General features: G+C 42.5%; 42 protein-coding genes, 4 long non-coding RNA genes and 12 other non-coding genes across 96 annotated transcripts; 31 read left to right on the forward strand and 27 right to left on the reverse strand.

Moving 5' to 3' along the window:
- The first annotated feature begins 1256 nt into the window (after positions 1-1256).
- On the forward strand, positions 1257-11192 carry LOC105285298 (aromatic-L-amino-acid decarboxylase). Its single transcript, XM_011349433.3, has 11 exons — positions 1257-1435; positions 4460-4556; positions 5164-5284; positions 5498-5611; positions 5968-6087; positions 6218-6347; positions 7755-7903; positions 8043-8154; positions 8264-8472; positions 8616-8816; positions 9073-11192. Exons 2-11 carry the CDS (start codon positions 4477-4479, stop codon positions 9277-9279), a joined length of 1443 nt encoding a protein of 480 aa, XP_011347735.1. The 5' UTR covers positions 1257-1435; positions 4460-4476; the 3' UTR covers positions 9280-11192.
- Positions 11193-16592: 5400 nt separating this feature from the next.
- LOC109611347 lies at positions 16593-72279 on the forward strand. Its single transcript, XR_002193726.2, has 2 exons — positions 16593-17924; positions 71545-72279. It is a non-coding gene; the product is annotated as an uncharacterized LOC109611347 (long non-coding RNA).
- Positions 68664-68736, reverse strand: Trnak-cuu. The gene has a single exon. It is a non-coding gene; the product is annotated as a tRNA-Lys (tRNA).
- A 562-nt stretch (positions 72280-72841) lies between the features above and the next one.
- Positions 72842-170639, forward strand: LOC113562977. Its single transcript, XM_026973883.1, has 3 exons — positions 72842-75811; positions 140132-140235; positions 164885-170639. Exons 1-3 carry the CDS (start codon positions 74533-74535, stop codon positions 166388-166390), a joined length of 2889 nt encoding a protein of 962 aa, XP_026829684.1. The 5' UTR covers positions 72842-74532; the 3' UTR covers positions 166391-170639.
- An 8445-nt stretch (positions 170640-179084) lies between these two features.
- On the forward strand, positions 179085-206234 carry LOC105285293 (calcium uptake protein 3, mitochondrial). 3 transcript variants are annotated; one of them, XM_011349422.3, is made up of 12 exons: positions 179085-179323; positions 198131-198272; positions 198646-198756; positions 201283-201330; positions 202223-202305; positions 202934-202996; positions 203297-203395; positions 204137-204265; positions 204507-204730; positions 204898-205055; positions 205200-205357; positions 205447-206234. In XM_011349422.3, exons 1-12 carry the CDS (start codon positions 179090-179092, stop codon positions 205513-205515), a joined length of 1518 nt encoding a protein of 505 aa, XP_011347724.1. In that variant the 5' UTR covers positions 179085-179089; the 3' UTR covers positions 205516-206234. The 3 variants fall into 3 exon arrangements, with proteins under 3 accessions (XP_011347724.1, XP_011347726.1, XP_011347727.1); XM_011349424.3 differs by lacking the exon at positions 202934-202996; XM_011349425.3 differs by lacking the exons at positions 202934-202996; positions 203297-203395.
- LOC113562978 lies at positions 181749-192307 on the forward strand. The gene is made up of 2 exons (XR_003407276.1): positions 181749-188206; positions 188573-192307. It is a non-coding gene; the product is annotated as an uncharacterized LOC113562978 (long non-coding RNA).
- Trnar-ccu lies at positions 189719-189791 on the reverse strand. Its single transcript has one exon. It is a non-coding gene; the product is annotated as a tRNA-Arg (tRNA).
- A 586-nt stretch (positions 206235-206820) lies between the features above and the next one.
- LOC105285295 lies at positions 206821-220427 on the forward strand. Of its 3 annotated transcripts, none has more exons than XM_011349426.2 (12): positions 206821-207504; positions 211167-211232; positions 214966-215304; positions 215407-215701; positions 216552-216696; positions 216860-217047; positions 217154-217601; positions 217686-217852; positions 218066-218227; positions 218318-218444; positions 218591-219240; positions 219387-220427. In XM_011349426.2, exons 1-12 carry the CDS (start codon positions 207287-207289, stop codon positions 219549-219551), a joined length of 2970 nt encoding a protein of 989 aa, XP_011347728.1. In that variant the 5' UTR covers positions 206821-207286; the 3' UTR covers positions 219552-220427. The 3 variants fall into 3 exon arrangements, with proteins under 3 accessions (XP_011347728.1, XP_011347729.1, XP_011347730.1); XM_011349427.3 differs by lacking the exon at positions 206821-207504 and adding an exon at positions 210016-210761; XM_011349428.3 differs by lacking the exons at positions 206821-207504; positions 211167-211232 and adding exons at positions 213451-213591; positions 213701-213911.
- On the reverse strand, positions 212302-213256 carry LOC105285294. Its single transcript, XR_895043.3, has 3 exons — positions 212812-213256; positions 212497-212580; positions 212302-212414 (listed from the first exon to the last, which is right to left on the reverse strand). It is a non-coding gene; the product is annotated as an uncharacterized LOC105285294 (long non-coding RNA).
- On the reverse strand, positions 220316-222095 carry LOC105285296 (dynein light chain Tctex-type). Of its 2 annotated transcripts, none has more exons than XM_011349430.3 (4): positions 221818-222095; positions 221605-221749; positions 221078-221243; positions 220316-220843 (listed from the first exon to the last, which is right to left on the reverse strand). In XM_011349430.3, exons 2-4 carry the CDS (start codon positions 221623-221625, stop codon positions 220695-220697), a joined length of 336 nt encoding a protein of 111 aa, XP_011347732.1. In that variant the 5' UTR covers positions 221626-221749; positions 221818-222095; the 3' UTR covers positions 220316-220694. The 2 variants fall into 2 exon arrangements, with proteins under 2 accessions (XP_011347732.1, XP_011347731.1); XM_011349429.3 differs by having other exon boundaries at positions 221815-222092.
- Positions 222096-222424: 329 nt separating this feature from the next.
- Positions 222425-249205, forward strand: LOC105285292 (centrosomin). 6 transcript variants are annotated; one of them, XM_011349417.3, is made up of 15 exons: positions 222425-222550; positions 231150-231208; positions 239475-239731; positions 240000-240171; positions 240332-240471; positions 241029-241439; positions 241645-241845; positions 241927-242253; positions 244700-244807; positions 245125-246372; positions 246605-246892; positions 246962-247186; positions 247284-247487; positions 247974-248205; positions 248359-249205. In XM_011349417.3, exons 1-15 carry the CDS (start codon positions 222504-222506, stop codon positions 248568-248570), a joined length of 4131 nt encoding a protein of 1376 aa, XP_011347719.1. In that variant the 5' UTR covers positions 222425-222503; the 3' UTR covers positions 248571-249205. The 6 variants fall into 6 exon arrangements, with proteins under 6 accessions (XP_011347719.1, XP_011347723.1, XP_011347722.1 ...); XM_011349419.3 differs by lacking the exon at positions 222425-222550 and adding an exon at positions 224679-226290; XM_011349416.3 differs by lacking the exon at positions 222425-222550 and adding an exon at positions 224679-226158.
- Positions 249206-250638: 1433 nt separating this feature from the next.
- On the reverse strand, positions 250639-262603 carry LOC105285309 (LIM/homeobox protein Lhx3). Its single transcript, XM_026973884.1, has 7 exons — positions 261277-262603; positions 260689-260866; positions 259654-259862; positions 259039-259231; positions 256945-257111; positions 255813-256025; positions 250639-255629 (listed from the first exon to the last, which is right to left on the reverse strand). Exons 1-7 carry the CDS (start codon positions 261344-261346, stop codon positions 255418-255420), a joined length of 1242 nt encoding a protein of 413 aa, XP_026829685.1. The 5' UTR covers positions 261347-262603; the 3' UTR covers positions 250639-255417.
- Positions 262604-308089: 45486 nt separating this feature from the next.
- Positions 308090-308161, reverse strand: Trnac-gca. Its single transcript has one exon. It is a non-coding gene; the product is annotated as a tRNA-Cys (tRNA).
- A 4903-nt stretch (positions 308162-313064) lies between these two features.
- LOC113562993 lies at positions 313065-313182 on the forward strand. The gene has a single exon (XR_003407280.1). It is a non-coding gene; the product is annotated as a U5 spliceosomal RNA (small nuclear RNA).
- A 919-nt stretch (positions 313183-314101) lies between these two features.
- Positions 314102-314222, reverse strand: LOC113562994. Its single transcript, XR_003407281.1, has one exon. It is a non-coding gene; the product is annotated as a U5 spliceosomal RNA (small nuclear RNA).
- Positions 314223-315014: 792 nt separating this feature from the next.
- On the forward strand, positions 315015-315087 carry Trnaa-agc. The gene has a single exon. It is a non-coding gene; the product is annotated as a tRNA-Ala (tRNA).
- A 321-nt stretch (positions 315088-315408) lies between these two features.
- Positions 315409-315482, forward strand: Trnat-agu. The gene has a single exon. It is a non-coding gene; the product is annotated as a tRNA-Thr (tRNA).
- Positions 315483-317005: 1523 nt separating this feature from the next.
- Trnap-agg lies at positions 317006-317077 on the reverse strand. The gene has a single exon. It is a non-coding gene; the product is annotated as a tRNA-Pro (tRNA).
- Positions 317078-317479: 402 nt separating this feature from the next.
- On the forward strand, positions 317480-317551 carry Trnap-cgg. The gene has a single exon. It is a non-coding gene; the product is annotated as a tRNA-Pro (tRNA).
- Positions 317552-318078: 527 nt separating this feature from the next.
- Positions 318079-326977, forward strand: LOC105285288 (aromatic-L-amino-acid decarboxylase). Of its 3 annotated transcripts, none has more exons than XM_011349408.3 (10): positions 318079-318376; positions 320269-320427; positions 321450-321881; positions 322199-322432; positions 322873-323002; positions 323228-323488; positions 325002-325119; positions 325219-325306; positions 325395-325595; positions 325842-326977. In XM_011349408.3, exons 3-10 carry the CDS (start codon positions 321681-321683, stop codon positions 326139-326141), a joined length of 1533 nt encoding a protein of 510 aa, XP_011347710.2. In that variant the 5' UTR covers positions 318079-318376; positions 320269-320427; positions 321450-321680; the 3' UTR covers positions 326142-326977. The 3 variants fall into 3 exon arrangements, with proteins under 3 accessions (XP_011347710.2, XP_011347711.2, XP_011347712.2); XM_011349409.3 differs by having other exon boundaries at positions 320269-320423; XM_011349410.3 differs by having other exon boundaries at positions 320269-320423; positions 321606-321881.
- On the reverse strand, positions 322549-322620 carry Trnap-agg. Its single transcript has one exon. It is a non-coding gene; the product is annotated as a tRNA-Pro (tRNA).
- LOC113562920 lies at positions 323697-324889 on the reverse strand. Its single transcript, XR_003407251.1, has 2 exons — positions 324245-324889; positions 323697-323887 (listed from the first exon to the last, which is right to left on the reverse strand). It is a non-coding gene; the product is annotated as an uncharacterized LOC113562920 (long non-coding RNA).
- A 180-nt stretch (positions 326978-327157) lies between the features above and the next one.
- Positions 327158-329598, forward strand: LOC105285308 (spermine oxidase). The gene is made up of 6 exons (XM_011349448.3): positions 327158-327285; positions 327441-327791; positions 328123-328314; positions 328440-328765; positions 328981-329259; positions 329435-329598. The coding sequence occupies exons 1-6, from the start codon at positions 327158-327160 to the stop codon at positions 329596-329598; spliced, it is 1440 nt and encodes a 479-aa protein (XP_011347750.2).
- Positions 329599-331273: 1675 nt separating this feature from the next.
- On the forward strand, positions 331274-334763 carry LOC105285286 (F-box/SPRY domain-containing protein 1). Its single transcript, XM_011349407.3, has 4 exons — positions 331274-331617; positions 332056-332329; positions 332460-332550; positions 332764-334763. Exons 1-4 carry the CDS (start codon positions 331313-331315, stop codon positions 332856-332858), a joined length of 765 nt encoding a protein of 254 aa, XP_011347709.1. The 5' UTR covers positions 331274-331312; the 3' UTR covers positions 332859-334763.
- Positions 334764-338773: 4010 nt separating this feature from the next.
- Positions 338774-342992, reverse strand: LOC105285284 (transmembrane protein 164). Of its 3 annotated transcripts, none has more exons than XM_011349403.3 (6): positions 342835-342992; positions 342149-342494; positions 341718-341834; positions 341553-341631; positions 341334-341434; positions 338774-341247 (listed from the first exon to the last, which is right to left on the reverse strand). In XM_011349403.3, exons 2-6 carry the CDS (start codon positions 342464-342466, stop codon positions 340963-340965), a joined length of 900 nt encoding a protein of 299 aa, XP_011347705.1. In that variant the 5' UTR covers positions 342467-342494; positions 342835-342992; the 3' UTR covers positions 338774-340962. The 3 variants fall into 3 exon arrangements, with proteins under 3 accessions (XP_011347705.1, XP_011347706.1, XP_011347704.1); XM_011349404.3 differs by lacking the exon at positions 342835-342992 and adding an exon at positions 342670-342805; XM_011349402.3 differs by lacking the exon at positions 342835-342992 and having other exon boundaries at positions 342149-342805.
- Positions 342993-373879: 30887 nt separating this feature from the next.
- Positions 373880-559680, forward strand: LOC105278731 (protein single-minded). The gene is made up of 11 exons (XM_026973956.1): positions 373880-374132; positions 448582-448772; positions 514238-514356; positions 528796-528885; positions 548426-548635; positions 550536-550830; positions 550972-551113; positions 551199-551666; positions 551848-552843; positions 554040-554339; positions 555003-559680. The coding sequence occupies exons 1-10, from the start codon at positions 374011-374013 to the stop codon at positions 554296-554298; spliced, it is 2892 nt and encodes a 963-aa protein (XP_026829757.1). The 5' UTR covers positions 373880-374010; the 3' UTR covers positions 554299-554339; positions 555003-559680.
- Positions 401248-401319, reverse strand: Trnad-guc. The gene has a single exon. It is a non-coding gene; the product is annotated as a tRNA-Asp (tRNA).
- Positions 545865-545936, reverse strand: Trnam-cau. The gene has a single exon. It is a non-coding gene; the product is annotated as a tRNA-Met (tRNA).
- Positions 559681-560300: 620 nt separating the features above from the next.
- On the forward strand, positions 560301-563273 carry LOC105278677 (DNA-directed RNA polymerase I subunit RPA12). Of its 5 annotated transcripts, XM_011337922.3 has the most exons (5): positions 560330-560486; positions 560562-560744; positions 562548-562700; positions 562845-563061; positions 563186-563273. In XM_011337922.3, exons 3-5 carry the CDS (start codon positions 562580-562582, stop codon positions 563208-563210), a joined length of 363 nt encoding a protein of 120 aa, XP_011336224.1. In that variant the 5' UTR covers positions 560330-560486; positions 560562-560744; positions 562548-562579; the 3' UTR covers positions 563211-563273. The 5 variants fall into 5 exon arrangements, with proteins under 5 accessions (XP_011336225.1, XP_011336222.2, XP_011336224.1 ...); XM_011337923.3 differs by lacking the exon at positions 560562-560744 and having other exon boundaries at positions 560301-560438; XM_011337920.3 differs by lacking the exon at positions 560562-560744 and having other exon boundaries at positions 560303-560486.
- A 520-nt stretch (positions 563274-563793) lies between these two features.
- On the reverse strand, positions 563794-868771 carry LOC105278678 (venom dipeptidyl peptidase 4). Its single transcript, XM_026973843.1, has 15 exons — positions 868302-868771; positions 693954-694176; positions 669154-669248; positions 664241-664315; positions 631875-631927; positions 624263-624462; positions 611410-611579; positions 596531-596770; positions 595483-595719; positions 594392-594665; positions 577672-577906; positions 573292-573486; positions 568719-568879; positions 567416-567627; positions 563794-567154 (listed from the first exon to the last, which is right to left on the reverse strand). The coding sequence occupies exons 1-15, from the start codon at positions 868596-868598 to the stop codon at positions 567056-567058; spliced, it is 2766 nt and encodes a 921-aa protein (XP_026829644.1). The 5' UTR covers positions 868599-868771; the 3' UTR covers positions 563794-567055.
- A 26960-nt stretch (positions 868772-895731) lies between these two features.
- On the forward strand, positions 895732-898290 carry LOC105278680 (transcription termination factor, mitochondrial). Of its 3 annotated transcripts, none has more exons than XM_011337935.3 (6): positions 895732-895849; positions 895927-896686; positions 896799-896895; positions 896980-897133; positions 897505-897834; positions 897923-898290. In XM_011337935.3, exons 2-6 carry the CDS (start codon positions 896099-896101, stop codon positions 898281-898283), a joined length of 1530 nt encoding a protein of 509 aa, XP_011336237.1. In that variant the 5' UTR covers positions 895732-895849; positions 895927-896098; the 3' UTR covers positions 898284-898290. The 3 variants fall into 3 exon arrangements, with proteins under 3 accessions (XP_011336237.1, XP_011336236.1, XP_011336238.1); XM_011337936.3 differs by lacking the exon at positions 895732-895849 and having other exon boundaries at positions 895863-896122; positions 896233-896686; XM_011337934.3 differs by lacking the exon at positions 895732-895849 and having other exon boundaries at positions 895861-896686.
- A 10-nt stretch (positions 898291-898300) lies between these two features.
- Positions 898301-904229, reverse strand: LOC105278681 (putative ATP-dependent RNA helicase TDRD12). Of its 2 annotated transcripts, none has more exons than XM_026973955.1 (19): positions 904002-904229; positions 903666-903846; positions 903428-903509; positions 903139-903332; positions 902734-903005; positions 902445-902650; positions 902183-902357; positions 902018-902102; positions 901715-901879; positions 901442-901600; positions 901207-901359; positions 900880-901123; positions 900587-900733; positions 900317-900498; positions 900060-900185; positions 899835-899983; positions 899411-899759; positions 899116-899295; positions 898301-899040 (listed from the first exon to the last, which is right to left on the reverse strand). In XM_026973955.1, the coding sequence occupies exons 2-19, from the start codon at positions 903711-903713 to the stop codon at positions 898813-898815; spliced, it is 3144 nt and encodes a 1047-aa protein (XP_026829756.1). In that variant the 5' UTR covers positions 903714-903846; positions 904002-904229; the 3' UTR covers positions 898301-898812. The 2 variants fall into 2 exon arrangements, with proteins under 2 accessions (XP_026829756.1, XP_026829755.1); XM_026973954.1 differs by having other exon boundaries at positions 903666-903885.
- Positions 904230-904445: 216 nt separating this feature from the next.
- Positions 904446-923987, reverse strand: LOC105278676. The gene is made up of 6 exons (XM_020031397.2): positions 923896-923987; positions 923146-923808; positions 910216-910317; positions 909513-909707; positions 905959-906164; positions 904446-905415 (listed from the first exon to the last, which is right to left on the reverse strand). Exons 3-6 carry the CDS (start codon positions 910304-910306, stop codon positions 905257-905259), a joined length of 651 nt encoding a protein of 216 aa, XP_019886956.1. The 5' UTR covers positions 910307-910317; positions 923146-923808; positions 923896-923987; the 3' UTR covers positions 904446-905256.
- A 348-nt stretch (positions 923988-924335) lies between these two features.
- LOC113562969 lies at positions 924336-925082 on the forward strand. Its single transcript, XM_026973844.1, has one exon. It carries the CDS (start codon positions 924336-924338, stop codon positions 925080-925082), a length of 747 nt encoding a protein of 248 aa, XP_026829645.1.
- A 1650-nt stretch (positions 925083-926732) lies between these two features.
- LOC105278674 lies at positions 926733-933545 on the forward strand. Its single transcript, XM_011337915.3, has 4 exons — positions 926733-927419; positions 928101-928270; positions 928718-928858; positions 931282-933545. Exons 1-4 carry the CDS (start codon positions 927182-927184, stop codon positions 932290-932292), a joined length of 1560 nt encoding a protein of 519 aa, XP_011336217.2. The 5' UTR covers positions 926733-927181; the 3' UTR covers positions 932293-933545.
- A 388-nt stretch (positions 933546-933933) lies between these two features.
- Positions 933934-934788, forward strand: LOC105278730 (TAR DNA-binding protein 43). Its single transcript, XM_011338032.1, has one exon. It carries the CDS (start codon positions 933934-933936, stop codon positions 934786-934788), a length of 855 nt encoding a protein of 284 aa, XP_011336334.1.
- Positions 934784-950649, forward strand: LOC105278675 (pecanex-like protein 1). 5 transcript variants are annotated; one of them, XM_026973951.1, is made up of 20 exons: positions 934784-939309; positions 939390-939733; positions 939825-939992; positions 940431-941390; positions 941688-941934; positions 942274-942552; positions 942628-942980; positions 943153-943203; positions 943270-943296; positions 943388-943635; positions 943730-943989; positions 944105-944173; positions 944500-947840; positions 947925-948386; positions 948724-948865; positions 949014-949272; positions 949350-949703; positions 949810-949922; positions 950009-950283; positions 950368-950649. In XM_026973951.1, exons 4-20 carry the CDS (start codon positions 941238-941240, stop codon positions 950647-950649), a joined length of 6915 nt encoding a protein of 2304 aa, XP_026829752.1. In that variant the 5' UTR covers positions 934784-939309; positions 939390-939733; positions 939825-939992; positions 940431-941237. The 5 variants fall into 5 exon arrangements, with proteins under 5 accessions (XP_026829752.1, XP_026829751.1, XP_026829750.1 ...); XM_026973950.1 differs by having other exon boundaries at positions 934784-939145; positions 939233-939309; positions 943153-943296; XM_026973949.1 differs by having other exon boundaries at positions 943153-943296.
- Positions 950650-953263: 2614 nt separating this feature from the next.
- Positions 953264-954427, reverse strand: LOC105278673 (thioredoxin, mitochondrial). Its single transcript, XM_011337914.2, has one exon. The coding sequence runs from the start codon at positions 954400-954402 to the stop codon at positions 953974-953976; it is 429 nt and encodes a 142-aa protein (XP_011336216.1). The 5' UTR covers positions 954403-954427; the 3' UTR covers positions 953264-953973.
- A 21-nt stretch (positions 954428-954448) lies between these two features.
- LOC105278672 (transmembrane protein 218) lies at positions 954449-955762 on the reverse strand. Its single transcript, XM_011337913.3, has 3 exons — positions 955279-955762; positions 954727-954884; positions 954449-954548 (listed from the first exon to the last, which is right to left on the reverse strand). Exons 1-2 carry the CDS (start codon positions 955477-955479, stop codon positions 954744-954746), a joined length of 342 nt encoding a protein of 113 aa, XP_011336215.1. The 5' UTR covers positions 955480-955762; the 3' UTR covers positions 954449-954548; positions 954727-954743.
- Positions 955763-956187: 425 nt separating this feature from the next.
- On the forward strand, positions 956188-960409 carry LOC105278669 (exocyst complex component 8). The gene is made up of 8 exons (XM_011337909.3): positions 956188-956539; positions 956900-957261; positions 957336-957638; positions 957707-957851; positions 958016-958525; positions 958606-958736; positions 958831-959247; positions 959411-960409. The coding sequence occupies exons 1-8, from the start codon at positions 956485-956487 to the stop codon at positions 959615-959617; spliced, it is 2130 nt and encodes a 709-aa protein (XP_011336211.2). The 5' UTR covers positions 956188-956484; the 3' UTR covers positions 959618-960409.
- Positions 959892-962738, reverse strand: LOC105278670 (sperm-associated antigen 7 homolog). Its single transcript, XM_011337911.2, has 6 exons — positions 962720-962738; positions 961296-961408; positions 961113-961180; positions 960936-961024; positions 960509-960846; positions 959892-960198 (listed from the first exon to the last, which is right to left on the reverse strand). Exons 2-6 carry the CDS (start codon positions 961372-961374, stop codon positions 960080-960082), a joined length of 693 nt encoding a protein of 230 aa, XP_011336213.2. The 5' UTR covers positions 961375-961408; positions 962720-962738; the 3' UTR covers positions 959892-960079.
- Positions 962739-962824: 86 nt separating this feature from the next.
- LOC105278671 (eukaryotic peptide chain release factor GTP-binding subunit ERF3A) lies at positions 962825-967427 on the forward strand. Its single transcript, XM_011337912.3, has 7 exons — positions 962825-963779; positions 964847-965034; positions 965281-965401; positions 965574-966036; positions 966239-966545; positions 966772-967204; positions 967290-967427. Exons 1-7 carry the CDS (start codon positions 963479-963481, stop codon positions 967331-967333), a joined length of 1857 nt encoding a protein of 618 aa, XP_011336214.1. The 5' UTR covers positions 962825-963478; the 3' UTR covers positions 967334-967427.
- An 850-nt stretch (positions 967428-968277) lies between these two features.
- LOC105278668 (acyl-CoA synthetase short-chain family member 3, mitochondrial) lies at positions 968278-986909 on the reverse strand. 5 transcript variants are annotated; one of them, XM_011337905.3, is made up of 14 exons: positions 986170-986909; positions 985444-985512; positions 983901-984108; positions 974856-975021; positions 973447-973736; positions 973075-973171; positions 972745-972953; positions 972368-972596; positions 971996-972106; positions 971559-971758; positions 971260-971405; positions 969430-969652; positions 969144-969319; positions 968278-968894 (listed from the first exon to the last, which is right to left on the reverse strand). In XM_011337905.3, exons 3-14 carry the CDS (start codon positions 984013-984015, stop codon positions 968799-968801), a joined length of 2058 nt encoding a protein of 685 aa, XP_011336207.1. In that variant the 5' UTR covers positions 984016-984108; positions 985444-985512; positions 986170-986909; the 3' UTR covers positions 968278-968798. The 5 variants fall into 5 exon arrangements, with proteins under 5 accessions (XP_011336207.1, XP_011336206.1, XP_011336208.1 ...); XM_011337904.3 differs by having other exon boundaries at positions 985444-986909; XM_011337906.3 differs by lacking the exons at positions 985444-985512; positions 986170-986909 and adding an exon at positions 984449-985316.
- Positions 986910-987509: 600 nt separating this feature from the next.
- Positions 987510-995558, forward strand: LOC105278667 (myosuppressin). Its single transcript, XM_011337902.3, has 3 exons — positions 987510-987924; positions 993572-993774; positions 994050-995558. Exons 2-3 carry the CDS (start codon positions 993579-993581, stop codon positions 994133-994135), a joined length of 282 nt encoding a protein of 93 aa, XP_011336204.1. The 5' UTR covers positions 987510-987924; positions 993572-993578; the 3' UTR covers positions 994136-995558.
- Positions 995559-998212: 2654 nt separating this feature from the next.
- Positions 998213-1008553, reverse strand: LOC105278666 (C2 domain-containing protein 5). Of its 4 annotated transcripts, XM_026973927.1 has the most exons (16): positions 1008196-1008553; positions 1007286-1007699; positions 1007048-1007188; positions 1006666-1006882; positions 1006320-1006445; positions 1003600-1005608; positions 1003249-1003539; positions 1002950-1003102; positions 1002619-1002787; positions 1001618-1002446; positions 1001209-1001529; positions 1000876-1001074; positions 1000487-1000665; positions 1000249-1000374; positions 999993-1000139; positions 998213-999912 (listed from the first exon to the last, which is right to left on the reverse strand). In XM_026973927.1, exons 2-16 carry the CDS (start codon positions 1007650-1007652, stop codon positions 999826-999828), a joined length of 5361 nt encoding a protein of 1786 aa, XP_026829728.1. In that variant the 5' UTR covers positions 1007653-1007699; positions 1008196-1008553; the 3' UTR covers positions 998213-999825. The 4 variants fall into 4 exon arrangements, with proteins under 4 accessions (XP_026829728.1, XP_011336200.1, XP_011336201.1 ...); XM_011337898.3 differs by lacking the exon at positions 1003600-1005608 and having other exon boundaries at positions 1003249-1003403; positions 1008196-1008549; XM_011337899.3 differs by lacking the exon at positions 1003600-1005608 and having other exon boundaries at positions 1003249-1003403; positions 1007900-1008549.
- A 478-nt stretch (positions 1008554-1009031) lies between these two features.
- On the forward strand, positions 1009032-1013860 carry LOC105278665 (exosome complex exonuclease RRP44). Of its 2 annotated transcripts, XM_011337897.3 has the most exons (15): positions 1009032-1009224; positions 1009513-1009686; positions 1009782-1009939; positions 1010009-1010196; positions 1010272-1010498; positions 1010573-1010851; positions 1010926-1011210; positions 1011294-1011531; positions 1011618-1011876; positions 1011979-1012222; positions 1012321-1012541; positions 1012645-1012813; positions 1012941-1013219; positions 1013363-1013539; positions 1013704-1013860. In XM_011337897.3, the coding sequence occupies exons 1-14, from the start codon at positions 1009171-1009173 to the stop codon at positions 1013516-1013518; spliced, it is 2931 nt and encodes a 976-aa protein (XP_011336199.1). In that variant the 5' UTR covers positions 1009032-1009170; the 3' UTR covers positions 1013519-1013539; positions 1013704-1013860. The 2 variants fall into 2 exon arrangements, with proteins under 2 accessions (XP_011336199.1, XP_011336198.1); XM_011337896.3 differs by having other exon boundaries at positions 1013363-1013860.
- Positions 1013541-1017742, reverse strand: LOC105278663 (TAF5-like RNA polymerase II p300/CBP-associated factor-associated factor 65 kDa subunit 5L). 2 transcript variants are annotated; one of them, XM_011337894.3, is made up of 10 exons: positions 1017539-1017742; positions 1017302-1017459; positions 1016795-1017134; positions 1016233-1016465; positions 1015967-1016149; positions 1015710-1015862; positions 1015415-1015562; positions 1015164-1015332; positions 1014894-1015077; positions 1013541-1014812 (listed from the first exon to the last, which is right to left on the reverse strand). In XM_011337894.3, exons 1-10 carry the CDS (start codon positions 1017611-1017613, stop codon positions 1014692-1014694), a joined length of 1764 nt encoding a protein of 587 aa, XP_011336196.2. In that variant the 5' UTR covers positions 1017614-1017742; the 3' UTR covers positions 1013541-1014691. The 2 variants fall into 2 exon arrangements, with proteins under 2 accessions (XP_011336196.2, XP_011336195.2); XM_011337893.3 differs by having other exon boundaries at positions 1013541-1014815.
- Positions 1017743-1018169: 427 nt separating this feature from the next.
- On the forward strand, positions 1018170-1020057 carry LOC105278664 (rRNA methyltransferase 3, mitochondrial). Its single transcript, XM_026973931.1, has 4 exons — positions 1018170-1018703; positions 1018802-1019040; positions 1019170-1019325; positions 1019400-1020057. The coding sequence occupies exons 1-4, from the start codon at positions 1018378-1018380 to the stop codon at positions 1020038-1020040; spliced, it is 1362 nt and encodes a 453-aa protein (XP_026829732.1). The 5' UTR covers positions 1018170-1018377; the 3' UTR covers positions 1020041-1020057.
- Positions 1020058-1020347: 290 nt separating this feature from the next.
- LOC113562982 lies at positions 1020348-1021480 on the reverse strand. Its single transcript, XM_026973932.1, has one exon. The coding sequence runs from the start codon at positions 1021454-1021456 to the stop codon at positions 1020671-1020673; it is 786 nt and encodes a 261-aa protein (XP_026829733.1). The 5' UTR covers positions 1021457-1021480; the 3' UTR covers positions 1020348-1020670.
- Positions 1021250-1025670, reverse strand: LOC105278662 (gamma-tubulin complex component 3 homolog). 2 transcript variants are annotated; one of them, XR_893809.3, is made up of 12 exons: positions 1025359-1025670; positions 1024898-1025064; positions 1024528-1024657; positions 1024049-1024466; positions 1023393-1023895; positions 1023006-1023198; positions 1022720-1022924; positions 1022408-1022629; positions 1022170-1022301; positions 1021825-1022082; positions 1021471-1021741; positions 1021250-1021376 (listed from the first exon to the last, which is right to left on the reverse strand). XR_893809.3 is itself a non-coding variant. In XM_011337891.3 (11 exons), exons 1-11 carry the CDS (start codon positions 1025435-1025437, stop codon positions 1021565-1021567), a joined length of 2484 nt encoding a protein of 827 aa, XP_011336193.1. In that variant the 5' UTR covers positions 1025438-1025670; the 3' UTR covers positions 1021250-1021564. The 2 variants fall into 2 exon arrangements, 1 of the variants encoding a protein (XP_011336193.1); XM_011337891.3 differs by having other exon boundaries at positions 1021250-1021741.
- Positions 1025671-1025986: 316 nt separating this feature from the next.
- LOC105278657 (dolichyl-diphosphooligosaccharide--protein glycosyltransferase subunit 2) lies at positions 1025987-1030689 on the forward strand. Its single transcript, XM_011337883.2, has 11 exons — positions 1025987-1026098; positions 1026551-1026777; positions 1026981-1027106; positions 1027291-1027451; positions 1027665-1027804; positions 1027883-1028255; positions 1028504-1028683; positions 1028786-1029017; positions 1029133-1029345; positions 1029599-1029770; positions 1030149-1030689. Exons 1-11 carry the CDS (start codon positions 1026089-1026091, stop codon positions 1030292-1030294), a joined length of 1980 nt encoding a protein of 659 aa, XP_011336185.1. The 5' UTR covers positions 1025987-1026088; the 3' UTR covers positions 1030295-1030689.
- On the reverse strand, positions 1030492-1032875 carry LOC105278658 (dynein regulatory complex subunit 2). The gene is made up of 5 exons (XM_011337884.3): positions 1032527-1032875; positions 1032155-1032444; positions 1031722-1031844; positions 1031351-1031584; positions 1030492-1031169 (listed from the first exon to the last, which is right to left on the reverse strand). The coding sequence occupies exons 1-5, from the start codon at positions 1032865-1032867 to the stop codon at positions 1030898-1030900; spliced, it is 1260 nt and encodes a 419-aa protein (XP_011336186.3). The 5' UTR covers positions 1032868-1032875; the 3' UTR covers positions 1030492-1030897.
- LOC105278659 (prisilkin-39) lies at positions 1032806-1036887 on the forward strand. Of its 3 annotated transcripts, none has more exons than XM_011337888.3 (7): positions 1032806-1032875; positions 1033866-1034023; positions 1034209-1034408; positions 1034856-1035379; positions 1035490-1035845; positions 1036266-1036458; positions 1036659-1036887. In XM_011337888.3, exons 5-6 carry the CDS (start codon positions 1035490-1035492, stop codon positions 1036426-1036428), a joined length of 519 nt encoding a protein of 172 aa, XP_011336190.1. In that variant the 5' UTR covers positions 1032806-1032875; positions 1033866-1034023; positions 1034209-1034408; positions 1034856-1035379; the 3' UTR covers positions 1036429-1036458; positions 1036659-1036887. The 3 variants fall into 3 exon arrangements, with proteins under 3 accessions (XP_011336190.1, XP_011336189.1, XP_011336191.1); XM_011337887.3 differs by lacking the exon at positions 1032806-1032875 and adding an exon at positions 1033153-1033598; XM_011337889.3 differs by lacking the exons at positions 1032806-1032875; positions 1034209-1034408 and adding an exon at positions 1033153-1033598.
- LOC105278661 (ribonucleases P/MRP protein subunit POP1) lies at positions 1036566-1040328 on the reverse strand. Its single transcript, XM_011337890.3, has 3 exons — positions 1040121-1040328; positions 1038519-1040024; positions 1036566-1038303 (listed from the first exon to the last, which is right to left on the reverse strand). Exons 1-3 carry the CDS (start codon positions 1040242-1040244, stop codon positions 1037240-1037242), a joined length of 2694 nt encoding a protein of 897 aa, XP_011336192.2. The 5' UTR covers positions 1040245-1040328; the 3' UTR covers positions 1036566-1037239.
- A 261-nt stretch (positions 1040329-1040589) lies between these two features.
- On the forward strand, positions 1040590-1043074 carry LOC105278656 (solute carrier family 25 member 40). 2 transcript variants are annotated; one of them, XM_011337882.3, is made up of 7 exons: positions 1040590-1041008; positions 1041225-1041388; positions 1041467-1041601; positions 1041698-1041860; positions 1041950-1042146; positions 1042300-1042360; positions 1042732-1043074. In XM_011337882.3, exons 1-7 carry the CDS (start codon positions 1040882-1040884, stop codon positions 1042977-1042979), a joined length of 1095 nt encoding a protein of 364 aa, XP_011336184.2. In that variant the 5' UTR covers positions 1040590-1040881; the 3' UTR covers positions 1042980-1043074. The 2 variants fall into 2 exon arrangements, with proteins under 2 accessions (XP_011336184.2, XP_011336183.2); XM_011337881.3 differs by having other exon boundaries at positions 1040591-1041008; positions 1042300-1042381.
- Positions 1043075-1043641: 567 nt separating this feature from the next.
- On the forward strand, positions 1043642-1047102 carry LOC105278655 (ATP synthase lipid-binding protein, mitochondrial). The gene is made up of 5 exons (XM_011337880.3): positions 1043642-1043834; positions 1044430-1044515; positions 1044650-1044751; positions 1045376-1045481; positions 1046340-1047102. The coding sequence occupies exons 2-5, from the start codon at positions 1044471-1044473 to the stop codon at positions 1046501-1046503; spliced, it is 417 nt and encodes a 138-aa protein (XP_011336182.1). The 5' UTR covers positions 1043642-1043834; positions 1044430-1044470; the 3' UTR covers positions 1046504-1047102.
- A 98-nt stretch (positions 1047103-1047200) lies between these two features.
- Positions 1047201-1049226, reverse strand: LOC105278654 (transcriptional adapter 3-A). The gene is made up of 2 exons (XM_011337878.3): positions 1049029-1049226; positions 1047201-1048929 (listed from the first exon to the last, which is right to left on the reverse strand). Exon 2 carries the CDS (start codon positions 1048795-1048797, stop codon positions 1047463-1047465), a length of 1335 nt encoding a protein of 444 aa, XP_011336180.1. The 5' UTR covers positions 1048798-1048929; positions 1049029-1049226; the 3' UTR covers positions 1047201-1047462.
- A 241-nt stretch (positions 1049227-1049467) lies between these two features.
- LOC105278648 (peroxisome assembly protein 12) lies at positions 1049468-1051319 on the forward strand. Its single transcript, XM_011337870.2, has 6 exons — positions 1049468-1049706; positions 1049821-1049929; positions 1050044-1050240; positions 1050372-1050740; positions 1050834-1050919; positions 1051006-1051319. Exons 1-6 carry the CDS (start codon positions 1049587-1049589, stop codon positions 1051115-1051117), a joined length of 993 nt encoding a protein of 330 aa, XP_011336172.1. The 5' UTR covers positions 1049468-1049586; the 3' UTR covers positions 1051118-1051319.
- The last annotated feature ends 2424 nt before the right edge of the window (positions 1051320-1053743 follow it).

Below are 1053743 nucleotides of genomic sequence, written 5' to 3' on the forward strand. Positions count from 1 at the left end.
ATCCGATCTCGATGTCGGGACTAATAAAATTGGCGACTACTGCGATACTCGGCGATGTTCGAGGAATCATATTCACGACAGGTTGGATATTTTAAAAATTTTACGTACTGTCAAATCAAATGTGTTTCTTGCGCGGATAAATTTATTCGAGCATGAATAAGTCGTGTGACTGCAATTTTTTAGGTGCAAACGATGATATTTTTACGACAGTTTGAATATTATTAAAACAAGTTTGCCTGTCTGCTATTTCAGGAGAATAATTTATAGAAAAGATAAAAGAAAATTGTGTCAAGTAATATTTTATCGGTGTTTTCGTCATGCGAGTTCGCGATTTTCATAGAGCAACCTTCGTTCGCCACGCTATTGTGAAAGGATATAAGTTTTCGTTCCTGAGATTCCTTTCTAGATCACGATCAGATCGACCGAGGTCTCGTGCCAGCGAGTGTCAAGTGTACCTGCCGACTCCGCGACGCAGAACGTGCACGAGTCAAAACTGGAATCGAGCTTATTCAGAATAATTCGATTTGTCGTGTGAATGCCTCCTTGATTTCGCGCTTGTAATTAAATTGCAGGGAAGATATCGTCTTAAACGGTGACGCCCTAATTTCGTCTTCGAGATGCCAATCAACATCAAGATTATGTCTCTTCAGCTCCGCGACATCGACTTCTTCACGTAGCCGGTAATCTTATCTCCCCGAAAGAGATCAGACAGAGATTGTCCCGGCTTACTTAAAATACCAAGTTAATTCTTGAATGGAATGATGCACGTATCAAATTTATACCGTCATAATCGCCAATACGCGCCTTGATGATTCCGTCAACACGTGTATCTCTAATAAAATTAAATGACACTCTTGTCGCGTGAAGATACTCGAGAGAGCTTAAACTTAAATCCTAAAAGTAACACTTCTTTCAATAAATTATAATCATTAATCATTATTAAATAAGATCTCCTTTCCTCCCCTCAATAAATTCCATTTGCAATTGGCAACTGGCCCTGCCAGATGATCAAGCAACGGACAGCCATGTGGACCAACAGGCGATACACAGTCGCACTCGCTCAACAGAATCAACGCGCCCACCACCCACGCCACTAACCGAGTGACCGGCTGCTATCCATCGCGGTATCCCTTATCGATCTTCGACCTCGGCGGTGGCACCCACGGCGGCACAAGGTGAGCGAATCTCGACGATATGATCGCGATTGGCCGAACGGCACCGTTGGTGAACGACCCAGAGTGGGGAGTTACATAAAGCTCGGCGCCGCACGGACCGTGCGGCAATCCGTTGCGGAAAAGCAGTCGCGCGCGCTGAAAATCGCCAAGCGGAATCGTCGCCACGGCACCTGTCAGCCGCACAGACACCCACACGCACGTGGACCGTAGCTGTCAAAAGGAGCGTCCGGTGAAACGTCAAATCCAGGGACACCTCAAACGTGAGTCGAGAATTTCAGTCTGCCTTCAGCTGCGAATTAGGATTTTCTGTATTTTTTAAGCGCTTTTCGTTACATGCGAATATGGCTGTTTCATTTTGAGCGTTTCGCATAATTTTATTTGATAGGTGTAATGGTAGTCTTGAAAATTTAGGATGAATTTTTAGAACCGCAGAGAACAATTTTTCGTCTCCAAAAAACGGAGGAGGTAGCGAGATGAATAACATTTGCGAATTGTCACGTCGCGTCGTTTAGCCTCGCGCACTTTAAATCACATTTTGTAAAATTACAGTAAATTGGAGCAATAAAACGTGCAATTTGCCAATGACAAAAGTTGCAGCCAAGTTATGATACGTTTAATGGATCGCATAATGGCGCTAATTCATTCACGACGATAAATTTCTGTTTAGCGTATTACGTGAGTATTTTTATATATTTTAACGTGCTTTAATAAAACATTGACGTGACGCGTTTGAAAGTAAGAGAGCGATCAGGACCGCGAAAGTCTCATGATTGATGTCAAGGCATAAACCTTAACGTTAACACAGCGCTCGTTAGTCTCTAAACGCGCACAGCATGTCCAAAGTTGATTATTGAGCTTTTGCTTCATTAAACCTATCACTCCAACATAGTCGGGAGCGAAAAGCTCGTCGATTGCATTATCGCGCTAAATTAATCCCTCGCGCTCGCGGGGAATGATTATTAAACTTCGAAGAAAAAAGGATTAAGCGCTATTTCGAGATTGCATAATATGCAGGCTATTTTCAGCTGTTTTTCGCGAGCGGGTCATTATCTCAATTTAAAACAGTCCAGCAAAAATAAATTAAAACTAAAAAAACCTTACAAAAAAATACGCCAAGTATATAAAAAATCTTGCATATATTTTTTACGCTATCGCGTCGCTTGATTCTATCCGACAATGTCGATTTAATTAATAATAAATATAGTAAATGAAACGCGGTAGCCCAAAAATAAGGTCCTCAATAAGAAAGAACTCAATGACCCGCAATCTCTAATTTATTCACGCGGAAAGAGTCTACTCCGAGAAAAACACGCTGTTGCAGCATCGGGAGGGGATTTCCTTCCGAAGTCGCGGGAATTTTCTCTAATCGCGCGAGGAGTTATTCATTAGGGGATCCCCGCATTTCCTCATGCGGCAAGACGAAGTCTCCGAAGAGACTTGAACGTTCGAAAGAAACAATTTCATTATTATTTCAACACACTCAATGCATCTCGAGAAGCTTTACAAACGAGTTAATATAAATCTAAATAAAATAAACCTAAATAATATAACAAATATTACATTTCTCTCTGAATTTAATCGCAATTTGTTGCACAAAGAAAATTGTAATTCAACGTTCAATTACGCTGGCTGGGTTAAAATTGAGAGACTTCGTCGCTTTTACTCTGAACCCTTTTTTCGGGATAGCTGGGAAGCTTGCAATTCAGCGAGCAATTTATCGTTTAAACAGGATTTTCTCATTTTCTCGCGGCGCACCTGTACACAGCCGATCGCGTTGCGAAATTTTCGAGTGCGTCATAATCGAATGCATAAAAATCGTACTAGACAAAATCGCGTTTCGGTATGATAGACCAGCGGACAAGCAGCGGCTCGAACGAAACCAGCTCCGTGAAAATGAGTCATGGTCATTACGAGCGAGTTCACTCTTACTTCTCTACGAAGGCGATTTTACTGATCGAAAGAACGATCGTCGCACGATCGTTCTTTCGATCTCGTCGTCCTTCTCCTTCCACTCCCAATCGTCGACACATTCTCCAACAAGTAATGGTTGGTACCGACGCACATGCATCTCCCTCACCTGCTACCGAGTTTCTCAAGATCTGTACGTCATCAGAGGCAATATACCGTTAATTATCGATACCTAGGCATATTTAAATGTTTTGCTGAAAAGGCCAAACGCACACGTATTTTTACCATTTAATATCTTCTTTTTAAAGAGAAAGAAAGCTGGAAAGCGAGATGAGCGAACTGACGCAAGTGTGTGACGTTGTTCGTTTCAAATTACGCGGTAAATCTGATTTATACCTTCCTTTTTCTTGATTATTAAAACTTCAACGAGTAAGATTGTTACGTACAAAACAACAATGTTAAAAAATATGAATTCTCTAACTATTTCTAGTCATTCATATTACATTAAAGTTATTAGAAAACCAGATTGACTAAAGTTCCACTTATTAATAATTAAAATCGCAAACCGCTTGCACATTATCCACTGATATGTTAACAAGATCTATAAAGTATGCTAAACATCATTATTTATCGCAATAATAATTTATCTCATATCTCGCGTTCAACAATTAATTATTCTTCAGTTTCGCAGAAACACATCATCCTTCGGTCTCGAATAGTCTAATTCTATCGCTAAAAATGGGAAAAATATTGAGCGAGCAACTTGTTCTATCTTTAACAATACATTACCTGTATTGTATTTTTAACAATACAATACATATTGTTAAATATATATATAGCATTGCATATATTATATATATTTAATATCCAGACAGTATCACGCCAATATAATTCCCGCGCATTAAGTAATTCTTGCATCATAATGACTAATACTATTGTCTGCTTTCACTTTTTATCTATAACCGTCGTTTTTATCAACGTGCATCCTTGAATTCCCCTCAAAACGGCCTTAGTCGTTTCACACGCTTTCCACAAACTGTTATTGCACAATTATCATGTTGCTAACGGGATCTCTGATCACCTGAATCTTGTCACATAATATGCGGAAATGAAATCGTTCCATTTTTTATTTTTATTCCATATTTGCATAAACGATTGCTCGTTCTTGAAAGATAAATAATATGCAATCCGCATCTATAAATTCGATAATTGCTGATAAATTCATCCAAAATGCATATTGCAGCAACATTTATATGCCAAGGATACCGAAACCACGCCTACCATAATCTACATAAACGCACAGGATAATCAACATCGATGGATGCTTCTGATATCAATCCGTCTTAGCAATAATCTCGTTTCGACACATGTTGCAGGCGGAAGAAAATAAATCATGGATCCCGACAACTTCAAGGATTACGCCAAGGATATGGCGGAATACATCACTACCTACTTGGAAAATATCAGAGACAGGTGAATAAAATAACTGTACATCGTCGTAATTACAAAACAATGCTTGCTTGTATATAAAGATATAATGCATCCTATTGCTAGAGTTTTCTAAGTTCAGTAATAGATTTATTCAGAATTTGATAAATCACATTTCTACATATTCGTTGTGATATCCATTCAACCGTTAGTAACATTCTTGGAAAGCTTTATAATTGTCCTCAACAACAGAAAATAAGAATAAATGAAAGATTTATGATGCATAAGCACTTCCCTTATTTCCGCTCTCGAACAATATCAATATTCTTAAGATTTCATTAAAATAACGTTCAGGAAATTAAAGGTAGAAGCATCAAAGAACACCGAATGTTCTATCTTGGAGAATCGAAGAATTTTCGATTCTCCTTTCGACTGTACTGAATTGAAGGTACAAAGTAGCGAAGATACACGAATTTACCGAGTAAACGGAAACTAAATTATTTTCAAACGTAATTATGATTTTCTGTATTACTGAAACTTCTCTATCACCATCATCCCACTTGTTGGTTCAACGTAAAATAACATTAACGGGATAAGCGCAATTTTAATCGAAAGTGCACACTCAAGACGAATAAATTTTATAAATTTCCAGGAGAGTTCTGCCCACAGTGGAGCCAGGATACCTGAAGCCGCTCTTACCATCGGAAGCACCGCAGACGCCCGAACAATGGAAGGATATAATGGCCGACATCGAAAGAGTGATAATGCCAGGAGTGAGTAATCGTACAAGACGCATGAGTAGACTTTGTAGAATAACGTGGACGATCAGTTTGTTCGAGTTACCGTAACGATGACTGATATACCACGAACTAGGCGAAACTGAAGTAGAGAGCAAGATTTGATATTTGACATTTAATTTTATTATGAAATTTGTATTTTTTTCCGTAAAGAAATGGAATGAACTAATAAATTGTAAATGTTTGCAGGTTACTCATTGGCACAGTCCGAAATTCCACGCGTACTTCCCTACTGCTCAATCATACCCCGCGATTCTGGCCGATATGTTAAGCGGAGCTATCGCGTGTATTGGATTCACGTGGGTAAGCTCGTGATCGAAAACTTCAAGTACTCTTTCCGCTTGAAATAATCATTATGTTACATTTTGTACATGTTGCTGTTACGTAGATGGCTTAAAATTGTAACGTAATTTATGATAAAATCCTTGTACACTTATATCTTAAAGATTCTGTGAAACGTGAAAAATGTATTTTTTTTAATAATCTGATAATGTATTTTATATTCTGTATTACACTCGACACACTCGATAATAAAAATATGTTTCTTTTAATGAAGCAATGGAAGAATAAAAGTAAAATGATAAAATGAGAAAATATTGAACGCTCGAAAGCAAGTTATTATTTTGATCAATTTTTACAACAATTTTTCTGGATTCCAGATCGCAAGTCCAGCCTGTACTGAGTTGGAAGTAGTCATGCTGGATTGGCTAGGAAAAATGTTGGACTTGCCGAAAGAGTTTCTTGCCTGCAGTGGTGGAAAAGGCGGTGGCGTTATTCAGGTAAGAAAACACTTCGGAGAGGCAATATGTTTATAGAAGCTGCTAAGCTTTAAGAAGCTGTATCGAGACAGTAATTACCCGTGAAATGAAGGGGAGTTATCATTAAAAGTGCAATTTTACTTTTTTACAGGGGACAGCGAGCGAGGCTACGTTGGTTGCGTTACTAGGAGCGAAGGCCAAGAAGATAAGACAAATTAAAGAGCAGCATCCCGATTGGACGGACAACGAGATCGTCAACAAGCTGGTCGCGTATTGTTCCTGTGAGTATACTCTAATTATTTGCAATATTGGTACGTGAAGTCTTATAAAATTTTTGTCAAAACGCTGTGCGCACGTGTCAACTGATTCTTTAAATGTCGAACGATGAGAATTATTTCAATCCGAGATAAATTTATGTGCGACACGCGCGACTATCGGATCATATAAATTATTTCTCCATCGACTGTGCTCTCTCTGTCTGTGTATGTGTGTGTGTATATATGTGTGTTCTTGTTTGTCTCCGTTGGATGGGAAATAACATACAACGATGTATGTCCGCCGAGCGTAGCGCACAGTTCAATGGCTTTAATGAACACTTGAACTCTGTGACACGTATTTCGAAGAGTGCTAAACGAGCTATGCAAGCTGCTCATATAGTAATAGAATAGTAAAGACATTATAAGAAAAATATGTTCTACAAAACTCGAAGAAGTCACTATTCATAGGTCGTTAAATCAAAAGAGTTTTATTACATCAGAAATTTTTCAGAAATTTATAGCAATTTTAGACCGTTTGTTTTAAAACCCGCGAGGTTTGTTATCGCACGTGATAAGCGCTTTGCTTGGAACGGAATGATTCGTGATAGCATTTTTCGAAATTTTAGATTCCAAATTTTAAATTTAGATTGAGAATTTAGAAATTAAATTTAGAACACTTTTAAGCTCTTGTCGTTTTACTAAAGCAATCTGTAAAGTTATCATGCGATAAGTTCACTGATTTATTATTGCAACTACTGGTTTTTCCAAGAAATCAATAAATCACCGATAAATGACGATATCTTTTCAACGTACTATTGCAATCATCAAAATTACCACACATATTTTTGATTTACGATAGCGATTTTTCATTCGTATTCATGGCGACGCGTACTGACATAATGCTGAAAAGTGTCCGGTCGCTTTCAGTGACCGGGCGCACAATCAGCGCGTCGACATGTGAACAGGACGGGAGGGATGAGAGGGTTGGAGTGATAGGGTGAGTATGGGGTTCACGGCACTTCATCAAGCAGCACTTTGTCGCCATGGCAACTCGTAATAACCGCTCCAGTTATACTTCAGAGAGACCGAATTTTCCCTATGCTTCTCAACTTCCATAACAATTTCGCGGTGCGATTTATCGAAATGACGAAAGTGCCGCTTGACTCTGCTCGATGTGACAAATAATAGCGAAGCTATTTCTTTTTTGCAATTGGAAATATCGAGCGAAATCGGAATCTCGATGAGGCGCCTTTGTGCTGAAACAATGGAGCATTCTCTGCTTCTTCATCTACGATAAAAGGAGAATTGAAAACAATTACGTCGTCAATAATAGATAATAATTAATCTGTGTTTATAGTATTCTATTGAATACTTAATCACATAAATTAATATCACGCGAGATAACGTGCAATAAAACTATGCTATTTCCAGGTCAGGCGCACAGCTCAGTTGAACGCGCCGGACTTCTCGGTGGAGTGAAATTCAAACAACTGGAAGTCGATGAGAAATATAGGCTTCGTGGCGACACATTGGCAGAGGCAATCCAGAAGGACAAGGAACAAGGGCTTATTCCATTTTATGTAAGTCTAGAGTTCGGTTAATATTATATCATTCTCTTCTTCTCTGGATCAATTCATCATGTTCCACCCAATAAAAATGTTAACTTAATTGCTAAGGTAGATTGTTGAGGAATAGTTTCTTATCAAAATCCTATCGCAGGCGGTCGCTACTTTGGGCACCACCGTTTGCTGTGCCTTCGATTGTCTCGACGAGATGGGCGTCGTGGCGAACCGCGAGGGTATTTGGCTGCACGTGGACGCCGCTTACGCAGGTAAATTACGCAGGGAAATTAACATTCTCGTAGAAAATGGCGAATTATTCAATCGTGAAACGTTTTCGCGTGAAACGAAACACGAACCAAGCCACTCGTTTGATTGCAGGATCCTCTTTCATCTGCCCGGAATTCCGATACCTGATGAACGGCATCGAGATGGCGGATTCGTTCAATTTCAACCCTCACAAGTGGATGCTGGTCAACTTTGACTGCTCGGCCATGTGGCTCAAAGATCCGACGTATGTCATAAACGCCTTCAACGTCGATCCTCTGTACCTGAAGCACGACATGCAGGGTTCAGCACCAGATTACAGGGTAATGTACTGCTTAATCCTGTCGAAAGCTGCTTACATCGTGTTCACAACGCAACTGCGAATGCGTTTTATCGTCATTTGATTTTTAAAAATGGATGTTACTAAAACATTCATGTTAACCGATCTTTGTCTGCTTCGTTGCAGCACTGGCAAATTCCACTTGGACGCAGATTCCGCGCCCTGAAGCTCTGGTTCGTGCTGAGGCTCTACGGAATCGAGAACCTGCAGAAGTTCATCAGATCGCATATCGCTCAAGCGCATGAATTCGAGGCGATGGTCCGCTCGGATCCGCGCTTCGAAATCGTCAGCGAAGTCCTCATGGGATTAGTATGCTTCCGATTGAAGGTAATTAAATTTAACTTTAACAAGTATATAAGAAGTGTCTTTGACAAATATTATATTCATATAAAAAAGATAACATTTTCTTAAATTAATATTATACTAGAATTTCCTGTGAATATCATAATTTTTAAGCTCACTTTCGCTGAACTGCTAATTAATGAAAGAATGCTTCCGTAATTAACAACTAATTAATCAGTTACGAATTTTTTATATTCTGTTATATAACTTTTATAAATAAAAAGTAATGCACGGTTTGCAGGGTTCGAACGAGCTGAACGAGACGCTCCTGAAGAGGATTAACGGTGCAGGAAACATACATCTCGTCCCGTCCAAGATAAACGATATGTATTTCCTGCGGTTCGCCATCTGCTCCCGATTTAGTGAGAGTAAGGACATACAGTATTCCTGGAAGGAGATCAAGCTGAGAGTCAACGAGGTCCTCGAGGAGCAATCGATCTCGAAGTGATGGCGCGCTCAGATAGCACGTGGTTGTAGGTCGCTGGCACCTGGCACCTGTAATCAATCCTAGCTTCGAATTTCCCCCTATATCCGGCGACTCACGAGGATTAAATCAGACTGGAGCAGCGATTGGCGTTAAACAGTCATTGATATCCGCGAGCAATAAATTTTGCAATACTTTTCGAATTGCGAGCAATTAAACGATGTGCCAGGCGTGCAAATATTATATGAGATATAAATCCTCAGTATTTAAAGTTTACGTAAATGGTTTTGTTTCGCACGTTGTGTAACGCACGACTTCGCGAGACGCGTTGTATAAATGTGTCAAAGTGATGCGAGCACGTCAAGTTATTTCGTCGTTAATTGTTATTCAAGAACTAAATAAATACTTAGTCTCGTGAACGAGGGAAATTTCAAACGAATAAAGTCTCGAAACAATCGCTGCGTCAGAAATCGGTCGTGTAGCCTACAGGAATACACGTTAACAACGTAATAGGTGTAATACAGTATTACGTGTCGCCTTGTGCCACTTTTGCCGGCGCACCATCAATGTTACTGTGCGAACTCCGTAGATAATATCCTCTTAAATGTGTTACGCGGTGAAAGTCACGAGTTGCAAAAGCGCGCGTAGATATAGATGTGATACTTCGCATGATTTTTCGCGCAGGCACGTAAAAATATCCTCGTCGCGTCACGTGGCTCATGTAATACAACGTTGCTTTCTATTTATTAATAATTACGTATCCGCGTATGAAGTGATTTCCGATCAATCGATTAATCGATCAATTAATTTATATTCACGGCGCATGGTACGATCATTCATTTCCACAAGGCGAATTTGTAGAAAAAGTAATCTGCGAACTGCAATCTGGACTTCCCACCGAATGATTTACATTTTTTTTTTCGAGCGTCCACGAAGAATCGAAAGAAAATCTTGCGATGTATCGGAACCGGATCTTCGTGCACGTTGAAACTACATGTAGAATATTAAATACATACGTGTTGTATATACGTTATAAATATAGAGATTATTATAAACGTGTTAAATGTAAAATCGATGTATGTAATATATTTTTATCCGTTCTTCTTTTCGTATACAGTTTTTTTTTTAATTTCTCAGATTCAGTTTACACTTCAAGCGCAAATATTCTAGAGTGGCTCGCATCGTTAAGAGTAACAAATATCGAATTAATGTATTAGTTCAAAGCGTTATGTTGCAACTGTATTTTAAACGATGGAGTAACTCTGGAATGGCAATCATATACGTATGTGTATATATATACTATATGTACGATAATACTTGCTGTAACGTTGTGCTGAACAGGGACAATAATAGTAGGTTTAATCAACAAGGCATTATAGCCTGTCGAGGAAATCGGCGACACTTGAACATCGAAGAGAGCATGGATTTAATTACTCGTTAAAATCATTGCTGTATTATCGTCAAAGAACTACGCTCAGATGAAGAAATTGAACGAAGTTATCATAAAAGTAAATGTTACAACAAAATAAAAAGTACAATAATTATGTTAAGAGTAAAATATGGAGGATGGTAGAGGTTTAAATATTTATTGTTGCTGAGTTACTATCAGATTTTAGTGCTCCATGCAACTAAGCATTTTCCATGCGCAATCTTGTACTAATATGTGTTTTTGTATTACATTATTTTTTATACAAAAATATACAAATTAATATATGCTGGATGATGTTAATCTGAGGCAACGATTTTAGTCATTACGGGACCAACGAATGATTTGCTGTATAATTAAAATAATCTTACTCTCATTACACTGTACTGTCTGTCAAAATATCGCAGAGTGTATTGGTATGTCGTCGATGTGGTATTTGCGAAGTTTATTGTTCAATTGTCGATACGACCAAATAGAAAATTAGACGAATAAATGTATGTTCTCTCCCCTAGTTTTCTTATTAATAATATATCCTCGATTTATAAAAATATATATCAAAAGAAATTGTTTTTTACACTGATTATTTTTATTATATCTCTCTTTTCAATTTTCTTCCCTCACGAAGTGATAACCGAAGAACTGATTTAACCGATTGTCGGTGAGTAATCAGTGATCGTAAACTTAACTTCATGATCATGATTATAATAAGCAGTATATACTTATTAAGCCTAAGCATACAAAACACATTTTATTTATATGCATCAAAATATTCAGAAAATATTATTCAACAGAGAAAATGCAAGAAAAAAAAATATAATGAGATTTAAAACTTTATTTCTACAGATACAAACTTGTAAAAATAATATCTTAGATCTATTATTCATTAAATTAAAACTCAGAGAGATTGGATCCAGGAATGTTATTAAAAATAATATAAATTTTGAAATTATCATTGTCTGGCGAACGTGGTTCTTGCTTTCACCATCAGAGAGCAGCGTACGTCATTCTTGGAGGCCGAGAGAGAGAAGCCTTTTCTATCGATAAAAGCAAGTAGCATGCTTTCATCGCCGAAGGAGGTCCGAAAGTCATCACAACTAACAATAAGATGAATTGACAATGTAAAACGCATAGCATATTACAGTTCAGTTCCATTATCTTAGCACACCTAGTCATCAATAAAACCCCAACAAAGTGCTAAGTCAATAATTAATTCAATCTCGCCTGACGTCTGATCTAGGATGACTGCCAATTTGCTTGGAGCCGAGCTTGGACCCCATTCCCAGCGTAACTATCAAGGGAATGAATGTTCGAACGGCTAGAGACTGGCAGCCACACCGGCAGCTAATAAGCAGAAGAGATACAAACAAGAAATAGCAGTGGGATTAACGACCGTGACGCGAGGTATTCTTTCTTTTCGAACGACGGGCGGTAGATGCGAGGAGGAAGACGAGAATGCGCTAAATCGACTGCACGAGTCGACGTAAGGGAATGACAGACGAGCTGGAATTAACCGACGGCGGGTCATAGCTTCGAGATGCTTCACCCCGCGCTAATTTCGCGCGTGGAAAATGAAGACTTCCGCTTCGAGTCCACCTGACGCCCCATAATGTATTCTCAGAGGTTTTCCGGGCAGCTTCAAACCGATCAATTATCCGCAGCGCGAAAAATCAAAGTCGCAAATTGCACGGAGCGAAAATTTGCAAGAGATTGTGAAGCTGATCATTTAGAACTGACGTTGTGTTCATTCTCGAAAGTTCGTAGTTTCACGCGCGAACTGAGGTACCTGTCACGTGCACGTGCGTTGCTGTGATTCCAAATTTAATTTCCGAAGTCTAACATAGCAATCTGAGGGGAATCTTCCTTTCTCTGCAGGCTCTTCGGACATTCCGAAACAAGAAAAATACAGAGTACCGCCTCCTCTCGACCGACGTCTAATACCTGACTGCCCTTATTACTCTCACCGTGACATGGCTGTTAACTGCTCACCGTGGGATAACGAAGTGTTAGGTCCCGGATTCTTAATGCATGAATAATACAATTTACTCTCCGCGCGTCACTTGCTTGTCATTTGCTTTTAATAACGCCATTTGTTTTGTGTTACTTTAAGCGTACATACACGTGTGAGTGTGAGATCTAAATATATAAGATTTTTTATGTTTCCAATACCAATCAGAGAGTGAACACGATATATCCAACTTGATCATGAAGAGACAGAAGTAATAAAGATCCGCAATCGAGACATTATCATTAGCGTCATTTTCTAATTTACAAACGATATAGTCTATCCGAAAAAGTTGCATTAATATCGATGAAATCTAGAAGCAATGAGCAACTTCGTAGAGGAACGAAACCAGGAACGAAATGACGCTTCGGCGCAGCGGCGCGATTAATACATTAAATTACATAACAAATTGCAGCACACGCCATAAATCACACAATATTACACGACGGCCACGGGAATCCGCTTTGATCCGCGCGCGCCGTTTTGTCGCTCGAGCACAGGAGAGAAAAGGAGAAGTTTGAAGACGAGAGAGCGCCTCGGGGCGTTGCATCTTTCGGCTGACACCCGATACACGCGTGTCTGGGGGCCCCCGTTATTATTCCTAACGTGAAGCGGCTATTAGCCGCCTACTGGACAATCGGCGGTGCCGGCAACTGGAGCACACACCGAGCATCGACGGGAACTGAAGGGAGAACCACCAGCTCTTCCCGGCGGTGGTCGTTAAGCCGGTCAGCTGGACCGGCTGAGAAAAGGAGAAGAAGAACGCACGAACGATGTGAAAGGCCGCGCGTTAACCCTTCCGTTCTCGTCTGCCTGGTTCACGATCCTCCTCACGAATCATCCTGATAACGAGAACGTTACCTCGCTGGTCCTCGCTAGGGAACTTTTCAGGAAGTCCGTATTCTTGTATTATTTTATTAATTCGATGCGCGAAAGCATGACAAAAATTCGTCGCAGAGCAAGTGGTAGTATCAGTGGTTGTATTAAATGTAATGATTGCATTAAATTATATTAATGATAATTTAATTCCGGATGAGACCTGACAATCGCTAAATGGAGAGAAGAAACTTTTGTCTCCGACAGTGCTCCTTGCCGAGTTCGCAAGTGCCAGTTCTGCCTGCTTTGCTTATGATTTCCTCGCTGGTTCTCCGATGAAACTCGGGAATGTTCTTCTTTCATTGGAGACGCGGGAAGCAGAAAACAAGCGGAGAAAAGAACGCATCTACTGATAATCAAGATAAACGACAACGTAACGGACACGCGGCACCTAATTATCGATTTGAGAATGTCTTTCAGGCCGCTCCCTTAATAACCAATTACGGATTAATCGACGATAATACCATCGACAGATTGTCGTAAATTCGCTCGCAACGAAAGCGGCCGGGCCAATCGCGACGCGTACTCGCGCGAAAAATTGAGGCGGAACATTGAGCGGCGCTGGCTCGCTCGTCTCGTATGCGCTCGCATGTGCATTATAAATTCCAATTGTTTAATGTGAGCCGCTCGCATTTGCGCTTGCCGTCGCGGAACCAGATCCGGAAAAGATATAACAGGTTTATCTGGCATGACTCGTAGGACGAGGCCTTCGAAGGAGGATAATAAGGCGTGCTCGGCCGCCTCATGCGTGTGCTGCGTGTGTGCGTGCGAGCGCGTGTGTGCGAACAGGTGCGCTTCATTTACCGCGTCCAAATGGAAGAGATCCACCGCTGGCGCCGCGCGATTCTTCCCTTCCGCGAAATTGCAATCATTCTCCGATTGATATTGATTCATACCGTCATGCTTGTCGGAAATGCAGACCTAATAGTAAAGATAAATGATGAGGCCGCAAAATGTATAACGTAAGCATAAAGTCGTAGCTTGAATTGTTATCAAGAATTCTAGATTTTATCACGTGCATTCTTTTTTATTTTTTTAACGAATTTTTTTTTAACATTTTATGATATTTAACACATTTTTTAATTACTCATGTTTCACAAATCAATTTCGAGCCTTCATTTTTATCTTCTTCTTCCAGTGCTTTTGCGAATACGCAACGAGATATTGTATCAACGTTGATTCATCACAGTTGTTACTCAGTGTGCTACGATGTTTTGTCAGCTTGAACTTGCTACTCGCTCGAGGATTGCGGACGCTTGTCATTCGTGGGTGATCGCTAATTGCACCATGCACGCCGGGTGTTAAAGCATCCGCGTCCGCATGCACCGCGTTTCTCTTTGATTATGAAGGAACAATAATAACCCGTCGCGTCGATCTCGACTCCATGTATGCCGCCTTTAAGGAACACGCTGCGTTCGGTCCATCTCAGTCTATTTCGGTGCTGAACGGATAATTTGCTGAAACGAACGATGCTGTCGACTCAGCATCAGCTCAGTCATCCAACTCCTGTCATCCGTTTAATTCACGTTGTCACCGCTAGCGAAATGTATCAAGAGTAGAACTAAATATGCGAGGAATGGTGTTACTTATGCACTTTCCGCGGCTTTCAGGTACCGTATTTATGAACAGCAGCGGCGAAATTATGGATTTTAAATTTCACCTGCCTCGCGCAGCGTTCGTAGAAAATACCACGTTAGAGAAAACCTTGAATCCACATACATGTCTCTACATAGATTCGAATACCTTAATAGCCTAACAGTTCTTAAATCATTAATATCTTTTGATATCTTCATAGAGCTTAAAATGAGACAGATCCAGTTTACTAATTGCTAATCTCTAAACTAATTGCACTTTCCTGAACCGGTTAAGCAGCCCGATTAAGGGGGGAGCCTGCTTTAGAACGTTGAAAATAAGGTATAATTTTACGAATTTTTTTGGAGAAACTATACAGCGGATCATTATAAAACTTTGATGCATTTATTAATACATGTTTAAAGATAAAAAAATTATTTTTTATTTGAATATATCGCCTGTAGAGGTCGTCCTGGAGGCATCTTAGTGCAGCCGGCATTGTAAATTGGTGAGCATTCTCCTGCCTCCAAATTTCATCCCAACTGAAAAATTGAAATATTTTCTCGTTATTTATGAATTCCCATCGTCGATGAACCTTTAATATTCATAAAAACATTAAGTTAAACAATTATTTTTGCATGAAAAAGTTCAACAACTTTGCCTAAAAATCGTACTTTTGTGTTCTAAGCTCCACCATTTTGGCACTTTTCAACTTTTTTCTTCTCTCTTTGGTTCATCGACGATGGGAATTCATAAATAACGAGAAGATATTTCAATTTTTCAGTTTAGACGAAATTTGGAGGCAGGAGAATGCTCACCAATTTGCAATGCCGGCGACGCGGCTGCACTAAGATTTCTCCAGGACGACCTCTACAAGCGATATATTCAAATCAAAAAATAATTTTTTTTATCTTTAAACATGTACTAATAAATGCATCAAAGTTTTATAATGATCCGCTGTATAGTTTCTCCAAAAAAATTCGTAAAATATACCTTATTTTCAGCGTTCTAAAGCAGGCTCCCCCCTTAATCTCTCCCGTACGAACCTCCCAGATCTCTCCCTTACCTTCTTCTTTCAATTTAACAAAATAAAATAAAACAACACTCTGCTTTCTCACAAGAGAAAATATACGTAAGGAATCATGTTTTCAAAATCCCATGTCGATGTCGAGTTGCATGAAAAGGATCGTCGATCAATCCCTCCCGGGTTTTCCACGATGTTCTCTCCGATGGATGCAACGTGTACCTGCCTCAAGTCGGCGCGGTGCGAGTAAGTGCGAGTAAGCGGCCAAGGCGGCGACCCCAGACAGACAGACAGACAGACAGAAGCCGGGGCACCTGTCTGTCCCTCCACTCTGAGGTACGTACCGACGAGGAGGGGCCCGGACGGGCACTGGATTTTACCCCGCGCTCCGCGGTTCAGTACCCCGCGCACGCTCACGCTGATAAGACCTTATTCTAATCACTGCCATTTGATTGTCAGAGCAGGCGCCGCGCGCCGCGTAATCGCGATCGCGCGCGAGCCGGATCGCGCACGATCGGCGCGACGATCAGCGGATCATCCGTTCCCGAAAGGATTTCCCGTGATTTTGCCTGCTGCTTACTCGATCGATCGATCGGTCGGCGTCTTCTTCGCGAAGATTTCCGGAAGTCGCGGACTTGAACAAGTTTGTTGGTCGCCGCGTGACGTCAGGACCAGCGTGAAAAGCGTCGCGCTTGCGATTTCTGATATCTGGATGATATCACGATTGCATCGATCGCATGTGAATAATCGTGGGCTTTATCGCGAGTCATCGATCGTCCGAGTTTGTTCACTTCGCAAAAATGTTACGTGACGCTTCTCAGGAATCGCATGTGTTTATTCAGGCACCCCGTTGTTCATTGTGTGATATTTCTGGAGGCACTTATTAATACGTGAACTGATTCCGACATCTCACGCGGAACGATCTTTTTGGATCTCCGATCTGACGTTCGCGCGTTGCGCGCACATTATGCGAGATCGTGTACAGTGAATAATTACATCACAGTTGAACGTGAATTAAATTCTGAGCAGCCGCTACCGTGACAGCGCCCCGTAATCAGCCGGCGATAACTCATTTAATGGAAGCGTTTGGTTTCACGAACACGCGACACACGATCCGAGCAACGAAGCAACGCACACGAAGAACGAAGAGCACTCCGGAGTTCCACGATCGAAAGCGATGACGATCATCGACCTTGCTGGATCGGCGCCGTTAATCGCAGCTACAGTAATTTAGCTCACGTGTGTCTCCGACCACGTGCACGGCATCACGAAACAGGGCTTTCCTGAAGAGAAACGATTTTCGCTAATTCTCGTCAATTGGGATCAAGATCAAGATGAAGAGAAATTTCGAGGGATCTCATGGACTCGATTTAATGGAACTCGAAACGAATTACGTAACGGTGTAATCGGTTACTCGATTTTCTCGTACGCGCAGTGACGCTTTCTCTCGCCTCGATTTTCCAGATAGTGTATTGAATTGTCGCAATAAACGCAGAAGCCTGATTTGATGTTTGCAATTGCTTTGATTGATCGCGATCTTCGTTGAGAGCAGACTCGACTCTGAGTGCGCAAAAGCGAAACCACGTGCGTGCGTGGCAAAGATTTATCTTGCATTTAACGGGATCAAGTGTGAGGATTTCACGGGAAGATCGGAGTGTCGACTTTGCGAAACGCGATTCCACTGATTACGCGCTCTACCCACAGCGATCGAGTGCTGAAAGAATTTCACGGAAACTGGAGGATTTAATGGGCACCAAGTAATGAAAAAGGTACGGAAGATCGAATTTTCGATCATCCCAATTGGAACGTACAGAGTGCAAGTGGAGCAAGCCTGTAATTTGTAAGATTCATTTTAAATATAAAGCTACAAAAAGGAGCATACAAATGGCACAGTAATTCCAACATTAATTTCAAAAATTAAAATAAATTAAAATTGTAACAAGTGAATCATAAATCGTATTTATCAAATCAAATGCATTAACATGAATGACACATTGCAGATCAACTCACTCCAATCTCACATTCTGAGACGTTCATTGATAGACTTAATTGCTCTTTCGTTATGCGAGCAGCGCAAAATACGATTAAAACGTATCATTAGAGATGACTCGATAACGAGGTGACGATCAGAGTCAGGGATCGCGGAAAATTAGCATGACACATATGCAATACAACTGCGAAGAGTGCAATTCATAGATGCAGGATGATTATAATAATTGCATGCCGCGAGTAGCGATGCGAACGCAAAATAATCGCGCGGCTCATTGTCATCGAACTCGCGCATTCCGGCATTCCGTATTTGCGCGCGGCTACTCCGTCGACGATTGCACCATTATTAGCCGCACGCAATTCTGCAATTGTTTCAGTTTACGCTGCGAAGAAATATGTATGTAACCCTACCCTACGCACGGAATCTAGAACGATTTAAACGAAATGAACATACTGTTGCGCGTGTACGTGCACTTCGGAGCAAACGTGGCGCAAGTTGTCTCAAGTTCCATCTGCATCGCCGCCAAGACGTGAATGTCTCAAACTAGAACGTGTTAAAATGTGATATCTCGCTTAATAATCCTTGCATTAATATTGCTTTTCCTATTCGCCAATGTAAATTTCTTTTTTAAAGAAATTTATATTACTTTAATTAAAATTTATGCGAAAGTGTTGAGGTACTAATTTTAAACTGTGATATGTTGGCGTTATTATAATGAAAACTGTCATATTGTAAAACCAACTAGTGATAGTGGATGATGTATTCAAATTACATGAGAGATATGGAAGACATTAAAATATTGATATTAAAATCGGATACCGGAATCATAAATTTTGAAAGTAATGTTGTGAAATCGTGACATGTAAATTATTGCTAATCGGCGAATATAAGTACTTCTTGAGTTTTATATGACCGCGCGTACCGCTGCTAGCAATAAATCATTCTGTTGGCGGCGTGTTCGTAGCACGGAAAGTTTAATGCGACTAATGAGATAACTAATTTGGAGATAACGTACGATGCATTGCCGTGCTGCTACATAGTACACTCCTCTTTGGTATTTCTGAAATTTATATCATGCCGTTATGTCGCGTGCGTGTTACTACGTAAAAAAAAGTGAATATTCCTTCTGACTTTGTCTTTTCTACGCTTTACTTGTCTCACCTTGACACACTTTGCATCTCTTGCTTTTCCGATAAAAAAAGCTTTACATATAAATTAACTTCTTATAATACGTAACGCGGACTCTACGCAGTCTTTAGTATGCAGAAATTTAGAAGAATTTATATTAAAATATTATTAATCTAAACATTTAATTAAAACTGTAATTAGAATTTTTAATATGAGAGAACGAACTAAAAATGTAATTTCATACTATTTTTTCATCAAAATTTGTACAAGATGTTTTCACTTTGCTCAAATTACTCAGTTTGCTGAAAAGGTCAAGAGTAATTACAAAGAATAATTACAATTTTCACAACGCGTATACTCGATACAATCGAGATATCTCGATAAAATAAAAGTACTTCGTTCTCTTGTTGCCACGGAAGGTGCACCGTTATCCCATCTGATGATTCTCTCTTACTCGTACCAGAGTTCATTTAAAGGAACGATCGAAAAGTAAGGGGCACTCTAAAAGGAACCTTTTTATTAGAAGTAATTATTATTCCCTGATTAAAAAAGGAGATAAAAATAAAAAACGACAAATGTATCACATGTAATAAAAACAAACAAATAACAACAGTGCATATTAACAACTCTCAATCTCCTCCGGTATGAAAAAAATACAAGTAGTCAATAAAAAGCAAATATCGTGGCATTAATCAAAACTCATGAATTACTCTAGACTGCAAATGCGCTTTCGCGTTGAGCACCAAGAAGAGATACGAGTCTCGACCGAGTCGCGGCGGAGAGATCTGAGGGATACGCAATTACGCGCGCGCGTGCATTTCTTCAGCAAACGATTTATTTATGCGACAATGCGGGAAGTCGGCGATAAACGCGCGCGTCGTTTTCATTCTTTCGCGGGGCATTTCCTCGTACGTACACCCACGGTATCGCGCGCGGCCATTTCACGGCGTGCTTATTTAACGTTAACGAGCCGTGTAACGAAACTCGTGTAGCGCATAATCCGATGATTCCCAGCCCAATTTGCCGTCAAACAAAACGCATTCCTCGCGGCCGCGCGCGTCCGACCCGCGATCTAACGAGGCCCCTATTCAACCCTCTCGATCCCACCCCCGAGGAATGCCTGATCCCTATCCTCCGTGGAAAGCAGCAATTACTCGCTCCGCTGGCTACTATTAATTAGTCACTAATTACCCCTCGCGAATCGACCGAGCACGAATTGATTAAGTAAACTGCCAATTGCTCGCGATGGCCGAAAGGGTTTAACGAACTTGCCCGCGCGAATATGCCTTTCCCCTTTCTAAAGACCCTTCTTTACATTTCTCTTTGAAAGAATCCTACAACCATCGGATATGAAGAAATATTCATATATCTACGAATACCGTCGAAAAATTGACAGAAAGTAGAAAATAGAAATTATCTATGCCAACTTTTGACTGATTTCTCACGGGATCTTGCGTCTCATATGATTTAAAATCAAAATTTTTATGTTATGGAAGATAAAGTGCATTTCTACGTGGTAAAACCAGAGAGCAAGGAGTAGAAGAAATAATGACGATATTTAAATAATTCAACTTTCCATTCTGGGAAACTGAGAAAAGCGGAATAACAGTTTTCATTCCCAGACACTGATATAGTGCGCAATAGTGCAGCAGCCGTCGTCGTAATATTACTTAAGAAAGCGTCTATTAAGCGGCTATTGAATCAATATAGAAGCCGGTGATAACTTTCAATTGACTTTAGTCGCTAGGCACGTGCCTTCATTTAATACTCGTTACACGTCCGCGACTTTTCACGGCCTTTATCAATATTCCAGACGGAGGGTGTTTTTCGTTTCAATAAAGCCTGCATCTTCAGTAGAATTACTCCTACTGACAAAGAGATTGCTTTGAGAATCACGATGCATCCAAGCCAGTCGCGTGTACGTTTAAATCTAATTTAAGCAAAGAGAGGTGTATGTTTATAAATTCAAGAAAGAATGCAGTTTCTGTGAAGAAACGCGTAATATGCTCACAGGAATTTTACCGGCGCATTCCACTGCGACCTATGTTCCACGCGTTTCTCAGAGCACACGAGCTCTCAGCCGAACGGAAGCCGTTATACATTTTCCAGCACGAAAGAAAGGCGGACGAACACCCGATTGCTCTTAACTCGGAGCAGAAACCGAGTCGAAGGTCTTGTAACACGGTGGCTCGCTCGTCAAACGCCGTCTGTTCCTTAACACGTGCTTGCTAATGCAGTGTCAATTTGACGCTACAGAAATCGTTAGTTGCTGCGGGGCGAGCCAGACATGAGGAGACAAACACATCGGCTGATGCAGCCAGAAGCAAAAGTTCAAACTCGTACAATTCCAATGTGAGATATGAAAATAAATGAGCCAAGTTTGAAAAAACGTCCGACTGACGATCCTGTATTTCTCCCGATGCTCTTATGACACGTATTTTCCATTAATGAAATTATCTGTACTTCTACGATCCGCAAGATGACCACTTGCGATAAAAAATATCAAACTCGCAATATTGTAAGTTTGAATTAAATCCCGAATCAGTTTTAAACACGTCTACGTCTCGGAGTAATTTATTATTCGGAGTAATTACTTTATTAAACGAGACGTTGAACTCACTTCTGTCAACTTAACGTGCGACTTCCTCGCTCTGCATCCTACTAATATATTTTAAGTTTTATTTGCATTCAACTTTCACATCCCATCTATACCTTAAGTCGGGGTAAAACGTACCCGCGAGTCGGAGTTGCTGATACTTGAGAGATTTCATGACATTCCTCGGATCTGGAAAGACCGATATAAAGCCATAAATTCCGCGAGAAAATAAACGCGCGGGAGACTGGTTTACGCCAGCTCGATGTAAATTGACCAGTAGATAGGTGTCATTAGCTGATGATCAGCCTTCCCGTCTTTAATGATCGCAAGGTCATTGACGACGATGCGAAATTAATTACAGCTGGACAGCGCTAATTTATTCGCTCGCCATTATCTTCATCGCGATCTTAAAAAGGTGCTATTATACTGGAGAACGCATTTCCGATTGGAGCAGTTTCGTCGCGTTTCATCGCACCGACGCTCGTGATTAAAAACGCGCGTAAAGAGAATGAATGCAAATGAAGCAAGCATTTTCATTACCAAAGCGAGATCCGTGAGGCGTTTTTCTTGGCATGTTCGTCGCGTCTGCTTCCAATTTATTGTGTAACACGCAATTTTTCAAGCGCCACGGCTCTTATCGGCAGACATCGCGACTCTCTCGGCATGAAATCGGCCCTCCGTAATGCTATGCTATCCGATTCGCTTAATCGCGAATAATTACGGAGCCGCGTGTAACAACAACGGCATAAAGCCGGCGTTTCGAGTACACATCCTTATACCTTACACCGCGCGCGGCCGTATAATTTCCGATTCACCCATCGATATCGCCGATCATTACGTGCCCTACGAACTATTCTACACTCTGCAATTTCTATCGCGCAAAAATCTACGCCGTCATTCTTCTTGCACGCTTCCACGCCAAGAGAGTTCCTGTCATTCGCGGCTTCAGACATCCTTCTTCCACTTCTACATCTGTTGTGCGCTATATAATAGATACGTTCCGCGTGAGGGTTGATCTAAAATATTTCGGACATAACTACTGCGAAAATAGAAAACGGAGAACTTAATTTTCAATAAGCATTGTATAGCAAAATAATAATATACCTTCATCTTGAGATGTTCCAAGTAGAGTTACAAGAATGTTTAAACGAACAGTTACTATGTATTTAACATACCCGTTTTACATTATCTCATGAAATTTCTCAAGAAGACAGGGAAAGAGGAGAAACACTTTCTCCTTCTTGAAATCATCAAATATCAATTAAGAGGGACTGCCGCCTGCGCTATTATAATTCCTCTCTCGCATCTGTCTCTGCGATTATCATAAAATGACTCATTAAATCGCGCATCGGACATCTTCCTTACAAAGGTATCCGGAAAAAATCATCGATACGCTGCGTCGTAGGCGTGTAAACACGTGGCGCGCCACAAAAGCGCATGCAAATGATTTATTTCGCTCTCCTCGCCTACGCTTTTAACCCCGACCCCGGATTATTCTGCATTGGGTGTCCTGCGTGCTTACTTCACTTGCTCGCTTCTCCTTTCTTCGTATCGCGACGTTATTCGTCACGGGTACACGGATACACGGTCGAGGAGTCTTACGTAAAATCATGATCATCCCGGCGGGTTTGCCCGGTTCTACCACTGTCATCATCACGCCTTGTACGCTGCACAGCTTCCTCTTTGAGTTCTTTCAACAGCACTTGCGAACACCCCGTCGTCGCGTTTTACTACTTATTACTGTTGCGCAATCGTGGCAATTAAATGATCGGGATATCGGGATTAACGTTGATTCTCCGGCTCGCCTAATCGGCTCATTAACTGCAATCAGCCATTAAGAGCCTCAATACATTCGTAATGCGTTTACGACGATGGGCGAGTGTGATTTCTCCGGGTCGGGACGGTAATATTACACGTAATGCTGATGTGCTTAACCAGTCCGTAAACGTAATAAAGACAGCCACGACTATTTATCGAATGAAAGTGTTATGACTAGCCTTCCTGTGCACAAACTACGCTCAGCGTCTGATTAACTGATTTCCCTCATTGCAGACATCATCTCCAAGTCCGACATCATTCAAATTCTTCACAGCTGCGACATTAGTCTTCAAGAAATTGCGTAATCATCGTAAAATATTTAAAAGAAGTTTCCTCATTTCTCTCTCTCTTTCGATCGTCCGATTGTTTCTTCATCTCCGATTGTTCGCTTCTGAAATGTTATTGTCACTAACAGCATCCGCCGCAACGTAATCCGATCTCGACGAAACGTCGAAAGAGACTTAGCAGAATTATCAATGCAGTTAGAATAAAATATCCCATCATGAGCAAGATAAGAGACAGAGAGAGGATCGCTCTTCTCGATCTCAAGCATTAAGATGATCTTCCCTCCCGTTATATCTTTTATATCTTTTGTACCAAGCGGTCCACGATTGGATCTCAATCGACTTTCATTATCATAACTTCTCGATTCTAGTGCGGCGCGTGATGCCGATACCGAATGCGGAGATCGCCTGGTCGAGCAAGACAGTAGCCCTTTCCGTCTTTGGCCTTAAGGGGGGAGCCTGCTTTAGAACGTTGAAAATAAGGTATAATTTTACGAATTTTTTTGGAGAAACTATACAGCGGATCATTATAAAACTTTGATGCATTTATTAGTACATGTTTAAAGATAACAAAAATTATTTTTTGATTTGAATATATCGCCTGTAGAGGTCGTCCTAGAGGCATCTTAGTGCAGCCGGCATTGTAAATTGGTGAGCATTCTCCCGCCTCCAAATTTCATCCAAACTGAAAAATTGAAATATTTTCTCGTTATTTATGAATTCCCATCGTCGATGAACCTTTAATATTCATAAAAACATTAAGTTAAACAATTATTTTTGCATGAAAAAGTTCAACAACTTTGCCTAAAAATCGTACTTTTGTGTTCTAAGCTCCACCATTTTGGCACTTTTCAACTTTTTTCTTCTCTCTTTGGTTCATCGACGATGGGAATTCATAAATAACGAGAAGATATTTCAATTTTTCAGTTTAGACGAAATTTGGAGGCAGGAGAATGCTCATCAATTTGCAATGCCGGCGACGCGGCTGCACTAAGATTTCTCCAGGACGACCTCTACAAGCGATATATTCAAATAAAAAAATAATTTTTTTTATCTTTAAACATGTACTAATAAATGCATCAAAGTTTTATAATGATCCGCTGTATAGTTTCTCCAAAAACAATTCGTAAAATATACCTTATTTTCAGCGTTCTAAAGCAGGCTCCCCCCTTAATACGCCAAGATGCCGAGGCCAAAGACCCTGCCGCCGAGTTTGGCTGTGATCGAACCGGACGTCAGCGACTGGTCGATTCGGTATATCGGCACGAGTGACGTTCACGAAAATTAAAAGCGACACCTCGGCAAAACCGTCCGGTGTGATCGTTCGCAGGCCTGGTCGGCGGCTTGTCAGCTTCGCGAAGGGAACGATCGGTTCACGTCGATCGACGTGATTCTCATATCCACGCTTTGTTGATCCACGCTTTGCGGCATGCTCGGTATGTACAGGTGGCAGAAATGAAGCCAGCTGTGATAGACGAGATCCAGAATGTGAAGAGCATAAGAACGACTTGTTTGTAGAGCAATTGATATCGTATTTTAATTCACTCTCTTGAAGAGAGCGAATTAACGGGAATGTTACTCTAATATTAATTAGATCAACTTTCAATTTAGTTTCATTGACTTCTCGAAAATATTGATTAGACTATATTTTAAAATTATCAAGTTTCATGTATAACAAATATCTCAATTGCTTACTGCAAATTGTATTCTGGTTCTTTTTAGAAGATTAGGAGATCGTTAGGAATATTTTACACAACACAGTTTCAGTTCGCGGATTATTCAAACTTTTCTTCAGAATTCGAGTTAGAATTGAAGGTAATTATGTACTTTAACGGACCCAGCCCCGATGACCTTGACCTTGACATATGTTGTCAAGGTCACCCTCCTGAGTGACCTTGAAGAGGTTTTAACCGTCGCTCGTTGTTTATTAAAAAGTTATTAACAAAAGAAGTTTAATAATTTTGCACGAATTTTCAGCTGTCCACGCGAAGCAAGGACTTGAGTTTGACATATATTACAAAGGTCACCTTCCTGAATAACCCGCACTAGGTTTCACCCTTCGCTCGTTGTTTGTTAAAAAGTTATTAACAAAAATGTTTAATGAATAAAGCATAATTTTACGATATCATATACGTTTACGAAAGAGTATATTTGATAGAATTTTAGCTTAGGTTAGGTTAGGTTAAGTTAAAGCAGAGAATACTTTGTATTTAACTGTTTGTGCTTTTGGTTAAAGTGAAGAATACTTTGTACTTATATTAAAAGAAACTATTCTATATATTAACAATTCACTGCTTTAAATGACTTTCCTTTCTTCGTTCATATACATATTCGTCGTTTATATCTTTCAATATTCAATATTCTTTCAAAATAACTACTATATTTTCGAAATTTCTTTTGTTAATAACTTTTTCATAAACAACGATCGACGACTAAAACCTAGTGCGGGTTATTCGGGAAGGTAACCTTTGTAATATATGTCAGTATCATGTTCTTGCTTCACGTGGACAGCTAAAAATTCGTGCGAAATCATTAAACTTTCTTTGTTTATAACTTTTTAACAAACAACGAGCGACGGCTAAAACTTCTTCAAGGTCACTCAGAAGGGTGACCTTGACAACATATGTCAAGGTCAAGGTCATCGGGGCTGGGTCCGTTAAAGTACATAATTACCGAATTGAATTGAATCTTTCGTGAAGGGGGAGGGTGGCAGATTGATTAAATAATCAAAACGTCACACCTGACGATTTGCCGACGTGACTCATCCCGGTAGCAAAGTCGCGGGGAGCTTCATTAATGAACGCGAATTGTGCGACTAACTCGTACGCGCGGATCGCGCGACGGCCGTTATAATTCTCCTGTAATCCGGCGTATCTCATTTCCGTTCACGTGTTATCCTAACGAGATGCTAATCCATACCGTGTGCCCGCGCAGGAGGATTCCGCCGTTCCCTTTATCGTTAGCGACGCTATTTTCTAAGGCGCGATGTTCGCGTCGCGCCGGAGCAAACACGGCGAAACGGTATAATATAACGATGCACGGATATGCGGGACGGCCGGCCGGCCGTCGTAAGTCACGGAACACAATAGAGTTGGCACTCGATTCCACCCTTTTCTGAGTTCCGCGAGTGCCCTGAGTTACGGCGCCGCGCGTCTTAACGAGTTGACCGGCCGAGTTCAGCGTTACGTCTCTCGGCGTAATCAACGAGCGCGCGCCTCTGCGGGTTTTATTGTACGACGAGAATTTACGGGGCATCGATTTAATCGCCGATAAAATTGAGAAATAATTAACCCATTAGTCACGGCTCGCGGATATTTGTTCGCGCGGCCATTAGAGGCCCCAGGACCGGTCACGAAGCTTACTGTACTCGAGCTTTTTCGACACGGACGTTCGACCCGGACAAACGATGCTGCAGGGGGACGAATCGCGGATTATAAACGACGATTGCAATTAAATCGATTTACATATGTAAAGAATGAATTTTCTCGCTTACTTTTACGTATCGTTTCGTGTATATCAGCGCTGTGAAATTCTCATAACGCGTTGACGTAAAAGAAAATTCGCGCGAGTGGTACCAGCACTAAAATTAAATTTTTTATTCCGCTGGATTTCAAATTATTTTTCTCGGACGTACAGCGCAAAATGCTGCAGAATTTAATATTAATGACAGAATGTTTGAATATCGTTTAATCTTATTTTTCCTGTATACGTACACTAGTTGCTAATGTGAATAAGCATGGCAACGAGCCCTACCTATTAACGTATCAGCCATGTACGCGCAATCGAAAGACCGCCGTAAACCCACTTCCATGTGTATGTATGCTTGCGCCGTGCTACGAGCTTCGTCGGGCGATAAGTAAGACGTTAGCCTTAGAAACCTGAATCGTCGCGAATCGAATAAAGCGCCAACGTCATCGAGCGCTCTCGTTTGCATGCTAACGCTCGATTCGCGCTCTACCTTGCCTGATCCTCGACGAAAGTAATCAGACATCTGTATTCAAGACGAACGTGTTTCGGCAGCTAGGCGCGGCCGAGCTCGCCTGTAAGGAATCCTCGCGGTGATCGGAAAGCGATCCCTTCGTTCCATTGTATGCGGTCTTTGAAGATCTCGCTCGGGAGCCGACAAGCACGTTGATTATAATCTTCCACGGTGATCCAGACGTACCCGAGGAAGCACCGAAGCTCCGGACGAGCGCCGTTACTCGCTCGCACGCTCGCTTCTAGTTTCGTCGCTCCTGGCGTCGCAGGATGCGCGTGATTTATGTAAATAGCGGCACTGGCCGCCGGCCGGGATGCACTCTCCGGGTGATCCACTTCCGGCACGGCAGACCAAGCCGAGTACCGCGATCGTGCGGTTCTACCCGCGGAAACTATCGCGCGTTATCACCAGCGGGGACAAAACCGGGGGATAGAGACGATCACGCGCGCGGATCTTTATAGATTTTCCCTCGAGAGATGGGTGAATCGTTGGCACGAGTATTCGGTAACCGTTATTTTTATTCCGATTTCTTGTGACAGATGCTCGTGATCGAGCTGTTGAGCGGAGTAAACGCTGTAGATTAGCGGTAAAATCAACTTTCGACGGAGATCAATTTATTTAAAACATTCGCCTTGCGAGTCATACGAATCCAAGTTGCGGAAAATAGTTGAGAAAAATATTCAACTTTAATCTCGAGATTCGATATTTCTTCCTTATTTTCTCATTCTCTTTATAAAGATTTTATAAAGATTTCGAGTACAAATGGAATATGTGTATAGCGTGCTGTAAATCTTTGGAGTGAATATCAAGTAATGCGCTGGAATACGGTACGGTAGTGTCCAGAGAATAATTCTGGAGGTGCCACTTGGCGATCGCGACCAAAAGAAATTCCTGAGGAGATTAGACGCTGTAAAACTTCGGGGACACATTCGTCTGCTCATTAGAGACAGGCATGGATACGGCGCGGCTTTGTAAGGTTCACGTCGAGTTCGTTAATTTGTAACCAGCTTGGTGAGTACGACGACGATGTGGGAGACGACAGCATCGACTTAATCCGGTCGAGCAAACGAAGTCACGATAGCGTAAGAAACCTTGAGAAGGTATGACGACAGAGATCCTCGTCGTTTGTGCAGCCATTCGAGATAGAAGCAGACCTCATCAGCTCTTCAGCATCAGAAAAGCTTCGCGAAAGTCGTCAGCAAATGATAATTTGTGTTTAATTTTGTTCTACGTCAAGGTTATGAAAAATGATATGAAAGACATTGAAGATGTCCGAGAATCAACCAATTTGTTAAATAAAGATAAGAGTAGAATGATATAACTTCTAAAAATGATTATATTTAAAGTTTGTTTAGGCTGTTAAATAATATTGTAAAGAATCCATGGCACAGCAATTTTACTTTTGATGAGCAATAAAGCAAAAAAATTAGATAATGACATGTTTTTTCGGATTGACGAAAATACGAAGATTGCTTTTACCAATGAAGAGAATCCAAAGCTTGTTTCCTACAAAATACATTCATCGGGTATTTAAGCTTGTTTGAATAGACGGAGGTCGATCTTGTAGCGCCTTCCGCGACGTCCAAGTTAATTACATGCCCACGTAAAAAATACATCTGATTACAATAAAAAGAGACCAAGTCGATCGGCTGCGTGCATTAATTACGCTTTCCGGTATCTAGTGCAGCTGAAACAGCTGGAGATCGGAATGCCGACTCCACGGCGACCTTTTGTCACGATGTATCGCCGATGATTACGGTCTGTCCACTCTAGCTGGCCGCATGTCGGTAAATTTCAATGTCTACTTTATAGCTCGGAATGAAGCATTAATACTTAATTAATCAGTACTTAATGCTGCGAAGCGTTATCAGGCCGATCTCCGGCCTCAACGCGATTTCATGTATCGGGTAATCACGAACTTGTTGTTGTGCTCGCATGCAGGAATTCCACCGATAAATAACTGGATAATAAACGAGCAACATTGCGCCGCTCTCTTTAGCTCCCTCCCTCATTATAACATCTACACTCATAACATTATACCCTGTAATAACGAAGTAAATGTAACCGATATTCCCGCCAGCAGTGCAAGAAGCAGCGGCGGAGGATCGAGGAGAAGCCGGAGCAGCAGTTTAAAGGAAAAACTTTTTATTTACGGAACCGGCGAGCTTTGCGCTCTCGATAACAGCGGTAACCGCGTGTTTCATCGTCGCGTTTATCATCACCGAGAGGCCGGCGCATGACATAACGTTGTAACGTACTCGTAACGTAGCGAGTCTGCCCTCTCGCGAATCTCGAAGATCCAGACAAGTGTCGATACTTTTATCGAGACGAGTGTGAAACCGCCGTCACTTGCGAATGCCACACTGTCTCTCGAAAGCTGCTCGTACCGCCGGATCTCGACTCGTTCTGCTTATCTGATTGAATCTGTCGGAGGTGATCCAAGTCAATAATGGTCAACCCATGCTCGGCATGGCTATTAGTTCAAGTTGCTCAGACCGGTGTGAACCTGGCACCTGACTTTTAACGAAATGAAAATTTTCGGGCATATTTCATTTGTACCTCGTTTGTACCTGTTTGTACCATCGTCCGTTTCGTTTGTACCTCAACAGTTTAAAAGTTATAAGGGGTCAAAAAATAGCCAGCACCCAACTAAAAGATATCGGAATTTTAATAATGCCATTCGAAAGAGCATCGTTTGTACCTTCAGGAACCATCGTTTAAATCGTTTGTATCTAAACGGAACCGGAAGTACAGGCTTTTCAAAAAATAGGTCCAAGAGGTATCTTCGTCAATTTTTGAGATATCGCAAAACGGCTAACGGCATTCGAAAGAGCATCATTTGTACCTTCAGAATCCACCATTTAAATCGATTGTACCTCCAAGGAACCGGAAGTACAGCATTTTCAATGTAAAACAAATAGTTGTTCGTACCTCCGTTGTTTGCAGAGATATCCGAAAATGCCCAACACCATTCGAAGGAGCAAAGTTTCTACCCGTTTGTACCTCCTTTCAAATCGTTTGTACCTCAAAGGAACCGGAAGTACAAACTTTTAAAAAGTTAGCCATTTTGCGATATCTCAAAAATTGACGAAGATACCTCTTGGACCTATTTTTTGAAAAGCCTGTACTTCCAGTTCCGTTGAGGTACAAACAATTTAAACGATGGTTCCTGAAGGTACAAACGATGCTCTATCGAATGGCATTATTAAACTTCGGATATCTTTTAGTTGGGTGCTGGCTATTTTTTGACCCCTTATAACTTTTAAACTGTTGAGGTACAAACAAAACGAACGATGGTACAAACGAGGTACAAACGAAATATGCCCGAAAATCGTCATTTCGTTAAAGTCAGGTGCCAGATTCACACCGGTGTTGCCCAGTCGTTTAACAACCTTGAACTTTTATTCTCTTCCTCGGTTCGTCTAGGAGTCGTGACGAATTACGACAAATCGTTACGCTGCTGCGTCTAGGAGAGAGAGCATTAACATTTTCGACACATTACTTAACCCGCTAGAGACCCGCTATTAATTACCTTTCCGCGCGAGCACGACGGCATGAGCGGTCGGGGATTTTTAGCGTTAGTCTCTTGGTGTATCGACTCGTTTATATCCTATATATATATATATATATATCGCTATAATTGCTGAGCGTTCTTCACGGATTGACAAATGGAACGAGTCTCGTCTGCGTTCTCCTTGCAATAGCGCGCTCACCAGCGGATTTCATTTGCAGATCGATCAAACTCTCAGGAGAGAGAATCATCCTCTCTTTGTGGTGTCACTTACAATTATTTATAACACGGCACATACGGTGATTGAAGTCGATGATCCGGAACCTTATCAAGCCACCCACTTACAACATCTGTGCGCACCTGTGACATCATGTAGACAAGTATGATATAAAGAAAGCGCGGCCTGGATGGTCGCTTCTCTCTTTCTCTACGTGCAGATAACGCGGGCACGGTAAATGGGTCACTCACCTTCGTAGATATAGCAGTTATATAAATCTTGAGGTTCGTGTGTAACGTGACGCCATAAAACGTTATATCGCGCGGCGAGTTGCGTTTTATCGCCCCGCGCGTGCATCGTGCACGCGTGTGGCCGCAAGGTCGGCTTATAATAAATCCCCCTTTCTTTCCGAGCACGTAGGTTGAGAAAATCGTCCCTTAGTTCCTGTGCATGTTACTCTCCTGCTCCACAACCGGACGCACTATAAACGCATTCGTGAACTGTGTGAAAAGATAACAACCTCGGTCGAGTGATTCGTTTTGAAAATGTTTGCTAAGAAATGTTGTAAAATTCGATATAATCCATCCAAGGTTTTTAAATATTTATTAATGAGTATTTTGTCAAGTCATACTTGTTAGTTTAAAATGAAGTATATCAAATGCTTCACAAAGTGTAATAATTTATATTTTAATTTACATTCAATTTTACGTTTTTCGTGAAATTAAATATATGTACATTCCATTCTCCAGCGTCATTTCATTTGTATTCGTTTCAGCCATTTCAGCCGTACTTCATTTAAAAAACAGGCGCGCGCCTTTATATTATATAAGGCGCATTTTACTAATGTCTCTATCCGACGTCTGGCAATAAATCTAACAATCTACATATAGCATCGATAACGAGGCTTGTTAATGATTTGAATTTTTGCCGAGGCGCAGGATCCATTTTACGCATACACGACCGCACGTGCGTCTGTGAGTGCATGCATGTGTACGTGCGTGCGGCAAGCAACAGATGTATCCCTCGTTTTTTAGCGTCGTCCGATATTACCCGATAGATTACAAATGATAGTGTTAACGCGAGCGCAACATTGTGGATAACGGCGCGCATATGGCGGTCTCGCTCTCGCTCTCCCCCATGACGCGCGGAATATTAATTGACAATCGTATCTTATCGATGACGGCGGGAGTCTTATCAACTCGGTAATCTTGATTATCAGCCACTTAAATCGCGACGCTTATAATCCGCGTCCTGAGATGCATGCGAAACGCCAACGCTCTCCATGACGATGACCCTTAACGATTATACTCGGCGAGTCGCTCGAAAGTTAATGGATTAATAAGAGACCGGCGAACGGCCTCGCGTTCTGATAAACGCGCGACTTAAATCTCGAACAAAGTTTCGCGACGCCTCGAGATGATCGGATCCGATAATCGCGTTCGGGAGACCTCTTGACGTAATTAGCATGCAATTAGATCAGGCGCTATTATGCCGACGCGCGATTCGAACATCGCGAGCGCAGATCGTCTCGTTATCGTGTCACCAATCCACATATTCGCATCGCGGCCGAGTCGACGAGATACCGTATCACATTAGATAATAGTTCCCGGCTCTGAGTGCTTATCCGCGATGCTCGGACATTATCCGGTAATTTCCAGCGAAATTGCCTTATTAAATTCTTAATAGTTGTTCGGAATTGCATTAAAGGAATTTTCGGAAACCGAATCGTCTGAGAAATTGATCATTCAATAGCTGTGCGGGTGATGTTTGTCTCATAAAGTCATTCGAGAAGTTTCGAGAATTGAAATCGAGAAGGAAATTCGGGACAAATATTTTCTTTCCACGCTGTTTGTCCCGCAAAATCGAGACAAACATCAACCGCAATTTAACCGTTCACTCGCGACTTTTCTCAGGAGACATGCGCGAGGAGATGACGTCAGACGGCGACGGCCAATCGCTCGGCCTGCGGCTCGCTCCGCGCATGTTCCTTATCATCGGGCTGCGTGAGGCCCAACCATGTGCCAATCGCGTGCGGCACGCGGGGGTCACCCCCAAAACTTTGAAATCGATTGGGCCTAGCCAAAATTCACGGGCTCTACAAATAGAGCTCCAAGCGATCCGCGGACTCACTTCACAGTCAGTCTGCAAAGTATCAAAAGTTTTCTGGCAATCAACTAAACGCAAAGTCCGTCTCTTTCAGTGCGTGCAAATTCCGTCGCTCGCGGAATCGTCACGGTGATAAATTCCGTCGCTTGCGGAATCACCACGTTGATACTTTCCGTCGCTCGCGGAATTAAAACGGCGAGTTGAACTTATATATAGTGTACATAATTTATTTCAATTATATTGGGTTGTTCGGAAAGTAATTTCGTTTTTCACAAAGCGATGTCGTTAGTCGCGTTCCTCGATACTTAACCATACTCTAAGCGGCAAATTCGTTTTATATTTTGACAACTGACATTTCAGACGTCATTTAGTATCTTATTGTGTTGCGATCTGTCAAGTAATTGTTTTTTGGCATCGCATCAAACATGGAAAATCAAAGTGAGCATTTTCGTAATATTTTGCTTTTTTACTACCGAAAGGGTAAAAATGCAGTGCAAGCGAGAAAAAAATTGTGTGCCGTGTACGGAGAAGATGTATTGAGTGAACGTCAGTGTCAGAATTGGTTTTCGAAATTTCGTACTGGAAATTTCGATTTGAAAGATGCACCACGTTCAGGTCGGCCAATTAAAGCTGATGACGAGAAAATAAAGGCTCTGGTGGATGCAGACCGTCGCATAACAACACGCGAAATTGCTGAAAAGTTAAATTTATCGAATTCGACCGTTTACGATCATTTGAAACGCTTTGGATTCGTTTCAAAGCTCGATATTTGGGTTCCACACAATTTAAAGGAAATTGACTTGATTCGACGCATTACCATCTGCGATTCATTGTTGAAACGTGAAGAAAATGAACCATTTTTGAAGCGAATCATAACTGGAGATGAAAAATGGATTGTTTACAACAATGTTAAGCGAAAACGATCATGGTCCAGGCAAGATGAACCCGCTCAATCGACATCCAAGGCAGATATTCATCAAAAGAAGATCATGCTTTCTGTATGGTGGGATTGGAAGGGAATCGTATTTTTCGAGCTACTACCAAGCAACCAGACGATTGATTCGAAAGTGTATTGTCGTCAGCTGGATGAATTGGATGCTGCCATCAAGCAGAAGCGACCAGAATTGGCGAATAGGAAAGGTGTCGTATTCCATCACGACAATGCCAGACCATACACAAGTTTGGTCACTCGCCAGAAGCTTTTACAGCTTGGATGGGATGTGCTACCACACCCACCATACTCTCCTGATCTGGCACCATCCGATTACCATTTGTTCCGGTCTCTACAAAATTCTTTGAACAATGTAAACTTCGATTCAAATGAAGGCGTCAAAAATCACTTGCTTCAATTTTTTGTCAATAAGGAGAAGGACTTCTATGAGCGTGGAATCTTAAAGTTGCCAGAAAGATGGCGAAAGGTAGTGGAACAAAACGGCCAATACATCACTGAATAAAATTTTTTCTAAATATGAAAAAACCGCCTTTCATTTTTCCTTGAAAAAACGAAATAACTTTCCGAACAACCCAATATATAACTTTGTGCCGTTACAACAGACGCTTTCTTCTTTTGTGTGTTCGTGGATGTGCTATCCGTCCCGTGATACCTCGCGTACGTAACAATAGTCATCTCAATAAATTCTTAATAGTGTATATACTCGCGATGATCCTAAACGATCTGTCTCTCCAGGTGACGCACACGATACATTCGCGGGTCTTCGGCTGCGTCCGAATTTCAATTTGCTCTAACAAATCACGCGGATGACCACGTCGACCAAGCGACCACCGACAGTTATCCAAACAGAACCAACGCCTGTCTTCTCTGTGCACGAGAGTTCCCGATCGGTTGGGGAACGATTTGCCACACGCTGCGATAGGCTTATGCGCTCCCACGCTTCCACGAAAGCGTCTTGAAGAGCGTCCGCCCGCAGACAGTTCGCTCCATGTCTGCGAGCTGTCTGCGAGGAAACGGGGAGCACGTCCGCCTGTCGTGGATTCTCCAAGGGGGTTGACGTTATCGCTAATAAGGACTCGGATGCTGTCGTGGTCGGACGAGACTCGTGTATCATAGAACGATGGAAGCGCGAGGTCAAGGGACACTTAAGAGCACTCGGCCGCCGCACTCGACTCGTCTCGTCCGGACGAGCAGATAGATCTCGACGGGAATCTCGATCCCGTGGTTTCTGTTCGCACTCGCGCCGAGTTCCGGCCTCCTATCGGCAGATGGGAAGCTCGCGCGCGATGATGGATGATCGCCCATCACCTCCCTCGTCGGCCGGGATCAAGAAGGATGACTCCGCGCGAAGACCGTCTCGTCGCACCTCGTAGTAATTACGCGCCGACTGTCCGCAACATGAAGCTTGCCGTGTTGCGGCAGGTCGAAGGGTCTCGTAGGTCTTATTAGGGGTCCACCTCTCACACCCCTCGTGGATTCGCGTTTTAAAGCGTGGCGGACCACGACTTTACGCGCCGATTCTGTCAGCTCGAGGGGACGCGATCGCGATATCTCGAAGCGGAATTCTCACGATCAGCTTCGCGTTTCGAACAGCGAATGAATCATGTCGCAGCTGCAAAATTACATTATTTTCCAATCCAAATTATATTTGGAACCTTCTCTTCAGTTAATAAAGCTCTAAAAAAATTTGTTTGTTATTTTACAATCTAAGTTTATAAGTTGGCGTGGAAGTAACTCGCGCGACTTGCCCAGCGATTTCGCATTTGAGTGCGACAGTCGCGAATGGACCGTCTCCTCGCGTGTGTTACACGGTGAAACATAATTTTCTATTCATCATTTCATCTCGTGAAATCCTTACCGAGAAGAGCAGATAGTTAACGCTTTCCATCTATGGAGACGGTTCAGTATTCTCATTAGGTATGCGGATCGGGCATACAACGCGCGAGCGTGACATCCACCGCGCTGATCGACGTATCGCGGGGATCGCCACCGCCTCTACCTCGTTTATATTCTGGCAAAAAGCTCCTTAACACTTTTGTAACCGAGATGATCCCGGCGCGGTGTCTTTTTCATCCGCTCGCGGTCGGCCCGTCGCGCTACTTTTACCCGGCCACAAGAGCGCAGCAACAGGCGCAGCATTGTGCAGCGTAAAGCTGTAGCTAATGCGCGCCCGTAGCGTTAATTAATGAACGGAGTAAATAACGCAGAGCGCCTCGTCACTCCCATTCCCGTGGCAACGTGCAACGCGTAAAAAGATGTATCCAATTAGCTGTAAAAAATTGCGGACCGACAATAAACTCGGAGACTGCGCTGCGCAACTAAAGGGTGAATCATCGGAGAATTTTGGATTCGGATGATCGTCGGTAGCGAACGAAACATTGTATGTATGTATATGAGTACATCATTTAATATTTTATTACATAACATTCTAATCAAAAATAATAATAATTATTTTCCTTATTTATTTTCCTCATTTTCCTTATTTATAATATTATCCTTATTTATTAACTCTAATTACCTAAATTATCGCGCCTTCGGTATATAATTTATAATGGCCTTTTGCATATTTTATCCACTAAACTTTGTTCTTTAAATCCTCCTGGAAATAAAAAAAAACGAGACAATTTTAAAATTAAAGTCTGGCGCTTGCAACATCGTTCCGCAACATCGGTCGGCCGCGAGCGGAAGCGGAAATTAATGATATTCAACAAAATGCTACGAGAGAAAGAGGTAACGTCGGGGAGGAACTCTTATCGGTTCCGCTACCGATCGCGCGAGTTATGACTGTAATTTCCTGTAACAATGAAACGAGATGCGAGGCCTACCTGTCGCGCGCCAGTTTATCGATGCAGATTGATAGCCGCAAAGGCGGCGGCGTGGTGTACGTACGCGGCGACAGTGATGACAAAATTATGCACTGAATGTTGTTACTGTAATTACGAGCACGAAAGGACGATCTTTCTCGCTCTTTATAACGTCGTGGCTATCTTACGCGCGTTTCGCGCGCCTTTTGTTTCGAGCGTTACTGTTCTGAATGAGAATCGTGAAACGATATTGCGATACGGCCATCGTGTAACTTACACCCGTTCGATAGGCGAAACGATACTACGGCGAACGAATCTTGATACACTTGGAGATGATAAAGGAACATCCATACCCGTCAATTGATCGATTCGATAGGAATTGAATGGAGCAAAGAAATTATTCTTTCGTTTCCGCGGCAAAAAGTAATCGATTTCAAGATCTCGATAAGCAAGGCGAGCAAGAGATACGCTAACATGCCATTTCATTTAAAATTATTCCGGAAGGAAGGCCTGAATGGAATAATTTTTTTCAGTACTTTAGTGATGTATAAAACTTAGGGTTAGAGTTTGAAGATGTAACATTGGACTAATCTTAAACGGGAAATACATAAACGCAAATTCTATTAAGATTAGTGGTATAAAATAACGATGATTACGGAAAATTTATGAAGTATAATAGATAGCAGAGCATTAAAGATTATCAGTAACGTTTCCTCATTGAGATTATTTTATTATGTTAATATTCAAGTGAACATAAAACACTGTACGCGATGTTATTTCGCGAATGCGAGAGAGAGGAAGGAAGAGCAAGCATGCTTCTTATCACCGACATTACTGAGGAATGCTCAGGCGAATCTTATTGCGGATTCATTGACCGGTTTTAGCATTAGTTTCCACGGCCGACGAATCGCGCATTTCCATTAAAATCATACCGCCGGATTAGACTAATCGGATGAACGTCATCGTAGTTTTTCAAGCACGGGCAAAGAAATATTCGTGGCGACATTTACGACGGGCGTAAAGTTTTTACTCCGCACTATCACGAGCACCGGATATATTCTCTCGACTGACGATTAGAGGCGCAGTATCCAAGAAACGTCTTAAACATTTCGGTGTGCGTCCAGCTTAAAGACACACCACCAGTTGCAACACAACTTGCTTTATGTCGACTGGCAGTCGAAACCGCAAGATCATTTTGCAATAGCTTTTGCGATCCTCGACCACCTTCTAGGTGCACCATGTTAGGATTTATATTTATAAGAGATGAAATTCTTTTATAAATATTATATTTTCTGATAATTATTTTCGTAGCCTGAAGGAGTATGAGAATTACGTCACATAAGAGCATAATTTTTAAATATACAAGAGCAGCCATGCGCACGATATTTTCCAGTGAAAATGTATCTTGTTGTAGTTATTGCAGTTTCTCTTGGAAAATCAAATTACCTGTTGATTTTCTTCTTTTCAGCGATTCATGCTACCGCGATTTATTATGAAAGATTTGTATGGTCGCACAAAATCCATTCGTACAGTGTCCAGCATTAAAAAACGATAAATCTCGTCCCGTTTCGCGTCATTATAATTTATGAACTTGTACATTTCACGCGTCGACAAGTTGATTGATTTCATTTATTTCCCGATGCTGGTTACGCGCTGCTTCCGAAATTAGAAGTTCTCTCGCTGCGTCAAGTGATGCTACGAGCGATTGGAATTTATGACAGGCATTACGGCGAATGAGAGTCAGAAATCAGGGTGACAATTTAGCGAATACGTGTAATTAAAAGGCGATGTAACAGATTTTTAGCGTGGCAAACGAGAACGTTTCCGGTGCGTAAGAAACGACTTGCACGTCGCGCAGGAACACACGTAGATATCTGCTTTCTATTGCGAAAACATAGTTATATTACGATATATTCTGTGTATATATATTAATAAATTAAATAAGAAATAAAGAAAGCGGTAAGAAAAATTTGCTTGAAAAATTACTTGTAAGAATATCGAATCAAATAGCCGCAAAAATGAAAGCGTTCATATCAATTCGCGGAACATTTCGACTCAACTCGAGCTTCGCACGAATTGAATTCGTAGGCAGAATAATTAGTGTCAAAAGTGAAAAAGTTACTTGGGGAGACGATCGAATCTCCGCTGAAATAACATGAGCTCCGAATCCGAATGTTTGCTAACGCGCTGCCTACAATGTAGCATTCGCATTCGAATATCCACTCGATCAATTCGCGGGCAAATATTTGCGAATTAACGTAGCCGTAATTCGTTTCGACGCATTTTCTCGTGGCGCGTAAAAGATGCCCGACTGCGTGCGCAAATTCAAAGTTGCAATACAGCACAATTGCTTCATTCACTCCACTCTGTTATGAGAGGACCATTCACTCAGGCTACCCTGCAAAACGCAAACACCCCGTCGCCTCTCCGCTTTCTCGAAGGACATGCTTACTTAGTATCCTGTTTCATGTCTGCGAGCTATTTGCTCGGGCCTGATCGATTTATTCTGCATTTGCTCAATCAATAACCAAACCGTGTTTTACTGGCTGATTATATGGCGTTGAACTGCGATCACACACGATAATCATCATCGAAGGCAAGCAATTTTTTCGCCGGTCAGTACTACGCTCTCTCGCAGTTCATTACACGCTCATTTACTCGGTTTTATTTTATGTATTTCTTTTTGCTTACTTTATAATGTCAATTGGTATTTTTAAATATGTATTATACTGAATTATGTATAATATTATATTGCATAATGCATTATTTTTATATTTCAACTCTGTTTTGTATGTTGAATTGTTTCGATAAAATAATCGATTATTTGTTCTTCTTGATAAGTAAATTATTAAAAAGCTTAGCTAAGAGAAATGAACGTAATGTACATACATACTCACATCATCACGATACACGTACGTACAAATTCGACAGCGAAATACGCTGCTTCGTAATTCTATTTGAACTTACGTAACGATCATATGTCACCAGTGATACAAAGAGCATATAAGGAGTAAAGAAGCGTACACAAGAAATGGTACACTGTACTGATAAGAAAACGAACAATGCAAGCTTCATCCGCTTATCAACGCAAATTCTATTCTTCGATAATTTTCTATGAATCCAAAATTTAAATTTTTCTCGGATTTTCGCACTGGCATACTTTGTTGCAGATTATTTTAATTTATCGGATCTAGAGCGGAAAACCAAACCCTGAATCCCTTTTTCCACGCAACAAATTAGAAGCATCAAATCTGAAAGAGAGCTGTATAAAAATAGGAGCGAGTATTCCAGACGTGGAGAATGCATTTTCATTTCTGGAATCATGGTTTTATTGAACGATACTTCACAACTGAGGCACGGCTCATGCCGATCGCGTATACAGACCACGAGCACGAATAATTTCACGCATTCACTGAGGGAGCAATAGAGAAGACACTTCCAGTTAATGAATATGCAAATAATACCGGACGGCCCACGCACAGGCTGGAAGGCGTGGCGCGAAATGTTACAAGTGTGGTGTCTTCATTAATTTGCGATAATTCGATCGCGCGGTCATTATTACCCGACTACTGATAAATGAAATCGACTTATCGAATTTCACGTTATTATCGACAAACGTCCTTGCTGAGTGGACGCACACCGCCCCGTCGATGCATAATTATCGCGTTTCTCGCGATTCAGAGGAACAACGTTCGGTTGTCGCGTTTACAACTGAAACAATCAGTGAGTATTTTTGTGCGTTCGTAATATCAAGATGATCTTTTAGAATTTTCTTTTAGAATTTTGTAATAAATGACAGTTTAAAATCGCGGTTTTCCTAAAGCGCGAGACGAAAGGGGGGAGAAATTGAAGTCGTTCTCAAGTCTATGCCAATTTCCGCGACGCGATTCAACGACTCGAGCCAAATTGAAATCGCTCTCGCGCGACTAACAAGGGAACCTCGCGAACTCGAAAATTCTGATTTTGATGAAACTTTATGTACATGTAGGGGGGGTTAATAGATGAATTTAGAAATTTTCCGTTGCGGCCCAAAAATGGTTTTAAAGGGTGAAACCACCCTTCATATGTAAGGCGGCTTTTTGCTTTTCTCGATATATCTCGAAAAAAATTCGACATATCGAAAAATGATTTATACAAAACTTTCATAGTACAAACGCCTCTATTTAACCACATTACTAAAAGTTTTTAAAAATAATAATTTTTAAAATTTTTGAAAAAAAGTAATTTTTAAAAAAGTTTAGTAATGTGGTTAAATAGAGGCGTTTGTACTATGAAAGTTTTGTATAAATCATTTTTCGATATGTCGAATTTTTTTTTAGATGTATCGAGAAAAGCAAAAAGCCGTCTTACATATGAAGAGTGGTTTCACCCCTTAAAACCGTTTTTGGGCCGCAACGGAAAATTTCTAAATTCATCTATTAACCCCCCCTACATGTACATAAAGTTTCATCAAAATCAGAATTTTCGAGTTCGCGAGGTTCCCTTGTAAGACACTTTCCAGAATGCACTCGGCCAAGTAGGTTCGACTAATAAATCTTTCCCTCTTTTTCTTTCGTCTGTCGAGCACACTCGCGCGCCGTCGACCGGTATGTGCGTAGCAATTATCGATCATTTGCACCGCAACAACGTCCTGCTCGCACGTGGGGCGAAAGTCAATGCTGCCCACGGTGATCGACATGCCGTCGCAATCACATCAGAAGTCGAGAAATTCCGCTTATATCTCTTCCGTTTTAGTGCGTTGGCGTGCACATTTTAATCGCACTGCACTTGTTTGTTCTCATAACCGAAATGAGAACATCGAGAGCTCGACTCGTCTCGACGATTCCTCCGAATTTTTCAAAGCCACCAGATTCGCGACACCGCCACGTCGTAAAAGAGAAGCAGAGCGTGAAGGTTGTGCGTGTTAATTCGATCCGCTGATTGCGTATCGGAAATCGCGATTGCGTATCGAAAACAGCGACATTGTTCGAGCGGGAATGCAGCGTCGCGACGAAAGGGAAAGACGCAATTTTATGGCAGCAAGCGGAATTACCATGGACTTATGCGCTCACGTTGAGAAATTAGAAACTGATCGTGTTTTCGCGTGTTAATGGCCGGTGGCTGATGAACGATAAGCCTCACGACTTACGTTACAATCAGCTGTCGGAGCTGATCGTGGCGTAATCGCGGAACGGGAGGGAAGGAGGAGGAGATTTTTGTTGTGTCAGATCCACGTTAAAGGCTCTATACGATGGTTCCCTGTGTGTAAATTCGCGAAACTCGAGATGTGAGGCCTTTATTATCATAATCAGATTTGCGTCCTAAATGGAGGAACATCGGGAACCCCGCTCCGTCGAAAGGGCGACTCGGTGTAATCTCGTTACGGCGCGACATTCGGTGAAGAATGCAGCCGATCCTGTTCCTCCTTTCACGGTGAAGGAGGCTTCTCGTCCTCGGATATATTCTCGCCGGTAGATCACGTCGCGCGTGTCTGTTGTGACAGGTAGGAATTCGGGGAGATATCGGCGAGACACGGCGTGGTCGTCGCCCGAGCTTGTAACACGTAACGCCGTATTTCACTACGAGCCTACGCGGGACCGGGAATTAATATACCCATTAGTACCATTTTTATGGCCGCCGAGTGGAAGGACGAGGACGTTACGCGTTGCGAAACGTCGCGCGCCGTTTCGTCCTGTCAGTTACGAATCGCGGAACGACGCGAGATATCTCTAGTTTCAAGCTAGTCTCAGCATTGATGCAATCGCGCGGTAACGATCCGTTACACGGTCAGTCACGATCATGATCAGCTCTCCGCGACTCCGTCTCCCGATACAGGATATTTCATCGTCGCGCTGTGGGTGTGCTGCGGGTTATTTTCGCGTCGAGTAGGAGTCACTGATCGCTCGTTACTGACATAATAATGACATGCATTGCGGTCCCCTATTATTATCACAGGATATGTAGTCAGCAATTAACGATAACGGTTGGTAATTCCACCTGTACCCTCGCGGAGGTACTTAAGGCGAGCAATTAAAGTAAAACAAATCAATCGGAGGACATAAAGTGTAAGATGTCAGTCATGCATCACCTTCTTGACCGTTTCCGGTAAACGTAATTAAATAAACCAGCGTCGGCTGGATAGAATGTAACAATCCGCATACATCGCGCGCCAGGAGACGAAGCATGAAGACACGAGAGATACCACAATCCTCCCCCGTCGATCGCGACTTGTCTTCCCCGTTTCCGGCGAAAAGTTCGTCGAGACGAGCTCGTCGGCGCTAAACCCTCGGGCGCAATTCGCGAGGAGGAATTCGCGAAGAGAAATTTGCGGAGCGAACTCTCATTTCCATAATCAGATTAGCCGCGCCCTGAGTGCCGAAATTTGTCGCCGCAGGCTTGCCGTGCCACGGAACGCCGGCGAATAATCTTGTTACGGCTCCTCGACATCCAGCAAACTCTTCTCCAAAGCGGTGGGCGAGACGTCACCCCCTAAGCCTCCTCTCGCTCGCCCTTCCCATTGGCCACCCTTCCCGCGTACCGTTCGTTTTTCGCGCGATGGGACTGTCGCCACGTGCATTGACATGCAACATCTGGCCGGCTGGATGACATCGCCAGGGTAGCAATTGAACGTAATGATATTCTGGTACCGTGCCGCGCGTTACGTCGCCCTTTCTCTCGTTCCTGCGTGCGTTGTCCCGTCGTCATTAGCCGTTGGCCATTGACCGACCTTCGCAGTTGAACTGTGCCGCCGCACGAGCACAGAAAGAGAGAGAGAGAGAGAGAAACACGCAGTCTCCTTTCTCGCGCGCGGCTTCCTCCTCGTGTCTTCGGCCTAAAGGCGGTTTCACGCGGTGCAATCCCGATCATCAGCGCGGTGATTGACAAACTGGCATCGACACGTTTCCTCATCGAAGAATTTAAATCCGCCATGAGAACGTAACATCTCGAAAAAAATATTAAGAGTATGCAGTGTCCACTTTTTTGAAAATTAGGTACTCTGATTTCTTCTAAATTTCATTCTAAAAATCATGGCGTTACTGCGATGACAATAAATTTACCAGTTTCCAATTCTTTTCGTCAGCTCGCTTCCTTCATTAATTTCGGTTTATCCGGACGATCGGCGGGAGAGGCGAGCCGCGCAAATTTGTCTTAATGTCGCGCTAAATGCGCGCCCCGTCGCACGACACAAGCGTGCGCTTAATCTAGGAAGATTAATACCCGCGAGAAGAATGTGCGGCTTTTCTATGCTCGTTTCGTGCTCACCCAGTTGTTAAAAGCGTCCGCCGCGACCGTGGCTCATAACTCATGACAGCCGCGATAAAGACGAGGAGGGCAGAGGGTGATCTACCGGTATGCGGGGTTGCATGTTGATGGCACATTGAGATTAAGTACGTTCAGGAGCGAGCTGCACTCCGAGGCATCGCGATATCGCCCGCGGTAGCTGTATTTCTCACGCGGGAACCTTGCGATTTCAACAAACCTTCAAGAATTGAGAAATGACCGGCGAGAAGCGAGCGCAGGACAACTCCAAGGTATCCTATCGTCGACAATTCTTGCAACATTTTTAGAGATGCTTAAAAATACTGTTTTTACATCTGAATTTGTAATAATACATCATTATTTTACTTTATAATAAGATCGAGAGGGAAACGATAAAACGACGAAAAGTTTGTAATACCTTTACGATCTAATCGAATGTTCGTCATTGGAAAGTCGATGCAAAATCGGTATACGGGTGTCGCGTATTTATAACCTTAGATACTTAACAAGATTGTAGAGATATGTCCTTGAGACGCAGCTAGCCAGCAACCTTTGATCAGGCAAGTAAAATTCTGCGGGTACAACGTTACAGGCTGTTGGCAGATAAAATTCTTGGTGGCAGGTACGCATAAACGGGCAGTAAACGTACGCAGAAATGTAAAATCCATGATGTATGGGCAATAAAATTAGTCCGCGTACGCCCAATTTAGGAAAATTATCGAGGAACGCGAATTCTTCCCCCAACCATTCGTCAGTTGTTTGTCATGACGGTCGACTGTGAACGTGCCGACTGTAATAGAAGAGACAGACGAAGAGATCAAACATATGAATTATATTAAATATTTTATTTTTAATTAATATTAATTAATCGGATTCTCCTATAAAATAATTTTATTACAACAAATTTTATTACACAAATTTTAATACAGAAATCAAGGTTTATATATGTCCTAACATCATTCACGTTTTATATATTGAGTTTCATATGTCGCCTGCGTTTCTAGTTTTTATATTTCTACATTACTCATATATTATTACCTATCTCAGTTTGCATAATATTAAATCTTCTACATGGCCAAACACAAACGTTCCAAATATAAACAAATTCCAACATTCAGAAAATTAAGAAAGAATTTATCAAGATGATTCTAAAAGATACCTGCAAACCCCTAAGAATGATCGACGAGAACTCGAAGATTCCAGATCGATTTCTCGATAAACAATCTAAATGAACCTTTAATAAACCCTTTAATAAACGATCTCGAAACAGGAAGAATTAGATCATTGCGTTAGTCGAAGGGAAAAAGGCCGGCGTGATATTCGCGAGATTGCACGGTGGTGATCGTGATGCGGCTCGCGTGAACGTCCGGTTCACGAGCGAGCCGGTCCCTTGGCAATTCGTAAAAACTCGATCGTCGATCTCGGCAATACGGAGCACTTCATAAGATGACGCTCCACCTGCCAGTTAGCTCGGCGGGGAGAAAGGAGACGCCATTATCGGACGCGCGTATAAACGTTAGAGGCATCATACAATCCCGCGATTAACGACCGTCTTAGCGACGTCCGGACGTGACGGACAGCCGCTTGACCATCTTGTCCATCACCGAGGTGCAGCTAATGGCCAACGAGACACGATTCAGCCGATACTGCGCTGCATGCGTGCGATCATCGCCGAAGAAAATGAAGAAACATATAGGATCCGCGCACGTAGAACTCGCTGTTCTCCAAAGTGCCCGGCTCTCGCGTGCGGCGTACAGTACTCGCGACAGAGAGCTTCCGAGACATAAATTGCACATTACATTTCCTCCTTCCCGCTGGACTCCCGTGCGATTTGATTGACAGCGTCGTTATTAATTTCCGCAAGCCTTGTATTACAGAGCACATTCATGGATCTGCGACGGAGCGTACTTTTGAGAGCGCATGGACCAGCATATCTGAACGATGATTACAGCGATAATAACAGGGGAACGCCAAAAATTTCTTCAAATCTCTTCAAATTCTTCTTTACCAGTAATTCGTCATTTTTCGCAGTATTCTCGGCAAAGCGCCTTTTAATTAAGAAATCGTTTTGGCGATATAACATCCACTTACAGGCTCTTCTTCTTGAATCAGGTTCTACTTGACATTGCATTTTGTAATTCCCGATACGCAACTGATGCTGGAGCTGGAGCACTCGCACGGCCAAAGTGCTCGATATCGAAAAGAGAACATCGGTATCCGCATATCGGCGGTGTCTCTACTCTCGTGCAGATCTTGGCGTACGTGCAATCCGGACGAAATACGATGGCGGTGGCTTACTTGTCGACGACGACGCGACGAGGCCGTCGCGACGCGCGGAGAGAGCGGTCACGAGCGGCGGCATGCTGCCGAGAACGGGAAGGGAGAATGCGAATGTCTTTAGGTGGGATTACGAGCGTGATCCGTCCCGAAAAGCATTGATACGAAGCGACGATGAGTACGGTTGCGGGACGTCGACGTTCATTGACGCTCGTTGACATTAATCCCGCACATTCACGGAAACAGCGGCACACCGAACCGATATCTCAGAGTCGACGTTGCACGTAATTGCGTGTCAAGCGACGAAAGATGCTTAATTATGGAGACATCCGTTGCGAATATTTTAAGCTATTTACGAGCGGCAGGTTTGAGAGAGCAAAATCGACGCGAAACAACCACGACGTTCCACCATACACACACGCATTTGCTAGAAAGTATCAAAGAGCGTCGATATTTCGAAGAAATTGATATGTCAAATTACGGAGCTATTCAATTCGGAAAACACCTGTCCAACACACTTTAGATATGATTGCACGATCCATCTTATAGAGCAAGAATTATGCGAATTAAATAAGCACGCGATTATAAGGAATTATAATGTCAATATCTGTCTTCTGTCTAATTCATAAGACACGCCGATTCGAGAAACAATTTCTAGGCGATATGGGAACCATCGATGGAGACCACCGTGCATCATTATTTCGTTTCTTTTCTTTTTTTTTCCTCGTAAAGTAGTCACTACTTGTGCGTGACTGCGAAGCTCTGACCCCGTTATCAGAGACATTGTCGCCCATTCTGGCGCGGAAAATTGAAACTATCTGTTATTAGACACGCGTACTGCCTTCCTGCGCCGTCTGTGCCAACAATCAGCAATTGTTCCCGGATAATGACCGTTTCCGACTCACGCTTGATATCACTTCTAGGACCACCGAAGGATGGAAGAATCCCAGCACATTGTCCGTAGTACCATGTGACAAGCCCGTGATGGTCCGCGAGAGTTATGCAATGCCGATCCGCAAGCTGTGACTCGCGATTTTATTCCCGCGCGCCCTTGCGCTTAATTGTCAATTAATGAAAGACCATTAACGAGGGATCATTACCATTGGCAGTAATGAGTGTCGGAACATGCTTTCAATTTATCCTCCTCCTTTCCAGCCCCTCACGGGCAAAATCGACGAGATTGAGCTGTATTTATACCATGCACAGTGCGTGCGTGCGTGCGTGCGTGCCATTATCGCGTAACTGTTCTCTCAATTCTTAATCCACTTACGCCGGTTAATAATGCAACAGGGAGTCTCGCTGTTCTTGTTCCGCGTCACCAAAGTGTCGAGTAAGATAACGTTAATTATTGCAGGTAGTATTCCGATACGTCAGTCTACTGCTTCAGTAATTTCGACTGGATTTTTATTTAAGCTACACGCATAAAGGAACTTGAATCCTTATGTATGTGTCGTTATGTAATATGAATTTCTCCCTTGCGGTTTCAGTAATATAATGATAAGTTATTTTCAACTTATTGAATGCCGAAGCATGTTAATGATGATCTTCCATGACGATCAATAAAAAAATTGCTAATTTTATTAATTAAATAGTTTCCGAAAAGAAATGTGTAGGATTAATATCTTTCAATTAGCCGCATTATATTCATTTATATTAGCCATTATTATATTACTATCTATTATTGCCTATTAACAGCCGGTCAGATTTTAAGCAGTCGCGTTCTCCTCTATTGGTCTTGATTTATGTGACTCGAGTATGCGGTTACATGCATTAAAGGGGGCTTAATAGCGGCGCGGACGTACGGTCACGCCGGAAATAGGCCACGCAGGGAGACTTTATGAGCACCTCGTAACGCCAGGTAGCCCGCGGTGAAAGACCACCGACAAGTGACTTCAAATTAAATTCGACGTTGAGTCTTTAAATTCTCTTTGCTGAAAATATTCATCAATAAACCATCGAAAAACTGTAGGTTGTCAACAAAATTAAGAAGAGAACCTAATTTGAATTTACAACATTGGCACTGTTTAATTTATCTATGTCAGTAAATGAGTTTTGTGTGTACTTCAATTCAATTTGTATTGTATTGAGTTGTAACATATATTCGTCCTGCTTTTCTAATATTTTTAATAATATGGGTTGCAATTATTATATTCAATTATATGCAAGTATATTCGTTATTATAAAATAAACGGAGCGAACATATGTTACAATCCAATATTTGCAGTCTCAAGATGAAAACGACAGAGATAGACTCGCAATCATCGCGAGAGTGGCTTCCTTTGACCCCTAATTGTGCAGCTCGGAACTCGTCGAACTGGGTTGCGTTATAAATAATCCCAGTGGCTCTTATTAACGAAGATATCGCTATCTGATCAGTGGCAAGTTCAAGAACCCAGGCAGCAAGTAAAAGTCGCATTTGTGGGCGCGCGAGAAGAACCGGTATTACATATAATTATTATACATAGATATTTATGTACTCATAGAACTCATCTACATCTCTCTCTTTCTCTCTCCCTCTGTCTCCTTCTCTTCGCGTGCATACGTGTACTTATGTATACTCATAAGGTGCGCACACGGTGGCGAAATGCAGGATAAACATCTGCCTGAATTCCGACGATGCTGCGCGCTCACGCTTACGACTCGGGTTGACACGTGCCCGCACATAGTTAACGTCCCACTTGTAGAGTGATCAAGTCGATCGAAGCACTGCGGAAAGATTGATATCACGGAATCACGAAAGCACAATCTCGTCCTAAAGTCTCAACTCTATCTCGACGCTAAAAGCTCTCATTATGATTTTATTGGTGACTTCTCGCAACCTTAATTTTCTTTGTAGTCTTTGCTTGTAAGAATTATTTTGGTCACCGAAGATTTACGATGTTATCGTAAAGTATTATCATCCTCTTTATTCTAGAAATCTTTTTTGGTGAACGTTCGAAGTTGATTTCTGCGCTTCATCCTTTATATTTTCGATTAATTTCGCAAAGGTACTAAGAATCTCCAATTTTCCGACAATTTTCTTATGCAAATGGACTACTGTTGGAAGGATTCCCTCGCATTCCGAGGGAACATTTGATTAAAGTTGACGTTTAATTAAAGTTAGCGACCTCCGAGCAAAATAATCACAGTGATAAGATCTTAAAAGCGCTGCGAACGTAATGTTGGGTCGAGGATGCTCCGATGCGCTTCGTACTATATTATCAATTATCGACTGCAATTAATTAATTCTTTGTCGATCGCGAATCTTTGGAATTTTTTATTGCCAGCAAATATTTCCTTGCTGCCAGTATGTGCAAAGCAATCCGGAATATCTTTCCGGATGGCACGACGACCGCTTAGAAAGCAAAGTCTAATCATCTTTATTACCCGTTTTTTTTTGTTACATCTACCGTGTAATACGTCATATTAGATGGAATTATTTCTCCTCTTCTCATTACGATATTTATGTCTTGTTGATCCTTTTTAAATTCCATTTTCTTTGGTGCTCCTACGGTTATACCGGCTTTTACGTTTTTATCCGCGCTATCATCCCATCGGTATTATTATCGCTATTATTATTCCGTTTTCTTTTATTGTTATCCCGTAATTACTGGTCCGCGTGTATTAACCGCTGTTACTGCATCTTATTTGATCAGTGCGAGTACTGTCATCCCGCTAATACGCTTCTGTCATTTCTTGTTCCTAGGGAAGTGTCTCGAAATATCTCCCATCCATCCAGCCATTCGCCTTCTTATCATTTGCATTCCCAACTGCTCCTACCAGTTCTGATACACGCACTTAACATTTTATTGACAACCCCCAGTACTAAATTAATCTTACGCCAATAAATTCTCTAGGCGAGGATAGGTACGAACAAGACTCTGGCCAGACAGCAAACACAATTTCCGGTAAATATTTTAAGAAAGAAATATGAATTTTCACAATGTAAAAGGTACGAGCAAGATCGCTCGTAGCAGAAGCTGCGACGAGACGGCTTTGGATCGCAAGCGGATACTATGTTACACGCGCGTGTCATCGCAGCCGACTCGGCGCCGTTACTAAACTAGTTTAATCGCGCGGCGGTTCTTCAGCCCGCGCGAGCGGCGCCTCATATAAATTCCTCGTATCGAGTTTGCGGATCTACACGCGGAGAACTCGAGCGGGAGATCCTTCAGCATCTCGGATTTCATCGCCTGATCCGCGCAGCCTCCGGACGCGCGCGAGGATTCAGCGGCTATGAAAATTTGCGCTCCTCCGTATTTCGTCACCCACGTCGCGCTGTCTGCCATTCGGAGTCGCTCGTCATCAATCCCCGACGTGGTGTTTCAGATTGCGATGTCGGATTTTACGCCTCGCTTACGTTCCTCTCAATCGCGCCGGCGGCACGGCTCCGCTCGCCTGGGAGCGACGTGTACGTGAACGTGACCTTAGATAACCGATGAGGCGATGAGGCCGAGAAAAATCGACGGAGCGAGGAAAGCCATAAAGTGCACGAAGTTGTATGAGAGAGAGAAAGGGTGAAGAAAGAAACTCGTTTTCTTCCCTCGACAACTGGACATGTTGCAAGTTGCACGAAGAAGTGCCTCCACTATGTCCATTCCCGTGCGGTATGTGACGTATGATAAACGTTTATGGGAAGGAGGGAAGAGAAAAAGTAGCAGTTTCTAGTGTGTAATGCTTTGTAGCCAACACACGCAATGCAGGACATCCTGTAAAGGCGAAGTGCTTCAAATGAAGTAACGACGAACAGTAACGGATATATTAGGAGTGTGATTTAGTTTTGAGGGTTTTGCAACAGATGGCTGTAGTGTCAGTTTGTTCCAATAGCTGTTTCCGATAACTGTTGTTTCTTACAGTCTTGACATTATCCATGACATTTAGTAGCATTATAGCAGTAGATGCAATAACAGTCGTGTTTATATCATCGTAAAAATGCAACTTCCGAAAGCTCTTTAGCATTTTCGACATGCGTTGCTTTTGTTTTTTAATCAAAAGAAAACTGCCGCTGAGGGTTATAGAATTCTTGTGGAAACTTATGGTGATTCTGCCTCATCAATTAAGACGTGTGAATACTGGTTTAGACGCTTTAAAAGTGGTGATACTGATGTTAAGGACAAAGAACGCTCGGGACAACCAAGAAAGCTTGAAAATGCAGATTTTCAAGCATTATTGGACGAAAATCCAACACAATCCACTTCAGAACTTGCCAGAGCATTAAATGTTGATCGTACAACAGTTACCAAACATTTACATGAAATGGGAAAAATTCAGAAAGAAGGGAAATGGGTTCGACATGAATTATCGGAAAGTGCCATTGCGAACCGGTTGAACATTTGCATTTCGTTGATCGCTAGGCAAAAAAAGAAGAGTCTTTTGTCTTGGATTGTTACTGGGGATGAAAAGTGGATCTATTTTGATAATCCCAAACGCAGAAAATCATGGGTGGATCTAGGCGAACCATCAACATCCACTCCAAGACGCAATATTCACGGTTCAAAAGTAATGCTCTGTATTTGGTGGGATAGTGTACTATGAGCTGTTAAATCCGCATGAGACTGTCACGGCTGATCGTTATCGACACCAATTGTACAAGTTGAAGCAAGCATTGGACGAAAAACGACCACCAATTGCGAGTAAACGACGGAAAGTGATTCTTCTTCGTGACAACGCTCGACCTCACGTTGCGTTATCAGTGAAACAAACACTATTAGAGCTTGAATGGCAAGTCTTACCGCACCCCGCGTATTCTCCATGCGATTATTATTTGTTCCGGTCGATGCAACACGCTTTAGAGGATACACACTTTCATAATTTCGAAGAAGTGCGAAAATTCGTCGACGAATGGATCAACTGAAAAGAAGAGTCATTTTATCGTCGTGGAATCCATCTCTTGCCAGAAAGATGAGAAAAAGTTATAGAAAACGAAGGAAAATATTTTGATTAAGGCATTCATTCATTATCATATTTAAATACATGCGTTTTTGAGCAAAAAAACCCTCAAAACTAAATCACACCCCTAATAAAATAAAATACTGATGTCGGGATATCTTCGCCGAAACCTCCTTGTCTCTAGTCTGAATAGGGAAAAACATTTCCTGCCAATCGGATAAGCGGCAATAAAAGTTTAAAAATAGTCGGATAAAATCGAGAACAATCGTTGACTTTAATTAATTCAATTCCGAACTTTCTTAAGGATGCAGGACACTTACAATGTCTGAATAAAACATCACACAGATTTGCCTCCTGAATTAATAAAATTACGTTAGATTTTGATGGAATTATTATAAATATTCGTCATTGAGATGGAGTGCGTTTAGAAGTGCAATTCGTCACTTTTCGACTGTTTACTCGATTGTGTATAATTTATTTTTTGCACGATTTAGGTTTTCGTTAATTTTTTTATTAGATCATTGATCAGATTGGTCGTATCCGTTCGAGATTCGAATAAAAGTTGCGACGAAGAGTTGCGTGCGCGCAGGGGTGGGCATGTTACCGCGGCAGGGGGCCGGCATTACTACCTTGTCCTCTAAAAGTTTAATAAAAACGATATCAAATGGGGAGAGTTACGTAGAAAGAAGCCACTGAACCGGATTTCTGTTGCACGTCAAAGCGTACCCCGGCGGGGTTCGCGTTAACCACGGGGGTCCGCATTAACACCATCTCTACCGCTCACGATTGCGATATTGAAGATCTTTCTGCTCGGAGGCTGCCGGTATATGGGGTGTCCTGGACATTGTGCATTTTATCACGATCCATGGGAATCAATGAAACTTTTCTTTAAACGAGATACTTTTTTCTAATAGTTTTCAAGAAAGCAGAAAACTATTAATGTTAAATATATCAAAAAGGAAACAAAAATACTCTTGTGAAGAAAATTGTAAAAACTCATTATTAATAAGCAATATAAATTTTATTATAAATAATAATTACGGAAACTGAGTTTTGATTGACTGAATTCTTTGATAAAGAAAAAGATTAACTAGAGAACGCTTAAAATTGTGTATAGCGAGAACATAATAATAATCTACTAATACATGATAAGACACATATTTATTATATTTAAAAATTCTTTATAAAGAATAAAAGAAAAATGATGGATTTTAAGTAGATCAAAGATCTCTTTAGTTATTTAACATTGATGGTAAAATAATAATATAACACTATGAACACCTTGTATATGATCGTAACTAATGTGACAAGAATCACAGAGGTAAAAATTTCACTATTCGCTTCCGGGTGGTTAAAGGTGGTCTACGTGGGTGAACGCACGTATGATTGAGTTCGCGCGCGAGTATTTTAATTGCTGTAATTATACTGTCAGCAAATGGGTAGTACACAGCACTAACTGATACCTATCGTCATAACTATTTCAATCGATATAGATTATAGATTATAATTCACAAAAGGTAACCACATAATAATTACTATGATATATAAACTACTCTTTTATATATTATGCATATTTTCGAATATAAGTTTCAAATTTGAAATTTTCATTGAAATAAAATATTATTTTACAAATACCAAGTACTTGTATAAAAATAAAAATAATTTCCCTAACTTCGGCTCAATTCTTTTCATTGATTTCACTGACACGTGATGTCAGATGTCCAAATATGTTCGATCCCTAATCTGTTAAAATCTCGAGTCCTTTAATTTTATAAAACCAGCCCAGTCCCAAACTGTCCGGTTAACCGAATATCCCTTATTCAGATCGCCAAATTGTTCACGTCAATAACATCTCTCATTGCGGCAAGACAGCGTGAATGAAGAGAAAAATATCCTCGCGTGTACCTTCTCGGTGCGGTTTCTTTCTGCGATCACCGAAGCGAGCGAGCAAACAAAGATCCTCTTTTCGGTATTCCGGATCCTCCAAGACACGACAGGACACGCAAGCTTCATCGGGACCCACGAGACTCGCCGAATTGAAATTATTCCTCGCCGGGCGCCGCTGTCGTCTCGGTACCCGCTTGTGTGCGCGCGACAGCGAAAGTGGTTCCGGAACGTTCGCCGTTCCAGAGAGGACGATCCACCATGGTGGATGACCGACCGGCCAACCGACCAGGCGGGTGCATAACTTATGTGGAGGCGGCGAGACGAAGCTGTCCATGTCCGATCTACACGCGGCACGGCGCGTGTAGATCGAGGCCACCACACCTCACTGGAATAAATTTACATATGGCACGACGAGCCCTCGACGAGCCCCCTACGAGTTTGGCGCGAGCCCTCCGGGATGGAAGCAATGTACGAGCGGCTTCGCGGAGCTCCGAGTTCCACCGAGGAAATTCGCGAAAAGAACGACAGTCCCTTTGGTTTCCGAATGCCATTCGGTGTAAAAAGATGCTTCGGAATAAACATTAATGAAGATTGAAATTAAAATGAAGTGGTTTTCGATAAAATTATCGCGATTATTCAGAACACATAAATCTTTAGCGACTACTCAGAGACTCGAATGTCTCAGTTATACTCAACTTTCACTGAGTCCTCTTTTTCTATTCTTTACCCGATTAAAGTTTGAGTTTTAATTACCTTGCACTACGTAACGAGAAAAAACGGTTTTACCGAGAGGCATAAAATAAATATCGGCGAACTTATGAACTCGGTTTCAGGGAGATAATAATCCCGGACGCTTTCGCGTCCAGCTAATGATGTGCTCAAGTGTCCCGAGCAGGAAAGTTGAAACGATTCCGCCCGTGCCGCAAAAAACTGCGAGTCCAATCAAGACCCGTGTCCTGATTTGGCGCAACGCCGCCGGGTTCTGGCCGGACCTCGTCGCCGGTCCTGAAAATTCTCGGAGGTAAGGGTGTCCTGCTATGGGTGTCCGTCTAATTACGAGAAACACCGGTCAGATCATTAACGTTCGATGGACACGTGTCGTTGCGAGTTCGCGCAAACTGCTAATCAGATGCGCATAATTGCGCTCGCGCGTGCGTTTAGCATCGCGGATAATCGCGTACGCGCGCACACTCCGTGAAATGCCTGTGACCAAAAGAAAAAGAGCCGACCTCTGATCCAATCGCGGTATATTTAATTGCCGCTCGTATCCGAATTGATGTCAGGCGTAATTAATTGCAGGAAATTAAATATCTCAAGCAACAAGAGGCAGCTTTCGATCGCTCGGTCGGATCTTTCATTCGAAAAAATTTCCGTTTTGCTGGCACGTACTCTAAAAAAGAAACTCGTAGAACCTTCTCCCGGTGGGAAATGATTTAATCGTTCGGCTGAACGTTCTTTTAGCGCTCGCGGATTAATATCGCTCGTGTGAGGTACGTAAGTCAGACGGGATCGCCGATGGCATCGACATTCTCGGAAGCCGAGCGTACGATCGGACACGCCAAGAAACTTAAGCCGCAAAATAATCTATCAAACACGGTACGCACATTAGATACTGCGACGGCCGATGCGTTTTATTGTACATGCCGCGCGCGAGCTGTATTGAATCAACGTTAACGGCGCTCGCACCGCGAAGATCCATTATGGATATCTAGATTCACGAAACGCGCGTTATCTCGCTCGCCCGCAAGAACTAATGCGCGCATAAAATCTTTTAATTGGGCCGCAGCCCATCGCCGCCGATCGCGATTGCGTTACGAATGTGCACGTACGCGTCGATCGATATCTCTCGAAATATTTTTACCGCCTTTCTCTCCTGCTCTTCACGCACCGTTGCGTGAACGTGTCACGTTAACGTTTGATATCATGGTGAATGATCTCGTTAATTCAATTTAATCATTTAATTAATTCTAACTGACCTAACGTGTTGATTTATCATTAATAATTGTCAATGCAATTATTAATGTCGTTGTCTGAAATGTTTTTCTGTCCTTTTCCTGAAATTTATTGCCCTCGTCGGCCAAATTTGTGCGATCTCGGCGTCATCGCGATTATTATTCGCGAAGGAACTCTCTCGCCGGTATCAATCTGCGATCTTGTCGTGCGCGGGTTTTTCTCTCCCGGTAAAAACGTATTCAGGCGCGAGACGTTAAAGCAGGTACAAGATTAGCGTGTCGAGGCCACGATTCATACTGGGGGTAGATCTCACACGAGATAGCGGTTTTGCATTTTAATATCATCCTTCGTGGCATAGGGAGCGGACCAGTGTCGAGGCACTTTACGATCCTATCGTGTCACACGGGGAGCGTGCGGTGCATCCCCCTGCTCAAACACATAATTTTCACTAATATCAGAGACCGTGTACATCCCCCACTGCGTTTCCCATCTTGCTCGAGCTATCATCTCGACTCTGGAACGGAAACATGATTTTTCATAACGCTAAAGGGTAACGTAGGATCGCTCTCTCGGAGCGCCGACTAGTTTTTCGATCTTTCAAGGAAGGAATAAAAAATAATTTCTTTAAAGTTTCTGTATGTAAAATTCGGAAATAATGAGATGAATGTATGATCTGGAACGCTCACTTGGAGCAGCAGATTCTAACTTTGAGTCTCATGCACCTATGCACTCTTCAATTAGCGTTTCTCCAAATGCCGATTTATCACACGCATACGTCAATTATCTTAACGTCGTTTGATCCCGGGTCACTTGATCTGAGACCTCGTTTTCGCGAGAGAAAGTGTCGCCGGCGATGATCCGCCTGCGCCACGCTATTTGCGCGTCTCGCTCTCGCCGTCGACGTCGATGAAATGATAAAGGACGCCCGCGATGAATTCGCCGAATGCATTAAGCCGCGTACAGGCCAGCCAAAGGATAACGGCGGTTGATCAATAACGCTCGTGCGTTAACTAAGCTTTAATGCTGACGTTATTGAATAATTGCTCAAGCGTCCGCCACCTGTTCGAAAGTACATCGGGACCACCCATACCGAACCATTAACGCATAAATGGGTTATTTATAACTAATTTCTCTACTCTTATAAAAAACGAAAAAGTCTCTTCTCTTCAAAAAGATATCATTAAATACTTGAATATTCCTCAAGAAAAGGATGAAACATAAATGTGATCGTCACACCAAAGTAATGACCGACAAAGATCGACACGTACTCGGATTATCGCAAGCGAGATCAAAACAGCTTTCAAGGAAGATCGATGGAGGCGAAGAACGTGAGGAGACACCCTGTACGTAGGAAAGGCTTAGTTGGCCGCATCGTCGGGATTAACCGACATCGGTGACCCTAAGAAGTATCGCGATGATGGGAGCGACCGGCTGCATTTCACCGCGTCGATGTGCCGTCGTCGATGTGCTCGGCTCGGCCAGATGTCGTTACACCCGGTCTAATGCGGTTTCCATTGGGTTTAACGTGCGTACGAATTGAATGGGATCAACTCGTTCCGCGGGATGCTATTCTTAGCTGTTCCCCGAGGAGCAAAAGTGCCGACATGAGCGTCACGCCGTAATTTTCCGCGGCCGACGGCCGATACCTTGATACGGGCAGGGAAAAAAAGAGGTAACTGCGGAAGACCGTCTTCTCTGATTGCTGATAGAAGATCGTGCGATCCGTTATGGTGTCATTAAAGGCCACTAATCCCGGAATTTCAAGAGCCTGCCGACGAACCGTTTCCGTACATATCTCCTACCGTGTGCCGCAGTCGTGAAAAGAGAAAGAGAGAGAAACGGTACCTACAAAAGTGGGGAAATTGCCGCGACACACCTAAGATACCGTGAAATTCTTAAATTCTCGCATAACGGACGTCAGAGTCAAGGCAATCCTGAAAAATTGTGAAAGAGCCAAATTTATCAAGTGTTTTATTTCAGTCGGGATGAAATACGCATACATAATAAGAATAATAATAAAAGTTTATTAAATATTTCGTAAATCTTTTACGTGTGTGCATGTAAAATAGTTTCTCCGAAAATACACCTATTACGTTGCCTTAGTAAACATCATTACATTCTGCAGCAAGTGTTTTATATATTTTTTTCCAATTTGTTGGTTTATCTATGCTTTTTGTCATAATTCATTGAATAAAATTATTTAAAATTTTGTTATTCGCTACGATATCTTTTACTCACGTAATTAATTGATTTATGCTGACGATAAACATGCCGGTTATAAACATGTGATAAACATCCGCGTTAGTCAGCGTTAGTGTGTTGCTGCACCAGAGGCATATTAATTTACGTAAAATATGAAAACCTGTTGCGCGCCGGATATCTTCCTACTTGCAAAATCTCGCGCGCAGTTCAGTACGTAATTTAACAACGTGTAGCAAGGTAATTTTCGATGTGCGCACGTACTTGATTTCAATAATCGCCGATCGCGGACGACGATAAAGCAGCGAATCATCAGTGAAAATTATTAAAGCGCTGACGGACGATCGACTTTGATCCACTTGATCGGCTTAATCTGCATAACTAAGATAGTTGAGTCGAGCTGTGCACGCGAGCGCGATAGTCGAATCTCCATATTTCATAAGAATCTAGCCCAAAAGCTTAATCGCCACATCGTTTCTTCAAGTATAAATTATGATTAATCGCGACTGCGGCGGGATAATTCATGTTATAATCATCGACGTTAGCGGCTCGGCAGGATCAAGAGGATCATTGAACGCGTTGCAAGCGCACAAACAAGGTGGGTGGCTGGCAACATGCAAATCGGCGCGGCTGCACGTTGCGAGCATGATCTCGGGGCGCACTTGACTTTAATAATCGTCGATCGGGCCGTGATAATAAATCGCCGATCGGCTGCAAGAGAGACCGAGGGCCCAGGGCGATCTCGCTCTCCGGTGTCCAATCAAGCGCCGCGTAGTCGTGCCTAATTTAGGAACTGCGACGTATAACGATCGCGGCCCCGGGGTACGCAAATTCAGCGGGGCCCACGATGGCCCCGCGAGCGGGGCCCGGGTGTACCTAGGAATTACGAGTGTGTATCTGCGACTGCATCTACCTGCACTTGCCTCGCCCCCCAATTTAACGGCGCATCAATTTGTCATTTAACCCCTTGACTTGCCAGCCCTGCCCTCGCGCGCGAGGCGCGCGCCTCTCGCTCGCTCGCTTTAATATCTTAACCACCCGCGCGAATTATCGCGGATCTTCATCGTACGAGTGGTTCTCGTGTCCCTCTCGACCGTCCTGTGCGTTAACTTGAGGCCAATGTGTCGGGTTAATTATAAATGTACGATAGCAGGTTAATGATAATGATGCTATTCTCCCTCCTTGAAAATTTGCATCTCTTAATCAGTAATATAAAAATATCGCGCCGATAGAAGCGTCGTTGAATTACCGTTTAAATAATTGACAGCGAGAGTGCGAGATAACGTTATTAGTATTATGAGCCGCGTTTTCACATTTATTAGAGACTAAGTTGACTTGATTACAACTATGTGATTATGACTGTGCGGCTCCATCATCATGAAACGCGAGATAACTATAATTATTGAGCGGACCGACACCTCATTAAGTCAACTTGAGCGATGGAGATATATGGCCGCTAGCTCAAAAACTAGACGCCACATGATTCATTGTGGTAGAATGACTATTGCTCTCGCGGTCTCGCGGACGGTCGGCACAACGCGTCATGATAATTTAAATAAATGCGTGTCGTTCCGAGCGTCATTTATCTCATCGATGACCAGAGGACCCACCGGACCGCAACCGCGATTTCTCACTCATTGTCGAGTCGCTTCTCTCGTCGTTATTACGTACTTACGTGCATCACGCTTTCCTCGCTCACCCTTAACGCGCAGCTTACTTTGCCCTAATGCACCAGTATCACGGTATCACGTAATGTCGCAATCGGTACCGATCGGCGTTGCTGCTTGGGGAGCGAGTGGTTCCACAAGTGGCCCATCGCGAGATTCACCTCTCTAACGAATCGTCCCGATAAATTGTGAGTTACGACTCGTCGTTAACGGAGGAAGGCCCTTAAATCCGGCGAAGGGCGTAACACGTACCCACGCGAGGCGATGGAGAACGCCACGCCAATCGATTATGAGGTGTCTCCGGCGTGGCCGGCGCTACGCTCCGACACGCTCCCAGCCAGGGGCGCCTTCCTTCAAATGATGCATTAGTGTCGTGTTTTGACACGAAAAAGCGGTAACTGGCTCAGGTCGCATCCTCCCGTCTCCCCTTCCCCGTCCTTTTCCCTTTGTCCCCCAAAGCCGAGACCGATCCGGCTTTGATTCCACACGCGCGACCCTTCCTCGGCTCAGCTTAGCCGCCGCTGCTTCTGCTACCGACGTCAAGTGCCCGTAGGAAGATTTCGGTGAACCACTTAACGTTCTGAACCTCGTAACCTTCAATTAATCAATCTGCCCGCGGACCGTTGAACTGAGATTGTGTTTGGCCGACGCGATCTCCGCATCGGTCGGCTGGCTTCGACAGTTACAATCGAGTTTGAAAGCTTTTTAGAGAATACAAGAGACTACTTTCGGTAGTAATACCAAAGCTGGATGAATCGCTGAACATTATGGAAGATAGTTCAGTATTAAGCATTTTTTTAATAAAACTACTTTCTCTCAAATTGAAATTAAATAGCGAATGAAAACTGTTTCGTAATTTAATAATTAAAAATAATTAAAACAGATGATTGCCACGTGATTTCTGATAGGAAACAAAAATTTATTTTCTAAATAAAATGTTAAAAGATTTTTATTTCATGTAATACCGAGCGCAAAATACAACGATTCATTTTAAACAGACTCAACGTTGGATCATCCGCGCGTTACAGAGATCGCGCCGGCGAGCGATCTAAGAAATCGGCATACACGAACCTTATCGGCGAACCGCATCTATTGTCCGGCCGAGAAATCATTGCCCGATGCGCGTCGTGGGACGCCCTACGGTTTACGGGCCGGTCTTTCTACAACCCTTCGAAAGGGTTTACAGGTTCCCGAGCACACCTAGCGTGCCTGGACAATAGACACACAGGGGCATTTATAATGAACGAGTCGGGTGTGAGCATTTTATTTTCGTCCCCCTCCGTCTCCCGTTTCTGTCTCCTCGACTCATCTCCTTCATTCTATCTCTCTCTGTCTCTCTCTTTTTTCCGCCTCGCCCTAGTCCGTCTCTCTTTTCGAAACTAATACGTGATCCCGAGCGCGCTATCTTTGCATACATTAATCACGACGAAGGGGTTGGCACGGGAATTGTTTTCCCTTCGAGGCAATTGTGAGGCAGCCGCCTTCGCTTCTCCTCCTCGGCGACAACCCCGCGGTTACCCTTTATCCTGAGAAATTCGATAGCCATCCCGGAATGCCGAATTGAACCGCATTAGAGACGGCCCGGGCGACATTTTCCCAGATTGTGAGATTCGAGACACCGATCTTTATCCGATGCGATACATTTTCGTAGACTCGGAGACTGGAAAGCGTATCATTTAGCGTACCAATACAAAGAGACGCTTGCATGTCCAATTTTATCACGAAAGAAAAAATTCTTGGTCACATTCTGTTACACTCGAGCACAGGGAATATATATTTCCGCACAGAGAAACATGTATCCTTAAAAATCCTTAAAAAAAGTCCAAATTCAAAAGAAAGTAAATGCATCTTGATTCATCGAAAGTATATTAATCACATTTAATTCAGTGCTAATTCGCTGCAGCGTGTTCTTCCTCATAGAGTGTAGAACGCATCCCTTATTCGACCGTCGTGAAACTACCTCTGTTTAAAACTGCTCGTTATTAATCCAGGCGACGGACTATCCCGGAGATGAGGTAACGAGGTATAATTTCGAGTCCAAGAAAAACGGAAATGCTCGCGCCACCCATGGTCGACGGCGACTCGGCATATGATCCAATGTTACCCGGTTATCCGGTTTGACCGATTGGTTCCATCCATCATAGGTTACGCAGGAAGTCGAGGACCGAACAATATCTGATTTTGGAGTCGACTTGTGTGGCGTTTGTGGGACGCGCCGGGTACCCGAGCTTCCCGGGGACCGGAAACCTTTATGGTGGAACGGAGTCCACCCTGCTTAAGCCCTTTCCAAAGGCACCGGCGCGCGACAACTTGCTTCTTTACGACACCCTGGCTCTATTCAGAAGATCAGTGCGACGGTGTAAACACCGTCGTAAAATGTACGCGCATTTTGGTCCCGCTGGAGACCAAGTCGGATTTAATCGAATTAACAAGTACTCATCTCGAAGTGGCTGACACGGCACGTTCCTCGAATTCTTCGTATCTGTTGGATGAATCGAGCGGCTCCTCCGGTTCGAACTATCAAGTCTTACGTCTTAGAAATTATTCATCTTACAAATTATGAAAGCATCAAATTATTTTCTAAGTAAAGTACGGATATCACACAAGGTGTGATATATAATTACGATTCACGGTGAATTGCTTCGTAATATTTTCTGTTTGCTAGAAACGATTTATGGCTAGAGACCCATATCATGTATAAATGGAACGAATAGAACGTTTCTCCGAGAAGTGTTGCGACAAATCTTGGAAAAAAGTGCTCGGGAAAGGAACATTTAAGATGGATACGTGCTATGGGGTCTTTGTGGAGCAACAATTTCCGAGTAGTCCCATGGTCGCGTAAATCGAACGAAGGCACGAAATCTTCCCATTATAATGATCGTTATTAAGGGTCGATAACCGTAAGGCGATCTGATCGAACTACAATGCGTGATCTCATCTATTAATGGCTCTATTACGGAATCGAGGATACCATCCATTGGACATCGCGTGGAGGAGAATCTTGAGCAAGTCGAACTGCACACCAGGAATCGACGTAATTATCTAAAGTGATCATAAGCAATTGGTATCAGACACGAAAGGACCGTAAAAAGAAATTCTAATCAGACATTATTCTCGAATTCGGTTTGCACGCGTGAGTCACGCGGCGTGACTCAGTTCGTACAATTGCATAAAACTAATGAATTCCTTTTAATCTGCAATATGAAAAAATTATTATCTCGATGCTGTATAAATTATTTTATTATTGAAGTATAATATTATACATTCCTTCCTTTCCTCAAATAGTTAGCAATGTGATTATGAAACGTGCTTAAAGCTCCACGAATATTATTCCGATCGGTAATAAGAAGCCACGTACCTTGGCTTACAATTTCGATAGCAGTATGCAAATTCAAAGAACTTTGTACGAGCAGATAACAAGTTGATTCCTCTAAAAGCATTTGATGAGCAAATGCCAAGAGACGAAAGTGGCACGAGCGATGCTCACGGAGGATGCTGAAATGCTTTTCACGATAAGAACATGTAAATAATAATATGGACCACCCAGATTGACGCGACTCGTAAAGACTAATTAAAAATGGAAAACGCGACATAAATGTGTTATTCGCCAGGTAGTTCGATAGGAACTAATGTATAAGTATCTAATATATTTAATCAATATCATATTAGATACATCCGACGAATCAAGCATTCCATATTTCTCCCTGCATACTCTTTCATTAAAAATTCATTAAAAGACTCATGTTCTTCATCGTCTAGTTTTACATAAAAAAAACCTGTTTTACACGAAATCAGTTTTCTGGAGGCGTTCCACGAGCACCGCAACTGTCCAAACGAACGCGCGAACGGACGCGGCCGTAAGAGCGGATCGTCTAAATTGTGCTGGCGTGTTTACCTCGCGTAGGAAACGGGGCCGATGGTTCTCTATCGAAAAATCGAGCGAAGGTAATCAGTTGAGGGGTTAATCTTCTTACTCCGGCATGCATGCCCCGCGCGTTCCGACTTCAAAGTCGCGCAGGTGAACCGACCGCGTAATCACTGTTATTACGATAATCGTTTATTACGAGCGAATAGAAATAAAAATCGCGCCTGGAGCACATTGAATTACGCCCGTCCACATCCCTGTGTACGCCCGCGTCTACGTGCGAGCACCTACGTAGCGCCTACGTCTCTACGAAGATCCCTTTAACCACTTACACGGGGTGGAGGCCCTCGACAAGCCTCCACGAGGAGGGCGTCTCTTCTTATTTTCCCCTTGGATTGCCTCCCATCTTCCTCACTTAACCAGGATTTTCAGCAACACTTATTTGGTATGTCTGGCATGCTCGGTCGTTTCGTTGGATTGATTGTATTGCTAAATATGCGGTAACGATACCTCGATCCGCAAAACCGGAATTAGTCCATCAAAATTGTAAAGTTGTTTCAAGGGTCGGATAACGAGAGTCAATAATTTCCTTCAAATTTATAAAGAATCTAATAAAACGATAGTTTTATAATCTTAATTTAATTAAAATGCGTTTGTTTAATGTTCTCTGAGTTTCTCTGAGTATCTATTATTTTACGTATTTGTATAAGCAGCTTTAATTATGAACGAAATCATATATTCCATAAAGAAAAATATTTCAAATTGATCGTAAATTAAATATTTAAATAATAATTTATCAATGCTAATACCTTTCATTATAAGTAGCTAACATTCGGTGATTATCACAAGATGTATAAATAATGTATAAATATGCTAGTAGATTAATATGTTAATGTGTATACGCGTATCGATATTAATATGCATGCGCATGACATTAAAGAAATTTATAGTTGATTACCACTACACTGTTACACATTTACTGTCTATTCAGCGAAAAGGGAAGTCTTAATTACAGATGTTAGAAACTAAATTTATTAGCGTCATATATATATATATACAGGGTGTCCCGGGTTTTAACCGACAAACTGCGGGAGCATATTCTACTAGTGGAAATAAAAAAAATTCTTATATCGAGTTTGCTTAGAAATGCTTTATTACAAAGTTATAAACCAATATTGAAAAGAAATATCAGATAAGTAACAACGGAACATAGTGTAGAATTTGGAAGGTCGAAGATGTTTATGTTATGTGTATTCATGTTCACTAGCAATTACTATCAAAATGCCAAAAGTGTTTTCAAATGAGGAATACACTGATATTCATTTCGTGTACGGATTCTGTGACGGAAATGCACGAGCTGCCGTACGAAAGTATCAACGTAGATTTCCTAACAGGAGAGTACCAGATAGATTTAAAGCAACGAATTACTAATTCAGTTACTGAGATGCAACAAAATTTTCAGGAATGTCGTACCGTAACAAATTCTGTACTACGTCGATGTCTAGCTTGTATCGATGTGCAAGGACAACATTTTGAAATGCGTCACTAAATCATTGCGTAGATAATTTTTATTTTTGTGAAAAAATCCGTTGTTACTTATCTGATATTTCTTTTCAATATTGGTTTATAACTTTGTAATAAAGCATTTCTAAGCAAACTCGATATAAGAATTTTTTCTTATTTCCACTAGTAGAATATGCTCCCGCAGTTTGTCGGTTAAAACCCGGGACACTCTGTATATATATATAATGCACATTATGTTAATTATCAAATGTCGTCATCTAAATAAATTAAAATCATAAAATCTCGTAATCACATCTTTTTTCTGCTGAAACGATGTGGAACACAAAAAAAGAAACAATTTCAATAATTTAATTCAACTTAAAATTGGATATTTTTAATAATTCTATAATATAATACATTCACACGCTACACGTACGCAAGACGCGATCTCTATGTTATTCCTAATACTACGCCGTCTCGATATCAATTTAACTGATCATGCACGTAATATCTGTACTTTAAAAGAGAGCAATACACCTTATTGCAAAAAATATCAGACACCCCAAGATTGCTGTTCGCAAGGAGCTTTCATCATTACTCATCCATTCGATTATCGACGCATCGTGGACCATCCTAGCTCTAAGCTATCGATTGCAACTACGGTAAGAAGGGTGGCACACCCAGCGAACGTACGAAATACGCGACGAGGTGCCCGCCGGCTCAAATTATCCGTCGATTATTCGCGTCCGGAGGATGGGGTGGGACATCCGCCACCCCATCGCCTCCGCTCGCCAACGACGTCTTCTCTCGTCGGCGTCTTATTTCGCTCTCGCTTTCTTCTTTTATCTTATTCCCTCGGCTCTCGGCCATCCATCCGTCCACTCCTATAAGCCGCCGCACGACCAACGAACGGTCGAACGGTCGACGGGCGTCGTGTCTTCGATGCTGGAAATCAGGGATGCGATAAGCAAACACTCTACCCGCGCGCGCCGCTCTATTATTAAACTATAAAATCCCGACGCTCCATTGGCGCAGAAACTCTCGCGGACGACGCGGAATTATCTCCGGCGGACGCAAACCGCGCGCGAAACGGCGGCGACATTTAATTAACGCACTCCCATAAAATCTGACCGTTCCGTAAAAGTTTATGCGGCATTTTTGCGAATCCGCGAGCTGACTCGCCGCGCCGATCGTTCTTGCGCTACTTGCTCCCGTGATTAATACCCCCGGCCCCCTGATGCAGGCTGAGAATTCTTCAGCCTCCTCGGAGATTACCGATGTAATTCGATTACGTCGGAGATTGCTTTTTGCATGTTCGAGTGTAACAAAACGTTATCGAATCGAATCTCGCGCTCGCGTTCTCCAAATGTATTCCAGTTGTGAATCAGCCGACCGGCTCGTCGCGTTTGCGTCATGTCCCGGTCTCGGATACGTGCTGCGTATAAATGATAAGTGGATCTCGAATCGTTTCGGGATATTTTAAACAGATGGGAGCTCGATTCTCTCTGAAACGAGCTGCATTTGCATGAATTAGATGCCACGCCATTGTGTCTGCCTGCCCCCTCGTGACTTATTCTTTTGCCGTTGCGGCCTGGTCACGCCCTTGTTCAAACGTCCGTTCACGGCGATGATTATAACATCATCCCGGTCCCGAGAGACCCTTGGGCTCGTTATAATGCATAAACACGCTAAACAATGACGCCCCCCAATTAAGCGACGAGCGAGCTGTCGAAGATACGCGACGCGCACGACGATGCACCCCATGTACGCGATAATTCGCCCGCTTCCGTGCACTCCTCTCGAACTCGTGATACAACGTAATCGACGCGATTTGTCAGGAATGTACCGATCCGCGACAGAATTGATCACCAGAAGCGTGTTTACGCGCCCCGCCAGAAATTGCGCCACGATAATTATCATTTGTTCATTCGATTTTTCGAATCGCACATTATTCAACGTGAAATGCGTTATATAACGGCAGGCTGTGCAGTTTCACCGAATGAAGGGCAAGATAACTGCGAGAAACAACAACACGAGATAATTACGGCGAATAATAAAAGAAAAGAAAATACGCGATATATTGTAGTATATTATAGGTAAAATGACACGATTTTCCGATTGTTAGTGAAAGGACCATGCAATAATTCTACTGCGTCCTACAGACAGCTGTGTGCCTCGCGAGAGATAGAGGGACAGGTTTCGGTATCCATGATAAACGCAAACCATGGCTAATTAACGTCTCTCTCAAGACTTGACAAATCGTGAAAGAGACTTGCAGCGCTATTATCACTTGCGATTTCGACGATGTAGCGATAGTCCAAAACGGTTATTGTTGGGTAGTTTGTTTCCAGGGACACTGTGCTTTCAATGAAAATTGGCGGTGCAAATAGATGAAAGTGGTAAAAAGATAAATTGACCAGTTTAAATATAACTTTATCATGAATGATAAAACAGTATTATAATTAATTAATGTTCGAATTCGTTCGAGAATGTTCGAGAATAATAGGAAATAAAACCAGAATAACAGTCAAGACGTTTCGTTTATTGTTGAATTATTTGCAATTCAAGAACTTTTGCCTATAAATAAAATCGTATGTATATTATAAAAATATAGATTTTTTATTTATATGTAGATATAACAGAAACGAGAAGAAAAATATAAAGTCGCCCAACGTGGGGCTCGAACCCACGACCCTGAGATTAAGAGTCTCATGCTCTACCGACTGAGCTAGCCGGGCTTGTTACAACGTTCTACCTCGCTGCAATGTCACGAAATCCACTTTACCTTGCCGTTATAATTTATTTTTTTTTAATTTATTAACATCAAGAAAAAACAAAAAGTTTTACTTATACTATAAATTATTTTGCTTGCCAAGATGCAGAACCAAATGTTAAATTTCCATATGAATAATGTTTCTTATAAAGCCTAAACGTATTATAGATATATGAAAATCAATAAGTATCTGTGGAATTATTAACGTTACGTGATATTTTTAAGAACATGCAGGAAACATTAATTAATTAATTAATTTACGATGTATATTTGCTGGTCTCGTTATTGATGCCATTTAGTATTGTTTTGACATCTATTGCACTATCAGCGTTATCATCATTGAGAAGTGCAGATCGTATCAGTCAAGTCATACAGTTAAGTGCTTTTAGGATCAGTAAACGATTTCAAGAAGGTGGCATTAAGTGTCGTCCGGGTGCTTGCTTAGGACAGATAATTCGATGGGCTCTCGCTCCCAGTGAAGTTGTAAAACCACTAGGAGAAATGACACCGACCGCCGACTGTTTTACAAGGCATGACCAATTCTCCTTCAGGGGAGAGTAACAGGAGGGCGTAACTGCCATGTAAAATGTAAAACTTGAAGAGTGCAAAATAAAAGAGAATTAGCGAATTTTTACTCATAATTTTGCTTTTATTTTTATTTCATAAAATATAATTAGAAACAAAATAACGTGTATATTTCTCTTGAATGTCCGAGATGGAGAATTTTAAGATAAAGAAAATCCTAACATTATGTTTCCGTCATCTCTCCATTCCATTTACCTATCCTCACACAGCATCCAACAGTTGATTTTTATTAGTATTAGCGCAGCTGCGATCAATTTACTTTCTATCGAGCAAAATGATGACCATTAATATTTATTAAGAGTTTTGCGGACGTCGAAAAATACTATTATCTATCTGTTACTATTTGATTTAACATTCCGTGCTCTTGCTATCACATGTGCCGACAGGTTCGCGTAGTTTATCTGAATTATCGCGTCCAATAAACTGCACTTAATAAATATTAATGTTCGCCACTTTCATCGCTTTTTGTAATAAATGCGTTTATTACAAAATGTACGTGTAATATTTGTTTCATCAGAAAATTCCTAACTAATCTATGGTCATAAAAGCCTTCCAGGGGGAGTCTCTTCAAAAATTTCAGAAATTATCTTTTCCTTTCTCATGACAACAAAAGAAAATGCGTATTGGCGCCTAATCTCCGGCTCTCGAGTTCTCGAAGGATGCACTTTCGGCTTTCACTTTTAAAATTGCCTCCCGAGAGATTATTCATACACAGTCATATTTACGAGCGACCAGATAAGTTATCCCTAACCGGATCTCTCCATGGAGATGCTCAACTCGTTCGTTCAATAATAATTACTGGGAGTCTAATTGCGCGAATGCCTGGTGCACCTTCACGGCTTCCTCGTAAATTGTTCTTCGTAACAATTTGGCAAATATTTCAGTTCATAATGTGGTGACTTCTCTTGAATTTAACTAAGCCATGTCGTCCTGATTTTTTGAGTCTAAAGTCTTATCAGACTAGATTCTGTTCGCGGAACTTTCTATTTTTCTCAAGCTAAAACTTTAATTATCTACTTCAAATCTATCTCGCTTGTCATTATTTTTCTGATTTGAAAAAAATGCGCTCTAAATGTTGAAGATACAACGTTGAAGAATGTCCGGTACGTAGCAATAAAGATGTTCGGATGGAGACTAAAGAATGTTGACGCGTCTTAATCTTTGCCATATTTCTTGGAAGAATCTGTCTGTCGCACGGTCACTTGGGACCAGTTTATTTCATTTTTTCCGGCCGTCTGGAAACACTTTGTCCACGAAAAACGCGGTAAGTAACTTTAAGTAACTTAAAACCGTCCATCGAAGTGCAAAGCAACATAGTCATGTTATCAGACTGAACAATAAAAAACGTTCCATTTTCGAGAAGCTATATCCCTACGATGTACATGGTGTTTCAGGTATGAATAATAAATAATCAGTCCATGCATTCGCAGAGATGCAAATAGAAACGAGGCTTCATCGTCTAGGTATCGAATGTTAAAAATTGAGAAACTGCGACATGCAAATGCAAAAGTTTTTATCAAAGAGGTGATTCTAATTTTATCACTATCGGAATCTATGACAAAAAGTACCAAAGTACCATAGTTCTGAAGCATCCTGTACCACGTCGCGCCTTCGTCCGTGCGCATGATACGCTCGACACACCGGAAATTCGTCGCGTAGCCATAAAAGTGTTAGACACGGACGTCACGGAATGCATTCGTCGCGTTGCTTACGATGAGAGATATCTCTCCATTTTCTTGGTGCAAGGCGGGGAAGTGCGCGTAAGAAGCGAACATTTCCACTTTTGGAGAGTGGCGATAGCTTCTTCCGAGTGAGAGAACAATCGATATGTATCGGCTGCGACGTCGGAACGGACTCGCGCGCGTGCTTTTACGCACTCCGGTCGATCATTGCCTTAATCGTCGTGCTTCCGTGGAATGGAATTGCAAACCCGTTCGTTACGAGATTCCGAACGTTGATTTAGTGGAAATCACATGGAAACTGTGGAGAAGACTGCAGGGTAAAGACTGCAAAAGTCGAAAAATGAAAAAATGTGAAAAGAATCGTATTAGCATAATGGAACCTGATTATTTTAATAATAATAATAATAATAATTTACTATAAAATGCGCGGTATTAATCATACCGGTCACCCCGCAAAAAGAAATCCAATGAATTTAACCATAAAACGATTTGCTTTGTGCCCGCAGGAGCATCCGGTACACTGTTTAACCCTGATGACTCTCGATCTCAGATAAGGGGAGGAAAATGGGAGAAGGAAGATGCAGCCGAAGGAAACGAGAATTTGCGAGTCGTGGACGAGCGACAGCGTCTGATCACGGTGTCGCGCGTGTACGTCACTCGGTGTGAAGGAAACATCAAAAAGCGACCCGCTGAAAGGAGGTGCACGTGGACGGAGGTGACGGCGGAAGAATCCTTAACGCGAGCACGCGTGCAAGAGGCGATTGTCCAGCGATTCATCTTCTCTCGCAGGTTCGCAGGTGTTCGCGCGCGTCCTTCACGACCTCCTTGTCGTCGATCGTCCTTTTCTTCCCGATGAGGTGAGCAGCCCTTGGTCACTCCTCTACTCCGCGATCAGCACGAGAGAGAAAGGTGACGTAAGGGAGGAAGAGGGAGGCAAGGAAAACGAGAACACGTTGCGATAGTGCTGGAATAGACGAGACGGATCGGGGAGAGCGATCCGCGGAGAAGGAAAGGGACAAGGTTTAGAAGAGCGAGAAGAGCGGAACGAAGAGGAGAGAAGACGAGAGAAGAAGCGGACAAATAGAAAAGTGGAAGACGTCGGGGCAAGAGAGTCGCTGAGAGAAGAAAGACGAAGAAGAGCAGCGATCAAGACGGAGACAGGGATAAACCTTAACGAAGCGGAGGAAGAGAGCTCCCAAGAGAGAAAGAGAGAGAGAGAGATACGCAGAGAGAGGGCGAAAGAGGGGAGCAGAAGAAGCTGTGGCGCGTGGTAGTGGTGGCGGTGGCGGTGGTGGTGGTGATGGTGGTGGTTGGTGGTTCTGACGGTGGTGTTGGCGCGGAGCCGGAGAACGAACGAACGAGCGAGCGAGTGTCCAGATCTGTCGCGCGCTCTGGAATGGGACGGAAGCGGGACGGAAGCGGCGACACCGAACAGAACGGGACTGCGACTACGAGCGCGCGACAAAACTGGACGAAACGACGACCGCGGCGTGGTCGGGGACGTACGAAGACGACGACGGTTGACGGAGGACGAGGCATACGGGCGAAATTGTTAAACCGACGGCCGGCTCTCTTCTCACGGCCCGGAGCGCGGGATGGGATGGATGCTGCCGCAGCAGGTTCATGTAGCGAGTAGAGCGAGCTGGCGAGTCGTGTGTCCCGCTGGTACAGTGTTGGTGGTTTCACTCTCGGCTGCTGCCTCCGCCACCGCCGACGGACCGCCGTGGTGTGCGCTCGTGTGCCGCCACCACCGCCGCCGCCGTCGTTGGTCCGTCCGTCCGCCACCGCCGCGCCGGTTCGGTCTCTCTACGAGAGCGAACCGAGAAGCGTGCCCGAACCCGGCGAGCCGGGGAAGAGAACCGCGGCACTCGTTCAGTAGTTTCTCGGACGCCGCACCGGCACCATCCGACCCTGCGAGATAACCCCGCGCGCGCACGCGGCCGCGACCCCCTGTGACAATTGCGGGACCTGACGAGAAAGAGGGAGAGAGAGAGATTAACGCGTGGTCCGTTCCCTCTGGCCCCTTCCTCCTGCCGCGTCGACGTGAGATCGTCATCAACGGCGAATTAGCGGACGACCCCGTCATCTTTCGTCCTCTTGTTCTCCCCTATGAACTAAGAGGGAACGATTGTTCGTCACGAACCAGAGTTCTCTCGTCGAGTATTTCTCATATTCTACCTTCTAGTATTTCTCGGGGTGTATATCGAATGCGATCGTGAACGATCGGCGCCGCAGATCGATTTCGATCTCCCTTATCTTGTGCCCCTTGATCATCGTCACGTGAATCCTGAACGCGGACAGAAGTGTTCTCGTTTTCGCGTGTGTAATTTCGCAATCGGCAAACCGATCTCTGTGTCATAAGATTACTAGCACGATCGTGAGGTCTCGATCGTGTTGGGGGGTTTCCAAGATTTTCGTTACGAGTGTGATAAACAGTGGTGATACAGTGGTAGTGCATTACGTGACGATCTGCACGCGTCGATCTTTCGCGAGAGGATCATTCCGCGCGTGGCGGCGATCCCGGAAGGACACGCGACACTCAGAAAGACATCGGTAGGACGAGTCTGAAGGGAACCCACGGAGAAAGAGGAAGAGAGAAGGAAACCCGTTAAAGGCGGTGCGAGGTAACGCGTGTCGTGGCTCTCGTCGATTGATAGCGACCGGGAGAGAACGAGCGAGAACGAGAGCGAGGGAGAGAGAAGGAAACAAGGACGGAGCGAGGCCGTCGAAAGTAACCGGTAGCGTCAACTTGCATACCGCGACCAAACTGTTTACAGAGGATCAGTCGTTTGCCGATCATCGAGGGCCCGGTCGTCGTCGTTCGCGGTCGATTCCGATCAACCTCGCTGCCAGGATCATTCGCAGTGTATCGAGTATCCTCGGCGGCATCTGGGCCAAAGGACAGTAAAGACTGCTATTTTTCGGTCGATCGTTTGAGTTGTGGAACTCACGGAACTTTTGCTGACGATCTAATGCCATCGCGTGAATCGACGGTGCTCTCATTTTCCATCCGTGATATTCCAGGATCGTTCCAGGGCTTAACAATCAGCTGGACCAACAGCTAGGATCGCGAGTCCGACGCAGTGCGTGCGCAGGACCGCAATAATGCGAGAGTACCGCAAGCGCGACAACGGTGCATGGACGGTAACAGCAGCGGACCGTCAGCCGCGTCCTCCGTTTCCTGCAGCTCACGTTTCCACGGGGCACCGTCTTCATAGGCGGAAGTGACCGGAAGTCGGCGGTGCACGGAGCTGTAATGCCAGCTGGCAGCGCGCGCGACCTTCACCGATATCGCACTGACGATAACGATACCGAGCACAACGGAGACAACCAGGCTGCGAACCGATCGGCGTGGAGGAAGAAAGCGAGGAGACTCGCGAGGGGAGGAAGATCAAAAGCGCGACGATCGGCGAGTCTACGGGAGACGATCGTGACGCGGCTAAGGTGGACGACGACAAGGGTGGAGGGCAAAAGAAGAAGCGGATGAGACCGTCATGCCCGCTGAGGTTGACACGGGCGGGCATAGGGTGCTGCACTGTGATCCCCGTGCCGTTTGCTCGACTGCGACGCCGATCCACGTGTCGACCGTCACTGATGAACGCCGGGTCGGTCCCGACCGGGCTTCGTCCGCGAGGCAACTTAGATTCGGCGAAAGAAATGTACCGGGCAGGTCGAAGAGGAAAGCCCGGAGAGATCGGCGACGAAGACTCGAGATTTGCGCGGGAAGATCGGAATCGTCAGATCACCGGAGCGAGAACTCTCTTGCCGATTTCGATCCAACCTCGCCCGCGAGAGTTCCAAGGATCGGCGAGGAGGAACCGATTCTAACCGCGAGTAACACAGAATTCTCGGCAAAGAATTGCGTGGCAGCGCAGCCGCTACGTCGAGAACAAAGGGAGGCCGCACTTACGTGTCTCGTTTATAGAGGGTCCTCGCGCACGATCGAGGATGTCTCCAAAGAGCGTCCAAGAGTCACGTGGGACTGCTGGGTGTACGCGAACGGCAAATCCGAGCGAGCGGAATCGCGACCACGCGATGAAACTGCGGAAGGGACTCGGCTGGCGATAGCAGAGAACTTCATCACGGGGCGTCGAAGTCACCAGGATCGATTCTGCACGAAGTCTCCGTGGCCGTCGCGTTGCAGGTGGCAAGATCTGGACGTGGATCATCCGATCAGTCACGCGGCAGGAACGAGCGCGACAACGGAAGGAAGTATTCTTCTCTCTAGTCACCACTCGCGAGTTCGCTCGAAAGAAAAATTCCGCGAGGACGATCGTAAGGACTACCGCGAGGACATCGACGAGAGGATCGCCGTTAACGCAGACACGCGGACGGATGAGAACGCGCGATCGAATTATTCGAGAGGACGACACGATGGAAGACCGGAGGAGGTGCCGATCGGGAGGATCGACCAGGACTCCGCGAGGAGGACCAAGTGCGGGAGGATACGCTCGTTCCTCCAGCTGGCCTTCCTCCTCTTCCTCATCGCGTTCGGACGGTGCGGATTGCTCAGCTCGTCGAGCGTGTTCAAGTTCAGTGCGAGACCGACCGCGAGCGGTTTAAGTGTCCTAGGGATTGGCGCGATCATCGGTGCGGTGGGCGCGGCGCCGAGCGACCTGATCAGCGACGCGGGTACTCGAGCTGAAAGATCGGCCAATCTCTCCCACATTACCGGTGCCTCAAGGAAGATACAGATGTACATCAAGAACCGGCACCTGCAGATTCTGCCGGACGGCACGGTGAACGGCTCCAACGACGACTCCTCGGACTACAGTGAGTACGCTTGAGCATGCATGTCGCTCGACGATCGATCGATGGATGATCGACGAGTAAAGCGTTGGAGAACTTGGACGCAACGAGATCTAACATGACGTGTTCTCCACGCGAGTTTAAGTCGTCAGTTAATTATTTCGTATGATTCGAGGAACATATGTCGAATTTGAGAAAACAGTAATTGCCAAATTTCGCAAATAATTTTATGTATGATAATATAATAATTGGTACAGCCCAATTAGCATTAGAGCAAATATCTGATTAAAGCTGTCTAACAGGTTTTATTTTATTTGTGGCGAACCATGCGTATGTTGATTACACATTTTATCGACATAGTGGCGAATTAATTTTAGTATCAGATTATCTTCCTGCATCTTTAACTAATAATAATGATCAGTGTATATTTGAATCCGATGATCTAATCACATTCTCCACTCCTGAATAAAGCAACAAATGGAACAAAACTTCAATTAAAAACTAAAAAATTAAATAAATAAGCATAATGTATTACGTCCTCATAAGATTTAAATTATTTCCATAATGTAACGGACGGTTGTACCGCGAATCGTCCGAATATTTCCGTGAGTCATCACAGACTCGCTAGACGCGATGATTCAAAATAACGACCATTACTTGTTGACGCGCTGTAGTGAAGCGGAGATGATATGAGCAAACAAGTTTACCAGGTATGTAACCGAGTTATTTTGAACACAGAAGGGACACAGAATAAAGTCGAATATTGAGTGAGAACAATATCTCTTATCTATCTCCTAGCCTGAAATCCTCGACTCCAGATTTTACGCGGAAGAAACGTGAACCGAGACCCGAAATTTCGCGTACAATGATTAATAATTTTTTACACAATTCAGACAAATGCTCCATTAAACCAAATTAATAGTGCATTAGTTAAATTGTAACAACATTATCATTCCTCAATACGTTTACAGTTGGTGATTCTAAAACATCCCAAATGGGACACGCGTCTTTTTCATCATTCTGTGGTTCCGATTTATCCACGACGCATTAATGAGCACATAGACGCACACGCGACACGGGATAAAACGCTTGAGTGTGCTTCATCATTCGTATTTAATCCGGCTCGACACCTGCGATTGGTTTTTCGAAAATCACAGCAGCTATCCTGGTGTAGAATTTCAATCCGAATGAACGGCGGCCGAGCGACTCGTGCCGCCGCCAGTGATTAATGAACATGTAATCGAGCATCACCCTTGAACCACGCCGAGTCGTCCGTTCGATGCTAATTCTATACGGTATACCCGATTCGATCCATCCATCCGGTTTTCGATATCCCGAGACATTCGACACGGCCATCATTAGAAATCACTCGATTTCGCCGGCGCGCCTTTATCGCCGCGGAATGATTTTATCTGACGAGGAGTGCCGAACCGCTCAACCGACGTTTCAACACTCCCGATCAGGCTCCCGAAAATTCGGCAAGATAAGCTCGCTTCAACGGGCAATCAATTTCGAGTCGGTCGCTGTAACTCGGACCTGAGACTGGCATTCGATATCCGAATTGTCGTGATAAGCGACCGTTCCATCGCTGCTCCGGAAGACGAAACCGACGCGCTGGCTCATGATATCGGTAAAATGTATTTTGATGATCACGCGGATGTTGACTCGATGTGTTCTATCCGTTAAGTTTTGCGTAAGCGATTGCGGCTCCCGTGTGCGTTAAAATTTGTAAAGATATTTTCAGACATTTCTCTAAAGAATCATTTGTGCGTACCGCTAGTTCAGAAAATATTCGTATTGGGTCGTCCGGAAAGTTCGTGCCGATTTTTAATAGATGGCGTTGGAACATGTCTGAATATATCAATGTTATTGAAAACATACGATTTATATACATATGCTTAAAGGTGACATTTCAACGCATTTAGGAAAAAAGTTTTTTTGAGATAAATTGATTCGTGTCAGTTTTGTACTCTTTTGAAGATGGAAGAAACCAAAGAACATTTTAGACACTTGATGCTTTTCTATTATCGGAAAGGCAAAAATGCCTCACAAGCAACAAATTCGATATGTTCTGTTTACGGAGAAGGCGCTTTAGCTGAAAGAACCGTACGTAAGTGGTTCGCTAAGTTTAGAGCTGGTGATTTTAACCTTAAAGACCAAGAACGCTCGGGCAGACCCTCTACTACTGATGATGACCAAATCAAGACACTGATCGAGAATAACCCGCGCTACACGACACGTGAATTAGCAGAGATACTGAAAATATCGAAAACCACTGTCCACGATCATGTAGTGAAGCTTGGTTACGTAAGTCGCTATGATGTATGGGTTCCGCATAATTTGGTCGAAAAAATTTAATGGATCGCATTTCCATCTGCGACTCGCTGTACAAGCGCAACGAAAACGTACCATTTTTGAAGCAATTAGTGACGGGTGACGAAAAATGGATCATTTACAACAATGTAGAACGAAAAAGATCCTGGGGTAAGCGAAATGAACCAGCATTAACCATTCCGAAAGCCGGCCTTCATCCAAAAAAAGTCATGCTCTGTGTCTGGTGGGATTGGAAAGGAATCCTATATTATGAGCTCCTACCACACAACCAAACGATAAATGCAGATAAGTACTGCTCGCAACTGGACGAATTAAAGACAGCGATTCAGGAAAAACGTCCAGAAGTAGCTAATAGGAAGGGCGTCGTGTTCCATCAGGACAATGCCAGACCTCATGTTTCTTTGACTACCCGACAAAAATTGTTGGAGTTTGGCTGGGATGTGCTACTTCACCCACCGTATTCACCAGACATTGCACCTTCAGACTTTCACTTATTTAGGTCTTTACAAAATTCTCTTAGCGGCAAGAACTTCAACTCTTTGATCGACATAAAAAACCACTTTGAGGAGTTTTTCGCCGAGAAATCTAAGAAGTTCTGAGAGAATGGAATCTTCCAGTTGCGTGAAAGATGGACAAAGGTTGTGAAACAAAACGGTGCATACATAAGTCAATAAATATTTATCGACATAAAAAAATGTTGCCTTTGAATTTTCCTTCAAAATCGGCACGAACTTTCCGGACGACCCAATACATACAACTTGTTTTATTTTTCTCATCTTTCTTTCTGCAAAAGAGTGAAAGCAGTTGTTGAAGTCTTTTAGTCGAAAAAAAAACACTGATGAAATAAAACGGTCCACCGCATGGTCGCACCGAAAGAAGAGGTGATCCAAGAATATCCACCACCTTCGTAACTGGACCACGGTGACCTTTGCTGAAACTTTGATCGCACGTCGGTTCTTGCTCGGTCGCCACGAGACAGAGCGAAACAGAAAGAGAAGTGCTATCCTATTTGCATTACTACGCGCTCGTTCACCGACGACTCGCAAAATGGGTTAACTGTGCCAACGGCCGATACTACGTGAGGTTCAGCTAAACTTCAAACGAAGTTTCCGTTAATGGGAAAACTTTGATAGAGCCGTCACCCTGTCTCAAGTTCACCGCACGCTGTTTGTACGCGGGTAACGAGAAATAACGTTGTCATCCTGGATTACCAGCGGAATTTGTAAGAGACGCCAAGTAGTACAGGCACCGTCGTAGCCTTAATGAAAGAACATAAAGAACATAATCAAGAAGCACTGAACGCAGCGCAGCGTTTAAACAGGTCTCGCGTCGCGTTCTCCACCTCTTCCTCCAATTATTCGCTCGCGCGCGCTACTGCAATTGTCATTTGCATAAATTACGTAACGTTAGACTGTCCCTACCTAGTCCCCCGATGCATCGTTCGTTCGTGTCGCTCATCACGGAAATCAATGAACTATCCGGTTCCGTCGCGCGTCCACTGTTCGCCGCTTAATTGCTTTCTTTGCGTAATGCGCTGCGTGAGAGCGTGTGTGTTTTACGTTCGCGTGCGTGCAGAACCGCCCGAGATGACGACGAGCGGTAGCTTGGAAGCCACCCAAACATGATGCCGATGATGACGATGACGGCCGCCCTCGGTAATGGCGCGACTACCTTAATCCCGGCCTCGGATAATTGGAGTTAAAGCATTCCGCACGATCGCGCCGCGACGTCAGCTCTACCACCCCAGCGGATCAATCATCGAGGAATCCGACCGGTGGAATCTCGTTTCTGGATTCGTTCGTCTTCCCCATACAAGGAGGAGAACTTCGCCTAAGAATGTTAACGCGCACGGGTCGACAGCATCCGCGATCAAACGATCCGCGCCGACCGCGTGAGCGAACGACTTTCTCGTTTATGGGGCTCCGTGCGTATTTCGATGGTAATGTAATGATACTGATTGCAGCCGGCCGATGGAATGTGTGACAGCCGAATAAATAAATATTCATCGCGGCTTAATTGGGATAATCAAACAGAGGGAAATGTGAGCGGTGGGCGTGCCGATCGAAAAACGCATGGTGTGAAAAGCGTTATTTTACTCTTTATTAACGGCTCTCGCCCTGTGTATTAATCCGCGTGAGAACACAGCCGAGAAAATGACGATGCATAAATATGAACACGTAATGAGCCCGCCGTCAAGTTCTCTCTGTCATGCATAATAAATAAATTAGGCGCAAATATAGGTAGAAGAGAAAAGCGTTTCTTCCTTGTTTCACGCATGAAATATCATACGCTTGTCCTCTCTGATAAAATATCATATGTATTGAATCGCTCTGAGTGATTCCCAGCTAAATCTCGTTTTGCGAATAACGAGAAAAATAATAATAATGATAAATCGATTACGCTAGCATCGCGAAATTTGCACGTGATACCACGCATCATTTCACACCGCATCTTGTGTTCCTTCGCATATTCTTTCCCGACGACGATCAGCTGATCGCTCATGCCTCTGATACATTCTGATTCAGCCATAAGAGTTAGGTAACGAATAACAATAATAACGCTATTCCATTATTAATTAATTTTAATGTTACGATATGCATTTTAGATAGGCAAAACGGATTTCTAAAATCGGGATACCACCGAGAGAAGACATTTCCGTGCAGTTGTCTCAGGCGCAACGCGTGTATTATATATGCAACTGTCTCGAGTGCTTTTAGCGGTCTATCCATAAATTGATCAATGAAAGAAAAGAATTAAATTATTTTTCCAATGAGGTTAATCTCATGGTAGTCTCCGCGACCCCGCGAGTGTGTTAGAGATTTAATTTTGTGGGAAAATGCCGTACGCGACTCGACTGTCTAACGAGCTTCTAATGACTAGGAAGGCACGCCAAGTTTTTTGCCACTTGTTGATGGGAATTATGAATTTTTACTGCGTCATTAAGCAATTACCATTGCATTCCGCGTGCGTATGGGCGTCCTTACACGTGTTGTAATGCGGTGTCATTTTTCTTCGATTGCTTCCGCGCTTCCGTGATTACAGGAGCAGATTGCAATTGCTTAAAAGTTCATTAGTCATATGAATTTCGCGCACAAATAACATCAGATTTCTGTGCGTTATTTATGAACGGGCAACCGCGTAATTGTAACCGGTTAGAGCACAGGAATTGCAAAATCGTATGGAATTCCTGACAGAGGAGCAAAACGGTAATCCGGGTAATCCAGCAGAATAATATAGAGCGAGATCGGCAACAGCTTCTCAAGCTGACTTAAAATAAAGCAAATAATAAATAAGGAGGCTTTAAGCGCGATTAGTCAAATTCCAACGACAGCTTAAAAAGAGTGAAAGCTTCGCGTCTGATATGACTGGATTCTGAATCATCGTGATTCATGGAATCATGATTAATATCATCCGATGATGAATACTCGAAAACACGTTAGCGATTTAACGACTTTTAATTTTCATTATTATCTCTGAGCTTTAAAAGAAGCGTTGATGCAAGAACTTGGAGCTTAAAAACATATTTATGATCTGTCGTTATACGTACATAATTCATCATATTTCGGATTAACGATGATATCGATGGTAATGACCTAAGTCAACTAGAAACGAGTTAGACTCTTCTCATGATGACTGGAAAGCCGTCATCCTGTCTAAGGGCATACCTAAGCAAAGAGAGGATACGTGACTCTGCAATAATAACGTCGTTCAACGAGGAGAAGATTACGATGACTTAGGATTCGAGCCAAACCCGAAATTCAACAAAACGTTCCGTTTTTCCAAGATAAGTCGTCGCACAGTTTACACACGTTCACACAACCAAGGTAAAAACTCCAAGGAAATTATGCGTTAATTATATATATTTAAATTATATTTTAATAAAATTACGCACGCACATGTTCGCAATATCAGTGACATATTCCCAAAAATTCTAGTTTCCAACAATAAAAAGGACTTTAAAAATCTAGAAACCTTTCATATCTTGATAATCGACTAAAACTTTAATCTGTTGCACATAATATTTCGTGATTCTCATCGGTAATTTTGCACAATGTCCAAGGAGAAGCGGAGGAAGCGGAGCCCCAAAGTAGGATTCAATCTGCAGACACCCTATTAGAAATTTATTACGCTTGTCTATCGCGGTTCTTGTATAGTTCATCCCTTTCTGCGCGTTTCATTGACGTATCGCGGGTGGTCAAGTCGAAGCGTCGGCTAGACAGGACCCGAGGAGTCGTGCAAGAGCAAAAAATACGCGGCGAAACTATTAATAAGGCAGCACGAGAGCCAACGGTGCGGGGTGCACCGTGCACGAAAGGAGGCTGCTTAAATGCCCGAAACCTCGATGCCTCTAAATTCTCCTCGTGGCAGACGGGGATGCAGCGGGTCGATTGGCCGAGCATTAAATCGCGATGTCAACGCGCCGATGACGAGGTCCGCTTGTGAATGAACGCGTTCGCCACATCGTGCCCAGATGAAAAACGCGCACTGGGAACCTGCATCGCACCGGGTGCTCGGCAAATTGTAAAATAATAAATCGAGTGGCACGCATGTATCATGTCGTTGCGAGGAATACTTTACGACCGCTCCTGGTCAGAATGGTCCTTAATGGTTCTTTTTGGCCAAACTGTCTTCGCGATACGGTGCTTGTTACGAATATATACGCGATCAAGATAGCTTTGACTGTGTTTCTCGATAACACGTATTAATAATTACGAAAAATACTAAAACTGCTAGAATAATCTAAAATAAAATTAAAATAATACTGAAAAAATGCGATAAATAATTTACGAGAAAATGTGCGGATTTCTGTTAATCTTCCTCGGAAAAGCTTGATGCTAGAGAACACTGCTGTTAAAATTCCACTCGAGAAAGGTACTAAATTTAGTTGATATTCGGAAAACCTTCTGCATGACACCGACTTTCGCGTGCCACTGATAAGTCTCATCATCATCATCGACGTTATCTGCACCTATCGAAGTATCACTCATTCCGGATGTCGTATTCGTGCTTTTCGCGACTTTTCATGTGCAATTAGTATCTTTTTTCTCAATAGCTATTGATTCCGGGAATGCAGTTAACTTTCACCGGTTAACATCAGTTTTCCTTGTCACTTGATATAACGCCTTGATAAATGACGACGATGGCACGCCTACGGACCCTTCGCTCCCTCATCGCCGGATATCGCGGGTCGCATTTTCGCGTAGTAACGAAATTTCTCGACGTGCGTTCCCGATATACGCGCGCAAATAATTTGCCACGCGCTTTGCGGAACGCCAGCAGTTATTACGCGTTTACATTAATCGCTCGAACGGCGGCAATGTGGCGCGTAACTTTTTTCGCGGAGTGACGGAGAAGCAGCGGTAACGGGCGATTTACCGCCTGCTCGCGGGAAAGTTCTGTTATTTAATTAAGTTGGACCTTACGAGAGCTTATCTTGATGGCGATTTTTCATCGCGTAACGTATCGCGTATGACGTTGCCTCGTTCATTAAAGCGAAAATATGTACGAGATGTATGTACGTATGCGGCCTGTTTGAGGATCCCTCAGCCATCTCGCAGCTGATTTTCCTCGACGACAATGTCCGGGCAGTAATGCTTTTTCGAGGAATAAACTATCACGCACGGCAAGGTGGAACACGGTGGAATGTAAAATGAGGAAAAGTCGACGGCACGTTACGTCCCCGAGTAGGAATCTACCGTTAAACACTGAACACGGTGTAATTCCTGACGCGGAAAAAGCCGACTTTTGTCGCACGAGACTCGAACGCGATCGTAGATACACGCGTTTTCCGCGACGCTTTCGGCGTTAAATGGGTTAAGTGCGTCTCGCTTCGTCAATTATTACTTAGCTCACTATTAGCGCTCGATAGGAGCACTTCCGCAGGAAAAGAATCGGGTATTTTCGAGATCGGCAACTGACTTGGTCGCCGCTGGTATCAGCCTCGCCGCTGATTTCCGTCTCGCTCGATTAGTCGCGTACCCGCGGCACGTAAATATCGAAATGGCTCGTTTACACGAGCATGCATCACGCATTAGGCGCGTATCTCATCAATTACGAGTCTATCATGCCAACGTTATTTCCTATTTGCGTCCTGCCAGGCTTTCACCTGTTTTACGAACTTGAAACTAAACGAGTGACAAGGCGGCCGCGAAGTGCTCACCAAGAGCGTGCACGCTTCCTTAAATCCATCGCGAGACGTATGCCACGCTCTTATACGAGCGTTCCGCTATTTTGAGCTACATCGACGGAAAAAATCATCGTCCCGAAGCTGTGCAGGCATCCTACTTTGCCGATTTCGCGATTGAGATTGTGCAAAAACGCACCCCTTCCTGCAGAATTTTCATCTCGTGTATCTGAAACATATTTCATTATATTATCAGCGTTTAGCATATTATTCGATAAAAATCGTCTCAAATATGTCACGATAATTCTAAATTTGCAGGACAACAATTTCAGAGCAGATAACTCTTGTACGCGATTATGCATGCGAATATGCGTAATCCGATAAGCTTCTCCGGCTTTTCCGCGAGGGGAGAAAGAAATGCATCACGGTGTATGCGATGAGCGTAACATCAATGCGGACAAGAGTAATTTCCGCACGCGAGGAACACGACTGGCGCGTAATGTATTAGTCAAATTAGGAGCTTCCTCTAAGATTGTGGTGGACAGCGATATCGCAGCGCTATCAGCGTGCAACGCGTGATTTCCGTGTGCGAGAAACGCGCGATCGGGACGTTACACGCGAGTACTTCTTCGCGACGTCACGTCGCGTGAAGAATGAAGAATTGAGGTTGCTCATTGACGAGTCTCGAGTCCCGGTGTGGCTCGCGCGTTTATCCACTCCATTAGTAACGCGCTGAAGGATAACGATAACAAATGATCCCCCTAAGAAGCCGCGATGATCCCGGTGATTAACGGGGGGAAGGAGCCCGACATCTACTGCTAAATCAATTTCATTCAATTCGATCCCCGCGAACGCGTACGCGTTACCGCGTATGTAAATCCGTGCGGCGATAAATCGATGCCTCCGGGCGCGATCCGCGGGGATTAAACGAAAAACGTACGTGTCTCTGAGTTATCGCGCGTCGAATCGATCGCGATCGCGCGTTTCTCGCTGCATCTCTTGTCGAATCGCTCGGCGTGAACAACATCGGTACGTTAAATGATGTATGAATCTACGAGAAGCAGTGAAAATTGATAGATACCATTTGCGGACGTCTACATGAACGATATTATTATTATTATTAGGTGTATAGAAAAGTTTTAGCATTTTTTTGTAAGTTTTCACTTTATTTTTATATCATGTATGTAATACCAATCTTGAAATGATTTGCTGTCATTATCTATAACTTTCTGCTATCTCTGAAGTAAATTATTACATTATTGTACGCAGTAAACGAAGATCCGTGCATTATAAATTGAATTTTCTTTCCGGAAGAAAAAATGTTCAGACGCTTGTTAAGACGCTCAATGAGGCCTTGCAATCTCTCGTGTCACGTAATGAACGATATTCTAAGCGGCGACCACTAGCGCGATAATCGTTTTGAAATGAAGTCGCGCTCCGCGCTAATAAGGTGCAGTTTCTCGAGGAAAGAGAGAGAACCGTTTCGATCTACTTTGCCAGAACGACTCGTTTCGCGTATCACATCTGGGAATCGATCACCGAGTATTTTTTTTCTTGTTAACGGCATTTCGTTCAGGTTCAAGTACTAGTCGTTGGGTCGAGCGAAAAAGGTAGTTCTCTCTCTCTTTCTCTCTATCTATCTGTCTTTCTCTTGCATGTCTCCCGCACTTCCTCGTTACGGTCGTAAACCGCAGACAAGACCCTTCCGATTCGGGACATTGAACGTAATTATGAATGACGACGTGGTCGAGCGCAATTAATACGCGATAAATTTCGCTGGTCCGCAACCGATTCGCCGCGGCGGATTCTTCTTTTCTTCGGGGCCGCAAAACGAAGAAGCGCGCCGTGGGATTACGAATTGCAGCTGTAAATCACGTTGCGTCGAACGCACGCGGAGTGCGTGACGCCCGGATGTTTAATATCTGCCTCGTCCACTTCTCGAATGCGCTTTCATCGCGAAACGATCGCTCCTAACGTGCATCTTCCTTATATTATATGTCGCAAACTGCAGCGATCGTAACGAGAAGCACGAATCTTTTTTTTTATTGGAATAATATTGAGGGTATACAGGGTGGGGCAATAACTATTACCACCTTAAATATCTTCTAATTTATAACGTCTAGAGGAAAATTTATGTAATCAACATTATACGGTACGAAGGGGGCTAACATATGGCGATAATAATTTTTGTCCTGGTGGAGGCGCTTCAAAGATATCAAGGTCACCTTCATTTTTTTTAATAGGTTCCGTATGTTTTTTTTCAATATTTTATAGAGGAGCTTAAAACAAGTACGGAACTCATGACACAAAATTATTGAACAAGATTAAATGTAAATGAAAACGATAAAAAATACATTTTTATATTAAATGAAATTTACGTTTAAAAGATGTACGAAATGACGCTTTATCAGTAATATGTTTTGTCGGAATGTTTTGATTTTGACATTCCTCATAAATGAGGATCAACTTGTTCTTCAAACGGATACATCGATGAAAATAAATAGTGACGTAAACTTATTTCAATGAAAACAAAGACCCTTTGAAGGCCATCTTAATAAGTTCACAGGATAAGATAAACATAAAAAGTAGTATCGATAGATAAGTCAATCGTGCAAGATGTATTCATTTGAAGAACAAGTCGACATGATGGAGAATGATCTCATTTATGGAGAATGTCAAAAAATTCAGTGAGAGCGCAAAATTTATACGCTGAACGATATCCTAATCGCACTCAGCCTTCGCGTCGAACATTTAAAATCCTATTTATTTTCATCGATGTATCCGTTTGAAGAACCTATTAAAAAAAATGAAGTTGACCTTGATATCTTCGAAGCGCCTCCACCAGGACAAAAATTATTATCGCCATATGTTAGCCCCCTTCGTACCGTATAATGTTGATTACATAAATTTTCCTCTGGACCTTATAAATTAGAAGATATTTAAGGTGGTAATAGTTATTGCCCCACCCTGTATATCATAAGAGCTAGAAATACATGCTTCAGCAATCAACGGATTTGATCCTCCGCGATACTTTGCGCGCGATTAAGCGTCAACCGGGCAGCTGTAATTCGAGTTATTCCAGTTACAAGTAAACGACGGTATCGATACAACAATCTCGTTTTAATTAATTGCCGCACTTAACGTGCGATACGCAAACTGCGGAGTAATTAAGTAAGTTCAAGTTATGGCTTTTAAAGAGGCGGAAAGGAAATTGTGAGAAAATGAGAATCGAGTGAGGACAACCTAAATATGAGAGACCCACGAGTGAAACTCGGGAACCCCTGCAGCTGCACGGCACTTAGCTTCCAATGGCACACGTAGCATGCTGCGCGGTTGATTGGTCCAGTGTTTTTAATTGAAATATCCCGGACGTGGGTCAACTCAAAATGAGCGTTGAAGGTATACTGATGACCGTTTAACCGATCACGCGCTGTTAACGCTCGCAAGCGGATACGGCGTCTCGATCATCGCTTTTTTCCTGTCATTTGAGGAAACGGAGAGGAGTCAAACGCGACTCAACGTGCAAGAACAAAACGATGGAATTTCTTGACACGGTAATTGATACCCATTCCGCGCGCTCCTGAAAAGTGAGGAAATAAAGTCCCGGATTGTAAATCAAGCGCGAAATAAAGATGTTTGCAAGTCCATATATCTGATTCGTTATCCCGAAGTGATATGACTATCGCGTGCGAGAAGATTGCTACGAAATTGCTGCAAAGTGATTTGGTACACATGGAAACGCCGCCGCGAGCGTAAGCTCGGAGACGGAACGCGCGCGCGCGCGGTGGATTAAAATGTAATATTACACTATAAGTGCCTAACAAGCTCGGTCGAGAGATTTACGAGTTTCAACGGAAAACGCGCCTCGCGACTACGCGCGTAATCAAGATATTCGCGCTGCTAGCTATCTTTCAGATTGCTAATAATTATCGTGTAATTGCGCAGCTTTTGATTTACCGCTAAGCGATTTGATATGCAACGGGAACGATGGAGCGTCAGTTCCGGCTCTTATCAGCTGTCACGCCCGACTGATTAGAGCTACTGCTCGCAATGGTCCAATATTTCGACGAGTGCGCGACGCGAGACGCCTTGATTAACGGTAAATCCGCGATCGGTACGCAGAGATTCGCGTATCCGCGACGCGATGATCCGGAAGATGTCTGCTTGACTGTCTCAACGATTCGGCTATCACACGATGAAACGCGATAAGAGACGAGATCGATTAGATTCCGGAATTAGTCGGCGGAATTCCACGCGCGACGATCAGCAAATGAGCGTATCGCGCCATGATTATCGGCTGTAAACGCAATCGTTTTGCTCGATTTGCATTTGGGATGCTCGAGCGACCACTTATTATTGGCGCCATGTAATTACACGACCACCAAGCGTGCAAATGTCCCGACGATTAGTTGATCTTGCGATCACGTTGCAAAAATAATTGCTACTTGGCGATTCTCGTCCGGGATTACACGGATTAGTAAGATCGCCTGACTTTTGACTGATTCAATATTTTATCGTACGAAGAAGTGAATTCACGCGCGAGCCAACGAATGTTTAGTCAGCGGAGCGTTTGCTGATGGATGATAAATGACCACGAGCACTTTTAGGCAACTTCCGCATTCGGGCGCTTTGATTGAGGTACTTTTGCCAGATCTTAGATCTAATTTCGAAATTTCAAGGAAAAAAGATCGTGCGTATTTTCCGCTACAGATGATATTGCGAAAGCGGTGACTAAAAAATGGATATTTAATAGGAAGAGCGACAGTGTTCGCCGACACGCATAGTATGAACATGATGCACCTCATATGCAAATTTCCATGAGGAAGATTTATCGCGCGAACTTTGAGAAACAAAGGATGACTCATTCGCCAATTGTTCGTATTAAAACTGGCAGAGATAATATGAATTCTCTCATTCAATTCGCTCAATTTAGATTCGCGATTCACGAGTATAGGCATGCAGAAGAGATATCTCCGCATACCTATGATTGCGCAAAGGCGTTATGCCAGATAGAGATCTATGCAACTCGCAACTGATTCATCGCACAAATAAACCGACGCGATCACCGGATATTTCACTACACGGAAATCATCCGCGATTCTTGCCTATCTCTAAATTTGACGCCACGAATGGTGATGTCGGACTTCCTTTCCGATCTGCCGAGATTTCATGGTTAAATCTCGAGTAGAGATATTACCCGAATCAAATCGATCTGGATCTTAATCAAAGGCTAAACGCTCTTATCAAGAATGTACACAGTCGCGTCGTCAAAGCGAGGCTCTTATAGGCCAGTGATTAATCAAAGAAAATATCAATCTTGTTTCAAGAACGAGACTGCGATCACGGAGGGATCGTCATGTAGTTGGACCTCCATCGTCGTCCTCGTGGAGCATGCAGGGATCATTATCGGCGACGAGAGTTTAGAGAGAGAAAAAGGGCCGCGATAGGTGCGGTACGCATGACGAAATCGCCATCAATCCCTTAATCATGTCACGCTAAATGGATCCTTTTTAATGACGCAGGTCTGATGCGATATGACGCGTCGGTCAACGTTGGTATCGCGTTACATTTACGACATTTATCGGAGCTGTGCCACGTGATGCATGCGACGGATCCGTCTTAATGGCCCGCACCTGATTGATTTTCGTCGTGTGCCCGAGATGGTGGTCGGATGCATTAGTTTCGACGTATTGTGCCGTCCACGTCCACGTCCCCGCGATACTCGTGCACGAAGAGCGGACGCGTGTCAGACGGGGTCCTTAGAAAGGCCCCGTAGAACGAACCGGGAGGTGTATTCTTCGGGATTTGTCCGTCTGACGGGCGCCCTTTGTCGGTTCCCATTGTGTCGAGAAAATTATCGAGGGCACAAACGTTGGGGAGAGGATAAGTAGACATGTCTGGGCTTTCTTTTTCGTGAGACCGAGGATCGGGGAACCAGGGGGAAATTGGAATAAAAGCTCGACAGAGAAGTTAGCAAGTTAAAAGAATTTCAATGTTCTCGTTAAACTAAATGCGGAGGGACTAATTCATTATAATTATCCATTATAATTTTAATTCATGAAGAATTACAATTTTACAATTTTAATCAAGTTTTCATTGTAATTAAAACCGCTGGAAGATATTATAATAACTGCATTTTCGGTAAAGTAAGGGTAAAAGGGCTCTATAATCTCTCGTAAAAGTAGGCTCATGTGAGCAATTGTACACGCATCATTTCTCTCGCTATTCATCGAAGAATTTTTTCTCGCGATTGATATGTATGGCACTTATAATGCATTAAGTCACGTCCGTCGATGGCAATGTCGGTTCATTACTCACGCGATTGATACTTCGAGCATAATCGTAACGCCTCGTGAGGATCTTCTCTTCTCTCAACCGCAGCGCGTAAGGACAGCTTTACGTATCCCTATGCACGCCTATCTTTCGCGATCTTCAAGTTTCCTCGGCACTTTCTTGCAGGATTCTGCGTTACAATGTACGCGTATCGGAATTATACAGTGCGCGCTGCGAGATCCACGCGATTAAGAACAATCCGACGGCTATCATCCGGCACGATAAATTCCGATACTGGCGTGTTATAAATAAAACATATCTTGTTCGCGCGAAGGGAAACTCGTAAATCGCGGAAACTCCGGTTCGCAGGGCTCCGGCGCGATTACGTTCATGCAATGATGCGCCCTTTGATCGATTCACAACTGTCATCGTTTTTCCACATCGGCCGCAAGAAAGTAGCGATCCTTGCTGATTACTAGCCGACAAAGTACGTATGTATGCCGGTAATAATCTTCGCAACCTCGGAATTACGCGAATATGCACACGCACAACCACGCTCGCGCTAGAAAAATCTTTCCCTTCCGAAGTCTTTCTGTGACGATTGTTGTTCGTTTTTTTATTGTATTTCCCTATTTAAGTATGTATAATATAATAATTACATAGTACATTCAGATGAATACTCGGATTTCAAAAGAGAAAATAAAATTAGGCAATTTTTAAATAGCTGTTTTAATATAATATTGTCTTTACTGCAATTTGCATTTTTATCACGATTTCAGATCAGAAAGCTTGTTTCTTGACTTGAACTTTTCTTTGATTCGAAAGCAGGCCTCGCAGTCGCATTTCCAGGAGTACCGTCATTATCACATGATTACCGCGATTTACAGGTCCATCGGCGATCTCCTCGTAAGTAAGAAATATTAGATATATGATTTTTACGATTTAGCGATCGTGGTTTCCAAATGATTGTTATTCATATGTCATAAATTCTGGTATCGCATTGCCTCTACTCCTCCCCTATAATGACATAATTCTGCGACAGATCCGGCAGCAAGGTATCCTATTCTCTATTCGGTATCGGCAACACGTTAATAGATTACGCGCGCGCGATCTTATCTCGCTTAACGCAGCATCTCTTGTTTATGGGCGCAATTTTGCACTGGATAGAGACGTGCGTGAATCTCGCGGACAAATCGATGCCTAGGTCGATTTATCTCCGAAGCCGCTGACAGCCGCGCATTAAGTGACGGTGATACCCATCCCTTGGGTACCTTGGATTATGACGTTAGAACCGAGGCAAATGCGAGAAGGCGCACGCGAACGATACTTGCTACGTACACATAAATTTATCGCGTGAAGTGCTTCAACTCCCTGACGGCCGCGTGCTTGCGGCGTATTTCTGAAGTTCTGTGAAGAACGAACTCTGCGCGATTAAACACTTCATTCGGTTTATTTTCCCTCGGCAAGGATGGTCAGTAGCCTGATAAATAAAAAATGACTTATTCTTCGCAATTTGCTTTTGATAAATAAGAATAAATGAATGTTTATGTATTTAATCTTAATCTTAATTTATATAAAGCTTAATTATTATCTAATATATTATTTAAAATTGAAACTCAAGTTGTGGTAAAAATTCTAAAACTTTTCGGTATGTAAAGAAGAAGCGATTCCAAAGAATTCAAGTATCGCAATGGATCACGTTTATATAAATTAAGTGAAAAGTGTTGTATAAATACCACGGTAAGAAAGTTCGATTGTCGATTTAATTAGAAAAAGAAACATGCTTTCTAGAATACGACAACTTTGCTATCAATACGATGCATCACGCGTATAACGAGAAGCCGGGGAAACGTTCACGGGATTGCCATAGAAACTGCAGCGACCGATTATAAAGTAGACAACATAACGATACTCGTATCGGCTTAAACAGGGAAATGCACAGTACCAGCGGTTCTCAAATTTCTCATGTTGACTGGCAGTTTTTTAATTTAAAAATGCCATTCCTTCTCTGTGATTATATGTCTTACAGTGTATATTTTATTAATCATTACTTACTTGGCAATTATATCCTATCGACATATAAATGTACATGTTTCAGCATTAAAACTTCCGTCATATTCCCAGAATTTATAGTTAAATGTTCACAGCTCTGAGCAATATTGGCTAGAAAAGTGGCAATAAAAGCGTCAAAATAAATTATTACAAATGTTAGAAAAAGGCCGATCTCATTCAAACATACCGGCGTACACTTGGAACTGTACTGACTGTGGTTTGGGAACCATTGCGCTTAAGTACCGCGGCTTTGCCGACATACGCGTCTGCATGCATAACAGCAGCTGCTTAGCGATCCGTTTTATTATCGTAAGCTAGCGCACGTTTCGACTACTTTTCCAGATCTGGCATAATCTGATAGCTTATTGTTATGTCGGATGTAAATAACGTAAAGCACCATGTGTGCTTGCGCGCGATATCGCCGCAAATAGCGTAATTGATTTGTGTGTGCAACGATAGGAGGCTACGTTGCGCAAAATACGGATTAGTTGCACCAGACGTGTCTGCATGAAACTCCTGATAATATTCTCGTAATAATCATTGTGACGTAGTGCTCTCGTACAAAATGACGAGGAAAAAAGAAAAAGATATCCCATACCAAAATATAATGATAAAATAGACGATAATAGGATCGAACACATCGTAATTCCTATAATGATATTCAACGTCGTTGCTTTTTTACTTTGTACTACGTTCCTCATAGGATTCTGAGGATATAAGAGCCTCGTATGATGCTCCGACATTCCTAGTATCGTATTAATTCACTCGCGATATTAGCGACGGTCTTTAATTTCTTCCGGGGCGTAAACGTCCGCGAAGAGCGCAATTTAAAAGGAACAGCAAAGAGAAGGCGAGAAAGGAAATATAAGTGGTCTTCGAATGAACGATAATAAAGTGTAGCCGTTACGGTGCGGTTATAAAGATAGATCAATCAAAAATAAATAATACTCGCCGCTATCTCTGCCCTACACTTTATTACAAGTACAATTCATCCGGACTGTAATCGCGCAAATAGCGCAAACAGAATCGCAAAAATCGCAGGAAATTCGTGGCGAATCGCAGCGAAGCAATTTCACCGATACCTCTCCGAATAAAAGCCGACACCTGCATAAGCATCCCGCACAGTCTCCGCCGTTTACGCAGCAAGATTAACGATCATTTCTCGTTTCTCCGTGCTCCTCCGCACGCGCGGCGCAGGCGATAATTGATTGTTATTAATTAATGAATTCCCATCGCCGTGTGCGTGTTGGCCGACGATATCGGCTCGGTCATTCCGTAACTGGTGAGCAATAATAATCCGCCGTTCGCGGTATCACGCCGCGCGTTACACTGTTGCAGCCGCTAATTAATTATCAGCAATCCGGAGTGTTATATTTCCGCGCGATAATTTCATCGCGCGGATTCCTCGTTTCGGAGGCCCTCTATCTCTCGCTTGCCACTCTTCCAAGCTCATCTTCGCACACGCGTCGAAGATATTGCAATGTAAGCATTCGCTTTTCGCGAAATGATTCTATGATGCCTCCCGCGTAATTGTCCAGTCGCGATTCGAGTCTGCTCCGCATCCAGATTGATTTATCATTTGTATCCGTGATTCTATAAATATCCTCCTCATAGAGATCGCATTCTTCATTTAATTAAAAAATGTGGACAATTTTAATTTTTCGAAATAATTTTCAATCTACACTTTCTGTAATTAATAAATTCATATTTAAGATATTTTTGGCAGCCTTTTAATCTTTTCTCTTATTTTTTGTCTCTTTTTTGTCGCTCTCTCTCCTCATCGCCGTCCTTTTATGGAGGATGTGTGTACCGCCGAAATTTACGATTAACGTATCGTATTGTTCCTACCTCCCTCATAGCCGAAATTTACAAAGGGACTCTTAATTTACGAGGCATCTCTCGCGCGTCGCTCTTTTATATGTATATATATTTCGGTCTATACGTGTACATTTCCAGCTTTCGTTTATCACCGGCACTCTCTTGTCGTCTTGACCCTTTCTTCTTCCTCCTTCCTTTTTTTTCTCGCGTGTTCTGCATTCGGTTCATCAGTACGAAAATAGTAACAACGTATGAGCGCTCGCGTGCGCGTGTTAGAATCCTAAACCGTTTCATTCGACATAAGTCGGAATTAATGAATCATACGTGTATGTTGATTCCACGAACAACGTGTTTGTTTCGGTAATTTTGACGTAATATAGGCATAGGCCGAATATGCACACTGACGTAAGCATCGAGGAAAAAAGATAGCTCGGAAGAAACCGGGGAAGAATTCCACGGTCGTAAATATGCCACACTCATGAGCGGAGATAAAAAAGCGGGTAATCGCGAGAATAAATATAATAGACCTAATTATGTGGAGACCGATATCAAACGTATTAAAGATATGAAAAATATTCGTGACACTTGTATAAATTGCATTGTTTTGAAATCGAAGAAAATGGAGCACGTAACAGGTAAATGTAATATTATTTAAGAGACGCGTTTTAACGTTAATGAAAATTGATCGAAAAATGTTCTTGAGGAAAATTCGCTGTGGTCACCTTCGAAACCACTTCTACTCTTGGCATAGCTCCATGCGAGAGCAGACGAGACAACGAACTTTGCTACATTATCTATCTCTTTTATTTTTGGTGTACACGTGTATACGAGTTGCTACTCTTCGCAACACGACCAAAGTAACTTCTGTCGAGGGATGTATGTCAATGATCGGCCATAGAATAAACATGTTAATATTATTTAATCTAATACGGAAGAATAAAATGCATCTTCAAGATAAAATTGACGTTAATTTTGCGTTACACTTGATAAAAAATAAACGTAAAAATATAAATGCTAATCTCCGTCGCACATATGCGTGTAACATCACACACGCCTGTGAGAGAAAGTAACGAACTGGAACAGACCAATCATCAATCGCGCGAATTATCTGCTGTGTAAAGAAACTTTGAACTTCGGATTCACAATTAGATATTCTAATTGTAAGTTCGTAGTAGACGCCTAAAGTTAGATAATCGCGTTTCGAGATTCGAGATGTTAGCACATTGTACTGAGTTCAAACACGCCGACTGATCACAACATTTCAACAAATAATGAGAAATAATTAGATTATTAATCAGAAATTAATGGAAAAACTAATCAGAGCATCTTAAAAAATAGTGAAAAATCTGTACATATATTTTAAAATAAATTGCCCATACATATATATATATCATCTGTACATTTATTTCAGTAACCTAAACCTAATCACCTTATTTCGGTTATCATTCGCTGAATCTCGAAACGAAAATTAACATTGATGTTACCCTTATCTCTCGCTGCGAACACAAGATTGACGCTACCGAGAGCAACTTTAATTACCATTTCGTGAAGTCGTGTTTTCTTTTATGATATTTTCTTCTTTTTTACAAGCAAACTTGAAATTAATTCGTTAATATTCTCATTACGTCGATCGTTCCTTTTTTTATCGTCCAGCTGTTTTCACATCCGAAGAAGGACGACTTCATCGTAAATTCGCCTTAGAGTCGCACGAGGCGGATATTATTGAATTTTTCACGGGTCGTCGAAAACAAGTACAAGTCTCAAACGTGTGTCGAGTGCCGAGGAACATTGATTCGCGATTAAAAGGCGGATCCGTTGGATGTTATTCCACTTTTATCGGATTAAGTTAGGCTTTTGAGTCTCGCCGCTGCGAGAGTGTGGTTTCTCTCGTGTACAGGTGCACGGATTGTTAATGAAAACTCTCGCTGCTACCTAAACAACTCCGTAATTGAACTCCGCTGTATATCTCGAAACGAAAACTAGCATTGATGCTGTCCTTATCTCTCGCTGCGAACGCGAGACTGACGCTACTGAGAGCAAGTTTAATTAGCATTTCGTGAAGTGAAGTCGTGTTTACTTCTATCATACTTACAACCAAACTTGAATTTAATTCGTAAATATTCTCGATTGCGTCGTACTGAAATTCCTGCAAAACGAGTTCCACTTTTCCACAATGTGCCCGTGCTGCCTTCTGCGCGTGAAGCGCGCTTGTCAGATAAACAGGTGCAGCGTCCGCGGGATTACTGTTGAATGGGATTGCATCAAAACTTCTCATCGAGTAATTCTTAATCTCACCAACAATTCTTTATTTTAGTAGAAGAGATTTAAAGATCTTTTCTGCTGTTGAGACACCGTGTCTCGCATTTCGAACCATAAATTCCGACGATTCGTCAGATTGTCGCATCAATCATTAAAAGCGTGTAATATCCTATTCGTATGCTGTTATCAGACAAGCGCATCTAATCGCGCGTCCAAATACGAGATGTATAAAGTCGCGCGACACTCGCGAGGTTCGTTCGCCGCGCTTCTTATCGTCAGCGCGTCGTAAAGTTGCAATCGCGTTAATGCACCGTGAGGAGAATTATCGCGTGTGCATACCGGAGGAGAGACGTTCGTCATCGGCGTGTATCTTGGCACGTGGGCGCCCAAGACACGTGGGGTGAGCGCCATACGTATTATCGCATATGCCCGTTGCATCTAACGCCGCTTTTCTATCCAGACACGCGCCCGACGTTACCGCGTTTCCTCGCTATTGTTTGCTATTTTTAGTACGTTTATTTAAATGGTACTCGAATAGCTCGGTTGCGACCCGTGATGCGACGAGTCAAGCCACGTCTTACGAGAAAAGTGCTGGCTATGGGATCGTAAAAAGTGCGTGGCTACCGAAGAGAAAGAATAATCCGACGCGCTTCTTCTTGAAGGCACTAATTCATACGTGGATTTCTTTCGCGGACGAAAGGGAAAGGGTACGACCAAATGAACCAAAAATTATAACATTCTTGTAATTTGATGTAGAATAATTTTGCAGTATAAGTAGAAAGAATTAAAATGATTTACGACAAGCTAATCTTAAGACAAATATTATGGTAAATCACTTTCCTCCAGAACTGAATCTCTGACAATGAATAAATATTTGAATAAATAATTAAAACAGTTTTTGTTTTACTTCAAGTTTTCAAGTATAACGACTCTATTTTTATATATCTGGCTACGCAATTTGCATACTTCCTTCACATTGCAATTTTAATAAAAAAGGAAAGAACAAAATACACAAAATACACAGAGTGCATCGTGCATCTCGGATGAAACAGTGATCCTTCGCGAATTTATTTCTCAACCCTTCGCTACGCGTGACCGATCTTGCGATCTCGTCATCAAAAATCGTCAGGAAGAGATACTTGATCCCTCTCGATCATAACTAGATGTACGCTTCTGTCCGTTAGTTCGTGGGTGTGGAGGCGGCGAGAGGCTTAGGCGATCTCAATAACTGCACCGTGCTTATCCTCCTCGTAACTCTTGCCGCGACACTCTCGGCAATAGATTACGTTTGATATATTTGATCTGGCGAGGTACACGACTACCGTGCGCTCAAGTGCGTATCCTAACATCATCGACCCACCGTGTACCTCGTAACTCATGATTCCCGCCTGCAACGCGTAATCGCGCTGCGGATGCTGCGCTAGAGCGCGCGCGTGCGTTGATTGTACGCTCACAATCGCGAGCGCGAGAGTACCGCGTTTACCATTTAATTCGCGCGAGGAGAATGTCGCTACCGGGCGATTTATTATCCGCGACCGGCGCAAAATGACCGAGACCGAAGTGCGCACTTCCGGTTGGCGCTCGCCGATACATACATGCATCACCTCCGATCGTCCATCTTTTGCCAGACGTGTGCAGCAGTGTGCAGTACACGGTACGTCTCTGAAGCAGGCAGGACCAAATGGGCAGAATCAAACAACGTCTGTTTGATTATTTAGTACCCATTTTGTACTAATTTGTACCACTAATAAAAATTTTGTACCCCGTGCCATTTTGGAAAAAATCGTGGCGCTGCTAACTTTTGAATGAAGCTAGCAGGACCACAACTGACAAAAATAAAAATACAAAATAAAGGGCAGAAATAGAAAGGGGAGAATTTGTACTAATTTGTACCATCAATTAAAAATGAATATTTGCAATCAGATCCGCGGAAACAAGCCCCATTTAAATTCAGCTGTATATACAATAAAGAACAAATTACAACTTCTTATCGGCGGAATCGAATGGCGACAATTGCAACAGATATGTAATAATATGTACCATTAAAATTTATAATTACAGATTTTGTACCCGCGGCATTCCATCGGAAACTACCCCCGACCCTATTCGGCTCAAGAGTAAAGTACCACTTTAAATCAGCAGAATCGAATGGCGACTTTTGCAATAGATATGTAATACTTTGTACCATTAAAATCTGTAATTACAGATTTTGTACACAAAGCATTCGGCCAGAAACTATTTCCGACCTCGCTTCGGTTCAAAGGCAAAATAACGGAATGTCACGGGTACAAAATCTGTAATTACAGATTTTAATGGTACAAAGTATTACATATCTATTGCAAAAGTCGCCAATCGATTCTGCTGGTTTAAAGTGGTACTTTACTCTTGAGCCGAATAGGGTCGGGGGTAGTTTCCGATGGAATGCCGCGGGTACAAAATCTGTAATTATAAATTTTAATGGTACATATTATTACATATCTGTTGCAATTGTCGCCATTCGATTCCGCCGATAAGAAGTTGTAATTTGTTCTTCATTGTATATACAGCTGAATTTAAATGGGGCTTGTTTCCGCGGATCTGATTGCAAATATTCATTTTTAATTGATGGTACAAATTAGTACAAATTCTCCCCTTTCTATTTCTGCCCTTTATTTTGTATTTTTATTTTTGTCAGTTGTGGTCCTGCTAGCTTCATTCAAAAGTTAGCAGCGCCACGATTTTTTCCAAAATGGCACGAGGTACAAAATGTTTATTAGTGGTACAAATTAGTACAAAATGGGTACTGAATAATCAAACAGACGTTGTTTGATTCTGCCCATTTGGTCCTGCCTGCTTCAGAGACGTGTACACGGTCTCGCATCGGAACATTGCCGCGGAGCGGAGCGGAATAGAGCAAAGCAGAGCAGAGCAGAGCGGAGCGGAGTGTTGCGTATCAGCAGAATTGTGCGCGCTTAAAGGATTCCGTTTGCCAGACTCGTTTTCCTCTTTCTGGATTCGATGCGGACGTTTCGCGTTCGCGCCCGCAACGCGACGCGTTCGTTAATGTGCCCGTAATGCGGAACGCACGTTAATTACGGGATGTCACCAGCGCGCGGAATGGCGATGTTTCTTGTATAATTGAGGACTCGACGCGAAGAAGAAAACCGTGAATGTCCGCGGGAAATTATTCGACGAGGAAACTACAGGCGACTAATGACGTGCAAGAAGCGGTGGGCCTGATTTAAGAAACATTTTTGGAAATTACGAGTACTAAATTATGTTAATTAATATAAATAATTTAAATAAAGATATTAAATGATATTTTTACATCTCATTTCGAGATCTCTCGTGTTGATCCGACACCGTCGCCGGGACCGAAACGCGCGTAATCTCTATCCCGTGCAATCCAGCTGGCGAAATTACTTAACAACCTGACGGGCTTCTTCCTGGGCGAGCGCGTTTTATCCCACCTTCGTGTTTTCTAACAGCGCGCGTGTCCGCTTTCCCGGTTTTTACGACCCGACACGCGGTCGCTTCCCCTCCGCGTAATCTCATCTCCGCTTAACCGAGTCCTGAGAAACTTGCGAGAAACTTGCGGTTTATTTAGAAGTGCATTTCTTCCCGAAGAACGTTATCTTCATCGAAAATCGTTCGCAATCGACTAATCGATATTTTTAGGCACATTTCGAGGATAATTATCGCTTGTATCTTGAATAGGATGATTTTCCCGTGATAATAATTTAATACTGAATTTTTTTGTTGGAGTTGTGATTTAACAAGATATACACAAGCGCATCCAAACTGTACTCGCGGTCGCCAACTTTCAGGATGAGATTTTCGCGACGTCGCGGCGCCAAAAAGGTCGGAATAGTTTATCGTGATACACGCATGACATTCGTGTACTTTTTATAATATCTCCGCTCGTCTCTGTAAACCTACCACACGTGCTCTCCAAGTTTTCTTTTATGTGAACGTCCGTATCGCTGGATTGCATAGTGCAATTGACGGGAAGAACTTATATGATGAACAACCCCGAGGCAGAATAATATCGCCGAGATCTTTACGTTCTTGCTGCAACGCCGTGGCCGCGAGCGACGATAATTTATACGAGTTCTTCGGCTCGTTTTATTGCCCGTCTGATATAATTACCACGGCGACACTGTCGCTCGCAACATTAATCTTAACGGTGCGTGGTACTCCCGACTCCGCATAGCATGCCGATTTCCACGACGCGTTCTCGTTTATCTGACATCAAATGTCAGATAAAGATTGATCAAGTTTGCCTCTTGATAAAGCGCAAATTTCAAGACATAATTAATTACGTCGAAATTACATTTTTGCCTCTACTTGATAGCAAGTAACTGATCAATACCTACCAACTCGGCGCATTCGAGTTCGCGATCAACGAAGGCTTAATAAGTTAAACCAATGTCGGACCAAAACACGTCTTAATCTCGTGATTATTTTGCGGATTCCTTGTGCTTAACTCGACGGCGTGTCGCCATCAAAGACGCAATTAATACGCCGTCTCACTGACCATTGCACGATACGTTAAGTCTTTAGCGCGGAAACGCAGAGCCGGCTTACCACGCTGCGATTTACCAACTCGACGTTCAATTACACGTCGACGACCATGGGACAGTACTTCACCCGGTACTTCATCGTACGACGTATATCCCCTTCGAATGTCTTCCCGCTTCCTCTCGACTTTTTCCTCTTCCAGATCGTTCCGTTTAAGCCTTTCCTGTCCACGTTTGGGAGCAGGATCGGGCATCGCTCCTTGTAATCCCCTGCACGAAAAGCCCAGCGGTCCTCCAACGAGGCTCGTCATATATTATGTATCTCCGGATCTGTCGTCGACAACGGTTGTGCGCGGCGCGGTCATTTTTCAATATTACCGCGATAGATCATCCGACAATAAAAGGGATAACGCGCCCGGAGGAGAGATACCACCAATGAGCCCGCGGTCTGATTAGGAGCGCCGGGGGTTTATCGACCCCCGGTGAGGACGGGGAGGAGGGAGGACGCAGGGTTAGGAAGACGATGATGATGCATGCCGTGCGCCGCTACCTTCGTCCGGGTCCTTCGTGCCCTCAAAGGTACCGCCCACATCGATGCTGCTCCCTCGCGTCTCATTGATTCTCAAGCGGACGGCGCGTCGGCGGCGATGCCTACTTTATGCGTGAGGTCCGTCCAGGAACCCCGTTTATGGAAAGCTCTTCTTTCTCCTCCGTATGTCGGGCCGCTGGATTTTATCAATAAAATAGTCGACGAGACTATCTGATCTCTCCCAACACAATGGGCCGCACTGGGCGATTAGATAAAGTCGCGGAGTCTGTTGCAAGCTTCATCCGGTTAAATCTCACCTTCCAGGGGAGACGAGATCCTTTGCAAAGAAAGGAGAAAGCGAGGAAGTGAGAGAAAGACAGAATGGAGACACGATTATATAATTCCGTTCGGCAAGATTCGAAAGTAATGAGAAAAATTAAACAAATGTTATATGTTCATTTAATCTGATAATTCTACATAAATATACTGATTATAATTAGATAGATAAACTTTCTCTTTGCATAACTGATGCGCGTAGGATTATTGCCTGTTGTGAGCCAATCATTTTTAGATGGGTACAAATTTGACAATTTCCAGAAATAATATATATTGATTTCGGATATTTATGCAATTACGCTATTATCCGATAACCTCCTGACGAAGGCTCGCTAATCGTAAAACTGAAACCGAACTATCACTCAGAATGTTAACTATTGGGTCATTAAGTATGAAACTTTACAAATGTAAAAGCGCCATCTTTAACATTTGTTATCTCAAATTTGGCGCCAGACGTCAGTATCAGGTTAGGTTAGTGTGATAGATGTATGTTCGCTCTTCAAATGTCATATTTGTTTGTTCAAATATCTTCATTAGTTTTATTGGTCGATTCTTTTTTATAGAACTATGGAAAAGTCCAAAATTCGTGTGATTTATGAATATGAGTTCCGCCGTGGAACCACAGTGTCGGAGACAGCTCGTAATATCAACGCTGTATTTGGTGAAGGTTCAACTACTAAAGCAACGGTGGGCAATTGGTTCAAAAACTTCAGAGATGGAGATTTCAGCCTCGCTAATGAGCCACGTGGAAGACCAAAGACGAAGGTGGATAATGATCACTTGAGAGCCGTAGTAGAGTCCGATCCATCTCAAAGTACACGTGAATTGGCATCGATATTCAATGTTTCTATACCCACCATATTGTTCATTTAGCTGCAATTGGTAAGATAAAGAAGTTGGACAAATGGGTCCCGCACGAATTGACCGATGCGCAGCAGGCGCAACGTCTAGAGGCTTCCCTTTCTTTGCTTTCCCGTCACAAAAATGAATCTTTTTTGAATCGAATTGTGACCTGCGATGAAAAGTGGATACTCTACGACAATCGTAAACGCTCACATCAGTGGTTGAACGCTGATGAACCACCGAGACATCACGCGAAACCCAACATTACACAGAAGAAGCTTATGGTGACTGTTTGGTGGTCCAGGTCAGGTGTTATCTACTACAACTTTATGAAACCTGGTACATCGATAACGGCTGAAGTATATTGCAAGCAACTGGACGAAATGATGCAACAACTTGCTATTAAACAACCGAAATTGGTCAATCGGTCAATGCCAATCCTGTTGCATGATAATGCTCGACCGCACACTGCACGACTGACCGTGGCAAAGCTACAGGAGTTGGAATTGGAAACTCTCCGTCATCCACCATATTCACCAGATCTATCACCTACCGACTATCACTTCTTCCGGAATTGGGACAACTTCTTGGTGGGAAAATTCTTCAATTCTCAACAGGCAGTCGAAACAGCCTTCCGCGACTTCATCGATTCCCGTACTCCTGGCTTCTATAGTAGAGGCATAGATCAACTACCACTAAAATGGCAGAAGTGTGTAGATAACATGGGCGCATACTTCGATTGAAAATAAATCATGTCCATGTGCCAAAAAATGCAACAGTTTATGTTCTATTTGTAAAGTTTCATACTTAATGACCCAATATTTCAATAAAACGCGTTATTAAATCTAATCAACCCGAAGACTGTCGAGTAGCTGCTGAAAAATCGACCGATTTCTCCACACTCAAAAGACGTACCGAAGGCCGCACCTTTCAGATCAAGTTGCTGTCAACAAATTAACGAGCGCATTCTCATTCTCATCGAGATACGTGAAATCTAGTTTCGGGACGAGCTCGCGATTCATTTCAATTTATTAGCGACATTAATAGCGTTTTTAGCGACGGTACTTGCACGCACGTTCCTCTCCCGTCGAATCAATTATCGCGCAAACGGCATGCCGAGTCTTTTATCCGCGCACAGAATCCGCGCCTCCGTCTCGCCCGTCTCGGCCATTGTCTCGCCGAGATGGTCGCAAAGAACGAAGAATCCGCGTCCGTCTGCGGGACGCCTTTTCTTCTCTCCCCGTCGCGGATAATTAGTTTTACAGCTTTTAAACGAGTTGGCTGGTCACGCAATTTTTTTTACACTACAGCGGCGCTAAATAAGGTGGAATGCGACGGAAAAAGCACGTGCAGTACTGGGTGTTCCACAATCGGATACGCAGCATTGTTTCCCTGAGAAATTTTTAATCGATCTTCGATTATGGAAAAGTCGCAAGCTCATCATACGCTGTCATTCTCATCACTTTTCCAAATTTCGACGTACGTTAATCGAGCGATTTAACAAAATTTGACAAATCAATTTAACAAAATTTGACTTAAGTCGTTTTAACAAAATCGACGAGTAATAATATTCGTTCAATTTAACGCAAAAGATATGGTCTCAATCCATCTCCTCGGAAAAGTGAGTTTCCTCTTCAGGTTTTTAACCTGAATCGGCAGTCTCGCGCCTCCGTCCGGCCTCGGCTGAATTTTCTCAGCGCGCGATTCCTCTCACGCGCGGTAACTCTCGCGGCAGGCGCGTACAAACGCGCGCGCGGTAATTCGTTAGTTTCCTACGTGCCAGGAGTCCTTAGAGTCTCTTTATCCTTAATGCGCCTAAGTAGAACCGGCGTGCTGGCTGAAAGCGCGCGGCGTTACGATGTCGAACGTACCGTCGTTCCGGATGGATTCGCGCTTGCCAGCCGTGGCGGTCGAGGATGCACGGGACGATTAAGCGAAGAGGAGTGCAAGCGGCCGAGCTCTCCCCGGGGCAGGTGCGCTAGACAACAAGAAGTACCTATTTACGCGGGTCTACGTACCTGGTGGAACGTGGCGCGATCACTTAAAGCGACGATTAGCCGGGACAGGTGCGTCAAACTCGGATCGCCGCGAGCAAGGACGGGGGAAAGTTTTATTTCCAGCGCAATCCTTCTCTCTCTCTTATGCTTCGCGCTGGAGCCGCGCGCTCCAGTGACATCGGTTCAACGTTTAATCTGCGTCCGATCAAAATGATAGGCAATTGCGCATTTTTTTAGCCTCGCAAGGCTGGACGATATTATAACGTCAATGACGCGATCCTGCTTTTCTTGGCTCTCGGTTGACTCGATTGATGTACGAGAAAAAGGAAATAAAAGAGAAAAATTAGTTTGCAGTGTGCATATAAAAAGAATAAAAAGAGTATTCTCAGTGTGTACACAAATATGAAGAGTACGAGTAAGAAGATTGAAAATTGTAAGTCAAATTGTAGTCTTGGGAAATTGCCTATCATGCATTATATTCACGAATTTAGTTTTATTTTCATATTCAATATTCTCGATATTTAATTGCTACATTTTTCTCGTGACAGTTTCAAAAGTAGATCCTTTGCTATTAAATAATGTCGAAATGCGTGAACAGATTTGTTGTCGGTCTACTCGTCGGTGGTTGAACGTGTCAAGGGATGATTTACGATATGCGAAATACGTTGCTAAAATAAAAGTACGTCGCGCATTGGCGGTTCGGCCGTCGGCGGCGTCTAAAAATATTTCTTATGATACTGTTTCCTCTACGTCTCGAAGATATTTTAGTCGCATTTCCAACTCCGTGAGTACGAACGTTCGGTTCATCGTCAAGAGATGACCACGCGTCATAGTTCTCGGTTTCTGTCAGTTCGTCAGGGGTCAGTCGGGGTCAGTAGCGTAACTGACACGGCCCTATAGGGGGCCTTCGTTGCTTAGAAGGGGTCGACCAAGGTTCAACAAGCGGAAAACAAAAAAACAATATAGGAAGAAAGCGAAAATGAAAGCAAGAATAAGAGTAACAAAGAGAATAACCGAGGAAGGAAAGAAAGAGGAGACCAAAACGGAGAAGCAAGAGACAAGAAAGCAAGTTCGACGCTTGCAACATCGAGAGTAACAGATGTTTTATAAAGTGTAATATTTCAACATCTTTTACAGCTTCTTAATTCATTTACACGGAGACTCACAATTCCAATATCAATTCTTTTTAAATCGCAATAAAGTTCTCCCTGCACAAAAAGAAGACCGAAGAGAAAGAAGTTGTTCAAAATGCAAGATCAATTACAGGATCAAGAAATTACACCCCACTGAACATCAACTGACCACACCACTGACCGAAACATCAGGCGATAACAACAGACGCTTCCAACTCCGGCGTCTGATTGCATAACGAGTAGGTGGTATGCAGACGATGATCGAAAAGGGTATCGCGCGCTGGGGGGCCTTAAGGGATTCTGGTCCCTTAGCACTACAAACCCTTCACGTGTCGTGAACTTTCCCGACGACCTATCTGATGGGCGCGATCAGAAGGAGAGCGGGTCAACTTCGGCGTGTTCTGCCCCCCGAATAGGTCGAGGGTCACGGTGGTCCTGATCGATCGCTCCTGGAATCGTTCGTCACGTCCTGGATGTAAAAGGGTGAACGTATACATGGTTGATCGAGTTAATCGAACAGGGGTATCCTGGAGATTAGATCGACGCACAGTGGTCAAGATTATCAAAACCCTGATCGAAATTTTGTACATACTCAAATTATTCTAAATCATACATATAACTGCAATTTAGTGATTTTCCCATAATTCTGATGCAATGTAATTAATATAATATTAATTATATATACAGGGTGTCCCATTTTAAAAGTTGCACTGAAATATGTCTTCAGGGAAGCATTTTGAGAAAAAACTTCGGCGCAGTTTGGCGCAGATAAACTTTTTCTTATTTCTTTTGATATATAATTAAATTTTTAATTCTGTTTGATTTATCGCGCCGACTCACGACGGGGACTTTGAATCGCAATATTTCATTAGTGTTACATCACAACAGCACTATCTTATTTTATTTCTATTAACTGTAATGAAAATTGAATAAATAACAGCGTTATCAGAAGCACAAAGGATACAATAAAACAAGGATGAAAAGATTTAATAACCCGGTACGTGATAACTTCGTGAATGAAATCACAACTGTGACACCGATTATGGCCAAAATCATATTAGAGACTTACGATAATGAACTTTATACATTTATAGCTCTCATAAATGAAATTTGTTTGGACTATAACGTTAGAGAAATTTAGTACGGACTTAGAACTAACAAACAATAATGTAATGACGATAAAAAAAATTTTTTTTAAATGGATTTTGCCCACGTTTTCAGTCGTTTTGACCACTGTGCGACGTGTGGAATAATGCCATAAATAAGTGATTACGCATACAATCGCATCGTGAGATTTTCGTAAAGATTTTCTCTCCCGTATGGCGCGACGACGCTAGCAGTCATCAATTTTAATTTATGTACTTTGGATTAAAATCTTTGGTATAAAACAGTTTACGTTATCACGTTGAATTTTGTTTGTTAGAGATAAAGTTAGATTTTTCATGCCTGGCCAGCTCGCGATACAAGATTAACTATAAAATTCAAATAAAATGCGAAAGTAACACTGCTGAAAATGACTGTTATCAACCTGCGGAATCGCGTTAGGGTTCGTGTCACTTTTCCGGTATGCGTATCATGAATCGTAAGCAGTCGCGGCTTTGACAAAAACGTCGAAGCACCTGTCATTTCTTCTAGTCGTAAGATTTTACGACTCATAAAGTATGCGTTGCATCAATGATACTACCACGCCACTTCTGCGAAAATGCGGCAATCAAGTTTTATTACTTTTTAAACGCGACGTCTCTCCCGCGCCGCGGCCCGTCGCGCGGAGAAACACACAAACGCGAGATAATCAATAAGAATCAAGTGCACCGTAAAAACAAAAGGAAAAACGGGGAGGCTTCAATCATATTCGCGCGGCGCAAAAATAGTGGAGCGAGAAATCAAACCGGTTGGCTCGCCACGGTTCAGGTTCCGCGGCACGCTAATTTAACGCGAAACCTGTCGTTGCGACCGTCGCTGCTTTACAAATCGGCGAATTAATTTTTCACGCGGCCGCGTTAAGAGCGTGCAATAATTAGTCAAACCTACGCGATCGTGCGTGGGCTTCGCGATCGAGAATTTTCTCGCGCGAGCGAGACCGGTCGCTCCAGTTCGTCGCTCGTGCCAGGCCAAACAACGTCTGAAATCGTTGCGTCGAATTTCGCGACGTTACCTAATCCTCGACACGAGGCTCCAAGTCGTTGGACATTCGACACGAGTCGTTGAACGATTACGTTTACGTATTGGTACGTGGGCGTTTGGCAGTGGTGAACGAAATTCGGCGTCTCTCGTTTCGTCGATCTCACTTCGATTCCTCATTCATTTTTGAAGAGAAATATACGTTTATCGAGCAAGCTATATTTGACGCCGAAGAGATTATCTGAACGAGCTTGTTTATCCGTTTCTTACACGGATCGGACACGAAATTGTAATACGGGAGGCGTAAAAAGGGAAAAAGTCAAATTGATTGGACACAAGGCGTATTTGATTGGAATACGTGACTTCAGCCGTGTCCAACGGGTGATAGTTGGATTACTCGATATACTCGAACAATTGAATGATTTTGCAGCACCTAGTTGACACTTGAGGCAACCACTTGGCGCCATTATTCAATTTATTATCTTATTTCTACATCAATATGGCAGGTTAAAATAAAGTGATGAACGTTCGCAGATTCGAGCTCGAAGATCACGAACTGATCTCATGGATTCACCCATTTTACATTGAAGTACTTGTGATTCATGACCAAGCCGCGGTTTTTTAATATTTTAAATCGCAATTACTTAAAATGACTGCAGACGATTAAACTTTTAATCAGAAGCTTTAACCAGAAGTGACACAAACACGACAGATATTTAATGATAAGAAAAGAAGCAAATGATGAATAATGAGAAATGAGAAATATCCCAACAAAGTTAAAACAGATTTCCTTTAAACTCAGCTTGTCAAAACCATGAATACGTCAGGCGCATATTTATCGCATAAGCATTTCTCCAGCAACTGGCACGTTTCCAGTTTATCCAACTATTCTCATTAATCTTGTTCTCATAAAACGTTATATTCGTCTCGCGTCCTTGAGAAATATTCCAAGATTTTCATCAGAGCGTCTCATAAGCAATTACACTGCTTCTAAAGTGCGTAGCATTTCAGTAAACAATAAAAACTAAAAATTAAATTCAGAAATTTAATGAAATTTACCCTTTTAAATCTCGCTACTAAAAAGCGTACCAATTCTCGTTAGAATTATATCGCAACTATGATACAATCTCCTCACTACCAACTTCGAATGATTGTATCAGGTTCAAACAAACAATCAAGTTTCTAGATCCCTTCCGCGCGAGATCCACGTTCGAATTTATCGCCGGTGTATTTCGACCACCCAGAAAACGGGAAGTCGGTGGAGGCGCGAAACCGAGGCCGACTTTCGTCCACGCACGCATCAGGGAAGGACCGTTTCTATAGGTCAACCTAGAATAGAATCGAAGCGGTCGGACCAGGTGTCGTCGTCGTGCGTTCCTGCGCGTCCGCGTGCATCACGAATTCGCGCACACTCGCACGTAAAAGCGCACGCACAATGGGTTGCACTACGCACCGGGAAATTGCTCTCATGTGAAAACTGAAGACGCAAAAGAATCGCGCCTTGCACATTCAATTCTGTCTTTCCACACTCCGTCATTATTTGAAAATTAATAACTTCGTTTCATAAATCCTACCGTTCTTGAGTGTGCATTGTTCTCGCACACAAATTTCTGAAAGTAACGCGCACTCCTTGCGTGACACAAAATTCAAAGTTTCTCCTAGCTTTGGAGGAAATGTCTCAGACGGCATGACAGCTTCTAGGGGAATTTCCGGTTCTCGAACAGGAACGATAGCGTAACGCGAAACTTTTGACAGGTTGAGATACGCGAGAGCCGAGTCTCTCGTGCCGGAATTCCAGAGGAATTCTTGAACCGGCCAGTGCCACGCCGAATTTTAATTAATGGCAACGGAACGTGCCTTATCTCTCGCTGGCTGTGCGAACTACAGACTGGAATCTTAATGCGGGTAATCTTCAAGGATCTTCCTCGTTCTTCCGCTCGGAAGGATCCCACGCGCGAATAAAAATATCTCACTCGCGTCCTCCCGATTCGGCATGCATGGAATGAGAGCTTGAAGAATCGAGTTCAGCTCGCAACAGTGAGGACTCTTCCGCGCGTGCGTTAACGAATCGCACGTGATGATCGCGCGTACAAAGCTGCCTAACATCTGGACATGATAAGTGAACGCAAGCGGTCGTTTGTCAATCACGTCGTAACTGACTGCGTGCATGCGTGACTCGCGACTGATTGCATTTACGCATATCGGTCGCACGACATAAGCGCAGAAAAAGGGAAGACTCGCGTTATGGATCCGTGAATTCCCGAAAACGATAAAATCGCTCGATGATCATCTCGAGATCGAGGACTCGCGGCGAGAACGAGCGTCTCTTTGTTGCTCCATAGAGTTTTTCACTCGCAAAAGATCTAGGCGCAATCTAACAAATGTCTCACCAGCCGCGGAACCTCCAAGGATGTTTCTTCTGCAGTCCTCCAGGATTCGACGCCGATAATTCATGCCATGAATAATGCATGCATCAATTCACGGAGCGGCGTCGAGACGTCGCTGACTACTCGCAGACTCGCGTCAACTCGATCCCCGAGAAACAATAGTAGGGAGAGCGGTCCTGAGGGGTCTGGACCATTTGAAATTCTAAGATGCATCCCTCGGCGGGACTCGTGGTTCTCGGCTTAAACGGCGTAACTCAATTAACGTCTTTTGCTTGTCACTCTCTTCGAATCGTTTCATAAATCCAGTTCGCGACGCGCCTCGAGCGATGGCGAATTAAATTAAACAGAAATTTTTCTGCGCTCATCACGATAATGATGGAATATTGATTTTATCGCAACAGCAATATTCAATGCTACTTAAAATATATTACAGAACATTATCAATGTTCTCAAATAATCGTTGGAGAATATAAAAAAAGAAAAAATAAGTCAATTTTTTACTCGGAAGCATTTACGAGCGTTTTAAGACGGATCTTTTATCGTATCTGCGACCGCCGTCGATCATTATCAATTAACACTAATTGCTGTAATAAGAACGACAAAGCGTAGCGACTTAACAATCCTATGCATCTGTCTTTATTCAGTCACGATGCGGTGAGCATCAAGCGAGTTTCTGATCAGGAGTTTATTAAGTTCTCATTAAGACGTTAGCGGATAATTGCGGAAAGCACCAATGATGCACGATCGTAACGATTGACGAGCAACTGTCGCCATAAAGCTTATCGTCGTCATAATCTATTCCACCGGAGATTGCCTTTCTATCCGTCGTATATTTATCGTTCTATTAACTTGCGAGAGCATACCCTTTCAACGTTACGCCGCGTGAATCAATGTGCATATGATAGGGAATCAATATCGCTGCATACGGAAACATTAGATGTATTATATTATATATAATGCAATCATCACGCGAATGCAATCGCTGCGAGCAAACAAAGACTATAAATTTGACGATTTATCGTAATTTATTGTGCATTAGTTCGAATTTTTACGTGCACCACAATCTTGCTACAAATAAAATTAGGAACTCAAATATTGAATTTCTAATTGAGAGAAATCTTTTAACTCGAAACAATGCTATTTTCTGTAGAGGAAAATTCGATACTCGATTTCCTTTTTTGATTTAATTAACGTTCGATCACGGGTCCTTCACAAGATTAATGACAGTTATCGTAATACTAAGACGCGATCGATTTTCTCTGCCAATTCAAGGGGTTGCTGGCCGTGTCTATGACAAGACGCATTAGGAGATAGTAATGGGGTCCACCACGGAGTGCACCGAAATAGTGGCCGACTAAATATAACTCGCGGCGGCGATGCGGCCGACTCGGAAGACAAATGGGGTACTCCCCGGTAACTATACCTGAACGTGCAAACCACGGTTTGCGCCAAAGTTCATTGCTTCCTGCTACCGGATTCCGGGTCAATTCGCTTCCCTCGGATGGAAGCGTGCAAATCCACTCGACAAGACACGTGAGAAATGCCAGCAAAACGAGACGGAAATTCGACCTTGCGCCCACTTCGTCCAACATGTGCAACTGTGTGCAGCGATAGGAAAAATCACTCGGTCATTTTAGACACGGAGCCAAAGTTTAGTTTAATCATTTCGTTTTCAGAAATTTCCGCGTTTCTGCTATTTGTCTATTCAACAATGTTCGTGATAAATGAGCAAAAATGATATTAATAGAATAAAAATAATATAGTAACAATTTCATTGTATTATAATAATAATACATTTGCTATTTTAGAAATCAAATATTTAAAATTTTTGAATATAAAATATTTGAAAATATTTGAAAAATAGTTCGGTATCAAGTAGTTTGTATCTAGTTCAAGACAATATAGCTTTGTTTGCAAACGTATTCAAAATCAATGAATATAAAGATTAATCCATTCAATCAAAATTAATCATTTTAATCATCGCAAGCTTCGAGATTATATTAAAAATTATATTAAAAATTCGAAAGATCTTATTTTGCAGAAACCCCACTAAACCTCGTAATCCGAATGAATGACCGACATTAGTGTATAATTTCAAAGTAATAGGAAAAAAATCTCTACTATGATCAGACATAGGAAACGACATTTTCAGACACCGGACATTTATCTCTTCGAGCCGCATAACAATGACGTTATTCCGACTCAACGGTATCGAGACATCGAGATCATCCTGTCGCCGAAACCAAAGCCTCCGTCTCCAAATGTCAAACTGGTTTCACTTTCCTTCCGTCATGTGAAACCGCGCGATTGAGATGATATCACGCCGGAGAGTACCTGCTTATCGCACATCTTGCTTTTTCTCTTCTTATCTTAAGGGAGAAAGAGAGAGAAAGAGAGATCCAGCAAAAGGAATCGTGCATCGTCACGTCGGATCCCTATCGGGCTATTAATGCCTCTTCGACCACAATAAAACGCGCGTGCACACGCGCGCGCGTGCGTGAGGGAGAGTGCCACGGAACCCCCGTTTAGATCCCCGAATATTAAAAATAAATAATTAAGGATGCACACTGATCATGGCCCGTGGAAGCCATTCATTACGAAGATTAAGCCGTTCGACCAACCCCCTCCCGACCCTCGCTCACCCGTGCCTCCACCCTGGCTAAACAAACGGTCCATGATTCTCTGCCTAATACCCACACGCTGCTTTTCAATTTACATACTTCCGATAAGTTATTCCGGGCTAGGGAGATACGCTATAAATTCCGACTCGTTTCCGTTGACATAATGTATACTTGTGTACCTCGATAATTGGGGAGGGCGCCTTTCCTACGCCTACGTAAAAGAACGAAAAAACAGAAAAGATATTGATAACCTCAAGGACTGTTCCTCTTTGAAGTCCGGCATCGCCGAAGAAACGGAGGAAAAGCGAGACGCAAGCGTTGCTTTCGCACAATTTTTACAAGATCCTTATAATATAATACGATTGGTTCTTGATTACCATGACATTTCTATTCTTGAAAACAAATTAATTAAACATCAAGAAGATTTATTAGATAGTTGGATTTATAGAAATTAATAAGGGTGATATAAATTGTCAAATGTACAATTACGCAGAAAGGTGCACATGCACAATTTCGTAAGGAACGAAATATTTTGTTGAGCTTTGCTGCTGTTTCACAATTACTTACAAAACACGAAATATGTGAATCATATGTGTAATTTTAGCTGTAACGGAACAGCAGAACGGGGTCTCGAATACGAAGAATTCTTTTTTTTTCCTTAGGATTTCTCTTGAGCATTAAGAAGATTCCGAGATTACATGCATTATCTTAAAAATGGCTTTCGTGTTAAGTACAATCTGCGTGCTCGCGAGCATTTTCTCGGACGAAGACGCTCTCCGTTCGTTGACATGAAACTTTATCTGCGATGAAGTCAGACCGACTTGATAAGGAGCGGTCCACGTTCGTAATGGGCGGATTGGTTCGCTAACGAAGTGATATCTGGAAAAATTAAATAATTTATACGGGAGGTTAAACGGCAGGCCAACTCCGCTGCCTTCTCCGTTTTGTAAGAACGCCTGCCTCTCCGGGAATAGAATGTTTCAGAGACGAATTGTTTACCCGATTGTACTGTGCCTTAATATTCCCGACTTTGTTTCTCGGCTCGTTTCGATTAATTCGGTTACAGTTCCGCAATATTCCACTTTTGATTGTCGCGGCGGTCGTTATCGAGCATGACGATAATGAGTTATCAATGTCAATGTCTATAGAGCAATGCGTCGCACAAGTGAAACAGTCCAACTCGAGAAACTTCTCTCGTAAAACAGATCAAGAGTAATGTCTACATCGAATGCGCAATCATTCATATCGATAGAAGATTAAATAATAAAGACACGATATGTTCGTTAATGAAAGACGAGGAAGAGGATCGACACATCTCTCTTCCCGTCACACGATAATATACATTTCCATCTCTTAATTTTCAGAGCAAGAAAAAGCGAAAGAGATCTCGATCGACCTGCTTTTCCAACTTCAGAACTTAAAGAAGCTAAAAATTTCTCAAACACGTGAACCACTCAGATTTATCCCTGCACGAGAACTTCGCGCACAGGTTCTCAGGCGGGTTTCGTTATCTAAATGCAGCGAGGACGTTATCGAGCTCGATCGCGTCATCATCAACGGCATCATCATCCTTGTATCTCTGGTACCATCTGCGCGGAGTGCGGTCAAGGTCGCGAAGGTTCCCCAAAGTTTCATGGGCGGATTCGAACGATTCTTCTTCCATTCTCCCACACGTGTTCATCCCTTGGCATGACGACGATAGCCGCGCGCGCGCGCGCGCGAACACGTGCACACTTACGTGGATGCACGCGTAAGAATAACCTGTTGCTCTCGTCCGCGGCTAGCTTTTCTTGCATGTCGAGACCGACGTCATAAACGGGATACCTTGCGCGAAATACACGGGGTGTCCCTCGCCAACTGCATCTTCTCTTAATCCTTCGTCGGTCGCCGATACGCGTCCTGCCGCCTCGATAAGATTACATTTATCAGCCTACACGTTTCCTGTGAAAAAAGGGTTTCCTGTCCCTCCACCTTTATTTTTTCGTTCGTAATATAATCGCCATAAGAACGCGATAAGTGTCCGATAAATATTAAATAATTAAAGGTAGCTTTTCTTTCTCAAAGTTTCTAGCTTTGATTCGACTCAAAAACTCGTAAGAAATATTCTACTGAATAAAATTATTTTAATATATTTTTATGAGAAGACATATTATTCGGACATTTAATGAAGAAGAGAAGTTAAGAGAGTTAAAAAAAGAAGATGCAGTTTCTGCCTCAGGAGTACCCTGTATAGATTAGCGGGCGAGAAGAGAACGACGTACGAAATGCATTTTCGTGCGGGCATATATGTAACATCATTCTTTACGATGTAGTAGACATCGTAAACGCGCGAACGCGACGTCGTTTTTCGGCTTGTATGTGAAGCCGGAATACCTCGCAGGTGTGCTCCTTAATTTACTAAGCTCACTTTGCTCGCACTGCCAATGATTCGCCGCTCTCTTCTCACACGCATGCTTATGCTTATATCAGGCTTATGTCACGTGCTTATGGCAGGTGAAGCATTTTTGTTGCGCCTTTGCTTCCACGTAAATCATCCATGTAAAAAGCTGCTTCGCTATCTGTTTTTTATTTGCTTTTCTGTTGAAACTCTTGCATCATTAAGTGGCTCATAATTATTGACACATCGACACGCTTCATTCAGTATCTTCGATTAAAAGCACACCGTGTATATCGCAACTCTCTCGGAAATATCGAAATGGATACATCAGAAAATGGAAGACTATTTTACAGGAATGGTAAAACTTCAAAATTTTCCCACAACTTATCGCTATGGATTCACGATTCCGCACTAGAAACTGCTGCGCTCGATAGATTCGTTGCATTACCACGTGTCTTGCTGCTCTTGTACGAGATTTCTGCGGGCGCGCCGTGTGCGAGAAGCGCGAGAAACGCGATAAAATAGTAAATTGTTGCAACCGCAAGGGAGAGAACCGCAATCGTAATCGAGCCACGAGACTGCGGCTTTTTCCAGCAGGATGGAAATTCAGTGAAACCATTGAGCATCTTCTACGCAAAAAGTCAACTTACTCATACACGTTGCAATATATTATATTTCGGCCCATCAAGTGAATTTGTTCTGAATATTGTAGAACTTATGTTTTCAAAACATTTTATAATCCCGCACTTTAATTGGAATATATAATGTTAGCGTTTAAAACACATCAGATGAAAATTGCTAAGATTTTCTTTTAAAGAAAAAGAATCGCATCATCTAAAGAAAATTCAAATAGATTATGAATTTTGAATTAAATTTAAATCTCTTAGAAGAAAATTGTAAATATCCTATTTATGTGTAATGAAACATACTAAGCGCATATGCGTAGTTTTTGAACAAATTTCGTCATTTTTCTGAATTCCTTAGAATACCGGCCCATTTTTTGCGACCAGAGAAAGAATCATCAAAAAAGAATGCGGCGAAAGATTAAGACCATCCGTTTTAGAGAGTGCATCGGCATCGCTGACATCTGCCGAGGGATCTGCGGTCACAAAGGAACAATCCCGTAAACATCGGAGCCGACCCTGCCCTACGATAAGAATCGTTGCTTTTCGAAAAGCGAAGAAAACCGATACTTGTAAAACGAGGACGATACGAACGACCGATCGCCTCACGAGGGCCTCTTTTCCGCCCATTTAAGGATTAGAAGTCGGCTCTCTGCTTCTTCTGCGTGTTGCACGGCCTTGCATCGGGTCGCTATGGTGTGCGGAGGTTTACACGCCATTGTCTCTCTGGTTAACATCGGTTTACATGACGGGATCTTTCCCCATTGTTGCCGGTTTTCATTATTAAATCGCAGCATCTGCGAGGATCCAAGTTACATATGGTAGCATATGGTTGCCTCAAGTTTCCACGATTTGCAAAAACGTATGGAGAACGTACGGTGAACCGTAGAATAATACCGTAGAAACTCAGCATCGTAAATATTTGTGAGCAAAATAAAGAACTTTCTAAATTTTATTATGAGAAATATATTCAGACCATTTACAATTCAATCTCCTGGAGATATTAACACTATTATTCTGTTTCATCCGCCTCCACCTCTAACATAATTTTCAATCAAAACACGTAAGCAAAATTATTAAAATTTCAAAAAATGTAAAGAAGAAAGTATTGAATGTCTTTGTAAATTTTTACGTTAAAGGTTGTGATTATCAAGCTGATGCTCAACTAGCAAAATAGATATTTAATGTGCATAATTGAAAAGCGTTGCAAAGTGTCGCGTTGTGCGCGATTTTAACTACTTCTTTATTCTGATCACTAAAAACCCCTTCTTAATATAATATATTAGGGCCATAATTTACGAAACTCGTTACCGCTCCCTTATCTGTTCAGCAAAGGATACTCATGTGCTGGACGGATCGGTCTAATGAATTACGCTCGACAGATTGAACAGCGCGAATTGAATTTATGCGACGGCGAACATCAAAGCGCGTGCGACGTCGATCCTCTCATTCTTGATTCTTTTCCTCTCCTGTTCCCTCAAAGCCGCGGTATAAGAAGCTTCGACTTATTTCGCGCGCGCGAGCACGAGCAAACGCGCCCCTTAATTATTCGCGTATAAATCACGACGACCAGTCGATCTTCAAGTAGCGTCGATGGTCGGGCGAGAGTTATCTAATCGCAAGCCCGCACGTCGTTTTTTAAGCGTTAATCGGTTATTCCGCGCGGCAAGACGGCCGTAATTAATAATTTCTCAAAAATGTTTCCGCCGAGAGCGCCTCCAGATTGCTCGCTCGATGGGTCGATAGATCGAAAGAACAAACGAACCAACGTCGCTCGCCGGCCTCTTGTGAGTCTCTTATGAGCATATCTGTTCGCTCGTTTCGCGACCTTTAATCGGGATACTCGGCCGGAATATCTATGCACTAACTGACTAACCGGATTATCGATGCATCGAGCCCGAACGCCGATAGATCCGTCGCGACTATTAATTTCCCGAAGAGAATTGAAGGGCTTCAGAACACAAGTTCTTCACGAGGGAAAACGAGGGAGGACAAAGGGAAGTGAGAAAATGGCTTTACGCGTCATTATTTCAATGTCGTCTTCCAACTTCATGGTCGCTGCCGTTGCAAGCTTGTTGTTGAGTTTTTCTGAAAGAGAAAACGACGAACTTAGGTGTCTGATTTTATGACTCTTTGACGACGATTAATAGCTCAACCTGAACCCTTGCGCAAGTTCTCTCGGAAAGATACGTACGAATTAACGCGATAAATGATACCAGGTTGCTCATTTTATGTTTGGCTTTACATCGATACCTGTGTTGTAAATACGTTTTACTCAGCGTGTTGCAAAGCGGGAGCACAAATTTGTGGAAGAGCTCGAAGAGGTGGGTACTAAGTGTTAATGTTGCACTTGTCCTTCGACACGGGTTCGAGACTCAAATTAATTGTTAAGCGTTTACTTTTATGCTCATTTCAACATTTTATTAAATCCTTGACTATTCACATGTCTGCATTGTAATAAATCTTATAAATTAATGGTAGAGAAATTATTATATCGTAAATCAAGTATGTAAATTGTACAAGTTTGTAAATTGTCAGTTTAAATTAACAGAAAAATTAGATTTATAGGAATGAATGTTAACTAAGTTATGATATATGTTAGCGCAATGCTGAGATACACAGAATAAGTATATAATATCGTAACATGTGCAGAGAAGTATCTTGCGACGGATGAGATCTAGCCGGAAGGAATTTCTATGATTGCCATTTTTCAGAGCTTGACGATATCCCATTAAGGCAAAATTGCAGCTTAGAACTCGACAATTAAAAATCTATTAGCCAAGAAGGATCTTCGAGAGAAGCTCGACGTGGTTTATGGTTACGCCGAGGCTCGGAGCGAACCGAAAAAGACGTCAGTTACACTCTAGGAAGGCGTATGAGGCATACGCCTACAAGACGCTGTTCTCTCCGCCTTCCGACACGGGAAAGTAATTCCTGTCTGACAGTAATCTACGATAAAGAAGCGTGCATGTGAAGGAAGACGTCATTTACGTACATTACCGTTACCGAAGGGTTTTCGGGTTGCTTGGAGAACAATACCGTGCTGTTAGTCTAAACGGATGCCGTCACTATCGCCGTGACACTGACACCTCGTTCGATTTTTCATGACATCAATGAACCCATCCATATTAATCGCGAGATAGTTTAAGGCAGGGTGGATTCGACAATTATATCTTTGTTCTGCAGCGAGGTGGTGCCGCAACCCCATGAATTTCAAAAGAAATCGGATAAAATATGCGTACAGCGAAGGGACTACGCTTACGAAGCCTTGACAAAGAAATTTCAAACCTAACGAACCGCTAAAGGCTATTCTCATCTTTTATGAATGAGTAATCAATAATAATATCTCAAGCATTGAATACAAATTAATATTACATGCATCTCTAACAAAGCATTCTTCATAAATAATAAAGGATACTAGAATCTAAAAATACAAAATTTTCGTGAGTTCGTGATAAATTGACCTGGTTTCTCATCTCGATATAATTGGATTCGCACTGAAATAGCGTGACAATTTAATGGGCAACGTTGTTCGCCATAGCATGCAACGAACTAAGAAAGACGTTAGTTAAACGTGAGCGCATTCGGAGTACGCCTACTCGTCGCAAGAAGCGAGGAAAACGGTCCCGACACGGGCATAAACCGTGTCAACGACGTCACATGGTTTACGATGCATCATAGTAACGAGCGTTTTGAGATACAGCAAAAACAATAAATTTTCTCGGGCACGCGCGTGCATTTTGCAAGTCGTTACCAGCAGGCGCACCCGCCAGCTAGCACAATGAAGCAATTACTTTCCTGTACGGGTCTATACTTCAATATGCAAATACTCGTTGTAATAATAGTCAATAATAAACTAACTGCCGACGTTTTCGTTCAGACATGCAACGTTGATGAAAATATTGAATAATGTTTCTTGTGCGGGAGCGTAAAAACATTATTCAATAGTGCAATTATCGATTTTTATGTTTAATCAAATTTCCTTCGAGATTAGAGATCACGTTTTCGTCTCCTTCTTGATATAATATTTTATTATTTTTAACTGGAGATATATTCGCGTCGATATATTATAATACAGCGAAACAATATTTTTACATTAGGAAGTCTTTGTAGAAAATGTATTCTGATTTTAGCCTTAAGCGAATGTATGGACACGTAACGTACGTGCTACAATTCTTCACTGTAATAAATTGGCCTACGTTCAAAAAGCGCATGTGGACGCATTCTGAATAGCTGTCATTATCGACTCCTTGAACGGTCTGCTATTACATCCTGTAACTAATAGAGATACGATAGCTCAGTGGATGAAAGAGAGTAAATCGTTCGATCGCCGCTGGCATCGAATTAAAATCGTGATATCCGTACATACGCAGCAAAGATGTAACTTCTTTCTAAATAATTTATTATTTCTGTTATTTCTCATCTACACCATAGATACGAGAATAAAGAACGTTGCATAAAAATATTTTACATATTTATTATTATATCTCGGAATATAAAAAATTATATTTTTTTTTAAAGCAAAACGCGAGACGGAAACATTTTAGCAGTTGCAGTTCTGCGTTAATATCCTCACGAGAGAACGCAATTAATAATAATTTCATAAATTTATTCATTTATCAATTTCACACCTGATAACAAACAAGTTGTTCATTACGGAATTTGTCGCGCAGCTATCTCGATATAATCTCGATCGATTTTTTGCGCCAACTGAACGTGTTTTATTTACACGCGCCTAATCAAATGGTGAGAGACCACGTGGCCAAGTGCAAGTGAGGCATTTTGTTTAGCACCAATATGCACTCTTAAAAACCGCAGAATAAAGACAAGAGATCATGATATTCGTCGTATAATTGCTCGACGAGAAAAAATTCTTATTTTATTTTTATGTACGAGTATAAGTAGGCGGACAGGTACATGTAGTTGTCCCGAATTGGACGCACCGTGTCTGCGGCTATACATCATTCCTCAAATCTCCCTGCAATTCGTCGAAAGCGCAACTGCACTCGAGTTGTACGAGCGGTGGAGGAATACGAGCACGCGGTTTGCTCGTAAATCAGCGAGCGCACAAAAGATCCGCCGACCGGAGGCACGACGTGGCAAACTGCGGCCCATCGATTATATCGATAATGTCATAATCCACGGCGAACGTATCTCGCTTTCGCATTTCTCTCGCGTGCGCGACTTTTCAGGTGCACCGTACCTGATTATTTATGAGCGTTTTCGTGTATTACGAGAGAGCTGAGTGCTGCCTACGAGCGTATCTTATAATCGCAACGATAAAATCGCGTTCGGTGATTTATTCCAGAGAACGAGCATGGTTTAATCTCTCTACTTAAAGATAAGACGGAATTATATTATTACAATCGTATGTAAATTTATTATAAATTAATAGACAGCTATTTTAAGCAGAATTTACGATTAAAATAGCTTGAAATCAGATCGATTAACATTACGCGTGCGATGCTTCGCTAACAGAGCATGAAATCGTGAGAAGAGCTTCTTGACTGTTTCATTTCTACTTTCTACAAATTTTGATTAAACGCTAATTAAACAAATATCAATACATGAGCGCATTAGAGTTAATCGATCAGCACATGTCTCAATTCTGCCACCGGCGCCAATCAGCGTGCTTTACACGTTTTCGATTTTGCTTGCCTATTATTATCAAGAAGCCTACTAATGGAAGCCAGCTTAAGTATTCCAACAAAACAACGGACACGTTCACATCTGTGACCAATGATGAAGCTCACCCGTAAGCACTCTATTTACGAAGCACTTAATATCGGAAGCATATTCATTACTCGATGAAACGATGGCTCGCTGCAACTAACGATAGTCGTCTATATCTTAATCGTGGCTCAGGATAAGAGCGCAAGGGAGAATCGGTCGATATCGGCGTTCTAGATCTCGCCAATCAAGCAGATGGTCATCGGCCGATTAGCCCACCGCTTTCATCACTTTGTCATCCCGCGGAACCGTTGCATCGATCAGCGTTCGTCACGCGATGTTACTTTCATCCCTTCGCCTCTTCTCTCTCTCTCTCTCTCTCTCTTTCTCCTCCTCCTCTTCGTCTGGGTTTTAATTAGCGAAGTCGAGCTGCCCGACCAGTCTCGTCCGAGTAATTGCTCGTCTTTGGTTTCACGGTTGCGGCCGCTGGGGACCTCACCCCACCTCACACACGGGGTAATCTCCTCACAGGTTCCTCCGCTCATTCCCCGCGGTGTATTTCATCTTGCACCTTTTCTTCGTTCGTTCCACCCTCGGAAACAGAGGAGGACAGGATTATAATAAGCGGACACGTTGTGCCATGTGTCATAAGCGTAGTCGGCGCGCGTCGCATCGTTGATACGCCACCTAAATCAGCGTTTATTGCGGGGGTCTGCCCCCTTAACGGCAAGCCCACTTTCCACTTTCGAGAAACGTCACTTCTCTCGTCCGTGCCAAGGACTGCGCGACCTCCTGAAGTCTCTCTTTCTCTTTCTACGTTCCTCCATATTGATCCCACAGTGACAGATTTCTCAATAAACGTGTATCTTTAGAATGAAAAACTAATCAAGAAGATTTTGAAGAAGAAGATTCCAAGAAACATCGTTCTCTTATAATCGTTTTTCTTATCTCGGTTTCCAAACCTACGAGATTATTAATTAATTATTAATTTCTATGCATAATTATAAATCTTATATTAGTCATTTACAATCTGCATAAAATGGAGTTTACTAATTTATCGAACGGTCTCTTATTTAATGACTCGTATTATGCAGAACGACCACCGCGATTCTAGTCTTCTGAGCTTCACGTCCGCAAAATCCACCACTGTCGTCCACCAGTCCCTTCGACCGCATGCTCTCCTCGGGCTCCCTTCTCGCCTCCTGACTTTCCATCGGCAGCATCCTTTTTGTCTTTTCGGCATTATTAGTCTTGGCCGGGCGTCAAGACCGCCCGCGGCGTTTCAGATCCGTGTATCCACCGTTTTCAAGGAAGGAATAAGATGTCTGGAATTTTTATAGATTCCGTCGGAACGGCGCTCCTCCCACGATATTCGTGGAGGCCGCTGCTCAGTCCTGTGGTCTGATCGAACCTCGATCAATTTACATATCGTGGGGAGGGAAGACGGGGGGATTAACGTGCTCGGCTTGATCCCGAGAAAAGCCGACTCAGGAACGTGCAGCGGTACAAATTGGCTCATCGAGAGATGAATACTGTGGAATATCGGTTGCTACGAAGCTACCTACTGCGTGCAATAACTACCAGGAAAGCACTGAGAGGAAATTACTACGGTTGCAGAGCGTTTATTACATTATACAACGAGAACGATATTATACGAGTCACACTTCTGCATATTTGCATATTTGAATGAGAAGCTTGACAAGACAAATCATAATAATGTATATTTAAGATAAAAATTTTGATGATATTTATGATATTTATATTGATTCGACATAATTTTTGCAATTTACTTCGAGAACAATTACTCGGTAATTATCTCGGAAACTTTCTCCGTCTTTTTTATTCAATTCTATTCAATTATTATTGTATTTTATTCGATTTGTGTAGATTAACCGATTAATCAAGCAAGCGAAAAGTATTCTCATAAATAATTGCGTGACATGTGTTTGATTGTTTCCTGGTAATTTAACGTTATTTTTATGTTTAAATGCTGGCAGCAACGTTACTCGCCATACTAGCAAATAGCGGACGGTGGCTATTTGTTGTTCGTACAAACATGTGTAAATGACAAGCAGTTGATCACGTCACAACTTTCTCGTCGCGCAATTAAAATCGTTGCTTGTAACTGCTTGTAACTGTTATTAGTGCTAATAAAGTATGAGAGGCAGTTTTCCAAGAACGATTTATCGTTGCCGGGTCATGCTCGTAATATTGCAACACAGATCGGGTCTGTCCTAACAACTGCACTCGTAACAATTTATTCTTTCTCAATTAAATTTGACTCACTCACGCGTAAGGAAACGGTTACAAATGCATACGCCTGCACTATCATAACACAAATAATGATTATCAAACGCATAAATATTAAGATCCCAGGCAATAAAAGATGAAAACATTCTACTCCGACAATTACTCTGTGAAATGAAACATAATTAAACGGTAAAAATTTTAATTGATGGCGTTAAAATATAAATAGAATGATCGAAAGAATTTCAGTGCATTCATTGATTTACATAAATCAATGGAGCCAAGAAAAATCGTAACAAGATACTTTAAAGATCGATTGAGTACTCTCTAAATCTGAATCAGTGGAAAAGTCACTGATTCAATCAGTAATGTCTTGCATCACTAATGAATTAGGGACACAGGGCCCAACACGCTGCGCAATCAGTGAGAACGGCTCAACACACTGATACATCAGTGGTTATATCATTATTCATTTATTAGTGAGGCATCCGAGAGATATGTTCGTGCGTGCTCGTGCTAGTCTTATATGTGCACTAGTGAAGTGAAGAAGCCTAATATTACCTTCATTAGTAAGTTCATTGGTAAGTAAAAGTTTTTGCATTATATATAAACAAAAAACCGATATTCGCACGTCAATTCCCATACTATATACATTGGCTGTATATACCAAGGCTAGATTTGGTTATGTAAGGGCCTATTCAGACAAGCGTGCATAATTATATGTACATATATATAAAGAAAATTATCGTATTTTACGTGCATTCTTTTAATAGAAATGTAATTAAATAGTTTTCCTTATATAACGTATGGTTATACAGCTATGTAAGTAATATATTTTTAGCATTTTAACTTATGTAATTTACGAATTTTGAACAGCAATTTGTAGTATTATGTATAGCATACTTTTAAAGAACGCATTTTGACGAAATTGTATCTGAATTTTATTATTTTATATACTATTATTACGCATGGAATGTGTCTAAAGTTTTCTATGTCTGGATATGCGTTTCAATGTGTTTCAGATAATCTTCAGCTATTATAAACTTATACTGATGGATGATATTATGAAATGGTCGCCAGAAGCGGTAGCAGAAAAAATATTGGACCTTACCCAAGACACATTATCTGCTAATATTTTTTTAGGTGAGCATTCTGAATAAATGAGTCAACAGTTTTTATATTTGTAATCATATTCTTAATTTTAAGTATCATATTGATTAACAAACCTATGACTGTCGACACTCGAAGAATTAAAAATTAAAATTCAAAGGTGATTATTGAAAGGTTGTAAATAATATTTCGTAACATGAAATATGTGATCTGTTAGTGGTTGTTTGTAAATCCAAACACTTCAAAATAATTTTATGAATTTTAACAGTTTTGGATTCAAATATCGATATCAATCTTGAGTTGCGTTTTGGAAAAGTGACATGGATCGTGTGAATTGTTACATGTCATCAAAATGTCCCTAATGGGTTGAATGGTTTAGTGAGGCATTTGCAAGTTTCTCATGGACTTACAATTCATCGAGGAATGGGAAATAATGGTTTTGAATGTGACCAAGATGGATATTGTCGAAGATTTATGTACTTCTATACGTTGAAGAGGCACATACGTAGATGCCATAGATACAGATGTGATGATAATTTGGAGCCTGAATTAATTAAAAAGATAATGAGAAGAACATTAATACAATCAATGCCGAAGTACCAAACCCCCATCTCATAAAAATTTTGCCAGTATGATTTTAAATTTTTTGTCGCCATGTATCTATTATAAAAGGAATTACATTACAAATTATTACTATACATCTTTGTTCTATAGGAAGGTACAAATCTTCCCTACACTGAGAAGAATTTAAGAACTGAGACAAATGGCAACATGCAACCGTACATTATGTGCATTCGAGATCAACAAAGAAACATTTTCTTCGTCCAAGGTGATGGGTGGTTCTTTAGAATTCCGAATCAAGCAACTTCAATTACAGCATTTGATCTTTTATTTAAATTATATTAAGTACTCCATGTTTCATATCCACCTTCTCTTTTAAATTTTTATAATTTCATGGAAAGCTTTGTTTATCAAATTAATGTAAAACCATCAAATACTGTTTCTTCCTTACATATTAACATTTGCAACATGGAAATTGAACAATCAAGCAATAGTGAAAAAGAATAATTTTCATTACATCATAATATTTATCGCTATAATATATTATATAATGTATTTCTTAATATATAATATATGTAATATATTTAATATATAATTTCTCACTAAATATAATATTTTAATATATAATTTATCGCTAAATATAATATTTTTAACCAGCTTTCAATCTGCTTTGTAATTTTGATGTACCAATAAAAAATTCATTTATTATATCATATATTATTAATATCAGTGAAATACATATGGAATGAAGAGAATTAGCTGCAAATTTTCTCGTAAGTATGGATAGCTAAAATCTTTTACAGCGAGAGCTATATAATTTAGCAATAATAGCAAAAGTACCTTGTTGTAATTATTACTAACAATAAGTAACAAAAGGTTCAGAAAACTTTAATAAAAGGCTTTGCTATATTGCAAAATTATAGCTCTCCCTGCAAAAAATTTTAGCTATCTATATTTACAGCTAAATTTGCTATGATGATATCAATACTCCCGCTGATTCATTCAGTATATTCCAAGTTTCACTAATTTATCAGTTGAGTTTTACTAATTATCAGTGGCATATTTAGGACTGATGCGTTCAGTGAATAGTCACTGTTGATCAGTGACTATTCACTGCTTCAGATTTAGAGAGTACAAGGACATGATATATCTGATACATCCACAATAAATGCAAGAGACGGCGACGCACGTAGGACGAAATAGAATTAGCGAGACTAAAGAGGAACATGTGGAGAAAGAGAGAGAGTATGACATTTAAATGCGAGGGATGCGAGTTCACAAGGCGAGGGAAGATCGTCGAGACACGCGAAACTCAATTACACGACGGTGTCTGGCGCGGGATTTAGGGAACAGTGTCCTGAAAAATCCGTGAGTTCCCTCTGCTTCCCTCAGGACCGACCTCAATTACTGCCCCCTTTTGCATACCGCGAAAACGTGCTTTTACGGATGTCACCCGCAAGGAAAGTTAGGATGGCTCATGCCCACTTAGCAACGCAAATTACTCGTAAAGTATGTTACATTAAACAGACCGCAGTCACCGACTTCCCGTACCTTTGAAGCTTAATTACGCTTTGGTGAACTACCGCTGAAAAAAGAAGCAAATCCTCGCAGTAATGCGGAATTCAATTACGCAAGGGGATGAGCGTTCGTTTCTCCTAACGTTTCATTCACAAACTGCTGCACAAATATCTTGCTTAACAGAGAATTTATTTAATTGTTCTTATTGTAAAATTATTACGATAATTATCATAGAAAAAGTATTATTGCACCTCGTATGTTAATGCGTGTAAGCTCTATCGCGCAAAATTCTCTGCTGAGAAATGTCTATTTCAAGTTTATTACAGCGTCAGATTAGAAACTTGCTAAGTTATGAAAAATCAAGCTTCGAGATCTTCTTTTTGAAAAGCTTTTGTTAAGATTTAGATCAATCTTGCTTACAAAGGCGACTGTACATCTTGATGATGAGATACCACTTGTTCGAAGTTCCTTCGGATTCTCGCGCATCCCGTTCTCAGAATACCGCATCCCTGATTACCCGAGAATTGTCCGATTTACATAGGGAGAGAAACGTGTGCATGATGCGTGTTCCACGTGTCGCTGTTGTTTCTATACGCGCCAACCGAAAGAGTTATACCTGCTGGTGGCCATTTAGCGGCACAAATTACTCGAGCAAAGAGACCACGAAACGATTTATCACCGAACGGCCCGCCGCGGTGTACCGCATACCGTTTCTCTACACCTTTGTGTCATCTTGGTCTCGCCTCGTACCGCACGCTTTCGCCTCTTCGTCTCGGCCCTTTCTTTATGCGCCCGTCCCTTCGAGGCGAGACACGCTTCTTTTAGCGAAATTCAATTTTCGAGGAGCTTATCGTATCGGATATATAGCTTCCATGAGCGTAAGATACGTATCAAAATTTAGGAAGATACGTATCTCTGATGAAGTTGAAGACGATTCTCCTCTCGTCAATAATTTTATTGAAGATGACTAAATATAATAATTAAATATAAAATTAAATGATTTTTATAATGTTAAGAATCCTGTATTCTTGAAACTTGATACGTCTAAATAATCCATCTAAATAATTATGCATGTCGATAATCCGATAATAATAGATAAATCATCAAAGAGAATCTGCATTAAGTCATTTGCGGTGTTCTCTGATACCATTGATTTCAGGAAATTGCGCGGAATGAAGTTGCTCTCTGGGTCGCGCAATGAATCAACCTGGCATTGTTCCAGCTGTTACTTTAGCTCAAACTTCCTTGATTCGTCAATGAATGAAGACCTTATGCGATTTCCGGGTTTAAAAAAGCACTCAGGTTACAGACATTTCTCAAATTACACCAGCGCGCGCTATCACACTGACAACGATTAACAGGCGTAGCTGAAAGTGTTTGAAGCTTCCGAGAGTGCAACCGGGCCATTCATAGACCAACATACGACCATGTTCCATCCAACTCGCAACATGGACACAACTGAAAATTGACTCCCACTGACGAGCGGAGCAAAAGGGCAAAGCTACATTTATCCATTCAGGAATAAGAGCTGAATAACGCACGTCACTCGGCCAGTAAAACGCGCGACGGCAGATTCAACGTGCCGGGCCAAGAGTAGTAGCTTCTCGTGTCCGTCCGATTAGAGAATATTGAAGAAACGTTTCTGACCTCGAAACCGCGGGATGTAAACCAGGGCGATGATTATGGGTGTGATTTACGGGGCACGTAAATGGGGGGCGAGCGAAGAAAAATGCAAGCGCGCGCACCCCCGACCGATCGGCGGTATCAGGCTGTCAAGTGGGATTAAACGACGGCGCTAAGTAAGAATAACGGTTTATTGTGGCAGAGTGCACGCACAACAGTATCAACGGGGCTTCTATTTCGGGTGCGCCACGGGGGTGACGACAAGGCCCTGCTTCCCCCGTGACATAACCCGCGGGTTACTGGCCTCTTCCCCTTGAATTGCGCTTACCCGACAAAGAAAAGTGGCGAATGCACCCGCTAGGTCTCTTGGATAACACGTGCGATGAGCACCGAAAACCGCAAGCTAATCTTCGCGATTATGACGCGATCATAATCAAGAAATCTATGGAGATAAGATGAACAATCTAAAAAACGATTTTACAAGTAGACTTTGAAAATCGTAGACAAGTAGTCTTTGAAAATCGCGATTTCGTAGACTTTAATATATTTTATTATATTATATATATTCTATCATTTATATCTCTTATTAAAGTCAAAGGTATTAATCTGAAAATATTACATTTTATATTTTTTCTCTTTAATTAATATTTTTCGATTAAATATTTTTCGATTAATTATGATTCTGGAAAAAATGCGCACGACGGCAGCATCACTTATGGTGAATTACCATAATAAGAAATTGGCGAAGTCGCCGAATGAAAAATGTGACTGCTGGGATGCGTTATATCCCTTGCCACCGGCTAGATTTATGTTACAGATTATTTTATTGAATCGTCGATGCGGCTTTCTTCCCGCGGTGATGTACACACAATTCGTAAGGTTGGGGCAACGACTAGCACATTTTAATGCATCCGAAATATTTCCGTTTCGTTCGGCCGGATGTCCTAACATTTACGATTATTAGATGCATATTTCGTCAACAAACAACGCGGTATCCAACGTAAACGTTTAATCAGGCATGTGGACGTCGTTCGCGAGTTTCACACCTGTTCTTACTTCCTGTTCTCTCATTCGCGTACACATTGTACATTTTGTATATTTTCTCTGCGGTCCTCACTGGGTCAGCGGTTTGCTCCACGCTCCACCGAAGTCTTTTAAGTTTCCAGACTCTTCCTGAACGAAACATTCGTTCGCAAGGCGAGGTTTCATGCATCGAACGCGTGCAGCGAAAATAAACGGATATAAACGCGAATAAGTGGTTTCGGAAGAGCGTACTCATCATATTAGGAGTGTGATTTAGTTTTGAGGGTTTTGCAACAGATGGCTGTAGTGTCAGTTTGTTCCAATAGCTGTTTCCGATAACTGTTGTTTCTTACAGTCTTGACATTATCCATGACATTTAGTAGCATTATAGCAATAGATGCAATAACAGTCGTGTTTATATCATCGTAAAAATGCAACTTCCGAAAGCTCTTTAGCATTTTCGACATGCGTTGCTTTTGTTTTTTAATCAAAAGAAAACTGCGGCTGACTGTTATAGAATTCTTGTGGAAACTTATGGTGATTCTGCCCCATCAATTAAGACGTGTGAATACTGGTTTAGACGCTTTAAAAGTGGTGATACTGATGTGAAGGACAAAGAACGCTCGGGACAGCCAAGAAAGCTTGAAAATGCAGATTTGCAAGCATTATTGGACGAAAATCCAACACGATCCACTTCAGAACTTGCCAGAGCATTAAATGTTGATCGTACAACAGTTACCAAACATTTACATGAAATGGGAAAAATTCAGAAAGAAGGGAAATGGGTTCCACATCAATTATCGGAAAGTGCCATTGCGAACCGGTTGAACATTTGCATTTCGTTGATCGCCAGGCAAAAAAAGAAGAGTCTTTTGTCTCGGATTGTACTGGGGATGAAAAGTGGATCTATTTTGATAATCCGAAACGCAGGAAATCATAGGTGGATCCAGGCGAACCATCAATATCCACTCCGAGACGCAATATTCACGGTTCAAAAGTAATGCTCTGTATTTGGTGGGATAGTGTACTATGAGCTGTTAAATCCACATGAGACTGTCACGGCTGATCGTTATCGACACCAATTGTACAAGTTGAAGCAAGCATTGGACCAAAAACGACCACCAATTGCGAGTAAACGACGGAAAGTGATTCTTCTTCGTGACAACGCTCGACCTCACGTTGCGTTATCAGTGAAACAAACACTATTAGAGCTTGAATGGCAAGTCTTACCGCACCCCGCGTATTCTCCATGCGATTATTATTTGTTCCGGTCGATGCAACACGCTTTAGAGGATACACACTTTCATAACTTGGAAGAAGTGCGAAAATTCGTCGACGAATGGATCAACTGAAAAGAAGAGTGATTTTATCGTGGTGGAATCCATCTCTTGCCAGAAAGATGGGAAAAAGTTATAGAAAACGAAGGAAAATATTTTGATTAAGGTATTCATTCATTATCATATTTAAATACATGCGTTTTTGAGCAAAACAAACCCTCAAAACTAAATCACACCCCTAATACTTTATTTGAATTCCAGTAAGTAAAAGCAAAGCAGCGTTGTCATCCGAAATGAGTAAATAAATTTCATACACGCGAAAATGTTTTATCTGTGTCCGTTTTATCTATACCTGCGTTTACACACAAATCGTTAATTTTACCGCTCGCTTGTAATTATATGTTAACGCGATGTAATCCGGCGATACAATCCTCCGAAACACAGCCGGTGATTTAATGCGACGAGATGACTAACGCGACTACCTATTACGCGTCCAGCTTTCTCGGTTATTTGTCCTCGTTAAAGATTTTAGTTCCCACTTAACCCGGGCCCACGGGATCTACGCTAATTTGCCACGAGATACGCCGTCCACGATTCGGCCGCGGCGACCGACGTTCGGGATTTAATCAGATGGGCGTAAATTTCATCCGCCGCCGTGATAAATCCCGCCGGTTCCCGCTTTCATCGATTCCAATCTCTCTTGCTGGGAAAGTAACTTGACCACCGAAAAACGCGGCGTTCGTACGAGTAATCATACCTGTGTACGTCTGCTTCGACAATCTATGAGATTTACGAGAATAGAACGTGAGAAATTGAAGAACAGATTGCATAAGTTCTGCAATAAATAATTCGTTTCACGAATGTCCACATGAAATGTATCTACGTAATCATATAAAAATTCCATGCAAGGGAAAATTAGGAGGGAATTTCGATAAGTATTTTTTTCAAGATTGGAAAAGCGCAGTCCAGTGTAACGTACGTCTTTCAGAAGTGTCAAACACATCTTATTCAGACGCTGTTTGCGCTGTTCGAATTTAAATCAATTCGTTCAATACGCGCGACTTCATTGCTACCATTAAACGATATGTCGATACCATTCCTTCGGCGTTCCTCGTTCAAGGATACGAGGAAGATGCGTGCTCCGTATCACGTAGATAGGCGAATATGCGTGATGCAATACGCGCAGATTTGGCCTTGTCGGCTGCAACTGTGTCGTCGGTTCTTAGAATGTACAATATGATTTAACATCGATGAAGGACGGACGAAAGTTCGCGCTCGATTCGTCGGACTCTGACTCGGATTCTCGAAATATCGCGCGTACACGCCCGCACGATGACAATGCGTGCCGTGCGAGACGGCACGTATCATCATTTTGCATATGTATCGTGCAATAAGCTGATACGACACGAGGCAAACGCATCTTGTTTGTCCGTATCATCGCCAGTCGTACAGTGGAATTTAGGAATACAGTGGAATAGCCGGGATGCGCGGCGGAATCGCGCGGCTTATCTTGAAAAATCTTTAATCATGAATTAAACGAAAGAGGAATGCTGTTAATTGGAATTTAAGTGGACAATTTCATTGCAACGGGACGAACCTATACAACCTGTACGTCGGCGTAATACCATATTCGACACATTTTATTTTTCAGACGTTCCCCGATAAGACGCGCATTTATAGCCGATGCGAGAAGCAGCGACAAGAAAACGCAAGGGCACTCGATAATGAGACGTCAAAACACGCGGATTAAATAGTCACATTCTATCGAGTCGCGTGATCTCAATCTGGACACAACGTTGTGGGGACGCGCGTGATATGGTTATTTATGGAAATTATCAAACGCGAACGCGAATGCGAATAAACGCGATGCCACGCGAATATCCTCCTAATTTACATAATGTATCACGCGCATCTCTCTAAATAACTATAATTACTCGGCATGCAACAAGAAGAGTATCTCTTCGCAGCTTAAAAAAACTCCGCTGCCAAGAACCTACGCGACAGTCGCAGATTTGCAGTGTCGATGTCGGGTATCGATCAAAATCCCGCGCAGATTGATCCCGTTATTGGCGCGCGCTCGCTATCTGCCGGCGCGACGATTATCGTATCGGCAATTAACAGATGCACGTGGTGTCTGAGACACGGGCGACGCCGTGTATGCCCGTGCTTCATTAGTAATTGCCGACGCTTCTGGTGCCCATAATCCCTCTCCGATGAATATTGCATGAGAGAAATTTCATGCACTTTTTGTTGCGGACCGTCGCGAGAGATCGATAATCAGTCTTCGTCCGGTGTTTATCAGCCGCGTGCAATTAACGCGACCTGTTGCGTCAATTCCTGTTGGATTATGCGAGACGTTGCGAGCAGCGTTCAATCGGCGTGCAGAATCAGCAGGATTAAACGTATAATTGCGCGATTTGCGTTAAAATATTCTTAAAATATTGAATTCTTCGATATCAATATTATTTTAATTATAATAATAATTACGAATGTGCTCTCTGAGAATACAACAGGCACAAGCGTTCGATCAGATTGTGACATTGTTTGAGAAAAGAGCTTGTTAATTGTACTATGACATGCTACATCTGTACATTCGATGTATCTCATTATCACCAACACGCGCTTAGTCAGATTTATCTGACTTGTATGTGATCGATCATCTTGCTTGTAAGTGTTGTCAGAAAAAATGGACGCATTATATCCATTGATGAATGAGAACAATTATCTTCGGCACATAAAAATTTTGAAGAGTGTGTTATAAGTCGATACATATCTATAATTGTATCATTAGAAAATAATGATGGTAAATATAAATTTAAATATTTTGTTTGTCTGTTTTAAGAAATCTTATTATCTTATTATCGCGTTCGTCTATTCTATTTTTACAATATAGAAACGATTATCTCGATATCATTTCCCAGTATATTTTTTTGCCATTTCATGATTGCACGTCGTTCGGTGACGAGGCAATCTTTTTCTTATCGCCGTAACGTAACGTTTCAATTTGCTATCTCGTCGTGTCTGCCGAGAGAAAGAACCCATGACGTCTCTTTCGCTGTTAAGCAGAGAATCTTATTATACTTTCAATACCGCTCATGATTTAACGTCACCGAAGGCGGCGTGCAATTGAGCCGAAACATTCGGGTACGGGAACGGCGCATCCCGACTCCCAACTCGTTTTTTAAATTATTAAATTTATGCGTCAATAATTTATTCCGGTTCGCGCGATGCGCTGGTCGAAGACGTAAACCACATCGGCTGCCTAATATCGCTTGTGCCCGCATCGAGATTCTAAAATTAGCAATAAAAAACATGTGGGACGGATAGATTGATGCGAAATTGCACCGTGCTCGGAGAAAAATGCTGAGATATGCAACGCGATGTATTCGGAAGAAAACTGCATTTATCACGAAGACAACATAACGCGCACGAAAAATGAAAAAGAGAATACTCAAATAATGGATCTATGACTATAAATTCCAGATTGAAAGACAAAAAACTTTATTTGTGAAAATTTAAATAATTATGATATTTCGAAACAATGTATAAGTTGAAGTTCTTTCTTCTGTAAAAGCATGAAAAGTCTGCAGCAGAATAAATCAATTTAATATTTCTTCCACGAGTATTCCTCTTCCTCCTCAGAACGCAGAAAATGATACGCCATCATTAATAAATGACTTAAATGTTCCTTCAACCACGCTCCCCATCGATTCTTGAAAGGATTAAACGCGGACAACTGCCTTCTGAGTGCATTATCAATTCACTATGGCTTTTTGCGAAGTGCACCGATACTAAGTGCACGAGTGATACCGCGTTGACGCCGATACGTCAATAGCTTCCAGCGTTCAGTACAGATTGACTAATTTCCTCTCTGAGCGTTTCATAGACGCATCTGTGCCCGCGAACGGTAACGTTTCCCAGAAATACCACTGTGCACGAGTGTGCAAATTTTTCTGGGCGACGATTCGAATAAATTATACGCCCAGATAAGACCACCAGTACCGATCTGTCGATGTATGAGGCTTATTGTCGCGAATAGCGAACACCCGGTCGCCCTCGGTTCGTATCGCAACGACGTCGTAAATCTACTTGCGTTCCGGCATCATTAATCTCCGCGCAGTCGTAATGCACCGCACGGATAATCGGGCACGTAAAAACTTGAAGTATAAATTAGCGTTAAAGCGCAATCGGCAATTGATATCCGTGTGCGACATCGAGTGCAATTCGAGTTACACGCCACATGACCCTGTCCCTGTCTCTTCGCCACCGTTTCTTTGTTTCTCACTGATCCTGCAGCACATACAGGGTGAGGCACCTAAAACAGGCCACCTGAATATCTCGGCTGTTATTGGTGATGGAAAAAAATGTGTCAGACCAAACTTGCATGGTTTCGAGGGACACATAATTTGTTCTAATAGTTTTTTATTAAACGCGTAGAGGTCAGATGACGGTCAACTTCGTTTTTTAAATGGTATGATATGTTTTTTTACGTACCATCTAGTAGAGCGTTTGAAGATGCGCACATTGATCTACGGGTCAAAATCATTCAAGGTCACTGAAGGCCAACTGCAAAGGAAAATAATTTACTTTATATTGCCTAGAGTTCTCTGTTATTAAAAATACTGTAAACTCAGAAATAAAAAAGTTCTAGCCCTTAGAAATTTTTTTCTTTTCCGAGAAGGTCTGAGTTGTTGTTATCATTATTTTTTATATTGCCTAGAGTTCTCTGCTATTGAAAATACCGTAAATTCAGAAATGAAAAAGTTCTCGAGTTTAAAATTTTTTTCTTCTTAGAGGAGTTCTGAGTTAATGATATTATTATTTTTTATATTGCCTAGAGTTCTCTGCTATTGAAAATACCGTAAACTCAGAAATAAAACAGTTCTAGCACTTAGAAATTTTAGCCTTCAGTGACCTTGAATGATTTTGACCCGTAGATCAATGTGCGCATTTTCAAACGCTCTACTAGATGGTACGTAAAAAAACATATCATACCATTTAAAAAAAGAAGTTGACCTTCATATGACCTCTACGCGTCCACCTAATAAAAAACTATTTAGTACAAATTATGTATCCCTCGAAACCATGCAAGTTTAGTCTGACACATTTTTTTCTATCACTAATAACAGCCGAGATATTCAGGTGGCCTGTTTTAGGTGCCTCACCCTGTATAACGTATCTCGTCTCCCGTCGCATCCCAATAACGAGTCACGATTGCGACGTGCATTGAGATTTATGTGAGCGGTGAGTCTACTGTCGCTTTTTTTCCACGTAAAGAATGATTTGATAATAGTGTTATAGTTGTCGCGTGGTACAAAATTAATTATGCAAAATACTTTTTAATATTATTATTAATTTGATATTAATAATTCAATATTAATAAAAATGAATATAACAAATAAGGATATAAAAATCAATTGAATTAGAGGAGCGACATAGTTAAAAGATAATGATATAATATTTGAATAAAATCTCAAATGTAAATTAATGTAAATTATGATATCCCCTTATTAAAACAGCGATAACATAATTTCATCTATTATTATATCAATGTACATGATATCAATATCAAGGCGGAGAGTGTTAATGTCAAAATGTCGAAGCGGCGCGGCAGTACGTATCATATTAACGTCAATTATAGTTTGGGTCAAGACGGTGAGATTAACGGTAATTACTTCTCGATCGCAATTATGTATTATACACGCCGCGATCGCAAAATGGAGCATGTATTTCCAGGTAACACGGACGGTTACCGTATTTCTATATAGCTCTGCTACGCCAACCTGTTATTAATCATTACCCCGTACCGTTTCCGTGCATTATTTTCCCCGTAATTCCACACGGTCTGAACGTTTCGTACTTGTATGTTGCTATTGCTACGACCCTGCTTAACGATTCTCTTGACACGCTAAGTGAAACCTCAATGTTGCGGCGCGGCACGCGATTCCGTTTATCCCTCGGAAGGTTCTGGATCCGGATCTGCGATTCGCGCTAGTACCATTCATCGGAGACTCGCGGCGACCGTTCCTTCGAAAAATGTCACTGGCAGATTGCAGACAGCGCGGATGCATCATTTTGTCATAACCGTTACCATTCAATACCCGATCATTACCTTTCATTAATCACTCGATGACCGGCGATTAGGAAGATACCAGTAGTACGCTTTATTGTTACTTTATAATATCGCTTCTCGCCCGCGAGGCTCCCAGCCATGTTCAGATCTTTATTTAAGACATTTATTATTATCTCGCGCTTGCATGTCTTCATAAACTGCCGGATAAACGATCACGTGCGCGCGCGCGAGCATTTCTTTCTTCTTTTTTTCCTTTTCAAGAAATCGAATGTCCCGAGCGTCTGTCCGCGAATTCCAATCGCCTGCTCTTAATAACAGAGCTGCGCGAGCTCCTACCATCATCGATTCTCCGAGGTGGTGAGCTACGCTGGATCGATGATCGCGAAGAAGGTTCTATTTCTGATTAATGCGCGTTCCCATGCCGATGCTACGGACCAAGAACTCGGGACCGAGCGCAAATTCTCGCGGAGATGCCAGTCTTGGGATCACTGGGATTTGAAGCCGAGGACGCGAATAAATCCAGCGCTGAATAAGTCATTATAAAAAATAGGAAACGCGCAGACGGCCGGCCGCATCGAGAGCAGCAGAATCCAGTTTCGAGAAAATTGTACGTCTACCGGCGAACGCTCGATTCTTCATCTAATTGAACGTTAATCTGACTCTCGCTTGCTAGATACGCGCTGATTTAAACTTCGAGTTCCTTTTTCAGCTTTCCAGTCAAGCTTTGGAAATTAAACGTTCCGTTCAAAAACGAAACTCTAAAAGAAATTAAAAATTTAAGAAAAAAATTCTTTACTTTTAATCGTTAATATCTCGGAAATTGTTAGTGCTTCGGCATTTTTGTTAAGAAAAACATTCAAAATTTCACGAAGAATTATCCATCCGCTTGCGTTAATTTCACTCTCACGCTGCATAACTTCGGAGATGCTATTGGCATCCAGCGATGCGCTCTCGACGGCGGTAGCCGGCGCGAAGGTGCGTAAGTTGTCTGGCAAAAAAAATCGCGAGGCATGCACGAGATGTTTACGCCCTCGTGCACAAGCCACCGGAGTAAATGACGCGGCTGGCACGCCGATGCATCTTCGCGATGCAACGGCGCGTTTAATCGCGATGACAGCGACACGTCGGATGCGAGGAGAGCTGAACACGTTGGGGACACTCGAGCCTGAGTCTGCCCAATCATCCGTTTAAAATTAACCAGCGCCATTTCTCCGTCAGGAAACGCCGATTGAAAACACCGGCTTTTAACTTGCAGGAAGCTAAACAGCATGACGTCGTAATAAACGCTGGATACACGTGTTGATGGATAAGTGTGTAATAATTGAATTAATACCTATGTTTGGGGCAATGTCTTGTGATTAAATTGTTAAGCGTGATGCATTCATAGCGTGTACACAGCTTACGATGTGTCACATTAACCTGACACTGATCTGAACACGCGTCTGGAATGCGTTTGCGAGAATCTTCGCAAGAGCGACGAATAAGCGATCTATTAATATGAATCGTGACGCAAAACTATCATTACACATTCCTTTTTTTGCGAGAACTGTTAAACCTTCATACTTTCCTGCAGCTACGAGTAAATTCTTTCATTGATGAAAATGACGAACAATGAAACTCGCGACCACATTCTCGCGCTCTCGTCGCGCTTTAATTACGTAGCGCGCTTTTCATGCATACACGCCGGTCTTATTATGTCGCAATACGGGCGAAAGGAATCAAGAAAGCAAGCAATGAATTACCGCCTTGAATACCTCGTATCAAGCGTGCGCCGCAGATGATCGTCGCGCGAGTCGTAATGCAGACGAAGGTATGTGATCAGGTATTCGTTTCGTGATGCAAGATTGTCACGCACGTCTTTAATGCTACGTGGGCATACGTGCCGACATATCCTGGGACCCGCTGGAGGAATTAAGACTGATTACGCTGCATGAACGCGTACTCGGTCAGCAGGCGGACGGGTCGAGCGCGGCCGGGAAGTCGAGAGCATCGTAACTCTTCCGTTCCCGAGAAAGAGAACGTCCGGAACGAAAAGCGAGAAAATCGAACCGCGAAAGAGAGAAAACCGATTCACATCGTTTAGCGGGTGGTCCCGAGCGATCGCGTCCGCTGGATCGTCTCACGCATGTCTTTAATGGGTACCCATGGGAGTTTTGAGGGATTGAGACGATCACGTCGTAAACGCGTCGGGCGCCGCTTGATACGCGACTTCGACTGGCTGTTGTGAGCACATGCCTGGCGACAGGAAGAGAGGCTACGAAAAGAGGCTGAAAGAATCGATTATTATTCCCGATAAGTCATTTCACTTACCGGTCGCCGTCTTTTTGGCTATTACGCGAGATGTATCCGCTCCCGGTGAGACCGGGATGTCGCGCGACAACGAACAAAACTGGCGCACAAATGGACGCTAAAGACCGGCCTCGGTACGACGAAGCGATCGTACGGTGCATCGTACTGAGTAATTCGCGATCGACGCCGGGCTTCGTCGATAAACATATAAATGTCGATACTGCCTGATGTTGCATGTCTTTGCACCGTCGCGTTGCAATTTCGCGTTACGGCTTCATTCATCAAAGCTCGACGCGAATAGCCCGACGTGGGACGTTGACGCTCGAGATAAGTGCCCATGAATTACGAGTCGGCTGAGAATACGTGTCGTCGTGTCCGAGATTGCATCATTAGGGGGAAAAAGGCGACGATAAGAGCGAGACGAGGTAGACAGGGTAGGTAGACTACGAATCAAAACATTTGAAGAACCTGTTTCTGCCTCCGCGTCTGATCGTGCCGGCGGTCTGCAGTCCCATCCAAGACAGAAGTGCATTCCTTAAACGATTAACTTACGCCTTGTCTTAATAATCAATTTTTGCCAGTAAAAATAATTTCACTTTACACTAAACCATCGCATTTTCTTTTCAGCCATTTTTCAAAGGACATCGGTGTCGAGAGGTCAACTGAGGATCCAAGGTGTAGCGACCTGCCTTTATCTCTGTATGGATTCTTGTGGCCTACTTTATGGCTCGGTAAGTAAAGCTCTTTCTTCGAGAAAATGCTACATATTTTTATCGATACGATCACTACTCATAATATTCACGAAAACCATTTCGCAACGAAAGAAATGCTAGATATTAGAAGACTACCTTACGAATCTGACACTATCAAAAAGATCAAAGTGAGGATCTAAAACTAACGAGTTTGATTCGTGCTTTAATCTCATGGGCATTGCAAACGAATCCGTAACTATCTGAATAAGAGAAAGAAAAAAAGAATATTAATATGCTTATTGCAGTCTTAAAAAGCAACGATTTATATTTCAGGATGATGGATATAAAATTATATTGGGTTGGCCAAAAAGTAATTGCGTTTTTTTCCAATAGATGGACATACATGTCTTGAAATGTAACTAACTTCATTCTAAACCGCAAATTCATTATGTAGGTTAACAACTCACAGTTCAAGCTTGTTTTACAAAAAGAAAGTACACGATTTCGTTAACAATTGTTTGTTTGCCGTCGATTTCAAAATGGAAAATCAAAAAGAACATTTTCGTCATATTTTCTTTTATTACTTCCGAAAAGGGAAAAACGCTGTGCAAGCTCATAAAAAGTTATCTGATGTATATGGCGAAGATGCTTTAAAACTGCGGCAGTGTCAAAATTCGTTTACTAAATTTCGATCTGCAGATTTTAATGTGAAAGATGCACCACGCTCAGGAAGGCCAATCGAAATTGATGATGACAAAATAAAGGCACTGATCGATTCCAATCGGCGTTTAACGACACGAGAGATTGCTGAGAATCTTGACATATCGAAATCGAGTGTTGAAAACCATTTAAAATGACTTGGATACGTTAGTAAGCTCGATATTTCGGTAGCACATGAGCTCAAAGAAATTCATCTCACTAAGCGTATTGACATCTGCGATTCTCTTTTGAAACGTGAGGAAAATGATCCATTTTTGAAACGTATGATAACAGGCGACGAAAAATCGATCGTCTACAACAACGTCAAACGAAAAAGATCGTGGAGCAAGCGTGATGAACCTGCTGAAAGCACTTGAAAAGCAGATATTCACCAAAGAAAGATTATGCTGTCAGTCTGGTGGGACTTTAAAGGTATTGTGTATTTTGAACTGCTTGCAAGGAATCAAACCATTAATTCAGACGTATACTGTCGTCAACTGGATAAATTAAATGATGCCATCAAACAGAAACGTCGAGAAGTGGTGAATCGCAAAGGTGTTGTGTTTCACCATGATAACGCTAGACCACGTACAAGTTTGGTCACTCGTGAAAAATTGTTGCAGCTTGGATGGGACGTGTTACCATGATGTTACCACATCCACCATATTCGCCAGACCTGGCACCATCAGATTACCATTTGTTTCGTTCTTTGCAAAACGCCTTGAATGGTAAAACCTTTACTGCTGATGAGGATATCAAATCGTTGTTGGAATTGTTTTTTGCTGAAAAAGATAAGAACTTTTTTGAGCGCGGAATCATGAAGTTGCCTGAAAAATGGCAAAAGATAATCAAACAAAATGGACAATATATTGTTTAATAAAGTTTTTGTTTCCCATGAAAAATTCGCCTTTTATTTATATAAAAAAAAACGCAATTACTTTTTGGCCAACCCAATACTATTTGTGCACATACATTTAATTTATCGGACCACACAATTCTGCCAGTTAATTCCGACGTTGATATAATTACAAGACAATTTGAATCTAATATTTTATACAGCGTTATAATCCGTTCTCGTTCACTGGCTGCCTTTCCTTTTCCTTATCGAAATATTTCCTGCTCGTTATACCTCCCCTGCCGCATCTCGACTTTATGTCGGCCGGAGTGCGCGCGTCCGTAAGGATAACCAGGAGGAGCAACGAGAGCATCGGTGCCGATGAAAAATGTGCCTCTCGATCGATGACTGCTTATAATCAACCTGTTCCTCGTGCGCTCGTTCTTTCGAGTATGCGAACAAGAACCGTGTTATAATCACACCCTTGGTGATCGTAATTTGATGTTAATAAGCACACGAAAGCTTCGATCCCTGCCACGCCGATACGCACCGCTAATCCGGATCCGTAAAACTCTAAGTTAATTGCAAAGCTCCTGTCAAACACTCTTACGTTCATTTACGCGAGATCGACTCGGCGTTCCATCAATTACAACGAGAACCGCGAGTTAATAAATCCCGAAAAGTCCCGGAAGTGAAATGCATCCTGCTTTGGTTTAATTAAAGGTATTCTAAAAAGTATTCTAAACATTTATCTCTTTTTCAAGAAAGATTCAAGAAAATTCTGTACGCCAAGACAAGCACGCTGAACGACTGCCGTTGTACAAGAATACAATATTTAATAATGGCATTAACGTCACATGTCGATGAGCATAAATCCGAGTATCAATTACGTCGCGCGTGAACAATGTATATGAGCTACACGCAGAGAAGCCCATAATCAAATCACGCACTTTCCGGCCATAAATTCCGGCTAACCGATTATCGGTATCCGTACGGACTTACTTCTCCTGAAGATCGACAAAAACCTGAGAAAAACTTTCGATTGCTCAATCACTTGTAAAATTCTAACTTAATTACGGACCGAGAACTCATGAATATGAAGCGTATACAGGCTTGACTGGTCAGATCTAAGACTTGAAAAAATTGCTAACTACAGCGGAAGGTGCACATTCCACCGTCGAAAAGATCTCAGAAAAGGTAAATCGATCGCACGATGTGCATTAAAATTGACTTATTATGACAGCGACCGCGAAGTAACATTCTAACAAAATTACAGAAATTACGAAAATTATAGAAAAACACTCATGCTCGGAATACCCAACATGACATTACCCCGATATTTTTATAATAACTCTTGTTATATAAAGATATCCTCTTTCATGTACAAGATATCTCAGAAATCAATTTTAATCACATGTATTAAAAGAGATCGCCGTAGCTTTGTTAAATATTGACTATAAATTCTGAATATTTAAAGTTTTAAATTATAGATTATTAATTATTGGAAAATTAAGCAAGTGTATTCTCGATAATCAACATTAACGTTTATATCGATACATTCGCCGAATCTGATCCTAAACAAGATGTGTATACCATAGCCATTGCTACAGAGTGATCCATGTTCCACGAGTCAAAGGGCAAGAGAGCATTTAACACACGCCGGTCGCAAGATAATGAATTACAGCCACGAAAAAGTGCCGAGAGATTGCTCATAAAAATAAGACCATCCCGCGGCATTTGTAAAGATGACGCGATTAATTATGATTGTAATTATGATTAATCGCGATAAATCAGAGTCAGGATGTAAAAACATTCCCTCCCGAGGGTCGTCGATTCAATTCCTGATTTTATTAAGGCGATTCGAGGCACGCGTACCTGGTGCGAGTAATCTCGTTCTGTTTCAAGTATCGACGTTTCAGCTATAACTGACGCATCATCTGATTTATGCGTATCCACGAGCATGCCGGACATACCTTGCCTATAATTAGGTTGATCGACTTTATTTCCTGTTTACACTACTCCGGATGGTAGATAATTAAAGGAAAAGGAGATCTCCTATACCAGATTCATCTCCCGATGCAGCGTGTTCACGTCTGACGCGAATCAGTTCTTTTTAATTCTGTTTATTGCCTGAAGATACTCGTAGGCGCGCATTAATAAAGCGTAAATGTTTCTCGAGCGCGTATTTCCAATCGCGATATGGTTTTCTGCTTCCAGAAACCGTATTTTCAATTGAAAGTACCTATCATAAATTTTGCAAGTTTTCGCTAAAAATACCTAACGAAATTCATGATCGTGAAAGAAACGATGCAATCGACGAATAATTACAATCGTAAATTATTACCGATTCGATTGTACAAACGAATTTTACTTATCTAACCAGTCACAAAGTGTGAAATAAAAATGTTACTCGTAATGACTCGTAATACGTTTTACTAACCGGCAATGAAATTGAATGACGCGCTTAATGACATGGAGATTATATCATTAGGATGTTTAATGCTGAGCGTTGCGGAAAGCGCCAAGACATCGGACGTCGCGGCTGGAAAACGCGCTAAGTGCATCGGCAAATATCCCGCTGCAGGATCTCGCGTACATCTGTATCTCGTATCAGGTATAAATGCAGCTCGGCGCGAGGCTATCTCCCACGTCGGGAGATCGGACGAGCGATACGTCGGCCTGAAAATAAAAAGGTGGACGCCTATCGCGAACACGTACACGATCGCAAGGTTTTTTCGCGCGCGCACGGCACTTGAGAGTGCGCCTCGAGAGCGGAGAAGAACACCGCTCCCGCGGGACTTGTATAATTCCACGGGGATTCCCCCGAAAGGCGCTTGCTCTCAGAACTGTAATAGCGCGACAGGCCTTTCCCTGTAATATGCTTCTTGCTGTTTTACGACGATACCGAAAAGGGAAGCTTCGTTAACACTTTCGGTATACGCTATGGGTCTCGTTAGTGAGAAATAATCGAGCGACGTCAAGAAGCATTGCGTCCTCGCCTCGTAAAGCCGTTTAACGTGCGACAATAAAATACCGATCGACAGTTTCCCACAGCTATCCGCTATCTGTGTGGCCGTTTAAATGATAATTTCGAGAGCGGCGTGAATGACGGAGACTCATTGCGGCGAGAAGCTCCCGAGGGATTCGTGTTGCGCTTGAAATTACTTCATTTAAGCGCCAGACGCTTCGATGCGCCCGTAACTGAATCCTTATTAGCGAGAATTCGACGAAACTGCTATCCTTCGTGGCAGTACCTTTTTTTTAATATTAAGCGTCTTAACAATTATGTGTAGATATCGTGGTATCAATTAACGAGAGGTAAATGTTTATTAAGGCCAAGTTTAAAAGACCGATCGCACAGGTGCTAATTAATCGAGTTACACAAATTACAGAAATTTTTCCAAGAGAGTCGACCTCGAGATCATCAAAAGAGCCTCGAAGGCAAGAAGCAGTGATCTCACGGTGATTTTCTACTTTACACGGTCCGTAGGAAAATATTCTAAATGCAGTAACGGAAAAGAAAGAAAAGAAACTTGCCGACGCAGATGTAAAGATGCAGATATCGACGCAGTGCAATGTAAGGACGAAATTAATTACGAATGTTCGCCGGACAAAAAAAATTGGAAACGGCCGCAATGGATGAACATTTTCCACACGAGCACTCATAAATATCGTCTTCCGCCATACTACATACATCGACATTCAAATCGAAGCAGCGCAAGGAAGAGAGAGAGAGAGAGAGAGAGAGAGAGAGAGAGAGAGCAGGATTGAACATCATCGCAGTGCAGCTCGTCGTTGCCGCGAACGAAGAGCAAGAGCAGAAGAAGCTAGCCGCGGAATGTGAAGCACTCGGCAGTTAATCGGAAGCGTGAAGCACGAACGGCAGCCCGAGAAAGCCGGCCGTCTGATTATCAGTCTACCTGGCCTACCAGCAGATGCAAATCGAGCACTCGAGAGAAGTACGCGCGGAGGAAGTACATACGCTCGTTCGCTCGCTCACGCAGATATTACATTAGATCGAGAATAGATCCGAAGGTCGTTCGAGAAAGCGCGGAACGTCCCTACGACCTCGTCGTCATCGTCATCGTCTTCGCGGAGTTGCAATCGTGGAGTCGAACACGTGCTCGCTCTCCGGTCGAACTCGTTTGATCGCCGTAATCGTTAATCCGAATGAATTCCCACGTCGACGCAGCAAAAATCATCGGATCAGGTCCTGAACGGAGCGCGCTCCGATCTGATTCGATCGGTCGCTCTGTCTCTCCGTCTCTCTCTCTTCTTCGCTTTCTTTCTCTCTGGACATTTACGCGCACCTTCGACACGCGCGCGTTTTAAAAGCCGAGCTGATCCGAATGGGATTACCAGGCTGTCGTTATTGGTTTCGACATGTCCGGGAGAAGTAGGTAAAAAGGGAGACGCGAGAAACATCGCGGACATGCCCGTGCACCTTTTAATGCCGTCGGCATCCGCTGACGTGAGCTCTTAATCTCTCTGAACCGCGAGGCTCTCGCCGAAATTGGTACTTCGCGGAGCGCGGAGTGATCGTAAAACCGTGAGCTACGATTTCACGCAATTTTATATCACGACTTTCCTGTAAATTTAATTGCCGTGTGTTTTGATAAGCTATATCTTGATAAGCGAAGCGGCACTGAATTAAACGTTCGTTTGTATAAATAAAATCCAGCCGGAATTAACTGCGGAGCGATATTCGGCCAATCAAGGTTTACGTTTACTCCGATAAGCCAGGATATCATATTCATATAGTATATAGTATTGGGTTGGCCAAAAAGTAATTGCGTTTTTTTTTATATAAATTAAAGGCGAATTTTTCATGGGAAACAAAAACTTTATTAAACAATATATTGTCCATTTTGTTTGATTATCTTTTGCCATTTTTCAGGCAACTTCATGATTCCGCGCTCAAAAAAGTTCTTATCTTTTTCAGCAAAAAACAATTCCAACAACGATTTGATATCCTCATCAGCAGTAAAGGTTTTACCATTCAAGGCGTTTTGCAAAGAACGAAACAAATGGTAATCTGATGGTGCCAGGTCTGGCGAATATGGTGGATGTGGTAACATCATGGTAACACGTCCCATCCAAGCTGCAACAATTTTTCACGAGTGACCAAACTTGTACGTGGTCTAGCGTTATCATGGTGAAACACAACACCTTTGCGATTCACCACTTCTCGACGTTTCTGTTTGATGGCATCATTTAATTTATCCAGTTGACGACAGTATACGTCTGAATTAATGGTTTGATTCCTTGCAAGCAGCTCAAAATACACAATACCTTTAAAGTCCCACCAGACTGACAGCATAATCTTTCTTTGGTGAATATCTGCTTTTCAAGTGCTTTCAGCAGGTTCATCACGCTTGCTCCACGATCTTTTTCGTTTGACGTTGTTGTAGACGATCGATTTTTCGTCGCCTGTTATCATACGTTTCAAAAATGGATCATTTTCCTCACGTTTCAAAAGAGAATCGCAGATGTCAATACGCTTAGTGAGATGAATTTCTTTGAGCTCATGTGCTACCGAAATATCGAGCTTACTAACGTATCCAAGTCATTTTAAATGGTTTTCAACACTCGATTTCGATATGTCAAGATTCTCAGCAATCTCTCGTGTCGTTAAACGTCGATTGGAATCGATCAGTGCCTTTATTTTGTCATCATCAATTTCGATTGGCCTTCCTGAGCGTGGTGCATCTTTCACATTAAAATCTGCAGATCGAAATTTAGTAAACGAATTTTGACACTGCCGCAGTTTTAAAGCATCTTCGCCATATACATCAGATAACTTTTTATGAGCTTGCACAGCGTTTTTCCCTTTTCGGAAGTAATAAAAGAAAATATGACGAAAATGTTCTTTTTGATTTTCCATTTTGAAATCGACGGCAAACAAACAATTGTTAACGAAATCGTGTACTTTCTTTTTGTAAAACAAGCTTGAACTGTGAGTTGTTAACCTACATAATGAATTTGCGGTTTAGAATGAAGTTAGTTACATTTCAAGACATGTATGTCCATCTATTGGAAAAAAACGCAATTACTTTTTGGCCAACCCAATATAATAGTATAATTAATAGTATGTAGCGTTTATCCGTGAAAAAGCGAAATTGCCTCGCTCGCGAAATACGCGCGTAATGCAAGTACCGCGCGCACCCGCGTCAACTGCGGTGATCCAGAAGATGCTTTTTTCATTACTCTCAGTACTATCGGAAATTAATAATAATTATACTTGATTGGCCGCGGACAAGACGATCCAGCAAGTAGATCTCAAAGAGCGCGTTGCACTCTCGCAGCCTGATTGCAATCAAATTCTAACGTGCAGTCCCTGCACCTAGTGTTAGTCGCGCAACGTAATAGTCACGATACGGAGCGTATTTATTATGACGTACGAGAGATCCGCGATCTCTGCATTTTATACCTGTTATTAGCCGTGTTGTCGATGCTTCTACGCAACATTGTAACATGCAGGCGGTACTAATCTAATTTCTTCTTACACAGCGGATCAAAACATCGCGCGTACGAAACCTATTGCCGCGGAAATTGATCCTCGTGCCGATCCGTGTACTGATTGTCTGATTAGGTTCGTCGATCGTGAAACGCTGCTTTCTTTAATTACTTAATTCATTAAATAAAACATGAACCAGCCTGCAGCAGGAAGCGCCGGAGCAGTGTCCACTATCGCGCCGTTATCGCCATGTAAAAGCTCGTGTTACTTCTAATTATACGGGAAATATGCAATTTACCGCGAACGGTTTCTATAATAATCAGTATGGTAAATAGACGTAAGTGCAAACTGTTGCGTCTCGGCTAGAATCCACCATGAAAAAAGCAGAGCACGGATAAAATTATACTCTGCTATCGAGGCTTAGTATGGTGACGCAAAATATGTATCACACATTTCTCTCCTTGCAGGTCTTCGCGTTAATCCGTTCAGTCTCTCTCTTTCTTTCGTATGGCCGTGAATAATTTCTACATCGTCAACGTAGATCCCCGGGGGCCAACCTAACACCCGCGTCCCTCTCCCTGTCCCTCTCGGAGGACCCGAACGACCGAACACCGCTTCACACCTCACAGGCAAATTGGATCCGCCGACTAGAATCGTGTCTGCCTATGTCGTCGGCGTTCTTTTGCGGTTTAAATCGGGGTCAATTTGAAAGTTAAACGAACTCTCGCGCGGCGGGCATTCTATCCTTCCTTCGCACGCAGCCGATTCCGAAAATCCTAATTTAGATGGGTGCGAGGTCGGTACCTTTGATGGCGCAATCACAATGAAGGGCGCCGTTCCGCAATCGCAAATTTTAAATATCGCCTTGTTACCGAGTATTCTTCGCTCGTACGCATATTTACGGCTGATACACCTCCGCGAGCACGTACGCATGTATCGGCGACTTAAACTCCACATGCATATTATGGGATCACTCACAAAATAATGATTGACTGAACGCCCATCATCAATGGGTTCAATTTGCAAAACTGAGAGACATTTTTATATTTTAATATATCAAAATAAGATTTAAAGTCCGAAATCATAAGTAGAAATTAAATAAAATAAAAGATTTGTGCAGTGATCTTAGAATTTATCTTTTTATTTAAGAGAAATGATAAAAGAATGAGAATAATTGGGTACTGGCAATGTCGCCCGCCCTTTCTTGCGAGAAGACCCAGTGCAGACAGCTTTGACGCTAATAAGCACATCGCGCGAAATTACGAAATGCCTCCGTGAAACGATATATCCGCTGGTTATTATTCACTGTTACTCTCGCGTTGATTGTAGAGCTCGTCGACTTTTCAGAAGGCAACAGCATACGGAAGTGCACGGCTGTCAGCTTATTACTCGCACGAATGAAATGCGTAATAAGCGTAATAGTATTTAAGAATCAGTTGGGGCAGTATCGCGGATGCAGACAAGTGTTTGTCGCGGATTTCTTGAACAAACCGGCATGCATTAAAATACACGCCTGCGTATGTAATCAGCATATATTTATGTGTGCACTTGTCATGTTTAGTTATACATCAAATTGTTGAAACACGTTGAGGGCATTTCGATGTAAAGATAAGATCAATCTATAATAAACTCTAATTAAAGAATTATTTAGTTTTAATACTTGATATGAATACTTTAAAATTATAGCATTAATTGCAGTTTTGCTATAATTGCACGCGATTATAAATGTGTAATACTTGCACACGTTTCTGTAATTACTGATTTGCAAACGAAATAGTCGCAAACGGCAAGCAAGACAATCTTCTCTTTTCTTCCAACGGTATTTTCAAAATAAGATATTTTCATGAGTTATACAGGGTGGGGCAATAACTATTACCACCTTAAATATCTTCTAATTTATAAGGTCCAGAGGAAAATTTATGTAATCAAAATTATACGGTACGAAGGGGGCTAACATATGGCAATAATAATTTTGGTCCTGGTGGAGGCGCTTCGAAGATATCAAGGTCACCTTCATTTTTTTTAATAGGTTCGGTATGTTTTTTTCCATAATTTTATAGAGGAGCTTAAAACAAGTACGGAACTCATGACACAAAATTATTGAACAAGATTAAATGTAAATGAAAACGATAAAAAATATATTTTTATATTAAATGAAATTTACGTTTAAAAGATGTATGAAATGACGCTTTATCAGTAATATGTTTTGTCGGAATGTTTTGATTTTGACATTCCTCATAAATGAGGATCAACTTGTTCTTCAAACGGATACATCGATGAAAATAAATAGGATTTTAAATGTTCGACGCGAAGGCTGAGTGCGATTAGGATATCGTTCAGCGTATAAATTTTGCGCTCTCACTGAATTTTTTGACATTCTCCATCATGTCGACTTGTTCTTCAAATGAATACATCTTGCACGATTGACTTATCTATCGATACTACTTTTTATGTTTATCTTATCCTGTGAACTTATTAAGATGGCCTTCAAAGGGTCTTTGTTTTCATTGAAATAAGTTTACGTCACTATTTATTTTCATCGATGTATCCGTTAGAAGAACAAGTTGATCCTCATTTATGAGGAATGTCAAAATCAAAACATTCCGACAAAACATATTACTGATAAAGCGTCATTTCATACATTTTTAAACGTAAATTTCATTTAATATAAAAATGTATTTTTTATCGTTTTCATTTACATTTAATCTTGTTCAATAATTTTGTGTCATGAGTTCCGTACTTGTTTTAAGCTCCTCTATAAAATATTGAAAAAAACATACGGAACCTATTAAAAAAAATAAAGGTGACCTTGATATCTTCGAAGCGCCTCCACCAGGACCAAAATTATTATCGCCATATGTTAGCCCCCTTCGTACCGTATAATTTTGATTACATAAATTTTCCTCTGGACCTTATAAATTAGAAGATATTTAAGGTGGTAATAGTTATTGCCCCACCCTGTATATAGTAATGATATCACCGAGTTGTCAATTCGTTGTCCATGAAAAAATAACTAGTTCCACGAGATATGAGATACCAATTGCTTTAATTATAGCAATGTAAAAACATCAGAAAATCGGATTATATGGACTTTTCGCATATATACACCGTTAATTATATTGTGCTTAATTATACTGTACACACAAAACTGACAGTAAATTGGCTCGCTGATTATCGCGCATTTCAGCTGATAAAATCTTTCTGAAAACATGCATGAACGTTACATAAAGTTTGTCGACTTACGGTTCGGAGAGCCAGCAGCTAATTGTGGTCCTCGATGGTCACTGCTAACAGACGTTGATCTGAAAAAAAAATAAAAACTCATGTTAGATATTTATATGCACTAATAATAAAAATACAAAATGATAAAAATCAATACGATAATCATAAAAACTAAAAGTGCATAATCTCACATAGATTACTTTTATAAAATCTTGGATGGATTTTCTTATAGATATAGTATTTCTTTGTCCAATTTATTTATGATTATAACAATCGATCGATTTAATCTGTTAACGAGAAACGAGCTTTTGTTTGCTCTATTCATCTGATTTAAGTATCTTTATATAAATCAAGCCGCCTACGTTCGATTGAGGAAGTTCTCAGGAAGAAAATCGCATCGTGGCGAGATAGCATCGGCGCCCGGTTGCGGCTGATTTCCACGAGAAACGAAGCATGCGGGGGCCCCCCCGGCTAATTATCTTAAATACTTAATTTGTACCCTGTGGAATTCGAGGATTCTCGCCGCGGTGGTGCAGCTTCAAAGGCGGATCGCGGCGAATGGAAATCGGAGTATGGAGATCATGTCGCGAAGAGGTGGTCGCCAAGATCCGATCGGATAAGGGTGGATTTAATGACACGAATCGGCGATTATTCAGGGCGTTGGTCACGTTCCTGGTGACCCTTTAGCGGCGTTCGTTTCTCGACTAGGAAAAATTACGGGAAGAAGCTAAAAACGATTTCTTCGCGCGATATGCACGCAAGACTATGGTGCTGAAGTCTTTGGAAAAATAAAATGTAGTAGAATGCATAAATGATGGTGAGAAGCAGAGATGCTACGATCTAATCAGCTATCCTTTCCTACAGCTATTTATTTACTCAATGTAACTCTATCAAGAATATATAGGAATATTTTATCATCTACTTCTGCGAGGAAATATTCTACAAAGATATTTACACAAATACTTCCACGAGTTCTAGCATCGATGGTTTTCGCATCGACAAGGCGTTTCATCGAATCATTCGTCAATTTCAGCGCTCTTATTTTATTCTTTTGCATCTCGCGCGAGGCAGAGAGTTTCTCATCGCACGAAGTGGCGGAGAAGAGGGCGAAAACACAAGTGTAATGAGGCGAGCCGACCCACGCAATCGATAAGTAGAGCTGCCGCAGGGTGTCCCTTGATGAGACGCGATTCCAGACCAACCTTTACCCATCGCGATAGATAGTGAGCATACATAAATTAACACGCGGTCGGGCGAGCCGAGTCGAAGATAAGCGGGAGCGATTATGGTGGCTCAACGGACACCCAGGGCAACCTCGGATCTCCCTTTCTGCCAGCAACCGGCCTGGCCTGGACGACTCACGATTCAATAAAATCAAACGAGTCGAATAAATAGCGATAAAGCTCGCTAAAGAGTTTGTCCGCGCCTGAATTTTAATATTACTGTCGCCGCTCGCCCTTGAGCCTCCGCTCGCTCCGGTGTCCCACGAGGATCTGAAGAGGAGCAATTCCCCCTCAACGAACATGGAGAACAATATGTGTATATTAACTTTATGAAGCGGAGATCGCGCGAATATGACGTTTATTAAGTGATAACTAAGGAGAAGATGCGCGTTCTCCATTTCGTATTTTACACGGATGCGGCTTGGAAGGCTCGAGATGGGCGCATTGGTCCAGCATCGAGCGCGCGCCAGACCATAGCCTTGTGTCAGCCGAAAACGATTCTCGTGCGACGTCAAACAACAGCGGGGGGTTGCTTCTTCCCGGAGCTCGGCCGGCTTTCGAGTTTAATTAGCTAGCGGTCTTATCGAGAGACGGGGTGTCGCACATAAATACATCCGGGTGACTCCGGGATGGTCGGTCCCGGGGTGAGCCGATTCTCAGATTTTCTTCTCGCCGCGAAGCAACATCTTTTTTCTCTTCTTTTCGGACGATTTCACGGTACACATGTGGCCGCTCTCACGTGACGATCGGGACCGATGTTCCTCACTCTGTCTGTCAGTCGTGTCATCGTTGGACGCGTAAATCCTAGAGATACTCCGAAAGGGTTTCATTGACATGTGCACCGTCACGCCGAGATGTTTTTACAGTGTCCCTTTATGATTTATTAACGATTTATAAAATGCATGTGAAAGAGCTGTCTAGTTTACATAGAGTTGTTTGATCTCACTCTACTGAGAAGACGCGGTAGTTTCTTGAGAAGCTTCAAATGTAAAGTGATTGCTTGAAACTCTCAAAAGGTGGAGTAAAAATCGATTATATTATTGCTTTTGATCGATAAAATTATTTCATTGATAACTCGAATATACAGGGTGTCCCGGGTTTTAACCGACAAACTGCGGGAGTATATTCTACTAGTGGAAATAAGAAAAAATTCTTATATCGAGTTTGCTTAGAAATGCTTTATTACAAAGTTATAAACCAATATTGAAAAGAAATATGAGATAAGTAACAACGGAACATAGTGTAGAATTTGGAAGGTCGAAGATGTTTATGTTACGTGTATTCACATGTATTCATGTTCACTATGTTGAAACGATTCAGTATGATTGTTACTTTCACAACAGTAGCTGTTAGATTTCAATCGTCGTGTGAACTAGCAATTACTATCAGAATGCCAAAAGTGTTTTCAAATGAGGAATACACTGATATTCATTTCGTGTACGGATTCTGTGACGGAAATGCACGAGCTGCCGTACGAAAGTATCAACGTAGATTTCCTAACAGGAGAGTACCAGATAGATTTAAAGCAACGAATTACTAATTCAGTTACTGAGATGCAACAAAATTTTCAGGAATGTCGTACCGTAACAAATTCTGTACTACGTCGATGTCTAGCTTGTATCGATGTGCAAGGACAACATTTTGAAATGCGTCACTAAATCATTGCGTAGATAATTTTTATTTTTGTGAAAAAATCCGTTGTTACTTATCTGATATTTCTTTTCAATATTGGTTTATAACTTTGTAATAAAGCATTTCTAAGCAAACTCGATATAAGAATTTTTTCTTATTTCCACTAGTAGAATATGCTCCCGCAGTTTGTCGGTTAAAACCCGGGACACCCTGTATTCTAGAGGAAAGATGTGGTAAAATTGACTGAGATGAATTGATACGTATCTCGTAAAATAGGAATTTCCAAATGTGAAATTAGAAACGACGTAGATGAAGTAATAAATAAAAGCCGCGTATTCTCGCGGTCGTATATTCCCCGAAGCAGGTTTCCGTGGAACGTATCTATCTTCGAGTATGTTTTTACGCACATAAAATACGTGCACGTAATCGAGATGCATCTGGATAGATAAATTATATCCCAAATCAGGTATATCTTTTGTTCTTTTAGCTATAGTGTTTTCATTCGAAGAGAATAAAGATACTACCTTTAGAAAAGTACTCCCAGAAATATCAAATCAAATAACAAAGATATTAAATATAATGTATCACATGTATGAGTGATCTCAAAATTACGTTTCAGAACTTTGTTCCACGAAAATATCTCGATATGCTGAGAATCCACGCAGCATCTACATTTTTTCCAAAATACACAAATTAATATGACGAACGACATATCTCAGATCATCAAGATCCCGCGTTCGAATAACGGGGATACAAAGTTAATCCGTTTTTTCCGTTTTCTCCGGGTCCAGTTTCTCCGATCTCAGATCAAGTACCCCGTTCGATACATTATCAGCCTCGAATCTGGGTGGATTCTCGTTAAAATCAGACACGGCGCTCGTCCCCATTCGGCCTCGTCGTACATCAGGTCCATGAGCGCAGCCACGAGGTTCCACTCACCCCTCGTCCACCCACTCACGCGCGCACAGACGCTCTTACACGCAACTCCTTCTCCCGGGACCCTCTCCCCCTTCCGTGACGGGTCGTTACAACATAATTCAAGCCGCCGACACGAGCACAAATATTATGATAGACGGTCGTTTTATGTACCGCGCACGGGTCCGTGTCGGAAGGTGCAAGAGAAAAGGGTGGAGAAGCAGAGGGTCCGAGACGGTCTCTCACTCTACGAGTCCATTCGAGCTCCGTCTCGTTCGGAAGGGCAAAGGGATATACTCGGGCGACCCTCTTGTGGCGGCGGCGGCGACGACGAACTGGTGGCTCGTGGGTGACCAGTGGGCGTTCGATGGAATGCTCCTAAATAATCCCACAGCGAGATGGAACCCGCCCCGGATACACTCGCGGCCGTAACTCTCACCCTTACCCTCCACTCTCTCGCGGAGTCCTCGGTTTTCGCCCTATGGGAATTCACGCGGCTTAACGGCCAGTCGCGCGAACGAGATCGTGAATGTCCAAGCCCGGCTCGACGATTCTCGGTGATGGAAACCGGCGCGACGCGGTCACCAAAACGGTTTTGTGTCTTCTTCTTTTCTTTCCTTTCTCATTCGAGGTGGAATGAAAGTGAGGGGACCGATAGGAGATTCGACAGTTTGGCAATTACTACGCCGAGGTTCGGAAAGCCTATCGGGTATTGCGGCAATTGAAGAAGTACTCTGTGGACTTGAGTGAAACGGACACTCGCTTTTCGATAAAAGAAACGATGTATTGGGTCGTCCGGAAAGTTCGTGCCGATTTTTAAGGAAAATTCAAAGGCAACATTTTTTTATGTCGATAAATATTTATTGACTTATGTATGCACCGTTTTGTTTCACAACCTTTGTCCATCTTTCACGCAACTGGAAGATTTCATTCTCCCAGAACTTCTTAGGTTTCTCGGCAAAAAACTCCTCAAGGTGGTTTTTTATGTCGATCAAAGAGTTGAAGTTCTTGCCGCTAAGAGAATTTTGCAAAGACCTAAATAAGTGAAAGTCTGAAGGTGCAATGTCTGGTGAATACGGTGGGTGAGGTAGCACATCCCAGCCAAACTCCAACAATTTTTGTCGGGTAGTCAAAGAAACATGAGGTCTGGCATTGTCCTAATGGAACACGACGCCCTTCCTATTAGCTAATTCTGGACGTTTTTCCTGAATCGCTGTCTTTAATTCGTCCAGTTGCGAGCAGTACTTATCTGCATTTATCGTTTGGTTGTGTGGTAGGAGCTCATAATATAGGATTCCTTTCTAATCCCACCAGACACAGAGCATGACTTTTTTTGGATGAAGGCCGGCTTTCGGAATGGTTAATGCTGGTTCATTTCGCTTACCCCAGGATCTTTTTCGTTCTACATTGTTGTAAATGATCCATTTTTCGTCACCCGTCACTAATTGCTTCAAAAATGGTACGTTTGCGTTGCGCTTGTACAGCGAGTCGCAGATGGAAATGCGATCCATTAAATTTTTTCGGCCAAATTATACGGAACCCATACATCATAGCGACTTACGTAACCAAGCTTCACTACATGATCGTGGACAGTGGTTTTCGATATTTTCAGTATCTCTGCTAATTCACGTGTCGTGTAGCGCGGGTTATTCTCGATCAGTGTCTTGATTTGGTCATCATCAGTAGTAGAGGGTCTGCCCGAGCGTTCTTGGTCTTTAAGGTTAAAATCACCAGCTCTAAACTTAGCGAACCACTTACGTACGGTTCTTTCAGCTAAAGCGCCTTCTCCGTAAACAGAACATATCGAATTTGTTGCTTGTGAGGCATTTTTGCCTTTCCGGTAATAGAAAAGCATCAAGTGTCTAAAATGTTCTTTGTTTTCTTCCATCTTCAAAAGAGTACAAAACTGACACGAATCAATTTATCTCAAAAAACTTTTTTCCTAAAGATGCGTTGAAATGTCACCTTTAAGCATATGTATATAAATCGTATGTTTTCAATAACATTGATATATTCAGACATGTTCCAACGCCATCTATTAAAAATCGGAACGAACTTTCCGGACGACCCAATAATAACTTGCCAATAATGCAATTAATGACCGCAACTTTCTACGACACGCATTACGTTCGCACGATGCGACACCAATATACTCTCTCGATAACTGCATATTTTTTGGAGATCCCTTCTCATGCCCTCTCGTTCCAATCTCAACGCCTCGCAGCGGGATGCTCGTCAGGATCTTTCCCTCGTCTGGCACGTGACGCTAGAAGAAAACGACGCGTCCGCGCGGCCGGGGTTAAGAAGACAATTCGACGGGAGGAAGAAGATTACTCGACTTCGCGTTCAAGAACCACCGGTGCTCTTCTTCTCTACTTCTCCCCCTCCGGGTAATGTCTTCTCGCGTGGAAGACACTGACGTCGTATTTCGCGTGCTTTACGAGCGCGGTTTCTTCTGACATCGTCGGAACGAGAATACACGCGGCGGGGATCGAACGGCCGGTGCCAGTTCGCAACCTCAGACACCCGGGACACGAGCGGAGCGGACCGTAAATCAGCTCGTTCGAACATCCAGCCGTTCCTCGATGATGCACCTCGAGACGCATTCCGTCATCGGACGACGGGGAAATCCGTTCGCCAGAATTAGCAACCTCATCGACGAGGAAAATCGACCTCATCGCGTCCACGATTTGCGCCGTTCGACCATTTCGGGGATCACTAACTCAGAATTCCTCAGGCAAATTGTTCCCATCCGAGCGTTGTTCTGTTTCTCGTGATGCTGTAAATCGATTACATCAAAGAATCGGGATGTGTGCAAAATTCATTCCGTTCGCGGTCGGACGTAGATAGAACCCGCTTGCGAGAGAGAGGAAAAACATTCGCCGCGTTTTCTGTTCCTGCTGGAAAACACAAATTTTCCTGATCACCGAACGCGTTGGCGTCTATCCGGTATGCACCGGAAAACGGAAAGTGCTGAGCATTGATTTCCGGCTCTCGCCCGTTTACCGTAATTTGCGCTCTTCCGGCCGGCAAAATTACGATTTCGATGTCTGCATTTACCGCGATGCGCACCTAGGCTTTCCTTTACGACTTGTGTTTTTCGGCTCTATCATTTTACAGCTCCGTCGGTTTCGTGCGTGAGGCAAAGGTAAACGGTAGGAGAACCGGCTAATTGGCCACTTTCATTGCATTCGTAAAGATAACATGACATCCTTAGTAGAGAAAAGTGATTAAAGTAACTGTATATCGAGAAGAAAAGAGATATTGATAGTTTTTGAAAATTATAGGTATATGTATTAGGGGTGTGATTTAGTTTTGAGGGTTTGTTTTGCTCAAAAACGCATGTATTTAAATATGATAATGAATGAATACCTTAATCAAAATATTTTCCTTCGTTTTCTATAACTTTTTCCCATCTTTCTGGCAAGAGATGGATTCCACCACGATAAAATCACTCTTCTTTTCAGTTGATCCATTCGTCGACGAATTTTCGCACTTCTTCCAAGTTATGAAAGTGTGTATCCTCTAAAGCGTGTTGCATCGACCGGAACAAATAATAATCGCATGGAGAATACGCGGGGTGCGGTAAGACTTGCCATTCAAGCTCTAATAGTGTTTCTTTCACTGATAGCGCAACGTCAGGTCGAGCGTTGTCACGAAGAAGAATCACTTTCCGTCGTTTACTCGCAATTGGTGGTCGTTTTTGGTTCAATGCTTGCTTCAACTTGTACAATTGGTGTCGATAACGATCAGCCGTGACAGTCTCATGCGGATTTAACAGCTCATAGTACACTATCCCACCAAATACAGAGCATTACTTTTGAACCGTGAATATTGCGTCTCGGAGTGGATGTTGATGGTTCGCCTAGATCCACCCATGATTTTCTGCGTTTGGGATTATCAAAATAGATCCACTTTTCATCCCCAGTACAATCCGAGACAAAAGACTCTTCTTTTTTTGCCTAGCGATCAACGAAATGCAAATGTTCAACCGGTTCGCAATGGCACTTTCCGATAATTCATGTCGAACCCATTTCCCTTCTTTCTGAATTTTTCCCATTTCATGTAAATGTTTGGTAACTGTTGTACGATCAACATTTAATCCTCTGGCAAGTTCTGAAGTGGATTGTGTTGGATTTTCGTCCAATAATGCTTGCAAATCTGCATTTTCAAGCTTTCCTGGTTGTCCGAGCGTTCTTTGTCCTTCACATCAGTATCACCACTTTTAAAGCGTCTAAACCAGTATTCACACGTCTTAATTGATGGGGCAGAATCACCATAAGTTTCCACAAGAATTCTATAACAGTCAGCGGCAGTTTTCTTTTGATTAAAAAACAAAAGCAACGCATGTCGAAAATGCTAAAGAGCTTTCGGAAGTTGCATTTTTACGATGATATAAACACGACTGTTATTGCATCTATTGCTATAATGCTACTAAATGTCATGGATAATGTCAACACTGTAAGAAACAACAGTTATCGGAAACAGCTATTGGAACAAACTGACACTACAGCCATCTGTTGCAAAACCCTCAAAACTAAATCACACTCCTAATATATGTATATACAGTGCTGGTAAAAAGTTCCGGGACGGTTAAAAATCTTGGAAAATAATGATTTAGTGGAAAAATGTTTCAAACAAAAAGCATAGGGCTTAAAAAAATCGATTAGATGATGATATCTATTTGACCTTGGAAAGCCCGGTCATGGTCAACATAAAAATCTTAAATGGAAACCCCTATTTTTTATTACATATTCTTGTAGCTTACAAGCAACACTACCCAAGTGCCACACGCCGATTTTGATAAGCTTTGAATATTATGTTGTTGTCTAGGTCAAAATATGAGACACGTATTTTTTTATACGGGCCCGTATCGCTATTAAGGGGGTGAAACACCCTCTTGAAAAAATCGGTTTTTATATTTCTTAGCGAATACCGTGGAAACAATAAAAAATATAAAAAAAAGTTTCAAGTAAAAGTTTTATGGCTTCTAATGTACTTCATAACAGTGCAATTCGATTTTTCGAAAATGTCATATTTTTCGAAATCCCTCCCCCCAATTTTTCAAAAATTTTTTAATTTATCTTTCAATAAAACTTAAAACATATTTAATGTCAAATTCAACCATATATGATAAAGTCTTATTCTGAAAACGCATTTTTCAAAAAAAGCTAAAAGTACCTCTATATCGCTATGTACGCGCCCCACCTGTATTTGCGTTTTTAATACGCTAGTTACTTTTGGCGACAGTTTTTTCGCAATCTCACAGAGATAACAATGAAGTCGGGAGATTACTTTTAATAAACAAAATAAGTTAGGTTCTCACTCTCTGCCGGACCCAGAAATGGTCAACGTGAAACTGGCAAGAAATTTTCACTTTTTTAAAAACTTTTTCAATATTAACAATTTTTTTTTATTTTTATTATAAACATTATTATAAATTATTATAAATTTATTATAAATTTTTATAAATTTTTTAATATTGACAAAGTTTTTAAAAAAGTGAAAATTTCTTGCCAGTTTCACGTTGACCATTTCTGGGTACCGTGTAACTTTCAAGCCTTATAAGTCAAAAAGTACGTAAGAGAAAAAACATTTATTATAGCGTTTCGAAAAGCTCTCGAGCTAAGCTACAAGAATATGTAATAAAAAATAGGGGTTTCCATTTAAGATTTTTATGTTGACCATGACCGGGCTTTCCAAGGTCAAATAGATATCATCATCTAATAGATTTTTTTAAGCCCTATACTTTGTGTTTGAAACCTTTTTCCACTAAATCATTATTTTCCAAGATTTTTAACCGTTTCGGAACTTTTTGCCAGCACTGTATATTAATAGTTAGTATGTAAAATTTATTATAAAATAAGTTATAAGATATAAATGACATTCTAAATTGCTTTTAGTATGGTAACTCTTATTGAGTAATCAAATTAAATAATTTCTCGAAGGCTATTCGTATGTAATGTAAATGTAACTGCAGAACCGCTACAGCAAATAATCGAAATGAAATGTTTAATTCGATAATATCTGTAATTATTGGCATGGCGCGTGCGACCGTCTTTACTACCAATGTTTAATAACGCATTTAATTCGCTAATTGGATCTTATTCTTGATATCTTACAAATTATCTTGGCGTGATTCAGATACATTCAAGACAAATAACGTCTACCTGGCGAGTATTTAATCGGAATCGAATCAACTCGGTTATTAAATCATACTTGTTTTGACATAAAGAACTATTTATTTCTGCCAAGAAAAGAAAAACAGATACACCCTGTTATTAAATTATTCAAGCCGCGTCTTGTCCTCGGCTAATTTCACATTTGATATCACGAATAAAAGATTACATTCGTGCAGTTATTAGAGAGATACGGCATAGTAATCTCACACTGAGAAATTCGCCCTAAGTACTGATAATGCTGGACCATTACCAAACGACATAACGAATGATCGGCGGCGGCACTACTAAAGCACTTCCAATAACTGGTTCCAGGTGTACGTGCAAATATGCACGCACACTCGATAACTCTTGGCTCCGTAATTACGCGATAAAGAATTGTATCCGATCCATTATCACGACACGAGCCTAATTATTATCGTCAACTCGATTGCACATCGTTAATCACACGGAACAGGACAAAGCGAAAGCAATTGCTTGCCCCTTCAAATTACGTCTCTTGGCGCACGTCGTCGTTGCGTTGAAGTATAAATGCGATAGCACGATGATTTCGTACGTTAAATCGAAATTAAATTCAAAGTAAGAAATTATTTTCAATTTTATATAATGTAAATTCAGGCGACAATGCTTATGCATAAAAAAGAAATTTGAAGTATTCTCTTCTTTATATTGCAGATCGAGAATGAATCAAAAACAGATTGATTCTAAACTGAAGTCAGAACAAGAATTTAAAAATCTGAAACCGCGATTTTACCAGGACAGTAATTTTAGGATAGTCATGTTAAAGCCCAAATATTAATTTCGTTACACATTGTCAAAAAAACTCACCAACGCGAAGCAACGATGCTACCGGTGGCGATCGGAGAACGAGTAGAAAACACTGACCTTACGTACTTTGTTGCACTAATTGAAGCACTAATTACTTTACTTTACACTTTTTACAGTCCACAACTTCACCAAACTCGAAACAACATACGAACTACTGTTCGCTCAACGGTGATCGACGGGTAACTGAACTAAACTTTCGGTTAAAGCTTAGGAACGTAAACAGGATTACGCGGTCGGCTTTTTATTTATTATTATACTAAAAGAGGGAGTTACGACGCCAAGATGCGTCGCTAGAAAAATTGATTCATTCTCGAGTTTAATTTGTGATCGTAATTGAAAGCATTGATAAGAACGAAAAATAGTAGGCTTCGATATTTTCTGAGAAATTGAAAAAGAACACCTGTTTTTTCAGGAATATTTCTTGCGAAAACAAAGGACAATGCCGAGAGACTCATCTAACATGATTATCTGAGAAAAGATCCTGATTACTTTTAGATTCTGCAGGTTCCTTGCTATATGATACTTTGACACCTTTCCAAAAGCCCTGCCTACATTCTTGCACGCATTATAGTGCATAGTAATACATTATTCTTGGCATTCACATCAATCTTCGTTGTCGTCGAAATAGCAACCAGCGACCGGAGTTCATGCAACCAAGATAGCCTGCGAAACTTGCAATCTTTGAATACTTTGAAGGAGCTGCTCCGTAGACTATTTTATTTTACAGTTTAAGAACAGCACGTAATAAATCTAATGCAAGTATCACACAAAAAACGCGTTTATGTAATATTTCTTCTATACGGCAATTCATCATTAACAAGTTTAGATTTGTTTCCGAACTCTTCAATTTTCGTACTGTATCTCACGAATTATATCATAATTTTCATCGGATTAAACCCGCGCTTACATCGAGATTCCGTTTATGGCAATCCACTTGGATCGAAATATTCCTTACTAGCTAAATATGGGGTAGAAAACCTGTTGACTTTGACCTAATATGAACCGTCCTGCACTCGAGTGCATTCACACTTACGTATACTTACACGCTCGTCGTGCGTAGACCAGTTCGCTCATGCGACAGAGGAAGAGACTTGTTAGGAAGTCATGTTGATCGGCGCTTTAATCACGTATAAAGGTACATTCATCGTAATCAGACTGCGATGAAAACTACAATTGCAATCTAGACATAGGTAACTACTCGCGATTAAAATCATGTTTTAGCCGAGAGGTATCGATAAATAATTTATAGCACTGCTATCTCATCGTGATTTTTTATGTTTAGCACTTGTTATTTCTCGGAAAATCCATGAACCGGGATTTTTAATTTACGTTCCGAAGAGAAAGCAAAAGTGATTTGTCTGCGATAATTTCGCGCATTTCTCGAGCTCGAGTCAATGACAGGAAGACGGACTGGTTCGTGAAGCGCTTATTTCGTCGTGGCCATAAATATCCGGAGGAAAAATACGAAAGTTTGTTTAGACGTTCTCGCGGCTTGACACATGATCGCATGATCGTTAGCTACCGTTCACCAGGTCAATGCGATCGTTCAGCGGTACCTTGGGCCGCACATGTGCCGCTTGATGAGCCTCATCATTCCCAGTATACCGCGCTTAATGCTCATAAAAAAAGATTTAGCCATGCAAATCTATCCTAGCGGAATGAATCGGCGCAACAATTATTAACAACGCGAGATCGTACGCGCGCGCGGGTCAAGCAAACAGAACTGGCCGCAATCTTCTGGTCCACAGAATTGTTGAATTTGCTTGAATTGCTTGAATTTGAATCGAGAGGAACGATTATCGTTTCGAGAATGACAAGCTACTACTCACAGAGTTTTTATCGCTAACAGTTGGTGCTTAGAAAATTTAATATCGAAGATATCTCAACCCAAATTGTCCAGTCAAACGAGTGTTGGCTCCTCGCTGTTGACTTTCTCTTGCGAATTCGCGCTTGATCGCGCTATCGTACACGTGGCTCAGCCCGCAGGAGCAGCGAGCCGCTCATCTTTCCGCATCTTGAACCGACAAGCGGCGTAATTGTCTGTGAAGAATATTGCTGCTTCCGTTCGAGAACGAGTTGCCGTAAAACGGACGACGAGGAGTCACGGCGCTCCGGCAGCCAGCGAAAACTTAATGCTCGCTGTGTGCCATCGTTGGGCGGTCGCTCGGGTCGGTTCCGCATTATCCTTAATGCTCCACTAGAAAACGGACTAGCGCTTTAACTTGCATTAACCTCGTTTTGCGCACGTGAGCATCCCTCGTTACTGGCCGTACCGAGTGGAAACAAAGCACCGCGAGTAAACGCGTCGTGGTGCACAGAGTATCTCCCGCGGGCAATTTAATCGAGGCGGTAGCTGGAAAAATGGCACGTCAGTAAGAAGTTCTTGAAGAGAATGCGAAGGAACAGAGACTTTTCCGAAAACAGATTTTTACTCGCGCACTGCTCTTCCAGCCATCGCATCGTTTCAATTAATACCACCAGAACGCATTTTTGCTTATTTATGATAACCAACATGTCTTTTAATCAAATATCTTCAGCTCTACTTCCTTCAAGCATATTAAATTCGTTTCAGAAACTACTCATCAAAATAATTTTTGAATAAGACACACTGAAAAAACAACTTTAATAAAATTGTCGATAAATCGATAAGTATAAAAAATATATTTATAAAGAAAATCTATTTTTCATTCTGTTGCAGCGCGAGTACACAGAAGACTGCGTCTTCAACGAGACGCTGGAGCAGCACAATTACAACACGTACAGCTCGGTGCACTGGTCCACGGCGAAGAAGACACTGTACCTCGGCCTAAATCGTCACGGCCAGCCGAGGAGGGTGCAAACCAAAGGTCACAATCTGGGTAGGCTGTCAGCTTATGCGCGGGTGCTGACGCAGGTGGCTCCCACTGATCGAGTGGAGTCCCTGCAGAGGCGGATGATGGGGGCTCAGCACAACGTGCGTCATCGGCATCACAGCCGCCACAGTCGTCACCGTCAGAATAACAACGGAAGCGACGTGGCGCAACAAACGGTCTGTCCCACGTTGCCAGCCCAAGAGAAAGACGGCAGAGACCGGTTCAGGTGCCGCAAGCGAAAGAAGAGAAAGAAGCGGAAGCGACGGTGCAGACCGAGCGAACGGCCCGGTCCCCAGTGCCAGGTCGCCGAGGAGTCCGTCGCGCGTGCAGTCGCGTCCGCGGTGACGGACGTCGTGGACGAGATCAGCAGCACGAACGGCACGACGCTGGAATCCAAGAGGTCCTGCGAGGGGGCGGCCAGCGAGGAGGCCTGTCGGCGTCAGGCTCTCTCGGTACCGGCGAAGAAGCGGAAGTCGCGGGTAGGCGACGATGAAGAGGACGGCAGCGGCAGCAGGAATCCCACGTTCAACGGTAAGAACAAACCACCAACATCAAACGCGAAAAAGCCAAACGTCAGCGTCGCCAATAGTCAAAGTAAAAAGCCTGATTTGACGGATGGGAAGAAGAGGAAGAGGAAGGGTCCGCCGCAGACGAGCCAGGGGAGCGCGGGGGCCCCATCCCGGGAGCGATTCGCGTCTGGCACGATACCGTCCCGGGTCCTTTTGCCGCAAACGGCGCCCGACAACGAGGAGCAGCGTGCCTCGACAGCCTCGTCGTCCTCCTCGTCACCGTCTCCTCCTGGTGCGTCAACCGCTCTCTCCTCCGTCAGAAGGCAGGGCTCGGCGCTCGGCCGCAGGAAGACTCCGCCGTCCTCGAGGAACCACGTCGCGAGACCGGCGGGCTCGCGTAGGGTAGGAAAGTTATCCGGGAGCGTCGCGGGTTCACCGGGTCGACCGAGGTCGACGCCGGCGACGTCGGTAATGCCGAGGAGCGGGCTGGCGCGTCCATCGTCTACCACCCGAGTTCCTGAGACCACTCGCGAATATAACGCATCTCCCGTTTCTCAATCCTCGCTCGTTGTCACGTCCTCATCCTCGCCCTGCTGGGATTTCGTTGAGAGTTCCCATAAATCCATGTTGGAGAACTCGTCGCTCGTCGACGAGGAACCGTTCTCGACCGTCGCGAGCGATTTCACGACCGGCACGACGGAATCCATAGTCACGGGCGAGGTCATCGTGGAGGTGACACCGTTCAGGCCGGATGAGGAAGATGGTGAGGACGTTGGCTCGGGCACGACCGACACGACCCCGCGGATGATAATGGGGTTTCCTTTAGAGAGACTGGCGATGTGACGCGAACAGTCGCAGGATGATTTGTGCGCGATGCTATTGTAAACTTACGTGTACATAGGAATCATTCTACGATTCACTCCATACTCATGTACGACGAGCGCGCGGCGCACGATCCATGTCGCGCCGAAATTTTGATACTCGCGGTATAAGGGGGACCGACATGGCTACGGTTACGGTGAAATCTTGATTAAGTCGCATGGCTTTTAAAACATTAAAAAAAGATAATTAAACTTGTATAAATTTATATTCTTTGTAAAAAGAGCCGAAATATTCGAGAGCGAATCGATTCGACTATGAAGATCATGTTTTCTGTTAGCGTAGTTAGATCTTGTGCTTAATAGAATCATGTACGTGTCACTCAAAATTTGTTTTCGATAGCACGCTTAAAAGATTCAGTCGCCTCGCATTTAAAGTGCGATAAAAAAACGAAAGATATCTCCGTATCGCTAAGCTTAAGGATGCCTAACGGTAATAAATTGCGTTCACCGAAATCGTTTCAGCATCGGCTCCCGACGGTGAAAGAGACGCGGTTCGTGTCGAGAGTCGGTGGACACTGGCAAAAGTGAGGAGTGTTCGACCAGTGCTTGATAAGAGCGTGTCGGTCAAGCAAATGTTTCTTCTACTCATAAGTAAAAACACAAATAGTAATTGGTAGTAGAGCACGAAATGTGATTTTAATCTCAAAATACTTCCCAGTCGCAAAACAAGTCATAGGATTCGTAGCAAACAAGCTAATTGCTAGTTGCATATCTCTTAGCTAACATCATGACGACCTAATCTTTATCGCCATATGGGATGTTAGAGCGAATAACTCTCTGAGAGGCTCCATTAGAAGGTGGTAAGTCGGCGTGTCATGTATCGATGTGATTCTGAACTCGGACACACTTTGGTTCGCAAATTCTTTGAAATTAATATACTTCCTTACTGAAATTTGATTTCAAAGAATTTGCGGCTAGTTTATAGAATTCAGAGAATATTTTACACGTCTTTAAGGATATTCCTCGATATATAATTGAGTCATTTATTTTGAAAGCGATGTACATGGCCTAACCATTTAAAGAAAAGAATTATTTTAATCGACGCGAAGAAAAGAATTATTTTAAATTTATATGACATAACTTTCCAAGTGAATGGCTCAATCTAATAATAATAATCGATAAAATATCGATAAAATGTCATTCGTTTCAATATCAACGGTACGCCTTCGGTGCACAGAACGACAACAGTAAACCTTTATTAACATCGACGGACGTTAACATCTATTTCCAACGTAAGAAACAATAGGTACGTATTCCTATCGCACATTTAACGATAAAACTGTCTGCGTTACATTAAATTAAATATAACATCAGATAGAAAAGAGAATAAGAAATTTAAAAAAATAAACAAAAAATAAAATGTATTAATATCTGCAAACTAGAATAACATCTACAAACTAAATTAAAGTATACCTAGTTAAGATGGTTGTTTCAAATTACTTTACGCAAAACAGTTATTAAGCAAAATTATCACTATCTTCCTCTCTTCTTATTGATTCGACACGAACCGCTCTCATCTCGCCGTAAGATATCGACGTAGGACAACTTCTTGTATATTGCTGGCGAGCTCTTCGCCCTAACTAGCGCGATTAGCGTTTAAGCGTTTAAGGAATTAATGATAGTATTTTAACGAGCGCAGGAGACAAGACAATAAGCGACGCGAAAAGAGGGAATGGCGATGAAATCAATTCGATCGGCGGTCACGAAATGCTCACGAGATAACAGAAATCCTGGAAATTGATCCGCTCACGGAGACGATCTATCCAGTACAGGCTTAAAGTTTATCTGGATCTGGATAGGTGCATCTGTATAGGGAAAAAGAAGAAAAATCCTAAACCTCGCTGCGATTCTTTTTCTCCCTTTCTCTCTCTCTCTTTCTCTTTTTTGTAGAAGTGACCTATTAATATAGTAGCATATTTATTAAAGACTTATTTATTATAAACAGTTGACTCTCCGTGTACATAGGTCTACGATCATTACTCATCAATCATTGCGCATCAATCATGTGGTTTGTGTACGTTGTGTCTGTCCTGTAAGTATACGAGTCCGTTGAAAGTACTCGACACCGCTCTACCCCGAGAAAACTATTAATCCGGTAGAGAGAAAACGTATTTTGGAGGCGACGGTGAGAGGAAACGCATTTCGGAATAAATACGAAACGTCGATCTTGCGCGATCTGAATTTTTTAAGAAATAAATGAAGGTTTCATTGTTTTCGCAATAATATGAAAGATTCAACACAAACGTTTCATTTAAATTCAATACTGCTTGTTACAGATGGACGTTCGCAACTATCGCCGTGATTTGTAGACATTTTACGAAACAGTTGTTTCCCATGCACGACTGAGCTCGTTATGTCATACATTTGATAACAGTTACTGGCAAAGTGAGTTACTGCTTCCGCCGGAACTGAAATTGGACCGCTCCGCGAAAGTGGACAGTGTTGTCCACTTTAAATTCAGCGTACTGCACGTATACAGGGTGTACAACAAGTTATACCGCGAACTCTCCTTCGCGGAAACACGAAGAAAATAAGAGATACTTGTAATTTTTCTCGCATCACTCTTTCTGTCAAAAGTGTGTCAGCTGCGATTCTCGACAAGATTATTACGAAGAATATTTCGGGGAACCGCACGCAAAGCGAGTTGTACTTATATTGACGACATTTTCGAGAACTAATTTATGCGTTTGAAATTTAAAAAAATCGTGAATAGAACGGAAGAGTACAATCATCGGCGAAACAATCGTCTGGCTGTTACACCCTGTACAATAATGGCAGCGGACTCTTCGGCTCAGTGGCTATGAGATTAAATTCCGCGGAAACAGGTACTTCCGTAACGTAACATGCGACGTAACATGCACATTTTCCGCGCCCGTTACATTTTATTACATTTGACGAATTTTTGCGACAACGAGACGCCTTCTCTCGTCGTCGTCTCTCCGACGAGACGTGATTGCTGATATTCTCAATGGATTTTGAATTGTCTCGATGAAATAAATGTATGTGTGCTTGATAAACGAGATAACGAGCGATTCGAGACGGAATTAAGGACAACAAATGATTTATGAGTTAGTCTTTGCAGATTGTATGACTCTAACGAGCAGGCAACGCTTGTAAAATTTGAAAAGATTTGCAGGTGCATGCGCGAATGTGATGCTTACCGAGGCAGCTAATTGTAGAGCGATTAACGACGCGAAGAACGCGATAATTAGCTACGGAAGAACGCCCGAAGTTGCAGCAAATTGCAATTTCTGGTGCTGTTCTCCATGTTACGCTTCTAGATTAGTTCGAGAGATGGAAACGACGACCAAAAAACACGCTCTTGTAACCGCGAGCATCCAGCTACCGCTCATGTCGTTTAGATTCCACAAATTTTGGGCTCTTCTACTAAAGTAACAAAAGAAAGGCTCCACTTCCCATCCTTCATCGAGCATCTTCGAGAGACAGCCTGCACATGACGCAAGGAAGAGAATTGAAGAGTGATCCCGGCATTCAGCACGTCTAAGAGTCTGCTCAGGTCGGGAAATCGAAACTGGGAATTTCGTGAAGTTATCGAGGGAGATCGTGTTACGCGGGATAATTAATGCAGCGAGTCGTTAATAAGAAAGTGATACATAGGCATGATCGCATCGCCGGCACAATTCCGGATTCCGAAGGCCGAGGCGGAACCGGTCCTAGCACTGCCATTTCTGGGACGTATTCGATCCACGTAGACTGAAGCAAAAGATCGTAGACGCGTATTTTATCGTCGACCACGATGATGACGAGCGAGAGAATCTCATCGAGATCTCATCCGCGGGTACTTAAACGCGAGGGGAAACTGGTACCACGAACGAGATACTCACAATGACGCCCGTCCGCGGGACAATCTGTCCTCTCTTAACCAAAATGCCGCCATTTTCGATGCTACCTTGTGATAATAATCTCATCGATCCTTCTTCCTCTTCCGTTTCCCATTCCCGGGAGGTACACTTCCCATCGTCTTCGCGAGAGAGGATAAGGAGAAGGAGAGAGAGAGAAGGGAGTGACGAACGACGAAAATCGGTATTATTAATCTTGCTGCAGCAGTTTTTCGGTTGAAACTCGTGTGCATCTCGCTCGCCCATCTTCTTTCTCTCTTTCTCTCGCTTCTTATTTAGATACAAAATCCCACCATATCTCGTCGCCATATAATTTTTAGAAGTAATAAAAGAAATATTATTGAATATAAAGATGCTGCGTTATTATTAAATCCCGATATACACTTCACTTGTGCACTCTGATCTTTGTATCGGTAAGTATAAAATAATTCTGCACGTACACTGAGAAAAAAATGTAATTGATCCAACGAAATGTCTTGTCACGGGGTGCCAACAAAATATATACTTATTTCAACAAGTTATATATTGAATCAAATATATAATTGTTGGATTATAATTCTCATGTGTGTAATCCAAGAACTACATATTTGTTTCAATATATAACTTGTCGAAATAAGTATATATTTTGTTGGCACCCCGTGACAAGACATTTCGTTGGATCAATTACATTTTTTTCTCAGTGTATGACATCTCGTTGCGAATAAATATAACAGAAGACAATAAAACTAATAATTTGCGTAATGATAAGATAAAGAAAAATCCGGGTTTTTTAGCCGAGCAATTAAATTATAAAACGGACATTTCCTTTCACAATTTTATCACATATTTCCGTCCCGGAATTTAATCTCGGTCATTTGGATTATATAATCAGACGTTATAATGATAATATTTAAACATCTTTTACACTATATTCCAGTTTCTTTGTGGTATGCACTAAAAACATTCAAATGGACCATATAATTATAAATGAGCCCGTGATTGCTGCGTATCTTCAGGAATACGGCACTTCGCCGCGAAAAGAATGAAGAACTTCCTCTCGACCGACGTATCTTAATCAGTGGATTATTATGGATGAATTTAACGTCGCAAAATCATGACCGACGAAATAAAGTGTTTAGTGCAGGCGCTTGCGGAGTGCCGACAGGTAAGTGCACGTAATGTAGGATGCTTGTTACAAAAATTGTCGATGCACGATGCAAATTCCCCCGTACGAACATTAAGTACCGCCGTAAAATCCCTCGCGGAAAAATTACATGAGCCAGGGAGGGATTGCACGCGGCATAAAACCTTTGCGTGTGCTTAACTTGTTAACGCGATGATTGCGAGTACATCCCGTTTCCCGAAATCGGCATTAAAGACGATTAAAATTCTGTTTGCGTTGCAGATAATGTGGCGGTAACACGTAGTGATTAAATCGCTATCAATCGATCGATTAAAATTATTTTTCCGTAAATAATAATTGAGATCGTCTATAAACCTAATTTGAACTCAAGGCGAAATAACAGCATGTAAGCAAAATATCATTTTGAAACGACAAAATATAATTTTCCACTAATGATTGATATAACGTGCATTATATAAACATCTATTGCGATAATGAGAATTTCTCTACCTTGTCGAGTTATCAGGAATACCAGAATTGCAAAAATGAATAAGCTCGTTTGCAAATTTATTGTCTTTACTCTCCGTTAATATATTTTCCATAGAATATAACTGCAGCATAAGAAGCTTGCATAAGAAGCGCAGATTACGAGAAATTATACCCATACATTCTAATAGGATTACCAGAGGATTGCAAGTATGTTTCACAACGCGCTTAACAGAATCATTCAGCGGCTCCGTGTGCAATAAATCGTATCGCGATCCCAACAAAGTAGCGTAACTGTTGTCTGGAAAATGAGATTACCGCGCGATCTTATTTTCCGTTTGCAAATATGCACCAAGGATCAGGGATCAACGTTTATTAAATTAGATTTATTGAGACAGTCGCAGTTCACCGCGCAAGCAACTTCCAGGGCACGTAATTGTGAGTTATACACGCCGTTTGATGACGCTGTTTACTGAATAATGTGCACACGATGAGTATTGATGTTTGTCGTTGCAAATTACGTGTTTCTTGTTCAATGTAAAATCAGGCAACGTAAAATACGAGAGCGTGAAAAGCACGGCGTCTTTTGTACCGGAAACTATTAAGTCCCGTGTGGCTTGCAAGCATGCAGAAATGGAGAGTACAGAATAGCACCCTCTCGTATCCTCCCCTCGTTGTTCGAGTCTTCTCTCCCATTGTTGTCCCGTACCGTAATTAATGATCAATGCCACGATAAGGAGTATAAAAGTCGTCTCGTTGCACGGAAAAAGTACGCAGATTACGGCGCATTGTCCGCTACCCTGTATTTTACGTAATCTCCGTGTTCTTCGAACAATTGTTTCTTAATGACCGTATTTTCCGAGCAAAAGTGCACTGTCGTTAAGGCATCAATTAAATTCTATCACTGAAATCATGCACGCGCATTTTTCCCAGATCAAATCGCTTGCACTATTAACCTTGCATGTCAGAATATTCCAAGTCTGGATATTTTAAATATAATGTAACATAAAACCATTTATTTTATTATTTGTAATTTATTATTTGTAAATATCTTACTTGCTGAAAATTTATTAAATATCTTGAAAAATGCACGATGCTTTGTGGAGATCTTAAGCAGAATAGTACAAAAATTTGAAGATATAATTATTAATTGGTTATTTAATTTTGATGTAAAAATATAACAACGTTTTATTACTATAAAATATTGAATGCGTTATAGGATATTCTTCACTTTGTAATATTGTATATGACGTCATGTGCAGATATGTGTAATGCATTATATCGTGTACATCCAGGTATGTTGCAGGTATCGTGCTCTGTATATTGCCGATCTCTCTCATGACGTTTAGCCACTTATGGATCATGACCATGAAATTATAATCTCCGTTATTAATAGGAACCATAACCCCGACCTTCGGCCTGCGACGCGCATCTTCCAATTTATAATTAACATTCTTCTCGATAAACGCCTTCCGCCTTAACTCGACCCGAGAAACTTACGAACATCGTAAAACGTGCACCGTCCTAATCATGATGAATTTCACAATAGAGTTCACGGATCAAATTTCTATCTTAACTGTGATTACGTTATTTATATAATTTAGCACATTTTCGCGTAGAACGTATGTATGAAAACGACTGGAATGATTGGAAAAGCGAATCAAACGGAAGAGATTCAGTTTTGCAAATATTAAAAATGTCTAATCTAAATGCCAAGAATTTTACGCCGATTGCTTCATTTTTGCCATTACACATAATAAAAAATGTACAATATAGATATTGTTAATATCGTACAACGCGATCAGTCTATCCACGCGATACATTTCTCTGAATGACTCAATTTCAGCCTACATGAAAAATCCAAATACCTGTTGTGTGAGTTATATGTCTGGATGATTCTACGGTGATTTCGAACTTCACACCACATGCTTCACGATAAAACGTGTTAACTCTCGTTCATACATATTCCGATCCTCAGTCAAACAGGTTGTGGTTAAGCATTTTGCGCGCGTTTCACGCGTAAAATCAGCGCGATTTATGCTCGTTACGACAGATATTCATCATAATTGATCTTATCCGCCAGTATCCCGAGCGATCTTGAACACCGGACTCTATACATTTACATCCTTATCGAGCTTTAAAGACTGGTGTATGGCGGCATTACAGACAGCCACTCTCTATAAAACTTTATTAGGTGAATATCGATGATACCATCTTATATGTTATCAGCATCATTGCTACTATTGAGTTTTCTATTTGCAGCACCCTCTGCGCAAGTCAATCGAGCGAGTCTATCGCGACTGATTATTCACATTAGTGGAGATACGAACGCATCGCTAACATCTATGTAGACCTGATAGAGGAGTTATAATCCGGAATTCGTAATTCTTAAATATCTCGTGGCAATTCTCATGGATACTCAATGTCTCCCTTGACGTCTACATGGTGTTCAAGAAGTCGCCTTTTAAATACTGTTTTACATATTATACTATTTTAAGATATGATTTTATGCAAAATTGGATTCCATGATAACCCATGTTCTCGCAAAAATTTGAGCAAACGTCTCTCTTAAATTTCTAAAGTAATCTCTAATTTGCAGCAAAGAATACATTTTAATAAACTCAATGTCTCAAATGTAATTTCTCTTTCGCTATCTTCTACGTACCTATTTATTGGTAATAATAATTAGAAGTAGAAAACGTGGCTACAAAATTTTGCATGTTAATTGTGAAAGCGCATGGTAATTGCGATTTCTGTTATTTATATATTTCTATATAAGGAGATTAAGCATTACGACATTTTATATCTTTGACAGTTTTGCTCGGGAAGCGCAATGTTTTGCTCGCGGCGGCAAGAAATCTAACGCCGCACTCGCATCCGATAAACTCGTTGTGCACTCTGATGCACTCTTATCCTGCGCGCGGACAAGGTAGTTGCAGTCACGGTACACGCTCGCATTGCCATTTATATTCACGAGGACAGCAACTATTGCATGAATGGATTTTTACTCGTCTGATGGGGAGAGCAAGCTCGCCACACTTTCTGAGCATTTTCTTAATCTTCAAGTATTCGCGTCACGAGTGTTGAGCCCTGAGCAAATGTTGCTTTCTCTTTTCAGTGACAATTCGAAAAAATACCTCGCAAATCTGATCCCTTTATCTTTGTTTAAAGTACTGTTTGACTCTGTTAAAAAAATAGGTTTTGTTTAAGAGAAAGAGCAAGATTAAATTTTAACATTGTAACATTTCATTCGAAGTATATTCGTTTTGGAAATTATTACATTTAATTCTAAATATATAAAATATCTAATAAATAAAAATAACGGTAATTATTTAGATTAACGGAGCAACCTCGAATGACTTTGACCTTGACATATGTTGTCACGGTCACCCTCCTGAGTGACCTTCAAAAGGTTTTAGCCGTCGCTCATTGTTTATTAAAAAGTTATTAACAACAGAAGTTTCGAAAATATAGTAGTTATTTTGAATATTGAAAGACAAACGACGAATATGAACGAAGGAAAGAAGGTGATTTAACCTAACCTAATCTAACCTGGTTAGGTTAGGTTAGGTTATATTTTCCGAAACTGGAGCCCCGGACACATATACGCTCGTTTTTCAGCCCGCTTCGCGGGAGGGCGGGGGGAAGGGGCTTCGCCCCTCCTTCCTGCCAGAATCCGTGCCGTGTACCAGGTGATCAAAATCTGTACGGTGAAATCTGTAACACCGGCTCCGGCGGGGGGGAGGGGCAACGCCCCCCCCCCCCGCCCTCCCGCGAAACGGGCTGAAAACGAGCGTATGTGTCCGGGGCTCCAGGTTCGGAAAATATAACCTAACCCAAACCTATTTCTGATTTAAAGGTAAAATTCCATCAAATATACTCTTTCGTAAACGTATATGGTATCGTAAAATTATGCTTTATTCATTAAACATTTTTGTTAATAACTTTTTAACAAACAATGAGTGAAGGGTGAAACTTAGTACGGGTTATTCGAAAAGGTGACTTTTGTAATATATGTCAAACTCAAGTCCTTGCTTCGCGTGGACAGTTGAAAATTCGTGCAAAATCATTAAACTTTTTTTGTTAATAACTTTTTAATAAACAATGAGCGACGGCTAAAATCTTTTGAAGGTCACTCAGGAGGGTGACCTCTATAATATATGTCAAGGTCAAGGTCATCCGAGGTTGCTCCGTTAAACTAAATAATTACCCTTATTATTATAATTTACAACAGCGAAACGCATAAAACTTTCTTTCTGAACTGCGGAAAATATTCGCAGCCACTGTTCTCTAAGTCTACGAGAAATTCAAGAAAGGGCTCGACGTGGTTACACGACAGTCGATACGCAATAAAAGCGCAACACCGGGTGTATTAGCCTGCGTAATTTTAGCACACACGCCACTCGAACGAACTCTTTTCGCGTTGCGTCACGCGGTGTCGGGACGTGGGTGAAGAAGCATCTCGTTATGTAACGTCCTTCGTCTGCGTACACGACCCTCTTCAGTTCTATTCCTATCTATTCAACAAGGAACACGCCCGCGGACGCGCCGCGACGACGATTTGTGAATCGGTTCAGTCAACCCTTTGCAGTCCAAATTGGTCCCGCCGTCTTTTCACAATCTCGACGCGCAAAAGCATACTCCTGCTACAAGCATCTCGAGTTTTGTTGCAAGAACAAATCGCTTATTCAAATAACAAATTTTCCACGCGTCAAAATATCCTACCGATATTGTAATTTTTATTTAAATAATATCCGAATGTATATTCCTTTCTGTAAACACGCGTAGAGCAATTCGGAGGAAACTCGATCGCAATTTAAATCTGCTGAATTGTGAAACGTAGCATTTTGTGCATAAATGCATGGATCGGAGTAATTGTTTGCGCGATTACTTTTATTTTACTCTCATGTAGCGATTACTTTGGAGCAACCTCTCGCGTGACCAACTCGCATCATGTTTGGTTTATAACTTTGTTAATTTCGCCCGGCACTCTAGCAAGGCAAATAGAAAAGCACGCTGGAATGCGTAACACGGCCGTTTAAAAGCGCCGCGGATGATTGAGCAGGTTGATAGTACGGAGTTATATTGGCAGAAGATAATTTCTCCCTGTACATACACTACGAGAACACCGTATTATCCACCGTGGACATAGAGGAACCGTTTGATTAAAAACACGGAAAATAAATAAAAAAACGAGGCCAAAGGGGCGGAATAGGGGATAAATCATTGAGTCCTCGAGTTTCTTTAGCAATGACGTTGCTGCACCAGTCACATGTTGTGCCTCGGCTTATTTTGCGTGGTTACCATCCAGCATGATCATAATTAATGCGTAATTACGGCATGCCTCGAAGGATCTCGCAAAGGATAAATCGAGTTCTTACTTAAAGGAACCATCACACCAGTGACGTACATTTTTAAACCTTTTTTAAATCATGATACTTGAAAAATATTTTATTCTACGCAGATTCGGTATATCAAAAAGAATTAATTGAAATTCAATTTCTAATCTTTCAGTAATCTTGATTTGTGCATGAATTTCTATCGAATATTATAATATAATATATCACGACAATAATATTTGCGCAGTGTGAAAATGTAACAAGAGAAATGTATAATTTTGTTACTCTAAGAAATATAAAAATTCATAATTATAATACATACTCATACTAATAGTAATACTGTAAAAATTCCCCTCAAACAGACGAATGAAACGAGAACATTTTTCAAAAGTATGTAAAAGATACGTAAAATTTAGTATATAATGAAGTGACAAAATAAATAACAAATTTAAACTCTTTGTCTTTCTCTTCCTCCTTTTCTTATACACAATAATTTATATTATATGAAGAATTACTCACTTTACAGCTGTTCTGCCTAAGCCCGATGTCACCCGGACCTCCTCATCCTCTCAGTAATCTATTATAATAGTTGCTCCTTTTGGCACTCACTCGCGAAATACGGCACTCCCGATACGTCACTAGTTCGCGAAAATATTAATTATAATAATACATGCGGATGAGCGGAATACAACGATCGCGCGAGCTGATTATACGTATTAGCAGAGTACGACGACGCTCCCGAAGTGGTGCGTTAAACGCATCATTACGTTTTCGCGAGGTAATGCTTTATTACATATAGTTAATGAAGCTTTATTAAAAATTTTAAAATAATTAGAATAAACCTATAACTCTAAAGTTTTATTCCAACTTTATATTCAAATTCTATAATATAATAAAATTATATATCCTATTTAGCCGACAATTACGTTTGTTAAATTGCTGAGATCCGGATATCTCTGAAGTACTATAGAAGATCAGGGTAAACAAAGCAGAATCGACATGAGATCGGCGCAAAGAGATTTCACCAACTTTCTTGCCCCGTGCAAAATCCACGTCTAATATCGACATCCTCTATTTTAGCAATAAATCGAAAATTATATGCCAACCTGGCTGCAATCGACACTTCGAGCACGGTTACGAGATTTATTACGAATTCTCGAATTATTTCGCGGATTCTTTATTATGGAACTATATCTGTGTATACCGATATGGTTAATAGGCAAAAAAAGGAATTTATTGGCGATAGACTCAGGTCCAGTCATTTTCTTCAAGAAACTGAAACCAGAACCAAGAACAATACGAATCCAAGAATCATGATTTTATCTCGGAAATGTAATTGTCAGCTAAAAAGAGTCGAATGTCGGATAATCTCATCAAAGTATTAATAAATATGCATGAAAGAGAGAGAGAATTTTAGTAAAAATGTCGAAACATTATAGTTTCCTACATATATCTATTCCTCGCGAAACTACCATACGTGTGATACGTTCAACACACACGTAACAATTTGCGCGACTCTCTCTCTCTCGACTGTTAACCAATTCAACATACCTGTAACATAAAAAGGAACAAAGCAATATTAGCCATATGTTTATGTTATTACTTTTTCATTTAGTGTTAACCATCAAACATCGCGTCAACCGAAATATACGTATATTATATGATCAAAAGACAAGTAACATCCGAAAAGTCAGTCGCCGTTTATTGTACAAGTTATTAAATTTATAACGAAACTGTTATAATAAAATTGCTAAAAGAAGATTTAACACTTCATTATTCAAAATTCTCGTGTTAGTCACCGGGCGCCAAGAATTTCTCACGCCAACACTGCTCACGATAGGAGAACGGACGCGCCGGGTAGACGAGCACGAGGCATGCGCTGGTGCGCGCCGCTGAAAATGGCGACGGTGGTGTGTCTGTCGCGACGCGTGTCGCCATGCATGCGACATTTTCGCAATGTCACGCGTGCTTATGGCTCGTGGCGCGGTGACAATCGTTTCGAGAGACTCCAGAAAGGTGTCGGTTTCCTGGCCACAGTGTCCGTCACGTTCCTGCTTGCGCAGCAGTACCTGCGACCGAAGGTGGTGCACGCTCTCAAGGCTCGCAAGGTACGTATGTACACGGGCTGCTCGAAAGTCTCGCGTCATCGCGAGACCGCGCCGCAAAGTTGAATGGCGAGTCACGACGGTCACGTGGACCTACACGGCCACGTGCTCGTGAATGAGCAACATGCAGCGGAGTTGAGTGCAAAAACGCGATAGGGTAGGTTTTTATTTAATTTATTTTCATTTTATTTATTCGTTCTCGTAATTAACGAAAATAAAATATTTTGTCAGTAACGGAGCATTGGATCAAAGGCAATCGATAACAAAACTGAAATATCTTATTAATAACATCGTAGGATTAAAAGCAGTCGTGAACATTTAACTTAATCCGTTATTTAAAAATGTTGAACAATAATTTAAGGGATATAACAAGCGACTTTGAGAAAAGCAAAATTGATAGATAACATTGTGCTGTTAATGATCATAATATATGTAAGATATCTAAAAGTAGAAATTTATATAGATTTTATTTTTACTTTTTTGGCTTTTGTGTTGTGCATAATTATTCCTCCCAAAGGTCCCGATATCGTCGATGATAACGAATCGACCGCAGGCAGATAGATACAGAGGGACGAGGGATTCCTCAGCGTGTTTAAAAAGGAGTCCCGAACGCGTCGGGAATGAAGGCGCCCGCGATTGATCTCGGTCGATCTCCGGTCGTGAGACCGAACGTGTAGGGTACGTTAAGTTAATAACATGGCCCGGAGGAAGCGGATCGGCTTTTCTGTCAAACGATCTTCAAGTGTGCCGGCGCCACGCCCACCGAACGATCACACAATCGATACGGCCTATGCGGCTTAACCAGCCGGATCTTTCAACGTCTCTATTATGGTCCGAGAATCCGGAGATCCTCCCGAAAAATAGGCGCAAGCGCGAGAACAGTTGTGCCATAAACTATGAACTTACGTACAGGTGATTTCTCCACGCGGTACCGTTAGAAACGTCATCTTCCAAGCATTTCAAGCATGTTTTATCTTTTTCCGGTACATTTTTATTTTTACAGTGTAAAATTGTTACGTCTATGATGTATCCAGAGTCCTGTTAGAGAATTTACCTACATTAATTCTGTAACATCTGAGTATTTATATTCTGCAATATCGAAATATTTCTGTAATATCTGAGATATAAATTCTTAATTTAATTAAATGAAATTACAATAGATAATTATCTCTTTTTCAACTAATTGATTTAAAATATTGGGTTGGCCAAAAAGTAATTGCGTTTTTTTTTATATAAATAAAAGGCGAATTTTTCATGGGAAACAAAAACTTTATTAAACAATATATTGTCCATTTGGTTGATTATCTTTTGCCATTTTTCAGGCAACTTCATGATTCCGCGCTCAAAAAAGTTCTTATCTTTTTCAGCAAAAAACAATTCCAACAACGATTTCATATCCTCATCAGCAGTAAAGGTTTTACCATTCAAGGCGTTTTGCAAAGAACGAAACAAATGGTAATCTGATGGTGCCAGGTCTGGCGAATATGGTGGATGTGGTAACATCATGGTAACACATCCCATCCAAGCTGCAACAATTTTTCACGAGTGACCAAACTTGTACGTGGTCTAGCGTTATCATGGTGAAACACAACACCTTTGCGATTCACCACTTCTCGACGTTTCTGTTTGATGGCATCATTTAATTTATCCAGTTGACGACAGTATACGTCTGAATTAATGGTTTGATTCCTTGCAAGCAGCTCAAAATACACAATACCTTTAAAGTCCCACCAGACTGACAGCATAATCTTTCTTTGGTGAATATCTGCTTTTCAAGTGCTTTCAGCAGGTTCATCACGCTTGCTCCACCATCTTTTTCGTTTGACGTTGTTGTAGACGATCGATTTTTCGTCGCCTGTTATCATACGTTTCAAAAATGGATCATTTTCCTCACGTTTCAAAAGAGAATCGCAGATGTCAATACGCTTAGTGAGATGAATTTCTTTGAGCTCATGTGCTACCGAAATATCGAGCTTACTAACGTATCCAAGTCGTTTTAAATGGTTTTCAACACTCGATTTCGATATGTCAAGATTCTCAGCAATCTCTCGTGTCGTTAAACGCCGATTGGAATCGATCAGTGCCTTTATCTTGTCATCATCAATTTCGAGTGGCCTTCCTGAGCGTGGTGCATCTTTCACATTAAAATCTGCAGATCGAAATTTAGTAAACGAATTTTGACACTGTCGCAGTTTTAAAGCATCTTCGCCATATACATCAGATAACTTTTTATGAGCTTGCACAGCGTTTTTCCCTTTTCGGAAGTAATAAAAGAAAATATGACGAAAATGTTCTTTTTGATTTTCCATTTTGAAATCGACGACAAACACAATTGTTAACGAAATCGTGTACTTTCTTTTTGTAAAACAAGCTTGAACTGTGAGTTGTTAACCTACATAATGAATTTGCGGTTTAGAATGAAGTTAGTTACATTTCAAGACATGTATGTCCATCTATTGGAAAAAAACGCAATTACTTTTTGGCCAACCCAATACATTTAAAATACAGTACAGAGTCTTTTTAAATATCGGCCTTTTGATTATTATAAAACTAAGATACTTTGAGACATTTTCCAGTAACGGGAAACGTTTCAGAGCGTTCTCAGACTACGCATCGTCCTGCAACCTGCAAGTTGGACGTTGACATACGCGTTTAATCAATCACGCGACGTTTTGGAGAACGCCTTCTAGGGACGTTCTCCGTCTCACGAGGGGAGACAAATGGCCGGCGCTTGGCTGCCGCAACCTACGTATCCAAGCTGCATCCGCAAATGCAGATGCATCCGCCCCTTTGCCACGAGACACCCTAATCTGAATGAGATGTATCTAAGCTGCTTCCTTTCCGCGCCTCGCAGCACGTGTACTCATCAATTACCACGTGAGAACGTCAGAGAAGTACATCGGCTGTTGCCGACACTTGCGTTTAGTTCTCGTATTATTTATGAGACAATCTTAGCAAATGTATCTTCCAGAAATTCTACAGCAGTGATTATCACGCATGAAACGGACTTCCATATATTTTACGATATGTAACTAATCTTTTCAACAAAAATTAATAAAATTAATAATAAAACTTCTTAAAAGTTCGGTATACGCAGATTTAGATATTTTTCAGGAAAATTGACGTAAAATTTTATTTGATAAAATTTACGAGTTCTGATTGCGTAACACGATTACATACGTCTAAATCAACACCGACACGTAACTATTATTTCCTGCAACTCTTATTTTCTTTTGTCGGCGATTGTTCCGTTTCATCCCGATCTAATCACGGAACTGTGGTAGCTGGTATCACCTTGACTCCGCGAGAGAGAGGACACGAAGCGAACGTGTTTTACGTGTAATTGCTCGCGTGCGGATACGCGTTTGCGATAATTATGCGTGACACACTCTAACTGTTCCGTCATCACGCTGACTTGTACGAGAATCCTGAAGATATTCTTTGACCACGGCGCTGCCAAGAATTCGGCGAGAATAGGACGTCCGCGAGACTGCCAAACTGTCGTACCGCGTGAAGTGGCGTACGTCCGTACACGCGATTTATGCAGAATATATGTATTATTTCGCGCAATTACCTCGGGACATAAAGTCATCAAACCGCACGAATGGCAGTGGATTGGAGCCATCGTGAATGTAACGGTGTGCGAACGTGATATCGATATAATTCATGCAATTTGAACTTCCGTTAAAAATATCTCTAGTGATAAATAATCGAAATGGCAAATTCTATAATATTGAATTACTTATTGAAAATAGGTGTAAAATTGCCCTTTCGTTCATTTTTAATTTGCAAGTTTTTTAATTTGTCATTCTTAACCATGAAAATTTATGCATTGCATCACGCGATATACGACTTATTTAGGACCGTTTACTGGATATCATCATTGCTATCGTAATCTACTAACACACGTTGTACGTGATTGCAATCGTATGCAGATACATAACGTGATGATGAAGTACACCGGCTGTACACGATGCTATACATTTACAGAGCCAGTTGATCTTGCAGAAATAAGCTTCGACCGTTCTGTTCGTCGTTTCTGTCGTCTTTATCGAGTCGTGTGGGCCGTTGCAGTGTGGAAAGAAAGATCGATATCAAGATGCAGAATTGCGGATGTACCTATGTCTACGATAACGCGCTTTTTAAGATGTATAAAATTCCGTACAAAATACCGCTTCAAACGTGAAGGAAATAACTGAACAACATATGTAACAGACGCATTAATAGTCGTCTTTATCCTCGATTAGCATTATATTCGATATCGAACGATTTGCTAGATTGAAACACCGGATCGCGCTCTACGATGCAACGTGCGACGCGAGTAAGCACAACACGATTTTCATTACGAAATGAAGATTCGTTAGCAGCCAAGCGATAAGGCGAAAACACGTAATTCGATACGTTGCACGTCACGAGATGCTGCGCGACGTTATCATCGCACATTACGTATGCAGAGGCTTGCTTGACGAGCGGTTTGCGGTACCTAATGGACTGGATCCTCCTGAGACTGGAGTACTACCTACCACCCTTTAATCGAGATGCTAGCTATCGACGATATCCACAGGGTCTTCTGGCCTGAGATTCATTATAGGACTCCTGCGTCGACGATGTCCACAGGACATGCGCGGGGAGACCAAAGCGAGAGAGAGAAGATTCTCCCGTCCGATCGAGAACACCTTTTTTTCTAATGGAAAAAGTTTACACGTTCGAGTATTAGTCCGTAATTGGATTGAATCGGTTCATGATCGATGCGTCTTCCATTAATTGGATCGTTGAAATTATTCATTAGAATGTAAATAACACGTTGTTCATTTTCATGTGAGTCAAAATTCTCTTGATACGTAAAATGGAGAACCGCAGGGACAGTTAATTTTTGCGAGCGATAGTTCAAGCGCGCGATAAAATATGTGCTGTCGGATTTGTTCGGTGATACCAAAGCGCTGGTAACGTTTATCCTAGAGGTATAAATTTTGATGCGTTACACGACACGGTTCTCCAAATAAACGATTCACGTATGTATTTCAGGCAATCCATCTTTGATACTATACGCCTTATAAGCATCTACTACGATGCTTATAAGAGGAACGAGACCGCTCTGTACAGGTTTACGCGCCATTATTCATATCAACGTTTATGTACATTTATGCACCCCCGTATCTCGTCGTTCAACGTTTGCAGCAACACACCGTCACTCATGTAGCCCGAGTAATTCGAACGCGAGAGAGTGATCGATCGGCGCACACCTTCGTAAGTATTATCGTCGATAAACGATAAATCAGGCCGAGGCTTCGACGCTACACGATTAAGGACCTCCCGAAAAACCGTCGAGACATGTATGTGTGTCGATGTGTGCGCGCGTTGCATCCAGCCACGATGCCATCCGATACCGACTGCTCCGCTTGTCGATCCCTTGAAGGCAGTAGGACATAGAGGATAATTAACAGGAAAAAGTTTCGGTCGCAACATCCAGCAGAAACGGATGACGTTTACAAGATAGCGTGGTTCTCGCAAAGACGTAAAAATTATTGAACTGAAAATGACGACCAATTCATTTCTTTCCTTCTCCCCTTCTTTCAAAATTTGATATAGAATTACGTTTCACGTTTCGAAAGACTGCCTAATGTACGAATTGTCGATTTGCATTTATCCTTTTTTTCAGTTTAATCAACTCCCACTCTATTAATTCTGCTTTCTTTACGGCTGTCCACTTTCTAAATGGAGATAAACGAATCTCGCGAACCCTTACGTGTGCAGCCGTTGTGGACGGTGTGGACGTTTCACTACCATCCTCGAACGCGATACAATACGGTACCAAATGATAATCTGGCGATAACATACGGTATAAGAATGCCGCGGTAGAACACATGAATATAGTCTGATTAGAATGATAGTATCAGTCGTGTGGGCGAACGCGTCGCGCGAGAGTGGATTATTCGATCGTTTTTTACGTTTGTAATCAATTCGCGCATGTCGCGTGTCAGACTACATGCGGCAGGACGTTAATCCAAGATACTTTCAATTGAGACGTGTCCGACTGTGTCCGCGAAAAGTGCGAGGCATTTAACGTGCAACGGTTTGCAAAGCGACGTGACCTTTTTTGATGGAACTGAAGAGACGTGTAAGAAGAAAGTGCAATATTTCTAGATTAAGAGACACAAACATTGATCATGCTTTCTTCTGTTCCTTCGATGAAATTACGCTTGTTTTACTTCTCGTGATATTTTATATTCCAGAAATTTTTATAAATCCATTATTGTAATTAATTTTATCGTATATTTGATTTTATATCGCGAATTAATTATTTCTGTTAAATTTTCTAGTTTTAATAGAATATTACGTTTAAGCTTGCATATCGTTTCATATTATAATAGAATTTATATAGTCTCTCGACGCTTGTTCGACGTAGAAGTCTTTGAACTGTAGTGAACTGTGTTAGAACGCCTGTCTGTTCTATAATAATAACCAACCGAAATTTTGGACGGCCGCCATCGCGAACGTATAAATCTTGCTATGTTGAGGACAATAGTTTAGCAACTCGCGAGTCTACGGCGAATCTATCAGCGTCAACGCCGACACTTCCGGACATCTGATTGTTCCTTTCAATAATCATTCAATAATGTTACCTGATCTCTAATCGTAAACGTCACAAGTTATTTTGCATACAATAACTCTGTCGCTTATGTCGAATAGTCAGAGAGCAAAACTTTATTCTTTCGCAACGACCATAATGACAGACACAGAGAAGAAAATAAATTTATGATTGTCACAGAAACGTAACGATGCCTCTCAACGAAAGTAAATATATTTAAGCTAAAACTATTTGCAATTGGAAAACATTTCTCACCACTCCATTATATTTTTTAATTTTTAAATACATATCAAGATTTTATATTGACTATATTAAATCTATATCTTTATCTTCTGGATAACTTTCCAGCATTATAATCTACAATTTTACGCAATATTGCGAGAGTATTTGTGATAATTGCGAGAGGTGCGCATCAGAAAAACTCAACGAACGGAAGAGCTTATTAATTTCTCTCATTACTCCACGCGCGATGGCCACTCGACCCTCCCCAACGTCGTCTTCCTGATAAAACATGCACAAATGAAAAATGCTATTGTCTCCTCACGTGGCGGACTACCCTCCTCACGATGCAATCGATACCTACCGCATTGACGACGAGACACACGAAGCGTCTCATCGAAGAGAGGCATGTTGAATCGCACACTTTGGCACGACCCATGTCTCATCGGCCATCATCACGGCGATGAGTTAATGCTAATGAGCGGGCACGGCGATTCGTCTAAATTAATTAGCGCCTCCTAAAGCACCGTGAAATTAGCGTTAGCGCGTGGGACGTGGCGCGTCGGGATACCCATTACTCGGCTAATGGGCCGATAACGGTGTGGGTGTGCGGTGGGTCTACGGGTGCGGGTATCCCATATGGTTGGTCTTCCCATATGCACACACGCATCGACGTATCGACGACGCATCGCACGCGGTTCAAGTATATCGTGCGGTTTATATCGTATAAGTGGACGTGTACGAAGGTGGAGCCGGTGCACGTCGCGTGTTACCGCGCTATGCATCAACGAAACAATGCCGGTGTAATTGAATATTTTCAGGGGATGATGATTTAAGAATCGCCGCCGGGGCACCGACGGGAACCGCGTTCGGGCCCTTCCCATTTTCAACTTACACGTGTATACGATGGTTACCAAGTGCGGCGAGTATAATAAATAACGATTTTGGCGATCGTCGACTCTTGGACGGGGCCCCCGTACCAGGGGGCCTTCGCCAATGGAAAGGGGCCAGTTAGGATAACTATCGATTCTGAAGAAAACAAGCTCTATTGCGATCGCGTTTCGTAAGAGAGCGGATAATCTGTCGGCTCGTTTCGAGCACGGACGGTTCTGTTCAAAGACCTGGTTCAAAGGTTGAGAACGACGTGAGCGAAACACGACTAGAAGAAAAGCACCGAATCGGTTAATGACAGAGCGCCGCGCGATAATTTCAGGGTAACGCATATTTCGCACGTAACACGCAAACCCACTGACGCTCCCGGGGATGACGGTAATATTTTTTTGCGATACAAGAAAACTACTGAACGTCTCTCCGTGCATGTATTTCGAATTCTTCTAAACTCAATTTTTGCCTCTTGCGTTCCGATCCAGCAGAATCTTAATTTATATATTATCGAGATATTTAATCGCTAAAGATCGGCAAGTTGAAAATTATCATTGATATCAAAACAGTGTTAGGACTTTCGTCAGAAGTATAAAAAAGGTCTTTATGACAAAAGTTTTCCCAAAAAAATGTTCCACCGTTAGTTAGTTACAAATCATCTTGCACCTTGATAACTTGACTGACGTAGCAATGTTTCCGTCAACCTGGAGCAACAAGACTATTACTAAGAGCAACAACCCCAAATTCCCGCGTCTCTCTCCAGGACAAGGAACAGGTTTATTTTCCCCTAAGAAATCGACGGTGTACCTGATATCTACCTCGCAGACTCCAACCAGACTCGTATAGAGCGTGTACGCGAGATACGGATCTGACTGCGCCGAATGCACAGACCAGTGCAGTACGCAATATCCTATCCCTTCTTTTTCGAGAGGAGAGATCCTCTTTCGTGCGATCACAAATCACGTAACCCACCTCCTCCTCATAGCCTCGCGCGAACCGGCAATCGTTATCGCGTTCGCACGAGGTCCGACCGCACCGTTCATCCTCTCAATGTTCCTCTATGTCGGATGGACGCGCGGCTCTTCCTCTGGTCCTCTGGAGAGACGAGAGATCAAGGCGATTCGCCATCGACGTGAAGTCATAACATGATTCCGGAAAGAAGGAGGATAGTTACGACAAGTACGTGCGTGATAAGAGTGAGTAGTCGATAATTCTATCGTGTGTACTGATGGCATCTCGGCGCCGAATAAACTGGAACGTGTCCGTCTGATCTGTCCAGGGATAATGCGAGCCATAACTTATGCGGGGAAAAAGTGACGATGGAGGGAGGAGTGAAGTCCATAGGCTAATATAATATGTACATATAGAAAAGAGTAAATGATACCTCGTAAATTCTTCTACGTACAACGAAAGCGAGATATTACCTAGTAACCCTCAATTTGTTAAATTGCACGTAATGTGTATGAAACTATCTCTATACAAAATGTCTCTCATAAAGAACAATCATGTTGCACTATCAAATAGCTCTTTGATCTTTCTTATGCAATAATGTTTGTCATTAGATAATTCCAACACGAAGGGCTCACGGATCTAAATCACATAGCTGAGTACGACGTATAATAATTCATCTGTTCTTCTCGATTCAATTTACATGAGGAAAATGAAACATTGGGATGAAACGTAAGAGAGAAAACTCAGTTGGACATCTATGCCGCTTAACCTATAGCACTCGCGTGAAGGAAGGGAGAGCTCGCCGACCTTCATCGAATATCCAATAAAGTAGACCACTACAAGGCTCTCAAGCGGACATTGAGACGGTCAGGGCCGATAATAACCACTACCCTCCGCTGCGACTCGAGAGGATCGATTTTATCGTGGTCGCCGGAGTCAAGTCCACGAACAACCCTTCGAAATGTTTTTGTGGACCGATTAACCCGAGAGAAAGAGAGAACGGAACCCCTTTCTCGCATTAGAATTCTCGCCCGGACCACCCAGCTTACGTTTACGCGGCTATCAATCTGATTCGTCGGTTATTTCGATCAGTACGGAGCAATAAACTGCAACGACTCGTTCCCAACGTCGTTGGACGTCGGCTTTCCCCGAATCCTCGTGACTGATACACGGGAGATACACGCGGGAATCAACGCACTCATGTCAAAAAGCGAACGAGCAAACGTCTTATCAGATTTCGAAGAGCGCCATAAGTCGCACAGCTCGAATTCTTTCTCTCCGAAACAATCTTCGCTTTGGTATGGAACTATCAAAAGGAGAGATCCTCGTTCGAGTGACGTGCTTCGCTTTTTGTGAAGTATTGCAAGGTGATATTTATTACTATTGTATTGTACCAACAAGAAAAATTGATAATTCGTGCGATTTTATTTTTTCGTGAACGTGTCTTCGAGGCAATAATGGCAAACAGCGAAAATTCCTGTGTTATTATTAAATTTTAAGTACTGTTAATATAATAAAATTGTTTTATTAATCGATTAAGGAATTTATTTAAAAATTTTTAATAAATTATATCTCTATTATTTTTTATTTATATTGATCGTAATATTACGTTTTTATCACAAGAGAGCTTATATAAATTCTGTTGTTACAATTTAATAAAGTTGCTCTAGATGTTTTATAGATACAAAAGAACAGAAAAATTTATACTGATCGAAGTATTTTCAACTGAAAGAATAGCTAAACAAAAATATATTATGTACCCCTGGTGGGACTCGAACCCACAATCCCCGGTTTAGGAGACCGATGCCTTATCCATTAGGCCACAGGGGCGCTTGTTTTCAAGTTCCCATGATACAGAACTCAACGCGATGACCACTTGGTATTCAAGGTAGTAAAATAATTCTCTGTAGATAAAATTCTGTTCATATCTAATAACCATTAATTGCAAAATTAATTGCTCGACTTTATTATTGAAATGTTTGCATCATCATGCATTATTTCTTATTACGGCAATTATCTAAATCATCCCTTTCTTAGCGTTGATGTTTCGACAATACAATAAAATGTTTGAAGATTCGTCTTTTTGTTAAAGAATTAAAGCGATATAAAGCGAGCAACATTTGAACTATAAAATTCAAGAAAAAATCTATTCGCCGCATATATAATAACAATAAACGTTAATAGATATCTGCGAAAGATATTATAACGCATACATGGAAAACGAGCGTATAATAATTTGAGTTCTTATAGGATTTGTCGTTACCAAGAAGAAATTAAAGTCAAGCGGATTTTAACAGTAACGGCAACAATTATCCTACTTGTTCCAGTATTTATATTTCAATAACAAGACCATTTGTAGACTCGTATATTTTCACAAATCGCAAGTTGTAACCCTGAAAACCGGGAATCTAGAAAGCGGAATCCAGAGTTGTGTATTCAAATATTCATATGGAAATATACGTGGACGAAACTGCCGCTTCAGGAGCAAAGCTGCTATCTGATTTCAATTTTCTCCGGTAATCTCAGCGGCACACTGTCATTGCCATAAATACGATGATCCGTAATCATCGTCCGCGTTCGTTGCATTATGCACAAGCAGTGTACATGTGTATATATGTATGTGACAACCAGACAAGTGTCGATATTCACGTGTTTGACAGTTATATGCGTAATCTGAACTTTCGGAACCTTAGCCAAAATTCGGTATGCACAATTATTGCATCTAAGTAAACCGATAGTCTTCTAAAAATAAAAATCTAAGTTTCAGATTTTGGAAATCAATTGTTTTCTATAGTTGAAGACCCAGAGCGTGACGAAGATTAATATGTTTCATAATTTAAGATAATATAGTTTAAGATGAGCAGTTTAAGATAATATATGAAACACTAAAGATTAATAGAGTTGATAGTACAATACAATAACTGTCGTTCTTCATCATTGAAGAATTCAAATAAAAAATCGAAGTATAGAATATGTTTACAGACATAAAAATGCCGTTTCTCTTTAAACTACTTGAAAAATATAATTTTTCAGCGTCCACAAAGTACCTTTTGATGTGACGCTAAGGCGCCAAGATACGTTCCTGCGATAATCTTGATTTTACGCGCATCACATGAGAATGCACTCGTTCGTATGGGAGTATGAGTGTACACGCATTTATAATACTTCACGCACGATCGCCGATTTACTAACCCGAATTACCGGCGACGCCCAAATATTAACACTTCAAGCAACTCGTTATTCAAATTGGGCTTTACGAATTTGTATCGCTGCCTCCGATTACACGTGTTGGTATGATAACGATGAGTGGCGAGAGCAAACAGCTTATTACAAACTGGTCCCGACATGACAGTGGACTCTCACGCATAAAGGATACCGTTCAACGTAAAAATGTAATTCATCTCGTACGTAAGTTTTGATAAATAATCCATATATGCAAGACTTATGGTATCAATTAAATTGATATCTCTAACTTTCATGAAAATAGAGTTTCAAATAGAAATGATTGTTTTCTCGTGCGATTTATTTATTAAAACTTTTGGAGAGTTTACCGTTGTTTAATCATCATTATTAGGTAATATATAAATTTTGTAAAATATTTCTTATTTATTGCATGTGTTAAATACTTGCACATACGATTCTTTCATTATAATAGATAAATTGAATCAATCAAATCTTTTAATCACGCCTCATTAATTCACGATTGTTTCCTACAGTTTCTCGTGTCACTCTATATCGCAAGAGCTTCGATAATTTCTTGATGGTCCCGATTTGCACCCGTACGGATGTCGCTCTTGTAAGACCATATAGGTATAATCTCATAAGATCGCCTTACTTTATCTCGCGTATCGTCTGCCTGCCGTGCAGAAGCGATGAAAAAGCGCTTCAAGGTCTACCGCATTTTCTTCTCTCGCGCGCTGACGCCTCTGTTTAACACCATATCCACAAAAATCGACAGCCGGCGCCCCGGTTCTGAGGTACGAGCCTCAGCGGAGATGCCTATCGACCGTTGCTCCTCGCTATTGATTTCAGCCGAGAACGAGGCGAAACAACTTCGAGGAATTTGTTCCTGCGCGTCGCATCGCGTGCTTTATTGAAAGCAGCTGGAAGAAACGGACGAAAATCTGGAGTCTACGAGAGCGAGGAAGTGAAAGGAGCGAAATTCGCAACGGCCGTTTACGGACCTTAGATAAAGCGAGCCTTAATCATCGTGAATACTAGCTGGACATCGACTCATCCTTCCGGCGAAAGGGAAGAAGGGCAACTTGCGAGGAGAGAGGAACACGAGGGAAGTGAGACAGCGTAGCAGAGAAAAGGAGAGACAGAAACCTCCAAGAGAACGAAAAGAAGCAGCAGCCAGGTCTCTCGCACTTAGCATAATGTTCACCGCGCCTGTCATTACCTCCGACACCGCTAACATGCCAGCCTAACGCCTCGCGATGGTCCCCGTCCAGGTAGACACGCGAGGACGTGCCAACAGACGTCGGTTAGCCTCGCATCACGGCGAAGCGAATGCGTAAGGACACCACCCGTCCGGAATATTGATCGAGCGCGAGTTAACTTAAATTAACGCGATCGAGATTCTCCTTTTTCTGGCGCGCGCGCGTCCTCGTCTCGTTGCGTCTTATTTCCGCGCCAGAAGGACGCGCGTCCTCCTCCTTTCCATCATCATCGTCGTCGTCATCGAGGAAAACACGTTGGCGCGTTCGCCAGATATCGCCTGGACATCAACGGGAGTCTCGGGTACATCGAACCGACGCGATACACTCTCGTGAAGAATTCCATTAAGCTATAACGTCTCGTCCAGCTTCGGGGCGCGGCGCGCGTGCGATAGTTTCCTCCTTGTACTTCGACGAACGAGATTTATTTTGTTACCCGGTTGTTACCAATTTGTAGGCACGAGTGGGCGATCTCAAACGGTGTTTCTGGGATCCTCTAACGACGAGATTAACCCTAACGGCGCTTGGTACCTCGTAAATTGCCGGTCTCGCGCATTAGGCGTACGAAGGAAGGAAAGAATCGATTTATGGCCGTGCCGGAATATAAATTCGCCCTCGCGGAAACATCCTCGGCGCGTAAGCCGGCGGTTTCTTGCCCCGGCTGTTTTGCGAATAGATTCTGCGAGGTTCTCCCCCCGAAATAAAGAATCGTGAGATTCCTCGGATATGGGAGGATCATTTCGTAAGAGCGACTCGTGAGTCCTGGTCCTGGTCCTATAGTGGAAGTCCTTGAGGAAGATTAACATCGCGATGTAGATAAATTCGATCTATCTGCATTATAAAAGGCGTTATGGACTCGGCAGAGAATAGAGAAGAAATCTCATTTAATGTGCACGAAGGAAAGAGATCAGAGCAGAAAGATCGTAATGCGACGTAATGATATTTTGATGAAGAGCAGACACGGTATTCGCGATCTCGAGACGAAGAACCCGTTGAAGCGGTTGATTGTCAGAATGTTATTAATTTTCTTCGGTGCTGCTCGATCAATTTATCAAATGACCTGCATTATCAATTCTGCGAGATGTAATTCGCTGAGCACTTTTATCGAGAATGCTTAAGAGGATGAAGCTGCCGCGCGATGAACGTAAGGAAGACGCTGTTACAAATGTGAGCCATTGTAGATGCCTTTTTATCGCAATGGAACGTGATTTATTTGTTGAGGCAATCTCGCGAAAGGACACCTGATCCACGCGAAAGGATATCTGGTTACGATGGCACTTATGGAAATGCATCGAATGACAAATACAGCTTGCCGAGGGCTGTGATTCTGCGATGCTCACGAGATATTTACAACTGCTTGTGAAAATCGAAAAGAGAAAGAAATCTGAAACCGCGTAACGTATTTTTAAAACCAGGTATACAATGTATTAGATTGCACAATGTTGTGTATAATGTATTAAATTGCAAAATTGCAAGAGACGTCGAAAAGTTAACGTAATTAATTTTTAATTGATCTGTTTTTTTATCTTTTAGCGATATCATAAATTTGCCATTATTGTTAAATTAACGATGGTAAATAATTTCGAATTTCTTTAAAAAGAAAAATTCTTTCTCGCAACTTTCCTTCGACCATCAACGTGTTAGAGAGGTACAGTGCCCTTTATTTAATATTATTATATAATTTTATAAAATAACCATTATAAATTCACGAGTCTGTGCACTCATCGAACATATTTTCTCGTTAAAGGTCCGATTCTTTCACTGATCTCACCCTTTTTCTTCGTAAAAACCGCGATCGATTTCAACACTCGAACCGGCGCGCGTGCAATAGATGACTGCAAAAACGCGAAGGATGCAACCGTCATTTAAGAGATCATCTTGAACGGAAGCTCGGTATGCTGCGCGCCAGTCAACAATGTGCCATTACTCGCGAATAAATAAAAGCTATAATCTCTCGCATATGCGTGCGTAGCAGTGCTATACTCACACGACTGCAACGATATTTTAAAGGCCGGCGGCGAGGGGCGAGACTGCTGCGGCTTCTTGGAGCACAACAGCGATGCGTTCCCGATGATTTGATGCTTCCTGGACTGAATGATTCAATCTGGCCGGATGAGGTCGCAAATTCACGTCGTTATGCGAGTCTCGCAAGAGAGCGCATCGCTTAGCGCTTAACTGCAGCTTAAGAGGCGATACGTTGTCATGCTACTGCATGCAGCAAAGTGAAGGCGTATTTACGTGATATCCTTTGAATCATCCCGGATCCGAAGTTTATTGTTTCAAGGGCTATATTGCTGAAACAAAAATTTACGTGTCAATATTACGCAAGTTAATGAATCGTTATTTACGAATTAATTAGTATATTAACTGTACGTACAGTTTAATTTCTATATAATTAAATTATGTCATTTTTAATTACTCGATCTTCAATTTCAAGATTTGGTAATTATGTACTTTAACGGACCCAGCCCCGATGACCTTGACCTTGACATATGTTGTCAATGTCACCCTCCTGAGTGACCTTGAAGAAGTTTTAGCCGTCGCTCGTCGTTTGTTAAAAAGTTATAAACAAAAGAAATTTCGAAAATATAGTAGTTATTTTGAAAGAATATTGAATATTGAAAGATATAAACGACGAATATGTATATGAACGAAGAAAGGAAAGTCATTTAAAGCAGTGAATTGTTAATATATAGAATAGTTTCTTTTAATATAAGTACAAAGTATTCTTCACTTTAACCAAAAGCACAAACAGTTAAATACAAAGTATTCTCTGCTTTAACCTAACCTAACCTGGTTAGGTTATATTTTCCGAAACTGGAGCCCCGGACACATACGCTCGTTTTCAGCCCGCTTCGCGGGAGGGCGGGGGGAGGGGGCTTTGCCCCTTCCCCCGCCGGAATCTGTGGCGTGTACCAGGTGATCAAAATCTGCACGGTGAAATCTGTTACACTGGCCCCGGCGGGGGGGCTAGATTTCACCGTGCAGATTTTGATCACCTGGTACACGCCACGGATTCCGGCGGGGGGAGGGGCAAAGCCCCTTCCCCCCGCCCTCCCGCGAAGCGGGCTGAAAACGAGCGTATGTGTCCGGGGCTCCAGTTTCGGAAAATATAACCTAACCCAAACCTATTTCTGATTTAAAGCTAACATTCCATCAAATATACTCTTTCGTAAACGTATATGGTATCGTAAAATTATGCTTTATTCATTAAACATTTTTGTTAATAACTTTTTAACAAACAACGAGCGAAGGGTGAAACCTAGTACGGGTTATTCGGAAAGGTGACTTTCGTAATATATGTCAAACTCAAGTCCTTACTTCGCGTGGACAGCTGAAAATTCGTGCAAAATTATTAAACTTCTTTTGTTAATAACTTTTTAATAAACAACGAGCGACGGCTAAAACCTCTTCAAAGTCACTCAGGAGGGTGACCTTGACAACATATGTCAAGGTCAAGGTCATCGGGGCTGGGTCCGTTAAAGTACATAATTACCCAAGATTTTTTATTCTTCTAACAAACATTGGCGAAATTAATTAAGCTAAAGGAAAAGATTGTGCATGATTGGAATTATCCACGTTTAATTGATGGCAATACGATAATACACAATACGTCCATTCTTCAGCTCGCTGAAATCTAACTGAATCCGGAGGCTCATTCAGTACCAAAACCGCGTAAATTCGCCTTAAACGGATAGGACCCGCGAGAAAGGCAGGCTTCTGCCGACAAAGTGGGCGTGCGAGGCGCCCACGACGACGAGGAACCAACAAAACAGGCATCGGGAAGCGGAAATCCGAGAAGCTGCGCCGAGGCGGTCCTTCTCCGTTTTTCTCGCTGTCCAGCGAGCCCCAGGCCTATCCTTAATCGTTTATTAAAACAAGAACGAACGCGCCGAGAGCGCGAACGGCACCCGTGGAAGCTCCCTTGTAATTTAATCTCTCTTTAAATTACAGACAGCGGGTGCACTCCGCGGCGACACGCCGCCGGTGCGGCGCGACTCGGATTGCATCGCCCGGCGAGAGAATGCGCGACCGGAGAGAGAGCTTTGTTCGCCACTCGCGCGGTCCTCGCCTACGTTTTTCAATCGTATCTCATGGTGGTCCTATCCGCGGTGTTACGCGCTATCATTAGCTAATTCCCGTTGATTTACCACCGAACGCCGTTCCTTCAATCTCCAACAGGATACGGGGTTCCGGCGAGTATTGTTTACTTTGTGCACCGTAAGCCGCTAAACTGCGGTTTACCACAGGGAAGGATCACCATCTCATGTCTCTTCCCACGTGACATAAAACTGCACAAGTTAATGATAAGCTTCGTGAAGTGAATTCGAGTCTGGCAGAAAATCAAAATGTTGCAACTGCGATATTATACCGCAACTGTAGCAGCAATTTGTTATGCGAATGTCGAGCCAACGACCGAATATGATCGAAGAGGTTTAAATAAGGTGTTTGCGGTGACAAGCGCGATAAATCGCGTTCGCAGTAAGTTAAGCGGAAAGCATACGCTAAATCAGTGCGGCGCTATCTGAATGTAAATTACTATCGGCCGATTAGTATCGGCTTGACCACTCTCGCGCAACGTGTACGCTACACATTAAAAAACGGCCCACGTAAAGCCATATGGCAGGCGTCATTATATCGTATATACCGCGCGACGTTCGTGCGATTAGGTAATCTCCTTAAAAGTAGAAATTATAACTCTAATCGGTGACTCCAATCGCATTCGAACTGACGCAGCGGTTGTATAGTGAGATTATTTACTGCTGAGCTCGCCATTGAGCTATCCTGTTCGACGATTTCTGCTCGCATTTTCATTAATTTTCATTTAAGCGATAGCACCGCCCGTGCAGAAAATTGTTAGGGCCTAATATGAAAGTAAAGGCCCCTATAAGGAATAAATAGGGATGTCCTACAAAGGGATGCCCTATCATTGCCACGTCGTGGCCCGATTAGATATTATATTTTTTATTATTTCCTTATAAGGTCCCGAAAAAATATTTGTTACGTACCATTCTAGGGCCATATTAATATTGAGGAAAATTAATCGGGTCCTACTTAGGACCCTATACATTTTTTTACACGGGCGACAGCACCCATCCGCTAATACTTTTCATACGGAAATTTTCCACGGGTGGTTTATCCGTCGGCGTTTACAGCAACTTACGAGTTGACTGATTATGTCTAACGTATTATTATATACACGTTTCTATGGGAAAGACCTCACAACGCTTAGCTCGGGCAAGATCGTTTGACCACCGCTGCTACGGGACGTAATAAGATGTACTGTAAGATCGCGGTGTCGCCGAAAGAACGAGGATCGCCGTGATACGAGCAGGAATCGCGAGGAACGTGAGCGCGGATTTATGCGCTCGGATTTCTCATACTTAACGCGGCGCGTGCACCGCGTGCGCGCGATCAAGAGAAATTTGCGTGCGCACTATCACGCTCGTCGATGTGTCGACTGATAAATGGCGTAAATCGTTTGCACGTTTTTCGACGCGCTATCCACGGAATTACGTAATGAAAGCCCGAAACAGCGGTTGAATTATGGCCTGCGATTTGGACTGTGCAATTGTTTGTGGAACGCGATTATTCTCTTATAAATCTGAAGAATTGTTCAATTATATTTGATGATCTTTTTTTACATGCAATGCGTTGGGCTGTTACAGTTTTAATAACGAATATATGTTACAACCCAGTATTTAAAGAATATGATATTTGTTGTTGCAGAGAGAGGATGATTTGCATAAAGCGGTAAAGCTGACGACAAGAGAGAGGAGATTCATAAAGTTCGCGTCGGCGACATTCGACGGTCAGCTGTACATGACACCGCAGGATTTTCTTGACAGCGTCATTGAGCCCGAGCCTCGTCGTAAGTAACATTCATTACAAGTGACATATTTTAGTTTCTGCGATAAAAATTCTTTATACAATTGATTAGATTAATAAAGTAGAATCGAGTAACTTTTCATTCCAATTTATCTTCATCACCAGCAAAATAATTTCTTTTCTCAAATTTCTTATTCTTTTATTGCTTTTATTTAAGATTCTTGGCATCATTGCCGGTTTAGTTTGCTTTGCTCGAGGCGCAAAGCAAAGGTTCAATTACGTGTCATCAGATACGTTTCTATCACTTCTACGATACACACTTTTCGGACAAACTCATGTTGAAGACACGTTGCAATCATTACATTTCAATAAATTACGCTCAGACATCGCGTAAACCTGGCCAACAATGTTTTCAGCGAGACTAAAGAGGCGCGTGCTGACTGATCAGGAGTTGGATGTTATGAGAAACTCAACTTCCTCGTTGCGCCACGGCAGCACGCACATGTTCCGAAATTTACGAGACAAAGGTAAGTAGATGACACTAAAATACCTCTGCGCCTACTGAATGTGTATCGAAATGTATTACAAAATATACAGGGTGAGGCACCTAAAGCAGGCCACCTGAATATCTCGGCTGTTATTGGTGATAGAAAAAAACGTGTCAGACCAAACTTGCATGGTTTCGAGGGATACATAATTTGTTCTAAATAGTTTTTGTATTAGGTGGACGCGTAGAGGTCATATGAAGGTCAACTTCGTTTTTTTAAATGGTATAATATGTTTTTTTCTTCTCAGAGAAGTTCTGAGTTGATGATATCATTAATTTTTATATTGCCTAGAGTTCTCTGCTATTGAAAATACCGTAAACTCAGAAATGAAAAAGTTCTAGCACTTAGAAATTTTAGCCTTCGGTGACCTTGAATGATTTTGACCCGTAGATCAATGTGCGCATCTTCAAACGCGCTACTAGATGGTACGTAAAAAAACATATCATATCATTTTAAAAAACGAAGTTGACCTTCATATGACCTCTACGCGTCCACCTAATAAAAAACTATTTAGAACAAATTATGTGTCCCTCGAAACCATGCAAGTTTGGTCTGACACATTTTTTTCTATCACCAATAACAGCCGAGATATTCAGGTGGCCTGTTTTAGGTGCCTCACCCTGTATTACCAAAATGCTGAGTTCATAGAAAGGAATGATCCACGATACCTCATTTTTATACTCAAACTTGATGCTTAAACCTACATGATAAAGTTACTCGATATGATAATAAAATAGTAGTTCAATTACAGGGAGGATCTACGATAAGTACGAGGAATGCATGAGCTTTCCGTCATTCACAGCTGAGAGTTTTCTAGTCAGACACGCCATTCGACGCGAAAAATAGCTGGGGGCGCGCGATAAGTACGGCTATCGATCGCGATCGCAACCGGCACTTACGATGACGACCGGGATACTTATTCGACGTTTCGATTTCTCGCCACCCACGCGCGAACACTCGCCAACAACAGGGCACGCGGCAATATCATTAGTTTAATGACTGCGGGCGCAACTTGGACGGCCGCGCAACTTCCCCCGGCTTTTTACGTGTGCACCGCACGTTTGTCGCGCTAATGGAAATGCAAATAATCAAGCGGATGTGGCGAGGGGGAGAGATCGATGAGAGGGAGGGCCGGCCAGTTTCACACCTCCCTTTAATAATAACAAGTTTCCCGTCCCGGTAACGGCGGCCACCGGCTTTCTCCTCTTCGTTTTTCTCCCTCGGTTTCGCGTGCGAGCGAGGCGGAATTCCTTCGGCGCGGATAAACGAGTCCGGCCACCGCTTTTAAGGATACCCGATGTGTGCACTCGCAGGGCCGTTAACAATTAAGGACGACTCGGGAAGATTGCGGGCTATCGGTAGAGAACTGCCGTGACGGCGTTGAGAACGACCTCATGTTAGCGATGTATCGGGAACAGCCGTTACATTATGGTGATCGCAGGAACGTTTAGTCCCGGCATTTCCTTATCGCGAACAACGCGAACAACGTGCGCTAGTTTCCGCGACGTTACGATAGCGGTTTCCCCGATAACTTTAAGAAATGTCGTGGAGGTATCGTGTTTCGTTTCCTGAACATTGTTTAATATCGCCGTTTAATGTTGAAACATACGTTCAAGAGAAATGTAACAAAGGAGAATGCATATGGAATATTTCAGGAGCCAATGTAATACATTTCGATGTTCCTTTTTTATACATGCTATCAATGGGAATATTAAAAATAATTAATAGACTAAAATTAATATAGGTTTTATACGTAAATTTCAAATTATTGGATTTGGAAATTTTGAAAACTATAAAATTTATATGCTTAGAGCATTATCGATATACTGGACTGATCTTATCGAATCGACTGTTTTTTTAAATTTTCTTTGACCACTAACTAACTTCGCCTTCGGAGACGAGATTTTATGGAGTGGCTACGATCTGTAAAATAGCCCTTTTGTTACGTTACGTACGAGCTGAAACCGCGCCGCAAAGGAGAGTACGTTTAAGATCAGAATTTAGGTGTGTCTGCGGGTCTCGGTTTTGCTATTAAATTCTAAGTTATTGACCCTTCCCGAAGGCGTCTCTTTCTTTTTGAAAAATACCTGGAGCCTCATGAAGCATGTCTAATGTCCGACACTATTTCCAGATATCGTAAATGCTTTTAGTACTACAGGTCCGAATAAGTCGCCGAATATATTTAAACGCGGATTAGCGGGGAAATTAAGAAAGAATTCGGTGAAATCACGAGAAATTTACGTGACGCAGCGACAGAATTGTGTGACATACGAAAGAGATCGTCGAAATATTTATAACATCTTAATGTATTATTATGGAAAGAATATTTAGTTGCTTAATCGCAAAATTAACTTGAATCTACCTCATTTTTATACTTGGGCTTTCGATGAGTAAAATATTTAAGTAAAATGACTCGATGTGATAAAATGTTGATACAATTTTTTGAAAGTTCGTCAAACGTCACCTAATATCGCGATTTTAAATTACTAACGTTTTTGCTTTCAGGAATTATTTCTTACACAGAGTACCTGTTTCTTCTGTCCATCCTGACGAGTAAGTTCCTCACCGGTGGCTGTGAACATATTTACGTGGCAAATTGCAACTTAAATGCACAAAACGCTCAAATCAAGCACAATAAATGATCGCGCTGTTCGGTACACAAACTACACGTTACGAGAGAAAAATCGAGTAATAAGACGTCGCGTTAGTCTTGTTGTGAAAGCAACGGCCGTTATCCGCTTACTCGAGCAAGCTGCAATAATCCGTGTGGATCCGTTCAATTCATTGATGTGCCCGGTACAAGTTATTACGTGACAATTTCAATGGTGCGCGGAACGTACGCTTTAAATATGACGCATTCTTACGCGACCACGTGCAGCATCATTCAGAACTCGTGCAGAACATACAGTGTTTTTTAGATTTCTTACATTTTCTTTCGAATTTTCTCGTTAATTTGGTATTGATTTGCTTTTGGCAAAAGTTTAATTAGACATTTATATAATTACATTACGTAATTATCATATTTGTTAAATTCAGCTTTATATAACTATGTTTAGATTCAAAATTTTTCGTCGAAATGGATTTCATTTGGAATTGAATCAAAAACATCGTATTATTATGTGCAACACGAAAACATCGTTGCTTAATTAACAAAAATACTTCATTATTTCCAGATTTTTGTATAATTATAGTAATTATAAAAGCTGTTTGTGCTTCAAGATTTTTCATAGTTTTGTTAAGAAAAGATCTATTTTGATTTATTCCGAGATTGTAATGCAAGTAATCCGGAACACTCTGTATACGGATATATACGCTCGCGCTTTGTGCACGAAGAAAAATTTAAAGTTTGATTAAATGCATAGATCACTCGATACAGAAATGCGTTCGTTAATATCATGTGTCTTAGTATAATGCTGTACATTTACGATAATTGATCTTGTTGCAGAGCCGAAAACTGGTTTCCAAATTGCCTTCAATATGTTCGACACCGACGGAAACGAGAGAGTCGACAAAACTGAGTTTCTTGTGGTAAGATTATTGCATGCGCGCAATATTTTTCATGATTGCAGATATATATAGAAATATCATTAGAACTATTATCAAGAATGGTTTATCGCTTTGCTTCTATATTACCTCACGAAATAAAGCTTACGAAATTGCTACGTTCTGTGCGAAATTGATCATAGAATGAAAGAAAAATATTTTCTTCGAAAATTATTACTACTGTAAGGCTTATTCTTGATGAGTGAAAATAGGATGAAATTAATTAGACAATGCACTTTGCGCATGCTGATTCGAACGAATGCTTTCTATAACGAGTATTATTTATCTATCATTATGTTTGTGACTTGCTTACTTTATTAAAGTTTGAAGTTTTATTTGATAATATAAATTTTAAGATATCTAGGAATGTTAAATACGATATAAATACGATTGACGCACAGAAATCAAAGTTGCAACTACGAGAGAAAGAGAGATTCCTGTATCTACGTAATTTCTAATGTTCGGAAATATTTTTGCAAAAATACGAGTGCAAGATCACCTGGGAAGAACTACCTGAGACAGGCACGGACTTGCTAACAAGGAAGATTTATGACTACTAAATATCTTTGTACTAATTATCGATTAGCATGAACAGTTTTTGTCATTCTCATAGATTCGTCGTTTAATGGGCGGCAGTCTGAAGCGACGGGATCTTGACGAGCCGACGAAACGTGCAGTGAGTCTCAGAAAAATTTTTTCGTCAATCAGGATGGCATCAGAGATTAATTAACTGACCAGTATTTAAAAAATCGATGTACAGAGTAGTTATATCTCTTTCGGTTGTTGAAAATGATTATATTCTAAGCGTATATTATTTGCTGCTAGTATCATTTATTATTTGTTAATCATTTGCACTTTATTAGTTCTAATTATAATGTTCTGCTATAATTTTGATTAACTTTTTTATTTAGTTAATTTTATAATACAGAAACATTATCCGTCCGAAGCTAACTTCTTATTTATTTCGAAAAATTAGTTACGTGCCATAATTACTCCAGGCGAAGAGATTCTAGGCAAGGCAAAGCTTCGCGAAGTTCGTCCGGTTAAATCAAACGAAATCGTCTCAAATTCTTACGTAAGTTCGCAAATATATAAACTGCTGCATTAATATTTGTTTTATTTAATATCTATTTTATTCTAACAATCTTTTTTATTTTCTGTATTTTATCTTTTCTATTTCTGTATTTTTTTGTATATCTTCCATATTATTCTATGTTTTATTTGTTGCAATACGGAGGGTTGTATAATACTCGCAAAAATAGGATTGCAATAGAATAGATAATAACATGTTTTACAATCAACTAACACTATCGTACGAATTTTGCAGTGCTGTAATTGTCTGCTAATTTGTTTAATAACCAATCACAAGTTGTTGTAATCTACGCTATATTACGCAATGTTGTAGCCATTTAGAATATAATTCTAATATATTTAATATTTCTAATAATATTTAAAACTCATAATCCTCTCTTTGAGTGTGCACATGGATTCAATACGACTGAATATCTATGTAATCACCGCTATTGAGTACTATATCTGTTTCAAACTTTGTCAGCATCGATGTTAGCACCCGATGCGTTAATATGCAGCTTAGCAGCTCCATCGAAAGCTCTTACGTGTTGTTAATCATTGCTCTAACACTGTCTGCCACTTATTTCAGATGCACTAACGCTGGATGCTGAATCATAGCCGTCATTTTGTCTTTATATCGTGTAACTTCGGCACATGTATCCGTTAGTAAAAAGTATATTTAAGCAAAATCATCAATTTGTCACGACAACGACCTCACTTTCTCACGTTTTCATCTCTGATGCAGATGGAGAAGATATTCAGTCACGCGTGGAGGGGTCGCCATGGATGCGAGACTAAGGAGGAATTGGAGCAATTACAGGAGCGCCAGACGACACCGGAAGACATTCAGGGGCAATTTATCGACGATGATCAGGTACCGTCATTGTTGAATATTTCAAGTACATGATACAATTCATGTACGAAGAAGATAATCACAGAACAGATGGAAACGTATAAAAAACTTTATTGATAGGAATCAATCAAAGATCAGTGTTAAATAGCGTGATTTTCTAATAACTTTCTAACAAGTAATTTCTACATTTTTATAAGAGCATCGCTTGGATATATACTTGGATCGAAATAATGGTTTTGGTATACGAGATGTGTCGTTACAGGGTTTGCAACGACGTCACGCAGTGGACACCACGCTGATGATACACTTCTTTGGCAAAGACGGTACTAATGAATTACGATACGAAGATTTCAAACAGTTCATGGAGAACTTGCAGCACGAGGTATTGGAGTTGGAATTCCATGAGTTTAGCAAGGGGCACAACACAATCAACGAACTGGATTTCGCGAAAATTTTGCTGCGGTACACGTACCTCGAGCCTGACGAGTAAGTTGAATAATTGCAACAGTTGTTCTCAAAAATTAATATTGTAATAATTAAGGCACGATTACGTGATAGATAAGATTGTTATATTTAAAAATGTAAAGTAGAATATTTTAATAATGCTCCGATAGAATCGAAATATTTTATAAATTAAACAATTAAATGCACAGGTATGATAAATACTTGGACAGGATGTTGGACCGAGCGGACTTACATATTGGTATCACGTTTGAAGAATTTCGTCGCTTTTACCAATTTTTGAACACTTTGGATGATTTTTCGATAGCGATGCGAATGTACACATTAGCTGATCATCCTATATCCAAAGGTAAAACAATCAATCAACTCTATAATCGAAATCGATAAGCTTGTAGTAATTAGTTTGATATTTTCGCTTAGATATGACTTGTTTGAAGCTTTAACTCGTTTTTAATTGAAAACTTTTCTAATAGTTTTAATAATATGGTTTTAGGTGAGTTTCAACGTGCTGTAAAAATATGTACGGGAACAATGCTTTCGAATCACATAATTGACACGGTTTTCGCACTATTCGATGTGGACGGGGATGGCCAACTGTCCTACAAGGAGTTTATAGCCATTATGAAGGACCGATTGCACAGAGGCTTTAAGGTATGATAGTATAGATTTGCATGAAATTTACATTAAATTTACATGAATGTTATAATTATTACTGTCTAACATAATTTGATCTTTTGCAGTCTCAACAACGCAACGAGGGATGGGAGGCATTTAAATTCTGCGTAAAGCAAGAGATGAAAGCGCCCTAAGGAAAGAATTTAAGCAAGATGCAATTCAACATCTGAAGAAACCAGAAGATATAAGAAGATATAAAACGATATGAGAAACGATACCAACATTCGTTAAATGAATCCTACAAATGCCTCGCTAATAATAATATTACAATCGAATTATCGCATAAATAACTCTGCTCACTAGCTCAATAGCAATATTTATTTTACATTGTTAAAACGTGTGACTGCTTTCTATACGACACATAATTCATTCTACAAAAAAATCGTGTTAATTAAAATCATTTAAATAATCATAATATATGTAGAGAAATTGTCAGTAATAGAAACATGAAAGTATTTGCATTCTATAACATACACTAGAAAATATCGAAGAAGAAATTATCTTATGACTTTTCAGTTATGCTTATAATTTATTCTTGTGATATCTTACTAGCTTGTATACATCTAAATAAGGTTTGTTAATAATATTATGTTTTATTAATGTGTAAAAGTTCATGATTAAGCGTATTTTTCTACGAAACTATTTATCTCGTTTAACTAATCCTGGTTATCTACATGTGCATGTGCGACCTGATCCAAGGAATGAATTTCATATTAAATTCATATGTTTTAATCAAATGTTAGAAACTAAGTTAAACACTCGAATGTAATTACATCAAGATAAAATTTAGTCGATAATGCATCGTGCTCTTGTCTCCGAGTCACAAAATATATTTTCTCTCATACACTGCCGACATTACGCCGTAATTATGTGTTATCAGTCATCGCACCGGTATGCTTTCATAAATCGAGCCGACAAAAAAAGGCATGCCATCTCATAGCCCAATGTCAGAACTCTTTGTTACGCACGAGAATTCCGCACAAGTTACTCGCTAGTTACAGAATGGCGAAATTGTGTAATTGCTGTCTAAGAATTCAGTTATCCAGCAGTCTCGAATTATTACAAGAAACTACAGTTCATTATCGCACGAATAAATCTTAATAATTCATAAAGATTAATGGATTTTAAGTACAAGTAATATTCGTTATTAAATGCAATAGTTTTGAATATAGTATTTTACGTGAAATTTTATAAAAAATGAGAATGAGAATGTCGGAATATGTATATAATATCAACATCTGATTTATTCATTGCATAAATGTATATTTTACTTTTATTGTATATAAGATTTAATTGACGTTTTCAGATCTCGTAAATTTTAAGTTTATAAATATAACTCTACCATAAGTTTCACATTTGTCTGGTTATTAAATAATTAATTTATTAAAATTGATTGTGCTACTAAAACCATAAATATTTTACAACTTTAGATAACCAAATTTTTAAAGATTTAAGAGATGCCACCAATGTCTAGAAAATTTAAGTAACGAAATTTATTACAAAAAGCAAACCAGCAGCAATATATAATTAATTTAATTTTTATGTTTATTAATTGCTACGTTCACTTTTCGCGGTGCAAGTCTCGACGTGCTGTTTCGAGTAAACATTAATATCATTGTGCAAATACATTTTTTCTGTTATCAGTCTCGGGACTTTCTAGGTATAGATAATCATAAATCAATTTTAATGCGACTCTGTACAACCTTACAATTTAAATTAAATGTCGGTCTTCTTTTAGATATTTTCATTCGAAGTTTTCGAATAGATGCATCGTTAATTCAAATTTCCCTTTATTCCCGCGAGTCATAGCAGAATTAACGCGTGGATCATAGCCATAGAAGGGAGAAAAGAGGCGGGAACAATCAGGAAACAACGCCAATCGGGATTACCAGAACTGAGGAACACATGGTTCGTGCGCGTTACCGCCGCGATTTCACGCGAGTCGCGAGTCAGTCGCGAGGAGGAAGCGGATTGCGTCGTACTGTCGGCAGCTCTCGCGCAAGAAGTCCGATACTTCTAGTTCTCGGCGTCGTGACGTCAGCCTACCTGTCGATGTTTCACATCACCACGCTACAATCAACCACGTGTGATATAAGTGTGATGAAGATGGTTAGATGTTTCAGGTAAGTTGTCAATTATTCTACACTGAAAATGTGCGGAGTGTCAACGAATTGCCAAAGAAAAAAGTCGGAAAGTGTCGAGAAAGAATCGTAAGTTTTCGTATATTTCGTGCTTTATTTTTACTAGTAAAATTGCATTTTACGTTTGCGATACTATTATGTTTGTTTTCTTTGTTATTTGTATGTTAATTAGTATATTTGATTTTTACATATTTTGACAAAATATATATATAGCATGACGCAGCTCTTTAATTTATTTAAACTGTACTCGAATTTATTTATACAAGTTGTATCGCAATTCGTTTTTGATACTTGCACACGTTTTCAGTCATTCATCGCGAGTTTAATTATCTATTAAAATTGCGACTTCGATAACAGTGTCTGTGCACGAGTTAGATCATTGGATAAGTGTGTTGTGCCTCGTGATAATCTTATCTCTCATCCAAATATACCTGTATTTCAAAATAATGTATAATGTTATTGATATACATGTAAATAATACCAAGAAATCGTACTAACGTGAGATTTCATCTCGGAATCAAATTTTCCAAATTTCAAGCTTTTAATATGCGTCCAGTTTTTAACGTTCGTTTACCAACACCTTCATAACAATAAAGTATTAAATGACAATTTAATTTTAAACGATAATGTATATCGCGCCTAAGGTATGTATCACGAATATTCATTATATCATTATTTTTAACGTTGCTTTCCCGGTTTTGAAGAACAGTTTGAACAATTTTCTGGTTTGAGAAAATCCACACGAGTTTGCCTTCAACGCTTGACTTGACTCGATTGCGCTTAAGATAGCGGCTCTCGAGGTGAAGGTCGCCTGTATTCCAAGTCCATATCAGGTCGGCTGATAAAAGTTCCGAAAGACGAGCAAGACATCAAACGCGACGAACCGACAGTCGTAATCCGGAAACGAGCTCAACAAATACGTCCCCAGAGGGAATGTGACGGCGACTTAGGTACACTAACCAGCTGCTATCTCCACGGGCGGTATCGGGCAGGAAGCAAAATACGTTGCGAGAGATAGACATCATGCTTAAGCTTACATAAAGATAATTAAGCGATATCGGCGGTTCGCTCCCGATCGGCGTACACATGTAAACGCACTCACGCGCTGAAGACCAAGCCTACGGGAGACCAAGAGAAAGAGAGAAAAAGAGTATTTATATCGCACGGCAATCTGAATAATACGAGCGGAAGAACTCGCGCGCGCGCGCGCAACGGGGGATACCCCGCGATCTGCTTCCGAGTTTCTCCGGCGTGCTTGTGTAGATCTCGACTACTTTCCATTCCGTGAAAATGTTCCGAAAAGTTCAAGCGTGTCGGAGACACGGGCTAATTACGGCCGAAAGAATAGCAACGCGGCCCCCCCGTGGGTTTCGGGGGATGGTACCGTTACCTAGGTACCATCTCCGACCAACCCGCAGTGTATTCGCAGCTCGTAATCACCGCTATTATCTCGCAGTCGAGCTGTGCGAGATCGCGCGGCAGTTTACCGCGTTTTAGTACGCGCGCCGCTGTAAAATCGCACCGGTATTTAGAGCCGCGAGTGAACGACCACTTTGTCCCATTGAGCGGATACGACAAAGAGAGCCGAGAGCCGCGAGTTCGTATACAAGCATCGAGATTATAAAATTTTATTGCCCCTCTCTAAGTGGGACGATTTACGAGTATTGTGTGAGGTACAAGGGAATTACGTACGGGCTGTCCTGGAAGAACCGATTTATGATTCTAAGACACGCTATGTGGCACGAGTTTACGATAAAGTGAATAATAATTAGCGCCAGCTACAGCTGACTAAAAAGTTTCCGGTTTTAAAATGTAAACTATAAATATAGAAGAAAGTATAAAATATACATATAATAGAATTATAATATTAAATATAGTCATATAATATATGTACGAAATTTGTTTCAAATTAAATGAAATTTGTTGTGAATGCAATATAATATACATGCAAAGTAGAATATTTAAATTTCGATAATAATCGTGTCTACGCAGACTAGAGATGGGCCGTCAGTGTTTATTCAGCGAGCGCACATATAACCGACTTACGGGTTTATATATTTATTGTGCATACTAATGCACATGATGCTTTCTTAGTTACAGTCGTATATGGATGTCTAATAAATAAAACTGCATGTTACTTGGCATGCAAATGAATCAGAGTATTGAGCACGCAATACTCTCTCTCTCTCTCTCTCTGTGTCGAACTTCCTCTTCAATTAATATTTTTAATTCTTATTGAGATACATGTAAAGCCACCGAAACACAATTAATTATGTACTTTGCACTTTTCTTCTCTTTGCTTCTTTTTAAAACGCGTTTATTTTTCAGCGAAACCGAATGTATGCGTAAATAATCGCGCGAATTAGCCGGTTATCGTTTTGTTTGCCGTAGAACATAATTTTTCTCAAACGCAGGAAATGTCATTTGAAAAATGAAAGATGTGACACGCAGTATTTTGCGAAATTGTAAATCTTACTTATTGCACGATTAAAGCTTGGATTATTATCGATTGGAAATATGTATATCGCACGTGGAAATTACGGAAATCCGGCCTTGCGAGGAGAAAATCACCGAGAGAATTTTCCTACGAGCGAAAGCTGATGAACGATGCAGAACTTGTCAGCTCGGATGCACGCGATAACATGCATGCAAGTAATATAGAAACCGACTATTAATGGTGAACGCATAGGATGCATCAGAAGTCGTACACTTTCCGTCGAGTGCGCGTATTAAAAATAAAAACATAAATAGGTTTGATCTCGTAAATCTTCCAGATGTTATACCGTTAGAATTAAGAACTGGACAATTGTCGAAATAAGTTAAGTTTTCGAAATCTAAATTTTGATATTTCGTCAATAATAATAATAATAATAATCTTTGATATTATCTTAATATTAATATTTTTAGTGCCATTTAGTTAGTTGCTTTAGTCAGTGCCATTAGTTTCTGTTACCTCGAATGTTATTCGAGATAATAGAATCGATAATATTGCATTATTGTATACAATGTATCATCTATTCCTCCAACGAGGACAAATACAACAATATGTGATAAATAGTGTTTACGACGGTATAAGTTTGCTTCCCCGAGTCAAGGTTGATCGAAGATCTTACGATTGACAAACCGAACTCACGGTTAGTACGAAAGCACGGTCGTTATCGCCACAATATCTGACGGCTATTTCCAAGAACAATGTCCACAATGAAGAAATTATTTAAAAAGTTCAAACGGGCCAGAGTGTAAGTGATTTAATTATCCAGATCTCGAACTTATTAAGATCCATTATTTAAAGAACGTATTCTTTCAAGTAACGATGTGATCGAATAATTCCATACTATTATATAATTTTGTCGTCTGATTTCTTAAACGGATATTAATGCGAATACTAATAATTTATATTCTAATTCCGCAGTGTGCTTGAAATTAAAATATCCAATTTAGAAAATATCACATAAATATTAAGACAAAATAAGGAAAAGTGTAAAAAGTAGATGAATAGAAATCTAATTTAATGTAGAAACATATTTCAAAGTAATTCATTGTGACGAGAGAAAGGAGTTGCATATTTATGATTGTATATATACATAAGACAAATCGGACATTAATTAACATTCACATTAAATGATAATCGCTCTTTTTTTCAGAACAACTGCGCGGTCGAGCAGAAACGTAACGTCCACATCACCGATATCGTCGCATGGTGGTTTTAAGTAAGTCCGAACTCGATAATCAATTATTGCGACTCACAAAGAGACTTATACTTAGTACGCCGTAAAACATTTCGCACACGGTACGGCTAACTCGTCATAATCACCGACAAGACACGCTTTATTGCCAAAATGCATCTCGATGACTGAATATTTGCGAGCTCAAATTTTTGGAAAGAGTTAAAAATGGACCGAAATATTTGACTTCTTTTTGCCTTGCTTTTTAATGCCTTTAGCGATACTCGCAATTAATTATTTTATTTATTATTTTAATTTTATTTTTAATTATTTTATTTCGCAATTAATATTACATAATCTGCATCATGTGTGGTTTGGATTCACGTTGGCCCATCTCTTATTCTGCATAAAACGTAATTCTGAATATGACTTACCCCCCGAATGCTCATTTCGGCGCACAGGACACCGACGCGTTGAAATCCACCCACGCGACGCCATATTCCCAGCAAACACAAAATATAACTATTATATAACACAGAAGTAACACGTAATATAACAACTGTTATATGTTATTAATGTTGAGGTTGCATAATTTACTTTGTAACTGCAATATAACTGCGTTATAAAACTGTTATATTGCTCTGTTATACATTGGTTATAATAATATAACAGTAATATAACTGAAATATGCGATATTATATAACTGTAATATTTGCATATTATGTCTATGTTATATATCATTTTTAACATTCAGATGTCGAGTTGTCCGGTAGATGGCTTCGTTTCTCGCATGCAAAATATAATACAAAATATATATAGGAACGGTGATCACGGCAGGGCACAACTTGTATCGTAAGTCCATTTCTACAATGAAGTGGTACATTTTTGAACGAGTAATAAATAAGAGGAAAGTACGAACTTGTACATAACGTTTAAGAAAATAAATTAAACATGCACCTGTAGTTGTAGAGAGAGGAAGAAAGAATAAATAATATATATTCCATTTATATAACATTTAAATAACAGTTTAGTAACACGTTATATTATTGTTATATTACTGCAATTTCGTTTGAGTGGGAAATTACAACTAACATATACGTTACATGTGACGAACATGTTATATTGCGTGTTACATTCTGTTATATCATGGCAATATCATTGTTATATGACTGTGTTTGCTGGGTTGTGTCCTGCCGCGAGCTTTAGTTGCCCGATTGTTCACTCAATCTGCAAATATAAGTTATTACAAGCGTGAGATTCATGTACCAATATAAATTTGTGAAAAACGGCTTTAAAAAGAAATTGGTACCTGACACTCGTGTATTTCATCGCGTACGCATAATTATTCGCACGAATTCCGCGCCGAGTCTTTCGACGGTCACGTATCTTGACCCTGCAACATCGTGAACATAGCTGCAGTAGATACATCGCGATTGCGACTGCACTTCGCATCACTGTGGCGACATTCATTTCTTTATGAGAACGCAAGGTGCAATTGTATCGTTCTCCGAATGTCGTAATTTTCAAAGAATAAAGCCACAAATAATTTTATATATAAAATAATAATAAATTTTCATAATTTTCCATGCGTGAAGCAATCTTAAATACTCGCCACTTCACTTACTCCAAACTTTCTCGATCGGAGCACATCGATGCACCGCGATTCATCACGATTCATCACGCCATTGTCTCGAGCCTCGATCGCGGTACTCGCCAAAAACCGAGCCAATGTGAGCAGCAGGTGAACGAGCGACTAAACACATGCACGTGAACGCTCGGAACAAATTTCGAAGGAAAACTCGCGAAATCGCACTATTCGATCGCGTACGCGTCGCAAACCCGCGGACGACTTTTCGACGCTCTCACGTCTCGTCCCGTGATCCCGCGCGAATCTCACTTCGGATAATGCCAATTACGATCGCCGATGTCGCGTCGATCTGTCTCGTTAATCGCGCGATTTACAAAGTCGCACGTTTGTCAATTAAATTTCTCACAAAGCTGACGAAAGCGGATTCCGCGCGGTTTTAGGCTCACGTTCAATTGAAATCGTCGCTCGCGAAATTTCGACGCGAATCTTCGAAGATTGATCCCGAAATCAGATAATGCAGCTTCGATATATATCGACAGTGAAATTTTCTTACGCGCGCTTTCTAACGCTGATAGCGCCGCGATTAGAAAAATTCGGCGTCATAAATGGAAACGCGGCCAATCGCGATCGCGACTGCGAAGTGGGCGATCTTTGTACGGTAATAGGTTAATTTGCATATTCTAATGCAGTGAACAGGTTAGAATGAGCAAAGTAGTTGGCAGAAATACGGAGTAACATGGATATAGGTGCAATAAAGATGCTCATTTATACTTAAGTAATAACATTTATATTTCCAACTTGCCAAAGTTTCTCAAGGTACTTTTAGCTTACGCATTTTGTTTCTAACATCCGTTTGATAACTGTAGAATTTTAGATCGTACACGGACGAGGCAAGAGCCAATACTAATTGCATTTCTTTGCGCAGCAAATACAGAATTGATCGCTTTAAACGTGGAAAGTAACGCACAATTGCGATAATTGCACACGCTTTATAAACGCTAGCTAAATTAGCAGCGCTTGTCAGTCGCTCGGAAATTCTCGAGAGTCGCCAAAAAAATTACAGCTCGACTTTCTGCATTTATGGAATACCACGAATACTCCACAATTATGGCGATCGCGTATCGCCGCTGCATCAGGTACGAATTTATTGCGAATAAATTATGTTGGTGCAAAGTGAGATTAATATATAATTTATTTGTTTAGCGGTTTTACAGAAATTTTAGAAAAACTCATAAAATGGTATTCTTCGCATTTATTTCATTGACTGAATTATAATTAATTTTTATCATTTTTAGTCTATTATCAACCTGTTGATTCCTGTGTGATTAGAGACACCTTCAAACTTTCTTCCGACTGTTTTTTGGATTGATCTTAGGGGAGAGATTCATTTAGAAATTGGAGTTTCTATGAGATTAATTTCTGCACTTTGTATTCTATATTTTTCACTTGTTTTATTAGTTTCTTCTGAAAAGTCAAGATTCTTCATATATTAAATAAGAAGAACAAATTTTATATAAACTTATATATACTTGGAGAGAAATAAGAGTTGCTGTTAAACACTCGTTTACTTTGGACGTATTTGGGACGCAACGCTCGAACGTATCTGAAAATTACAAAGTCGACTACGTTTGCATAATCGTGACGCGATACCGGCGCGCTCGCTACCGTGATTGCCGCTTGCGAGCATTTCGTTTCCCTAGTTGAGTGCGAATAGTCGTGTCCAGTGTGCTTCTTTGCTCCTCTTCGATGAGCTGTCTGTTCAATCGTTTCGCTCGCGTCGTGATCCACGAGAGACAATTATGAACCATGTCTTCAACATGACTCGGTAATCTTCAATGAATTCGTTCGTGTTACGAGAAAACTGTTGCATTTTGCACGTCGAAAACTTCAAATCGAACTTCGTTCGATAAATGCTGTTTCAGATTTTTCAACCAGAGGCCATTCTTTCTGTTTTAATACATGCGTATTTTCAATTAATCTGGATTCTTTATTAAATTCTTAAAAATTTTATATTATTGCATTAAAGATATAACAGCGCGTAATAATTTCGGAGAATCGTCCAGAGCGGGGGATAAATTTTCGTCGCAAACGAATGACGCTTTTTTATTTGACTCTTTATATTCTTAATTTTAACGGAGCCAAATCTACACGGAATTGAATTAAAACAGTAAAATGTTTTTCTTTTTGCAGCGAATATTACCGCAACCTGTTACAACAATTCGCGAACCACTGCCAGACGTCGAACAGGGACGTCACCGATCCGGACTGGCTCGTTTACCAACGTAACGAGCAAAACGCCGAACTCTCCAAGAAGAAGAACAACAAGGAGAAGCCGGAATACTCGCAAGTAATACCGGGTATACCGCACGTGCAGTCCTCCGAGATACTCGAGATTGGACCGGTGGCGGGCGCGGAGAACCGATATCTCGAGCTGATTTCCGCGGAATGGCGCAATACGAAGGTGTCGCTGAAGAGGCACACGTTCAAGGGGTGCCAGGATGCGATAAGAGCGGACATGGAAGTTCTCAGGTGAGCAAGCCCATATTCCATTCGTTATCTCCATGTACGCTCGACATTAGAGTGCTCGAAGCAGGAATTTGCACGTAATCGCAACTTTGTCGTTGTCATCAGCGAGATTCGGCATCCCAACATACTGCTGTTGATGGCCACGACGCACACGAATGAGCACGGCCTCGTCTCCGTCTTCGAGCCCGTCCACTGCACGCTGTACAATTACATCCACGTGCAGGGCGAGCGCATGAACATACAAGGAACCATACAGATCGGCATAAGACTGGCGGACGCGCTCAAGTACTGCCACATGCGCGGATACGTCCACGGGGGGATCAGCTCGCACTGCGTTTACCTCACCTCGGACGCGACGGTCAAGCTCGGTGGATGGGAATTGGCGAGGAAAGCGGAAAACGTGCGTAAAATTATCTGCATCTCGCGGTACTCTGAGCAGCGGCAGCAGCGAGAGTTTAATATATCTCGAGATAATCTCAAGATAATATCTTTCTGTATATTACAAATTCAATATTTGTTATAAATTCGCGAGACTGAATAGTTTTTTTTTCGAGACAATTTCGATTGTCGAGTTTATTTAAATTTATTTAAACCAAAACTGTTCTAAGATAAAATCTGTTCACAAGTTTCGTTGAACTGTACAACGTCGTGGACAGACCGGACGATAAAGAAACGGATCGCGTCATATCCGTGATCCTGCGACACACCCGTGAGCGTTTCACCAACGGAAACGCCAGGCATTGTCTTCGACAAAACGCTCGTTTCTGAATAAATTCGCTGTACCGTGTCGCGATGTTAATCGCGCAGGCGCGCAGCCGGGAACGCGGAACTCGTGCAAATCATAATCGCAATTAAATATGATAGATCGTTTCCGAAAAAGGAACTCGAGACTGCCGCGTTTATGTGGAATCATGCTGATACGTATCGCGCAAGGAACGGATAAGGAGAAGAAATCTTAGAGCAGCTGCAATTTGCAGCAATGACCACGTTGAATTAAAATTTGAACATTTATTGCGAGATGATCGTTTTTTATGTTCGGTTTTAATGGTAAATGTTTTTGAATTAACGCAATCTAGAAATGTCACGACGCAGTTCTCTTTTTAATTAATATTGCCGCTTGTTGATCTAACGGAATATTCATAACGTTAAAAATATCTATTAAAATCAATTTTAGCATTATTTTTGTAATAAGACTCCTATTATTTTTTAATTATTCTAATAAGGTATCTATTGTTATTTTCCTTTTGCAGATTAATATAGAACGCGATTTCGATAAATACTTGAAAATAGAGATTGACAAATGGCACGCACCGGAAACGTCTTACGGACATTTATACTCCACTAAGAAGAGCGACGTCTACTGCTTAATGCTGTTACTTTGGGAAATTTGTACCGGTAAATGTTTCATTATAAATTTCTACCAGAAAAATCACTTTCATAAAGAAACATTTCACTGAGAATACCGAATGTTTTCTCAGTGAAACTTGCACATTTATCGTATCACAGGAAAATGAAATAATTAATTAACTCGACGATCATTAATTTCATCGTTCGGCAGGGTGCGTACCATGTGACGGAAGCGATCGGTCGGACGTGGAACCCGAGTACGTGACGCGGAATCGTAGTGTGAGTTTGCGTAATGTTCCTTCTCTGCTTCGTAAATTGCTGGAAACTGGATTGCAATCTGACGTGGCGAACCGAACGTTGGACATGGACAAAATAGGGAGGGAACTTCACAGGCTGCTGGTATTGAACATATATTGTGCCATAATTATTGTTAAAAATTCTCTTGAAGCTTGAGCAATAATTCTTTGAGGCTCGTCGATATTCACGATCGTTTTAACGTTGTCAGGTGATACACGAGTGTGAGAAGAAGAGCGCAAACGAAAGCGAGACGAACAATAATGACTCTTCGTATCTTAAACACGAGGACATCCTAAACATGAAGACCTCCTCGCCCGTGTCGTCCACGAAGACCAAAGTGGATGCAAATTCGTCGCACTCGCCCGCGACAAAATCGAAAGAATCAATCCACCAGTTTTTCACGCCCGGGAAGCAACAACGCAACAACGGGGACTCGATCTCAAAGGATGGAACGGAGAAACCGGGCACGCCTGCAATCGGTAACGGCATTGCGAAGGATTCCGCCTCGTGCACCAATTGCGCAGAGATTTTCAACATAGTGCAAGACATCGATGAGGGAAGCAACGCGCGAGCTGACTTAAAGCGACTGAAACAACTGATAGCTAGCCGAAGGAAACGCTTCTTCTTGGGAACCGACTCACCTTCTTCAGAAACGAGTAAGAACATACACAATGGTACACGCGCAAATGGGATATACATGTATGTATCATAGATTTAATAAAATTTTCCGTGTGATTTAGACTCGAAAGTTACGAACGCGCCCTCGTTGAAAAAGAGCAGCAGTTGCGACTACATAACGTGCAAACCAGCTAGCCACACAACCGCTATAGAGCCCAGGTTTAACAGGTCGCTCAACGATTTCGACGGAAGTACTTCAAAATCGTCGTCATGGACGCTACAGCGGAAGGTACGTTTGTTAAGCAGAGAGTCTCTCCGATTTAGCGTTTATCAAATTAGTTTCGATTTATGCCGCATTTATTAATATCGTATTAAGTACGTATCAATATATCGAAAATATTTCCACACGTGAATGTGTGACGTAGAAATCTGAATAACAATTTTTTAATTATTTAATAATTCACTCGTGCTCGTATTTTATCGCGATTTTCATGACTTACAGCCGCCGTACATGACCATGCCTGCGTGCATTAAGGACGCAATAGTGCAGCGTCAGGTGTTGCATCCCGATACCAAAAGCTTCTACGAGTCGATATTGTGGAGGAAGGAAAAGGAGATTTGCTTGTCGCGAATGGGACGTGACAGTAAAAAAAAGGACGAAAAGGTATACTAATTATTATTACAAATTATTATTTTATATTTTCTATATTATAACACGCGTAAATATATCTAAATGCCGATTTTACATTTTCAGATTTCGTCGTCATTGCAACGATGCGTTAACAACGGCCTTTCCATCATTGGCGAGGACAAAGCGCAATCTCCCAGACAAGCTGCAACGCATATCAATGATACATTTATTATTGAAACTGCGGCGAAAGGTAAATTGAAAGAATTACGCACACGTTTATCGTATTTGTTATATAATATTTATTAATCAAATGTTATGTTAAATTGAGATAAATAATATCTGATTTCTTTTATTGGCAATACGTAAATTTATTATAATAATTTATTGTTACCGTAGATAATAATATCGAAGACACCGAAGAGTCAGTATCAAGAGACGTGAAGAATGCGTCCACGAGGCTTCCATCTGCAAATAAGTCGATACAGGACCTGAAGAATGCCCTCGAACGCGCCACGGAGATAATACGCTCGATAACACCCACGCGAGTAAATGATTTCGACTTGGGCGAGAAACAAGAATGCGAGAGTGCGTACGAGGACCTGTACAGCAGCGAGGATATTCCAGTCACCGAAAGATCGACGTCCGACAAGAGCTTTTCGTACACGAACGGGCACGCAAGTACAGAAAGTATTGAAGCCACGGAAGGGAGACGGGACTTTAACCAGACTCCGAGCTCGGTGAATGAAGATAAGAAGCTCAATTCTCTCAAGATCACGTTCACGAGGACGTCGAAGACATCTCCGAAACCAACGCAGAATAAACAGTCGACGGATTCGCAGGAAGCAGGCCGAAAGAACGAGACAGTCCTCGCAAATGGCACTGCCGCGATCCGCCAGCGAACCAAAGCGGATTTTCACGAAGAGAGATACGCGAATGTATCTCTTCCCTTAAACAACGTGCGAAAAATCAGCGCGCAGAGAAGCGTGTCCTGGCCATCCAGACTGAATCCCGTGAAAACGGATTGCCTGAAGGCTGCTCGTAAAAGTGTAAGTGGAGAAATAATCCCGAATATGAATGAAAAAATTAAAAATCTAACTATAAAATTATAAACTAACTATACGATTATAAAATATATAATTGTGTAAATTAATTTCTTTCTGATAAACGACTTTTGATTTCCTTTTTATTGCAGGATCCCCCGAGCACCCGATGTATCACGGAGGACTTGTACATCGACGATGAATTCGAGAACACGAATTTGAATTACAATCTTGTTCTCTTAGGCGATGATTACGAGTACTTGACGGATTCTGTGTCCCTCGACGATCAAAGACTGCTACAGTCCACAGAATTATAAATCGCCGCACCGCGAACCCGCGACTTGTTCATTCATTCATTTGTAAAGAACTCGTGTTTCTCGTATTTTTTAAAGTTATTTATTCCGTTTTATTCTGACGACAATCAAATGCAATGTGGATCTAATTTAATATTCAACCGTTCATTTCCAGTCGAGATTACTACTAAGCTGGTGATATACAGATTGCAGTAGTTGACATTACGAATCCCCCGTAGCATTTTAAACAGCATTTCACCCAGCATTTTCGAGCATTTTGACAACAATGTATTTATTAATAATCGTAAATAATCGCTCTGAATGTTTCAATGAAATTCCAACGATCGCAGCGTTAAAGATTTACACATTGATATCAATACTGTTAATTAAAAGCTAATAGAAACCATTCACAAACTCTGAAACATTCAAGAATGAACCATCAATCACGTTATAGAATTTAAGTTTTACGAATATAAGTAATCTAAATGTTGTACAAAATGTTTCGAAAGAGAGAAAGAGAATCTGTGTAATCGAAGAAAAGAGATCGTTTTTCGAGTACCCCGAGGCAAAGTACATTGCCGTGCGAACGTAGCACATCATCTTGGTTCACTCGCTCACTGACGAAACGATCCTTTTTCGTCGAATATGAATTCTTTATTAACGTTTATTTAAAATGTTCATACTCTGTTGTTCGTGAAAACATTCCACATACGATCCCAGATGATTCGCCGAACGCTTACTTTTATACCTAACGTGCACAATGATCTTGTGCAATAACGATACAAGAATCACGATCGTTTTGTTGCATTTATTATTTCGTAAAAGTGCTAGTGTATAAATAGAGTACTGTTCCTGATAAAAGCATAAATAATAAGATAATTAAATATATATATTTTACCGTACCTACATTTGCATGTGGATAAGTGTCATTTTTTTTATTTATACATATCACATCTCGATAATTATTTCATTAAATTATTACACTTGATAGCACACTTATGCCGCTTACGCTGCTCTAGCTACAATTTTTCATAGATCTGTGCAAAAATATCATATTTCGAAGTTGACTTGAAAACGTAACGTTTTATTTTCTTAAAGTGGGCGCATCTACGGAATTATTGAATTTTGCGGAAACGAAGAATTCCATTACGCGACTGAGTAAATTTTTTAAAGGGCCAGTCCAAAGACGGACACGATGCAGTACATGGTTTTGTTCTCCCAACGCACCGTGCAACTCCCGTCGGTGGCGTTGTCCCAGTAGCACGAACTTGCAGTGTGAAGCCCGGCTCCGTTTTTCTGCATAATTGTACACGTCACTGCAACCATACAATTAATTCTTTATTTAATCTTTCGTTAATCAGTGCCACCCAAAGTTCAGACGGAGAACAAATGGTGTGTTTGAAGGTGTGCGGAAATCATATCAAAATTATAGAAAAACAGAAAGACGATGGCATATTATAAAAAGATTATATTTCTTTTCTGCTATTAATTATTTTTATTTTATATTAATTCTATTGTTCCTTCCAAGAGTAAAATATTGGTTTACATACCGATGTACTTGTAAGCCTTCTGTAATTTTGTAAGATTGCCTAAGCAGGCCTCGACAACGTTGGAAGTCCATTGATTGACTTTATTATGCTGATATGCGTTACCACCTATTGATACTTCAATGGCTTCCTTGATGATGTTGCTGACATCGTCCACCACAAATTGCAACTAGAATCGTAATGAATCGTTATATTCCATTCGTTGAGTCTTATATTATCTAAATAAGAAAAGTTTTTAAAAATATTTTGATATTTAACATTAAACGTTAAACAATCGTAATAATGAACATGTATGTGCACACCTTCGAAATATCTTCAAGTCTTAATGAAAAATACACTAGTTTTGTTGGCATTAATTATACAAGAAAAATTTCACATTGTGCAATATTAGTTAAAATTGTTTTACGACAAAAATGAAGATTCAATCGCTGCTTTATCGATAATTGGTTCTACTATCTTTGTAAATAATACATTAACATTTTCTATTCTCCGTTTTTATTCCACACTAAAACAGGACGTTTTCGACTAACCTCTTCTTGCGCATCCTCCATGTCTAACAAACGCCGAGAGCTGTTTCACGTTCAAAACCAATTATCGTAATTATTATATAATTAAGTATAACTATAATTTATAATCCAGAAGAATTATTTTCGAAGAATCCTCAGCTGCGTGTATCTGCAAAATGGAAAATCAGATATCTGGGCTCGAACATCGAAAGGACCATTTCAACCAAGACTCACAACGATTTCTCGCCGATCTCTCGCGTTCACAAATATCTCTCACTTCCAGGTGGCCAAGCTATCAACGTTGCATCACTGACATTTATCGTCCTCGCATTCGTTCTGTTGGAATTATTCGCAACACAGCGTGACGCTTACTCTGAAAAAATATAACCACCCGCGGGCAACGACAATCCTCAACTGTCAACTGTCACATCGCCGGCTGTGCTCCGTCATGAACGCAAAATATAGATGCTCTCACCGCGATTATCTTATCTTCAAAGAACGATCTTACGATCTATTATCTGTGGTTAGTCCCGCGTTGTTCAAACGTGATGCTGAAGTTGAAACGAGACGCCGTGCAAATTGTCCATTAAAAAATTAAACTCCAGGAAAAATAAGTTGTAGAATCAGAATGCGAGAGCAAAAATCAATTACATAGGATAGCAAAGCAGGATAGGTTGAATTTCGCTTCTCGAGTACCGCTACGCCATGGAGACTTTTTCGACGCCCGGTTGGCACGTCTGGTCTCGACCGCTCGCCAATCGCGATCAGTCGGTTTCCGGCGCAGCGCGCGTCGCGGCTGCGTCGCGAACCACCGTTTCAAAAGGTAACGGGCGTGCTGGCCACACGGGCTACGTGTTTTCGTCTTGTGCTCGCGTTTTGACAGAAAATTACATGTGACAGTACGTGGTGAAGCTACCCGGAAGATGACGGAGTTCGAGGAGACTTTCGTGCCGGCGCTGGAGCTCGATATGTGAGTAAAATGCACCTTCGATTCTCTCTCCGCGACGTTCGACCATCACTGCGACCAGATTTCCCCGCGACTTGCACGTGCAAACAACGCGCGTTTCCTTCCTAGAATCGGCGTCCTAATTCCGTTATCGAGAAAATCCTTATCGTCGCGTATTACGCGGATTATGTATCCGGTGTAATCAATTTACGAGCGATCATACGTATACACGCACACGCGCATCCATGCGCGCGTGTATATACAGACACACACATGCACAAAGATCGGCTACACTTTGTGTCACTTTGAAACGAATGAGCGTGGAGTGTCATCGTTCGTCTCCCTTTACGCTTTAGATTCACGTGCGATGAAATAGCAGAATGAAAAGGCAAAAATATAGTATAAAAATAGTAAAAATCCAATGTTACATGCAAAAATGTAATATGTTATACGTCATATAGAGTTAAATAGAATATACAATATAGAATAAAATATTTTATTTTTACTAAAGGCGTATCGCAAAACAGCTTAGGAAACGTAGATCTGAACGTGCAATCCGCGTTGTTAACTTCGCGTCACGCATATAATCCGCAGTGAATCGCAAATTCACTCATTGCCTGCATTAATGGTGCTTATCGTCTCGTAGGGTCAAAGTTCATCCTAAACTGCTGCAGTGGTTATCAATCCCCCGTCTGTCGTGCCAATCGAACACTGATAATGCACAGAATAACGACCAAATTTTCCCAAAACTCTAAAATTGAATATTGTTATTGTTAAATAAATGTCACGAGTCTTGACGATAAATATCGACGTAAACATAAGTTCAAAAATCGATTATAAAATAAACCATCTCGGTACGACTCTCCGTACCGAGCGTGTCAATATTTTATACATTTTTATTTCTCACTATTAGATGATATTCTTCTTTCAAGCTTAAGGGGGGAGCCTGCTTTAGAACGCTGAAAATAAGGTATATTTTACGAATTGTTTTTGGGGAAACTATACAGCGGATCATTATAAAACTTTGATGCATTTATTAGTACATGTTTAAAGATAAAAAAATTATTTTTTGATTTGAATATATCGCTTGTAGAGGTCGTCCTGGAGAAATCTTAGTGCAGCCGCGTCGCCGGCATTGCAAATTGGTGAGCATTCTCCTGCCTCCAAATTTCGTCTAAACTGAAAAATTGAAATATCTTCTCGTTATTTATGAATTCCCATCGTCGATGAACCAAAGAGAGAAGAAAAAAGTTGAAAAGTGCCAAAATGGTGGAGCTTAGAACACAAAAGTACGATTTTTAGGCAAAGTTTTTGAACTTTTTCATGCAAAACTAATTGTTTAACTTAATGTTTTTACGAATATTAAAGGTTCATCGACGATGGGAATTCATAAATAACGAGAAAATATTTCAATTTTTCAGTTTGGATGAAATTTGGAGGCAGGAGAATGCTCACCAATTTACAATGCCGGCTGCACTAAGATGCCTCCAGGACGACCTCTACAGGCGATATATTCAAATCAAAAAATAATTTTTTTATCTTTAAACATGTACTAATAAACGCATCAAAGTTTTATAATGATCCGCTGTATAGTTTCTCCAAAAAAATTCGTAAAATTATACTTTATTTTCAACGTTCTAAAGCAGGCTCCCCCCTTAAACTCGGCACGATTGATCGACTGAGAGACGCTGGATTCCTCGATCCGCGCTTGATCTGTTTCGTCTTTTTACGAGCCTCCGTGTTCCTCGTTTCTGTTTCTGTGTTATTCACCGTCAGCCCCGGCTACTCTCTCTTCCTCCGTATCTTCTGCAGTGCTCTTCTTCATCCTCCCATATGTTTCTTTCGTTTTAGTAGTACATGTGCGCTGTCTTTCGTGGCGTCCCTTTCTCCCTTTGATCTGAGCACACGAGTGAAGTTTACGTAGACTATCGTGCCCTGATTTACTTTCATAACGAAGGAAATGGGAGATCCGGGATAGCTCTAGGCGGATATTCGGTTCTTCAGGTGATATTCGCTTGAATCTTGAAAATATTTCTTCAAAAAGCAACTATAAAGTGAAGAAAAGAAGAAGGGAGAAAGAGAGAGAGAGAAATGTTATATCTCACAGCATTTATTATTTAAAATAATATTTTATATCTATCCAATATTTAAAATAAAAATAGATATTTATTAGGAAAAGAAGATAACAATTAATAAAAAAAACAACTTTGAAACTGTTGTTTCCTCTTTATAAAATAGATCATTTAGATAAGAGCTTTCATCGTCCGAAAATTACTGATAAGAAGCATCCTTTGCGTACGTGTTGCTCTAAAGATCTCTTAACATTCTTTTAGTCAGTCGTCTTTAAACTCGCTATTGTACATTTTACATGATTGTCAGATTTCAAAGGTGCTATACGCAGACTTTTGCCTTTTCTCTTCTTCAGATACGCCCTGATACAGTACAGCAGTATCCCCGCCCCCGTGCGCGCGCTCGCACTCCATCCTCTGCACCCTTCTATTTCTACTCGAGGCGTCGCGTCGCCGTTCGTCAGTAGTCTTTAGCGCGTCGCACGGTGCGTAGGCATCTGGAAACGTGATCTCTACTGTGCAACAGAATACTCTCGCATAAACAAATCTCGAATCGACACAGAGATATCCAAGGCGCGCGCGACAGATTGCATTTAGTTCAGTTCAACTCAGCTCAGCTCAGAGGCTGCATCCTTGCTCTCGCATCGTCGCCGTCGTCATCATCGAGATGAAATAGGTAGCATCTTCCATCCTCGAGAGAAAGAACTTTATTCCCCGGTTTGCCGCCAAGACGAAGAAGGTGGATGCTGCAATTCTCGAAGACGTTACGTCGTAGCCGAGCATCGTCGTTGCTGATCATGGCTCGTGACTGATCTCCAGGGACCAGTCTCGAATCGTCTGGATGAACGTGAGATATCGATTGTCGCTGAGCGTCGTGTCGATGGACGTCGGTGCTTAAAGCAGACGTTCAAGCATACGCACGTACGCAAGAGGTTCATGACGGAAGCAGAGACGTGGAGTTACCCGACGCGTCATCTCGCGCACGAGAGTTATCTGCATCGATCGGTCCAGCCACGCGCAGAGGCGGGTAGAGTACGTTCGCACTAACACCGCCGCCCCTCGGGCCAGAAACAGTCTTTTCCGACTTCCTTTCGGAACCGCGTGGCTGCGAGGGTCATGTTGTGTTCGCGCGAGTACGCGGGTGCAATCTATAGGATCGTTCGGGGAGGATCACGAGGATCGCTCACGAGGACCTGATCTCGCTGTGAGAGATACTGATAACCGTTCTGTGCGATTGTCGCGCGTGTGTGTTCAAAGAAAGACGCGCTGAGTAGTCTTCTTCGGGTGTTTTCTTGGAATTGTTAAGAGATTCGAAGAAGAACTGTATTTCTTTCGCGGAGACTTAATACGTTTCATTTGTGAGACTCGAGAGAGACGTACGTTGCTGTTGACTTTATAGTAGGTTTAATGGGACTTGAGCGGACGACACGTGTTCTTGTGATCATTGCCAAGCGATAATTGCAGCATAATGCTTCTCGGTGGTTGTGGATATTCCACTCAGAGTCAGAGCACGTCGCCCACGAGGATCAACGTTTGGGGCAGTATTTATAGCCCTTTTCGAAAGTGAGTACTGCATACGTGCTTGACTCGGTCGACCTGATTGACCATTGATTGACCCATTTGATTTCTGTGATGGCAATAGTTACTTTTATCAGCTACGCTGTACGAGATTGCCTGTAAAATGTAAAATGAACTGTGAGTAAGCATTATACTTTCCGATTTGAACTTGTATTTGATTTAAACTGTCGAGTATTTAAATGAATGTGAATATGAAATTATAAAAATTATAGAATGAAATTATAGAAAAATTAATAATGAAAAAAATGCGTTAAAAGATGCTGGCAAATTAGGCCTCAAGATAGTAAAAAACAAATTTGTAAAATTAAAGATTAATAAGAAATACCCGGTTTACTTTTATTTCACAATTTCACATTTCTCTTTCACATACAGAAATTTTATATTGCATATGCATGATTCAAGACATGGACCGAATTGGTCTATTTTAAATCTTTAAATAGTTTTCTTGTCTCAATGCACAGAAATGTTGCGATAAAATGACAGAATGACAAGATTAATGATAGAATAATGAATTTATAGAATTATTGATGCGATGTGAGTTATAACAAATAGTTTACGCGCGCAGTCACCGACACTGTATTGCAAATATAATAATACTCTACTGACAGGATCCAGCTAATTTAACTGTCCGGTTAATTCGTTTAACGAGCCACTAATTGAGGAAACTTTGCACGTCGACCACTTACACGTTGGTTTCACATATTGTAACCCAGTAAATTGTCTGGGGTAATATAGAAAAATGCCACTCACCCGTTATTTATTGAATAAACATTTTTATATAGCGGTAACACATGGGAATAGCCGCTAATGACGTAATTGTGGAGGAAAATGGAAAATCTACAGGGAATCAGATAACTGCACACTGCACACACTGTTATTATTTTACTTACAACAAAATAGTAAAATAATAAATAAATACATTAGCTAAATATGTAATATTATTATTATTAACTATTGATTAGTATAATGTTGTTATAACTAATATATTACATTAATATAATAAATTAATATTAGCCGCGATAACAATAACGACACGCGATTGAAGACAATTTGATATTTTTTATTCATACTTAAATTTTTATTTATTTTTTCGGCATATTCCTATATATATCTTCCTGAAATTTAAAAAGAATGAGAGAAAAATTAACATGAATTAGAAAATCGATGCGATCGGATCATGACGTACCCCTGCTAAATTGCACGATAATAAATGGGTTATCAAAGACATGAGACGCGTGCATGTTGGTCCACGCGGCCGTCGCTGCAGCCGACTGTCATGTACTCTGTATCGATTATTCTACACCCACCATCTTGCCAGATGATGGCAGCTGGTGCGCCTTTTTATCAGACATCGCTTCCTTGTATCCCACGCTGCGATGACGAGCAACGATCTCCCGTTTCAATCACATCGACATGATCTTTGCCGGAAATGTACCACCGTCTAAGAATAATCTATTTGAGTTGAATCACCCCGTAATTACATCACGCGCGAACACACAAATGAATCATATTGCGTCGCGTAACGCGTGATCGCAGCTGAGAACGAAGTTGAAGCTCGGCACGTTACATTATCGCATAACGCGGTCTTGCATTCGTCGCCTTTGGGTGCCTTTAACGTTGTCTGACAACCGTATCGTCCGCTCGACGTAAGATTCCGAGAAGTCCGTATCCGGATTAGTTAAACCCGCTGGGTAAAGGGTGGCTTAATATAACAGCCATGGTTGCATAGGGTAAAGAGAAGTCGACAGTCCTGTATCTCTTCTGCAGCTGGAGCACGTTGGAAAGCACTCTCGGTTATCACATCGGAAAATGTTACGACGGATATCTTAAGGGGGGAGCCTGCTTTAGAACGTTGAAAATAAGGTATAATTTTACGAATTTTTTTGGAGAAACTATACAGCGGATCATTATAAAACTTTGATGCATTTATTAGTACATGTTTAAAGATAAAAAAAATTTTTTTTTTATTTGAATATATCGCCTGTAGAGGTCGTCCTGGAGGCATCTTAGTGCAGCCGGCATTGTAAATTGGTGAGCATTCTCCTGCCTCCAAATTTCATCCAAACTGAAAAATTGAAATATTTTCTCGTTATTTATGAATTCCCATCGTCGATGAACCTTTAATATTCATAAAAACATTAAGTTAAACAATTAGTTTTGCATGAAAAAGTTCAAAAACTTTGCCTAAAAATCGTACTTTTGTGTTCTAAGCTCCACCATTTTGGCACTTTTCAACTTTTTTCTTCTCTCTTTGGTTCATCGACGATGGGAATTCATAAATAACGAGAAGATATTTCAATTTTTCAGTTTAGACGAAATTTGGAGGCAGGAGAATGCTCACCAATTTGCAATGCCGGCGACGCGGCTGCACTAAGATTTCTCCAGGACGACCTCTACAAGCGATATATTCAAACCAAAAAATAATTTTTTTTATCTTTAAACATGTACTAATAAATGCATCAAAGTTTTATAATGATCCGCTGTATAGTTTCTCCAAAAACAATTCGTAAAATATACCTTATTTTCAGCGTTCTAAAGCAGGCTCCCCCCTTAAAAGAGAACCGCGTCTAATTCTTTTTTATTCTCTTTACATTATCGTGATGTTCAGACATGATTTACACATTGAAATCATCAAACCAAAGATGTCCATAATTTTGTAAACATTGGCGCGTTGGAGTAGCTTCCAATAGATGCACTTTGCACTAGCGTTAAGAATTTAAATGGATTACAGTTAGCCAAACACTTTTCACGGCAGAAATAAATGGAATATTACACAGATTTGTACGCGATACTAGAACAATATTGGTGAATGACATTACTGCAGGATACGATACTACTGCAGTAACGTTGTTCGCGCGTAAAATAATTTCTGTAAATATTTTCAGCAAAAGCCAGCAGCACGAGCGCACGAATTATGAGAAGCATTGAATGCATGTTCCATTTGTAGATTCCAATTTCCCGTTATGCAACGACAATGTATGAAAATGTAGCATTACCTTCCTTGTGTCTACCACATGTCTTCTAATTATAACCAGAGATTATACGTGGCTGCAGAGCGATTTTGCAAACACCCGGTGTGCCTTGTGTGCACGATCTCGTATCTCTTCTCGGTATTACATTCAATCCACCCAAGAATCTTTGGCTAGCGCAATAATAGCGAAATTAATCTGAATGAATGTGTGTGTGTATGTGTACATTTATGATAATTTTATTTGTACACTATGAGAACAGCATATAGTAACTTAAAATGATTGTATTAAATCGATTAATTATGCAGACTGTCGACGTAAGCAGCTGTCGTACTCGTTTAGTTGGATTTCCGAGACTCAGGCTTCGGGGAAAGCGTGAATTTTCCGCGCCACCCAGTGTTAATCCACGTGTCGCGATCTCTGATGCTCGGCGGGCGCGTTTTGTCACGGATTTACGTTACCACCGCGTATTTCTCCTAGAACGTCGTCTTTACTATGAAACCCGATATTCCTTGCATGGATTCCACGCGTTATAATTCGCGAGCACTTCCCATGGCGTAGTTATTTCCAGCCCGCGAACTTCGCGATAGATACGCTCCGCGAAAGAATATCTGCGCGTAGATTGAACAGATCTTTAGAAGAAAGCCACCAATGTATTAACGATTCGCGATATCGAGTCAAAGTGATATGGAAGACAAGTGGAGAGCCCATAAATCATACACTTCTGATTAAATATAATAGAATCTTCAGTTAGTAATATTTTGTCGGGGTTTCTGTGTAGGCAACGGTATCAATCACAAACTACAATCTTCCAATTTAAAGGAATCTAAACGTAACAAGCCATAAACGTAAAGGGCTATAAAAGAATCGCAAAACGGAGCCCTTTGTGCAGAATTAATCGCGTATGCGGGATTCATCTTGTCGGGGTCGTAACTCTGCTCGGAAGTCATTAGCAGTGTGCTTGAAGAAGGCGCAAAGTGCTCGCCGCTTGCGGGTTCACGCGGATTTATTAACTCGCTGCGGCCGAGCCGTCTCGCGAACGAACCGCGAGAAGGAACACTGCAGGATTTCCAGTAAAGTTTTATTTAGATTTCACGTAAATTCTATTCCGGTTTCTCCGGGCCACCGCGACGTACGCGAAATGAGTAATTAATAATGCGTTTTATGCTACTCTGCACTGTATCGCACACCGCGACTTCACAAGCTCAAAAATTATCAGCACGTGAATGAAACTTTGAAACGAACGATATTTATGATTACGGTATGATTAGTGTTGAAATTGACGCAGCCACCTCGTTATTTCTCAAACATATATATATATATATATATATTATTACTTTTAAATTACTATTATGTAATTTCAATTATTATTTAAATCAGAACGTGAGAGCAGAAATGACAGAACGTGAGATAAAGATTTGATTGAGCACACGTCGATTATTATAATATATCGATCAATTCAAATAAGTGTATTTCTGTCCTGTAATTTCTTTCTCTGTTTCACGAACGGAACTTTTTGGGAAAATTGCACGGTGACGTGCTATTAATAATATTGGCAGGCAAGTCTTGTTCTTGCTCGTAGTGATCTTGTAAATCATTGTTCACGCACTTACGTGTCGAAGTTGGCTTTGTCAGTTTTTTGGCTTTGAAAGACCCTTCGTAGTGTTAATAGAATAGAACGAGAATAGAACGCTCGATGCTCGCTTTGATCCTTTTCAAGTGTTTTATCTATTTTGGTCCCAGGTTTATTTCCCGCGCAGGACTACGTACCCTTCGTGTACCATTTTTGGTCTCTCATTACGAAGAGAGCGTACTCTCATTCATCGTGCATCCTTATTTTCTACTTTAATTAAGCTAGAGTTGCCGGCTGGAATTAACTTCCGTTATCTTCTTCATACTTGTGTACTTTACTGTGCAACACCACGCATCATGCTAAGTACTAAAATGCATAATTAACTAGTAGCAATACTGGAATACAATTCTTTATTCTTATTTATTTTGTTGCAGCACCAGCATGCCGCCGTTGCAGGAGGTCACAATGAGCCAAACTCTACCGTTGACAAATGGTGAGTAACATCTGTGAATAATTCAAACAATAAAATTTCAGGCCATTAACTTTATTATGTAAATTCTAGTAAACTTCGATAAGGGCAAAGAAAAATCAAGTCTGTCAAATCTCTTAGATTTTTCTTTGTCTTCCTCGCTATCTGTCGAATTTGTTCTTCGACAATGCGATATAATTAATATTTCTGTCTTCCGGAGGCCTCGAGTGATCCAAAGAATGACCGGATATGATTTTACGCTCTATAAAGGCGAGGGCGAGGCGGAAGATGATATGGCGGACGATTACGCCTGTATTTATTATTTACGACCTCGCAGCGGCGATTACATCGTGATATCGACAGATATCCTAACGGATATCAGCAACTGGAATGAGTCGTCATCGATATTGCCGATCGTAATAGCAGCTGCATTATGTGGCTTTTATACACCTCTTGCGCGCTCCATGTGAACTCGGCAATTCACTTTTTTTTAATAAATTCAGTTTTGAATACATGAAAGTTGTTGCTCGTCAGTTGAAAAATGAAACATGCAAAAGCAACTTCGTCAATTAGCGTAATTTGTTAACGGTGCAGGTATAAAACGAAAAATAAAAGCAACTGCAGAAATGCTACTTTTTCATCTATTCAAAACTTAAAAATATTCAAAGTGGTGTGACACGTCCACGTACATAGGTCTTGCGCGCCCACCTTCATTGGCTATTTCCCCTAACTAATTGAAGCCCTCTACGCGTCTCTATTTCAATTGCAGCTGCAGTACATAACGCGCGTGTGAGGCTGTTGGCTATGTATCAATTATAGCACTCTTAACTGATCGGTTCTTCCAATTACAAAACTGATACGTGCTAATTAATTTTGTGCAAAAAAATATGTCATCACTTTTCGAAATTTAACTGCAGAGTTTTGTTTCACGTAGTGATTCGCTTCGCAGCAATTCAGCATTCTTATATGAGAAAAAACATGAAATTAAGGGGGGAGCCTGCTTTAGAACGCTGAAAATAAGGTATATTTTACGAATTGTTTTTGGAGAAACTATACAGCGGATCATTATAAAACTTTGATGCATTTATTAGTACATGTTTAAAGATAAAAAAAATTATTTATTTATTTGAATATATCGCCTGTAGAGGTCGTCCTGGAGGCATCTTAGTGCAGCCGGCATTGTAAATTGGTGAGCATTCTCCTGCCTCCAAATTTCATCCAAACTGAAAAATTGAAATATTTTCTCGTTATTTATGAATTCCCATCGTCGATGAACCTTTAATATTCGTAAAAACATTAAGTTAAACAATTAGTTTTGCATGAAAAAGTTCAAAAACTTTGCCTAAAAATCGTACTTTTGTGTTCTAAGCTCCACCATTTTGGCACTTTTCAACTTTTTTCTTCTCTCTTTGGTTCATCGACGATGGGAATTCATAAATAACGAGAAGATATTTCAATTTTTCAGTTTAGACGAAATTTGGAGGCAGGAGAATGCTCACCAATTTGCAATGCCGGCGACGCGGCTGCACTAAGATTTCTCCAGGACGACCTCTACAAGCGATATATTCAAACCAAAAAATAATTTTTTTTATCTTTAAACATGTACTAATAAATGCATCAAAGTTTTATAATGATCCGCTGTATAGTTTCTCCAAAAAAATTCGTAAAATTATACCTTATTTTCAACGTTCTAAAGCAGGCTCCCCCCTTAAACATGAAACCTGAAATTGATTAAAACATAATATATCTATTGTTTTCTTGTTACATTTTTACTTTATCGCAGTTAAATCAAGATTTTTCATAAGTTTGTAAATATGACATAACTCCTCGATTAATCTATATTATGAAGATACTAATCAAGGAAACAGAAATGCAAGCATTTATTTTTTTGATCTTGCGAATTGTACTGATGATTGTTCGTGCTCGCTATACGTTCATTCGATCGCCTGCTCGGTGTACACGCTCTTTTAGAGGTCGCGATTAATCGCGTGAGGGGTCAACGTTGCCGGTAATGCCACTCGTTACTCTCATTCGCACGATCTGCATTTTCCGCCGTTACTTGCCTCGTGTCGTGGCCAATTGTCTGATGGATTTACACGTAGATTGCCGTTGTGCCGCGAATCAGCGAGAATACGTGTACGCACGTTGTGACATCGTGGTCGCCTAATTGTATCCCACACCGTGATGGGGCCAACGAACTTTCTTGCTCGTGGTTTTACTCCACCAGGCGTCGTCGATGTGTACGGTGTAGCGACGCGTATAGGCACACGTCTGCTCTGGACCCTCGCATGATGCGTCTGCCAGCTTTTCTCTCGTTCACGAAACCGTCCACGAGGATCGCGATTTTCGGTGGTTTTCCCTCGCTTGGAAATTTGCTGACGCATCCATTGAAGTAGAAGAAACAACTCGGACCGAGTTTTTCGGACTCGGAGAGAGAAATCGTACCCAAAACTAATTTTTGGAGTTATTAACATGTAGTACGTGTAAAATAAGAGCGTGTGGGATTAATTGGAGATAAGAAAATAAAATAATGAAAAACATTCATCGAGATATGGATGGATTTATAGAGATATTCATTATGAATGACTGTAATAGCGTGATAGGTATGTATATTGATATCAGAATATAGCGCAGTATATTATTGGTAATTATTGATAACAATTGTCAAATAATCGCTTTCGTGAAAATCAGTTTCACAAAATTTGCCGGTTGAATCAAAGGCTTGACAGGGATTATTTAAGGAGGATTTAACACTTGTCCCCCGTTATCGTAGACTACTAGCAATGCTCGAATTACAGCAATTGGAGCACATCCGCACTTCGATTCAGTCCTCGAAGGGGTCTAAAACGGTAAAATGGTCAAGGTCATGGATACGTTGCACGTCGCAGGCATGTAGGGGTGGACGCAATTAACGGTGGATGATCGGGCCGCACCTTCTAATCCCGCCGAAACGATTGTTTGCGTCGTCTGAAAAACGTCTGCCGTGATCTCGTGTTACAGGAAGCGGAGCATTTATTTCGGTGGTCCAAAAGCGTTTACGATGTGTTAGTAGGAGGGAACACGAACGACACACACATATGCAAAGGGGCGACGCGAGCATTTATTTTTGTATCACAGAAGAAATATAATTCTATTATTCGCTTACGTGTGGCAAAAGCATTATTTGCTCTGCAAAAATATATTATTTTTAATAAGTTGAAACTTATGAAGAAGTTTCCCATATTCTTTTTTTATCATTCAAGGTTTAACCAAACTCGAAAGTATCATTTTGTTACATAGTGTTCATTCTGTTACATGGTGTAATAATAATTTGTGAACACAGTTTGATACTTATGTAGTTAGGTTTCAGCACTAAGAAAGTGTACTTTTAAGGGTCATAAACTTTCGTTAAGAGATTCTCAACAGTCAGACCAGAAGTAACTTTAATGGTTCTCAACCTCGTTGAGTATTATTTCATATTATTTATTATATGTATCTTGTAATAACAGAGGTACATCCACATTATAATTATGCGAGTAAATTTTATTAAGTGATCATATACATATACATATCCGTGTTTAGGAAATAATTTAACGCATGAAACCAACATTTTTTTCGACAACGTTGGAAGATCCATTCATTCTTCAAACTCCAAGCTTTGCGATGCACACGCTGTGTGTTTGATTTGGAGCCATATATATTTGCAATATATTTTTACTCCGTTTAATGATACCATTTCATGAACGACAAAATTACATTTTCATTGACATCAGATTAAACAATTGACGTACATTGGCGCAGTTCTACAGTCGTATCCCGTTGACTTGGCAGACTTGGAGTCTACTAGAAGTAGTAACCGGTGTCGTCGAGTTGCGAACACGTGGCGTCGCGCCCTACTGGTCGGTTAGGCTCTCGAAATAAACGGCGATATCGTTTATTTCTAATCCAAATCTACCGTAGAAACTATTGGCCAGCTCCTTGTTATCCAGAGATGAGCGAGCCAAAACTTCATCTTCAATTTTGTGTGGTTTGCCAGAGGCGAGTGTTTGAGTTTTGCCGGGTGTTCAAAGCTCAGCGATGCTCAATAAGAGGCCGTTTTGCGGATGACAGTGATACAGGATGACTCATATACATATATGTATGGCCATTGTGTCTGCACCAGATATAATATATTAATAGATACAAAGCATCTGCGATATATACTCTGTATATATAATAGACGTGACAGTCCTAAATAGCGTGTCATAGAAAGTCAAATATTTCACGAGACTCGTGAGTTGATTCTTAAACTTGAGAATCCTATTTTCTATTTGAAATTTTCTTCACATTTTCATGTTCTTCTGTGCTCCTATATTTTTATTCTTAATATACAGGGTGAGGCACCTAAAACAGGCCACCTGAATATCTCGGCTGTTATTGGTGATAGAAAAAAATGTGTCAGACCAAACTTGCATGGTTTCGAGGGACACATAATTTGTTCTAATAGTTTTTTATTAAACGCGTAGAGGTCAGATGACGGTCAACTTCGTTTTTTAAATGGTATGATATGTTTTTTTTACGTACTATCTAGTAGAGCGGTTGAAGATGCGCACATTGATCTACGAGTCAAAATCATTCAAGGTCACTAAAGGCCAACTGCAAGGGAAAATAATTTACTTTATATTGCCTAGAGTTCTTTGCTATTAAAAATACTGTAAACTCAGAAATGAAAAAGTTCTAGCCGTTAGAAATTTTTTCTTTTTCCGCGAAGTTCTGAGTTGATGATATCATTATTTTTTATATTGCCTAGAGTTCCCTGCTATTGAAAATACCGTGAATTCAGAAATGAAAAAGTTCTAGCCGTTAGAAATTTTTTCTTTTCCGAGAAGTTCTGAGTTGATATCATTATTTTTTATATTGCCTAGAGTTCTCTGCTATTGAAAATACTGTAAACTCAGAAAGAAAAAAGTTCTAGCACTTAGAAATTTTAGCCTTCAGTGACCTTGAATGATTTTGACCCGTAGATCAATGTGCGCATCTTCAAACGCTCTACTAGATGGTACGTAAAAAAACATATCATACCATTTAAAAAAACGAAGTTAACCTTCATATGACCTCTACTCGTCCACCTAATAAAAAACTATTTAGAACAAATTATGTATCCCTCGAAACCATGCAAGTTTGGTCTGACACATTTTTTTCTATCAGCAATAACAGCCGAGATATTCAGGTGGCCTGTTTTAGGTGCCTCACCCTGTATACATTGTTTAAACATAAATTAAAAATGGATATAAATTAAAAAAGGAGTTAGTCAAGAAAATATCACTTTTATTATTACGTGAAATTACATTAAATTCTATTATGTTAAATTTTTATATTAAACATGCGTGGTATCTATTTGACTAGAAATTGTTAATTTATTTAATATGTGCAAAGCATTTCATTAGCGTATCATTAAAGATTTAAGAAGCAAGTATTTAAAAGATATGACGAGAAACAAAGCAGAGACATGGTGTAGGTAATTTTAGGAACTCCCGCCGAGCTGAAATTGGGGCACCGGTCATCGCCGACCGCGTGGTGCTGAGATTTTAATTGCCGGTCAAGCTGACCAGATTGGAGATCTGGAGAGAACATAGGTGGAGGCAGAGGGATGGCGAAGCGGAGGCTGACCTGCCAAAATAAAGATAGTTTAAGCCGTTCTGGCCTAAATGTGTCATCTATAAATACGTAAGAGCGTCCGCTCGCTTCATGCCCTCTACTCGCCGGTGTGTATCGATATTGCAGTTGCGCATTTGCCGAAAATTGCGCGACGGCGGGCCATCGTAAACGAAAGCGACACGACCAGGGACCAGACAGAAAACAGATTTGTTCTGGTGCGCGCACAAAAGCTCTCGCGTCTCTTTCTCCTCGTTCCCTTGAGCTTTCTGAGCTTTTTACGCCGGCTTTTGAGTCGCTGGTTGACAGCCTGAAAGCGCTTTTGCGTTCGCGTTCGACGTTACGGCGACAGTAACTTTTGTGTCTACGATGATGTCTTGATACTCCTCAAACTGATTGCACTGCTTCTTTCTTCTGAAATCTAGTTGGCGTAAAACACAAACGATGGACTTCGTACATGGATAAATTTATCCCGGCACAACCGAGCGACACTCTGCGCACCGGAGGCTTGGAGAACAGGCAGGACGTTAATTAGAACGAGATGAATCACTCGTGTTCCACGAGGGAATAATCGCTTCTAAGTAGCTTTGCATTATCTACATTAGACTGGCCGCGAATTCGCCGTATGATTGGTACGTGCGAATCTTGGATGTTCTCAGACATGCATCAGAGATGCTTCACATCTCACATTTATTGCAGGAGTGATAGTTTTTCATTTTGCAACTTTGAGTTATCCTCTGTCAGTTCTGAGTAGACATTGTGCGGAAACAACTAGGCGATTGGTCTAAATTAAGACAGAATCTTCAATCGGCGCCGTTGAGAGGTGGACCATCGATCTTAAAGAGCACGTGGACGCCCCGACCTTCACGAAATATATCTATATAGCGTAACGCACGCGGTTGAAACGTAATTTTAACCACGGGTCGTAGCCTTCGTCGTCGTTGCTTGTTGTTCTGTTGCAGTCAGTGTCGGTGCAGCCGCTGTGAAGTCTCCTTTGCAGCGCAACGTTCTCTGTTCGCGGCTTCCTTTCACGATTTCGCGCGCTTTAAAAATGTAACGACTTCAAAAACGCGTTTTTCGTGGAATGGGATGTGGTAGGTCGCAGCTGAGGCCCTTTCTTCTTCCAAGAGACCTCGGAGATCATCCCCTGAGGATCGAAGTTGTGCTTGGTAGGACAATTTTACGATCTGACGGTTTGCCATCCCAAGTTCTTGAGGATTTACAGTCTACTATCAGTGTAAACGAAATAATTGATAAAAATTGAATTACTGTGTAATGCAACAAGAATATTCTCATTAGTGACAAATCTGAATCTGCGATTGCAATTATTGTTAACGGTAAATGCGTTAATTGATAGTTTGCAGTTACAAACGTTAGTGGTAGGTTGTAATTGAGAAATTGTTCGCTCTCTGTTCGTCAGCAATTGCTAAATGACAAGTGATAAATGAGCGTAGACTGCTGCAAAGGCAGCGGCGTCTTTTTAGCTTACGAGGTGAGAACGAGCAAAAGAAAAGAGAGAAAATAATCATCTAGCTCTTTCAATCAAGTAATACTCGCAAGCACACTATCTCGGTCATTTGCAACTATCTAAATCGTAAAAGCTTTCATACATTAATTTTAAATACGATAGATTTTATTCAGTGGAATGTTGCGCATCGACGTGAGAGCGTTAAATGCAGCTTCGCATTATTTTGGCGTTCGCGCGTGATGCGCCAAAATAATTTAATTTTATAAAGGTGCATAGCGACGCGGCGCCGGCCGATCTTGCAAGGTGGATTTGGCACCGATTGCCGGTTTGCCCAGACGAACTGAGAATAGACCAATCGATCCCACAGATGTTTGTTTGAAAAATTGTTCTAAAAGTAGCAGCACTCTAAATGTGTGATTGGAGAACGTTTCCTCTGTATTGCGTATACGAAATTGAAAAGGAAAATTGTTTTTTCAAGTGCATAATAATATTTTACAACAAGAAAAGAGACAGTACTATTACTGATAGTGCGTATTATTTCATGTACACTCTTTTAAAGGAGCGTTTTTGATGCGTATTAAATAATTATTTCGGATTACAAGGCGTCCGAATGTTCTCCTAAAAATCCTCCAAAAGAATGAGAATCGAACGACGTTCCTTTATTTGTATCGCTTTACTTGACACATCGAAGCAGAAAAATCGAGCACTTCGAGATGAATTTCGAGTATAACGCGCGGTCGTACGGCGTATCGTGATTATTCAAAATTCATACGGTTTCCATCAGCGCGGGCCGGAAACGAGATGCGGCCAGAGTTGGATACGCGATTATTCGAGTGACCGACGGAAAATTGAACTTGAAGGCGAACGTACGATTAAACGCCGGCCTCTGCACGTGATATCGTTACATTGCCCTTTTTCAAGGTGCTGCATTTATATTTATTAATAATTTAATGTGAAGGATGAATAGAGAAACATATTTAACTAGCTACAAATATGTTTCAAGACTTTATTTATATAATTAATGTTAATTAAATATTTTGAGCGTGTTTCTAGGTAACAAATAATCGTGGGACAAACTTGGCTTTATAAGTAGTAATTTTATTAGAATTTATTTCAATGTACATGTATGAAAACCGCGGCCAAGATACGATATCTGTAAATGCACAATTAACGAATTCCAGCTTATTTCATAACCATTATCTGTTTCAGGTGGAGGCAGAAGAGCGTATGGTGAAGGCTCCCCCAGGGAGGACGAAACAATGTCACGATCAGGAGGTGATGGAGGAAGCAGTGGAAGTAGTGGAATGGGTTACGGCAGAAGCATGAAGGAGTACGAAGATCAGCTGAGTAGCTTGAAGAAGGAGAATTTTAACCTGAAGTTACGGATTTTCTTTCTGGAGGAACGCATGGGCGTCAGTTCCGCCGACAAGGCCGAGTTTGCAGTCAAGACTAACATTGAGTTGCAGGTCGGTTGATGTCCAACTCGTTTGCGTAAAAAATTATGAGAGTTATCGCGCGTCGTCGATAGCTTTTTAATTTATAAGTCAGATAATCTTTCTTAAGAGAAAATTCTTACAAAATTTATTAAATGTTTTCGAAAAATCTATGATTAATTTGTACCGTATGCCTATATTTTTTATATTGTAAAATGATTAGTATTGGGCAACTGAATGTGAATTTCTTATTTCAATAATATAATATGACGATATTAATTATAACTATGATGGCTCTTAGATCGAGCTGGAAAATTTGAGGAAGCAATTGGAAAAAAAGCAAGAACTCCTCAACCAAGCCGCCACAGCGATCAAGTTATTTGAGGAGCAGAAGGAAGCGACCTCCCGGACTCAAGAACAATACCAGCAAACGCTCGAAAAAGAGCGAGAAAAAGTAATCAGGCTTGAAAGGGGTAAGTAGTAACTAATTTCTCATGCTACTCACTCTGTGATTATTGTAGAAATATCTACAATTAAAATGCAAGATTAATAAAATTCTCTTCAACTTATTTGATCAGTAACATGTCTATTATTATGCACCTGTTTGTACAAAAATCTACTTTGTTACTCCAGAACTGACAGAATATCGAAATAGAGAACTGGATGCGTCCACGTATTACAAGGAGGCGTTCGGCATCACTCCGGAGCAGGCGTTGAAGAACGCCGAGAAACTGCGACAAATGGAAGAACTGGTGGCATCCCTCGAAGCAGAAGTACGCAAGCAAGCATTCCACACCCTTAAAGTATTAACTAAGCGATTTTACAAACAGATTCATAATTTTCTATGAAGAAGGATTTAATACGCGGTGATCCCGTAATTTCTTCTCCGCTAATTTGCAATGACGAGACGTTAGTAAAATTTTAATGATCCAGACATAAATGTCTACTTGTAAACAGCGGTCTTTCATCCGATCGGCTCGTTCAGTCGAATTTATCAACGCACAACGGTCTCATTTCGCGAAACGTGGGTGATAGACGTCTCGTTCGCTTCGCTTGGCCGATATTTTACCGCGAAGTCGCGGTCGCGTCTCGCGTCATTTCGCTGATAGATAATGGCGGATATCGTGCGAGGGACGAGGAGCCGCGAAAAGTGGCAGATAGCGCGAGTCGAGTCATTTTCCTTTACGTCTTTACCGTCTGAATCCGATACCACGGGTAATTTCTCGTCCCTCGTGCGTACGGCCACCCACGAGAAGTGGAGAAGCTCGCACTCGCACTCGCGGGAAAGAAGAACAGTTCGCGAACACACGTAATACGCGCAACACTTTAGGTGAGACAGATAACCAGCAGCTTGGACGAGGAGCGCAGCTGGGCGCTAGAATTGGAGAACGAGCGGGATCAGTTCAGAGAGCGGCTGGACGTGGAGACGCGGCTGCGGGAGAAGCTGGACGTGGACCGCGTGCGGAGCATCCAGGAGCTGCGCGAGAACGCGAAGACGCTGGAGGAGCAGCTGTTCAAGAAGGACTCGGTTGTGCAACAGTACAGGAACGATCTCGCCGAACGGGACAGACTGTTGAAGCAGAAGACCACGCTGCTGGAAGAGAAGTGCCAAGCGTACGAGGACATTAGCCAGGTGTCCGAGAAGAAGAAGAAGCAGATTGTTCAGCTGCGGGCGTCCGTGAAAACGCGCGACGACGCCCTCACGGAACTCAACAACAAGCATCGCGCGTTACTATCACAGGTGAAGCGAGTCGCATTGTTCCGCGTAACGGATGCGCTCCTGGAGTTATGATAGTCGCACGTTTAGCGTTAAATAGCCTGAATTAGCATTAATTAGATCGTGAGATTTGCCGGGATCTCGAACCTCCGCCTCGGAGCCGCCGTGATTTCTTTGTTTTAGCGCAGCTCTCCGTTGTGCAATAATAATGGTCTCTTACCTTCCGCAGTGCGAAAACAAGCGCTCGCCGCCCAGCAGCCCGTTGACTCTGAACTCGCTGATGAACCGTTTGTCGCCGCCCATGGGGCAGAGGGTGTCTTGCATACAGAGGAACAGTGACGCCTACGATTATGACTCGAACACGGAAAAGGTGCGGGAGAAGTCGCCCTCAGGCGAGGATGGCAGGAGGGAGGTCAAACAGCTGATCAAGGTGCGTGAAATACATCTCTCGGCTATTTTTATTCTCGGCAAAACGATCCCCGGGCCTGCCATCGGCGAACGTGATTTTCAGGAACTCGAGGAGAGGGACGGCGAGTTGAAACTTCTGCAGGAGTCCAGGAAGCAGCTGATCCTGAAGCTGTGCAACGCTCAGAAGCAGACGGAGAGCACCGAACAGAAACTGAAAAAACTGGAGAACGAACACGAGAAGGCGGTACGGGCGATACAGGGCTTTATACAGCGCGAACAGCAGATGCGGGACGTGGACTTGTGCAAGGATCAGAGGATCCTGAAGCTGGAGGAAGAACTGCGCGAGCAGAGGAGCGGTCACGCTCCCGTCTCTTTGAGGGATCTCGGCGTCAAGAACGTAGACCATCGCGAGAAGGAGTCCAGCAAACAGGTTACTATTGCATTTCACGATTCTGATTCTCTCGCTTGCCATCTCCGCATCTCAGAATTGCGTGCTCGAGGAGAGATCGCGCCCACTGTATTTAATAATAATAATTTTTATAATTTTTAAATTATTATTTTGAAACGTCCATCTCGAATCACGCATCTCTGAAGCGCGGAGAGACGTTTCGCTTACCGTGAGAAACACGTTCGGGCAGCTCAGTACATTCGCACGTTTCTTTCTTTCAGAGGCGCTATCGATTCACCTAATTCCTTCGCTTCTTCTTTTCTACTTTTTGCCATCGCCACTGTCATTGCATGATTCTTATCGCTTTAGATTACGTTATTTTAATGCTTGCTCTTTTCGATGCAGGAACTTTCGTCAGGTGCACTATGCTTCGCTTACTTTCGTCACTTTTATCTTTGACTTTGTAGTTTGCATATAATTTAAATCTTAATTTTTATGATTCATTCTTATTATTGGAGTGTAACATTTATTTGTCCCGTTGGTTTAGTGTTTTTAATAAGAATTATTATTAAAAACATTAAAAAAGAGATGAATATATGTTGCAATCCAACACTTTTAATGATTGCGCGACGTACAGACGTTAGATAAATTTTAATACTGCATATTGTGGTGATTTATTATAGTTTGTAGTATCCATTGCGTTTAGAATGCATGTAGAAAATTCAACGTTCGCAGTTTGTGTAGAATCATAACGAGATTTGTACATCTAACAATTTTAACAGTTAACTCTTCAATTCCTTTTGTGATATTAATCTGTAAAGTTTCATAGCTTTTTATTAGTAACTTTGCGTATTAAATATTAAAGCTATTGAATAACTTTTTAATAGTTTTCATTGATTAAAAAATTCTTATTAACGACAGTGAAAACGGTTAGACAATCTCTCTTGGTTGCACTTGATAGATGATAAATAATGGAACATTTTTCATGTAGAGGCATACAAGATTAAAAATTTTGCACGCGATTTATTATACCCAGAAATAAAATTTTCTAAATGCATTCTTCCTACGTAGTCATGTTAAATTTCAAGTGTGCTACTTAAAAATGTCTACTCATCTACATCTCATCAGTGCTTTATTTATTGACTTATTCTATAAAACGCTCTCTTTGCTTCGCTTTGTGTTACAACGTTTTCTAAGGCGTCTGCGTCCGTCAGAAAGATCTTCGTAGCCGCGACTCGTCTGGTATCTCGGGAATACCGTGCAGAAGAATACGCGGGGCCACCGTCTATTAATAGAGACCGTCGCTTCTTCTCGCGGCCCCTTACGGTTTACACATCGCACGATACGCGGCAGTCCTCATACGAAAACTCATCTCGACCGACCGATCAGCCGCCGCACCCGCGGTAGCGTCGAACGAACAATAGTAATACGAGCAACAACGAGACAGATCTATTCGTCAGGCTCTCTCCGGCACTCGACTAGCACGGCAGCACGAGAACGACTCGCGTATATTCGGAGAATAGCACACGATTGTTAACTGGCAACAAGAAATCGCTACTCGCTGAATTGAATTTAACTTGAATTTAAATTGAAAAGTAAAAGAAAGAAATTAGTTGAAGAATTTGTGAAGACGAGATACACATTTGCTTCTCCTAACTTGAACTGAAATCGTAGAAATCTTGTTCGTAATGTTACCGTGGATTTAGTAATCAATTACGATTAAAAAAAACATTGTGTCGGAGTTAACTGACGACCATAGTAAGACACGTCGTGATTGTCGATGTCGGCGTAAACTTTACGAGAACGGATATTCGCCAGTGCTGACCGCGCTAGCACTGACGTGGAGTATCTACATTCATAAATCGACTGTTCTACCGTTTCTGCTTTCGTATCTGCTGCTCCGATTTCGATTGAGTTAAAAGCTCAACGGCAACAGAATGTTTTCCTGTCTGTGCGCCTCAATGAGGATGGAGGTAGGTATAGCGTCGCCGATTACCGTGTTCTTATCCATATTCTCAGTTAAGGAATGATGCCAGGATTGGCGGTTAACTCTGTCGAGCTTTGTAGATCGGAATTTAATCTGAATGAAATCGAGAAATTCGCAAAAAAATATTCTGTAAGTTTGGCCCGCTGTATCTTACTTTCTCAGCTTGCTTCGACTTTCTCGCATGCTCTATGATGACAGCCTGACGCTTTCGTTTTCTTTCTAGGGGCCGGCGATTGTCACGCTCGTGCCACCGCGCTGTTGGTCTAAGAAAACGAAAAGCTAACGAATAAATGTTATAACCGCTTCTCCCGCATGTAACTCGCACGTAACGCAATTTGCAGTTTTTCACTCTCACGATCATTGTTTCCCGCTTTTCACACTAGATACACGAATTTTTGATCTTGCTGTACAATGGAAATTTAAATATTTGAATAAAGTATGCTTTCGGCAAATCCAATTTTGCGTTTTATTCACGTGGAACGATACTTTTTGTACTTGCAGCAACGTTTCGAAGAAATGGAGAGCAAGATTAACGATCTGCGCGACCAAATCGAGACTATTAAGGCCGAAAAGAGTCTCTTGGAAAAGCGGGTACAAGTCGAATCTGAAGTATGTGTAGTATGCATTTTATTTTATTATATTCGCTGCTGACATTGTCAAATAATATATTCATACTATCACGTAACAATAAATGCAATTAAAACGTTCTTGAGACTATTAATGCTAATCTATTTGTTCGTTTTGCTACTTGAAAGAGATTATTTTAAAAAGATTACAGAATTTGTTTAAAATTCTAATTTAATTATATCTATTTGGTTTGTCTTCAAAGGGAATATGCGTGCTAAGAACGTTAATCTACTAATAAGAATTTACATTCTACTCTTCTAGAAACGATATTGATTCATATCTTTTTATTCGTCATATAGGAGCTTCAAGAACGTCTTCACGACAAGGAGCAGAGGATTCAGATTCTGGAAATAGAAAAACAGACCATCACGGAGGAACTCAGGAACAAAATCACCGAACTCGATCAGCTAAAGCACTCCGAGGCGCGTAGCGACGATGTCACCACCGATCGCAACGATATTCTGCAGAGAGAAGAAGACCTACTCGAGCAGCTGAATGAAAAGAACACCGAAATCGAGGAGAAGAACCAGAAGATCGAGCAGCTGACGAAGGAACTGCAGATGAGAACTCAGAATCTGCAGAAGCTCGTCAATACCGAGCTGTGGAGCAAGAACAAGGAGATCGCGAAGCTGCGCAATCACATGACCGCGTCGCACGGCCAGGAAAGGATCCGCAGTAAGTCCGAGACCGCCCACGAAACTGACAGTTCGCAGTTGACGAGCTTGACTCGCGAGCTCGGCGAGATTGGCGTCCGAGTGATCTTCACGAACGAGACGGTGCGGCTCGCTTACACGAACGGGAACGAGACGATGGACGTGAGAACGTTGGTCGAGCGCGTGCAGAGGCTGACGGCTCAGCGGGACGATCTCGAGAAGCAGGTGGACTACCTGAAGTGGCTGAAGCTCGTGTCGAGGCCCGACATCGCCGCGGAAATCGATGGCTGCGGCAACGAAACCGAGCGCGCGACGAAGTACTGCGAGCTGCTGCGCACGCACCTGAAGGACCTGGTCAGGTTCATGAAGGAGATGCTGAAGAACAGCGACCGCGCGGACCCCATCGGCAACGAGCACAAGAAGATCGTGTTGGACGTGCTGCTCAGCTCGAAGATACTGTCGGACGATTTCGTGCGCGCCCTCGAGGGTATGTCCGTGCAGGACGACGTGATCGCGAACGACAGGGCAGCAGTGGACGGTACCGCGAGGAGAAGCCGGTCCGAGAACGCCGCGGACGCTGGGAGGAATCAAGCGTCGCAGTCGGACTCGGAGGCGTTCTCGGAACCCGACCGCACCGTCTCCATGGCCAGGATCGGGCTGCAAGAGATGCAGCACAGGAACCCGGGCCGCTCCAGGTTTACGAAGTACGCGAAGGTCTGCAGCGACTCCGAGGACTCCGCAGAATACGTGCCTTACTACAAGACCTACCAGAACGACCTGAACGACTTGGACGCGGGTCACCAGATACAGGAGCTGAAGGAAATGAATAGTATGCTGTACTCCGAGCTTAGCAGCCTGAGGAATGATCTGATTACGAGAGTTTCTTTCGATTGTGTAAGCGACACATATATTTTTAGACCTCTAGATTTTCAGCCTAATGTGTTTAATTGTTTATTTATTCGTATATTATTTATGCTAGTCAACTTTTCAAAGATTAAGACACGCCAATTTCTATAGTCAAAGTTAAAAACTCATTTGTATGATTGATAGTGTAGTAATTTTTTTTTTAATATGTAAATTCGTAATTTCTCGGATTTAGAATACATAGAGCTACCTTCACTTGCAGGCAATTGACGAACAATTGGTTCCGTTCATCGCGAAGCTGGAGAAGTCCGAGCGATTCTGCGAAAAATTGCAGGCTTCCTTGGAGAAGAGAATACACGAGTTCCACGTGTTACGGAAGGAGAGCAAGCAGAACAGCCTTCGCAAGACGCAGCTCGAGAAGAAGATCAACGACGTCGAGCAAATCGCGAACGAGATGAGCAAGCAGAGAGTGGAGTTTCTGCAGTACAAAGAAAACACCAACAAAAAAGCTACGGAAACGCTGTTGATCCTTAACAAGGAGAACGAGTCGGTGAGCTAATCTTTCACGCTGATCGCAAGAAATGTTTGCAGAAGCGCTCACTCGTCCTGTCGGTTTCAGTTACGGGCGAGAATTCAACAACTGGAGGAGGAGAGCAAAACCGCCAAGGCGACCATATCCACCCTGAGGAAGGAACTGGACCATCTCACGCTCTCGCACAGCCAGATACTCGTGGAGAACACGAAGCTGATGAACGACAAGCTGAGGCTCGAGCAAGAGACCAGGAAGGCGGAGGGCCGCTACGACGCGACCGTACGCTCGCTGCACGACAAATTTAGCAAGGAGGTAAAAGCGCGGCTAAGTTGCACGGCGGTTCGCCGGTTTCGTGACGTTTTTTCCCAGTGACTGTCCTTACTAATAACGCAATGTGGTCGCCGCACAGATATCTGATCTGAATCAGATCAACGACTCGCACCGTGCAAGAGTGCAGGAACTCGAAATGGCGAATAAAGAGTTCAGGAGACACATGGCGGTGTGCGAGGCAAGCGACTCGGCGCCGAGCTCGAGCGGTGTGTCGTCGATACCTACAGACGCCACGCTCAAGCAAGCTTGCGACGATATTCTGCAAGAATATCAGCCTTATAACGTTAGTCGATCGCCGATTGTTACTTGCCTAATTGCCACTTGCGGTTGTCTGGTTTTAGGTTCTCCGTTTGTAACGTAGATTCAAGATGGACAATTTGAGTCTCCAAGATCGAAGTATACATATTGTATTATAATAATACGATGTGTAATTATTTGATACGTTTCGATATGTAAAAAAAATTATGTATTTGCAGTCGTGAATTAATTTTTATTATTTTATTAATTTTTAATATATCTTAATGTGAAATTTCTGACTAGACAACTGCATCTGAGGCTAAACGTCAAATGATCATATAGAAAAAATTGTTTAATTTTAGTTTGGACATTGCATGTTGATGGCGCCTTGCAATATTTACACGTTATTTATTGTAATTAATTTATATGTACGATACTGAAAAAATTATTGAGTTACGCACATGCACGTTATAATAAATTCATTCTTGTCGAGAGCTTGATGAAGGTTTCTATAATCCGTGATTTATTGCAGAACCTGCAGTATTGGCAGCCAACGAATTACTTGACAATCGGAGGGCGTAGCAAGTCCAGTTGCTCGCCGGACTTGGGAATAGAGAGCGATGCCGCCATCACCACGATCAGGCCTTTGAAACATACGTTGAAGATCACCGAGTCTATGACCAATCTGCTGAGCGACGACGATAACGAGAACGGTAATCCCAGGGTTCGAGATGCGAGCAGCGAAAGTCCATTACCAGTTGAAGGTGCGCTTCGAAATATTATATTTCTCTAATCTTTCATTTCTTGGAGAAATGAAAATTATATTATTATATTTCATTTACTCTTGAGTTTGTTTAAAAATGATAGACTATTTTAATTCGAATGATGGGTTCTACTTACAAAATTATCTTTTATAGGACTGGACGAGATGGAAGCTTTGAAGCAGGAAAACAAAGCGTTAAAGCAGAAACTGATGAAAACCAGGAGAGCGTTGGAGGAAACGTTCGAACACCTGTCAGCCTCAAATAAGAATAAGAAGAACGTCGAAAAAGCGATAATAAAGCAGCTCATGACCACGAGGAGTATTCTCAAGAAGACAAGAACATTTGACGAGCCTTTGGAAAATTAACTGAACAAGCATCGCGTATGGCGAATGAAAACCAAACAAAAGCATCGTAATATTCTTACTCGTTTAAATTGTGTTCTCAGATTTGCTGTACATTCATCAAAATGTATCGTATTCGATCTATTTCGCACTCTTCTCGCGTTTCTCCGAGAAAACCAACGCGATACATATCAGGTACAAAAGATTTATAATATTCATGAACGTTCTTTTCCTCTTTTTACACGTACTACAAAATTTTTAAAATATTCTTAAACGAGAGCGATATTTTCGTACGAATATAGAGCGCTATTTTCTAACGCTAAAACTAAGAGGAAGCGAAAGATTGCAAAAACAAAGAGAGCTAAGACAAAATTGTACATTAATACTTGTATATATTTATATAGGATATGCACGCGTATGTGTGTGAACGTCTTTACCTTCTTCCACCGTGGAAGATCTCTTCCAGGTGCTGAACCAGGCGCGGGTCACGCGCCGATGTTGAACCCGTTCTTCTTGTTCGTTGGCGTATTTTATTGATTTTACGAGCAACAAATTTCTGTATGTGTGTACATAAGTATACGTATATATATATATATATCATTATGTAGCATCTGTACATAGTCGTTACCACGAATAATAAAGTGCCATTTGACATTTAAGGGGGTATTCTAGTGTAAAAGCGGAATTTGTATGCTATTTTGGTGAATTTTTTTTGAAAAAAGTATAAGGTTTTTTGAGGTAGGGTTTTCCCTGCTTATTCATACATATTTGGTGTATGTTTCCAAATTTTTGTATTAGACAATAACTATAAATAAGCGCTGCACATGATATTAAATAAGAACATGAAAAAAAAAGTTGGTCCATGGTTCCCATGATTTCAGCTGTTCTGCTCATCTGAAACAAAAAAACCAAAGAGATTCTTAATTAGTATGAGTGTGGCTATAGCAGGTACCAGAATGAAAAAAAAATGTTGAAAATTTAAAACATGACTTCATTGAGAAAATTAAGTTTCGATTTGTGCCATTTTTTTCACCATTGAAGGGCTGTAGAAATTCCAAAAAACAATATTTCGACTTGATTGTGGTAGGGGCTATAGCCACACATATACTGAAGATGTGTGCAAAAGCCTGAGTCAATTGATTAACTGGTTTTTGAGATATCATGGGAACCAATTTGAAAAACGTGGTTTCGAGAAAAACACGTTTAAAGTTTTTCATACTGATTACATAGAGATAATGTTACTTACGATCAATCGGCTAGTCCAGGGCCATACAGGGGACATTCCTCTTGTTCGTAGGAGTCCTGCAGAGCTGATCTCCCTTCCCTGCGATTCATTCTCTGATCTCGAGAGAAGTTAGTGGAGCGCCGCTCCGAGCGGGTGATACGAGCTTCGTTCCGGGAGTTTGCGTACATCACCGCTTGCTGACCAATACTAACTCCCATCACGTTCATAAGTTTGAAAATTGGCATAAATCCTTTATTGAAAATTATAACTGCCAAGAATGTTGCTATTTCAACAACTTTCACGCCAGCATGGAGATGTTTTGGAGCAAAAGTTCAAATCAATGAATTTAGAGATTCATTGTATTATATAACCTGTACTATACAAAGGCTCCAATTCAAATGTACGACCTTCAAAGAATAACGATCTTCCGACCCTACCTAAAATACTAACACAATGCTTTGTTGTGTGCCGCGCGGTCCAACCGCCGAGCGCGCGCCAGAGGTTATTTTCTATTAGGTGCTGTTACTTTGTTAATTTTGCGAATCGGGCTACATCTTCTCGCAGACATATTTTCCATACCATATACTTGCAAAATATGCCAAAAAAAAAATTCGATTTTTCTGACATGCTACACTAGAATACCCCCTTAAGGACTTGCGTGTCAATCATGGGTGCCTGTTTCCCGATTCGCGTGGCGCACGCGGACTATTCTCGGCATCTCTCGACCATCCGCAAAGTAATTTTACTTTTAATAAAAGTTCTCATTTTTTTGTACTTCCGGAATAATCGAATCGCGTCTCTCAGTAGAGTAATAAATCTGACGGGGTGGCGGGAGGAGGAGGACGTAGAAATAAAATCACGCCGATGAAGATTACGATAGAATTTTTATTATCACTCCATGACTAGATAATAATATAAAGATCCGTAATAACTCACATAGCGATGTGAAGATTACGAGCTGCGCCGAGACGCCGCGCGGACGTGTTCATTCCCCGTGCGGCCGCGCGCCCGGCGAGGAGCGGAGAGAGAAATACGATTCTTATAACTGTACAACATTAATCTCTCTTACGAGTCTAATATACCTTTCTTGCCGTTTCCGGTTCTTCCCTTGCCGATCGTCGCACCCCTTGCTGGAACGTACGTTTTTTGGTACGGGAAAAGGAAGGAACATGGATGGGGAGCATGGATAAGGATAAGGACTGTGGGAGCGATATATATACGTGTATATATATCGATGTAGATTATATACAATTCTACAGTGACGTTCTTGCGTTTCTGCTGCGTCGCTGCCGTTTGCGTTGTACGCAAAGCATGCAGTTTTGCGGTCGCCAGCAGCGAGATGCAGCTCGGAATTACAATAATCCTTCGCAAGGATCGCCGCGCCAGAGTAGCAACGCGAAATACATAAGTTTAAAATTAGTATAATTTTGCTGATCGTGACGGCCTCGCATTCGCTTCTCAGACGCATTAACGATACGGTTTGTGACAAGGTATTAATAGATAAGAAATCTAGAAAATAGAATAATTTTTTATGTGTAATGTAAAATAGTAGTTTTGACCACAGACAATCTGCAGCTAGTACGATGTCACGATTATTATTTATTAGTACTTCGTATTTCGGAAATCGATTCTCGGAATATTTATTAATGTTACATTTACGTATTATTTTAAACTTATATCTTCTTGTAAAAGTTAAAAATAAGGGAATTAAATAGCGACAATTTTATAATGTTAGAAAGAATAAGTGCATCTTTACTCTCAAGATTTTGCACGTAAGTATAAATAGATTGAACATTTTATGCACGTCCTTATTATAAAATCTGACAATTCTGAATTTAAAAATACAGCGTTTGATCTAAATAAATCATAAAACGTAATAAAAGTGCACAAATATTTATTGTTACATATATTTATTATTAAATTTTATTATTAATGCAGTTAGCTGGAATATGAGAGTGCTACCTGGGAGGCTTCGTTAAACGATGCAAATATACATGTTCTATGCACAAAATGTAACAATTTGAATTTTAATAATATAGCATTTAATCTAGAAAATCATGAAGCGCAATAAAAGTGCACAATATTAATAATTATGTTTGTATTTATAGTTAATTTATTAATAGAATGGAAAATATCGTCCGCAATGCCGACACTTGAAATGACGAAAATGTGCGCGTTCTCGTTACAAAATTCAGCGATTTTGATTTTACAAATACAGTGTTTAATTTACAGAATCATAAAATGCAATGAAAGTGCATAAAATATTCGTTGCTACATTTATTTTCGTCATCAGTACATCGTACACTCAAGCGGAATGGAAAGGTTTGAGTTTGTACTGTGCGGGCAAGCACCGAGCCGTCGAAATTCCCGAGAATTTACGGATTATTATCCGGATGACGTGCCGAGCCAGGAAGTTACTTTCTTAGCGTTCACTCGCTTCACCCGTGCTCTCCTGTTACTTCGGGACCTCTAGTGATACAACCGGCCGTCGAAAATTCCCGAGAATTTACGGATTATTATCCGGATAACATGCCGAGCAAGGGGGTTTCTTCCCGAGCGTTCACTTCCTGCACTCGTGCTCGTCTGATACTTGGGGACCTATAGTGATACAAACGCACGATTCGAGTTGGCAGTACTACTGTTTTATCAACTGTGTCGGGATATCGACAGCTTGTGCCACCAACTTCAGTCCTGCTCGCCTGTTACCTAGCAAACCCCGAGTAACAGGAGAGCACGACTGGAGGAATCGAGCACGTGGACAGTAACCTCCTCGGCCATCATGTTTCCCGAGTGATAATCCATAGATTCTCGCACATTTCATAGGTACAGCTGAACGACCGACACAATACAAAACTTAAGAAGCTTTCTTATTACGCTTAGAAAATTAAAATTGCTAAATTTTGTAAGAAAAAGGCGTATATTTGTTTTTCATTCTTTTAGCTGAGCGATCTATGTAGTAAGACTATTTATTGTATTAATGTGTTAATTGTAAATTTAATAAAAATGTTGTTATGAACATTTTGTGCACCTCTCTTGCCTTTCGCGATTCTTTGGATTGAATATTATATTCTTGAAATCAAAATGAACATTTTTGTTGTAATGAAAACGTGTATAAAATATACAATTGCATGTAATTATATGCAGCGACATGAAACTTGAAATAATTTATTTTTATAATAATAATGCCAAACAATGCATAGTTGACTTTTAAACTTTTATGTTTCTAACTGTTTTAAGAAGATTTCAGAATTTAAAATGATACATATATGTACAGACATAACACATACTTCGTCAGCTCTACGAAAGTTTCAGGCAATCTCGGCTTTGCGTATTAAATCTTTTGCAATATCGATATTCACTGAAAATGCAGTTCTAGTTTTAGCTATCAACGTAATATTTCGATGAAAATCAAAGTTTTGCTTGTTCACGAGATGTCGGAAACTTCCAATCGGATATTATCCATTCGGATATTATCAGGGAATTTATAATTAGACACAAGTGACAGAAATAGAGCTAGTCCGCTGAGAAATGTTTCTGAATAAATTCGTCGTAGCTTTCTAATCATCTATTGAATGAATAGCATGAACAAAGTGAGTCTGAAGAAGCGTTTGCAAACGCGTCGGTATCACTTACACTTAAATAATAAATCGTTCATCGTAAATGTTGCGACTCTCGCACGTCGATCTTTTTACACAATTTCATCTACAGCAAGATAAAAACAATTTCCAATCTTGATCACTCCATTTCGCATGATGCCTCTGCAAAATATGGTATCACCGAATTCGAAAAGCAAATTTTGTGTGTTTCACGCGTGTACGCGGTCATCACTGGGATATAAAATGATTTTGATTCTTCTCCTCTTTCAGATTAATTACGTAAGGAAGAGTAATAAGTAAAATCGTTCTGGACTTTCTGCATCAACCTTCCCTATGGGTCTAATTCGTACTATTTACAATGCACATCTCAAGATTCTAGCGTCACACGCAAGCAAGGTAGATCGCACAACACGCACGCCTTGGCACCCGATTTCTCAAAGTCGGAATTTTTGAAGACCACCGAAATGGAAATTAAATCAAGACAATATATATTCTCTTTTTTGGAATTTAGATTGTACACATTTCGAAAACTTGCTCGTATACTCAAAAGCCATAAAGATAGAAAAAAAGACGAACAAATTAAGCGTCTTTCATCAAAAAGATATTTAATCACACAATTTTTTCGAACGTATGTAATCTTAATACCACTTATGCGATTGTTGCAGAATAATTTCAGTCGCCTTTCGGTGTTCTCAAAAATTCACACCATGGGAATCAGGTCTAGGCCGTCGTATGGTCATACGTATGATCACATTCGTCGTGAAGGTGCGAACTTGCTCGGCTGAATCGACCAAAGATCAGTAACTGCGTCGTGTTTTAATAGTCTAAAACTGAAACCGCTCATGTTTTATTAAAACTCTTCGTTCTTTTCCTTATTTATCATCTAATTATTATTTAATTATTATTTTACTAGTTCTTTCGAATTTGTCGCAGATCAAACTGGTGACTGGTTCAATTCAGCGGAGAGCAAGTACCAGATTTAAGCAACGGATTCATGTGGATTGTGCTGTTGCCGCAGCCGTTGCGTTTTCTTCGCTCGGCATCACGACGAATCGATCGGCGTATCGAACAGTCCGGGGCACGTTTAACACTACCTCCTATTATTACTCGACAATCAAACTCCGTAATACCGAGAAACGAGGAACTTGTACATAAATATATTTAGATTAGTCGTAGTATCTCGAATGCGATTCGTACGTGTGCCATAAGTGTAACGTTACACGGCGTCGATACGGCCGCTCGGATGACGAGAGATCGAGAAGAGGGACGGTGTAAAATACCGGTGTAGAATAACCCGTGGACTATCGAGCCGCCGTGTAGAACGTACGCATCGCGCCCCATCGTCGGGGGAGACCTCGCCCCTCATCATGAGTGGTCGTTTCACGCGACGTTGTGTTACAATTTCCGGAATTTTAATGGACAGTTCTGCGCTGTTAATTTAGACTTGCTCCGATTTTGCGTAGCATAAAAGATTCAAGAGCGAAAGTATAACGATCTTTGTCTTTTTTACAATAATTTGAAACAATGTTACAAATATCCAGGAATCATGTATCTCAAATATGATATTTTTTTATACATTCATGTATAAAAAAATTTAGCTCATTGTTCATTCTTCTGCAAAGTGGAGTTTTATCTTTGCTCTTTTTTATATATTGAATTGAGCGAAAAGTCCGTGCGGATTTTTTAACAAAATTCCAACACAAAGCATTTAGTAGTATTTAGGATTAATGCAAAGTGTTTTGCGAATTTTGCTAAAACAATCGGAATTTTCCGGTCGACCCAATAAATCTTTTACACGCAAGTAGAATTGTAGATCAAGATAAATTCACACAGAATCTCAGCCAATTCGTTCGAGCAGGTTTTAGCAGATTTACGTTCCCGAAATTTGCGGGATCTGTTATTGCGTTAGACGGAACGTCAACGGGCAGGGGCGAGCTCTTCGAGTTCTCTTCCGGTGACGATGACGACGACGAGGACGGCGTCAGGTGAACATCCCGCGCCGGCAGCACGTTATTCTATACGGTATTTGGCGACGCGCGATTTTGGCGGGTTATGTGGCATAATGGGAATGGGAGTGAGAGTGATGGTGAGCGTGCGGGGGTGGTGGCTCGCCGAGCCAGGAGTCCGGCGACGGTGGAAAATCGGGGTAACCGCCGCCACCGCCGTTACCGCCGCCACCGCCGCCACCGCCGCCACCGCCGCCACCGCTCGACTCGTTGCTCAGATCCGACGCTGGTCCTGGCACCATGCCGCCTGATCCCCCTGGAATCATACGGCCCACGTCAGTCGTAAACCTTCAGCTCGCGCCCCAGGAATAACTTAACACTCGAGTTTCCCTCCGGTCTCAATCCGGCGTATTATTGATTGCCCGGCGAGGTCCACCCAAGAAATGTACCGAGTTTCACGAAAAGAACTGAAAATTGAAATTTGCCTTTCGGGGCTTACCGAGAGTAGTGTACACCGAGAGGCCAGCGTCCGGCGGATACGGAAACTGGGGTGGTAAGGACGGCGATCTGGACGTAGAGAGGTACGGAGGTGTTGTCGCCCCCAGGTATCCACGGGGTGGTCCACCCCCGATTCCATTGCCACCGCCGCCTGGACTCGCGCCCTCGCCATCAACACCCATGTTGACTGTTGTGTAGCTGTCGTTGCTCAAGTCTGCAAAACAGATCATCCCTTCTCTTAAGATTTCAGATCAACGAAAATTGAACAAGGGATACATCAAACATAAAAAAAAGAAGGAATACTTTATCAGAAAGAGAGAGAAAAGTCCACTAAATGAATTTAAATTTCACCCATCTAAAATTGCGACCTTTTTAGAATTATGCGAATCAGAATATTAGAAATAAGCGGTTAATTAGCTAGTTAAGGGGGTGTCCCCGGTTTCGCACGGGGAGCTACTGCTCGTAACGAGCGATCATCCAAACTCGGAGCTCGAGAGTGAAGCCGGCCGGCGAGACTGGCATCCATTGTGTCTGGCACTGGCGGCACCCAGATGCCTGTTATCCGAGGGGAAGACGATCTCCTCAAATATTCAGGAGATCGCGGAGGCTAACTGCCAGCTCACCGTGTCCGAGATTTCAGGAAGATTGCGGGCGCCGTCCTTGAATTTATGCTCGCTATTACCTGTACTTGCACGGGAACGAGCATCGCGCGTAACAGAAAGCCGTTCATCTGGATTGTTTGAAGTTTCGCTTGATGCGATTATCAGGGTGAGCTTTGACGCCCCATTGTATATTGAAATGTTCTTTGTTGAAATCCACGTTCTAACTGAAACCGGCGCGTACTCTAAACTAATACAAGCGGAATCGCAGGATCCTCGAATTTAATTCCAGAATTTTTATCCGCACATTCGAGAGTTGATCACGATTCTTTAACTCTTTGCTGTTCTTAATATTCTATATATCGTTAAAAAGTATTAGGAAATTTGTTAGTTCTAGATTAGTATTTTAGCTCGTAATAGATATATCTATTACGAATTGCGACACGAATGCACGATGACGTCTATCTTTCGCTTCTCGTTATCTTATTATTGCTACCTTTCTGCTTAGATCAACAGGACGATAATACAACTCACCGTGATGACCAAAGGTGGAGTCCAAGTCTACCTTCAGCTCGTCTTTGTCGAGAAGCTTATCGTGTCTAGGCGAGTGACCGCCACCGCCGGAGCCCTTCATACTGCGGAAATATTGAGACCACCTTGTCCTACCGGCATCTTTCTTCAGCCTCTTCTCCTTTGCTCTCCTTAAAGATAAGAAATTATATATTAGTAGTTAATAATAATAATGAATAATAATTTCTGGTCAGGTTTTAAATAGTTGTATGTAAAAAGCAACCGAAGGAAATTTTCGATAGTAAAATCACGAAAGATTTGGGATCATTATTGAAACAGAAATTATTAAAATAGAAATTTCTAAATATACATAGTAATTTCGTAAGAGACAGAGCTATGTTTTAAATTACGTAATCAATGCGACTTAAGATATTGCCATCCATTTTCTGCACGACTATTTTTAGCAATAAGGTAAGTGACCCAGTAATCGTCACGTTAAGCAAAACGCTTGACTTTACAAATTTATATCGCTCAGATTGAGAAGTGAATGACTGTTATGTTAAGTTATTCTAAATCAGTTTTTTGTTACGAATAAGAACGTCTCTGTAAAATTCTCGCACCTCTTACCTTTCTCGAGAAAATTCTTCGTAAAGGGTAGAAAGCGCAAATGTACGAGTCATCGCCATACCGCGATAATTTGCGATGTTGTACGTAAAACTGAGATCTGCCTTTATAACTTGAAGCTCAAAAGTACTAAAATATCAGTGAGCCGCACGATTGACAGAAAACTTTAAAATACGTTGTTAATACGTAAACATGACGATTACTGGGTCACTTACCTTATCTAAAAATACATGTGCGGATGCTGCGTTATGCTGATAATGACATTTAATAATTTATAACTATTTCAAAATTCGTAGCGGAGATATTTTCTTTCATCGCTTCGATGTCACGTGCATGTAGCTGATACCAAGTAGTCCGATAAAGACAGGAAAAAGAGCGAATTCTGAGACGGTAGACTTTTCCTCATTCATCTATCTTTCATGTATCGTGTATCATGTACCGAGTCGAGTATTTATGATAAATAATACTCTTATATATTTCTAGCACCTACAATCTATTTCCCATTATCGCCCAGCTGGAGAAAGAAAAATGCACCTTATCTCATCCGCGGCCGGCGTACATTAATCTTACATTACGTCAAGTATATCGGCTCGAGTTTGCAGGAAAACTGCAGCACACGTGTGCATTTTATAGATTTACGTACATGTCACATAGTATATTTATCTCGCAGTCATTGATAGAGACCTTATTTACTTATCCTTGGTGTTATTTTCATGGGCGCTTTCTAACACCCATTCCTCCCTGATAACGGGCAGCGGTCAGCGGCTAGGACTCTCCTTTTCCTGATAGCGGACTTTTTCCACGGCGAATCGTTACTTTGTCTACGGTATCACGTAGTGCCACTCGAGCGATAAGAGGGAAAAATGTGCACAGACGGCTAAACAGCACAGCGTTTGCGAATATCGTGACGGTGGAGTGCATAGGATAAAAGTTAGCAATTGTAATCTGCAGATATCGCTTTAATTGTTAACATTTTTCGATTTATCCAATTTTAATAACTTCATTGATTTTTCATACGTTTGTTACGATTATCTGCTTGCCTTGGATTGATAAATACAATTGTCTCAAAGAAAGATTTACCTTGATACCGATTCGAGTTTCGTTCATTGATCGAGCTACTTGATACTTTGTGCAGCAAAAGAGACAACGTATATTTGGACCGATGCTCCCCGACATCTTTGAATCTCTCGATTGCCTTCACGAACGGCTTCAGAAACCATATCGGAAGCCACGCTAAAGCAGAATCCTAACGATGAACCAGTCTCTCTTAATTTGGCAATGTCGCGAGGAGATCAAATTAGCTTCTGACGTAATTTATCTGTCCAAATCGTTGTTAGCGTTTGATGTTAATAAGAGCGACTCCGTTTTTTCTTAGGTTCCGTTCTCGTCTGTAGCGAGCACGTGTCTAGTTTGATTAAGCGCAAGGCAGATGTTTAAAAGAAGGATCTTTGAAATATGAGAGAAAACCCGCAAGTGCTATTGAACTTTTCTTACCTATTCTGAAACCAGACTTGAACGACGCGCATGTCGAGGCCTGTGTCCTGAGACAGCTGTTCCCGCACGTGCCTTGCCGGTTTTGGACTGGTGTTGTACGCCAACTTGAGGGTTTCGAGCTGCTTCGCCGTGATCGTCGTCCGCGGCCTCTTATTAGGTTGATCACCGTCTATGCTGCCACCATCTGCTAATTCTGGAATTCAAGTTAATCGTATGTAATATCTTTCATGTTACAATCTTTAATTGATACCTCAATAATATAATGTTTCTATAATTATGCAAATCTTTAAGTCCACTATTTTTTGTGTGCGCTTTTCAGACTTGGAAAAATTTTCAGGCAACAAACAACTAGAAAGATGTTTCAACTGACTCGAATATTATTACTTATTTTTATACAATTTCTATGATCTTCAGATACTTAATTGATATAATTATTTTAATTGCTAAAAACTTCTTTCTATAAAATTATTTCAGCCGAACAGAAAAGTTATAGATTGATGAAATTGTGGCTCGATATAGCGAGGGATGGAATTAAATTCGCAAGAAAGGAATTATTCTTGTGAGGATGGTGTCTGGTGGAAGGTCGAAGGATCACGTAAAGCTCTTATCTCCCACCTTTCGCCTTCGCCTGCTCGTAATCGGGCTTGCAGACAAGCTTCCTATCTTCCATGAGATAAAACTCGTCGCCAGTGTCCAGTTGCCGAGAGCAAAGGGCGCACGAGAAACACGTCAGGTGATAGACCAGCTCCTGCGCCCTACGTACCACCTGCGAAGGTGCCAACCCTTGGCCGCAGCCCGCGCATTTCGTCCCGAAACGCCTGCCACACCAACAACATACAACATTTTCACATTACATTCACACATTAATGGCAAGGCTATGCAGTTGCTATCAGTGATATTAGAGACAGTAATTCCTGTATATCGCATCTAGAGTTTCAATTTAATTGCGTCACTTTGTGCAGTTGAACACGGTGATGTTTGATAGCGTTGTCTGAGAGATGAAAGAATGATGAAAGTGTGGAAAAAAAGAGTACGAAGAACGAAGAGTGTGTCTAAGAGCAGGACGAGCTTCGGGAGAAAGAAAAATGGCGTCTTGTCTTACGAACGAATGAGGAAGAGCACGCTACCCTCGCAGAAATCGATACCGAAATACTCGATACGCACGTATTTTGAGGAGCAGCGTTTTCCTCGTCGTCATACGTACCTCGTCATTATCGGCAAGTCGATAAGTCAAATAAATAGCAACGAATATAAAAACATCAAAAAGATTTTTTTAATTTCCTTCTTTAATAAATTGCAATTCTCTATCGAGATTGAAACTTTTTCTCAAACATAAATTTAATCGATAATTATGATTAAAAATTACAATAATAAATCGCGGTAGACAATCTAGATAAATTATATGATAAATCTTTCTACTTATAAGGGTAGTTACTCGTCTCGATTATATGCTTTTTAAATATTCTTTAATTATTCGTTGACACACACAATAAATGAATAATCGAAATAATTATCGGAGAAATTTATTAAATGCGATGATTATGTAATGTGTACCGATAAAGTTACGTAATATTAGATTATTAGATTATGATTGATGGGATAAGATGTATCGCAAAAACATCTGACATTATAGTAGCGATTATTGGTGCTTACTTGAAGAAATCATCTTTGCAGAACACATGGCCGTTTCGCGCGAAACACTTGTCGGTCAACCTCGAGCCGCAATCCCGACACGTGAGGCATCTTGCGTGCCAACATCTCTCCAGGACCTTCAGGACATATTTGTCCAGGATGACTTCCTGGCATCCACCGCATTTTGGTATCGTGGCTGCGACAGAAAAGTCAAGAGGCAATGAACAAACGAGAGGTCTGTAATTTCTGAAGCATAAAAATAAACGAGGCGCAATTTAACATTAACAATACAAAATTGACGTACAGTACAGTATTCAAATATTATATTTTCAAGCAAATAACAGTAGAAGCACTCCGATACTCAAATATGAACAGCATTAATACACGTAAAGCGTTAAAAATTAATTATCAAATTAAAAATTGGATATGGGAGCCTAATAATGTCGTTGGATTCAAACTTTACTTCAATCGAAAACTGCCGATGATCGATATTTTTGCGGACTCGAGCGAGGTGCGACCATCAATCTGAAGAAACGCGCGACGCCGTTTCTTCGAAGAAAAACCGGACAGTCAACGTCGTTTATCGCGTCTTCGATCGACACTTACAGTGAAGGATCTCCGGAATGTGCAGAGGTAGATGATCGAGTTCGATCGCGGGCTGATCTAGCGGATACATGTCGCCGGCGGAGTACCTGCAGATCCGACAAGATGCTACCGAGTACTTCTGGCGAACGTCGCGCGACTGTCAATTGTTCTGCCAGCAAGAAGATGCCGATCTCGCTGCAATCAGTAATACATCCCTTCTCGAGAAGGTGTCTTGCACCTCAGCATCTCTAGTAGGCTTATCGTGCTTGAAGTTGCTCTTTATCTCCACTCTATCTACCTTCGTGTCCTCAGCGGGGAGGAAGTCGGTCGCAACCGGGCTGATATCGTGTCCTCGTCTACTGGCGATTCCGATCTTGCCTCTTGCAAGAGACGATGCAGATTCGATGTTCGATATCTCGCTGGTGGTCTGAAATTGCCGTTGCCTCCGAGGAATCTTACTTGTTAGTGCACGCTCGTCTCAATCGCGCAGTTCGCTTCTTGATTGCCTACTTGGGACTGATGAATAGCATTTGACTCGCGCGAATGAAGTCTTCGAAGCGATCCTTTGCCAGTATTCTTCCTGCCCAGCGCGACTTTCTTTAGATCGTAATCGCAGACGATGATGTCGACTCTGCGAACATTCGCTGCGAAGTTTTAATAATCCGGACAAACAAGTCGACTATTCGTCGAGCTTATCTTATCGCACTAACATGTCTTCGTGGAGCATCAGTGTCTTCGGATGTTAGTGATGTCTGATCGAAGTCTGTCACTTAAAGCCGGTGCACACTGTACGTAACGTCATCACGAAATATGCTTCCGAGTAGTTTCACTCACAGAGCACCAGCCACCGTGAAGACCGTGATATGCATGAGATTTTTCCGTTAATCTCTTCGATCTCTGATGGACGGTGTAGCTTCCCATCACGCGATTCCGATTATCAGTTCACCAGTACCTGCGGCACTCGCGGTATCACTCCGCGGTCTTCGGAGTATTTTTTCACTCTGATCGTTTATTTCACTTCACGACGTCGATTAAGTCTATTCATAGCGAGTGATAGTGACGTCCACCATTTTACGAGCGGTTTGAAATACCAGCCCGTCTGTCTTCATCTAGAAGAGCCAACTCTACTTTAATGAAACATCGTGAACCTATTTCCTTTGTCGAGATCAGTGGTTCACCTCCAATTTTCCTTAATGATGATCATCTGATGGAGTATTCTCGATCACCAATAATGAAGCTTGATCGTTCTTTATGGTTCTTCTATAGCGCGATCGATGAATCGTCGTCCTCGTGAATCGTTGTCGGAGACCCCGCGCGTGACCCACAATTTTTCACGAGACAAGCACTACGTGAGGGTACGCGCACGACTGACCTGGCAGCGGTGGTGTTGCTCGTGCGCACGTGACACTTGTGGGTGTGGCGGCTTATCGGTGGGGCGATTCCCTGGGTTATTGGATGCGGTTGGCACTCAGCCGGCACCCGGTGGGTGCCGATTGGTGAAACACTCGACCGCCTCCAGTATGGCGCACGTCATCGACGTCGAGCGACTCCGGCGCGCCAGAAAGCCTCCCCTAGAGCATCGCGGAGGGATGAGAGAACGAGGGTTCTCCGGAGGCAAGGCGTCATCATCGGTCGCCCATGGTGGACAATATTAATCCTTTCGGACTCGAAGAGTGGGAGATAAGACGCCGGCAATCCGATCTTTTGCAGATGTACGATTTTTTTGTTCACTCGTACTTGTTAGAAATTGCAAGTTGTAGATTCTAAAACATTTTCACAGCGATAATTTAAGTGAGCAGGTAAAGCATACTATTTTTTTCCCCTGAATTTCGTACTAATTTGCTGATCGCATTGGCAGCGAAGAGACATTTTTTAATAGACAGATCGTTCGTTAGTAACAGCGGATTTTCCAATTAAGCATAATATAGCTTCTGTAATACTATTCAGCTTGTAACAAGATTCATAATAAGAATCAAGAATGATAAGAATCTTATTTTGTTCTTTACTATACAGGGTGTCCCGGGTTTTAACCGACAAACTGCGGGAGCATATTCTACTAGTGGAAATAAGAAAACATTCTTATATCGAGTTTGCTTAGAAATGCTCTATTACAAAGTTATAAACCAATATTGAAAAGAAATATCAGATAAGTAACAACGGATTTTTTCACAAAAATAAAAATTATCTACGCAATGATTTAGTGACGCATTTCAAAATGTTGTCCTTGCACATCGATACAAGCTAGACATCGACGTAGTACAGAATTTGTTACGGTACGACATTCCTGAAAATTTTGTTGCATCTTAGTAACTGAATTAGTAATTCGTTGCTTTAAATCTATCTGGTACTCTCCTGTTAGGAAATCTACGTTGATACTCTCGTACGGCAGCTCGTGCATTTCCGTCACAGAATCCGTACACGAAATGAATATCAGTGTATTCCTCATTTGAAAACACTTTTGGCATTCTGATAGTAATTGCTAGTTGACACGACGATTGAAATCTAACAGCTACTGTTGTGAAAGTAACAATCATACTGAATCGTTTCAACATAGTGAACATGAATACATGTGAATACACATAACATAAACATCTTCGACCTTCAAAATTCTACACTATGTTCCGTTGTTACTTATCTGATATTTCTTTTCAATATTGGTTTATAACTTTGTAATAAAGCATTTCTAAGCAAACTCGATTTAAGAATTTTTTCTTATTTCCACTAGTAGAATATGCTCCCGCAGTTTGTCGGTTAAAACCCGGGACACCCTGTATAAGAGCTTGAGGATTGGAGAAGCCTATTATTATCTACGTTTATATAACAATAATTTACAATTATTGTAATTTATTGTAGTGATCTACATATGTCTGCTGCCACATGCACTTATGGACGCATCTTGATGATGTGATCCACGCAATATTATACAGATATTCCTTTTTTCAAGTAGGAAATGTGATAGTATTTATGGTAACTGCAGAGGAATCGAATAAAATAAAAAGAAGACTTTTCAATAAACGTTTATTGTAAATGAACAGAGATAAGAAGAACACAGAAACTGAGGCAGGATGCAGCCGAAGAGTTCCATTTTGCGAATATCGAACATTTCTGAAAACACGTTGTCTGCGCTTAATAACACGACACGGGTTCGACGCGGCGGTTCTGTATTCATTGGAGTCGTCGTGCAAAAGAATTCGAGAACCATCCCTGGGGAGTTCCTTTGAGAGCTGCTGGCTCGCTTCGATTCGGTAAGCAAGCGGAGAAGCCGCCGTAAGTAAGGATAGCGAGGCTGAGAGAGCGAGGCCCGCGCGGCAGGGAGAAGATGAGGAAGAGAAAACGTGGCGGAGGGAAAGAGGGTGAGAGGACAAAAGGAACCGAGCGAAATTAAGAACGGTCACGGGGATGAGGGAGACGCCATTTTATAATCTTACTCGAGATCATTCGCGTATATTTCTTCAGTTCTCCTTCCCCCCTCAACCTTCGCGTTTTATTTCTTCCTTCTTAGCATCTCGCGCGTACATATTCGACTGTGTGGATCGATCGCGCATCGTGGATCGTCTTTAACGTTTGCTATTTACGCAATGTGCAATTAAAATGCCGCATTCGAGGAATTTAATTTTATTCTTTTAGATTTTGTAAAACCGCAGCTGCGATTACGCGACGCGATAGCTCTTTGATCTTGATTCACTTTCAATCATCAGTTTTATTTCCTATGTTACTTTTATGTGCAATTTATACAATTTATAGGCATTGTCCTTTCACATTTCTTTCTTTCAAGGATTTCTTAATTTTTTTAGAGAACACTCGGGGCAATTCAACCGATTGCTTCCACGGATTTGCCTTTAGCTGCGAAAGAGGCACGCTCTACGTATGCTTTACGCAGACACGTCGACGGAAAAACCCTGCATAAAGACCCTGATTGATGTACGAGATTTCCCTAACGCATCGCAACGATTTTCCACCTGACCACGGGGTAACAGATGGCACGACGCCTCTCTCTGCGCGCACGAGTGATGCCCATAAAATATGTCATGCATGCGTCGTCGACATTACGTCGCCAAAAGGGTGCACCGCCGAAGGTAAGCCACGCGATAAACGAGGGTTGCTCCGACTTCTGTATTAACTTCCGGATGCGTGAACCCACCAAATACGTGTCGCGTGAAAATCACGGGGCACGCATTAAATGGCGTCACGGCCGTGAGTGGGAAGGGTTTAACTCGCGTATTAGGGCAATCTTCAGAAATCGCAAAAAACGAAAAAAATGACGGCGGAGTTACAATTAGCGAACGGAGAAACGACCGCTATGAAATATAAAAGTCCACGTACCTGGCACGTTTTTTAATTTAACTTGCTGCGGACTGGCGGTCCTAGACGGGCGGGAGACGAGGAGGGAAAGACCCGCGGAAGGTAGTCCAACTCGGAGGGGATACGACTGCATATAATCGAATTTGCACCGGGGAGATCTCTTTCTCTATGGGCGTTTCCATTACGTTGGCGGGCGATAAATTACGCCACCCTTGCTTGCGTAAATAAGTTTGAATTTATGCCGCCCGCTTTGCCCCATTTACGCATATGGTTTTTTATTCCACCACCGGCGAAGCAACCGTATCGACGACGTTCCTTCGACCGTTGCCTGACTCGCGTCGACACGGATTAATAGTGCGAATTATAAATTCATAAGAATCTTGAATGATCTTTCTTATTGAAAAAAGAAGGTTTTTAATTCCTCAATTTTCAGAAAGCTTCACAGAAACCTGCATGAGAATACTATGAGACCATAAATAAAGCCAGGAACATGCGGGAAATTTTATCTTTCATGGGAAAAAGAGGAAAAAAATTAAAAATGCAAAATTTCCTCTGTCTATATTTTCAACAAAACAGCTCATCTTAACAATCAACAATTTCAGGGCCTACAATGCAGAGTCAACGTCGAGTCTCAGAGGAAATTTGACTTCCTTCGGATCGAATGCAGTCAAAACGCAGTCAATCGGCACCAGATGTGCCATTATGTCACCATCAAGGAAGAACGGAATCGTCGAAGGTGCCGGGTATCCATACACCACGCGTACCCGTAGCAGCGTGCAACGCGGATGAAGAAGCAAGCTGCGGAGCTGAAAGGGACGTCGCGCTCGCGTGGGTGCGTCGACATGGTGCAACAACCATAATGCAACCCTCATCCGCCTGTGCTGCTTCGTCGTGCTGGCGATGGGACGCGAACCCCGAAAAGCCCCCGGCAAAGCTCGTCGACAGGATTCATCGAAAAGCCCTATTGTCAACTTGGCACTGCGCGCGGATATTCCTCTCAATCGTGCCGACGATTAAACGACAAGCTTAGGCGACATGGGGATGCTCGCGTTTGCATCGAGACTAATGCACTTGCGTGCGGACCCTGTCCTCGCTTCGGATTCACCTGTCGGCCAAGTGACGTGATCTGTGAAGGATATCGAAACAGGTAATGGATTGCGAAGTCTCTTTATAGGGATCGACAACTGGCACCAGACAACGGACAACAATGGCTGGCCATTCTTTGGCGTCCCAAGAGTCTCTGAGTCGACCTGGTGCGATCTTTGTATCACTATTTGATGTAATCAAGTATCAATCTGACATCAGATTTATACTTGATCAGCCTAATACGTGGGTCGTCATTGGAAAGTGACTGATTGCCTTGCAAGAGCGGGACGGGGGTTGATTTGATTGAAATGAACAAAACGTTAGTTGCGATTGACAGTAATAGCGAATAATTAATAATTATTAATAACTAGACTGATTAATAACTAGAGTTAATTAGAGTTAAAACCAGTTAACATGAGAATGTAATCCTCATTAGTGTTAATATTTAATTAGTCTGATAATATAATCAATATTTATTGGTATTATATTAATACTGATGTATGTATGACATACGCGTTTTACGCAAGAAAATTGTAAATTTGTCACTAGCCGAGCACCAGAAAATAAACTGCATTCAGTTTGTTTGCTGGTGATGTCAAAAGCGACGTGACCTGTGCACCGCCGAAACAGCCTGGGGTTTCGAAAAATCCGCATCATGAATACGGAACCGACGCGCCATTTGGGCGCGCGAGGGAGATTCCGAGCCGGTAATAAAACGAATCCGACGTGCCTAACCAACGATATTAATAAATCCAATATCTTCCGACCGATAAAACGGCAACCGAGCCGTCGCGTATTCGCTTCTTCACCATGCCCCACCGGTCCCCCGATCTCTCGTCGGTCTCATAAACAGTTGGCCCGTTCGCGTGCACGCTCGGAGTCACCGGGAATTGTGCAAATACGCATAAAATACGCACAATGTGTCCGCGGAGCCGCGTAATGCACGCGTCGCGGCTCACGGGCTCCGATAAAAAGGCATCAGACTCTCTCCCAAAATGGTCCTCTCCGCGAAACACGAATGATCGCGGCGCAGCATCCGTCTCGAAATAATTTTTCTTCGTTTATTCATTCGCGGGACACGAATCTCTTGATTTTCCGCCCGCGTTTGTAATAAAAAAATTATTAAATTTCAATTTTTTATTTTCTAATCTTTTATTGCAGTCTCCCGATTACCGGACTTCATTCAGTGACTATTCAGTGACTGATTAGAACCACGGGAGGGTGGGTTGATCGCTCGACTTCAAAGACTTCAAGGATCAGACGTTGTGCGAATCACGACACCGTCCGCTGCCGTGGAAAAGTAATGGGGTTTGCGTTCGTGAACGTACGGATGCAGCAAGTGCCATTTAGGGAGTAAATGGGGGTTCCCGCGTGCGGATGGTCCCCCGCGCACATTATTCATGCACACCGCCCATTGCGTGTCCTGGATGCCGCGCGCGCGAGCGCGTCCTTCGACTCACGCATATGGGGACATTAGCTACCCCATTGAGCATTTTATCCGCGCGCGTTTTATCTTCTGTCGGGGAAAAAAGGATCTGATCGTGTACCTGGACGAGTCAAATCGATCACTTTCGCCGATGCAGCGGGGTCCGAATGACGCTGGCAAATTACACGAGCCGCAACAAAGCTGGATGGGAATAGACAATGAAATTGTCCAGCGCTCTCTTATTTCATCTAAAATTCTTTTTGCATGGAAATTCTAAATTTGTTGGCATTACACTTAAGGTTTAATTTAATTCAGTCAAATGCCTTTCAGAGGTTGGACGAATGCAACGGAAGCGTTTGCTCGTTTTAAGGATTTATCCAAATGTTTTATCATTCGACATCTTGTTGGAAAAATACGCTGATAAAAGGATCATGTGACCACGTGAATCACGTTTAAATGGTCAAAAAGGTTGATAGCCTCAGGCTGGTTAGACGGTGTATGCTTCGCGCCGCTTTTTGCGAGGGTGGTTTCCATCCAATCTAAGGAAAAGTCGATTCCGTGCGATCGATGACGCCTCATTTCGATCGCGGCACTCGACTTAACTGGTGTTCGCTTAGCCCACTTCCGCGAATGTGTAACGCTCATGGTCACATGGATAACGCGATGCGACGAGTGGAAATATCTATTCGCCTACACCGACACACACATATCTACGCAGCCGCACGCACCCTTGCGCATCCGCGTGCCCGTAACGCCACCCGATACATGTACTGCGGGTTAGAACATTTAGCGAGTACATTAAGGAAATTGCGTGGACTCTTTGCACCGCACCCTGCCACACACCACCGCCTCCCGCACTCGTTCGTATTAAGGGCGCACGAAGGAAGCATCGGCGACTGAAGGTGGTCTTCCCCGAAGCAGTGTCTCTCAAAATCTTTGAAAACCTGATAGACAACGCGATAGAAAAATCTATTCAATATTATCGTTGCAAATTTGAGACTTGAGAATTTTACTTTTATATGCAGGTACTTCTTATTGAGTTTAATTAATCATTAAAATTAATTAATTAAAACGTGATTCTCTCTAGAGCGTGTAAAGAATATGTACATTGGAATGCAAACATGTACAATAGAGAGATATATTATATACTAAATTTTACAGAAGTCCTCGAGCCAACGTTATCTCCACCTTTGGAACAAATTGTCTCCATCTGTGCCATCCTCTCTTTGTCATCGTTGAGTGATCACCGAGTCACGAAAGAATTCTGTATTAAATAATTAATTTATCGCACCTTTACATATCATCTAGCTACATGGAACCAGCTGTGCGCCACGTACGCAAGTATATTTCCGTTATCGGAATTCCGGTTGCATTTGAGAGACTCTGCTCTGGATGGCGAACTCGCTCGCACCCTCCGGTGCACCGGTGTGAGTAAGGTGGCGCGGGTAGAAGAAGAGGAACACGCGCGCGAGTGCCACACCAAGTGGTACCCTCGGCGCACGCGTGAGGGCGAGACGAAGGGAGATAACGGGCACACACAGGAGGGGCCCCGGGGAGAGAAGACACAGAGGGCCAATGGGGCGGAGAAGAGAACCGTGGATCCGCGAGGGTGGTAACGGACTGCGCTCTCCGCCAGACCCCCGAAGCGAGACAAGCAGGGTCAAGTGAACTAAAGCGAAACTACCGGGACGGGGGTGTTAAGGGTGACAATATACTGCTCGCGCGGCGAGGGGGTGAGTCCGAGGACGGGTTTAATCTATTACCGGGCGACTCGGGTCGAGCGGCTTCTTGTCACATACTCGCTTCGACGAAACATGTAACCAAGCCGATCCGAACGCGAGAACGTTGGTCGCCTATGAAGCGGAGGAACATACGAGCGATCTGAATTCACGGCGACCGCGTCTCTCGATGGCTGTCAAGTGGAATTATGCAAGAAAAATGAAGTTTACGAGCAAGTCCGCGGATAATTGATTAGAGACGTGTAGAACACAATGCCTGTGACATTTCTCAGGTGTGTGGTTTGATACGATATATTGATTTATTATATCGAGTCACTAATATTAATTAATACTTTTAATTAAATTAGTTAATATTTAATTGCTTTAATCTGTGATATTATTTTTCATTATGAATATGTCTTTTCCCCATTTGTACAATTTGCAAATGCGTACATTTAAAATTGCTCAGAACTATCTCGCTGCATTACGCAGTGTTGGACACGTTCCGAGTTTCCAATTTTATTCCGCATCATGTGAAACTTTTAGACGGAATAATGAATAGGGAGAGAGATAAAAGATGAGATAATAATTTTTACATGAAAAGAGTTTTTCGTACGTTTTTCCACATTTTCTGATTGTGGTGTCTTTGATATTTTTTACATTTATTATGCATGTATATTTTTTTCATTTATTCAGTGATGAAGTTCATTTCCGTTATCCTGATTTGATATTTCAGAGCCGGAAAGGGATCGACCAGATGTCTTTAATATCTCTATTATTTCGTCCACCTCCTTTTCGGTCGGCAAATCGTTCTCGTCGGGATTCGTAAGCGGAGCGCGACGTCACCACTTCTACACGCGGACACGCTACTTCCGGAAGAGGTCAGCGAAGCCGGAAATCAAAGGGTCACAAGGTGCGCAACGTAGCGGGACGTTATTAATTTATATTTCTCGGCTCAACAAGCGCAGCTGCCTCGCGAGTTCGCTCTCGCGTGAACACGCGGGGAATAACGTTCTTCAAGATAGGAACATTATTTAAACAATGTTCGCCTTAACTTACTTAACCTTAGTAATTTCAGAAGACTTACAATCCCATACTTCAACATAAAATATTTTAATATCTCGATCTTTTTAATTCGATCTTTGTATCCGAGCAACACACGAGTGGAATTGAGCGCGAAATTTGATCATCTAAATATGACAAGGTTCTGAATCCCTCTCTTTCTATTTTTCTCTCGCAAAATACTCCCTGCTTTACTGTTTAGAACAGTTAATCGCCGGCAGTCAATCCCGTCGAGATTCGGTGCGGACTACCCCATCGTGCACCGCGCGACACCGCGCGGAACGTCGCGTGCGGAGGACGGATTCGTCTCGATTCTCACATTATATCACCGGCCACGTCCCAGGAGATCGGTAACCGTGGGCCGAGGGAATTCGCCTGGGAGTTATGGGAACGGCATGGCAAACGCCAAACCCAAGAGTATCCGATGTACCGCGGCAGCATATTGCTCCCGGGAAAGGGCCCGTAGGGCATTCCGTGCCAGGAGTCGAGGCCGAGCGAAAGGAAGCGAGGGGGATGCGATTGTCGCGGGGGGCGAGTGGGTGGCGGAACTCATGTACGTACGTATGTACGTATGCACGTATGTACGAGCGGCATTACCGCGGGCCCGTTATGTTCACGGTCGTTGTTCACGGCCGGCGCTTTCGCGATGGCACCCATGGGTCCTCCCCGATGAGAGCCGGCTTCGGCACCTTCTCTCACGAAATTTGCGAGCGAAGCGAGTGCCGCAAGAGCTCAACCTTGATCCACGCCACGAATGGCCTAATATCTCAATATTAAATTTTACTAATGTTATAAACATGTAATATATATAAATATAATGGATATAAAGAAATAATATTAATGTTATATAATTTTTTATTGATAGTATATATACTTAAATATTCAAATTGTTTAACATTTTGATTTAACATTTAAATATCTGAATCGATTCTAAAATGCCTGGAAGATTTGCCATTTAAATTAATATCGAATAAAATAGAATCACTGTTGAAACCAAATTGAGAGACTCGATGATTGCATAGTGACGTTAATCCACTTTTCAGAAAGTTCATCCTCCGTCAAAACTGCTGTCAGTACTCCGACATTCGTTGCACCAGCACAGTTCGAGGAAGAAACTTGAAATGGACCCCGTTATCTCGCGAAACTCTCGCGTTGCTCCTTTGCTTTGCTGTATTAGATGCTTGGTTTTTGTAAAACGTGCGAATTACCAGGCGCGCGAGGGGCGAAATCGGTTGAATCGCGGTAATCATCGGGAGCATCGTATGCCGCGCGCGTTTCCATACGGCGGAATAGCCGGCCGCACGTTTCAGGGACTACGCTCCTAGGAGCGAGTCGTCCCCCGGAAATCCCCCGGGAAATCAGCGAGGCACGAGACTTTCCCGGGTCGGTAGGTAGGTAGGTAGGTAGAGCTGGGCGCGCGCATCAACGTGCACGTGTACCGGAGACACGCGTGCCAGCCCTTACGAGCGTTGACAGTGCTCTCCAGCACACCCCCGTCGTTGCTGTCAAACGGCCGCTGTCAAGTCGTGGGTCTTGATGAAACCTGCTTGCCCGCCTGTCGAATCTCCGCGTTGCATGAGCTTGCAATTCGCGACGAGCACGAAAAGCGTACGACAAGAAGCGCTAGGAAATCTCTTTTGGAAAGTTGCTTCATGAATGCACAAACGCCCTTTTTCTCTTGTGGTACAAAGATTGCGACATGTTATTCTTGATCACGTCGTGTTTGTCTTCTAGTTTTTAGTTCTAATGTTTATCAGAGTTGCTTTATACTCTTGAGCGTTCCGTATTCATCACCGTTATTGCAATCAGAATTTGATCGTGCGGAGAGGTTTGTCCGTTTATTTGTCGTTGAGATACGAATCTGGAATGAGCGTCGATCACGGGAACACGATACAAAGTAAAGCAGTTTTGTGAGGATGAAAGCGATCGGCCGATCGTTCCGCTTGCACCGTCATCCTTCGACTTACCCGGCGGTCACGTAGTGGACAGGCCGTCCGCTGATAGAAATCATGGATAACGATCATTATCGGCGCCTCGCACGCGCCAATATTTGTTAAGATTAGTCGCAATCGGCTTATGTTAGTCATAGTGTGCCCTGGATTTGCCAATTTCAATGAGTGCACACAAACATGCTGGACATACATGCTTGTTCTTAGATTGATACGAATGTAATCTTATAATTCTGCAATAAGTCACATACGCGAACATATATGTTAACATAAAATATGTATGTTATATATATTTACATTCTCGGGATATCTTTTACTTTTTACTTTATAGCCAATATTAAACATCACACCCACAGAAAAGATTTCTGGACTTAATGCTATTACTCTTTAATCTATCATAAAATAAGATCGCTATAGCGACAATCATATTTATTATTGAAAAGAAGCATATTTTAATCTTGAATAGAAAATTCGAAAATCTAGATTTAAATAATCTTGGTGCTATCTCATTAATTTTCTCAGAAGGATTTAGATACAAATTTGTAGCAAGTTCAAAATATTCTTGATTTAAGAATATTGTGAGATCTAAAAGACATCTTATTCTATTCTTCTAAGAGAATTTGTAGAATCTGCACAAAACGGCCAATATTTATGTGTTGCAATCGAAAATCGGGAAAGTGTTTCTGTTATTTACAATGAATAAGTGCAATACTCTACAAGAAATATTAAAAGATATGGAAATGTCTTATCTCGAATCTTATTTCTCAAGTAAGTATATACAGGGTGTCCGGTAATGATCGCCCCAGTTTCCGTACACGAGTAGAGCGGATCGAGACGAAGAGAAAAGTCCTATACCGTTTTGCGATATTCGCAATAATAATCCTATACCTCGAGCGGCTCGGCACTCGCCTCCGCGCTTTGGATTCGCTTGACTTTAATATTCAATATTTCGATTATTATTGCGAATATCGCAAAACGGTATAGGACTTTTCTCTTCGTCTCGATCCGCTCTACTCGTGTATGGAAACTGGGGCGATCATTACCGGACACCCTGTATATACTTACTTGAGAAATAAGATTCGAGATAAGACATTTCCATATCTTTTAATATTTCTTGTAGAGTATTGCACTTATTCATTGTAAATAACAGAAACACAGAAACACTTTCCCGATTTTCGGTTGCAACACATAAATATTGGCCGTTTTATCCGAATAAAGGACGCAGAAGCGCCGAGTCGACGAGCGACTGTGAGAAAATGATGCGTCGACATCGACAAAGCCTACTATAAAGTGGCGCTAATATCAAATTATTCTACATACAAGAATATATAAGCATAAATTTGTATATGTTACTCTTGTCTCAAGACAGTAAGACAATCTTATTTAATTCGAGAGAGAAGAATAGAAATTACTGATTTAAATTAAAAATTTTTTTATTTTCATATTTTTTATACTTGTAATACGATTAAATTAGTCAAGAATATTTTTCGTCTTGTTATCAGAAATCCTTTCTGAGGGTGGCAGCTTACATATCATAAAACTATCCCAGAAATGCGCAAAGACTAAAATTACAAATGTATCAGGCATAAAGAAGCATTCACTGAGCAGATCATTGTAATTTCTTCAACTTTCAGGTTTGAATTTACAATATCAGCTCGGATTCAATTTACAATACTATCCAATCGGATCCAATCGAGCCGCAATCAATGCGAGAGAATTATATCAATAATTATATAAACAGTCAGAGAGAATTATATCAATCAGAATTATATCAGCCAGAATTTAGTTACTCTTTCGAGGATCGCGCGTAAATGAAAAAAAGCAGACATCGATGTCGTCTGACGCACCGTTTCATCGGAAGCTGATCGCCCAGAGATCATCTGGACCACTCCACCTGTCGCCTGCGTACTTGGGAATCTGCGGGATGACGAGCCCTTTTCGCGCTCATCGATCGCGCGCGATCAATGGATACAATTATCCGGTCACGTGTCGGGCTAACGGCGAACAAGTAGCTAGCGAGAAAGAGAATGGAGTGATCGGAGAGCGCGTCTGGCCGTTGGTCCTTCAATCTTTCCGACATTGATAAATGTTGCACGCGTGACGCACATTTTGTCGCCGGTCATCGAGTCCTGCAGGTTCCAGGAGAGACGTGCTCGGCGATCCTCCCGTTCTGAGAGGCAAGAGAGCGCTTTTCGAGAATGAAATCGACGTGCGGACAGCACGTGTTTTGCCGGACGATACACTTTGACGAATAACCAAATTTAAAGGGAAAGAAGATGGATGTTTAAGAGAGAAGTGCAAGTTCTTCATTGAGATATCGTTGCGATTATTCTCTTCGTACTTGAGTCAATTAGCGTGCGAGAAAGAGAGTCCGAGAGAATACCTTAAAGATCTTAAAGCTGAAACGCGCACAAAACGCTCTCATTGTTGCGAATTCCAGCGTTTTAACAACAATAGCCGCTACCCCGCTGAGTCGCGGCGATCCTAATTACCGTAGCATAACGGTAAATCGTAATAATTAAGGGAGCAAACGAGAGGAAGTTCTCCCGCGGGACACCGCGGTCTGATAAAATCCAGATCATTCTCTCTGATCTTGGGGGGGATCTCGGGTTCTCTCTCTTTCTTCTCTCCATTTCTCTCTCAAGATCGGCGGCCTCACGGGCCAATCCTCCATCGGAAAGGATACGATGCACGCTCGGGGAGGATCCAGGCGGACGGCTATCCGAATTTAATAACGAAATTGTACTACGAGATACGACGCGCGGGTAGATAGTCATCTCGATGACATCGGCGGAAGCTGGCAAATTAATTCCACTCGAGAAATTTTTCCACGTGTCGCGAAAAGCCGGCGACGCGTTTCGTTTAAATCCAACAGGCAAGATTTTTCTCGACGATCGCGGTGTAAAGAGAATTTAGCGTGCATGCATATGTGTATGTGTACATGTATATGTGCAGGTTTTTCTTTTTCTGTACTTTGTCGCGTATCAGAGGCTCGCGTGCGTTTGTACGCTCCTAACGATTCGTCTATGCTACGGCAGGTTGAGTAATCAAGCGTGATACTTTTGTGAGTTTCGAGAGCGCCATGCTCTATTTGCACCATGCATCATAGTTACGCTAATAACGTCCCATGAGGACCTAATGTCGAGTCCGCGTTCAAGCCATAATCCGAAGCGTGCGTGCGTGCATGCGTGCGTGGTTCGTGCGTGTGTAGGTACGACGTCGCGTGGTGACCCACCGCAGATTTTTCTTTTCTGTTAATCGTGAGCCTTCAAGGCGAGCGATCAGTATAACATCAAAAGTACATGATAAATAATCCGAATTTACATGGAATTTTCATTAAAGTACTAAATTATTTCTTGTGAATTTGATGGAATTTCTAACTGCATTATTATAATTTTATTGCGTTTGTGTTTATTTTTATTGTGGAGTTTATCGATTAAAAATATTTTTCATGTTAGTCTGAAACGGTCTTTTCTCTGAGAAAATTTAATTAATTAATTTATTTAAAAACGCCAGACTGTTTCTTTATTTAAATGTAATTATTTTGGCAGTTCTGGTTTTAAAGAAAAATTTTCTGTGGAATTCTAGAGCGCATTTAAAGTTGTCTGAAGAATAAAACACACGTTATCCATCTATATTTAAAAAATATGCAAACATTTTATACTGCATAAATACATAGTTATTAAAATAATCTTGAATTATCACACAAGATTTAAAGTGGCAGTTAGTACAGTGGCGAACTTTAATTACGCGAAAAAGAATATTCTTGTTTCTGCCATTATGTCTTTTACGCAGAATGTTATATCGTATACGCGTTGGAAAACACGCGCTATAAATCATACATTACGATCAATTATAATAATTACAGCTAAATAGCCTCCGCGTAGCTTATCGTGTAGACAATCTGATTAATCTACACATAACGTCGCTCTTTAACTTGTTGCATAAATAAGATAGAACACGCGAGGATCGTGTCATACCATATCGCGAAAGCCTTTCGATACTATATGAATATTTCCCCGAAGACTAGTTCAACAAATACGTTGTTTCATCGACTATTTCTAATCATTATTAATTAATCACATAAATGTCATAAAGTAGCTTCGCTGTTTATAATAAAAAATCTATTGATTATTTCATTAATCATGCTTATGGTATAGCTCGTTTCTAAGATTCTTATCTCTTTCAGAATCTCTCTTTTCATTGTCCAAAGAAATTCGTGCAAGACAGTTTTGGAATACATTCTACTTTCGATAGCGAATAGATCAATTGCATTCTACTTTTTAGATTCGCCGATTTCTGGCTTCAGGGACTTCTACGCGGGTCGAGTCGGATTTAATCACTCGCGCGCGCGCCCGCAGAATCCGCTCGACGTCGCGAGGGAACAAAGGAGGCATTCGAACACGGAATCCGGCCGAGCGCACCATCCGGATCCATCTATAAAAGTCAGCGGCAAGTCCCGCGCAAACGGAGCCTCCTAGATTCTAATCAGGGGCTGCGTGTACCTATTAGGGACGTTCATTGTGCGTGGGTGTACCATGAATACACGACAGGGGTAAGTCGCCCCCTCAGGGTAGCAGACTTCTGCCGCCGTCGAAAAACGAGGGATCTGACTCCTCGCTCTTCCTCTCTTTGTCTATCCTTCTTTTTTCTGCTCTTTTTCCTTTTTTCTTTCTCTCTCTTTTCACGAGAACGTCACTTGTCACGTGTGATTATATGCGATTCCCTTATTTTCAGGCTACAAACACCGTCGCACACGCGACACATGCGAGCAACATGCGGTATGCATGCTCTACGCAGGGTGATTTACTGATTGGTGATGCTACCGTAAAAATAGCGATTTTTTATCAGAGAATAAGAGAGAGGAAGAGAGTTGGTATGCAAGAACATCTCGTCAAAACTTATTTTGCTTGAAAATTGATTACAATCACAGACGCGCCGTGTCCATACTAATTGATCTTGATCTATGGACTTCATACAACAGTGCTAAACGCACCATCTTCAATGTTACAAAGAATTATTCTCGAAATACCACGACCAACCCGATCCTTCTCTCTTGTTCTTTGCCTTTTTCAAGCGGCAGCAACGTATCGGCAGCGACCACCAGCGTTAACGGGGGCATCATCGAGGATCGGCCCCCGGGTAAAAACATTATGCGGGGGTCCTCGCGTGGGCTTCCAGAAGTTATCGGGCTACTTCCGAGGTGAGCGCAATAGCGCGCACCGGCTATCTTCCACGATCGCGCATCTGTCGCGCATTTTGGTGAATCACTCCGTTCCACGCGGAGCGTCCGCTCGACGGGCGTCGCTCCACATTATGGCTTCCATGGTCCGCGGGTGTTCCGGGATATTGCGTTCCCCGATATAGACCAGCCGCATCGGGTCAGCTGCGGAAGCGTCCGGCTCGTGCCGTCGCTTGAAACCATAAGGCCCGCAATTACGGGGTTTGCGGTCGGCCCCGCGATGATTTGTCGGCCCTCCTCCGCACCCTCGATAATTAACGGGATGACTTTCAAGCGCACCGGCGCCGGCAACGCCGAATCCTCCCGCTACGTGATTTTTTCGCCCGCACGTGCGAGAGACGATCGGTCGGATGATGATCTCTCGAAGAGATCGACGAGGTTGTTCGACGAGAGGATTGATTGGTTGAGTAGTTTCAGTTGAAGATAAATCATTAATCACGTATAAGTCATTTATGTTTGAAGATTTAGATATACATTTGTTTCGTGGAGATATATTGGTGGAAAATATTTTTTATTAGTTCCAACTGTGTTCAGAGAGAATTGTGTTGAGAGAAGATGCTCTAGGAAAGAGTTACTTATTTATAATATATTTGAAGGAACTGTTAAACTGTTAAAACTGTTAAAAATAATAAAAATTTATATATCCATCTATTTCAGGAAATAAGACTTATTCCGACTCTTGAAGAGAGTCGATACTGGTATCTTTTATGTATATTGATTACAAAGAGATTTTACTAAATCCTGAAATGTAAAACAACAAAAAACGGAGTATTGTGTGGCTATCTCTAACAGTTTGCCAGGAAACAGTTTGTAAATACTTCGCCCTGTATAATTAATAACATTTGTAATTAATCGAAAAGTACGTTTTTACTGCGTATTTATATCCTTCGGATTTAAAAATCCTTTAATTTTTAATGCTGGGTAACTGCAGCCGAACCGCATTAATAAATACCTGTTGTGCAACCTAATTTATTTGCCGTTTTATTTACAACGTGCACACAACCGAACCAACTTCCGCTTGCATCCGAAGCGCGGCGCATATATATATATATATTGCAAATATACATTAAATTATAGTAAACCGTTATTATAATGACCATGTCTCACACACACCGGGGGAATTAATTTAATTGATCGCGCATTGGACGTTCCAATTGAAGTGCCTTTTTAAATAAACGTTTATTAAACGAATTTAACTGCACGCTTGCACCGACGCATTTAATACGCGAAACGCACACATTGCATTCGTCGTGCGCGCGTGTATGTGCGTGTGTGCGAATTTATATTATATTTTATTCAAATATTATAGTAAATATAAACCTCCCGGAACACAGGCACTTTTACCGCGCCCGCGGCGAAAGGGGACGCTTCGAAATTTTATTCCCGTTGGCCGGTTCGGATATTATTTAGCGCGTCGCGTTTGTGTGTTTACCAAAGCCCTCCATCCTGCAACCGCAGAAAGAGAGAGACGGAGCGTGTGCAGTCTGCGGACGAAAGAGAGAGAACCTGTTTCTCTGCAATCGATATATGAAGCACCGCGGCTGCGGCGCTCCCCGGAGGATCGCGATATGTATTTTCAGAAAGCGTTTGCACGGCTCGAACGCACCCTCCTCTCGCGAGCTTCTGTTTGCACGCGGTACCTTTCATCCGCGGTGGTGTTTACCGTTTGATCTTATTATTTCATTCGTCTAAATTTAAACACTTCAACCAGCCCGCGGTACCGTGGTGCATCGCCTCCCCGTCACCGCGAGACGACCATCGCTGAACCCCTGTAATTCGATTTGGAGAGACATGCCACCTTGCGTCCTTGACATTGCGGCAGATCTAGGTAAATTTGTGGGCCGTATAAGGTAAAGTACTCTTCCTCTTTACAGGCAAACAAAATTTTCAGATGTTCAGGATGAAGAGATATTATATTCATTAAGTATTATTGTAGTTATTGTAGTGAGAAAATTTAAACTTTTATTTATTTGATTTTTAACATAAAAAGATAATATTGGAACTAAAATATAAAAAGGAAGTTTACCGAATTATGTGTAATTAATATAATGGAAATGCGTTGTTGCACGAATATTGTAGATATTGTATATTGCGATAAAAAATGTGAGGGACATTCGTAAAAAACGGGGTGGATTGCGAAACTGGACGTTTTAATTTTGCAGAAGAACACGGCGAGGGTGGAAACTCGTCGCAGACCCTCCAGAGCGAGCCGATGCGTTAACCACGTTACGAACGCTGGTATAAGCCAGGCCAAACATTGACATGTTCAATCATAGCGATCTCTCATAGTCAGCTAGGGCGATGACGAAGAAAAGAAAGGGGGTGCAGGGAGGAGGCATGAACCAGCATCGGCGATGTACAGAGTAAGACAGACGGGAACGAGACGGAGCGAAATGAGCAGAGAGAAAGAGAGAAAGCAAGACAGACGCCGCATCATACACCATCTGGCCTCTGACGGGGGTTGGTCCGGGCACCAAGGGGTAGAAATTGAAATGAAAACAGGGCGCTACCCCAAACCGTGCCGCGTCTTTGCTATGGTTGTCAATGAGGGCTATTAGGGGACGATATGTTTTTCTTCTTCACAGATTTCCTCTCTGATGCGTTGACTTCTGCCTGGAACCGGGTTGACGAGCGCGATGATTTGCTCGTCCGTGACGAGCAGACAAGATCAAAGAAGAGAGCATGACGATCGTGTCATCGATCGCCTCGCTGTGCTTGTTCCAGCTGTTAGAAATGCATTTCTCGATCATCGTCAGATGTGAATTTTTAGATCGGTTGAAGAAACGATTCGTCAATTTGTAACGTACATTTATGAACGCCTGAACGTTGGACTTCGTAATGGGCGAATTTACAAGGGCCGTAAACGCTCTAGAGGGATGCTCGTTTATGAGCCTAATCCTAGCATGCGGGCGGTGCTCGAATTTTGAATACGTGCGGGTTATTTTGGCGGTATTGCCATAAATCGATCGTAACAATATCTTACTCGCGCGTTATATAGAAATAACATTAATTATCTGTATATAGACCGTACCGAAATAACGTTCATCATGTACGCCTGTTAATTCACAAGCGTGAGGAATGGATCGCATATATAAATGACACAAATTTTTAACGTAACTGCAATTGTAAAAGATTAAATATATCTCAAATATCTTATTTTATTCATAACATAATCCAATTGACCTGATTATATATTTTAATTAAAAATCTGAAATATTTCAAAAACTTCTTTACGCAAAGTAAAATCAATCTTATACATGACCTCATTATCATCAAACTTATAAAAATTTGATTGAATCCATCGCCACTATTTTATTACTGTTGCAGCATGATACTTCCTTTTCTATAATAATTATATAGTTCATTTCGTCATATCGTCGCCCACTTGTATATTATGTTCAAACGCAACATTATAAATCAAAAAGTTGCGTTTGCATTGTGCGAGCAGTGCATGCAACAGAAAAAAGTGTGAATAATACGCGTTACACGTGGTAACGGTGTTCTGAATAGTGCTCGAGCCGCCTCGACGAGCACTTGAGCATTGAGAAGGTCACGTGTCGACTCGTGCACACCGGATGTCACGGTTTTGTCGTATTTAGCGCCTCCACTGTGGTCTATTCACTTGGCGGTAAAAGCATGGGCGGTTCCTTTTCCGCCTAAATATAATCAACAACTAGGTTGCAGAGACTCGAGAAACGATGAGAAACGAACGCGCGCGATAGTGCTGGACGATTGATTGACGCGAAATAAAGAAAAAAGCAAGAAAGGTTTTGATGGAAAACGTCCCGTGAGGAAAATCCCTCGCTCTGGAAAACATTGAAATTGAGACCGCAGACGCTTTTTCACGAATTAAATATTTATTTCACTTTGCTGGCGATAGATTGTAACTTTGTACACTTACAGAGTTTCTGAGCATGTGGGATTTTTATATTTATTATATATAGTAAAGAATTTCTGAGAGAAAGAGAGAGCATATATAATATACAGCGTTTTCATATTTAACAAACAATTTGTGAGCACATATAAGGTTTTTATATTTAATAGAGAATTTTCGGACGCACTTTGGGATTTTTATATTCAGCAGAAAATTCTCTGAACACGTTAGAATTGTTATCGTTGAAGTCTCTCAGAGACGAGAGAGATCTCTTAAAGCGTGCGATTATATGAGGGAAAATGTGCGCGTTACGAGGGCGCACCTTCGCGTTGATGCATCCGCCGTTACCAGTTCGGTTCATTCGCAGGCAGTCACGGACGATCACGTAACGAGAGCATGGGAACTGGGTTAACGGAATACCACGATCAACATAAATCTACGTGCGATTCGCATACGGATCCATGTGGAATCCATCTGCGGCGTTTGCGTAGGAGTGCCGGCGTCGAGTATTGTCCGGCGCGACTATTTCGTCTACAATAGAGACGTCGACAAAACCGCGAGGCAATGACCGTGATCGATCAGGGCTTTCGTTACGGTACCGTTCACGAGTGGACGGTATTCATCATACCGATCATGTAGGACAAATTGTACACGTCAGCGATTTTTATAGTTAAAAGGGATTCACGTACGAACAGATACAAGTGACGAATTACGAAGAGTGATGTCTAAAATAACAAAAGAGTGGCTTTAGAATGCCTTGGAATGAACAACTCGAAAGTGACATTTCCGTGAGTTCAACTTGCCTTGTCCTGTTCCTCGCACTTTCTGCTTTTCATTAATATGATCGACGTTTACTAAGTTTGTTAGCGCAACAATGTATTGTTTCTCCACTCATGATTTTTTTACCCTTTGCAGCTTTTTATCGTCGACATCGCTCATTTGCGCATCGCACAGCGGCTATGGGACCGTAGAAGAAGGTCGACTATGGGGGACGGAGGCGCAGGGATAGATAGATAGATAGGCAGATAGCCATAGATACGGGAAGAGGAACGGCGCGAGCGTACAATTATCCTAATGGAGCCGTGAGCACTAGCACGCATTATCGATTCGACATAAGCGCTTTTATACCGAGTCCCCGCGTGACTTATTAAGCTAGAGTAACTTGGTATCAGCGAAACAAAACCTCTTCCGTTCTCGTGCGGCAATGTATGGGAGTCTCACGTGCCCCGACGAGTCTTTCGTTGCTTCCACTTTAAACTACGTTCACCATTTTTCAAACGTCTCCCGACGCCTCTGTTACTTTTTAAAACATGGGTGCAAGCTTCAGATTACGTTAAACAAAAATTAAAATCTGTGTATAAATATGCATTCACCCCAAAAAATAATAAAAATGAAATATAAAACACTCCCAGAAGTAATCCGACTCATATGCATTTTTAATATATTCAATGTTTTAATTTTTAGTACATGGACAATACATTAATAACATATTTAAAATACATCGAGGACTTCAGAGGTTCCCTCCCTCTACAAGATGCTCCAGAAGGAAGTCGCCTGTGTTCGGGTAGACTGTAAAGTCTCCCGCGAAGCTCACCCCCGATCGATTATTTCCAATTAACGATCAGCCCACGAAAATCAGCAACAAACCCAGCGGGAAGGCGATCCGCGTACGATCCGCGCACGTAGGAATGAACAATCCACTCGTCAGCACGGCCACGTGCCCCGCACGTGGCGGAAACGTGCCGGGACAACTGGTGCCCCGCTCGCCGCGCCATGTGCCCCGATGAATATGTACCACCCTGGTACGCGCGTCGGGGGCGACACGCGTATGGGTGTTTCTCCGCACGATGAAGGATTACGCCGCTCGCGCGGCCGCACTTTGTTACTCTTTTCTCCGCTCTTGTGCGCGGGATGACCGGACCTCCTCTTCAATCCTGGGGCGATCTTCCCTTCTACGAAAACGGCCACCGAGAACGAAACGCCCTTCGCACAGCAGGTAAGCCTCGCTAATGAATAATCAATTTTTGTTTTCCAGCTCTCTTTCGTCGGACATCGCGGACAGACAGACGGAACTTCCCGCGCACTTTTCGGGGGTGTCTCAAGCGAGACCGAGCGTTTGTGATCGGCCCGCATTCGCAACAAGCTCTTTGAAGTGGACGACGTCGATAGACAATGAGGCTCTCGAGATGTAACTTCTAATCGACAATAGTGTCCTGCGTCCAACTGTCGCGCGTACAACGCACGTCGAATCGTGGTGCCCCGTGGAGAACATATGGGACCGAGTCGAGTGCTTCCGCGCGCAATGCTCTGCGACCCTTTACGCGATGGTGTTCCACTTCGAGGATTGATACCGTCTCATCCGGGTGTTCTCGTTTACAGATTGACTCTTAGCTTCTCCTATAAGGTCCTCGATGTTTCTCTCACCCCTTTTCCATAGAAGAATCATCTATGATCTATGTTTGAGCAGAGTGGTGTATCTCGTTGGATGCTACAAAAGGATCGGCAGGGCGATCCTTATCTTATCTTTTCATTTCTGGCGACGGAAATACGACAATTTAGGTAAAGTCGAGCCTTTCCTACTAGCGTAATATTAAAATTCAATTCGCAGCAAATTTTAAAACTAAAGTCAGGACTCTTTCGATGCCTAGTTCAAGCCTCAAGGATATACGAGAGAAAATTCCCCATAAAGGGCCCCGTAAAGAAGTAAAATAAAACAAAATCACTCACATTCTTCCTTGATAGTAAAACGGCTTGGTGTTTTGATCCTCCGTTCTAAAACAAAAGAAAACAAAAGGTGAAAAAATTGAATCGTCAAATTAAAGATACCCCTTTCCCTTAAAACTAATTTAAAAAATAGTAAATTAATATGCCACCATGGCGTTTGCAAAAAGAAAAGAAAAAAATAGATAACTTTAGGAAGGATCAAAATTACTACTCATCATATTAATTGATAATAATAATAAAATATTCAATTTATTTAATTATATCCTATCGCGACAAACTGTTGCTATGCAACATATTTATAACTCAAACCATTTCATATGTACACCGCCTCGATGACTCCTGTGCGCTTCGCCGCGCATCATTTTGCATAACAAAAAAAATAACTATTCTACGAAATGCAACGGCAGTTGGTTTGCCATTACGACTCCGAGATTTGTCGCGAGAGATTTGAGTGCGCGTCGACACGGCGCGAGTGCACGCTGTACCTCGGCTGCAGGCTGCGCCGTAACTTTTTTTATGGGGCATTGTGTCACTAACATTTCAACCTGCCGGCACTTTTCTCATACCGCGGCCGTAAATAATTCAACTCGCCGCTATTATGAGCGAGCTCTCAAGGCACCTCGCACGACGAATGTCGTAGCCGGCCACGGCGCGATATTGAAGCTGCTTCTCCGAACGCGAATCAGATTATTCGCGCGCGCGATAAGTCTTATCGTCTTGGTAGCAGTATCGTGCATAAACGCGTAAATGCGAGATTAATCGTCTATTTTTACTATTATGTCATTTTTCATAAAAAAGTAACTACTTGCATCTTTGCAATCGTCGCGATTCAGATTGATCTTGATTAACGACGAATAAATATTCGAACGTGTTCGTGGATAAATTATTTAAAAAATTCAGGTAGAGGAAATGACAAATATCAGCACTTTGTTAAACTGTTAATTATACAATTTTATTAATATTTCATCGCAAATGTTGACGTATAAATTAATTTGTACACATTTGAATAAGACAGAAACAAGAACGACAATGTACATATATGCAAATTGCACAACGAGAATTATACTTGTGTATGAATTTTTTATATAGAAAACAATGCCATTTTGACATTCAGGTTTCAAGCATCTAAAATCTTGTGTAACGCTTACCAACTTGCTTTATCCAGTTTTTTCATTCTACACATTAAAAAATACATATATTATTCACTTATCAAAATATTATCGCATCAAAATCTAATCAAAATCTAAAAACTTCAGTTGACGGTTTGAAGTCGACTGATAACGATTTGTCGAAGAGTGTCAATAATCGCACTCCATTTTAATTTCGCTTGTTAATCAAAATTACAATAGCATAAATGAGAAATAAACGTGCAAAAATAATCTCGCGCGAGAGACACGTGTAGAAATGTTTTTTATTTCTGAATTGTCGAAACTTTAGGTGTTTATTTTTTAATTAAGTTTAACAATTAAAAGTGCAGTGTTCCATGCATTTAGTTTGTGCAATTTCAACCAACCTATGAAACGAGCGATCGATGACGGCGAATTGAAAGAACGAATGCGAGACCGCTTTTATTAAATATTAATTTAATTTGTCAAGTATTAATTCTCAGCGTATTCCGAATTTCTCTCACGATCTTTCCGTGACATGTGAAGTTCTGAAGAATAATCGGAATATACAGGGGATGAGAATTTATGAGAGTTGTCGGCGTGGAGATACTCTGGAAGGATAATTTTGAAGTTACGCGAGACTATGTTCTCGTAGGAAGTTCTCGGTTTGTTTTGCGGTTGTGTACGGGAAAGCATACAAAAGTTGGAACTTTCTACTCTTCCGTAGTTTTACGGCGAGGATGTGTAAGGTCCAGGTTTACCTGAAGACTTCTCTTCTAAGTGCAGCATGAGCCATCTCTCTGATAATTTATGGCACTAATTCTACGTTAAATTGTATGGTACTGAGAGTTTACTTGTGCTGAATTGATCAAGTCAAAGTCCCGAGCATTATATTGGTTTCGTATTTTTCTTTAAGCTATCACAATTTAGCGACAAACAATGATAAATATTTGATAAGATCTGTGTTATATAAAATCGAGAAGTCGACCGAACATAATTTCTCAATAATTGCATCTAGAATAGAAAATATCAAAAATACATAATAAATAATCAAAGTATTTCTTATTCTGAATTCAATTTATCTGAATTCAACTTACCACAATCAAAGTCCAAACGTCTCGAAACTTCTGATAATTTCTGCAAAATATCGTGCAGCCACACAAAATACCTATGTTGCCCTAAACCCTCGTTTCACTTAACGTGTAAATCTGATTGCCTTTCCGGATGAAGCGTGCGGCGGAAACGATGCACTTGGACCCACGCAGTCCTCCCAAGTCCACGCAACCCTGACGTGCGCCGGCGGCATAATCGTAAGGTTACATAAACGCGGTCTAAACGTCATTTAGTTCCCATCATGAGCCACTTAATCTCCGATCGCGTAAACTCCCAGTGGCAACAGGGGTAACCAGTAGCGCATATTGCAGAGAGAAGGAGAGCGAGAGTATAGAGAGAGAGAGACGTGGCGCGTGTGATTATGCTCTCGACAAACAGAAGTTCACTGTAGCCGACGAGAGAAAGAGAGTCACGTGGCGCCGCAGAAGTGAGCACCACCTTTCACCCTTCGTCTCTGCCACCCCGTGTAACGTTCTATGGAAAAACCTACCCTACGCGATAGGCGATCGGCGAACACGCCTCCAAGGAAAACAACCCCGAGGCTGCCCCGGAGCCTACGTTCCCACGTATATACGCTAACTCAATCCCAGAGTTCTTCGTGTAACGGTTCGAATTACACGCCGCTTACATCTGGAACGGCAGCGAGCTGGTGAACTCGAAGGGGATGCACGCTTGATATCTCCCGAAAACCCGAACTTTGCGCAATATCTTAATAACCGAGGGCCGAAGGAGGAAATGCAGGGAAACGTTCTATCCCGAAAGAAATTCAAAAATTCAATTTTTGAAGTAAAATTGAAAAGTAGAAAAAGTAAAATTGATTATTGGAGAATTATGCGGGAAATTTTGAGCTTCTTCAAAGCAAACGCGACCGCGCGACATTATTGACGATTTTATTTAGCAAGTTAGTGATGAATGATCGCGATATTGGCTACTCCTCCCGGCAGAAAGTAGATAGACTTTTTACGTATGATTGCTGTGGTCGCAAGAGAAAAAGGTTTCTAATCTTATCAAACATCGCTTGCCTCGGTTTGCTCGTAATCAGTGACATACTCCGTATCTTGGTGTAACTCCTTCATTGATACGGCGCATCAGATGCTCCAATTCGCGCTGCGCTTTTCTGATAAAGCGTATCGTGTCGCTGGCGAAAATAATTTGGTGAATCAATCGAAATGGCGAGGAAATCCCCGAAATTATCTGGAATGCGAATTTTTACGCACACCGCTCAGTCTCAGATATCAAGTACGATTGTAGTAATATTATTATAGATAAAATTTTAGAACATTAGATGAGGATATATTTTTCTAAATATATCCTTTTTCATCATTCCATGAAAATGAAGAAGGTAATTCCTCATTCAGATATAATTAAAAGATTAAATTAAATTAAAATTAAATTAAAAGCGTGAAAGTTATTCTCACTTTTTCAAGAGGATGATGTCACGTGTTACGATACGGCGCGGTGATCCCACGACTATCTCTCGAGTTTTTCTTTTATCGTCCGAAAAAAAGAGGTGGCTATCAATCAAACCTCGATCAAACGGTCTTCCAAACCGGAAATGAATCGACCTCGACCGTGCCACGCGCGAGAAAAAAAAATCGTAATGCCGTAATACTGCACGGGGGGTGAGTCGCGGTAATACGATGCGGGTGGCGGAACACGCGTGTGTCCTTACTGCCTAGAAATTATTTTTCAACCGGGAAACATTACGTGTGTGTCGTCGATCTTGTCTGCTGCTAAGGTTCCTGCGTAATTTTCTCATTGGTCCGTTGCGACATATTAAATGCGATACTCTCGCGAGAGAAACGATATGGATATTGTTTTCCAAATTTGCACGGTGAGAACTCGATAATGGAAGCAATAGTAATAATAAAATGTTATATAACATAAATATCGAATAGAATAAAATATGAAGAACGTATTGCAACATTAATGTGAATCATAATTAGTAATTTAATTATTTTATTACAGTATTATTATCGTATAAAAATGATTTGAATTAAAGTTAAAATAATAGCGATATATTGTTCTATTATGTTATTCTATTGTTCTTTTTTTTCCGAAATTCTACTTTAATTTAATTAACACGAAATACGAAATTGAGCTAATATATTTCCTCCATCACTCGTGTGCTCTTTCATTCTGCGGGTGCGATCAAATTATGACTTATAGAGACGCGGGTAGGCAATAAAGGGACGATAACCGATATTTAACGATGTTACCAGGCCGATTTATCACAACGAGTGGTCACTCGGGGCAGAGTTGCGGCACGAGGAGCGAAGGAAACGAAAGAGGATATAGGAAGAGCCCGGCTGATGCCTTCCCGAACCGGCGCTTTTCATGCCGAAGTCGTAAAAAAAAGGGAAAGATAGCAAAACCGCAGCCACCGCGGAAACTTCCGACTTGGAGAGCAATTTACCCTCTCCACTTTAGACAACTCTTTTTCGGGAAAGATGGAGATAGGGAAGAAGATACCGCCGCGATTATAGCACGTGAGGAGGTTTGCCAATACTCCCGCGCCATTCCGATGTATCGCAAGATATGCAATCGATTCACAAGCATCAACCCCGTTCTTCCTTTAGCTTGCTAAATGGACCGTGAGGAAACGTTTAACGATCGCGGGTGCTGTTCAATCAAATTGGGAAAGCTCGACTGAATTAAATTCGAGGAGTATGAAATTTTCGAACAAGCGGCCGGCGGGAGGAGCGAGGGCGAAGACCGTCACGTTTCTCGCGCATTGCCGGGAAAAAATGCAGGAGCTGTACTTTCGCAGATACCGTAAAGTGACGCCAGGAATTTAAGCCCCGGGGGATGAGAGCTTCTGCCAGCCGCGTAATACGATCAACTCATCCAATCATCGGCTTTGGCTACCACGAAGCGCTCCGGAGATGTTCCTCGCGCACGCTCGCGCACGTACACGCGAAGAAATCCACACTCGCACTCGTGTACGTACACAGGGGGTGCATGTATATCCGCTGTTCGAGGGTGGGTGTGTGTGTGTGTGTGTCGGTGCGCGCGATTATACGGGGAAGGTACCTTAAGGTTCAGCCCTTTTACAGCGCCAAAGCCGATCCGTCGTCGGCAACAAAGGTACCGACCTTCATCCTCATTTTCCCACCGTCTTCTCTCTCCACCCCTGCATGCCGTGAATATCACGCGCTACCCTGTATCCGGTCCGCCATTTTCTTTTCATCCCCGTCCCGACCAGCCCTCATTCGCTATGAGCTGCCGTTTCCTATGGTTACCATTTCGCTCGGGGGTTGGTTGACATCGTCATTGGAGCCTTTCAGCCCCTTGTCAACGTATGATTCTGACAATATTTCCAGTAAAAAAAGAGACAAGGAAAAGGACCTTTCGTCCTGCAATCCTCTGCTATACAAGACGACATATATGTATAATTTAACCAAAAAAATTAAATTTCGTAATTATATTATAATAAATAATTAACTTGAGTATGTCATCTGCAATAAATTATCTCTTATCTCTTGTCGGACGTCTCGGTGGAAGTTGCGAGAGCAAGAAAACCGGCAACGAGACCATCTTTCAGCTTTTCGGTGAGGATTTAACGCGACTTACACGGCAGCTCGCAGGTTCTACCCCGCGTTGGGAATGTGGGATTTAAGCGCGTCGTACGTACGCGCCGCGTCGTGCTCGAAGCAATACCGTATATATCGATTGCGGGACGGCCGTGCCTCCGAACACATTACATGATTAAACCGCCCCAATGGCATAGCAACCGGCCTTTGCAGCACTTACCTTATTAAAATATCCGCCACCCTCGCCGCACCCTTTTTAACAAAAGCATAGCCGCGAACTAGTCCTCGGCTCTCTTTATTACCCAAAAACGCTTAACCGGCTAGAGTTAATCGATTATCCGGGTCGCGATAACCGATTGGAATTATACCCTTCGTGATGAATATCAACTTGTATATCGCAATTATATGCGATGCTAGCCGTCGATCTAACTAAATTTAAAGAGCATCGCTTGTGCTTCTTGCAAAAGATAGGTGAGATTCAATCACGCTTGGCTAAAGGCGTTTTAAAAAATTCTTGGGAGTGAAATAATGTAGAGAAGTCATTTTTATTTTGCACTAATTTGATTTAATTTTCCAAATTCCGTAATAAATGAATAAAACAAATAAAATTAATATTTAACAGAATTTTATATAATAATAAAGTTTATATATTTAATATATAAGAAGTATACAAATTTTTTATACTTATTTTAAAACATAATTATATTACAAATATTAATTTTTTAATTATAAAACAATATTTTTGCGGTGTTAAAGCCTGGTCTAAAGCGTTACCCTAATCGGTACTCAAACCAGCCTTCAGTAGTATCTGGTTTCATCCACCGGTCCGCAGTAAACGAAAAATATGGCTCATGAGATCCTAAAAGGGTTACGGGGCCACGGATCTGTCAGGCTTCGTTTTACGGGCGAACTTAATTATCGCGAAAGTCGCGTGCGATCCGCGCCGCGGATGCTCCTCGGAAAATCGGTCGTCGGCACCCCCGCGTTCGTGTAACCGCGGGGTTGTTCTCCAACCGCGGACGTTCATAATTTAGGAAGTCTTCGACCTTGCTCCACTCACCGAGATCGACTGGATGAATAACTCAGAGGACAAGCCGGAGTGCGCGTGGCGTGGCGGAAGGTGACGGAGAAGGAGACGGAAATGGCGGACAGAGATGCGGTTAAGGCGGAATGAACGTGAATCCGATGAAGACTCTAAAACCGGCCGCCCACCGATCAATACTCATTGTCGGCGTCCCGACGTGTCCATTCAAGTCTCAGGATTTGTGAAAGCAAAAGTGCGGTGGCTGAAAAAGTTCCTTCATTCGCGTTCGAGCAGGGTGGATGCAGGACGCAATAATCAAGCTTAATATTTGCTCGATTATATTAACACACAGGGGAGATGCACGATAAAGCCTCCGATAAAAAAAGATTTGCATTTATTTCGATAAATAAATACCTTGTTACTGATATGAAAATGCAAAGATACACATGCGATACATTAAGAGGTAACTTATTTATCTATAGCGCAGCAAGAGGCAGAAAGTGCGTCGTCACCATCGTGCGTAAAAAATTAGCGGATGTTGCTGTAGTTATAGATAAAGACCGAAGATAGTATCTCTCGGCCTGAATATAACTGATTAGATGTAGAACGGCGATAAAAGCATAGAGACTATTCCGCGACAATTCGAACGGCTTCTACAAGTTGAATCTGATAAATGGATTATAGTCATTAAATAAGGCTGCAACCTTGCATGTACAGTTGCAATACATTGCGAGAGCTTATAAATTTATTGCGAAATAATTACATTATCCGCAGAATATTTTGCTGAAGAGAATAAAATTATTTCTCATATTTGTATGTAAAAGCAGAGCAGTTGATAAACTTCGCGGACGCATCGTGCGATTCGCAAGATTTCGGCAGCATCGATAAAAAAGAAACAACAAGACAGTGGCCCGAATGCGATAATGGCTCTCTAGAAGAGTTAATCTTATCGATGGTCGATCGTTGATGGAGAGGCATTATCATTAAAAAGCGGCAACCGTTCACGTAATGTTCCAGCGAGAAATTCGGGGTAGACCGAAATATGACGAAATATCGGCGTCATCGCCAGCGGAAATTATGTCAAACAACACGCATCGCGAACAGAAGCAGCCGCTCACGATCGAGCCTCTCGTCGATGGTTCGCGCGATGGGTCGAGCGTGCGTTCCGCTTCTAATTTCGCCGCTTCCGCGCGTAAATTGTTCTCGATGTAATTGCCATCGCAACTGCAACTGTCAGTCTCCATATTTCGGAAGAGGGGACGGAACGCGTCATCAAATCAACGAAAAACCGAGCGATAATAATTAAATGGAGCCTGATGTCCGCGTTGTCGATAGGTACTCCATAGTCATATTTACGTTTTCCATTTTCGTCATTCGAAAATTGAAAAAAGCGAATAATGCTAATCGATTCGATGACAACTTGATCACGTAACAGGAAGAAGACCATCCCCCGCGTGACATGCATCCGCGACGATTTCGCTTTTTAACAATACTGATGAGCGCTCCTGTAAAACTCTCGTAACAACGGTGGGAAATATTTTGCGTTAAAAAATGGAGATTAAAAACAATATCTCACAGATTAATGAGACCTCCAATAGATAACTTGATTCCAAACTAGTCGAGTAAGTATCGACATCTCCCCGCGAGATTCTCCCCGCGAGATTTCCCTCAAAATACCACACCAAGCTTCGCAATTTCACACCGATCGTCATTTCACTCACCTTCCAGGTTCTTGTTTCTCGCGAGGAGTGCCAGCAGGACGTCCTGGTTGGGAGCCGCATCAGCCAGATCGTCGTCCTGGTGGGCCGATGGCAGCGTAGGGCCCAGCGGCGGCATTGCGCCCGGCGGGGGTCGCGGCATCATCACCGGGGGGCCCGCTGCGGCCCCCAGCGGCAGTGCCAGGCCGCCGGAAGTGTGGTGCAGAGAATTGTGGGCCGCGATCGGGCCGCTGCTGGTCAGGCTGGTCGGTAGCGTGGCGACCGGTGGCTGCACCGCCGCCGACATCGACAAGTCGACGCCGCCCAGCAGCACCGGACGACAGCCACCGGAAGCACCGCTGCCGCTCACCGCCGGGAGGATTCCGCCACCCCCCGGCAGCGGTGCGTACGGCAGATACAGCTCCAGTCTAAGAGCGGGCTCGTGCAATCGCGACAGGAGCGTCTTCCGGCGAGCTCGCCCTCCTTCGTCCTTCGGCTATTCTTCGGGGAGTCGCGCGAATCTACCCTGCTGATGACGAGATCGTCGAGTGGTCTTTGTATGACGTGACGATGCGATTCACGTTGCAATTTCACGTGCCGGGTCGCGGCTGCGAAAGAACGACGCGTAACGCCGACGGAAACGAACCCCTTGGACGCAGACGAGTCTTTGGAGAGGATTCATGCGGCGTGCAGCCGTTCTCGCTGTGGTTCCGGTTTGAGGGAAGGTCGGCGAAATTGTTGGATAATTTTCAGAGTAAATCGAGGAAGTGCTTAAGGTGCCAAGTTCGTCTATTATCCCCGAATTATCCTCGCCTGAAGAAAGTGCTACCACGTCGGTGAAAGAAGCCGCGTTCCTTCACAGATTCACAATTTGTAATCTTCCGTCAGAGATTAAACGGATTTTCTATGGTCTCGTGCGAGTTTCGACGCAATTGACGATTTACGCAGTTGATGTATTACGAGAAGATCGTTGATAACGCGCAATGGTTCACTGCTACGTTACTGATCTCCTTTCTGATCTGCCGTCATCAAGGCCGACGCGTGCATTGAACGATCTTAAGCTGAGAAAGTAAGAGAATTCTCCTTCGAACTAATTACACTGGTAACTATTACTTAGTCTTTCTTTTTTATTTGGGAAAAATACGTACACTAATCTCGCTCTTCGTTCTAGCTTAAGCTGCTCCGAGTGCATCCAATGTTTTCACCAAACCGCTCGAAAAAGTCGCTGCACCGCACCATACACGTTTGCCGCACTTGGAACTTGCAGTTTACGAGCTCATTGCATGAGACCAGCTTGAATGGACTGTTTGTAAATAGCTCGATCGACACCGGCCCGCAGAACGCTCGACGATTTTTATTGTCAATGAAACGGTTCACGCTCGACAAACGTGCGATTTTCCAGTCGCGATGCGGATTCTTTATCGTCGCTCGCCGTCCTCTTCCAATTAAATTTTAGATCCTGCACGTGCCCGTCATTATCGGCGAAACGCAGAATCGTCGGCTGGGGAAAATTCATACGTAACAGAACGCACTTAAATCGGCAATTTGTTGACGATGAAAAGTTGAAGTTGTCAAATTCGTATATTATTCCCGAATTATTCTTGACAAAAGTGCAACCACGTCGATTGTTAAAGCGCGTATTCCGGTATTCGTCACTTCACTCCTGGTGAAGCTTTTCGCTTCTCGCGACGCGTAGAAAATCTTCTCAATCCCAGTAGTTGCCGTCACTTCCTTCTGCTTCGACTCATTCAAGTCCACTCTCTCGCATCGCGCGGTAAGCGCGCTGTTCTCGGTCACTTGCTTTCAGCTCGCGATCGCGAATCGGAATCGAGTGGACGTCGCCGCGCGCGAGGTTCCTCGAGCAGACCGGAAATCGCCGCGCGCCTTCCGGTAGAGTCCGAGCGGGCCTGAAGCCAGCCGCGCACTCGACGATGCCGCCTGAGAATCAACGGCGGATCGGAGCTGGGCCGCTTATCGCGGACCGTTCGCGCGAGACCCGGTTTATCTCGACCGTAACCTTGAATAGCGTACTACCGATTACGTCGATCGGACGTCAAATCCGCCGAATCGCGATTTCGCTGATCGGCGCCGCCTATCGCTTGACCTCGGTGGAATTATCGTGCTCGAAATTCGGATGCAACTGAAGATCTAATCGGGAACAGCTCCTTCCCGTTCAACAATTTCCACCGTTTGATAACGAGGTACAATGTGGATCAAAGTGTAAATCGCGATATAGGTGCTGCGTGCTTTTTACTGATATCGCTGATACTTTTCACTAATTTTCTAGTTGCTTCTCGTTCCTCCGTCGAGGATTATTCTCGGCTCTCCTCTGCTGATAATTGCACCCTGCGTTCACGCATCTCTCATACGTTCAACCATGAATCTTTCATCCGAATACTTCTCCGATCGTCTCTGGTAGTTACGATCGGCGAAAACGGAAGTAACGATCTCGATTGTTATTCCACGAGCTAAAATTCCCTCTCGCCGGATGCGATCGACGAAGGTTCTAAGGATCCGCTGCAAGATGATCCAGTCCCCGTCCAGTCGCATCAAGCCAAGATATCGTTGCCCATGATGTCGCTCGATCTCGGTTTCAGAGCGTGACGGTTTTTCTGCGCGTGTCGATGTAAATCTCGCGGCGTGCCGCGACGGTCGAATCGGCCGACCGCTGACGGGAAGAAAAACGCGCCGGTACGCCGGCCGATCTAGCCGGTTGCCGAACTCGCCAGCACCCGGTGGTTGGTCGGTTCGGACGATTCGGTCAGTCCCGCCGGCCGCCGGTAAGAAACGCCGGATTCCGCGGCCTCCTGATCGCGATCTTCGACCTGCCACGTCGTCCCGCCCGTTTTTTCCTTCTCATCGGTGAAGCGGACCCGTCTCGATCGCCCGGCCGATCTACGGGCGCGCTCGACGACACTCCTCGATCACCGTCGCCGATCGTGCTCCCGGTTCGGCTCGGTATCCGCGCATCTCGCGTCCGACGATGAGGACCTTCGCAGTTTCGGTCGGATTTTGCAAACAGGGATTGCTGATTAGCTTCGATGCTTGATTTCTTTAAGCTTTTTGTTTTCTGTGAACGCTTATCTTGGTTCGTTCTCCAGTGATCTCAAAGAGTATTCTTGTTCTGGAGGAAAAAGTTCTTGGTTGGAGAAAAATTAAATTTCGTCTTAAACTCTCACTGACTGTGTGTTTTCGCTGATTGTTCAGAAGGAGGACAATGTGAATGCCCGACGCTCGACGATGTTACGTTCAAGTCTCCCCGCAGAATTCACACCGATGCGGAACAAGATGTTACTCGAATTATTTTTCCAACGACAAACCAGCATCCTGCGAGCATCCAATGTTGCACGATGATCCTTCAGCTTTTTATTTAAATAATCCGTTTTTTCAAATAATTTCTCGTCCACTTGGAGGAGTAGGCTCGGAGCTTGGTGAAGACGATTGAAAATCGGTGAGATTGCTATTCACTTCATCGAGAGGGGGTTCACGAGGGGAGCCCTCACTAAACTCGTCGGCACTAGACGCGGATCCGCTTCGCCGATCGAGAGACGGATGTGCGATTTGATTAGCAGGCGTCGCGGTACTATGGAGCCGGCATCGGCCTCGGCTCGGCGTAGCGCGCACCGGCCAGCAGGAACCGGCCTCTCGGAGGGCACGAAGGACGCGGAAGGTGGAGGTGGTCGCGCACCGGATGTACCGTCCGAAATCGTGCACGCAGCTATCGGAGGAGAGGTTGCCACCCTATCGTCCTCGGCCACCACCGAGACCGCCGCCGCCGCCGCCGCCGTCGCTGCCTCAAACACCACTTCGACGGGGAGGAAAATCGCCAGTGGGGGAGTCTCGGCACGCCTGCGCCCCGTGCAACCTCTGTCCCCCTGTACCTGACGCAACGCGCGCGCGCGCGCGTGTAGGGAACCGATCTCGTACAAGATTTCGAGATGGTTTACGATACGAGAATGGCTCGCGCGAAGCTAGCGCAGCTCAACGCGATGAATCTCTTTCTTCGTTGGTGAGAGAAATGTGTAGTCGCAAATATACAATAGGCTCGAAAAAGAAGAAGTGATAATCTTTATCTGCGAGAGAGTAATTTGACTGGAGACGTCGGGTTGAGTATCAATCTTTATCTTGATGCAATTAAGAATTAATTAATAATTTATTGGAGGAGAGATTTTCGAGCAGTCGCTGACGCAGGTTTTAAGCTTCTGTTCTTATGCTTCATATGTTTATTGCGGTTGTATTTTATTTCCGGATTTTGCGACATAAACGAGACGATGTGGAGGATGATCGGCGCGATACGAGCGACGTTTATATCGGTGTTATCAATATCAATCTTTTACTAGTCTTCTATATATATATACAAGAGAGAGAGAAGGATGGTATATAAAGATTGAAGAAGAAATGAAAGAGAAGAAGAAATGCAAGCGTTACAAGTGTCGATATAATATAATACTATACTTAGAAGAAAGAAATAAACATTTTTCTAACAATTGAAAAATACAGTATATTAACATATGTACATGCAATATATAATGTGCATCGGATAAATTATGTTAATTGTGAATTTTGCATCCGACAATTAAAATCCGACTTTTAAAACTGCTAGAGTCAGTTTAAACAGCCATAATCTCGATAGAGATGTCGGAAAAGCGGTGGTCTATGGGAAAACTTCAACTTCCATCTTCAATTTAAACAAAGAAGATCGAATTAAAGCGTAGCGTTACATTAGTTATTACGGAAGCCATAAAGATTAATCACATTTCCTGAACTTACAATTAGCGTTGAACAATATGGCTTATCGTTTTCATTGCACAGACTGTCACTATACACATACTGTCGATATAAGAATAAACATTTAATTTTCCGCTGTGTAAACAGAAAGAAAATTACATTAAAAGAAAATAACAATTCCAACGTCTCTTTCCCAGAATTCTCGTTATATTTCTTCATAAATTTTATATCCCTTATAATACCATGAATTTATGTTTTCAGATTTCGACATTAATTATTCGTTATAAATCACATGGTCATCGCCTTGAAATATGAGGAAACATGCATCTGGAGAAACCAAAGCTCGGAAAAATAAGCTTTCCAATTTCAACCGTCCCGATCCCTCGCTGGAATTTACAAGCAATGCACGCTGGATCCTCAGGGGGTGAGGCGTTCGCGCAATACTCTAATCTATTTATGTATAAACGCGAGCAATAAATCATGCGGCGGTGGCGCATTATTGACAACGCGCCGGGCGAAAGGGCCCCGACGGGGAAAAGGGCGGCGAGAAAAAGCGCGGCCGAATTTCCGCGAACGCTGGAAGTGCCGCGAGAAACAAGACAGGATAGTATCAAGCGCTAATCAAGACCGATGGTCAATAATGGCGGCCACGGGCTGGTCGGCCAACCCAAGTCCAACCTACCCCTCGGGCGTCGGGCGTGTACGGGGTGGTTTAAGCCACCACCGTCGCCGCCGCCACCGCCGCCGCCGCCACCTCCCACTATACACTCTCGACAGGGGTTGATCCTGGCCGGAGCTCTGGAGAGCAAGACATATTTTTATTGTAGCTAGGTGAATCACTGCTACGGGGCATTTCTCTGTGTGTTATCTAACCTGGCCGCGCGTGCTTTTACGCGCGCGTATGGACCGCCTACCCCTGGTCTTTTATTCTCGTTGCTTGTTATTGAAGAGCGTGCAGCAGCAGGCTGCGCGAGGAATCCTGGTAAACGGATTTCTCGCGCGGAGAATCGCGCTAACGACAGCACTGAGAGGAGCTTTCTCTTATTTCTCCGCTAAACACATCGATGTGCTACGGTACACGATTATGGTATACGGTATTACGATAAAGCTGATAATTAATTGTAATTTTTTATAACGAAGCCAGGATATATCATAAATGCGCTGCGAAACACTGATAGCAGAAGCAGGCGAGTAATTGATTGGAAATGCGCCAGTGTCTGCTTAAGAAGATAAAATTACGTTGATGTTCGGGGTGTAACATCCGAACAAAAAGGATTAATAAATTTAATCGAATGCAGGTATGCTACCACACTTTATTGACTCCGTCGACATGTATTTAATTGTGTCTAGACTAGAAAAGTAATCGGCGGGGCTTTTTTTTAAACTGCGAGGATAAAGCTCGTTACATGCCAAATACATGTTGCGCGCGTTAGTTGCGGCTTGCATCGGAAAGGGCATTTGCGAATAGTATGTATGTACAATATACACGCTCGTGTACACGCGTCTACCCGGTATATGCGCGTACACTTGATCCTAGCTACACATTTCCACCTCCGCGTGTGCTTGTACACCAGCGCACGGTGAGTCCATGTGACTCGGTGTATATTCAGTCAGTACGGCCTGCGAATTTACCTTGTTCGCCGCCATATGCACCCTGAAACATATCGTTGACTATGTACTCGGATGTAGACGCATATAGACGCCACATGCAGAAGTCGCGCATTTCTCGCCAACTGTAGGGGATGAACCGAGGGATGAACTGGAAGAATGTCGGTTGCCCCGATATCCGCGCGTTGTTGTAATTACAGGATTATATTAAATAATATTTAATATTATTTAATATAATGATTAAATCAAGCTAGTATCTCAGCTATCGGAGATTAAAATTGCGGCTTGGAAATTGAGATTTGATCAATCAAAGCACTGCTACATTTTAATCGGTCAAATTCGAAGTCCGAATTGGTCAAATTCCGAGTCACAATCTCAACGCTCAGTAATGTAGTCTGATGCTTTAGGGCTTTTAGAGTTTTAGGGCTTTAGAAAGCTTCGCGAATGACTATCACGCATCTTTCCATTTTAACGTTTAGATACCGTGGCCATCTACGGTTCAATTCAAACTCCCACAGAAGGAAACTCGACTTTAAGTGACTAATAAGACTTCGTTATCGCTAATCAAAGGGCATCACTTTCCGGAGTCCTCATAATTGTTGGAATCTTCATTAAGAACAGCTCTGTCCGAAAAATCTGTAATCACGAAATTACGATCGAGGGTGTCCTGGAACACCCTATACGGACGTACACATTGGGTACACGCGAGTACACACATACGTATGAGGATTGTTACGGTCGTACACCCACGTGTCGCGTAAACGCACCTCCCCCCGAACCCCCTTCTCGCACATAGTACATACGGCGTTCCGCTCACGCGCGCCGCGTCCACCCCCGGCGTTCGCACACGCGGGGGTGGACTCGCGGGGCGACCGGATCAGTCGTCGGGTGCACTCAACGAAATTAAACCTGCCGCTACGTTCCTCGACCTCGGGTCAGCGTAGTCGCAGTCCTGGGCTGTCAAGGCAGAGAGACATCGACGGCTTTCGTCGCGCTTCGCACGAGCGCTCTCGGCTCGGCCGCGCGTAATTCCGCCCGCGCGGACTGCGGATCTTAACCCTTGATCGTTAACCCTTAACCGCTTCCCGTCGTTCTGGTCACGTCGTACTTGTGTACGTGGAATCATGAAAGGGATGAAATAAACGACGGCTTTTTCGAAAGGATTTATCTCTCAGGGCGGTATTCATGATCCATTCTTGTAATAGGATCATCTTAAGATATTTATGAATCAATAAGAAAGACCTTTTAATGTTTAAATAAATCTTTGAAACCTATACTTATAACTATCTTATTATTATACAAGAATGGACTGTGAATACTGCTTGTAAAGCGTCCTTTTATTATATACAGAGTTCTGTTTAAATAGCTACAGTATTTTACTTTTAATATTTTTTATTTTATTTTCTTCAATGTTATTATATAGTTTATTAAATAATTTTTGTGCATATCACATAAAAACCATTTAGATTCAATTCGGTAAAATTAAGTTGTACAACGGCTTGCAATAACTGTCTTTATTGCAGGTGGTCATTGTCGCGACGAGCAACCCCTTGCGTAGCGCAGATGCGCTAAGCGGAAATCGTACCTGGATGTCGAGTCGTCGTACAATGGAAATGGATAGCGCGCGATGGTTAGCGCGAGAGGACGGCTCGCAAAGCTCGAAAAGCTCGAAAAGCCCGAAAGAGAGTGTCACGTTCCCATGGTAACCCGGGGTGGCAACTCCGCCCCTCTGGCCTCGCCGGTTCGATATCCTCTCGTCTCCTCTTCCCCGGCTCCGACGTCAACGTGCTCCACATTTTTCCAAGCCGGAGTCGAGCCTGCGAAACGTACGGTTAGAGCGGTAGAAACGATGACAATCCTACGTGAAGAGGCACGCTCTCTCGAGATCTTCTAGCGAAACACCCTCGCGACACGTTAATCTTTTCGGTCCTCTTATGACGGGTGCCATTCTGATATCTGGAGTTGAGAACGTGGAAACAATGTTATTCTGGAAGGCGTGAAAGTAGAACAAATATCACATACTTTATCATAAATCACCAACTTCTTCATTTGCATTTTAGTGAATAACTTTGACTCAATTTTGGTTTCAAGATTTAAAATAGAAGATACTCTTGGTTACTTAAAGAAAAAGCACGTAGAAGAATATCAATTTTATTTAAGGAGATAATTATTTGACGATTTAGATAATTCAATGCACGACTGTTACGGAAAATTATCTTTTTGATTTTAAAAGTACCTTAGAGATGATGAGATTTCATTCTTGAACTGAGATATCATCCTGCTCCGGATAGTTTACGTTGTCGCTTAAATCATAGAATTCGTAACTTCGGGAGTCGTCAGAAATTCTCTCACGCAAGAAACTTATATACTGAAAATTCGAGAAGCATTGAAAGTGGGCCACGGCAAAAGATTGGAGAATCGCCCGAGATTCCTCTTGAGAGTCGCCCAGTTTGACGTATTAGCTAACTCGCGCGCTCTTTTCGCGAAGCGAATAGGCTTCATTCAGGGAGTAGGTTTTGCGTAGCGTATTTCGGCATCACGCCCGGGGTAATTCCCGCGGTATATGCGAGCATTAATGTCCAAACGGCGCCGAATCGATATCGAACCGACCGTCTCGCCATCGAAAAGGGCAAACAAATTCGCGCGCGTTTTCCGCGCTTTCCATTCGTTCGTCCGTCCATCCATCCATCTATCCATCCATCCATTCATGCATTCATCCACCCATCCATCCATCTCGTTTCCTCCCCGTGCCGTCGTTCTCGTTCCCGCGCGGCCCATCTTGTCCTGTCCTCTCCAATGCGCTTCGCCGTCGCAGCACACCACCCTCGAGCATGTGCTCTCTCGCGTGCAAAACGTCCCCACGATTTGCTCTTTCTCCCCCTCTCCCTCTCTCTCTTTCCTTAGTGTCGTGCACTCTCCTCTTCTTCTCCCTCATCCCTTCGTTTCGCCGCTCCGAATACCCGCACCCGGATTCTTCCCCTCCGCGCTCCACCATCTTCTCTCGCTTCACAACCCCGTTTCCCGCCCGCGAGGACGCGTTAACACGTGCGCGCGCGCGAGCGATGGCCGAGAAAGAGCACGAATGACATATGCAGAACGTATCTCTCTTCTCTATATTTTACGCGCGGCTGTTCGCAGGAATTTACGACGCTACCGTCGGCATTCTTCTCCTACCTACCCACCTACCTACCCACGGGTTGTTTCTTCCTCCACATCTCCTCTCCACCCCCGCAGTAGTCCGTCCTTTCTTCCCTTCTTCCGTTCCGCTCGATCCCGCTCGCCTCTGCTTATTTCTGTCGCTCCCTCTTTCGCTTCCGGAGCTTTAACCGACTTATTTCCTGTTTTTCTTTCTTGTCTTCTTCTTCTTTTGCGCTTTTGCTTCTTTTCGTCGTCTACTTGCATCTCTTCGACGTGCATCGCTTCCAGCAGCGAGACGGATATCTTGTTATCAACGGCGATGTTTCGCTGTGGGATTATTATATTTTCTTTTTTCTCTCTTGTGATCTCTCTCTCTCTCTCTCTCTCTCTCTCCCTGCAATGAGAAGAAGTTCAGATTAGAATATCTCCTTATCAATTCCATTTAATTCTGCGCTCATCTAATTTCGTCCGCAAACAAATATAATTTTTCGTCGATGCTCATCGCAAGAAGAATCATCTTGGTGTCTTGAATAATTTCAGGGCGCGTACGGACTCCTCTCGCTCATCCCACACTCACATGTACATGAGACATGTACATAAAATATTGGTGATACCGCAGCGCGATCGACGGGACCTTTTGATGAATAATTCGCGACGTCTTTCGGAATTTCCGCTCCCGGTGCTCGGAGGAGAAGGCGAAGGAGCACTTTTGATTAACGCGCACCTTGAGCACACTGTCGGCGCGTTATTTGACTTTTTAATCGGCACGAGTCCTGTTTACGCACACCGCACTGCTTTGGACGAACTTTCAGCGAAGATCAAAGGAGACCGACGGCGACCAAGGAGCAGATTAAAGGAACAGCCGCGAGGCTCTGGCTCGTCTCTTCTCTTCTCGGCTTTGGCAGAAACTTAGAGACGCGCTTTCTTTATTAAAGCTTAATAAACCGGCCGACCGTCTCGGTGCCCGCGATTTCATTAATTCCACCTTCAATATTGCAATGCCGAATTGCGATCCTGGTTAGGCTAGACGTCGACGGTCATAGCGAATAATGTAATCGCTAATCAGACACTCCGCTCCGCAATGCGACGCCATAGTGCATTCCCTTTGACATTCGCGTTCCGGCAATCCTCGTCGGTGCCGCCCCCGATTACGATTGCAGGCGAATTTGGCGAGCTTTGATTCCTACCGCGCTCAATTTTCAATTCTGACGTCTGCCTCGAGGCGATATGATAACTTGGTTCTATCATACGGAGCGTTCCTCATTATTAATAGATTAGCTTCAGAGAGATGGTTTGGTACCAGAGATGTGATAAAAAAAGGACGATGTAAATGTACGCTTTTGTTTGTTCGATAAATTGTTTCTTCTTGTGAATTAAGATACCGTTAAGTAATTAACAAAGGAGAGAATATTTCTTTTTCTTTCTTCTTCTTCATCTTCGATTCGAGAGAAAGGCACCGTAGCTTAATAGGCCAAGTGTCTGTTTAGTAATGTTGAGGATTCGAATCCCTCCGAAGTCTTCTATTCGTTACTACATAGCTTGTGTGTGATGAATAAATTTTGATACATATTGTACTTGCACGTATACGTGACAATACTTTATATTTTATTTTTATCACACGCGATATATAGCATTGGAGCTTCAGATTGCAATAAATCTTTTAGATATGTTCATTTAGGAGTATTTGGGACAATCTCATCAAATTTCATGAAAATCGGAGATTGGACCTTTTCAGAACCGCAAGTAAGGAACCTGAAGTAATTAATAAATTGAATGCGCTATATTTTAGATGTTCATATATTCATAATTAGGTTCTTCTTCTTATTATTATTATCGCAAGATAATCGTTCTAATTTCACAGCGATTGGGTTAATCGCAACGCGATATGGCCATTTCAGTCGCGGATAAGACGTTTATCAAGCAGCATTAAGAATTCTTTAATTGGAGAGATGAAACAATCTTGACACGCGCGCGAGCGTCCGCTCGTGCCACTCCGGCGGAACTTTCGGAAGTTTTATAAGCCGTTATCTTTTATCGCCGTGCTTCGGCAACTTTTTAAACCTCTGCCGCGCCCGCTACGCGGGTCAGCATTTTTAACCCGCAAAGACGTAAAGTTAAATATTCACTTCATGAAAGCGCCGTAAAGGGCCGCGGTTTCTCTCCCGCGCCGCGGCTTGTGGAAGACCAACGTGGAAGACGGAATTCATTTACCCCGCCAGCATCTCTCGCAGAAGCGGATTTCCCTCTCGCGGACCGATTACATCCGTCCGGTAAATACGATTCTTACTCTTCCCTTCCGGGGAAAGATCATTTCGCAATGCCGTTGAATTCGCGTAAAGGAAATAGTGTTCCTTAAAAAAAAGAACCTGGAAGAACTGAAATAGAAGCAGTTTGAAGAAGCAAAGTCTGATGACGGGTCCTTTTCATCACACAACTGATCTTCCGACAATTATTATTATTTCCAACAATTATTCACATTTTCATAAATGGCTGACATGATGACTCACCCATGTCTTTCAGCATCCTGAATATTACATTTTGGATAATGGATTCCAGATTACAATAAAGACTTGAATCTTGAATGGACTTTAATGGAAGTTCGATTTAACATTCAGTCGCCAAAATATTTAATGTTCGTCTGTGGACTATGTTCAGAAATGATGCTTTGTTACGGTAAACTTTTGCTGAGAAATCTTTCATATTCCGTGGAGATTTTCTAAGATGCTCTGTTTACTACAAAGAGCATTTAGAAATGATAATCGTGTCGCTGACGAGCGCAACGGGTCAAGTGGAAAGTGGTCAGACACGGCGCCACGGCGGGAAAAGTTATACACTTTGAGTAACATGAACAAACCAATTAGTCGGTTAAGCGACCAAACCCCCATGAAATTCAATTGTCTTCGCCCCATGCGTCTCGCGCCGGATAACCGCCCTTATATTTTCATCCCCCGGCACGAAGACCGTGCCCCGAAGAGTCTAACGGCCGTGCAGGCTCGCTATTATGGTGTCAATTAAATTAGATCACCAGCTAGCTAGGGGACGGTTTAACTGATACGATGTCAGCTCCGCACGAGGGTGTACCCCGCACAAAGTGCGTCGTTAAAAATGAAATGTAAATACTCGCAGTTAAATATCGTATTAATGGCGTATGCAATATTCACCATATTTACGAAATTCGCTTTTGTTCGCATTTTAAACAGACACATTCGTATAGGAACAATAAATTATATTTTATGTGCAGTAATTTGCGTTGTGGGTAGAAATAAACGAAACGCGCCAACTTAATACAAACGCGATAATTTATTAAAAATGTTGACTGTGTTACTTATTTGATTATTGAAATTTAAAAAGTGTGCAGACGCACACTTGGACAGGATCGAATTATGTGAGAAGCTTGTCGAGTACAATAGTAAGTCATATTTTACAAATCACTTGACTGTTTATGAATAATTTAAACGTTCGGCCCCCTGGATATGGGCGAGGGTAAAACTGCCGATCCTCCGAGGACAAAACGCAGAAGCCCCTCAGGGACGTGGGGCCCTTTGTTACTGCCCGGTCGCTGGTTGGAGGCCAGGACGCCAGTGTTTGATCCTACACCGCGCGGTAAGCCACGGAGGATCATCGTCCGTATTGATCTATTCTCCAATTCAGTCCGCTGCTTCTCAAGCAGAAACTTTAGAGTCGCGCTGCATGATAAAATGGACATATCTGACTGCAAGATGATGAAGAAAGTTCCATATTCTTTCATTGCTATTTCACTCCATAGTTGATGTAATTAAAAAGGTAAAGCACGAAGTTGCACAAAACATAATTAGTGCGAAACATAATTAGAAATATTTCCCCCAAAAAACAATGTTGATATCAAAAGAAGAGTTGTTAAATTAATTAAAAGGGATAACTTTCAGTTTCTCGATGAACTTGATGCAATTTCTTGCGTCATAAATATTTAACATAATTCATAATTAGTATTAAATAATTCGCAAAAAGGGAAACTTCGAGGAACATTTTGCTTAACTTTCCAATATTGATAACTTGCTTTATTGAGAAACAGCTCAAGAAAATCAAAACACTCACATTTTCCAAAATGAAATAATTGATAATGCAAATAGAATAGGAAGCTATTCAAATCGATGGCTTTTCATTTTACTCATGATAAAAGATCGTGCCACAGGAGTCGACTTCGTGACTCATACGATTGCTGGAAAAGCATTGAGCTCGATTTCGACATCGGTCCCTATAAGCCTCGCGAATACAAAGGGCCGTATTCAGGATCGAGCTGATCATTGCCAACGATAATGGTGGATTAGCACGATCCCATCTGTCATTTGACTTACGCAATCCTGATTTTCTCGAGATTCGCGTTGCTAGTGGTAAGTTTAATCGCACTGGATCACGCAGAATCGAAGGATCCACACATTTCTCGCGTCTTTTGAATATTCATAGACTTCAATATACATGTATAAATATCTGTACATATTTTCAGTGACTAAGCTTTAACTGATATGCGCTTTGGAGAACAAGAGATGATTTAGTATTGAAAGACATAAATTTTTTTAATACTAAAATTATATACGAAATAATTTTAAAAATTAACAAAATTGAAAAGAAGGGGAAAACTTATTTAAAATATATATTTCAAGTTTGAGAGAATAACACGCGGCTAATCTGAAGCTTCAATACCGTTACATACAAAACGAAAAAATTGTCTAGTTTTAAAAATATGATTTCTATTATTAATAAATATATGTAATATACATATAATCTTCGTTACAGCATCAAGCTGAATTTCATATATTCCGTTTGGTAGGGTGCTCCGTTCATTGGACGACAAACGCGATGCCGAGATAGGGAGACTTATGCCGGATATACATTTCATTTGGCGGCCTGCCAATTGGCCTGATCACCCCATCCGAGCACTGCGGGCATTTCACGGATCCAGCGAATATTTAGTGGGGTTTTACGGATTTAACGCACGCTGTCAAAGCAGGTGGTTCGCACATCGAACATTCATCTGCTGCGGTCGGCAGTCTTGCGGATTAACCGATAGCCCTCTCTTCTCTCGACGAGTCTTCGTGATGATGCGTACCTTGCCGTTGGCTTTATCCTCCATCGCTCTTCCGACGTTTCCGCATACTTTGCTCTTGTAAAGCCACGCGTCACACAAATTCTGCCCGATGAGACAAGATGACGTTTATCCTACAAAATGGAACAAACTTGGAAAATATTTTGCTTTTATGTAAATTTTCATATTTCTTAAGAGCGATGTTATTATGTAATATTATTATAATGTTATTATTATACTTGGTTTTCATGTATACGGCCAACAATTGTTTAATCATTGTTGGAAGCTGGTAATCAAGTCAGCTCCAACACTTCTTTCTTATTTTTATTCTTTCATATTTTCCAGAACAAATTTGTATATTTTGCAGTTGCTATAGGAATGCATTAAGTAGGTACTATAAATTTATATACAAATGCAAGTAAAAGAAAAAAAATGTATCGTGAGGGGGCACCCGGGTTTGAACCGGGGACCTCTCGATCTGCAGTCGAATGCTCTACCACTGAGCTATACCCCCAGTTGATAGTGCAGTCTCCAATTACTCTTTTCACGAATACTTTAAGCGAAGTATACTAATACAATTTTAATATTTTAATTGTTATTTTATAAAAATTGTTCCAAATTTTATCTTAAACGCAAACTGTATGTATTGAAATGATACTAGAATCGATTAACAAAACAAGTTTTGAGATTATCAAAGATTCAAAATTCTTGACTAAAAAGCGGTCAATATAATGACGTTGTGAATCGCCAATTAAAATAAAAATTTATATTGAAGAAAAAAATCTAAAATTAATTTCTAATTTATAAATATCTCAATGATAATACATTCTTACAGATCTTGCTAATTGTTGTAAAAAATAAAACTCTTGGAGAATTGCAAAAGTAGCATTGGTACCAGCATAAAGAGCCTACCCGAAGATATCTAAATAAAAAAACAAATTAAAAGGCTCATACCTAGATGCTCAACGCGCCGAGCCATCGCCTAGAGTAGCAGGTACTCGACTCTTTCACAGGGCAGCACAAAAACGACTTCTGTTGTCATACAAATAGCCATGAGGTCTGCCCCCCCGCGAGCATGGATGGCGACAGGTAGAGTAATATACTGCGGACCACCTAGTGGCTTCATGACTTCGCCATATGTCAGCGTGACTAAGGCACACATGGTCGTGATCATCACTCGCCAGTCTTTCCGGATGCGTTGGCGGAAGGTCCCAATCCTCCAATAAAATCCGATCGAATCTCGAAGCGTGAATTCCTAAATGTTAATTCAGATCTGCGGAAGAATCCGCGAAAAGTATCGTAACGCAAAATATATGTATGTATAAATATAGCTTGCACTTTTAATTAATGAGTAATAAATTTGTGATAATTCCATACGTCCACACGTAGCGATGAAAAATGCGTTATGAATGATAAATGATCCGGTGGAACCTAAATAATGGATCCGTTTAATCGTTAATCGAGGCAAATTGTCGCCGTAATTGTTTTCGTCAATTTACCTACATAATCTAGATCATGTCTCCGAATCTCCGAATCTTTGTGGTAGCCAGCTGGTAATTTGAAAGCTCTCCATTACGAATAATATTCACGAAGGGATTTATATTTCATGATCTTATCTGACTAATCGAAGCCGTTGGATATTAAAACTACGCGCGTGAATCAATTTTCTAATATTACTAAATACATCAGTAGATTAAAGTTCGCATTTCAATGCTACGGATTATTCCTGCAAGTTTTCTTTATAGAAAAAAATGGAAAAATATGTGTTATATAAAGTTACAATATTATTTAAAATTATATTTAATATATATATATTATTTTAAAAGTATATTACTTAAAGTTATTATTCTCACACTCTTCTCTTTTTTTTAAGGATGTATATGTGATGAGATGTGTGTCATTAATTTTTTGTTACGCAATATGTAGGTATCTGCCCGATCATTGGCAAGCAGACTGTCATTATAATCTTGCTATGTCTTATCACATATTGCAAATATCCACAAGTAGACATAAATATACTGCGGAACCAATGTATTTTACAAATCGAGGAGCGGCCTGGTCAGTCATTCCTCGATGCCAGCCTAACGAGAAAAATAAAACGGGTAACGTCGAAGTCGGTCTATGCAGCCTTCCGTTTGGTTTGCGAATTAATCCATCAAAACGGTCACGGTATAACTCACACCCCACGTTGTTTTGTTCCATGCGCGTCCGCCTCTGCGCTTGCCTCCTAAAAGTACGAGAGTCGATTGCACCCTGCGTTTAAATATACCGGCAACACGAAAAAACTTGGTTCCTATTCGTATTCGTATGGATAAACGAGAGAACCCAAAGTATCTTGAAGCCATCACTTCTTTTTCTGCACAGATAGTAATAGATTACTAACTAATAGATATTAACACAGACAGTAACCAATTATTTTCATAATTATTTCAATAATTGCCCGAGAATAATTATTAGGTGATTTAGAATTCATTATAAACGTTATAAATGTGTGTTGATTTAATCATGCAATCGAATTTTATATGAAATAAAATAAAATAAATATTCATAATGAGATTTGAACAAATTGTCACCTTTCATTTCATTAAAGAGATATTAATCCATGAAGAAGAAAACCAAGATTTATAATTATATAAATACTTTGTATAACAAAATTGCCAAGTTCTTCAATTTTCCTCTCGCTCTTTCACTCTCATTTTGATCGTTTCATAAGTAAATATGATTATAAATCTAACTTTACTCGACATCAGATATTAGATCTCTTCAATTTCTTTTTACATACCCTTGATACTTATGAACGCGGGAACTTTATCTTAATCGGCTTTGACATTCCGTCAGTCTTCGTTACTTAATGAATCGGTCATCGCGAGATATTATATTTGAACGCATTTTCAGGCTAAAAGTAGTATCATTTGAAAGATTCTTCACTTTTAGGAGCATCAAGATCTCGAATCGCTACTGATTAAAGTATTTATAAACGTCGAAACATGTTAAATCTGGCTGAATATATCAGAGATCTGATTAGCATTTTTACTTATAATTTAAGAGAATAATCTAACATTCTTGAGAATATTAATGAGTCAATAAATCTTAATCCAATGAAAGTATCTCTCGCAATCTGCAGTTTACCGAGTCAAGCAAAACGAAGCCACGTGCGTTTGCTATGTCCGCCGCAGCATTATGTACGAAACTCTCTCGAAAATATCTGGAACTCTTACCCTCGCATAATTCTTGCGATATATCTATCTGGGTAGGTATTCTGGCATCAAACCAGCTGGCACCATTAACCCAAATATATGTGCCGTCCATTATGAGAAGCGGGGCGCCTAGCAGAGATAAATTAATCAGGATTTCTCTCGCGCGCGCAGCCTTCCTTTCTATCGACCTCGAAATTCCATAATTCGACAATTCGCACGATTGAATCAAATATTCATTCATCTCGTGCGTACTAATTGCATCTCGATTCTAATCCCGATCTTCCTAGATAGACAACGCCTCGTTTCTTGCTTTCGACGATTGACTGCGAATCTGCAACCGGATTGCGAGTGTAAATATACACGGAAATTCATAAGGATCTTTCCGGTTTTCGCGAAGAAATTAAATAAACGCGATCTTTCTCCTCACGGCAGCCTGGTACGACGTTTTAACGCGCGACACATGCTCGCGCATCCATTATGCAAGCACGCGAATGTCACTTTGCATGCATCTGCAATTTTCTCACACGCAATCGTACGGTCTTCGTGTACTGTGGTGGTCCAGAAATTATGTGGATTAATGAGCAGTAAATACTTAATCTCGTATCAGAATGGCAGATTAAAGTTATTTCTAGCAAAAAGAAGATTGAAGAAATGATCACTAAATTTACTTTTTCTTTCAGCTTTATCAAGAAGAATAATTTCCGATTTATGGGCATCAAAATTCTGGTCTCATTTTATTACAACAGAAAAAATTATAAAAAATGGGATATCTCGAGTTGAGAATTTTTGTCGGCGCAAGAGATCGTTACAAGTTTGCCACATCGGTTTTTGACCGATGCCGATTTCCATCCTTCACAGATCATCCCCTAACGCACGTAATGCACACGTTGCAGGTGTCGCAACGCGACGTACAACGTAGGGGCACGTTCGCGATCGCGAGCGTGTGGACGCATCCCGAGACCGGCGCAACCCTCGTGTGTCCGTCGTGTGGGTGTAGAGCGTCGGCGGGTGCTGCTGCGTACACATACACCGAGCGGTGTAGGATCAATATAAGCGATGACACAGCGAGAGCTCATCTTTAAGCCACGCCCCTGAGCGCGATGCGAGCCAACGCGGGGCGCGAGCCCAGCCGAGGGCGGCCAATCGGCGTCGCACATCGATTTTTCGCGCCTTTTTCCCTTTTTTTTTCGCGAAAGTGAATTTCTTCGCGAGGCTGACAAGGCGGCGGGGGGTGAAAACGGGGCGGGGGATGGGGAAGAAGGTAGGAAGGCGAAGACTTAAAGGGCGAACGTGGTGGAATAGAGAGGGTGCGACGTGAGGAGCAGATGAGGGGTAGGGCGAGATGGAGCGATGAAGCAACGAGAAAGTACGACGGGATGTTGGGGGTTGAAGGGGACGGGAGGAAGCGCGCGGAGACGCCTGTGAGAGAAGGCGGAGGATGAGGATCGATGAGGACGAGGTGACTCTTCCACGCCAGGGGTAAACGAACCTCCATTTCATCTACCCTTCGCGCCGTTATCGGCTGTCCCTTTTTCAATCGAGGGGACCCCCCGCTGCTAGCGGCACCGAGATGCCTCGCAAGCTCATCCTCGCGTGTATCTTGCCAGCTAGAACATTCGCGGATCCATTATACTGCTTACTGCTTTGCTTATGTCATCATTCACGATGATTTCTGGGTTACGTTTGAGGGAAACAAGAGTTTCCTCTTCCGCAAAAGTGTGCTTAATTAATTATTGTATATCAATAGATTTTGTTATACGTATGGGGTTTCATAACGTTGAATTTCATAACGTTGAAGCACAAAACACAGTTATTGGATTTTCCGATAAATATTACTTTATAAATTTTAATCATCTTATTATTTTATAAATTTATTGTTTTAATAAAGTTTATTTTTAATATAAAATCCACGAACAATTGAAATATTATTGCCATCTTGTAGTATGAGTATCAACTGTGTGCTAATATTGGTGTACCGACAGAGAGTATATAAAACAAAATATTTTTATTTATTATTTTATCTATTATTGAACATTTACATACTGCAGTCTTCTATTATTTCATTAACGTCGAGAAATAAAATAAAACAAAAATATTTAAGATCCTGCACCCTATTTTTGAGGGAGAATAGTACACGTTACGTTTACTAGATGGCGAAAATACTCGCAGTCAAAACTGTGCTTTGGAGAAGATATAAGCGAAGAGACGACACCTTTTCGACAACTCTGGTTTCCCTTCAATTCACGCATAAATCTTTCGCCTTTTACTAAAGATTTCCGTGGAGGGGAACAATTGATGAGTATTTCTAATTTTTTGTGTGCCCAACGCAAGTTGGGTCATAATGAACATGCAAACATAATATTCTCTCGATCTACTAATGCTTTCTCATTATATCTTAGAGAGTTGGAGTGGAAAGTTTGTAAGCTTTTCTTCTGTTCTCTTCACATGCATATGTGATTTGTAGTTCGACTTTGTATCGTCGAACTAAGTTTTGTAAACATTTTATAGGAATCTTTAAATGAAAGATTGTTTTACGAGTTTCCTTTACGTGGATCACAGAAGAATCCTAGTAAAAATATAAATCGATGTGCGTCCATCTCGCCTTTTATTCTATCATATTTTTTAGAATAATTTTACAAGCTAAGCTAAGCTATTTTAGTATTAAACTTAATGTATTTTAATATACTCTTATATTAATTATAAATAGTTTCTTCTATTACGCGAATTTATTAGATTATTAATTAAGTAATCAAGGCAGGTCTGGATGGCGATATAACTCAATGTAATAGAGATGTTTCAGAGACATTTTTTGTTTTTAAAGATTGTTTATCCTATTAGAAAATTAATATACGACAAGCTTCATTGTTCTGTCATAAATATGCGTTTAGTTTGATTTATCGCTATTTAGACGTGACTCGGATTATTTAGTTGAATTGACATAATATTGCATTCTTTTTGCATTATAGAGAGATAAGTATTTTAGAGAGAGAAAGATCTGTAATATGTTTACTAATATTGTTTACTAATGTCACAACAATATTTTGTCTATTAGAGGGCTTATATAGACGCAAAGAATTTATAAATAATATTCACACATCACACTCACACGTGAAAAACAGGTTTAATAAATAACATTATAAATAACATTCACACTCACCCGTGTAAAACAGATTTAATGTACTGTGAACATAACTTCCAAGTCAAAAAGCGAGTCTCGACTCGTTAACTAGAAAAAATTTATTTTTATATAGAATTATGACCCAACTTGCGTCGGGCACACAAAAAATTAGTCTATAGACTCATCAATTGTTCCCCTCCACGGAAATCTTTAGTAAAAGGCGAAAGATTTATGCGTGAATTGAAGGGAAACCAGAGTGACGAGCCGTTCCTCTCATCCGACTCTTATAGCATAGTAAGTGAATTTTACTCTCGAGTAAGCGTGTAGCGCGGTGGCCATCTAGCGGCTGCTGCGAACACTAGAGAGATAGGTTAGTGCAAAGCGTGCAGAGGCAATCTAATCTTGATCTTAATTAAGAAACATGTTGCCATACTTGACGTATTAAGTTCGTCGAGAAATATAAATATATTTAAGGAGTATTAACATTATATAATTATATTTTATATTTTTCTGAAATATTTTCTCTTTAAACATATAAATTTTTCCAAACATTTCCTCATCCAATCTTCTATACATAAAAAATCCATCTCTTCATTCTCTCTTTTCTGTGTACAAAAGATTATGTTTAAACATACAAATTTTTGAAGATCTTGTAATTTTTTATAAATATGAGAACGTTGTATAATGAAAAATTAATAACAGAATGGATAGTTTATTATTACTAAAATCAGTTATTGATATAGGAAAGAGATGTAATACAAGGTAATAAAAGTAACATGTCGTCGTGATAAAGTTCCAATTTCTGCTGCTATCACAAATTTCATTTCCTTTGTTCTTTTCTTGAGAATTGCCGAATACGCTGAATCTGCAGTCTTCGAATCGTTACATTTCCTCTATCATTTTCCTCTTGCAACTCAACATAAATTTTTACTTGATTTTTATTATATAACAATATAATATTAGCGTTTTATATATAAATAACATGTATGTGAGAAAACATTGTATATATGAATAATAGTATATCTTTAAAATTGAGGAGTAGTCCTTCAACAGGGGGCGTAGCTCAGATGGTAGAGCGCTCGCTTAGCATGCGAGAGGTACCGGGATCGATACCCGGCGCCTCCAAATCCTTTTCATTTTTTGCTATTTTCCATATAACAATTTATGAATCTAAATTCTTTATTTTTAAAAGAAGTAATAATTATTAAATAAAAAAAATATTCGTTTACTTTAATATTACTTTTTAATATTACTTTGGTAGGAAATCTCTCTCTTCTCTTAATATTGCTATTATCAAACCTGTGAAACGTTATTGTTTAAAAACTCGATGCAGAATGCAACATATTTATCTTTGAATATGAATTATTTAAATATCTTATTATTAATTATAAATATAAAATACTGAGTATAAAGTGTACATATTCAGAAGATAACTCTTACAACATAGGCGCCGTGGCTTAGTTGGTTAAAGCGCCTGTCTAGTAAACAGGAGATCGAGGGTTCGAATCCCTCCGGGGCCTCTTCCACACTATTCACGGTAGTGTGGATGTTTAATTTTTTTTTAAATATCAAGTTTGTTTGATTGTTTAAAGATTATCTAAAAACCTTAAAACAATAAAATAAAGTTTGCAGAAAATAGTTTGTTAAATAATTGCTCGTCGCAAATTGGCAGTACTTTTACGGTCTTCCTGTTACATTCTTGAAATGTTCTTTGTTTTGTGATTTCAATCAGATTAAATTTATTAAGATCGCTCACGTAATACCGTTAAAACAATGTGACCGTGAACAAAGTGATTGTTACGATCGAGCGTTGATGAAAGAAAAGGTGGAGAGTACCATTCTAAATCAATACCTTCAGAAACATCTTATTCTAAACCTGCAAAAAAGCTGAAACACCTTTAAATGTTACGTAAAAGACAATTTAGTGCATGTTACTTCCTCGTCACATCTCTGTTCAATTGTCGTTCGCTTATCTTGCTTTAATTGTTCACATGTACAAGTAATATGTTAAACTTTAAAGTATAAATTATTCACAAAACCAAGCAAGATAATAAAATATTCAAAATATTAATCGATAAGAAAGAAATCTTTTGTTTCAACTAACTAATCTTTTTTTTCTCTGCTTTTTATCTCTTCAGTTATAAAGAAAAATCACTATTTATACAATCCACGAGGAACGCTATGATTATCTAATATATAATACATAATAGAAAATCTCATTATTAAATAGACTCGAATATCCTGAAACAGGAAATTTGAAAGTGACACAAGATGAAGTGTCTTCTTTTACTTTCTATTTACATGCCCTACTCCTCTACTTTCTATTTATACTGCAACTTTAGTTTCTTTTAAGTTTTCAAAATCCATGGTAATTTTGTTCAAGCGGCACGTAGCAATGGAATCTTTTCGTTAACGTGCAATAATTCTTACGATCATGCTTACAAATTGTTTTCTTCTCGGTTTTTGCAAAATACTGTGTCTGCCAAATAACGGATCATTCCTTTTCTTTTCATATAATCAAATTATTTTCTTCTCGTTTTCTGTGTCAATACATGTTTGTGAAATAACAAATTGTTCCTTTCCTCTTCGTCGTATTATTTCATATGTGTTATACATATCTTACACTTGTTTTGTGTATCGAGCAATTGGTTCTTGCAATATTCTCAGTATATTGTTTAGTCAAATCGCACTTTTTGGTAAGAAATACATTCCTGAACTTTCACAGGACTTTCTTATTTCTCAAATGTGTCATTTTGGAAACTTCTCTTGTTTCCAAAATTAAGATCAAGTATCAAAAACCATCGTTTTCATAATAATTGACGACGTTTACAACGCTGTGATACAAGCTAACGAGATACAAAAACATCGGCAGTGTAATTATCACAGAGAGACTGCAGATAACAAATATAAATTTGATATATTCACCCATTGATGAAACGCGATGATGCAGTGTCATCATGCACACTCGCCGCGTGGGTAACTGCCAAACTGAAAGTCACAAAAGTGGGTCAGCGAGAAACCGGTTACATAAATAAAAAAAATCGGGCTCGTCCGGGATTTGAACCCGGGACCTCTCGCACCCTAAGCGAGAATCATACCCCTAGACCAACGAGCCGCAATGGAAGATCATTTTTTCTGTATAATGGTAGCGAGCCTGAATTTGCGGAAATTGATTATTGCTGATTCATGCGACATCACTCATGCGTGTAGCTTAAAAACTTGCTTTAGTCATATATGTATTGGCGAATGAAATCTTTTCAGACCTTATATGTAAGTTGATCTTAATTGTTCATTTAGCTTTTGTGTAAAGATAAATCGATATGCGCACACATATCACGTGGCAGGCGTGGATAAAAATATTTTCCCTCAATACTTTCTTATCTTTAAGATATGTATGTATCTTAAATATTCAATTTTATTAGTATATTGAATATATAATTTCATGTAATATTAATTTTATAGCAACTTTATCATTACAGGACCACGTGGAAGATCAAAAAGAAAAAAGTTTTCAACCGGCTCGTTGGTCTAGGGGTATGATTCTCGCTTCGGGTGCGAGAGGTCCCGGGTTCAAATCCCGGACGAGCCCAGAGTTATCTTTTTGCATCAAAATTGATATCTTTGTTTTATTTTATTAAAGTTAGAGGTTAATAAACTGCAAGTATATTATGATAAATTGTTTCTTGTGGAACAAGTAATAAAAGCAACGAATGCTTTATTTTGCATATACTTCATTTATGCTAGACATTACTTTATTAAAGATAATGATAATTGTGAATTTATTAAAATTGGAGCATTATTATATCTTATCTTTGTATTTTATATATATGAACGTAAGTAAATAATTACATATGTTTTTTACTTTTAATAACATTTACATTACATATATATAATGCAAATGTTATGTAAATGTAATGTAAGTAAGAATTAAAACTATTGACGTACAACAACGTGCGTAGTTATCTAAACTGAAAAACGTGAATCAATCAACGTCGAATAAATTTTAATAAATTGGTTATGTATTACAAATTATATTAAGTATGATTACAAGTTTTGTAATTTTATTTTATTTTATTTTAATTTTTAGCTCTCAATATTTCTTAATAACGAATAAATTCTATATAAATACAGTAATTGAATAAATATCTCGGTATATAACAAAGACGATTGTACAAACGATACCAAGCAAGGTTGCGTTCTTGGTAAAAAAAGTGACGTTAAAAAAAACATTGCCATTAAGTCACAAGAATGTTATATTTTCTTGAAAAACAATTTCGCAATGCGCGCAATCGGTTGGGGATATACGTATAAAATAGAGAATAGCAAACAGTTTTTCGTAGTGAAACGAATTTTCATCCACTGTGCTTTTACGGTGATTTGCTCGTATAGCATTGTAAAGAAGAAAAGAGCAAAGGTATGAGAATTGATCTGGATCTATATCATCTAAATTTATTGAATTGTTTCTTTCAGTTTGATGCAATATTTCTACCTAAATGTTGTCTCCAATAACATTTTTTATCTCATTTATGCTGAATTAATACGTGAAGTTGAAGCTATTAAAAGAAAAATCATGACACGTTTAATTTTCAATATTTAAGATTCAATATTTCGTTTGGAAATATTGTATAAATTTCCAAACAAAATAATAAATTAATAATGTGTGAATCTGTCCACTTGCCAGAACTTTAATATAAATTTAATCAGAGTTGGGAAGTAACGCGTTACTTGCAACGTCGTTACCGTTACCGTTACTATTTTTCGGTAACGATCGTTACTTTTTGCTGTCTGTAACGATAACGATAACGTAGTTACATTTTTACAGTAACGGTAACGAATTTAACCGTTACTTTTATCGTTATTTTAATTTTTATCTCTACTCAATAAATCAGCAGAATGAACGCACAGATTCCACTCAGGCAACAGCTCTTTACTTTCAGTTCTTTTCATTAGTTACTAATTAAGTTCTTTTTATTACTTATTAATTTTAGTGTTACCATTTTAAGTAAAACAATGTGCAATTATAAGTGCAAGAGTTTCGCAAAACCAATTTATTATTATTAAAATAATATATATACATATATGTATATATGAATAAAATGTTAACATATATACACAGGTGAAAAATTTGTGTTAAATTTAACAGATATCACATGTCCCAAACGGTCCACATAAAGTTTTGTGTTAATTTAACATAATATGGATATGTTAAATGGTGACGCTAATATTATGTTCATATTTTAACCCAAAATGAATGCAAACTGCGAAGTAATTTGAAATAAATTTTGTGTAAAATCAACATATTTTTAATGATAAAATTAACTCGAAAAAAAAGTTATTTTTACATACATCTTTACTCTCAACATAGTTTTCTGTAAATTTTAACAAATAAAACTTGTCACTAATAATACGGAACATATCTATTGTGTAAAATAAAAAATAGGTGCACAATGTGTAATTTTTACACTTTTTTTAGTTGTTTTAAAAATGTAACACTTGAGTTGAATTAACACAACAGCAACATGTTAAATTAACACATGAATGTGTTAAATATTTAACACAAAAATGTTAACCGGCATATTTTTTAACAAGAAAACACAAATTTTCCAACTGTGTAAAAATAAAAATAATTACATTTTTTAATCAAGTACATATTTTATTTAAATATTTTATAAAAAAGTAACGAAAAAGTAACGAATCGTTATTTTTTTAAGTAACGGTAACGGTAACGAGTTACTTTTTAAAATTGGTAACGAGTAACGATAACGCGTTACTTTTTACGAAAAATAACGGTAACGGTAACGAGTTACTTTTTTGAAGTAACGTTCCCAACACTGAATTTAATGATTTAAAAACAATAGGTCTATTTATTTAAACAGACACGAAGCACAAATAGGAGTGCTTTATATCGTACTTTTAGTAATATATATTAACAATATTACTAAATTTATAATATTTTGTTCTGTTGTTTGCCATTCAACAGAAAATCTGAGAAAGCATATGCATAGAGAAATTCATCAAGACTACCTAAGAAGACCTACTTTTCCTTATTATAATATAATGTTATTATAATATTAATATAATAGGGCCAATAGTTTCCGAAACTGATAGAGTTTTAGGGAGAATTCATAAAAGCAAGAGAAGATGTAAATAAAAAATCACACGGAGCGAGAGAAAAAGACGATGTAGATGCGTTTTAAGTGATCGCACGAGCATTAAATTTTCGATCGTAACGGAAAAAGCCGTTTCGCTTGGCGACATTTGTTTTTCACGTGGAAAACTCAAGGCCGTAACTTTAATTTGTTACAGATTAACGATTCGCTTGCGATTTGGTAACCAGACGACTTGTTGCCCAGATCAATGACTGTCTGCCAGATATATAGATACTCTTTAATTGAAAGATTAAGATTCTGCCAACTTTTTAAAATTAAATAAATACCTTAAACAATCAATATCTCTTCAAGGTAGGTAAGTTTAAAAATAACTACATGGACACTACTGTTTCGTTTGTTACGTGCATGTTTGCCTGAGTTCGCGTACAACATGTTAAAAATATATATTCATACATAAAGATACCTAGTAAATTTAAGTAACTTTTAACGAGAAAAAAGCAATAAAGCAAAACGGTTTCAGATAAATACAGGATTTCTTATAACTAAACTTATAGATAAAAATTAATTGCAATAAGCATTATGCGACAACGAGCAAATTGGCAAAACAGTTAAATTCACAACGAAGAAGAACGCGATTGATCGATGCTAAAGATCGTATTTAAAACACTAGAAAAGAATTGCTTCCGCGGCCGGCACGGACCAATATTTCGTATGATTGCGGAGAAAGCAAGTGAAAGTTTTCTGGATGGCAGTATTTAACGTTAGGGCAGTGTCCGAACCGAAAACACTCACGAATGATCTGCCCGTTCACGCGTCCGAGTCTCCTGTAAATCAATCGGTTGCATGTCTCAAATTGTGTGTTGCGTGTCTGAAACTGTGTTTCGTTAGTGATCAAGCCGATGGTGATACAAATGTAAATGTGAGATCGCTTCTAGACGATGATGCTCATGAAAGTAGTGCTTGCTAAGTGAAATTTTCGTTGTCGCGTGTGACACACTCTATGCAGATCGGAGACGTACGAGAGTTCGATCAAGATCGAGGATAATGTATGAATGAAAGTAAAATAAAAAAAACGCGATCTTATAGTACGAGATCTTATAACAACGTATTAAACATTAATGTAAGAAATATTTCCTATTTATATCTCTCTGAAGCACAACTTTCAATGTGATATATGATTTTTATGGAAGATATGCATTTGAACAAGAGCGTCATATTTTATCCTTGCGACGTCGCGTTCCTCTGTCGAAACTGCGGGCGATTTGCGTCGAGAAAACAATGTTAACCGAGAAGACTCAAGGTCTCGGAGATTGTTTTGCTTAAATCGTAATTAGTGAGCGAGATTTAAGATAAAGTGACAATTATCGTAAATTCCAGGTTTACTGCTTCAGTGGAATTCTCAGCGACATAACGGCACAGTTATATAAATCGATCTACAATACAGTGTTTAAGTTTTTGCAAGAATTGTGCTCTCGGTTTTAGCATTGCGAGACGGAAAGTAGTAATTCAATTCACTTTGTTTCTGGGCTGTAGATTTCGATCGCAATAGATCTGTTTCATTTTACGCTTTTACAAAGCGATTGTGCATGATTCTTTAATCCAGAAGATATGGACACCTCGGAGTTTACGGATTTTGCGAAAGCAGTTATCGACTTCGTCGCTGATTACGTCGACAATATAAGGGACAGAAACGTCCTGCCCGATGTCGAGCCGGGTTATCTTATCAAAGCTTTGCCAAAGGAAATGCCCGAAAAATCGGAAAAATGGCAAGAAATAATGAAGGATATCGAGCAATACATTATGCCAGGGGTGAGTTGCAATCGTTTTCTTTATAGTTATTTCTTTTTATTATAGTTAATCTATCTCTGCATTTTGTAGTCGAGAGCTTTTCTGATTAAGTAAATTTTTCACATCTTCGTCTGTATGTGTGTGTGTATAAAATAATAATTATTAAGATAATTAATGTATAAGTTATAATATATAACTTATATTTTTCTCTTTTATTTTATATGCTTGAAATGAAAGAATAATTAGGAGAAATTAAGCTTTATTAGTTTTAGAAACTGTATAAATGCTATAAATAAATATTAGTATAAATAAATGAATAAAAATTGTAAATCCTATAGATCACGCATTGGAACTCGCCATTTTTCCATGCATATTTTCCAACGGGTAACTCTCTACCCTCTCTTGTGGCCGATATTATGAGTAGTGCAATTGGAGCTGTAGGGTTTTCGTGGATAACATCGCCAGCCTACACCGAACTCGAAATGGTCATGTGCGATTGGCTTGCACGGCTATTACATTTACCGGAAGACTTCTTATTTTGCAAAAATGAGAATGGCGGAGGAATCATACAAGTAATTCCTGCACATAAATGCTTTCTATGCAAAAGACCTTAATATGAATATCAAGTTTCGATTTTAATAATTGATGTGAAAAATGCGACTTCAAAAAATTAAAAAAAGAAAAAATCGGGCTCGTCCGGGATTTGAACCCGGGACCTCTCGCACCCTAAGCGAGAATCATACCCCTAGACCAACGAGCCGCTTTGAACGTAGATTCCTTTCTCCTGAGCTCACCGATTCCGAATAATGTTTAATAATCATAGTATAATTCAGTTGATTCTTTTAATTTATTATTCGAAAAGTTTAGATATTTATTATATCTCGCTAATGATACATAAAGTATACTAGAAAGTTTGAGGTATAATAGAAATTTTAGTATAATAAATATATATTTATATTATTAATTTATATATGACAAATATAATCATTTAATTAATTTTATTAATTTCAAGGGGTCGGCAAGTGAATGTACATTTGTGTGTCTGTTGGCTGCGAAAGATTACGCAACCCGACGAGTGAAAAATCTTTATCCAGAACTGGACGAGGATCAGATTAAGTCCAAATTGGTGGCATATACCTCCAGTAAGTAGCTTCTTACTTTTCTTTCTTCAAATTCTTTGCGGTTTTTATCACAACTTTTCTGCTTTGCAAAATTTGATATTTTCGATCTTATCAGTCATTCAATCAATCATCATTGAATAATTATACCTCAATAAACTGCATGCGTTCGAGAAAGTTGATATTACAGAACATTTTCTGATGTACATACTTTATGTAACATATATATGTTTCTCTATAAATTTTCAGATCAATCGAATTCTTCGGTGGAGAAGGCTGGGCTTTTAGGATCGGTACCGATGAGATTATTGTCGGTGAACGACAAGCATTCTCTGCGCGGAGAAACCTTGAAGAAAGCGATCGAGGAAGATTTGGAGAAAGGCCTGATCCCATGCTACGTCGTCGCGACTTTGGGTACTACTAATATTTGCGCTTTCGACAATCTCGAGGAATTAGGGCCTATATGTAAAAAGTACAATGTGTGGTTGCACGTCGATGCTGCTTATGCGGGTTAGTATTATATATAACGTATGCTAATTATTTTATTTAAATCTACTCTATCTAATTTATCCTTTTATTATTTAATTTTATGTCTATGTTATCGCTCTCGTTGCGATTTATATTTATATAATATACAATCGCAGATTATTCTTAAAATATATCAATCTTAAGGGGGGATTCTCATGTAAAGAGCCAAAAAGAAGCAGATTTTTCGGAATTTTTTTTCAAGAACGTATTTAGTCAAAGGATCTCAAACTTTAATAGTACATCAATACATGTAAAGAGAATATAAAAATATTTTTTTGGTTAAAAAAAACATATATATAGATATAGGTATGGACGCCGCCTACAGCGGCTTCGGCGTCGCAGGTGTCAAACGGTGTGCAGTCTAGCATCCGCTGTAATGGTCTGAAACAGAATATTCAAAAATATTTATTAATTATAGATCATTACGCATCGTTTGAACCTCATGAAGCAAGAAAAAAAACCAAATTGAAAAGAATGGCAACATTTGAAAAAAAAATGCTGTTTTTCCATTAAAATTTTCATTGTTATTGTGAAATAAACATTATTTACTTTAAAAATTTTTGTTGCTTTTGAGGTTCATACGATGAACAATATAATTGTCTACATGTAGAGCCCCGAAAGAGCCCAATCGGTCTAATATTTTTTTAGTTATCCTGCACACCAGTTTGAAAAAAGTGATTTCGAGAAAAACGCGTTTAAAGTTTTCGGTTATAAAAAGTAATGCTTTTCAATACTTACAGTCCTAATCGGCGATTCCAGGGCCATATAGTAGGCCTTCTGCATCCTCGTATAATTGCTGCTGTTGTAAATTCAGTTCTTTGCGAGCAGTTCGAGCTTCTTTCGAGCTACTGAGGCTTCGTCACTCCTGTTGCCGTATTCGCGCGGCGTCATACGAGTCCGCATACTCCTTACAATGGGTACCGATCTTTAGTTCTAATGTGTCCATAATTTTAAAAACGGCGAAATAGCCTTCGTTGAATAATCCTGCAGCAATATATGCGGCTATTTCCACTGTTCGGATGCCACAATATAAATATTTCGGAGCCAAACGCCAAACACACGAATTGAAGCTCTCGTAAAAATTTCCTGCCTCAGCTATACAAGTACGCGAAGGTATATCACAACAAAAGAAAACCATTAGACGTATACCTGCGAAGCTGTTTGTTATGTACGAGTGTATGAGTGAGGACAGACGAGACGCGTGTCTCCGCTCCGAGCGCTCCCAGCTACCTACTCAACGCGCGGTCGAAAACTCGACTATAACTATACGTAGAGGTCGAATATCGATTTGTAACTTTAGGAACATATTTTCCACATGTATTAGAGTTGATTTAAGCAAAAAAATTTTTTGACTCGTTACATGAGAATCCCCCTTTAAAGAAAGTAGTTTTCGATTATTCGGTTAATTACCATCAATTATACGTTTTATAAATTTTGTATTCGTTATAAAACCTAAATTACAAGATCATCGTACTCATTAATCGCATTGATTCAGGCGGATCATTCGTCTGTCCGGAATATCGTTATTTATTAGCCGGCGTTGAGTATGTGGACTCATTTAATGTGAACGCACATAAGTGGCTTCTCATCAACTTCGATGCCTCGATAATGTGGTGCGTATGTGTAAAAATATTCTCCTCTGCATTTTCCTTTAGTAAATAAACTGTACATCCTTGATCACTAAATAATTATCTCATCCTTCGTTGTTTCAGGGTGAAAGACTCAAGACGACTTATAGAAGCATTCAGCGTTAGCAGAACCTATCTTCCTCCTGATAAGAAAATCGTAGCCGATTATAGAGTAAGATTGTGCACATGTTGTCACGTATTCCCTTCTTAACAAACTGATATGTCGTAACAAAAATATTTTTGCTTCCTGCGACACGCAGCATTGGCAGATCTCGTTGGGTCGACGTTTCCGTTCATTGAAGATGTGGTTTGTTTTCCGCATTTATGGCGCGGAAGGACTTCAACGGCACATTCGTCACACAATAAGATTGGCGCATGTCTTCGAGGAGTACGTCAGATCGGACGATAGATTCGAGATAGTCGCCGAAGTCTGCATGGCTATCGTTTGTTTCCGTCTCAAAGTACGTTTCCGACTTCGTCTTATCAATCTCCGATCAATTAAGAAATTAAACATTATTTTAATTCTCTGATTTAATTCTCTGATTTGTGACGATTAATATTCATGCCTCCTTTTACGCGTGTCTTCCGTTCTTTTGTCTGGCGGTTTATCCGAATATGTCTTTCTCAAAAGAAAAATTTGCTGCCAAATTAAATTATTTGCTTATCACAAACAAGATTGTCAATAAGTCTTCATTTTGTGCTTTCAGGGTGATGAGAGTTTGACAAAGAAGCTGCTGGATCGTCTGCAGGCTAGAAGACGGATTTATCTGGTCGCTGGATCGTATGAGAACAAGGTTATCGCCAGATTCGTCATTTGCAGCAGATTATGCACGGAAGAGGACATCGCTGTCTCGTGGAACGAGATAAACAGCCAGACAACAGAAATTTTGCAAGAGGAATTATGTAAAGAGAAGATCCATGATGCTACAAAATTGCCGAACGATATCGCGACGCGAATAGCGGATCTTAATCTAAATACAAAGGAAATTTCACAAAAAATATCATAATTTGTTGTATTTGCAATAAAATTTGCACGCTAGACTTGCACTTCTTTGCATTATCATATATTTGCTTACGCATTCGCATTTTATATATAGATTCCAGAATTATGTATGTAGGTGTATATATCTTAGAATTGGACTTACAAATAAATCTTCATTATAAAATACGTTATATGCACGTAAAACTATGAGAAATAATTTTACAACGTAAAAAAATAAGCTTAATTATGTTAAGAAATGATAATATTATGTGTAGTTAAATAAATTATTACGGTATACGCATGAAAACACATGTTCGGCGTTTTTACCTACTATTGTTGAATCGTATTTTAGCGATAAGATAACAACATTTTAAAATATGCTCATCAGAATTAAAATTATTAAAATTAATAATAATAATAATTATTATTATTATTACTGTTACATTAGTGAACGTCGACGTTCTTGATTCTAACATCAGATAGTAGGAAATGATAACTGGGCAACAGTAGACGGTCAGAATAATCGAAATTCTTTGTTTGCGAATGACATGTCTCTCTCGTGGCAATCCGCCTTTGTATGTCTAAATTTACGAGGATTAGATATTATCTTTTTATGATAAATCTACTAGTTTCAACAGTTTTCATCCAATGAGATGATCCTTTCGAGATCCAGGGTGTCATCCTGGAGGCTACAGCGGTTTCTCATAAGGTATGAGACATTATAAGACGTATCGTCAATCGACATGTCAAGTAAAATCACATTTGCTTCTTTCGAAAATCGCGAAATTTTTTGCACTTCTTAATAATTCTTCTTAATAAATTTTGTAGTATTAATTTTGTGATTAATAAAAGTCTGTGAAATAAAAAAGTAAGGCTGATTTTTCTACCTGCAATTAAACTCTGATTAATTGATAGAATAATATTATTACAAAAGGATTCCGCATTTCTCGCAGATTGTTTTCGGACAAAGGCGGTGATAAAAAAGATATATCGAAATGCATAAAACCAGCAAAATTCGAAACGTGCCAGCTGGATCCCTGTATGATAGATCCATGCAAGCCGGAACCGAGCGTCGTAATCATAGGCGCTGGCATGGCTGGATTGTCGGCGGCACATCGACTGGCTCAGTGCGGCTTTCAAAATTTTACGATTTTAGAGGCGACAGATAGGTATTCCGTGCAGAACTGACAGCCTTAATACATTTCGTGTCTCACGATTAGCTATTAATCTCGGCGTTTAGTATTATAATAAACTTCCAACGCGAAATTTCGCTTTTGTGTTTGCAAACTCAGCGATTTATGATTGTCTAATTTTTCGATCTCAGACCAGGTGGTCGAATCCATTCTTGCTGGTTGGGTGACGTCGTGGCGGAGATGGGAGCCACGTGGATCGAGGGTGGTTGCGTGGCGAATCCAGTGTTCACCCTGGCGGCGCAGGAGGGTTTGCTGAAGGCGCCGCTCTTCCGGCCTGATCCGAGCCGCGGGCTCTTCTGTACTAGCGATGGCCGGGCCATCGATCTTCCGGTCAGCATCACGGCGTATCACACCTTCCGACAGATCGAGCAGCAAGCGGCGGCTCTTTTCGCTCTTGGTTGCGGCCGTGCCCACGGTACGTTGCTGAATTTTATGGGCGTCAGAATTCAGCAGGAGCTGCACAACTTCCCGGAGGAGCAACGGTACAGTTGCTCAGGTCAACCACACGTCTTACCGGCAGCGATGTAAAATGTTTGCTTGAGTGTCCAAGTCGGAAATAGACAAGACTTTTGTCGATAGTCGAAGATATCTGCAGAAAATACAATTCACCATGAAAATGTTCAAAAGAATCTTTGTTGAATTAAATTTTGAGTTGAAATTAGGGGCAAAAGCGAGACACAAGAAAGCGAGTTTGATTCGACATAAAATCTCGAAAAGCATGGCATCGCTGTTACATCGCTGTGCAATTACTTCACGATTCAATCCTATCTTTCTGCACGAGTGGAAATGACATGGACGACTCCTCGATTGCAGGTATGATGCCGCGAGGGTGATGTACGGCATGACGAACTGCGTGAAATGCCGATGCGGAGATGACCTCTCGCTCGTCTCGGCTGATCAGTTTGGCAGTTACATTGAAATCCCCGGCGGCAATATTAGAGTACCGTTGGGGTACGTGGGGGTGCTGGCGCCGCTACTTCGAGACTTGCCTAGTTGTTGCGTCAGGTTTGTACAACGAGCATTCAGAAACGATTTCAGTTGGCGAAAGAAGAAAACGGCCGCATTCTTTTGCAGGGGAAATTGTAGAACTTTTAGAACTGTCCAACTGTCGGATTTTTCAACGTTTTTAGATACTGCAAACCAGTCAGCTGCGTTCGATGGGGTGCAGTGAGCGGTTCATCCCCTCGAGCGGTGGTCAAGTGTTGTGACGGCGAGGAATTTCCTGCTGATTATGTCATCGTGACCGTCTCGCTTGGAGTCCTGAAGCATCATCACACGAAGCTGTTCTGTCCTGGATTACCAGCAGAAAAAGTCGAAGCCATCAACAAGCTTGGCTACGGTCACGTCAATAAGATATTCCTCGAATACGCGAGACCTTTCTGGGTCTGGCGAGAGGGTTGCATCAAGTTGGCTTGGTCCGCCGAAGAGCTGACGGACAGAGACGGTTGGGTGAAAGGTTGTTGCTCTCTCATCGCTGTCTGTCTTATTTTCATTTGTCTTATTTGAAGAAAAGTGTTCGCAGAAGTCACTTGTAAAAAGAGAACAACGGATTCTTGCGGATTCGTACATGATAAAAATTTATATCCTTTTGCGTATATTAAAGACGATAAGTCAAAAGTCTTAGCAAACGCAGTTGATTTTTGGTAAACTAACAGTTCAATCCCTTTTCAGGTCTGGCAAACGTGGAGGAGTTAGCTAACTCTCAACACGTGCTGTGCGCCTGGGTATGTGGACGCGAAGCTATGGACATGGAGCTGTGTTCTGACGAGGAAGTGGTGGAATCGATAACGCGGGTCCTTCGTCAATTTACCGGTGATCCCACGTTACCGTATCCCGCCAATATTCTAAGGAGCAAGTGGTGCATGGATCAATACTTTGCTGGTGCCTACAGTTACATGGCGATGGACAGCACTGTTGGCCATCAATGTGATCTGGCCAGTCCATTACCAGGTAGGCTCAAAGTTTGCTCGTGAGCATCCATCATTTAAACTCTCAATATAATTTTATGAAAATTCAATAATCAAACATTATCTTCAATCTTGATTATCAGTCTTCTTCGATATTTTATTATTTAATAAATATTCGATTAATTAGCACGTATAAATTATTATATCATATGTTTTAGGTTCGTGTGAACCGACGCCTCCAATACTCTTGTTTGCGGGTGAAGCTACTATACCAGGGCACTATAGTACGGTACATGGTGCAAGGCTAAGCGGTATTCGCGAGGCGGAGAGAATCATTCAACTGACGAAACAATACGGCGGTCCGCCGAAAATAGTAAAATAGTGAGACATAATAATATACCTATAACGCGGTCGTAGCCGCGTGATAAAAATGTACATGTAAAGAAATTGTGATTGCTCTGTAACGTACACATGTTATAATACAAAAATATCGAATGGTTTATAGTTGTGTAAATTTTGCTAACTTATTTTCTCTCTACAAGTGCTTATAAATTAGTTTTTAAATACATAATTTGTTTATATAAATCATTTTGATGAAAAAAACAAGCTGCATGAAGTATCTTTTGCCAACTACTAATGTTATATTAAAAATTTAGAAATAAAATAGCGTCCTCATCATTTGGTATATAATTTTAATATTATACATAAAGTATTTAAGTCGCAAAATAATTATTATATTTTAAAATGTATAAACTATTCGCGAGAGGTAATTAATTCTGCATATTATAAGAATTTTTAATTGTGCAAAATAATTTAAAATTTAATATTCTCTAAAATTTATCATGATCAAATTTCAAAAATTAATATGTCAGTTTGATTATTATCGTGTGCAATTTTAATAACATCATATATCATTTTATAATATTAATCAATTTATCAATAACACATTATAAAAGATATTGTATGCGTCAATGAATAACGCCGGAGGAATAAACTTGCATTGACCCATGGCACAAGATCACGTAAGCATTCAAAATTTTTCTGTTATTTTTGCCAACAGTTTTCAATAAGCATAGAAAACTTTGTTTGCTTTGTTGTAAAAATTAATTGGTACGCATTAAATATTTCATAAGAATTATATTTACGTATTATATCAAGTTAATTGAGTTTAGAAAGAAGAATGCGTATGGTGATTGTTAATTTTTTATAATCTTAATTCAAGTATTAGAATCAATTTAACTCAATTGATGAATCAATTAAAATTTAAAAAGCGAAATAATTATTAGAGAACTAACTTGTGAGCCGATGTTGCTTCACTGGAAACGAATCCTCCGATGTTCTCCGCAACTCAATCCTCCATGATGTACTGTAAAACTACTGCAAAATATCTATTCGATCTGAAAAAAGAATATTTATTTCTGTTTAGTATTTCTGCTTAGATAAAATTGTTAATTAATTTCTTAATTTTGAAAATTTGATATTCACAATGATATATTACGAACTGATATATTACTGGCTTCATGTAATTCAGGCAGATAAAAAAATATCTGTAAATGGCAAGTTATTATTCTGACTACATAGTACGGTTACGTAGTTGCCACAAATCCTGACAGATGACGCCACGGCCCCGTGTTGCGGCGAAAATGAATTCCAAGAAATTCGGCTACGAACCTCTATTTGTGTTTAATTAAAAAATTACGCTATTGAACGGCTCGACAGCGAATTAAACATAATCTATAATATCTTCACGTAATATGGCTCAAGGAAACTTGGAAAAATTCTTAATCGATAAATCATTCCGATGAATGAGACAAATCTTATGTTCAAGAAATTCCACTGAATAACGCATCAAATTAGTTATATTCCTATATATTATATGTTATCAATAGTGTTATATATTATAGAGTAAGCAATCGAATGACGGATTTTATAATTTTCTTTACCACTTTGCGGAAGACCGCGAGAGGAACCGAACTACCGAACGACGATAGAAGCGAGGGAACTTCAGATCGCGCTACTGCACCTACCCCGCGCGTGCGCGCTGCACTTTAGTCAACACAAAATCAGCAGGCTCGTGCTAGAACAGACCCGGCAAAATGGACGATATAGCACTGCGGGCGTCTGACCATGTTTTAGAGGTGATATTCTCGTATCTGGATCTGCACACGCTGAGAAACTGCTCGCTGGTGTGCAAGCGGTGGTACCAGTTCCTCAACGACGAGAACAACGAAGTGTGGCGGACGCATTGTATACGGAAGCTCGCGCAGGAGGCCCTCAGCTCCGATTTGTTGTCGTCGGTGCCCACGTACAAGTCGAAGCTGCGGGCGTTTTACCACGCGTGGAACCCGAACGACTGCTCGCGCAACATCTACATCAAGCCGAACGGATTCACGCTGCACAGGTTGGTCCAGCGTTCGATGCCCGGCCGCCTCCCGCTGAACTCGGCTCGCGTCCCGCTCCGCGCTCGTCACGCGAATCGCCCTGGAAAACAGCCGCTACCGTGGCAGCGAATTAATGTCGCTCCTTTTCTCGATTGCAGAGTGCTCGGTTGATGCACAAGGTGTAGCTCTGAAGGGAGAAGTTTGACAGTTGATCCGTGGGTTTCTCTTGAAAGCTTAGCTTCACGTGCGGACGCTCTGTGAAGTTACGATTGAAGTTGAATTAAATACAGTGGATCTATGATTAAAGAAATGCGCGATGTTTATGTTTTAACTGTTACAGAATTGATAGACACTGCGTGTAGCCAGTAAATGTTATAATGAGCATGGAATGAGCCTGAAATAGTGTGGCAAGTGTGACGTCCGAAGCCTACCTGTCATCAGTGATTTTATCGTTGCAGAAATCCCGTAGCACAGAGCACAGACGCGTGTAGAGGCAAGATAGGCTTCCGACATGGGCGTCACGCGTGGGAGGTGATTTGGGAAGGACCGCTGGGGACAGTAGCGGTGATAGGGATAGCTACTAAAGAAGCGCCTCTGTTGTGTCACGGGTACGTGGCGTTGCTCGGCTCTGACGAGCACTCCTGGGGCTGGAACCTCGTGGATAACCATCTGTTGCATAATGGAGACCCCCAGGGAAATTATCCCCTGCTCAACAATGCTCCGAAGTATCAGGTACCGAATTGAAAAATCACACGCACAAGTGGCCACAAGTTTGCCAAATAATTTGTGTCCTTGCATTGTGATACTCTTGCGTTACCCTGCACTTTCAGAACTGTTTCTAATGACACAATGATTACCGTAGGTCGGCGAGAGAATTAGGGTAATTTTAGATTGTGACGACAATACGCTGTCTTTCGAGAAGAATTATGAATTTTTGGGTGTAGCTTTCAGAGGTATGGCTCCTTGTATGCTCGCTGCAGAGGATTCCTTCTGCAATATTGATTGATGTCAACAATATTTTATTACTGATAATTCTCGAGATAGCTTTTGTGTTTTTCTCTAATTTCCGAGAGTATCTTGAAATTAATAATCTTAAGATGTTAAGTTACCTTGAAATCTTAAGATAGCAACGTGAGCGCTTACACACGAGTCACTTTGATGAACAGGATTGCCAGACAAGAGATTGTACCCATCCGTGTCTGCGGTTTACGGGAACACGGAAGTGTCCATGGTGTACTTAGGACCGCCGCTGGACGGCTAACACATCACACTCGAGAAACACATATCCTCAAAAGGCTCGCTTGAGGCAGTGCAATGCATTCTAAACGCCAAGTTCTCTGCATCGTACCGACATTGGTCTACGTTCAGGTAGAGCGAGCGCACCGACGGCAGCCTGTGTACAATATTCTTTACGGAGAATGCGTGCCTGCTAGATTACTTGCAGAGTATGGAGATGATATTGTAAATAATAGGCACTTTGTTCGAAAGATTTATACCACTGCGAAGATTATACCATCCAGCGTATACGCAATGGCTAATACCGTGACTGTTACTTTGATTGTGTTGTGTCAGTCGATCTGTTCGATTAGCGTGATTGTGTGCGTGTGCACAAATACGTGGAGGCTTTAAGCAGTATCAGTTGTTGATCGATTAACAAGGGAATACGTTTCCGTAATTTGTCAGAACTTTCTCTTGGCTAACACTACTTTTACTGTTATAAATCGAAAATCGATTATTCTCGATGTATGTACAAGGTACATATAGGGAATTAGTAATCGTTTGTCACGCTTAATACCTCCATGCAGTGATAATAATAATTATTATTATTCAATTACGTAATTAATTAATAATTTCTCACTTTTGAGAATTCCATATCTAAATCTGTGTCATACTTGCCATAATTACTACTTAGCCTCGATTTATTTGCATCCATGTTTTAATGGTGCGTATCAATATACCTCAAAACACTTGTAACTTTATTATTATTTTATTATTTATTTGCTAGTTAGTAAGGACAAATGGACTGGTTGCATTCTTCCAGAGTGCTTACGATCTTTACCTCATACGTGTGACGATTCATCTGTTTATCGTAAATGTGACTTCTGTCGTCTTTAATCGAGGAGAGAAAAAAATGTCAAGAAAATTGTTCTCATTTCCCTGAGGAGGAGTTTCGTGTATGATTCTTGTGATTTATCGTGATTATGTCCTTTATATATACAGAAAACGGAAGATCAATATATGGATCAATTTTATAATTAATTATATTTCCTCTATGTTGTGAACTCGGAAGTGTCTCGCGGAAGTAGTTTCCCACGTAGTTTACATGTTGTCCTATTTAAAGTCTTCATCAGGTGTATATATATATATATATATATCATTTTTGTACAAGAACAAATCGTGACGAAGCAGCTGTTCAGCATGATGAAAGCAACCAGCGAATGGGAGGGACTCTGCGATAAATATATTAGAATTGTTGAAAATTATTCGTCCTAAACGGAAAATTGGATCTCGCAAACGAAGCATTTTTCATAGAAATTAATGTGCATTTAAATACGACTTTCTCTCGTCAGAGAGACGGGAAGGAAACATTCCACCCTTGCAGAACGTTATGTATTTTCCCTGCATTTTAAACCGTTGAATTTTATGTGTTTGCGTCAACGCGGTCTGATTTAGATTCTAAGTAGCCGTATATATTGAAATATATTAAGCTATACGTTGCGCCAAGTAATCTTAACCAATATCATTTTAATATCTCCCTTGTACATGCTGTATAAATTTTTACGCCACTATTGTGGACGACGGAGTGCACAACGGACGTTTTATTCGATCAAGTGTGTTGTCCTTTTCGTTTCCGTCTAGAGAAATTTTTACGTTGATTACGTATTACATATACGTGTATAAATATGCGGGAGATTGTATATTGCAACCTGTTAAGTCTGTACTTATAAATAATGCTGTTTTTATCGTAAGATTGAATACTGACGATTATAGAGCGAACTAGGTACGATCAATGAGACGATTATTTATAATTGTACATATTTATTATGATGATTGCGTTTACTGTACGTAGTGAATTCGTGTGTGAATTAGTTTTTCTAAACTTTTGTACAGAACCATGTACATAGCGATTATAAATATTTCGAAAATAAAGCTTATTTCATACGTACTTGTCGGTTATTCCCTTTGCCGAGCCCACGAATTCTTCAGTACCTCCAAGACGCGCCATAATCGCGTCACGTTACTTGTCCAACGTATGAATAAATATTACGGCTGCTAGATTTGGACGACTCCTTTATTCGTTTTGTTGAAAGTCTTACACTGTTTTCGCAATGCAGCGAACGCTAGTGACGGTAACAATTAATGCGTTACGCATGTATCTACCTCAGATATCCAAGGATATCCAAGTCCGAGTAGCAAACTCGCGGACTCGAGAGATCACCATGACACCGAACCAAACCAAAAAACCCTTTAGAAATATCGTATACCGATATTAAAACGTTAAGATCAACCCGCCCCCTCAACCTACCCCGCGCACAGATTCCGTTCGCAATAACGCTTCTTTCTTAACTTAGATGCGAAAGGACAGCGTCCACAAATTTCCAGAGTGCGAATGCAAGTGTTATCCGAGACAGTGTTGTGCCTGATCCGGGATAGCTGGACAGGCGCGACTGTGCATTTGGCGAGAGTAGTAACGTTACACGGTGATACAAGAGACACAATAATACTAACATTCTCACTGTGCAAATTTGTATCGAGTTCCACGAGAACGTATAAACTGACCAGTGTTGGGATTGCGCCGCGCAAAAGCGTGCGCATAAATAAATTATATTATTTAACACGTAAACGATGTAAATAAGTCAACGCACAATAAATAACAGAACTCTTTACGGCATTCGTCTATCTAGTTTATGTACAGTGACGTTTCCCTGTAACGTGTTTGCCAGCTAAACAAACTTAATTAGAAATAATTAGCGAGCCGCGGTCTTATCGCAAGTCTCGTATCACGGAACAAACTGGAGGATTATCCACTTCTGCCGAGACAGACTGAGCTGAACGTCCCTCCGCAGAATCTCTCTTTGCAACGGAATCCCAATGGAGCTTTAGAATTGTTTTGGGTTCTCCGATTCTGTCATCGCTTCGGGACGTTCCTGTCTTCTTCTGAATATCGTGGAATGCAAGAGTGCAATATGAGATCGCCGTTCTACATACCTGGCGTTATTTAACGTTATTTACAGATCACACGTTCTACGTCGAAAACAAGAAACGAAGTACTCTTTTTTTTTTGTTTGCGTCGCGTAAAGATGTGTAAAGATAACAGAGTATGCATATACGCAATGTACGAAATCGTGTACAAGTTTCACGCTGGCGACGTACTTTACATCCAAGAGCCACAGGCTCTCGCATCACATCGCTCGCTACAATAAGTCTGAAATGAGGCTGAAACTGACGGGTAGTCTAGTCTGAATCAGTTGCAAGAACGCACAGTCGAAATACATAAAATAATAGTGATAGTCACATATAGATGCGCTCAGATGCTCGAATTAGTATATATAATGCGTACATATGATACATTTTACGTATATATATATATATATATATATATACAGGGTGTCCCGGGTTTTAACCGACAAACTGCGGGAGCATATTCTACTAGTGGAAATAAGAAAAAATTCTTAAATCGAGTTTGCTTAGAAATGCTTTATTACAAAGTTATAAACCAATATTGAAAAGAAATATGAGATAAGTAACAACGGAACATAGTGTAGAATTTGGAAGGTCGAAGATGTTTATGTTATGTGCCCATTTGCAATTACGTAATTTGGGTTCATTTCGACCTATGAATGAATATGATGATGTTCGTTCAGCTCTAAGACACCGACGACGCTCGGAAAGAATCTTAAATCTTTTTGATAATACTCCTACACAAAATGTTCGACGTGCTTCAGCTCAACTGCAGATATCACGAAACACTATTTGGAGAACATTGCGTGCTGATGACAGATTCGCATATCATTACACACCTGTACAAGAATTACTTCCAATCGATTATCAGAAACGAGTCGAATTTTGTAACTGGTATGTGAATGCAGTAGAAAGGGACAATCTTTTCTCATCAATGATATTATGGACAGATGAAGCGACCTTTACAAGACGAGGCATATTCAATTCTCATAATAGCCATGTATGGGCTCATAATAATCCACGTACTACCAGACAAAGAAACTTTCAACACGAATTTCGATGTAATGTTTGGATGGGTATGCTTCATGACCGGCTTATTGGTCCGTTCTTTTTACCTGACCGATTGAACGGAGAATCTTTTCGAAGATTCCTATCAAACGATTTACCAATTTTTATGGAAAATGTGCCACTGCAGTTTCGCCAAAACAGCTGGATACAGTTAGACGGTTGTCCATCGCACTATGCTAGACAAGTTAGAAACTGGTTAGATGAACATTATGCTCATAGGTGGATTGGTCGAGGAGGACCGGTTTTCTGGCCTCCAAGATCGCCCGATTTAACGCCTCTTGATTTTTATTTATGGGGAACTTTAAAAAAATAAAGTTTACAGTACAGAAGTAATCTCGCTTGAAGATTTAAAGCAACGAATTACTAATTCAGTTACTGAGATGCAACAAAATTTTCAGGAATGTCGTACCGTAACAAATTCTGTACTACGTCGATGTCTAGCTTGTATCGATGTGCAAGGACAACATTTTGAAATGCGTCACTAAATCATTGCGTAGATAATTTTTATTTTTGTGAAAAAATCCGTTGTTACTTATCTGATATTTCTTTTCAATATTGGTTTATAACTTTGTAATAGAGCATTTCTAAGCAAACTCGATATAAGAATTTTTTCTTATTTCCACTAGTAGAATATGCTCCCGCAGTTTGTCGGTTAAAACCCGGGACACCCTGTATATATTTATGTATATATATATATATTATTACATGACTACTCTCTGAACAAACAACGAAACTGCAAACTCACTTCGTCGCGCGTTTAAGAAAATATGAGCTCGAAAGAACATTGCAATTGTCATGTCAAAACGCAATCGTTTAAATAAAGAAATTTATACAATCGCACACGCATACACACACGCGCGCGCGCGCGACACACATACAATTTTGAATTTAACTAAGAAAATACACAAGTCTGGCTTCTAACTTGTACTAATAGTAACTAACACGTTTATCGGAAATCACCTGGACGTCATGCACTCTGACTTTTCGCCTTCATGACGAGTTATAGTACCTGTACGATACATATTGGAGGAGATAGAGTTCCCCTGGATATACATAATTCATAATAAACTGGAAACGTTCTATCGCCCTGGTTGACTGTGATCATTGTTGTAAAGTGGATAGATAAAAATATGAGACAGATTTATACATACGACATATGAAATAACGTTCAATGATTTAATGCTGTGATTAAGATTTTAAATACGGCATTAAACCATTGGAAGAGCAGTCGTTTCAATTTCATATGTATATGTACATCAGCTGAGGTAAGTGTATAAATAACGATATATACGTATTAAGTAAGGCGATGCCGTGAAAACGCAACTATATATTATGTAACCCGTCTTTCCTAGGATAAAAAATTAAATCTTTAGCATAATAAACAGCCGAATATTACTATTTTACGTTGTAAAATTCTTAAATTATTCAACTGTTATTTGATACACGCAACAATAGTATTAAAGAGCTGTACACAAATAAGGTATATCCTGATAAGCGAGGAGAGTATTCTCCATATAAATAAATCGTTAACAATCTAATTAGATAGATTTTACAGAGATGTCCCCGTTGAGGACATAAATTAACAAATTGTAAACATATAAATTAAAAATAAAATTAATTAACAAGGAAATGAGTAGTATGAGTAGTCACGTCAGTGACTAAATAAATAATTTTTCATGAATAAATAACTGAAAGAATGAATAAATAATTGAAACTTAATAAATCAATTCCATTAAAAAATGGAATGATAACAAACTGCGCAATATTCACGTATTTAAGATGATTAATTATTTGTTATTAATTAATTTGTTCTGTCCATTTGTTCCGTTATCGATGCGAATTTGCTCTACTGTTGTTCAATAATTAAATGATTAGCTGGATATTATATTCATCTAATATAATATTTTTAGAAGAAAAACCATCTCCTTTTTGTACGTCCAGTATTTCTTATTTAATCGAGTTCAGTTCGAGGCTAACAAACGGAAACTACTCACTATCATGTAATGTCTTAATAATTTATAACGTTGTTCTCTCGAAAATGTACTCCGCGTGCATGAATGTATTTAGTTTGCATTAAAGTACCTAATGCAATAATCTGCAAGAGCAATCACGTTCGAATGCTAAGCCGCCCACAACAGCTTCCCTCCTTCTTCGAATTGTTTATACTTGCTTAGGCCATTTTAATAAAAAATACTTTAGTCAGAATATCATATATAGTACCATGCCCCAGAGACAACTTTATCTTGTTAGTTTAATACGCGAAACGCTAGTATACATGTCTAATGCAAGAACTTTAACATTTTCGTGCAAAAATTATAATCATCCTATCTCTAGTTCCAGGATTAATACGTCGTTTGCGATATACTTCATTTCACGATACTTCATAAAGACCTCTATGTAATCGAACTCTTATGTTGTAAATTACAAGACTGCCGAGTTAATTCTCTGCACTTGTATAGTAAGTATCGATGCTACAATGTTGCTAATATTATCATTTTACTTTATATTATTATCATTATCGTTATTATAATACTGACAACATAAATTTTGGACTATCAGGCTATTCTCGTCGAGAAACAAGAATCATTCTCTAATGGCAGCTCACTGAAATCATGGAACCTTGAAAGTTTCGTTTTCTTTCGGATTAATTCTACGTGAAAAACAACATAGGCCACTTTTTTTCGTCAATCTATAATGATGCTCGACGTTTCACAACCGTTCGCCGTGAAAATATCGCTCCTGTGATAATAAGATCCCGAAAGAAAGAACGTAAAGCGGATGCAACAGATTCGAAAGCTCGACAGACAGTTTTCGAGTAAAGGCGGATAAATTTATGATTGAACGCGGAAAGCACACGTCTTCTAAAGTGTTCTTACTACGTTGCGTACGCAGCGGAGATATATATTTTCCCGCGCGTGAACTCGTGCAGTAAAGGATCGAACCGTACAAGAATTGGCGTATAAAAATATTTTCGTACACGTAAGCAGAGTCACACGGATGTAGAGCCGCAAGTAGCCTATTGAAGAGTGAGAGCGCGTGTTACGTTTCGCGAAATGTGTTTTCGGCCTGATAAACTTCCAACACTGCCGCCTCTATACTCCCTATCCCTATTATATATATTGTATGTTTTATATAGGCGAAATCTCTACGATTGGGTCGACTACCAAAACTGTGTGTAAAATACCTTGCAGTTTCGTTATTTGAATGCATTCGTTTCTACTGCATGAGTAAAAATGAATATAAAAGTGCACGATTCCCTTTTTTTTACATTTTTATCTAAAAGGTAGTGTGTGCAGTTACATCTCTACGGTCGGCCGCGAGATCTCTCTCAGCCGCCGGTGTTACTGGACGTCAGCTTAAGCCCCACACTATCTACGAGAATCTCTTAATCTAAGCACAGCGCTAGGCATGACAAGCATTTGGACAGAAATTCAATATTTCAAATTGACTGTTTGATCGACCGGCATTATCTTCTGTGGACTCTAAACGAATTAAAAATTAATGGTATAATCACAACGGTTGTACTAGAATCGAGTTATCCGTTTTGGCGTGTGTAATCTCGTGTATATATATCTGTGTGTGTGAATGAATCCTTGATTCCCTTGATGATGACGAAAGAAATCCATAAGCGGGAACGTGTATAACCGTTGTACGTGTGTGTGTGTGTGTGTGTGTGTGTGTCTCGCAATCGTAACGTGTATAATTATCTGTTAGAATTAAGGATAACTTAGAAGGTAATTTTCCCCGTTTCCTCCCCCTTTCTCAATATTATTCGCAGTTGCCCCGTGGGTGCAGTTTGCCCGCAGACGCTCATAACAGACATAGTTACAAACGAGTTGGTCTGCAAGGAAGAAAAGTCGGACATTCTCTTACGTGACTACGTAGGAACCGGTATCTGCGCGGATCGCGCGTAGAAACGTCAGAAATGCACGAACGCCACGCGCGCGTATCGGATTAGACGCTGCGATGATAAATACGCGTACAGAGACAGAGAGAAAGAGAGATAGAGAGAGAAAAAGAGAGAGAGAGAGTTATACTGTTATACTCACTCGATCGAACTGAAGCGTCTCGTACGCATTGTTTTTGGTGTGACTCGATTTTCTCTCTATCAGACTCTAGTCGAAGCGCGTGTGACCGTTCCCCGAGGTGTTGGAATCTTCATGTAGCTTCTCGTTCTGCTCGTATGTACAGTTCTTCTTCGGGATCGTGCATTCCAGCGACGGCTTGACCCTGGTCGGCGGGAACTTGGTCAGGAAAAAGTCAGCTCCGTAGCAGAACAGCTTACACAGAATGGGGCAGAGTATCGACTGGTGGGTCACCGCCCATATCCGGTAATTTTGTCCCTCGAACGGATCCAGAACGGCTGCGCACAGCATGTGACTGAGGTTCACCTGTACTGGCTGAAAATATATTTGGAAAAATGAATACTCGCGAGGAATGAAAAGTCTGCGCGACGTCCGGGTCCGCGAAAGTCTGATGTACGAACCAAGGCAACACTCTGGAGGATCCAGAAGTGATATCCCGCATTGAGGCCGAAACTGAGGATCGACCAGCTCATATCGGACAGCGGCTCGATGTTGTACACACCTAAACAGAATAGCAAGACATCTCTGAAACGACCATTCTGGAACTGGGAAAAGTCAAACGAGGGCAAGCGAATTGGGTGAGCGAGTAAGGAATGTCCATTGTGAGCGCTGATAGTTACCTCCAATCCTCAACAAGTAAAACGGTATCACCAGCATCAAACCGTGCTGGATGTAGTACATTGCCTTGTCTGCGAATATCTGGGAGAAAAACCGCGTCCTCTCGTTAATTAAGATCGCCAAAGTTTGTTTCAGTCACGTTTAATTATTCACGCAGTAAGACTCACGATCCGAGACTCTGTCTCTGGAAACAGGTATGCCAGTACTGGTCCGTTTAACAGGTTCAGATGTATCCTGAAGATAGCGGTCACTGTTGGACTAGGATCCGCAGCCAGCAGATATAACTGTATGAAAGAGAGAACGTATATAACGAACGAGAAAAGTTTTGACACTGCGGCAAGAGAGAGGGAGCATTGAACTATTTAAATTAGTCTTTCGCGCTTCAAATTATTATCAGTCGCATCACTAAATTATTCCAGACGACAAATTTGTTCGTCTCAAGATAGCGTACTTGAATACTCTATCTAAATATATCCATGACAATATATTTGCATCAAGTGCAGTACATCATTCGATCTTGACTAATTCCAACAAAATGCAACGTCAAATCAGAGCTGACGCAAGGCTGCAAAGGGTTGACACAGCGAAAGGAGCTTACTTGTAGTGCCGTTGTAATGTGACACGGATTCAGCAGGTATATCACGGTCCTGCTGGTGAACTTGAAGCCAGTCTCCATTCCCAGGACCAGCGACATGAGGATCAGCAGGACCCGTCTGCCGACACGGTCCTGGCTGACGTAGGCCAGCTTCTTCGGCAAGGTCACTCGCTTCAGGCCCCATGCGATGAATGATATGATGAACACCGATATGAACAGCGTCTCGATTATTCTCCGATTCAGCGTCAGGTAGTTGGCGCATTCCGGGCCAACGTTGCGCGGTATCGAGCTGTTCACGCCGTCGTACGCCCACTCGAACATCGTCCCGAGATCAATCTCCCCCTGGGAACTGCAACGAAAACGAGATACCGTGTACTCTCGAGGCGAGGCACGCGCTCGTCAGACTCGCCGATCAGCGATCAGCGTTATGTATCGGAGAATGACGCTGCAGGGGACATGCAAAGTTGACAAAAAAGGATTGTGCACATGCAAAATCCTTTTTTACTCATGGCGAAAAAGATTACGACGCTATTCAGCCGCGGAATGCGACTGTCACGCTCGCGCGATGTCGAGTTAGGTTAAGCGAAGCCAGCGATTAGGCCGAGGGACACGCGACACACTCCGCTATTGATCTCGACGCCGAACTGTCGGAATCGTCGGACGGACAATCGTGCACAACTGTGCGATACCTAAAATAAAACGCTCGGAGAGGACGACTCGCCCGCCGGGAGGCGCGATCCGTGCCGGTGCGTTTCCGTGTCCGTGCTAAAAATCAAAACAGTCTACGGGAGACGGAGCCGAGTGACGGAACATGACAGGGTTAGGCGCAGCGAACCTCACTTGCGGTATTCGAACCTCCCCCCTACACTCGATTCAAACTGATTCGAAGATAGATCAATCGGTAATAAGGCAGCGCTGTGATTCATTCGACTACCGCTCGATGGCGCCACGTATACCGAATCGCGTCCAAAACGACGAATAAAGGTTACTTGTGAGATAACGATGAAAGATGTGCACGAAAAACAGTAATAATTACTCGCCGATGATGATGCTAGCTTGCGAGAATGAATTATTGGAAATTTCAGTTAAGGGGAAGCTGGAGTTGCTGGTGAACTATTTTTTCACTATAGCGATGGTAATTGCAGTTTCGAAAATTCTCTTTATTGCTTGTGCAGAATAAAAAATCCTTTTCCACAAGTGAAGTATAGGTAGAAAGAAAGTCCGCTCTACAGGACTTTATATTCAAAATGGAAAAAAGTTAGAAAAGACAAATGCAAGTTTTTAACTTTTTTCCATTTTGAATATAAAGTCCTATAGAGCGGACTTTCTTTCTACCTATACTTCATTTGTGGAAAAGGATTTTTTATTCTGCACAAGCAATAAAGAGAATTTTCGAAACTGCAATTACCATCGCTATAGTGAAAAAATAGTTCACTAGCAACTCCAGCTTCCCCTTAAGCGAAATGTGTGCGTAAGATCATCGTTGTTGGTACCGCGCGCGAGGCGCGTAACTAGATTCTAGTGACGTAGGCGCGAATTTATTTTCGAGACGATTTCATGTACCAATTTCCTGCACTTGCCGGTTCGTCATCCGCGTATTTTACTCGTCGCTATCAGTTTTCGCGTGTACAATACATGACGGTGAGTTAAGAGTGACGAATTAATTATGTAATCATTAACATATTCCGTGCAATTAAAACGTTGTAGCACGCATATTAGTGCCGCGATTAATTAAGTGGTTCGATGCACTTCGAGTATGTATGTACAAGGGGTGCAAAATGGACGACTGAATAATTTGTGCCGTACATAATTATTTAGACACGTGATCTTGATTATGCGTTAAAACGATAATATGTTCTCAACTAAGAACTGCACTTTCAACACACATTTAATATTATTTTTAACAAAATATTAATTCGTTGTGCCTGCGCTCCGTACATGCAATAAGACACAATCATAAATAAAAAGTACAGATAATTTATAACGACGTGACATAATAATTGCGCGCGAATTGTAATGTAGAATTAAAACATTATATATATATATATATATATATATATATTTTACACACATATACATTATTAAGAAAATGCAATATACATAGGTAATAATTATATATTAATAATCCTTAACATATGTCTCTTATTATTACATTATTATTTTTTTATTACATTATTTTACACTTCCATTATTATTTTATTATTATATTACATATGTCTTTTAGTCAAATATATAACGTAATGATCATTAATCATTTTCAACAATGCTGATACGAAATGCCCGTATGAAATGCAATTCGCGCGCTTACGTCATTGCCGAATTACTGGCGAGATCAAGTCACTAGTCGCTAGTGACATTGGCGCGAATTCGTTTTCGTAACAATTTTGTTAACGCATCGCACCCGTTCGCTACTTCGCTTGTCGATTCGTTATCCGCGTATTTTATTTATCACCGTCGCGTTTCGCGTGTGCGTAATAGTATCTCGAAAGTGACAAATTAGTTGTACAATCATTGCCGCACTTCGCGCTACTCGTTTCTCGTCGTTGTTGCGCGTTTTAATGTCAAAATTAGGTAAGCGCTCCGATCAGCTTTGAATGCAACGCGTAAAAGATGGCCGGCCGTAAGATTCACATCATGCACGATTATTTGGGTACATAATACGAATTATTTCTTTAAGCAACTACATTCTCAACAAATTACACTTTTAATATAGAGGAAAGTCCCCGATTATGAGATACCATATCGATTTTGCCGAATGTAAGGAAATCTATAGGCAGAATTTTAAATGTAATACGTTATCTTGAAGAGAATTTAATAAGCTTTAGGTTGGTGAAATGAAAAATCTAATTTAAATATTATTTTTTCTGAAAATTAAAAAAATTTGAAAAAAGAGCTTTACGCAGGATCGAGAAAGTGTGCTCCTAATATAAGATACCTCGAGAAATCGGTGTTAAAAGTGCAAAATACATCAGTATTGCAATTAAAAAACTTTATTAGATAGTTTTATAAAAATACTGCTGCCACAGCCTTCGCCAAATCTTCACGATTCCACTGTCGACGCTTCCTCGTATCTCTAACCTCCATAGTCAGATTCTATAAAAATTAAATACACAAAAATACGTAATATAAATTCGTATTAACTTTTCTTTAACCTTAAGTAGTATTTTCTTTCTTTTTATTACACTACATAATCTTCATATTCGAGCAATAATTATCTCATATTAACCCTGAATATCTCATTATACGAGCCACGCGCCTAGCGGTTCCGCGATCATGAAATCTAACCTCTACAATTGATCAATTCAACAAATTGCGTATTTTCCTGTTACTACGATTCTACTCTATCATTGCATACTGAATTTATTGCCAACCATTTCTTTATTATATAATAAACAAGGTTTAAAGACTTACCTCAAGTTCCTTCGACATGTTCACAATTTCACAAATCTTTTCTTGCAAAGGCTAAACGCAATAACGAACAATGAATTTTTCACTAAATACATTTTACACTAAGAGTAATAAGTTCATGGTGGAACTAACAGATGGTGCTCACTAGTTTAGCAGAAACCCCATTATCTCATATTAGGAGCATATCTCATAATAGGGGATTCTCCTCTACATATCTGTCAATCTGACCTATATATTTTTGTAATATTACAACGTTTCGTTGTTTTTCGGCAAATGCATAATCTGCGAAGTAACTATTGCAAGTAAGAATTTATAACGATGCGTTATGTCAATCGTTATCGCCGTAGAATGTAAGTTATCATCAAAAATTTGCGATCATGCTTCGCATTATTCGGATAATGCTGCGCATTTCGCGGAAGTAGAGCTGTTAATTGATTGTAAGTTTTATAATCGAAATGCATAGTAACATTTCGAATTTCTCGATCGCTTTCGGCGGAAGGTGGATTCACAAGCAATTTGGCCGCTCGTTGAGTTGGTACTGCTACGTCACGTGTCACGTGACGTTCAAACTAACGTTCGCGCGTATTCGTTTCCGCAACTTTTTGATCAGCTGTGCGCGTTTGTCCGCTGGTTTGTTATCCGTATATTTTATTGTTACATTTGCGCTCCGCTCGCATCTGACAATATCTCGGGAGTGATAAATTAATTGCACAGTCGTTGCCATATTTCGCGATACCGTGTGTTGAATATTATAGCGCGTATCGACGTTGATATTAGTTCGGGTTGATTAGGCCATTTTCGAGAGCGACAAATGGCGAATGAATGATCGTATAATATTTGCCGTAGACAGTAATTAAGGTACATGATACTAATTATATCTTCAAGTGATAATGTTTAGTATCGGAAATTAATTTGAGAAAGTTTTATTAAATGTTTCGTGCTTTGCAGCGAAACATAATTGCAGCGTAAAGTAACACGCATAGTATTTCAAGTATTTGTAATAACCAAGTGATAAATTGTAATTTATGATCAAATAAAAATACGAAGAAATATAATTTTAGAGATTTATAAAATGATTAGTGAGATTTTATCTCTTAATTAATCGAGCTGCTCGATCAATAATATATTATGTATTTCTGCAAAGTTATAATAAAAATATATAAATTAATCAAATTAATGTATGGTACAGTATATTTACTTACATTTTACATTTTTAGTGAGTGCAAGAATTTGGTGACTAGATAATAATTCGGCTGAGAAAGGAAAATCAAAGGATCGAGAGATCTGGTCAATCTCAGAAGGTAGACTAAATGAGGGTAAGTTCTTAGAAATGATTTTTATTATACGAAGACCAATCTAGATGGACTGAATAATTTTTATAATATGATATCGTTACATCTTATTATCTCAATTAGAAATGAATTTATGTTTTATGATTTATATATTGCTTGAAATATAAAAAATAAATACAATTACTTAGTATATATTGCAATAAGAAATAAAAAATAAAGTAGAATATAATACGTTATGTATCAATAATGCAGAAATAATGCAGAATTAAAGTATATGTATCTAAAATAAAAGAAAATAAAAATTGAAATATAATTTTCAAATGTAACGGAATAAAAATATAATTGAATGAAATGCCGCTTAGATGCTTATGGTAATGATGGCATATGAAATTGCAGTTTAGGATATTGCATAAAAATTATTCTAGATAGGTCTTAAAAATGTCTGTAATGAAAATATTAAGTGGCTCTGATTAAATTTGCACCGTCTTATGACGTATCGATTTCGTCAAAGCGCATCTCGTCTTCGCAACGTTCTCGAATCTCCTTTCAAAAAATCCCTCGAATCTAAAGAAAGATGGACCGACACACACATACATACGCAACGAATATCGTTGATCGTGAGTGAGATTTCCAGGGAATCCTGGCCATAGTTGAGTGCAAATACACACACATGCATGTGCAGAAACAAGCACACGATATACATACGATAAAGCACACCGATGCAGCGGTAGCGCAAGGGCGGAGCGCGCGCGGTATCAAGCGGGCTTGCGAGATACGCGTCGCGAGCGGCCGAACGTGTCATGTGCGCGCACCGCAAAGTGAGTAGCTTGGCACTTGCACTTGCACATACACACACGCAAACACTACTTTTGCGGACATTAGGCTTGAATAAGGGGAGGAGCCTTCGTGCATTGCCTCGCGCGCAATTATCCCCGTCTCCTCCTTTGCGGCTTCCATTTCTGCTCTCTCTCTCCCGCGCGCTCTCACCGTTTCCCCCCGTGCCCCGTGCACGGGGGGCTCGGCCACGACGCCATCTTGCTCGCGTGCACTCCTCGTTCGTTTTCTCGGCACTTTTTTCAGAGCCTTTTCCGCCGAACCCGCACTTTCGCGATCCGTCCGAGGGTCGTTCGGGTCGCTTGGAACTCCGCTACCAGCGATCCGCGCCAGCGTCCTCCTCCGACATGGAGAACACCGAAGAGGTGTTGCTCGAGATAACGCCGGGATGGCTCCAATTTCCGCGTTTATCCTCCACGGAGCTCGGTAACGATAACGTTAACGCGATACGGTGCTTAGACTCCCGTGGAATGCCTTTGATGAATATTATTAATCCAATTCAAGAGTTTTTCCTCAATTTTGCGTCCATAATCGTAGCGATTCGGAAGTCAGCCCTTGCGGAAGAATGCACTCTCTCGACGTCAGAAACTTAAAAATTAACATAACGTTATTAGGATACGTTAACGCGATACAGTGCTTAGACTCTCGTGGAATGCCTTCAATGAATATTGTTAATTCAATTTATGAGTCTCTTCTAAAATTCTGTTTTTATAATCGCAATTGGCGATTTGCAAGTCAGCCATTGCGGAAGACCGCGCTCTCTCGACGTCATATTTAAAAATTAGCGTTATTACGATAACGTTAATGCGATAGCAGTGCTTAGACTTCCGTCTTTGAAGTGTTTTTTATGAATATTGTTGATCCAATTTGGCTAATTTATGAGTCTCTTCTAAAATTCTGTTTCTATAATCGCAATTGGCGATTTGCAAGTCAGCCATTGCGGAAGACCGCGCTCTCTCGACGTCATATTTAAAAATTAGCGTTATTACGATAACGTTAATGCGATAGCAGTGCTTAGACTTCCGTCTTTGAAGTGTTTTTTATGAATATTGTTGATCCAATTTGGCTAATTTATGAGTCTCTTCTAAAATTCTGTTTCTATAATCGCATTTGGCGATTTGCAAGTCAGCCATTGCGGAAGACCGCGCTCTCTCGACGTTATATTTAAAAATTAGCGTTATTACGATAACGTTAATGCGATAGCAGTGCTTAGACTTCCGTCTTTGAAGTGTTTTTTATGAATATTGTTGATCCAATTTGGCTAATTTATGAGTCTCTTCTAAAATTCTGTTTCTATAATCGCAATTGGCGATTTGCAAGTCAACCATTGCGAAAAACCGCGTTCTCTTGACATCAGGTATTTAAAAAGTAACATATCGTTATTATATGCCGCAATTAGCAACTCGGAATATTCTACTAGTATCGATATTGATGTCTGACTGTTATCTTCGTCAGTGTCAAAAGTGCGTTATCGTTGCATGCTAATGCTCACGATAATTCTCCGCGAGCTCGTTACTCGTTGCGTTCGCGAATTTTTACGATGATGACTCTCTAGTCTCTCGTCGACGCATAGAAACGCGATAAAAATACAAACGAAGCATTCTCTCTCTCTTTCTCCGATACCGCGGATAAAGATATACTAACACGCGAGGAAACGAAACGCTGTAATTCCGCGAGTCCAGTAATTATCGGTATTTATTGCGTCCGCGATGGATTATCGCCAACGTTATCCGGTCGATGGGTCGTTACACCGCCGAATTGATAGTCGCGGACGTGAGATTAACAGGCCGGCGGATTTACTGTTACGACACCGCGTCGTTTAAGCGGTTACACGCGGGGAGAATTGAGAGCCGGTGGTAATAAAGCCGGTCGGGCACGGCGTATAAAAGCACGTTTTGCGTCCGACGGTGGCGGACGAATGCCGATATTTCGTGCCCGGGACATATCGTGTGCGGCCGATAAAATTTTTCAACAGCGCTGCGCGCCGTGTACGTACATAGGTACATACGTGGGAATATGCAGTTGTTACGTTTCGCCGGCGTTATCGATATTCGAAAGTGGCATTAAACGGGGCTGACAGTTATCGACACCGCGGATCGGGCCGGGCCGCACAACCCGTGCATTATTAAGCATTGTTAACTTTATACACTTGTGACATATACCGGGGATATTATCACGATTTAAGCGCGCGGGATATGCCGCCGCGAACGATCGCTCACGTGCATTTAACGTTAAATTGCCGCGTGTACGTATATATACAGGGTGTCCCGGGTTTTAACCGACAAACTGCGGGAGCATATTCTACTAGTGGAAATAAGAAAAAAGTCTTATATCGAGTTTGCTTAGAAATGCTTTATTACAAAGTTATAAACCAATATTGAAAAGAAATATGAGATAAGTAACAACGGATTTTTTCACAAAAATAAAAATTATCTACGCAATGATTTAGTGACGCATTTCAAAATGTTGTCCTTGCACATCGATACAAGCTAGACATCGACGTAGTACAGAATTTGTTACGGTACGACATTCCTGAAAATTTTGTTGCATCTCAGTAACTGAATTAGTAATTCGTTGCTTTAAATCTATCTGGTACTCTCCTGTTAGGAAATCTACGTTGATACTCTCGTACGGCAGCTCGTGCATTTCCGTCACAGAATCCGTACACGAAATGAATATCGGTGTATTCCTCATTTGAAAACACTTTTGGCATTCTGATAGTAATTGCTAGTTGACACGACGATTGAAATCTAACAGCTACTGTTGTGCAAGTAACAATCATACTGAATCGTTTCAACATAGTGAACATGAATACATGTGAATACACATAACAAACATCTTCGATCTTCCAAATTCTACACTATGTTCCGTTGTTACTTATCTCATATTTCTTTTCAATATTGGTTTATAACTTTGTAATAAAGCATTTCTAAGCAAACTCGATATAAGAATTTTTTCTTATTTCCACTAGTAGAATATGCTCCCGCAGTTTGTCGGTTAAAACCCGGGACACCCTGTATAATATGTATATGCATACGCGGATGGCGCGCTCGTGTGTGCGCTCGCGAAGCCGGCTTTTCGCGCTGGAACTCGCGCGGCGGGTTTAGACACCAGCTATCTTGATTGGCGATATGAAAAAAATGAACCTCTTTTTATGCATCGTCGGCCGGAGCGAAGCTGAATAAAAGAAAAAATAGGAAAGGGAGAGAAAGAGCGCGCTATGCCGGCGACACAAAGTTTCCCAGATGCTAATCCGCGTGTAGGCGCGCGCAATGCCTTCCAGCCTTCCGTAAATTGCGGTCGCAACCGGCATGCACGCGCGCACACGCCGACTACGTTCGGTAATCGGGGGAAATACATAAAAAATGCGTCCGCGTGGCGACGTCGGCTCGCCGATAACGTGAGTTATTGGAAAATGTGTGTCGACATGCCACACTGCGGCTTCAGCCGACTCGTTTCGCTGCTGCGTGCACAGAACGATGCACAAAATGTGCATACCGAGAAAAAAAGTTTTGAGCTGTGCCTCGAGTAATTTGCGATTTGTAGTAATCTGGCTGCTAGACGTTCGATTGGGACAAATGTGACGTTGTTCCTTGATTCGAGAGATTGTTGCGAATGCCTGAGCGAAGAAATTTTCATGAGGTGGCTCTTATCGTGTAATTAAGCATCGTTATTGCACATGAGATTGCGAAATGCCAGTTTTGTTGTGTGAGCCTGTAGCTTGTGCACACGCACGTAAAGAAACAAACGTTAAGTACACCATAAATGTACATTTTCTAGGTTTCTTGGACATTTTATATTTTATATGTGAGATATAAGAGTTGTGTATGTCTTTTTATATCGCGTATCTTATTATTCATTTGTTTAATGATATTATTAATTTTCGACATGAAACCCGAGAGCACTCATAAACCGATATTCTTATTTATTAGGAAATTTTTATCAAGCATTTCATAATCTGCTCTTCCTTCGAATTTGTTCTTCCCGCGATTCGACTTTACGCGCTTAGTATTATTGCAAGTAATTGTCATCCCAGTATGGCGGACTATAATTGACCATCTCTCTTAACGCCGGTTTACGAGATAAAGTAACGTCTTGTCGGCAAGTGCGGTAATAGGCTAAATTATATTAACTTTACATCGTACCTCCGTACTATTGCTTCGGAATACGTCGTTGTTTCTGTAAATGATCTAAAAGTCACATATATATATTTTTAACGCACGTTGTTTGCACGTTGCTTTAGGCGTGATCGGAGTTTTAATATTTATTAATTAATAGCTGGTAGAATAAATTCTTTTTCCTCATTTATCGTTGTATTAATAATCAGGATATTTCGTGCGACGGTTCTTACTAACGTTTAAAAAATCTCTATATAATCAGAAGAATAATAATATAATATTAATGCAGCCGTATTTTTATTAGAAGGCCATGCTGAAATTTTTCACACGGTGCCCTTACGTTCCGACACTTAATTCTAATTATCTCATGCGGTACGTGCGTGATTACGGTATGCCTTCGCAAATTACAGGATGTCGTGGAAGCGATCTGTTTGAATTCCGCGAGTTGTTAACGGAAATTTAAGAATCAAGAGATCAATGAAAAACGAACGAATGAGATAAAGTAATAAAATAATGGGGAAAATAAAATAATAGATCCTGTCTCATATTTTCTTTGTTAGCGCCGCGCAAGAAAACTCAATCCCTATTTGTCGACACGCGCTTGTGGTGAAATCGCGATGAAAAATACAACGCGGTGAATCTCCCAGGCAATTATGGCCTCCTTATGAAACGTTTCATGTACGAATAAAAACGGATGACCACGTATTTCGAGGCGTCATGCTTACGTGATCAACATTTTCTTAGTGCGCACATACACGTACGCGCGTTGCTTTATATAATGAAAATCTCGCAGCTGTGTGCATGTGTGTGTATTTGAAATGATATCATTAATACCGCTAGGCACCGTATAATTACAGGCGTGTTTAAACGTACAAAACATGTTACTGTACATATAGAATTAAATTTCTCTACGATCATATATGTTTTATTTCCGCTTCGCACAAGTTCATGTTTAATACAAGATATAAAACAAAATCTTTCTGGCAAATAGAATCCTGCAAGACGCTTTCTGCATCTTGAAAGTGACCAATTAAACACGTGACGATCTCATTTACTGATGCTATGCTAAGATGTTTAAAATTAATACTTTGTCTAATTCTCACGAAGCATACCGCTTCATGATTTATCGCTGAAAGTTCGAGCTTAAAGCTTAGCGACATCGCATTTCCGTATTTTCGAGGCATAATCCGAGCCGGCGATATGATAAACACCTCTGACGGATTTCGTGCAGGCTACGGTGATTGATGCATATTCAATAGAGAGAACTGACCGGTACATGGTACCTGTTGATTTCTGACGTTAATTCCCGTTGCCAACTTGTCATCATACAGGTAGTTGAACTCCTTGACGACGGAGGCTGTCCGTGGTCACGCAGGTTACATTTTATCGTACACGACAGTTCTGGTTAGATCTCGCACCACGAAGCGTGAACTTGCGCAACACCTGCAATCGCTTTGATACGGTTCGGACGTAAACGCAGAAGACACGAACGCTCGTTCGCCTGATAGTATTATAGTAATCGTAAGCAGCTCACGCTTGCTTAATTATGCGCTTCCACGAGGAAGTCGTTGAATCTCTCGATGATTCATCGATGCGAGAACGGTCGCGAGGAGACGGCGACGATCCTCCATTTCACTGTAACGTCATAGTTTTATTTTATTACGAGATTTGTGCACAATTGTGCAAGACACGTTGCGCAGATGCAAAAAGGTATCGAACGATGTTTCTATAAATGCAACGCAAAATTGCGAAATTACTCCGAAATTTTGTGCACAGTTCAATAAAAAGATATCGCTGTACTTTGCACAACGCGTGGTGGATGCATTATTTTTCTCTGCGTACGTGTACTTTTTGCTTCGCTTTTGCTAGAATACGATGTCTGCATACGGTGCCGCGGTGCGGAAATCGTTGCATAAATGGCATTATTTATCATTGGTATAGTACAAGAAACGGTAGAGGCAGATAAATGTGAAAGGCAGCGGATTGTGCAATTTCCATAGTTTTCTTTGTACGTATGCGTTTCAATTTCGACGGTCCAAGTCGCCTCAAAATTCTGGTTTCAGGCTTTCCTTCTTGAAAGCAAAAGATCAGTGTAATATGAAACATATATCATATAACATGATAAAAGACAATACAATATAAAATATTTTTGGGCAACGATAAAATGGAGAACGCAGGTCCGCTTCGTTCTATCTACACTTTCCGCATTTGGTTTCTCTTTCTTTTTTTTCGTTTGATGTTTCGCGTAATATGGAGTCAAAGGTAGAATAAAGCAACGAAAGAATGAGCGGTGAAGCAGGAAAAAACCGGGTGTTTCCGCGGCGGAAACGTCGTGCAATTTTGTGCGAGCAGTCGCCTTTGCCTCAGATGCAAGCGCTACCGCTACGTCCGATTCATCCGGCGCTCCGCGGCGAAGAGCAAAATGGCGAACGGTGGTCTCTGGAACAGGCGTTGCCCGTGAGACCTTCCCCTCGAATAAGTGGCTAACCTAATTATCGGCGGGTAATTTGGCGTTGGGCGATGATGGCGATCGCGTGTCGAGATATTTTCGCCCCGAAACAAAACCCAAAAAGGAGAGTAGATCCGAGTAATTTCCGAGTAATTGCTCGTCCATCGGGCCTAGGAGCGGCGATCCTTCCTCGGCGATCTATCGACCGTACCTTTCCGCCGAGGGAGAATACATAAGCGTATTCCTCCTGGCTAGCGTGAGGCCCATCCCGGCTACCGGCATCCACGGACTGGAATAATTTTCGACGGCGGTGGCGGCTGCTGCTTGCTGGAGAGATCAGACCTAAACGTCGGCAGCGCGTTTCCAGATCCGCCGGTCGCCGCCATGTTTTATTCATCGAAAAACCGGGGGAAATAACGGCGTTATAGCCAGGTAAAGACGGCCGACCGGTGATGCAATTTAAATATGATCCTGTCGGTGGTAACTGTTATTTTCTCAGGATGCAAATCGTCTTCAACATTCTGGTAACCGTCGGATAGCCAGAGCGGTTGCACGCACAATCTTGTACTTTCATTGGTATTCGTAGCGAGCAATTCTTCTTCAACAGATCTTCTTCTCGTATCGCTAAGTTCGTAAGTTCCCCTTGTCGAAGATGACTTTTAGCTGAAAAACTGTAACTGTCAACGAAAACGCTTTCTTACGCTGATTTCTAGACGCAATTGATTGATAAATAAAATGTTATTTATCATAAATCTGTGAAATTTTGAGTATATAATCGAGTTGATAGCATCAGGGCAAACGTTTGATTGAAAATATTTTGAGAAATACAGTGGCGTTAGAAATTGATTGTATAATATAATCGGAAGATTATTGGATAAATTTATGAAGTAAACCTCCTCTCTCAAGATTGCGCATTATGCTCGAAAACTCTTCATATATTATTTCAGATCTTTTTAAAATATTGCAATGTTCTAATCAGTATAAATTATTATACTGCCTGACAGGGCATAACGATAGAAACGATCGGATGTCACGTTTATAGATTATGCGCTTGCGCTTGCGTTTTAAGTGTTTAATTGCGGTAAGAATAGGTGCACATCACGCAATAGTTCGTTTCGTTTCGTTTCGAACGTGACTTTAATCGTATCACACACTAATTACTTACTTATTTGCCCTACATTTGAAAAGTTATCCGTCATCTTGCATATTGTAACGTATATTTAACCACTTCCTACGGATTCGATATAATAACTGTTCTCAGCTTTATACGAAGCACACAAAAAGCGCACTTAGCACTAGAAAATTCTTCAAGTAATTTGGTAAAATTGCAGCGCATACATCTCGCAATTGTTGTTGAGATTTCTGATAATATTTCGTACGTTTCCATATCGCTTGTTGCAATCTTCATATTGAATATCAAAATTATAAGAGTAACATAATAATACCGTAATAACATGCAAACATAAATAACAATTTTCTATTCTCTCGACTATTTTGAATTTAGAACGCCAATTAACTCGCCGATCAAAAAATAGATCTTGATATCGCGTTCGGTGGAAATACAATTATATAGAAATATCTTGGCAATCTGCGCATTTTTTACAAAAACTAAATATATAAATAATTCCGTTTACTTGCGGTTTAAATTACAAAATAAATCATCCTAAATCGAAGTCGCGTCGCCATTTATGTACGAACGCGCAATGCGCACAATTTCGAGGAACGAATCTTTGAGAACTAGGGCGACATGACATCGGTGACATCAGCCATTAAACGTTGCAGCGTTTTCCAGCTATTAAAAGAACTCAGTTGATAATTAGCGAATTAATGATAATTATTAACGCGTGCAAGCGGCACCGCTGGGCCTGTGCGAGTTTTTCTCAGACAATGAATCGAAGACTTTCTCGTTATGTCATACATGTGCGAAAAGAATGCAATGATGAATGTACCACAGTGTCGCAAACGGTCTCCTCCGACAGGAATGAGTTATATGACGGTTACATTATCCATTCTTCTCGCGATGCAAAAATATATGTTTATTTTTCGTTGTTAAAAATTGTTAAAAGTATCTTGATTGGATTTTTTTTCATAAAATCGCTTTTCGTCTTTCTGCGTTCGATGAATTTTTTCGGTGGCACGTGCAACGTAATCTTGGAAGCCGACGGCATCCGGTAGCCGTCGGATCCGGAATGCCGGATACAATGGAAATCATTTACAACGCGTTTACGTGTAACGTGTGGGATTTTACATTGTGCGAGCTCCGTCAGCAGCTGTAAAACTTTTACGTCGGTTACGGCCGTTCTATTTCACCCGTGATTGTCATTACCATTCAATCTTGATGCGAATCCGTCTGTACGATCTCCTCCACGTTCCAGAGCATGATATTCTCTCTCGATCATAAAAAGGGCTCGTAATACGCTCAATAAAACTCTGTAATTGGATACATAAGACTGTAAAAAACGAATTCGGGCGGGGCAGAATGTTCCGAGCAAGAGTGCCGTAAGTAGTGCTAAATCTTCGTGTGGGAGGACGTGCGTTGTGACATTAAAGGAGACGTTGGAATTATTTATTTCGCGGAATTTTACAATAAAGATATTGGCAATGCAGTGCAGTATGCAAAGCCACCATATTACCATGTCCTATAAAATCCACGTTTACTGCTTCGCGCGAGGAGTTCTCCGTATCCTTTTTTCACGAGTGCTCTCGTTGATAAGTCATCGGTGTGGCGTGTACCAGCCGCAATGCACGATATTTGCTTTATATATATTTGACTTTGCGCACAGTCGCAGTATACCGTAATTAAATGCGGCATACGTGTCGGATACCCGCTCGAAATCGATAGGACATGTTCAACGGATCAACGGTGGCGCGAAATATATTTTCTCAGCAATTACGCGGGCAGTCCTGTTAGGGCTCTCCAAGTGTATTTTTTCTCGAGAATTGTAGCTTGTAATTTATGAGATACGTATTTTCAAATTACGTTGTAAATCGTGGCATTAAGAAGGCACGATATCAGAGACATTTCCGTGATATCGCAATGATCGATATATCGTTTATTGCTATTAGGAACTAACGGTTTGGTAATAATAAAAATAATACAAGTGTCTGCAAATTACATCGTTGGTAACGCGAGAAATATTAGTAAAAATATCGGTACAAGAAAAACGTGATGCATGTACGCAATTTTTTTTCGTCCACGTAATGACCGAACGTTCACGCTCTTCGACATGAGAAAGTAAACCGGGTCGGCTTCTTTTGCGGACTATTTGCAAAATAATCGAACGTTTCCTATAAGAAAAAGTAAAAATGATTTACGAGCGCTTATTTAACGCAAATGTATAATACGTTCGATCATGTTGGTTCTGCTGTAATCTCCGTACAATCGACTATTGAATGGACATTGAAATAGCAGGCAATTTTTGAAAATATGCGTTTCAACGTAAATTACAAGCGAAAAAATACGACTCGGAAATTGCGCACATCGATAAATTCGGCCTTGTCGCAGCCAATCTTCCCCGTGGCAGTTACCCTCAATTTATTATTTTTTTATGTAAGAGCGATTTAGCTAATGTAAATTTCAGTATGATTCCTATGCCTATGTTCTCTTTATGGGCAATATCGCGTGCCTCATGTGCATGCGCTCCGAGATAACGCTATCAATGAGGTACATTGCAGTACTGCCATTCATATCGTAAAAATTAATAGGTGCCGCGAAGAAACCCATTGAAAGAGATTGCGCCATAGAAACTTTCAACGTTGCTAAAAACAAATTTACCGGAACGTATTCTAATACCTGAACGCACACTACGTTATCGTTGCTTGAAATTTTCCATAAAAATGAAATTTTCTGTCAAGAAAAATGTCTCGCTTAATTGATTTGTTAGTTCCACGAATAATTACACGTCAACGCGATCACTTAAGCTCAATTTCAACGTCGTATTGTCACAATGGCGTAATAAATATCTTGCATTCTCTCTCTTTCTTTTTATTGTTTCTCTTGTTTTAATTTTTCTATCGTTTGATAGAATGAAAGAAGTTATGCATCACATGTGCGAATAATGTTTCACATAAAACAGAAAGAAAGAAATATGTGTTCTGAGAGCAGATGTAGGATATCTGAGCGAAACGCTCTGCTGATTTTCACGTTAGAGCACCTCCTTTTCTTCTTGAAGATAATGCCGGCGAGCTGAATTAGATATAGATTTAATAGTGTAAAGCGAGGGAGGAGAATCGTGCATCGTGCTTCTCACGGGATGTGTCCTTCAGACCGTTTCGCTCGCAGATTCTTTCCATCCCGGGAATATTACTCATTACACTTCTCGCCAATTTATTCATTATCGCACCTCCACTCTTGCAACGTCTCTGTCACGTTGTGTCGATCATCCAACTGAAGAACGACGACTCGTAGCGGCCATTGCTGCTCTCGAGAGACACTTTTTTTTATACGTGTCACTTTGCTCCTAATTTAACACAATTCTGTTCACAGGAAGTGCATAAAAATATTGCCTTTTTGTGTAGAAACAGCAATATCAAACATTTATAGTTTTTTTACTAATTAAATGTTTATTATATTTAATCAAAATTATATGGACAAGTAGAACCTAATTTATATTTATACGTTGTATTAGATTTATACATGATATATATTTTTTGGGGCACAGCGTTATTCATATGAGCAATTATGAAGTTTATTCTTAGATTGATAAATAATCTTCTATAATTGAACCGTCAAATATCAGTCTGACATTAAAAATTTTAATATGAAAGCATATGAAAAATCGAGCAGCGCAAGTTTCTAAGCTGTAATAAAGTGGAGCCATGTACTCTCTCTCTTCTCTCCTTCTCTGTTGATTGAAGTTCCCCGTCAATCAAACTGCTTGGTTTGATCTTTCGGAATAATAAATTGGCAGAAGTGTAATTTTCCATAAATTGGCTGGCAATATCAATCAGCCATCAACTGTTATACGGCTTTCTATTGAATCTACTTTCAACAAGGAAATTACTCTTGACAGAAAAAACGCAAACGTATGTACAAAATAGTACAAAACGTGTATAATTATAAATCGATATTTGCGTAGAAAGCCATACCGCAATAATTAATATCGTCTGAAAAAATTATATTCTACGCGCAAATATGCCGATAATCAATGCAATAACGTCGATACGACTTAAATTTTTAATAAATCGTGGGAATCTGTGACCACAAGAGTGTATCTCTGATTTCTAAATAAATAAAACTAATCTAAATAATCTCATAAAATCTGCAATTTTAACGTAGAATATAAAACTTTCACAGACGAATGGAATTTAACTGGAATGAAATTTATGAGATTTCGCAGCATTTGCGTATGCATATCGCGCATGTTACATCCAAGACAAAATTTCTCTGAACAATTTGCTGCTTGCAGTCCCGTTCAAAATACATATTGTCGGAATATTTTAGCGTCTGGAGTAAACATTAATGCATCAATAGGCCGCGAATTTCGTTTCCTGTTTCCTGTTTCTTATCCTCGGAGGAAGATATTTCTACATGAGACTTTAAACAGCATTAACGTATCTCCTGCACGTCTCCAATTCGACTCCCATTTCGTTCCAGCCTATGTCTGTACCGCGCTCTCGATTCTCGGCTGCCACGTTGAAAGCGATTTCCTTGTCAAGTCGAAGCGACGGGTCGGACGAAAATCCGAAGCCTTAATAAGCGCCGTGGGCACACTGTTCCCTTACATCAAGACGCCGTCGTCGCCGCCGCCGCCGTCGCCGTCGTCGTCATCGTCGTCGTCCACAGGGCGCTGCGCTTTATTGGGCCTCCCCGAAACACAAAACCGTCGACCGCGACCGACGAAGTTCCCTGGAAGAAGGCCGTGGCGGCATTATAGCGTCCCGACTCCTTTATATCGTTGAAATTGGGCTGTTAAAGAATTACGCCGAATCCCGTGGTCCCATTCCGCGCGGTGGTTCTGTAGAAGCGCTTCTTCTCTCTTTCAGGTCAGTTCCGCGCCGACTCCACTTCTCGCCCCCTCGATCGCCCCAAGTCGCTTCCAAGACATCGCCCCGAGCCCTTTCGAGTCCTTTGTCATACTCGGGCTGGAGGTTGATACAATTGGAAGACTATCAATAACTCTGTTCGTTCAGAAGCAATTCAGCTACCAAACTCACCTCGGGAAAATCGCCGTGCCGATTGGGGAGTGCGATCGCGATCTTCGTTCACGGTTCTCCGAATCGTTCCGATGTCCTTCGCGTTTCATCCCGCTTTATCGATGCTCGATGGTGAGCGAGCTTTGAGTATCAGCGAGGAGGCAAAAACCGCGGAACTGCATGTACCGCGGCGTTTATAATTTATGATGCAAATATTGTTAATGTTATTCCATCCTTGACATTTGAATCGAGTCCGCTCGATCGCGCGCCTCGATAATCACGACACGACGACGGTGTAATTTACGGAGTGAGCAGGGAGTTTCAGAAGTGTTGAGTATCGATCAGAGGGACGCGAGGCGTGCGTTACTTTCGGCGCACCCCATCTCATGTCGTCGCTCCAACTTCAATCGCGATATCACGTGTGCACGACGTCTCTTATTAAAGTTCACCAGATTCAGGAAAAAGATTCTCGCGCGAACGATCGTAGGATCAAGCTCGCGATCGCGAGCACGTCCACCTCTCACGCTTCTTACGGGTCGTCGAAAAGATTCCCAAGATTCTGCTCGTCCATCGCGTTACGATTGCTCGCAATCTGCACGTACACGCCCACGTATGCACGTTAGTTTTATTTCGAATTCCTCTATATATATCGTATTATATTTTGCAGTTCCTCGCAATTGAGATTTTACGCTGCGATAGGTAAATTTCTTGCTTTGGTTTGCACCACTGCAGTATATGCTATTTTACTTTTCGTTGTCATGAATTATTCTCCGCGGTAAACAACATTACTATTCTTTATGTTTCCTGTGCAATATGTGCATTTCGATGAGATACGCGAGCGTGGAAGTGTACGTTTGCCAGTACCGAGAAAAAGGTCTCGTGCGGTGAGATAGCGAGATTTCATCAGCTGCAAAGGAAGCCACGCTAAATACTTTAATTATTGCGGCCAGGTTGCAGACGCGGCCATCTTGAGCATGTGTCGGCCCTGTGATGGATACTTCCGATCATTATACGGACGCATCCTTCAACGTGCAACGTCCCTCGCATCTCGTTAAGAGCGTCAAAAACTCGAGCGTGCATCAAAAATGCAACCCGATTCCAACGAAATACTGCTTGAATCGCATATGTATTATTATCTTATCGCGAAGCTTCATCTTATCCGATCGTAAGGAATTTCGAATTTCTTACATCGCAGTCCCATTCGATCTCGATTCGAGTATTATCGAGAATTTATCAGGTAGAGTAAGATCAGGTAGATACTAAACAAAGAAAACGCATGATAGTGAAATCATAGATCTTCGGATCTTCTTCGAGGTTTTCAGACGAAAACGAGTCGCGTACCGGACTTTCGCAACGGCGTCTCTTCAACGAGAGCGACTCCACATTTAATTCTTCCGTCCAAGGACGGCGATCTTCCCCCTTTAACCGTCTCCCCGCATTCAAATCGTTCACCTAACAATTATTAAATTATTCTACCGCCATCCTTCTCGGAACGCTCGAGCAGCCGGCCCCCATTGCCGTCGTGCGTTTGACGACAAAATTTCAGCGCGCGTCTTCCCTTTGTCTCCCGACGCGTTGAGAGTCGACTTTGAGAGTCGTTCCATGGGCCCAGCTCCGTAATATGCTTTCCAATCATGGGATTATCCGTCCCGAGGGACGCAATCGGGAGGAAATCGACGCGGCGCGGCCTCTCGCATCGTGCTCCGAAGGGGCAGGAGGGAAAGGCGGCTGGAAGGAAGAGCGGCTGGCGGAAGGAACGAGGGTAGGAGCGACGTCTGAGATGCTGAGGGCATAGGGACAGAGTCCGGCTGATACCCGGGCGGAGGGGGTAAAGGGAGAGAATGCTGGCCGGGCAGACCGGGCTGTCAATCAACCGCGGGCTAGACTACCAATTTCTTCGCTCATAATTTCTGATAATTTCTCCGGACCGAGCGAACTGGCGCGGCCAGCCTCGAACCCTCTCCCGCTCCCTTCCCGCTCGGGCTTATCTCTCTGCCTCTCTTCGTTTCCCTCATGCCCGCGCGTCCCGTCGCCCCGGCCACGAAAATCATCATAAGAAGGTAATTGCACCGATCACGTACCGGCGGCTTGTATTTATCCTTGTTTCATTATAATAACAATGTAACGCGCGCCGCGCGGGCCGGGGGGATAATCATCGGTTCGACGCGCGCGCGCGCACACACACACCACCGCGATCACCAGGCTGGATAGCGTATTTTTGCGGCTCCGCTGCGTATACCGTATACACGTCCCGGGCCAATTAGACAAACGTAACACGGGTAGGTAGGTAGAAAGCCGCGCACTCTTGCTCTCGGATCTCGCTCGCCTACCATTCCGTTTTTCTTCTCTATTTGTCCCTTTGATCACCGTGACTCGCGATGGCCGCCTTTCCGATAACGAAGGGACAGGGGATGCACTCGCGCCACGTGGTGCTCCATGGTGGATCGCGTGTCGCGCGATGCTCGCGAGGATACCTTACGGCTTACGGTGTCACCGTCGGAATTCGATACGCACGGAATCGGTTCAGTAGGATCTCCTTCGAAGGTGAAAGTTAAGGGTGCCCCGCGCTGTGACGATCTCCCGATGAGGGAAAATGTTTCTCAGAAAGGAACATCGACGGAGCGAACGTCGGTTTCTATTTTTTCTACTTTCCGTAATACTTCGTTGCACGTGATACCGCACGTAAGACTGCAAGCACTGAAAGAAGAGGAGTGAAGTAACATCGATGTCCGATGCTTAACTCCGGACGAACGTTAACTGCGTAGTGTTCTCGCAACTTCCTGGTACCCTAAGAGGATCGCGTCGTTCTGCCACTTGCGCAACCGAGTTCAACGTACCGCGGCCGTCCGATATTGGCCCCAATAAACTCACAAGGGCGATAAAACCTGTCGGCGACGATTGCCGTTAATTCGAGAGGCTCCCGCCGGTGGCAAAGTTCAGTACCTCGTTTGACACGGCGCCCGTCTTCGACTCGCCAGCTTTGACTTTGACTTGTCAGGCGGTGCTTTAGATCTGTGAAGATCGGGGTCAGGATGGGACTCTTGAGAATACTGTTGCGTCGTCAGACTTAAGGACCGATTGTTCGCTTGTCGATACCTGCATTCGACATAAAAACCTGTTGGTTGAATTTTATGTTAGTAATATATAATATGTGCGTTATTTAGCATTTAATGCGTATAATTTATCGCCAATTAAAATTCGTGATGTCTTTTTATTTGAAATAATAATATTTAAAAAATGACAGAGAAGAGGAATTAATATTATTTTATGTTTCTAGTGGTGGAGATACAAATTGGCCGGCAAAACCATGTGCGCGTCGCGAATATCATTAGATACACGTACGTGTGTGTGTCGTACTTTCGTTAATAGTTTTTGCAAATAAACGTATTATCTTATATTTCTATAGGTATTCGTCCCGTTTGTTTAGTGTTCTTAATAACGAATATATGTGATTGGATTGTAACGTATCTCCTTCAGTCGATGATCATCCTTCCGAGATGAACTAGATGACTCTTAGGATGTAGTCCTTCTCGACTTTGGGCTCGAGCTTGGGTTCCAAAGAGCAGGGAGTCATCCTGAGACCGTTGCCTGGATTCCTTTACTTCTTGTCACATCTACCAATGAAATAAAATGAGATACAAGTCCATAATGGGATGTCTTATAATATCGCGTTTTAAGTCGATGAAGCCGAGTTAGCATAAATTCCGATTTGTTGTTAAAACGAGAAAGATTGTACTTAAATGTGGTTTTAGCGTGGGACAAGAAGATTGGCAAACCCCATCGCGGCGATTTCACGTCAATCCTATCTTTGTGTCTATCCTGGCCCTCTGTAATATTTTCAGTTTGATAAGTGTTATTATCGGCCAAATGAGATTATTGTATCGTGAAATTTATGAGTAAAATAGCTTGAAACTAATAAAGTTTTTAAATTAATTTGCAAAAATTATTATACGATACATTGTGTCGGGAGTGCCGTATTTCCGCGAGTGTATCGGGAGTGCCGTTCCAAGTGCCGCGCGATCGTAGTATTCCGCTGATCCACACGATCAGCTCGCGATCGTAATTAACGTCTCCGCGAATAAGTGCCACGTCGGGAGTGCCGTTTCTCATCGCGCGATGTAACCGTGTCCTCACGACAGGATGTGGTACCGGGAGTGCCGTATTTTCGCGAGTGAGTGCAACAAAGCCATCGATGGACCACTGAGAGGAGGAGGAGGTCCAGGAGACGTCGGGCAACGGCTGAGCACCTATAGAGTAACTTTAAAAAATTGATAATAATTTATCGTCGCGATGTAACTACTTTCACACGTGAACACGTAATATGGCAAAAATACTCGCAGAAAATTACTTTGCGCGTCACGCTTTATTATTATTCACAACGAATGATTAACAGTGCTCACGTTGCACATGTTGCGTATGGACGAGAAAACCGAGTGACCGTGTTGACTCCGGTGCAACACCGGACTTGACAATTTTGTCAACGTATCGATGATAGCATTCGAGCCCCGGGCGCCGCGTCTCTTTCGACACCCGGAGACACGAGGCTGTCCGATCGCAGCGGGGAAAAGCACGGCGTTTTCATGGCGCATTGCACATTACACGACGGCACCGCTGTAAATGACACGCGCACGCGATGCATGCTGAGGGATCGCGAATCCGGATTTCGAACCGCGACGTCGGACGGGCAAGCCTTGTAATATTCTCCCCCGTGCGCGATGGCGGCCAAATAAATAAAAGCGAGGCCGAGGAATTCGTACACGCAGGCCGCGGTTGTTTGCATTAATTTGTTCGGCCGGCCGACGCGCCGCGGAACCGGCCGTTTCTTCTACCCGCGGGAGAAAGACACGAGTCTGCTTCGTGGTGAACTTAGTCGTTATTTTGAGGCTTCACCGACAGGTTGTTTATGCATGCGCAAAAATGCATGCATCGCGCCGGCCGGGAGATGATGCGCGCCGCGGCTGCATCTCACGAAGACTCCCAGCATCCGAATTTCCGTCGCGGTACTCGTTGCTCGCGGGTGTGCTCGTATCTTGTAAACGCGCGATGAGCGAGACGAGCCGGAAGTTGAAGAGCTTGAGAAATCGAGAAATTCCTGCCTTTGGCACTTCCTCGCGAGGAAGTGTGAATTCGTGTTTTCTTTCTTTCGCGAAGATTCGACAGAAGATTCCTTCGTTATGATTTACATTAGGATTTACACAGTTTACGCCGTTAAAATAATGCTAATAGTTGCCCCTTCGCAGATCTCCTTTCGATCTCGATAAAAGGATTTTCAAAAAAGTTTAGTATGATTTATTACAATTGCTCTCATGTCTTCGGTGGGTCGGAGCATTCGCGCACTTCGATCACGCCTGGAACGAAGCCGGCGCCGCTGATAGAGTTTAATATTATGTAAAAAAAGGAGCCGCGGCGCGCGATTGTACCGCCTCGTGGTTGGCCACCACCACCCCCCACGGTCGGGTAGTGCAGAAGTAATTATTCATAGCACGCAATTACGAGCAGTGCGCGGCCGTGTCGCGCTGGCGCAGCGACGGTATCGCTGCATCAATTGCGGCCGCTGGTTGCGGCCCTGATTGCGGGCTCACGTTTCAAAACAATGATTTATCTAATTAAGCCGCACTTTTGCATTGTTAGCCGCGCTTTCGTTGTTGTACGCCCGCCCATTATCCCAGCGCGCCCATTACACCCAGTGGCACGAAATAGCGATAGACACGACCATGATCCCTCCCCTCCCCCTTCTCCCCCGCGAATCCACCGCGCGGGTGGTTCTCCACGTTCTTTTCACCCTTTTCTCAGCCGCTTTCTACTTTTCTCTTTTTCGCGAATCGCGCGTGATCGCCCTCGCTGGCAGACACCGGGAAAAAGTTTCCCGGAAAACCGCGCGCAGAAGTCACCCCCGATCACCCCCGTGCCCGTCCGCATCCACGGAAACGTAACTACGTGCAGTAATCACAGCCTCTGCTTTGATTTCCTGGAATTTCAGAGCGATACCTTTGTCGCCACGATCGCGGGGGCTGATAGTAACCGCGGGAGTAAAAGTCGCGTTGACGGGGTGTTAAAGTTGTACAGGGTGCCCCACGGAACAGCTGATCTGTGTACTGTGTAATAATAGGTTTTTTGATCAATTTGGATAATTCTGATTTTTTCAAGATTAAAATACCTAAACGTAGAATTGTATATTTTGTTTGTACTTTACAAAAAGATAATTTTTCAGTAATTATGTAAACCATATGTTATCTTACAAAATTTAATTTAATAGTCAATTTTAACGCGAAATATTAAGTGATTACAATCAATGATTATTTCTCATGAAAATTATGTCCACACAAAGAACAATGACATTTTAATTAAACGAATCTATCATTAAAATATTTTTCAGTCGCGCTATAAAAATTCTATGAAGAAAAATCGAATCAAAGTAACTGCGAAATTTATATATGGAAGGAATTCTTTTACGATTTTACCACCTTTATTAGCGATAACGGTGGAGTTATCAGATACTGGCAGGTGAATAAGGACTACCGGTAGATATTCTGTCTGTCGTCGTTCACCGGAGGGATAGTCAAAGGTCTCGCCAATAGATGGCGAAGGTATTACGGGCCAAAGAGAGGCACAACAATATTTATCGCATATTGTAATTTATATATTAAAATTTAAAGATTTTTGGACGATAATCAATTCTTCTCTCTCTTTCTCTCTCGTTTGCGTTAATATGTTGAGCACATATAATATTATCGCTAAACAATTTAGAAAATTAAGAAACCATTGCGATAAACGTGCTAATAAAATACATAGCTATAAGTAAAACATTTTTATTTATTTGATATAACGTTCAGGAATTTGTTTTATAAGTTTCTTGCGAAACTAGTACGCTTTGGCAGGCTTGTTTGTTTCTCTCTGCAAAAATTGTTCTGCGTCGGTAGAGTGTAAAGCGCATTGCTATGCGGTTTGCATAAGTACTAACTGCGCGCAACTTGCGCGATGCAAATGACTCTCTCGCCTCGTGTAATCTTCGCGGCAGATTGATTCCTGCACCGACAAACGTTCGAACAGCTGTACGTCGGACCTGATGTCTAAAGGTGTACGGAATTACAAAGGTCACGTAGCGCTGTAAATGTCATGCATAAACGTTGTTCTCGTCGAGCAAATATATGTTCAATATACGTATGATGCAACGTATTAACGAGATAAACGACAGGATGCTCTCGTTGCAATAATTATATATACGATAGTAAAATAATGACATAATAGGTGCATATTAATAGCAAACAGTTGCTCTTGATAGTGTCCTCTTAAGTGAATTCCAAGTCAGTCATAAATTGTGTTTTTGTTACGAAATGTCTTTCACAGTAGTAGTTAATATTCCGGTAATATTATAATTTGCTAATTCTTTGCATCTTGAAATAATCCACAAAACATTATGAATTAATGCTCGATGACGTGAGGATAAGTGTGACTCTCACATTACACTTGCGAATACCGATGACATCTGCTATCTCACAGCAAGGGCAAATGTGAATTATACGTGTTACAAGTAGATTCATGCGAACGCTGTCGTAATCCTTGTAACAATGAAAGAATTACGTAAGCTAGTTTCTCATGGTTTTTCCACGGCGGGAAAAAACTGGAAAATTTCTTATTGTATCATATCTCGTGTGTCGATTTCTTGCGATGCAATATTTGGCTTGATGCAAGCGACGCATCGAAAAAAAGACATCGAACGTGTTGAATACGCTGAAGTTTGAAACAAATAATTATACTTTCATAATAAAGCGTATCTTGTTGGTTTATTACTTTAAACAGCGTTTATCTTTAAACAGCTTTTAGTTTCCAACATATTAACTTTGAATTTATAATAAATTCAACGTTTCATTTATCGAACTATTTAATTACTATTTTTTCTTCTTGTCGGATTGAATAGTTTTTTTTAATAACAATGGATTCATGAGTTGATTTCGGAGGAACGCGGGGCATTTTCATCGCAGAATCATCTATGGTAATGACTAGAAGAAACAATGAGACAGCATTACGTATGTTTAATCTCCCACGCTATTTTTTTCTTCTTCGGAACCTTGCTGGAAAAATCTCTGAAATCTCTTGACTGTTTTCCGAGGCACATGTTTGGCTTCTTTCTTGGCAAGTTTCACCGGTGTTTCCGTCGCATGAAGCAAGCGCGAAACACACCTTTCCGTTAGTGGCACGACGAACAAGTGATACATTTATTTCACTGTCAATTTCTCTTGTTGCTATTTCTTGCATCTAAAATTATTCTTGCACGGAAAATTGTTTTAAAAATATATATCTTTCCATTATACCTATGATATATATGATTACGAAATAAAGAAACGCTCGCGAAGTTCCTTACATACAACGTTAGATTTTATCTTTATCTTGATATTTTGCATCAAAATAGAAAGCAAATTTTATACAAATTATATCAGAATATCAGTTTATCTAGATTTACTCGAGTTAATCTTCTGTTAAATTAATAACATGCTTATTGTGCAAGAATTACGTTTCCACACACTGTCATTGTAATAGTCAGATTCTAATGAGACTGGAAATATGTATTTTTTTCATTGTACACGTGCGTTTTCCTAAGCCATTATCGAATGCAGCAGAAGGTTAACGATTGGTTCTGCAGTCAAGGGTGAATCTATTAAAATTCCTCGTCTGATGTACGTGTTGAAGAGCTAGTTAACAACTGCGTCATAAAGATAGTAGGAGGTTTCCACATACGGAGCCTACTGTTATTACGGGGACAATGATCGTACCGCGTGTCAGTAAAGGGGGTTATTTTCTTTGCGGTAAAGAAAAATTGAGGGAGCTTCCTTTTCATTGGAATAAAATGAGATAAAAATTTACACAATCGTATATATCGAAACTTTATATGTAATATATACGTACCCATCAACTGAAACAGCAATACTTGAACAAACCTACCTTATAACTGAAAGTACCCTTCTACACAAAAGTTTCGTCTCGATTCTTTCTTTTCGTACTGGAATTTTTTTATTCGTCCGCAAACTGTTCGGCTTTTAAATTGTCCGGTCAAGTTTTACGGTCGCAAGAAATTCGGGGCACGCGCGTTATTTAGGACCTGTCCCTCTCGTATCAAAAAGCAGCGCATCGGTTACGCGACATCAAGTCGCACGATTAAGGGACGCCGACGCGTACGTAGGCGCTCCTTCGTCTCGGCAGACAAGAGGGGGACGAAAGTAAAAGTCGTCGGCTCTCGGAACCGGCGAGGACGAGGCAAACGGGCCCCACGTTTCGGTGAAATTTGCGTGACTCGCGAGAGAAGAGACAGACAGGACACGACGGATGGACGCGCGCGATGGACGAGAGAAGGACGCGGAAGGGCATGGACGAAGGGACGGCGAGGATGGGTCAGCTGCGGCGGGAAGAAAGTGTTCGCCGGCGCCGAGTCTCGCGTGTAAGAAGTCCCGGCGCGACGCGCGGTAGCATCCGCGTGGCACTCTGGGGCTGCATGCGTGAAATGAGCTCTTAACGCGAATGAGATTTTTCGTAAGAAGGGTGTAATACGTTATTAAAACAAGTCCGGCGGCCGGGCTTATTTATTACTCGCGTAACAGGCGTGCAGATTCGCGTTTTCTCCCGCCGAGATTCGAGAGGGAGAACGATGTAAGGCGGATTCGAGAAATGCACGCGGATATTTTTGTATTTGGAGCGTCTGGAAAGGTAACTGTGATTCTATCCTGTGACATGTTCTGTCCATTTGAAGAATTATTGTCCAGTGTTGTCATGAAAGGAGAATTAGGCAAATATCAGATGATGTGTTTAATGCGATAATTGATATGTTGCATGTAAAATTAGACGTTGTGATAGTGTGAAAAAGTATAATCATCGCAAAATTAATTAAGCTGATGAAAATAGTAGTGGTGAAGATTTCGAATGATAAGAACGACAAACTTGTGCTGCACAAAATTATAATTGCTTGTCAAGATTTCATTTTTTTTAATATATTGCATTACTTGGCGTAGCTTATTGTTAGTATTTTTATGAAAAAAATGGGATATAAATTAGATAATCTCATCATTAATTATTTCTCTCTCTGCCTAATCTTCTCTCTCTAATTATCTATCTCCTAATTTAGACAGTAATAATCTGCACATTGCAATGTCACACGTAAAGAAATCAATCCAGACATTACGCGATGCAAGCGGCGGCTCGTGCTGCTTTGCCTTGTGCCATCCGCCGGCTGGAGAACGCGAATAAGAAGGGCGAGTCTGTTTACAAGGATAAACACCAGGTCAAAGAAAAAATAGTAAAAAAATGATATTTATTTTCCAACCAGGCACTATCACTCTGCACTTCTCGTCCATATTTCTCATGATACGATAAATCAAATCTGATATTCGCCGATGTTTCTCCTCGATATCCTGCGGAGAAGAACCTGCGAAATATAATATTGTACAAAAGCTTTGGCACCATAATAACATTCACAGACATGAAACGTGTTCGATGTATCGTTGCCGATAAAACGAAATATCGCCGACAATCGCCATGTGTTGCGTGTCGGCCAAGCGTTTCGATCACCGGCAGGCACGTTTTCGACGCGTATAACCGGCTTGCCGATATCGGTTCACGATGTACTTACATGCCAAAGTGCAGGAGAGATCCCCTTCGCCACTGCCGCCCGCGAGACCGTCGATCTTCCTTTGATCGTGATGTCACCGTACAATCGATATTGTAACTGCCGGTGTTCCAAGCCACGGCGATATCGCTCGTGTCTCGTGATCAGATAGCGTTCACGAAGAGACCAGGCTCTTCAGATAGGAATGAACGTGACGCCGGCACCTATGAGCGTGTATATACGCGTCATCAGAATGGAGCGAGCGGAATCGGCAACGATCGTGGAACACTGTCGTTCCGGTCTTATCGCGTAGCCGACAATTTGCGTATTTTGCAGCTCTGCAATTAAATTGCAAAATATGTGCGCGCTTGATCGATTTCCGTTCGTCGCCAATCGTTCCTCATGTCGCGATCCTTTGGGAAAAGAATCTTCTAGTCGCCAGTGTGGATCCGACTAGGAGAAGCTCAATGGACCATATCTTGTAGGGTGGTACTTGTTTTAATCGATTACACATCTTGAAAGTCTATATAGTTGAAGTTCGAGATCATAATTTGGCTGTCGACATTTGTCAAACTATTTTACATTTCGGAAACTTGGGGTTAATTGGGACAAGAAGAAACCAATTTAAAATTATCGAGAGGTCTTCCGCATCTTCCTTTATACGTGCAGCATCTCAATACCACTTCATCTGTGACATTTCTCCATTGCGGTATGATGCGACGAGCTGCAGCATCAGCAGCATTCTGCAGAGAAACGCCAACTATTTTTGTGTATTCGTTCGAGCTGATCAATGATTCGCTTCCATCGGTGCATCTTCAAGACCAGATACATACGCTCGCGTAGTTCAGGTTCGCAGAGTTCCCTCACAAGGGAGGTGGAGGAGGAGGAGGAGGACGCGGAGGAAGAAGGAAGAGCGCGCCCCGAGGAAGAGTAGGTGGAATCTCGAGGCGCGCACGATGGTATCGTTCAGTCGTGCGGTTCCACGGTGCTGGTCCGGGTAGCGCCATGCTGGCGTCCCGATTGGTCCCTTCAACCTCCACGTGGGCGTGGCGTGGGGTGCGGGTGGGGGTCGGCGAGGGTGACCCTGTACCCGTCCAGATGGGTAGGCACCGACGGCCGGTCTCCTGGTCGACCCATGGTGGTTACTTGTCTGCTGGGCCCACCACCACCGGCCTGCGCCTCCACTTCTCCGATCTATGCCACGCTCTCCTGACTTATGCTACGCCCGGCAGGCCCGCCAGTACACGACACGCTCCTACGAGGCGAGCACCGCACCGAGTCCGCCGCGCTCGTACCGCGCACCCGCCGACACACGAGGGTTGGCCAGCCTACCTTACCCGTCGGGCATCGGGGAAATTCACCCCTGCCTTGTTCGGGGTCTCCAGTGATTGTCGAGTAGAGCGTAGACGGATCTCCAAGTTGACGGGTCGACGATTCGCGACCGAGCCGGAATTCGGTGGTTCCGCGTCGGTCGACCCTTTTCCGTCGGTGACCGCGAGGGTGCAAAAGAACAGACGGCCGGGGGAGGGGAGGAGAAGAGGACTTCCTCTCTCCCGTTCGCGACGGACAGGAAGGGAGGGACTGGACACCGGACTACGCGGCAGGGAGGGAAGCTGGACACGAGCGAGGTCGTGCGTGAGAGGGACGTGAAAGGTTTTTAATTTCCGCGCACATGTGACACGATCGAATCGGGGAGATCTGATGACAAACATCCCCCGATCTGCCGCCGTCGTAATTTCGAGTTGGATATCTCGGGGTGTTCCGAGGCCGCTGCGGTAACATCGTGATACCGCGTCATGTGACTGTCCCGCAACCGGATGACAGTAACACCGAGTGGTACCGGGCGTCGAAAGGGGTGGCGTAGACGCTGTCCGTCGGAACAGTGAAGGTGAAGTTTATACGTGGCTCCAGACAGTGAGGATAAAATTCAGCGCGCGATCCGCGGGAATATCGGAGCCGAGGATGTTGCGAGCATCGCGTTCCTATCCCGCACTGAAGGCGCGCGTCATGCGCTACTGGCCAAGTGTTGTGGCACGGCGCGATCGTTGCTGATCCTCGAACGTTGTCTCGTCTAGTGGTGATGGTTATCTCTGACTTGGATTTGATTCTAGCTTGGATCTCAAGCCCGGAGCAGTGAGTGACTAAGCGATCGCCATCGGATCGTGCCGCGATCCTCTCAGTGACAGTGAACTCGCGTGCGAAAACAACTCTGGAAGATGATCTTGTGCGGTGCAATCTCGCAATCTTGGTGACATCATGAGCAACCGAGTCGATCCGGTCATGGGAAGTCCCCGATGATGGGCATTCTGTTTCATGATCTCGTTCTGTGAAATTTCGCGGGAAAGGAGACATTGGTCGACGCGGAAACGAACGTTCGTTCCAGTTGCTTTTGCAATCTAGCTCCTGTTTATCGCGCCGAGTGTCAATCGCCGCGCGATAACGTCCGGAAAGGATTCCGAGGAAGGATTCGCTCTTTCGGGAGGGCTTTGCGTCTCCACAGGAGGACACGATACCGTTGATAGTGGTCGCTCGAACGTCGCACGGTTGGCAAGGCGGAATTCGCAGCGGCAACAGCTGTCGCAGCTGCCGCGCCGTAATCGGCCGCGCGCGTACGGTAGTGTCATCAGGAGCAAGTGCCCCGACGCCAACAGCTGGTGGTGGTAGTGGCACCGACGGTGACAGAGGATGACGTAGCGTCGTCGCTAGAGGCAAGGGGCGTCACGGTCTGCACAGTGTACGCGCTGGACAGAGCCGCCTCGGCGGGGCTGGGGGTGGTTGGGGGTGTCGTCGGTGTCGGTGACGGTGGTGGCGGCGGCGGCGGCAGCGTCGTCGTCGGCAGTGGCGGCGGCGGCGGCAGTGGTGGCGCCGGAAGTGGCGGCGGGGGAGGTGGTGCACCGGGGATCGCCGGGATCTGTGGACCGCCGACCGCGTCCCTCGCGTCGACGGATTACGTGACGACGGTATGCTACCCCGCGGGATCGCAGCTCACCCTGACCGCCACTCACCCTCAGCCCCACGTCGTTGATCCCGTCGCGATGACGCCCACCTCGGCGCCGATGCCGACCCCGACGTCGGCGTCGGGCCCCAACAACCCCGTCGCCATGAGCCAGCTGGGGACCGTCTACGCCACCAAGAGACGGCGTCGGAACGGAAAGAGGTTGGTGCGAGTCCCGTTAAATCGATACGCCTAGTCGGAACGAGAACGAACGATGTCGTTCTATAGAAGGCAAGCTGGGGGGTTGTACGTACGATTGCAGAGGTTGTTTGGTTTACGTGTCGCAGAATGGCGCAAGGCCTCATTTTACTGAGATTTAGATTATATTCAGGATTATGTGCATGCATCTGGAAATATCGGACTGACAGGAAAATGCAACGATAAAAAAGAAGAAAATATCCTTTTTGCAAATATTAATATGATAGTATTAAGTATTAGCTGAACGATTTACTTAGGGAGTTTATTTAGGGAGATTATCGTGCTACTTGTTGAAAATCGACGAGTCTCGCGGTGGCGAATTCTGCTTGCGAGCAACAGAAATAGAAGTTTCATTAAGTAAAATTGAGTAAGGTATGATGACGTTGCATATCCATTCTGACGCAATTAGGCATAGTAGAGGATAGCTATTAACTGGATAAGGAAATAAGCACGAGGCCGTAACATAATTAAAAGCACAGACGATACTTTAAAAATAAACTCTTAATATATATTAAATATTTATTTTTACATCGCGTCTGATATAAAATGTAATGAAGAAAGCACTTCGGTAATTACAAATTATAATATAATAGAAAAACTGTGCGAAATATGTTGCAAACCTGATTCCGTCAACGTAGTTTCGTTTCAACGTTTCGTGATCTAACTGACGTTCTTCGCACGCTCGAGGAATTATCGAAACGACATAAGAAGCAAACTATACTTTAGGATTAGCTCGGAAAGGCTCCGAAGTATCGCGCTTTGAGATGCATATATAATTCACACGTCCGAAGCTCGTGCTAATGGGACCGAAGTCGGCCGCTGGCACGTAACGTTGTGCGTTCGCTCGTAAAGTTAATGCCGATAACTGATTCACATATACTCCAGTTTATCCAGTAGGCGTCTTCATGCGAGAGGCACGAGTGAGCTTTAACGCCACGCGCTTCACATCATCAGCTGATTACGTTTGGCCTATAGAAATTTTGATCATCTGGAAAACGGTGGAGTTTTCTGTCTCTTGTTGCGGAACGTTTCGTACCGCATCAGATTTGTTAGTTCTTTATAACTGCCCCTCTCAAGATTGCTTAAAAAATCATGCTCGCGCTAGAGAAAAAATATAAAAGCAACCAAATTTTAATTGTATGTGCTCACAACATTTTACATTTCTCAGTTACATTTATTTAATGAATATATATGAAAATAAGTATACTAATATATATTTCCAAGATCTTTATCTTTCTCTTGAATTTTCTCGAGTCTCTTGTTTCTGAAGATACGTATTTTCGAATGCAAGTGAAAATGCCATTGCGCCGTGATTGAAGTAACATTCTAGTCGCGGAAAAAAATAGCATTCAATACGCGGAGTGATTTTCAGGACGTAGTAATGGATGCGCCTCACAAAAGGTCGTCAGGCTCGTAACGTCGCGACTGATGACCGGCGAAATTGCAGGTGCATCACGGGTCATCACGAAGTGTTGTTGCTCGTGGATGTACGGCGAATTAGGAGGCAGAGGCCCGCGCAAACGGTCTGAATGAACCCGGCGATTCATCAGATACGAGATACGGTTATGCATTAACAATCACGTGGAGGAATAAGACGTGCACTCGCGTGTAACTTCGTTCTGTCCGTGGGCACGTGTATCGAGCTATTTTTCCCGTATCAACGACGAGGCAACGCTTCCTCCTTCTGTCTTTTTCAGTCTCACGCCAATTTAGCTTTTCTAGACGTTAGCAATCGCGGTTATAGTCGAGGAAACTTTGTCCGATGAAAACTCCCATCTGGTTAAAGACAGATGCGTTATTCGCTCGAATCGCCGGGTTCGCAGGCGACCGTCTGCTTTGCAACGTCGTTAGAGAATGCTCCAAGTGTGGTGCAGTTTGATTTTCGCGCGTGAATTGAACAGGCCCGCGGAATCTCAGCACGAGTATTAATAGAACGATTCGTTGGGCGAAGAGTTTTGTTTTGCACATGAAGTATTATATGGAGATATCAATTTACGGTTCATTTTTGAAATCTCTTCACGCGATATCTTAATGGCACGCTGACGTTGTCAGAGGCGGTTGCACTGGATTGATGATCGATGTCCCAAAAGTTTCGTTACTTTTAATCAGGCTCGCGTGCGTTAATGGAATTAAGATTGGCAGCAATTACACAGGAATGCTCTACCGTTGTTCCGCAGTTTGATAGCTCGCAAAAAGAAGTGCACGTATGTTAGAGCAAATCCGCGAATGATCAGGCAGCGGAAAACAGTCGACTTCTCAGAACTCTAGAACTTTGAGAGAGAAAGAGAATACACTTATCCGTATCAAATATCTAAAAATGCAATGATACATGACACACGAACATCCATCACTCGCGAAAACGTGACCTATTCCCGTAGTCAAAGTTCTCTTCCCCAAGGTACTTCTTCCCAACGTTGCGTAACCATATTCGGATGATCGATTAGCTCTTTGCAAGAGAATGCACGAAAGCGCCAAAGGGTTGGCCAGAGAGAAACGCCCGCATTAGCGAGTCGAGCGCTGGTGAACTTTTTCACGGTTTCCTCCGAGATCCCTCGGCTGCCGGCATACTGCTCGCGCTGCTTGAGAAATTAAAGCAATCTGCACGAATCGCGTAAGCTCTTAATCCTCGCTCGAGGATCTCGCATGTTCCGTGTCGTGCAGCTTCTTGGTGCTCTTTCGCGAGCACGCGCCCCGGCACTAGCGTGTGCGTGAATCGCGCGGGGGTCGCGCCTAGGATAATCGGCTGCTAAGCCGACAGAGACGGAGCGAGCCGGCTGATTGCGCAGAAACGGAAGAGCAAAACCCGCCGAGAGTCATCTCGCGAGTCCTCCGCCGCGTCTTCCGCAACCTTGTTAACCGCGGAATGGATCGCGGCTGCTGCAACCGCGCACCGTTCCGCTTCCAAATACAGAACGCGGGTCCGACGACTCGCCGGGGACTCAAGGCGAACGTGTGCGAAGGCTAGCCACTGATACGTATACGGGGTAGCCCATTAACTTCAACCACTCCGCGCGCTTGGCGTCCTGTGTGCCTACTTGGATGTCTTCATAAAGTATCACGGAACAGGAGGCGTGATTTATCTGTTGAATTAATTTTTGAAGGTCTCTCTCTTTCTCTGGATCGCTCAGTCTTTCCTTTCCGCAGCTCGGAGCCGCTCCGAGTTTTTATTAATGCATCACGGGTTTTTTCTCCGTTCGAGAAAATGTGATTTACATCGCGTGCATCGAGGATGCCACGAGGATCACCGTTTTTCATAAATCTTTTTGTATATTCAAGAAGAAATGGACGATGGACGGATGTGTGATTTATTGAATAAACGGTTGAGTGCGCTTTTTAATGAGAGTACGTGCGCGTACACGTCAGTTCCGGCGCTTTACTTTGATAGCAGAGGCAGCAATATATTTTACTTAAACAATCGCATCACAATAAATAAATATTAAAATAATGAAGAAAAATTAGCCCTCGCGCGCAGCTTCATTCGTGTAAAAAAAACCATCCTCGTTGATCACAGATACGTATTCCGATTTCATGAATTTTGGTATTAGAAATCTCTTACCGACAACTCATTTAATATAATACTAAACGATCTCTTATTATAATCTATTATAAATCTGCATTTGCAATGCAGCGTTAGATCCAGTGAAAGTCCGTGATCACTAGTATTTTCGTTCAAGAAATCTATGCACTAGCGAACCCCATCGTTTTTCGAGAGAGGATGTGCGATCGCGACGAGCGGACGCGGGTCCGCGTTCCGCAGCCCCGACAGGCGTCAGTCCCTCGACATTGAAGGCCTCCCCCGTAGCCACGGGACCGACGTGTCACGTTGAGTAATCGGCCGAACCCTTTTCCAGTTCACGTAGGTGCCTTCCTCCACGGTGAGGAGCGTACCCCGTGATCGCGCCGTGGATCACGAACGGCCCCGTAATGGAGTTTTAAACGGTCGTTCGGGGCATACGGGCAAACGATCGGCGATCTTCCTCTCATTCCTGCCCCTCGAGTCGCTTTTGATGCGACACGGGAGAGGAAGAGCTCGGAGGACGAGAAGGGGGGACGGGAACGGATGGAACGGGGAACTCTCTATGTTGGAGAATGCCTGCGGGGTTTCAGGCCGGCTTGCTCCCCGCGCGCGCTTCTTCTCGGCTGCTTCAGCTCCTTAAGATCCCTCGTCTCTCGGAGGAGTCCTTCCCTCGGGCTCCTTCCGCCGGTCCTAGGCGAATGCATCTTGGAGGGCACGTAAGCGCGTCCAGAGCGTCATTCCGCAAATTCCACCTCGATTCCAGAGCGTCGCGAATGTTTCGCTTTGTTTCGTTCCGTTTGCGTCTCGTTCGCAACTACACGAATAAATTATGGAGGTCCGCGGCGATCGATGCGACGATTGGCGCGTTAGCTGTTATACGTGGTGGTCTCCGTCCGATTTATGACTTAGTAACATTTTGAAGAAAGATGCCTGCAGCGTGCAATTTTGACGTTATTGCGATGTATCGCATAGATGTCTCGCGTATGTGTGATTAATATGTAGTTTTGATTCAGAATTTGCAATGCGTCCTGATCCTTTCGTCTTCCACGTTCAATCATCCAATAATTTTCTTCAAACATTCTGTCTCTTGCATTACATTGTTTATCTACCACGAATTATCAATCAACTCGACACGTAATAATGCACCGATGAAATAGTCTCAAAATCTTATGTGCACCATAAGATCTCAGCATATTTTATATCTCACGCTGATTCCCCTCTCTATCTTTTTACTCTTCGCTTCTCCTGCTTGCCAATTACGTCAGAGGCCTCTTTGACGGCTGCTTAACTCTAACAAGAAGTACCCGCAGCGAAGGTACCATCGAACCGCGTATCTTCGACAACCCCTCGCCTCTCTCGGGGCATCATGGGGCCTTCTCTTGAGTCCAGGCCGCGGGGATTGTCAACGTCAAGAGAACTTTATCGCTAACGATCGGACGTGGGGCCCGCTTGCTGTTGCTGTCGAGTTTCCCCAAAATTCCGGCGGGTTCGGGGAAGCGGACGAGCGCGCGGCGCGATGCTGCGCGCACGGTGCCTCGCCGCGGCCTTAATGACAGCAGCTTCTATAATTTGGAGTTTTTGAGCGAACGGCCAAATTACTGGCGCACAGGGAGGGATTACTGTTATTACACCGCGGCCGCGGACTCAGTCGAAACCTGATTATACTTCAGTCAGTCTCTCTCTCCCGATCTTGACCCGCGTTCGTTCGACTGTCAGCTCGTCGCTCTCGTTCGCCTCCACCACGACGCGAACGGGCGCCTCCTCTCGTTCCTTCCTTTCCATCTCTCTCGTGTTGTTTCTTGCTCGCTCCTGCGAGTGATCCTCCAAACGATCCTTTAACCACGCAAATCGCGCCTCGCCGCCCTGCTCCTTCAAAGGTTCGATCTAGTCTTCATCCATTAGTGGACTCTGAGATCCTCTTGCTCGACACCGGTAGCCGCGCAGAGATCTGCGTACCTTACGAAGGATCAGGTTTCCTCACAAACATGCACCTTTTGCCAAATTGGTCTAACGGATCTTGATCATTGTGCCAAACGTGGTGACTCGAATGTGGGAATCAGGAATGCGCGAGATTATTCTCGTAAGAGTAATCTTATTCAAGAGTCCTTTCTCCTTCAAACATAGTTTTTTACAGATATAAATTATGAGATGAGATATTAAATGCACCAGAAATTTATAAATGGCTACTTTTAAAACAATTTTGTTTTAAAAAATTTTTTTATTTTTCTGTAAATTATGGATTATAGTATTGATGAAAAAATAAGGAGGTAAAAGTTATTCTTCTTTTATTATACTAGTACAACACAGGCGCGCGCTATTTTATTTTTCAAATTAATAATGTTTTCGAATAATAATATTCATCTATTATTTATTATATGCACAATTATCACACTCTACCAAATTGTTAACCTCCACCCGAAGACATTTAACACGGCTTTTTTAAGAGTGGATTTGGCATATTGCGAAGAGTTTTCGACGATTGAAAATCCTTTAGATTTAGAAATGAAAAAGTTCTATCCATTAAAAATTTTTTCTTTTCCGAGGAGTTCTGTGCTATTTATATTGTTAATTGGCATATTGCCTAGAGTTCTCGATGATTTAAAATTCGTTAAAACAATAAATGAAAAAGTTCTAGCCATTAAAATTTTTTTCTTTTCCAAGGAGTTCTGTGCTATTTATATTGTTATTTGGCATATTGCGAAGAGGTCTCGACGATTGAAAATCCTTTAGATTTAGAAATGAAAAAGTTCTAGCCATTAAAATTTTTTTCTTTTCCGAGGAGTTCTGTGCTATTTATATTGTTAATTGGCATATTGCCTAGAGTTCTCGATGATTTAAAATTCGTTAAAACAATAAATGAAAAAGTTCTAGCCATTAAAATTTTTTTCTTTTCCGAGGAGTTCTGTGCTATTTATATTGTTAATTGGCATATTGCCTAGAGTTCTCGATGATTTAAAATTCGTTAAAACAATAAATGAAAAAGTTCTAGCCATTAAAATTTATATTATACGCTATGCGCGCGCTATTTTATTTTATTTTTCACGATCAAATAAATACACAAATTTATCAATATAACCGCATTGACAGCCACTATAACATTCTGACATTCACAACACGAAGTTCAAGCCACACGAAGTTCGAGCCACGCGAGATAACCAATCAGCGTCGCGGAAAAGAGACCTCAACTATTCGATAAAAAAGAACTTCAAGAAGTTACACGCCTTTTTTAGAATAGGATAGGACAAGCTTACCGCTATTTTGTCAGATTCTATCTTCTTGAAAGTTATGCGAGTATCTTTTACTAGATCTATAAAGAGTTGCCATTTTTCAATTATAGCGAGAGGAAGCAAAGGCCGAGGGAGTTCTCAATGAATACCGTACACATGTAACTTACGCAAAAGGGCACAGCAGGGCCATTCGAGCTGGGGTCGATGATTTCTTGATGGACAGCTGCCGTCGTCCCGGGTTTCGGCTGATTAGTTCTTAAGTAATTGCCGCGCATCCTTACGGCCTTATAACGTGCGTTTATAGCCTTGTAATGAACCCGCTTCTGAGACCTTTGCTCCATTCAACCAGACGGGGACCGTGGCTGAGGCCTCCGAGGCGTGTAAAGATTTTCGTTGCCCATTAAGCATCGGTGCCCGCGAGACGTTGCGGATTTCTTTACGCTATCGGCTAAACAGATCCGCAAATCGATTTTACCATTAACAATTGATGGCGAAGGCACCTCAGCCATAACGATCAATGAACCGCCAGAATACATTATACGTCAGAAACTTCGAACGCGTAAAGCTTTATGTGCAGGATATAAATAAATAATATCTTTTTTGTTAACTTTCCTTTTCAACTATTGTTTTGCTTCCCAAGGCTTTGTTGATTATTTGCAAATTACATCTGTGAAGTATATTTATATAAATTCTGTTAATTTATATTTATTGCATATTGAGGAGATTACATGCACAGTTGAAAAATTTATGTTAAAGTTAACAGATATCACATATCCCAAACGGTCCACATAAATTTTTGTGTTAATTTAACATAATATGAATATGTTAAATGGTGACACTAATATTATGTTAATATTTTAACCAAAAATGTATACAAACTGCGAAGTAATTTGAAATAAATTTTGTGTAAAATCAACATATTTTTAATGATAAAATTAACTCGAAAAAAAAGTTATTTTTACATACATCTTTACTCTCAACATAGTTTTCTGTAAATTTTAACAGATAAAACTTGTCACTAATAATACGGAACATATCTATTGTGTAAAATAAAAAATAGGTGCACAATGTGTAATTTTTACACTTTTTTTAGTTGTTTTAAAAATGTAACACTTGAGTTGAATTAACACAACAGCAACATGTTAAATTAACACATGAATGTGTTAAATATTTAACACAAAAATGTTAACCGGCATAGTTTTTAACAAGAAAACACAAATTTTCCAACTGTGTGAATATGCTTACGGCATCCCGATTAAATAAACACGAATATCTTTTATCGAAGAGGAACGCGTGTCTCTCTCACTCAACCAGCAGAATAGAGCTAGCAAGAATAGACTTGGTCGATTTTCCACACACGCCCACGATATCACTCCGCATTAGAGGAGGATATCGCTTACCTACTTTCTACATCGCGGCGTGCATGCTGTAATTTAATAGAGTCCCCTTACGTTAGCCAGCTCCGTGATGCGTTGCGCCCGTGTTGTAACGCGCATAGCCCGCCACGCGACAAGAGGATTATTGGTGGCGGTCATAATTCCCGTGACCAGCCACACCTAGCGGATTTAACACCTCGTATCCAATTATAACGATGCTCCTTGTCGCGTGTGTGATTGACTCACTGATCGCCGCTCCCGAAATGCAGGCTTCTTTTGTGTAGATCCGCGGATTTCATTATCATGCGTGATATAAATAATAAAGAAAATCTTGATAACGGTATCTTCGCGAAGAAAACCTTGATGACGATACTTTTGCATCTCGAGTGTGATGTATTTCATCGATTCATCGTACTCTGAAAGGACATCTCATTCGATTTCGCCACATTGGAGAACACATAGAATTGTGAATTCAGTGAATTCAGTGTACGTGACCGTGATCAAATAAATATGCACACCCTTTTGTCGGAGGAGAACACCTCTGTCTCTCTCTCTCTCTCTCTTACTCGCCCAGCAGAGTATCTCGTGTTAGTAAGAATAATGTTACGCGAATTAATAGCGCATCTATAATACACGTTATGCGATACGTCCGGGCTCTCTCAGGGAACGTCTCTGTGCATCCTTCGGGGCGCATTAAACAATCGGCGAGGTGCATCGCGCGCGTTCTCCATCCGTGGTCGGCCGGCCGGTCGGCGCAGCGAGCCTTTCGGCGTTTCGAGAGTGCTGAATGGGCCGCACAGCAAGGAATATCCGTCCTCACGCGGTTACGGCACCGTGAATAGAGCCATAACGAAGTGAAACGCGCAGGTGAATTTATGCCGCAGGAACGGAGGCGCCTGACCAGGAGACCAATAAGCGCCGAAACGCCTCTCCTTCGAGCCTCGAACGAAGAGGAGAAAGAAAGAGAGGGAACTGCCTTCGAAGCAACGCTCTCAAAGGGACAAGATGGATAAAAAAGAGCGGGAAAGACGAAGAGAAAGATAAAAAAGAAAGAGAGAAGGAAGGACAGAGGCACTGCATTCTCGTAGCTTGTGGACTTTGTAATTTCGAATAACCAATTTCGGCGTTTGATATTAAATTGAAGCACTCACGTGTGGAGACAATTTTATTTACGCGCTCGCGTTTTAATGGCAAGCTCTTTTTGCGTGCTCCGACTGACCAATATGAGAAACGAGCTACCATACTTCCTCGAGAACTCGATGTGCTGTCCAGTCGAGCGCATTGATACGTGAAATCCTACATGAAATATATACATTAAAATAATTTTATTAAACGTTAATTAAATGCCGATTCACTTACTTAATCGAGTGCTTCGAAGATTGAATAATTCAATTACTGCAAAAGGGACAGATATAAGTGGGAGCAGAAAGAAGGATTGAAAGACTTTACAGTAATTTTTGATTTTGAACATTTCAAAATTTTTCTTTATTTTTAATTTTTCAATATTTTTTAATGACATATTAAGTAAGCTAGAAATTTAACGCCGTTACAGTTGGACTATTTGTATTGCACGACGCAGTTAAGAGGCTGAATATGGAACGTCTTTATCGCGCATCGGTGTTGTTACTCACTGTGTTGCACCAGCACACGTACTTCAATCTCCGGCTTCCCTCCAACGAAGTCATACGAATTTCGTTACACTTTCTCAGATGGAATTTAAATTCTCGTTATCCGTTGCGGCGATCTGCCGCGGAAGAATTTAAATATAAATAGTCGCGCGGAATACGCGTGTCGCCTCGCGCTACCACGTGATTTCCACGGGGTACCACCACCTCTTCTTTTCGCCATTACCCTTTCAAATGTAACATTGGTAAGGCGTTTCGCGATGAAGGCGATTACGAGCTTTCCCAGCCATTAAACCCGTAGAATCGCCCGCCTCGGAAAGCAAAAGTAACGATGGTATCGTCGCACAATTCATCATCCCACTTGTTACTTATCGTGTGTCACATTCGCCGAATGCCTTTATTTCGTTTTACAATGCAATGCCACTTTTTTTCCTTCCTTATTTTCCTTTCGTTATCTCTCGTATGATCCCTGAAGCGAGGATTTCCAACGTACGAGGCAGTGTTTCGGTATCACGCGCACGTACGAATCATCTCGTCGCACCATGCGTTCTCTCTCTCTTGTATATGCAAGCAAAATCGCGAAATCGAGGTTTCGAATTCAGTTTTGTTTCTCGAATCCATCGCAGCTGAGGATACGGTGCGATGCTCCGGGACGGAATTCGATACTCCGTTCCGCGAGAAGAAGCGGCCCTGGCTGCGATCGGTAACGACGTATCTCATCCAGGCTCCGGGTCCGGGGCAGGACCGGCCCGGTGAGGCGCGCTATGTGTTTAACTATTCAATAATTCATCCCGCCATTCATCACCCCAGTCAAGTGTAAAATTTATCTTATTTTTATGTATTGGCCCCCTCCAGCTCGCGGCACCATGCATCAACCTCTTATTAGCCGCGATTTGTTTGGCGCGCGCGGCATCCAATCCCATTGTGCCGATTTGTCGAGGCGTGTGCGAGCGAGTGCGTTTCTCTAACCCGGGGACCCGGGGATCCGGGCCCCGGAGTAGTGTGCCCCTGTTCTCGGAAATTCGCGCGAATAAAAAACAGCCACGATCATCGGCCTCACGAGCGAACCGAACAGGTTGACTTTTCGCCTGACTAGCGCCGGCCGAATCAAACGATGCCTGCCTAGCGCCAAGCGAACGATAAACCCGAATTAATGATCCGTCCGGGTAATAATCCGGAATCTCAATGTGCTAGAAAGAGAGAGAAAGAGAGGAAGGGAGATTGCGGTATTGGTAGAAATTAGTAGCTATTAGTTAAACGGCTATTAATCTAGTCGAGCTTCTCGATCGATTGATGATTTATTCGACAATCTTGAATTCCAATTGCAATAAACGTTTTAGCGTTTTGGTGCAACAAAAGGTGGGCTTCACTTTTGAATAATTGCTATTTGAATGAGATTTATGCGTAGTTTTCATGCGTTCTTTGTTTTAAAATTGTAGAAATGTGAAAAGGAAATTGCATATTGTATACAATATGTAAGATATTATGTTTCACATAATTATCTTAATGATCGGTGAACTAGCTTGAGTCGCATAAGAATTTTGTCAAAGATCGTGAGAACGTACTCCGAAAAATGGGATTTAAATATTCGGCGTATACAGGAATACTCGTACTACCAAGTTTAGATTGAAAATTCCCAAGACGACATCATTACACGTAATTTACCTTGCGTCCTTCTTACAGATGACGAGTAGAACATGATAGCGTCGTTGTCGTTTTCGTTAATAGTCCTGTTGGCTATTACCAAATAGCTAATTCGTTATAGAAGGGCAACAATAATGTGATTTAGATTGCTAATAGTTTGGGCGAACTTTGATATTAAACTCCATCGAGAAACTTTCCTGTAAGCTAATTTTATAGAGTAATCGTGATTGTTAATAGACATGGAAAGTAGATTATCTAGCTAATGTAACTGTACATGTATCTCACTACAATTACAATTTTCAGCAATTTCTTCTTTGATTTTTCCACGGCATATAATTTGACGTCGTTCTTTCTCATGTATTTTCATAAAATTTGAATGGCGGAGGAAAATGTAGTGCATTTGCTACATTCGTCTTTGTATTTTAGCAATTTACTTCTCAATGATTTTCCTCAAAGTATAGTTTCATATTTTATTCCAACCGTTAAATATTTGCAAACAAAAAACGATTATTCTTAGATCGCTAAAAGCTATCTGATAGTCCTTAGGTATCGTATATCCGTACATCCGTTCGTTATTTAATCTAATTGTTGCGTCGGATATTAACATCCGCTCCGCGATTTTCACGCAGGAACCAATTTTGCTTCCGGCTGTTCGGGATCCATCCGTTCCTACGAGGCATCGGGCGGAGCGGCCAGGTTTTTGTTATTTGCCGAAGGTCGATAATTAGCCTCGTTCCGCGGCAATTTAGTCATTTATTCGTTACACGGAGAAGACGCCGGCGTATGACACCAGCCGGGCCGGCCGTTCGGTTTCTCGGCGTAGCAGCGGGCACTTCCGGTGCCGGGCAGAGGCAGGCATCTCATTGTCATTACGTCACCAGAGGCTGTCATTTGCTTTTTCAGGCGTCCGTTTTTCTCACCGCAAGGATGGAGGGCTTGATGATCGTAATTATACATGGCTAGAGCCTCGGAGAAAGACGGCCAGCTTAAGGCACCGGCCGCGCGTGCGTGTGTGCGATTCCGCTTCGAAAAACGCGGCCGATCGAACTTCCCCAGCACGGTACGGGGAGTCGCTTTGCGAATTAGCGGCGTGCTTAATCCCCTCGTCTATTTGAGCATGCGAATGTGCGAGAGTTATGGGGATGTTAGGTGGCAGAAGTAAGAAGAACTTCAGGAAGCGATCCATCAAGGCCTCCTTGCCGCCGATTTGTGACGCGGCTGATTTATAATAGTTTACAACGCGAGTCTCGTTGGCGACTTGAAAATTAAAAGGAGATGTTGTTGAAATTATTTATTTATCGGGGTATATAATGGTCTTGCACATTGTTTCGATGCTATCTCTCATTCCCGTCATAGTCCCTTTGTAAACTGCACAATTCGTAGCTCGATCCCTTCCCCTCTGAATGCGTCTTCCTAATTAGGCAATCCTGTCATTAGTTCGAGTACCACTGCTGGCCCTTCTTTCGTGACAGCATTCATTCTCCGTATCGCAGTTTGTACGCCCGATGGTTGGCGTATCCTGAATTCGCCTTCCTATTTAGGGTGTGGCTTGCTCCCTGGACGACAAAATTGCCGTTTGGTGCCAGAGCTTGCAGGTTCAACGAAATTAACGTATGGAATCTTTGTGTCTTCGACACTAACTAACCGATCGCAAGATAATGTCAGAAATTGAGTTAAATCTTAAAGCTACTCCAGAATAATTGCAAAGTGATCTCTGGTATCTTCTGGTAGTAAGATGGTAAAAATACATAGTAACTTAATACTAGTAAGTGGTAACTTGCGTTCAAGTACTTTTAATAATATAATTGCATTTCTTGAAACTTGATTTAAATCAAGATTTAAATATTTAGACATTATATATAACGTTAATATCAAATTTCATTTCGCAATATTCGCAAAATTAGCTGATAGATACATAGAACGTCAACTATAGTCATCATTCATGAAATGGATTAAATATAAATCTAAATAAATTTATATAAATACCATTTTATTTGTATACCTATTTGAAAAGTTATATATCTTTAATAAAATGAGTGGATGAGTTAATCCGGTGGAATAAAAAACTTGATTTTATTGCTAAAATGCATAACGACTAGCAATCTGTAATCACTATTCGATCGACGTTGCTGTAGCGAAAGAAAGGGTTCAATGAGCTATGGACGTCTTCATTTCACGATATGCAATCGAGTTAAGAGAAGCCTTGCGTTTCGATGCGACGAACGCAACGCGTTGTTCAGGACAAATCGCAAGAACCGATAGTTAGATCGACGTCGCCGTGCCGCGCTGCATCCCTTAATTTCACCATCCGCTCGTTTCGGTAGAATTTGCATTTGGGGAACGCGAGATTGGTGTTACAAAGATAGAGCTAATGCTCATGGGGCGGCGAGCCGCGCCGTATAAACACAGGGTAGCTCGAACCCCCTTTCTGGCTTCATTATCTTCTGTTCTGCATTGCGGCTTTACCTCAAGCTTTCCATTTTCGGCATGAGTTAGTATGAATTAGTCCGTCAACCACCGAAACGCAGGATCGCACCAATGCGATTATTACTGCAAGTGGATCCTTTCTTGAGGAGATTTCTGTTAAGGGATGAAAATCAACCGACTAAATTTTATTCAATTCCTTGCGATCGTTGGTATGATCTTTGTTATTATCTGTAAATTATTTTAACTGTTAAAACGTGCCGATTAAATTTTATTTTAAGGAGCTCAAGCGAACTGAAGTTGATTGATTAGAACGATTGAATATCGTGCCTAGGAGGGATGAGGGGCGGTCCACTTTTCTCGTCATTGCATCTCGTTCTCCCCTCAATCTCTTACTGCTTTGACTGATTCAGTGAAAGGCGGCGTATTTGCGTAAGGACAGTGACATGGTGCGTATGATTTAAAGCGCCGACGAGTACTCCATCGTTTCTCGTCGCAGTTAATTTTCTTACAAGGGCCCACTGATTATATCGCGGTGGCTAATACTGGTCGTCGATCGCCGTTATAAATATTCTCCCTTGGAGGAGACTCTCGTGGTTGATCTCGTGCGTCGCCGATAAATCGGTGATCGCGTATGGCAAATGATTGATTACGTCGCGGCATATTTCATGTATCGATGTATCACGTGAATATATAACATCGCGTGCCTGTAAAGGACACGGCTGGTGATATTCTGTAACGAAACGTGCAGCTCTACCTGCCTTTTTTTCCTTGGCGAAGGAAGCGCGTAATATATGAGTTTAACTAGTAGCCGCCAGGATCCCGACTGACGTAATTTGTTTTCCGCAACGTATAATGATGTAAATTGTGCATACTGTAATCAATTTGCGTTGATACGTATATACACACAGCACGTATCGTAATCGATATGATGCACACGTACTTTAATAGCGCAATTTATGATCGTGTTCTCCCTCTCGCGAAATTGAATCGTGGATAGGCACGCGGGAGTGTGTGCAATCACTTGCATCCGAGACGAAGTATTTAACGTGAAATCGCACATATTGAAATTTCTGCAATTTTCACATCAATGTGAAAATATTGATATAATACACGTCTCGCGAATACGAATTTACGAAATAATAAATGTACTTTATCACGTGCGCTCGCTTATACACGTGGAAATAATTGCATCTATTAGAAAAATACCACATTTGTCAAAGGACAGGAGACCAATTTCTATCAAATTGCCGAACGAGCGACATCCTCGTGGCAAAGGCTTAATTACTATTACCGCACAGTAGTTGCGTGTACGATATCTTTTACAACGCGCATTGTGCCCCTATTATCCCCGACCGGTGCCATTACGGACTGACTTACGGTCAGCGAATGACTTTTAATTCACGCGAAGAAAAGAGAAAAAAGGAAGAGAAAAAGGAAAAGAGAAGAATTACCCTCGCAGAGTCTACACTGTGTCGAATTCTCGTCCGTGCAATTAACTTTCAGGATCCAACTCGGAACCGCGCTGCATCGCGAGCGGGTAGCAATTAAAAAACTGTCGGGACGCGCCCAGATTTAAAGACGCTCAATTGAAGTTGTAATAACAGTAATCGCGTTCACAGATAATTCGCGCTACATACTTAGTGAGCGCGTATCAACCGGGTGCTGCGTTAGGCAAAGCCGACATAATAAAACGCACGTTTTCAGTTAATTGCAGCGTAAAGATGAAATGCCGCAGATGCATGTATCTGACATGTAAATTCTATTATTCGAAATCGTCGTTTCGCGATCGATACGGCGATGAGGATTGCAGTATAGTTCCATCCAAATCGAAATATATCGATTCGATCGATATAAACGTGTGTCCTGATTGATAAAATCGTTGGAGTCTGCTGGATAATAAATCCAGCATGACTTTGAATAGAAATTATATATATATATAAATTTTAAAATTTCAGTAAACAATCTGAATTTAGTATAATTTATATATATATATCTCTTCGTATTATTTTTCGAAGCATTGGAATATGTTTGATAACGGTTGGCAAAATGGCCGCAATCTGCGGTGCATCGAACGGAAATGTATACAAGAAGGCGTATCCGCAAAGAGTTTTATGCAGCTGCGAGTTGCGTTTAGAGGCAAGTGGCGTAAAATAATTCCGCCTGGCGTGCCGCAGCATCCTCGCTAACTTACACTGGATGCTCATTTTGCGCCACTTACCGACAGTTACGGTCTTGCGCAATTAGAGATAGAGCTCCTCGGCTGACGTTTAATTAGCTGCGTTCTACGAGAGGCTGCGGAATCAACGAGTGTTTTCGCATAACGCAGAAACGAGGAAGTACGCGAGGATATGCCTCCAGATCGACAAAATGATCGCCATAACCGCACGAAAGTCACCGCTGACGTTGCTCCAACATTCACAAACCGTTTATTTTAACATTTTAGGATTAATAAAAAACAAATTTATTACTAATTATTTTTATTACTAACAAAAAATTCCATTCTATTTATTCAAAATTATATTTTGAAGCAAGCAGAAACGTTTTGGCGTTTTAGTTTCTAGTTGGCTATCTTGATTTCACTTCTCCTCTTCTGCGACAAACTTCTAATCAAGGCAAGCGGATTCTGCCTGTTTCTCATTGCCGGGACTTACGTATTCCACGTGGAACGGAAATGTGTCCTGCGAAACCGCAGGATTTATTGGCAGGATCTATTTCTCGAGCGGTTCAAACGCCGAAAGGCCGAAGAGCCAATATTACTGATGCTACTGCGGATTCAGCAGTTACGGCTGTTTTACTCGGGCGTTTAATAAATGACAGTGGAATACAATGGCGAGCCGGGCCCATGAATCGGTGGTTACAAGTCCGAGGATCAAGCGTTCGCGTCAGGTACATAAATATAGATCGTTCTGTCTCGAAAGCACCGACTTGTCTCGCCATGAGTACTCACCACCGTGCTCGACCACGGCGATACCAACGGCTACCACTATCTCGATACCCCTCCGCACCATGATCGCGAGCGTATCATTACCCCGCCTAGTGGCTAGCTCGGCAGATTACACGTCTGCGAGCCGAGTTTGGCTCAAGCTGACCCGACCTAACTCGAATTTGTAAGAACGATTGCGCCGAGATTTGCATGTCAGCGAGAATAGCATATTGGTTGTCTTGGGCAGTGAGAAAGCGAGAGAGAGAGAAAAAGAAAAAAGAAACGCGTACATAGTATTGTCTTCGATGCTAGAGAGCGATGACAGAATAACGCCAATTCGTTGGATTTATTGAGGTTCTAAATCCAGATATTACTTGATGTCTTTTGGAGATGTGTATCTTCGAAATTTAGGATGTGAAAGTGGAGAGGAAAAGTCTAGAAAGCAATTTTTCTCAAATTATTTGCAATGACTATTTTTATTATTATTATTGATTACATTTCGTAATTACGTTCACACTAGTTGTTAAAAATATTAATAAATCTTTCCTTTATGCATACTACATATTATGCTAATTTTGTAAAGCAGCGCATTACTTGCATTGCACAGCTGCGAAGGATGCATCATTGATGGGAAACGTGACGAAAGTGTTTTATGGGATACGATGTACGAACGGAGACTGTCGCTCTAATTTTGTGCATTAATATAAATTTTATTTTTTCGTGCAATTGGGTTAAATAAATCGCGTTGAAGCGGCAGTGACTCTCCTCGAATGCCTGCCGGAAGCAGGGCCGTCCGCTCGTGTCCCACCTGCCAGTACTGGCGGGCATGAAATTATGCTAATTAAACATATCGAGCAACAAAACAGCGCTTCGCTCTCTTATATTTATATGGGCGTTGCCCTGTAATGCCGTTAAAAATATCTCTCAACGGAAACGTACGACAGCAGAGAAATTCGCGGAATCTCCGGAAGATTAAATGAATTTTTCTTAATCGTGCGTTTCAAGCAAAAAAGTCGTCATTAGAGAATTTTATCCATGGTGGTCACGTCTGACGAGAAAGCCAGCTGATCGAGCGAGGAATCTCTGTTAGTTGACTGTACATTTATTGCATGACGAAACGTCAAAACATTCAATTCTCGCGCGGTAATTGAGTAAGAAAGTGTCGGGGATGCGATTTAACGAGCGCTCTACTAATTAATAGAATTATGGTCATAATGCGCGCACCAGCAGGTTGTCGATATAATTGTCTAATAAAATTCAAAGCTCGATTGCACATCATCCATAAAATCTCACACCGTGGAAACGGAGAGGGAGGGTTGCCTTGATACGCATGCTAATTTCGCTTTACAATAATTTCCTCCAGTTGATGAGGTACGGAATCGCACATTTACTACTTAATCTGTTGTTATTCATCGTATTATTTCGTTCATCAGTTAACAATTAATTAAGCAGCATTCTTGGACGATACGAGTTATTTTATTCACGGCGTGATACAGCGGCAAAAAGTAACGCAGTGCCGGAGCGATAGTGAAAATGGAAAGATTCATCTTTGACTTAAATTTGCTTGCGTATCTTCGCGATTACACACACGCGAATACATGCATAGATGTACGTGCGCGTCGTTTACCTTATTTAAATAAAATAAGCGGCACATGCACACACACACGCACACATATACGCACAGAAATTATGGTGTAACGCACAGAAATTATGAATTAAATTTTAATGCATATAAATACGGGGAGATATGCAAATTTCTATTGATAACTTCTTCGTACCGTTATCGGGAAGGACTCGCCGCGACGTGAGTGTAATATAGCGGCGGCGGGGGGTGTACTGTGTAAACTTAATCTAGGAGCCACATTTTTGGCTCCTCTCCGATTAGGATCTGAGAATAAACATAACTCAAAGATACATTGTGGCAGTGATTACAGGTAACAAAGCTCAGATTATAATCATTACGGGCCAGAAAGTTATGGCACTTTCTCGACACGAACGTACGTTCGCTGCGTAGCACATTGTCGATCGTCGGGGCGCGATATAAATAATAAATGCCCGTTTCATTAGTGGGGGCCTCACGCTCGTCCATTTTAATATTCACACAAAAGTTTTAACGTACGCTCTAAACGACCGTTTATGCAGCGCGTGAACGTGTAACGTGGTTGAAACAATAATATCGTTAAAGTATTAATAAATTAATTAACACAGTATACTCCAACATTAATAACTGCTTATATTTTCAAGATCAATTTTTTCGGTTTACTTAAATTATGTTAACGACTTTTATTAATTAAATATTAATAATTAAATTACTATGTTAATGACGATTCGATCATAGACTTGACAGGATGCGACACAAAATCTGACGTTCCATAGAAAATGAACAACTTTTAGTAAACGTTAACGCATTGATCACAACTAAAATTTTTGCTGAAGGAGGATTGATTAAAAAAAGAATTAATCCAAGAATCTTTAGAGAAAAGGACGCTTGTGCAGAAGTTCCGGGACGGGCTATGTGTGTTGCGTTGAGATCATTTGCACTCGCTCGACATCGATGGAGATGAAATCGTGATCCTCTCCCGGCGCAGCGTACGTGTATATTTCAGATTAAATCGTAGTGGCTGAGAAGAGAAAAAGAAAGCCGCCAGTTCGTCTCCTCTTGTGATCCTCTTGTGATTGTGCATACGGCGATCGGTTTTTGCTCTCAGGTTTGCGTCCCTCGACCGAGTCGCTGCCTGAAAAATCAATTGCTTTTAAGAATGATCTGTGGACGCGGTTGCAACATGATAGTCGCGCTGTGGTGTGTGCACACACTGGGCGTAATTCAGTATTATCATTTTAAAGGCCTTCTTACGGGAACATCCACTTGCGAAACGTCTGTAATGCTACCGCTAATTTCTCTCTCTGCGAGCAGGGCGTGCATAAAACAGTTATACTCTGCATACATATGCAACGTTTAGAATTTTCTAGATTAACTAACAATTATATTGATTAAAACTGATGAAAATCACAATACAGATTAGCTGGAAGTTTTAGAAGCGCTTGTCTCTCCGAAACTCTCTAGAAAATTAATAACTCGACAGTTTTTGAGAATAAGAAACGAGCGAGAAGCAAATTACAATGTGTCTCCGCGTAAGCCAAGTAAATGCGCGAAGTTAAAGTAAAAAATGAAAAGTTTCCTTCAAGCTGGAAATACAAGCAAAGCGCTCTTGAACATGATGTGCATTTGGGAGTAAAATAGAGTCGCTCGCTTCATTTCGAGATCGTACTTTATCCGGAAGGCAGGCAAGAAGGTAACCGCGATAAATTCCGTTTGTTTCGTGCACGGCGCGTTTCGCAGGACGACGGAATTTCCAGAGGGAAGTTTGTGTCATTTTCCAGTCCCGGTCTGTCTGGAAAGTTCCCGCAAATTCCCGCTCGCTAATAATTCGCAGGCATTCGGTCCTCACAGGCGGCTATAGACCGCGAGCGAGTGCTCGGCAAATTGTTCTGGATAAAACCGTCCGCGAAATTACATCCTCGATTATGAGACTTGGGGACGCGCAGCGTAGGATGTCGAAATTCTTCCTCGTCTTTGTCTTCGTCGCAGTTTCGTCCGAGCATGAAACTCGCTCCGAAAGTTTCACGGGATTTTCCGCGGTCGTGGAAACTCATGCTCATAGCGAAATGAGCGACGGTATGGCAACCAACCTATGGAAGTTTTGCACGCACTGCATACGTCAATTACCGCGCCGAGATATGGAATCATCGTGATTGTTGCTCGCCGCCAGCGTAAAATCGCCCCCGGAGAATTTAAGAGTTGTGCCTGCGCGCGTTCGCCGATAAATGTCACGACTCATTGAACTTTGTGTGGATGCGTCGCTCGCATTCGTTGCGCGAACCGTCATCGTAATTACGAAGTAATAGCCGTGTAAACCGAAAGAAAAGCATGTTACTGTAAATTACGTAACGAATGCTGCTGCTCCACGCGGAAACGCTGCGGTTTCTCGCACAGCGCCAGAGTACTTCGAAAGTAGCAGTTCCTGCGTTACTTCGTGCGTTACGCAATGACACGCGTAATGAAACGTTTTAAATAATATCTGAGTCTGAGTCTCGAGCTTGCGTGATCTCGCGCGCGCGTCCGAGTTCGCGAATCGCGGTCTCTCGCGTCGCCAGCGGAATTTCGGGATTAACCAGTCCGTGCTAATGAGGGAATCTGAAGTCAATTAAGCACGCCGGCAATGATGTGGACTTGATAAGGCAGGGAAACCAATGAATATGCAAACTATTATGCGACCACCTGCTACACGCCTTTTCGTGGGCCGTTACGTGCGCGCAACGCGCGCGTGTGTTGGAGCATTAGAGCCGATACGGGATACGTGTATCGGGATGTGAGCAGGTTTCTCTATTCTTTATTTCTACTCGCGAACCGACACTGGCCGGGCACTGCGAGCGAGTGATACGTCATGCGGCAAGTTTTTCAAGTCAGAATAAGAATGAATAAATCAAATTGTCATTAAGACAGTTCGCGTACTGTAGGAATTTTAATAAACTTTGTTCCGCCTCGCGTTTCAGCAATCTCTGGCTCTGAAAGCCGAGGGAAGCCATCGCGAACATAAATTGCCGAGCTGCTCCCTCTTGGCGTACGAGTCGAGACGAGAAGCGTTTCACATCTCGCGGCGACGATCCTCAGCGTTGTCGGCTGCTCTCGGTTTGTTCGATTCCCACATCGAGCCGCACTTTTACGTATTCCGTCGATCGATAATTTGATTTGCTTGAAAGGAAAAAGAGATATACGCGGATCGCTCGTCGAATCGGCCGTTGGCACCGCTCGCTCGCTTGTTCACTCGCGCGCGTTCGCCAGCTTAGCCGCTGCGCGCGTATATCCATCTTTGCGCGCGCGATGTAATCCTAATGGTCGGACAATTTGCAGAGGCGTGCCGAGTTAAAGTCAGACTCTCCTGCGAAGTTCCGCCGCGCCGGACTCGAAAGTAATGGCCTGATGTTACTTAATATCCACTGTAGACGCACTTATCTCAGATATGCCCCAAAGGGCCGACGTATTTCCATAGTTTATCGTGCCGCATAGTCGCGTCGTTCCACCAACTCAGAATCTACTGCGGCGCAGTCGTAGATTTTAGGAACATTTGCTTCATTGACGTAACTTTTGCTTTAGTACTCTTTAGTAGAAAGAAAAGTGATGATATGTAATGGATGAAAATTTGGGAATTTAGTTATCAATTCTATTGGGTTGGCCAAAAAGTAATTGCGTTTTTTTTATATAAATAAAAGGCGAATTTTTCATGGGAAACAAAAACTTTATTAAACAATATATTGTCCATTTTGTTTGATTATCTTTTGCCATTTTTCAGGCAACTTCATGATTCCGCGCTCAAAAAAGTTCTTATCTTTTTCAGCAAAAAACAATTCCAACAACGATTTGATATATCCTCATCAGCAGTAAAGGTTTTACCATTCAAGGCGTTTTGCAAAGAACGAAACAAATGGTAATCTGATGGTGCCAGGTCTGGCGAATATGGTGGATGTGGTAACATCATGGTAACACATCCCATCCAAGCTGCAACAATTTTTCACGAGTGACCAAACTTGTGTGTGGTCTAGCGTTATCATGGTGAAACACAATACCTTTGCGATTCACCACTTCTGGACGTTTCTGTTTGATGGCATCATTTAATTTATCCAGTTGACGACAGTATACGTCTGAATTAATGGTTTGATTCCTTGCAAGCAGCTCAAAATATACAATACCTTTAAAGTCCCACCAGACTGGCAGCATAATCTTTCTTTGGTGAATATCTGCTTTTCAAGTGCTTTCAGCAGGTTCATCACGCTTGCTCCACGATCTTTTTCGTTTGACGTTGTTGTAGACGATCCATTTTTCGTCGCCTGTTATCATACGTTTCAAAAATGGATCATTTTCCTCACGTTTCAAAAGAGAATCGCAGATGTTAATACGCTTAGTGAGATGAATTTCTTTGAGCTCATGTGGTATCCAAATATCGAGCTTACTAATGTATCCAAGTCGTTTTAAATGGTTTTCAACACTCGATTTCGATATGTTAAGATTCTCAGCAATTTCTCGTGTCGTTAAACGCCGATTGGAATCGATCAGTGCCTTTATTTTGTCATCATCAATTTCGATTGGCCTTCCTGAGCGTGGTGCATCTTTCACATTAAAATTTGCAGATCGAAATTTAGTAAACCAATTTTGACACTGCCGCAGTTTTAAAGCATCTTCGCCATATACATGACATAACTTTTTATGAGCTTGCACAGCGTTTTTCCCTTTTCGGAAGTAATAAAAGAAAATATGACGAAAATGTTCTTTTTGATTTTCCATTTTGGAATCGACGGCAAACAAACAATTGTTAACGAAATCGTGTACTTTCTTTTTCTAAAACAAGCTTGAACTGTGAGTTGTTAACCTACATAATGAATTTGCGGTTTAGAATGAAGTTAGTTACATTTCAAAACATGTATGTCCATCTATTGGAAAAAAACGCAATTACTTTTTGGCCAACCCAATATATAAAACTGTGTACATTTTATATTTTATTTTATTTGAATTATTGCTAATCTAACTGCGTTGAGTTTTGGATAACGCAAAAGATTTAATGGTGTGACATCGATAAAGTAAAATTTGTTTTGAGATTTACTCAGTTTAATTATCCATTATGAGAATATAGAATTATTAACAGAACTGAAATAAAAATTTCGAAACGCGTTCAGATCGTATTAAGACGATATTTAAATTTATATTTGCTCTCGGGCCGCGTGGCCTGCAAGCTCGTTACGTACAAGTCCCGACAATGATGAATAGCATATACGAAAAAATTGCGAATACCTTCCACGGTGATTTTCGTCGATAGCCGCGCGCTCGGCCGCGGCTTCATTTTTCCCCGGCTAATTTCCGGTTAAGATGTGGGTTACGATGGTGAAGCTCGAGCACATAAGTCTCTCCGGTATCAGTGGTCCCCTCTCGTCTCCCTCTCTCCATCACCTTCTTGGCTATCATCCCTTTCCACTCTATCTTACGCTACCGTAGAAACGGAAGTGACCAATCCTCGGAAGTGCACTAACGCGCGTCGCTTCAACAGAAAAAATTTAGTTTCACGTTTACATCGTTAGGGAAATTTATTAATTTTTTACTTGTCGTGACAGTATACAAGATCTTAAAAAACTGTAAGAATCTTGAAAAATGCTTTTTTCATACAGATAATTGCTACTTAACGTTTGCGTGAACCATGGGATGACATTACATAATTTGATTAGGCAAATTTAAATTTCTATTTTTATGCAAATGAATCAGGAAGAAAATCTGTCTGAAAAATCTATGTGTAAAATATGTTAAAGAGGGTAGCACAGTTAATTTCACCAGCGCGATAACCGATTGAGGGACTTAATATGGGATTTTTGAAGTCGCCGTGATATCAGCTGTCGTAGTAGGTCGCAAACTTATTTCTTATCTGCCGTCAGGCCTCTCCCGTGACGTTTAACGTTATCGGCGACGTAAGGATTAAGTTAGTTAATTAAATGCATAAATTTCGTGCGCTGTGACACGTAGGCCGAGGAACTGAATATTTGAATCGTTGTTCAATTGCATATTAGCACGCAAAATTTGCAAATTAAGTAAAATAATATCGCCCTTCCCTATTTTTAAATAAGATTGCTGCGTATCGTTTGCATGTTGCTAAGCTACCTCGTGTCACTACCTCAGGCGCTATTAAATACATTGCGAGATTGCTCCAATATCCCTCCGATCGAGAATATACATGAATGTTCATTTGAATCACGCATAATTTAATAAAGTTTAAGAAGGGTAGCTCCGTTTTTATTAATTGCAATGATAATTTCTTATCAAAAGCTTTAAATTCTCCATAAATTTTTGCAAATAGACTGCCAGCATGTGGTACCTTTAACTTGAAATTTTATTGCAAAAGATCCTTGTTATGAAATCAAATAAGGAATATTAACGAATGTTCTGGTTTCTGTTGAAAATTCCGTATAAACGATCGATAAAACTTTGCGAACTCGACGCCGGACGATGATGTATCACTTACCGCATAAAACGTATCTGGATGACGCGATGCGCGATGCCTTCGGCCGATTAAATGAATTATTATCGGACTTATGCAGTCTTTCTGGTATCAGCGGTCGTTTTGCGACACGCGCGATCAACAATCCCGCCGCCGGCGTCTTTCACCAATCGCGTTTCGTTGCGGCGACTTGCTCAAGTTAAAATGAATAACGATAAGATCGATGCATTACGCTGCAGAATTCTCGATCACCGGGTTCCGTGACATTAAACACATCTGTATTATTTTATCCGTACGTCCCGCACCGTGACAGGCTTATCGTTAACGCTCTATGATTTTAATTTCTCGAAGAAATATTAATTACGTCGATATGCATCAAGCAAGATACATAGCAAATAATAAACAATAAATAGCATAAAAAATATATTCTTTCCACGTTACACGTATTACACATTTAATTAAATTAGATCTTATCTTGTTCTTTAATAGATTATACAAAAGATACATATAAATTTTCGTGATTACGTTAATAAAATAAACTGGCTTTTGTTTTGTTTCAGGTAAGTCTTCACATGCAAATTTGCTGCGAATGAGTTATAACTTCCTGTAAGAGCCTTAAATTTTATCGACGACAGATCAGGTAATTTAGTTGATAAGATAAATCGTATAATGTAAGAATTATCAATACAGAGACTACTTTTAACGTACATATTTCATTCCGTTCGTGAATGCTCAAAAACACTTACGTCGACTGTGAGAAATAAATCAAGCCACTTTTTCGTCCGGCTTCCATCGATTTTTGCTCTCGCATAATGGAAGTACGCTGTTAACAGTATCGAATAATTAATTCAGGATAAGTGGATTAAATCCATGAACTGCAAAGTCCAGTCCAAGTGTAAAATCGTATAAAGCCGATTGTACGAATCGTGAACCTTACAAATCATGCTTTTACAGTCCACAAAATCGTCGCGTGTAACGAGATCACGAGTTTAATCAAGGTTCCCGAAGTAACGTCTCGATAACGTCGTATCTCTCTCTCTCTCCTGGCTCGTCGTAGAACTTTTCCCGTGCCATTCATTCGTGCCAGAAGACGAGCTGTCAAATGCGACTCGGCTTGTCATCCTGCACACGTGAGGGAACGGGCGAGGGGAGGCGAAAAGACGTAAAACGACGAAATACGCGGCCCGTTTACATACATTACGCTTTGAAACCGCTGTTCGCGCAGACGAATCACCGTGATAGCCGGCGCGACGGACGGATGAGTCGTCTACTATATCTAGACTGGTGCACCCGTTCAACACATACATGCATACATGTACGTGCATGTATGCACCGTCGTATGTAAGGATCCACGATTACATTTACAAACAGTTAAGGCCATTAGCGAGCACGCGAAACCTCGGGGTACTAATTTAATCCGGCTCGGTAATTGCGAAAGATTCTAATGGCCTTCGTCTCTTCGCCGCGTTTCCTCCGCCGTCGACATCGTCCATCTTGGCGCCGAAATTTTCATAATTCTCATTACCTCCGACGTCCAGAAAAAGAGAGAGAGAGAGAGAGAGAGAGAGAGAGTACTTCTTTTCTCCCTTGCTGCTTCTCTTCCTCTTTTTCTCTGTTTCAGATCTCTTTTCTCTCTCGCTTGCGTTCGCTTTCTCCTCGTCGCGCGCCTCTGTCCTGTTTTTTTCTTCCTTCTTTTCGTGCAATTTATTTTCCCCTTATTGCCCAGGGTGGCAAATATTTTTCGCGCGGCAAGGAAACAAGGAGATATGGAAATCGGGCCTCATTCTGGGCAAAAAGGATTTATTTCCGAGCTGGCGCATATTAATATCGGCTCGCGCGCCGTGTTTCGCGCGCGCGTGTCGGTCACGTCGAGCCACGGACAATTTATATCGCGCGAATGCCTTGCACGGCACCAAGGAATCGTGAGAGTTGTTAACGCTATCGATACGACGGCCTTTCGCCACCTGGGCACCCATTAACTCGACGAAATTCGGAAAATGATATCCACGACACGCGAAAAAAGCGAGTTTCACAATCATCAATCGTTTCTAAATATATAATTAATTCAATTTTTTAATTTTCAAAAATTTGATTTGATTTATAAATATTGTCATATTGTTGCTATGAGCGTTGAAATTCATTATTTACCAGTGCACTACAAGATCCTCGGAGTCTATTATAATCTACTGCAGTCTAGGAGACTAAAACTTTTTTTTATTAAAAAATACAAATGAGATGCTTTTTATATTATGTAAAATTTGGTATTTTATTAAATAATATATATAAAAATAAAAAGCAAAAAACCTCCCCGGCGGGGAATCGAACCCCGGTCTCCCGCGTGACAGGCGGGGATACTGACCACTATACTACCGAGGACTTGGTAGTAGTGCTCGTAAAGTTCTCAATATCTACAGATTATACTATACGCTGTAGTATAACATACATTATAATTTCTAGATTAATAATTTCTAAAAGTTCTGTATGCGTACCTATATAATTATATTTTCACATAATTACTTTTTCATGACTAAAGTGATCTAATGTTCACAGACACCACTTTTTATCTTTAATATGTATCTAAAACAGCGAGTTTATAAAATCCAAAATAACAGTATTTTTTGTAAAAGTTTCAAACTAATTGCACAAGATTCAACTTGTTTGTAGGCATACAAAATAAAAATCTTTTTCCAAAATTTTCTCTTATACTATTAGATAAATATAATAATTTCAAGAAATTATATCAAATCTCAAATTTAAAAATTAGATCGATGTAAAGCCACGAATATATCTCGCTCGCTATCCATCAGCATTGTGAGCAACGCATGGCTTCCGTGACGCGGACGTTTCGCAGATTAATCACGTTTATAGAGCCGCTTCGTAACCGTCCCGTATGCGAGCGCGCGACAATTCCGAGCGGAAAGACGCGGCGGGAGCCGCTCGGAGCGGCGAGTCGGTCTGCGTTCCCGAGGGACGGGAAAGCCCAGAAAAAGGGACCCGGAGTGAATTACTCGGCATGCAGCCGCGCCCATTTGTGGAAAAGAAGCGGGCGTAATGGCGAATTGGATTACCGGCCGGGCGAAGAAAGCGAGCAGCGCAAGAACGCAAGAGAAATTGCCGGTTCCCTTACCGCGATCCGGTTGCGTGGCGATGCGAGCTTGTGCGTTTCTAGGAGCGAGCGAGAGGAATAGAGACAGACGGAAAAAGAGAGAGAAATAGAGCGAAGAGTATCACGATAACGATTTGTGGCGAATCGGCTGTGCACTTTTCTCCGCGATGAACATCCCGCGTTACTTGTAAAAAGCAAGAGATATAAAAAATTTTCGTCGCGTAGTTTTCGTCGTGGGATGGTTCAGGAAGAGATCGATAACTTGTGAAGGGTGTATTCCGATTACGGGGACGAAATACTGTTGGGCCACCCCCTGATCGGCTTTTTATTCGTCCGATGGGGGAGCATAGAAACGACGAGTCATTTTTTGCGCGACCAATCCGGTACCGTCCTTTTGACGTGGCAGCATCCAATCGGGGTCCTTGCGGAATTAATGGACGTCCGGTGATTTCAATGCCAGCGGTGGGCGAATAAAATTTCTCTCTTCTCCCTTATTTCTTCTAAAGGGTGTGTCTCCATAATATTATAACTCCGCAAAAATGAGCAATAAGTACGAGTAAATTATTACATGTTGCGTTTGGCCGTTTTCTATAGTTGGCAAGGGTTCTTCACGAAGTTTCACGAAGCATCTCGTTACTTAGCGTGACAAATTTGGGCTCAAAATTTCCAGCGGGAAAAGCAAATGTACGATTTTACGGCAATGTCGACGCACATATGCACATACGTATGCAAAACCGGTGCATCTTGCGCCGGATGAACGTCACGACGACACGCGACAAGCCGCGGGAAAGAAAGAGTACGTTGCGTCCGCTTGCGACCGCTTCGATCCGTCACTTCCGGGACGATCGAGAGATCGTTCCTCTCACTTCCCGTCCCTTCGACCTTCTTGCAGCGCTCGCGCTCTCTCCTCTTCTCTCCCCGAAGTGCGATCGCTTGCACGGACGCGTCAGAGGAAGCGGCATATACCCTATTAATCGCTGCGATACTTATCGGTCATTAACGAGAAGTAGGGTGAGGCATGTTAATTAACGAACGTATGCGACGTGTGCGTTTGGCGTCGCTGCACCTGCTGCACCGCTTCCAGTTTTGTGCAAAGCCGCGGCCCACATTGACAGATTAATAAACGGATACGCGTTATCTCTTTCTCTCTTGACGACGGTTGTTAGCGTTATCGATGTAATTTTTGCGAGATCAGCTGATGTACTCCGTCTGCATAATGAATGTTGACGAACCAAGAGAGCGACGGCGACAACAGCAGATGGATGCACAGACGATATTGTCTTTGTTGAAAAACTTGAAAAATTTTGTTTCTGAAAGACATTGTCTTTATATTAAAAACTCATATTTAAGATAATATTTTATAGGTGATTATTTGCAAAATAAATTCTTTTAATTCTTTGGCAAGTATGTACGTCTTGCTTTGTATCGTAAGTAAAAGAAGTTATGTGTCGTATTATATAGCGTCTATGCTTATTGAGTATTATTTTTAATTAGAAAATTGATGTATTTATATGAAGATATAATGCGATATTGCACACTTCCGCTTCCGAATATGGAAGTTCTCTAATCAGTTGGCCGGAGAAGCCGGCAGCGACGTTTCCTGTTAAACAAATTGCATTCCTCCGCGCACGTGGAGAATATGCACGCGCTTCTTCTTCACTCATGACGTCTATATTCGTAACGTATGTATAATTACGTTACGAGTTGTAATACGTAATGCAGACAGCCGGAAAAAAGCCGGAAAATCGCTAACGAACGTAAAGCAACGAATTCCGTTCCTTTAGGCGCTATAAAAACCGCTTCCGGCATAAATTAAGTATGCGTAAGCGCGCACGCGTAAGAATAATTGCACCCACGTGCGTAACCAAGCTCGCGGCCGATTCCCGTTTAAATTAACGCGGTGCGATTAGTCAATGTGAAATATGAAGTGTTGCTTTAATGGTAAGGTGAAGATGTATGTGCATTTCCGATGCGCTCTCATTCGTAGCTTGTTAAATATTTATTAAAATCACTGTTGTATTTTCAACCCTTTTCAGTCTCAATATGCATGTTCTAATATGTAATTAGTAAATCAAATTGAATTAATATTACATCAAAGATTAAAAATTTTGAAAACTAAAAGACATGGACAAGCTTAAAATAGCGGTAAAACGAAACTTTATTTAGTTAATACATTTATTATTTTAAAATTGTTGGTGATCGATAGACACAACAGATTTTAAAATTTTGTACAATTTTCAACACAATTGCCCTCTTCGTGGAAAAACTATCATTCAACCCTCACTCTGGTTTGAGAGATATTTGCAAGGATATTTGCCACTCCGTGCCAGCGAGTCCACGTCTGGTATCGCAGTGAGTGACACGAGTCAGACTCCACCCTACGGAAAGGGAAGGAAAAAAGAGAAATGACGAAGGGACGCGGGGAGCGCGCGGGCCACGTTTTTCATACAAAATAACGAAAGCTCCTTCCGGTACCGGGGCGACGTAATACGTCGCTCGTACACGGTCTGCAAAAGTTCTCTCCGCCCGGTAGGCGTGGCCGGCTGCCAGGCTAACCCTACAACGCACATTTGCCGACTGTTTTACGTACCTGACGCGAAAGCGTCGCGAAATGTGCAAGTCCCGCCCATTGCCGGGTAACCGCTTGCTCCGGGGGGTGATATCGAAAATATTTTTTTCATTTTTCGCAAGAATACGTGCCGGAAGTCTCACGACCGTTTGACACTTTCGATTCAATTTTTCATCGAGAAGCTTGCCGCACGCCCTATTTTGCGAAATGTCGCATTTAGTTCTGAAGGGTGAGACATGCGCCGCTGCAGATAGTCCTTCTGAAAACACAATTTTTGTTATTCAACTTTTAATTAACGCATTGTGTTAGTAATTTCCAAAATAATGCTAAAACGCGAGTTATCGCGACATATGTTTCACTCCACCCCGTGTTAACGTTCACCCTTCTCACACTTCCCCAATTAAAATCGTCGATTAGAGCAGAACACACATGCGCCGTCAAATCGGGAGTGCATGTATCATTAAAATATTCCGGTCTCCGGGAAGGAGAGAAGAAAAAATGGCGTCGGCAAGGTTGCCACTTCTGGGGTGAGAAAGAAACGGAGAATGGGCAAGAGAGGACGGGCAGTCGGCGCGGGTAGAAGGTGTGTGTACTGGAACGGGGGTTCAATTATATATACCGTTAATCACGCTAATTAGGAATGCGTAATTATCAGCGACCTGTACATCGATGTAATGGCACGATTTATCCGCATGTGCAAGTGTGCGTCTGTGTACCGGCGAGGATAATGGTTCCGCGGTTAAGCTGTGCCAGTCTAGCGTCCACGTTATTATTTCTCGTGTGCGATCGCGCGCTCGCGCGTGCATGTGGTGGTGCAGCATAATATAACGTGGAGGTAACCCGGTTGTGTATGTACCTGTGTCCCGCGCGTGTGTGTGCGCGTCGCTTATTACGTGAGTTAAAATGTGCCGCGCGTTGATAAAGCGTTTTAAATGCAATCATTACTTTCGCGTTCCTATTACCGCAATTAGAATTTGCATTTTATAAATATGCAATTTCGTGGTGGTGGTGCTGGTGGTGGTGGCGGTGGCGGTGGCGGTGGCGCTAGTCCACTCCTTGATCGCCTCTCCCCTTCCTCGTGCTCCAATCCCCACTGATCTTTCGCTCCGTTTACGGTGCCTCCTTCAGCTGAATATGAATCTGCTCGCAACTGCGGAGAACCAGAAGCGTTGAGAAAATTGTTTTATGCGAACCATCATTCTCTGTCAAGAGCGTTGTCGATCTATCATTATAGTCACTTCCAGTTTCCTCATGTAAGAATATTAGAGGTAATTAATAATAATTAATAACAATTAATGTATTTTTAATCCTGACCACAGCTTCATCCATCATTGATGCATTCTGTAGCTAACAATCATTTTCATATCTGAAAAGAGTGCAGAAAAATGTATGTATTTTTTAAATTTATATACGTAGATACATATATACTCATACATAGATGCGTAATTCTATAACAAAAGATATATTTATTAAACAATTGAACGTAGATATATTCACTGTGCAAAATATTCCAGATTTTCGGCATTGTCTCTCATCTGTGAATTATTTGATCAATTTGCGGTAAACTTTTCTCAGAATAACAATGTTATGCGCATGGGTCGAGACATCTTCGTTTCGCTTATCACTTAAATAAAAATTCCGACGCTCTGTTAGGCGGCACTGCTTTGAGAACACCCGGTAAGGAGGCACGAGCGCTGACCAGCAGCCTCGAGCACAAAGTCTCAAATTAGCAATTCTGGGTATTTCTAGACGCGCGACGTCAAGCGTATGACGAGTACTCGTTGTCCAATTTCATCAAATCTTTGATCTCACCGCGGCGAAAGACAAAGAGAAAGAGAAAGAACAAGAGCAGATCTTACGTCGACCCTCGCATCCTGCTTCCACATGTTATTTTTATCGCGCTGCCCGTGGAATCGTCGGCGCAGCACGGGTGTTAATTTGCTTCAATTTGATCTGTTTCGTTAATTTCTGTATACATTTAATTCGAAAAGCGCGATAACAATGAGATCCCGGTAATTTTGATCCCAATGATAATTCGCGATCGCTAGGGAGCTTAATTACGGTAATTAACGCGCAGTGAGCAGTGTGCTTTAATGAAAAGACTTAAAGAGCATCTCTCCCTTCCACGTGATGCTCGTAATGGCATGTTTTACGTTAAACGCATTTTATTGCTCGTTACCTACTTCTGTCTCGATAGGCGCGTATTTTCATAGTAAAACTAATACATCGTGATGGTAATTGTGCATCAATCATGAACTCGATATTAATCGCAACGCCTCGTACGCTGCGTTACATGCAACAATATTCTTATACATGCACATATCCATAATATCACAAATGCAACGCGTAAAACTCCACACGTATTCAATAATACAATATTGACGAGAAAGACGCATACATTGTTCGTGAAGATTCCGATTGTTAATGCGTCCAAGAGAAATTGTTGGCAGCAATTATTCCTGGTTGTTGTTACGATAGCGAGCGTGTGACGCCACTTATGCCGGCTGCATGGGGAGACCGTTTTCATTATTCACACCATCATGACGGCAAATCGTACACGACGCGCACAGATCGATGCGCGGCGGGTGCTATGTAATCGTGAGAAACTGGAATTGTTCAATCACATGCTGCGAGCTGCGAGATCGGTGCAATTGCATCGCTGGCATCATTGACGTCGGTCGACGCGGATCGGCGCTCGAATAATCGTTTAGCGTTAATCTGCGCGACTCTCAACCAGCAATAAAATATTGCATGCGATCTCCAAGAATTCTTGGGATCGAGTTGCTGATGATAGAACGCAGGATCTCCAGCAAACTTTTCTTCGTTGTACGCATGATATGCTGATCCCGTCAGTTATGAGAAAACTGAATTATGAACATTGTGGCTTAATCAACTTGCAGAGAAAAATTACATATTATTATCTTATATCATTGTAACTAGTTATTAAACACAAAATAAAATTGCAATGACAAGAATTGGATATGAAAATGCCACAGTCAGTTCTAGGAAAACGCTCGCTTATCAAAATTGATCATAAAAGTTTATACAAATTTATTGAGAAAAGAGGAAACCTACAAATACTTCATAACGGTATCGCGGATTTGATTAGCGTCGATTCCAAAGAAACAAAATACTCAACAAAAAAAGTAGCTTACGTATCTCGTTAGTTAAGGTGGCGCGGAATTCAATGACATCGTTTGAGACTGGGATTTGCTGTAATTTACCGGCGCGATCCGAGTAAATTCGATTCTTACGATCGGCGTATTAATATTATATCTCGCTGCGCGCGGCCGAAATTAAAGGAGCAAGAACGACCGTGGGATTCGCGCTTAAGGATCCATTCTCGCCCCTCGCCCGTCTGCCCTCTGCTCCCATCCTGTGCAGCCGCCGTGTTCTCTTCAATCTCCGCTTAATAATTGTTTTTTGCACTCGTGTTTACGAGGATCGGGGCCAATGATACGCATTACGCGTGACGCTGGTTGCACCGATGCGAGCATCTGCTCTTTCCGGCGCCAAAGCTGCGCGTATGCCCACCGCTGTCCTTTTACATGTATTCAGGAAACGACATGCGAAACTTGTTCTTTACGGATATTCGCGACTCCGATACGCTACGGACATATCGTTCGAAAGCGTGTACTTTAATTTGCAGAAATGTATGTTGAAATTTCTAGTCGCGATTGTCTTCAGTAGGGATTACATAATCCGTGTCTCGAGACAAAAGTAAAATATGTCAATACAAATAAAGTTAATTGGATAGAACCATTGTTAGGTAGGAATGCAAAAATTTGCGTCTCGTTAGTTTAATGAAAAGATGTTCGCGGAAAGAAATTACTTATTTTTCTTTTAATATTATAAGAAATGAATGACTAATTTGCGTTATCGATGTTGTGAATTAAATCATTTGGAGAATAACAGTTATTCTCCATTTTTTAAATTTGCTTCTCGCCGATCATCATAAGTATCAAATTCTCGTTTTATGAGAAGTATTAATCACGAAGTACTGGTATATATGGACAGAGATGCCATTCCTGTTAAATTAAAGTACAGACATTATCAAGCTTGAAGACGATGACGTAAAATCTCCAGATCAATAATACCGATTCGTCTCGAATCATTTTCTGGTTTTAATTATACCTAGGTTAGGCTGGGGTTAACTCCATTAAGTTCGCGATGCCGTAAGAAGCTACCGTGATCTTTATTTCGTTTCGTTCCTCCGAGATCCAATTACGTTCGTTTACGTTAAACATTTTTTATTGCCCAACATGATAAAACCTGAAGAGTAGTAGTGACTCACTTTTAATTGGCGATCGATTTAAATTCAGTTGTTTGTAGCTATCACTGAATGAGTATATTTAATATGCTATTTGCAATAATGCTAAATCGACATATTGACGAACATTTTCAATATAAAAAAATATTCGATAGTTCTAATCCTTCTAAAAGAAAAAGAAAAAAATAGAACTAATTATCCATATATAAATAAAGTGTAACATGCAATAACCAGAAAGTGGATACATTAAAAGCTAATTTGTATTAAGAACAGGATTGTTTGCTTTACGAAAGGGTAGATTTTTAATTATGATTTAATTTTTTAATTTGATATATAAATAAATTTCGTTTTCACTTATTTTGATCTCAAACTGCTAAAAACATTTTACCACGTCAAATATGAGAATGCTATTACATACATATAAACCAATATCACAATTACATACAAATATCACAATAGCAGCAGAGTGGTATTAATAATAATTAATACCAATCAAGCTCGATCATGAGGAACGTTTAACGTGACGAAGGATCGATTGGCGATACCTCCAGCAGAGTCCAGCGCGGCTTAACGATGCAATTCAGGGGGGCAGGGTGAAAGACAAGGGGGAAAGAAACCGGAGTTTTGCGCGACCGCAACGAGTTGGTAACGCGTGCATTTGCAAGATATTGATAGCTTCATACAAAAGGTACGGTACTCTGGGTACCAGCCATCCGATCGGCCGATTCTCTCGCTGGTCCCGCCGGCGTTCGCTATGCCCCGGAGAAACGAGAAAGAACGGATGGTTCGGTGCTCCATTCCGGGCTGGAAACTGACTCGAAAGTTGGCGGAATAAGAGATAATCGCCGAACGAGCGGCAGTTAGTTTTACGAGAGTCGATGGTCCCGCAACGGCTACGCAGAAACGCTCCCGCGTTTCTTACCCGTTTAAAAGCGGGTTTATAAACGTCCACGATTTTGGTATATTCCGCGACTCCGTGTTTGCCTTTCCAGCTTTCGACGGCCCGCTCGAATCGGCACCGTTCGCGCGCGAGTATCCTCCCGTTTATTCGCCGATTACGAGCGCGGGTCGACGACGAAGTTCCGAGGAAACTACGGCAGTGCCGCTCGTAATTGTCGGCTCCAGCAAACGATCTCCCGATCTGCCGATCTCTCTCGTTGCCGAGCGGGTCTTTCGGAGCGCGCGACCAAACTCGACTTGCTTTTCTTCTGCAAATCTTCCGTCGAAGATCGCGCAAATTGATTGTTCAGGCGGACCTTGCCGAGATACGGGCATGGTGTGATTTTATTGAGAAACTAGGCATAATCAGTTGAGCGCGTAAGAAAATTAATTTTCGTGTTAATCCGATATCTCGTATCACTCCTCACGTTATAAACAACGTTGCGCCCGTGCGATCGCACGAAATTAATTAAGGCTGCCAACTGAACTGGTGGGTTCAGCCTCGAAACGGGAACGTTTCGTCAAGCGTGCCGGGCTTAAGGGAGTGGCCCGGTCTTATCGAGGTTTTAATTATTCCGAGCTTATTCCCGTTTTAATGACCGTAATGACGCCGATCGTCGCGCTACGTTTCACAACGACGGCTTCCGAAATCGCGCGAGGGCAAAGCGGGTAGATATAAAGAGGGATGAAGGAAGGGAATGGGCAGCGCGCCGGTTCTCCCGGTGAATCGGAGGCAGCGGAGGCTCAGATAATATGCTAATTTCTTGACAGGTAAGTAAAGCACCGTAGGAGGATCGGGCTACGCTAAACTCACTATTCTGTCGAATCGGTAATGGTTATGGCCGTTAATGGCCACGTATTTCATGGCCGGCCGATCACGGTTCTGCGCTGCACGGGAAGGGACTCCCGTCCCTCTCTCTCTTCCTTATGCTCCCTATTTCTTCTCTTTCCTTCCTGTCTTCCTCTACTCTTCGCGCTTACTACACTTGCAGATACGCAGCAACCGAAACCACTCGTTCCTTTTTTTCCCCCCTGCATGCAGCCACTCGTTCATTATTCCCCGACGACGGAACCTTCTTCGTGGAATGAGATGAAAACGCCGCGAAAAGAGATCGAGCGCGAACGAAGCGCACTTCTTCTTCTTCTTGCGCGTCGCAGTTAATGAACTGATCCAAACTGGTCGCGCGATTCTCGATCTTCGGGAAGAACTTTGTAAACTGTCGTGTTGCTGAAGATAATGCACCATTACGTCAGATCGTGGTCTCTATTGGGAACGATTAATTGAATTTTTGCGTAAAATTTATACATTATCTTAGCATATTTATTACATCATCATTCAATAGTTCGTGTCATTAGAAATTAGACACTTACAATTAGACAATTAAATACCAATTATTACCACGTGAGCGGCTGCGGAATGGAAAAAAGCGACGAAGAACGCTGAAGAGATCGCACAGTTAAGGGCTCATAATTTCTATCGTGATAGAAGTCACACCGCCCCGACACCGTTCTTGGTGTTCGGTGTTTCACCTCGTTTGGTCACCCGCGACCGACCGCGATGATGTTCAACGTAACTCCTTATTCCGTTTTTGGTCTTGTAGAGGTCGACCCGCGCAACCCACGGCCTTAATAACATTTTAGCGCGAAGGCAGGTTCTCCGGAGCGAGAGAATTGCGAAGGGCGAGTGCTCCACCCTTTTTGCGTATATCGAGCCACCCCTCGAGCTGCGTCTGGGTCCTTCGTCCCGGAAGGAGAGAAAGAGAAAAAGAGAGATCCGCAGCCAACTCTTGGACTTCTCTCTCTCTCTCTCTCTCTCTTTCTCTTTTTCTGGTTCCTTCTTGCTCACTCCGTGGATGAGCGCACGTGGTTACCGATATACCACCAATTATTATTATATCATCCCGGATGTCAGGGGGTCAAGCGTGCCGCGACTACGTATAGGCATAATATCGGTGCCTATTGAACGCGCGCTCCACGTTCTTCCCCGCCCTCGATGCATATACGTGGCCGCGATACGTAATTATCCGGCGGACTGCCCTCGCTCCGATATTTATGGGATCGAGAGCGCAAGATCGAAATCGAATCGTGCCCGGGCAGTCCCATCTGCCGCCCGATCTGTCTCCCGAAACGCGCGGCGATATCTACGAAATCGGAATCGACGCCTCGATTCGCCGGCGTGCATGGGAGTTTTATGGGGCCGCTCCGGGACTCGCTGCGCAGTCGGTACTTCTTAATATCTCGCGCTTGCGAGAGTTAATTAGAGTCGATAATTTCGAGGCGGAAATCTGCTCCGTATTTATACACTCGACTGTTATTACAAAGTTATTATTGAGAAAAATGTATTATTATAAATGTTCCTACAAAGAAAATCCGCGAAGTCGACGTCACTGCTTCGAGTCTGCTTTCATGAGATACCAAGATCCGCGCGCGCATTTTGCACTCGTGTCATTCATTGGTTCAACTCCGCGTGGGACTGCATAACGATAATGAAATAAGACCGAATCGATAATGAGCGACAACACGATAATAACGCAAAGTACAGCGCGTGATGGCAAGTCGAGCATTCGGCTTTATCCACGCGGCGGCACTCTTCATTACGAGCACTCGCGATCGAGATACGATCTGACCCATTTCCATTTCCATTCATTCTCTCCGTCGAGATTGCGAATTATCGTTCGCGACGCGACGCGAGATTTGGCTCGGGATAAAAGAGACGAGGAATTGAATGCATTCAGAAGGTGAGCGGAGGGTCAACCACCCTTCCGTAACCCATTAGCGCCTTCCTGCTCCTTCTCTCAGATTCTGATCCCGATCCGGCCACCAAGATTAGCTCCGCTGGTCGAGACTGGGCCCAGCCCAGGCCTCGCTTTCTTTCCTCGCGGTTTCCCACAGTCGACCGGTCGGCCACCGTGCGCTAATAAAATCTGTTTTTATTAATATCGCATTATCGGAACCGGCCGGGGGATATTTAACGTTTACGGCAGTTCCGGGAAGAGCGCGGAGTTGTAATGGCACCCTGCCGTTCACCACCACCGGGTGGCTCCGCTCTTGACCGAGATAGTTCGGTGCGCAGCTTCGTGCAATGCGAGAAAGAGAAAGAGAGAGAGAGAGAGAGAGAGAAAGAGAAAGAGAGGAGTCCGTTCCTTTATATCACCAATTAAAAGTCTATCTCGACTATATTGTCCGCAAATTGCGCCCTGTGCCGAACTCGCGAAATTATTAAAAGTAATTACGACCGCGAAACGAGGCCGGTCGGTCCCCGGCGATCGATAGTCCAACATTCACGTTGGATTCACGTCAGCTTTGATTTCTCGCATACCTTAGAGAGATTTTTCTAACCATTATTGGATATATCATCTTCAAAGTTCAAACTAGATACTTACGTCTTCCATAAATTGTTTACCAAGGTTTAAAATTTAAATTAACAGTATCTTCAATATTACAAAAATATATTTTCATTAAATTATCATCGAATCAATGTACGTTTAAAGTAACTCCATTCGAATTTACAGCAAGAAAAAAATAAACGCAAGCGTTGCTATCTCATATCTAATCTTATAAGATACTTTGTCTTTCAACAATGTGCTGAGAAAAATACTCGTGGAAATGTCGAGGAAGTAGCGAAAGGACTTGCGGCGATCGGAGCGGTCAATGACAGTGGCGTGAATCACGTGTACGTAAAAGTCGTCGCACGGTGGTGCTGACCTATTGACCGACGGCCGAATACCGATGCATCACGCGATGCACATGGTCGTGTGAGGCCTTGAACCGATCGGCTAAAGAAACCCGCACGCACTCCTGAGACGGGAAGGACAACGGTTCGCCGGATCGCATGTGTTTCCTTCGACGCGGAGCGAGTGCTCGGAATGGGCGCGCTCGTTCATTCATTCACGACGCGCGTAGGAGCGGACGGTCTTGCGCGTGTAATGACGTCTCGTTGCATCGAACGAGGCGTTGCAACAACGAGAAGCTGATGTGGTGTCGTGGTCATTGAGCAAAGAAGGACCCTTCCTCGCGAGAGGAAGGCACTTGCGAGCGGATGGTCACTCTTGCGGTTTTTTCGACGCGTCGCACGAGAGAAAACGCGCGGTAAGCGCGTGTACATATATCCGTATTGAAGCGTAAACGCCATTTACGGAACGGAAAATTACGGCTCGCAACACGCTAACGTGATAAATGCGAGGAGTAATAGCGTAACGCACGCACGCATGCACGCACGTATATACGCACGCATGAATCTTTAATTTCGCTTTATGTGTTCATACATTTCTTTTTCTCTTCCTCTCTCCTTTTCCTCTCTCTCTCTCTCTTTCTCTTTCTGTTTCTCGCGATGAATAATTAGAATTTAGGTATACGGTAATCTGCGGGACACCATAATTGCTGCTCGCTAGCCGAAAAATTGTTTTCCAGAAAGGCGAACGATTATGTGTGATAATTATCAGTCACTCATGCCACTACTAATTTGTCACACAAGTTTTGTCTTCCTGGTGTTTGTCGATGATATATCCTACTAGATAAAATCTAGTTTTCGATACCAACAATTTCGCCGAATTCACCCGGTGAACCACCGATAACTAATCTGCCATCGGCGGCACGCGAGGCGCGTCCGGAAGCGTGCGGACCTTGAATCGGCTGGAGAACACGAGGGAGATCGCGCTCACGCACTCGCTCCGGGGTGAACGGATGGCGCGATGAGGGACAACAGCCGGGGGGGTTCATCAGCTCTCGCATGTCTCCCGGGCCCCCGAGGAGGAGCGGATAGATTTACGGGGTCGTCCCGAGCTAAGCGAGCGTGCAAACCTCGGCGCGCACCTCGCGTTTCATTCACCAGCGCCGGCGACTCGTCGCGCGCGCCGACGATAGCGTGCCGCGTCGGTCCGCGCCGGTCCGCGCGCGTGTAACCCGCCTGTCGGTTAGGTCAGGTTTTTAACGGTCACGTCATCGCACGTGCGTGCAACATCCCGCGGAATGGACCACGCGAACCTACGAGTGCCCGACGTCACGAAGACACCGCGATCGAGTTCCGCGCGCTTTCGCCTCGACCTTTCCTCGGTCGCTTCCTCGTCATCTTCCTCTTCTTTCATCCATCGTGACCTGCCTCCTGTCTTTTCCTTTTCTCTTTTTCTTTCTTTTTCTCTTTGATCTAATGGATCGGTCGAGACCATATTATTTGGATATTCTGGAAAAACAGAATTGCATCAGGCAATTATGTGTGATCGCGGATTTCGCGTGTGTAAACTCGCTTGTTAGACTTCTTAGCTCGTCGGCGAGATCGGGAAATCTTATGTCAACCTTTTTCTTTTTTTACATTTGGTTAATTCAGGGGAGCGCGCGACTGCGCCACTCGCAATTAGTCGTAATATACGCAATTAGGTAAAAAGGGATACGACTTAATGCGAGGGGGAAGGAGCACTCGGATAGCCGACATCATCCTTTCGCCGCGACACGTTAAACTCCGCTGGAAATCACTCAAGGTGAGCAGGTGCTCTCGCTTTTGACTGCGAATGTAGGAAGAGCAGAACGTTTTAACGGCCGATCATTAATTTCAGTCTTAAAGTGGTAACGATCGAGTGTCGGCAATAACAATAGCACTAAAGGCGAGTATCCAGTCGCCGGACTTAATTACAGATCCACAGTATTTCCCGGCCGTTTCCGTCGACCAAGATGTATCATTCGGCACTACTAATGCTAATTCAATTCAATCGAGGATATCGCTCGATTAATCGCCAACGAATGACATCCTCGCTCGAAGCGGCTCTGGATCATCGCTTAAAATTAAACGACAACGGCTAAATTAATTGAAACGCTTCTCTTCTTAAATCTCAATGTTAGATGTGCTTATTAGAATTTAGAATTTTTACAGGACTATGTATCATGACTTTATAATATACAGGGTGTCCCATGGGAAGTTGCTGAAACTAATCAACTGTCATTTTTAAACGTATGCAGTTATTGAAAAAACAAAAATTGCGTTGGAAAGAGGAAAGTCTGCAGTTTTTAATGGGTATAAATAAAATTTAGCAAAATGTTTGTATATCAGTTTATTTTATTAATGAAAAATATGCTAATAATCAAGTAAGCTAATAATAAATATTTTCAAAGTGTGCACCATCTGAATTTGTACAAAAAGCAATTCTTTTACGAAAACTTGTGAAAACTTTTTCTAACATGTCGTCTTTAATGTTGCTGACGACCTTTTTAATAGCTACTACTAAATCTGACAATGTTTCTGGATTTCCGGCATAACAATGGTCCTTAATGTATCCCCAAAGAAAGAAGTCACATGGATTTAAATCCGGCGAGTACGGTGACCATTCTAGCCCCCCCCCCCCCCGGGGAAAATTGGGGTATCCCAGACCGATGATTCGATTGCCATAAACTTTATGGATCGTTTCGAAGACCTCCTGGGTTCGATGTGGTGTCGCTCCATCCTGCATGAAATGAAATCCTCTGACCAGGCCTCTTTTTTTTGCATGAGGGAAGAATTGTGTTTCGAGAAGCTGCTTGTAACTTTCACCAGTGACTGCTGATTCGAAGAATTGCAGATAAATTCCTTTTACCGAGATCGCAGCCCATGCTGTTATTTTTTGTGGATGTAAAGGTTTAGCCAGGGAAACGTTGGGATTTTCCGACCCCCAAAATCTATAATTTTGTTTATTAACATAACCATTTAGCCAGAAATGTGCTTCGTTCGTGTAAATTATCAATTTTGCATGAAGTTCTCCATCTTCAAACATTCTATTTATCGTCTTGCAGAATTCCACATGTTTCATCATAGCGCGTTTGGTTAGCAATTGATGCGATGTTATTTTATAGGGATGCATTTTCAGGAAATGTTTTAAAATCCTGTGTAACGTTGTTTTGGATATTTCAAGAGCTTGGGCAGCTTTCCGAATGGAAGAATTTGGATTCTCTTCAAAATACTTCTTAATATCTTCAATGTTTTCTTCTGCAGCTACAGACACAGAAGAACCTGGCAGATCATGTCTACGGTCTTGGATAGTTCCATACTGCATAAAATTATCGATAATTCTGATAAAAATAACACAAAACATTATTTTAATGCAGATTTATTGCCAAAAATGGAGTGACGTAACGCATATGTTTAAAGAAATAATAAATTCTAACCTTTTCAGCGTGTTTTCGCTCTTAACTTTATGTGTTCCGTATTTAGTACGAAACCCCCTGAAAGCATTGCTATAAACTTTTCCTCTGGAAAAGAAGCACTCGACAAGATAAATCTTTTCTTCCGTCGTCAGATTACTCATTTTGACGCGCACGGACTTGCATCTACCACAACCAGAATAAAACTGCGGACACTCAGATGAACGACCGTTAACCGTAAGACCCTTTCTGAAGTCATGGAGGGGAGAACCAATCGTTTACTTTCAGCAACTTCCTATGGGACACCCTGTATTTATATCTTGCATTTTGACTGTTTGGGATCGTTTTTTGCGTATTTTGCTTCAATCAGTGTCACGTGAAACTAGATCGACAAATCAGAGTGAAACACGTTTTTTTTGTCTTAAGCGAGTCGAAAATATGATCCCGTTATGAGAGGCAATTTTCTGAACAACTTTATCAGTGAATTTACGGATTTATCTCGTGTGAACTTATAATCGATCTATCTATTCAATCGTATTTTTTATTCGATTGTTCTCCTGATGTTAAAATGCGTATCCTTAAGGCAATTGAGGGCAGTCATTTTACATCCAAGCTTATCCCTCCGTTTCTTCTCGCTTTTTTATCTCAATATAATGTAGGTATTAAAAAATAAGAAACATTGTAAATACTTTAAAAGCTTTTATTTAAAACAAATAAATCGGATACTTTCCATATTTCTGCATGCGCATCACGAAAAGAACACCCGAACTGTAGACTTCTGCTCGGCATATTTTATCGTGTTTAGTTGGTGTGTTACTCGAAGCGATACAGTACGATTGCTGTTTAATTGTACTAGAAAAGAAACAAGTCGCTGATTTTCCAGACCAACTCCGGCGCGCTCTCATCCGATTACTTCGTGGCACCGCGCGAAATTACGGCCGTGAGTCGGAGAAACGGGACCTCATTATCGGTGCGTCCGTTTAACGCGCTCGGCATTAAGCCGACTAAATTAAACAAATAATAAGGTGGAGCGAAGCGCATGCACGTACATGTGCACCATCGTGTGAATCGAAGTCTCGCTCGCCCAGGTCCAGGTCCGCGCGTCGTCCACGTTGTCGTCCACGTCGAAGCCGGGCATTTCGGCCGGCGAGCTCGCGGACACGCATCGAGAAGTTTTATAAATAATCTCATCGAGATACGCGAAACGGCCGGTACTACCGTTAAAGGTCGAGAGTGGCCGCGTGCCCCGATAATCGAAGAATTAGTTGTCGCACCTGCCCTCCGCAGGGCCCGCGGTAGCAGGTACCACACTCCGTTCGTCGATGGGGTACGCAGAGGAACCCGGGCGGATGGAATTACTAAGTGAGCCCTGTGCTTTCAATTCCGGGAGTAATTTAGATATGAGAGAGAGAGAGGGGGGGGGAAGAACGAGGGTATATAACCGAGAGATGAGGCCTTGAGGAGCAGATATGCATGAGCGCGAACGACTCTTGTTCTCGATAATCGGACATGTAATTATGCGACCGCCTCGTGATCAGGAGATGCTCGCTCATCGACGCGGTGTTTTCGAGCGGTTTGTCGGCTTAAGATGTCGCCTGCCTATCGTTACATTCTTTGCGACCTCATCTGCCGCGAATCGGCGATTGCCCTCGGAACAGCCACGTCTCGCGGGATGGCGAAAACTTGTTTGCTCTGGATTCCATCCGCGAGATATAAAAATCTCTGCGAAACGATTCAAGAAATTTAAAGACGAGATTGAAGGTATTAGAATATCATTTGACGTTTGTACGAGTTTTCAAGATCGTGCCGTGAACGATATGGATATTTTTCGCTTCTGGCAATTTGTGTGGAATTATGTTTGCGTAACTTTATTTATCGAACATTAACAGAGACGTTATTATGGATTCGCGAAATTTATGTAATTTTTTCGTCAAATTTCCGGGAGCTAATAAGACTACCGCTGTGTCGCAGCGTCGCGTATTCGCTACTATGTATGAGCCATATACTCGTGAACTTAAGTCCAAATTTGCGTCCGCGTACAAAGGAAACGGGTTAAGGCTTCGGGCAGTTGTAATAAGAACGAATTAACGTCAAAACGTGCTGAGTTGGTAACACCCAAGAACGCCAATTTGCGCTCGCGTTATTTTCCATACTGAATGGTTACTCGAATCTACCTCGATAATGTTTTTTTGTGAACGATTGAAATAATGCAAATTGAATCTCGGCAGTCGCAGATTGCGACAAGGAACCGTCCGCGACCGAATTGTCTAGATGTAAAAACTGTGCAGTTAGAGTTAACAAATGTATAACGTATCTCATAGAAACTACATTTCATAAATTTCAAGGTAAAAATAATAAGACAAATAATGGATTGTTAAATTTTAATTACGAGCAAAATTGCGCTTGCAGGATAATATTGTGTACGGACTTGAAAATTGTTTTATGATCTCTTATCTTCGAAAGGGTAGATATAGAATTGCTGATGTGGAAGTTAAAGGTAATATATTATAATTGTACTCGGTCGTTTTTCTTATTCAGTAACACACATTTCGATGAACTAAATTACGATCCTAAGACTCGACAAGTGCTTTATCTATCCGCCTATCTGCGTATCGTTCTATCGGGTATCATTAGCATCGCAGTCTGTAATTTTAAACAAGTTTCTCCTTCATGCGTACGATACTATCAACCCGGGCAAGTTAACATAAGCCTGACGTGTGTTTTCTTCTCTATATTACATAAAATACTGGTACGAATGCAATATGCATTATTTCAGTAATTATACATTGTACATACCGCAATTATCGCGCAGCGCGAGGCCATAATTATTTGTTTTGGAATTTCGAAATACTTGCATTTATACATGAGCGAGGAGTACATACACGTTCAAGTATAATTCCCCTGGTTCTACTTTTTAATATGCCATCCTTTCGTATGAAACGTGCGCTTTCCAATGTAATTCATTTCTCTAATCAAAGACCCACAATCACGCGGAATTCGCCTCGTAAACACGACCTGCTTGTTCCATTAATATCTCGTAACAACCGGATCACCATGCGATTTCCGGAAGAAGCGACATCCGCCGTTGATTTTATTAACGCTCAACGTCGCGGCTCCGTGTGTGCGCTCTCTCGATCTACGTACGAAACAACCCTTTTAATCGGCGACATTTCTCGGTCTTCCGCTGAAGCAATCCGTTACATAAGCGGCCCACGGTTGGCGGATCTCAGTCTCGATACGCGATGATGATACGCATGAAGTGCGGGTAAATGAAACGCTGAGATACATCGGCCGGCAGTAAGCCAGCAGCCTTTGCGCGATGCCACTGGACTATTGGATTATTTGAGGCGTTCGAGTGTGCGAAGAGCCGCGGTTAGCAGGCATCAGGCTGAGTTTGTTGGATTCGGGATCAGAGTAATCTCGTTTGCCACCCCCGCCGATCCGGCCTATCCACGCTGACCAGGGGTGGGCAAACCCAAACGCCCTAGCGCGCGATTATTCCCCGAAAAGTATTTTTCGAAAAATTACGGCGATCGTCGTCGAGGAGGCCGAGAATGCTCGCGACTTCCTTCGGTTTCGATCTCGACGCGCCGCGACACGCTTCGACGCTCGTTGACATCACGAGGGCGCAAGACGAGAGTAAAATAACAAGCTGATTGCTACATATTTTTGTGCATTTACGTTTCATAGGCAAAAACGCGCCCGAAGTTTTATTGGGATGTTGCTGCAGTCGTTTGATTCGGCTGAACTTTGCTTCGTCGAGTCGCGCCGCGTGCCCTGCGGAGTATTTTGAGCCTGACATTTGCGGAATGTTGGGCACCCCTGGTGACATCCGAGGCGTGTGATCTAATTAGATTGCTCTAGGGTTATTGTTGCCCTCGGTGAGCCGCAATCCGCTCGTTTTTCGAGCTGGGATTAGCTTATAAGAGAGTGTGGTGATACTTCAGATTCCGGCGAGTCACTACAAGGGACTGAGAGGTATCGGACTTGTCTGGTCTGCAACGTCTAGTACTTGATGACAATGTGTCGATCTGTGCAATGCACACATCATTGTCTCGATTAATATGGTCGTTATTTAGAGGCAACAGAGCGCTTAACGTCGCGATCGCGGCGTGATGAATAAATCATTTTGCAGTTTGATGGATTTATTTAAATGAATGTTATATGATACGACATGCTCGACACGGGAATTAATTTTATATCCATTATCTTTTCCTTGTCACATCTATATCATGTCATCGGAGATTAGCATCTCGGTAACTGCACGTACAGTTCATCGAGCTCTGACAAGATCCGACTTGCGCTTTAATTCAAATTTAATGTCATTGTTGCTGAAGTAATTATTTTGATAGATGTACTCGATGATTCTACATAAAATATACTTGATGTTATTTACTGCCGGTATGATTTATATTTCGAAATACCACAGGATACGAGAGAGCAGAAATAGAAGACCACGGCAACCACAATAAACGAACTCGCCAGAGTTAATTGCAGACCTCGCTTTTGCACGCTTTACGTTCTGAAAGCGAACGTATTCCATATATTTAACTATATAATAAAAATTAATATGCCGATACACATTACTCGCCGTGTGCAAACTCCGTAGTTCTGAAAAATCGCCAAGGAAATGCTGAGGCGGATTTCGCGCCGGGATGCCGCGCTCGGCGGCCACGCTTATTCCGTACGTAAATATATTGAGTCGCTCGATTGCTCGCCACCGCAAGAGCCCGCTCAGTTTCGTATCAATCGGAATCTTTTTGTTCTCGTTAGCGAACGGAAAACGACACCGTTCCCGAATCCGAATCCCGGCGAGACGCCGAGGGTCGGGAGGCTATATACGCAACGGACGCAGGCTATTGTAAAAACTCACGTAGCCGTACCACAGTCGTACAGTTTAACTATAACCAGTTACGACAGTCAGCGAAATTCTTCGTATAGTATTTCTTGACGCATGCGTCAACTGTACTATCCAGAATATGGCGGTGTCAAGAAGTATACTGCACGTTTGTAGATTATATTGTGATATTATTAATTTCTCATTACGTTAATCATTACATAAGTGATGCTGAAATATTTTTAGTGAAGATCATTGTTAGTGTTTTTTTGTGTTTAGTGTATCACCTATTTTAAAATAATAATGGGTAAAGGTGGATTTTCCTGTGTCATGTGTAAGAACATATCTGGACGAAATCCAGGAATAAAGTTTTTCGTTTTCCAAAAGATCCAGAAATGTAAGTAAAATATTTCTGTAAATAAAGATGTGAATAGATGTAATAGTAAATATAATGATATTACAATTGCTTTTATTGCTTTTTTACAAAAGGTCAAAATTATGGATCAAACTTGCAATCGAACGATTAATAGAACCGCTGAAGAACTTTACAAAAATTATCGCATTTGTAGTGTTCATTTCAATGAAAACATGTATCTCAATGATATAAGAAGTAGACTCTTGCCTCGAGCTATACCCAATGCAATCACTCCAAATGTTATGGCAAATAGTGACACTTGCATTATTCCACAAGGTAATATACAATAAATATATATATATATATTTATACATATATATATATATATATATATATATATATATATATACAGGGTGGCCCGAGTTTTAACCGACAAACTGCGGGAGCATATTCTACTAGTGGAAATAAGAAAAAATTCTTATATCGAGTTTGCTTAGAAATGCTTTATTACAAAGTTATAAACCAATATTGAAAAGAAATATCAGATAAGTAACAACGGATTTTTTCACAAAAATAAAAATTATCTACGCAATGATTTAGTGACGCATTTCAAAATGTTGTCCTTGCACATCGATACAAGCTAGACATCGACGTAGTACAGAATTTGTTACGGTACGACATTCCTGAAAATTTTGTTGCATCTCAGTAACTGAATTAGTAATTCGTTGCTTTAAATCTATCTGGTACTCTCCTGTTAGGAAATCTACGTTGATACTCTCGTACGGCAACTCGTGCATTTCCGTCACAGAATCCGTACACGAAATGAATATCAGTGTATTCCTCATTTGAAAACACTTTTGGCATTCTGATAGTAATTGCTAGTGAACATGAATACACATAACATAAACATCTTCGACCTTCCAAATTCTACACTATGTTCCGTTGTTACTTATCTCATATTTCTTTTCAATATTGGTTTATAACTTTGTAATAAAGCATTCCTAGGCAAACTCGATATAAGAATTTTTTCTTATTTCCACTAGTAGAATATGCTCCCGCAGTTTGTCGGTTAAAACCCGGGACACCCTATATATATATATATATATACACTTTTTGTTTTTTGTTGTTGTGTGTGTGTGTGTGTGTACACACACACATGTATATACACATTCTGTTTTACTTTGTACTCAATTAACTGATACTAATAAAGATTTTTATCACAGAGGATACAGTATTGAGAGAGGAATTCCAGGAATCAGAAAAAAACAAATCATTATATGAAAACATGGAATTAGACAGAAACAAGAATTGTAGTAAGTTTCAAAAAAACATATAAGTATAACAATAGATGTGTTACATCGGTTATTTTAGATGTATAATTTAATTATTTCATTGCAATACGTCATTTTCTAGATAAAATAATTCAATTTTGTGACCTATACATTATACGTAGCGGTTAACAATGCAAGTGCCAATTTGTAGTATTAAATATATATTAAAATATAAAATTAATGTTGTTTTTATACATTGATCTGATGTTAAGATTATATTTCCTTCCCCTCCTTTGCAGAATAACAATAACAATTGCTTTATCATCGAGTACCATCAAGAGGAAATATCATGGCAGGAAAACAATCAAGCAGCCTCAGATCAAGTGGATAATTTCATCAAGGCCAACGTTCTCGTCATTTGTAGATATTACAATACTTCTATGCCTACTTTAGTTTTGTAAAGTACATTATTCATTTTTCGATTTAACAATAATTGTTCATCTATCAATTATATTGTTCATTTCTTACAATTGTATATTTCATTGTTAACATTGGAAATATATGTTTAGTACTTTATCCGTCACAACTGTTAACTAATCATATATTGAAAGTTTGAAATAGGAATGTTTTTACAACCCAAAATGTGTTGATTTATATTATATTTGTTAACCTCATTTATTAGTTACTTTTTCTAAACGTTTTCCGTGACTTCTTTTATATATTACTATACCTAGGTACCTATTTTATTATGTATTATCAACTTTGTCAATTAAAAATCTATATAGTTAGAAACTTTTGAACTATGTCTTCCGTAACTCATTTCAATACTTTGAATTTGGCGGTTTCCTACTACCGAAAACATGGCGAATGGTCATGTGACTGGGTAACACAAAGATCAAAGGTTCCGACGTTACTGTCGTAACTGGTTATAGTTAAACTGTGGCCGTACGTTTACCGGAGTCCTCCTTATCCGGGATTAGGTTGCACCCTTAACTGGTTCACGTTTCAATCAATGTGCTCCTCTCTCCCTCAGGCACCGCATACAAAAGCTCCCGAAACGCGCACTTTGTCCGCAGTTTACTCGCGTCCTTGCCCGAATGAGGAATTCCAGTCTCGCGAACGCTGCTCGCTGCACTTACGTCTTCGACGCTCGTTTTCCGTTCTCCTCGTTCGACGTCCGGTACCGGTGTTTCCGATACCATCGTGTCTCCGTTGCCTTCTTTCGAGTCGCCTCGACTCGTGAAGCAATCGGAGGATCAGGTAATATACGCGATCATCTGTTACCTGTGTGCGCACGTTTGCTGTGGAATCCGCAAAGAAGTCAAGCTTCATTTATCGTTGTCGCACGAAACGTGGTCGAGCACGATGATGATCACATTTACGATGGAAGACACTCGCGAAAAAACGTCTTTGTCTACTTAATGCATCTTCGGTTAGGCACCAATCAGGATTTTTGAGATACAACCTCTTGCTCGAGAAAAGGCACTCAACAATTAATTAACGCTCTTGTGATCGTAAGGGTATTTATCTCGCCATAGTGGCGTTTTCGTGAGGATGTTTCAATCGGGATATACGTGCCGATTAACAGCTCACTCGTCGAAGATGAGTCGCTGAACGTTGGAGGGTTCGGCGAATCGTGAGCGCGAGTCATCGGCGGCCGGGAAGCAGCTGGTGGTAGATGCCCCGTGTAACAGGTATACTGGGGTCGTGGCGCAGTTCCGTTGCCCTGCCAAACACCTTCGAGGAATGGATCAGATAACCCGGACGACAAGTGCTGCGAAGCCGTTTCAAGTATTTGTGACCGATTACGATCTTTTTGAGTTGCTCACCGTCTCGCGTGTCAATCTCGCTGGCTGATACGGTCTCACGAGTGCGTCTTTCTCCGCGAATAGCGCGGAAATTCGAGCACGTCTCGAAACAAGAAGGAGAATAATTAATTCTCGCTCAAGAATACTGGGGCGAATGTTTGCATCGCTACGCGATACCTTGCGGTGGGTTTTACTGTGGAACGCAAGCATCGAGCGAGCATAGTGGTGTGATTTTCCAATATGCAGATATTATCAGCGTGAAACCGAAGCGAACAGTGTAACTCTGCGGTCTGAGAAAGCTGAGAAAAGGAAAGTCCGCGAGCTGCGTGGAGGTACAGGGACATTGCGCGTATCATAATGCAAAATTACAGTCATGGCTCGCAACATTTCCAAGTCGTTTCGATTGTTCATCTGTCGTTTGGAGTTTGATTTGGAGCGCATTTCGGCTCGCGGAGATCCGTCTGGTCGTGCGAGCAAACTCGGCCCGAGCCCGAGAGAACAACGAGGGGGACCGCAATTAGAAGGCAGTGGCTGCTAGTAGACGGTCCCCCGCGTTATCTGCGCCCGGGTGCGCGATGGCGAAAGTGTGAACACGGTCGCGCGTTTAAGGTGCGAACTGCGGACTGCGAATTTCGTGTCCGACTGGATTCTGGAGGAGAGCAAGGAAGACGGAGGGAAAGAGGGAGCAGGAGGTGGAATCCTCCGCGCCACGATGTACGAAGGGAGATACGCGAGAGCCGGAAAAGGGAGACGAGGGAGTGAGAGAGCCCGAGGGGGAGCAGGAGGATGCTCTTCTCTTCTCGGTGCCTTCTTTCTCGGGCGAGCACGTGCATTCGCTCCGGCAGCGAACCGGCGGGATACAAGGTCCTGGTATGCGGTGATATCGACTCATTACCATGCCCGATGCAGGAGCAGCCCGCGACTTGCATCCATTAGGATAATTGCTCCTCTAAGTCTGCGAAGTGTTCCCTGCCTCGCGCCGCGGCCGATCACCTTAACGCGATCGCACTTAGCTAGGCTGCGATAATTCATCGATCGCCGCTGATTTCGGCGGGTCCGGCTTCTCAGTGTTCACCGTTCAAGTCGTGGTTTTCCGAAACTGATCGTGAAGTCGTACAGTGACAAGGATGTAGAAGAGTGATTGTATCAAGGCTTTACGCGGAATAGGCGAAATCTTCTCGTACGCAACGAGTTAATTTCAGCCTATCACGATGAGAAAAGGCAACGTTTGGAAATTTTCCAGTTGTATTACAGGTTTTCCACTCTGGGACGCTTTATTTGCGCACTTCTTTCGCAGCTACCAAACATTAAGTCTCTACAGTCGGGCGGCTTACTTGTAATCTTGTCGTTATCTCCGAATGCCATCAGCAATATATATCCGTACGTTATCCCTGCATGTCGAGGATTCGGTAGCATTGGGACCTCGCGTGGGTAACGTATCGCTTAAAATGCACTTTTGGCGCAGCCAAAACTCTGGTACGACATCCGCGCCGGCACTCCCGACGATAAATTCCGCTCGCAGCTTTTCCGTATTCGTGCGGGACGGGGTGGGCGGGAAGAGAGGCCCGCAGTCACGTACGGGGATGGTGAGGCCATGGCGCAGGAAACGATTCCATTAGATAATTAATTTCGCCCTTAATGAGCCCGCGGGGACGTATGTTAATGCGACGCGTAGGATATTTACATCGACGGTGGTCACCACGAATGGCACTTTCGGCCGTTCGTTCACGTATACCCACGCAGAGAGAGAGAGAGAGAGAGAGAGAGAGAGGCCAGCAGAGAAACGCGTCGATAGGCCGCTGCCCTTTCGGTCGGAAGGAAAAGGGACAGAAACGTCCGAAATGTATCTCGCTCTGCCTTGACACCTGCGAATTCCGATCGGCTCGATACAAGCGCGTCCGTCTTATTTATTCGGGGTTTTCTGACCGCGATGCACGTCGTGTCGTGGGCCAGTGAAAAAGTAATTAGCGTAATTACTGACTGCTCTCCTATGTTACTTTGTGACGTTTTATAAATTTGTTCGGTACCAGCGAGATCAACGTCATTGCGACAGTCCGCGGAGCTTATTATTTGTTTGTCTCACGAATCTTGTCGCAGTTCTCATCGTTGCATCTCTTGTGATTGGCAGATTATCCAATTAAAATTTAGGAATTCAATATTTTCATAATAATAATAATAGTGATACGACTGTATTACATATTATACAAAACAACTTGAGATGTTTCTACAATAAAATAAAATGAAAAAATAATTGATGTATCTTTCTGAAATTTTCAAGAAATCACGAGAGAAACAAACGGAAGGAAGAATCAGGCGAGAGAGGAGAGGAGACGATCTAGACCACTAATCTCTCGGCGGTGAAAGGCCGACAAGAAAGAGGCCAACATCCGATAAATGGATTTGAGATCGTTCTCTCATTCCCTTTTCGTTCCCTCCTTAGATCACAGCCACGATCGGTTTTTTGCTCTCCACGCCGAGAGGGAACCTGCGTGTTCAGGATTGCTTGTACTATGTCACACGAATTCGGTAGCACTAAACCCGTGTGCGTGTGTGTGTGTGTGCGTGTAGTATGCACGTGAAAGCATCGCCGAGGAATTGATTAAGAACTGCTCGTCTTGGCGATCTCTTCATTATCACGTTCAGCGCAGAAAGAGAGAAAGGACCCCGCACCAACTTTATGGAAATTGGCTCTCGGCGGATTTTGATGAAATTTTGGGAAAAGGTCCAGTTCAACTTCCTGATCAAAAGTTCTCATGGGCCCAACTCCATTTAAAGCAGTATTTGGGCCCTGGAAAGCCCCAAAAGGGAAATAACAGCGGATTCACGGTAAAGAAGACTATTGCCTAAGAATATCATGAATTATGATTTAGAATATTGCTGGGTAGTGTTTACGGGAGTGCTTAATAATACGAATACCCAAGGTGACATTTTCTCTACTTGGGCCTCGTCTGTCGATTGGGCCATATATATATAATGTGTATATGCGACCGTGAATATGGGAACCATGAATTTTTGTAGTAGAACGTACAATTGGGTCCGATCTCGCTCAATCAAACGCAAGGCCCAATCGACAGACAAGGCCCAAGTGGAGAAAATGTCACCTTGGGTATTCGTATTATTAAGCACTCCCATAAACACTACCCAGCAACATCCTAAATCATAATTCATAATATTCTTAGGCAATAGTCTTCTTTACCGTGAATCCGCTGTTATTTCCCTTTTGGGGCTTTCCAGGGCCCAAATACTGCTTTAAATGGAGTTGGGCCCATGAGAACTTTTGATCAGGAAGTTGAACTGGACCTTTTCCCAAAAATTTCATCAAAATCCGCCGAGAGCCAATTTCCATAAAGTTGGTGCGGGGTCCTTTCGAGTCGCCCGAGAGACAACCGCCGAATGCATATCGATTTGTCTTCCTCTCGTTTCGCCGCGTTCAGTTTGCTTCATTTCGATCGGCGAGTTAAGTTTTTCTGCAACTCTTCGATCTAGATCGAAGTGAAAGAACAAACAAGTAATCATGGTGCCTTCGTCCTTGCGTTTCATCCGCGCGGGGGAAGGCGCTTCACTCTTCGCAGCTTGATAAATTCCACGCGATGATGATGAATCACCTGATTAATAGAAAACAGTGTTTAGTTGTACACGATATCACCAGATGATCAGATGAAATCGGCTGATAATTAATTAAGCGGCCTGCGTATTTACATATGCCGCTGCTCGGCTATCATTAATGGTACTTAGCAAGACCGCGGCCGGCAATTACGCCTATATGGAGGCACTATTCGTAATTCAATAAGCAAAAGGTGGGTAACGCGCGCGCCTGGCGCGCGGTGAGTGAAACGAACCGGTTTGCATGGATTCACCTAATTCCGCTTCTCTCATATGCACGGGCAAATGAGTTCCGCGCTAATCGCCGCGTGTGATTTAATGTATAACCGCCGTATCTCGTCCGATGTTACAAATCGCGCGGATTCATGCACGGCAACCCGAACAAACAGGCCGATCTCACTCGACGTGACGCGTTTCATCGCGTTTTCTGGCACGAGCTGTCATTAGGAAGTCGCACGGCGATGCGCGGCGACGAACGACTTACGCACACGGTATTACGTACTTCTATTGCGTAAGACCTTCATCCTTTCCAGTACCCGTTTCCGCTTACGACTCCACCGTCCGAGGGGAACGAAATGTCCGTATGAAACACGAGTACACGTGTACTTGCGCACGACTCCGCGACGAGAAGTCCCGAGGCGTGTTTGCAAAAGCGAGTTCTACACGCGTGTAGCGACGACGATTTCGATCTGAACAACGGGAAAACATTGTTAACACGCGTGCAATTATTCATCGCTCGAGAGTGCGTTGACGGAGAGGCAGATGGGTTTTTCTCTCATTCAATAAGTCGGCTATTCGTGTGGTCTCGAGGCGGGAATCGAAATCACTATGCTGCTAATTTTCCAAAATTTTATCATCTAGAATGAACACTTTTATCTATACTTTATGTTACTTTGCTTTCTGTTTGCATCTTTTAATCTCTTGTTATTATATTATATTGTATATTGATTAATATCTTGACTGTCAGCATTCTTTCTCTTTCGCTCAAGAAAAAATGTAGCGCTTATAGAGTTTATTGTTAGTGTAACAGAGAAAACAGCGCGAGGTGCATTTACAGTTACAGGAAATACTTTGGTAATATCGGAGTTGGTGCATTTATCGTGCAGTGGTTTCACCTGAGAAGCAAGCAGCGTGCGCTGGTCCAGCGCGCTAAGTACGGCACAGTGATTAGCGTGTAGTACGGGCGGACGCGACGTGCAATAAATCACGTGCGTACGGTAAATTATACATCACCCGGAGTAATTATTCTGCATGATTATAAAGGAGTCGAGACGAGGTCGACTTTAACCCCGCGCGCGCGACGTTTGCATCCCGTTTCCTTTTTTTGTACCGCAGAGAGAAGGAGAGAAAAGGGGTCCGCGGAAATGAACTCCCGCAGGGTGTGTGCGTCCCGTAACAAATGCGTGAAACAATTTAATGCGGTAGAGCACATATTTAACTACTCGCGGCCGCCCTTTCGACTTCACTTTTACTGTTACCTGTAACGGTTGGGAGAGAGAGAGAAACGAAGAGAGAGAGAGAGAGGAAGCTGCAGGTATAGCGAGTGCTATAAAATAATACTCGAGAGCTTTACTTCAACTTGTATGATTCAGAATTTTTATTTTGAAGATTATTGAACCAAACAGACATTAGAAAATTGTGACAAGTAGTTTTCGGTTTAATAAAATCCCAATAAAACAATTTAAAAAATTTATAAAAGCGACCGTCGATTAGAAGAAGTTTGTTAAGGATTAGAGGATGCGGGGGGACGAGGAATCAGTCGAGTCTCACTTAGCAGTAAATTAATGTTAATGGGCGAGAAGCCTTAGGGAAGCCGCGCCATGCAGACCCGTAGACACGCGCAAAATTCCCCGGGCCCCGCGCTGCGTCGCGTCGCCGCGGGCCCGAGATGTATAAGTGATTTAATAATTACCGAGCGCGCCGGGGCACGCTCGAATTAATGCCGCGGCCGCGACCGGCCGATACGTTATTTTAATGAAACATGAACACGTGTATATAAATCACACCTCGCCGTTCCTTTTTTCCAGGGCGCCCTTAATGGCGGCCGCGCGCGTCCCGCCTGGGTCCACGGTGGCCCGAGCGCGGGCCCGGGGACTAAATTAAATGAACATCTAAATCGTCTCGAGCGCGGGCTCCACAAATCTTCCGACTGCCGAAAAACCCGACGGGTGTGGAGCTGCCCCCCCTCACTCTTTCTTCTTTCTCTTTCCTCCTCTCTTTCTCTCTCGCGTCAGAGAGTTCTCGCAGGCAGCTACTAGGGGTTCGCGCTAAGCTCGCGCGCGCGAATGCGCCTCCATAAATCCTCCCGGCCGAATTCGAAACTTAGTATACCGTCGTGCGATCACGCGAGAGACAGAGAGGCAATGCCGAGGAGAGACAGACCGATCAGAGTGGAATCACTGGTGCAATGCTGCATCGTGATGTAGTACTGCAACTCGGCAGCTTCACCACTTGTTTCCGATCGAGTAGTCAGAAAGAAACTGTATACTTCTACGCTCTCTCGGAATTTTTATTAATTGTTATCCGTTGCGTTAATCCTATGTTTTAATTTCAAACATCTGTGATTTTCAAACTTCAAACTTCAACTTTTAAACTTTCTCGCATCCTATTTTTTTACACGAAGAAGACTAGATTAGTTTTGTCTGAGAATAAAAGAAATAAAAATCGTAAGATCTCGCAAAATTAAAACGGAGGCTTTTGGTTTTCATTCTACAGGGTGTCCCGGGTTTTAACCGACAAACTGCGGGAACATATTCTACTAGTGGAAATAAGAAAAAATTCTTATATCGAGTTTGCCTAGGAATGCTTTATTACAAAGTTATAAACCAATATTGAAAAGAAATATGAGATAAGTGACAACGGATTTTTTCACAAAAATAAAAATTATCTACGCAATGATTTAGTGACGCATTTCAAAATGTTGTCCTTGCACATCGATACAAGCTAGACATCGACGTAGTACAGAATTTGTTACAGTACGACATTCCTGAAAAGTTTGTTGCATCTCAGTAACTGAATTAGTAATTCGTTGCTTTAAATCTATCTGGTACTCTCCTGTTAGGAAATCTACGTTGATACTCTCGTACGGCAACTCGTGCATTTCCGTCACAGAATCCGTACACGAAATGAATATCAGTGTATTCCTCATTTGAAAACACTTTTGGCATTCTGGTAGTAATTGCTAGTGAACATGAATACACATAACATAAACATCTTCGACCTTCCAAATTCTACACTATGTTCCGTTGTTACTTATCTCATATTTCTTTTCAATATTGGTTTATAACTTTGTAATAAAGCATTTCTAAGCAAACTCGATATAAGAATTTTTTCTTATTTCCACTAGTAGAATATGCTCCCGCAGTTTGTCGGTTAAAACCCGGGACACCCTGTATAACACTTCCACGGATTAAATGAGCGACTGCGTTCGCGGCAAAGAACACTTTTCTATGCCAGGAGAAACAGAATTAAACGCGATGAATTCAGATCGCCGATTAGATAGCCAAGCACGAGTCTCGCATTCGTCAAATCTCGAACCAACCAAGATTTACGGATCAAGAGTAATTTAGTCGTCTTCGATAACCGGCCACCTCGACATAGGGTCCTAAAGGTGACAGAAAGTCCAGGAAGAAGGCAATTCATCAACTATCCACTCCCGCGTGTGTGTACGCGTGAACACGAGACTTGTCTATTCCTTCGGGAATAACGACGCCGATTCGTTCGCTCGATAATCTGCCGGTATTATCTGATCGGAGATAACGACAGATTTATCGAGGAGTTGCGAGGAGTCCATCAATTTTTGCCGCTAGATTCATCTTGTTTCTCTCGCTCTCTTTGTCGTTTGTTCTGTAGACATCAACGCTTGGCTGTGAATGAGCCTCGCAAGAGTTTGATGGAAAAGAAAGTTTGACGAGCACGATGAATTAATGATATGTGAATAATGTACGGCTGATATCGAGGTAATTAGGACGTGTAATTATTGCCTGACTGACTCGCAGTTTAGCACTCTATCTCTTAATTTAAGAATTAGATGTTGTCTTAATTTTATGTGAACTGTTTCACGCAATAACCGTTTTGGAGTCGTGAGCGTACGATGCGAATCAGTCCATTTACGCGCGCAGCACTTAACGCGATTCATTAACGCAGGAACCACGCACTATGTTTCATGAGAGATTACGATTTCAGAATAAAACTAATAAAATAGCATATAAATAAATATCCCCCCTACTGCCGTATCGCGCGCATCTCTCCGCTCAGAGCGCGAAGGAACGATTCCGCAGCGATTACACTCATTGTCTCCTTCGCATCGCTCGCCACCGACATCGCGGCGGGCAATTAACATGTGATCTATCGCACGCCACGCTGTATATCAAATTATAATTTACATTCTATATTGTGTGTCGCGCCGTATGTCTCGCACTGAGGGCTCTCATTGGGGGAAATAATCCGCGCGTAATGTCGTGGCGCGACGAGAGATGCACGATAGGGATCGCAGGTGGGAAATAACGTCGCCGTAAACGCCATAAACAAAGCATGCTGAAGGCGTGGGACGTCCAGCGAAAAACCCTTATGGATCTTCGTTAATTGTGCGGATTGAGCGGCGATCTCCTCGCCGCGATATCCGAGACTTCGCAATAATCAACTCGCCGCTGGACTGCTGCTGCTGCGCCGCACCTGCATAAATCGGCATGCTGCGATTCACACCCGGTGGCGGATTCACCGATAAGCCGTTTAAGCGCTCGCTTGAGATCCCGATTGCTCACGGGACCTTAAAACCACCTGCGAATTATGATTGCTTGCGTCCGGAAGCGCGGAATTATTAACGAGGTTTGCGGATGGCAGTTAGGTTCCTCTCTGCTCGTTTTGAACGTTAATATGTTTTCCCTGCAATATTTAAATATTTTTGGAGAAAGATTTTAAATCTACTTGCGTAAAGTCTTTGTTATGAATCCGTCATTGCTGGTATTGCAAACGATCCCGTTGTTAAAGCGAGATTAATCCGAAAGATTTATTATAATAATTGCAAGCGCAGTGTTATGGTCTCATCTATGCGAGCAATTAAAATAAATGAAACACCCGAGAGATAAACTGAAGTCGCAAATGCGGGGAGAAAAGGTTCATCGCGGGAATCCGGTGATTATCGTAAGCGTAATAAATGCCTCGCAATTAGCATTCCATCGAGTAATGTATTCAGGTATTCGGGTGCTCCTCAGTGAGTTTATACTTCGATCCCTTCTCGGGATCACTCGTCTTTTCGATAGCTGCCATCGTGGAATTTAAATCAGTGGTATCTAACGAACGACTCGTGAAATGCATCTAAATGCAAGGGACTTCGTTTGGGCGATCTTCAACCTCTTCTTCTCTTCAGCGTGAGAAAGTAGTCGATTAAACGAACTTTTATCGCTTCACTCCGTGCATTCTGTTACCGTCGTGCGTTGTTGCAGATCAACCGCGTATAAATATTTTCCACGCTGAATATTCACGACTGTTGGGAATTAATTTTTCATTAAGTTTCGTGCTGAAACAGATGGTCGTTCTCGCAGAAGAGAAATCGATGAAAATTGAAATAATGAACTGTATATGAAAGTAGATCATTACTCGGATTATTATATTGGGTTGGCAAATAAGTTGGTTCGGTTTTTTAAGGTGGAATAAAATACAATTTTTTTGATACACGAAATAAATTTTAATCAATTATATATTGACCATTTTTATTGATGACTTCTTGCCATCTTTCCACCAACTTCATTATGCCGCGTTCGTAAAACATCTGAGGCTTATCGGCGAAAAACCAATCCAGGTGTCTTTTGACGTTCTCTTCATCCTTGAAGATTTTTCCGTTCAAAGAGTTCTGCGACGACCGGAATAAATGATAATCGGAAGGGGCCAGGTCCGGTGAATACGCAGGATGAGGCAAAACATCCCAGCCAAGACTGAGTAATTTGTTCCGAGTTGTCAATGATGTGTGAGGTCTGGCGTTATTGTGGTGGAAGACAACACCTTTTCGATTTATCAATTCTGGACGTTTTTTGCGGAGTGCTTGGTCCAATTTTGTTAACTGCGAGCAGTATGTGGTTGAATCAATCGTTTTGCTTGACGGTAACAGCTCGTAGTAAATGACACCTTTGAAATCCTACCATACGGAGAGCATGATCTTCTTCGGATGCAATCCTGCCTTCGAGGTTGTTTGTGGTGGCTCGCTGCTGTGTCCCCATGATCCTTTCCGCGTTACATTCTCATAGACGACCCATTTTTCATCTCCTGTCACTAACCGCTTCAAAAATGGATCGTTTTCTTGACGTTTCCGCAACAAATCGCAGATGGATATGCGAGTGGCCAAGTTGGCCTCGGTTAATTCATGCGGCACCCATACATTGAGCCGAGAACGTATCCCAGTTGGCGCAAATTGTTTTCTACGCTTGTATGAGATACATTAAGTGCTGTAGCAATCTCTCGCACCGATTGGGATGGATTTTTATCGATGATAGCTTTGACATTACTTGAATCAATCTCGATCGGGCGACCGGAGCGAGGCGCATCATTGACGTCGAAATCTCCAGAACGGAATTTGGCGAACCACTTTTGACATACGCGTTCTGTTAAGGCATCATCTCCATAAACACGGCATATCTTTTTATGAGCCTTTGCAGCTCGTTTGCTCTTCTTGAAATAATAGAGCAAAATATGACGATAATGCACGTTATTTACTTCCATTTTTACAGCTACGCAGCACACACAATATTGATGTTAGTCAAACCAAAATTTACAGAAAGGTTATGTGAAACATGTACTTTCAAATGCACTCTGAAGTTGCGCGATAGTGTCGAGAAAAACAAGAGTGAATTGGAAAGAAGTTGCACCGAAGCAAAAACCGAACGAACTTATTTGCCAACCTAATACATTTTGTAATTAGAACGAGCAATACTAAAATTTTCTGTGAAACAAGAAAAGTCTGAAAAATCAACGTCTTCAATCGATAAATTCCGAATTGCGTCTAGTAACTTCTCTTTCTCTCTCTCTCTCTCTCTCTCTCTCTCTCGCGGATGCAATGTTTTTAACTTTCACAAGAAAGCACGCATAGACGAGGAGGACTTTACAAAGCTCATCGTTGCGCCGTGTCGAGTGAACCGGGAGTGTGGGAGAAATGGGAACGGCCCAATATCCGCTAATGACTTTTTAAGTGTGCTCCAGGTAGACGGCACGGCATGTTCTGAAGCTGCCCTAATCTGACTTTAATTCATCCTACCGTTACCCTATCAAAAGTATCCAGTAGCCTCTCCCATTTTTTCTCTCGCCTATCGCTCGTCTACTACGCCCTTTTTTCTTGCGACGTAACTCGAATGTGATTGATCACGGGAATCGCGGAGGAAGATACCGGAAATCATCTTTTTTGTGCAGCCTCGCGTCCGATTCATCCGCGCGACTTTCCTATCGAATTACGAGTTTCATCAGCTCACGCATACGTACAAAAAAAAATGAAATGATCTCCGACTAACATTTAATGTCTTATTAATTAACATGTACGCGTATCTGTGTATGTCAATCGATTACATCTACTTCACTAATAATCTACGCGATTATTTACTAAAGCCTTCTCGCCGCGCAGTAAAATGTGATTCGCCAAAGTAGACGTGGTGGATCCGTTCAGTCTTCCGACGAGAAAACGTCGATCGAAAAAAGAGAGAACGCAACGGAAGCACACTGGACTTCCGACATAGAGTTTCGTAAACCTGGGCTAGAGAGAAAGAAAGTGACTTTGGTGGCGGAACAACTTTCGACATCCTGTGCCGAACAATCGACCATATGCTGCGCCGAATGCCGGTCGAATACTGACACCCGAATTAGTGGTTTTCAGCCGCAACGTCAAACAATGCGCTGTCCAGCGTCGAGAATGCAATTGCAGCCGGCGATCGGCACGAAACTTTCGTACCACACGCGTCAGGTTGTATTTTGTTTCTCGTATACGCACGCATGCATGTCCGAAACGCTGCAAATAGTGATTTCCACCAAATGATTATGAGAAATGCGCGAGTCTATAATACAGCTTTTGATAACGTAAAAAAATAAATGGCGAGGTACTTCATTTTCGCGTTCCGTTTTTGGGCTCAAGAGCTTAAGAGTTGGTATCAAAGTTTGTAAAACATCATATGTCATACAATACTCGTTGAACGTTTCGATCCTGTTTCAGATTTATTTTTCAATGGACAATTAAAGATAGTTAAAGATAATGAAAAATGAAAAAGTTAAAGACATAAATTGAATGTTTGAGATATTCGTATCAGCTATCGCGTTTTGGATTCTACTTATGCAAATAATTTCTATTAATTATTTGAGGTTTATTTCATTTTCTTAGCTCTCTTTCTTGATGTTCCCCTTAAGCAAAAATTACCTTATCCAGCGAGAGCGAAGGAATCATTGAAAAAGAGAGCGTCTCGAAGGTCTTCCTTCCCTACCTCTGCCGCGAATTGATGTACTGTAATTTAATGCCAAATGCGACGGATAACGAGAAGCAGATAACGAGTTGATGCATGCGCGGCTCGCTCTCCGGAAATCATGTTCTCAATCCGGAATAATTTCTCAAGTAACTCCGCATCGATAGCACGTAATGGATGATCACTAATCTCGCATAATTTCGCGAATAAAATGAAACAACCAATCAATTTGCGTCGTTAACCCGCGCATTTACATTGAGAGATCTCAAATTATAGAGCGCACTTTACTCGCGATCATTTATCACGCGCTCGCGCGAAGCTCGACGCAAGTTCCTTGAGTTCACAGACAATTAAAAAGCTCCAAGCGATTAAACAGCTTTAATTTACTTAACAATAATGCGACGTTTTGTGCGTCCAGGTAGTTTAGCAAAATTAATTTTACTCAATCGGGCATAATCTATCGGTGTTACATCATCTCCCAGGATGTGATAAAGTTGGACGACCAGCACTGTCGTCGATCATGGCCAAGTGCGATGCTCCGCGATAGACTGTCGCAGGGCTCCTACACTCAATTAGTTCCGGCATCGCGCGGTACGCATCATCCCAATAACGCGCTTGTGCTGGCATAATAATTCCGTTTGTCACGCTAGTTACGCGCTCCACATAGCCGTCGTCGTGCGGTAGAGATCGCGCGCGTTTCGAACGCGCGCAACTACTTGCCGCATAAGGCTGCCGCATTGTAGGCCGAAGGGGAGATTCGACTGCAAGGACCGCTCCGTCTTTTCCGTCCTGCGATTCCCTGATCAGTACACGTCGAGCTACGTTGTGCTGTCATAAGTGTGTGTTTAATTTAATTCATCGCTATCTAGACGGGACGCGGAATATTTAATTAATGACTTAATATTTCTTCCTATAAAATCCTATGGAAAATTGCGGTGAAGAAGTATTATAAAACAGAACAAGAATAACGAGGCGGTAAAATTCGATTTGGATGGATTTTACCGAAAATCTTTTCTCCGTTTCTCGAAACGAGGAAGACGACTGATGATTGCAGTCACAGCTGGTGCGCGACCGGCGAATCGATTCCCCGAAATCGATCTATAATAATTCCGTATCGGGAGCGTGGAATTTCGTATCCTGTTAGGGCTTAATCGGCGACGGGATCCTCTCGTGCGCGCCCAACGGTCCGCGCCGCGCGTAATGGCGTACGATCTCCGCAGCGCGGCGTAATCGACATATTATACGCGATATTCCCGGGCGCGCGCGTTAACGGGAGCGTAAAGCATCGTTCTCTCGTTACGCGCGCGCCGCATTAGACACGTTAACACGTAAAACGGAAGACGTGTGCGCTGCACTGCGTGCGCTATTATACCCGCTCGCGCGCGCTAGCGCCGCCGGAAGAACCGTCTCGAAGCAAAGCGTCGCGAGATGTACTTTGCGTATCATTTCCTAAAACTTAATTATTACACTCGCCGCGACTGAAATTAATCACGCGCGAAGCGCGGCAGATAATCTCCGACGCGGATGCGTAAGCAGAATATGATCGCGAAAAATGGACTGATTGTGAGCAGAGTGCAACTCCGAAGCGGAGGGATGGGATAGAGATACGAGACATGTACATGCGTGATTAAAATAAGATTTTATTTTAATCTTTTCTTAAATATACAAAACTTTTAAACATGAAGATCCATGTAACATTTGATTTTGCATCGTTGAAACATGTATAAACTATGAAATATGTGCGCGAAAACTGTCATTAATTTCTTGGTAATAAGAGCATCTTCAATTTTAATCTTCAGTCTATCAGAGAAACATTAATCTGATTAACGAAAAGTTTTATTAATGGGAGTCCCTATAACGCTTTCTTCAATTGATCATGACACCCGATACTGGCAAGTTCGCAAATCCACGTAACGTCAACGTCATGCACATTATCGTCGAACGTTCCTTCGTTTCCGTAACGGGCAATTTCGATTGCACAATAACAATTCGACTGCAGTCGCAGTTCGCCGGCGAACGGACACTTGTGACGCATTAATTGTCGAGTACGCGAATTTTTCGCCGCGAGACGAAACGTACCGCGAGGTATAAAACCACCGCGGGATTTCCGCGTTATGTGGACTGGAAACGAGATCTGCGCCGCTAACGATACGTGGAATGCGTTTTCACGCTCCACGCATGGTTGACCCGCGAGGAGTGATTTTGTGGAGCTAGGTAAATAGCCATTTTCGCAATTTATTAGGTGCGCTCGTTGCTCATTAGTAGATTCGGTCTTACAGTGCCAGCCGTGTAGCTTTTTTTTATTCATGAAACGACGGTTGTTTGTCGGTAAAAATTGCTGCCTTACATGTGCACGAAGTAGTTCAGTACTTATGTATTTCGTCCGGCTCGTTCCTCCGATCTCCATCGTGTATACGGTGTTTCCCCGCTGCGAGAGGAGCGAAATTGCGGGGGGCCGTAATGTTGGCGTTTTGTACGATGATACGTTTCACGCGAATGTTTCGCGCGCGTGCATAATTGGCTTCCAATGCGGGATTGATATTAACTTCATTCGCAGATAGCATGTCGCGATACGACGACGAGGATATATTTCTTTCAACGTTCACCTGCCTCCCAATGGCGTGATGAGGGATATTTTACATGGTAGCGCGATGATTTACGACGGAATTTGCTCGGAAGTTTTATTTTCCAGGTTGCGGGGTTGAGCGGTTGTACGGCGGTTTTTGTCCTGAATGGCTTCAATGCGGCATGAATGAACGCTGGGAAAATCTCGAGCCGGGCAAACGGATGCAATCGTGAATCCAACCGGTATTGTTACCGGTGCCAGATCGCACCGCGGATAGTCGTTTATTAGATTCAGCGCCTCGCATTGAGATCTGCCACTTGCGGGCCGTTAAATGGCTTTCGTAATACCCCTCGTGATAATTGTTCACGCGGTGTCGCACGGTGTATACGTGTGTCGTACGACAATTGCTGCGAGTGACATAACATACGGTCTGTTCTAATCCGTGCTACCTACAAATAGAAATATTTTTATATATTATAGTTATTTATAATGAAAATTTGCTAATAATAAATTATGATAATATAAAGATAATAATAATAAGTAATTAATTTTCTATAAATTGATTCTGTTTGAAGACAGATTTTTCAAAAGAGTTATTGTCAGGAGAATTAGTTTCAATGTGTTTGCTATGGCAATTGTTACTTTGTCATTTAATTTATTCTACGAAAAGTAATTGACAAAAGCAGACATTGATCAAAAACCACAAAAGATTCCAAAATTGTGAAGGGTCTGTATATTAGTTTCTGGAACACCTATTTATTATATGAATATGCAATCGGATATTGAGACTGCGGTCGCGCTATGGACTGCCGGCTGCACGTGTCACTTCCGGTGGACGTGGAACGAAATTTTCACTTTTCCATTAGAATGTAATTATCGCCAGTGGGCCCCTGAAAACCACCTGAACCATTATCCACGGTGGACAAGTCATAATTTTTCGGCCACGTGACCGATACCCACGTATCGTCCCGTAGGATCTGACTCGATAAAATCAGTTCACCGTCTCTCACGAAACATGAAAAGCCGTTGACGCAAAATGTAATTAAGCGCGATGGAAAATTCTCAGTCTGCATAATTTACTCGAGATCGATCGATAAACGAAGCGCCTCACTTCAACGGAAGTCGAAATTGGCCAGGGAACGATCGCTGCAGCTCCGAAGTTCAAACAATAGTTTCACTCGTCCCATAATTTACAATTATACATATAACAATAACATAGCTATTAACATCATATTCGCATTTTTTCGAAAGAGTATAATTATATGCAATTTTATATTTTATTATCTATATGTCATAGAATGCCGTATATTTTCCAATTACGTATTCGTTCATCGAGAGATCGGTCGATCATTTCGACGACCGAGCACCTTCATTTTCCTCGTCTAAATTGGGCACTCAGACGGTCTAACTATTTGCGAGTGCACGAGAGATCCCATTTATAATCCATCTCCGGGTAGTGACAGACAATCGTGTGTGCTCCATTTTAGCTGCCATTTCGCGTCTTTCGCGTGAGAAGGGATCGGTCCAAGGTCGAAGGCGAAGCACTCCCAGGCAGCTTTCCTCTCCGCCCTTCTCGGGGTGCTCTCGTCCTCCTTTTCTCTCTTTCATTCTCTCTCTCTCTCTCTGCCTCTCTCCCGAGTATATATCACCCTCATACGCGCGGCAGCTATCGGGGTGACCATCCCTCCTGCGCGGTGGGAGCTTCCATTGCTACCCCATGCTGTCTGCCACCCCGGAACTCGGCCAGCGCGGTGTATCTACCCTCGAAAATCCATAGTGGACCCACCCTCGGCGGCGCCTGCGCATCTCCCGGCTCCATTCCGGTAACCAATCCCTCGTTCTCGCTCCCGGAACACCATCGGCGAGCGCACATAAAGCTGACGTTAAGCAAAAGCAGCTAATAATACTATATCATGATGTGATACTATATCTGATGAATGTACGTGTCGAACATAATTGAAGAATTGGGTGTATGAAAATAATTGGATAAGTAAAACGATCGATGAACTGTGACATTACACTAAAGCAAGATTGGCAGGCTATATTTAGAATTTTTATGCAATAATATATAAATGCATAGCATAATTTGATAAACCATTCATCGAGTGTTTCAAATATCTTGTATAGTCAAAGTAGTCAAATATATTTATTAGACTACTATGTAACCAAATTTATGATCAAATTTTAATAATAGAAAGGAGAATCTAGTTACTAAAGAAAGTTTTTAGAGAAAGGTTCTCGGATTTTTCTTCGGCAGTTGTTGCCATTCTTTTCTTGTTGCTTGCCATGAGATTTTGTACGGTACCCTTAAAATATCGATCGATCACGAGCTTTAAATCATCGGCCATGCTTTGTCCACTTATCTTCCGCTTTTCGTGGAGGATGGCAGTGCACAAAACAGGCTTTAATACGAGCACCGAGGCAACCTTGACTGGGATTTAGCCGCCTGATGGATTCGAGGATGGCGTGCAGTGAGAGCTTCCGACCGTCTGAAAACGCGCCACCTTGTAACTCATGTTATTTAATTCTAATCAGTCAGTCGCTTACGCGCGCGTGGAATTAGACCGCGCGGGAGTGTATCCAATTTATAACTCCTAATCGAATGATGGGTTAATTAATTATGTTTTTCAGCGACGAGTACTTGGTAGTTTTCCCCTTTTCTTATTATTATACTTTTATGCAAATAATTCTCATTGCCGATATAAAAAGAATAATTTGATTTTAGTTTATAGTTTTGATTGATATAATTTCATGATATAATTATATCATAAAGTATCGTAATTATAATCATATTAACTGGCGCTTGTTCCTCGCGCGCTTTGCGCGCTCGGTATATTTGGTATATTTGCTTTAAACACGCAAATGAAAAAGTTCTCGAGTTTAAAATTTTTCTTTTCAGAGGAGTTCTGAGTTGATGATATCATTATTTTTTATATTGCCTAGAGTTCTCTGCTATTGAAAATACCGTAAACTCAGAAATGAAACAGTTCTCGAGTTTAAAATTTTTTCTTCTCAGAGGAGTTCTGAGTTGATGATATCATTATTTTTTATATTGCCTAGAGTTCTCTACTATTGAAAATCCTGTAAAACCAGAAATGAAAAAGTTCTAGTCCGTAGAAATTTATTTATTACTAGCTGGCGCTTGTTCCTCGCGCGCTCGGTATATTTGGAAAATATAAAGCATAAAGAACGTATTTTTTTGCGACGCGCACATTTTTAGAAGTTGCAAGACGATTGCACATAGTCTATGTTACTCAGGAAGATCTAAGCTATCCACCAGTGAAAGAATTTTTCAAATCGGTTTAGTAGTTTCTGAGATTACCCCGAACAATGGAACAAGCTTTACCTCTTTATATATTAGTATAGATATAGATTATCGAAAATTATATCTAAAAATTATACTGTAAGATATAAGTTATCTCAAAAATCTTAAATACTGAAGATGAAGCCAATCAACACTGGTTCATATTATAATACAACATTGCGCGATACACCCGCAGAATTTATTTTATATCTCACAAAATGAATATGCAGAAAGTAGTCAGTGTTTCGCAGTCGGGTGGAAGCGGAGCTTCTCGAGCGAATTTCTTCGAAAAGTCGGTGAACCTGTCTCCCCTCAAGGAAAACGTCGTCGAAAATTACCATGGTGGTATACTAGGATGAAAATTGCCAGGAGACCTTTCCTTAACGACCACGGCAATATCGCCCACCATTAGGTGGTGTCTGCGGTATATATCCACGTATGTTTCGAGTGCGTTACAGTGTCACGGTTCGCGGAGTCGATACGCATCTACGCAACTGGCCTAATGCCGCAACGATAATGTGTTATGCGTGTGGATTACCGGGAGGGGCGCAAAGACTTGACACGTTATCACCTGGCCTACCAGGCAAACCGAAATTATGCGTCACTTCTAGCTCGCAATGATCGATAAACGTGTGAGATGAAGCAGTCGAGTTCCTATTCTTACTTGCGTTTAACTAACCTTTCTCATTTTGTCAAATCATAGAATTATATCAAAAATTGCAGGCTTTCCCATTGTTCATTATTATAATTCGATTTGGCTTCCGGATTGGAACCACATTTTTTAATCACTTTAGTTTCAAAGTAATAAAAAGCGCGGCTGCAAGCCGCCAGCAAGCCTAGTCACGTCATCCCAGAAATATATTTAAACACAATCTTCCCTTAAACATATGTAAATATATGTAAAGTATAAATTCAATCTCCAAAGCATCAATTTAATTTCTCTGAACTAAATAAAACCAGATAAGTCTGATTTTGCGTTGGGATCAAGTTGAGACACAACTTTCGAACGCGTGACACGAATTTCTGCCGGTAATAACGGCGAATAAACGTTGATTGCGTAACGATGCCGTACGTTCCTCGGGCAATAGTACGCGGGATGCGCGCGCGTTGCATTGTTACTTCGGATCTATAATCTTTTTTATCTATCTGTCATCAAGGTACGGTAACTGTGCATCCACGGATAATGGCATAGCGTCGGGCCTCGTTTGTATTTCCGAGGCAGCTATAATCGTGCACACGGACGGGGGTCCGACTATAAGCCATATTCAGTTACACATGTTCGCACGGCTTCTCGTTTCTACCGGTGCTTTCGGTGTCTGTAAGCACACCACGCGCGTTATGCAAGACTGACCGAGTGTACTGCCCGCGCAATTTCCATATCATTGCTGATTTCGTTTGAATAATCCTCGGCCTAATGAAGGAATAGAAACGCTCGCTTAATTAGCCTAATCTGCATGTAAATAATAGGTAAACACACATACGGAACCATATGAAACTATCCTTTGGCGTTTTATCGCATTTTTATCCTGCTCAAGAGAAACTAGTAGAATGGGGTAGGGATGGAGTGAACGCTCGCTCTTATTTCGGTGCTCGTACAAGGTCTAACGTGATCACAGTTTTCAGAAATAAGGAAGCAATAGGCGAGGATATAACAAATCTAGTATCTATCTTGGATTACTACATAACTCTGGATTGAAGACATCATTTACATCTTTCGTCACGCCTTACGTTATATTTTGCATTATTAATTCCGTGTAGAATTTTTCCCATAGTGTGTATATTAGTACTTTACAAAATTTAAACTCTAGTGAAACTAAAACTAGTGAAACTTTTACAAGAGAAATTATATTTTACGCAGCAAGGATGCTAATAATTTATCGAGTATATCGCGCGATATTCCTCGGCCAGAAAAGCACTAGACTATCGTTTTCGGAGATCGAAGATGCCGTTGTCGTCCGCGAATCTTTGAAAGAGGTAAACGATTGAAAAAGCGCTGCCTTTGATTAAAATGCTCAGGGGTTAGAAAGCGTGATGAATGAGATTGTCGGCCGCGTACGGCGCGGCGCGCCAAGAGGAACTCTATTAATTATTAGACGACGCCAAATCCATTATATCCGGGACGAGGAGCGACTGAGGTCCGCAAGGAGTAGGCTCATTCCGGATATCATTAGTACTTTGCCGGACTTTTGGTTCCTTCTCTTTCCTCATCTCGATCTCCTCCCCCAGCAGCGCAAAACAGAGCTAATTATTGGGCCCGCGGATGCGAGGCCGGAGCAACATCACGTGGACGACCGCGTGGATCCGACATTAACCGCGCGTTCAGTGGACCTCGTCGGATCCATTGGACCCTGACGTTAGTAAAACTATGCTCCCATATACAGGATATCATGCAGAATTTTTTAAATATTTCTTCAAGCACGGATGTTTGAAGAGAAAATTAAGAGAATAGGTAAATATTAATGTTGCAGTTACAGTGATACGGAATACTGAAAATTAGCGAATGAATAAATAAATTGGAACATCTTGTGCCTCAGTTAGTGTCGCAAAATACTTAAAGAGCAAGGTGTTGATCATATTTGTTCGAGAATAAAAATCTTGGTTGAATCATATCCTTCTTCAATTAAATAACTTCTTCAAATTGCAAATTGCACGTACGGATCCAGTTTTCATTAAGAAGCCACACATATCGATACTAAAAGTGTGCTCCGGGATATAAATAGAGTTCCGGGAATTCTCGATCGTTAGACTATAAGATAATAATCTCCCCGCTGAGTGATCACAGGCAATTTAGCGCCGTGCACGTTGATGATACAGCTCTTACACATTGTTGGGTCGTCGGTGAGTATCAACACGTCGTTTCCTCCCCAGCGTTTTTGCATTACAACGTGCATTCCCTTCATGACGGGAATTTTCAGCGTAGGTACTGGAATTACCTCAATTTTGACAAGTCGAGTGTGAAGTACAAAGAAAGGAGCTCGACATAACGCGAGTATAAAATAACAAGCCATAAGTCAGCGAGAGTGCACACATCCGAGGACACACGTCGGTCTCGAGGCGTCTCTAGGAGAGTGCGAGCGGCACGCACTCTCACACGACATCTCATTAACACTATTTTCTTAATAACCCGCGATAAGAACTGGTCCTGCCCGCGCGAACCATTCCGACGTGTCCATCTCGTTTTCTTGCGCAGCCTTGGCGGGCACCTCGGGGGCAGGCGCAAGCAAAGGCCGCGCAAAGGCCGTTAAATATATGTATACCGCGTAAGAATAATAATTATTCCTAAGTATAGGCCTTGTGCGAATGGCCGCCGCGCGGCCGTGCGGTGTCTTTGACGCGGCCCCGAGAGTATCCCCGTGCTCGTTCCATCGTGGCATCGGGGGCACCGTTCCCATGGCGAGCGCTTCAATTAAACAAACAGTCCTGAGCTCCAGATGCGTAAAATTTGATTTTGCATATATTAATTCCGACCAGTGGCGCCGCCCAGGAATCCGCGAGAGCCATTAACGATGCGATTTACGGTGCGTTAAGCGCAGCGAGAGCCGATGGACACGTCCGATTAAAAAGAGAGGAAACATCCGTCGCGGAAGATTAAAGTGAAAGCGACTGATTATCGGAAGAACATTTTACAATAATCTCAATCATCTCGCTAAAAAAAAGAAACGTGCGTAGAGAATACGTAGAAAAAAAATCACAACGTATCTCTATTTCGTTAGAACATTTAACGTGTAACGTTTAATTATTCCCGTATTCAGGACAGAAGTCTATAAGCAAAAGAAGAAATTAAATTTTGTTGTCTGCTTCATTTCAAAACGAGGAAACAAGCGTGAATGCGAATTTTTCGAAGAAATCCGCAGAGTCGCAGTGGATCGCGACGTACGTTTGTTAAGCGTTAATTAGAATGCAACTTCCAGTAATGCGTTTAACTCCGGGTGTTAACTTCCACATCTGCGAGGGAAGACTTGGGTGCTAATATACAATACCTTCTTCTGTGCATTAAAGTCACGCGTTATTACGGACTCCGGGACGTGATTATGTATGCCCCGTGCGCTCTTTAAGTTGCAATGTTAATTTCGTAAGCGTTCGATGGGACCGCGTGTCATGTTGTCCGTTATGATACGTGTCGATGGTCTCCATACCCATGGCGAGCGTTTTAATTAAGCGGACCGCGCGTTGCTCAAAAATGGGTCTTACATGTTAATTTTGCAAGTTACCAGTGGCGCAGAATCACCTGCCTGTCCTCTCCTCGTATCTCCGCATATCTTCAAAATGTCGAACACTCGCGCAATCTGCAAGCTGATAGCTCTGCAATATGTTTGCACTCTGTAATATCAACGTTACAAATTGTTCTTATAGATGGAAAGTAGCCTTCTATTATACACAATCATGATTCAATCATGAATCAATCGACTTATTACAATTGTTTTTTTCGTTCTACAAAAAGTAATTAATAATGTTCCTATAGTCTGTAGTCCTATAATTTTACGTCCAAATGCAATCATTCACTGCTCGAGTAATTCAGTCTCAATGCGGAGCGCGCTGATTGCCATGGAATACTTACGCCAATGTTGGCTAGTTAGGCCACCATGTAGTAGCTGTAGTTGTCAATTACCACTGTCGTAACTACTAAATAACTCACGCACTTTACGCCGAATCAGGCGATGTTGGCATAAATACTCGACGTTACGAGCCCGGCAGACCCGCATCCTTGCTCAGGACATCCCTGTCTCCGGTGGAGGCTCGTATGTGTCGGCAGGGTGTCAATCAAGTCCGGCTAGCGCACCGGCAACTTTTAATTATCGAAATCCCGCGGATCGCGGCCCGCCCGTCGCTAACGATTCGCGAAGCGCACGCTGATTCCGGTAATGAAGAGTAAAATGTAAATCCGCGCGCAAGATAACGGTCGGCGTGCCGCCGCACCGCGCCGCGAATTGATTATTAAAGTTAATCCCCTATAGTCAGCCCCGCGTGCCTCGGAACAAAAGCCCGGCTGGTTATTGAACCCTCATCGCGCCACGGACCAGTAAGACCGTTGATTGCCGCGCGATGCGATGGCTTTATTTTTAGCAGCCTTGCAACGCGTCTTCGGCGTCTTCGATCGAACGTTTCTCTTTCTTGGATGAATTTCTCCTGGATTTCTTGCAAGGACGGGCAGTGTCCGGGACAATTTTAGAGACTGATTATCCGTCGGCGAATTTAGAATAAATTCTTTTTCTCATAAACGCGCGAAAAGGTTCTTGTTCGCAACGAAATTTTCATATTATGCGAGATATCTGCGTTCGCGCTCAAGATTTTCGCTTGTTTGTGATAAGAAATTCATGGCCTAGGAAATCGTAAGATTTAAATTAAAATAATCGCGTTTGAACTGGATTGGATCAAATAAACGATAGTATGTGTTTAAATATATGTTAAATTAATGCTAACGTTAATTATGCTATATGTGTGTTACATGTATCGGTATTGATCTCTTGTTGCAGCTTGAAACCACCGCAGAAGGATGGGGTGACGAAGTCGAATCCCAGCAAACGGCATCGGGAGCGATTGAACGCCGAGCTGGACACGCTGGCGTCATTGCTTCCTTTTGAGCAAAATATCCTCAGCAAGCTGGATCGACTCAGCATCCTCAGACTCAGCGTAAGCTACCTCCGCACCAAGAGCTACTTTCAAAGTAAGTTTTTAGCCTTTCAAGTTTCCTCACCAACGCATTACGTAACTGGACTCCATATGCAGCCTGCCGCATAATTGTTGCACATGGTATGTGCATTTAAAAAAATTGTTTTATCGTTCTCTCATGAGATGCATCTCTTGGATGCACGTCATTTGATCGCTGAGAAAGAGAAAGATATCATCTGCAATAAGTATGCAAAAATCTGTATTAGTTAAGAGCAATAGGATTACCGCCGTTTGCGCAACGATAACCGAAATATGTAGAGAACTTGTGCAACAAATACCTCGAGTTATAACCGTAAGAGCCCTACCGTAACGCGACTGTATCCACCTTTTCGTCAGCACGCGAGATTCTCGTTACATCCTGAAGACAATAAGATTCGAAACAATGCGTGGTCCGCGGCGTTGCCCTTTTGTTCCTCCACTTCCACCGACTGATAGCTTAATATCGAATGTTTCGCATTGTATCTAGATAAAATATCGAAGCTAGATAACGTGATCTTGCGCTCGCGCGTACAATGAGACAGTGAGGAATGATATTCGGATTATTAGCGTGATTCTTTTTAAAGTATTAGGGGTGTGATTTAGTTTTGAGGGTTTTTTTTGCTCAAAAACGCATGTATTTAAATATAATGAATGAATACCTTAATCAAAATATTTTCCTTCGCTTTCTATAGCTTTTTCCCATCTTTCTGGCAAGAGATGGATTCCACCACGATAAAATGACTCGTCTTTTCAGTTGATCCATTCGTCGACGAATTTTCGCACTTCTTCCAAATTATGAAAGTGTGTATCCTCTAAAGCGTGTTGCATCGACCGGAACAAATAATAATCGCATGGAGCAATGTCCGGAGAATACGCGGGGTGCGGTAAGACTTCCCATTCAAGCTCTAATAGTGTTTGTTTCACTGATAACGCAACGTCAGGTCGAGCGTTGTCACGAAGAAGAATCACTTTCCGTCGTTTACTCGCAATTGGTGGTCGTTTTTGGTCCAACGCTTGCTTCAACTTGTACAATTGGTGTCGATAACGATCAGCCGTGACAGTCTCATGCGGATTTAACAGCTCATAGTACACTATCCCACCAAATACAGAGCATTACTTTTCAACCGTGAATATTGCGTCTCGGAGTGGATGTTGATGGTTCGCCTGGATCCACCCATGATTTTCTGCGTTTGGGATTATTAAAATAGATGCACTTTTCATCCCCAGTAACAATCCGAGACAAAAGACTCTTCTTTTTTTGCCTGGCGATCAACGAAATGCAAATGTTCAAATGGCACTTTCCGATAATTGATGTCGAACCCATTTCCCTTCTTTCTGAATTTTTCCCATTTCATGTAAATGTTTGGTAACTGTTGTACGATCAACATTTAATGCTCTGGCAAGTTCTGAAGTGGATTGTGTTGGATTTTCGTCCAATAATGCTTGCAAATCTGCATTTTCAAGCTTTCTTGGTTGTCCCGAGCGTTCTTTGTCCTTCACATCAGTATGACCACTTTTAAAGCGTCTAAACCAGTATTCACACGTCTTAATTGATGGGGCAGAATCACCATAAGTTTCCACAAGAATTCTATAACCGTCAGCCGCAGTTTTCTTTTGATTAAAAAACAAAAGCAACGCATGTCGAAAATGCTCTTTCGGAAGTTGCATTTTTACGATGATATAAACACAACTGTTATTGCATCTATTGCTATAATGCTACTAAATGTCATGGGTAATGTCAACACTGTAAGAAACAACAGTTATCGGAAACAGCTATTGGAACAAACTGACACTACAGCCATCTGTTGCAAAACCCTCAAAACTAAATCACACTCCTAATATTTCGTTTCGATGATGATAATATTATAATATAAAATGATACGAGCAATACGTTCGGTTGCTGAAATTATGCAACTTCGGCGGAAGAACGGCCTCTCCCTTGCACACCATGGCTGTGCAATCTCATCTGCAATTGCAATCAGGTGGGGCCAATCGAAGAATCGCCGCGGAATAATAGGGAGAGACGCTCCCGTCTTCCACTTTCTGCACTGCTATTAACCGCCGGCGTGCTCACGTCCCTTGTTTCCAATCTCGCGACGAGCAAAGTGACTCCTGCACCAACGCGAGCACAATCGAGCTCATTGATTTTTGCGCGAAGGCTTACCAGGCCTAGACGAAGAAGTAAGATTGCCTTCACATCCGCTCTCCTCGTCACTTCCTTCGACATTCGAGGAAATTGTATCGTTTGAAGTATGTTGGTGTGTGTTACAAGTGGTGCCTTATTTCTTCAATTCTAACGTTCATTTCCATTTTTCATTTAAATTTATTTTAAGTTATTTATTCTTAGTTTTCACCTTCGTTTCTTCATTCGAGAGTAACTCTCGAAAGTCAGAAAGGGAGTGAGAGAATAGGAATAAGTACGTACAAGAGTAACCGGTCGCGGCCGTACAGCACCCTCCAGTGGCAGGTCCATTTGCGAGTGCGGCTCTCGAGAGTGACTCTCGACAGTATTTCTCTCGAATGGACACCATAGTCACACGGAGAGTCGGAGAGGGTACCTCCCGTTGCCAGTCGTACCCTCTCTCGACTCGTTTGGTCCAACTCGCGCGACGGCTATCGCGTTAACATACGCGTACGCGACGACGCGTCCACCGAAAGAGGGAACGGGAAAGAGTCCATTAGCGGAAGAGGAGGACATTGCCCACGTACACACACACACACACACATATACTCAGAGACACATATACATACGTCGATGGTCGTACGCCCAGAAACGGACGATCTTCGTTCTCCGAGGGAGCGCGAGTGCGAGCGAGATGGCAGATATACCGGGGGGCGCAATAGCGTATGCAAGGTAATGCACGGGCACGAATCCGGATTGAACGCGCGGAGGTGGACGCTTCCACCCTCCTAGTCCTCTTCGTCTTTCTCATCGTGCCAGCGTGTTGCCGGTGTCTGCCTCTGTGTTCTCGCGTGTGTGAGCCGCTGCTTCTGGCTACCTCCGCGCGATATCGCGGATCTCGCAGTATATCACCGGGGTCCGCGTGCGAGAGGTTGCGGCCTGGACTTCTCCTTAGCGCTCTTGTTGCTGCTGCTGCTGCCGATACCGAGAGCGAGACTCGCGCGCGAGACGCAGCGACCCGCAGCGCATTGTTTCACACCGTTTTAATAGGTATTCATTGTCGGGACTCAGATCTCTGCCGAAGACTCCCAACGGAGTGTCGTACCTCGATCTGCTGCGATACCCCGGGACTCCCTGCGCCCACTTACCGCCCCTCCGTGAGACTCCCGTTTCGATCGTGCCTCTGTAAACAGGATCTTTTTCGTCTGAAGTGTAAACTGGATATGGAACATTCGACCGAACTGTAACTTACGGAAACGATTAAAGTATCGAAATTTGGAGGAAATCATGAAAAGTACGGGTGTGCGATCGGATTAAATGATAACTTATTTTCCAAACGTTTTCATTTCTCTTCGTTTTTCGTTTCTCGAGCATTTTTGATGTCACTTAAAATTCATTGTCGTCAGTGACGTATTTTTTGAATTCTGATTTTATTTTTAATTTTTAAATAATATTAGAACTCTTAATCTTAATTTTATAAATATTAGTCACTTAATAATCATATATCGATCAATAGAAAACTAAAATTCCGTAGACGCATTAAAAAAGAAACTGTACTGCGCTGTCGCTTCGGTTCCCGACCGTTCCCGTCCAGTCGGTATTGATTGCGGGGTCCGATTTCCGGAAACTTATCGACTTCCGTTCCGCAGAAGCGCGCGGTACGGGCCCTCGATTAAAAAGGCGCCGTTTGCGCCTCGGCGAGCGTAGCAGCCGTTAACAAGATTAACAGCTCCGCGTCCGATCGGCAACATTAATCCGAGTAACACGGGTAGTAACCCGCGAGGAATCTCGCTCCCCCTCGTCACCCCCCTCGCTCGCCCCGGCTCACCGCGCTATGTAAATTAATTAGGGCCCACGGTAACCGCGCTGATTTTTCAAGCAGGCACGTGGTGCGCGCCTCCCTCGCCTCGAGGTAGAAAGAACCGAGGCAGGAGGGAGATGACGATGAGAGAAAGAGGAACAGAAAGAAGAAGAAGAAGAAGGTGGCGAAGTCGGGGCCTGAAGGTAAAATCGCCGGGCATTGAAGAGGCGGTGTGTGCGAGGAGACGGTCCCTCGGCGCTCGGATCCTCGCATCGGGGGCCCCAGATAGCAGATCTTACCCGGGGGCTGCGCCTGCCTCCCTCGTCTTTCTCACACATCCCTGTGCCCCTCCTCCGTTCGCGCTACCGGTCCGAGAGATCCCGCGTCCGAACGAATCTCGGCAATTAACCTACGCCACTTAGTCTTATTATTGGTGGCTCCTTCGCCTTGCGCGTCATCCTCGAGAAGAAGAGGGAGAGAAAGAGAGATAGAGGAGAATCCCCGGCTGGTCCACGCGACTACGAACTGTCCTCCGTATCCTGAAAAACGTACTTCCGATCCGCAAAATTGCGCTCCGTGATGGAAATCGCTTTTTCCTTTTGTGTTGCCTGCTTTTGTCAAAGCGAAAGTTGTAGAACTGATACGGTGTCGATTTTCTCATTTTTTAAATTAAGTTTCCTTTAAGAGAGAAAGAAAGAAAAAAATAAAATCCTACATTTTTACGCGACGGTATTTAAAGTCTTCTCGTAGAATATAATATATAATATATCGTTTTTATGAATATAATATTATCGTTTTTATGGATTCGGTCTATTTAATAATTAGAGACAAATGCAACTTTATTTGTAGTTGTATTTAAAGGATTTTCCATGTCGAACTTTATAATTCCCTAATTTTTTATGTCAAATGGTTTCTTCATTAAATTTCAACATCCGTGACTAATGCAATTCACAAATATGAGATTATTTAATTTATTCCCTATTTGAGCAGGACTTGGAAATAATTTAATCGGAAATCTGTCGGTCGCGTTGCGTTCGCGTGCTTACTGCGATATCGTAGATCGAGAGACCCTTGACACTCGCAAATAAAACGTCGCAGGAAAGAGATTAATGTGACTGGCACACTGAGCTGATTTGCGCGTCAGCTCGCGTTCGATTAAGCGTGACTAAACATCGGAAGGAGCTTTTCCGTGATCGGTTTTCGCCCCGATGCGTCCGAGAACCCGCTTAATGGTCGCGTTAATCGTGCGAAGCGCGGACAGGCGCTGAAAGGATTCGTACACGTGAATGGAATCGCGCAGAACGCGTGACCGGCCGTGCGCGGCCAATTATTTCGATGATTTACGACGTCCTTACCGCCGTAATTAGTAGAAAAAAAGATTTATGCCCCCGTGACGTATGTACCATGCACCGCGACAGTATCGCGCTTCTGCGAATCTTGAGATACCTGGAGACACCTGGAACAACCCTGAGCGACATATCACGTAAAACCACCAATCGAAGCAAAATCGAAGCAAAATTGAAGAAATTTTGTATTACGATTTTTAACAAATCAAGCGATCCGTGGTTGCTATTTATTAACACATAGATTATCTCGTCATCTACATGTATTTGTCATACACGGGTGACGGTAATAACTTAAGCAAGTATGATTTTATTAATTGCAGATATTAATATGAATTACAATATTATTAGTAATTACAGAGATGTTGAGTGAAAATAAAATAAAATATTTTATATTATATATATATATATATCAATGTAGGAAATAAAATTAATATTATCACACTCACACTCGAAATTATTTAGTTCGGCAATCTAAAAGTGTTAAAAGATACAGAGCGAACGGGTACAATAATCGTAAAGATTATTGTACCCGTGGAAAGAAACTACACGCTATAATGTTCAGTGCAAAACACGGAAAAGCGCAAAATCGCTCGAAAGTAACGCAGTCGGCACAGCATTTTTGCCGTGCCGTATCGCTGCTTAATTAAGATGCTTCGTGTCCAATACGCAGATACGATCTCTCTGTATGCGTGCCGCGGTTTCGTTCGCGTTGTTCCCCGTGTATAAATATGATAATAAAAACACATTTATCGCAAACACACTTATCGCAAATATAAAATATAGCGAATTGACGATAGCCAAATAGCCGATCGAACGATAGCCAAAATCGATTCCCCTCGCGTCCGTTTTTTCCTTACATTTCCCTCGTAATCCTGTCGACAGTCCAGATCTCTACACTGATTCACTAAAAAACAAAATCGCAGACACTCCTGAGGCATTAATAAGCGCGCAAAAACGACTCGTAAAAGAGACTCAGACCTTTTTTTTTCTTAATAAATAAAGAACAAGTCGGAGATCGAGAAAGTCGGCTCGGATCGCGCTCTTCCGGTTTTCAGCCAGCAGATTCGTCTCACTGATTTCTTCTCCCTTTCGCTTGTTTCTTGTTCTTCTCTTTCCTTATCGAATTCGGTCTCTCTTTCTATCTCGTTCCCCACGTTGCCCCTCTCGCTCTGCCAGGTGCGGGGACGAAATGGAAAATGCAAATAAGCCGTAATAACGAGATGGTATAACCGTATCGCTCGGCCGTATCTCTCCATCGCGGACTTACGCATCTCCCGGACGTTTATGATATACATTTACACGTGTGTATGATGTATTAGCATAGGCGCGCTACTTACGGGCGCGCGCTCGCGCGCAAACATCGATCGACCCGGGCGATCGGATCATTTAAGGCCTCGAGATGCGCGTGCCCCTTTTTTGGCGGTAGCACCTCTCGTTCACAGCTTGTACACGCCAGCGGCGGTTGTGGAGCGATGATTTTCGATAAAATGCGCTCGCGATTAATCCTGACCGCTTACAAATGATTATTTCAAATAATCAAATAATCGTTTCACATTAAATTCCTCGCGTTGTTATTTTGGAATTAAAAATTGGAATAAAAATCAAAATTACATTGTATTTGTGTATAGATAATTTATTTAAAACTATGATACAGATTTAATTTACAGATCTTTTTCAAAAGTATGTAAAAGGAATGAATTTCTGTATTCGGAATTTTTGAATCTCCATGTTGTTTGAATAATGTGATATTTGTAAAAAGGGAAATAAAAACGCGAAAACATTTGATATGGTAATTTTTGAATTAGATTACTGCGGTATTCGTTGCATCATTAGTAACAAAAAGACGCTTCACTATGTAATTTAATTATTAGATATATACCGCTACATAAAAGTGACATAAATGTTATGCTTAATTAACGCGAATGGTACCAGTAGGTTTAATAGGCTAGGAAATTGCGACGCGTTGTCAGGATAATCCCGTAAAACTTTAATAACAGATGCGAAGGATGTTTTGCGTGAAACTGGCAAATCGAGAGAAGATTCAAAGAGCGGTGGACTGACGCAGAATTATATAATAAATAGACAGTTATTACTGCACTTCCTTTAATTACAAGTAGGCGCGCATCAAAGGGCGTGTGATAACAAACCGCCGGGCGCGCGGTGGTAAATTAATACATCTGTAATTAACAATCGTTCAAGACGTGGCGTCTAATTTCCTCGACAGAGCTTTCTTTTCCTCTGTAGCAAATCAGTGTAATCAATTTATACGAAGTCGTATCGTAATCGATTACCGTGTGATTCTAATGGCACCTCACTCGGAATGTGGCAATATTACATGGGTGTCCGTAAATGAATAATTCTTCGAGATTTTCATTAGGATTTAATTGAGATTTAATTAATCTCGGAATGTTGCTTCGGTTCGGCCAACAGAGCGGGCAGGGATTTCGATTGACACGTGTTTGCTTGAAGTTTGAATCGCTTCATTTGCGGGACGTTTCTACATGGCGTCACGGGCTGAAATATCGTGCACACAGTGCCACCACGTCGAGTCCATGCGTGGTGCGTTTTGATTAAGGCGTCTGAGGGTAACGAATTGTGTAATGAGTATTTGATGCGCTCGCCCAGTGAAGTAATTAGTCCTGCGACGTTATTAATGTTTCCGACTAACGTTTTCATCTTTACTCGGGCGACGGGTATGACCACAGTATTTACTGCGCCGCATTCCTTTCCTTCATTTTTCCATCCTCTCTTTTTTCTTCAACACACGGTAGCATTCAGTTGTGCATGTGTGTGGCGAGAGGATAATCAAAAAATTAAACTGACGCGTGCGGAGATTTTCAATCTCGAATCTGTAAAGGACTTTGTGTTATTAAGTCAGACTTTCAAGCTGGAAATCATTCAAGTACAGGAAGATATTTCAAATCATATCGCATTGAATTTTATTTATAATATTTTGCAACTATTTGAGTTCATTACTTATATCTATATTCATATTCATACGGCAGATTTATTGCAAATAGAACGAATTCTCGCGCGGTTTGCCATGAGCGAAAGAGTTCAAGGAAGGTTGATAAAAAATAGCAGACCGCTGCTCAGCACGATTATTTAATTTCGCTGGTTATCTCCGGCGAAGTTCATTTTTCATGTCATTATCGCGATGCGGCGGCGGGCCTTCGTGATTTCGCCGCGGACAATGCTGCGAGCGATGCACGGCGCCGTTTTATAGAGTCGTCAGCCACCTCGTTCTTCTTCTCTCTTTCTCTCTCTCTCTCTCTCTCTCTCTCTCTCTCTTCCTTTCTCCTTGCTCGCCCTGTCCGTCCGTCTGTCCGTTCGCTTGAAAAATGATTCCATTCTAGATCGGAGTCGCGCCTCTCGTTTGCATCGATAGCCATCGGCAATCGCGGACGCGAATCCGCGTATATCCTCGCGTTATCCCTCGGCACGAGTTTGTTAACTCGACGAGTAATGGCGTCCGTTGCAGAACCTATCCGGCCCAATTTCTCTTCGGCTCGAAGGATTTACGTTCGCGCGGGTCGATTTCCTTTTCGCGGGTTCCTGCTCCCGTTCGGCCGGAGTTACGACAATGAGCTGTAACGATAAGCGATATTTTACCGCGCTACTTTACCGCGGTATTAATCCGCGAATGAGCTCGCTATAAGCGCCTACGTTTGAGTGCGAAAATGTTCTTCTTTTCCTGCCCTGATCATTACGAAAGGTATCCATTTGCGAATAAATCTGGCATCCCGATTGCTCGCAATTTGGTAGCAGATAAGAACATAATAAGTGAGCATCGGTATGCATTGCGTATCATTCCGGTGCAAATTTATTGGCTTGGATATTCTGTCTCTAACAGAAAGAGAATGAAACGACCACGAAATCAATCCCGAGATTAATTCATTCTTGCGGGCCACCTTGTTAGCGCGAGCTCGCCATGCAGTGCCTAATTAATTTTTGCTTAACTCCGGTGCATCTGGAAAGTTAAAAAATATTCCGTCCTCGATTCGAGTGAAGTGAAGTTGCTTAGCTGGTAGATATCGCGATCGATCGCAATATGTCCATGATGTTCTCAACATCCGTATCGCATCGATCGGAAATTAAGCGTCGCATTTATTCTGCGCGCCATTAGTTTTGCACTCGTGCGTAAGTCATGTAACTCAAAGTTAGCAATTAAGTCCGTTATCTCGACGAGATATCGAAAATATGTCTCTCCGAATTTTAAATCGATCAGCATTAAAAATAATACGAACGAGAATCCGCTTGCTTCCCGCTCGTATCTCGAAGATCAGTGCATTATAGAAGTTATTATAGATTACAGAACTTTGATTTTCTTAAGCGAAACTTAACTCTACTTATATCGCCTTTAGCGACATTGTCGTCACCGATTTCCCTTATCGCGCGTTTCGGCGGGAGACGCTAAAAAAGTACGTAGAGACAGCTGGCCGGCTCAGCTGAGAATGTCGCCGAGAAGATATCACGCCCTTCCTTTCGATAAAGTGTGACGGACCGCGCGATGCAGCGGGACTGATGTCGGCCGTCTGCGCGAGCCGCACTTTTTTCATCCCCTTTGCCGCGCGAGCGAGGGGTACACAGGGGGACGTACGCGTGCGCGACGATTGGTATCGGTGTCGGGATCGGGGCGGGAAGGGGACAGAGATCCGTTTTAGCACGCAGGCTGACAGAGAGGAAGAAAGAACGAGAGCGGAAAGCTGTCGGGAGAGAGGATCCGATTTGACTTTAATCGGATCGGCCGCCACCTCGGCCCGGATCGGGCCCAGCGAGTCAAGTTAAGTCGAGTCGAGTCGAACCGAGTCGAGTCACATCGGGCCCCGTGTGCCATCGGTCAGTCCCACCGGACACGCGATATGCATCGCTCATTAACGTCATTATTAAAAACGCAGCAATTAGATCGCGCCGAATATCGAACGTTGTAACGAGCATCGGGCCCGGATCGGCAAGATCGGCGAGATCTGCGATGAAGCCCCCTCTCGCCCCGGACCGAGAGAACCGGTCGTTTTTTTGACGCTCGACACCTTTTCCTCGCGACCGCGCGTGACGGAAACCGTCGCCGGACGGTGGACGTACGTACGACGCACTTATCGGCAGGTAATCGGAGCGATAATAGCGTTCGGCGATTACCGATATGCAGATGACCGAGGGAGACACAAAGGCGGGCAGAGAGCGGGTTCCGTTAATTATATTATTAACCCCACCCCTTGCGCCACGTACGAGGTCTGCACTTCGCATCCCGGTGACGATGATGACGATGATGATGCGTGTGTGCGTTAAACCGCGCTGTCACTTTCAGCGGACGACCGGTTATCGAAGGAGAAGGACCCTAATTTAACGAGGCTGGTCCTGGCGAGAAGGACCCAGTTCCTCCGTTCTTTGAACGGGGAATGAAATTGTATTGTGATAATGACGGACGAACGGGACTGCGGGGATGAATCGGCTTTTATCTGATTTAATTCGTCTGCTCGTACGCTGCGATCTTTCTGTGCTTTAAGGCCTTCTGTGCACACCAGGAATTTGTTACTCCGAGACTCGGTCGCTGTATCTCTGCAAGACAGTCTCTTTTTATTTCTACAAACGGATCTGCATTTTAATCCGATTTATCCGCTAACGTCGTACGCGCATTACCATGATTGTGGGTAGATTGCACGTCGCCTCTTCGATCTTCAATTAAATAAATTCTTTAAATAAACATACAAATTCCTAAGTGAGAGACATTATTGCGCGTCGCAGATAAAACTGCACTGTACGTAGTTGCATCACTTGAAGCTTTACAAGAATTCTATTTCTATTTCTGAGATGCAACGGGGAAAGATAATATGATCGTTACGTCTGCAATGACGTTCGCCAAGCTGTCGCGGATGAGGTCGCAAGCCGGTTCCCGATACATTATTACAGCGCGAAGAAACAGTCCTCGCGGACGGGTTCCGGGCCCTGTAATGTCTCCGTATGCTCGAACAGAGTATGAATATCCGAACCGCTCGATCGGACGGAATCATCAAAGTTGGTAGGAAAATCGATTGCCGCGCAAACCGGCGCGGCCACTTTTCACGACAAGGGCCGGTACCCCGCACCACCTGTCCCCCGTGATCCCCGCGTTCCACATGTTCGTCCGGTCAAGTGGAGTCACGAGCAAAGTCGAACGGGCCTCGAGTCAAGTGCAAGTTAACCGGCGCCTCTCTCTTTCTTTCTCTCTTTGTCGCGTTGCAAGGGTCCCCGGTATTTGTGGGACGACGACCGACCGTAGAGGTCCATGGGGCTTAAAATACCACGATGGAGGCGTGAGATTACGTATCGCCGCGAGACTGCGAATTTGGTTAAGCCGACGTCGCGAGAATCGCCGATAAAACGGTTCCTGACAACTCGTCTGCCACGAACAGTTAATTGCGTTCTCAGCAGCTGGTATATCATATAATGGTGATGATTAACTTCAGTTTCGTTATCTCATTATTGGTACATATAATTACCGGTACCTCCAATTATCGATACATTGGCACCTTGCGATCTCTAACTCGGAGCGTACGAACGTTCGCGTGAGTTAATCGCGCATTAAAAGGGGAGAGAATCGACGTCGGGGCCTTGTCGGATCCGCTCGCGCTCCGGCAGAGTTCACCCTAATTTAACGAGGCTGGTCCTGGCGAGAAGAAACCCGTAGGATGCGCTCCGCGTATTTTCGACGTGTCATTAGGTCGCGCCGTGAGGCTGAGAGTTCAACGAAATTGCCGCCGATGTGCTCGTTACATCGGCGCATTCGTCTTGTCGTCGCGGGATGATGAACTCCGATAAGAAGGCGCGGGGTGTAAGACTGTTATTAGCTGAAAATACGAACACCAGCGGGCATCAAGCAGCACTTTTATGGCAGAAAGGGAATCATAATTGCGGGAGTTTAGCCGTAATGTCGGCAATCAGTTTAATTAAGAATAACCTTCTTCCTCCTTTGCTTTCCTCTCTCTTTTTTCTGCAGTCGTCTGGCTCTCCTCTTTCTCCTTTTGACTCTCTCCTGCCTCTCACTAACTGCCTTTATCACGCTTAAAATGGATTTTTTGCGTAAAAATACAGAACTTGTGAGTGCCCGATCTTATGCTCGATTATTCTCAAAGACACGGGCGAAGGAAACGTTACGAGGAAGAGTAGTAGCGGATTCATCGGTGCCGACTCGCTTAGACCAACACGCGCTGTAAATTACCGGGGAACAACGTAATAAAGTATTCCGCGCGGGAAAGTATTCGCGCGTTAAATCCTCGCGGCGCGAATTCAGCCGCCGTTACATCCATCTTACATAATTGGAACAAATGTCTCGCGTAAACGTTGGTTCCCTCGATCCGCGCGCACGCCGCGATGCGTTCCCTCGCATTCCTGTCGCGCTCGTGGAACATGGAGCAAAGAGAAATAGAGAGATAGAGATAGAGAGAAAGAAAAACAGAAAGCGAGAAAAGGAGGAACGTGCATCGCGGTTGTTTAAGTTACGCAAAGTTGCGATCGCAATCTGCTTAATGTTAATTAAGACACATATATATCCCGCTTTTCGACGCACCCCGTATATTTCCCGGCGGACGCTCTCTCTCCTCATCTCTCTTTCTCTCGCCTCAACCACATCGGCCGGCCTCGGATGGCCGAGTTCTCCCCCTGTTCCTCTTCTTCTTTTCCCTCTGTGTGTGTGTCTCTCTCTCTCTTTCTCTCTCGCAATTCTGTCGAGCACGCCCGACAGGTGAATGGAGAACTCGTTGCACTCGTTGCGCCGCATCTGTCAGTCAGCTCGCGTTGGATCGAAGCGCGTCCCGTCTATGCGGGCTCGAGCGGATTACACGCTCTTGTTGGCCGCGCTGTCGCGCGTCCCGGAAGAAACGGGATTTAGTCCTTAAATCGAAGATAACGACGGCCAGTTGCCGGTGAATCTACATCGGCAACGAGTGCAGGTATATTATAATATAATACTTGAGCTGCACACGGGCGCAATCGCGCTGAAGTATCCGCGAGGCTTATTGCAATCATCACAGTGACGAAAATTTGTCATCGATTATTGATCTGTCATCGTCGATTATTGATCGATTTTAACGCGAAGAATGATTAACTCCTGAAAATGATTAAATTGCGAATGCTCTATTGAAAAAAAGAAAAATCTGTCACAATATTTTTGAAACTGAATAACAAAAGGAGTTAATAACAAGTCGCACGAGTAAGAGTCTCCCGTCGCGATGTAATATCCTCTCAGCGCGCAAGTTGCTCACCGCAGATGCTTCCATTACCGCTTCATATTGTTGGCTTTCACGTTACCTAAATTTACAATAATCGCGTAATAATCATCTCGGCGTAATTGCACCGAAATTTCACGCAACGCTCGCATGAAGGCATCTTGAATTATGCTGATACCTTCGGCCAAGCCGGTACCGTTTGTCGAACTTCCTGCAATTTTTCAAGCAGCGCTTGACGGCCGATCGGACGAATTATCTCGGCAGCTTTTTAATGACGAGTTGTTCAGCACCGCTCGCGCGGCGCGCTCGCTTCATATCGGCGCAGACACGTTGGCAGGAGCGTAATCACAACGTAACGGCGGGCCGAGAGAGCGATCGAGCTATCGTAAGTCTCGATACGCCGAGCCATCAGAAGTAAATTACGTCGTGTCTGACTTATCCTGTCTGGATCTACTCGCGCATCGGCTCGCACCCCTCGCGCTCGCGTGTGTCGCGAGAGTAGAGTGCTTTCCTGGCGGAATCATACGCGCCCATTTATTTGTGCGTCATGCCATGTCCCGGTGCAAAGCTTTTCCGATCTCTTTCTCCCTCCGTTCCTTTCGTTCTTTGTCCTCCACTTTTCTTTTTTTTGCCGCGGGAATATCATGCCCAGTCCGATCTTTCACGCGACACAATAGCCAGATCGGCGGCTGGATAGGACGCGGTGGACGAACGATGGTTTCTCGCGTCGGGAAAGCGCGAGAGTCACGAATATGTGTGGCGGATAACGCGAGTGAGAGACAGATGCGAGTGCGCCTCGTTATCGTTTAATTATTTATTTAATAGCGTAACAGCGATCTCGATACTGAAGTAAATAGAGAGAGGGAGATTTTATTCACCTTGTCAGAATGATTGTCGGTTGCAATGAGTTTATTTCAAATTATTAATTCTTTCTTGTAACAATATATTATAATATTCTTGTTCCACCTACTTTAAAAACTCCTCTCAAAAGTTAAATAATTATTTAAAATTTTGTAGAAAATATCATATTACCGATTTAGTCTTTTGATAAAGCATTTTGAAAGCGTTTAGAGAATTATGAATCGCTCTATTCATAGAATAAGGCAACACCTTAATTACTGAGTCAGCAACAAAATACCAGAACGCCTTTGACTGAAAACATTAATAAAATCCAAGCTTCGTGTCTTGCGTTCATCACGTGCAAGTACTCCATTATTTCACGTTATCAGAATTGAGAATGTAGTATGGAAAAATCTGTTGGAAACTCGACGTTTACAGCCGCATGTTCAGGCCAGGAGCCGTATCTTAATTAAGTTGCCTAGTGTCGAGTAAAATCGAGGAAAAGGAGGATTGCGTTGCGAGGATCGCGTCTGATTGTTTCCCGTCCTGGCCGGCGTTACGCACGTTCACAGACGCGTATGGGCGATGTGCGTGAGAAGGAAAAGTTTCGCGTTCGCCGGCGCTCTCACTAAATAGGTTCCACCTGGATTTTCATATGGAAAATATTCAGAGTCCACTCATGGTCGCTGAGCTCGCGGAGGAGATCGCTATCCGGACTGCCGTCGGTTCGCGGCCCATGTTAACTACTAACAGGGATATCTTTCTTAGGAAATCGCTAATTTCTCTCCCTCGCTTCCTCCTGTATCAAGCGTACGAAGCGTATTTCAAATGACGAGCGGGCAGTCGGAGCTATCGAAGCGGCGAGATGCTAACGCGATCGAGATTTTTACAGCGCGGTGGTAACCAGCGAACTAATAAATTGGACAAAACCGCGATTATCTCTAACGAATGGAAATTTCTGTGGAAAGAGAAACACCGAACGAGTGCGTATTTTATTACTTACTATCACTTAAACTTGTACAATTAAACGAACTTACCACCAAGTGAAGTTCAATTGAAATTATGCCTGGTGTCTCGTCCGGATGGATAAAGTATTATGTAGTCATGCTTTGCTGACTGCATATCCAACAGAGTTTAAAAAATATACATAAAATAGAAAAAACGGGGTCCTTCCGTCCCGTCGCGCTGCGCACGGCCCGCGGCGCTGCGCGCGCACGTAACCTCATTAATTCAAAGTCGCGAGGCAAATCGCCTAATATAGAGGGAGGGAAGAAGCCAAAGGCTGTGGGTGAGGAAAAAGTCCATCCGGACGAGACACCAGGCATAATTTCAATTGAACTTCACTTAGTAAGTTCGTTTAATTGTACAATTATGCCATGGTGTCTCGTCCGGATGAAGTATTATGTAGTTGTTCAAAGCGCGATTTGCCGAGAAGTACCACATTATCATAACGCTTGGTACAAAATCCAAGGAAGCAGTCACATTATAAAGCTGGTACAACCTCCAAAGAAAGGAATTGGGCGCACCTGTGGGCGCAGAAAACCAGCCAAAAGAATTCGAACAGTAACAGACACAAAAGGATCATATCCAGTCGACGATAGGAGACTCCTGAGACTGCTATAAAAATAGTATAACAATATTATAGGAATAATGATTCATCCGCAAGCAAAAGAGATGCGGTAACTAAAATGGAAAACAAACCGAAAACATAGCTTACGGTCGGTTTCGTGCTTTCGGAGCGACATCGTCGGGTCAGGACGACATGGAAGTATCGCGAATCGAGGGATATTCCGCGTACGAGCGAACTGGTTATACAGGAGGGCCGATAAGTTCCACATGTCGGAACCATCCGTATCGTCTTCGAAAAGACGGAAAAGACGGAAAGAACTAAAAGAACCAAGACAATTAGCTCGCATAACGAGGCATAAATGTCGGATTAAGAAACATAAAGATTTCCTGATAAAACGAAATCCAAAAGGCTCGCGATGATAGTCGTATAAGAATAAGTTGTTATCACGCAGGATAGAAGAAAAAAAATATAATCGACCGTATAAAGATTCTTGGCGGGGTCGAGATAGTGCGCAAGCAAAAGGAACAATACACAGATCCAGACGATGGAAAAAACTGGGAAAAATCGATAGCAGTTGCGCGCAACTGGCTGATGTTATTCGAATGTCCGGCATCCGAATGATGGCTTGACCCATAACGAATGACGATAATCGGGGATATAATGCCTGTGAGAGAGTAGCATATTGACTGGATCCTGGCGCTAGAAGAAGGAGTAGTGTCATAGTAACAGCGGTGGACATAAGTAAATATAGACGCCAACTTGGCCAACGGGCGTAGACACAGATAAAATGAAAGTAATGGGCGTGTAGCAACCGAGATGGACTGAATCTAGATATAGTAGAAGGAGTATACGATAGCAGGGTACAGTGCAAGAATCGGCAAATATATCGGGTAGACCCTGATAGCATTCAAACATTTTTTTAATGTTGCACAAATATTTTTTTAAAGGATAAAATATTTTTGAAATGATATGAAAAATATTTTTAAAATATTTTTAAAAGTCCGAATGTAACTCACGAAAAAGATTTCAATAAAATATTTTATTGAAAGATTTTACAATATTTGTGAAAGATTTGTAAGATATTTTAAAAGATTTTGTTAATATATCTAAATGTTTTGTCATACTGCGAAATTATTTTTCGAACCTTTTCGCGAAACAGACCCAGGTAGCACACATTGGTTTCAAAGCCGTTTCATAAACGTTTTAACGTAACGTTTCATAACCATTTTATTGAAAACTAGATTTTTATATTTTATGAATTACTCTAAATTTCGTGTAGTGGAATCTCACTCTTTTGGAATGAGATATCACTTCAAGCAATAATGATTTCAAAAGTTTCAATAGAAAAGAAGAAGAAAAGAGTACTGGATCGGTTTTCCGGATGGTTATTTATAAGGTGATAACGCAAATGTTTCTTGCGAGAACGTCACGCCTGGCCTGGCCATCTATCGGTCGCTTGGTGAATCAGAGGCGGGATTAAATAAAAATATTTTAAAATCTTACAAATATATTTCTTTCATTAATAACTTTTTTTAAATTTTGTATAATTTTCTTTTCATTTTAAGATGCGTTTTTTGATGATTTTTCACTCACTCATAACTTTGGAACAATGCAATAAGAATGTTTAAGATCTATGACCCGGAGATTCGCTTAATTCTCACTTAAGTTTTAAAACATGAATATTTTTAACTTAAGTAAGAATTTTTAACGTTTCAAATCGATCGTAACTAGCAAGCATTCGACAGATAAGGTCTGTTCTTTATTGCTGAACTCCCTGCACTGGGCTGCACTAGTTCAGAGTTTATCCTTTTCCTCCTAATATGGAGTATTACGAAATATAGTTTTGAAAGCTCCCAAAATCTTATTTACTTATTTTAAAAATATGTTTAGGATCGCGGACACAATCCGCTGACGCTCACGGGATCTCTCCCGATGCGTAGGCGTGCGATTCCTCAATGAAATCAGCGAACGTTCCCTCTGAGGTCTTGACATGGTCAATACTAAAGGCGATGAACGAAGAACAAAGAAAGAAAAACACACAATACAACGAACTCTGTGGACTCTGCAAGAACAGAAAACACAATGAGGTTACGTGCGCGGGCCGTGCGCAGCGCGACGGGACGGAAGGGCCCCGTTTTTTCTATTTTATGTATATTTTTTAAACTCTGTTGGATATGCAGTCAGCAAAGCATGACTACATAATACTTTATCCATCCGGACGAGACACCATGGCATAATTGTAGTTTTTCTCCACGCAAGAGAGAGAAACAGGAGAAAAAGGATAAGGCTTGTATAAGAGTATTAGAGATCAGATGCAGCGCGAGATGCCGAGATTTGTATGCTTCTTCTTCTTTTTTCTGTAAATAGCATTTGTACATTATTACAATTAGAGACGCATCCGTCCGGCTTGTGTGTACGTTCGTATCCATGGAATACGCATGGTAGCATGCGCAAATTCCACGGATCGTGGAATTTTCCTATTAAGAGGATTCCTGCTTCCCCGGGCGAATCTGCTCGTTTTTCATCTATTGCCCCGTATAATTGCGCTTGGTCAGGCTTCTTTCCCCGCGTGAATTAATGAAAATGCGCGTAGAATCTCTTATTCTCGCCAGGATTATATCCAGAATGCTCAAACACCATATTCTAACGAGAGATCCGTCATCGTAATTGTGTAAATAAGTATACCATTACTATTCCCTAGAAAGCCTATACCTATAAATTGGCGTCAGGAAATTATAAACTTTTACAAATCGATTAACTATGCAAATATTAAACATCAAAAGAATCATGTTAATTAGACACAATTTTGTCCAAGTAATAACGGTATCGCAATTTTGGTAACGCTGGAAATACATAAGCTCGCGTTTAATTATAGCAAAATTATATGTACCTTAATAAACTATTTATTATGCGTGCCATAATTATTGAAATTCCTTGCGAGGCTCCATCTCGCGATAAAAATAAATTTGCGCAGGGGAATGAAGGGAACGTCGAAGGGCTCTGCACGAGCACGAGCAGAGCCCCGGCGCTAAGTATCGTACGGAGCGGATGATTCCCGACGGGAAGTCCGCGCGTACTAGCGCCGCTAATAAAGTATTAGCACCGACATCAGCGCGGCGCGGCGCAGTGCATAAAATATTCCGTGTGCATGAATATGAATCGGGCGTAATCCCGGTGATTACTGCCGAGGCGTATCCATAAAGCGATGGGCGCGAATTGGAGTGTAATAACAACTGGTAATTATTATCGGCAGCGTGTAGTACGTGGCGCCTGGCGATCTAACGATCTTCTCTTCGTCATGCGCCGCTCGCAGATTCGAATTGGGATTCTCATTACGAGGGCCGGGCAGAAGGTCGCGGTCCGCTCGTTCTTCGGCTGCGGCTTTTCTTGGCCACCGTGGAAATACGGCGCTCGCGGTCTTACGTAAGATCGGCAACGCAAATGTCCCGGCGCGGAAATACGGTTCGACGCGTGTGACGCGCGCTCCTGATTGTTCCAGCCCGGGAACGTCAGTCTCGATCGCGTAGGACGCGCTCGCGAGGGCAGATTAACGTACGTATATACGTACGAGAGATCCCGCGTATACGATAGCGCGACGTGCTCAGATTCACAATGGCTTCAGATTCATCCGGCGTGAAGTGCTTGACTCGGAGTGCTCCAGCTCTCCCACGTTTCGGCCACGCCGCAGACAGTGCGGCCCGGCGATTTCGCAAAATCGCTCCGACAATAGATGATACCACCGACCGAGAATTCCAACGCCCGATTCGAGAGAGGAGAGAAGAGGGATAGGCGACGCGACAAGACGGATCAGAATTTACGAGCGTGGAGCTCGTAACTTTTTCTTTCGCGACGAGCGGCCGGCAGGACGTTACCGTCCGCGCGGGACCGCTCGCGGAATCGAAATCGCTCGCTCGCGCGATGGCGAGCGGCGTGCAGCCGGCAGCTGTAACTCCCGTCGTAATCCGAGACAGTATCATCCTGATATAAATATGCGCTGCGATGCTATCGTAACGTACTTTACGGACGACCTTCTAATTCCTCAGCGTGGATATTTTACGGGCGTGTATACAGCGTATAACGCGGGACTGTTACCGCGGTATATTAGCCAAGAATTAACGACCGTGGTAATCAGCACTCGCTTCATAGCGAGCTCGCCGTGTTACACGGCCAAGATTATTAACATTCGCGCGCTCGCGCGCCCGACAGGGCGCGTTATTGATATCCGGCGCGATACACCGCAAATCACTCCGAGTGCTGTACTATCGTTCCTTTTTTCGCCTGCAAGGACGGAGACCTTGCGATTCACTTTACTATAACGGCTCGAGTGCCTTCTTGGTAGCGCACCACTCCCGGGAAACCAGTTTTTAATCTAACCCACGGTGTCCTCCTCACCTGCTTGTTACCCAAATAACATTATTCTTAAATCGGGAGATTATCTCGAAGAATTATTAAGCCGATAAATAATTCGAACGAGCGGACCTGAAGCCGTGAAAGTGTAGAGTACATTCTGATGCCGTATCTCAGATGCGTGATATTAATTACGTAAGAGATATTTCTGTCGAAAAATTTCCATACGAAATTTCCTAATCGCCCTACACATTTCATTACAATTAAAAAAAAAGTTACGTATTTTACATGACAAAATACAATAAAAGGTATTTAAAAAACGTTTTATCCAAGTTCTGCATTTCGTACGGCTTCGCAATTTCCAATTTAAATATTTATCCACCTAACAAGATTTATCCATCTAACATTTCGCCCAACTTAATTGCTCGGTGTGCACTTACGGTTAGAGGCAAGTCTACTCGAGCAGCCGCACTGCGGTGCAATAACGTGCAATTTGGCGGCGGGACCACACGATAGTAAATAGCTTGGGCGTTTTACGCGATAAAGGTCGAGCCATGCCGCCGTTCGCCTTGATGGAAAATCAGGATTTACGTTTTTCCTTGCGGCGCGCACATCCATCGACCCGAGCGGATCGTCGAATAAATTCCGAAAAGAGGAAGCTCGCCGCCGCCGTTCACGGCCGTCCTTCCATGCGAGCGATCCACGTGCTTCATGCATCGCGAATTAAGGCGATCTTAATTTTCATCGCGATTCATCGTAATTCAAATTGCCCATGCTACCGTGCCGTCCGCAATCGCCCGATCGCGATCGGCAGAAAAGAAATGGCAGCGTGTGCGGACACAGACGAAGGAAGAGAGGCACGGAGGAAATTGCGATAGATTCATGAGAAATTTTACTTAATTCCTGCCTGCGCGCGAGCCTGTTATTTCCCTCCAATTTTAGCCGTTATCACTGCCAACGGATGGACTGTCTTATCTGACCGACTGGATTATCTCGTTAGTTTTATCTAGCAGAAAACAAGAAATGTTACTCGGCCTGGCAGGATCGGTTAGCAATTGTACAGTCTGCAAGGTGAACCTCCACGTGACACGAATAATTCCGACGTCCGCGAAACTTTGATGTCAGCTGTACAGAAATATAAAAGAACAGCCGGAAAAGAGCGTACATTCGGTAACGGTTTCTCTGAAAAGAAACCGACTGAAGGCTGCTCGTTCGTCACGGGTCCCATCCGGTTCTCCGGATCGTTCTCCGGCGACGGTTTTTTTATCCCACGTGTCACGCGTCGTCCAAGCTCGCGCAAACGACGCCGTCAGCTCGGCACGTCGTTCGACGCGATTCCGTGATCCTTCCTCGCGAGGCCTTCCTCGCACACCACGTCCAGAAGTTCGGCACGCGAAGTGTCAAACGCGACTCGCCACGCGCTTGAGCGTCCGCTTGAGCGGACTCGCCATGACGTGTACGGGTGCGTGCGAGGATGCAGCGAAGGGAGCCTCGCGTAGCTGCACGCACGGCACCCACGATATACCCGACGTTGTTTGTGTCTGTATATATCCAATCCATGCACGTACGTACACATGGATCTTTTTCTGCCTATCTCTCTCTCGCGCGCGCTACGCAACACGATGGTACGAGCCCTCGACGTGGATCCACGGACGCCATGGTGAACCAACTCGAGCGGGTCGGAGCAATCGCGTTCCCCGTCTCCCTTCTTGCCATGTGCGGGTACGTACCTTCGTACACGCATCACGCCAACGCCACGGCGAGCACGCCACGCCATGCCACGCCACGCCACGCCACGTCCGCGCGCGCCGCGGCGATCAGCTGGAAACCCGGAAGGTGTCTTGGCACTCCTGACCCACTGAACAAGACACCTTTGCATGTGCCCGCTCGTTTAGCTTCGCACGATGGTATCGGAAACTTAGGCGATTGCGAGAGCGACGCGGACTTCTCATCGCTTCTCGGCTTCGCTCCGTACCACGCGGCGCGAGCTGACAACGCGCTGTCCGCGATACCGACGCGTCTCGGAGAGCATCTCATCAAGGGGTTGATATCCGCAAGCGCTGTGAGTGCTCGATGAAGCGACGAAGCGCGACATGCGATGATCTTATCGGCGCTCTCGGTTAATGCTACCAGAAATTATGGGGAAAGGGCCTGTGTGCGGAGGAAAAGGCTAATTCAATCGCGTAGCGCTCTGGATTCGACCATCCTTCTTGTAGCTCTTTGCCATCGCGAATAATTGAGATATATACAGGGTGTCCCGGGTTTTAACCGACAAACTCCGGGAGCATATTCTACTAGTGGAAATAAGAAAAAATTCTTATATCGAGTTTGCTTAGAAATGCTTTATTACAAAGTTATAAACCAATATTGAAAAGAAATATGAGATAAGTAACAACGGAACATAGTGTAGAATTTGGAAGGTCGAAGATGTTTATGTTATGTGTATTCATGTTCACTAGCAATTACTATCAGAATGCCAAAAGTGTTTTCAAATGAGGAGTACACTGATATTCATTTCGTGTACGGATTCTGTGACGGAAATGCACGAGCTGCCGTACGAGAGTATCAACGTAGATTTCCCAACAGGAGAGTACCAGATAGATTTAAAGCAACGAATTACTAATTCAGTTACTGAGATGCAACAAAATTTTTAGGAATGTCGTACCGTAACAAATTCTGTACTACGTCGATGTCTAGCTTGTATCGATGTGCAAGGACAACATTTTGAAATGCGTCACTAAATCATTGCGTAGATAATTTTTATTTTTGTGAAAAAATCCGTTGTTACTTATCTGATATTTCTTTTCAATATTGGTTTATAACTTTGTAATAAAGCATTTCTAAGCAAACTCGATATAAGAATTTTTTCTTATTTCCACTAGTAGAATATGCTCCCGCAGTTTGTCGGTTAAAACCCGGGACACCCTGTAGTATTATGTTGCACCACACCCGTTTATCATGCTCGAGACGCACGTTCTGCAAACCACGACAAAACTTGGATTGATAGGTGCCGACTACGAATAAGAATCAAAATCGATTGATGATGGATAAAAACGGTGATTGCGACTATGCGTCTCTCCTCGCGGGTCTCTCGATTCGTCGGACTGATAACGCGGCCGATCGATTCATTCGCCATTAGCCACCGTCTGTCTCACGATCCTAACGATTTATCGCGCCGACGTGGTGCCGGGTGGACGCGTGATACCCTTCGATAAACGGAGGCGCTACAGCCCGTTTCTTTGCGCTCCTGACCGACTGAACAAGATACCCTCGCGTGTCGCGCGTCTGCATGCACATACTTAACGTGGACGTTAAGCCCGAGGAATGCCGCGAGTTCGAATCGCGATTGTCGCAACATAATCCCAGATTCGATAGAGGATATTTGTTGCACGACACGCACTCAACTGACGTAGACTTTAATTTTGCCGTGATTATTGATGTAATAATTATGTTTGACAATGATCGGTTTCGGTTTCGATACAATCTCCGATTTCTTGTTAATGGATTCTTGATTGAAAGTGATATAATGTTTAGCACTAAACACATATGTAATATAAAAATAGAATATAAAATGATTTAATTTAATGAACGATTGTACAAATATTTTCTTCTGCTTTTCTTATATTATAAAACGTAAACAAATGGAAATATCTTTTGACATCTTTAATAAATTTCCACATGTTTTATCTAATTTCTTCTTGGAAACGGGAAAGTATACGTCTTTCTCGCTTATAAAAATCGATAGACTGACTTTTAGTATCTGGTTTGCCATCAACGGCCGATAGTAAGAGGAAGTTCCGCTGAGTAAAACTGCGTTCTCCGTATATCTAGGTATAGGCCAGGCGTATCTCTACATTCATAACTTACGGTTCTCGCCGCCTACAATGGTTCGTTTAATTACCGGTTGATGTAACCGAACTTTTTAATAACTACGAACGAACTATGGCACCGCATTTCGTAATGGTAATGACTAGTGAAAGCGCATTGTATTGTGCGCAATATCCGAGACAGTGTTTGAAACGTTCAGAAAAGCGCGCGTAGGTGTACATAACTGCGACATGAGAAAAAAAGAAATAATCATAACACGCGCGTATGCGAAATTGTCACTGCACTTACAACCACTTTTCCTTACATTGTTATTGCATGCAGGAAATGGCGATTCTGCACCGTGCAATGTCTCTGCAGTCTCATATTTCCTCATATAAAAACTCTCATTGTCAGTTGGAATTTCGTAAATTTAAAACACAAACCATTGACGAATGCTTGCCAGGTTATAAAAAATTACTGAAATACTACAATCGATAGTCATAATAGTCATAATAGTTTAACGTTCTTGAAGTAGGATTTGAAGGTAATAATATAACATTAGCAAAATGAGATCTCAAGGCAGTAACGACTCTCAATATTTTTTATCTAAACGATGCACTTTTATTTATTAATGTTACTTAAGGTCGCGATTTCTCGTTCCGTTGCGGGGCCGGACGTGAAGAAACTCATTTGAAAATATTCCGCGAACGTTTATCGAAGCCCTAGCCCAATTACATCCGGCACACACAAGCAGAACAGATCCAGGATCCTGATCTTGAGGAGATCGTGTACGGACAAAACCGCGCGCCGTCCGTGACCTCTGATCGTGGAACTAATTCAAAGTACGCGTATCATGACGGCATCACGGCGCATTAAATGCGCCGTGTGAAGTCACCGGTTGATCGATGGCGTTATTAGTCAGTGGGACCGTCGGGCGTCACAAAAGGGGGGCCCTTCCTTTAAATAATCGGACGGCTCTCTTGACGAGCGATTAAAAAGCTCCGTCCCGCTGGACGTCCCGAGATTGATGTCGGCACGTTGCGCGGAGAACCGAGAATATTGTCTTTCCTTTTCGAAACCGTAATATCTTCGACGAACGAGACCGCGTCTTCTCGGTATTCCGACTGTAATATTAATCGCGATACTCCGCAAGAGCATTAATACCGTAAATATTAATCGTAACCATGACGGATGATTCAAAAAATAAAAATTTCGTCGAAGTTTTGAATTAAAAAATTTTTTAAATTTATGTTTCCGATATCGATTGGTACCGATTTAACAATCGCCTTTTATCACACTATGCAACAGATTAACGCGCAGGTTGATTATAAAAATGTATGTTGCAAGTGCGAGATAGTTACCAATCACATGTACATACGATACGAACTTGCGTGACGTTTCCATCTGTCCCGCGATAGCTCGGTGAGCACGATATCACGATGAGCATAATAAGTTTAAAAAACAGTTGAAAGAACCCGCGGTTTTTATGAAGACACTTGGTTATTACGGATTCGTTATCTCGCCATCTACAAAGTGCGACTCTCCCTGAGGTGTCACACGTAGCTTCGCCTTAGACGCGCGACACCTTCGCAAAACGAATTATCTACATCTCGGTTCTACTGTTATCTCGGTGCTGTAATACCGCCGCACAGCGGGCGAATGTCGTTCCAATTATTCCTACACTGTCCGGAATCGTCCGACACTCGAGTGCAATATCGCGAGGAACAGCGTACAGGGACACACACACGAAATTATTCCCTGACGTGGGATCTTGATCGCGGGATTTTGAGTTACCGGAACGGCGATGCGGAATTATTAGCGTGCCGAGCGAGATACGAGCGCAGCTGAACACATGGAGAACGATGGATTCGTACAATCGCCAATCAATGCATCGAAATAATTAATCGAGATCGAAAGGCTGCATTAGAGAACGACGTTTATAAACTCGATCGTACGTTTTTCGAGCGAGTCGTGGCAGAGTTTAACTAAATATTTGCAGTAAATATATACATACGTATAGGGGAATATTAAAGGAGTATTATATTTCGTTTGCGATGTAAAGAGAGACCCTGGCATTTTTATCGCCGCGATCAAATTACCCTCAAGAATAATTTCTTACGCAAAATTACGTGACGTAGCCTTCGCGATTAGGTTCAGTTATCTATCTTGCATTAAGAATTTCTTTTTTCAATCTTTTATAATAATACGCGAGGAGTTTTAGCCACAAAAGATCAGCTCCGGATCGGCCCATGAACACTTACTCGAGTTCTCTGCTTTACTCAGGAACACCTTGTACAACGTTTCACGTCGTGCCGTCGTGTCTCGTTTCTTCGATCACCTTCCCCTCCCGGGGTCAGGTCAATCGTACGTGAGCGGATTAGCGCACCCTCCACCTGTACGATCGCGCGCCGGATAATTTCTTTCTCTCTCTCTCTTTCTTTCTCTGTCGTTGTTCTCACGGGCGAGGGACAATTATCCAGCGATCAGAATTAAACGTGGAATAGGAAACGCAAACATATCGTTTTCAGTCCTTGCGGCGGAGTTCGCAGAGACCCAAGAGAAGGACAGACAGAAAGTAAGAGAAAAAGACAGAGAGGGAAGGAGAGAGAAAAGGGAACAGGCACACGACACGATGACGGCGACGAGGACGACGGCAGGGCAGGGGAGTTCGAGGGGGACAGAGTGCGGCAGGGGGCACAAGTGGCACAACATGGTGGTGAAATGGGGGAGGCGAATGACTGGTGTCGGTTACACGGGCTGGCACTGCGGCTCTCTGGCTCCGTGGTGCCCTCCTAGGCCGAGCCACCCTTTGCGGTTACCTGCGGGGGAGCTGCTGCCGTCGTCCTCCCGCTTCCCTCCTACCCTCGTCTTTCCCTTTCACCCCCTTTCGTCCTCTCGCAGCCGCCTTTTATCGACTCTCCGCGCCGCGCGAAACGGCGTATTTATATCTGTACGCGTTCGCCGTTTGACCCTGGCCCGGGTACGGCCGTCATTAGAGACGGCTAATCACCGAGCTGGCGTCGGCGTTCGCCATTGTGTGCCGGTGCAACGCGGCCGCCCGCCGCTAATGCGCCGGAGTTTAGCCGACTCGGTTAATTGTCGTCGCGGTGGTGTGTCGCGTGGTCGCGGTTGTTCGTGTAATCGTTACGTCGCTTGGTACGTCGCTATTCGTGCGGATGATTATGTAGGTTCGCGTTCTCGCGGGATTTTTCAGGGCACGACGCTTTCTTTCTTCTTCTCTTTCTCTCTATCCCACCTTTTGCTGATTTCATTCGCTCTCGTACGGCTCAAACTTATCGTCGGACGGGAAATCGCAAGGGGTCTTAAGAAAGACCTCGACGTCGCAGAACGTCTTAAGGAAGACGGCCACTTGTGTTAAGTAAGTGGAGACTACGTGAAGCGATCGCGGCCGGAAGCCCCGAAGGGGCTTGTAGGAACGAGCCAACGAGGAGATTACGTCTGTCGTGTCTTGTCATCGGCGTATTTTCTGTCAGAGGAACGATACTGGGACGTCTGGAATCAGAAATAATTAATGCAGAATATATCTTATGGCACAAATATATTTTATGCAATATGATCAGGAAGAAGGGTATTTAAACTTTGTACTATGCGTGTCTAGGATTGATAGTTTAATCAATTCGGCGGCGCACGGAAGCAATTTTTCCGGATGTTCCATTTCTCGTGCCTCGTGCCATCTGTTTCTTCGGATGTGGCCGTGCGGGGACCATTAATAATCGATGTCGTATCGCGGACTGTCTCACGGGGACTACCCGTTTACATATGCTTTACCGTCACGGGCCAACGAAGATTACGCATTCCTGACCGGTTCCTGGCGCCGCGCAAGAGCAAAGGTTCCAGGGGGGGTAATTTCAGCGATAGCGTCTGTTAGAACAAAGGCCTGGGAATTAATTAGTAGGCGCGTATATGGCTGAGCCCCCTAGAGGGCGCAGCATATGGCGCGATCACATCATCGCATCAGCGGCGCACCACCTGGCCCTCCCTTTTACCTTTCGCCTCTGTCTTTCGCCCGCGTATATCTGTGTGTAGGGTCGAAACACTGTCTGGATGGACAAACCAACGGTCAGGCAAAAGGACTACTACGAGCGGAATCGACAGGGGTTGCCCTCGTCCGCCACCCCTCCCACTCGCCCGCCACCTCGTCCCGACGTTCACGAGCCGTGGAAAACGCGTTAGCCGCGTAGCAGGATGAATTCCTGGATTTTTTCGATTGCCCGTAATTACGGTCGTTTGGATATATGTATCGCCAGCAGCGTCGAATCTATTTTGATGTTACGTGATTTTTAATATTCTCGAGAATGACACAATTATAGGAACAAATATTTACATACGGAATTTTTGCTCGCGTAGCAAAATCGATTCGTTAATAATTGTGAAATAATTATGACATAAAATTTTTTATCAAAATTATATTCAACAATCAATTTTTAACAATTATTTTGAATAAAAGAATAAATAGTTTAATCACGACTGATTTGATAGACGATTAATGAATACACATTTTATATTAAATTTATAATTATACGCGTATAAAAGAGTATCAAGAATATCAAAATATTAATTTAAACGTGCGTAATTCGATAAAATTATAATCCGTAATAAAAGATTTCAATTCCGCAAGTGCCACACTGCAAATTCGCGTTTTCAGTGTTTAGTAGAACGTGCAACGAAAAAAACCAATGATATGCGGGAAATAGTTATCACGTGGAGAGGGTGGATCGTGTTACGTGTTCGTGTGTATGTACGCGAGTGTGAGTGGGCTGCCACAGTTCTTGATACGAGAACTTTTAATTATACCTTCCGATGTTCTTTCTCGTTGACCAAGTCGCAGGTGGCAGGTGCGATTCAAGCGGATCGTACAAAGTACCGATCTCGAGCTACTCACCTATGCCTAGTTAAAACTGACGCGTTGCCAATCCAGGCTTCGTGAATATGTTAATACACTCCGTCACACTTTTCGTTTCGCACTTTAATCGCACGCCACAGCTAGATGAATATTAATGCGTGCAATTACATTTTAATTAACATCTGTCAATTTCATCCTTTCCATTTCATCCTACTTTAAGTGCCGGTGTTTAATAATTACGCCTTTACAAAAAGTTTCGTAGACCTTCGAATTTACGGCATACGAGAACACACTGCAGGGGGATCGCAATTTTGGAATCTAGAATTTAATTATTTATAGTTGAAGAAATATAGGATTGCCTACACTGTCCTACGCTTGCTGCCAATTACCAAGACATTAACAAAACGAGAAACGTTAAAGAGGTCGGAGCGCCTTTGAAACGGTGAAAACGACCATTCGCAGCGTCATTACGTTCCCCGTCGCGTTAGGCTTCTCTGGGATCGGTCCAGCCGCAGCATCCTTGAGCTCCCAACGACCCCGAGGATACTGTAAATGGACGCGCGGGGATACATCAGCGAGTCGAGAAAACGCAGTATCGATTACCATCCCCCGGCGTGACGTTGCGGCAAATCACCGGATATCAAGCTGAAGTATGATGATTGTTGATACCGGCAAAACGCAACGAGCCCGCTAATATTCCATCAGCGATTGCCGTCGCCGTTGCTGCCGCCGCCTTTCACCTCGTTCGCCACGGGAACGAAGCCTCTTCGGAGTCGTCGTCGTCATTGTCGTCGTCCTCGTCGGCGTGCCGCGAGTTAAGCGACTCGAGACAAGAAAGCCCGCGACGAATGTCGGAGTAAATCCATAAACGTGGCTCGGTGAAGGCGAGAGGACAACAAAAAAGAGAACGAGAAAAATTCGTGCTCGTCTTGTCGTTGTTCTCTCCGAGGGAGACGTATCGCTCGGCGACTTACTGGCGCTTGGGAGCCAACCGGGACTGCTGATCACATACGGTTTCTTGCAAACAGCATCGTGAGATGGTCCCGAGCGGCGTTGTATAATACTTCCTGACAGATAAGGAATAAATTAAATTAGCTTATTTTATTTACTCGCATCGCTTGTGGATTTCGAGAAAAGTCGATATTAAAGAGATATCCTTGCTATATACAATATTTTAATTTTAAAGAAAACTTCCATCATGTACTTCTGACACAACATTTGCGAAATATTGTATATAGCATTTTTATTATCTTTATATTATATATCTATTATTCTAGGCATTATTATACATGCTATCGATATATAGGATGTCTAATCGATCGATGCTACATTTACGCCACGCCGGACTCTTTCTGACCTCCTTTCGCCAACCGTTCAGCGTTCTTTCTAAAACGATGAATTTATGTACTTTGATACGGTCCAGCCTCCGCACGAGACAGGTAGTCGCATTCCGTCTGGCGTTTTTGCTCCAAACGAGGAAGTCCGAGCGGTACCCCAGTACTCCCAATTTCAACGGGATAAACCGACTCGAACATCGACTCAATCGATTGAGCCGCAGATCTGCGAGTATCGAAACTGTTTTTCCGTGGATGTCAAGGAAGAAACGAAACGGTGTTCTTCGCGACGGTGTTACGCGAAGTGGATGAGGACCCGGTTGGGGAGCAGGTCGGGCCCCTCCTCGACAGGGGGACCCGGACCGGACGGCCAGACAAATTCCAGAAAAATCCGCCTCCTCTCGAGTGCGAGGAAGGAAATAAAACGAGACGGGTGTCTCGAGTGTCGGCGCGGCGGGAGCGACGTGGCGTGCGTATGTGCACGCGCGTCAATGGCGTTGGGCCCCCAGAATATCCTCACAATGTGCCCGTTCCCTCTTTTTCTCTCTCTTGCTCTCCCTTTCCTTCGTCTGCTTTCCTCGCGCGCGCTGCCCGACTCGCCCGGGCATATTCAGGGATTTTTTGGGCGAGCCGAGCCGAGCGTAACTCGGCAGCCGCGTAAAACGGCGGCTCACCTTTCATGCCTCGATCACGAGTCCCGAAAGAGGACCGAGACCATCTCACGGAGGCCGTCGGGGGACCCTCGGGGCCCGCTCCGACGCCGCATCATTTTTTCTTATTGCGAGCACTACCGGGTGAGCCCAACCCGTTCGGCGAGAGAAGATCTCGAGGACGAGAAGCGAGCGGCGTCGAGCACGTTTGCATGTCGCGAAATTCATTTGTGTCGCTTCCTAGTCGCTCGGCACGGTGTATTTGCCTTCGAGACGAACGCACGGGAAGAGATGCAATTTGGGTTGTGTAACAAGTCTGTTGATATTGTATGAATTAATAAAATAGATTGAAATAATCGGTCAATTAGGAAATTTAATTATTGAATTAAATAGTCGTTTAGTCAGATAGATAAAATAAAATAAAATGAAGTAATCGGTCAATTAATGATAATTAAATTACCGTATTTAATTAATAGTCGTTCTATTAAAGAATCATTTAATTAACTCAATCTATTCAGTCAACTTGATTTTCTGGAATCATGCTTCATCCCGAGAAGTTTGCATCGTGAGATGCCATTACGTTTAATACGAAGTTGATTCACGCCAGATTAAATCACGATCGAATGGGATGCTTTTTCTTCTCACCATGGTCGTCGTCATCGCAGGCGGTTCCCTCTCGCGTTTTCTCATCGTTCCTGATCGAGTCGCGGTGCATTACGAATAGATATTGCAAGAATCGCGCAAACAGCACGTACGATTCGCTGCGGGCAATTTGGGAAAGCGCGATGTGTATAATTTAATTCCGCAAACCATAGGCTTGTTATACGTGCATTATGTCGTACCACGTACGCGCGTATACGTATATAACGTACATAATGCGATGTATATGCTGATGAGTCAGAGTGAATCATATTGGCGATCAATTTTATAGCCGTGCCGCGCCGCGCGCGCATAAGCGCGTAAATACGTTCGCGCTTAACACACGCCTCGATCAACCGGATCAGCCTTTGTTGCACTTAATTAGGCACACGCTTTATCGCGAGTGCACATCTGAATCTCTCCGAAATGCGAAACCGATGAATCAAATGTTGCGCGTCTCGCGTCCCTTGTGCACCCCTTCAGCTAAATTCGATGTAACGGTAATTTCGCGAAACTAAATAATCGGCGCGATTAAATAACTCATGATCTCCAAATTGGCTGGGTGGAATTCGCAATTAAGTTGTATAATCTTTTATATGTGCTTCCTCCTTTTTTTCTTTATTCTCTTTATTTTTTAAGGGATCATATTTTACACAGCGAAATTATTTATTTTATCGTTTCTTTTTTCCTACAATATTACAGCATGACGGGCACTGGACATTTAAGAGACATATTACAACGTCATTTATTTCTATTTATCCCCAAATGCTTCGATCATCAGTTTCCCAAAACGAGCTCCGCTGATGCATATTATCCCTCAACGGTGCCTGCCGATTGCCAGTATCACCTTTCACACAAAATCCACGGAGGGGATATTACAACGGGTTACAATAATAGCAACGATCATCGCTCCCTCCCTTTAACCCCGCGGCAGCGCTTTTCGAGAGTTAATGCCGGCGATATTTCACGCGCACGATCCCCGCGATAGGCGTGTAAAATGATTTGCTGTAAATCTATCGTCTACCTGGCCGCCACCGCCTCCGCGAGACGCGCACCTGGCGGTATCTCACAGTATCTCTCGACCTCGTACGTGGAAGGGAAAGACGCCAGGAGGGACGACTAAGAGAGAGGGATGAAATTATGTTCTCTCCTTTATGTTTGAAAGGGCACAGCTGTGTGAACAACGTGCTACTCCACGTGGCGCTCGTTCTCCGCGGTAGCGTGCTGAAAACGCGTACGACTTCTAACTCCACCCGCCGAGCGGAGAAAGAGAACAACGGGGGTGTAAGGTGTCGACGGACAAGAGATCAAGGGGGAAATTTTGCGTCCTGAAACTCGAAGAAAGATCTGCGGATCTGGCGAAGCGGAAGCTCGGAGCGGACGCGTTTATGCGCGCGGGATTGTTCCGCGGATGACGGATTCGTTACGGAATAATCCCGCGAGCGGTAACGATTCCACGTCGGCCGCAGCGATCGCGAGAAATATAGCTGCAATAATGCTGAAATACGGCCGTACGCCTGGTTGTTATTGCACGCGAGAATTATGGACGTAATATCGCTCGTCGGAGGTGCCTCCCCGCGAATTTCGAAACGGAAGCTGCTCGCGAGTGCATCCGACCTCGCTCGCGCTGAGTCATCATGTGTACGTTTCCTTTCTTGCCGCTTTCCTAAGGGAGTCAACATTAATTCCCACCTTTTACAAATTGTAATAGAAATTCTTTAGAGATAAAAAATGGAGGCTGTTTTTGAGCAGACACAGATCTTTGCCCGATTAAATTTCGAATTAAAATTTTTAATATATCCAGCTATCTATCTCTTCAATTCACCGCGAATGCTAGTTACAGAGTTAGTACTGATACTTGATAGCACCTAATCATGAGCTATTATCAATCTATTTAATAGTCCCAAGTCACTCTCGAGATTTTTTCAACGAGAAAGTCAGCTTTCCTGTTTACCCCGACTACGATCATCATCCACGATCCTCATGGATCGCAATAAAGCGATTATCCGCGTCACAAGTCATACGCTCGCAGGTAGATCAGCCAACGTCCAACGTTCGCTACAGGTCGTTTCACGGTGATTTCCGAGTACGAGCCGGCCCAACCGAGCGGGCTGAAAGGCGATCGCCATCGTCGGGGTATCCCGCTGAGAACGAGCCCCGCACGTTGTTGCTAGAGGCCTTCATTAAACTGACACTGATGGCGAATCGGTGGTATGGATCACGTAATCCCGGCCGCTGGATCTCCTCCATCCGCTCAGAGTTTCTCCGGAGTTCCCATCCGCGTTTCCCTTCGTTCCCGAGTTCTCACTTCGCGCTCGGCGTTTCAGTCTCGCTCGAGAGACGCAACCTTTAATAAAAGGGTTCTTGCGAGAGCGAATCCCGCTTCCCTCAGCCTCTCCATTTGCCTCTCGCTCTACCTGTTACCTCCGTTGCCTCCACAGAGTTACCTAACGTCCCTGGCCTCTGGGGAAAAGAGGTAATTCTCCTAGTTCGCTCGTTTTTTCAGTCATCATCAGATGAACTTGACCAACGCGCCTACGTTAAGAATGTAATGAGGCAATGGATGGGCGAACGAACGGATGGACGAGCGAATGGATGGATGGATGAGTGGGTGGATAGGCGGCTGTATGCAAGTGACTCGTCGAATGCTTTTCGTGAATCGAACCCTAGTCGATGGTATCACCTGGCGGCCTCGGTGATGTCAATTCGAGGATCAGGGCGACGCGGTGTGTGCCAGCTGCGTGGACTGGTAAAGCATAAAGCGCGTGCTTCGTTAAGTCGTTCGATGATGATGATGAAAGTTCTATTACTTAGCGCTTAGTAAGTTCCTCGTGGTGCTCGGAGATGTCTCGAATCATGGTGTTGGGCTTTGATACTTGCCGGCGTATTGAAATGGAGCTCATGGCAGCTGGAACGGCAGCTTTACTTGTCCCTTATGTACTGGACTTTATTCCATTTTTCATTCCATTTTGAGAATCGCCAATTTATAAAATATACAGATAGTTTGTTGTATCTATTTGCAAAATAATAATGAAGTTTATGCGGTTATTACGATATTCGACGATATCCTTATTAGCAGTTCTACTTAAAAAGTCCAATTATCCGAGTTATCTAAGGAAATTCAGAATTCTTTTGCTTTATAGTCCTAATATGCATGCGCATAGTACGTGGTATCGGCGGGGCTTTTTAAGCGCGTGAGTTCTGGCGGCCGTAAAACCAGCCCGAAAGAAGTTATGATAAAATAGCTTTACGCGACTCCTGAAACTTTATCGGTCGCCCTCGAACGGTATTTTTTATGGAAATACCGGCGGTACTCGCGTCGCGACATGACATGAGGGGTAGGTTGCTTTGTACCGTTCGAAAAAGGGGGTCGGACGAGCGCTTAGGGCAAGAGAGATGTTTCGGTAAAGATAACGTTAAGGGAGGAACGCGTGATTCAAATGTGCGTATACGCAGCGTTGCTTTAATGCCGTCGTCTGTGGGAAGGAAAAAGCAATGCCAACAACAGAATAGCATGTTCATGAATATTAATAATGTCTTAATTCGTGAATGTCCAACTAATATCTGAAATCTTTGCCAAGCGAATGGTCCCGTAAACCAGAAGAATAATGTAGTGTTTTTATCAGGCAATCGACTTTTATCGGCAGTCTTAGAATTAAGCAATATGTAAATTATCAGTACCGCAGTGCACATTTTGCGAATACCGAAAAAAATAAACATTGCACTGAGAAAAAAATGTAATTGACCTTACGAAATGTTTTGTCACGGGCTGCCAACAAAATATATACTTATTTCACCAAGTTATATATTGAAACAAATATGTAGTTCTTGGATTATGGATATGGATGTGTAATCACACATATGAGAATTATAATCCAACAATTATATATTTGATTCAATATATAACTTGTTGAAATAAGTATATATTTTGTTGGCAGCCCGTGACAAAACATTTCGTAAGATCAATTACATTTTTTCTCAGTGTGCTCATGTTTAGTCAGCTAAAAATCCACAAGTTTACATCGATTCCTATTATTATATTATATTATATACAAATAATTATTAACAATCCTTGAATTAAAACGGAGAAGATATTTTCCAGAAGTTCGATAGAAATACAGCTCGCGCTCGATGCTTAGAGACCCCGCGGTTCTTGTAGAAATGCCGGTTTCGATCGGCGGAATGATGGTTTAGGGTAATCCAACAAGCTTGGTCGGTAGACCAGACGAAAAAAAGTTATAGGGAGTGAACATGGCGGCGAAGGAGAGCGAGCGAAGGGTGGATCAGCGGGGTCGAGAATATAAAAAAAAGGGTCGAGAAACTCACGGTTTGCGTATATGCTAATATCGGCGCTCTGATTGGGGACGATAAACAAAGCAATTATACGAAAAGGGCGGGATCCCGTAGGTGCGGCGACTAGCAGCGGCCCTTCGCCGCGACAAGGACAAAATATCCCGAATAAAAACGTTTTGAATTAATTGGGCCAAATGACTTCTGGTTAATAATGGTAGTGATAACCAAGTCATGGCGCGGGGCCCGCTGAGAGAGTGATGTACGGTTCAACGTGTTAGTAAAATGGCTGTTTGCCTCGCAAGCCTCGACTGCGTATACATGGCGACAGCGGAAGACGGAAAATTAAATACGCACTAGATGACTCGATAATTCGACGGTAATTTCCATTGAAACGCAGGGCGCGGCTGACAGTTGATCATCTCATGGAAAAAAGCGTAGAATATCGCCTTCATAATGCCTTCCGCACAAATGAGAGTTGAATGTTTATTTTGTGAATAAAAATCAAGCGCGAGGAAGTACAATAGACGAACAGATAACATGAAAATAATGATAAGAGCATTACCAATCTTTTACATCGTTGTAAACTCACTGTATGATGTACATATCTTCTTGATATCAAATATAAACTTGTGCACTGTTATATTTTTAAGATATTTATTATATTTTTTGTACTGCAGAATTCGCAAGGAAGAGTATATGTAGAATAGAATAGTAAACGTTATGATGATTACCGTTATATAAATCTCGCGATAAGAACTTAATTGTAGCGTGTAAAACTCAATTACATGCGACTGTATCGCTGATTACGACTATTAAGATATATGCTTATGTACAAGTGAATAAAATTAATAGCGCAAGTGTGTGCGCTTTTAATGATGCCGCGACCGCGTTGCACGTTTCATCTTCAAGCCTCTCGACATTTCCTATCTTCTATTATTTCTGCGGTGAGTCCTCCGATCTGATAATCTTCTTGCAAACATTCTGATATTCATCGAATTCTACCGTAATTCAGGGTGTCGTGTTTTTCGCAAATCATGTTATTTCATCATATCTGCGTGGCAGGTGCGCTTTTTGCGCTGCCTTCCACTTCCATGCATCGTAATTATATCTCTTAATTAATTGAAGACGGTAATCCTTTTATATGATAATAATAAGTCATCGTCTTCGTCAGATAATGCCGCTCGCAATTAACGCGGTGTACACCGCGCTTTTATACTTTTTAAGACATTAAACGTAATTAACAGATTGCTGATCCAACTGAAAAGTAAAAAATCAAATTTATTTCTCTAACCGCGGTAAATATATTTCCTTAAACTATTAAATCTAATTCCTGGATTTGACTTGCTAATGAACCGCGCAACTATAATTAATACAACTGTAATTAATGCAAATAAGAAACTTAAATACCTCTTAAACTTGACGTTTTTTATTTGACGCGTGAATTAGAACCTCTTGTTTTTTTATAAAAATTATATAAGAAAGAATATTTTCAGGTTTTAACTGATCTGTGAATAATCCATTATTTTTATCTCCATCAAATGGATACTTGATTTATACTTGATCCCGCTCAAAGTCGCGAGTAACTTCCGATTCTCGAAGCTATCACGTTATTCGGAGGACCGCGTCAAAGTCGTCAAAGCCGGTGGACGAAGGTGACAAAACAAGAGGGAGAGCCAGAGGATGCGATTTTATCAGAATATTTCATTGAACCTGCAACATACGTCGGGCGGAAGCAGGCGATGGCGCGGTCGCGCTCAGCACCGCGCCGCACCGCTCGGCGGCAGCGGCACGCCAATCAGCATTAGCAGAAATGTATTCATGCCACGAAATCATTTAATGCCCCTAATGAAATGCGCTGGTAATTACGGAGTGCGCCGGGAGTCATTCATATTGCATGAGAGCTCCGGAGCAGCCGTGGCGGACGACGACGGCGGCGGCCACCGCGATGTGATGCATGCCGCTCGCGCGTTGTCGTTACATTGAAACACATGTCACGAATTTCTAATGACGGCGCGAATTACTCTTCGCCGCGCCTGATCGAAGGCGAGGCATTAGTGACGTGTGCCTTGATTACGCTCGAGATGATGCTTGAGCCGCCTCGCTGCATGGAAAACATCGCGAGCCGCGAGTTCGATTCGCGATTAGCGAGACTACCGACCGCGGCCGACCGGTATCGCGTGATGGCTGAATTACGTTAACGCGTAAGCAGCGATAATTGAAAATGCATTAATTGAAAAGGAGGCGATAATGACGTATCGCCGATCGCGGATACGGAGAAATATCGATGTAAACAGCTAGCTTGCGCTATACTCTGAAAGAAGCCTTTTTATTTCAGGCTGATAATCAGTTGCAATTATCTCGACGATTACAGTCAATTTATATTCAAGATTGTGTCGATTTAAAAAATAATTAAATATCACGAGAGATAATTTATTAATCATTGATATACCGCGGTTGGAGAACGATTCTCCGATATTGATCAACATGTTCGATGCTTCTTGAGGCGTGTGGGAGCAAAATTTCTTCGTTTTCGTATTGCAAGGCTGCTTCGTGCAGCCTAAATGCGGTTTGAGTGAGACCTCTAAGTAAGGATCCAGGCAATAACACCTAATAACACACTTAACGCGACTTTGAGGGATTACGCGGACCTTAGCGCCTTAACGCGGTAGCCGGTCAAAGGGTTAAAGACGGTCATTAATATCAATCGAGGCGGCCGATTGATCCTGAGCTAAGCCGCGAATGTGCGATAAGCATCTCGCCTTGATCCCGCGAGGAAGGACTTATAGATCTCGCCGCCGTGGTCCGCGTCGGAGCCGCCGGTTAAAAATGGTTTCGACCCCTGTCATTGGGACTATATATTTCTCGGGAATTCCCCTTTCCGTATCCGTCTGACACGTGGCACCGCGTGGCTCAGCTGACTCTACCGCAGTCCCGTAATTTACCGTTCGTTGGAAACTTGTAAGACCCACCCCGTGGTCTAGCCTGTCGGAACTGGTCTATCCGTTCTTTCAAAGAGAAAGACAGAAAGAGGGAGAGAGAGAGCAGCCTCGTTGTCTCTTGGTCTCCGCCACTAAAAGGATACCAAGCGTAGGAAAGATGCGAGGAAAGATAGCGATAAAATGAATAGATACATGGACATATGTTAATTCACTAACGAGGCGTTATGAAATACAGCTCCATTATGATTAAATTAATATACTCGTGTCTTTCTCACGTATTCCCTGAAGAAATAAATGTAAACTTAATTGCTTTCTTTTAACAGTTAATAGATTATGCATTCAGCAGATAGATTGTTATGGATGTAACGACCGCAGATTCTGCTTTTCCTGCCGATTAATTCGTGTCTTGTTACATGTAATTATGTATAATTTTTATTATATATAGTTACACTTTAATATCACGGGGGAGATCCTTGCTTTACTTCGCAAATAATTGCAAGTTTACGAACGAAGCTAATACTTATGGGACACGGGGGTTTCGTTAGAATCGTCAGAAATATTTCCAAGGAACGCCTCGTGAATTCGCCAGGCCGGTCGTAGGTTTCCGTTGCGAGAAGCGCCGGCCGATATGTTTATTCGCTGACGCAGACGAGATCGATTTTCAGGACGAAACCCATTCCAGAAGTTTACGATTAGAGAACAATTGACTGGTGGAGTTAACCCGGGACGGCGAGGGCGCAAGGGGGTAGCCGGGGGTAGGACGAGGGTGAACTTTCTCGGTGGCAGACTTTATCGATCTCCCGTGGCCTCAAACGACCACCCTGGTACCTTCTTCTTCCTTCTACGCCGACGATAAACCTAGTGGCGTGTTCGCCGTACTTCTTACCTTCGGCTCTTCTTGAATCTACGACCGGAATCTCCTTCGGTTCTCTTCCCTCCGCGTTTTCCGATTTGTTACGGTAAATATTGGTGCCGAAGGCATACCCAGCTTTCCGCGAAGCTGTATTCGCGGACAAAAATGCGCGCGAGGAAAATAATTCTCTCGATTATTTTTATCTTCGATCTTGCTTGCGTTCTAGTTCACTTGCATTATTTAGTTAAATGCCTGACTTATCTTTGAAGTCCACGCCTTTCATCTAAATCGGAATATCGCGCAAGATTACGTGCAGGAAATATCAGAGGAATGAATGCTTTTTGATGGTTTCACAGATATATTTAATAAAATATGGAACGCACTAATAATTCACCGTGTTCTTCTCAAGTGGATGATGCGCCGGCACATCTAGATATTATTCATCCGCCGGTCTATTACCCAACGTATCCAATTATAAAACCCACACGTGCATCTGCCAGACATTCGCCATTACATCGTCTAGGCACATAATCGCTATCTCGAAATCATGATGCATTTGCTTCATGATACGATACGACCGGGATTCCGCGAAAGAAATTTGCAGACAGGACAGATCTGCGCAACGACGCGGGTGAATCGACGATTAATCGAAACCTCGGTGCCGCGGACGGACTGATACAATTTGAAATTCCTGCGGACTAAACATAAAAATATACGACGCAGTCTTGGCAGCGTTGGCCCCCTTGCAATATACATGCAGATACACATGCAGATATACGGTGTTATTCCTTGAGAGTGCGTTTTGTACGCTCTGCTGCTCTTGGAAGGACGACCCCTTGGCCGCCTCGGCACCCCCTTCGGGAACACGTCGTGAACGACGCCGCTTGGCGATACCAAGATAACTCGAGGAGAGCCGAGCCTCGGCTCGCTCGGAGAAGCGTCCAAGGAAAATCGATACATCGGGAGGAGGTACGATTACGCGAGTGACTCAGGCAGTTTCCGGTGGGCGCCATGATGGATTTAAGTACTTCCGCTCGGAGGCGCGTGCGCCGCCCTGTCCCGTCCTGTGCGGAGAATTGTCGAGATTGCTCTCCCTTTCCCTCACTCTTGGTTCCTCTTCTTCTTTCTCCATCTCTGTCTTTCTCTATCTTTCTGCTTTGTCTTTCCCTCTTTTCTCTCTTCGCGTCTCTCTCTCTTTCTTGCGCTGTTGGTAGGTACCGAGATGGGGCCGATGTAAGTGCGATATTAGAGAGTGAATGCAACTCGCGGGGGGGGGGGGGCGAAAAGGGGGCAGAGGTAGATGCAGGATGCGGTAAAGGGAGGTCATCTGCATAATGACGAGGCCGGGTTTGTCGATGCCGCCATTTATACCGACGCGTCGTTATGCATCTATTTCGGAGTCTACCGCGAATCTACGGAAAGTGATTTCCACCCTGATGATTGCCCCGCGGCGCTTTTGCCCTCTCTGGTGCTCACGAACGCTCGAATCGAAACCAGGACGAAAGTCCCGCTGATTTAGGTAGAACGAAATTGGAATACCGACTGTTCAGTCGACCAGAAATGCGCTGATAAATAATTATATAATAAGTAGAGTATATTTTGAAATTAATTAAAACCGAAAGAATTTTTTACAAGTAATTTATTGTATAGAGAGTAATTGAATCTCTATAACTTTGTGAATGTTAACTTCGATAATATTATAATTTATAGACTTTGATTGAGATCTTTGTTAATATATTTTTATTTCTAAAAATTATAGAAAATTCCTAGAGCGTCTGATCGACGAGAATTGGACTTTCGGAAAGTCTGCGTATAACATTTCGCTCAAAAATTCCCCCTCGATCGTCGGAGTGTCGGTGTTTACGCGCTGATGAACGATCACGCGAACGGGAGGAAGCGAGGCGGCGTCAAGCTGTAAATCGACGCTCATCTTAAACCTTGAAAAATGCGCCAGAACCGTCTCGAATTTCCAAATCTCGATAAGGGTACCACGAATCGCGAAAGATTTCGCGGGCATTCGGCACGGGAGGACCGGGTGAAGAGAAGGATGAGATGGGGAACGGTGCGAGACGAGTCGTCTCATTTTAACTCCCGGCGAATCTAACACCGATAATCCGGCGTGCCTGTGGTTTAACGGGCAGTTAAGGCGAGTGGAATGCCCGGCGGATTTTTACGGTATTTGGCCGATAAACTCGACTGACAAACAGCAAACAAACGCATTTAGGATTTTCGTTAAATAACGCAAGAATAAAATTGAAATAACGCGAATATAGAAGAATAACGATAGTAAAATATGAGATTCATATAATCGATCGATTTTGCGATCGATCTTTGCGTAACGAGGAAGGCGGTTTGTTACATTTATTATAGATCATTGTTAATCGAGCTCGATCGAGGGAACCTCGACACCTGCGACACGTATGTAAATCGCAAGTGACAGCGGTTGTTCGACTCGGTTCCTCAGCTGTTAGCTTTGCTCGTTGTTTAACTTCGCACGTTCAACGATACGACATAATCATAGCCTCTTGCGGAAAAAGGAGCAAGCGCGTTTCCTGCTTGCTGCGTAATGACTGGCGAGCGACGATGAGCGGTGTTGCCCATGGCGCCTGGAACGGCTTTTCAGGGTGGTCCACACGATGTTACTTTACCCCTTCCTCGAGCAAGATTGTTCCATGACGTTAACGACGATAGATTGACTCGCCCGATTCCACTCGCAAGAATCGCGTTATTTCATTATTACATTTTATTAGTGCATCACTAATTTCCATAGCATAGTCTTGATATTCAAGCAACTCTCTTTCGAGACACAAGAAGATTAATTGAACTGTAATCGGCTTGTAATTATCGACACACACGCTAATTACAACTGCAAACTTTAATCACTAATTGTAAGTATTAAAAAGAGTAAGGATGAATATTGCTCTGTTAAATGCATCGAAGAGCACAAGATTTATTTTTCTTTGTGATTAAATCTCGAATAAAGATACAGACGAATCAAAGATTCTCTTCTCTTTCATAGTCTCAGCTCTCGCTCGTAGAGAGCTCGTAACTTTCAGCGAAACGCCAGAGCGAGGAAACTCCGCGCGGAGCTTCAAGCGGCACTTGAAACTCTCGAGGCGCCCAACAGTCCGTTAATTTTAGACGTTAACTCGCGACAGAGTCGCAAGAGGAAAAGAGAGAGAGGCATCGTTCATAAACGGCTCGGCCGCGGAAACGAAATACGACGTGCATCCGAGGAATCGCCGGATCAGGACACCGGGGGGACAAGCGCGGGGCACCAACGGCTAGATCTCGCCGAAATACATCACGCGGAATACCCCCCCTCGTGATGGGAGAGGCGAGGACGCGGACGTAGATGACACCTACAACGGGGTGGTCCCGAGAAGCGGAGGAACGCGATGTTTGTTACCTTACACCTTCCTCGGTCGCGTCGTCGGATATATACGACGCTACCAATACGCATCAACTGCGCCGGACGCCGTCGTAAATACACGGCCAAAGACATAGGGGCTCGTTATTATGATGCTAATGAGCGGTCCGAGCGGCGGGGTCCGCGCGAGCGGAGACCGACGGGTCCAGCGGATGCTGATGCTCTCGCGCGAAGAGAGACTCGAGCTGCGGCGTCCACGGCGAATATTCGATAAATCAGTAAATTGACAACCGTCATTGTCTGCGATTGTAAAATTGATGAGAGAGTGTAAAACTACAATTGGAAATTATAATACATTGAATTTTACTCTGTTCGAAGTCTATTCTTGATGGGCGAGTAAGAATAAGACTTTCTTGTGTTTCTCTTGAAAATTAGCTTTAACACTTTGAGAATTATGCAGACGACGAGTTTCGAATGTTTGAAGAAAACAGATCTGAGAGTATGAGAATCAGAGTCTTATACTTATAAATCTCGTAAACTTTGTTAGTTGAGCAAAATTCATCGCTAAAGGCAGCTACTTTGGATTTATTTAGAGTTGATTAATCTGAAAAAAGTTGAATGACACGTTTTCTCTTTGCCTGTCGATACCGAGAAACGTTTAATGTTTAAGTTATTATTAAACTCATTATTCGTACTGTTCTTCTTCCTTCGAGATACGTGCGCGATATCAATGGTGATTAGGATCGTAATAACGATAGAGCATCTGTTACGCTTATTTTACGGTTACAGCTCGAACGTGCGTCTTCCTTCCTGAAGCGATAAGTGTAAATGCTAGTTTAGCTAGGTATTTTATATCTTAATTGGGATAGTTCCCGGAATGTGCAAATATGCATCACGACCGAATCGAGCACAATGGTAATTGCACGGAACGCGCCTCGCTTAATCATCGCGTTGCACCGCATTCGAGCATCGTTCGTTGTTTTTAACCCGGCCGTTATAAATAACGCGCATTACCGCGCGTTATTCTGATTTAATTCGAAATTATTCATCAGGCGCACCTCTCTCGGAATTGCACGCCGCGAAGATTTCGCGCGCGTGTTTCGATCGCGATGCATTTTCTTCTGGCGGAGGATCTCGATCGCACTCTCACGCCGGACATTGAGAAGATTTGCGAATTAACCGGCTCGCCTCGTTATTCATGGCGAAATCGAACACCCTATGTGGCTGTTCGACATCGGACACCATAAGTGGATTAGCCATGGTGACCGCGTGTCTCCGCGAGGGAACGTTTGAGTAAACAACCCGCAATGTAGCCTTCGAAGATTCAAATCGGCCGCTTTCCTTTCGTTCTTTCACCTTCTGAAATCTTGATCGACGAACAGAAAAATAAACGTACAGTGAACAATTCTGCGTTTCATCTCTGTATCATAAAAAATTAATAAAAAATTCTCATTTCGGACGTACGAATTTAAATTTCTGTCAAACTAAATTTTAATCGGAACTCCCAAGAAGGATAGGCGCTGAAGAAATGTTTCAATTGCCAATATCACCAAACTATACTCATCATTTTTTCTTAGCATCCAGTTTTTAATCAATATTCATCGTTCAATACGTCTCGCGTGCGTTGATCTTTCACAGTAAAATTCCGCGGAACAATTGCACGGCCAAACCGATCGCAGAACGTTCAAGTATCACCTGCAGAATCGCACATGACCTCACGTCGACGTCGCCAGGTTGACGATCATATCGGAGGAGAGGCCGAGCTCCGCGGGCCGGCCTCCTTGAACGAAATTGTAAGATGCCACGTCGATATCTCGGTCGCAAAACTCGAAGCGCGCGTTGCTCATTAAACGAGCGAGCGATTCTCTCTTGGCAGCTGCTGCCGCTCTCGTGCATCGTTGTGCTCAGCTGTTGAGTTGGACGCAAACTCTTCGCGGTTATATCCATTACCCGTTATTAGCCGCACATGGACGTGCGAGCGTCTCCTGGTAGCCGGCGAGTAATTGCGATCCGACGCGGTTAATTATGGTGTTCAATGGGACAACGGGCGTTTTAATCTGCTGGCGAATCTGGCGCTCGCGCCTGATCTGGTATCGCCCGGTTCGAACCGAGTTCGAACTGATATCAATTTTACACGCGCACGAGTACGAGCGCGAGGAGAGAGAACGCTGATGGAATTAATACGGTTGCACTCGTTCTAACGAGACGCAAGGCGGACGACGCGACGGCGCGCTGATTACATTCTTGCGAAAGAGGTGACGCGATAAAGATACCTGCTCTTCTGTTACTCATTATTGCAACGTATAATGAGCGCCGTCCATCCTGACGCCGGGGCGATAAAAGGTTTCCTTTAAATCGCACTAACAAGCCAGAGAGGGAAAGCACGAGTCCACTCATCAAAAATGCATCAAATGTATTTTAGTTCACGGCTACCGTTGCGCTATCGTTACACGTTTCTCATCGCAAATGTTTCCTGTTTACCGCGATATTGTAGATATCGCGAGCGCCGCGGTGAAGTCCGATGGACAATTAACTTTTTTCGCTGGAGTACCAATTATATCAGATCAAATAATTTTATTGTTCAACGAGATGTTACTAAATGCAATTTAGAAATTCAGATGCAGGACTTTCCGTTTCTCTCGTTTTATCGGGAACAGTCCAGGGTTACTTTATTAGACGAGAAGCTAATTTACTCGGACATCGTCGAGTGCAAACTTACACTGCCTGAATTATTAATAATCGGGATAATACATTTTATTTCACGCGATTATTCATGATTCAAGATCGCGATTAATTACGTCATTTCTTATATCGTATTTCAAGTAATGTACGGCCGGATCCTTCCACCGTCGCACAGTGGGAGAAAAGGCTCTGTTTCTGGACAAAAATCTACCGACAGTCCAATTTTCAACCGATTTGAAAAATGTTTTTTAACTTACTCGTTATGAGTTCCTCTACAACGTATTACTGCTAATTTTTCAAGATAAAGCTGAAATTCAAAATGGCGCTATCCATTATGGTGGTCAAATATATTAAGCTTCCGTGATGGTGAATATATTACCTATATTATCTACGTATATACAGATTTTTAGAGTCACTAAATACGAATCTGAGATCAAATTGTTTAAATTCAGAATAACATTCGATATGGCAGTTAAGAAAAACGAAATGTTTCATTATTCAGTAGATCTGCACAGAAATTGATATCTAAGTTTCTGGGATCGCTAATTACAAATCCGTAATCTATATTTCAATTTTTAACGAGTGACTGAATTTTACTTTATTAAAGTATTTTATTAATAACGCAATACTTACTCCCTTTTACCACAAGATATGTAAAAATGTATATGTGTGCGCGCGCGCGCGTGTGTGTTGTGTGTGTAAAAGGGTTCTTATCTATCTTTTTATGCTTTTTGTGGTTTTGTTTTTTTTATTTTTATATATTTTAAATCTGTATATACGTAGATAATATAGGTAATATATTCACCATCACGGGAGTTTAATATGTTTGACCACCATAATGGAGTCGCCATTTTGAATTTCAGCTTTATCTTGAAAAATTAGCAGTAATACGTTGTAGAGGAACTCATAACGAGTAAGTTAAAAAAAATTTTTCAAACCAGTTGAAAATTGGACTGTCGGTAGATTTTTGTCCAGAAACAGAGCCTTTTCTCCCACTGTACGTCGCCGCGGGACGCGATACGTCGTTCCGTCGCCATTACGCGAGATTACATCGCGAGCATTAGGAAGCGACGCGAAAGGCAGGAGAGAAATTCAGGCCTGGGACGCATTAATTAATGAAATTTTGAGTTTGAGTGATACCGCGGGACGCCGGGCTTCCGCCTCTGTCGGCTAATTACGGCCCGATTTAGCCTCGCGATAAGCCGCAACCCCTAGCCGCGCACGAATAACCACGAATGACCATAAGCCTAAGGGCAACACGAGGGATAACGATTACCCTGCGCGAATCTCGCCTCTTCGGGGGCCCCATAGTGCGCGCGTATGCAAAAAGGGAGAGCCCAACGATCTGTCCCGCTCCTCCTCACATTTATGGCGAGAGAAACGTTGGACTCGCGCGAGAAACGGTCTTTGTCGGCGCGCAAATTGGAGACCATACAAAGCACATCGAGCTCGAATGAAAATTCGAAGAAAGTGGGCCGAAGTTGGAGCTAACTTATGTGTTATGTGTACCATGATTTATTGATCATAATTATTTATTCAAAAACGCACACACACATTCTTTGTTTTACGATAAACTGTAGGCTTCTACACGCTTCCGTAAACTCGGACCAAGCGCGTAATAATTATCGCAGGAATTTACGGCGCTTATTACATAATGCATAACGCGAATGCATTATTTTGAGCTTATCGTAACACCGCGCGCAACCGTATTTTACGGGGTATTGGCTCTAATAATACAGGAATTTCTTACGCGCAACAATACACCCTCGAAGGACTCGTGGCCGCGATCGCGAAAATCGTGAAAATATAGTTAATCGCAGATTACTCGCGCTCGGATAACTGGATGATCTTTTATTGTTCGCTGTTGCGCGAAATTTAATTTCGACAAGAGTTACATGGAAAATGGACCATTCGCATTAAAATCAACAATTCTTCATAATGGACGCGTGTCACTTCCATTTCATCATACGTGATAAAAATTATAATAGCGAAACGCGCGACACGCCCAAAAGTTTATTACATACACGTGGCCGCGAGCGCTTTCTCTATTCGACGGAAACATCTGCCGTAGTTGCAGATGGTTATAAGGTACTTAAGGATTCGCCATTTCAGCCGCATTTCGGTCTCTTCCCTTTCGAGCTCAGGGCGTTTCAGCCCCCGCCGCGTGTCGGGCCTTACTCAATAAAGCCGTGATACGGTTTATACCCCGTCGTAAACAACAATTAGCGTGCGCCGTGGAAATAGTCCGTGCTCCTTCTGCACCTCCTTGCGCTGCGCGCTGCGTGATCAACAAGCTGACCGGCAAATTAATAAGTAACTCGCATTACTTGCACTTGCTCGTCGTGGCCAAGCTTAACGAAATGATTGTTACGTCGAGACGAACGGAGTCGAGACGCGCGATTTAATTAACATCGCAACCTGCGATCTTCGAGTCATCCTCAGCATCTGTCGGATGACTTGTTTGGATGATCTTATTACATAATAATAGGATCGTGATTAATCGTGAATCGGGAGGCGTCTCCGCTCGTTACGCGAAGGGAAAGCAAAGAGAGTTACCTGATTGTTGAAGGAATTTTTATAATAATGCTGTTATTAGGTCGCGATGCTACTTCGTGTTGAAAGACGCGATATCGCGCCTATCGGCTACCGTTGATTTACGGGCGAGCGTTACGAGAACGTGGATTTAAATCGCGCCTCGTGATCTAAGAATCCCGCTTTCAACAGATACAAATCGCATTATCCGCATAGCGGAGTGCCCCCGCGCCGACTCCCAACAGGTTTTCATAAATATAGCCGGCCCGCGATTAATTGTGAATTTAGCACCTTCGTTAAGCCGGCGGCGTTAAACAAATGACGCCAAAGAGGGACGATATTAATTGGTATAAGCGAGAAATTTACGAGGACGCGGCGGCGATTCGCGATCGCGTAATTAACTACAAAGTCATACGTGGGCCCGGGGCCGGCTGACCTGCTGAATTATCGGCACTACTTGTTAATGTCAGTGGGTGGTTCGGTGCGAGCTTTTTTCGCGTTTTATTTGCATTTCCATACGGCCGCGAGAACGAGAGAGAAGAGAGAGAAAGAGAAAGGCAGAGGCCTCGTTTGTGCCCCGCAAACCGCGGGTTATCGCGAATGACAGAATAGAAAAACGAAAATCGCGGTTACACGGCCCCGGGAGCTAATTTGAATTCGGAGGCTCCTCTCCTCTCCTCTCGTTCGCCGTGTATGTCGAGACACGCAAGCACCCCGGCGGCGGCCCCGAGGCAAGGAAAAAGTACGAAACTAATTAAATTACAAATTTAATTCGCGGTATATATAATTAAATAAAACTTCGGCCGTCTGCCCGGCAGCATCGATCCTGCTCACCCGGATTTCGCGCCTATTGCTGATGTTCTTATCACCGTCTCGCGTGGAAGCACATTCATTCATGCAGAATGAACGCGAGATGAATCGAATCAAAGAATCGTATATAAGAGGAAGATTCACAGACGAATCGCGGACTAATAAGGTAATGCCGTGAGATTCGTTTGGTTCCTTCGAAGAGCGATGCAAGAGATGAAGTTTCTCCTCTCCGCGTGAGACTCACGGCAAATCGAGGTACACGCGAGGATATGACGAAGAGGACTATACACCGATCGCAAAAAATTCCGCAGGCGTCTTCGCTTCTCGCACCTCGGCTCGTAGAAGCCAACCATCATGTGGAGACGTCTTGGTCGTGCGGCGAGGGTGATCCATGGTGCGTTGCGATCCGCGCGCGCGAGTGCAAGACCATGGAAACACCGGGACGATCGGGACAAACAAGCCGTGCCAACGCGTACCCACCTTCTGTATTTTGTCAGGCTCGTTTGCGAGCCGAGCGACCGGCGCGGGATACTCGAGTTGGCTGAAAAATTATGGCGATCCATTCTAGTTAGACGCACGAAGCAAGATCCGGACCTCGGCACGGGGGAGGCAGGAGACCGGATAGGGGTGCGGGGTTGGCGGGGGAGATCGAGAAGCGGCAGATTCCCGCAGGCTCGTCCGGCTCGCGGGAACATTAATGATCCATGACTCCCCTCGCCAGCCTTCGGGCCGGTAAATGATTTTACACAGCGTGTACGAGCCCCGCTGAAATCCCAGTAGGAAAATTCAGACTCGAACGAAAGCCGCAGCCGTAGCAATATCGAGAGACTGAAATCACCCACGCTCCGTGGGGCATTGCCGATTTACTCTGGGAAATTTCATTCCACTCCGAGGGAATTGATTGGAAAAATGGTAGCATAATTGCGAGCGGCTGATACAAGCGAAACGATGATATAAATCTATGCTTCGATGAACAAAGATTTATTCGCGGCATCATCTATAATATAAAATTAAATTACTACGTATCGCAGAATATTCAATTCGAAAAACTTCGAATCACATAACAAATAAAGCGAATTGAAAGATTAATAAAATCTTTCAAACTCAAGTATTCTCTTGCCAAACTTAATCGTCATCGAATCATTGAAAAACGAAGTTAGAATGGGCCAGCAAAAAATTCTTTATCGGTAAAAAAAGGTTGCAACGAATAAATGCATTCGGAAGCTACGATTATTGCTGGATCCTCTCCACGTACGGAAAGTCACGCAAAGTCCCAGGAGAGAAATATATCTCCCAACAACCTTACTACGCGCAACCTTGCTGGCTGACTTTGCAGATAGCAGACGGTGGATGTGCATGGGGCTGTTTCGAGGCTGCTCGCAACCCTCCGTCGAGCCCGCTCCGCGATGAATGCTCGCCACTCGATCGGAACCGGACGCATTCCGTACGTTCGATTTCATCGAATTTAATTAGCGGATGAACGGCAAACAGTGGCCGCAAACCCCGATGAGGCACAACGAGCTCAACGAAACTTTCGAAGATCAGTTTTCGAGAAAACGCAGTTAATTGCCTGTCACTGTCATGTTTGACGAAACGACTCGTTTATACTTTTATTTATTGTATGGTGAGACGTAGCAACATAATTTGCGTTTCGCGAGAGAAGACATCATGCTTTCATGCCGCCGTTGTCGATCTGATGATCCGTGACATAGGCATTAAGTGGTGCTGCAGGTATACATACATGCGTAGCAATTGGCCGGTACAAAAAAAACGAATAAATTAAACTTGCTCTAATGCGCGATCGCCGGGGTGAATCCAGTAGCAGCGCGCAATTACAGATTTTATCGACGTCAGATCGGCGCGCGCTGCCATCTAATCTAATCACGCGTGTGTGCGTTAAACGCCGTGCATCATACGAATCACTTAACATCAGCTTGCTGTTAACGGAAGAAGATTCTACGCCTGGTGCTGTAATTTCAGGCGATATTTCATTGATATCATTTCTAATATTGTTCCTAATATACCGTTATTAACACATTGTCTCGGAAAATGAACACATGTGTATTTCTGTAGCTAAACGTTGTAGATATTTTTGTCATGTAGGGCTATTATTGTTTTATAGGGCTATTATTGTTTTGTATTATTATACGTTGTCAACGCTTTGATCTGTAAGAACTACACACTTTTCCAAGGTTTTTCAAATTAATTCTTAAACAAATGCATGCATAAAACAGCAATCCAAGCGCTAATTGCAGATGTAAAAATCGATTGTTTTATTCATTTATCCAAAATGCATTTCTTCGACATCATTATAATGTTGAACACTTTCAATCGATGTATACACAACCTTTTGGAGGTCTGCTTTCGTCGGAACCACTCCGAGAATTCTCGCCATCACTGCTTGGATGTTTGAACATCGTCGCGTAGCGAAACCTTTTCACCGAATCTTTCAATTTTGGAAATAGAAAATAGTCCCAGGGAGGCGAATCAGGTGACCTAACTATCTACCTGCGACTACTCGCGATCGCTCGTAAAAAGGAACAGCACTCGAAACCTCGCGTATCAGCTGGACACACCTGCCCGGTTTATAGCCACTACTACGACGGAAATGCCCGGGCTAATGGGGGCGCAGATTAATCTTGCAAATTTAATGCCGTAGCGCGCTCTCTAACGATGTGCTCTCGTTGCTTTCTTCCTCTCTCTTTTTCTTTCTCTTTCTCTCTCGTACAGAATCTTTCGTCTCGTCGGCGACTCGTGCTCGCACAGAGACTTCGAGGTCTCCGCCCTAGCCGCCGCGTTGTCGAGCCGACGTCGCACGGGCCGAAAATTTAATTCGGTTATGAAAGTCATTAGGTAATGCAGAAAACCCACACGAGGCACGGCACGGTGATAAATGACAGTGTCGTGTCACCAGGCAGTATAATGTCGCGCTTAGGCCGGGACATCGCTCGCGAGACAGCTGGGCCCGGCGTATACGCGCGCGGCTAGCTTAGACGACGAGGAAGAGAGGAGAGCCCCACGGTGGAATGCATTAACACAATTTGCCGTGTTGTATCTACAGCTGTACCGCGCTAATTATAATGTGATTTGCCGTTCGGACGACGAGCAACGTTGAAAAATGCTACCAGTGCTATCAGCTCCCCGCTAGCAGGATTCATGCCAGCGTCATGAACTTTATTTACACGCCCGCATGTATCCTTATTGGGAGATGATGAATTGTAAAAATAATCGAGATGATTTTCATTAATTACTATTAATTCCGTGCACCTCACTTTTCTTTACGGAACGTTCTTTTGTAAAATGTTTTTGCAATTTACTTGACATACTTTTTATATTTCTAAATTTGAGTTTGATGTGAAAAATTTGATAGCTAGGCAGTGAAGAGCTCTTATTTACTTTATAATAAAATAAAGATAATTGGAATTGGAAAGAAGAAAATTGCTTATATCATTTCGGTTTATTAATTCAGCGTTCGTTCGTTATTCATCGTCGAAGCAAATTAACGCATGCACAAGCGGAATCATCGGCAGGTAGTCGTCATCGTCGATAGGACCGTGTCAAGGTGACAGTGGAGAATCGTAATCCGGGACCGGAAGCGCGACGCATAATAATGCAGGCGTATGTCGCCGTCGCGTCATCGTCATCGTTGAAGCCGCTGGTGTTTCAGCGTTTACGGCGCTGCGTTACAAGCTTCGCGGATTTCTCATGGGTTCAGGGTCAGATGCATCTCATGATGATTAGATAATGTCCGTAATTATTATCAGCGAGGAACGCGCGGCGCGCGTACGATGTTGGCTTCCATGGATCAAGAGAAACGACGCGGAATGACAGCAGCGAAATAAAAAGAGAATATCTCAAATGATATGTATTATAATGATAAAATGATTAATTTCAACGTTAACTCTGCGAGCCTTCCAGTTGCTCGACAAATAATGAGTCGCTACTAAATAAAATGCACGAAACACGAAATAAATGCAAACGAAATATTATTCCACGAATGTCACGAATATTTCTAGTCGCTGAAACTGGTCCCAGCAATGTAACTATTCGATTTCTATTGAAGTCGCGAGCGAGATTACTTATGAGCGAAATCAACGAGATTGCGTGTAATCGCGTAAATAATTAATTTAAAAAATGACGACGTATACCTGTCGCCGCGAAAATGCACACGTTTGATTTACGATTTCCGTACGTGATTTTTGTTTGCGGCGCAAAAGTTTTGCAAAAATCTTTCCACGTGGCACCGAGAGCGATGTAAATCCATTATCATCTCCATGAATAATCGTAACTTTACGGTAATCTGACAGTGCGTACTTTACGCGCGCTCCAGATCTATATTATTCTTGGCGCACAAGAACTTGCATACGAAACATGCGGGAAAAGAATTTCGCGGCACTCGTCCGCCGACTAAAATTGCAGTAAACGGACGTTTCACGTGACTCGGGAAGAACTCGTACTCCGGCGGATTGTTCCTGTCATTAAAAGAGCAGATTGGCGGCCGTGCAATAAAACGGAATAATTAGTGCAGGCCCGAATGGGAAGAATGCCGGCGCGTGACGTAACTTAATGATTCGGCGATGACTCACTATTAGCGAGTTAATTAGCGACGGGTACAAATTGTGCCGCGTTGCGCGGGCGTGCGCCAACTCTCGCACACCCTGACGCACACGTACGCGCTACGTGTGTACGTACATTGTGTCGTGTAACGTGTAATCTGTCGTAATTGCGCACGCTACGTTCTCCGTGTTGCGCACTGTGCCCGCAATGGCGAATACCAGGCCAGAGTGTCATCAAGGTGAATTATTTTCAGTACCGCGGATTCCGGTGAATGCTGTCTCTCGTGTACGTACATCTACGCGATATAGCTCCGCCGCACTTTGCGAGCATTGTCGCGAAAAACAGAGTCGCGAGAGCGCCGAGCGTTTTCACGTGAGAGGCGAAGCCTCTCATGAAGCGAGACCTCGGGGTGAATCGAGGGTGGCAGCGCGGAGGAAAGCCTGGCGAGCGTATTTTCCGGGGGTGCCCGGTGAAGTGAAACGCCTCCTCGGAGAGTACGCAGCTCTCTCTTTCCTAGATATGATAAGTATCACAATCGCTCCGTTAATATCCGTTTACGTGTGTGACCACTCCGGGCAATCCTTTCTCTCACCATCGGACTCGCCTGGCGCGCGCCGGTTCAGATCATCTTTCCACCTCATGTTTCTTCCTTTCTTTTTTTTTATACAAAAAGGCGCGACCGTTCGACGCGCGCGGCAGTCGAACGGCAGAACGCGCGTCGATTCCGCCGCAAGATCGACCGGCGTGGACGCGGGGCGTGAGGGCGACGCAAAAATAAATTTCCACATACGTATGCTTTATTGGAGTTCCCGTCTAAGGATAACAGTCCGGCGGCAGAGGGTCCGTTCCGTTGCGTAATGAGAGATTTTATCGCGGTTACAGGGATAGGGCGGGGCCACCGCGCTCATGCATTATCACCCCGCTTCTGTCTGACGGATTACTTTATATACGGTCACCGTGTGTATACGCGCGGCCGGGTTTCATGCCTGTGTGCGCGGCGTCGAGCACTAAAGCCCGCCTGCAAAACTACTCTCCTGCCCGCCGCCGCCGCCGGACTCGATAAAAACTCCCGGTGTGTCTGACCGCCGTCCTCCTCCCGTCCGGGTATCAGATCATACACTGGAATTTCTATGGAGGAGAAAAAAGGGAGGAGAGAAAAAATAATAATAAAAGCGCCGGCCGGTGCAAGCGCGCTGCTCCCGTTGACGCTTTAGACCGCGAGTCCGCGTCGCGTGCACGTGCATTAGATTCGCAGATATTTCCTAATTATGGTGAGAGTATCGCCCTGCAGCTTCGTCCACTTTGATTTAGAAACCCGTAGCTCGCGTATGCAGAATCGTTGGTGCCGATTGTGATAATGAAATAGGAACGTATCGATTGAAACTTGGAAGGAATCTTGACAACATGAGATTTCGCCTCGACTTCTTCATTTTTTAAAATATTATTTTATTACGTCATTTTATCATATTTTATTATTACATATTAGAGATATTATTGTAAATATTGAGGAGAGTCATTACGAGCTGAATGAGCTAGCACCGATCAAGAGTTTTGAATTTTGCTCGTTATCGCGCTGGATTCGACGGCTCCCGAATTTCGAGCGGTGAAACGCGCTCGTATCGACAAGTAAATGCGCACCCACGGTGGTATCGTGGCTCCGGGTAATACCTGTAATCATCCCCCGGTGCGGCTGTATCGCGCGGCGGGCGGGTGGTCGGCGAAACCGAGAGAAAGAAAGAGAGACAGAGAAAGGGAGGGCGCGCACCGGGTATATAATGCGACCTTGCACGGTGCGTGGTGCACCATAAAAGATCCACGGCGATACACGTTCACCCACGTGCAACGGCGCGGTAGCATCGACGTACATTGTGACGTTTTCCCGACACGGTCGTCGGTATGCAGAAAACCGGCACGGTAATTGGGGTGCGTATCCCCGCAAATTCGCAATCGCCGATACGCACGCCCGCGATCGTTCATTAGCCGGACGGAGGGCTAATCATCTCTCCCTCTGTCTCTCTGTCTCTCTCTCTCTCCCCCCTCGTCGGCATTATCGTCCGGTGCAGAAGCAGACCGCGAATTAACTCCGCGTCGAACAATCGGCGTTTCCTCCGGAGGTTGCCCACCAGGCGAGACACGCCTTTCATATGCGATATTCGTATTCACTGCATGTTCAGTTTGCGGGAACAGTTAGCCCTCTCGTCCTTCGATCAAGAGGGTGGCATAGCAGAATAATTTTTTACCGATTTTTGCTGGAGGCCTGGAACCGAAAATTCTCAAAACATGATTCTTAATTTCTGAAGCAGTTGCTTCTGAGATACTTGAATTAAACGGGAACAAGTGCGTGGCTTGGAACGAGTATGTATATTAGAGAATTCAGGAAACATCGATGACGTTATTAAGAGAGCGAACATAACTAGCATGTAAACGGCGATGCGCAGTAATCAGCGCAGGCACAGTCGTGTATGCTGTATTCTAGGATGTATATAGATGCACAAGACCCCTTAAGAAACATGGAATGCAGTGAGAACAGAGGTATTTATTCAGCAGCGAGATACGTAGATATGATTTCAGAATCATCTGCATCTCGAAACTAGATGAGCCCAGCGAATAAATTTCTGCAGAGTACGAGCGAGCTTATACACGTATGATGTTTTAATAACATGCTTTTAAATTACCTTGTTAAGTTAATTAGCTAAGTTCTTATTTCATGCTATCGCGTAAAGAGGGAACATCTTAGTCGCGACATAAATCTCGCAGAGAAACATATGCCGATGACAGATACTGCACGCGTTACATTCCTTACGGATCGCACTCATTGTTCTCTTCTGCTTTTTCCGGCGTGGATCTTTAAAGAGCAAATTACGTACACTTTATATTCATTTAAAAAAGTTAATTTATTTTAACAATTAATTATTTTATCTTTTATAATCTGAATTCTTAGAGAATGGAGAACACACACACACAGAAGACAAAATTGCCTTCTTCAAACGCAGATTCGTACCATGATGGACGATGGCGGATTCGCGGGAAAACGCGGATTTCGTCGATTTCGTGGCGGGTGTACCTGACCGAGGGCCAGGCGCCCTAAAAACTCGCCGACTGACCTGACGAAAAGCACTCCGTCTCCCTTATCGTGAAGGCCATTCGTTTCCGCGACACAATCGGCCGCGCTGGTCCGACCGGTCGCGAGGAACAAGTGTATTAGCACGCTAATCTGCGTGCCTCGTGCTTAATCTTTAATATTCGCCTCGGCGCACCCCCTCGACCCCCGTGCTTCGTGCCCGTTCCCGCTCCTGACTCAGCAGGAACCTGAGGGAGGGTTACCTGACGTGCAATGTCTTTGCGCGTATCCGCGCATTTGCATGTGCCCATGAAGGACCGCGCCAGCCATGTCACTTCCCCGTAATCCCATGGGACTAAAGAGTTCCGCTCGATACCGTAAATCTTCCGGCCAAAGAACCGCCGGCAAGGAACATTTGACGAAGTTAATGGAAAGAGTTGTTCCGGACACAACGTTGCACCCACTTCCCGAGGAAAATAATATAATAATAATAATTTTTAAGTCACTACACTAAAATGAAATTGTTATCTAATGCGTAGATAAGAAAAGAGACCAGAATTTAATTGAAATTAAAACTTGCAATCAATTAAGCGCTGAAACTGGCGACGTTTGTGTTTTACATCAACGTTGCATCGCGACATGCACCTTGTAAACCAAACGCTATCATTATTCTCAATATTTTAGAGCATATTTTAATAATTATTTATAAAAAAAGGGAAGAATTGTGATCGATCTATTATTATTCTTACCACGTTTTCTTTCCGTGTTACAACGCCGAATTCCCAGTTTAACGCGAATTCGCCGCTCCCCATGAACATCCACATCGTTTCGAGCGCGATACACACCCCGTGACCATCAGAATTGCGGGACAGGGTAAACGCAGCGCACCCAAATCACACCGAGACAGTAGTCTCTCTTTTTCCCTCTCTTTCCTTCTCGTCTCTTTTCACGTGACATCGGAAACGGACAAACGGGTGGTCGGGTGCGTCCATATTAACGTTTACGGGTGCGCTCGTTAATGCACACGATGTCCCGCGGCATCAGGTCCATCAATCATCAATCGATTATACGATCAGAAGAGATAATCACTTATTTAACCGTTCACTTAGCCCGGTTCGCACGACCGCCAGCCGTGGTCGACGCCGGTGGCGGCGACGGTGCCGGGGTGGAGCGGGAGGGTGCGTAAAACGCAAGTCATCGGCGAGAGGTAGGTAGGTGGGCAGAGAAAGGCGCCCCCAAGGAGCAGCGTCATTATTTGCACTTCAAAGACGTCTATATAAATGAGGGCGGCGGTGCTTAATGAAGCGACCGAGCGATCGCGGGGACGATCTAATGAAAACGGTCGTTGACGCTGCTCAGCCGGAAGCATGGCATTCCGAGCATGCTTCGTGATTGCTGGGTCCTCCCCAAGTCCAGGTTTGATGCGGAAAAAACGATAACGGGGTGATTAATTCTTACGCTTTGTTTGTTTAATCTGTGTATTATATTACTACGAAAATCTCGGGGAGGATGCGCGCGCTCTCGAGATTTAACTGCAGATGCTAGGAGCAGATTCAAGACACGCGCGCGTCTGCCGTATAAATACAGCATATAAGCATATCCTTTAATTAACTGAAGATAGTACATAAAAGCGCGAATTAATTTTCATCTCAATAGCAAACTTATGTTAAAATATTTACCATGTTACTAAAATAGCTGCCGCTGATTGCCAGGCAACACGCTACCAAACAACCCTCGCGAGCCTAAAGTTCGCAGCAAATTTCGCTGATCGAGTGAAACCATCGTAAACCCATCACCACCCATCATGCCTTCAATAACGTAGCATCATCTTTCACGAGCTTCGCGTCGACGTGACGTCGCGAGAACGATCGTTAGATCTCTCACGGTTTCGACGAGTTTCTAAAAATAACCTGCTCTATCCAATTGCGCCAATTTCCAGCGTACGACCCCGCTACAGGGGGGTTCGTTGACGCATGGACAGCGGCGTGGGCGATGCAACACTGTTGTTGCGGAGTGTCAGCTTGGCTGGCGCAAGCGTTGGTCACGAAGAGGCCCACGAGTGTTCGCCATTCTCTCTGCCACGCTGGAAGCTCGCGCGGCGTTTGTGATTGGCCTCCGCCTCCGCTTTCAGATCCCGCCGCTTCCTGCGTTCCTCTCTGGCGCGTATATGTGTCCATACAAACTGACCTTGCCGGTGGAAGCGTAATTATTATTACTGATTGCACCGACGGCGGCGGCGGCGCATCGCGATGGCGCGACCTTTCCGCCCAGAATTCCGCGCGCCCCGCGCCGGCCGGAGATCCCATCTGCTTTGCCCATCGCGCATTATTCTCCCTCCGTTCTCTCTTCGTCGTTCTTTCTCTCTTTCTCCTTCTTTCTGTCGCGCTATCTCGCGCGCATCGACGTGCGTTTTCTCGGTGTGCTTTGTCTTTTTTCTTTTTTTATTTCAACGCACGGAATAGTGCTGATTCCGCGATATCCGATATAACACCGCGTTGTTTTAAATGTGATTACTCCCCGTGTGCGCGAAGAGAGACGGGGAAATTAAGTCGGTGTTGTTGAATCAAGGTAACAAGTGTACAATGTACAAAACGCATGGCTGGCGCCTTCGGCGTTCGCAATCGGTCTTCAAAGAAATAATTTCTTGTTCACATATCCTATTTATACGTATCTTTTGATCTATTGATATATATTGAGATATTGCTTATATTCTATGAAAAGAATAATATAATTTATGGCAAAGAATAAGAATATTGCGTTCCAACGCATGAATAACTTTTGCGAATTTTCCAACGACAGTACTTGACACCAGCATCTTTGCCAGCCTCGCGAGTATTTTCTGCATCAAACCCCATTCACTCCTTACGATCCCCAGAAAACCGTTTCCTCCCCCGTAACTGCATCCTCGCGACTTGGTCGCGAAGAACTCTCATGGTTTCAGGAAACATTAGGCACGGTCATTAGTCCTGAATGACCGGCGGCAAGGGGTGGCCGCGAGCAATCGAAAATCGAATCGAGTAAACGGTGCTCGGATACGCACGTGCAACCCCAAAGGCACTCGCGTGGTCCGTAGTTCGGCGCGTCATCCTGCGTGTACCCCGCGGTCATCTTGACAGGGTCCTTCCTAATGGATCCTGCCCCCTTCGCGCTGTCCTGCCCCGGAGGGTCGCGTGGCGCGGCGCGGCCACTTCACGACTATCGCGTGCGACTATTTACGAGTGGCGAACGTCGCCCTGGTTCTCTCGTTCTCTCTTTATCTTACCGTGCCTGCATCTCTCGGTATGTACGCACCGCTGCTCCGCGCTAAACGCTAAACTGCCGGGCCATTTAGTGCTCCTCCGCGACGGTATCCTTGCACTAGATCGTTCGCTTGTAATGAGGATATAAAGGAGGGCTCGTCGTGTGTGCACGTGAAGAAGAAGAAGACTTCATTATCCAGTACAGTGGTTCTTTTGCTACCTTATGTCCCTGAGATTCCTCCCTTAAAGCAAGCTTTAAATTTGTTATTTTGTGTAGAATAGGAAAATTATTTGCATTTGATAAATTTCTATAACATTTCCAAATCTGCAGCTTGATATTTTGGGACATCCGAGCTTCACTCGATTTGCATTCTTTTCTACTCTCACTGAAACTTCAAATTTTAAACTTCAGTTCTCTCCTTTTTATAAGCTACCACGTTGCTGATCGATTTTTTTGATCGCGATGGCAAGATCTTGACAAGCGGAATTGTGATCCAGAGTCTTTTTAAAATCGATTATTCTCGCAGATTATCCGGTCCAAAGGCTCGAAGGGTCGCGTGGCGTACACGTGCTTCGCAGCACATTGCGTGCACGCTTCTTTCCGCGCGCGTCCGTTAGCGTGCACGCGTCGATATTGTTCGAAGTCAAATGCATCGCGAAAGACTGCCGGCATCCGAAACACATGGGCGACACCTTGGGACAATCTTGCATGCCGAAAAGAGATTTTGACAAAGCCACTTTTCTGCCCTGAGAGATTAATCGTTCAAATCGCTTATCAATCCGGATTTCCTAAAGAATCAAGGAATGAAGCTTAGGTCGAAATTCGGTTGAGAAACGGCTTGATTGCTGAGTCATCGAATAATCGTATCGATAACGGAATGGACATGAAATTCAGAGAGGGTGGGAATGAACAAATATCGTTAAATATTCATTCGTAGATTAAGAAGGGAGCTTTAATTGGGGATTTTGTAAATGATGAAGGCTCATTTGTTCTTTGAACTGAATATAGATGCGAATATTACCTTGCAGTAAAATAATTAGCCAAAAAAAATAATTTTATACATATTTAAATTTTATACATATTTAAATACCACCATTTAAATTATTCATTTTTCGAAAGAAATTTTATACAGGAACTCTTCTTGCCGCTTCGTTTATTACGCAATCTTTCATCAGTCGCAGCTCTTATTTTATTCCAGCATGTGGAATAAATTCTCGCATGTTTGTGTAGATAATGATATTATAATAAGAATATCGTAAAAGCTCGTTAAGCAGATACATGCTTCTGCTTTCTCACGAAGAACCAAGAACTATCGATGTCCAAGCGACTTAAACGTAAACGGATTAACTCAGGGGGACTTGGGGGACGACGGTGACGATACGTGACAGGATGTGAGCGACACTTCCTTTAAACCCTATAATACACCGTCGATCTGTTACAGTCCCATACACCTGCTCGCCTGCCGCTTAATATGCGCGCCATAATTAGAACATACGGGACCACACTATCGTACTAAAATAATAAACTGACTGCATTTAGAGTCACCGAGACTTCAACGCGCAACGATGAGACAAAGCGCTCGATTCTCGATCCGTACGAGATTTGCGATACCACGATCCATAATACGATTTGGCGACAACAGATCTGTACTTGAAAATTAGAACAACATGCAAAAATTAATTGTTTTTCTCGCGAAGAAATCTGCATAATTCTGATATCATAGTTGTCTTTTAGAGATAATTAATTACATATAAATTTAATTTTATTATAAATGCACGTACGTATGTTAAGGAGCTACAAATTGTTCATGCAAAATTACAATAACTGTTCCCTAGTGTAAATTTCTATCACGCGGCATTATATTGCATTATTTATAAAGCATCTTGGCCAGCAAGCTTATCATCACTTTTGACTCTCTGCAACCTGCAGACGTTGCTTTCCTTGTACAACGGCGCAAACGTGTCAAAACCGCGATGCAATCTTCGAAAAATTCACTTCTTCTGGCCTCTCTGGGGTACAGAAACCTGCAACGGCAGGTCTGGCATCGCGTATCGCGATTTAAGTTCGTCAAAGAACTTCGATGAAGAACGCGAGAACGCTCGGCGAGGCCGGTACGACGGAAAAACGTTAATAATCGTCCATCGAATCTACATAGAGACGTCCGTTGAATTTACCGTGTTCGACAGTAATCGCCTTAATTATCGCCGTGGCCGAGAAACATAAATTTGCGTAAACGGCAAAAAGTGGCCGTCGCCCTTTCGGTTGGCCAGCGCCGATGTCGCTCCGTAATCTTCCATAAAGATCTGCAAACCATAACCGACGTCACAACGTATAATATGATAAATCTGATAACCGGCTCGGTTTGTTACGGCTGACTTTAATGACTTTTAATCCGGGCGATCGCCGCAAACGCGAACGCGCGACGAAGCGGACGGGAATTTATACGCTCCGCGTAATACGCGCCGATCATTGCTCGCACGGACAAAGCGCCGGAAATGCGTCTCGCTACAGCCGAGACATCTTCCGCGCGGTATTTTAATGCCCGACGTTGTTCTTTCCCACCCCGTGGCAATCTTCGATCGGCATCTGCGATTCGATCTACGCTAAACCCACCGCGACAGACATCCCTCACGCTACGGTCTCGCGCCGTAAAACGGACCGCTCGTCTCGTCGCGTGCTTTTACCCATCTCGTTGCGATTCTGCCTCATCTCTCAAAACGCATCTGCCTTCTCGAAACCGTGTTGCGATTCTGTCAGTCGCACGTCAAACGTTCCATTTTGAACGACTCGTGTATTTTGTTATGTAATATTTATGCAAGTTCTTGAGTTAAGTCGGCTCTCAGTCGCGGAAACATGATCGCGCTCGTCGCGATCGCGAGGGTGGGCATCGTAAATCGTGTCGTAAGCTCGCGGCTGGCGACAAGAAACTGCCTACCGCAGTTTATGCCGTAAAGAGTAAAGGAATCGTAAAGCTGATTGTGATTGCGGCCTGCCGGTCCGCGAGCGCCAGCGAACGACAGCCCCTCGTTTTCGCGTTCGTGTGCCAAGAAATGACGACGGCGGGACCCGATGCCCCGTATGCTTAAAACCTCTAATCACTCGCGTGATTTGTGACCGGCGCGATAAAAAAGGGAGGGCGGCGCGGCAGCGAGAGGGAGGCGTCTTATTAAGATCCGCGGACGAGCGCGCCACGAGACCGCCTGATTGAAATTTAATTGCCCCGCCGAAATTAGGCCTTTCCCGCTCCTCGTTCGTTCTCGCACAATTTCGTTTTTACAATGCTGGGCATTGTACGTTATCGCGTTGATGCGGTTTTTTTTCCATGCGCAAATGCCTTTCAGAGGTAGACAGTACATCTAATTAGGTGCGCCTGCGACTATTTATCACCAAAACTCAAAATTCCGATATAGGAAACGTTACGATGGACGTTCCAGTCATGACAACAACCTTCAAGCCGATTCCGCAAGCAACTGTTCAGAAATCCATCCACGCATCGTTTGAACTTGCTCATCGATACCGCAGAGATACATAAAATATTTTTTACATATATTTTTTATATTTACTAGTACAACACAGGCGCGCGCTATGCACGCGCTATTTTACTTTTCAATATTAATAATGTTTTCGACTAATAATATTCATCTATTATTTATTATATGCACAATTATCACACTCTACCAAATTGTTAACCTCCACGAGAAGACATTTAACACGGCTTTTTTAAAAGTGGATTTGGCATATTGCGAAGCGTTTTCGACGATTGAAAATCCTTTAGATTTATGCCCGGTTTCTTCATACTTCTCAATAGCTATCTTCCAGATAACTAAAAATTTCTTTTCTTCATTGAAACCTTTGATTATATACGTCTTTAACGGATAGCTATTCTTTATACTACTCACTTTTGACACAAAGTGTCTAGAATGTTATTATAAATTACCATATTCTGTCAGGTTACAAAGGTGCAGAAAACTGATTCTACGAGATATCTTTTGGATAAAGTTATCGAGAGGTGAAGAAATTGGGCCTTAGAAATGAAAAAGTTCTACCCATTAAAATTTTTTTCTTTTTTCCGAGGAGTTCTGTGCTATTTATATTGTTATTTGACATATTGCCTAGAGTCCTTGATGATTTAAAATTCGTTAAAACAATAAATGAAAAAGTTCTATCCTTAGAAATTTTTTCTTTTTCCGAGCAGTTCTGAGTTGTTGATATAATTATTTTTTATATTGCCTAGAGTTCTCTGCTATTGAAAATACCGTAAAAACAGAAATGAAAAAGTTATAGCCTTAAGAAATTTTTTCTTTTTCCGAACAGTTCTGAGTTGTTGATATCATTATTTTTTATATTGCCTAGAGTTCTCTGCTATTGAAAATACCGTAAAAACAGAAATGAAAAAGTTCTAGCCCTAAGAAATTTTTTCTTTTTCCGAACAGTTCTGAGTTGTTGATATCATTATTTTTTATATTGCCTGGAGTTCTCTGCTATTGAAAATACCGTAAACTCAGAAATGAAAAAGTTCTAGCTCGTAGAAATGTTTTCTTTTTCCGAGCAGTTCTGAGTTGTTGATATAATTATTTTTTATATTGCCTAGAGTTCTCTGCTATTGAAAATACCGTAAAAACAGAAATAAAAAAGTTATAGCCTTAAGAAATTTTTTCTTTTTCCGAACAGTTCTGAGTTGTTGATATCATTATTTTTTATATTGCCTAGAGTTCTCTACTATTGAAAATACCGTAAACTCAAAAATGAAAAAGTCCTACCCTTAGAAATTTTTTCTTTTTCCGAGTAGTTCTGAGACGTTTATATTGTTAATTGGCATATTGCCTAGAGTTCTCGATAATTTAAAATTCGTTAAAACAATAAATGAAAAAGTTCTAGCCATTAAAATTTTTTTCTTTTTCCGAGGAGTTCTGGGATATTTATATTGTTACCAGTACAACACAGGCGCGCGCTATTTTAGTTTTCAATATTAATAATGTTTTCGAATAATAATATTCATCTATTATTTATTATATGCACAATTATCACACTCTACCAAATTGTTAACCTCCACGCGAAGACAGCCGCGCGATGGTAATCTAAACTGAACATAACGCACAACGCGAATCAAGATAACCAATCAGCATCGCGGAAAAGAGGCAACAATGATTTCGATTTGGCGTGCTATTTTATTTTTTCAATATTAATAAATTTGACAGAATTGACAGCTGCCGTTTTCACGTTCCTAAGAAATAATAAATTAATATAACCGCACTGACAGCCACTATGACATTCTGACATTCGCAACACGAAGTTTAAGTCACACGAAGTTCGAGCCAAGCGAGAGAACCAATCAGCGTCGCGGAAAAGAGGCCTCAATCTTCGATAAAAAAGAACTTCACGAAGTTAACACGCCTTTTTTAGAATAGGAGGATATATTTAAGTAAAATATGAACGACTTTTAACATATAAAATTAGTACCTGAATTAATGCAGCGTCAATATCGTTATTTCTCGGGTACATTATGTAGAACAAAGAAAGAGAGAGGGATCGTAACGAGCGCATTTCAAGAGACAACGATTTCGATTTTTCTTGCATCCCAAAATTACCACGTATCCTCATGATTCACTTGGTTGTGTTGCAGAGGTGATGTGCAAGGACAAGGAAGAGAACTTGCACCACGACTCGCACTACAGGGCGAGGGAGCTGGCGGCGCTCGCTGCTTACGACCATCATCACCTCGACGGCGAAATGTTCCTACAGGTGAGTGCTCATCGGGGCAGGCTCATTATCGTAGAACTCTGCCGTATTTACGGCCTCGTTTGGAGACGCACCGAATTTAAAAAATGCATATCAGCTTGAGCGCGCTGGGACACCTGCTTCCTTCCGCGCGATCGATCGGCCCGAGTCGTCGAGCGCGTCGTGGCAGCGATGCCTCGATCGAAGTGGATCGACCATCCATACGCGCGAAAAATAAGCGAGCTCGTGACAAGCCGCGTAAAATATTCGATCGATTTGCCGGGCAATACGTTACTTGCCCGGTAACGGAAGCGCGTGTCAAGAGTTACGGTCGACGAGTTACTGCTGGCCGACAGCACTACGAGCGCGTCTCGTACGCGTAATATTTATAACTGCACTTTAATACTTTACGATTACTTGTCGTTTGTGGAACGAGTGAACGCATTACGCGTGCAGCGCGCGGGAAAGATAATTTTGATATTTACGACGGCGTTCTCTGGAGACTTATTAAGCGAATGATCGATTTGGTGAATACCGTTCTGCGAATGAAACTTTAATTCAGTATGCTCGATGCACGATGATCAGGAAATACTCGATTAATTTGATTAATTTGACGACAATTTGAATTTATTGGATTTATTGTTATTTTACGCGGCTTTGATCGGAAGTTGGGGCACTTTCCTTGCTTTCTGATTTAATAAAATGTTAACAGTTGATAACGCGCGTGCGATAGTACTTTCTTAAATAACATCTTTGCAGTGAAAGAAAGAAAAAGAGATCGCTAAAGAGATTCGGGTTATTAATTCTAATTGTTAAGAAACCAATCAACCGCGATATGATAAGTCAACGATGGCATACGATCGAGTCCATTCCGAGTGGCGATATTATCTGTGCGATACACGTTCACCTGCCATAAGCACCGCGATTCACGATTGATCGGCGGTCGGTGATGCTTGTGTGCGCACACGAATAAATGGAGAGATGAATGAGCGAGTATAGAGGAGAGAGAAACGAGCGTGCTACCGAATGACGACTCGTGATTGGAACTGTCCGTCAGGGGAAAACGATACGATTGAACGTCACGTTTGAAAGGAGGAAGAATGCTTCCGTATATTATTCCGATGGACTACAGAAAAATGGATAATGTGACGCAAAAATAGCAACATTCTCATGACTGAACAGAAAGATCCATTATAGCAAATCAGCCAGTCGATTCGCGTATACGTTACGGTGAACGAAATGTTCCTAAAAATCAGATTCCTTTTTAACGAGCGGCAATAAGAAGACTACAATTCTTTTATTTTTTTCTCAACAATCGTCATAATTGCCAGCACGTATTTCTGACGTTAATAAAGTCGATCGATTTTTCGGGATGTAAATCGCAAGTCGGGTCGCGGCGAGGAGTGCGCGTCGAAATTAAATCATCGGTAGTGAGAGGAAGAGAAGAGCGGGGCGAAGGGGAGAGAAAGAGAGAGAGAGAGAGAGAGAGAGAGAGAGAAGGAAAGTGAGTGAGCGGAGAGATATCCGGCTGATGAACCGGCTATGAAACCGAGGCGTACGAGGTGTCTATTCCTCCAAAGTATGGAAGGGTATATACACGGATTAATGGCGGTGTATCATGCAAGGCTATTACGTTCCCTTTCCTGCGTTTTAGGTGCGCACATGCGGGAAAGGGAGCGATTCTCCGCTCGCCGCGAGACAGAGAAAGGTATAGAGGCAAAGGGGACGATCCACGTGCACGCGCGCGCGAGGGAGAAAGAGAGGGAGGAAGGGAAACGAAGATGAGGACAGTGCAGTCGACAGGGTGAGAAGGGTGCAGGGTGCGTTATACTTCATATGCTTACGAATCGCACGGATCGTACGCGCGATTTCAGGCAAGAATCATCGCGCGCGCGCGTTGCTATCAAACGATCCCGCTGGCCTTCGTAACGGCATAGATTATTATTAATTGTTGGCTCGTTCATTGCGTTACGTATATCTTTACACGCACCCGCAGCTAATTCCCGAACGGGCCCCCGAACAAGCATTCTTCTCCCCCGCCGATCGGTCGTTCAGCCCCAAATCGCGATGAAAAATGCGAGCCATCGCGATCAAAGCTCGCACATTTGCTTGAATACTGTGCATGCAATGAATCAACGGCGATCGCGTCTTCCGGAAGCGGTATCGATTTGCAAAATCGATGAAGTCGATTGTGGCGGCCGCGTTGGATTTTTCCGAGCGGGCTCGAGCGAGCAGCTGACCTTCCCTGAACCCGGGCACCAGTTTCCGGGTAGAGTTCTGGCTCCTTACACGCCACCCCGGCTGACGTGTATCGATAACGTATTTATACACAATTCTTGCGCGATTCCTCGAACCCCCGTCTTTCAGAACCTTTCTGCCTTCTTCCCTCCCACGCTTCTTGCTCCCTCCGACCACCCTCGGCTTCCTCCTTCTCTCTGATGCTCCCTCTGGCTGACCTCCTCCTTCGCGGCCGAAGCCTTCTCCCCTTTCCACGCGCCATATACCGTTTCGCCGATCCTCATAAACTTCACGAACCCCGACGGTAAATCCGGTTTATGACAAGCGGACCGCCACCATGAGGCATTCTCGAAATTACGGCTGACCGCGATCGGATTTTTATACTCCTTCCCAATTATACGTGAGCGAGCGAGCGAGTAAGAAGCAAGCGAGCGATTGAGAGAACGACTCGTTTCGACACGATACGACGTCCACCCTCTGTGCCCCTTCTCTTCGCGGGAGGGAATTCGCGTCTATCGAGTTACACAGCATCAAATCAGCGTCCGCTGGACCGCGCGGATCCGCGCGATACATCACGCTGCATTCACGCTGTTTCTTCTTCCTCTCCTCTCACCCCGCCGGTCTCGCTCTCTTCGTCATAGACATTGGAGATTTGCCCCTCTCGAAGTGTGTAGGAAGAGTGTGCTGGAAGAAATCTATTTGGACTTTGCAACGTGCAGGAAAAATTGACTCCTTGAAATGGAAACAGGAATAATTTTTGGGGGAGACTTTTGGGGGAGGACCCCTTTTTATATCTTGCATCTGAAATATCATTTTGAATATATTGGCACGAAGAGTTAAAATAATTACAAAATTATTGCAGCAGAAAATAACTTTACTTACGGTAAGATTTTATTGTTCCATGTTAAATCAAAGAGTTATTTAGTACTCTGAATTAATATTGAACTGTTTTAATTAACGTTGAGTTATTTAACGTGAAATCAAGCATGCGAGAATACTAGGAAGGGGTTCTTTATAGGGTACACTCGTGATGTTCAGGAGAGAGAAGGCGAATGAAAAATACCCGCCACCATAAGGAAATTCAATTTGTTCGCTTTAATGCGTTTCGCCGGGAACGTATGGCAGATATGCTTACTAAATATCCTCACGCTCCTTGGGAGCTGTTGGTTTAAGGTAGCGTCCGCTGCCAGGGATATCTAATTTGTTAATTTGGATTTACTGCTGCCACTGCGCCGCTGCTTCGTTATGGTGTCAAGAAGGCAAACGCGCGCGAAACGAACATAATGGGGACCCCTTCTGAGAAGAAGCAGCCACTCGTCGAGTCACATACGTAATTAACATTCATATCGCCAGCCTTAAATATAAACTCGGTATCTTTTTATCGTTTTTCATCGTAACGATACACGATCAGCGCTTTTGGGGTTGACGCAACGTTTCGATGCAACGCATTTTGCAGTAATATTAATACATCCGGCGGCGATCGGGGATTTATGTAACATTAATTCGGATTTCACGACGAATTTAACGACGACTGATGTAGCGTCAATCGTGAGAAATGTCGCACGATCATGACAACGTACAGGACGAAAGCACGCGAAAGAAATTCTTCGCGCTAAATGCCAAGTATTTAAGAAACGCAGCTGAAATCAAATACACACAGACTTCTCTCCCTCTTTTACCGCGCTGAGAAGTAGTATCGTTTTTCGTGGTTAGCGTGCAAGGAGGTACCTTCCTACTTTAATACTTACTATTCTCTAAACGGTATGCGGATACATTACTTCTACGAAAGTTTCCTCGCGTAAAACGTTTACTGCCCTTTTTCGTCACTTCTGCCGTGGCGCGCGTAAAGCGGGAGAAAGAGAGAGAGAGTGAGTGAGTGAGAGGGAGAAATCGTTTTTCTCGAATCTCCGACGTAAAAGGTTCAAGCGGGTCGAAAGCGGTTCTTCGATCAACTCGACACGAAACCGTCGGTCGCCGGTAATTCGCCACACTAAACACCGCCATTTTCGCGAACCCGCGCGCAATCCACGGCACGGAGGAAAGACCGAGAGGTTGCTAAAAATAATAAAGGAACTATCGTAGAGACTTTGTAAACGCTTCTCTACAGAGAGTCTGCAAGGTAGAAATAAAATGTGCATTTGTGGATTAACGCATGAATTAATTTATTAATTTTACACCCAAAAATTGAATACATTCGAGTATTTTTATACTAATATCAATAGATTGTTGCATAAAATCTATCACATCGACTCGTAAAAAATATCCATATATTTATTTAATCACTTCGTGAAAGATACTTTATATTTTTCTTGATGATATTAGCTGACGCAATTTAATCTTCGATGCAAATTGGTGCGAGCGATTGTCCCCCGAAGTAAACCAATAAGACGCTGATTACCCGGTTGGTCGGATTTTTCGATCGTTGAGCGAAACATACTTCGCCAATCCATTTCTGTCGTCTCTCGGAAATTATCACCCGGCGCGAACGCACGATACATGGCGCGGGAACCCCGTCGAGCGCGCATGGCTCTCAGCTCTTTCGCTCCTTTATGAAACTCGAATAAACTTTTCTGCACGACCGCTACCAAGCGCCGCCGAGAAAAATATGCGATCGGCCGCTTTTTTCGCGGCGGAACGACGCCATTATGCGAACGGTCGTGGCGCAGACTTTTCCTGATAATTTTCACATTGCCGCAGTTTGTTATTATATTTCTATTGCTCCGCGACAATTTTCACATATAACATGTATAACATTTCATTATATCACATATAACATTTTACAAACTCTGACGCCAACTCTTCAAAAATATATAAGAGCGAGAATTTATTTGCAGTTTAATAATAATATCAGAGCGCCGGAAAAAAGACTAGAACTTCTGCACACACCTAAAATACTAAAAAGATTGCTAAATTGAGAATGAAAAAGAGGAAAATCGAGTCCAATGTGATTTGTGCTGAATGAAAGTCCGGCTGTGGATCAATCAAGGGACTGGCTCACGGAACGGCGAATTTCGGGGTGGAATAAAGGGCGCGCAGGAGCGAGCGGGGCGCCCATAAAGCCAGTGCCCCGGCTTGTACGAAACGTAGCGGCCGCCGCGGAGATTACTCGTTAAAGCGCTGACGGACGATCAAAATGCAACGAACCTGTGCATTATGTTGTTGATACGCAGAGCACTGCGGGCGAAATTCGCGAGCGAACCCGCTCTAGCAGGAGGAAGGGGAGCCCCCTCGCAACCCCCCGTCTAGGCAGACCACATACAGGATCGAGCAATTTTTAGCCCGGCCTCGGCGCGCAACTCGGGCTTCGGTACAAATCACGCCTCTCAGTGACGTATCGCCGCGAAAGCGGCCATTTTGCTCTCATATTTTTTATTTAATAGCCACCAGGGCTATCGTGTATCGCATTAATACGCGGCAGCCACGCCGCCGTGCGGTAGCGGTAAAAGAGGGTCGTGTGGTCGGGGCGACCCCCGCCACCCGGTAACCCGTAATCATAACCGAGCTATTTTTCCCCCCCGCCGCCCTCCCGCCATGGAGCTCTCGCTCTCTAACCCTCTTCTGCCCTCCCGGTGCTCCGGTCCCGCTACTGCATCTACGCTTCCAGCTCGACTGAGGATGCTAATAACGTTATGATAACTACGTGATAAATCACATGTTTTTTTTGATGGAATTAAGCGAGCGGTAAAACAGCCGCAGAATATCTGCAATCGTTGGGCGTAGGAAGGGAGGGAACAGAAGACGTGGGATACTTATGATCATTCAGGTTTCGTAACGGAATCCGAAACGCCGCACGGCATTCGTTCTGAATTCTAATTTCTGTTATGTTATTTTTTATATTATGTTTTACTACATGTGTAGCAGCGAATTTAGAAAATCATTTATTCTTCGGTTCCCGAAAGCTCGATGATTTAGTCAGACCGGAAATTGAATTGCTTGTATCTCATTTCCATCTTTTCGCAAGAGTATAAATTAATCTACAAAATCATCCATGATATCGATACCTCGATATCGTAATCGTAGAAATATTGCCGCTATGATCTATCGCGGCGGGTTGATTTTCATCATCATTCGGGTAATCTGAAAGTATTTCTTTTCTTTACATCGAACCGGAAGCGAAGGAAAGTGTGAATGTCCTCGCGTCAATCAGATATCTCCTCCATCGACGCATCGAGCGTGACATGTCGCGCCGTGCGATTTTAGATCGCATCTTACGAGCGATGCGATCGCGCCGAGCGATCCGAGCCGAGCGGATTCCGCTTGCGAGTTGGCGAGACAGCCAGCTGCTAGACAAAGAAAGAAGAAGGAGAACACGTACGTATAAGTGCGGCCAGGCTGATCAAGGTGTAGCGGTGTGCTGCAAGGTCTTACTTGTTGCTGATGGTTGCATGTCTGCCACGGCACGGCGAGCCTTCTGCTTTCCGTTGCTGATTGCTCCACGTACGCGTGCAGCAGTAGGAACCCGATGGACGGCCGGTGGTTTTCTCTAGTCGTTGAACCGGCCGAAAGTTCGCGATTCCTGCTGAGCAACCGCGGATGAGCCACTAGAGATGATCTCCTGAAGCGTGGCTGCGTTGCATCATGAAGTGCAATGGTGCATGGGATCCCCGAATTTCGTTGAATTATCGTTGGGTATTCGTGATGTATAAATCTGTAATCTATTTGTTTTTGACTTTGGACATTCCCAACGCAGAAATCTCCGTCATCGGCAATCAAATTTGACAATCGAATTTGTTGTCTTCAAGTACGAGTAAATTGTAAATGAGGAAGCTTACTTTCGTTTGGAGAAATGGAAATCCTTTTTTTTCGTTCGATCTTAATGAAGACATGAATGATAGATCATTAATCAATTTTTTTATTAAAATATGTTTTGCGCTTTCTGTATAAATGTAGTCTTTTCTAAGTATGGGAGACGTCGCAGTGACAAGATAATTAAATTAAATGATTTACACGTTCGCAAATCTGCGAAGCAACGCGGATAGTTCCACGGAGGATAATTCTACCGCATTCGAATATATTTTACAATGAGCATTGTACACGACGTGTGACTGATGTGGTATACACAGTTGGCACGTGTGGCCATCCAACTTTTTAACTCTCTTGGCCGTGACTCTTTGGCGAATCGACCTCTTACTCTATATATTGGAGAATAGACAGGGGCAGAACAGTGAGTTTATTTTGGCAAGCACCCAATTCCGCGCCAATGTTAAGCCAATTCCGGAAGGCGAAGATTCGTTATCGTAAGATAGGATCCTTTCACTATTTTTAAATTGCTATAAATAGAAAGGCTGGAAAGAAATACAGTGGTCTTCATATTTCTAATATCGATTGATTAACTAAAAGAAAAAAGTATTTGAAAATGCAATTAAAAAGATGGATATTATCCGCGAGCATATATTCTTACAAACGTGACACACACTATTTATTCAGTTTTCATCCAGTTGCTCAATGCGCCTGAATCTGCGCGAAGTAATATCTGTAATTTCCTCGAAAGCGTTTCGCTTTCTCTATTCGAACGTGAAAATGGATAATAAATTAGTAAAAGTAGCGGCGCTCGCTTGACACAGGAGTAAATAGCGATATCCCGTTGATTGAATAATTGTAATAATTGCGATTATTGACAGTCATCAAACGTGGAAAGTTTCCGGCAGAGAAAAGGGGATTTCTCGTGCGCGGTTAATTAAGGTCGCGCTAAGCCGTGAAAGGGTTGAAAATGAGGCCGCAAACGCAAGCACGACGGGCACATCGAGAAAAGAAAAAATGATCTCGGGAGAGGAAAAGCATTGCTCGCCGTTAAATCGATCGGATTTAGCGCGAAAGTCCAGCTGCCCGACGCATCTCGCAAAAGTTACGAGCATAAACAACGTTTCCTGCGAAACTGCACTTCTTTTTTCTCAACTAATTCGCCCTCGTTGCTTTCACCGCCATCGGCGATTGCAGGCAAAGACAACATTAACGTGACATAGTTGACAAATTTAGGAGAGCAAAAAATAAATATAAACTGTAAAATGTAAAGCGCGGCAGTTTTGCGTAACATTTTGCAGCATGCGCAGAGAACGCACCGCATCTTTTGCAAAATTGCATCGTGAACTTCATCGATTATTGCTTAACATCCTTGTCCAATTATGCAGTGGGATGCGAAAGAATCCTATTAACGAAAACTCGTTGCTTTTGCAGAGCAACGGGCCCGAGTGTCTTAAGAAACGTAAAGATCCGTTCGATAACAGAGAGCGGGCAATGCATTTGTGCTTGTCGCGCGCGGCCCGTTTAACAAACGTTAATTATAATTTTTCGTCGCGACTCGCGCGATTATGCTAATCACGTAGGTGTCTCCGATTCCGAGATTCGACGCATAAACCGATCGAAGACGCGCCAATAAAGGAAGGGGAAGGCGCCCGGTCGTACCGTCTGGAATGCGCCCAGACATAACGATAAATTCGCGGGGACATTAAACGCAATGCGAAAAGGTGGGTTAGTGGAAAACCCCGGGCCGTCCACTCCAATTACGTTTTATGGAATACGGCGGATACTCGAGCCTCGCATAATTGCGGCGTAACCATTAATGCAATGCGGCTTACTAATCCTGAAATTAGTAGAGGCCAGATGGTGGCAGCTGGCAATTACGCACAGCGCGCCGGTTCAATGATATCAGACGTGCACTTGGCCACGTGTGTGCTCGTCGTGTAAGGTAATATCGGATCTTTGCAGAGTTTGCCATTAAATGCACGTTGCCCACCGACAAAATGCATCGGCGAATCCGCCGGCTTCGATCGTGTCGAAAAAAGAAGATGGTTCGCGACATTCTTGTCTATTTTTCTACCTTGGTCCATCCTTGTTCGAGCTAATGGATTTAATTCTTCTTTCTTTGTTATAGCGCGCATATTTGGATATTCAATACTCGAAATTGATAGGATAGAAGTATATTTGAATTTGCTTTGGATATTTCAGCTTCTAGTTTTTAATTCCATGAGGTTCGCAAGAATTTATTCGCACAGACAACGCTTCGTCTTTCTGGCGCTGCAAAATTACAAATAACAGTTGTTTTAATTCGGTATACCAGTACTTTTTAAGAAAATTGTTCGTGGATTTGATCGATGGACCGGATCTCCGTACAGTGTATTCTGCTTTTTATCGTTCTATCAACGTTATATCAGCCTTCTAATGGAAGATAATAGCGATACCCCGCTCGATCTTCGGTGCGCTATTATCTCAGCTTGCATTAGTCTTATTACTTGTGTTTAACGTCCTAATATCAGATTCAGATTATGCGCGCGGCCTTATCGCGCCCGGCTTATCCCGGCCGGACGTACATATAATCGCACGGGATCCTATTAGCCTTGTCGAGGCCATAACTTGCGTCTCCGCGAAATATTCGCCATCGGCCGTTTCAGACGCAGGCAACTCGACCCCGTTTGATGCCGCTCGGTGAACTTTACGATACCAGCCTTGGGATGCTTTCGGTCAGATCAGGAGTCAAGGACGTCGATGAAACGGTACAAGCGGAAATCGAGCCGAGAGGCCGATTCGCGCGACTTGTAGACAGTGAGTCAGTCACTGAAGAAGAGAGAGAAAGAGAGACAGAGAGGTAGAGGGTAAGAGAAAAGGAAAGCGAGACGTGGGCTGAGTCAAAGGTAACTGTAGGTTGGGTGGTTGCATGGGATGGGATGATGTGAGGGTTAGGTTGGTGGCGGTCGACGGGGCTCGCCTTGGTCTGGCACCGCTAGTCCTTCCCGTATTGATCGCGTGCTCCTTTCCTCCCTTAGATACCACGTCGACCCTCTCCTAAGCCTTACGTATGGCCCGGGCTCGCTCCTACCTTAGGCTCGACCTTAAGCCCGGACGTTCACGGCGGGTCCTCCGCTCGGGGTTGAAATCGGGGCTTGTGAGTGATACAAATTCGACGAGAACTTTGTTCCCTCATTTGTCATTGTTGTTTCATTTATCTGCAACGGAGGAAAATGCGATGATCGACGTGAAAAATATTTTCTACGTGTTTTCATGAAGATCTCGATCTACAGACAGTTTTGCAATTGTATTGCCTTCACAATCTGCATTGCGAACAGATCTATCTTTTATCTGGAGTGTAAGCTTTTGGAAAATTGTTAATTAAAATTTTATATATTATTATAATTATTATATATTTATATATTATAAGGAAACATCTTCAAAATTCATACAAATATCTTTGCTTGCTCTTTTTATTTAGAATCTTTTGTATTCTTTTTGTATTACCAACTGCATTCGCAGTTGATTGTCGGTTGCCCCTTTGGTGCTCGATTGTTCAGCCTGTTCTCCTAAGCCACGCGGAATGGCGGCGATTCTGGGTCGTTCGGTGGTGCAGCGGTGGTCTACATTTTATCGGAATTATCGTCGAGCCTTCCGACGGCGGCAGAATTGTGGAATTCCATGGCAGATCGCATTCACAGCGCCGATCCAGTTTCGGTCGGTCGCGTGCTCGCGCGCCGCGAACGCAATTAGTCGTCCCGATAACGGGAGGCGGTCAAAACGGGATAAAACGGCGACGAGAGGCAGCCACGGCTAATGCAGATGCCGGTTTCCTCTTTAATCGGTGCGCGATATACGCGATCGTAATGATAACGAACGCGCGGTGAACGCGTGGCGCGTAAAGACTCTGCCTGCTTTATGGAAACGAAAACCCATGAAAATCCGTGTCCAGCAAGGGCTTATCTCTGATACCCATATCGACCTCTCAATGTGAACGAGTTCCTTCTTTATTTCTCTCTTTCTTTTTATCTTTTATCTTTTCTTCTGAAACCTTGACAAAAGTGCAGTATCGCGTTATTGTTTCCCACGAATTATTCGCGAGAGAAAGAGAATTGACATTATATTATATAGAGAGAATTGATAGCATAGCACTTAATAATGTATTTTATTAATAATGTATAGCAATTAATAATGTAATAAAAATAAATTCAAATGCAAGTGTGATTATGTTCGATTGTGAAAAATTTTGCGATACATTACGAAATAACCGGGTTTCTGCGATTGTTCAGTCCGCTCTTTCGCTGACGTTAAATCCGGTATTAAACCCGGCACAGTTACGCATCGCGGAAGCGCGGGTGTTTCTCTTCGAAGAATGAGAAAAAGAAGAGAAAGGAAGGAGGAAGAGGAGGTCAAGATACACACGCGGTTTTCTATATCTCGCGTGAGCCGCACGGCGAATCAGTCGCGTGCCACTCGCGAGTGCACTCGCGTGTTCCGTCCAAGCGTGAACTTCTAATACCCCTTCATCCTCACCTTGACTCCATCGCATTAGCGGGTTGCCAATAATACTTCACGCACGAAATCTTTCCATTTTCCTCGCTCGTGCGAGTCGCTCGGCAGTCACGGGCACGATCGGCAAATCGCCGGATGACCGCTCGCACTCGCGCGACTTCCAGCGAGTTCGATGAACACTTCATTCAGAATCCATAAATGTACGTCATATCACCGATACTAAAATATCAGTCAACTTTTTATCCCGTTTCTGGGACCAAAAGTTCTTTTTCCGCATCCGCGTGTTAACACGACGTACAAAATGATTACGATCGAAAGAGAGAGAAAGAGAGAAAGGGAGAGAGACCGACTGGGTTGCCGGTCGATCGATTGAGGGAAAACTCGATTACCCTCCCTTCCGAACGAATTGCAATTACAGTAGTAACGGTGAACGAGTCTCGCGGGATGATGCCTCTTCGCGGAATGGCCATGTCGGCCATTTCGAAGGGATGGAAAAAGGGGAAGCGCGCCCAGAGAAAATCCCATTACGGCTTAGTATCCTAACGCGGTACAGCACGGGGAGCGAAACGGCAAAGGGAAGAAAAGGAAAGGAAAGGGACGGGACGGGACGAAAGCACGAAGCTCCGACTCGCGCGCACATCCGTATTGACGCAACGCCGAAGGGGTGCCCACCCCGCGGATTAACCAATCGAAACGCAGCATCCGCGCATGCGATTGCACGGAAGCGTGCCATTTTGTATGCCACGCTACCGAGGGCGAGGCGGAATCTCGTGGCAACCCCCTCGTCGACCCTTGTTCCGCGGACGGAAAATGAAACCGAGAGTTTGACACAGTGACATATTTAATCATAACAGGTGCGAGGGCACCTGCGCACCTGGATCGCGTACGACTCGATGTACGATGGCGTTGCGGATCTCTTTCTTTCTCATTTCTTATACTATTATGAATATATATCCCTCTTTTATAGACTTATCTGAGAATTGTTAAGTCCATAGAGTTAATCTGCGTGAAAAGAAAATATTTAAAAAATTTAAAAGAGCGCAAAAACAATGAAAAGGGAAATGAATTATTACTGCACTTGGATTGTCACATGAACAATGTGGGTCAAATAAAAGATCAAATTATGATTCCACATCCTTTATTTTATTAAATTATAATAATCATTAACAGATCAGTTAAAAACTTGCCGTCGAGATAAAAATTCCATATTCGGTGACGGAAATAATCGAAAATGGATTTGGGTATTCACGTATACTCTTTCTCTCTCTCTTGGTGCGCTTACCATTTTTCTTCCGCGGCTCCGGTCGGTTTCAGGACTCGTCATATTTCAGAACAATAAGTTCCCGGTCTGGCGTGTGCCTGGCACCGCCACTGCGAAATAAAACAAAACAATACACATTTACTCGCGAAACGGTGGAGCGGACGAGGCTTTAAATGGTTTCCACCCCGCTTCGACCGTTGTGGAGTGGCGCGGGCCGAAGACTGTTAAAACTGGGACGGATATTTTTGGCTTTGATGCGCCGCATTCGACCGAGAGAGAAGGAAAGATAGACCAGAGAAAGAGAGAGAAACAGGCAAAGAGACGGAGAGAGAGAGAGAGAGAGAGAAGAGAGCACTCGTTTGGTATTTGCCGGTATCGGGACCACCGATAAATGGGAAAACTTTCCTGGGGCGTTTTCAGCGCGGAAACAACGGTTCGCCATCACCCTTCGCAAGCTTTCCGAAAGGCAACGCACCCTTCCGTTTTCGTGCCGGCGCACTATTCTCGCGTGGCGGCTCGAAATTGCCCCTGTATTTCGGAAACCTTAATCGCGCGCGCCACGTCGGATTACGTCCTTGAATTATTCTTATCGTCATGGGGCGGCCTTTGTTCTCAAGATTCATTTGCCCCAAAACTTGTATTTTTTTCTTCTCCTTTTTTCTCCTCAGGAAACTCCGTTATCACTGCCATAATTGCATTCGATCACGCGATAAGTGGAAAACCGGGCTTTCCTGAATTTCCCCTTTTATTAAATGTAAACCGCGCAGTTAATTATATTTTTGATTCTCTGTATATTGAATAATCACACAAATATAAGGATTGCAAGAATGCTTTTTCTATGTAAAAATAATAAACTTTAACTTACTTTCAACGATATTGTCTTCTTCTCGTTCTTTTAAATTTAATTTCAGGTAATAAATATCTAACTTCAAATAATGCTGCATTTACTGCATTCTGCAACTCCGATAGCGCTCGTAAAAATTAAAAAATGTCTATTAATTACATGACAGTACGGAAACACGTGTCTCTCTCTCTCTCTCTCTCTCTCTCTCTCTCTCTCTCTCTCATTCTCTGTTGAGAAAGTCTTAGTTAATACATGTAAATCAGGGTAACAGGTATTTTGGGCCTCGAGGTGTACACTCGGATTGCAAGCTCGTTTGGTATTTACCGGTATCGAGTCAGCAGACAAATGAGAAAACTTTCCGAAACGTTTCCTACCCGACGCCGCAAAACGCCTAGCCCCCCTCCGGCTTTCGAAAAGGCAACGTACCCTTTCGTTCTCGTGCCGCCGCTCTATTCTCGTGGGCTGCGTTTACGAGTGTACGTCTAACTACATGTACGTGTCTAAAGCTATGTTTTGCAGTGCCCTCAACTTATCCACGCCGCGAATTAGCCTCTTGAACTTTTGGCCCCCTCTGATGCAAACGGAGCAGTCCCTCGGTTTCCGTTCATGATCGGTCGCGGATTATTTTACCATGTAGTTTCAATTCACGGATAATTAGCGATTCAGCATTGTTATTATATGATTACTGCATCAATATCATCGATATTAAAGTATACTTTCGCTCCTTTTCTCGTACACTTGGTGGTACGTAACATTTTTATATAATGAGTGTTGCGTGTTCTAATAACGTGTGTCCGTACAATTTTCTATTCGCAAGAATTCTATTCAAAACTATTTTTACACGTGTATCTTGATTTGATCACGGTGGACGATTTTTCTGTTTCAGGCACTGAACGGGTTCCTGCTAATATTGACTTGCGACGGGGAAGTGTTCTTCGCTACCCACAGCATAGAGAGTTACCTTGGCTTCCATCAGGTAATAACTAAATAATTAATTAATATAATTCAGCAAAATTATAAAATTACTTCGCTGCTCGAAACACTTGACGAAATCAATCGCGCAAGGAAACAATCTTCAGTAAATCTGACGGTATTCAGGGTGTCATTCGCGTGTCGCTTAAAAAGCGACGTTATTTATAGATCGCGAATGCTTGCACACTTGGCCTTCCCCGTGGGCTCACCCTTATTACGAGGTAATTCTAGACATAGTTCAGCCCCTCGTCACCTTAGTTTATCTTCAGTCACCGTGTGTCCACACCCAATACACGGCAGTCACGCCAGCGTCAAGTCCACCAAGTATAATACATGTACGTGTGTGTCACGTTTGGCCGAACATCATCCCTTTCACGAGACAATGTACCCTTCTATCAGGACTGACGGCCGGCATACATTTTTCAGTACCAACACTCGGTCATTGACGCAATCATGCAACAAGCTTCGACGTTGCTGGGCTTCAACAAATCTGTCTGACGCTTGAATAAAGAGATCTCTATCTATTTATTTATTTATTAATCTGTAGTAAAATTCACTCAAAAATTAATCTCAAGAAATTTGATAGAAAAACGCGTGCTTGTGTTACAATCGACCGGTGACTCGCAAAATCGAACGTTGCTATTGGAGAACACGTAAATATCGGAGTCATCCAGAAGCTACGATCTGCAATACAAGAAATGCATGATCGAGTTGCATCGTCCTGCGAGAATCGCGCGCTCGCCCTGGAAGCGGCTGAATTACAGGACATTAGAATTCCGCGCAATTTTTACGAGCCGGCGTTATTCAGACGGCAATCCCGCCGCTCCATTCGATCGCGATGATTACAATTATGCTAATTCATGCAAGTCTACGCGCGTACTATGCTCTGCCTTGCTGCTTGTCGCTATTCGCTCCCGAGACGTCGAATAACAAACGATACCAAGAACGAGAGGGATCTCGGATCCGAATTCCGACGTCTCCTTATTAATTATGACGACGGGTAATTGGCGCGGGCTCATTAAGGAGCTGATTTCGCCTCGGCGATTTTATATTTATTTAAGTCGCATCGGAATCAACCGGGGTCCCCACGATCGACAGCCAAGAAAGAAAGAGAGAGAGAGGAGAAATTCACGCGGTGTGGGAACTACGGAATACCGATCCCGATTTACCGCGCGGACCGAATCTAATTGCGAGGCCGCGATCCACACTGTTGCACATTCGATTGCTACCGCCGCGGGCCGGTGCGTTCCTCCGCGCACACGATCATTTGAATACTTCGGCGGGCACCCGACGAACACGCCGCGTCGGAGGTTTCCCCCTTTAATGATAAAGCGGCTGTGCGTAACCACAGTCCAGCATGGGCTATTGGTTCCACGCGAGAGCGTGTGTACACAATGTAGAAACTCTTGAATTCCGCGCGATACGCGCCCGCGATGAAACGAGCGTTTCTTCAGAGGCGCCCTCGCGAAATCTTCCTCGAACTGACGGTTACCGCGCAAGATGCCCGAATTTGTTGAGCGGAAGTCACTCGGGGGCGCGTGGAATCGGAGGACTCTGCACTTCCGGCGACCGACTCCGGCGAGGTTTCATCCTGAAGAAGAATTTCATTGTGGAGAACATAACGAAGAAAACGGACGATTTCTGAACGTAGCTGCAAGTATTTGCAATAAAATGATGATTGGCACTGATAATTAAAATAGCTCGTTCTCGTAAAAGTTAATTTTTAATAATTAACAGTCTGTCAAGTGAAGGATGAGAAGATCGTGTCTGCGTTCTTCTAAGATCTCTTCTCTAACTGTAAGATCAACTTCTATGTAGCTGGAAATTGCGCGAGAGGTGTCCGAAGCGCGACGTATGTCATTTTTTTGCATCCTCTGTTCTGGGAATACCGGACGATCGGATCGCGCTATCGCCGGCCGTGTCGTCCATGCGAAAGCGCATTAAAGAATCATCCATCTGCCTGTACCGGGGGATAAGTAATCGACTACCCGGCTGCATAATGCCGTCACTCGAGTCCCTTCGGTACACACCGAAAGAGAGAGAGAGATGGGGAGGCTCGGGCATGCACGCGAGCGCAATGTGCATACATTGTAAAAAATGACGGATGATGATTTCCCGAGCCGATGACTCTCTATACAGGGCGCACGCGAGCGCCAAGCCGAGTATGAATTGCAGAAAATAGCGGACGATGATTTTCTGACTCGATGACCGCATATCCGAGACAACAAAAAAAAAGAACAGGAAAAAAAGAAGTGGTTTGTTATACGGAGCGTTCTAGATTTCCTTCTATAAATACTCCCCGCGCGACATGCACGTTGCGTATGTATGTGTGTGCGTGCATGCACACAGGTTCTAAATCACCGACAGAAATCATTCGCCCCGGTTTCGCTGGGAATGACGGAAGTCGGATCGACTTCTTGCGAAAAGCATGCGGGAAGTGTGCGATTGTGTGGGAAAAACGTACGCCACGTAATTTTCGTCGTCAGTTTTTCACAGGATCAAAGGGACCTGGTATCTGAGAATCGTGCACTCGCTTAATATTCTCCTCCTGGAAAAGATTTATTCGCATTCGTGGAAATTGATTCCCGCTCGCGCGACGAAGAGCACGAATTGCGATTTCGGCAGGACAATTAAAAATAAAATAGATAAAATTTCTTGATAACATTTCCTTCGATGTTAATATACGTTCAGTGTTGATATATGTTAATATATAAATACTTATTTTTCTTTTTACACAAAATTACGTTAAAAATTGCTTCAACTATTTAATAATTATTCATTTACTCATACACATGCATGTAACGCGTTGCTCACCCTGTGACACGGATTTCCCGATTACCGCGGTAGCAATCTTACGGACGTAAACGGACCTGACGAGTTAGAGAAATCGTATCGAAAGACCCTTCATCCGTATTCTTTAACGAGCTTGGATTATTACGCCAACTTCGTGCGAGTATCCATTGAGACGTAACAATGCACGCAACGCGGCACCGTGCACTCCGTACGATGTATTGAGAAAAACAAGGACGATGACTTCGCACGAAGGTGGCGTTCGAGGAAAATGGGCGTCTCGTTATACGATTTTTCTTTCTACCCTTCGAATCTGATACACCCCCTTGAACCACGGCTGCCGCCATTGTGTCACACATTAGTTGACTTTTGTGTGGTCATTATATCCACAGACGCGGATCTCGCCTTCTATCTTTTGTGCCGCGGGGATTGCTTAAAATGACGAAGAATGACGCGACGAAATTTCTTCGCATGATTAATAGTGCTCCATTCCACAACCCTCCTTCTTTCTATTTGTTAAAGATTTCAGATGATTAAAGAATACTAAAGACTTTTCCTTCCCAATGTGCAATTTATTTATTCATGTATCTCGCTTTCTTCTTGACATTTATTTTAATTATATTATTATATGTTTTCTTCTTTGTATGTTCTTTGAATACGCAATTATGAATAAACACATATTTTTTACAAATGCATTGATATATTTTTTAACATACCTATTAATTAAATCTCCTCGAATCATTACCCGCGCGATCCAAAACCGTTACGAAAATCATTCATCTGCATCTGTAATGAGACTAATCCCGCTCGGTCTTCGTGCAGGTGCTCGTTGAGACTTAGGAACGCGAGCAAACGCACGCGAACCTAACAGCGCATTCATCAGATGTGTTTTAAGGAAGCGTTAGGTAACGTTATGAAAAACTATCCCCTCGAACGCTATACGTTACGCGATTATCCTCGCACGATGACTTGGCGGTGAAAATGGCTGAATTCTATCTTTTTCACAATACCTATCGTGATGCTCCGTCCTCTTTTAACCGTTATCTTGCGTTTGTGCTTATGTCGGGATATCGATGAGTGTTGCAAGAATAACTTATTAATCTCCCTTCGCCGACTAGTGCGAGATGTGCGGCACATTTACAAGTCTCGACTTAATTAAAGCGGGATTTCTTGCTGAGAAACATATAAACTGGAAAAGAACACAAGTTTAATCAAATTACGAGCGATTTCAAGTTTCAAGTTAAGCGAGAGTGAAGATAAGAAAAACGAAGGAGCAACGTGGCGGCTCGCTCTCGCGATTTAAGATTAAGAAACTCGGAGAACGTCGGGAAACGAAGTGTACGATTCACGCAATTTCTGTACAATCTGTTTCATTCTTACCTGTTCAGAATCTGTGAATTCGAAAATCGGAGACTGGCATCTCATTTTCGCATCAAAACGTTCACTTTATGTTCAAACTTTGTACAATCTCGCGAGGGAACGCGTAAAGTTCGCGAAAAGCTCGAGACGAACATCAGCACCGTGGAGCGAACCCTCCAGGGGTACGCGAGCGAGGGAAAAACCGCGTACTGACAGGCGTCGAGCCACAATGTTCCTCGCGTAATTCACGAGCGGGTTGAGGCGGTTGAGCCGCGCGGTCTCCCTTCTCGCCGGCTCTTTAGTTCCATATCTCACGCGAGAAATATAAAAAAGCTCGCGACAAGCTGGAACCGGCGAGCGAGTGAGGGTGTGAGTCCGGCCGAGGAGGTTTGAGGATCGAGGGGGTGGGTTTTGAGGCGCGGTTTCGCGATTGCTCGCGCGGCCCGCACGCCGCTTAATTGGACTGATAGAGTCGATTCGATGCTCAACGAGCCTTTATGCCCCGTGACCCGCGCGCCGGATAAAAGTAATAACTTTACTGAAAGGTCAAAGGGTGCTTATCGCCCGCGAGAGCGAAGCAAAGAGAGAGAACGAGGAGCGGAGGAGAGGCGAAGTGGCGGAAGAGAGTGGTGCAGGGAAAAGAGACCTTGGAGTCGACGGAGGTAGGGTTTCCCCCCGGGGTAAGCCTCTTTGCCGTGTGCGACGTGTTATTTCATATTTACTCGGGGTTCTCGATCTCGAGCGTTTCTACACGCGGTAGAAACGCGGCGAACGATGCGATTGGGGATAACTCTTGCAAAGATACCAGCGGTCTTGTAAATGTTTAATCATAAAAAGTATGGAAATTTTGGAAAAAGTTACATACTAAATCTCAAGTGTTCCTATCAAGCGTGTGAATTTTCTATGCATGTTTGATACGTATTACAATGTGTAACTAAGCCACATCTCGGATTCCGAGACGCGGTATCTCGAAATATTATTTACGCTTTTCTCTTATAAAAAATTTATTACCAAATTTGAACGAAAAATTCCAGTTGTACGCAAAACCATGCATTGCAGATTAATCTCGCCGGACATGTGACGAGCTTAATTAGGGCACGCTTCCCGTAAGAGAGAATTAAATATGAAGCTATAATGATATCGAGATAAAAGAGGTAATATAACGAATCGCTTCGTTCATCAGTTCATTCCCGGCGGCGGTACGTGCAATTTGCATAACACACTCATGACGCGATCTATCGGAGGACCTAATAGTGCCGCGAGTTTGTTAGAGGCTCGTTAGAGATGCAATTTATAAGAAATAATAACAGAGTACCTGGTGCCATTAAAGTCTCGCGATTCCTGAGAAATTCCGTCTCGCGGGTGATAACGCTTTAACGAAAGCCCATGGACAGTGAGTTATACGTCGCCGTTACCCCGTTTATGTATCTGCGGCGGCGATCGCGTATTAATTGCCATTAGGCGCGTGAAACGCCGCGTCGCCCGCGTGATTCAGGACGGGGTTGAAACGCACGACACGTGTCACTTTCCAGGATGAATTGTTTCGGACCGCAGCATGCAGCGCAATCACGTAATCGTGCGCGTTCAAATGATTTGGAGAGAATCGAATGGCGCGAGATATCGCTTTTAAGCGAATGTCGGCTGAATAGCGATCGCAAACTACGATAACGTATAACAGACCGCCAGCGTTACGCATCTAAATAGTAGAATCACGTTTTTATTGTTTTAATTCATTAAATTAACCATTTGATTTTTTAAGTTTGAAAACCAAATGGAATTTACCTAGAAACAATATTTTAAATCTCTTTTGTTCAAACCTATCATTATTTTATATTCTACTAGTACAACACAGGCGTGCGCTATTTTATTTTTCAATACTAATAATGTTTTCGAATAATAATATTCATCTATTATTTATTATATGCACAATTATCACACTCTACCAAATTGTTAACCTCCACGAGAAGACATTTAACACGGCTTTTTTAAAAGTGGATTTGGCATATTGCGAAGCGTTTTCGACGATTGAAAATCCTTTATATTTAGAAATGAAAAAGTTATAGAGCTTGAAAGATTTTTCTTTTCCGAGGAATTCTGTGATATTTATATTGTTAGTTGGCATATTGCCTAGATTCCTCGAATATTAAAAATCCTTTAAACACGCAAATGAAAAAGTTCTAGTCCTTAGAACTTTTTCTTTTTCCGAGTAGTTCTGAGACTTTTATATTGTTAAGTGGCATATTACCAAGATTTCTCGACTATTGCAAATCCTTTATATTTAGAAATGAAAAAGTTATAGAAAGATCTGAAAATTTTATCATATTTTAGATGAGTTATAGAGCTTGAAAGATTTTTCTTTTCCGAGTTCTGTGATATTTATATTGGTAGTTGGCATATTGCCTATATTCCTCGACTATTAAAAATCCTTTAAACACGCAAATGAAAAAGTTCTAGCCCTTAGAAGTTTTTTCTTTTCCGAGAAGTTCTGAGTTGATGATATTTCATTATTTTGTAAATTGCCTAGAGTTCTCGATGATTTAAAATTCGTTAATTCAATAAATGAAAAAGTTCTAGCCCTAAAACTTTTTTTTTCCGAGGAGTTCTGGGGCATCCATATTATTATTTGGCATATTGCCTAGAGTTCTCGATGATTTAAAATTCGTTAAATCAATAAATGAAGAAGTTCTAGCCATTAAAAATTTTTTTCTTTTTCCGAGGAGTTCTGGGATATTTATATTGTTACCAGTACAACACAGGCGCGCGCTATTTTAGTTTTCAATATTAATAATATTTTCGAATAATATTCATCTATTATTTATTATATGCACAATTGTCACACCCAAATTGTTAACCTCCACGCGAAGACAGCCGCGCGATGGTAATCTAAACTGAACATAACGCACAACGCGAATATTCGAAGTTATCAAAAGTAACAGTCCTAATCGAGATAACCAATCAGCGTCGCGGAAAAGAGGCAACAATGATTTCGATTTGATTTACCACGGCTTTTTTAAGAGTGGATCATCATCTACATCTAGTCTGATATATCTAATATCATTTTACGAATGACGACTATAGTCGGCGAAAGGGTTGAATGCGCTCTTGGGAGATTGAAGATTGCTTAAGAAGCGGCAGAAGGCTTCACTGCTGCACGCGTCTCCTAAAAACTCGCGACGGAATATAAGGCGCAGGGGTATCATGATGATATCGTGTCCGCGAGAGAGTGGATGATAATTAAATAAAGAGCGTGCAGCCCGCGGGAAATCGTGCGTCCGCGATTCTCGTTAGCGTTTGAGGTATTAAAGGATCGCGACTTACGTGACTCCGAAGGGGAACACGCTCGTACTTTTGTGCCGTTATCTCCCTCGCCGGATCGGATCGGAGGGACGCTTCCGTGATGATGCGAGGATGAGGACGACGACCGGGCGAAACGACAGGGTCGACGAAAAAGAAGGAATTCCAAGCGGAACGCGGCGGTCGGCGGCGATACGTTAAAGCTCGTGACGCGTGTTCCGCGCGAGCTGAACGAGCGTTTTCTCGTAAATTCTGCTTGCCCGCGTGGGCGCGAATAAATCCCGACGACGTTTACATTATCGTGTGTAATATTTCGGCGTAATTCACCGTGCTGATGAGGCTGCACCGGGAAGGCGCGTTTCGGCAAGCTGGAGTTTCTGGAGAGAGGAAATTGCGCTGGCGATCGTACGAAAGCATCTATCAAACGCTCATTAATGTGAATAATGAGAATGAATAATTGCTCGAACGTATTTACAGCGTGTAAGAGGTACAGGAAGAAAATGTGAAGAGAAGAGAAAGGGAGAGGAACCAAGAATCGAGAATATTAATAGAAGACATATATTAAACATTCAATATTTCTTTTTCGATAATAAAGCGAAGAGTTTGCGCATTACTATATTTCCTTATTAAACTTGCGAAACTATTCTTCTCCGTCTGATCTCGCGATTAATCTTGATTAATCAACATGACAATTATTTTTCGAAAATATGAATAATTCCAATCGAGCAACACGACCGTCTAGAATCGTTTCCCCTCACATCTGCATTAATCCCCGTTCTCCATCGTGCTGATCGTACCGCGCAAAGTACGATTCGACATCTCTCTCTCGCGTCGTCCTCCGTTAACCGAGTCGTGTTGCCAAGCCAGTGCAAAAAGATAGTCTCCCGTGAGAATCGTAGCGTACCTGCGTCGAAGGGTCAAGCCGAGCCGAGTCGCTCCGTCTTTATCCGGGAATTAATTACCCATTAGCAATTACCCGCGTCCGACGAACCGCGCGTTCCCTCGGAAACGTCGGCGGCGCGTCTCGGCGCCGCGCCGCGCCGCGCCGCACCACGTAGATATCGCGGGATGATTCACCGTGGGGTTAGGGCCCTGGGGCCCTTTCTGTCTCCCCTCCCTCCCCACGCCTTCCCTTCGCCTCCCCGTGCCTCTGCGAGAATCAATTGAGCGCGTTAACCGATATATACGGCGTGATCTCGCACGTCCGTTCATGAGAGAGAGAAAGGGGTCGAGCAAGCTCTCTCGCGCGCGAACTGAATTATGTGGCACATTTTGACAATTAATAGTCGCTAATGAAGACACAATCGGGCTGCCCTGGAGCGCTCTCGCCTTTCACCCCTTTTCTCGGCCCGCGCGCGGGCATCGGGAATAATGCAGAGGGAGAAGGAACAGATTACAAAGAACCGAGGACCCGGGACGCAGACGAGGGGAAGGAAGGGGGCAAGTTGGTCCGAGAGTCGGCCGAACGCGCCGCAGCTTCATAATTCTCCGGTGTAATTGAGAGCTCAACTTCGAAGCCGCGATACCTCCACCGCGACCCCTACATGTACTATGTATGTGTGTGGGTGAACGCCGAGGTACAAATTTATGTGTGTGTGTGTGTGTGTGTATGTGCACGTTTCGTCGTAACCATTGAGGGCCCCCTTTGGGTCCCGATCCAGCGAGGAGGCACTCTCGGAGGTGTAACGGGTCATGATGTTGCATTCGTATCGATGGTGTTGGAGAGACATTCCGAAGATTAAAATAGAGGGAGGATCACATGGGAGTTGATTAGAACATCGCATTTTCTATAACTGTTTGTTGCTCAAATGCGGATTTATTTATTTCTCTCTTTTCGCATTCGTAAATCACTGATAAAAATTATTTTCTATTATATATGTGTGGTGTTAACGGTGCACTACCGCAGTGGAGATTGTAATGTCTCTTTCCACGCAATCCCGAAATTCCTCATCCTTACGTGGCTGTGATTAATCCTTGACCCGTGACATCAGGCCGCTCGTACATTATATTTTACCTTCGCATTTCTATAATTATTGCACGCGCGCGTTATATACGACGCACTTACGTAACTCCAAGTTAACACGTTGCCTTGCAATTGACAATGCTGCGAGGGGGTCCCACATCTCCCTACGAAGAACTCCAATCGACGAGAGAAGCAATTACGTCAGAAAATCCAAGACTCAACTCATCCCTCCAGATCGTCTCGCAAATTTTCCCCCTTGGCCATATCAGTTTTCGCGCAAAAGTCGCGACACTCGCCATACGGTTCGCCATACGACACGTTCGCGATATGATCGCGATAAAGACGAGCCGGCACGGGGGTCGAGCTGGACCCGGGCCCCCAGTCCGGGCCGGGCGCGATTATTAATGCGCGGCGCGGATTAATTATTATTACCCGGCTGATTTGTTTCAATTTGTAGCGGGTCCTTTGATCGCCGGGGCCGAATCGTGTTTCCACCGGGGGCTCCGTCCGGTGTCCGGCCGGATTTATTCGTCGTCGCCGACGCGCCGCGGTGCCCGGACGTACCACCGGGGATACCCACGGCGGTGCCCTCGGTACCTGCCTCCACTGACACTGAAATATCGCGAGAACGATTTTCAAGTTCGACGGGGGTGAACGAGCGAGCGAGCGAACGAGCCTCCTCGTGACGCGTGCCCGCCTGCTCGTTTGTCATGACGCAAGGATAAGGCGCGCACGATCGATGATTCGAGGTCTCCGTGTGTCACGCGTCCTCTTTCCTCCCTGTCCCTTTTATTCGCGGTCCCTTGCGCTCTGTCCCTTCCTCGCGAAGTCAAAATTCCGCCGGGCCCTACGACAACAGCTGGTTTGCATTATTCTCTTTACGCTAGAAAGCTGAAGCGATTAATCGAGCCTTATTTTGTCTTATTCATTTAATCGACAGCTAAGATTTCTCTTATACTTTTGCAGTAAATGTTTTAAAATATTTTATTCGTAATTTTATTGATATTTTTAATATCACCATTTGTTTCTCTTACAAAGATGAGAATATTCTTTTAAAAATATCCCAGATTTTTTATTATCATGATCATCTTGAATATTGAAAATGTTTTCCCCCTGTCATATGGGATTCTCCTGAAATAAAGATGAGCCCTTTCGCCTCGGTCAACATAAGGCGCTCTTCGTGGTAGCGTGTCTCTTCTTTCTCAGTTTGAAGGTTCATCGATCCCGCTCAAATCATGTCACCGACGCGACGGCCGAAGTCTCTCACGTGTTTGCGAAACGAGGGTCGACGAGAGGGTTCAAAGGACGGGAAGAAAAACGAGGATGAACCGACCGACCGACACGCGTGAGAGGAGAAACGCAGGCGAGCGAGTCCTGCGCGCGCGGAGGACGACGCTGGTTGGAGGCGGACGGAGGGGGTGTTGCGAGTAGAAAAAGAAAATAGAGCGAAGGAAGGCGAGGCCGACGCATTCTTCGCAGGAATGTAAATCAAGTCCCCGCTCGAGAGAGAAAGAGAGAGAGAGAGAAAGCGAGAAAACGAGGGAGAAAGAGAGGAAGAAAGAGAGCTCAGACCGCGCCGATGCCGGCGGGGGTGCGCTAACGTCCACCACTAAATAATTACAAGCTCTTAATTAACGACGAGGGCCGATCGTAAAGCCATCCGTGACCGCGCGAGCGCGAGCCCGGGCCCCCATCTCGGCCGCGTCCCGCAACCCCCGTGGATGCATGTTTCGAGATTATTTAAACGAGCAATGGTAACAAACGTTATGCGGATGGGCCTTACCGGGCCGCCGCCCGTCGTCGCCGCCACGCCGGCCATCCACCGGTGACTGGCCCCTCTCTCTGGGACCCGGCTCGTTGAGCATGGAAAAAAGGCGGGAAAGAGAGACGAACGATCCTTGAGAGACCAAAGATCCTTGTAAAGAGAAAAGGAAACGAGAGAAACAGAGAAAAGCTGGCGACGAGAGCAGCGGAAAAGTGCGAATGACACCAAACTGTCATGTCACCAACTATCAATTAATTAATCGCACAAGAAATCGTAATGCGAGAGCAAAGAGGGTTCTTCTCAATCTCTCGAATATCGCAGAAAATCGCAGGCGATTGAGAGAATTACGGATCTCTGTCCGGTGCCAGAACTCGCGCGTTATTATCGACGTTATTAAGACAAAACGAGCAATTCCGAATGCAGATAGGCAAAATTCGTTTCGTATTCAGGACGCCGGTAGATTTCCACAGGGTTTAATCGCCATAGGATTTAGTCGGCCTAAATTAGCGCGATTCCGGCTAATTACACGGCAAAATTGCATACGAGGCGCAGCAACGTTGCCATTTGGTGTATTTTCGTGCGGAAAAGCCCATGTGCTTGTCATTTCAAGTCGCATACATCGCGCAAATCCAACATCGCATAATTTGCAACAGTGCATAATTGCATTGACCCCGCGGCCGTCAAACAGGGATTCCTGCTTCCCAGCGAGCGTTTGTCGCATCCGCGATCGATAAGTAGATGCATCTAGATCACCGATAACGTGCGTATTTTAATTAATTCGAATTGCATAATTACAAAGCGTCGTGCGCGATGCAAAGCAGCCGCATGCAAATCCCGCGCGGCGAAAAATAAAGCGTGCTGACAATGAGCGCAGGGCTTCAACCGTGCATCTCGAGTCCTTATTATTTATATTGTCACATCTAATTAAATTCTGGTAGGAGTAGTGCCGCTTTCATCCTTTTACTCTGCGAGTTCCCGCGACGAGCAGCGTGATTAATTCACCGGTGCGTTCAATTAAATAATAGTTTTAATCACTCAGATATAATGAATTCATTGAAATAGGTTTAATTTTTAGGAATAATTTTATTAACTACTTACGAGATGTCGAATGGAAATAAAATAAATCATTTTTAATATATACTCCTGTAAGAAATAATTAACGTTATCATGCTCATGTTGGAAATTAGCTGTGCAGTCGGTGTGTTAAAAAATTAAGTGGACAATGACGGCATACGTGTGTGCAACCAGCGCTATATAATTTATAGCCTTTATGTTCTCGCCGTGTCTTGCAACTCAGCATGAACCTCGCAATGCTGATTCGCGCGGAACTCGCGCGCGATCTCGGCTAAGTCGATCGCGAGGAAATCCATAATTATTCCGCTAATATCGCGGGGCTGATATCGCATCCGCTACTGAATTGATTAACTTTTCACAGTGCGCCGCGACTTTTTCCTGCAAACCCTTTCTTTGCAAACGGTGTTTTAACGTCGACAAGCGGGCTGGTCGAACACACGTACATATGCGCGAAACACACACGTGACGCTCGCGTTGAAATGATTTCAATTTCGGTGACGGCGTATCTCGATGAACACAGATCCGTTAAACGAATCAGGGAAAAAAGAAAAACAAAGACGTTGATTAATTAAAATTTATGCACGTCCCAAGGAAAACAGCCATTTTTTATCGGAAGCAACGTTATCGCGGTGACATCGAGTGGAAGTCAAAATCTTGACGCGAAATACAAATCTTGGCACGTACGTAACGTTGATAAATACGTAATTATTAATTTCCAGAGGGTACATATTCGTGACAATTAATAACGCTAAAGCCTGACGTCGCGGAAACGAGAACAACGTTGCATTTCGCATGCGGAGCGGCGCGGGCAATCGCAACGGCGCATCAGCAGAGTCGCGCGCGTATTACGCTCCTCTCCGCTTCAGCAACGCGGGAGGAAGCGGAGTGAAGAGAAGATACAAATGCGTTTAGTATGTATCACTAGCGAGAGGATTTCCGCGATTCCCTGAAACGCTTTACCGAGAAAACGTAATGGCATTAAACTAACGCAGCGACGGCAGGGGATGAAAAGGGGATGGAATTACATCGATTATTCCCGTGATACGAATCAGGGCTCGTCGGGGCCGTCCTCCGACGTTCGTCAGAGACGCTTGACACGCGGTCCGATTATGATTCGCGTAAGAAGCACGGGCACGTGAGCGTGCAATTATATCCTCGTCAAGTCCTCGACTCGGTCGAGGAAGAAAGACAGAGAAAGAGAGGAAGAGAGAGAGAGCATGTTTCGTATCGACCGGCGATTAAAATATAATTTGCGATTAGGCCTCTTAACGAGAACGATCGCTCGAGATTGGAGGCCCCATTATGCGTGGATACGTGACGACAAACTATTACGACGTAAGATGTAATTGCAGACCGTTTATAAGTACCCGCACGACGGCGTTAAGGATGATTTACACTTTCGTTTGTCCCTCATCGATCGATGATTTCCAGCGCGAGCGTCACCTCGTGATCGCAAACACGCGTATCTCTTGTTTGTTCTATTTTTTATATTTTTTTCTGCTGTGGAAATTGTGGAGGAGAATCGTAAAGTTCGAAGTATCGGCGAGGGTGCAGTCAGATCGAATGTAACGCTGTGCAACGGGCGATGCATACCGTGTGGTTAGGGGTTAAAAATACCCCGGCTGACCTCGACCACGTTATGCAAAACAGCGTATCCTAGAAAAGTCTACTGTGTGCTCCGATATTTTTCAAACTGAACGACTGGCGGGATAATGACGGCAATCAATGAGTAACAGCGCAATAAACTGCGGATTGATATACGATTCCGATTATAATATGTATATAGTGTTACGAGAAACGGATCTCTCCTTGATACCACAAAACGCGAAATCAGCTTTATGTTCGCGTGACGAGACACGCTGTATACTTTTTGGCGAATTTGCAATCGATTTCTCTGTAATACAAGGCTTTAGTCATAAACCTCTCTTCTTCCTACAAACTTCTAACATTATCACAAAATGTCTTGGTATCCTGTAAATTTCAACGTCTGAATTTGCTGGAATAAAACGCCTAAAGATCAGACAACAAGAACACGACTTTTACATTTGCAGACTGTTACAGTTCTCATTGATTTTTCAATTGTGTGCATAAGTAACTGCACCTATATTGAAGGCCCCTATATCGATTTCAACCTGAGAAAAGTAAGAGCACGAGAGTCGAGGTAGCAATCTCCCTTGATTCGCTTCCAAACGGGATAAACAAGTCGTTTTAGGAACGCAAATAATAATCGATCGCGTCGTGCATCATCAATGAAAATTAAGCGGAGGTTTATTCCCGCCGCCGGCCTGATATTAAATATACACGCGTGCGGGCCGGGACGCAGGGCACGCGGGGCCCGCGGGACAAACGTGAGGAACACGGCCGAGCAATTATATGTCCACCATGCGTTCGGCTAGGGTACAAGCCCCCGCTCTTTCGTGCCCTGTTACTACGGAAATCGTGTGTAGCCCTAAATTAAAATTAGAGCGGCTCTATCGCGCGATCGCAGCAGAGTTGCGACTAGAGGAAGTCGTCGTCGACGAAAAAGAAGAGGAGCGAGAAGAAAAGAAAAAAAGAAGAAGAAAAGGAAGGGAAAGGAAAGGAAGCTGGAATAGAACGAGTAGAAGAAGAGAAGAAGAAAAAGAGGCAGAAAGAGTGGTTCAAATTCGTTGGGATCCTGTGGCGAGCCGGGACTCACTCGGCCTCCTCGCGGGGAGGCCATCTCTCCCGCTTACCTGCCGGGTTTCATCGGAAAGCCCCCTTCCCGCGTCCCCTTTTTCTTCTCTTTCGTATTTATTGAGATCCGGAGTTTTACGATCGACGATGTGAATCGATGACGAGAAACGTGGCCTGAACGGAGATTGCACGCATCCGAGTGTTTCGAACTTGTCAAATGCGATTCTTACGCCGATTCTCTAGCGCAGATTAGAGTTATGATAGTCTCAGCATTTCATTTATAATTTCATTATAATTAATTTTATTATATAAATTGCAATATTTGTATCATATAAGTTAATATTTTTTTAAGTAAAAAAATCTTTTGCCGGCTAGTATTACGTTTGTTACTTAACAATATTAACCGCCAAGTCACGGATTTTCTTTATAAGAAATTTCGATGTAAGAGATATATAAGCTCAGCATGGATGACCCGTAAGCGAAAACGGGAAGAGACCGTCGTTGAACGTCGAATGTACGACGTACGGAGAGTGGCATTATTCCAGAAAATATCTGATCGGTCGTGACGTCGCGTAGGTACATGTACCTACACGTGTCCGACGCACTTTATCGCGCATAATTAATTCTGACTAGTCCCCGGCGAGAGAGAGCGATGAGTTCGCGCACGAGAGAAGTGCAATCCTCCGCATTACGTGCTGCGTTACGTGTTATCCTAGGACGAGAGAATTATAAGAATCTGATGACATCACACACCATGACGCACTATCTACAATAAAAAATCTACCCTAACTGAACACTGCACAAAAAAGTTCTTAATAATAGACACGAATATTTAAAAGAGAAAAATAGACACAAATTATAAATGTAAAAATTGCTACAATTTAAAAAATAATTTTAAAAAGTTATCAACAATATAAATTGCATTAGCTGTAAGAAACATCCGCGTACCACGTTCACCCCTTCGAATATCTATTTCAAAGAACTGCAGACATTTTAGAATATCTCATCTCCGCCACCTTACCAAGTATACCTTGCACCTCTCATCAGCGAATCGCGCCTAACAGGACCAACGCGGCGCTTCCTAGGTCGAGTCTAGGAACGCAAAGGGTCTAACGCGCGTGACTTTTAATCCGATAATCAGCGGGCGTGCACACGCATCCGCTGTCGCTGAACCCGTGGCCGAACCCCAGACTCAGGACGCGCGTTCAGCGGCGGTTCGGTCCCTCGAACAGATCGAATTGACTCGCACTCTTTCTCTTTCTCCCCGTTGGCCATTACCTGGTCATGGCTGTCAAGCAGGGGCGCTCCGGCGCTCGCTCGGCGAATAATATAATAAATCACGCCGGGCAGAAAACGATACGAACGCGACTTCCGAGCTACCGTGCTACGTTACGAGCTCGCGAGCTGCCCTCGCTACGTATCTCGCGCGCGATGGACGTACGTATGCACGTACGTATTTAAGTTCGTGCCTAGGTGTATATCAGGGGTGCCGCGATCTCACGACTTCCATGTTCAGCCGCACTCCTCAGCTACGGCTGCTGCTGTTGCCGTTGTCGCCGATTACGAGCGAGAAGCTCGCGGCGCGACGGTACGTCCGGTACGACGACGACGACGACGAGGACGATGTCGGGGAGAGAATATCGATCGTGCCCGCCGCGTTTCTCGTGTGTATTTTTCCCGCTTGAAATTGTTATGTAATTCCACGGGCAGCATCGATCGCGTCACGCCGGACGCGGCCGCGAGGATCCCGATGATGTTCGCCGAGCAGGATTCTATGGGATTTCCGTGAGGTGATCCACTGATGGAACGTATTCTGGATTATCTGAGAGTATATATATATATATATATATATATATTTTATTAATGCAAAAGTTCAATTGCGGTAAAAATGAAATTAAAATTGGAAGAGTCTAGCGTCAAAGCTACAGCTTGTAATGTATGAAGCTACAATAATTTTCTTGTTCCTGGACAAATTAACAGCTAAAATTTTTGAATAAAATTGTAAAATAAAATTTAAAACTATGCCTGTTTATAAAAAGTACCTGCAAATAAATATAAATCCGAAAATAAAAAAGAAACCTCTTAGCAGAGCGTGGTTTCGATCCACGGACCTCTGGGTTATGGGCCCAGCACGCTTCCACTGCGCCACTCTGCTCTTGTTGACCAATCTCTTTGGCCGGAAGTTCAGGACATTCACGTATCTAAAAAGACCAAAAATCGCATAATAGATGCAAGCATTTAAGATATATCCACATATTATTTACAAAATTATTAATTAAATAATTTCGCGTGTTCTTTAACAAAATCTGAATCCTGTGTGAAGTTTTCAGAATGTGCTTTCTAGGTTCTGTTCATCTACAATATTAGGAATGTAAATCTTACAACAAATTTCATATTTCTAAGTTAAGAAAATAATTTCAAGTACCTTAAAAATCGGCATATCTATAAAAGGATCTGTTTTGTCAGAAATGTTCTAAATATTGCAGTCCTTGATATATATTTTAGTCTTAGCAAACTAATTTCTTATATTACATCTTTCAGGCTAAGATTTCAACCCCAGATAAGAAGGCCTCATTTCTCGCTTATACCAAACAGTTTCTTTGATGTGGAACGATACAGGAATAGATTTCATATTGCGGAAACCGGTTTCGCTTTATTTTAGGCTCGGAAAAATTGTGACTGTAGGTTACGGCGGTCTCTGTACGCACTCCGTATAAAGTTAACGTGGTAAAATATAAAAATATAAACGAGATTGCGCGCGACGGAGCTGGCGCGAGGGAAAACGGTAGTCGAAAGAGTTAATCGTAAATAACGGCTCGGTTCGCGCACGTTCGTGACACACGACAGAATGTATGCACGAATTCTTAGATTGGATAAACGCGAATGTCAGGTGCCCGCGAAGCAAAGAACACGGGGACTATTATTAACTCGTTTTATAGCCGGTATCTAAACTGCGGATAAACGAGCGTTAATTATGTATGGATGCAATAAAATCTGTATTGCGCGTGTCGCCGATAAGCGAGTCGTCAATATTTTTCTCAGTGTCAGCAACAAATCATTCTGATACGCATATCAAAATTATTAATGTTGTCTAAACATATAACTATTATTATAGTCTGGGAAAACGCATTCGTTTTAGAATTTTTGTCTTGAAATTTGCGCTTTTAATTATTATTTTAATTACCATAATATTGGGTTGTTCGGAAAGTAATTTCGTTTTTCACAAAGAGATGTCGTTAGTCGCGTTCCTCGATACTTAACCTTACTCTAAGCGGCAAATTCGTTTTATATTTTGACAACTGACATTTCAGACGTCATTTAGTATCTTATTGTGTTGCGATCTGTCAAGTAATTGTTTTTTGGCATCACATCAAACATGGAAAATCAAAGTGAGCATTTTCGTAATATTTTGCTGTTTTATTACCGAAAGGGTAAAAATACAGTGCAAGCGAGAAAAAAATTGTGTACCGTGTACGGAAAAGATGTATTGAGTGAACGTCAGTATTAGAATTGGGTTTCGAAATTTCGTACTGGAAATTTCGATTTGAAAGATGCACCACGTTCAGGTCGGCCAATTAAAGCTGATGACGAGAAAATAAAGGCTCTGGTGGATGCAAACCGTCGCATAACAACACGCAAAATTGCTGAAAAGTTAAATTTATCGAATTCGACCGTTTACGATCATTTGAAACGTCTTGGATTCGTTTCAAAGCTCGATATTTGGGTTCCACACAATTTAAAGGAAATTGACTTGATTCGACGCATTACCATCTGCGATTCATTGTTGAAACGTGAAGAAAATGAACCATTTTTGAAGCGAATCATAACTGGAGATGAAAAATGGATTGTTTACAACAATGTTAAGCGAAAACGATCATGGTCCAGGCAAGATGAACCTGCTCAATCGACATCCAAGGCAGATATTCATCAAAAGAAGATGATGCTTTCTGTATGGTGGGATTGGAAGGGAATTGTATTTTTCGAGCTACTACCAAGCAACCAGACGATTGATTCGAAAGTGTATTGTCGTCAGCTGGATGAATTGGATGCTGCCATCAAGCAGAAGCGACCAGAATTGGCGAATAGGAAAGGTGTCGTATTCCATCACGACAATGCCAGACCACACACAAGTTTGGTCACTCGCCAGAAGCTTTTACAGCTTGGATGGGATGTGCTACCACACCCACCATACTCTCCTGATCTGGCACCATCCGATTACCATTTGTTCCGGTCTCTACAAAATTCTTTGAACAATGTAAATTTCGATTCAAATGACGGCGTCAAAAATCACTTGCTTCAATTTTTTGTCAATAAGGAGAAGGACTTCTATGAGCGTGGAATCTTAAAGTTGCCAGAAAGATGGCGAAAGGTAGTGGAACACAATGGCCAATACATCACTGAATAAAATTTATTCTAAATATGAAAAAACTGCCTTTCATTTTTCCTTGAAAAAACGAAATAACTTTCCGAACAACCCAATACATATATATTTGTTACAATTTTTGATAAAAATTCAGTGAACCACATATATTAAATATTGCTTTTAATTACGTTTCTTTCATGCGTTCTCTTCAGAAATGTAAAAATCGTTATGAAAAACTGAAGAACCATCAAGACTAATTTAGCTTGTCTTCTTTCTTCTAGTCTGACATCGTCCATCAGAGTGTCTACGAATTGGTGCACAGCGAAGACCGGGAGGAACTGCAGCGGCAATTAATGTGGAACTCCTTCCTGCCCGCCGAAAGTGCGAACCTGCCGTTGCACGACGCACTCTCGCCCCAGCATTGTCATCTACTCGAGCGCAGCTTCACGGTCCGTTTCCGTTGTCTCCTGGACAATACATCCGGTTTTCTGGTACGTGTGCACTCCTTTGTATTCCGCTTTCGTTCCGTTCCAAGGAATCTGCAGGATATCTTTTTGTGTGAGAAATATTTCGATTGAGATACATGGAATTTTGGTTGTTTAAATAATCCTGCCAGGCCTATAAGTGCGTCCAGTAAAATGTAATTTTTCTTATAGCATCAAATTGCTTTATACATTGGATTTTAACAAATTAATTAACAAATTGGAGTTAATGATCCATTTAATTATCTCAATTTTCAAATAAAACGTAATTAATAATATTGATATTGTGTAACAATCGTATAATATTGCTAATATAGTAATTGTACATTTTTAATACTATAATAAGCATTGATGCAATAATTTTTTTATGAAATACATCTAAAAAATATATTTGCTTTGGAACGAAAAGGTATCACCGTGCATAAGGGATTAATCCCATTCCAGTGCTCCGCTTCGCTTTCGTGAAAGCACGTAAACGGTTTCGAAATGTTTGCGGTAAATGCACCAGGTAATTACAATAAATGGCATGTGTGCCGGCACGCCTAAGGGCCGAGTGCGAGCCGCAGAAGCCGCGCGGCGACGTTTCTTCACGGTTGCAAAAGCGAGATGCGCGCCGGCGTACAAAACAGTAATTAATAATTTCACTGTCATAAAGACGAGAGGAGCGAACTCTCCTCTCCGCTCTACAAAGCCGCCACTGTCCCCACACCGCTCCCGCGTAATTGCTTTTTTTCATCCTCCTTCGTCCCTTCATGCACCTCCTCTTCTTCGATCCTGATCCCTCTTCTGCTCGCCACCCTCTCAACCAGCCATCAGAACCGCAAAGACACGTATTGAGACGGCGTGAACGAAGGATCGCTTTCACGTGGTTGATCGAATCGAAACCTGCTGCAATTGAAATTGAAATCGAAGTTGAAAAGTTTAATCCTTTACGAAATCGCCACTCATTCGTTTCTTACGCAAGAAAATGTTGAAAAAATATCACTCGGACGATAAAATTGCACAGAGCGATGATTTCGCGAACGCAAACTTTAGTCGAATTACGTTAAGGTACGGTGATTCGTGTTGCATCGACGATCAATGTACGACGAACATCCCCCGATCGCCGGCGGATCTCCCGGACGGTCTCCCGGAGGAGATTTCGACCCTGCTTACGTCAACGGGCTAAAATCCAGCCGACGGGCCGGCGTTCCTCGCGCAAAGCTGGACGTGCATAATCATAGGCCCAGTCAATGAACCGTGACAGCGCGAGCGGTGGAGATTGAAACGATAATTCGTCTGGACGGCTGAAGCTGTCCGTCGCCGGTACCGTTGTCCCGGCGTTCAGCAAAAGGTATAAATCAATCGCCAAACACAAAACCAGGCTGTTTCCCGCGCGCGCGCGGGTAGGAAGAGTGAAGGGAATGGGTCGGGGAGGGAAACAGGGGGTGGCCGGGGCGGCAAAACACTAATTATCTTACGGCAAACACACGCGGCGAACGCGCGCAGGTATACGCGGTGTCGGACGCGGTCAGCGAGCGAGGACAGCGAAAGTATTATCCCGCGCTGGAGGACGAGGAGGAGTTCCGCTTGCACGCTCGGTCAGAGGAAGATCCACGCGAGCTCCTGGACGCCCGGCAAAAACGGCGGCGCTTTGACGTTTATGAAAATGAAACTGTAATCGTAAAAGGGTTTACGGCGCGCAAGAGGTAGCTCGCCGCCGCCACCGATTCCCGCGGGACCTGCCTCCTTGGCCCTTGGCGGCATCCCTTGCGACGTCTTGTATCATTCGGACTTGGCCATCGCACGCTGCTTTTCTGCCAGCCACATCCGCGCGGAATTAATTAAGTTTCACGTGCTCTGGAAGCTCGATCTGCCCACTGCGCTCATTGGATGCTGTTTATTGTAACGTATGAAATTTTTATTACAGCGTCTCGACATCAGGGGCCGAGTGAAGGTGCTTCATGGCCAGAACCGGAAGACGGAGGAGCCACCGTTGGCCCTGTTCGCTTTGTGCACACCGTTTGGACCTCCCTCGCTGCTGGAGGTACCGCAGAAGGAAGTAATGTTCAAGAGCAAACACAAGTTGAATCTCGCGCTTGTGACGATGGACCAGAGAGGGAAGATGCTTCTGGGTTACTCGGACGCGGAACTAACGAATCTCGGTGGCTACACTCTAGTCCATTATGACGATTTAGCCTACGTCGCCAGCGCGCATCAAGAGTGTAAGATCATTATTTAACAACGTTGTTAATAATGCATTTACTTATTACTTTATTAATTTCTTATTTTATTTTACCTATATTTATCTCGAAATAACAGATTTAATAACTTAACTTGGACATACTTGATCAATCTTGTTTCAGTGTTGAAAACCGGCGCATCGGGCATGATAGCGTACAGATTCCAGACGAAGGACGGCGGATGGCAGTGGCTGCAGACTAGCTCTAGACTGGTCTATAAAAACTCGAAACCGGACTTTGTGTTGAGCACCCATCGACCTCTCATGTAGGTTTCAGATTGATGTTTAGTATCAGAAAAGAGGACGGAACAGCAGCAGTACGATGTTAATGAGGCATCTCACGCGTTTCAGGGAGGAGGAGGGTAGAGATCTGCTCGGCAAACGCACCATGGACTTCAAGGTGAGCTACCTGGACGCTGGACTGACCAACAGCTACTTCTCGGACAGCGACAGCCTGACGGGGTCGGTGATGGCGCCCACGTTGCCCGCACAGCCAGCACCACAGCGAGTGAACAGGCGATACAAGACGCAGCTGCGTGATTTTCTGTCAACCTGCCGAAGCAAACGCACCAAGCTTGCTGCCCAGTCCTCGGTCTCGCCACCTGTGACACCCGCGGTTGCATCCGTGGACTACCTCGCGGCGGACACCAGCGCAGCAGCCGCCGTCGCAGCAGCGTACAGCAACTTGAACACCATGTACCCAACCCCATACGCGCCCACGGCGGTGGCAGCCAGTACCGATCCCTCCTTGACGACCTACATCGGCCACACGGGAAATTACCATCAGACTTTGTACCCGGCGACCGCGTTAGACAACAGGTGACTCTCGAGCAGTTCTGTTGAGGAACTTTGGATTCGATGAGACATGTGTGATCTTGAAATCGATAACAATAATTAAGTGTAAAGTAGCAAACGTTATATCAATTGCAAATCTAGCGTAAGTCAGATTCTGACAAAGTTTTATACTCTAATAAAATTTTTTCATCCTCTTCTTTTACAGGTATCTCACAGCTGCGACGGAGAATCTGTTCCAGTACAGACCACTGGGCTCGTATTACCCAGAATACCACACCAGCACCGCTTACAACGGCTTCATCGACGTGTCGCTGCCCACGTACGAGACCCATCAGCTGACCAGCAAGACAGAGGACAAGCTCTACTGTCAGCAACTCGGCAGCGGCGAGTCACCCAAGTACAGCTACGTAGAGACGCGTCATCCGGGCAGCGTAAGCGGTTCACCATACGCCGCTAGTCCGGTGGCGAGTGCGTCGACGATGCACCCGGCGACGACAGACATGAACGTCGTGCGCGCCGGTAGCAGGCACTCGCTGGAGGGTGGCGCGTCGTCCAGCAATTCCGCCGGCAGTTCACCAGTGACCGGGGGTGGCAGTGGCGGCGGCGGTAGCGCTGGGGCGGCGAACGGCGTACTCACGCCGAAGATAGAAGACGTCAAGTCCGAAGGCTACAACAATGAGGCACCACGGCAGACCGTGCTGATGTGGGGCGCGCCTCCATCACGCACCCCGCCCAGGAACAACGGCAGCTACAGCCCACCGACACCGCACTCGACGCACTCGTCGACGCACTCGGCCAATGCTACCGGTGACCCGCTCAAGTCGTTGGCGGAGATGAACACCATGAACGGCGACTGCAAGTGGCGCCAGGCCTCGCCCACGGATCAGCAAGTGACCGCGCCGAGCCCACCGAGAAACAACAAGACGCAGCAATCCCAACAACAGCAGCAACAGCAGCAGCACCATCATCAACAACAGCAGCATCAGCAATATCCGGTGACCACGTCGCAATACCAGGCGGCTGCGGCAGCAGCTGCGGCTGCCGCCGCCGCCAGCAGCATCGGTTACACGCACTCTCATCCAGGCCACGGCGGGCACGGGGAAGCGGGCTCCGAGGTATGGCAAGGAGTGCAACACCACCATCACTACCAGTACTATCCCTACCACCATCACCACCCCGCACCACCAAGGCACACGCCCCAGTGAGTGTCACTGCTGCCTCACAGATTTTATTATAATTTTCCGTCGGCGTTTAGAGTACGAACGGGATGACCAATCTTTTCTTTCGGAAGAAGGATTAGAAGCTTTGATTAGCGCTTTTACCGCTTTCACTGGCTTGCGTGATTGATTTCGGCTTTCTCGAAGCAAAGTATTGGTTTTTAAAGTATTGCGTGTCTTGTATTTTTCTTGACTGGAGAATGGTTGGTCATCTCGAGTTTGGAGTGAATGTGGGATGCTGTGCGAGCAGAGACAGATTTAATTGTATAACCTGACATATTTGGATAATCGAGTATTAATTTCAAATTTTTTTCACTCGAAAAATTTAGGATAATTGAAAACACTCGAGTTATACAAATTTATTAATTATCTAAATCAAATTCAACTCGCAGACTCGAGTCGAGTGCCAAATATTTGCAAATTCCGAATACTCGCACGCTTATACCAATTGGACATTGCTCTTGGTTCTTACCGTGTTTTATAATATAAAATTATAGTATAATAGAATTAAATAATTTGTTCAATTAAGAAAAACATTTTATTTGTCCATTTGGTACGTCGTGACAGACACGAATGCATGATGATCAACTGAATGTTTGTTGTATCGTTTTACATAGTTTCAATGATTATTTCTTATAAAGCTCACTGCCACCATAAAAATGCCATTATGACAACCGTTAGAGTTTAACATCGTTGAACCCCATCAATGCGATCGTAATATAATAGTTGTTCGGTAACGTCATCAATCAAGGAACGCGGCAAGCACGCAAGTGTTGCATAAAAGATAGCAATAACTTTTACGTACGATTACGAAACTTGGTTTGATCCGATCTTATTTTCCAAGAGACGCATGCTCAAAAAGTAAACAGGACATAAACATTCACACATTCATATTCCTAATTATGCTTCAACAGCAAATTAAGTAACATCGCGTGATTACCTTACATGCATCGCGAGTTAACTAGCAGTTTAGCCGTGCTTGTGTAACTTAGCTTGTGTAAAATCAACGAAATTTCTTACGATATTAATCGATATCATAACTCAACTAGTGAGAGTCGAGCGACCGAGAAAGAGTACTCGCTTCCTGGGTACCAGTAAAAAGCCGAGTTCAACGGATTGCCAGGGCCGCTATCTGGAATAAGAGAGGAGTCTAATTTAGTACACGTAAGATAACGGGGAGACCGTCCATTTGGTTGCAGCACGCCACCGTCAGCTGCGGGAACGGGGACGGGGGTGGCGGCAGGCATGGGCATGGGCACCGGGGCGGACAACAGCACCAGCAACAGCAACGTCTTGTACCACCCTCCGCACCACCACCACGTGGTGGGATCGTCAGTGGCGGCGGGAATGGGCCCAACTGTCCCACAGATTCCAAACCGGACGCCGGGAGTCCTCTGCTGTCCATCTCTGAGGTGACTAACACCCTGCTCAACCAATAGTCCCCTTGTGACCACGGCGTCGCTTTTCGTCAGTGATGAAGGTACGTTGTTAGCTGGCTAATCAACGTTAAACGCATCATTCTTAGTCCTAATATCAAAAAGAGTAAATTATAAAAAGATTATTAATAAGAACATCGAAACAAGGAGATTCGATTCTTTTTCGTCGAAATCTAAAGAAATCTGATTATTTTACTGACTGCATAGATTTATGTGAACAAGATTGCAATGTGATATACTCGTTGATATTTTTTGTTTTAATCTGCTTCAATTTACGTCAACCTTTTCGCCAAGGCAGTATCGACCGAATGGCGATTATAGAGTATAACAATGTAGATTGCTGGCATTACATATTTCAACAGTAGAATCACTTTCTTCATTTACACTATTTTAAATTCATTTCATTAAAGATACAACTTTCCAAGCTTCAAAATAAAATGGGATTTACATAAAAATTTATTTAAATTTATATTTTTAAATTAACATTTAGTCTACAGGAATCATCTAACGGATGATTACAGTCAGCGTTAAGGGTGAAAGGGTTAAAAAGAAATAACGATATGTATCTTAATATTAACAAAATACCTGCAATAGTTTCGATTCTGTTAGTCTAGGACTACTGCTATTGCTGCTAATAGTTCTGTAATGTTCATCGGAATATTTGTTATTCATGCATTCACAAAGCGGATCTATGTTTCTGCTTGTAGATATCTCTGAGAAGATGTCTTCGCCGGAGCGTCTCCCAAAACGCGTCACTGTACCATACAGATAATGCCGAGTAAAAAGCAAAATAAGGGTATTCGTACAGTACTGTGTAAAAAAGGCATACTCACTATACAGAGCTAATAACCAATCTACTATTACCTAACTTTCATTGCATTAATTTATCCGTAACGACACGTTAAGCGGATGTTCTCGAGGATTCGCAGTGTGAGTCTGTATGAGGGGCAGCGATCACTTGAGACAATCTCTTGCGCGATTTCGTTTATTCGTCGCTGCGATTGCTCGACGAGTAGCGACCGCATTCGATTGCAGATCGGAGATCTGCGTTAAATGAAAAAACTTTCGCAGAATCACTCCCGGTAGTTGGACAATATGAATCTCGTCGCCATCCTTGAAGGATAGGAAAATATTTCGCTTTTACAGCTGCAAATATATTCGTATTGCTGTGTCGATTTTCCTTTTGTTCTGCGATAGATTGCGAAACATGCAAAATAGAATGGTGATCACTGCCCAGACATTGGAGCGAAATGGGGTGATGAACGACATTCCTTTGATAACCAAAAGCCGACGAACGGCATTTACATCTGAGAGCACAAAATTCGTCACGTTTCGGTTGGATCTCGACAAGCGCAACACACGCGACTTTAGTTCGTAACGATCGTAGTTAACGATGCGTCCGCGAATTTGTACAATTCTACCCACGACTAATGCTTTCTTGTATCCCGTGCTATTGCGTTTGTACAATTATTATTTGTTTCTTTTTCCAAAAGAGGATATGGATTCTGTGATATGTGTTAGGTAATTTAAACAATCTTCTTCGGAGGGGAAGGCGTACTCGAGTGTAATATTTATTGACGTAGAATGTGGGCGATAGGAGATGAAACTTGTCGAGGAATTGTGAAGGATGCGAGCGATATATCGAGGTACGAATTACAGAAATACAGAAACATGTGTGCAAGAGGATTATTAAAACTCTAAGCAAAAATCGGAAGCGGCGAAGTCTGATTGAGAGGCCGATTCTTGCAAGGACGTACGTTTTAAGGATGCATGAAGCGTAAGAAAAATGTCTCGAACGAATTATTAAAACGGAAAGATACGCGCTCTCAACATTTCACATTCCACGTTTATTAAGCAAAGTTATATGCATCGAAATGGAATTCCCGTTGTCGGGAGAAATAAGGTAAACGTAAACGTAAAATAAATTCTCTTCCTTTTACGAGAAAATAATCTTCATTCTGCCTAAAAATCTTTTTCTATAAAAATCGCGACTCCAGCATGTCACTAAACATTTTAAATAAACTCGCTGTTTCCCTGCGCGACTCTTGGCTTCCTGCATATTTAGTTCGAATGATAATTCGCGATAATTAATGGAATGTTGGCAATGATTCAAAAATAGGCGATATTCCCGTTTACAGTGGTTGATTAATTCTACTATTTTCTACACAAAAATTCGCTTATATTCTATAAATCAGTTTTACAAGGCGCAAGATAAAACATATTCTGTTATGCTATTGGAGAAAATTATACAGAACCACATTTGCAGCCGTGGAAACAAATATCATATCAAATATGTATAATTATAAATTAATTTCTATGAAAAGCGCTAAACAGTGGTAAATTACGATATATTATATGACATATAATGTAACTAACAATAAGCTATTTCTGGAAGTTTGTTGGTTCTCAATGGATAATAACGTTCTCGATGCAATTTTGTGCAGTTGCAACTGATCGACTGTTGTAACGGGAATCGACATGAGAGCTATGTGCTCCTTACAGTTAGCCTCCAGTTCTCTTTCGCGAAAGAATCATGTTAAGATCGATGGGAGAACAGAACGCGCGAAGCGAGCCACTTGTAGCCCGTTAATTCGTCCGAATCCCAGTCTTGCCAATATTTTGTTAATAAGTTTGTAATTTTTGTACTTAATTAATTTATACGGATTATTTATGTGTACGCGTAATTCTCTCGTGTTTAGCGACGCTAGATGGGCCTTCCAATAATTTTAAGTGCATTCTCACTTGCAAAGTCGAGGAAGTCTCCGAGGACTCTCGTTGGACCGGAAGGGGAAAATATCCACGCGGACAAGAATAATTTTATTGCGAGCACAAAGAGGTAAAAAGAAAGCTATTTTAAAGTAACATTGATAGAAAGAGAGAGAGAGAGAGCTGCTGTTTCCACGCGCTTCTAAAAGAGCAACTTTGCATATCTACAATCGCATATCAAAGTGGCGATAGTAATGTTAAAAAGAGAGAAAGAGAGAGAGAGAGCGAGAGCGAGAGCGATAGATATTTAAATATTCTCTTCCATATTTCTCGAATCATCGCATTATTTATTAACTGTAATATGTAAGACGTATCAGGCGCGTCGCGCGCAATGATAACGTTAAGGATAACAGGCGAATTCCGTTTCCCACGCGTTTCATTCTCGATAACGCATCGTACCTTTTTGTATGTTCGTACGTACGAAACATGTGTCTATATTTTAGCAAAATCGAAGTGCCGGATGCAGAAACCATGGGCAAACATTTATTTCCCTCAACGAATAAATTGCACATAAATTATAACATTTTTATGGGACACATTTTATTGATCAACGCGAGGAAATCGTGCATCTTTTTTTTCTGGATGATGAATAAAATTATATTCACAGCGTAGAAGAGCCAGATTTTTAAAATAAATTGCATGGTAATTTTATTTACTTACATGGTAATAAAAGATCCAATAAAACAAAGTTTCGAGATATTTCGGACACTCTGAGTCGCTTTTCTGCCAATGTCCGAGACGGTTTTGCACTTGTCCGATGTCTCTGCATTCCGATCCTCGATTATCCGAATGTACCACTCTACTTTGATTGACCTTGCAACACAAACGCAGCTCAAGACGTCGAAACTGGTCACTAGCAAACGTGTTCTCGCCGTTTTGTCATTGCACATCGTTCAATCTCGCAATGTGAGTGTCCAGTTCAAAAAACAATTTCTCAAGTAACGCGCAGAGAGTTTGCTTAGTTCGAAGCAATCATTTCTCGGTGGCCAATTTTGATTTAACTTCATCTTGCTAAAGTCTTCCCGATGTCTTCTTCTTCGTGTGCCCGCCAACAACGCGGCGCAGATCGAGCACGCGGAAATCTGATCACTCGGATTTCCCGAGATATGTTTCAATTCTCTCCAGAACTAAAGTAACTTCGCAGACGTCTATAAAGATTCTTAGAAGAGGTGGATCGAATAACGATTGCGAGTGCGTGAACAGACATTGGCGACAAAAGGGATCTTGGCGAGATCAGCGCAAGATCAGAGAGACACGCTGATAGTAGCCCGTTTCGAGCCGAAATCTTGTACATCTATACTTCTGACTTACTGTTGTAGCTTGCAAAAAAAAGGGAGGATATCCTCGTTTCTCTGCAATATCCTTAAACGATAAGAAGCTACTATTATTATTATTCTAATTATTATGATTATTATTATAAGTAATCGAGTCTAGTCCATACATAAAAAAGTGAATTAGCAACGATATGCTTAAATTGTGATAATATTCTCGCCGAGCTGATGATGCTGGATTGACCGACAATCTTATCAATTATCACTGTAATGTTCTCTCGGCGTGTGTAAATGTAAGTGTAAGGAACGATGATACGTGCACCACCATCCCTGAATGGCAAGTATTCGTCGACGAAGCGTATCTCTCCGTGTACGTACGACGTGTCGACGTGCGAGGATATTTTGACGATCTAAGCATAAATGTATATTCATTGTATATTTGAGGTAAGGTATCTATATTAATATACGAGATTTAAAGAAAACGAGAAAGAGAGAGAGAGAGAGAGAGAGAAAGGTAGTTAAGTTATCACAGTCGGTCCAGATTTTCACGAGCAGCTGCGAAGACCGCGCGGGCCGATGACGCGTAGCTTATTTTCTAGCGATTGTTCCGGAAGAAGAAAAAAATTGCAATCAGAGTGCGACAATTAGCAGGCGATTCTTCGTGAAGCGCACGATAGATGAGCGAGTACCTTACGATACTCTTTGAAAATTTCGAGCGAATTTTGCGCGAGATCGATAGACAAACAGATTTCCCATGGAAAATTGCAGTCTACATTCGAAATTACTCTCCTTTTTTTCGTTTTGTAATGATTGTTTTATTCCGAGATAAGACGGAATAAATCTTGAATGAATGAAGTGAAATGAATAAATGAATTGACTTGAAGTCTTTATTAATTGTATTAAATATCAAATTTGTTACAAATTACAAGAATATAATATATTGCTATTCGTTCTTTCTCATTTGCATTTAAATGACCATATGCAATTTTAATACAAGCAACATTTAAAGGCGATGTTTCTCGAACGAAGACAAATTGAAGTAACATAAAATTTTGGATAGATTCCTCTTACAACAATCGCTAGCTAATTTTAACAATGGAAGCTATGTTCCGTTCTTCTTCGCACTGCGATTTTATTTCGTAACTTTAAATATATCAAAGTCGATTAACAGTTCCATGCCAAACCGAATTTTGAAGATCTTGATCACTCCATCCATTTTTCTCTGATATATTATATTATCCTATAGGATCTAGCTATTATTAACACCATTGCTAAGGATAAGTTCTACAAATAAAATTTTAAAACTGTATCAAATGTTTATATGAAATAAATTATGATAACGCAATAAGATCAGACTTGTAGAGTATCTCATCTGTTGTGACCTCTCAAACTTTCTGTTGCAGAATTCTTTATAAAATTGAATTTTTAGTTGCATTCTATTAGCATTGCGATTTTGCAAAATATGTAATGTTTGTTTTAAATAAAAATTAAATAATTTATTATATAGAATAATATATAGACACATAAAGAGATAAAAATTGAAGCGCCTGTAGAATGATAACTTTTTGTGTAAAGAAGCTGAAAAAATATTGCTATCCTGTAGGCGCTAATGTTTTAGCGATGGATGGAAAGACATTTTACAGGCGTTTCCATTTGAAGAGAATGTAACTTTTACTTTTAGTTTTTCAAACATCCGCTACGCGCCTCCACTATCCTTGATTGAAAAGAAGGGTACAACCCACAACGTCAAGTCAGAAGGGTTGTTTTTTGAAGTAGTGCAATTTTTGCTTGCATAAAATAAAATCTGAGCATTAAAACAAATATGTATAATTTCTTATATGATCTTTTCAAATACTCGCTGCATTCGAATTTAGGCGCCAAGCGATGCCAGCGACGCTTGTGGACGCTTTTGACATGAAAGAGAACCAAGCGGAAGCAATGAAAATATCTACGTATCGCATGTACCAAGGAATTTACAAGTCAGTAGAAGCGCAACTGCAGAGCGAAGGGGTGTGTTGCATCATAACGGATCACAACAAATTAATTCTGCACGCCAGATAGATACACATGGAACGATGGAAGTATCCGAGAACAACAGCTTGAATTGTACGCAAAAGGATAATGCGAAGAAAGAATCGATTTCCTTTAACCAGGGTTGGGCATGTATTATACACAATGTATTATACATTGGCTTCATACATGAAGGAAACTACGTATAGAACGTCCTAGGTTTCAGCCTGTATAATACCAGAGAGAAACCTGAGAGCGGCCACCAGCCTCCCACCACAGACAACAGCACACGGCGGCAACTCATCCGAGCGCTCACCGTGCCCAACGTTGCTCGACTTCAGTGATCGACGGGAACTGGTGTTTTGCAACGTGGCGCGGCCGTTGTCAATTCGTTTACGCTCGGTAATGATATAAGTGAGCATTTTCCAGCGGTACTGAAAGTACCATGAATAGCTACAACTTGGCGTGAAGCGTGGTAGTTTAGTGGCTAAGCGCGAGACTCGTATTTTGCCATCCGCGCAAGTTGGGTTCGAGACCGAGTTGTGATAATTTTTTTTCTTCGGATTTTTGTTTCTTTGTGTTTGCATTATATTTTTTTTATTATGTAAATAATGATTTATTATGTTTTATTATATTTTGGAGGTATACGTATATAATGAGACATAAACATATACATTTAACATTTTTAAACTTTTTATTTATTTATATAGTTTGTATACTGTCAAGTGTTTATTTATTATACGACAGTATACAAACTATATAAATAAATAAAAAGTTTACAAATATTAAATGTATATGTTTGTCTCATTATATACGTATACCTCCAAAATATAATAAAACATAATAAATCATTATTTACATAATAAAAAAATATAATGCAAACACAAAGAAACAAAAATCCGAAGAAAAAAATTATCACAACTCGGTCTCAAACCCAACTTGCGCGGATAGCAAAATACGAGTCTTGCGCTTAGCCACTAGACTACCACGCTTCACGCCGAATTGTAGCTATTCATGGTACTTTCCGTACCGCTGGAAAATGCTCACTTTAAAGCCTATTATATAATGCTATTATATAATAGGCTTTAGATGTAAATTTCTCCGAAACTAAGGCCGGATCTACAATAGGTGTAGTAAGCTTTAAGCCGTAAGAAATTGACCAATCTCAGTGGAATATGAAGAGAAAGATCGACTGTGATTGATCAATTTCTTACGACTTGAGGCTTACTACACCTATTGTAGACCCGGGCTAAGTATCATACACCCTAACCCTATTTTTACCTTCCCTTTCGAACGCACTATGCTCGTTCGAAAGTAGAGTTTACATAGGAAAGCTTCCTTGTGAATAGTTTGGACACGAATCATATATCATTACCGAGCGTAACGACCTAGTTCACGTCCACTTTGTCAGGCGGTGCGTCAAACGTCAGGAAATTAGGGATCCTCAAGTGAGGGATGGGACACCGAGCGGCAGGATGCGGATTGGTCGTCCGCCATTAATGGGATATTTCCGCTTTGAATATATTCAAATATGTCAATTTATGTTTTTGCAAGGTTAGAATTATCATTATATTAAGAGTTGATTGAGTAGTGTGTATTAAGTGTTTTACATTAAGTGTATTATTTTAAAAATAATACACCGACTTAGGACTTAGGACTTTACCGATAAATGTTTTACTTGAGTTATTATAAAAAATACCAGGTGTTATAGACATTTCATCTAATACTACAATGCAGTCTTTATCGGTATCCTTTTCAAAGTGAGATATTTTTATTCTTAGAAAATCAAAAACTTCGTCAATAAGCCCTGATTCAAATTTTAAATATTCTTGTTAATGTACGGACTGAAGGCAATGGGTATCCTTGATTTAATATGGCGCGTAATGTCATCACTTCCGCTATCCCATTAATGGTGGCTTTGTCCCATCCCTCACTTGAGGATCCCTACAGGAAAGTGCCCGTGGAGGCTGGTGGCCACTCTCAGGTTTCTCTCTGATAATACGTAAAGTGGCGCCACCATATGTATTTGGTGATATTCCTTCCTGTCGTGAGAGTCTGAACTGCTTCTAACGTGATTTGCGGACAAATTTATTAAATCTACCTTTTTCAATTCTCGTCTTACGCCGGGCCTCTCCGGGACCTGGGGCTTTTCCAAATCTTCCGTTTTATACATGTTCTAACCGTATTATACGTTTTTATACGTAGGAAATACGCAGAAAAGTGCTCGCACCGCCAAAATGCCCAACTCTGCCTTTAACGTACCACCTGGCTTCTGTTCGGATTGCGGCTCGATTCTGCCCATAAGCAAGCAAGGACCAATCGTGTGTTATGCCTGCAAAAGGCAGTGGGGTCCTGAAGGTATTCTTTGAACGATACTCGTATAAAGAGAACTTTCAGCGAGATACTTGCTAGCAATTTTCCAATTGGTGTGCAAATGAGCGATAGCTGAGAATTGAAGACTCAATCTCACGTTTCTTCTTCATCTTCAATTCTGCTTTTCAGTTTTGGGCGACATGGCGATAACGTACACGATTCACATGAACTCAACAAACACGTACCAGACAGCAAAGGATTCCAATGACAGTGAGGATGAAGCTGAGGGGCCAGTCATTGACCGAAGGTGTCCGCAGTGCCAGAACGACAAAATGTCGTATGCAACGCTGCAACTGAGGTCCGCCGATGAAGGGCAGACTGTATTCTACACGTGTACCAAGTGCAAGTATGTTTCAGTATATAGTGCAATAATTATCGTAAATACATAGCGCTGCTATGTTACTTTTATATTTACTGAGCTTTTCGTATTGCTGTGTACCTCGCTAATGAATGAGTAATCTTATTTGCAGGTACAAGGAAACGGAGAATTCGTAGCTCAACGTTATGTATTATATTTTGTATTATACACGTTTTATATAAAGCATTATTATAGTAGCTTCTTCTGCTTTCATTTGATTTACACAGCTCATGTAGGAGCAATAAGCAATGATTGGAAGTGGATTTTCAGTCAACTCTAAATTATTCTGCAAGTTCTTTTCAGATTTGCCTTGCATTTGGATTTAGTTTAGAAAACCCAGTTTATTGTCAAATTTTTTAGGATTGTCTAGAAGTATATTTTTTCGTTGATCAACATTTCTTTCGTGAATTTCTTTCATTCATCTTTTATGTAATATGAATTATAATATCATTATCAAGAGCTAAATAGATTACTTCTACGACTTCAGTGGCTCAAATTTGTCATGGTGGGAAAATTACTTCAATTTGGAATGCTGCTTCGGATGGCGTAAAACAAAGCACGTGATGCTCCTCTCCTTTTCTCCAACATTTTTCGTATCGTAGAATGTGTGGATCGTTATTCTGGAATTATACTATCTCGTACATAGTTTGCAAAGTTTGATTATTGATTGATCTGTGCGTCGCTTGCAAGATCTCGAGGTATCAGGACAGTCCATGTTAATAAAACATAGAACTTTATTAATAATACACTCAACAAATAGTGGTGAAGAGAGTACATCTGTCATAATTTCATTCCTCTACCGGGTCATCGTTACAATATCTTCTTCCTAACAATGCTCTGTTATCTCAGTTAAAGTGTTCAATTAAGTAATCCTGTATGTACATTACGTGTGTCGGGATAAAAGTTAACAATTACCTTAATAAATTCATCTTGATCCACCCTCGAAGTCGTTACAGTGGTCCTTGCATTAAAAAACTTTAATAATAGTCGGAAAAGTTTGTCGATAGTTCCTCACTTATCCTATCTGTGCATTTTACACATTGGCACTAATATTTGCCCATACTCTAACAATAATAAGAAATAGATATGCTATCTCGTGTTAAGGAAAGTGTTGTCGAACAACGTAATCACCGAACTTGACACAGACTCGTTACGCAACTATGGAAATACGGTATATAAAGCGGTGTAATTGCACTTTCTTAACACTCTGGTATACCCACGCAGTACAAGCGTTAAAAATAGGGGGGAACGAATATTTTAAACTGAGACACGCAATATTTGATATACATGAGACGTTAACGCGCGATATCCTGCTCCTTCGAGCAATTCAATTCAATAAATTGAGAAGCTTGCCCTCGCAAGATTTGCTTATCTCGCAAAACCTTTGAATCGACTTTATCGTAGGATTTTATTGCGCAGCATTCAAGCATGGAAAATTACAGTAAAGACTCATTGAACAAATTCGTCATGTATCTCAAATTTATTGTAAATTATTTAATTATAATTCAATATTGACGTCGGCAATATTGAGACACTATGATGCTTCAGCTTGTACAATATGCTGTTCTACTGCGGTAAAATCGATCGCAAAGATTTTGAAAGATAGGATTTCGTGATCAGTACACGCTTCGCTTGGAATAATCTATGTATTAAAATAAGATAAGTCTCAACGTCCTTATAACAATGTTGCTACATATCAAACGACCCTTATACTTTCGAACATTATACATTCGACAGTATATAGCTAGCATATGCTTTATAAAAAACATTACATTTCATTAACTTGCGTATATATAACTTTTATTAATATACGGGTTTTTTTCCTTCTTTTACGGGAATGCCTCTTTGTACATATTTTTATAGCGAAATACTTCTTTCAAAAGACGATTGCAACGCGGTTTGTTCAGATACAAAAAATAATATGACGTTACCTAACTACGTAGATCGTTACAAAACATTGCTTTTACGTACACGTACGTTTGTTAATTCTGAAAGCAGGAGTCATCTTGAGCGTTCAGCGTATCCTGTTTCACGCACTTTTCTCAAAATTACGAATGTCACAATGATTGATAAAACATTACTGTGAAAATAGTTTGTAACGCTTTAAATGCAATCCTAAATATAAAATCCACCTAAAAAATTAATTAGATCAATCCCACTTTTTGTGCATATGTGCACCATTTTTGTTTCTACATTTTAATTGCTTACATTGTCGGCGAATGTCGTAAACTTCCATTGTCAAAATTGCCTCTGTAATAACTTCTTATTTTGTTTCCCATTAGCGCAATTTGTTTCCATTAGTACAATTACGTTACATGATTGTTAATTAGAATAATTTATATCAATTTACTCCTCTTTAAAGTAAGAAGTAAGAATTTTTTGCTGAGTATTCCAGAGCCTTAAGATAACATATATGAGTTCAGAAAATTCATTTATGCACGAAATGTAATATCACTCAGTGCATTTGGAATATCAGTTGTAAATACGTAATCGAAAGCTGAATTGGTGCATGATAAATATTTAGATACATATATTCCAAATACAAACGTGAATAATTTACATGTTGCGTCGAATAATAGCCATAATAATAGTCGAATAATAGACCATAATAATTGTTACTTTAGTACATCGTCGGTAATATTATTGTCGAGAAGTGAATGCAGTATACGGTACGCAGTATCGTATCTCTCTTAATTTGATCAGATTATGTTTGATAAACCGACAATTACTTGTGAATGAGAGAATAATTTATACACGTCAGCAGCTTAAACTTAAGAATGCCGCATAGACGTATATTCTTGCTTTTTAAAATAGTAGATTGTTCAATATTGTGTATATTTGTCTCATTAAGAGTAAAACCCCAAAAGTGAAACGTTTTTTAATATAAAAGATTACTTTTATTATATTTCATCAATTAGATCAATTATATTTTTCTACGCTAAATTCTGTCAACTTCTAAAAAAGTCTTTCAAGCCTGATAACACATCTCATTTCCGTTTTTCTAAATATTTTAAAAGTCTAGATAAACTGAACTCATATATGTGAACATATTTATATATCATATATATGTCAACCTAATCTAACGTTACATCAAAACAGCTGCGGATACATCACTAAAGAATTGAATAAAAGCAATCTATAATTATAAAATGGAACAGATTAGTATTCCATCAGTGGCCAAATTTTTTCGATAAATTTAATTGAAAAAGATTCCTCTTGAATAACAGAAGCTTTAGGCAGCAAATACTGAAAATCGCGATTAGTTTCCTAATTAATTTTTCTGTTATTATTAATATCATATCAAGTATATGTTCAGCATCTTAGGAATATTTCAACGAAACAGCTACACTCGATATAACATTACAGATTCATAAAATAACGCCTTCTAGAGAAATGAAAAATTAAAAAATTCTGAAATATTTCCCATTCTTTCACGGTGACTTGAATTTAACATCACGGCACGTTTGGCCACCCGAGGAACACGAGGAGTCCACAAGCAGTGAAACACGAAATTTACGTGAAGGAACAAAAACGCAATCTGCCAAATACACTGTACAGTAAGTACGAGCTGCAACGCGCGCGCGATAAAGAATACACTCTAGTACTTTGTGGAGTCGGAACGACGAGAGCGACAAAGACCCTCGCCGTCATTAGGCCTTGCACGATGCTCCGTTTGATCGGCTACCTTAAAAAACGTATCAAAGATGTTTTTTCACAGACCTGCTCTGCGTAGTCTCGCGACGACCGGTGTGCCTAAAATTGTTCCACCTTGCTCCCTCATTCATGTCTTTTCAGGGCAACCTCTTCCTACATTATGTACAATTTCTTTCTTTCTCTCTTGCTTTCTCTCGCTCTCTCTCTAAACGCTCATATTACATATCGTACATAGACTATGTACACGTGATAGAGTATTTACAAGTGGTAAGTGTGTGAGGCAGGTGGTGTACGGCGTCTAGATTGTCATCACTATCCTGTGCTCCGATCATGACAACGTCTGAAAGCACTCGTCCAGGAAGTTCTCCAGGGAATGGTACAGGTGCGCCCGCGACTGGGCGATACCGTGGTCCTCGTCCGTGTAGGTCTGCAAAGACAAGATTCGTATAAGGGGTGCATTGACAGGGTTCCTTGCGTTTAGCTTTCGCTCCCCTCGTCTCAGCTCGAGCGTTACATAACGAAATGTAATGAACGCGCTATCGCAAGTCTGTTGCATTTTCAATTTTTAAAAGAATTATAGTTGATCGTTACTTTTGCGAAAATTACTGTCCGAGATTACTGTAGAAATTTATGGAAGAAAATGTTAATAATGGTTTCCGTCGTGAATCTTGGGCGCAAGTGCGCGTACCTGCTGTCTGAAAAGGATGTCCTTCTGTTCCAGGACTTTCGCGAGCATAAGCGACTGCTGATAGTGCACGTTGTCGTCAAGAGTGCCGTGTATTAGGTAATACATCTTGTTCTTGATGTTGTCGACTTTGTTGAGCAGCTGGCCCTGCTCGTAGCCCTGCAGATTGTCGGCGACGGTTGGCAGACCCATAAACCGCTCGGTGTAAATCGAATCTGCAATCAGACAATTGTTACGGCTGTATTTTAATGAGGACCGCCGCTCTCCCGCGAGAGCGAGGAAAACGAGGGTGAAACTGCGCCATTTCGTTACGGCGCGTGATATTTTCCGCGGAAATTGCGGGACTGTGACGCTGCATAAGTCTTCTTAACATCGTCCTGTAAATCACGTGTATTTTTCTCGCGTGCTCTAATGAGGGCAGGTAATGCCGACACGAATTTAAACTAGTTGAAAAAGTAACGTTGAAGCTGCGGCGACCGCCGCGTCCTTCGCGCGGGAGGACTTTTCTTCATTAAAAGCGCCGGCGCGTTTTAAATTTCTTAGAACAAATCCTCCGGGACCAAATAAGCCCGGTGTACGTCATCCCGAGTAAGCCGCGTTCCCCGCAAGTAAACTCCCGGAGTGAAGTCTCCCGTTTTGTTTGCTCGTTCCTCCCCTTTCTCTTCCGCTTACTTCGTATTACTGTCAAAAAGTGCTGCAGGACTTTGCCCTGCTGATGTGGTTTAATTAACTATTAGGTGTATGCAAAAGTTGTTTGCGAAACGTCATGTGTCATGATTTAACGATAAACATAACTTCGGAAAACAATAGTGAAAGTATAGCTATATATGCTTTTCGTATTCAGCAAACCATTTTAAACTTGGGCTGGAAAGTTCTTCCGTAGGCGATGGTATTCACCCAACTTGGTGCCTTTGGATTACGAACTTATTCCAATCGATGTAGTATTCTTTCACTGAATAGTACTTTCAAGATGTGGCTGAGATACGAAAAAGCTTTTTTCGCAAAGAAATTTGAAATTTACGAGAGAGATGACAGAAAATCGTAAAAAACGAGAACAAATATTTTGATGATTGAATTTTATTGCATATATTATGCATCTAAAACAAAAATGTGCAAAAAGTACCAAAACTTTTACATACACCTAAAATCTAATTCAACAGCAGAGAAAATCGTCTACTCGGTATAAAATACTAATTACTGCTACAAATGCTCGACCGTAACTTTAAACATTGTTAACATTAGGTGAAATAAATCACGATCGATCCTTGATTTTCGTGTGATTTTATCAATTTTTATATTAACGTACCGTAAAGGGCCCAATCCGTAACGGGCGCGACGGACATGCCGCACTTAAAGACACCTTTCAAGTCCATGGCGAGTGTCATGCCGGTCGCGTATCCACCGTAGCTCCAGCCCCATATCGCCGTTCTGGCGCGATCGATGAAGGGTAACTTGTTCTGCAGATGTCTGTAAGAAAGACCGGTCTGTTTTATAGATGCTTCTCAACAATTCAATAGTATCGCAAACACAATATTGAAGTAGACACGATTGAAAGTCTAACGTCAGAGTGCAAACACGCTTAAACACATATCCGGAAAGGATATTGAAATGGGTCTGCCGACTCGATGGATAGACCGCAGAGGGTAAACAATTTTTAAATTATTACGTAAAAGCAAATTTGCATATTTTAAATTTGCCTAAAGAAGAAAAATATTCAAAAAATGAGAAATGTTATGAGAAATGAGGTATCTCGATTATGAACACATTTATGCGTCGAGGAGGGATTTGTTAGAAAAGGGGTTCGTGTAACCGGTATTACCCTGAATTTACATTACAAATCACGTCGCTGTACTCGCAGAAGAATGACAGTATATGAACGGGAAAAGACAGGACAGCGTGTTTCGTTGGAAACTAGGGTGGTCCTGCTTACAAGTTTCGCAACAGTATTACAAGGATTCTCTATGATGGATCCTTTTGTCTTCACGTACAAACGCGAGCGCGCAGAGAGATGGTCACCCTCTTTTACCGGAGAATGCCGTGGCGCTCGTAAAAAGACAATCTTGCCCTCTCACTAAAACGCGCGGATGGGATAGTCGACCACTTTGCGATAAAAACCTGCGACTAATTTCTCTTTCATGGCGTACCCTCTATTATCTCACGCGAGTACGAATACGTAATGTATGTGACGAGGCGCGTGTCACGTAATTCTGCTTTGCTGCGACAGCGCGTTTAATTATTGAGTATTTTCGGAAAATCTATTGCTGCCGGCAGTTTAATTCTTTTAGGCCAAATTACTTTCAAAACACGTAAACAAATTCTTAAATCTACTAAAATAGAGTTTCTCTTAAATTAAAAAGAAATGTACACGCGACCAAATTTTGATAATGAAAAATTTATATTTAATTCAACATGAATGCTTTAATAATTTAACGATTAACGTAATTAAATCCTGGAATTTCATCTTAAATCGACTGATTCAACGTTCGAAATTGAAAAACTTTTGACCGGAGTTATCATCGCGACATCCCCGGCAGTAGATCGGCTGCAAATTGCTCAAGGAATCCGCAGATATAGAAAATGACACTGCAGTACCTCTGGGACTGTATTCTGTATATTTTTTAGATCCTCTTCCCAGATCGAGCATCGCGTCCTGCCTCGATTTCCTGGTGTGTCCTGTCTGGATTCTCGGAGCGTCGCGCGGACGAGCACGCGTGCTGCCTTCCGATGAAACGGCAGAGGGAAAGAAGGGACGAATTCGTATTTCTTCCTTCCAATCTTTTCGGCTATTGTCTCTGGCATCTCGTGTGTTCGATAATAATGGCCCCGGCGGGATCAGCACCCAGGCCGACCGACCACCCGTAGAACGCGGTAACGGCTCCTCGTACAACGACGCGTGGCAGATTTCGCTTTCCCCCGCCGCCCGCACGGCGAAATTTATTTACCTCGTAAATCGGACGGTGGTACGTTGAATTCTATTTCTTCCCGCGTGAAAAAAGGACGAGGGAGAAAGAAGAACAAGGAGTAGGAGGAAGAGAGAATGGAGGGACTCGGACCAAAGCGCGTTTCTGTCTTTCGTTTTGCGGCTCGTCCGTTACGTTTCCCAAGATACGTGTTTCGGCCCTCGCGACGGCATTCCGGATGGCCCTTTGTTTCGTTGCTCGCTCGTTGCTTACGTATCGAAGACGTCGCGGTGGCGAATTTAAGGACGGGATTTTTCTGCATTTTTGAACAAAGTAACGAGTACATCACAGCCTGGCTTGAATTAGAGAGAGATTTCGACGGAATTAAACGGGATTGGCAAAGAATACGGTAAAAAAAATGCTGAAGAGTGAGGAGATGGATTTTTTAAATTGTAGGAAATAATTTTTTTTCACTCATGGTCCATCCCTTTCTGCTCTCGACAAAAATGGTAGCGAAAAATTGGAGGCAGAATGTACCGAGTTAGTTTTGTACGTAACATAAAGTTTTTAACATTAGTAAAATATATAAACTATAAAAAAATTAATAACTCATTATAAAGTAGTCGCGTACATATCATGCGCGTATAAAACTAGTTTTATTTTTCCACTGATTTATTCTCGAAACTCCTCTTCCCTCCCTTTACTTCTTTCATGTGTGCTCGCCACGAATTATTTCGTGTAAATGTCAATTAACTACCTCCACGACGCAGTATTTAAATCAATCACAAACACATCGCGACTTTCTCCCCTTTAAATAACTATCAATTGTTCTGAAGACTGCAATTCCCCAACAGATCTCCTGAGTCTCGACATCGGTTACATCCCCACTCGCTATTTAACAATTATATGCTCGCGGAAACAACGGAATGCAACAGCAAGGGGGTGGTTCGGTTTGGTTTTCAGTCGACGTTCGACGACGGAACAAAGCCCGGCAAAAAGGAGGCAAAACGTCGGCGGCTCTTGCGGGGGGTTGGCGAACTCTGCGACGTGGCGGTACGTGCGGGGCGGACAGGGAGATAGACAGGAGAAGGATCGCGCACAATAGGCGCGGTCTGAAGAGAGAATCGGACGATTCCGCAATCGTTTGGCCCGCTTCCAGCCGCGCGATTCGCTTTTTACGGTCGCCGGACGCCACCCCGACGCAAAACAGCCCGATACGGATACCAGGAATGCGAGGGTGGCACCGTTCCGGGCGGAATATCGCTACTCGCGCGGCGAATTCTCACGCGCGAATATCCACGCTTGCGGAAGACGATGACGGTACCTCGCGAAGGCAAACGGAAGCACGAAGGTCATGATTAAACACGCGATTAAACGCACGTTTTGTCCGCTCGCAGAAAGAGACGGCGGGAGGACCTCGGATTCTCGCAGGGCGCAGAGCGATCGGATTCTGCCTCGTAAGTAACGCGAGAGTTTCCAAAGTGCACGCCGAGGAGAGAATTCCACGTGAACGAGTTTGAGCTATCCGAGTTGTTTGAGTTCGAATTACTCGAGTTAGTCACGTTCGAGTGACTCGCGATTACACTTCGAATAATTCGAACGTTTAGAATTGCACGGTGTAAACGCGAATTTTCTGGTGCGATGTAATCTGCAAGCGTGCCGAGCGGTTCGCCGACACATTATTGTTATTAACTAAATACCGATAATTCCGGAGGGATTGCGGTACCGTCGGCTGACACGTGGTGTCAGGCCCCGCGGTTCCGGCGTTGTCGTATAAACGGTAAAATATGGGCCACCCCCGGCACGGAATAGGCATTATTCATCATGACCGGAAGTTTGATGTTTCGGTTTAAAGATGGACGACCGCATAAGTGGTGAACGCATCGAGGGACGAGCCCCCGAGCTACCGATCTGCTCCCTCTCTCTCTCTCTCCCTCTCTTTAATTTTTCTTCTTGCGAGATAAATTACTCGCGGCAGCGCGGCGGAAATACGAGAAAGAAGAGAGAGAGGGGGGGGTTCCTCTCTGCGTGGTACCGCACCGCTCAACGGGGTGGGCGAGAAGAGGGTCGGCCAATAAATTCGGATGAAAGTACGAGCAATTTTCTCCCCGTTAAGGCGTCGGACAAGAAGGGAGGCAGAGCGGACGAAGAGGACGGTGGCGGCGGACTTTCGGGTGCCCACGCGCGAAAAGAACTTCATTAAACTATGCCGCGGCCATGCCGCGCGTTCACATTCATGTGAGGGATACTCGCCGGAAGAACCGGATTAGTTAGATTAGTTAACTTGCGGGGGAGGGGTGCTTCGGTGGATTACGGGCACCGGATTCGCGACGATAAGTCACGCCGAGCGTGGCGAGGCCTCTCGCCCATAATTAGGTTTGTTCTAACGGGCGAAACTTTGTTCACCGCTGCTTGCCGCGGAGGAAAGACACGGAAAACGGGGAACCACGCGTTGCATGGCCTCCATTGTCGCAGCTGCGGGGGTGCGCTCGTTCGTTACACCACCGTCGAGAGTTATCCTTGCCCTGAGAGTCCGGAAGGCTGGAAGAGCACGCGGCAATCACGGCTTAACGACGCGATGCGTCTTCCGCATCGTATAAACGCACGTGCAGCCGCAACCCCGAGAGCCCGTGCCCCGGAAATAGCGCGCTTACTCGCAGTTGAAGCTTCAAAGTCGGAGACGAGAGACGAGTCGTCGAGGGAGCTCGCGAGAGAGAGTCATACGGTCGGTCGTATTCTGAGAGATCAAACGCGCGGTGAAGATTTAAGGGTGATGCTCGAGTAAATCCTGCCTTCTTCTTCCGCTGTTTCGAAACCTTCCCATGCAGAATTAAGCTGCTTTTATTCGCCTCGCCGGCTTGGTTAGAGATCGAGTATTCCTCGAATTGGATTCTCATTTATGCATTCCCGCCGGAAACGAGTTTAGAAACCGCTGCCACGTGTTCCGAGATTCATCCACGTTTGCATAATTGGACTCACCTGGTGACGTTGATCTGATCGATGATCTCGACGGTGCCAAGATGCCGGTATCCGGCGAACAGCATGTCGTTGCCCATTAATCCGGAGCCGCGGCCGTCGATGGCGGCGTATATGATGCTTTTGTTCGTCACGAGATACGTGCCCCAGTCGATGTTAAATTTCTCCGTCACCTGATATGAGTCTGGACCGCCGTACCTGAAAGTCAGAGGGAGATAGAGAGAGGGAGATATTACGTGACACAGGGTAGTACCACATTATTATTGCGTGACATTTTTCACCGTCCGCGCTTTTTCACGTACATTTATTACGTATTCGCGTCACGCGTCCTCGACTTTGTTCCCTCGCGTTTGTACGAATTAGAATAGAAATGCGTGCTCGCAATCCCGATATTTATTATCAAGTGCCGTGTTGGATATCGTTACGTTAACATGTTTTTTTCTGTAAAATTACGTGCAACTGTTAATTTAAAAATAAAAAATTATTTCAAAGAAGAGAAGATAAAGGGACTTTAGAGACTGGATAATTCCTGCGCGCTTCCGTATTTGTCGTTCCGTATTTGGATCGTTCGTACGATGGGCCCTTTGCCTTCGGTAAAAATCCTAATCCTGCCATTGCAGACTTAACGGACGTGCAGCTGGCCACTTCCCCGATTGTTTAGCTTGCAATTTCCTCGGTTTTCGCGCTCATTACGGCTCTCAGCGGTGGTTTGTGGGGAATTCTAGTGCCACTTGAGAGATTCCCACGGGAGAGGCTCGCAGGGACCGCGGAAGGTAAGCAGGAAGAACGAAGAGAGCGGTGGCGGGAATTAGGAAATAGAAGTTCGAGGACGAAGATGGCTTTTCTGATACGGCATTTTCAAGATAGGGTCGCCGACGCTAACGCGGAAATGCAGGCGGATAGTAACGATCCCGGAAACGAGAAGCAGAGGAGAGACGGGGAACGCGATATGAGCGCGAATGTTCCCGAGAATGACACGCGATACGACGTGCCCGCACTATCGTGGGACACCATGGCGATCGAGGCGAACTAGACCGTAATGATAACCGATGATCTGCCCCATCGGACGTCAACTCGCACGGGGCAATGATAAACACCAGACAAAAGGATGAAGATATCGAGAAACGAAGAGATACATCTCCGACGTCATCCTTCTCGTCCATTAGAAAACGTCTCGACTGCTGATTTCTGTGACACGTATGTTTCTGCTATTCCTTCTGGGGAAAGGAGGGTAAGATATGTTATGTAAAGTATTCTGAGAACACTGTTGTATTCCCGATTTTTATAATATATACAATTAAAATTTAAATAATTATTAAATAAAAATATAAAAATTTTATAAGCAATTAAAATAATTATTATATAATCGGCGCTAGACGTCAATGTTTAACTGTGTAACGACTCTCTCGATTAATTAATTCTCAAATAGGTATGACTTGCAATTTAAATTTATACGTAGAAACGAAATTGTTACACAGTTTAATTTTTCAGTTTTACTTTTATATTATTTTTTTATGTATGGGCACGAACAACGCGAATATTGTCAGTTTCAGCAGTGATTAACTCGGACCTGGAAATTAATTAATGCTATCATGCTGCGCTTCAAGATCATAGTGTGGCTGACATCATGCTGACCTGCAGGAATCTCATGTAATGCGCATGTAAATGGTGTCACGTATAATCTCCGTGGATAGCGGCATAATCACGTGACGGTACTTCATGTCTTTATAATAAAGCGAATTGGATGAAGGGGAGGACGTGGGCGCGAAATTGAGTTACGGCGGCTAGAAATGCGACAAAAGCAACGCTTTTCGTTACGCCAACATTTTCGTATCGCGATGATAAAGGCCGATATTGCGAAACTTACACGTTTAAAAGCGCAGAAGCGCGTGAGAATCGAGTGGAAATATGATCAAGTCGTTAGCAATAAAATCTTCGTTTTGCCATCGCTTATTTTTAAAAGAAAAAGAAAATGCATAGACAGAGGAAGGAAATCATCTCCTTGCGTACGCAATATAAAAAGTTACTTGTCGATTGCTCGACAAATTTTGACTTCGATGCACACGCATGACGCGCGACAGCGAAAGAATCGTCAACGTGTATCGTCATTCCATTTAGTCGAATCACTACGTCTATTTTTCATTTTTACATCAAAGTTTTAACAGTCGGGTAGTCGTTTGTCCAGATCGCAGCTGCACTTGTTGATCTGAAAACATAGGCGAGAGCATTCGTTTAACAACGCGAAGTTTGAGCATCGATTTTGCGCGGCGGCTCGATGGGCCATCGTCAATTTTCGCGAAAAACCACTGTATTACGAACGCTGAGCCGGTGTACGATCGATGATCCGGATGTAGGAAACCTCGCTGGAAAACCGAAGGGAACAAATGACTGTCCGACTAGCCGTGACACGCGAAAACTCGGCACGATCCAATATAGCGTTTCAAACGCGAAGTCAATACAATTACTCGGCTATAAAGCGAACGGTGGAAACTCAAACTTCTCTTTATCCGCCATCGTCAGGCGAACGGAACGAAACGCGTCTCTACTCCGTGATAATTGTAGTTCTTCAGTGAGTTTAGCTTTTACTAGTCGCGTTGCCTCGGTGGCGCGAGCGCGCGCCGTTTTGCACTTTCAGCTTAAAATCTACATCTATCGCTAGTCTGGATTCAAATCGATTCGTAAATTATTCATCGGTCGTTATTCATGCTAAGCGACTATTGGAAACGTGCAAATTTTCTATTTTGTTTGCTGCTTTCGTACAAGAAAATATTGGCAGAATTAGAAAAAAGAGTTAAGAGAGAGTTGTTAAATATATAAATTTTAAAACGTTTACTACAAGTTAGTTAAGTAATAACAGCCACGAAACTTTCTTTTTGTCCATGCATCTCTGGCAAATTAAAATTTAATTCTTGAATAAAGTGGAGATGAAATAGAAATTGTTAACGGTAGCGTCATTGTGTCTCTCTGCCTGTTAATGTAAAATGTTAGGCTTGCACTTTACGGAAAAGTACAGAGTGGTAATTTTCACCATAAGCTCTTTGTACTTTCAAAAGTTCGAGCTTGGCCAGGACTGCCTACAAATTAGGTGTTATTAGGATTTACGACAGAAGTTATATCGGCCTCGCGAGCGTCGCGCTTGCCGGCGACGCCATTGCATACATGTGCTCCTCCTAAATGCAGAAAACATGAAAATCTCATTTCGCTGACTTTAATGACAATAATTAGTAACTTTCAAGAATAATTAGAGACTATTTTCTGAAGAAAGCTTCGTCGATTCGCGCGATTATGATCGAAGTGAACAGATCATTCGTTTATCCTTGTTTGTTTCAACAGTATTAAAAATTTATTTGCACTTAAAACAAATGCATAATTTAAAAATACTTCACTTGCTAAAAATACCGTAAAACTGTTCGGAGGATGAGAAAAGTTCAACGGTTTGAAGAGTAAAAAGAAAAGATCCAAGAGATAGGATCGAAAGCACCATTGTGCGCGTTTTTTCGTCTCTTCGAGCTTTTCCTTTTATCGTGCTACTTCGACAATTTTTTCATTAACGCGATACAGGGGTAGATATCGGTACGGGTCAATCGATAATGCTCCCTGCTTTTATCGGGGGTGGAGCTGCTGAAGTTTTCGTTCGCGGGACTGAATACGGAATGACTCATCGCTTCGCGGGTTTTACATCCCGCCCTAATTCAGGCCACGTAAAGGAGAGCTTCGTTTTCACGTCACGGTGCAGATTGCGTTCCGCTGCTGCACGTTCGTCACCGGCTCTCCATTACGCTTATCTAGCGGGTGCATTATGACGGGGAAACCGATTGATGACGCCCGTGGAGTGCGTTGTCACATTTCTCGTCGCGTTGCTCGCGAAATATGGATGCTTTTAAGTGAACCGTGGTCGGGGGATGTGCACGCCGCCGAAAAACGGATGTAAGAACTTTGTTGGCCGGCAAGTTCTAGATAGTGCCTTCGCGTTCTGTACACGTCCATTCGTCAAGAATACGCGTATCCGATACAGCTTTATCTGCCGTGCGAGAACGAGTGTGTCACGCTAGGAATGTCATTCGTCACCTATCTCGAAATTCAATCCTTCGTAAGGATAGAACTTGCAGAGCCAACGTGTGGCACTATTTTATGTTTAAGATTCGTGTATCTGTGTGTATTTAAAATTGTTAATTCAATATTTAGCTGAATTTAAGTTTAATTAAGTTCATCATGGTATATTTTAATTAGCAAAGAATAAATTGAATAATTTCTGTTTAATGATTGAATGCATTGCGATTGTGGCTTCGGACGATGAGGGTAGTTAGCGCGGGAAGAGATTGTGTATCTTTATGAGAGAGAAAAATAGAGAGCTTTGTTCATTGGAAAAATTAAAGAACTTACACGTAAACCAGCATTGGATACTTGATGGCACCGCTCAGATCAGCACCGGGCGGTATCAGGAGCCTCACCTGGGCGCTAAAGCCACCAGTAACTGGGATTTTGTATCTGTGGACGATCGGCTGCGATTTCTCGGCAATCATCTCGGTCACCGCGTTGTTGTCCTCCCACACGAAGAGCAACGTGGAATTCTGAAAGCATAAAAGCGCACGTTTAATTAATATATGCGCGACAGATCCTAGAAGGATTTATAAAAGATTTATAAAAATTTATACAATACATTTCAGTCATTAGCAGTTTAAATTATTTATATGCAGCATATCTAAATAAATATTAAACGCGACCAGAAAAATGAATATAATCTCGGATACGTGATAAATTAATTTGCATTCTATACATCTATCAGCTATAGATGAATGGAAACTTTGTAATTGATAATATTCACGAGCATTTTAATCACGCGACGTTCTATCCATCTTCTGAACGCACGTTCCTCTCATCTTTTCCGGGCTTGGACATCATCAATCGCCGGGCACTTCCTAACTCTCTGATGCCGCCATAACTGTAATAGATTACCGCGAAGGGGGAGAATAACACCGTCAACACGTTCGGGGACACCACGAACTTGCGGGAAAGTCGTAAGACCGGAAGAAGCGTTTAGCGGTTCGCCCTCCACTCTCAAAGTGCTTTGCAACTTCAGTCGCAAAGCGTTCCCTCTCCGTCGGTTTGCCGATCGGAATCGATTCGGTTCAAAGGGCAGCCACTTTTGCGAGTAGTTGTCCGGAGCGCTTTTTCCTTCCTCTTTTTTGTGCCGGCGGCCGACAGAAGGAGAGAGGCGAAGGGATTCGTACGTATACCCGGATAAAAAATTGCATGAGAGAAGTCGAACGAGCCAGCGGCGCTTCGAGGGCCGCCGTCGCTGATCGCTCGCGTTGCGAAGTTCCCGGTTCCGCGTTTTTGCGCGCCGAGTTTACCCCCGAGTTTATCTGCGAGTTCACTACCTCCCTGTTACCTACGCTCGCCAGCTTGCCACCCCTCATCGGGTGTTTGTCGAGCCAAATGTAGCGAGCAATCTGCGCTTTTGTGCGAGCCCCAATTCGACGGCGAATCACGATTCTGCATCGCGACATCGAACCTTTTTCCGCAACCGGCAGATCCGCGCGCTACCCCTTCGCTAAAGTTACCTCCGCTGAATTACCGGCGAGATCCTCTGCACCCTTCTCGCGGAGGCAAGAGGCAGTCTCGCGCCGATTCGCGATATGACGCGGCGATATCGATTTTCCATCGGAACGCGGATATACATTTCTTATCTCTTTTGGATGCACATGGCAAGAGAGAGGGTTGCGTAGGCCGCGTAGGGCATCATACAATGCACCGATCGAGTTTTGGAGATAAGGCCTTTGAGAAACCACGAGACATCTTCTAACGCATAAAATATATTTTACTTGGAACGTGCATATTTCATTCTTAAATCCTAACGACGCGACGTAAAGATTGCGAATATAATAAAAGAACATTACTCAAAGTTCTTTTTTTATAAGAAATTTACTGTTGTGTCTTGAAGAGAACGATCAGCGAGACTGCAAATGTTTGCCGAACGGATTGATATTTGATGAGTAGTCCCCCCGTGGCCTTTATCCTATGAACAACTTTTCACAAATACGTTTATGGATTATCTATAATTACTTGACGTTACGAAGGAAGAGCGAAATGCGGGAATTTATATCTGCGTTTAATTAAAACGACCAAAGCCGAAGGAAGGCGCCAGCGGATCGATCCGCGCGGTCTGAAAGCGCGAATTTCATCGACAAGCTCGGCCTTTAACGTAATTGGATTCAGGTTCATTGTCGACGGTTTCCTGAGCGAGAGGACCAATTATCAGTATTAAGCGACCGCGCGAAAATAAGCGATAAAGAGGTGCGCAGCCAGATTTTCGCCCTTTCCGCTCTGCAGATCGCGATAAAGCACGCGAATTCGTTCTCGACGTCTCTCCTCGATCCGCCTCGAAGTTCCTTCCTCTTCGACGACTTCCTCTTCGCCTTCCCCATTCTTCAATCTCACGACAATTAGATCATAAAGCAGATAACCCGAAGCGTATCGAGCGTATTCTACTTTGTCGCGCAAAGCGGAAACGTCTCGAAGCACAGCGTTAATTAAAAAAAATCGCTTTTAGAATATGTGTCTACTACACTCTAAAAATGGCTTCATCGTAAGTGTTTGAATTATACACATTTAAGCAGAAATAATGTTTGACTTATCAAACGCAAGTGTAAAAGCGTTTGAGTTTCAAACACTTTTGTATCAAACATTGCTATATACAGGGTGTCCCGGGTTTTAACCGACAAACTGCGGGAGCATATTCTACTAGTGGAAATAAGAAAAAATTCTTATATCGAGTTTGCTTAGAAATGCTTTATTACAAAGTTATAAACCAATATTGAAAAGAAATATGAGATAAGTAACAACGGATTTTTTCACAAAAATAAAAATTATCTACGCAATGATTTAGTGACGCATTTCAAAATGTTGTCCTTGCACATCGATACAAGCTAGACATCGACGTAGTACAGAATTTGTTACGGTACGACATTCCTGAAAATTTTGTTGCATCTCAGTAACTGAATTAGTAATTCGTTGCTTTAAATCTATCTGGTACTCTCCTGTTAGGAAATCTACGTTGATACTCTCGTACGGCAGCTCGTGCATTTCCGTCACAGAATCCGTACACGAAATGAATATCAGTGTATTCCTCATTTGAAAACACTTTTGGCATTCTGATAGTAATTGCTAGTGAACATGAATACACATAACATAAACATCTTCGACCTTCCAAATTCTACACTATGTTCCGTTGTTACTTATCTGATATTTCTTTTCAATATTGGTTTATAACTTTGTAATAAAGCATTTCTAAGCAAACTCGATATAAGAATTTTTTCTTATTTCCACTAGTAGAATATGCTCCCGCAGTTTGTCGGTTAAAACCCGGGACACCCTGTATATATATATTAAAATTGTTTTGCTAAAATCAAACATGAGTCAAATTAAACAGATATATACGTTTGATTTTTAAACGGGAACAAAATAAAACACAATTTGTGTTTGATTATTAGAAAGGCAAACAGATTTATATTTCAAACACTTTCTAATTACACACTTATGAAACAAACACTTACAAACTTAAGCACTGAATTCTTACAAAATTTCAACAAACCAGATGGCGCTCGCGGCGCAGTTTCTCGCGAGCAAGAGTTGCCTAACAAGGTATTTATTAAATTGCGATACACTGAGAATATCTGATAATCTGATGGTCGGACTAAGATGCAGTAATCTCTCGCTCTAGGAACCAATTCATCCACTACACGCCAACAAATTCGTTAGACTTCAAACATATAAACATTTGATTTGCAGGAAATTTCAATTAAGTAGAAAATCAAACACCTTACGCGTGTAATATAATGAAACACCAACCACAAACCCAACACTTATAAATGTTTGAAATGTCAAACATTAATAAACATCTTGAAAACGGCGACAACGAAAGTGTTTGAAATTTCAAACACTTATTATTTAGAGTGTAACACGTATGTTACATTTAAGAAGATGGTCAATAAAAGCGTTTCCTTGTATGCGAAAGGTTGGCCATTGTTCCTGGTCCCGCGGTCTCCACCTTCCGTCTATCATTGTGAAAGGTCGAGGAATCTGATTATCGGAGGTAATGAAACTTTCATCCGACCACAAACTTTTTCGTAAGGACGATGGGCGCGGGAATAGATTGTCGAATGAGCAAATGAACGGAGAGCAAGATAGACTGGAAAGAGGATAAAACAAAGGGAGTCCGGTTCGCGCGAGGGTTGGAGTTTCCTTCTCGCTGAAATACACCGCGAGAACGAGCGCGTCTGAAAATTGTCGATTTCCATCGACATTTTCAATAATTTTTAATTCGCTGCCATCGCACGTATAGACACCCGGGTTCTTTCGTTCGCACGCGACTCTCCTCGTCAAAGGGTGGATTCCGGAGGGCGAATTATTGGGTCATTAAGTATGAAACTTTACAAATAGAACATAAACTTTTGCATTTTTTTGCACATGGACATGATTTATTTTCAATCGAAGTATGCGCTCATGTTATCTACACACTTCTGCCATTTTAGTGGTAGTTGGTTTATGCCTCTACTATAGAAGCCAGGAGTGTGGGAATTGATGAAGTCGCGGAAGGCTGTTTCGACTGTCTGTTGAGAATTGAAGAATTTTCCCACCAACAAGTTGTCCAAATTCCGGAAAAAGTGATAGTCGGTAGGTGATAGATCTGGTGAATATGGTGGATGACGGAGAGTTTCCAATTCCAACTCCCGTAGCTTTGCCACGGTCAGTCGTGCAGTGTGCGGTCGAGCATTATCATGCAACAGGATTGGCATTGACCGATTGACCAATTTCGGTTGTTTAATAGCAAGTTGTTGCATCATTTCGTCCAGTTGCTTGCAATATACTTCAGCCGTTATCGATGTACCAGGTTTCATAAAGTTGTAGTAGATAACACCTGACCTGGACCACCAAACAGTCACCATAAGCTTCTTCTGTGTAATGTTGGGTTTCGCGTGATGTCTCGGTGGTTCATCAGCGTTCAACCACTGATGTGAGCGTTTATGATTGTCGTAGAGTATCCACTTTTCATCGCAGGTCACAATTCGATCAAAAAAAGATTAATTTTTGTGACGGGAAAGCAAAGAAAGGGAAGCCTCTAGACGTTGCGCCTGCTGCGCATCGGTCAATTCGTGCGGGACCCATTTGTCCAACTTCTTTATCTTACCAATTGCAACTAAATGAACCAATATGGTGGGTATGGAAACATTGAATATCGATGCCAATTCACGTGTACTTTGAGATGGATCAGACTCTACTACGGCTCTCAAGTGATCATTATCCACCTTCGTTTTTGGTCTTCCACGTGGCTCATTAGCGAGGCTGAAATCTCCATCTCTGAAGTTTTTGAACCAATTGCCCACCGTTGCTTTAGTAGTTGAACCTTCACCAAATACAGCGGTGATATTACGAGCTGTCTCCGACCCTGTGGTTCCACGGCGGAACTCATATTCATAAATCACACGAATTTTGGACTTTTCCATAGTTCTATAAAAAAGAATCGACCAATAAAACTAATGAAGATATTTGAACAAACAAATATGACATTTGAAGAGCGAACATACATCTATCACACTAACCTAACCTGATACTGACGTCTGGCGCCAAATTTGAGATAACAAATGTTAAAGATGGCGCTTTTACATTTGTAAAGTTTCATACTTAATGACCCAATATTACGCGCGCGGGCACTTCTGACGCGAGTCGATTTAATGCACCGTTATCGCGCCGATTTCTCGACGCATTGTCGGACTTTTTACGGGCGAGGCCACACGAAACAGTGTGTCGCGCGATAATCTGTCTTGGCGTGTTCGATCTGATTAGACCGAGCGAATCGCGCGGTATCGCGCGTGGTGTGGTCCCGGAATTTCGCTCGGATTTTGCATTGTACGTTGCATTTGGTGAAGAGAGAGAGAGAGAGAAACAGAGAGAGCACAACGTGGTCCGCTCGTATATTACTCGCGGCGCAGTTAACTGGGGCTAACGCGACTAAACCGTACGTGGTACCGTATCCGCGCGGTATTCTATTGCCGTAACGAAATTTATTTCGATTCGACTGTCCGATAACGCCCATCGGCGCGCCCACCGTCGTGTACCTTTCGCCGGCAGAATCGCGCGATGGACCGCGCTCGCGGCCCATCATCTATGCGTCTATATCATATGCAAATGCCCGAGATACGAAAGATCGTTACTCGTGACCTGATCCGCAATATAATCGCGAACTCGCTCGGCGCGGAGCGAACCGAAGGGAACTCGCACGCGGGATACACGCATGCGAGTTCATCATGCTTCTCTCTCTTTTTGTCTCTCTTCCTCTCTCTCTCTCTCTCTCTATTTGGGTAGAATAGGAGATTTGTAGAAATTCCGGCGGCATACACAATGTAATGATCGATGAAACGTGTCGGATGCGCGCTACGTGATGCTAACAGTGAATTCGGAGCTGAATGTGGCAGGCAGGATCATGGAAATACATGTACGTACGAAACATTGCACTCCCGGGTTCGTAAAATTCGCAGTTTAATTTGATGGTCACGTCGCGCTTGTTATTTTTGGATTCTGATTTTGTTTATCACTTTGATTAACACTGGCGTGTTTCATACGCAGTGCATTTCTACGCAGATTGCAGTATAGATATAAACCAGGTATCGCGCGATTTTCGAAGCATTTATATGCCGGGAACCATTTGCTCGATCGCTCGGTATTGTCTTCGCGTTTATTTCACGGAAAAAGAACAATGTGCTGCTCGAGGCTTTTAGCATTATTGTTCATATCGTTATTATGTTCTGTGTATTGTTTATATTGACTTTCCGATATCTCGTTTGCCCGTTTCTCCGTTTTTCATTCAAATGTTTCATTCGACAAATTTGATAATTAATAACGGGTATACGCCATACGCGCAGGTGCATTTTTATATAAATTTTTTTTAATTAAACGTGTCACCGGTCCTCGTAATTTGCCGTTATTGTCATCGTCGTCGTCGCCAATTTCATTATCCGCAACGTGTGAATTTCAATTGGTGCGCATTCAATCGAGAATTTGTTTTCGTTAGGACTTTCTTTCAGAGCTTCGGAATAAATATTGGCCGTTTTGTGCAGATTCTACAAATTCTCTTAGAAGAATAGAATAAGATGTCTTTTAGATCTCACAATATTCTTAAATCAAGAATATTTTGAACTTGCTACAAATTTGTATCTAAATCCTTCTGAGAAAATTAATGAGATAGCACCAAGATTATTTGAATCTAGATTTTCGAATTTTCTATTCAAGATTAAAATATGCTTCTTTTCAATAATAAATATGATTGTCGCTATAGCGATCTTATTTTATGATAGATTAAAGAGTAATAGCATTAAGTCCAGAAATCTTTTCTGTGGGTGTGGTGCGTTCCGGATTTATGCAGTCTTCGTGTACGAGTGGTCATCTTTAAACGGTAAATATATACGGCCTTCATAACGAAAGGGATAATCTGAGATCTCCAGACACAATAATTCAAATGATACAACATAATGAGATAAGGAACCGTCGTTTTGCACGCGCGAGGCGAGGGAAAATTGTCGGCGCGGCGTCGCCGTCTGGTCGCCGTCGCGCCGACACGAGTCGCCGCTAAGAAATTAGTTCTTCGGTATCTGCATCGCCACGGAGGACATGAAGAACGAACACCTGTTGCGACGTCGGGGCGTACCAGAATCGCGATAAGGGCACGGCGAAGACAAATTGTTCGCCGGCTCGATGCTGCTTCATCGAGATGCGTTCCGGCGCGTATGCTTAGCGCGCGAGTCTTACTAATTCTCCGCTTGCTAGATGGCCCCGTTATCTCCAAGATCACCATGAGAAGATCACGGGAAAACCTTCACCATTGAACACGAGCGGACAATTTCCATATGCGTCGCGAGGACCTTCGCGAGAATCATCGCCGTGCCAATTTACCGAGTTATTCCGAGCTCATCAAACGACCGCATCAGCTGGCCGCCATTGGAACGCTACCATTAGGTACAATCAGAAAGCTGATGGTGTAAATTGCGACCATTGACTGACCACTGCTTGCTCCGCGTGTACCTGTACCGTCATGCATTAATCAGATCTATTGTTCTCCGTCGACTCCCTCTTCCTCGTTCAATTGCTTGTTGGCGACGGATGCACTAAGGTGGACGGATGCGACGTAAAACAACGTTCGCCGCGTCTCGTTCGGACGCAGCTGAAACTAGAGACCGATTTCCAGCCGTAACCGTGCTGGAGAGATGTCGAAAGCTCGTGACTGAAGGATAACGTCTTGATAATTTTCTTGGTGTAGTTTTTAATTTTCAATAAATAATTGAAAATTTTCAAATCGTCGAGTTTTCAATTTTTTAAGCGAAATATGCACGTTATGTTTACGGATGGCGTTGCTTCTAAACGGATCAAGCGTAACGTGAACACGTGAACGTACGAGGAGGGTGGTTCTCCAGTCTCTCCCCGTTTTTCGACGAGATGAGAAAATCCCGGGTGAGGTTATTAAATATTTCACGGGGTGCGGAGGGAGATTTCGAAATTTCGTGGACGCAGGACCCAGGACACGTTCATGAATCCTTCATCGCCGGAGTGGAGGCTAAGGGAGAACCGTGCGCGGCACCCGTAAGTCGGCAGTTCCGCCGGTCTCGTAAGACAGATGACTTGGGGTTATTTAGAATGGATTAATTCGAGCGTCCTGTTAATTTAACCTATCGCATCAATCTTGAATGTTGCGTGTATTCGAATTTTGCAACTTTTAACAATGGTTCTCCGTAGCGTCTTTCCCTTCGAAAATGAAGATCGATCGGGAATTCGAGCGAGTCGAGACGGCTCGGTTCTCGGGATGAGGCGAATTCCTCCGAGCACCCTCGAGACCGAGTCAGCTGATACTTCATTGTCATAATCGAGGATGATGCGGCAGGGTTCAATCCTGCGGCCGGGGGTGGTTTAAGCCTGGTTACCGGGGATACATTGTCTCTTTGTGGCGAATTAGATATTATTCAGAGTAAACGTCAAAGGGATTCCGAGGAAGAATCCATAATAGCAATAAGCTGTGTCACCAAAACCACGTCATAGTTCTGAAACAAGTCATAAAACGATATTTTTTATATCTGATAATTATAATAAATGGTTATACGTACGCTATGCCGACTAAATTTGAAAAATATCTTTCAAGTGAGAGCGAAGAAGTATATGAAACGACAGCGAAAAACTTCAGGAAGAATTCAGAAAGAATTCAACGACCAGAGGGATGATTTAGTTGAACGGGATTGGCTCGTCTCGCCCGATCGACTCGGATAATCGATGGAGCAATTTTTCCCGTCTTCACGGTACCCTGACGCGCATTACTGGTATTGATCACAGGGCATTAATTACTGGGAGCGATGTATACGTTACTATGCCATTTAATCACGAGGCTGCAGCTTTGAGCGGCGAAGTAGCGCGCTCGAGCTTTCCGTGTGCGTCGAGTATTTCCCGATGAAGTTAATCAGCAAATCCATCGCCCGGGGGGCCGCTGATAAGCTGACGAACTCGGGTGCACGCCAGTTTTGTTTCGCGATGCTCCCTCGCGAAGTCTCAGCGCTCGCACACGACTTCGCAATCGGCGATTCGGCCAAGTTTCGAGCTCTCAGCGAAGTTAAGTCGCAGTTACTGCCGATATTAAAAGCTAATACCCGAAAGCTGCGTGCCCCGGCAGAACCGGGAGGGCTAAAACCGGAATTATGTAGCATACTTGCAATCCGGGGACCGTGCGAGCGCGATATTGTAGTATCGGCAGATTAAATGCATTTGTCGCTTTTAACTTTTGATATTCGCGTAACGCGAACGTCGCAATGATTTCCCGATAGCACATTCTCGATTAGTTATCGAGATAATGAACTGATGATCATTGATTTCGATCCTTCATTTCGGTCTCGAAACATCAAAGTCGACTGGATTAAATTTTTGGACGCAGATTTGATGGTTTGTGGTGAATCGATGGTTTTTCATGACATAGCTTATAAAAGCTTATAATGCTGCAGTAACTCTAATGCCGTCCTCATTTTCTGCTTTATTTAGTCCCAAATTTTATCCCATAGACAATTTTGCGAGCGTCCTTTATGCATGTATCGGTGATGCAATAAACGTACGTTCCCTCTAGCAACCTGTTTATCGATAATGGAATTCATTGTCTCATCAACGGACGCTTCTAAGCGCACGATATTATATGTTGCGACTACGCTTTAGTATATTATATTATATATGTACGTACGCTCCGCGTAATGCAGCAATTTAGCTAGTACGGCTTGTAATTTCGCTTGGAACTTCTTTGCATAAGGCGGCGAACAAACGGCGCCGTTTTACACGGCAATTTTCGCGAAGGGGTGAGAAAGCGAAGGGGGCGACCACGCGCGTGCACGAATCCTCGGCGTGAAGCACCGTTTCGAGTTATCTGTCACTTGCGAAGCGCGATGAAAGTTTCAACGGCGCAATCTAAAGTTGGCCTATCGCGACAAGCTGCGCCCTTCGTGTCGCGCGTAGAATCTCCTGCAACTCCTGCTCCTTCGCATCCTCCAACCCTTCCGGTGCACTAAGAGTATATCTATTTCGGGTTAGCTTAGTCATTCAACCTTAACTTCTACAACGCGCCGTGTATTGCTCGCGTAACACATGCGGAACGCGATTAATCGATCTTCCCGCAATGATCCTTTGCATTTTATTTGCATTCTCTGCAAAAGGGAAAGAGATGACCATCTCGAGCGTGATTCTGACTTCTGACGCGTTCGTCCAATCTAGTGTTCTTTTTCAAGCCCAAAAGACGATTTATGAGACTCATCAGCGGTCGTAACTTCGATGGAAGTAAGTAAAATCGCGGTTCTCGGGAGGTCGCAGATGCAAGGTTCATTTAGCAGGATCCATGTAGAAGGGTCCACGTAGAACGATGATCATCGACTTGTACGAGAGGTCCTTAACTTTGCTCCGTCGTCGACCCGTCGTCGCCGACCGGCGTTACAATGTTACGGCTTGGTAACCGTGTCCTTAATACCGCGATCCTGAGTTTCATTATACAGTTTAATTACGCACGAACGACGGAGTCTCGGGCTCCAATAAAAAGCGCCTGGCCGACGAGATTACGGACCTCGTTGGAATGAGGACTATGAAAATTTAGTATGTACAGGCGCCCTCGCGCGCATCCACGTACCCGAGCAGTTTCACATACCCGGGCGATCCCCCGGAGAGGGTCGTCGTCGGATCCAGGCCGAACTTAACGTTCCCGTGGAAGATTAGACGATCCGGTTACTTTAACCCTTAGCAAGCACTTGGCGAAAGTCGCGCGATGTGGAAAACGCGAGATCTGCCACCCTCGCGCGGAGGCTTGTTAATCGTGCGAAAATAGGGGGACCAGACGAAACGGCTCACGTTATGTATGATTAAGCACATCTCACGTGCCCTGGATGGAATAAATCAGGATTAAATGCTTCTTTATTAATAAAAGTCAGACGTAAAGGATGCTGCGTCTCTCACGAGCGCGGTCGAGATTGAACGACGTTGTATTCCTTATTAAGTCTTATCAAGCTACGGTTAAGGTTCTTGCGGCATGTGCGCGTAGGCGAAATTAGCCTCTTTCAGGAGAGCAGTACCGATTCTCCGGTTTGAACCGGCGAAGTTCGCAGATTGAATATTTCAAGAACGCGGTCTCGCGTTACCACAGATTCACGGTAATCGCGAACGGTGATCGATGCGATTCATTCCATTTCATCAGTCCCACTTGCCCCGTCTCGCAGCCCCGTCGCGAGTTTACTTTAAATTATTCTCCCCATTAATCTCCGAAATTGAACCGCGCGCTGGTCACGACTTCGACGGGGGCAGCCATACAACTCTCACCATTGTCCGAAACAATCCGCGTTATATTCGCGGATATCAGAAATTCTTCCGATGAAGCAGCGCAAGTATCGTTATTGCACCCAACCCCCCGATGTGATCGGGGATCGCTGGGTGCTGCTGCTCTTTTTCTCTTTCTCTTACCCTCTATCCCGTTATCCTCCCCCGTTCCACCGTTTTTACCGCAAACTGACGGACGTTTCGCGGATTCCCCATGTAACCATTACCCCTCGGGTGGTCTCCTCCCCCGGCCATGTGTGTCCGTACCGTACACGTAACGATCGCTCGTTTACGTTACATACAGCTGCAATCGAACACATGGCGCACCCGACGCGAAATGAACGGCAGTGGTTTCTTCGAGAGCTCCGATAATATTTGTCGGTCCGCTCCGTCGACGCCCTCGCGTTTCAGCCACCCCTTCTCGCCCGGCGACCTATCTTTTGCACTCCGTCGCCCTCGCGATTTGTCACCGATCGTGCCAGGAAGATCGGCGACACACGTACACGCACACTTGGCCGGCGATGGTTCAAATTGGCTGAAAAACGCACTGATTGAATATCGCCGGGCGCAAAAGTGCGGAGATGACGGAGAGAGCACGTGCTATCGCGAGAGTTCGCGAGCGGAAAGCACTCGCGGATCCGCTGATTCACTCTATGTGATCATTACCTCTCTATTCAGTGCCGCGGATTGGAAATTTTGATGACGCACCGTTCCTTTCTCTTAATCTTCTCGATTTTGATGTAACATTAAGTACATGAGGTCATTAAACCTGGTATTATGCTCCGCCGAGATAAAGCTCCCTCGACATTAAACGAAGAACGGAGTCGTCTTATTTCCTCGCGTTCACAAAGCCGAACTCTTCGCCTTGAGCGCAGAACTTTGAAGCTTTCAACCGGTGGCACTTTTTAACAACTGGACATCTTCGTCGGCCGCGAATAAAACTACTTTTATATAAAATCCCGCGCTCTGTTTCAAGAGAAAAAATTAGCTCAACATTTTCAGATGACAAAAGGATGTATTAGGAGTGTGATTTAGTTTTGAGGGTTTTGCAACAGATGGCTGTAGTGTCAGTTTGTTCCAATAGCTGTTTCCGACAACTGTTGTTTCTTACAGTCTTGACATTATCCATGACATTTAGTAGCATTATAGCAATAGATGCAATAACAGTCGTGTTTATATCATCGTAAAAATCCGAAAGAGCATTTTCGACATGCGTTGCTTTTGTTTTTTAATCAAAAGAAAACTGCGGCTGAGGGTTATAGAATTCTTGTGGAAACTTATGGTGATTCTGCCCCATCAATTAAGACGTGTGAATACTGGTTTAGACGCTTTAAAAGTGGTCATACTGATGTGAAGGACAAAGAACGCTCGGGACAACCAAGAAAGCTTGAAAATGCAGATTTGCAAGCATTATTGGACGAAAATCCAACACAATCCACTTCAGAACTTGCTAGAGCATTAAATGTTGATCGTACAACAGTTACGAAACATTTACATGAAATGGGAAAAATTCAGAAAGAAGGGAAATGGGTTCGACATCAATTATCGGAAAGTGCCATTGCGAACCGGTTGAACATTTGCATTTCGTTGATCGCCAGGCAAAAAAAGAAGAGTCTTTTGTCTCGGATTGTTACTGGGGATGAAAAGTGGATCTATTTTGATAATCCCAAACGCAGAAAATCATGGGTGGATCCAAGCGAACCATCAACATCCACTCCGAGACGCAATATTCACGGTTCAAAAGTAATAGTGTACTATGAGCTGTTAAATCCGCATGAGACTGTCACGGCTGATCGTTATCGACACCAATTGTACAAGTTGAAGCAAGCGTTGGACCAAAAACGACCACCAATTGCGAGTAAACGACGGAAAGTGATTCTTCTTCGTGACAACGCTCGACCTGACGTTGCGTTATCAGTGAAACAAACACTATTAGAGCTTGAATGGCAAGTCTTACCGCACCCCGCGTATTCTCCGGACATTGCTTCATGCGATTATTATTTGTTCCGGTCGATGCAACACGCTTTAGAGGATACACACTTTCATAATTTCGAAGAAGTGCGAAAATTCGTCGACGAATGGATCAACTGAAAAGAAAAGTGATTTTATCGTGGTGGAATCCATCTCTTGCCAGAAAGATGGGAAAAAGTTATAGAAAACGAAGGAAAATATTTTGATTAAGGTATTCATTCATTATCATATTTAAATACATGCGTTTTTGAGCAAAAAAACCCTTAAAACTAAATCACACCCCTAATAATTAATCTTGTTATTGATAACATCATTAATCGGCTTCGTACGCCGGCTGGAGAATTGATCACATTCGATCGATTCTCATCACGCCTGGCTTTAGTAGATGAATGCGATCAGGACGTGACAGCTGCGATGACTTTCTTTCGGTTAACCACACCGGAAACTTCCGGAGGGGAAAAGCTCGAGCGGTGGTTATCATTCGCGAGGATTAAGCCGAAATATTCTCCCGCTCCCTCCCGCGGGATCGTCAGGGGTGGCTCGCCAGAAAGCGACCAAAATCCGCCAAGGGAAACAATGCCTAGGACAAACTTCCTGAGCGGTTTATTCTAAATCTTAAACAGCACAGGCCGAACGGAAGCGGTCGCGTCTTTGCGCGGCGAGAGCGTTAAGAACTTTATAAAAGTTGAAATTGAAATGGCGAGAATAAGAAGCACTCTCTCCCTCTGTCTCTCTTCCGCTTCCTCTCGCCATCTCTCGTTCTCGTGGCCTGGTAACACGAGAACACCACCGCATACGAGCCCTTCCGAGCTCGACCTTATCCCATTACGATTCTAGCTGCGGCAGAATAAATTGGATATACCGACGAATGCGAAAGCGTCGCGGCGCTTGTTTCTCCGGGCACGCTTTCGTCGATGTATGCGGGCAATCTCACGAAACGCGCGTTTTAAGCACCGCGCGCCGGTTATTCCGTGATTTAATTAAAGCAAAATGTGCGCTCCATCGATACGCCACGACCACAAATTAAAGGCGGGATAAGCGTGCAAAATGCTAAAACACGAAAAACTGAAACTTGATTTAATGAGCATGACCCGACAGCTTTCTTGCCGAGATATATGTATAACAATTTTCTATAAACATTATTTAAACTCGATTTAATTACATTATCCATAATTCCTTGGTCCTCAGAGTATAATTAAATTTATAAAAATAAGAGAAAATTAGAATTCCTTACTCTCTTCATCACTCGATCGCTCCGCACGGAACGTGCAGTTCCAAAGACAAAACGAAGCAAAAAATTCCGACAATAAATAGCTGGAAGATAAAAAAGAAAAGGAATTTACATATTCCGCATGGATTGAAAAATCCGCTTGAATCGCGAGGGGCGAGCCAGGGGATTCGTATCAGGGGCACCGAGGCGAACACAGACGTTCCCACGGGGTACATCGCCGGGTTGGAGGGTTAACGAGTGCGCGACGTGACGACTAGAATAATAAGGGGGTGGTTAACGGAACGTGTGCACGGTCCGCGTTTATCTCCGGGATGCAGTGACGTTTCCATTCGCCCGGCCTGAGTTTTCGGAAACAGCTCACGAACGTCTGGTCCTCGTAGTGCGCGGACGGGTCTTTGCGGTGGCAGACTGTCCACGAACTAGTCCATGGGCTTTTGGGGGTGGACATGCGTGTGCACGTAAACTAATTCGGGCGCATCTCTCCCGTGTTCGTCTGGTGATACGCGATGACGATCCCAGCGCGCTTAATGCGCTTAGCAGATATCTCGTGAGACGATATCTCGTCTCGACGGCACCTCCGATTAACGCCAATCCCCATAATTATTCATCACCCTCCCACACGAGAAACGGGTTCCGCGTAAAACTCGCGTTTCCGCACGAGAAACCGCGTCGCGGAAACCAACTCGTCTCGCACGCGTGCACTAGCTGGAGCCGGAGCTGATTAACAAACCCTTCGCCCTTCATTTTTGAGAGATCTCGTGAGTTCGGGTAAATGAACGTCTCTGTCCTTTTTTCCTGCGGGGATTCGTATCACGGAGAAATTCCGCTTCGCGTCATGCTCCGATGTCCGGTGAATTCCGCTCGATTGCGGAATGATATCGATTGTTCGAGTCTCGCGTTACTAATACGATGATGGGAGACGGATATACCATATCGATACATTCCGGCATATGTAAACGCGATCGTATTGCGGATTCCGTGCATTGATTAGCGTAATACGCTACGTCGTCCGCAAGCCGCAAACGCAAACGCCGCTGAATAACTCCCGAACTCCCGTTCTGTGTTTATACCGCGCTCTGATGATTAATTCATGCGCGTGTACCGCCAACGATGTGAAACGAAACGAACGACTTCGCCGAGTTCATCGAGCATGCATCGCGGAAACCGGGAGCGAAACGCAGCTCTCTTAACGTTACGTCGAGACTGCTCGCTTAATGCGGGATATCAGCAGAATATTGGAGTTTCTGGTTACCCGCTCGTTCCTCCGTGATTGTTCTTTCTCATATAAATTTCGGCGTCTTCTATGTAAATTTTTTAATATACAAAATATTCTCACAATCATTTTCTACAACTTGTCCTTTTATACATATTGTGATTATTCAATTCTGTAATTATTATTTAAATAAAAGGATTAGTTAAATTCAGATTGATTTGCAAATAACAAATCACCGAATTTTCGCCTCGCAGTGGCACGACTGGAGCTTATTGTGGATACTCTGTTTTGTTTCTCAATGGTAGATTACTTTAAATTTCGACGTTCTGCAACGAAACTTTAGGTAACATCATTAACGCCCGATGGAAGCAATTTTTTCGCTAAAAGAGCGGATCTTCCGATAAGTCTTTCTCGTCGTTCCGAGGAAGCGCGCGGCAGGAAATCGTCGTTGTCGTCGTCGTCGTCGTCGACAACGACGTCCTAACTTCTGATCGCGTGATCCGCCAGTAATTCGATTCCCGTCGACCACTTCCATCGAGCGTTAATCGACCGACGCGGATTTCGAGACGCGGAAAAAGCGAACTCGCGCGATGAACGATCGTCGCTCGTCCCGCTCCCTCGACGGGGCTCTCGTTTAATTTATGAGCGTGCAATTAAGTCAGCCGCTTCTTGCGAGGCACGGTCAACCCACCGAAAGAGAAAGACAGAGAGAGAGAGAGAGAGAGAGAGAGACAGAGGGTGGATGAACCCTTTATTCACCTTCTCTCTCCCTCTCTCTTCTTCTCTCTTTCGCTGTGAAGCCGCGATGACATCACGCAACTTTCCAGCTTCGCCGCCGCCGCCACCGCCGTCGTCGCAGAGTTCTGCTTTCACTTCACAAATTACTTCCGAGCCATTTCGCATGGCCGCTATCTTTCCGAACTGCGAGAGCCGGGATGAGCGCCCGGCAAGAGAACGAATATCTCGTACTCGAAGATTCGTGGTATCGAGCATGGATACAATGAATACCGCGCGCATACACAATAGTTCCCCGTCCGATGGAAGCGGATACATGTAAAACCAAAGACTTATTTTTTTTAATGCAAAAGTCTGGAAACATGAACGAATTCAATAACTATCGATAAATTCGATCACAGAGAATATCAAGTGCATCACCGTTTATATTGTGTTTTAAATATTTTTATCCATTTTTGCTTATTTAAGTTAATGAGTTTTTTCTTCACTGCAGACATGTTCTCATTGTTGTCTGATAAAATTCTTGAAGAATGAATAAGTTATTCGTTGATATAACTGACTATAACTGATATAACTAACTAATGGTTACCGAATTAATTATCTCTGTTCCATTAAATTATACATCGGCGGCGAGTCGATCAAGTTCCGGCGGCGGTTCCGATTCTCAGAAAAGAAGCTGAGATTGCCGGAAAGTTTTCGGCAAAGCGAAAACGTAATCTATTGGATTCGATCGCTAATAGAGAGGCCGAGTAGATTATCGATGTAGAAGTTTTAAGTGATTGAGCTGATTTGGCCTCCTTGGAAGAACTTTCCCGTCGAAAAGCCTCGAGTGATTACACGCCGCTTACACAGATTTCCATTCCATTTACGATCCGCGCCAACACTTCCTGATCCAAATATCGCTTCCTGCATTTTCCTCGTGCCAACAATAACGCAATTCTCTTTATTAATTAACAAAAAATTCCATTTCTCTCTATACACGATTATTTATTTCACGACATTCTCAGTGTCAGAAGGATAGATAGATGGTATCTTACCAACGAATCAGAAGTGACCAGAGTACGAAAGATAACGCGAAATGATCTCGGAGAAGAAATCTCAGAAAGAAATGGAAAGTGGGAGGCCGATTTAATTGGTGGCACGATTTGCGAGATAACTTGTCGTCTACTTACAGATACGAGTCCTCCTGGTCCCACGAGACTATTTCCGTCACGACGAAGTAGCCGGATGTGATGGCGGTGGTGGTCGGGCTGCCGCTGGTTGCATTCGTAACTAGTACAACGTGCCGCCAATTGCTGCCGTCCTTCTGTCTCTGTGGTAATATCAGCAGGAACGACGTGCCGTCCTCACTGAACTTAGGTGCCTCGAACTGCTCGACCCAGCCATTTTTCTCGCTATATGAGAGCGCCTAGCGAAATCACAAACGTACTTCAGTAAATTACGTTCTGCCGACTTAATTAGACCGTAGGTTCGCTTCGCGAAAAAGGTCGCCCATGAAACCTTCCTTTCTGCCGCTGTTCGAGCGCGCGCATTTTACATCTGCGTTCCCGCGTATGCACTCTCGAAAAATTCAATCGAGTTTCTTACTTCCCGCGAGAGTCAATAAGCCGACGCGAAGTTGATAAGGCTCTCAGAAGATCCGCGGAGATCCGAAATAAAAAGAAATGGAAAGAGCGACTCCCGTTTGCCCTTTCTCCTTTAACTTCGACATAAAAGGTGCAGGAAAAGTCAAGGATTGTAATTACGGGCATTATTAGGGACGCCCTTACGAGCGCGCGTGCATTTTCTCTCCCGATAAGCCCTTCGGCACGTGCAACGAAAAGATACTTGGCAAGGAATCGTCTCCGTCGTAACGCGTAATCGCTTTCACACTACGAAATTAATTTTATCATCGGAATTCGCGTTGGATCCTCATCGCTATCGCTGGGACCCTTCAATGGCTCCCTGAAATCCGAATTTCTGTAAGAAACAGAACTGGGAATCTGCCGGACCGCCAGGAACGGGCGGAACGCGCGCGAGCGCTAATTAAAATACTATTATCCGACTGAAGGAAGAACGCTCGGCTAAATTAAGATCCGCGAGAGGAGGACAGAAGCAGCGAGCAAGGGAGAGCGAACCGGAAGCCTCCGGTGAAGCAGACTTTGTCGAACGAGCTCCCGGGCTCCGCCGGAAAACCGGGTGATTGCGCCACGCGATTGCGAGCACGGGGAAGTACCTACTGTCGTGCAATTCGGCAGCAGGTTGTCGACGTCGCACAGCTGGAAGTACGCCCTGTTCTGCACCCGGTTCATCCAAGTCGCGTACACGAGCTCGTCCGTGGGGAAGTTCACCGCCGACAGGATCCTCTCGCTGGCGGACAGCTCCGGCGGATGTTCGATCTCCACCAAAGTCACGTTACCCTGCACCACCATATCGAGATCGACGCAAAACAGCTTGACCGTCGGGTTCGTCGTACCGCTCTGGAATGCGAGGAAGACGTTAGTGTATCTGTTTTATTTTTAGAGATGCGTATCTCGATGAGAATCGTAACAATGACTGATGGAACAATGATGGACAGAGACGTGTGTCTGTTAGTAAAAATCAAAATTTTTCGGTATATGTAGAATAACATTCCAGTCAGTGTTACATCAGTCAGTTGATCTAGTCAATAAAATAAATAGGATAAATAAATAAATTAAATAGAATAAATGCGTATAAATTTTTGCAACGTAAGAATATTTCATGAAGTATATACATATAGTCAAACATTCTAAACGTAACCGACGTGATTCGAGCTAGAGGTAAATTTGGAAAAACGAGTCTATGGTGGTGTTATGATAAACCGTGGCTATCATTGCCTGTACAGCCTGATAATATTTTCGGAAGAAGCTCGGCGAGACAGTCGGTCGTTGAGACTCGGTCGGGAGTTCGATGCGCTCTCTTATAAATTAACAATCTTGTATATGAGTGTATTTAAAGAATACACTCCAATTATTGACTCGATGTCTTGAGCCTTCGCCTGAAGTACTTGTTAGCATCAATGTCTTTAATTATATTAACGGGTTCTCCGATTATAATTTCCAGGCGAGCAAGTGGAATTTGAAATTTCGCGGAGTTTCGCAATTAGCTTTTACAACATCTTGGCTTCGGACACGAAATACCCGACATGAAGTACCGTCTCGCCGCGAGTAAAGCCACCCTCCGCCCGCGCGCATTTACGGTACAAGAAATGCAATTTTCCTGCGCGGTGCGTGAGGTTGTGTCGTTGTTCGCGGGGCTGTTTTGCGCGCGAAGATGCTTTAATGAAATTAGAAACATAAATCTTCGATTCCATGCCGAGACGTACGCCGTACTGATTACATTAAGTGCATTCGGAAATCCTGTCGCCTTAATGCCGAAAGTTCTAATGACAACCGTGTTTAATTCCGAGACACGCTGCAATTGCCTGCTCGCAGCGTTTATTTGTTTGTTCGACCTCGCGACATTCCACCAATATTAATTCGCCGACGCGAACCGGTTCTACCTTCATTAAAAAGTAACAGCGGTGCCGGTCGCGCGAGCCATAGTTTGTCCGCAACTTGAGGATGACTCTTGATTACATTGTAGCGAATTACAAGTTCGAAGTTGCCTCGCTTTTAGCCGACTTTTCCATGCAAAGCAGCAGCAGTAACGGTCGCTGATGATGACCGGAACACGCAAAAACTCTATTACTTGATAAGCATTATTTAGTAACGAGACGAGTTTCTCTCTGCATTGTGACGAAATCTGCGAAACGGAGTTTCGTAAAAATCTTATTACTCGCTGCGATTTAGCTCACATTCCGTTTCACGCGTGTTATCGCGAAACAATGCATACGATTTCTCTCTCTCTCTCTTTCTCTCGCGCTTGGATATGTTGCCGGTTAGTTGCACGCGCGAGATAATTGGTTTATTCCAATTACTAAATTGAATTTAATTCACTTTGCGCCGTTTGCTATATGTCAATTAAAAAGTGATTAATAACGTCATTGTGAAAAATACAAGAATTTTTTTATTAAATCGTTGCAAATTTCGCGCATTTGTGTTTAGCAGCTTTGTCGTTGATGCGGCATTCCGCGAGCTGTAAATTTCGAGCAACAATTACAAGCCAGAACATAGTAATAACCCGTTATCACGAAATGCAATCACTGAAATCACCCTCTTTCTCTCTCTTTGTTTTGGCAGCTTGCATTTTATCATAATTCCAGAGCTATGAAATTTTACGAGAGCTGCAAATATTTTTTGAACGAATCCGTCCGGGGTTTTGCCAATATTTGCGCTTTTGGCGGAAACGAATATTTATGCAATCCCATTTATTACGGCCGTGACGAACAGAATAAATCCAATGAAAACTCTGCGTCACCGTCCCATTGAGATCCCTCGCAAAGTACAAGCTTTCAGATATAATGAAGTCTCAAACGGGAGTAATCCAGATAAATGTACATTAGCGCATACCTCGCTTTACGCTTTCTTTGAAAAACGAGAGACTGCGACGGTGAGCGAAATGAATCATTCGCCTGACGCGGACGTGACTTCAACCCGTCCAACTCGGGAAAGTTTACGTACTTATAGAATCACTTCTACGTGCGTGAATGATGGCGGTGGCACCCGGAATAAAACCGTACGTCAAACTCTGGATTCTATTGCGCGCTTCGGGCGGGAAATCATTTCTCCATGAACTTCACGTCGAGCATACGACAGAACATGTATGTCGCGAGCGTATTCGTCATAATCATAATCATACGGTTCCGATTTCGATCGATTGCGCGTAGCGTCGTAAGCCATACAGAAAATCCAGTTCGATTCCCCTCAATAATCTAGTGGATAATCTCGATAAACCGATTCTGATAATCGGTTTATTAAGTCGAAGCTTTGATCAGAGCAAATCTGACGTTACGAGAATATAATTTCGAATTGTTGCGCTGTAAGAAGCTTTCCTTTCCGAACAATTTGTATGTTTCTTGTCGTCACAAGCCAGATTTATTCTTTAAACGAGCTCAGATATTTCGTTTAAGATTGCACAAGATTGGTACAATCACGTGCGCTCCGATTTATCGAGATTGTTTTCTGACTTTGATTACCGTGACGAGATTAACTTATTTACTTACTTGTTATTTCTTTCTTACCGGAAAGTCGAAAGCGACAAATGATCTCGAACGCCCACATAATCTTGCTCAGATAAAAATCGCGCACTGCTCATGCGTCGACATGATTCCCGAGTGATTTTTTATTTTACGAAATATTCTATAGAAACGTTGAGGAAAACGAGAAGGAAGCAACTTCAAGCGCCTACGTAACCTCGCGCGAGAGGCAAGTGCGCACCGCGCATGCGTCGCTGGATTCCCGAAGGTAGTACCTGCCGGCTCGCGCGATACGTTTTGCACAGGTAACAATTAATTATTAGAATATTTTACGCGCGGTGAGTATCCTTAGGCGCTTATTGTACGTGCATGAACCCGAAGCGATAATTAGAACAGAGATTTATTCGGAAATATTACGGAAATTTCGAAACAAATGCGCGGCTCACTCAACCTAACCTCGTTCGCGCGCAGCGCGCAGCGCGCGCGGCGCGGATACCGAATTTATAAAATGCAAGTTTCATGTCAGAGGAGGCTCCGTTATATGCTACGTTGCGTTAAGTCGTCTATTAAATTTCATTCTAAATCAAATACATTACGCGGAAGAATTGCGTTGTTGTTGCATTAGACTTAGTCGGAACATTTCTTTTCCCAGATCAATCAGAGCGTGCTGTATTCGTGGCATCGAGAGTTTTGATTCAGATGACGATCACGATCGACTCGAAAGTAAGTTCGCAAATTTATTAGATCTCTATCGATCTCTCTACAAGAAAAAGTCTCGCTATTCCTCAAATTAACTTAGAGTTTGGACATTACGGATTCGGATCGCAGAGGATCGACATAATCACATATACGCGCCAATTGCTTGAAGTTGGCTTCTAAATTTAATCAACCTGACGCAATCGGTCCGTTATTATTTACAAGACAAATATTCACTGCGTAACAGCAATCGCGAATTGTCGTAATAAGTGTTTTCTATTTTACGAAATATCCCAGCAAACACAAAATATATCTATTATATAACACAGAAGTAACACGTAATATAACAACTGTTATATGTTATTAATGTTGAGGTTGCATAATTTACTTTGTAACTGCAATATAACTGCGTTATAAAACTGTTATATTGCTCTGTTATACATTGGTTATAATAATATAACAGGAATATAACTGAAATATGCGATATTATATAACTGTAATATTTGCATATTATGTCTATGTTATATATCATTCTTAACATTCAGATGTCGAGTTGTCCGGTAGATGGCTTCGTTTCTCGCATGCAAAATATGATACAAAATATATATAGGAACGGTGATCACGGCAGGGCACAACTTGTATCGTAAGTCCATTTCTACGATGAAGTGGTACATTTTTGAACGAATAATAAATAAAAGGAAAGTACGAACGTGTACATAACGTTTAGGAAAATAAATTAAACATACACCTGTAGTTGTAGAGACTAGAGAGAGGAAGAAAGAATAAATAATATATATTCCATTTATATAACATTTAAATAACATTTTAGTAACACGTTATATTATTGTTATATTACTGCAATTTCGTTTGAGTGGGAAATTACAACTAACATATACGTTACATGTAACGAACATGTTATATTGCGTGTTACATTCTGTTATATTATGGCAATATCATTGTTATATGACTGTGTTTGCTGGGATTCTTCTATTGAAATTCGAAACGTTGAGAAAAACGAGAAAGAAGCAACTTCAAGCGTCTACGTAACCTCGCGCGGGAGGCAAGTGCGCACGGCGCATACGTCGCTGGATTCCCGAACGCGTAGTACGTGCCGGCTCGCGCGATACATTTCGTACATTTAACAATAAATTATTGAAGCGTTTTATGTGCGGTGAGTACCGTTAGAAGCAACGTTATACGCGTATGAAGCCGGCGCGGTATTAGCCGCGCCGGTTTAATTGAAGAATTTCAGAAATTGAGTACATAAACGCGTTGCTCGATTATTTTAACCCATTTCATACGCGCGGACGACCGCGCGCGGTGTGCAGTTAACCTGTAATCGAATTTATAAGAGTAAGTTCCATTTAGCGATCACATCGACGTATTATTACTTTACTTTTGTTGCTTACTGAATATTGAATAGAGATAGAATGAGGCTCGCGTCGATACGATCGCCGAAATGGAACGTAATCAAATTTTACTCCGGAAAAAGCTCCATATTGTATTATGCTGAATCTTATGTTAATTAAATTTTATCATAAATTCCTTTCACCGAAGTGGCAGAAAGTACTGCGTCGCTAACTTGCGTCAGAATCTAATCAATTATTTCTTTTTTCTCCAGATCGAGCAGTGTCTGCGTGCATCTGATGTCGAGAGATGATTTCTGGTTCGGGCCAAGCTGATCGGATCGGCTCGAAGGTAGGTTCGCAGATTCATTAGATTTCCTATATTTTTTTGTATGGATTTTCAATAACTAACAAATTAGCTAAGAGATCATATAGATTAAACTCGCAATAGATTGAAATCGCAAATTAATGTTACTATGTATGTATTCTCATTTATTTATTCTTCAAATTTATCTGATTTTTGTTTTAGAAGTAAGTAGCAGAGTGCGGCTGAAGCTGAATTACGGCTTCTTTGGTGAGTGATAAAAAAGTATTTAAGGTGGTGGATATTTTTTCGTAATCAGTGCGGTTTACTTTGGTTTGTAATAGATGCTTTTCTATGTACATTTGCATGCAAATTAATGATTGAAAATTGGTATTGTAAGCAGTTATGTTCGTTAGAATTTTAAGAAACGTTTTGATTGTATACGTGCGGATGTGTTTTCGTTTTCGGCGAAGCGCAAAGGAGCGACTTCGCGAGATGCTTTTGTTTTCGGCGGCGTAGCGGCCCACTCGAGCCAGCACAGGAACACGGCAGTCTCTTCGCAGCCTTGTGACGAGTCACGTCGCAATAAAGCATATATATATTCATAACCTGAGTATTTTCGATTATTACCCACTGCCATCTTCACAGTTTCAGAAGTGGGATCGAGGATCGGTGTTCGGGATCGAGGATCAGTGTTCGGAATAGAGGATCGGTGTTCAGGATCGAGATTCGATACGTGGATCGAGATTCGAATACGGAATTCGCAAGTTGAGATCGTGATAACGGCGATCGATTGTGGAGAGATTTTGAGCGGACAATCGCAAGATTTCGGTGTGACGAACATGGTGTCGAGACGCGATACATTGTTGTGACCGAAGTATTCTGATTAGCCTACGTTTACTATCAGAACGCGATGAATCCAAGCCGGTACAAGAAGGTGCAGCTCGTAGAGCTACTGAAGAAGAGGCAGCTTCCGACTCATGGAAGTAAAGGTGAAATGATTGCTCGACTGCAAGAAGCAGATCCTGAAAACTTGTGGATGCACGAGTACGAGAGTGCAGAGGCGGATGGTGTCGCACGGCTGGACATAGGTGACCAGGAGTCGTCGCACGTACCTCAGGCCAGAGTTCGTCAGGATAATGGTGTGCCAGATGCAGTAAGAGAGCTCGAATACATACGAAGAGAACGTGTTCTTATGGAACGAGAGATGCGCTTGTTAGAGAGAGAGAATCAACTCTTACGTAGCGGCAGCAGTACGACAAGCAGCGGTACAAGTCGTGTAACCGAGGTGCCGTCGAGAGTCAATGTCAAGGCGGTTAGCGAATTATTGAGCGAGTTCGACGGAACGGAAGGAACATTCCGGAACTGGGAAAAACAAGCACAATTGTTGATTTCGACATACCAGTTGGAAGATAAGTATGCGAAGATTATGTTGGGCATGCGCCTGAAAAATAAAGCGCCCGAGTGGTTTCATTCTTGCCCTGCACACATTGAATTGAGTGTGGAATAATTACTGTCGAAGATGCGGAGGATGTACGATCATAAGGAGAGTAAGCTGAAGCTCAGAAGACAGTTCGAGCAAAGGACGTGGAAACCGGAAGAGACGTTTAGTGCATACTATCATGAGAAGGTCATTCTCGCAAATCGAGTTCCGATAGATGAAGAAGAGATTTTGGAATACCTGGTGGAAGGCATATCCAACATGCAGTTGCGTAATCAAGCTAAGTTGCAGAAATTCGAAACTAAGTTTGACCTGCTAACAGCGTTCGAGACTATAAGCTTGGAAGAAACGAAAGGCCAGGCTGAGCGCGGACATAAAGGACAAAGCAAGGAAGCGAAGGATGGACGAGCTTCGTTGAAGGCAGCCGTCGCCAAGGAGCTACCACAGGAGTCGAGTGCACTGTCAAAGAAAGTGAAGTGCTACAATTGTAATAAGTTCGGACATGTATCTAGAGATTGTAGGTTACCAAAAAGAGAAAAGGGAGCGTGTTTCAAGTGTGGTGAGAAGGGCCATACCGTTAATGAATGCAAAGCCAAGGTAGAAGCAGAACAGGTTGCGCTTGTAAGTACGGAACACGTTGACAACGATTTTCAGCACGTAGTTACGTTAAAAATAAATGATTCGATCGGAAATTATGAGATTAAAGTAGACGCTTTATTTGATACGGGTAGTCCTATTACGTTTGTGAAAGAGAAATTTATTCCGACATGTTTTGTTAAGGTTGATAATTATAATAATTATTGCGGGATTAATAACAGCAAATTAAGTGTAATCGAAACGGTTGTAGTAGTATGGTATGCGGAAAGTTCAAAGAAAATGGAATTTATGTTTATGTTGTTGATAATAATACGATGTCGTCATCTATGATAATCGGTAGAGATGTGATGAAGAAATATAATATTTGTTTATCTACCGTAAGTAACGTTGAAAGTGAAACGAATGAGTACGAAATATTAAATATTGATGTTAGTATGAATGATAATATGAGCGAATTGTTAAATGCTAATCCAGAGATTTTGTATGGGGTAAATGAGAAGTTGAAACGTGTTTTTGAGAAAGAATATGTACAAACAGAGCGACCGTTAAAACCGAAAGTTGATGCGGAAATGAAATTGCGATTAGATAATGTACAACCATTTCATTATTCGCCGCGAAGATTATCATATGCAGAAAAAGAGCAGCTCAGGAAAATTTTAGATGATTTGTTAGCAAAGGGAATCATTCGACCAAGTAATTCGGAATATGCATCCCCTGTTATTTTGGTACGAAAAAAGAACGGAGAATATCGATTATGTATCAATTATCGGACCCTTAATAAATATATATTACGAAGTAATTATCCAATACCGGTGATTGAAGATCAATTGAATGTTTTAAAGGGTAAGAGATATTTTAGTTTACTTGATCTTCAGGACGCATTTTATCACATTTCCATGACCGAAGAATCTATATCGTATACTGCGTTTATTACGCCTTTCGGGCAATTTGAATATGTACGTATGCCGTTTGGGCTTAAGCCTGCCCCGACTAGATTTCAGAAATACGTTAATGACATATTTGATACTTTGATTCGGTCCGCTGATGCGTTGGCATATATCGATGATATTTTGGTTGCCACAGAATCAATAGAACATCATTTGATAGTTTTGAAGCAAGTATTTAAGTTATTGGTAGAAAATAAGTTGACGTTGCGATTAGATAAGTGCCAGTTTTTGTTTACGAAAATCGAATATTTAGGATACATGATTACGTTCGAAGGAATAAGTCCTATAAATAACGGTATCAAGACTGTACAAGAATTTCCTATACCACAAAGTGTACGCAGTGTACAGGGTTTTCTTGGAATGTGTTCGTATTTTCGAAAGTTTATCGAAGGATTTTCGGTAATAGCTAAGCCTTTGTATGACTTGCTAAAGAAAAACGCTACGTTTCAGTTTACAGAGGTCGAGTTAAATGCTTTTGAGAAATTAAAATCGAAATTAATTACGGCGCCGATTTTAGCAATTTATGATCCTCACGATTCAACGGAGTTGCATTGTGATGCAAGCTCGTTTGGATTTGGTGCAGTGTTAGCACAACGGAAGTCGGATCGTAAGCTGCATCCCGTATTTTATTTTTCGAAACGTACTACGCCAGTTGAGAGCAAGTATCATAGCTTTGAGCTAGAGATACTCGCGATAATATATGCTTTACGTAGGTTTAGAATATATTTATTCGGAGTACCGTTTAAAATAGTGACCGATTGCAACGCGCTTAAATTAACGTTACAGAAAAAGGAAATTAATCCTCGGATCGCACGTTGGGCGTTAGAGTTACAGAGTTACGATTATGAGGTGGAACATCGACCCGGTGATCGTATGAAACATGTAGACACACTTAGTCGATCTTTTAATATTTGTATCGTGGAAGATAACTCGTTTGAACGTAATTTGGCAGTTTGTCAATCTCAAGACGGGAAAATCCAAGAAATATGCAAACAATTGGAAGAAACCGAGAGTTCATTTTTCGAGATGCGAAATGGATTGATATATCGAAAGAAGGGTGATAGTTTATTGTTTTACGTGCCTCAGAATATGGAGAAGAATATTTTATTTCGATATCACGACCAAATGGGTCATATGGGAACGGATAAGACTACAGAAATAATTTCGAGAAATTATTAGTTTCCTGCACTAAAACCAAAAGTAAAGGAGCATGTTGCAAATTGTTTGAAGTGCGTAGCATATTCTCCGCCGGTAGGAAAAATTGAAGGTGTTTTACATTCAATACCTAAAGGAAACGTTCCATTGGACACCCTGCACATTGACCACTTAAAGCCTATTGATAAAGAAAGTACTGTTAAAAAATACGTATTACTTATTGTGGATGCGTTTTCAAAGTATGTACGATTATACGCCACAAAAACCACTGCGAGTAAAGAAGCTATTAAAGCTTTACAAGATTATTTTGGTAATTATAGTAAGCCACGCGTAATTGTGTCAGATCGCGGATCATGCTTTACGTCGCAAGAATTTGGGAAATTTATGAAGGAGCAGAATATTAAGCACATATTGGTACGGGTTCTCCTCAAAGTAACGGACAAGTCGAGCGTGTAAATCGCGTGTTAATTCCGTTGTTAAGTAAGATAGTCGATAAACATGAAGGAAAACGATGGTATAATATGTTGCATGAGGCTGAATACGCTCTAAATAATTCCATAAGTAAGAGTACTAACGAAACCCCGAGTAGATTACTTTTTGGAATCGATCAACGTGGTGCTAACGTCGATGAGATTAAAAAATATTTAGATGTGAATATTAATAACGATAAAAGTGATTTGTCGCAAATAAGAGAACAATCGGCCGAGAAAACGATCGCTTCTCAAGAGTATAATAAGCGTTATTTTGATAAGAAACATAAGCGGCCTACCGAATATAAAATAGGCGATTATGTAATGCTTTGTAATTTTGATACGACTGTAGGCGCTTCGAAGAAGCTAATTCCTCGTTTTAAAGGACCGTATGTTATAATAAAATCATTGCGTAATGATCGGTATTTGATTGCGGATATATCCGGATTTCAAAATAGTCAAAGAAAGTATCAAGGCGTTTGGGAACCTAAAAATATGAAGCCGTGGATTAATTTTAAGTTGCAAAATATTAATACGGAAGATCAGGGACGATCATAGGTCAGAAAGGCCGAATTGTAAGCAGTTATGTTCGTTAGAATTTTAAGAAACGTTTTGATTGTATACGTGCGGATGTGTTTTCGTTTTCAGCGAAGCGCAAAGGAGCGGCTTCGCGAGATGCTTTTGTTTTCGGCAGCGTAGCGGCCCGCTCGAGCCAGCACAGGAACACGGCAGTCTCTCCGCAGCCTTGTGACGAGTCACGTCGCAATAAAGACATATATATATATTCATAACCTGAGTATTTTCGATTATTACCCACTGCCATCCTCACAGTATGAATCGAAATTTACTTATTTCTATAAATTTTTATATTCAGATTTTTTAACTGTAAAATCACAAGTTGATATAAAAAGAGATTAGTTGTTTTAATATATTATTTCTTTTTATAATTACGTAAAAAAGAGAAATTAGAAATGATTAATAATGTTTATTTATATGAAAATTAATTAAATCTTTATATACTTATAAATATACTTCTTGCAAATGTACTTATATTATAATATTTTATTATATTAATATATATATATATATATATATATATTGTAGGTATTCGACGTTGCGTTGCTCGAATTTGAAATTCTATTTATCACGTTTGTGTCTATCGATCATCTGTTTGCCGTCTTCTGTTGACATCTAACAAGGCCACAGAGGAAAGTATAAATTCGCTTGCTTGCGGAGACATTCGACGTTTAGTAATTTGGTAACATCGGCGAAGAGCAACCGTAACGAGAAGCCCGGAAAGTGATAATAAAGCGAGTGACCGTTCTGACTCCAATCCTCGACAATGTATTCTTCATAATAAAGAACAACGATTATAAACCAATTTGTGTCTTATAATATTATACGAACATTTACATTATTGATTCATACCACTTCACTCAATCATAATCTTCTGTGACTACACATAGTTGTCCGAATGCAATACGGCACATGAAATTCACGGAGTAATTGCGCTGAAATTAGGTCTATACTGATTTCGCAAATGTTCGCGTCAATTAAATTATTGTGATACTTCGTTTTCGAATGGTTATAGAGAAATTCGCGTTACATTTAGAGATATTAGAGCGATTAAATATATACAGGGTGTCCCGGGTTTTAACCGACAAACTGCGGGAGCATATTCTACTAGTGGAAATAAGAAAAAAGTCTTATATCGAGTTTGCTTAGAAATGCTTTATTACAAAGTTATAAACCAATATTGAAAAGAAATATGAGATAAGTAACAACTGATTTTTTCACAAAAATAAAAATTATCTACGCAATGATTTAGTGACGCATTTCAAAATGTTGTCCTTGCACATCGATACAAGCTAGACATCGACGTAGTACAGAATTTGTTACGGTACGACATTCCTGAAAATTTTGTTGCATCTCAGTAACTGAATTAGTAATTCGTTGCTTTAAATCTTCAAGCGAGATTACTTCTGTACTGTAAACTTTATTTTTTTAAAGTTCCCCATAAATAAAAATCAAGAGGCGTTAAATCGGGCGATCTTGGAGGCCAGAAAACCGGTCCTCCTCGACCAATCCACCTATGAGCATAATGTTCATCTAACTAGTTTCTAACTTGTCTAGCATAGTGCGATGGACAACCGTCTAACTGTATCCAGCTGTTTTGGCGAAACTGCAGTGGCACATTTTCCATAAAAATTGGTAAATCGTTTGATAGGAATCTTCGAAAAGATTCTCCGTTCAATCGGTCAGGTAAAAAGAACGGACCAATAAGCCGGTCATGAAGCATACCCATCCAAACATTACATCGAAATTCGTGTTGAAAGTTTCTTTGTCTGGTAGTACGTGGATTATTATGAGCCCATACATGGCTATTATGAGAATTGAATATGCCTCGTCTTGTAAAGGTCGCTTCATCTGTCCATAATATCATTGATGAGAAAAGATTGTCCCTTTCTACTGCATTCACATACCAGTTACCAAATTCGACTCGTTTCTGATAATCGATTGGAAGTAATTCTTGTACAGGTGTGTAATGATATGCGAATCTGTCATCAGCACGCAATGTTCTCCAAATAGTGTTTCGTGATATCTGCAGTTGAGCTGAAGCACGTCGAACACTTTGTGTAGGAGTATTATCAAAAAGATTTAAGATTCTTTCCGAGCGTCGTCGGTGTCTTAGAGCTGAACGAACATCATCATATTCATTCATAGGTCGAAATGAACCCAAATTACGTAATTGCAAATGGGCACATAACATAAACATCTTCGACCTTCCAAATTCTACACTATGTTCCGTTGTTACTTATCTCATATTTCTTTTCAATATTGGTTTATAACTTTGTAATAAAGCATTTCTAAGCAAACTCGATTTAAGAATTTTTTCTTATTTCCACTAGTAGAATATGCTCCCGCAGTTTGTCGGTTAAAACCCGGGACACCCTGTATATATATATATATATACACGTAAAATGTATCATATGTACGCATTATATATACTAATTCGAGCATCTGAGCGCATCTATATGTGACTATCACTATTATTTTATATATTTCGACTGTGCGTTCTTGCAACTGATTCAGACTAGACTACCCGTCAGCTTCAGCCTCATTTCAGACTTATTGTAGCGAGCGATGTGATGCGAGAGCCTGTGGCTCTTGGATGTAAAGTACGTCGCCAGCGTGAAACTTGTACACGATTTCGTGCATTGCGTATATGCATACTCTGTTATCTTTACACATATATATATAGACTTGAAAATAAAAAGTTAGATTTAATTGACTATTACAAAATTTAAAACATATGGTAAAATAATCATCGCTTAAATTTTAAATATTTAAAATTATTCTGGCGTCGGTAATCACAATCCATTTTCAGTGATCAATTTTTGACGAAAAGTTAATGAAAACAAAAACTTTAATTCTCATTTTGGTCTTTGTATCATATCCGTTACGTTCATAAAAAATATATAATTTCGTAATAATCGCGATAAAATTTTCCTTGCGTGCATACTATGAGATCTCAGAATTATCAGGACTTTGTACTTTCGGTTTTCCGCGTATATAATTATACATTTTGCGTAATTAAGTTAAAAACGTGAAAATATAACGCAAGTAATCTTCGCACGAATAGTGCGAAGCAGCCGTCGTAAAAATATTGCGGAGCAATGTCTGCAATGTATCGTGGGAGTAAACTACATCATCACCCTGCAAGACAACGAGAACTTCCATATAATTGTGATGCTCGCGTACGCATTTACATACATCGTTCGCATTTTCTACAACTTTTAATTCGCGACGTTAATTTTCCGCGTTTCGCGAGTGAAGTACAGTACTGAGGTCGACCGTTTCGTATAGTATTTTCGTTGAATAAATTACTGAATTTCCTAAACTATGAAAGTTGGACTCTGTCAAGTGAAGACTATCGTGTTGGGAGTGTGTGAAGTGTTGTGTGTGAAGTGCAATGATGATTGGATGCTGCGGGAGATCTTGGGCGACCGATCTCATTGGTGGACGACGATGGACTCCGAGGGATCGTCATGGTGAGTGACCAATTTTGACGTTGCAAAGTACAATAAAGCAATAGTAGCTGCATGTGTAGTTTGCAAACCGCACTGAATAGTCACAAAATATACAATATTAAATATGCAATAAGTAATATTGAGAATATAAAGTGTATTGTTAATAAATGAGGAAAATGGCGAAAATATTTACGCATAAAAGCGAGAACATTTAGAAAATTAGATTAAATAGCATCGTTCTTGCGTTTTGTATGCACGTTTTTTTATTACGTTCCTGCGTTTGTGAGATTCTTTATCTTGCGGTTTGTCGCCGACGACAAAGATGTCATTCAGGGGCTGAATCAACGGCGGATATTTCTCTATGTCGCGCCGCGACATTTTTGCGACGACGTCAATCGCAAGCCATAAAAAGACATTGAAAAATGCAGGGGCGCCGCCGCGTTCACACTCCTCCTCCGGCTTTTCAGGATGTAAACTTTGGGTAGATAGCTTTTCATATCTCGGCGGATGGCGAGGCGACGCGCAGCGTCATGTGGAGGTTTGCGAGGAGACAAAGTGAGGGAAACGTTTCTGACGAGCGCTCGACACTCGGGAATCGTCGGCCTTTAAAGTGCCATTACATTTTCACCGCGAAAAACTTTAATTTTCTTCAGGATGTCCTTTTATGTAGGCAGGCATTGATTAAAGCGGCGAATATAGAAATTGTGAAATCCGGAACGACAGCGAAAACTCGCGGATATATTATGAGTGAAACCTTACGCACGAAAAAACAGATTTTATAATTTAATCGTCGCAAAGTAATATCTGTATGTTAAATTCTCGAGTATATTTGAAATCTAAAATTACTGCCTCATTTTCTATAAACCTTTTATAAAACTATTGCCTCAGTTTTTTAATGTAATAAGAATATGTTTTTAATCAAGAGGATGGAGGATGATTTCCGACAAATATACTCGATGAATTGCAATATACATTCTTTTATCACGTACGTTGATCCTAATGGAACGAGTGTGAGAGACAAATTCAACACTCACCTTGGGATAATGAATCGGTATTGCCGAGGTGTACTGGAAGGTTAGGCTCCCGGGATATCCGTAAAACGGTATAGTCATCACAGGAGTGCTCGAATCATCAAAGTAGCCAAAGGCTAATTTGGTACCGCTCGGAGAAAACCAAAGCGCCTCGTTTGAGCTGAATACTTCCTCTGTAATAAAACAAGATGATACATTATAATTAGAAACAAATACGATCAGGCAAATAGGAAAGTAATTAGGAATTTAATTAAAAAAATAATTGCTATATATAACGCAGGAAAAATTATTTCTCGTTTAATTATAAATCCATTATACGTGAGGGTAGCACTCGCAAAGTGCGTCTTGAACGCACCGGCGCGTGTACGAATAAATAAAGCGCGAAGGGGCGCATGCAGCCACCCTCCGGTTCTCCCATCCCCGTCGGTGACGTCGCGCTAACGCAAATAAAGTTGACGGTAAAAGCCCGTCGGAAGAAATTATCGCGGGTGTTTCGCCTGCACTTCCTTGTTGGGTTTACGATGGCGTCGTATTTTTTTTACAAGCTCCTTGCCCGGCGTCGCGACGCGCTAACGACAATACGAGAAATTGCGACGACTGTTACGCGCTCGTAAAGTTCAAAGCGAGGTTCAACGCGGGGCATTCCACCCGGTATAATTATAGGATGCGTCGAGTGCGTGGGGTTGCGTCTCTCGAAGGGTTATTTATCCCTTTTCCTTCCGATGTGTTCTGATAAATAAAGCGTGAACGAGGAAGAAAGGGACACTATCGTTTGCTACCGACAACCCTCGCTCTTCCTTGTTGAATTTCCTTCATTCTCAATCACTCGTAAGAATTAGCGTGCACGTTCACCCCGAACTTGGAACGCGAATAAATTGGCGTGAATTTACTTACTGGTGCGGTAAAGCTATACAATAATTAACAAGAAAAAGTGAAAAGAAACAGAAATGTAATTAGACATCTCCGTGTTGCAAAAATGCTTGAAATTATGTACTATGATATTTTACGTAATTCTTAGAGAATTTTATTTTTCGTCGTTATTAAATAACAAATTCAAACTCCTTGTTATAAGCTCCGTACTGCATTTTTTTCGGAAATTTTGGAATCTTTGAATTGAATTTGTTGGAAAGAGAAACATTTCCGTTTATGCTTTCTACGACCAGTCGATTTCTCTTTCTCTGTGCTACTATTGTTCTAATATTAATTTTGCAATGAGTAACCGCTTGAGGAACTCACAATGAGTCGAAACACAATTCCTCACAATGAGGCAGCAAGAAATCGTAATCAAGACTCCTCCTCCGTGAACTTCATAAGAAGGAAAGTCCATCCTGAGATTACTCGGCGTATTGTGTAATTATTAAAGCCCAACCAAGCAAACGGATGCACTTCCGCTACTCCATTATTGCGGGATAAATAAAGCGTTGTATCAGCAATGGACTCGAATAAATTTCTACACTTCAATGCGTACGCGCTCATAATTTGCGCAGGGGAACCACGCTCGTGAAATGGCACGAAGCTTAATGAAAAGTAGAAGAGTTTTAATGGAAGGATTCTCCTAAATTTCTTGTTCTCATTAGAACATCGAAACTTTCGCTTCACTAACTATTTTACCCCAATTTCATTAATTTTATTCATTTAACTTTGTCTCTCTTCGCGCAGCAAGTGCTGCTTTCGCTTAGGCGGACAATCCGAGTTAACTAAATCTTCGTTGGCCATTTGTTATGTTATTCCGTAACAGCACATTGTAGGCGAAAACAACCTCACTTGATTTAAATTAGTATCAAGTCACGTCGGTGCAATATATCCCGAAGTAAGTATCGAGAAGTCGCGAGCATCGATTCTTCGATTTTTCAACGCTTCCGATTGACTACAAGAGATATTCAGTTCAGCTTCTCGTGTAATTTTATTCCGTGACAAGGTGAGAGGTGGCTGACATCGTGCCCGATATTCGGAAAGCGATAGTCGCTGCGAATTTTCCCGCGTCCGTCGATTTGCGTCTCGGTAAACAAAGTGCAAAGTGCTCGCGAAAGCGTATCCCGCAGTTAGCGCTATTTTTTCTACGCTTCGCAAATAAGAAACCCGACAAAGGGAAAAGCCGGTGAATCGGCTTGGCTCGGAAACGCGAGGAAAACCGCTGATGTAATAAACGCGGGTTCATAGAGCGTGTAGAAATGTCGGAAAGGAGCCGGACGAGTTACGGAGGAACCGAGCGGAAACTCTTTATTTCGTCTTCTCTCGAAAAAGAGGGGCCGGCGCAGTAGGACGTAAATATCCTGTTTTCAAGCCACGAGGAGTGGAGAAGCGCGTCACGCGAGGGTCGGGAGATGCAAGCAAGGGAGAGGGAGTGGCGAATTAACCCTGCAACGTCCCGGGGATGAAAGTCGCTAAAAAAGAAGAGGAAAACAATTTTTGCGAGATATTTAATTCAAGTGCGCTGCGGGAACGCGATTTGAAGCGGTCTATGGACTACCTGGAGAAAGATAATATTCGCTCAGGAATACGGAAAGCAGAATTCTGAGGAAAAGCAGCTGCTGCAGAGTCTTTGAACGATCCCTCTCGTCCCTCTTATGCACTTTGGAGTTAAAACTGATTTCGGAGTCTTTGTTCCAAGTCGCTGCGAAATATTTAAATTGAAGAAGTGTTTAAAGATTATGGAATAGTATTATTTTTTAATCAGAAAGTCACAATGATAAAATTATTTCTTGAGGGAAAAGAAATTGAAGAGTCACACATCTCGATAGCTCAATTCTCCCTTTATGAAAGGTTACTGATTGATATCTCACGCACCTACGTACAAATCCATTCTTGCGAGATCGAGTCGAGGGGAATGAAAGAAGTTAGCATATTTTGAGAACGTCGGGACCTTTGAGACCCCGTTGGATCCAGCTCGCGAGACGCGGGAGATGGGTCGAGGGTGGTTCGCGAGGAAATGCAAAAACGCTCCTTCGCTGGCAAGCCCGAAGGAGCAGAGGGCAACAAAGGGAAGAGACGGGAGGAAGAGAAGAGAACGGAAAGAGATCGCGAGGAGAAAGAGAGGAAACGCCGCGGCGAGAGGAAGGAAAGCTGCACAAAGACGCGACGCTGCGTTGCGCAGCTCGCTTGGACGTGACGAGGGAGAAAAATATCCCGAGAGTGAAATTCCGGATGGGCGGGTGTGCGCTTCTCTGTGTGCGTGTTTCGTGTTGTCGAGACCCCGACGGGATAAGGAAGCCGCCGGATCTGAATGGCACGCGAGGAAAAACCGGGCCGGACCGACGAAAGCCTTGTCGAGCGAGCGAAAAATCTGCTTTGGCCGGCCGGCCAATTATTTATGGCCAACAGGAACGAGCTTCTCGCGGGTCCATTTTACATCGAGTTCGATACGAGGTTGGCGCGAAGTAAGTCGGAGTAATCTTCCGAATGGACGCCGGTTTTCGCCATTTCGTATTATAAGGATAAGATTGCTTCAATCTCGCGATGACAGCAGCGTGCTAAACGCTAGACTGCACTTCGCTTCACATGTGAACCCTTCGATATCGATTATAATTGCAAATGGATCTTGCGAAATGACTTTCCTCGAGTGTCTGTTTGAAAAAGTTGTCCGCATGCGATACGTGACGTGATAGTGTAGGTGCATTGCGCGTTGATGAGTACTGAGTACTGTACCCTTGTGCCCCAGAAGAGGGTTAAACGAACTCGATGAAAAACGGCAAAAGCGATGAGTTCAATTCCTTGCATCATGCCCTTCCTCGACGAGTATTCTCATCGAGAGTGTCAAACATGTCATGCGCGGAAAATCGCAGGACGAGATGACGGCAAACGCGAGAGATCTTTTCCGCAGTTGGTCGTATACTTACGGTTTACAAGGGTAACGCGAGTATTCGCGACGCATAGAATATAAATCCTGTTCGCACAGACATTTCCATCCCCGAGGAGTGCCCTCGCTGCCGCCATCGAGGATGTCGTGCGGGAAGGAGAGACATTTCGGGGATCCGATCAGAAATCGGAATCGCGCGGTGGCGGCAGCATTAGCGAGTCCCGATATTCCGTAGGAAGAATTCTCCTCCAAATCCCGTCGTTCTATTAATGTCACATCCGCCATTGTTGAAAGAAGTAAAAAGCACGGATCTCCATTTTACACGGGACGTATTAGCGTCGACACAAGCTCGTGCCAGAGGAACGACACCGCGTCATACAGTGATACAGATATTTCTCATTTACACACTCGCCTCCTCGATCGTAGACCGCGTTAATCCCGAAAATAAACGGCAGCACCGACTGGGAAATCGAATTAAATTAAAAAACCGCGCGGACATACATGGAAATGTGTTTTTTCCCACTTTTTGCCGGAAAATCTCGTCGCGGGAGATGGAAACAGATTGCATCGCGCGGCGAATCGGGCTGCATATTTTGATTTCCCACGATATCGTAATATTGTTTTTTTATTTCTCAATAAATCCGGAGCAGATTCGTGAGCGATCTTTCATCGAGCTAATAACTGTAACATGAATAGGAAATATTCTTCCTCGGGAAAATGATAATCGTCCCTAATTGTCCTTAATTATCGTCGGTAATCGTCGCTAATTTGACATTTACGATCGTTTGCGATGCAGCCATTGCGCATTTGCAATTGCGTGCTGATTAATTATTATTTATGCCGTAATAGCTCATGAGTCGACGAGCGGCAGACGAGCGTTGTAATTGATAGAGTAACACGGCAGTAGAGGCGGACCGGATCGTTGCGCCAGCAAAATGCCTTTAATAATTAATCCACCGTCTTGCGCGGAACGCGCCTGACGCGCGCGTTCCACCTTCCACAAATTTCCCGTGCAGATCGGGTTTTACACGCGTTTGCCGCGTAATTTACTGTGGCATCATCATAACCATAAGATACGACATCCCCCATCACTACCGGTCGTGTAACGTGAACGACTTGCTCCGTGATATGACGCAATACATTACGTCAACGTAGCTCACTATAGCGTTCTCGATACTGTGAATTATTATTGAGTTGCCGTAAATTTCCGCTCGTGCAAGCCCAGGATCGACGGAAAAAGTAAAAAATTAAGTTAATATATTATCGCGCATAATATTAGCATAATATTACCGTGATATTCATAATTAATGTTTAATATTGTTAGCGCAATAAAATCAATTTTCCCAAGCCGTATTAATTATTCGTAGCAAAACAAGCGTAATTTCCTCTTCAAATTGGACAATATTGAATCTTTCGCGACCGTGATGATTCTATCAACGTAATCGTTGCACAATCTTTGCGTCTCTGCATTAATAGAACAGCTTTCGATCACTTGAGTGATTTCTTCGCGTTTCGGTGCCTGGCAATCTCGTTTTTGGAGAACAGGAAGTCACGACTTCTCACGTCGCGTCATTTTCGCGGCGAGAATCTTCCGGTCGTCCGAATAAAAATCTCCGGCACACGTGAGTCAGTCTGTATGCCGAATTCCAGCTAAGAAAATCCCGAGGGTACCGAAGAAGCTGGATATACGTACGTCGCCAGCGAAGCTCTCCGCTGACGGGAACAAAATACAGGCTGTTGAGAAGTTCTTGGCACGCCTCGAGCGCCGGTTTGACACTTTATCGACGACTCTTTCGCGGCCGTTCGACTGTGTAAAATCGCGGGGCGCACGCCCCCGCACACGCGGGAGTGGATTTCGCATCGCCTGCGGTTATTGCGAATCGATTTCTCGCGCCGTAATAGCGCGGAAATCGCTTCGACACGTTACGGTTACCTTCGTCTCAACGGCTTTATTAAACATCAACGAGATCTCGTGATACATCTGCTATTGCGCGATTTGGATTATTAAACATTCTGTGATTTGTCATTCGTGATTTGTTGCAATCAGCGATAAAATGAACGTTTTTAATCAAAATCTGTTTTATGGAACATCTCCTTCGATATTATCAATTAGTAGCGTGAAATGTATGTCGAATGAGATAATTTCTGCTGTTTAAATATTTTTAAGCGCATATTGCATACTTTTATTATAAATGCACAGTTTCCGAGTAGAATTCAGTAGGGGAGACCGGTGTCGATTGTAACAAAAATTCAATAACATTTTTTTTCAGTAAACCGTTCGCAATTTTTGTTTCACATTTTTTTTTGGAACAAACCTTCAAGTTTGGTGCTACTTATCAGATTTTTATAATATAGCTATCGGGAATCGTCTCGAAATATATTCCATTTTTATCATAGTGCGACGAGCGTTATTATCGACACCTCTCTGGTGTCAATTGTAACAGGGCTGGTGTCAATTGTAACAAATACTTTTATTATAAATAATATCGAGTAAACATTGAAATAATGAAAATAAATTTAAATAAATGTAAATTTTGGGATAACGTGGACAACAAGAACGTTACGATGACCACATTCGGGACGGTAATGCGAAAAGTTGTCTCTTATTACTTAATGAAGGCTACTTCGTGTTTTTATATAAGGTGGCTCTAAAATAAGCTCTGTTACATTTGACACCTGTTACAATTGACACCGGTCTCCCCTATGTTTTATGCCAGAAAATAATATTTTAATGTAAACAATTAATACTTGGTGGTAAATCGTGGATTTTCATCATTTTTAGTGAGGAAAATTCATTGTGATTGTTTTCTCCATTCCAGAAGTCCACTGTATGAATAGTGATGCGAACATTTCTTGTATTACTGTTCTTTTGTTTCTTGAATTGAATTCGTCGTCCCGCGTGTAGGAAATAATTACTCGATTTGCAGAAAGCACTCGAGTGCGTTCACCTGACGCGTCCCTCCTTTTTCATCTCTCGTCAAAGCGCCGCTTCCACAACGTGGCCTTTAATATATGCCACGTGTGGATGATTCACTAATTAATTGTCATCGTCGTATTAATTAATCATCGCCATTCGTAATGGATTTAACCCCCGATAACGTAGTCGGCAGTTTGTCATTAGCTCTCGCGCGCTACGAACACGTACGGTGCATTCAAACATATTCACAAACACGGACAAACTTCGATAGCATTTCCGGCGGCATTACGCCATCCACAAATACGCACGCGGGAGGATGAAACGCCGGGAAAATATTTAAACACCGGCGTACACGCCGACGACACTCGCAAATTAGTCATATTAAACATGATTACGCACAAAGGGCTACCTATCATCCCACATAGGGGGAAGGAAATTTATTCATCGCGAAATGCACCTCCGATTTTTCAAATGCGTTTTTTGACAAAATTCTACGCGTAACACATGTGATAATGTACGTAATATAATATAAGAAATTAGCATAGATTAGATTAACATACCTGCTTCGTGAACGCGATATGTCGTTACAGCTTTTCGATGTTGTTATGTAAGCGTTATATATTTTTTACGCAGTTTGTAGCGTGCATCACGCACGTATGGCAAGTGTGTTGGCAGCAATTTCTCGTACAAACGATGCACAATATTGTTAGTGAGAGATAAAAGCATGCCATAACTTTAAAAAGACATAAATACTAGAAGCTGTACACAATCGGGGATATATCCATGCAACGTGTGTTTTTGCTTTGCTCTCTAGGGAATGAAGAATAAAATAAAAGTAAAAAATTTTGGCAAATCACAACTAACATGCATTGCGCTGTTTCACGGTATGATAGCATCATCGTGGAGCTCGTGAATGGCAAAATTTTCGGTTGAGCTTTCGCAAGTCGGATATCCGTTTGTGAATGTACGAAGCGTAAGTCCGATGCTATCAGGCTTAAGCTTGCATTAGTGAGAAAGGCAAAGAAAGAGAGGGAAGGATTCATACGCGACAATGCGTAAATTTCAAAGTGTTTGCATAATCGTAACGTAAAAGATTAAGCGGGCCGACAACCACGACTATGAGCTTTTCAACGATCTGACAAGGGGAGGCCACAGGATGTACCTAACTTTTTGGACGAAACTTGGTGAGTATTTAGAGAACAATATGTAGATAACGGTAAGAAGGGTCTCCACTTTCGGAACTTTTCGGAACCCAAATAAATAAGATTACAATAGTCATTTTTTATTACATTCAATTTTTCCTTTGCCGAACAAAATTGAGCAAAAATTACTTCTGCAATCTTCTTTTCTAATCAAAATGGAACAACCAAAATTATATGTATATGCAGGGTGTCCCGTAAAGACCGGATGAACTCTTAAGGGTAGATTCCTGAGATGATTTTAAGGCGAAAATCCTAATACTATAGTTATCAAACAGTAACTATGTAATTAGCAATAATATGTATTTAGTTTACAATTATTTAACAAACTAAGCAGCTATTATTGCTAATATCCAAATGAAACTCATTCAAGTAAAGTACTCTGTTAAGTATTCTGTTTGATAACTATAGTTTTTCCTGTAGAATATGAAATTGACAGCGGATTTCTGAAGGAAATGTCATCTGACAGCTTGCGCTTTATGTATCACATAAAAATACAAAAATATCCACTTCCAATATTTAAAAAAACGGTAAAAGGTTACATTGCGCAATGCGCGTTTGCAGAAATATTAATAAAAGTAATCTTATCTTCGCATAAGTAATCTTTGTATCGATGTAAACAAGAAGGGCGACATTTACTTTTCGCCTTTAGCACTTTGCGTTGTGCCACGTCTGAGCGCGCCAACTTTAGGCGATCTGATTCGCTTACTATAAATGCTTATAATTCAAAAACTATTATAGCCTCGACATTTTAGTATTAGGATTTTCGCCTTAAAATCATCTCAGGAATCTACCCTTAAGAGTTCATCCGGTCTTTACGGGACACCCTGCATATACATATAATTTTGGTTGTTCCATTTTGATTAGAAAAGAAGATTGCAGAAGTAATTTTTGCTCAATTTTGTTCGGCAAAGGAAAAATTGAATGTAATAAAAAATGACTATTGTAATCTTATTTATTTGGGTTCCGAAAAGTTCCGAAAGTGGAGACCCCTCTTACCGTTATCTACATATTGTTCTCTAAATACTCACCAAGTTTCGTCCAAAAAGTCCAGGTACATCCTGTGGCCTCCCCTTGTGAGTCTATTTCTCTTTCCCAAATATCTATTATAGTTTAATCAAATCAGTATGAGATGTAGAAATTTGCTAACCGATGAAAATCTGTTTTACATATTATTAATCAAATGACTTGCGATTTCTTAACATTTGGGTAAACTAAAATAGTTTTTAAAATTGTTTTTTATTGGAACGCATCTTTGTGTCCGGATGGCACGGCGATTAGTATACCTACATTAATTAACGAGACTAATTAGCTCTAATTTACATTAATCAATGAAGCTAATTGTTAGCCGAAATATTTGAGAAATCCCGACTGTACAAGTGTCATTGATCATGTCGATTAAAGTTTAATTGGAAAATTTTATTGATCTCGCGTTAGCACATTGACATTTTCGCCGAATAGTTCATCCGTGCCCTTTCAAATTGTATGCTGTTTTAAATGAGTGCACACTCCGTCCACTGCAACCTCATTACTGACTTCATGCGATCGCGGAATTTCCGCATAAATTCACGCTGTGACATCGACATGCGCCCCGTTGTTTTCGTCCCTTTTGATATCACATCTGCGTGCAGATATATCACGAAGTTATCTCTCGCCCGCGTGCGTTTAGAGTCCACCTCGATCTCGCGCGTTTGCAACGGCACTTCCGGCAACCGAAAACAAAACCAGGCCGCGCGATCCCCGAGCGTCGGCGGAACGATTCGCGATCGCGCGATTCGCTCGTAACTTTCGCAATAAATCAACCACGGAGATGCGTAAACAATTTCTATCGTCTACCCGCCGGGAGTGCGCGCGGGGAGATCAATCACAGAACGCGCGCGGTGGCGGCATGATTTAATTATTTGACGAGGTCCACTGATTGGAGGAAGAATTTCGACAGCCAGGCTTCCGCGGACATGGTACCAGCAATTTCGCAAAATTTCCACGGGTCACGAATCGCGGAGTTGCTGCATCGTGGTCCTCTCAAAGGGGAACCAGTTTTTTATTTACTTATGCACCCGGTGCATTGTAATTTCATAGAGTCGCGCGCGATTTCCGTGTCCAATGATATTTGTGCAATCTAAGGATTTTTCTATTAATATATCTCCATATCGTTATTTCTTATTTTTTAAATTAATGGTTAAATAATTTTTTTTTAATAAGTACTGCTGAAGAGTATCAAATAATGCTAGAGATAAAATAAAAGGAAGACGAAAGCAGGAGGAAGACGAGTTCATAAAACCTTAAAACTGATATCCGATAATTTTCGTATCATTGATAGACACCGATTGGAGGAGGTCCAGCGTTGAATTAAAAAATTCCCGACATATTCCGACGCGATGACCGCACGCGTCGGAATCCGGGAATAAATGCGAGATACGGATCTCCTGCGTGGCGGAATGACGAGGACACGGTTGGCCTTGCGATGCAATCGCTCGGATATGTACAAGAGGAAAACGCGCGGTGATTCTGCATTTTAAATCGCGTGCCCCGGCTTTTTTCCCCGTCGGTGCTCTCAATGGCGGCAGCTGCTCCGGCCCCAGCTGCCAATAGCAGCGGGGGCGTTATGAATCCGGGGACAATTTGCCGCGTTTATCCCTTTAAATACGGGCGCGCACGCCCGTCGATCCACCCGCCGGCACCCCGCGATACCGCGATACCCCGCGTGGCTTTTCGTAGTCACGGATATTTTTATGCGGATTTGTCGAGAGAGGAAAAAAGCTTGAAAAAAGAGGATGCATCGAGCAGACGATAACAATCGCTACTCGATCGCCAATTGTCGTCGGCATGCGACAGCGAAGGCCGATTTATGGCGATTACTCTTTCATAGCCACGTATAACCCTCACGAGTCGTTTAATTATCAAGGCTCTTCAAAGACCGACACCGCGGGATTATTTCAGCTTTCATGAAGTTCTCGGCGTTCGGGGAACTTTCCGTGAACGGATCGTATGAGTAGTAGTACCACGGTTCTCGGGGGTTTAGTTGAATTAGCAACAAGTACTTTCACGTGGGAGATTCTTCTGACAGAAATTCTTTCCTTTCCTTTCTTACTTCTCCTACGCGCTTTGATTCGTCTTCGATTCGTGAAATCAATACTGACTTTATTATCGCCGCGACATACGTATTCATCGTGACGGGTGTCATTCACGATATAGGAACGAAATCTACTGGAAACGACCGCAACTGATCGAAGTGTTCCTCTCATCTTCTCTCTTTTGGATCGCGGCCTTACTTTCTTGATTGGTACTGATGAATTTTTATGCCGCATCTCTCGATTCGTCCTTGTCACCGTGCACCAGAACGACATCCGACATTCAAAGGAACAGCAAGACGAGATTGCGAAAAGGTTGATGAGGGCTCGGAAATCGCTACGACGAATGCCTTTCTCCTTCACGTTACGGCATTTCATCGTATAAAATAAAAATTCGCATGTTCACAAATTGATAAATTCTTTGATTTTTATTTTATGTACTCGATGCTCTAGATTTAATTGTAAGTTTAGTCGAAATTTTCCAGTACTGTAAATTTTTTAAAGTTTTGCAGCGAAATAGATTTCTGCTGAACGTACGATTTTACGTGAAATTCTAGACAAGCAATTGTCGATGTAATCATCGCAAATAGCAGAGCGGCTCTTCGGAATACGTTGATCCAGTTTCGAAAATGACTTAAATTTAATTAAAATCACAAGTGTCTGCGATTGGCACGAGAAATGCTGGCGCGTGTGTAGAATTCAGGATTCAGAATAAAGGACACGTCGGTTTCCCATTCCAGAAAGCTCGTTTGGGTAACTCGCGTTGCTAATTAGCCTTTGGCATGCAGTCAATTTCTTAATGCTTTAGAAGCAGCATTACCAGCAACAAGATGTTCTCCTTTGATTTCATATGTTACAGTTGAAATAATGAGATCGATCACGTGCATATACGTATACGTATGTGCGTACGTGCATGTGTATATAAATGCGTTTGTCGAATGATTGAGCGGTTTGTACAATATACATTCCGGTGTACGATTCTGGCGTGCGAGCTCCGCTTTAAATGGATATTTCATAAAGAATAAATAAAATATTTTTACAGCCGAGCGGGAGCGATTTTGCGCGTTTTGTGCAGAAATAGATCTTTCAAAGGGACAAATGAAAAATATTGCGCAACTTGCCGTCCACGTTGCCGTTTCACCCGGCACGGGAATGATAAATCGAGGTAATCGAAAAAGTGAATCGCACGATATGTACGGACCGTGTCCGCATGAGATTCGTATACGGGTAAATCGCTCGGGAGGAGTCGCGTTCTTCCCATTTAATTTTTCGCCGTAACGCATTACCTTATCTTTTTCTACAGCGAGAAAAGAAACACGATTTTGACGTCAACGAGTTGGATTATACTGTGCTATGATGGAATCTTTCCGCACGGAAATTCGCAGTTTTAAACGGCGCTTTTCCTAAAAAACTTGCGTAAACTATTATTTATTAATTAAGTAAATATTCTTTATTATTTGAAGGTTCTATTCTATCGATTAATGGACAATTAGAATCTAATGGACCCGGCGCATTTTATTTATTTCTTCATCTTTTGCATTGCCTTCTAAATGTAATGTGCCATTTACGTGTTTAATCAATACATGATTAATAACTTATGTGGAAATACGGGAAAACACGGACTGCTCAACTACATCCCTAGCGTAAATAACAATAATACAATCTTGTATAAGCGAGATGTTAACAAAATTTGTCTAGAAATTCGATTTTGCATATATCGCTTTTATAAATACGGTTTCTATCCTTACAATAATCGATATATCGATCCTGCTTGGGATTCTCTTCGACGGATACTTGATGACAGAATATTAATTAAGCAGAAATTAGTTAAGCAAATCAGGAACGCTCTTTTCTTGCGTGAAGGGCCACTTACCCTCGTACACCCAGTCCGGTACTCCGTTGTAGATGCTCCCGAACACGCCGGTGTCGGTGATTTGGTAGTCATTGGCCACTTCCGCTTGTGGCCTGTAGTAAATGTTGTTCTGATACACGTAGATCAGAGCATTGCCATGTGGTGCCCAGGTCGCGAGCTGCAACGGCGTCGACTCGTTCGCCGCCAGTACCGTCTCCGCTCTGCGCAAATATAATACAACAAAATATAATTGCGACATGCTTCCGGGAGTCGAGTGCTGAGATAATTACTGTCGCCGACATTTCATTCTACTACTCATTTCCGCAAGCTTTTTAAGTCAGTAGAAATTTTAATCGCGCTCTTTTCGGCGGAGAAAGCTCGATACACGAGCTGTTCCACATCTCGCATCTCGCGTTTCTCGAGCTTCTACATAAAAACTTCATCAGTCGCCATCCCGAAGGACCCACGTTATGCTCTCAAAGATAGATGGTTACAACTGCGCAAAATGTTACAACTGACGAGAGTAGGAAAGAACAGGAAAAGAGAGACAGAGCGTGCATTCTTTTTTAATCATTTCAGCGAAATTACAAAAAACAGAAAGGTAGCGGAGTGCATCGTTGTTTTTGACTTTAGGAAGCGAAAAAACGTGAAATAATGCCAAGCATTATGGGACGAGAGAGACGGTCTCTTCATGCATTTTGCGTCCTTTGATTCCCTTTTTGTAGCGAACGAAATGCGTCGTGACGCGCTAGTCGCGGGAAATTTTTCGCACGGAAATCGGAAACTGGCGCGCATTATTTGCACGACGGAGGAAAAACACCGAACGAAACACGGAATATGAAGCACGCAAGCGTGCAACGCCATGAAACGTTTATGACTGCCCTCGAAAGATCACGTCGTTGCACCGCCGCTGAATTCGTCTCGCGGAGTCTCGCGATCGATTCCGTTCGAAGGGTGGCACAGCTCCGATCGCAAGGGGTTGGTATTGAGATTCGGGCTCGTGAGATAGATAGAGGAGAACATCAACGGAGCCGGAACGCGTCTTACGTCTTACGTCTTGTTATTGTTTAGCGTTTGCAATCGATCGATGCGACCAACAATGACATCCTACGGTTCCTCCTCGATCGAACAATACCCGTAACTTTGTATGATCCTAGGCAGGGTTCCAGTTCGGAACTGTTGGACAACCCGCAGACATAGTCTCGCATAACTACGGCTCCCCGTATTGTTACGTAGAGAAGTGTAATCCAAGCCGTGAATTCTTCGCCGAAGGTGCGGAACTTAAACAATGCCGGGGATTATCGGGGTTTGCCGAACAGGCGGAGTAAAATGACGAACAACTTATTATCCCCGGGAATAATTACGGTCGTAATTCGCTCGGGAACGTGAAATTATCGATTTTGAAATAAACGCGTGCACGGCAACGTGTTGTTTCTACGTTTTGATAACAGCGCGATTTAAACAATCATATTATGCCGGCGAGGATTACCGCGGAACTCGCGATGGTCGTGGATAGTGAATTATAATGAATTATATCTTATAATATAAGACTTATATTATTACGTACCTACTCTTTGAGCTTTTACTACTCGGTATAAATAAAATTGTATCGTGAGGGTTATCGGCGAGAGGAAATGTTCTTTGCAATGAAATTTCACATTGGATCTTGATGATATTTATCTCTCCTCACAGCATCCTTATGTATTTTCCTCACAGGTCTTTCAAGTTTTATTTTTTTCAAGCTTAATAAAATTTTAGTACATATAGGGTGAATTTAAGTATATTTGGAAATTAGTTGATCAAAAATGTTGTTTCTCTCGTGTAAATCTTTTTATAGTTTTCTTGCATGCAAGTGACCAGCTATTGATCGCGTAATTTCCGCCAAGAGTAAAGGCCAGCCGCGCTCTTCTGATCGCGATTAGATGGAAACTGTGTACAGAAGGCTTGAGAAAAGCCGATTAAGGAAGTTGATTTTTGCTTCGTGGCGCGAACAAATATCGGATGCGCGGATCGCGCATGTAGATGATGTATATCAATCGAAAACATTCCAATGGTTTACTTAAGTAACAAAGCCGAAGATTTTTTGAATATACGCGGCTGCTATCTATTTTTGATCATGCATTGGGCAGCCGATTTGTCTGTATCAAAACTGAATTTTTCGTAGAGAACGCAGTTCTGCATTATTTCGAGTAAAAATTTTAACTACGAAGAATGATACTTTAAAACATTTCCAACTTAAAACATTTATTTGCGGAATAAACTGCAATTTATTTACAAAGTAACAAATACAAAATTAGGTACAAAATACTGAGTTGAGAAAGGTTCTCTCAAACCTCATTTATCATTCTTCTTGATTTTTTAAATAAAAGACATATTACATTTTATGAGAGAAATAGTGATAATCTGTATTTCTGCGTGTAATGAGAAGAAGAATTAAGAACAATGACACATGACATGTCATTTTTATGTGATCGTCGTTCTTCTTCCTCACTGCCGTCTGGAATCAAAGTTTTATCCATTTCGAGTAAAAGTTCCGAAGTTTTGACTGGTCTCTTACATGGCAGCTTTCCAGCCAGCTTTCGCGACGTCCATTTCCGCATGCGGAGAACTATCGGAACCTATTCGCGTAAGAACCATCCGGGCAAAATATATTACCGTGAAGAAACGCGAACAAAGTCACTGGACCGATATCTCGCAGCACTGACAGATCAATTAAATAATTGCACGGAAACGATCTCGCCCGTAAAACCAAACTCGCCCTCGTAAAAGACCGATGTTATTTCCGTAAAAATGAGTTTTTGCAATTTCCCGTATCGCGTCGCTGTAATTGACGGGTCGCCGCCATAGAATTGGGCCAACGTGCAAAGTTTCGTCGGAGCAATCGAACGATCTAACGATCGACTATTGTATCCTTCGCAGATCTGTGAGAATTCCAAGTGCAAAAGAAAATCGTAAGCAGCGTCCGCGCCACACGTTTTCCGCACTTTTTATAAAACCTTTTATACTTTTATGGGATCCGCAATCTGCGATGGTCGATGGAAGAACCCCGCGAATCCCGTGGAACACGCGGCTTTCATTTTACGTCGCCGCAATATGCGCCCACGAGCGCGCACGTGTTCTCGAATACGTGTTTTTATGTTTTTTAGATGCATATGCATACGTACATGTTCGCGCGTGCACTCGAAAAGAGAGAAGATACTTAAAAGGGATAGGGCGAGAAACAGCGAAAAGCGAGGGGATGCCTTCTAACTCCACGGACAGTAAAATCGGAAGCCAATGCGGATATCCAAACCGAAAGTACATTGTGCATTCTGAAGTTGATCTGACAGTGGCTTTCGGGATTGCAGATGAACCGAGCAGCCGTATTTATACATCGCGTAACAGCACATATACACGTGTAGAAGAATGAAGTAGATAAAAAGATCGAACACTGATGTTGAAGTTATTTCCAGCTAATCTGCGTTGCTATTTGGACATATACTGACGTTTTACACTTGGTTTATTACTTATTAATTGCAATTCTGCTTGCAATCGCCATACAAGACACGAAGTGCAATTCAAGCTCAAGTATGCGCAGTATAATTTATTCGCAACTTATCTAGGAAGATATTAAAGTAAACAATCCATCCCGAAAATTGTTAAGCATAGCAGAACGACAAAAGTCAACAAATACGAAAAAATGGAGTAAGAATCGGAAGAATTGTGTAAAGTGTCGCGCTCGTTACAGTTTCCGCCAAAGTTATTGAATTTTAGTACGATATGTTTCGGAATCAGGACGAAAGCTGCAATTACTTTTACTGCAGCGCCCAGAAACCCGACTTTTTTGCTGGCAGAAGTCGCGATGACGTTTCGCAGCGTCTCGTCATACGCGCCGCAGAAAATCGATGAGAGCAGCACGCGCGACTTGACTGCCGTGTGTTGTCGCCAGGACAGCTCGAGGATGGTCCACGTCGCACGGAGGGAGTGCAAACGGGGGTAGCGGGTTGCACAAACTTCTTCCCGAAAAGCTATAAATAAGGACGACGGTATTCATGCGGCGTACGAACCGGGTTTATGGCGGGTACCGAGCGCTGGTCCAGCTCTCTCTCTCTCTCTCTCTCTGCTTCTTATTCTCTTTCTCTTTCACCATGGAATATATAGCGAGGAAACTCACGGCTTATTTACCCCCGTCGACGCGCTCTCTCACGTGCTTTTCTGTCGCTTTTCGCAGACAACGCGAGCAACGCAACCCCGGTGCAATCCCTCCGTCCTCCACCTTTTATCGCGAAAGCCAAAAACGACAGGCGGCTTTTACTGCCGCCCGACTGTTTTCCCGCGCCGTGATTGCGCGTCGTCGCCGCCACCACCGCCGCCGCAAACCCTCTTCGCGAAATTCACAAGCGAACGAACAGAATGGAGCTAGTCCTTTGCCTCCGAACCGGAAGACCGCAGGATGACGCGAGCCGGAGACCAGCCCAGAAATCAAAGACGTTTCTGATAACGTCACGAGTACCGGCTTTGATAACGTTGCAGCACTTACTACGATTCCAAGAATTTTCTTCGACTGTAAGAGAACGCGTCGATCTTGACGGATATCAAGATCGAGATTGTCACGATCTGGTTTCTCGCCCGCGCCAGTTGGAGAGCTGAGTTCTTTGCGAGCGAAGATTTTTCTGCTTCCAGAAAATCTTCACGTTTTACGTTGAAATTACGGTCAGAAAGTAGCTGCGAACGCGTTAGACACACGTTCCTCCGTACCATATTATCGAGTCATTTTGCTGCCGCTGCAACGTTGCGTCGAGAAATATAAATAGCAATCTGAATGGTAATGTGCAAATCGCGAAGTATATGTAAATTGATGTACCACAGAAAATTCTGACTTCACTTCCGTCGGTTGCAGCCGCGAAAATGACCTTTCTGTATGCAGATTTTAATCGTACCTCGTTCGATGTAAGCGCGCGCGCGGCGCGATGTAAATATCGCAATCGCGGAAAATCGCAGCTCGCGTCTTTTTGCGGGGCGGCTTTTTTTATCATTGCGACGTCTTGGCGGGAGTTCATTTAGAGACCGTGTCGAGTGAACGTTAAAGGATACGCTACCGCGAAGGCGAACGCTACACAAACGAACATAGATTTCGCATAGAGGAATTTATTTCTCGCATCAGCTCCATGTTGCTCCGAAGAACGTCGGTTATTCGCATGGCATTCAGTCCCGCGAGAGAAAAATCGTGTCTGTCACGTCAGAACGCACATGTAATATGCGCGAAACAACGAATAACGTAAGATTACCGGCGCCTCATATAGTACGCTATTGCGGCCGCGGTATATCGTACATCAGAGTGCCGGGCGTATTCTTCGTTTTCCTTTAAGAAGAAGCCTTCGTTTGTCTTCTCGCTCCCTCGCGCGAAGCCACTGTCGGGAAATGTGGGCAATGCGGCAGTCGCAACAATGAATTTCATTTAACCCCGGGAACCGTACTAAAAAGCGCGTGACTTATTGGCGTTTCATTCGTTTGAGATATTGTTCTCGATGCCTCTTCATGCTCGAGAATGTATAAAGCAGAGAAAACTTGGGAGAGAATTCTCTCTCTCGAGAAAGAGAGAAAAAATCATAAATTAATATCTTATATAAAATATCTTATATAAAATAGTATTACACAATATCATTTCTGCAAAATACTTTCCTCCAGCAATATTGTAGATAAATACCAGTAAACGTTTAATGTGCAATCGTGATTATACGCTGCTAATTAACGCTATTAATTATACTCTTGAACAGCGGTATTATTTCTCTCCCAACGTTGTTCGCGATTATCCCGTGCTGCTTTCGGAATTCAAATATATTCAGAGTTTCTTAATCACGTCCCGGGCCAAAATTCCCTGCCCAAAATTGCCTCGCAGCGAGAATTCTCAGATTGTACCTCTCTCGTTTTATACATCGAGCGCCGTCTCTCGTTTGCGCTCTTTATCTTAAAATTCGGCTTCAAATTCGTGTAAACCGACATGTAAAGCGGTGTAGTAAGTCAAACCTGACGACGTTTGCAGCAGTTAAGTGGTTAAACCGCGAAATGGCTGCGACGTAGTGCACCAAGATGACGAGCCGGCGGCGGCCTTTGCGGAGCGTATGTGCGCGCGGAGACGGAACGGAGATTTGATCTGTGCACGGCTGTTTGAGAACGATGATCTCGAGCGTGATGCTGCTGTAGGCGGAAACCGCAGGCGGAGCTTCGCCCGACATGGAGGCCGACATGGACATCCGCATGAAACGGCGAAATTTCGCGGGGTTGCGCTCGTGCCGCGTGATGATTCCGCATGGGTGAACTTTCGGGTGTACGCCAGTTCCTCTCGGAGCGAACGGGAATCCGCGCGAGGAACAGGACGGCACTGTACGCCATGGATTCTGAGGAAGCCTTTCTTACGACCTCGTGCAGTCGAGAGAGAGAGAGAGAGAGAGAGATTGATTTTCAAAATTTTTGCGGATTTATATGCATGACCTGGCTTCTCGGTCGATTTGAATCCTCGAAGGAGTTCGATTGATATATGCGAGAAAGTCGTTTTGCGAGAGCGTACGTTGACCCATAACTACCGTGGATGAATTAATCGTTGCGATTCAATCACTGTGGTGGTAAATGCAATTGACACTCTGTCTTGCGATGATTGGAAATGAACATTTCATTAAAATATGATTTACATGTGCTTTCATATTTATGTCTATGTATATATGCGTATTAATATTTATTTCTCATAAATATTGTATAATTCAGAGCACTTACATGTATTTATTCGTGATGGACAAATACTGGGTTAACGGCAGTGAAATAATATTTATCACATGCGTACGTGCGGTGTACATAATAATCAAGCCGGGCGACGCGAGCAAATATATAAATCATTTAAATATGATGTAGCATATAAATCTGGGATAGTCAGATACATAATTAAATTTAATAAAAGGAAAATCGATTGCTGAAATTAATTTTCTAATTAATAAAAATTCAAATTAATGAAGCGCGCGCTGACAGTTCGTCAAAGTTAATAAAACTGACTGAAAACTGCGGATTTCGGCGAATAAAACAATGCGTCTTCTGATGTAATCTAACAAAAGCGCCAGAATTAAGGAAAATGGCAGAATCACAATAAAAAAAGGATGCGGTACCCTGTCTCTGCAAGACCAGCAAACGTCGCGGTCGCGGAAAACTGCAACCGTGCGAATAAGTTTAGGCGGAGAGCGAGCTTGGAATTTTTTCGTCAGCCAGAAAGAAAGAGAGAGAGAAAGAAAGAGACGACGAAAAGCGCAAGATTACTGTCATGGGAGGGAACGGGCCGGCCCGGTAATCGTGATATAACCGCTCTTAAATGCTGAGTTAATGATGAAATCCGCGAGGGAAAGTTCTGCGACGCGGAAGCGGTAAGACGGCGGTAAGATCGGGGCGGGATTAAATTCGTGCACAGTTTGTAATTTGCACGCGGTGGCGGCGGCTACAACGGTGGCGTCCCGACATCCTCCCTTTCCGCCGAGCTTTTCCAACTCGCTCGTGCTGACGGAGGGACGAGCAGAGTCGAGATTAAAATGCAAATCCGAATTTGATCGGGGAATAAATTTGAGGTACGATTGTCGCGTGAGCACGCGAGCCGGGACACGCCTCGTTTACTTACAGGGTCTCCAGGTTCACGATCCTGTAATGGGCCAGGTACGTGTGGCGGTACAGCTGAAACAGAAACAAGAGAGGCATTTTTCTCAATCTCAGTCGTGACCAATGTGATATCAAATATACGTAACGTTTGAGAGATTTTCATCTGCAGACAGAAAATTGCAAGAAGAAAATTGTAAGCGCGATACGTGTCCTGACGTGTCTGGAACATGTGAAAATGTTTCCGGTGCAGCTCAACTCTGTCACATCAAAATTCACAGAACGGATGCGTTCGCTTCTCTTTGTGACTTGAAAAGAATATGAAATATGTTAACATATTATAGGCATTAAATAAATCAGTCGTTTTTCTTCTTGCTTTCCATCTGTCAGTTTCAAGAGAAACCTTCTTGGCGTCTCTCCATGAGATTTCGTTCTTGAAAAAGCGAGCGTTCGAGTTCTTGATCTCATTAATCTTAAATTATACATTCGATGTATAATCGAATCCGATGACAATCTCGCGCTTTTATTTTTAATCATTCAGGGGATGCGTTTCCGATAAACCGATAGTAGGGGGGGAGGCAAAACCGATGTTAAAAAGAATCGACGTTGCGCCATCAATAATGAGCGTTCAAGTGATGGAAATTTCTGCTTTTGTAGCTGCGCGACGTTAAAAATATCCGCTTCCATGTAAGCCACCTAAGTGCGACCGAGAATACGGGTGACATAAAATACGATAACATGCTATCCTGCGGATTCTATTTCGTTACCGTATTTTGCCTCGAGTTTCCCCAACCATCATTCCACCGGCGCACGTGCTAGTAACCATAAAAACCTCTCGCTCATGGTACCCCGCGTCAGTTACGTGGCACAGATAGAGCGGCAAAAATATAATAAAGTCGGCACTGATAAAAATAACACACGTCGCAAGCTCCGCTTGTACTTTCCGCGCGCGTGTACGAGATTAGCATGTGGGATAAGAGTAATTAAGCGGCTTGCATCGCGCGTAACACGATTGGCCCTTTAAATGTGGGCCAGCGTGGCTTTGGCCGGCCGTTTAATAGGCAGTTTGACGGAGCTCTGCTACCACAACGTGACAGAGACGAATTACTCGTTGCATAAAATGTAACGTTCTCAAACAACGCTTATTAGAGACGGAAGTTTATTATACATTGGATTAGGCTTGAAATTATCCAAACGATCCAGTTTTATTTGTGAAAATAATAAATGGCACGCATAAAACGTAATAACGATGGATTAACATGTCCTTCAATTTTAGAAAACGCTTGCACATTTGTAATCCATTGAAATAAATTAGTTATAAATTTATTTCTAGCTGCATTACTGCAGCTAAATATAAACTTGTATCTTGCGCGAACGTTCTACAATCGCTTATATCGTGATAAGGCTATCGAACTCGAGTCTAATTACAGCATGTAGACAAAAAAGTCTATTGAATTATGGGCGGTGGACTTTTATTGGGTATCTGTTCCATTCGATACCAAGTCGACAAACTTCGGAAGTGTTGTGCATCCTCGCAAGGTTTCTTTTACAGAGTCGTTTGTTCCAGGCATAGCTCACGTACCTTCTCGCCCTGCGCTTCGCACCCTTTGCCACTAATAACGATCACAGTAATAAAAGCAATAACCAGCTAACCGTGCTGAAGTTTAAACAGCAAACGGTGCAACCAATACCAATACCACGCGCGAATTCACCGGCGACCACGTAAACCGTGCTTAGAAGTTTAATGATCGAAGTTCCCCGATGTTCGTGCGGTGACCCGAAGATACACGTCTTTTTATCTGGAACAGTAATTGTCAATGTGCTCGGTAATAGTCAACAATATTTTCTTCGAGAACACCAAACTGTACGTGTGCGAGTCTTGATTGGTTGAAAGAACGCATTGGTTGAAAATACTTTCATGTTATGAAAGTATCTTTGCTATTTACAGAATAAATCGATAAAGTTGGCCTTATACTTTACTAATCATAATGTACACTAAATGACCAAGAAGAATAATTTCTTCAGCAACAATTGCTAAATATTTTCTAAGAATTTTATTTATTTTAATCTTGGTGTGTCATTCTTCTTTTTCTCTCTTCTGCTTGTATTTCGTATCATATATAATTCCGCAAATATATATTTATTAGAATATATATATATCTGTGTTTCCCACTGATGCGTCGGATCATCAAGAGGATTAATGTCGTGGCCAACACGTGACAGTCACCGCGTAAAGCCACAATGATTAGAGAACCGTTGTGTGTTAATTGGCAATGAGTGCGCTCGCGGCTGGAAACGCCGTTCACCGATCATGGCGATATATCCCCATGAGAGCGTTTATGGAAGCGGGCCGAGATCCGGACGACCGATAGGGAAACGCGCGCGACCCACCCGTCGAATGGACCATCGACAGTAGCCGGCGATACGGAAGGATTCATGGTGCGCCCAACGCGCTATTTTGCCTCCATTAACTCTTTTGGGGCGGGCTGATAAATCATGGTGCTCCTGATAAGGTCGTGCAACGCCATTTTCACGTGTTGTGCTGGTGTAGCCCGCGCCTCGCGTTCACTATCGTGCAAGCTCGTTTCCATCGCATTATCCCCGCCTTCAACACTCCACGGGTGCACTATTCCCCCATTAATTCTTTCCTAAAGAGCTGCTAAAAGTGGAAGTTGTTCTCCTTCGTACGCGATACGTAATACGCTGGCGTATTAATCTTCGAACCTCGGGCTCGATTTATGGATATGTCTTTTTAAAATCGATAATTTCAGTTCAGAATTACGTATGATTTGTAAGCGGTTTAGTAAGTAGCGATTGCGGCATCTCTCTTGCAAGCTAGCGTAGCTTTTTCATCTTCTCAGTAATTCCTTTTTTATACAGGGGATAACTCGCGAAAGGTTCAAACGTAAAATTCTCCGAACGAGAATCGCGATTAAAGCAGTAGATCTGCATTTAGGAACGGAGAAATCAGCTTCGAGATCTGGAAAATGATGACGAGCTGGGATTTGTCTAGGATCTACTACCAACTTGTTGCTACCTCGTAAAGATTACGATCGAACAGTCCCCCGCGATAAATCTTCGAAGCAACGAATGAGATATCGCGATGGAAAAGTCCATAAAGATCCTAAAAATTGAAAGAGAAATTCTTGCAACATTAAAATATAACTTGGAATTTCAAATTGTTTTAGTAGTAACATCGATAACATCGTAGGATTTATTATTAATCATTGAAAATACAAGTTTTAAGGAATTTACAACACATTTACGAGTTCTCTTTTGTGTCACATTATTTTATATTGCAAAATTGTTTGTGCTATTTTAATGAATTTTTATAACACGTCGTTGATATACCAGCAAGTTAAATAGCGTTGGGAAAAATGAAAAATGGGGATGCGAAATGAAAATCACGAGTTAGGAATTAATTAATCAATGTTCATGTTATGAATAAAAAAATGACGAGCCACGACTCGCAAGTCGTCTTTTGTTGACGTGATTGAAACGCAGGGTGGTACGAACCAGGTAGCTGATATATATTTTTCAAACATTTCTGCAGCAAATTTTCAGAGAATTTCAAGCTTGCTGAAATGATATTAAGAATAAAAAAGATCATAATATTTTAAGAATATTAGAACCTTATAACTCTTTTGTTATAAAAATTTAATAAAACTCTTAATACATAGATAACGTTTTAGATAATGAATAAAGTATTTCCACTTATTTCTATCTTTCTGATAGTCAAGACAGATCCAAATTTATGATTTTGATAACACAGTTATTCAATTTTCTAATTTACATTTCTAGTTTCTATATAAATATAGAACTAGACGGAATATGCAAACAAATTGAACACTCAAGTTCCTGAATTTCTTTTCAGGATTACTTTTTAATTACCATCTAACATTGAACACTCCAGTTACAATTATTCATGTGCCTCTAACTGACATATTCTTCGTAGATCAAAATTTTCTATTTTACATCCACAAAACCACTGAGAAACCACTGTATTAACATTATTTTTAAATAAAACGCGAATATTCTCTTCAGAAGACCAACAAGCGATTATGATACAAAAATAAACCGAGACTCTGCAAAGTTCCGCGTCTGAGCGATAAAAGATTAAGGAAATTCGCCATTCGCCGGGCGATTACTTCATTTTCAGCAGTTCACCCGGCAAGGACCGTTATATGTTGTAAAATCGAGAAGGCTGTTATTTCCCGGGCGTACTGCACCGGCGGGAATACGCGGAGGCGGAAAAGAGTTAAAGCAGAATTTAATGTTTCTTGCGCGGGGTTACAGGAGTTTTCTCGCGCAGAACGGGAGCGGGATGGAAGGAGGAAGTAATTCCTAACGCGGAATTAATCCCCGTAGCACCGCGGGACACGCGTACCCCATTCTGGCGTAAGTGCTTGGCGTTTGCTTCGATTCGCGGTTTAAGCACGGATAGACAAGAATAGCTCGCGAGACGAGGCGTATTGTTTGCGCGGATATAAGCGCAAACGGGGCGCGTAGCGAGCGTAGCGGGCGGACGAACGTGTAATCTCCGCAGGAACGTTTATTTTACACGCTGCTGACCAGGAATTTTTCTCGGCAGTATTCCCATTTCCCGCCTTTATAAAAAGATTTGCATAATTGCGCATAATTCTGATGGGAAGTTCCGGCAATTGACACAGCTGTCCCGCGCACGCTCTGCGATGCCCGGCTTGCGATACGTTATAAATTATAAAATAAACGTGAAGCGTAAGATGACGCGTTTTTCCACCGCAGAAATGATTGTAATATATGATTCATGTAGAATTTATAATATATTATTTTAGACAGTTTTGCAGGTTTAATTAATTATAGCTATATTTTAATGAAAGGACGTTTTGGCAGTTCACAAACCGAGGAAATATTCATGTACGAAAAAGATATTTTCCGTCATACTTTATAATTATCTAGGAAATTTAATTGAAGCGAGCTTCCAATAACGTTACTTGTTTTCTGCTTTATTTGGAATACCAGTAATATTAATAGTAATATATCTGGTCGTATGTTTCTGTGCACAACAACCGAGAGCTTATGCTACTCCAGCTCAATATATATGTTCTATTTTGAAGAATTTCCTGTCAACTTGTAGATAACGACGTGCAATGGAGCGCGTTTAATTAATTAAGCATTTTGATGCACTGTAGGTACTCGCGCCATATTCAGGCCATGATAATCCGACATCCTGAACACGTTATTGCCGATAGCGATGCATCTATATTACGGAGCACAACAAACGGTCCGTTTGATGGTCGAAGTTAAGCAGCTTTGATCATAGTTAGTACTAGAATGAGTGGCCACCTGGAAACATCGCGTTTCCTATTGACTGCTGTTCTCATGCTTCTCGCCCTAGTATGTTGCACCATTTTATGTAACTGAACACGCTCAATATACCGTATCTGCAGATAATTACCCGAGTTACTCACCACGATGAATAATTAGGAATATATAGTGAATAGAATTTCCGTAATACCAAGCGCGATAAAATTATGGATCAGCGTAATCTACAGATACCGGCATACAGTAATGAAGTAACGTAGCGTACATACGCATATCAACAACAAGGTACTGGCATTCAAATTTTCCTGCATCTTGATGCTTCGAAGCAAACGCATCCTCTTTTATTTTTGTGTAACGCGATAAGCATCTTTTTTTCAAACTAGACACGGGGATGATTAATTTCGTTCCGACAGTCCGATAAAACAGATAAAAGTCACGGTTAGAAATCCGAAAAGTCATCGTCTGACAAACGTCCATCAAAAAAATGCTTGCACACGCTGTTCGATGAAATATATGAGTTGCGAAACGCGCGAGCGAAACGATGACGTCGCGTCAATGCTCGCAGGAAGGAGTCCTCGCGATGGTAGTACAAAAAATCACCAAACGGGGTGGATTCCACCCCGCGCGCGCGAGCGCATCCGGCCTCCGGTAATGCACCCTGCGGTCGTTGTTGTTGGTTTCGCGCGTTTTTCCGGAGCCCGCGTACTTAATTTCCCAGAGGCGAAGCAGCCATTCGGTTTCCGGTTAGCTGGCCGTGCTCCAATAGCAGCGGCGATGGAACAAATCGCTAATGTCGCCTGAAACCCAAGTGTTTCCCGTGGCGCAGGACCGATTAAACGGACGGATGCTAATCAGCGAACTTCCGTGCAAAGTCAGAGAAAAACCACCGTTGCACACGCACACACATATATACGAATATATGCACACATGGTTTTGTGATGGTCCACCGCGATCAATCCTCAGCGGTTTCATTCGTCCAAAGCACAAAGGTGTACATTATTTTGTTATTTTGTTGAATGTATATTTGAATATTCGGAAGATTAACGCGTAGAGCTGTGAAATGTGAATTTTGATGATGCTTCGTGAATTTAACTTTTGACGGTATAATGCAATCTAATTTATTTAATAACGTTCCAACGGAGTTGGAACGTGAACGTGCATGCAGTCGAATTATCTCGAAATAACGTATAAACATCGCAACATGCGCGAAATTGCGGTGGGCAGTCCATTGTTTGGCGTATATTAATGTAACCTAAAATTAAGCAAATCGCTGTTGCTGAAGCCGCTGAAAATGCATGTAATTCCTTGATGTAACTAAATATTTTTTATAATGTTTTTTGTTTTCGGAACGTGAATCTGCATGCCGTAGAATTATCTCAGAATAAACATATAAACATTGCAACTTGGCGAAACGTTTCGCCGCGAAATTTCTGGACTGTGGACAGTCCGTTGTTTACGTACATTAATGCAACCTGTAAAATTAAGCAAATCGTAACTGTTGAAAACTGTGAAAAACACTTAAAAAAATCCTTAATATAACTAAATGTTTTCTACAATATTTTTCGTTTCCTATAGAAAGTTAGCTCTTTGCGAGTGAAACGCATTGTTCTCAAAACTATTAACAGAATTAACATAATATTAGATAACTAAAACATACGAATCAATGATTGAAAAAGAAAGAAAAACACGGTATTTTTCCAATTACAATCTTCAAAATATTTCTCTAAAAATTGATAAATCTGATAAAATCAAATGAGATCGTAAGAAAAATAGCAGAGAGACAGGTAGAATTTCGGGAAAGTAATGTCACAAATGGGATTCTGTACATTCATCAATTTCTGCGATTCGAAATATTTCGTGAGAAGGTACATACGTATAAAATTGCGCGATGCGATACCGCGAGATGATTTGAAGCTCCAAGTTTCACCGCTCTCTGGACTCGCACGATCTGGAGGGCGAATATTTATGCGCGCCGTTCCTCGCCGGAAACGGCTTGTCCATCGCGAGGAACGAAGCGGTGGCGAATGAAGCGCTCTCGCGATACCGAGTCACGTTTCGATTTTCGCCCCAGTGATTCGCCTTATCCCAAAACGAGCGATTTATTCGGGAGGGTCCTCCCGCCAACTCCCCCTTTGCGCTATGTGAATCGACTGTGGAATCGAACCCTCTCGAGCGAAATGTATCAGCTGGAGATCGCACGCGCGCGCGCGCGCGAGCATTAAGGCTGGTCACGCACCGAATCAGATCGGTACCCCGTCCCATCCTCGGAGATTCAGACATTCCACCGACCACGGTCCATGTCGGACCGGTAATAATTGATAGATCATTGAGACGAGGCGGGGGAGGAGGAGAACTTGCGAGATCGAAGGGTGATCCACGCGCGTCGTGGCGGCGAATCAAATATTGGTCCCTGACCAATTGCAGCGGGATTCGATCTATGGTATTGAAGCTTCGTATCGTATTATATACCGAGCACCAACTCGGAAATCATTTTCGAGATACCGGGAAAATTACACCCCCAAAAAGTCTCGGAAGACACAATGTAAAATACATAAAGACTAATAATCCCGCCAATGATCTTTAATATCAAAACGGGATAAATTAATTAATCAATTTAATTAAAAAAGAAATAAAGTTGTACGTCGATACTATGTGCGAGAATTTTTGACGGGTTTGGACACAAATAATTGTATATTTTCGACACTTGGCTTTTCAATATAAATACACAATTTGTCATTTGCAATCGTAATTCTTGAGCGTTAATTCCGTATTGAAGTCAGATCGCGAAAATCGAGTCGCCAGAAAGCGTGGTACAATTCGCAAGAATTTTCGTTCGTCGTCGGATTGGCGCAATTCGGATTACTCGTGCGACTAAACGAGATGATTCATCGCCGTCTGGAAATCTGAATGGACAATGAACGAATTAATTAATTAATTACATACACAATAGTCGCGATTCAGGATGGAAAGTCACGATTTATCCGCCGCAAGATTACGCCCGCACTGAACTGGATATCGGAAACCGTCGTAGCTCGAGTCTTAAATTACGTAGAACAAAAATCGCAATATTCGACTATAAGGACCGTTAATGTTTTCTTAACGGTGCATCCGCTCGCCTCTTAATAGCGTCGTTGCGATGCTTATCGCAACGCTCGTCCTCGCGTTAACGTTAACGTGCCAAATGGCTCGTCGCGCGGAAAGCGTCGCGTGGAATTCGAATCGCAAGTACGATGAGAGTACTTAGAACAGGCTCTGGCCGAATGGGCGAGCGTATTATATTATTCAATACGCGCCGGATTCACCAGCGGACTGATCGCGATCGATTTTTATGCGCTCGCACCGTATCACGCGCGTTCCGCAACGCGGAATACAAAATGCATCCCCATAGTACGGGGTAGAATTTCAGTCTTCGCTTTTATCGGAGCAATGCGGAAGCGGTGCAGACGATCGAGCGGATGCGACGAAAGCGAGGCCGGGTGGTTGCGATCGGCGCGGAAACGCATCCGCCTCGATTCCGCCGGGATGCACATTACGGTTACTGCATCGATACGTACACGAGCGTTTGCGATACATGTGTGGAGTGGTTCTTTTAATTTATTATTGACCGTAGTCATTGGCTTTATCGATCGCGCGAAAGGCGGAAGAGTTTCTTTTCGCGAAACGTTTACAACATCGGACTTTAATTTTTCGTGGAATGATAAAGAAGGCAAGAAAATTAATTATTTAATATTTGGGAGATGTAAAATTTAAGAGATTGATAACAGGTTCCATATATATGTCATTTATATTATATTGTATTGTTATTTTATATTACATTGTCATGTATTAATGCTTTGCATACCGTACATTATACGTCACATGCCGTACATTATAATAGCACTGTGGTGATATGCATGCCAACAATTCACGGTTTTGTCCTGTGCGACAGAGCGGAAGGCCCTGTTGGAGAACGTAGCTGAAATTACAATTAATATAATTTTGCGCGCGGTTAGAATAACCGAGATCTTTGCGCGAAATCGCCAGCAATGGAAAACCGCGCGGTATCGTGCTCGTATTCGTGAATGAGAAATAAATGTCACGCATTTGTGTTATATTTATTTGTTCTTTTCTTTTTATTGCGAGGGTTCGATCAGCTCGGAAGAGATTGAAATCTCGACACGCAGCTCTCGTTCGAGTTTTTAATTGAGACATATTGTTGTATGCAGTAGCGTGTTTCATATTGCTTATTAAAATGCAGCGCGATTGACCGAGGGAAAGGAACAGCGTGGAAAATGTAAATTCCGCATTTGTTATCGACTTCCATTACTCGATGAAAACTTGGTCGGTTACCAAATAAATTAGCAGTCTCACCAACAGTATATTAACTACCTGGCTGTAAAGCAATTAATACTAAAGCATCAGAAAAGTGGGCCACAGCTTTATTCTGTTCAGATAATCGAAGATCTTCCGTATTTCTTTTTCTCCCTGTGAAATGATATTCTAATTATCTTTCTGAAGTTTAATCATTTTCCTGAATTCAGTTTTCCATGAAGAAATTAAATTCAAAATTACGTGAAATTATAACAGTGATCAATATTTCGGCAACAATTCTCTTTTGCCAAAACATCTGGTCTCCATCAAAATTTTCTTTTAGAAATGTTTCATTCAAAGTATCTTCAAACGAGGTGCATCTCCGCACGAATTAACGAAGAATGTCGTCAGTTTTCAATTTCTAATTCTCTGACGAGAAAGAATACGGCTTTCTCTCTCACGCATTCAGACCGCCGGCGAAAAATCGTATCCCGTTTCACACCGCGCAATCCGCGCAAGTAGACCACCGCTGCGATCACCTTGGGGGTTGCATTAAGAATTGATCTTGATGCATTCCGTGGCTGCCGTCTAGGGTGGCTCGCACCGAGATTCACGAGACGATTCATGATTTCCTGCGACTATCGGAAATCTCGACCGCGGACACGCCGCGCCGCTGTATAATGTAAATCGAGGAACCCCCGATGCACATGCACCGATTGCGCCCCGTTTGGCACACACGGGTCCTTTATTGGTTAATATCCCTGAACGTTGTCGGTCGGGCGTGTTCCAGCGTGATTTTTCGAACGCTTTTGGGGATTGCACGGACCTCGAAGCATATAATCCGCCGATAATGAATAAACTCAGACGGTAATCCCATAAGTTTTTTGGTTTTAACGAAATTTAGAATAATCTCTGGATCTCTTCGAGCACTCGAAGAAGCGTGTAACGTGAGGGACGAATTTTTCTGTATTATCTGATCCACTTGACGTCAACCTGGTACTTATCTTAACCAAAAAGCCTTGATTAAACTTCGCGAAAACTCGAACAAATAATTCTTTACTGCTAATTACACTTCTGTAGCTATTACCGTTTAGGAGAATTTACCGTGCCGTTGTTGAATAAGGAAAAAGAGGTAACGTTGAGGAAAAGTGAACGCTCTTCATCTAGTGAAATTTGTTTGCTCTGTTTTTGGGATTCCGCCACGAAGGCAGCAATTTACGTACTTCCTGCGCTGGCCGGCAATTCAATTTACAGGATGACGTCCGATAACCGTATCCGCCCTTATTACCACGGTCGGATCTCAGATATTTTTGTCTTCGACAGGTCCAATCCTCGTCAGCGTATAACGCCGTTGCGGTAAGGAAAAACGTAAACTCGTGATGGACAGTAAGTTAACGGCGACTCGTAAACAAGCTTGTTGATGGTGGAGTGCTTCGAAGGGTTGAAACCCGTAAAAAAAGCTCCCGACAATCAAGGCATCCTTCTTTTTCGCGAAAATGAGCTTCGCGCGGCAAGAGCGATAAAAAATATCGCCCATTCGTCAGCATTACGAACTTCCTTACATAGAGACACGGCAAAATAAAGTTGCTCGAGAAATCCTATGGTGTTTGAAATTCCTTGATGAAACGTCGCGCGAAATACATGGTCTGGTATTTTTGAACACGTAAAGTCTTCTTCCAAAAATTTGCCAATAAATTGTTTCTAAAATAATCTCATTATATTTTTATGGTAAAGAGATTTTATTATTAGAAATTGTAATAAAAAATAAAGGTATCTTTAATTCATTTTTCATGATGCTTAATAATAAAAAGATACAGAAAAAAATTGTCAGAGTATTGATCATGTAATACAAATAAGAATTAAATACGAATTTAAAAAAATAGGTATTCCTCACATTTTTTAATAAGGATGAATCTCTCCTATCGAACTTCCGATCTTCTCTCTTCAGAAATGGGTATTATTTATTAAAATAGCTAAGAAAGCGCAAAAATATTTACATGTGAATTCCCGTAATTGAATGTGCATGTAAATAAATATAAGCTAAAAATCTCTTCCTTTTTATACCGTACATAGTAGCGTGTTATTGCTTCAAGCCCTACAGTGCGCCTTCATAAATGCATTCTTCAGGCGGGTGTTATAAAGGGAGCTTTCTGTGCACGCCTTCTTTAGCACGGCGTACAAAGGGTTTTTTTTTTTATAAACGGCCGCTTTAGTAGGGTGTTTTCTGTGGGAAAACATGCTTGCAACATGAATAAACAAACATTGCTGCACTCTCGACGATGATCTTTTTCTCTCACATTTGTCGCGTGATCGACATTAACAGTTGACGTTTCTGCATCCATCCGGCGGTTTCGCGATCGAGAACAGTGGATGAGAATTTTTTCGCGAGTCTCAGATAACCGCTTCTCTTGAAGAGATTTCTCTCGATCAAAGCGCTCAATCGTCCAGCGAAGCATTCGTCCGAAAAGCGTTCGCGGAAAAAAGAAATCCAGAACAAAATTGAGAGCAAACTTTCATATACATAGCTTGGAAAAGCGTGTCGCCAGAATCAGCAGGATGCCTTTCTCGATTATTGGGTGCTCTTTCAGAAAAACTGGTAATGTATCAACCATGTACTATGAAGCTCAGCAGGGCCTGTCGTCCCCCATGAACAGGCAGGCGTACTCGATACAGCGACGAAGTGGATCAGTGCATGCGAGAGCCGCAGATTGTTATTTACCGGTAATTATCTGGCAAAATAGTGCTTACACGCAATCGGCAGAATTGGCGATAATACGTGTCATTACGTTGCGTTAATTATAATTGCTAATTAATGTTTCCGCAGTCGACATGATCAAAGATATACGCGTCTATTTAACGCATTAAATTCTGTGCATATATTTATAGTAAATTTGTAAACACGGTAGTTTAAATAATAATGTTGAGTTTTAAAGATAGCGTAGATAATGATTTGCAATTATATTGCGAATTGTTTCAATTTTAATCAATTTCAGCACTTGATCTTTTAAATTGTTTTTGATGCAAGGAAAAGAATGTATCTTGATAGTCATGCGATGAAAAAGTAATTAGATAATGAGATCACGCAACGCAATAATTTTAAAAAGCAGCAAGCTTGCGTCTTGCTAATTAATTCCAGATATTATTAAACATGAGTTATACTGTTCACGCAATACGCAGAATTATTTAATCGTCTAGCAATAACTGTTATTACCATTGTTGTTCTTCCACTTTATAATTAATGAGGTACTTGTTCGATGATACCGAGCATGTTGCTGTACATATTCTGAATCGCCCGTGCAATTAATTATTATAATCAGCTTTGGCTGCTCTTTCGTTCAATTCTCTCTTCATCGCGCACAATAATTGTAATGCTGTAACGCACGAAACGCACAATAACCTAGGAGAATAAATAACAATCGCATTTACTGCGTCGATTAATGACAACGAAAAAAAGCATGGTTATTCAGCCATAAAATCGTTCAAATAAAGAGCACGTTCTCCAATTAAAACCTCGCGTAATTTGATTATCTTGCGATACGATATTTATTCAAGTAGATATAACTTGATAAAATAATTGCGTTTACGAAACTCGCCGCGGCGAGAGATGAGATTTTTCAACTTTATTATTTCAATGCGTCCGAGATAAAGTCGCTAATTTCGCTCTTCACAGTGTGTTATCGAATTTACAGAATAAAATTTCCTCTCTTTCGCGCACCCACGCTCTTGTACTCGGCGGCTTGTTAGCGGTAACATCCTGCAAATATGAAGTTTGATGCGCGCTGTAACTCGCATTCCGCGCACAGAAACATGCCAACTTCGAGACCTCATTCCCGCGAAACAGCGTTTCCAGCTTGGTTAACGTTATCTCGAGGTGTCTGTTCCCTTTCTTGTTGCGTGGTAGCATTTGTCCGAATAACTGTCCGAGAATATCTTCCTTGAATGTCCTATGGGACTTTTACATTGTTGAGAAGGACAGTCACGCTGCTCCGTTACGAGCGATGAACCCTCCCGACGCCTTCCGCGTTTGTATTACCACGTGCATCCGCGCACTTTAGTTATTGTTCAACGTACAATTTACAGACAATGTCCGTCACGTTACCCTCGCAGATCCCTCATTAAAAACGATGCACTTTGCGAAGAGGCAAAAATTGCACCGAGTGCAATTAGAACTGGCGCATAATTACATTGCAGTCCCTTCGCGTTTATTTGTCCGACTCGTTTATTATTTCACTGACTGCCAGGAATTTTAGCTCTATCCTTTTTCTTTCGCCTAATTTTCGACGGCTACCGTAAACCAGGCGAGTTTCCGTTCCTCTTGTTTCTCTATTTCTTTTCTTTTTTTTTCTTACAACCATTTCCCCCGAGCGTATTTGCGTGTCATATTTTTACCGAAATGAATTTGCCCAATTAACTCGGACAACAACGAGTAAACGAAGACGAGTGTCCTTATTTCGGGGCGAAGAATTTCTATAAAAAGAAATACGACGCGTTTCGTCTTAATTGCTAAAACTGAAAAAAGTTGAGTAATAAAAATGCAATATTTTCTTTACAATCAGCAGGGATATCCTGACGTTGCAATGTTTAAGGGAGGATTGCGCTCACGCGTTATATAAAGCTGGCAAGTTTACGCGAAAATTACAGCTTTGCTACTGATCGTTCGGAAGCGTGACCGACCGCTTCGAAATTTACAGCGTTACGTTCATTAATGGAATATATCAGGTGGATTGACCTTTTGCATGTGACGCATCGCCCTCCGTCCTCCTCTTCTCACCCCCTAATCCTTTGACGTGCGTTAAGCCATGAATTAATTCTTCGTAACGTTGTGTCGTCCAGCGGCAGGGTCCAACTTCGAACGCAAATGATCGGTAATTTTTCAAATGCTTGTCACACCCGGCGACACCACGCTGACGGCTGCGCCCTGTTTGCTCTACCTCCCCGTGTCCCAAAGTTACGAGCCATTTACCGTCGACCGCGATTTTTTGAAAATCGATAGAGGTACACGTAATATATTTTTCGTTGAAATATTCTGTATCTGTATTTTACAACAAAATCAGCTTGTTGTATGAGAAAGATGTGAAATTCACGCGCAGGGAGGGAGCGAAAGCAGCTCAACAGGAAAATTTAAGTTTGAAAATTTTATTACAAATTCGTTACACAACATGAAAGCAGATTTATTGTCTATTGCAATTATTTATAATTATTGTAATTTATATTATTATAATTACGAAATCAGAAAATTCTACGTTAAAATATTGTCAACTCTCCGATGATCGCAAAATATGATTTGCAACAATACATTAAATAACACATACACACACACACACATACATTCAAGCGCAACTAATCTTGAACTAATTAATTCAGATACAAAAGAAAAGTAACTCGACAGGAATTAAAAAAACAATCACGCAGAATAAAGTACGTAATATTATATCTTCGCAGGACGAAAAGAGAATGAATGATTAAAGTATGAGATGCACGTCGTAGAGATATTTTAATAACAGAAACAGGATATAAATTAAAAGAAAACATTTACGGAGAATTATCGAGATAGTGTAATAATTGCACCGAAATTATATTCTACACTATAAGTCACAGAGTCGTGTCGTACTGAAGCGGAGGAGAGATGAATCGTCAGCAGTGTCGAACATTTCGGAGTCCGCATTCGAAGATAAAGTACATGTTCTGGTCGTGCCGCATCGAGGAGGCTTTAATCCTATTTACGGAGTGCGGCGAGGAGAAGGGAATGGATGAACAAATCCGATGGGCTAACCGAAGACACGGCCACCGAATATCCGATGCAGATCCGTGTGGTGCGTTTCCGTCGAGAATCTGCACGGTGTCCAAATGCGCGTTGCACTATACAAACGGTCTCGCGATAATAGCGCATCCTGCGAGAACACTGTCACCCTCCTGAATTCCTCTTTATGGATCCCCTGTATCTTACACCCCGCTGCGATCGCATTTAATGCACGCGCATGCAACGTCCGATGCTTGTGAATTTTCGTTTAACGCACCTCGAAATGGGAGGAAAATGGTTTTTAACTTGAAATTTTAAGAAACCAGAGCGAAGTAGTCGACGGCGAAAAAGCGCGTGAGTGCTTGTCTGCACAAAGCTAATGTGGGGAATGTCCTCTCCTGCACTGTGTTAAATAAATGTAATAAACAGAATGCTCTGCTTGGAGAAATAAAAACACGAATGCGTTTAAAAGGTACAGACGCACACTGTAGAGATATTTTAATAATGGAAATAGCGTAAATTAACGTAAATTGCGAGGAAACATTACGGAGAAGTAGAAATTTTTAATAATGGTAGAAAAGTTATATTTTGCATTGTAGAATGTTATCACATTTATAAAATATGTAATGTTACATATAGTAGTAACATTTTAAATCGTAACAACAAGTTCCAGGAATTATGTGTGGAATTATGATATGGAATTTATACAATATATCAGATGAAATACATGCATTATTTCCGTGCGGCTGACGCGCGCATCTCTCGCTAATGGGCACGTTTTCGAGGACACATTCGATGATAGATTCGGCCGTGCAACGAAATTCCGGACAGCAGTGCGCTTTGATGTTCTGATACGTGGCCGTCATTAGCGCGAGCCGAAAAGCAGAGCGAAGTTTATAGAGAGCGAAATCGGAAAGCGTGTCAGCGCGGAATCTCCAGCCGTGGCTCTAGCCGACATTATTGCGTCCGCTTGTCCGCGCGTCCACTTGTCGTGGAGCGGACAGTGATCCGCGCCGCTTCTGATCTTCCTCTCGGCGCGTACACATGCACGCACGCGCGTGCATGATTGCACAAGTGACAAAGCAACACGCCGACACCGGTGACACAACGCTGGCACAATTCCGGCCCGCCGGAATTTAGACACGTTAATGACATTGTTCGAATCCCGCGGCAAACAATTCGAGCGCCGAGAGCCCGACACGATCCTCGTCGTACCCTCCCGTTGGGGGCCACGTTGCGTTGTGCGGCCGGATGCGAGCCACCGGGGAAAATTCGTCGACCACGAGAGATGACGCGAGGCTCATGGATGTTCGGTAGTCATGAAATTATTGTTCGAGCCGTCGTTGAAGCGTAACGAGCTCGTGCTATGCGCGGTTTACGCGAGCACCAAATCCCGAGATTGAACAGGATACAAACGTCACCAGCGCTTTGCGGATCTCTGGACTTGCGGAAATTTCGCATTGGTGACATTTAAAGCTAATCAGTGTTGCGCGATGCAAAACGTGATTCCTGAAATTTGGAGATTAGAATCGGTCACCTCCTAATTCTGTTAGAGCAAAGAATGAATTTGTAAATTAAGATTGATTTCTACAGAAGAAAAATTATTTTTGCAAAGATATGTAGGTTTTCATTTTTCGTATTATTTTATATAGTTTTTTGATTGTGAAACATTTGTGTTTTGAGGGACGGTTATGCGATCCATTTATTTTCGCAGGGTGGACTTGCAAAAATACGTTTGTGTCCCATTTCATGCATCAAATCAATGTCAATACTGGGCATTGCAGTGTCTGTTGCATGGACAGACGATAATGGATGCATAGTAGTGTCCAGATAATGAGTTATGGGTTTATTGAGAAGCGGTAGCGATGATCGGTGCATCATTCAATATTAACTTGTAATGCAGACACTTTGTGCTTTTGCTCATGTTTAGCACACTTGCATTTAATCAACTTCATCATAAAGCGTCAGTAAATCGTAATAACAAAATAGAAACTTTTACAAACTTACTTCTAACTACCAAACCATTTAATATTTATCGCTACACAAATTACTAATATTACAAATAATATTAAAATAATAATATTTAAAATTAATATTCTTCAAAGAACAAAACGAGTACTCATCGAGAAGCTATACGCAATTAAGTAATCATAAGTTGAATATAATGATTTCGATATTTCTCCTTTTACAAAATCACAGAAAAGAATCACATTGAAACAGTCGCGTCTTGCGCCGAGCGTTTTCAAGCGAAACCTTCGGTTTCTTTCAATAAGTGAGACATGATTTATACATCACGGCTCCTGCAGACGTGTCAGACGATCTGATCATAACTCGAAACGTATCAATTTTCTACGTCGTTCCGCCATAGTGTTTTTCCCTACCGGTCGCAAAAATACGGTCGAGCGCTCATAACCGCGTCCGAACAACCGTCGCGCAGAAGAAGCGCGACGACGAAGCCCGATACGATCCTCTCGTATTCGTCAGAAACGACCATCCCGAGCGGCCCGACTCCCGAGCGGTGCGAGTAAATCATCAGCGTGGGGCAGCAAGGCGGAAGCGGAGCGGAAGACGCTCGACGGCCCGAGGTTCCAGCTGCGGTTTCGAGCTGCGGGCACTTATTGCTCGCGTTACACAAACGGGACGTGAATTCGAGATTCCGGAATCGATAGCGAGCCCCCGAATCGCGTTGACATTTTAATGGGCCACTCCGAGCCGGAATCTCGCGCGAGCGCGCTCCTCCTTCGCCAAGGCGGTGGTCCAGCAGCATCCTGATATCTCGAACGCACTCGCACGCGCGCGCACACACGGCGTTCCTCCTCGCCGGGCAGAGAACCGATAGCACTCGGCGAGGGTTCTCATCGTAATTGATCGGCCGTCTATTTTCCGGCGAGGGTCATTATGACCCGACCCGACCGACATTCAGGAACAACTTCAAAGCCCGGCCAATTTCCATTAGTGACTTTAATTAATTAACGAGCCATGGCGGCGATAAATTAATATGTTCTCACCTATGACCTATAAGAAAAATGGAAAAATTGATTTCGTTCTTGAGCCTTTTCCAGCTGGAATTTCGGAGGATGAGGATGAGCGCGATCAGCAACCGGAAAAATACTTTCATCCGCTCGCGATGCTCGCGAAGCTCACGGAACCGCCGCGTCGGAACGCATAAATCTCGCGCGTGTTACATAGGCAACGCTTTTCGCCAGAAACTATTCAATTTTCGTGGATATTCCAAATTCTATCTGAGTGCTCCTCGAAATGTTCGCGGCCCTGCGTAAAATAAATTGAATAAAAAAACGAGAACTGTTATATACGCACGCGTATTAATTGATAATGGATAGATAAAACATGGATGTAAAAGGATAACGCTTTCATCAGTAAGAAATACAGAAATAGCCGAACAAAATTAAATGTGCACTGCTCTTCAACGTGTAAAATTGAGATCAATTCATCACGCCAGAATTTGACAGAAAATATATTTGCATTTAATCGAAACGCTTCGCGTGCGCAAGGACATATCCTCCTTCGTCCCTAAGAATAAAACAACATATTCGATGACATAAAAAACTGAATCTCGATCTAACCTAATGATGTCGCTTTTTAAAAATACAGAGATCAGCGACCACCACAGTCGCGAGAGTCAGCTTTGAAGAATTGCAACCCTCGATCCGCTCGCGGAATTTCCCGCTGTGCGCTCAAAATCGTCAGATTTACCGCGCGGCGTTTCGTCGCAGCCAGGAATGACGAAATAAAATCGGATGACCGCCGCGCACTGACAATCGGCGATGACAATCGACATCGCGCATTAAATCTTCGGTCGCCGTTCGCGAACGTGACAATAATGGATACGATACTCGACACACGGCGGGAGGAAGGGAGCGAGTCGCGATTGCATATAAACGCGCGAACGTCTCGTTAAAATCATCGATGGACGACACTCCGAAACGGACGGAGGACCGCCGTGACTCGAATCCGCTCGACATTATCCCGCGTCGATGTCGGATTGATGTTACGATCTCGCGGAACACATGTACGTAACTACTTGTACACGGCCCTCCCGGTCATTTATCGAAATCACGAGCACATGGTGCTGTCGCCACCCGAGTTCTTTATGATCCCTTTATTTCCCCGTGAAATCTCGGCCGTTACGTGCGTCCGCGATCCGGATTGTCCGAATAAAGCTCAATCAACTCCTGTCCGAATAGAACATATCCTATAAAAAAATCTGTGAGAGAAAGAGGACGTTGACGTTCCAAATCGCTTAATCTTTCGAGCCGGCCTACAATCATTTAGAAAGCCGCGTTCTTTTTTCTCGATTCACATTTGTCTCTGCTTTAGTATGAAATTTCCGAAATTTCGGAAAACAGGGAACTTCTGTCTCAATAGAGATCTAGAAAATCATCGTCGTTTTCAGTTTTCAAAAGTAGGTCAATCGATATAAAAACTTCGCGTTTTATTACAACGACTCTGCATCTCGCATCATATAAAACCGCAGAGCCCTTGCTCAAAATAAAATGTAAATAAGAATCTCTCGATCACACGAATTTTGAATGACGCATCCCCGCGGAATTTCCCAAACGAGTAATCGCGATAATTATCATATATAATTATAAATGTACACGCGCGTACGCTACAATAGTGCGACAGTAATGCCGCAAATGCTGAGAGGTGCGATCGCGGCCCATAATCCGAGTAAATGGCTGACGGGATGAGGTCACGACCACTGCGACAGGTTTCCCCTAGCATTTAGCGGCTTATCGGCCGACAGCTGATAGCATCGGGCGATCGGCACCGACAGAACTGAAGAGATCACGTATCCGCGCGGGATCGCGCTATGAATTAGTCATAAAATTCCGGACAGCTGCCGCGTCCTGATCATCCCGATCGTCCGGATGCCTGACCGGCTGAGCTACTACTACTACCGCCAATACTACTGCTAGTAGTAGCTGCTGCCTGGATCAACCAGATTCGCAATAGCGTGAGCCCGTTATCGGTCGTCCGGCAGCGGCAGTAACGAGCCACCTACACCTCTACCGAAAGAGCTCTCGCAACCGATCACTCGAGCCGATGATTGAGGCATAAATGGGGTGATTATAGGACGGGGCCGTCGCGTGGCCTGTCCGTGCGTTTCACCCCCGTACTGTTCTCGCACGTTAACTCGCGCCGATGTCGTACCTCTTCATTACTCGGCGATTACTTGGGCTACTCGCGAACTGTGTCATCTCGAGATGTCTAAGGTATAATTTAAAGTGTACAATAAAATAAATAATGTATGAAATATAATATATAATAATTAACATAATATGAGAGTATAATAAAATAAATAATATCTGAAATGTAATATATAATAATTACATATAATATAATAATATAATAAATATAATAATTACATATAGTGAAAATAATGTATAATAATACATTAATAATACAATGATATCTGAATTTATATGTACATCCATCAAATTACCGAAAAATATCGCCACGAGTTTATCTTTCAACCGTTGTGCTATACGAAAATTCCCCACGCTTTCTGTCGACATGTCGGTCGTGACAAGGCAGCAGGTGAACCACCTCAACAATATATATCCACTCCATGACAAATGCTCCAATTGCTTCCGGTGCCACAGTCCTCCCTCGGAAGCCGGTTGCGACTTTCCTGCGGCGCGCACGAATTTTTCATGACCCGGAAGCGGGACGGCTTTAATAAGCCCGTCCCGATCTCTCTTGAACGGATCTTTCACATAAGCGAGAGATGCTCTGCGAAAAAGAGTTGGCCCTTCTGCGTCACGGGAAACGAGTGCATCACAGTGAATTATAAATATCTCCGACGGTCGAAATTCCCACTGCGGAGAGGATTATTAAAGTCCGACGTGCATAATGGACACTTGAGTTTCCAGATATGCGGGTTTTCCAAAGTATCGCATATTCGACGAAGGATGTATCCGCCCACTCGATACGACGCGCGCGTATAATATATAAATCATGCCTCCCGCCTTCGTCTTGAAAGTTCAAGTAAAGTAGCAAGTCGATCGTCACTGGGGCGAGCTAACATCGACGGTATTTCTCTGCGGTTTGCACACACCGACCGCTAATGCTGGACGCGGCAAATCGCGAACCTAACTGAAAAGGCGAAAAGTTTCATAGCATGTCCGAGAAAGAGAGATAGATTACTTACTTACTTCCGCAAAGTAACATCTACTTACAAAAAATTTCACAGTTAAGAATCGAAATGTGATACTTCCGTCTCTTTTTGCACGTTGGGTAAAGGCAAAGCGCACCGTCATAAAATCAGAGTTAGTTTCCGTCTTGATCCTGTCGTAACGAGATTAAAACGAATTCGGGAAGTAAGAAAGTAGAATCAAAGGAAAAAGGAAACGAGAGAGAGAAAGAGAAAGAAAAAAAAGAAGAGAGAGAAAGAGAAGTCGGAATGTCATTGAACGAGACTTCACGTTGCAGGAATGCGACGCTGTTCGGCAAGACGCAACGCGCTGGAATTGCAGCGCACTAACATCGGTAACTATGCTAAGTATCGCCGGCATAAATCCTGAATTAGCGGAAGTGAGCGCGGATTATAAACCCCGGATTAGAGAAGCTTAGAGAGAGAGAGAGAGAGAGCGAGAAACCGAGGAACTTGGAGCTGACTTGGTCTCAGGGAGCGAACGAGAGTTGGCGAAAGAAAAACTCGCAAGTGAGCGCGTTTCCTGGGCGTCGGCCAAAAGTCGGCGTCGCGACGCTGAGAGACAATTTAAGTAATTCATAATTCTAATCGGCAGATTACGCGTTGGACCGACTGCTATCCTCCTCAACGTCAAAGGATTAAGAGAGGAGTATTCGATATTATCGATCATTATCGTTCGGATTTCGGAAACGTAATAGCAAACATCCTGAAAGCATGAAACTATTATTTAATTATTATTAAATAATATTCTGCCAGCTTATCTTTCATTGTTTTAAATAATATTAAATATTTTGCAGATATACATATATTCGAAGCGAATAAATTGCGTAAATGTTACTGCGAAATCAAGATTTAAAATGATATTCCATTTTGTATGAAACAAATTATATGCAGTGAAATATTATATATCAACTCTAAACAAAAAATATTTAATAACAAATATTTTCAGTAATATTTTTATGATTACTATTGAAATTTAACAAATCGTACATTTTATATATCTGTATCTGAAATTCGATATCAATTCTGACCATTAAAAGTTTTTAATTTTTAATTTTGATTTTTATGATAAAAACTGAGAAGCGATACTATGGGCGAGTCACAATTAGATTAGTTGCATGAACGAGGATGACCCCATGTTTGTCTGGAAATGTATTTGCCTCTAGAGATAAAACGACGCAGCTTTTTCCTCCCGCTGTGTTTAATGTTATCGGTGGTTTCTCCTATCCGCTATGTTACACAGTACAAGTATCCCGTGCACGTTGAAAAAACGCTGGAGAAAATTGAAAAAAATATTGCCTGTCTCTATCTCAGCTGTTGATTTGTTGCTTTCTCATTTATTTTTCAAGATACGCATAGAGAAGCCGCGAAAGAGCTGGAAAACGCAGAAAGAAAAAGATCAGGGTAAAAAGAAAATTTCCCGGGGAGCAAAAACGCGGTCTGCCATCGAGTATTCTCGTAAATGCAGACGGAGGAAAGTTTTGTTCCACGTTATAACTTGGTATAACTTTATTCCGCGGAACTCGTACTCTCTCTAATTAGACATAAATAATAAAATAATGAAATAAAATAATACTTATAAATATCTGATGAATAAATCGTGTTACATAATAGATGTACAGTAATTCGATTTATTAAATATTATATCATGCAGATATTGTTATTTGGATTATCAATGAAATTTGCGACAAAAATACAGAAAATTGATCTAATATATTACTTATCTAATATATTATTCCATTTATCACACATTAACATAATACTATTATATTATTAAAGAATACGTTATTATTTATATACACATATCTTGAAAAATTATTATCTGCGCTTAACTCCTCTTGGCAGCATTAAAACGCGGATTTAACTCGTCTCGCACATTTCGTCCCTCCTCATGCAACAAAACAGTAAAAAAACGAACAAGAGCGAAGTACAACAGACATGGTCATTATTTTCGCCCGAAATAATTTCGCGTCCCCTTGCGCACAAAGAAAGAACATCCTCGCGAGCGCATGTTTCTATCGAAATAGAGGGGACAAAATAAAAAAAAGGAAAAAACTTTCTTTCTGCGGTAACCGTTATTACACCCCCTCTCACGCACTAATGACGCAAAAAGCCCGTGTATGCGAGGTATACAGTGGTACACACACAAACGTACACTGGCGCTCAGGAAACTCGGGGTTTCCTTAATGGTACAAGAAGCAGCAAACTGTTTTCCGCAAGGAATGCCTTTTGTGTCATCGCCGATCGGAGACTTGGCGGTCTATACGGCGATCCTTTATACAATCATACATGTGTTTCGTAGGATGTACCTGGTATCATTACCCCGATGATAGAGTGAAGTGCTCTTCCGTGCGCATCTCTCGCGAAATATTTTCCGCGCGATAAAGCAAAGTAGCGACGAGCAGGAACATCGTGACCCCCAACTTTCTGTTCTCGCAGGCTACGTTGTAGACTACGTCACTTCTAAAAAGCTAGTAACTTCTCGTCATCATGAGTGAGACTCAACGCTGTTAATTTACGAAGTGTGCACGTTAGAAAGAGAAAAAGAAATCGAACGAAATAAACTTCTAGAATAAAATTCATTCGACACGATTTCTTGCCAGCCTCGATCGCGCACGCGATGACTCCGTCGCCCATAATTCGCCGCGATTATGGGACATAAACCTGACGATTCGGCAGAAACGGTCAATTAATTAATGATCCATATACCGCGTATCGCGAGGAGGGGAGGAGATTACGCTGTTGGCGTTTGACGTTATAAAGTTGACGCGGGATGTATATAGGCGCGGGACGGCAAACGGTGGGATGTCAGCGTCGGCGTCGTTCTAGCATACATCGATATCGGCGCCGGTGATGCATGTGCGTGCGCCGGTTTAAAAAAATTAATTGGATGTGTCGGCGCGGCACGAAACGCGAACGGCCACAGCCGGATATAATTTTCCTCCCTCCCCCGCCGGTAATTCTGGAGGATCCGCATTTAATTTCGCGCCAGTAATCAACTGCAGTACCCTTAGCCAAGGCGAAGAGGGATAGACAGGGACGACGCGGATGATCGATGTCAAAAATGCATTATCCTCGACGTATCCATCTCGACTTGACGATAAAATTGATATTATCTCCAGCGACGAAATATTTTAATATGATATCGATGCTTCAAAAAGTATCATTGTACGTTTGAACATGTTTTTTATTACTATATCTATCCCATTAACGATAAATTTTAAAAATCCGTGGACTTAATAAATTGATGGAGATATAGACGTCGTTATGTCGCACACTTTGCTTTTGCCATATAAAACATTCTCATATTTAAAAATTTCTAATATATTGTAATTTTGATAGAAAGCTATACGATAACATTTTATGCAAAAAAGTTGTTCATATCACTCTTTTAACTAATTTCAAATTCACGAATTCTATGTGTAAGAAAGAGATTCATGAAGGTAAATAAAATAATGTGTTTTTTCGTTTTCGGTAAAACAAAAGTAGAGACGTTAAAAGAAATAGAGCGCATCTCTCGTTACATCCACAGTTGCACTTACGGTGTGTAGTGTTGTTCCCCAAAATGCTATGCGAAATCCGCTTACACGTAAGGCACATAATGCGCTTAATTTATAAAAATGGGGTACACGGAAGATCGCGGGGAAAACTCCGCAACATTAATAGTGCATAATTTTGCGAAGTATTAGAGACATACGTAGCTTGCGCCAGATGCTGCTCCTAATATCCGAGATGGCAACGTCGCGCGGAGAAAAATTAATAAAACGGAATTTTTAATGAAGAAAGATATCAGCAGGCGAAAACTTTTAATTACTCGTAATGAGAGAAATCTCCGGCGTGGCCAGTTTTCGTCCTCTGTTTATGTGCCGCGGTTACGTTTAATCGATATGTCCTCGCCGCACGGCGGGCGTCTCCCTGCATCTCAAAAATGCTCGGTTCATTGAAAATTTACGTGAAACTTTACACGCATACGGTTTACACGTATAATTGCGCGATATATTCAATTAGGTCAATTTAATTATCTCACGCGCGTTAATCGCCATATTATTGTAACGTCAATAAACCTCAATAAATCAAGATTATATGCTCAGTTATTAGAAATTAATTATTCGATTAACATGAACTGCTGGACAATTATTCTTACTAGCACAATGAGATATTTTATTCCAATTCAGACGGGAGGAGGGGGAGCAGGAATAGTTGCGGAACATAATGTTCGAGAGAGAACGCTACGAGACATCGGATACGATTCAACGCCAGCTGCTTCATATTGATGGCCAACACAGCTTTCGCGGATGGCCTGATTCTGTAGATTACATGTCAATATCGTAAAATAAAAGCACTTGAATCTTTTTTAATAACACCGCATGCTCCACGCCTCCATCATTGCTGTGGTTTAGCGCGTCAGCGCTACTTTCAAGCGAGTTTTACAATCGCGACTATCAGTTTCACGCGTTCCATTTCACGCGTTCGAACGATGATGGCTATTTTAGAGGCATCGCAAATCAAAATCGCAACTGACAAAAATGACTCGATTTCTACAACGAGAAGTGTTTCTCGTTTTTCTCAAAGGATAGGACATGCATTTCCGTATAGTATTCCGTAAAATATATTAGGAGTGTGATTTAGTTTTGAGGGTTTTGCAACAGATGGCTGTAGTGTCAGTTTGTTCCAATAGCTGTTTCCGATAACTGTTGTTTCTTACAGTGTTGACATTATCCATGACATTTAGTAGCATTATAGCAATAGATGCAATAACAGTCGTGTTTATATCATCGTAAAAATGCAACTTCCGAAAGCTCTTTAGCATTTTCGACATGCGTTGCTTTTGTTTTTTAATCAAAAGAAAACTGCGGCTGAGGGTTATAGAATTCTTGTGGAAACTTATGGTGATTCTGCCCCATCAATTAAGACGTGCGAATACTGGTTTAGACGCTTTAAGGAGGGAGCCTGCTTTAGAACGTTGAAAATAAGGTATAATTTTACGAATTTTTTTGGAGAACTATACAGCGGATCATTATAAAACTTTGATGCATTTATTAGTACATGTTTTAAGATAAAAAAAAATCATTTTTTGATTTGAATATATCGCCTGTAGAGGTCGTCCTGGAGGCATCTTAGTGCAGCCGGCATTGTAAATTGGTGAGCATTCTCCTGCCTCCAAATTTCATCCAAACTGCAAAATTGAAATATTTTCTTGTTATTTATGAATTCCCATCGTCGATGAACCTTTAATATTCATAAAAACATTAAGTTAAACAATTATTTTTGTATGAAAAAGTTCAAAACCTTTGCCTAAAAATCGTACTTTTGTGTTCTAAGCTCCACCATTTTGGCACTTTTCAACTTTTTTCTTCTCTCTTTGGTTCATCGACGATAGGAATTCATAAATAACGAGAAGATATTTCAATTTTTCAGTTTAGACGAAATTTGGAGGCAGGAGAATGCTCACCAATTTGCAATGCCGGCGACGCGGCTGCACTAAGATTTCTCCAGGACGACCTCTACAAGCGATATATTCAAATCAAAAAATAATTTTTTTATCTTTAAACATGTACTAATAAATGCATCAAAGTTTTATAATGATCCGCTGTATAGTTTCTTCAAAAACAATTCGTAAAATATACCTTATTTTCAGCGTTCTAAAGCAGGCTCCCCCCTTAAAAGTTGTGATACTGATGTGAAGGACAAAGAACGCTCGGGACAACCAAGAAAGCTTGAAAATGCAGATTTGCAAGCATTATTGAACGAAAATCCAACACAATCCACTTCAGAACTTGCCAGAGCATTAAATGTTGATCGTACAACAGTTACGAAACATTTACATGAAATGGGAAAAATTCAGAAAGAAGGGAAATGGGTTCCACATCAATTATCGGAAAGTGCCATTGCGAACCGGTTGAACATTTGCATTTCGTTGATCGCCGGGCAAAAAAAGAAGAGTCTTTTGTCTCGGATTTTTACTGGGGATGAAAAGTGGATCTATTTTGATAGTCCGAAACGCAGAAAATCATGGGTGGATCCAGGCGAACCATCAACATCCACTCCGAGACGCAATATTCACGGTTCAAAAGTAATGCTCTGTATTTGGTGGGATAGTGTACTATGAGCTGTTAAATCCGCATGAGACTGTCACGGCTGATCGTTATCGACACCAATTGTACAAGTTGAAGCAAGCATTGGACCAAAAACGACCACCAATTGCGAGTAAACGACGGAAAGTGATTCTTCTTCGTGACAACGCTCGACCTCACGTTGCGTTAACAGTGAAACAAACACTATTAGAGCTTGAATGGGAAGTTTTACCGCACCCCGCGTATTCTCTGGACATTGCTCCATGCGATTATTATTTGTTCCGGTCGATGCAACACCCTTTAGAGGATACACACTTTCATAATTTGGAAGAAGTGCGAAAATTCGTCGACGAATGGATCAACTGAAAAGAAGAGTCATTTTATCGTCGTGGAATCCATCTCTTGCCAAAGATGGGAAAAAGTTATAGAAAACGAAGAAAAATATATTGATTAAGGTATTCATTCATTATCATATTTAAATACATGCGTTTTTGAGCAAAAAAAACCCTCAAAACTAAATCACACCCCTAATAGTATATTTTGCGATATCTATACACAAATATCATACTAACGTATTATATTATCTCGTTGAGTCGCAGCGATTTGCACTCCTTAACGATCCTCAACCGCGCTGAGCTAAACACCCTGGAACGATCTCACCCCCGAACCGTCCTACATCCAATCTACCCAATCTCCCGGGCACCAGGTTAGCTGCGGAGGAGAGGGAGAGAGAGAGAGAGCATTGACGGATCGCCGGCGGGAGAAACTGGAGGAGCGATTTCTCCGAGACCGATTATCGTGCACGTCCGCTGGCGGCGGTCCCTCTTCGGAAATCCAGATGGTCCGTCCAGGCCCATAACTCAGGATTTCGCGCAGCAGCCGGTAGCGTGCGGACCGTCGGATGCACGCTCGTGCACGCGTGCAAACGCACACACCGACGCATACAAAGGAGCGGATGAGAGAGAGCGACGGGGGTGGTGATGGAGGAGGAGGACCACGAGAAAGGGAGATATGGTAGCGGTAATGTATGCAATTGGACCCGACCGGTGTGACACGACGAGAGACGACGGACCGGTCGCCGGTTGGTTATGGGGTGGTGGCGCTAGGACGGATCATGGGGTACAGGGGTAGTGGAGACGCGAGAGGATCGCGCTGTACAATTGTAGAATCCCGGGGGGTGGCGCGGCCACGTCGGGTATTATACGGTGTTTAGTTTGCCATAGTGTGCATCGTGGTGCGTACCGTGGTTTGACTCCTCTCCTCTCTCTCTTTCTCTTTCGTACAATATATTCTCTCTTTCTCTCTTCTTCTCTTGTGCTCATGATCGCGTCGAATTAATCAGGTCGTGAAGAAACTGATGCTCGCTACCAATGCATTTGTTGGTGCATTATTGTGAGAACTTTATGTTTTAATTACGTTTTACGCTGCGTATAAAAATAAAGGAATAAATGAACGTACCGCCTGCACCGCGAAATTCCTCGTGAATTTGTAAGATGATCCTTCTCGGCTCATTTGTGGTATTTTCGCGTTTCACCGTTTCCCGCAATCCTGTTACCTCGAAATATGTCCCTCATTGTCGACCGACATAACATCCTCTTCCTCTTGTATTTCGACAAATTAAACAGCACGCATCTAACATATGTCCGACCGTGAAAAACGCAATTTGGTTCTGCGGGATTAAAGACGCGCGTCTTAACCAAATATTTCGGAATTTTTCAAGTACGAGGTCCTTCGGACAATTTCGCTCATTTCCGTAGGCTAACGCTCGGCATTCTCGCGAAAGTGATCACCGTAATAGATTTTGATTTACGCATGCAAATGTGTTTATCGCATCTCCTTTTCCATATTTTAGCGGATTTACGGCACGAGAGCGCTCTCGGTGTGTGACATTCGTGAGTATACTTGATTATGATTACACTTCGTTAAAAGAGAAATGTGTCGCGAATACAATCGTACGTAAATTCGCAAGAGAAATCGCATTCCGAAACCTCAATAACGTAGATTCGTCAGGGATACATAAGAATTCGCGTAATCGACCGAGATATCGGTCAACATCGGCCGCGCTCGACCGTCGTCTCGATCACCCGTACTATTTCGAGCGATACGATTTTTAAAATCGGTTGGCAGATTTTACGTTATTTGATAGTGAGTGGCATGTGTTGTATAAATTTTTTACCATAGGAGAATTGTTGTTATATTTTAAAATTAATGTTTTTAGTCAGACGCGCACACAATTTCCTTAGTTATTCAATTTATGTATTAATACTTCCATCTCTCTATATTTATATTTAAATTTATATGAGATTTTTATTAGACAAGGATCTGTTTTTACAGGAAATATGAATCTTTTTCATTTTCTGCAATCGTTCTTTATCTGAAACTCGATAAAATTCCACGTATTTTACCATGGCCGCAATCCGCGCACGAACATTAAACACAACCTGGATATCAAAATGATTTACTAGGTGACCGTACAACGCGTACATTTAAAGTTAATCCTTAAAAAGTGCGTAAACAAATTCCGCGTTTCCAGACGGTGCACCTGCAACAAATTGGCGGTTTGTTTGTGCAACGTATGTAATATTTTAACATTCGAGATTAAACGAAACATAAACTTGACGTCATACACCTCGCAGAAAATTAAATAATATAGCGAACATGATTTCCATTACAATAAGCTTGCCAATATTGAGTAACTTTGTGATAAGCAATTTTTCCTCGAAATAAAAAAAATTACGTTTAAAATACTATGCGATACTCAGACAATATGATCATGAAAAAACAAGAAAGCATCATTTTTTAATATACGTAATACATATTACGCTGGCAAAAATAAAACATACATTAGCGATAAGAAGAGGATTTTCCACTTTCCGTCTTCGCGCGATAGTGCTCGAAATATCGTTTTAAACGAGTTTGGCGTATCATCGGATTAAACAAAGTTCGCACTGCTTTGAGTACCACGCGGTCTGACCTTAATCTATCCACGGCTTATTCCAATGCATCCAACTCTAATGTGGGTGCGTAGTTGCACGAGAGATCTCGGCTTTCTCTCTCTGTGTCTCCCTCTCGGACCTATAATTACCAGTCTTCGCAAGTTTAAACGGTTTCTCCCACTGACGTATAGCCAGACCGTCTGACGAACCTTGCTCCGACCGACTAGAAGATGGATTAATGAAAGAGAGAGGATCAAATGTTCATCGCAATTGTTTGGTATTCGAATCGCCCAGGTAATTTCCGGATAGTTATTTTTGTTCACACGATTGCCTCGCAATCTTCCACGCGATCCTCTTCTCGAGAGTCTCATTTAGTTCCTTCAATCAACGGTTTCAGCTCGATTCGTTTCAGATCGATGAATTTCAGGTAGAAAAGTTTTCCGCAGAATCCTGATGCTGCCTCCACACGCATCGTGCCATTTACTTTTTCCTTCTCGCGTTTGGAAAAGTACGAGAGGGTAGTCAGCGCGAACTCGCGACACTTGTTGAACCGGTACGTTTATCGGCAAATTTACTTGCGATTTACACTCGCGCGGGGGTGAGAGTCATTATCGTGGCGCGAGGCAAAGCGCCTCTTCGTTAACGTTAATATTAGAGTCCACGGTCTATCGTTGAGTTTATTACGGGGGCATTAGACATGCAAAGTCAGAAATTACCTCTACTCGTAAGGTTGAACCGGGAACAATTACATCGCGCTGCTGTAATCCTCATTTGCATGCATATGTTTGCGGGAGTAGCTGCATCGCCAGCTGCGTCGCCGTTATAACGCCATCGGATTTAAAGCCGCGCGATTTTAATTAAGTAATATTTCACAGCCAATCAACGCATCGCGCCGCAATTATGATTTTTTTATTTATTATAACATTGAAGTAAATCACTATACGTTAAAGTTGATGACGTCAATTATTTTTGGTAATTATGTACTTTAACGGACCCAGCCCCGATGACCTTGACCTTGACATATGTTGTCAAGGTCACCCTCCTGAGTGACCTTGAAGAAGTTTTAGCCGTTGCTCGTTGTTTGTTAAAAAGTTATAAACAAAGCAAGTTTAATGATTTCGCACGAATTTTCAGCTGTCCACGTGAAGCAAGAACATGATACTGACATATATTACAAAGGTTACCTTCCCGAATAACCCACACTAGGTTTTAGTCGTCGATCGTTGTTTATGAAAAAGTTATTAACAAAAGAAATTTCGAAAATATAGTAGTTATTTTGAAAGAATATTGAATATTGAAAGATATAAACGACGAATATGCATATGAACGAAGAAAGGAAAGTCATTTAAAGCAGTGAATTGTTAATATATAGAATAGTTTCTTTTAATATAAGTACAAAGTATTCTTCACTTTAACCAAAAGCACAAACAGTTAAATACAAAGTATTATCTGCTTTAACTTAACCTAACCTAACCTAAGCTAAAATTCCATCAAATATACTCTTTCGTAAACGTATATGGTATCGTAAAATTATGCTTTATTCATTAAACATTTTTGTTAATAACTTTTTAACAAACAACGAGCGAAGGGTGAAACCTAGTGCGGGTTATTCAGGAAGGTGACCTTTGTAATATATGTCAAACTCAAGTCCTTGCTTCGCGTGGACAGCTGAAAATTCGTGCGAAATCATTAAACTTGCTTTGTTTATAACTTTTTAACAAACAACGAGCAACGGCTAAAACTTCTTCAAGGTCACTCGGGAGGGTGACCTTGACAACATATGTCAAGGTCAAGGTCATCGGGGCTGGGTCCGTTAAAGTACATAATTACCTTATTTTTAATCGCCAATAGTTCCAAGGTAAAACTTACCTTCTGATAATTAAGCGCGAGCAGCAGGTACTTCCGGTCAGCAGATAATCGGTGATCGAAGCTCGATAGCGCAGCCTGCAAGATATAAAACAGCAAATTATTGAATCTGCAAACGTTGCGGACGTTACAATACCGTGTAGCGCAGTTACGTAGCAATAAAACTATACTCTTCCCTGCGAGGGAGAAAAGAAGGAAGAAATCTGCATAGGAAATCCACGAAGAAAACCTCGCATAGCGATAATCGCGGCAGCGCGCGGAGCACGCGGGTTTTCAACGAGCTAAGCGGGGCGCTAATCGCGGACGGGTACTTATCGCTCTTATCACGCTTGTAAAACGAGCCGGAGAGATCGTGCTTGCGGAATGGACCGGAAATGCGGGAGGAGCGCGTATCGAAAGAGGAGCCGGCTTTGCATCGCGTCGCGGCAGCGATCCGGAATCCGCTCAGCGATGTTCAAGCGAGTACTACGACGACGAGAGAGTAAATTACGATCACGTGCGCGACACGGGTCGCCGGGGTGGCTCGAATGAGCTACGACGACCCTTCTAATGGGATGTCCATCGTTAAGCGGAGTCGCGAGCTAGAGCGAGACGATCATTACGACTCGCTTGCCGGAGAATGATCGGATCCATTCCATTTAAACGGGAGAGCGACGAGTCGCGATCGTAATACCGGTAATACTGGCTGCGATAACGTCGACAACTGCCATTATTACTTTAATACGAATGTTTATTCGCACGACGAATATGGACGCGATGATGGGTCTTCCGCGCACCCCTTCGCGTCTTTCTAACAGTGTTTCCGCTGTGAATCGCATCCGTCGATTTGTAGTCGCATCGACGATGCGATTATCGCGCCGTTTTGAGTCCGCTTCAGTCCGGGTGCGTATGTTTCGCGTGCATATCAATGAGATATTCGTTAGTGATCTCAAAAGAACGGGAAGTAATTTTTCTGGAGAACGCGATTCAATCTTCATCATTTTTCTTCTCGTTGCCTTTTAGGCAGAATTCATTGATTATCGTCGGAGCGAGAAAGATTTAGGTTTTTCTTGCGTTCGATTTAATTAATTGCGCGTGCTACAAAGACCGCACAAATTATTCAGTTCGGATCTCGAATCCGCGATTCTACATTTCAGCGGATGATAATTGCTACAAAGACGAGCTCACGATGGTCTTAATCTCTCTTTATGCAATCCATTTTCTTCGTGTCACTTTTTTCGCGTTAGAACTTTTCTTCATTAAAATATTACATTTCTCGTGGATTAATTCAAATGAAATGGATGGCACGATTTAGAAAGAGGATAGCTTAAAAGATTTATTTGATAAACTCTTCATCGAAAAAACATTACATCTTGATGAATTTCTTTTGAGGTGAATTATAGTACAACGTACCAATAAAATCGCGATTATAAAACTTATTTGATTATCTCGTCTATCTCAGCTAAAATTGATTATCGCTCTCGTTGCATGCATGTTTCCGGCTCGATAAACTTCCGGAAATGAGAAAGGGAAGAGAGGAGATATTGGCATGAAAACAAAGTGACACTGACAGTTTTATTATGTTACGTGGCGAAGTTATGATTCTATTAGCAACTTCCCGAACTAATTTTAAAGTATTCTACCGGGACAGCTTGACACTCACGTAATAAGCTTGTTATTCCTCAACATGTAAAATTTTTACGCTACGCGGGGAACGTGCACGTCTGAAAGTGTTATAAAATGCAGGAGCAAACTATCAATTCTCTGCAATTCAGAGTTCGAACTTCCTGTTCTTCATCCCTTCATCCCTCGTTCTTCATTTCCTCACGTCGAACGTTCGTCCGAACGTTCAATTGGACGGCGCGACGCGCTGTCGGGTTGCCCTCGTGAATGCAAATGCCCGCGGATATATCGACACGGCCTCTTTTCCTCTTGCTTCGAGAAGTTCCGGAACTCCGGAAGTTTATGGGAGTTTGCGAGCGTATCTCGGTTGATTGTCCTGTATACGTTGATAAGACCGGAGAAACGCCCGGTTTCTCGAGGGTGCCTCCTCGAGCGGGCTCATTCGGACAAGTGCATCCGGCAAGTGAGCCTACTCGCGCATTTCGGCGCGAGTTCAATACGTACATATACAGGGTGGCCCATTTTAATTTATACAGTCGATTTTTTAAAACACTAAAAGAGATACGAAAAAATGTTTCAGACAAACATGTCACGATTTCGAGGAGGACATAAGATGATACCATTGGTTTGACCTTGAATAGTCGTTTGAAGGTCACGCGAAGATCACCTTCAATTTCTTAAATTGAAACCCCAACTTTTTATTGCAGATTCTTATTCTCCATCGAAAAGTAAGTAACTTTTGTCTGAAACATTTTTCCGAAAAATGTCATCTTGTGTCCTTAAAATGTCCTCAAAACTCATCTTGAAGATCATTTTAAGGACATAAGATGACATTTTTCGGAAAAATGTTTCAGACAAAAGTTGCATGTTTTCTCGCGTAGAATCCGAATCCGTAATAAAAAATACCATGTCTCATTAAAAAAAAATTTCAGACCGGAAGTTAGAATTTCGATAAACAATGACCCGTCTAGTTGTATCCACATTCTCTGTCGTGTATGGAGATCAACGTTCGAACAGTGTATTGTCGAATACCGATTTACGTAATCACGTTTGACATTGTCGAACTTTTGTCTGAAACATTTTTCCGAAAAATGTCATCTTATGTCTTTAAAATGATCTTCAAGATGAGTTTTGAGGACATTTTAAGGATACAAGATGACATTTTTCGGAAAAATGTTTCAGACAAAAGTTACTTACTTTTCGATGGAGAATAAGAATCTGCAATAAAAAGTTGGGGTTTCAATTTAAGAAATTGAAGGTGATCTTCGCGTGACCTTCAAACGACTATTCAAGGTCAAACCAATGGTATCATCTTATGTCCCCCTCGAAATCGTGACATGTCTGTCTGAAACATTTTTTCGTATCTTTTTTAGTTTTTTAAAAAATCGACTGTATAAATTAAAATGGGCCACCCTGTATATATATATATATATATATATATATACGCGCGAGCGAGGCTACACGGGTCATAAACTCTCTAATAGCTTTCAGACTAACAACGAGAATCGCCTGCGCTAACACCGTTCGTCTGAAGCGCGAGAAAGAGCTCGGTTAGACCGCGCATTCGAAACACTCCTGAAGATTTCACCGAGTAATGTATAGCGCGAGCGAAGGGCAGCATTTAATTCGAGAACGGTGAGAGAAGGTCGGGAAACTCATGCTGAAAATAAAGTTTGGGCTGTCGCGGTGGTTAGCAGTCGCTCGTTGGCATGACTCTCCCTCGGTCCACGTAATTGAAAGAATCAGCTTACCGCCCCGCACAGCTGATTACCGAGATGAGATTTTAACCGGAAAGGGAGACCACTTGCTCGCTACTTGCGAAATTTTCGGGGAAGAAAATAATCTGAAATTTAAATAAGTTTAAATCTGCCTCCCCTTTGTCGCCCATTTCTCGGCTGACTCAGGAAAGGGGAAACATTACGTAGCATTGCACGTTTAGATATCCTTATCTTATTAGGGAACAGAAACTAGTAAAAAGTAATATTATTATTAATTAAGGATTCTGTTATCTCCAAGCTAAATCGGCAAGTTATGTTGTTGAACAATATTATTATTCGAGATTATAGAAGAATAATATTATTATCCAAGACATTATGTATATATCACTTCCTTCTATAATATATTACGAGCAAAAATCTTTCTCTACGAACTGCTGAAGTGCAATTTAATAAAAATATTTGCAAACATTCTCGATATATATTATATATGAAACGACGCATTTACGGGAACAAATCAAGATAGAAATGCAGCTGCAATGCGCGAGGAACGCGTGACTGACAAGTTTCACTTGATGATACGTAAACTCCAAGTGAACCGTCCGCGCTTGCCGGCGCTGATCGTAACGTTGGATTTTGGGGAGGATGGACATCGTATTACGGACGTCGTAATGAATCATTTTCCAGCGGTGGCCACGCGGCCGGCTATATGCGAACGAGGATATCGCCGGCGATAGATTATACGCGCGTCAGAACGTGAAAGATAACGAGCAATTACCGTTCCCGCGGCGATCTCCTCGGTATTGCGGCGCGTGCAGCAACGTGTGCATTACCTGCTACCCTTTCCCTCAACCCCCGTGTCCGGCGAGGGGGCGAGAGAAATATAATTTCGGTCTACCCGCTCTCCGATTTCGTTGGTCGCTTTCGCATCCGATACGCGCGCAAGCGGCTTCCGTTCTTTTTTTTCGTACGCGAGGGAAGCTGGGCCGATTTAATTGATCCCGCGGATGTAAATTAAACCGGGAAAGAAAATGAGTACAAGTACGTAAAATATGAGAGACACGCGATGCTTTCATTGTGTGCGACGCATTTCCGTCATTACCCGCGATTTCGCAAGTAAAGCGGGCGCAATCGCGACTGCATGCAATTAAAATCACAATCGCCCTACGGTTTATATTTAATTGGAACGCGCGACAATGCGACGATGATACGATTGTGTAAATATTTCGACGCGGTCTACATTTTCCAGAGATCCGCACTAACATAACGTATAATACAAATTCCGCGTTAATTGGTCGCGATCGACGGGGACGGCGCGCACGTGATTGATTTTATATCTCACGTCATTAAGACTAATAATTAACATGCGCGTAATGAACGCTTCGCGTTATTTACGGGTGTAATTAATATCGCATTTGTTTGCCCTGTTTATTTCGTTCCTTCGTCATTACTCATAATTAATACCGCCGCGAGTTCCGTCGGGACTGCTTTTCAATCCTTTTCATTTTGCCGACGTTTCGGAATTCCGCGAAAGCTTGGGATGTAGAGGAACCTTTGCACGTTTACATGTGGAAACGTTATTCGCGGAGAAGAACTTACGGCATTGTTGAAATCCAACAGTATCCTGGATGAGGCCGAGCTGACGTTATAGATCAACAAATTGCCGATCTCGTCCCGATAGAAGATCTCGTCTCCTGTAACAAGAGGATGCGCGCTCGTCAGCGAGAAAGATTAAATTTTAAACTAGTATACACACACATACACACATATACATATTGGCATGATGTAACACCCTTAATTCCTTTATCGTACGTTTCGCTGTTTCGTTGCACTACGCTATTGCAGCCGCATTTACACGCCAGGCGTGCTCGAAATCCTTTTTTTGCGCAAAATCTCATTTTGTCGCGAGTATGCGTGAGTTATAACAACGTTCAGTGAGTGCTCTCGCGTTTGTTCCGGCGCAGCGAAGAGAGAATCACCCATTGTTTCGGAATACGCTACTGAATTTATTTATCCGGCGAGAACGACGGCGAGAAAATTCTTGCGAAAGTTTTTTTCTTGTTCCTTCTCTTTAAACGCACACGCAATTTCGGGGACGCAATTTCTGTCGCTGTGCGTTTCTGTCGTTTCTCCATTAGAGACTCCATTAGTGAAAAAATGGAACTTCCGCGGAAACTAATGATGATTGATTAATTGCCTCGACATCGCCCGGCTTTTGTGTGCCCTGCTGCGAGAACAGGCGGGTGTGCAGTTTTCTTCGGGTGCGATGGAAGTCGAAGGAAGATGTGTGAAGGAGGAAAAGAGAGAAACAGAACGAAAGAGAAAGAGAGAGGGATAGAGTAAATTTCAAGAGAGGCCTTCATGAGAATCGGTTTTCCCGAGCCGACAGTTCGCCATTTCATCAATCTTGGCGAGACTGGCCCTTCATAAAAATCGTCAGAGTAAAAAAGCGTTGAGTTAGGTCGCGATAAACTGTGAGTAAGAAATTTTTTTATCGTTATCCAGAGAGAAAAGAGAATACGTGAGATGCGCGAGCGGGCTGGAACCCTGGTTCGTTCGATGAATTTTTTTTATCGTAAGGTGAAATACAGAAAACGACGGTAAGTGCGCGAAGGAACGAGATGAACAGGCCAGAGGAAGAATAACTTGAAAAACTCTTCGCTAATTGTCGAGCGATCAAATAACGCGACGAGTCGGAAATGACGATTAATTATTTCACGGTGCTCGAGCGAGGCTACTTCTGTTTGAATTAACCGAGCTAATTACGTTTCCTCAAAGAAAGTTGCGCGAGCAAACTAAGGAACTCTGAAATACACAACGCTCACACGTGTTTGCGCATCAAACAGGATTTATCAAAGAGCAGAAGCAGAGTCAAAAAGAATTAGACACTCTTTATTAAGAATGAAAGCTCATCTACAGTATAATGTAACAAACAATATATTAATAATAATAATAATAATACTAATAATGATGTCAATTTCTTTTTTAAATCTTTTTAAAACCTTTAAAATCTTTTTAAAATCACGAATAAATCCAGAATTATTCACGATTACTTCATTTCGGACAACAGCTTTAAAAAAAGACTGCGATCGCGATACCACGCGAAAAAGGAAGAGAGACGAGTGATTCTCCCAAAATATCAAATGGACGCACCCCTTTAACGCGAATGGCCTGCGTGTTTGCGGTATAAACTTCGTTCCACTTGGTCACTGGTTGTTCGGTCGACCGACAAACAAGGGCTGGCGTGTATCGCCTAAAACAAATCGTACCGTACAACAACGAGAGACACGGTGAGCTATTTCAGCGCACGGTCCGCCAGATCGGTCGGAGAGGCTTCGTTTTTACAGCAGCCGTTATTTTCCAACCGCGAACTTCGATCCGCGGAAAGACTGCTTTCGTTTGCGCCTTGTCAGCTGCGTTTCGTCAACTTCATCTTGGAGATAGTGCGCGCTCTTGTTGCGCGACGAGGGTGAACGCTGATAAAATGCACGGCGTGCCGTCAGTCCTCCCTTCTGCGATCGCAGACGAAACGCGAAGCAAAGTGCGATAACCGTATCTGTTAAGCTCAATCACGGCGGGTTGCCGCAATGGAAAATCGAGAAGGAAAATCGAAGCGCGCACATTGTGAACGTTTCGGATCGAGAGGCATAGCGCCGAAAAAAAACCCAGTTTTACCCGATATGATGCCTCGCTGGAAAAATGCGAAAAAAGCTGACAAAAAACTGACGCGCGGCTGAAATAGCGACGAGGAATCGCGCTGCAGCCGAAAACTTTCTACAACCAGTGCAGTCGTTAACAGTAATAACGAATCATTGTCGTTAAATTTTCACTGTTTCTGATGCAGCGTTCGTAAAATTTGTTGGAAGGCTAATTCTGAAATAATGATAGCAAACTATTGAATCCGTCGAAACATGATTCCGTTGTTGCAGGCAAAGATGTGTGTTTATCCTGGAGAATTTTAGATGAAACTCCCTTTAATCAACATTATATGAACAAGAAGAATCTGAAACGCAGTTCTCGGTGTGTGTATTTCGGTTATTCAATTTACGGTAGTAGAATATTCATAGTACATTTCGATCCTGTTTCGAGTGCTCTTCAGCGGATAATTAAAGACTAAGAAATTTCGTTTTATTCTTATATTATACATTCGTTGGTTTTAAGATAATTTTGAAGATTTAGTTTTGATGGACAAGCAAAAATGATGGCCGAGTGCTCTTCAGCGGATAGTTAAAGATTAAGAAGCTTCCTATTACTCTTATTCGTTAATTTTGGCTTTTAAGATGTAGTTTTAATTATGAACAAGCAAAATTGTGATGAAGAATTTATTTGAAGCGCCAAAGAGGAATAGAGAAGGAGAGAGAGGCAGCTGTTCGACAATATGGCGCCATGAAAGTTAAAATACGATATTATGTATCAGAGGGAGATTAATTAACAAAGTTTCTCAACGTGGCGTGTGGATGTGTTTGAAGCCTGCTGTTTCTTCTTTCGCGTTAATAGAAGTTTCCGTTACCCTCGTAATTATCCATCCAATGTAGATACAACTCAGATTTCGATACCGAAAATGTGTAATGATTGCATTTATTGTGTAAACGTCATTAGCGAAAATTAAGTTTCGTTGGTGTGCGTAACGTTCTGTACACAAAGATAGAGTTTGTCTTCGCGATTGCGCAGAATTGTTTGTAGCATAGGACGTCTCCACGGAATTAGATATTCCATAAAGATATTTCGATACGATCGCTTCGTGTGTTTGCTTTCATGTTATTAGCGAAGAAACAAGAAGGAAAACATCGTTAAGAGAAATCGTTAAAAGAAAAGAGATAGACAAGATCTACAGAACACTATTTATATCAAAAAATGTATCAATGACATATAATTATGACATAAATATTTTTCTATACCTTATTTTAGAACAGTCGTCATTCGATCGCACGGATAATCGAGTTAGACAAATCGATTAACATAAAACAAAACATGTAGTTAAAGTCATTTATTGCATATAATTATGCAGTTAAATATAGATTCCATAAAGGTATTTTAAATTTCTTCCATGTAGTGCCCGGTTAAATAGAGAATCGCTTTATCGCCTAAGTAATTAAATTAATAGCTTAATGAACATTGCACGCGTAATTTTATCGGACGACGCAGAGCAGTATTAAAATTATAAATAAACCCTTTCTTCTCGCATCGCTAGCATTACAGCTTCGCAAATAATCACGCGCGAACGAAGCCGCGTCAAAAATTCTCGCAATAATTGCAACGTGCGCATATTTTCCGATTTAGCAAGCGGAATAACAGCGTTATACATTAATAAATTTACACATTAATCGCGCGATATTTCGCGATAATTTATTTAATTTTGACTCGGGAACAATCACATTACGTCATATGTTAAAACTTAGGTAAATCCACACAACATGACCAGATACAGCAAGATGTAACAAGAAGTAGAAACCATTCGTGCCTCTATCGTTTCTTAGCAAATTATTACCATCCTTTGCTGACACCCCGCGCGCCCCTCGTGCTATTTGTCTTGCGGATAAGAGGGCCAAAGTTATTTACATTAGGTGAACGTATTGCCGCCGGGGGTGTTCGACCGATTTTTCGGTGGCGGTGGATAACGCGTTAACGAAACACCATCGTATCTCACGCGGGACACAACAGCATTTCGTCTCGGCGTTTACGGAGCCGACGTCGCCTGGATGTCGCTGGGACAGACCCAGGGGGGTGCCTTCTGGATTTTCACGGCGACGTCGTCAGCGTGGAGCCACCCTGGCTACGTTCGCGATTTACCGCCGTCGTGCGCGCGTATCTCCGCGCGCGAGAAATAGGCCGAAACGAGAAATGCAAACGAAGCGTGAACTTTATAGGCCGGCTTCTGCCACCCGGGAAGTATCTGGCGGAAAAATCGCCCGCCAGAGCGATTTCAGAGCTCGTACGCTTTTCCCCACTTCTTTCCTTTCTTCTCTGTTCTTTTTTTTTTAATAACTCGAAGGGTGTTAATATCGATATCGGTGCGGCGACCGTAAGTGATTCCGTTTGAGATCTGTATTAACAAATGACACGGCGAAGCTCGATCCGATATCGATTCGATTATACTCGATTCAAATGGAACGCTGTGAAGGATGGTTCCGCTTGACGTGGCGAATTAGCAGGCATTATTAATGAGGTAGGCTGTAATCATTTATTCTACTGGCGAAAGTTAAAAGTTCACGAGCAAATCAGAATACATCGATACCCAACTGTCAGGATATTGATGACTTCAATGAAACGAGAGGACGATTTCGACACGCACGTGAAATGTAAGCCGATCGCCCGACCGCGAAGCTGAAAACCTCGATCGCGCGGATAGCAAAAAGTGCCTTTTCACAAAATCCATCATGGCAGGACCTACAAAATGTAAATTAATGCACGCAGCGGTTCGCAATTAGGACTCGCTCTCGAGCGGACGGTAAATCACCATTAAAATCGGTCGGCCGGCGAATAAATTCGTGCACGAGACAATGCTCATTTAATTAATATCCAGGGGCGAATTATTTCTTTTAATGTCACGTCATTAAGCGATGATTAATGGCGCGTATTACTCAGCCGCGCGTCGATTAAACCAACAACAGACGGGAATAAATTTCACGCCTGGTTTGCCGGGCCGAATCGGGTTTGCTAGGCTAGGCCGAGGCGCGTCTGTCGTCGCGGCCTGTTTTCACACGGAACGCGTCTCCACGTGTGTGCATATGCATCATAACCGTCGAAATGCGTTTTGTAATGACGTGTGCACGCACGGCGGCCACGTACATGCTTTCGGCCGCTCGGTGCGTGTGCAAAATCTGGCGCGACTGGGATGAAAATGAATATCCGCATACGACCGTCGCATTCTCTTGCCGCACGAGTGGACCACGTCACGACACGCGCGTCATTTACATGGACGTTGCAGATTTGCGTGATCATTAACGAGTGAGCCGCGCGTTACGAATCGTTGGCGTGGTGGCAGCTTGCGACGCCGCGACGCCGATAGACGTCGGGGAACGATAACCGGCGTTATCCCCGCACAACTCATCAGCGAGATCCATCGACGATACCAAATTCCGCGTCACGTTCGGCCGCATCAGCGATTAAAGCGACGCAGGGAGTGACTCGAGATTGCGGCGCCGCGTTTTACGGCGCTCACGGTCGCCGAGAGAGATCCTTCGCTCGCGATACGGAAGCGGAGAAGCTAGCTTTCCCCGAAACTACCCCACGAAACTGCTTCTCCCTGCGGGAAGCGAACAAATTTATTTATCGCCACCATGGACAATTGCGGATCGTCAAATTCATCACACGAGTTTCCGGAGACCGCGAGCGGTCTGAAGACGACGGATCAGCTTCGCGTCTGCCTTGTCTGCTCGATCGTGGCAGAAAAACGAGCGCGCGCGCACATTGCTGTTCCGCACAATATTTGCGTAAGACGGAACGATGGGTGATACGCGCGCACCGAGTACCGTACTCGTCGTAGCGATACGTAAAGCTCACGTTAACGCTACGCTATGCGCTGTTGCACGTAACTTGCTCCGTAAACGCCGCTCGCCGGTCGGTTGTCGCAGCTGCATCTCGCACCCTGCAAAAAGTATCTCGCGTTTGCTTCCGCCGCGCGAGTGCCGGCGTATCACGCGCGCCCACAGTAACGCGCTTGTAACAGCCGCGCATTATGCCCGTGTACAATGAAGAGGAAATGCACAAAGTGGAACTACCGAAGTTTCTTGGCGCGCGAGAGAGAGCGTTGCGCGTGCGAGGGTGGAAGAAGGAGAGTTACGGTGCCGGCGTACGTAAATTTCGCGGCAACGCAACGCGGCGAACGCAGTTTACGCGAAATGCCATTCCTCTTTCGCGAACGTTGCGCGACGGGGACGCGCGCGTTTTATTTGCAGTGCGGAATCCAAGCTGTGCGACGCGACCGTTCCGTCGAGATGTATCGCCGCTGTATATCACGCGACAAATGCAACGCGGTAATCCAATTCGGGGATTCGTCGTATTATTATACGCGCGATAATGAAATATGTTACGTCAATTTTGCCGGCTAATCGTCGCAAAGATGACTGCGGATTTCGCCGGCAGTTACCAGAAATCAATTCCGCCGCGGTCGCTCGCGCGCGCGTGGCGGATAAGAAAGTGTTGAAGGGATGAAAGGGACAGATTAAATTAAGACGCAGGAATGAAATAAATCCTGAAACTTCTTTTCTCAGGACAATCAGGCGAATCCCGGTTAAGTCCGGTCGCGAAGTGGCTTAACTTTTGTTCGTAAAGTTGCCAATTAGTTCGCCGCTAGCGCCTGCGGGATATCGCGCGTCATGTCCAAATTTCTCGCAACCCTGTTATATCGTAGCCCTGGGAAAACACGGTGATGCGACGTGTCGAGTCAAGTAGCAAGTACAAGAACCAAGAACACTGGAAACTTGTCGCAGGCTGAGCGCGTAAAGATCGCTGTACGTCAACGCGACCACGATGTAATCCTAAGAAAACGATGGTGTAATTCACGAAAGTAGTTAGTGCTCTTCACGAGACTCTCATCGTCGAAGCTGTCTTTTTTTATGTTCTCGATGTGAAATTAGAGTCGCTGGTTTCTTGGATTTACTAGCATTTTATTAATTCGATATCAGTTCGAAATCAATTTAAATTTTATTTATTTGATATTACGTAAACTCTATAGATAATATACAGAATACAGAGAATTTTAATATCAATTATATAAAAATAATATAAATCTATTGATTGAATTTATATTGTTTTTTATACCTGTTGCATATTCGATACTATCACGTTGATTCATATCCTTGGCCTACGTATTTAAATATTTATATCCGAGAGCTTTATAATTATCCTATATTAAATTATAAGATCGCTCAGTATCACGGTACAAACAAATGAAGAATTATCGTTAAGACACGAAGAGAGCAGACGATAACGCGATCAAAACTCGAAACTTTCCCAGTTTCCGCTGCTGACTAATTCATTTTATATTTGTTCCCCGAGTCCCATCGTAATCGCGATAACGTCCCCCATAAACTACGACATCTCATAATGGTCAGCATCTTGTTGTTGCGTTGTTGAGATCTTAATAATATAATACCTTACGCCAAACGAGCTCTCGTGCGCGCGAAGGAACAGCGCTCCGACATGCAGTAACGACCTATGGTGCCAGGTGATAAAAAAGAAAAAGACGGAAAAAAAGATGAGAGAGAGAGAAGGCGGGATATCGAAGCGACGAGTGGCTGACATATGTTGGCTCGCCCTGGGACCTGTTACCGAAAGATAACAATGATCCCAGCCGCTTCGCTGGTCGTTTCGCGCGGTGACGGCACTTTTCCCGGGCGGTTATGATCATCTGGGCGAATCGCGTGCAAGAAAGTTCTCCCGCGGGTGCCACAGTCAGCGCATGATGTACCATCGAAATACCGAAAATCATGGACGGATTCCATTCGTTGCTCCCAATAACCATTCGTCGTCGTCGCCTTCAGCTTGGTGAGTCGCACGTCAAAATCGGTAGTGATGAAGAATGCGTGTAGGGAATTATACAGGGTGTCCCGGGTTTTAACCGACAAACTGCGGGAGCATATTCTACTAGTGGAAATAAGAAAAAATTCTTATATCGAGTTTGCTTAGAAATGCTTTATTACAAAGTTATAAACCAATATTGAAAAGAAATATCAGATAAGTAACAACGGATTTTTTCACAAAAATAAAAATTATCTACGCAATGATTTAGTGACGCATTTCAAAATGTTGTCCTTGCACATCGATACAAGCTAGACATCGACGTAGTACAGAATTTGTTACGGTACGACATTCCTGAAAATTTTGTTGCATCTCAGTAACTGAATTAGTAATTCGTTGCTTTAAATCTATCTGGTACTCTCCTGTTAGGAAATCTACATTGATACTCTCGTACGGCAGCTCGTGCATTTCCGTCACAGAATCCGTACACGAAATGAATATCGGTGTATTCCTCATTTGAAAACACTTTTGGCATTCTGATAGTAATTGCTAGTTCACACGACGATTGAAATCTAACAGCTACTCTTGTGAAAGTAACAATCATACTGAATCGTTTCAACATAGTGAACATGAATACATGTGAATACACATAACGTAAACATCTTCGACCTTCCAAATTCTACACTATGTTCCGTTGTTACTTATCTCATATTTCTTTTCAATATTGGTTTATAACTTTGTAATAAAGCATTTCTAAGCAAACTCGACATAAGAATTTTTTCTTATTTCCACTAGTAGAATATGCTCCCTCAGTTTGTCGGTTAAAACCCGGGACACCCTGTATACGACAGCTTCGGACGAAAGTCCATCGTGTGCAAAGAGCATAAGAGCATACAGGAATGGATGCTGATAAGTTATAAAGAATCCGTATTTCTTTTCTCCGAGTGCGAGAAGAATCAATACCCAATTGAGAGAGATCTAATTCATTTTAATTTATTTTAATTCAGTTTTAATCTCATCAATTTTATCAATTTTATTTTATTAATTTAATTTTAACTGTACGTTTGATTTATAAGCTCTTGATACACGGTTAATGAATTTTTCATACTTATTTCACGTATTTGTGAATGTACGTTTTGAAATAAAAATCTCTCTCTCTCTTTCCCTCTCTCCCTCGATGAAATCATGAGGTCGAAAAATGTTCGAGGCGATATCCGCGCACGATTTTCATCGCGTTTCCAAAGTGAGAATGTGTCAAAGTGCCGAGTGGAGCCGAGTGGATCAACGAATGGATCAACTGGATCAGCTAGTCTCAATTTTGCCAGACGCGGACGTTGTAATGATAATGCGGAGTTAGAAGGACAGTGACGGAACAGAATCGGGACTACGTGAGGCTTTTAAAACGCGATATTAAAAAGTTCAGAGAAGGGAGCAGTCAATCAAGTCAGTCGACAGACAAACAAGAGAAGAATCAATCGAAATGCATTATGCAAATTTTCGTCAACTGTTTTCACGCTTAACTCGTCCGAAGTTTTATTAGGTCGCTCCTGTGACAGTCGCAGATTAAAAATGTATTTACGCCCTAGACTGTGGATGATACATGCCGAATGCACCTCTCCCGGATAAGATTTCCGATCGCGAACGATATAATTCACGTCGCCGAGTATCCGAATAGCCGGACGCGTTCCTGATCGATCAATACTTTGGAACTTGAGCTGTGGAATGCACGATCTATTCTACGTGCATACATTTGTACGGCGCGCACCCTTTGTCCTTTCTTCCCGGCGGTTCTATTTGCTACATATTTCCCAGTTACTCGCGCGAGAGTTTCGCGTACCGAGAATACGCCGATGCTCGCATTCATTCGAGCGAAAAATGGATACAGAATTTACATTTAAAATAGTAACCGGCTGATATACGAATTCGCCCGCGTAACATCCCCGAGGCGGATGTTCACGTCGACTCTCCGCCTTCCTCCGTTTATTCATATGCTTTTGACCGCCGAATTAATTGTCTAGTTTTTAAACGATCACGAGCGCGGCTCTCAAGCTGCCGAATGCGTCTCTTCGATAAGATAAGAAACTTCGTAAAATATCGAAATATCGAATTTCGGAATGAATCGCATTCGATTTCCGTAGAAATACCTAAGCGAAAAAAGAACGATAAAATTCTTTCATTGGAAAATGGCAGAAAATGGAATCCAGTTGAGAGAATGTTAAATATATGATTCACCATAATGTTCCGTATCGACGCGAAAGTCCAAATCACATTTCAGCGGTTGCATGATGATAAGCCGGAAAGTATGAGAAAGCAGCTGCGCGAAGTGAAGACCGTTGCTCGTTAATGAGAGTCTCGCACGACACGACTTTGCTTTCGCACTACCACCATCGAATAATCTACTTGTAGCCATATTACACTATAATCTACATTTCGCCGCGTGCGGTGACTCCATCGGGAATAAGTTTGCCATTTTGGAATTCCAAAATAGAGTTGCCGGAAAATAAATTTAGAACTTGTTGAGACCTCGGCGGGTAGTAATTCATTTAAGAATCTCCACGGAAACTTCGTCTTCCGGCATTATTACACACTCGGAAGTGCACCCCTTGTCCCCCACATCCCCGTCAGGAACGGTAAACTCAATTTTACATCTCGAGGAATGCGCCAACTCTTTTTAAATCTTTCCATTCGTTGCGAAATTCGATATTTCGATCTTTCAGGAAGTTGCGAGGTCTGCAACACCTTTAATCATGCGTTTATATTTAGTTTCGTTCTGAAATCCCCGCTTTCGGGAATGAAAGCGTGAAAATAACGATATTTCCGAGCTGCTTTCGCACGTTTTGCACGTTTAATCACGAGTTGTATAATCTATAATTAATCGCATATTTGATCGCGAGTTATACAGCTTGTAATTACTCACGATTCAGGGGGATGAAAAGAAATAAGTATGGAGCGTGGAGCATAACACTCCTCGGCCGGCACCTCGCAATTCTCGCTACGTGTGAAATTTACGGCACATTATTCTCGCGGCAAACTGCGAGAAGCATCTTAATCCGCTTCGACTTAATTAAGCAATTCTGCTTTATCTCTCGGTTTAATTATCCGTTCGTCAAAAAGTCGCCTCTGTCGCCCGGCTGTCCATAAAGCGACTACTCGGGAAACTCGAGTTACAAGTTTACACCGGTCTCGCTTATTCGTGCTTCGCCATAAAAAATATCCTGCGTTTACATTCACCGAGATTTGAGTAAAACGAAGACGCCATGGTGAGCCGAGCGATACGGGAAATAATATCTCTACAGAGAACAGAGTCGCCGATAAAAACACGCTCTTAATTCCCAGCTCGAAACAAAAGTGCCTCATTAAAATTTAACATCGATCGGGATTTGCCTTGTACGTACATACTTTATTTATCTTAGCAGAGGAATCCGAACGGATCAGCGCATCACCAAAAAGAACGTGAAATATTCAGGGCGCAAAATGGCATTGTAATCTCATATGCTCCCGCCACATAATACGATAATTCGTAATAAACGTCCATTAACGCGAGACCCGATCGTCGTTGAATAATACAGTTACATTGCATTTACGCGCGATCCGAGGGGATAATAAAAGCGCCGCGACTGATTGTCACGCGTCGCGCGATTAATAATTACTTACACGCGTCTCTGCACGCGCGCACTGCGTGCAGAATGTGTCGCACGCGCGTGTAACCGGCTTAACGTTACATAATACGTCGTGATTGAACTCCATCAGTGTTGGTTCGCGTTCGATTCGCGTTATTTGTGCAAACGTGTCAATTCCGCCGAAGCGGGACGTAATGTTACCGCGTCGTTGCGGATTAATGAGTTGCTACCAATCTCTCTCTCTCTCTTTCTCTCTCTCTTCCTCTCTTTGTCTCCTCCACTCTCGATATGTGGCATCGTTTATGTGGAACTAGATAAACAGTCGGCCATCGATGTAATAATGTAATTGCGGCCCACCAATGATCCACCAATTATTTCAATCAAGCCACGAGCGAGCGACGCGCCCGCTCGCTCCGCTCGCTCGCACGCTGCACTTTTGCGTTACACTCGCGACGATGCGGCGCGGATCCGTTTAATTGTGCGATGCCCGTGTCGTGTCCGCTCCCTTTTCGCGGCAGCTTTTGTCGGCACCTTTCGGTAGCAACGGCACACACCGCCTACAGCCCCGATAAAAATGATCCGCTTCGCTTTTTCGCGCGCGAATTGCGGCCGGCTTTTAATTACTTTTAATTTACTTTATCGATTCTCGACCACCCCGTCCAAAGCTCCCCCGCGCCCTTCTATCGCCGACCACCTTCGCGTCCTTTCTATCGGTGGCGCCTGGTCGGTGGTCTCTCGCATATCGAATTTCTATTACATTCGTACCTTTTTCCGCTTCTCTGCCTGATCCCGCTTCGGCTGTTCTTATCCAGTCGCCGGCGGAATTTCGCTCCACCATTATTCGAATACGCGTTCGGTCCGCATTGCGAGACCATTCTTCGTTTATGCTAATGGACACGCAACGCCGGTATACAGATAAATTAATTAAAATTTTAGCATTGCAAAACTACTCGACGAACCGCAACAAGAATGAGCGCAAGAGCCGAGCATCTGATTATCCCCGATTAAAATTTTTCTTAGCAATTTGCATTGACGTTTCGGTAACAATTGGCTATTGTTGCCATCCTCTCGCGTCGCGCGTTTTCCGACGACGAGTGTCGCATCAGAGCAATCTTGTCTCTCAAATTCCACTCAATAAAAGATAATTGCGTAAGAAAGATGCGGCAACGTTTATGGGAACGAGTCGCTTAAGCCGCCATAATAGCGATCCGTGAGAGAGCGCATCTTCTCGAGAGAACATCTATTCTCTCTCTTTCTTTCTCTTGAGTCGCGGTCATGATCATTGTCAAGAGATACTATCCCCAGAACGACCCAGGGAACGTGTCCATCCGAAACAGTTATCCTACACACTCGAGAAGATGGCATCCGACCGCATCCTCGTGTGCCCTTAAAGGACCTCATATTCCTTCCATTCTACCACGTGAGACTCCTTCCGAGATTCGGCGATGTACGCTATGTAAATCCACGTGCAATGAGCTGGTCGCTCTCGAAAGCTTTCTTTGACGATCTTTGCTTGATCTGCGTGCTTTGTTCCGCGTAATTCCTCTTCGACCACCGACCGATTAATGTTTACGAGCACGAATTATATAGAGCAAGCAGATTTGATAGTAAAGGCAGTGCGATGATTAGTGGCTGCGCGATTGAACGCGACCGTATATGGATTGGTTCCTTGTTAATTAAGCGCCACTGTTAATTAGGCAACGAGTATCGCGTTTTAATTATGTCGATTTATTTAAATTATGAGCCTTGCAGGTACACGGTCTAATAATTTTATCAGATGTAAACTTTTAGAGGATTTAATATCACTTAACAGGAATATTTTCTGTTTGTTTGAAATCTCTGCATGTAAGCGAGATTCTATCTATAGGAAAAGTTTATTTAACGATTTTTCCCGATATTTTCCCGTCTCGCATTGTTACAGAAAAATTAATGCTCGCGGTTCGGAAGTATTAACAGAGTATAGATTTTATCGGGCTTTTACCTCTCGTATCAGCTTCACGAGCATTATAAGTAAAATTACATTTTGAATCAGCGTAAAATAAATATTGATTTAGGCACACACAATTAATCGCTCGCAATTTCGCGAGAAACATTAGAATACTCTCGAGTAAAGGGAATTAAATACTGTAGGAACCGAAAATTTATTTGCGAAATGTGAAATATGTAAAATTGAATTTCTAGTGGAAATTCATTAGAATCTTGTCTATTAAATAAAATCGTGCTATTGTTTTCACGCAAGGGCATCGTAGCTCATGTTTTCCTATTTCTTACATAAGTTATGGATTATGTATTATTTCAATATGGATACAATCAGTCAAACCACAGTATCGATAATAAATAAACACATCGCAAGGCAAGAGTACAAAAAGCACAGAAAGTCCGTATCCACCGACAAGATAAGACGTCCGAACAGAAATCGTGCTCGCTAAGATTTGTTATCATATCGCCGACTCCTTTGTGCAGTCTATATTTTTATAAATTCTATATGACGTTTAATAAATCGTTTTAAACGTTGCGAAATAAAATTAATTTATTCCATTATCTGCGTTAAACAAAAAAGATATTACAGTACATAATTACATCAAGCACGTAGGATGATCTGCATTGCGTGAAAATCTCGTCATCTAAATGTTTTTCCATTAACGCAATAGTAGAGGCCGCGTTCGCTTTCAAGTAGTAACGATTTACTCAAACAACATCACGAAAAAACACGATAAACTTGATTTGTTTCTTGTTGTAACGGACACGTCGAGATTTGCGCTGTGTACGATGCCGAGCAAGGAAAATTAACCGCAATTTCCCATTCAACCCTTGTTTAAAATTAATTTGAATTCGTTACACGAGCTGCTTCTTACACAGCAAGAAAATTTGTGTTAAATTCAACATTTGGGTGAAATTCTTAATATTATATATAAAATATGTTATTTTATATAACATTTGAATTGTAGTTGATTATAGATTTAACATAAAGTTCAATTGACACAACGACAATTTGTTGAACTTACACATAAATATGTTGCGTTTTTAACATAAAAATGTTAACAAACATCAGTTTTTTAGCAGAAATATGAAATTTTTTTTCCTGTGTATTTTTTCCTTCGCTCGTTATTACACTTTTCTCTTAATGCGTGCAGAAAAATGTGCGGTTTTCTGAGGCGATTAAGACCCAGCAATGCTTTCTGGAAAACGACGTATGTACGTGCCCAAGTAGCGAGAGCAAATTCGCGCACTCTTCCTCCTCAACAGAGTAGTTTTGTTTTTGACTTTGCGCCATTCGTTTGGTGACTAGCATCACGCATGGCCGCGTCGGAGTGGACACTTTTGATTTGTTCGCCACTTTAGTGAGTCTCATTAAAGTTCCTTCCGCAAGAGCAAGAATGGCTCGGCTCCAAGAGAGAATCGTGCCTTGCCTGTTGCGGTGAGAGTGCTGTGTGCAAGTGATACTTTCGCGTTCGTGCTGAATTTCGCGCGACTTAGTGCACCGAAAAGAAAGTTCACCAATGACGCCAGTGAAAGAGAGACGACAAAAATTATGGCAGATTATACCGTCGCGAATCGTGTCAGTCGCTTCGCTATTAAAACTTGACGCCAAGATATATTTAAAAACTACAGTGCTGTGCGGTATAAATGCGGTACAAGTGCAGTGTAAGTGTAGTGCAGTCCTACAATAGTAATTCCTACAATATGATGTGCCAGAAGTAATCTCTGAGTCATCTGCAGCAAGAGAATCAACTTGAAACAGAGGTAAGCTGATTATTTTTTTCAATTGCACTTTGATTTCGTAATTTAGTTGAATTTGTCGTTTCACAATGATTTATTTATTTTTATCATTCAGATTTATCGTTCGATTGGCAAACGTTGCGCGTGCAATCCTCGTTTGTAATACGTAAATTGCGCCGACGTAAGTGGAATAAAGTCGCGAAGAAATTAAATCTGCACTTTAGTTTTATTGTTAGCTCAGTTTATGGTCTATATCGTGAGATCATATTTCCATGACAACTGAAAGTCTCGCAACCTCCATTTACGCGTCTGAGAATAAATTCGAGGCTTTGAATTTTCTTCGAATTTTCGATCATGATTTAATTAGAGAATTATTTACGTCATCGACACGGTCGCAACATTCACCCCTGTTTGACGTCGAGCTAACCGTGGTTTCCGGTAATCGCGTTACCTCCGCGACATTCGCGTGAATATCCGCGTACGAAGAACTCACGGCCGAGGAAACTGACAGTTTTAGTTCGCGAGTTCCATCTCGAATTGACGGAAACGAATTTAATCAGCGCGACCATTATGCGCGCTTTCGCGCCGCGAACGATACAGCGGCGAAGTTTCTTCGGCACGGCAGCTAAAAGAGGGTAGAAGCTACCTACCCCCCTTTCCCAGTTATACCAATTACGGTCTTCGAAACTCGCCCCTCGTTTCTTCGTATTGTATCTTAATTAACGGCACTTTTTAGAGGGTTCCGGTAATATAATGGCCGTTCGCTGCCGGCAGCGAGCCCGGCAATTACTCTCGCCCACCCCTCATCTTCTATTTGCACGGCGAAACTCGGTATATTTCTTTAGGTCCTTTCGCGGTTTTTCGAATCGCAGATTAGGATGCGCGAGTTCCGGGGAAGCGAGTATCTCATCGATTTATAAACACCGACGCGGTTCATCGACTCTCGAACTTCTAGAAAGTTGTCTGACAGCACATGGCCTTTTTCCCCCATTCTCTCGGCGTGTTATATTAGGTTGTTGCACAATTTACATCGTATTAGCTTGTTTCATAATTTCTGTCGTATATCATACGACAGAAGTTATAATACATTTTTATGATTCTCTCAAATTATCGCGATAGATAGATACTTCTCACTATAGAATCCATGAAATAAAATACTTATCACAATAAAATAAATAACAAATTAAACATTTTTTCTCTTTCTCTCTCTCGCATGATTTGAAAATGTAGCATAGATACGCGTCCAACAAAGTCCGCATAATTAGCAACGCGATTAGTAATCTCCTCGAGACATTGAAGAAAAGTCTATCACCGAGGAGCAGTGACAGACGATCGCGCCGAGTGCCATTCATCAACGTGACTTGTCGCAACGCGGCAAAAATTTCGCTTGTCCTCGTGCGATCAGTTGAGAGACGTTGCCAATCCATCATCGCGGGCACACGTGTCTGCCGCGTCTTAATCGCTGAGGCTGTCGCTCGTCGGCGTGACGTTCGCTTCCGGAAGGAAGCGGCTGCACTGCTCGCGATCGAGGGAATTTCACGTGAACGGTAATTAGCGAGAGCGTGTAGATAGCGCGTAGAATCCACCCAAGTGAGCTGGCTACCTCATACCGGGCCACTGTCGCAAATTACGGGTCTGCACACGCGACACTGTTCACGATATTGTTCCATCGTGTACATCGTATGCACGGTTAACAGTCGACCCTAATCTCCTTCCCCTCGCGGACCATCGATTATCGTCGCACGACACAAACGCGATTTTAACCCTTTCGCGCTCGTGTGCCGGTGCACCCCTGGGTCTTGACGTCGTTGCAAGTCGTGTTCAGCACGAGCAGTGTCCTGCTCCTGATGTTTATCCGCCTCGAATTGTGTTGAATTAGTGTTTTCCATTTGATTACGAAGTAAAAGGTACAAGCGTTCGAAATTGTATCTTGAGAAAGGGTCCCTGAATTTACTTGATTTTGGAGAATATGAAAGAAAGAACTGTGCTCTTCTACATTCTTCAATTTTCGAAATGCTCGTTAACGTGTTTAAATGTTTGAGAAAATATGATGCTCGCGATATGTTCGTAATGTTTCACTGGATATTTTTATTGGAACATTGTATATTTTTAAAATATTTTTTTCCAATTTTTAGTTACTGGTAAAATATAATACTCGTACGAAATGAAAGATTTAATTTATTTGTGGTAAATATCATAGAACGCAGCAAATATTAATCAATGCATGTTACATAGTTTCAAAGTTTTAATACAAATTCTAAAATGTATTTTATTTTATGGTAAAAATGCGTACGCCAATATATACAAAATTCGCTAGTAAACATTTTTCGCAAATAAACGAATAAAAATCATAAACTTGCACTATAGTACTAAAGATAAAATGGACAAATAGAAAATCACTTTTATCTAAAAATAGTAATATTCTTTTCATAATAAAATAAATATTTTTTTACTTACATTAAATTAAAAGAGTAAATGAAAAATAATGAAAATATGCTTACACAAGTTACAAGTTTTAAGTTAATCGAAACAATCATGAAATGATTATTCATACTTAATTTTTCTCTTACATTTATTTTCCGCTTTTATCAGCGCGAACAATGCAAAACCATAATATTCAATTGCATACATTGTGTAGCATTTGTTGTAAGAGCGCAATAACTCCGGCATTTAATCTTTGCCAAGTTCATGTTTTATTTTCCGAGTTTTATTTCACATTCTGTTCTCTCTATATACACGAGTCAAGAATCTAGATAAATTATGCGTCGCACCGTAGTTCGGAAACTGAAGTACGAAGTAAGTAAGGTGTAGTATTAGGTATGCAAGTCACGTATTTCTGCTAGGTGTGATGATCTCTTACGGTCACGTACAATTCTCTCTCCCTCTCTTTCTCATGCCATTCGGAAGAGTTAAGCGGTTTAACAATTTATAACTCCGCAATGTTCTTCGTCCGCGTTATCTTGGGCGCGATAAGCAATAGGTTTATTGATCATTTTACGACACAAATGTCTCCTGCAAGTCCGGGTAATCGATAGCACACCTCCGTGACGGTATTCGCTAGCTGCGTTGCAATCGATCATCAGTATGAAAATAACAATGTTCTTTTTTTCAATATAATTTTAATATAATTTATAAACCGTAATGCGCCCAGAGATACTTAATAACCGAGCGGTATTTATAGCTGAAACTTAATTAAATTAAAATCAAGTGGCATCGTCTCACAATCCTGAGAAAAAAAGCTTCCATTGGATTTTTTCTCAAGATATTTTATTTTACATTCTTTTCTGCGCGGTGTTAATCTACGCCGTACACTTTCCGCCACGTAGATAATTTATTATAACTAAATAACACAAAATAACGCGAGGTAACGGTATCGATTACGTTGCAACAGAACACGAAGAATACGAGAAATCTTGCCATGTCTGCTTTAACCGTTCAACTCTCGCGATATGCTCCGATAAATTGCCATTGCCAGTAGTTTGGTAGGACAATTTAACGAAAAACGCGTCCTGCATACGCGTAGCATGAAACACGCGTCCTTTATTTATATTTCACGTAGCCATCTATCCAATTTCGGTGAACACGTGATAAAACCATTTGGCAGTTTTGCGTAAAATAAAAAAATTTGCAATCACACTCGTGAACTCAGGAAACAAGAGACATCTCCCCGTTATCGTTCCCTTGAATTAAGTGCGAAATGTATCCCGTAACCTGAAGTGGTGCATCCCGCGGGATCGTGTCGGCGAGATGTTTGCTTGCTCCGACTGCAGCGAGACAGGTGGCGAAACATTTCGACCAGCCGCTTGAGCGAAAACTTGGAGGCGAGAATCTCTCCTTCATGACGCGTTTACGCCCTGTCTCCCGTAACACCGGAAACGACAAGATAAAATCCGGCGCAACGTTTTCCTCACCGTTGCCCGGGAATTATTCGCCGCGACGTCGTCGATATTTCCGCTTATTCGTTCTCTGAAGAACGTAGAATAACGCATATTAAAACGCAAATATTATTTTTGAGGCATTTTCGCGTTACATATTTCGTCCTGTATGTGAAACGAAAGTTTCGTTGTAGATTTCTGCGTAGCTAACGTCGCGCAATAGAGTGATGGTGGTATATCGAAGCGTTGAATGAAGACGTTCGTTAAATACATACGTAACAACCAGGCTTACAGCGAACGCGATATTTTGTAAAACGCTCTCCTCTATTATGCGTATCTCACTAATTATATCGCGCGACGACCGGCAATCGCTTCTGTTTGGAACGCGATACTGTTGTTTGGACATTAATTGGCCAAAATAGAATGGTTAATTAACGACGGAGAACAAATGAGAGACGGAGCGATATACAATGATTCGATTCGAGATCTTTCGAAATAATCACGTGTCACGTAATGCGAAACAAATCAAACCTATCACGGAAGCGTAATAATTGCAGCTTTCAAAGGGAAACCGGATGAAATTTTTATCGAAATATGAAGCGAGGAATCCGAATGGAAACCTAGTACGGCTATGACGAAGGGCCGATTCGAATATCTCGACAATGCGATGAGTTATCGATCAAATGACGCCAACCGTTATTTCCGAGGGACGAAGCGATAAAATACCTTCATATTTCTGCCCACATCTTCGTTAATTTGTCGCTGTGGAATTCAGTTGTTCTTATTCACCGTAGAACCGTGGCGGATAATTCTGAAATTATCGAACACTGCCGGACGTGATAATGCGAGCGAAAACGGGCGATTAAGAAATGCTTCTGCGTTTGCATTTTATTCAACCGCAATGCGTAAATATTACTTTGTCGCATAATTGCTTTTCATGGTCTGTGTTGTTTCAACGCTGTTCAGTTTACATAAAAAGAAAACGCGCTACGTGAAATTAATAATAAAAGCAGAATAGCAAATTAACGGAATTAATTTCGCTATAATTCCGCAACAACATAATAATTTCGCTAAATAAGGACGCTTACATTGATGAATAATTTCTCTGGTTTATGATTCCATATCGATATTTATACGATACGGTATCGTATGTTCAATTAAAGAAATTTACATGCGTATTATCTTACATGCGGGCCGCAAGCGTGAAAAATATAATAATCACCTGGCGATCGCTCGTTAACGCAACGGTCGGTGATTTTTATTTTCAAGTAACCTAACGCAAATGTAATTCCTTACGCACGAGCAGTAACATGCAAATATGCCATATGCATTCGCATAATTTCCAGTTACAGAACGGAGGTTGCGTTCTGCAGTCACGAGGCTGCAATTTCGCTATAATCACGAGGCGCCGTCGCGAGCACAATGGGAATTGTGCAACTGGCATCATTATTCTTGTGCTCGATAACTAACGCTGGAGAGAGAGATATCGTAACGCGATACCGTAACGCGCGCGCTCCGTTGAAAAGAGATCGTTTTAACATTCGAGAGCGCGCGTAACTTGCGCTACTCGCGAGAGTTCGCATTTAATTTAATATGTTCCAGCTGAGGACAAACAAATGCCGATAATCATCGATTACCGATCTGCTAACGAATCTAATGAAAATTAAACAACTGCATATATTTGTCACTTAACATACCGTTTTAAATTAAATACGAGAGATCGTGATTCGCGTGGTGCGCATAAAGGCTTATTATTATACTGCTCTTTCACGGAGAAATACCGTGTGCATTTCCGTGCAGTATTACAACGAGAGCTTCTCTCTTTGTGCATTCTACCAATCAGGATCAAGTTAGAAATGATCGCACAAATGATAAAGTGCTTTGTAACCCGATCGGAGCTATTAATACGCTCGGTGATCAAATCAATGCGCAAGTGTAGATTATTAAAAAAGATAGGATTAAAGTTTCTCAAAAAACCGCAACGAAGTAGTAGAAAACTCTATAAAAATTATTAAAAAACACGTTGGCTTCTATTCCGAGTTAAATTAAAAAAAATGTAATCATATAAAAATTGCAATCTAATTTTATGCATGAGAAAGGGAGAGAGAGAGAAGGAGAGTTAAATTAGGGTTCATTCTAATTACGCCTGGAACTAAACGATGAAATACCGACGCGCGTTAACTACACGTCTGCAGAGTATCGCTCAAACTAATTAACCGGTTGACCAGTCCAACTTACATAGCGCCTAATTAACATTATGTTACGTTATTTGTCGGTAAATCAGCACGTATCGCGCACATACCGCGCGCATATCACGCGCTTGGTACGTCGACGATTAAATCATCCTTCGGTCGTAATTCCAATGACATTTAATGGGATGATTAATTACGCGACCGCTTTCAATCTTCCGCATAGCATCCATTCCGAGATAATTCGCTGGGAAAAAAAGAGGGCTGTCCAGATTCCTCGCGACGTATTTCTGCACGATGCTACCCGCAGAAACATCGCAGCCCCCATTTATAGCGAGGGTGGAACTGCCACATGTAATCGGTGCGCGGACGACTGAAAAATCGCTCGCGCGTTGATTTAATCGGCATGTCCGCGTTGCCGAAATCGGCAAGCGGGTTTACGGGCGAACGCGTATACGGTAACTAACCGTCGTACCTCGCCCTCTCTTCCCCCTTTTCTCCCCCGAGTTATTTCAATTTAGCGCGGAGTAGACGGCGCGGCTGCGGTTCCGCGTAGCGTGAAACTCTCATCAACCACCATGATTACCACCATAGAGCGACACCTTTCTCGCCCTCTTCCGCCCGCAAACCGCCGAGCGGACGCCTACTGCATCGCTCTTTCTGATTCCGGTTTCCGACGACCCCTGAAACCTAAAGGCACGTTACGCCAGAACGTGCTAATAACATCTGATGCCTCCACTCTGTTAAATTTGTTCGCAGCACATCTTGCGAGAGAGTAAATCCCCCGAAAATTGCGAAAATAATTAATTTAGAGAGAGAGAGGGGGGGGGGGAGAAGTCATGTTTCAAATCAAGATATTTAATATTTAAGTATCCTTCTAAATTAGTTCCCAAGGAAAAAATAATTTAAAGGGAGTTTTTACAAGTCGATAAATGAAAATTAAAAATGAATGATGGCACATCATACTTTAATTAATTACAAGTAGATTTAATTCGAATTTTTATCGTTTTAGTTTTTTGCTGGGAGCATGATAATGTAGGAAAATATGTTTGTGTTTCGATTTGATTCCATCGAAAATGAATACGGATGACGTAGTGTTTTATTTGTATAAAAACAAAACGCATCTCTGTCAAATGCAATTTCATTATATACATCACGCTTGCCATGTAACACGAAGCTACATGCACCTTGACGTTAGTATAAATTTTTATCAACTCAACGTTAGAGCGGCAAGATGTGACAGTAGCGACGGGGTATTTCTGTTTCAAATATTGCAAAAAATAACAGATTCGTATTACCCAGCGCCGTGGGAAATTTTCCAGTTGTCAAAATTTAAATTTTGACAAAATTTCACGTATATTCGTGTCCGCGTACCCGCATGATAAATCATGAAAATTCTCGTTGACGCAAGAAGCCGCACAGGTCACTATAGTTAAAGCGATTTGTCACATTAACATTAATCCAATCTGTCAAATTAATTCTAGCTTTCTTTAAATATCTCTCATGGTTACCCATTAAATAAATCGACACGCGAAAAAATCTCTGTCTCCTCCTGTTTTCGCAAGAAATAAGGACCGAGAAAAAGACGGTTAAGAAATGGGGGCACGAAATAAGGGGCGACGTCGAGTAGGGGACAGAATTCGAGATGGCACGAGGGAGGATTTCCCGGCAGCCGCCATTAATACACTTTAGTGCACGTGCGTTTCTCTGATTCCCCGACCCGAATGGACTCGATCTCATTAATTTTTAAGAGGCGCCCCATCGCCGCGAGTCAGCGGAACGAAGAGGGCGAGTATTGGAGAGGAGAGGAAGAACCTCCTTTTGGATCGGCGAGCATTACTTTCCGCGGGTCGTTCGCGTTGTCGTAATCATATCGATCGCCGTGCTCTCTTAGAGAGTGCGTTCAGTGAAAATACATCTCGCTGGTAAGCGCTACGGATGTGCGGGGGTTTATCATTGTTAGCGGAAGCGGAGATCCAGGCTTTTCCAACGCAGGCTCGAGCGGGAAAGCGCGAGCGGCGACGTTCTTGCGATCGTTCGACCATCGATCGCGGACGATTTTCTCGCGCGAATTTCCCGGGGTTTCGCGAAGACGACATCGTCGCGTGTAATATTCACAATTCTCGAATGAGAAGAGAGAATCGAGCGGGAAGATACCATCAACCGCAAACTCATTCGCGCACGTAAATCCATTAAAGCCTTCCTTTTGTTCCCGACCTGCCGAAAGAAAGAATTTATAGGCCGACGTGGTAGCGTCGGTGGTCGCGCACGTAACAAAGACAAATGGATCCGCGAATGAAGTAGAATAGCCATGGCCGGGTTCAAATATAAAAATTAGTTTGAAACCTCGCACTTCAGCGCGAAGAAAAGCGGTATAAATATTCGTGGCCGCGCGTACCCGCTACGCGCACGAACCCGCGCTCATGCGAATCATTTATTATCCCCTTTTGATGTTGCGTGCTATATAATAGGGTCCACAGACCGCGCGAACGTGCCGCGAAGGGAACGAGGGGGCAGGGAAAACTCAACCGGACTGACATACGTTTCGCGATGTATTAATTTGGCGTTCCGCGGAAACGCGGCCGCGCGTGGAGAGAGCCGGGGGCGCGAGTTTTGTCTCTCGTACACGAGATTTATGATATACGATAATTTTATTGTACGGTAAAACTGAAAAATCGCGCGCCGATATCGGGGTCACAAAACTCTGCAAAAGCTCGGTTTGGTTCGTGAAAGATTCGCGCGCGGAATGATGCGGAACACGGCGTGGCGGAACACAATGGTTCACGCTGAAGCATGTATCGAACGAACGGGTTTTACGTTTCGAGTCTCTCGTTTAGTTTCGTCCCCCAAGCGGCCGCGTGTTTTTGCGGGGCCACCACGAACCGGTCGCTCGATTGTCGATTCCCATCCGATTTGGAAAAGCGATGACTGCACTTAAATCCCAGCGAGATACAGAACATTTGAAATTTAAAGCGGGCGAAACAAGACGAAGAAGACACTCGAGCTCTCCTCGCGGATCTTGCGGATCGTTAAAACCGCCAGCAGAAGGAATTCAACCACCTCGGAATGTCTCGATATTACTCATGATGCCGGAAACTCCGTCGATCTGAAAAGCGCGACGCTGCGAAAAATCTCGCATGCGAAAAATCGTACTTGAAAAAATACTCCGTCCAGTACGCGGTACTGTTAAAAATATTTTCGTAGACGAAAAATAAAGTCATGCTGCACGTACCCGTGTGCGTATTTTCACATTCCTGCACTCAGCGTTTAATCTACGTTTTTCGATACGCGGCGCTTCGTTTTCCGCGCGGGAAATCCATTCACCCGGAAAAGCGCAAGCCTTCGACAGTTTCATTCGTACGCCTGACAGGTCCGACGTTAAACTACACGTTACTCGCGCGCACGTCTGGATCCTCTTAAATAACAGATTAATTAACGTTCGAAGAAACATCCTCGTCTCTGAGTCTTCGATTTCCGCGCGCGGTTTCCACGAGCTCTGTATCGTACAAGGATAGCGCAAGAGTGGTACTTACCGCTAATCCACGTGCCGTTGAAGCTTTTCGGGGATAACGAGCCGGAGAGCCATTGCTCCAGAGAGATCCCGGCCACGTCGTTCGTCCTGGACGACGCGGCGGAATTCGGACGCCCGGTGAGGAGGATCGCCGCCGCGATCACCAGGGCCAGTACGACTATGATGACGACGCCGCATACGAGCAGACGCCACCGGTACCGGTGCTTGTTCTTCGTCATAAGGTCCTGTAAAAGACCATCGTGTGTAGATGAGCGTGAGTGCAGGTAGTTTCACAGATAGTTTGGAACACTTGCACGTGTCGGTGACAAGTTAGAGCTACGAGAGAGATGATAACTCGCGGATTCTCACGTGTGGCGAATCGCGGAGTCATTATAGTTTCCACTCAATTTCGCGAATGAAGTATTCGGATATTCGGTAGAAACAAATTCGATTGTGCGGCCGTTGAGCGACGCGCGCTGCAAATTTTGTGTGTGCCCGATGCGACGCGAGCAGCGTGATCGGGATTCAAATTGGAGGCGACATTATGATCGCTGAAACTGTAATTGTTATTTAGCAAGCAGCGAGAATGCGCGTTGCACGCGCGCGTTTAGATTAATTGCCAGCGTGAATTTGTTATAATCAATTTATGGTCATTGTGCGTGAGAGCTGATATAGAAAACGCTCGCGAATATATTGCGCTCCGTGCATCGAAGTTTGTTTGTCCAGCGTTTTAATTAAAATATTGCGTGTTGCGCATCGTGATGTATGTGCTTGAGCATACGCACTTACACATTCCGAGGTAAAGTTTTGCAATATCGCGGAAATATCCTCGCGATTGCGTGCACGTTCACAACGCGTATGTATTACATAATCGAAATAATTAATCATCGATATCGAGTTCATATCATTTCAATATCGAAATCAGTCAAGTTTCATGCATCGTAACCGCCAAAAGTCCGCAACCGCAATCCATTAAAAATCATGTTCTCTGTTCTTCGAAATCTCAAATCTATTAGGTTGTTCATTAAGTTCTGCGGTTTTCTTGATAGATAGCGTTTATCCATTGAAAAAGATAGCATGCATCGCCTGAACCGCGGATTGACGAATACTCCGTGACAGGTTAGACAACGCTTGACATTTCGCCAGAGTCTTTGTTGTGTTTTGACGTGTTGTGTGTACGCGCTATTCATTGAAAATGGAGGATCAAAAGGTGCATTTTCGGCACATTTTGCTATTTTTCTTCCGCAAAGGAATAAAAGCGACGGACGCACAACGTGAGATATGTAGCGTGTACGGGGACTCGGCCATAAGCGCTGACACTTGTCAGCGTTGGTTTGCGCGCTTTTGTTCCGGAGATGTGAACGTCTCCGATGCTGCTCGCTCCGATCGTCCATCCACCACTGACGACGACCAAATCGTGGCCGCAATCAAAGCAGACCGACACCTGACGACGCGGGAGATCGCGGAGCGCTTCGACATCGCCCATACAACGGTTGCGCAGCGATTAAAACGGCTTGGGATGTCGAAAAAAGCAGATGTTTGGGTCCCTCACGAGCTTACCGAAAAGAACATTTTGGACCGCGTCATGATCTGTGAATCCCTGCTGAAATGGAACTCGCTGGAGGCCTTTCTCAAACGGGTGGTCACGGGAGATGAAAAATGGGTGGTATATAACAACATTCGACGCAAGCGGTCATGGTGCGGTCCGGGTGAGTCGTCACAATCGGTTGCCAAAGTGGATTTGCATCCGAAGAAAGTAATGCTGAGTGTGTGGTGGGATTGGCGAGGCGTTCTGTACTTTGAGCTGCTTCCGCGCGGTCAGACCATCGACGCCGAGAAGCATTGCGCTCAGTTAGAAAAATTGAAGCAGGTAGTGGCGGAGAAGCGGCCTGAATTGGCGAACAGGAAGGGCGTTGTCTTCCACCACGACAACGCCAAACCACACACTGCTTTGGTGACCAAGAAGAAGTTGAAGTGCTTTGGCTGGGAAGTCATGCAGCACCCACCGTACTCCCCAGACCTTGCGCCGTCGGATTACCATCTATTCCGGTCACTCCAAAACAATCTCGACGGGCAGCGCTTTAATTCAGTGGACGCTATTCAAACGTACTTGAAGGACTTTTTCGCGCAGAAGTCGCGCGACTTCTACAAACGCGGCATTATGTCCCTTCCAGAACGTTGGCAGAAGGTGGTCGATCAAGATGGACAATACATTCTAGATTGAATAAATGTGTAAGTACAATAGATTTATGTTTTAATTTAGGGCAAAAAAACCGCAGAACTTAATGAACAACCTAATACATGATAAGATCTTACTTAGAGTGTAAAGGAGTCGGGAATCATGACGCCTGGATCACGTTGCGAGGACAGATTCTCGCAGAATTTTCAGAGCTGGATTTACTCCGGCCTCCAAGTGACACAATTCGCGCACGCAATCTCGACGCCGTAAAGAACCCGCTTCGAGTTGGCACGCGTCAATGGAGCGCCGGTCGGAATTCCGCTCGCGCGCGCTCTCGAGAAAGAGTCAACCGCTCCCGCGGAATTATGTTCTCGAACAAGTACAGCCGACGAGAAAGAGAAAGAGAAGGAAAGAGAGAGAGAGATATGACGGTGCCGCGATCGCGATATGAGAAATAGCCGGGAAGGGAATGCAAGGGTGGCTAGCGGGGTGAACAGTCTCCGCGTAAGCCGGTCTTATCGAGAATTGGATTTCGTATTTCCGGAAAAATAAAAGCCGGCGCCGCAGCAGGTCGCCGGTGCAGCACTACCGATCGCCGAGGGACGCGCGTGCGATCCTATATTTATAAATCTTCTTTATCAAAATTAAATTTGATCGGCGCGGCTTGCCGGACGTTATCTAGCCAAGGCGCAACGGCGTCGCGACGTAACTTCATTTATCCCGGACTGGTCCGAACTGACCGAACCGACCGCGATTCTATCCGGGAAAATTGATCATGACCGAACGACGCAGTATCATAAATGCAATTATGACATCATCAAATTAATAAATATAATAATTGTTGTGATAACAGTTACTGCTACTGTTGAAAAAATGCGGTAATTTGAAACGATGCCTGAGGGATTTTGTTGAACAGATATCGAAGCCGAATTACAGTGATTATATTACGCAACACGAAACAAATGCGCAAATACGCAAACATTCGCGGTAACTGAACGTGTAATACGATAACGTGCGCGAACGTTTCTAATTGATTGAAGAGCCCACCATTAATCTGAACGAATAACGCATCTTCGGGATAGAACGCTGTACCTTCTACACCGTGATCGATATCGGCAAACGGTGGTCCGGGCGATTTTTCGTCCGTCCGATATTTCCTTTTTTTCCCCGTCCGATTTCGCTCACAAGTGCGCACGGCGTGATTTATGAGCGAACACCTTGACGGCACCGGATACGCTTTTGCTATATAGAGTGGGAAAACGATTTACGGTTCGGCGTTTAGCTCACTGTCGCGTTAAAGAACGCGGCCTTTCCATTTATTATGCGTCGACGAAGCGTGCTCCCGCCGAGCGAGAACTCGTCGTCGGAAAAATCAGGCCGCCGAATCGAAATCTCGAGTCGCACGGGCAGAATTTTGACACAAGTATGCCGAGAATTAATGGCTCTACGTTTTTTCATGGTGAGAGAACGTTAGCCGATCTTTAATTACTAAATTCGAGCGCGTCAGTAAAAGTAACCCGCAAAATTAACGTTGGATCTTGTTACGCGCGTCGGTCATGACGCGCGCTATTTAATTTGCACACATCGCTGTCGATTAAATTGGCGATCTCGCCGTTTTCCCGTAAAACGGTTCCCTACAATATGGCCCCGAGTTTAATTCCCCATGACAATTTCGTCATTGGACACCTCGGAAATTAAATCACAGATCAAATGTCCAAGTTTAATCTCGCTCTCGTCGAAACAATGTCAATGAACAAAGATAAATCGCTCTCAGGTTTTGCAAAACGCGCTCGCGTGATAGCATCAATGCGCTTGTGTATCTGCGTGTGCATTTCCTCGCGATTCTAAGGAGACACGACGTTAAAAGATTATGTGACAGGGATGATAAGGCGCTTAGTTCCGCCCGGAATAGCATCAAGCCTGAAAAATGCCGGGAATACTTTGGCACTTTGTTCTCCACGCGTTCTACACAATCGGCGATTCTTCCGCCTGCATGGGTATATGTGTATATGTGCATGTGTATGTATGCATGTGCAAAAGCAACAATAATAGTCCATAATAAATACCGCAGTCTATAGCGGCCATGGCATTCCTAGTCGCGCGCTCGTAAAACTTCTAATATATCTCCGCACACAACTAGCGTGATTTCTCGATATACGGATTGCTACGTTTAATGTGCACGCGTGTGTGCGTCATGTATGTGCGTATGTGCACAGAACTGCAGTCACGACGACTACGAAGGCTATTATATGAAAGAAGCACTCGATTTTCCGATAACGTTCTTACAATGCAACGTTTTATTGGTTCTACGATGAATCGCCACGGTTTATCTCACGATAGGCCGTTGAATCACGCGTGGATAATTAATTAACATCCGTATACGTATGATTTATGATATCGCGATGCAGTTACGGCGACTCGATGAGTTTTAAGATACCGCGATTGCTATTAATGGCAGCGTTAATGGAATCCCATTTCCTCTTGGAAAATTGAATAACAGAAGCGATACAAACTAGCTCAAGAATGATCTCACGTTTATTTAACGTTTCCAACTAACGTCTGAATCTTCTCAACACACTTTATGCATCTCTTGCACAAATTCTATTTTCATATATTTAAATATTGTAGCCAAACTAAAAGGGCTCTTTTATTCACACCGCCATATAAAAATTCGTGATATCAAAAGCGCAAACGAATTCCTTTTATTTTTCATGACAAGCTTTTTTCCCTCGTGTATGAAAATTCATTAACTTTACACTCCCTCTTTCTCTTGAAAAAGAAATATCGTTTCCTACCGAAAAAACTCAACCTGCCGTTAATGAAGCGACCACATATGCACTCCTCACAAATGTCGCGAATGTCATTCTTTTCAACCGACGTACTCCGGCACGTTCGTGCAGCATTCATTATTATTGAAACGAACCCATCTACTCCGCGCTACTACGGATCCTGGATTCTAATTAGCTCGGGTCTTGCAATCGCACGTCGTTACCGTTATCAAGAACCGCGCGCTCGGTCCAATCAAAAAATAAGCGTGCATCCTTTCAGTCGATTATCGCCCGCCCCCGGCCGCATTCGTCGTCGCCATTTCGCCGTCTGAATGCAGTTTGAACGCTGCACACCCCCGTAATGGTATTACGTGCAAAGTGCCGCAATATCGAACTCGCGTCCCCTGTTACACGAGCGTGATCTCTCCAGAGAATGAGAAAAGCACCAACAGCTCTCTCTCTCTCTCTCTCTCTCTTTCAAGTCATCGTGCGCCATACTATCTCTCCCTTGCATTTCCCTGTATTATTCGAGTACACCATTGCTTGCACATTCAGGAAGTCAGATCGCCAATTAAGAGAAACTCTCGCAGTTATTCTGGCGAATTTTATTTTTGAATGGAACTGTTACGCACATGTTCCTCGCGCTCGTATTTGTCATCGGAGAAAAATCTCGTACGTAGAGAAGCAAATACAATTATTATAATAATTGAAATAATGGGAAATAAGAAACTAGAAAGAGTAATTGAAATTAAAGTTGTTGCAATGATAATTGTTGGTTGTGAAAATTCGATATTTCTTTAGGAAATTTAAATTATTGCAAAATGTATCGGAATGTTTTCGTTTTGATGGAGCGAGTAAGATCGAAAATTTGTAATTAGTTTATAATTTAATTTAATTTAATTTATTTATATAAATCGAGGGCTTTTGCGACATGGAGATTTACACGAATAATGGTATTATGTAAAATCGCTCTTGAAACTCTCACTGCGTTTTCAATATCCGCTTTGGTTAACATTTCGCCCGCGTTACCTTTGGCACAATCTTGCCGCAATATCGGCAATGGAGGTCGTAAACTAGTTTGAGTGGAGGCGAATTTTTCGTTTTGCCAAGTCGGCGCACATTCCGCGGAACAGTGTTTCTCAAGTCGGAGATCCACAACTTCGTTTCCGAGATTACCCTGAATACTCTTCCCTTCTTTCGGACGATTTTCAGAGATTACTCAATCTCAAAACTCTTAGAGATACCTCAAATAAAAAAAATATAATTTAAAAGATGCTTGCGCACATGAATTTTCAATCATATTAATAAAATAAGATACACTTACGAGACTTTACTGCTTGTTGCATTTTTCTACAGATTAAAGAATAATTGTTTGCTATTTTTTGTGATACATCGCGATTCCGCGCGACATAGAGAAGCAACTTATTATTTATTTATAAAATCTAGCAAATTTATCGTCGTTACTCGTGGATAATCATACAGATCTATTCAATGATCATGCATAAATGCGCTTCTCTTCTCCTGAGTGAGCACTCCTGTAGAATTTACCGTCTCCGGACGTGTATGACGGGGCACGTGGCGCTGCGGAATCACGCTCATACTTTATCTCGAGAATATTGATTTTCGCGGTCGTTGCGTGAGCCACGCCGGGCCGAGCGCGCAAAAGGAGCTAAAAAATTTAGCGGGCGTGATGGAAGCTGGCTTGGCGAGACGCCAAGTACACCATCGCGTCTTGAGGATCCATAATTTGTAACTGAGCCGTTAACATAACGTATTGTTTTCGATGGAAATCCCTGGTACTCATCATGGTTCGACAGATCTAGTATAAGTATCACGCGTATCAAAATCCTGTTCGCCGCTAAAAAGGATGTGCATATTGATTTGATTCATTTCGTTGATGTACACGGTATTTTCGTTATTTTTCAAATCTACTATATAACGTTATTTAATTTTGCTATTTATTTCTTTCAAAGTATTTCCGTACAATACAAATTGGAACAAGCAGTTGTCTGATTATTATATACGCCGATAATTCAAATTTGCTAGAAATGCTTTCAACAGCAAACAATTAAATCGAGATACACAAATAAACCGGAATGAGAGAGAGAGAGAAAAGTCAAATAAATCAAAAACTTTTTTTTCCTAAAATTATCCATTTTATCGCAAACATTTTCATTGCGTAGAACGTAGAACATGCCCGAAATCAGGGAATTTGATTGCGTTATAAAAACGAGATGATCTCTCGATATTGAACCTTGGTTACATTCCGCATAAATACACAACGCAATTCCAAATACGCGGTGATGATGTTCGCATATAAGCCTGTAGCTCGGAGGTACAGGGGAAATTAAGGGGTATTTGGTGCAATCGCACGTCACCCGTCAGCGAGAGTGAGGGAGAGAGGAGGATATCCGGCAAATGACAGTAAATCTCATGGAATCCTATTCATCGGAATAAGCTGTACCGCGCACAAAATTTAGGAGATACGTGTATGAGTCGTTAGTGTCTCTCTCACACATCGATTGCACTGCGCGGTCCGCGCATTCAACGTGATTGCCATTTGCAGCAACGATATTCCGCGAAAATGATATTTTCGATCAACGCCTGCTTTTTAACGAGCAAGCACATCTCATTTTGCTTCGTTTCACAGCAGGTTTGCAACTCATGAAACGCAGTTCGGAATTTTTCCTCTCTTTCGGCGTTTGCAGTGGTATGAATAAAAAACTGAGGTTTCCCTCGCATTTTCGACTTTGAATAAAGGTGTGTAATTTCGCGTTTGTTACCGAAACTCTATGGGGAAATCTCGAGAGATGTACCAACTCGCGTCTCTCACACTTTTCGTACCATGTTACCCGCTAAGTACAGCATGCGGATCTTTTTCGTCTCATCTCGAGATCAAGCCCGATATATCAGACGGGTAAAAGCGCATCTGATGAAGAATCAGGTTTAAGAAAGCGTTCAGGAAACGGAACATTTTCACGCGAGCAAATACATTGATGTCACAACTGCTTTCCGTGCTGCGTGTCTTCATTCATTTTCAAGGTGGCAGCGAAACCGTAATCCGGCATTTATGCATTGATGAATGTACGACCTATGCACGGAATTATGATTTTATCGGATACACGAAAGTAGCGTTGCGCCCTCGCTCGCTTGATAACCGCGCTTTGACTCAATTCCCTCAACACATGTAGCCTACCCACTTAGCCCTTAAATCACATTAACGCGCAGCAAGAGGTGGTCGCTCCTCGCAGCAACCGCTTTCTCGCTAGCGTGTAAATATTCCAGAAAATTCTCCCCGGAGAAGAGGGCAACGGAATCGTTTGTACGAGAATCTCGCTCGGAGCTTCGGGTCCCGCAATTGTGCGCGCGTTTTCTCGTGGTCGAAAGGTAAGCTCGCGTTTGTATAAACCGATAACAGTCGATTACGTCCGTCTGCAGCAGACATCGAATGTCGCATGTCGACTGCATTTCTCAAAGTGAAGTTACATCGGCGTACGGGTCGTCCGAGAGACCAGAAGCTCGCGCGGGGGCGCATTACGCAGTTAAGTTACTTCGTCACTTTGCGACTCGAAGGGATGGGTCATTCTTCCCGGATTGTTGTCGTCCTGCTGTCAGCAGCCGATAGGTTAAAGGTCGGAAGAGAAGCCGAGCGGGATAATTTATCGCGTTCCAACCTTGCGAATGACGATACAGCCCTCCGCCGTGACGGCGGAAGTTAAATTGGCCTCGCCGACACATTTTTCCTCCGATTTTTCCTCTACCTACCTCTCTCGCGGTCTCTCGCTCTCGCTCTCGCTTTACTTTGCTTCGCATCTACTTCGACGAACGTCTACTTCGACAAGCATCTACCTCAGCGTGCGTTTACTTCTGTATCTATCTCTATCTCTTCTCTCTTTTCTATTCTGATAGTCCCGCGAACGACCGCAGATACCGTATTTTTTCTTAGTATCCTTCGATAGCATTTTACTGTTCCTGTCTCTTTCTCTCCCTTCAGTTTTCTCAGCTCCTCTGAAATATCTCGTACCCCTTTCCTTACACGTTTCATCCGGCACTTCCGCGCATTCTTCTTTCACATTTATGATCCACGGCTCTCTGCTTCTATGCTATATCTTTATCCGCGAGCTTTCATTCCGTGATCCGACTTACTACAGATTTTTCTCTTTTTCTGCTGCCGCCCGTTCTTTTTCGCGAGAGTCTTTGCTGTCGTTTGTATTTTTCCATTCCTCCGTCTTCGACTGACTGAAATCCCTAATCATTTATCGCTGCTGTATTCGTCACTTTGTTCGTTTTTACGTTCGCTCTTCCGACAGGAAATGGCCTACGTTTTACAATGCGAGATAAATCATTGATCTACTTTACTCCGATGACCTTCCTCCTGCCTCCGCTAACTTTTCTATTGCTTTCGAGACTTCACTCTCTGTCTTCTCTTTCATGTCTTCCGCTCTCTAAGAGGACTCTCTCATCATAGTGTCGAAACTTGCAACTTTTTTATGACGCTCAAATCGCTCATTTATCTCGTGAGAACTTTAATGAGACTTATGGTCCGGAATGGCAGTTTCGAGCGAAGATTTTACGAGCCGCCGGAAGAAGAGGACAATTCCTCTTCAAAAAGCGCACACCTCGCAACCCGATCATGTAACGAGCATATTTACGACGTGCTTGAGCGCGGAGTTACTGCAACGAGGCCGCATCGGACGTTTATCGATGGGACGAACCCTTCGAACTTGACGTGCACGCAGGTAACTTTTGCGTTAACGGATAAGGATTTAAGCGGTTAACCGCGTACACGTGGAAATGTTCCTCGGGTCGCTTAGATACGGTGCTAAACGCAGAGACTTGTCCCAGAGAGGAGCGATTTCCGCACCGTTTTACGGTCGCAGGTGAAAAGTTTGTCGTGCTCGGCACGTTCTCGCACGCGTGAGGCACTCTCATTGAATGAGCGCGACATGATTGCGCCCTGTCGAGTCGCACTCCGATTTTTGTTCACGTTAACATCAGCACTCTCTCGCGCCAGCATCTTTCTTTAGCAATCAGAAATATATATAATAGTTGCGTGGAAATTTGATTGAAATCTCGACAGATTTCGTTTTAATCATCTTTCTTCATCTTTCTTTAGCAATCAGAAATATATATATATAATAGTTGCTTGGAAATTTGATTGAAATCTCGACAGATTTTGTTTTAATGATGAAAGATTGTATTTGTGGAATCTCAAAAACAAATGAGACGTTTATATCATTAAAGTTAAGAAGGCGAATATCGTGGGGCACCACCCGTGAGACACCTCTTCTTATCTCTGCGCAAATAAAAGTTTTTAACGCGCGAACTTTTTTAATATCCCCGTAATTAATTAATTTAGCGAGAGTAAAGTATTGTTACCCGCGCTTATTAATCCGCGGACGTTAAGACCGAGAAAAATAAATCCCACCGTTATCTGGATGGCCTTAATTCTCTAATGATCCTCCGGAGTGCCGCAAGGAACGCAGGTATAAGATTTAAGCACTTGGAAATATTTCTTCGGAATTTACACCGCTTAGAAGCTTTTAAGGAGCTTAAGACACACGACGAGTAAACGTAATTCCGTCTTATTCAGGAGGTTCTGCCGGTTTCTGGCTACTGGACGAGTCAATAACTCCTTCACGTAAGCTTTTATCGTGAAAATCTCCCCGTAGCCCGGACTAAACTCTTTGCTTTCGCGAAATAAACAACGAAAAACAGCAATGCGCGGTGCGTCTGTCTGATTGCGAAGTTTCCGAAGCATTCATCCTGGAAAAACGAAAATTTTTGATGCTTCATAACGTGCAGACCAAAAAATTTCAGTTTGTTCTTTAAATTTGTTACACGATACATTGCGCGGAAGGTAAATAAAAGTGCGCTATATAAAATGAAATACAGGTTGTTATTGTAAGCGAAAACGCAACGTGAGATAAAGGTGGAAAATATAGCGGAAAATACTGAGTAAACGAAAAGGAATATTTTCTGAATGTACATAACTAATTTCTTTATTCTTGCGTTAGAATAAAATCTCCGAATCGAGATGACTATTTTTGTGATATACAAATATCTAATAATAAAAATTTATAAGCATTTATCTTGATATATACTAATATAACATTTCTTTCAATAAGAATCCATTATCTCTTTGACAAATCGAACTAGAATCCAATTAGGCTCCAAGATATTTTCTATGCAAGTTACCCTAAATTAATTTATTCTGAAAACTATAGATGTGTGTATTGCATACACATTTTTCCTGCCTCATCTCCTTTGATCTGCTTTTTTCTCCCTTATACAATATTTCAAGATCGTGTTATGTACATGACAATTCTCTTAAATTTTGAACAAATTCGGCTTACAACTCCCGAAACAGTGGGATCGCTGCAGATCGAAGGCGAGGATGCCCGCGCGAGTGCCAGGGAGTTTGCGATCCTTGGGTGGATCCCCAAGGCTTCTGTCTTTGACAGTCATTGCTATTCCCGTCGGTCCCGCGACGGTGCATTAAGAACCCGACCCGACGGGGATTTCCAGCGGAAGCGCCATCACGTTGCGACAGGATAATTTGTCGTCGCGTCGCGGCGCGAATGATGCTCGCTCGCGCGCGCGAATAAAAGTCCGGCGACAGAGGAAGCGGAAGAGAGACAGAGAGACAAACAGAGAAAAAGAGAGAGAGAGAAAGGCAGCAAAGAATGTTACAAATGGGATTTCGGGGTGAGACGCGGATTCTGCCGACGTTACGACCGTCTTATTCTGATAAACGGCGCGGCGCGACGCGACGCGGTGCGAAAGGAGAGCGCGTAATCCGGGTTAATTAGACCGCCATTACTGTAAATAAGCGCGCGTTAGACCCCCGGTTTTCCGCTCTCGCCACCCCCGCAATAAGTCGACCGGACCGAATGGTATCCCCTCGCGGACACCATAGTCCCGCTAAATCCCAACGCTAAATCCGACGGGTTCTCCATCGTTGGGCCTGAGAATCGACATCGGTGACAAGATGTACGAGCTGATTTACATAGCGCCTCGATATAAGTTGTTTTTTTTTCGTGGTGGATTTACGTACTCAATTAATATCTAATGTGATCCGAGTTTATGGCGAGGAAAGCGCACTTCCGCGGATGCTGATTTATTTCTCGTATCTATATCAATCTGTCTTGGAAGATTGCGCGTTCATCTTGTTCACGAGATGCGACGCGACATCGGGGCCCGTAAAATATTGCAATGATTGTGCCATGATTGTGTAATTCGTCTTTCTTCTTTTTTCAATGACGAGCAAGCGAGAAAACGAAGCTTCGAGAGTAAATTTATTGTGAAATGTTATTCTTAAATTTATTACTGTTGTTCTTTGCACAGTATTATTGCAAGAATTCTGTTTTTTTTTGTGTAAATCGTCTACTATACATATATATATGTATATAATATTTGTAGACGATATTTGCGAAATATTTTTATACCAATAAGTTTCCATATTTATTCAGGTATTACATACTTTCTAGTCGGAATAATATTTTACTTCTGTTTCGAAATAAAATGTGCAAAACTGGAAGCACGCCAGAGCAAAATACGCGGATTTTCCATCGCCTTAGGCCAAAGCAAAACTAAATAGAATAACGTGTGCACACAATATGCTTTCTTGAAGAGGATGACAATTTTACAATATTGCTGCAAGATCGTAATATTTTTCGATATATTTGCAGTTAAAATAGTATTAAAATATTCTACTTAAGAATCGTACGATGACATTTTGTTGTGTATAATAAGTGACGCGATCATAGATTTATACATATAATCATCGTGCATTGTGATTCGCATCGCACTAATCCAAACGCTAAGAAAGCTTTTCACTTAACCTATTCCTTCGCGGGATATTTCTGAAATTCATTAAATCCTCTTCAAGCTAGCCAATATTCATAATCTTCGTCAATATTTCTTTAATCGACGAGAACTAAAATGCGATCAATTATCGCATACTGTAAATTTAATCCGCTCGTAAAAACATGTTTATTGCGTTTTTTGCGAGGTTGCACTTTAATTTCATTAAATAGTTAATAAAAGCGATACGGACCGAGCAATAAAAACACTAATGAACAATAAAGCGACATCATAAAATATCGATGTGAGAAGTGATTTATGAGCAGGTGTTTGTGACGCTTGGCTTCGTATTTCCGGCGAGCCGCGACAACATTCAATTACTGATCGGACTGGCCGGATCGTGTTGGGCCAACCACGGGCGAAATAAGGCTTATATACTTTAGGGCTAGAGAGTTGTGGACAAGTAATTTACTGTGCCTGACAGACGCTATAATCCCGTATAACGAAATAGACGCGGAGAATCCCCCGAAGCGGGTCGCTCGAAACACACGATCGGCATACAATACGCGAACTCCGGGCTACGTATGCCGAGGCACATGCACGCGTTGGGAATACGTACGTGACACCACCGTACTGACAGGAAACTGATTGTGGCCCAGAAAGCGCCCGGGATCAGACGAGTCGCCGAGCGACTCGAGCGACGGTACCAATTTTCCGCGTGTGCGGCTCGTTGGTTCATGTAAAGCAAAAACAAAAACCGGGCAGGAAAACGAGAAACTCGAAGTGAAAACACGCGAAAACCTCGATTGGGGCGTACATGGCGAAGTGCAGTGAAACTCGAGAGCTCGTCTTGACATTCTCGCTGGCCAAAATCGACGTCGAATTCGTAGAAAATATCGCACGAAAAATATAATAAAAAAAGTAATATTAATAATAATAATCACATATAAACAAACTGTTAAATAAATTGCAACTGAAAGAACCAAGATCTATGGTGGTAGCTAATGTCGAAATGAATGCAGAGTTTGCACGCTTAACGTGTCTGCGTCAGTTTCTCGCGTGACCCTCGATGGACGCGAGTTAGCAAAGTTTGTCCATCGTTCTCGTTATATATCGTCACCTAATGGTCTATTAATTAGCAGGGGTAGTTACACGATTAGCCGTCGCGCGAGCCACAGAAACTCAATATGAACGGAATTTGTACGTTTCCAAAAGTGCTATACGCACAAAAAGAAAATAAAGGAGAGAAAGAGAAAAGACGAGGATCTGGGCTGGTCACAGCTTATCCTGTCAACCATCAAAGGCCATGGCCCTTTATACGCGTGACTCCGTTTCGCTGCGACGTGAATCGCGAGCGACGAGATCGATTCAAAATTGCGTGGAAGATCGAAGGCATTTTTTTCTTTGGCAATGCGTTCCGACGTTACGTCCGAAGTATCGTATCTCCGTTCAGAATGCAAGAAAGGGGAAAATCCTGCGCTCACTCGCGTTCTTGTTCGTCTTCCGTGCTATCGCCGATTCCTTGTCGGCTGGAATGCGTTTCGGAGATCGGAATAAAGATAAAACGTAAAAGATCAAATAAAAATAAAACGCGCTTTTATCACGGGAGGAACTCTCTCGGTTTAAATCTGGGCAACGATGCGACACATCGAGGATTGCATCCACGTTGCACGCGAGAACATTTCGATTAAATATAAATGTAATTAAACCGCGACTCGACATAGGCGGTTTTTCCGTTAACGCGCGCCGCTCTGCGCACCAACGCGTAATGCAAATAATTAATAAATACATCTAACTGCAACGCGTGTTTTTATTTATTTTCGCTGACAAAGCGAACAGTTTCAGCATACGCGAGCGGGATTATCGCCAGCGTAACTCGTCGAATTAATTCGTGTTTCCGCTAGAAGTCACTCAGCGAACAGGCCATCGTGAAAAGGAGGGTGGCAATGTCGGGGGTCGGAGGGTTGCGCTGGAGGAAAACAACCAGGTCGTCATTTGTATCCGCCGTTATCGTAGCTGCAGCTACTATTTCCGGTGAATGCGCCCACATTAAGCACGTACAGGTGCATACCAGAAGGTTTTCAGTGGAATGAATAACGTATTTTCTAAGCCAGAGTTAATTTATCTCTCGCAAAACTCATTTCCTTTTCGCAAGCCAAAAATGAATTGCGATACACACGTATCTTGGAGTTTGGCCAACTTTTGACGTTGCTCAAATTTGTCATGTAAAGACCTTTTTACTTAAATATTTAATTTTAATAGAATTGTAGTAAATAGAAATTTAAATAGAAGAGTCTCGGAATTTTTTACATTTCTGTCCTGATTGTGAAGATTAATGTTAACAGATTGACGATTTCAATAAACGCAGTTTCTGAATAAAGAGGGTAAAGCGTTACTGATCTGACGCAGTGTGTCAATCCCGTTATTTCGCAGACGTAAAGCAATCCCGTAAATACAAACGGATGGAATTCGTTCTATCTCGTCTTGACTATTCCCGGATTGGTGTCGTCTGCGTCGCTAAATACGCGAGATCCAATTTGGATCTACCCCAAAATCTTTCGGGATGGTACGCGTCGGTTTGCCGTTACACAACCAACGTAATAGTATCGAATTTCTTAGCCACCGCTGAAAGAATATCCGTGCACTTTCGCGAAATTATCCACGGGGTGGTCTCTTTCTCACAGGGGAAGGATGGCGAGGGAAAAGGGTCACGGGGACAATCCAGTAAATCCGCTATTCATATTCTCGGACCACGCGGCGAATTAAAAGTCGTCGCGCGCGGGATATGAGATGGCGAACTGGATAAGGTATTATCTAATTGCACCGCTCTCCTTGGCTCGCTAAAGACGCCACCGACATAATTGATGATCAATAAAGATAACGTATGTACCGCGATATTAACCCGTTGCAGTAGCATGCCGCTGTGCTGTGTAAGGGTTATCGCTACAGCGTAATGCCCCATTCGGGCGGGGCAATATGCGACATAAATGAATTGGAGCGACTCGAGGATGACGTAGATTTGGATCCGAGGAGAGAGATCCGCAAAGAAGGGTCAGATAAATCCGCCTAAATGAATGAAGAAATCGGATTTTATTACAAAGATTCAATGCTACGCGATTGATCGATTTCTGCTATTTTTATGAAATGATGAAATGTATTCGAGAGCGAGAAGACGTAAATTTTCGTCTGCAATTAATTCTTACGTAATGGGCAGATACGCATATAAATTTCCGCATCTCTCCGTGCTTGCATAAAACTTTTGCTCTTAGCGTTACGCCGGATACATAAGAATACCCTTTGAACTATCGTAAAAGTCTTTTACGATTCTCGCGAAGCTCAAAGCGTCTACCCGGGCGTGCATGCACGCGCGCTCGCGATTCGTCGCAGATGAAATTATCCGGCTTCAGATTTATTTCAGACTCGATTCTCAATCTGGATTCCGAATTGGACTACGTTTCCTGGAGGAGATCAGGATGCAATCTTCCCTTTCGCGATATTATCTATAAGAAAAAGACGGGAGCTAGCCGGACTCCGAAAATCAGTTCTGCGATAAAAATAAATCGACCCACCGTTCTGCGGCGCTAAACAAATTAAGGGATACGCCCGCCTGAGCGGATTACCTTCTCTCTCAGGATTCGTTAATCCTTTCGCCGTGAAATGAGCTTCGCAATATGTTCGCCACGAGACATTCTGCAGCCCTTGTTACTTTTATTCGTCGAATCATACTTTTGTATCTTTCTCCCCGGCTTCCTTTCCACCGATCCGATCGGAACGCTTGCACACCATCGTCGACGTACCTTACCGTACGTCATTTACCTTTCTTCGATCAAATTTTATTGGCGAGCTTGCACCCAAAGGGTAAAAAGGAGAAACGCAGAATCGCAAATCTGAGGACGCAAAATCGATACACGCGATTTTCATCGTATCGCAGGGAACGCGATTTTCAAAACCTCTCTGCGTTTCTCTTGGAATTCTTCACGCGACGAAAATAACAAACGTGCTTTCGAGAGCGCCTCGCATAATTTCATTTTACAATTGACCGAATTCATCCCTAGCGGTATGCGCAAAGAAAGAATCGCGGAAACGTGAGAGACTATCTCATACACTTCACGTGAAGTACGTTTTACCATTTTTCATCTTTCCTCCTTCCATTGCTATTTGTATCATTAAATTATTTCCACTTTCTACGAACATAATCCTATACGAAAATTGTTTTCCAGTTCGATCCGGATTTGTCGGTCGTAAATGTTCGCCAAGTGGCGTTCATCTCTCGTTACCTTCGACTAAATAATCTCGCGTATTCTGAGAGGCAAGAGCACGCCGAACTTCTAATCTCTTCGGTAGTTTGTCCATGCCGACGGGATGGAATGAAGTTCTGAAGCTGCGCGTGACATCCTAGCCAACATCAAATGCTGCACACGATGCGCCCAGTGTATACTTGTCGTCGGCAGCTAAAAGACGCGACTGCTTCAAACTCACGGGTATTACGCTTAAGACGAGACCATCATCGCGCTTTGATGGGCGTATAACATCCGCTTGTGGAAAATAATTAACAACTTCGTTTATCCGACATTGCGACTCGAAACGATTCGGATGGATTCTTCAACTTGAACTCGTCACGATGGAACAATTCTCGCCTCAATTTGGTATTGCGCTGTCGTTATCGTCGCATTTACACGTCACGCGATTACGAGGTATTATTCATCCTCGTTCGTTTTCATTCGCGGGACAAGATAATCCGGAGTCTCGCAATTCCGATCGCGATCGCGTTTGGACGCGCCGGGCACCGCGTGTCAGCCCGCTCGCCGATAAATGGCTGGAGGTTTATTTGGTTTGCCGTAACGCGCACCATACAAATCTTTATTAGAGTGGCACTCGGCTAATTGCGCGCCTATTCTGCCGTGGAGGAGGACGTGTGATGCCCTCGAAATCGGGGATATCGAGGTTTCGTTACGAGCGCGCTAACGAGCGGCCTCGGGATACGTTTATCCGCAATGAGGATTCATGGTAGCCGGATCACGTGTAACTTTATTCTGGCCCCTTCTTTCTTCGGGCGAGAGGAAACTTATCAACCCCGCGTGAATTTTTCATCTTCGCCACGCGGCGCCTCGGTCTCGATTATCGGCCTTATCGATTTCCTGCCTGATTGCATCAGTCGCCACATACAAACGTGGTTCAATAAAACGAGTGAGACTACATTCTTCACGCCAAATGCACGTAAACTCTTCGATTGTCGTCATAGATATCTTTACCAAGTAACTAATCGATTGATTACGTGAATAATTCCTACTAAATAATTATAAAATTTCTATTTTTCCCTGACGTTCTTTTATCTTGCTCTCTTCAAGAACCTGTCAGGTTTTTTACTTTTATTGATAGGAACAACTGATCTCCCTCGTGCAAATTTCGGACATTTATCTTGGCGTGAAATTAGCGCGGGTTTTTAATTTCCGCGAATTTCGCGACACGAAGAGGCTGCACTGATTATTAGACCGAGTGTACAAAGGGGCAGCTTGGATGCGAACGATCCTCTCGTACGCCTCTCGTAAATTTGATTTACGGCCACGAGGCTCAACCTACCGTCCCGCCGTATAATAAGCGTCGAGACGAAAGTACGAGGACAATTTTCGCCGGGAAAATACACGCGGGACATAGTCGCCTCTCCTCTTGCCACTTTGGCGCGCGCCGCTGCAAAGGACCGTACGATGAGATACGAGCAGATTAACGACGTCCTATCGAACATCCTGTATAACACGTCGGGAAAACTTTGCGAGCGGGTAAACGCGGGTAAGGCGCGAGCGCGATCTCTTGCACGACGCTTTGTGAGATTAAGTGCATTGTAAGACGCGTGACGTGTTGTGAAGTTTGTGCCGGCGCCTCCATGCTGCTAATTCGCGTTCGGAAGTTCGCACAAGGAATTCGCTCGATGCAAAAACCGTATAGCCCGAAACCAACTTTAATGAATAATCTATAATTACAACAATGGATATCGAGCGTGATTTTCTTATTATTTGCGCTTTAATCCTTTCGCATGTTTCTGATATATTTGTTTCATTTTTATTTATGCATTTTATATACTGATTATTTTCGAAAATTTATTTAGATACATTTTTACCTGTCGCGTGTATGTAAAAATGCACGCGAAGTAGTACATAAATACAGAGCTGCTCAGAGTAATGCATCGCGCGCGCATATCTGTCAAGAGAAATCCGTATTAAAGCATAAAGGAACTCGAGAGAGATTCTCGAGTTCGCACAGTTTTGCGGCGCGCGAGGAGGAACCTCGGGTAGATTGATGCTTATTGGATCGTGCGAGTTGAGAGATCAACGTTTGATTTACGACGCGAAAGCTCAATTCCCCGTCGTGGAAGAAGAGGATATTACGGCGCTCATAATAAGCGGCGCGTGACTGCCGTGGTAGGATGGCGGCAATCTTCCCTTACGGTGATTCTTGTACGCCACCGTGGGGAGCCTCGTATGGAGAATATTGGATTAAAAGCTCCATATTGAAAATACTTACGGCGCGACACGAGATGCCAAGAGTATTCATAAGTTCCGGGAGAGAAGCGCCCTGTATGAGCAGCGTATGGGCGTCGCGGATCGAAACTTGCGATATTAGATGTTGGCGTATGAAAGATCTGACGTCGCGGTTCATACATTCGCCACGTGTGCAACCGCGATTGAATCCGCGAGATCACATCCGGAAATACGAAATGATCGCGCGACCGGGAGTTCAAGTAAACGCGTACGAAGTTCCTGCATGCTTACATCTGAATTTTTCTCACGTTGCTGGTTTGAAATGGTTTTCCTTAAAATTCTGATTACCCCGGCGGGATGCAGATTTCGAATTCGTTGACATCATGTAAGATGTCATAACGTAAAAATGTCATAAATTCTTCTATCCATTATTAATCGAAAAAGATGCGGATTTCCCGGGAATTATCAGATAATTTGTGTGTATATTTGTGAAAATATTTTTTTTTAAATCTGTCTTAATACACAATGGTTTTATCATGTTCAACATCTTCCTACATTAAACCATACTTTGTCTATTTTCTTGTACAAGTAAAAATAGTTCATATAGAATCAAGAATATTAGACTTGTAACAGAAAAGAAGAACTCGAGCTAAGAACATTCATGTTAAAATGTTAAACGTTAAGACTCACATTAAGGGGAAACTTTTTAAGAGCCACTAAACGAGAAGTTTAACGTACCGTGCTCGGTCGGCCGTAATTCGCACATCGAAGACGTTTCGCGAGCGAAAATATATCCAAAGTTCGTAAAGATATTACTTGACCATAAAATTAAGCCCGCGACTCGAATTCTTACCGGCGTTGCGAATTCTTCGGAGAATCTTCTCCGTTCTCGGAGTACTCACCGGTATTTCCGGGTCGGCCACAAAACGCCTGACCTGACCCCGCAACGAGGTTTATGCACCTTATTACGGACAAAAGCCTTTTACCTGATACGCGACGGAAAATTGGATTCAGCCGTAGGAGTGCAGCAAGAAGAACACAGCGTGCCTCGCGCAAGAAGAGTAATTGCTAAGGCAATTTAACTAGCAGCGATGTTGCAGCGATGGGTCGCCCTCGCGCAATATCCCGCGTTGCCGATACAAAGCGAAAACATCCCTCGGATGTCGAGAGTGTTTCTCATTTGCGTCGTTAATCCGTCGACGCGGGGAAATCGCGGGAGTAATACCGGAAACGCACAGAGAGGGAATTAATTGTGCGGATGTACAGGTAACTGTATAATCGAGATTGCGATCGATCAACTCGCCGCGTTTCTTTATTCATCTCCAATCAGCCGAGTCGGCGTTTGAAAAGAAACATGAATGTATGAATGTTATGCAGCGAATAATAATTTTCCGATATCGAACGAACAATCGCGTCGACAATTTGATTAATCGCAGTAAGACATACAATATTAATCAGAGTAACAAATAATAATTTTTTACGGCTACAATGTCTCTTTTTTTTAAGCGCAAAATCTTTCGAGATTGTCCCTCAAAGATAGAATTTCAGGAAATCACAAAGCAAATTTCCCGTCATGCGATTGCATAATCCATAGGACTTTTTCTTATTCGAGTATTCTTTTGCTACTGTTGCGCGAGCAACTGGAAATTCAAATAGTTGATTACGCGGTTGTAAAGCCGACAAGAAACAACGCGGAGTGAGCTGCGGGAGGATCGCTCTCTTTTTACACGCGCAAGTTAACAATGGTTTCCGGTCTCCAGCCGAAGCGAGCGTACGCGGCCACAAAGCGATCTCCCTCCTTCGTTAGAGCAAATACGCAAAACCGCAAGCTTTTAATTCTGTCAGTACCGCACACGTCTCTAATTTCTTTATTAAACCATGCAAGAGCAAGAGTTATTCCAAAAATAAAGGAAAAAGAAATGTTGCTTATCTCTCGTATTATACAGCATTGTTAAAAACGGTCCTTGTTAAAATTTTTATGTTAATTTTTTTAGGTTTTAAAATTTATTTATTAAGCAGCTCCAATAACGAGGTCGTCGCGTCGTTGAACGATAATCGCTGCGATTCGTGAAAAAGAATTGTCCGACTAAAGTTTTAATTATCGTACGGGGGGAAGGAAATTGTGAGGGAAACATCTCACAATTACTTTCATTAGAAATTGTAAGGGAAATATGATATGTATCTGAAGACGTTGTTTAAGAGATAAATTATTTCGAGAAACTTTCGGTGAAAAATCGAGCGCCGAAAAATTCCTGTTACCTAAAGCAAGATCGCTGAGTGATGCCACAGTTAAAACAGTAAAACTTGGAGTCTGAAATTTCTACGCTCGAGCGTCCCCGTCGCCACGTCGCGTCAGTCGCGAATCAATCACTGGCACGTACCTCGGCAAATACTTCTTCCGTAAAGTAAATCCGCCATTCGAACTAAGAGAGCGGCTGCTTAACATGCGAGGGATTTCTTCCAGTTTCATCAAAGTTCCGGGCTGCTCCTTGAACTTTGGACCTCGCTGCCTAGCAAACACTACCCCATAAATGTTCGCGAGCGTTTATGCACCCGAGTATGAGGAAAGTTACCGCTCGGGAGGGTGAGGACGAAGGGATGAGGGAGGTAGAAGCCACGATGGAAAACCCGACAGCGAATTCTCCCGCCTGCGCCTCTAACTTCCGCCGCGTTGACCCCGCCGACTTATTTTTACCTCCGTTATATTGGAAACCATAATACAGATTCTTAAATGTTTAGGAAACAGGAGGAAAAAGCTTCATACAGCTAGTGAACTGTTATAAACTTGTGTAAAGATACGGCGTGGGCGACTTCTCGTGTTACGAGCAACGTTTCCGAGCCGAGCAAACATTTCCCGTCTAACTAACAATGCAATAGTTTTTGTTTCGCGCAAGACATTAGCTCGGAACGAAAAAATGAGATATGAGAGAAACATTCGCAAATAACAAACGCACGTGATATTAACAGGTAACGAGTGTAAAATTGGCAAAGCTTATTTTAAGTATTGGGTCGTCCGGAAAGTTCGTGCCGATTTTTAATAGATGGCGTTAGAACATGTCTGAATATATCAATGTTATTGAAAACATACGATTTATATACATATGCTTAAAGGTGACATTTCAACGCATCTTTAGGAAAAAAGTTGTTTCAGATAAATTGATTCGTGTCAGTTTTGTACTCTTTTGAAGATGGAAGAAAACAAAGAACATTTTAGACACTTGATGCTTTTCTATTACCTGAAAGGCAAAAATGCCTCACAAGCAACAAATTCGATATGTTCTGTTTACGGAGAAGGCGCTTTAGCTGAAAGAACCGTACGTAAGTGGTTTGCTAAGTTTAGAGCTGGTGATTTTAATCTTAAAGACCAAGAACGCTCGGGCAGACCCTCTACTACTGATGATGACCAAATCAAGACACTGATCGAGAATAACCCGCGCTACACGACACGTGAATTAGCAGAGATACTGAAAATATCGAAAACCATTGTCTACGATCATGTAGTGAAACTTGGTTACGTAAGTCGCTATGATGTATGGGTTCCGCATAATTTGGCCGAAAAAATTTAATGGATCGCATTTCCATCTGCGACTCGCTGTACAAGCGCAACGCAAACGTACCATTTTTTAAGCAATTAGTGACGGGTGACGAAAAATGGATCATTTACAACAATGTAGAACGAAAAAGATCCTGGGGTAAGCGAAATGAACCAGCATTAACCACTCCGAAAGCCGGCCTTCATCCAAAAAAAGTCATGCTCTGTGTCTGGTGGGATTGGAAAGGAATCCTATATTATGAACTCCTACCACACAACCAAACGATAAATACAGATAAGTACTGCTCGCAACTGGACGAATTAAAGACAGCGATTCAGGAAAAACGTCCAGAATTAGCTAATAGGAAGGGCGCCGTGTTCCATCAGGACAATGCCAGACCTCATGTTTCTTTGACTATCCGACAAAAATTGTTGGAGTTTGGCTGGGATGTGCTACCTCACCCACCGTATTCACCAGACATTGCACCTTCAGACTTTCACTTATTTAGGTCTTTGCAAAATTCTCTTAGCGGCAAGAACTTTAACTCTTTGATCGACATAAAAAACCACCTTGAGGAGTTTTTCGCCGAGAAACCTAAGAAGTTCTGAGAGAATGAAATCTTCCAGTTGCGTGAAAGATGGACAAAGGTTGTGAAACAAAACGGTGCATACATAAGTCAATAAATATTTATCGACATAAAAAAATGTTGCCTTTGAATTTTCCTTCAAAATCGGCACGAACTTTCCGGACGACCCAATATAATGTCACGTTCAAGGGAAACTTGGTGAATTTTGAAGTCTGTTAAGTCTCTCGGGGTTGAATGTTCCAATTAATCAACATGTTCCTCGCGAGTGGTTCTCCACTGTGCGGAGGTCCGGACAAAAAGGTGGTACCATGTCTCAGAAGGGACAAACACCCATAAAAAGCAAGAAGGAGAAAGTCTAGACGAAACGGCTCAGCAATTCCCTCCTTTATATCACAGATTATAATGCGATCCATCAACGTGTACCGCGTCAGCCTAGTCAATGGGGTTGCCCGACATCGCGCACACATATACAGGATCAAGTAGCCCGCGTACTTCAGTGTTTAAACTGCCCTATGCGGTCTAGGCAAATTGTTCTGTAGATGCCTCGAATGTTATTTTCGTGCAACTAGATTTATTTCAAAATACTATTTTCTACGTATACAGTTCCTATTTTCGCTATTTCGTAGAAGAGAAATTGCGAATTCGCGGTAACTGTTATAAAATAAAAAGGCGATCAAGGGAAATTTATAATAAACTCTTTCACAACGAATTTAATAGCGAATTCTTTTATTTTCACATTCACTTTATTGCAATTGTTCTGCAGTTTTACACACATCGTGAAAAAGGCGAAGGGAAAAATTGAATTGAGAACAATTTGATTCTTCGAAGATTAACATTGAAAAGAATAGTTTGATGCTTTCAAAAAAGCGTTATAAGAATTTTCTTTGTACAATTGTATATTTCTTTAAGACAATCGTTGAAATAGCATTCGTGTAAAACTTCTGATTTTCTCCTGAATTTCAAAACACAAAATTTGATAAATTAATTGCAATAGTGGCTTTTCATCAAATGTTGAAAACCAATGCTGTCTATTATTTCTTCGTGAATTGGAATTCAGGCGGTTTAAAGGGGCGGCTCGATGCAGTCCTGAAAAAACAATGAACCCTGAGGCAGCGTCAGTGTCCAATTTCATCGTTAGGGCCACATCAGGCCTTCGCCATCGATTCAGCCTTAAACCGATGAGATTGCGGTTCGCGGTAGAACGACGGGCAACGCGTGCTTCCTCAGTGTACAGAGAACTTTACGCGCGCAAACAAAGCTCGAGCTGGCCAACAAATCTCCAATAGCGAATTTCAGAGAGAGCAGTAACCCCGACGGACGATAAAAAGGAACTTTATAACCGCACCGGGGATACTCCATTAAAATGCACGCGTTTGTCATGGTGTTCACCCTGCGCGCGTTTGAAAGATTTGATTTCGCATTTAGACGAGAGCTCCATCCCCTTCGCGTTCACCATGAAGAATCTCGGCACGGGGTGGCAAAAGTTCACGCCATAAGATGGCGGTCGAACAATTAATTTTGAGTCGGATTAAAACGAAGGAAACTTTGCATTTAAAAAGCCAAATTTGGCGAAATTAAGTGTTATGCCGTGTTTGTGATAACAAAGGACGTAAACGAGCGAGCGAGTATAATGCGACGCGAACGTAATTTTTTATTTAATTAAAGGTTGCGTGTTCAAATTACTCGTAGATCTTACAGGGAAATTAGATAAAAATTGAAATGTGAGGTCATGCTTATAGGATGCGTTTCGATGTCCCAGGATCCGCATTCAGTCCACATAATTAATCTTTATAGGGCCGGAGAACGTTGTCTCTGACGTTATTCCGCGTCTGCTCGTTTCTCGCGTTATGCGCGGCAGATAAAAAAACGTACAATCACGTTCTGTGGTGGTATCAACGGGGTAAATGTAAACAGTAAAACTTAATTTAAAATCCGATTACCTTACGTTATCTGCACTCGACGATCCCCTTTCGTGTTTCACCAGCTGGAAGCTGTAGCCTTCGTCGTACCTTCGACTCCGGCAATTTCTACCTACCTATCCATCTTTCTCTCTTAAGACGATCTTAAATTTAAGTCAGGTACCCCCGAGTGTTACCATCGAGCCCTCATCGAGGCCTCCACTCTTCCTCTCCCTCTTGAGAACCCTTCGGAAACGCGGTCAAAGTGGCAACGGGCAGTAATAAAACAGCCGGCGTCGACACGCACTTTTTGCCGCGCGAGAGGGAACGCAGAATTATGAAATCGTTTGCATCATTTTGCATAATACCACCCGCGCGCGCTCCGAGGGGGTGGCTTCTCTCACGATTCGCGCGCGGATCACGATGGCGACGACGACGACCTCGTTTAATATCGATTTAATTAAATCATTTTCAGAGCGCCTTTTCCACCTCGAACTGCCATCCAACTCCAATCCGTTCCTCTCTCCTTCTCTCTCTCTCTCTCTCTTACCCCCCTGTTTTACCACCTGTCTACCATCTTCTCGTCGAGAAGAGCTTCCCGTCGACCGGGAGAAATGCCGCTATCCTCGCGCGTGATTTAATTCTCCCGGGGGAATTTAATTGAGGAGCGGCGCTTCGGGGGCGATAGGACGACGGTGGTTGCGGCGACCGCCCGCAGTGGTTAGCCCCGTAATATGTTAGCCGCTTAACGTCGTTCGCCGGGCATTTTTCACGGATGAGGGCCGCGGTCACGATCGACGGGTAATAGGAAGTCAAGGTCGCCGACAGAACGATAAATCGCCGGGACGAGACGAGACGCGATCACGGCGAACTATCTTCTCGGGTAACTCAATTTCTCCGTCACCACCCCACGCAAACACGGTTAAACAAATTTTACGAGAAGATTCCGCCAGTACGATCTCGTTAATCACAGATTGCGAGACTCTTAGCGCGCGGAACGGAGCAAGCGTAACGATTCTGGCGCATTAAGTCATCTCACATGAACTCCGGTTGTTGCAAGAGAAACGCTTCGGGGCGAGGGGCGACGACTTACTCTACGCCGTACTCGTGTGCTTCATCGATTCGGTCACGCGAGTTCACGCGATTCAATTTGTTACGGGAATCCGGTTGCATCGTTTATCGCCGCGACGCGTCACGCATTTAACGCACGCCGCTGCCGGACCGCTTTATTTATCGACTATCCCGGCTCACCGTGGCGGTTTGTTCTCCAATAGGCGAGGAAAATGTTTGAAAGACCGATAAACGGTGGAAACCACTTTCGAGAGAGAAAATCGAAACTAGGGATTATAGAAACGATGACGCTCGTCTCAAATACTTGTGCGATGCGGAACGGGTATCATTACTCCTCCTTACAAGAGCGTTCGCGGCGCCGCTATTTATTTACTGCAAAATTGCGAGCAAACAGCAGGCGGATTCATTTTTCATTTCTCACTTTTCCTCCAGCTCGTTTGTCAATAATCTTATCGTTCCCAGTGCAACGCGGCTTTACGGTCATCAGGACGATGGAGTACAAGAGGAGCAGAGGGTAGAGCAGAGGCTTCGAGTTCATTTTCTTCTCATCGCTTTCGGTACGCGGCATTATTAAAAGGGGCACGAGCGACTTTGATAAACGACACTTCCGCCTACTTGAAAAATTGAAATAACTTTTCACGCGGCCTGGGAATACGCGCGTCCCCGCCGAATTTCCGGCGCGCTCGTATATCTATCTGGCTTGGCGCGAGTGTGTTACCGAAATTCGTGAAAAGGAAGAGGTTTCTCCTCTTTCACCATGTTTCTCTCTCTCCCTCTTTCTCCCTCTTTCTTCCGAAACTCTCCGCACGAAGAAATAAAATTCGCCTTTCGCGACGGCGTAATTTAGGAAACAGTTCCGCACTCGGTGCCCGATTATCCTCGATTCCTCGTCCGCGTGTTCCCCACGTACTTACCTGTAAAAAAAGGATATCGCGCGCAAACGATACGACGGGGATCTGCAATCGTGCAACCGCACCCGCATAATTCAATGACGCTAGTTAACCTGTTCGTGGGACCGTCACGTGCGGCCAAGCGAACCGAGGGATACGAAATAATATCGATCTGCCGGAAGAGGGTGGCATTCGTGCTTTGACATTGCGGAATTTCATTCATCGTGGCGTATCGTATCACGCGGCGTTCGGACGAATTCTTATTTAAATTCCATCGATCGTTAATTATTATGTCATACCGCAACCCCCAGCGATGTTCCCTTTTTCATGATACCACGATCGATATGGAACTCATATGCTTTCTTCTGCGAGAAGTTCAGTTACGCTGGATACTTACCTGTAACAAAAGGAAAACAGAATTAATGAACGATTCGACCGATATTAATAAATATAACAAGATCAGTTACATAATAATAAATTAATCTAATATGTACGAGGTGTTTTAAATGTTGAAAATTATCATTTTCTGTGTTATTTTGACTTTAATCAACTGTAACATTAATATCGACAGATTGTGTGCAGGAAGAGTTAAATGTATTTCGTAATAAATAACTATATAAATTAAAGTGCGATAACGCGATAGACGTAATAAAGCGCTCGCCTTGCATCTGAGGCAATCCTGCAATCAAGAGATCCTCAAGTGATCGGTCAACCAAGTGACTCTTCCGACCAAAGTTATGGTCACGCGGACACGGTACAGATGGATGAAGAGGAATTGAGAGTGACCGATGACCGGTTTGAACTTGATTTAACTGACGTTTCGTCTTCTTCCTTCTCACTCTCGACATTTGCTGATACCTTGCACGGTGATCTTCAAATCTTCCGTCTCTAAATTTTAAAGCAATTCTTCGAACTCTGGTCGTCGTTTTATGGTCGCGTTTATTCTCACGCATGAATTATTATCTATCGTGAACTGGCTCTGACTGATTTAAAATATAAATTGCACAAAAGTTTCTTTTCTTTTAATTTGTATATAATGTTTCTGTTTTAAATTTCGAAGGGTGAGACTTTTTCTTGCGAATTTTACATCGCATTGCCGTTTCGATGCAAAGTTATTTCTTCGTATTCGTAAGATATTCGTTTTTTCCCGTCGCCCATACGTTTAGTCTCCGTACTCTCCGCTCATCTGAGGATGCTTTAATGAACAAGGCGGGATTTACGCGATTGCATCCGCGAAGCGGATTCGGTGCCGGATTCACCCGCGCCCGAGGAGTGGCGTAACCCATTTTGGCGCGCGGTAATGGAATCATTTCCGGCCCAATAAATTTCACTCCGGCGGACTAAACTCGTCTCTCACCGCCGTCTCTCCCCTTATGTCCCACCCTCGTTCTCTCTCTGTCTCTCGCTCGAGCAACCGTTTTGTACCTGCATCTTCACCTGCACGTGTGTGCGCGCGCAATCACACAGGGGAACATCTTCGCTGTGGGACACCACACGAGTGACAAGGGAGTGTGTTCAATGTGGTGTATCGGCGAAACGACAATCACTGTCGAAGCTCGAGAAAACCGCGGTGTTCATTCGGAACGACTTCCGGCTACGTCTTCATAGTCCTCGTGACTTCGTCGAGATTGCTTACGCTCATTCAATCCCGAAAGGTCTAAAGCGCGATGAGATAGACATTAGAAAGATAAAATCGCGATTTTCACTGTGTGATCATCAAAGAATCGTTCGAAAGATTGCAATCATTATTTTATCACTGCAGAATTGTCATTTGGCTGATGGTTCAGTGTCATCAATCTTTCTTTTTAAATATGCACACCTTGATAAAAATTTTAATGCAAATATAGGAAAGCCAAAGCGAGTTGTTTTTGAGTAGTGCATTGTGCAATTAAAATAGAATTCGTGTTTTGCCGATGCCGCTGACACTTATTAAGTCTTTCTTCGTCGGTAAAAATACACTATAGTGAATAAACGTTTGTTTTTATATGTCCTCGCGAATGGTTATCGTTATCACTGTCGTTGAGATCTCAATTTCGTGAAACGACTTAATGGTTTCTCGACAGTTAAGATCTTACCAAGACGGGGGGGTATGTTCGACCCCGCCGCAAGGGAAACGCCGTTTTTTTCCCCCGCAGCGGCAACGACGTCGTAACCTTCGCTTTCCTTAAGCGCATCCTCCGGCTTATCGTGCGAACGCTCCGCGTTTGAAGAAGCTACAAAGCGTACTTTACGCACCGTTCTCCAATTTTCCAAATGTCCACAATCCAGGAGCAGTAACGATGAGAATTGCTCAAATGAATTGATAGTGAATAGTGTCGTAACACTTCCAAGAGTTTCGTCGGCCACCTCATATTTGCCCGTTCTTACGCGCAGACTTGTATAAAAAAAGATCGATCGAGCCATTTCACGGGAACCTCGTAAAATAATCCACCTCGATAACCCAATCCTTCGACTACTACGAGAAAAAGATTACGATCACTCGATCACGCGAATAGCCAAACATCTCAGTGACATTAATTCGTACGAGTACTTGATCTCGCAAAACCTCCAAGCTAGCGCAAATTGCAATAAAACATTAAATACGAAATAACAGCTGAAACAATTAAAAGAATCATTACTTGCATCATACTAGATGCACGAACTACCTTAATTCGAAGCCAGGAAGCTGTCTGACAAATGGTTGCATTTATTTTATTTATTACTCGTTGTAACTTAACTCTCTCTCTTGAAGCTATATTCGCGTTAAGGGTAGAGATCGCATTTCACAGCGTTGTCGAGAATCGCTTGTTGATGGACTCGCGAATTTTGCATCTACACGGACGCAGATAACGGAACCGATAAGTCCCGCTCAGCCAGTGCGAAATTACTCAGGGCGGAAATCCGGTACTCCGTGCCGCGCTTAAGACGGAATCCCGCTGGCTGGCCCTGGCGTCCCCGAGATCTAAATCTCATGTAGTCTATCTGCGAACTAAGGCCAGACTTAGACGCTGGGATTTCGCGAGACATAATCTGGAAAGCTCGGTAGCTCATAACCGATGCTCTCTGAACCCAGGACCCGTCGCTGAGCTAAACGCACGTCGCGCGTGCCTATCCCGTAGGCAATTGCGTCGTTTCACCTGACATTCGTCGTGCGATGCATCTGACAGTCATCCCAAAACGTGTCCTTCATACCTTCGTAGTTACCTACATAGGTACCTACGTAGCACCTTACGTCGGCGTTGCGTTATGCGCAAGATTCGGTCCTGAAACTGCGAGAAGCGCGTCGGCATTATAATGAGATATGGAATCGTGCTTACGTACATTCCACGAGAAGCTGAATTGCCAGTCGGCTTGAAGGGATAATTCCTCGTGTCAGGTCACGTGCCGAGGAATTCGGAAATTTAAGCGCGCGATGGCATTTTGATGAAAAACGAGGCAATGTATATAGTTCTTGCATTAGAGTGCGATGTCTCATTCCCTTCCGTTAATATGAACGAAATGAAAGTGTAATGAAATGAAAATGTCTTTAGGATAAGATAAAATATATACTTTAATATTTTAATCTCTTTTACTCAATTAGCAGAAAGTTTATAGCGATCGACAGTATTTAAGTAAGAATTATATCCTTGATTTAATTAATCCAGACATATAACGTGATTCGTATAGAGCCTTGTATGATGTCTATAATTTTTAATCGTGAAAATTAATTCCACATTTCCTAAGCTAAGGATCTCTCTTGTCGAGCTTCTATTTATCGCATTCACGATTCGGTATCGCACGTATTTGAACGTCATCCGTTTCGGAATTGGATTTCCAGCTTATCGAGCGTGAATTTCGATCACATCTACGTGTGATTTAACGTGGCGAAATCGACCGAGCTAAATGCTTGGCCATTTTAGCACGGTGTCTTTCCGTTCGGACAAGTATCAGTTGCAGAATTGTTACAATATGTTATATTAATATTCCTCGGAATATTATCAGAGCTAATCTCGCAGCGTTCGAGCTCGTACTTTCTGAAACGCCGTACGCCTTCGTATCGCAAGTGGTAGATCTCTGGCGATACGTTTTGTCCGAGAAACAATCCTAACATAATTCATTATATAATTCGCCTCGGCTCGCTTTTGTGCGGCAAGTTGAGCGAGAATTCACCGAGTTTGCGGCCGAAAACAACGAACGTTCTCATCAACCCGCAGGCGTTCATTAAAACCATGAACGCGTGTGGTGCCTCTGCACCAGTTGGATGACTGGCGCGAGATCTCCGGATAATCGAATATCCGCATGATCAAGATATTATAATTTGTAATGCAAGTCTATTAACGATGCATCTAGCTCGAGTAAGATTGTAATTAATAAATCAAATTGAACCGGAAAAATATGAAGCCGACTGACGGACGCAATAATCATCCATTACGATGCGTCTCACATGTTGAGCATTTCGAGAAATGCGTATATCTATTTATTTAAAAGAAAATATAAATCTCTTTATGATAAACTAATTAAATTAACATCTTCTTTATATTATCGCTAATATTAAAATAATAACTATATTGAGATGCGAAAGCGTTAGTATAAAAATAAACATGTCAATAATCTTCTTAAATGCATGTTTTGAAAAATGTATGTTATGTTCGCCTTTACATTCGATGGTTCCTTTAATAACAACAATTAGTCAAGATTGTCGAGTGCGAGAGAAAACGCCACCGAACGATCGCGAAGAAACGTCAAGAGCAGCTTGCTTGACCGCGCCGTGACGTCCGTAGAAAATTACAAGAGCGTAGCCCGTCACTAGCTAACGCGATTACAGTCGTCCCCGTAAAGACGAATGTTCCTTTTACGTCGTGTCCCACCACCTGGCCTTAAGTGCATCCGCGCGTTAACGTCCGGATGACTTTATCCCGCGGAACAGAAGTATCACCCGGCTCTGGACGAGGGATATTGCCCGCTCGGAACAGTATCTCACCCCCGGAAACGCTCCTGCGGGAATACCGGCCACCGGCTCGCCTCTTTCTCCCACTTGTTTTTCAAGCATGGGCGCGTCTACTAATCGGCGGTGAATTAAGAGTTCGCAAAACAACCAACGACCCACATCCGCGCGGGAGCTTCTCTATTCCGCGAGCATCTGGCCGGTTCATCACGCAGGTCGATCGTTAAAAGCGGCAAACTGGCAAGTCGCGCGCGATGTTTTCGGATTCTCTCGCTCTCAAATTGCAGGAGAAATACGGCGAGGATACTCGTGAGACTTGAGGGAGTCGCTCGTATCTTATCTCGTTCCGAGCGGAGAATTACGAGCGGCCGTCGCGGCGGAGTCGCCGCTCCGGCGACGTCGAGGCTCTCCCGCGCTGGATTTGAACGCAGGCAGGCGAATGCAGGTTTGCGCCGGGACGGTGGTTTTATTTCGGTCACCCCGACGGTTCCGACTTGGGACGGCGACATGTGTAAACGCGAATTTAAAGGCCGTTACACGGGCGAGTGCGGGCCATGACAAAGCACGGCGAGACCCGCGTCCACGCTCCGGCGAAACTTTGTTCGGAAATTCGGTCGCGACGCAACCAGAAATGGAGGTACGGAGGCAAGAAGCGGAGCGGTCGACTTTTTTAGGACAAATGTGTTGTTACGGGACACGAGCGCGGTACTCACGCGGTGAAAAATGTGCGGGGGACACGGCTGATCATATCTCAGCGGTTGAAATGCGTTGTGGATTTGGATGCGAAGGGTATGGAAGCGAGGCTCGCATCATTCAGCTTTCAAGATATGTGGTAAAATTGAAAAAATCCGTTACGTGCGGATTTGCTAATGAGCCGGCTAAGCTAAAAAGCTTTTTATCCCAAATGAGATCGTCGTTACTTTTGCTACACGCTTTTGTTCGTAGCAGCATCACGATGACGTAAAATACAAGTAAAATAGATTGCATCCAAATATCCAAAACAAACAAAAAATTGAAAAATGCAGGATTTGCTTACCGCGCGCTTCACATAATCTTAGATTTGCACATCGCAAGGAAACGAAATTCAGTCAATTAAAGATTTCCTTCACTCTTGTATAATCCTCAATAAAAAAAGATCTCTTTTGTTGTGCAGGATTGATCGCCGTTCAAAAGTTAAATCAAACACCGAATTCCACGAGAGCTAGCGAGAAACAACTTTTAAGTGATTTTAATGGAAAGTGACCGAGTCAGAAAGTGAAACGGCTGATGTGAGATATCCGACGTTGATGGCGCACATTTATCCGTCTTTTCCTCGCGAGTAGTCCCGAATTGTCAATAAATTACATATTCTACACTCCGGTGGGATCGCGTAGGCTTTTATGGCAAATCGGTCGGCGATGCCGAGTGATCGCGTCTGCAGTTCTCGGTCCTGTCGTTTCTCTCGTATGCTACATTGAGCACTGGTGGCGGGAAAGACCAGCTATCACCTCGAGCCCCGTAGACTTACAACGAAAAGTAGTCGAAAGTAGTCGCGTATTACGGTCCGTAGTAGCCCTTAGAATTATGAGGCGTTTGATAAATTCGTTTTTACTTCCTTTCTCCGCAAAGTTTCTTCGCCCAGTCAGACTTTATCGATGCACTGCTCACGGTGCGATTATCCAAACTCACAAAAATTTGCGCAATCGCATTAACGTGCGCGTAAACGAAATTTTGAAAATTCTTTAAAAAGTAAAACAACATTATCGCAAGGAATCTAATGCAGCATCGGAGATTATCAAATTAAAACTCGACGTCGGCGTGTCCGCGACGAGCAATAATGCGGCGAGCAATAATTGTTCCGAACGGATTCCCCGCGTTATTAATGTTCCTTGCGGTTTCCCGGCATCGTGTCGCGATATAGTTATCAATTATAGGCGTTCATTAACTATGAAATAATCCCGTAACTGAGCGCGGTATAGCAGGGAACGGCGGCAGCTGCCGTCGTTAAATCTATCGGTGGCAACCCGGCCCGCCCGGTATTCACCGGGAGACCGAGCGTTAGGCGCGATACAAACGACGGAACACAAATTCGCCGCATTAATCAGACCCACGGTATACCGCGACGTGCATAGACCAGCTTCGACGTTGCCGAACGGAAGGCCATCGATCGGTCTCCTCTAAATTATGCGAAATATGTTCGGGCGCACACGCGTGTGGAAAGTAACAGGCGATATTTTCTTCCTCTTCCTCTCCCGCTATCGCCCTCCTCGCTCGTTTCAGACCGCCGCCGCGGCCGAATTTACGGTAGCGAAGTGAGGATCGCTCATAAGCCCTCCTTTGAACGCACTATCGTATCGGCTACGTGAGCGGCTTTTCCGACGAGATTCCTGCCGTTCCCCCGCCGGACTCCTCACTAATAATTCTCTCGTAGCCCGTCGAATATCGGCCGCGAAAAACGAGGCTTTTTTGCCTTTCTTTGGCCGGCTGCTGCGGCCTCATCGTCCACCGTAAATTTCTTACGGCCGCGGACAGCACTTTTCGCTGCCTCGCTGGAAAAAAGGGGTAAGTCAGCACCGGGAATATCGGCGGTCAAAAATTTACGACCGCGGGACCGTGATCGCCGAGGCGGACGCATCGAGTGGCGCTTGAACTCGATTGCCGAGCCTTTGCCTCGTTGCACGCGAACACCGTTCGAGAAACCTCTTTAAATTTTAATATAGCGCTGAACGACAGGTTTTTACGTACTTTGTCGGCGAATTCGTATATCAGCGTTCGGAAGATTTTTTATCGTCGACATTGAAGACTATGCATATGAAGTAGAAGCGGTTGAAAACGAACTGCTGAACTGGATCGCGGTGTTTAATTTGTTGCTAGCTTGTTTAATTAAAATCTAAGTTTTCCCGTATTAAAAATATTGCAGCAAAGTATTTACTCTGAATAAAATATGATAATCGCACAAGAATTTTGTTAGTTCGATCATCTAAAATTATGTTAGTTCAATTTAAAGCTTACCATCGAATAGAAAATGTTGAGGTATAATTCAGTAATTAAAAAATACATTATACAATTTATTTTTATATTGTTATAAACGGGAGAGTATACTCTTTCCAATGGATTTTGTTTCATGTCGCTACGATATTTCTGAGCCGAGATATCATCATTTAAACATAGGATGGTTACTACTTTCGAACGTGGCGATCGATTTTCCGGACGAAATTAATTTTACTTTTGCAATCAATCGATATCTCACATAATAATAATACCACATAAATGATTCTTAGTTTGTCGGAAGCGCTTGAGTCTGAGCTTTCAAATGCCACTTGTGTGATCTCGTTGCGATTTTTATGTCCCAAGATATTGATATTTACATCGACCAGTGATTTTGATTTAGTAGTAACGGAATTGTCTGCTCAGACGGCTGGCGGAGTCACGTGACCTCGACCAATCCCGTCGCAAACCCCTCCGCAAGCACGTGCCGCTGCACGCCGCGACGAAAAACTTCTGCTACTCCTAATCAGCTGATCAGCTGAGCGTCACGTAACAGTTATGTAATAGATCACGTGCTCCATTACATAATCGTTCGCCGCGCCCGATGAATCTTTGAAACGCCATAACTTGGTGAAAAATTGACGTAGGACATGCAACAAACGCAGATAATCTGCCTTTCGCATTCTGCGTGTGCCTATGCTTATCGCATGTTCTCTTATCATGAAAAGCATACGTGTCTATGTTGATACGAAACGTAAAATCATAAATATAAAATATTTAGGACCTAGATTAAATATATTTAATTCTGATTTCCATCTGATTAATTTTTCTCTCGATATTAATGAAATGAGATGCCGTCTTTCTCTTTCCCTATCTTTTTCTCTCTGTTCCTCTTTCTAGACACGTCTGCTGCATATTTCAATGTACACGCCGTGTGTAGTACGTGTTCTCTTCCCGCGAGCTTCGCTTCGAGCTGATTAACTCCGACGCATCCTATCACGTTTGAGCCCGTCCGGAATCGCATTGCGTATCTCGACGCATCTCGACAGTTAGTTATCTACTCTACTCTACATCGACGTTACGCCAGAGTTAGGACGGACGGAATACCGAAATGACGGAGTCGATTATTTAGGAATACCGGAACTACAACGTTCCTATTAAAACTTGATTCGCAATTGACTTTTATTAAGTATTAAATCATAAACTTTAAACGATCAATTAATAGCTCTGCGTTAATAGCTCTATGCAATTGCTCTTTTAATTATTCTAATACTTATTTTATATTAAATATCTCTGTTTACACGTGGACATTTCTCTCGGTGCAATGATTTTCACAAGCAAAATATCATGCCATTATAAGTTTGTACGACTATTTAACATGACAGTTTAAATATTGACGCTGCATTGCGGGGTTTATTGGCAAATTTCCACATGTAAATCGAATTTACCAATCTGCATGAGGTTCGTATATACGGGATAAACAGGATCAAAGCAAAAACTAACTACTTCTCAGGAAATCATATTGGATTTGGATTACGTGCGTTTGTGCACAGACGCGGCGAAATTCGCGACACAATACGCCGCCAGGATCGCATAGACACAAATGATCGGCGAAAGAAATCTTTGAAACTCGACACGCGATCAAGTTCTCAATCCGATATACGCACAAGTGTGGCGTATACAACAGCGAAACAATGCGAAATGATTATAAATGAACGTGAAGCAATGAGGAATGTGCTAGTTTAAACAAATAATCTGGCTCTTTTACGAGTATGTTTATTACATCCTGATTTTAAGAACATTTTTTATTCTGTTGGATTCAGGAAATGTTTAATTAAAAATTTTGTGTATTGTTTAACGAGATATCTTTAAATATAATATACGAATGCATAAGCAATTAACAAAAAAATATTGAAATTAAAGGATGATACATATTCATCGCGGAATATTCAAGAGTATGTTTGTTACAGGAAGAAACAACAGGTATACAAGCTTATGTGCACAAGCAATATACCTTTTAAGAGATTTATGTGAGGAAAGAAGAAGGGAGATGAGCGTTCGCGGAGAACGCAAGGGGAACAAAGAGACTTTAAAATGGTTGTGCGAAATAAAAGGGTCAAAGGGAGAGAGGATGGAGACGGGTTAGCGTAAGTAGAGGCGAGGAAAGATATACGATTAACCCTTTACAGCGGTCGTTCCGTTGCTTCTCGCGAAGGGTCGGTACAATTTTCGAAACAAACAGGCCACGCCGTAAAGTATTACGGCAAAGCAGCTCTTCTCTCGCTTTCTCCCTTTCGTCTCCTCTGTTTCTCTGTCTCTCGAAAGCGCGAATGCTGCATTTATTAGACCGCGTGATAAACGACTCGCAGGTGCAGCGGAGGAAGAGCGACTTGAGCAACAATACGCGTAAACTTGAAAAGTTCCACGGCGCTATTCGCGTTACGAAGTGTAACGAGATAATCGGCGAGCTGTGTCCCTCATTAAGAAACTTACATTGTCGTGTATGCAGCTGTTATTTGACGAATATATATATATTTGTTTGACTAATTGAATGTTTGCCGCGCCGGCAGAATGTCAGCTTGAAGAAGAACTTATTAATACAAAGTTCTCACACAAACGACGAAACATACATATAGATGCAAATATATCTGAACGGTCAAGATGAATAAATATTTAATTAACGCCTAATTACTCGCACGCAATTTCTCTAATTTCTCGAAAGTTCTAAGTGGATACGCGATGACGGGTCTCCATCTGCTAGTAAATTATCTCTTAATACGTCTGCCGCGGTATAAAGGGTATCAACATGATATCTTCGTCTAAGACACAACCATACGTTTCAGTGGTTCTAAATTGAGCTATAATTTACGCAAATACGATCCCAATTAATAGGACGCGTACTTGCGGAAGTGGAAGCGGATCTTGTTCATTAGGGTGAAACGCGGAACAGACAGACGGTGACAAATTGTACGTGTACGGCAATCACTTACGCTCCTTGCGCAAAATTTATTTCTCAGTCTCTCTCTCTCTCTCTCTTTCTCGTGTGTTGCTGATACTGCGACAAGATGTGCTCTCAAAGCGGCCAATAAACGTCGTCCCTCTTTCACTTCTCACCGGCTTACCATCTCTTTATTCCCACAACCGATTGCCCGTTTTTCAGCTATATCACGTCGCCCTACGTGACACTTCCCAGCCGCGGTTTTGTAGTTCCGCCTGTTCGTTATCGATCGCATCACGTTATGAGACAGAAAGCCAAGTGGCACCTCGATAAATTCGAAAGCGGAATTGTAAGAAATTAAATTTGCAAAAAAATGAGACTTCTAGGTACACACTCATAGAAATTATAGAAAGATATTAGAAAAACGATTAGATAGCTGTTATATTTATATCAAATATAGTTTCATCGCGAAGAATTAGAAACCGCGCGCGGATTCATCGACTGAAGTTCTCCACACTTCGAAAATCCTGTAGCGTCGTTTTAAAGAGCGGAAAGGATCTGACAGGAACGTTAATATTTTTCGAGGAGACGCCCAATATTTTCCTCCCTTCGGGAAAACGCAATCGCCCACGGTCGATATAAACGTCTTTGTCGACGGCGGATTTATAGTACACAGAGATACTCGAAGAAATACAGGAAACGAACGCGAATACGGGCCACGGCCACGAAAGGGAACTCGACGTAAGAATTCCGCGACAGTTACGAAACTAGCTTGGAGAAATTCGCCGAGATACCATGTTGTTGTTGCAAAGTTACCCGACCCGCCTCCGCTGGTTACCTTTTCTTGGTCGGAGATTATATGTGTTCATGACGCTCAAGCGCATCAGTCGCGAAAACCACGCTCGGCATAACGCGAATTACTTTGCCCATTCATTTATATTAAAACGATTTACACACTGTGTACTTGCTCGATGCATGTGCGGAAAACATGCACACATATATTATAGGTTCGTGATATTAGCCTCGAATTAATTTCTGAAGCTTGACTATATTTATCATAATTTTCAATATGCTAATGAACGTTATCGAGCATCATTATATTATTGGATATAAACATTAAGTAATGTAATACACAAAATACATAAATATGAAATATTACAATGTTATGCATTTCTCTCGCGAGATCACCCTTTCGTATTTTATATTTATGTTCGCAGAAAATTGTATAGTATGTATTAATTAAAATCGTGCGTACGCTCTAATTACACGCTCTGATACTGCTGATGGCATAGAGACATAGAATACATTTTCACTCCCAGCGTTCTTTGAAAATCTAGTTTTATAAATAATAACGAAATAGTTCCGTGTTCAGTTACACGCGGTACAAAATAGTAACTCCTACGGGCTCAATATTCTATTAGTTAAATTTTTCATATGCCCGATGTTCGAATTCATTCGCGTTTTGAAGCATTTGATGTGACGAATTCATTCGCATTTTAAAGGAAGGAAGGCGAAGAAACGCTGAAGTTTGGAATTATTAATCAGGGTGTATATTACTCGTTGTATGTACGTGCATACATTTGGTTGCAACAGCAGAAATTTTCGCAACGAATTCGGAAAATATCTCGGAATCTTTTCGTAGTTGCTCATACATGATCAGAATGCATCAGATATGCTTTATATATTTCGTTTAACAAGAAGCAACCATACACTGCAAATCGAGAGCGCGGAGATCAGTGCTGCTCTTAAACTTGCCCAGCTAAGATTCCTCGCAATTAAACGTTGTTGCGGCTCATCCATCTTAACGCAGAAACGTGTCAAGCTGCGAGCTATCCCGTGAGATTATCCCTCGTTCCTTGATTTGGACTCGGAGATTGGAGTGTTTGCGAAATCTGCCCTTATCCACTGTTTCTCATACGTCACGCGGTTCGCCGCTGTATTAATATGATGGAGACCCGAGTGCTCCGACAAATTCGTAATGCCAACAATGGCGTGGGTGTTAGAAACATATTCGTTGGGCTAATTTGCTCAGATACATTTTTAAGATGATGTTTGAAGATAATAGTTAAAAAATTTATATTACTACAATACAGTATTCTAAAATAATATCAGAAGTTTTCTTATATTTATATTCTTTCTATATTACAAATAAATCTTAGCCATAGAGTTTTCCGGTTTGAGAAAACTAATGTCTTTGTGAAATATTCTCTCTACAGATATGTTCGATGCGATTACGATTTTAGTAATATTAAAATGATTGAATATTTCGAGTATATACTCTCCTCGAAATACGAAATAGTATCCGATGCAGCTTTCATACTGTCTACAATGCGAGGAAAAGAGTATATTCTGAAAAATTTAATTTAATTCTCTAATCGATATCATGCGACCACATCAAATAAAAAGTTGCACATTCGCGATGTAACCAAGCTGAGAGAGAGAAAACATGAAATATTCCATGCAACACAGGATCAAACAATATCTCAACATAACGAAAAACAAAGAATTTGTATTTTAATAAAATAAAATTCCGAAAAATTACTTTTACTTGCTCCAAGATGTTTTCCACTCTGATAATGCAAAGGCGCCTCGCCTCGGATTTAACAATATACGCGTGTAATAAATAATTCAATGACTTTTCAACATAGTAAAACATTTGAATTCGACAAAAAATTATTTTAAAGGGCTATTTTTACGTAAAATAATGCATGTAAAACTGTTCTCTCGGAAAAGAGGACGTTCCATTATAAATTTGCACTTTTGAAGATTAATCCGCAGAGATATCTTTATCCTCCATTCAAGAGCTGTGGATGTCACGACGTATTTTTCGTAGGAAGATTCAAATAGATCCAAAGAATTCATGAATGAGGAGAAACGCGGTGAATCCGACGTGTACAATGCGAGAGCCAGGCGCGATAATGCAAATTCGTATTCGTGGACATTTGCACAACAGACATAGCTGAACTAACGACGATAAGCTTATATCGTAGTGCATGCCGGCAAAAAATATGTAGCAAATGTAGGGGAGTCGTGCGGGAATCCTCCATCTTGGGCTGTCCGCTTTAATCCCGCTACTGTGTGAACACGAATAAAGGGAATAATACGGAAACCCGAACAAAATGAGAGTCCGTCTCTACCTCCCTTTGTATCTTTAATTTCATTTTGCCTCCCACTATTCACGATGGTGGAATATTTATTGATGCGCGGAAATCCGCGTGCCGCACGTGCGGATTTGTGCGAAACGCGCGACTTGTTGACCGCAGCGAACTGCACAACAAACAAATTGCATATCTGTTATGAATTATTTTTCGATTCACGTATTCGCGATAACATGAGGAAAAACTGCAACTGCAAAACGCGATTTGATCAAATTTAATATATATTCCTATAGTCTATTCCGAAGAATCAATTTCCAGATTTATCCTCTCTTCATGTGGTCTATATCATTTCTTAAAAATATTTCGGAAATAACGTATATACGACAGAGTGCATATGTATCGCATACCGCGGGACATTTTCTCCTGGTCTATTTTTCCGACGCGCGAACGAGACTTCCCACACGCGTGTGAAATATTACGCGATACGCTGAAATTTTCACTTGAGAAATTTCGAAGCACCGCACTATCCATAAGCAACGTCGGTATCTATCCGCATGTGATGCGTCTCACACGAGGGAAAGAAGGACAGAAAAAGAGAGAAGAGAGAGAGAGAAGATTTCCTTTTACTGCACAAGAGAGAATATACCGCGAGATCGGCAGTATCTCAGGAATAATGTCGTAAAAGCTTATTTAAAAATGATAAATAAAAACTGTTACGCGTTCAGATATGCAGAATGTAGAAGGCTTCTTAGCTTGCAACTCTTTAATCATCTCTTTACATTTTCTTAAGAAAACTCTTTGATAAAAAATCTTATCATGCAATTACATTTAATTCATAAATTAAGAGATACTGTCAAATTAAGTTCCACAGACGCGAGTAAATCAAGATTCCTTAATTAATTTGGAGTAAACTTTTTTACAACATTTGTACAATGCGAAATTAGGTCACGATATTTAATTAAAGAGTTACAACCTCTCCTTCCCTCCACGAATTGCTTCCGCATTAAATTTTCGATGGATAAAACGTCGATCCTACGTTGACCAGTCAGATCTATTCAAAATTATATAATAATGCAAAATTGCTTTTTTTACAGCTTCATTACTGCAGGGTTAGTTCATCATTGTTAGCATAGTAATGCAACACCACTAATCGCATATAGCTTTACGAACATTAAAGCGACTTTATGATTTGCATGACAAAAGCGCTTCTTTCGCGGACCGCTAATCCTTACACAGACTTACGGGGCACTGCGCCGACCCCGTATACGTTTTATCGAGCGGCTCTATTATAATTAGTTATGATGTGCATACGTTCGTAGCTATTATGAATATGTACGCGGATAATGAGCACCCCGTCAGCAGTCTTTGATCTCTTCCGCGCCGGAAAAGTGGTCTATCTCGGCGTTGCCTACGTAAGCGTTCGCGCAAAATGTATAGCGCACATCGTGCACGTGTTCGGAGGGTGTGTGTACCTATATATTACATATAACATTCTATATTCTCTATACACACACATGTAACTAAAAGATCCGCCCTCATTCGCCATTCATAAAGCGACGTCCAGCAATTTTCTGAATTATCCAAAGTTAACCGTTGCACGTTTCCCGGTTCCCGGGAACGCACAACGTGAGAACGAAGAGCGAGGCTCGTTGCTCCCGAAACAAGATTTCGGATTACGAGCTTCCGGTTCCGGTTACCTGCTGTTCCGGGATCCCGGTCAGTCCGGGCTCCGTTCGAGCGAGAGTGGAGAGCGCCCACGGATTAAATGTTCGGCCAGTCTTATTGAAATCCGCCATTTCGGCGGAGGGATCGCCGGCATTAATTGCCGAAAGTTTCACTCGAACGCCCCAGGTTCCTGCTCTTTGGCTTTGCACCCGGCCGTGACGCGCGGAAAGCCCTCGGCAAACTTATCCGCCTGTAGATTGTCCGCCGGGGATAATGGCTCAAAGTGTGCCCTCCGACCACCCCCTCGGGCACCCCAAAGTTACTCGCGCGATGCTACTGCTGCAGCGAGCAGTTCGACGCTATGAATCTGGGTTGGCCTCGTGTTAAAGAGCGCGCACCGTCGCTAAAACTCTGATTAAAGGGACGTAACAAACTTCGGCACAGACGACGTGGCAAAAGGACGGTGGTTGCCAGGCGGGATACCTCTTTCAACATTTTGCGCCGGTTTTGCCCGGTTCTCATTGCGACCGGCGTACTCGCCCTTCCGCATCCCTTCTCGCTCTGTAAATATAAAACGTTTCGCGATAAGCGCCACCCGTGCAGTTATTTCTTTTTCCTTTTAGTCAGGACTCAAGTAGCGTTTCCTTGACAGAGATATTAAGGAAGGAAGGAGGCCAAGCTCTGCAATTGACATTTTTCGTGCATCGCGTGTTGTTTGACACATTATAACATTTATTCGTTATTAAAAACACTAAACAAACGGGACAAATATATGATGTATATGATACAACCGAATATTTTCTTTCTCGTTTTTTTTTTAGCTAATTTTGGAATTTTATTCCAATGGAAGTTCGCTCGCGTTGCAAAACGGAAAAGTGATTAAAGTTAATTAGCATCGCTGATACTAATTAGCTGAGAGTAATTGGACGAACCGTCCCCTCGTGGATGGTAAACTTAATTATCTATACGTTACATCAAATAACGTAAAGAATTTCCAATAATCCAAGGTGTTTCGAGTCGCGCGTGCTGCGAGCGTCTATCGGACACGGAACATGAATGCAATTTATGTAATTCCGCGCTGCAGCGTAATAAACATAACATGATATTTATAAAAACATGCGAATGCAATATCGTACTTTAACGAAGCTTTATTTATTAACGCGGAGACAAACGAAGGCAGATAAAACATATAGATGATATATCGCGCACGAGGTACATTTGTAGCATTAATCCCAGCAGCCATTTTCGGCATACACAATATTGCCTCAACGCTTGCATTAATGTGCCGTGTAACGACATTTCAACGCTTGTTTTTCCTCCCGCGGAAAATATCTACGAAAATGGAAACTCCAAATCTTTGCAGGCGTCACTTGTGCGAGGCGAACACGCTACTCGTCCGAATCCGCAGTTTGCCGTTGCCTTTCGCTTCGTTCCGCGCGTCTAATGAACGCGAAGCAGGCATATCGCGAGGAGAAGATCGCGATCGCAAACGAACGGCAAGGCAACCCGATCCCACTATTTGCAACTTGGACACAGAAAAAAGGACACGGTCGCCGAGCTCCTCCGCGTTCGCCGCGGTCTCTTGGTCCAGCTGCCGTATAATAAATGACTGATTTTAGTTTGTCTCATTTTACCCGCGCCTACCCCACGATGCGCCGAGAATACCGGCCGGCAGGACACTGACTAATGGTCGATTTCGCGCAAACTAAGCTCCCGGCAAAAGTTAAGTTGCAAGCGAATAATTTATCAGGCAAGAAGGACATCGCGGACCTTGTTTGCGGCGATTATTTATTGCGATCACTACAGTAAATCGCGGCATTGTCTCTTGTTTGCTACCGAGACAGTCATCTAGGATCTATCGTCTAGGATGAAAATGAACTCCGAAGAGGGTACAGAAGAAAAGAGGAGAAATGGGAACAGGGGGAATAATTTCAGTTGAATCGCGCCGATGTGCTTTAAGCTTCGATTTCAGCGGAAACTGCCCAGTTACGTGATTTGTTTAGCTCTCAATGAAACCTGGGTGATACAGTCGCGATGAATGAAGTAACGACTGCAATTATTGAACGCTTATTTGTTATTGAAATCAAAATACCTATCGCTTCGAAATACGCGTAATAACGATTTATTAAATTTTATCCGGCAAAGTAAAATAATGATCAATTATCATGCAATCGCTTTCGATACTGCTCACTTATGCTGAGTATTTCCCCCCTCCCCCTTGAATTACTTATTGATAATGTCGGGCGATACTATTTTCTGAATAAAATCACCGACTTTCTTCTTGGCAAAGCAATCGCTGATATTCGCGAGTGACCCGGCGTTTCGGATACTTTGCCATTTTGATAATAACTTGAAAAGAGAGTGAGAGAGAGAGAGAGAATACTCATGTCAAAGTAAAATAAAGTGCATCAGCGAGGTGGTGAGAAATCATATATAACGCGAACCAATGGAGTTACGTAACGGGCGGAAATCGGAAAATGATCAACGCGTTATCAGCCTCGGCGCCGTTCTAGTCTCGAGATCTGCGTCATCGTTTATTATCTACATCGCGAGTTTCTGCCACGCAATGTGCCGCTCACCGTACTTCCTCGATGTACAGCGATGTCACGCGCAGATCAGACCGTGAATTTAAAGACCGTTAAAGAAAGAAATTCGCGGGGGACCGAAGATCTCGATAGCACGTAACATTTAGTATCGCATTTCGAAAAAAATATGATTATTCCCTTTGATGAAGATTGCATTTCTCGATGATTAAGCTCGAGGAAACTTCGCGCTGAAGCTTTAAATAAAAGCATCGTCGATCAATGCATAGTTTATTACGCCGCCATCATCAACGAGATGTTGCTAATATGGTCATGTCAAAGGGGCTCGAGGTGTGGTCGAAGCTTCGCCATACCGGGCAACAGTGCGGTTCGTTCGAGGGCTCACTAAAATCCCTCAGCCCTTGAGCGCGGCGCCAACTCAGCAGTCTTCCACTTGCATTTTAAGAGCTGAGCTTGAGCTTCACTAAACCACGCCTAATAAAGAGGCCGCAGCGTCACGCAGATTTCGAAATCATCTTGATCCTGAGCCTCGCACGTCTCGCATCAAGTGACCATTCGTCGCTTGAAATTTAAAAAAATGCCCGAAAGAACATCTGCGTTTGTAAGCGACATTTTATACACTGAACTTTTGTGCTACTATGAAATATAATGGGAAAATTGTAATTAACTTCTATTAACTAAATAAAATGTGTAGACAATAATGAAGAGAAATATAATAAATATGAGAAGCAAAAATGCAGTATGCTAATTGTAGAAACATGAATATCCGGAGAGAGAGAGAATAATATTTTCGGAATCTCTTATATTAAAATATTCTGTTGGATAATATGAAGAAAAATAGTTAAAATTGGTGAAGGAAACGTAATTGTACGTTATTGTAATTAAAAGTATATTTTTATGACAAAAAGGGATCCTGTTACGTGGCAAAAACAGATCTCCAAAGGAAGGTAAACACGAAGTAGAAATGATATTTAACAATATCCGGTCAATAACTCTAAAAGGGGAACACTCATGTAACTTTATACGTTCAAAGTTTTATTACCAAAAAAAGAAAAAGACAAACGTAAAAAAGAGAAGTTTAAATAAATTGAAACGGATCAGAATAGTAGCCGTTACGACCAATGGATTTTCCATGAGCGGAATCGACAGTTTCGTCCGTAGTCCGCAGACATGTTTGCGCGCTTAATTACCGTCGTAATTTTTTGATGCATTTCCCCACATGACACAATGCAGTGTCGAAATGTCTCGTCGATGCGCTGAAATATTTCAAAATTGTTACGTTTGTCAGTTCGGTTTCACGCGACTTGATTGAAAAATTGCCATAGTAGCCCCCCCCCCCTAACAGAAAGTTCAATTATACGGGAGCGAACGCGAAAAGCCATAATTCGCCCCGTCACACGTCGCACGGTGCAACAGTTACCGGCGGTGTCGCACGGCGATATAACAACGTTATTGAAACAATATATTTTTCCGGGTCAATCCGCCGTCCCGAAAATCACGGCTCTGTTCGCCGCGGATAATCGGTTACCCGTGAAAGACAAAGCGAATGATGTTTGACACGCGGTATTCATCTCCGCTGCAAGAGAGGAGGCAACGCGCGCGGCGGGCGCGTCATCGTCGTTTTTCGTGTTCGTCGCAATCGAATTAATCGCTACATAAATTGACGTATAAATCAACTTTGGTACGTTTCATCGCTCCCCGGACTCATGTTCCTGAATACCGGTACAAAAACGGATATTACTCAAACGGTTGAAATTGTGAAACACAAATTTCTCCCATCCCATAAAAGATTTTAAAAAATCTGTTTTCTTCTTTCCTACGGAATTTTCTTGTATCGTATAACTTTGTACCTTTTTATTATAATTTTATTATCATAATTGCATTATACTAATAAATGCGTATGTGTGAAAGGAATAAAAAAAGAGTAAAAAGTTATGATGGAATTTATTAAAGATATAGAACCGCTGTGGATACGTCATACGGTGAATGATAAACAAATAATTATCGCATCTTCACAGACACAGTTTACAATTACAATACACCACGAAATAATTATTATGTTTTATAATGTTTGCTATTAAATTTATTATTAAAACAGGTTTCGGTGTCGCATCTATCTTCGCGTCGCAATTACTCTGATTGACCCTCGCATCTGTTGCGACCATTTACGCATACGCACGCACGCCCAGCTCTAATTTGCGTTGTATAATCCGGCGGACAATACGACATTACAAAACAACGGTGCTCGCAAACGTACACACTTTACATACACGACGCACTTTTTCGTATCATCAAATATTGCACGTTCCTGTTTGCCATCCAGCGATCCCTCACGCGAAAACAACAGCGCGAATAATTTCAGTTGACATACGAGATTACATACAAGTGAATTCGATTTGTATGCTGCATGTAGCTTTGATTATCCAATTGGTCGATACATCGCAAAATGTGATTGTTTGCTGCGTAAGCTTGTCCGGATAATTTCATTTTCCGTTTTAATTATATATTCTATATCCGCATTATATTTCCCATCTATTTATGTTTCATTAATATATACATTATACATTTATAATTCTACAGTTTCTTCTATGTCGGATCTTATTTTACTTTGCGCGAAAAAAACATTTCAATTTTTCCATTACTGATTGCCGCTTTTTACATGATTTCGCGAATTTCTTTATTATATATAATATTATTATATTACATTACATATAATTTGATATAATAATTATATGAATTAAATTCAATGTATAATTATATTTATTATATTTCTAATTGTCCTTTTCTTAATTCAACGTTTAATAAATTTTACTAACAATAAGACACGTCTGTCAACGCGAAGAGGACGAGTAGTCCACGGTGCCCATCGTGCGATTTCGTTCGAGAGATAAATCTGGCGAAACGGCGAAACAGCCGGTGATTCCCGGCAAATCAAAATTCCTGCTGATACTGCGAAAATTTCCCATGGCGTGGACTATTAGGCGGAAGGATGCACTTGCATAGGCAGCGAGCGCACATATGATGTGGCTCAAGTGAAAGATAAAATTACCGAGAGTGACGGGGCGGCAATAATATTATAACCCACGCTTCACAGTAAAAAAAAGAGATTACTCGCGTTTCTGCGCGCGTTTTGCAATTCGGTTCGCTCGGATGAGTGAGCGGGAACTGAGAATGCTTCGCTTTTCAAATCTCGAGTCAATCAAACTCGCAATTTTTTGGAACTGACGTCGCGTTTCGGTGATCCTGTATCTTTTTTTTCACGTTGATGATTGCAGACGGCTATAGATTCGTATAATTTGTACGTACGTTGTTTTGATCATGCGCTCTTAATTATTATTTATACTAATTCGAGTGCATGTTGCCGCTCACGATGCAGCAAATCTAGCGAAATGTTTGTCACTACATCAAACAAACTGTAATCGCGAGTCTGATTGCCGATCGATGATGACTGTAAACGAGAAACATTTAGCAGCAAGCAGTAATAACATTTGGCAGTTTCGTTGTTCCATCTCGATCCATTTTACGCCAGTGATAAAAGTTTGTTCATTAACATCGGGAAATTGAGAATTCACTTTCGCTCGTCGGTTCGTCGAGTTTCTCGTTTCTCAGCGTGCGCAAGCGACTTGGAATCGTTACAACTCACGCCGGGTGCAAGAGGGGCAAGTAACTCGCGATGAATGGGAAAAAAGGAAGGAAAAAGAAGGATCGCGCGCGTTTGATCTGCATATGTAATCCGGAAAGCAGCGCACTTAATGGGAGATAATTTCGTTATGCAAACGGCTTGCGTGCCTGCCCGCGACGCCAAGCGTGTGCCGTGCGTTGCTCAGCAAGTGGTTTCGCCCGAAAGCTCGCCTAAAGCGATTTATACTTCATCCTATAATTTAAGCGAGAAGGTGCGAGAGGATGAGTACGTTGACGATATGTGTGCGTGTGTGGATTACTTCGAAATGTACCGAAATCAAACTTCAAACGCGACGACACCGCATGTGTAATGTACGTTACTTAACATCGCGCGATTTTAAGAAAACGTATAATTCGTTTTTCTCTCTCAACATTTTTACTGTCCTAATTCATTGACAAGAATTATATGTTTCTCGGCAAGAAAATTCTAGCAGAATTACACAGATAATGAGATAAAATTATTTGAAATTGCTCGTGATTTATTTGCGTTTAGCATTTATTATAATTGTCAATTAGACATTACGTTTCTTTTCAGTCGTAACATGAAGCTCATTTCTCTCTCTCTCTCTCTCTTTTTGTTTTAATTTTGTAAGATCTAAGATTGAGATCGCGCGTGTACGTAATGTGCACGAAATCGCTCACCGAGTGAAAACATCGCAGAAACAAACGCGACAGTTCATTAAGTCCTCGTTTCCGAAAAAATCGTCACCGAATTGCGGCCAGGAAATACCCTCGCGTGCCATTTGACCCACTAATCTGATTACTCTCTGTACACTCACGTACTGCACGTGAGTTGCACTTGTCGGCTACGTGCTGGAAGTCGACTCGGTCGACAAACATAGCGAGAAGACGAAGGAAGAACAAGAAGGGCAAGAAAGGGATGATTGAGAGACTAGAAATACAAGGAAGTTGAATACGCGAAGTCACGCATGGCTTTTAATGCCGTCATGGATGCGATATTAGGTACATCGGCTCAGCATTGAGAAAGATGCGCTGTGCAGTTTATTTAATTCTTTCACAATTCCGCGCAGCGCGGAATCCATATGCCAAACGATTGTCACTTCGATAACTACCCGCAGCGCGAAGCGCAAGGGATGCCCGAAATAAAACTCTGGGAGGACAAACGTGCCGGAAGCATTTTTTTTAGGTCACTGTGGTTTGGGTTCGATAAAGCGGGAAGAGAATCAGGACTATATCTTCTTGAATCATTTTAGGAAGAAAATGAAAATTGTTTTAATGTGCATTTATTAATTAATTTTTTTTATACCTTCTTACAAATACATTTTATATATTCCGACTAGAACTATGTCGGAGGAAAAACATTTAAATAAATTTCTAATGTGCTCTGATATTTTTTAATTATAAAATAAACGTTATCATTTTCCGTGGAAATTTTGATGTTAATTAATTAATCGAACATGCCGTGCGGTGATTATTAAATAAGCTCAACATAAATAACAACGATAATTTTTATTGCCAGCTAATATGATTTAATCGCACCGTAAATGTCGCGGAACCGCAGGATATTTCCATGAGGCATAATCGATCCGCATTTCAGCGAACGGGAGAGGTGCAAACAGACCTCAGAAGAGCACTCGAAAATTTACAAATTGATAGATTAACTTGTCCATGCTTGTTTGTACATGAATCAATGAAAAGGGGAGGAGAGAAAGAAAACGAAGAACGCTGATGAACCGCGGTGCAATTTATTTAATCGTCGCACCGTTCGCGGGGAAATCCTCGTTACGGGAGAATATCGTGTTTCCCCCGGTCATCCCATCGGCCGCGCGTTTTCCTTCCGTTCTTTTTTCCTTTCTCTCTCTCTCTGTCGCTCTCTTTTTTTCCGCCGTCAAAGTGATCCATGTAATTGCGCTCTCTTGCATCGAAGCCACGACGACAAGCCCGTTTTACCATGAATATCGAAAAGTGCGCGCCGATCCGCGAAAAGTACCGCGCGGGGAATACGCCGTGCCGGAGGCGGCGCCCTTAAAAGCTTTCGCCAAATTGATGCACATACATACATACACATGTGCGCGCGCGCGTACGCACGTACGACACGTACACGCGCTACCTGTTTCCTCCTCTCGTCGATGTCGAAGTGACGGGCACAATTTCCTAGATTCTTCCTAAATTTTTCCACGCCGATAAATATCGCGCGGATAACGGCGAAGAGTACTCGAACTTAAGTACCCTTCGGCGAGTCGCCGAGCGGAATTCGCTTGAGACGCGTAACCGCCTGAAACGCGCGTCGCGCTTGCTGCCGGCGCGTTTCCGCCTCGACGATATCCGTCGTAAATTTCACGAGATTACTCGCGTTATTAAAGCTATGATTAATACATCTGGCGCGCTCTCTCTCTCTCTCTCTTTTTCTTTCTCCTCTTCTCTTCCGGGCGTTTCGGTGGACCAAAAATTCAATGACGCTCCGTTAAATCACGCGGGAACGTGGATTTTGCACGTGCGCACGCGTAGCGGTTCAGCTAGATGCAATATCTCGTTAATGACGATATTACTTAAACGCCCGAGGCCATGAAACAATGCTGATAAATCCCGCCGTGAAGCGAGATGCCGTGAAATTAAATATGGAGGATAAAACATGCACGCAGCTGCGTGCATTATGCACCTCCGTGGCATTTAATTCTTGTCTGTCGCGCGTAACAGTGGGATTATGAATGAGTACAAATAGAAACTATAAAAAAGGTGCAACTGGGTTATCAACTGATTTAACGACTCTCTTTTTCTTTAGCTCTGATAAGCTTAAAAACAAAGTGATTAATTAAAGAGTTTGTAGTCGCAAATTTAATGTGTGATGTCGTACATTCGCAAAATAATATAAAAGAGAAATATGCTCTCCTACCTGGCTCTAAAGCTGCGTTTTATTTTTGCAAAATTTCATCCACGCTAGAAAAATATCTCCTCGTATAAACGAAATATTTTTCAAGCACCAACAAAGAGGCGTGTAATTTCACAAAGTTATGCACCCTCGTTCAAAAATTAATGAAACCGGAAAAAATCGCCAAACGCTTCACGGGTTTTAAGGTGAGGAACTTTTAATGAATGAGCTTTGTTTTCTAACTGGGCGAAATTGACGCAAAAATTAGCGAAAAATAAAAACACAAAGCAGCACATTGCAACACGTGGAGCAACGTATTACACAAGATATGTACGTGTCCCGTATGTTACGTGCATCTCGTGCATTCAGCGCCGGAAATCAGCGTGCTCAATATAGATGCATAATGACGATACGTTAGCACACGCAGCGAGCAGAAGGTAACTTATTTGCCGGGCGCGTGTACATCGTGAATTATTTGTTGAATTTTTGTCGAGCGCGCGGCGGAACTCCGGGAATTTTCCCATGCACGGATGGAATTTTTCCGCGAAGCACAAAAAGCGGAAGCCGGCCTTAAGAAATCCCATACACGTTTACATATTCACCGAGGCCGACGAGGTTGTTGAACGAGCGAAAAAGCGCCTTCGACGGAGACAGCAAAGGATATTTACCGCCGAAGGATATGCGTCGGCAGGTTTTTTCCCGTCGCATAAACCCGACCAGGAATTCCATCATTTATGCGAGATGCATAAATAATGATATCGTTATCAACGCTAGATTCGTGCGTCGGTGATAAATTCCGCTCCGTAAGAAAAGAAAAAGGGAAGAGTTGCTCGCTGGAAAGTAAAGCAACTTTTTGCTTGCCAATAAAATATGCAATCGACTTTCTCGTAGCATTAACAAGTGCGAAAAATCACGTGCTTTTCATATTTTATAATTATATAATTATATATAATTATATACTTAACATATTATTGCTGTAATTAATTACGTAATATATTTTCCTGTGGGTAAAGTAATATCTGCGTAAGAAAATGTTTGCATTATCGGGTAATAATATTATCAGACCAAATTTTATACAGAGAGAAATATATTTATTAAATATATATAACTCGAGAATTAATATTTGTACACGCAAATGATCGCAAAGATAATTACAACTTTGTTTAACGTTAAAATTTTCGATACCTTCGAACATATCATCGTTCCTTTTTTTGATTTCGATCAACGAGCGGGACTGGAGATGCATCGTGGCATGACGTAAAGTCAGAAGAAGCATCGTGAGATAAGCAGAGTTCACCATCTCCGAAAATGATCGCTCGCTATCAAACCGCGTTGTATCGGCGTAACGAGCGACCCGACTGTAAAACGTAAGTGTTGCGGTTTGCTGTTTCTGGGACTTCCGCTCAAATGCATCTGCAGCGGCGTATTTTATCAAATATGCAGAAACTGATGAAACCGAGGACAGAGTGCCTATCCACAATTCCGACGTAATCTCGCGCCCGTAAAATAAATCGCGACCAAAGCCAAGTTAAATGGTTTCGCAGGCGTTCCCAAATGAACCTTGCACTTCCCGCAATTTATTGCGGCACGATACGAACCGGCGCATCAACGGTAGTTCGTAAAAATGAACAAACAAGCATGAATAAAGCAATAAGCGATCTTTTAAATTTGTGCCACGACTTTAAGTATTTTTTAATTGTGGAATTAAATTTAATTATAAAATTATGGTGATTAGCCTTGACGATTTCTTTCGAATTCTTTTGAGATGTATATAAATGATATGGTTCTTGATGTATTTTCGATAAATCGAGAGGACAGAGAAATCGATGCGGAAAATACCGCAGACGATATGTAGGATTTGTATTTGCGAGGACATGATGGACGAAGGAAGCGGTTTCCTTCTCGATTGTCCTTGAGAAAGAACCCTCTCTTTTCCATGGAATCAGATGGAGAACATGGCAGCAGCATGTAGTTATTCCCGCAGCTCATAATAAAGAATATCGTGCCGTTTCGGCCGCCGGGAAAGCCGAAACGGGGTGGGCGAGGAGGGAAAAAGAAGCCCTTCGCAACACGTGCCGCCTATCGAGAGAGAAAGCCCGCCATATAAAAATCTATAGCTACAATCTCTCGCACGCTCCGCGGCAAACAAATGCCCTTTATATCGCGCACGTTTTCCGGAAAATCTTTACTTTGCCGAAAGCCGAAAGCGCCGCGCTCGTTCGTGTCTGATGCAGGGCGAGAACTTTGCGAGCGATCGGAGCCGCCATTGTTACCTCAGGACCTTCCTTCTGTCGCCGTCGCGTTCGCAAACAGACAATGCTCAACCTAGTCGGGGAAATGGAGTCACATAGTGCACAAAATCGTCTGCGAGTCGATACAGGTTCTCGATAACTCCGGTTATGTCCTGAACGGTTCTTGTTCTCCATTTCGAGATAGAGCTAGCAACGATTTGCCCGAGCAAGATGTCGAGCGTATTGCAAGTTACATTGAACCCGAGACGTTATGAATGAAATTTTCGTGAATTATTTCTTCCATTGAGAAGAATACTTTCTCACGCGTTTCATTTTAACTCCCGTTCTCTTTTATTCATTAAAAACGTCTGCCTTACTGCGAAGTAATGAGTAGGTAACTGTCAGCGTTGTCGCACACGTTCGCGCGGACTCGCGTCCATGCGTTTGACTGACGTTTGCATTGCGAGTATCCTTCTTTTTTTTCCGCAGGAATATACCGGGAACGATCTGACGAATAAAACGCAGAAGCTCGTAAAAACAAGAATACAATATCTTTTATTACGCGAAACTACTATGGGGGAAACTCGGTCGAAACACGCGCGCTGCTCGCTCCATCTCATTTACAATTTTATCAGAGGATGTTGCACAGCGTCTTCTGCACCAAATATACCGTAACTCTTGTATATACATATCTTACCGTGAAAAATGGCGATGTATCTTCCGGGAAGCAGAACGGTATTTTGAAGAGTAGTTTCCTGTACTTTCGCGAAGATACCTACCGAAATGCCGCGCGAGCGAGTGATCAATAATACAGGCGTCTCGGTGCAGCGGCGGCGGCGACGACGGCGACGGCAGGCCGTGATCAAAGTTTAAATTTCGCGACACATTAATGAATCTCACGCAAAACGATCCCCGAGAAACCATCGTTCATCGTCGCCGTTCGCGAGACATCCCGGGAAACGTCCCATACGGCTACTCGTCCCGGCAATCCCAACCGCGGCCGCAATTCTGCAGCAGCGCCCATTTTTCCGTTACGTTTGCGTAACGGATGTATAAATAACATCGCCAGAACGCGGTTGCTAAATCTGGAATTTCCAATCGCGCGTGCTGCGAATTTTTCTGTCGCTTGTTCGCCAATAATGAAAAAGCGGATTAACAGCAAATGCACGAGAATAAGAAATGCGATATTAATTATTTGTGTGTAATACAATAATATATATAAATCATAATAACGATAATAACAATTTTTAATTAATATATCAGGTATTTCCAGATACCGTACATAACTGTTATCAATTACAAATTCTATTATAAGCCAATTATAAGCTCAGCGCGAGTAATTTGTTTGCCAGAGATCGGGATAACGACGATCGAGAAGGAAGTGATGCAGCGCGAAGAATCCTGTTACACGTCCAAAATGGATATGCGCAAAATCCTGGGTTAATTCCTTTGACCGATCTAAAAATCCGCACGTGAGCGAGCGTGTAGGTGGCTTTACGCGCGTATAACTTTTGATGGAAGCGTCGGCCGGAGTGATCGGGCGAGAGCAGCCATTTTTACGCGCGTAACGAGACACGGGAACGAGCTGTCTCGTTTTTATCGCTCGTTACAGCAAAATCGGCTTGGCTTCGCGAGTCGATAAAAGAGTGGTCACGGTATTCGCGCGCGAGTGTGGTCAGCACTCGCGCGCGGAGGGATGCTCGAGAATGGAGAAGAGCTTCCGGTGAAATTATGCAGTTCCTTTCGCTGGTGCGGCTGGACCCGGGCTTTATAGCGATCGATTGTTCATTCGATAACGATGCGGTAATACCGTCATTCGTTATACCGTTGTTTACTCGCGGCAAATACAAATGCAGTCGCCTTCCTTTCGCTCTCTTTCTCTCTCCCTCTCTTTGGCCGTGCAATGAGTTTTACCCGTGACATAAAACGGCGAGGCGGGATTATGTGCAGTGTGTACTGTGTATTGTGTGCACGAATAAAGACGTAATCCAGCGACAACAAAAAGATCTCGGCCGATAAAACACATGCAATATTTTCCCGGTTCGGCACCCATACGGCTGTGCATAGAATAAAAAAAACAAAGCTGGAGCGGTTGTTTGTCGAAAAATAGTTTCAATAATATGAACCGGTTCTATTTCTAACGGAGTAATGGGAAAATATACGGCGCATGTACGGTGTATGATGATAACGATTGCGTATTTTATTTACTCTCGGATATTTTATGGCGCAAATTATTTTCGTTGTTCCAAACCTTTAATACTCGTACTTTCAAACACTTAAATTGTGAAAAACTTAATCATTTCCGTTTTAACGCTTCTCACCTTCCTGAATCGAATTCTGACAAAATCGTGCTAGAAGGACCGCCGAAATTTTGCGCTGAAATAAACAACGAAAAGATTAAAGTCCTTTTTCGTGCGTTCAGAATTGTTTTGTTAATTGCAGCAACACGAGGATTATTTGTTCAATATAGCGCTCCGATAAAAGTATTTCTGGCAAAGCGGCTTTTCTGCTTGTCAAAGACTCCTTGCAGAAAATCGATTTCTTTTAAAGTCACTATCAGTTTTTGTTAAGCAGCTAACGTAAGCCGATTAAGAACGTTCCGTATGCCGCGACAATTTAAATGATAAAATTCTGGTGTCGTGTTGATTCTTTCATAATATCCTTTTTCGTAATAGTGGAAAATAGCGAGAAAATAAAAGCAGAAGATGCTCTTTCCAATACTGCTGACACGCTAAACTTTACCAAAGACATTGCGAAAAATGAATATGCACATTCTTGTAACATGTTCGTATGCAACGTAAATATTTTTTGACACGTTAAAAAAAAAAGAGCGAGAAGTATGTATGTATCTCTCAAACTTCCAAACTTCCGCCAAATATCGTTAAATAGATGTTTGCGAGCTAAATGGCTACATCATCATGTCTTACGCGTAGAATAAAGCTCAAAGTGATGCTACGCGATTTCCCTTGCTCATCGCGATCTTTTCTGTGGGCGATCCACAACTTGGGTCCACTCAAGTGTTTCAGAAAGTAAGTGGCTCGAAGTTCCTTCAGTACTTTTCAAAAAAATCGCCTCCTTGACCTCCGCAACGACCTGGATGGTGTTATCCCGTGGCGCTCCGTGCTGAATTACCATACATATCGTCCTCGGTGGAACGATGCGGGGCACCGGTGCCCAACCCACCCTGCGTATGGGGGTCGTCGTATGGAGATTTTACAGCAAGTGTGCCGTATAAGATTTGCACACATTTCCGCGGTAAACACGTGCACGCGCCGGGAAGGAAACGGAGAAAAAGGATCGGCACGCGTAGTTTTTCCCGAAGACTGGTAATTGTTGGGACTCGCACGCGGGAGTTGCGTTATTTCCACGGCGGATGGAATTCATTACTCGAAACGACCGGCGAGGGAGAGAGAAAGAGATCGCAACGCACGCATTCAGCATATATCTCGTGATCCAAAGGAAGACGTTATGGTCTTCGCATTACGCAAACAGCGCGAGAATTGCTACGGGAACGTGCAAAATTGTAATAAAGTATGAAAGATAATCGTACAAATATTTTCAAAAGCGATTATTATAAATATAAATGATTAATCTCTCAAAATATCGGTAATTTTTCAACAATTTAGCATACTGTCTAATTTTATTTTCTTGCTTATTATAATATTCCCAGCAGATGATCAGGTATAATTAATCCGCCGGTACAATCGATACAAATATTTATATAAATTGAATTGGTTTGGTAATCAGGGGAGAGAGAGAAACAGAGAGAGAGGGGGAGGGAGGGAGGGAGCGAGAGAGGGAAGGAGGGAGGGAGCGAGAGAGGGAAGGAGGGAGAGAGAGAGCGAGAGAGGGAGGGAGGGAGAGAGAGCGAGAGAGGGAGGGAGAGAGAGCGAGAGAGGGAGGGAGGGAGAGAGGGAGGGAGCGAGCGAGAGAGCGAGAGAGGGAGGGAGGGAGGGAGAGAGAGCGTGAGAGGGAGGGAAGGAGGGAGGGAGGGAGGGAGAGAGAGCGTGAGAGGGAGGGAAGGAGGGAGAGAGGGAGGGAGCGAGCGAGAGAGCGAGAGAGAGAGAGGGAGGGAGCGAGAGAGAGAGCGAGAGAGAGTGAGCGAGAGAGAGAGAGGGAGGGAGCGAGCGAGCGAGCGAGCGAGAGAAAGAGAGAGGGTGGTAGGGAGGGAGGGAGGAAGAGAGAGAGCGAGAGAGAGAGAGAGATGAAGAAAATGGATGTGGCAACTTAATTAGCATTTATAATTTTGCAAATTACTTCGATGCAGAGCGTGTCTCTTAATTTTCTGTCAAATAGCGATAAATTAGACTGTGCACAATATCGTGGCAACGGTCATGCTAAATAAACTTGCGATATAACTCCGGCTGGATTCAGTGTGTCGAGCGTTTTCCTGCACAACCATATTGCGCGACGTTTGATTCGGAATTTCGAATCGGGATTGAACAAACCGCGCTTGTCGCGCGTGCTTTTACACGGTGGAATTGGTCAAAGTGAAAGCTTTGTTTCCGGCAAAGCCCTCCAGTCGCGTACAAAGAGTCGAGAAGTAATAAAAATTCTCCTATTGACCGTGTCGTTTCGCTCTTGTGAGTATACGCACTGAGATATGTAAGAGATTTTTAACGTAACGTTAACAAATGCCTCGTTCGCGTTTTATAGAGAAGTGCGCTTTCGAGCGATGAAACTAGGCGTTGTGACTCAAAAGACTCTTTAAGATCTCCTTGTCGTTTCAATACTCCAGAATTCCAGAATCGTCGCAAGATTAATAGATTCATCATTAATATCGTTCTGCACTATATACTATATCTACCAAATAACATCAATCTCAACATACTGACCATATGTTCAAAGACCATTTATTTTATTTAAAGAATGTCTCTTCGATATCATAGACTTCTAAACATCTCTTCTCAAAGAATCGCCTCAAGAATCCTTATCATGGTTGGTTACTTGGATGGTTGGAACGCCATCGTAGAGATCCCTTCTATCAAAATTTTGAAGTTTTGAAGTAAAAAATAATTGCAGGTAAACATTATACTTTCTGTCTGACCTGCATTGATTTCCTATAACTATTTTTGTTCGGGGACCATGTTCTCTCGATTTCCTCTCTCGCGTTCGAAAGACGCGGACCACTCAACTCGCAGTCGGCCCGCGGCTAATTAATAATCCCGCGATAAGTGTGAATCTGCAATTCCGCTACGGTATGCAAATAAAGTCAATGTTTGTCGCACCGTCGCGTCAGCCGACTCCAGTCGACTAATTGATTTTCCTCGGGGCGCTCTTCGCGGAGCCACCGCGAAACCGCCGCAACTCGGCTTCGCGACGCGGCTTCCGGAATCTTAACCGGTTAGCTTCCGGGCACGGTTCGACAGTTGTTAAATTCCCTGCCCCTTTAGTTTTACCCTCCCCTCCGTCCACCTCCCTCCATTTGGGAGTTACCGCTGTTTCTCTCGTCGATAAATGCAATATTGTTCCTCGTTAGATCCCGCCGCGCTGCATTAATGTCGGCAAGCGTCTAATCAGTCCCATCCGCCTTGTCGGAAGCACAGACTCGAGGTAGAACCCCATAAGACGTGGCGTAATCCGCCCCGCATTGTGAACATCTCAATTCGCTTGAAGCCGAATGCGAAACGTGATGTTGGCTCGAAAGAGTAAATTACGATGTACGATCTCGTGGAATATTCGTAGCGAGAGTAAAATAGAAGTCTGAGAAGCTAAAATAATAATTATTATCTCTCATGTAATCATTATTGAGTCAACAGGCAAATTTCTATCTATTATGATCGTGGATTTGCAAAGCTCGTTTTAGCATTCGTTCTGCGTTCTCGTCAGAAATAATATATTAACCTAGATTAATTAAATGAAATCAATAAAGACTCGATAATGAATGTATAATATTAGAAATGCACAGTTAAAATAGCATTCATTCTATCACTGCTAATTATCGATATACGCGTTTGATTTGATCAAACCCAACTCATTTCTTGAAATATAAAACGATTGGAATTCTCAGCGCAACAAATAATGGAAGCGCGATAGGCTTTCTAACACGAAGTCGTTGACTATTAATGTTCAATATCGGGATCATGCATTATTCCCGCTGTACATCGTAAATCAAGGTAACTTTGAATCACCTCGAATAAAGAATACGTTCTCCCCGCTCTCCTTTCCTCACTTCTCCGACGGGAGAATTTTATACGTTTCCATAAATGTTCAATAATCCCAAATAGACTGGGACCGGGCACTTGTTACTGCCGGAATAATCCAGCAGAAAATGAATTCGGCCGTCCTCGTAAGGTTCGACGGCGATAAATAGTCCATAGCCACTTCTAGTGACGATTGGATTCTTTGAAGAATCGACACCCAGTGCGCGCCTTTTCGCCCCATCGACTTCCCGTCCATAACCGTCGCCCTTTTTCCACGATACTGTCCGCCCATGCTACCATCTCGCCATTCGCTTTCCTATTCCGCTGCTTCTGACCTTTGCGTTCGATCTCCTCCGCCCCGTGATCTTTCTTAGGGCTACCGACAAATTTCCGGCCAAATTTACAGCGACGAGATGCGGTGAAGTCGCAATTAAAATCGCGAGTTTTGCCGCCCTGTCTTTTTACCGTTTCTTTTCTTCCTCCCCCGCAAAAATTGCGGAATGATTAGTTTGTACCAATTCGGGCCAATTCCGCGTCTATAAGCATCCACCGGAAAATTTTCACCGGAGGTTACTCCTCCGTCGTTTTTACTTCCTTCTGGTTGCAGAAGTGCGCGTAAATGCGCTTCTCTGTGCGATTTCTACCGTGAAAATTAAACATGTGCGTGTTTATGTAAATTTACATTTAACGTCAATTTGTGAAATACGTTTTTCCTGGACCGGTGAACATTTAATATTGGTCAAATTACTGTCCTGTTATGTTATGTTATTCGCATGCGTTTTGTTAATTAATTAATAATGTCCGTAACAGCTTTATTCTCTACAACTCGACGAATATAATATTTGAATACAACATTTGTCAAATTTTCAGAATGGTCTCATTAAAACATAGATAATTATGTTAAATTTCCAGTTAGAACAACTGTTTTCTTTGTATAATTATTATAACGTTTCACAAAATACTTTCGAAAATAATATTTTTGAACTTAATTAATATAATAATTAAACAAATGCACAGTTTCGTCGTATGAAACAAAATAATTTTAGAATAAACATGTTATTTACAAAGTAAGGAGAAACTTTATCGCGACAAACATCTGATTAAAAGAAGCATCTGTCTGCATATGTTCCGTATGTACACATATATGTACATGTTACGTATTGCAGAAACGCGTGGTAACATTCCCGCACATATGGCTGCACAGAGATTGTGTTTGATTGAGTATAATCGAATGCTCATCTAGTTTGATGCAAAGTAGCTGCTGTAATATGCATTATGTTGCTCGATTAAACACCGCGTATCGATACACATACCAGCGGGAGAGCCTCGCGTTAGAACCAAAAATAAATACAAATGTATCGGAAACAAACAAATTAAATCACGTCGAGTCAAGTAATTAGAAATTCTCCCGATCTTTCATCTGCTGATGCATGGCCGATACGCGTTACGAATTTTTTTCATTCGTAGCATTTAAATAAGTCCGGATCTGACCTTAATTAATTAAACGCCGAAAACACCTCTTCTGGCAGTGCTGTTGTTACGAAAATATTCACGCTTAATTAGACACGTAAACGGATGCAATATTGAATGCATCCATTTACATCGGTTAATGATACCGAAGCGCATTACGCGCTACACTGATTTTGCAAACATTAGCAAGATTTATTGTAACACGTAAACCGTTTCCGGTCGATCGGAATCTTCGTATCGCGCGGAGCACTGCGTTAATTTAATTCGCGAATTTTACGTCTAACCGGTTATAAGGGCACAAGTTTACCCGGTCGTAGCTTTTATTAGACGCACGCCTGAAATGTCATGTGGCATAAACGGTAAAAAACTCTCGCTCTTCAGGTATTATATTATAAAAATCGGAACGGAAATTTTCGAAAAAAGACAAACTTGTGTATAAACCTAATGCAATTTTTCGAGGAAAATGCCATTTTGTCGATTCGCGCGAGATAGAACGATAACGAAGAATTCGTCTACTTCGCCGAGCGTCTACCTCGACGAACATCTACCAAGGATCTAAAGTTAACAATCCACGTTCTCGAAATACCAAGTAGCCAGTGTGGCTACCAAGCAAGCCTATCTTTGCACAACACCGGCTTGCAGGCGAGTACTGATTCCGCGTAACTCCTCGAACAAGAAAGCGACCGGAACTGCCGGCGGAACTTTGCTAAGACCTGGATGGAGCTTCGCTGAGCTTCGTTCGTAGCTGTATCCATTTTCGTCTCCCAGTTGCTTCGCTCCTCGTGCTTCGCCCGTGTGTCGGACACCAGTTCTTGTGAGATGAAAGAAACATCCACCAGCTTAAAGTTCACACGCGAAATCTTCAGGGTGTGCGGGTGAAGTCGCTCCGTCGACGATTTGCGACGTGTTTATGGGTCGACCGATAAAGTACTCGACAGCACGAGAACAAGTCAGAAGCGAGATACGGTTGGAATAAAAATGCACGCCGCAATAAATCACCGTGCCGAGTATCAGATCAGGTCCGCAAGCTCGTATCTTTGAGCAACTTCAGAGAGAAATCTAGTTTGCTTCGTAGTCCGCATGATACTTCGTATGACACTTGGCGATTAGTTGTCGGATTTTCCTATTCTGTTCATCTGAAAAACTAATTGCAACTGGTATTTCTGTATAACGCATCAAAGCGGATTCGATATATTTTTGTTTTGATACTTTACGTTCTATTCTTCCATGTTCGTATTTTGTCAAATCAGATTCTGACAAACGACCATCATGAAGAGCAATATCCATCCCCATAAAAGCAGCCATAGGGGATAAATCGTGAACCCGATAATATCCACTCTTCTTTTCCAATTTTTCCAGATATTTTCAATTTGCGGTAATCCGTGGATGCACAAATTTTTCTGCTATTTGCGATGACAGTTATCCCGCGCATTTACCATGCGTATACGCAGTACACATGAACGCGACACATGTAATCGAAGTTATTCCGCTTTGACCTAAATCCTCTAATGCATGACTTGGGAAGCGAGATAGCAACTGCGAGAGGCACGAAGTGTTTACGTGCGATACAGTAAATCTTACTGGCGATCGCGCGCGCACGATGTATGTTTAACAGTCGTCAGATGCATAAATATCGCAGCTGCATCGCTATAAAATATGCTGCGTTAGATTGGATCGACATGACACGCACGATCTTATCAAAATGTCAACGGAGTAGACGAGTGTTAATAATAAAAACGAATGTTAGTAGACGAGAGAAATATCCGAATGTACTGATCGTATCGGACGAAGATAGTTAATAAGTACGCAAATTTTAATATACGTACGTCGAGGTTTACAATGGATTTTAACGATACAACAAGCTGCAAATCTCAGCTAACAATTATTGGGTCATTAAGTATGAAACTTTACAAATGTAAAAGCGCCATCTTTAACATTTGTTACCTCAAATTTGGCGCCAGACGTCAGTATCAGGTTAGGTTAGTGTGATAGATGTATGTTCGCTCTTCAAATGTCATATTTGTTTGTTCAAATATCTTCATTAGTTTTATTGGTCGATTCTTTTTTATAGAACTATGGAAAAGTCCAAAATTCGTGTGATTTATGAATATGAGTTCCGCCGTGGAACCACAGTGTCGGAGACAGCTCGTAATATCAACGCTGTATTTGGTGAAGGTTCAACTACTAAAGCAACGGTAGGCAATTGGTTCAAAAACTTCAGAGATGGAGATTTCAGCCTCGCTAATGAGCCACGTGGAAGACCAAAGACGAAGGTGGATAATGATCACTTGAGAGCCGTAGTAGAGTCCGATCCATCTCAAAGTACACGTGAATTGGCATCGATATTCAATGTTTCTATACCCACCATATTGTTCATTTAGCTGCAATTGGTAAGATAAAGAAGTTGGACAAATGGGTCCCGCACGAATTGACCGATGCGCAGCAGGCGCAACGTCTAGAGGCTTCCCTTTCTTTGCTTTCCCGTCACAAAAATGAATCTTTTTTGAATCGAATTGTGACCTGCGATGAAAAGTGGATACTCTACGACAATCGTAAACGCTCATATCAGTGGTTGAACGCTGATGAACCACCGAGACATCACGCGAAACCCAACATTACACAGAAGAAGCTTATGGTGACTGTTTGGTGGTCCAGGTCAGGTGTTATCTACTACAACTTTATGAAACCTGGTACATCGATAACGGCTGAAGTATATTGCAAGCAACTGGACGAAATGATGCAACAACTTGCTATTAAACAACCGAAATTGGTCAATTGGTCAATGCCAATCCTGTTGCATGATAATGCTCGACCGCACACTGCACGACTGACCGTGGCAAAGTTACAGGAGTTGGAATTAGAAACTCTCCGTCATCCACCATATTCACCAGATCTATCACCTACCGACTATCACTTCTTCCGGAATTTGGACAACTTGTTGGTGGGAAAATTCTTCAATTCTCAACAGGCAGTCGAAACAGCCTTCTGTGACTTCATCGATTCCCATACTCCTGGCTTCTATAGTAGAGGCATAGACCAACTACCACTAAAATGGCAGAAGTGTGTAGATAACATGGGCGCATACTTCGATTGAAAATAAATCATGTCCATGTGCCAAAAAATGCAAAAGTTTATGTTCTATTTGTAAAGTTTCATACTTAATGACCCAATAATAATTGAATAAAATGCTTACTTGAGTAGGGGAGACCGGTGTCAATTGTAACAGGTGTCAAATGTAACAGAGCTTATTTTAGAGCCACCTTATATAAAAACACGAAGTAGCCTTCATTAAGTAATAAGAGACAACTTTTCGCATTACCGTCCCGAATGTGGTCATCGTAACGTTCTTGTTGTCCACGTTATCCCCAAATTTACGGAAATTGCGACCAAAAGTAAATATTCTCTCACAAATCTTTTTTGGTGCACAACTTAGGTTACTGTATTTATTCAAAATTCGATAACAGCCCATTATTATATGTTGTCTACATGAATAATGCAATAATGCAAAAACAACAAAAGCGATGTTTTTCAGTAACAAAAGAAATTGCTAAATTATCGGGAAATATTTTTTGAATGATTGTCACGTGTATATATATTGATATTCGTTATTGGTCGGTTATTCCCATTTTATGTTGATTCTTTATGCATGAGTACGCAATTTAAAGCGGTTTTATAAATTAATGGACTAATTTTTTCACCGCGAACAATGTATTGATGGTACGCGCGCATTATGCGATTCTGCTTTATTTATGCATTCACAATCGATTTTTGTTATTATTTCATTATGCGGTCCTCTGCGTGTATTCTTATTTTAAGCGATGTACAAAATAACTCAGCGGAAACCCACGTCGTCACTCGCAATCTCGATCTCGCGTTGCACGTATATTACTCGTTAATTAATCACATCTGCAAATCACACGTTACATTTGCCGCTGATGAAAATATTAACTCTTGATGATGCGTATCGTGGACTCTGTCTCATTTTCAGTGGAAAATAAAGGAAGAATATCAGGCGCGGCGAATTTTTAAATATAAGCCTTTATTAAAATTTTCAATTTTTAAATATAAGACTTCTTCATTAAAATTTCCAATTTTACATCTGAGAATAATTAAGGAATCGAGCAGACGCAGGAAAATAATCCAGTTTTAATGCAGTTTTTCTTCTTTTTCCTCTTTCAAAAAATTATTAAATAACGGTTCGATGGAACAATTATTTATAATTAAGAAGAACCGTGTCGAGAAAGAGATTATTGCCGCAAATCTACATTTTTGACATGAGATCGTCATGGTTCCTTGTCGAATTCTCAGTTGTGCGATCTCGCAGTTCTCTCGATCTCAAATTCGCGATATGGCTTCTTGTGGTTCGCATCTTACCGATACCGAACACTTCGGTGGCGATTGGATCGCGGAGATCCCATCCCATGGGAAATCACGATTATCGTTATGTCATAATCGTGATGTTTCCTGCGAACGTGATCGAATTCATGGGGGACAAATATTTGCTGCGAGGCTCGATTAACTCGCATGTCCGTTTGATTGCAAGTTGCCAGCCCATCTATGATAATTGCACTTTGAAAAACGTAAGAGATGTGCGTGCAAAACGTCAAATTTGACGTCATGTGATCCCTTTAACCCTTTTTAAAACAAAACAGCGCGACTCGACTCGGTAATCTTCGATACGTTCCGCAGGATGTCTACCAAAATGCAGTTTACTAAAACAATTAGGATGCTGTAGTGTTAAGGGGGGAGCCTGCTTTTAGAACGTTGAAAATAAGGTATAATTTTACGAATTTTTTTGGAGAAACTATACAGCGGATCATTATAAAACTTTGATGCATTTATTAGTACATGTTTAAAGATAAAAAAATTATTTTTTGATTTGAATATATCGCCTGTAGAGGTCGTTCTGGAGGCATCTTAGTACAGCCGGCATTGTAAATTGGTGAGCATTCTCCCGCCTCCAAATTTCATCCAAACTGAAAAATTGAAATATTTTCTTGTTATTTATGAATTCCCATCGTCGATGAACCTTTAATATTCATAAAAACATTAAGTTAAACAATTACTTTTGCATGAAAAAGTTCAAAAACTTTGCCTAAAAATCGTACTTTTGTGTTCTAAGCTCCACCATTTTGGCACTTTTCAACTTTTTTCTTCTCTCTTTGGTTCATCGACGATGGGAATTCATAAATAACGAGAACACATTTCGATTTTTCAGTTTAGACGAAATTTGGAGGCAGGAGAATGCTCACCAATTTGCAATGCCGGCGACGCGGCTGCACTAAGATTTCTCCAGGACGACCTCTACAAGCGATATATTCAAATCAAAAAATAATTTTTTTTATCTTTAAACATGTACTAATAAATGCATCAAAGTTTTATAATGATCCGCTGTATAGTTTCTCCAAAAACAATTCGTAAAATATACCTTATTTTCAGCGTTCTAAAGCAGGCTCCCCCCTTAAACACGCATTAATAGTAATTGCAACCAAGTGTGTTACAATTAAAACAGCGAAAAATAAACATAAAAACGTTATTGCTCGAGGAATTTGAACTCGGCGTTTCTCGGCGACAATATCGCGGTTTGTGCAAGTTTCATTCCACATGTCTCCATTAATGTCCCTCCAACTAAATATGTATATTTTTTAATTAAACACATTTCTCACAGCGAAGTGGCTTTCGCGGCGAGATTGACGGAGGGTTCGCGCGCATTTGAATGCGCGCGAAGGCTCGCCGTAATTCCTACGCGCCCTTGCTTCGAAAGCAAGAGTTAACTTGGCAAAACGTGCACGTAGACGTAAACATCTTACACAAATCGCGGGAATTCCGTTGCGCAAGATTCCAAGCGTGACTACCGAGACTGGTTAAGAGAGTTATATAAGAATCGCGTGAATTTTTCCTCCTACTCCCTTCGCACCTCCCTCATCCCTCGCGCTCGCATTCAAAGTGTCGACCGCGAAAGCCCAAGTAAGTTTTAAGTGCCTGGCAAAAGGGGGAGTTTACGGGCATCTGCTTCCATCCCTCCGGGTTTCTTCCCCCGGCGCTCTTCTTATTTTCGATGCTAACAGTTCTGAAAGAGTCGTATGCAACGCTCTTTCGCGCACACGACGTGCAGGAGTAACGCTATGACTAATTAACAAGTAAACCGTCTGCGGACTGTAAACTTTTAATTGTACTTCGCAACGATTAAGTGTTAGTTTGTTGAGCGTGGAGTTTGCCGACTTTCACCCCTTTTCGCTCATTGCGGCGCTTTCCGCTGCGAGTTAATTAAACCGTCATGGAGGTGTGTACATTATTTAAAAAATTAGAAAAATATCTCCTCCTTTTCGTGCATTCCGCTTCTGCGTTTCCGCGGACGTTCTCTCTTTGAAATATGGATAGCTACGTGAATGCCACATTCGCGTGACGTCGCGGAAGCGATATGTAAAATATCGATATAAATTTCCGAATGTGGAATTTTAAATTCTACCGAGCAGATATAATCTAATCGACGCGCGCAGATTCACGGCTTTTCCGGAGCCGAGGAGTGCGGTAGTCTTCACCGATATTTCAATGTGCGCTGAACAAAAACGTATTGAAATATCGAAAAATTCCATTTGTTTATCCGGCGGCAAGGTGGACCTGTGCATCGCACAGAGTCGGTTAGTAATTTTTCTTTCGCATGCATCAACGGTCTTTTCCAGGTATACGGAATATTAAGATGTTATATTTTATGCCGCCGGCTTTATTAACATCTTTATGCGTTTCCGACTCGGCTGTACGTTTTATTGCGGCCGCGCGACTGACATTCCTGAAATCACCATCCGCGATTCTGCCGACCGGAAAATATAGCACCACAAACCGAATCAGTGCCCTTTATGGGAATTTACCTCGCCGTCACGCTCCGCTTATTTTCTTTCTGTGATTTATCGGGAAATACGCGGCCGTTGCACATCGATGCTGCACATCGATTTTGGATTATGCAACGATTTTGTAGCAAGCGACGAATTCCGCGAAATCTCAACGAACTGAAGGAAATTAAAATCGATACGCATCGAGACTTCCAATGATCTCGCAATCGAATAATTTCTAAGTCGCATTCTGAAAGCCTTATAAATAACGTTCATCTTAAGCAAAACAAAAATTTCGCTCGCAAGTCTATGAATATAAATTTGTGTCTTTCATTATTCTCTAGTTTTAATAATTGCAAAGTAGCATTCCGAAAGCCTCACAGACGACGTTCCGTTCAGATTAAAAAGAATTCAATTCGTAAGTCTACGAATAAGTTCGTGTCTTTAATTATTCTCCATGTGTCCGTTTTAACGCTGAAAGACTGTATCTCTTCTGGAGAAACGTCGAGCGAACGAGAACACGACCAACACACCGCGTGCTGTTTAATAACGTCATTTATAACGTCTCGTACAACTCAGGCGAGTAAATAATCCAGTCGCTTTATTTTTACTCGTCCGTAGGAGCAATTGCTCCAATCTTGGGCAACGTGGCGCGACGTTGGGACAACTCTCGGTGTACGAGGGTACAGCACGCCCGACTCTTGCATCCTTGCATTAAATCAGACTCGGATCTCTCTCTCTCTCTCTCTCTCTCTCTCTCTCTCTCTGTCTCTCGAGTCGACCTGTGCGTCCGTGCGAGAGTCGGCAGACGTGCCGCCGACTGATGCCGCCGACGAATTCCCGGCGTCTAAAGCTTCCGGATGCAGAAATATGCAGATTCCTCTTCCTTTCGGAGAGGGAGGACAGGGTTAATTCCGTTTGCGGGAATAAACGGGGTCAGCCGGTGCCCTCGTGAGCAACGGCATTCGAGGCACGGGTAGTTCTTGCATTATTTTCTCGCGACCAGCACCGACATCGCGTAATTACAACGTTAGGTTTATGCAGATCGTTAGCGATGGGCAAAGATGGTCATCCCTTTCGAGGGTATGTAAATTCTCTCTCTGTCTATTTCAAGCCCTTTCATTTCCCGGTTTTGCTTGGTCGCGAAATTCGCGATGATGAGATTTTTCCGAACAGATCGCTGCTTTGTCGCTTCGATCGCGAGCACGCTGCTCTCGGTTCTTTCGTTTTGCAGATGCGAATGTAATTGTGAAAAAAATGTTCTTCTAGATGCTGATCAAGCACACGTTTTACCCGAAATATTTTATAATCTGATATTAAAATAAACATTGGCGAATATAGTTGTTTAGCGTGCCAACAAAGTTATGGCGATTGTACTTTTTTATCGTTTATTTCAATTTTGTTCGAAGATCGATCTCAGTTCGTTCGAAATGTCAATAGCCGAACAGAAACGTTTTTTTTTCCGAAAGTGCAATTTTTCATACAACTCGTATATTTCTGTCCGCATTTATCAAGTGACGTACGCGTAGCTATCGCATAGTTCTTCCATGATCTGTCACGACGCGTTTCCATCGTGCGCACAAACGCGCGCGGATTACGTTATATTTCACAGATGATTCTAACAAAACGCAGCCGCGTATAAGTTAAAACCACACTACGTGCACAACTCGGTAATGCCTCGTTCGATTTGAATCGCTACATTGCGACTGTTTTTACATTCTACTGCCAGACAGACAGACAGACAGAGTAACTCGGAAACATTTTATGTTACTGTGGCACGCACATGTATCGGATTGCGCGCAGTTTCAATGCATAAATTGCAGTTGTCAAACGCCAAGCCGCGCAAAAGTTCGAACAGGAAACAGTCAACAACAGTTTTAGCAAGCGGTACGCCTGAAAAGAAACCGTTTGATTTCAATGGCTTCCGAGGATAAAATGATTACATCACGGGAAAACACCGTCGTAACATCGTTGCTCGGGTTAATCGAGAAATTAATTGCTAGCAATGACCCGATCTAACGAGTTCAGTCTGTTTGCGGTGTCTTTGTAACGGCTGAATTCCGCAACACGTTGCGCAATTAAACTTTAATTACGCTTGTTGTGACGCAGCAGTGGCAATTACGCGAGTAACGCTTGACGTCGTGCGGGACGCTCGCGCGTATCGACAGCTCGCTGTAGCAGAAATTCACTGAAACTTCCGCAATAGAATGATCCTCCCGATCGCAGGCTCAATCGTTACCAATCGCGCTAGTCAAGGCTCGTCGCACGTTTGCCGAACGTTCGAAATCAGTGCTCAACAGGCGTCGTTTCAAGGCGTTGATTGCTAATAAATTAGATCGTGATAGGAAGCAGCGAGGCTGTCAAATTAGCGGAGGATGAAAACGCAACGAGATTCGAAATCAATTTCTGCTTAATAGGAACGCGCGTAAAGTCCAAGTCCATCGTTTTCTTCTTCAAGTTTTCAGACACTCGCTGAAGCGATTCACCTAACGTTTCAATCCATTGCATAAACCGAGTGGTTTTGCTAACCACTTAATCATATTGCTCTCGTAGCTACCACAGAAACCGCAAACTACCTTCTCTACCCTCTCCTCCCGTGTATCCCCATCTATTTCGAAATTAGCCTAATCACATTCAAGTTACATTCAGATTACATTCGAATGTATCGAATGTATCAGTGCGAGTTAATGAACTAATTTCTCTAAAGATCAACCCAATTTTCCAAAACATTATCAATGTTAAACGTGACTCTCGGCAAACCTCTGACCAATCAAATTTTTAAGACCAGATTTGATCACGATCGACTCAGGATATGTTAGGGAAGGACTCGAACATCCCGAAAACCCTCCCTTGATCCTCCACGCCGCGGCGCGCCGTGTAAATCCGCGATTTCATGACCGTAAACGAGCAGCCTTCCGAAAACAAGCGGATGCCGTTGTACTTGGACGATCGAGTCGCGGCACCGTGCGCGCAATTGAATGCTCATCAGCCGGTCTGATCCAGGCCTGAATCCACATCAGTTACAACGCCGCGTGCATCCCTCACGACGTCCGAACGGACGGGCGCGGCCGTGTCCACGCGCGCGTGTTTATGCAGCTTGATTACGCGTCCCACGCAGCTGTCGGGGATATTGTTCAACGGACAAAGGCACGAGGATTCGGCCACGTCCTGGAAGATTCGCGTGAGTGATTGCGCGCCATTATGTGCCACCCCGCACGCCACGAAGGGATGATACTCTTCTTCAGGTGGATCGATACGCCGCACTCGATCGCAGCACGCACGTCGAATCGTCAAGTCGGATCCCCGTGCCGCAATTCGCCGCAAACGGAATTCCCACTCGGAATTTTCTGGCAATTTCTCGTCCGCGCGATTAAATCCGCCCGGAGGAAGAGGCCCGAGTCTGCTCGAAAGGGAAACTCACGCGCGTGCTAAGTGGATCCGCATCCACTATTAATCATTATCGACGCGATGATCGAATTAACGTTCGACCCGAATTATATATGGCGTTATTATATGGCGGCTAATTTGCAGCGACAGTATCGATTTCCGCCGCTCCGCTCTCGCTCGGACTCGTGTAAAATGCACGGTGCTTTATGTGCCCGATACGAGAGCGCGGGAGATTCGCATCTCCGAGCGCAACGCCGGGGTAATTTAAGCCCTGTTATTGTTGACTAGGCAGAAGAAGTTTGCATCTTAATCGTCGCGACATTAAAGTCGAGGCAGCGCAACGCAGATTTATGTGCTCTCTGTGCGACAGATAAAACAAAGTTCTAAATTGCCTGAATATCGTCTTCTTTGTGTAATTTCATATTAATACGAAGGACCAATACGCAAAATATGTCCACTAATTAAAACTTTATTTTATAATATAATATTTTATAATATTTTACAATACATCTCTCTGCTACGTGCATGTTTAATTAATCTCCGAATATTGGTCGCTCTAATTAAAATATTACATATTGAATATTTTCTTAATACAAATTTCATTCTCGTGTTAATTTTAATTTTTTTTTGTGCTTCGCCATAATTTCGTGGACGCGGAGGAATGTGCGCCGGGCTCCTCGAAACGACTCATCTAAAAGCGAAACTAAGCAATGTGCGCCGGAGAACGCATTTGCGTGGATACTGCACTTTCAGCTACTGTTATTGCTGTACTTCATCGCGCGAGGAAGCGCGTTGCCGAACGGTAAGTTCGCGCGGCGTGAACGATAAAGCCTTTTAATTTACTGGAAACACAGGAATGGTGGCCGGGTGCCTTAAGCAAGACGAAGTGCGAGATAAATCTCGTGAGCGCACCGCGGCGCAGCCACCACTGTTTGGAGAATGTCTAGGAGTCGTCGTAGGGGTGGCGAAGGGAATCTCTTCGCCAACCATCCCCGACCACGCCGCATAAAACGGTAAAATGCTTTATATCGAGCCGGTAGATCGAAGTCACAACGTATGGGAAAACAAGCGGTATGCTCGAAAAGGAAAGAGTGAGACAAAAAGAGAGAAAAGAGAGCACTGTCATCCGCTATCGAGCCCGATCATACTCGTGTGCTGGGAGATCCTTTTTCTGCTTCATCGACCCCGTGTTATACGGGCCGACTGGTTAGGCGGGTTCGTACGTGGGGTGGCGGTGTGTTCCGTACTATACGGGGTGTAGCAAAGTGAAACGGAAAGATTCCGAAGGGGGCTCCGAGGAATCCCGAAATTGCAGTGGATGCGCGAGGAAGATGAAATTCTGCTCTGAGAGATATGGTTTCAAAAAGATCTTATAATTCTTTTGTGAGTAATTCTTTCGTGAGTAATTAGTTCGAGCAGACAACAGAAATAATTTATTTTGCGTTTTCATCCCTTCATTTCGTTCTGCATTAGGAAGGTTTGCTTTTTAGAGTCGTGCATTTTGAAGCACATTCATCGCGGTACTCGATACTGCAGATTTAATCGGCTATGAAATCTCGAGTGGAAATTTTTATGTAAATCATTTTAACGTCGCTTTCCGATCGATTTTTCCCTCGGCGTAAATTTAATACTACGACATTTAAATACTTCGATAAGTATCACAGCAAATTTCTCCACTCAAAGTCGCGAATGTGTATCTTGCGAGATTGCCGATTACCGAGATCGTTACAATTTTCTCAATATCGCTATCGTGATACGGCAGTAACTGGACACCCAGTAGAGCGCTCTAGCAAGGTGCACACGGACCGCCCTCCTCGTTGTGTCACCCCGGTGCACCCCTGTGTCGCGCGAGGGGTGTCCTCGGGCAACTGCAGCCCCGGGCGAACAACGTCGATGCAGTATTTGGGTAGCGACACGACGTCGTCTTACGGTGTAACCGCATCTTCCAGAGGAACATGATATACGCTAGCGGCATAAAACACCGAGCCATTATATTATACTACGACGCAGATGCGAATATCGAGTTCCGACTTTGCTTTCGATAAGAAACACCGGGCGAAGAAACAGGCTTCTACGAAGGGGGTGCGGCACAGCGTGTGCAGTCGATGCACTTCCGCCTCCGAATTACTGCCGCACTCGGGTTTTAGCAGCGACGAATGAGTGATTGATGAACGTTTGCACTCTCAATCCGGATTTATTCCGGTTAACTAACGTGCCTGCCTCGTTGCTTCCGTTCCTGCCGCGCCTTTCCACGCGAAAAACGATGCTAACGAATTACATGCATATGGAATTTTCGCGGAAATTTTGATTTGACTCTTCCATCTAAAAAAATGTTCGATCGTTATAATCAAAATCGATTATTATAATCAAAATTACAATTTTCTCGTATTTAACCCTCAAACACCACACCTCCTGAGCCACGAAGTTTTACTTCGTTAACACTACGCAGCGTCGTGCGCATTAAAGCTGCTAGATGACGGGACTTCTAAGAAAGATATATGTATATCTCCTTTTTCCTTTCCGGTTCTAACCCCCACTCCTCTCACTCATTAGAAATACTGGTGCGTATTTCAAACGGACTACTGGGTAAACGTAACCCAGAGGTGTGTTTGAGGGTTAATTGTACAAATATTACAGGATGCCGAATCGAGATTCAGTCGGTGCAAAAGCCGAGTGAATTTCATTGAACGATAACGTTCTCCGTTTGATTAATTCTTCCTGTTGATTGATTGCAACGCAAGAATTTACCGCCTCGAAATTTTACTCGGAGAGGAATTGATCGTTAGAGAATGATTAAAGGACCCTTAAAATTACAGTCTCATTTTTACGAGCGTGTCGCCACAGGCGTGTCGTATAAGGGTATCGTATCCTACCATACCATGAACGTCATGCTTACGAGAAAAAAGAGGGCAACGACAATATTGTACAAGCCGACGATGCATTTCCGAGTTCCCGCTTCTGCGCGGGCGCGCGCCTCTTTCCTGCCCATATATCACCCCGTGACGCGTATCGCGACTTTCACGGCGCAAGAAATATCGGCGGGGGTTTATATCTCGCAGCCGCTATCGAAGCTATCCCGTAGATCAAACAACCTGCCCCTAGTCCCGAGTTATATTCGATGCAGCGCGAGCGCGCGCGCGGTGATGTAAGCGTAATGTGCACCCCGCGATTACTTGGGAGACAGTTCGCCAAGGTTCTCCTTTTCGAGGGTAGTAACCGTTGGAGGTAGTAACAGCCCCCGCGACTTATCCCGGAAGATGAACGATCGCACCCTCGTCCGCGCGAACTTCGAGCGCGTTGTCCGAAACTTCTCCGGGTGCGTCATAATCGCGACACGCTCGGAACGCTCCTGACGATTTCGACAAGGGAGTAGAAACTTCGATGCGCGAGGGAGGACGCGGAACTTCGTCCCTTAAATCCTCGGTAGCGCCGTTAATCCCGGAGATTCCGACTTTCATTATTTCCCCCGTGTCCCCCGTCGATATTCACCCCTTTCTTCGTCCGCGAGTTATTATTAGCGACAAGTATTCGCGAGTGATTAACGGTTCTTAGCGAAAGAATCGATTGTGTTAACAATGTCGCGAAATTTCGGTCAACTAATTTTAGTCACGAAATACTCTTCTGATTACTCTTGGATTTATTATTGTACAAAGTTGATTGCCCGTGTCTTTCTTTGGCGATAATATTAGGGAATAATGATCTTATTATTTGTAATTATTTTATTATTTGTAATCGCAAACATGTATGTAATATGTATAATATGCGCAATGCACGCATGGAGAATCGAGTGGTAGCTAAAATAATTTTTAGAGATAACTTTTTCTCCCCCGGGATAATTCGGGATGCAATTATAGCGAGCAACGTTGTTTTTATCCAGCCGATCTCTCAAATAAGCGTAAACGAGGGGCGTAAACAACGTGATTACGTAAACGTTCAAGTAGGAGGTCCTGCAATCTCGTCAGTCGCGGAGCGGAGCGCAAATATATTTGCATCCGGTGTTCATAATTGCGCAATAAGGCGTAAAGAAACGGCCGACGGTACAAATATTGACGGCGCACATTTGCGACCCACCATCAAAGCCCTTCAAGCGCCGGCCGAGATCGCATGTCGGAATGATTGCGATTGTATCCGATTACTTATCGCAGATTTACGTTGAATGGTTTACGCATCCCGCTAAATTGCTCATTTCACGCACACTGCCTCGCTCCATGCAGAGATTCGCTCGCGGAAAATACGCTCGAAAAGCTCGACCGATTTAATGCTGCAATCAGGCAAGATAAATACGTAAAATGACGCGAATGAGTGCGAAAAGTTCGTCGTTATCAACGCGGAGGTGACGAAACACCTTTCTTTTCGAGTGCTTGCTGTTTTACGACATCGACAATTAAAAGTGTACGTTCCAAACACTTTCGAGCCCGGCCCAATTAATCAATAAAATCGTTAAGTGTCGAGCTGCAGTATAAGATAAATAATCACAGTGTCGCGTGTATTTATTTCACAGCGCGAGTTTTATTCACGATTCGCTTAACTGCCGGTTATAAACGCACGAAATTTTCAGTTTGACGATCTCTCGCAATTGATGGCGCTAACAAAAATTACGCGACCTTTACAGTCGGAAAAAAACTGTGAATTAGTAAAGATGTTATTGCCGAAAAAATTCCGTATTTACTGTTACAATGATCGGCCAGGTTAGTTGGATCTCTTGCGATATTTTGGAATATTGCTAACTTGAAATTTATAGTACATAAATAAACAAATTTCAGTAAATATTATGTTACTTATAATTATTTCTTATAATTAAATAATCTCATGTTAATATATAAAAATAATAAATTGTCATTATTTTATATTCTGTAAGGTTCTATGTAATAAAACCTCCACTTTAATGAACAGCGCATACAAACTATATTCACAAATATTAATCTTGCATGTTATGTTATAACGCTGCACTGTTGCTATAAATTTTAATCGAAAATTATTTAGTCAACAATTTTCCACGTGAATTAATTTAACATTACTTCGATTGAAAGTATAATATAACAGTAATGTGATTGAAAACAGGAATACTAATGATGAAAAATTTTATAAAATAATATTAAAGTCATTTACAATTTTCTATATTTTTTCTTATTATTTTTCTATATTTTTATTTATCTCAGCGTTGCATTGAAAGTATCGGACAGCGAGTACACGTTTTACACAAGTTTAAACCATCAGTTGCGCTTTTTTTCATATTCTCGAAGGAGACTATCAGGCGGAATCCGTTGCGGGTATCAACGAAATCGCGTAATTAAAGTGACAAGCACGTGCGTTGGCGTACTGGCCGCGTCGTGGTTCCGACGCGACACGAGTTATTAGTCGTGGCATTAGGTTACAGCGTGAATACGCGGCTTAATTAATTGGCAGCTATTCCCCAGGCAGGGTGTAACTACAGATTACCAATTACAGCGACACCTCTCGAAATTTCCGGGGGATGATCGCTTCCCTCTCGGCCTTTCGGACGGTGCGGTGTGTCGGCGAGCTAACTCGATAATATTTGCCGCTTCCGCGAGTCGACCAAGTTCCCCCGGAGCTTCGGCCACGAGTTTCGTCAGTCGCTTTTACCAGAATATATCCGTTTTCGTCATGGTCTCTATCGCGAGCTCGTTATCAATTTTCGATGTTAATCAAGCTCTGAAAATCATCTCTGCCGTCGCTGAAATTTTCTGTCACAGCACACCGCTGTCGCGCATCGCGAGAGAACGCGGTTTGTACGAACCTCGTGGAAGCTTTCGTGCAGCTTATGAAAAATCGCGTTTTCGCGCGCAAATATTATCACAGAAGTATACGGTTAATTTGATTAATTGGGCAAATATTTTTCTCAATATATGCGGCTCATGTTTTGCGGCATAATCCTATCTTTGATCCACGCCGATCGATATCCGAGTTGACGCGAGCAAACGAGTTCACGATTAGATTTTATTGTCTTCTTTTAGGTAGAAATGTCGACTGCTCGGTAAGCTCGACGTGTTAATGCTGTTAAAGTTCGATTCGCCTACAGCCTTCGGCGATTCCTCTGGCGTGTTGCGGCCTTGGAAGGCAATCTAGTGACACGCGCGAAACTCGCTTAATAGATTAAGTGACCTGCAGTTGCGCTACTAAAATGAGGATTTCCCTTTTGTGCGAGAGACCGCCTCAAGGTTCGCGCGCGCTGAATCAACGCGTTAACGGCGCGAGCGTTATATTCGCGCGCCTCGAAACTTGAGAATAATGCTAAGCATTTCCGCGCGGCGTGCACGCTTTTATTTAGTACTCGCGCGAAACTGCAGAAAGGAGCACAAGCCAGAGTTATGTCACACTCGTATTTCCATCATATTCACTTTTCAGGTCCGACTTTGTGAATACGAAAATACCGGCGAGAAGTCCGCTCGCCCGCGCCCGCCGTTTCTTGTTTACCGTATACGCTTCCTGGGACGTGCCGCTAAACACCGCCTGCGAACGAGAATACGCTTTACGCGAATTTTCGTCGCTTGCTGTCGATGCCATCCGCCCGAACGACGCCAAGTCGTTGACGGCAAGTTGCAAACAAGAACGCAATTAACTTTGCACTAAGCCTTGCGAAAACCTTGTTATCGTGAACTTCCCCCCGTCAATGGAAACCGTTTGCCGCTCCTCCATTCCCTACCCCTTCGGTTCACCGTCGCGTCATATGCACGCACTCGCACGCATTCGCGTGTACGCGCGTTCCGCGGCGACGTCGAGACAATTAACGTCGCTTACTCGTACGTTAAACGGGACCGTGACAATTCCGCTGTCTAAATTAGCAATCCAATGGCAGAGTGTGCGGTTCCTTTGAACCGAGTGGCGGAATAGGGATTATTCTAGTCAAAGTATTTTAATATGCCGGCGAAAGCGTTCCTCGCGCGCAAGAGAAGAATTCTGCATTACTCCAGCGTGACAAGGTTCCTCGTTTACATTTACAGCAGCGCGGCTGGAAAATACCGTCCACGCTCGCCCATCGAAATTGCAGATTTATCGCGGCCTGTTTTTATTCGGCGTTCTGCCCGCGAAAAAGAGCGGACGAGCAGCTGCCGATTCGTTTGATTTCGCTTAACGCCGCGTAAAACGAATACGCACGATATTATCCGCGGCGAACCAACCCTGACTCGGCCCCTACCGATAGTCGCGACAAGGCAATTTTGCGAATTCGTGAAATTTCGTGCGATGTGTTCCACAGCTGCCAAGTCAACGATAATCCGCAATGAATTTTCAAACGATTTTCCGGCAAGTGCCGAAAGTACGACATTCAATCGTTCCGCCTGAAACATTCTACATAAATGTACGTGGTTTTTTTCGATTTAATCAGTTTATCGCTCGATGGATTTATTCTTTGAGGTGTCGTTGCAAACGGTTCCTGTTCGAATCGTGAGATTCGTGAGCGTTCGAGGATCGCGTTAAGTGAGATATTCGGATTCACCCGCGTCGTTTCGGCATCGTATACGACATAGATATCACGCAGGAATGCAAATCGCTTTTTCCGAAATCGCGCGTCGGTGTTGCTCGAAGAATAGCTCCATTCTGCCGACGGAATGCGAAATGTCGCGGCGTCGTCGACGAGCGTCGCTCTTCCTTCCCTTCCCGTGACGTAATGCATAATGTATACATATATGTACATTATGCAGTTCACAGTAAATCATGAACCCAAATGCGACAGGGCGGAGTAAGAAAAGTGCCGAGTGCGAGGGCCGCGGGCCAAAGACCTTCGCGAAAATAGCGGCGAGAAGTCGAGCCGCGCGACAGAGCCCGGCGTATTCTTTATTTTCTTGACGCGTCTTGCCGTGAGCTAACTGCACTTCGTAATGGCGGCACTCCGCGAGAACGCCGCCGTTTACATAAGCACCGAGGCTTATGTAAATCGTGCGAGCGAAATCGCCGTTTTCCCGTTCTTTAATCCTGTCTTTTGTCCGTCCGCGTACAATTTAAAATTTGACGCGAAAACGTCTACTGCGTCGTGCATCGCTGGGAAGATTTCGTTTCGCAAGGAAGACTCGTATGCGAACCGACAGCGCAAGTAATTATAAATAATTCGAGTAATTATAAGTAATTTTTATATAAGACGTACTCGCGACGTACGAGACGCGAGCAGCGCGCTTCTTCCTACTAGATTGCGTATTACTTGCGAGATACAATGGATCTCTCTGCAAAATCGTTGCAATCTTAATTAATAATCTTAATTTCGCGCGACTTGGGTATTTACAATTTTCATTCTTTTGCAATTTTATTATCTTGTTTTTTTCATTTTATTTTCAGTCCGCTAACGAAAATATCTCCCTCTATACCGTCTCATATCGCTCTGTATCTAATAATATATCTACTCTAAACTACCCCTCTGACCGACGCCTATTACCCGAGTTTCGATTTTCCGGAGGGACGGCGAGTCGATGGTCGGATAAACGGCGGCGAGCCGTCGAGACCGCACGCCGCTTAAATTACGGTCGGCGGAAGTTGAACGAAAGTTGGCCAAAGTTGGCTCATTCCGCGCATGACTAACTGCCCGCTCGTGTATCCGAGCTACCGAGTAAACTCCGACACGGTGATACCTGGCCTGCTGCACCCCGGACTCATTCCGGAAGCAGTCGCTCGGCGGACGTTCAGCGACGTGTCCGTCCACCTTTACTTCGCATTCACTTAGATTCACCGGCACATCCGGTTGAAGCCGGCTTCATATTCACCGTGGATGCATTCGGTACTATAGCATCGACGCCAATTCCGCCGCACGTTCGTTCCTTCGAGCGAGACATTCGCTCGCTCGTTCGCGCACTTCTTCCTCGTATTTCCAAAGTCGATTACCTTTATACCACGTTTTTTCCCGCCCGCGAATAATCCCGATAAACCCGTTCTCGCAGCGGAAAACATATTTTATCACGCGCGATCCCGGCGGCGTTCCACGTGAAAATACAATCAGCCGAACAACAGCGCTCATTCGCTTACGCGAACAATCGCACGGAGCACGGGGTGGCTTCGTTGCAGTTTGGAAAACACGCGGGTACGGGTGTACAAGGTACAGTGCCACACACGTAGCAGCATCGATCCCGCGATACATCCCTCATATCCCGATCCCCGATATTCTCCCGGTCGGTCTCCGACGTTCTCTCTCACGGCTCGCCTTGCTTGATATCTCACGCGAGCCCGTAATGGATACACTGCATATATCGTGAAGAAATCTACGTAAAAATGACAAATACGTGGAATGATATGCAAATCCCAGTAAGAAAGACAGATCTCGTCGTCGTCTTCCGTCGTCATCGTTCTCGTTTCGTCGTTTCTCGACGTCGACGTCGTCGTCGTCCTCATCGCTGTCGCAGTTTCCACATTTCTCAAGCGGGTCACGGAGAGACGGTCACGGTGTCTCGTACCTATGGCTTTTCCATTAAAGCTGCATCATCATCGGACCGACGACGCGACGACGGCGTCTGCTCTTTCCTCATTGTTCGCGCCGCGCCATGCGGCCACTTCACACGGGCAAGCGAGAGAAAATCGACTTAGCCAATTTTTCTCGCTGGCCCGACGGGCGGAAACGCGCCGAGAGAAAAATCCTGTAATCGCGTCTCGCGCCCCGGTGGTGGTACATCCGCACGCCGGCTTTCCCACCCGGCAAAAACGCGCGCGTGCACTTTTGCGAGCGACGCGAGTTCTGTATCGCGCTGAAAGCGTAGCCGAGAGCGGAGAACCGAGCGGATGCGAGCGCGCGTGAAAGCAACGCTCTTCTTATCGAGACTGATCTCTGTTTCTGTTGCTTTTTTAATCGAGTCTGGCCGATCCCGAGCAGACATCCGTGCAGTCGCATACAGATGGAATCGGTTTAATATCTTCGTAGCGCGTTTACAGGTATGTAACGTACGCACATGTATCTCTGCTGAAAAGAAAATGAGAAGCGGCAGACAGGCAGGGCTCCGCTCCGTATTTACTTTTTCATTTCGGAGACACACATCCCCGTAACGCTTTCATAAAAAGATAACGAAACGAGAACAGCGAGCGTAAAAGATAAATGAGCAGACTTTATTAACATAATATGACGTAACGCTTCTAGTCTTTAAAAGCAGACCTCTAAATGATGAGATCCTTAAACAAAATCTCCACACTCGTGTAATTTATTTTAAAGACTTTCGCTTAATGTTATTAAAGAAGTTTATCGGAGAAGAACGAGACGTAACGAGATGAGACATTGAGATAAGACATATTTCTCAAGTAACGAGGTCGGAGTAAATATATCTTGGATGTACCTCGGGCATTGGATACCTTATACGTCACATGACAAACATTAAACATTACAGTGCTGACCATTTAATTAAGTACGGTAAGTGGAATGTCTCGCAAAACAAATAAATACTGCAGCGAGGATTACAATCCTCCGTCAAAGTAAAAACACGAAAAACCCACCGTCCCCGACATGGTGGCGAGTAGAAAACACCGTGGAAAGTACGTGTGCATTTACATACGCGGATTAATTAAAATAGAGTTATGATACGGAACGACGCGACACGCTCTCCTTAAAACCACTTTCGGGTAAGCTGTTTCTCGGGCTAAATCCTGATTAATGCTAATGTACACGCACGTGCAGCGCCACTTCACGGATACGTATCCTTGCTCTGATGAACGCTCTTCAACATCTCCATATCTCCGTACGGTCTCCGTAATAAACATAAATTACACGTCTTAATCGACGTAATTCCCTGAATTGCTGCTTTCGTAGACGCAATTTTTCTCCATTCACAATTCAACGTGCCCTTTAACCTTTTTTTAGTTTTAATGTGTCAAGCGCTTCGAAGATACCGAGTGCAGTTGTCTCGAATTACGGACGTCTAATCGCTCACACTTGCAATCGATTGCAACAATGCGTCGCCTAGAATCTGTGCATTATCCGCGATTCCGGATGGTAAGACGTAATTTATCTCAATTCCATCTCTCGAGCAGCGAACCGCAATTAATCCGCGAAGCAGCTCGCAGCCTCGACATGACCCTTTGTGTTTCTCAGTAATTAAAGCGCAATCAGCTTTAATACGTGGTGCAATTAAATGACGCGGTATCAAGTCACGTAATTCGGGACACTGATGGCTCACCGGCGCGCAATAGCGATGTGACTTCGCGACGAAGACTGCCTGCCAAAAATTGCGAACAGAGTGAAACAAAGAGGAAAAATATCGCGTACTTTTGTTGAAAGGATTACGCGACGCGTCTGACTTCATTCTGCCGCTTATTGCGTGCGTACGAGCCATATCCAAGTCAGGAAAAGATGTTTCGTTATCTCGAATTTCTTGAGCTACTTGATTGCTGTCGCTTGCGATCGTGTAATTTCGCATAACGCCGGAAAAATTTACGCGCGGGATTACGCGAAGATCGATGAGATTTAATTTGCGAGGATAACGTCGCGCTGCTAATGCGCGGCAAAACAGCCTCGTGAGGATCCCAGAGCGATCTTCGCGCGGGATTGATAGCGCCGCGACCAACTGATTGTTATTAAAAAAGCAGAGAGAAAAAAAAAGAGGGAACGAAGGAAAAAAGTGGGACATTTACGTAATCGTTTACGTACATCACGGCATCGCGCAACGTGCAGCACACAGAGCAGCGGTTGCACGCGATTCCCGGCAGTGATTAAGGCCTGATTTATGTCTGTCGTCGACGGAGGCGCGCAATTAATACCGGAAAACAGGAGCGGAGGTGCTGGACGACAATTGCGCGGCTCGTTCATCACGCCGGGGTCTCCGTCCAAAATGCAATAATTAGCGGACGTACGTTCGGGATTTCTTACTCACGGCCGCGAGGCCGCGATACATCTCGTCTCATTCTTCGTAGACCTCTCGACTTTGGCTTTAATTAATTTCCTCTGGCTTTCCAAAAGAGGTAGAAAGAGAGAGAGAGCGCGAAGGAGAAAAAGGAACGGAGACACTCGGGGAAAATAAGTGTGAATGAAAGAAAGATAAAAGATCCACTAATCCCCTCCTCGAGAGATTAAATCTCATATTCGAGATAGATCACTACACGTCCTCTCCGTGCCGTTGCGCGCATTTATTTCTGTAACTTCTCTCTAATTTGTCGATCGTGAATGCAGATCCACATTATATACAGGATCATTATCTGCATTTACATATTAGTAAAATGCTGCGAAATAGCACCGTAAACGCAATCAGAAGCAATGGAAATCTAAATCGGTGATTTCCGTCTGGCAGCCTTGCGGTGCATATCAAGAGGAACCATGCGCGTATTTGGGACTAATCAAGAATCGCCAGGGAACGAACCCCTTGAAAGGGGCGCGCAGGGGTCCCTCCACGAAACGAGGAAGCCTCGAGTTGCTCGAGAGAAAACGAAATACTCTTCTGCTGAAGAAATCGCCTTGCTGCACGTCGCAGATCAGAAACCAATCAGTCGCGATTGGTTGCACGGTCGGCCGTGGGCGATATTCCCGGGCGATCGGGACCACGTGCCAAATTGCAAATCGATATCTCAATTTGCCTGGGCGTCAGACGCAGGTAGACAAATACCCTCCTAGGATGCCTTTCTCCCCGGGGAACGTCTAGGCATGCGAGGCATACCGTATCGCTGTCGAAGCTCCCGTTACGTCACGCAGACGTACGATTGGTGATGTCTTTATCGCCAGCGTGTCCGGTCAATTCAGCTTTGTTAAAATTTAAATTAAAACGTCGCACTCTTCCACCGCTGTTAATCATCAGAGAAAATTGAACCGAAAACTGATATAGAAAAATAGATTACTATACGATCGAATTGAAATGAATGACGAAATACGACAGCGGTTCCGAGACATACACGTATTTCATCTCACGATACACGATACGTTCGTCGCGCTAGTCGGAACGCGAAGCGAGATTTTCATCAAGACGCTGGAAGCTGAGTCGCCCTCGTTTCGTCGGTCGTGTTTCACAGACTGATTTTCGAGGGGGTAGTCAGACGCGGGGGTGCGGAAAGCCGATATGTCCGTCGGGGGTTTCGCGGGGACGTTTCACGGCTTCGCACGGCCGCAGGGGTTGCAAATGCGAGACCGCTTCTCTATTCTATTCAGCGCATCTGAGCCGGAGACGAGCGCGGCAGGTGCACATCTTGGAGGCGCTATCTACGAATATGGATCTTTCCGACGAATTGGTTCACCGCAACCAACGCGGCATCTCCCGTAGCTCGAAGAACAGGAACGCCCGGAAGTACCACGTAACGGCCGATCGAGATGATTGGATTTCGATCGTTGCATCGGCAATTTTAACGAGACGCCCGAGCAAAACGCGGAAGCGGAAAATTAATACGTCGATAACGATCGCGTATCCGTATTTTAAGCGAACACTCGGAAGAAAAGTGCGTGCACGCGTGCACGCGTGAGAATTTATATTCTTAGTCAGTGTACGCTTACTTCCTTCTGAATTTTCTCTTTATTGATTGGAAAAATTAATGAATATTATTCTCGATTAAATCATTCATGAGTTTTCTTAGTTTAATAGCTTGCTTCCTCAATGGTAACTTAACAACTCACCAATACCGTATCGCTTTGATGACATTGATAAGCTTAGTATGGACGTGGACACTTACCTGTAACAAAGTAAAAGATATCGTTATTATTCACAGTTCGATCAAGGGAATAGCGATATATTCATAAGAATAAAGGGTTGGGAAATAAGAGCAAATTGAAATTAAAATAAGAATAGAAGGTATTAAAGCGATTTCCATTGTTTGACGGAATATTCCCGAGACGAGAGCCTTCGATCGTTGATTATCCAGCGATTGTTGCCTCAATTAAGAGATCTAATCTTCGTATTCAAGCAATTTCTCAGGCAGTCGATGAGACAGTTTCGAGAATTAAATTCACGGAACTTCGGAGATGGCAATAGACGTGAGACCCATTTCTGAAGTCGCTGTTACGTGAAATTAATCGAATCTAGGTGAATCGACCACGCGAAACTAATCATCTTTCCAATGAACTTACGTAATTACATTTCATCCTCTCATTTTCATTTATCTTTTCTATATGATTATAAATCCTTTTGTGTATGTGTGCGCGCGCTATTTGGCTGAATTTCTACTTATTTCTTCATCTTTCAATAGCCACATAAATATAAAATATATTTTAACCACATTCTCGCCGATACGCAAGCACAAATTTCAAACGGCAAATTATTTAATTTTACTTAATTAATTAATTACAATAACAATATAACAAGTACGTTCACGTTTACTATCAGCTTTATCAGACAAAAGGAGAATCGCGTGAGACGCGCGCGCCGGATAAAGCGCATTCTACATAAAAGTACCGCCAATTGGGGATCACCCCGACGTAAATCAGCCAGTTTCATTCTTCAGCAGACCCGCAGCGAGACGTTCCATAAAGACTTTTCCGCGTAGTACACGATATCGTCCAGGAACGAGACAAAAAGGAGAAGGCAATTTTCTCCCCCGAATCCTTTGGATGCGAATGGTGTTCCCAGACAAAGGACTTCGCTCTCCTCTCTGTCCGACGCCCGGCCACGCTCGTGCCCCGAAGAATACCGCTCCATTTCCAGCGCGCAACGTCTTAGAACAGGCCCGAATTACTTCAACAGTGGTCCTCGCACAAACGCGCGGGGCAACCTAATTTGTGCCCCGGTGACAAACTCAGCTCGGTGGGTACCGCCCAGTTTCCGGCGCCGAGCAACACCACGGCAACGACACAAAGGTAACAGAAGAGAAGAGAATTAAAGTATTTGCCCGGAAGACGCGAGGCACGGTGATAATCACTCGTTTTACGTCGGACTATTACCGAGCAATTAATTACGATCAGAGCCGCTTTCCCTTTTTGTGTCCTTTGTCATTCGTATCCCTCCGCAGACCTTAATCCCATTGTCCGTCATTCTTCAAACGGGACTTTATCTCCGACAGTTTATCTCAGACGCACGCCGGTATCCAAAAAAGACGATTGATAACCATCCCGAAAAAATGGTCAAACGATAAAGCATCGCACGAGATTAGCAAAGCATCTGGCGATATCAAAGATGGAATTTGTAGAAAGGCGCGGCAGAGAGAAAGAGAGGAAGAAAAAGACAGATTCGTTCTGTCCCGCAATGAACTCGGAACTCTCTTAAAATTGTAAGGAAAGAAAGAAAAAAGAAGAAAACTAATAGGAAAAGTCACTGCGGAAAAGGGAAAAACGCGCTATAATTAAAAAGTGCAATATAATTAAAAAGTCCGTAGGAATACATGAACTGCTTAATGGAAACACTACGTGACGGGGGATTAAATTTTCACAGTCTCTTTGAGACGACACAGAGAAAGAGACAAGGAAAAAGAAACAGAGACAAAAGCAGGAAAAAGAATCGGATTGCACGGAGGATCGAACAAATAAGTCTGATTATCGATTGAGAATCGGAAAAAAGTAAATTAGAATTCTTGATACAGAATGAAACACAGATGCGACGAGAGAGGAAAGAGACAGAGGAAAAAGAAGAAGAGAGAAAAAGAGAGTGCGTGAATTTCCATGACGAGAAGAAACGAATTGAGAGTGACATTCCGGTTCGTTGTAGGACGATGGATCAATAGACGAACTGACTGACAAATTTACCCATCTCAGACGTTGTTTGCCGCGTGTGAACGAAATGAGATTCGCTGCGGAAGAGCCGAGCTCTGAATCGGGAACGTCCCTGAATCGGTCTGAAAGAAATTCCGAAATCTCGGGCGAGGAAAGCGAAACTGAATTAGCGCGAGACGCAAAATCCTCGAGAAAAATCAAACAAGCCGATGGATCCACAGTGGAATCCACGATGAGCACGGAACAAACGTGCGTTAACTGATCGTTTCCGTGGGTTAACTTATCGTTCATTTTTCGGGTTGTCACGGCATGAATTATTCGACGATCGAAGTCGATTAAAAATTAAAATAAAAAACAGAACACAATTGCGCTCCGCGCAAAAAAATTAGAAAATGCACTCTGATTCGGTGAAGTATTAAAATGAATATTTTTTCTGTTTTTTTTTTTAATTGTCGAATCTAGTTTCACCCAACGAATCATTGATGAACGAATGGACTGCGCTATGTCCGAGCGTATTGTCGAATACGTGAACAACTTATGCCGAATGATCGTGCGGTACTATCCGGTAACGCATATTGCATGGTGACCATGTATGTCGGCCATAAATAAAAGTGCAGGAGCGTGAATATCCGTGTTGAACAATCCAATTTCCACGTTAACGATTTAAATGTTCGGGTATCCCTCTTCCGTGAGCACTGCGCTATCAATAGCATTCATTGACACGTGCGTGTCCCTGCATACGCATGGACACATGATGTACCATGGAGTACCATGAAAACTTGTCTGAATGATGGCATTCCATTGAGAACATCTATCTGGTGTGCGGTTGCGCGTACAGTCACATATCACTTGTTCATAAACGGCGATAAAAATAAATGATGTACAGTATTAGATGCTGCAATTTGCCAACGTTCCTACTTCCGGCGTTCTTTGTAGAACGATGTTCTCTCGGCGCTTGTTGCGTGGAAGGAATTTTTGGAAAATATTAATATTAAAATGAAAAAGGATTGTTTTTTTAAATATTCTCTTTAATCAATACCTGAATGGAATTTTTGGAAACTATTACTATTAAAATGAAAAAGGATTATTTTTTAAAAATATTATCTTTAATCAATATCTGATCAAAATTGTATCACAATATGATCGCTGTTGTATACAATATTGAAAGAGAAAGATACATCGTATGCGACACATAAACTTCATTAACGGCGTATCGTTAATTCAATTCCCAACAAGCCATCTTTCATTGAACGCTCTTTTTACATTCATTTTATCCTAGATTTGATAAATTATGGATGGAATGTACAGATCCCCTGTACACACGCATTCCGGAAAGAGCGATTCCAAAGAGCGAGCGGCTAAATTAAAAGCGCGTCCGGATCTTCGATGGCGGTGGTGCTTCGGGCGCGCGAATACTCGCTCGTAAAATATTCACGCTGGCGTGCTGCGAATTTCTCGGCGAAAAGGACGGCTTAAGGGAGATGAAAAATTTATAATGCCCCGTATATTCGGTAACGCGAAATCGATGACGCGCGATATACCGCGAGCCGCATCGCGCCGCGCACCGCCACGTCGGAAAAATGAAAAGTAACACGACGGAGGAGGCGCACGGGGTCGCTCTTGCGGAAGATTGCCAGTCTTTCTGCGGGAGACATTACGGAAATCGGCGGCATAATGCAAGCAGTCACGCCTGCACGCCTCCGCGAAGCGCGACCGAGTGAAGGACGTCCGGAAATCGGCCATGCCGAGACAAATTTATCGCGCGAGAGTTACTGACTGATTTTCCGGCACGAGGTCCCCCATTCCTCTCTTCCTCGTTACAAAAGAGCCATGCTGAAAAACTCCGTTACAGCTGAACGATGCTAGCGAAATACGTAACAACGAACGAACGCGAGATCTCGGTCGCTTCTCGCGACGTTTCACGAGCCACTCTCTCGTTCGTTCGACATGATCAACGTGACAAATAACGGGACATGTTTACGCGGTGCGCCTTTCCGTCCCAAATATTTCTCGTGCCTCGTAAAACTTTCAAAGGTGCACTTGCGCGTCGAATGGCGCCCGGCATTTCCGCCGATTTATTATTCAGAAGTTAAACGACAGCCATACGATGTCCCGGCAGGGCAATGTAATTTGTTACGCCGCGGATAACAACATAATTTTAAATGTACGCGAAAGCTGTGCAAGAAGAAAAAAACCACGAATTGCGGGGAACGCCTTGACATGAATAGCTATCCGTGCAGCGTAACAAAGCGCGTACATTACAACGTTCTCCAGTCAAGTAGATCAATCCACGCATGGCCAGACATCCGAAAAAGAAGTATCTCATAAATGTCGAAGTATATGGAAATTTAGACATGTGGACGGAATAAAGGACTTCGTGACGGTATAAATTTACATTGGTCCCCGCGAATACAAAGATACATTCGAGCAATAAAACATCGTCTTTCAAATAATGCATAATCGTCCTTCTCCCTCTTGCTCCCTCTGCACATCTACATGAAGCAGCGCAAGCTCTTTCCGAGTCCCTTTCATCCCCCGCAAAAAGACCGGCGTAATGCCGCGGCCATTGTAGCGTTTCTCGGTTCCTCCTGCTCAGCCGGGTCCTCGAGTGCGAAAGGATTAAGGAGCAAGCTATTTGCCGCGAAATGTTAAGCACGCGGCGGGAATCTACGGGGGTGGCGTCTGTAACGCGCGACAAATGGCGCGCGACACGTTCAAGCACCGAGCAAGTTTTTCCCCCAGCAAGCCTCTTACGCGAGAGCGAGCCGTAACAAAGTTTCGTCGACGGGAACTTCGGCTAGTATTTCATGGATGCGGGACTCCGGAAAAACGTCCGGCTGCGCATCAACGAGCGAGTTCCCTCCCGCCGGGCAGGATTCGCCGGCAGCCGCTTTCCGGTCGGTTTTGCCGTTCGATGGTGTCCTTACGGGGGTCCCACGTCGACGTCGAGCGACTCGCTCGAATATTAAGGGATTCAAGGAATATCGCAGAGCAAACTTCACGACAAACGTCGCGCAACGGCGAACACCGAACTGCAGTAACGTCAAAGGAGTTTAACGTCGAAAATGCATTCGTTGGAAACTCATCGCTTGCAATGCCTGTACCGCGGAATGACGTAACAGCCAAGAGCAATGAAACACATTTCCGGTTGTATTGTAAAATGACGCTTGACACGTCTGACAGTTCCAGCCACAGCAAAGAGAAAAAATTCACAATGCATAATTGATGATAAATGAATCGATTATAATATAACAGGGAGAGAGAGAAAGATACGTAATTAATAAAATTATTATATAATATATCAACGCCGAGTCGACAAATCGTGCGCGCACCCTCGGGGATGGCGGAAGCGGATGCACGGGATAAAACAGAAGGGCGCGCGGCTGCTCTGCCCTCTCCATGCTTAAGTCATTGCACCGGGGAATTACACCGCGGCAAATAACTCTTGCATCTTAAACCTATCGATTCTCGGCGGGTTAATCTCGCGGGGGGTGGCGCTTGGCTGGGTTCGTAACGGCTCCTCGCTCGCGGGGAAGAAAAAGATCGCGGGGCAAGAGAGAGAGAAAGAGAGACTCGTCCCCCCGAGAGATAAAAATAATACTCTCGGCACAACCAACCCCTTTCCTACCTCTTCTCTTCCTCCTCCTCTTCCCTCTGCTTCTTTTCGTGTCGTCCAATACGCAAGATCTAGATCCTCTCGTCGCACTTCTCTTTCCTCGCGATTCCACCCTCCCGCGTACCCCGTATCTTGTCTGCTCTTTATCCTCTTATCTCTGGACCGGCACCAACTTTTAACTAGCGCAAAACAAAGGAGTTTTGGCACGTACTTGCCCCGGGCTGCATATTTCACGGCTTCGAGGGTGGGAAACTTCGGGGTCTGATCGCGAAGATCGGCGAAAGCGCGCTCCGGGCGAGGAAATTAATGGCGACCGAGGACGAGGAGCTGTCCGTGCGAGCGATAGAACGCGGGGCGGCTCAGCTCGATGCAAGCTTCTACAGGGTGTCCAGCGACGAATTTAAATCTTCTTTGTTCGATTACAAGTTTACTGCAGAAACGTTTTTCTCTTTCATTCTCAGTTGACTAACAAGAATTCAAAATCCTGTCATAATTGATGCTTAAGAATGAAATTAATCAAAGAGAGTTACATGTTACGAAAATGATGATGCTAAGAAATTCAATATCGGAAGTCTCACAGCTATTTCAATCCATTTAAAAATTCCCGAAAAGATCTCGCTTGTATATAACGATGCAAGAGTAACTTTGATTTCGATCTCGTTCTGATAATTAAAAATTCGGAACCAGAGTCGTTAATTCGGGAATAAAAAACGTTATGACGTAACTTCACTGAAACACCCTGTATCGTGCTCCCTCATTCGTAGCCGATGGTCATTGCGCCCGTTATGACCGCACAGGCCTACAGGATTATGTCCTCTTTGGGACCTAGGAAAGTACGACACTTAAGTTTGGAGATTACAGTACCGGTCATAAACGCGAGACTCGCGTCGATAACGGCAGGCGCGATACGTTACAAACTGCATTGTTGCTTGTTCCTCGACATGAAAGCACGTACAGCAACCCTCCGATAATTTTTCTTCCCCAGGTTTTCGCACGTTTCCGAGAAACCTTTTCACGTCGTCAAAAAGACGGAAGATACGAATTTTTAACGGGAGAATCGATACGTTTTGTCACATATTAATCAACCTACTGCACTATAAATGAAATATGATATATATGATATATGATATTATTGTACTCTTTTCACTGTCGAGTCATTAAATTTATCCATATATAATTTCCTGTTTCTATTCTGACGCAAACTCCAGAGAATTGCGCAATAATATAACAGTTTCATATAATTGTCAATTCACATTTATTATATTCGCTCATTTATTACTGCTTGTCGTTATTATTAATTGAAGGCATAATGGTTGTCGTATCTATTTCGTCATTCTTGCCACCGCGCCATTAAATCAGATACAACTGCAAATACACACGAACACCTTCTACGCGCAGCGATGTTTACGCATCTGAGAGTCCGAATGATTCTTCATAAATATCCTGCGAAAGTTCGCCGTCTCGTACATCATCCTCGACGCATTTTATCGTCGTAAGAATCCAGACCTCGGTTATCATGCGTCGCCACGTGCCACGACGTAACGTGCCGGGATGCAGGGATGCCGCTGTACCGAGATATTGAAGGGATACTTTATCGGGTGAGTGCCGAGCGCTGACAGATGCTGATGCATGCACTTGCATCGCTGGCAACATCAAGCTTTGATGGTGGTCAGCGGATGCACGCACGCGGTACCACCCTCCCCAGGGGTGGTCCCGGGGTCGGGTCGCGCCGGCAATATGTTCCTTATCCTTATCAGGCCGATAAATTCACCGGCGGTCGACTGGCCGACGACCCGTCGTGTCCACGCTCACCATCAGATCGCCGAACTTATCCAGATTGCCTCCTGTCGTGTGCCATTTCCAAAACGATCGCGAATCAAGTTTCGTCCTTCCCAGGACGGTCGTGCACGATGCAACGTCTTGTTGTATTGACCGCCCGAGAAATGATAGTATGAAATAAATCGATTAAGATAAATGAGACGGAAATATCATTAGGCGAGTCCATAATGTACTCGTTGCAATCAATTTCGAACGTAAATAGGATTAAAAAGCTGCAGTGAGAGACGGTAATGAATTATTTGTAATGAAGAGGTGATTATCTTTTAATATACTGTACGTTATCTCAAATATAATCTCTGCCTTTATATTTACCCGAAACGTTGATTTCGTTCAAGCTTCTCCAAGATATTGATCGAATGCAAAACCGTAAAGAATGTTTCGGAGGATATGGATCTTGCAATGCTCGACCTCAGCTCTCTGCGTGAGACATGCATTATCTAAGACGGATGAACGGGATTGCACAAATCGCGAAATTGTAGCGATGAGATCGCATATACATTGATCATAAATGCACATCAGTTGTCACAGCGACGTTTCTCGTAATTCAGATATATCACTTTGGAAGTATCCATTAGCGAGGCATTGATCCCCCTTGCACATCGATACGTCATCGATATGTCAATAATTGTCAGGATATCTCCTTAGTAACGTGACCACGCATCGAACGTATACGTATATATTTCTTTTTTTTTTCTTAAGCGATATTTTACCCCGAATTCTGCCAGCCGCCAAATACGTTCGTCCGAGATATTTTTCTTTCCCCTTTTTCCGTCCTTTTTTTGCCTGCTTCCACCTTTCCTCTTGGCGGACTTGCTCGAGGATTTTCCTCGCGATTCCTGAGGAAGGATTAACGCTGTGCCGAGGAATCGGAGATTAAGCGGATGATTCGGCCGTTAGGTGTTGCTACGGGGTGCTTTTTACGGTGCTCGTAAGGCACTCCATCGCACATTAGCGCGAATCCACGAGTGTTATACGGCTCATTTTCTACCCCCTCCCGCGTCTTGAATTAATTGAGAAAATAACTCGTTGCGCAGCAGGGAATCCAACGGTGAGCCGCTTAAATCCGCAATTTCCGCGGTGGTGCGATAAGTTGCACGCTGTTGCGCGATGTTCTTTTAAATATGCAGCTCGCGATTGTTCATTAAAAATTCCGGCGCCGAATCACTGATTTATCGATTGCCATGTGAGAGAAAAAAAGAAAGAGAGGGAGAGACACATACATTCGCTTAATATTTATGCTAAGCTGAGTTTATATATATTTATATATATGTATCTCTCTCTCGCAGGCCATTACCGCGATAATGCGAGTATTTAAATTCATGATACTGCGGATTATTTTCGGCATTTTCGCATAACATGCAAATAAGGATAAAATGTAGCTTCGTTCCATCACCGTGTTGTACGTGAGATAAAGCTACGTTTTAAATCAAACGCTGCGTGCGATTTTATATTTATTCTACCTTTTTATTCGGCATATATTACGTATTAATGCCGACGGGCATTAGCCGGAAACGAATTTACGTAAAAGGAGAGGTAAGCGTCTGCGCTTCGCAGTCGCACAATAAATTTTTGACGTCTGGGAAAAAAGATGCCACGAGAAAGGCACGAGAAGCTCTCTCTCGCAAGACGACGCGTGACATGAAACGCCGGATCCTGACGAATTAATAACGTCGATGCGTGGACACGCATACTTCCGTGCGCTCGCAGGAACTAGTACTTCAATCAAGAAACCGCTGCCGACTGATGTAACTCGTGCGATCGTGGATCTGCGTCGATTGGCCCCGCGCGGAATCGATAATATAATACAATCGAATCCTCGAGGGCTAACAAGTCGGTTCGCCGCTGCGAATTGCGCTCGGCGAACACGCCGGGCGTAAATCACGCCCGGAAGGGACGTTTCTGGTCCGGCACGACAAGAAAGGGTCGGAACGAGCGCCCGAGTTCATCGGGCAGCGGTATCGAAATCCGTCCGGGACCACCGCGCGCGGCGAGGCACGCTCGGCAAACGAAGCGACGTGTGCACCATTTATAATTCACCGGTACGGCAATGACGGAATGACAGAAAAACAGATAGAGAGCTATTCATACGTATCCCGATGCGATAGCATCGCGCCCCCGTGGCACGTGGATCCGTAAAATAAAAGCCTGAGGTCTCCCAACGCTGCACAGTGGTCAAAACGACTGAAAACGTGGCCAAAATCCATTTAAAAAAAATTTTTTTATCGTCATTACATTATTGTTTGTTAGTTCTAAGTCCGTACTAAATTTCTCTAACGTTATAGTCCAAACAAATTTCATTTATGAGAGCTATAAATGTATAAAGTTCATTATCGTAAGTCTCTAATATGATTTTGGCCATAATCGGTGTCACAATTGTGATTTCATTCACGAAGTTATCACGTACCGGGTTATTAAATCTTTTCATCCTTGTTTTATTGTGTCCTTTGTGCTTCTGATAACGCTGTTATTTATTCAATTTTCATTACAGTTAATAGAAATAAAATAAGATAGTGCTGTTGTGATGTAACACTAATGAAATATTGCGATTCAAAGTCCCCGTCGTGAGTCGGCGCGATAAATCAAACAGAATTTAAAATTTATTTATATATCAAAAGAAATAAGAAAAAGTTTATCTGCGCCAAACTGCGCCGAAGTTTTTTCTCAAAATGCTTCCCTGAAGACATATTTCAGTGCAACTTTTAAAATGGGACACCCTGTATATATAATTAATATTATATTAATTACATTGCATCAGAATTATGGGAAAATCACTAAATTGCAGTTATATGTATATGATTTAGAATAATTTGAGTATGTACAGAATTTCGACCAGGTTTTTGGTAATCTTGACCACTGTGCGCTGGCTGGCTGCAGCAAGTGATGCATCGCGAATATAAAATCCGCCGATCCGCACGCCATATATGAAACGCGCCCGGAAATTCGGAACGCAGCTGATTAACGCGTTCGCCATCGCCAATCTTCGGGGGGGGGGGGGGGATAAATGTTTCTGGTGAGAATTGGGATGTTCGATCAGATGCCTGAGCGTGTTGCATCTGAAAGCGGAAAGAGCTCTTTTCCGGCCAGCCGATATGAAAATTTGTATGGTGCTCGTCGTCAATCGCTGCGCGAGCGGTAAATGTCTCCTCCAATTAAAAATACCGTCCTGCTTTTTCCTCGTACTCGCTTTTATACGCGGTAGACAAAACTTTTATAAATATTTTCTTTTCATTCTGATTATGGCGTTGGCGCGGTGTCGCTAACGTCGAGCTGAACACTCGGGTCAAAAAAATTAAAACGGCAAAAATTAGCCGTCATCGGTAGGAAAAACGCACGAGAACGTCTTTTTAACACCCCCGACTTGCGCCCGGATAGATCCCGCGGGCGCGGGTGTTTTCCAACGCTTGCGGAAAATTCCGATTTTGCGTACTACATTTCACTTCATATCGACGTGAACCAACGGCGCGAGAGTCGGATCACGGAGCTCGCCGCTCCGTAGAACCGGAGGAAGATAGGAGGAAATTTGCGGAAGAAAGGGCAAGAGAGACAGCCGCGCTCCGGCGAAGTTTTCCACGGGGCAGGAATTCCATCGCGTGATTCACGAGATTAGGGACTTTCGAGGAAGACCAATGGGACGCGCCGATATATGGCCGATAGTTTAGTTCACGGGAACGGGGCACGTACACGCTCTCACGGAGAACGGCTACGTGTTCCCGTTCCCGGTGCCGTTGCTAAAGTGGCGGGATGGATGCCCGGATTCCGGGATTTCGGCCGATGACTCTCATAGCCGGGCAACTTCGAAGAGAGGACCGAGTTTTCCGGCACAACGGGTCCTCCATGACCGGCACCAGAGTCACCGCCACCTTCCAAGGGTTCTCCACTGGCCCGTACATTTCCGCGCCAATTCTCTCCCCGATTCAGACCGACCCAGTGGTAAGTTTTCCCCCATCGCTCACCGCGAGACGCGTCCCAGATAGGCAGACGGTTATTTATCAGGGTTGACCGAAGCGTGGCCGAAGCGTAATTTACATGCGCTCGCAGCTTCCACGCGTTGACTCGTTAATCGCTGCAATTAACGACGCGCTGATGGATTTTGCCTCATCACTCGCTTGATCGCGTGAAATATTTTTCGTCATGTTGAATCACGTTGATTCACTCAGAGAGAGATGGAGAGTGAGGCTATTCGTTTGACCGAAAAAGCAAGGGAAGTTACCCGATTTACGCGAGGATAAAAATAACGCAAACGAATTGTTTGCTTTAAATCACCATGGAACGCTCTTTCGTCAGATGAAGAGGATTAATTCGGCGCGAGAATTGCGATTCGTTCGAGAGCAAATCGATCGACAATCCGCGCACGCACTCACGCACGCACGTACACCCAGAAATTCCTCTTTGCAGGCGAATTATTGAAGCCCAACGCTCAAAGCGCGCGACAAACGTATCTCGACGAGCGAAAAATCGTCGTGGCATCCGGAACGCGACCGAGAGGGGTCTCGCGCGGATCGCGTCGGGGATCTACAGTTTCAAAACGGTATTAACTTACGATCAACGGGGAATTAGAGGACGGCTTGACCGATAGGGGAAAAAATGCGGCAAGGGAGAGGGCGGATAAAGAGCTCGAACACAGGGAGGGAGAAAGGGAATATGAATCCCTGTTCTGTAAACAGAGCGCGTTAAAGAGGGAAAAGCAAATTGGAGACTTCCATTCTCTCTCTCTCTCTCTCTCTCTCTCTCTCTCTCTCTCTCTCTCTCTCTCTATCTCCTCTCTTTCTCTTTCTCTCTTTCTCTCTCTCTCTCTCTCTCGGATCGGGCAGAATATGAGGGCTTGGAATAACGTGCGTGTGTCTACGGTATGAAATTACCGAAACAGCCAGTCACTTTGAGACAACATCGCGGAAAATTACAAGAAACCTCAGCATTGCCGGAAACTTGCGGTGTTTCCTCGCCGAAACGACGCGGAAACGGCGAAATTCAGCGGGGACGGATCTATATACGGGACAATTTAAAAGAGCGGATCAGTGTCAGTCTCATGGCGTATCGATAGTTTCGAGTTGGATGGTTTTAGTTGGACTTTCGCTGGTGCGGATCACTGGGAGCTCGAATCGCACGGAACGTCCGCACGAGAGAATCGCGGAAAAGGGGTCGGCAAATGAAAAATTTGCATAATGATCGGATAAATTTCCATACGTGATTGTCAGCTGTGGATCCGAGCGGGAGAGATGGAGTGACGGACGGAGTGTCACACGTATTTAAAAGACGATCACGCTCGATTCGCGTTCAATCGATGTATCGATTATATACGCGACGCACGATTGTTCTCCCGACAACCGGAATTTTTTTTTGCATCGGACTTTTGCATGTTTTATCGGTCGTCAGCGCGGCGGGGGATATTCCAGTTTTTTAACGCTTCTGTTCATCGCAAATCGATGATTTTTTTTCATTCGCTTACTTCTCCGGCGATCAACTGCTCGTTATCCAAAACAGGCCAGCCACGGATTTCGTGAAATAATGTGACGTGTTGAGACAACATCAACACGCTTGCATAATACAAAAGAGATGCATGACAATCATTATTATTCATTATTTGTTTTTATATCGCTTATAATAGAGATGAGCCGTAAAAGCAGAAATAAAAAATTCTACGCGCGATTTACGTCAAAAGGCAGCAAGATCCCGGAAGATCATGGATGCTTGAAAATGTCGGCGAGAATATCGATAGAACAGTGCAAATTCGCGCAGTGTGCGAGCGACGACGTCTCGACGGGACGCAGTTTGCCGGAGAACATTTTCAAGCGACAAACCGTGCAAACCGCGAGCATATGGGAAAGCTACGACCCACTTCGATCGATCAATATCGTGCGAATTGAAAAACCTATGCCAACGAAAAAGGGCGCATCGATCCCTTATGATTCGGTCGATTTGAAGGCGTCTCCGACGTCCGCGTGGAAGTCCTCGTGTACGTGAGAATAGCATCGAAACGTTCCGTTTGCCGCGACGTTGACATCTCTCCCTTTGAGATAACAGCATCACACGTTTCTCATCTTGCCTGGCAAAGTTTCCCTCGAAGTTTCTCTCTTCAATCCCGCGTGACGTGCACGCAAACCGAACGTAACTTATATTATGAACGTGTGTAGCAAATTACAATATTGCACATGTTAGATCAACGACGTAGAATGCATATCAAAACGCACTGAAAGATACCCTTCAGCATGCGATATATAAATAGAATAAATATTAAAAATATTAAATGTTCTATCTTTATTGCTGCTCAATTACTTTCTACATTTCTGCAATTATTTCAAATATCGCGGTTTTCTTATTTCTCTCAGTTTCTCTTCTATCTCTCAAAGAGAGATACAAATTTTATCTTCATTTCCTGATCGCGTGCAAAACTGTCGGCGACAATCAGCTTTTGCATTTCAGAGGCGGACGGAGAAACCGAGAATGCCCTCCTGGCGTTTCCGAGATGCGGTGTAACAGAACGTGTATCGCGGCGTGTTCTGCATCCCCGGCGTTGTTAGATAGGCGGATTTACATGACCAAGGGATGCGCCGCAGGTAGGGGACGTTATTGCCGGGCGCAGTTTCCCCCCGTTGTGCAACTTAGCAATTGCGACGATAACAATTGTTCGCCGTGCGTGCAATACTGCGCGGCGCGGCGCGTCTCGGTTTCCTCCTTCCGTTATTGCGTCGTCCATGCGTAATGAACGTCGTTACACTCGGCTGGGAAGGGTGCCGTGGCAGCCAGATCCGAGACGGACGGATTTTTGCGTGCGACCATAAATCTCGCAGGAGACTGGTTATTGCCCGCCAGTGCGAGATACGAGACAACGGGAGATGCGCTCCTGCAACACGCGGGCCCTCTCAGCCCTTTAGCGACTTGACGTCCTCCGCAACGGGCGTACCTTTCGTTTGCCGGTGTTACAACGCATTGTTTCCGACAGCCTCGACATCCCCGCATCTGAACGTGTCCTAACAATAAGCAAGGGCTCATCTCCATTTGTAGTTTTTATACAGAGATATTCCCTATGATATTAGAGATTTGCAAGGAGTGAAATTAGATAATTAAATAACGAAGAACGAGGTGGGAATTATATTTCTTTCGCGCGTGTGAAAGAAAATTAGTATTGCGAGAAATGATATTGGAAAGAGGGTGTATTGTAGAAGAATATTAATGCGAAGTGCAATTAAAAAAATCGGAAGTTGGAAATTATCAAGCTTTAGAGAACTCAGTTCATGCCATTGTGAAAGGACTCTCCCTCTTCTGATTTTTAAGTATGTCGTAATTTATTCTGATCAAGTACGGATATAAAAGCGCAGTTAATCGCAACCGTGGCGTGGCGCACATTGGCACCATTATGTCTCTCAAACGCGATTTATGAAAATGCGATGCAAGTAAAGCTTGATACGGCGGGTCGCTTATTGCCACGCAATTGCTACCGAATGTAACGCACAATTTCCTACGTTACTTTGTCGTTTATGTAGCGCAATAGGAAGATAGCAGCTCGTGCAGGAGCGCGAGGAGGAAGCGGTATTACATTCCATAAATCTTTTATATTTTTCATGCAACTGTTTTCGTGCAGCGCAATACGTTGCACAAAACGTTTAGCAACACGGTATTCGGAGACGTTCGCATCGCGTTCGCTCTCGTTGCTTCGTACAATTTCTGCTTGTATAATACAATTTTACGCGAAAAGCGCGTAAAATTCAGAATTTAAGTGTAATAGAGTTCGATAAAATCGAGTAGCTGATTTTATGGAAGTGAATCGAACAATCGACCACTCGTGCTTCTCTGTTAATGTAGCGATTAATAACGTTTAGCCGTTAATGTTGATGCGCCTCGCAGCGTTCCATAAAAATTATTTTCGCCACTTTTCGCAGCGGGCACACGCCGAATTGAAACAAAACGTTGAAAGCAATCTCGACGAGATGTGTCGAGTGCCGTTTCATCGCACGATCGAGAGGCAATGTTCAGTTGCTCGTCCGATCGTTTTCATGTCGAATTGATGGGATGTATGGTTATTGTGTATTTCATAGCGCAAAGACTGATGAAAACCGTTCTCTCCCTCTTTCTTTCTCTCTCTTTTTCTCTCTCTCGCTCACTCTCTGCCATGACCAAAAGAACGATCCGCAGTGCTTATTCAAAGCTGCAATTTTTCATTATATAACGCTAATTGTGAACTTTCAGCGAAATTACATTTCGATAAATACCTCGCGTAATTCACCGTTTCATTTGCGAATGTAAATCATTAAACGCACACCGAGAATATTTTTCACGTGGAGGATCGGTGGTGGTACTCGAAATTGCGCGAGTTTGAGCAAGTCAAATTGCAATTCGAGTAACGTGAAATGTAATAAGCTTGAGTTCATGATTTTGATATCAGATCGTTGTCGAACAAATGCGTGGTCGTTATATTTTTCAACGGATCCAGCAAAGTCATATTGCGTTTGTCGCAATAAAGTGAGACGTCAATTAACGTGAGCGATTAAAATGAAAGGTTGCCCTCGCTCATTTATGACGAAATTGTCCGAAACAATTGTTTCCGTTTAATTATTGTTATCACTATAATTGCGGATACGGTGAGATAAAGCGACGCGCACGGTATACCTGCACATAATGACGAACCATTAAAAGCTCCACACGAATAATTCAGCCACGTCGTTCAAGTAGCCCCGGCAGGACATGCCGGAAGCTCTTGCAGACCCTATCATCCACGAATTTGTCCAACTCGAAATTTTCACAGTGCATACAGTACCCCGTGTATTTTTATTTTATGAATTGCATTCATTTCCAGAAAAGCGGATGTTTAACGTGAATAGCTATTATATCAAATGGCTAAAACTGAAAGAGTCTTCGTTTTAAAGTGGTTAATATATGACAAAGAAGTTATTATCCCCAAAATTGCGAAAATTGTTTGAATTTATCGAAATAATTTATTTCATGAATTCACTTCCTGGCTTAAATTTCCTAGTTTAAATTTCCAGAATTATTTCCAGGAAGCAATATTTAACGTGAAAAATTATTACTTTAAATGGTTAAAAAAAACCGTAACAATCATTGTTTTAAAATGGTGATTAATATAATACAATGAAAACCTTGTTTAAAACATTGCGAAAATTATTTGAGTTTATTGAGAGAATTTATTTCATGTATCGCATTCATTTCTAGGAAAACAGGCGCGATGTTAACGCAAAAAATTACTGCCTCAAACTATTATTTTGAAATAATATCTGTGTAAATGAAAAAATTGTTACGCAAACATACTGCATACGAAAGATTGTTTCAAAAATTTATTAAAATAATTTATATTCGTTCATAGCGAATTGATTGTCAATTTTATGGTGTGTCGCGCGTGCTTCGGTTTATCTCGTTGTTCGATTATCAAATATTTTGAATATGTACACTTCTAAGATAACGAAGAGAATAACTTCTTTTATCACATCTCTTGATCTTCTTTTCATATTTATCAATTTATTTCTTGACTCTAATCGATGGAATAATTTTTCTTTCAAAACTTAATAACGAGGAATGCCGATCCTGAGTTGTAGTTGTTTGGTGAGTGATAAGAAAAGTGGTATTTGAAGTGGCGGATACTTTTCCGTAATAAGTGGTTTCCTTTGCTCCGAAGCAGACGCATTTCTATGTAGAAAGATTTGCGCAAAGATCTCGTTTTCCATATTTATTCAATTCCTCTTTTGCAATTCCAACCATATCTTGAAAACATCAATATCGACCCAATTATTATAGTCCCGATGTACTCTTCTTAATAAAACTTCACTATCAAAAGACATCACAAGGTCCCGTTGAAAATCCAAAAATCCACTGCGCTCGTCCCACAGAGGCAAACTGGAAAAAATGCGCGGACAAGAATGGAATAGCCATTCATGGAATTTACTTGGGAATCGAAGTAAGCTCGGCCCTTAAAGCTCACGTCGTGCCACGTCGTAAGCCCCGTCGTAATCCGATACACATGATTGTAAGATTACGCAGTCAGGCTCCCGCGCGCGAGGAATACGTAAGCGGTTTACCTTACTGGCATGCTGGAACGTGCACGCCCTGCACCACCAACCCTGTACTCAAATCGGTTAATGCACCCCGCGACAAGGAAATTCGTGCAACGCGACATTTCTCGTTTTGCCGGTCGCACCCCGATTATCCGGTGGTTCGCGATTGCAATTTGCAGTAAGAAGTAAATTAATTAATTCGAATGAACCGAACCGACGTCCTGTGTGACGAACCAACATTCCTCGGCCTCCGGACGACTTGTTTGGTACGCGAATCGACAATTTCATTACGGATAGGGTGTATGTACCTCTGTACGATGCGTTTGATGGCGCAAAATTGCCGCGTACTCGAAATTGCACATTGCGCCAGCACCATTCGGGAGGAAGCAAATGGTTTATGCTGAAAATACAGTTGTTTATGGCCGGCATGAAGGATGGAGTAATTGCGAAGGCTAACGAGAATGGCTCGAGTATTGCAGCGATAACCCGTCTTGGAATGTGCGAATTTCATTGCAGAATGCACTACGAAATCCTTTCGATGTTGTCGCTAATGGCTATGATCTCGGACAGTAACAGTAATTAACACGGTAACGCGTATAAGTTAATTAAACGTTACGAATTAAATATTGATATCTCGTATTAAATGAGCGGTTCTCTGAATATATATTAAACAGTAACTATAATTTTTGTATAATACACAAAAAACAACTTGTGTAGAATTTTTAATAATTAAATAATTTAAAGTTTTAATAACGCTGTTACCGGTGTGTCTTGAAATTCCTCGTTTTGTTTCTAAATAAGTATACGAGACACTTGCAAAGCGAGCAAAATCCAAATATAACGGGGAGGCAGGTGGGACTTTTTCTCTGCAAAATCCATTTGTCTTTAATTAAAACGGGAGTCGTTAAATGTGCAACGTACTCAGGGCAGACGATGGACTAAAAGTCTGGCGCTTGTGTAAGCGCGAAGAAAAGCGCGGAAGAATAAAGGTCTCGGCAGAGAGCTTCTTGGCCGTTCTTGCGTCGCTTCATCGCGTATGCACTAGAAACTGAATAGTTCGTTACGCCTAATACATACTTCTTGTTGTGGCGCGCTGCTTCTTTGCCGTAAAAAGAGGTATAAACGGCTCCTCTGCTCCTTGCCTTCCCTTTCCCAGGGTAAGTTGCGTGTACGTAAGGGCGCCAACTTCAGGATTCAAGTCTCCGTTGTTCGCGAGCGAAGGGGAGAATTAAATTATTCTTCTTTAAAGATACGATCTGCATCTTTCCATAAATGACATCGTTAAAATGAGATATCGTTTGCGCGCATTGAGATGCATCACGCATTCATCATATCAAATCTATTCATCGTATCATTTCGAAAGTATGTAAGTGTATTCGCTTAAGGAGTAGCGACATAAATTCGCGAATGAATGTGAGTCTAAATCGGATGATCTTTGTTCTCCTCGAGTTTCTCGGCTCGAGATACCAAGTGACTCCCCTTCACTCCTCTCTCGACGTCACCGCACGGGTGTATCGCAAGCGGAAAGAAGCGGAAATCACCTCGCGGCACGTTCAACTCCTCGTGAATCTCGTATTTATTTCGCGGAAGTTCGCGCGCGGCAACGTCACTTCCTTCATCCCCGGAATCCCCGCTTTTACGCACGAAGTTTTTCCCGCTCGCTCGCGGTACGCGATACGATCGGGATAAGAAAGGGGATGGTTCGCCAGTAAAAACCGCCGAGCGTTTTACAACGCGCTGCAAGACAAACGGTGTATAGTCACGGCGTACACCGGCGCAGTTATCGACACGAGCGAAGAAATATGGAAAACCGCCTCAGAAAAACGTATCGATCCACCCCTCGTGACGATGGCCGGTCATATTTTCCGATGAAAAAATCCGCGGAAAATTGGCGCGCTGGTCTCTATCGGATATTCCATCATTATGCTTTAAAATTACACGGAAACATACACAGACAAGTTAAACAAGCAACGTGTCAGTTTCATTATAAATAATTTCCCATCACTGTAATTTTCCATTACATTTTATTCGGGGTCATCACTACGTGGTTTTCGCTGAAATTGCTCCGTCATTTTCCATGTCTCACCATCAGAACCTCCTGTGCTTACACGATTTTTTTAAATTTATCAAAGTTAAAAAATTTATTCGTAGAATATTCTTCGCGAAAACCACGTAGTGATGATCCCGAATAAAATGTAATGGAAAATTACAGTGATGGGAAATTATTTATAATGAAACTGCACGTTGCTTGTTTAACTTGTCTGTGTATGTTTCCGTGTAATTTTAAAGCATAATGATGGAATATCCGATAGAGACCAGCGCGCCAATTTATGATGCAACCATGGATATCTGCTGCACCGCTTCGCAGTCTCTCGTGATGGTGCCAAAAACCATAGGTCATTATTTTCCTCAAGATATCCATCTCGTGTTTTTCGGGCGGAATTATGCTCCTGTGTGCTGATCGTGTAGCAGCTACTGCTGCCGGAAGCGCACCTTTATAAGCCATTTTCCGATATAACTAACTAGAAGTGCACGAATACAGGTGAATCATAAGCAAAACTGAATAACCGCGTGCGCTTGTGCATTTTCCTTGCCTCCCCGGCTTCGCACTTCTCCATTTTCCGATGCATGTCGGAGGGAAAAAATCAGGCATAAGCGCCCTCGCTGTTTTACGGTCGACCATTAAATATTTATAGCGTGTCGGGATACACACTTGCGGGAGAGATACAGTTATTGGGCGGAAAGATTACAACGGGATATAATTCCGCAAAGCGGCTTGCATCCTGAGAGTCGAGCATCCCAATTACTCCACTTTTCGTTCCACGTACATTACGGTTCCGCGCGAACTTGTTATAATAACGTGCAGTAATTTAATTGGAGAGTACTTCCTGCGGATTTTGAAGGAAAAGGTAAATGTGTGTTTTTAATTAAACATTTTGAAATTTCTTTCTTTCTCCTGCCTAGAAAATTTCAGTGTTCTCATTTTGATTTTTAATTATGAGGAATAATGGTGGAATTAATTCTCTCGCTCTCTTAATTCGCTTTATTAATTCTGTCTCTCTCTCTCTTTTCTTCGTGTAGATATTCAATGCAAAAATATTTTGAAAATTTTTACGGGAAAACGTGCATGTTCTTCACAGACTGGAAAAAGTTGCACGCGTCTTCAAGTGTGTTCCGCAATTGTCGCCGAGCTCCGCCACAGGATGCTTACATTTAATTACGGGTGTAAATCGAAATTCCGCGGGTATAAACACCGCTGTTCGCTTTTTCATCGTGCTCCACGCGAATTGGATCGATGTTAACACGCTCCTGCGTCTCGGCGTCAATTCTTCTCCCGTTTAAGAGACGCCCGTTTGTCTCTCGCGAAATACTGAAGCTGCTCTTCGTGTTTCGTTTGCATCGACGTGCGTAGAGACGAGACGACGCGACGGAGTTAAGTCGCGGCATTATTTATTTTGTCGCCAGCATCCAGCAATTTTAACGGGGGGGGGGGGATCCAAGTGGACCAAAGACGTACGCAATGCGCGATGCATCCGTCTTTGGCCATGGTCCAATACACGCGCGTGCCAATTTCGTAATGCGTATTATCCATAGACATGCATCTATAGACACCTCCCCTTAAAGATGAAAGGCACAATTGCCGCTTTCGCGAGATTTCAAAGACATAATGCTTCCAACGACCAGTATCTTTCCGAAAAGAGCTATCTCTTCCGTGTTACTAAAATTTTCATAATTATATTTCGAGTTCTTGCAAGTCCGCGTCTCTCAAAGTCTGAATATCCCAAAGTGCTTTTATATACGCTCACGATTTTTAAAGAATATAGCGGAAAGAAAGCTACTGATCCATGCGGCAACCGCTCAGAATCCTCGTGAACGTGCCCGAAGCGTTTTGCGATGACCGGAAGGAGGAGCATCGCGTTATAGTATTAGAGAGAGAGCGGGAGGCTCCAGCATCCGCGGCTTTTATCTCCTTGCAGGCGTACGTAGACAACCGGTACCCATCACGGCGCGTGCATCTGCATCCCTCGCATTATGTATCAAGTGCACATAGCCACATATGTTTACATTGTATACGAGCCTTAAGCAGTATACCAGCGAGTGTACGAACGCGGTAGCAGTTGGGGGCCGTATCAACATGGAAATCCGAGCGTTCAGCCGATATTTGCTAATACCTCGCACAACAGTTGCTTTGTTGGTGTCCACCGTACCTGTAATTGAACTAGCAGCAATTTTGTCGGCGCTTATGCAACGGCTGATCTGACTGTTTGGGGAGCCGAGAGCCGCGGGTCGCAGCCGCGAAACGACTCCGAGAAAATCTTGATCGGAGAACGATCAAAGGGTCTTCCCTCGTGAATTTATCACGGGAATTTCAATTAAGCCCTAACACGTGACATCCCGTGCGGTTACATAACGTGTGATAAAATGAAAGCGCTGCAGGTGCACTCGGTGCGTTCGCGCGTCACAATTCCGTAATTCCGACATATGAGTCCTGTCATATCGCGAGGTCTCACTGTCGTCAATCAGTCAATCATCATGAAATAATCGCCGATCAGTCGATCAATCGATCAGTTTTCCGCTTCGAGGACCCGCGCGCGCGCAACGCGGTCGCCGAATCGGCCCTAAGCCGCATAATGCGCTTATCGCCCTAGAAATCGATCGATCGGAATGCAAATTCGATGAATTATTCAGGCGGCGCCGTCAACTATTCGCTGCATTATATTTATATGGCAAATCCTCGCGGGCTTGCGAATCGCCGCGAATCGTGCGAGCGAGTTACAAACTGACCTGACGGGGTGAGAGGACCCCGTTTTCCACCCTCAAAACGTGGGGGAGCAAACTAATCACGTTGCGCCACGTCCAACGTGATGTTCGTTCTTTGTCCGTGGTAGTGAGCATTGGACGCGAGTGAATCTCATTGATCTCGCACAAATGGTCCAGAAGAGCGAACGACAACCATAAAAACAGAACGAAATCGTATCCCTCCGCGGATCTCCTTGCAGCATCAGATATCGTTGCACTTATACACAAAGAAACGCTAAATTGCCAAACATCCTTGAGGGTGGATGCACTCGCGCCCATCCAGCTTCCGCTACCACTACTTTTCCTCCCATTGTGTCCACTCGCGCCGAGTGTCCATTCGGCGGCGAAGGGCTCTCGTCGGTTTTCGTCCTTTTACGGTTATTTCGACTCGTCGCCGAGCTAACCCGTGATTTACGGCGTACATTTCGCCTGTATAATCCCGCATAATCTCGCCGGATACGCGCGAGCGTCAGCCAAACCCACCGTTCTACCCTACCGCCCTTCTCTCTATTTCTCTCTCTCTCTCTCTTCCTGTCTCTGACGACACGGTCGAATTATTACTATCTTCGCGCCTCGCAGTCAAAATTAATTAAGCATATAACGCGCAGCGCAAGCCCATGTCGCCAGCGAGTAGGTACGAGAACCGCGTGTATCTGTCCGACGTGCACTGCTGGAGACCTATGTGAACTTGCCATCTCATTTTTAATAAATTAAGTGTTGAATACGCGAAATGTTATCATTGCGTTTGTTCTTGTTTATAGTGTCTTTATTTTTATTTTTAAAGATTATATATCGTGCAAATTGTTTCATCTTGTAGTCAAGCTTATACATTTTATCTTACAGGATGCAAGCCATCTTTTGCTATAAAATGCTATAATTTCTTTTGCGTTAAACTGCAAAGGCAATTATTTTTATTGCAAACAACCATAACCGAAATGCTATCATTTCGTGTATGCAAAGCTTAAGAGGAAAAGGGTTTTGCGTAAGAACGTAAAGACGAAGGATTTCGCGAATGATTCGATCGGTCTACTGCTCGCCGAGGATTACCAGCGCTTTAGTCTTTTAGTGAAACACTGTCGAGCTTATCAGGGAAAAAGTGTGACGCGACAAACGTCGAGAGTCTTTTAAAGTTTGCGCAAAATAGAAAACCGTTGAATCGCGCGAGTTCGTTAAACGGCGGAATTATTATTTCATTATTTCATTATCACGTTCAGCTGTAACATAATACAGTCGAGATAAATACGTCAATGGGACAATTTCTGACGCATTTTCCATGAGTCACGCGTAAATTGCCATTCTCGTGCAGACAGCCACGTTCGTTTTGAATCGCTGCGAAGTGCGCGCGGAGAACCGGCGCTGCGAGACTTCAGTGCGTTTTGGGAATTAACGCTTTACACGCAAGTTAAATTGATCGCAACGTTAATCCAAGACCGCAGGTCTTAGACTAGATCAATACGCTATCCAAGGAGTCCAAGTAGCCTGTTAAACTCGGGGATTGTTAAATACTGAGACTCCTTGAAGTCCGTTGCTCATCTTTTGACGCGAACATCTTTCGTTCGTGATCCTATCTCTCTTTTTCGCGTCGGTATCTTCCTCGTAAAAGAGAACAATTTTAATCCACTTGTTTTCCATTTTCTTCTCCCTGAAAACGCGCAGGACCTTGCGGAGGTCTCGATACCGTCCCGAATGCAAAGCAAGATACGATAAACGCGAACGTGTTTGAGTATGAACGCGAAGAACGTGTACGATAAAGGAAACACGAGAGACCAACGGAGCAGATAGGAATCGAGAGATCAAACTCGAAGGAGCGAGCGAATCGCAATCGACCCGTTAAAAAACGCAAGCAAGTTCAATCGGCGGATAGTTGAACATAATGCACCGTTTAATTAAAAGAAACGCCTGAATGTGCGAGAATGTGCAGCGAATATACCCGAGATTCACGTGAGATACACGTTCAAGTGTTACAATGTTGCTTTAATGCAAACTTATCCGATTCGCAAGTGAATTTCCGACCTCTTGCTGCCCATTGAAAGCTTCATGATTGCTATTTTTTGTCGTCGTTCGCGCTTGCATAGATGGCAATCTACTTGCAGCTGCTCAACAAGAACGAAGCGAAAACGATTTATAAAACAAACCGGTTCTGAAATTTTTCGTACGCGGATTGTTCCCGCTATGCTTGCCTCATTGATTAAATTCCGCGAATTTATCGGTGCACGTGTGCGCGCGCGAAATCGGGACAAAAGAGCCCGTGAAAACAAAGCGGACCGCGTGCAATTTAAACGGCGGAAGTCACGTTCGCAATCGTTTGAGTCTTGGAAGGCCGCTCGTAAGGCTTACACACGCGCGCGCGGGTACAGGGAGCTTGTGCTGCAGCTTTTCCGCTTTTAGATCGCCAACGAGCGTTCAGATCGATCCGCGCCCTCGAGCGGGACACGGTAAATTGCATGCTGACCGCAGAACTGCGCGATAGTGTTTAACGAGTCCCGTCCTTTGCATTAAAACTGTCTTTGTGATGTGAATATTGCGAACCGTGCAACGCTGAAAGCTCCTTTCAGCGTGCCATTATTCTGAAATATCGAAAATCCAACAAGTAAATATTTAATCACTTCCCGGGTAGAAATTTGGTCTGGCATGCCTGATCTAGCGTATGCCAAATAAGGCCCGAGTACGATTTTTGATCGGTATACCGGATTCGGCATGCCAGATCCGATAATTATTTGGCATGCCGAATATTTAGTCTGACATGACTGATCTAGCGTATGCCAAATAAGGCCCGAGTACGATTTTTGATCGGTATACCGGATTCGGCATGCCAGATCCGATAATTATTTGGCATGCCGAATATTTAGTCTGACATGACTGATCTAGCGTATACCAAATAAGGCCCGAATACGATTTTTGATCGGTATACCGGATTCGGCATGCCAGATCCGATAATTATTTGGCATGCCAAATATTTAGTCTGACATGACTGATCTAGCGTATGCCAAATAAGGCCCGAATACGATTTTTGATCGGTATACCGGATTCGGCATGCCAGATCCGATAATTATTTGGCATGCCGAATATTTAGTCTGACATGACTGATCTAGCGTATGCCAAATAAGGCCCGAATACGATTTTTGATCGGTATACCGGATTCGGCATGCCAGATCCGATAATTATTTGGCATGCCAAATATTTAGTCTGACATGACTGATCTAGCGTATGTCAAATAAGGCCCGAATACGATTTTTGATCGGTATACCGGATTCGGCATGCCAGATCCAATAATTATTTGACATGTCGAATATTCTTTTTTTCTGATTTACCAAGCGACCGATAGATGGCCAGGCCAAGCGTGACGTTCTCGCAAGAAACATTTGCTTATCACATTATAAATAACCATCCGGAAAACCGCAGTGGACTGAAAAAATAAGCAGTGGCCTATTATAAATCATTAATATTAATTAATTGAAACAATTGTGAAGTTAAATTGTCGTTTTACGGGAGGTACGGGGGGATTTTGATTAAATTGTCAGAATAATTAATTGGCAGTTTTTTCGAATTTTATAGCATTGTTTAAAATCGGCAGTGGTATACAAAATTTTGAGTTGTGAATTCCCCCTGCGTTTACTTAGGAACAGATACGGCAGACATGATCCGGTCCAAACTTGTAAAATGCGTTACACCCCTTATCCGAGCCGAATTTGGTTTACCGAATCAGGACCGAATGTCAGAGCCGGCATGCCTTACTCGGCCCTAACTTTTACCAAACATAATTTCTACCCGGGTTCTACACAATCACGATATTATTTTCGATACAGTGATTGATGGAACGATTTCAGGAATATTTTATTTATTCACTAGTCCCAAAAGATTATTTATAAAGACTTCCCTCTTCGGCGACGAAATGGGTCTTCTTCTTCGTCTGCTTGTCTTTGGAAATGAACAGCAAAATTAAACTCACTTTTATCCGCTTACGCTTGATGCAACCTTTTCTCTCGTTCTCCACTTTCCGCCAAATTCGCGTGAAAAAAAAGAATCGAGCATTAATTCCCGTGAACGTGTCGGCGCCGATTACACGCGCCGGCAAGTATGAATGCGCTTCTGCCGCGCGATCTGACCGGGGGCGGGAAATCTGCTTACCTCGTCACCGCTTCGCGAGCGCAAAGTCACCCGGAAAATTAAGGCTGGCCACTTTGCGGAGTGATAGTCGTGAAAAAATAATGCTGATAAGAGCATTATTTTCGCGAGTTGGCCGAATCGGCAAACCGCGCTAACGCGAATTTATCCCTTTATCTCGTCGCTGCCCTTTAATGCGACAGTCCTGTCCTTCCTCATTCCGCCGTTTCCGACCTTCTCCCTTTGACATTCCCGAACCCTTCTTTCGGCGCGCGTTTTTTCTCATGGTAGCTTTCCCCATCGATCAATTCCATTAGAGATTGGTGCGACGACGGTGTGTTTGCAAGTGCCTGATTTCTTCGCAAACGCTGATTGCTTCGATATCGACAATTTAAGTAGCAGAGGGGTTGTTCACGCGGGAGTGTCGTGAAACGGACGAAATTGGAGCAACAGCTGGAGTAAGTCCTCGACGAGGGGGTGAGATTCGGGCCGCCGTCAAGGGAAGATCGGATCTGAGCCCCTTACGGGTCGTTTACTCTCAAAGTACGGTAAATCGGAATCTTTAAACGCGCAAACGGTAACATCGCGTCAATTTCTGCTAATATCTCGCTCGCGATTATTACTTCGCTCCAAAGTTGAGATTGCATTACGCTCCCATTCACGAGCGACAATGAGCGAACGAGATCTACGTTGGAATATTAAACGTACCGTGAAATTGGTTGAATTTAATGTACAAATTATATGACAACATTTTATCTGTGTATATTAGGTGTAGAAATATAATAATTCGACGCTTTTTTAAGAAAAATTGAGACACACTTAATAAGATGTAATGCCGATGTCGCGAAGTTTCTCAGTTAAGTCTCATTTCTGAACTATGATAACGTAGCGTAGCAAAATTCCACCCTTGTACGAAAGAAAGTACGACATGTCGTTGCAAGACATGCATTTAACTCGCAACGAGAGCGCGAGCGGAACACGTGGAGACAGAAGAAGCATCTGCGCGAGTGACGACGTCGTTTTTCGCCGCAACCGGCCTAAAAACATATGAATATGCTAAGTTTTGTGCTTAAAGCTAATACGGGTGACGTACTATTCCGGGGGAAGCTCGAAAACGAGTGTATCATGCATAAGGGTCTGCTGAAACGCGACACCTGGGACAGCAGGGTGGTGGTCCTGTGGGGTGCGGCGGCACGGCCTTGAGCATTACGAATGTTCTGTATGCAAAATAGGACACTTTGCAAGTGCGCGCTTTACAAGTACAATGAGGTGGTAAGGATGCGCGTCGCGCGACGATAGGGGGTTCGTCGTGACGCGTGGAGGCTCCTTCTGCCCTTAGAACGCTCGGAAACTCATCCCCTTAGACCGTGTGTTCGACCGTCGGTGATTACACGACGTACACTAGCGCGCACCGAGAAGAACCGCACGTTTTTATGCGGTTCTCCGCGTTTGTAGATGAAAAAGAAATTCGCCGCAAAACTGCTTATTATTGTAGATTGGATTAAAAATTAAAATCGCAAACTGCGCGACTGTGCGAGTCCGGACGTAATGGGAAGTTCACGTGGGACATCTTGAGTTGAACTTGAATAATTATAATAGAATGATTTAAATTGAGTTGTAGAATAATTCAAGAGTTGGAGCGTGGAATAATTAAAAAATTCGGACGTGGAGTAATTAAAAATTAGAATGCGGACTAATTAAACAGAATTAAACTTGAATAACGTCCTCGAGATTTCAGAAAATGGTGGGATCATTGTTACTCGGCATCTCTCAACGTCACAGTAAATATACTTTATGCGTGCGCGAAATTTCTCAAAATCGCGCGAAGTTTACGTACATTTTATAATATATCCCGTTGAACGCAATACTCGAGCGTGAAACCGCTGCGAACTGTTGGACGGGTGGTATGATCGATCAATGGATAATAGTGGTTTCAACACTTGTTTGCGGAGTAACTTACGATTTTCCAACCGGACCTGGTGCGGACGTTTGCGCGCCAAGTTCACTTCAGCAAGCTTTAGCAATCCGAGCGCGAAGCTGCACTAGTTAGCTGATCCCACGAACGTTTCCGTGCGAACGACTAAATTATGATGCAGATATCAAATAATTGAAGTTAAGTTTGCAAACCACACTCGTCCTCGGATCGGATAAATTTGTGTGTTGACTCGGTTATCCACCAGAAAATCAAAACCCGTGGATCTCTTATGTATTCCATGTGCATTTATTAATTTGAAATATTATATATTAATAAAAAATTGATTATATCGTTTTATTTATATCGCATAACGCTATAAATACACGAAAAAATTCGGAACACGTAATTCCTTAGAATATGCGTTTCTGACGTAAGATAAGGAAGAGCTTGCTGATTTTCAAATGAGTACTTCTAGCATTATTTATTTTAGCAGCAATTTTTGACAGAAGATGCAAAAGCTCTTGGTTGTCGCGATAGAAGAAGGATATCACGATACAATGCGTGATGTTGTCAGGTTGTCAGGTTTACTCGAAATTTTGAACGAGCCCCGGGTCGTGCTCTCAGTGCAAATTATTCGTCTAAAGTTTCAAGAAAATGGTCAGGCTGGAGAGACTACAGTCTGTGCTCATTAGTAAACGTATACCTCAGCGCGATACACAAGCATCAGTTTGTGGCTAAATGCTGCAGGCGCGAAATTGCTTGGGCCACTCAAAAGAAACATATAACGTCCATTTCGTACGGTTAAACACGCAAATCAAGAACATCTATCAAGAATATCAGAATATATCTATTAATATCGTCTATCAAAACGTATCAGAATATAATTAAATAAAATTAATTAGTGGACAGAGAGAGCATCCTCGTGAGTCATGAAAGAGACATTTGTTGAACATCTAACATGAAAGACGAGACAGATGTAGATTTAAGAACGTAGAGCACAGATTTAAAAACGAAATAAATCGTTCAAAAATGGATACATCCTTCGAATGGTTATCGCTTTCGACAGTCGCTGCAGAAATAACTCGAAAATAACTGGATTTGGCATCTCACGTTGTAATAACGCGAATCTAAAACCACATCCACAGAACTCTCCAACGACCACTATATCCGCTTCCTTATCGCTTACCCTTCACGCTTCGCGGAAGATTTACATTTTGCAGTGGGTACGCATTTCCATAATTTTACTGACACCACTGCCACACTGTGATCGTTCTCGAATAGATCCTAGGATACGGATTGTCTCGAGTTATTATTTGCACTCTGAAAATCTCCGCTGTGCGTGTGCGTGTGGATATGTATGTGTCTACGTGTTTGGAATTATCCTCGATCTTTGCAAATACTCCTATAGAGATTTTCGTTCTCTACCTTTCTGTTTTTCAATTTATTTAATTCTACAACTTGACGTTTCCTACTTTCTGCGATTTCCTTATCTTCCTAATTAAATAACCCGACGATTTATTCATTTATTCTGCCATGTTTCTCGATTCCTCTCGCAATTAACTGCGGCGATTTTGTACGACGGCGACGCCATTGTTATCGGTGCATTATCCCCCGTGAAGATACTTCCGTATGCAAACAAGTGGAGCAAAGTCCGATTACGCGGGACAAATCTCTCGTCGCATTCACACACTGAAATATAGAGAGAAAGAGAGAGAGAGTGTCAGAAACAATCTCCTAAGCCGCTCGGCAGGAAAAACAGCTTTTCGAAAGAAACTCTGCTGCAAAATTCGCTTAGTTCGCACTGCAGTTGGTTTTGCGGCCCGCATAGGCCAGCCACTTGCGGCAAGGCCGCAAGGGCCGCAAGGGCCGCTCGTGGCACACAGAGAGAGAAAGAGGGAGAGAGAGAGAATTGGAGGGTTTTGAACACGCGGTCTGGCCGGGACGGGTCGTGAACTAAGAACAGCGGATTTCGAACAAGTACTCGCTGCTCGAAACCGCTCGGAAGCTGCGCTGGGTAAGAAGCGCATCCGGGCGGACGCGGTGCACGATCCGCGCTTTGCCAACTTCCGCCGCGTCGAAGCCGCGTCCCCGCTCCTCGGTGATGTCGGCGAGTTGCCCGATCGATTGTTGAACTTGCAGCTTGAAATGTCATCATCCTCCCCCAGATTAGCATACTCTGATTTATCGGCGCGAGCCGCGGCGATGAAAGTTGGTCGAAGTTATTTTCACTGTAAGCCGGAGTTACCTGAATTTCCCGACGTTGTCTGACTGACGACGGAAAACATCCTCCCGTTATCTCAAGTGCATCATCAGATCCCGATGAAGACGAAATGCATTATACTTATATATATTAAATTTAAATGTACTTAATTAGCGGTTACCTCGAGGACATGTGAATAATTGTGCCATCGCTAATTATCACAGGTGGACACTAATTACCGCGGCTTTCTATGTGATGTGTAATTATTTCAACTTGAAACCCGTTCGTTATTGCGTGACTTGTACGTAAGAAATGTGCAACAAGAGAAGCAGCCAGCTGCAAATTAATTAATCTTAATGCAAAGAAATGCACGTGGATGCTCTTTCTTACAAAGAAAGAGAAGCAAGCGTGAACTTGTCCGAAAAGAAAAGTTACACAATTAAATACAATTAATCCTTTAATGCTCTACATTATAGAAAATTGTTGATTGCACATTTAACGCGATGCCAATAAATTAAGCGTACGGAAGTTGCACCTTCACTCATCTTGCTGTTAACATTACGTCACGTATGCCCGAAATATTTCTCGTTTGCATTACACGAAAACAGGAGTACAACGTTACAGATCACGTATCTCACGATTTTCCTTGCGCAAAGAAACCCCTGGAACTTTCGACACTGCGAGATGGAATCACTTTGTCGGTCAAACTTGCGGGAGACACGGTCGCCGTACATTGAATATCAGACACACAGCTGCGTCTCGCGGCTTCCATTTCAGCGCGTGCGAAACACGAGACAAAGCAAGGATGCGGGTCGCGGTATCTGATGATCGAGGAAGTTAGAAAACGCGAATGAAAAGCTACTCCAATTTCCAGTTTCCCGGGTAAAGGCGACGAGTTATTCGCGGGGAGTCAGAGCGAGTAATTCCATTCTGTATCGCAACACAGTTGGCTCGCTTCTCGATACCGTGAGCGTATCATATTATACAAATATTGTTGCTGCATTGTAATTTAGATCGCGTTGTTAGGAGAGAAGAGCTTTTATTATTTTTCCGCTAAACAAAAGGTACTAGCCACTCTCGCGGAGTTGCATTCGCACAAACTCGAGAAGCAAACTGTCAATTTTTACATTAATCACTTGCACCGACGCCGCGAATTTAAGAGTACGTAACGTAGCACGTCGTATAACGATAACGTTGCCGTAATTCCTCGCGACTCGAGTTTTATCATTCATTCGAAAACGCGACGCGTATGACGGTAATCCGATTTACCGTGGAACAGAAGCGAATCGTAGTTCGATAATTCCTCTCCTCCTGCCTCTTCTCTCGGAAAAATCTTGAATACTTGTCGCTAAGAGGATATACCCCGAGGCTTCGGGAAAAAATTCCCCAACTCGTTAAAGGATTTTTACGCGGGTAGTTAAAACCGCTTTAGAATCTCATCAGGTCGACCGCGCGCGCGGCCAAGTATGCCCCGGAACTTTGCGATACGGAAGTTACCGGCGAACGACACGAAGGGATCATACGCACTTAAGTGTCCATAAAAACCGACATTCAATCGCGAAATCGATGGGCTAACCCCCGTTTAACCCTAAAAGTTGTCGATACGTGCTCCTTCCCCGGCGAGCTCTCGCGCTTCCGAAAATCCTCCCTTGGGAGTGAGTTTGGGATCTATATATTTTCTTGGTATCCCATGTATCAAAAATAACGAAGATCACGCACAATCCAGCCTCGCTCTTCCCCGGTATCCGTTATATATACTTTATCCGTTATATATACTTTATCCGTTATATATATTTTATCCGTAAATTTCGCGAAATAATTTTGCCAACGGAATGCTGTCCGAAACGCGATTGCGATGCTAAAAGGAAAAAAGACCGGGGAGCTGTTTGCTCCAAGCTATCGTGGGAGCAATTATAAGTAATAAGGATTATCAATCAAACCTTAATGGCAAGAAATATTCTGTCAGAAATATTCGAACGCTGCTTACACGTTGTTACGTTCTCCAACGTATCACCGGTTAGCATTACCGATTTGTGGACAGCTCAGAATGCGAGATGATGATCGCGCTCGGATTATATCAATTAACGCGGCCGTGGGTTGGCTATTAAATTTCCCGACAAGATCAAACATCCCCGTACACAGGGAAACAAACGCCACCGCCGCCGGGCGAATGTTTAACGCTCGTGGTCGACCATCCCCTCGATGATTGCATCGGAACCAAAATCGCCGGGTTCGCAAGCGCGCGAGCGATCGAGATATGTACGCGACACGCACATGCCATTCTTACCGGTGGGCAGACCTGCAGACGGAGTCTGGCCGGAAATTAATAGAAACTGCAATGGCCCGGTAGCTCGATATGGAATCCATTCACGGGGATACAATGGATTGGCCTCATGGTGGTCCGACCGGCTTCGGACGGGGGACACCGTTTCCGAAATAGCCGGGTGTTCCCTAACACCGATCTGTGTCCCCTCGATCTCTCTTTCTCTCTCTTCCTCTCATGTCCAGATGAAATAAGAGGATTATTGTGATCATCGCGAGGATCACCAACGTGATCTCGTGCGATTTCGCGCGGCTCGCAACGTGAGGGTGGCAAAACAAAAAACAGCATCTGTTAATCTATTCTCCAAGTACACCGCGATTTTCGGGCCTCGTAATTTTTGAGTCACAAGCGAATGAGGGACTCGTCAGAAATTAAAGGTTCAGGCGGACAACGTTTTGTTACTCGCACGAAACGGAAATAGTCGATCTCTCGATCTCGAACCGGTTCAATTAGACTTTTCGCGAGACGGACATTTTCATGTTTCTTCGTTAGAGGGTTTCGAGAATATCGCGGGACAAAAAATTGCAACTGGCTATCCTTGCAACGTAACGAGCCAGCCAGCGGAAATCGACATCAGATTCAGCGCCGATTCTATCGCTAATTGCTGATCCGGGCTGAAGCGTGCTGTCTCGAACGAATCCCGCGGATTTCCTATCACCGAGAGAGCCATCGAGCCATTAGAGTCGTGTCTAACAATATTGCCATCCAGGATGTTGAATACAGCCGTATTACGAGCTCAGTCTTGCCTGTAGCCGAGGATAAAGAGCGATTATTCATAGAAAAGCCGTTCGGCGTAGCGACGCAGTAAAGTTCGGAATAGGGCGATGCCGGAACAACCGAATGCTCGCCAGCAATGGAATAACCGGCGGAGTAATTAGCGCAGTAATTAATGAAGTAATTACTGGAGCGCGTTACAGCGACGTCGTCAGCGCGCGCGCGCGCTATGACGCGCGGGAACGAGCTGTGCGCGCGCGAATGCATTATGATATTGCGCGCGGATGAAACGGGACGAAGAAGAAAGGATGATCTCTCGTCCCCTATAGACGAGAGCAGAGCGGCGTCACCTTGGAGGAAACGGCACGTAAAGACAGTCTTGACTCTCATCCTCAAGATGGGGATTAATGAATCGGGCCGGGGGGAGGAAACGGGAAATAAAAGGTGGAAATTTTATGGGACACGTGGGTGCAAGTAAAACCGCTAATTGCTCGTAAAAACGTTTAATAATGCCGAAGAAAAACGGGTAACGGGGCCATCATTATTTGCTGTCAGTGTGGCGAGGCACACTTGCGAGAAAGAAAGAAAAGGGGAAAGAGAAAGAGAGAGAGAGGAAAGGAAGAGAAAGTGAGCCGGAGGAAAATTGAAGCCAACGGCGATAAAAGTTTATTCCTCGGTCGCTCCGTACAGTGCAGCTCAACGTACGAGAACGATAGCGAAGCGTTCTCCCGCCACCATAATTGACGGGGTCCCGTACGAACTCGATAACGCGAAAGATGAATGGGTTCGTAGGTAGGATGGAATCCGGTGATCAGGCTTTTTCTACTTCGGCTCCGCAGCCGGAAGGTGTATGATAAATAACCCGTGCCTCGGGAAATTTTGACGATTAAAAGACACATCGCCCCGGGCCTTTCCATTTGAAACATGCGCGTATTGATTCCGCGTGGGAAATGAAAAGTTCCACTCCCGCATGACACATTTCTACGATTTAAATAATAATAACAATATTGGAATAGTTGCAGGTAGCGTATCATATTGGATATTACTAAAGGGTAATTTTTTTTAGTAGTTTAAAACTTTTTTCCCTTACAAAATGTTTCCTTACAAATGCCACTTATTTGCAAAGTGGTTGCGCGTGTTCCGTGACTCGGTACAGGAAAAAGATTAATATGTAAATATGAACGGATCTATGTATAGGTGATACGTTGAATTTTCCCGGATGCAAATTTCTCTATACTGCAGTATCTCCCCATTTGAGTAAAAATTGACGTGCGCGCCGATTCCCTTTTGGAACCTCCGTGCGTTCCAATATTTGCGAAAATTACTTTTGCATACAAGGCCGTGCATGGTGCGCCATAAGCTCATACGGTTGCATGCATAGAGATGAGTAGTAGCGCTGCCAGCGCGCTGAAAAATTTTATAAAATTGCGCTTTCCTTCTCATCGCGTTCCATAAATACACAATGTTCCGTCAATCGTCAAATCACGTGGGAATTCTCCCGCGATTCGTGCACGAATAATTCTACCTGTATCGGCGGTTAGCAAACCCGAGGACACTCAAATACGGAATCTAAAAAATCTTGCTTGAATTGAATTAAATCGATCTGCAAAAGAGATTTGAGATCTATCTACGATCGGCATAATTATAAAACTTAAAATATACGGAACTTATTTTTTAAGAGGAAAGAACAAGGCTCGATCTTATCACTGTAATTCTGCAAAGTGCGTAATCGACAATGCTGTAACGCGTCACGCAATTCTACCTGCTAAAGCTACCTGCAATCATCTCACTGCGTACATCATACTACACGCATACACACATACACGCTCGCAGCCATTCGCGCAGGTGGACGACGGAGATCTTGCATTATGCTAATAATCCGGCCGTACATTACCGACACAAAGTGCCCATTATACTCCGGCCATATAATATTCCATGATTTAATTTTGCAAATTTATCGCCCGGGAGATTAAACGGGCCGAACTTCGGCCACTCCGTAGGGTGGCTCCATACCCTTCGCGCCGTCCGCCCGCGTACCCCGCGGGGAGAACGTTGTTACGCGCGTTCTTGGTCGGAGAGGGTGGCTTTCTTTGCTCGCGCGACTCTCACATGCGAGCACGTAGGGTAGCTCTCGGAATTCCCGCGAGAAAAGGCTTCTCGTTAGGAAGGAGGGGAGGAGGGCAGGGCAGGGGTGACGCCCGTGAGATATTTCGCCGCGACAAATTGCGAAAATTAGACGAGGCTCAGCATCCGGGGAACGCGCGCCGCCGGCGAGTCGAGCCGTCCCATATTTTTTTGTCGTTTCTCCTCGTTCCGTCCCGTTCGTCCCGCCGCGGGGATAGAGTGGCGAAGGGTTGACCACGACGCGTACCCTTTTCCCTCGTCTCGAATATCAACGAGTATCAACGCGAAAATCGAGGGTCCTGAAAAAATGGACGACTGACTGATTCGCCTGACTGAACGATTCACCTCACGACTGTAAATCCATCCAATCTCCCTAACGCGACGCCCGAATTCTTAATTTTGACGACAGTATACCGGAAAATTTCCCTGTCGTCGCCTCCCTCTTCTAATGGACCGTGTTCAGTCACGTCAACGTCGCGACGACGAGGACGACGACGATGATGACGACGACGTGAGGCGAAAGAGAATTCGCCGTTTCTCCCCGCATTTTCGTCGAGGTAACACCACCGTGCTCTCGACTTTCCCCTTCGCGACTTTAATTTCCCGGCGAGAAATATTATCGCGCGAGCCAAGTTTCGGCGAACGAGTCGGAGTTCTCATCCGGCTTAAATTGGCTGCAAAGATTACCGTCCTTTGCCGTCCATATTTCCGGCGGATGCGTCCGGCCGCTGCACTGGCTGGCTGGCGCATTGCGAGCGCACGAGCGAGCGACTTTGCGTTGTCGTCGCTTACTTACGGTATCGCCGAAAGTTCGTCAAAAGTCCCCGTCCACTTTTAAGCGGACGCTTAAGATTCTCGCTGGAGAAGGCGCGCGAAAATTATAACGACTCGGTCGACCCGATCAGCGTGTTGACGATGAATCCTCCGCTAACGCTAACGTTATCTCAGGCATTATTATGGAACTTGGCGGGGATTCAGATTGTTGGACTATTACTGGCTAATGTAGCGCGAAACGAAGTTATCCACGTTACATAGACGCGGAGGGGCAAGCATGGCAAATATTGACTTAGTACGTTGTTCATAGTGATAGAACAGTATTATTACCGTAATGCACTAGCGCCAGCGAAGGTAACTGGCGATGTGTGATATCAGTCTGACGTATTTGCAAATAAGCCCCGACAGCGTCTTGCGATTACGTAAATTATTTCAGAAAGCTCTTCGGCTCGTGCAGCGAGCTCGCATGCATACAATACGGTTCTTCATTATTGAATCACGTTACGAAAAGCGAGCATGAATAAGTAAATAGATAAATGGATAACGAGAAGATTGCACGTAAAATGTATTTATGTAACATAATAACGTGTTACGTTATCCAGGAAAATGACTTTGTGATCCTTCAACCTTATAAATATACTTTCCAACACTTTAATTAAAATCCCGGGTAATTATGTACTTTAACGGACCCAGCCCCGATGACCTTGACCTTGACATATGTTGTCAAGGTCACTCTCCTGAGTGACCTTGAAGAGATTTTAGCCGTCGCTCGTTGTTTATTAAAAAGTTATTAACAAAAGAAATTTAATAATTTTGCACGAATTTTCAGCTGTCCACGCGAAGCAAGGACTTGAGTTTGACATATATTACAAAGGTCACCTTCCTGAATAACCCGCACTAGGTTTCACCCTTCGCTCGTTGTTTGTTAAAAAGTTATGAACAAAAATGTTTAATGAATAAAGCATAATTTTACGATACCATATACGTTTACGAAAGAGTATATTTGATGGAATTTTAGCTTAGGCTTAGGTTAGGTTAGGTTAAGTTAAAGCAGAGAATACTTTGTATTTAACTGTTTGTGCTTTTGGTTAAAGTGAAGAATACTTTGTACTTATATTAAAAGAAACTATTCTATATATTAACAATTCACTGCTTTAAATGACTTTCCTTTCTTCGTTCATATGCATATTCGTCGTTTATATCTTTCAATATTCAATATTCTTTCAAAATAACTACTATATTTTCGAAATTTCTTTTGTTAATAACTTTTTCATAAACAACGATCGACGACTAAAACCTAGTGCGGGTTATTCGGGAAGGTAACCTTTGTAATATATGTCAGTATCATGTTCTTGCTTCACGTGGACAGCTAAAAATTCGTGCGAAATCATTAAACTTTCTTTGTTTATAACTTTTTAACAAACAACGAGCGACGGCTAAAACCTTTCAAGGTCACTCAGGAGAGTGACCTTGACAACATATGTCAAGGTCAAGGACATCGGGGCTGGGTCCGTTAAAGTACATAATTACCAAATCCCGATTGCACGAGTCAATGGCACATTGCAAGCTCCACAGTTTCTGAAGACTAATTATATTGCATGCTCCACAGTTTCTGAAGATTAATTACTGTTATTGCGAATACGCGTATGCAACATTCAACAAACTCAAGACAGGGAACATCAAGCGACGACTTCGACACGTCAAAACCACTTGACCAACTTGTTAACTGAACTTTTATACGGAAACATGGATTTAATGAGTTCTGCAACAGCCTTTGAGTATTCAGCACTCGTTCGACACTGGCGAGCAACAACAGACAGCGCAAAGTTGTATAATTAAATAACTGGGATTGGAGTAGGCCGCTTTAATGCGAGCTACGGCAGAATCATCCCCCGTAATCCGTACTCATTATTTTAATGCTCGGATCTAATGAGTTTTCTTTCGGTTATTTCTTTTTTTTTTATTGGCGCCGCGACTTGGAAATTGAACTCGAATGAAATGTAATTCGAGCGTCTTGTGCAAGACGTTACCGCAATGTTACTCCACTCTTGCGTAAGAAACATTCCAAGGGCAAACGAAACATTTGGTGTATCCGCGTGCGCCTCGTGGAAAGGATTTTTACACGAAACCAGATTTCAGGAATTTTTCCGGAAAGGAAAACCAGTATGCGAACCGGTTTCTTGCTCGTGCTCCGGTATACCGAGGAGGATATCCTTACTTAGCAGCGTGCGCTGAAAGGATAATGCTGTAACTCGAGACGCACTTGATACGTAAAAAGGAAAATTCATTGTGCAACGCGATAAAAAAATTGTTCGTCGTGTTACCAGTAAAAATGATTAATTGAGACTCTCGCAATAATCTGGACATTACTTCATCTCGGTTCTCGGTTCTCCAGGTTCTACGAAAATTGTGCTTCCGACAATAGCTAGCTTGATATTATTCTTCACTCAACAACGTGCATAAATTAAAATAATATTTAACAATCTCGCAATGTCGATCCTCAATGACGAAAGTCATTAACTCGAATATCCGAGCAGCGGATCTTCCTCAGTTTCTACAGTCGAGAATCTTTCTGCGCAAACGAATTTCGCGAACCAGACGACTGCTTTCCCCCGTTCGTGAAATCCGGCCCCCGCAAATAAATAAAAAGGGGGCACAGACAGGCCGTCGAGTGCATCGCGCGCGATCGCCGCGCCGGGTCGCGATCGATCGATCCGACTGCCACGACTTTTTTATCCGGCTAACTGACAGAGAGAGCGACCGGAGGAGCAAAGGAGCATCTTCGGATGTTCTCGTCTCCGGCGTGCCGCTATCGATTGTCCTGCGTCGGCCGTCGTTGTTCCGCGCTGCCGCGGTGTCGGAACAGGCGCGCCGTGCCACGCCGCCGCAAACACACCCTAAATACGCAAACGGGGTGCACACACCCCTCGTCGACCCGGGACGGGCCCCGGATATTGTACGGGCGATACCGCAACAAGCCGTTTGCGACGCCACTCGCATTCCTCAGCGCCTTGGACCGAGAAGGATCCGCCTCGCCGAGCGCGCGAGTACGATTATCCGCTGCGATCAACCGCGCGAGAGGATCAGCTATTTCCAAGAGGAGCGAGGAGCGAGGAGCGATGAAGTGCGTACCGACACGCTCTCATCCTCTCGGATCGGGGCTGAAGACGCGAACCGGAGATCGAGTCGGCCAATAGTGGAAGGAGATGATGATCGATCATCCTTGCGAGACACGCAAGTTTCATGCAACATGCTCGCGAAAATAAATACTGCTACCGTCTTGGAAAAAGAGAGAGAGGGGTTATCTACTTTTATATAATTTTACGAGGAATTCAAAGTTTAAATTTGTGTTGGGGAACAGAAAGATGGGCGATGCTGTGGAATTTTTTAAGAATTATTTATTATAAATATATTGGACAATAAAGGTAAAATACAATTCGTCTGAATTGTGCCAGTGCCGTTTCTTTTCAGTCATCCTATGTATGTTTTGTGACGATCGGATAATTTTCTGCTTCTACCTTCTAGTACATTTAATACTTTTCTCCGACCCATCTCTTCTATTACCGGCTATACCAGTCAGCGAAATCCTATTCCTACGGCGATACTTTTTCCTTTCGATTTCCGTCGCCGGACTTCCAGCTTTCCTCGGTGAAATTCATTTCGCGGGATCTATTATCTCAAACGGCGACGTATTGATTTTCGGCGGTTGATATTTGCTATTAAGGTATTAAAGTATTTCCACGATATCTAGAGAATTCGGACGAAATAAACTTGGAGATCGTGCGCGGAGAGCGTGTTTCCCGCTGCGGATTAAATTGAAACTTATTTCTGAGAACGACGTACGGTATTAGCCAACAGACGTATCGTAATAAATGTTTCACAAATACCGTACAAATATTTTCAAGCGGAGCACACACGCAGAAGTCTTAACGATTAATAAATTCATGAAACACAAGAGACACCGATTAAAAAGAGCGGCATAAAATTTTCGTTCGCGATTTACTTACAAGGGAAGGTTTTTAGGTGTTACACTCGGATTTCAAAAATGTTTTGCATGCAAGTAGGGAGGTCTCCAAATAGAAGAAAAAAATAAAAGTAGCGGCCCAAATACATATTTGCGCGCTACGTGCGCAATTTTCGATGTTAGGTTAATTACTCAAAAATGCTATTTCCAATCGAATTCTTTACATTTTTTATTTCACCTAATGCACATTTATATTGCTTTGAATAATTTTGTGTGTGTGTGTGTGTGTGTATGTGTGTGCGTGTGTGTACTTGTGTGTGTTTAGAAAATACGAGCGTCTAATGTAATCTCGTGCCGCGCGAGCACAGTGCGTATAAAAGGCCCATTGCTCAAAAATGGTATTTGCATCGTAACTGTTTTAATTTTTTACTGCAACTGCCAATGCACACAATTTGGAATAATTGTACATTGCGCAAATCGTAGTTTGCTCTTTCTGTGTGATTTATTGTATGCGACTTTAAATAGATTTGATCAGAATCCATAACGAGGACATAAAAGATCTGGTCAAGGGAGGTTTTTAATTCTTTCAGTTTTAATTTTGGTTTTGATTTCTTTTTAAAGCGTTGTGCATTAGGTAAAATAAAAAATGTAAAGAATTCGATTGGAAATAGCATTTTTGAGTAATTAACCTAACATCGAAAATTGCGCACATAGCGCGCAAATATGCATTTGGGCCGCTACTTTTATAATTTTTCTTCTATTTGGGGACCTCCCTACCTGCATGCAAAAAGTTTTTGAAATCCGAGTGTAACACCTAAAAACCTTTCCTTGTTAGATCGAAGCACACACACTCGACTCGCAAAATTTATCTTCGTGGATATCCCGTCAGCGGAATCAGCACTTGACTTTTCTACGACACGCTATCTGTACACATCAGGCCAAACGGAAATTGCGCTACCGGCAGGTCTAAGGTTCAAGTAGGTCCCGCGGAGAAATACGGAATGTTTTAAGAGAAGTACGAAATTCCTGTTAACTCTCGAATTCCGCACGTACGTCTGCACTTTGTCCAATTTGTTCCATAAGTATCGCCGTTTCGTTTGGGCATCGCGAGTAATGCGTTAGTTGCGCGCTTCAACTTGAATTTACCATCTACGGCGAGCCGGACTGCCGTTTTCGTGCAACTTCTCTCTCTCACTGCCGATTGTGGAATACAATAAAAAATGCCCAAATGCCCTGTCGGAATAATATTTGCGGAAAAGCAGTGGTCCCTCCGCAGGAAAAACCTGATGCTAATTCACGCGCGTTTATATTTTCTAGCGGGAGATGCGCCGCGAATAAATTACGCGTTTTTATGCGAAAACGGAGTGCCGCATAACGCGGCGGAGCTGCATTTGTATTGCGGCAGATTTGACTTTCAAACGGTTATAATTAATAATAACGGGTTATAATTAAATGGATGCCGAACGATAGCGTTATAATTGTTCGACATCATCGCTTTATATCATTAAACTGCGCGAATCGATAGATCTATTAATATAATCATCGTGCGGACTAATCGGCTAAAAACTGTATTATACATAGCCCTAATTGAACCCAGATATCGTATAAACAATTGCATATTTTGTTACCGTCTACACATAAATGTCAAAGCAAATGTGTTTGCGCGTATCGGCTAATAATTAATGATTCGCGCCTCTCATTAATCTGTCATTGGTTACAAAACGATGCCACAGAGGACCGCGTGCGAAACTACGAGCGCAATTATGAACTCTGAAATTCAAACGCGACCCGCTCGCAGCACGCGGCGCGGTTGGAAAACTCCCGGCAACTATCGAGGTTTCGCATTTTCCTCCAGTGATTTTATGTTTCTCGTTACGAGAACTCGCATAACTTGAAACTGCATCCCTCTAGCGCGTACCCGTTTGCATTTGCAAAAAAATGACCATAAATCAAACAAAGAAGGAAAAATGAAGTAATATTTTTCATTTTTATTTTCCATATTTGCATCGTTCACCAAAAAGTTACTCATTATGTCGTCATTATTATAGAACTTAAGTGACCATCTAAAGTCTGCGACCCTTTGCAGATGTCTAGTATCCGATTTTGCGTCGCACGATGCAGCAAAGTCGCAAAGCGACACACTTAGAGTGCACTCTCGATCGCGAGCAACGAGATTTTCTCTAGGCTTGAATGAAAACGAGTCTTCTACTCGGAGTGCATTGGCGGCCGCGGATTTGCAACGGCATCGACGAGACCGATGAACCGGTTCCACCGCGTGGAATTGGGTTTCCTTAAGCCTGATCTAATTCAACCAGCGCGAGGTCTACGAGCGGATCGAGTCGCGGCTCTCGAGATTTAGCGGCGTCCTCCAATCCCTCTCGAGGATCTCAACCTGGACCACTGACGGAGTTGGGATGTCGAAGAGACGCAGCTCCATGTCGATGCATTCCGTTGAGGCAACAGCGGAAACAATTAAGGAAACACCGATTCGACAACGGTGTCACGTTAGTCAACCTGAGGCAAGCGCTAATATTAAATTATAAGCATTACGAGTACCGTTGCGTAAAATAAACCAACTATCATCGCGGGAAACCACGTTCGATCCGCGAATCGTGCGGATCGATCGTGAATTAAGCATTCCACCGTCGTAGCGGGGAAATCCCGCGCGATACTGCGCGATACACGAAAACTACATAGCGATCTTATCCGAAAAACGGATTATTCTTTTCCTTAATCGCGAAGTTTACGCTAATCGCTACGCGCTCGCGATAAGAACGTGCTCCGATATCGCGAGGGGGTTGGAATATCGTGCGGGAGGGTGAAGTTCGCGTGAGCAATGAGGAACGGTGAACTTCGAGCGAGAGGAGGAAAGAAACGAGGATGAAGCGAGGGGGTGCACCACCACCATACGAGAATCACGAAGAACCGGGAGGAACGAATGGGGACAAAACTGGAGAAAAATGGGAAAAAGGAGGAAAACGCGCACGCTCGGGGTCGAAAAAAAAACACAAAGCCGGAGGAACCGAGAGGAGGAGATGGTTCGCTAAAGCGAATAAAAAAAAGAAAGAAGCAGGAGGAAACGCGAAACGAAGAGCGAGTGGAGAGCTGCGAATGCTTGACTGCATAGAGAGTAGTTACTCGGCGCGGCACGATGTCGCCCCATTAACGGTCGTCCCGACGTAAGAATTTATTTCTCGAATATCTCGACCGTAGTTTTTAAAACGACAGCGAGACTGCACGACGGATAACGAACGTGGAACCCGCTATGAATAGTTGGGATAAAGAGGCCCGTTAAGAGCGTCTCTGCTTTATGTACCGAAAGCTCGCCGATTAACCGGCGCGTCTACAGCGCGTGTTAAATAATATCGCGAGAAAAGAATTCAGCCCGGGTCGTAATTCTTTGAGAGAATCTTGCGTGACGACAGCGTATCAACGCAGCAGAATAATGTATAAGATTATTCACGCAATTCTGGACTGTCGAAACGTCGAACGAAACGCGCGCCACGAGATCACAATTTAAGACGTTCCATCGCTCATGTCGATAATGAATTATTATAACAAATATAAATTAATTATTACATAAAAGTTAGGTCATCTCGCGTTCTCTTTTTGTAACGATCGCTCCCGCGGGACGTTTATGTCGGTATTAATTTGGAAATTTCGCTGATGCCCGCATTTTCCCTTCGGGCCGCGTTAAATGGCATAAATAGCATTTGCAAGCGCATTCAAACGCGTTATTGAATAAAGCCGAATTATTCATTCATCGCGTGCCCGCGTATAATGCGGACAAAGTCCGCTCGATGTCCATAGTAATCCCGAGGCCACCCCGCGACAAGTCAATCTTTTCAGACGCGTGTCACCCTTTGTCGCGCGGCGAGCGATCATTGTCTGTCGCGCTAATGATCTCCGACAGATGGATGAACGCGCGATCCACATTCGCGATTATCAGCGTGTTGTAATACGCGTGATCAGTCACGTTTCCCAAAACCGCGAGAGGGTGAGAGGGAGCGATCCTGCTCCCGTCATCGAGCGCGAGGATCCGTTTAGCTGTGACGGTGGATATTGTTGCCGATGTAATTAGCGTTGTTACGTAACGAAAACTTAGATTGACAGGCACGTGTTAGGTACTGGATTCCACTTTTCTGACTGTGAGAACGAACACGCACGTGTCATCGATCGACAGGCTGATTCTGTATGGACCAGTTGCAGTCTTGCTCTTTCTCTCTTTCTTCCTGCCGAAAGTGTTGCAGACTGCTGGGAAAGTATCTCTTTTGGGACGAGCGAGAAAACCCTGGAACGCTTCGATCTCAACAGAACTTTGAGTTAAAACGCAACTGCAGCGACGTAATCTCGTCACGTTCGCGAACAATAATAAATAATTAACCGAGCGCTCGCAAAAGTTAGCCCGACGAAAGTTTTAGCCGGCGCGTCGCTAATATCCCTCGAAAAGAGTTAACCTGAAATCATAAATTAGATCGTAGATTTATATCCGCGATTAGCACTTTACGCTTATTGCAAAAGAGACGCGGGTGGGATTTATTGAACATTATCTACGAAGCACTTTATTGACGGCGCGCTTTACTGTCGAATAAATTTCTAAACCGTAAAATAAATCAGACATCCAGTGCGCGGAAATGCAGGCATGCGGAAGTGTATCGAGGATAAAAAGATAAATTCACAACCGATTTAAGGGTCATCGTTAAAAAAAAGAAAAACAAGGATCGCGGATTAATTTACGAGCGGATTTATCAGCTAATGAAACATACGGTCGAACATCAAATATTTCGTATGATTTCGCATTCAAATGCTGGAGATATGTTTTAAAAATCCGAATCTATGCGATTAATGTGTATATATAATACACAATACAATAACGAAAATAATAATAATCCTGAATGGGAGAGGCAACAATATAATATGCGTAAATATCGCCAATCGCATCGCGATATTGATATCGAATTGTTCCTATTTCATCGAATTTCTCTGAAAAAGGGGCAGTTTGAAAAACGCAAAATTTCACAAAACCTTATACGATTCAATTAATCGAAGATCGGATGTCAAACGCAGCGGAAAGAATTTTTGTGTCGAATAAAAACGCACAGTGCCTGTGCGTCGAGCTACGGTTACTCGGAATCACTTGAGAATCAAACATATCTCATTGCAAACGATTAAGCTATTGTGGAATTAAACAATTTGCGTTGCGTTTAAATGACGTTACCTTTTAACTCTATAGTGCATTGTAAAAGATACAGTTGCGCAAAACGTCTCTCCCGTCCTCGTACTTCAACCTCAATTTAAATCATTACGTTGTCGAAATATATTCCGTGAGCAGCTTACGCGCGTTCGCCTCGGTTGTATATCACGCAATTAACTTAGAAATGCATCATTTATTCCGGAATCTCGAAATACCCCTAATCCGCCGTAAAATCCAACTGGAGCGTTTAATTATATAACTAGCTTATGCTAGAAGTATATGCGTTTTGCATATAGCTTATGTTAGCGCGGTTGTATGCGCCTGTACTGCAATTAAGTTGCGTTACCGGGAGAGAGAAGGGCAATAAGGGCGGCTCGTAATCCTCACCCTAAGTGTTCCGGCAGCTCTTTCACCCTAAAGCGTATCCGGCCGCAAAACATCGTACTTCGATTATGGCAACATTGCTAACAGTATCCTAACAGTCTCATATCAAAAGCACGAAAGCTATAGAATACAAAATAAATCAAGATTTCTCGCTTCATCAAATCGCACGTTTTTGATCTCGAAATAGAAACTAAAATCGAAATCGGCATCGAAATGTATAGTCGCAGCGAGTTTAATTTTTAATGTTTTTTAATGTTATAGGTACAGAAAAATTTTTACATTAAAACAAAAATAGTAGAAATGTCAGAGCAAAAATTTGAGGTAGCGAGGTACTTTTGTCAGAGAAATATATAAATTATATCGTGCAACGATTTTTAAATATAAATATTTTAAATAACCGATACACCGCTACATCAATGAAACACACGTGAAAGTCCACGCATATGCGGCGCACGACGCGTCGCGAAAGTAAATTAGAAACCTGCAGTTTCCCGAGACGAATCATGATTTCATGACACGTGGAACCTTTCTCTCTCTCGGCGACTCTATCGTCGTGTGAATAACGACGCGGAGGAGGATTGTCGTGCGCGAAACCCGAAAGGGGATTCGCGCCGGGTTTACAACGCGTGATTTTAACAACCACGACGTTCGTCTCGCGGAAAACGCCCGCGTTCGACGTCGGTCAGTCGCATCGATCCGGTCAATAAATGCCACAGGACCGGAAATTCTTGCACGGCACCTCGCAGAAGAACGAGCGGACTACATCCGGCAAAAGAGCGAGAGCGAGAGCAAACGAGACGCGGCTGAGCGAGAACGAAGTGACCGTTGACCGCCGATTGCAACGCGAACGCAAATGCTCACGAAAGGTGACTATATGGTGACTATACCGTGACTATACAGCCAGTATACGATACATCACGTAGCAACCACGAACGACGCAGCTGACCACCGACCGGGGGGTAGCTGGGCACACGAAACTCATCGACAGCTCGATTTCGGCAGGTGATAGCGCACCTGCGCGCTTCATCTGGCCACGGTCCAGCGTAATTCGATGGCTGATGGCTCGATAGTCCGGTGGCTCTCCTCGATTTTCACGGGATAACGGAAGGGGATGGCTCAATGGCAACTGCGATTTTTATCGAGCTATGCGCGCACGCGAGAGAGAGAGAGAGGGGGGGGGGTGGTTCTGAATCGACAGGGTCGATCTCGCGAGCGGAACCGCGAACGATTGCCCACGCGCGCGCGGATAAACGAATGAGGAAGAGGAATAACGCCACTCGGTTTGCCCGCGCGACCATGAACTCCCATAAACCCGAATCCAGCACGCTCCATAAATTCACATTTGATCGCATTATATATACCGGGGCGGCTACGTGCGCCACGAGGAGCACTTTTTTATGATTGACTCCGCCGCATTGAGCTTTCGTCGCGATAAACGACGAAGCGAGTCTGCAGGGTAATGATAATTCGAGTGTGGATCAAAGTGATAATTCCAAAGTCATCAAAGAGCACGAAAACGAAGCCGCATCGCCGCGGCGCGTTGCAACGCGTTTAAGGACCGTTGTGCATCTTGGGGTCGCAGGCTGCGACTCGCAGCGTGCTGTCCAGCTTGAACATCCTAGCACACTCAAGATCGTTACGGCGAGAACACGTACACCAACTCGAATAGCTCGTCGGATAGACGATGGACGGACAGACAGGTGGGACAATAGATTCAGACCGGACCCTTGGAAGGGCAGTGGACGCTGCAAAATCACGCATTAATCCTGCATTAAACTTCGACGCGTGCGAAGGAAACTCTGAATGGAAACATCAGAAGGTCTGCCCACACTTTGAGCAAATTTCGAGATAGACGTAAGCGCGGATGTATTAGGGGTGTGATTTAGTTTTGAGGGTTTTTTTGCTCAAAAACGCATGTATTTAAATATGATAATGAATGAATACCTTAATCAAAATATTTTCCTTCGTTTTCTATCACTTTTTCCCATCTTTCTGGCAAGAGATGGATTCCACCACGATAAAATCACTCTTCTTTTCAGTTGATCCATTTGTCGACGAATTTTCGCACTTCTTCGAAATTATAAAAGTGTGTATCCTCTAAAGCGTGTTGCATCGACCGGAACAAATAATAATCGCATGGAGCAATGTCCGGAGAATACGCGGGGTGCGGTAAGACTTCCCATTCAAGCTCTAATAGTGTTTGTTTCACTGATAACGCAACGTCAGGTCGAGCGTTGTCACGAAGAAGAATCACTTTCCGTCGTTTACTCGAAATTGGTGGTCGTTTTTGGTCCAATGCTTGCTTCAACTTGTACAATTGGTGTCGATAACGATCAGCCGTGACAGTCTCATGCGGATTTAACAGCTCATAGTACACTATCCCACCAAATACAGAGCATTACTTTTGAACCGTGAATATTGCGTCTCGGAGTGGATGTTGATGGTTCGCCTGGATCCACCCATGATTTTCTGCGTTTCGGACTATCAAAATAGATCCACTTTTCATCCCCAGTAACAATCCAAGACAAAAGACTCTTCTTTTTTTGCCCGGTGATCAACGAAATGCAAATGTTCAACCGGTTCGCAATGGCACTTTCCGATAATTGATGTCGAACCCATTTCCCTTCTTTCTGAATTTTTCCCATTTCATGTAAATGTTTGGTAACTGTTGTACGATCAACATTTAATGCTCTGGCAAGTTCTGAAGTGGATTGTGTTGGATTTTCGTTCAATAATGCTTGCAAATCTGTATTTTCAAGCTTTCTTGGTTGTCCCGAGCGTTCTTTGTCCTTCACATCAGTATCACCACTTTTAAAGCGTCTAAACCAGTATTCACACGTCTTAATTGATGGGGCAGAATCACCATAAGTTTCCACAAGAATTCTATAACCCTCAGCCGCAGTTTTCTTTTGATTAAAAAATAAAAGCAACGCATGTCGAAAATGCTGTTTCGGAAGTTGCATTTTTACGATGATATAAACACGACTGTTATTGCATCTATTGCTATAATGCTACTAAATGTCATGGATAATGTCAACACTGTAAGAAACAACAGTTATCGCAAACAGCTATTGGAACAAACTGACACTACAGCCATCTGTTGCAAAACCCTCAAAACTAAATCACACTCCTAATATTTGAGTAAAAATCTTCATACGAAGATTCCTATCTGACTTTTATGTTGAATAGCAATAATAATAAAATGGTAGAAAATTAAATTTTTCTTCCAACAAACACGAATACACACTTTATATTATATTAGATCATTAAGTAATCCGGGTAGCGTCTAGACGATCCAGAGTTGTTTAATTTTTCGCTCGAAGGAAGGCAAAATTATGCTTTAATATTTTAAAGGCTTCTTTTTGCCTTCCTTTCTCCTCTTCTCTAGTTTCTGCCCTCTCGGGTAATTGTCCCGCTTGCTTTACAAGCGCCGCAAAGTCACGAAACGAGAGCCAGATCGACGTTGGTTTTCAGCATCGCGGACAGATTACCAGTTACATGTGTACCACCGACTTATCGACCACCATAATTACGTGGGAGAGAGTGGTTCGCGAAGCGTAATGACCGCTTCTCTTATCGTTCTTGCCGTTTCTTACGACCCGTGACAGTGTCTCCCCAGCAGACGTCCGAGGGAGGAGTAGCTCCCGCCCTCGAGATGATTTATATCCGCCGCTAACGGAGGCAAGAATTACGAGCATTCCTTCGGTAATCTACGCCGGGAAAACGGGCATCGCGACGTGACCAAGCACGCGTGAAGACAATTAAGAGAGCTGCCGTAAAAAGGCGAAATGAAGGATTGAAAGCCAGCTGGAACAAAAAAAGAGGCAAAGGAACTAAAAAGGATTCATGGAGAATCGCCCGCTCAATCTTGCGCGCGCGAGCGCTGTCTTCAAGCTGGTTCGATCGCTCTCGCGTTAATCCGTCGATTTCGCGCCGGTGAAACCCGCAATCTTGGAGACAGACGGGCGCGATCACGCTTGCTCGTTCGCAAATTACAGCGACGTCATCCCCGGAGGCAATTAAAGACCCCAACATTCGTTCTCGAGGCGCTTGATACGCGTTAATTATGCATCAATTAAAGCAATTAGCGGCGCGAGATCTCACAGCGGAGACGCTCGCTGATTCGCGTTCGGGCACCAAATTTTCATCATTTTCTCCGTCTCGTCAATCAACAATCAAAACGCTCGAAAATGCAGTTACACGCGAAATTTGGCGGTTGATCGCGGCGTCGCGAGACGATTTCCAATCAAATGCGATACGATACGCCGCAAATAATGGTATCAGAGTTTCCATTATGATAGTAAAACCGCGCAGCCCGTAATGCGTCTTTTGATCGGGATATTATTATTGTCGATACTATTATATGGAACCGTAATTATCATCATATATGATAAACGCCCATCGATTTGGGAACGTGCCACGCGAAAACGTTATTTGTAATCGAAACAACACTTATAACGGATACACGCCGTAAATACACGCAAAGACCGAACACGCTAAACGCAAACGCATATCCACGCAACGGACGCGTTTCTGTCTGATTTGAACACTCGTACTCGTCGATACTCATCGATCGTCGAAAATTAACAACCTCGCCTGCTCGATTATTATAATACTATCATTACTCGGGGAGGAAATTTTCGCTGAACGCCGGATTGATCTCCTCTAACGTCGAGAAAGCGTGCCCTGCGGATAAATTTGTCGCACGAGCGATTCGAGGAAGCAATCGTTCTTCGATAGTGATTTACCGGGGCGAATACTAACGAGACCGGGTACGTGACTCAAATTAACGAGCGAATTAATTACGCCGCCCCCTCGATCGGCCACGTCCGCGATCTCACCGCGATGATTTTCGCGTTACCTCGCGGGTAATCGACGACGCCATAGATTCCCCGTGAAAGCCCTCCTCGTCTCGTTCCTTACCCCTGCTCCTCGTAATGCCCTTCGTAATGCACTCTCGCGCTGCATGGTCCCTCATTAGCCCGCACTAATTATTTCGTCGCGCGTGTGCGTGTTGGATATTGTTGCGGAAATTCGCCGGCGCAATCTCAAACACGCCTGAAGTAACTAGATACGTGAGGCTCCGGTGGACTCTTGCTCGTCGCTTGTTCCGTTTCTCTCTCTTTCTCGATGATTGCAGGACGAAATGAATGTATTAGCACGCACTCCATAATTCTGTGCAAACACTTAATTTGATAATGACGTCATGCACTTACGCGATTACATTAAGGCAGAGACTCCGACCTTAATTTGATTTTAGCTTCAACTTCGGGCGCGGGATCAAAAGTTAACGAACTGTTGCTCGATGTAGTTTCCAGCAGCTCTCTAGGGTCGTCTTTCTATTATCAAGCAATGTGTATTCTTTGATGGAACAGCTGACATAATGCAGTTTAACATAATTTAATGTGTAAATTAATTACCTATCAAATTTAGGTAAAATGCGGTAGGATCGTTTATGTTATTCCATGTTGATTTGTTTATACGTTTATATGCTTGTATTCTGTAATCCGCTTTGTACAGCATATTAATAATAATTTAATGTAGTTACAACACAAACCTCATGACCATACGTCGTTTACCTTTTTTATACATTTGCATTTTATTCAGATTCTTGTCTACGCATTTTATACAAATTTTCATGCAACACGAGTGTAATTCTGCGTGCACTCCTCTCATAATACGCTCTTTATTTTCAAAGAATACGCGACACTTCGTGAACGCAGGCGATCTGTACCCTTGCAAGCCAACCAGCATTATTTCCCTTCCGAGCGAGAGAATCATTTTGCGAAACTCGTTGAAACCTCTAGCCGCTCGTAGCTTCAAATTTAACCATCTAATCGTAAACGCGTGTTGAACAGTTGAAGCTTTCGTTTACGTTGAGTTCCTAATTAACGCCGACACAGATAACGACGAATCGATGAAACTCGGATAACCACGGGGGTGAATTTATTCAGCGCAAAACAGTACGCTCTGATTGCAGCGAGCGTGAAACGCGGATACGCGTACGCTTTCACGCGACACGTCGATGCTTGCAACGCTTGCAATCGCCGGTAACGAGCAGCTTCCTCATTCGCATGAATGACTGTGCTTTAAAAAATATTCTGACTTACAAATTTGCTTTAAAGAGCATCGCTGAATGCCCGATAAACATATACTGTATCAAATAAAGTAAGAAGAGAAAATCAATAAAATACAAAAATATTACGAACATGATCCTTCATCATGGCTTCTCTAAACTGGATCTTTATACCGGATCCTGCGGTTTGTTCGGTTATTCCAAAGGAAAGCGATGTCAGTCAATCTCCGTATCGCGCGCTCCAATTTAACTTTTGTCCGCGGGGAATAAATATGCACTATTTAATTGGTTATTCAATAATAAATTTCGTGCTGTATCTGGCCGCGCGGCATCCATAATTCATCAAAATTTAAAGCTGGCATTTTCCAGCGTGGCCAGAAGAGACAGACGCCGTCGGGACAGACACAGCTTATATAGCCCAACGTTACAATGTCGCGATATGAAGAGAATTTCAACGTTCCGGCACGCCGGATTATATTCGGAACATTGTTTTGCGACAGCACGCACCTGCGCAGTCTCAGAGCGAGTCAGAAATAGAATTCGATTAAATGTTTTCCGGATTACAGTATTCGTTTCTCGGGATCTCTTTTCTCTCTGCGGATACACCGAAGCCTTCAACGTGCGCGAAGTTACTTTTGTGAAGATTAAATCGCCTCGAATGTTTCATCATTTATGCATATTTCTCTCTCTCTCTCTTTCTCTCTTCTTTTCCCTCCATCTGCGTATCCGCTTCATCTTTTTATAGAAAAGATCGAAATTCAGACAGCACTCCGCGCAACACACGCGGGAAAAAGCCAGGGAGAAATCCCGGACGGGCGTTCCGCGTAGGAAATTTTAGAAGTGATTAATACGCTCGACGAAAGCCCGGCGAAAGCTCGACGAAGGCTCATGAATAATCGCATAGAAATTTCAGAAATATGTATGTTCGGAACTTTGTAAACCACTTTCTTGACAGGGAAAAAAAGACTAAAGTGCAGCGGAACGTGAGCCCGTGATCTTTCGTAATAATTTCACCGCTTTTGCAATTTTACTTTACCGATCATAATTTTAAATTCGCTATACTTGTTTAACAATTTTACCGTTGCACTCACCGTTTACCCGTGGGCGGAATTGTGAAGCATAAATTCATCTGCATTCGTCAACGTCGTATAACGCTTACATGATCGATATCGAATGAACTTTTCTCGTTGTTGTTCGTTGCGTTTTCCCCCGTTTGTGCAATTAATACATCGAGCCAAGCGATTGCACAACAATAACGCAGGTCTGTGCGCATCGGGTTTCCCATTTTTCTCGGGTGAGATCGCGATGGCTCTAATTATATTAGTTTGAGAATTTTTCCCCGATTTTTCCGATCGGCCAGTCACATTCGACGTCCATTTCCTCTTTTCTTTTCTTTTATTGTTTTTTGTTGTTTTTTTTTCTTCAAACCGAGCGCTCTCGTGTTCGCTCATTTTAATTAGCCGCCTCGAAGTTTCAACGAAATTCAAGAACCAGCAACCGTTCTCTGCCGCGACGAAATAAACTTCGGTGGCTTAATTAAACGAACCAATTTGCATAGCTCGATGTGATACGTTATCGACAGGGAGTCCGCGTATGCGGAAGAAAAAGAACTCGGACTGCAACTCCGCACTTAATTCATTACGTCGTTTGTGCATTCGACGAGCCACCACGAACCGTCACCAGAATTCCAAGTTTTAAACGAATAGTTCTACCGCAGGCAATTATTTACGCGCGCATTGTTGCAGAAACTCCGTATTATTATCATGAACGGAAAACTTAAAACAAGCGCGAAGTAGCTTTAAAACGTGGCTCAATTAAAGAGCAAGACAGCGCGCTCACTAAGTAGTTTGCGAGCATTTTTCTATCATGATATCTTATTCACTGGCATGATGAACTTTAGAGTGACCGGATCTCTGGATGAACAGTTGTTTGCAACGCAACCAAGAAATCGAGAAATGGAATAATAAAGCATACCCCGCGCTGAATTTCATGTCGTGTTAATCGCGCAGACAGAACTCATTATAATTCTGGCAGCGTAATAATCTTTTCCCTTTTTCACAAAGAAGGGTAATTACAAGTGAATCGTAATTGTTTATACAAAGAAGTCGACGAGCCATCAGCCGGGAACCATCAGTTTTGATAAGAGCGCAGAGTGTACAATCGAATAAGAGTTATAAAAGATGAAAGAATGCTCCGCGGAACGGGGGAGCTCCGTCTTTACGATGAAAAATTCAATTTCGAAGATTAGTCTCTCGTGGATGTGCATCCCTTGAAAACGCAAAATTGCTTTTAAGGACTCGGACGTCAAGCGTGGTACACGGAGAGCTGCCGTGAATCGAGAAAACAATCAGAAAGCCGCTTACCGCGACGTCAAAGTATACTATGGCGTATTACGTATTAACCATAATGGAAAAACCATGCGAGAAATATCCCGTCGCGAATTCCAATTACCAAGTATCGCGAAAGGATAATTGCGAGATCGTTCGAATCTCGATTTAGCAGAACGAATCCGAGTCGAACCGACGAACAAATTTCTCGAAGAAAGAAAAAGAAGAAAAACGAAGGTATCGAATTCATCTCTCATTTTACAAGCCAGCCATGAAAGTGTCAGGTGTGTGCGCGCTCGCACGTTCATATTTTATTTATATTTTCTTAGAGAAGACGGCGCATTAAACTTTCAAAGACTCCAGGACTCGATAATGGCGTGTGCATTATTCCGCGATGCAACGGCAGCTTCTTGCCGAGACAATATGACGCGTGCGACGGATCGTTTTATAGCCGAACAACAACGTCTCACCCGATCCCAGCAAGCCGCCCGGCTGCTGTTGCTGCTGCTGCTGCTGCTGGTGTCGGCATCGTACAATTGTCGAGAAGAAAACTCGTTACAAGTTGCCATTGAAGAAATTGCACGAAGCCTGAATACCAAAATCCCACCGTGTTCCGCAACGCGACTCGCTATTATTACCGTATTCTGACACTCGATCGGCTAAACTCCTGAAAGTGTCGCGCGGTTGAAGCGAATAGCGTAATACTTTCACGCTAACGAGACACATCCGTGAAATTTTCGTTTCGCGTTTAAACTTCCGGCTGAAGTAAGTTTATCCGATATTTAGGGCCGGTTTTTCAATCATGCACAGTGGGCCAGAAAACTCACAAAAGCGGCAAAAAACCAACACTCACATTTTTACTCAATTATCACGATATCTTAAAATAGAGTAGTTGAAGTGGCCGTAGCGAAATGTTTTTACAGGTTATTCAATATTTGTTCATATAGGGGCATCATGAACAAGAAAAATGTTATTTGTTTCCTAACGTATTTATAATTTCTTTTTCTCATATGAAAAATTTAGCTTATCACTTTTAAAGGTTTTTATTTTATGTAATATCAGTATTACGAGTATTTGAATTTGAAAAAGCTAGTAAAGATCTGTGGACGTTAACCTGATTTGAGTATCATGACTTCTTGTGAAATCAATTTTATTCATTTCGCTTTTGTACAGGTTATTGTTTTCCTGCTCCCCGAGACTCCACTTTCTAATCAAAAATTGAAGGTGTCAGGATCTTCATTATAATGTCTACTTTAAACTTATTCGGCGATATTTTGCGAATACTGTAATTTGCTATGTGTACATGAGTTTTAAATCGCCCAGATTTGCTACGATTACGCGACTAGATACGTACAATAAGGTGCATTAATTCACGTGATAGCGAATATTTATTAATAGTAATATATTTATTAATGTTAATATATATATTAATATTATATATATGTATAATATATAGGTATATATATAATATTAATATATATATATATATATATATATATATATTAATATATAGAATGCATTTTTTCACGATATAAAGCTAGTTTGACGGATAGACACCAAAGTTTTAAGTTCGACAATTTATCTCACTAGTTTATTTCTCATTGTTCTAAATGTAACAAATAGAAAATATTTTGTCCTACGCAACGGTGCCCCATCTGCTGATAGGCCGCTCTACCGTGCCGGTACTGTCTCTCGCGGCGCTTGTACGCTCCGAGTAGGGAGTAGGAATTTTTGATGTCAGATTCGTTATCAGCAACCTTGAAAATCATTAAATATCAAGTTCCATACAAATCCGATCAAAATTAATAGATATTGACCGCCATATTGGATCCACTAATTTGAATATTGAATTTTCCATGTCAGATTCGTTATCAGCAACCTCAAAACCTCAAGTACCTCGAATTTCAGAAAAGTCTAAAGAAATCTTGAATTTTGTCCGCTTTTGCATGCTTTCTGGCCCACTGTGTCATGGTTTAAACTTAGATCTAAGTTTAAACCATGATTGAAAAACCGGCCCTTATTTAACAATATTTAGACACCCGATTGTACTTCGTCTGAAGTCGCGTTTTCCATTTGGCCGAGGGAAACTCTCGCGGCCTGCAAAACTAATTCCTGCTCTCTGAGGGCGAATTATTCGATACTGCGAGGTCGTTAAACTAGGGCTCATTGATGTAACTATCGCTGTTTGCCGGCGACATAGTAGGCTAATTAAATCATACGCGATGAGCCCGTACTGGTGATTACCTGGATTAATTCATTAACGGTATGGACGCCGCGCGCGGCTAATGTCATCCATAACGATGTAAGCACTTACGTGCTGCGTGCACGCCACGTACATTACGAGCGCTATATCCGGCTCGTTCTCATTGTTTACCTTATTTCTCGTGAAATCGGATTAAAATCAATCCGACGTATGCTTAATCAACCGATCAGTCTTAATACCCAACGTGCTGCGATGCATACGTACAAAAATGTTGCGTCCAACAATTTAGATTAGTTGCGATGTTAATAACTTTGCTTCTGCTGAAGAATACCGGGTGTCTGATATCGGGAAAAGCCCGATGAAATGTTAACATTTTGATTGTTTATAATGTTAATATTCTCTTTTCCTGAGAGACGTTGCATTGAAAATACTGAAATGATTTGAAATGCTAGACGCACATTTTACATTCGTGCAAATAATCATTTTTCTATTCGGGCATGTGTCGTAACATTGACGAAATTCTGCGGTGAGACTTTCCACAGGGCGAATATGTATCTCGTATCGCGGTCCAATCCATTATCCTTGCAGACCACTTGGCCAAGTGGTTCATCTTCCGATCTATCTCGAAACAATTTTCTTTCGATCTCTATATATTCGGATTTTTCGAATGTCGGGCTTGGCTGAGCTGTCGAAACGGGCGCCGGGGAAAATTTCGAATGTTACTCTTTGAAAAGAGGAATTAATATTATATCTGCGTATCGATAATCTCAGAGATGATCTGTAGCGGCTTGCTCCGATCGGAGAATGCTTTTAACCGATTTATCATCAAGCTCTTTCGCGGTTAAAGTTTGTTGCCAGCGCAAAAAGTACCTCACAATTTCGATGCGAAACTTTCACGCAGAGGAAGAAAGTACGAAACTTCTTTTTAATGAGATTCACTAAAGAAAACGTTGAGGAAACACTCAAGTATTGTTAATACATTATATGTATGATATACTTATATATATATTTATAAATATATTATACATATATATATATATATATGATATATTTTCATTAATTTTGTTAATTTCCTCCAGAAATTTAGCCAAGTCTTTTCTTTGATGAAAAGAAAATAAGATCTTTTCTTCATTTCTCGCCAAGCGTGAAGTACATTTCCCGTCATTTGATGTGCTCGCGTACGCGCGCTCTATGAACGAGTCCGCTTAAACCGCGAATTACAGACAAAAGCAGCTCCAGACCTCATAAAGGGGTCGGCCACTTCCGCCTTAATCCGTGTTGCGGTAACGTAAATGGGAATTAAGAGGGAATCTTGGCCGATCGAGCGTGCAGATAAGTAGCCGATTGGAAGCCGGCGGAGGATCGAGGCGAACGCGGAAAACGTAAGGCGCGATGGCTGTAAGTACGAAGCCGGGCGAGCGATAGGATTTGTTATAAGCTCCCGACAGAGAAGAGGTAATCTGAGCGGCGGCGTCGTCGTCGTCGTCGTCGTAGTCGTCTACGGCGGTTTATAAAGGATCACACGGAGGCACGTTCGCGCTCTCTTTCCCTCGTTTTCTCTTGCCTTCGCTCCTCGATCCTGCAACTCTTCCTTCTTCCATCTTCCGTCTTTCTCATCCGCCTGCATCCATCTCCGCTTCCGGCGCACCTACGCCTTGAGCGCGTGCGAGCAAAGCGATTTTCCACGGTCCGGAAAATCGACGGTGATAAATACCCATGGCGACGCTCTCGTTGCCATTGTTGCCTGGGTCCTCGTCAAACAATGGGGTGGATAGATAGGTGGTGACGCGACTCGAATGCCGACGAATGCCAGGAAAATCGGAGCGCCACAAGTACGCGTTTTATCCCGAACTCGAAGGAGAACGTCGTTGTCTTTCACGAGGAAACGGTCCCGGTCGCGTTCCCGCTTCCGCTGCCAGATGCATCGATCGTGAGCCGGGACCAGGAACGAGTTTGCCCCGTCTCGGGCAACCGCAACGAAACGACACGAGACGTGAAGAGGAGCCGCGCGTTTCAAGCCACTCGCATCTGCCGCCACGGTGGTTAGTCTAACCGTGAAGACCGACAACCCCCATGAAACTCGACCATTCCGTTGGAACTGCTCGAAATCTCATCGCTCTTTTAAATTCTTATCAATAAATTTGCACGTTCTATAGTATTTATTTGCACATTGTAATTCGATCTTAAGATTCCGAATGTATCTTAGATTTAGTTATCTTGCTTTCTCGGTGCAAAAGGTGCAAAAGGTTAATTTTCAACACGTCGAACACGTTCTCCACGGCAAGCTTTGGTAACTCGGAAGCGTCAAGTGGAATTTCTTCGAAAAGAAACTCCGCTCGGAGATTAAGTGGCAATTGATACTTTATACCGATCTTTTTTGAACTTTCGGATCAGTTCTCGTCGGAAATATTGCAAGAAGGGAAACCCGAGATCCACGCTCCCTGTTACCTTCTATTTCAAAACCCTCAGCAACCGCACACGGCAACTCCACAGTTCGATTCGCTCCCCCTTGTTACATCTCGTAACTTATTTACGATAGCTCGCAGTCGCTGAGAGGCTGCAAGAGGCGGCCCGAAAAGCGACTTATCTATCAGTGCTCGCGCAGATTCGCCGCTGCTACAAAACTATCCGCAAAAGACCGGAACACGTCCTACACAAACCGGATCTCCACCCCTCCTCCTCTTCGCGAGCTTATGCAAATACTCCATCATCGCTTGGCTCACCCCGTGGCCGTCAGATTTGCCGATTTCATCCTTTTTTTTCTCCCGCAGCGGGCGAGAGATCGCGACTCGCCGCTTCCTCGCGCGCTTTATTCGATCTTTCTTTTTACACGGCTCGGTAACGAACCGGTCTACATTTCTATGGGAAATCGAGAATAACGGGAGCGCGGCTCGCTGGCCCGTCGTTCTCGTGTTACGCGAGCGAGAGAACTCGTCAATAACGCGGCTGCAATTGTGGATCGTATCGCTTGCTGCTGCGAGCGAGCTCTCTGGATACCCGGACACCCTCTCGCTCGCTCGATGAGCCGGGTATTTTCTTTCGTGACCCTCCCCCGTGGGGTGCGTTGTGGGAAATTGGCGCCGCTGGAAAATCGTAGCGTCATTACTTGCAGCGGCAGCTACTCCTTCCTTCGCTGCTGTAACCCATTGTTGTCTGCAAGGCGAACGCGCCAGCTCATCGGATCGATAGAAGATTCTTCTACCGGTTGGCGTTTCACCGTGCATATCGTATGAAAATCACGGGGCAGCTGCAACAACGCCGTAAGATTCGCACAACGCTTCTACCCACGTAGAAATTTCAAAACGGTCCAATACTGGGACTGTACCGTTCGCCATCGTGGCAGTACTGGCCGCCAGTATTGTGCCAGTACAGATTCGACACAGGAGTGTAACGCCATGCCGTACTTAATTGCCAGTACTGATCCGACACTGGCAATAATACATGGACCAGTATTGGGTAAATAACTGCACCAGCATTGGGCATAGAAGTGGACCAATTAATGTATTAATGTATAAATGTATTTTTTTATATATATATGTATAATATGTATTTTGTACTATTTGTATTTATAATTTGTATTTGTGACTTAAATATTATAAACAAAGACTAATGCAAACAACATTAGTAAAATCATTTTGTAAATGTCGCGTGAATTAATATCGCGTTTAAAAGAAAAAGATGTTAAATCGGTTTTCCGGATGGTTATTTATACGTAATAACGCAAATGTTTCTAGCGAGAACGTCACGCCTGATCTGGCCATCTATCGGTCGCTGGTGAATCAATATATTGTTATAATCCTATTCTAAAAAAAGGCGTGTTAACTTCGTGAAGTTCTTTTTTATCGAATATTGAGGCCTCTTTTCCGCGACGAATTTCGTGTGACTTGAACTTCGTGTTGCGAATGTCAGAATGTCATAGTGGCTGTCAGTGCGATTATATTGACAATTGTATTTATTATATTATTTTTATTTTATTTTTTTTATTTCTTATTTTATTTATAGCGCGCGTAGCGCGCGCCTGTGTTGCTAGTTATATATTATCGGCAATGTATGTAGTCCAATGACTGTTATGTTAAGTTATTCTAAATCAGTTTTTTGTTACGAATTTTGTTATTACCGAGTCCTCAGATAATCTGCCCTGGGCTATGCTCCTCGAAAAGAATCCTCCAACATCATCTTTAAAAAAAATGCACACTTCGCCATTCAGTGAATATTGAAAAATAAAATAGCGCGCGTGGCGCGCGCCTGTGTTGCTAGTTATATATTATCGGCAATGTATGCAGTCCAATGCTGGGTCTGTGTCGGTTGCCGAAGCATGGCCTGTCTCGCAACCAGTACTGGTCCATGTCTGTATTTTATAATGGCCCGTCACATGGCCCGGTTTTTAACAAGTACTGAGACAAGACTGTCTGCCAACTCTTTGCAGTACTGGCCGCCAGTATCGTGCCAGTACAGATCCGACACTGGAGTGTAACGCCGCTGCCGTACTCTGGGCTACCAATACTAGGCCAATGTTGGGCCAGTTAAACAACCTCGGCAATTTCTACGTGGGTACCCGCGTTTTTTACATTCTCTCGATGCAACTACATAGAATCGTCTCTTGCAGATCGCGAAAACATCAGGTCGGATTTACGATTCATAGTCGTGCTTTGCCGGCGAAACAGACAGGCGAGCATTAATACCGCGATTCTTGTACACTTCGCGGGTATTCACGCTACGTTAAACTGAATTCTGACACGTGGCGGGATGCAGGATCGAGAGAATCACAAAAGACTCTTTGCGAATCTTGGCTGTCGCCGGACACTTCGTCTGAAAGCACGGCACGTCGCGAATCTCCCAGGAACAAGTCCTGTCTTTCTCTCTTTCTCCCTTGCAATCCCATTGATGCCCGTAATGTGCTGAATGTGAGATATTCCGCAATCCATAAAGATGTGATTTTTGCGGGAACGCGTCGCGCTCCGATAAAAGCAACGATTACCGATCCGTTTCGTCGATCGCCATTGAGCGCCGTCGAACGTTTAATCGAGAACGGGGAGACCATTATTTTCTGTATAAACTCCGCCGTTCTCTCGTCGCCCAACTCAATCCCCCAATCCCACCCTTAATCCGTGACCAGGGCGTTCTTTCTTCAGGAACCGCGAGCGGTATCGCGACGCGTCTCGGGCGTCGATAACGCGTTCATCCGCTGCGATGGAATTCAGATTAGCGAGTAAAATGGAATATAAAATCTGTCGACACTCCTCGCACGACAGTCGACTCGAACGTTGGAAGTGACGTCTTGGAATACGCGTAATTTCCGTTACATTCAAGATTAGCGGTCTTAATTAACTGTGCTTTACGTTCGAGACTGTGCTTACGGTTCAAGCAACGTCAACCGGCAGCTAATTTCCGGGCAAATACAGCGACGTTTTCACCGAAAATCTAAATTTCCCCGGACTAACCGAGGCACGCGAGTGAACCTTAATTACGCCGTCCCGAAACTCCGCCTCGGTCGTTTATCGAGAGCTCATTTTCCCGTTTTAACGTATCGCGTAGCACGTCCGTCATTACCGAGGAAAACGTCCGTCGACTTCCGTCCGCTCGGAGTCCTTAGTTCGGGAACAATTTACGTGATCCCGTTTAACGGCATGCACGATCTCCTCGTCAAAAGAACGAAACGCACGTACGGCCGCGTCATCCCCTCGATCCATCAGGACGAGACAAAGAGAAGCGTTGCTGCATGCCAGCACGCAGCTGAAAATGCACCACGGCGAAATATATGAGCGTAGTTTTGCCTGTCCCCTCCCTACCCCTCCCGCGCCCCCTGAAGCACCGCAAAATCGGCTCTCTCAAAACGTTTCGCGAGTTTCCGAGGCCAGTACACCGAAATGTACAAAGAAGCAAGTTTAACAAAACGAAATGCTCTCACAAATCCGCGCGAGCCCGCACAACAGTTGAAATGTAAAACGTCAAAGGAAAGAAAATGTATCGAATATATTTCCAACACGACCCCGTCGAAATTTAACCTTTTGTTCAGAAAGAGAGAGAAATGGAAAAAGAGAAAGAGCGAGAGAGAAATAAGAGTACAAAGAATGCAACAAAGAGAGCTTGGAACTTGTCTATCGTGACTCAGTCATTTTACGTAGTAAACCTTGTCGCTTTAAGGAACGCGACGAGAGGCCAGTTTGAAATTCCCTGCGAATTATTTTCGGTGATTCAAGCAATAAAATAACTATCCCTCCTTCGCGTGAAATAAGCGCCGATAAAAATGCTATTGTGCAAAAGGTGACTAACATTTGCATGATGAAACGTGTATTACATTGGACCACAATGAAAAGCGAACGAACGGAATTTCATATTCATCGTTACGGTCCCCGGACCAGGAGATGTAAGGGCCCTTGAAAGTAAAATCGATCAGTCCCGGCCAATAAAAATGCGAAAAATCAACGGGCACTCGCTCGACAATATTCTTATCGTAACATTTCCATAATCCGATGAGAAATGGGTCACTCGAATTGCGGATTTTTACGTCGCGGGAAGGAGAGGAGGAGCGAGGGCGAGGAAGATCGATGCCTGGATGGCAGATCGATTGGCGTCCCCGCAAGGATATTTCGCGAGGAACCTCAAGAATCTCGGAGCCGCCGCCGCGAAAGGGAGAAACTGCACCGCGCAGCAGGCAGCGGAAATAATCTTGAAAATTCATCGATCCACTTCTACGCCGCGACCCCTCCGTAATATACCTCGTCGCATCCTTGACGCGTTCGCCACCCGCCGCGGCAGTATCTCTTCCGGCTTATCTCATCTGCGAGGTGCATCCGGAAAATCTGGCGGGCGACGATACGGCGCCGCGAATGCCGCTTTCATTCGGCACGTATCCCAAATAGATGCGCGTGCATGAAAACCAGATCTCCGCATCTCTCGAATGGTTTATTCACCGCGAGTACTCTCGACTCGGTTGAAATTGAATATTACTACTGTATCGTGTAAAAGAGAGAGAGAGAGAGAGATTAAACTTGGAGATTATTAGCAATGAACAACAGCTCGGCCGTGTCGTGAGGTAGAATTGAAACGGCAAAGGGAATAAAACCTGACGTTCCGTGGCATTTTGGACTTTTTTTTAATTTTTCGTCTTCCTCTTTCTCAGTCATCAGGCGTGCAACACCGTGATAAGACCACCGCACAGAAGAGCCGCAAACGCGAGAGGACAGGAGAGCGAAATTTATGTCAGACCATCGGTGTTTGCCCCGAGATAATTATGCTGAAAGATGTGCGCAAACAAACGTAAGGAACGACATAAGAGGGTTCCTGCGTCTGCCACTGCTAGAAAACGCGCCCTCGATCCACCCGCTTTCCTTCCCACTCATTGAAACACCATCCTCCGTAACTCTCCTCGCCGCTCGATCCTTTCCCCGTGAGCACCCCCGTCGCGAGTGAGAATTGAATTGGCAGCAGCTCAAAGTGCGCGGCCGGAGCACCCGGAAGAGGTTCACGAAGGGGTTGAGTCGGCGGGGCACCGCACAGAACGGCACAGAGGAAGCATACTCCTCTTTTTATTTAAGCTTCTTTATCTTACACAAAGCTCTACCTGATTATGAGGTTATTAGATTTTCTACGAGCCGTAAACCATAAATACAGACTACACTAGACTAATGCAAAGCAAATTAAATTGAGTGAGTGAAATGTACTCACCGATAATCGCATTTTAGGCTTTACTTATACAATTTTCATACAAATATATTAGATTTATCGTTGCATATTTATTACTACGTGGATTCGAGAGAAAGAAAGAGAAACAAACATTTAGTACCTAGATTAGCCATAAAATACAATTTTGTGCAGGCATCAGACACACCGCGCTTCTTAAATAGAAAATAACAATAGAAAATACATAGAAAATAATAATAAGAGCTGGCCAGATCATTATTATTATTATCGATCATTATTATCGATAGAAATATCGATTTCTTCCTTCTATCTAGTCAGCCATGAAGATCATGATCCATCATCACGCTGCGTCCGTTAGAATTGTGTGTCCAGTGACACCTAATTCTCTGGACTTGCGAGGGCAGCTGTCAAGGAAAGATGAACATCTTCCATCAGGAATTTCGCTGTTACAGAACAAACGCGGGGCTTGCGTTTGATTGCGGGCAATTCGAGAAACGACTGAGCACTGAGCACACCGATTATTTGCGCTCGCGATGATGGCAAAACTAAGGGATATTTGATACCCTCTTTTCGAGAAATATTACGACAGTCGCGTTATCGATTGCGGATTATATTCGCGACAGCTCAATTTGTCTCGTGAACGAGCAAGCGACACCAAGGCAATAACGTTAGGCACTTTATGGTAAACCTGACCTATGACATCTCGATAATCTCTTTTCAGTGAAAGTAAATGATCTCCGTCAGTTTTACTATAATATCACCGATACCGGATATTATAGAGTGCAATTAGAGAGATTGCATAATGTTATGGGTGTATATGTCAATTTTTTTCTTAGTAATTACAGTAAGTGACTCACTTTGCTTTCCTTAAGTCCGTTTCTCCTTTTTCTAACAATCAACGTATAAAATGTTTCCAGTCTCGCAATGCTTCATTTATCTTTTTGTGTATCAATATGTATAATTAGATATTTTCTGATGCACAATAATAATAAAGACTACGGACGTCAAATGCTCAAATAAAAAGTCCGCATGTGTGCACGTACGTAAATGCAAGCCATATATATTGTACAAAATGTGCTACATTTTGCTATTTACCTCATATTTATATATTCCCTCTTTTACTTTCATTATCTTTACGCAACGCATACGTCATACTGTCAATTTGTTCATTTTCCCCAACAAAACTATGTACGGGTAAATTGATCGAGCCAATTCAGAGACGCTTGTATTTCCATCATTATCGAAATATCAATCGTTGCGATATCGAAGTTGCCAGTGATTGAACGATAATCGACGCGCCCTGCCAAACTTCAGCCATTCCCATATAAATTAGCAACAAAAACGTTTCGCCGCGAACACATGTTTGCCAATAATCCGCCGATTTGCGATTAACTGATCGCGCTGCATGCGCCCTCAAAAGTGCGAGGCGGCGGCGTTATTGCGACTCGACAGGAAATGAGGCCTTTATCGATCCCACGTTACACGCGTGTACGTGTAAGGCGCGTATGTGCCGCTAATATTACGTAATTATTGCGAGCATGATTGCAAAGGATCAATCGCGCACGAGAGAGAATTCCGCGAACGCTCGGTATCCGATCAACGGCGCGCGAATGCGAATAGAATTATGCGCTATTATGAGATAAATGCCACCGCTCTGTCCGCCAAGCACTGGGCCCCGCTAGTATCGATGTATTTTTACATCGAATTTTGTTGCTGCCCTCCCGTAAAAAATATCCGTTACGTCAACAGCGATCGCTCCCGGAGGCGCATAAAAAAATACATATTGACTTACCACTCCATTGCCATTTATTTAATAATATCGATAATGGATGGAACATTTGGTATCAACACTCACCTGCAACATAGAACAAAATGCGTGTGTTAATGCGAGAGCGATTACAGATTCTATTTATTTTCAATCGTGCTTTTCCTAATAAATCATTCTGTAACTCGTTCGATGTGTTATCTAATTTGGCATTGTATGACACTCCGGCCTGGACGTCAACGCTATAAATCTGAAAACGATAAATCGCAACGCGCAACGTAGGTATACCGCGTCGAGTGTAAAACGGTGCCTGGATTTTCGAAGAGAAATAAATGGCGGGCATTGTCTCAAGAAGAAAATCCTCGACGGAGGACGTTATCCACTATTGCGCGAATAAAGCTCGCGCGATCGTTGCCAAACCGGCAGTCGAATTTCACGGGTATAGTCGGAAGACGATGAATTCGCATTCCTGACTAAATTTGTTACCCGTTGCACCAGGTTGATCTGCACTAAATATAAAGCCGGTGTTTACGATCTAATTTCAGATGCGCGTTAGCGGCTATTTTGAGAGCGGAGGAGTTTATTTGATTCTCAAGTGGAATAAACTTGTTTCGTTCTTATTTAACTTTATCATATAAAATTATATAACATTTATACAGCTTGTAATAATACGTCATAACATCTATACGTATAAAATATAAGTTTTCAAGCTAAGTTTGCGTGTGATTCAATCAAGACTGAAGCTGAAAATATACGATTGATAGCTGAGAGTACAATCACAGTGTTCAAACGATTCCAAATGATGAAAATGAATTCTGTTTGCAAGAAACCGACGGCTTTACCAATGATCCATTTATCCGATAGATCCACAGTAAAATCGTGTGATTTGAATGTGTAACTGAAGCTGCAACACAGCTAATGGCCGTGTACTCTGGCGAGGCCGTACTTCCGGAATCACGAGTGCATCTTCCGCTCATCTCTGTGTTTCATTTGCTATTCATAAGAGCCCACGCTCGGGGCTCTCGCAAATAAAAACGCCGAGCATGGTACCAGGCTCCCCTCTCTCTCTCTCTCTCTCTCTCTCTCTTTATTTACTCTGGACCGTGGCCCCGTAGTCTACCCTCGTGACACCTCCGCGTTTCCCCATTGTTGCCCTCTTTTCCTTTTTTCATTCTAAGTCCGTCCCCTAGGCTGCATTCTGCACAGTCTTTGATTTAGCGGCGGCGAAATAGTATCTTTGAGCAGCGCAAATAGTGAAATTTGCACGACGTTTCAGATATTTCACGCGGCGAAGCATACGTTACCGTATCGTAAAGCTATCAAGATTAATGCATTGGCACCTGGCAACAAGTAAACGCGATACGTATTCGCCCAGCGGTGGCGAACGTCGTGGACGGGCGTTTGAAATGGAGAGCTGCAATTCAATGTCGCGGAACAGATATCTCTCCTCAGAAATATCCCATCGAAATTTATCGTTTGAGGAATAGATATATACATACATATATGTATCGCCGCGGCTGGCATCTTTGTGATGCTGCCGTAGTGAAACGCCGGGTCAAGCACTTCGGAAATAATAAAATACAGGATCGAAGGCAAATACATCAGCTCGCAGACGGAGAATCTCTTGCTATTAAAGAACATACGTTGTGTGTCGTTGATACGATAGCGATGAAACGGTACTAGAAAATCAGAATCCGTCGTCATTGTGAAAGCCTTTTCATGAATCAGAGTTACAGAGCGTTTCTTCTCTCAATCTCACGTAAATATTTGCAAGAAAAATTTTGTTTAAAATTCGCATCAATATTTTAAAATTGTTTAAAATTTGCAATAACATTAATACTTTAATATGACTAGTACAACACAGGCGCGCGCTATTTTATTTTTCAATTATATTTATATTGTTAATTGGCATATTGCCTAGAGTTCTCGATGATTTAAATTTCGCTAAAACAATAAATGAAAAAGTTCTAGCCATTAAAATTTTTTTCTTTTCCGAGGAGTTCTGTGCTATCTATATTGTTAATTGGCATATTGCCTAGAGTTCTCGATGATTTAAAATTCGTTAAAACAATAAATGAATAAGTTCTAGCTATTAAAATTTTTTCTTTTCCGAGGAGTTCTGTGCTATTTATATTGTTAATTGGCATATTGCCTAGAGTTCTCGATGATTTAAATTTCGCTAAAACAATAAATGAATAAGTTCTAGCCATTAAAATTTTTTCTTTTCTGAGGAGTTCTGTGCTATTTATATTGTTATTTTTCAATATTAATAGTGTTTTCGAATAATAATATCTTATATCTATTATTTATTATACGCACAATTATCACACTCTACCAAATTGTTAACCTCCACGCGAACACAGCCGCCCGATGTTAATTTAAACTGAACATAAGGCACAACGCGATCGAGATAACTAATTAGCGTCGCGGAAAAGAGGCAACAATGATTTCGATTTGATTTAACACGGCTTTTTTAAGAGTGGATATTAATACAAGCCACTGCTTAATGCAGCCTTTTCACTCTTTCACTCACTAGTGGTCTTGATATTTTTTCTTTTCTTTTTTTTTTTTCAAGGCAAGGGTGGATTACGAATCGGTTCAAGAATGAATCGACATTAACCGTTGATGTGGTGGGTGTAGCGAGAAACACTCCGCATTAAACAAAGCGGAGTTGCCGGCGTATGAGAATTCGGACATTTCGTTCTCGTTGGTACAATCGAGTTCCTGAGCGCCATTTCTAGACGGCGAAGCTTCCGGGTAGCGACTTAATTGACGGCTAATTAGGCGGAACTTTCATGGACCATTAACTGGCGTTCACGAGTACTTCCACGTACAATTCCCATGGACATTTGTAACATATTAGATCGGCCCGTGTTTTGTGAAGAGTCGTGGGGACCCTGGCAGTTCCCTACGACACGTTCCGCGCTAATGACGAAGAGATTAACATTGCTCCAACTACCCGAACTAACTGACTACCCAAACTAACTGACTATCAAATCTGCATTGCTATCTATGGAGAATCTCGGCATTCCGCGTAAATGTACAGCTTTCCGGCAAATCTTACGCAAACCGACAATTATCTTCGTAACATGACAGAGATACAACCGGCACGAGTGATCTTCAAGGTGCACTCAAGAAACCAACCGTCATAAATGCGAAAAAGGATATCTTAAAAAGCACATACTTGGCGTGATTTTTTAGTTAATTAAAACGAGAAGCCTATACGAACATTATTCTTTATTATTATTCTTCGTAGAATTAATTTCTATATACTGTTTCAAGCTGTCCCCGTTGATTTGTTCATCCTAGATAGCCTTCTTATCGAAGGAAAGTTAATTCCATCAAATCACGCGCGTTCGTAGAGCGCGTCAATAAAAGGTCTCGCCGTATCTCGCCCCAGCACGATGTCATTCTCTCCGTTTTCAGAAACCGAGGTGTCCCTCGCGCTATCGGGAGTCATCCGCGTCCGGCGATCCGACTACGAGAGATAGCCCGCTTTTCATCGGTTTTCATAGACGTGGGACACCCCCGTGAATACCGAAATGTCCCTCTTCCTCCTCGGGGTGGCATCGCACAACGAGCGTACAGTCCCGCTCGCTCCGTTTATTAGAACTTTGTATAAAGGCTGCGCTCGTTCTGTCGTAGCCTGGCCGTCTCATCAACGCGTGACGTGATAAACGAGCGTAGCCTCCATGGTGAAAGCCTCTCTCCGTCCTCTCTCCCGTCTATCCATCGTCATCGTTGTCCTCGTCTTCGTCCTCATCGTCGTCGTCGTCGTTGTTGCTCCAAGCCTCGCATCCCGAGTGAGCGAGCGAGTGAGCGAGCAAGCTGGAGGTCCCGTGAAACTTCAGGAACATAAAGCGCACTAGAGGAACAGTACAATTTCCGCCTGCGTCTCGGCCGCCGCGTACCTTTCACAGCGGAAACGCGAGCAAGAAGTCAGACACAGAGAGGAACTCGTGGAAAAAGTTGCGGGAGAGAAGAGAGAAAAAAGAAGGCCGGAACGCTTCCGCTCGATGTTACGGTAATCACGACTGTAATGCGACACGGTGAAAGTGCGTGTTATATCTGAGCGCGAGCTGAGATCTGGACGAACTCGGTCCTCAGCGTGGCTTGCTTAGAGGACTTTTTGTAGGGAGATTATATAAGTGACCGGTGATGTTTTAAATAAACTTTTGTTTAATAATTACATGGAAATAATCTAACAGCTGTGTGTTTTTAGTTCTTGCAGTGCGTTTTAGTTCTTTGCAGTGCAATCTCACGTGACTCATGCGCTAACGAGGTCTAATTAATTAATTTATTTATTTATTTATTTATTTGCAGAATTTAATTAATTCGTTTATTCCTGCAATGAATACGATCGTATAAATACTTCAAAATTGACACGACGTCAATTGGTATTTTGATATTTCGATAGCGCGGAATCTTGAAATCTTCGATAAGTTTGCTGCCGAAGAAATTCCGGATAAAATTCTTTTTTTCAGAGGAAACTTCGCGCGAAGCTATTATTTGCTGGAAGTTCTTACCTCTCAACATTAAACATCTCGGCAATTAAACTTTAAATTAAATTTGTGTTAAGATAAAGAGCAGTTAAAATTGTTGGGTCGACATGGAAGATTGGTCGACTGTACAAAGAAGATCTTTGAAGTTCCCAAAGCTGCCCGCGATATTTCATTAATAGACATTTTTATGTACATAAAATCATTCAAAATAGCACTAAATTAATTGAAACTTTATTTCCACGTTAACGTAGGAAAGAAATGTAATATCAAATTTCTATTTCTATACAATATTTCTAAAAGAAAACGCGATCCTGTCTGACACGTGCGACTTTTTTCACTTTCGAACGCCTTAGTAGAAAAAACCGAAACGTACATTCAGAAACCGTAACGCGCTCAAATCGAGACTCGACACGAGCTCGATACAATATGCCTAATGTTGAATCGATCGAAAAGGACATATTTTAAATCGAATAAACTAAAACGAACATATATTGTACGATGAGTATTTTAATTGATATAGTGCTAATTCCGTGATTTTTCACACATATTGTGTATCAACGATATCGATGATTAATAGCGACATCAATTTCCTTTCTGTCTCTTTTTCTCTCTCTCCTTCTCTTTCTCTCTATCGCTTTATGATAATTTATAAACAGCCCGACCGTTCTCCTGCTGGGAACCGGCAAAATGTGTATCACATTTACGGTAATTCTATTACGTGGTCAATAATTTACCACCAACAGGTGACCTGTTAATACTTCGTCTCTTTAATTATAAATCGGTGTATATCATTAAAACGCTATAAACTGAATCGATTTCTACTGCCGCGTAATCGCACGCAATTGAACCAGCAGAATTGCCTTGTTAAACTATAAGAGATGCAAGTAGGATAAATCAAAGGTACGCTATCGATACGTACACGGATCGTTGTATCGATAGCATATATATCCCGACAATAAACGGGAATTGTAAAATGCACGACCGTGCATTACGAACGACGTCTCGTATGTAAAACGTCGCGCAAATGCAATTACGCCGTATTACATAATTCTACCCACGTAGTGCTGGCAGAAATGAGCGGGTTGACACAAACCCGCGTTCGTTCGTTCGAGATCATGTAAAATGCAAGGGAAAGATGAGCGCTCCGAGGCATTTCGCACAAAGTGCCTCGAGGGTCGCGTACTTTCTTTTTGCCCGCAGATATCTTTGCGAATTTCAGCGGAATTTTTCCTCGCTCGTAAAAATTACTTTGGATACGCCGCTCTCGTCACAGCGTTTCCCCTCATGAGAAATTAACCGGCTGCTAATTAAAGCTTAAACTGCAATTCCACGACAACCGATGCCACTCGAGATTAAATGAAAAGAAAAAGAGCTCGTCTTGCAGCGAGTCTACAAGTTGCCGAAATATGTTAATCTCTCTCGTATTTACTAATCTTGATTAACAGGATAACGGAATAGTTGTCTTAATTTAGCTTCTGTGCGCGCGCGTCGTGCAACAAAACTGCAACTGACGTACTCTGAGAGAAGATTGGACAAAGAGATATTAACACTTGAAATATCAGATGCAGAATCCCGTTGTGAAGAAGAATTCGAGGAAGACAACAACAATGAGTAACGGTGAACAATGATGAGCGGTGATGAGCGATAACGAGTTCATAAGATAGTAAGAACGGTATTACTTTTACAGAATAAAGGCAACCGTTAATCCCGCATGAGAAAGGACTCGTGATCTTAGCCCTACTTTCTCTGAAACTCCAAGAGAGTAAAGGTGAATCCATAAAGCCTCAGCGGACAGAGTATATTTCACGAAACTGCAATATCGTGCCATTGAATCACACTGCGATTTTTAAATCATCACGTGACCTAATTTCGATTATTATTAAATATGAAAAACCATATTCTCTCTTCTGAATTCTGTTCTATTTTATTCTCCCTTCTGAACTCTGTTGAATATTCCCTTTTTGAAATAATTTTCTGTGCAAAATTAAAAATTTAAAAATATATAATATCCATTCTCGTACTTTTTAACTAATATAGTGTACTCCAAAACTAACTGCTACACTAACTTTCTCACTGCAACGCTATTTTTCAAGACAGTCCAGACTTTTCTAGTTCCAAGATACGCTTGACACAGAAACCGCAGATTTACTAATCATCGCGGACTCAAGAGAAATAACTTTTTACGCACAGATTAAACCGCGCACAGGTGTGAACGCATCTTAATGCTTCCAGCATCCCAAAGGGGGGCTTAGGGCACCATGGTTCTCGCTCGCGGAGAAAGTGCGGCTCGAGGCGCAAAGTTCACCGGGTTCATCGTTAACTACGTCCGCGAAACGGCGAAACTTCGTAACTTACCGGCGGCGAAGTTCCACCAGCGAACTTTTCGCGTCCGAGAGAGAATCACTTTGTGAGCGCGTCCGCCTCGCTCCCTTTGAGAGTACGCGCGCGCGAGAAAGGGCATCAGTTTGTACAACGTATCCACCCCTCGAATGCCGAACGCCTTCGCTCGACGTTTCGTACGGCTGAATTTTCGCTGTTTGCATAGCCACGTCCGCCGTTACTTTTGGTCGCGCACGCAAAGTTAACGAATCGAACTTCCTGTCGCTCATTTTTGCGAGACGCGTCGCGTTTTAAAGTCGGGGAAAACGCCCCGCGATTCCAGCCACGTCTGTTTCTTTACCCACCCGCTGTTTCTCGTTCCTTTCTGGCAAAACGTCGCAGACGTCGCAGGACGGCGGAATAAAAGCAGCCGCGTAAGTACGTTTATTGGGAATATTTATGGAAACGTTATGTCGCGCGGCAAGGTACTTCGCCCGGCACAATTTTCGTTTCGCCTGAACACAAGTGGATATTGCGTGCCTATTGGGTCTTCATGCATCGCTGCTCTCATTTCCGATACTTGCAAAGAGGAAAATAATAATTTTCAAAATTAAGGACCATGTATATAATAACTTCTGAGCTACTACAATCGCCCGTACTCGCAATCTTACGTGCGTCAAACACAGCCACAAAAATAAATCGATAAATATATTTTTGTGAATTAATTTGCACTTTCTTCTTGCCGATTATTTATTTATTTTTCTTTATTCCTTTATTTTCGGTTACGGGGAAAAGTCGCTGGCCGATCACCGCGACATGCCGTTCCGGGCGTTGCATCCTTGCCGCCAAGTGGTTGCGCCAGCAATAGCAGCTCTCATACCTCGGCACACGAAATATTTGACCCCTTCCCTGCGACGAGCCACCATTGTGCACGCATAAACAGTAATACCCCTTGCACGGTATTATCGTAGCGGGTGCTTTCGTGGCTAACGTTGCGAGGCACGGGACGAGCTTTCATTTACGCCCAACCGTGGAACCAATTTCGGCCGTGCTTTGTCCGCCATAACGAACATCAGCGGCAACAAGATAACAAAATGCTAGTCTTCTGGAGATCTGAGGAATTTGCTGATAGCGAGGATCGAGAAAGAGAGAGAGAGAGAGAGAGAGAGAGAGAGAGAGAGAGGGACGAGGGGAAACAGGAAGAGAGGGAACAACATATTGGCATGAAAATTATGCTCGGCATTATTGTTCACCGCTGAGAACTGAGCGCGCATCTACACGCGTGCGAGATGAATGAAAGGGATCTGTGTACTTGAATGTAATTCAAGTAGGCGAGTAATGACGTCTCCTCCCGCCTCCTCTGTTTGCTCACTGATTATTCATGTAACATTCATATTTATTCGCACGGTGCATTACGCGATGCGTTACGCACAAACGTGATGTGGCGTGCGCTTAATTACCTTTGAAGAGTACGCAAATTCTAATGTCATTTCTCACAAAGAGAGATGCAGAAGCACGTAATAAATTACGAGTGTTAATTTTAATTGCACTATGACAAAATCGAAGTGTCTCTTATTCTTTTCCAATTGTGAATCATGGCTTGATCCTTGTTCCTTTTGCTCTTTATTTGTTTTTCTCCCTGAATATACTGCGTTTCCAAATTTTTGATTAAATTTACAGCTCCGCCGCGTCTATTAATTTACATCATCTCGCGCCGCGCGTTTGTGGAGCGCGAATTATGCCGCGCGCGTGCAAATTTCGACAGCAACACCACCCCTCGATAAAATAATCTTCTCGCTCAGCTCGCGCTCAGGGAATTTATTCGCTAAAATTAGTGCGGTTAAAACGCGTTGCGCCACCGTAACGATTACAGGAGCGATTACGTGGATATCTCGCTACGCAATTGGTTCTACCCGTTTGCAGCGGGGGATGACGGCGCTCAGTGCGAATTTACCGTGCACACGACAGCGAAAGGTAAATACGGTGGTATAGCTCGGCCGTACAAGCCAATTTGGCAACGAAATGTCATTACAGAGCCACGTATGCGACCATGTTAAGTATAATGCTGGCGAGAGCAGACAGCATTTTCGTTACGTCGATTCATACGTGCAAGTAAAGTAAGACATCAACCGTCACGTTCCATATATTTGCATATATGGAAAATCAATGTTATATTGTGAATGCCTAACCGGATGCGATTTTGCTAATGAGGAAGCTTGGATCGGTCCTGTTAATTCATAACATTACTAATTAACATATAAACTGTCAAGCTAATTTCCATCGTGAGGCCTGGTAATGTTAATTTTGTTTCTTAATTAACATGTACATTAATATGTAGTTTACAAATGATATGTTATTTTCATTCAATATCGCATTCAATGTCATTTCATTTAATGAATGGCTAATAAAATCATTTCTATAACTACTACTTAAATTATTAAAACTATGAAAGGGGCTGAAAAGGATCCGAAACAGGATCGAAACGTTCGATGAATATTATATTACTATATAAATTGAGTTATTTGAAATATACACAACCAAGGCAACCGTATTTTCAATTCTGCTTGCTTACATAATTATTAATAATTCATAATTTTAAACAAAGGATATTTGACGATATAAATATCGAGTTAATAATTTTACGTCATCGTCGACAGCTATGATTCGAAAGTAGAGTTACAGGTAAAAGTAGAATAGTAGTTAATTTCTGTTTAATTAATAATGATCCACGGGATTCTCCTTATTACAATTCGCCAAGAGCGATTTAATAAGATAAGCGGGTACTCGACTCGTCTCTCATTCGTACAAGACGAAGCGCGGAATTAATATTAATGCTCCGCTCGTGAGTAATTCAAATCGCGCAGATAGCTCCCGGTCGGGACTGCTGACAGAGAGTCGAGACTATAAAAGCGTATCGCACAATAATACATTTGTAGCAGCCGGATTTAGGTCGAGCAAAATGAAAACAGGCTTTGTGTCATCCGCATCTCCAATGCGACTGCATTAATATTACAGTTAACGACGTTTCGAATCACGAATCAGTACTCGAAAATCCACAAGCATTAACGAACTTTATTGCATATTTCATACAATCGCGTGCCGGATAATGCGTGCATCAACATTTTCATCAGCGACAAAAATTCGAAATCCGAAACGTTACATTTCCATCTACAATTCTGACCTACAATTTTTATCACTCCGCAAATGGACCACAGCGTGTAGATGTGTGTGCTAACAGCGCACACAATCGATAATCAATTTCCACATTATAATCACCCGGTGTGCGAGTCGCAATTTAGAAGCGACTGCCTCTCGTAATTCGAGCTAGACGCATTCGCATGATCGCCATTACAGCATCTCGAACGCGCAATTGCCTCCCGTACTTAATCTTAATTAATCGCCGGTATTAGGGTATACGAATGAGATTAGCTGGCGGGCCGTTGTACAGTTTATCAACGGAAACGTGCCGTACGGAATCGTTTGTTCCAACCCCGGGGGTTGGACCATCCCCCGGACCAGGGTTTCCTTTCCTCGACGACGTTCGCGGAGCACTTTGCTAGATTAGAATAAACCGATGCCATCGACGTCTTTATACGCGGCCACCTAAAACTGTCGACCCTCCTTCGTGCCAAGATATATCTTTATGACCGCGACGTTAGAGACTAGCTCCATGGTAAATGGCATTGGTTGAACTTTGATCGTGATATACGGCGAGCGTTGCATCGCCGTTGATGTATCGCCGGCCGGGCTAATTCAGATTGAATTACGTGCGATTGAACAATGTCATGATTATAGGAGTAGTGCCCGCGTGATTGAATAATTTTCGTGCCAAAGCTTTGGAGAGGAAAATCGGAGCGTTGTTTTGTCATGGACACCGTCGCTTTGCTGCGCCGCTAAATGCAATCTGTTGTCCTCGTTAATATTCTTATTACGCTACTATTATAAAGCGTTGTTACGAGTTATTATTTTATTAAAAGTCTCGTTATTAATGCTACCATCACAACAGTCGTTTTTGTTAATATCATTAATACCGCAATTGTTATTGCCAGCGAATTCGGGCGAATACCAGCGTAATTTAATTTTCCATACATTCCTCGGCGCACGGTATAACAAACGTGCTCTCGGAAAATAAACGCGAAGGAGAGACAACCCCTGGGGTTGGCTGGGGTTGTCACGGAACGAGCGAGCGAGTCACTAAATTCCGACCGCGATCATCCCAAGTATCCGCGCGCGGAAGTATCTCTCGCGTGCGTTGCCGCGCATCTATACATCACTTTTCGGATTATACGCGATGAGATGCACAGACGCTGGTGTGAAACAAACTCCATCGCTGCTGCGTGGATGGACCAATGCAACGCGATAGTTCTTGTTCCCGCACGAAATCGCTCGGATGCTCCGAATTTCCATGGAAGAGGGTTCGATGCGACGGTGCCTTAATGGCGTGGAGGCTGTCATCCTGTATTTTGATATGAGTGCTCGACACGTTGCAGGAACCGCGCCGAAATCAAATTTGACTCGTGGAGATCCGCTCGCAGCGATCGGTCGATTTTCCTCTCTTTCTCGCGCTCTCGCGTGATAACGGGGATGTTTCGGTAAGAGAGGAGATTCCATCGATGGAATTCACTGGCCCCACTGACCATGAGCTGGAAAAAAAACGCTGGAGAAGGGAAAGAAATTAATTCGCTTTCCCGGCGCGTGCACGCACCGCGAGCGAGCGAGCGAGCGAGCGGAAACGCAGCGTGGTGCCGAACAATGCGTCGGGAAATACATTTGGCGACGTATTTCTCGTTCCCTTCGGAGTGCGTCCAAGTTTACGCGACAATTAATTGAACAATGGCGCTTCGAATTGCTCGCGCGATATTAACGTTCGCCTCGAAGAAACTCCGCGTTTTGCGCAAAAGATTAGTAGTAACTTTACGTATCATATGTTTGTAGGGAATTTTATATATTATATATTTTTTTTAAATCTCCAGATATTTCATTCTGATAATTATTGTTATATCTTCTCTAAAGGCGGGCTTCATGTAGCAAAATATAGCAATTCTCTCTCGAGTATGCTATTATTTAATATTCTAGCTGTGATAAAAATGCAATTAATAGACATAAAATTACAATCAGCAATCATGATCAATGCAACACATATTTTGCGAGTATATTTTATACACAGAAAAGCAAATAAAGTTTTAGATATATGCATAACGGGAAATGTGTATGTACATGGAACACCGGAAATGACGACTGTTTTTTGTTTACGTGATAATAGCGGAAGACAATGCGCGTAATCGAGGTACGCATCGCGGGAACGGAAAGCGCGCTTTTAAGTAAGCCACTCGTTAACGAGCTCGTTAACGCGACGAAGGCGCATAAACGAAGAGACAGTCGAGAGCATTGATAACGACACCGCGAACGAAAAAAGAGAAGTTGCGATGTAAAGCCGCCGCTATTCTGTGGTAAGAGACTAAGTGTCGCAAGTGCACTGTAAACGATGCAAACTTGCAGCGAACTTATTAGTCCAATTAATGTGCTTTGTGTTGTGCACAACTGTAGACCGTTCTTGATCTCGTGCTCTTCTTCATGAATTTTTTATGCAATGCAATATTACATCGGGACACCTTTATTTATTAATCTAAACAATTTTTGTTTAAGCTCTATTATATAATAAATTAAGAATTAAGAATAAAACTTCTGTTTTTTTTTCTTATAAATGATGCATTAAAGATGCAGTAAAGCAGGGAGATATTTTTACTCATTTGAATTAAATTTGAGAGATTTTAATGATTCTGAAACTCTCGAGCGGTACCACACACATCGGCATCGCAACCGTGATGAAGTTGTCTGGCATTATAAGATAAAATTTTCCAAAATTTCCAACGCATGGGATATACACGTTAATTAAAACTGTTAGAATATTGTACGAGCACGTACAGAAAAGAAGTTTCACGTTGCTTTTTCATTGTAATTTCATGTTACCTTTCTAGCTTTCTGCGAACTTGATATAACGTGCAGTCGATTTTACAAAGAATTTTATTTGTCTAAATATTTTATTTGTTTAAAAATTTCGGAAGCTGTATGCCTTTTATTTTAATACACCGTAATTAATATATTGATATCTCCATTTATTGCTCAAAAATTGGTATATCGAGATTAAGAAAAGTCTGAACAGTATTATTAAACATCGCTACTTCCACTGGCTTCTGCTTTCATAAAATAATTTTCATCTGCAGTAAGCACGCTTAATACAACACGATAACGCGATTATACAACAGCGATTATGTATTTTTATACGGAGAGATTAATCGAGATATCGACATGCAAATAAAATACGGTACAAATAACCGTATCTGCTTTCACACGCGTATTTCTACCAATAGATTGTTTAATAAAATCTATTCTATATTGGGAAAAATTTATTCTTCAACGTCATAAATATATGATATAATAATTACTCTCTTTATTGCCATCCGTGACAACAATAAAAACATCCTGCGACACTTGTTCGCATCTCGAGCGTCGAAAATGAGATTTATCGATCTCGCTACGCGTCGCCCGCTTGATACCCGGGCGTACTTTAACTTTTAAAGGGTCCAAAAATGTTCATCCTAAAGACCCGGGCGCACATACATAATGGTCCTTAGCTACCGCTTTACACACATACCGTACATCCTGCCGCAATGTAATATCAATTTTTTAAACACAATTTTATGATATGAGCCGAACCCTCCCTCCGAGTCTTGAGAAGGTAACGCGGAGGGAGGCGATAGCAGGAAAGGTTTCTGACTTACACTCACGTTGGGTTCACCCTCCGTCATGGTCCTCGACGGGCTTCCGCACACACTGGATTAAAACTCACTTTTCCCTCCCTTTCTCTTTCTCTCTCTTTCTTTCTTTGTCTCTCTTTCTCTTTACTCGCACCACTTTTGCCTCTCTCTCTCTCTCTCTGTTCTCTCCTCCACCCCTTTCCCAGTCCCAATTTTCACCACCGGGCCGATTTTCCGTCGGTCGGTGCGGTTTCAATGGATCCAGTCCATTAATCACTGCTTAGCGGCCGACACGGAGGAGAGGGCGGGCAAAACCTGTATTTAATTTTTCACGCGACGTCGCTTTGTATTCAAATGGAAACCGGATACGCGCTCGGATGCGGGGGTGAGAAAAGAGCCGTGGTAGCGCGGGAAAATAAAGGGAGATAGGGCGCGAAGGTGGTCAGCCACCACCACCACGAAGGCCGGGTCGGTGTATTATTTCGTGGGTGTTTCGTGGGGGATGGCATCAGGAAGAAAAGGATAGAGAGTATATACCGTGTATATAGGGCAAGGATCAAGTCTACTCAGCTAATGAGCGATATCTCCCCACTTTTCGCTTTCACTTTAATTGCGATCTTCATTAAATGCCAAGGATCACGCTCGGTATATCAAATGTATCGATTGCTGAAGGGAGAGGGAGGAAGAGGGTGAAGATCTGTGTGTCTGTTCTAATATTTGAGATAGTCAAATTTTTGATATACATCCGCGAGGCGGTCGATCGCTAATTCAAGACTATCTAATGGTAAAACAAACTTTTCGGCGATCGATGAGTTTCGCGTGACACGAATTCGATCTGTCAAGTCAGCGAGCGCCAAATTTCTCGAATAATAGATGTATTGCGCCGGTTATATTTTCATTCCGTCCGACATGCATTCGAACTGTGCATTTTCGCGCGCGTCATTACTGCCGAGCCGATAATTCGATCGAGATAATGAATTAATTCGATATCCGCGCCATCGGCGCTGATGAAAGCCGACGAGGGGAACGATGCGAGAGTCCCGATGTGTCGCGCTGCTCTTTGAAACTCGTTTTTTGGCTGCGACTTTGACGAAGATATATTCCGCTTGCGAAACGCGGCTGATCGCTCGCTCGCTCGCGAGCGCGCGCGCGCTTGCCCGCCACTGCATCCGATATTGACGAGTGACGAGAGAACTGTTTGGAAAAATAATAAAAAAAGCGAGACGAGAGAGGTGAAAAACAAGCACACTATTCAAATCACGACGCGACGCGCGTCTTTCCGCGTCCCGAAATTGTATCTCGCGTGCTCGCGTGCGTGCGTGCGTACGTAGCGCGAGACGTGACGCTTTTTTGATCGACACGACGGCGGAATTGAATGGGCCACCATCGGTATATTTATACGTCACATGGCATAAATCCCGATTGTCGGCGGTGAAACCCGATTCTTCGCGCGGATTCTCCCACAGTCGAGACCGGAAAAGCGAAACGCGAGATTACGTGGGCACGACAAAAGTCCTCTCCGGGCGACAGATTACACGAGCAAACGGAGTGACCTTTTCGCCGGAGAACGCTGCCACGAGAAATCAGATTCCATCCTTAATTTGATTCGCGCACGTCGCGGATGGAGGCGCGGTGAGACAAGCGGACTCTCCGGAATGGAATGCTGCTGGACAACTCGTCTCTGGATTTAACGCGGCGTCTCTCTCATGAAAAAATGATCGTCTTTCGCTGTCGAGCCGCGACGAGCGGACGGACGGCAATTTTCTCTCTCGGAGCGCGCGAATTCCACCTGTGAGGGTGGGTGGTTTCAATCGGCCGATGATGCGCTGCATGCACGATCCGATGCATTCGTCGCACTTGCGGGGTGCGCAACAAAAAAGCGCGCGAGAAAACGCGCGGACGCGGACTATTCAGATTGAAATCCCGCTCCAATTCCAGCTACAACCGACCGGTGTGTTGGTTCGGACCAGCCGCGTTTCCGCGGCTGTAAGCATGACAGTTCCCGGTGATTAATTCCACCTCCAGATCAATTCGCGGGCTCGATGCTCGCCCTCGACGCTCTTTGTCACGCGACGTTTTCTCATTGCACCTGCAATAGCGAGATTCCTGTCAATCGGGGAATAAGACAGATAGCGAGCAGTATTCTTCCTCCTGGGGATGAAACCGATGCGACGTGTGCCCGTCGACAGCTGATGATACACGATGATTGCATTTTAGGACGAAACCGTCGAGCTTCGGCTTCGCGACTGTCTCTCTTTCGAATCTCTCGAATCGACGGAAATTCAATATCCGGCCGCCGCGATAATTAAATCTCAAGTCGGATTTAAACACATTATAACATTATCGCACACCATAAAAATATCAGGCATTATATACACATAATAAAAATAATTAGATAATCCATTTACGTACGCGTAATAAAATAATAAAATGGTCCACTTAAATGTGAGGAAATGTAATTAAACTAAAATAAAACAAAACGGTTGTAATTGCGAACTCTTTTTATTACATTAAAACCCTCAAATTAAATGCGAATTACAGTCTGCAAATTTGTGATAAATGCAGCCGCGTTTCTCTCTCTCTCTCTCTCTCCCTCTCTCTCTCGATTGTCCCGAATTCCGTCAAAAATTAATCCGTTAGATTGAGCGCTCTCGCGGATCGGGAATGTACAGGATCGCAAGCTCGCGTGCCCCGACTCGCGCGATGTCATTATCACGCTACGCGACCGATAATGCGGCAGGGGTGGCGGCGTAAATCACACTCGCAGGAGGAATTCCACCCTGCTCTCGCCGGGCCGGTCGTTCCCTCCCTCGTCCTTTCTCACCCCTTCGGTCGAGTGTTCTCGACTCGTTCCTCCTCGGCGGTCCCGCGATATTTCATTCGCGGTCCGCTACGACGTCGAGCTGCCCTCCGTCGTTCGCGCGCGAGTGAAGCGTTGTCTGAGGTTGTCGGGGGTGGGTCGAGAGTGCGCGCGTGTTCAGGGGGTGGCCGGCGCCCCACGGCGGTTAACCCGCATTGTTCGCGTGGAAGTAAATCGCCGTCGACGAACGCACCTCGTCGTCCATTATGGCCGAATGACAAATATACGAAGTTCTCGGCGCTGGTCCGCGCGGTCGACTCCGCTCGTGTGCGAGCGTTTGCTTGCGGCGAGCGGGTACACGCCGCGTGGACGCGCCCCCGTGAACGCAATGTTACACGTGTAAACGTATTTCCAGATTAGAGCTGGGATCGTTCGCCAGGGTGACGAGTAAATCGCCCGATGAATGGGCACTTTAGCGTTCAGCGTTTAGCGGACGCTCGAGCATATCGCTTTTCGAGTTGTTTTTCTCTCCTATCTTTTTTTTTACTTTTTTGTTTGTGCATTGTACGTCAACGATGTAATTCCGTTTGCGGAGCAATTTCTCGATGGAAACGTTTGCGCGGGAAAGTGCGTATGCAATCCATTTCTGATCGTGGAACTCCCATGCCGATTGCATTTTATACGTTAACGTGGAATTTGTGATATCATCCGCGAGAGCAAAGTCAGAACGATCGAGAATGAGCATCGTAATGCCAATGAACTGACCACGCGATTTGAGTCACGAGAGAGAGAGAAAAAAAGAGGAAAAAAGGGAACGTTTTGATCAAAGCCAGATGACGAGAGGGACAATTCGAACGAAATTGGCGCAAACGTCCCGCCTGCTATCCCGAACGAATATTCATCGGACTTAATTTCCTAATGAATCCGCGGTTCCATGTTCGCGGTCCGCTTTCGAAATCGTACGCTCGAACCCGCCTGCCCGGTATTACTCGCGTGTAACCGTCGATGGTGGACCTCAAGTGCACACTTCGAATTTAATACCCGCGCGATGGGGAATCATACGGGCCACTCGTTGTTGCGACATCGATCGCCACTGACCGGCCCGGCGTGCTCGCCACAAGAATGGCCTCCGAAACCCGGGACCGGCGGTGATGCCACCGTACATAATAACGCAGTTTGCTCGGCTGGCCGTTCGCATTAATCGGCTGATGTGCATCGCTCCGATCGACCGAAAATAACGCCGTTTGCCTACGAAAAGTCTCCGTGTCTTCGCATTTATCGTCATGCCCGCGGTCTCCCAATTTGCCGGAGGTAATTGAAGATAATTCAGATTAAATCCCCGTAATGTGCGATCACAATTGCGAAACACGATTTTCTGAGTAATTTCATGAAATTTCGCCTAATTTCGGTGGAAGCAGTATAGATTGTGCAATACAATAACTGCCTTTCTTTATAAAGTATTTAATTTAGTATTTTTTAATATTAATATTAATTTATTTTAATATTAAATTATTACAAAATATAATTTGATATTAATATAAATTATCATTTAAATTTTGCCACGGTTCTAGTTATCGTTTATCCATTTGTCTTAGTTTGTTTCATCTACATAATAATAGCGATTAAATCGCAATTGCGCGTGCCGAAATTAAATTATTCGCATACGTTTTAATGTGATTCCCGCATGCGCAATCGAGGACACGCAGCTGCAAGTGTTCCACTGTTGGGATTTCGCAGCAACAAATCGAGATTTATGTAACACGGTGACCGTCAATACGCGGGCACCGCGATTGTCATGGCCGAAAATTGGATTTGCCAAAAGTCTTTGTTTCATCGCGAGAGTGATGCCGTCGCATTACCCGATACTAGTTATCGTTCCACGCGTATTGACACAGCTATCATTACGCATTACAGAACCCGCGCGATGAATTTATTCTAATTACATCGTATACGCTCGGGCGCGGAAGTAGGATCGTATAATTGGAACTGATAATAGATAATAGAATCAAGTGACATGTGCCATCCGAACAGCGGGAGCATAAGCGAATAATTTGTCGATAAATAGCGCGATACATCAAAGTGAGTCGCGCGATATTATCTATTAATAATAATAGGATTCGGCTGTAGCTCTCGAAACGACTGTTTGCGTAAATCGATTCCAACGTGACATAATCCGATATGGTTGTGGAGTGACAATGTAACAAACGATTGTTCCCTCTTTCAACGAGCAACAAGCAACACTTCATTGTTCACTAAATTAATTATAGCAAACGGGATACGTCAATTATTAATTACCGCGTGTTCATTTAATATACACGTGTTTTTTAATTAGCATGGCCTTTATTACGAATTACAAGCCTCTTTTTATATCAAGATGCGGTCGATCTGACTTAATTTTCAAGATATTTTCTTTTAATGGAAGTTATTTAAATTCGGTTGCATAATTTATACAATAAAGCTGAACACACCGCGATGAGGCAAATAATTTAATTTTATCGTCTCGTCTTACTCTGCAAAATTGTATTTATGATTAATGTGTCTTAATACATCTCCTCCGCGCCGTTATCCGTTTCTTTTAATCGAATGAAAAGTCCTGCTCGACATTTATGAATTAATCATGCCGTACATCGTCATAATCATCTCGGTGTAGTAACGAATGCAAATTGGAAGAAAGACTCCAATTTGCGACAAACATAAGTCTCAAATTATCAAATGCGCTGAGAAAAGCTGCATGTTTGATCACTACGGTATCACGCTATCTGAATTTTTACAACTGCTATCTCTCGCGTGTCTCTCTCGACATCGTGGCATGGTTCCAGCCGCGCTGTCGCAATTGGTATCGGCGAGTAAGCGAGAAAACGACTCGCTGTTTAAATGGAGCGGCCGTTCTGCTCGTTGCACGAGTCCTCAGCCTTGACTGGCCACTTATATACTCGGTGTGTCCCCAATTTTCAAGAGCGCCGCGACATTAATGCACGCTCGATGCGACCGTGAAAGGGAGGCGCGATTTATCCACGTGTGGACGAAGACGAGATGTATCGAAAGTTCGACCTTTTTCCCGCGAGTACCGTAACGCTCCCACCTCCTCGCATCGCCGGCGTATCCGTATCGTAAAAATCCTTTCACGACGGATTCTACAGCCGGAACCGGTTGGCCTTCCCACGTGGAATCATACTTACAAGTATAACATTGAGACGCGTCGCCGCCGTCGTCGGACTTTTTTTCCCGCGCCAGAAAAAGGCACGAAGTCATGTAAGTGGAGTTCTTTTCAATAACGTTACGCTCGGATCGCAAGGAAATGTGTGATGCAACTGCAGACAGCAAGCAGTAAGCTTGCCACGTATAAAAATTATTTGCATAAATGTCTGCAACAATTTGAAAGACGTTGCAGAGACTTTGTTGGACGCTGCGACAAATATATTTTGAAGAACCGATTAAATCCGCGAAGGCGTTGAGATTGAGACGAATAAATGCGATCTGCGGAAACGCTGAGAATCGAGGATTTCAGGAGGAAATTTCCAAGATTATTACGTTTTATACTCCACTTCGGACCTCGCCCGCTAACGTTAACGCGACCGCGATAATTATGATCTTCGCGTTAGACCGCGAGACGGATGATCCAAATAGCGGCGGAACTTCGGCGGAAAATCTTGCATATTCCAATTACTTCTCGGAGAGCTCGAGACTTGGAGCTCGGAACTCGGTTATTAATTCGGCAGCTTTAAATCTAATTTGCCGATACGATCGTAACTTACTGCACTTTCTCCGTAATTGAATCAAGTGACAAATCGATCCGGAATTCAGCGTTGTGCTCGAGGCGTATCGGAGAGACGGGGAAGACGAGAGGCGGGAGGGTGGCTAACAACAGAGAACGGTGATCGATTTCACCGCGCTTAATTATTCCGTGGCGGAGACGTGCGGACCCCGTACGTGACTCCTTTTCACATCGACACCAGGCGTCGAGTTAAGAAGCTCACGGGGTCTTACGGGAATTATTATGCATCGACTGCGCGGAGTGCATCGAGTGCGATAGCGCGAGCGAGAGGTGATCCGCCCGGACTTTGTTCCGAGGAACTCGTCGAAGTGACGACTCGACGGATTCCGATGCGTGCTGAGCTCGCACGCAGAAATTCGATCTCGTTGAAATTTAATTTCGTGATATCGCGTGACGTAATGTTGTGCGATTATCATGTGGTCGAAACGCGACGTTCGCGCGAGGGATGCGAGGGATGCGGAAGCGCGTGTTTGCGTAAGCGCGAGGCTGTTAAATGCGTTTCATCCCTTTTCGCAATTCCGCGTGGACCGACAACGGAACTACCCGCCTGTTCGCGGTTCTCTTTTCGCGCAAGCGTTATTTATGCGCTCGCGCGAAATGCCCGTCACGGTTGTCCGTTTCCGAGCTGCACTCGCGTGCAACGTCAACGTCGAATTTACAAGCCCTTCTCGAATCACTGAAACATCCCCCTGCGCTCGTGTCTGTCTCTCCAAAAGAGAGACCAGATTTATAATTATCATCAGCATCCGACTTCTCATGCCTGCTGCAGCCTCGCTTGATCGCGATAGCTCGCGATGATCCCTCACGCGGATCGAAACTGGAGCTTGAAAAGAGATTTTACAAATTGGCACACCTCCAGGAGGATTCTTGCGGCGATATTGGAGAATGACGTTTCTCTTTCGTCGATCAAGGTTTGATCATTCGCGGTTTGAGCACAGATCAATTCTATCTCTCTTACAACTCGATAATGCGAGTATTTACTCGAATCTCGGCGCGATGACCCTTTCATTAGCTACGTCTCGGCGCTTTTGCAGGCGTGACATCCGCGCGACAATGACGTCTGATGATGAGGTCGCGTGTGAGGTCTCGCGGGACGTGATCTCGGACGAGATTTTGCCGCCGGCTGTCATCAGCTTAATTCGTTTATCAGTGAGCGTACGTGTGCGTGTGCGTAATGTGCAAGCGAGCAACACGGAGCTCAATTTACTCGTGGCGAAAGTGAGGGAGAACGAACTATGGTGTGCTAATACCGCTGAATTTGGCGTATAGTGTCACACCACTTCCACGTGCACGGCAAAACGACTCGTAAAACTAAACGTATGCTCTCCTCTCGACCCGGTTGGATCGCGAGCGTAAATGCGCGTCGAAAATAACGCGGAGAAAGTTTCGAAGTCGCGAAGATTCACTCTGTAAGCCTCGTCTGCGTCCTCGAATTCTCGTTGCTAAATAACTCGAAATAATGAAGCGCGAGAAAGGCAGGCGAGAAGGGATAAAAAGAAGCGGATTTTCGTTGAGCGAGCGAGCGAGCATACGCGCGCACCGAGAGGATTTTGAAGCTCTCGAGCGAGCCGTTCTTTGACGAAAATTTGAGAACGTCATCCGAGAACTCACCTTGTTAAATAATCCAGCGATGAAGCACGGAATACTGAAAAGCGTCCGCATGTGCGGAGAAGAGGAAATTTCTATTTAAGCGGCGAAGCGCGCGCGAGATTCACGCGGCGAACGCGCTCGGAAGGTACTCCGGGAGTTTCGGATGAAATTGGCTCACCTAATGAACACTCACTTCGCGGATCCTGCGTATCCTTAAATTTCCCTTGTTACGCAACTCGGTAATGAAGCCTGAGATAACTAAAAAATAGCTGCGAGCGCACAGGAATCTTCCTCCTTTCGGAAAACAAGTGCGAATTCCGCTGGAGAACGCCCGAGCGCAAATGCGAAAAAACTCGCCGTGCGTTGCGGCACAACCATCGCCTTAATGGAATTTCATTTTAAGATCCCTTTATATCCCGCCCGCGAGATTCCATCGTGAAACAACACCTCGATAAGGACGCTCGAGATGATTAAAACGCTGCGTTTCGGCGAGAGGAATTCCTCGTCGAGAGGCAATCTCGCACACAACTTTGACACACGTGGACGCGCGCGTTAGCACCGCTGGACTTTTCATCGATGCAAAGAGACTTCTCTAGCTACCGTAGTCGAGTTCGTAACCGTGTTACACGGATGGGTGGCTTTATATGAAAATTACGGTGCTACCTAATGAACGTTCTGTCGCGTGGCGTGAAACATGATCTCGCGTTTCTCTGTCAGCGCGCGATCAATACACATTAAATGCTGGTGGATGCAATGTGACAAAGGCTCGAGATCTTCAACGAGAAGCACAGATTCCACCGGAGCTATTCCCGAAAATTCACGTTTCACGCAGAAGTTGTCGAGAGATCCGAAACAAAATCTCGAAAGAAACTATTATAACTTTAAGAAGAATTGTCGCACAACAACAGTGTCAAAATATTTTGAACAAGAACTTTCCGTGAATCGCAAATTTTGGAACGCATTTCGCGGCATAGTTTGCCAAGTGACGGAAAAACAACATTAGTCAAGATTAGTTTCCTCTGACAATTTTGACTACTGCCCGTCTTGGCATCCGTCAGCACGTTAACACTGATTAGATTAGACCGCGCGGTTATTATATTTAGCATTATTAAAACATTAGCCATCCTTTGACGTGTCTCGTCACGACGGAGTGATACATGCAGCCGATCGCCTATATCGCAGCTGCCGCGATTCACCAACGAATAGAACTCGATCAAAAGGACATTACCGCATCACCAGATGACACGTTGAAGACCGCCGGCTTGCGCATCCTGATGACCGATTTGCAGAGCGCTCGACAATCGCGGGCCTGAGCTACAAGCTGAACGAGACCGCGACCGCTCCGAACCGCGAGAGACGTCCGAGAGAATCGGCCGGACCCGATTGACTGCGTTCGAACGCACACGAAAGACCGACAGGATCCTCGATCCTGACCAACCTGAACTGTCTCCCCCGCCCATCTTACATTCTCTTCTCCAACCTTCGCCGCGTTCGCCCGCAGAGGGACGGCAGACCGGCCGCGCATACTGATCGCAGTCGCCGTTCCTCACAGTGATCTTGGTGCTGTTCGAGGAGCAGCTCCGACCGACCGGAGGGTCGCTCCTCCGATCGGTGATCTCGCAACCGACACACAGATCTTCTTATCGTCATGGAAAATAATATACTGGGATAGAAAATGAGGGAGAAGACGCTGCTACATCCTACCAGTCGCAGCGTCTTGGAAGCGGATCTGAGGCTGATCGCCGGCCGGCAGGCAATTCCTCTAGGACTAGGAAAAGCCAGCCACCGCCGTCTGCAGGGACACACCTCACCGGCGACGATGACGAGCGATCAACGATCGAGCAACCGGCGCGATCGAACGATCCTCACGATCACTCCGATCACTTGGCAGGGCCACCGGCGGGTCACAACGGGGACGCCCGGTCTGGCATCGGTCGCGGAGCTTCCGCGAGCTGGGACTACGAGCGGAACACCGCAGGGACCAGCAACCTCCGACGGTCGACGGCGCACTGGCGAGGAGCAGCCGGCGACCGCTTCAGGTTGGAGCCGGGTCTACCTTATCGACGCAGGCGTCCTTGACGGCGGGCGAGAGGACGGATGGAGCTGGTGGACGAGCGGGTGGGTGAGCGGATCAGCGCGCACCCACCACCAGATACCACGGAACCCCCGAAGAGGAGCAAGAGGAGAGAAAGAGAGAGAGGGAGGAAGAGAGAGAGAGAGAGAGAGAGAGAGGAGGGAGACAGGGCAGCACAAACTCATCGGTTGTGTAGATACCTGTTGAATGCACTTGGCCGGAGGTGGGGAAGGAGTATGCCGCTGTGCCCCGACGAGTCGGGGAAACACACCACCGCTGCCTCCACCACCTTCACCGGCGCCTCTATCAGCGAAAGGATCCTCGAAACAAACGTCACGGTCGATCGGAGATTCGAAAACCCAAGCCCGCTACCAGCAGCAACTTCAGCATCAGCAGCAGCAGTTGGAGTTTCGCGATTTGAGTCTCTTCCGCTTCCACACTCGATTTGCGAGCTTACCGATACGGCAGGATACGTTGAAGAAGAGAGGAACTTGAAGTACTTTATGCATTCCCCCCAGCTAGATATTGCTTCTTTTCTCCTCGCGAAGTTAACGAGGCTTGAGGAATCGGAACGCGGTCAAGCGACCGTGGCTTCGATCGGAGTGGCTTCGTTGCTGATGGATAGCTCTCGAACCGGCGAAGAAACGAAGGAAGAATGATCCCGCCGCTTGGAGAAATCGTCTCGGTCGCCGGTTTTAGAATGAAGCAATGTAGAATCGAGGGAACTGGCTGACAGATAGGGGAAATGTAGACCCTACAGCAGACGCGCTGAAATCCAAGTGGAAACGGTCGAACCGTGGCAGACACGCCGCAAGGACGAGAGTCGTCTGTCATGTTCACATCGCGACTCCACACGAGGACGGATTCCACGTTCGCCGTGGAAGGTTCGACGTGGACGGAAGGAATTTTTATACGAGTCAACCTCAACGAGTCGGCGGGATTAATACCGCTTCCGCAGGCGTCACCGAGCAATCGTTCGATCCGAAACCGCATTCGATCCCTTCGACGAAAGGGATGGAGGACAACGCGCCCGGAGACGGTTAAGAACCCTCGGATGGCTGCGAGAAGAGAATCGAAATGCAGCGGCGAGGGAGGGAAAGGAACTCGAAATCAGGATTCGGATTCGATGGTGCTCTCGGTGTCGGATGCGTCCGAGTGCGAGAAGAAATCAAATCGCCCCCGCACGTTTCCGCGGCAGGGGGCCAAACAGCAGAGTTTTTCATCCCCCATTCATTTTTCAAAACAAGCAATCACAGGCGAATCGCGCGACGCGGAAATCCGTCGTCGAGCGGTCACGCGCTGTCACGAGTGTCGCGTAACTATCGGCGTGATTCCTGTGTAACTTCATCGCGCACTCGTTACGTGATTCCGACAGCTCGGTGACTGTCGGTGACCACGTCTCATTAATGTGCGCGAGTCAGGCTCAGCCTCGGCAAAAGGAAGGGAGCCGATATTCATACTGGATACGTTGAATCGCTTCCAGCGATCGCAGCTTGGTTGGATTGATGAGAAAGGCCACATCGTGCCAACACCTCGAATTGTTTCCGTTTCTGACGTTAATGTTCGCGTTAGCGCTCGGAGGAGTTGAGGAGATAAAAGGGATGCTGTGAGAGAAACAGAGAGGCTGCGAGTCATCATGCTGGGAGAATCATCAGGTCCCGAGACAGATTCCGAAATTATAAGCCATCTTGCTAACTAGAATTGCCTCTTTTCTTTTGCTCCGTTTTAACAAATGTTATATTTCATCATTTATTCTATCAGACATTTTACGATAACAATGCATTTTCTTTAACACGTTTTAAATTACTTTTTAATTAAAGAGATGACAATCTCACTCTGTTTTGCCTTCAGAGAACTTTATTTCCTTTATATAACAGCTAAGATCTTTTTATTAACGGACCTTGTTCCTGTTGCAAGAATACACTTTTATATCAATGCCCGAAGACAAAACGAGAATGCCAGACGGCTCTTATTAAAGAGAAACAAATAAAATCCGCGTAATGAAGAGACAAGTAAGCTCTCGCGGCCAGAATTCATGATATTCCGCATAGTTCGGATTTCGAGCTCGTCGTCTGGCGCTCAGCGAGAAAATTACCCCGTCCCCTCGCCGTCGTTCCGCCAAGTAGTCGGGACGGAGAGGCGAAATTATACGGCAAGATCGGCGGAAGTGCAAAGTAAGGACGATGGCAGATAGTTCCGCTGAAATTTTCAAAATTACGCCCCGCGTCGGCCACTTTCCCGCGCCTGCGATAGCTGCAGCAGTAACGGCGCGGCGCATTAATTTTATAGAAGCCGGCATTGTTAAACGGCGATTTGCACAGCTGAGTACACTCATTATCCCACTCGCCCACTCGCGTATTTAACCGATAATCCGGCGGGACCAGCGACGCTTCTTCCGATTTACACTGCAAATCGAATCGCGATCTCCGAGACACTTGCCACGGACAATTTACCGCGATTTAAGGGCGCGTATAACGTCGCTCTTCCGCCACCGGATATTCACAAGCACGTGCTACATCCGCCCGATATTACAATTTCGCAAAATCCCTCCGAGTAGCAGTTCCAACCACGCTGATGCACCATCGACTGTCGAAGACAGCTGATCGACGATTGATTCGGTGATTGACAGTTCTTCACACGGAAAGTGCTCGCACTTTGTACAGAATTCGAGGGGGATCGAAATGTAATGGTAATTCGGGATAAACTTTGGAAAGCCTAGTTTACCCTGCACGGGGGATTTTGCGGAGAGGCGCTCGAAAAGATTGCGGAGATCTTGGGTTTCAGATAAAAGTGTCGTCTACAGCGTGCAGGTATCGTCGATATTTCCCACGACTCCTCCGCGGTTTCGACGAGTTTTCAGTCCTCGCTGGTGGTGGATCCGGAGCGAAACGAGTGGATCCGGAAGTTACAACCACACGGTGGGAGTGGGTGCTAGCATAATTCCTTTCGCCCTCACGTCTCATGAAAATGACTCCGAGCGAAGTCGTTCGAGAGCATTTCGGCTTGCGGTGGTCGCCGAGCGGAAATAAACAGCTTACGTGCGTTCGATATAATCTCGCGATACGCGCAGACTTCGTTAAAAAAAGCCGGAAATCGAAAATAAGAGTAACGCAAAGCTGCATCCGATAAGACGTTTCTCTAAATGACCCTGCGCGCGTACGCACGGTAAATCTCCCCCTTTTTCTTATCCTCTTTTTCTCCCTTTCTGGACGAGTGCAGTCCTGTGGTGAGATAAACTAGTTGTGAGCTTAACACTGTTCTGGGACAATTATGTGGGACGTTATGCAAAAAAGCACCAAACGCAATCGATCAAAGTAACATCTTGTACGCATAAACTTTTCGACCGACTTGGAAGTGCACTTTTTTAACAAAAATGTTGAAGAAACCGTACTTTTGAAGTCATATGCAAGATTTAAGAGGAAGGAATTTCCAAGAATTACATTCTGGAATTCTGGATTAAACAATCTTGCTTTCCATTATACATAAAAGCGTAAATATTAGATAGAAGTTGCGTTTAAAATTGCATGGTTTTAACGGCAATTTTTATTCATTGAATTCGAAAGTGATTATCGGTAAACGTGGAGTGAATGTTTATTGAAAACTTTTCGGGTTTATCGTCTCATATTAATGAATACATTTCAAAGGGTTGGTTAGCATATATCAATAATCGATTGCTGCAGCCATAAGCCAATAGCGAGTCGCTGACTGAACGCGCGATAGCATTATAATGCATTTAGTGACACTAATACCACGACAAAAATGGCAGGTTTATATACATTTTGATCGACCTCGTAAAAAACCTACCCAGCTAGCCAGTAGAACTTTTTCGGAGAGTCGTACATCTCGATCGTGAAATTTTATGTACAAGATCGTAGAGTTTCTCTTATCGCTCATTTCAATAACTCATTCTGTTACTTTAGATTTCAATTCAATCACAAAATAAGACACCAAAACGTGAAGCTTAAGAAGAGTTACAAATATGGTAATCAAAATTCTACGGACAAGCAGAACCCAAAACGCGGTTGTCGATGTGTTTATTTCAATCACTCGATATAAATTTAATTAATCTTTAACTGTCCACTAAAAGAGAATAAAAATGTTCGACGAGTAATTTACTTACCATTTTATATTGAACAATTAAAATGTACTCACTGACAATCGCGTTTTAAGTCCATTTGCTCATATGCAAGTTTTATTAAATGAACTGAAACTTTTAAACAAAAGCCAACAATAACGCGCGCCTGCACACCGAAAAAAAATTATGCACTCCGGAAACTCGCGGAGTCAGCTCTTCACCAGAAATCAAACATACAAAATCGATTAATTCAATAAAAAATACCCCCGATTAATTAATCAGTTGATTTATCTCGGTGCATCGAGTGGGCGAAATTCATGCAATAGCGGCGCGTGAAAACACGACCGGAAGGCTCAATAAACCGTCGGGGAAAACCGGAGAAAACCGCTGTCGGCAGGGAGGACCAACCAGCGGGGGCACAGAGGGTGACAGTACCTTGTGGCTCTCTGGCAAGGATACATCAAAAGGTTTTCACGCGCAAGTCAGGCGGTAAATGAGCTAAACGGCCCCGGGGCAGAGGCCGGCGTCAAAGGGGAATTCAGCAGCCGCGCGCTAGGTGAAATTCTTGACTCTGCCCTCAGGACAGTGAATTACCACCTAGCACGCACCACCTAGATTGCTATTCGCGTACAGGCAATACCCGCCACCCCCGCATCGGAGGGAGCACACTTCGCCGCTCGACAGGGGAGCATTTCTCTTCTCTCGCCTCGGATATGCCTCGTTCACCTCCTTATTAACGTCCGCGTCCATGCGATGCGCAACGATTTCGCATTCACGTCGTCCTCGGAGATGCATTTTGAGACTAGGTTCATTTTGCAATCACAATTTGTAGAGTTTTGTTGGAAACCTGATGAGACACGAGAACACGATATTTGTAGGAGATAGGGATGGAGTTTCATATACGAGAATTTTGATGCTTCTTTAAAGAGAATAATAGAGAGAAATCGATCTCTGTAGAATTTGTTGAAAGGTTGTTATTATAGCAAAATGCAATTATTAAAGTTGTTGTTAAGTCTCTTAGTTTTCGATATATAAAAACAGATTCAACTGCTGATGCTTGTATAATTTGTGCTAAAATTGTATTACGTATGTTGAATTATTCGGCATAATACTAAATGATTTATTTCATTTTTTAAAACACGTTATTTTCAAATCACTTATTCAGGCAGTCTCACTGAATGATTAAAAATTTCGTTTCCGCGCGGTTGCCAGAGCGCTTCCGGTAAATCCGGTCGCTTCCGCGCTTTTATCCGAAACTTTAATTGAGTGTCAGCCCTCGCGCGAGTTATTTTTCTCCCGCGTATGGATCTGGCGTGAGAAACGCTCGATGGATTAAACACGCCGGAACGCGAGAATGCAAAATTAAAAAGGCACTCTGATGAAGTGCCCACTTGTCGCTTGTCGTCGGGGTGTCTAACTAAGTATCGTCGAGTAGTACATTGTTGGAAAAAATCACGCCGGACGGCGGAAATGGGAAGTGACACGCGCATCCCGATTTAATGCGCGAAAATCGCGCGAGGAATTATTACATATGACACCGCCACTTAAACAACAATACCGCGTAAATGAATATTCGATGGAAATCAACAATCTCCGATGTATTAGAAGCGATTTAATTCGAACGGGCGATAGAAATTCACGTGTCAGTAACAGGCTTTGACAATTTTGATAGTTTTCCGTAACGAAAATTTCTTTTATTACGCCTTTTCTATTTATGGGATACTATGCTTCTTTTCCGTAGAGAATCCCATGAATCGTCTTGGTGTTTCGCAGTGGTGCACACAGGGAAAAAAGTTTCTTCTTTCCCATCGCGTCTTTAAACTCCACTCGTCCCTCTTCTCTTTCGTCACTTTCAGCCCGACTGTTCTACACGATCCACTATCACGAGACAGAGATATCGATTCGGCAACTCTTTCATTATTAAGGCAATGCTGCAGTGGTTGGAATCGCTGAAAAATCGCGCACCTGTTTCCAAAAATCCGGCGCGAAAAGGCCGAGAGAGCATTTTCTAAGCGAGTTATTATCGTGAACGACATTATTTATCGCGTAACATGCGTTTCCACAGCTGTCCCGAACGGCCTAGGTACCAGCGGGCGGTATTGCCTCCGCACGAAAGTCATCACCGAACACGAGGGGGTGCAAGAACTCGATAAGAGCTGGACGACGTATAAAAGCGCGCCCCAAGAGATCTCCGCGTACTTTCGACGCCTGTCGCGATGTATATAAGCAAAATTACGCCTCTTGTCAGATAAGATCGCGTAATCGCATTATAAATCGGCTCGGCCAGCGAGGCGAAAGCACAAACGTGCAAATTGCGAAATTTAACAAGCTGACGCGACAGTACGCGCAAAAATGGTGCACAATTTTCCGTAAACTTAATAAGAGCACCCTTGCAAAATTTCGTGACGCGAGATGATTTCTTTAACTTTCTGCATGAGTGAAAAATAAATATTTTTAAAAATGTTCACTGCTATTACAAGCTATTAATAATTTTTGTATTCTTCCTGCATTTGTGCTTCCTGCATTAAGTTGCTTTCCATCCATTGCGCTTTGCATGGGTCTTGCTCTTAACATTCAAATCACCCCTGTCATGTGATAAGACTCGAAACCGACCGTCGGTGCACCCTCGGGCGCATCGAGATTCAGCAATTTTATGCGATCCGACTAGATTGGTGCGATACGAGGCGAACGGGCTGCCACAGCAATTCCTCGTACGGTATACTTTAAGGAGAACATAAAACAGTAAACCGCGGCGATCCCGAAGATCCAGAATGGCGCCCGTTATTACTAGGAATACCCGTGTTTCTGAAACTGATTCAGGGAACGCGCGATCGACTTTTGCGGGAGAGAACAGCCCGAGATTTTACAAGCGAGAATAGAATTTAATCTGATGAAAAACTGAATGAGAGAAATAATTCAAGACATTGTGCGGCTGAATTTAGAAACGTATATTGATCGATTCAATTTTGAAAACTGGCAAATATCGCTTTTTTTGTTAATTGAAAGGATGGATAATTCAAGCAGGTGAGTTGGAAATTTCATAAGCACGGAGCAGCACGTAGCAGCTCGTGATGTGATCACAGATATCAGTTTATCTTTAATAAACTGGGTCGTATTTGTGATAAATAGCAGCAGTCACACGTGTGACCAACTTTTCTCTCTTTATATGTAGTATATCGCAAGCATAATTAAGTACGTAGTTTAGGACGTCGCGATCGTTAATCAAAGTTAACTAACGCTGTGCAACCGGTCGCATTATCTAATGTTTCAGCGGAAACTAAATTTTCTCGCTTTGCCCGAATGCGAGATATGGAAACTGCCTCGACATGCCTTATTTATTACACCGTACTTATTAGTGCGCGCTTATTTGGTAATGTATGGATTTAATGCCTCACGACTGAAGCAATAAATTCGTTGCGCATAAACGTTTCTCATCAACATATGCATGTATTTGTTACTGATTCATCGTTATCAAAAATATCTTCATTTTAGATCTCTAATTTATTCTTTTATACGTATAGCAAGATATTTTTAATCTTGCAGACATACGTGCACCGCGCGAGATTTAATCGAAGGTTCATAAAATCTTCAATCAAGTCTCGCGTTATCGTCCTTTTCACATTTAGTGAGCGACGAGGTATATGACGCCGCAAAAGTCGATCATAAAACTACAGTATTCCATAATTTTCATGGCTAAATCATTTCCATGCATTATTATCGCGTTCTAGTGCGTACCTCGACCTCGACGTCTTGTCGTCAAGATCTTTGCTCTAGATTCTATCGAAGGAATGTCTGTGTGTCATTAACGATTTGTGCTGCAGAAATTGGAAGCTTGTACAACGGACAAGGGAGGAACAGAGCAAAGGAAGAGACACAGTTCTTCCCTTCAGAATTCAAAGCGACTCCGAAGGACACTTTAACTCTCGTAACGCGAGATTTACACGGAGCAATATCCGCGCGGCCATCGCGAGCGGAAATCGCGCGAGGACGTCGGACTTCGACGCGGAAAGGAGGTCATCCGACCTCGGCGACGCGGATCCGCGACTGCAGCCAGCATCCGCGAAGACGCGATCACGCGGAATACGATATCCAAGTGGCAATCACTTCCGAACTTCCGCGCGAGAGGTATTCTCAATCTTCCGCTCGCGTCCGAGTTCCGCGTTCGATTTCCGCGCCCAATTTTCGCGAGCGCGACTGAATTCTCGCGCAAACACACGACCGAAAAATTCCCGGTGGCGGGACCCTCCGTTCCCCTTTCAATTTTCACAGGGAGTGGAAACACAGAGGGACGAGAGAGGGCCGATCGGGCGACGTAAACGCTTCGGCGGAACTTGCCGCGCGCGGGTTTAAATCACACACGCAATTCCTCGCGATGCGTTATCCCGCGGGGGAGGATTGAACCGAATGAGGTATGGCCGTTGCATATATGTGTGCATGTATATATTTATATATACATGTAAACGTACATGAAAGGGAGAAACAAGGAAACACATACCGCAATATTTCCCGACGATCGCCCGCTCGGGCTCGCTCGCTCGTTTGCTCGCACTCGCGCGCGGCGTCACGCCGCGAGGAAATATAATACAAAAGCGATCGGCCGACTTGATTTTTCTATCATCGTAAATCACGCCGGGGGACGACCGGCACATGTTATAATTTATCGCGCCAGTCGGAAAAAAAAATACCGCTACATTGCCGGCCGTCGAATTTAAGCGTCAATCAAAAAATCGCTCGGGAAAGACGACGCGTGCTGGAATTATTTTTACCACCAGCCAGAAATACTGTTATTTATTATTTGGCTAAATGTACGTCGCGGTTGACGGTTAAATTCGCTCGGTGTTCAAGACGAAATTCGAGTGAATAATTTTGTTTCGATCATAAAACTGATTATTTTTACCTTTTTCCCCTAAATAACCGCGAATGACTGTGGTAACCGACCAAACATAAAAATTTCGCGTCATTCCGTTTTGTTACATAAAATTGTACACTTGATACGGTCATATGCAAGTTTACAGTTCTCAATATATCGTGCATACTTTCGTATGAACATTTAATTCAGTATGATTTAACGGAGAGTGCAATATTCAATATTTGGAATTTTCTCTCGTAAAAATAACGAATTCAATTGCGATCGTTACTCGTTTCGGAGAGTACATCTTTGCAAGAGAGTGTCGCATTGTCTTTCAATTAGGAAACCGGAATATCCCTTGAATGTTGATCTAAACAAAGAAAAGGGCCGAAGGCAGGAACGAGAAACGCGTTTGAATCGCGTCTTTGATTCACCGGGTTGTCTTCCGTCTCTAATAAAAATCACAGCTTTATCGCTTTTCGTAATAATAAATATTCGTGAGGTACTCTGCAGCATCGAGAGCGATGCGTACACGTGCGTGCATGTCTCGAGCAGGGAAAAAAGGGCGATGTCAGACTGCAGACGCGGGACGGCGAACGGATTCTTTGAAACCGACGCTATTCTGTAAACGTGTCTCATTAAAAATAACGAGGCATGGTGGATATATCAAAGGGGGATGCGAACATGAAGGGTGAAAAACGTTCGGGAAGCGACATCTCCGAGTCGCTTACTCAAGACGCGTTGCGATGTCCGCTAACTGCGGATAAAATGAGAAAGATAACTTATTTCTCAAAGAAATAACTAACTAACTAATAAGAAGGCAAATCTCTTGTCTGGCCGCAAGCCGGTGAGTCACATGGTCGGATTTACCTCACGAGATATCACTGACTCTGTCTGAAAACTATCATTTTTTACAGTAAAAGAGAGATGGAGCAACAGTGTACAAGTGCAATTGTATTTTAATCAAATATCAAGATATTGTTAAGAGCGATAACATGCCAAAGTGATCAATATGGCACATCTGCAAAACGCGGGATAGATATCAACGAAACTTTCAAGACTTCAAGTTTGAGTTTCAGCGGAAGAGATTATGGATTAACTGCCAATCGGTTGGAAAGATAAAAAGAGACAGCTAAATCATTAATCATTTATTGTTATTAATGCTATTAACGGGTTGTAGAGTGTTGCCGCGCAAGTGATGCATTACGCCGATCGCGCCGATATCATCGCTTTCTTACATATTTGATGAATAATTCATGCCAAGCATTAAGTTTCGCATCCTGCAAGGATTGCTGAGACGAAACATCAATCATCACTGAAATTACGTTTTGTTTCTTACACGAGCATTTTTCATGTCGTCCCATTGATTAAACTGCGTCGAGCTGTTTAGCCCAGAAACTGCCACGTGATAAATCGTTTGCGAAACGCACCAAAATCTGCACAATTGTGGAGCAACGTAAAGTTATCGCGATGCTCGAATTTCGAGTAAATTGGAAAATGAAACAACAAAATCAAAACCCTATCATAATTATAGACATTGTCATGTAAAAATTTAGGATTTAGGATTGAAGTGATTAAAATTTAGGATTTTAGGATTAAAATATATAATAAAACAATAAGAAATTAATGAACGCAAATTAATAAGCGTTCGCATATTCCGAGGACCCTCCCTTTCGCAGACGAGTCTCAGGCGAGCGTGATTTATCCGATGGCGCCAAAGAAGCCATCTTTATCGCCGGCAAAAAATGAGAGGCGAAAAATAGCGAACGGGACGATGGATATCCCGTGTCGGGAGCTTTTCGTCAAATTTCTCACAGACAGTCTTGGATGTTCTTGCGGCGTGCCGCCGATCCTATCGACATCTAACGGATAAAGGATCCCCCACGGCTGTGCCACATTGTAATCCGCACGTCGCGGAGAATGACCGCTGCAGAGGCCTTAAGGGAGCCATCCCTGAGGGCTCCGCCGCCCACCCCTTCTGTCACCACGATGCGATGACGATGAATTTATATTCCGTCTCTGCGCGCCGGTCCCCCTTGATTTGATCCACGATGGATCCCGATGGAGTATCCTTTCCTCCTTTCAAGGCGAATGACTCCTGCGGACGTCGCCAAACTGTCAGGATAACGTCTTCGCCACGTGTTTCGCAAAATGACAAGTTGTCTTAATTAAATAACCTGTCTGATAAATAAATAAATGATTGATAATTTCGCTATTTGAAAAACGGGAGAATGTAGAGTGCGTTTGTTCATCAAATCGAGGTATGCTTGGACCGGAAGAGCAAATAAAAGCTTGTTGAAAAAAACGAGGAATCAAGTTTCTTCTTCGGGTATATTTTTATAATTTTATTTGATAGAAAAATAAAAATAACATTCACAACTTACGTTGCAATATTCATGTAAGGATTCCGTTGCACAAGAAATAACGGTTTACCGGCACGATGTTAATTTGTCATAACTGTCCGCTTCTTGAGTGCCTCGCGAAACAAACAGTCGTTGAATTGCAAAATTCCTCGGTAGTTTTTGTGCCTCATACGTATTTGTCGAAATTCATACAGTAGAACCGCGGAAGTACAATCGATCAGTCAGTGTAAAGGCGGAGCAAGTACGACTGCTCCGTGACTACTTCCTTCCTCTGATGGAAAACCCTCGGAAAGCAAAGTCATGTATCAAAGGCAGCTCCGGGTTTTTGCTCGCTTTACTTCCACGGAACAATATTTTCAGGTGGATTTGTTGCTGCGATTACCTGTTGCACTTAATAATATAAGAGCTCTACGACGAACTGTCTCCTTCACGCTACTTTTCTACGTTTACGTCTACATTCGAGCTCGAACCTATCGCCTTTTCACTGCTCGTGCTTTTTTAACGCTTGCCGAGAATCATCGGCGTAATATTTAACAATTTTCATAATTCTCATGGATTAATATAAATGTAACATCAGAGAGAATTGCATATTAACGACATGAGAGGTTAATAGCAACAGCATCAATAATACTATAATACCATAATTCAGAGCATTGATTATCCAATTATAAAATGCAAAAGAATTATATATTTATACATTACAATAAATTATTTAATATCGTTATATTTATCTCGTGCACGTACGCTGAAATCGCGGCGCCTAAGCAGCGCGCGTTCACTTCGCAGCTGGAACACTTCCAAGGGTCCCAGCCAGGTATAGGCACGTCGACGGCGACCCCGGCCGACATTGGCTTCGCCATTGCCATGGACACTGAACTCGGAGTCTGCGAATAATTTATGCCGAGAGTTACAGAGCAGAAAGAGAGAAAGAGAGAGAGAGAGAAAACGCACGCGGGCAACAATAGCGAACCCTCCCGACCCGAGCGTATGCACGTCGTGGGAATTGGCGAGGTGTCAAGTGCGCGGAGGAAACGAAGTGGTCGACCGATCGATAATCCTCGTTGTTGCATACTCGTATATTACGATTACGCGTATCGTCTCATCGATCTCGCCGACGAGACGACGCCGAAGTAACGACTGCGGAAATGCGAAAGCGAACCGCACAGAGAGAGGAACGCCGGAATGCCAGCCGCGTGCTGGCTCCCCTTTTTCGTGACTTGCTCTCTTTCTCCCTCGGTGTTATCGGAACAATTGCGAAAGAGATCGAGCGAGGGTATAAATGCGGGAGGAAAAATCACGACGACGCGACGGAAGAAAATCAGTCCTGCAAGGGAGTACAAATGCAGCGGCGGCCGCGACGGGAATGTTTCGTTTAATCGCTCACAGAGTCGGCCGGCCGAAGGGGTTGAAAGTACAGCCGGCGGTCTTTCATTCGGTCTCGACGAGCACTCGCCACGGGCGATCTCGCTGCTAAACGGAGTGCCTTTTGAAGTCTTGGTCCACGAACGTGTACCGCGACGTTTCGGGGTGAACGGGAAAATTACGCGCGCCGGGCTGCCTTTTATTTTTTCCCTTATTTCAGACGTGTCACACGTCCACATCGACCGACACGAGTTTCCTCCGAGGGAGAATCATCGGCTGATGATGATCAGAGACTAAGGAGTGTCCCGCGGAATTGGAAGACTTCATGTAAAAGTTTTAAATTAATTGCGGTTATTTACTGAATTGCAGAAAATAAGAAAGCCAATAATATGCTCGCCGCGTGGAAGTCTTCCTCTTGTTGCGTCGTAAATAAATGCAGTGGTTGCGGATATAACGTTGAATTAATCAATGATCCCATGACTACGAAAACAACAACAAATGCAGCAACAAACATAGAAATAACTGAGAAATAATACAGGGACAAAATAGAGAACGCAAGTTCACTCCTCCGTTTCGTAACTCGAACTCTTTTTCTCGCTGCAGCATTAAATCTTTCCACGAGTAACTCGGTTCTGTTAATGGCACGAAATATTAATCGTTGTGCATGGTTGTTCCGTAAAATCAATTGTAAGTTGTAGGACGAAGCAACTTGGACGAAAGAAACTTTAAAAAGATTGAGGGCGGCGGATTTTGTACGCAAGCCAACAATAAAGACTTGAAACGATTTTCATATTTTTAGGATTCATATTTTTCTCGAAATATGTAAAAGCTGCATATTTAAACGTCAAGAGGATTTTACGCAGAAATGCGAGATGTTATTTTCTCTGCACGCGAAATTCCAAATCTCTCCGAGTTCGCGCATTTGTTCAACTTACCCCCAGAACTGAATCGCTCAAATTTCGGGAACGTTGGCTTCGCCGGAAAAAAATAGGCTTTCAGGTCTCGCGCATCCCTCCATCGTACCGGGGAAGATATTGCGCGCGCGGTAACGGGAGCGTAAAAATAACTGCAATTTATGCCAGCGCGTGGGATGGAACTCTGTTTACAGCGTCTGCAAAACAGCCAACGAACTCTCTCCACCTCGAAAGTACGTCGAGGTAAATTGGGGACGCGCTTAATTCCGCGTCGCGAACGCATAAAACGCGTCCGTAAATGTCCATGTCTCACCGTACCCCATTTGCGCACCCCATTCACGTACCCCGGGACAACAGCCGATAATAAGGAAACCGAACGCCTTTCTCGCCGAGGACGGATAAGTGGCGCACGGCGCGTGCGATAAATCGCACGCGGAATGTTCATGGGACCGCCAAAATTGCGCGTACCCACCCCTCGACATTCCTCTCGCTACCCTTTTAGGGAGTGAGTCGTCTGCGTGCGTTTTCGCGGTGTCGGCCTCGGGCAATAATTCAGCGATACCATTATCGGCGCGCTATCATAAATTTGCATTAAACGTACCCCGTACCCCGCGCGATATTAATAATTCCGTGTGTAAGGGCGCGCGCGTCACCACCACTCCGATGACGGCGTCTCGCTCGCCGCGTCTCCGCGACGGTAAACCCCCGTGTTGCTCCTCTGCGCTTCCGTTTCGTCGAGCGAGCACGAGATCGGCAAAAGAATCTTGCTCAAAATTTCATGTAAGGGATCATCCGTTTGTAGGGATTAACTGAAATAGATCCACGTGTGCCAAGAGTCCATTTCCGCTTTGCAAAGCGGAAATGAACGTGAAATGAACGATTTTTGGCATTTCCCAACTCCAATCAGCAGACGCACCGCTGAGATATTCAACGAACTCGCATCCTCAGGCCAGGAACGCTCGCGAATTCCTCGGTTATTTATTGTTACATATGTAAACGATATTTACACGTATGCAAACGATATTTCATTTGCAAAAGCGTTTAGGATCGCTCCAGCTTCCGCAAGCGGCTCCTATTGCGCGCTTATTGCGGAAGTAAATCCTGCACTGCTCGAAACTCACGTCATTTCATCCCCATATAGGGCGTCGTAAATCAGGTATGTCTAATGTGTCTGACGCGCGTAACGTCTATTGAACGCGACGCGATCAATCCCGCATTAACTCGTCTGCATGTATTTCTTCAATCGCGTATTTCTTCAGCGCGCGATTACAGACCGAGGATTGTTCAATCCAACGGGCTTCCGTGCTGCAACGCCCCTGACACGCGTGGATTTATCACGATCGCTCTCTATATTTCCCTGACAAATCGTCGTGCACGTCCGTTTCCAAAAACTTGTACATCGGCCAATAAAAAGCGACAGATTTGTTTTTCACGTCGACAGCGATTTGTTTTATGAAACGGAAAATGCCCGTCTCTCGTCGGCTGATATGTTCGCGCATTTGAAGGTCTATATAGGAATCTAGAAGAGAATCATGCCAGTCAAGAGAAACGGTTTTGATATCATTGCAATTGAAATTGTCGTTTCCACGAAAGAAATGTGATATTTCGATATGCTTAAGGACGTTCATCGGTTGTAATCGTAGCCAAAAGTTTTGCGCACGTTAGGCTCTCTTTCCACGTATAGCGCGACCCCCTCCTTACTTCATGACGTTTAGCGTAGACTGTACACTTTTCCATGGCGACCCTCCTTCCACATAGCGACATGCTTCGAAATACTGTCAGATGAAGAACTTTGAATTATAATTACGCATAAAGGATACCGCTACGTATCTCTATCTTGTAATATATCATTCCTATAACATCGTCATGAATCATATATTAACTTTTTAACAAAATACAGAAACAATTTCTGCCGTAAGAAATTAAAATATCTCTCTAGAACACGCTTCGCCTATACCTTACATGTTAAAATTCGTAACTTTGACATTGAATATCTCGACTTTGGTACGGACACGGTTCTTACAACTGAGCAGGTATATAAATAACACTATTAATAGTATATGGTCCAAGTTTCAAGCAAATATATAGAAAATCGATTAGCCGATGAACGTCCTTAACGTGTATCTGCTACGACATACTCATTGGTCCATATTCTCAGCTCACTTTTATGATAAATGCGTGCATTTAGTATATAGTTCACGTTATATATATTATAGAATATCAGAAATAAATACGCGCATTTATTGATAAAAGTGAGCTGCGAATATAGTCCATTATGTTTGTCAGGTATTTTAAAATATTATAGGTGTATGCAAAACTTCATAAGAAATTCATAAATCACAAATATAAGCAGAGTTACGAATTGGAAGCATTGCTCGATAAAAATCTGTCCCAAACATTAAAGCTTGGAGTTAATAAATCAACGCCACTTAAACGCAACGGAGAAAATCCAGAAGAAGAAAGAAGGCTTTATTTTAATATCGTACGAATTTTTACAAGCACCTAATAAAAAAAATAAAAGATCTCGTTCGACTAATGATTTGTGCCGTATGATGCACTGCGATCGACGTTGTTCTCTGCGGAATCGCGATCGTGGCGAATTACAAAGATGGGAATTCTCGTAAACGAAAGGATCAACCGAGCTGATGTACTTGCAAAAATGTGCAGACGGGGAATAAAGCGCGCTCGCATGTAATATTCCATTGTAGAAAGTAGCTCGCGCTACGGCCGCTTTGGGAAACGAACCAGCGTGTGTGACGAAGTCGCGATAATGAAATTTTTAGCGCTAGAGCCGTATTAAAAGTTTAAATCATGTTTATCGAGCACGGCGTGCATAACGAAAGACGGGACACTAGTTACGCTACGTGTCACACGCGTTGTAAGGGCGAGTGTGTCGGGGCCCATAAAACTTTACGTAAACGTGTTCCAAAAAATCGACATATTTATAATACATACGACGTGTAACGTATTTATAAAGTTTTCCGACCAGGCAATATTAAGCGGAATGAAAACGTATAATCCAGCCGGGTTTCATCGACGAAACTTCACAACGTGGCAATTATTAATTAAGACAAGTCCCCCGCATCACACGTAGACTGTAACACGAGCTTCCCGGTCTTTTATTTTTCTCTTTATTTAAATTTTTGTTTATTTAAATCAGATGAATGATACGAAGTATCTTAGCTTCAGGATCTTTGCTTGAAAAACCAGGAAATTCGTGTTACAGTTGCTAGTGCAATGCGCGATCACACTTTCCTTAAAAATCCGAGGCGGAATCCTAGACAGCTCGAAAACGTGCACACGACTCTCCCCTTCCTTCCCCGATGAAAGATTGAGCAATTGTTATCTGTGTTGAGCCGAGGCAGGGTGGAGAACAGGGCGAAGGAGCAGGTTGTGTAAATTGCAGGTGCAACGATCGCCGTAGCGCAACAAGTCCGAGGAAAGGACCGATGGGGTGGCACGGGGTGGCCGCGGTGCACGCGAGCGATGACGATCGACGATGGTAAACGGAGGAAGAAGAGGAAGCTCGGCGCCGAGGGATGCGAGGGAGTGAACGGAAGATGCAACCCTCCCTTCGCAGCACGTGACTGGGACGTCGACGACGATGAAGTTAGATTTATAGTTTCCCCAGGCGTATCTCGGTCTCTCTCTTTCTCTCTTTCTCTTCACGCCGCAAAGCTCGCAATTTATGCGACGCTGACGTCGGATTGACATGCCATCGCGCCTGCATATGGTGCCCCCTTATCGATTATCGCCCTGAGCCCGATGCGGCGCGTGATTTTCTGCAGATTCGCGGCTTCATTCTTGGGAAGTCTGCAAATTTGTTCACGAAATCCACGACGCGATTATTCGCGAAGCGCGAATAGTTCCGCGCCTCTTCTCTGCCTCTTGAGAATCTTTTTTATGCTTTTATCTCGGTACACCGTGTGGATCTCTGTCAGAAAAAAGAGAGAAGGATATAGGAATAGTCAAGTAGAGGAAATCAGACGATGGAAATAACGTTGTGTTTTGCAGCAGGAGAGCGGTTTTATACCAAGCAACTGGGTTTATTTTATTCTCGATAATTTCCAAAATTAAAAAAAGTTAAAACAAATTATTTCTTACCACAGAGAACTGAAATGAAATCTCAGAAATTTCTGAAAGCATTTACGCAAAATATAATTAGTAATTTCTGTAGATCTGCCCGACAATGGAAACATCTTAGGCCAAGTCTATGTGTATCCAAGTATATACATAGTTACCCTCCTTCTATCTTCCTTCTACATAGTCAAGAAATTTTTTTATAGCTCAGTTAACGTCTAACTTCAAAATCGAATATACCTCTGGAAAAAAGTATTACTAAAGATATTGCATGGAATCTCCTCCTTGAGAATCATAAAGTGGCTCATTCAGGCAGCTTAAGTTTCATTAGTTCGCGTATAAAACCACCCCTGGAGATAAGAAAGAATCTCTCTCTCTCTCTCTCTCTCTCTCTCTCTTTGTCTTTTTTTCCCCTTTCTTACAAAACAGAAATATCCTTTAAGAAATATTCACCCCGGAAGTTTCCACAGCAGGTATCGGTGGGCGCAAGTTTCGGTATATTCCTCCCCTTCGTAGATCCTCTGCAGAGCTAACGAGGTCACCGGGGTCATCCGCGTTCACTCCGGGCGGCCGATATCGAATTCCATGTGCCGCGGATCTCATTTGGTAAGGATGATGAACGTGGTCCCACTAACTTCGCATCACTTCGATGCGGAACGATGTTGCCGGGCGAATCGAGTCATTTGAATATAAAGTATACGCGACGGGACCGACGACGACAACAACGATGATGATGACGAGGTCGATTTTACTTTCCAAACGAGCGCTGCCCTTCGTGTGTCGGAAGCACTAAGCGTCTTTTCTTAATCATGGAGGATTAATAAGATAAATTAATAAATTGAAAGCGTGAGCAATTTATTATATAACACGCAATACTGACGATGCAAATATATAATGGTGCACGTTATATGTTACAAATGACATATCGAGAGAATCTCGATGATTAAAATGAAGGTAAACTAAAATAATGTGTAATTATAATAAATTTAACATAATAATGCACATTATGATTATCGTGGCGCCATCTTTCAGTTCAGCTGAGAGCGCTCGAGCAGACGAAACGTACGATACACGAAGAAGTTGCAAAAGACATATACATATACCTCTCCAATTTTGCAATTCATAAAATGCAGAACAGCTTAAGCGATTCTTCGTGATGCCATGTTTCACCAGCGCGGTTTTGCTTGCATTTCCATACGAGATTTCTTTTCTTTTTTTTTTTTACATTCTCAGGAAGAAATTGACATTTGTTAAATTGATGTGTTCTCCCGATTTATTCAAAATAGCAAATTAACGTCAGAAAACGACATAAATAACGTCATTATATCATCTTCTGATGTCACTTTGTTACTCGCACGATTTCACGCAAAATAAAATAAAATTGCCAAACATTTCGCTTCCCATGACGACTTTGAGGCACCATGTCGAGTTTCATAACGTTGCTTACGCCGCGAAACTCCGATTATAAATTTCGTTTGGCAATTTGTATTAATTAATCGCATCGCTACTGAATCACGCGATGGGAGAGACGCTGATGATTTATACCCTCTTGCTTAGCGGCCGCGATTAATGAATGCCAATAAAATGTATTTAATCCGAGCCAGCCCCAACGATGCGAGGGTATCGATTGTATTACATGTATCGAATCGATTTGGAATTTAAATTGAAATCTTTATATGTCGGCCGCGAAATTGGAGAGGCCGTCGACATGAGCGATTGAAATGTCGCCTCCGAAATGTAGAAATCACCGACGAATCGAGGACTTAACTGCGAGATGAAAAAAGTATTACAGAATATTTCTCAAAGACAAAAGATACACGAGGTAGGAATTTAATTCCAGAGAATCCGTTGTATTCCGCCAGGATAATTCAATAATAGAATCTTTTATTTTCTAGTCCGACCAAATTGGCAATTTATTACTTAAGATTACAACGTTTCGCCCGAGTTTCTGGTCCTTATCAAGTGATAATTAACAAATAAGTCCCAAATAAGTCGTTTTCTAAAATTAACAGAAATCCGATAAATTTGGAATTTAAACTAACATTTTCCCTCACGTGAAGAAGAGATATGCAACGTTCAATCCTCTCGTTCTTGGGTCGCGAAATTTAATGCAAATTCGCGAAATCGCATCTCGTTTACGAAACGCGCAACATCTGGCATACTTTGCCTGATGGATACCTTGTTAAGCAATTTTGCCAAACGCGAGACTTACACCGTCGTCCGGAAAGGAAAGGACAATGCTGGATGTTTCCTCGTTTCTGCAAACGCGTTAAGCCTCGCTGCGCATTTTAATGAACGGTTAACCGGTAGTCGCTTAACCGAAACGCAAATTATCCATTTGTTTTGTAAGAGAGAGAGAGGGGCGCTACAAGAAAACCGGCGATTACGCTATTTTTCTCGATCGTTTCTTGTTGGATGTGCCACGGCAATTTAACGACTGGCACGTGCTGCTTCATGCGACATGATTATGCAAATAAGTTACAGCGCGCCCTTCACGGAGTCGTGACATTTGCACAGATGTTGCTGGCAGACTTTAAACCGACCGGACATAAACGATAAATGACGGGAGGAATACGCCAAAATACAGCGGATGTTTCAACGGCGGGCTTTCCCGGTTAACGATGGAGTTTATTCTGCAGCATTAATCCGCTCAGGCCGGGCGGAAAAGCCACGTGCTTTTTCCCGCGAGAGAAATCTCGTCGTGCAATTACAACGTCTCATGAAATTATCTCGCGGCGTAACACACCGTCGCGAACGTAAGCGTGAAAACAGATATGGAAATTTGGGAAAATGTAGCGGAAAAAAGTGGCGAACGTTGGTATCGCAAAGCGCACGCGAAATAACGCTGTCGCGACGAGCGCGCGAGGTCTGCGGGATACAGGCAGATGATATTGCATTTCTAATTTACGCGCGTATTTATAATACACGTCATTTATCTCGTTAATGGAACACACCGTGACGGATCCCGTGCCGTACCCAGCAGCGCACGATTTGACGTGGCGTGTTTAATAAGGACCACTAAATCGGCCGCGATCTTTTAATCTCCTAATAATGCGCGAATAGTTAATCTTTTAATGCCGCGCTTTAATCAGTCGGCCGCGAATGTAAGCCCGTAAGCAGATTTCAAAACGACATCCTCTGCTCGTCTCTATAATACGCAAAGTATAATAAATAAACTATGCGCAGCGAATTTGCGAATAGCGAAAGTGCGAAGATTTGCAGAGAGTTTTTAGACTTCGTCCTGCTTACTCTCGTCCTGCTGATGTTTTTTTCTCGATAAAAACGCGCGTTTTTCTAAATCTTGCGTTCATAAAATATCAATTGTTAAGTCACGATTTATTCGAATCGTTTTTTAATAATCTTGCATTAATTAATTAAAACATATTTTTGTATAAGTATTTTAATGCATATATCTAGAACTTTAATTTAATTAAATGAATTTGTTTTAACTTATGTTATATCAAAATGATTCGATAGATGTTTTATTAATGATAAATCTAAATTAAATTAAATTTTATTATTCTACATCATAATCTTTCTATGAATCTCAATTTAATACGCGCAATCGATATAAATATTTCTGCATTTATAAATATACAATTAACGCTATAAATTGCTTTTATCAGATCATTTAAAAATAATTACGAGGTTGTTATTCAACTTAATAGAAAAAGCTGCAATTATTTTTGCACCAACGTCAATAACTGATACGCAAGAGAAAGAGAGAGATATCTTTGAATGATGTATAATAAAATATATTATTACATATATTATAAAATATATTATTATGAAATAGTCGATTGGATATTACAGAAGAAATTGAAATGTGAATTAAATCGCTTTTCTGATTGAGTGATTTCAATGAAGCTCATATTATTTGCCAATTCTCATGATAACGCGATGACGTTACTGTAGTGCTTTAAATGTCGATATGATTATTTTATTGCGCAGGTCAAAGGTGCGGGATCAAGTATCAGTAAATTCTTAAACATCTGCTTAATGAAATGTACACTTAATGAAACGCGCACCGAGAAAATCATCATTATTTTCCGGATACTCTACTATTTCACACTATTACGATATAATTTTACTTCCTCAGTCCCGTCAAGTTTACGGAGTAAAGATTGCGAAGATTTACAGTCTTCGTTGTTCACGTGAAAATGGCTTATCACTTGAAAACTACGACGCGCAAGCACGAAAAGCAAGAAGAGCAAATATTATCCTTCGCAAAGTTTAATCGCGCATAATTAAAGAAGACCTGAAAGCATAATTTGCATACCGATATCTTACAAGATTATACACTGGCTTATGGCTTGTGGCCGTACTATCCAGATTTAAAAAACAATTGTGGAAGCAAGTCTCGTCTCGCGTGACTACAATTGGAGAACGGTCGATCGCGCCGTTCTCCAATTGTAATCGCTGGCAAACTTCGAATTTTCGCGTTTCGCAAGAAAATGCAGACTCTTGTCACGAAACAATGCCGAAGCTACAAAGGCGCGCCAAATGTTAATTTCTATTAATAATAAAATCTTACCGTTTCCCAGCCGGTCTCCTTCGCTCGCCTGCGCGCTTCCGCGTTCGCCATCGCGCCGTTTACGCTGCGGTGGATGAGAGGATAGTAATCTTCCACGTCGCTGTTCTCGCTGCTGACATTTCCATCGGCAATTTTCTCGTCCGTTAGCCGCATCGTGTACTGATGTGCGTAATGTCTTACCGCCATTCTTCACGCGTCTGTTCTCACTTTCGATAACATTCACTGAATAATCCAGCTTGAGCGCGCTATATCGAGTCATCAAGCCGGGAGCATTACGAATAACGTCACTTCGCACCTCGCAAATACGGTATTTTCAAACGTTATCATGGATTGTTGGTAGAAACGAGAAAAGCTAGCAATGAACGAATAACAAAAAGTGTCGGTATTGGAATTCCTGTAGCTAATTAGTCGAGGACTAATTAGTTGATTCAATTGATATCTTCTAGAGTATCATATATTGAGTTGTAATATTATCCAATTTTTTAGTATTTTTAATAACGAATATGTTACAGCTCAATATATTGTATATAATAGGATCTTGATATAAGCCGATTGCTGGAGCTAGAAAATTACGAGAAATTTGTAAACTTGTAATCTAATATTAAATAATTTGTAAACTTCTAATTTAATATATTAACAAATACTTCCTCCATCGTGATAAAGCTATTTCATGTTCAGCTTTATAGGATATTATGCACGTAAAATGTTATAATATTATATAATACAATATTACATACGTTTTATAGAATATTATACAATGGAAGCTTTTAACATCCGCATATGAGGAAATGCGCATGTCATCATTTATTATTAAAGTAGAAAGAAATGATATCATTATTGGTAAAAATTTGTATGAAGCGGAAGAGTCTCATATCAAGTGAAGCTCTTATCGCGATTCTGCTGTAAAATAATATCATGTAAAAATTATTCTTATTTACGATACGAGTATTTGCCGCGTTCAATTAAGGAATGCAAAATTATCTAAGACTTTATTACTTTTAAAAGTATCCTGTTGGACACGATTAAAAGAGTTATTTAATTCTTATTATTTAATAAACTTACTGCATCTATAGTTTTCAACGTGGCCTTCCAGTGACATCATCTGTTAATTATTACATATTATTTGCATATGTATTGTGCACGTGACAAGTGGACAGAACAAGCTGTCAAACAAGAATCCAGTCACAATTGTCGCCGGAAATTCAACGTAATTCCAAACGCAAACACATTCATCAGGAATGAATAGCACCCGGAAAAAAAGATATCCGGATATATCTTTTAAACTGGTAATACGTTCTTGACTAAATATAATAATACATTACGTAATTTATGACGATTATTTATTTCTGTGTATTTTATTACAAAATCCAATTCTTGAAATCTCGACAGGTTCATTTAACTTTCAATATTCTTTTAATATTTCAATATTACTTTGAATCTTGAATTGTCTTATTTGCCCGGCCGTATGATCGACGGTAAAATTGCAGACAATTATCTCGAAAGAAATATTCCAGAGATCGTATCGGTGAATCATCCTGCAGTGTATTACTTCCTGATTAAGAAAACGTTCGCAGCACGTAATAACGTTATTATCAGCAGAAACTACACGCGCGCTATATAAGCACTTTCACAATCGTACATTTACATGTATTTAAATAACGTGCGCCAGTTTCCAGAGTCCGATTCAACAATCGTCGATAAACAAAGTATTTTATCTGCCGCGTCATGTGTCGCGTTACATCCTCGTTTGCAACTTTAGCCGTTTCTGCGAAAACTGGGTCGAACAGTGAACCAGCGAATAATACTGACAATACTGGGCAATGCATGCAAATTAATGACGCGACGACGTTTTTAATAATTCAGTTAATTAATTACAGCTTTCCGATAATGCGATTTACTTAAATTTAAACGTCAATTCTTTCGTCCATCCATGGGAGCGCGAGTTAAAATAGTTAAATATGCGTCACATTAATCGTATTCGCGCGAGTGGATTTGCGAAAAGCAATCAATATTCAACTAAAGCCAAATATAAAACGAAAACTGGAATGAAGAAAATATCGTCCCAGGATTTAGCGAAGCTAAATCAGAAAAAGCCAAAAAAAGCAATAGCCAAGCAAATTAATGTCGACGAATCGAGCCCGTAAAATTGCCGTCATTTCTTAAGCATGAGCCACGTCTCTCGCTCGGATTCTCCGAGAATTCTCACTCTAAATTTTCACTCTTATACTTATGAAGACGCAGACTTTCACGAGACAAAACGCATTCAGCCGAGCGTTCAGCCGCGGATGATGCGAACTCATCGCGATGATCGCAGCATCACGTGGTGATTTAGTGAAAGTACAATCCTTTTCTACTTCACGATAGTCTACGTTGCAGTGTGCTCGTCGAGAGGAACGTTCGTCCGCGACATTTACCTGCTGCAGTGGTGTACAACAGTCAGTTTTGATCCGGTCGATTGTGAAGAAAACAATGTGCACGAATCGTATTTAATTGTGTGGATTTTCCGTCAATTGTGTATTAATCGAAGTTAAAACGTCAGTTGCCACGTGAGAGTTTCAATCTACGCATTCAGAGATTCGATTCTAAATCCGACACGTTTTTTCGTGAACGAACGTTCGGAGAATTTTGTTAAAAAGAAGATTTACACGTTAATAAAGACTGTACTTTGTTGTTAATATTATTAAATGTCCGTGCGAATTTTTTTAATGAAATTCGAACGCAAAGCTTGATATTAAGAATTAATGCAATTAATGTGATAATTCTGAATTTCGCTGAAAAGAACCCGCATGGACTTTCCGGTCAAGCCAGTGCATCGCGAGGAAACATATAGAGTTTTCTTTCGAATCTTGGAACGTGCGCATCGAGCACTCACCACAAGGCAAACAACAATTTGAAATTTTCGACTCTTGACGGAAATTATGTGTGTCACGCGGACGCACATCCTCAACGAACTCAGGTTTCCGCGTGAGCGTGTCGACATACTTATTCAATGCTGATTGTCCGCCCGTACGCAGACAATGGTACTTTTGCGTGGTAACGCAGGAACTGCTATGGTAATTATACGAATTACAGTTGGTTTCGTAACGTGTTCTAACTGATGCGAGCGAGTTTGCGTTACAACGAGCGTGCAAGATACCTTCGGTGTCCTCGAAACTTAATTTCCACGATAACGATACTCTCAAAGAACTTCACGTGAATTTCTGTTTTTTCATTTTCGTTTTAGAGGTAAAAATGATTATTATTGTTATTAAATGTTGTTATCATTGAACATTTTTAATTCTCCAGGCACATTTATTTAATTCTCCAGGCACATCCGTTTTTTGATGAATTAAATGTTACACGGTCACTTTACAACTCGCGGTCCTAAAAATCCGCGAATTCAAGGAGTCCACTTCCCGCGTCTGAAACTGACAGATTTTTGCCGTGGATTTTCCCGCGTCCGCGTGCTCTTGGTGGAAACAGACCACAAAACTCCTGAAGCGGCACGCGACGCCGCCGTTTTCCGACTGGCAGTCCAAGGAGAAAGGATCCGTACTGAAACGCTCGTGCACACGGCCGTGACACACAGTTTGACATCGGCTTATCGGCATACACAGCTGTTCAGTCGAGCTAGCGGCGAAAAATAATTTATCTGAAATTTACAGTTGACCTCTTGTCAGTTGCATTCTTCACCTTCTATCAAAATATATCTGAAGTAAAGTATATCATATGAAAAAAGGCTAAAGCGAATGTTACGAAAACAGCGCGCATTATACCAACGAAACTGTCTCCTATTTTATATTATATATTATTATATTATTGGTTGAATGATAATAAATTTTAAAGTTTGATTTACTGAAATTATTGATATCTTCATAATCGCAATGTAAAATATTAATACGTTTATTTATTATATATTTTGCAGACACCGCATTTTAATAAAAGTTTCAGTTCAACCGTATAATGATTGTATTTGATTTAATGACTTCAATTTAATTTTAATGATTAAAATCAAAGTCCAAACAGTTTTTTCCGACTAAAGTTCTTACTGGGTTATAATTAAAATAGATGTAACATAACACTTTATGAACTTATTGCATACATATTAATTAAGAATTTATAATTAATCTTTTCTTTTGCTCTAAAATTAAATTTTTTACTGCATTTTTCTGATCCAGTATCGAATCATATTATTTAAAAACAGAACAATCGCCATTGTCCAATAGCTGCAAAATAAAAAAATACAATTTATCTGATGCTCGAAATATTGGCGCCTGCAGAAAGGCAACCCGTCGTTCAGCCTGTTACCGACCTATTACCGCCACATGGACCCAAAAACAGTGGAGGCTCGTAGCGGATTGTTTTCGAACTAACTTTTCCGAAAGGGCGCCTGTAGAATGGCAACCCGCCGTGCAGCCGGCGCAGAGATTTAGTTCCAAAACATTCCGCTACGAGCCTCCGCTGTTTTTGTCGCGATCGTCAGACATAACCTTATCTTCGTACGGCAGTTTTGACAGTCTTTGACAGTATTTCGTCGGTGTTTTCAGTACGAAAAATGCATATATATGTATACGTATATGTAAATTCGATAGATTGCTAAATACAAAACTCTTCGTTCCTCAGAACCTGCGTACAGGTTATGATTGAAAGCTGACTCGCTATGCGGCGTACAATGCCCCGCTGCGTTTTCCGTGGAAGATACCGAAGGAAAGTATATTTTGGGACGCAGACGAGCATTCTCGAGATCGAGCACGAAGATATAGATACGCGGAGTATCGTATAATCATAGAGGAGCATGGCTGGACATTTGGCGCAGCGGGTGAGTGTCCGCCTCCTGCTGAGGTCTCGGTCCCCGCTTACCAGGGTCGTCCTGCGAGTGCACATCCCGGCGAGGTGTACGTCCTTCATACATTTCGCTTCGCAGAGCAGGTCGTTGTGCAAGGACATGAGCCTGTCCGATCACACCTTCGACGTGTTAAGCTACGATGACTACCGGTTCAATTACAAGCCGATTTTGCACAACCTGATAAAAACTCTGCGGGAGATACTGAACGTGACGAACGCCGAGGCCATAAAGATGCTGATAGCCAACCCGCAGCTGAAGAAGAGGTCCAGAGTGAACATCCTGAACAACTACCACAACTTGCTTGAGGCTGGCATAGAGAAGGATACTATTATGGAGAATACCTGGCTGTTGGCGCACGAAAGCAGCAAGCTCAAGGAGAAGCTTGACAGCATCAGCAAGCTGAAAATGAATAATGATCAGTTGGTGCCATGGCTATGCTTGACCCAGGAGGAATTGACAAATTACGTATATTACATTCAGTCCGACATGGATTCCTACATGTGCAACAAGATCAAGCATCTTGCTAACAGATTAGAAGTAAGCTTCAGTTTCAGCTTCAGCGTAATATAATGAGTCGAGTTACTGCAAATAATTTTCTCATCATTTATATGTATTGTACAGTACATGATGTAAGAGTGTATCTTTGCAGTGCAGCGTAAAACAGTTGTGCGAGTTAAGTGTGCGATACCCTTTTTTACTGAAAATCCCGATTTCCTACTTAGACAGGAAATTGGACATTTTACACGGTACGAAAAATGAAATAACAATCTGAGGTGTCTAGAAAGGCAGAAGAAAAATATTATCGTAATTGCTGTGTTCCTTTTTTCTAGAGTACAATGTGAATAACAAGTGTATATTGAGGGACTTGTGGGTTTTTCGCTATACCGAGAATCACATACGTCAGAGGTGTGAATTGTACAAAGATGCAAATAGTTTGGAAGTGAAAACGTGGGCTATAAGATGTCCGATTAGAGTAATATCAAGGTAGGTGGAACAGAAGGGAGAGAAATATCTATAGGGTAATATCTTATTATATCTTTTATAATGTTTGTGTTATTTATATGATTATAATTATTTTATAATTATTTTATATTATTTTTCTTATGAGAGTAATCCCGTCTGTTTTATTTGCAGTCTTAGGAATATTAAAGTATCATCTTTCTTATTCTTAATATTTAATATTCTTAATTCTTATTCTTAAAAAATTGTTCTCACGTTAGCTTTTATATATTTATTTCTTCTTTAATATAGTATTGATATAAATCATTAATATAAATTAATATCAATAATTTAAATATATAATCGCACAGATAATATATGGATCCAAGAATATTACAAAACCTTCCTTCTTCCAGAGCTATCAAAGAAAGAAATGCGAAACAGAGTGTGATGCGACATCACAAAACCATTGGCGATTATCTAATGGATAAATTGAAGATCGACCAAGAGACTCTCAATCGCGTGATTACGAAAACACCGAATATTCTACGAATAAGTTTAGTAAAGCTGAACTCGCTGATCAACATGCTGCAGGATAATGGCATTACCAGCGATGAGATATTGCGGTACCAGCATATCTTCTATTTCAGCGTAACAACCATACAGAGGCGAATCAAAATCTTAAACGAAGTCAATCTTCGTCCGAGGCTTCCTCTGTTGGCGTGTGCCGAGAAAGTATTTAAACAGTATGTGTTAAGAGATTCTCCGTGTCGTGCAAAATATAGCTGGCCGGAAGTGATACGGCACACCTGACCGCGCTTTCGTCCGTTGCAGATACATCAGCAATCATCGTCGGAAGCAGGAGGTGTTACAGCATCATCAGAGCGTCAAGTATTATTTGATCAGCAAGTTGGGCACCGACGAGGAGGCGCTTGAAAGCGCGCTGAAGAAGTACCCGAATATCTTGCGAGTGAACGTGGTGAAGATAGATGAAGTGATTAATATTCTACAGTACCACGGCATCACGAGCGACGATATCCTGAACAACGCGCGAATATTTTTCTTCAAGATAAAAACGCTGCGCAAGCGGATCGATACCTTCAAGGAATCCGGTCTGCCGCTGAAGCTCTCCGTATTCACGTACAGCCAACAGCAATTCGACAGCTATGTAGAATTACACAGATTAAAAAATTAGAAATCCATTTCCGTTGTCGGTGTATACAATATTCACTTTTAATAAGAACAGTGAGAGAGAAAAAAACAATAAGGGACACTAGTGGATCCTGATGTCGATAATGGGGGGGTTTTTGACAAACTTATTTGGTTTAATATTTTTCTAGTATCACGCTTAGCTTTTACTTCAGGATCAATGACGAGGACGTGGTGACACTTCTGATCTCATTTTGTTTTTGATAAATTTTTTCAAACCAATTCAGCAAAACTGATTTCTTTATTTGGAAGGGGCGGTTTTAACCCCCCCCCCCCCCCCCAGGATCTGCCAGTGATAAGAGTTATAAAACAGTTATCATCGGCATAAAATAATTTTGTATAATTGTACGCATTGATTGATCTTTCGGCATGCGGCTCAGATCTCGGATGAAAAACCGCATTCAAATTTTTAGGAATATAAAAACAATATCTGCGTGATATCTCAATTTTCGTTAGCACAAATAAATATCGCCAAGCAATCTTGTCGATTCGAATGATCAGCGAAAGAGCATGCTTCATTCGCAGCCGTTTACGCGATGTCCATTAACTTCCGTCAGTCCATTAACTTCCGTCAGTCCGCTGTTCTTGCAAAGCCGCGACAAGTGATCTTTGTTCGAAACGGCATAATTCCCGGAGACGAGATACCTCTTCAGGGAGGAGCCTATCAAGTCGCCGTGAGCGATCAGCTTCGTCCCGATCTCGAGATCGTCCAGCCATATCGTGTTTCCGAGGTGGAGACGGACCTGTGTGGACAATCCATTCCCTTCATTTCCTGCCTTTTTTTCTCTTCCTAGAGATCTGCTGGATTGGAGACTCACCTTGCCGATGATGTAAGACCTCCGGTTGAAATTTTCCGAGAACCACTGGTGAACAGCGTCATTAGAGTGCTGATTCCATATGTACTCCTCGTCGTACGGCGCTATATCGGTTAAAAACACCTCCACCGTGTGCGTTGGTAGTCTCGACAACTCCTCCGGCAGGTGTACCAACCTACGCACCTGAACATAGAATTTATCTTGGAAAAAACGAAGTTACGGAAATATACCTTGAGATTGATTATGGCTGGTATTCATGGTAGTCGTCCTATATTTAAGACCATTTTATTCATCTTACGTCAACGTGTCGGTATACGATGCCGCTATCGATGCACCTCACGTCCACGAATTTCACCTCCTCGGAACTGTCTCTGTCGTATCGGATGCGCCTGATCTGCACGCGTTTGAACGTGTCGAGGGACTCCTCGAGAACGCAGACGTCGCCCACGTCCCTCGAAGCGCACACTTTCCTGTTCTCGACGTTTTGATAGTACTCGTGCAGCTTGGCCGTGATTAGCATGTACTCCACGTTGGAGAACGTCGCCTTCTCGGACTTGGACTCCGCGTGCGGGACGTGCTCGATCACCCTTGCCGAAAAGTGCGACGCGTCGTGGACGTACGTCAGCATCAGCTTCACCTTGTCGTTCCTGCGAGCAGGGGGAGATCATTGAGAACGCCGCACCGAGTCGAGTAATCGGGACGAGATAAATCGGAACGCTTACGGCCGAATGCTCGTGATCGGCTCGTCGACCTCGGGCAGCACGCAGTGCCTGAACACGCAGATTTCCCGCTCCTGGCAGAAGCCGAACGCCTTCACGTTGTCGCATATCGCGTAGCTCCTCTTGTCCCGCTCCAACGTGATCGCCATGCGCTGGAATTATTGAAGTCGACGACTGAACGCGTGATGAAGAAGCGGTGCCTTCGCGGACGGAACCCCGTTAACTTACCTGGACGTCTTCCTGCAGCTGCGGCGGTATCACCACTCGCATTCGCTTCATCATCTTCAGTATACTTTGCAATTGCACGTCGTTGTTCTCGTCGATCATTATGCTCACCTTGCAATTCGTGGTATCCTTAAATTTAATTAAATTTAATTAATTATAATTTAATTTATTTTATTTTAATTTGTGTACTCGGTGAGCTACAAGAACCAAAGGAACGTCTCGTTGCTCTTCGTTTAGACAAACTCTTCTCGATTTCTTACCTGCACCAAGTCGTCCAGGAGCACGGAGAACCTGTAGTTGTACTGATTTTTAAACTTCAGCGTCACGGAGTGATGTATCAGCCACTGGATATCGGTAAAATCGAGTTCTGATAAAACCGCGTCGGTGCATATCAATATCGGATACAAGGCGCGTATGCATGCCTTCCATTTCTCTCGTAAATCTGCAAAGCGCACAAGTTGGCAATTGAAAGTCGAAGATCGAGGCGCGTAATAATTAATAATTGAATTATCAAAACGTCGCTGTTGTACTTTGCACGTCGGCCGACTTCATCTTCTCGTGGATCAGCAGGGTCTTCTTTGTCATCGAAAGTAAAAACGCGTTCAATTCCTCGGCCTCTTCGGCGTTCGTGCACACCACCATGGTTTTCATCACCATGTAATCGTCATTCAGTATATCTAAAATTCCGTCCAGCCAATTGTTAAATTATTCTTGCACGCAAATAATTAATATCGATGCAAGCAAATTTTTGTGTAATTATTCCTATTATTATTATTATTATTGTGTAATTATTCCTATTATTAATCCTACTTCACTCACCTACCTGATATCTTTCTATTTTTCCATGCAGACTTCAGAATATGCATCTTTGGATGAACAGACTTGAAAACAACCGCTTCTAAGAACGAGGCGATGCATATATATGGATTGTACATAACTAAGCGCGTAAATTTCTTAAGCTGGAACGTCCAGTACGTCGCCGTGGTAATAATCTGCAGCAACGGTCGGTCGTCACCCTGCAGCTCACGGTTCTCGATTATATTGTGCTTTTTAAATAGCTCCCCCACCTGTTGCAACGCCCAACAAAATATCTTCCGTAAATAATACTGCTGACAGTGCGCAAGCGCGCGATATAAAACATCTTGCTCACCGAATTGTAATATTTATCCAGGATAATATCGGCGTTGTCGAAGACTAAGTAGTAGAGCCTGTCGAACGACAACAAGCCCGAGTTTTCGTTCAGAAATCGAGCCAAGTATCGTGGCGTGGTCACCAAGATGTGGCAGCCGCTGTATATCGATGCCTAAAAGAAAAATAAATAATTTCTCTCTTCGCATTTTTAGAATACGAAAAATATGGGGGGAAACGTGAGCGGGTAAAGTTACCGCTACTGATCTATCCGTCTTGCCAGTGAACGCTGCTACAGATCTGGTGCTGTTAGAAGTGCCTAACAATGACACGCACAACGACTGGACATTGATCACCTCGAAAGACGAGGAGCACAAGATTAACGCCAACGGACGAGTCGCGCTACGTGGTAATTCCTGAAACGAGTTCCACGCGAGAGAGATTACTCGTGTTGAGGCTCGGAAGGCTCGATAGGTCATAACTGAGAGTTAAATTCGTGCATGTAACGTGTAATTAAACCAAGAGACTACCTTCTGACGCATTGTTACTAAACCACAAATAGCCATTACGCATGCACCAGTTTTACCACATTGCGATGATCCGACAGCGACGACGTTCAATCCCTTCTTTATCGCTGGCCACACGTAAGACTGAAGCTTTCTCGGCCTCGAGGATTTAAAATAGTCCTCCCAAGCCTGGAACGAGATTACGATAGTAAAATGGAGGATCGATTAAAATCGAAAGGTAGAATATTATATCCTCCATCATATTTTTATATCGCATGTTTGATAAATAAATGTTAGTTAAATAAAAGTGTCTGCTGGATTATGTACCCGATGCACTCCAGACGGAAAGCCAAGGTCAGCGACGTTACTTAAAACCCCGCAGTTTTCTGTGCTGTGTATTAGAATCTTCTCGCTAATAATGAGAACATAAAATGGAATCTCTTCGTGTAATATATCAGAGATACACGTAATATTCATGACATTTCCTCTTACCTGAGACAAAATTCCTTCAGAGGAATTTCCTCGTGTCCATTGAGTCTATTAAGATCAAGATTTCTATTAGTTTTATTAAGTCTATCAACCGAAAACTTCACGCGTATGATCACTTCCTCTTTTGTATCTTTTTTCTGTTGCGCGTGATTTGAATATTTAATGAGTCGCAATAAATCTAGATAATCATTACAAAAATGAAAACAACACAGTTATCGACTTTATTTAGATTTAATTGAAAAAATACATATATTTAATTACTTACCTCCTGTCAAATACGTTGCATGATACTCGACGACCAGAGCTTCGCTTAACGACACAACAATGTTGTCGATGACGAGATAAAATTCTCCGTACTCCCGGTTATTCTTTTCATCCGTGAACAGGTGATCGAAATATACGTCTCGAGATGCAATCAGCAGATCCCTTGCACACTGGGTCGCCTTGTCGCTCCACTTTCCCTCTGCAACACTTTGAGTAGCTAAGCACATCGCCACTTGAGCAACACTCTTACAAGGGAACCAAACGCGTCAGCCAAACAGCTGACGACTTACACTGTCATGGATTTGTGACCATTGAGAACATTGCTCCTCATGCAAACTGGTATAACGTTGTACAGGCCGACCACTCTTGTCGACCATATCTCGTCGGAGATAAAGTCGCGCGGAACTATGCAAAACTGATCCCGCGCCAAGTCGAAACTCACACCGTGGTCCACGAAGAGTACGTTGTGCACTGCGTTCTCAATGTGCGTTATCAGACCGCGGCAGATAAACGATGGTAACTCTAATACGTGTTTCTGATTGCTGCTCTGTACGATGACCATCTGCAAGATGAGCACGATGGAAGGGATTACAAATAAAGAAAATAAATAAAAAAGATATAATTAAGAATAAATAAATATAATTTACATAAGATATTAAATAAGATATAATGTGAGGCAAATGTGCGGTACTCACATCACCAATCTTGGCATCCTGCGTATCGCTCTTTCCCTTCAGATTATTCAACCTGACAAAGCTCCCTAATTTTCTGTTTATCCTGTCGAGCTTCTCGAAATATTCCTTGCCTTTTTCGTAAGCTCGCATTACATGTGGAGTCTGAACGTTTGTCACTTTGACTGGTATGGCCGTAACGGAAATAGTAGCTGAAACTAAATGCACAGGTTTAACGCTCGGATGATGAATGTATAAATTATTAGTATAATTACTTATTTATTATTATTAATTACTATTATTGAACAATTACCTTTACACAAGCTGTTGTCAGAACTGTTTACTTCATGCAGTTTGCTACCTTGAGCTGAAGAATTTGGCAACATTCCTGAATCCTGTTTGAAAGATTTAAACATTCCTTTAAATAATCACTTAACTTATTATTAAATCATGTCACTGACAAATATGAAAATTGTTTACTTCTCTATCTTCCATGTATCATAATTATGTAATATTTTGATACTGAAAATATGTACAGTAGTATAAATTACCCGTTGATTGTTACAGGTGACCATTGTTTTCTCACTGATAACTGGCATCGATTCTACGCTCGCAAATCGCAAGCAATGAATTTAATAAGTTACTTCCTTCACTCTTCCCTAAAATTCTTCGCTAGACGCGAAGACAAAACTTCAATCGGATACGAGTCTCGGAAACTTTCCAGAAACTAACCTGTACGAAAGTTATCACGGAAAATGTAGTTTCTTCGTCCTTTAAAACATAAAAAAATTATCTTATATTCTTCAAAAGAATGAAGAGACGGTCCACATTCAAGCAAGTTTAAGATTTAACGACGAGCATCGGAGTAGACTGTTGTAAACAATAACCTCAAAACTCGTTGAGGACAGCGTTTGCGAACCGCCGCCAAACAATTTGTACGAAGAGAAGATTGTACTCGATCACCGAACCTATAATAAGCACGGCTTTTGTTCTGCCGCATCAGGACTACAGAAAATGTCGAGGTTTTCCAAAAAATTCCTGTGCTACCTTGGATGCTCCATGGCGTGATTTCGAATTTGTTGGCGCCACTCTCTCTTCTCTCTTCTCCAGAATCTTTAATTCAAATAGTATCCGCTCAGTCCCTGCGAATACTATCACTCTAAAAAAGTGAAAAAGAAAGAAATTTATTATAAAAGAAAAAGATCACGAATCCTTGTCTATCGAGGAATGAAATTCTCATTTAATAAAGTGGTTTTAAAAGCATTTTTTAATTATATTTTAACGTTTCTTACAGATGTTTTTTATTTTCTTGAGAAATCTTAACTTAATTAGGAGTGGAAAATGTTTCAATCTTTATTTCGCACGTTTTCGCTTTAGGTGCATAACATACGCAATACAATTTAGTCATAAAAATATTTGTCATCTCTCATGAGATTTTCTGTCACTTCTAATAATATTATATATATATGAAAAGCAAAGATACATAAGTCACGTTTGTAAAAATATAATCTTATATTATAGCTTTTTTAATTTATTAATGCTCGACAAGATATAATAAAATCTATAACATTATATAATCAATAACAATTCTCAAAACTTAATAATTTAATAATTTATTTGCACGTATAATAGTAATACATCCGGAATAAAATTGAACCACGCGTCAGACCTTGTCCAACTTCGCCGAGTCCTGTCAGATTTCACCGGATTTCCGCTGACCTTGCTCCGAACACTTTGAACGTCGCCACGAAAAAGCGGAAATACCATTCGGAGGAGGGGCACAAGAGAAATAATACGAATACACTGTTGGATACAAATGAGAAAATGCATTTATTCTCGTACGGGAGGAATACAAAAGTCGCGTGGATTACGTGCGCGCAATACTAAATGCACTTGTACATACATACCACTCCTACGTACAACTCCGAGCTACCAAAATCGCTCCGCTTACCGGTGAATTTGCGCAAACGCTACGATCGCGGTCCGGTTAATTGGGATTTATCGGTTAGTGTAATTATAAATAAACGCGAATATGTGGCGAGGGTGGACGGTGTACCCGCGTGCGGCTATCGTCCGCGCTCGGCGCTTCCTCGATGACGACGACGGATCCGTCCTCACCCTCGCGCTGCCGTCATGGTCCCTTCAGAGACGGATCCCCGGGTTTCGGGACGCGACGAAGTTGAGGAGCTCCTCGCTGTCCTCGCACACGAACGGCTTCACGTGGTGACACGCCACGTCGTGCCACTTGATGCCGTCGTTGTAGAAGTTGTTCAAGATGGACAGGCAGGACTCGTCGTTACCCTGCGGAATTTGCCGCAAAAATTATTGTAAACTCGATACACGAATCCATCTAGAGAATTAAGTTAGATGCGAAAGAGCAGCTTTGTTACGGGTAATTTGCAGAATTTAATTGGTACATGATCGTATTATGGTTCACATGGCGAAGTCAGGGTATATCGATAATAAAAATTATCATCGCGAAAGGTCACACGGGTGCACACGCGAGGCACGATAAATCCGGGAAGACGTCGAAGCACTTTCACTGTACCCCGGGAGAATATAAATCAGAGTTTCACGGGGGCCGGCGCCGGAGGAAAGCGCATTAGAACCGATCAGCGAAATCCCTCCTCGCGTTCCCAATTTATGATTTCAAAAGAGAGAAACATACATCTATGTAAAACTCTATGTGCAATCTACATCTATCTAAAAGTCAGTCCGTTCAAAATCACCGCAAACGCGCGCAAGCTCATTTGTAATGCAAATCACGCGGAGTTGCAGGAGGAAGCTGCTCATCCACGGCGAATCAATAATTATACATTGAAATACAGGATGAATAAATCGCACCTGTGCGGCTTCACGGTTGTCCGGCTGCGGCTGGCCGTATCCACCGGTGTTGCTCCAGTCGCCGGTGTTGCGCTGGGTCGTCGCTCCGATTTTAACGCCGGATCCGGACCAGAACCATCCATTGATGTTCTGGGGCTGGAGGTCGGGTCGGTCGCAGCCGTTGAAGTTGCACTTGCGGCCGGATGTCCAGATGTATCTCACGTTTCCTGAGCGTGCAGTAAAGTAACGTTGTAATAGAAGCTGGCGGCGGGACATCACTCGAGTTCACGCTTTCTTTCGATTTACGCAATTACGCGACTTGATGTGCGGCAAAGAAATGCTCGTCAAGAAAAGAATCTTTTCATCAATCAGAGTGCAAGTTTTTTATGTTTAATAAATTCTAGCGAAGGAAGTAATTACAGTTCTTATTGTTTAGGCAGCAGTGGCGAAAGATTTAAGCTAAATCATGATTTCTCAATATCTAAATAATAGCTCGTGATCCAAATAATTGCTCATCTCTAGCCGGGCGTCCACATCGCTGCGACCGCAACGGGAATCTTTTATCTTTGTATAAGATTACCCGAAATTTAATAGCTACTTAGTCGTAAAACGTTGAGCGACTGGAAGCACGGGTAAATAACTATTATTTTCTTAATGACGCCGGATGTCTTAACCGAATAACGCGTCCTATTAACCGAGCGTAGTTTAAACAACCTCGTATAAAATGTCATACGTCTGAAACGTGCGACGCCTTATCATTAAAAAAATTGCCAGCTGACACTCTTTTATCTCGTGCAATGACACGTAAAATTTGCACCTGACTTTTTCATTTAATTTGCGAAATGTCTAAAATAATTGCAGGACGAATTTATGCAAAAAGCGAATTCGGAGAATCGCGATTGCTCTTCAAAGTCTGAGACGCATCTAAGACTATCTCGATACTATCGAGATACAATCTCGAGTGTATTAATTAAGAGACCGCAGCGATACTGAATCCTTCGACATCGAATCCACGTTTGTTCGCGGCTTTATCGTGACCAGACGCCTCGAATCTGCGGTTTTCCTCGACACACCGGATCGGCTTTCGATTCCCGGCGCATCGGATTAATTAAGCAGGCCGCATCCGACATGTAATATTTATCACAGCGCTTAGGATTCGTCGCTTGAAAGTGCGAGGGAAAAGAAAGCGAACGCACAATGGACCGGAGGAGAGAAAACGTGCGTGAACGGAGAGCTTCGCTATGAGAGCTTGTAAAATGACCATGCACGTGGATATCATCAAGGTAAAAAAGGGAAAAAAAGAAATTTCTCAAGTGAATGCAGAGATTCCAGAAATGCAGCAGAGCCGACGCACAGTGGGAGAAAAGGCTCTGTTTCTGGACAAAAATCTACCGACAGTCCAATTTTCAACCGATTTGAAAAATTTTTTTTAACTTACTCGTTATGAGTTCCTCTATAACGTATTACTGCTAATTTTTCAAGATAAAGCTGAAATTCAAAATGGCGCATCCATTATGGTGGTCAAACATATTAAACTCCCGTGATGGTGAATATATTACCTATATTATCTACGTTTATACAGATTTTTAGAGTCACTAAATACGAATTTGAGATCAAATTGTTTAAATTCAGAATAACATTCGATATGACAGTTAAGAAAAACGAAATTTTTCATTATTCAGTAGATCTGCACAGAAATTGATATCTAAGTTTCTGGGATCGTTAATTACAAATCCGTAATCTATATTTCAATTTTTAACGAGTGACTGAATTTTACTTTATTAAAGTATTTTATTAATAACGCAATACTTACTCCCTTTTACCACAAGATATGTAAAAATGTATATGTGTGCGCGCGCGCGTGTGTGTTGTGTGTGTAAAAGGGTTCTTATCTAACTTTTTATGCTTTTTGTGGTTTTGTTTTTTTTATTTTTATATATTTTAAATCTGTATATACGTAGATAATATAGGTAATATATTCACCATCACGGGAGTTTAATATGTTTGACCACCATAATGGATGCGTCATTTTGAATTTCAGCTTTATCTTGAAAAATTAGCAGTAATACGTTGTAGAGAAACTCATAACGAGTAAGTTAAAACAAAAATTTTTCAAATCGGTTGAAAATTGGACTGTCGGTAGATTTTTGTCCAGAAACAGAGCCTTTTCTCCCACTGTGCGACGCAGCAGCTGATGGACACGTGACCGAGGAAACAAAATCCACTGCACTCAGCTTCAGCGGTAGCAAGCGTCCCATTATCGGCAAGCCGAGAGACAAATCGCGGGTCAAATCGCAAGTACGTAAAATCCCTTTCACGTCGGCACCTTTTTCCACAAGGGGCATCAACGGTCAAGTGAAAGTGACCCGCTTCGCCGGCGCTATGGGGGCACACACAACGCGCGGGCATCCTAGTCCGTGGAGGAACCTAAATTGCAACTCGAATTCCTCGCCGAGCGTGAGATCAAACGGGGTCGCGAGCGCGAATGACGAAGAGAAATGACGAGTGTCATCGCCGACTTGAAAAGAAGAGAAGAGAAGAGAAGAGAGGAAGACAGAAGAGAGTTGCGCCACCGAACCTACCCTCCGCTAATCGCGCACAGCTACATTGTGCAACCGACGTTGCCTGTAAATTGACCGAGGAGGATCCGCTCTTTCGCTTCTCACGCGTTATTTACTTTGTTGCGCTCGCAGGATCGCGACTTGCGGATTTGAAGCGGCAATCAGCTGAGGTCTCAAGAGAGAAAGAGAGAGATAGACGCTAATGAGACCCGAATTTTTAACGTGAATCCTGCAAGAACGGCGAATTGCCGGGTAGTTTAGCGTAGTTTCACTTCGCGATGGAAGCTGAAGCGAAACAACGAGTCCTCTCCGCAAAGTTGCAAAACGGAGATATACTGATTATTACCGGATTGCGCGCGCTCGACGATTTCGATATCGAAAGAAGATTGCCCCCGAGTTATTGTTGTAATCCGGTAGTTTTAGTTTCGTGACTGAGTGATCGAGGCGGTTTGCGAAGATAGCGCAATCCAAAGACGTACGGTCTCACGCACTCTCTCTTTTTCTCACGTGTAGATTATACAAGTGAGCGAGTGCGCGCACATTTCATTAATATGACATTGGCACACTTTGATCGTTACGAAATCTCCGCTCGTGCGTGCTGAGCCCGATCAATCAGTTACCTCTCGATCTTAATGACTTATCGACTGTCTGAACGATCACGAGGCTCATCCTCGTAAATACACCATAATTAAATAATATCAAATCTGATCAAAGTAGCTAACAATTATCGTTTATAGCCATTATTCATAATCGAGAGTAATCGCGTCCCTCTATTTCTGACTAAAAGGACACTTGGCGCATCGTCTATGGGGCGATTTAATTGGAAATGCGGGAATTTATCATTATCGAAATCGCCAACTGATGACTCGCGACTTGACCTTTCGTGAGTGCCAGATTATTTATATAGAGATTTATACAATTATAAATTTATGAATTTTTAAGGAATTGCGTCAAGGAATTTTTGCAGAAGAGTGTCCTGACGGATTAACGAGAGACTCAGCGACGAGAACCCACCTCTCGCTAGTCTCTGCTTGACGAACTCGTTCTCTTGAGGAGTCTCCAGGGACACGGCGTCCATGCAGTGACGACGACAGATGTTGCGAGCGTCCAGCCAGTCCACCTCGAGGCTTCTGGTCGGCTGATGTTCCCAGCTGAAGAAGTACGAGTGCCCGACCCCCCTGCCATCCCTGTACGTCGCGTGACGAACACCTGAGGAGCATCAGAATCAACGTTAATGATTAATAATGACGTTAATCGTCATCGTATCATATTGTAGGCGACAGGCTCGCTTCATGGAATCGCTTCACATAAATCCATTATATTATACAGCTCGGAGCGAAAAGGAAGATACAAATCTCTGGCGTCTGCTGTTGAAAGCATCGAGAATTTATGTTGTATCTTACTTACCTCTCAAGGATCTTAAGGATTAAGATACCATGGAGAAGTCAAGATGCATTCACAGGAAAGAAATGTCAAGGAATGTATAAAACTGCTGCTGGATGTAAAGCAAAAATTTTGCTTCGTGTCGCAAAATCGCAAATAAAGCGAAAAGAAGCTTGCACGAAGTTGCAGCGAGTTACACAAACGCATTCTAATGAATTGCGAATGAAAGCACTTTGTCGCCCTCTCGCTCTTCTCCCGTTATTTTCCACCTAGTTAGCCGTGCGTTCATCAAGGTGCAGAAGAGCGATTGCGAAATGTCGTCGAGGATACTTACGGTTCGCGCAGCTTCGCGGATCCGGCAAGGCTAAACGACGCTGGGCACTCACGACGACGACGCCAAGGAGAAGCAAGCAGATGGCCCTCATGGTCCTTGAACCTTGAACAGAGAATAGCAATCGTCTACGTGTGAGTTTCGCAAGATGCGTCACCGCCGAATCTTGGGACAACTATAATTCTTTAACAGATTTATTGGATTTGGCAATGCAAACAGACCAAGGCTTCGCTTAGAGCTTGGATTGTCAAAAAACGCCCGGAAGCATTCTGCATATGTGCAGTTATTTATTCCTTAAAGAATCGCGCTTGTCAAGTTTAACGAATAAAATTTAATTTGAACTTTCATGAAATATCGTTTATTTATCTTTATGATACCTTCTTATTGCGATGCAATATATTTTATTACTTTACAGAGAATATCAATAAAAAATTAAATGTCATAACTGAAAGGATCGTTTCATTCGCATGCTACAGGATCCCTAAACATGACGGAGATCTCTCTGAATCCATCGCTCCTAGGAGAGCATTAATCACCTCTGTGATGCCGTAATTTCGCGAGCGAGATATCCGCAACGCAACATCCACGGGACTACGTAATGTGTGTGTACGCACTTAACGCAACACGAGCGAAAATCATCGCGATTATCATCGCCAACGTAGAATCGCGATGACGCACGTCTGTAGAAAGAGAAAAATTGTGAAAACTGTGCAACCCGCTTGAGAGGATACGTCGGGAAAATATAAAGGAAACCAGAAATCAGTTTGCTCAATTGTGAGAAAGACGCAGATTGATATTAGATGATTAATACGATAATGATTGGCTGTTTATTTCTCACACGTTTGACAATTCGTGTATCATATTATTTTAGACGTTGATTAATGTGTAAAGCACACACATCTCAGAAAATTGACGGTTGACAATCTTGACTTGTGTCGTTGACAATCCATCAGGATGAAAGAACGCTTGGCGTTCCAAATTCAACGGAACAAAAGAGCTCCCACACTTCAACGATAATGAGACTTTGTACCACTTTTTATGCAGCTGCTACGGTGTAATTATGCATGTAATAAACTTCCGAAGCACCGCCGAAGAAGTTTTGTTTGTTTCTAATTACGGGAAAACCGACCATGACACTTTTTACGTTACTTTTAACGTCCGCGATTTCATCTATTAGAGAGACGTTAAAAAGATTGGACAATGATGTCTCCAATTGTGCTGAAAACGTGATAAGAAAATTGATCCTGTTAAGGAGCTTCTACTGCTAATTCTAAGCAGTGATTTTTGCATGAGCGATTGTATCACATAAAATTCAGACAACCCGTCAGATCATAGTCACAGACAGATAGTCGGAGACAGCGTTATGGAATTTGCAAGAAAGTCGGCAAATCTTTGAAACGGGAACGCTGAACATTTGCCAACACGACTTGAGTATTCAGCGGTTCGAGGTTACGGGGTTACAAGGCTTTTATGATGCTCGCGTACACGTTGAATTTGCAACGTAGGTTCTAATCAGTAAAATTCTCCGTGCGATTCATCTGAGATTCGCTTGCATCCTTAAAAACATAAATTAGAATTTTATTTAGAAATCTTTTCCGTGTTTCCTTCGTAACTTGCATTATCAATCAGATGAATACCGAGGACTCTCTTGATTTTTCTTATATAATAATACATATTATATAATAATACAAACTCTGTTTTCTTGCAGAACAATTCTTTCATCAACCAAGTTGCAAAGAATAATCAAGAAGTGAGATTTTAACTCGATCCGATCTAAAGCAGAGCTAACGGCGAGGTGGATTATGACTTTCGAATTGATTTCGTGCATGTAAACGTCGACACTTCGTGATGATCTTACTAATGACCATCATTCACGTCATCGACAGGACAAACGCCAGGCGAACGACTTTCTAGGACGATAAAACTACACGACGAAGAATGCCGCGAAGCAAAACGCCAAGCGTCTGCTGAGTGTCTTCGAGAAAAAGCGGCTTCATGATTTTCTGAATCATCAAACTTGCCCCCGATTTGGAAAGCGAACGTTTCGCACGATTGTAAAAGATAGCCGAGAAAAACAAGTTCTCTCTTAATTTGATTGACCCGAATTCGCCAGTTGGAAGATGCACTTTTAAAGAATCCTTCATCAAAGAAGGTTTTCAAGTATCAAAAAATTGGACAAGACGATGAATTTGAGCTATATTTATGAAATAAAATGTTTCAATGATTTTTAGTTGTGATTAATAAATAAAACATTGGCAAACGAGCTTCTTCTAAGCTTCCAAAAGACAACTGCAGCTGACAACGCTTGTTTCATCTACGATAAAAGCCTCTCAATATATCGGAAGAAATTTTTAAATTTTTCAGTGACAAAGCAGGCAAGGAGAGAGAGAGGCATGTGCGTATAAAATTTGTATAAAAGGATATTAGTAGACATTCTTAAATTATTTATAGATTGCTGGATTTCACGAGTATTAGCAAGCTTGTATTTTTAACACACGTAAGACAGCTTGCGGATTATTCGTGTGCGGTTCATAAATCCGAGTGACTATATTCAATTGCCGGACCATCCATATTCATCACCGTCCGTCAAAAGATTCAACGATACGCTGTGCCGTCACTCTTTTGTCAATGTATTACAGAAACAATGAGCAGGTTTCGTGTTCGTAGGATGAACAAGAGGCATAACACACGGTGCAAAAGGCGAATGATGTTACAATGATCATCAATATTCATGCGACACTAACAACAAACCACCAAGGATGAACCCTCTTAAACGGAACCGACGTACTTTCATTGAAATACAGTTATGAGAGAGCATAGACTGAATTCAAACAGTGCAATCAGAGAAATTAGCTGAAGAAAGATCGTGTCTAACTACTGAAAGCAGTGACTGCCGATGACATAAAGAGGAGCGTGAAGAGAAGAAACGAAAGAAGAACTGGGCTACTGACAAGCGGACGTCACCAACGTTTTCACCGAAGATCAATGAAATCCTCAGTCAGCGATCAATCAATTCAGATCAAGAGAGAAGAGTACTTCGTGTTTCAGGTGAAAGACCGCGACGTGGCCCAAACTGTGCAACCGCATTCAACTGACAATGAGATTCAACCATGACATTCAGGAAAATCCGGAGAAACGCCGGATCGGCTCTCATGACTCACTTATCTTCCACGACAGGATGATTCTCCGACGATGGTCCCGTAGGTCGCTTCTTTCACGTGCGACCGTTAATTACGATGGAAGCGTAGGAGTTAACGCGACGCTGTAATAACGTGCTGTGCCATGCAATCTGTGACACGCCGCACCGGCACACATACATGCGTTGGATGTATACCGCGTGAAATGGAGTGTCCAGATTGAAAGTTAATAGCACGACGCTTGGAATAGAGGTTGATGGGTTACGAGAGCGGTAGGCGATGTTTAACGAGAGGTGAAACATCGCGCTACGAAGCACGAGAGCCAGCCAGCACCGAAGCCGAACGTAGTTTTCCCTTACGTGGAATTCAAACAACTGATGTTGCAAGTAAAGGATACTGTCTCGCTCCTTATATTTTATTAATGAATAAAAACAATATAAATCATAAACACTAACATATTATTATTCCTCCATTTTTCCAGATAAAGTCTGAAAATAGTTGTATGAAGAGATAGGAGAGCCTTGCTAGATATGCTCATTGATAAACTTCTGCCACGAGGGAGAGATCCGCATAATGCATCAGGTGAAAGGGTTAACGATGCCCTGATAATGTGTCATTAACGCGCTTTCCCTGGATATCAATTCAATTCAATTCTCTCGAGAGAAGTGCAATGTACATACAACATTAACACAATCAACAATCCAGCCGAGTAGTCCCGGCCAACCCCTTTTTTGTCGGCGTTACAAAACTCCTCGTCGTTGCATCATTCCCGGAGCTCTCGTCACCTGGCAATCTCACATCGATGCCTCGTGATCTTCTCAAGAAGAGGAAGAATCATTCTGATATTTTATCGGAGATAAAAAGGAGAAACGTCGCGGAAGAAAAGTTATATTAAGTCGTCGGCGTGCAATTGCAATTTTCGTCCGCCGTAAATGTTACATGGTAACATTTTTTTGGAACAGAATGATGCGCTAATGAGACGTTAGACTGTGCTCGTCTGGCTTCTCGTAGAAGCTGTTCGCACCGCTGTAACATTTAATTGAGGCTCTTCTCACGTGCTTCATCACGTACTTCTCGTACCCGAACACGGAAGCGTCTGCGTTACAATGTATCGCTATTACGTGACGCAATTGCAGTTCATTACCGTAATTCAGAGGCAGGCGTTGCGGCGTGCCGTTATGTTGCTCTCCGTAAATCGAGAAGCATGATTCCAGCATGATTCTAGCGTTTCTTAGAGGCAAATGGGGGTGTTACGCAAGGGTAATTAAAATCATCTCTCAACGCCTCGTGTGTAATAATTGTTATACGTTGACAGGGTGGAACTAGCCTCCAACCGGCGACCCGCCGTGAGTTGCTCAACAGTTGTATTACTTCGTTATGTCACTTTTTGAGAAGGCACGACTTTGTGGAACAGATTGCACCTTTTCACTTTTTATCGCACGAAGGAGAAATGTAGAGAAGGAAAAATGTATTTGAAAGTTCTAAGTGAAACCTGCGTTCAACTGTGACATTAAAGGCACCAGTCTTGTAATTATAATAACAACACTGAAGAGAGCCAAGGTCTCCGTATCTTGAAGCCAGTCGATACTTGGAAAAATATTGTTATTTCAAACGAGATACAACAAAGAATTGATAAATTAAGTATACGGAGATGAAATGAGTAGAGGAGAATCCTCTATTATGAGATATGCTCCTAATATGAGATAATGGAGTTTCTGCTAAACTAGTGAGTACCATCTGTTAATTCCACCATAAACTTATTACTCTTGGTGTAAAATATATTTAGTGAAAAATTCATTGTTCGTTATTGCGTTTAGCTTTTGCAAGAAAAGGTTTGTGAAATTGTGAACATGTCAAAGGAACTTAAGGTAAGTCTTTAAACCTTGTTTATTACATAATAAAGAAATGGTTGGCAATAAATTCAGTATGCAATGATAGAGTAGAATCGTAGTAACAGGAAAATACGCGATTTGTTGAATTGCTTAATTGTAGAGGTTAGATTTCATGATCGCGGAACCGCTAGGCGCGTGGCTCGTATAATGAGATATTCAGGGTACTCTTAATATGAGATAATTATTGCTCGAATATGAAGAGTATGTAGTGTAATAAAAAGAAAGAAAATACTACGTTAAGGTTAAAGAAAAGTTAACACGAATTTATATTACGAATTTTTGTGTATTTAATTTTTATAGAATCTGACTATGGAGGTTAGAGAAACGAGGAAGCGTTGACAGTGGAATCGTGAAGATTTGGCGAAGGCTGTGGCAGCAGTATTTTTATAAAAATATCTAATAAAGTTTTTTACTTGCAATACTGATGTATTTTGCACTTTTAACACCGATTTCTCAAGGTATCTTATATTAGGAGCACACTTTCGCGATCTTGTGTAAAGCTCTTTTTTTCAAATTTTTTTAATTTTTAGAAAAAATAATATTTAAATTAGATTTTTCATTTCACCAACCTAAATCTTATTAAATTCTCTTCAAGAGAACGTATTACATTTTTAAATTCTGCCTATAGATTTCCTTACATTCGGCAAAATCGATATGGTATCTCATAATCGGGGACTTTCCTCTATAATAAATAATGTACACGAAGTTTTTTAGATAGACGCGCACAGTTGGAACACAACGCACATTATTCAAGAGCAGCGACTTGGAGAAAATGATTGGATAGCCGCGACGAGCTTAGAAACGAATAGTCCACTACTGCAGTGAAACTTGATTTGTGATTTTGCAATGCGTCTTGATTTTTCTAGAATTTTTATCGGGCCTCTGACTTTCCTCGAACCACGGCCAATCTCAGCGAGGGCTGTGACTTTCTAAACCGTTCGTGACACTCGCGTCACGAAGCGGTGGCAACGGATAAGCATCCTCGGTGAGGATCATGTACATTAGATACATCTCTTTTACGCGAGATTTTTGCCGTGAACCGCAAGAACATTGGAAGTAACACGTAACTGCATGATCCTCGAAGACCAAGGTAACTGGCGGAATGTGTTACGAAAGGCGGATGTGAAATGTGCGGGATGAAATGGAATCTACATCTTCGGGTTTTCATTCCGAATTAATTATAATTTTCTTATTTAATTAATTTCAATGAAGTTTATTACTTTCAGCTTTCGCCTAGAAAGGGACTTGGTTTACAAACAATTCCCTGCCACACACATTCGTCCACACTTCCCTACTTATTTAATTAATTTTAGATAAATGATGAATTTATTTAAGAGGAATTTATATAGGGGAATTTATTACTTATATCTCGCAGATGTTTTGTTTTTATAAAATAAGTAAAGATTAAAGATTGTCTCGAGGAACATCACGACATTTTGATGGCAATCTGTGTCGACTAAAGAATGAGTCTTAATGCAAATTAACGTCAGATTAAAATTTATAAATCTTACTAATGAGCACGGATTAATGGCAAATATTTCACGTACATGCAAATGGGCTATATTTCATCGGGATCGGATTTAGACCCGGAATTCCGGCACGAAAATAACGTCACTCGTTCTCTCGCCGGGATATATCCTCGACAGATTTAAACACGTACGGAAATTACACACGTGGACAAGACATTGCGTAACTGATTACACATGATTGGATAATGTAAGGCAAGGTTTCGTGTCCAAGCAGGATCCAAAGTCTCGTCGTGAATACATTAGATGATCCCGCGAAGAGGATCAAATCAAGACTCAGATTTACAAGAATTAAGAAGGAATTAAATCAGATTCAATCACGCGCAAGATCTTTCTCGCGATTCAACATGTGACACTTTCAGCCTTGATCCCTTGCGAGGAACAAGTCCCTTCGAGTCGAGTCGTCTCGAGGAACAGACATCGCTCGGAGGCAGGCTTTGTTCTCACTCCACACGGCGCATTAATAGAAAGGAAAGTTGCTCCAGAATCGACTCATTAATCTGGCGATCCCCGATGGTCGCTGGAGAAGACACGTGCATCGCCCGGAGGGTTCCCGAGCGCGACGAGGAGGAACCGCGTCGCCGAGAGTATGATCTCTCGGGGGTCCGGTACCGTTACGAGCCACTGGGTACGCGTTCGCTCCCCCGCGACACCTCGTTTCTCTCCTCGGCGAGAAGAAACGCAGAGCAGCTATTTCGCGGCTAATTAAGACCCGTGCTCTTTCACTTTTTTGCGAATTGCGCGACGGCAAGTCTCCCTCTGTCTCTTCTTCGAGATCTCGCCGCATCGCGCTGCTTTACGTCCCGTTTTCTCTTTTATTTTCTTCTTCTAATTCTTCTTCTTAGTTCTCGTATGAATTAGGTAGATACTTCGTCGCTGAGCTGACATCAACGTCGGCATTATAATTCCTTGAACGTCATATCCTCTTTCTGTTTTTAGGTAACCGCATTACGGAGAGAAACAATGCAGACTCCGACGTGTTTAGTTTGCAAATCCGTGGTTTGCGTTTTTGAATTCAGGGCCATCTTCTGCGGCCGCAGAAGGCGAGGAAGATTAATGAAATCCGCGCTTGAGAGCGGACGTGCTTGATCGTTCACTTGACACGACGCATCTCCCCAGCGAACGTATCAATACCTTAACGAACCGTATTTGTAATTCAACGCAGCAATCATACGTAATAATGATCACTCACCGCGCGTAAATTAATAACGCCGTAACGAGTCACGAAGTAGCAATTTATCTGATTAATTTATTCACGCTTACCCGCGCGCGTGACAGTCGCTGGAATAATCACAATGACTATACGGAGATGAATCTGTTGCAGAGAGAAATGTCTGCGCTGCCAGCTGAATAACACCACGTCTCACGAAGCGGATTAAGAATCTAGAATTCCTGACTATCGGGGACTACCGGACGCTCTTACCGGACCTGCACGCTAATTCGCCAATACTCCCACGCGATCGGAATCATCGACCAGACCAGACCAGACGATCGCGGGCGACATCGAAATCATCGACCTGCACCGAACGGCACCCGTCCGACCTGGCGTCGGGCTTTCCGGGTATTCGTGAGAGACGCGGTCGCCATTCACGCGAACAGGAACGAGAATGAGAATGGAGTATGAGAATGAGAGACACGCCATAGGTGTGTAGGATAACGACATCGCTAGAGAGTGAGTGTGCGTGTACGCACGTGTGTTCGTGTGTATGTATGTGCGCGTGCGGACCACATCGCCTCCCGTAACCGTTAGCTGGCCGGCTTTAGCGTCCAGCCGGCTCTCTTCCAGGAGTCTCGTACAGTTTGTAACCGAGGCGGTTTAACTTTTATTAACGGCAAACGCTCCGTACGCACCGACGACTACGTACCCGCATACTACGGGGCCACTGCGGGGCCCCACGTCTGGATTCCGCGGAATTCGACGTGGCAAAAAGAAGGCCGATCAAGCTCCTCCTCGGACGAGGAGGAAGCTCGCCGGATCCGCTTCGAACCTCGCGCGATTCGGCTGGCGAGGCTGGCCGAGTGTCTGTTTAGAGAGAGATTTAATCGCGAGCTCCGTTCCACTTCGTTAACGATTCCCGTTGTCCGAGAGCAACCGCGAACCCGCTGCCGTCTGATTCGCAGAGACGCACTGATAAGTCAAGACCTCAAAGCGGAGAGATCACCTGCGCGATCTGGGACTCTGCGGTCCTCAATTATGCGGAATCAATCGGACAATCGGCGGTCTGGCCGCCTCTAGATGATGAACATCGTTCGAGATTGTCCCCATTAGTCGTGCAAAATGAATCGCGCATCCAAGACTAAAAAGAAGCATTACGTTGATCTTCCAAAAGCATCTCTCGATTAATGTCTCGCAGAGACGTCCGAGGCACCCGTGAAAGCGTTTTACGGAGCCCCGAGGATAATTTCGCTCGTGCATCAGCTACAGCGACTTCGCAATAACGATATCAATCTCTTTCCGTGCGCTTGGTTTCGCACAATGCGCGACCGGGCGCTCCTCTTGGCGACGTCCAACGTCAACGCTAACTATGTTACCCACATGATGTGTCGAAATATACGGTGATAGTGCACGAACCGTACAATCGCGTACGCTTTCCAGCGGGTCGCTTTCTGCACGAGAATACACGCATATGCTTTGTGTATTGCGATTATCTTAATACTTAGATTGCCCCGTCACCCATACATGGATGAAGAAATTTCACGTGTCAGTCCCGTCACGATCACCCATGTATGAGTGATGGTTTTAATGACTTTAGTAGAAGTGATTTTATTAACCATGTGCTTATAGATACTGAATTCAAATAAAATAGTATTTATTCAAAATAATATTTTATTTTAATTCAGCATCTATAAGCACATGGCTAATAAAATCACTCCTACTAAAGTTATAAATATTATTTGTATAATAAATATTAATATAAGAAACAAACGCTCGAAATTGGCACTGGGCAGTCTAAGTAAATTAAATTAAATTTGTGTAATTAAATTAAGTAAACTAAATTAAATTTGTGTAATTAAATTAAGTAAATTAAATTAACTTTGTGTAATTAAATTAAAAACGTAGAATTTATTTTGCGAGAACACTGGTTTCGCGACCGTTCCTGTAAACCTGCGCTGCGCGAGACGCAAAAGTCGCATCTCGCTACCGTGTATCAGAGGTGACGCTGGGAAAAATCGCGAGGAAAAACAGGCAGGATCTCCTCCCGGTAATTGTAATTTACGAGAAGGAAAGCACGGAGAAGCGCGCGAGTGACGCGGGTGAAAGGAGACTTCAAAGGCTGCACGGATCGTTAGAGAAGCGTTTGAAAAAGAATTTGCCTGGAACAAGTAACGTGTTTATCGTCCAACGAAACATATTAACGGTATATAAAGATACCCGTGCACAGGTGCGGACGCGTGTAATCCGCGCGCTCCCGCTTATGTAACCGCATGTTTTTTTTTTGCCTAAGCACCATCATCGCCACGATGAAAAGGGATAAAATGTCAAGAAACTCTCCCGATATCAAACGAAATGCATTTCGAAACAATCGTTAAGAGCCTTAAATCTCTCGGTGAGAGGCAGCGTACGCGTCTCCTTTTTCATAGTTCAAGTTGAGCAACATAAATGCTCGATGCGAACGTTGCAGAGTGAATTTTGTGCGTTCTATTATACAAATGAAGACTTTCATTAAATTTCTTCAAGCCTGAAATTTTATTTCAGCAGATTCCTCTGTCAAATTTTCGTCAAAATTACTTTTCGAGACCTGAATTTATTAACAGTCTTATAAGAGAGACTGATTGCTCCTATTAAAGCAGACGCCGCATTATACATCTTGTAATTTTTTTTTATCATTCAAAAGTGTTCCGTCCCGCGTAAAAAGCCGATGATTATCGTTCTACTCGAATGATTTCTCGACGTTCGAAATTAACGAGGAAGCATCATGCAAAACAGGACGAAGGCAATCGAAATAAGGACACGCAATGAGGCGATGAGGGGGCTGTCTTCGATCTTTTCGAAACGCGGCCACATTGAAATGACAAAAAAAGATCAGTCAGGGTCAGCAATGCGTCAGCATTGATGTAAAGGATGCCCAGAGATCTCCGATCTTAACCGGGTATGGTATTAATTAACTCAAAAAAAAACGAGGCGCAATAGTCCTCGTTCCATTACAAATGATTTAAAAGCGTTTAGCAAGCGAAGCAAACTCTTGATCAACAACGCGAGACTCTCCTAAAAATAAATCAATTTCAATTTCATGGAAAAACTGGTCATTAAAGTTAAAGTCGGAAGTACTTTCGGAGTTATATGTATCTCATATCGCGGAAGATCGTTGTACCTCTCCTCATTAAAAATTTATAGCAATGGTGTTGCACAACGTACGTTTATCTAGCCTTAAGCTTTTACGACGTAAGCATCATCGTAAAAAGCATCCACGTGCTGCCGGACAGTAAGTCAAGTGGATCCGTTCGTTGCGAGGTAGAACGGAGGTGCAGCGTAGACTTTCACGAGCATCCATTTATTTATCTCATTAATGAATCGAGCGGCAAAAGTGCATGAGACAGAATGAATGCTAACGAGCCTTGATACAAGTTATTTGTTTAACGCTGAAGCATCGGTGAAACGGATTCTATGTTCTCATATAACATCAGAGATAATGGTTCACTCATGTGCTTGACTCTCTCGAAAGATGCGGAAAAGACTTCGGAGATTTCTCTCTGGAGAGCTTAAAATGATATTTAAAAGCTCGACGCGGAGAGGGGAGAAGAGGTTTCCTCTAATCAAGAGTAAATCAGGCTAAAGTGAGTAACTGGGGCAGAGGTTTATCTAATTCGCGATAGTTTAGATGTGCATATCGTTTCTAATTGCATACTTTCCTCATCAGGAGTCCCTCTCATTTGCCGGGATGAAAATAACAGTATCGTCCACCTTTCTATCCATTATTAACATAATTATGTGACACGCGTTGGAGATGTTTTCACTAAATAAAGATTAATAATGAGCGGCACGCTTATTACTACTTTTGCTTTGAGAAAATGCCACTGTGCTCGTCGGGAATTTAAGTTTGAGATGTTTTTCTCTTACACGGGTATCTAACGTTAAATATCAAAAGATTGCAAATTATTTTCGCAATAATAATAATAATGGCTCTTTCGAAATTTCTCTCGAGAAAGAGAACAATGTTAAATTTATCAAAAGAAAACTTGTCATTAAAATTAACGTGAAATATTTTTTTGCGATACTTTATATTGCAAAGGCTGCTCACAATTATATTTAAACGTTCATTGCATTTTTAGCACGGAGATTAGAGAGCCGTTGGCCTTAATTTATCCCTCATCGAACACGACGAGCGCATCTATGGAAATTGAAACAAAATATTGAAACTTGTCCCATTTTTACCGAGAATAATATGTGCAGTATCGAAGTTGCAGTAATTTTCAACCGCGTCGACCAACAAAAGCTCATAAATCGTGCTGGTGCAACGCTTATTTCCCTCGAAGGAGTGTTCTTGCGCTTCCGTTCAAAAGAACAGAAATTTCCCGAGCTCACGTGAGCATTATGTCACACCTTTGCTACAAATAGCTATTGTAATTCGTATCAAAATTAAGATTTTCACATCCGTGATACTCATCTTCGCTGGCTAACGGCGTTACTTTGATTTCCTCTTTTTCTGTACGGTTCGGGTCAATAGTCACGTATTGACGGAAATTCCAAATACATCCATATAATTCGATAATGATAATTATATATATAAATATAAATATATAATTAGCACGAACAAGTATAATTAATACGAACCAGCAATACGGTATAATGTCATATAATGTCGTAGACAAGCAATCGGAAATGCACGCGCGTGCGTCAATAAAATCAGGGCTTGAAACCGGTACATTTCGGTGAGTTCAATGCTCGATGTCGCAGCAGAAAAGGTGCACCTCGCACCAATTGTTACGGCATATATTCGACCGTACAAATCATTTTATCGTATCAATTATTAATCCTTCGTACACGTAACACATCAATTCATGAATATTTATAGAATATTATATTATAGAATATTTTTGATAAACAATAAATCTACATAAATCGAATTCTGTCTGATAGTTGAATTAAAAACAAATCATCGAAAATTAAATTAAAAAATCCATAATTTGCAATGTTCACTACAGTCGCGGATATTTCGTAAATTATAATCATAAAAATAGTTTAATTTAATTTGACATTTAAAACGCTTCTTACAAAATCAGTACAATTTCATTGATTGAATATCAATTCTAATAAATAATAAATATCACTCTAATAAAGTTAATAGTACTCTAATAAATAATAAATATTCATATTGCGCAGCATCGAGCGCCGAAGTCGCGGCCCTGCTAAACGAAGAAAACAAAACTCGTACTCACTGAAGAAGGCGGTGGTCCTCGAGGATGCTGCGGGGTTCGCGAGGACGGTCGAGCGTGCCTCTAGTTCCTGGGTCTTCCGGCTTCTCCCTTGAACTTACCTAGGGACAAGCTGCGAGGAGAGACTTCGCTGTCGCAGACAACGATGAGAAGTACGACGACAGCGATCAAGGGCCGATAGTGTGTAGCGCAGTGGCGGATCCGACGAATCCGATGAGGTGCCGGGGAAGGAATGAACTGGCGGACGGTCGCGATGAGCCGGTATATAGTCGGCCCACATTCCTCGGTGGTACGAGTAACCTAAATTCCTCCCACCGGCGCGGGGCATCATCCTCTCTCGTCAGGTGGACGTCGGGCTCCTCCGCTCCGGGTGGGATCATCACCCCACCTGAATGTCGGCCCGTCGTCGTCGACGTTGCGGTGTGCATGTCGCTCTCGCCGTACCACCGACACCGTACACAGTTCACGCCACGGTAATCCTCCACCTTCGTCATTATTCTCCTGCTCCTCCTCCTCCTCCCTTTACCACCATTACCTCCTCGTTGTAATTGTCGTCTTTGCCCCCTCACCTCGATCAAGCCAGATCGGCGATGCTCATCGATGATCTCGAAAACTCTGCCGGCAGGGCGATCCTCGACAACTGCAATCCGCTGCGGTCGCTGCGTCCTGCGGCCAGAGGAAAAAGGAGTGAACTCATTGAGCGGACATGACCGGCGGGGTTACTCCGCTTCGGATGAACGTTACTGGAGTTACCTGGAGTGGATCGTGTCATCGAATGCATCGTAGACATCTTTTTGCGAGCACGATGATTGCTTGTATGATCCGAGTCGATCTGTTTCTCGTCGTGCGTCGACTCTCAGCATTCTGGTGGAAGCGAATATCTGTATTAATATCGACTTGAGCTTTGTCCAAGTGCTAAGCTTCGGGAGATCGAGAGATGGATCGACACTTGACCCTCCTTTGACCGCGCTAAATGTGCCTCGCGCAATTTCGACATTATACGGAGGAACGTACGCGGCAGTGTTTTTGTTTTCCAACCGCGGGCTAGCGTGCGATAAATTGAGGATTTGAATGCTACTCACGTTACGTATTTACTTTGCTATTTAACGCAGGCAGAGATGTATGCCATTCTCTTCTCTCTTTTCTCTCTCTCTCTCTCTCTCGAGGCGCTCTGCTGCTGGGCATCGGATAACATGCTGCGTTTGAATCCGGGGAAAACCAAGGCAATGATTCTCGGTTCTGCCAGGTACGTAAACTCACTCGACCTGAGTACAATTCCACCTATCAGAGTGAGCGATTCTGTCGTTGAATTTGTTACCTCGGCTAGGAATTTAAGGATTTACATCGCGCCAACTCTCAGCTGGCGCGAAACGGTTACTGCAACGTGCAATAAGATTTACCGCACACTCTATCAGCTGAGAACTAATAGTGGTTGCCTCCCGCTTTGCTTGAGGAAGGCACTGATCAACTCGCTGATCTATCCTCAGCTTGATTACTGTTCGGTGGTCATGTCCGATATAACTGGGGTGGAGAATACGAGACTCCAGCGAGCTTTAAACGCCTGTGTGCGTTTCGTTTTTGGCGCGAGGAGGGATGAGCATATCACTCCATATTTCAGAAGAGCCGGGTGGTTGAAGGTGCATGAGCGGCGCGATTACTTTATAGGTGGCTTGATGTACGAGGCTCTGCGGTATCGGGTCCCACTTCATCTGTCTGAGAGGCCTCGCTATGTGACTGATGCTAGAGGCAACGTGGCGACGCGAGTCTGTGGGCTGGACCTTGTCGTTCCTAGTTGTCGTACTGCGACTTATCAGAGCTCTTTCATTGTCTACGGTACGCGTCTCTGGAACTCCCTTCCCGCGTCCCTGCGTGGCTCAGCCTCGGTGCCGGTTTTTAAGCGTGCGTTGTATGATCATCTTTTGGAGCTCTCCGTCCATTAATTATAATTAATGTTCTTCCAGTGCATATTAGTGTAATGTAAATTTTGTATTAACTTGTTATTACGAGATGAATTGTATTAACTGAAATTCTGTATGGGTTTACCCACTTTTGTTTTTCTTTGTACTTAAGGGCACGTACCCAGTACAATAAAATAAATATCTATCTATCTATCTCTCTCTCTCTCTCTCCTCCCTCCCTGCCTGCCTGCCTCTCTTCTCTTGTATGCATGTTTAATTGCACGCAAAAGGTCTTTCGATAATTTTCACGTTAATTTTAACGATTGACACCGCCGCGAAACGCAATTAATCGAATGCACCATTCTCGAGATTCACGCTTGATCATTGCTTCAGGCTTGATTACATCCATAAACATACGTTCAACTTTGGTTACAACGTCGTCCAACAGTTCGATTCGTAGCCGCGACGAATTTTAATTCCAGCGCCAAATAAAATTTCGGATACAATTTTTAAATATTAAAAATTTTTTAATATTTAGTTGTGTACGCGTACCAACGTAATAAGCAATCTACTGACTAATATTTATAAATATCATCTCCAGACAAAGAACTGTCTTGAAGCTTTATAGTAGATTTTTCAGAAATATTGTGATATGATTTTTATGATTTCTTAACAAAATTGTATATATGTTAATATTCTGGAAACCTTTTTACGTTACAGCAAGTTTACCGAATCACAATGAATCGGCTGAATAAATTTATTCAGTGCATTCCGCCGAGAAATCTTGACGGTGGCGCCATCGTAATTGTAATCTTGAAGATCGCTGCGTCGGTAACGTCGAAATCCATAAATTTCGTGAGTGACAATCAAATTTTTTTGAATAATCTACGTAATTGATGTCTTCAGAATTAATTGTTCTTTAAATTTTCCTTATACTTCATCGTTTCTATCAAACGCTAGCAACATTTAAGCTTCAAAGTATCAAAAGTAATTTACTACGCACAACAAGGTTCAAACTACAATTGCTGTTCAAATTTCAATTGAATCGAATTGAATTTAAATCAAAACGCGAATTTGACACGCGGTCAGGAAATGCAAAATTCAAATTCGAAATTTGAATTGAGAATTTAATATTTCGAAGCGCATCTCGCGTAATCTCACAGGCATCGGCGGAAAAATAATTATTCCAGCACAGCGCAGCGAGATATATCGATCTGGTCTCGCACGCTTAACAGCGATTAATCGCCATTGCGGTTAATTAAAAGAGGAGTGGCGGAGAGAATTCGTCACCAGACATCGGACGTCGTCCCATCGCTTCTCCTCGGCGCGAGATACTTTATCGCAGCAGGCCGCTCGCGATGAGAGGAACACCCGCGAGAACGATCGCTCGAAAGGTCTGCCACCGGAAAATCAATGACGCGGCCGCCAGTCGCCGCCATGTTGCGCTGCATTCGCCGCGTGTATTCATCCGCGCCGGCCGTCGCACGCGCGGCGCGACGGCGCCCGCGCGTCGACATGTAGTGCGCGGTGCGCGCGGAAGTAGCTCGCTGTCGCGTCACGAATGCGCCGTTCCGGCGAATCTCGTTGAATCGTCATCAACGATGGGACAATGATTTTTTAGCGAGCGCCCGTCGTGGTCGCGCGACGGACGCGAAGGCGGAATTCCCGGTGAAAAGGTCGGGCGCTTCGACCGGCGGAGCCGCTGGCGGCGCCACCGGCGCGGCAGCCGTGTCGCTCGTGAACGGAGAGAAAGAGGTGCGGTGTTGCGTGACTGGGTGCGAGCGATCGTGTAGCGCGTGTGTGTTTGTTGTGTTGCGCGAGAATAAACGATTTTAAGTAAGTCCTCCGTGTTCTCCTGTTCGGGAAAGGTGCCTGCGAACGAGGAGAAGGAAGAGCGAAGAGTGCAACCGGGGAAGCAGCGTGAGAACGAGAAAAGCGAGTGTGCGAGAGCAAGAACAAGAGAGAGAGAGAGAACGAACGAACGAGAGAGAGAGAGAGAGAGAGAACGCGCGAAAGGAATAAAAAGAGAGAAAGAGTGAGAACGAGCGAGAAAGTGAACACGCGCCGGAAGGAGTGAGAGAGAAACAGTGTCATCGGCTGATCCGCTGGGGCCATCGCGCGTTACGGGCAAGCAGCACAGCATGTCGTCGTACATCCAGGTAGCCGAGGACGAGGGCGAGGAACCGATCGAGCTGCCCACGGAGGACGACACCACGCTCCTGCTCACCACCCTGTCCGCCCAGTTTCCCGGCACGTGCGGCCTGAAATACCGCAATCCGGAGTCGCGGACGATGCGCGGCGTCCGGCTGGTCGACGGACGTCTACATCCACCCGAGAACGGCTGGGGCAAGGCGATCTACTTTTGCGTGTTCCCCAAAGGTATTTTATTTATAACGCCACCCCCTCCCTTCTCTCCCCGGCCGCGAGCGAGCGCGCGGTATTTATACCGTGGCGGCGCTGCGCGCGCTCGCCCGCCCGCCCGCTAGCTCCGCTTCGGAGCGGACGAGCGAGCGAGGGAATGCGGAGGACGATGCTCCCGTGAATTATCGAGGGGGAGAGAGAGAGACTATGAACATGTCCCTTCTCTTTGTATCTTGTATCTTGCCCGTAAAATTGTTGTAATTTCACGCCTCTGTCGTCATGAATTTCGGTGCAGCTAGTGATGACAGCTGGATCGATCGGCTGGGCAATTTTGGAGTGTCAAGATTTATTTGTCCATTGGGAGCCATAAATCATGAGTCCTTTGAGTGTATCGGTTACGGGAAGCTCCTCCGCATTCGCCTGCCTTGCGCCTTTTCATTGCTTCACTTCATGCGTGCCACATGAATGTCAAGTAGATGGAATTATGTTCTCATGGCCCATGATAATTCATGCCACAATTAATCGTTGAAGGATCAATAATTTGTTAATGCACCACACGTGCGAATCGGGATACTCTAAACTCTTTTTCTGTCTTTCCCTTCTGGTCTCTTTTCTCTCTTGTCTGTCTTTTTTTTTTATTTTTTTTCTCAGCCAAGAGTCAGAAGTCGTTACACGTGAACACTTATTATGTCTTTTCAGAGAACAAACGTAAATCTGATGACAATTTGGAAAATTCCACAGCTAAAACTAAGAGAATGGAAACGAAGTTGCGTTGCACTGACTTGATTGTACTCGGTTTACCATGGAAAACTACCGAGCAGAACTTGCGCGAGTATTTTGAAACGTTTGGTGAAGTTCTAATGGCCCAGGTGAGTCTTTCTATGCGCTTGCCGATTGCGCTCGCGCTTGGGTTTGACAAGTAACACGCAAGGATGGTGCGTCTCACTAATTCTTTCTTGTGTGCCTCGTGCGCAGCTTACTAATCTGTTGGCTAAGCGATAACAATAGTCTTAGGTTTACATGATAGAGCTATCTCTTGAAAGGCAGCGACAACCAGGCTTTTAACAAACTTTTAATTCACACATTGAATTTATAAAAATTTATTTTAAAGTATTATGTATTCACGTACTTTAATACCTCTCTTAATCGCACAGATATATTTTTATTAAAGCTTGCATATGCGCGCGCGCGAGCGCTCAATTGATAATACATTTGTGTGATAAGCGGAGGTGATAATTGAGAGAAACTGGAACGTTGTCTCACTCACACGAACGCGCGTTTGAGCTGCGGGAGATCACGTTGAAATGCTGTTACAGGTAAAGAAAGACGCAAAGTCTGGGCAGAGCAAGGGATTTGGTTTTATTAGATTCGGCAGTTATGAGTCGCAGTTGCGATGTCTCGCTCAACGTCACATGATAGACGGCAGATGGTGCGACGTCAAGGTTCCGAACAGTAAGGTAAGAATGTGACTCGTTTGCAGAGCGTACAATGTTCTCCGCTATTCTCTACCGCTTTCTCTCAATATACGTAAAGAGACGTCTGAAAAGCGTTAAAGCAGTCAGCTGCATATCTGAGATGCAGATGATGAATGAATCATTTTAAAAACAATAAGATCTTTTTCTCGGAGACAGTAGAAGTTTCTTGTTTGCTTTGACATTCTTTGGTCAGCTGTTTAATCTCATTTTTATTTTTTATTGAAGACTTCAATCATCATCAAAGAGTAAAACCGACAGCATCTATGCTAATCTATGTTGATTATGTATTGCTCTCTAACATAAATTTTCTATACGTGTAAACACAATATTTATTGTAGATAAATAAATGATACATAATTTCAACAGATTGTGAACCGATTGCTGTTAAACAGTCGACTCGTATTGTTTTTGAAATGATATATTCAAATGGTACACACATGTCTTCAATCTGTACATATTTTCCACAAAGTAGAGAAAACAAAACGCAACGAAATTTATCCTCGAATTGTCACGTGTAAATTCATCACGTTTGTGCCTTCAGCAAAATTGTCGTCTTGTATTATCAATTGTAAAACTCCTCAAAATGTTTCGATCAAGTTTATTGTAACGAGCCTCGATTAATCTTTCAGCACCACTGCTTAGATATTATATTATGTTGCATATAACTTCTCTTGAATTTATATACACACGCAAATTCTATTTTCATTTTCCCAAACTGATACCAGTGACGATCAGATCGTCGTAGATAACTCCAATCATTCAAGATTTTAAAGCTTTAAAATTAAGATAAAAACGAATTAAGAGATAACAGAGTTTTATCTTAAAAGAATGCAACACGATATCGAATTTGATTGTTATTATGTAAAAACAAAAAAGATTTCATGCTGCCATCGGTCTGAGAATGTATCTTGGGCTCGAAGGTATGTACAGATGTGAGCACATGTATAATATTTTAAGTAGATGGTGGAGTGCTGTGTGAGAGACCAAGATCAACTGAAATCAATAAGCTTGACGATCATGCGTGGATGTGAATGATAATGCCTTTATCTTTAACGGATTTCCTCGTCTATATCTCCATTTACAAGCGAGTGTCCAATAATTTCTCGCACTCGCCACTCCTTGGAGAGATATATACATCACACTTTAATGTATATGAGGCGTATACACTGTGGTATAAATAGGTGAATGTGTCTGGGATATTACAAGAGTGGTGAAATTGTACGGGAAGAATGCTTAAATGCCTGTATGTACGGGTATGTATGTTCACGCGAGTGTGGTGCGTGCGTGTGCGTGTACGTACGAGCCGAGAAGAAGCCATGTGTGTTTGTGTGTGTTTGTGTGATGTGTGTGTGCGTGTGTGTGCTGCGTGGACATGTAAATAATATAGTATGTTTGTGTCTTTCTAAATAGTCGAGAGATTCGCTCTACAGAAGGGAATGATTAATAGTGATCTGGCAGAGACTGGATGGGAGAGAGAGGAGTGAGATTCGATAAAGCATACCCGACGAGCTTAAACGCCGTGCGCAGTTGTCTTTCCCAGGATTTCTCGAAAAGCGATGAGCAGGTTCTCGCGTCGCGAGAATTATAACGATGAAAAAAAAAACAAAAAGAGAATCTCAGATGAACTTAATCTTCACGCTGATAGGGACGAGTGTTGCTAGCTAAATTGCGTCGGAGCTTACCCCGAGTTTTTACCGAGCACGCGAGAGAATGTGAGCATGGTGAGAGGGAGTGTGTATTGCACACTGAGAGTGTAAACTGTTGTCGAACGTCAATCTCTGGTACATACTTTCGCGTTTTTCAACGCAAACATTTTTTCGTGCATGTCTTCCTGGACAGATGTGAAACATTGTAATGGGTGGTATGATCTTGTGTGCTGGAGTATGTAAATGCAAGGAATCTCGTGTCTTCGCGTACGAAAGCAACTCGCGATTGTCGAGTCCGGTTTAGAAAAAGTAATTCATGAATCTGGGAAACGACGATTCTAATGCTCTTAATATACGTCAACGCGTCGTTACGCCGTTAGAATCCGAGAAGTATGAGTCCACGCGGAAAGATCGTGCGAGGCGACGATGGGTATGATGAGTAGAGTGCGACTCGCGAATGAACAGCGATCGAATCTCACGCCACCGATTAGATCTCACGAGTAGGTTCCCGTGCTGAGAAGAATCGTTCTCCGCGACTTCCGATTCGCGATTCGAACGCGGACCGGTGCCGGCGCCGGATCACGTGGAAGCGCATGTACGTACTGCTTCCTTGCCGTGCGAGAGAAGCACTGTTGTTGTTGTTGTTGTGAGCTAATTAATGCGGAGCGGAGTGCGAATGCGTGTGTGTGCGCTTCACAAGCATCTCGATCTGTAATCTCTGTATGTGATTGTCGAGGGACTGGTGTAATCTGGTTGCAGAATATTGATGGCTTAGTGATGGCACGTCAGTATGATACGGGCGGTAAGCACGGTAGCGAGTGCTACCGGCCTATACCGGTGCACACGCCGAGCAATCGCCGGGTGCCGGCGTCGAAGCCATACGTAGCCAACGTAAACTCGTCATCGTCCGAGACCACGGCTCCGCCCCCGAGCGCGCCGCCGCCTCCTCCACCACCTCCCAGATACGACCCGGAGTACGATTACAAAACCACCCACTATCCGTCGTATCCCCCGAATTATCCGTACGACGATAACAAGTATAAGTACGAGGGCGGCGGCGGCGGCGGCGGTGGTGCTGGTGGCGGCGGCGGCCAGCAGCAATCCACGTACAACGCCTACAACGAGAAGCCGAGCTACACCTACGAGGAAACCGCCGCCTACGACTCGCGCGGCTACATGGCACCACCACCGCCGCCACCGCCGCCACCACCACACGCGACCGCCGCCGCCGCCACCGCGGCGCCCAACAATCCCGCGTATCCGCCATCCGACGCGGATTACGGGCCGAGGTACTACGGCGAGGGACGTGGCGCCGTTTACCCGGTCGTCGATGGCTGTCCGGACCAGTACGCGGACAAGGGACGGTACGGCAACTACGGATACGACCAGCGATGCTACTACGACCAGGCGGACGGACGCTACGCCGCAGCGGACTGTAGGTACGTGGAGACGCGTTACGACACGAGGCACCCGGACAGCCGACACATGTCGGCCGACCCTGGCCGGGAGATCGACTGCAGATACGTCGACGGACGCGAGATGGACAGGAGGTACGACGCCCGGGAAATGGACGGCCGATACGCGATGGACGGCCGCGAGGTCGACGGCCGTTACGCGACCGCGCCGGACGGCCGCGAGGCAGCGGTCGACGGCAGATTCGCCGACGCGCGATACCCGGTCAAGGAGAACTATTACGATCGCTATTACAAGCACCGGCCGTCGAGGGATCACCATCATCACCACCACGTCGCGGACACGTCGCGATACTGATCAGCAGGCTCGTGACTATCGTAAATACAATCAATCATGTTTCAATGGGAATATAACTAGAGTCGCGTACGCGTCGACGCGAGACACAAGCCGCGACCCGACCTTTTCGCACCAGGATTCGATGTACATTCCTCTGCACGTTGTCTGTACCACGTGTCTATGAGCGTTACGAGAGAATATCGTCGTGCACGGCCCACGGTATTGCGCGCGATACGTTACTTGTTTCGCAGACTTCTCCTTCGCAGGATCATAGAAATATGCGCAAAAGTACTCGTAGAGTCGAGTGAATTTTAGAAATTAGACAATTTTCATGTGACACTTTCACGCTTCAACATGCCTACGGAATGTCCTAATTAATTCCGAGCGTTCCTTTCTCATGGAAACTAATCATCGAGCGTTTAACGATGCTCGCTGCGATCGTACAGGGAACCTTTATTGTTACTGTTTTACCATTCTCACACTTGTCCTCATTAGGTAAACGGCAATCGACTTCTTTTATTTCAAGAGACAAGAGACATAAAATCGCATCTCGATCATTTTTCTACACTTACCTAACGTTTTCTGTTAAAAACAAAAAACACTTTGAAGTAGCATAATTAATTAGTTCTTGATTAATTGTGTTTCATCTGATCAGCTTATCAGAAGTAACGAGATAGATGCGTGGTATGTCATTTGTAAAGTGTGTAGATATACATATGTATATGTACGAACATATATATATATATATGTATATATATTTACTGTCGCTGTTTGTAATGATTTCATTCACCTTCATTATTCATTAACTCCGTTCTGCGCATCATTGTTAGAGCACATACTGTACATAATCGAACGAATCGACATAAAGAAAGAAGAACATTCGCAAAATATATGTATATTTTATGCATATACATAGAATTCCCATTAATTCATGGTATCTGTTAAACATAACGGATATGTCCTAATGGTAGCAATAATTAGCCTGATAATAATTGTTGACACTTGGTCGGATATGTGCTTGTACCGTTATATTCAACTCGAGGGAGACAGTGTAATGTGTAGCACGGGATTCTCAGCATCGACATATAAATAATAACAAAGAGAAAGGACAGATTGTACAGATTGATGCATGGATTTCAAGTGGTCGTAGTGCTTAAGTGTCCGTTATAAAAAGACATACAAGGATCTGTATCTATAAAATCGAGCCGACCGACACATACACATTCTTTTCTTTTTTTTCTGTTTGAATCGACAAATAAATACGTGTTTAAGGATCCTCCATAAAACTTGGCGTTTAGTGCAGATTAGTTGCAATCGACGGAGCGTTTGGAGTCCCGGAAAACGGGAGAGACTCGCAAGAGAGATTTCGCGTGCGTTCACGTCCTTTTGAAAAACTTGATACTCGTGCGATGCGCTGCGTCCGTCGACGTAAAGTGACTTCGCGTGGAATTGTGAAAATCCCTCGGTAGAGCCTTAACAACTGCAACTCTTTAATTGTACATGCATCACGTATCACGAGAAACCATGTAAATCGCGCATCGACTCTACCGGCGCCCGGTATTGTGAGTAATGTGCACTGCACGCAAGTTTTACATTGGATACCGCGAAATACCGAAATGTCCGTACATGATTGACTGATTGTGCGTTTGTGCGTAGGAAGGAATGATTCAGCAAGTACCCTGCAAGGTATTCGTCGGCCGCTGTACTGAAGATCTAACCGCTGACGATCTGCGAGACTATTTCTCCAAATTCGGCGAGGTCACGGACGTGTTCATCCCGAAACCCTTCCGTGCGTTCTCGTTTGTCACTTTCCTAGATCCCGAGGTCGCTCAGTCGCTATGCGGCGAGGACCACATTATCAAGGGCGTGTCGGTACACGTCTCGAACGCCGCGCCCAAGTCCGAGGGCAACAACAAAAACTTCAACAACCAAGTGAACTCGAACATGCGGGGCGGTAGGGGTGCGCCGGGACCCGTCGACAATAACGTGCAAGGCAATTATCAGGGTAATCGTTACATGGGCCACTCGGGCAACAACATGGGTCCGAACGGATGGAACAATCCGGGGAACCGGGGCAACCTCGACATGCCGAATTTGCAGGCGCTAGGCATCACCGGTCAGAACAACGGCGGCGGCGGCGGCGGCGGCATGTCGAATCCGCTGGCGATGGGCGGCCTGAACCTGTCCGCCCTGCCGGTGAACCCTGCGCTGGTGGCCGCCGCCCTGAACCAGGCGTCCTGGGGCCTGATCGGCAATCTGCAGAACCAGGGAAACGACCAGGGCTATTCGAATCAGCCGGGCCCGCCGGGCCAGCCACCCTCCGGTAACAACAGCATCGGCAACAGCGGCAACTCTGGCTTCCTCAGCTGGATGAATCAGGGCGGTGGTGACGGTAACACCGGCAATCCGGGCACCGGCGGCCCCGGCCCGAACAACCCGAACGCGTCCCAGGGCGCCTGGCAAAATCACCCGGGCCAGCGCGACCAAAAATCGAATACCTTTCTCAAGTACGAGTAAATTCAATCGGGGCCGTGGGTCTACTCGTAAAAACAAACGGATCCTCCGATCCACGGGTCCCGACGCACGAAGCTTGACAAACGAACGGTGGTAGCGCGGGAATCGGCGGGGAACCGGCAGACCAAGCAGCAAGCAGGCGAGGCAACGCGGGCAGACATCAACGGTACAAAAGAGAGATTGGAGAAGCGCACCATTCCCCGCGGAATCCACGGAAGAAAGTGCCGGAGCCTAGTAACGTTGACGGTTTTTCTAATGTTTTTGCACTAATCGCCACTCTGCGTGTATTATAATATTTCGACTCCTTCCCCACCCTCTCTTACTGGTTTGACGAATTAGCACGCGGATTCCGTTCGTTGGAAGAGTTTATCTAGGCTTACGTTTTAGGCTTAAGCGCGGATAGCTCCGATCATCCGTACATGCGTGCTACCGGCTTCTGTATGATCTCTACGTTCTGTGCGCACGATCTTGCGGAATGAGTAAGCTTGATACGTATGTGATTAATGATGATGACTGAACAGCGTAGCTGCCTGGCAAGGGTGAGACTATCTATGATTGATTCGCGCTTTAGTGTAACGAACGATGCACGCGTAGTGTACATATGTACGTTAGGGATACTCGGCGAGGAAGACTCGGGCTATTTTTTAAGCATTACAGTCGAACGCACTGAAATATTCGACGCGGAATAGTCTTGTCCACAATAGTTCACAACCGTCGTATCAAAGATCAAGAGTACTTTTGACTATACTCGCATCGATAGTGGATATCGAGGATCAAGTTTGCACTCGACTTGCGAGTTATTTGTATTAAGTTAGAAATCGCGTGCAACTATAAGACATAAACCTTTCTCAGCTATTTGGAATAATTGAAAATGGAACATTAGCGATTGATCGTCTCACGGACGTTGAGAAAGTGATAATTTTATCTCCGTGGGAGATTATTTCCATTTGCAGCACAACTTCTCAACTTCTTTCTTGCTTGCGAGTAGTCTTGATTTGCTTCGCGAAATATCGTCGATAATTTTATCGATAAAGAAACAAGAAAACCAATCCTTTTGGGAGACAAGTGGATCTTCTGAAAGCGCGACTGTTACGACTGTCTGAGAGTGTATGAATGTGTCGGAATGGCTCGCAAGACGCTTAGAGATCGATCGCAGCTATTCGCATTGTATATTACTGTCAATTTAAACTTTCGTTTAAACTATCTTTCGGGTGTAACACATAAGTAGCCTATATTATGTGAGAATTTTACACTTGGTGTGCAGATGTGTCAAAATTACTGATTGGGTTGTGTGTGAACGTTGGCATTTGAATTAATTTGTTTTCTATCTCGGTCGAATGATTCAAGCGAGAAGAAATAACGGAAAGAAAGCGATTTAAATGTCTTATATATAATATATATATATATATATGTCTGTGTATAATGTGCTGCAAGTTTTGAGTGAATACATTTTGATGAGAAGACTCGTAAAGCTGTTTCCTAATTGAACGATGACGAGAGAGGTAGCTTTGCTCACAGAGGTTCAGAGTATTTATTTTTCAAAAAAAGAGAAAAAAAAGAAGAAGAAAGAGCTATCGGTAGCACGAACGATGCAATTTCACATCTTCACAATTGTAGTCAATAACTTTAACATAACGGAGTAGTTACGTCGCAATAAACTTAAACGGTCGCATCCGTCACTGCGTGCAGTATCACTGTGTATGCATTAAAAAGGAAAAAACAAAAAACATTATTTAGATCGACTATCTCGAGGAACACTAATTACCTTATGAGTATATTAATTGAAAGAATAAAATAATCCTTCTATAACGAGCTGTACATGTGCTGTTGTGCTTTTCATTTACATCGTAACGACGCGGTATCTCGCGAATCTTCCTACCGCGTGGTACCGCTTCATACGCACACGATTCTATTGACACTAATTCTCTCTCACGCTCTTTCTCTCTTATTAGCGTTGATTCTCTACGCTCTACGGAAACGAAAGAAAAAAAAGCACCCTCCAACTTCGAAGACGAATTATCGCTCGACGATTACTATACCTGTGTGCATGCATGCGGTGTTGAATGTATCTCTGATGTTGATGGTCGTCTCTCTCAGAAACTGCAGGCGTGAAAGTCCACGCGGTGCGCGCGCTCGTCCGCGGCACCGAGAACGCGAGGAGGGTGGAGTTAATGAGATGATTGACGAACAATGTAATAAGAGCGGAAAATTGCGGTGCAAGTCTCAGATGAGAGTGAGCAAAAGTCGTCTAATGTGTGTCTGGTATATATATATATATTTCACACATTTTGAAGACCGAGAGAACGTTGTTTGTATACGTAATTATGTGTAAAAAGGAAGCTTAAGCTGAATCTCGCGCATTCTTGCCGCGTCATTAAGTCTGTAAATTGTTAAACCGATCTACGCGGAGGTTGTAGCGTTTAAGGCAACTTTTAACAGACTATAGAATCGTAGCTGGCTCCTGTCGCCGAGGTACGAATGTTCGTACTTTGATTCGTACGTTGTTCGATGTTTGCGAGGGTGTAGGGAAATAGCTGCAGTTTCTTACAATACTGAAAAAAAGAGAGTAGAATAAAGTAGAATAAATTAAGATATTATTTAAATGAGATGGATGATTGTACGTTGGATGGTAGCTGACCGATCAGTCCGAACATTCGTGCGTAAGTCATCGCGATTACGGGTCTACGTGGTCTGGCAATTGGCTCGTGGACGCGTTTTCCTTCCCCCCTTGCCTGAGAAATGTCAAAAATGTGCAACAAAGTGTGCAGAGTTGTGTTCCACTATTGCGTAAATGAGTCTTTCTGTGTCTGATAAAAAAAAAAGAATAAGGAGGAAATGATGCAGACGCAAGTGTGAAAGTGATGTGTAAAGGAGCAGATGCTACTCCGGCGATTTGAAAAGAGTGGATTTCGTTCGACTCTCGTTCGAATCTAATTGTCAGTCCACGTGTCTCGGTTTGAGATTCAGCGGTGCGTAGCGGCACTACCCAACCCCGTGACTTCGTTCAACCGTCGTAGTCCCGTGGAGATGTTTCGCGCGCGATGAGAGTGCTCACTGCTCAAAGGATGCCTTGCAAGAGCGATCTGGAAACTGGAGTGTAAATACGCGTAATCAACATGAAGCAATTTTAAATAATATCGCTCATCGTACACTGAATTTTATTGTAACGTTAGCCGCGTCCTGTGCAAATCGCTCAGATATATACTTGTTGCGCCCTGAGAGGAAGAGAAAGAGAAAGAGAAAGAGAGAGGGAGAGAGAAAATGAATCTGCATGACAGGAGTCCGTGAAACGTGTGTCGTGAAAGACGTGCTGTCGTGTGAGAATGTTGATCCCGATCCGTCAAATCTCGGCTGTTTGGGGGGAGGTCGGGGGGAGATGTCGGACCGCAACGAGAGACGGGGAGTCTCTCCGCTCGAGTCTCCTTTTACACTTTTCGGACACATTTCGAACGTGAATTTCAAGGATTTTTCTACACGTTACCCGTTCCACATGCGAACGTGATTAATTGCGATGCTCGTCCTCCCCCCCGATTCGATTTTACCGTGAAACGAAAAACCGATTTATCCCTCCGAGTTTCGATGTGAGCGATGCACTCGGATCCTCCGTGTCGTTCTCGTTGATTGTAGTGTGTATGTTACAAGATATATGCCGAGAATAAAAGACCCAAGCACACCGTGGGTGTTACAGATTCCTTTGTGCAAAGCCCTCAAAATGCGAACCAGTCACGCGTGTCCTCCGAATTCGATCAGATCAGATCAGCCTATGGAAGCTACCAAGCTTTGCGAAGCTTCAGTTTGCTCTGAAACAAAATTTTAATTTACTCGACACAACGTTTGTACGATACAATCGCGCGACTATGTACCACTTCGTTGGGAGTCGGAGTTGCGCGTTTTACCGAGAGAGCGACTGGCGTGTCACGATAAGGATTGTACAACTGTAAGAGCGAGAGTGGAAGAGAGAAAGGTAATGATGACAGAACACCGGTAGCCGGCCTCTTTCGGTGATGATGATGATGATGATGATTGAATGAAGACGATGACTGAGGGGTGAACGTAAGTCTACGGGAGCGTCCGCTGATCCTCGACGAACAGGTGATTACGACCATTATTTCTCTTGCATAATCACGTCACGTCATCAGCAACCAGGTAGACCGATCACTCCAGCTTGCCGCGAACTTTCTCGGAGAGACTCGCCTCTACACACATTTCCGTCGACAATGTATCTTTTCTTTTCTTTTTGTTTGTTTTTTTTAAATCTTCTTAACTCTTTAACTCGTCTCATCTCTCCGCATTCGTCTCCAAACACTCTCTTCCCAAGTGAAGCAAGGAAGAAGACTCGCTAATCGCAAACGGTTCCTCGGTACGTAGCTCTCTTCTCTTTTACATGCCTCGCGTGTTTCTCTTCTGCAAGACTTTTTTATTTATCAGAACCCTGTTTCTCTCATAGAAAAAGACGAATATGGTAGTCCACAGCACAGAGTCAGTCACCCGAGTCAGGACACACCAAAGTCGCAAGGCTGGAACGTTAGTACTGTTAACTTTGAAATCCCGTGGCCCCCGTACCGAACACCGGACACTAATCCTGTACGATTCTTGTTCAACAGCCTGGATGAATATATGTGATGGTTGATGATGTCCGTGAACGCGTGTACCTCTTGGATGGACACGAACGAACGAACAAATGTTGACAAGTTGATGCAAGTGGAAAGACCGAAAGCGAAAGAGCGAGCGAGCGCGAGAGAGAAAGAAAGAAAGGTGAAAGGTGAATCGGAGAGAGAGTAAAAGGGGGAGAGAGAGAGAGCGAGGAGTACATTTTTGCAGGTGGATAGAGAATTGGTGATGATGATGATGATGATGATGAAATGGGATGTACTGCGCCGAGAGAAGTTGCTGGCTGCAAGTGTGGAGGAGCGAGTGCTTTTTTTGAAAGCGTGGGGAAGTTTTTTGCGTAAGCGTGTCGATCAGACTTGCGAACAGTGAAACACAAACGCGACGGCGTTTGGCCGGCTTTAATGTCTCATCGCGGTTTTTGCTTCCAGGCTGCGAGAACGCGCGTCATTACGATCGACGGCGGTTGACGATCGCGCTGAATTGCGCGGTAGATCATTCTCTCTCGGGGATCGACAGACGCGGATGCAATTATCTTCAGACAAACTGCGGATCTGCGGAGATTTAGAGATGCTAGTCGAGAGCGCATAGAGCACAAAGTAACTTTCTGACATTATATTATATCACATATTGCATTCTCTCTTATCCTGAAAGGGAGCTTAATAAGGTTTGAGCTTGAATAGTAATTTCGCGACTGTTAATAGTAATTTTCATCGAGATTAAAACATTGTTATTTTAAGTTATACAATTTTTAATCTAAAGCTCATCATACCTTAACGAGTTTATTAAAGAAGCACGAAATACTGTGCTTAATAAGCTCATTCGTGTTAATTCTGTATTAATTAAATTTTATTTTTAAATTAAATTTCAATGCATACTGCCTTGATTTACTCGATCTGATGTTGGCATAAGCCACTTATATTGCAAAACAGAAACTGTAATAATAATCCATAAAAAAGAGAATTCCTAATGAATCAATATAAGCCGTTTCCATTGACACGATATGTATCAAAACAAATTTTATTTTCGTGTTTCAGATCCGGCATTTATCGCACATGTATTCTACTATCACATAGGAGGAATTCCGACGTGAAGCGATTGCGATTGGCCGAAGTAAAATTCACGTATATTTTGTAAGAGGAATGATAATAGCATTTAATAAACATTTCTGTCCCACAATAATTTATATCACTTCGTTGCCGGTAAATATACCCGTTATATGCTACATTATCTAATAAACATTAAAGAAATAAATCGCAAAATTAAATATTGCTTCAGTAGATAAATTTAAATGTTACAATATACGTCTCTCTTCAGTAAAGTCCATTTCTGCGCCACGAATTTTATTGCTGATAAAACAGGTTCCTTCAAGGTCGGTAACAGCCTTTCGATAATTTCTACTTTACCGATAACCGACAATTTTCTCTATAGATGTTTTACTTACACACAGTTACTGGTACAAGTTTGCGAGTCAACGGGAAGAGCATAGGTAGCGCAGGAGATGATAAAGAGCGTAAACGTCCTCTCTCTCTCTCTCTCTCTCTCTCACTCTCTCACTTCTCTCTTTTCTCTCTCTCGTTCCTTCCATCAGGAGGTTTCACTCGGGCGAAGGTGTGTATTCGTGGTGGTGGTGCGTGGGGTCCGACCGAGTCGTGGTGTGTGCGCCAAGAGTGTCCATCGATTAACGGGAACGCGAGAGTAAGATGCTACGTCGTCCCGCCGTTCGCCGCGCGTCTGGCCGTCCCCTGGTGCTGGCAGCGAGCGCGAACGCGGCCAGAAACGTCAGACGTTAAGACGTTATGGGAAGATGGTGAGGCATCTCGGTACCCACGGCCACTGGGAGCATGGGTTCGCAAACGCTCGAGATCCTGAGGCAGGGTGTCTGGGCGAGCCTGACGGGCGGCTGGTTCTATGATCCGCACCTCGACGTTTTCTCCAACACCTTCCACCTCTACGTCTGGCTGTTCCTGCTCTGCCTGCCGTTCACGATCTACCTGGTAACGACAGCAAGAAAAAAAAAAGAAACCGTCCCCCGCTCCCCCGCTCTCCGTCTGTCGCGCGCGCGGCCGTTTATTTTGAAAGTTGCGTAAATCAGCTTTCCCGTAACGCAACCCCCCTCTGTGAAGTCGGCCACGTCGCGTCGCGATGCTGCGACCCGGGGAACGTCGCGCGAGGTGTCTCCTCGTCGAGACATCTCGCGATTGTTTGGTATCCTAGGATGTTTACTCGCGGAGTGTTTTCCGCCTTGCTCCTCGTTCCAGCGATTAATTCCCCTCTTCTCTCTGACGTTTCAGTATTTTCCACCCACGTTGTACGTCTGGCTGGCGTACTGTTCCTCGTTCGTCGTCGTCTTCGGGACGATCAAGTGCGTGAATCATGCGCTGCACTGCGTGTACGACACGACCGAGTGTCTGGAGGAGCCGAATCAGAACATCAGTCAGCAGAAGTCCGAGAGCGAGAAGAAACGCGCGGTGCACGGCAAGTCCAGGGAACAGTCGCAGGACCAGACGGGCCATGGCATAGAGCTGCAAGTTTTAAACGGTACATCGCGCGCAGGCACGAGTGACTGAATTAAAAGAAATTCTACTTTGAATTTGCTAGAGAGAAATTTGTTTCTTTATGGAGTTTGAATTTAATAACAGAATATAATATAATATTGTCCTGATTGCGAGTCATTTATTTAGCACTTATTGGCAGAATTGTCATATGTAAAATTTTGAGAATGGGATATTCCTACAATAGTCTACATTATAATTCTACATTTCTACCTGTAAATTTTTATCTTCTTTTTTTTATTAAATTTATTATCCTTACCTGATAAAAGAGATAGGATAAAAAGATATTCCAGTTCATCAAGTATTATTCCCGATCTGCTTCTAGGTAAGACAGACACACCACCTGTGGAATGCTCGTCTCGTAACTCGTTTATCGAGCCGAACATCCAGAATGCCGACGCAGACAGCATAACGTCCGAATACAATCGTGATAAACCAAGCTCGACCATCGATCTGAAGGTGGAGATCCATAGAAAGAACAGTTCGGAAAGCTCGGAGGAGGCGCAGCAGCTCAGCAAGCCGATGGTCACCAGCATAAACGTGCACGAGGCGGAGTTGGTCTCCACACAGTACCACGAGCCGCGTTTTAAAAATATCATAAACGGTGAGCGACCTCGCCGGTGCTGATGAATCGATTCGTACTCGCCAGGCGCTTTGGTAAAACCACCGTTGTTCGCAGAATGGAGACTGAAGCGGCAGAAGTGCGTGGTGATAGCGGAGGAGGATCGGCCGGGACCCCGTAAACTGTGCCGGCACGCGTCCGAGGATTCCCGGAATCGGCATTCCAAGCAGAGCAACCTCGGTAAAACCGGATCCGAGAGCCAGATAAAGCAGACGAGCTCGTTAGAGCTGGAACATCCGGGTGACGATTACCCTTATTGGAAGTCCAATCAGAGCGTCCGCAGACTCAACTCCAACTCGATACCGATGGAGACGCACTTGATGAACGATCATCCGCAGAGTTTGGAGATCATATCGAAGAAGGGAGATGCGGACAACAACAAAATCTCATCTCATCCACAATCATTAGAGGTATAAATGTCCGATCAACTGTAATGCATGAATTTTATCGAGGCTAATTTATCTGTTATTAATCTAATTTTAAACATGCGTGATTTTTATGTTTATTTATATTTAATTTATATTTAATTATATTTGATATAATATACATTTAATTAAAGTGCATTATGCCCCTGATCTGAAGGTTATCACGAAGAAACCGCATCAGCAACTGGTGCATCCGCAGAGTCTTGAGGTAATAGGTGCCACTAGTAAAAATGTAAGCAGTACCGACGACAATAATCTGCCTCTTCATCCACAGAGTCTTGAAACAATCAACACTAAAAAGGTATGGATGAGTGCTCTCATGAAACCTTTCCTTTGCGGATATTTTAGTACAAGATGTACACCTTTATCATCATTCAAAATGAACATTAAAGGTCTTACCGCAAAATACACTGAAGAGGAATCAGCTGCAGCTCTTACCGTACCTTAGTTACGGATCCGAGATAGTGCATCCGATAGCGGAACAGAGCGACGAACAATTTGCCAATGACAGCTCAGGCGGATTCAGTCTGCGTGACTCTTACAGTCCGTTGCTCACGCGGAAAAACATGGGCGACGCGAACGCCGCGTCTAATCGGGACAGAAGTCTCAGCGCTGGTAGATTTGAGGATAGATTCTCGAGGTACGTGTCTCCGAGTGATGTACAGCACGAAATACAATCTTGATTTATATTTTTTAGTCATATAATTAGGAAATATAATAATAAATATAATTAGGTTCAACGACGACAATGGAATAGATAACAACTCGGCGAACTCTCGAGACGCTCTGCTCGAGGAGCCGAAGCCCTGCATGAACAGGAGGTACAGCAATGCCAGCCAGAGCAGCCACGAGTTCTCGGACGGTGAGAAGAGCAAGGACAAGCGGCAGGACAAGTCGAAGAACACGGAGGATCCGCTCAACTCGGGCAGCATAGTCGGTATCGACTGGCTGTTCGAGAATGGGGACTGTTCGGTGGAGCCGTGGACGAGTAAGAGTAAGTCTAGCGCACGGAAATGTGTCTTTTCGGTAAAAGACCACCGACCGTCGAACTATTATTTCCCGCTGTATGCAAGCTTACACTGTTACGTTTTTCTAATTCGTGCTGCCAGTATTTTGGACATTCACTCGCTCTGATGATACGGATACGTCAGAAAGCCTACAGACGGCTAGTACAGATTGTAAGTTGGATGCATTATAGAGAGAGAGAGAGGGAGGGAGACAGCTAGAGTCCGCAATCCGCGTTACGGAAGATCGTCATTAACTTGCGTGTAAATTGATATATATAATTTGCCACATACCAATGCTGCGACACTCGATAATTGCTGACATTGGACATACCGCATGTGTTAGCGCTTCACGTGGCTTCGCGCATGATTGATGATTCACGATGAAACCGAATGCGATCTTCATGACTCAAAAAAGCGCCTCGGAATCGATCGGTCTTCTTAGCGAACGTGCTACGCAACCGATGCGAAGGCATGATTGTGTGCCGATTTATGCGCAGATCTTCACACGAAGGAGCCCGACTCGGGATCGTCTAGTACAACGACTCTCAGCATCGAGAACGAGGTGAAGCGCAAGCTGTTGCCGCAACTGGAAGTGGACAACAGCACGAAGCGCCACCAGGGAGCGATACCCAAGCAGAGCCGTCCAAAACCCGCCGCGTCCGAGGCCGTGGACGACAACGCGGCGTCGAGTAGCGTCGAGCAGCAACCGCGGGAGAATCTCAAGCGTTACCTCGAAGTGCGACGGGAGAAAGCGAAGCGACGAGGCGGCAAGTTCGAGCAGACCAGCGGGTCTAACAACGAATTGAGCACGTTGCTGCCGAGCCCAGCGCCGCCGCTACTGGCCGCGTTGCTGAACAACTCTGGCCGGGACTTGCCGGGTCAGTCGACCACCGCGTCGTCCGACGCGCGATTGAGCCGCAGCTCCGAGAATCGGAACTCTCGGAGCAGATACGGACGACTGAAGCGATCCAACAGGACGTATCGCGGCAATCCGCGGAACCTCGCTACCAATCGCGACGACAACGTTGTGCCACTCACGGCATTGTTCGGCCTGATCTCGAGCGGAGAGTGTCACTTGGCCACCAATCAGAACGACACGTCGGAGGGCGCGGTGCACTACTTTCGCGACGACAACGGTCGCTGGCTGGCTTACACGTTTGACGAGAAGGGCTCGGATATGGCCGCCGCCGCCGCGTCCGTCGCAGCGGCGGCGCAGATGCCCACGAACCCGCACAACGAGAAATTGCTGAACACCCTACTGCGCCAGCAGCTGAATCAAAACTTGCACTACGACACCAACTGGGAATTTGCGGACTCGTTGAGCAATAGCTACAGCAGTTTATCGCTCAACTCCGCCGGTCTGACGGTGATAATCGACACGCCGCCGGTGCTGTCCAGCCCGGCGAGCAATCAGACCAAGACCCAGAGCTCACCGCCGTCAAATCTCATCTCCTCCAATACCGGTAGCTCGAATCAGTGCACCCTCGGTGAGAACTCGGAGCGCGAACAATTCCACCACACGCTGATCACGCGCTCGGACTCGATGGCCGACAGAAATCGCAGACTGCAGAATCTGTTGGGCAATCTCAGCCTGAACCAGTATCAGTCCGAGTCGAACAATCGCATGCCCGTGCTGATGCTGCCCGCGCATCAGGAGCCGGATATAAACACTAGCCTCTCGTGGAATCGCTTCGTCGACGGTCTCGACGGCTCGGACACGAAGCCGAAGCAGACCAGGCATTACTACAAGTGGAAGATCGGTAAACTGCCACACGTGAAAGTGCGTTTCGACCGTCTCGCCCTGCTGGCTCTGCTCGATCGTAACCTGGGCGTGTTCGAAACCATCATCTCCACTCTTCTGGCGGGTACGGTCGCGGGGCTGGGCCTGCTGCTGCTCCAGCAGGGCTTCTACCGCGACATCTTCGCGTTCATATTCTGTTTCGTCACGGCCGGCTGCCAGTACTCACTGCTCAAGTCCGTTCAGCCGGACGCCGCGTCGCCGACGCACGGCTTCAATCGCATCATCGTGTTCTCCAGATCGGTTTACTACATCCTGTGCTCGGGCTTGATTCTGATCCTCGACGAGGCGCTGAGGAACTTTAAGTCGACGGACTTTCGAGTGTACGGACTACGCGTAGCCGACTACGATCTTATACTGCAAGTGCGTAACATCTTGCTGATATTCCTGCTGTGCTTCCCGATTGTGTTCTCCCTAGGACTGTTCCCCCAGATCAACACGTTTCTCATGTACGTGTGCGAGCACCTGGACATCCATCTGTTCGGCGGTAACGCGACCACTAGCCTCGTCTCCTCGTTATACTGCCTGTGTCGAAGCGTCGTCGCCGTCCTCATTCTCTACGGATTCGCATACGGCGCGTTACTCGAGCCCAAGTCCACGCAGCACATACTCTTCTCGATATTCGTCGGCCTGCTTGTCGCGATATCGTATCACCTGAGCCGCTCGTCCTCCGACCCCACCGTGATATGGGACATCCTCAAGGCGAATCTCTGGCCGCCGGAGATCGGCGACAGGTACACGGAGGAGAAGGAGGCGAAGATCATTGAGAACACGTCGTCGTCGTCGTCGCAGCAGCGCAGCGAGAACGTCGCCGTGAGCTACAAGGAGACCAAGAGCAAGACGTCTTCCGGCAGGAAGAAGGACGTCAAGATCAAGGTGGACGAAGAGATGTCGGACATTGAGCTGGTGGACCCGCTACCTGAGAAACTCCGCTCTACCGTGAACGATAGATTGAAGAATGATCTAATCGCGTGCGCGGTGATTGGCACTCTGTCCTTCGGGCTTCATCGTACGACGGTGTTCACCGCTCTGCAGTCGAGCGCTCTGAACACGCTGTTGTGGAGCATCGCGAGCTTCTTGGGCTTCCTTCTGCACTACATCGTGCCGCAGCTGCGTAAGCAGCTGCCGTGGCTGTGCCTGTCGAGGCCGGTGCTGCGCAGCCACGAGTACGCGCTCTTCGAAGTGCGCGAACCGGTGCGAATCATGTGGTTTGAGAAGCTCTACGTGTACCTGTGCTTCTTCGAGCGCAACTGTATTTATCCCATCGTCTTCCTCGACGCGCTCACCGTGTGCTCGTCGAAGATTGCCGACAAGTTCGGCGAGTGCCTGGGCGCGCTCATCGTCACCGTGTGCGGCCTCAAGTCCCTCAGATCGGCGTACTCGGATCCGTCCACCCGCTACCTCGTCCTCATGTTCGCGGTGCTTTTCTTCCAGCTAGACTTCAGCGATTTGAGCGAGACCTTCCTGATGGACTACTTCGTCACGGGTATCGCGTTCGCCAAGATTTACGAGTTGCTGCTGAAGATCCGCTTCGTCGTCACGTACATCGCGCCCTGGCAGATCACTTGGGGCAGCGCGTTCCACGCGTTCGCCCAGCCGTTCTCCGTGCCGCACTCGGCGATGCTGTTCCTCCAGGCCGGCATCTCGGCGATGCTCAGCACGCCTCTCAACCCGCTGCTAGGTAGCGCGATCTTCATCTCCTCCTACGTACGACCGGTCAAGTTCTGGGAGAGGGACTACAAGACCAGGCGGGTGGATCACTCCAACACGCGGATGTCCTCGCACCTCGAGCGCAACCTGGGCGCCGACGACAACAATCTCAACTCGATATTTTACGAGCAGCTCACGCGCTCCCTTCAGCACAGCCTCTGCGGCGATCTCACACTCGGCCGTTGGGGTAATGTCGAGCAGGGCGATTGCTTCCTGCTCGCGTCGGATTACTTGAACTGTTTGGTTCACATAGTCCAATTGGGTAACGGATTAGTCACCTTCCAACTGAGAGGTCTCGAGTTCCGGGGGACATACTGCCAGCAGAGAGAGGTACTACACGAGGATTAATTTTAATAGTCCTACTAACGTTTATTTTCCAACTCCAATGATTTATTTTTGCGTGCGTTTCCTCAGGTGGAAGCGATCTCAGAGGGTATCGAAGAAAACGACAACTGTTGCTGCTGCGAAATGGGTCATTTGTCAAACGTACTTAGCGTGAACGCGGCCTTCAGCCAACGCTGGTTAGCCTGGGAGATCGCGAGCTCGAAATACGTGCTCGAGGGCTACTCGATTTCCGACAATTCGGCCGGCTCGATGCTGCAGGTGTTCGAATTTCGTAAAGTGCTGGTTACTTACTACGTCAAGAGCATGATCTTTTATGCCGTGAAGTCGCCCAAGCTGAAGCAGTGGCTGGAGAATCCGGACATCGTCGACGGCCTGAAGCCGACGACCGAGAAGAATTTCGTTGATCTCGATCCCGTGTTCAACGTGAACATCGACGAGGACTTTGACTTTCGGGCGAGCGGTATTACGCGGTGCAGCTTTTGCAACGTTTACTTCGACTGGGTACAATATTGCGCTGGTAAACAAGATAAGGTGATACATTGGTAACATTCGCGTTATCTCGTCATCTTAATACTACAACGCAACTCCCGCGCTTTCACAACGATGTTTACGTTTTCAGAAGATTCAGAGATAATTTATACATTTCGCAAACCGATGGATTAAAGAACCAGGTTCAATCTGAAGCTGAAAAGCTTGAAAGGAATAAGAGCAGTCGAGTAATTAAGTAAAAGAAGAGAAACTTGTGTTTTTAGTGAAGCTAAATATAATAAAATTAAAGTACTAAGGTGACGATTGTAGCACTAAGGTGACGATTCTCGAAATTTCGCAATTTCTCCGAAATGTACTCATATCGCATTGTACTTTCCAGTTGGATAAATCGCGTGATTCCTATCTCGTGTCCCTGTGTTTCTCGTTGAGCTTATTGGGAAGACGCGTGTTAGGTGCTGCGTCTCACAACACCTTGTCAGGCGTTGAATTCTTTCTCTATGGCCTACACGCGCTATTCAAAGGTATGCCTTACAGAAATAATAATTAAAAAACTAATAATATAACAACATTTTGCGAAAAGTCTGCTAAATATTACCAATACTAAATATTTATCATTAACAATTCACGATTGTGCTTAGACGATTTATTCTTACAATTTGTTGATAACAGGAGACTTCCGGATAACATCAGGTCGCGACGAGTGGGTGCTGCACGATGTCGAATTACTGCGCGGCGTAGTCGCGAAGGGCATAAAGATGGCATTGAAGCTGCACCAAGACCACTTTATGAGCCCTGAGCAGTACGTCGAATCGTCCGCGCTCTTCGAAGCTATCGACAATCACGATCAGAATCTCGTCATAAGTCACGAGGCGGATCCGCGTTGGAGGAACGCCGTCCTGAGCGGCGCCCCCAGTCTTTTGGCACTCAGGTTCGCACTTGCACTCAGTGAAGACGGGGTCGCGCGAGAACATCGTGATTAATGCAAGCTCAATGCGATATTTTCAGGCACGTGCTAGACGACGGGATAGACGAGTACAAGGTGATAATGCTTAACAAACGTTACTTAAGCTTCCGCGTGATCAAGATGAATCGCGAGTGCGTCCGCGGGTTGTGGGCCGGCCAGCAGCAGGAGCTGGTCTACCTGAGAAACCGTAATCCAGAGCGCGGCTCGATCCAGAACGCCAAGCAGGCCCTACGGAACATAATCAACAGCTCGTGCGACCAGCCGATCGGCTATCCGATCTACGTATCACCGTTGACCACCAGTTACGCCGAGACCAACGAGCAATTGTGCTCGGTAATCGGGGGAGCGTGCACTTACGGCGCCCTGAAGAACAAAGTGCTGCAGCTGTGGAGAAGGTGCGCGTCCTCGAGAGCAAAGATTTTCTACTCTCGATCGACTTGCAGTATCCCTAATTTGCCTTCCAACGTGATCCGTCGCTGACAAATCCAACCTTGTTTGCAGAATACGGAGAAGGTGTGGTCAAGGTTGCTCCTCGGGTGGCACCGGCTCCCAAGACGACGGAGGTTTCGGCAATGACGGAGTATACGCGATGACTACTTACAATATACACTCTGGTATTGAGAGATTATGTAGCGATTCGATCACGCCGACAATATCAATTAGTGCGTTACTTCATCTTGTACTTGTATTTATTGTTTAGGCTACGCTCAGTCAGGCCACAACACGTCTGGTTCGCAATCGATAGAGTCCGGCTGTCAGATTGGCGGTTCTACTGGCCGGGGTTCTCTCGGTCGTGCAAATACGGGCTCTCTCGGTGGCAACAGAGGCTCGCTTGCCTCCGTCGGAAAGCCGACCAGTTCGACGCTCGCCAGTTTGGCCGGATTGCTCAGTAACAGCGACATCAAAACGGAAACCAAGAGCGAAACGAGCTTCTCTAGCAAGATGGAGAAAGAGGAGGTCTATCAGAGGGTTCGCGTAAGTGTCTCATCGAGATCGACAGTCCTATTTATTCAGTACCATCGATTGTCACAAACACGTCTGAATCACTTGTTTAATCAGATCATGGATCCGAACCAAGTGTACGACGCGATCAATCTGGGTCGGCGCATAGACGTGATATGGCCGGACGAGAGGATGCGACAGCAGGGTGGCCGCTCCGGGTGGCAACACTGGGTCCCCGAAAGGGGCATGGAGGGCTGCGTGGTTCATCGGTGGTCGCCGAATCATCGTGATCCGAATCGACGCTCGCACGTCGACAAGGTCATCTTGCTCGTGAAGATCGAGGACAAGTACGTGCCGATAGCCGAGCAGGGCGTGCGCGACTTGGGCGCGGAGGTTTAGCGAAGTGTCTCCTCCGGTATCAGCACGGTGATACACGGCTCTCGTGCGACTATCGTTCTGCGAGCCGCGGACTCGCGATGATAATGCGTGGTGTCGCAAAAGGTCAAACTGCGCGAAACTAGTAATTCACGCACACGCGTGTACACGTAACGTATACCACACTAACGTTGTCGAGCGCTAATTTCCTATTTCCACGAAGTCAATACTCGCCAATTAGGACGTAAATCGATGAGGGAGGTCGAGATCAACGGAGATCAACGTCGAGATCGCGCGCGCGAGATCTTTAGCTTATTTTTTAATTGACAGGCTGGACGACCCGGTCGTGCAGCGTCCAGCGGTTCTTTTCAGGGTACCGTTATAAATAAAGTTTAAGGATATTTTTCACTAGCTCCTGCGGAAACTGTCCGCGAAACTTATTCCGTGTCACGACACGGCGTAGCAACCGCCGTCGCAAGCGCTTTCAATTACTTCTCACTTTTTGTTAACTATGTACTTAGGGATTTTGTCAGGTTCAATGGCACTTTTCAATGGCTCGATTTTAATAAGCGCGTTCTCTCTCTAATTGTCGTTAACTAGGGTTCATTTCGCTTTTTTCGACGCATTTCTACGCGAAACACGCTGTTGGGCTGGAAAAGACGAACTGATTGTAGAGTCTGTATAGAAAAAAAAAAGAGAGAAAGAGATACGAATATTTTGTCACTGTCGCAGATACACGTATTGTTACCTCTCGCGAGGGCTATAACGAGAGGACGGGCCGCCAATAACCAAGTTATTCGATGCAAACCGAATTGTATCATGTTGTACTATATACTGTGTATTATAATATGATGGTATATATTAATTCGTTCTCACCGAACGGAGCAGAATGTTACTTGTTGCCCGATGTATCTAAATTATTTACCATTGGTTAAAGAGGGTGCGTTTGGACGCCTTTCTCACTTCCACTATAAACTCTTACGATAAATATACGATATAAATATATATATATATACACACACACATATATACATATATATATTTTTGGCGGTTGACAAAACGGGAGACGCACAGGAGGAAAAGCGTAGTGCCGCAATGTGGAACTTGTATTATTTGCGATATGTGTAATAATAATGTATCATACGAGCGCAACACAAGTGGCATGAAACAGTATATTTGTACATAAGGGTATCATTCGCGTTTTTCTACATTTTGTTACGATTCTCTTTTTTAAACTGGTACAGTGTAGATAAGTTGTAAATATAATATATATATGTATATATATATATGTATATGTATATTGCGCGCGAGACGCACCCATCGCAGAATATTCCAGACAGCGTCCACGAAAATCTAATCTACCTGAGTGTATGTAATAATTTTTCACGGGGAGGTCCCACGAGATCGGACCCTCCGCTAGGACATATCCGCGTGCGTGTGCCGACCGACCGAGAGACCGCGGTCGGTCTCGTACGCTACTTCCATTCGCTCGTTCGCGTCCGTGTACAAAAAAGGCTGATTCGAACTCGCTTGGCATTAATTGTGCGTGAGCTTGAAGATGCTGTTTGGCCGCGAGAGCGCATTTGCTGCCGATGGAATGGAATATCACGGGGTATCCCCGCGCGCACTCGCAAACGCACTGATATGCACGTGCTCTCCATCGGACAATGAAACGTCTATATTATTGTTATCCTTTGAAAGGAAAATTATTGATAGTTTTTCGGTTTTTCTCTCTTTCTCCTCCTTTCCCTGCTAATTTTGTATATAATCGTTGTAAGCCGATTTTCGCCCCGCTTGTTCCACTGTAAATGTTACGAGCGTGTTCGTGGGACACGTTTATATACCAGTTATTTAAATAATAAGAAACGCAGGGTTGCTTGCAAAAATTCTGTAAATCTGATACATAGCTTACATTCATTACGTGTAGAGAAAGAAAAAAAAAATATATATATATACATATACATATATATTTGGGCAAAAAATAGAAGAGGATGAAAGATAGTTTTTTGCAAGTGACCACAGAATCACAGCATTGCCTTATCATGGTGTCTTAAGTAACACCTGACTGATGACGAAAAAGATTATAGCTAGTCTTTTAATTGTTGATGACACATTTATGTATCGCTTGCTGCCGAAAGACGCGCGGGGGGGGAGGGAGGGAGGGTGCTCTTTCACCAGAGAGTTACACGTGGAGTAAATAATCTTTATTATATCTCTGGCCTACTATATATATCTTTAACGGACAGTACTTTCATACACACAATGATTGTACACAATTGTTTTACGATCAACAATAAACGAAAAAGTGAAATCCGATTAGGTAATATAATTTATCTCGGCTCTCCCGTGTATGCACACGCAATTTCCACCGAGTAAACTAAGATAATTAATTGCCCTCTAGTCGCTTGATCAACTCTCTGGCTGAGATTAGTATATACACTTTGTACAATGGGTTATAAATTAGAGATATATACATATATATATTGAAAATATTATATATTACTTTTAAATAAACTTAATTAAATAATCTATCACGCGAGAAAAATAAGAGAAAATATATATGTATATACATATATGAATTTACGTGCGCATTTTGCAAAAATATATGTATCGACGCATGTAAAAATATGTAACGCAATTCGAATTATCTAAAAAATTTATTATCATTGCACATAATAATTCGTTATCGGACTGATTAGTAAGATATAGTCTTTTCTTACACATATAATATATATATATGTTAATTTCAAGTAAAGATAAAGTCATTCTCGAGAATATTGAAAAAATTCATGTCTAAAAAGATGTGTATCACAATTAGTTTGTAGCTTACAATTCCCGTATAACGGTGTTACTATATAATAATATTTCTCTCTCTCTCTCTCTCTCTAGAATACATTTATAATTTCTACAATAGAATTTCGTTACATCTTTTAAAGACATCTTAAGATAAACTCGCTATTTTCTAGCACGTTCTTGGTCGAGAATGTAGGCTGCTGGATAAGCTCTGCATTAATAATTTCTAAGTACAAAGTATCTCAATGCAATATGACCCAAAGTCGAGTCGGATTTACGAGTATTAGTACGTACGTACTTCGCAGAACGATATCTCGAGTTATATCGCGCTATACATGCCGCTTTCTAACATAAATACGAGTCTAAGTTCTACAGCTCTACAATGCTTATCTCAGCACGATTAGATAAAAAAAGGCCTTGAGTCTCGGACGAAGTAACTTTGAAGTGATTAACATTTTCTCTACGAGTATTGAAGCGCACGTTAGTCGAGAGTAGAGAAAATGGAAGCGTAAAGGTGTATCGAATACGATATATTTGGTAATTAGCAGTTTACGACTACGACTCGGTGTTCTTACTTTCTGTACTTATTGGTCCTTCGTGCGTCAGCTTTTGTATTAAGCTCTCGATCATCTCGTTATTGACTAGACCAATGAACTTGTCCACGACCAAGCCGTTCGAGATCGCTATCACTGCGGGCACAGCTTTCACCTCGAAGGCGTGCACCAATTCCGGATTCTCCTCCACGTCGATTATAGCTAGATCTACTTTGTCCATCGGTTCTATCAGCTCTATTAGCTTTGGTGTCAGTATCTTACACGGATCGCACCAGTCCGCGTGGAAATTGACTATAACCGGCACCCTGCCGTTCATCACTTTGTTCACGAAGTCATTATTGTTATTTATTTCGTATCGCTTGTTATTCTGACGGAACAACGAGATGCGTCTCACCACGGACGGCATGCAAGTTCGTATACTGCGCAACATCGTTCCTCCTTTTCAAACTCGCTACTCGCGACGCGACCGAGAGAGATTTTTAGATGTGCAGATAAAAGGCTGACGCTATGTCAACGGGCTAATTAGGTCCTATACGTACTGAGGCATCTCGACACTCGTCATGTAGCCAGGAATACCTGTACAAACGGAAGATTGTTGACTAGTCGGCCACAGCTAGACAGCTATATTTTGTTTACAAGTACTTTTCATGTTATTCCTGTATAAAAATCATTGTTACGCATGGAGTTTCAGCCGATTATTGTAATAATACATCACGTTTATATCTTAAACTAGTAATCAAACTATATAAAATACCATGAAAGAAGAAGCATCTAAGAGACCCAGCTGGATATCCTAACTGGTCGAACAGCCTCTGCCAGTCCAAACTTGATGTATCCCACAAGGGAAACTATAGACGAGACGAGTAACAGTATCAGGAGCACTGTGCGCCACACAAAGAGCCGATCGTACACCTGCAAGGTCCACCAAATTATTAGACCAATGAGAAACGTCAATTATATAACTTTCAAAATACAAGTGAGCACGCTGTCAATTCGTTGCATCATTCCTATCCAAATATATACACATAATTATATAAAATATTTTATTTATATATATAAAATTATAACTAGTCTACAATCGATTCTAATAATAATAATACAATAGTAGGTGCGATTTCGAGACAGTGCTTTCAACAATCTTCACAGAACGAACACGTCAATGAATCCCCAAGAAAAGCAAGTAATCGGATAATCGAATTCCAGCATTCCGAAATTAGGTTAACTGTCATCGAACGCTAATGTCACCGAATCTGCTATAAGACTTTCAAGTCACCCACGAGTGATGATCTCCGACGAGAAATCGTACCTTGTCCTGAACGGAAGCAGGCTTCTCCGACGCGCGGGGCACGCTCGTCAGAACGATCGTGACCACTATCACGAATAATATCGCGAACACGCCGATCTTCTTCTCGACGCGCAACGATACCACGAGTATCAGTACGGCTAGCACCCACAGGCTGAGGATGATGAATAAGCCGACGCCGACGCCGAGTATCAGAGCGGTCATACCTCCGCGGGGAAACGGAAGAGAATAAAAAAATACGAGATCCCTGTCAGGGAGCGCGGACGTGCGATCATCTGGCCGTGGTGGTCACGGAGATAACCTAATCTGCCGCTTAGGTTGTGCTTGAAGATGAGAGCTTTATTTATCAGCTGTTAAGCTGCACTGATTAAAAATATCACACCGATTAGCCCGTTCCCGAATGCTACTGCTTGAAAATAAAGCTACATTTGATCCACGGTCGACTTGTATCGCTACCTGAATTTACAATCGAAGACAGTGGAGCTCGTAGTGGGCTTTCTTCGAACTAAAATATGCGCCGAGTGCCTGTGTAACAGCAACCCGGCAAACACGTTGGCAAGCCTGCACGATGGCAACCCGCCAGGGCATCTATCACGTAACTTTTCCCCTAGGATGGAAAATGAAAAATGAAAATTTCTTCATCTCAGCAGCAAATCAGAACGTAAAAGTTCACGCGAAATTTTCATTTTCCATCCTAGGGGAAAAGTTACGTGATAGATGCCCAGACGACCACGGACGGCAGTTGCTGCCATTCCACAGGAATTTAGTTCCAAAAATGTCCGCTCGAGCCTCCACTGTTCCCGACTGAATTTCAAGGTAGTAGTACGAGTCAACGGCGAGTCAGGCGTGGTTAGCTTTGAAGTAGTAAAACTCGACAGCGAGTTGAAGCAATTTTATACGAATAAAGGCGAAATTTGTGTTATGCACAGCGAGCTTTAAAAGAAAAGAGAGAGAAAGAGAGAGAGAGAGAGAGAAAGAAACTTGTGCGGCGTTATTGGGTAACCTCCTTACCTCGCGCAGAGCCGTTCCATTTTCGTCAACACCATATACCGGAGATGCCGATAGGGAGTTGCGCTACCGTAGTGTAATCATGTCAATTTATTTGTGACCAGTGACGTGAAGCCTTGACAAGCATGACAAGAGCACGTATATAACTTATATTATTAATAATAACAAAACATTTTTTTCTATAGAGAACGGTGCTTCGCAATGGCTGATAACTTGGCGAAGGTTTTCGCAGCCGAGGACTTTAACCCAGAAAAATGTAAGCTATTGATGAATGCACATGCACCTATTCAATTTAAGAACGCGAAATTTTACAAGTTTTTAATAAATTATTGAGTATGTGACAGTGTCCTGGATAATTATATGTTGTTTTTAATTATTAAGTACTTGTAGCATAATGTATTCAAAACCTCTCTATGTTGTACTATCTGAAATTTATCACATAAATATTTCTTTGATAATCATTAGATCACGTTACACATATTGGATGCAACTGGGATACGGATAGAAAAATATTCAAGTGTCACTAAAGAGATTGCTTACATTTATATATGATTAATAAATTACACGTAATTGTACCTTTTCATTTCATCTTTCTTACAATCCTGCTTGCTTGTAGTTGTAAAGGAACTTAGCGCACAATGCGTCGGAGCAGACGAACTGAGGCAGCAGCGCGCCAAGATACAGGAACTGGCAAACAATACCTCTGCTCAATTGAAACGAAACGTCTACCAAAACTATATGCAGTTTATCGAGACCGCCAAGGAAATTTCGCATCTGGAGAGCGAGATGTATCAATTATCTCAGCTCTTAAGCGAACAACGTGCCTTACTGAGCACACTGGGATCCACGAGGACGGCAGGTGTCGTCTTTGAGGATTTGTCCGAGTCGCAGCAGGAGAATTCTGCTAATTCTGTGTCCAAGGAGGAGGAACAAAAGCAGAAACTTATTCAGTTAATCGAAAATGTGGAAGGCGCTATGGTTAGTCGCCTCTTATGGTGTATTATGGTAATAAAGAAAAACAAAAAGTTTACATGTTTCTTTTTCTTTTGTAGAGCTTAGCGGAAACTCCAGGACGGGTTTGCCTGCACGAAGGCTCTCTACTCGAGTTAGACCCGCTTGAAGGAACGCCATTAAAGAGAATTCACGCATACCTATTCAGTGACGTCTTGATGGTCGCGTCTTGGCTGGCAAATGGTGGTCGGCGCGGTCCACCTAGATACAAAATGCAGGCAGTGTACAATCTGGAGACCCTGGCTATCGTCAACGTGCGGGATCACGGCACGGTGAAGCTGGCGTTCAAATTACTGGCGTTCTCCGATACGAGGGTGTTTCAGTGTGCTACAGCGACAAGTAAAGTTAGTGCGTTCAAGAACAACGATCGCGAGATGCGAGAAGGAATTATTTGAAGTTGTTTCGTTCGCAGAAAGAGTGGCTGGATAAGTGCGAGCAAGCGAAGAGGGCCAAACTGGCAGGGGAGAACTCGACTGACGCGCCGGATAACGATAAGCATCCAAAGGAGGACAAAGTTACACCATCCCGTTCGATGTCCTTAGACTCAAATACACTAGGTGCGATTTTATAGCAGTTACGGCAAATACTGACAAATTAATCTTTTGATATTCCGAGTATATTGCACCTCTGTCCATATTTAATTCGCATTCATTATCGTTATTTTTTCAAGCATTTTGCTCGTCAAACTTCTTTGAAATCGTTTAAATTGATTTCTCACTAGGAATAGACGATGACGATTCGGAGTACCACGAACCACTGCCAGAATGGGTGCTAGAGGTGGCCGAAGATCTGGATTCTTGCATAGCGCAACGCCACTTCGAGGAGGCGTACAGTTTACTGGAGAAGGCAAAGGCCTATCTGAAAGACGCTCATCCAACGCCGCTGCTGACCGAGATCCAGGCGAAGGTGAACGAGAGAGGTCGCTCGCTGGTGAACGTGCTGACCAAGGAGCTGGAACTGAGCGCGGAAGCGAAATCGCTGCAGGGGGGCGGTCTGAGGAGCGCGCGACGCGCGGTCAAGCTGTTGATACAGCTGAACAGGAGCGCGCAAGGCTGCCACTTGTACCTACGGCTGTGCAGCGCGGTGCTGAAGGCGCGACTGAAGAGGATCAAGCGAGAAGGCACAATCATGGCTTACGTGAAGCAGCTCAGCGCTATTGCCTTCAGCAACATGGCGGAAATAGCGAAGGAATTCCTGAAGACCTTCCCTCAGTCTACAAATTGCACCTCCGGTGATACAATATCGAATATAAAAATTATACACGATCGAATGCTGGATTAATTTAACTCGGTTTCCTTCTCACTGACGCAGCTCTAGTCGTGTGGTGCAGCCAGGAGGTGAAACACTTGACGTCGCACTTGGCTAAGCAGCTCTTCGTACCACAAGTTGTGCTGAGTACATTGGTAGAGTGCATTGTCGCTGTTCGAAGTCACTGCGATCAGGTGGATAGATTTAACATATTTTCCTAATCATTTTCATTGAAGCAGAAAAAGGCAAATACTTCAAATCACAAATTAACGACGATCCCTTTTCCAGTTGACTCAACTTGGCATGGACTTTCGTTATCAGCTGGATGGGCAACTCAGGTCTCCCTTAGCTAGAGCCATTCAGGACGCAGGGAAGAACTGTATCGACACGGCGAAGCTCCACGTGACGGAGGACACTTGGCGGCCTACTAATCTGAAAACTAGTCAAAATCTCCAGAAGCTATTGTCGGAACTCGATGATCTCGGTATAGGCCTGCCGCCGTTGTACGCGACGAACGACTGCTGGATACCGCTGACGTACAATACCTTGACCTTCTCCAAAATTTACGTCAGTCTGTTAGAAGACTGCCTCAGCATAGCCACGTCTGAACTGATGTCCACGATAGACGGTGTGCTGGTGTCCGTGATGCGGGTCGAGGTTCAACATCTGGTGGTTTCGCTCACGGACCCAAAGTTGAAGCAGGAGGTAACATCATCATTACGGCATAACGATCTTTTCAAATAATATTCTTTCCAAGATAATTGTGCAATTTGTGTATTTTTATTTATTTTGTTGTACAATTTTAATTATTAACACACGGATTTCTCCATGATTTTACTGAATTTACAAGATTCCAATTTTTTTCCAGCGGAAATTGGTACAGAGCAACGCAGCCTACATACGCGACGTCATTATCGCCCGGGGACTGGAGCTGTACAAGTCCGCAACGAATCAGAAATTCACCAAGTTGCTCGCTTTGAAGGAGCAGATTGTATTCGAGTCGCCGTCGCCAACGAAGCCAAAACCAGCTCCGAGAACTTCAGTTCCTAAATACTCTACCACGGAGTACCTCTAATTGAGAAACGAGGTTGGCGTTACGTCGCTCAATTTATTATGGGCATCGCAGGGGATGCCCCGTCGCAGGATCAAATGCTTACGTCCGCGTGCGCGAGACGAGATGTACTATATTGTATATACGAGAATCAATCCGAGTCAATGTGTAACAATTGTATGATAACTAAGTAGAAGTGTGCCCTTTCACTTCTAATGCAGGTACATATATTAATACGCAATGCCAACGTAGAACTGATCGATAACTCATAGCGTTTAAAAAAAAAAACAACAATGGATAAGTGAACTCTGAAATTTAATAGCTCGGACTATCACGCATAAAACTCCGCTGATGGCGCTGATGTAATGCAATGATTTACAATAAGATAACATACCTAATACGAAAAAGTATTATTTACAGTTAATTAATTAGATATGTAGATAATTTATATACGCCACTCTATATATATATAATTACGTAATATCACTATTTTGTACTCTTGTCGCTGCTAGTTTCGTTATTCATCTCCAGTTTCCTCTTCTTGGCGCGTATGTCGGCCAGAGTTTGTTCTATGCTTCTTTGGTCCTTCTTGTTTTTGCTAGGAACTGCAAAGGGAAATTCGAAATATTTTGCTCACGGCTTTAAGATCATCAGGATTAAAAACCATCAATTATGAAACATCTTCATGATTTTTACTGCAAAACCATACGTTAATAATTAATTGTCTGTTGTGTGAGCTTGAAGGATGTACGTCGCATTGTTAATAATATGTGTAACATGACAATACCTAATAAATATAATTTTAGTAGTCTCTTAGTTCTGCAGTAATCATTTAACAACTTTTATGCTTGCAGTAAGAATCGTAAGGATGTTCTATGCATATTTTTTTTTTTTATTAGAATAGAACCAACTTACCACATCCATAACTGCTATTGGCTTCCGTCTTTCTAGCAGCTTCTAAAGCAGCCTCTTTACCGATCAAGTGTTGATACTTGTCCTTGTAGTAACTATTGGGTACAAAATCATCCTTTTGTTTCTTAGACTTTGCGTACTCTGCTTCCTCCCGCGCTTTCCTCGCTCTCTCCTCTTTCAGTCTTTTTGCAACCTCCTCGTTCCATTCTTCTCCCTTGCGCAGTGTGTTCAGTTGATCTTCCGAAGGTGCGTGCTCCCTCTTGAAGATCATGATGTGTCGATCAACGCCTTCCTGGCCAAAGGAGTACGCCCAAACGTTTGCTACCTCTGCTACGTCGTGACTGAAACCCAGGATGAAGATTTCTTCTACTATTTGCAAAGATCGGAGCTAAGTACGTGACTCGTGCAGAGAGAATATATTTTTCCTTACACGATACTTCTATGTAGTTGGTCCATAGTAGTGAATTTGTAGTCCTTGGCATTGTCATCTTGCAGAAACTTGTTAATTGTCTCTTCAACCTACACATGAAGTTGATATCGCATCAAATGAAGCCAGCTAATCAGCCAAAATGTACAAAAAGTCGTGATAAAGACGTGACAAATTAACCTTCTCCCGGAAGAGCTTCAGCTTCTCCGCCTCGACTTTCTGACGCTTCTGATATTCCTCCCGCTGTTCTGCATAAACAGAATGTATTCGCATTTGCCATATTTCTCAGGTCATCTCAGAATTTTTAATAAAAGCGCTCATTCGTTTCTCTCCCTAAATACTTTTAGGTTAGAATCAACTCACTTTTCATAAGCTCTTTCTGCTTGTCGCTCGTTGTCGGCGGCTTGTCCATAGATTTCAGGATAGATCCCAGTAGATCCATGATCTCGACGATTTCTTTCACGATTTCTATCAACCTATCACAAGTGAAAAATTCAAAAGATCACGAACGTGTGCCGCAACGCTAGGGAAAATTGTTAGGTTAACAAACGCTTTTCTTCTCTCTCTGTCTAACCCATTGACATAGGAATATATGGACGGAGCCTTTTACGAGGGGAAGCTGAGATCAGCGGTAAGGGGAGAGCACTGGCACTTCGTGTAACTTCGGCTGTTGGGTATGTCGGTTTCGCCAGTGATATATATATATATATATATATATATATATATATATATATATATGTACGATGAGTTATTGTGTTGTGTCGGAATGTAGCAATCGCATTAATGCAAAAAGGAAAAATTGGCAATAACGTATGAAAGAAAATAATGATCCGAAAATTTCTTTTCATCTGTAAGTAAAATACATACAATTGTAGGTTATACACAATGCCGGTAAAACGTTTCAGATATTGTTATGTGTTTATTATTATTTAAATTTGTTATTGTGTTAAGAAAGAATTTTGGCTTGATTATACACCTAGACCGAGTAATGGTGGCACCGAAAGACAATCTTATTTAATTATTATATTTTTAACGTAATTTAGATGTACATTGTCACCTACTGAAGAGGACCACATCCCGTATGGTCGAAACGTCGTTCTAATAAAGAGAATTATAGCCAGTTGTGTCGAATATTAATCGTACTCGTTTACTGAAATTATCTACTGGCAGTGTTAAGAAAGAATGTTGGCTTGTTTATTATTATATTCATATGAACAATTGTTCGATAACAGTTTTTCATTTATAGTTTTTATTAATTCATATATTTAATAATAAATATATATATATAGTCAAATCGTATATATTATTATTAAATATATGAATTATAATAACTATAAATGAAAAACTGTTATCGAACAATTATTCATATGAATATAATAATAAACACATAACAATATCTGAAACGTTTTACCGGCATTGTGTATAACCTACAATTGTATGTATTTTACTTACAGATGAAAAGAAATTTTCGGATCATTTTCTTTCATAAGTTGTTGCCAATTTTTCCTTTTTGCATTGATGCGATTGCTACATTCCGACACAACACAATAACTCATCGTACATGTAATTTCAGTATCACAACTTTACAAAACTTTATAGAGTATCATTCGGGCGATGTCGAGAACAGCCGAACTCGCCCGATTTGCCAGCAGCCTCTCCTTACCGCAAATCTCAGAACCCCCCTTGCCTAAGTTCGTAGCATAGGCTCCGTCCATATATTCCTATGTCAATGGTCTAACCTGCATTAGACACGCACTTGTCCAATCACGACGCATCACGAGTCTTACCAATGAGATTGACGTTGCAGGGGAGCCAACTTGACAGGCGCGTAAGAAATGTTGCCTGCGAGCATAGACAAAGTAAGCGTTGTAAGTGCCTTCGTCGCGGAACTTGGCACTTCCGTGTCATCGAGAGACCGAATTCGGAAACGGAAGCGTGCAGAAGCGATTAATAACGCATGGTGATTGGTCACTCGTCACCTCTCGTCGCGCCGTACACCCCGCAGCAGCCAACGAAGGAGCGCACCCAGGCAGCAATTTGGCGCGACATATCCGGTTGTAGGCATCAGAGGAAGTATTTTTCTAATTGCGCCAGACTGAGGAACATCGCTCGGCGTCGCGACGTTTCGCGGCGCAGATCAGGCAGTGTAAATTTAATTGCCCGTCGTCGGCCGCGCGCGATTATCCTCGCGTTCCTCGACGTGCCACGACCTGTCGCGCTTGATAGGCGGATCTTCGCAAACGCGAACGGTTGATGTTTCGATTCCGGTAGTTCCGGCCGAGTGCGGCAGCAGCTAAGGCGACCACGGGGAACGCACGCACGCGGAGTAGCGATCGTACGCGCGTGTACGCGGTGTGTGTGGCGTGTCGTACGCGGCCGTGTGTGCGCGACAGATAACTATTTTTTTAAACCCGTCCCGAGCCCGGTCCGCGGTGTCGGAGCAGCGCGCGGTGCGTCGTGCGGCGTGTCTCGCGTGTCCGCAGTATCCCAGGATAATACCCGCTAGCCGTTGTGGGCCGGCTGCTGTGCCGAAACAACTGATTAACATGGCGAACACCATAGCACCAGACTCGTGGGAACAGCAGGCGGACAGCAACGGCGACATCGTCGGCCCGCCGCAGGACGAGCAGGACGAGCAGGACGAGTCGTCGATCGACAGCTCGTTCTCCACCCTGAACGTCAACGCTGCGGAATTCGTGCCTTCCTTCTGCATGAGCTCGACGTCGCAGAACAACACTGCGGCGCCGACCGACAGCAGCCCCTGCATCGTCAACGCCACCGAGATGAATACCGTAACCACCAGCACCGTCACCACCACCACCTCCATGCCCGTCGAGCTACATCATGGTTAGTCTCCGCGGCAGATCGACAATCCTCGTCGTCAGAGGCGTGCGAGAAGCTCCTCCCCGAGGAGACATTCACCGAAGCGCTCACGTGTCGCGTCACTCGCGAGCATTGCCATTGTGATCGCCTCGTGTGCGCCACTCCGACCATGACTAACCCCTCATTGCTAGATTGAGTCATATGGAGACACCCGCGTGACACCTTTTCATACGCTAAACCGTAGCTGAACGAGAAGCCTCTTCAGTTTCATTTCGTGTTTCTGCCACGTGTCGATTCCAGCTGATTCTGTGGCGCGTTTCTCGCGAGTCCACGACGTATCTGGATGTCACGTTTAAATACCATATGGTTTCACTTGCACAGTGTGTCTCGCAGTGGCAGGTACGACTGACAGGGCGACGATTTCCCACGTGCAGAGATAAATGCAAAATGCAGAGTCGGATCTTCCTCGGAGACCCAGTTTGGAGGAAATGGGACATTCGAGTTGCATATGTTGTGTAGCCAAGTTCCAGTTTCACCAGCCTTCTTCCTCACTGATAAATGCTCCTGTTTTTGTTTATGAGATGATTACGTCCATGACAAAGTTTCGATTTGCTCTTTAGTATTCTTTTTATCATTATTGGTTAAAGCGAACAAGAATAAAGTAGAAACGAGGCATCTTGATTTGTATATCTCGATGATTAACGTGTCACGTCGATTGAGATGGAGAGTAGTAGGTCTGGTAGCTTATCAATTTTGTTGCGCAGCAGGGACAATTGCTTTGGATAAGTTTTGTGAGTTGTTGCGGAATACGTAAAATGTTCTGTGCTGCGTTTATACGATTCGCTATGTACGCAAACTTGTTACGTCATCATCACAGTGAATTATTTTATAATTGCACACTTATTATACTTTTTTGTGATAAAAATTGTAACAAGAGCAAACACAATGCAAGGAAGAAGTGAGAGACGTGAATAATAAATAGGGCATTACAAGTTTTTCCATTAAAAATTTATATTTTAGAATTGTACATTATCTTACATGCATTGTACACGATACTGAACACATCTTTTTTTTTAATTTTGCTCCTACAGAAAATTCTACTCCCGTTGTCCCATCAGATCCAATTGGCAGTCGAGTTGAGGAACCTCCTGCTGGGGGAGGGGCTCCACCGCCGAATGTCAACGATCAATTAAATACCAGCCCAGAGCACCAGCCTGCAGATTCTTGGGAAGAAGCAGCCGTAGATGGTGATCCTTTGCTCACGCCTGAGAATGAAGAGGTAAGCTTGAATCTTTCAAGTCAATCTCTTTAAAATATCGTCTCGGTATACGTATTCTGTGAGATTATAAGGATTATATTATATATAAGACCTTTCTTTCATTCATTATTTTTATTCATTTCACTTTAATAAGATTATTCATTTATTTCATTTATTCATTTAAAAATTAAAAAAATTTTCTTAGATACATTAACTTTAATTTTAAAATATCCTTGCGTGTCGTTGCTATATTTATATTACTTTCAGGCTGATAACGACGAAGACGAGGAGCTGGTTGTTAAAGTACCTAAAAAGAAACCTGTCAAAGTAGCGGAAGATACCAAAAGCAAAAAGGAACATGTTAACGTTGTTTTTATAGGACATGTGGGTAGGTATTAGATTTGTCTAGCAAGAGCACACAAATGTAACGATCTCTGATTCATTATTAATATCAATTATTATTTTAGAGATTAGTAAAAAGATTTGAGAAGTGATTAATTGATACATGGTTTCAAATAGTTGTTGCGCTTGTCAGATTATCTTCAATGTGTACATTGCAGACGCTGGGAAATCAACGATTGGAGGCCAAATCATGGCGCTTACAGGGATGGTCGACAAACGCACGTTGGAGAAGTACGAGCGGGAAGCGAAGGAAAGAAGTCGGGAAACATGGTACTTAAGTTGGGCGCTGGACACGAATCAGGAGGAGAGGGAGAAGGGAAAGACCGTGGAAGTGGGTAGAGCTTACTTCGAAACAGAACGAAAGCACTTTACGATATTAGACGCACCCGGCCATAAAAGCTTCGTACCCAACATGATCGGCGGAGCGGCGCAAGCCGATCTGGCGGTCCTTGTTATCTCGGCGAGGAAAGGCGAATTCGAGACGGGCTTCGACAGAGGGGGTCAAACGAGGGAACACGCTATGCTCGCCAAAACCGCAGGCGTCAAACATTTGGTTGTATTAGTAAATAAGATGGATGACCCTACGGTTGAGTGGGACGAGGGACGATACAATGAATGCAGGTATTTGTACATGTTAAATCTGTAGGAGAAGTAGTAAAGTCTGATACTGGAGTAAAAAGTCCTACGCAGGGTATCTCACTTCTGTTTTATTAATCCCTTTTTTTTAATCACGTTTGCGCAAGTGACAGTAATATCATGCATCGTGTGCTTCTTTATAGATTTGATATGAAAATGAAAAGGAAAAAAAAAATGTTTATTACAGGGATAAGATACTGCCATATCTACGTAAATTAGGATTCAATCCTGCGAAAGACCTTACGTTCATGCCGGTTTCCGGTCAGCTCGGTATCGGCCTGAAGGATCCGATACCCGAACATCTTTGTAACTGGTACAGCGGCCCACCGTTCATACCCTTCATCGATTCACTTCCCTCGCTCAATCGTAAGAGTAACGGGCCTTTTATCATGCCGATCGTCGACAAGTACAAGGACATGGGGACCGTTGTTATGGGCAAGGTCGAGGCGGGAGAAGCCAAAAAAGGACAGTCGTTACTTGTTATGCCAAATAGGGTACGTATATATTTCTCCTAAACTGGTTTATATTTTTATACTGGTTGCTTTACGTGCAAACTTTAGTTTCTGCATCGCTTTTACGCAGGAGAGTTGCGATATTTTTTCCTCTCCGCGATATCTTTCTGGCGGATTGCCAAACGCTTCGTTAGCTTTGTTACAAATTCGCGTGTCATTTCGCGTAGTACGCGGAATAATTTATCTCTCGTCTCTCACTCGTCTGCAGACGGCAGTGACAGTGGACCAGCTGTGGTCGGACGACGAGGAGGTGACGTCCGTCGGGCCCGGGGAGAATGTGAAGATCAAGCTGAAGGGCATCGAAGAGGAAGACGTTAGTCCGGGATTCGTTCTGTGCGACAGCAACAACCCTATCAAAACCGGCAAGGTCTTCGACGCGCAGGTCGTAATATTAGAACACAAAAGTATCATCTGCGCGGGGTACAGCGCCGTGATGCACATTCACTGCGCCGCGGAGGAAGTCACGGTGAAGGCGCTGATCTGCCTGGTGGACAAGAAGACGGGCGATAAAAGCAAAACGAGGCCAAGGTTCGTCAAGCAAGACCAGGTGGCTATAATGAGAATCGAGTGCGCGGGCGTCATATGTCTCGAAAGATTCAAGTTGTTCCAACAAATGGGTCGCTTCACTCTTAGGGATGAAAGTGAGTACGGACGAGAAGAGGACGGGGATATTTTTTTTAATTTCTTTTCTCATTTTGCATTTCTAACGACTCGTAATAATTTCAGATAAAACTATCGCAATCGGCAAGGTGCTGAAGGTGGTCGAGTAAAAAGGAAACTTGCTTAAGTGTTACGACAGATTAATAATAAACAAAAAAAAATGATCATTATTTCAATGTGACAAATATATGACGATGCAAGAGCACACGATTATTAAGCAAACCAAACGGGCATGATGAAATTCTGGCAAATTAGTAATGTAACATATTAACACGTCATCTACAACACAGAGCTATACATACAATAAATGCGTGTGCGTGCGACGTAAATGGCTACGGGACGGGACGGGTTCGGGGCGGGGAGGGGGGGGGGAAGAGAAAAAATATTTATAGCCTGATGTAAGAGCAAATAGATTCGATTATTATAGGTAAGGAGACGTACACAATCGAAACTCAAGAGCGCGTGTTCCTTTTATTAGGTAAGCTGCGGAACGATGGCACTTGCATTGGAGTAATTATAAATGAATAATGATCAAATATTAACCGTGTCTCCTTGATAATAAAAAAAAAACACAATATTTTTATTCTTCTGAGGTGCGACACAACACACAACACACACATAAATGGAAGTAAAGTAGGCGATTGATATCGATTGCGGATTATATTAAGGAAATTATAATTAATATTATAATTACTATTAAAATATTATTAAAAATGGTGGTAAGAGTTGGAAAAGAAATTTATTGAATAAATCAACAAGATAGCGTTACACAACAATTTATAATTATAAAATTAATATTACAATATTATTATTATACTGTTTCTTATTATATTGTCATTAAAAACAAATTTGCAAAAAAATCTGCCCTGATAATTTTAATAGGATCGTGGACGCATGCCGTGTGCAGTTTTGCAATACGACGGACAATTCCTATTCGAGCCGATGGAATAAAGAAAGTGTGGCACATGGATTTTACGAATACTCAAGATTCATAAGTATACTTGTGTTTGTTTCATTTTGGATATTCTCTTGTTTCAATGAAAATAGAATGGAATCGTTCTCATCTTTAATTTATTAAAACTCAATCCCACTTACAGTCGTATTTATCCATGCTAAAATTATATCATTTGAACAATTAAATAAAGCGAGCTATCTTTGCTACTTTTGAGCCTAAGACGAATCCTAAGTCTCAAGATATTTCAACATTTTGAACATCTTGTGAAAAAAGGATAAACGTACATACATTCATTGGCACAAATTAAATGTATAATAAACTATATTGGTATATAAAATTTTACCACAACAATTTAAAAAGGTGCAATATTCTAGAATCTAGTTAATTGAATTATTAATTGTTGCAAATATTTTTCTCACATTTAATGGCGTGGGGATTTCATGTGATCTCCCAACGTGAGATAAATGTATCAAGCACTATGATACAGTCTATAATTTAATTATATAACATAATGTATTATTATATATATTTATAGGAAAAATTATACAAGCCAGTAAGATAAAATTCTACCAACATTCAGCACGTTAAGAACGCCTTTGTTATTAATTTTGCAAGATTCGTTATTCTGGATCTGGAGCGAATTTCGCATATCCAAGCTTTTGAAGTACCTCCTTAATTTCACGAAATACTGTTGGATCATCAATCGTGCTCGGAATCTGAAAATCATAAAACGGTAACGTTTCATGTCGGAAACGAGGAAACGATAAAGAAGGTAATCTCGGATTTCAGTGAAAACCTTTTTAAAAATATTATTAATTCATTTAACTTTTCTGCCATTTAGACTGTGATAGATAAAAATATATACACTTGTCTTTATTGTCCTAATCAAAATTATCAAAGTGCCTTTCGCTCCGCAATTTAATGAGGAACGACTCGAAGGCGGTTGCTGTTGCACCTGCTTTTACCTTGACTTGTTTCGAACGCGCCAACGTGGCGATGGACTTGCGGATTATCTTCCCCGAGCGCGTTTTAGGCAACGCGGTGATCGCAGCGGCGATCCGGAAGGACGCAATCGGCCCCATCATGCTTCTCACCCGCGCTACCAGCTCTTGATTTATTTCCTCTTCATTCTTCGTCGCCTCTATGAGAAAATACTTCAATTTAATACCTTACACAGACTACTCTAGAGTGTTAAAGGCAAACGCGCGCTTCTGTGGTGGAACAGCTTGAACAATTGATGATCCTACGAACCTTCCCGCCTGACGTAAAGGCAGAGCGGCACCTCACCCTTGGTGAAATCCGGCACACCGACAATTGCGGCATCCACCACGTCGCCATGAGCTAAAATAATATCTTCCAGCGCAGCAGTAGAGATCCTATGCCCGGCTACGTTTATCACATCATCGTCCCTCGCCGTCACGTAAACGTAGTCGAACTCGTCGATGTAGCCCGCATCCATCGTGTCGTAGTAACCCTGCAAACACATTATCCCAGATTACTGCGTGTGAATCTTCAGCGTAGATCTCGCAAACAAGCTACGTGTGCTGCGAGTTATCCATCATCAGCGGAAGAGCACCGGATTTGCAGCCTGCGTAACAGCATGATCCGCCACATGCGCGTGAATCTGATTCTGCAAAGGAAATCAAATCAAGATGCACGAGCGGTGCACGAGGTATTATACGCGCTCCGTCGACTTTCCGTTCTAACGACTGGATGGATCCAGTTCGTAATATTAGTTTAATCGTTTGCCGAGGATCACTTTTCCCAACTCGCCTGCTTTTATTTTCCCCGATTATTATTCCCGTAACGATGTTACCTTAGACTTTTTACCCGGCACCAAGCGTGGACTTGGCGTCCTTTTTGTACCTTTTTTTTAAAAAAAAAAAGATAAGCTTTATGCGGATACTGGAAAGAACGACGCGAAAAAAGAATTTAATAAGATTTTAAAAGACTTCCGTGTCATTAAGTAAATTGCATGTTTTATCAAACTTTGTAATAGCTTCTGTGATATCTTCATATTAAGTGTGTGGAGATCTACAAGTCACGTAAATAACATTAATGTTATGGTTTCCTAATAATAACTTCATTTGCAAAATGAGATATTATCTATTAATATGACCTCGCATGTAATGTTTAGTAATATATTAATATAAAATATTCTTTACTGTCGGCGGAACATTCGCATATTGATGCCGGGCATAAATTGCGTTATATTTTCGAATATTACGTTTCCTTGTTTGTTTGCAAGCTGTTCTTGATATAAATTATATAAATGGTTGAGGTAACAGGTGTTATTATGGAAATAATAATGCATGAAAGTAGAAATTTTTTAATTTTAAAGGAAACTATCCCAGCAAACGCAGATTGCAGCAGCAGGTATATACATAATAATATAGAAATAATATGTAATACAAGCAATGTTATATTCTAATTATACATATGATTGGTTACGCATAATTTATAGTTATTATTAGTATAGCATACAGAGGAAAGAAGAATAACAGTTATAAGAAAGGCTGCAACTATAAGTTTGTTCTTTTTCGTTGCGCTTCTGAACTAGTACAATAAATTAGAGTGAAAGAAAGTATATTTCTTTTATTCTAACTATAATATAAAGCCATTTATATTGCACATAAATTATATGCGGGTATAATTATTGCAATATAAATGGAGTACTCAAAGTTCAATGGCGCAGGCACAGATAAGCGATTATTAAAAAAGTCGTTAGTCATTCTTTATTACGCACTTTTTTAATATGCATTCGTAAATTTTCGAGAATTTTCGATGGCTCTACCGAACAAATCGCGTAATATGAACGTAAGTATGCTTTTATCTCACTCGAGCGAGCATTATTCGACATTAATTTGATGAATATAGGCATAATAATATGGATAAATAAATATTTGTGTGGACTTTTATAGTCTAATGGTTAATCCTGATTTATGGTTAATCATGATTAAATGCTATAATGACAATTTTTGAAGAATTTTGTGCAAAGAACGTCCATAAAAGATAATCAATGTGCATAATATTAAAAATAAAAGGTACAAGTTATTATAAATTGATTTATTATCTACTTACTGGAAACGTCGAGAAATATATTTCCTTGAATTTTTCAGGTGCTTGATAAAGAGTCGACATGCATCCAGGCGGTAACGGTAACTTTATGGCGATTCGTCCGAGTTCGTGTTTCGGTGCTTTACTTCCATCCTCGCGCAGAATGTGAACTGTCGCAGATAAATTCACAGGTTTGCATAACAATAATATTAATGGTTATTAAAAGTATTAAGAGCAAAGAAGAATTATAATAAATCAAGGTAGATCAAGTAATTGCATAATGAAGGATTTGAAAGAAAAGCACGGTACAATTAGGGACTCACTGTCGTATCCAGGTATGGGAAGTCCTGTACTGAATTTAGGCAAGCTTGCATGATAACCATATCCTAGGCACAATGCCGTAATGGGATGTCCAGTCTCCGATTGCCACCAATTGTTTAGAATCGGCACCTTAAACACCTTCTCGGCCCAGGCTTTCGTCTCGTAATCACAAAATTCACCAGCCACGAATACAGTTTTCAAGCTAGGAACCGAAAGAAAAATTGTTTTAAATATATCTTGCCGGTTTTAAGTATGCAAACAGAAATCTATGTAATGTAACTGTACAGTTATGTTTTACATAGATTACAATTATGCTGCTTCTATCATTTAACAGTTTTTAAAGTTTCTAAAATTATCTTTGAAAGGATGAGACTTTCAATCAGGTTTTACTATAATATAATCGAAAGCAGTAAACTCAGCGAATTACTGAAAAACTTACGATTTTAATGAATACTTCTTCCCTAATAATGTTTCTGGATCCGCCCGCCTTATAACTCGCAGAGCTGTAGGCACGCAGAATAACGCGTTTACGCTGTGTTGCTCAATGATTCTAGGGGAAAAAAAGAGAATTTACTTAATTAAATTATTAACATAAAATTAATGTTTTTTAATCAATGTTACGCACGAATAAGATAACTTGACTTTCGTAGAAAACAGCAATTCTCATCTTCTCTAACAGCATTTTACCAAAGAGAGATTAATTATAATTATAGAAAATTCTCATCTTCTCTAACAGCATTTTACCAGAGAGAGTAATTAGGATTATAGAAAATTATATATTTTATAATTATATATAGAAGACTCTGCAAACCTGAAATATTGGCCAGCGTCTGGTGTCCTATCTGGCTTTCCTTCGTACATCACACTTGTTGCGCCATACAGGAGAGGACCGTAGCAAATGTACGAGTGCCCGACAACCCAGCCCATGTCAGAGGCCACCCACCAAACGGAATTCTTATTCATCCCATAGACCGTTTTCATGCTCCAACAGAGTGTCGCCAAGTGACCGCCAATCGGCCTTATAATTCCCTTCGGTTGTCCTAACATCGAGTACTTTTATCGTTCTTGTATCACACGTGATAGCGTACAATCATATGCTTAACGATACCGGATGTATCAACATCAAACGGCAAGATTCTGCAAAATCGCACATGTACCATGTATGCTGTTCATTTAAGCGAGACCTACCTGTAGTCCCTGATGTGTACAGTATGTATAATGGCTCGTTAGCTTCGATCATCACACATGGATGAGGCTTCGCGTTCTTCATCAAGTCGTCCCAGTCGTACTGCGACTTGAGCAACGGGGCTTCCCATACGTTCCTTCTCTGGAATACGATGCACTTGGGCTTCGGTACGGTGATCATTTCCATGGCATTGTTTAGCATAGTAGTGTACCTGCACTCCGGAATAGGCAGATTAAAAAGGAAACATATATGTCTAACTACCCCAAATGGGAGATACAATTTACTTTTAATTATTTATTAGACATCTTTTTACGGGAAATTTGGAAACGTACTTGATTACTTTGGACGGTTCCAACCCGCAACTCGCGGCGATAATAACTTTTGGTTCGGCGTGATTCACTCTAGATGCCAATTCATTTGCTGCAAAACCTGAAAGCATATTTCATAAATATAACATTACATTAATGTACTAGTTGAAATGTCTGTTACTCAGTACGCGCTTACTTGCCATAATAATATATAGCTTAATTTAAGAAAATTCGAAGAAATTAAAAAATCTGCTACTTTAACAATGTATTATGCGTGAAATTTTATTTTTTGATATTTGGAATATTTTTTTCTTCAATAAATGCAATCTGAAAGCTGTTCTAAAAGATATATCTATCGAGAGTTCATTAACTTAATTAGAGTCACCTCGTTATTACCTCCAAAAACTACGGAATGAATCGCTCCGAGTCTAGCAGTCGCTAGAATCGCAATTATAGTCTCGGGAATCAGCGGCATGTAGATGATCACTCTGTCTCCCTTACGCACACCCAGATCCGCCAACGCGCCCGCCAACAGGGACGTCTTCTCCAAAAGTTCATCGTATGTTACTGTGCGTATCTGGGACGTCTGGGGACTGTCATGGATCAGCGCGGTTTTCTTCCCAAATCCAGCATGCACGTGGCGATCCACCGCGTTGTAACAAGCGTTCAGTTCTCCACCGGCAAACCTGCGCAAAGAAAGCGAGCTTCCTGTTTAAGTAATTATAAATATTTAGTCTTGGTTGATTCTTAACTGTAGAGCTTGCCGCGCACAGTACGTATTTTTCACTTGAAAAACCTAGATTTGTTTTTGTGATTAGGGTTTGAAGGCAAATCCTTCGCACGCATGATTTTCCAAAATTCCGAGACAGTTCTAGTCATACATAAGTATGACATTTATTCAATCTTATTAGTTTGTTTTTAATTTTATTATTTATTTATAACACGAAAAAAACTTCCCAAAGGAAAACAATACGTCAAGTACATAAAACAATCCCAACTTATACGCAACAAAAAGTTTAAAAAAATATAAAAATTAAAACTATAAATATGAAATCAACAGTTAACTTGCCAAGTATATAGAAGCAATTCAGTTTGAGTATTTTACCCAAACATTTTCCATGCATACTCTCTTATCGCATGACGACATTGAAGTACTTGGCGTGCCTGGGGCATTGGTCACGTATTCTTGCAAATTTGTATCTTGCTTTGTACTGTATCTTGTATCTTGATGATTTTCAATAGTGACTCACAAATCTTTTTAGTTGGAAATATTAAAATAAACACTTTTACAGTTTTACAGACTAGCAAAAGTGATTATAAATATCTCTTTTCATTACTTACAATTAGTCGATACAAATAATTTACACATAAAGTATAGATTATAAGTATGACAGCATGTTTTAATGCGACCAGGGCACGCGAAGTACTTCAATGTCGTCATGCGATAAGAGAGTATGCATGGAAAATGTTTGGGTAAAATACTCAAACTGAATTGCTTTTATATACTTGGCAAGTTAACTGTTGATTTCATATTTAGTTTTAATTTTTATAATATTTTTTTAAACTTTTTGTATAAGTTGGGATTTTTTTATGTACTTGACGTATTGTTTTCCTTTGTGAAGTTTTTTTTAGTGTGATCTCATTGCTTTTTTGTAAAAGGTTTTAACATTTTTTCTGCAAAAAATGTATATGTATTTTTAGCATTTCGAGCCCAACTGCATTTTTGCATTTTCGTACCGCGTCGCTTGATTATTATTTTTAATTTTATTTATTTATTTTTTATTTTATTATTTTATTCAAGGTACCATTTCGTGAACGGTGGGTTGGAGTTGTCCAACACCTTGCGCCAAGGTTTACTCCAGTCGATGCAGCCGGCGACCTCGCCCCAAAACTCATCCGGGCACTCCAGTGACTTTTTGTACGCTTCATCGTATGTGGAACAGTCGTATCGATGGGGGTTCATAATATAATCTGCAAGCAGAAAAGCATACATGAGAACCAGGCAGCTTTACGTTTCGACAAGGAATTTGCAGTGTTTAACTGTGAGTAGAGAAACTATCCGAAGAGTAATGTATTTATCTGCTTCTTCTCTGTCTGAAAAAAATGAAGGGCATGCAGGTGAGAGGGCTGACGATCCGTTGTCTCTCATTCAAGCTCTGTAAACTGCAATAACTGACGAATGTTTTCTCAGGGATACGAAGATGCGGTACTTTGCTCGGTACGAATAATTTATTTCAAACACGTCGCAGTGTTTGTGCAATAATCTTCCATCCGAGGCGCTTCTTCCTTTAGCGCCACGTCGCCCACATGTTTGTTTCCGCGTATTGTGAATTACGGGACGTCGCACCACGATGCCTTAATACTGCCGGTGCCGGTAGCACCGCGCGATAGCGCGAGAGCAACCGAGAAAATGGTAAGAAAATCACCCTGGACCACTGCCGACGTCCACATTTCTCGTCTCGTCTCGCCCCGATTACCCGTAAACCACGCTTCGCCGCACCGCGCAGCGGTCCTCTGCACCCATGAGACTTTCGTGATATTTGTTACGAGAAAACGCGTAACAGAATAAAGAACTGGCGGTGGCCAGCGGGATATAAACCGTTTGGGTTATTCGGTTCTCTTTCTTTCCTCTTCTTTGCTTAAGGACCCTAACATATTTCTTCCTTATTTGTTATATAATAGGTACGTGCAAATAAAAAGAATAAAAAGAATATAAGATTAAGCGATGACGCAAATAAATCTTTTGAGTTCCTTTGAAAGAGAACTCAGTCAAGTCTCGCTCTCTCAATTTGTTTAATATTTATGTTACTTCATATTTATTTGAGAATGACTAGTATAGAATATAACTAAGAAAGGCTGCACTCAAAAATAGGACTACAACTGGCTTACTGAATGCAGGACATGCATTAACAAGTAAGAGAAAAATTATTCTGAAATAAGTGGCAGGGAGAACAGGGATTGCCGTAACTTGAACTTTCTAGCGATGAATATTTCAGCTTTGCGCTGTCGCTTCTCTGCAAACGTCTCTCCTTCGGAAAAGTCCTCCGGGGTTTACGACCGCGGAATTCTGAGGATGTATCAGGTCGTGCAACAGCTTATTTCAGGAAAATGGAGAGTTACGCAACTCAGAAGCAGCTTTATTAGAGAGCATGTATACCGGCTTGGTCATACCACACGTACAACGCGAGAACCGCGTTGTAACAATTGCCTGGCAGAAAATTAGTCGGTAGCTTACACCGAGTGATTCTTTCGTATCGCAATTCTGTTTGCTCAGATCTCTCTCTCTCTCTCTCTCTCTCTCTCTCTCTCTCTCTCTCTCTCTCTCTCTCTCTCTCTCACACACACACACACACACACATTTCACGACCAGACGCTCTCCGATTATGATCTTCATATGTGATAAAGAAAATTCACAATGAGCCATATTCGCCGCTAAATGTACCGCACCAGTGCCCGGGTTTATTGCTTTCGGTTCATATTTGTATCTCACGTTTAGCCTTAAACGCGAGATAAGCCACGTGGGAGATGGCCTTTTATCTGTAATGTAATGTACTATATAAATATCAGGAGGAAAAGATAGAGCGAGCGAGAGAAAGAGAGATGTTTTCCGCAAAATATCGTTCTTCTACTTTCGTCTATCTGAAGTATCCTTCCAGATGTTTGAAAATCGGGTATTCATTAATTTTATAACAGGCTTTATTTAATCTCATGTTGTTGATATAATTAGTTAGCAAAATACACAGGAGGTTTAATAAAACTGAATGTGTTAGTCACAAAGGAATACAATACCAAACTGTTTTTGTATGTATAGAATATTTTTATATAGAAACAAATATCTCGAGAGATTATCAGTGCAATGAGAGATATTTCAATTTGTATTCCAATGTCAATTGTACATGCTCTTAATGCGTCTTTGACATTAACGATATTTGTCGGCAAAAAGATAGATAGATGTAGATTCAAGATAGTAATAAGGAAAACGAGAGAGAACTCGCAATTGTGCGTGATAAAGCAACGGGAAAACAGCAGGTGCATCCGATAATTTAATTCTCAAGCGATAGACATCGCCAACAAATGTAATCTGCGTTTCCGGAATGGAATTTACGATTGGAGCCAATCGAATAAATACCAAATAAAAACCGAACGTGTATACACGTAGCAAAATCATACGTAAAATGTTCCGTGTTTTTAACAACGTTTGCAAATAGTACACTCTACGCTGCGCGTATTTTTTCACGTATAAAGATAGAATATTAATTTTCTTTAATATAATTTTTCTCATTTTTAAGTAACAAGTTTTACCTGTATGTCACGAACAAGATTTATCTCTTCTTGATTATTATATAATGTTGCTCTGCGTATTTTCACTTCGCACTCGCGTCGTAAAATAATAAGATATTTATTTTATTTTATTTTATTAAAAAAAAAGAAAACTTTCACACATGTAGTACCATATAGAAGCACGGAATCAGATTCGTTTTGAAAATCAATTTGAGAATAATATCGTTTTGAGAATGCGGACAATATGTCCTAACAATTTGAATGCTTCCGGCCTACTACTTATCTATTACTACTACTATATATTTTATCACCTGGAAGTTACGTAAACATTTAGAAATTTTCTAGAACTTCAAATTTTTACAATTTTATGCTAAAAAAATCTTAGACATAAATCTTTCTGGTAAAACATTTTGCATGTATATTCATGCAGAATTGAATATACTTCTATAAGATTATACATATCTGTGCAGAAAATATATAATTATAAATGCAAAGTATAGAACGTTATATATATTTATATTTAAATGCAATAACTGCTACATATAAGATGCGCACTTTGCATACTTATATATAACGTTACAATGTTTTATATATAATTATATATAAGTCTTGCATCATGTATAAATATACATAAACACAAGTATGATTCAGATGCATTCATATATAATTGTATATGATTCTATATAAACTAGGCATATGTGTTTCGCTCCGCACCGCTATGTGGTGCACGCGTTGAGTTCTTACTCGACGTTAAGATTTAGCCTGACAGTTATATAATAAAGTTAATAGACACGCCTTGGCATATTAATTTTTTTGAGAATTTTTACACTTGCGGCACAGAGACTCCCATGGACGTCCATGTAGTACACGCACGCAAGCAATTTGAAGTTCGAAAAATTCGGACTTCAGATTACAATAAATAATATATTTTACTACTTACATATCTTTAATAATATACAAATCCATTTATATATAAGCATATCTATTTATATATGGACAAAAATGATATATAATTTTATATAACCAGTTTTGTCTGATTATATATAAAAAATTTTTTACCGGGTTCTTTCGAAAAAAATCGAGTATCCACTTTTGCGAATAACTTCTCAATATGAATGTTCTAGTACAGAAGTAATACTATAAATGACATCAGTGAGCATTTCATAATAATAAAGTAAAATTATCGCTATTAGATATGCAATTATTATACATTTTGAAATTGTGCAGAACATTGACAATTTTCAAATGAAGTATCTTATCTTATATTAGAATACATATTATCTAGTAATGACATATTAATTAAATCATGAATTAATCAAATCTATCAAATATTTGATATGATGGACAATTCTCCATTAATTACAAGATAAAATAGACGTACAAAAAATGTTTCAATCATTCATAAGATAGACAATTCTTATGTTGCGCAATTTCAAAATTTACATTAATTTTATTTTTAATACTGCTGCATATTTGCCGATGACATCATAGGATTTTTCTTTTGATTATTTCTAGCAAAATTCAAATGCAAAGCTTTGTATTAATTCTTAATATAAAGTGTTGCGTTACCGAAAGATTAGATTTTTCCGTGCTAATTGGTTTTAGTAAAATTCAACTACAAAACTTTATATTAAGAATTAATCGGCAGGGACTTTCAACATTCATATTGTTGCGTCTGTACGACGACATTTATGCTGAGAAGTTATCCGAAAAAATCAAGAATCAACGATATTTTCATAAATTTTGTTACATCTTGTATAAATGATTTAAGAAAGAATAGTATATATCTCAAAACGTGTATTTTTTATTTCTTTACTAATGTTTTGATAACGTTTTGTTTTTGAAACACTTAATAAGTTTTTAATATATCGTAAACTATTTCTTTATGATAGCAAACAAAATTTTCTTATCACGTTTAGACACGTTTAGATCTATTTCATTATCGAAGAATGATTATTCGATAGCGTTTATTCCATGTTTATGATAACGATTTTGATTGATTGAATATTGTATTTTTTGTTGTAGCGCAGTTACGGAATAACATGTTATTCCGTGAAATTGTTTGATGTGATTAATCTATCTTGTCTGACTTAGGGGAGACCGGGGACAAAAGTACCATTTTGCATTTAAGATTTTATAACAATTAAAATATAATAACCACGCAAAAAGGATATGTACCTTTAGATATAGAATTTATTTGACTACAAAATTATATTATGCCAAATTTTGCAACATAACTAGGAAAAAAGTTATTACTGTTAAAATGATATGAGGAATACTGGTACAATCGTCCCAATCCCCGGGACGGTTGTACCAGTAGATGGGGACAATTGTACCATATTATTTATAAACAAAATAATGGTTATTTCTTAAGTTTTATTAATCAGTCTTACACACTAACACCTTCTACAAGAATAACAACCAAAAAAAATGTATTAACAGGCCAACATCAGTATTTCTTCACATTAACAAGTAATATTGTTTTCTACTCAATAATTATTTTTATAATCGTAATCGTAAACAGATTTAAGGAAATTAACTATAATAAAATCAAATTATTGGGTTGTTCGGAAAGTTATTTCGTTTTTTCAAGGAAAAATGAAAGGCGGTTTTTTCATATTTAGAAAAAATTTTATTCAGTGATGTATTGGCCATTTTGTTCCACTACCTTTCGCCATCTTTCTGGCAACTTTAAGATTCCACGCTCATAGAAGTCCTTCTCCTTATTGACAAAACATTGAAGCAAGTGATTTTTGACGCCTTCATTTGAATCGAAGTTTACATTGTTCAAAGAATTTTGTAGAGACTGGAACAAATGGTAATCGGATGGTGCCAGATCAGGAGAGTATGGTGGGTGTGGTAGCACATCCCATCCAAGCTGTAAAAGCTTCTGGCGAGTGACCAAACTTGTGTGTGGTCTGGCATTGTCGTGATGGAATACGACACCTTTCCTATTCGCCAATTCTGGTCGCTTCTGCTTGATGGCAGCATCCAATTCATCCAGCTGACGACAATACACTTTCGAATCAATCGTCTGGTTGCTTGGTAGTAGCTCGAAAAATACGATTCCCTTCCAATCCCACCATACAGAAAGCATGATCTTCTTTTGATGAATATCTGCCTTGGATGTCGATTGAGCGGGTTCATCTTGCCTGGACCATGATCGTTTTCGCTTAACATTGTTGTAAACAATCCATTTTTCATCTCCAGTTATGATTCGCTTCAAAAATGGTTCATTTTCTCCACGTTTCAACAATGAATCGCAGATGGTAATGCGTCGAATCAAGTCAATTTCCTTTAAATTGTGTGGAACCCAAATATCGAGCTTTGAAACGAATCCAAGGCGTTTCAAATAATCGTAAACGGTCGAATTCGATAAATTTAACTTTTCAGCAATTTCGCGTGTTGTTATGCGACGGTTTGCATCCACCAGAGCCTTTATTTTCTCGTCATTAGCTTTAATTGGCCGACCTGAACGTGGTGCATCTTTCAAATCGAAATTTCCAGTGCGAAATTTCGAAAACCAATTCTGATACTGACGTTCACTCAATACATCTTCTCCATACACGGTACACAATTTTTTTCTCGCTTGCACTGCATTTTTACCCTTTCAGTAGTAAAAAAGCAAAATATTACGAAAATGCTCACTTTGATTTTCCATGTTTGATGTGATGCCAAAAAACAATTACTTGACAGATCGCAACACAATAAGATACTAAATGACGTCTGAAATGTCAGTTGTCAAAATATAAAACGAATTTGCCGCTTAGAGTAAGGTTAAGTATCGAGGAACGCGACTAACGACATCGCTTTGTGAAAAACGAAATTACTTTCCGAACAACCCAATAAATAGAAACAAATTAACACTTAATTAACACACCAAGCGAGTGTGGGTACAATAGTAACGCTACAAGTGTCCCCAAGCATTGGTGGTACAATTGTCCCCGACTGATTACTTTTGATTCGTAATTAATTTTTTTAATGAATATCTAGCTTAATGTCAGTTCTAACATATACAAATTATCAATGAAGATAATCACTAAAATATATTTGGATAATGCGTTATATCTTCGTAATGAAGGAAGCAAAATACTTCAGATTTTATAGATTATCAAGAGACACGGTAGTGTCTCGCGGATTCCGAAGGAGACAGTCGTCAGGTGCACAACGATTGTCCCGAGTTCTTTTTTCAACTTGTTATTTCGTATTTAACTCACTTTTGCAATTGGCCGTATCAAACCTGAAAGGGATCGGGTGCCATTAAACACTAAGAAGAAGAAGAAGAAGGTAGTGTCTCGCGCCAAGTTCACGCGCAACGCAAAATGCGCGCGTAGCGGCAGCGAGAGACAGACCGTGGATATTTTACGCGAGTAAAACTTACGTGAGGAGGGAAAAAAGCAATTATTGCTCCTGCACACGTGTACATTCCGCGAAGGCCAGCAAAAGACTAACGAATAAATACCTAAGTTTAGCATATATTGCAATCACACAAATATACCTGGTATGATTTAAAACTATTCACGCTGTTGCAACTGTACCGTGGTACTTTTGTCCCCGGTCTCCCCTACATCCGATAACTACTTAATTGTAAAATTTCAGACTTCTCATCTGTTGCTAATTTCCACATAACTTTTTTTCAGATCTGAACAAATTTTAATATCTCATTATTATCATTAAAATTGTCTATGTATGTCACATACGACGAAAGATCCACGAATCACTTGTTCATTTTCTATATCGACTTGGGTTTAAATATTTCATTCAAATCAACTGTATTTGAATACTGAACACGTTGAGTGGGCCATCGGTGAGTGACATTAGATTTTCCGTTTAGATCGTATTGATAACTTATAAGAAGAAACGTTATCATGAAATGATAATATTCAATAATATTATTAATAACATTAATAAATATAAATATCATGAACAATTATTGTACCTTAGGCCATCGGTGGCGCACGCCACGTAGTGATACATTCTTAATTTGCCGGGCTAATGTATTATAAGTATTATGTATAATGAATGCAATAAAGTAGACTATCCATGGCCCATGCGACCTAAACGGAAAATCACCTGATATTGACGCGACATTCAACGTGTTTCCTCCAATTCATAATTTTTAGATTGCAGATTGCTCTTTTTAGGCTTGTTTCGTATAGTTAAGAAATGAAAAATCAATGCTGATGAAATCTGAATTTGTATCTATATTTAAATGTCAATATACTGGATGAGGAAATAATAAATAAATAAACTCGCAAAAGAATAAATGATGCACACGTATATGTGTGCGCGCATGTATGTGCGGAATTGATAAAAGTTTTGCAGTTATCATATCGATTTCAGTTATCATATATTCGATAAAGACTGAGATTGAATCTCAATTATCCGATTTATTTGATGACACATTCGAGCGACGTTATATGTAACAACTGTCCGAACTGTCGGTTAGTTCACCTTAATCTATCATTGTAAAAAAAATATATAAGTGTCATAAATTCTTCGACCAAGCTGGCAAACTTTATTATATCTGATGTACAACGTTTCGACCGTGTATTTTTCGGTCCTTATCAAGTACGTTAGTTTCTTACGAAAAAATTTGGCACATATAACAGATGTGGCAGCAATTCGTCATATCTACGGACTGAAAAGTTTTTTTTTTTCCTTTCAAAATCATGTTAAAAATAGAAAACAGAGACACTTATCAAAATCATGTCAAAAATAAAAGACAGAAACCTCAAACACACGTACACAGTTAGTCAACTTACATCTTTCGCAAAGGAAACAAATTACAAGAAAAATTTTTTCTTTAAAACCGTCGAGATAGTCGTGACAGTATGAAAAAAATATATAATCGCGCGATCATTAATATAAACACATTTTGTTTTTACGATGCAATTTACATACTACAAGGAGCACTTTACATACTACAAGCAGCAATTTCGAAGATAGTCGACATACCGGCATATCATGCGATATTCAATAGGTATTGGAAAAAAATGTTAATCTGTATCTTGTGAAGAAACGATCTTATTCTTTAAATATCTTTAAATATCGGATATATATAAAAAATTAGAAGAAATTTAATTTTTAACATTCAAGTGCGCGTGTGCATGTGTGCATGACTGTATACCTGTAGACGCGCACATGTGCTGATGAAGAACTTTTGCAGTGCTCGATTTGCTTCTCTTGAAAATATGTTAAGTACCAAAGTGTAAAGAGGGTGAAATATCCTTTAAAATTTTCAATAGAATCCTCTTTCGACATCTGTGAAATTATCTAGTGTTTTATTGCGAAATGATCAGCAAATATAATAGGCAAAATAAAGCAATATTCACAGAGAATGAGATATATAAAAATAAAAAAATTATTTCTTTTCTTCTTCTCAAGAAAATCGCTCCTCTTTCTGTTTCCTCCAAGTTGTATAAATTCCCATTACTTAAAAAGTGTTTCTGTGTATTTAAGAAAGGGAAACAAATGCTATAGTGTATTCAGTTAAAAAATTAAAGGAACTTTTATACATCATGTGTATCTGTCTACTCTGCTTATGAAATACAAGTGTGTATGCATACCGTTGCCGTCTCCCTTTAGTGATATTCTCGAATGCAAGATACACGACTCCAGAGATGGTTTTCCTGAACTTTCGGACTTGGTACCCAGGAAATCAGGATTCATCTGATGCAGCATTCTGTAAGTGTTGATCCTTGTGATATCCAATCACAATGTTCACAATCTGTAGTACCAGTAACGTCTGTGTATCCACGAAGTAGGGTCCATTCACTATACGTCACAGATTACTGTTAAAATCTCTTCTGAATTAAACGGGAAGTAGTACTACAAACGTAATATTAAAAACTTTTTAAATAAATTACACGTACACAATCAATTTGTGTTATGTAATGGTTTGTCAAGTGCAATTCTCGTAGTTGTGAATTTTTTGTACACGCCGTATTAAATATGAAATCTTTTAAGGGAGTTCAGAATTTCTGATCTGCTTTTTTGTAAATCTATGTGTTTTATTGAAAGCTGTTATTCGCTATATTTAACAGGTACGTGAGTGATGTGTCAAATCACTATATTGTAGAATGAATGAGGACGAATATATATACATAATACGTACTTAAGCGGTACACTTGCAAAATAGATCCGTAACCACGCGTGTATCGTGGAAAACTAAAGTCTCCTTTTCATACATGAAAAAAACGAATACTCATCACGACGCATGTTTCCTGAGCAAATATTTATACAAAGGTCGATGAATCAATTTTAAAGTTCAATTATTAACATGCAAATAATGTGCTCGCACTCAAGATGATCAAGATCACGAGTGACCAAATTGATCGGAAGCGAATTGTATTCTTAAACAGAATAGTCAATCGTTTTGAAGAAAATTCTGGTCAGATAAGATAAGAAATTAGATTGATTTAATCGCGTTTGTTATTTGATAACTCATAAATCTAAAAAATTATCTAAATTATCATTTGTATATATAGGAAATCTATCTATAAAATCTACCTGTAAAGATTAAAACGTTTAATATATTAATAGACAGAAATTCACGATTGAAATCAATGCGTGCAAATTTTACATCCAAAATATTTACCCTGCTACGCCCACATATATAAAATATATATATTCAATATTAATTTTGATATTGCAATATTCAATATAATTAATATAACTTTGATTCTTTTATTCTTTGCTAGCCAAAGCAAAATTCAGCTTTTTAAAACTTGGATGTGGTACTTTACTCACAACCCTCTCTAGAGAAATAGTAGATCAAACAACCGCGAACAAGGAAAGATTCATATTTATATTTAAATCTCAAAGTTCAACGCACATTCTAAAATCGAATTGAGAATTGCGAATAACTAACATGTCATATAGTCCTGTACATTTACAATAAATATGATAAATCGTGTAATTTACAGAGTCAGCAACGAACCGGCATCGTGGATAAAAGACTAAAAAAAAAAAAACTAAAAAAATTCAACAATTTCACTATTCAACAGAAGACTTTATCATATATCTATATTGTATATTTTTTTATTGTACAAATGTATAAAAAATTATTGTATGTGGAAATATCATTGTTAGATACAGTAACTACCTTACCTTAGACTTTAGAGTGGATTGTCGAGTCCGTCCGCAGTAAGTCCAGGAGTAAGCTAACGTTGGTCTTCTCTACAAATGTCATAACATGATGCGCATAAAATACTCGTTGCTTGTATTGTATGTAAATGATATACAAATCATGTAGGCTATTTCACCCATTTCGAGCACTGTTGCGTATATCAATATCGCGAGATGGGGGGAAAGTACAGAAGGCACCTTCCAACACGACATTTTGAACCAGGATTTCGCAAATTGCACAAATGAAATATCGTAAACACCCATCCCATCGCTTCATGCCCTTTGATTCCTTCCCATGCCCACGTTCTCACTTGCTTTTCGAAGCGTAATCTTGCACACAAGAAAGAATTACAACTGACTCAACGCAATTCTCAAAATGTTAAACGTTAAATACATTTACACAGTTATTATAAATAAAATAATATATGCATTCTCTTCTGTTTCAAAATGCCACGTTACAATCTAAATTGGTTGTGCTATCTGCACTGTCTGCAACAATGACAGCGTCCCTAAGTAACTCATATTAATAAATCATACGTAATACGGCACCACCGGCAACGCATAAATAACATATATTTGCAATTGTTCCAGGTCGCGAAACGAGTATCCTCACTTGGCGAAGGAAGAAGAGGCGGAGGAAGGGCCAGTCATCCTCTTGAAACATATGAAACACGTGGAACTTCTTGATGCTACGTAAAATCGAATTACCATGCGGTTTCCTCGACGTGATCGACACGAGGCGAATGTCAATGCGTGCATCTTGCGTGCACGTAATTCAGCTACCGTATTCTTGAAGATGCAGTTGCATCCCTTCCCGCTGAAGAGTACAACTAGAAAACGCTGTCGTTAGGATCGAATGCGAAGAAGCGAAAAGAGGATTCCGAGCAGCAGTAAGCACTTTATACACACGCGCGCGCGCGCACACACCCACCCACACACACACACACACACATATATATATATACATAGAGTAGACCGAAAATTAAAATTTTAGTTCAATGTAAAACTAGCGTAATTGTTTTTGGATATTTAAAATGATAATGACTTGGCGATCGGCACAATGTGATGAATTAGTCATTACGTACCGCGAGTTGCCTATTTCGTATGCTTACTAGAATGACATACAACTAACGTAGAGCGCGACGGCGAAGGGGAAATTTCGAGTTTACGTGGGAAAACAGCCATGGAATTCCGTGAAAAATCGCTAATCGCCTCGCTTCGAATCGCACCTGACGCCTCACAACGCCCCGAGTTCTCTTGCACTGAAATGCAAATCTGAAGCGGAATCGTGTCAACAAAATTTCTCTATTACTACTCTAATGCTATTAATAGTTAGTCATGTTTCGTATTTATTGTATCGGACTGACGCGAAAGTTTGTAGCGTTCCTCTCTTTTAAGCGAGACCACAAGCTGGACAGAACCAAAACGAGATTAAACGCGGAACGGAGCAAATTAATTTTTTGTCCACTTTTTTTAATAATTAATTTTTTAATTTTAATAATTTTAATAATTCTCTGCGCTTTGTGCGCCATTTTATTATATTAACATTATGTGTTATTAATTAATATTCATTCAAACTTCACATATGTCGTTGCATTCATCTTATTATTACATTGTCCCCAGTTGAATATTAAGCTAGAATCATCTCGCGGTATTCGAGGCTTCTCAACGATTTCGTGCGATTTGCATGCATGTCGCCTTGAGTCATCCCTTGTGTGCGAAAGCAACAAGTTTCGACCGCACGATCGACGTCTTCCCTCCTCTCCCTCTCTCTCTTTCTCCTAGAGCGGACGTCGTCGCGTTATGTAACGGCGTCCCGTCGGATTACTGCGAAATTTTTATTCCATACGAACGAATAAGAATGTCGTGCGTCGCATCATCGTCCCAGCATCACTAGCCTCACCGGAGAGGAAGAGGAGGAGATGACGCGGGAGAGGACGTGCGAGAGAGGGTGAGAAAAGCGAGAGCAACGTTACGCGTCGACGTATGATTTCTCTGGCGCCCCATGAAACGCGCATGGCAGTTGGAACGGCGCGTATTTAAGGGCTGATCTCCGGCTGTTCTTGCCACTGTTACACGGTCTCGCCGGGTCTCTCCAGTCCTCTCTTCGCATTCTCGCAACCCTCACAATCCCTTGTTCTCCTCTCCGACCCCCGTCGTCCCCCGTGCATCCATCCGTTGCGTCCGTCCGCACCCCCGCGTTCGACATCCGTAATTTCGTCGCCGGAATTCAACTCGAGCCGAAGCCAGCCACGCCAGCTGAGGAGTCAGTTGCCCGCCGAACTCTTCAAGATCGTTCCTCTCGTGTGCGAGACCTTCGCGACTCTTCCTCTTCTCGCAGGAAAGTGCTTGGGGGTTGATCGCGCGCGCGAAGCTGCAGGCTTCTCTTCTTCCCTCTCGCAACGCTGACAGTCCCCCTCGACGTCGCAGCGACAGTTCCCGCTGTTCTTGAGCTCTCGCCAGGTTGGTATCGTTCTGTTGCATTTAACATGGTATAAACTTCCAGTCACATCTTTCAGAAACACGTAATTAACGTAAAGTGCTTTGGAATGAACTATTTTTAAATATTTGTTCAGCTAGTTTTCCTTTTACGTGAATTTGAAATTCTTTAGTGCAATAAATACTGACATAATTTATTTCTCTCATTTCATATTCCGTTTTTATCGCGCGCGTTAACTAGAACTATCATCATGATACATATTTCGCGTAAACTTTTTCGCAAAAATTACTTTTTTTTGCATATTGTAGAAAAGCTTTTTTTACATATTATCGCTTTTTTGTTTTTTTATCATCGCAGAATGGATCAGAAGAATCACTGTACGAACCTGATTTATGGAAATTCTTCTCTTTCTCTCTCACAAACAGTATCATATCGTTTAATCTTTGACAAAACCCTCGACCACTCGACCATAACAAATATCCTAAATTTCATATGGAAATTATACGAAGCCGTATTTTCAGCGGTAAATTCGTAGGAAGTAGACTCTCCGAATCTTCAGAATCCAGCCTTAGAAAGAGGTATCTTATTCATTGCAACAAATACTAACAAAAATCGTGCTTTTCTTTTGATTTTTCTCACGCGAGTTCCAGAGATTTTCAAAACGCCTTTATTACAATTAAACCCTCGCGACTTGACTTTGATTTGACTCTCATGACTCCAAGCATCTGCAAATGCAGTTTGCAGTTGATGACATAGGGTACCGAAGTTGTTTGTCGCCTTCTCAAATATTGCAAAATTTGTATTTAGCGCAAAAGTCCAAGCCTGTGGCTTGAATTGCCTCCGGTGATCGTTTACATATATATAGGTCCGAACAAATAAGAATTGAAAAGTTAGACCACAGGGAATCGAAAGTTGCTGTATCGTCTGGTACTTCCAGTTTTATTCCTTACACATCCCGATGTACGCGAATAATCGAAAGAAAATCGAGAAAGACGATAGTGGCGAGGCAGGCAGGATCTAGCGCTTACGAGCTTGCGAAAGTCATTAGCGTCAGCTTCGGCAGGCACGTATGATTGTCCAGGGTGTGCTGACTCTTTGCGTCCATTCGGATTGCGCACGTTATCACGTGCAGTTAATCCAACACCTTGCCATAAACGACAATTTCCAAGCAAGTCTGCTCGTTACAATGTCGCGTAAACTCGTAACTCGCAGTATGTATCAACATCCGTATCGTCTGCGGACATCTTCTCATATACAAATGACGCAAACTGCATGCGAATGCATTTGTGCCGGATATAACGATCCTGTTCCTGTGCGACACTTTCGCTCGTTCCATCATCTTGATCGTGTCGTAAAACGTATTGTGTAACGACCAGCATTCGGAAACTGCGTATCTTCACGTACAGCTTCATGTGCAATCTATGAGATGTAATAATTCCTGCGAAATGTCTACTAGAAGTCACGCAGACGTTAATGTCAAGCATTGATATCGGCATCTCTTTCTCTAACTTCTCAATATCTTGATATTATTATTTATTTCCAATAAAATGCCAATCGTTCCCAGTTTGCTTCACAAGATTGAAGAAATATTAATTTTGTATGAGCTCCGTAGGAACCGTAGATGGTAATGGGAAATACTTGAGTGGCAATATAGACGTCGAAAGATCAGAAACTTCAGAATAAATCTAGCCTCGGAGGGTAAGATCTTGATTGTCATTTGATTTTTACACAATTGCAATTTGTTACTCGACTCGACGACTCCTCGAAATTACGCTCGGAGAAATCTCAGTTTGAGGAAGCCGCCACCGTAATCTTCTCCAAGTAAAGGCTAACGGCGATCCTCCTTGCTTTAGAAGTAATCTTCTGACTCCCGGATGCTGTGAGGATTGATAATCTGTGAGGACTAATCATGTCCCTTCAATCTCCCTCGTTTGTCCCACACGAATATCAGGATCACTCGAGTTATCTGCAAGGAAAAAGTACGAAACGCACATATGTACACCATCATGTACATCCATCTCTTGAATAGATACCGCGAAGCTTCGTGAATTTTTGAAAGTTCCATTCGATTTATCGATACATTTGTGCCTTTTCGGGCTGGCCGGAGAGCCTTCCGTCAGTTTTCGATTTTCGCGGTATTAATATTTAATCGTAACTCCATCGTAGTTATACGGAGCCCCGATTTACATAATATGCATTATTCCGAAATATCAGAAAGAGGATAAAATATACGATCGATACTGTTGCGATAAATACGTATATATATATATATATATATATATATATATATATATATATATGTTTGTGCGTATGTGGTACATCATTCAAGGGACTTTGAAGAAGAACATATGATATGTGTGTGTTAATGTATTCCACTCGCATTGTACTTTTCGTATTTATTTCTCTCTCGCTGAGTTTCTTCATTTTTATATAATACAATTCCATTCCATTCTCAGCGATAAGAAATAATAACGACGCGTTCAATAAAATAATATGTTTATGAAAAATAAGAACAGATACATAAAACCGTTGTGTTGGATTTCCGATATCTGACTTACTTTTGCGATTAGTATGTATCAGTCATAATTCACCGTTATTATTAATATTGATAATTAATGATACATTAACTTACTTAATAACGATAATTATTAATTATCGTTAAAATTTATTTTAAAAATATGACATTAATTATAATGATATTAACGAGAGTAAATATTTTATTATAAAGAGTATTGTACATATATATATATATTTCATATATATGATTTTGCATTTTATATATTAATACTGTTACGGCGAACATTGCATGAAAAACTTGAAGCTTGTCTGCGTTCATGTCTGTTCATATTTTCCAAATACTTTCACATTAGCTACATTTAATTTTTCAAAGTCATTTCTCAGAGATAAAATGTATTTTGTACTTATTTGCGGAAATTTCTTACGTATGTACGTGCATCAAGCGTCAAGTTATTTCAATATATTTTACTTTTAAAATTTTCATATATTATTATTACTATTAGTATTATTTTTACAACACAGTATTTTCAAGAATTAATTAGGTGTTAATACTTTTAGCTAGAACATTTTTACTTGCAAATCTTCAAACTTATAATGCAAAATTTAAATCTACGCTATAGTGAATATTCTCTTCGTAAATGATATATTGTTTTCTACGTAAAAATATTATCGAAGCTTATCGTCCATTTTTCCTTAATAATACTTGAGTACACACTATCATCATTTCTTCCGGAATCAAAAGTTTCATAATCATCTTCCATCGTCGTATCTCTTAAGCCGCTAATGTCTGGAAAAAACGTTCCTCATCTCGGAAACTTCGAGTTGTCATTATCCAGATGCTATTGCTATTTTTATAATTGCTGTGCGTGCTTTTTATAATAACAGATGCATTAGACTGAGCACGTATTACGGTCAGACACAACACAGGACGCAGTAATTTCATGTATAGCAATATAGGGATGTGAAAACGTACTTTTTAGTATTGCGTCACACCTATTCGGTGCATCGCCAATATTTACATACGCGTATATGCTGATGATAAGTAAATGCAAACAACAATATCCTTTTCATTTAAATTTCAGTACTATGGTAAAGGATGAATGTTTCAAAGTGTCAAGAATTAATTAAAATTCATTCCCATTTAAGAACAATTTGTAGAATACATTAACACAGAAATTATTTTCGTTTCTTGTAAACAATTTTGAATTTTCCTTGTTCAATAGAAGATTTAAATTTTAAAAATTATCCGTATCTGACTAGAAATTGCAAATTAAAATTCTTGTATTGTAATGTAAATTCTTAGAAAATTATATATGTATAATATAGTTATAAGTTACAGGTTAACATTTTTACTTTGTAATGTAAATTTTCTGATAAACGATATTTTAATTTTTAAAAGCCATTTCGTATTTCTTGTTTCCTGAAATTGAATTTCTTACGTTTTTCCACGTGTGTCAGGTTATTTCAATATATTGTACTTTTAAAATTTTATGTATTATTTTTACAGCACATTTTGTTCAAGCAGAATTAATTAGGTGTTATCAAAGTCTTAACGTAACGTACTTGGAGAAACGTGCTCGTATAAAATTACTCTGTCTATCACACAAGTGAACTTCAATGAATCAGCAACAGGTTGTCTATTTGCTCCAATTCATGTACCATAATTATATACACAATCTCTCTCTCTCTCTCTCTCTCTCTCAATATTATATACACAATATTATATACACAATATTATATACACAATCTCTCTCTCTCTCTCTCTCTCTCTCTCTCTCTCTCTCTCTCTCTCTCTCCATTACATGAAGCTAGATGGCAAAATATAATACGTCTTCAGGAAACTTTAAATAAGATTGACCTCATGCGCAACCCGAGGATAATTAAAATCATGGGTGATGAATTGCCATCTCATCAGATATCCAAACAGCGACCTGTAATAAGAGATATCCTTAGCATGTCATTACGATACATGAACAAATATTCACGGAGTATGTCTGGAACGGAAGTTTTTCATCAGGACACAATTTCCCTCGCGTCAGTTCGGAAATTGTCATCTGTTTCTTCGTCCAACACGAAGAAGCAATTTCTCAGACTTGTCCAAGCTCTTTAATAAAACGCGCAAAGCGTCTTATTAAATACTCTTTCATCTGATCATCGTAACTCTGATGAGACCACTGTTTGCACGCCGGACCTTCTGCAGGGACGAAAAGAAGATATTAGTCCCTCCTACTCTGCTGCTGGTTCATGCATAATGTAAGTGTCCAATTCCGCTCTGATCTTGCAAATGATCTTGCGATGCTTCAAAAAAAAAAATACCGTTCGAGTACGAAGTACAGAGCTACAGAGTAAAAACTATATCGAACAGTCGGAGCACGCGCTCGGATCGTAATGCGATTTCTTCCCACTTTGAGCGTGTCCGTAAGATCATGTTCGTATCAATAAATTTTATTTGCCAGGCATGCCTTTAGATCATCTCCTCTGTAATAGGATGTCCCACCTTTCCTTCTTAGTCGACCTTTATCGTCTCCAACATTCCTCTTGTGCATTCTTTTTCTCTTTCCTCTTGTATCTTGAACTTCTATTGGTCTTGTACATATCTCATGGAAGACACAGTGTGACACATGATGCATCTCTCCTACGTACCTCGCATACACGTGAAGAAGTTGTAGAGCACGCGAACGAATTGTATGTACAATGTCTGGCAGATAAAAGATGTATGCATATTCATGTACATAACACTCATAAGACAATAAAGCATCCTAGTAACAACAAATAACAATGTCATAATCTGATACATAATACATGATACGATACGTAACGGCAAAGCAAAGACAAAACATCAAAGATATCAAAACGAAACATCAAAGGATATCAAAAGCAAAACGTCAAAGGTAAAATGTCAAATCGAAAGTAGAGCTCGAAATCATCGAAGATGGAATTAAATCAGGAATTCAGTTGGAGTTACATTTGAATTAAATCGACGATCAAATTGATTCAATCGTTCAGATTTATTCATAATAATAATTATATATAATTATATATATATATTAATATTTTAATAATAATAATAATAATAATTGTATGCTATATCCGTGATGTCTCGCATCTCTTTAAGATACGCGTATGTATGAATTTGTCTCTCTCTCTTTGCAGCCGAAAAATGATGAGCTCGACGCTGATAATCGTCATATCTGTAACGGCGATGACGATCCTGTCCGGCGAGGCCTTCGCTGCGTTGCCCGCTCAATGCAATTCAGGATTTCTCGAGGAGCTGCCACCCAGACTACGTAAAATCTGCGTGGCCATCGCTAGAATATGGGACGTTAGAGACATGAACGACTTCGTCGATGATAAAGGTAATGTAATCAAATAATAATCTCTCCAGCAACAAGGACAAATTTTGCACATATGTATATTCTTTATCTACGCATGCGTACATAATTTTCTAACTACTTATTTGCACGTGAATCTGATTTTCACATTTATATGGCAATTTATGCAATCGATTATCTATATCAAAACTGATTTTTTTCGTGCTCGCACATTCTACATAAGTATTTCTATCATGCTTTCTGGCAAAGGTGGTTCGCGATAAACGATAATCATGTGAGTCGCATTGAAATGCTTTCAGAATACCGAGAGAACTTGCCCCGGTATGACAGCGGTGTCAAGAGGCAAGACGTCGATCACGTTTTCTTGCGCTTTGGAAAACGTTAGAATGATACCACACACTCTGCTCTGTATTCGCAAGCGATAAACGTTTCGAGTTCTTAAGTCGTACGATCATCATCTCTGATCATTGACACTGTAGGACATTTGCCAGATGTAAAACAAAAGAGAGAGAAATCAGCAGTCACCGCGCCAAAAGACACGATCTCTTGATCTTCTTAACGTTGAACAATCCGGCCACTTTGATCACTTTCACTCGCTGTCTGTGCAGCGCTGAGGAGTCAAATTGTCCCCTCGAGCGTCTATCTAGTGTTAATTCGCTATAAAAGTAATTATGCTTCGTCAAGATTGAATTTTAAACGCTTTAGCGCGCAGTTTGGTTCACCCTTTCTGTTTGACAAGAAGTAAAAATGCGGAGAGATTTTAATTAACAATTGACAAAATTAAACGTGTCGTATCTCGACACTAATTGACGATCAACCTTCTACTTTTGGGACTGAGAAATTCCGTTGTGTGATTTCTAGCAGCACAGAAAATCTTCCTTTAAACGTTTCTCTGCAAGAACGTTGAAGTTGTTCAATTTTTCGCCGTTCTTCGAAGAATTCGAGAACAGATTCTATGATACCTCTGCTCGATCTTAAAACCTTTTACATGAATGGCAAATATCCTCTGAACATTGAGCGCTACGTCCACTTCTATTTTTCCTTGCCACGAGTAGAAAAAAAATGTGACTGTATATCACAAAAAAAAGGTGTACTATTTTAATCTACGAATCTCTGTCGTAGGTGAGTGTGTATCAAGTTTACTCGTCTATCGATTACTCTACCTTAACTCTCTAATCATCACAGTTAGACTAACATCGGCCACTTTACGAATGTAAGAACGTAGGAACGTTGTGCCATATCGATTTTCGCGCGACCACTAGTATTACCAATTAATCACTCTCATCTTCGCGTCACGTCGCGGGATAATAATCTTTTACATAAACGAGAAGGCAAAGGGCGCTGCGCGAGACTTTCCACAGGATTTATTTTGTAGATCAGTGGCTCTACGGTCTCGTAATACGATCGCTGCCGCGGACGATCAATCTGAAAGCGCCAAATGTAATTAATTCAAACATAAATTAAATTGGGCCGACGCGCGCTGATTACCGATGATCAAAACTGCTTTAATCGTCCCAGCCTCAGATCTCAGCCTTTTAATTAATTAACACTACGTACCCGGATTCGGAGAGGGCTCCTAATTCGTCCTAAGAGAAATTGCATTACTCCCAACGTCTCTACGTCTTACTTGCTCGTTAAATATATTCGCTGCATTGTGAATGTACTGTCACTCACGGAACGAACGAAACTGTAAGATATGCTCGACATGATGCGGATTAATGTACGTATATGTCGTGTGGTATACATGATAATATATTTATTATAGTAGACATATATGCATACATAAATATATATGTATATATATAAAATGATTCTCTCTCAGAACACCTTGTCGATTATTAAACTACCATCCTATGTCATCCATCGTGACGCTGCAAAGGTTTCCGGCGAGATATGAAGAGAAGCTTAATATTTAATATTTTTAATTATAATATTTTAATTATGATATTTTTAATTATAAGACTCTGAGGATACATCGCGATACTAAATCACACTTCGGACACCCTGCAACTGGTTTGATATCATCGAAAAGATGAAAATTCTGCGCACAGGGGTGTAATTCACGTGCGGAATACCTCGCGGTGATCCGGTAAAAATTCAGGGAAAGAATGCTCCCGAGCGAGACTGAATCTCAACGAGTCGATTTCCGGCGGACCAGGTTTGCGGAAATCGAGCTACTCGCGGACGAGTGGAAGCAGGGATGAAAGAGATTGCGTCAGAGGAATAGGCCGAGTAGCAAGGGCTAACTGTACGAGGTAAAAACTACAATTAAGATTCTTGTCACGGTAGAGAAGACAGCAATGTTGCTTCAATTAATCGTTCAGAGTAAGCTGCTATTAGTAAATGAAAATTGCTGGCTCAATCGAGCTCTAGATACACTGCGTAGTACATCAAGTTGCTTCTCTTCTTGATGAAGTGAACGCTTATTAAATATTGAAAGCAAAGACAAAAAATGCGGCTGCAACCCGGAAATCAGATCCAACTGCAGAAAAATGTACTGTTTTCATTAAGCAGCTTCCAGTTTTTGTTGAGCTCGCGATTAACATATCTGTGAATCGCATAACTGCAATGTTACGTGAAATAATAATAAAAGTTCAAGCCAAATCAGATTGTAATAATCAACAGCGTGCAAACCACGAATTTTTAGTGGGTTTTTTCTTGAAAATGATTTCCTCTTTTTTTCATACACTCAACGCTCGTAAAAATTGCGCGTGGATAATTTTTATGCATTGCGGTTCTCTCATAAAAACATAAAAGTGTTTTTCATACTTTTTATCCATCGAATGACATCCTACGAATACATCGTGATATCTACACATAAATAGAGTAAAAAAATTATCAAATGTGCATAAAGCTGCTACATCATTCATTATGCATTTCTTTTACCTTTGAATGTTATAACGCAGAACGGAAAATTGATACGAACAAATATGAAATGTTGATGATCGACGAATACCTGAATATGATTTCACAAGAAAGAAATATGTGTCTTAAATGAATAAATATAAAGGTATGAGCATATCGAATAATAAAAAATCAATCAAAGCTTCTTTAGAAAAACTATTATTTATAATAAGTTTATAATTAATTTTCTACAAGAGTATCAGCAGAATCCTATTCTAAAAAAGGCGTGTTAACATCGTGAAGTTCTTTTTTGAGGCCTCTTTTCCGCGACGCTGATTGGTTCTCTCACTTGGCTCGAACTTCGTGTGACTTGAACTTCGTGTTGCGAATGTCAGAATGTCATAGTGGCTGTCAGTGCGGTTATATTGATAATTTTATTTATTATATTATTTTTATTTTTTTTAATTTTTTATTTTACTTATAGCGCGCGTAGCGCGCGCCTGTGTGCTAGTGTTCATAAAAAATAGATATATTTCGTATTCGTATTATTAGTCTTCCTTTATTCCTACTTGCTCTTTCCTTTTTCTTTCTTCAGTTCTATATTTTATATTAGAACTTCTAGAGAGTTTTTATTAGAGTTTCTGATATTTTACCGCCGCTTAATAATATTTCTTTTTCCTTTTTTAGTTAAATTAATACCTACTAATCTACTAATCCTTTTCTTGTCATTTTCTTTTTATTATTGTACACTGCATTTTTATTATTGCATATACTGCTGAGGCATGATTCCTTATACTGTCAACTTGCAGCAGAATTGTCTTTATACATTTTTCAAGCTTACTTTGTTATTATTAATTTTATATTGCGTTCTACGTTACTCTTTAATTTTCTTTTTTTATTATTATTTTGTATACATTATAATATTATATTTTTATGGTACTTGCTCTTGATGATACACTACTTAAATTTTTACAACTGTATGTGCTATGGATATGTATTGCGCTTGAGGGGACTTGTCCCAGAGCGCAAATAAACGTCTCTCTTTCTTTTTTCTCTTGGAATAAATCATCGTCTTGTTACCCTGCTTTTCGTTGAGGTATCACCCATGTAATTCCAGATCTTAATTGTTTCCACTCCAATTGTCAGACTGGAAGATTTTGCGAAATTTGTCGCACTTGTCGAAAAAAAAGACTCGGATTTGCCAGAAACTGGCGAGACGAGGAGCGTGCGCGAGCCTCGAAGATTGATGTTCCATCGTCGGCAATTACCCGTGCGACAATATTTGTTTTTCTCCCATCAGCCATCCTGCATCCCAAGTAGTCTTTACCGCGTGTAAAGGGACGGGAAAGGTGTCCTGTATCGCACACCTCCAATTTAACCCCCCGCATCCTCTGCATGTCGCAGCTGGTATTTTATTCCCGCGGCGCGTAATTTATCTCGTCCTTACGCGCGTGCACGTCGCGGCGAGTAAACGCCGTAAACGCGTACAAACACCGTAACGCGAAACATGATCGTGCACGCGCGGTCACTTTACCACATGCTGATGACCAAGCCAGATGAAATTTCGTATCCATCCATCCATCCTGCGGCGCTACGATTAAAAGATTAAGGCGTAAGATGTTCCGCAATCGTTTATTAAAAGAACATCCCCTTTGGAGAACAACGTAGTTTTCCTTTATTTCCATTTTTCGAAAGCGACAATGGGTCACGCTCACAGAGTGACATCATTTCACTTATCTCGACTAAGTCGACGTTAATTCCTTAAAGTTACCATGACCCGCGCTATCACGTTTTCAATCGCTCTTCGCAACATAATAAGATGATAAATATAATTAAAAATGAAGAAAATCGAGTCATAGTGATCTCGTACAACGGTAGAATTAATGTAACATCGATCAATCTTCTCAGCTCAACAACGGAGTATTTCGCTCTCGAAATTCTCCAAAAATAACAAAACAGAATTGATAACAGAAACGTGAATGCTGATACTGACTAGAATTCGATCTGGTTAAATATTTGTCGTAATTCGCGATTATCATTTCAACTAACTAAGGAATAAATACACGATAGAATTTACATATCACGATCATCATGCACAGAGAGAGTAGAGGATGTAGAAATCTTTATCTAGGAAACGTAATATACGTAATAACATTTCATTATCTTGTCGCATCTTGGAGCAAAGAACACATTCGCTCCGTATCACAAGATTATAATGATATAATATATTGAGCGCGACAAACACCGAAACGCTTTCCTTGCAATCAGCATTCCCTTTACATCCCTTGTCGATTAATTGGTCGTTAACGGATACATTTTTTATTACGTACGCACAATAAATATTTACAGAATTAAATAGAATCAAACTGACCAACATCTCCTTGCGATGAGATGAGATTCTGAAGTTATCGGTCTCTCGTTTGTCTCTTTCGATGCAATGAAAGACTGTAAAAAGTGAGCATTTTTAGTTTCATCTTGTCATTTCTTCTTCAAGGTAAAAATGTTTTCTTAGTTGGAGTCTGAAAAATCTAAATGTAAAAGTCGCAATTATGTATATACGCTACACGCCTGTAACTACATCCTGCGCGTAACGCAGGAAAACATCTTGTACACATGGAACTCTGTTTTCTGCACAATTTCAAAGGCACCTAGTGAACGATACTATATCATGATATCTGAAATGGATCGATCCTACAGACATGTTACTTTTAGCGCATTTCTATCAATCCATAAAATGATAATTTACATATCTCTAGGAGAAGTAATATAAACCGCTATAGTCTGTCAATATTAAATCATATGTTTTTACGTAATCATGATAACATATCGCAAAGAAAAATTTCTACCTAAATTCCAAATACATCAGTAAGTAACAATATATTGTTTTAAAAAAAAGGATGCATACCGCAATAGAAATCATATTTTTCAATCTTGTGCACTTTTCATCCTTCCCTTCCTTACTCATTTTAAAAAAACAATTGCAATTCGAGAATAAAATAAAATACAAATCTGTGTGATTTCGTAAAATAAGTATGCAATATCAAAAGCTTTTTGTGATATTAACGAAATATCACAAGACTAGACACCATGGACGCAGTATTCTAGAAGTCTCGTATTACTGCGATGATGTATACCTGTATCCACTATGACGTCCGGCAAACGCGTGAGCAAACGGTCTCGATTGCCAGGCGGGTATTTTATTTACGGCGGTGCTGAATGCGGAGGCTGGGGTCAGCAATTTGAGATGGTGCTGTGCTTTTCGTCCGCATAATAAGACACCGTTACCACGTCACCGCCCACGTTAATAAGACACTGACCCTGAAACGAAATCAGTCAGCCGTACAAGAACCAATCATATCATTCGGAATGAATAATACTTTATCGCTGCGTTTACTGACTTGATTTTTGTGTGGGCTGTGAAGCAGCACGCACTGCGTCATGAAGAACGCCACCATGGCGTTACCTCCTAATGCCGTAATGTGCGCGCGAACGATCGCCAGGACTTCCATCACAAAACTATGAGTGAAGCCGCTCAGGCCACCATTCTGTAAATATATTCGTCGTCGGAATCACGGAGGATTAAATACAAGGTTTTGCCGGATTAGGGTGGTACTCTAACGGGACCCAACTGATCTTATTCTACGCGAAGCTCACCTCCCGTATCGATGTGCTTTCACGGATGAAAAAGAAATTCAGATTGCCTTGGTACCTTTCTATCCTTCCACCCGGCAGATAAGACAATGGTGTTATGTCCACGCCGTATCTTCCTTTCAGAGGCACCTGTAATTGATAAATTAATGATGAAATTTTTATACCGCCAGATAGAGAAAATGTATCATGCATTTTATCAAACAGGCACGATCCCGAAGCTGCCAGAAAATAATATACTTACGTGTTTACGTCTATGAGTGGCAAGTATCTTTGAACGTAGGGGCGAACGTGGTCTTGGTTTTTGTATAGGGACGCTGTTTAAAGTCGCGGGGTTGCCTATACAAGTGCGCGTTGTATTATCGGATACTGTATTATTCTCTAAATGATCCTCGTCGAGACTGAATATCATATCGCTATCATCTGGAGCAGAAAAAGAAACGTAGTTACAGTACTTTTATAAAATGTAAAGTTTTCTTCAAAATTTACATTGAATGAAAGATTAGAATTATATGATGCAAACCAGTAGTTACAATTATTATTTATTAACAATAAATTGTGATAAAGTCCAGTAATAATTTTAATGAAACAACGTGAAACGAAATTTATAAATAGAATTGTTCTAAGCAGTACCTGGCTTTCTTACTTGATCCTTGCTCAAGGAACGGTGCACGATTTTCCTTTTATACTTGTCCGCGTTCAGGGGCTCTCCTAATCCGAGCGCCATACCGACGACAGTTAATTGGATCTCATCTTGCTCGGCTAGCGCTACTTTAAACTGCATATCGCACAGCGCGCAAGGGACCATCCTTCTTAATTTGAAATACAAGGACTGCAGACAAGGTAAGGTATACTTTAACGACGAAGAAATAGTTTACGGCTTTTATTGATCAATACGAGTGAAATGTGCGTTGTAAAGTAAACTTGTAAAATTTTCTATGACACACTTTATAATCGTAATCGTACCTGAAGTAATCTGGCGAGACACTTTGATGGCATCGACACAGAGTGCCCCGTGGGGATCTTGGCCCTCCACACCTGCGTGAACATTTGTAAGTTCCGAACAATCTCCAAGTCCTCAAGACCAGGTATCGTCTGCGTATTAACGACGTGGAAATCGTCCGGTGGTCTATCGTCCATCAACGACGATATCCGGTCCATGTCCTCGATATCGTCCACTTCCAGGACGCACGCGTCGCGAGTGCCCAGCCCGAGATCGAGCTCCGGCAAGTCCTCGTCCGACTCGTCCGTGTCGGAATTGTTCACGACGCGTCCGTTTTCCATCTCCTGCAAATCGCGATTATCGACGATTAAAAGTTCTTTCTCTGATAATTTTCTCAAGGTTTATATCGCGCTTTGATCGTCCACTACGTACGTTCACTCCGATAGGCTTCAGATGATAGAACTCTCGATTCTTCTTCACCGTTTCGACGATAGACTTCTGCATCTCGGCCAACTGTTCCTCGTTGTGCCACGAATTGCCAGACGCTATTTGCGGAATAGTAGGCGGCGGCAGCGCCGTCAGGTAAACCGCGGTGCCCACCGCCATGCCGATTATGAATCGCTCGCCGATGGAGACCTGCAACCTCAGGCCGAAGACCGCGTTCATGCCCTTGATCTTCAGCTTGTTCAGCAACAGACTATGGAGCTCGTAGTCCAAAAAGGGCAGGCAGTCAGATATCTCCTTTGCGTTCAGTTCGCCTCGCAGGTCCTTCTTGTTCTTGCACACGGTCGCTTGAATGAAGCAGCCTCTCCCGGTTGTCGGTATGTTCGCAGGCACCTCGATCGTGGTGAACATCACGTCCGGGACTTTGGCACGTTTGCATATCGCACACTTCGACACGTTCACTCGAAATGGCACGCTACTGTCGCTGTAGGGCAGGTGGCACAGATTGCACCGCAGCTGAGACTGACCGGCCTCGTGGTCGTTGCTCTCGGAGGAGTGCCTGCAGGTCCTCCCATTCTGTCGTTCCGGGTGAGTCGCGATAGGCACGTCACCGTCGATCACCTTCTCCGGCTTGGTCGCTGCCAGCTTTTGCTGGCCCTTCTCGCGATCTGATTCCGCGGCAGTAGCCGCGGATGCGCCTTGCTGAAGTTGCAAATGTTGCAGCTTGTTCAGAACGACGCCGTCGGAATCTTGTCCGGAATTGTGCAGGTTTATAACTGCCGCGGTGCCGGAAGCGCTCAACACGCACACGTCATCGCTGGAAAAAGGAGTGTCATGTGAGTAATGTAACATGAAGCACAAAAACTTAAAAGTTTAGGTAGAAAATTAATCATCGAGTAAACAAATTAAATTAATAATCAAATAAACAATTAATTATTTAAGGTGTGCAGGTCTATTACATTTATTTAACGTCAATAACAGGATTTTACCATATACTAGTTTCTTCTTTGTAGCCGATGACAACGTTGCAAGCTAATGCTCTCGCGTGGGACCTGACTTCCATCCTGATCTCGGTCCACCATGCATCCCGGCCTTCCGGTTCCTCCAAATTGCTTATTCTTTCAAGCAACTTCACCGACCTTGAGCTCACCAGACCACCTATCTCCACATATACAATTCAGTTTGTCACGATTATATACGATTCATGTCAATCTTTAAGTCTTTGAAACAGATTACCGTTATTTTTTGCGGGGTTAAAATAAACCCGGCACGGGTAATTAGGACTGAGTATGCGATCCCGGAGACACGCGATGAGCTTACCTATATGTAATATGAAACCAAGTGGATAGTGTTGCATCGTGATGAACGGGTACTCTAGCATTTCCAAAGTGTCTTGATTCATGGGTCTAACGACCGCAGCAGGTGTCCTTAAGAGGCCTGCCATTGACCTTTCGCTGCTGCCGAGAGAGTTACCTGAGAAATAAAAAGAGAGAAAAAAATATAACGTGATCTTTCCACCCACTTTTTTTTAAATCAAATCTCTGGAAAAATTAAAGTCAAGATATCAAGAAACTGTACAAGATATAAAATCTTTCTTATTGTAATGATAAATTCCTCACCTTTCGGAGTAACGCTCAAGTCGGAGTCACTTGACCGCCGGTGAAGCGGCACGTTGGCGAGCGTCCTGGTCGCCGGCGACTGCGACATCTTCACGGCCATGGAAGAAACGGCTGGAAGCGGGCACGACGGACTGACGGAGCCCTCATCTTGCTGCCTAAGATCGGGAGAAGGACGGGACACACACGAGTTGTAAGTAATATTAGCCGTGTTAGTGGACAGCTTAGTGCAATCAATATGACATGATGCTTCCTCTAGATTACAGACACTACTGCATTTGCGTACGGCGACGACTCCCGACGTCACGTGGGGACACGGACAGGTCGGGCGATTAGTGTCTACCGATGGTTTGCTGATACACACCGCGGATACTGCGTCGGATTTGCAGCAATTGCTCTTCGGCGAGCTCCTCGAGCTTCTCGGCGAGCCGCCGTCGGATGGACGGTCGATTGCGAGAGCCGGGGAAACGACGGCTCGTCCCGAGCCGGCCGACACGCGTGTACGACGATCAGTTAAATTGACGAGGGAGGAGCCGCAGGAGCGGGAAGTAACGTGGAAGGTCGAGAAGGCCGAGTAGATCTGGCCAGAAAAGATGGAATCAGGGTGCGAACGGACGCGTGGAACCCGAAGAGGTGCCTCCTTCCCGCGACGCCTGTGCGATGCGTGCCTCCTTATGGGCGTACCGCGCGAAGGAAGTTTCTCGGACAACTTGCCAACCGACGTGGGAACCTTGCACGTCTTCCTCTCGCGTTTCCTTCTCTTGCTCGCCTGCGACGCGGTCCTCTTGGCGCGCCGCGTCGCGCGCGCCGAGACCATCATCTTCGCGTCGATTAGCTTGATCAGGTCGTGCATGCACCTGCGTCTCTCGCTGCTCGCCCTTGCGCGGAGCTCTTCGTTCATCAGGCTGGTATCCGTCGTCGTGCACGGGGAATCGAACGACCTCTCGACTACCGAGTCTGTTTTCTTCCTTGCTACGCTTACGTTCTCTTCTATCGGTTGTCCGTTTCGCTGAGCTGACTGACTGCGCGCCCGACACAGGTCCCGCTCGTGCCTGGTCAGATGAACCCGATGCACTTCGCGAGACGGATTATCCGCCGCAGACATCGTGACATCGTTACGCCGTTTACTGCCCCTCGACGTCTGACACTCTTCAGAGGAACCAAGTGACTGTTTCGCGTCGCTGATACCTCGTTTATCAGCGAGCGATGAGTGAGTCGATCTTGAAACAGGAGTGTCAGTTTCCGGCGCGTTCATCAGAATGACCGATTTTCGCCGATTCTCCTTATCAGACATCTCGAACGCGTCAGCTGACGCGTCCGAGTTGCCGCTCTCGTGAGCGTCCACGGTGATTATGGGGATCGCGTCCCTTCGTAGCTCCACGTACTCTTCCGTGCTTGTTAAGTTGAGACTCGACAAACGGCAACTCTCCAAGCTGGATGGAGTGACGGGGATCTTCTCCTGGAGACTCGGCGAGTCTTCCGCCCGATCGGAATCCTTGTTGAGCGAGTACCTCGAGTCGTCCAGGATCTTGTAACTGGTTGTGTCGTCCGACAAGTCGTCGCCCGTGGAGTTATCGTTCTCGCAGGAGGACGAACGTTCCGTTTCCTCGGGCGACGACGAAGCATCCCGCCGTTGTTCATCCTTGTCCTTGTCGCTGTCCGTCACGTCCGTGTTCTCCTGCGAGTTCTCCTCCCCGTACGTTCTTCTCGTCTTCAGCTCCGTCATCTCGATGTACTCGTCGCCCGGAGAAGCTGAAAGAGGATCAGCACTGTCGGCGATCTTCAGCGGCATGTTGTGTATGGAGCCGATCAACAAGGCAGCCATTAACTTGCCGCTGGTCTCGGTTTCCGTAGGGCTCCTCTGCTTCTTCAGATGCACGGCGCGCCAGCTGAGCGAGTCGGAGTCGCGGTCGGACTCCGCGGCGAGACGACTCTCCTCGCCGAGCGAGTCGAACTTGTCGCGAAGGTGCTTGATCTGCTTGGAGAGCCGGTAGCGCGACGATTTCTTCCTGGTGTCGTCCGGTGAGAGGAAATCACGACCACCCGACCGACCCAGGGCCCTTAAACTCAAGGTGTTCGAGGTAGGCGACCGAAGAAATGGAAACCTGGCGTACTTCCTTCGCGTTCTGGCGCATCCGCGAGTTCCGAATGCCCTCGTGCTACGTTCCAGACACGTTAATGACGCTGAAGGCGCTGAATAAGATGAAAGACCTCTGTCTACGGGTTGCGTCGACACGCTAGGAGGATGATGATGTAAAGCAGGGATACAAGCGGGCAGAGAGATGGGAATGAGCGGCTCGCCGTCGTCGGTATCGAAACATTCCGCTTGCGTTTTAGTGCGTGAAGAAAGCGCGAATGTGATTCTACGCAAACGCATGCGGGTGGGGAAGACAGAAAAATATTCGTTAATCTTAAAAGTTCTTCCCAATAAAGTTCAACGTAAATATACGTAGCAGATAAATCTAATTCAGGCGATCAAGAAACTATAGAAACTATTTACCAAGGAAAACTATGTGCAAAAGAAAAGAGAAACATTTTCTTCTTCCCTATACTAAGTTAATAAAGAAACTTGATCGATTCAGAATGAAATCAAGCGAATTAAATTGACGGAGCGGCTTATCCATGATAGCAATTCGGCTCGATCTGCTCGCGATAGCGATAATGATGCGCTGAAGTGGCAGGAAGTAAAATAGGGGCTAATCAATTACGGACCTATATCTCCTAATTGCTCTCTATGGATTAGATCACTCTCGCTCGCGATAAATTCGAGCAGCGTATTATTCATCCGCCGCAGATATTCTCAGTCACGAGGTACATAACGGCGAATAACGCGCGTCTCGTCCGCGCGGTAGAAATGTTACATTTTCCTGTACAAAATTCTCGAAATAACTCGTTTGCGAGCGCCAAGTCCATCACCGTTTATGCGAGTTGGCGACACACTTAATTGGCTCGTACGATGCCAGACGCAGTCGCGTGATAATTTACCGTTTATCGTAACGATCAAACGCGCAGTTATATTCAGACAGGGCGCTCGTTCCGATCATTCATATCATCGAGTATCTAGACGTACTTACTCCTCGATGTTGACGCTGTCGCAAGGGAATCCGAGAACGTCGTGCAATTTTACGAGCGTCACCGCCGTGCCTATACCTCTGGCAACAATGCCGGACTCGCCTTCCAGGTCGAAGTTCTGCAGATACCTGACGATTATAAATGTATTGTCGTGTTAGACAATAAAATCAGGCCTGAGAATTCAGATATAAAAATATCCTGATATATATTCTTCATATTCTCTCTACTTGCATAACATCAAAAATAATAAATAATTTACAGAATAATATTCAAACATTTATTATAAATACTTGAAGTAGATTTAAATTCCCAGGAATTATGAAGCTTCATTGCAAAATGGAGGCATACCCGATCACAGCATTTCCACCGAGGTCCAGCGCTTTTAATCCAATCTTCCGCTGGACTTCTCCACTCAACTTAAAAAATAGAGTCTGTCGTGCCTCATTTGATGCCCTAGGCGTTCTTATTTTATCGATCCACTTGTACTCTGGGTCATCGCTGACTACAAGCTCTTCGACGAATCCATGTATCATTTGTGCATGATAGCCATATGGTATATTCGGTGCTAGAATATATTTAAATTGTTTTTAGAATCTAAATGTCTTTTCATAAAGCTTACATTGGTAATATAATTAATAGTATTATAAATTTAAGAAGACAATTACATGTATGTTCCCCTTAAAATTCCCCTTGAATCTCTTTGAAAATTAAACGTGAAAGTTAAACTTACAGTAAAAAAATTGTACCCCGCAGGACGATTGTCGAAACTTGTTAAAATCGGAGAACAACTCCACCTTGATAATGATATTCACTTCGCCGCGTATGCCATGCATCGTATCGTACACAGGTATCCATCCAGTCATAACTGATCCTGTAAACGTGCAACATTGCAAAATGAACTTAACGAACAGCATAGAAAATAGACGAGAAGAATACAATTCGTGTTACATAATGTACAGGTGTATCACCTTGCGAGCCAGCAGTAGTATTCATGGCTGCTTCCAAAGTCCAAATGTTCTTTACCGGAGGCAGCATACCGGGCAGCAATAATGGATTTAAGTTTACATAAACCTTGCCTATCGCGTCGTTCGCGGAGTACGTGTCATGATCCATTAATCTGATCTGCAACGGTTCGTCCTGCAACTCCGCATCGTCAACCTCAAATCTGTACCACTCCGAGTTCCATTGCGGATTCAACGATTTCCGGCATACGTCGGTCTTGTAAGTTATATTGCCGAATTTCAGCTCGACATACGCGTCTGTAGTGTCGCCCGAACGATCCATCACTGGCAAATTGCGGCCCGCCAATATTTTCACCTTTATTTTTCCTGGCATTTTGGTGTCGCCTTAGTGTTCAACCTCAGTATGCAGCAATCAGCAACCTGCAACGTATTTGTAAAGAAAGGGCTTTTAAATAATGCCAACTATTCGTTATCTGTTTTCTTAATTTTCTTACACATCACGCAAGTTACTTCTAAATTTCCAAAGCATTTATTCTTCCATGTATCGTTAATACCAAAGATTGAAAATTACATGAAATCTATATTTTTTAGGTATCGCAACGAACGTGTGTTTCATTTACTTTTCCTTAAAATGCAGCTTGAGCCGAGTGTTCAGAGAAAAGAATTGAATACACAAATTTACACATTACACGCAGACTTTGATAAATGCACGTCAGAATGGACATTTATTGAAGCACGTCCAAATATATTATTACAAGCAACAGCGATCACAAATCAAATTTATTGCACATTACACGTTGCACGTTTCGCTCAATAAAATTGCACAAACACAAACACAAACACAACCAGTGTCTCGTCAATGGATAATTGCAGTCTCTCAATTTTTTCAATTAACAACGAAGTTGCTGTATCTTACCCTTAACAGATACGCTTTGTTACAGTGCGGAAGAGCACGCAACCTCCGGCGAAACCGCAGTTATCTATATAATATACATATATTTCCGAGCGAAACGCATGGCAGCGTCCGATAGCTCCGACGAATTTATTTTGATTTTTCCCTGTTTCAGGTTTGACTAACGATTACTCCAATGCCTTCGAGCTATTCGATCAATCAATTATTTAGCATCGATCTTCCAATCTTTATTACTTGATTATTGGTCCTTTCGTTTAAACTTTTTGATATTGTTGCATCGAATTTTCTCATTACTTTCGGGCTTCAGTCCATTCCTCTATTATTGACCATCGTCATGTCAACATGTCAAGCGCGCTGTACAACTAGCGCGCGGTAAGGGAACGGTGGCGTCATCTATCACGGTTTTCTGGAAGTAAAATTGTTCAAGTTTGTCAGAAATCTAGTAGTGTGTAAAGGTGCTTTTTCATGCTGACGTTCGACGCTCATTTTTAGCGTCAAAACAGGTCACGTGATCAAAATTAACACTGAATAATGGTCAATTATGGGCATTTATCACGTAACTTTTCCCCTAGGATGGAAAATTAAAAATGAAAATTTCGCGTGAACTTTTACGTTATGATTTGCTGCTGAAATGAAGAAATTTTCATTTTTCATTTTCCATCCTAGGGGAAAAGTTACGTGATAGATGCCTTGATCACATGATCTGTTTTGACGCTAAAAATGAGCGTCGGGCGTCAGCATGAAAAAGCACCTTAATGTCCGTTTCGTTAAAGTCCCTAGACATACGTCTAGTGACTTTATGTCTAGTGACTGTGCATCTAGTGACTTTTAGTTTCGCTCCAAGAAATCGATTTTCTAACCGTAAAAAATATATGATTGTGGCGTGGACACATTAGAAAAATTTGTTAAAATAACTTGTTTTATACGTCATTACTGTTAAAACAGTATTTAAATGAACGTGCATAGACAGCCCTAAATATGTTAACAACAAAGGTGTTTTTCAGGAGAACGAAGGGAGGGAATGTATTTAAGGTATGGTGCTATGAAACATAATTTATTTTCTAAATTTGTGGAAAGCTTTGCATAAATAACAATGAAATTAAACGTAATAACTCCAGATGCAACGTATTCCTATTCCATTTAACATAATTTATGTAAATTTACTTTTTTTCAAAATATAAAATATTTAGTTACGTTAGCTAACATTTAAAAATAAAATATGTCAAATTACAAAATTACGATTTTTACATTATTTTATTTATTCCAAAGTATTCAATTAAAATTATTAAAACCAACAAATATTATTTATCCTTGTATTAGACCGTCAGAGAACACTATCTCAGGGATGATATTTATTGCGGCTCTAATGCCTGTGAGAAATGTAAATCAAGGCCTCGAGACATGGTGTTGGATGAAGAAAATGCTGGTGCAAAGTCTTCTTTACTTCCAACTCCATATTTCCTTGTACTCGATACAAATATAATTCTGGATCAGGTAAGTGTTATTACAGCAAATGTAATGTTATTTCTTTTACGTTTCCAAAGGTTTCATATTACGTTATTAAAATATAATTTGTTCCTTAATTGTAGATTGATATATTGGAAGAAGATGTTATTACCAACGTAATTATTCTGCAAACGGTGCTGCAAGAAATTCGCCACAGGAGTTCCACTGTATACAAGAAGCTAAAGAACATCATAGGAGACCAGAAACGGAGATTCTTTGTGTTTATCAACGAACATCATCAGTATGTACAATACTTAGTTTACGACATGTAATTAAAGAAAAAAGGAAATACTTTACACATTACTTTTAGGGAGACTTATATCGAAAGAAAACCGGGTGAAAAGATGAACGATCGTAATGACAGAGCAATACGAGTCGCAGTGAAGTGGTACAATAATCATTTGGCATCTAGTAACTCCAGTGTGAAGGTTGTCCTGCTGACAGACGATGTGGAAAATAAGACTCGTGCAGCTGAAGACAACATAACTGCTGTATCGAGTAAATATGCCTCGTCTTATTATTTAGTATGAACTATGCCGTTAGCACATAAAAGGTAACCTGTGTTTTTCGCAGTGGAAGATTATATTGCATCGTTGGAGAATTCAAGTTTCCTACTGGACAAATTATGTAAGCGTTCTTACGTCTTGGACACCCAGAGCCGGGAATTGTTCCCTTGTCACCTGACGCCTGCAGAGGTGCACGACGGCATCTCGTCCGGCAGATTGTTACAAGGGACGTTCTTGCCGTCGAGGGAAAATTTCCTCGAAGGGAACGTCAATGTTGAGGGAAGAGACAAGCCGGTAAGATATGCACTATCACGAATTCTCTCTCGGTCTTCAACGCATATTTTATTGCGCTATTTTTATCGTCTTAGATATTTGTGCAAGGACGGACTAATCTGAACAGGGCGGTTGATGGCGACGTAGTCGCCGTGGAAATCTTACCGGATGATCAGTGGTCGTCGCCGAGCGAAATCGTTCTGCAGGACGAGGAAGGTGCGGACGCCGATGACGTTCCGGAGGATGAAAAGATATTGACTAAGCAGAATCTGGCAAAGATAAAAGAGGAAGTACCGACAGGCAAAATTGTCGGTATTATCAGGAGGAAATGGAGACAGTACTGTGGAATATTGCAGCCGAGTGCAATTAAAGGGGTAAGAATTTTCCTTATCACATAATTAAAATAGCTTTTGCGTCCCGTTACCGTTAGACTTTTATCAATTTACAGAATGTACGTCATCTGTTTGTTCCGGCCGAGAGAAAGATCCCAAAAATCCGAATAGAGACTAGACAAGCTGAGATCCTGAGCAAGCAGAGAATCATCGTCGCCCTGGACTCGTGGCCGCGAAATTCGAGATATCCGCTCGGCCACTTTGTACGCGCGCTCGGTAATATAGGAGACAAGGACACGGAGAACGAGGTTCTGCTCTTGGAGCACGACGTCCCGCACAGTCGTTTCTCCGAGGCTGTCCTCAGCTTTCTGCCGCAGCTGCCGTGGGTCATCACAGAAGCGGTAAGCTTTAAACTGATAAAAGCGCCAATCCTAATGCTTAATAAAATGATTCGTGCTATTTATGTTTCCATGTAAATCTACAGGATGTTGCGCAAAGGGAAGATCTGCGACACCTGGATATCTGCTCCGTGGACCCGCCGGGCTGCACGGACATTGACGATGCATTGCATTGCAGAGGTTTGCCGAACGGCAATTTCGACGTCGGTGTACACATCGCAGATGTGTCACACTTCATAAGGCCTGGGACTGCGCTGGACAAAGAGGCGGCTTTACGCGCTACCACTGTGTACCTCGTCGACAAACGAATAGACATGGTACCAGGTAGAAACAAAAGCACTTTATGTATTTATTAAGATAGTATTATGTAGCAGAAAAAAAATATATAGTCTAAAACATGTTTATTTTAGAATTACTCAGCTCGAATCTTTGCTCCCTGCGAGGTAAAGAGGAACGATTTGCATTTTCTTGCATGTGGGAGATCAGCCCCGACGCGAACATAGTCAGCACGAGATTCTGCAAATCGATAATTTGCTCGCGTCAAGCGATGACATACGAGGAAGCACAATTGAGGATCGACGATGCCACTCAGCAGGATGCCATTGCATCCTCATTAAGAGGACTAAATCAGCTAGCGAAGAAATTAAAGAAGAAACGCTTAGAAAATGGGTACGTTTTTGTCACAATACTTGTACTGAATTGTAATAGCGCTATTATTTCTACCAATAAAATCCTTCGATAATAATACAAAGATTCCTTGTGTGTTCGCAGTGCTTTAACTCTAGCATCGCCGGAGATACGTTTCCAAGTAGACAGCGAGACGCACGATCCTATTGATGTGGAAGCGAAGAAAGTGAGGGAGACTAATTCGATGGTGGAGGAATTCATGTTGCTCGCAAACATCAGCGTCGCTGAGAAGATACTGGCGGAATTCCCGGAATGCGCCATGCTCAGGAGACACCCCGAACCACCACAGAGCAATTTCGAGCCACTAGTTAAAGCTGCGAGACATCAGGTATTATTTCAGTTTACTATTATATTCGATATCAAGATAATTGTTCATGCAGTACGCATTGATGCACAACGACCGTGATGTCTCAAAACCAATTGTAGGGCTTCTTCATCAACACAACTACCGGTAAGGAATTGGCGCGGTCGCTGGAAGAAGCCAGAAAGGAATCGAACCCTTACTTCAACACAATGTTGAGAATATTAGCCACGCGGTGCATGCTGCAAGCAGTGTATTTTATCAGTGGAATGCATCAGCTGGAAGAATTTGCGCACTACGGATTGGCGTGCCCGATTTACACGCATTTCACGTCCCCCATTCGAAGGTGAGTCATCAGTCTGCAGATTCTTAAAGATAAATCGATCTTAAAAATTAATTTGTAAAATAATTCTTAAAATAATTTTCTGTTTTTTTTTGCTATCTTGAAGATACGCCGATATCATTGTGCATCGACTGTTAGCCGTATGTATCGGAGCCGATGCGACTTATCCAGAATTATTGGACAAGAAGAAGAATCACATATTGTGTCATAATCTGAATTATCGCAATCGAATGGCGCAGTACGCTGGCCGAGCCTCAGTCGCACTTCACACACATGTTAGCACAATTTATTGTAAAACTCCATATCCTGCCTTTAAATATTTTTAATATTTTTCTTCTATTTTCGGAATTCTCTATAAAACGTTATTTATGAAAAATTGCATTTTCGATGCTTACTTCACAGCTATTTTTCCGCAACAAAGTTCAGGATGAGGAAGGCTACATTCTTTTTGTACGAAAAAATGCTCTGCAAGTGCTTATACCGAAGTACGGCTTGGAAGGAACGTTATACCTTAATAATCCTGGTACATCCTCTGTCACATTTACGTACAATTCGGAGGACCAATCTCAGACCTGCGGAGACATCGTGTTTCGAGCATTCGATCTTATTATAGTACAAATGAGTTTGGACAGATCCAATGTTCAACACGAGAAGTTAATCTTTAAACTCGTAAAGCCAGAGGTAGGAGGCACGAGGAAAAACTAGCTTATCTTTTTTTTGCCTGTACAATTCAATATAGCTACAGCAACAATTAGAATATGTTTGCATTTCGATGTAGTTATAACGTAAGAAAAAGTGATTTTTACTTTCGTTCGATTTTTCAGATTCCAGACTTTAGCGTTCCTCCATTAAGCAGAGATGTCAGTGCTACTGAAGAAAATTCTACGAAGGAAGCGTTAAAACGAAAGGTGGAAGCTGCACAAGAGTCAACTAACGGTCAAAGTAAAACAGGAAAGAAGAAGAAGAAAAAGAAGAATTGAGAACATTCGTGCCTTCGTCAGGTGTGATGCGAAATTATATATTATATTTTTGTACACATATTCTTATTATAAGAACACACGATTGTTTTTATAAAAACTGTATTATCTTCCTATTTGACATTATTCACAATTTACAAAGTCTTTATAACAAGACAAGAAAAATTGTCAATGACCTATTGTTATAGATTATTCCCAGAGAAAACTTACGACGCATTTACGGCAAAACGTAATGCCTGACTTTCCCTCACTGAATTATTACAGCATTTTCTTTGTCACAAGAAATGTATAAAATGATCAGCACATTATCGCAAATAAACAAACTGACATTACGAATAAAAAAAAGAAAATGATTCCAATTTTCAAATAATGACTGAAAGTGAACTTATATTATCCATGAATATATGTAATCTTAATAAATATGAAATCTGTATAGTTAAAGATTTTTTTTATCGCGCGCACGTATGTGTTGCCATGCTTAAATAAGAAGTAATATTCTTGCTAATATTTTAGATACACCTCCTACGCTAGTACTGCTAGATATTCAAATATATTTATATTATTTATAAAATATTGTACTATAGGCGTCTCGCAAATTGTAAGATAAGTCACTTCATCTAACGATACATTTACACACTTTGTACTTTTTCCATTAATACTGAATAATCTTGGATAATAATCTTAACATGGCTATTACTTCTTATTTGAGAATGTGTAGAATACTTTGAAATTCTCAAACATCTTCAGAGAGACTCTTTACTTGTTCCAAACTAATAAATAATAAAAGAGATTCGTAGGAGTAATATTTGATATAATGGAATCACTTGATGTAATAATAAAATGTCAATCACGTTTAAGATGAGAAATAATTAATACGAAAAAAAAACAAGTTAAAATGAAAAATTATAAAAAAGAAGAATAAAATTTCCATGATAAAAGTGACGTCCATTAAAACACAGTGGATTACGATTACATATGTAATAAAAATTCAATTACAAACATTACACTGAAACGGTAATGTATTTGCATTTCTCACCGGAAGAGAACAAAAAATGCATTTAATTTAAAAATGGATAATATAAGCAGTTCTTTTTTTTAGTTAAATTTCACCAAAAAGGTTTTTCGCTAAATTGTACAAATAAAAAACGAATTTAACGGTAATAAATAGTAAAAGTCTTACGCTGTGCCAATACAAATTAACGAGTTATTCTTCTTATAATAATTCAATGAAAGAATACTTGAACAACACGTTGAATATACTTGCGGCGCTTCCAATTGTGACATTGCGTTTGATGAACTGCTGCAAAAAGATTTTAGATAATATAATAAAACAAGTTCAATAAAATTTGCGGCGGGAACAAATTTGAAGGATGCATACCCGTTCAGAGTATTGATAAAATCTTGAGTAGGCCACAACCGTACAATCCCATCTATGCTCGCGCTAGCGATGTATTGACCGTCCAAGCTCCAGTCTACATTCATCACCGTGTCCTTATGGCCCTTCAGTTCGGTCAATAACGCATTTGATGCTAAATCCCATATTGATATGGATTTGTCATCACCTAAAGGAACGTCGTTTGCGATAAGCAATATTTTAAATATATTTTTAATTTTTTTTTCATTTAAAAATGCTTTTCCGTGTAATTACCTGCGGCAGCCAGATACTTCCCATCTGGACTAAAAGCTAAAGTGTAAATAGGCGATTGAGCTCCAACATACACCCGCAACAGATTCCCATCATCCTTGGCCCATAATCTCACAGTTTTGTCCGCAGAACCGGTCGCTAAGTACCGGGCGTTTGGGTGAAATTTTATGCACTGAAAGAATGCAGGCTGGTATGTTAAGATGCTGGGGAAGCAAAAAAAATAAGCTGATAATGATAATGATGATGACTCGTACATTAACATCTAAAAAATGACCAGCATATATTCTCAAGGGAAACGTCCTGTCCAATGACCATAATTTGGCAGTTCTGTCGTGTGAACCCGTGGCGGTGTATAAATTGAACACACTTGTATCCATGCACCATATTGGGTAACTGTGACCACTGCAATCGGAAAGAAACGCTGTCATACACCGTATAAAATTTCTATTGCGTCTTCTCTCTCTTTCTTTCTTTTTCTCTTCATCGATTCATTGAAATTCATTGAAATCAGATGGTGATTCGTGGAAATATATAATACAGTTAGCTTACCTATATATTGCCGCGCATGAATAATCATTCAGTCTCCATGCTCTCATGTCCTTGTCGCTTGATGCAGAAAGCAGAATATCACACTCTGGAATAAACCTTAGATCGTGTACTACGTCCGTGTGTCCTCTTAATACTATCGCTCCCGCTTCGCTTCTGTTGTCACACAATCACGTAATTATATTTCATCACTACATCAATCAAAGAGCATACGTACATGAAACGACATGTACACTTATAGAAATGCAGTTGCAACTTACATCGCGTTTTCTTGCTCGGTACTTCGATAAGACGGAGACGCATCACAGGGAAATGGAATATGCATTTGCTTATCTTTCGATTTAACTAAGACCGTATCGCCTATACCCCATAAGCGTATCTCGGCTGTACCGAAGCCTACAGCTAATTTATCCATCTTGGGCGCAATGAGAGCGGAACTTGCACTACGATATAAGCAGAGGTAATGTGTCAAGTAACAGATTAAGGATATACAATTCTAAGATTAAGGATTCACAATTCTACTCACTTTTCTATAGAATTTTTTACGGTGAATATTCTTAGTGGCTGATGTGCATTGTTTCGTATTAACCGTATGGATTCCTGCAACTCCCTCATTTCACGGTCAACGCCAGTGCCAGACGGTTGCTCCACGTGTCCATTGATACCCACTTCGTACCTTTGACTCTTCTCCTCGTGTACTTCACCGTCTATTTGAGGATTGTCTGCCTTTTGGATTATTGTGACGTGTGTATTAATGATCTGAAAAACAATTATAGCAAGCTTAAGCTTTACAAGTTTACATTTATCTAAATCAGTCCATTCCTTTTACCAACAAAAACAAGTGTATTTATTTATCTATTTAACAAAATTATTTTAAAAAATTATTTTTAAAAAGGTAAATGTGTACAATATAAAACAAACACTTTCATACTATCAATATATATTATTTTAATACTTAAATATTATTTTAAAATTAACTTTTAAACTGGCAGAAAGTTAATGCAAAAACCCCGAATGTTAGTGATAAATTTCTATGAACTGTGCACCCCACAAAATAGTTAGACAAAAATACAATTAAACAAATTTACCTGCATTACTATTATATGTCCATACTTTGCAAGATATTGTCGTAGCCAAATGTGAGCTAATTCAGACAGGTCCACCTTATACTTTCTAGTTCTGAACGCATTCACCAAAGGTCTCAGTTCGATATCCTGGACCGAAAATACGCTGGATAATTCCTCCAGGAAGTCCTTCTCCGTGTCACTGACAAATTCATTCTGGTGTGCTTTCAGAAATTGTATCGCCGCCTGTCGATTGCCGGCGTGTAAGATCTCCAGGTACAGGTGACAAAATATCGGGTACAAAAGCCCTTGCAACTCCACTTTTATTTTTTCGTCAAGTATAACATTCACACATTTCTTCAATCTGAAAAAAAAATTGCAACAAAGTTAAGATTGCGCGAAGCGTGTACGATCAAACACATTTTGCCTGTATAAATCAATACAAGTAAAACGGTATTTAGTCTCTTAGATCGGGCAAACTGTCATACTGTTCGATCCAGAAAGAGAGTTTTAACAATCAGCGAACCTCACCGCTGATAAGCTTGGTCCGCTGCAGTAATATCAATGGTAATGGCACTGAAGACAATTGAGTTATCTCTAGAAGTACCGCACTCGGCAGTAGTGCTTAACGTCATTTGCTCGCTGTTTTGGCAGAATAGCTGATCGCCCTTACAAAACACGTCGTTGACCTACAACAGCAAGGTTATGACAACTGGGTAGCGATACCTTCGGAAACGCAGGGAGACTCGTAAAAATACAACTCTCCACCTGATAGTGCCGTCTCTTCAAGTAAGAATCGATTGTCGCGCTGATTACTTCATTTTTCATACGCTTCATCTTCATGAAGCCCAAGCGTTGAGACAATCTCGACGACGTCCTGCAGCGTCTTCCAACACGGTTCAAACATAAATGCGTGACAATCGCATAACAGCGTTCCTAAACCAATCACGTCAAGTCGGGCTGGTCTTCTTGCGTATGCGCGCGAGCGCGCTCTCAGTAACGGATTTAACCTGAAAAAGGGTGTGACGTGTAGAACGATTCGATGAAATTTTTATCGAACATTGTTATTCAAGAGAGTGACAAAGTCAAATTAACCTAGATATTACAGTACTCACTTTTCCACGTCTATTTGTCTAATTTAACATAACCTAATCGCTTGTCAAATTCCGTTAAAACTGTTGCGTCCCTATCATCTTTTTACATACGTTACTGCATTCACTACACTACCATGTATACGTGAAAAATTTAAGGCTGATATTCACAGTTTGTTCGTTGTTAGCCAATCAGATAGCTGTATTAGTATCTAAAAGATAGTCTTGAAGCCATCTCGTAATAAGAACGGACTTTAATACCGACCAACTCGCGTACGCATCACGCTCCCACGCCGGTCATTCCTAACCTCCGCAATTGTACATAACCTTCAAAACTTGGCAGTGTGAGAGATTAAGAAGTTTCGATGCTTATGTTATAAATGATAAAATAACGACGATTGTATTAACGATAGAAAAACAGTATATAATACATTCAATCAAGATATTGTAATAATTAAGTAGTTAAGTAATTAAGTTTATAAATATTAAATAACATTTTTAAGCCAACTATCAGAAATGTTGCGGAACATTGTGCATTTGTCGCTTAGGTCGTTTCACAGTGTAGAAATATTGAAAACAATCAATTTAAAACCAGCAATACCATGCAGATATAGTACTAAGTGGTCTAGTAGGAGACCTGTTGCGATTGTCAATGAAGACGAGCTTTTTGATGGTAGAAAACCTACTGTAACTGAAAGTAGAACTAAAAGACAAAAAGTTTACACGTACAAAACACGTAATCACAGACCCAAAGCACCAGAGAAGAAGAGAGATACAAGTAAAGAGAAAGCTGACGACGAGCCAATGTACACAGCTCTCGAAGCGGACAGTAAGATTATGAGGTATATAATGCTACTTGGCTAACATGGCTATTAATTGGTCCACTTATTACTATGTTATTAAAATTGTAAAACATACATATGTATTTTGTCAATTTCAGTTCTCTAATGTTGAAGACTAAAACAAGCAAGTTAAGAGGGAAAAACAGTCTGATGTTGCTGGAAGGCTTTCGCTTGATCAAAGATGCAATGGAAGCGAAAGTTGTACCAAAAATAGTATTCTTCAGTAGAGTGTCCGATATATTGCCATTGTCGCTTCCTGATGATGTGAAATTGTATAAAATTCCATATCGCACAATTCAGTTGTGGTCCAACTTGACAACTTCTCCCGGAATACTCGGTAAATATTTTAAGTAAAAAAGATTTATGAAAGATTAAAATATATATATATATTTTAATTTTTCATAAATTTTTTCATAAATTATATATATATATATATATAATACAAATCATGTCGTTTTTGATGTAGGAATTTTTGATATCCCGGATATAAAGGACAAGGAGCCTCCAATTGATGCTATACCACTGACCATTATTTGTGATAACATCAGAGAACCTGGAAATTTGGGAACTATTATTAGAGCCGCTGCGGCAGTTGGTTGCGAAAGATTATTGTTAATGAAAGGTAATTTACAGTCACCATTACAATAATACTGTTATACCACAAACAGAAATTTCAAACAATTTTTCCTATTTCAGGATGCGTAGACCTGTGGGACCCCAAGGTACTGCGCAGTGCTGTAGGCGCACACTTCCGCTTACCTATATCTAAAAATCTGTCGTGGAACGAAATTCCTTCGTTAATAAAAGAAGAGGCGAAGATTTTTCTAGCGGACAACAATATAACGTATGAGAGCGAGTTCGAAGATCAAAGAGGGATTCAAGAATCATGTACGGACACTTCCATCGAATCCGAGGATCCCATCGGATCGGAGGATTTTATCGGCTCGGAGGATTTCATCGAGAATAAAGATACAAATGAGGACGATTCACACAATAACATTGGTAACAGCAAGAACGAAGAGATAGACCAACTGCTAGCTAAACCGAAAAAACCAACTGCGCAAGTCAGATCGGTAGTGAACAAAATAATGTCTCAATTTCCAGTTGTACCTTATTATACGTTAGATTTCACAAAAAGAGAAGCGATTTTTGTTATCGGTGGAGAGACTGAAGGCGTAAGCCTCAATGCTTGCAAATTCCTTCGCGACAGAAATTGCACTCGTGTTAATGTACCGTTAACCAATGGCGTCGACAGCTTAAATGTTGGCGTAGCTGTCGGTATTGTTACGTTTGAAATGAGAAAACAATTTACGACTCGCAACATCGACGATGAATAAAATTGCCTTTAAATGTATATGTGTGTATATACACACAGATGAGTATTTTATAATTCCTCTAATTATTATTGCTTGCAGTCACACAAGAGAAAAGATAAGTTTAGAGGCCATTCAAAGTACAAAACGTTAATACAAACATTACTTATCAATATCTGCATGGAACTGTAACATTTTAGAGTTTATTACGTCAAAAATGTGTTGTAACAAAAAACAGTAAAAATAATACTGCTACGATCAAGCGTGACAGAAATGCTAACCTATATTGTCTAAAACTAGAATCTAAAATTCTAATCTTTACACTAAAAAGTGAAAAATATAGGCTTTTTAATCTCTGTACAATTATGGAGTATATACGGAATTTTTACATAATATATGTACATATATATAGAAAGAGAAAGAGAGAGAGAAATCTTGCTTTATATTCTATTATAATTGTGAAACTTAAAAAGAACTTATTATATATAAATGAAGCCTCTAGAGATACAGCAAATACATAAATATTAGAAGATAGATGCATCCTAAGTCAACATTACTGAGAGAGAGAGACAGTCAATATTAGCTTTTATATTATAATTTTCTAATAAAGTAATTTTTTTTCCTTTTTTTTAATTAATAGTACGCGTGCCAAACTCAATTAACGCAGCAAAAGAATATACGTCTCCAACGACATCGTCTGCGATTGATGTTTCTCGCGTCTACAGTGCTATATGTACTACCGTCCGAAATAGTCTCACTTAGCAGAGAGCCATGGACTGACACAGTCTCATTATCCTGAAACCACTCCGGACCGTTATCATATATCAACGTATGGCCGGAGCCCTTATTAAATGCCTTGTTCACTTTAGGACACGAATTATTTTGATTAGATACAGGTATGGCGTAAGTAGTAATCTTCGATTTGCTGCGAAAAAAATTACCACACACATTAATCTCAGAATCGGTGTCGTAGTTTACAATAGCATAGTTGCCGGCGTTCGTGGCTCTATCGCCAGGAGGTAGAAGGTCGGTTCCCAAGTCCGGTAAACTCAAATGATTTTTTAAGCACGACCTTCTCTCGGATGTGATCGTTTGCGATGGGGGAAGCGCTAGCCGAACGTGATTCAATGAAAAATAATTGCTTTTATTATCGTGAAAGCCGGGCTCTGTTAACGGGCTCTGTGCCTCGTGGATATTTTTCTGAATCTCTATCTCCATGTGCGAGAGTATCTGTTTTTCCAAAAATATTCGAAATGTACGTTTACTCAACTCGGCGTTTCGCAAATTGGTTCTACATCTTCTCTTGTCGCTCGCGGCGACAGTATCGTGAATATCTGTCACCATTTTGGATGATTGTGGTCTATAAAAGAAATCGGTGGTATCATGATGCCAATACAGGGAACAGAATGAGAGTGGACAATTATTGGGAAAATTAGTCATGCTTTTTTCCTTACTATTAACGTCGGGCGAGTACTGCTCGGTTGGGACATGGCATTTCGAAAGGTGACTCGGGCTCGAGGTTTCTAACGAGTCTTCCCCTGCCGACTGTCACTTGCATGCGAAAAAGGTATGATCACTTTGCCTACGGTGCTGATACGTTAACGGCGCGACTAGCCTGCTATCCTTACTCTTGTAATACTCGTTAAAGTCTAATCGCACGCTGAGTAACTGCAGCGACGCATCTTCAGCGGAAGCAAGCATTAGCAAAAACTTTTTTACACGGTCCTGAAAGGAATACATTTTTCTATCACGTCCTTTAAAAACGAGAGGGGTGCAAAATTTTTTGTTTTTTTACGTCATTATATTACCTGATAGGTTCTCGAAAGCAGTCTCAATTGTATCGACAGCGTATTCAAATATTTTGCAAATGCCGCCTCTCGTTCCACGGCTGCCTGATCCTTCTTATTCGTGCGGCCCCACTTTTTCGTTTGCTCGTACGACTGCACAAAATTCTCAGCACTCGCTCTCGCCTCGTACTCCTGAGTGGCACGCGCGAGGAAAGTCTCCTCGAGGTTTTGCAGATCCAAGATCGGACTGTAGACGGAGCGCAAATGATCCATAAGTTCCTGTAACGGATCAGGAATATTGAATTAAAGATCGCATGCTCGTTATACGCGTTGCACTTGCATGAACATAATTTCTGTAATACTCACTTGTGACTTTTCGTCTAACAACGTGCCGTATCTCACGGAGTCTACAAAGTGGTTGTGAGCCGCAATTATATCATCGAGGGACGTCGCCTGCAGGAGTTGCTTCGCAAACGTATCCCAGGAACATTCGATTACCTTTAATATTATTAATATGAATAATATTATTTGCCGTAAGAATTTCCACGAATAAGTTAATTGAAATCTTAATCACTAATACGACTTACTGAGACAACGACGTTACCTCAAATAAAAAGTAATACTGCATCTGATGAACCAGATGAACCATGCTGCTGGTAATCAGATGAATGTGATTCTGGATCGGCAATACCTCCGGCATCTTCCTAAACATCTTGGCCGACGTTGTCTGTTGCTTCCAAATGGCGGACAAGATCGACTCCATCCTCTTCGCTCGCCACAACGCGAAGAACACCGTTTGATACGTTTGCCTGCATGGCTCCAAAATCTAAACGCAATGGATAAGAGGCGTTGAGGGATCGTTAAGGAATTAATAAGAAATTTTGCGAGTATACTATTGCAATTTGTTATGCTTTACCGTGCCAATGGGGCCATCGATATTATAATCCAAAATGAAAACGTCCCATCCCGTCTCGCTTTCCGAAGGGGCGAGTAATCTGACGTCTAAGCGTTTCTGTACGTCCAAGTCATCCAATTTTGTACTGGTTGCTCTTATTGCAGTTTCAAGTATCGATGATATGTTGTGAGGGTACAAAGAACTCGCTGGTTTCGCTAGTTCAGGTCTGAAAATGATCGGAATGATTATTCGGGTTTGAAATGTACGTTAGATGCAAGGATCTAATGCTACTAAAAGATGTCCTTACTCCAGCAGGTGCATAAGATGTTGAATGAAGTGACCCTGACCAAGTAAGAGGTATCCTTTGATTCCCTGCAAGTGATCCATTAGATGATACTGCTTCGTCAGGATCTCGACGACTCTCGTTGAAGTTTCCTTGTAAGCGGCATCCATCATAGTCTGCAAGCGACTGTCTGGATCCATGTCGAAGAAAACTTCAACTGAAAAGGGAAGAATAAGATGGTTCCGAGTTTGCTAACATTTTGTGTAACGCATTTTACTTTATATCACATTTTTAATAAATTCTAAATAAATTATTTCTTGAATAAATTATTAAAAGAAAAAATATCGTCAATCGATATAAAAAATTTGTTAATGTAGGAATAATTGATCATCGTGTGTGTACACTACTAACCATTATATTCCTCCTCGCTATTTCTGAACATATCCGCGTGCCTGTCTTGCCACGGCGAGAAGTCTTTGCAAACTTCACGCAAGAAGTTGATATTTTTTCCAGTCCCAAGAATCTTCTTCGCCTGAGCTTTACTAATGAAAGATGGCACCATCGAATTTCTCACTTGGTACTTCTCGTGCCACATTCTGTCTCCGCCGACGTCAGCACATGCTTGAATGAAGAACTCTTTGTACGGATCGTCCAGCTCCCCATCGGCAATCCATCTCATCAACATATTGTACAAAGGATTGCAAACGCTTTCCAGAACTCTTTTCACCAAATTCTTTACGACAGCGTCACCATGGTAGCTGAACTCGTAAACTGTAGACGCCAATGCGCCGCCCTTCTGGCCCTGGCAAGCTCGTACTATGCTCGCTAACCACTTCAGGTTCTCCAAGGGATCGCACGTCCAGAGATGTAAATGTGACAGCGTAACTCCGTACATGGCCATCTGACTTTGCGACCTGTTCAATAAAATATTTCAATAAAACATGACATTTTATCACGTATATATATATATTTTTTTTTCTAAGCATACTCTTTTTCAACCAAGGAAATGATTTATTTAAAACAATATAAATTTATTTTTTGTTTCTGATAATCCAATTAATTATCACCTGTTTACTTCCTCTTGCATTATAGCTATAAATCTGTAATACTCTGACAATTCCTTGTGCAACGCAGCGACAAAACTATCGGCAACTCTGCCCGCACCGGCCACCGACATTCTCTCCAACCCCTTCCGTATCACATTATGCAAGTACCCCAACTCGCTCAATCTCAGAACGGCCTGCCTCTGAGATCTATTAATCTTTATCATGGAATCGATTTGAAAGCCATAGTTCGAATCCAGCTTCAATACCTTCCCCTCAACGCTTTGAAAGGAATATATCAAGTCCTGAACTAGCACATCCTCCGAAATGCATTCCTCATTAAATATTTTACTCGGATTTATCAGCAATCCCCTCGAACTCGTCTCCGTCGTGTTCAGCGACACGATTTGTGCCTGAGAGCACGATGTTTGCGACGACTGCCCTAAATGTGAAAACAGTTTTGAAAAGTATTCGTCGATAAACGCTTTTGATATTGTTCTTACCGCTGGTGGAGGCGATCGGGCTTAAACCGAATTTCATATCTGGAAACGAAAAGATTCTATCCTTTATCTGGTCCGCCGACTGGCCCATGTTTAGCAGAAACACCAGGATACTTGTACGATTCTTCAGGAGCTAAATGTAACAAACAATTTTTATAAAGATTTATTTAGTTATAGATTGTTTCAAAATTCTTCAAACATATATCTCACACTGCAAATATACAATACATAGAAATATTTGAATATCTTTTAAAATCCAAAAGATAAATAATACGAATATTAATTTTTAAATAACTATAAAACAGAAAACTTGAAAAAATTATGAAACTATTAAAATTTATTTTATATAAAATATTTTATTATTTTACATTACCCTATCTTTTAAGTCATTATGTAGTTTATCGAATTGCACTGCATCGTGTGGTGATAATTTGCTCTTTATACATGTCGCTACGGTTACTTCATCCTCTCTTAATATTTCTATGCCTTGAGTGGACGATAATAATCCAAGAGAAAAGCGCATAAATCTTCTGATTAATTCTATAAAATGTGGAAACGTTATTACATTGGATTATATGTTAACATCATACAAGATCCAATATTTGCAAATTTACGTACTACGAATTGTCTTATTATGTCAAATTACGTGTAATGTCAAATTTCAAAAAGTCGATAATTGCTACATAAAATATTTACAACAATTTAATATTTATCTTACACATTCGTTCATATATATTTAAATAATCAATTTGTTAATAGGATAATACGTAATGCGATTTTCAAACGATATAAATTGCCGTAATTTTGTAATACTATAATTCCGGAGACACTAACCTGGTTTTTGTTCACCGCACAAAGAAATAATCATATTCTGAACCAAGTCAGCAATGTTTTCAGCTTCCGCGGGATTCATGGTTGTTTTATGCAATTCGTTCGTTACAAACTTTATATTATATCACATCTAGAAACGATAAATAATATTCATCCTTTACGATGTTATCCAGTTTATATTTACTTCTTCTTCTTCTTAGTGTTTAATGGCACCCGATCCCTTTCAGGTTCGATACGGCCAATTGCAAAACTGAGTGAAATGCGAAATACGAAATAACAAGTTGAAAAAAAGAAAACTCGGAACAACCGTTGCGCACCCGACGACTGTCCCCTTCGGAATCCTTAATTTATATTTACGCTAAAGCGGCAAGCTTAACCTCCTATGACAAGCAATATATATAGAATGACTAGCATTAAAAAATTTATACCAGTGGACAGCAGCATTGAAATAGTAGAGAGTTGATTGGCTGTCACGTGAGCCATGAGTTATCCCTATAATTCCCCTACCTGCCAGTTCCTTTAAAACCGATTGATCGATAAATCGATCGAGCACCATGAAATATTTCGTATACGCAGCATATCTCATTTTCAAGGTTTCCGCCCTCGTGGAACCAGCCACTTCCGTTGCGCTGCCGCTATCGTCCATTTTTTCTGACACGCGCAATGAAGGCAGAGCCATTTTGTTGGGAGATCCGACGTGGCGGCTGGTTAGCCAGGCGTCTCGCGGTTCAACATGATTCTACGTAAGTATTCCGTTGATATTTCTGTTTTTTTAGCGCTATCTACAATTTAGTAACGAGAAAATCGTGCTTTTGAGAGAAGTACGAGTCTTCGTGCTTGACCGCACCGGCCGGCTCGCAGAGCCGATCACGCCGCGTGTCCGGCGAAGACCCCACATGATCACCTTTCGTACAATTTAATGTTGTGGAAGATCAATAGTAAAGAATAATCATTAATGTCGTGCAAGAAATTCTTTTTAATGAGGAGATTTTTGCATTTGCTGAATCCCCTTTGAAGTAGTTGCAACGATCAACTTGTTTGAACTGGTCTAGTGTTTGGCTGCAATGGCTCTGCTGGACTTAACCAAATTATGATTTTGAACGCTGCAATCTCACGTCTAGAATTTGCAACGTGCTTCATGATATGTTATACACGTAAAAGCAAAAATAAAATGTTACCTTTCTTTCTTTTTTAGGTACAGTGCTACCTCTAGTGGCGATAACACTATGCGTGCACTCGGTGATCTCGGAGATCTCAACAAATTCGTATCTGTCGGTAGCTGATAGAACACGGTTGGAAAGTATCCTCAGACAGGGATTTCAGTTAGAAGATGTGTCTACAGTATACTACACCGTGCTTGGATACAAGATGCTCGTATCCAAGCTGTACCAAGCTAAACCAGAAGTTATGCCGCAAGCAGATGTAATTTCCTTCTTCGTCTTATGCACATAACGTTTGCCCGTAAAAATTTCATAAACATAAATTACATATCGTATGATGAAAAAAAAACTTCATTGAGAAATACTCTATGATTATTCGATTAGTCTTTCTGATGCGTTTCCTTGATCTCAATAATGCAGGATGGATTCCCGAGAGCATTCTCTTACGTGTTTTCACCGTTTCAGGCCATCTGCAATTATTTAATAAAGTCCAACGAGGAAAATGTCACACTCGAAACAGCGTTTTACCTTGCCACCACGTGGAAGGCCATCGGAGGCTGCGAAAAGTTTTCTCCGACTACTGTAGTGAAGGTGATGTATCTCGATAATGTAGCATAATTAAAATTCCATGAAAATAATGTAATGATGCTTACAATACTTTCGTTCTACTGAAGAATGAGGACATTTTATCACTGAATAAAATATCTTGGACAAGTAAATGTGAACAACGTTTGTGCGTCGCACGGTGTATTACACGACGAAATCTGAATTACAGATACTGACAAACGTTGTTCAAAAGGATACCTCCACGCTCTCCGATCTGTATTACGCGGTAAGCGGCCTAACGGCTCTGTCGCAGAAAGTGCCGGCTGCCAGGATCGACAAGCTGGTGAAACTGATACAAGCGACTCTGCGGAAGGATGATAGTCTGTGGAAGTAAGTTGCACGTTACATTTTGAGATTACGTAAGCAACAGGGAGCAAAGCTACACGATACTCAGGGCTGTAATGATGCTTACATACTTTCGTTCTACTGAAAGCGAAATGAAGAGACGTTAACCGTAACTGAACAGAATTTTAGAATATATTTTTATTTGTTATAATATATTTTTATTCTGAATATTGAGTTAACTCGATTTTGTATCGCCAGCTTGGCATATACCTTCCACATCGCCGCGGACATCGGTACTCCTGCTGCGTTCGCCTTCGATCGCATCGAGGATGCTATGGTACAAGCGGACGAAGTGGACAGCCAGTACTTGCAGTTTGAAGGCGGTCTTTCCATCACAAGTACGACACTGAAATATATCATCGCTTTAATTTTAAATTAATCTTCTTGAATTTCAAACTCAAGAAATCCTTCCGCAGGCTTTCTCGTCAACGGTATCTTCAAGTTGTCGAATTCACTGAAGAAGAAACCGCCACTGAACTTCCAACAGACGGTCAAGCTGAGCAACTATCTTCTCTCACGGCGTTCGGTGCAGAGTGTAAAGGGCGCGGCGAACTTGCTGTCCGCTCTGGCTACCTTGGCGGTCGACAGTCACGAGAAACCCGTTTGCATAGCTTTGGCCGACGGCGGTATCAGTGTCTCCAGTCAGCAACCGCTAGTCACGGTCAAGGTGTGCGATATTCGCGGCGAGGCGCTGCCCAGTGTGCCGAAGGTTGTCGCAACCTCCGCCGCGAGAGTCGGAGACGACGCCGTTATCCTGAGCAACGAGAATCTGCAGCCGTCCGCGGACAAGTAAGTGCGGTCTTCGGTATAGAACCTGCAGGTTTTCTTCCCCCAATACTTTACTGGATCGGTCTTTCCATGCTGATGTCAGCTATACCTTGGGGCAGAGCAACGATCGTTGAATGGACCCTTGAACCTTTCTTAGCGCTATAATTGAGGTCAAGAAGTTCAGCCAACAAATTCATCTATTTCTACTTATTTCATTTTTCTATTAAATTTTTCGAAATTTTATTAATTTAATCGCTCGCTTATCTCAGGACCCTGTTCACGATGAACCTCATGAATGTGAAGCCCGATCGCGGGTTCTACAAGATATCCATCACCGCAGCTACCGTCACGAACACCATCACCGTGAAGGTCCTGTCCGAGGCGACGCTCGACTACTTGGAGATCGGTACGGGCGACGCCGATCAAACTACTCAGCCGAAGCTCACGAGGTATCTATGCAACGTCGATACGTTACTCGTGATAGCTTGTTCATGAGACTTTTACGAAATTCCACGGTTTCTCACTTTGCATCTTCGAAATTTGTCTTGCAGAGTGAACACGGAGTCGCCGTCGGGCAAGCTCGAGCATAAAATAGAGGCTGATTCTCAGCAGAAGCTAGTCATGCGGTTCCTGCTGCGCGATTCCGCCAGCAAGAAGCCGATGCGCGTGCATCAGGCTTTCGTGCGTCTCACGTCCGTCGCTACGTCAGCCAACGACAAGCGGGGCCACGAGATCTTCTTTGTCGCCGAGCCTGACGCCGCTCACGTCTACAAGTTCGACATGGTACGTGAAATGTCCAATTACTTTGGGTCTTGAAACCGTTTAGTTCGCAGGGACGCGTCCTTGCATGACAATAACAGCACGTGCAGCCATGTTAACTTCACGAGTAACGTTTCAGCCGGTCGGGACAGCGGCCGCGAACTTCGGTTACCAGAGCGGCGACTACAACGTGGAGTTGATCATTGGCGACGCCGTGATCAGCAATCCGTTCAGATTCAACGTCGGCACGGTGACTCTGAAGTTCCCGGAGATCACGTCGACGGAAGCCGCCGACAAGGGTACCTCTTACAAGCAGAAGGCGAACGTGTACACCACGAAACCGGAGATAAAGGTAATTCCCGTTCGTATTCTTTCAGCTTTGAGCGCGCCAATGCTCGTTAGTGGCAGAGGTTCCTCGATGATCCTGCCACCTCCAAAACATTGGCAAAGAAATTACGTTCAAGTCGCTGTAGAGCAAGTATCCACGGAAATTATACGTTCCGCGATATTCCTAGCGCTTCGACGAACACGCATCTTTCTATGAGGCATGAAAACGGCGCGATGAGTAGTACACTTGGAAAATTCGCCGTCGGTTTTCGTTTCAGCACATGTTCCGCGAGCCAGAACGCAGGCCCCCGGCGTTCGTGTCGAACTTGTTCAGCGGGCTGTGCCTGGCACCGGTTCTGCTGCTGCTCATCCTATGGGCTCGGCTTGGTATCAACATCTCAAACTTCCCTCTGTCCCTTAGTGCAATCATGTTCCATCTTGGATTGGGAGGTAAATATCCAGCATGAATATGCACCTGAAGATCATATAATAAAAATATATTAAAATATATTAAAAATATATTTTATTATAGAAAGTATATTTTACCGATATCGATATTTATAATATTTTAAATATTAATAATATAATTAATAATATTTTAAAATATTGCATTATATAATAACATTGCCCGATTCAAGCTTGACAGATGGTGCATCTGTAGTCCATTTGTTTTCCACGGGCGAATAGCAAACGGTGAAATTTTCGCAAACGTGACGAATTTCTTATCACGTTTGTAGCCCGTAACGCACTACAAAAATAAATACTCACGTTCGCACAAATCAAAAAGAGCCACGATAACGACTACTAACTACCGTTTCGTCCTTTCAGGTATCTTCGTGCTATTCGGTATCTTCTGGCTGAAGCTCGACATGTTCATCACGCTGCGGTACCTCCTCGGTTTCGGCGTGGTTACATTCCTCGCGGGCAACAAGATGCTGTCGCAGATAGCGCACAGGCACAAGTCGCTGCGCTGATTTCGCCGGTTTGCACGGATCCGCGCGCGGACTCTGCAAACATGCAACAGACACAAGACTGCCATCAATAATAATTACAAGTGGCCGATCAAAAATTATCGAGGCGACAAGAGAAACACCGTTGCATTGTCCTGTCAGAGAATGCTGAGAAAAATCTTTACATTTATATTTAGAACAGATAATTCTATTATTTCACGTTTATGTAAAATTATGTAAAATTTTCTTATATAGGTATAATAAGAAAAAATTGTCACGATAAATGTTGTGATTGTTATCTACGTGCTGACGTGGATGATCGGTAACAACGTACGCATCTTACGTTAGGAAGGAAAGGTCGTGGCAGATGTAACTCGTTCGTCACGCGGATGAGGGTGATTAAATTATTTTATACACTATACTTCCGCATTTCCTCTCTCACCTTTTGCGTCATGTACATTTTGAGACACTCGCGCAAGTGATCCGCCTCGATCCCTAATCTATCCCTCTCCGACCGCAACTGGACGGTGCTTATCTGTTCGGAGCCTAATCGCTGCCAGAACCACGTCAGATCCCGAAAGTCCTCGGTGATCTGTTTTAAACGTTCGTTAAAATTCCACGATTTAATTATGCACGCGTTTCGAGCGTGAGATTGACCTGGCGAGATACATCCCACTCGGGCGGAACGGAGACTCGATCCAACGACAGGAACGGAAGCTCCTCCAACCTCGTGCAATCGGTAACTAGAAATACTTTCTCGTCGTGCGACTCATATTTGCGGCAGATTTCCATCAATGTGAGCAGTCGCTTGCCTTTCGTCACGAGGCGCTCCAAGTGCTTCACCGTTTTGTTATATTCGACCGACAGTGTCCTCAGTTGGTCCTTGTCCTTCGTCTGTTCTAAAATTGTTGAAATTAAAAATAAAAATTAATAATTAAATTAGAAATCAAAATTAAGTAAAAATTGTTAAATAAAAAATAATTCTTACGTCTCTAATAATCTTGACACATGTTTACATGTGTAGCTAAGATTTATATAAACTGTAAGTTTAAAAACAGATGATTAACTAATGACGCGCACCTGACAGGAAGCGGTTTTTCACAGTCCGGTAAGCTTTCTGGAAGAAATCGTGCTCGGTTGAAATTTCGGAGATGTCCTTCCTGGCAGCAGCGTCGTAGGCTGCAATTTTACTTCGCAGCCTTCGTGTCTCCTCGAAAAGGTTTGCCATACGCACAAATTGTCGCGCTATCGCTTGCCGATCCAGCTCGTCCTTTTCTCTGAGCGCCTCGTAATATTTCCGACGGTCCTCTGTTCCTAAAACGACCTTATATTAGAAATACGCTTGTCGTAAAATACAAAACGGAATTTAACGAAAATATAAATGTGAGAAAAATATATTTATATTCGTCAATATATTTACTACGCAAGTTATAGAAAAAAGTTTTTATTACTGTTCTGATAATCCGACAAGACGCGTCGCAGATCGTTCCACGAGCTCTGTAACTGATTTTCGAGCTGAGTCGCAGAAATTCTGCGAATATCCTTGCTGTCTTCCACGAACGCGTCGATCTTACCTTTCACGAAAAACAGACATGATTACATTAATATTAATTTAAAAATGGATGACTAATTGACAAGTCTGAAAGCCTATATAAAATTCGTTTGCCTCTATATCGTTATAAACTCGAAAATAATCAATTCTTCATATTTTTTGCATTAAGGCGCATCGTCATAACATGTTATAAATTATAGTCACCATAAATTATTTCTCATTTTGCGTAATCGCATAATATAATCTTACAATCAAATTTTTGTGCAAAATTATATTATTTATATAAAATATTATTATTTAAAATTATATAAAATTGGAAATCCCAAAAGTACTTAGTGTGATGCTCTTGAAGTTATCCAACGACTCCTCCGATTGCCGCTGAACGCCGCGGGTGATTGCGTGCAGCAGAATCTCAGCCTGATCCTGCCGACGACGGATCTCGTCGACCTCGTTGTCTCTCCGGTCAAGCGAATCATTCAAGACCCTTCGATAACTCCTCTCTTCGCGGTCCGTTCTGTCAGCGTACATCCTCAACAGCCGGTCGATAGTCTCGGCGTGCGATCTCGCGTTCCTCTGATATTGTTCTTCCGCCTCGTCCAATTCGTCCATCAAGAAACTTATTCTGTGGAGCACGAAGCGAGACACTGTCTTCCAAAAATGAATATGCAAATGTATCCCGTTCCGAGAGAAGCGCAAATTATTACCTGTAGTCCTTGCTATCAAGAGCTCGCTCGAAGTTGCGCCAGGCGACTTCCACGTCCTCGACGATCCGCGGCATCTTGATCCTCATCATCACCTCACGCCACAGCGCGCGGTAACGCCGCGTGTTCAGTGCGCCGAGCTGGATCTCTCGCGTCAGGTGCTCCCGCCTCAACGTCTCGGCGCGTTTCTCGGCCTCGCGTTGCCTCTGTTCCCTAATCCCCGGTACCGCCCTCGTTCTCCCTTCTTCATTTACAGTGGCCGGTACCTTGAGCACAAAATTATTCATTTTACAAGCATAACACTCCAGGACATTCTCCAACATCTTCCGAGCAGGAGGCTTCATTGGAGAATGTAATTTGATCACACGATGTATAATCTTTCCACTCACTGTTGGACGCATCTTTTAATTATGACGTTGTAATCAGCAGAAATTTGATGTATTTTCCAGCTGAATTTTCTCAGGCGCGAGGCGCACGTGTTTTTGGCGATTCTCATATTTTAGAAATCTGTGAAATTGTCGTTTTTCTGATATTATAATATTAACTTATTATTATTATTATTATTATATTATTATTATACAGGGTGTCAATTTCGACATTGATCATTTGCATACTCGCGCGTAATTCGCATGTCATGCATATTCCTAATATTTCTGTCGTATATTTCGTTGTAACAGAAATAGATTTATCGCGCTGTTCCATAATCGATGACGGTCAGTAGTTCCCGGAGATTTGGCACGAAAATAACGACCGAGGAAACCGGAAAGTTATGTCACTGTAATGTTCGTCGAGGTATAATTAAATTAGCATTTTACTGTTACAGTGGTAGTCGGCTCATCAACACTCGACGAGGTTACTTTATATAGTGATTTGCATACAGAAAAAAAATCATTTGACAAGTCCGCCTAACGAGAAAAAAAACATACTCTAATTGTTATATTATTAAAAGCATTGTTACAATTATAAATGAGTGAATTAGTGATACGCAGCAATATAATAATTATAAACCGTTGCGTATAAAATGGCGGACTTTGTAACGCGTGAAATTTGTCAACAATTTATTATAAAACCTCAGGTATGTCACTAGCGTATGCATTTATGGTAACTGTGCATTTTTAATTTAAACTTCAAATTTAAATTTAAATTCGACATAAAATTCGAAAAGTTTAAAACTTTCGCTGAGAACACGCACGTCAAACGTCCGATGATCATTGAACAAATAACAAATAATAATTAACAGGAGAAGTAATTAATAAAATTCAAATTAACCGGTGCCTCTACAGATCTAATCGTTACGCGAAAAATAAGAGATGATAACTTATAAAATATAACCTTGTTGCAGGTTGCAGGCTGCGAAAAGGTTAGCGTCAAAGCCGAGCGATGTTTAACGATGCAGGGATGACATAAAATACGCGAATACGATTAAAATCCCGCGCTATTAATATCAGCAGCATTCGGAATAAAGGAAGGAACCGGCAAATAAACTACCGAGCATAACAGGTTAGTGATAATCCCATGAAAAATTTGCATTCCATCGAAATTTCGTGCTAGCACCGTACTATAGTACTTGCTTGTTGACATTTGCTTAGTTGAGATCTGATAAAAAAAAGGAAGCTGTCAAATTAGAAGCGTAAACGATGTTCAATTTAGATGACTGTATATTCACGATCGCGTTCCCCTCCTAGCCGTCCTCTGGTCGACTCCTGCCAATCCAAGTATCATTTCCATGTGGAGACCGATAAGGATAAGCTTGGCAAAGACGTAGAAAAAAAAGTCAATGATCCGGATGAAATCCGGAATTCCCTGAAGATCTTTATGCTAATGCTGGTCTAGTATTAGTATGCCTTACGTAAAGGAACATCGTAGAACACATCTCCATACCAAGGTCAGCGATGAACGTGACTCTTCCTACGCGAATAGGTGGATTCGCGCCGGCTTTCAGTGCCGATTTTTCCCTTGATTCGTTGTTTGATAATTTACTGTCGTGTTCCAGCCATTATCTGTGCCATGAAAGTAAAGCAAAAATTAAGTTCTCTGTTACGTGTGTCCAGAGTACGAAATCTCATGATTTGGTTTCCTCAAAACTATACATTTGTCTACTATAATCGTCACGCATATATGCAAGATCATCGAGATGTTTAATCTTAAAAGTTTTTGAATTGCAAATGAAACAACACATTTCCATATGTCATTTTCACGGTGTCGCGGTAAATATGCACCGTAAACAGCGTTACGAAATATGGCCATAAAAAATATGTGGACAATTTAGATTTAGACTTCATATATTATTTATTTAAGATTTAGATTATATATTATTTATTTTCTCTTTTAGGTTCACGTCTGTCAGATCTGCCGCAAAGGATCCGTATGATGCGCACAGGTACCATTTCAAGCCTCGCGGAGATGCAAGTGTCGCACGCTGATGCCGATCGAATCTTGAAATCGCGCGAGACTTGACGGAAATCCACGCCGGGTGTGGCGCGAGGGAGGGACCGATGATTTATTCGATCTTAAACACGGGATTCCTGTCGAGTCACTGGACCGGGTTCAATGTCGAAACACGCACGGGGCAAAAACGAGTCTCCGATTCGGCGGACTCGGCTAGGCGGAAGGCAACAAGGAGGAAGAGAGAACGACAACCGGACAACCTGCAGGTGACGCCGCGCCGGGTCTCGGCACTTTCAACAGGAAAGAGACATTCAAGTGGAAGACACAAGGACGTGATGTCTTTCCGAGGAATTTTTCGTGGGCTTCCGGTGGTAGGGGCGATGGTCCGGTCTCGTCGTATAAAAGTCTTCGGGCCCGCTGTTCTCAGAAGAGTCTGGCTCCACCCGAAAACAGGATCTCAAGCTCAAGGTACGTACACCGTGGTACACCGGCTGCCGAATTCTCTGAAAGCGAGACGCAACATGTGAATTGAGTCGTTCTTCTCTAAATATAATAACTCGTTGTGTTTCCCTCCTCAGATGGCGACCAAGTGTTTCATAGTGCTGGCCACTTTGTTGGCCGTTATCTACGTCCAAGCGGAGTCCGAGCCTGTCAGAGAGGACCAGACCGGGCCGTTAATCCCTTCACCGTCAAAGGAAGTCAATGTATTGCCGAGACAGCACCAGGAGTCAAGCGAAGTGGGCACATTAGCGAATACCCGTACCAAGAGAACGCCGCTCCTTCTGGGTGCCGCTCTTCTCGGCAAATCCGCCCTCCTCGGTGCTGGAGCTCTAGGTGCTGGAGCTCTGGGTGTTGGAGCTCTGGGTGCTGGAGCTCTGGGTGCCGGCATCGTCGGTGGCAAAATCCTCGGTGCTGGATTGTACGGTGCTAAATAGTAAGTTAAGTTTCCACTACTGCACGTGTAAAAAAAATATAATATTAATATTATTATTTAATATAAATAATATTTAAAAAATCAGATTTATGAAAAGACATTGAGACACGATTCAAATAACGAGCAATCGAAAGTTCGATATTCACAGAAGTCGCTTTGGTCAATCCGTTGATCTATTCCGAGACGTCAATGTTCCCTGATGTTTAACCGATCGCTCGCTCGTGATAATTGAATTAATATCAATTGGCGCGTGCATAAATTTCACGCACTTTCACTTTCTCGAGAGATTTTGTCTCGTCGCCGTTATTACCCAATCTTGCCAATGTGGGTCAAATCTCATTAGCGTATCGCAAATTTGCTATGGATAGGTATAACAAGGTGTCAATCAGGTATTTCGAAAAACTGCGTTCTCTTTTCCAGCTTTGGTGGCGGATACGGACGCGGATACGGTGGATACGGCGGATATGGTGGATACAGTGGATATGGATATGGATATAATCCTGGCTACCACTATCACAACCACTATTATGGCTACCCCCGAACTTACTACAATTATGGATCGGGTTATGGTTACGGCTGGTAGATTGACTGATTCAAGCACGTTCACACAAGAGTAAGTTGCAATATAAATGATAATTAATATTACTGTACAATAATTTCTGTACAGTTTTTATTCACATATTTCTGTACAATAATTTTATACAAAAAAGTAAAATATAATTTTTTTCAATGTAACTCTTGAACATATTAGTTTAAAAAAAAGACTGTATGTGATATTTTTAAGGCCCATCTACATAACGCATTTTCTTGCAGATCTCGCCGATGAATGGAACTACAATATTGCTATACAAGTCATCTGTGCCTCTTACTTCGATCATTATTTATTAATAATGAGAACTGCACATTTTCCTTCGCACGCAACATTTATTACAGAATTTTGTATGATTTTATAGAAAAAAGTAAAAACCAAATGTTATCTACAAGGAACTTTGGTATCTGTGTGTTCAATACTCTGAAGCATCAATAAAAATCAATTATGCGTGAATATCAGTCATTTATTTAATTACTTATACTTTCCTGACCAGAACGATTTTCAATAAAATAAAGATATCGTATTACGTGTATATTATATAACGATCTAATCAGATATAATCAGCAAAAAATTTCCTTGTTCCTCACTTTAAGTTCATTTTAAGTTTTCATTATGGATCCTAATGAAATTTATTCTGTATGCGATAATTGCACTGCACATGTATGTTTTGAAAAATATTTCTCTCCGAGTAAATGAAAAATATATAATACACTATTTCGTACACGCATTAAATAATAAAAGTCTAATATCGTTCAGGGATACTCAATATATAACAAATGATATTATACATATGTAATATCATTTAGCAATAAAGGCCTAATATCTCTAACTTGGCTAATCTATATTGTCGCGTCCGAGTATCCCTCACAAGAACGATATTCGACTTTTTCCTTGCCAGTACAATTAATGAAGGCACCGTGACGTAACCAATGCCAATGCCTTTTGCCTGCCTGAATGAAAAGTCACCTATTGTCAAGTATCCCATGACCTCTCTGTCACAGGAATAACGCACTTCTGTGCAGTCAGGTAAATACAATTCCGACATCTTTTCCCTTTGACTGAACACGAGGGCGTCGCGGTGTAACAAATCACTCGTGTCAACGTACTCGGCATAATTATCGAACAGTTCACTACGAGACTCTGGTGATACCTTCATTATTGTGTCTTTCAGAGCTTTCTTACGACGCACTCGCTGTCGCCTTAATCGTTTCAGCGTCTGCAAGTGATCCTTCTGCAATTCTTTGCGAGACTTCTCATTCGGATCAACGTGACATCTCTCCTCAGGTCCTTCCCAATTCCTGTTACTCTCATATTTTTCCAAATCATCGGACGTCGGCATGCATACGATCGCGAACTCCTTCGCCACTCCTTTTCCCAGCATTGATACGTGAACACGAATCAAGCAATTCTGATAGTTTTCGAAATTTTCGAAATTAGATTCCGCATCTTGGACAGCTGCATTTTTACGGTATTTTTTAGGACAGATGCTATTTTGTAAGAACACCAAGAGTTCACGATCGCGCAAAATATAAAAATCTTTAACACTCGACCAATCGTTTGTCAAAATCTTCCAGTCACAGTGGAACGGCGTAGAGATCCCAAACTTCGTGAAATTGGCTCTTCTGTTCGGCGGGTAAGAGAAATACCTCCTAGTTAATTCCCCCCTCGTACGCGCTGCTTCTTTCGCATAAGCGAGACTGCCAGGCTCGTTGATATCGGGCATGCTTGGTATCGAACACACACTTTCGAACGCTATCGACTTTGATTCTCGAAGCGCACCGACACGAGCACCTCGCATTACAAGCGCGAGCCAAAACGGCATTGCCCATTTGCTCGGTAGGATGATATCCGTGCAGGAACCCAAGCCTGAAACATATGTGAATATTGAATATTCAGTGAATTAAATATTGAATATCAAATATATATTATTTAATATATATATTTTTTAAATATATTATATTAAATTTATTATACATGTACAAATGTAACACGTTAATATTTTTAGTACAATCGCGACAAGTGTTGTATTATTATTAATATTATTATTATATTACTACCAATTAAATTATTTAATTACATACCTGTAATGCTTCCTCCAGACTCCTTCTGAATAAGAAGTATAGGTACCTTCGCCATGACGCTCTCATCGAAATATCTATCATTCGATACGCCAGGTACGACGCATTTGCCTCTGAGCTCGTTGATCTCGCTAGTAGACATGCAAGAATCGCTTACGGTACGGCGTATCTGTGCATCCCAGATGGGGGAACAGTTCATATTAGGGACTTGATCAACCACCCTGAAGTTCCAAGATGTTACGTTCTTTTCTGCCTCATTTTCCCTTTCCGACTTCGTCCTCTTGTCGGGTAAATAGAAACGTGGATCCAGAACAGTTATTCCCATAATCATGTCAAATGTTGAAGCCTCCCGCTCACTTGGTGCCTGAGCCTTCGATGCTACAGATTTCAATGTTTCCCACACTCGTCGCTGTGTCTTAAAGGCCTCCATGTTCTCTTGATTTTCATAATATTTAATGTGCCACTGTTTGTCACAGGATTCCTGGGTGTTCAAATCACCTTTGGAAAGCACTTCTTCATCTTCGATCTTCTTCGAATCTTTCGAATCCTCCTCACCAATCGCCATCTCTTCTACAGATTGCAGGACATTCTTGTCTACTGATGTCGTGATGGTTAAATCTTGTTCTTTCGTCACAGCGCAATCCATTTCCGAACGGAAACCTGATTCAGTTGAGGATGGTAGATGTAACGCTTCCGTCAGTACGCTGAGAATTGATGGACCGTGCAATCGAAATCTATTTAACGCATATCTCAATATCATCATTTTGCAACCTTCAACATTCGTGTAAAGATCATCATCATTTGTAAGCTGAGTTGTATCACACTCAGCATTGTCCAGTTTAAATTCAAAATTCGATATAATTTCAGCATGAAACTCATCGTAAAAAGAGGGATGTACCCAGATCCAAATAGTCCTAAGTTCCAACTCGCTCGGTTTCCACAAAAAGTGCACGTGACCAATAGGAGAATGTGGACAGCCGTTCTTCTTGAAGAACATCAGGGTACCCTCTCTCCTACCTTTAATGTAGTTTTTCGCTGCAAATGTTGACTTCGATGGATCACAGTGCATGTCAAGAGTTGTCGTCAGCAGATTCTCCTGTCCTGTTATCTCGACGCAGGTGTAGTAGGAAATGTCTTGCAGCAGGCAGTGTTGCGTAACCGCACGATAATTAGCTCGGAAACACTTGTCATTTGGATAATTTGGGAGTCTGTATCCCCATGTATCGATCATATGGAAACGCTTCGCGTGCCAGATGTGGGTCTCCAACCAAACCTTATCGCGCTGCCTACGATTGTACTCTGAGAGAAGATTAGTCGGTCTGCGACGGTACTTCCGACACGGCCGTTTGCTCGTCGACGGGACATTTGTGTCATTTGTTGATTTTCTCATCTGCGCCAAATGTGCCTCTCGCAGCCTACGCGGTAGTCTCTTGACGTTGTGAGACATGACACGCCTACGCATGTAGACAGGAAGCTTTTGAAACACCAGCTTGTTCTGCTTAGGATTCTCTGTGAATGAAAAGAAATCATGAATCTTTAATATAAAAGCTACTATAAACGTAAGAAAAGTCTTTTATGGATTATCTATTCAATAATATAATTTACCTATTGAATGTATCATTGCAGACATTTCCTGAATTCTTGAAGCGACGAAGTTCATAATTGGCACTTCGTGTGGAAGTGATTGGGATCCTCCCAAAAATTCATCAAACTGTTCTTTGTCTGCCATGATAATCCTTACATCACTTCATACACGCCGGCACAAAACTGAGGTTAAAAGCACGTGTCTCGTGATGTTTTGAATTTTCAAAGCCCATATGGGCTCCTGCACACAGGACAAGACAAAGCGGCAATGCGGCAACGTGGTGGCCAATCACCGTCTTGCTTTTCTGATAATACTATATACTTACCAGAAAAGCAAGACGGTGATTGGCCACGGCGTTGCCGCGTTCTGTGTGCAGAAGCCCTAACTTATTGCACTAGTTCAGAAGTGCAAAAGTGAAAAAGAACAAACCCAAGCTACTGCCTTTATTTACCAGCAGTCGAAAACTTATGAACGCGAAAATTGCAAATGCCAATTTTTGAATCTAACCGGCGCATTCACGCGTGGTCATCTGACGCAACTGTTTGCAAAGCTGACGCTACGAGTAACAGAGGTTAACCAAGATCATGTCACTTATTGCATCCGTTAATTATTGCATGACGAAGATCGACACTGGTCATTAAAAAAATAAGCCTATCGTTCTGTCACGTGTGCTATCTTCTTGTTATTTTGCAATGTCAGTCGTGACTCGTTTCACGAGGAAAGCGTCCGGTTAACGATTAGGAAAACCACGTGCCTTGCTATCTATTTAAATTGAAAAAGGATGGTCGAGATGAATAAACTGAGCAGCATTCCACCGAACATGGACTTGGATGATCCACGCTTTCGTATCAGGCCGTATCAACAAATCGTAGCTTCATGTACTGGTGCATTCATCACATCGGTATTCGGTAAGTTTGCAAGTGATGCATACTAATTAATTATGTAGCTGACAATGTATTATTTATACACAATGTACATTTAACAAATTTATATACAATGTACATTTAACAAAATTAAATATTTTTAAATTAAGTGAACAATTTCTCTATTTTTCTGAAAGCTGCAAGTAAAATGTAAATTTAAATTTATAAGTGGTTTACATATTCTTTTCCCTTGATTGTTAGTCACTCCCTTGGATGTGGTCAAAATACGTCTTCAAACACAGCAGAAAGCGATGCTGTCAAATAAATGCTTTGTATATTGCAATGGTTTAATGGATCACTTATGTCCTTGTAACGGCAGGATGCCTGAATGGATGAAGAGAAATGGGAAATTTAATGGAACAGTAGTACGCTAACAATCAACAATCTCGAAGTACTCGATGTAACATCGAGACAGTTATTTCTATTTCATTTCTAATTTCCAGGATGCTTTATTAAAAATAAGTAGAACGGAAGGAATAATGTCTCTGTGGAGTGGCCTGAGTCCTACTCTTGTTCTGGCGATACCTGCAACCGTTGTATACTTTGTTTCATACGAGCAATTCAGATTGTACCTCAAGGTAAGGATGAACTTCCATCGTGACATCTCTTCTATCTTTTATCTTCGTTTAGAGATTACGAGACGATCCGAAATGGTTTATAACTTTGTTTCTCAGGATAAATACAACAAGGAAATCAAAAAGAAAGTAACTGGCAGGGAACAACCGTTCTGGATTCCAACATTAGCTGGTGCCACAGCTCGGGTATGGGCCGCGACGCTGGTCAGCCCATTGGAATTAATCAGGACGAAGATGCAGTCACAGAGGTTGAGTTATGCAGGTAGAACGGATCAACGATACAAATATACGAGCGTGTTGCACCGAAATTCGATTGTTGGTAACTTCGAGTTTACACTTTGTGCGTTTCAGAAATAACGCAGGCATTGAAAACGGTTGTGAAATACAGTGGCGTGTCCGGTTTGTGGATGGGACTGGGCTCGACGCTTCTTCGTGACGTTCCTTTTAGCGCGATATATTGGTTGAATTACGAGACGATAAAAACGGTGTTCCACAACTCGCCGCAAACTTTCACCTTTCATCTGGCTGCAGGAGCTACAGCTGGATCAGTATGTGGAAATAATTTTAATTTCAATTTATTATTTAATTTAATTTTAATTAAAATAATACATTTTAATTTTATTATTTATACTTTTACACAAAGGTGTAAATTTAATAATATTCTTCGTAGATGAAATAAGAGGAAAATGTTACTGTTACAGATAGCAGCATTCTTGACTATTCCATTTGATGTAGTAAAAACACATAAACAAATCGAGATGGGTGAGAAAGAGATTTATTCAGGCATGTATCACCATAAGCAGAACCATTTAATGATCGACCATGCTGGCAAATTTATTTGATGAAAACGCACAACGTTTCGACGTTTCACAATTTGGGTCCTCAAGTGCAACAGATATAAACCAAATTGTGGTCGAAACGTTGTGCGCTTTCATCAAATAAATTTGCCAGCATGGTCGATTATTAAATGGTTTCGTTCATTGGACTTCCCCGCGTTACTAAATACTTCTTTTAATTTGTCACCATAAACTCTATTTTTGTTATGATTTATTGGCATGTTTGTGATATTTAAAACAAATGAAAGATTGATGGCTTAATTAGATCAATATTAAATTCGCATTATGAATTTTTAGATAAACCTAGTCGCAGCAGCACTACATGGGCCACGATACAAAGGATCTATCAGCAGAATGGATTAAGAGGATTGTTTACGGGATTAACGCCGCGTTTAGTAAAAGTAGCCCCAGCTTGCGCGATCATGATCGCAACATTTGAGCACGGCAAGCGTTTCTTCCAATCTTACAACGCTAGCAAAGCTATGCAAGTCGAAATCGATCACGATGTGCATCTATTGCAGCACAAATCGAATAGCACAAAATAACGCGTTTATCAAGGCAAATTGTACAGATTTTTAATAAAAAGTTGCGTTGTAAATTTGAAATTTTACTACTACGAATAAATTTTAACTAGATGTTTTGCACGTCGCGTTCATTGGTTGGAGGCACCGACTATAAATCTCAACCCTATATCTACCTATAGTATACAACAATATAGATAGCCAACACCGACTATATCATGTTCTCATCGATTTTTTTTAAGCATTTCTAACAATCGATTGATATTATGTATAACCAACAATCATTCATTAGCGACTCAGGATGTCACAGTAACCGCACAAAATATTTAAACGAGATCAAATCTCATTTACGAAAATTACTGCCGAATGCCGATTCGGACAAATCTCGGCCACGTTCACGGCTCTTCATCCGCGGCAACTTCACGCTGTACGTACACCGCACGCAGCGGCGGCAACGTGGAGTCAAAAGACGCACTAAAGACCTGCCACAAATCTACCCGCGTTCCTTCCAACTCGTTCAACAAAGCAGGTTTTACGACTCTACGAGCCGAGTCGTGATTTTACGGGCAAAAATAGCAGAGCGAATTGTCCAACGTGAGACACGAAGTGCACTTTGGTGCCTGCACTGATCACCCGCTGCGGATGAGACTCTGCTCGGCTAAATTCGGTTGGTCGATAAACGTGTCGGCACCCGCTCGGAAACAGCGGCAATAGGTCGTCGCACGGAAGTCGGTCCGTTTCGTTGGTAGCCGCGGTCGAGATAGGTCGGTCGGTCCCTCGCTACGCGAGTACCTCGCACACGCTCGCTTCCACTCACACTCAATCCAACATTCCACGGGCCGGGTCCTCTTACCGCCTCTTCTTCGACACTGCTCTCTGGTAAGTGCGACCGCTCGCTGCTTGCATGTGAGTAAAATCCTCGCGGTCGCGCTCGATCGTTCACCACGTAACGTCGCGTCGCGGAGTTCGTCGGGATGGCGAACGAGCGAGTGCACTTTGTGCTACAGACGTACTCGGGAAGACGAGTCGGGGTATATTTAGTCGCTCGCTCGCTCGATAGTTCGATTGTCGCGTGAGCAAGACCGACGGAGGAAGAGAGCGGCCATTTTCTGCCGTGATATCGCGGATATCGCGAGCTTATCGTTCGCCCTCGCCGAAATTCCTTGACGTATCATCGACATTCGTGAATCTGACTAAAGCTGGCCACGAACGAGCGTCGGGACGAGCGTAGAGGGTCGTCTGCAAGGAATCGTCGCCGACACGGCCGCCGTTGCGGGGGGGAGCGTTACGTAATAATTTGGCGCTCTAGAGGACGAATAGCGATTCGATTCGAGTCGGGCACGCGGCCGTTTCTCGTTCGCGGCTAACTTCACGGCACTGTCGCGCCGCGGTGGTGGTGGTGGTGGTGGCAGTGGTTCCTCCGTTCGGCGAGACCAGGCTCACACGTAATCGCGCTCGTATTTTCGTTTTCCAGAGGTTCTTGAGTGAAGTCGCGAGACCAAAGAAAACGTCATCATGTACGCCTGCAGCCGATTCATCGCGCCCATCGCCAAATCCACCGTGAGTAAAAAAAAAGCAAGGGGAAAACCCCGTCGACTGATTTTCCGCGTGCGCGTGTATTATATAATAACTCCCCCGTTATCACATGTCTCTTTCACTCATTCACGTACGTTTTCTTCGTTGCATTGCTGCAGTTGGTCTCCGGCAGCAAGACCTACTTGCGGCCGTTGAGCAGTGCCGTATTCAGCCATAGTCGGTCTTTACAACAGGATCAGAAACAGACGTCCGTCAGTTTGGTGAGTAGGTTACTTCTCGCTCGCTTCGCCTTTGTACATTGCATAACTTTTCGAGATCAAGGTTACATAAGCAACTAAAGCCATCGTCCGAAATGAAGAGCTTGAATTCTGATGGCTTCAAGCGAATGACACATCGATATTTTTCTTAAATTTTTTTCTACTAAAGAGCAGAAAATTTAGGTCACTAGTAATTTCTGCCAGTCAAAATGTTGGTGTTACGGTATTGCAGTAAGAATATTGAGGGCAAGTGCAAGCAATTTCAATTGGATATGCTGAGTGACATGGAAGATGAATCATTTGTTGAGAAATATGAATATTTTTTGGTGGTTTGTAATTCATGATTTTGGTAAAAAATGTATGTGTCGCAACCAGTTTTTATTAGTGACAGTCTCGAGCAACGTTAATTTATTTATCAGTAAATTAGTAATTTGTCATTTGACTTATGTATCTTGTAGTTTCAAATTAGCTCTCAAACTAACACATATACACTACAAAACTATATACGTATCTAAAGTCAAAAAATAAACTTTGAAAAATAATGTCAGATGTTTATAGAGATATTTTTCTTTTATTTTTATATAAATGAATAAGCTAATGTCTAACTCACTTGAAATTTTGGTGCAGTCACCAATTGTGCGTAGCTTCCAAACTTCCACAGTCAGTCGTGACATTGATTCCGCTGCGAAATTCATTGGAGCTGGTGCTGCCACTGTAGGAGTAGCGGGATCGGGTATGTATCTAATAAATTATGTGCAATTATTAGTTTATTGCTATTGTGCCTCACAATAAAAGCATGAGATTAGTTGTTACGTCTCGCAAATTTGTGTCGTTTGTGAATCATTTTTTTGTATTCATTAATATTAATTTTTCCAACATCTAATGTATGTTAATTTTTAAATAATTATATTTATCACACACCGTTATCGCTTTTAACACCTTTAATTTTTCTGTCAATGTCTGTGCGTGAGGATCCCAATCCTGAAGTATAAAAGTAGACCCTCCTTTCCAAACGGCGATTAAAAGTATACAATAACATTGACAGCATCATAACTTTTGTACGCATAATCCGCTTTTTTTCTATAAAAATTTATCAAACAACTTCACATGTTATACTTCAATATTTTAACCTACTGTCGCTCAAAAAATTGTTCTGCATTATAGGGGTTGGTATCGGTTTGGTTTTTGGATCCCTAATAATTGGTTACGCACGTAATCCCTCCCTGAAGCAGCAAGTCTTCAATTATGCTATCCTTGGCTTCGCGCTATCTGAAGCAATGGGTCTCTTTTGCCTGATGATAGCGTTCCTTATACTATTCGCCTTTTAAATCCACCTCCCTGGAATCCCCTCATGAAAGTGAAGTTATAAGATACAGTTTCCTTTTTGTTTTTGTCCGCTATGTGTGATCCGTAGGAAAGCATATTATTTTCGGTATTTCATTAAAGCGGAATGTACCTATATATCAGATCGATTATGTAATACACTGTGCACGTACAATCCAGTTGGCACCGTATGTTACAAACGTATTCGCGTTTAATCTGCCGCGCGAGGCTGTATCTGTTCTTAACAGCGGACGAATTGATATTCCAGGTGCTGGAATTGGATCCGTGTTCGGCTCGCTGATCATCGGCTATGCCAGGAATCCATCCCTGAAACAGCAATTGTTCTCATATGCCATCTTGGGCTTCGCCCTGTCCGAGGCCATGGGTCTCTTCTGTCTTATGATGGCTTTCCTGCTCCTGTTCGCCTTCTAAGCCACAATATCATAAGAAATTGCTGATAATAGTTCTAGTGCGTCACTGCCAAGGCAGCGTCGTCTGGCTCAACGGGAAAGGCGGCGGCTGCCTCTGGTGCGCGGGATGCCATGAAATTATTAGAGAAGCTCGCGAAATTTTCGTGGTTCGGTGGGGTGCGACGGTGCGACAATGAACAAGAGAGAAGCGAGAGTTTGTGTATACCGAAACGGCTGTACACATCCATCATCGTCAGCGGACCGTCCCGGCCCCTCCCAAGCCTTCAGCTTGTTTATAATCATTTCATGGCCTACTGTCTCATGTAGCATAACTCACATTGTTATATAAAAAGTAACAGATTTCAGTGTAACGAACGAATAAGACAAATTATTGAAAGTTAAAATTTGAAAAAAAAGAAGCGACTGTCTCACCCACACACACACACACACGCGCACCCACTCATCCTGTTAGCGTCCCCGCGGGACATAGCACTTCTCCGAGGTCTTTTTGTCATCCAGAGGATTCATCATTGTTGTGCCGTCGCGTTACGCACGTTGTTAAGGTAACTCTTGACGATAAAAAAGAACTGTACAGTGATACCGAATAAACATCTTTGTCGTGAACACGTGAATTCGTTTATGTGTTGTTGCTGTTTCGCAAATTTCCTTTTAATTCAGCGTCGCAATTATCGAAATAATGTCCAATTACAAGAGATTCAAATATCCAATAAATTTTTATTTACTAGGATCTGCGATTGCGATGAGACAATTGCGTACACGGAAATCACTTAAATGCAGTAATCTAAATTATATTGCGTGTACAACGTAACAACATTATTTACAACGATAAGAGATAATCATTTTAAATACTTCGTGGATAATTATGCGTCAAGTGTATGGATTATATCGTACAAGTAAAGTTAAAAAATCATTATTATTATTATGTCCCACTAATAATAGATGTTAAACATTTCTACTACATTATTTGGTAACGTTCAGCTGCTCCAGGAGATTCTCCCTTTCACGGAGACACGCCCACGCTTTCTCTTGCTCCTTCTTCGTCAATGGAATCTTCCTCTGTTTTGCCACGGTCAACTTTTTGTAATGTTCTATCACTTCGTTATCGGCCACGCTGATTTTTCGTTTCAACCCCTGCCTCTTGCTCTCCTCTTGAGCCAGGGCCAACAATCTCTTCAACTGCGTAACGTTGTGATTCGATAACGCGGAGAGCTCCTGCTGACACCTTTTAATCTCCGCGAGGATCTCGTCGTCCTCCTGACCCTTCTTCTGCGCATCCGGGTCCAGAAGTCCCTGCTCCATCAGCTCCTTGTGCATTCGCAGCTCCAAGTTCATAGAGTTCTGGATGGTCAGGTCCCTCAGCACGGGTGGGTCACTGTCGCGGAACAATTTGTTCTCCGTGTTGTTGTTCGCGACGTACACGTTCTCCTCCAGGAGGGCAGAGACCAGCCTTTGCGTGAGGGGCCCCGCGATACTGTTCGTCTTCTTATCGCTCTTCGATATCAGATGCGACACGTCCGTGCGACTCTTCTTCTTCTCCCGGTTCGGATTGGCGGCGTCTTCCTCCTGCAGCAGGTCGTTGTGCGCCCACATCAGGCTGTAGTGACGACCCAGAGGCGGGATCTTCTTGTACTCACTTATGTCCCCATGCGTGGCGACCAGTTCCTCCAACAATTTAATGTCGTCAGGCATGATGTCGGTGCAGTAGGGATCCACGGACGCCCAGAACTTGTTCGGCGTGTCGTTCTTCGGCAGCAGCAACTTCGGCGCGTCCGACTTGGAGCCCTCGACCTCGTGCAGGTTCAACGCCACCTGACTGGCCGAGCTCCTCACTGCCTTCTGCTTGAACAGCTTCGTGTGCAGTGGGGATTGGCTCTTCGTGTTGGCCTCCTTCGGCTTGAATTTCTCCTCGCGTACCTTCTTGTCGACCAACGACACGCTCTTCCCGCTCTTCGACCTTCTGTCTCCCCGGCGTTCCTCCACCGATGACAAGTTGGCAACCTCATCCTGCAGCACGCGATGTCGCACGACCACCGCCGACAGGAGCATCTCCAGTTCCAACTGCAACGTATCAAGATCCTCCATGCCCACACCCTCGTCCGCCGTACGTTTCAGTATGCTCATGTACTTGGGCAGGTGCCGGCTGCTGTCGACCGTCTTCAAGATGATCTGGGACGTCGTCGGCTCTGGCGTCTCCACGCTCGTGTCCGGGTTCACCTGCGAGGACTGCGCGGTCTTCCCGGACTCACGTACCTTGACCATGGTTTTCTTCGAGCTCTGCTTCCCCTTTCCTGACATATTTCCCAGCGAATCGCAACGACAACGCGAGGAGAGCGAGTTGTTAGGTTAGGTTGTTGTTACACCGAACCGTAACTTGGCTAGCCTTAGCTTCGCGATTCACTCGACCAAGCGATGATGATCATGTTGTGCCTGCAATCATGACATATTCGGTGTTTACAGCGTTCAATCCTCCATGACAACCGACGACAGGTTATATTATCTTTTCGTGTAAATTGAGTTTTCTCTCACCTGCATAAACACGTGAAGTATATTACTGTACAAAAACAACAACACAAAATTGTATGCAAACTGCTGCAGAATATCTCCTTTTTCTGCTCCTGCGGATTTCTGCCCGTGATTAGGAGACGGTGTCACATTTCAACGTATAGGTTATACACGCAGGTGACAAATCTACAATAGCGACGATGACGATTGATGACGATTGATAACGATTTATATGGCTCCGTATGCCAGGTTTAGTCCAAAATATGACGACGCTTATTGGCCTCCCTCTGAATCAGAAAAGCTCAATTGACCAATCCCAGAATACTGATCACAAATCTGATTGGTTAGACACTGCCAGTTGCTAGTAACATTTCTTGCTAGTAACATTTCAATGTGACGTACGAGATACGAAATCGACATTTACCAGCGACATGGCGCATGATCGAACGTATTGCAAGTATGATTCTGTACTTTGGGCACTTTGGGTAGCATAAAAAGCGCAACGTTAATGAATAATAAACATTTATGCAGATTAATTAATTCCGAGATCGGAACGGCCGCGTGTTCCCATGTAAGAGAAAAATGGCAGAGAAGGGTGCCCATTTGACTGGAACTACGTACATCAGGCCTTCTATTTTCGAGATTATCGCACAGGAATCACTCGCCTCTACTCTTGAACCGGCTTTTAAAAAGATTCTTTCGGTAGGTCGTATTCTTTCTCATGACGCAGCGTTCTTAACAGCTTTACGACAGCTTATTACACTTGTAATTATATGCGAAATTTCTGTAACGTACAAACTTTTCTAACGATTTTAGTTCCTCGTATCTTTCAACCCTGAAAGATATGGGTCCCTCCTTCGATGGGCAGATGAAGGCTACTTAATATTTAATTTAATTCTTCAACGCCATTATTTAAGGAAGTACTGTAAGTATCCCTTTCTTTGTGATGTAAACTGATTCATAATGCTAAATTGCTAAGAATATTTTTTAGTCATCTATTTTCTTCCAAGAAAGTAAGACCGTATCACGTTGTTTTCAGCTGCATCATTTTCCGAAACGTTTTACGGCTTAAAACGCGTTGCGGTGGTAGACTCGAAACTGACAGGGAGCTTATCGCGCAAGCAGCAACTGCTATCTTTGATTTTAGTGGTAACGTTTCCGTATCTAAAAAATAAACTTGCACAGCTCAGCTCAAAGTATAAGCTTCAAGAGTTAGACAGTCGTGCTTCGGAAGAGGTAAGTTCGATACATAATAGCGTTCCATATTTTTAAATACATTATACAATACTACAGCACATTGATATCTAAACCTGAATATATAATAATAAAACAGTGACTTTATTAAATATTAAATGTTATCCGTACAGGGAAGGAGGAAGTTCTTCCATAAATGTGTAATTAAAGGGCATACCGCTTTCTTCGCCGCGTACGAATTTCTCGCGCTGTACAATTACATACTTTACATATCCGAGAAATCCAAGTATCCATCGCTGTTGCTGAGATCGTTGTCCGTCACATTGACGTATGCCGATCCACACTCCGCCCTCTCGGTCTCGGAGTTGTTGAGGAAGATAAAATATAATTCATTTACTATCGGCGATGGATGGGATATATTTCAAAGGATCATCACTGGAGCCTTCGAACTGGGTGCTTTCTTCTTGCAGTTCCTCTCATGGTGGAACCAGGAGAATTACGATACGAACATCATGAGTCTTCCAGCTCCACCACCTCCAAAGGTAAAAATGAATCTGCCATTACTCGGCTGAACACAAACAAATAAGTGGTTCAGTGAAAATTACTGAACAAAATGCGTCATATTGTGTCGGCAGGTATCAAGTGTTGCACAACAGTATCAAGGAATATGCCCACTTTGCCGCAAGTCTCGGCACATACATACGGTGCTTTTAGTGTCTGGGTAACTATTGTAGTATAAAAATATAGCTATATTATTTATTATTATTTCTCAATGAAATTAATTAAAAAAATTGTAATCTTTCGCAGATATGTATTTTGTTATCAGTGTATCTTAACGGAAGTACGAAAAACCAAAAAATGTCCAGTAACGCAATATCCTGCCAAAGAAGACGATTTGATACGTCTATATGTGGAATAACATACATGTGTGTGTGTGTGTGTGTGTGTGATATAATTTTATATACCATGAAATTGCAAGTAGGAGGAGCGCAAAGGGAGTAAGTGATCATATTTTAACATTATACATAATTCCAGCGAGGAAGCTATTTGATATTCAGTTATATACAATATTGTACATATACGGCAAGAAATAAAGGAAGAATTTTTTATTCTCAAAATAACAGACTGTATTTCATGACTTTACAGCGTATATCGAGTAGCAAAGTATCTCTATCACTAAGTGATCTGCGCTTATAACAATTTTTACAAACTTACTAAAAATGTAGAAGCTTAGGTATTTAAACAGTTAGATTATCATCGTAAAGTAATGATAATATAAAATGTATGTCGAGTACAGTGAGGAATAACATTCCAGAATAATTCATATACTTCTAGTGCATAATCTCTTAAATGTCGAGCCCTAAGTGCACATGAAACGCTTAGACTAATTACTGGCTATGTACAAAGAAGAGAATCTAAAAAAAACATAAAACCTTAATCGAATAAAAGCTGGCTCGTATAACGTAATAAGGCACATTTTTCTTAAAAATACGTAGAATCTTTAGTAACACGCGAAGTGATTTTGTTAGTATGTATAAGAAAATGTCAATTTTTTTATAATTTTCATTTCTGACATTCGTATATACACGTATACGATCGAGGCATAATCATTAAAAAATGCCGGCATTTATAATAATTGACGTAGTATCATGTTACGATAGTATTGTGCAACACACACACACGCACATGCTATATGTATAATTAATTAGAAATAGTCAAGCATTAAACAGCATAATTAATTACTAATTGTATATGTAGAATACTGAGCGTCGTAAGCGGTATCAATTAACATTAACAATTTCTTTAATTAACTTGAGATTTAAAAAATTATGTCAAAACTGTTTTGCCGATTAATAACAAAAAAATGGAATAACAAGTTAATATAAAATTGCCACATTCACTGGTATTTCCTTATGTAATACACAATACTGATCAATTATGTGCCCCTAATTGCTTTTTTATATCCGTACGACAAACATGCGTAACTCAATTAGTCCAAACAATCGAGCACGCATTTGCTGTTCGTAAAGGTTACAATTTTTATCAACATTTTATACTTTAGATTTGAAAGATAGGTTCCACGTTTAGTATCCACATTTGAGTTTATAATTATGTGTATACATAGATCACAGATAATAATGCAAATTTGGCTTGGAGATTTAATGAGGGAAGAAAATGAGGGAATTTATATATAAAGATATATATCCCAGACCTCTCGCACATCATCGTTAATAGCAAATTTCTGAAATTATATATTTTTCTATATATATTTCTAAATAACACTTCTAACACCAAAGCATCGAGACTGAAATAATTTTTAACGAAAAGCATTTAAAGTTAGCTAAATAACTAGCGAGTTTTAAGATAAAAAAATTAAATTATCTAAAATTCACATTGCATAATAGGTCTAGGATATTTTATATTTTTCTATCCATCTTCTTAATATCTATACTATACTCATTATTACTACATATATACGGAACAATATATGTATATTGACGTACAATTTTTGTATCAAAAATCATTAGAAACAAAATTTAAAAGATAGATGTTAAACACGTGTACTCAATGGTATCATTCGTATTTCTTTAGATAGATTAAATATATAGGCACGTATAATATATGAAAAACTTAATTTCTATTAGGCACCGGATTAACTCGATTGATCCCTACGAATAAGTTTACAACAATTTCGAAGCAAACGATTCTTTTTCTATAAAAATATAATTATCTACAGTATTCCATATTATAAACTCCCTGTTGCCGAACTCGGTTACTTATTTAAATTCAAAACTTGATATAATTTTAGCAAGAAACTCGTCGCAGAAAGCGGGATGTACATACAGATCCAAATAGTCCTAATTTCCAACTCGCTCGGTTTCCAGAAAAAATGCACGTGGCCAATAGGAGAATGTGAAGAGCCATTCTTCTTGAAGAACGGCTCCCTCCTTCCCATTTGTGGAAACCGAGCGAGTTGGAAATTAGGACTATTTGGATCTGGGTACATCCCTCTTTCTACGACGAGTTTCTTGCTGAAATTATACCAAGTTTTGAATTTAAACTGGACAATGCTGAGCGTGATAGAATCGATGTTACTTTAGTTACTTATTCATTATTTTTTAAAATACTATTTAGTAATTACAGTGTGCAGAAAAAATATGGATACATTTATACAGGGTGTCCCGGGTTTTAACCGACAAACTGCGGGAGCATATTCTACTAGTGGAAATAAGAAAAAATTCTTATATCGAGTTTGCTTAGAAATGCTTTATTACAAAGTTATAAACCAATATTGAAAAGAAATATGAGATAAGTAACAACGGAACATAGTGTAGAATTTGGAAGGTCGAAGATGTTTATGTTATGTGTATTCACATGTATTCATGTTCACTATGTTGAAACGATTCAGTATGATTGTTACTTTCACAACAGTAGCTGTTAGATTTCAATCGTCGTGTGAACTAGCAATTACTATCAGAATGCCAAAAGTATTTTCAAATGAGGAATACACTGATATTCATTTCGTGTACGGAATATGTGACGGA

Source organism: Ooceraea biroi, chromosome 11 (assembly GCF_003672135.1).
Source record: "Ooceraea biroi isolate clonal line C1 chromosome 11, Obir_v5.4, whole genome shotgun sequence".
Taxonomy (NCBI): domain Eukaryota; kingdom Metazoa; phylum Arthropoda; class Insecta; order Hymenoptera; family Formicidae; genus Ooceraea; species Ooceraea biroi.

Bases quoted from the DNA above. Each gene is read 5' to 3' on its own strand.
- LOC105278673 (XM_011337914.2), bottom strand. From the start codon at position 954,402: ATGTTGCGCAGTATACGAACTTGCATGCCGTCCGTGGTGAGACGCATC.
- LOC105285288 (XM_011349408.3), top strand. From the start codon at position 321,681: ATGGACACCTCGGAGTTTACGGATTTTGCGAAAGCAGTTATCGACTTC. The intron at 323,003-323,227 runs GTAAGTAGCTTC...ATAAATTTTCAG, and splicing joins ATTGGTGGCATATACCTCCA to ATCAATCGAATTCTTCGGTG. The intron at 323,489-325,001 runs GTTAGTATTATA...GCATTGATTCAG, and splicing joins CGTCGATGCTGCTTATGCGG to GCGGATCATTCGTCTGTCCG.
- LOC113562982 (XM_026973932.1), bottom strand. From the start codon at position 1,021,456: ATGACTAATTTTCCCAATAATTGTCCACTCTCATTCTGTTCCCTGTAT.
- LOC113562969 (XM_026973844.1), top strand. From the start codon at position 924,336: ATGCTGCGTTTGAATCCGGGGAAAACCAAGGCAATGATTCTCGGTTCT.
- LOC105278669 (XM_011337909.3), top strand. From the start codon at position 956,485: ATGGCTGATAACTTGGCGAAGGTTTTCGCAGCCGAGGACTTTAACCCA. The intron at 957,262-957,335 runs GTTAGTCGCCTC...TTTCTTTTGTAG, and splicing joins AAAATGTGGAAGGCGCTATG to AGCTTAGCGGAAACTCCAGG. The intron at 957,852-958,015 runs GTGCGATTTTAT...ATTTCTCACTAG, and splicing joins CTTAGACTCAAATACACTAG to GAATAGACGATGACGATTCG.
- LOC105278670 (XM_011337911.2), bottom strand. From the start codon at position 961,374: ATGGATCTACTGGGATCTATCCTGAAATCTATGGACAAGCCGCCGACA. The intron at 961,181-961,295 runs GTGAGTTGATTC...CTGTTTATGCAG, and splicing joins GCAGAAAGAGCTTATGAAAA to AACAGCGGGAGGAATATCAG. The intron at 961,025-961,112 runs GTTAATTTGTCA...CTTCATGTGTAG, and splicing joins TGAAGCTCTTCCGGGAGAAG to GTTGAAGAGACAATTAACAA.
- LOC105285293 (XM_011349422.3), top strand. From the start codon at position 179,090: ATGCGCTGGTGCGCGCCGCTGAAAATGGCGACGGTGGTGTGTCTGTCG. The intron at 203,396-204,136 runs GTAAGTTCGCAA...TCTCTGATGCAG, and splicing joins AAATCGTCTCAAATTCTTAC to ATGGAGAAGATATTCAGTCA. The intron at 204,731-204,897 runs GTAAGTTGAATA...TTAAATGCACAG, and splicing joins ACGTACCTCGAGCCTGACGA to GTATGATAAATACTTGGACA.
- LOC105278664 (XM_026973931.1), top strand. From the start codon at position 1,018,378: ATGTTGCGGAACATTGTGCATTTGTCGCTTAGGTCGTTTCACAGTGTA. The intron at 1,019,041-1,019,169 runs GTAAATATTTTA...TTTTTGATGTAG, and splicing joins AACTTCTCCCGGAATACTCG to GAATTTTTGATATCCCGGAT. The intron at 1,019,326-1,019,399 runs GTAATTTACAGT...TTCCTATTTCAG, and splicing joins AAGATTATTGTTAATGAAAG to GATGCGTAGACCTGTGGGAC.
- LOC105278681 (XM_026973955.1), bottom strand. From the start codon at position 903,713: ATGCCAGTTATCAGTGAGAAAACAATGGTCACCTGTAACAATCAACGG. The intron at 903,510-903,665 runs GTAATTTATACT...TCTTTCAAACAG, and splicing joins TCACCTGTAACAATCAACGG to GATTCAGGAATGTTGCCAAA. The intron at 901,360-901,441 runs GTAACTTTACCC...TTTTTCTTTTAG, and splicing joins AGACGGATAGATCAGTAGCG to GCATCGATATACAGCGGCTG.
- LOC105285284 (XM_011349403.3), bottom strand. From the start codon at position 342,466: ATGTTCGAGTGGGCGTACGACGGCGTGAACAGCTCGATACCGCGCAAC. The intron at 341,632-341,717 runs GTGAGTCTTACT...TTTTTCTCCCAG, and splicing joins CAGAGACAGAGTCTCGGATC to ATATTCGCAGACAAGGCAAT. The intron at 341,435-341,552 runs GTAACTATCAGC...TATTCTGTTTAG, and splicing joins TTACTTGTTGAGGATTGGAG to GTGTGTACAACATCGAGCCG.
- LOC105278730 (XM_011338032.1), top strand. From the start codon at position 933,934: ATGATTCAGCAAGTACCCTGCAAGGTATTCGTCGGCCGCTGTACTGAA.
- LOC105285296 (XM_011349430.3), bottom strand. From the start codon at position 221,625: ATGGAGGATGCGCAAGAAGAG. The intron at 221,244-221,604 runs GTTAGTCGAAAA...TTACGATTCTAG, and splicing joins TGGAGGATGCGCAAGAAGAG to TTGCAATTTGTGGTGGACGA. The intron at 220,844-221,077 runs GTATGTAAACCA...GTATGGTTGCAG, and splicing joins GAAGGCTTACAAGTACATCG to TGACGTGTACAATTATGCAG.
- LOC105278678 (XM_026973843.1), bottom strand. From the start codon at position 868,598: ATGCGCGGCCGGTCTGCCGTCCCTCTGCGGGCGAACGCGGCGAAGGTT. The intron at 669,249-693,953 runs GTAAGTACCACT...CTCTTGTTACAG, and splicing joins CAACGGCACGTGGATTAGCG to GAGACGAGATCTTCTATCGG. The intron at 596,771-611,409 runs GTGAGTGTTGAA...CTCGCATTCCAG, and splicing joins TACCGATTCATTATCCCAAG to AGCGGTACGACGAACCCGAC.
- LOC105278677 (XM_011337920.3), top strand. From the start codon at position 560,408: ATGGAAGTATCCGAGAACAACAGCTTGAATTGTACGCAAAAGGATAAT. The intron at 560,487-562,547 runs GTTGGGCATGTA...TTTTATACGTAG, and splicing joins ATCGATTTCCTTTAACCAGG to GAAATACGCAGAAAAGTGCT. The intron at 563,062-563,185 runs GTATGTTTCAGT...TCTTATTTGCAG, and splicing joins TACACGTGTACCAAGTGCAA to GTACAAGGAAACGGAGAATT.
- LOC105278665 (XM_011337896.3), top strand. From the start codon at position 1,009,171: ATGTTAACAACAAAGGTGTTTTTCAGGAGAACGAAGGGAGGGAATGTA. The intron at 1,011,877-1,011,978 runs GTACGTTTTTGT...GTGTGTTCGCAG, and splicing joins AAGAAACGCTTAGAAAATGG to TGCTTTAACTCTAGCATCGC. The intron at 1,012,542-1,012,644 runs GTGAGTCATCAG...GCTATCTTGAAG, and splicing joins TTCACGTCCCCCATTCGAAG to ATACGCCGATATCATTGTGC.
- LOC105278668 (XM_011337905.3), bottom strand. From the start codon at position 984,015: ATGCTGCATCAGATGAATCCTGATTTCCTGGGTACCAAGTCCGAAAGT. The intron at 975,022-983,900 runs GTATGCATACAC...TTCTGCTTGCAG, and splicing joins ACTAAAGGGAGACGGCAACG to ATTATATTATGAACCCCCAT. The intron at 968,895-969,143 runs GTAAAAGCAGGT...TATGATTTTCAG, and splicing joins CGCGTTCGAAACAAGTCAAG to ATTCCGAGCACGATTGATGA.
- LOC105278671 (XM_011337912.3), top strand. From the start codon at position 963,479: ATGGCGAACACCATAGCACCAGACTCGTGGGAACAGCAGGCGGACAGC. The intron at 963,780-964,846 runs GTTAGTCTCCGC...TTGCTCCTACAG, and splicing joins GCCCGTCGAGCTACATCATG to AAAATTCTACTCCCGTTGTC. The intron at 965,035-965,280 runs GTAAGCTTGAAT...TATTACTTTCAG, and splicing joins TCACGCCTGAGAATGAAGAG to GCTGATAACGACGAAGACGA.
- LOC105278731 (XM_026973956.1), top strand. From the start codon at position 374,011: ATGACGCCCACCTCGGCGCCGATGCCGACCCCGACGTCGGCGTCGGGC. The intron at 514,357-528,795 runs GTGAGTGCTCAT...TTTCTGTTTCAG, and splicing joins ACGGCGAAATGTTCCTACAG to GCACTGAACGGGTTCCTGCT. The intron at 550,831-550,971 runs GTAAGATCATTA...ATCTTGTTTCAG, and splicing joins CGCCAGCGCGCATCAAGAGT to TGTTGAAAACCGGCGCATCG.
- LOC105278680 (XM_011337935.3), top strand. From the start codon at position 896,099: ATGGCTGGACATTTGGCGCAGCGGGTGAGTGTCCGCCTCCTGCTGAGG. The intron at 897,134-897,504 runs GTAGGTGGAACA...TCCTTCTTCCAG, and splicing joins CCGATTAGAGTAATATCAAG to AGCTATCAAAGAAAGAAATG. The intron at 897,835-897,922 runs GTATGTGTTAAG...CGTCCGTTGCAG, and splicing joins GCCGAGAAAGTATTTAAACA to ATACATCAGCAATCATCGTC.
- LOC105278657 (XM_011337883.2), top strand. The intron at 1,027,107-1,027,290 runs GTGATGTATCTC...TCTGAATTACAG, and splicing joins CTCCGACTACTGTAGTGAAG to ATACTGACAAACGTTGTTCA. The intron at 1,027,452-1,027,664 runs GTAAGTTGCACG...TTGTATCGCCAG, and splicing joins AAGGATGATAGTCTGTGGAA to CTTGGCATATACCTTCCACA.
- LOC105278666 (XM_026973927.1), bottom strand. From the start codon at position 1,007,652: ATGCCAGGAAAAATAAAGGTGAAAATATTGGCGGGCCGCAATTTGCCA. The intron at 1,006,446-1,006,665 runs GTATGCCTCCAT...TATAATCGTCAG, and splicing joins GGTGGAAATGCTGTGATCGG to GTATCTGCAGAACTTCGACC. The intron at 1,003,103-1,003,248 runs GTGAGGAATTTA...TTTATTTCTCAG, and splicing joins CTTGAGCGTTACTCCGAAAG to GTAACTCTCTCGGCAGCAGC.
- LOC105285295 (XM_011349426.2), top strand. From the start codon at position 207,287: ATGGTTCGTGCGCGTTACCGCCGCGATTTCACGCGAGTCGCGAGTCAG. The intron at 215,702-216,551 runs GTGCGTAAAATT...TTCCTTTTGCAG, and splicing joins TGGCGAGGAAAGCGGAAAAC to ATTAATATAGAACGCGATTT. The intron at 217,602-217,685 runs GTAAGAACATAC...CGTGTGATTTAG, and splicing joins CTCACCTTCTTCAGAAACGA to ACTCGAAAGTTACGAACGCG.
- LOC105278667 (XM_011337902.3), top strand. From the start codon at position 993,579: ATGATGAGCTCGACGCTGATAATCGTCATATCTGTAACGGCGATGACG. The intron at 993,775-994,049 runs GTAATGTAATCA...AAATGCTTTCAG, and splicing joins CGACTTCGTCGATGATAAAG to AATACCGAGAGAACTTGCCC.
- LOC113562977 (XM_026973883.1), top strand. From the start codon at position 74,533: ATGCCCGCTGAGGTTGACACGGGCGGGCATAGGGTGCTGCACTGTGAT. The intron at 75,812-140,131 runs GTGAGTACGCTT...TTTTCTTTTCAG, and splicing joins CGACGACTCCTCGGACTACA to CCATTTTTCAAAGGACATCG. The intron at 140,236-164,884 runs GTAAGTAAAGCT...ATTCTGTTGCAG, and splicing joins GTGGCCTACTTTATGGCTCG to CGCGAGTACACAGAAGACTG.
- LOC105285286 (XM_011349407.3), top strand. From the start codon at position 331,313: ATGGACGATATAGCACTGCGGGCGTCTGACCATGTTTTAGAGGTGATA. The intron at 332,330-332,459 runs GTACCGAATTGA...TGATTACCGTAG, and splicing joins ACAATGCTCCGAAGTATCAG to GTCGGCGAGAGAATTAGGGT. The intron at 332,551-332,763 runs GTATGGCTCCTT...TTTGATGAACAG, and splicing joins TTTGGGTGTAGCTTTCAGAG to GATTGCCAGACAAGAGATTG.
- LOC105285298 (XM_011349433.3), top strand. From the start codon at position 4,477: ATGGATCCCGACAACTTCAAGGATTACGCCAAGGATATGGCGGAATAC. The intron at 4,557-5,163 runs GTGAATAAAATA...ATAAATTTCCAG, and splicing joins TTGGAAAATATCAGAGACAG to GAGAGTTCTGCCCACAGTGG. The intron at 5,612-5,967 runs GTAAGCTCGTGA...TCTGGATTCCAG, and splicing joins CGTGTATTGGATTCACGTGG to ATCGCAAGTCCAGCCTGTAC.
- LOC105278675 (XM_026973949.1), top strand. From the start codon at position 941,238: ATGGGTTCGCAAACGCTCGAGATCCTGAGGCAGGGTGTCTGGGCGAGC. The intron at 947,841-947,924 runs GTACTACACGAG...GCGTTTCCTCAG, and splicing joins CATACTGCCAGCAGAGAGAG to GTGGAAGCGATCTCAGAGGG. The intron at 950,284-950,367 runs GTAAGTGTCTCA...TTGTTTAATCAG, and splicing joins AGGTCTATCAGAGGGTTCGC to ATCATGGATCCGAACCAAGT.
- LOC105278663 (XM_011337893.3), bottom strand. From the start codon at position 1,017,613: ATGAAGATGAAGCGTATGAAAAATGAAGTAATCAGCGCGACAATCGAT. The intron at 1,017,460-1,017,538 runs GTGGAGAGTTGT...TTGCTGTTGTAG, and splicing joins TGAAGAGACGGCACTATCAG to GTCAACGACGTGTTTTGTAA. The intron at 1,017,135-1,017,301 runs GTGAGGTTCGCT...TTTTTTTTTCAG, and splicing joins GCGGACCAAGCTTATCAGCG to ATTGAAGAAATGTGTGAATG.
- LOC105278661 (XM_011337890.3), bottom strand. From the start codon at position 1,040,244: ATGGCAGACAAAGAACAGTTTGATGAATTTTTGGGAGGATCCCAATCA. The intron at 1,040,025-1,040,120 runs GTAAATTATATT...TTTCATTCACAG, and splicing joins TGCAATGATACATTCAATAG to AGAATCCTAAGCAGAACAAG. The intron at 1,038,304-1,038,518 runs GTATGTAATTAA...CATATGTTTCAG, and splicing joins GTCTGGAGGAAGCATTACAG to GCTTGGGTTCCTGCACGGAT.
- LOC105278676 (XM_020031397.2), bottom strand. From the start codon at position 910,306: ATGAGGGCCATCTGCTTGCTTCTCCTTGGCGTCGTCGTCGTGAGTGCC. The intron at 909,708-910,215 runs GTAAGTATCCTC...GATGCTCCTCAG, and splicing joins TCCGCGAAGCTGCGCGAACC to GTGTTCGTCACGCGACGTAC. The intron at 905,416-905,958 runs GTGCGATTTATT...CAAATTCCGCAG, and splicing joins ACAACCGTGAAGCCGCACAG to GGTAACGACGAGTCCTGCCT.
- LOC105285309 (XM_026973884.1), bottom strand. From the start codon at position 261,346: ATGTATCCGCTAGATCAGCCCGCGATCGAACTCGATCATCTACCTCTG. The intron at 257,112-259,038 runs GTAAGAAAAGTT...CTTATCTTTAAG, and splicing joins CAAGTCTGGTTTCAGAATAG to GAGAGCAAAGGAGAAGAGGC. The intron at 256,026-256,944 runs GTGAGTTGTATT...TCTGTTTTGCAG, and splicing joins CTCCACCTTTGGTCATCACG to ACTTGAGCAACGACAGCTAC.
- LOC105278658 (XM_011337884.3), bottom strand. From the start codon at position 1,032,867: ATGAAGCCTCCTGCTCGGAAGATGTTGGAGAATGTCCTGGAGTGTTAT. The intron at 1,032,445-1,032,526 runs GTAATAATTTGC...CGTGCTCCACAG, and splicing joins CTTGATAGCAAGGACTACAG to AATAAGTTTCTTGATGGACG. The intron at 1,031,585-1,031,721 runs GTAATAAAAACT...AGGTCGTTTTAG, and splicing joins CTTGTCGGATTATCAGAACA to GAACAGAGGACCGTCGGAAA.
- LOC105278674 (XM_011337915.3), top strand. From the start codon at position 927,182: ATGTCGTCGTACATCCAGGTAGCCGAGGACGAGGGCGAGGAACCGATC. The intron at 928,271-928,717 runs GTGAGTCTTTCT...ATGCTGTTACAG, and splicing joins GTGAAGTTCTAATGGCCCAG to GTAAAGAAAGACGCAAAGTC. The intron at 928,859-931,281 runs GTAAGAATGTGA...ATCTGGTTGCAG, and splicing joins TCAAGGTTCCGAACAGTAAG to AATATTGATGGCTTAGTGAT.
- LOC105278662 (XM_011337891.3), bottom strand. From the start codon at position 1,025,437: ATGAATCCCGCGGAAGCTGAAAACATTGCTGACTTGGTTCAGAATATG. The intron at 1,023,896-1,024,048 runs GTGATAATTAAT...TTTATTGAACAG, and splicing joins ATGCAAGAGGAAGTAAACAG to GTCGCAAAGTCAGATGGCCA. The intron at 1,022,925-1,023,005 runs GTAAGGACATCT...GATCATTTTCAG, and splicing joins CATCTTATGCACCTGCTGGA to ACCTGAACTAGCGAAACCAG.
- LOC105278654 (XM_011337878.3), bottom strand. From the start codon at position 1,048,797: ATGTCAGGAAAGGGGAAGCAGAGCTCGAAGAAAACCATGGTCAAGGTA.
- LOC105278655 (XM_011337880.3), top strand. From the start codon at position 1,044,471: ATGTACGCCTGCAGCCGATTCATCGCGCCCATCGCCAAATCCACC. The intron at 1,044,516-1,044,649 runs GTGAGTAAAAAA...GCATTGCTGCAG, and splicing joins CGCCCATCGCCAAATCCACC to TTGGTCTCCGGCAGCAAGAC. The intron at 1,044,752-1,045,375 runs GTGAGTAGGTTA...ATTTTGGTGCAG, and splicing joins AACAGACGTCCGTCAGTTTG to TCACCAATTGTGCGTAGCTT.
- LOC105278648 (XM_011337870.2), top strand. From the start codon at position 1,049,587: ATGGCAGAGAAGGGTGCCCATTTGACTGGAACTACGTACATCAGGCCT. The intron at 1,050,241-1,050,371 runs GTAAGTTCGATA...TTATCCGTACAG, and splicing joins ACAGTCGTGCTTCGGAAGAG to GGAAGGAGGAAGTTCTTCCA. The intron at 1,050,741-1,050,833 runs GTAAAAATGAAT...TTGTGTCGGCAG, and splicing joins CAGCTCCACCACCTCCAAAG to GTATCAAGTGTTGCACAACA.
- LOC105278672 (XM_011337913.3), bottom strand. From the start codon at position 955,479: ATGACCGCTCTGATACTCGGCGTCGGCGTCGGCTTATTCATCATCCTC. The intron at 954,885-955,278 runs GTACGATTTCTC...TGGACCTTGCAG, and splicing joins CTGCTTCCGTTCAGGACAAG to GTGTACGATCGGCTCTTTGT.
- LOC105285292 (XM_011349416.3), top strand. From the start codon at position 226,064: ATGCTTCTCGGTGGTTGTGGATATTCCACTCAGAGTCAGAGCACGTCG. The intron at 244,808-245,124 runs GTATGTGTAGTA...TTCGTCATATAG, and splicing joins GGGTACAAGTCGAATCTGAA to GAGCTTCAAGAACGTCTTCA. The intron at 247,488-247,973 runs GTTAGTCGATCG...GATTTATTGCAG, and splicing joins AAGAATATCAGCCTTATAAC to AACCTGCAGTATTGGCAGCC.
- LOC105278659 (XM_011337888.3), top strand. From the start codon at position 1,035,490: ATGGCGACCAAGTGTTTCATAGTGCTGGCCACTTTGTTGGCCGTTATC. The intron at 1,035,846-1,036,265 runs GTAAGTTAAGTT...TCTCTTTTCCAG, and splicing joins GGATTGTACGGTGCTAAATA to CTTTGGTGGCGGATACGGAC.
- LOC105278656 (XM_011337881.3), top strand. From the start codon at position 1,040,882: ATGGTCGAGATGAATAAACTGAGCAGCATTCCACCGAACATGGACTTG. The intron at 1,042,147-1,042,299 runs GTATGTGGAAAT...TTACTGTTACAG, and splicing joins CAGGAGCTACAGCTGGATCA to ATAGCAGCATTCTTGACTAT. The intron at 1,042,382-1,042,731 runs GCATGTATCACC...ATGAATTTTTAG, and splicing joins TGAGAAAGAGATTTATTCAG to ATAAACCTAGTCGCAGCAGC.
- LOC105285308 (XM_011349448.3), top strand. From the start codon at position 327,158: ATGATAGATCCATGCAAGCCGGAACCGAGCGTCGTAATCATAGGCGCT. The intron at 327,792-328,122 runs GTACAGTTGCTC...CCTCGATTGCAG, and splicing joins AACTTCCCGGAGGAGCAACG to GTATGATGCCGCGAGGGTGA. The intron at 329,260-329,434 runs GTAGGCTCAAAG...CATATGTTTTAG, and splicing joins TCTGGCCAGTCCATTACCAG to GTTCGTGTGAACCGACGCCT.